Raw genomic sequence first — 1,153,433 nt, 5'->3', positions numbered from 1 at the left:
TACTCAGTGAGATCCAAAATGAGTCATATTAACAATTTAAGGAACTGAGAAAACACCTAGATGAGCAGAGAAAGGAGATTATAACCCTCAAAGAGAACAAAATAGACCTTCTGGAGATAAAGAACACACTGTAAGAGTTAGAAAATGAATTAGCAAGCTTAGGAAATAGAGTTGACCAAATGGAAGAAAAGATCAGTGCTATCAAAGAAAAAATCTAGAAATAAATCAGAAGGAAGAAGAGAGAAACCAAAGAATGAAAAATAATAAAAGAGAAATACAAGAACTAGCTGATACCATCAGGAGAGAAAACATAAGAATAGTGGGCATTTTCAAAGGGGAGAAAAAGGAGCAGAGATTAGGAAGCATTTTCAGACGAGTAGTTGACAAGAATTTCCCCAAATTAATGAATGAGCTGAAGCATGGAATTCAAGAAGTCAACAGAACACTCAGTTATCTCAACCCCAAAAGTCCTTCTCCAATACACATTGTATTAAAATTATAAAAATCAATGACAAAAAAAAAAGAATTCTCAGGGCAGATAGAGAAAAGAAAGTGGTAACCTATATATATATATATATAAAAACATTAGATTATCATCGGACTTCTTAGCACAATCCTAACAAGTCAGAAAAGAGTGGAATCAAATATTCAAGCTATTAAATGAAAGAAATTACCATCCAAGAATAATGTATCCAGCAAAGATCTTTTATAACTATAAAGGAGAAATAAAGACTTTCCTGTAATACAAAAATTGAAGGAATTCTTTACTATGAGGCCTGCATTACAGGAAATATTAAAAGGGGTCAGCTCACCTAAAACAAAATGACCAAAAAATTACGTAATTACGAGTAAGGCAATTAGCAGGCAACTAGAAGCAGAAGAGTGAAGTTCTTACTAAGAAAAAGGTATTATAAGCTTAAACATAAGAAGAGATTTTCTATAACAAGATAGTAATGAACATTCAGCATACGTAGGGACAAATTGAGACAGCAATGACTGAAAAGTGGAGGAAGTAAAGATCTGAATTCACAAAGGGGAATGGAGATAAGGCACACACAGAAGAAAATGGAATACTATGTATATATAATTATCATCTACATATTCATAATGATGAACAAAGACAAAGATTCAGAACTGAAGTATATAACATAAAATAAGAAGGACTAGAGGAAAAACCCACAAAACTCAACAAAAAAAAGAAAAGAGAGAGAAAGAAAGAAGGGAAAGAAAGAAGAGAAAGAAAGAAAGAAAGAAGAAATAACAGAAGAAGAAAGAACGAAGGAATGAAGGAAGGAAGAGGGAAGCCGGAAGAAGTCATGACGCGATTAGAGCTGAGAGCTCTCTATAACTCTATCTCTCTATCGGAAGAAAGAAAGAAAGAAAGAAAGAAAGAAAGAAAGAAAGAAAGAAAACCAGAAACACAAGGACAGGGAAGCAATGGAATTACCAAGCTACCAAAAAGCAAAACATAACATGTTATAGGAAAACCTCATATTTCAATAATCACTATAAATGTAAATGGACTGAACTCACCGATAAAAAGGCACAGAGTTGCAGATAGGATCAAATCAACCAACCAACAAACAAACAAAACCCAATCACACGGTACCTCCAGGAGATACATCTTAGTTCCAAAGACAAATATAGACTCAAAGTGAAAGGGTGGAAAATGATATTTCAAGCAAATGGCATTTAGAAAAAACAGGAGTAGAAGTACTAATATCAGATGAAATAAATTTCAAAATAAAAAATGTAAATAAAGATACTGAAGGACACTTCATAATGATAGACGGGATCATATACCAAGAGAAGATAACGTTTATTAATATCTAAGCTTCCAATCAGGGAGCCACAAAATATATAAAGCAATTACTAACAGAACTAAAGGGAAAAAGAGACCAAAACAGTATTGTAGAAGGGGACATAAATACCTCACTGTTGGATATGGACAGATTACCCAAATAGAAAATCATCCCAAAACAGCTGCCTATACATTCTTCTCTAGTGCACATGGAACATTCTCAAGAATTGGCCACATACTGAGACACAGAAATAGTCTCAACAAATAGAAGAGGATTGAAATCATACCAATCATATTCTCCGATCATAATGTATTGAAGCCGAGATCAAATGTGAAAAGGAAGTGGGAAGAACCACAAATACATGAAGATTAAAGAACATGTTATTGAAGAATAACTGGATCAGAGAAGAAATCAAAAGAGAGATCGAGAAATACACAGAAATGAATGATAATGATGGTACAACATATCAAACTTTTGGGACATGACAAAAGCGGTCATAAGAGGAAAGTTCACATCATCACACCCTGTCTTCAAAAACAAAAATGAGCCCAAATAAACAACCTAATGCTTCATCTTAGAAAATTAGAAAAGTAAGAACAAATGAAGCCTAAACTTAGTAGAAGGAAAGAAATAATCAAAATTAGAGCAGAAATAAATGAAGTTGAAAACAAACAAAAAAGATAAATAGAAAAAATAAATTCAAGAAAGAGCTTGTTCTTTGAGAAGTTTAATAAAATTGACAAACCCTGGGCTAGACTCACTAAAGAAAAAAGAGAAAGGGCACAAATAAACAAAATCTGGGATGAAAGAGGAGAAATTACAACAGACACCACAAAAATACTAAGGAGTATACAAAAATACTATGAAAAGGAACATAACACCAAATTTAATAACCTAGAAGAAATGGACCAGTACTTAGAAAAATAGTCTTCCTAGACTGAATCAAGAAGAACTGGAAAATCTAAATAGATCGATCATCAAAAACCTACCAAAAAGTAAAAGTCCAGGGCCAGATGGCTTCATAAGTGAATTCTACCAAACATTAAATTAAGATTTAATACCTATTCTCCTCAAACTCTTCCAAAAAATCAAAAAGGAGGCAATTCTTCCCAACTCATTTTATGAGGCCAATATTACTCTGATACCAAAACCTGGTAAAGATAAGACAAAAAAAAGAAAACTACGGACTGATATCTCACATGAACATTGATGCAGAAATCCTAAATAAGATATTAATGAGCCAAATATAGCAACATATTCAAATATTAAATACCACAATCAAGTGGGCTTCATCCCAGAGAAACAGAGATAGTTCAACATACACAAATCAATTAATGTGATATACTACATAGACAAATTAAAAAATAAGAATCATATGATCATATCAATAGATGCAGAAAAAGCCTTCAATAAGATACAGCATCCATTTATGATCAAAATATTTAACAAAATCAGTGTAGAAAGAAAGTACCTTAACATAATAAAAGCCATCTATGACAATCCCTCAGCTAACATTATACTTAATGGTGAAAAACTAAAATTCTTCCCTCTAAGGTCAGGAACAAGGCAAAACCATCCACTATCACCACTGCTATTCAATATAACATTGGAAGTCCTAGCTAGTGCAATCAGACAAGAGAAAGATATAAAAGGCATCCAAATAGGAAACAAAGAAGTCAACTGTCACTATTTGTGGATGACATGATTCTCTATGTAGAAATTCCTAAAGATTCCATAAGAACACTACTAGAAACAATAAGCAAATACAGTAAAGTCTCTGGATACAAAATCTATGTTCAAAAATCCATAGCATTCCTATACTCTAATAATGAAGTGTCAGATAAAAAAGTGGAAGAAGTAATTCCTTTTGAAATTGCAACTAAAAGAATAAAATAATTAGGAAAAATCTAACAAAACATGTGGAGGACCTATATGATGAAAACTGTAAGACCCTATTAAAAGAAATTAAAGAGAACATGGTTCCATAGTGTAGCAGTTAGCACATCTGTTTTACATGCAGAAGGTCCTGGGTTCATGCCCCAGTGGAGCCACCATCCATGATCTTCGGCCATGCCACACTGAACAAGCACGATGTCTGATCTCGGAAGCTAAGCACGGTCAGGCCTGGTTAGTACTTGGATGGGAGACCACCTAGGAGGGTCAGGTGCAATAGGCATTAAAAAAAGAGTAGTGACGAAATTGAAGAAAATAAAAGAATTTAAGGATATTCTAAGTTCTTAGATTGGAAAAATCAACATAGTTAAAATGACTATATTACCTAAAGCACTATACAGATTTAATGCAATCTCCATGAAAATCCCATCTCCATTTTTTAAAGAAATATAACAAAAAAATCATCAGATTTATATGGAAGAACAAAAGACCCTGAATTGCCAAAGTCATCCTGAGAAAAAAGAATGAGGTTTGAGGGAAGATTTTCATTCTTTCCTCTGCCTGTATCTAAAGTGGATGGGAGCGCATGATATTATTTATATGTGGAATATAAACTTAAAAGCAACAAATGAACAGGACAAACAGAGACTCATGGACATGGACTATAGGTTAATGGTTACCAGGGGGTAGAGAGTGAGGAGAGAGGGGAGGTAGACTGGGTAAACGGGGTCGAATATGTCATGACAGAAAGAAATCAACTATGGGAGGTGAACACACAGTGTAAATATATATATGCCTTGCTGTTAAAGTGTACAGCTGAAATTTATTGGATTTTGTTTAACAATGTCACCATTAAAAATAAATTAATTTAAAAAACAAATAAATAAAGTTCCAACAGTTATTATAAACTTAAGTTTAGGGGTTATTTAGTTAGGAGTTACTATAAAGTTATGTAGTAACTAGAGTATTAATACTGCAGCAGTAGTCTAGAAGCATAAGCAAATTATCACCAATGATAGAAAAAAGTAAAAGAAAACCAGAAGATCCACATATATTTGGGAAGGGTGATGTATGCAAAGGTAAATATTTTTAAAATGTAATTACACAAAAAATACACCCCTACATAATACCATCTCCAAATAAATTACATGTTACTTTAAATAGCTGCACATGAAAAATTAAAAGTTTAGTAGAAGATATAGCATAAACGGGGTGAAGGAATTCTTGAATAAGATGCAAAACATGCAAAATTCAAGCAAAAAATTTGATGCAATTGACTCACTAATACTAAAAGTTCTATATTACAAAAATAATCATAAAGTTAGAAAATGAATTGTATACATATTTTTGGCAATGTTTATATCCAGCAATAAGCTGGCATCCAAAACAAAGTACTAAGAATCGGTAAAAAAATTTTTAAAAAGCCATACAAAATATAAAAAGTTTATAGATAGAAACCAAAGATGCTTACCTGACAAATAAACAAGAAAATGTATTTCAAAATACAAATTACATGTCATGGTTTTTAGAGTAGAAATTTTAAAAAATATATAGAATAATATGAAGCATTGGTGAGGGTTGAGAATAATGGCTACTCTCACACATTATTACAGTATATACAATTGGTGACAACTTTTAGAAAGAATTTGTATATTATCTATCAAAGTGCAAAGGCAACTACAAAGGTATATAAAAATTCATATGCAAGAATGTTTATGACTTTATTGATTATAACAGCCAAAATTAGAAAGCAATTAGATATTGTTAGTAGGAAAGTAATCAATTTAATTAGTTTGTACATTTAAATTGGAGTATTATGATTATTAAAATATATATGGATCTATATCTACTAATTTGAAAAATCTTAAGATACATTGCCAATTATTTTTTAAAAGGCATTTTAAAGAACAACTCATATGGAATAATCTCATCAATATAAATAAATTGATCTCCTAAAAGTTTGTCATTATATATATATTCCTATGCAAATACATAGTTAAAAGGACACACCCAGTCTGATGATAGTACTTAATATGAAGAGTAACTGAATATGGAAAAATAACATTTTGAATGTTGTTCTAAAGTTATTTGTGCAAACCTGGATGACCAGTCTTCACAATTACATTAGATTAGGATTAGAGAGCATAATACATAGATTATTCCAGGTGAAATGACTTCCTTGATAATCACAGGAAAGACGTGTCTCTCTTATACACTTGTAGGGTGTTAGAGGCCTCATACTTTCTCTTCCAATCCTCTCCTTATTTACCCCTTCCCTCAGAATATCTAATCTACACAACAATATTGGTAAAAATTTATCATCTGTTTAACTATTTAACTTGTAACCAGAGAGTGAGAAGCTTGGAATTGAGTCACAGAGGAAGGTGGTCTTTTCCTGTAGGATACAATCTTTCCTTCCGTACACCCCCAATATCATGCAATCTAGTCATTATCTGACACCTCTAAATAAAGCCAATACACATCTTGTTTGGCTCCCTTTGTTATTTTATATTTTTTTAAGTAGAACTTGGAAGGAGACATTTTACTCAAAAAGTGAGATAAGAAATAAAATACTCAAATAAAATTTTAAAAGAACATAATGATTATAACAAATTATAACATCATAATTTAATAGTAAAAATAAATTTAATAAATAAGTGTTAAAATTTTTCCCCCTAAAAAGACCAGCAAACATATATAAAATTCTGGCAAGTCAGTCAAGTAAACACACACACACACACACACACACACACACAGGAATTATATTTTCAAAAAATCTTAAAAGCTATTATGTGTAAGTATATTTATAATCTGAATAAAATAAATAATTATCTTTAAAAGTTAAATAGCAACTTGACTTGAAAGGTCATATATAACTTAAACATACTTTTAGTTCTTATAAGACAGTCAAATGTGTACCCCAAAGAGGATCCAACTGTATGCCAAAGTTCTGATAATGAAACTAGTCTTTTTGTGTCATTTAAAGTACTTTGGAGCCTCAAAAAAATTCTGAAAATGATAGTAACATAAAAGGTACAAAAATGCATAGAAATAGGTGAATAAGTCAGTGAAACAGAACAAGATAGCCTATGTATGCATATATGTCAATTTAATATATGCAGAAGATGGCTTTCCAAATCAGTGAGAAAGAAATTATTTTACTAAATGATGAGACAACTCATTATACATTCGGGAACAAAATATAAACACTTCATACAATACACAGAAACAGATTTCACATAGATAAAATAACTTTCCTTCTTTAATGCTATAAAATACACTGTAAAACATCTCAGAAAATAATTTCATGTTCTTATGTAGGGCAAGATCTCTCCTAATTAATATTTTTAAAAGCCAGAAGCTACAAAGTAAATGAATGAAATTCGATTGTATACATTTTTAATAATTTTTTTTTAATTACAGAAGATTTAGTAAATAAAGCCAGCAGCCAAGGAAGTTTGGAAAAATGTAGTCTTCTGAAATAAAGAGCAGAGGAAATGAGAGGAATAGATTTGATAACAAACAGACAAATAGACTGGTATAAAACACACTTAAGACTGAAGAATAGAGTTCATAAAATGAATAGGTCAATTTGCACAAAAGGCAATTCTTATTGTCATTCCACAAAAGGAAAAGGCTAAGCAGACCACTCAATCTGTATCAATGCTATCAGTTTTTTGGGGAAAAAGATAACAAGATTGCAAAACAATGACCTCAGGTTTAGTGCCTAAGATCACCTATGTTTTAAATTTGGAATATTTCGCTTGTTTGAAAGACAATGGTTATGTCTATTTCAGAATGAGAAACACTCCTTGCCCTACTGAAAGGCTTGTAATCAAAATAGGCCACTTAAATTTGAATGGTGCTTTAATATCTTCATGGCATTTTCAGCTGAGTTATCTTATTTAATCTTCTCAAAGCTATATTCGTCAGATAATACTTTCTTTATCTAAGATAAATAAAAGCTGAGAGAAATATAGACAACTTTGAAAAGTTCAGACAGAGAGGGGAGGAGTCAATATTCAAATCCAGATCTTCCTCTAACATAAAAATAGTGTACCCCTTCATAGTGACCTCTCTCTGTTCATTCAACTAATTTCAAAATATTTTATAAACAAGGTTAAAAGTTACCATAGCTTGAGGAAAATGATTTACAACATATAAAGCATTCATGTCTACACTCTGTATGTTCTTCTTTGTATCAAGAAGATAAAAGGTAAACAAATGGAAAAATATAAATGATGAAATGGGCAAATTAAAAACAAAATATATAAATATTCAGAAATATATTAAACTATTTTCTCTCATACTGAAAATAAAGAAGATGCAAATCAAAAATGTAATGCTATATCATTTCTTGCCTGTCTATCAATAACCAAGACTTTTGGTCATATTCAGTGTTGGATATTTATATGTTCAAATTTTATATGATGTATCATTTTGGTAATCAGAATACAAGAGAGATAATATTGATTGATTAAAAATTGATCAATTGATTTTAAAAAAAACCCACATGGTATTTTTTTACTAATCAAGACCAAGAACTTTCCAGAGGCGAGGATGAGGCTTTGGCTTCAACTCCCATTTCTACAAGAGAAGATCTTATATGTTAAATATCTGGATAAGAGTTCATTTAAAAAAAATTGTTCTGTCAAGAAAGAAGAGAGGGAGGAGGTGGAGGAGGAAGGGAAGGGTAATAAGAGGAGAAAGAAGAAGAAAAAGCCAAAGAAGAAGAATGACGAAGAAAAATAAACAATAATAAAAAATAAAGGTGTTGGAAAATTCATATTACATTGGAAAGAGCCCAGAGAGTGTAGGAATCAGTTTCAGTTTTTACATCTCTCACACCTCTAATTATCTGTGTGACTGTGTGTAATCTTCATAACGTGTATGAGCCCTAACCTATACATTTATACCAATATTTTGGAATTTCTGTGAAAGCTGAAAAAATATCTGAGTGAGGCCTCTCTGCGGAGCACACTTGCTGTTTCTACTTGTATAGATTTTCTGCCAAGAGTAACTTGACTTATCTTCAAGTATCTCCTTCCCAGATTCTAAGGTAATATGGTTGCTGTGACACTAGTCTTTTCTCATTGACCATGCTGCTAGTCTTCTTTTGCTATATCTGAAACAGGAAATCAAGGGCCAGAGAGGGTTTGCAATGAGGAACAAGCTAGCAGTTATTTTCTCTGCCTCTCCTCTCTCTGAGTCTGCTCAATCCAGCACTGTCTTACTGAGGATCCATTTCTCTAGTGCACACAGTAAGAAACTTGCCATCAATCAGTTCCTGCAGTTTGTACCCGAGAATTCATATATCCAATGAGAGACTCTTTATCAAAACCACCTTGAAACTGCTTCCCTCAGTGCTTGTGCTCTCTCCAATACAAAAGACGATATGAGTCCCACCTGGGTCAGACTCCTACCACTGAATTGGCCCACATTGTCTAGAGCCACATTGCTCTCACTGCAATTGTGTTGATGGGCTTTGGAGTGGGAGGGACCACTATCAGGAAAAAAGGGTGTTAGAAATACAAACGTGCCCACCACAGAAAGAAGCCTGGAAATTGACATGAAAGGCAAAGGAAGGAAAATGCTAGGATCATTACAAAGAAAGATGAAAAGTGTTGACAGTGACAAAGGCTGCAGAGCACCCAATACCATAGGGTTGACAGGTGTCCCTGGATTTAGCAATAAGGCAGTCACAAGTAACCTTGGCAAGAGCAGTTTATGTGAAGTAAGGAGAAATCGGAAGCAATGGGTTGAATGAGGTGCAAAGAAGACTGAGATGATTATATCTAAGGGAGCAAGAATGCTATTAACTAAAGAAGAAATACATGAAGATTTAACAAGAATATTTTCGAGTTATTTCTTTTTTCTTGTTAAAGAATGACCATGATTAAGGCTAATAATCCCTTCTCTTTATCATCCCCAATTTTCTTTTTTTTAAATTTTATTTTATTATTAGTTTCAGGTATATAGTACATTGGTCAGACATTTACATAGTCTATGAAATGATCCCCCTGATAGCTCCTTCTCTCTTCTGGCTCCACCTAGTCATTGCATTAATGCTGACTGTATTTCCTATTTTCTATTCTCTGATACTAGTAAGAAAATAGTCCTTGAGCTGATACTGGGGAAAGGACTATACTCCTTGTTCTTTGGTAATTCAAAAACTCCTACACACTTTCATAAATTGCATCTGTTTGCAACCTGAAGAACATATGCAGTGGCCACAAAGAATGTTCATCACATAATTTCTCATAATATTCATACCATCAGATTAATTTATATTAATAATGCCATATTTGTTCAATTCCCCGAGTAAGTTACATTCTTCCATATCCATAAAACTTTCTCTTCTTCTGTGTCCTCCTTCTCCATCAGTCTGGCTGCAAAAAGCCCTCTCTCCCATAACACTTTCTTTTGTGAATTTTTCTGGTGTTACCCATAGACGGTTAATACTTTTCACTTTCATCCTAATTCCACATCTCCGAATGCCCCTAATATAAGAGAAGAAACACTACGTTAAAATGATTAGAACACTCACTTGACTTATGTCACAGGTGTTATATTGGCCAGGTCAGGAACCAGTGCAGCCATTACAGAATCTCAGGTGTGCGGTGTGGCACAAAGAACAGAGCAGGGTACAGGGACAGCGACACTTCTCCTCCTGCGCTGACCTGTCCTACTGGATTGTTTGTATATCTAGGGCAAAACACCTATGGTATGAATACACCTAAATAAGATGCTTGAGCTTCAAGGAACTATCAGGAACTATCTCATATCCTATCTGCAGTGCTGAGCTCTCTCTCAACACCTAAAATATACCCTACATCCTTTATATTGCCTCACCTACTGAATGAGACAAGAGCTACAAGAGCAGATGAGATTTACCCAGCATCTTGGCTCAGCACAGAGGAATGCTATATATGAAACCAGGACACTTAGAGGAAGAGTGCTTGAGCCCCCAGCTGGAAAGATCACAGGCCATATTTGGGCTGCAGTCCTGCAGAGGAGGAGGTGAGCCAGCTCTTTCTAGAAATGGTGGGTTGGAGGAAAGGAAAGGGAAAGATAGGTTAGTAATAGTCTTTCCTCACACATGCAGAACTCCAATTCTCTGGAGAATAAGTTGGTATTTATCTTGGGATCAGTAGCAATAGTAGCCAGTAGAAATAGGTGATTGGCAAACTGGACAAAAAAAAATCCTTTGCTGTCTCTGTTTAGGGGATTTTCACTAACATCTTAGATCCCTCAGTTGGGGAAGCCATGAGGTATGATGTTCCAGAGTCCAGTTATACCACTTATCAGCTTTGTGATTTTAGGTAAGTTACTCAAATTACTAACATTTATTTTTATCATTTAAAATTGAAAAATTAAAATTCCTAACTGATAGGATTTTTGGAAAGATTATAAAGCATATAAACGCTTAATATATGAAGTGCTTAACACAGTACCTACTAGATGTTCAATGGACAATTATTATCCAGAGTATTTCCAGATTTCAGATTTTCCAGAAATTAGTGTTTTTAATTTTATATACATTTTTTAATTTGTTTGATATGTTTTTATTTTCTCATATTATCAGTTATGTTTTTGGTGGGAAGTTGGGAGAAGCTGAACAAGAGAATATATATACTACCTAGTAAGATGCTATATTTAACTGGAAGCTATAGAGAAAAATAAACTGTGTGTAGTTTTAATTTTTAAAATATTTAATTGTATTCTAATTATTTGCAATTAGATCATCCAAAATGGTATTGCTCATATATCCAATATATTTAATAATCTGCAAATTCCATTTCTTAAGTCACTATTCTGGAAAATGTTTTAATTGGTTTTCTGACTGTTTATGACATTTTGAACACTTTATTCTCACAAAACTTCTGTAAGAAAGAATAAAACAGGTTATTCCTTTGTAAAATGCCTTGTCACAAAGAATTAACGCACTGTCAATGATTGTGTTTATAAAGATATTTAAATAAACCAGAACCCTCAGGAGCATTCAACCTCTCAGAATCTCTGACAATACACACAGTTGGAGAACTGGTCTGCACTTTTCTTCATCATCTGTGTGGATTCTGAGCTTTCATCAATCTCCTCTCTCACCTCTCTGCCTGGTTGTACATGGTCCAGTGACATTGTCCTTCCCCATTCCTGTATTTCTACCAGCCAGTCCCTTTCTGGGCTTGCACACTTCTTTCTCTGCCTGGAATGCTTTTTTCCCTTCTTTAGAGGCTCATCTTTTGGTAGGTTTAGACCCAAGCTGAAGGGCTTCCTCCTCTAGGACACTTCTGATACTTTATTTCCCTCCTAAATATCTCTACAGCACCCTGAACTTTTTATCACAGACCTTATCATAAATGCATTTAAATGATTAGTTATGAAATTTTCACTTAATTACCGTTGTTCCTATAACACGTATTTTTTATACTGAAAAAGACCATGTATTTTGGGTTTTCTGGTATCATCTTAACATTTAGCCCAGAACCTGTTTATTAAATATTTGTGAATTGGATCAATAAGTGAGGAAGCATGTATGAGAAGCCAAACCTGTAGCACCTTTAGCTTGATGCTCAGGCTTTGGAGCTGAACAGGCTTGGGATGGAAATACAAATTCGATATTTAATTGTTCTATGGTTGTGAACAAAAAACTAAACATCTCTAAGCCTTGGTGTTTTTATAATATGGAAATAATATATACCCTCACATAAGATTATTGTAAAGTGTAAATTAGATTTTGTTGTATTCACAAACACCTATTATATTGCCTGATACATAGTAAGTACTCAATAAAAATTTGCCACAGCTCAATTATTATGACTATTAACAGTGAAATAGAGTCAAAATCTGTATATATCCATATATGCCTTGCATCATCACTAAAACACAGATAACTGATATCACTTCAAAGTCTACATCAATGGCAGAATGAATTTTTTCTCAAAACTGATCAAGGATATGACTGATCCTGATACAGCATAGGAAGACCATCTGTTGCCTTTTCAAGCTTAGCCTGAGAGGCAAGATGTCATTCAAGTTCTAGCATCACACAGCTTTTCCTGGTACAGCTGCTGGCTTTTCAAATAGAGCCAAACCCTGATCCCCAATTACACTGTTGAAACAGTGAATGGTGTCTCTCCTGCTGGGAAAACTTTTGCAGGATCATGTAATTATCGCCTTAGCAACTTCCAGTCACTAAGCAGCCTTGAGAAAGAGACCATTCTGGTAATATCTGGTCTGGGCATATACATTGACTTGACTTCAAGGCCAAGTATAAAATATGTAGTACTATGCCATACCCTGGTAGGACATAAGAATACCAAGTTCCTTAGAACACAGACTCTCCAACATATCTATTTCAGATGTGGTTTGTCCTTTGATTTGCAAAAGAAAATATTTTTAAAAATCTATTTAGTAACATTTCATTTCTTATTATACATCATTGAAAATTATGTTGTCTCAGAAGGAATCTAGGTCCCTTTCGAATACGATTTCTGAAGAATTTTGTAGAAAAAAAGTAAGTTAAAAATTACATTAATGAAGTCAACTATTATTACTAAGTGAATTCATTTAATAACAAAATTTCAAGCAGTACATCCAAGGGAAGACCATTGTTAAATGACTACTGAGGCAAGGCAGGGTTCGCTCAGACAGAGATGTCATAGGAAAAAGACCTCCTTGGCCATCTTTATATCATTAATGAGTACAAATTCACAACACGCATATGAGAGAGAATTTCATCTTGACACTAGTTTCAAGATTTAGAACCACCTAACAAAGAATTAAAAACTCAGCTTTGCCATTGATTTGATGCTAGAAAGTGGATCACCAGCCAAAGATTATCGTTGCTGACTTCATGACCCCTTGAATTCAGGCCTCACCAAAGATAAATAAGTGGAAGTGCTACTTGTTACTTTGGGGCAGAAACATTTAAGAAGTGGGTATACTGTCTACATTTTTTATTTCTTCATCTGTCAGCTGTTTTCTGAGGAAACCGAGGCCCAAGGGGATGATGAAAGCAAAACTGGAAAGAAGTCTGGATTCCATTTTCATTGTCTGGAGACAAGCCAGTTATTCACATGAACATCTGCATTGTACTATTTCACAGGCAAGAAATATCTTTCTATTGTCTTAAGGCACTGAAATTTCACGAGTATTTATTGCAGTATTTAATATTGCTCCAACTAATATCTTCTTTTAAAAAGAAATAAACTCATACAATTTTTAGAAGGTTCTTGAGATGTTGAAGTCATCCAAAAAGTGGAAACATCTGCCTGAGTAAATGAGAGTCTAAACCCTGTGAAATGGCAACCTTGTGTCTAATATACAGAGGAATTCATCACAGGCACACTTGTTCTACTTCTCTGATGTTTTTTACTTTGACGCACTTTGGAATTGTGCTAACTATTTCTGACACATTACCAATTACTAGTTTGAGACACTTCCTAGCTTTTGATATTTGTGCTTTCTGGTTGTTTGTCTGAAGTATTGGGTTCTTTGCTCTATGCTCACGTAAGGGAAATTGGTGACTATAGAATCACCATGAGCAAGTTCATTATTTCCTTCTCAGTGCACTTAAACATGATATGTTTCACTGAGAAGCAAGTGCAAGCCATATTTCTAATAATCCAAAACATGTGAAGGAAACAAACTGACCAATCATGCTGCAGGCAGACAAAAGCCTTAACAACTCTCAGGAGTGGTAAGAACTTGGAGAACTAGATCCCAGTCCAGTCACAGGATGTGTTTGCTTCTAAACCTGAAGTTAGAGTAAATTTTAAAGAAAAGTTCAAGTTGATTAAGCTAATTTTTTATTAAGCCAGAATTGTTATTATTATTTACATTATCTAGAGAGTTTATTGAGTAAGTCCAGAGCTGGGCTTGGACAAGTGTACTATAAACCAATTTTCTATGTGCTTATAATTTACGGTAACAATTGAAACCTACTGTATTAAGCCGTAAATTGTAAGACATAAGCATTCATGAAAAGGTAGTATAAAGGCTGATGCAAAAATGTAAATGGAAATATTTTGTCCTAAATAGGAAATGGAAACAGAGTGTTTTGAAGGGGAAAAATACATATCACATTATCTGACAGAAGATACCTAAATTACACATCTTGTCCTTGTACATAGAGTCTTGCCCAGATACCTCAGCAATATAGATTGGAGACAGTGCACTCCACTGCAGGCTATTAATTGGGTGAACAAACATCTGTGAGAGAGATGCTACATTTCCGAAGTAATTTCAGGGTCTGTGATGGTACTAGCATAAGGAAAGGATATATCCGGAGAAGACAAAGATGGAGTGTCATGAGCTTGTCCATCCTTTGTGGATACATTTCAACCACCCAATACCAAGGTGATTTCATAGACTCTCCAGTTAAAAATCCCAGTGCTGGTAGAATAATAAAATTAAAAGTTTCGGATCTTAAGATCTAAAACAGAATTGCCCATAGCCACTGCTGGGAGTTGGTCTGAAGGAAAAGAAGGGTAATAATTATTTTGTTCTGTGTATTATGCTAAGTACTTTATTAACGATTTAAGACTACCTTTCAAATGGTAAGTACTCAACTATATTTAATTTTACATATATTACATATATGCACTATATATTTATATATTCTGATTTATAGCAGGTTCTTGAATAACGTCATTTTATTCAATATTGTTTTGTTATAACTTTGATGAGAGAAAAAAAAACTGATTCCCAATCAGGGCCACTTCTGTGTGGAGTTTGAAAGTTTTCCCCATGTCTCTGTGTGGGTTTTCTTGAGGGATTCTGGTTTCTTCACACATCCCAAAGATGTGCACATTAAGTAAACTGGCATGTCTAAATTTTTCCAATGTGAGTGGATGTAAGTGTGGGTGTGAGTGCATCATGTGATAGAAGGGCATCCTGTCCAGGGCTGGGTCCCACCTGGTGCCCTGAGCTGCCAGGAAGGGCTCTGGTCACCCGTGACCCTTACCAGAATCAGCAGGTTGGAAAATCATAATCTTGCTTGTTTTATTAACCTTTCTCAAATGTATGTATAGCTCACATTTATTTCAATGTTTAATATTAAAGTATTCTTGTCTTTATTTAGAAGTTGGGTGATGTTTTTGTGACCAGAAATAGTGCTGTAGAAACTTAACTCTTGTTTACATCAATTAGTTTATGGTAAAATTGGTTTCATTATACTTTGTTTTATGTAATGTCACAGATTCCAAAAACCTATTGAGTATGTTGAGTGAGGATTTACTGTATTTGGGATATTATTCCTACTTTTCTATGGAGGAATTAAATTATTTGATTAAAGTTCTTTCCTAGTCTTAGAAATTTTTTGGCATTCAATGTCCTGTCCATTCTCCTTGCCAACACCCTGAAGGCAACATATTTCAAATATGTGAAGTATATACCATGACTTGAAGACTCATTCTTTCTTTTTACTGCTCCTATTAGGCTCCTAAAACCATCACTGCCTTTGAATGTGAGGTTTCACTTCTAACACTCATAGGCGATGTCAAGATTCCTGAGGCACGTGGGCTAGTGGCTTTCTAAAATCCAGAAATCAAGGCCTTCTATTGCAGAGACACATTTCATATGCAGTGGTTCTTTTCAATATTTATTACTTGGGAGTCAATATGTTATGAGTAGTTTTTGTGGACCATTTGTAACTTTATCCTGATCTACTACAGGCCTCTGCTGCCCTGTCTTTCCAATCTTACCTCTCTCTGGAAATTGCCGGCCCATAGCAATGATGTAAATCCAAAGTTGTTATCCCTCATACTAATGAAGTGCACTGACACCTCTCAGTCCTCCTTTCATAGACTCTATCATGACTTGCATACATTTATAAGCATATCTACATATTTTAACAACTCTACCGAGGCTTGAAGAAGCTCCTCTATGTGATGAAATATTCAGAGGAACAGTGACTTTTCCAGTGGTCAAGCTCAGGGTGAGGGCCACTGGGTAAAATACTGCCTTCTTTTCAGGTTGACTGTTGTGTCAAGGAGACATGAATGTGGCTGAGGGTTGCTCACCAGGGCTAAAGACTTCATCAAAGGAAGGACCTGAAATGTGAAAAAGAATCAATAATCATTCTTCAAAATAAGGCCTTTTCAAACATGGCAAATGTCACTGGCTCTTGGCAGCACTACTTAGGGTTATTCTCTCAAAAAGGGCATCACCACAGGGCTAAAATAAAAAGCCCTGGTATGTTATTCTTTGAAATGGCAAAACGACAGAAAAGCAGGCAAGAGAATTCAAACTCAGATGTAAATTAAATGTACATAATTCTGTGGGGCACTTTGATCGATCTCCTCAGGGGCTGCGCTGCTAAGGTAAGCCTGGGTCAGGGCAGGTATAGTTGTGGTGGAGAGTGGGGAGGACAGAAGGGGTTGCAGAAGAAAATGAATGCTCTTATTCATTCTCATATCTCAGTTGCGGGGTGGGAGCTTACTTCTTTCTTCAACTGCTTCTGCTTTGCATGGTACAACTCAGTGTTTTAAGCCAGAAACCCAATCATTTTCTTGGATTCCTCCCTCTCCTTTCTGTCCACCTCGGAACATGTTAACCTCACTCTGATTATTCCACTTCTCTCCTTCCATTGACTAAAAATTTAGCTGACTGCACCCCCCGCCCCCCGTTGCTATGCTGACATATTCTCTAGTTCCCTGTTGCTAAATTCTCTGCTTCCTTGCACTTGCCATGTTTATATTAGAATAATGGGTCTAACACTTAGATCTGACCATACGACACCTCCTGTTTAAACACCCTCATATATGTTGGGGGATAATCTCTGAAAACAGAGTTCAAACATTTTTCTATGCAGTCCACTTCTTTCCCATTGTAGCCAATCCTTTTTTCAGCACTATCTTCTATATTAAACCCCAAATCTCTACAAAGTAATACTTCCCTCCAAAATATTATGCTTAAATGTATGCCGTGCTTCCTTCCAAGTGTCCACCTGGGACCAGCTTGTATCCATCTTTCAAATACCAATGTCTATAATGGCAGACTTCATAGCAATAAAAAGAGCTACAGGTATACACTGCACATGGATGGATCTCACAGAGAAATGTTGAGCTGAAGAAGACAGTTATGAAGAGAAAATATCATACGAATCCACTTATATGTCATTCAAAAACAGGAAAAATAAATCTATACTGATAAAATAGTAGTTACCTCCTGGAGTTGGAGAGAATTGACAAGGGTCACACAAATAAACATTTGTGGGAGATGGAAAATCCTATTCGATATTTTGATCAGGGTGGTAATTATTAGAGTGTACATAAGTGTAAAAATTTATTGAGATATACAATAAAGATGCATACATTATTGTATGTATGTTATGTCTCACTTAAAAAGAAAACAAATACCAGCAAATACTTAACATTTTGGGGGAAGCATTCCCTACATTTGGTTGGTCACCACATCCTAACCTCTGCCTATAAAATAATCACTGTCTCTTTTATGTCCCCACTGCCTGTTACACCCATAATTACAATATATGATCCTTATTCTTTGTTTGTTTGTTTTTGTTTTTGTTTTTGCTCTTAGCCTGTGGCATCTTTATAATGAGAGATTGAATGGCATTTTTTTTTTCATCTCAGCACTTAACGTAGCGTTTGGTCAAATATTGCTGAATGAAAGCAATAAGAAATCACAAATAGAACTGAATGGGCCTCTTTAAGTGTGGGCCATTCCTGCTATAAACATCTCCTAGCCTAGCTATGTATTTCTCAATAGTCAAATTCTAAACTGCAGACCTCTATCACCCAGGTGTTTGTTAGCAATCTTCAGGGTCTTCCCTATTGCAAAGGCAACATAATCTTCACTACAGTGACATTCGGACCACATAGCACTAGGCCAGGGGAGCACACACAGTGAGGGTTGTCAGCTGCATGAACATTAAGCTGGTTAGCTGTTTAAAGAAAAAAAAATTAATTTGTAGCTGTCAGTCAGTTGAGCAAGATTTGCTTCACTTATGAAATTTATTGACAGGCTCTAATAACCAGCACTTAAATTGTCTTTTCTGAAAGCAGTCAGTGAAATCCAACAACTAGAAATAGGATGTTCATCTAGATTCCCAAGTAAAACAGAAAGAGGTTATTGTGGTCATATAGTTTTTATGCCATTTTTAAATTTTAATAGACATTTTTGCTATTGGAAATTTCCCAAATTAGCTTGCTGCTTTTCTTTATTACTGCAAGGTTAGTATAGTCTGAGTGTTTTGGCAAGGTTTACAGCACAAAGAGTGAGGGCGGGGGTGGGGGGGAACGGTGATTGCCTGTAATAAAGAGGGTGTTGAGGATTCAGATTCAACAACTATTTTATTGAGGGAGTTGTAATGGGCACTTTGACATATTTTAATTCAAATACACTTCACAACTGTGAGGAGAGACTTATGAGACTTAATTTACAGATGATGAAATTGAAAGTAAAGAGAAACAGTAATTGTCTGCTATTACATAGTAAGGCCAAAGTCAAAATCGAAGTTTGTATATCTCATGCTAAATCTTATGATGTCTGATGAAGTAATAGCTTGTAATGATATAGATAAGGCTCTTGGGAAAAACAACAACAACAAGATTCTTCCTAGATTCCCTCAAAACTTATCACATACTTTTTTTTCTTTATTGTTTCTTTCTTTTTATTTGTTTGTTTGTTTTATTTTGGTGGCATTGTGTGTTCACCTCCCATAGTTAAATTTCTTTCTGTCACCACATATTTGACCCCTTTACCCCAACTACCTTCTCCCTCCCTGCTATCCTTTGATAACCACTAGTCTATTGTCCATGGCCATGAGTCTCTCTTTGTTTGTCCTGTTTATTTGTTGCTTTTAGATTTATATCCCACATATAAGTGATGTCATAAAAAGTGGTTATCAACTTTTACTGTCTGGCTCATTTCACTTAGCATCATTATCTCAAGGTCCATCCATGTTGTCACAAATGGCAGTATTTCATCTCTTCTTACGACTGAGTAATATTCCACTGTATATATTTACCACAGTTTCGTTATCCAATTGTTTATTGCAGGACACTTTGGTTGCTTCTATGTCCTGGCCAATGTGAATAATGCTACTATGAACATCGGTGTGCAAATATTTTGTTCAGATACAAGCTTTCAAGTCTTTGAGGTAAATACCCAGTAGAGGCAATGCTGATTCATATGGTAGATCAATTTTTAGTTTTTTGAGAAACCTCCATACTGTTTTCTGAGTGGCTGTACCAATTTGCAATCCCACCAGCAGTGTATGAGGGTTCCTTTTTCTCTGCGTCCCCTCTGACATTTGTTATTACTTGTCCTGTTGATTATAGCTGTTCTAACAGGTGTGAAATGGTATCTCATTGTGGTTTTGATTTGCATTTCCCTAATAGCTAGCGATGATGAGCATCTTTTCATATATTTATTGGCCATTTGTACATCCTCTAGGGAGAAGTGTCTGTTCAGGTCCTCTGCCCATTTTTTGATTGGATCATTTGATTTTTGTTGTTGTTATTGAGTCGTATGAGTTCTTCGAGTATTTTGGATATTAGGTCCTTATCAGAGGCATTGCTTGCAAATATATTTTCCCATTCGGATGGTTGTCTCTCTACCTTGTTGATAGTTTCTTTTGCTGTGTGGAAACTTTTTAGTTTGATGTCCCATTCATTTATTTTAGCTTTTACTTCCCTTGCATTTGAGGTCAAATTCATAAAAACCTCTTTAAGTCTAAGGTATGTGAGTTTAATTTCTATGTTTTCTTCTATGCAATTTATTGTTCCAGGTCTTATATTCAGGTCCTTAATTCATTTTGAATTAATTTTGGTGTGTAGAGATAGACAACAGTCTAGTTTCATCCTTTTGCAGATGGCTTTCCAGTTTTCCCCACACCATTTATTGAAGAGGCTTTCCTTTCTCCACTGTATGTTTTTGACTTCTCTGTAGAAAATCATTTGCCCATATAAACATGGGTTTAATTCTAGACTCTTGATTCTGTTACACTGGTTCATGTGTCTGTTTTTCTACCAATACCATGCCTTTTTCATTATTGTCACTTTTAGTATAATTCGAAGATGGGAAGAGTGATGCCTCCAGCCTTGTTCTTTTTTCTCAGGATGGCTTTGGCAATTAAGGTTTTTTGTGCTTCCATATGAATCTGCTGATTTTTTGTTCCATTTCTTTAAAAAATGCCGATGGGATTTTGATGGAGATTGCATTAAATCTGTTAAAGTCATTTTAACTACGTTGATTCTTCTGATCCAGGAACACGGAATATCTTTCCATTTTTTTGTATCTTCTTCAATTTCTTTTAACAGGGTCTTGTAGTTTTCATTATATAGGTCCTTCGCATGTTTCATTAGATTTGTTCCTAGGTAGTTTATTCTTTTTGTTGCAATTGCAAAAGTAATTATTTTTTCCATTTCTTTTTCTGACAATTCATTATTAGAGTATAGGAACACTATGAATTTTTGAACACTGATTTTGTATCCAGAAACTTTACTGTATTTGCTTATTGTTTCTAGTAGTGTTCTTGTGGAGTCTTTAGGGTTTTTATATAGAGAATCATGTCATCTTCAAATAGTGACAGTTTGACTTCTCCATTTTTTCTGAAGAAATGAAGCAGAATCCCCTCAGCTTCTATCAGCCTGCTGGTCGCCTTACTCAGAGCTATGGATTTTTTTTCTTTTTTGCCATTTTGTTTTAGATGAGCTGACCCCTTCCTGTATTTCCTGTAATACAGGCCTCATAGTGGAGAATTCCCTCAATTTCTGTATGTATGGAAATGTCTTTATTTCTCCTTCATATCTAAAGGAGAGCTTAACTGGATACATTATTCTTGGCTGGTAATTCCTTTCATTTAATAGCTTAAATATTTGATTCTACTCCTTTCTAACTTGTAAGGTTTGTGCTGAGGAGTCCAACGATAATCTGATGGGGTTTCTTTCATAAGTTACCATCTTCTCCCTATCTGCCCTGAGAATTCTTTTTTTTTTCATTGATTTTTTGATAATTTAATATATGTGTTTTGGAGAAGGCTTTTTTGGGTCGAGATAAGTGGTTGTTCTGTTGACTTCTTGAATTCCAAGCTTGAGCTCATTCCTTAGATTTGGGAAATTCTTGTCAACTACGTGTCTGAAAATGCTTTCTAATCCCCACTCCTTTTTCTTGACTTCAATAATGCCTATTATTCTTATGTTTTCTCTTCTTAAATTTCTCTTTCATAATTTTTCATTCTCCAGTTTCTCTCTTCTTCCTTCTGATTCATTTCTAGATTTCTATCTTCAGTATCACTGATCCTTTCCTCTATTTTGTCTATTCTACTTCCCAAACTTTTTTTTTTTTTTTTTTTGCTATTTCATTTTTCATCTCTTTCAGTGTGTCCTTCATCTCCAGAAATTCTATTCTATTACTTTTGGGGTTTCAATCTGCTTGCTCTGCTCATCTAGGTGTTTTCTCAGTTCCTTAAATTGTTAATATGACTCATTTTGGATCTTACTGAGTGTTTTCAGAAGTACCATCCTGAATTCTCTGTCATTTAAGTTGCATATTTCTATGTCTGTAAGCTTATTTTCTGAAGATTTTTCTCTTTATTTCTGAGATGCCTTGTCGTGTTGTTTGTTCATAGTGTTTAGTGGACTATTTATCCACCTGGGCATTAATGGAAATGTATTCTGCATTCTGTATTCCAGACAGAAGATTTACATATAAAGGTCTCTCTTTAGCCTGCTGCAAATAAAGCATTTTTCTTTTGGTTTCCAGTAGGTGGCATTTAAGCCTCTTGGATCCTTGCTTTATATGAAGCCTTAATGATGCTTTTTATTTTTTCCTAAATATGTTTAATCATGCTTGCTACTCTCAGTCTCAGTCCCTGTCAGTGTTAGCAACAGTTTCAGGAGCTTTTGCTCAAATTCCCCTGGAACTCCATGATGTTTGGTCTCGGAGCGTATGGGGGGAGGGGACTTCTGGATTGGGGGATGGAGACTGCAGCTCGGCCTTGGTATTGAAACCATGGCTAGTAAAAATGAACTGTTGTTTCTGTGCCATGCCCACTTCTCTGCTTTCTGCCCGGACACAAATGCCAGCCAGCCATATGTAACTCACAGCTCTCCCAGGTGAGGCTGTTCAGGGAATACTCCGTGCCTTTTCCCCTCCCCCTCCTCCTGCAGAGAGCTGTGGCTGGGACAGGCAGCTTCTCTGTTTCTCCAAGTCTATCTTCCAACTCCTGGTGTTCTGATCTGTGGTGGTTTTTACGCGCAGAGCCTATGCTCAGATGTGCTGGTGTGCAATTTGGGTGTTTTGTTGTTGTTGAGTTTTAGATGTTCAGCTTATTGTTGTTTCAAGGAGAAAGAGCCAGAGATGTCTCTCAATCTGCCATGTTTCTGACATCCTCTTTTTTGAGCCAATTTTTTATTTCATTATTTCTCTCTTTAGTTATGTCTATTCTGCTTTTCAATCTATTTATTGAGTTTTGAGTTTAAATGAGTATAATTTTTAATTTCCAAGGGTTTTTGAATTGATTTATTTTTCAGATATATTCTTCATAAATAGCATCATCTTTATATTTTAAATTCTCTTTTATTTCTTTAAACATTTTAAATAAAGTTTTTATATTTTATATCAAATAATTCCTTTAAGCTCCTTGAAATTTAATTCTCTTGATTATTATTTTAGCTTACTTTATCTCATAGTGGTTTCTTTCTGTATATGAACTCACTTTTACAAGATACTTATTTATGACAAAGCAGAGATGGCTAGGTTTTTTATCTTCCTAAAAAGGGTGTCAAGGACCTGGAACCACTTTACATTTATATTCAGCATTTATACTTTTTGGAACATTTAAATAAATTTAACTCTCTTACTTGTGTATAAGCAAGATTGTTTATAATTTCTAGAAAGAATTTTTTATTTACCCTGCACTGTCACCAAAGTTATCAATATTTCTTGTTATCTGTCTTTGAAAATAAGTAACTTTCTCTGAAGGCATAACCCTCTGAGAGATTTATTTGAGGCATTCAGTCTAACACCCTCCCATATTCACCTGAGACATTTTATCCTAAAGATCTTGAGGCTGTTAAGAGTTAAATTTGAGTTTATTATAACTGGAAAATGACCTTAGGATGGCTTAGTCTTCAGTTTTAGCTTATGATCCTGACTACTAGTTTCATTCTAAATGTTTAACATAAATATTTCTCTAACATTCTTGAGAATTCAGCTAGGCAAGCAAAATAATCTTTATTGTGTTTTATCTGATATTTACAGATGTTTTTATGTTAGAATATTTTTCTAAAATATAATCAATAATATTTCTAGATGCAGGATAGAACTTTTCCTTTTCTTTATTTCATTGAGTTACAGTAGATTCTTTTTCCTTGACCTGAGTTTGTTAAATTTGTCCTTTTGCTGTGTTCTCATGGATTAGACTTCCTATTCCATGTAGCTATTCTGCCAGTTGTTATATTAACTTTCAAGCAAACACATTTAAACATAGAGCTTCCTATCAATGTCAAATCTAGATTCCCAATTACAGCTCATCACTAAGCTCCCACAGAACAAGGCAAAAATTATAGTATGGTTTGAATACTTCTCTTCCTCCTGGATTTCTTTTAGGGTGAGAGAACACTTATTTAACAGCTAAATCAAGTTCCATAGCTTTATTATCTGTACCTATATAAATTTAACTACTTTTGTCATTACATATATTTTCCATACTGAGATAGGATATTTGTTGGCTATTAAAGAACTAACCTCAATGTCTTCAGCATTGTGTATTTTATTTCTTACTACTTGGACTTTTAAACTGTATGTTGGGATAATTTTTTAACTTTATCTTTTAAATCACCAGAATAATCTTTATCTATGGCAATTCTGCTATCTAACCTTTGTATTATTGTAATAATTAGTTTTAGTAATTATATTTTTAATTTAAAACAAAAAATTATTTCCTATTTTTCAGAAAATCCTTTCACATAAATACAAAATAGTTAAACTTGTTCTGTGTTCAATGCTAACTCTGATTCCACTAGTTAGTTTTTCTTTTGTTCATTTTGATTTCTACCTTTCATGGTGTTAGGGTTCTTAAATTATTTTTTCTTGCAATGTGAGGTGATTTTTTTTTTGCTTGCTCATTTCCATGTATTGATGAGCATATAGATTCAGCTATGATCTTGTTCATGAGCATTTCCTTGGAACATGTGACAGTTATTACTGTCAACTGTGTGCAGTGGAAGGTAAAAGCAAACAGGCTTTGCCTTAGAGGTGCAGAGGAGTCTATCTGGATAATGTAAGTGACCTTGCTCCCCATATCGAGAGCCCAAAGTCATCCCATTAAAAGCTTGTTGGCAGAATTCTACGGTTTAAAGAGAAGTCCTATGGGCTCTATTCAGTTAGAAAATGTAATAGACAACAAGCTTGAAAGTGGGACAGGGGGTGAAGCGACTATTTTATAATATTTTAATTAATTACACAGTTAAAAAAAAGTCCATATTCTCTTACAGCTTCTTGTTTTTCTATGATCTTGTTTTCAAAGAATTCTTTTGAAAACACTTAATTTTTTAAGGTTCCCTCTTCTGTTTTCATAGGTTTCAAGATTCCTCAGCTAAAATAGGTTTAGGAATCAATATTGTTTTATTAGCATAACATCTTCCAGAAATACTCTAAATTCCTTCCCTTTTGAAAGCATTATTCTAAATGTTTAGCATTACCATTTTCCCTATGTTAAAGTAATTACATTATTTTCATGAGGTTTTGAGAGAAAAATAGGAAATATTTATGTTCAGTGAGTTATATGAGAATTCAGATTCTCTTTTTTCCTTTCTTTCATTTAAATTCAGAGACTTCACCATCACCAGTCTGGGTAAACTTCTTTAATAAAGATTTTCAGTATGAAGCCTCAATCCTCAGCTCAATAAAATTTTTGTCTTTATTTATTGCTTATTCATCTGTTTATAGGCCTTTTCTTGAATGTGCATGTCTTAATACATAAGTACTTTTTCTTTGTAGATTCTGTCCTTGAACTTGTATTTGTGTTCTTTTTCATTTTCTGCAGAGCTCTATTTGTTATTTCACAACCCATATTTTTAATTCAGTTTGTTTTCTACAGTTTCCAACCTGAGACTCCCTACTTTCATTGACTTTACACTTTTTGATCATTTAATTTTCAATGAAAACTATTTTTTGATTGTTCATTTTTTCACACATTTATTTTAAATTCAAATCTTGATAAGTATGTGAATTAGAATATTTCTTGAAGGTTTATTTTCCTTCTTAGAATAATTTGTTTTAGAAGAAAACACTTCATCTCATTCCTAAGTTTATTTAAAACCATATATATATTTTTTATGTTTGCTCTGATTAAAGAGAGAGCTAGCTCCCTGTTTGTCTAATATTGTGAATCAAGGTGGGAATGATTAGAGACCAAGATGAGCATTTTTTAGATTTTGAGAGCTGGATTACTGAGAGGAACATGATTGATTTTCTGACTCTATCTTTTGTGCATAGATGTACCGTAAGCTTGGTACAAGAGAAAGATAAAGAGGTCAATGTACCTTTGTGCTCTGCTGAAGTCTTTCTCTGTTTTTCTCTCTCTTCTTCCTTCCTGAATGTGTATGTGTGTGTGCGTGAGAGAGAGAGAGAGAGAGAGAGAGAGAGAGAGAGAGAGAGAGAGAGAGCAAACTTAAAGACACCTAGACTAATATACCTGCTTTGTAAAGATACCTAGACTAATATACCTGTTTTGTAGGAGCCAGTGGGAGCGGGATCTCCTCCTTTGTTAGCCATGTGCATAAAACGCAGGTTACCACTGACCCTGGTAAGGCTGCATTTGAACTGTGTCAATTACGTAATGGCAAAAAGTTGCCTTCAGGCCCTGCTTCCTTAAACTTGTAATTGATTTTAAAAATTTGCTGGAGACTTCCACTCATTCCTAAGTATAGGAAATACTATAAGAGTCAGTTGGCTCTTTATATTACCCAGAGCATTTGCACTCTAGTTCACAGGGTCTTTGAATTTTTGTTTTGCCTTTGGATATTATGTTTATTTAGTTTTAAGTGGTGATACATGTTTCTCCCACCTTTGTATTTTGTTATTTATTTTATTGGAGCTATTACAGCATCTAGTTAAATGTGTGATTTAAAATTAACATTTAAATTGAAAGCCCTGCTGATTTTATGTTCAGTCATTTCAGTTCTGCTCTTTTTTATTCTCTAACATAGATTTTAATTCTGTTTTTTAGTTTTTCGAATGTCTTGTAAGTTCTTCTCTAATCATCCACCATCCTATACATCTCATTCTCTTCATTCCTTATCTCACTCTGTTGAATTTTCATCTCTGTCTCATCTGCTTAAGGTTTTCTGCTCTTGTTTCACTGAGGATATGTCTTTTTCTATTTTATTAAAGATACCAAACTATTTTTGATATTTTATTTGTAACACATTGTTGACCATTTTTAAAATCATTTCCAGAGCTTTGCTAGTCCTTGTTCCATTCTATGGTATTTTATTATGAACCCCTTGTATGTGTTTGATTCTCTTTTTTACTATTAAAGTCAAAATATAATTTACCATTTGCGATGATACAATTTGAAAGACATGATACCTAAACGATAAAAGTATATCATTTAAAAATATTTATGTATTAGTAGACAATTTGGTTTTATTACATTAGACCTATAAAATAGTTCTGATGTAAAAATCCTAAATATAGTATTACTAAATCAAATTCAGTGACATATTAAAAATATATATAATAAACTAGTGAGACTTATTCAGATCTGTAATACCGACTTAATATTTGAAAAATAAATCAATGTTATTTACACATTTACAATAAGAAAGGAGAAAAACTTATACCATCACTGCGACATAAGTACAAAAAGTATTTATAAAATCCTACACCATTTATGTTTAAAAATAAATAGCAAACTAGGATGAGTACCTTCAAAACGTCTAAAGTAAACATCATATTTATTTTTAAAATATTGAGTTTTCTACCTCAGATAAAAAGAGGCAAAGATGCCTGCTCTCATTGCTTGTATTTAACTCTGTACTGGAATTGAGAAAAAGTACTAACTTCAATAGTGGATTTTAATGTTTCTTTAGCAATTCTTATCTCCTTATTTCCATGCAGTGCAAAATAGCTCTGTGGTCCATAATGGAAAGCAAATTTTGGCAAAAAAAAATTAAGTTACAGGTTCACAACCAACTTTTGTAAGAATTTCAATATTTTTTTTAAAAAATAAAATGTACTCTTATATTTTTTCATTCCCTACTGCTAAAGGACTTACTGTGAATTTTTAGAAAGCATCACAAAACAATAAACAAATAGCTTCAGATTTACAACATATAATTGCTTAAATCACAGTAGCAACAGCACTCAGAGTATTTCCTTCACTCTATGACATGACTTCTTAGCTATTATTTCCACATGTATTTCATATATAATCAAATCTATAATTTATCACATATCCTTTTCACTCTTTGGACTGGCAGCCCAGCAATTTAATGTGTTGACAGACTATGAAAAGAGCCACAATGAACAGGAACACTAAGTAGCTAGCTAGAAAGCAACATTGAACAGCTGAGACTAGAAAGAATTAGCTGAACCTGGCCCCTCCTCTCTGAAAACATTTGTTTTATTGACAGACTTCCTGCATGCAGTCATTGGGAAGTGGGGTTTAGTTAAATTGAATCTGGATGGAGTTAGAGAGGGATGGGTTATTGGTGGTCATCTCGGATTTCTCATTTTAACAGGTGGTTGAAGTATATTGTGTATTACATTTTCAGTGGTTGCTATGGCAATTACAATATACGATTTTAATTTTTACAATTCTACCTGGAATTTACATAATATTACTTCATGTAAAATATAGATGCCCTCTAACCATGTAGGTTCTTTAACTTTCTCATTTCCTTTTTGTTATAGCTGTCACATGTAATACAACTACTTGTATTAAAATGTGAGACAATCTATAGTATTTGCTTTTAACAGCATATGTATTTTTAAAGAAGCTAAGAGAAAAAATTAATTTATATTTACTATTTCAATGCTCTTCATTTATTCCTGAAGAGTCTTGTTTTTCTCTGATATTGTCTTCATGCTAAGAAAATTTCCTTTGAATATTTCTTGTGCTACAACATCTGATGATAGTAAATTACTCATTTTCTTTCATCTAAAAATGTCTTTATTTTGCCTTTATTAAGATATCTTTTCCGCTTACAGAATTCTGAGTTGACAGATTTTTTTTTTCATCTTTTAAGGATGTTTTACTATCTTTTGCCCTCCATAGTTCTAATCATAAGTCTGAAGTCTTCCAAATGATTATTCCCCTGTATGTAACGTGTTGACATTCACTGGTTGCTTTCCAACTTTTTCTCTTTATATTGTGTTTCAGCGATGTGATTATAATGTGTCAAAGTGTGTTAGCCTCTACTGTACGGTGTTTGGTGTTTACTCAACTGCTTAAATCTATAGATTTGTTTTTGAACAAATTTGGGAAGTTTTAGACATTATTTTTTCAAATACATTTCTCCTCTCTTTTTTCTCTCTGTCCCCTCTGCACCTTTGGTAATTATCCCCAGGACCCTTAGACCCTGTTTAACTTATTTTTGATATTTTTCTTTCTAGTCTTTAGATTGTATAATTCATTTTTCATATTTTTATATTCACTGATTCCTTCCTTTACATTGCTACACTGTTATTAAACTCATCTATTGAATAATTTCTTTTGTATATTATATTTCACAGGTCTTAAATGCCCAATTTATTAAGTTTTTATGTTATATGTTTCTATGCTGACATTTACTATTTTTTTATTTTATCGTAAGTGTGCTATCAGTGTATTTTATTTAATTATACATACTTAGACACTGTAAAGTCCCTATCTGATATTTCTAGCTCGTGAATCATCTCAAGAATGACATATGTTGCATGTCTTTTTCCTTGTTTTTTTTATATGCTAAGTAACTTTGAATTGGATGTTGGACATTTTGAAAGTTATGTTGTGTGGACTCTGGATTCTCTTATATTTCCTCAGAAGCTGTTGAGCTTCTAAAAGTGAACAATGAACTAGTTAGACTTGAATCCAAGTGATCATAGGTGTAATGATTAGTGGTCCAAACGTCAAATCACACCATGAAGAGTTCCATAATTTTGCTTCTTTTTGGCTCCTTTATTTCTAGTGTTTCTTTCTTATTCTTTGCTAGCCCTAGTAATTCTATGATTTTCCTACTGAATAAGAAAACTAGAAAATTTTTTACCAAAGCTTTATCTGACTGATCCAATTGTGAACATCGTAACTATGAATGCCCTTGAAGTAAACTTGAAAAGAAAAGAAAGGAAGGAAGGAAGGAAGGAAGGAAGGAAGGAAGGAAGGAAGGAAGGAAGGAAGAAAGAAAGAAAGAAAGAAAGAAAGAAAAGAAAGAAAGAAAGAAAGAAAGAAGAAAGAAAGAAAGAAGAAAGAAAGAAAGAAAGAAAGAAAGGAAAATAAAGAAGAAAAGGAAAGCAAGCAAGCATAGGAAAAACAGTGATGAAAACTCATTTTCTCTAAATTTTAACTCCCCACTAAATACCATCTGCTTTTGTTTGGCCTCCAGAGCACTCAAAAAAAAAGGTATTTTGGGTTTTTCTCTCTTGTTTTGTTTTTAAACTGACTCAGTTCATAGCTATTATTTGGGGTAGATTAATTATTGGGAGCTCACTTCTCCTTACTGGATACCATCCCAGAATTTTTAAACTGTCATAGCACAGGGGCAAAAATTTAAAAAAAATCTTTATGCCATAAGTGATTGGTTGATGTTGGGTTTCTTACTAATCCCAGGGAGTTGGGCTGATCCAGATTTAAGATTACCTTAAAAAAGTGTTTTTATATTTTCAACTATTTCACATGCATGTGTATGAATTTGTAACAGGATACTATAATTAAATTTTTAATCATGAGACCAAAGTACTAAAGATGCTGTTTATGAATTAGACTGAAGGACAGAATACAAAAAAAAGTACCCTGTCCAATAACTAATTTCATGACTCATGGTCACCTTAAACTGTGAATACTGGCACAAATCTAAGGTATAAAGGTTGAGAGAATTGAGATAAAAATAAAATTTCATGATAAAATTTCTTTGGCAAGAATTGATGTGGTACTTGATTTACCTGGTTCCCACCAAGGAGAATAGGTGGATGAGGATGCTGCTTCCTTCATGTCAAGGCTAGAAACAGGATTTTCACAGGAAACTTACAGAGGACTTGTGATGTGAGAGTCTGGAAAGGGAATTGAATCCTGTGAAAGTATTTGGAGGGCAGGTGACATAAGCTGGCAAATGCCATGTTAGTAGTGAAGAAGGCAAATAGCTGCTGCTTTGGGGAAGCGACTTAATTCTCCTCTGTTGGCAGTTTAAAGGCAAGTGAGCATTTTCTGGGAATCAGATGCATAGTCTTCAGGAAAGAGCCAGCCTAGGGCCATTCTGTGGCCTTCTCGAGAACATTATGTAAAGAAGTGGTGCAAATCTAATAGTAAGAGTGAATATAGACCTCTAAAAACAGGAGGCTGGGGCAAGTGGATAGTTGAAGGAGTGTAGAAAACGCTATGTGAGCCACCCTAGAAAGGGAGTCTCCAAATGTCTGTCAAAGTACCCAAGAGAGTCACTATCAACATTTTCCAGTACTGAGACCTCAAAGACATCTTGTGGAACTGCCAGCTCTTGAAAGAAATTTCCTGTCATGTTTTCTCCTGTTGTCTCCTTAAAATGATTGATATAAAGAGACAAATTATTACTTATTCTTCCATTGCCAAGTAGACAATGTTACTTTTGGAGATTATTAAGTGTTTTTAACTTGACATTGTAATTTCTGAATTGAAGCAATGCTTGCAAAGTAAAAAAAAATAAGATAAATTATTATTATTTAAAAGTAAAGCAGTCAGTCATGGAATGTAACAAACATTGAATAAGAGTTAAAAACAAATTCTTTTTTATTGTATACTACAATTTGTTCTTGTGCAATGTGCTGACATTTATACACATTCACAAAGAGAATAAGTGAGTGATCGATTTTGTTAGAAGATCCTGGAGAGCAACAGAAGGAATATGACATTTGAAATGGGTTTTAACAAACTTGAATAATGAAGAAAGTAATATGAGCAAAGCCATGGAACTTCAAAATTACACAGTGCATTATAGACAATGAAGAGATTTATAGTATATATGGACAGTAGGATTTTCAGAAGATAAATTTGCAAAAGTGATCTGAAGCCACTGTATTAAAAATATTGTGTGCCATGTGGATTTACAACAAAATAATTAGGTGGTAGTAAGTTAGCAAATTCCTAGTAGCAAATTCCTAGTATCTATGTTTTAGAAAGATAATCTCGTCAGTATGTTGGGGGAAGCGTTGGAAAGATAAAGACTAGAGGCAGAGGCATGCTTGTAAACCATTGAGGCAGTACAACTGCAAGGTGATTCTTACCAGAAGTAGGGAAGAGAAGTAGGGAGGTAGATTTGCTAGCATTGGCAATGAGCAGAAATGAGGATAACCAAGGAGCAATAACTCAGAGCAACACTCAGACAGGTTTGAAGGCTTTAGCTAGCTCATGAGACTGGTAACACAAAACTAACTGAAGTAGGAAATTCATGTTTGAGCGAGTGGGAAATTAAGCTGAGGTTGAAAAATTTATTTTTAACTCACATGTAAGATATCCAAATACAAGATATTCAAAAGGTAATTAAAGATTTCATCAGTTCAGGAGCTAAGAGCTGGAAAAGGATTGGCATTTTTAAGGTTAATCATAGGTAGGTAGAAACAGACACTGCAAATCACTTTAGAGAAAATAAAAGGAAGAACTTGATAAACGAGATAAGATGCAGGGGAGAATGATATCATAGGAATTAATGAAGGAAAGAGAAGTTTTCAAAATCGATGGGGTTGATACATGCATCAACATCTGCAGATAAACCAGATAGAATGAGAAATTAAAAGAGTTCACTACATTTGATTGCTAGTTAAACATATTTGGCTTTTACTTGAATTGAATTGTTTTATGAAATGAGAGTTCAGAAGTCAGGATGCCATGGAGAGTGAATGGAAGGCAACAAATTAAAAGCAGTGAATACTGCCTTGACTACCTAAAATGCCATTGTGGAAGGGAAGAAGAGAGCTGGAGAGCTGGGTGATTATGGAAGTGCCAGTTTTAGAATGGAGGAACTGAAAGAATGTGAGGTGCCAGGGATAATATGAATATGAACTATAGAGAAGACAGAGAGCGTAGAAATTAGGTCATTGACGCCATCTGTGACTTCTGCAATTATTGAGAGCAGAACTGATGGGTCACAGCATCTAATATATTCTTACAAAATATATTTCCTTGTCTTTATCTCTTTCAGTCAACTTTGTTTAATTTAGATCTAGAGTAATACTTGACAATTATATAAGAAAAATCGAATAGAGAAAGCGAAATGCAAATAGTGTGCAAATGATCTGGAATAAAGTGGCAAATGTTTTCTCTTAGGCCTCTGTGCAATTGTATTTCTAAGTTATTTTCTTGTATTTGTCTTAAGTACAGAGGAGTTATTGGTTGACCAATCACAAAGCACTTACAGTCTGCTTTTTCTTTTTTCTTTCTTTCTTTCTTTTTTTTTTTTGTCATTTGTAGTAGTTCTATTCAATACTTGGTTGTTGTGGGTTGAAGACCAAATTGAAATGTAGCATTTTGACTGCAAAGGGCAGAACACACATACAAAAACAATGGGATCTTAAGTGAATTTATCTAACCAGTAATGAGTATGAGAACCAAGACCTAGAATCCTGACTTCTGTATCTGGCTGGATAGATTAAACAGTGTGTATTAATTATTAATGAACTTGTACTACTGAAGATCACCCTGTGTAATTCCCCTTGACTCAAGATAAAATAATGTTATAGTTGATTACCTCAATGCTCGACCGTTCTCCTGTAAAGAATAGTGTATTTATTATGACCTGAAAATTAATGTTTTTTGCACTCCGTTTTGCCCATATCATCAACCATATTTGTACAGAAATTCACCAAAACTCAGATTACTCCCTGAAGGAAATGAAAAACCAAATCTAGAAGAGCACTAGTTTGAGGTAAGGCAGGATGATATAGAAGTTCATGGTTCTAATTACAGCAGACTGAATTCTGGGTAAGCACATGTGCAGTAGGCGGGGAGTTACATAACAGTCAGCTGTCAGTCAAGGTGGCCCATGAGTTCTCTTCTCCTTAGTTTGTATTAAAAGGAGATCTCGGAATAAATGAAAATGCATAGCCCAAACAAATATAAATAGGCCTTCCCACTTTGGCACTGAGAACTTGCTCTTCACTGAGGACTTGCTCCTCCCTTGGAGTGTACTCTATCTTTTACCTTTTCACCTCCCAAATTCCACGGGGCTACAGCCATCCTTAGTGTGGCCTATCTCCTTCTAAAATACACTTTTAATAAATCTCACTTTTTCTAAATCTCCCTGACCTGCAATTTTTTGCTCCATTGGCGAGGAAGAACCAATGACCCCCTTCCACATGCCACTGGGGTGACGCATGATTTCACATCACTCCAATGGTAACAGTAGGAGCTCAGGAAACATTATATTCTTTTCCCCTTACAGCTTACTTTCCTTTCAAATTCTCTTCTTAGCTGAGATTTTTCTGGATGTCTCAAACTAGATAATCCATAAAGCCCTCCTTGCCTGAAGCCAATCTGTGAAATGCCCAGGTGCTTTTTAGCAGCAGGAAATGGGGAATAAGATCAGAGTAATTCTACATTATTCTCCTGCCCATAAACAGCACCATCCTTCCTGCTTTTTCACTCAGTTTTCAACTTCCCACCTGCTCATACCTGGTTTACTCCATTCTTATTAATTTAAACTCTTTACATGAGGGATCATCAGAGTGTAGCAATATCCAGGTTCAAGTGGCTTCCAGGACTTAGACTCCATCTGAGGAAGGGTTTGCTCAACAACTTTCACAAAGATTCAAGAGTTCCTGTCTTGGGCTTTTGTACATGAATACTCCCTGAAGGTTGGTCTAGCAAAACAGTAATTTCTCCCTCCATAGCTATCCAGACCTGTGGTTCTTTCATTCCTTTTAAGGCAGGCAGTAATTATCTAATCCTCTTTCAGACAAGCCTGGAAGTAGAAAACTTGCCAGATTTCTAAGTGGAATGTCCTAGCTTATTTTGACTATAATGGACACTATCTCATCCTAATTGGTTGACATAAGTCATTGGTGGTGCTCACTGGCATAAGAGAAATGCAGAGTGGGAAGGTGAACTTAAACAAAGAACATAACAAGAACACATTTTCATAAGTCATAGAAAATATAGGTGGCTTTTTATTGTTCAGCTCCAGTATCGATTGATCACTTAACTAAGTGCTAATATCTGGAAAGATAAAGACAAAGGAAATACCATTATGACATTGAGACTCCCTCTCTCTAGTGGAAGAGACTCTGTGTAAGCAAGTAGATGCACTTTAGTGCTCATAGCTGTGGTAATAAAAATCTTAGGAGCCCCATGGCAGCATGTGGGATGGTGGAGATGGGGGTGGAGTATGATGAGATCAGATGCTTTCTGGAGAGGGTGACCCTTGAAGTTATTCTGAGGGACTTTGTTGCATTTACTTGCATGCTCTGAGAGGTGTCTACAAGACTCTGTGTTAAACATCAGGGCTTTCTCACCAATGCTGAAACACCTGCTCAAACATCATTTGGCCTTTCAGAATCTTGATAAGTTTCTCAGATAATGTCTTATTCAACCAGAAATATAAGCTACAATTTCAATTGCATTTTCTGAGAAAACTTACAGGATCCAATTTAGGAGAAATGTTGAAAGTGGTTTAATAGAATCCCAAATATGTCATATTTCTTCTAACTCCCACACTGAGGTCCCTGATAGAATGCCCAGTGTGGGTGGAATCTATAAATCATTCAGGGAAAGACAATTGTGAGACATCAGCAGCCCAAGAGCATATCATTTTGTCACAGTGGGTCCATCTTATTAAATGGCCATAAAAATATAAAGTGGAAATCAAAGAAGAGTAAAAATTGGCTCATGTGGTCTATTTGCTCTCACTTTCATCCCACTATCCTCTGAGTTCCATTTTTTATTCCTTTCTAGGAAATTTTCCTATCTATGAATTTTCAACTGGGTGTTTGCATAAGGCCTTACTGTGTAGCATATCTCACCAATGGGTGAAATGTTTTATACTTAATTCCAATAAAGGAAGAGTTTTAGCACCTTTAGCATTGTCATGGTCAGTTACATTTGAATCAAAACTGTAGAATAAATCTGCAAAGAAGCAAATTTCAGTTAATACACATGATTTGGTATTTTGTGCTTTAGAACACTTGCATATAAACACACTACGGAGGGTAAAATGGCTCCCTTAGTAACTATTTGAAGACTTTGGAGCCACATTTGGATAGGACAAAGTCACTTGATTCCTAGTATTGAATGTTAGACAACCAATTTCCATATTGCCATGTGGAATAATTCAGACAAGAAAAAAGCCCACTCTTGTTTTGAGGAAGGCAGGCAGTCCTTGCTCCTCATTTCTGGCAGCTAAATTAAGGAAAATGGCTTCTTGAGTTTTGAAATAGGAGTGCCTCCAATTCTGGGCTATAAAGATCCTATGAGCATGATTACTTCTCAGTGAGATGGAAATTTAACAAAATTGAAGTTCAAGGAGGAAGAAGAGAATCACTACTATATACAGGTACGTGTGTTAAATGTGCTTAAGTGCACAAAAGGTAATTAGCATGCAAATTGAATCCTGAAGAAAGAACACAAATAATCATGTCACTAAGGACCTATCTACAGTAGATTTTTGGTGCCAGAGTTTGACCTGCAATTCTCTCTAATGAGGTGATAATGAGCTGTGAAAGCCCAAAGGAGCAGTTGAGTAGTAATCCTTATAAGGTAAGGTAAGCACATTTCCATATCCAGGATCAGTCGTGGAATGTAGCAAAAAGATCACTGATATCAGCCATAATTTCTCTAGGAAAGCAAAAGTTGTTTTGGAAATGACACTGGCTTTCCCATCACTTTAGTCAATATTTCTGAATTGAAAATTATAAAGTATATTTGGCAGTTTTGACAGTTCACAACATTCTATGACCTCCAGTTGCAACATAATGTTACTCTTTGTGATCTTTTAAAGTTGTCAGGGATTCCTAGGAATGACTTAAACATCAAGAAATGAGAGCAAACCTGGCAAGAAAGAAGGATAGAGGAATTAAAAGAATATACAACCTGCATCTACCAACTGATGAAAACATTGGACTATAAACACCAGACCCTGGCCCACTCCTCATCCTCAGGATTGATTCTAAACTCAGCAAAAGGGAAACACAAATTCCTGCCCCACTCTCTGAATTCATCATGAACACTTTCTTGCTCCAGGTGGTTTGAATCTCTGGTTATTAAATTCAAGAGTTAAGCATCAGCCTCACAGCAAAGAAATATAACTATTTATTCTGAAGTTCAGTCCTCTCAAAGATTGAGATCATTTCTTACTTTTCATGGGGGATTTTAATTCTCTTCCTAAACCCTAGAGCACAAACTAAAGCATGACCTCTTCTTTTAAAGGTCTAAGTGAGAATGGCTGGTGTCAGGCCAGACCTCAGCTAGAGGTAAGATAACTGTACTCAGGACTATCAAGGAGAGAGGCCAGGAGAGGAACTGAGTTAGCTTGTAAGAGGACATAGCTTCTCAGAACAGAAGTAAGGAAGAAGAATTAAGAACTTGAAATACATCTATGCCAGAAAATTATCTTAAAGACAGCAGAACATTTTTTTGTAGTCCAGCAGAAATTGGTCAAAATACAACTCAAGTATAAAAAAATTGAGTCTGGGGCAGTGATGGAATGCTTGGAGTTTGAGACTATCCACAGAAGGAGAAGACAGAAATAAGTTTGCCCAAAGGCTGATGATTCCAGCTATCTTTAGTTGAAAAGTGCTTTCTATAAGGCTTGCTTTGATCCTGTGGCTCTAGAGGAGACTAAACTATTATATGCATAGTAATTAGATGACAGGGGATTCCTTGGCCTTCTAAGACCCCTATGTTCTGGTTCTCTGGCTTCAAATGGCCACTGAGAATCTTTTGGTTACTCTTCATGATAAGTTGTAAAGAGAAGTCTAGGATACAAGGAGAACCAATCACAGGGTATATATCACCTTGTTTTTATGGGTCAGGTAAAGTCTATCAGGAGAAGTGGCATTTAACATGATATCTGAAAGACGAAGGGGAATTTGGCCAGGAGAAAGGATGTGGGTGGGGGCAATTTTCCAGTCAGAAGGCCTGTCTCATCCTGAGACACAAAACTGGCATGGCAACTGGTTCTCTGTGTCGTGAGTCAGTCTTTGTCCAATAGGTCCTGCCTTGCCATACCCCTACCCTGGAGATTGCCAGAGGGGAGAAAGAAAGGGAATAAGATGTTAACCTACTAGAAAAAGAAAGAGCTGAGGAATGAGAAAAATAAAACTAGTGCTCAGAGAAATTTTCCATCATTTTGGCCAATGTTTCTGAATTAGAAATTAATAAGTATATTTGATAGTTCTGATATTTTACAACATTCTATGACCTCCAGTCACAGCTAGAAAGAATGGCAAACCTCCATGTCAAAGAAAGTTGTTCTAAGGAAAAGTTTTATAGAGGGAGTTCCGTTTTTTAGTATTGCGTGATTTGGAGCTCACTGTGTATTTATTTGGCTATGCTCAGTAATTACCAATTCTTGAATGGTCAAGAATTTCCAAGAGTGAAACACAAGCACCTGATGTTTATGTTTCAAAGTCTCCATTTTCAAAGCACATATTTTAACTTTTGGCAAGAGACTTCCCTGCTGACACTGGGATTTGAGTGACAGAAAGAATCAGCCACTATATTTTGTTTCCATTGAGATCACATTATCAACCTGTAATTTCTCCATATTAGAAAATGGCACTTTATTTCCAAATAATGAGCAGTTGGATGGTGGTTTTTCCCCCTGCCATCTAATGCTAGTGCCATTTACATCCTACCACATGGAGGCAGAGACAGAGATCTGTTTCTTTTACAGACAGGAATCTGAGGTCTCCAAGACATAGCCAGGCCATCCCTCAGACACAATACTGCCTAGAAGCCCTGGCTCCCTCCTGCTCTCAATTCTGAGAGCTCCAGGCCTTGGGAGCCTTTGGACTCTCTCAGATGAAGAGCCTTTTCAAGCATCCTGCACATGACTGGTACCTTTTCTGAGTGACAGAGATATTGTCCTCTGGAGGCTTCAGGGCACCATGGATTGCTCATAGAAATACATTTACAGGAATATGGTTCAAGTACACTCTTTTCAGGAAAATCCTGTCTAAATATTACAATTCATTTGAGAGCCTTCAATAACATAAGTTCTGAGGTTCCATGTCCAGGGAAAGGTATTAACTATCCATGGCTTCAGAATCCCTAGAAGCAACTACATGCAGCAACACCACCTGCACAAACCATCATAAAAGAGGGGCATGGACTAACAAGGAAGGATGAGTCCAAGGAAACCAAAATCACAACAAAAGAAAACTAATGATTATGAAAAAGCCGAGCCATCATTTTCTGTATGAGTAGTATGAGGGGTATGATTTTGAGGGAGAAGGTTGTGAGCTTAACACACCAAACATGCAGAGCAAAGTTGTATTCAGGAATGCTCATTGGAGATGAAGCCTGGATGATGAAAATCAGGAGCTTGGCTGGAAAGGCAGGTAGATTCCCCAGGAAAGGAAAATGACATGACATAACTTTTCCAAGATTTCAAGGAACCAGAGGGACAGAGAAGCCTGGCCTTTGCTTCAAAATGGGAAGGGCTCTGTATCCTTTACGTGCAAGCCCCTGAGGCCTGAAGGGCTTGGTTGCTCTGGATTTGCAAAGAAGTAATTCTGCCTGTGGCGACCTGACTAATCATAGTGCCCAGCTAGGAAAGAGCTTGTACTGAGATGGGCCACTGGCAAAGCAAAGAATTTCCAATGATGCTTTTTAGCTGGATGACACCTCTGCGCTCAACAGAGAGTATTCATATCACTTGCTCTGATTCTGTCCTAAGCAAGAACAGAGAATGTGGCTTATACCAGTCCTTGCGATTTAGTTTTGCCCAGGCTTAAAGATATGGGAACACTATCAAATACACATGCACACACACACATGCAGGCCTTATTCTGATTTCCATGGCCTTTATTGGCAGCTTTATTTTTTGCTTCTTGAAATACTCTTCAAAAGACTCTTTGCTTTTTTCTTCTGTAAGGAATACATTATTATATAAAACTACCAGCATGGGCGTGAGGCAGATCTGAGGTAAAATTCAAGTTCAGACAAAACTAACTATATAACCTTGGACAAGTCATTCATCTCCAAGTTTAGAGAATGACAGATGGTATCAACTTGGAATTTGAAATGCTGGGATGAGGAACAGAAGATACACAGAAGATATATTATGTAACAAAAATATAGCATTTTTATTAATCCAGCATGTCTCAAATTTCAGTTTCACTATAGTGTTCTCTCTCTCTCTCTCTCTCTCTCTCTCTCTCTCTCTCTCTCTCTCTCCCCCCCCCATTCCACCCCATTCCTCCTTCTCTGTCTCTCACCTAACTCCTGTTAATATCTACAAAAATATTTATGTAAATCCCAGCATCCCAGCTGTCCTCATCTGCTGATCCCCATTTCCCAGCCTTCCCCCTTCCTGTATGAATGAGGTTTAGGTGTAGATCCTTAGGCTGGGACATAGCACTTCCTTTGCCTCAAGCTAGCCAGTCTCTGTTGAGTGTCAAGATATTGTGAACTCTCATTAGGGATAACTCAGTGGATCTTTTCCAGGGTGGCCTGAAAGGACTGTGATAATTTAAGAATTTTTGCCAAGTGATTGTGATTCACTGTGACCTTCCTGAATTTATCATTTAATAAGACATATGTTTGGTTTTTGACAACGGATACTTTTCTTCCTAGAGCAATGATCAGTTGAGGATGTTATTCATAGACTGTCTTCTAATATCTTATTGATCTACCATCAAATTTCATCATGGTCACATAAAGATTTGATGTGTCCTTTGTGTATGTCGCTGAATGACTGAGAAGGTGGGGAGGAGACTAATAATGGCTTGCCCCTCTGAACACTCCCAGAGGAGAATGTGGCAGGGCCACAAGACACTGGGCTAAAGCTCTACAGAGGCAGCTCACCCCTTGCAAGGTGAGATGACTACCCCATTTACAGATGACAAACAGAGGCCCAAAGTTCTAATTCAAATGGTCCTTGTTCATCCAGTTATTAAATGGTGCTAAATATATGCAATTTGTTTTTCCTATTGCAGAACAATGTCCCATAATTCTTCCTCTTTAGAAAGCTTGAAAGTTTAGTGCCGGCCTCTCATGAATTGCTCTGCTTATTCTGTCTGTGAATTGCACACAAAAACTTATTTGGCTTTGTCAAATTGACAACTGATGCTACAAAGGTTCTCAGGACCACAAATCCTGGAGAATGAACTTTTGCTGCTTGACCTATATCCCAGGAGATGCTCAAGTGATTGATTTCCCTGCTGGGCCTTGGGAAGGCCCCGTTCAGAGAACAAAACAAAAGGTGTTTGAGGAGGCACTGGACCAAAAGTGTGCCCTTCACAGAAGTCATGAAGACAATACCCTTTCATAAAAGAAGCAGTATAATTAAATATAACTAGAAGATTAAAATTAGCATGATTTCATTTAAATGCAAGGTATAAAACTGAAAGCAACAAATAAGACAAACAAAAATTCATAGACACAGACAACAGTTTAGTGATTACCAGAGGGAAACAAAGGCCAAATATATGGAGATGGAAGGAGATTTGATTTTGGGTGGTGAACACACAATGCAATATACATATGATGTGTTATTAAATTGTATACTTGAAACCTATATAATTTCATTAATCAATGTCACCTCAATAAATTCAGTTGAAAAGATAAAATGAAAATTGGCACAGAAACCAAATTTTTTGTTAAGGTTTTTTTCTAATCTCCAACGAGGCTTTCATAACTCTTTGGTTCAAGATATTCATCAGGAAAAAAATATAGCTATAGCCTATTCTTATTCTATAGCTTATAGTATTTTTTAAATTCTCACATTAGATAAAAAATCTGGTTATTTTAATTAGTTTTTATGTAAAAATACATTTGCAAGTATAATTTGGTTTAAAATCTAATGGAATTATAGTTTGTAAATGCTCAGTTAAAGATTTAGGTGAGTATGATTGTCCCATCAGTAAGTGTACTGAAAATTTGTTCATGGAAATTAGATTTTTGATGCTGCTTCATTTCCCAGGTGGTACATTATCATCTCTTTAGTTATATTTTCCATTGGGTTGTTGTTGCAGACCTAACTTCAATGTCAATGCAGTTGGGAAAACAGTATCATATTATAAATAGATTTAGTGATACTTTGCTGCCATTTGGGGAAGGTGATAGGATATTTAAGTTACTACCCCATGATGCCCATAATGACTTTACAGAAGGTCACAACCCAATGGGCTGGCTGTCCCCTACCTAGGACAGGAATGATTTAGAATCCACATAGGACTGAGGTTTAAAATCTGCGAGTTGCTCGGGTGGATGGGACTGGCAGAGGCAGCCCTAAAATTGTCAATGCATAATTGCATCTGTGTCAGGTTATCATTATTCACTAGGGGATGCACAGGGATTACATTAATACACTGATAGCTGACTCCATAAGAAAACAACTGGGTAGAAAATCATCCTCATTAGAAATGATTTAATACCCAATCAGGGTGGGGAACAGAAGCCAATCTCCCCTAAATCCCTCTTCATCCCTCTTTCTCTGATGCCCCCTCGGTCAGCTCACTGATAATGTATCAAGTATTGTAGGGTTATTTCCTCCTGGCAAATCCATCTGAGAAGTGACACTGACATTGCTGCACTGTACCAGGGCTGGTCTCTGAGTGTTCTATTTGTATAAGGACTCTATAGACATTTTGGAAGAGAGGACAGCCACTGGGCACTTTGGAATTAAATGCATGGTCAGCATAACTCTGATGTAAATGCATGTTCTCTTCTGGTAAGACTATACTAGACTCAACTATAGTAAAGTCATGGTAAGAGTGCTGGGGCTGGAATCATATCACTAACCACCATTTATTTGGTTGAAAATATCTATTGTCTGTGCAAGACAGAGAAATATGCCACTCAGCTTCCCCTTCAAGAATGGACTTGCTGCTCAAGTAGAGGAGTTTGGGTAGCTGACAGCCTTCAACTTGAAAGTCTACCTTGACTTTCAAGTTGAGGTCACACTACTGTTGATGCACCCCTGCCAGTAAGTAAGCATGGTGGTGGTACAAATGCCTAGGCATTTTCTTCAAAAGTGGGCCTTCTCTAATGGGCAGTCTTAGCTCTCTTCCCCATTGGACCAGCCTTTGTCAAGTCTACATAATGCCCTGAAGGCTTCTCTTGACCAATCCTGCTTGGTCCCTTGTTCTTTCACAGGTGTTACTTCACAATGAACATTTTCTGCTCCTAACTTCATCTTATCATCTGCTTTCCACAGAATCTAAATAGTGCCATAGCCCTATGCCTCAATTTTCTCATCTGTAAATCAAATATAATAAATTTAAAAACTAATTTATTGCTATTATGAAGACGAATGAATAATTGTGTAAAACATAGTACAGGAACATCCGCTGTCACATTGTCAACAGAGTAAAGGTCCAGATTATGTAATTTTCTATAAGTAAAGAGCTCCATTCTATTCATCTGCAATTTCTTTCAGCACTGGCTGTTTGGGCATGTCCTCAAATCCAAGCCTTTGTTCCCAGGAACAGAGCCTGTCTTACATGTACAAGGTTTCTCCTTACTAAAGCTTCTTTCACAGAAAGACTTCTGTCTAGCCATCAGTTACTTATAGTTTAGCCCCAGTAATCAGTTAGAGGAGGCTTCACTTGTCTTGACAGAGGCAATTCAGGACTTGCGAATAAAGATTTGAAAGCTCTGGGGGGGCTTACATCCTTGCCTTCTAGAACACAAGCCAGGAGTTCCAGAGTAGGCTGAAGAGTACCATAAGATATTCCTTATGCTGATATTCAAGAAGAGATTGCTATCAGTTTTTAAGTTAAACAGATCTTGGAGAGTACAGGATTCCCTAACTACAAAGAGTTAGTTTCATGACTGCTCTGAGTTTTGATGTAGAAAATAATAATTGCTACAAGCCATTCTTGTTGTCAACAAGAATTCCAGAGGCTGCAATACTCTTTGTCTGAGCAATCCTGTGAAAAAAATCTTCTCCTCAGATACTACCAGCCCCAGGGCAATAATCATAGTGATGGTCATAGAGAGAGCAACCCAAGACACTGATGATAACCTCTTGGGACTGTTTGGGCTCTAGCTCCATGTTCTAGATTATGGAACTGTGTGGGTAGGGCTGGAACTTAAGCTTACATTTCTTTCCTTCTTTTCTTTATCTTTCTCTCCATTTTCTACTTTCTCCCCCTCCCTTTGCTTTAATTTTTTGTTTCCTAACTGTCCTTCATCTGTGCATTAAAGAAATTTTACTGATCTCACGTTATGTCCTACGGTCACATAAATAAGATATAGTAGGTAATGTAAACAAGTTCATTGTTTGAGAAACATTAGATAAAAAAAATAAGGTAACACAATTTGAGGCAATTAGGAAAGGCTTCATAGAATATATAACTTATGGAATGATTAGGAGCTTTCCAGGCATACTGGAATAGGGTGATGATGGTTGTAGGCCTATGGAGATAACTTCACTCCAAAGCAAAGTGAACAGCACATATATCATCATAGAGTTGCAATACACTGTCATTAAAACAGTCAAACCCAAGGCAGGACTGCACTCAGTGACACAGCAGCCCTGTGAAGCAGTCCTCCAGTGGCAAAAAATTCATATTATGACTGGAAGTTTGTGAATAACACTGAACTACTTTTAACAGCGCAGTATTTGGAGCTTAGGGCCTGATTGGACCCTTCTTAGTTTCATGAAGCCTATGTTTGTGACTGCTGGTTTACATTGGCCTTGTGAGTGTAATCTTTAGAGAGAGAATGAAGTCCTCTAACTCAAGTGGCTTCTCTATCCTTGTTTTTCCCCTCTAAGTAGTTATATACACTTGAATCTATGAACAACCACTGATTTGTGTGTGACTCAAGAAATAATAGAAATGTGGCTAAATAAACCAAAAATTAGGGAAAGCAGAAAAATACAGAAAACACCAAGGACTCAAAATTGGGGTGGGCTATTTCCTTTAAAAATATACAATTACTGTCATTGGTGACATATTAGGGAACTCACGCTCTGAACCATATTTTTGTCAGGGGCTTAGGCCGCTCATGGTCACATCATTCTCTCACCCCCATTGCCATTTAGATAGGCCCTAATTAATCACACCCACTTGCCACTATGTTCTGACTTTTTTGCTCACTTTATAAGTCTGTCAGTTCTTTTAAATTTAACAAAGTTCTAAATTTGTATAGGATTTTGACTGAGCATATTTAGTAGATTGATGTTTATATAACTATTATATTCTTGATTTATAATAACTCAAGCCCATAGTCTTTCTCTCTTTCAATGGCATCATTGTATACCTACTCTCTGGTAGAATTTTTGTCACTAAGCACACTACACTATCAAACTCAGACTCATTAAGATTACTATAACCCTGGATCCTTCTTGCATTGGGGAGAGGTTTCCCATATTCTGTTGGAAGCTGTTCATTGAGATCAGTTTCTACTCTGCTCATCTCTCTAGATTAGTGTAGAAATGGTTCAAAGTTTCTTCCCCACTTATAATGACAGGCCCACTGATAAACACTCAATGAGGTCATCTTTTAAGGAAGCCAAATATTTGCTTGAATGCTGCTGCTATAATTCTCAACATTTGTTGCATCGAGTGATGTCTAGACTCTTCACAAAATCTTCCTGAGGAAGAAGAAAAGCATCCCTCATCCATATTGACTCATACATTAATACAACTTTCCTCTCATGCCCTCTGTGCCTCTCTCATCTTTTTCTTTACACGAAATACACACAAACACACATACATGCACAGCCTTCCTCTTTCCTCTGTATTCACCATAATGCCTCCCTGCCTGTGGAGTAAAACAATAAAAAGCATTGTTATCTCACAAATTTGTCTCTTGAACAGACTAATATATCTGTCCCAACATATTGGATGGGCAGCAGGTTTATAGAAGTTTACTAGGTTTTCTAGAGAGTGAATCGTATAGCTTATATTTGATGCTGAGCTCAGACACTCAACAAGAAGTAGTGTGGTCTTTGGGATTTTTAAAGGAATGTCTACCACAGGAGACGGCTGGGCAATCCCATGTACAAGGAAGAAAATAGGAACTATTAGAAAAGCACCCCAAATCATAACCCACATTAGTTTGTGATCTTGGGAAATTGATTTAACTTGTTCTTGCCTGGATTTATAAAGTAGGATGAAAAATACATTATCTTCATCATAGAACTATTATGAAAATAAAATAAATAAAAGAAAATGCACCAAGCCCTTGCACAGTTTTTAGAAATAGCAAGTGACCCCTAAATGTTAGACATTATCATTTTTGTTTTCTGCTTGTAAAAAAAACTACATAGTTTATAGTCATAGGAAAAAATAGAATTCTAACATATGCTTTACAATTTATACTGCAGATTTACTGTTCTTTTGACAATTCTGTAATTTCCAAGTGTAGTTGTTTTGGCCCTCTGGGCCATTGGGTTTTAGGTCAGGAAGGTAAGAGGGAATCATTCTCTTGGTTTTTTGTTTTCCTAATACAGCATGAATGGCCCTAAGATCATGTTTGGTCTAATGTCTCATGCAATCTGTTCAGGGTTTCACTTTCTCACAAAATGAAATGTTAATGTTAGAAAGATCATTTACATATGGCCTACTAGTTATTTAAGAAAACACTAATTAAACATGTTGAGATAATTAACAGTGTGCACAAGAGTAACAATGCTTTTTAGAAGCTAGACATTAATGAAGTAGATGCCAAATATAATCCTACACTTCGGTTAGGATTTCTTTGCTAATTATATTAATTTACAAATTTAAAACAACAATCACATTTATTCAAATAAAATTAATATTTTAAAAGTTGAATAATTAATGGGAGGGGGTCTGCTTTGAGGACAGATGTAATGGATTAATCTTATTTTCTGTCCCCACTAGAGGACAGTGTAATTAAGGACAAAAAATAACCTGCTACACTGCAGGTCTGTCCACAATGGACTCATCCAACTCTTTCGTATACACATTTGTTTTCAAGCTAACTCGCCTGCTGGTATCCAACAAAATGGAATCGTTCTGCAGCTGTGATTCATGTGCTCTTTCCTAGGTCTGAGTCCTGCTTGACCTCACAATATAGATTCTAAACAGAACAAGTGCAAATGTCAGGCGAACAAACTTTCAGGCCAGCTCCTTGGCAGCCTGGCCTGAGGTCACAGACCTAGCTGATCAAGGGGACTCTCATATCAACTCATATTCACAGCAACATTTCACAAGCCCAGGACTGTCCTCAAGATCATTACAGTCTATTTTTGAGGGGAATGAGCATCAACACTGCAACTAAATCATCTGAGAACACATGTCTCTCTAGTGTCTGCTGAGCTACAGGTACAAGAAACAGCCCTGTGAATGGTAACCTAATTTAGGGAAAAAAGCTTAGACTGACCATTTCTACCACTTACTAGTTGGTAATCTTAGAAAAGATTGAATGCTCTAGTATTTCTAAACTAGTAAAAAGGGGAAAATGTATTTTATCTACTTCATGGAGTTATTTTGAGGATTGAAATGAGATAATCCCTTGAATGTTAATTCTCTTCCACTTGTTTCAAGTGCTTCTTAAGCCCTAAGTATTCAGGCAGCTGCAGCAGAAAAATTTAACTTGAAAGGGAGGGAGGGAGAGAAGGAGGAAAGGGAAACTTAAACTTCAAATTCTTTGTTGACTGCTGCATGAATCTACAGTCACCAACATAAGAGGATCTGGCTATATGGCTAAAGGTCAGGTTATAAATATATTGGGCAATTATAAAGAAGGTGAATAGGACAAGTGACAGTTGGAATCTGGGTTTTATTTCCAGTATATTGTCATGGAAATCTTATGTCAGGGAGAGAAATTGGCATAGATTGATAATCTGTATCAAATTTGACCCTATGTCTGATGTTTTACTCATATCCTTTTCTCATAGGTGGTGAATTTCCATGCTCTAATTTGAAGCCATGTCATGAAGTCTGATTTCAGAATCCTGGTGATCAAGACCAATAGCTGCCTACCTAGTTTTTCTTCCTCTGTTGGAACTGCCTTTGTCCAGGTGAGCAGATTCTCCATGTATCCGGTTCTCAGCTCCTCTACCCATAACATGTTCTTGGAGTCCTCCAGGTCAGGAGGCTCCAGAAAGGAGAAGTCAGATTTCTCACCCTGGGTGAGGTGATGGGAAGTGACGCTACATAGACATCCATGTGCTAGAGCTCCCACACCTTAAGTGATGCAGTCATATTCTTTTTACAGCATTCTGCCTTGTTAGAAACATATTTGAGTTTGTAGTTTCTGTCTCTGTATTAAAAGTGCTTCTACCTTCAAGCTCAAAACTTTGCATAAATTCCTCTCCTGACCCTCCACACACACAAAAAAAATGTTAATTTGAGATTCTATATATTTTTATAAACACATAGTAAGATTTCAAGTGTTTTTCTGTTTCCAGGTTTTTGCTTTCTTCCCTGCTCATCATCCCAACCTGGTTGTAATTAATTATTCATCATAATCCCAATTCTTACCTCCTCCTGGAGTCCTTTCCTGACTAAGCATCCACCTCGATATATGGTTATAGGTGTTTCCTTCTAAGGCTTTAATTATCATCACCATACTGAACATTAGGTTTCTCATTGAGCCTCTGTGCCCCTTACTGTACAAATATCTCCAGGAAGATACTGTGTCTAATTTCTGTACTCTAATATCTACCAATCTATGCCCAGAATTAAATAGGTTCACAAAAAATTTGTCATTCAATCTGGTCAAGTGATTGAGGTCTTGTAGAATCTAAACATGGCTTCAGCAGTCCAGATAAAAAACATGTTGCAGGAATCCCAGCCCATCGAATTAGGATGGACACAGATGAAATGCATTAACAGATACCAACCACACTCCTTAGGAAGAGAATGAGATCCATTTAGAATATACTATTTAATCCAGCTGCCTTTACTAAGCTCATCTGTAGCTACAGGGACTGGGAAGGAAGACCAACAATTATCCCATAATTTAATCAATACAAGAGCTAATCTTGACAAGTCAAACTAAAGGAACCATCTATTCATCAATGGCCTTTTGTGTGGACCTCATTATAATTCAATCTGAACTTGAAATTTTTCTTTAATTCCTGTCTTCTGCTCCTTGGTATTTTGCCCTTCTCAAGCTCTCATACGTCTAACGTCCTAGAGATGTTGCCAAAACGCCGACTCTGATTCAGGAGCCCTAGGATAGGACTTGAAAGTTCAACAGATTCCAGTCAAGCACTGCTGCCGCTGGAACATACAACACACTCTGAGTAGCAAGGATTTAGAGATGTAATTTTTGGTTTCTGCTGTGCATTCAAATCACTTGGGAAATTCTATAAAAGCACCAGTTCCTGATCTCTACCTCAGACCATTTAAATCAGAATATGGATGAGGCCTGGGAATGGTATTTGGTAAAATGTCCTTCAGAGATTCCAGTGGGCAGAGAACCATTGATCTAAATAAGTGATTATCAAAGTGTAGCTACCATAGTGTAGCATCAGCATCACCTGGGACCTTTTACATGTGCAAATGTTCAGTGAAGAGATAAAAAATTATATAGCAAATCCAATGAATGAAATATTATTCATCAATAAAGGAATAAAGTACTGATACATGAAACGACATGGATAGATCTCAAAAATGTTACACTAAGTGAAAGAAAGTAGATGCAAAGGTCCACATACTGTATGATTCCAGAAAAGGCAAATTGTAGAGACAAAAAAGTAGATGACTCATTGCCAGGTACTCTGGGTAGGAACTGAGAGTGATAGCAAACAGATACAAAAAATTTTCCGGTAGTGATGAAACTGTTTTAAAACTATGTTGTTGTGATGGTTGTATAAGTAGGTCAAGTTATTAAAATCATTGAATAGTACACTTAAAATGATTAAATTTTATGGTATATAAAGTATATCTCAATGAAGCTCTTAAAATTTAATAAATAAATAAATAAATATATAGATAAACAGACAAACAAACAAATAAATAAAAGGAATACACATCCTCTGGCTGCACCCCAGACCTAGCAAACTGAAGATTCTTGAGTATGGTCCAGCAGTGTGTGTTCAAAAATCCCTGCAGGTGACTCTGCAGGGTAATCACATTTGAGAACCCTTGGCCTAGGGTTAGAGGGCCTTGTAAGTTGCTTGCTGCTGGGATAGGGGTCCTGGTAGTAGTTTTAGTGTAGAATCTTCAGGAAATTGCTCTGGTAAATTGCAAAATGGAAGCAAAACAATATTCCTGAAACCACAGAGTAAAAACTTGGTATTTGAAGGAAAAAGCTTATGTTCTCCACTTCGATATCCACCCTTGATGGTTATGTGAACTTGGGAAAATTATTTGCATTTTCTCATTCTCTGTAGCAAAATCTGTAAATGGGAATAAAATATATACTTATTAAAGTTCCTGTGAAGATGAAATTAGAGGACAAACCTAAAAGCTCTTCAAAGTAATACTCATATTAGGAACCAGTGCAATGCATATCGAGGAGAAAAACAGATATGGGTCCATTTTCCCTTCATATAAGATGCTGTAATCTAGCCTCTTCTGAGAAGCTCATCGTGGAATTTTCTGTGCATTGGGGGAGCTTTGTGCTGCTATATTTAGAAGGTTATTATTCCAGCAAGTGCATATTCTTCTAAATTCTTTCTTGCCTATGGGGTCTTATTTAAGGCTACTTATTTTCAAAGTTATATATATCTGCTGCTTGGAAAAAGCTTCAGGACGGTGCCCAGGATTCAATTTCATCTTTTTTGCTATGATAAGAGCAGAAACAATATTTTCACTGGGGAAAATGCCACCCTCGAGTTCCCATCCTTATCTTGGACCAAGGGATTACTCTTTGCACTCCCTGATGGAGTAAATGGACTAAACATCACAAGAGAAGAATGCACATTTGTTTCCCAAAGTTATCCATTAGGTGTGCTAAGAGAATTTCAGTTCAGCCTCATAAGACAACAAGAAACAGATAGAATGAACCTTCAGTAGAATATATTTTAGGGTGACATATAGCACTTTATAGCAATTGGAGCTCATGTCAAGACATAATCAACTAATCATAGGTAATCATTGGTAATGCAGATGTGAATCAAGCTAATTTCCAGACAAACAGCCTTTCAGATGGTCCCACTGAATTTCAGGCATAGGTGTTTATGATGAGTAACATTTAGATTCAGAGAAAAAGATAAAGAGCTGTTCTATAGTGCAGAAAGACTAAAAAGCCATGCTAAATCCTTAGTCATCCTCCGGTGCCCCTATCTGCCTTAGCCAAGCCATTAAAAGAGCCACTGTTTTCTTTCTTGAAGTCCTTGTAAGGTAGTCATTTTAATTGGCTTTCTCTTCTAGTTGCTCAGTTAATATGGTGCTTAGTTAATTATTCAAATGGAAAGGCTCCATTCCGGCCAATATATTTGTCAGCCATCTACATCTCATTGTAAACTTCTTTAAGGAAGTGTCTGTCTTGTCCACTGATGCATTCTACCTAGAGAACACTGCACATTACACCAGACCACTATGTATTTAGCATCTTATATTAATAGTTAATATCCACTCAGCTCCTGTGAGGGGAGGGGCATTATTATCTGGACTTTATCAGAAAATATATGGTAGAATTAGGACACAAACATGTACTTTAAACTCCAAAACCCATGCTCTGCATTTCGTCCCTCTTTGCCTCATCCAATATTTGCACCTAGAAACAGGTAGTACATTTGATGCCCTGAGACTTGACCTGCCAGTTCATCTTCTAGTTTTTGTATGATCTCAGAGAATAGAGGCTTGTAAGCCTTACATGTCCACACAGATAAGAGAACACATATACACTCCCTGCTTTTTGTTTTCTGAGTCAGCCCTCAGATTGTTTGAGCCAAATCCACTTCTGCTGAAACCACTGAGTCCAGTTTTACCCATAAGCTCTTTAAACAGCTTGTTTACCCCATCTATAACAGTTAAAATTCCTTGTACAACAAGCGAGGAATTGCTTGAAATTCCAATTAAGTCAAATCTTACTAAAGCCTTTTGCATTATCTCGGTAAGCTCCTTTCTACATTAAAATGTTCCCCTTAATTAATTCTTCTTGCTGGTCTGTGAACATGCAATGCTTTGCTATGATCTATGTATCTGAAAGCAAGAAAATAAAGCATAGATAAGCAGTGTTTCAAGTTCCCATCATCAAATCAGAGCAGTATTCTATTGCCCTGTCACTGGTCATGGTCAACTGTTTCTCACACCAAAGAAGAAAGCACTTCTCAAGAGAGAGCTGTGGAAGACTCCATAAAGGGCTCTCCGAGGTCTTTGGTGTGAATAATGTCATCTTCTAGGTGTTGCTTGTATAGCGGTGTCACACTCTCTTATAGACAGTAAGCTGAAGCAGGAGAGGGATGACATTCTTTCCACATTTCTTGCCCAATGGGGAATGCACATGAGTGGTTTGTTCTGTGAAATAAATGCATAATGGTGACAATTTTTGCATACTGAGTTATGATACCTTACTATCAGGTGCCCGCCTGCTATGGGTTCCATGATATAGAACCCATCTTACTGAGGTAGATCTCTTGTCTTATGTTTGTTTACTCTGCCAGTCTCCAAGCTATCTAAATACCTCGTTTCAGAGGCTTGACCTCCTTCCAGTGAAATCTATAATAGAGATATTGGGGCAGTGGATCTCCTGTACAGATTAACCTAGTCTTATTCAATGCTCAATGTGAGAAAATAAAGTTACCCCTACAAGGCATATAACACACTTTTCCCTAGTTTTTCGTGGATTTTGTTCCTCTGTTCTCTAATGTTCACTTGTTTCTCTCTTCACTATTGAGTTCATCTCAACACAGGCTTTTGTTGTTTGTGTGTTTGTTTGTTTGTTTGTTGTTGATGTTTTTAACCAAATTCCCCTGGATCTATTACCAATCCTTCATTTAAAAAAAGAAATTATACTCAAACTTTGCAATGTTTCCCCTTTCTGTATTTTTTGCTTCAGCACAAGATTTAGTCACACTGTAGTCCTCTATATGAGAACCATAGTCCCTTGGACTTACACATTTTCTCTGGGCAGAGAAGCCCAGGAAGGCAGTCTTGGATTTGGAGTTAAACATGATCCCTAGGGATCTGGGGTATGTTGGCATATATGTGCCTATAATGTCAAAAAATGATGATGATGCTGTAGGAGGTAGAGGCATTTTTATTCAGTCTAAAAGCAGGATTAAATTTTAGCAATGCCAGGATAAAAGCTTTAATAAAATTGACACCACGGCCACAAACATATCTATTTTCTCAAAAGTATGTATTTTTTGACTCTCACCAAGCAACCGAATATAGGGTTGAGTTGTGATAGTCACATCTATTTCTCAAGAGTGTGAAGAATAACAACCTCAGTTTTGATGAAGACATTCTGAAAGTATTTCTAATTGCTTTTATTGAAAGAGATAAACAGAAACAACTCTAGAAGATAAAGTGAGATGGCTTCTGGGAATAACATCTGTTTCTCAAGAATATGCTTGATTTATGGTTTTGCATTACTGAATGTTAGGGTTCTACCTCCACTTTTCTCTAAAAGCATTTCATTTTCTCCATACCCACTGATGCACTGTTATAGTTCAAGCAAGTTTCTTTTCTTGCAGGGACTATCACAGCAGACTCCTGTCTCATCCACTGCCCTCTCAGCCTCATCAAGCACTTAAAGCAATCTTTCTAAAATACAAAATTGGTCATGTCAGCCCCTGATGGAAACCCTGTCATTGTTACCTATCTCCCTTTTCAGGATGGAAACCATGTCATCACATCATGGAGCCGTGAGGGTTAATGAGATGTCAGTCAGCATAAGACAAGCATCCATTGAGCTGGCCACTAACACATGGCTACTCCCAAGCACTTCTCTCCCACTTGCTTAACTCCTTCTTTAGTCTATGACTTTTTCTTGATGTGTATTAGCTTCCTTGGCATCTCATGGTTTCTGATAACTAACATTTACTTGGTAAATATTTTGAATGGATTAATCTATTTCATCGCTACTTATAGAGAAGTATTTTAGGTCAGGTAATGTTCTAGGGACCAAAATACAGCCATAAAGCAAGAGAGCTCTCTGCCCTCATAGGGCTCATCTTGACAGTGAGGGAGGACAATGTCTTAAGTATCCAGGAAGGCTCCTTGTTAAGCAGAGACCTGTAAAAGGTGAGAAAATTAGTCTTATAGATATCTGTTGAAAGAGCAAACCCAGTAGAGGGAAGAGCCAGTGTCTTCCCTGAGGTTAAGCCATGCTTGCAGGGTTCAGGAAATAGTGAGGGACCAGTATGGCAGGAGAAGAGGAGCAGTGGAGAGAGAATGACATGATAGTCAAAAAGGATTCATGTGGACAAATGCAGAGTTTGGATTTTGTTCTTAATAAGATAAAAAACCATTAGAGGATTTTAAACAAAGAAGTAACATGATCTGATTTAGGCTGCTACCTGAAGATCAAGTAGACTGAAAGGGGGCAAGGATGGAAACCAGAGCAATTGGGAAAGTATGGGATGAAGGTAATTAGATTCTAGGTACTTTTGAAGGTAAGTTCAACTAGGTTTGCTTGTAGATTGGATGAGTGGTATGGAGAAGAAAAATAAGGAACAAAGAAGAATGGTTCCAAAATTTTTGGCCTGAATAATTACAATAATAGAATTTCCAATAACAGAAACAGTAAATATTCAAGGACTAGAAAGAGAGAGGAAATTAGATACTTTCTCACAATGATACTGAATGGTCAAATCACTTTTTTATCTACAAATTTTGCCTACCACTATCACCTCTTTGCGCTATTCTACCTATGAGGAAGTTATGCATTACCTACAGCTCAAATCTAGATTCTTGAAGCTTCAACTTACTAGTCCTATTTCAAGTCCTGGCAAATAAGTTGTTAAAGTCATGGTCCATTTTCAATGATTATGTCCCCTGAGTGGTTTCCCTTCAGACTAAGACTTAGCATCCTCAGTCCTGTTACCCTCTTCAGCCCTTTGTCCATCTCAGCTACTTCCCTTTGAAAAGCTCTGGTTTGTCAATATTGCCTTTAAAACTGGTTTTTAGAGAGAACAAAAGCTACCAGGTAAAGTCAAATAGAGAGCTCTAGAAAGACTCGTCTCTCATTCTAGAACCCTTATTCTTTTTTTCCTGTAATCAGGAAATAGGTTACCTGTGATTCCATTTTATTTTTATTGCTGCCTGACACTGTGCACAATGTTGTTGGAAGACCTCCTCTCACTACACCACTGCCGTAATCTCTCAGCCATCGTGACTGTTCTTGTCCCTTCACCACAGCCCCTTCTCCACACAGTCTCCAGATCCTATGTTACTCCCAAAGGCATGCTACCAAATTGGATCAAAAACTAAACTCTTTGTCCTGGCCTAAGTCTCCCAACACATTGTATACCACTCTGCCACAAATGTCTCCTTTCCTTCTTGGAACACATCAAACCACTGCCTTCCCAAGGCTTGGCAACTACAGTTCTCTTGGTTTCCAGACTTTTCCCTCAATATCTTCCATGGCTGGTTTAATCTCATTTTCCAGTATTTATTTTACTATTATCTCCTCATAGAACCACAACTACCCTGACTACTTTATCTGAAGGAATACAGGATTATTCCTTACCTGTACTTTCATTGCTCCCATATGCATTTGTAATTATTGCCCTACTTATTTATCAGTTCTTTTGTTTACTGGCTACCTCCCTACTGAAATGAAAACAACACCAGAACAAAGTATATTTCTATCTTGCTAAGTGCTGTATCATTAACTTCCGTAATGACTGGCACCTAGTAAATATGCCATGACTAGAGGGTGAGTAGAAGACTGTGGGACACAGTCATGTGTAATGTTAAATAACAAAAACATAAAAAAGTGGAAGTTTGCCTATGTCTCTAAATAAATTGCTGATATAATTTTGGTGTAATTTTTCTTACAAAGATGTTTTTCTCACAAAAATAAAATTATACTAAATATGATATTTTATAATTTTCAAAGATGTAGAATTAGATTATGAACATAACACCATAAGACAATATACTAGTAATCATATAATTTTATTAGTATGTACATCTTATTTTTATATTATAAATAATATATAATATGTGATAGTATTCTTAGATGGCCTTGTGTCATATAACAATAGCGTACCATAATTTAAAGTACAAATAATCTATTTTTAGATATTTAATCTCCTCCCCCCAATTTTGGAGGTTATCAACATTTCCTCTAAGCACACACATTTCTCATTTTTACCTAACATATGTATGTACCCAAAAATATATTAGCTCAATTATATTTTATTGGTCTTTTATTTATTAATTTGCAAGAATTTATTTTATTTTAAGATTAAAGACATAGATTCTTTGATTTTTTTTCAATTTTCTGCTTACTCCTATAAATGACTTATAGTTTCTTCCTTTATAACTTTACCATTTTTATTTAGTAAAATCTTTTAACAATTATTTTTCGTGGATTCTATCTTCGATATTATTCTTAGAGTTTCACCAGAATAATATATAACATATATTGACCATTATTTAATTGTATTTATGCTTTTATTTATCACTTAACTCATAACTGATGAGAAACTGTTTGGTGTATATTGTGGAAGGAGCATCTAAACTGTGACTTTCTCTAGTGGTATACCAATTGCTTAATTATAAAAATAAGTAATCTTGAGCTTCTGGTCAAGATGGTAGAATAGGTAAACACTGTGCTCACCTCCTCTCACAAACACGTCAAAATTACAACTAACTACAGAATAACTATCATTAAGAATTGACTGAAGTATAGCTGAACAGAATTCCTGTAACTAAGGATATTCAGAAGACACATCAAGACTCGTAGGAGTGGCACAGATGCAGACAGGCTAGTCCCACACCCACATGTGGCAGTTAAAAGTTGGGAGGAATCTCTTGGCTATGGAGGTCCCCCTTAAGGAGAGTATTGTCCCAGCCCCATACCAGACTCCCCAGCATGGACAAGCAGTGTTGAGAAGTACCCCAACTACTGGCTGTGAAAACCAGAGGAAATTGTGGCTGAGAGAGAGGAAGGGCAGCTGAAGTCCTAGGTGTTACAACTTAGCTAACACCATTCATCTCACCCTGATGATTCCCTGAAATCCTGCACCACCTAATTTGTGGGCCTACCCAAGCCACTTCCTGGGCTCTTCTATACAAATATTCTGTCGTGACTAATGCTATGGACTTCCCTAAATGAAGGTTTAAAAACCCCAAACAGGCAACATCTGGCTTCTGAATTCTATGTATATTTTGTTGGGTAGCCCCAAACCTGGCACTAGCAGCATTCGGCCCCAGTTCACAACTTAGTTTCTTCCAGTCACCTTTAATCCCAGCACAAGTGGCACCCATCTGGAGATAACTTTGTAGCTCATACCAAGAGGCTCTGGGTAGGGCACAGACAGCAACTGAACTTGGTTTGATCTCATATAGTTTTGTATAGTAACATGTTGTACAGGCTTGTAGCCTAGCAGCAATAGGCGATCTCTAATAGCCTCGGTGTGTAATAGGCTATACCATCTAGGTTTGTGTAAGTGCACGCTATAATGTACACACAAATAAATTTCCTAATCACTTATTTCTCAGACCATATCCCCATTGAGAAAGAAGTACATGACTGTAATAAAAATGTTGTGACCAACATGGAAAAAGACAATAATAAACAATAAATGGAAACCTAAAGACATTCAACAAAATATCTGGCTGGGTTCCTAACAGGATGCAGACAGTTACCAGCCTGTTGCCAGAGGTTGGAGACCGCTGATGTGTGTGTGTGTGTGTGTGTGTGTGTGTTTGAGATGGTATCTCACTGTGATTTTGATTTGCATTTTCCTAATAGCTAGTGATGTTGAGCATCTTTTCATATATTTGTTGGCCATTTCTGTGTCCTCTAGGGAGAAGTATCTGTTCAGGTCCTCTGCTTATTTTTTGATTGGATCATTTTGTTGTTGTTGCTGTTGTTGTTGAGTTGTATGAATTCTTTGATTATTTTGGATATTAGGCCTTTATCAGAGGTGTTGCTTGCAAATATATTTTCCCATTTGGACAGTTGTTGACAATTTCTTTTGCTGAACAGAAGCTTTTTAGTTAAATGTACTCTCATTTATTTATTTTACCTTTTACTTCTCTTGCCTTTGAGGTCAAATTCATAAAATCTTCTTTAAGTACAAGGTCCTTGAGTTTACTACTTATGTTTTCCTCTATGCATTTTATTGTTTCAGGTTTTATATTCAGGCCTTTAATTCATTTCGAATTAATTTTGGTGTGGTAATAGACAACAATCTAGTTTCATTCTTTTTCAGGTGGCTTTCCAGTTTTCCAAGCACTATTTATTGAAGAGGCTTGCCTTTCTCCACTATATGTTTTTGGCTTTTTTGTCAAAAATTATTTTCCCATATAGATATGAGTTTACTTCTAGACTCTCGATTCTGTTCCACTGGTCCGTGTGTCTGTTTTTCTGCCAATACCACGCCTTTTTGATTATTGTCACTTTGTAACATAATTTGATTCAGGTAGAGTGATGCCTCCAGCCTCGTTCTTTTTTTCTCAGGATGGCTTTGGCAATTCTAGGTCTTTTGTGCTTCCATACAAATCTGATGATTTTTTTGTTCAATTTCTTTAAAAAATGCAGATGGGTTTATAATGGGGGTTGCATTAAATCTCTATAATGCTTTAGGTAATAAGGTATTTTAACTATGTTGATTTTTCTGATCCAAGAACACAGAATATCTTTCCATTTTTTTGTATCTTCTTCAATTTCTTTCAACAGGGTCTTGTAGTTTTCATTATATAGGTCCTTCACATGTTTTGTTAGATTTATTCCTCAGTATTTTATTCTTTTGTTGCAAATGCAAAAGTAATTATTTTTTCCATTTCTTTTTCTGACAATTCATTATTAGAATATAGGAATGCTATGAACTTTCGAACCCTGATTTTGTGTCCTGAAACTTTACTATATTTGCTTATTGTTTCTAGTAGTGTTCTTATGGAATCTTCAGGGTTTTCTATATAGAAAATCATGTAATCTCCAAATAGTGACAGTTTGACTTCTTCATTTCTTATTTGGATGCCTTTTATATCTTTCTCTCTCCTGATTACACTCACTAGGACTTCTAATGTTATATTGAATAACAGTGGTGATAGGGCACAGCCTTACCTTGTCCCTGATCTTAGAGGGAAGATTTTTAGTTTTCACCATTAAGTGTAATGTTGGCTGAGAGATTGTTGTATATGGCCTTTATTATGTTAAGGTACTTTTCCTCTATACTGATTTTGTTGAGTGTTTTGATCACAAATGGGTGTTGTATCTTGTCAATGGCTTTTTCTGCATCTATTAATATGATCATGTGATTCTTATTTTTTAAAATGTTTAGGCGGTTTATCACATTAATCAATTTGTGTATGTCGAACCATCCCTGGGCCTCTGGGATGAAGCTCACTTGAGCTTGTATAATCTTTTTAATATGTAGCTGTATTTGATCCACTAGTATCTTATTTAGTCTTTTTGCATCTGTGTCCACAAGAGATACTGGTCTGTAGCTTTTTTGTGTGTATGTGTTACCTTTACCAGGTTTTGTATCAGGGTGATATTGTCCTCATAAAATGAGTTGGGAAGTATTGCCTCCTCTTCGATTTTTTTGGAAGAGTGTGAGGAGAATAGGTATTAAATCTTTGAATGTTTGGTAGAATTCACTGGTGAAGCCATCTGGTCCTCGACTTGTACTTTTTGGTAGGTTTTTGATGATTGTTTCAATTTCCATACTGCTGATCAGTCTATTTAGATTTTCCAGTTCTTCTTGATTCAGTCTAGGAATGTTTATCTTTCTAAATACATGTCCATTTCTTTTAGGTTATTAAATTTTGTGTTATATACTTTTTTATAATATTCATGTATAATCCTTCGTATTTCTGCAAGGTCAATTGTAATTTCCCCTATTCATCCCTGATTTTGTTTATTTGTGTCTTTTCTCTTTTTTCCTTAGTAAGTCTAGTGAGGGGTTTGTCAATTTTATTAACCTTTTCAAAGAACCAACTCTTTGTTGAATTTATTTTTTCTATTGTTTTTTGTTTGTTTATTTGTTTTCAATTTTATTTATTTATGCTCTAATTTTGATTATTTCTTTCCTTCTACTGAGTTTAGGCTTCATTTGTTCTTACTTTTCTAGTTTTTTAAAGATGAAGCATCAGGTTGTTTATTCGGGTTCATTCTTGTTTTTGGAGACAGAGTGTGATGATGTGAACTTTCCTCTTACGACCGCTTTTGCCGTGTCCCAAAAGTTCGATATGTTGTACTGTCATTATCATTCATTTCTATGTATCTCTTGATCTCTCTTTTTATTTCTTCTCTGACCTAGTTAATCTTAGTAGTGTTTTGTTTAATCTCCATGTATTTGTGGTTCTTCCCACTTTATTTTTACATTCGATTCCTGGCTTCAAAGCATTATGACCAGAGAATATGGTTGGTATGTTTTCAACTCTTTTATATTTGTTGAGGCTATCTCTGTGTCCCATTATGTGGTTAATCCTTGAGAATGTTCCATGTGCACTAGAGAAGAATGAATAAGCAGCTGTTTGGGGATGAAAAGCTCTGTAAATATCAATACTGTCCAATTGGTCTAATGTATCATTTAAGGATGTTATTTCCTTATTGATTTTCTGTTTGGGTGATCTGTCCATAACCAACAGGGGGTGTATGATAGTGTTTTAGTCTGTTTCTCTCTTTAGTTCTGTTCGTGATTGCTTTACATATTCTGTGGCTCCATGATTGGGAGCTTAGATACTAATAAATGTTATGTGTTCTTGGTGCATGATTCCCTTTATCATTATGAAGTGTCCCTCAGTATCTTTCTCTAACTTTTTTATTTTGAAGTCTATTTTGTCCAGTATTAGTACTGCTACTCCCAGTTTTCTCTGAATGCCATTTGCTTGAAATCATTTTCCACCCTTTCACTTTGAGTCTATATTTGTCTTTGGAACAGAGGTGTGTCTCCTGGAGGCAGCATATGGTTGGATTTTGTTTTTTAATCCAATCTGCAACCTTGTGCCTTTTTATTGGTGATTTAGTCCATTTACATTTAGGGTGATTATTGAAATATATGGTCTTCTTTTAGCCATTTTATCTTTTGCTTTCCAGTAGCCCAGTGTTTCCATTGCTTTCTTGTCCCTGTGTTTCTGCTTTCTTTATTTTGATTGGCTTTTGTGGGTTTCCCCTCTGGTCTTTCTTGTTTGATGTTATATACTTTGGTTCTGAATCTTTGGAGCATGGTTACTATTACGAAAATGAAAAAGATAGTTATATACATATGGTCATCCCTTTTCTTCTGTATGTGCCTTACCTCCATTCCCCTTTGCGAATTTGAATCTTTGAATCCTTTTTTCAGTCATTGTCTCAATTTGTTCCTATGTATGCTAAACATTCATTACTACCTTGCTGTAGCAAATCTCTTCGTATTATTTAAGCTTATAACGCCCTGTTCCTAGTAATGGTTGCGCTCCTCGGCTTCTATCAGCCTGCTAGTCACCTTATGTGTATTATGTATTTTTTTGTCATTTTGTTTTAGATGAGCAGACCCCTTTCAGTATTTTCTATAGTGCAGGCTTCATAGTGAAAAATTCCCTCAATTCTCATATGTCTGGAAAGGTCTTTATTTCTCCTTCATATCTAAAGGAGAACTTAGCTGGATACATTATTCTTGGCTGATAATGCTGTTCATTTAATAGTTTTGCTATTTCATTCCACTCCTTTCTAGCTTGAAAAGTTTGTGCTGAGATACCTAACAATAATCTAATGGGGTTTCCTTTGTAGGTTACTGTCTTCTTTTCCCTAGCTGCTCTGAGAATTCTGTCTTTGTCATTGATTTTTGATAATTTTAATACAATGTGTCTTGGAGAATGACTTTTTGAGTTGTGATAATTGGGTATTCTGTTGATTTCTTGAATTCCAAGCTCCAGCTCATTCCTTAGATTTGGGAAATTCTCATCAACCATTTGTATGAAAATGCTTCCTACCCCTCCTGCTTCTTTACTTCGCCTTAGAATTTCCATTATTCTTATGTTTCCTCTCATGATGGTATTAGGTGGTTCTTGTATTTCCCTTTCATTATTTTTCATTCTTTGATTTCTCTCTTCTTCTTTCTGATTTATTTCTAGATTTCTGTCTTCAATATGGCTGATCCTTTCCTCCATTTTGTTGACTCTTTCCCAAGCTTTTTATTTCAGTTTTCAACTCTTGCAATGTCTTCTTTCTCTCCAGAAGGTCTATTCTGTTCTTTTTGAGGGTTACAATCTCCTCGCTAAAGAACTCATTCTTCTCATCATCAGTTTATGAAATTGTTGATATGATTCATTTCAAATTTCATCGAGTTTTTTCAGAAGTAACATTATGAATTCTTTGTCATTTAAGTAGCATATTTCTATGTCTGTAAGCTTATTTTCTGGAGATTTTTCTCTTTCTTTCTGAGATGTCTTGTCTCCTTGGTTGTTCATAGTGTTTAATGGACTATTTCTCCGCCTGGGCATTAATAGAAGTGTGTTCTGTTTTTTGTTTGTTTGTTTTTGTTTGTTTGTTTGTTTGTTCTCCCAGAAAGAAGATTTATTATTTAAGAGTCCCTAGCCCATTGCAAATAAGGTGTTTTTCTTTTGGTTTCCAGCAGGTGGCATCTAAGCATCTTGAATTTCTGCTTTATATAAAGTCTTAATAATGTCTTTTTTCCCCTTATAGATGTATAATCATGCTCACTACCTTCAGTCTTGGTTCCTATCAGTGTTAGTGATGGTTTTAGTAGAGTTTGCTCAGATTCTCTTGGAGCTTCGTGGTGTTCCATTTGGAGAGTATGGCAGGAGGGGGTCTGGGTTGGGGTTTGAAAGCTGTGGCTCAGCCTCGATTTCACAACTGCAGCTGGGTGAAAATCAACTGTTGTTTCTCTGCTGTCCCTGCTTTTCTGCAGTCCTTGTTTCTCCGCCTTCTTCCCTGATGACTGGGTACTGCCGCTAGCGACATAGAGCACATAGCTCTCCCAGGAAGGGCTGTTCAGGGAACTTACTGAAACTTCTCTCCTCTCTGTCCTCCTAAAAGGAACTCCAGCAGCTGCGAAAGGCAGCTTATTTGTTTCTCCCAGTGCACTGCCTGACACCCGGGGTTCTGACCTATAGTAGCTCTTGTGGGCAGAGCCCACACTCAGGCATGCTGGTGTGCAGCGTGGGTGTTTTTTGTTGAGTTTTTGATGTTCAACTTATTGTTATTTCAAGGAGAGAGATCTGGAGACGTCTCTCACTCCACTGTGTTTCTGATGTCACTTACTTCAAGAGTGCTTATTTTTATTTATTTTTTAGATTTTTAAAATTTTTCAGCTACAGCTGACACACAATATCACATTAGTTTTAGATTTTTAAAATTTTTCAATTACAGCTGACACACAATATTACATAGTGGTAAAAAGTTATACAACTTACAAAGTGATCATTCCAATAAATCTAGTACACTATGACACCATACAGTTAGTACAATATTATTGATTATATTCCCTATGACATACTTTACATCCCCATAACCATTTTGTATTTATTAATCCCTTCCCTTTTTTATTTATTTATTTTTATTTTTCAAATACAATTACCATACACTATTATATTAGTTTAAGGTGTACAACATAGAGATTAGACATTTATATAACATAAATTAATCACCTCTAGTACCCACCTGACACCATATATAGTTATAATATTATTGACTATATTCTTTATGCTATACTTTACATCTCCTTGACTATTTTGTAACTGTCAATTAGTACTTCTTCATCCTTTCTCTTTTTTCACCCATCCCCCAACCTTCCTCCTAACTAGTGTCAAAATGTCCTATATCTATGTGTTTGTTTCTGTTTTGTTTTAGTGTTTTAGTGTTTTTTAGATTCCACATATAAGTGAAATCATATAATATTTGTCTTTCTCTGCCTGACTTATTTCCCTTAGCATAAAATCCTCTAGGTCCATTCATGTTTTTGCAGATGGCACAATTTCATCCTTTTTTATGGCTGAGTAATATTCCATTATACATATACTTCTTCTTTATCCATTCATCTATTGATGAACACTTAGATGCTTCCATATGTTGGCTATTGTAAGTAATGCTGCAATTAACATATGAATTTATATGTCTTTTTGAGTTAGTGTTTTGGGTTTCTTTAGCTAAATACCCAGAAGTGGAATTGCCGGGTTCTTCTTTGCCGCTTGTTACAATCTTTGTTTTAAAGTCTATTTTGTCTGGTATAAGTATTGCTACCCTAATTTTTTTATTTGTAATTTCTGTTTTCATGAAATATCTTTTCCCATCATTTTATCTTCAGTCTGAATATGTCTCTCCATCTGAAGTGAGTGTCTTATAGGCAGTGTATGTAAGGGTCTTGTTTTCTTTTCCATTCAGCCACTCTATATCTTTTAATTAGAGCATTTAATCAATTTACATTTAAACAATTATTGCTAAATATTTAGTTATTATTATTTTGTTATTTATATTTTGATGCTTTTTTTCTATCCTTATAAAATTTCCTTTAAAATTTTTTGTACTACTGGTTAAGCAGTGATGAACTTTTTCATTTTTTCTTTGTCTGGAAAGCTCTTTATCTGTCCTTTGATTCTAAATGATAGCCTTGTTGGGTAGAGTAATCTTGTTTGTAGGTCCTTGTTTTTCACCACTTTGAATATTTCCTGCCAATCCCAACTAGTCTGCAAAGTTTCTGTTGAGAAATCAGCTGATAGTCTTATGGGAGCTCCCTTGTAGGTAAATAATTGCTTTTCTCTTGGTGCTTTTAAGTTTCTGTCCTTGTCTTTAACCTTTTCTATTTTAGCGATGATGGGTCTTGGTGAGGACCTCTGTGAGTTAATTTTGTTTGGGACTGTGCTTCCTGGGGTTGTATGTCTATTTCTTTTGCCAGGTTAGGGGAATTTCCTGACATTATTTCTTCACATAGGTTTTCAATCCATTGCTCCCTCTCTTCTCCTTCTGATAGCCCTATGATACAAATGTTGGTATACTTATTGTTGTCCCTGAGGCTTCTTAAACTCTCCTCATTTTTGGATTCTTTTTTGTTGGTGTTGTTCTAATTGGGTGTTTTCTGCTACTTTATCTTCCAAACTGCTAATTTGATTTTCTGCTTCATCTGATCTACTGTGCTTTCCCTCTAATGTAGTCTTTATTTCAGTTATTGCATTCTTCATTTCTGACTGATTTTGTTTTATATCTCCATTTTTATGTTTTCTAGCTCTTCATCGAAGTTCTTACTGAGATCATTGAGCATCCTATAACCAGTGCTTTGAACTCTGCATCTGTTAGATTGTTTTTCTCTCTTTTTTTTTTTTTTCGAGTTCTTGTTCTGGAGTTTTGCTCTGTTCTTTTATTTGGGACATGTGTTTTGTCTCTCCATTTTGACTGCCTCCCTGTGTTTGTTTCTATTTATTAAATAGAGCTGCTACATCTCTGGTCTTATGTAGTAGGTGTCCTGTGGGGCCTAGTGGTGCAGTCTCCCTGGTCATCTGAAGTGGTGCTCCAGGTGTGTCCCTTGTGTGAGTTATGTGTGCCCTCCTATTGCAGCAGAGCCGTGATTACTGTTGGCATGTCAATAAGGAGGACTGACTCTTAGGCTGATTGAATGTGAGGACTGTCTGTGACTGCAGCGGAGGAGGTGTTGTGTAGGCGCTGATCTTATAGAGCAGGCAGGATTTGCTTTAGCAAGGCTCTGGTGCCTGCAGAGTCTGCACTTTAGTATGTCATTTGTGGAGGTGGTCATGTGGTGCTCCAGCTCAGTTTGAAGTAATCACTGGATGTGCCAGAATCAGGGTTTATTGGCAGGGGACAGAAAGCAATCTCTTGATGTCTTGCACCTATGCTGGGTTCAGAGATGCCTGGGAAAGACAGCTGCAAACTGAGGCCAGCTGTTGCTACTGCCAGGCTTGAGGCTGGTTAGCAAGAAGTACAGTATATGCCCAGGCCAGATACTAATTGTCTGGGATTTGTGAACTTTTGAGAGATTTTAGGAAAATTTGCCACATAAGCCAAGCACTGGAAGTGGCTTGAATGAGCCTACAAATTGGATGGGGTGGGGTCTCAGGGAATACCCAGGGGCAGGCCATACAGCATCAGTCAACTTGATAGTGACTCAGATATGGCACCCTCTTAAGTCTGCACAGTGGGACAGGGGAGGGCTCAACAAATGAAAAATGCCCTGTGTCAGCACACTGTCTGGTAAGAAAGCTGCCCCTTCGGCCCTTTTCCTAAATCCAGACAATTCAGGTCCTCCCCATGTGTCCTTAGAATATTTTGAACTGCTACCCTAGTGCTGGAGCTCAGAGCGATTGAGTCTGTCAGTGAGTAAGTTTATGTGTGGGCCCTTTAAGAGGAACGCATGGAACTTTCGCTGCCTTCTGTCTCATTCAGCCACAATCTGTGCTGCACTGGTGCTGCAGGCTGGAGATCCTGCTGAGACCTGTTGCTCCTCTGGAGGTACCATCACAGCCAAGATATCCCTCCCGGTGTTCCACTGTCACACTGTGAGACCAATACATTTCCCATCACCACAGCTCTAACCATTATAATGTAACTTCTTCTGTATATCCTTAGTTATAGGACTTCTTTTCAGCTACACCTTTAGGTCATTCTCACTGATGGTTGTTCTGTGGGTCAGTTGTAGTTCTTATGTTGTCATTAGAGGCAGCTAGCACAGTGTTTAACTATTCCACCATATTAACTAGAACCCCTATGTATTTTTCTTTTTATTTTTATTTTTCCTGGCTTTTTGCACTGGTCATAACTATATTAAATAATAGCAATGTACCCTAGACCATTTGGAGCTTCAGTGGAAGTGTCACTGATATAACACTTAACTGTAATAATGGGTATTGATTTCAAACTGAGGACTTATTCTTATCTTTCTAGTGATTTACCTTAAAATAATATATTTGATGCAAATCTTCATCAAATACCTTTCCTGCCTATCTTTCTGATAATCATATTGGGCTTTTTCTTCTATTAAAAAGTGAAATACTAAAGGATTTTCAAATTTTCAAAATTTCTATGCCTTCTTTATAGGAATAACAGCACATTTTTGCAGTTCTGAAATATTTTACTTATGTTTATATACACATATTAATAGTGAGATTGAGTTGCAAGTTTTTTCTGATGCTCTTTTCACATTACACATCACTTTTATGCTAGTTTTGTATGGCTAATTGAGAAGTTTCCATTAGTTTCTTATATTTTAACAATTAAAACGCCATTGAATAAAATTCTTTCAAAGAATGATTTGGTTTAAGCATTTATTTTGGAGGAAGCTCTTTGACAAGTTTTATCATTTTCTACCACAGTTAATGGCTTATTTTCCTCTTCTAACTTTTCTTTAATAAATGTAGGTAATTTACATTCTTCTAGAAAGTCATGCATTTATCAGTGAACTGCATATTATTAAGCTTATAATGACATATTGCATCCCATTGTAATTATTTCACTCATTCTCATGTCTACATATAAACCCAACTTTGTGTGCATAATGTTATACATTTTTTTTTGTTTTTATTTTGCCCTTTTTTCATACTGCTGGCAATATAACCATCTTATTGCTCTTTTGTAAGAATCAAATCAAAATTTTTAAATTTTATTGTGTCGTCTTCTAATTCATTAAATTTTGGTTTTATTTTTATTATATTGTCATTCCCTTTCTAGGAAGTTTTCATTGTTCATTGTTTTTAAATAGAATTAAAAAGTATTTCATCAGTTTTTTTCATTTTAATAATAAATTGTATAATTACATGAATTTTATTAAGAATAGTTTTGTGTGAGATAATTTTTGAACTGTGATGATAGTTTGATACTAATTAATTTTGAAAAAAATCTTTAAAGTTAATTTTGCTCTCTGCTTCAATTAAAATTACGAGATAAACGTTTAGAGTTTTTTTCTTAATCCTTTATTATTTAGTTTTAAATCTATTAATTGTCTTTATAATTATAATTATTAAGTGGGTGTTTTGTCAAAGGTTGTTATTTAGTATTAAGTATTTGGTTTATTTGCATTACAATTAGTCAATTGTGACTGTAGAATTTTTACTCTTGATATCAGTGAGATTCTCCTCCTTTTTTAGTACTGGGTATGAACTCCGTGTAAGTATTACATGGGCATTGAAAAAGTATATTTTCTATAAAAACTATATATATACCTATATATATACTTATCTACCTATAATATCTACTTATAATATATACCTATGATATATAGCTATAATAAACTATTAATTAATAAAGTTCTCAATATAAAAAATTTCATCTTCTCAGTGTTTCAAAAGCTGAAATTTGTGTTTTAAACTCATTATAATTATGTTATTGTCAATTTCTCTTCATGTTTCTGTTTTCTTTAATATTATTTAATGTTTTATCATTCATTTTGTGAATATTATATCTTTCATTGTGGATTACTTATTTGAAAATATACAATAACATTCTTGTTATCTTTTTATGGTTTTGCCTTTTCATTCTCTTTTGGCTGTTATTAATTTTGCTATACCAGCATTCTGAATTTTCATTAGACTAATTTATTGCTGCTCTCTCCTTCTATAATTTTTGCCAGGTTTATTGAGGTATAATTGCAAAATAAAATTATAAGATATTTAAAGTGTGCAACATGATAATTTGATATATGCATACATTGTAAAAGAATTCTCCCCATTAAGTTAGTTAACACATCCATCACCTGACAAATTTACTTTTTTTTTGGTAGAACATTTAATATTATTCTCTTAGGAAGTTTTAATTATATAGTACAGTATCATCATGTTATACATTAGATCCTCACACCTTATCATCTTGCAACTAAAGTTTGTACCTTTTTACCAACCTCTCTCTTTTTTCCCCACCCCTTGTCCCTGGCAATGACTTGTCAACTCCCTGTCCTTCTGCAGGTTTTGTTTCAGGCCTATCTGTTTTCTGATAGCTTATGTTCTAATTTGTTTTTGTGTTTTGACACTGAGATATTACTCTTTTATAATTTGCATTATTTTTATAGCCGATATGTTTCGATTTACTTCAATTCTCTTATAATTTCCTACTATCACTTATTTTTCCTTTTTGGTTTTTTTTCTCTAAGTTATTTGGGAGTTGTAGCTTTCATGGGTAAATCAAAACTGTGCTGAAACTTTCCACTCAATTAAATAAAAATCAATTTTATTCAGGCAGTGGACAAATTCTATGGCTGGAACTGGGACAATAGCCTGAATTCTTCCTCTAGGAGCTCCCTTATCATCCAGTAAAGTCACTACAGTACCAAGAGGAAAATGTCCTTCATGTTCAACCTCACTTCTTTCACCTTCCTTCTTTCCACTCTATTCTGCTTTTTGTGCCACATAATATAAATTCATTATTATTTTAAGTTCTTATTTAAAAAAATAAACACACACAAAAGTTGTAGTACAGTGAATATACTCTTTATCTAAATTGACTAAATGGTAACATTTCTCACATTCACATTGTGTGTATGTCTGTGTATGTATGCTGACTCATTTGATATTTAATAATTAGAATGACCCTAAATTATTTGTACTAAATAATTTAGCACAAATTTTCTAAGAACAAGGACATTATTTTTTATATAACCACAGAACAATTACTAAATAATGGAAATTTAATATTGGTGATTGATGTTACTTAATATTCTTCCCATATTTTGAATGTTACTAATCTTTCCAGTAATGTTCATTAGATCAACTATATTAGCTAAGGTGGACACCCCCTTAGTTAACTGACCAAAGCTAACATCATCAATATCAGGATAAAGTTATCTTAAGAGTTCTCATCACAAGGAGAAAAATTATTTTCCTTTTTCCTTTTTTCTCTCTTTTCTTTTCATTATATCTATATGAGAAGAAAGATGTTAGCTGAACTGATTATAGTAATCATTTAGAGTACATGTAAATCAAATCATCATGCTGCACAAGTTAAACTTGCACAGTGATATATGTCAATTATTTCTCAAAAAAACTCGAAAAAACTAAAAACAACAAAAACAATCACATGTCTCTTGATATGATGAACTGAAAAGGATGCGACATCACTTCAATGGTATTTCTGCCAAAAATGAATAACTCGAACCTAATTATGAGGAAACATCAGAAAAATTCAAGTTGACTGCAATTCTAAAAATAACTGACTTGTAATCTTAAAAAATGTCAAAGTGAAGACACACAAAGAAAGAATGAGGAACTAATCAAATTAAAGAAGATGTTAAGGACCTGACAATTGAGTGAATTGCATAATACTGGGTGGGACTAGAGTAGAATAGCTCTAAAGTGGAGGTTGGCAAACCATTCTGTAAAGAGTAGGATAATAGATATTTTAGGTTTTATGGACCACATGGTCCCTGCTGCAACTGCTCAACTCTGGTTGTAAAGTGAAAGTCGCCATAGACAACATATAAACAAATGGACAAGGTTTTGTTCTAATAAAACTTTACTTATGAAAACAGATGGTGCTTGGGCTATATTTGCAAACCTCTGCTTTAAAGGACATTATTGGGACAAATGGCAAAATTTGAATATAGATGGAGGGTTAGATAATATCTTTAATTAATGTAATATTTTCTAAAATTGATAACCATGTGATAATTATGTAATCATATGTCCTTCTTAGGAGCTATACACACACAAACAGAGATAGAGAGAAAATTATAGCTAGATAGATATCAATAGATAGATAGATAGATAGATAGATAGATAGATAGATACATAGATACATAGATACATAGATAGATGATAGATAGATGATGATGATAGAGAGATGATAGATAGATAGATCAATCAATCTTAATCTATATATTTTTTTTCTTTTTTTGACCTGACTCTAATCCAGGGCCATGCCTTTTATTCAGTCTTCTTTAATGAAAAATGGTTTCATCTCCTTTCTTTCTCTTTTATAACTCTGGCATTTTTGAGGAGGAATCAAACTATTTTCTGTTTGTTTGTTTGTTTTATAGATTGTCCTTCAATTTGTGTTTGTCTCAGGATTAGATTCTTGCTATGCATTTTTGATAGAACCACTATAAAAGTAATATTCTGTCTCATTCAGCACATCACATCAGGAGGCATATGACACCAATTTATTTTATTATTGGCAAGGTCAGCATTGATCACATGGTAAACACTAAGATTTCCCACTGTAAAGGTAGCTTGGCTCATCTTTCTTAATTTATTATTTTCAAATCTATTCAAATAACCTTCATAGTGAGATCTGACATCTTCTTCTGTTCATAGGAGTGCATTTTATATACTTACAATAAAGAATTATCTACATTATATTGGTGGCCTTTGAACTCAATAGAGGCTCATGAAATCTCGTAAGAATTTACGTTTGTTTTTGCTATATTAAAAAATTTTTCCATTATATTTGCACATAACAGTACAAAACAGAGGCTTTGACTCTTAATCATGTTGGTGGGTCCCTTGCAGAGGCCTAGTATGCTTCCGAACACACTCTTCTATTTAAAGATTATTGTGCAAATATCAAATAATTACCACAGCTGGATATGAGGTGGTGGCTTTGATTCATAGACCTTTTTAGGATGCTGTGATTTGCATTACTATAGTTGGAAGGTTTTATTAAAAGTTATACATTATAATAACCTAGATTTTTCTAAATAATGAATATAGGTCCTAATATATTGATGTAGCAGCAACACAGCTAATTAAGAGTTCCGAAAACCAAAAATATCAAGTTTAAGATTTTGAACGTTTCAAATGATTTTTAGAACTAAAAAGGTATAGGTTTGGTTATAAATGTGATCTACCAAATGATTTTCTTTGCTTTTGTTGCATACCTCATGGAGTACTGATAAGAAATCCGAGACCCAGGGGACTTTCATTTGGATAGATCTCAGGCACATGCACATTTGTCTTAGGTCTACTTTAATTAATAACTGTGGTTCCTGGCACAGTGATAGGCATATAATGGGTTCCATATGAAATGAATAAATTAATAAGTGAATTAAAAGAAGAGGAAGAGTGGAAGTCCTGAATCTAAATAGAGCACTGGGCCTTGTAGTGTGGATATATTCTGTGTGAAAAATGCAGTAACATGACATGCTCACCTGTGGTGGAAAATGCCAAGCACCTTACAAAACCAATGGATTAAGAGAATTTTCAAGCTTGATACATTGGAGCTTAAATAGGAAATAATTTTGGGTTCCCTTGCCTTGATAAATGGAGCCATGTAGTACATTTCAGCTTTGAAAACAAATATACCCAGAAGAATGAAAGGAAAGCAACTGCAGGAAGAGGGTAAACTTAGAAGCCACTGTCCTCCCAATTATCTCCAGAAGAGATAAAGATTTATAGAAGGGTGTTTGTTCAGGATGATCGGTGGTTTCCTGTCTGGCTCTGGGTACCCAGCAGAAAATTATCATTTTCTATGGTGAGTGGAGGGCACCAATTTATCTCTCTTTTCAAAGGCTACACTTGACTGGAGGTGCAGAGAGCGAGTACACCTAACTTAGGCTCTTCCATCACTATCTTTACAGAAAGGAATTTGATAAATTCACCTTAGGAAATTACCTGGCAGTGTATTTGCTTCTTACAGGAAGTTTTGATGGTCATTCCTCTTAGACTTGGGTTGGCAGAACACTTGGTCAGGAATTAGTGTGGGAGGAATGGGAAAAGGTGCTGAGTTACAGCTAGAGCACACAATGTGTGTCAAGCTCTGCAATCTCTGGGACAGAATCAGTGTTGAGCAGAATTTAACCTGAGAAGCCCAGAGCCACTCCAGCAAGAGCCAGGAAACAAAGCTTCAAGCTGGAGTTGATTGGTGAGATGGGGGAAGATTAAGTATGGCTGTTGCTTTTGTTTTTGTTGGCCTGGCATATATTGAGTAGCTATCATCCCAAGAGCACTGTCCATTCCTCAAATGCCCAGTCCATTTCCTATATTCCACAGAGGTCCAACCCAAGTTTGGGCAGCAATTCTCGCTGTGGGTCTGAGAGGAGACAAGGACTTTTGGCAACTGATAGTGGTAGGACATGGAAAAGATTTTCCAGTATGATATTCCTGATCGTAATGAGGTTCCCTGTTTCCCAAGGAGCCTGCGTAACTTCATTTCTGTCTGCCCATCCCCTTTAACTATTCTTCCTTCTTCAGAGACCACACTACCCTGTAAAAGCTGCCCTGGGTAGCTACAACCATTCTCCATTTGTATGATCTACTTCTCTCCCAGATTTCCATCTGAGTTAACAAAACCAAGTGAGGTAAAGCAATTCAACCATGGTCCCCAGTAACCCTGTAGCTGAGTCTATATTTAAAGGAGAACTCATCTCTCTCTTCCCAGGGCTGCTCACAACAGTCATTATGTCCTTGAGTCTTTCAGCTGCACTAAGATGGGTCCAGATTAATATTCACTTAAGCACCAGATTGATGTTTGCCAACCCAGATTAGCTGGTAGTCCACTCTGAAGCTCCATCAATTCTTCCATCAATCAATTGGTCAATCAACTTTTATAAATTAGTGAGACAAAATTTTTCAAAGGGCATGACTGTCTCCCAATCATTCCTTTTAGTGCACCTATCACTGTGGACAATTTTCAATTAAAAAAAAAAAGAAGAAGAAGAACAAAGAGCAGGCATGAGAACTTTCAGAGGAACTTTCTTACTTATTGCCTAGGATAAGTTATTTTCTGGCCTCTTATTGTATTCTTTTCAAAATTTCATTTCTTTTGAAAAGCAATAAAATTGTTTAATCTGATGTATTAAAATAGTTTCCCACATTACTAATGAAATCAATTTTTATAACTAGCTTTCAATTTGGCAGTTTTAATTATGGATATATTTCTAATCTGATCAGAGTACCCAAGACTTTAGGCTGTGGCTTTATGTTTTATTCCAGGAGGAAAAAAATGTCTTCTTTCAATTTGCTCAGAGTACTTGTTTGACATAATGACAGCCAAGAGCATTGGATTGGTGAAAGACATGGATAATTCAGATAGATAGGAACCCTTTCTTGAAGGGCTTAAAAGCACAGAGAGACACAGACATAGTTGCAGATAAGCAGGGCCAGAGGACAGCAAAGCAGAGTTCGGTGAGCTTTCTGTGGAGCGCAGAAAGCATGAGAAATGAGTCAAAGTCACATGGACATTGGAAACCACAAGTAGGGGTGGTTCTGTGAAGGATTTAGTTAAAACTTCTCTCCCAACCCAACTCTGGATCTGGTGACATTGGCAGGGATAAGGAGCATGTGGCATGTGTGGAGCATTTCAGCTTCCTTTGTCTATGCAGACCACACTATCTGACAAGGAGTTCATTGGCTCAAAATGCAGAATTTATCAGGGCAGGATATGTTGATCCAGCTTTCCATGTATGGAAATTCCAGCTCCTGGGAAATGCTCAACCCAAGAAATTGTGTATAGGAGACAATGCACACAAAGCACTAATATAAGTGCCTTGTATGGAGCAAATTCTTAATAAATATTTCTTGAGTGAATAGAACAATGAATGGATGGTTGGATACAAGTTTATTCCCTTTGCACATTTTTATTTGGAAATCAAGCAAGGATCCTAAATGATCTTGTTAATGTGGTCAACCACTCCAGGGCTGAGAGTATGTCTAAAATATCAGCTTAACTAACTAGGGCCCCACTCTCAGCACACTAGTGGAGAAAGACAGCAAGCATGGATGATAACTAAGCTTGGTTCAGAGTGCGCTGTCTCTTGGGAACTCTTTCAAATATACATGTCAACCTTTGAATCCTCACAATAACTCTATAATATAAACACTGTTATTAAACTCACTGAGAAATAAGAAAACTGAAGTTCAGAAAAATTAATAACCACCTCAAGACATGCCAGGACTGATCCCAGTGATAAGAACCATAAGAATCATAGTCCAAATACCATGACCAGATGGAAGCTGTTCTAAAGAACATAGACATGGGAAATGGATGACTCATAGTCAGGTTTAAAGTGGTTTGTGGCTCAAAGCTGTCCATTCCATTTGGCAGAAAACCCCTGCCAGAGACTGGATTTAAGAAGACAAGAACTTCCATTAAGAAAAGACATCTGGTAATAACTAGGCAGAAAGTTGGGCACCCAGAAAAGTGTGATGACCCAGAAAGCAAAGCAAGAAATTAGGCATAAGGACACATACATTTATATACATTAGTGAAAGCCTACAATCTACCACTGATAACAATAATCCAGTGTTACTGCAAAAGGCCTGGCCTGCTGAATCTCAACCGGCTTTACTCAGGGCATGGATACCCTGCATGTGAAAGTTCCAGGCCTCAAAGACTCAGAGAAGGTATAATTGCTGAGGTAAGAACCCAATACAGGTGTTCAAAGGTAAGCACAAAGCAAGCTGTCTGTTTCAGGGTAGGAAGAACAAATGGCAGGCAAATGGTCCTGGCAAGAGTCTAAGATGGCATCCAGTTTCCAGAATGGCCATTCAAGCAGATGATGAGCAGACAGAAGCTGATGGGTGTCATTAATTGTCCAGAGTATACACAAGTAGGCAGCCAGATGGTATCTACTGATTACCAGAAATACAGGTGGAAAGACAATTGGCAACAGGTGACTATGGTTTGCATGAGGTCCAGGAAACTCACTGATGAGGTCAGAGATTAGCAGAGGCACAGGTGACTAAAGAGATAGCAGCACCACAGAGTGACCTGGCATTAGATAGAATTGTAGGATCCCATCAACAAGTACGTGTATCTCTCACTATCCAAATTCTCCGCTATCCAAACTTGAGTATTGATTAAGTTTGAATGGATATCAGGGACAAGATCTTTGGAGACTGCCTTCTGTGTAGTAGAGTATCCTGAAACTAGAACTGGGAAGGAACAAGATGCCAGATTTGCAAATATAAGATTCCCAAACAAGTGTTATATGGCCTTTGCTTGTGAGGTTTCAACCCTAGGGAAAGGTCAGATAGATTATAATGTCGATCCCCTGGACAGTGTGGCCATTTAAGGTTCTAATTCCATATGCACCTATTCCCCGTGCAGTCTTAGTACTTGTTCTCCTATCTGCCTGAAATGATCCTCCCTCTCTTCTTCACTATGTCCTTTGCACACTTTAGATTTCAGCTCATTGGCTACTTCCTCTGACCCCTTAATTAGGCAAAAGCTTGCTCCAAGAGTACCATAGCCTGCATTTGTGACATGTACTCATTTATATGGCTATTTGATTAGTGTCCAATTCCTTCCTTGAGCTGTAACTTCACTTATTTCATTCAATCCAGCATCCAGCACAGGACACGATACTTCTTAGATGTCCAGTGAATAGTTTCTGAATGCATGAATAAGCGAATGTCCTTGGGGAACACACTAAACACACTAACAACCCTGAGTCTGTAGTCCCATATGTGCAGAATGAGGCTAATGAAAGTGACCTGCCAGAATGATTGTGGTGAGGATTAAAGCATAAAGAATCTATAAAGGGCCTCACATATCTTCTGATATTTGGCAGCACCCCCTTCCTCAAAATTCTCCTGTTCTCTTCTCCTCAATACCAAAGAGTGATGAGGCCTCCCTACCCTGCCTAGGGCTCTAAACTGTAATTAGCTTTGAGAAAGATACAAAGTGCTAAGGGTACTGAATTTGATGTCAAATCCACTTTAGTGTGGCCATGGCAACACTTTACCTCTCTTAAGCCTCATTTTTCTCACCTGTAAAGTGGGGATTTTAATAATACTTACCTTGTATGGTTGCCATTGATAATACACAGAATAGTACTTAGAACAGACCCAAATATGTGATAGTTAAAAATTGATGATTGTTGTTATATTTATCTTTATCAAAGGGACCCAATTAGCTGCTCATGGGAAAAGAATTATGAAAACTGGCCCAGAGTTTGCCATATCTCAAATATCCTATTAGAACCACATATAGTTGAGCCAGCTAGATGGCTGCCACTCTAGACAAGAAATAGGTCCTGCAAAGCCAGGAAAACAACCCCATGCTGTTTTAGTTAGAGGATTGCCTTTTGTTAGTTGGCTTCTCAGCCTTGTCAATTTGGCAAAATGCGTTTTACTGAGACTTGAAAATGTTCTCTTGATCACTTTTCTGTTTATACTTTCTGAATAGACTTCTCTTTGAACTCTGCTAAGATTGACAGTTACAATGATCAGTTCTCAAAGTATATCCCAGAGGATAAAGAAAAATACTATCACCATAGTTGGCTGTGTATTACTTAGAAAAGAGTTTATAAAAGACTAATTTGCATTGTAGGTGGACAAAGGGAAAAATTGCAAAGGATAAGACAAATATATGAACAAAGACAGTGAAAAGAAAAGAAGAAATGAAGAGAAAAAGAAACATATACTTTTTGCCATAAGGGACAAACAATATCTGAGTTCTGGAATTGGAGCAGGACCACCTTAACGGGGAGAATTAGAATTAACGTTAAGTTCTCCGAAGAGATTTCTCTAAACTGGACATCACAAAGAGGAGGCTAGAGCTCCATTTAGGAAGCCCAAGAGTAACTGCTTTTCCTCTGGCAGAAGATCTGCAGAGTCAGTCTACAAATAAACCTCTTGCCTATATATCCACCAGAACATGAGGAATTGCTTTAAAGATCTTTGACCAAAAATATAAGATAGAGCAAAGAGAAGCTAAGTAGGTCATTAAAAATTTTTTGAAAAAGACTCCTGTCAACAGCATTGTCCTTCATATGGATTTAACTTCAGATGATCTTTCAGGTCTGTGACTGGAACTGGAACAGTTAAAGACCCTCCTTTGAGCAGTCCAGGTTTACTCTCTGCCTCATCCTAGTGGACATGGTACTTGTTTAGACTCTGTCCTACATTAGGGGAATGGCAACCTGCTCTGCAAGCTGCATACTTCACATATTACAAAGACTTCAATGGTTCTTCAGTATTAAGTAGGGTCGAAGAAGACTATTTGAAAGCAACTGAGCCATACATTAAGGAACAAATAATAGGTAAATTATAAGCAGTTATTTTTGATGCACACAAGCATTGATCTGCAATTAATATACTTTGAGATTCTGTATATATCTAATCATTCTCTCAACACAAAATTAAAGAGCTGCTTGATACTCTTGGTCAGGTATCTCCAAAGAAAATCTGTCTTTTCTATTCATGTGTTCTTTCTCTTCTTCACTCCCCCCTTGTTCACTCACATTTCCATTTTCACTAAAGTAAATTGTAGCCTTTGAAGCCACAGAAACCAGAGCTCAGATGCCACCTGAGCCATTTATTAGGTGTATAGCCTCTGGCAAGGTGTTGAACTCTCTGTGTCCATTTCCTCCACTAAAGAACCAGAATAACAATAATTATCCCCATAAGACTGGTATAAGATTAAATGTCAACATAGAGATAAAACACCTTAAAACATGCCTAGCAAGGGGGAGGCTAAGTGAATGATAAGTCTCTTTTTTCCCTTTCATATTCTACTGCATATTGGACTCATCTTAAACTTACTTCACAGTTTTACACTAACTACAGAGAACATTTCAACTTGTTCTTTCTCAAAGTTTAGATTTTAATTTAGAACTTCTTCAACCATGTAAAAAGCCCAGGCTACTGCTATTCCTAATTTTATGTTCTTCAAACTCATATACTGCTTGAACTTTGGAGGGTCTTTTCCCTAATTTCTAAACTGATTACCAAAAATGAATTTGGCTTCTCTTTTTTGATCTGCATCATGTTGGGAGTAGGAGTTTTTAGATTGTCATGGCTTTTCAAGGCATGAGAACCACTTTTAAATTAAATACACATTAAAAATTTCCCCGTTATAATTTCAAACAGGGCCCTAGGTAATTTAACCATCTCTTACATTGTCATAGTAATATAGACAAAGCAAGATATAGCTTCCGTTTACACTGTTTTTGGATCCAAACCCTCTTGTTCTTGGAGCTGAGAAGGGAGTCCATATGTTTGGACTGGAGTAGCAGGGGCTTTGGAAATCAACCATTGTAGTTGGCAGGGGAGTGGATCTCTGGGTTGGTCAGGGCAGAGTGTTCATATAATTGAGAGTAATTATGTTGACAAAAAGGGAAAGTGTAAGGGCACCTCATAATTACAAACAGATGTACTTAAATAATGGCAACCAGTCTTTCAGGAACCCAAAAGATTGATGCTTCAGAAGGGACTCATATCCCCAATGGAAGAGAGATGCTTCAACACCTCTGATAATCTAAACATGGCAACCCAAAGCAATTAAGTTATTCTCAGGAAAAAAAAAATGAGGCACAAAGAAATTGAATGAGGAGGGTAGTAAAAGAATAAAAATGTAGGTTTGGGAGCCAGATAGTCTTGTTTTAATTACAAATATACCATTTAATAGTTATGTGGATTCATATAAGCTATTTAAGCAATATATGCCTCAGTTTCTTTATCTCTAAAATGGCTAAATAATACATACTTCATAGGGTTGTTAGTAGAACTTAGAATACATATGTGAACTGTCTAGCCCTTAATAGGCACACAATAGTTGCTAGTCCAAACCAAGGTCAGTTTTTACACTCTCCTATTGGGTATAGACTACACCCCTCATTATCTGTTTTCCAGTGGAATTCTTTTTAAAACATAAATCAGGACATACAATAGTTCAAAACTCTAGGATATCTTCTTATTACACTTGGATGAAAATCCAAGATCCTTACATTATAAGATCTTTTCTCAGCAGTTAGGACCCTCTGACCTCCTCTTATCCCTTCTCCAACTTTCCCCCTTTTGATGCCCTCCACCCAAGACTTTCTCTTGTTTTTTATAAGCATGTCAAGCATGTTACACCAAATGTTTGCATTCCTGGCTCCATCTCATCACTCGTTTCTCAGATTAAATCGAATAACTTAAAAGAGGCCTTCCTTGACTACTGTCTTGATTGGATTTCCTGGAAACAGAGCCCGAGGAAGGCTTTAAGAGTACATGATTTATTTAAAGTATATGCTTCAGAAAATCTGTAAAGGTTTGAGGGTAACAGGGAGGGAAAGAGTATAAGGATGTGATCTTAGATGTGGTTTTAGGAAATGTCTAACCTTGGACTGATCTATGGGTTGAAGTGGTGACAGATTTGGAACACAAATCAAGGTTTTCTGCCTTGTAGTAAGAAGCCAGGCTTCTGAGCCACTATATCAGTCAGTCATTGGCTGCCTCACAGTTATCTTCTATCAGCCAAGGTCAAGGTCAATTCACCTGAGAAGATTGCAGATGTAAGCCACTGGCCCCAGAATTATTCTCCAGCAGCTGGAAGGTATGTGTTCTGGCTTGTAAATAGGATCTAGCAGGGCATCAGTTCATTTGCTGTGACCACCTGACTCAACATTGCCATCTATGCCCTGTTGCATAAACCCGTTTAACCCTTTGGCCTACTTTTATCCCCTGATATTTTTCTTGCTTAATTTTTTGTTGATTTTCTGTTTTCCTAAGTAGAGTATAAGATCTTTAGTGCAGCAATGTCTGTTTTGCTCATTGGTACATCTCTAAAATCTAGACCAAATGTTGGTTTAGTGAGTGATTATTGGTTGTGACTTACCTTTTTCTTCAAAAATGGGGGGAAAAAAGTTTATATTCAGACAAAGGACATATTAAAAACAAGATAGGAAGACTGAATTGATCTTGTCACAGTCAGTTGCTCCCAGCATTCCTTTGTTTCCTATTGTTGTGGTGCAGTCAAACCGAAGACCCACGGAGCCAATCGAGATGAATAGTGAGCCTTTATTAGCCAGCCGGTGACTGACTCTACCATGCAGGGTTAGAAGAGATCAGCTCTGAGCTCCCAGAAGAGGCATTTTATATAGCCACCAGAACATCCCTGAGCAGATAACCATGCCCTGGTTAACAGTTGGCCCTTTGCATCTCCTTGATCAGATTACCACACCCTGGTTAGCAGAATCAGAAGTAAATATTTAATACTGGCTTACTGGAAAATTGTCCACCCATAACATTCCCCACTGGTTTTCTAGGGGAATTCAAATCATTGAACAGTAGGTCTAGGCCTCATCTAAAGCCATACAAAGACCCCCTCATTTTAGGACGGAGAGAATCAAGACTGTCCAGACTGGATCCTTGACAGTCTTATTTTTAGTGGGTCCTCTGTCCGACGCAGGGTCCATTGCTCTGATGTCTGTAGTGGATGCGCAGCCTTGATTCTGGTACGATGAATCCAATGACAGCGTCCAGCTACCTTGACTGCGGTAGGTGTTGTGAGGATGACAGGAAAAGGTCCATCCCAACAGGGCTGGAGAGAAGCAGGCTGTACCTTTCTCACCCAGAGCCAATCACCTGGAGCATGGTTGTGTGGCTAGACTGGATGCTGAGCAGCTATTCTGGTGGCAGAGACCAGTCGGTGGGTCTCCTGTTGTGCGAGAGAGAGAGCTTACAAAGATTTAAGCAGTGAAAATTATGAATTTCTGTTAGCTTTTCCTCCCCTAACTTGGGGAGGAGAGGTGAGGGTCTTCCAAACATTATTTCATAAGGCGTGAAGCCCTTACAATAGGGTGTGCACTGTGCCCTTAAAAGGGCAAAGGGGAGGAGACTCACCCAGTTTTCGCCAGTTTCCAGCTTGAACTTAGTTAAGGTTTCTTTCAAGGTCCTATTCATCCTTTCTATCTGTCCTGAACTCTGAGGCCTATCCAATTGATCCCTAACGCCTTTGCTAGAGATTGGCTGGTCTGGGTGATGAACACCAGGCCATTGTCGGACCCCAGTGTTATGGTCAGGCCAAATCGAGGCACTATTTCTGAGACTAATTTCTTTGCTACTACCTGAGTGGTCTCCTGGTTGGTGGGGAAGGCTTCAGTCCATCCTGAAAAAGTGTCGATGAACACAAGCAAGTATTTGAATCCGAAAGTTCCCAGGCTGACCTCAGTGAAATCTAACTCCCAATGTTCCCCTGGTGCTTGTCCAAGAAGTCTCATCCCTTGTTGTATTTCCTTGAAGGGCTCTGGATTCACTTGTGTGCAGATGTGGCACCGGGCTGATATCTGCTTGGCCATTTGTTGCAGCCCCGGAATGTAACAGTCTCTTTTTAACAGTTCAGTTAACTCGGTTCCTCCCAAGTGAGTGCTCTGGTAAACCTGGGTTATAAGGTCTCAGCTCAAGGCCTCAGGTACTACAATGTGGCCGTCCAGGAGCCTAACCCACCCAGCAGATTCTTCTTTGCCTCCCAGCTTGTTGCATAGTTCAACTTCCCCTGGAGTGTAGGTAGGGGTGTCCGTTAGCACTCTGGGCAGTAGGGTTGGCAGAATGTCAATTGGCCCCACTGGTTTTCAGGCAGCCTCCTTTGCTATCTCAGAGCTTGGGTTCTGGTGCCCTGGGCAATGGATGATTGCCGCTTTCTTTGGCAGCAAAATTGTCTCAAGAAGGGCCAGCATTTCCTCTTTATTAATGCCCCATGTACGTGTGCTGTGGCAAAGGCATGCCTGCTGTCCATGTAGATGTTAACAGTCTTGTTTTTACCCCACTGCAGAGCTTGAGTCACTGCTACTAGTTCAGCCCCCTGAGCTGAAGTGCCATGGCTTAGGGCTTGTGCCCAGATGACAGTCTCAGTGGTAACCACTGTAGCCCCAGCATACCTGACTCCTTCTGAGATGAAGCTACTCTCATCTGTAAATAGAGTAGCATCTGGATTTGGCTGAGGGCTATCTGTCAGGTCCGGTCTGGTACAGGTGACGTTCTCTAGGACCTCAAGGCAGTTATGCAAGGGTTGGCATCGTCGGGCAGTAGGGTAGCTGGGTTGAGTGCGATAGTTTTAAGGAATTGTATGTGAGATGGGTTGAGAAGCATGACCTGATACTGGGTGATCTGAGTGTTGGAAATCCACCGGCCCGGTGGGCTGCAAAGCATTAACTGAACTGCGTGTGGGGTGATAATCTGGAGAATCTGCCCTAGTGTCAAATTTAGGGCTTCCTTAGAGAGGATTGCAGTGGCAGCAATTGCCCTCAAACAGTTGGGCCATCCTGCTGCCACACAGTCCAGTCCTTTTGAGAGGTATGCAAGTGGTCGCTTCCAGGGCCCTAGGGTCTGTGTCAGGACCCATTTAAAGTTATCCTGGGCTCCTGGGGGCTCATAATGTAAGAGCCCTGACCTCCTCATTCTGCATCCTCGAAAAGGATGAGGGGGGCCTTCTTTTGGGGGACTTGTCCTTTATCTGGGCACTCATTCTTCCAATGTCCCTTTTTCTTGCAATATGCTCACTGGTCCTTTCCTAACCCGACTCTTCTAGGTCTATTGTTCACCCTGGGTGCCTGTTCTTGGCCTCTGCCTTTTCCTGGTGGTCCCTTTGGCTGGGCTGCTTTCATGGTTGCAAGAAGGACCTTGGTCATCCTCTTAGTCTGTGCTATATCTACCTCATCTCTATTGTTGAATACTTGTCCTGCTATCTCGACCAGCTCAGATAGGTTCTTTCCTTCAAACCCTTCCATCCTCTGCAAATTCTTTCTAATATCTGGGGCCGACTGACTGACAAAGGCTAAAGTCACAGCCCTCCTATTGTTAGAGTTCTCCGGGTCAATAAGGGTATATAACCGGTATGACTCTAAGAGTCATTCCAGGAACACTGCTGGTGACTCATCCTTAGTTTGGATGACCTTGCTTACCTTAGATAAGTTAATGGGTCGTCAGCTGGCAGACAGGCAGACCGGAGGCCCTGGAGCAGAAGCTGGAGATACCGTTGGAGAGCCTCCTTACCTTGGTCGGTGTTGGGGTCCTAAGGCAGAAGGGTGTTCGGGAGAACATGTTGGATGCGGGTCGGGTCGGTGGGAGGCTGCCCGTTGGGCTCTAATACCACCTTTGCAGTCTCCCTCTGGATCTGCTCCCGCTCCTCTGAGGTAAACAGTACCTGGAGGAGTTGCTGACAGTTGTCCCAGGTCAGCTGGCGGGTAAAGAAAATAGTCTCTAGGAGAGAGGTTAATCCCTGGGGTTTCTCTGAGAATGAGGGGTTCTGGTGTTTCCAATTGTACAGATCACTGGTGGAGAAAGGGACATAGACCATGAATGGCCTCTGAGTTTCTCCCCCAACTAGAGGAGCCAGTTGCCAGAGTGGGGCCAGGAATGCTGTCCAGTTCGATGAGTCAGGGACAGTATCAGAGTATTGTGGGGGTTGGTACACAACCCCAGTGCGGGTGTGGGGAGGACTCAGGAATGGTTCTGCCTCCCTGTTAGATGAGCTAGGACTGGGTCATAAGGGGCAAAAGGGGGAGGATTAGTGATCTCAAGGTCCTCAGGGGGTGCCTGTAAGACAGGGTAAAGAGGGCTAGATCTTTGTCCGGACGGTTCCTCTTTTTGCTCCTTTGGTATAGAGAAAAGGACAGACTTGGGAGTCATCTTTGATTCTTTTCCTCTGTGGCAGTCCTTCAAATACTTGGGGGCATCAGAAACAATATCGATCCACACATATGGAGCCTGATCAGGGTGGCCAGGATTTCCGTAGATAATATTCCGCACCTGAAAGGCTGTTTGCAGGTCGAGTGACCCCTCTTGTGGCCACCCTGTTCCAAATGTGGGCCAATCTAACCAGCAGAACCTCTGGAGGTCAAAGGGAGTGACACAGGCTCCGTAGGCGTGGGCTTATCTCCGGAAATCCTTAAAATGATTAAGGAGGCACTAAAGGGGAGTAGGATGATTCAAGGAAGAAGCTTGACTCATGTCAATAAAAACAGGCAAGACCCCCACAAAAGCCAAATAAGCCAGGGCTACGATCAGCTTCTGACCTAACATCCAATGGGACGGGGCCACGGAGGCCAGATCTAAGGAAAGAATTAAAATATCACACATCGATATATGGAGTACGCTTATGAAAGCCAAGGCAATAAGAGGGTAACAGTGCATTTTGACCAGTCCGGACAGACAAACACAATACAGACAAGAACAGTAACAGACTAAGGTAGACCGGTCCGGACAGACAGACACAATACAGACAGACAAAACAGATTACAAGTAACACAAAACGCTAGTGTATCAGGCAGGTACTGGGTCAGGATCTGACATCTCAGACTTGACCGTACTAGGGAAGTTGTGCTGCATCCAGCCTTCCACTAGTTCTTAGGGCCCACAGACAGGAACAAGCTGAGGCTTAGACGAACTCTAGGGCTTACTGGCAGACAGGTCCAAGCCGAAACTTAGACGCACCCTAGAGCTCACAGACAGACAGATACTCAGAAACCTGAATACCTGTAATACTAGAAGTCAAGTCTGACGTCTCAGACCTTGACCGAACTAGCGAAGTTTTGCTGCGTCCAGCCTTCCACTAGTTCCCCGACAGATACCCAGAAACCTGGATACCTGTAGTGCAGTCTGACTCACCGGTGAAGCTGCTCCAGATGGCTCATGCCCAATTGTTACAGAATTGTACCTTTTGTCTGCCTGCCCTCCTGGGTGAGTCCGCCTGGCGTCTGGGGCTGAGGAACGTCTCTCAGCGGCCGTCCCCTAGACAGGGCAGGTCCTCACCCAAGGTGGCTGGGGTCGTGGGTCTTAGAAGATCTCCCCCTTGGAGATATCTCGCTGAGGCCTCCAAATGTTGTGGTGCGATCAAATCCAAGACCCACGGAGCCCATTGAGATAAATAGTGAGTCTTTATTAGCCAGCCGGCGACTGACTCTCTACCACGCAGGGTTAGAAGAGATCAACTCCAAGCTCCCAGAAGAGGCAGTTTATATAGCCACCAGCACATCCCTGAGCATATCACCACGCCCTGGTTAACAGTTGGCCCTTAGCATATCCTTGATCAGATTACCCTGGTTAATAGCATCTCCTTGATCAAATTACCACACCCTGGTTAACAGAATCAGAAGTAAATGTTTAATACTGGCTTACTGGAAAATTGTCCACCCATAACGCTATGCTATTTTTAGTTTCCAGCAGTGGCAATTTGGCTGTTTTTAAAGGATACCAAAAAAACATTGCTTAAAAACTGTGTTTTCTAAAACAATGATACCTGCCACCAGAAAGGCAGTCAGCTTTTAGCACCTATCTGAAATATTTACAGAACAAACTTGAAGAAAGAGAAAAGAAGGGAAAAGTTGTCCCCAGAAGCTTAACGCCACAGCTTATTTAATATGACTTACTACAAAAGATATTTCCCAACCAGTTAATTGCTACTGAGGCCAAATTCTATGGAATAAGTATTTTCTACAGATGAAGTTATTTTCCTCCCCAAATCTTTCATGTGTATCAAAGCACAATCTGTTATGTGTGTTACTGTTGTTGTCTCCTTCTCCTTCTTTGTCTTTGGGGAAAAGGGATTATGACCAAATAGCAACGTGTTAGCGGATTAATAGGATAATGAGATGTGTACCTCTGCCTCACACTGTTTCTATACAAAACGAACACGCACAATCCCTGTTGAATTATTATGGCTGTCAAAAAAAGCTTTTGTAGTAGCTTTTCTGAAAGTTCCAGTTTCCCATAGACTCTCCAGACATCAAAAATGCAGATTGTCTGAGAAATTCTGTGCCATTTAGTTAGGAAGCCAGAAGCATTAAAAAAAAGAAAAAAGGAAAGAAAGGAAAGAAAAAAAAAAGAAAAGAAAAGAAGAAGGCAATCCAGTTGCATGAATAAAGGTATAAGATAATCATTAGCCCTAGGGCGATATAATATAAATTAATAATATATTACTTAGAGAACTTAGAAAGCATCAAGCGTTATGCTAAGCAATTTCAAACATTATATCATTGTATTCTTAACAAATGGTGTGAAATACACAATGTTTGTTTTACAGATGAGGAAACTGATGCACATAAAGGATATGCAAGTTGTCTTATGTCACACAGTTGGTTTGGTGGCTATTTATTAGTTTTACCTGTCTAGCTTCCATCTGCCATTATTCTGACCATAATACACTGATATGCCTATTGTATGAGGCTGACCCCATTCCATGACCTATGTCTGGATAAACAAATTGTTCCATTATCTTGGCCCTTTTGTGAACTCAGGATGGGTGCATGGCCCTAGCCATGTGAGACTCAGCTCCTGGATTTACATGGAAATGTTAGGAAAAAAATACCCTTTTCTTGTCACTGCTCAGGTAAGCTAAGTGTAGCTAATTGTGCCCAACTTACCACCTCAAGGGAAGAGGTTGGTGACAAAATGCTGAGATAAAAGAAAATAAAGACATGTAATAAAGAGAGACATACTCCTGATGCCGTAGCTTTAGCACCTGCATTCCGCCATTGCTGAAGTAGGTGCTACTCATGGGGCATTTTAAGCCAATACACTTCTTTATTTCTTAAGGTAGTTTAAGGTGGATTTCTCCTCTAGCAACTGGATGAGTCTCAGTGTAGAATTATACATGTAGCAATTGACCTTGGATGATAACTTAACAATGACTGACCCTTCGATGCTTATGTACATAGTCAGAGAGCAGTTACATTCCAAAGATCATGCAAGGAGAAAAGATTGGATATTTAATTTGTTTTTCCTTCTGAACAACTGGCTATTTTAAACACTGGTCTTATCCAAGTAGCCTACAAGAAAATGAATGTGACTAAGAATACTGATTGAAACACTAAAGAAAACTGGGCTTGGAGTCAGATAGTACTTGGTTCAAATCTCAGCTCTGATACCACATATCAAATGACTTTGGGGAATTACTGAACCTCTCTGCATCTCAGTTATCTAATCAGTAAAACGTGATGATAAAACCTATCTCATAGGGCTATTTTGAGAAATAAATAGCAGTATGCATGTGAAGTGCTCAGCCAGAGTGACCACTCTATAAATATTTGTTCCCTACATCACCTCAGGTGCAAGCAATCTGACTCACAGATACTAGTGTAGGGAAGAAGTAAGGGGTCCCTCACCCCATGTCCACCCACAAATAACAGTTTCTAGTTTTAGGAAAAATGAACAAGGAAAGTTTGGGTTTATTTTTTAAGGATTAAATAACTGGGAATCTGTACTCTATATAGAGTCTTAGAGGGAAGGCATATTTCTAAACAAAATCAACCTAATTGATATAATATTTTATTTCAGTCAAATAACTGATTATGTCTCTGCCACCTTGTCAAATAACTGATTTGATTGATTTGTCTCTTCCTTCTGAATAAAGATTGTTGGAATGATCAAGCCAATGAAGTTTCTTGAGACTTGTAATGATAACAGGAATATCTTTCATCTTCATTCTGGCCCTTGAATGGAGAACAAGTGTATACAAGGTCATCCACACTCTGAGGAGTCCCTTAAAGTCAGTGACATATGGTAACAAAAAACCTAGTTAGAGTGAGGACATAAGTAATGACTGGAGAAAAGTCTGAATAGATTTGTTTCCTGAAGAAAGGGGCTATGCCTTTATCATCTTCCTTCTATGGAAAACCTACAGGGTCAACCAAAGGCCATGTGCATTGTAGTGAGGAATATAATTACAACTGTGAGGGGATGGATGGAGAGATGACCAGGTCCCCATTTGAGCTACAGTTATTAGATTTAATTTATTCAACGTGTTTATTGAGGATGCACTATGCGCCAGGAAGTGTTCTAGGTTCTAGGATATGGATAAAAATTTTAACCCCATAGAGCTTAAAATTTATTGGAAGGAAATAACCCAAAAATAAGCAAAATATATAGTGTATGTAGTATGTTAGAAAATGACATGTACTGTGTGTAAGGTAAACGCATAACATGCCGAGAGAAGTTTGAAAAGCAAGCCTTTTTTGGAAGAGGACTCCTGGGCAAGGTTCACTGGTCCCGAGAGGAGAGGGGCCAGAGAAGTCATGCCCTGGGACAGGAGGGCATAGTTTTTATAGGGTTATGTGGGAGTAGGGTATAGAATGAGGAGTGTCGGTTGAGCATCTGGGTTGGGGTAGTGGCACCAGGGCTTTAGGGTGGGCCTTTATCAGTTGGTCATCAGGATTCCAATATCAGGCTGGGAAGTCTCCAGGCAGGCATCTGGCTGGTGTGCCGACCTAACACTGTGAAGAAAATAAAGCAACAAAGATGAATAAGAATGATAGATACTGAAGTGCAGGAGATGACAACTGCAATATAAAATAGGGTGTTTACTGAAACCTCAATGAAAATGTTGTGTTTGTGGAAAAAATAGAAAGGAAATAAAGAAAAGAAAAAAATAAAACTCACTAGATTACTGGGAAAGGAGTGTTCCTCTGAAGTAGATGTCCGCCCAGCATGTAGAAAGAGAGCAAGAAGAAATCAAGGGGCGGAGTAGAAGTGTAGGAGGTGAGGTCAGAGAGTGGAGGGAATGGGATAGGAAGGGGAGAGGCTAAAATGTCCAAAGCCTTTCCTTCAGGAGATGCTGCTCTGAGAATAGACTCTAGAGGCATGTGGTAAGAGGGAGCAAGATATAGGCAGAAATATCAGGTAAAAAGTTATTGCAGCAATGAAGATGACCCATGAGAGTGACTTAAAACAGATGTCAACAATAGAGAGGATGAAGAATGGCTGGCTTACAGAATAATGTTTTAGATTGTGCTCGGGCTTTACCTAAGAATTGGGGTAAAATAGGTGGTCGTCCTGCTCTAAAAGGCCCCCCAAAAAAGTCCTAAAGACTTGAAAAAAATTGACAGGGTCTCAACTCAAGGATCTTAAGGCAGTTTAGCAAAGTGCCATATTGGATTTATGGGCAAAAATACATATTTATAATTCCTCAAGCCCTAAAAGTGAGACAAAAAGGAAATGAGAGAGGAGGGAACATCTGCAAGAGTGTCATGGCTCAAGTGTAAGACCAACGGTGGTGACTGGAATTTAAGGAGGTTATAGAACCCTCCAGAGATGTCTAATGCATGGCGGCAGGCAGAAATGAAAAACCTCAAGGAACCTCAACTGGTGAGAGAGGGTGTCAGAAGTGAACGTCCCCTAAGAAACAAGGTGGAAATGGGTTGTCTCCCCAAGTTAATGGGCCATGTATCTTGTGCAGATGGGAGGTGGTGATGGGCAGGTGTCAATGGGGAAGATATGGGATGCCACGGGTTGTCCTCAGCAAGATTTTGTTTTTTGGGAAATCAGTAAACACAAAGTGGCTCCTTATCCTCCTAGAAATGACAATGATTGAAAATGATACTCTCAAATTTCATTATTTCATTGCAGAAAATGAAGACCAGATCCAGGTGAGTATGATTTCTTGCCTCCTTGACTGGGTGCGAAGAATTGAGAAGGCTCATCCTTTACACCTCTTCCTCTGCAAGGAGGGCTACACTCACCTCAGGGCAATGCACATCTTTTACTATACAAAGTCCCCGATCCAACTATAGTCAGAGCTCATTTTGTTAATCTTCCAAATCCTTCAAGCCAGAGCTTAACCCCTTGCAGAGGCCCAAATCTATACATAAAAGGAAATAAAAAAAGAGAAGAGAACCTAGGCACATTAACCATTGCCTCTCCATCAGCCATCACTCCAAATACGCCTTATTTATTATAGTATATCACTCTTAAAATACCCACAGAGGCAGGATCTTGAAGGTCACTATGTGAACAAACTAAAAAGGGTTAAGTGACTTAACTCAGGTTACCCCCCAGCCTAAGTTTCACACCCCAACTTCATAATCACCTGGTTCACCCTGCCTCCTACAGTGTAAATTCTAGGAAGGGAATATTCAACCTGTCTCTTTCTTTGGCCATGTCACTGGGAAACATTCCACACAAAGCAGTGTCATGGGGCTACTGCCATACATAACCCATCTGGCAGGAGCCTGCAGATTACTAAAGAAAGAAAATGAGGGCAGGGACATATTTTCCAAGCACATCCTTTGTGAAAGTATCTACAAGATTTAACTTAGCCTTCACCATAGATCCATGAGGAAGATATCATTTCTTTGAGGAAGCTCAAAATGCATTCCTCACCCATGAACAGATTTTCTGGGAGGCAGGTGCAGCCCCTAGTATTTTTCCAAATTCCTTATTTACTAGTACTTGAGTTCTGACAAACCTCACCAGCTCGCATAAGGTCTGGGAGCACCTCTCTGAGGCCTTTCATCAGGAGTCACAGAAATTAAATTCAGAAAATCAGACTTGTGAAAATTACTGAGGTAAGAGGACACCAAAGAGGCACCCTGGGTTTTATGCTCATGTGGATTAGTGATCAATGAGGAGGGTGGATTGTAACCTATTCACTGTCAGTATTCAAGAGTGACAATGTGTGTGGGACTCCAAAGTCTGGCTCTCACTAGCCGTGTGACCTCCCGCATGTTACATACCTTTTCTGTTTCCTCAGCCATGACTATGATGGACATCAGAACTTGCTTCCTCCCAAGTTTCTTGTGAGAATAAAAAAGACACTGCTTTTTCACATTTAGTACCATGTTTATTGTGTGCTGGATAAGTTCTAGCAGTAGTACTGATTGTTGAATAACTAGTACCCATAATCACAGTCATTTTATTTACAATAGAAATTTTCTTCCAGGATAACATTTATTTGTAATTCTTTAGAGTCAACCATGGAAGGAAGATATGGAAAGGAAGGGGAAGAAAAGGAACAGGAGATATAACAAGAAAGCTGGTAGATGATACTTAAGAATGCTGGTGGGACCCCATTACCATGTGTGCAAATGCATTAGCTCAAGAGGCTGCTGGCAACCAGGATAATCTTCCTAGGAGGTGAGAGGGCCCAAATGGTGAGATGATGAGCACCCAGAACTGAGACAGCGGTGATATAAAGGAGAGAGAGAGAAACCTCATGAGCAAGGTCATTTTCTTATGAAAAATGTTGTAAACCCGATGCCCATTAAGCTGAGCGACTCTATCCTCATTTCTGCTTTATCAAGATGCCAAATTATCTCCTATGTGACTAGCCATCCCTCTACTCCAGCATGTGTGGTGGGACAGACTGCCTGGATTTGTTTATCACGTAAATGGATCATAAATTTTCTGTTCTTCATCCCTTCCCCACTGACCACCCCCCACCCCCTGCCCCAGGACCCCTCCAACACACACACACTTCAATCCTTTCTGGAAAATTCTTTTCTGCTCTGATGGCTTTAAGAATCATTATTTCTATTGTGCTTTCTACTGAAAAAGACAAAAGAGAGAGGTCTAATCCTCAACTCAGGCTATGGCTTCTAATTATCTTATTAAAACCATTCGGATTCTTTAAGCCTTTTATATTGGTGGCCTCAGGACAATTTTCCTGCTGACCGATGTCAATTTTCAGTGAAGTTTTAATGCCTGCTGATACATGTGAAGGGAAGGAAACTTTGCTTTAGAAAATATATTTATCAAAACAGGATTCTCGCATACAAATAGTCTCAGCTTTAAGATCTCTGCAAGGAGAAGGGGGCAATTTGGAGTGTTTACTCTTCACAATAAAAGTCCACCTGAATTTCAAAGGTTTAGAAAACAGGAAGACTTGCAAAAGCCAAGCTCTTTTTAAAATATAAAATAATATTTTTAAAATTACTTTTGCTGTTAGACAGAAAGCAGCTCACCTGCTCATTTCCCAAACCCATGATTCTTATTGCCAACAAAATAAGAGAAACAAATAGAGGAGAAGAGAAGAGAGAAAATGTTTATTTCAAAGGGGAAAATAAAGATCTTTTTTTTTTAAACATAATAACTCATGTTCCATCTCAATGATGGCAGACAATACACCAGAAATCTGAGTCATTTTATGGCAGTCTCTTTAGATACATTATACTTTTAAGATTATCTCAGTAGATGTGGGTTAAAAATAAGAAAATAATATCATTAGATAACTCTATGGTCCATATTGTAGACCACCCTGAGAAGAAGCCCAGTTAACCACAAAATGTCAACAATCTCTTAGGCTGTCCTATAAGACCATCATGATCCCTCATCTATTTGTGTAGACTTGTCTTTTCTCACTTCAACCCTTGTCTCTCAAAATCTGTGCTTATATCATATTAGATTATGTCTTTACCTTTCTCAAACCATCTTGTCTCTAACACTTCCAGGTTGTCTCTACACATGCTTTCTACTCTCGCCTCCTGCTTCAACCTTCCAGCCCTTTCCCACCTGGAAAATTTAGCACAAATATGACCTTCTCTGTGAAATCTTTTCTGACCCTCAAAAGCACCCTTAGATTCTTGCTTCCTGATGTTTCTACCCAGTTTTGTTGAGCCTCAATCATTGTCAAACAATGGCAGAATGGTTAGTGTCACAAAGCATCCTATCTTTATATAACTCCAAGTATGTATTATTAAGATTTATGAACTCCTGGGGATATCTTTTGTACCTATGGAGAAACTGAGGCAAGAGGCTGATTAAACATCAAGAAGTCATGTAGCAAAGGTAATACAAATTAAGATTTTAGTGTGCTGGACAATCCTTACTTATGGATTAAACATACTGAGTAGGCCCAAAAATAATTATATGAAAACTTCCATACTGATCACAAAGCAATACTGAAGTAGTGAATCCATTTAATTTAATTTAAGAAGCACTTACTTGTCTCCCACTAGGAGCCAGTAACTGTACTATCTGCCAGTTTGGGATTCTACTGGGAGCTCCAGGATGAGGTCAGGTCATAGAGGTGCTATATATTGAATGAGGAAGTAGATAAGGTAACAATATATCCCATGTGGAGCAAATGCCGATATTGGAGAATTTTTTTTCTGATAATGGACCAACTGGGTTTTTTGTATTTTTCATTCACTCTTCCCAGTTCTGCCCTCTGGTGAGACCCATGGAAAGTTCCGAGATCTATAATACAACAGTATAACATTTTTCTTAATGAGTCTTCCTAGGCTATTCTCCCTTTTACCTCAAGGCATCTCTTCTTTTATGAAACAACAGTCTTTCAATAGCTTTTTATTTTAAAATGATGGCTTCCACATCCTGGACACTTTTATAGACTGTCAGCATTGAGTAGCCAGCACTAGACCTGATGTCTAGCTGTAGTCTGAACCATGTTGACTATACTTTAACCACAACCTTCCTCTATGTTGCCAGCTACTTCCATAATCTATCTCATGATGGCACTTACAATTTCATTCTGAAGGTTTTGGACAATGATCCAGTATATTAGATACCTACATGTTAGAACCCTTTATATTCCTGTCATGGAGAAACTTGATAAGAATATCATCATTATCTTTATAAGTCCTCAATAAACAAAATAAATAAATAAAACTAGGTGCAACCTCTTCACAAAACAATTTCTGCCCTGAGAGTCATAGATCAGGGAAGGAGGTGAGCTATTAACATAAGGTTGCCAATATTTTATTTTGACAATTAAGAATATTATTTTTTTAAAAAAAGGAAAGAAAGAAAAGAAAATACTACCATCTACCATCACTATCATTTCATAAGAAAAAGCACAGGCACACCCTCACCTCCACCACAATCAGTGTAGTACATATCATAATGCCATAGCACATATGTAGCCAATTTTTGTGAATAAGTGGATGTAAAAATAAATATGATTTATAAGTTAAAAATTATCTCTAACTATTCTTTAGCTCAGTGACTATTGATCTGGTCACAAGAGAAGTTTCATTTGTCAGAGTAGACATGGCCAAAAGAAGAGATTAATGCCCTTGTGTGATTAAGTGAATTTATCTTGAATGACATGGTCTTCTGAATCTTGCATATACCTTGCCTTTCAGTAGGCCTTAAATCCTGGTTCTACAATCTTGATACTCCACTCCCAAAGATAGGGTGACACAACTATTCACCATTACCTACCAGCAACCACAGCCGTGAAAGCTCAGAAATATCTGTAGTCACCCCAGGACTATGCACACCACCAAGGAATTATTTATTAAGTAAAAGAAGATGGATTAAAGTGTACCAAAATTTGTTTTAATTATGTATAGTAAGAGAGCAAACACAGAAATGACTGTAATGAAGGAAAAAAATTTATATTCACAGATTCTTAGAAGCAGGAGACATACCACAGCATGCAGGGCCATATCCAGAAGGCTCAGAAATGGTCAGGAGGCAGGGAGGCAGTGAGAAGGGAGAGAATGACCCAAAGACTTTCCTGGAGTTTCCATAGTAAGAAAATATAAGCAGGATAGCTATAATTAGTAAGTCTGGGTTTAGATAGTTTGAATAACTATTGGTGGGCTCTGGGCTGTATGAGTGGTCCCTAGTTATCCAATATCAGGTCCTGATTCAGGACAGGAGGAATATTGGCTTAGTGTGTGAGCATTTGATAAAGGAGATGGTTGGAGGTGTGGGCTCTGGAATGGTTGATATCAAAGGCATACTAGAAGATGATTCAGTCTCTTCAGGATGAAGGTCCCAAATGTTAGCGCATCAAGAATATAGAAAATAAAAAAATATATAATCAACATAGGAGAGATGACTCAGAGGGTGGAATCAAGGACTGAGACAACAAGCTAAGATCCAAAGAAAACCAGATCTAACAGAGGCACAATCTAAAAAAAAATAAATAAAAAAAACTAATATCTGAAGGAGCAAAACTGGGTCCTAATTAATATACATCCCTTGTCTCCAGTGCAGGGGAAGTTGTGACACATTCCCAGCTGAACTTCAAAATTGCTATGGAACAGTGTTATTTATATACCTCGTTTTTTCTCCCCTTGAAAACATGAGTTTCTATAATAGTTGGACTATGCTCGTTCCACATCATTGCATGTTGAGTTGTATGCATTTAATTCATAAATCATGAAATCAAGAATAACCATACTAAAGAACTTACTCTAAGAAATGACACATCAGGGTAAGTTTCTCATCATACTTGGACATGATTAAATGACAAGATCTTGGACTTCAAGCCTAAGTATGATGTTATAATTGAATAAGACTTTTGTGATTTCTGGGATGTGTATGTGGGAGTGTATATTTTGCATGTGGGAAGAATATACATAATCTGTGCCCACAGGATGAACTGTAAATAATTAAAGATGGTGGGTTTTGTTTTTTGGTTTTTTGGTTTTTTGTCACTCCCCTTACCTAGTGGTGAGACCTATTACCTTCCCCTCGAATCTGATTTGGCCTTTGGACCTCCAACAGAACATGGTGTATAAGACCTTGCATAATTTGCAAGTCTGGACCTTAAGAGCTTTTGTGAGGTAGGAGCGCTTTCTCTTGGAGCCCAGTTGCTGCACCGTGAAAAGCTTAAGCAATGTAAAGAGGTTAGGTAGAAGACCAGCAATCCCTTTAGTTGCCAGCCCCAGCTGAGCACCAAGCCAACAGTGCTACCAAACATCAACTATTTGAGTGAGTCTTCTTATATTTTTCAGTGTAATCAAGGTGACAGGTGATTGCAGTCCCAGCCAATGAAATGAGGAGAAAAGCCCCCCCCCCAGCTAAGCCCAAGTTGATCTATAGAATTATGAGAGATAATAAATAATGGTTATTGTTTTTAAGCTTTGGAGGTATTGTTACATAGCAATAGGTAGCTTAAACAGCAAGAGAGGAGCAAACTTGAAAATGTCTTTTAAAAAATCTATATTAAAATTCTAGCCTATGATTTCAGGTTTTTCCATTACACATTCTCTAAGAATCTACCTTGCCTCTGCTCTTCTCCAAAAAATCACTTTCCTCTAAAAGAAAGACAGCCACAAATCATGCTTTTGGAAGGACACATTGAATCTTCTTTCATTTGAACAAATCATTTGTCCTTTGGGAAGTTTGCCTCTTCAATTTTTTATGCTAGCAGAGATGAAGAAATCCTTTTAAAACAAACAAAAAATATTAAAATTTCCTTTGGAGATTGATGATTCTGGATAGAAAAGTAACAAGCATGCTATGGGCTTTAGCCACTCTGTTTTCATTTTGTTTTTATATTGCTGCCAGCAAATTTACATAATATTAAAGTACATCGCCACACCCTTATGACAAAAAACTTAAATTTCCTTTTATAGATTGACGCCTTTGGATGAAGAGGTAACATGATTTACTGGTTCTAGCTGCTCTGTTTTCATTTTGCTATTGTAATGCTTTTGGCAAATCTACATATCATTTAAAAAAAAAGATATTTGTATCTGCTTGCCCAAAGCTTGTTAATATATTTCCAAAGTTGCCTAACACATGATTAAGATTATGCAGGATAGTCATCATGACTTGGGATCCATATTAGGGCAACAAAATTTGACTAGTACCTTTGATCTCTTACATACCTCAACCAGGTAAAGCAACTTAAAATTTGGAGATACATGTACAATAGTTTGTCAGAATCAGTGAATAATAATACAAAATATTCAGTTAAAGTTGAAGTTCAGAAAAATAATAAATAATTTTTTAGTACGAGCATATCCTATGTAATGTTTGTATATACTTAAACTAAAAACATATTTAACTGGATGCTCTGTATTTTACCTGACAACCCTATCATAAATTTCAGTATGATACAGGGGAGCCGCATATATTTTCTGTGATATACATCCTTCTAAAAATTGTGTCTCTTGTTCTACTTTTGTGAGATCTGTAGTGATGTGATTATGCTTCAACATGTGACAAAAAGATGATGCAGACTTTTGGGAACCCAGAGAGAATATTCCTCACATCTACTGGGCACTTATAGTATGTCCAATATTTCACATTTGTTACTTCATGTAATCCTCTTCACAACCCCAAAAGATGTGTCACCACTTTGCTATGTGAAAATGAACACTCAGAAAAAGGACTTGCCAAAGATCACACAGAAGGTAGGATGAGGCTCAGCTTTCTGACTAGGACTTGCTGGTTCCCAAGCCCATATGCCCATACCTCCACAACATGCCGATCTCTAGTGAGGTGTGTCAGGAGCTTGAGGTGTGTGAGGAGGGAATACAGCTCTTGCAGTTTTTCTGTCACTCTTGTGACGCCAGAGTATTCCTCTGTTGCATGACATTTGAGAGGGCTGTTGATGATTATATACTTTACTGAGGGCAAGTAAAGGTAAGAGAAAGAGGAAAGATGAGGAAAAGACATAAAATGTGCCTGTTTTTTAATCGAGAAAGAGGAATTAATCCTTACCCAGTGACTCAAACAGTCCCCTAGCCATTTGGTCTTGTCACATAAAGATGGTAGCAGATCCTCTTCCATGGAAAGAAAGTCCAGTATGAGAATTGCTCTGCAATAAACTTGTGGTTAAATGATCCTTCTTTAGTCACTTGGAGTTCAAGTGAAAGAGAATCTATTTTTGCCTAGAAGAGCCTTTTGTACAAAGTAGAAATAATAGGGCACCTGTTCTGAAACTTCGGAACAGGTCTCTCTGTCTTGGAATATTGCAGGAGAGAATAAATAAAGAAGGGAATGAGGACGCAGCACAACGTCAAATAAGTTATGTAGTTCTGACCTATGCTGCTTGGTAAGGAAGAGGAGCTTTGGGAAGCAAAATTTAGGAATTGAATTATTAAAAGATAATGAACTATATCACCTCCATGTGGAGATTTCCTTTTCCAAAAGAAACAAGCCAAGACTTAGATCTTAGATGTTAGCAAATTGGTATCTTTTTTATGAAAGTTTGATGTCCCTTAGCCAGGTTAAATACTCCAAACTTGGCTTCTGTTTTCTATTACTCCATTTCTTATATTTGAAAACTTGGAATAAATTAGTCAACATTTATCCTTGAGTTCAACCTAAATCATTTTTTAGAAAGACACTGACATGAAGAGAAACCAATGGGCCAAAGCTGAACTAAGCAAATGAATCACAAAATGCTTTTGTCCCTGCTGAAGTATGTGGTCCTGATGCTTTTGAGAACCAGGATATAGAATAAGGGTCTTATGTGATCCTCAGCCACTCATAGGCACCATTCGAAATGCTTTTATTGTAAGAGTCCACACTGGCTTACATCACCACCAGGATTAGGACTTGAGAATGCTCATAGCATGCAAAATTTACTAAATTCACAAAATTCAGCCCTGAAAATTCACTAAATGGACTTATGCTTACATATTGTTTCCCCAGGTAACTGTGGAAGTACCTCTTCTGCTTTCTGCAAGCCTCACCTTTGCATCTTCTGTGTATATTTCTGGGATGGGAACTGGGAGATTTCAATAGTTTCAAAGGAATCCATGAAAAAAGTTACAAATTAAACTTTACTGCGTTAGGAAATCTATATGAAGAATGATTTAATATTTCATTTACAATAGAAACTGCCTCTTATTACTTGGTTTTAAGGCAGTTTTCAAGGTACAGGTGAGTTAATATCTTGAGCAGCAACTGTATTCCAAGTAAGTACGGTGTCACAGTCTGACAGGTCTTATACCCTGGAGTCTTCTAATTCACTCTGTAATGTGAACATCAGTCCCTCTGGTTCACAAGTGAGTTAATCTTGACTGAATAAAAAATGGCAAGCACATTAGACCAAATCAATCATTCCAGGAGGTGATGCAGCAAGCTTATTTAGCCAGGTCTATCTGGTTCCCAAGTCATGTTTTCTTTTGCTTCTCCTTCGTTTTTTGGGTTCATTGAAGACCAGTTTGTTCCATTGTTTTTGGACTGGTGTCCTGCTCCTATCCTACCGCCTATAACTACCCGAATTCTTTTGCTTAGGGTTTTCTCTTGCTCTAGAATGAGAACATTTTGCTATCCTCACTATATGGTGGAAGCATGGAAGAATTATCTTTCTCACCTCCAGGATTCCCCAACTATGACTAATGAGGCTGGTAGATGAATATCCTCTCTGTTGCTCTTTAATGAGGTAATGCTGATGTATGTTGTATGTATGGTTTTCTAGTTCCCTTTTGAGTCCAAGCTCAGTCTCTGAAATTGGTAATTGTTTTTGCTTAACTTATCTTTCTTTGGCTATTGTCCCTTTCTTGTGCCATTTCTCCATCCCCCTAGCGGTACTTCTTAAGTTATCTTTTATATTATTGTCTCATGGCCTAATTTTTAAGGAACTCCAAAAATGTGGCTTCAGAGATGGAGACACTGAAAAATGAAAAATTGGGGTATGTGGTGAGAAAACTAGGAGAAGGTGATGATCCAAGATAAGAACTACCACTCCTGTTAGATTTCTACTTTTTCATTTATAAATGTGATAAAAATACCTACCTCGCATAGCTGTTGGAAGAACTAAATCTCATTATGTATGGAAAGCTCATAGTAGGTGCCCATAGTAGATGCTCAATGACTGTTGAGCAGTTATGGAGTTGAAAGTTCATGAACTTTGAGCTCGACCTATATCAAACACCTGCATTAAACTCTGGGTCTTTCACTTACTAGCTATATGAATTTGGTAAGTTACTGAGTCTCAATGCCTTTATCTGTGCAATGGGCATAAAGATATGCTCTGCACAAAGCTGTGCTGAAGATTAAACCAAGCAATGTGTTCAAAGTAGCTATAGGCAACATACTGTCAATTTCCAGATTATGAGAGCACCTTTGCTTCTGTTTCTTCCATTTCTTCAAGGACACAGTTAAAGCCTTCAGGAAAGGATGAATTTCCAGCCTTCTTGGTACTACTCGAGCAGGAATTAAAATCACATTTTCAATTTCTGAGTGATTGATAGGCATTTCATAATGATCTTTATCACTTGGTAGATAGTGAAAGTCACTCAATGATTAGCCAAGTTCTTCCATTAAAACCCAATGCCCAAGATATACTCTAATTGTCCACAAATTCCTGTTAGGCTTTATAGTGTAATTGCTATTCATGGTCCAATTAAGGGGCAATTGCAAGCTGAGGGAAAAAATGTGCTTTATTGCTTCAATTTTGAAATTTGCACATCTTGGAGCCTTAATGTGTTATGTCCATGAGGTCTGTGGAACTGCCGTACCCTTGCCAGTCTCCTCCAGGAGAGCTCTCGAGGTGTTAGCAGAGCCTCCATGGGCTCCAAGGTTTTCCAATCTAGAAGGCAGAGGGACAGTTGGATAAGGGAACATGCTCTTTCTAGGGTGCTTAAGACCTCGAAGGAAAAACATCAAGACCTTTTAGAGTTTAAGCTACTTGGGTGGGCAGTAAAGGAAGGCAGCTTGTAAATGCTTAGGAAAAAAGCAAGTATGACCCAGGGGGCTGAGAATTCAAGCAGGTCTGGGTTCAAATCTCTGTCCTACTATCTCCTAGTGGTGTGGCTTTTGGCAAGATAGCTCTCAGTATTCCAGTGTTCTCATCTACTATGAATAGAGATAATAACAATGCTCCCTTTTTAGCAAAAGTCTAAGGATTAGGAAGCACCTAGCATATAATACTCTCTCAGTAAATTTTATCATTATCGTTATCACCACCACCACCAACAACAACAATACTACTTCTCCAGCTTCTACACAATTGCCCTTTTCCGAGGATATACCTGCCGACTGTGGCAATGGTTTCTGTAGTGCTTAACGAAGCCCCTCATGTTGATTAATGTTAAGTAACATTGAATGGTTCTTTACTGAATAAATCTCAAAGCATTCAGACCTAATGTGTTCTATAAATCTGAAAAAAAAGAATTATTAAGCAGCAGAGAGCATAGTGGCCAAGGATATTGACTTTGAAGTCACAGACAAAACACTTGGATACAAATACCTGGTTCTACACTATTGGCCTCTGGACTCTCAGCCTCTGTATCTATAAACAGTGCTTTCTTCATAGATGTATGTGCCGGTATTAAATGAGATAATATATTAAAAGTGCTTACTACTGTATAAACAAACATTCAATAAAGCTTACATTATCATCATTATTATTTTTTATTTTTAAGAAGAGATGGAACCATAGTATTTCATGGAAGCTGCTCAGAGCCTCTCTTCTTTAAATTTACTGAATCCTAAGAAAAGAACAAATTTTGTCCAGGAGATTTCTCCTGGAAAATCTTGGTGCTATATATAAAATGAGGATTGATTCTGGACAGGAAAAAAAAAAACAGATTCAATTATGTTTTGCATATGTTTCATATTTCCCAGTGGATGCATAAAGACCATGAGGAGGAGGGACTGTTGGTTTACCACTAATGAATCAATCAATTCTTCATAAGGAAGACAACTTTCTGAGGAGGAGTAGAATGAAACTCCAAAGTAGATAGGGATTTTTGGGAAAGTCAGAATAAGCCCAAGTAGAGACAGAATGGAAACTTTGGCCTGATGATCAAACATCCCCCCGATTAACTAGAAACTGTCCATTTGTCAGAAAGTCCTTGCTCTAAGAGGCGTTGTTTTTGATGCCATGCCCAACTTCCTGAGGTGGCCTTAATTTACTCTTCCCATCTTTAGAAAGAACCTGGGGAAGGTGGAACAAACTCTGATTCGCAAATACTGCCAAGTTTGCAGAAACATGGCCAAAGGGCTTCCTTCATCTACAGAAAAATCCACCAAACTTCTGCTTAAATGTTCAAAGAAATATGTTTAATCATTCCTTCATATTCCAGAAGTCAAAACCCAGATCTATAAATTTTATAGTCAAGGAGCAAATGCTTAAGCTGCCTTTCCTCTGTTTTACCAGAAAATTCATCTCATGCTAAACAGAATGGACCATTTTGCTATGAGCTTAGCCCCATTGTTCCCATGTTCCCATTGGTGAGGCATTATTCATTCACATTTTGACCCATTTGTTTCTGCTGCAGATTTCCCATAGACTTTTGGATGTGATGTTCATAGATTTTTCCATTTATGTTATTTCCTCATGCATAACAATGATCTGCCAGCTTTCATTTCCTTTAATGATCCTCTGAATGGGGAAATATTTCCTCGTTTCGTCACATGTCTGACGCTGTGGTCTGGTTCCAGAAGTTGAAACTGTCTTGCTTGCTAATGACCCAAAAAAGGGTTAATCCAACATTTTTCAGGCTGGTGGTAGGCTCTTATCCAAAAAAGAGGGTGTCAGAGGGATGCGGGCTAGGGCAGGGTAAAGAGTTAGACCTGAAGTCAAATGGGCAAAGGTTTAGTTTATAGCTCTACCACTTTCTCAATATCTGGTCTTGGGCAAATCATTTAACTGCATTTTGCCTCAGTTCCCTCAGCCATATAATAGAGCTAGTGCTTACATGTGCTATAAGATCGTGGTAAGGCTTGTAATAGTACTGCTAATCTCAGTAATACCATGAGATCCCCAGGAATTAAGAGTCAGTTGCTCTATTTTACCCTGGCTTCTCCAGAATAAACAAATATCAGTAAATGCAAACATCTTCAAATTATAAAGAACACTTAGAATAATCTACTGTACTTGTTTACATCTCCCTCCATTTTTCCTTCCCTTCATTCTCTTCTGGATTGTAGATTTCTTACAGGCAGAAGCTGTCTTATTTTCATTTGTATCCCCAGTAATCAACAATTACTAAACATTTATTGAACGAATTCAAATGCCAGCTGTATACTGAGGCTCAAACAAAGACAGTGGTATCTATTGCAGAAAACAGTGCAGCCTTAAATGGATGATGTCTTAGCCTAGAAAGAGGGTGAGATCTGGGGGAGGAGGTGATAACCTGTTACAACCAGTGCACTTGGAGAAGGGCAAAACAGCTCCAATAAAGAGGCAGCCAGCCCAGGTTCTGTTCCCACAGAGATCTATGACTTCCCGAAGGATTGAAGGTTTCAGTCTCAGAGCTCTAAGGAGCTGGGTTGGGACAGACAAGACTGCTCATCTTGGTGGAGAGAAGGAGAAAGTACTGAACAGGCCCGCAACTACTTGTGCAATATAGTGGTGAGCTATTTTGCTGTGGTCCATATAGGAGTTTGGTATAAAATCCTTCATAACAAATGAGTTTGTCAGTGTTTTCAGATGCCTTTGAAACCTTGTTGGACCTGTAACAGTGCAAGTGGTCACTGTATTCTTAGTAAGTACTCAAGAAACCTGGCTGGGGTGAAAGGATAGGAGGCCATGCTGGGCCATAGTACACACATGTGTACACCAATACACATACAAGGAGGAGCCACATGTTGACCTATGCAATCACATTCCAAGGAACAGAAATGAATTGAGTGTGACCACAGGCTTTCCACAGTTCTCACTCAATCACCCACATGGTGAATCCTTGAGGGTAGAGCTCAGCATCCCCGTAGACTTTCTCCTTGGTAAATGGCTGAGCTCCAAATACATCAGGGATTCATTTGTGATGTCACAGTAGAAGATGGAAAAAACTAAGCAATATTAGAAAGAAAGGAAATAGAAGTGGCAGGGAGGAACAAAGAGAGGAAAAGAAAAGAGTTACAGAATAAGTTCCAAGTACAATTACTCCTCAGGTGCGGCGTGAGTTGTAGGTTTCCATTTCCAAAACTCAGTGAGGAATTTATATAAATTCTTGTTAAGGCTTTGCACAGGGAACACTCCTGCTGGGAGAGCTTCCATCAGGATCCTGCTGCCCTGCACAGTTTAATAATGGAGGATGCATAGTAACTCGTCATTACTGTCTTAGCACCCATTACAGTCATTGAATAAGGCAGACACTGAATCATTCAAGGCTGCTGCCTTTTCTCTGATGATGTCCACAGCTTAGCCCAGCAAATTGTTTTAAATGAGAGACTAACTAAGGGCATTGTGGAAAGGGTGGACCTCTGGGAAGCTAGCTCAGGCCTTGTCCAGAGAACCTGGCAGGTGAGGCTTCAGGCTACCATCTCCTGCTTTGTTATTCCCTCTAGAGCAGTCAGAAGCCATCATCCAGTTATTGGGTCACATTCTATACAAGGAAGCTGAGGGTAATAAAAATAGCACTTTACATTTGAAAATGTTTTACAATTGCCCAAGTGCTTTTCATACCTGTCATCTGACTATGTCTGTACAACGCCTTTCTCCATGAAACAAACAAAAAAAAAAAACATATCTTTTTTGACAGAAAGGAGCACTATGTGGTAAAATTACCTACCCAAAATACTGCAATAGGTCTTCCAAAGTTCTGCTTCCATGGTAAGAACTTTGAGTTGTAGCTCTAAGGGAGGCAGATCGTGTCCTCACAGCAGGATGCCTCCATTGTCCAAGCTTTTCCGCCTTCCATCCTAATTGACAGCTACATTCTTCTGATCATGGCTCTTCCTAAACACCTCTGTCATCACCTTGCCTGCGTTCTCTCCTGGTGAAGGCTGAAAGCATCTCCCCATCCCCTTCAGTTTTACTTACCTCCACCCACTCCCTATACTGTAGGCAGGAGAGTGAGATGACAGGTGCTTTTTATAAAACACAGATATGAACATTGCAATCCAGATTTCTCCAGTGGCTCCTGAGGACAATATCCAGGGTCAGGCCTGGTCTACAGATCTGTTACTAATGTTGTCATTCACACACACCTGAATGCTCTGTGCTTCAGTGTTACTGACCTATGACCTTTTCAAATGTGCTCAGGAAGCCATGCTCTCTGGGCTTTACTTATGCTCTTGCCTTCCTGGTATTATAGTAATTGTAATAATTGTAGTAATAATGACAGTATGGATAATGAGAAAGATGGTGGTGATGACAGATATATTTTGTTGATAATTAACCAACATGGTTATTTAACTCAGATATTTACTCAAATGTTTACCCCATGACACAACCTACACAGAAAATGCTGCCTCCTTCTCCTTTTCCAGATCTCAATTTATATGCTACCTTCTTAGGGAGGCAGGCCTTTCCTGACAATCTTCACTAAAATCATCTGCCCTCTTCCATCTCTTGCTGTCTTTGTCATCTTATTTTTATTTTGTTTTAGTTCATTTTATGTATGCATCTTCACGGTAATGTCTTATCCCCAATCCTACTGCCACTACTAGAATGTGAGCTCCTTGAGAACAGGGACAGGATGTCAGGCTTGTTGACTCTGTTGCCTTGTGCCTAGAACATGGTCATGGTGTTAAGTGATTCAGAATCATTTAACTGATGAAGAATTTGAGACTCGGAGAACTTTATTAACTTGCCTAAGTTCAACCAGTTATCAAGCAGTAGAGCCGAAAGGGGATTCAAAGATCCCTGACCCTAAAATCAGCTTCTAGTTTCAAGGTCACATGGCTCAGAAACTTTCTCAGTACACAAATGCTTACAAGCTTACTATTCCCAGTAATTATTCCTGCCTTGATATTTACCCTGTCTTGTAACTGTCCATTCATGTATCTATAGACTATAGGCCCCTTGACATCAGGGATTCTCTCTTGTTTACTGGGATATGCCTAGTTCTTGGTATGGTAACTGAAATTAAAAATATGCTACATTTGTTGAAAAAGTTATAGAAGAAAGCAAGATTACTTTGACTTAGCATTACTTTAGATCAGCGCTATTCAAAGGGTGGTCCCTGGATCATCCTTGAGAACTTGTTAAAAATGCAGATTCTTAGGCCTCATACTGACCCACTGATTCAAAAACCCTAGGTAGTGGGGCCAGCCATTTTGGGTTAAAAAACCCTCCAGGTGATTCTGACACAAACTATACTTTGAGAATCACTGTTTTTAACCAAGGACTGATACCACCGATAAGCAAATTTAACACAATTCGGGCCAAATCCCAGATTCTCTTGGGTCATATGGTCTCACAGTTGAAGGTAGTATAAGATGCAATCGCTCAGACCCTACTGGAAGTCAGCTCATGCTCATGGACAGGCCCTTCCCCATGTCATATCATGTTGGTCTTCCTTCTGTGAGATCATTATGCCCACTGGTAGGAGAACTGAATAAAGGAGTCCTCCTTGCCCTCCGCCCCAAACACTTCCTCCCACTCTTCATACCATGTGTGTGCAAGGAACATCATATTGGTTTCCTAGTGTTCCAAATTCCTACCTGGACCTTAGCACCCCCTTAGTTGGGTCTATGACTTGACCCAGTATTCCTTTCAGAATGCCAAGCTAGTCCTACTCTTTTAGATTCTAGCAGATGTCCTGCTTTGCCTTATTCATTTATCTGCTGCTTGATAGAATTAATATCACTATCCAGATTTCTGATACTGAGAACTACCACCCTCCTTCCACACCCGTCCAGATTGAAATGGTCCCCTGGAGATAATGGGGTTGAGCTAATGGTTAGTTTTCTTCATAGTCAGACACCAGAGCAAGTTATTTCCCAGAGTCTTGTTGCCATTGGGTTTGGCTACTCCCTTGACACTGAAGCCTTGCATGAAAATCTTAGCCTGTCTGAGGGCCAGGTTTTGAGGGGTGATCCCTTCCCTAACAGCCTTAATGGCTACTCCTGCCCCACTTTCGGTGATGAGAAAATTCACTGTATTCCAAAGTGGTCCATTTTATCTTCCAACAGTTCTGTTAAAAAGCCCTCATAAAATCACAATCTACTTCTCTGTAACTTCTGCACACAGCTCCTGACTCTACTAGCCCATTTATCCTACAATCTTCACCCTCAATTATTTACTGGTGACTCTCAAGTTCCCACCATTGCTCCAGGTGTAATTAGAGTATTATCTGTTTTGATTCCCACTAAACCTATATTTTTATCTTTAACAAAATGGAAACTGAGAGAATCTACGCCAATCATACAGTGCTACAAAACCAGGCTGCAAAGTTTCCAGGTTAGGGAAGTAGATCTCAGTGCTAATAAGAGATGGGGCAAGTCTCTCTGCAAATGTGTCAGTGACTGCCTGGAGCTTTCCAGAAGCTTAGCTCTAAGCAAATGAATATTCCTACTTCAGAATAGCTTTATTTTATTTTTAGAATCTTCTCTGTGGAATTGTAAGCTTAGAGGGACATGGGAAAGCACATGAATTTTCTTAAATCACTGCAGACATGTTATGGAGCATGAGAGAGAAAGCTGTGAGAAGAGTGAAATGTCAAAGAGTAGGGGATGAAGAGGGTGAAGCTATATGCCAGGTGCAAGAAGTACTGAGTAGAACATATCGGCCCAGGTGAAGACCTCTGGTGCTACCATTTTATCCAGTTTGTGGGCTCCTCTGGTCATATGAGTCCTCAGTCACCTGAGTAATACTGTTACAAAAAGTCACTGAGCAGTACATCAGTAAGCTCTGGCTCCATCAGTTTATTAGGTTCGGAGGTCATCTTTCTTTCTAGGAATAATATTGAAATGCAGTTCCCTAAATAACTCTGTAATATCAGCATGAGTTCTGAATCAGACAAATCTGCATTTAAATCTTGGCCATTCATTAGCTCCAGAACATTGAATAAATTGTCTAACTTCCCTGAATCACAAATTTCCTATATTTAAAATGGGTAAAATAATATATACCCAAACGTGTTTGGAAGAGAAAAAGAAGTAGCATTTGTAAGCTGATAGCAAATATTTTCATTAGTATTTAATGGTAGATATTTTCTAATCTAACCTATTTTCCTACACCTGTAGGGTTTCTCCATCACTGCCTCCCAGAGTCATGGAGCTCTTACTTGATTCTCCAGTCACATGATCTGGATTCAAGTTTCTGATTCATTTCCTTCCATGCCCGTTTCCAGACAGCCGGCCCCAGGTAAACTTTTTCTGCCTCGTTCTGAATCTAGATCAAGTGAACAAATGCATGGTAGTTCTACTCTCTATACCCAGCACTTTGGGGTATACTCTTGTTCTGCAACCCTAGATCAAACTCTCTATTCACCTGCAACTGGGCCAAGCTTACGATGACTCAGTTAGATATTGAGAAGAGAAAGCTTGAAGGTACAAAGTAGCAAAAAGCCAGTGGAAGGGAAGATAATGTGTTTTCCTGCAGTATGAATATGTATGTTGTTAAATTTTAGATTTCAAGAATGAAGCCTAATGCTACTTTGCTGAAGAGAGGTGGGAAACCAGGATCCAACAACTTAGAGTTTGACTGGTACACCAGTCTGGTACACAAGGTGGGAGCTGAGAAGGGGACAGAGACATCAGAATATAGCTGGAGGACAGACTAGGAGGTATCCTTGTGGAGAATAAACTTGAGACCCAAAACAATGTATCTACGGAGAATCCAACCTAGGCCTAGGACCATAACATACAAAGGATTCTTGAAGAAGCAAAGAGAACAGAGAATGAGAACCATGCCTGAGCCTTGGGACAAGAAGTAATTGAGTGGGCTTTAAGGTTGGAGAGGAATTCTTGCAGGCTGGGTTTCTCCTCGGATTGCCTTTATGAGTATTCATGTCTCTACTCCCAAGTGGTATTTACCTGTATCATAAAGTATGAGTTCTTAAAAGTCTCTTCATTACTTAGCCTGTTTTTTTTTTCTTTTTTTTTTTTTTTTATGCCATGACCGCACCAGATGGAGAGATGCCAACTTCTAGGCACTGGACTACCTGGAAGATGGGTGATATGCAGCAGTGTAATAGGGTCAGAGGGGCTGAGCGTTCATAATGATCAGACCTATGCTTTAAGACAAGTCCCACCGCACACTAGCTGAATGACTTCACAGCAATTTCTTAGCATCTACAAATCTCAGTTTCCTCATTTGTAAAATGAGAAAGGAGCCACACCTATGTTCACAAAGTTAGATTAAATGATAAAATAAATTGAAATCATATAACAGTCTGACCCACAGAAGGAGTACTGGATACTTGTAAAATCCACATATTTTTACCTATAGTATTGGGATAAGTGTCAATCAAAGTTATTATGTTTTATACAGCTATGAATCATTTGTTGGGGTTCCTCTCCATAAAAAGACATTCTGTAAGCTCCATAAGCAATAAAAGGAAACAAAGTATGACTCACAATCCCAAGGTATTTATGAATTAATAAAAGAGATAAGAAAAAGAATGATTGTACAGAAGTAAAGTGAGACTTAGAGAAAGAAATATGAAAATACCATGTCATTAGAGGAGGAAAGGTAACTTGTATTTACTGAGTGACTACTCTATCTCAGGAATCTTACAAGCCTTACTTCCCATAATCCCCCAAACTACATTATGGGGTAGGTCCATTGCTAACCCAATTTTATAGCTGTAAGAACTGAAGCTCAGAAGGATCAAATGAGTTTCCAAGAATCCCCAAGTAGTAGATGACAAAAAAGATTTCACACTATCTGAATCTTAAGTTCTGCTCTTTCTAGAATACCTCATTGACTTTAAGGAGAGAGAAAGTAGAGAGGAAAGATGTTTACATTGGCCCTAAAAAAAGGGAATCATGCTATTGTTGCAACTTTACATTGGATAACAGGGAAACAAGTAATTTTGGAAAAGAAAGGTAGGAATCATGCATTTTTTTTCTCAAATAACTGAAAACATAACAGATTCTTTCATCAACCGTAAGTGTGAATAATGTGGGTTGTACTGGCAAAGTAACCTCATGCAGATTGTCTATGATTCAGTGGAGGAGTGTCCAATGATGATTACTTGGAATCAGCCAAAAATATCTTTATAAGTAAATGGGCCATGGATATTTTCCAAACTGTGGCCTCAGAAAATAGATTATAGATAAAAATAAAAATATAAAAAGTAAATAATTTTTTAAATGAAATGTAAAACAAGGAGAAAAACAATTTGATTGGCAAGCATAAGAAATGCAAGCTTGTAGTTAGAAGGTGGGAGGAGATAACATTTACGTAACAACTAATGTGCCAGACATTGTGTTTGGCGTATATTGGATTTTATGCAACAGAATATTGAAATGGGCTCACACTATACCTAAAGTAGAAACAGTGTTACCAAGAGTGCTTGGTCTTCATCCAATAAGGATAAAATCAGCAAACTGTCAAGAGTGCCTACATGAGAGAGCTTGCATGAAAGAGAAGGCCACATAGAGGAAAGCAGAGGTGAAGAGCTTGATGGAGAGATAAAAAGACTAGGTCCTAATGAAATTCTTTTAACCTCAAAATTCAGGTGCACATGAAGTCAGGTCCATTCATGCATTCTGTGGTTCTGTAAGCCATTGCATCTTCTCTTTGGTTTAGCTCATCTGAGTTGGAGTTATGATTACTTATAACAAAAGTATTATCACTAATGTGAAAGTTAACTAATTCTGTGTTTCCAGCAATGAGATTAATGCAGGGCATATAGTAGTAGATGCTCAAAGATATTATTGGAATTAGTGAATAATATGCTTTATCCTCACAAACAATGATGCAGAAATATTATGGTTATGATGACAGAAATAGAAGTAAAATTCTCATCTCTTGGTGTCTAATTCAGTTATCCTTCAATTACTTTACATGGAACTTTCCTAATTTGAGGAAAACCTTATGCCACTAGTGTATATGGGAAAATGTGGGGTTTTTTCACTTTTTTCACTTATCTGATTATATTTTATGATTTTAAAAAATCTACATAATTACTTTTTCATCATAAAAGGTCGACCAATTCCACCATACTCCTATTCCATTCCCAACATAGTTTGTTATGTATCCTAATAGACCTTTTTAATTCATATATATATATATATATATAAAGCTAATTAAGTATCAAGTTGATAATAATCTTTTAATTGAAAATAACATTTGAATTTTTTTTCAAAATAATACAAAGAGTGTATGGGAGGAGACAGTTAGTGAGGTTCAGAAGAAACAGAATAGGCTGCGCTGATAATTATTAAAGCAGCAGGTTGAGTATATGAATGTTTCTCACTCTATCTTCTATACTTTGCATATGTTCAACATATACAAAACATACAAAAGTAAAAACAAAATTTATTATAAAGTAAGAAGTTGTACAGACTGAATTCCAGTCAAAATAGACCATGCAAATGCTGTGCTCACCTCTTCCCATGACCACATCAAAATTACAACCAAATTATAAAAAATCATCCTGGAGAACAATTAGAAGATTTGCTGAGAAGTCTTATAACAAAGAATATAAAAGAAGCCACATGGAGATTGGTAGGAGGAATGGAGTTGTGAAACACGCTGGTCCCACACACAGTGTGGTGGTTAATTGCAAGAGATAGCTACAGAGGTCCCCCTTGAGTAGTAAGGGTCCCAGTTCCACACTGGGCTTCCAAGCTTAGAACACCAGTGCTGGAAAAAGGGCTCCACAACATTTTGCTATGAAGAATCAGCAGGAATTCCAGGTAGGACAAAGGGCTGCTGTCATCTTCTTAAAGTGCTCATGTATAGACTCACTGTCTCAAAGGCACTCATCCTAAGCTCTGGCAAAGGGATGGAGCTGAAAAGGCATCAGAGACATACAGAGAGAAATTGAATTATGTGGCTTCAGGGTGAGAGCTGGAGAGATAATTGCCATTGCCTTCTTATACAGAGCTGATGAGTGGGCACCATAGTTCTTGTGTTGAGTCTTCTCCCCATAGGGTTTGCAGGTAAGGGAGATGCTAAATCTGAATCCGCATTAACCAGGTGAATACCACCTATTCCATTCTGATGACTCCCTAAAATCTCACCCTACCGAACCACACCACTGCCAGAGGTGCTTGCAGTGGCAGGCAGCCCACCTCTGCCCACACTGCAGTCTCTCTTAAAAACTTTCAAAAGTCTTCAAGCCCCAGTCAGGTGGCCGCTAGCTTCAGTGTGCCCTGTGCCTCTTGCTGAGTGGCCCTACACTCAGCACTGGTGCCAAATTTTAATCTACATCAATCTGGTGAATAACACTCACCACACCCTACTGACTGCCTAAGACACCATCTCACCCAACTCAGGTACCTCCAGAAACTCTTCCAGCAGCTGTGCCTTACAGGCAACTGGCAGGTGGAGGCTGGCCTCAGGTGCTCTGTGACTTTTGCTGAATTGGCCCCAGCCCAGTATTGGTGACAGCCAGACTCAAGTCATAGTGTACCCTCTCCCACATGCCACCAGGCCCAGCACAGAAAGCTTCCAACCATAGATTGTTTTGTAACTCCTACCAGGTGGCCTTAGGCTGGTCACAGGTAGAGGCTGACCTTGTCCTGCACTAGAGCCCCTCCCAAGAGGCCCAGAACCAACACACCAAGGGAAATCTTTAGACCACAATAGAGCCCTAAGTGATCAGTTCCAGAAGCATCAACCCAAAGGATAATCTCAGCAGACACCAACGCCCCATTGGGCCAAATCCCATTCTGTGGGGTCGGCAGCCACACAACAGCTCATACACTATGGTCCTGGCCAATCCTCATAGCCAGTCACCCTGAGGGTCAATACCACCTACTGACATGCCAACAGCAATCAAGACTCAACTATAACAGAAGAGCATACACAACCCACACAAAGGAAACTCTTCAAGCACCCCACTCAAGTGATCAGAGAGACTGCACTTCTAGGCCCCACAGGACACCTACTATGTAAAGCTACTCTTCCAAGACTGGAAGACACGGCAGATCTACCTAATACATAGAAACAGATAGGCACCCAAAATAAGGACACAAAGAAACATATCTCAAATGAAATAGCAAGAGACAACCTCAGTAAAAGAACTAAACAAATTGGAAACAAGCAATCTCTTAGATGAAGAGTTCAAAACATTGGTTATAAGAAAGCTTAATGAACTTAAAGAAAGAATAGATGAACTCAGACTCTAACAAAGAGATAGCAAGCATAAAAATATGACATAGAAAACATAAAAAAGAGCCAGTCAGAAATGAAAAATACAATAACTGAAATAAAGTATATATCAGAAGAAATCAACAGCAAATTAGACAAAGCAGAGTATTGATATAGTGATTTGGAAGAAAAGGTAACAGAAAACACCCAATCAAACATGAAAAAGGAAAAAAATTAAGAAATGAGAATAGTTTAAAGGACCTCTGAGATAACAAGTGTAACAACATTCTTATCAGAGGATTACCAGAAGAAGAAAAGAGATAGCAATGGACTGAAAACCTATTTGAAGAAATAATGACTGAGAAGTTCTCTAATCTGGGGAAGGAAATAGATTTACAAGTCCAGGGAGAGAACTCCAAACAAGATGAACCCACACCGAGACACATCATAATTAAAATGCCAAAAGTTAAAGACAAAGAGAGAGTCTGAAAAGCAGCAATAGAAAGGCAATTAGTTACCTACAAAGAAAATCCATAAGACCGTCAGCTCATTTTTCAACAGAAACTTTGCAGACCAGAAAAGATTGGCATGAAGTATTCAAAGAAATGAGAAACAAGAAACTAAAACCAAGACTAGTCTACCCAACAAGTCTATCATTTAAAATTGAAGAAGAGATAAAGAGCTTCTCAGACAAGAAAAAAGCAAAGTTCATCACCGCCAACCTCTATTACAAAAAAATGTTAAAATAACTTCTTTAAGAACAAAAAGGAAAACAACATTAATATGAATAATAAAATGAAACAACGATGTATCTGTTGATAATTACTTTAAATGTAAATGAATTAAATGCCCCAATAAAATGGCATAAGGTAGCTAAAAGAATAAGGAAACAAGAACCAATCATATGCTGTCTACAAAAGATCCAATTCAGATCAAAAGACACACACAGACTGAAAGTAAAGAAATAGAAAGAGGTATTTTATGCAGATTGAAATGTAAAAAAGCTGGAGCAGCAATTTTTATATTAGACAAAATATACTTTAAAACAAAGCCTATAATAAAAGACAAAAAGAGACATTTCATAATGATAAAGGGATCAATTAAACAAGAGGATACAACCTTTGTAAACATTTGTACACCCCATATGGGAGAGACTACAAATACAAAGCAAATGTTGATGGACATAAAGGGAGAGAATGACAGTAATACAGTCATAGTGGGGGACTTTAACACCTTTATTGACATCAAGAGGTAAATCTTTCAGACAGAAAATCAACAAAAAATCAATAGCCTTAAATGGCACATTAGTCCAGATGGATTTCATTGATATGTAGAGCATTTTACCTCAACCAGCAGAATATACATTCTTTTCAAGTGCACATGGAACATTTTCCAAAATACACCACAATGTTAAGCCACAAGAAAAGTCATAATTAATTTAAGAAGATTTAGATTAATTTTAGGATTTTCTCCAACCACAATAGTATAAAAGTAGAAATCAATCACAAGAAGAAAACTGAAAAGCAGACAAACACATGGAGGTTAAATAACATGCTACTAAACAATGAATGAATTAACAATGAAACCAAGGAAGAAATCAAAAGACACTTCAAAACAAATGAAAATGTAAACACAATGACCCAAAATCTATGGAATACAAAAACAGTCCTAAATGAAAAATTCATAGCAATAAAGGCCTATCTCAAGAAAATTCATATTAGCAATTATTCTTATACCTAAAGGAATTAGAAAAAGCACAATGAACACAGCCTAAAGTGAGTAGGAGGATGGAAATAGTAAAGATCAGAGCAGAAAATTTAAAAATATAGTCTTAAAAAAATAGTACAAAAGAGCAATGAAACCAAGAGCTGATTTTTGATAAGATAAATAAAATTGATAAACTTTTAACCAAATTTATCAAGAATTAAAGAGTAGACTCAAATAAATAAAATAAGAAATAAACAGTTGAAGGGACAAATAACACCAAAAAATACAAAGGCAATAAGTTGAACAATCTGGAAGAAATAGTTAAACCTAGAAATATACACCCTTTCACAATTTAATCAAGAAGAAACAGAAAATCTGAACAGATAAATTATGACTAACAATTTCAAATTAGTAATCAAAAAACTTCCAACAAACAAAAGTCCTGGAGTGGATGGCTTCAAAGAATAATTAACATCTATTCTTTCAAACTATTCCAAATACTTCAAGAGAAGAGAAGGGCCCCAAGATAATTTTATGAGGCCATCATTACTCTAATTTCAAAACCAGAATAAGACATTATAACAATAAATAAATTTAAAAAATTATAAGCTAATATTCATGATGAACACAGATGCAAAAGACCTCAACACAATATTAGCAAACTGAATAGCTACACATTATAAAGATCATACACCATGATCAAGTGGAATGTATTCTTGGGGTGCAAGGCTGATTCAATATCCATGAATCAATGTGATGCTCCATATAAACAAAATGAAAGATAAAAATCACATCAATAAATGCAGAAAAAGTATTTGACAAAATTCAACATCCATTTTTGATTAAAAACTCTCAGCAAAGTGAGAATAGAGGAAACGTACCTCAACCTAATAAAGGCCACATTTGACAAACCATAGCTAACATCGTACTAAACAAGGAAAAGCTAAAAATGTTTGCCATAAAATCAGGAATAAGATAAGTACACCCACTTTTACTAATTTTATTCAATACGATATTGGAAATCCTAGCCATAGTAATCAGACAAAAAAAAAGCACTGAAATTGGAAAGGAAGAATCAAAACTGTTAGTATTTGCAGATGACATGATACTACATATCAACAACCCTAAAGTTTCAATCCAAAAAAAAAAAAAAAACTATTTGAGCTGATAAATAAATTCAGTAAAGTAGGGGGATACAAAATTGATATTCAGAAGTTAGTTGAATTTTTATACACCAATAATAACTATTATAATGATTTTATCAAAAGAAGATAAAACATCTAGAAAAAAATTTAACCAAGGAAGTAAAAGACATGTACTTGGAAAATCATAGGATGTTAAGGGAAGAAATTAATAAAAATGCAAATAAATAGAAACATATATTATGCTCATGGATGGGAAGATTTAACATTATTAAAATGCCCATACTACCCAAAGCAATCAATAGAGTCAATGCAATTCCTATAAAAATATCAATGGCATTTTCACAGAACTAGAACACATAATCCTAAAATTTATATGGGACCACAAAGGACCCCAGATAGCCACAGGAATCCTGAGAAAGAATAAAACTTGAGGTTTCATGTCAGATATCAAACTATACTATAAGGCTATAGTAATAAAAATATCATGGTTGGGGCATAAAAACAGACACACAGATCAATGTAATAGAACAGAGAGCCTAGAACTAAATTCACACCTATGTGGCCATTTTATCCATGACAATGTAGGCCATGATATACAATGAGGTAAAGACATTGTATTAAACAAATGGTGTTGAGAAAACCAGAGAAATACATACAAAAAAATGAAACTAAATCATCTTCTTATACCATATACGAGAAGTATACTCAAAGACTTAAATGTAAGACCCCGAACTATAAAACTCTTAAAAGAAACATAAGCAGCAAATGTCTGACATTCTGATATTGTTCTTAGTAATAATTTTTTCTCTCATATCTCCTTGGGCAAGGGAAACAAAAGAAAAATAAATAAATGGGACTACATCAAACTAAAAGTGGTTTTGCACAGCAAAAAATAATAATAATAAATTTGCCAATGAAACATCCAATAAAGGGTTAATATCCAAGATTTATAAATAACTTATACAACTTAACAACAAAAGAGAGAGAGAGAGAGAGAGAGAGAGAGAGAGAGGAGAGAGAGAGAGAGAGAGGAGAAGAGAGAGAGAGAGAAAGGAAGGAAGGAAGGAAGGAAGGAAGGAAGGAAGGAAGGAAGGAAGGAAGAAGGAAGGAGGAAGGAAGGAAGGAAGGAAGGAAGGAAGGAAGGAAGGAAGGAAGGAAGGAAGGAAGGAAGGAAGGAATTAAAAAGAAAATCACAAACAATCCAATTTAAAAAATGGGCAGAAAACTTGAATGGGTATTTTCCCAAGGAAGAAACACAAGTGGCCAATAGACATATGTAAAAATGCAAATTGGAACCAAAATGAAGTATCACATCAAACCTGTAAGAATGACTATCATCAGTAAGTCAACTAACAGAAAGCATTGGTATGGATGTGGGGGGGAAAACCCTCATACACTGTTGGTGAAATTGCAAATTGGTGCAGCCACTATAGAAATCAGCATGGAGGGTCTTCAAAAAATTAAAAATAGAATTACATTATAACTTGGAAATTCCACTTCTGGGTATTTTTTTTTTTAAATCCAAAACACTACTTCAAAAAGGTATACACTTCACTATGTTCATTGCAGAATTATTTACAATAGCCAAGATATGGAATCAACCTGAATGTTCATCAATGGACAACTAAGTGGAAAGGATGCGGTGGATACATACAATGGCATATTGTTTGGCCACAGAGAAGAATGAAATTTTGCCATTTGTGACAATATAGACAGATCTAGAAGGTATTGTGTTGGGTGAGATAGGTCAAAGACAAATACCAAATGATTTCATTTATGTGTAGAATCTAAAAAAACAAAATAAGCAAACAAGCAAGACAGAGACAGACTTATGGATACAGTGACCAAACTAATGGTTGCTGGATCAGAGGGGTTTGGGGGCCTGGGTGAAGAGAGTAAAGGGATTGAGAAGTATAAATTGGCAGTTATAGATTATTCAAGGTGATGGAGTATGCACTATATAAAATATGGTCAATAATATTGTGAGGGCCATATATGGGTGCTGGACTGGTCAAGGGGATCACTTTGTAAGTTGCATAAATGTCTAACAATGATGCTGTACAACTGAAACTAATATAATATTGATTTCCAATTGTAATTTTAAAAGATTAAAATTTAAAAATTTCAGGTGTACAGTGTAAGAATAGAAGAAAAAAAAAGAAAAATTAAAAGTATCATTTCCGGGGATTGGATTAAACGTGGTGAAGTTAGAGATGTCCCCCAGATCTCTTCCCTTGAAACAACAGTAAGCTGAATATCTAAAACTCAACAAAAAACACTCAAACCACACACCAAAATGTCTGAGAGTGGGATCTGTGCATAAGAGCTACCATAGGTAAGAACACTGGATGTCGGGCTGTGGACTGGCAGAAACAAAGAAGCTGCTGCTCACAGCTGCTGGAGCTCCCTGTAGGAGGAGGGGGAGAGGAGAAGGTGGGACAAGTTCCCTGAATAGCCGTGCCTAGGAGAGCTATGAGCTCCACATGACCGGCCGGGGGCAGGACCCAGTCATCAGGGCGGAAAGCAGAGAAGCGGCATGACAGAGAAACAACAGTTGATGTTTACTCACCCCAGTTGCAAAACAGAAGCTAAGCCGCAGCTCCAACCCTCCAACCGCCAACAGAGAGCGCTCCTCCCTCCATATCCTCTGAGATGGAACACTACGAAGCCCCAGAGTAATCTGAGCTAACTCTACCAAAACTGTCCCTAAAACAGACAGGAACTGAGACCGAAGGTAGCGAGCATCGTTATACATCTATAAGGGAAAAAAAGACATTATTAAGACTTTATATAAAGCAGAGATCCAAGAGGCTTAGATGCCGCCTACTGGAAACCAAAAGAAAAACACCTTATTTGCAATGGGCTAGGGACCATTATATAATAAAACTTCTTTCTGGAAAAAAAAAAAACTAGACAGAAAACACTTCCATTAATGCCTAGATGGAGAAATAGTCCATTAAACACCATGAACAACCAAGGTGACAAGACATCTCAGAAAGAAAGAGAAAAATCTCCAGAAAATAAGCTTACAGACATAAAAATATGCTACTTAAATGACAAAGAGTTCATAATGTTACTTTTGAAAAAGCTCAATGAGATCTGACATGAATCATCAACAATTTAAGAAACTGAAAAAAACAACTAGATGAGCAGAATGAGTTCTTTAGCAAGGAGATTGAAACTCCCAAAGAGCACTGAATAGACCTGGAGATAAAGAAGTCACTGCAAGAGTTGAAAACTGAAATAACAACCTTGAGAAATAGAGTCGACCAAATGGAGGAAAGAATCAGTGATATCGAAGACAGAAATCTAGGAAGAAAAAGAGAAACCTAAGAACGAAAAATAATGAAAGAGAAACACAAGAACTAGCTGATACCATCAGGAAACATAAGAATAATGGGAATTCTTGAGAGGAGGAAAAGAAACAGGGATTAGGAAGCATTTTCAGACAAACAGTTGATGAGAATTTCCCAAATCTAAGGAATGAGCTGGAGCTTGGAATTCAAGAAGTCAACAGAACACCCAATTACCTCAATCCAAAAAGGCCTTCACCAAGACACATTGTATTAAAATTATCAAAAATCAACATAAAAGACAGAATGCTCAGAGCAGCTAGGGAAAAGAAGACAGTAATCTATAAAGAAAAACTCATTACATTATCATCAGAGTTCTCAGCACAAACCTTACAAGCCAGAAAGGAGTGGAAACAAATATTCAAGCTATTAAGTGAAAGGAACTACCAGCCTAGAATAAGGAATCCAGCTAAGCTCTCCTTTAGATATGAAGGAGAAATTAACACTTTTCTAGACATAAAAAAAAAAATGGGGAAATTCTCCACTATGAAGCCTGCACTGCAGGAAATACTATAAAGGGTCAGCTCACCAAAAACAAAATGGCTATACACACACACACACACACACACACACACATATGTATAATTATGAATAAGGCGACTATAAGACAAATAGAAGAAGAGTGCAACCCTTACTAAGAACAGGACATTATAAGCTTAAACATTAAGAAGAGAATTGCGATAGCAAGATAGTAATGAACGACTAATGCACACACAGACAAATTTAGATAACAATGACTGAAAAGGGGAGGATTCAAAGATCCAAATTCACAAAGGGGAATGGAGACAAGGCTCACACAGAAAAAAATGGATGACTATATATATATATATATATATATATATATATATATATATCCTTTTCATTTTTGTAACGGTAACTGCACACTGAAGATTCAGAAACAAAGTATATAACATAAAACAAGAAGGAGCAGAGAGTAAATTCACAAAAGTCAACCAAAATAAAGAAAACAGAAACACAAGGACAAGGAAGCAATGGAAACACTGAGCTACTGGAAAGCAAAAGATAAAATATAAGAAGACCTTCTATTTCAATAATCACATTAAATGTAAATGAACTGAACTCACCAATAAAAAGGCATAGAGTTGCAAAACAAAACCTAACCATGTGCTGTCTCCAGGAGACACATTTCTGTTCCAAAGACAAATATAGACTCAAAGTGAAAGGGTGGAAAATGACATTTCGAGCAAATGGCATTAAGAGAAAAGTGGGAGTAGCAGTACTAATATCACACAAAATAGATTTCAAAAGAAAAACGGTAAAGAAAATATTGAGGAACACTTCATAGTGATAAAGGGAATCTTGCACTAAGAAGACATAACACTTATTAATACCTATGCTCCCAATTAGAAAGCCCCAAAATATATAAAGCAATTACTAATAGAACTAAAAGGAGAAACAAACCAAAACGCTATCATAGTAGGGGACCAAAATACAGAAAATCAAAAAGGAACTAACATCCTTAAATGATACATTAGACCATCTGGATATAATCGATATTTATAGAGCCTTCCTTCCCCAAACAGCTGCTTATACATTCTTCTCTAGTGCACATGGAGCATTCTCAAGAATCGACCACATACTGGGATACAGAGATAGCCTCGACAAATATAAGAGTACTGAAATCATACCAACCATATTCACTGATTATAACACTTTAAAACTAGATATCAACTGCAGAAAGAAATCAGGAAGAACCACAAATACATGGAGATTAAACAACATGCTACTGGGTCAGAGAAGAAATAAAAAGAGAGATCAAGAGATACTTAAAAACAAATGGTAATAATAGTACAACATATCAAAACTTTTGGGAGATGGCAAAAATGGTCATAAGAGGAAAGTTCATATCATTACAGGCCTACTTCCATAAAAAATGCAAGCCCAAATAAACAACCTGATGCTTCATCTTTAAAAAAAGCTAGAAAATGAAGAACAAATGAAACCTAAAGTCCCCAGAAGGGAAGAAATAATTAAAAGTAGAGCAGAAAGAAATAAAGTTGAAAAAAAGCAATACGAAACAAATTAATGCGATGAAGTGCTGGTTCTTTGAGAAGGTTAATAAAATTGACAATCCCCTGGCTAGACTCACTAAAGAAAATAGAGAAAGGACACAAATAAACAAAATCAGGAATGAAAGAGGGGAAATTACTACAGGCACTGCAGAAATACGAAGGATCATACAAGAATACTATGAAAAAGTATATAACACCAAATGGACCAGTACTTAGAAAAATACAACCTTCCTATACTAAATCAAGAACTGAACAATCTAAATAGACTGATCAGCAGTATGGAAATTTAAACTATCATCAAAAATCTACCAAAAAGTAAAAGTCCAGGACCAGATGGCTTTACCAGTAAATTCTCCCAAACATTCAAAGAAAATTTGATACCTATTCTCCTCAAACTGTTCCCAAAAAATCAAAGAAAAAGCAATACTTCCCAACTCATTTTATGAGGCCCATACTACTCTGATACCAAAACCTGGTGAAGATAACATAAAAAAAGAAAACTACGGACCAACATCGCTCATGAACACAGATGCAAAAATCCTAAATAAGATACTAGCGAATCAACTACAGCAACATATTAAAAAGATTATACGCCACGATCAGGTGAGCTTCATTCCAGAGGCACAGGATGGTTCAACATACACAAATCGATTAATGTGATATACCACATAAACAAATTAAAAATAAGAATCACATAATCACATCAATATATGCATAAAAAATCTTCAATAAGATAAAGTATCCATTTACGATCAAAACACTTAACAAAATCAGTATAGAAGGAAAGCACTTTAACATAATAATGGCCATCTATGACAAACCCTCAGCCAACATTATACTTAATTATGAAAAACTAAAAACCTTCCCTCTAAGATGAAGGCTGTCCAACTATCATCACTATTATTCAGCATAACATTGGAGGTTCTAGTGAGTGCAATCAGACAAGAGAAAGATATAAAAGGCATCCAAAAAAGAAATGAAGAAGTTAAACTGTCACTCTTTGCAGATGTCATGATTTTCTATTTAGAAAACCCTAGAAACTCCATAAGAACACTCCTAAAAACAATAAGCACATACAGTAAAGATTCTGGATACAAAATCAATTTTCAAAAATCCATAGCATTCCTATACTCTAATAATGAAGTGTCAGAAAAGAAGTGGAAAAAATAATCTCTTTGCAATTGCATCAAAAAGAATAAAATACCTAGGAATAAATCTAACGAAACATGTGAAGGACCTATATAATGAAAACTACAAGACTCTATTAAAAGAAATTGAGGAAGATATAAAGAAATGGAAAGATATTCTATGTTCTTGGATTGGAAGAATCAATATAGTTAAAATGACCGTATTACCTAAAGTATTATACAGATTTAATGCAACCTCCACCAAAATCCCATCAGCATTTTTTAAAAAAATCGAACAAAAACTCATCAGATTTGTATGGAAGCACAAAAGACCCCAAATTGCCAAAGCTATTCTAAGAATAAAGAATGAGGCATCACTCTGCTCGACTTCAAATTATACTACAAAGTGACAGTAATCAAAATGGCATGGTATTAGCAGAAAAACAGACACACAGACCAGTGGAACAGAATTGAGAGTTCAGAAGTAAACTCATATTTATATGGGCAAATAATTTTCAACAAAAAGCTAAAAACATACAGTGGAGAAAGTAAAGCCTCTTCAATAAATGGTGCTGGGAAAACTGGAAAGCCACCTGCAAAAGAATGAAACTAGACGTTGTATATTACCACACATCAAAATTAACTCAAAATGGATTTAGGACCTGACTATAAGACCTGAAACAATAAAATGCATAGAAGAAAACATAAGAACTAAACTCAAGGACCTTGCACTTAAAGAGGATTTTATGAATTTGACCTCAAAGTCAAGGGAAGTAAAAGGTAAAATAAATGAATGGGAGTACATCAAACTAAAAAGCTTCTGCTCAGCAAAAGGAACCATCAACAGGGTAAAGAGACAACTGTCTGAATGGGAAGATATATTTGCAAGCAACATTTCCTATAAAGGTTTAATATCCAAAATATACAAAGAATTCATACGACTCAATTGTTATTGCAACAATTATAACAACAAAAAAAACCAACAAATCAAAAAATGGGCAGAGGACCTGCAAATAGCCAACAAACATATGAAAAGATGCTCAACATCAATAGTTATTAGAGAAATGCAAATCAAAACCATAATGAGATACCATCTCATATCTGTTAGAATGGCTAATGAACAAGACAAGTAATAACAAATATTGAAGAGTATGTGGATAAATAGGATCTCTCATACAGTGCTAGTGGGACTGCAAATTGGTACAGCCATTATGGAAAACAGTATGGATGTTCTTTAAAATACTAATTATTGATCTATCATATGATTTAGCAATCCCTCTGCTGGGTATTTATCCCAAAGACTTGAAACTCTATATTCAAAAAGATATTTGCACACCAATGTTCATAACAGCATTATTCACTGTAACCAGGACATGGAAGTAACCAAAATATCCTATGATAGATGATTGGCTAAAGAAGCTGTGGTACATATATATAAGGAATATTATTCAACCATGACAAGAGATAAAATATTGCCATTTACAACAACATGAATGGACCTTGAAATAATCGTACTAAGTGAAATGAGTCAGACAGAAAAGGTTGAAAATCACATGACCTCATTTATATGTGGGATATAAACCTAAAAGCACCAAATGAACAGGACAGAGACTCATGGACATGAACAATGGACTAGTAGGGGGAAATAATAAAAATACATATAAAAAAGAAAAAGTCAATGAAAACTATTAATTTTAAATTATTATGTTATTACCACCATATTTAATTTTTTTACTGACCTGATTAACTTGTGATATAAAATAAAATTAGTATGTTTCTGTTCTTCATTAAAATATATATATATGTGATATATGTATATATCATTTCTTACTACCTTTATATTCTTGTATTATATGTCTTTCCAAGTCTTTATATATGTGTAATAAACACACAATTTGTGTTTTTTTGTTTTTTATTTAACCCTTATTAGATAAAAGTATATATTTTTTAAATCTGTGCTTTTCAATTGTTTTTACTGTGTTTATTTTATTATTTTTGAAGAGCAATCTGTACCTTTCTGTGTTACCATATCAATATTTGATATTCTTTGGCTTCATAATGTCCATTTCATACTCAAATTTCTCTAACCATATTTAATAATTCACTTATTTGTTTGTAAATATCCAATACAGAAAGAAGTAGGTATTGTATTCAGGTTTTATGCCTGTTAAAACTCATGAGAATAAGCCTAGTTTTATTGAGATTTAATTCACATAATTATAATTTATTCCTTTCAAGTGAACAGTTTATATAACTGTGCAAATTACACAATAATCTAATTTTATAACATTTCATAACCTCCCAAATTAGCAGTCACTCCCTATTCCCCACCTGCTCCTCCACAACCCTAGGCTAATTTCTACCCCTATATATTAGCTCATTTTAGACGTCATATAAATAAAATAGCATAATACATGGTCTTCTGTGATTGGCTTCTTTTACCTAGCATGTTTTTAGGGGGTTTCTGCATTGGAGCATGTGTCAGTACTTTATTTCTTTTTATTGTCATATAATATTTCATGTATGGCTGCAACACACTTTATTTATTCATTTGTCAGCTTATGTTTATTTGGATTGTTTTCACTTTTTAACTATTTATGAATAATTTGCTGTGAATATTTGTGTCCAAATTTTTGTGTGATTTGTGTTTTCTTTTAGGTATATACCTAGGAGTAGAATTATTGGGAATCTGGTAATCCTATATTTAGCACTTTGAGGAACAGCCAAATTGCACAATCAAAGTGAATGAAATATATGGTATGTGAATTATGCCTCTATAAAGTTGTTTAAAAAATGTTGAATATTCTTCTTCCATGTTTGTTCTTAAATAATTTAAATCTACAAGTGAGATTCTCTGCTAAATTATTCACTGAATGTACCCAATGTCCAATGAGTCCTCTCCACTCCAGCTGCTTGGAACTAGAAAATTTCTTATCCTTGTGTGAGTTATAACAATTGCTCATTTTATAGGCCCTTGGTTATTTTTTGCCTGGCCTTGTGGGGGATCACCCTATATATGCACAGACAGAGAAAGATTTAAAGGGAAACCTATGAAAGTTTCTGCGGCTTTATCCTCTCTTGTATCTGTCCTTGAAATTCTAGCTGCTTCAGCCTCTTCTATAAATTCTGATCTCTTTTCTCAATTCAGTGAAACCACAGTTCTATGTTTGTGCTCTTCTTTCCTCTCACTAGAAAACCATTCTCTTGAAAGTGGCTCAGAAATCTAGGATGATGATTGTAGGGCTCATCTCATTTGTTTCTCTTTACCAAAGGTTACAGTCCTGTCCTGACCATATGGAACAGCTTTTTCATATGTTTTGCCCAATTTTCTGCCTCTTTACAGGAGAGTAAATCTGATATTTACTCAATCTTGATTATACAAACTCTTTTGCATATTAAATGTCATGGACAATTTTACTGACAGAGCTAATTATTAATTATTTTCTTCCATTTCTAAATGACAAATAAGATTTTCTAACTACAAATAAGGTCACTTATTTGTAGAATTTGAATCATTATAGTTTATAATCATTTTCCAAGAGAAGGAACATACTGTGTTATGATTGGTTTTCATGTGAACATTGGATCAAGAGGTCTGATCAAACACAGTGACAGATCTACTCTGATTTTTTAGATATGCATTTGCATTTCAGAGTTGTCTGCTTTTATTCAGAAAATAAGGGCACAAATTAGAAAATTGTTTCATGAATTTATTGAGGGAAGATAGAAATACATGTTGCTGAAATTTCTAAAATTATCTTGTTAATGCAAGTCATAGCTATAGGTTTATAGTCCATCACTTCTTTGTAGTGTGAATTCTTTTCCTATAATTACATAATGATAGAATATTTTGATCTTGAACCCAGTGTCTGCTGTCATTGAGCTATGTAAGGATAGAACCACACATTATTCCTCCCCATTTTTCTAGTTTCTGGCTTTGTTCTGTCATAGCTTGTGTAGGAAGTTGTTCTAAACATTGAATGAATGATTGAATATGAAGCACGATGTGCATGCCTCTGCCCTACCTCCAAAGTAGTCTCTCAGAGATCTCTAGAAGTCAAAAGTCACCTTATTTCAATAAATCTGGTATGAAAGAGGGAGAAGCAAAGATGAGGCAATAGAGATATATGCAGCCAAGATTAATATAAGAGTAACTTTTATCTCAATCAACAGTTGAGTTCTTTCTCCTGAGATTAGAGCCACTGAGTCTTTATGAGGCCAGCACAGTGAGATGTAATCAAATTAGAGGAAGATCAGAAATTTATTTTGATCCAGAAGTAAAATGATTACTCTAGATGTAACATATTCATTAATTATTAACTCTACTTAACATTGCTTCTTTCTCCGCTCAAATTAGGAAGAAACATGAATTACAATATGGGCTGTAAAACAATATCGTGATGAATTCAATGACTATGGTAGAATAGGAAACTCTCGGACTTTGTCCATCTAGAATAATAAATAAGCTGACAAAGATTATTAGAATTAACATTTACAGCACTCTTTAATCCAATGAAAAAAAGACTTACAGTAACTAGGGGAAAGTTTAATAAAGAAGGAAGTGGCTGCATTATGGTAAGAGATTATCATGGATTTTAAATAACTTGCCTATCATCTCTCACTCCCCAGAAGCCATGAAAATGGCAGCCTGAATACCTGGCGCAGGTTTCAAGTACCACAAGGAGCAATAAAGACCTGGCTGGCAGCTCCCTCAAAGCCTGGCACAAGGGCTGGCATTAGTTTTGCCTGACTTGGAGCATTCCCAGATTTGGATGGCTTCCCAGGAAGCTTTTAGTGAAAGTATTTCAAGGCAATAGTATTAACTTCAGCAGCATAGGACAAAAGAAAACAGCCAGAACAAGCAATAGGCAGACAAAAATTCCTGGGAAAGAAGCGGTTAGGGAATAAAATATGTTGAAAGACTAACAGCTTTAAAAAGTTCCTGTGTACACTGGAAAATCAATGCAGCCAAACCCATTACTATGGATAAATGTATTCTCAGTTAAGGCCTGAAAAGACTTTAAGCTTTCACTTCTGGCTTGACCTTCAGACCCCACACAACAGTAAGTGAAGGCTAAGGCAGAGTTGCAAATAGACAGGCTGAGTATTGAAGAATTGTCCAAACACGGAATCAATCAACAAAAGCTAGCAGGGGTTTTTTTTCTTTTTCTTTTTCTTTTGGCTTGGTGTATTTAAGGAAACTCATTCAAGACACCTTTTGACTACTAAGCTAACAGAAGAATAGTTTAGAAGAGTCATTAACAAACAAATAACAACATTTGTCTAACAGGAACACAAGCTCAGGAGAGAGAGAATATAATTTAAACAATTGCTACAATAAAATATTTTAAAATTCTAACTTTCCATGAAAACAATAAAGCATTCAAAGAAATAAGAAACTATGTCCTCATTGCAGGGGGAAAATAAATTAATAGAACCTGTCCCTGAGAAACCACAGACATTGGACTTACTAGACAAAAATTATATTAACTCTTATTAAAGAACTAGGGAAAACCATGGATAAAGAATTAAAGGACATTGAGTCAGTGATGTCTCACCAATATATAATATTTAGTACTTAAATATTAACAAATGAGTAGAAATTGTAAAAAAGAATTAAATAATATTCTGGCACTAAAAATGATTTATATCAAATTTTACTGTAAAGAACATAGAATCGGCAAACTTAAAGACAGTTCAAATTAGATTATCCAGTCTGAAGAGCATACAAAAGAAAGAATGAGGAAAAATGAAAGTACTCTAATACAGGGATCCTCAACCTTCAAGTCACAATCCAGTACATGACCTGTTAGGAACTAGACCGCACAGCAGGAAGTCAGCAGCGGGGAAAATGAGTGAAGTTTCATCTGTATTTGCAGCCACTTCCCCTTATCACCACCTCAGTTCTACCTCAGATCATCATGCATTAAATTCTCATAGGAACACCAGTCCCTGGTGCCAAAAAGGTTTGGGACCACTGTTCTAACATGATCATAGGACAACATCAAGCATATAAACATATGCATAATGAGACTCCCACAGGAGAGTGCAGAGATAAAAAGAGCAAAGAAACTCATGAAATATTGGCCGAAAATGTGATGAAAGACATGAATGTACATATTCAAGAAGTTCAAGGAACTACAAACAAGATAAAGTCAAAGATCTCCACAATGATAGAAATTATAGTCAAGTTGTCAAAAGTCAAAGGTATAGTCTTGAAAGGAATAGTAAACAACTTGTGTATAAGGGATCTTCAATGAGATTAACAATTAATTTTTCTTCATAAACCATATGGTACAGGCAATAGTGGAATGATCTACTTAAAATACTTATAGAAAGCTGCCAATGAAGAATTCTATAGCCAAAATAACTATTTAAAAAATGAAGAAGAGATAAAACATTCCTTGATTAAAACAAACAAAAAAGGTGTTTATTACTAATAGAACTGTCTAATAAGAAATGTTTAAAAGAGTTAATTAGACTGAAATGAAAGGACAGTAATGCAAAGCCATGTGAACAAACAAAACCTTTGGCAAAGGTAGCTAGTAACAACAAAGGTAAATATAAAAGCCAGTATTTTTGCATTTTTGGTTTGATTTCTTTTTTTCTCTTCTATATGATTTAAAGACAAAGGCATAAAAATAATTATTCATTCATGTGTGGACATACAATATATAGAGATGTAATTGGGGTAATAACATAAAAGGAGGAGGGATAAAGCTGTAAAGGAAAAGGTTTTGTACACTTCCAATTTGGTCTATGTATTCAAACTTTACTTTTATAAAGTTAGATGTTAATTGAAATCTTATGGTAACTACTAAGAAAAAAATTCAAAAATTACACAGACAGAAAGGAATTTAAATAATATACTAGAAAAAATCAATAAAGTATTGAGAAAGGTGGTAATGGAGGAATTTAGGCATGAAAATGACATAATGTATGATAAAAATTATCAAAATGACAGAATAAGTCCTTATGTCATAGTAATTATGTCATGTATAAATGGCTGAAACTCTCCAATTAAGTCACAGATCAGTAAAATGGGCTTTAAAATAATATCTAACTCTATGCTGTCTAGAGGAGACTAACTTTTTAGAAAAAGCGAAAGGATGGAAAAGATAATATATGCCAATAGTAAATGAAAAAGAGCTGTAATGACTATATCGATATTAGATCAAATAGACTTAAAAAATGTTTCAGGAGACAAATAGGGACATTATATATTGATAAAAGGAAGTGTCAATCCATCAAGATGGTGTAACAGTATATATACACACACACACACACACACACACATATACATACATATCCATATATATATGAACAAAACCCAAAAATATATGAAACAAAAGTGACAGAATTGAAGAGAGAATTAGAAAGTTCTACAATAATAATTGTTTACTTCTGTACCCCACTCAAAAATGGATAGAACATCTAGACTGAAAATCAATTAGAATGTCAAGAACTTTAACAACAGTACGAATCAACTAAACACAATTGATATATCTAGAACAATCAACATGAGGACAACAGAATACATATTGTTTCCAGTTTACATGGAACATTCTTCAGGATAGGTCATATACTAGGCCACAAAACAAGCTTTAATAAATTTTAAAATATTGAAATCATACAGAGTATCTTTGTATAAACTCAGATCATACAATGTATCATCTTGTTAAGATAACAATAGTTTCCAAAGCAATCTACAGTTTTAATGCAATTCCTATTAAAAACCACAATGGAACTGAATCGGAAACATAGCAGAGGGAGAGATGTCCCCAAGTCTCTCCCCTTGAAACGACAATAAGCTGAACATCTAAAACTCAACGAATAACACCCAAATTGCACACCAGCATGTCTGAGTAGGGGATCTGCACATACGAGCTACCACAGGTCAGAATCCCGGGTGTCCGGTAATGGACTGGGAGAAATAAAGAAGCTACCATTTGCAGCTGCTGGAGCTCCCTGTAGGAGGAGGGAGAGAGAAGGAGGAGAGATGAGTTCCTGGAACAGCTCTGCATGGGAGAGCGATGAGCTCCACGTGGCCAGCGGCAGGGCCCAGTCATCAGGGCAGAAAGCAGAGAAGTGGGATGGCAGAAAAACAACAGTTGATGTTTACCCACCCCAGTTGCAAAACGGAGGCTGAGCCACAGCCCTCAACCCCCAACCCGAAGGGGCCCTCCCCCTATGCCTTCCGAGACCAAACACCATGGAGCCCCAGGGGAATCTGAGCAAATACAACTGAAACTGTCACAAAAAATTACAGGGACTGAGACTGAGGATAGCAAGAGTGATTAAATATCTACAAGAAAATAAAAAGACATTATTAAGGCTTTATATAAAGCAGGGATCCAAGAGGTTTATACACCACCTACTGGAAACCAAAAGAAAAATGCCTTCTCTGTAGTAGGCTAAAGAGAGACCTTTATATAATAAATCTTCATTCTAGAAAAAACAACAGAGTACATTTCCATTAATGTCCAAGCAGAGAAATAGTCCATTAAACACCATGGACAACCAAGGTGATAAGGCATCTCAGAAGAAAGAGAAAAATCTCCAACTTACAAAGGTGTTTGTAACCTATATTCTGCTGTGTTCCTCATACTTTTATTATGTGAATCACAATGAGAAATAGGTTTTACATCACAATATAGTATACATATATTGAATTGAAACAAGTTTCATGAAACATTGATTAACCTCATTAAGTACCTAAATTCCTATTATTTTCATTTTATTCTATTTTATGTTTTTTGGTTATAATTTTATCTCAGTGTTTGCTTTTAAGAAGACCCAATCTTGGACAGTGGGTATCCTTGTCTTGCTCTAGATCTCAAAGGGCTTTCAACATTTCACCACTAAATGTGATGTGTGTCATAGGAATTTCATAGATATCCTTATCAGATTAAAGAATTCTTATTCATATTTTAGTAAAGGTTTTTAACATGAACATTAAATTCCATATTATTGAGGTATTTATTATTTTTATCTATTAATTTATTAATGTCTACATTAAATTATTGATTTCTCTAATGTTTAAAAACCCTTGCATTCATAGTATAAACTTAAGTTGGACATAATTTATTTTCCTTCTTGTGTATTTCTAGATTTGGTTTGCTGAACATTTGTTCAGAACATTTTAAAATTTACATATAGGAAAATTCATTCTATTTGGTATGTAGTTCCATGAGTATTGACAAATGTATAGAGTCTAGTAAGTACTACTACAAGTCAAAAATAAGAAGTGTTCAAATTTCCAATTTTCTCATAAATGTCATTTTTAAGTTTCTTTCAAGTAGTATTCAAATAAGTTCTATATATTATAATTTGGCATTATATCTCTTAAGACTCTTTTTAGACTTAAGTTCCTTTCCGTCTATCTCCATCCACTTTGCAATATATTCATTAAAGAAACTGAATCATTTTATCCTGCAGAGCTGACCACAAGCTGAATTTTGCTGATCACAGCACTATGGTTGTTATTTAACATCTGTTGTTTATTATATACTATATTATTCAATATATTGTCCTGTCTTCCACATTTTTGCTAAGTTGAATCTGGAGGCTTGATCAGATATGTGATTGATTTGGGTGAAGGCAAGACTATTTTACATATAGATTTGTATATTCCATCAGGATATATGCAATGTTTGCTTGCCACTTTTTATAATATTAGCAATAGTTAATGACCAGTGCTTGGATATGTGAATTTAATATGTGTTACACAATGATGACGTTCTAATTCTTTCATTTCTTCTTTATTCATTAGCTAGAATACTTCTATAAAGAGAAACTTTACCTCATCTACTTCATAATGACCTAGTAATATGGGAAGACATGATAAAATGATGAATTCTTCCCCTATTTTTCAAGTTTTCAGTGGTAAGCCAGGTTTTTTTTAGTATCATTTTCAAATCTATAGTTATATATATATATATATATTTGATATGCTTAAATTCATAGCAGAAACTAATGTTAGTGATGCTCAAATTATATCACTTTGGTCAAAGAAACTTACTTGGGTTGACTTTATATTTGTTTAGACATAACCCTACCAGTCTTTGATAGAGTTATTATTCAGTGTAACAAGCTATTTCAAGATCAGCTTGAACATTTTCTGCCCCATACTTGGAAAAAGTCATTAGGTAAGGAACTTTCATCCCTTTGTGTGAGAAATAGCATTTCAAGACTATAGTCCATGAGCTATGGGTACTCCTTCCTACTGGTTTATTATTTTATGCTTTTAAGGCCTTTTTAGGAAAAAGAGCTAGAAAATACATACACAAAAATGTACATATCTATATATGTATATACATGTCTGTCTATATCTATCTATCTATCTATCTATCTATCTATCTATCTATCATCACCTATCTATTGAATTATAATTTGAATCACAGTACTCTAAAATACAAGAATGATAGAATTAACATATCCATATATTCATTCAATGAATCTCAAAATACACATACTCAATAGACTCAAAAACAAACAAATAAATAACATTTACTGTTGAAAGTTTAATATTTTTTTCTTGCAATTTTTCCCTCAGAGGGTGTATTTCATTAGGATCTGTACAGTCAAAGTATTATAGCATTAGAGTGAATTCCACTCTGAATAATTAGCACCAACAGACAAACATTTAGGTTCACTTTTTTCGTATCACTTTTCAAGCTTTCATAGATCTGTTTCTAAAATAAATTTTATAAAACAAAGTATTTTCAAAGATGTGTAGTTTCTAACTCTGTCCCTTGTATCATATTTCTGTTTCGTTCCCCAACTATAGTGAAGTTCACACTCACACACAATTTGATATTCTTATTTTCTTCTCTTTATTTTCAGACAATAAGATATTCTAGAGAATTCTTCAAATTAAGATAGATATTCCTCAGTATTTTTCATGACTGCTTAATATTGCACTGTCGAGCATTAGAGTTTATTCACTTAGTTTCTTATCTAGAGATTATCTATTTATACTTCGAATATTCCGGCAAAGAATGCCAAGCATATGTGACTTTTCATATTTTTGTCTGTGTATTTTTGGCATCAGTTCCTGAAATGGGATTGCTTAGTCAAATAAATATTTAATTTTCCTAGAAATTACTATCTATGTCTACACAGGGGTTTGTTAACCTGCTTTCCCCCCAGGGATATGTGAAAATGCCTAATTTTCCCCATAGCTTTGACAACAGAGAATGTTGTTAAATGTTTCTTAGGTTGTCAATCTACTAGGTAAGAAATGGTATCTTATTACAATTTTAACTTTTATCTCTCTTATTGTGAGCATATTTGAGCATATTTTCAAATGGCTATGTGCTTTATAAATATTCTTTCCTATGAACTTTATGTTCATGTTCTTAGTACATTTTTAGAAGTGTTCTCATTTTTTCTCAATTTCTGTAAGCCTTTTATATATTAGAAATATTTAGCCTTTGTGATTAAAATGGCAAAATATTTTTCCAGTTTGTCAAAGTTATTTTTATTTGACTTTCTTTTTTGCACCCATGCAAATTTCTTTTTTGGTACTGCATTCATCTATCATTTTACTTATGATCTCTAGATTTTGAGTAATAAGTAAAGTCCACAGTTCCAGATGACAAGGGAATTCCAAATATTGTTCTATTACACTTTCAACTTTTATTTTAAAACAATTATAGGTTCACAGAAAACTGCAAAATTAATACAAAGAAGTCCTATGTACCCTTCATCCAATTTCCCCCAATGGTAAAATCTTACATAATTTAATACATCTAAATAATAAAATTAACATTAGTACAATCCACACTCTATTTAGATCATCAGGTTTATATACACTCAATATGTGTGTTTATGATTCTATGAAATCTTATCACATGTATAAATTTAACCACCAAAACAATCAGAACACAGAAATGATTTATCACCTCAAATATCCTATACATTTTATCTCTTTTATAGTCATACTCATCCCCTTCTCCCACATCTTGTCCCTAACTGCCAACAACCACAAATCCATTTCTTATCTCTATACCATTCTCATTTCAAGACTGTTATATAAATACATTTCTACAGTGAGTGACCTTTTGAGATTGAAATTTTCATTCAACATATTATCCTTGATATCCACCCAAGTTGTTTTATGTATCAATAGTTTGTCTCTGTTATTATTGTTGAGTAGTATTCCATGGTTTGGACATAAAAGAGTTAGTGTTCATTCACTGAAGAACATTTGAGTTGTTACCAATATTTAGTTGTTACAAATAAATCTGCTATGAACTTTCATGTACAGATTTTGTTTAGAATAAGCTTTCTTTTCTCTAAGATATAAATGTACAGCATTTATATCTTAGTATTATTGCTGAGTCATATAGTAAGTTTATATTTACTTTTTGAAAAGAACATCTTTAATTTTCTGTTGCTGCCATAACACATTACTACACATTGAGTGGCTTAAACATCACAAATTTCTTGCCCTATAGTTCTGGAGGTCAGAGGTCCAAAATAGGTCTCAGTGAACCCACATAAAGGTGTGTCCAGGCTGTGTTACTTTCTGGATACTCTGGGAGAAAATCCATTTCCTTATGTTTTCCAGCTTCTAGAGGCTTCCTGTATTCCTTGGCTTGTGACTCTGTTCCACGTTCTGCAAAAAATAATGTCACATCTCTCCAACTCTTCTTCTATACTCAGTATCTCTCTCTGAACACAGCTGGGAAAGGTTCTCTTGTTTTACAGACTCTAGTGGTTAGATTGGGCATATCCAGATTATCCAGAGTAACCTTCTTGTTCTCAAAGTTCTTAACCTTAATCACAGCTGCAAACTACCTTTTACCAATGTAACATATTCACAAGCACCAAGAATCAGTGTGTTTCACATCTTTGGAGACCATTATTCTCCCTACACAGAAAGTGTATAACTTTTTTCCAGAGTGCCTATACCATTTTATATTCCTATCAATCGTCTATAATAGGTCTAGTTTCTATACATCTTCATCAGTGTTTGATATTGCCATTATTTTTCCCAATTGTTATAATAGGTGTGAATTAATATCTTACTATGATTTTAATTTGGATTTCCTTAATATAGTTGAACATCTTTTTAAGTGCTTAGTTATCATCCATATATCCTCCTCAGTGAAATGTCTCTTTATATCTCTTGCTATTTTCTAACTGGATTGCTTATTTATTTATTTCTGTTCGGTTTTATGAATTCTTTATATATTTTAAATTTGAATCCTTTGTAAGATATGCAAAGTGTAAATATTTGCTCACAGTCTATAGCTTTTCATTCTTTTAGCAGGATTTTCTGCAGAGAAAATACTTTAATTTTGATGAAGTGCATTTTATTAATATTTTCTCTTAGGATCATTCTTTTGGCATCATATTTAAGACATCTTTTAGTCATGTATCCTAAAGACTATCTTTCACATTTTCTACTAAAGGATTTTTTTCTACATTTTATATTTAAGCATGTGATTCATTTTGAGTTATATGTCATTCATTTTGAATTCATTTGTATAAGACATGAGTTTAGGTCGAGGTTTGTTTTTGTTTTTGTTTTGTTTTGTTTTGTTTTGTTTTCCCTAGGATATCCAATTGTTCCAATACCATTTGTTGAAAAGATGCTTTTCTTTCATTGAATTATTGTTGCTCCTTTGTTCAAAATCAGTTAGACGAACCTGTGCAGGGCTTGGATTGCTGTTGTTTCGTTCATTTATGTATCTATCCCTCTGTCAGTACCACACTGTTTTGGTTACTATAGCTACATAGTAAATACTAAAAAGAAGTAAACTGATTCCTCCCATTTTATTCTTTTTCAAAAGGAGTAATGAGTGAGTTCCAGCTTTATTAGACATTTGAACATCCTCTAAAACTTTTATGACTAAAATAATGAAATATTGACAAATATACCATTAGAACTTAATAGAAAATCTATAAGTATGCTTAATGGAATACAAAAATTTACTATAGATACTGGAAAAATCTTGGCTCAACAGAAAGGATGGACATTTAAATTAGTGGTTTCAGTATAGCAGGAAAATAGTTAAATTTGATCATCCCTGTAATGTGAACCCGGTTTTTAAATAAATCACAAAATTTAAATGAAATCAGACAATTAGCATAAGAAAATATGAAAAAATCCTTCTACAAGCTGCAAGCTGGGAAATCTTTTTAGTCTAGTACTAAAAATCCAGAAGGAACAAATGAGAAATAAAGATAGATAATTTTCCTTACATTAAAAAAAATTTTGTGTGACTAAAAAATATTGTATGCCAATTAAGATGGAAAATTAAACACCAAGGGGGAAAAAATGGTATTAATAAGACATTTTTCTTGACATAAAAAGAGCTTTAAAAAAAAAGAAAGAAAGAAAACAAGTTTATAGAGAAAGTGACTAAAGAAAAAAGTTCACGGAAAAAAATTAAAATGATTTGTAAACTAATGAAAAGATTTTCAAGCTTGTTTATACACTAGAGAAATGTAAATTAAAATTATAATAAGATATTATTTTTTTATACACCAGGATGACAAAAACCCTTAAGTCTTCCAGTGTACTACATGATGAAGCTTTGCAGAGACAGGCACTCTCACACATTACTGGTGGGAATGCAAAAGAGTACAATCTCTTTGGAGGGGAATTTTTCAATACCTAAGAAAATTATATATATGAATTTACCCTTGGACCCAGAAATTTTTTCCTCTAGGATATCTCCTGAAGATGGACATTACAGTGATGGCAAATTTCTCAAAATATCACTTATGCTCATCTCTACTTTAAAATGTTTATAGTTTTAAGACTCATCATTTGATTTTGTTATCGAATGTCTAAATTAAAAAAAAAATGAACTATCATAGTACAAATTAGCTTTTAACATTATTTGATACCCTTCTTTCTTTGAATTTGAAATTCAAAGTTAAATAAATATCACTCAGGAGTGCAGCGTTGCACCATTTAAGACTCCTTTCTCCCATGCATACACACACGCATTTTGAGAATTTTTAGACTATACAAGTGAATATATCACCATGGGTCAAGATGTCAAAAGAAAGTAATGGAGTCAGTGGGCTGAGGACTGTGGATATAATTAAGCCATAAGATGACTGAGCAATGTTTGTACAGCCTTTCTGAAGTGAAGAGCAAGCAAAATCCACCCTCCTGTTACAGAAAAAGATATTATTTTGGTCTGAATTATTGAGCTTGACTATTGCCCAAACTCAAATAAATAATTATATTTCTTACTTGGACTGGTTCTAGGTTGGCCTAAACTTTAGGTGAGACATGAAATGTTAGCACTAGGAATGGTTATAGAGCCTAATTCCTTATTGTATAGATGAGTACACAGGGCCTGGGCTGAGATTGAGTAAGTGAGGCAACTAGGGTACAAATGTTAAGGATACTTGCTCATGAGATCACAGAGGTGAAGGGCCTGCCCTGATAGCAATATGACAGTAACATATTTTCATGCTTTGAACACCTTATTTCACCTTAGCTGGAGCTTTAAACTTGATACCCATGGAGACAAAGCCCTGGGTTAGTTCAATAAGTAGTTGGTGACAAACTGAGTCTAATACAGGTTCTCTAATGCAGTTTTGGATTCTTCCCTTGATATTAGGCTGCCTTCACCCTGAACACTGTACAAGGAAATGCTCTCAAGACAGAATGGGCAGCCCAATTACTTGGGTAAGACTTTGAACCCCAATTTTTTCATGGCATAATGACCAGCAAGAACACGGTAAGACCTCACCTACATCAAGATAATTACACTGTTCAAATGGAAAAATGTTTACAAGGTGAATAAACAGGTAAACAAGGGAAACATTTATTCTTCATAATGAAGGCTGAGAAACTTTCTTTAAGTGCTAATGAAATTATTATGAATAAAGCCATTATAAACAAATGGTGACTTTGTTAATTTATAAACCACTTCTACCATTGATTAAAACATAGACAGTTCTCCAAGGAATAATGTTTCACCTTTTAAGACACCATTTGTTTCGCATTTAAAAGATATAGTTCTACATTTTTCTTCAAGATTCTTTTAAAACTTAGTTTTCCAATAAACATATAAATAGAAGCTGCAATCCTTATTTACTCAAGAGACATGAAAACTTATGTTTATATGATCAACCTGTTCTTGAATGTTTAGAACATCTTTTCTCCTAAACACAAAAAGTCTTGAAAAAACAAAATGCCCTTCAAGGGATGAATGGATAAACAAATTATAGTATGTCAATACAGTGGAATACCACACAGAAATAAAAAAGAGTGAACTATTGATATACACATGACTTAGATGGGTTTCAATTGCAATATATGAATGAAAGAAGACTGACTATGCATTATATGACTCCATTTATATGACATTGTAGAAAAGGCAAAATTATAGGGGAAAAAAAGAGATGAGTGGTTACCAAGGTTTTGAGTTAGAGAAGGGGTTGACAACAAAGAGACATGGAAATTTTTTGAAATTTTAGAACTATTTTATATCTTGTTTGTCATAGTGATTACTAGTCGAAAATCATAGAATTATACTAATAAGAATTTTATCATAAACACGATTGATAATTCATTTTTAGTATAATCTGTTTCTATTCTTAATCGTTTTATTACATTCATATAAAAATTATTCTGAGATGGAATCGATAAGCTTTATCAGAGTGGCAAAGGGATCCATGAGAAAAAAAAGATGAAGAACCTTTGAAATATGGGTTGTTACCCTTAGCTTCTGCCTTCGATGGTTCTGAATTCTCATCTAATTAACCCCAGTGTCAAGCAAAAGCTCTGCTCACCTCTCGGCTGTTTGTCAGGGATGCACAGATTTAGGGCGCGGGTGTTTCAGGACCCCAGAGTGTGCTCGCATGTGTGTGTATGTGTGTGTGCGTGCGCGTACGTGTGTGTGTGTGTGTGTGTGTGTGTGTGTGTGTGTGTGTGTGTGTGAAGAGTCTTTCTGGTCCTTGTCATGTAGTATCCCTGGCTGGACTACTCCTGTGTGCTTGCAGAGCTCCACCTCCCAGTCCTCTCCCTCCTGATTCTTAGGAGGCTATCCATGGGCAGAGCACTCCGTTCTACATTTTGTGCTCTTATTTTCAGCCAGGAATTTAGTCTGGTAATCTTCAGTATCTTGTTTGGTTTTTTATGCTATTAAGACAAATCTTTCTGTATTTTTCTAGCATTATTATTTGTTGTTAGTATAATAATTATTTTGAAATGCTCGGTCTACCGTTGCATAACTATGTTTTGGATGTTTGAGCTACCTGGTATTTTACTCTTCAGGTACTGCGTAATAGTTTATCTAAATTGACTCTTTTTAAGAGCAAAGCTATGTTATCCTTACTTTAAAATAAGTAGACGCCAATGACAGAGAATTCAATGACCTCCAAGGGCTATTAAATCTCAGATTTCCTGATCTAGTTCTGAATATTTCTTCATCCGACTTCATTTTTATCTGATGTTTCATTTCTGACTAGATACCATGACCTTTCATAATAAAAAATATGTTATAAATTGGTTACAAATTTAAGATTGGATTTTTATATTTTATCTAACAATTATTTCTAAGATGATACCCAATTCTATTCATCTATAAGGTTCTTAATTACAATTTCAGTCTAATTAGGAAGGAATTAAAGGCAATTCTATGCCTCGTAGGACTTTTGTGAGCTACAGAATATGTGTTCATCTTGTACAGTGAGGCTAGGGGATGGGGGAAGATCTTTCCTTTACCTAAGCATTCCCAAGATGGTTACTATCATAACTATAAAAATTTAAACACAAAGGATAATTTTTACATCTATGGTGTTGCATTAAATCTATAAATGAGATCAAGGAAATCAGGATAAAGAAAACTGAGCAGTTATGAGCCCAAGGCCTAGAGCCAGCCAGGAACCATGAGGAAACAGATTTTCAATCATGTCACTCCCCAGAGAGGTTTGAGAGGTAATTCAGTGTCATGAGGGACATAGTGGCCTTGAGGAACTCCTCCAACTCTAAGAATTTGTGAGTCTTTCATCCTGGGATGCTTGACTTTTTTAGATATTTTTTCAAAAGTAATATAATTAGATATTCAATTTTTTCAGATTTTCTTTATTCACATTAAAGTGCAGAGAGTTGAGTTCATCACACTATTTAGTTCTTAGTACATTATTTCCTCTGGCCCATACAAAGCTCTCCTCTGTTTAATTAATTATTTGTTTATTTCCTCTTATCTCCACACAATCTGTTTCCATTTCACTCTTTTACATTAGACAAAATTCTAATATATTTAATATATATCTCTCTGTCTGTATGAAAAACTATTTTTGCAAAATAGGTATTCATTTTGCAAAATGTATACTGTTGTTTTGCATGCATGCATTTTCAATTTACACTAATAATATTGTGTAATACATCTTATTTTGTTTCTAACTTTTTAAATTAAGCATTCTGTCTTCACTATCCACCCATTTTGCTATATTCAGTCCATTGTTTCCAACTATGGTATATCCCTCCATGGTGTGCATTGAATCATGTTTTACCTAGCCACTCTCTATCTCCACAAATAAAATGAACACCCTTATCAATATCCTCTTATAGACTCGTTAATAAAGACTTTGACTTGTGTGTTAGTCAAGTTTTTTCTGAAAAATCTTGTTTGTTTATGTATCAAAAAATTTATTATAAAGAATTGGCTCACATGATATATAGATGCAAACACTCATCTTTTTATTATCTCTATAGTTTTGTCTTTTTCAAAATGTCATATAGTTGGAATCACAGTCTGTGGCTTTCTTAGCTTTGTTTCTTTCACTTAACAATATGCATTTAATTTTTTTTATACTTTTCCTTGCTTATTATTTTCAGAACTGAATAATACTTCATTGTAAGGATATGCCACAGTTTATTCACCTACCAAAGGACTTCTTGGTTGCTTCTAAAGTTTTAATAATTATAAACTGCTATGAACATCTATGTGTATGTTATTGTATGTAAATGCATTTTCAGCTTCTTTGGATAAATACCATGGAACATGATTGTTGCACACTATAGTAACAGTATCTTTAGTTTCGTAAGAAATTGCCAAGCTATTTTCCACAGTGGTGGGTACCATTTTGCATTCCCACCACTTTGCAATGAATGAAAGTTCCTGTTGTTCCACATCCTCACCAACTGCTGATGTCAGTGTTTTGGGTTTTGGTCATTTTAACAGGTGTGTAGTGGTAACTCATTATTTGAATTTGAATTTGAATTTCCCTTGTGACATATGATATTGAACATCCAAATGCTTGTTTACCATCTGTATACCATCTTTGATGAGGTGTTTGTTAAGGTCTTTGCCTTATTTTTTAATTGAATTGTTTCCTTATTATTGAGTTTAAACAATTCTTAGTATATTTTGGATAACAGTCCTTTATTAAATGTGTCTTTTGAAAATATTTTCTCCCCATCTGTGGCTTATCTTTTCATTCTCTTCACATTGTCTTTTACAGAGCAATATATTTTTTTTATTTTAATGAAGTCTAGTTTTTCAAATATTTCTTACCAGCATTGTACCTTAAGTGTTGTATCTAAAAAGTTATTGTCACACCCAAGGTCATTTAAGTTTTCTTCTGTTATAATTTAAGAGCTTTGTAGTTTTATATTTTACACTTAAATTTGTGATACATTTTGAGTTGGTTTTTGTGAGGGATGTAAGGTCCGTATCTAGATTTAGTATTATTTTTTGCATGTAGATATCCAATTTTCTGACACTATTTGTTGTAAAAACTCTTTGCTCCACTGTAATGCCTTTGTTCCTTTGTCAAAGATCAGTTGGCTATATTTAAATGGGACTATTTCTGGACTCTTTACTCCTTCCATTGATCTATTTTATTCTTTAGCCAATACCACACTGTCTTGAACATTATAATATTATAGTAAGTCCTCAAGTTAGGTAGTGTCAGCTCTTCACCTTTGGCCTTCAATATTGTGTTGGGTATTCTGGGCTATTTGTCTCTTCATATAAACTTTAGCATAACTTTATTCATATACACAAAATGAACAGCTGATACTATGAGTAAGAGTGCATTGAATCTATAGATCAGTTTAAGAAGAGGTGACATCTTGACAATATTGAATTTTCCTATCAATGAATGTGGAATATCTCTCCATTCATTTAGTTCTTTGATTTCATTCATCAGGATTTTGTGGGTTTTTTTTTTTAATACAGAAATTGTATATATCTTGTTAGATTTATACCTAAGTATTCCATTTTAGGGAGTGTTAATGTAAATGTTACTATTTTTAAAATTGAATGTCACTTGTTCATTGCTAGTACATAAGAAAAAATTGACTTTTGTATATTAACCTTGTAAAAATACCATAATCATTTATTAATTCCAGAAGTTTGTTTGTTTGTTTGTTTTTGGTTGTTGTTAATTATTTTGGATTTTATACATACACAATCATGTCATCTGTTGACAGTTTTATTATTTCCTTCTCAATCTGGATGTTTTTTATTTCCTTTTCTTGTCTGATTGAATTTGCCAGAACTTGTACTACAATGTTGAAAAGGAATGATGAGAGGAGACTTCCTTGCCTTGTACCTGATCTTAGTGGGAAAGCTTCAAGTTTCTCACTATTAACTATGATGTTTATACAGAACTTTTTAAACACATTTGTGAAAACCGTGGATATTAGAAAAATAACCACTAGAAATACTGAGAAATATTCTATGGAGCTGATGTATAAAATGAGTATCATATATGTTTTTTCATAGTACAATTCAAGAGATTATAAATCCAGAATATTAAAATCATGGAGAAAAGTGTAGCATAAACTGTAAATATCAAGTAGTAAAATAAGCTTGCCTGTGCTTATTTTAATGCTTAAGGAAGTAGATAACGAACATTAGCCAATGGGTTTAATCATAGACTCTCCTATTTTGGGAATAATGGTGCAAGAGGGAAGATTTCTAGCAGTCATTTTTTCAATTAAAATAAATAAATAACTTTTCCACAAAAGAGAGTAAACACACCAAAGAATAGGAAAATTGATATCGTGCATGAAGAAAAAGTTCTGATTATCTTTGTGTCAAAAGGCTTTAACAAAAATATCTGAAGCACTTAATAAAGTTTTGTCAAAGAAACAAGAATACCTAGTGTCTTATTCCATTTGGATGACTTAAAGAACAAACATTTGTTCCTCACTGTTCTGGAGGCCGAGATGTCCAAGATAAAATTACTAAGGGATTTAGTGTCTGGTGAAGTTCTTTTTTTCCTGGTCATAGGTGAAAATATTTTCTTGCTGTATTCTCAAATGGAAGAAAGGGCAGAAGAGCTTCTGGGTTCCTTTTATAAGGGCACTAATCTCACTTATGAGAACTATATCTTAATGATGTAATCGACTCTCCTATGTTGTTTAACTTTGTGTCAACTTGACTGGACTAAGGGATGCCATGCTATTTGCTAAGACATTATTTCTGGGTGTGTTTTTTAGGATGCTTCTGGAAGATATTGGGATTTAAATAAGTATACTGAGCAAAGAAGATCTGCTTTCACCCATATGAACAGGCATCATCTAAATCCACTGGGGGCCCAAGTAGAACAGTATGGTGGAGGAAAGGCAATTCTTTCTCTTGAGCTAAGACATCTGTCTTCTTCTGTCTTAAGACATTGGAGCTCCTGGTTCACAGGCTTTTGGACTCCAGAGCTTATAGTAGTGATGTATCTCTCCCTTCTTTTGCCCCACTTTTCAGGCATTTGGCTTGAACTTAGGCTTATACCAATGACTCCCCTGGTTCACAGGCCTTCAGACTTAGTTTGAATTATATCATCTGCTTTCTCATTTCTCCAGATTACAGATGGCATATCTCAGCCTTCATAATTGAATGAGCTAATTTACATAATAAATTTCCTCTTATCTAACTATCTAGCCATCTAGCCATTATATGGTTCTGTTTCTGTGGAGAAACCTAATACACCTCCCGAATGCCCTACTTCTTAATATCATATTACATGCTAGAATTTCAACATATGTATTGGGAGCACAGGTATTCAGTCCATAACAAAGTTTCTTAGTGACAATATAAATTCCATGTTACATTTTACAGAAGACTGTATGACCTTTGTAATCTTAAAATTATATATTTGATATTCTATCAAATCAAATGAAAAATACTTGCTAAAAACTCACATAAACAATTTATCTCTTAAATATAATACTTAATCTATTGCTTTGTTCAATCAAGAGATAAGCCATGATACTAAAAACCATTTTTATTTGACCACTTTATATAGAATTTGAAACAAAATAGTAAATTTAACAAATTTGAAAGAGTATTTTGCTGCTTAAGAAAAAGATTACTCATCAGGAATTGCTATTTTCCCAAGTGCAATCTATATCTTATATAATCTTTAAAGCAACATTTTATCTTAAAGGTGATCAAAATGAATAATTAATTCTCTGTTTATAGCATCCAAGTTTGAATTACTTCAGCAAAACAAGGTGATTTATTTTCTGATTCACCAAATCCAAAGCACTCAGAGCATCAACTGTTAAATTGTTAACGCTTACCCTTTCTAGATACCTGAGCACTCTTAACTATACATTCAAATTTCAACAAGGTATGTAAAGATGTTAAGAACCAATAAATAGTCATTCTCATAATTGAGAAGCTACTTTTTTTAGTCACAATAATTGTTTTCTTTTAAAATTTTTGGAATCAAATCAAATTTTGTGAAATTTTGATAGTTTGAACCCAGTTGCTACAGTGATTTACCAACACTGTTTAAAAATCTCATCCCTACTTGACTGAAGAGTATCTAAAATTGGTATTTTTCATTCTAAATTAATGCGATGGTACAGCCTTTTTATGTTGGAAGCCAAAGAAAAAATAGAAAAATGATTCAATAAAAGATAAAGAACAACAGAAAACATTTTCCCAGTAGAGGGTAATACAATAAGGTATCAACTCCCAGGGAAGGCAATTTTTTTCATAGTTCCAAGCAGTGTGAATGCTCATCTCAGACCTACTAAGCTGACTGAAAAACTTTATCCTTGGCTCTTTACTGGACAGTCATTGAAAGAGGAAATGTATTGTCTCACACACACACACACATACACTGATCAATGAAAAAGTGATTGGGGCTGTAATGAGAGTCAGCTCTGCGTTTTGCAGACTTTAAATTATTAACCACAAGAAGTGAAGTGTTTGTGACTCTAAGATCATAAACTCTAACTTCTCATGCCCACATTTTCTGGGAAAAATAAAAAGCTTCTGATTGCATTAGACTGATGTGAGTGTAAGAGAACAGAGTGTTCTGGCAACTCAGACAGTATGCTTAACTGTGGTTGTGGTCTGATCCATAATTGATAACTAGAGGGTTAGTACTTTGGAAATAAATATCTGTTTTGTTATCAATAGTGATAAATCTTTTTCAGGTGGCATGTATTTAGAATTGTGACCTTTGATTTTGTCACATTCATAAAGAGAAAACACAAATTCACTATCATGGCCAGATGGGACTAGGTCAAGCAATTAGAGTAAGACCTAGTCAAATAACAATAGAATAGAAACTAAGTAAGATGGTCTATGATTTTGAATAGAGACTCTGAGGTCTCTCAAAGGAGTAAATTGCTAAACATTCCCTGTCTTAAAACAATAATGCAAAATCAAGAAAGATGAAAGCCACACAAAGGGCAATATTGTCTTGACCTTTCCATGTTAAAAAAATGCAAATATAGCACTTTCATCATATTTGCAGTTACTAGACAATAGAAAATGTGGTTACAACTGGATTCTGCCATATGGTCGTATGGTCTGTACTGCATGTAAAACTTCCTACTCTGATCCTCAAGAAAGTCTCAAGCTCTTCTAAGTGAACCACAAGTCAATTTACTAATATATAAGCAAGGTCAGAGAGTGAGTAGGAATACCCAGATCTGTGCTATGTCATAGAACACTAGCACCATACAAATAGCTTTAAAAGTGATGATAAAATGATAAATTCAAAATACTGCACTCTACAATTCAAATTGGCAACCTTACTGTTAGACCCTTAGTTTTTGGTGACCCATATTTGAAAAAAGACTCTTTAGGGGTGTATGTGTCCTGGGGACAGAAGGAAGCTCCATCATGAAGAGAAGCTAGTACCCAGGACATTTTACCTCTTCTATTACAGTGGTCAGACAAGAAGAATAGAAATTTAGTAAGAATTTTATCCTTAGCATGTATACATGAGCAACATGTTTGAGGTTATATTTTCTCTATTGATACTTTTTTCAATACTAGCTACTAGGAATGTTAATGAGACTTACCTTTGTTCCAGTTTGTAGATATTTCTAGGAGTTCTAAGAAAGAAATAGTCCCACAAAGGCGCTCTATCTAAGTTGGTGATTGGAAGATCACAAAAGTAACGTACATTTGACCTAATTGCTGCATTAAGATTCAGAGACCTCAGGAAAAAAATACTAAAATTTTTGAGTTTCAGAAATCCCAAATAAAAGAAATATTATTAAAAGTTTTGAATAGAGGAATTCCCCAAAAGGAAATAAGAATACCAGAAATAATAATTATAAAAATAGTAAGTATCAGAAGTCTCAATACCGTAAATACTGGAAGATGGAAATAACAGTGTTAAAAATGTTCTTGAAAAGTCCTTCCCATCTACAAGGACCTGTACAAAGGTTCAAATCTACAAAGTAGTTTTGAGTCTTCCTCAATGATGTAAAATATCATGGTAGTCATCATGAAAACAAAGAGACTTTTCCATAACCTTTCACTAAATCCTCCTCTTTCACATTTCTTTTGGTTATGTTGACCACCTGGTTTTCCAGACTAAAGCCTCTTTCAACAGATGGCTTGCAATGTTTTTCAACAACAGCTCAAAAGCTGAAACACTTTCATTTTCTCATTTATTGACATGCCAATCTTTCAGAGAGATTTTCTGGTTTTTGTGATGAATAAAAAGAGTAATCAAGATGAATATTCTTTAAAAATAATTATTATAATTAATTTTTCCATTTGAGAGAATTCATATCACAGGTTATGATGGAATACTGCTTCGAGGGTTCACATTAATTAAGAGTAACTTATTCAACCTCTCTTTATGTATAAATACATACATATATGCATGCGTATGTGTGTATATGTATATACACACATACGTGCATGTACAAGTATATACATGGATTTACACATATGCATACACACTCGTGACTAGTTTCCTGATGGAAAGGTTCAACAAAGATTTGAAGCCAATATTGGTTACCTGCAGGCATGACTCAATGCTATGCCGTAAGGTCCTGAAACCCAAAGAGAGGAGAAAACAGAAAGCAAATCTATAACTTCACCTTGAGAAATATTGTAAAAAAAGCAAATCTATAATTTAACCTAGAGAAATTTCAAATTAGCTTCCCAGGAAAGGTCAATAGGGTGAGTCATGACATTAGAATAATAAAGCATAGCATAAATCATTAACATACCACAAAGTAGTATTTAGTGTGTGATCACAGGAATAAGAAACTTATTGATTGTGACTCCTCAGTGTGCCTTGCATGTATCAGGAATGGTGCACATATCCTCTCATGTATAATAGCCACAGTGATACTTCACAGTGAAGATGAAAGGACTTCTAACTGTGAGAGAAACTGAGAAAGTTTACTTAGCTAGGTTACAGTCTCTGTTAACAAAAGACATAAGGCTGGAGCCACTCTGACACCAGAGGCCATTCTCTTTCCCCTCCTCCATCTGCCTTATATATGTTTCTATTTCTGCTAAACCTGGAAACAGAAAATGCTTCTGTACTTAAGGTCTTTTTTGACTTATCCTTAGGCCAAACACGTTTTGTAGTGCTTGTTTTTCTATGATCAAGGATTGAAACCTAGTCCTCATTCAGTTAGTCATTATACCCTCGATTCATACATACCTTTAATACTTAGCTTTTGAAACTGCAGAATTTTGGGACTAAAATATACACAGTGACTCTTGAATAATGCCAGTGTTAAGGGAGACTACCCTCCTAGCAGTTGAAAATCCATGTGTAACTTGTGATGCTCCCAAAACTTAAGATGTCCTTGAATATCTGTGGAGGACTGGTTCTTGGAACCCCATGGACGCTAAAACCCATGGATGCTCAAATTCTCTACATAAAATAGCATAGATCAGTGCCTACAGTTGGGCCTCTTCATCTGTGGATTCCCAACCACACATCAAAAACAATACAGGTATTTACTGACAAAAAGTTCACGTATAAGTAAACCCACACAGTTCAAATTTGTGTTGTTAAAGGGTCAACTATAATCACTAAGATAAAAGGCTGAAGGGACAAAACTCCTAAAATATGAGTTTCCTGAACCATGTACACCTTAGGGCAAATTCATAGGGAAGGTGAGAGAAGTAAAATAGAAGGAGGAAAGAAGGAAGAGACTTCTAAACTGTGTCTCCTTTTTCAGGCTTCCTCTTCCTGTCCCACCTCTTCCATGACTGGTCAAAATGAGTCTTTTTCCATTCACCTGAATTCTGTGGAATTATTTAAGCATCATTATGTAGATTCATCTATTTATCTACCTCTGAGTTCAAGGGAAGATTCATATTATTGATTTTTCTTACCATGAAACTTTTATTTTCAGCCCAAGTAAATTGATGTTCATCTCCAATTCCCCGCATAATCTCCCAGGCAACACTCATTCTGTGTTGATGTGCTCTATAAGACATACAGCTCCACTGTGGGTGAGATGGGGTATATTTACTAAAATTAAATATAAAAACCAAGAAAAAAATCACTGCAGCACTCCCTCACCCCATTTCCAAAGAGTCAGTCTGGAATTGATCCTTCAAAGAAATCTTTTAGGCTTTATTTTGCCTTGGGGGCACATCTTAATGGTGCTGGTTAGAGATGACCAAATCAATTTTCTACCAATAATAACATTATACTTTGTTATATTAATGTATTACTTCATTCTCTCATTTGGGCAAACATTTATTGAGTGACCTTTATGTACTGGGGGCACTTGGCAAGTCACTTAAGAGAAAAAGTAGAGAATTTGAAAGATAAAGATTTTGTCTGTTGAAGGAAGAGGGAAAGTAAACAATCACAAGGTAGTAAGATCGAGCATCAGGTGAAAACTCTGGGGCACAAAGAAGAGCACATTCACTCTGTCCAAGGGATATCAAAGGAGCTTTGGACAGAGAGGTCACTTCTGATTTAGCAGTTGCAGAATAAATTAAGAAGGCATGGGCAAAAGGAAGTGTATGTGCTAGAATCAGGAGAGAAGGGCAAAACATCATTATTTTAGTGGCAGAGCCTGGTGCAGAGGCTGGAAGAGGACATGAGAAGTACCACAATGATGATGGGAGACCAAGCATGCCCAATGAGGCAAGGTCATTCCCACATTACAGAGGATGTTCTATGCAGTGGTGGGGTCTTTTACTTTACCCCACTGGTATCTAACAGGTGTGGGGTAATGTGAATAGAAACTACTTCATTGGTGGCTATCAGGGTTGTATTTCCCTCAGTCTAGGGCCCATAATGGGTGGTAAATGTTAAATTCCAGATTCTGCACACTCCAGATGAAGTGTGGAGGGGGGGCGGGGGAGAGGGCTCTAAATTCCTGGTTTGAAGGAGGAAATAAATTAGGAAAAGAGTGAATCCTTATGTAGCTCTTTATTAACTGTGAGGCTAGAACAAATTAGCTTTCTCATACTGTTTACTTATTTGCATATTGAGGGTGAACTGGGCTGGTTTGATGAGTAAATATCTTAGTTTATAAAATTTCTTCCTCACTGTCTTTGTGGAGATAAAGTATGTTGTGATATTTAACAAGATTCCCTCATGGCTGCCCCCTTACCCAGCCATTCTACCTTCACCACCTGTGTCAACTCTGAGCTTTGGAATTACAAAAGCCAAATCTCTAACAATAGCTAATTATTTGAGAGTTAAAGTCTGAAAGGGAAGCAAGTTAGGCTCTAGGGTATGAGGCTGAGAGGTCTGCATCCTTCTATTCTATTCCTGCTTTGAAGGCATGATGATAATTATCCAGGTAGTTTGGGGGCAGTCAAAAACAGTTGCTGAGCTTCTGATTCATTTCTAATAGCTGCTGTCATACAATACCACAAAGCCAGCGGCTTAAAACACACACACACACACACACACACACACACACACACTCTCACACACACACACACACACACACACACATTTATTCTCTTATAATTCTTAGTGTGTCAGAATCAAAGTGGCAATAGTCCCGCTGAAGGCTCTAAGCAACGATCTGTTTTCTTGCTTTTGTGAGATTCTGGAGGCTGTCTACACTTGTGGCTGGTGTCCTGGTGTCTTCTTCTATCTCCAAAGCTCACAGCATAGCATCTTCAAATTTCATTCTCTCTGCTAAAGCATCGTATTGCTTTCTCTCTTCTGCGTCAGTAGTTCAAGGTCTCTCTGCTAAGGACACTGTGATGACATTTGAGATACAAGTGGTTATTCCAGGATGATCTCCCCCATCTCAAGATCTTTTAATTAATCAACATCTACAAAGCCCTTTTTTTTTTTTTTTTTTTTGCAGTTTAAAGAAGCATATTTAAAAGTTCCAGGGATTAAGACCTGCCCATCTTTGGGAGCCGTTAATCAGCCCACCAGGACTCCTGTCATGAGTAAAGCCTAGAGAGCCCTGGGATAGAGCCCGGACTTAGGGTGAGGTGAGTGAGAACTCAGGACATGTAACTCAAGTTGGCCTTGACTCAGGTCATCCTTCGTGAGGAATGAGCTTCTGAAAATGAACTTCCTTAAGTTGTATGCACTAGGCCCCTCACTCATCACACTCTAGCTCTGTCTTTGAATTCAGCATGGAAGGGCAGAGCTAGAGCAGAAATAGGTGGGAATATGTCTTGGCAGCAGGCCTGAGACAGCACACTAAAGTCTTTGCTACTTCCAAGAGCTGGGATGAGTTTACCTGAGTGTGTGTGGTGGGGTGGAGAGTGGAGGGAGGGAGGCAGAGGAGGGGCAGGAAACAAGTACCAGACAGGGAGAAAGCTATAGAACAGTAAATAATCTCCCATGATCACAAGAGTAACACACCAGTCTAGTAACACCCAGAGAGGAGCAGTTTTCACTCAGATTGAGCCAGTCTTGGAGAGGTGTTGGGAATGGGATCGCAGGCCAGATGGGGAATGAGGTAGTCTCAGAGCTTACCATCATTGACACCCCTGGAAGTTATATGCAACAGCAGGGAAAAGTGATGGGAAGATCACAGATTGGTAGCAATTAAACCTGCTGGGGAATGAGGCTCAAAGAGGAAATGAAATACTACAGTCATTATACATTTGTACATACATCCACATTGTCTTTTCCATGAATTTCATTGACTTGCCCTTTTAGGACAGGATACTGTTTTTGCACCATTTTTTTTCTGGAGCTTCTGTCTCCAGGAAACTCATTGAAAAACTGCACCTTCCCCTGCCCCAGGCCTGGCTGTCGTCCTCCACACCTCCTCCTTCTCTCCCTCACACACTCCCAGCCAAGAGGACAGTGACTCAAGCTAATTATACAGTAACAGAAGAAAAAACACACACATATTTTTTCCCCAACAGCAGCTGGGACTTTCTATTTATTTGTCTGCTATTTATAACTCACTTAGACTAGGAGGTCTTATCTCCTCCTCCCACCACCACTCCCCCAAATGAAATTTCTCTAGGGTGGATCCAGGTTTATCTAAATTGGTTAGACAGAGGAGCACAGCATATATAATCCATACTGAAAGAGATAAGGCTTCCTCCTTGTACTTGAAATAAAAATAACCAACAAGCAAAATGAGCATGGATAGGGGAAAATTAATTTACTTCCCTACCTAATTAGTAGATGCAGGATAAACGTATCTGCTTAGCTCTTTAATTATAATAATACTTAGCAGTTACATGAAACTCTTCATCATCAGAAATACCACCCCCTCCTGACACTAAATAATTAATCTTCAGCATCCTTGTGTGAGCATCTTATCTGAGCAAAAGAAGTACTATGCAGTTGGAGAGGAGCAGAAGATCAGGATGAGATGCAAAGGCCACCACTTATCATTAAATCAGAAGCTGCTACACGTGTTCCAGTTCCCTGGCCTTAGGACCAGAGAGCCTGGAGACAATCTATCTGCCTCTGCCAAAGCAGGGCTCTGCCAGCTGCAGACAGAAGTCTACCACCAAGTCCTAGAGCCTGTGGATATCAACCATACTAGCTGCGAAGCTAGAGCTCCTCCTTCTGTAATGAAGGAGTCCATGATGGACCTGAGGGGAGACCTCGCTGCCTCCCACCTGGTGCCATGCCAGAGCGAGGAGCAGTCAGCAGACCAGCCCTACAGGGTGCTTTCAGTCTGTTAATGGGCTCTCTTCCCACTACTTGGATTGATCGTTGCTCAACCTTGTTCTTTATTTTATTCCTGTGGTGGAATTCAGTTCTTGGCATCACTCCGATTAGCTCAGAATTTCTCATGTAAACCTGTGACTCTCACCTTCACCAGATACCAGACTTTTCTTTGCCTCCAAACCCTGTGGCCTCACAGTCCCAGTATTTCACATTGAACACCTTAGACAGAGAGAGTTTCAGCCCACAGTAGAGTCAGGTTTGCTGCTCTACCCTTATGAGGAACAGGAGTGTTACCTTCTTGCCATCCTGGAGGGATCCATTCTTCTGCCCACCCTTTCCTGCGTCTTCTTCAGCTGGCTCTTCCTCAAGCTTGGGCTCCCAGCATCCCTCTCCCCTGGACCATGCTAGCTATGGTAGGAGCTTTGGTCCATATCAAGACTTACATAGGTGAAAGGGAAGAAAGAAGGTCTTGTTTCTCTACCTTTTATACTTTATACTTGCCATCAGCTGCAGAGGCTCTTATAGTTCCCAGATATTGTAATCACATTAGTATTTTGAAAGAAAGGAAAAAAGAAAGGGAGGGAGGGAGGAAGGAAGGAAGGAAGGAAGGAAGGAAGGAAGAAAGAAAGAAAGAAAGAAAGAAAGAAAGAAAGAAAGAAAGAAAGAAAGAAAGAAAGAAAGAAAGAAAGAAAGAAAGGTGAAATACAACACTATCAGTGTGCTTGGTGCTATGACCCTCAATAAAGTATGCTTAAAAAATAAACTTTCAAATCATTTGCTGAAGGCTTATTTTTTTGTGAATTTCAGAAAAAAAAGGAAAAAGAAAAAAGAAAAGCAAAACAAAAATACATAGCCAGGTAATGGCAAGTATCCACAACTATAAGATTTGCCTTTATCTTATAACCAGGGGTGGGGAGAGGGGAGATCAATAAAAACAATCTATAGACCATAAAATATTGTTTAAATTTAAAATTCGCTAAAGCTAAAATCTCTTACAATGGGATAAGAATTACAAGTTCTAATTATATAGCTTTGAGGCAATCTAATTAGGCAACAGTTTTTGAAAAAGAAAAGCTGCAACACAACAGAGCTCTTTCTTTCTCATTTTTCTTAATTTGAGGCTTTACCCTTAACCATGGGAAAAGATCTGACTCTTGGATCCTTATAAATCAACCCTCCATAGTTTAGTTAACAGCACATTTCTGCTTAAATCACATGAGTTCAGAAAGGGAAGAAGGCAAAGAAATACACAAGTTTGCTACATCTTCTCACTGTATGCCTTTAAGATGATGACTCTTAACTCCATTTCAGAAATTGGAAACCTGAGCTCATAGGTTCTCTCTCATGCCAAACCTCCACAACCAACTCTTGTTTGCCTCATACTGGGCCAGTTCAGAGCATTGGCCAGGATGGGGAAGGTGGCAATGAAAGGCCCTGACAAAGGAAACTCTCAGCAGGACAGAGTGCTGCCAAGAAGTTATTGAGGCACTAGAATGTGGGAAGAGGATCACACTCCTACTTCAAGGAATCCAGGGCTGGAATGAGAATGAAAGTTTCAGGGGGTGGGGTTTTATTCAACACCAAAAGGAAACTGCTGGACCTTGTGAGTTCTCATAGATAGTGGGCTGGTGCCTGTAGTAGACAGTTTTCTTGAGATTAATAGATGCAGAAAGGGATTAGATTTGTCAGGGATGTTGTAGAAGAAATACAATCTGCAATCAGATAACTGCTTCTCTTGAAGTCATTTCCAACTTTGAGGAGCTCTGACTCTATATTTGAACTCTCAATATCTCATTTTTCTCATCCTCAAAATGAGAAAAGTTAAATTAAAACCTAAACAAGTACTTTAAATTTTACAGATATGTATATGTGTGGGTGTGTGTCTTTAAATGAAACCTACACTTGAGTCTAACTTATGAAGATTTCACATTACACAGTAGTATTCAGCAAACACATTTTTAGAAAGGAGAGTAAATAGATTATATATCCTGACCTGTGATAGGTTGATTAATAAAATCAATGAGAGAGAAGTGAATGGTTACTCTACTTATATTTATCAAAAATTCCTATCAGAAATGACTTTTGCAGTTGAGTGGCTGGAATTTTTCTCAAAAGGTGCTTGTATTATGTTTCTAATAAAAACAGCAAATATATATTCCACATATTCTGTATCTTCTGCTTTCCAAGTGTATGCTATATGTTTCCCATATTTAATCTACACAACAAATTATTATTAATTGTCATTTCCATTTAACAAAAGGAAAAATGAAACTCAGATAAGATAGTGTGCTCAAGATCTCTAGTCTGATTCTAAAGTCCTTGCACTTTCCACTGCACATTCAGCCCAAAGATAATAGGAAGAAACAGAATGCAAAAGGTTAAAATATAATTTATTCTCACAGTTTCTTGGGAAATTATTTTTTAAGTAATGTGGGCCTGTGAAGGATGTGGCACAATTATGGTGGAGGAAGCTCTCTGCCCATCTCTGAGTCTATAGCATTTCATCTGTCTTGGACATGGGACCCCATCAACGTTGTAAGCTGACTTCACTAGTAAGCATACTGTGGAGCATCCTCTAGAAATTGTTCAAATGCCCACTTCACAACTAGCTCCCCTTATGAAGAAATCTTAATCTGTAATGAACCCCCACCACTTAATTATTAAACCACAGAAGCAGCTTCCCTGACATTCATGGCACCACTATCCGTCCTCAGCTATAACACCTTAAAAGGTTAAAGCCAAACACATTCTCTTTTTCAGAAAATTAATTCTGCTTTACACTGACATATGCGGTACTGACAAAGGGCCGCAGGCCTTTCTCTCTCCCAAACTTTCAAAACAGAAGGTCTCTGTCCAAAATAGAAGTGTATGTTACACTGTTCCCATAAAAGAAGGAAACAAGAGAACTCTCAGAGCCACATTCTATTTCCAAGTTCAGAGCAAACACAAAATATGTCAGCCTAGAGGGGATGAATTTGGAGGGAAGAGGGAGCGAGACATGAAAACTTTATTCTATGTTTAAATCCCAACATATGGAACATTCCTTTTTTAGAATGACAAATACTGACTTCCATATTTTGATAATCAATGATATAAAAAGAGGAGCTAAGGTACATTTGCAGGTCCCAGTAGGCCATTCCATGATTGGTAATGGGGAAATCATGTGCTCATTTTTTAGATTATATTAGAATAAATCAGTTGGCATTGCCCAAGATCATACAGTTATTTAAAATACAATACAGATGGAAATCTGTATTTTTAAAAATGTTTAGTTACAGTAAACATACAATATTATACTAATTTCAGGTAATTATATATTTATATAATTCATGAAATGAATTGTGTAATATAACCACATTAAAAAGTGTGGGGAAAAAAAGATAATGACCTAATTGTATTTGGGAAACAATTATTTCAACCAGATACATCATGAAGCTAAAGATGAAAAGAACTGTATGTAAACACTATATTCTAACTAGTAAATTTGTCTCCAACAGGAATACAGTTTAGTAATTCTGAAACTACTTTACATACACACCAAGTTTAGAGAAAATAATATGAATTTAGATAGTAAAAGCCAGGTATTTCACTGTCAGAGAAAGATGCAGTAAATAAACAATGAGGTAATGTTAGAATGAACATATAACACTGGACTAAAATTTACTATATCATATAATGCTATATATTTTTTGTAATATACTACTATATACATATGTATTTGTACTATATAAACATATACATATGAAGAGAGAGAAAGAGAGACCTTGATTTCTACTATTCTGGGCTCCTTGGAGAAATGGACAATTTCAGAGCTGGAACAGGATAATAAAAGATAAGCCCGAGGTATCTTTTGGTGCCTGAATTAAGGAAATGCTTAAAAGAGGAAGAAACATAAAAACATGAGGGCATGTTGGAAGGAACCAATCCGAAAAAGCCCCTGGTGACTAAAGTTGGAATCATTCATGCAGCAAAATGAAAAGTGATAGTAATTGGTTATAACCCAAAGAATAAAATAAATACCCATAAGTCCATAGTGATATAAATATATAACTTAATAAACAAATGTGGCATAAGTGGTCACTTGTCCTTACAGAAGAATTCCAATAAATCAAAATTTAAAAAAAGGGAAATGGAAAATCATCACTAGAATGTCATGATAATAATTGCTGCAAACAAAATGCACTGATAGATGATATATTTAGTGCAAGAACTATTAAAAGGAAAGAGGAAATTTGCATATTATCAAAGTATGCCTCCTGAAATATTTATTAACTACTATGGTGATTTTAACATATGTCCACAAATTCTTTGATGTTTCTCTTAGGTGGTGGAGCTTAATTTTTCACCCCTTAAGCATGGGTTGGATTTAGTGAGTCACATGTAATAAATAGAGCAAGGAAAGGTAAAAATAATGTTATAGTAGAAAAATTATCAAAAAGGACTTTAACTAAGTAATCAAGGTTAACATTGCCTCTCATACTGATATCACAAGCTCCTGATAATGATGTAATATAAAACGGTCATCACCTCTCAGCTGTTCTTCTCTAAAATGTATAACCTCCATCTGTTAATAAAAAAACATCATACAAACATAAGTCATGGAACATTTTATAAAATACTTAACCAGTACATATCACTAGTGAGTGTCTAAGTCACCAAGACAAGGAATAATTGAGGAATTATCAATAAAATTAAAGACACATGACAACTAAATGCAATGTACAATGCAAAAATGAATCTTAGAATAAAAAATACATTAGTGGAAAAACTGAGGAAATCTGAATAAAGTTTATAGTTTAGTTATTCATCTTTTTCTCATTAATTTTTCAATTTTAACAATTGAACCATAGCTACGTAAGATGTTAACATTAGGGGAAACTATGTTCAAGATATGCAAGAACTGTCTGCAACACTTCTCAAAGTCTGAAATATTTTTTAAAAATTAAAAAAAAACAATATAGAGTCATATATTATATCCTACCTTAGAAGTAAAGATCTCCTGGGTCGATGGCCTGTTTTGTTGTACTGTTTTGAATTATCACCGACCTTCAGGCAATTCTAGTGGTTTCCTCAAGAGTTTAGAGATTCTCTCCTCACTATAAGTTACCTTTTGATGTCACACAAGTTGAGGTAGACTGAACTTGTTATATCTTTTACCCAGCCAGATATAGTTTGATTTTTGTAACTATGAATCATATTTCTCACCAATTTAAAAATAAAAAGCCAGTCTTGTGATCATTTTGTACATCTTTCATGCCATTGTGCTGACCATCTCACAAAACAGAGTACATATTTTTTCTCCTAAATTGTCTAATAGTCTTTCTCTATATAATACACCACGCATATACTTTGTCTCATTAAAACAAATTTTTGTAAATATATATTTATATTCTGTATTGTATGTTTTATTGTGTGTATGCCTTTTGTATTACTTGTGATTTATTCTGTAATTAACATTTCCCAATACATGTAGATAAATTCAGTGCCCTTTCTATTTCATTTCTGAGGCTGACAGACTCCAAAATCCAATATATCCATGATAGTACAAAAGAGATCTTCCCAAAATCTATTTAAAGGAATACTGTTCTCTTAAGAAGGTTCCAAACCAAGTAACCCATGATTCAATTAATGTAAAAAAAATCTTTATACTATATTCTTTTCCTGGACATTTCAAAGCACATTAAAGTCCCCCAAAATCTAATAAAAATATAATTATTTGGCTTAGAGATTTCCAACTTATTTTTTCATGTAATACCTATCAACTGTGGAAGCAACTTTGGAAAACAATGGGCTGTAATAAATAGAAAGTGCCATAAGGGTCAAATAGGATTGTTGCAATGCCAAACTGACTTTTACCTCATAGTGGCTAGTACATGCATGAAAGTCTATTTCTGAGCCTGTAGTTGTATAGATAGACAAATTAAATTAGCTTGATAAATAAATGGTAGGTAGATAGATAGGTTATAGATAGATTAGGTAGATAGATGATGATAATAAAGATGATGATGATGATGATGATAGGTAAATAGATGATTAGATAGATAGATAGATAGATAGATAGATAGATAGATAGATAGATAGAATAGAATAGATATATAGATTAGAGCCACTGTTTTTACATATCCCACCAGTACCCTATCAAAAGGGGAGAGAGAGAGAGAGAGATGATGGAAAGTAGACACAAAAAAGTATTTTAGGTAATGTCTTAAGATGACATGGGCAAAAAAGCAAATCAAATGCAAATTTAATATTTGCATAATATTTAATGGTACTTCTCATATGTGCTTTCTTTACTGTATTTCCATGTGGTTATTATTTTAATATTTGCAATAACGTTTTATAAATCCTTCTTTACCAATATCTCTTTTTTACCCATGTAAGCTCCAAGTGGTAAGAATAATAACATAGTCATAATTATATCATGATTGCCTAGTAATGGTCTAACAAAAGTTGATAATAAATATAGCTTAAATAAGTGAAATTTATAGAAACACTTTGTCTATTTTTCTATTTCTTTATTTCTTAAATTTAAAAATGTTAGACATTTATACACTCTATGAAGTGATTCCCTCCAATTACATTAACACCTTTTCTAGAGCTATATCTTATGGAGAAGGCACATAAAAAGATGTTTACAAATTAATTTTAATAATAATGGTAGTGAAATAATAATAATGTTGTGCACTGGAAATTTAAAAAAGAAAAAATGAGTTAAAAATAATGAATATGAAATGGTTAAATATTAATTGAAAGACATTATTCTGTTTTTTAAATAGTAAATATCCAATGAAACAAGTTAAAAAATAGGGAGAAATCTGCAAATAGAGATGAAAGAAAAAAGATACAACAATAATTTCAGAAGAAATATTTAGCATAATAAAATATAACATAGTGTCTATTGATTAATATGAAATTTTTATGTAACAGATAATTTTCATAACATATTAAGGTTCAAATTACCAAAGTTATTACAAAATGAAATAGAAAAACTGAATATGTACGTAACATGAAACGTAACTAATAAATTCATCAAAAAATGACACAATTGAAGCTTTAGGTCTCATTGACTATAAAAATTAGTTCTTATAAATATTCAGCAGCAGAAAATTTCCATACTACAAAACATGATCTAAAAAAAAAAAAAGCAAATCAATTTCACTCATAAGGAAAATATAACCAGTATATTTAATACCAGTATAATACAAACAGAAAACTATAGATCAATAAATATAGATTTGGAAACTTTCAATTCTTCTTTAATAGAAGTTAGTAGACTAGTGGTTTCCAGAGAGTAGGGAGTTGGGGAAGAGGGTAGAGGTAGACAGGATAAAGGGGGCCAAATATAGGGAAGTAGGGGAAGAGCGAAGTGAGTAAAGGGGATCAAATATATGGTAGCTGAATGAAACTGGACTTTGAGTGGTAAACACACAGTAGAACATACAGATGTTAAATTATACTGTACACTTGAAAATTATATAATTGTATTAACTAATGTTACCCCCAATAAACTTAATTTAAAAAAAAGTTAGTGTCTCACTAAAATAATTCCAAATAAGGTTTAATCTTTTATCACAAAAAATGGTTAAATTTTAAGAACCTTTATTTAATAAAACATCAAGTCAATTAGTCAATTCAGAAAAACAAAGCAAAATAAAATTTTATCTCAATAGAAACCAAAGTCCTCATTAAATAATAAAATTCTTTATAATATGGTATATATTAAGGAACAATATTCAAGATGATAATTAACTGTGAAACAACAAAGGTATTTTCATAAATATGAGGCATCAAATAATGATATGATTACTGTTATCATTGTTCTTTAATAGTCTTCTGGATAATGTAGCACTGGAGTAACTTGCAAAGCTAGGTTAGAAAAAATCAGGCAATCTTTGCCAGTTTCTCTTGAGTTTTGTCTTGCTCAGCTTAGGCATCAGCCATGTGAAAAGAAAAAATAAACTCTTCTGGATAATCAAGTTACTTGTAATAACAACAACAACAAAAATAATACTATCATGAATCATTTCTTGAATATTCACTACTTTCCAGTTTTAGTTTTTTATGTCTATTGTGTCATTAGAATGTCGTATCCCTCTGAGATTTATGGATGAGAAAAAAGACGAAGGCCTGACAATTCTGGCTTCAAATATGGACTTCACCTGAAACTAGTTGTATTACTTTTGATAAAGATAAATGAGCCAAAAAAAAAACCCAGACAATTCATAAGGGAAGTAAGAACTAATAAACATTATAAGCAAGGACATGGAAAAAAGTCCATTTTTGCCAATAATCAAATAAATGTTCATTAAGGCAACTGGTACTTTTATTCATTTATGAAATTGGTGAAATATAAATAAGGTAAACATTGAATCCTAGAAAGAATAAGAAAATGTTTCTCTTGTGTATTGAAGGTGACAATGAAAATAAAAACAAAATATCAAAGAATAAAAATAACAATGTATGTTATGAAGCATAAATCATTTTTTAGTTCTTGACAGTATTAAATAAATTATCCACTATTTGGGGGAAAAAACTATTTTAAATAGGTCCCCATGTATGTAGATTCTCATTAGTGAAAGATAGAAAACAATCTACAGTCTCGATAATAGTGGAATGGTTGAGTAAGTTACAGTTGACCCACTAAATTTAATGTTACATGTAATGGTTAAAAATATATTTTCATAAACCATATAGGAACATGAAATACATTAATTTCAACTAAAAAAACAGGTGAAAAATAGAATGAATACTTTGATTATAACAAAAATATCTTCACGTGAAACCTACCATGACATTGGTTATAAAACAATTAACCAGTGATGCCTTTGAGCTGTGGCTTCTGGAGGGTTGTTCAACAGTAGAATGCAAAAGGCACTAGTGCTCTGTACAACGTGTATCTGTTCTCATATCAACCTCTTTCTACTAATGTTACTATATATACAAATATATATATATATATATGATTACTGTTATCACTGTTCTTTAATACTTTCTGGATAATCGAGTTACTTGTGATAACAAAAATATTACAAAGAATTATTTCTTGAATATTCACTACTTTCCAGTTTTAGTTCTTATATCTATTGTGTCATTAAAATACCATATCTCTCTGAGGTTTATAGATGAGAATGTGTATGTAACACTACTTCTATTTCAAAGCTGCAGCAGAATGCTGATGATGTCAGTGACCCTACAGAGATGGTATTTTCACTTTAAGGAGACAGAGCTGCGATTTCATCCAGCCATTAATGAAAAAAGCAGAATGCCAGCAGCAGATTCTAGTTCACATGGTGGGGAAACCAAGCACTGGGGACATGGCTTGAAAAAAAAATTGCTAAAAGTTGAGCAAAGTTTAAGAACTGAAGAATAAATACTTGGAAAAGACCTGAAGGAATTCTAATACAAGGCCCAAAAAGATATCTCTATTATGTAAAAAAAGAGGAATCCAGACAAAACTATTTTTTAATTAGTGATCTAATTGTTAACACCAGTTCTTTAGTGACAATGAGACCAGTAAGTAGAGACACACTTCTGATCACTAAGTTTCCTGTATAAAAGGATTTGCTGTGTTTGGGATGGAAAAATTGTAGAGATAGGGAAGAACAGATGTGTGTGTGTGTGTGTGTGTGTGTGTGTGTGTGTGTGTGTGTGTGTCTTCTTTTTTAAGCAATAGAACATAGAAGACAGAGATTGAGTTTGATAAAGAATGAGTTTTTGCTTGAGTAGATGGGGGACTAGAGCCCTGTGTTTTGTCATAAAGGTACATATGCTCCTAGTTTTTAGACACAGTTGGTAAAATTTGGATATATTAATTTCAAAGGTTTGGAATGTTAACATTTCAACATGTGTATTTTTTCCAGTTAGTTAGTGATTCATAACAAATGAAGTGGCTTAAAGCAATAACATTTATTTTGCTCACAAATCTAAAATTTGAGTAGAACTTAGGAAAGCTCCCCCTATAAACATCAAGGTTGAGGACTGTAAACATCTGAAAGCCTATTATTCAGTCATATGTCTGGTAGTTATTAAGAGCTTCATCTCTTAATTTTCTCTTCACATGGTCTCTCCATGTGACCTCTCCACATGGGCCAGTTTGGACTTTCTCACAGCACAGTGTCTGGCCTGCTCAGAGAGTGAGTGAGTATCAGGGAGAGAGAGACAGAGATGGAGACAGAGAGAGAAGAAGGAGAGGAGAAGGATGAGGAGAAGGCAGAGGAGAGGGAGGAGAAAAAGAGGGAAAGGAAGGAGAATGAAAAGAGTGGAGAGAGGAGCAGAGAAGACAAGATAGAAGAGACAAAGTAGAAGCCAGATTGGTTTTTGTGACCTAGCTTGGGAATTCTCAGTGTCACTTCTACTGCATTTTATTAGTCAACACAATTGTGAAATTCATCTTTTGATGGAGGTATATCAATACCACACCATGAAAAGAATGTATGAAATCAAATAAACACTGATGCTTCTATTTATGAAAGTATCTGCCACAGTCCTCTCTCTGGCCACAATAATTCCTACCTTTCTCATATCCAAAATATGCTAATTCATCATCTCAACAAGGCATCATTTCAAAATCCAGGTTCTTAGCATCAAAATTATATATAGCTGCCAGTGCAACTCCTCAGGTGATATTTCTTAAGGACAGCTTTCAAGTAAAGTTTCTTCCTATCTAAATACTTGTGAACTAAAAAGGCAAATAATATGCCCTTTACACACCTAAAATACAATAGTGGAGCAGGCATTTGTTAACTGTTATGGACCTTCCTGTTCAAAGAAGAAAAAACAGGAGGAACACGGTAGTTACTACTCCAATTCTGAAATCCATGTGGGCGATGATGCTGGTGACCAGACTAGAACCCAGTCCAAATGCTTGCAAAACAATTCTCTATGGTCCTCTTTTCCCTCTCAGACCTCTTGGTTATGCCCTCTCAGTCGCCCACCTTATTCTCAAGGAATGGCTAGTGTTTATAGCTAGCTAGCTCTCCTAGGGTCCATTCTGATAGAAGTAATTTGTATATCCAAAGGGCTATTTTTCATTTTGTATAATTTTTATCTCCTTCAGTACAAAATTATGTATTTTTTTAAGTTTTGTGAATTTTTTATGAATCAATTTATAATTAACTCTAATAGACAAAGCATTGCATCCATGAGTCTATTCCAGAAAAGTTTTCCTCTGGAATTTTTAAGTCAGCTGTGAGGCATGGCCTTTACAGGGCTTTTTGTTTAGTGGAAAGGATCTTTCAGTCATGCTTTTTGTCTGCTTGACTGGCTCCCTGAGACACTACTTTGTATCTTTTGGAGGTTTTAATAAAGCATCTCTCAGCCTGCCCAGGACTTTATTATTGTTCTTAAACCCTTTCTTAGTTTTGAAATGAGGAAGCTGGAAATGAGAAGCAGTTGTATTTTTAAACCCAGTAATTCCTGCTTCTTTTAGGTTTAACAGTTATTTCTTCAGCTTGTCTCTCTCTCCTTACATTTTATTATATGCAGGTAAAAAAAGCCTTGTAATACCTCCAACACTTTGCCTGAAATTCTTTTTAGCTAGACTATCTAGTTCTAGATACATTTTATACTTTCCATGTTATAACACATAACAATGTGGCTAAACTTCCTGAAACTACTTAAAGGAGCTCTTTTTCTTCAATTTTCAACTATATTTCCTTTACTTTCCTTTAAGGTCTCACCAGCAGCCTCCACGAGGGCCATTATGCTTCTTCAAGTCCTTCCAACTACTATCTATCACTTAGTCACAACACTATTATTACAATTTTAGCTTTTGCTTATGGCTGAATACAACATCTAGGTACCGATATCTGTACCACCTAGCTAGTGCTGCATAACAAATCAACCCCAAACTTAGAGACTTTAAACAATAACTTTTAAATTCGGTCATGAATCTGAATTCTGTGCAGGACTCAGCAAAGGCTGCCTCCACTCAACTGGGAGGTGTAAGACCTAGAGGCTGGGATCTACTGCCAAATTGTTCACTCATATGTCTGGAGTTTGATGATAGCTGTCAGCTGGGGCTTCAGTTTCTCTCCAAGCAGTCTCTCCACATAGGCTAGTTTGAACTTTCACCGGACTGCCTTCCTACAGAACAAGCAGCCTGAGAAAGAAAGAGCGCCAGGCAGAAACTGTTTTTTCCTTTTATGACCTTTTTTATTGTCCTGCAATGTCACATCCGCCAGTTCTCTCAGTTGCAACAGTTACGAAGTTCTACCCACATTCAACAAAAAGGAACATAGACAAAATCTGCTAATGCAGAGGTGTTAACATTGCTTTATGAAAGGAGTATGTGGGATGGGATATATATTGATATAGCCATCTTTGAGAAATGCAATATGGGCAGTTGTTACTACAGATTATGTGCTTAGACATCCCGAATATATCATGTTCCTTTCTTCAACCACCATGTCATTTTTATAACAAAACCTAAACGAGGTGGGCCAACAAAATAGAGTCAAAATTGTAGTTTGGTCAAAATCTGTATTGAATCTTTAATCAAGTTTAACTTTGTCTAAACTTGTAAAATATTAAAAATATAAAAATAAAGTTCAGAGAACATTTTTATAAAAATTCTCATAAATAGATATATCACCAGGTTTAGAGTTCCTCTTTTGTATTAAGTATCTTTGAAACAATGCGGAATCCCCCCTCAACCACATCTATATTATATGAGTTTACACCATCAGGCAGGTTTTTGTTTTTGTTTTTGTTTTTGTTTACAAACTGTGTTTTAAATCCAGACCTCATGTCTTTAAGTCTCACTCACTCTCATTAATTAAATTAATTTTTATTTTTTAATTACAATTGACATTCAATATTAAGTTCCAGGTGTATATCATAATAGTTAGACATTTATGTAATTTACAAAGTGATCCCCTCAATAAGTCTAGTATCCACCTGGCTCCACACATAGTTATTAAAATATCATTGACTATATTTTCTAGGTTGTACTTTATATTCCTGTGACTATTTTGTAATGATAGGTCCAGAATTGAGCACCACATCCAAGATGAACTAAAAATTGTGAACTGAATCACATTTATGTTAACAATTAGAAAGAAGTTTGGTAAACTCCTAACATCAAAGATTTGGGGTTATATAAGCTCTAGTTCTTTCCTACATGATGTTTGATTCACAACTTCCTTTGACTCCATGAGAGAGCAGAGTATAATTTCCAAAATTCCCATTCATTCAAGCGTAAACTAGTTACAATTATTTAATGTTATTTGAAGTAAAATAATCTTTATGTATGTATATACATGTATATATATCAATAATTTTAGATATGTATATACATTTAATAACAGGTAAAAATAAATTTATAATTAAAATAGGTAGTCATAATCTTATAGGAAAAAAATCACATGTGAATAAAGCTTCATCATTACTTGAAGGCTATGGAGTTAGCAAATTAATTTATATCATGCCAAAGAAAGTGATCTTACTGTAACTTTGGATATCAAATCAGATCTAGAAATGCCTTAAATGGGTTCATACTCCAATTGCTATTGGGTGATGAACAGCTGAATTGTGCATTTTCCTTGACAACTCCATTCATTCCTAGAAGAGCTCTCTCTTACCTTTTTTCAGCCATGTTTCAAAATGGGGTCTGTTCTACTCCTACTTAAAAAAACACCACCATCAAAAAGTGTCATATGATCTGATCTTATTTTTTTCATGTACATTGGTAACTGAAATATTTACTGTACATTTAGGAGGCTCATATCTTGTAAGGAATGACAGACAACATTGCAGGCAAGTTATTTTCCTTGTAAATTTGACATAATTATAGTAAAACACAGAGCATGAACTATATAATTAGATGGAGGATATATTGTTAACCATCACTGTAACTTCTGCCAAAGTCTTTGAATTTTGTAAGCTTCATAGATGATCAGAAGATATCAGTGTCAATATTGCAAGGTTGGTGTGTAGATTAAGTGTAGTAAAATATGCGGTGATCTAAATAATACCTTTTACAGTATAACCACGCACTAAAATTGAGCTTCATGATCCCTTTCCCTTTTTTCTTTGCTCTCTTTCTCTCAGTTCCTAGAAACAAAAATAAAATTTGATTTTCACCTTTGAGAGTACACAGTAACTTTGGTTTGCTTCCTCAAGATGGGATAGGGGGTGGCTTGGTAAACAGACAATATAATTTAAGAAATGATATGATGGAGAAAGGAACACAAAGTCTATAAACTAAGAAGTGTAGACTATTTTAACTACTCAGAAAACTACAAGAAATGTCAATTTAAGTTAAAAATTATAATATGTATGCGTTTGTCTAGCAAAGAATGAGGCTGGATGAGGGCCGGACTCCTGCCTGAAGGATCCAGCTTCAATCCAACTCTTAAATCTTATGTAAATCAAATATTTGAGGAGGCTTCACTGCATTGTTCTCCACTTCATTGCAAATAAAAAGCTAAGCAAGATCTTTTTAGCTTAAAAAAAGAAAGAAAATGGGCCAGTAGTGGTTAAGTCTATTTCTACTTCAGCATATATTTCAGAAGTAAATAAAGCATATTTAATTTATAAATATCTATTTTTATTCCAAGAAGATAGATTGTCAGAGTATCTTTATAATCAAATGGCACCCAAAAGATTTCATTTATAAAAATCAATAAGCCCAAAGCTCTTTGGTGTTTTTTTAAGCCAATCTATTTCATCTTTCACTGTCTGTGGAAGGAAACTATGTATCTTCTAGTGAACAGTTACATTTTATCAATTCTTCGTGGTCCATTATCAGCCAGCCAAGATTCAAGGTCACTGTTTTAGAGTGTCTGCTTCCTGGAAGAGCTCCTTTGACCTGTTGAGGGCCTTGGTAAATGGGCACAGACTATTTTGGGCTGTATGAAGTGCAATTCATCACCCTGCCCACTGCTCCCCATCTAGTATTGTCTGTATCTGATTATTTGGCACTTTCAGCAGATGAATGGAGGCCTTCACTTTCTCTGATCTCCTCTGACGATAAGATTAGTCAAACAGTTAGGATTATTTGCTATAAAGCAGTCCACTTCTGCCAAAGATTACATAACCCAGTTACTTTCCTAAATGTCAGGACACTAAGAAATAACCCTACATTGATTTTCTAATTCAAACAGATTAATGTAAATTTTATAAATACTATTTAATAATATTATAAATATTAACATCAATAATTAAGACTTCTCTGGGTATTTTGATTAACTCCATGTTTTATCTTTTCATGTCATTGTTTTTGGCTATTATCACTGTGAATTTATTATTTCTGCTTTTTGTTAAATGGCCAAATTTTCCTTTTCTAGCTTTTTAAATTGAAAATTCAGCTCATTTATTTCCATAATTTCTTATTTTTTATACTTTATTTTATGGCCATTAATTATTCAGTGTTTGCTGGATTTTAAAATTTCCGAGTGTATCTTTGCTATAACTTTTGATTAGCATTCTCCTTTTTTATGTTTTCTCTAACTCAACGATTCTCTATAATTGTGTGTGTTATTCATGTATATGTCTTACTTTTCAATGGTTGTGATTATTTGCTCCTATTTTGTTGTTAATTCTTAACTGTATTTTGTTTTTTTAATGAACATAGATTACATAAAATCAATTTTTATAATTTATTAACATTTTCTGTGTCCTAATTCATAATCAATATTTGTAAATCTTTTATATGTGTTTTTAAAAAATACAGTTTTGTAAAATTCAAAGCAATACATATTTGTTTGCTCAAATAAATTATTTCCATTATTCAAATTCATGAAACAATGTGTAATTTCTACTGAATTCAAATTCTATTTGTTTCAACATTTTATTATTCAATTTCATACACTTATTTTTGTCTACATATCTGTTCTGTCATTTCTAAGAGATGTGTAGTAAACTCTCTCACTTGGTTTGTAGCTTTGTCAATTTGTCTTCCATAGCTAATCATTTTTCCTTTATATATTTCAAGCTATGTTACTGGATACATAAATATTAATGGCTATCATATTTTCATGGTGGATTGTTCTTTTCATCAAAATAAAATATTTTGGTTTTTGCTCTTAATATTTTTCATCTTGAATTCTACTTGATTCTGCTTGCTTTATTTTGTTTGAAATTTTAAAATTGTTTTTAATACATAAAATTTATTCACTTATATTGATAATACTTATTAATGTGTTTGGACATTCTTCATCCTACTTAGTGTTTTATAGTTATGTTGATTCTTATCTACCTCTTTCCCTCACTTTTTGATCTATACATATGTACTTATCATATTTCCTTCAAGGATTTATTTTTGTTTTTTTCCTCTAATAATATATGTTATTAATTATATTTCTGTTTTTTGAGTGTTTACCTTTAGGTGTAAACACATGCATTTAGAGTTATATTTGTCAAACAGAATCTTGCTAGCATTAATCTAAATCTATAATACCATCCTCCCACCAACACTTTAATTTTTTACGCCCAAAGACATAGACATAAAATAACTTCACATATCCTTTTCATTTTCTCTACTAAGTATAAGATTTTCTATAGGTTGAATGTGATTTCTGTCTATCATGGTACAGATTTTTCCTAAAGAGTTGATTATATTTGAGTGTTTTTGTTTGCTTGTTTCTTTTTGAGAGGTTTTGTTTATTTGTTTGTTTGGGGTTTTTTTGGCCTAATTGAAAGCACTTTGTGAGTCTATGCAGTGGGCCTGAGGGGAGAGCTAGACTATATCACCTTCTCCTGTGAATTTCTGAGATAGTCCTATTATGTTGACACTAGTGCCTAAATTCACTGCTCCAGCCTTGAGGTGGGTTGCTTTGTGGTTTGGCATACTCTGCATAGGAGAGATAAATTGTTGTACAGATGTCAAAAAGCTGGTCTACTTGGGTGTCTGAACGGATCACACTGCTTAAGGAAACTGGGTCCCCTTCTATTTCCAGAATCTTCCATTTTCAGGCTTGAAGAGACTCAGGAAATACTTCTATCATTTTAGCAATCTACTTCTGTGCCTGTTTTTTGCCTTTGGTTTCACTTACATATTTTTTTAAGTTTATTTTATTATTAGTTTCAAGAATACAGTACTTTGGTTAGGCATTTATATAGCTTACATATGATTCACCTAATTGTTCTTTCTCTCCTCTGGCTCTCCACCTAGCCATTACATTAATGCTAACTGCATTCCCTAGGCCATGCTCCCCATCTCCATGACCATGTTATCAACTACTAATTTGTACTTCTTTAATCTTTCACCCCATTCTCCTAGCCTACAATCCTCACCCACCCTTTCCGGTCATAATCAGATTGTCCTCTATATTTGTGAGTCTGTTTTTGATTAATTTGTTCTTTTTGTTTCTTAGATTTTGCATATAAGTGAAATCATATGGTATTTATCTTTCTCTGCCTGACTTATTTCACTCAGCATAATAACCTCTAGGTTCATCCATGTTGTTGCAAATTGTAGGATTTCATTCTTTAATGACTTAGTAATATTCCATTATCTATATGAACCATAACTTCTTTATCCAACCATCCTTCAATGGGCATTTAGTTTGCTTCCATATCTTGGCCATTGTAAATTGTGCTGCCATGAACATAAAGGTGCATAGATCTTTACAAATTATTGTTTTGGTTTTCTTTTGATAAATATCCAGAAGTGCAATTACTGGATCAAATGATATAGCCATTCTTAATTTTTTGAGAAAACTCCAGATGTTTTCCATAGTGGCTGTAACAATTTGTAATCCCACCAACAATGTATGAGAGTTCTCTTTTCTCCACATCCTCACCAACTCTTGTTCTTTGATGTATTTATGATAGCCATTCTGACAGTTGTCAAGTGATATCTCATTGTGATTTTAATTTGTATTTCTGTGATGATTAGTGACTCTGAGCATCCTTACATATGTTTATTAGTCATCTGTATTTCCTCTTTGGAGGAGTATCTCTTCAGATCTTCTGCCCATTTTTTAATTGAGGTGTTTGTTTTTTTTGTTTTTGAGGTGTACGAGTTCTTTATATATTTTTCATATTAACCTCTTATCAGATATATCATAAGCAAATATCTTCTCCCATTCAATCAGTTGTCTTTTTGTTTTGTTGGTGGTTTCTTATGCTATACAAATTTTTTTTAGTTTGATGTAGTCCCAATTTGTTTATTTTTTTTTCTTTTGTTTCCCTTTTCTGAGGAGATATATCTGAAAAGAAATCACTGTTAGCAATATCTGAGAATTTACTACCTATATTTACTTCTAGAAGTTTTATGGTTTCGGTCTTACATTTAAGTCTTTAATCCATTTTGAGTCTATTCTTGTATACAATCTAAAAACGTAGTACAGTTTCTTTTTTTCCTTTTTCTTTTTTTGCATGTATCTGTCCAATTTTCCTAGCATCATTTATTTAAGATACTGTCTTTAACCCATTGTATATTCTTGCCTCTTTTGTTATATATTGAGTATATAGGCGTGGACTTATTTTGGGGCTCTCTATTCTGTTCTATTGATTAACGTATCTATTTTTATGCCAGTACCATGCTGTTTTGATTACCGTAGACTTGTAGTATAGTTTGATACCAGGTAGTGTGATACCTCCAACTTTGTTCTTCTTTCTCAAGATTTCTTTGGCTATTCAGGGTCTTTTATGGTTCCATATAAATTTTAGGATTATATATTCTAACTCTCTGAAAAATGCCATTGGTGTTTTGATAGAGATTGCATTGAATCTATAAATCTATAAATTGCTTTGAATAGTATGGCCATTTTAACGATATTCATCTTACCCATGAGCATGGTATATGTTTCCATTTATTTGTATTTTCTTCAAATTTTTTTCAATGACTCAATTTTCTGATACTATTGTTTTGGTTTAGTTTTAGTTGGTTTTTCATTTTCTATTTCTTACTATGTGAAGCCATTTGAGGTGGGGGGTGAGAGAAGTGGTTAGCATAAAGCTCATCTGGCCTATTTGAAATATGAAAAAAATTTTTTGCTAGGAAATTATCCATTTCTACTGGATTACCATATTCAGTGTTAAACTCTAATGATTTTGTATAACTCCTCTAATTTATTTGTATCTGGGCTTACACATCCCTTGTCATTCCTAAGGTATTGTATTATTCTAGTCTCTCTTTTCTTTCTAAATTGAGCTTGTTGGGATTTTATTAACTTTACTGTTCTTGAAGGAAAACACATTTTATTAATTGTCCTCTAACCATTTAGTTGTTTCTATTCCTCCTATTTTAGTTCTTAATCTTGATTAATTCCTTATTTTTTTGTTCTTTTATTATTTAATTTTTCCATTCAGTCATGAGTTGCTTAACAACAAGGACACATTCTGAGAAATGCATCCTTAGGCAATTTCATTTTTGTTTGAATATCACAGAGTGTGTACTTACACAAGCCAAGTACACACCTAACTATATGGTATAGTCTATTGCACAGCATGTGGGTGTACAAAGTACTGAATACAAGAATAACATAATAAGTATTTTTGTATCTAAACATAAAAAAGTACAGTAAAAATATGATATAAAAATTTTTTAAAAGGTACACCTGTATAGGGTACTTACCATGAATGGCATTTATAGGATTGGAAGTTGCTCTGAGTGAGTCAATAAGTGAGTGGTGAGTGATTATGAAGGCTGACGACATTAGTGTATGCTACTGTAGACTTTATAAACACCGTACACTTAAGCTATATTAAATTTATAAAAATGTAGTATAGCATTGCACTATAATATTACACTGGCTGTGACATCACTAGATGATAGGAATTTTTCAGCTCCCTTATAATCTTATGAAACCACCATTATTTATGTGCTCTGTCATCAACCAAAACATTGTTATGTGGTGCATGACTGTATTTTGTAGACAAATACTCAATGCAATCTTATTGTTTTTTTAATAAATAAAATACTATTATAAATTTACTATAGGTATATATTTTGCTTTGTCATATATTTTAGCTGTAGTTTTCTCTTTTTCAGGTAGTTTTAATTTAATTAACAATATCTTTTTCACTTTTTGATTAATAATTGCTATACTAAGCAATGACATGAGTCAAGGTAATAAATCATTATTTCTAATAAAAGATTTTAATCCCACATTCCTCTTCTTTCTTCCCTCACTTTTAAAAAAATGAAATTTTCAATATTTTATGTAATTTTAAATCTCTAGCTGATGATCCTACAACTTCAGACTTTACCTGAAATTATTTAGAGTCTTTTAGTTCTTATATTATGATAGGTTTTATATAATAGGTTACTATATTATTAAAAGTTTTCCTTGATGGTTTATAGCTTCTGTATTATTTATCTTTACTTTAATTTAAGAGCACAAATTATCAGTCATATTGTCATTATCAATTCATACAATAACTATATATACATTTATAAATGTGTATATAAAAATATATAAACATTTTTATAGATAGTATATAATTTATATGATATATATTTTATATGATATAATTTATATATAACTTTTTATATATAACTTATATAATATATAGTTATATATAAATATACATAAATATAAATATATATTTATAAATGTGTGTATAAATGCATGTGTATGCATTTTTAAATTCTTCATATATCATTGTTTCCTCTTTTGTCATCCTTATTTAATAATTGTTTTAATGAAACTACCTTTTGATAAGAACATATTCACATCACTTTATATTTTTTGTCAGATAAGAAAACTTCAAAATACATCTTGTAAATCCTTGAAACACACACACACACACACACACACACAAATACACTAGTAGATGGATGATATCTTGTTTAGGTATAAGATTTTCATCTCAGATGTCTTTTCTCTCTATAGTCTGTATATGTTTTTGCACATCCTCTCAGTAACCTGAGATTATCCGATTCTCTTTTCTTTGTAAGAAATCTATTCACTCTACCTTAAAAGCTGAAGAAAATTTATTTTAGTTGATGCTTTCTGTTTATTCTAATATATATACATTCTATGTATCTTTTTAATAATTCTGAATATTTCTAAATCAGTTATTTAATCATCACTTCATATCTCTTTTTTTCTCATAAATTCCATTTCTTTGAGAATTGAAGTATATCTATTTAATCTATTGGGTTTTCCAAATTGGAAGACTAATATATTTCTCTGCAGTAATCATTCTGCTTCTCAGTCTGTATTAAGATTTTTAATTTAATCACTTTGGGCCACACCAGCATACTCTCTTATTGTTGGACTCTTCCAGACATGGAAGAGAAAACTAAAAGGTTTTAGGGATATTTCTTTACTGTCACCTTTCCAATGTCCCTTTTTCTTTCTTCTTTGTTGATCATCACATATCTTTAAAAATTAGATATTTTACTCTACATTTGTCTTCAGTGGTTCTACAGAATGAATTCATATCTTATCTACTTACATTACTTTGGACCTACTATGACAAAGATATCTATCTTATTTCTGGCTTTGAGTTACCCATAAATTCTTTGCTTATTAAATTACTTTTGCCAATTTCTAGTTCTTCATCTTCCCCTGAGTACATACTAGAAAAAATACTACTGCACAAATAAATATTATTTGGCACTGTGTTAAAAATATTTTGCAATATTTTGTTACTGAAAATATGGTTGTTATTACTTTACATTTGTACATCATTGGCTTACTTGGACAAATTAGTTCATAATTCTAGTATATTTAAACAACTATCATTCAAAAATTCTCTTTTCTTGTATAGGTAATATACTCAGAGACTTGTTTATTCTATCTAAGATCTAATATTAATCTATCTATATATCTAATCTAATACACAGATTTTGTCAATTCAGCCCAATTAAAAAAGACAAATTATCTATTTTGAGTAACTAAATAATCAGTTTAATAAATCACACACACACACACACACACACACACACACACAAACTGTCTATGAACAAGAGAGGATCCTTCTAGCGAGAAGGAAAATATAAAAACTGCAAAACAGTTGTATAACACTTTCTCTGATATATTTTCCTAGGATTTTTCTTAGAGCACCACCTCTAACCCCAGCCCAGGTCCCTCAACTTCTTGGACTAACTCTTTCTTCAGTTGGCATTGGCATTGCTCCCATAGGATACAGGGACTTTCTCTTTATAAAACATCATGGCCAGTCATCAGGAGAACAAAACACTCATATGTATTATCATACCCTTCACCTTATCCAGACCTCTGCAGGATTCCAATTTGTTAGTTAAAAACTCAAACTTGCCTGAAGAACTGAAAAACAATGGGTGGAGGCTTTGAGAAACGTAGAATTTGGAAAATTTGTGGCCTCTATAAGAAAGTCATGGAAGACTAGACCTTGGATCAAGCTTTATTCTCTAGATGAAAATGTTACAACAAATAGACTGATAGTGGTATTGTTAGCCTCATAATAAGCCCAGAGATCAGGTAAATCTCTGTCAGAATACAAGCATTATAGTGGGCAAATATGATTCCTCACCCAAAGATGTTCACATACTAACCCTCAGAATCTATGCATATGTTAGATTGCATAGCAAAAATGAATTAAGATGGAAGATGAAATTAAGGCTGTTAATTAGCTGACCTTGAGATAGGGAAATTACCTGGTATTATCTGAATGGGCCCAATGTAATTACAAGTGTCTTTACAAATGAGAGAGGAATACAAAAGAGAAAGAGAGAGAGAGTCAGAGATGGCTTTGATGATGTAGAAATGGGGCCATGAGTCAAGGATTGTGGTCAAGTCTAGAAGGTTGAAAGGCAAAGAAACAAATTCTCTTCTGTTCTCTTAGAGCCTCTAGAAAGGAACACAGACCTACCAACATCTTGATTTTAGTCCAGTGAGACCAATTTTGGAGCTCCAACCTCAAAACCTATAAAATATATTTTCGTTGTTTATACCAGTAAGTTTCTGATAATTTGTTACAGTAGCTGTAGAAAACTAATATAAGGGTGGACCCAGTTTCATAATGAAAAACTGCATCTCCTTCCCCCATTAATTCTTAAGTCTCCAGTTTTTCCCCTCAATTCTTACCTCCATCAACTCTTTCCTCTCAATTTCCTCCAACTCTTACCTATATTCTTCTTCCTGCAATTTCTCTCTCTCTCATTTATTCTCTTACCCTATCTTTTTCTACATTAGACTCTTCCCTTTTTCCTCTTTTCCTTTACCCCATTTTGTACCCACCATTCTGTATTTTCTATTTACTGCATACTTCCTCCTTGGAAGGAGGTGGAAATCAAAAGTGGAAAGAAGGCAATGTAAAAATATCTGAATCTTCCTGTTGTACACTTGATGTTTAAAGAAGAAATGTCACTGAGCTCCAGCACTTGCCTTGAGAAATCAATGAACATAAACAACTTTCCAGCTAAAAACAGCAGAACAATATGAACAATGCATGGCTCATAGTAACACAGCCACATGAAAGCTTGAGTTCAGCTGCAATTTACTTGCAACGACTGACTCTTGATCTTACTGAAAAGTACTACTGGGTGAAGGAGTTGCTCATAGTGGAGCCCTTAAAATGAAAAATAAATTCTATCAGAAACCACAACTCTGTGAAAAAACACAACATCTATATTCTTCAAATTTCCTTTAATTAAAAATATAGTAAATATGAAGAATGTACAAGAAACTAAACAAGGAAAACAAAAAGCCAAAATATACTAAAGTGGATGCTGACTATTGGGAAATTGCAGCCAAGTTTTATCTTTAATTGTGAAATATTATTCAAACTCTAAATAACATTTGAATTTTGGTCAAGGGGTCAATCTGGGTGGAAAAGACATGTAAAGATCTCAATTCACCTCTTCATGCTTGCCATTGTTGCTATTTCCCAGTAGTACAAAAACCTATAAAAGCTTCCTTCTTCTGCAAGTAATCTAAACAAGATGCTTGACATGGCACATACCCTAACAATCTTTAAAGATTAGAAAATAACTGAAAGGCTCATATTTTAATTCATATATTGTGACCTAAGCACATTCCATGATGGAAGAACCAGAAAAATAAAGATGACAGTTTTAACCCATAATCACAGAGACAGAATGAACAGAAAGTCAGGAGGGGATGACCAGACCCCAGTGAGCCAGTGTTAAAAGTAAATATTCAAAGAGTTAGCTGAGTTTTGCGAAACAGATAGTTGGAGATTAAGGGGCAATTGAAATTAATTCTGCTAAAAAGGATTCTCAAGTAGCTGGTCTTTCAATCATATTATATTAAAGGTGATAAAGATTCCCATGGGGAGAGTTCTTAGGGGAACCAGTAGGAGTGTGAAATAAGCAGTACCTGAAGTTTAACCAGGTATGATGAATTTCTGGTCTCTGGATTTGGCCTTGAAGATGAAACCATGATTATGAAGCATTACTTACAATAAATTCTATACTCTTTACCATAACTCTTTATTATCTGCCCGTGCCTATTCCTCCATTTTCATCCCATAGCATTAAGATACTATTCATGACACTTCAAGCAATTGGCGCTATTTCTGTTTCAGAAGCAAAATAATCTGAATTTGCACACGTTTCATTTGTTTGTATTTTCAATCAACAGAATATAAGTTATTTGAATGGCAGAAAACATGCCCATTCTGATCACCTCTGTATACCTTATTATATATGTTATAGTGGCCAGTACATTATAAGTTCTCAGAACATATTCATTGAATAAACAAATAAATGAAGACTATAATATCACATTGACCATGGCCAAGGACTAAAGCATAACCTACATTTAAAGTCTGAAATGTAGAAGTTTACTGTAATGTGCAAGGAAAATATAAATTATTTTTTTAATTCAGGTTTTTTTTCACTTGCCAAATTAATCTCTTTCCTGATTCCCATAGACTTTGTGTTCTCTTCTCTGCTCACTTCTTTGTATTTTGCTGAAATTCTGTAGAGTCAACTTTAGGTCTGTGCTGGCCTTATATCAGTCTATATTTATCTCGGCAACAGGAAAATCATACCACTAAATATCAAGCAGTCAGAGATAGTTTTCAGCTCAGAAAGCAGGCCCTATGGAAAGGATCAGGCAGGAGAAAATGTATGTCCCCAAAGATACAATGGCAATTAATCCTGAACCTCCAAGGAGAAGACATGTAAAGGACTCAATCTACCTTTTAATGCTTCCTGTTGTTGTTATTTCCCAGCAGTTTGAAAACCTATAAGAGCTTCCTTCCTCTGCAGGGAATCTAAGCAAAGACCTAACATTGCCTGATTCACAAGACTTCTTTCTAACACGCCTTGAGGGATGGTGCTTCTCTAAGAACCCCTTATTTAACTTATACCGATGCTGACACCATGGCCCTGAAGTAGTGAAGCAGAACAGTGTCCTTAGTGCCAGGAGTGTATCTCCCCACAAGCAGGAGTTATATCCAAGGACAAACCCACTTAATAAGTAAACAGTATCCATTTATTAAGGAAAAGAGAGGCAGAGAGAGAATGAGGAAAGAAGAAAAAAAAGGAAAGGAATAAGGGAGAAGGGAGAAGGAATAAAGGTGTGATGAAAAAGAGGCAGACAAAAAAAATAATAAAATGAGAGAGAGGAAAATTACAAAGTCAGAGAGTGTAAAATAAAAGATGAAGATAAAAAATATGTTTTAAAAATTTAAACAAATAAGGAAAGCTGCAAATGTCATAGAATTCCTGGTTTTCTCTCCCTGGCTGAGTGTTACCCATCGTTGCTTCTTGTCTTGATGTTTCTGTCTTTTTGTTATTTACAGGGAAGCTTAAGAATTCACCCAGAACTCCGAGTTGCCTTCAGATCCATGCATTTGGGATAAGAGATTAGACGAAAGTGTAAGTAATGACCTAGATGATGCCTTAAAATTACTTCTCAGTTGTTCTCTAGGAACCTCAAGATGTTCCTCCTGCCTGAGAGGAGGCTAGTAGGGGAGATCCTGATCAGGTATTTCACTCAGGAGAGACAAGTATGGAGTTCCTACACAGTAGAGACATCCTTGAAGTGAGGGAGAAATTTAGAAGCAGATCTCAGGTGACTAATCATTGTATAATTTACCATCCAAGTCTTCATAGTGGTGTCATGAGAAGAGTGAGAATTTCAAATGATAACATACCTATGGGCGAATAATAAATTATGCTAGGGCTTTGCTAACCCCAGACACCAAATTTGGAAGATGCCACTGGAGATGGCATGGATGGACAAAGAGACAGAGGCAGGCAATTGGCCTTCCTGAAGAGTTCATGCTCCTCTTCATTATCTTATGTTTTCAGCCACCTTCTACTTCTGCCCACCTCGAGCATGTTTTCCTACGGGTTGATCGCCAACCACATGGTGACCATGGAGGGGGGCATGGACTAGAGGAGCCATATCATTTATAATCTAAACTAGAGCATTTTTATGAGTGAGAAAGGGTGCTATTAATAATTAAACTAAGATGACAAGTGTAAATAGGACAGTTCTAGGCAAACCAGTATGCACAGTCACACTACTCTTGATACTTCTTTCATTTACCACAGTGGATTGGATCAAAGGTTGGCAATAGATATTAAGACAAGCCAATACAAGTCTTTTTCTAAGTATTTAAAAACTGGTGATGAGTTGGGCAGTCTTCCTCTTTCTGGTGGATAAACCTATTAAATGCCAACCTGTCGGCAGTCATGTTTCCCACAATGTATCCTAGAGAGACAGAGCAAAAGAACATGGAACAACACATGATCTGCACATGTGGCACCAAGGTCCCTGCATCCCACTTCTATGAGGCCTCATATGCTTATTTCTTAGTTTATCAACTCGCCCTTTGGAGAAAAAGCAAAGTTGGTAAAATATATTGGAAAGGTTGAGGATGTGTCTCAAAGAGACCAACTTAACAATTACCAACACTCACACTAACCTAAATTTAAACACCAATAACTTACATTTTAACTTGAGCCCTCTCTTATGTCCATCAATTCAACAGTGAACAACAATGTATTGAGAGCCTATTATTTTTCCATCTCTAAGATAAAGTGGTGAACAGAAATGGAACAGTCCACTTCTCTGTCCTCATGAAGTTCACATTCTAGTTGGGGAAAACAGAAAATGAACAAATAGGTAAATAATTCCATATAAGGAAAAGTGTTAAAAAATAAATCAGGGTAATGGAATAGAAAGTGACTAGGGAGAGAATTTTTTTTTGTCTGAGGTGATCAGAGAAGCCCTCTTGGAGGAGATGATATTTGGACTGACACTTTATTGATGATAAATGTTATTTTAACTAGCTCCACTGTGTATTCAATCATAATAAAGTGTTTCACACCCACGTCAAAGACAGAACTGGCATCTTCCTCTCTACCTCTGACTCTCCTTTTAGGTCTTTGTAATGTCACTATCCATCTCACCTCCCAACAAGAAATCTTCCATCTTCTCTTTCCTTTACTTGCTATATTTGATTTTTTTCTAAATACTCTTGAGTCTACCTCCACAATATCTCAGCAATCCTCAATATCTATTGTCAGGATATAGGACAACAGCATCTGGGTAAATGTTCAGTATCCTTCTAAATACCCAGGAGCAGGAAGCATTTTTATTTTCTTCACTACTGTATTAGCAGGATCTTGCTTAGTGCCTGACACAGGGTAAGTTTCAACATACCTTTTTGTTGACCAAAAGAATATCTGATTATGGAAATTACTTCAATAGGTTTCTATTTTCTATAGGATAAAAGCTAACCTATTTGTGAATAAACCCAAGCTTGCCTGTCCATCTTCACCTCCACCAACTAGCTTTAGTCACTCTGAACTCTTTCTATGCCTGTCTTATTCTTTCTCAATCCCATGTATTTTAATACCTGCTATGTTTAATGCCTAATACATGTGGAGAAAATTTTTTTTCCATCTCAAAGGTGTGACTGAAATGTAGTCCTCTTTACAGAGACCTTCTCGAATCCATGACTAAATTCCCATATCACTAGATATTATCGCATCTGTGTATTGTCATATTTTTTTGAGGGGGGGGAAGAGTTATTGACCCTTAACATTTATTTGTTTGTTTATTTGTTTGTTTTTTTGGGGGTGACATTGGTTAATGAAATTCAATAAGTTTCAGGTGTACAATTTAATAGTAAGACATATATACATTGCATTGTATATTTATCTCTCATAGTTAGATTTCTTTCTGTCACTACATATTTGACCCCTTTTACCCCATAAACCTCCCTCTTCCCCCCCTCCCCACCTTCTGGTAACCACTAGTCTATTGTCCATGTCCATGAGTCTCTGTTTGTTTTTCCTGTTCATTTGTTGCTTTTAGGTTTATATCCCGCATATAAGTGATATCATGTGGTTTTCAACTTTTTTTGCCTGGCTTATTTCGCTTAGCATGATTATCAGGATCTGTTCACATTGTCACAAATGGCAGTATTTCATCTCCTCTTATGGTTAAATAATATTCCATTGTATATGGCATTATCTTCTTGCAGTGCTATCTTGCTTATTGTAAATTGCTCCAGACAAGAATCTTAATTCTTCCCATTGCTAGGTGCCTAACACTTTTTATAGTGCTAGTCACAAAAGTTGGTACACAATACATGCTAATTGAAAAGAGAACATGAGATGATTGATGCTTTATTTCTAAAACTAAGGTCAGAAACATTGATTCAATGAATCTATGTTTTCAATAAAGCTAGAGTGGCATAAGTATTAACAATGAGTAGAAATCAAAATGATCGGTCCCACAATAAACCCAAAATATGCCTTGAAAATCTTTAGTTATATGGTGCTAATGGAGTAGTTATGTATTTTCATCATCATTTGAGATCAAATAAATTTCTCTCAGAGCACGTAATAATTTGTTGTGTATACACACACACACACACACACACATACACACACACCAGCTGGCCTTAATTAATTCTGGATTTTTCTAAATATCAAAAATCAAATAATTCCTATACTACGCAAACAGTTTCAATGTAGATTTGCAAGATTAGAGCTAATTTGCTCACTTGTTATGAAGCAAATATGACTTTGATTGTAAAATATGATGGTAAGAACAAAACAAGAACATTATATTTTAATCTAACAATTATGACAATTAATGCAAAACTATTTTGTTAAGCTTATCTTAACTGTCATTTATCTGCCATGACCAAAATGACTTATTCTCTAAAAAAGAAAGGCTGCTTCAACACAAGTACACTATAAAATAAAATTTAACTCTCCGTATGCCAGTTTGTTCATTTCTAAAGTGGAAATAATATCTCATATATATCCACATAGCTTTTTAAAATAAGGATTGAGTTAATATATGCAGTCCTTTAAAAAAGTGCTCAGCACTTATTAAATACAATATAAATATTAGCAATTATTAGTAGTAGTAATAATACTAGTCATAGTTTTAAGCACTACTGTGTCTCTTGCACTATTCTAATTAATTTTCATATATTAATTATAAATGTTATTTTACATATTATTTAATCCTTTTAACTACTCATTGAGGTAGATGTTAATACATGCTAAATAAGGCTAAGACATAAATTAAAAGCATTTTCTGAATTAAACTCATATGCTAAAATTGGATCTAAATTCATGCAAGTTTCTCTCTAATTCATACTTGACCATCTGGTTACAGTGCATCTCAGAGTAGAAGGAACCAAGCTTTAGAATTGATCCTCCCTTTTCATTAAAACCTCATTATGTTTGTTTTATTCTCCAAATGATTAATGTTATGTAAAACTAATTTCTACAATTACTAATATGTGATATTGTAAAGTATGTATTACATTTTTAAATGTACTTCATACTATGATACATATATATCATTGTAAACATAATTATTATAATAAATAAGAAAATAATTGTAGTTATAAAATAAATATTACATTATGTACATTACAGACCATATAAAAAAGCAGTAAATATAATGAGATGAAAATGAAATACCCAATGTTTATATTTAAAATGTATTTTGCATGTGAATCTTTTCACAGAGTAAATATTCTCCTTAATAATAAAATTTTAATAATGATGTTTTTAATATACATTATTATTTTTAATAATATTTTTTCAGTCTTAGAAATATAGAAATTCAAAAGTCTCATTCTAAGTTCCATTTATTTTGATCCTTGGTTTAATGCCTGTAGTATCTGAAAAAGATGGCTCACAAAGATTTATGAATCTAAATGAAGGAGGACATCATTGGCTGTGCATAATTAATCATAGTACTACTTTTCATTCCAGTTATTCAGTGGTATTTGAAAAAATCGTATTTGTATATTTCCATGATTCTTGAAGTCAATCAGCATTTCCTATACACTAATGAGAAGATATTTCATTTTGATATTTTAGAAATTTTCTCAATACCCTTTGAAAGTCCATATTTGGGAAATTTCTAAATGTGTAAAAGTTACAATTCCAAGTTTTGTGTGTATGAAACCCATGTTCACACTTAATAGATTTTATTTTTTATTTTTAACTGGCTTATTTGTTATGCTTACTTACCTTGCTTTTAATGGTCGCTTTTAGGTTTACAGTATGCATCTTTAACTTAGCACAACCTATGTTGATGTAATATTACAGCTCTTCACATATGGTATAAGAATTTTAAAACAGTACATTTCCATTTTTTCTCTCCTGGCCTTTCTCCTATTGTTACCATAGATTTCACTTCTACATATCTTATAAAGTATATAAAACATTTTATTTGCTTTAAATAGTCAATTACTTTATATAGAGATTTTTATTAAACAAAGGAAATTATTTTATATTTATTCACATATTTGATCATTCCCAATGTATTTACTATTTTATGTAGATTCAATTTTCATCTTATATAATTTTTTCCTTTGTCAGAACTTCCTTTGGCATTTTTTATAGTGCAGTTCTGCAGCTCATAAATAATTTCAACTTCTGTATACCACTCCCCCCCCCAAAAAAAAATCTTTATTTTATCTTTAATCATTGCAGAATATCTTCCTCGGTATAGAATTCTAGGTTGACAGTTTTGTTTCTTAGGGTACTTTAAATATGTTTCTCCACTGTTTTCTTTCCTGTATTATTTATATAAAGAGAAGTCTATTGTATTGTTTCTTATTTTTAAGGTTCATGTTTTTGTGTCTTACTTAACAAATCTTTGCCTAATCCAGGTCACTAAAATTTAAATGTAAAACCTAAGCCTATAAACCTTCTAGAATAAAATTCAGGAGAAAATCTTGTAACCTGGGGGTATTTTTTTGCATTTCAAGACACTGCTGGTCAGATAAAGAAAGACAAGTCACAAATTAAGAGGAAATATTAGTAGTACCAATACCTTTACCCAGAATATATAAAGAACTTTAAATCTAAATAAAACAAGCAAATATAAAATTATTTAAATTTCAAGCAAAATATTTGAATACAAATTTTACTAAAGAAGATATATGGATAGTAAATAAGCAAGAGAAAAGATTAATAATATCATTAAATGTTAGGGAAATCCAGATTGTGACCACAATAAGACACTGTTACTACACAGCCACTAGAAATGTTGAACTTAAAAAGACTCACAATATCAAGTGCTGGAAATAGTCTCGAGTCATTAGCACTCTTATATGTTGCTAGTGGAATGCAACTTGATAATTTCTTGTAAAGTTAAATATGTACTTCTACTAGGAGACCAAAGACTCCTACTCCAGATATTTATTCAAAAGAAGTAAAACATGTCCACACAAAGCCATGCATGCAAAAGTTTATAGAAACTTTATTGAAAATAACGCCAAATAGAAATAACTCAAATTTCCATTAAAGTGGTAGGTAAGTAAACAAACTGTGATGCATCAGTACAATAAAAAGGACTGGATCAATAATATATGTGTTATGCCCCGACTAGTATCTCCACGAACCACCAAGAAGCCCACACTGATGCAAGAGCAAGAGGGAGTTTATTTCAGACTCGAGTCCGGACGGCAGTCCGCACACTGATGCAGCAGTGAGTAGGAGGCGGTCCCGAACATGGGGCCTCAGGGGTATTTGAAGGGAAAAATCGTAAGCATGGGGAGTGATGTCTTGGCGTTACAGGATTGGTACAACGAGCTTGTCTCTTAGCAGGATTGGCTGGGTGATGGCGCCAAGGAACAAGGTGGGGAATTTGGAGAGTTACTTTCCATAGTTGCTCTGATTCGCTGAGTCTAGAGTGGGGTGATCGTCTCACTATCTGCGGCTTTTCCGGGAACTGGCCTGTGCTTAAGATGGAGTCTTATACCTAAGATGGAGTCACTTTGGTTGTTCACATGCAATTACAAGAATAACTCTCAAAAACATTATTTTAAATTAAAGAAGCCAGTAGGATTAGTTTAAAATGACAAACAAATTGATACAAATTAATTTGTTAATATTGAATTCAAATTAGAGGAAAGAGAGAGACAGAAAAAGACAGACTAAAGCAGAAAAAAATCGAAGATGTAATTTCTGAAATGTTTTTGATTTTGGTCACATGTAATAAAGACTGTTTGCTTTCTGATTGTTTTTAATCCCCACCCCCTCCTCTTGTTTTTGCCTCATATCTGAACAAGCAAGTAAGGTAGCTCAGGTGTATTCTCCTAAAACCAATGGGAAATTCAAACCATGCAACTGTGGCTCGCATGCAAGAACACTTATTCTGGCCCTAATCTCTAACCACCATGAAAACCCTAAGACAATTTCCTCTCTCTCTTCTCTCAATTCATTGTAGACATGCTCAGGCAGTCCACTCTGCTCTCCTAAGAAAGCGTCACTATATGAGTAATAAATCTTTACATACTCTCTTTGTTTGTGTGTGTATAGTTTTCTCAGGCTTGAATTTGTTCTGTTTTTTTCAGGAGGGAGTTCATCTCATTTCCGTGGGATAACCAAAACATGACATCAAAAATTTACAAATTTAAGCTTATTGATTCCAAACAAGTTTATAACACACACACACACACACACACACACACACACACACACATTATTTGGTTATGTGTTGTAACCACTCCCCTGCCCCCCAAAAAAGAGAGAGGTAGAGAAAATCTTAAAGCAACCAGAGAAAAACAACATGTGGCATACAGGGGAATAATGATTTGAATGATCACTATTTTTTTTTAATCAAAAACTATGAAGGCAGTGAAACAGATCTTCAAATTAATGTGAGAAAAATAATCTCAATCCAGAATTCTATATGTTTAAGAGTGAGTGGAAAATAAACACATTTTTAGATAAAGGAAAGGAGAAAATCCACTGATGCTGGCCCTAAACTATAAGGAAGTGCCAGACTGGGAGAAGGATGCTATCAACATTTAGTGTTTAGTGTTTAAAATAATAGAAATTATACTGAAATCAATGAAATAGGATACACAAAAACAAAGGCAAATGTCAATGAGTCCAAAAGCTCTTTCACTAAAAACACAAACAAAATGGGTAAACCTTTGCCTAAACTGCCAAACTAAAAAGAAAGAGACACAAATTATCAAAATCTGATCTGAAAGAGTGAATATAACTACAAATCCTATGGAAACTAAAAGTTTTTAAAGGGAATATTATAAATAACTACATCAACAAATTAGACAACTAGATGAAATACAAAGTATTAGACACAAATCATCAAAATTGACTCAAGAGGAAACAGAAAATCTGAATAGACATATAATAAGTAAATATGTTGAATTAGTAACTGAAGATATTCTCACAAAAATAAGTCCAGGCCTAGATGAATTTACTGGTGGAATTTATGAAATAATTTAAAGAATATTATTTTTAAAATAATACAAACATTTCACAATCTGTTACAGAAAAGTGGGACAGTTCTCAACTCATTTTATTAAGCTAATATTACTTAGATATCAATGTCAAAGACACAAGAATAAATAAATGAAAAACACAAAAACCATCAACTGCATATTAGCAAATTAAATCCAACAACACATAAAAATTATCACACACCATAATAAAGTGAGATTTATGCTAGAAATGCAAGGTTAGTTTAACAACCAGAAAAGAGTTAATATAATAAAACACATTAATAGAGTAAAAGACAAAGACCACATGACTGTCTTAACAGATACAGAAAAAGCATTTTACCAAATCCAACAACTCTTTATGATAAAATCTCTTAATAAATTAAAAATCAATGAGAATGTTCTCAGTATAATAAATGGCTTGGATGAAAATCTACAGCTAATATCATATTCAATGATAAAAGACTAAATATTGTCTCCTAAAATCAATGACAATGCAAGGATATCTGTTCTAGCCATTTCTACTCTGTACTGTACTAGAAGTTATATCCAGTGCAATCACACTGAAATTAACCCCATTTAGATTAGAAAGAAGTAAGACTGCCTTCATTTGTAAGCATGATCTTGTATGTAAAAATACTAAGAAATCCATACACGCATATATGCACATGCATACCTACAAAACTACTAGAACTAATAACAGAGATCAACAAGTTAATTGGATTCAAAACCAGTACATAAAAATCAAGTATATCTAATGTTAGCAATGAAAAAAATGAATATTAAATTAAGAACACAATTATAGTCACAACAACATTATGAAGAATAAAAAACATAGGAAGAATTAAAAACTTCCTGTGCATAGAAAATTATAAACATTGCTGAGAGAATTTAAAAGAGATCTAAATAAATTGAGAGTCAGTTCATGTTTATAGATCGAAAACTCAATATTATCAACATGGCAATTCTATGCCAAATGATTTGTGGACTCAACACAATCTCTCTCAAACTCTAGCAGCCTTTTGGGGAACAACTGACAAGTTCGTTGTAAAATTTAGATGAAAATGCAAAGGACCCAAAACAACTAAAGCAACTTTGGGGAAAAAATAAAGAAGTCTGATGCATACAATAAATTCTGCTAAAATTATATTAATTGATACTAAATTTGTCTAAACTGATACAAAACACACACATGCACACACATTTTTGAAACAAATAAATATAAAAACATTATGTCCAAATCGTTTGATTCAATAGATGTTTGCCGAAAATGTACTGTGGGCCAGTTATTCATCCATGTACTAGAGTTACATCACATCATAATAAGATCAATGGAGAAAACTGCAGTAAAGCAAGAGAGTGGGATTGTCTGGAAATGGCCACTTATAAAAAGATATATGAGCATAGAGTTGAAGGAAATGAGAAAAGGAGCTGTCCAAATATGTGTCTGTGGAAGGGAAGTATTCCAGGCACAGGGAACAGCAAATGAAAAATCCCAGAGATGAAAGTCTGCCCTGGGCTGAAGAACAGGAATAGATAGATCCCTGTGGCTCAAGCAGAGTAAACAAAGAAACTGATAGACAACATATGAAGAAGACATGATATCCCTCCTAAACTGCAGTTAAATTTACCTCTTAGAATGAGTTTCAGAGAAAAAAAAAGTAATCCAGAAACAATAGTTAATCCAGATGATCAAAATTCATTGGCTTTAAAAGCTGAAATTTCAGAATTGCCATTGTGTTTGGTTTTATGAAAATTGTGTTAATTGGTTGGGGGATCCTCAAGTTGGATCTTAATGCTGAGAAGTCAGTAGTTTCCAGGCACTGCCCATAAAATAGGAACTTCCTAGTCAGGGAATCAATCATTTCCTGTTCCTCTCGGCAGCTCAGACCAGTAGGGAAGATAATGAGATGAGCCCCTACAGCTTGAGGACACAGACCATTAAGAATATCTAAACTTGTTTTATTGCTCTGTTTTTTAAGTGTATTGAATCATTTTGCTTTACATGTAGTTACCATACAGGTAGAAAATATTTTGGTTATTGGGTATAGTGTTTCCCTTGACAGTGCTGTTTCTCATTGTAAGTCATTCTGTCTATTGGTATCTGTGTCTCTGTGAGCTTGGTTAATGTAAATGTCATTATATAAGGTGTTTAGTTGGATATTGTTTATTTACCCAGTATCTATTTCCCCTTCCTGACTGTTTTATTGTTATTCACATGTTCTCCTTTTCCAGATAGCTCATCCCAACCCCTTCTCCAGGGCAATGGGCTTAACTGGTAATTTCCCACATGTCTGCCCCCTTACAGGGATTGCCTGGAAGCACTACAGGAATGAAGGCCTAACATAATACCCACATTTCCAGCTGATAGAGTACTTAATTCAGAAATTAGCGAGAGTGGGGAAGAAGGAGGTAAATGGGTTAAAAAGCGGTCAAATATGTGGTGACATTTAAAAAACTTTTAAAAAGAACTAAAGTTCATGTACAATTAAAAATATATATATATATGTATAAAAGAAATTAGCAAGGACTCAGTTTGGTCCAATAAGACATAATTAAGTACACCTGGGAAAGGAGAGAATTTAGTTTTATAAAGTCTCCTTAATCTCGAAAAAGAGTTACTAGAAATTAAGATTTATTCTTTAGCTGAGTGTTGTCATTACAGAAGTAAGGCTTAGAAATGCTTCAACAGTTTCTTTCTAGCATAAAGTGGATACCATGAAGAAAGCAAAGCCAAGAGGATGGTAGAGAGATGGAGCTAGGGTCCTGATAAACAGAACAGTTACCTGATTCAATAAATCTACTTCATGATATTAGGCAGTTTGAACTGGTTTTCATGCTGTCTGTGGCTTAAACCATTCCAACAAATACAGGCTCTGACAAATTCAAGTTTCTAGAATTGTGGAAATGAGAGCCTGACTTTGAAACATAGGGACTACTATTTGACTTTCCCCTTATGAAATTCCTTATGTATGTCTCCCAGCAAACTATATATTTTAAAAAAAAGTTATAAGTGATAAAAAAAAAAGATTTAAAGTTAGTGTTGACAACTGGGGAAATATGCATAGTTAGTTGTGCATTGCTTTTGGCAGAGCAAATTGGTTCCGTCTTTCTATGGAGAAATCTACTGCTATTTAATAAGACCTTTAAAACTGCTCGCAGTTTTGATCCAGAAATTCAACTTCTATGACTGTAATCCAAAGAAATTCTCCTGAATAAAATAAATAAAAATTTAGGTAATTATAGAAATACAATTGAAAATAGAAAAAAGCAAAACCTGGTAAATAATCCAATTACCAAGCAAATGGAGAGGAGGATAAATCAGCATAAAGAAACACTATGTTGTCTTTCCAAATAAGAAGTATTAGGACTATGTCCATGTTGGAATGGAAATGAAATAAAGTAAAATAAAAATAGTAGAACACAAACTATTAAGAACATATTATTCTCTTTGTATGCCCATAAACTATCAAATCAAATCATCTTCCTCAGATGTGGGGAAGATTACTGTACACACACATAAAACACCTATACACCCCTGCCTCCCAACAAGACACAATGGCAACAATTGAGTAGCCCTGTGTGCCAAGCATTGAACTAAGCAATGGACACACAAAGGAGGAAAGCTAAATAAATGTCTTTACAAACTTACAACGAAGTGTGGAACACAGAAGATCAACAAGCAAATACATGAATGAACAAGGTATTCAGGATTATGATAAGTCTGGTAGAAATAACCATGGCAATGGGAATGTGTGACCAGGTGAATGTGGTGGGTTCCTTTGAACTGGGTAGCAAGGGAAAAATTCATCTAAATAAGAGATATTTAAGCTGAGATTTGAAGACTGGCAAAAGCCTTTTAAAGAGATAGGAGAAAATAATGTAGGGCCATCAACAAACATGAAAACCTGAGATGAGGAAGATCTTAGCGGGTCCCAGGAAGAGAAAAGGAGCCAGTGTGACCAAAGCATGTACTTTTCCAGGATAAGAGACATGTGCTGACCTTTGAAGAGAGGCCAGGAGTTGGTCATGTAAGGTTGTCTTTGCCACAGCAAAGAATTGGATTTATATTCAGTATAATGGAAACCACTGTATGGTTTTAAGCAGGGGAGAGAAATTAGCTGATCTAGTTTTAGAGGAATCACTCTTGCTAATATGTAATGAGTTAATTATAGGGGCCCACGTTTGGAGGCAGGGAGATGGTGAGGAGGCCACAATGGTGTCCCAGTGAAATATGATGGCTGCTTAGATTAGGACAGCAACAATAATACTCAGAGCAGCAGAGGCACCTATGGAAGTAGTATAAATAGGACATATGAATGGATTCAGGATGGGAGCAGACAACAGGAGACTCACCAATGCCAGATCCCAGGAATACAGCCTGAACTTCCTGCTGCTTAGTACCAATGCAGAGCATAGAGTCCAGGAGACATTCTTAATGAATGATCCCACATGATCTCCAAATGGAATGTATAGGCAGGCACTCTATATCTAGGGCAATATAACCAGAAAGCGTATGATTAGAAGCATGAATCAAGACATGAAGCTAACAGAATCTGGAACTGGAGAGCCAAAGCCTGAGATGAACAAGAGGATATAGATCCATTTAGCCATAAGCAAGGAGCTGCAGTCATATTGCCTGTGATTCCTGCTGCAATGAGCAGAGATAGAGGCTGAAGCAAGTTTTTCTTTTTAGACTGAGGTTCTTGCTCATGACTTCACTTCCCATCTTTGTACTGAAAGCTTCCAAATCTACACTTCTAACCCAGAACTCTTTCTGAAGACCTGGATTGAAATAGACAGCTTTCTACTGGACACCTTTATCTGGCTGCCCTACTGGCATCTGATAATCTTCATGTGTAAAAGAGAATTATTATCTCCTATCACTTTACTCCCACTGCTCCTCCCTACTTCATTTAACAGGATTATCTTAATCTGCTAGATTTATCTGTTTAAATGAATATTAATGCCTGATAAACTTGTCACTTAAGGCCCAGAACTATTTGACAGTCCTTCCTGACCTTCAGGTCTTTCTAATAAGTAGAAGTCATTCTTTTCCATTTCCCATCATGAAAACTTGCATCTCTTTGTTACCTCCAATAAGGTATTAACTGTAGACTATATCTGCCCACACCATTCATCTCTGTATTTCTAGAACCTGATAAGTGACTGAGATACTTTAGATATTAGGTGCTCAGTGCCTCTTTGCTTAATTCCAGAATTATGCAAATGTATTCACTAGCAGTCAAGTCCATGATTCAGAAATGAAATATCACATTAGGAACATCACATTTGTCAGAAAAAGAACATCCTGGGTGTGAAGCTGCCCCCAAGAAGGACTTTAATAAGGCTTTTATTGCAGTCACACCATGAAGATTTCTTATCCCGTGTTTTGTGGGTCCTGGTGTACCCATTAGGGCTCAACCAGAGAAGTAGAATTACAAGGGTATGGATGTCATGCAGAAGCCAGGGTTCTTCGCTATAAAATTAAATACATCATTAGCCCAGGAGTCAGGAAGCTGAAGCAGAAAGTGGAATGACTGCAGACCCAGCTGCAGCCTCAGGCCCACAGGGTGAGTCAACTGATAAACAACTATATGAGTGAGTTACAAGATGACTGCTGCTTTCTTTCTCCTTCCACACCTTCAGAGAATCTCTCTGTGTCCCATTGAAACTTGAAACACAGAAGAAAGATAATTTTGAGAAATGTAATTCAGCCTGGCAAAGTTGACACCTTATTATAAAGCCACCACAACAGAAATGTTGATGCTGGAATTAAAGAAGAGGATCCTGGAAGTTTTGAAGTTTGATTAGTCTTACTGGAGCTGGAAACCTGATGCATCAAAATGATGTTGGATTTCCTGAGATTATTTCATGGTCAACTATTACTCTTAATATGGGACATTAAAATCCTGGGCCTCAGCTGTAATAGCCTTTATTAATCTTTTCAAGATGCTAAGAAGCAGGCTGAAGGTCAAGTCTGACAGAGCACTGTCTCCTAAAATGGAGACATTGAAGGCCTGACAGCTCTGGTTCAGAGGACAACCCAGCGCTCCAAATGCTGTGCAACAGGAATATCTAAGTCTAATTCTACCACTAGGTTTTGCTTTACTACAGATACACTATATATTATCTTATTGATTAATAGATAGATCAATGGATGGATGGATTCACATTAATCATTTTCATAGCTCAGAGTATTCCTAATGTTAAAAAATAATAATTGCTTAAAATTATTATCATTCTTAGTTCAGAATTTTTCCTGGGTATCTTTACACAGAGGACCACATGAGATAAACAGTGTCTTCAGCAACATTCTGACAGTACTAGCAATAATAAATTTCTAAGGACTATTCCTTAAAGTGTCCTTCAATTTAATGAAATGGCAGAACACAAAATCTCAGTTTAATAAAGTGGTTTGTAGGGGCCCAGTAGGATGTACCTGAGATGAAGCAACATTTTAAAATATTAAACAGTGTGTTTATGTTTCTCTAGATACTATTTTTTATTCCCTGGTCTTCCTCAGTTAAGGCTCAGAGAAGGGTTATTAGAGCCTTTTAAAGTTTCAAAATCCATAGACTGGGTAAAGGGGGTCAAATATGTGACGACAGAAACAAATTTAACTATGGGAGGTGAATACACAGTGTAAATATATATATATATATATGCCTTACTATTAAAGTGTACAGCTGAAATTTATTGGATTTTGTTAACCAATGTCACCATACAAAAAATAAATTAATTTTTTAAAAAGCATTTAAAATAAATAAACAAATAAACAAACAAATAAGTTTCAAAATCCTAATCCTGAGAAGGTACAGAGCATCAAAAGAAAAAAAAAAAACATGTTGGGGCAGAGCATGGCTCCCACCTCCAGCCACATGTTAGACAAATTTTCCCAGGAAGTAGAAAGAGAAGAGGTTGAGAGTACATGGCATGGAGTAGTGGATAATAAAGTTGGGGTTGAGGTGATTATACCTTAAGGGAATAAAGAAGCAGAAGAAGAAACAGTGAATCAGTTAGAACAAGCTAGGACATGCTGCAGTAACAAACAAGCTCAGAGGTTTTAAATAACAAAGATTTATACCTTTTTTAAACATGCCTATCAAGGGTCATTTGAAGAACTCTGCTCATTCCAGTTATTCAGAGACCTACGTTGACCAATGAAATGGTCAGCTGCCATCTTGAATGTGGCTAGAGAAGAAAAGTCATTATTCTCAAACTGAGAATTCAATGCTCCAGTCAAGATGATATATATCACATCTGCTCAAAACTCACTTGACAGCGCTCATCTTATAGCCCTATCCAATCTTGAGGATCCAGAGGTGCCATTCTACATATTCCTAGAAAAAGAAGAGAAGTGGCTGTCTGTGCATCAAGCATCAAGAATTGCCCTGGCCTCCATCCGAATGTGTATCATAAAAACTTATCCTGATCCCACTTGCTAGTGATTTCTGTAATACTTAGTTTTATGTGCCAACTTGACTATACTAAAGGATGTCCAGATAGCTTATAGAATATTATTTCTGCATGTGTCTGTGAGGGTGTTTCTGAAAGAGATTAGCATTTGAACCAGTAGAGTGAGTAAAGAAGATCCGCCCTGACCAGATCTTTCTGTTTGGGAAACAGAAAGTGTCAAGAAGGACTTAGATTTAATCAATTCACTGAGGGCCTGAATAGAACAAAAAAGCAGAGTAAGAACACATTTTTTTCTCTCTCTCTCTCTTCTTGAGCTGGAATGTCCACTGTCTTCTGCCCTCAGATGTCTGAGTTCCTGCTTTTCAGGCCTTCAGATTCAAACTGAATTATGTCACCAGTTTTCTTTGTTTATCAATTTGCAGATGGTAGATTATGGGACTTCTCAGCCTCCATAATGCCAATACATATATTCTGTTTCTCTGGAGAACTCTAATGTTGTTCCCTTTGGAGAAATGTTGGATATTACATATATGGAGGTGCCGTTTTTTATTTCTTCTCCATTACAATCCGTAAGGGCCTCTTATGGACAATAGCCAGCAAGTTGCCTACTGACATTCATGCAGGAGTTATGTATCAGTCCTATAAAATACTGCTCATTCTTTTCAAAAGTACCCCAGGATTCTAAGTTCTGAAACTATAAAGTGGGGATGAATGTATTGGTAATGATGAGAAAGAGAATGGCTGTTTTAGGTGGAAATAGATAGGTGCCCCCTGAGGGGAGTTCCATTGTTGTGGCTGTAGTTATTAAAACATTAATTTGGGATAGTCTCTATATCTCAGTTTCTGTGGTAGAAAAAGTCATTTTGCTACACATATTAATGGGAAAATATTCCAATCTTTCAACAATATGAAATGAGGTTGTAGTAATCCAAGATTTCATGATTTCTTTCATTTCTAATAATTTTTTGGTAAGATTATAAGTGGTACTTTCTGTATGCATACAAGCCAAGTTGTGTGATAATAAAATGTGTGAACCTTAGAGTCAGGCAGATTTTAGTTAAATTCTGTTCCTAGAAAACCAGTGATAACTCAGATAATATATGTCATCTCTCTTAACTTTTCTCATCTAAAGTGGAGATAGTTTTTATATTGCAAGGTCGGATTCTCTTATCTTAAAATGGAGATATCTTTTATGTTACAGTATTGATTCAAAGATTAGTATTTATATATGTAACCTAATTGTCACAAAGCATGGCACTTTGGAGAAATGATTACTATTGTTATATAATAGCTTTATATTTATTAACCTGGAAAGCATATATCGATTAGTTTCAACAGACATTCATTCCTACTATTAATGAACATTTACAGAGATTAATCAGATGTGGCTCTTGGGATCTCCCTGTCTAATAATGTTGGTTTAAGAAGAATAAAATGGAAAAAAATGGCCTTATAATGGAGATGAACCTATATGGAAGAACTCGTGTGAATGATAGTCATTGATAAAAGTGGGTGAGAACAGAAGATTAATAGGAACAAAAAGAAGGAGCTGTCCAATGTCAAAAAGAATATAATGAGTATGTCCACTATGGAAGGAACAATGTAGATAGTTTGGAATAAATCAGGGAAAAACAATTGAAAAAATTATTAGAGACATTGAAATTGGCTAAATAAATAATGTGGGGATAGACAGAACTTGATTCAAATTTTACAACAAAATAGGTAATTTGGGGTTGGTGAGATCCCTGAATCTCACTGCTGCACCTAGAAGCTAGGAGTTCTAAAATCTAGCTCACAACACCTAGGACAAAAGTATTCTATTTATTTTTATTTTTTATGGTGACATTAGTTAATAAAATTCAGTAAGTTTCATCTGTACACTTTAACAGTACACATACACACTGTGTGACAAAAGATATTTAATAAGTACTGTTTTGTTATTTTTGGATTAGCTTCATTAGACAATGAGCAGGTTAACAATGGAAATTATGCCATTTAATTTCCTCAATGTCTTTATAAACAGCATTAAAAAGACATCGTACATTGGGTATTAAATTTTTTATCAACATTAATTTTTACTCTATAAACTTGCTTCTAAAAATCCGTCTTTAAAATTAATCATGTATGTTACCAGAGATTTACTGCCTAGATGATCATATCATCTTTATTCTGCAAAGCAAAAAAGTTCTGAAGAATCTAAATATCCACCAACTTAGGTGTGCACATACAGGCCAGCGCAGTGAGAGAGATTTCAATAATTGATGGTACATCCACTCAATAAAATATTGTGCAGACTTAAAATTTTAAGGTTTAGGATATTTAGTCACATGAAAGGTAAAGCACTCTCTTCTTTCTGCCTCTACGACAATATGTTCTCATATTCCCCCCAACCCTAACCGCATTGGTTTCTCCTTTTTCTGTCTTCTTCATTGCTTTCCCCGCCACTTGCCTGCTAACTGCAGAACTCTTCGCAGCATCTCCACTGATGTATAACCTATTCTCTCACTCCAATGCTAAGACCATTCCTGAAGTGCGTGTCTCACCTTCGTATCTCCAATCTACGCCTCTCCTCTAAACTTCATGTGAACAAATATGATAGCCTACTTAAGGACTCTACTTGGATGTTTCACAGCATCTCTAATAACAAATGCCCAAATATATCTCTCCCCAAAAGAAAGTGACTCAAAGTTAGTCTTCCCTCAACCTAATCCATATTTGTAAATATCATACCCTTTTAGAGACTTTGAAGATATAACTGACCACTCACATCCCAGTAATTAGCATAGACAGTTGGTCTACTTCCAAAGTATATCCAGAGGTATGTATTTTTTCCATCTCTGATGCTACTGACCCAAGCCCAGGCCCCTGTGCAGCTGCCTGGATCACTGCAGTAGCCTCCTATGTTAGTCTTCTGACATGCTTCCTACACTATGTTCTCTATACAAGTCAGAGTGGTTTTAAAACAATTTACAAGATTATGTAACAGACTTTTTAAAATCCATTTGTGGCTTTAAGTTTTATTTAAATTAAAATATTCCTGTGGCTCACAAGACCCTGGCCTCCACCTCCAATTTGTGTCTCTGACTTCCTAATTTCCCCTGATTTGGCTGCACTGCCCTCCCTCTAGTCCCTCACACCTACCGTGTTCCTTCCCACACACCATGGCCTTTGGAGTTGGGGCTGCTGTTCCCTCCATTCTTCTACTGGCTGTTCCATTCTCCAACAGGTCTCAGGTGTCACATCACCTCACTCTAGAGGCCTGCTCTAGCCCAAATAGGCTCTGTGCCTGTACTACTTGATTGTGAGCTCTAACTTGGGGTTCACTGGATGAAGTATCCCTCTCTGCACTGTCAGCTCCAGGAGAGCATAGAACTATTGATCTATACTACATCCTCAGGCCTAGGAGGATGTCTTCACAAAAGTGGCATCTGTATGTGCTTTATGAGTGAATTATTAATTAATACTAAAAATCAGGTTTCTAAACAGCATCCCTAACACTGGTAAAACAAGAAGTATAAAGTAAGCATGTGTCTGTGTATCTGTATGTGTGGAGTATGTGTGTGTGAACTGAGTATGTATGTGACTATGAAGTGAATATATGTGTGTGTGGATATGGATATGTATATAAAAAGATTGGAAAGATTAACACCAAAATCTTAACATTGGTATTGCTGAGTGAGGTATAAAAATTTTAATTTTTTTCTATTTTCCAAAGATTATATAAGGCATATATTTCTTGAATAATAAGAAAAATTCTATTTTATAAAGACATCAATTTTAAGTGAAAGCTTTCAATAGGCAGGGGTGACCTGGCCTATCTCTGGAAGTCATTTAGTAAACACACTGGTTCCCAAGAATTCCTGTCTTAAGCAGACAAAGAGCACATTCTTGGTTTTAGTCAATTTGTTGATTTTAATTTGCTAAGGAGTGAATCCACTTCTCCAAGATCAGACGTCTTCCCTCCACATCTCCTTCTTAGTAGGATGAAAAGGTGCTGGCCTCTTCCTGCCTCTCTCTCATTTGAGATTTTTCTTTTTTTTTTATCTCTTACAGTAATCAGAGAAAGTTAACACAGGATCAGAGGACAGAAAGGAGATAATGCCTTGAGTGAGCTTAATTCAACCTGCATTTTAACCAGCTGAATACTCCCCGCCGAAGTGTTTACAGAAGCCTACCAGTCCTGCTTTGCCTTTTCCAGCTGAGCCTCTCATCTCTCCCCCTGCAGGAGATGTCCTGCCCCAATTCCCAGGGTAGTCAGGTGGCAGGGTACTGAGTCATCCTCCCTGAGGACTGACCTAGAACACAGAGTTCCAATGCTGATGACCTGACTTCTCCTCCTCCAGCAGGAAATACGGAATGCCTCGGGAGGGCCAGGAGGGCCCCAGCTTCACATTTCATTTTCAGTATCACTTATGGATAATTACCTACCTCCCTTAATTACACCAGGAATGTTTGAAGTTATCTGCAAGCTAACTCAGGTTGCCTCATGTAGTTATGTGACTTTTTTAATGCTTCTTCATGTAATACACATAATGTCTCCTCACTCTTGACCAAATTAAAATTCTTTCCATACTTAGGGCTCGTCTCAAGAATTAGCACTATGGGAACTTCCTGGGTGGTGTCCTCCTCATCCTTTTTGTATGTCCAACTAAAGTAACTTACTTTGTTTTGAGCCAGTGAAGAGAGATAGCTGGCCTTCTCAGACACACTGGCACTGGCATATAAAAGTTAACCACCAACTAACGAATGGGACTACATCAAACTAAAAAACTTCTGCTCAGCAATTAAATCATCAACAAGGTAAAGAGACAACCATCCGAATGGGAAAATATATTTGCAACCAACACTTCCAATAATGGTCTAACATCCAAAATATACAAAGAACTCATACAACTCAATAACAACAAAAAAGTAAATGATCCAATCAAAAAATGGGCAGAGGAACTGAACAGACACTTCTCCATAGAGGACATACAAAAGATCAACAAATATTTGCAAAGATTCTCAACATCACTAGCTATTAGAGAAATGCAAATCAAAACCACAATGAGATACCATCTCACAAATGTTAGAATAGCTATAATCAACAAGACAAATAATAACAAATGCCGGAGAGGATGCAGAGAAAAAGGAACCCTCATACATTTTTAGTGGGATGGCAAATTGGTATAGCCACTATGGAAAACAGTACGGAGGTTCCTCAAAAAACTAAGAATTGATCTACCATATGATTCAGCAATCCCTCTACTGGGTATTTACCCCAAAGTCTTGAAAACTTATATCCAAAAAGATATTTGCACACAGATGTTCATAGCAGCATTATTCACAGTGGACAGGACATGGAAGCAACCGAAGTGTCCTACGATAGATGATTGGCTGAAGAAGATGTGGCACATATATAGAATGGAATATTAGCCATAAGAAGAAATGAAATACTGCCATTTGCAAGAACATGGATAGACATTGAGATAATCATGCTAAGCCAAATAAGCCAGACAGAAAAAGTTGAAAATCACATGATGTCACTTATATGTGGGATATAAACCTAAAAGCAACATATGAACAGAACAAACAGAGATTCATGGACATGGACTATAGACTAGTGGTTACTAGAGGGTAGAGGTGGGGGAAGAGGAAGGAGGTAGATGGAGTAAAGGGGGTCAAGTATAGGGGGATAGGGAGAAGGTGAAGTGGGTAAAGGGGAATAAGTACATGGAAGCTGAAGGAAGCTGGACTTGGGGTGGTACATATACAATAGAATATGCAGATGTCAAATTATAATGTACACCTGAAAATTACATAATTGTATTAACCAATGTTACCCCAATAAACTTAATTTAAAGAAAATTAGCCACCAACTATTAAAGAAACATCATGCCCTGCCAGCATTGCACAAGATCGCTCTGCAATGCGCAGCTCCTCTGGCATCTACCTGAAGCTCCACTCCATAACTCTCCACTCTCTTTCCACTTTCTGGAATATCTCATTCCCAAAGTCAGCCCTAGCTCATCAAATGTGAGGGCTTATTTAGACTTGATGTATATGACTCATGGTTAGACACTCAGCAACATTTGCTCTCGAGTTTGGAATGACACACCGGGTGGCAGAAGCTCTCTGCCAAAAACCATGCACATTCTTCACCACCACCACCACACCTTTCTCTTGGCAGAGGAAGGAAATTTGGCACCTGGTGAATCGTGTCTGTTTACACTTTTGACTCCTCTATCATACTGAGTTCCCTGAGAGTAAATACCCATCCCATTGTGTGACCATGCCTGGTAGAGCACTTTGCAGCTAGTGGCAGAAGGCTAAGGAGAAGTTGACTACGTTAAGGAGAACAAGAAAATTAACAGCCCCTAATTGTTCTTGTTAGAACCCACGGGATTCTCAGTGTGGGTCCTGGGTCTCCACCTTCCCAGAGTAAGAGATTATCTGCTTCATTGCTGTGACTCTGTGTGGGAAATGGACCTCCTTTACACAATCTTACATATCCCTGTGCCTGGTCTTACGTAAGTAGACCTCTGACTTGGCCCCAGTGCTAAGATCCCTTCCATTATCATGCATGCATGTGCTTGAGTGTATGTGCTTGTGTCTATGTGTGCATGTGTATGTGCATGTAAAGGGTGTTACCTAAGAACTGAATCTCAGGTTTCCTGCCTATACTTGTGTTATTGGCTGACTGCACCTATACCCACCTATGGGATCCCTCTTGCCTTTTCCTCTAATTTCCCAAAGTCAACTCATTCACTGGAGTTAAAAATCATAAACTGGAATTTTTAAAAATTTCTTTTTAACTTTCTAATTACAGTTGACATTTGGCGTTATACTAGTTTCAGATGTACATCATAGTAATTAGACATTTATGTAATTTATGAAGTGATCTCTCCAATAAGTCTTATACACACCTAACACAATATATAGTTATTACAATATTATTGACTCTTCTCTATGTTGTACTTTACATCCCCATGACTATTTTGTAACTGTCAATTGGTAGTTCTGAATCCCTTCACATTTTTTACCCATTCCCCAACAACCTTTCTCATCTGGATGCCCTTAGCCTGTTTCTGCATCTATGAATTTGTTTCTATTTTGTTTGTTCAAATTCAAATATGAGTGATATCATACGTTATTTTTCTTCGATTTATTTCTCTTCTCATAATACACTCTAGGTCCACCCATGTTGTTGCAAATGGTAAGATTTCATTCTTTTTTTATGGATGAGTATCATTCCATTGTATAAATGTGCCACTTAATCCATTCATCTTTAGACTGGACCATTTAATCCATTTACTCTTAAAGTAATTATTGATTGGTATATAGTTATTCTCATTTTATTAATTGTTTTCTGATTGTTTTTGTAGTTCTTCTCTGTTTCTTTTTTATTTCCTTGCTCTCTTCTCTTATATGTTGGTGACTTTCTGTATTGTTGTGTTTAGATTTATTCCACTCTATTTCTTGTATATCTTTTGTAGATTTTTGGTTTGTGGTTTCAATGTGCTTCATATATGAGTTTCTATTTAGCTATATAGCAGTCTATTTTAAGTTGATGGTCACTTAAAGTTCTAACACATCCTAAAATCGCTGCCATGTTTACTTGACCCCTCTTTGTTTATGTTTTTGTCATTATATTTTACTTCTTTTGTGTGTTTGTGTGCATCTCTTAATTTACTATTGTAATTACACATGTCCTTCCTGCTTTTGCCTTTTAACCTATGTACTAGCTTTAGTGTTGGTTAACCCACTGCTTTTATTATGTGTTTGCTTTTGTCAGTGAGTTTTTCTTTGTTATTTTGTTATTCATATTTTTTATTTTTTTCTTATTTTTAAAACATCCTTCTAACATTTCTTGTAATACTGGTTTGGTGATGATAAATTTCTTTAGCTTTTTCTTGTCCGGGAAGCTCTTTATCTCCCCTTGGATTCTAAAAGATAATCTTGCTGGATATAGTAATCTTAGTCATAGGTCTTTGCTTTTCATCACTTCAGTATTTTATGCCAATTTCTTCTGGCCTTCAGAGTTTCTTTTGAGAATTCAGCTGACAGTCTTATGGGACCTCCCTTATAGAGAATTAATTGCTTCTCTCTTGCTACTTTTAAGATTCTCTCTTTGTCTTTAACCTTTGGCATTTTAATGATAATGGGTCTTGGTGTGTGCCTCTTTGGGTTTACATTCTCTGGAAATCTGCACAAGACTTGTACATCTATTTCTTTTGTCACATGAGGGAAGTTTTCTATCATTATTGCTTCAAATAAGTTTTCAATTCCTTGCTTTCTCACTTCTCCTTTTGGTACCCCTATGATGAAAATGTTGTTATACTTGATGTTGTCCCAGTTGTTCTTTAAACTATCTTCATATTTTTTTTCTTCTTTTTGTTGTTCTGATTAGGTGTTTTCCACTACCTTGTCTTCCCAACAGCTAATTCAATCCTCTGCTTCATCTAATCTGTTGTCAATTTAATCTAATTTATTTTTCATTTTAAGTATTCTTTATTTATGACTGACTCTTTTTATGCTTTCTATCACCTTTTCTTATGTTTCCTAACTTTTTGTTGAAATTCTCACTGAGATTATTGAGCAGTGTTTTAAACTCTGCATCTGGGAGATTGCTTCCATTTTGTTGAGTTCTTTTTCTGTAGTTTCCTTCTGTTCATTCACTTGGGACATGTTGTTTTGTCTCCTCATTTTGGCTTGTTCCCTGTGTTTGTTTCTATGTTTTAGATAGATCTGCTATAACTCCCAGTCTTGGCAGAGAACCCTTATATAGTAGGTGTCCTGTGGGGACCAGAGGCACAGTTTTCCTGTTCACCTGAGCTAGGTGCTTCAGATATATTCCTTGTATGCATTGTATGTGCTCTTCTGTTTTAGTAGAGACTTTATTGCTATTGGCATATCATGGGGTCGGCCTGACTCTCAGGCTGACTGGCTGTGAAGAATGGCTGTGGTTATAGTGGACAAGGTATTTTATGAGAGCTGACCCCTTGGAGTGGGATTTACTTTAGTAGGGCTCTGGTGCCTTCCCAGTTCACTCTTTGGGTGTGTTATTTGTGACAATAAGTGGGTGGTGCTGTGGTGTGGTCTGAAGCTAGCTACCAGGTATGTTGGTTCTGGGTCTCTTAGGAGGGGCTTGGGTGCAGGCTAAGGTCAGCAGCTGCCTGTGTTGAGCCAAAGGCCACCTAGAAAGAGTTACAAAGTAATCTTCAATGAGTAGCTGCCTATGCTGGGCTTGAACGTGCCTGGGAGTGGGTATGTTGCAAACTAAGGCCAGCTGCCACCAAATGCCGGGCTTGAGGACACTTAGCAAGAGGTACAGGATGTTCCAAAGTCAGACACTAGGGGATTATGGACCTTTGAGAGATTTTAGGAAATTTTCAGCACTCACAAGCCCAGCCACTTGGGAAGAACAACTGCTAAAAGCGGTTCTGGTGATGCGTGAGTTGATAAGGCTGGGACTCAGAAAATCACCAGGGGGAGGCAAGATTGATGTTAGCCAGGTTAATGTAGACTCAAATTTGATGCCTGCCTGAGCCTGAAGGCTGTGAGGGGGCAGGGCTCAATAATGGAACAATGGTGCCTGCATCCCAAAGAGAGCTGCCCCTCCAGCCCTTGCCCTATAGCCAGACAATTCAATTCCTCCCTGTATATCCTTGGTGCTTTCCAAGCTACTGTCCCTTTGCTGGAGTTTAGAGCAAATGTTTGTGAGCAAATGAGTCTGCATGCAGGCCCTTTAATAGGGCTGCTGGGTCTACAGCAACCATCCATCTCACCTGAACTAAGTCGCTGCTGATTTTCAGAGCCAGTTGTTGTGGGGACTCCTTTTCCTGGCACTAGTTGCTTGGGTCAGGAGCCCAGTGTGGGGCTGGGACCCCTCACTCCTCAGGGTAAGGCTCCACAGATGAGATAGCCCTCTTAGTTCTTAAACCCTACATCATTGTTGTGGGATCTGCCTGTTCTGTGTCTCTGCCCCTCTTACCAGATATGGCTTCTTCGTATCCTTAGTTATAGGAGTCCTGTTCAGCTTGTCCTCAGGTGGTTCTCAGGGGGCAGTTCTATAATTTAGCTGTAATTTTAATGTGGTTTTGGTGTGAACACAGGGTTTACCTACACTGCCATCTTGCATGAACTGACTTTTTTAAAAAAACATTCCCATTCCTTGTATGACAAAGTTATTTTCAATATTAATCATGATAATAATAACCAGAAATTATAGACAATAAAAATTTTGTATTGAATTTTAATTAATTATGAATTTCTGGAGATAAGAATAAAATAACTGTTTTACCGTTTTAAAATTTAAACACAAACTTCAACTGAAGTGATTCTGTTTGTCTTTAAAATTACCTTTAATTTCTAATCAAACATTTAAACAGACATGTATGGAGTAAACACAGCACTTGAAGTCATAAACAGGAATTGTACCAAATACAAGCTTGAATTATTTCAAACTTTAAATGACCACGTGCAGCTGAGGCAATGTGTGCCAGGGCCAAATGGAAAATCGGTATTTCATTAACACTCTAAATTAATTTCGGTGTTAAATATAATATTTATGACATTCTAAGTAATAAAAATTCAAGAATAACTAGAGCAATTGTTTACTTAAATCATTAAAAAAGTGGTTTTGGAGGGGAAGAAAATGTTATTACTAAAATTATTTGAAATTTCTGGAGCATAAGAATAATATTGTTATGGCTGAGTTGTAGCTCTCAAAATTCGAATGTTGAAGTCCTAATCCCCAGCACCTCAGAATGTGACTAAGTTAGGATCTTTGGAGATGGGACCTTTAAGGAGGTAAAAATGAAACCTTTAGAGTGGAGCCCTGATCCAATCTGACCAGTATCCTTATAAGAAGAGGAAATTTGAATACACCAAGGAGACACCATGGATGTATGCACGCAGAGGCAAAACCATGTGAGGACATAGCAAGAAGGTGCCATCTACAACCCAAGGAGCGGGGCCTCAGAAGAAATCAACCTTTTGACTCCTTACTCTTGGACTTCCAGCCTCCAGAACTGTGAGAAAGTAAATTTCTGCTGTTTAATTCACCTAGTTTGGAGTACTTTGTTAAGGCACCCTAACAAACTCATGTAAATATAAAGCAGATTGATATTTAGAAAATTACAGTATTGTTCTTGACCTCTCTAGAGACAGTTCAGCCTTTGATTCTGCACCAGATGGACAAACTATGCCTCCTACTTCTGCCTATAGGGGCTACTGATTCCCTGTCTAGTTCAGTTGAGCTTCTGCTCTCTGCCAGCTTTGCTCAGGCACCCCTCCAGGCTTAACTGACAGTTGTAGTGCTAAGCAATACCCATACCCTGACTAGAAGATACCGTAAGTCCTAAAAGAGGACAGGCACATTCAGGTGTTCCATAGGAAATTCACCATAACCATAGAGGCAAGGAAAGACATTTCCCAGGAGACACTTGTCCAGGGATTACAGTGGTTTGGAAGATGCCATGGCAGGGACCTCAGAACCATAGGCAAACTCTTCACAGTCTCATTCCTATACAGGAGATCACAGAAGCAAAGGCAGAAATTTCTACAGAGATGTTCCATATGCACAGCCTTAAAGGCATGGACAGACCTTGCAGTGAAAATTCCCTTATCCGCAGTCACAGAAACACCTAGGGTTTTCTCTCAAATTTAGACAGAAGTGATCTTCTCAGGCAGATGTGATCTTTAGATACAGATGGGTATTTCAGAAAACATACCCTTGTCTGGAGCTCAAAGAGACCCAGCAAATATTTTATTAAGACACCCTGCAGAGATGACCCTCTGGACAATGATATCCCAATATCAGAGAAAGGAGCAGGGAGGCCGTAGATAGCATTCCTCACAGAACCTCAATATAGATGCTTTTCCCTTTATCTCCCCTCTTTGACCTAATGCCTAGCTTTTTATCTGCCAAGAAATAAGGCATGAGATCTTGCAGGATTCCCTGCCCTCTGCCAAAAAAGTTCAGGGTGTAGCCACAATCTCTGGGTCTATTTCAGGATGTTGTCCTCATGCCCCTGGGTATACATTAGAAGACGTGAAGCCATTGTCATAGGGTGTGATGCTGAGGCTATTTTATAAGGAATAAAGGTTTGCAGAATACAGATTAACCCCAAGAAAATAAGTAGCACTTCTCTAAAACTGAGTAGGATTAGGAATCTTGATACCCCAAGTGAAGACTGATTGCTGAGAAAGGCAAATGATAGAAAGGTGAAGTCACAGTTTGTCTAGGAGGTGATAGCTACCAACGGCAGAGCAGAGTCACACCCTCGGTGACCCTCTCTTTCTCTTCCTCTCTCTCTATTTTCTCTCTCCAGCCAGCCCCCAATGACAAAGCCATCTGCATCCGCACTCACCAGTTTACTCTTTCTCACTTATTCCATCCCTTCCTGCATTCCCACTGCACCCAACTCAAAGTCCCTCCCTTCCTCTCACTGTCATTCTTTCTTCCTCTCTTTCCAGCACTGCAGGGCAATAACTGCATTTACAGTCTAGGTTATTATGTTGCCCTGGGGCATCTCACTGCTTAGCTCTTTCTGGCTGGGAGTTGTTGTTTGGGAGAGGCAAATGCCCCCAAAGGGAGCTCAGACAGTTTTCAATTATAGATCTCTAGAAATCCCCCTGCTGAGTGTGCTCCTCCAGAACATCTGTGGGCAAGCCAGGGGAGGGTGCTGAAGGTGGGAGTTCTAGCTTAAGTAAATGTTAAGCATTGGAAATTTCTATTCCACTCCCCAGAGCCTCTACCTCTATTTTGACTAATCTCCAGTGGTATATAAAGGATGGTATGCAGTGGGAGCAGATACCTCTATGAAGAGAAGGGTTTTGTCTCTGACATTGGGTTTAGAATTTCAAGAGCAAAGCAGTAATATAAAGCAGACCAACTTTAAGTCAGTTTTAGTATTGTTTTTAACTTCCCAGCAGACAGTATATGCCCTTACTGTGTGCAGCAGGACAGACTCTTCCACTATTGTCCACCCAGGTATCAGGGACCTTGCCCACTGGTAAACATAGCCAATCCCTGTCTTAGGGTCAGACCACTCAGACTATCATGTTCTCCCCCTGAGGTGTGGATCAACTGGGGAGCCACAAAAAGCAAAGTGTCTCATGAGCAAGGGGGAAAGCTAAGAGTTGCTCTTCCTCAAAGTATTATAGAAACTCTTCAGAAAAGCAAAACAAAATTCAGGCCAACAGAGTTGTCTAGTGGGATCTGGAGTTCATACTATGGTAGTAAATGTGGTTTCTCAGATAATACAGTGGTTTCCAAGCTTTCACAGGTGTTCCTATACTTACAACTAGACCATTCCACTTGGCTTTTTCCATCAGGATCAATAAAGAATTCTGTTATATTGATACTTAGGGTTTCACCCTCCTCTTCAGGGGGTCTATGCTTTACAAAAAAAAAAATGGTTCATGAAACCAAAGGATTGAAGGAGATTGAAAGGACTCTGAAATAAAAGAAAAGAGGCCCAGTTTCCAATCCTGGCTCTCCCCTTCACTAATTGGGTGACCATAGAAATTGTCTCCATTTCATAGCTCCAGAGAAATAGGGACATAAACTCTTGATTAAATCACTGACAAGTGAGAAAATAATGGACAGAAACAGGTTTAAAATTTTATACTATAATAACAATTTAAAAATTCATCATCACACAAAATTCAGAATATTAAAGTTAGCACACTGAGAAACCAAAGCTCAAAGTTTTATCACAATTTAGCCATGAGAAAACTGAGGAGGGGAATTTAGTATCAGGTACATGGACTATGGTATCAAGAAGATAGAGGTTCGAATCATAATCTATTAGCTGTATACAGTCATATTTTGTTTTGCTGCACTTTATTTTATTGCGCTTCACAGGCATCTCATTTTTTAAAATTTGAAGGCAAGACCCTCCACCAGAAAAAAACTTACAACTCACTTTATTATGATGCTTCTATATTACAGAGGTCTGGAACCGAAACCACAATATCTGCAGCATATGTCTATAGTTTTGTAATATTATTAACACTTGGCACTTGTTGCCTCATTTGCATAAGGAAAATAACTTTTTTTCACAATGGTGAAATAAAGAAACAAAATTGTATCTCTCGTTGTAGCATCCTGATTTTTCTGTACCATGTAGTGGGATTGTAACCAGCCTACCTATCAGAGTAGGACCAAGTCTAAACTAATCACAAATAACCTGACTTGATTCAATGAATAACATGTCCAAAACTTTCAGTGAGAAAGAGACATTTTTTTCAGTGTTGTTTCTGGGAGGAAGGTAATCTATAAATTTAGAACTATGACTACTATCTTGCCACCTCAAATGAAGAGCCTAAGTGTGCAGGCAACACAAAGAAAAACAGAGGTGGGAGATAAGAAGACAGTTGTTCCAAACAACCACATGTGAGCATGTGAATTCATTCTAAGTCAGCTCTTCACTAATATTTTCAGCTACCTGAACCAATAAATGATCCTTATTTTTTTTCTTAGGTTGAATTTTTCTTAATTGCAACAGAAAGAGAATAATTAATGAAGCAATTAGAATTAGGAGTGAGCTATTGAAAGTGATAATCCTTAATGTAGTATTGACTGCATCATTGGAAGATGATTAGAACACCTCTGTTAATGGGTGGGAAGTTGTCCACTCATATCATGCAGATGTGAACCATAAAAGTTTGCTTATATCTAAAATTGTTATGCTATATGTGTTCTCAGTATCAAAGGGATCAAGGAAATTCACCTTCCCTTCACTTTTGCTTAGCTTTGTGAACATGAGCCAGCTTTGTCAGAGGCTGCGGAGCCAGGCCATGACTTTGAGTGCTCTTGATAACTAGTACAAAGGAGTTTGCCTTGTGCCATCATGACCTGCCACAACAATTATCTTCAATGATGCTTATGTAGGGTCAAGTTGCTTCCCTATCAGGAATTGGGCCTACTCATGCTCTCCAGGCAAGGAGGACCCTGAACTTAGGACCTGTGCTAAGGTCTCTGAGTCAGGAGAGGGGACTGGATATCAGATCTGCTCAGTTAATGTATCTGAAGCTGAGGGGAGAAACCTGAGTAGACTAACTGGGGAGAAAACAACTCCATACTCCAATCCTAAAGGGCTCATTGAAGAAACTTTTTGATATTGATAGTAGTTTCCAGAAAAATCCGACAGGGGTCAGTGAATCTTTTGATGCTTTCCATTCGCTTTTATCAGTGAAGTGAAGGAGATGGATCAACAATGAAGGGGATATGCTTCTAGGCCAGCTGAAAGCAGACATTCCAGCCCAGCCAGCCACCAAGAGACCCCTTTGGTTACCATGGAAACAACTATGGGAAGCAGAAGAGTAGATGGCATACTTTAACTTAGTTTAAATGCAAATTCTGCAGGTAATTAAGAGGCAAACCACAGTAAGAACATTACAAGAGATATATAGTCACTGGAAAGGTAATAAATGCCTGCCTTGAAAATGGATATAATGAAAAATTTGACAGTTTACCTCAGCAAGAAATGCCATCTTTAGAAAAACCTCAACCATTTCTATCTTCCCCTCCAGTTTTGGAAACTGTCATTCTAGGAGGGTTGAGTTTTTTTTTTCTTTCCATAGTAAAAATTTAGGCTTACAGTAGTTTTAAAAGTCTTCTTATTGGCAGGTGATTCCTATCTTCCCCAGAACCCTCACTAGAGCCTTTTATGAGCTGGAGTTCCATCGACATTTCAGCTTCAATTTTCCTATTGTTATTGAAGAATCAATTGATTTGAAGGGGAAATTTTCTCTTGTTTATTTTTCTCTTGGACTTGTTCCTTGGAGTGAACATGCATGTGGACTCCTCAATTAAGAGGCCCTGGGTGTTCAGCCCACTTGTCTTACCTACCCCAGTGTGCCTTCATAGGCCTCCAGTACACTCCCAAGTGATTAGAAGGTTTTATCTCAATAAACTCCAGTGAGAGAGGAGAAGAGGAGCCAATCAGGGCATATTTTGGCTGGGCACCAAAACTTCCACGACTTGCTCCCCTCCAGATGAATGGTCTGATTTAGGTCTGAAATGGCAGCAGGCTAGACCTGTATGGCTGTATTTGAAAAAGGCAGCAGCTTCTTAGAGTTTCATTGCTTTTTGATGCCTATGCACCTAATGAGGGGCACTTGGTTCTAAGTGGAAGGGACTGTGATTGCTGAGAGAACAGCTTTCAGGAGAGTGACTCCCACCCACACATGGTTTTGCACAGATGTGATTCTTGCTTCCCCTTAGAACTTTCTCAGTGGAGACCTTGACCAGTTCCTGCTTTACATTATTCAATCCATATTTTAAATTTTATATACAGAAGCTGGCCAGTTTTAATGTCAACTTGAAGCTGTCAGGTTTTTAGAGTTGAATTTGATAGTATGGAGGGAAGGGAGTGTTCTTTATAATGTCCTGCTTAGAAATCTCATTTTTATATATGCATAATTAAAATTAAAAAGGAATTGTAGCAACTAAGACTAGAAGCGGTAATGGAGTTTATCTAATCTACATTGTCTTAATTTGGGGCTCATATATTAGTGTCGAGATAATTATAAACCTTGAAAAGTAGAGTGTTGCCTATTGCTAATATCAGGAACTAAAATGAATCTGTAAGAAAAGAAAAAGATGAAGAACTAATGCTATGCTATGATATCCAGTACAAACAGGTAGTTCCTGTTTATGCACTTTTGGATAAATGATTTACTAAAACTGTGTGATTACGGTTTCATTAGTCCTCCAAAGACACTTCCCATCTAATGCCATGTTATCTCTCCTTGCGCCTATCAGGCAGACAAATAGAGATAAATATATAATCAAATAAAAAGAGAACGATTAAAAAAAGATAAATTAACAAATAAACTGGAGATAAAAGATTTTTGGGGGGGCATATTATTGATACCCTTCTGTGATCCTGACAGTTTGGGACAAAAATACTGTTTTCCACAGGATACACTGTGGCTGGGAGAATCCACATAGCAAACACATGGATGAAACACTATAAGTATGGGAAAGACTAGGACAGGATGGCCTAGAAAGTAGGTGCTGTGCACGCTTCCTCTCACAACCACACCATAATTATAACAAAACTACAGAGCAGCCATCGCCGGGACTCACCTGAGGTCTGGCTGAACAAAAGTCCTACAACGGGGGATATACATAACAGGTCACCTCGAGGATGATAGGTGGGGTGGAGATGTGAAATAGCCTGGTCCCACAACCACGTGTGGTGGTTGAAAATCAGGAGGGTTATCTTGGCTGCAGAGTCGCTTCCCGATCCTGAGGAGTGAGGGTTCCCAGCCCCATACTGGACCCGGCCCAGAGTTCCAGTGTCAGGAAGAAAAGACCCACAACCTCTGGCTGTGAAAACCAGTGGACATTGCGGCTGAGTGAGACAGAGGGTGGCAAGAGTTGCAGACTTTCCTCTTAAAGGGCCTACCTGTGGACTTACTGATGAACTCACTTGCTCTGAGCTCCAGTGCTGGGGCAGCTCCTCAAGAAATTCCGGAGACATATGGCAAGGGAGTGGGGGGTACTGAGTTGTCAGGCTTGAGGCTGAGAGCTGGAGGGGCGGCTTTCTTCTGGGCAGAAGTGTTGGCAGTATTCATTGCTTCTTGGTTGAGCCCTCACCATTTCCAGCATGTGGACAACTGATGACCTGCCATATCTGAGTCTCTATCATCCTGGATAACACAGGTCGCTCTGCCTAGGTAATTCCCTGAGACTCTATCTTTCACAACTTGTGGCCCCACCCAAGCTGTCTCCAGTGGTTTATTCCTTACAAATAGCCTGTGTTGACTTATGCTGAAGAATTTCCTAAAATCTCTCAAAGTCTCACAAAACCCAAAGATGTTGTATCTGGCCTCCGCATGCCCCATACCTCTTGCTGAGAAGCCCCGAACCCAGAACTAGCAGTAGCCAGCATTGGCTCAGCCTCTTGAGACACCTATAAGCTCAGCATGCATGACTGCCATCTGCGAATTTCTTGGTGACTCTAACCAGGGGTCCAGAAGTACACAGGCTGCAGCTGAACTTGGCTTACAGCTGGGCCACTCCCAGGAGTCCCTTGGGCTGGCGCACCTAGTGACCTGCTTTGACCTGCAGTGGAGACAGAGTACCATCCAGGGCTGCATTTGAGGAGGACATATCCAAAGGGTAGACTGAGCAGGCACTAGATCCCTGCTAGAGTGAATCCTGCTCCGTAGGGTAAGCCCCTCACTGGCCAGTCCTCAAACCATGCAGCCCAAGGGTCAATCCTTCCCACTGAATTGAAGACAGCAACCCAGCAAGGTTATCATTTACAATCAAAGGACAGATAAAGAGTTTCCCAGACAAGAAAAAGCTAAAGGAGTTCAGCACCACCAAACCAGTATTACAGGAAATGTTGGAGATAATTCTTTAAGAAGAAAAAAAAAATCAATGAAAATATTAATAAAGAATGGCAATAGCTATATATTTATCAATAAGTATTGCAAATTAAAAAGAATTAAATGGTCCAATCAGAAGACAGGGTTGCTGAATGGATAGGAAAACAAGATCCTTATATATGCTGCCTATAAGAGATTCACTTCAGATTAGAATACACACACACACTAAAAGTAAAGGGATGGAAAACATATTTCATAATGGACCTAGAGGGTATGATTGAAGTAAGTCAGATAGAGAGACAAATGCCATTTGGAATCTAAAGAACAAGATAAACAAACAAACAAATAAAAATAAACTCATAAATACACAGAACATTTTTAGGTTTGTCAATGGGAGGGGAATTGGGGGGTTGGTGATAAAAGGGAAAGGAATTAAGAAGTACAAATTAGTAGTTACAAAATGGTCGTGGAAATATAAAGTATAGCATAAGGAATCTAGTCAATGATATTGTAATAACTATGTATAGATACTAGATTTATTGGGATGATTGCTTTGTGAATTATAGATATCTAATCACTATGTTGTCTACCTGAAACTAATATAATGCTGTATGCCAATCATAATTGAAAAAAATAAAATATTATTTAAAAAGACTAAGTATAATATTCAGAACTGGCCTCAGTAAAGATGTTTTCTTCCCCAAAATTACTAAACAGTCTTGAATTAATGAATATCACAACCGTATATACAGTGAGGTTTTCCATGTTAGGCCACAGGCAGTGCTGTCATTAGAAAAAGGAGCTTCTGACATGGTTGCACATGCGCCCCGCACTATGGGAATCTGAGCTTCTCCTGATGGAGCCTCCTTCCCACTCTAACAACAGGATGGCATGTTCACCATTTTCAAGCATCCTAAGGCCTTGCTTTGGATTTCTTTACTCAATTTTTGTTTTACCTTTTTTCCTAATGTGACCAAAAATACTTTAGTCAATGATGAAACAAATAAATAGTTCCCCATTTACATGATATCCACCTAATCCAAGAGACATGAGCACATAGTGAATATCCTTTTTCATAGAGTTGGTCCCTCCTAGGGCCTCCATGATCTGTGCAAGCAATAGGATGCTCAGGTTAAAGATATTTTTTAGGGAAAAAAATGCACTGGTAATATATTCAAAAGTGATCTAGCAAAAAACAGGTCCAGATTAATAATTCAACTGGAAGCTAATAATAAATGGCAATCTATGGTGAGCCTTAATGACAAACAAATACACTGTAAATCCAGCCTGTCTATAGTCCAATTCCAAGAAGAGGATGGAAAAGCCAGTGAAGGAGTTTTGATTGTGGTGATGGAGGGTGGGGTGAAGGCTGTTACTCATCTGCTCCTAAATAACTCATCAAACCCTAATAAAGAAGGACTTTGACTCAAAACCAGGTGAAGAAAGTAGACAACAGCTTTGAGAAAAACACTCTGTCACCTGTGCAGGTGAGAGGTAAGTTAACCTTTGGGAAATGAGTATGATTTCAGGTAGAGTGGATTAGAAACCAGTGAAACTCCTAAATCTCAAACACAGATCTCCTTATCTCACCTGTACCTCAGTTTTGTCATCTGCCAGATGGGGATAATATTATTTCATTTAACACTTTGTTTTGTGGACTAAATAAAACCACACAGACAGGGGCTGATCCCAGCACCTAATGAGTGGTAAGAATTCAATGGAGTGGAGTCCATCTCTTTCTCTACCTAGATATCCTGAAATAACCCCCAAAATGCCCCTAGAAAGCAGTGATTAAGAAGGATTGCTTCTTTCAACTAAGCAGACACTCTCTGATGGCTCTCGTTACATTGAGAGGGTTTTTATTTTTATGAGAAAAATTAATTTCCAGTTACCTCCATTTGGAGATAAATTGCTGAGAATTCCGAAGATGGCAGAATAAGATGAATAACAAGGAATCTGTTCCCCCTAATGCTCATTGTTATCACTATTAAATCATCTAATTCAAGTTTTAAACTACGGCAGCAGTAGCAGCAACAATTGTAGGGAACAACAACAGCACACAGGAATAGAAAGCACATAACATTGTTCATTTCAGCCATGACACTCCCATAGCACTGGAGAGCTGTCTCTGTATTCAACTATGCCCTTACATTGGTAGTAGGGGTCCCATACCTGCTCTGCGCTACTGTTGAGGGTCTAGGAGATCATCTAAAAGTACCCGGGCCCTGGGGCAGGGATCAGGAGCAACTCCCATCTTCCATCCAGCTGTGATCTGGGTAGAGTTTTCCAGTGTAGCCAGTCAATAATAAACTCTCTGTGGCTTAATACTCTAGGCTTCCAGAACCATCTTCTGGTCCCCATCCTAGGCAGTACTTTATGCTTCTTGTCACATTAAACAGATAAGTGAAAGGATTCAAGCTTCTACCTATTCCACTCTCTGCTTCTGGGTTAGGGTGAGAGCATTGAAAGATGCAATATATATGCAGAAAAAGAGTTTTCTCTCCCATTTACTTCTCTTTTGGGACTAGACCCATGCAAGCTGGGAATGAGCTTTAAAGCAACTCTTTAAGACAACTAAGAAAGAATGAAGATCAGCAAATCACACAAAGTACAAAATTCTTACATTTATGAATGAAATATGAATGCATAGATACCCCAACCAACCAAACAAAAACAATATTGGAATACATAGAATATGGATCTGCAGAGAACCAAGTGTTGACATGAAAGATAAACTTAATAAAGATAGCCCACAGACAACCCCCTCATTACCCAGACCCAACCTTTGTGTTCCCCAACACACAGGGCAGTCATCTTTGTTCTGGAGATTTGTATATATATATATGTCTTTTCACTACTCAGATCCTAAATGCCAACAATACACTTTAGTTTTCATAATGAACTGAATATTTGTGTCTCACCAAAATTTCATATATGGAAACTCCTACTCAAATGTCATGGTTTTTGGAAGTGGAGTCTTTTGGAGGTAACTAAGCCATGAAGGTGGCGCCATCATTCATAAATTAGATTAGTATCAGTACAAGAAGAGACCAGAGAGATATCTCACTCTGCTCTCCACCATGTTGGATTGCAAGGAGAAGATGGCCATCTGCAAGCCAGGAAGCAGGCCCTCGCCGGATAGCAAATCTGCTGGTTCCTTAATCTTAGATATTTCATCCTCCAGAACTGTTAGAAATGTCTATTATTATCAGTATGTGGTAATTTGTTATAGCAGTTAAAGCTAACTAAAATAGTTATCTTTAAATCTCAAGCGAGGTATCTCTAGTGGGTATGGGCATTTGAGACTTTTTATTAAATGAACAAATTCCTGACTCAATAAATGAATGGGTTAGGAAATGAACAATAAGACAGAACATGGAGATTCAACCTCCAAAAGGTCACTATTTCTAAGGATGGATATTAATAATTATAAATCTAATAGAAGAAAATCTTGCAGAACTGAAAAGAAAATATTAGAAAGATTTGAGATGAGAAATTGAGAGAGATCATCAGATGCTGGAGAGAGTTAATAAGAAAATATACCAAGGCATCTCCTAGAGGAATAAATTTATCTTTATCAGTTTCAAAGATAAAGAAAGACTCCTGCATGCTCTCAAGCCAAAAAAGAAAAAAAAAAGTTTATAAGCCATTCTTCAAAAAAATCCTTTGACTTACAAAAATAAAACCCTGAGTGTTTAATTCAAAGAAGAAAATGGAGCTGCTAATCTTATAGACAGAGATGGTTTTGGGGAGAAATTATCTTCTTTTGATATACCCTGCTATCTCTGGGAATCTTTGTGCTCTCCCTTAGGATTTGCATCTTCAAAGGCTCTAGGAAGCATGGCTAAGCACCAACTGCTTTCATCTTTTTGGGAGGAATGTGGGCCTCAGCTTACCTTGTCAGAGCTCTGAAACTCTGGACTCCTACTGAAGCTGCCTACTGTCCCACGAAGAACAGTGAGAGGAACCAGCACAGGATCCATGACTGCAGAAAACAATAAACATCCCAAGTCTCAACTGTGATCCTTGAAAAAGCCTGCTTGTGAAGTAAGCCTTTGACTAGGGTCTGGGAACTTAGATTTCAAGAGGGTTCTCACCATGCATTTAAGGCTGAATATCTGCTTTCCTTCTAGAAATCTGAAATTTTGATATGTTCCAAAGAAAGATTGCCTATATGCTCAGCCCCCAATACAAAAGCTCTTCACTGAGTCTCTAATGATCCTCCCTGGTTGGCTACACTTCACATGTTTTGCTGGGGAAATAAGTGTGTCCTGCATGATTCCCATGGGAAAGGACTCTGGAAGTTTGAGGCTGGTCTCTGCCAGATTTCATCTCATGGGACTTTCCTCTTTGCCGATTGTGCTTACAATCCTTTCACTTATATAAATCATAGCCATAAGTACAACTATGTGCCAGATCTGTTAGTATTCCTAGCAAATTTAGTCCCAAATCCCTGATCTTTCTACTTTAACACTGTACCATATAAATTGATCTAATTATCTTTATCCGGACAAATATAAAAACCTTTAGAGTCACTCTCTACATAAAATTCTACAGGCACACAAACTAGAGAATAACATGGTAAAAGATGGAGGAACCAGAAAAAGGCAACCTCTGGGTTCCAGGGCTATCATGTAGACATCTTTGGAAAGAGAGAGGCTCGGATGATTCTCTAAATCTCAGCATCATGTCACACAGATGCTCAGCATTCTTCTTGAGCACCCTGGTGTACTGCTAGTTCCTTGCTCATTCCTGCTGGGATGATGAAGAGCTTTATAGACCCCTTAAAACACAGACATTTTTTTCCAGCTGTGCCATCTGGCTGTTTTTCTTTTTTACAGGCAGTCAGCAGAAAGACATATCTGTTGACACATAGATGGGGTAGTGTGTGTGTGTGGGGGGGGGGGTCTATATGTGTTTATGTTCATCTGTTTATGTAATGGGCAGAGGAGTTGTAGGGTGGGTATGGCAGAGGAAGAATGCATGAAAAGAGTTCCGAGATGCATGAAAAGTTTACATCTCAGATATTTCCTGAGGTCCACCTATACCAGTGCAGAGTGGTCGACCTCAGCCTCCTCCTGTGCAACCGCCGCTGCTGGAACCTCCCTACCAGGATAGCTTTATGCCTGTTCTAAGGGCAAACCGAATAAGGCCCATAAAATCACCAGTAGTTGGATTCTGCTACAACCACACCTTTGCAAGTCAAAGGTGGGTACCTCTTATATGCGCAAACTTTGCCATCGGCGTGATCGAAAACACAGTATCAAACTCTTTGAATCAAACTCTCTTAATCAACTAGCCATCTAATTTGTTATTGAAAGAACAGCTGCTATCAAAACTGCCTAACACTGGGGATTGAAGCATCATTTTTCTTAGAAATCAAACATTACAGATTCAAGGGACTCTCTAGAGATGATCTATGCCCCGGCTCAGGTTGTATAATCTGAAGTATCTCTGAACTACCCAAAATGTCTTTCTAGATATACAATAACGGCCACTCAAAAATATTTCTATATGTCTCCAAGGGAAATGATTCATTGACCTTATTTCAAATGTTTCCAAGTATCATTGAACATGTACTGCATGTCCAAGCACTCTGCTGATTCTAGTTAGGTGGTTCTCCAAAGACTTGAAACTCAGAGTATTGAAAAGGTCACAGCAGGTAAGTAGAATGGTCATGGGTTCATCACAGATTAACCAAGTTGCAAATTTGTGTTCTTTCCCATAGATCGGAATTTCTAAACTTCAGTACTGTTGACATTTGGGGTCAGATAAAGCTTTATGCAGGAAGTGTCCTGTGCTTTGTAGGATGTGTAGCAGCATTCTTCGTCTCTACCACTGTATGAGCTCCCCAGACATTATTAAATATCCTCAAAGAGAAAATGTAAACCCCACTCCTCCAGTCTCACCTTCTGCTGAGAGCCCCAGAGAAAGCTGCCTCTAAAGCCTTGCTACTCAGAGTGTAGTCCAAGGACCAGCAGCTTCTACAACAGCATCACCTAAGAAGTTATTAAAAATGCAAAATATCATGCCTCTTTTCAGTCCTACTGAATCAGATGTGCATTTCAATAAGATCCCCCAAAAGATCTGAGTGCACATTCAAGTTTGAGAAGTGTTTCAAGGTATCCTATAATCAGGTGTTCCCCACAGATTCTCCTGGAAAAATTCAATCCCTGGAAGTGATATTCTTAGCGGAATGCTCAGACTTTGAATTGTATTGTTTCAATCAAAGATTGAAAGATTTTTTATCAAAAGATCATAAATTTTTAACTCTTCCTGGTTACCACAATATTTCTCTAAAAGAGATCACTCTAGAACAGGATAAGGAGGGGACCAGGCTTTACTCAATTTATCCATCCATTTATTTATTAATTCTTGTCAAGGAGTTTTATTGTACAGAGCACTAGAGATATGGGGTGTATATCAGCCTGGGCTGCCCTCTGGAAACCCAGCCACTCTCCGCAATGCCCAGCATGAATCTCAGTTGCTAGATGCAGATATTTCTTTGCTTTTCTTTGGCCTCAACTCATTGTTCACAGTTCGTACATTTCTGAAAGTGTAAAATGGGTTCATTGTATATGTATGGAACCAGCAGTGCAGGGATCCATGGGGAAGGTATCAATCTGTCTATTTATCTACTTGAAATGCACAGCATGGGCCAGTCAATAACCTTAAGGTTAATGACTGTTTGATTCACATAGAGAAAAGCTGAGTCTACCATCAACTGCTCTAGAGAAAGAGTACTGAGGAGGGTTCTGGTTTGGAAGTCAGAGTTGTTCTTTCCCCTTGCCAACAATATGACATAAATATTCTAAGCATAGTACATACTGGCTACTAATGTTATATGGTTTAAAAACACAATTTAGAGTAAGGAGGAGGAAACTGTGCCCTTAATGTGCCCCTAACGTCATAAGGTCACTGTTATCATTTTTTAAGCATTAAGGACAAAGACTAGGCTGAATGGTCTTGAGAATGTAATTTGCTCTCACAAAAAAGAATATTTTTAGACACTACTCAGGTTGGAAGTCCCTGTGACTATCACCAATTTTTCTGTTCAGAGCTCATTTGGGGTCAACAAAACTGAGACAAGAGATTTTCTCTCCCTGCTACCAACAGAAACTCAGCAGAGGATAAACTCTGAGGCTCTGAAACTTTGAAGACATAGAGGACCTGAAGACTGGAAAGAATCATGCTCACAAAGCAGGAGGGAGAGTATGTTTCAGGGCATTGGGAGACAGAATCACCAGACCAGGGTGGGATAGGAGGGGCTGTAAAAAAAATACAGAAAGAAAAGAGAAACTAGGGAGGCCCAGAGGAGGAGGAGAGGCATTTCAGGAGAATGGCAGCAAATATTTTGTCCCTTGAGAAATGCAAGGCAGAACACAGACACAAGTCACTTTACATGGCCTTGAAAATTTCATTATGTGAACCTGTCAGTCAAAAATGGCTTCAACTCTCTTCTAGGTTCAGCAAGTTTTCATTTTGGGATAGGTGGATGAGGTATTTCTCAAAATTGGAGAAAAACAAACCCACCAGTGATCACTCAACAGTATTAACGCATACATTTTTTGGGGGGGCAATATAGTAATAGGACATCTCCACCCATAGATATCTACCAGCTGGAGAAACAGTAAAAAAAAAAGCCTATTCTCTATATTATTATACCTATACACAGCTACCAATAAGCATAATGATCCATGATTATAGATAGAGAGGCTAGATGGATAGATGATAGATAGATGATAGATATTATGTATCTGTATTATATAATAGAATCACATAAACCTAGAAGTCTTTTAAAATTAATTGCTAGAACTTCAAAGTGAAAGTCTATTAGGAGAATCTATGTCTCCATTTTCCATTGCTGATTTAAGTTGGCCCTCCATTGTCTTGTCTCAAAATTCATGGAAGAAGAAATTATTTTTTAAAATGTATCAGTCTATGAATGTACAATTCAGTGAGATCAGATGTCATAAAGATTATTACAATTAGTTAAGGGCATCCTTTCAGTCAAAAAAATTATTGGCCACCTACGTACTAGGTTCTACAATTATCATTAAGAATACAAAGATGATAAGGTCATACCTCCATCTTGAGAGAATATGAAATAATGAGGAAAAGAGAACTGGGAACCAGGAAACAGAAATGAGAATCTACTTTCTGATGTGTGATGCATGAGGGAATCAAGGTGCTGGAGATGTCACTTATACAAGAAGCCTTCTGTCTTTATCTCTCAGCTATTGGTAGTCAAAGCCTTAGACAGTTTTATGTCATACTTGTCTGTCTTGCACTCATTTGGAAGTTTTATTTGTTTTGTTTTTTTCTTGTTTGTTTGTTTTAATCTCATTATGTTCATTGCAATCATAGGAGCAGACTGGGTCATGTATCAAGTCTAGCTCAAAGTACTCCACTTTAGGTAAATGTGTGTATGTAGTACATATGCATATACATATATAGTTAATATATACATATACATGCAAATATATATGTACATACATTTAACTGTCATGAAATGTGGGCATTAAAATAATGGAAGAAACATGGTATATCTCCTTCAATATTGTATAATATCCTTCTAAATCAGGTTTAATTCTCTCTTGGTTTAGGTTTCTTCTATCATTTTAATACCCACATCCCCTTATAGGTTTCTTGGACATTATCCAGAGAGATGAGAGAGGTGGGCCTGAAGTATAATTTTTATTCCACACCTCGGCAAGTTGCCTGTACTCAGGAGCCCCATCTGGGATCTAATTTGATAATATGAGAGCATTAGTGATTTTTGAACTTTAGCATATGGATAAAATAATTTTTTTTTCAGTTAAGTAAGGGCTCTCTACTTTCTTGGTATTGAAAAGAGAAACTCCTACAAATTGAACATCAGTAGAAGAGAGGGGATGAAGAATCCACATTGCCTGAAACCTAGAGGCGAGGTACAGGCAGAGACTAAGATGAGACGCTCCGATGATCACAGGGTGGCATTCTTTAATGAATAGGCAAATGAATACTCATGTAGGGCTATGACACTGCCTTTACAAGGTAGATATATGCCAGATTCCTAGAGCTTTTGTATAGAGATTGGCAGAGCTTCCCTACAACATGTCTGGAGCCTTCTTGGCATGGACGAAGTGCAATGCGATCAGAGGAAAGAATGTAAGGACTGAGGAATCCTATAATTATCTCAAAAGAGGTGACAATTACAGGTCAAAGCCATGATCACTGTAACTGATTTTAAATTACTGAAGCCTATAAATTATAACAGTAGATGATTTAGCTGGATTTATTAACTTTTTCCTTCCAGTTCACCTCTGGTATTCTCAGGTATCCCATACACTTTATTAGAGCTGTCCTTTCTCCAACATTCCCCATTTCACCCTACCCTCATCTCCATACCACCCTTCCCTTCCTGGCCCCTGGATCAACCATTACAATATGAGTGGTACTAGATTTGTCCTTATCCCTTCTCTAGGTCCCTCTGTTCCTCTTCTATACATCATTTGATCATCTCCCTTTGGACTTTACCCCTTACTTTTTCCCTATGTCCCAAACTCCTGGTATTTCTGCATAATAAGTGAAATTTTCATGCAACTCGAGTATTGTCCACATCTGGTGAGCTTGGAATGAGAGAACTTTGTATTTGGTGGTCAAGTTTTCTGAGATCGGGTACCTTTATCATTTGAATTAGATTTTAATGGGTAAGTGGAAATGTGTTGAGTGGCAAAAAAAAGAAGGTGTCTGGGCAGTGGAAGCAGAATGTACAAAAGTACAGAGGTATGGGAAGAGTGCGAGTGCTGAGGAAACAATGAGTGACAATGAGGAGATATAGCACAGGGCTTAGGGGAAATAGTGGGTGATATATCTGTATAGTTATGACAGACTAAAGAAAAAGTCACTCTGGGGGCAATATGAAGGATGAACTAGAGGCAGGGAGACAAATAGGATGCTATTTAAATAATCCTGTGGAGCCTGAAAAAAGACAGTGGCAAAGCAAGCTTGGGGTTTCAGGGACACTTCTGAGATTAGAGAGGTCATATCCATGACACAAAAGTTATCAGTGGTTAAATCAAAAGAGGACTTGAGAATTCCCATGAGACTATTAAATTGATTTAACTGAAACGTAACAACAACAACAAAAAGGGACAGTTTTTTTTTTTTTTTTTTTTTTAAGAATTGTCATGGGATAGTTGATGTTGGCTCAGTACCCCTGTATGCTAAGGATGTCCACTGGGCCTGACATGGATTCATTAGCAGGTTAATATTTATAATGTCAGGCCGAGTCATCCACCTGCAATGGCAATGACAGGCTGTACAAGGCCAGGCTGGATCTCATTCCATTTGGGTCCTTTATGCCAGGGCTGTTGTCCTGTCTATAGGGATGCAGCTGGCAAGCAGCATCCCCAAACACTCAGTTGCAAGGTTGTAAATTTCAGCAAAGCTATTCAATATTCATGTAATTACCCCAGAAAACACTTTTGACATTTCATAAATACGGCAGAATATTTAGCATTTGTCTCTCCCTCTCTGCTATCAAAGCATACACGGAAAAATAATCCCCAGGGATCCCTGCTGTCTGAAATGGCAACAGTTATTGAATCCATAAATTTGATGGATCAAAGTCTTCCTTCTTTTCATAATTTAAAAATGGAAGCAAGATCATATAAATGAAGCAGACTGTAGTCCTGCTTGAAGCACAACTGTTTCTCCAAAAGGGCTGTTTTCTACCAGTTCTGACTGTAACTCCAGTCCCTTATGTTTTGGCATCTTCCCCAAAGTGAGTATACAAACCCCTGTGGGTTTTGTATACTCCCATACAGACTTGTGATCATGGCACAGGGACTTAGGCATGGATGTCCCCAGATGCTCAGGTGGCAGTAGGCTGTGTTGACTACAGCCTCAGCTGTGCTCCAGTCTCAGAACACCAAACACAAATTCCAAGGACCCTGAAACTCTGCAGATAGATTGAAAGGACTCTGGTGCCTTGAACACAGCACCCCCACCACTCATACAACTTAGGAATACAAACTGCAACTCTCCAACAATTCACCTTAGAGCATATCACTGAGAAAAGAAAAACACTTTGTACTAACCAAGCCCAGCTGAATACAGAGCTTCTGTACAAGAAAAGTTCATCTCATAGTTGGCTAGTGGTGCTCCAAATGCAGATAGCATCTTCATGCCAGGGCTGGAGAGGAGCCAACTATTTTGGGAAAAAAGTGTCTGCCCTCCACGCTTGACACGAAGTTATGACCTTATCCACCACCAACAGACTAATGAAGATCACAGAGTGCGCTTCCACAATCTAGCTGTTTTTCCCTAAAATAAGCAACAGAAGTAATTTTTCATACATGTGGTAAAAAGATCAACAGATCAGAGTTATTTTCAGAACTATGGATTATCTTGACCTGTTTTAAAGATAAATTTTCACTATGCAAAATGTGTTTTATACACACACACACACACATATACACATATATACACACAATATGCATACAAACAAGATTCCCCTCTTGCCCCTGTGGACTAAGCCACAACCACAATTATTTTTCCAAAAGCCCTTCTTCCATTAAGCACTCTCTTAATGGGATGATTGTCTGTTGTGGCCACGTGGTCTTTTTAAGTAACAGCAAAAGCAATAACCAGTAGCAGTTACAGTCACTTTGGCAAGGCTACACAACTCTTCTAGCACATTTGGAGTCCTGCAGAGCCAAGGGTTAGAAGAGCCTGGGATGCCAAGCAATGAGCTCTGGCAACAGAGTAGTCAGGTAGGTTTGCTCCTGTTCATGAAGAAAGGGGGCATCTTCAGGTTAAACTGTGATTCCACCACTAAAGTGGTTATGAGGCTCTGAATAAGTCACTACTAATGGTGAAATAGGGACCATCATGTCTCTTACCCAGAGTGGATGATAGGAGAAAGTAAGATAGAAAGAAGTGTCTGGCATGAGGCCAACAGACACAGTGTTCTACAGGCCAGTATCCTCTCTTCACTGAGGAGATACTAAACCACAGCAATTCTGCCCAACAGGCAGAAAGGTGTTTTCCTGTTGACCTTATTTCTTTGAAACTATTTCATTTTGTATGTGAGAACCCACTTCCATGCCACTTTCTTCCACTCCCACATACAGATGATTGAAAGGGAGGGCGACTCCAAACTAGTAGCTATTTCAGTGATAAACCAGTGAGATCTGGGCTCCCAGGAATCTGATGAAGGTGGAGAAGTGCCACCGTCTGAGGAGCATTTGATTGGAGAGCCATCTCAAACTTACCTAGAGCAGGGCTGGGGATCCTGTGCATCCCGAGGTGGAGGACGTTGTCTGCAAAGGAAGACAAAAATACAAAATCAAGGGACCATATGGCCCATACAGAGCTGACAGTAACCTTAATTCTTGACTTTTCACTTTTGTATTTATTCCCTTGTGTACCCTACCCTAGATTTTCCTTTGAGTTCCTTGAGGTAACTGCAATATCCTTCTCAAAAAGCCTCCCTTTCGTTCGTGATATTCAAAGTAGATATCTATTCCTTGCTACTCAGTGATTTCTGAATTAAAAAAAAAAAAAAAAACAGAAACAAAAAACAAAAAAAGCACTTGGCCATTCCTGAGGAACTGTGAGTTCTAGAACATTTCTAGCATTATCTTCTGCTATTGGTGGAGACACACCAAATTTGGCACCTCTATGTTCCAGTACCATCTAGTTTATGGGCTTAGTGAAGAAGAGGCTATAGAGAGCTTGAAAGGTCAAGGCTTCTTAATACCACTGAGCAAGAAAAAATGGCTTTGAAAATTTAATATATAGTTAAGGATCTCAAATTGAAAATATCCTCAGAATTAGCCATCCTCATTTCTCTTAAAGATGAAACAGCTGCAGGCTGTGTTCTAAAAAATAACATAATACCTGCAGATATCATATGTGGCATATGACATACACGTGTAGCCAAGAGTGACAGCTGGCATCTTTATGTTCATTAATATGTATATAAAATTTGTTCAAAAGTTTATGCTGTTTCTGTTCTGAAGTTTAATACTTCCTCTATATTTTTGTGACTGCTTAGGCATTTTTGTGTTTACATCACCTAATTTCTTCTCTATCCCTCTACACTTTCCCTCTCTCAGTGATTTTCTCATCTGTGTTCTGGGCTGACCCCAACTCGGAACCCAACCCTTGTCTCTTGGTTCCTTGCAAACGTCATTCATACAGGCCATACAACTGCTTTTACTGAAGAGATATGACAGCAGTGCACAGCCAACAGCCTAAAACCAAGTGACAGAGAGCTTCTCCTTTTTCTCAGCAGCCTTGAAGAGGCCCTCCCACCATCAGCTTTCACCCTGGCAGGATCCTCTCCACAGTTTCTGGCACTCGCCTTCTCATCACCTTCTCTCCAGGTTCTGCTCCATCCTGTGTCTCTTCTCCCCCTTCCTGTTCATCTTTTCCACTCACACTTCCTGTAGTTCCTTTACTGCACAGTTATCACTCCTAGATACATACCAACTCATCTGGACAATCCCCACAGGGCCTCCAATCATTTTCAGAAAGCTCCATTAAGTCTTGTTTTTAAACAAGCATAGTTTTCTCCCTGAGTAGAATTCTGGTCCCAACACCCAAAATAACGTTATTTCCTACCCTTTGCATGGGCAACTGAAGCAGACAGGCCTTCTCCAAGAGATCAGGGACCTCCTTCTGTCCCTATGCAGCTCCATTCTCTGGCACATGGGTCCTGACAACCTCTCTTCCTGGACGCAGAATATGTCTACATTTCCCAAACAAATCTCAGGACTTGCATGGCCTGACTCCTTCTCACAGGCCTTGCCCTCTGCCTGGAATACCTGGCCTTTTCAACTGTCAAATTCCTCCTTATCCTTCTAAAATCAACTGAAATATTGACTTCTCTGTGATTTCTCCCGCAATTCCGTGGACCTGGAACGAATCCGACAGTTACTCTCTCATCCACTCATTCAGACCTATGCTTTCATCTGCAAAATAATTTCTCTGTATTTCATACTGTACCTGTTTACCATCATTTTCCCCTTACAATCAGGAGAACTTTTCATAGAAGAGCCAGGTCTCTCTAATCTGTATCTCTGCATGTTTTGCAACTGGAAAATAATTGTTGCTCTGAAAGTATGATTTAAATGAATGTATAAATGGAGAGTAGGTGATATATTTTGTGCTTATTGTATGCCAGGCAGTATTTTAACTGTCCTACGTGTACTAATGCATTTAACTACCTATGTGTGCTTCCTCACCACCATGCTATAAATATTATTGAGTGTTTTACATGTGAGCTTCCTAAGATTCATCAATATTAAAGAACTTATACAAGATCGCTCAGATAGAAAGTACTGGAGCCAAAATCTGAATCCAACAATTATGCTCCAAAGAATTATGCTGAACTCTAAAAAAATTGAAATTTTGTTTGAGGGAGTTTGGAGTAGGGTGATGAAGGAGTTCTTCAGGGACCATGATTTCAGGTTCACTCAATCATGTGACAGACATTTACTTAGGGGGTATGTTGATACTGTGCTAGAATCAAAGGACACAAAGGCAAAGGTAACTGTCTCTACTAAAGCTGCAACTGTTAAGCTCTCTGGAGTCAAGCAGCTTTGGTGGAATTCCTAATCCATCTTGCAACTGGTCTAGAAAGTATCTGTCATAAATAAACAGAACTCCACAAAGGGCAGACATTTTTAGTTTTATTGTTGTATAATATAATGAGGAAGAAACACACACACACACACACACACACACACACACACACACACACATTACCTGGTAAATGCTACTAGTCATTTTAGAGACATGGAGTATACTTTGACCATCCAGACGTGGAGTATACCTAAACCCTAGTACTTTGGCTGTAGCCAAGGAACAGAGGGCCAAATAAGAATGCAGAACCATGGCTGAGGATCTAGTCCTCTTGGACTGTCCAGGTTGAGAGGAAGCCGACACTTTTCCTAAAACTTTAATGTCATTTGTGTTGTGTTCTCTTTGCCAAAATAAGCATCAGCCTCTTTGCTAAAATTAAATTCTAAAGGCCCTCATAGAAAAATTCCAGTTCCATAAGCCAATATTTACATAAGGACAATAAGAAGCATGTGAAAGACAGTTTATTTGAGCCCATGAAAACAAGTGTTTACTATTCTCACATGTTGTTGGAGTCATCATCTAGTAGCCTGTATGGATTTTCTCTTATGAGTGTGCAAACGAGAGGATACACAAGAGAGAGAACAATACTCTGGAAAGAGTTGAGTGTTTTTTTAGCTATTTCTAAATAGTACTGATAATATTTATTTCTAACCATATGACTTAGCTAATGCTGCATAACAAACAATACCAAAATTAATAATTTAAATAACAATTGTGTCTTATTTCTCAGGAGTCAACAAGGTGGCCGTGTGAATGGCTGATCTCAGTTGTTCTTGCTCATGCTGGTCAGCTTTCCAGTTGGCTAGGGCTTGCTGTTCTAGGATGACCTCAGTTGAGATGCCTCTGTTCTGCTCTGTCTTTTTATTTTCCAATAGGTTAGTTCAGGCTCATTCTCAAGATGGCAGTAAGAGTTCAAGATAAAAAGAGGAAGTCACCAAGGCCTTCTGAGACTTGGATCTGAAATGCCATCACTTCTGTCACTTCTTTGTGGCCAAAACAAGCTCCAAGACCAGCCCAGATTCCAGGGTGGGGAATAGAGCGTCATCTCTTGATGGGGAGGACTGCAGAGTCACATTGCAGACAATTTACCACACTGCTTAGTGGTGACAAGATGCATTTGCTGAACATTTAATACCCACTGTTATGGAGTTATTATTATTCCCATTTTTGTGATGAGGCAACTGAGACTCAGAGAAGTTAAGTATCTTGGCCAAGACCACAGAGCTAGAAATTGGGAGATTGGAGGTTTAAAGTAAGATTTACTTGACTCTAAAGCCTATGCTTTTTCCATTTCACCAAATGGGCCTGACAATACTTTATACCCTTAAATACCGATGTGAAGAATTAACTTTACTTAGCTCTGATTGTTCATGAGAAGTGTGTGACAGGAGAGAGGATTAGCCCAGGCTCTGGGAAATAGTGTCCCAGCAAACAAGCTTGGAACACAGTGGAAAGAAAAATGGTTTTAGAATTAGACAGCCCTGGATTTAAATAGCTATAAATCTCTTTCCTCATCTGCAAGATGATGATAGCAGATACGCCCTCACAAGTTTCTGTGAAGAATAAATATGTTCTGGACCACCTGTTTTCAGGTGCACGCTCTGCCATTAGGTGGGTATTTGACCTCAGGGAGGTTGTTCTTTCTTCCTGCATCTCAGTTTTTTGACTGTGGAATGGGCATAGAGAGGATCTTATCTCCTATGCTTAAATAAGACTAAATAAATTAACATCTGCACAGAGCTTTGAATACCTTTCCCTGAGTAAGTAGTAGATAGTAAACATACAAATATGCACATATACCTATGGTACCACAGAATTAGAAGGGTTATACAATGTCAGTGTATTAAGCGCTATAAAGGTCCTGGTGAAGGGCTAATAACATAGTCAGCACTTGCTAAATTTTGTCTACACCTTTAGGGTCTGAGTAGACGCAGGAGACTGAGATTAGAATCATATATAGAGACAGACTCTGACCTAAGGCCCACTTTAAGGAGTCTGTACTTCTGCTGACTAAGAGGGCAGTAATGGGACGTGGGCTTCAAAGTTGTTTTACATGAACATGCTTGGAAGTACCTTGTGCCTCCGAGAGATGTAACTGTCATGTTCCTTGGAGGTGCACAATTTTGGGGGATGTTCATGTGTAATTGTTGAAAACTAGGGAAAATAAAGTATTATTAGGAATAAAAGTAATTATTTCACATTCATACATGCATACATGTAAACACACGCATTTCTAAATGGATATTTTGTGTTATTTGGGTGGGGGTAGGGGTGGAGGTGGTCTGGCTCACAGAGCTGTAGGGAAAAGACTGAGTTGGAGGCACATTTCCATCCTCCTCACTCTGTGAGAGTCTTCTGGTGTAGCCACCCTGGTTTTGCCAGTTGAACCCTTGTTCCTGGGCTCTTTCTCTGGTCTTTACTCATGGTCAGCCTTTAGTTTCAGCCTATATCTTGGATTTTCCACTGTGGCACCTGTCCTGCTCCTCTCAAACCTGCTTTCTGTTCTCTCAATGGACACAAGCAGATGTGGCAGGGACAGACTTTTGTGTATTAACCTTAAATCTCTGCCCTTCTTCAGACTTCTGGCCTAAATAAGTATGAAGATGAAACATCATGTCCATGCCATCTATAGTACCTGCTGGTTCTGCAGGGTCTTTTAGCTTGTAATTCACTTCACATTAACATGAACAAGCTGATATTTTTGAGGTTAATGACCCAGTTGCTTATAAGACAGGTGGGGTTTGAAATCAAGCAGTTCACAGGAACTAGAAGCCTGTGAAACAGTCATTATTATACTGCTCAGTAGCATCTGAGAAAACTAATGTCCTTTGGCTCCAAAATAACCACCTAGGACCCATGTCCTTCATCTAATTTGCAATTTGAAAAAATTTCCCCGAGTCTTCTAACTTCAGCTAGTGTCTCATGATTTTTAAAATAATGTACATCATGATTCAACTTGTTACAGATGCTGAAGGTAAGCTAGGGACTTGCTGAAACTAAAGAATGTAACCAAATTGTTCAGCAAGGAATGATCTACAATGGAAAACAAAGAAATTATGATGACTTATAACAAAGGAAAAATCATACGTATATTTGGCCAATTACAATTAAAATTAAGAGCTTTTCTATCACATTGCAAGTGGCCTATCACCAATTTTCTCCTTGCTTTTTAATGTTAAGAGGTTGTGAAATGCAGGGGTTGTCTTCCACATCTCTGGATAGTCAGCCCTTCCTCCTGTCTGCAAGGTGAGTCCTGAGGCCACACTGAGTTCTGTAAAATGACGACTCTTATTTTGAGGCCTCAGCTGCCACCTACAACTTCTTAATGCAGAAGAGTATGATGAATGTTATCTCCCTATTTGATTTTCTATTTTTCCCTTTTAAGTTGCTTTTATAAATTAGAAAACAAGACATAGTAGTTCTAACACATTTGCAAATTCAGAATAACTTCTTCCCACCTCCCAGTCCCACAGAGCTGAGCTAATCAGTATTAGCAGTTAGGTCTGTATGTATCATTCCTCCCTTTCTTTTATCATACAGAGACATAAAAATATACATAATGTACAAATGCCATTTTCAATCATGGTGTTTTACAGAAGTGTAAGGATGCTATACTCACAGTTCTGCATCTTGATTTTTTTTTATATATATATAGTAACTCCTCATGGTCATCCCTCTGATCCACACATACCTTATCCTTCCTTTTTAAAGTAGCATAAAATTTTATAGTAAGAATTTGCTGTGGATTATTCAGTCACCCTCTTCTGGTGAATATTTAAATTGTTTTATCTTTATATTTTTTTTTGTTTTGGATACTGCAAATATTCCTGTGATAAACATCCTTGTACACATATGTTCATACTATAAACTTCCAAAAGGTATATATATATATTCAATTACACTGAATATCTTGATGTTATTTTTCTAAAAAATTTCAGAAATTTACAAATTCATCAGCAATGTGCGTATTTCCTCATACTTAAACTCACTCGGATATCCAGCTAGACGGTATATCAAGACATGGGAATTTCTTACATAATCAGGAAATTAATCATTAGTATCATATGCAATTTGGATTTCCAGCTACAAATACCTCCAAATTGTCTTTTAACTTAAGCTAGCTTTACTTGTATTCTTTCACTTGCAAGTGAAAGAGATGGAACTAATACATTATATATTTTGTACTTAACTTTTTAATTATAGAATCTGAGTTTTCTTCTTTAAAATATGCCTCCATCCATCAATTTTACAATTATTCTCCTAAATTTTCACTTAGAATGTTTGTTTGTTAGGTATATTGGGTTAGATATAAGTGCTCTAGTAGCTTAAGGTTTTCTCGAGTGCAAAGAGACACTAGGCGTATTTTTGGGTCTGTATTTTCAGAAATAGAAAACATTTGAGCTGGAGGAGGTTCCCGCATGTTTCATTACCCTGCCTCTTCTTCTTCCAGGTCCCATGTTTGTAGCCCACAATGTGGCCAGGTATCAGTTGCTCTCTCTGTGTTGTTAATTGTCATCTAGGATTTGATATTCCTTAATTTCTCTGGATCACAGAGCTCCTTGAGAAATAGATGAATGATTTGAATCCTTACTTAAGGAAAAAAAATAATGTAAAAGATTCTCATAAGTACACACATGCAATTTGGGTGTCAAAGATACCCAATATGAAGTTCATCCTTAGACCTCAGTCAAGATCCTGGATCTGGAAAGTGGTGGGCATCAAGCAAATCTAGCCCCTGCATCCTCCATGGTTGATATTTTACATCACAGTGCAAGCTTTCATGGCAGCAATGTGCTCATCAGCTAGTATCAGCCCCATTAGCATCCCACATTTGAACAATAGGGTCTCACCTCACACCATGAGTGATAATGCAGTGTTGGGCCCGGCAGAAATTCCTGTCCATTCTCTATCTGTGAGGCTCAGAGAGAGACTCCTGTCTGGTTAGGGAGAGAGATGAGGGTGCCCAGAGATTTTAACATGCTCACTCTTTGGCTTATTCAGAAGTTTTTCAATTAGGCAAAGAAAATGCAAAGTGACTATCTATCTTTTTTAAACCTCACAACACTGAGGAGGAGGTTGTTATTCTTTATTACAGACTATAGACATGAGAGTCTGAGAGAGAACATGATTTGATCAAGGTCATATCAATTCAGGAGCCAAATCCATGCCCAAATCTTGTATTTATTATCTCATTTCGGTTTAACCTAAACCAGATTGTGATAAATATCCTAGGATTTAACAACCTAATAATGAAAGTAAGATGCTAACCAAGGAGAAGAAAAAAGAAATCCATTCTCAGGAGTACTTTTCTAAATCTCCAGAGACATATCCCAGAGACTGGCGGTAAGGCAAAATGTGTGGGGCCTCACGAACCATGACAACTCCAGGAAAAATACCTAAATTAATAAAACTGAGAGCAACCTTGGGAAAGTATTTTCTTTCTCAATGAATCTTATCAGAGACATCACATGCCCTGTCCAAGCTCAATCATCCAAGAGTTATTGTGTGAATTCCTTCTGAGAGCCAGGCCTGTGCTGGTGCTAGGAATAGAAAGATGAATAACACAATAACACTTGGTCCTGGTCCCAAAAGAACTTACAGCCTAATGAGGAGCAGATAAGTGCAACAGAAAGTAATAATAAGGTGTCTGAAAGGTGCTATGGGTGAGGAAATAAAATAAGTAACTGTGCCTAAAAGTGATGAAAATCCCCTACAAGGTGGCGATATGACAATTGGGAATTGAAAAACATGCAGTTGTTTGTCAGACAGAAAAGAAAAAGGAAGACATTTCCAGCAAAAAGAACATGGAAGTGAATAGCATATGTATTAGTTACAATAATTTTTGAAATATTAGGGGCTTCACACCACAAAGATTTACATTAGTCTACTTTACATGTCTGGGGTGGGATCGGGAGCATGGATGCCACTAAGGCACCTAGAATAGGCGACCTCCAGGGTCATCAGGGAGGAGAAGGGACTGCATAGAGGAGAAACACTGAATGTTAAATAACAGCCTAGAAGTGGCATGTTATTTCCATTCCTATTTAATTAACTAGAACTAGTCATTGAACCTCACCCAACTGCAAGGGAACCGGGGGGTGTTTTCCTTCAAGTACTTAAGAGAGAAGAACCAGATCTGGGTGAACACTTGTTCTATCACAGTTTTTTTAGGAAAACGTGAATAGTTGGATTCATTGGTTCATAGACATACATTGTGAACATACCAGCGCAGAGTGCACTGAACAAATGCTTTGGGATCATTTTTGTCTATAGTTTCTGTAAAGCAATTTGTCCTAATAATTAGGAAAAATGATATATATTAGTATAAGAAACAAACAAAAACTAAATATTTTCTTTGATGTTCACAGACTCTCAGGAGATCAAGATAATATAGAGTCTACTCCAAGGAAATGCCACATGTGAGAAAGGATGTATAGGACAGATGAAAAGAATAACTATCCTGAAAATCTTTTTAAGGTAAATTTGGTAACAGCTTAGAAACCTGGTTTCCCAGCTTGTTACCAACTGTCTTGAAATTGTCTTACTTTCTCTGAAGTCTGCAACAGGCATCTCCACCTGGTATCTTTCACTGTACCGAGAGACAATAGTTCCTCTGTGTCACTTCTCAGCTGTCATTGGGCCTCCACAGTCTCCCAGCCCTACCTCTCTTACCTCCAGTGCACCACTATCACGCTGGTTTTATTTTTACTTGTCTGTGGAACTATTTAGTTTCTCTTATATCCAGGACTTTGTTCTCTCAATATCATCACTGTGGGGTACACATACTCTGTTCTGACATGAATCATCCTCATGATCTCTGCTTTTCAACTGAGGGTATTTTTTCATTATTTCTTTCTGCATAGTCATTTCATTTTTTTACTGTACCTTTTTTTCCTGTTTCTGCCACTTAGGTCAAGAGTGGTTGGTAACTTGGAGAAACCACACCATGCTCCTGCCCAGTTCCAGTTCTCAGCAACTCTCACCTAAATCACAGCAGGAACCTCCCAACCAGTCTCTCCTCACTTACGCATGCTGTCTATTCTCCCTTCCTTGATCATAATGCAAGCCACAGGACACAGTGGTTAAAGGTGTGGGCTTCAGAGTCAAACTCAACTCCTACTTATTTAACTACTTTGGGTCTCAGTTTACTCATCTGAAAAAAATATAGATGATAACTACACTTACCTAATTAAGCTGCTGATTTGCAAATGTAATCATGTATAGAGCACTGAGCAGAGTTCTGAAAAAGTGTAAGTGTTCCATATATTTTAACCACCACCACCACCATCATTATCATCATCATCATCATCATCATCATCATCATCATCATCATCGTCACCATCACCACCACCACCACTGTAGACCCCCTATGCTCAAAATACAAGTTAATCCAGCTTCTCCTGGTAACTGGCCACAGAGCATCATAAACCTTCATGGCTTTACGTACATGAATTTAGGAAGGATATGATCTTCCTCTGAAGTCCTGCCCACAGGACCCACACTGGCATGTCAGCCTCTGATATTAACCAGCATTCTTAGTGCCATCACAGTTGCAACAATGTTAGGGAACCGGATTTCACAATATAGTATGGAAGACAATTCCTGGGAATTCCATACATATGAGTTAAGTTGAGTTTGAGAAATAGGAGGTGCAAGCAGGCATTAGAAACAAGATCTATGTGTTCAGACATATAGCAGCCAACACAATCACACAAACCTCCATAGTGATTGAGATGTATACTCCATTGTTGTGGTACCACATGTTATCTTAGAGATACAACTAACCTCATCCCTTCAGTTGCAAAGCTTTCTGCATCCTTCTGTCTCAGATGGATAAAAATTCCTGGTAAAACAAGATCCAGGGGAAAGTTTTGAACTCATATACTGCATTTTCCCCAAAGCTTGATTCCACAGAATTTCTTTTGTGTTCCTTACTTTTTGCCTTGGAGATAGAACACAAATCAGAAAGAACAGAATCCTGCTCTCATGGACTTGCCCTTTGGTGGGAGAGGTAGATTATAAACAAGCTAAAATATAAATAAATAACAGAATTTAGGATAACTGTAAGATCTACAGGTAAAATATAACAATGATGAGATGAAGAGGACTAGAAGGAAAGGGGATTGTTCAAAAGGTAAAGGGGACAGCATATGACCATTAGGAAGATGAAAACTATTATCCAAATCTTGTGTGCATAGGACAAAAACACACAAAACCTGGGCAGTGAAGATACCAACCTGATGTGTGTTGGTATCTCAGAGGAGCTCCACAAAACATAAGTGTTATTATGTCAGAATTGATTGAGTGCCCAAGGAACAGAGCTTTTGGCCTAGAGAAGGAAGATGAAGAGGCAGATGATAAATGCAAATGCAGATGATAAACCCAAATACCTCAGGGAAGGGCACTATGAGCAAGCTAGTGGCAGCTGTCCTCTACATTCAAAATACTGCTGCTGCTGCCATCTCTGCTGCTGCATAGGCTGCCAGATTTTACATGCATATGGCTGGCTGGGAACCAAGGAGCCCTTTTCACATTAAAGCAGAGGATCTATTCTGTTTTGTTAGGTCATAAATAAAAGGTCATTGAGCTCAAAAGATAGGCATCCTTGGCTTTGGTGTGAGCCAAGTTCCTGAAAATAAATAATTAAAACAGCATAGGATACATGAGACTGGGGTGTGGTCACCTTTATAGACCAGGGAGTGTTTTAGAGAGGAGCAGCTGGTAGCCTTCTGTGTGCTCCAGGAAGTTACATGAAAACAACCAGGCTAAAACATCTGGTGAGATCAGAGCCCAATACAGACACCTTGGAGCTTTTGTTCCTCCTCACTAAATGTGCTCCTGCTAGTGTCACAGATCAGAGAGTAGGTATAGGGCCATGGGGCTCAGGAAGCACAGATTAACAAGTGCACGTTCATATGAAAGCACAAGAAAACTAATTAGGAAATGTCAGCAGGCAACCCAACTGGCTTTAAATTCCTTCTAAGGGAAGATTTCCTGTTTCCTATAAACTGATTCACAGGCAGCTCCATGAATTCTTGAGAGCTATGATAGAAGATACATGTAGTCTCCCAAATTCCTCCCTTCTTCGAGGACAAGGATGCCACTTGGAATGCATGGCTAGTATTCCAGGGAGGATGATTTCTACAAGTGTGAGCCAACATTTATGGCTCAGTGTGATTCTTTTCTGGGGAAAAGTTGCAAAAATTTCATCTTGTCTCAAAAGTGCTTACACCCCCAAATAACTTTACAGTACCAGGTATTATCTGGAGCTTGTAAATCACCTCTCAGGGGAGAAATCTTTATCCTGAAGAGACCTGAAGCACTGGGAGAAGCACTGTGTCAGTTGCTTCACACCAGCATCTCATTCAATTGCACCCATTAGCTGCAAGGTTGCATTATTTTCCCCAATTTAAAGACAAGGAAACTAAGGCTCCAAGCAGTTGAATGGATTGGTTAGGATGAACGCACACAATGACGTGACTTGAGCCCAGGTTGTCAGATTCCAAACTGTGTTTCTCCCACCTCATCATAGTGAATTTTTCATTTAACTGATTCAAAAAAGCTTAGACTTCAGGTATGACTACATCAGCGTATACCAGGTCCAAACAGGCTACCCTCAACTAGCCCACATGAATGTCTGCCCTCTCCCTAAAGAACTCTTCCAGCCCTGAGACTCTAGCATGGGATCTCACTCATTGAGGTTTTTTTCAGATGGATCAGTTAGTAATGTTCCTGCTGGCATAAGATTTTAATACAGGAAACCCAAAGAACAGAGCTTTCATCTCATTCAAAATCTGATTTTACAGATGAAGAACTTGGAGCAGAACTGGCAAATGACCTATCCAATGTTATATTTTTCTTGGTGCCTTCATTTGACCAGGCTGCAAGGAAGACCCAGTCTTGGCTTATCCAGTGGGAAGTGTTTCTTTCTTTTTGTGTGTTTTACCTTCATGCACCCTTTCTTGGATTTGGTTCAAGACTAGAGTGTCTTGTCTTATAGTTCAGGCATTATTGGCATTATCTCTGCCCCTGTAACAAGGTATATGGAAAGGACAAGGCTTTGGAGTCACATAAATCTGGATTAGATTCACCTCTGCCAAGGAAAACTTATATGACCTTGGATAAATGTTTTAACTTGTCTGATCCTCAGTCTTTTCCCATAGAAAACAGAGGAAATAGTGTTCATCTTCCAAAGTAGTTGTGCAATTCAATGAAACCTAGCATATAGAGCACCTAGTAGGTGCTCGATACATGGTAAATACCTCCTACAATATATAAACATTACTCAGCTGTGGCTAAGCCAGAAGGGCCGGCCTGGACTCAGAAAGACTGCACTGCTGGCCCCAGGTGGACTCCTTTGCCCTTGATCTGGTCACATGCTCTTCCCTTGCCAGTTTCTCTTTAAGAGGAACCAATTTCACACTTCCAGATAGATCCACACTCCAAATTATGTTTGTTTTAAAGTAATGAATAGTGGCAATATTATCTCCACTGCTCTCCAGGGTGCTCTGTGCTGAATGTATTCCTTTTGCATTAGCAGAGCTTCACTGCAGCAGATAAATGGGCCAGGGCCTGAGCTAAATTCAGGGAAGAAAGAACGGACCACCCTGCCTCTCTCCCATCTCTTTCAGTAAAATCTTCCCAAGAGACTGCCAGAAAGGTTTCCACTGCCCAGGGAAGCAGTCAGATGTTTCAGCAAGAGTGTCGGGCAAACATGAAAAGAGGGAATGGCCAGGTCTCTGCCATTTCCTGCTTCTCCCTGACTCTCAGGTGATGGTCCACAGTTGGTGGGACTGTTAAGGAAGCTCTAAAAGAGCTAAGGGAAAAGCAAAATAGTATCTTGAATTAAGCAAACCAACAAAAATATTGCCTGTGCATTGAACACCAGGTAAACTCAAGTTGCTCAAATATGTGACAATAACATTATGTGCCAGTTCCTGGAATTTCAGTGAGGCAATCCCCACTCAAAGAAATCATAAACCAGGAAGTCCTGGTTCAGCCATGTTGTTTTTCTTGTTGAGACATCAAACTAGATGCTACATCTCTTTGCTTACCTTGTAGTAGATGAAGATGTATTGATGATCATCACAGGCTTCTGTTGCTTTTAGAAGAAAAAGCTGAGGGTCTTTCTGCTTTCCATTCCTCTCCTTCAAGTGGGTGGAGGTGAAAAATTATGTGCAACTCTCCATTCGGACAGGTATCACTGATAGATAGAGTCTGTACTAGGTTAAGGGTTAACAAATGTGTGGGGATGGTATTTATTTTGGATACTGTTATGAGCTGAATAGCATCTCTGAAAAGTTCGTTTCTAACCCCTAGTACCTCAGAATGGAACTAAATTTAGAGATAGAGTCATAAAGAGGTAATTAAGTTAAAATGAGGTCATTAAGGTGGGCTATAATCCAACATGATTGGAGTACTTATAAGAAGAGGAAATTTGGACAAAGAAACACACAGAGGGAAAACCATGTGAAGAGAGAGAAGACCAACATGGACAATCCAATGAGAAAGGTTTAAGAAGAAACCAACCCTGCCAATGCTTTTGTCTTGGACTTTTAGGCTCCAACACTGTGAGAAGATATATTTCTATTGTTTAAGTCACCCAATCTGTGTTATTTTCTTATGGGAGCCTGAACAAACTAATTCAAATCCCATCTTCTCTGCCACACTCCAATGAGACACATGGTTAAGACAACTTTGAACCCATCATTATGCTAGCAATACAAGACCATTCAGCTAATGCTTCAAATGATACAAGGGCTTCCAATGTACACTTTGGATGTCATATTCAAAGACCATCACACATTCGATCACAGAACTAACCTGATTAATTGAAGGAGAGAGACACCATCATACAACTTTAAATGTGTGTTCTTTCCTGAACCACCATTGTGTGATATCGTCTACATGCATATGGTTTTTAAAAGTCTGGGATTATATTGCATAATTTTATCTTTATTTTTATTAATATGTTAATTAATTTCAAGGAAACATTAATATCTATTATTTTTATGAAACTTTTTTGATTTCTTCATGTTTTTAATATATCAGGAACCTCAAAAATAGAAATATCTTGGGCTTCTCTCAAATTCTCCATGGCCCCATGAGAGTTTGCCTCTTTTTTTTTCTTTTTTTCAGCTGCCTTCCCTGGCTTTTGTCTCATAGGATAAATATTTTCTATGGCTGGCATCGCTTCGCTTCTTCCTGTATGTGTGGCCTTCTCAGGACTGTGGAATAAAGTTCTGAGACTCATTTAAGTCTTCAAGTGGAGAAAGTTAGAGCAGATGACCTGCCCAAGGTCAAGGATTCTCCCTAGGTACAGGTGAGAACTCTTGCACTTATTCATAATGATTGGGACCAAACTGAGTTAGGAATAAAGTGTTGTTTTGCTTGGTTTCATATTCTGCACACATATTTGCCATGAAGCCCTTGCAAAAAGAGGTGACTTGTCAATGGCATCCAGTGCTAATCTGGTTGTTTCTGCATTCTCTTCCCAAATATCACAAAAATATCAACTGAATATCTTCAAATAGCCCTGACATCGAACATAGTAACAGCTATAGCATAATTAACATTTTGCATCTCATCAAAACCCTCAGTAAAAGGATCTTCAACCAAGCTGAAGGATTCTAAAGATGCAGAGCTTCTTTTACTGGTCTCCGCATTGATGGCTGTCTGTCCCATGTCATACATCAGCCAATAGAAATGGAGCTGCATCTCCCTAATAAGACCCACAAGCCAGAAGTATTCAGCTGATGAAATGTCCTTTGGTCTCTTTCTTTCAATTTACTTTCCTTTGTTGGTGGTCCCTAGAATATGAGTACCCCTTCTTGATGATGCAATGTCTCAATTCATCTACTGAGTTGTCTCTGTCTGAATATCTCCCTTGGGTCTATTTTGTTCAGCAATCACTGGAGACCAAAGTTGTACCATATCTGTCCAGTTCTTCAGTTGTAGAAATGTTGCATCATCCCAACTCCTGTGTGTAGCCCTGAGCCAAGGGTCTCGCAGGGCACTATGAGCCACTCCTAGTATGTGGGGCTTGGGTCCCTGCAGGACTATTATTATTTGTCTGCCTTTGCTGAGGAATCCCTGGCCCTCAGTCATCCTGAACAGTACAAAGAAATGTAAGAAGGCTGAACATTTTAATTCTTTAAGAAATGCCTTTTCCTCCCTACATTTAACCTCCAAGTGTCTGTTGTGTGATCTTGACTTTTAAGGAAAAGTATAAACAGGCTGAATGTTTTCATGCTAAGGAACCTATAATTAGTTCATAATTTCACAATTAAACTCTTTTTGGTAATATTCTTCTGTCACAGGGTTGTTCATGTATCATTCACCACACACAGCTGGAATAGATTCACTAGAAGGATTGACATTATGGCTATACTTATACCAAGAATGTTTATCCTCTCCTTACTCTATCTACAAACCTCTGGATAGCATTAAGTCCCCACTATGATCTTTGACTTACAATAGCAATGTGAATATAAATTGTACTCTGTATCATGGTCCAGAAAAGAAAAATTATCAGAAAAACTATAAACTGTCTTAAAATTTCTAAAGAAGTGTTTTCTAAGTTTTGGTGTGTGAGTGTGTGGGGAAGACATTGATACTCATGTGATCCTGTGGGCTCTTCACAAATGTGGGAAAGTAAAAGGTTTGAAGATGGATTACTCAGCTTTGGAGGTACTGGTAATATGCACTGTTAATTACACCACTTTCCTTGCTTTTTCTATTGGGCAATATGACTGGACTTATTGTGGACTGGGAAACAGAATCATGGGTAAATGATTTACCAAGAGTAAAATGTGACTTTAACATTTAATTTTATTAATGACTCATTCTAACCCACTTCAGTCTTCTAAGTGGGGGAGCATATATGAGTTTCCACTTCTAATCCAGAGTGACCTCATGAAAGGAAAGACGGGCTAATTCTGAAAAGTCGTAGATATCCAGCATCAAAAATGATAACTATAGTCTTAATTGACTGCAGGCTCTCAAATCCAATATGTTAAACTTATATTTTGGATAATAGGGAGCAGGTGCACATACAGATGTAGATTTGCTTGCTTGCCCACCCCTCACCTCCTGCTGTGTGGCCCAGGTCCTAACAGGCCACAGATGGGTACTGGTCTATGGCCCAGGGATTGGAGACCCTTGTCTTAGTTGTTCCATTCAACTTCAACAAAAACAATTCTATAATTTATGCTTTCAAAGATTCCAAATCAAAATTAGGTATGCAACAGTACTATTTTAATATAAAAGCACATCCCCATAGATCAGCTTTGTCTTCTATCAAGAATAAAACAGAGAGAATGAGGGAAGGCCTAAGAAACTGCTAGTAGATGGGAAGGGGTAGGGTGTCAGGAAACCTCATTGTTGAGAGCTGACAGTGCTGTCTAGTCCTGACTGGGCCAGCCCTGGAAGGAGGCATGTGGGCAGACTATAGAATTAATTGAATTTCATGAATTTCTCACATTCCTGCTGACACAAAGTGCCTTGCGAAGAGGGAAGCATCAGAGGAGGCCAACACAATGGCAAGAGCTAAACTGGACACTGCTGGGAGTCTTTGTCCAACTCCTGGCTCTAAATAGGTTGCCTGTTAGTGCCCCAGTGAGAGCCCCCACAAGCAAGGAGGGAAGAAGTGTGCAGTCTCTAAGATACAGGCTGCCCTCTGCTCCAAGATGAAGCCATCAACCTTCAATAAATAGCCTTTCCCTTCTCAGGACCACAGAGGCCTCATAAAGATGGTATTCTAACTACATGTATTTTAAGTTACTTCTAGCTGTGACACTATATTATTCTAAGGATTCAAGGATAAACAAAAGACCTCTTTTTAGCATCAGTTCACCATCTCCATAAATATGCAGAATCTGTACATACATAGGGCACAAGCTGCCTGTCTCATTTATCCACTTAGATATTAGTGGAGACAACTAAGCACCAGACACCTTATGAGCCTCCACCATATTCAATCTTCACAAAAATAATGTAAGGAAAAAATGAGGAGTCTCATTTTACTGATAAGGAGATAATAGTTCAAATAATTTAGAGAACTTACCCAATGCCAACAAATTTATAAGAAAAGAAGCTGAGATTAAAATTTAAACTATACACTCCAAAGTCAGGGGCTGTTTCTACAGAACTTTTCTACCTACACAAAAACTAAATTGCTTCTGTGACCATTCCCATAAATAACATCATTACTAAATACGTGTTTATTAATGAATGGCTGTCTAAATGAATATATGATTTATTGAATTATAGATCTTAGAACACTTGATCAGTAAGGAGAAATATTATTGCTAATAACATTTCTTGCCAACAAATTCTGATTTCTTCAAATAAGATTTCTAAGAATATTCTGCATGATCTTCATTTATTCACACATTTATGCACCGAAAAAAAAATCACACCTATAAGACACTAGGCACTGGCCAGGGTTTGGTCCCAAGAAGAAATACTCTCTGAATGTGTATCATATACTGTCTTGTGGGAGGACAGCCTAATTAAATGAATATGAAGACTTGGTCACAAGAGGAATATGTACTATGAGGAAAAGTTGCCCTGGGAGATGAGAGTGTATCCTGGAAAGTCAGGTCAAGTGTTCCTGCTTATGTGGTGATTTAGCTGAGATTTATAGGATGTACTAGTATTAACTTGTGGAGATGGCCAAGAGTACAGTCTATCCAGGAGATAGCATGTGGAGAGGGGCCTCAGTATTTAGGAGCATGATTCACTGTGGAGACAGAAAGAAAGATGAAAAGGTTTAGATGAGCCTGAAGAGGGGCTTAGGTCCACACATCACTAAGGAAAGAGATAGCCTTCTAGTACTCATACCTGCAAACCTTTCTACAGTCACACTCACCTGGACCTCCTTCAAGCACTCTCTCTGAGGAGCTCCTTTTTTTTCAGTCTTCTTATTCTTTATTTTATTTTATATTTTTATTTTTCAATTAGAGTTGACATTCAATATTATTTTATACTGGTTTCAGGTGTAGAGCATAGTGACCAGACATTTATATAATTTATGAAGTGATTCCCCATAATTAGTTTAGTACCCACCTGGCACTATACATAACTAATATTATTGTCTATATTCTCTATGCTCTACTTTACATCCAAGTGACTATTTTGTAACTGCCAATTTGTACTTTTAATTCCCTTTCCCTTTTTCACCCAATCCCCCAACCTTCCTCCCGTCTGGCAAACATCAGTTGTTCTCTGTATCTATTAGGAGCTCCTTCTTTTAAAGGCTAATCCTTCCATTCATGGTCTGCAACTCACTCTTGCCGTCTTCCAGAACTTCACATTTTATAATTTTCTTTGGATTCAGCCTCATTAATGTCCGTTTTCTTCTGCAAAATTATCATTAGTAAACAAACATACTCTAATATTTCCTATCTTAAAAAACAACTACATTGAGACCCACAATTCCCTAATATCTGCCATTGATTCTCTTTTTCTTTTTATAGATGAAAGCATGTAGAAAATTATCTTCACAAGCAATTTCTCATTTCTCCTCTCTCTCTCTCTCTCTCTCTCTCTCTCTCTCTCTCTCTCTCTCTCTCACACACACACACACACACACACACACACACAATTTTTTAAATTGGGAAATATAACACACATTTACAAAAAGACGACAACTAATTAATTGCCATTCAGGTCAAAAATAGAACAAATAGAATAGTGTCAGCACCTCAGGAATCCTTCTCTACTCTTCTCAATCTTTCTCTCTCTGCACTTCAAACCATTCTTAATTTTACTTAAGCACTTTCTTACTTGTTAGTTTTACCACCTATTAAATGGTATAGTTTAGTTTGCCTGATGATTTAAATATATATAAACATAACCTTATGGTATGAGATTGTGTGGATCTACTTTCTTTCAATCAGCATCATGTTTGTGAGATTCATCATGTTGTTGAACAAAGCTGTAATTTATACATTTTCAGTTTTCAAATATTTTATTATATGAACATTACTCTTTATTCATTCTATTCTGATAGACTTGTATTATTTACAGTTTGAGCCTCTTATAAATAGTGCTGCTATGAGCATCCTCGCTCATGTCTATTGGTACATAGCCTATAGACATTGGTTTTGAATATATAGTTAGATTTAAAGCTAAGGGGTCATAGATTTAATATATCTTCAACTTTAATGGATAATGCCAAATGTTTTCCAAAATAGGCTAACTTACACTCCTACTAGTAGTGTATGAGAGTTTCTCTTGTTTCACATCATATTTTTCAGCATTTTTTCTTTTTCTTTAAGCCGTTTTGTTGAGTGAAATATTGTATTATATTGTGATTTAAATTTATATTTCTCTGCTTACTACCATAAAATTGAACACTTTTAAAAATATATTTGCCAATTGGACAAACACTTTGGTAAAATGTTTGTTCAGGTTTTTGCCCATTATTCTATTAGTCTATTATTTTTTCTTAATGAAATAGTTACACATTCTATATATGAGGGCTTTGTTGGTTATATGGGCTGCAAATATCTTCTTCCTTCTATAGTTTATTTTTTCCCTTTATTAATAGTGTCTTTTGTTAAACAAAATGCTTAACTTTAATTAGTCTCATTTTTCAATGTTTTTCTTTGTACTTACAGATATTTGTGTATTTTTAAAAGCTTTTCCTATACCAAGATTGTGCACATATTTTAATATATTCTCTTCTAGAAGCTTTATTGTTTTATAATTCATAGACATATTTATAGCCCTTCTGAAATTAATTTTTGTGCTAGATACAAGATAGAGGTCCAATTTCATTTTTGCCCACTTGGATATCCAACTGACCTTGCACCATTTATTATTTATTATATTTCTCTTCCTACTGTTCTGTAATTCTTCATTTATATCTAGTGACTTTTTATGATTGGTATGAATCTGGCCTGCTTATTAGTTCTTTGTTCTACTTGAATAGTTATAAAATATCATACTGCATTATGTATCATATTCGGAACAGGATTCTTTACAAAAATCCAACTTTAGATCATGGCAATTCCATTTTATTCTTAGGTTGCCGAGACATCAAAGATAAATGGATGTTAAATTTTATCAACATCTTTTCAACTTTTTTTATTATATAATTGTTCTTCTTAATTCTGTTAGTATGGTAAATCATATTATTTAATTATCTAATGTTTAAATCAATTATGTCACTAGAATTAATACAACATGGTCATGAAGATTTATTATATGTGTGTGTATTTAATATATATATGTGTGTATATATATATATATATATATATATATATATATACACACACATAGGACTCTGTGTTAGGTTCCCTGAATCTCTCTTCAGTAGTGAAATTGTCTGCTATTTTTCATTTATGTAATGTACATGTCACATTGTGGTATTAAAATTATTCTAGAAGCATGAAACAAATAGAATAATAATCTTTATGTTCCTAATCTAAAGAAAAAAATATTTTATTCTAAATCTCAGAAAAAAAAGCTTTTAACTTGTACCATAGTTTTTCCCTAAATATTGATAGAATTTTCCAAGGACATTCCATCAATTTATAAACTTTTCTTTTAGTAAAGATGTTTAATTCCAGATTCACTTTCTTTAACATTTAGAGTGCTCTTCCAACTTTCTCCTTTCATCAGCTTTGGTATTTTTCTAAGTATTTTTAATTTAGTCTACATTTTCAAATTTATTATCATAATGCCTTTCGTCATATAATCTCATTATCTACCTTGAGCAGTTAACATCTATATTGATGCTTCTTTTTCATTACTAAAAATGAATATTTGAGTCTTTTTTCTTTTTTTCTTATCAGGGCATTAATTCCCTTCCTGCATGTTTTCAATTTCACTTATTTTCTATTCTTTTTTGTTGTTGTTGTTACTTCTTTCTCTAAGCTTAATGTGAGTTTAACTTGTTTTACTTTTTCAAACTTTCTGAGATACTATGTCACTAATTTTTCAGCTTTTATTCTTTGGTTACATTTCATTTAAGGTCATAAATTTTGCTCTAAGGTTATGTTTACCTACATTACAAAAATTTTGATAAAAATTTTTTTATTATTCAGTTCAAATATTTTCTAATTTTATTTTATATTTATTTTGATACATGAGCATTTAGAACTGTGCCTCTTAATTTTTAGGCATACAGGTATTTTCTAGTTACCTTCCAGTTATTACTGAGTTCTAGCTTAATATCACTGTAGTCAATGAGCCTGCCTACTCTGTAGAATTGGAATCCTTTGAAATTTATTGAGATTCCCTTTACCACCCTGCATGTGGTTAATGCTGGTAAATGTTCCAAGTATAATTGAAAATAATATTTATTTTGCATTTGTTGTGTACAATGTTCTATATACAGTCTATTCTGTCAAATTCCCTAACCATTTCATTTAAATCTTTCATATACTTTCTTTTACCAGTTACTGAGGAAGAAGCAACAACATTGATTTCCATACTTCAATTAAATCTAGATGCAGAAGACTACCAAATTTGCTCTAATCTTGACCAAGCTCTGATGCAGTATGCCTAAAGAACTAAACTTGAGAGTGAAAAAAGGTACTATGGATTATAACACTAGAATAATTGACACAATCCAGCTATCTAAAGCAAACCAGAACATGTGGTCCCTCAAGGTACAAGAATCTCCTACTTGATTTCTCCTCTTGAAAGTCTTTAAGATATCTCTGACTCAGTTTCTCCAAGTTTAAACTCGCAGTCTTCTTTGACAATAAACAATCCCTTTCAGTGTTACCTACCTTAGAGAATGCCATAAACAATCAGTTGAATAAAAAGGAAACCTCATTGTCATTCTTTACACCTGTTTCTTCCTAACATCAAAATTTCTGTCTGTCTTCACCACCATATAACTAGAAGAAATGAGTTTCAGTTCTTAGGTAGACTGGCCCTTATGAATCCTTTCTTGCTTTCCTCTGAACCATTCTCCACCATGAACCAATATCATATTTTCAAAATATAAAAAGATCATGTCAAATCCATCTTGATCTAACCTCCTTTAAAGTCTTCTTCACTATTAAAAAATAAAAAGCAAAGTCTTTAAAGGGATTCCAAGCCATTTGTTGATTCATTCATTGAACAAATATCTGTGGATTGCTCACCCTATACTAAGCATTATTTAAGGCATGAGAGGTATGACAAAAAGCAAAGCAAACACAGTTTCTTTTTTTAAGAGGCTATTTTCTACTGAAGGAGACTAATAAACAAACAAACAAAAAAGAAGAAGACATATAAAGTAAGTATAAGGTCTAATGACAGTAATGGGAGCAAACAAAAAAAATGAGATATTTGAGGAAACAAGTAGACAGAAAAGAATAGGTGGAAGAGAAGTCCAAGAATAGAGAAGAATGTGTGCAAATATCTCATGTTGGAAAAGGTCATGGGGAACTGAAAGAAGTAATGTAGTGTAATATAAAGGGGAGAAGTAGGCAAAATGAGATATGAGACATGAAGACAAGGTCATGTATAGCTTTGCAGGCAATGGTAAAAGAGACTTGGAAGTTTAGGGTAGGCAGAATTATAGACTATCAGAGATCCTCTCATAGAAATTTCCAAACCTGTGAATATGTTGCCTTACATTGAAAATGACCTACTTATTAATTCTGACCTCCAGAAATATAAGAGAATAAATTTGTACTCTTTTAAATTATTAAGTTTCTGGTAATTTATTATAATGACAAAAAAAACCTAATATACTCACATGCCCAGGAATGTAAACTGATATGTAATTTTTCATGTTCCGCAATCACAAGTAATGACTTTTTTCAGGGAACACTTTCTAAGTACCCAAGTACTTAGATGCTAACTAGAGCTTTGCATTAGAAAGTTAAGTAAATGTTTACACATAAATTTAGATTTTAAACTAAGAAAGAATGGGACATTTGATTCTGTAAAAGTTACTCATTTGTATCACATAGCCATGCATTAATAAACTAGAAATAGAATTCCCAGATCCCTTCTTGACCCAATCGATATTCTTTTTTTCTACTAGTTTTTATTTATTGAACCTGTGTATATTATTTTAAGTCAATTAGGCCTAATTCAGTTTGAAAAGAATGTTTTATTTCTTTCTAGAATTATTGATTTATAATTTATATTATAGGGTAAAACTTAATAGTTAAAAAGTGTAGTTCATGGAAAGGAAATTTCTACTCATTTATTTATTTAGTCATTTTTTTAACCTAGTCCATTTATTTATTCATTCATTCACCAAGCAATTATTGAGTGGCTAGGAAGTGCCAGACACTGTTATAGAGATTGGATATGGCATTGACTATGGAAGACAAGAGGTCTATTTTCAAAGAATTTTCATTCTAGAAGGAGAAGACAGATGATGAAGACCCAAAATAAATAATAAAATACCAAGTAATGATCATAGCCATAGTGTGATTGAGAGTACTGGAAGCTTAGTGTGGTCATAAGAGTCTCTATGAGGAAATAATGTCTAAGCTTATGCCTGAATGGAAAAAAGAATCCGGTCACAAGGAAAAAGCATTCCAAGTAGAGGGAACAGCAAAGTGCTACAGGGTGCTGTGTAATCACATGTATTTAATTCACATTATGGAATACAATGCACTGGATAAGATAGACATGGTTATAAATTGTGATTTTATTGTTAAATGGGTATGTCATCATAAGCAAGTCACTTATCTGAGACTCAATTTCTTTATCTCGAAATGGGATAAGAAAACATACTTCATTGAATTGTGGTAAAGATTAAATTAGATAAACTTGTGGAAATGCTTAGCATATAGGAGGGAGAAAATGAAATCTGCACTCTTTTCCTTTGAAAGAGAAGACACATATTGCTTAATCTGGTGCAATTCCTTCTTTCAAAGGCACCCTCCTAAAAGACTCAAAGGAACATAGGACAGTGGAGCCAGAGAAGACGACCCAGGGAAACCACAACCTGTTTGCAGCTGAGAAGAGAGATTAAATGGTGGGACTAAGTAGCAGCCAGTAATAAATAGCTGAGGAAACATCTCCAATCAGAAGAGATAGAGCATTGAAATGAAAAAGTGGTAGCAGATAATAATGGGTCATACTGATCAAGTGGGTGGTCAGTATCACAGAGGAAAAAAGTGTAATTTGGACAGCATCCAACTCTCATTTGTCATTTTAAGAACAAAGTCTTCCATTTAATTAATTTCCCAAACCAGCTAATTAAAAATGTCTTTGCCCAGCAAGAGACCATGATTGACAGCAACCTCTCTTAAAACTACAGCTGTTAAACAGTGTGTTTCCTTTATTCTAACATTTGCACTTATAATGGATGACTTGGCATTACTCTGTGAAACTATCTAAGCAAAACCTGTGTATGTTGCAATGCCCTCTTTATCCTCTCCAGGATAATAAGCATCAAGCCCTCAGTAGTGAGCAGGCTGAGGTCAGCCACAGCAGAGCTGCAGTAATGGCTTAATACAAGAGCTCACAATGGTGCATGTCAAGCACCATCAGGAGGCACGGTCATAAGTAGCTACAGGAAACCTAACAGTCATTTCTAGGAGGAGTACCCACAGCAGTTCCCAGAGGTGGCAAAGAAACCCAAACTTCGAGGGGGTAAATGAGGATATTATTAAACATCTGTCAGGTGCCAGCTTCCCCACAGGGGATTATTCACCAGGAAATGCTATCTTTCCTTGAAAATCAAACTATTCATCTTACGATTATTGCTTAACCAATACAATCTATCTTCCATCCTCACCACTCTCTGAAACTGACCTCCCCAATGCTAAATAAAGTATTTTCATGTCAGACTCCCACAAGGGCAAGTCCTTGACCTTCTTACCATCTTTCCCTCCCTTGAGTAATATCATAAACAAAACAACATATTCTCGCCACTCTTTTACTGTTCTGTGTTGGTCATCATTCTCAGGTCTTTACCTTTGTCTACCCCTTAGATATGTTGGTTTCCTGAGACTGTTTCTGAGTTTCTTCTATTCGCTCTTTGCATGTTCTGCTGCCAATTCCAATCGCACCCAAAGTACCAACTACCAGCCAAACACTGAGAAGTCTTTCTGGTAGAAATGTTTTTGTCAACTCAGAATTCACAGACATGTGTATGGGTTATGAATAGACAAATGAGCATAGATTTTATTCTCCTGACAATTTAGAGCATCAAAGGGACAATTTACATGAGCTGGTTTCCTTGCAACCCAAACGCGGACATTACAAACACAGGTGATTATAATAGATCTAAAACCACTGTATCTAAATTTCCAACTTATCTTCAAACATATTAGTAATTTTAAAATTTGAAACAGCACAAGTTCTGAGTACATGATAAAGAAAAGCATATAATTCACACATCAACTTATATCTCCTGACCTTTCAAAACCTTGTTAAGGTTCCCTAAAATCTCCATTCCATATTTTGTAAATCTTAGCTTTATCAAATATTGTTTTTAAATATAAGAGACTGGGGTTGTCATGATGACTTTTGGCTTTGATTTCAATTACTACTGGAGTTAAATAATTTCTGGATTAGTTTTATATAAATGCTGATTCTAGTTATATAGCACGTTCTGTGAAGAAGGTTCTCATATTTCTCTCCCTCTTCTCTCTCTCTCTCTCTCTCTCTTTCTCTCTCTCTCTCTCTCTCTCTCTCTCTCTCTCTCTCTCTCTCTCACACACACACACACACACACACACTTTTCATTCTTAGATGTGGATTTTACTGATAATTATTTGTGTGCTTGAACATGTGATAGACTTTGTAAAAATTGATTTAGATCAGAATAGCAAAATTAAGAAAGGTTTTAAGCTAGCAATATGCAAACCAATAGGCATCTCTGTCCTTAAATTTCTTCTCTTGGGGACTTCCTATCTAGACTAAATGTCATAGACTAGTTTCCTCCTGATTCTTCTCTCTAAAAGCTGTAACTCCTGAGGAACCCTCATACACTGCTGGTAGGACTGCAAATTGGTGCAGCCACTATGGAAAGCAGTATGGAGGTTCTTCAAAAAATTAAGAATTGACTTACCATATGATCCAGCAATTCCTCTACTGGATATTTACTGGATAAGGCTTGAAAACTCATATTTGGAAAGATATAGGCACACTGATCGATGCTCACAGAAGCATTATTCATAGTGGCCAGGGCAACTGAAGTGTCCTATGATAGATGATTGGATAAAGAGGTGTGGTGCAATGAAATATTACTCAGCAATAAGACAAAATGAAATACTGCAATTTTCAATAACATGGATAGACCTTGAAATAATCATACTAAATGAAATAAGCCAGAGAGAAAAGGTTGAAAATCACATGATATCACATATGTGGGCTATAAACCTAAAATCAACAAATTAACAAGACAAACAAACAGAGACTCATGAACATGGACAGTGGACTAGTGGTCACCAGGAAGGAGAGGGTTAAGGGGAGGGGGGAAATAAAAAAATAAATAAAATGTTAAAAACTGTAACTCCTAGAAATAATGCAAAAGCCAATTAAGGAAAATTCAGAAAGGTGGTAAGAGAAAATCAAACTCGTTGGGGAACCCAGAACTGAAGGAGAACATATGGGCAGGGCATTTTAGTTCCCCTCATCCTACCCAACAATCAAAAGCAGTTCAGCCCCAGCTTTATCTAACCCCTAGACTAGCAACAGAAAGCAGCACAGGTTAGATAATTCCTCAGCCAGACTGAGTGAGAGTCACTCTGACAGCACTACGTAATTTTGAAAGCAAAGGATATCATGCCACAAAAGTAACCTTGTCTAGGAAGCAGTCTTCATTCCCATAGGCTGTAGACTTCCTTTGCCCATCTAGAGGCACTAGGCAGACCCACCTTTAAAAAACCTTTCCAGCTCCTCAGGAAGATCAGCAGAGACCAGTGGGAATCCCACCAAACATGATAAACCAAGCAGATCAAAATAAAACTGCAAAGGTACTGAAAATTAAATTGTTTTTAAAACCAAAGACCACCAAAGTAATCCAAAACCTGCATGTCAAACCTAAACATGGTGACTGCCTGCTGAAATAAGATTTATGTAGGATTCAGATTATCCTAAGATAATAGTAAAAATGTCAGGCTGCAAGTAAGAATTCATCCATTTACACCAAGAATCCGGAAAATTACAAGTTGAAGAAAAAACACAATCAACTCATAACAACATTGAGAAAAATCATATATTGGAATTATATGATGAGGATTTTAAATGAGCCATCATAATAATGCTTCCACAAGTAAATACGAATTCTTTTGAAACAAATGGAAAGATAGAAAATAGCAGCAAAGAAGTAGAAGTTATAAAAAAGAAAACAGAATCATAGACATGAATAATGCAACAACAACAAAATTTTTTTTTAATTCGCAAGATGGGCTCAATAGTAGAGTGGAGATGACAAAAGATAGAAATTGAGAAGTTAGTCAAAATAATCTACCCAATCTGGACAAAAACAAAAACAACAACAAAATAGACTAAAATAAAAATGAAAAGCCTTAGCTACTTGTAGAAAATAATAAAAGCTGTTAGCATTCACATTTATATGATCAAAGTCTCAGGAGAAGAGAGGAAAGAGGGTATGCCTGAAAGGGTATTTGAAGAGATAATGGTTAAAAACTTCCCAAATTGAGAATAAGACATAAACCTCTGGATTCATGAAGTTGATCAAAGCCCAAATAAGATAAACTAGAGAAATCAATGCCAAGACATATAATTAAACTTCTGAAAACTGAAGACAATGCATTAAAAGAGAAACAACATGTTATCTAAAGGCAGAAACCAATTCAATCTGGATGCAACTGATTTCTTATCTGAAATCATCAAAGCCAGAAAAAAGTGACAATATTTTTCAAGTGCTCAAAGAAAAGAACTGTAAACTTGAAATTCGATAGTCAGTAAAATTCCCCTTCAAGAATAAAAAAAAAGATATTCTCAAATCAAGGAAAACTAAAATAATTTTTCACTACGACTTGTCCTTCAAGAATGACTAAAGGAAGTTCTTCAAACAGAAAAGAAATGATCGAAGGAATCTTGGAGCATTATGAAGAAAGAAAGAACTACAAATTGGACATAAATATGAGTACATACAATAGACAATCTTTCTCCACATGAGTTTTTAAAATTATATTTGATGATTGAGACAAAAATTACACACTTCAGTCGAAGTGGTAAAATTTCTTCACTTGACCCACCGCCATGAATTTTTCACTGGCACTTTTACCCCACAGAGTTCCTGGTCCCACACTATTTTTTTTCCTCCTCTTCTAACTTGTTCAAAGACATTCCATGTTTTCCTCCCTACATTAAGCAAAGGAGACATTGCTTCTGCTGTGTTTTGAAACAATCTACAATAAAATAAACTTTCCAGGTTTTGGACTATTATATAAAGTTTTTATTAACATCCTTGTATATGTTGTGTGTGTGTGTGTGTGTTTTAGTGGATATATGAATGCACTCTCTTTTTTTTATTAATTAAGTTTATTGAGGTAACATTGGTTAATACAATTATATAATTTTCAGGTGTACATTATCATTTGACATCTATATATTCTGTTTGATGTTTACCACCCAAGATCCAGTTTCCTTCAGCTACCATATATTTGATTCCCTTTATTCACTCTCTTGATTGTATACTTACACATGGAATTGTGGAGTAAGATGATTGACACATTTTTTAGCTTTGATAAATAATGCCAATCAGTTATCCAAAGTATGCAGAGGTTTGATTATTCCAAAATCTCATTGGAATTGCCCATGTTGTTAATTTTAGCCATATTTAGGAGATATAGACATATTCTATTGTGGTTTTAATTTTTATTTCTCTAATGACTAAAGATGATGATCACATTTTTATATATTCACTGGACATTTATATATCCTCCTCTGTAAAACACCAGTTGAAGTATTTTTCCATTTTTAGAAATAAATTATAGAATACATTTTCTTTCTTATTGATTCATATGCATTGTTATGTAAATTTTCTAAACAGATAGATGATAGGCTAGATGATGACAGATGGGTAGGTAGACATAGACTATCATGTCTCAGGTATGTCTATTTTCTGGTATTTTCTGGTTCCTGTCTTGAATAAAAAATTATTTTCCTAGTGACCAATTTATCACTTTTTCTTTAATTAATAGTGTTTATGTTTTGCTTACAAAAAATTTGTGCACCCCAAGGTAATGGATATTGCCCTACACTTTATTCTAGAAATGTTATTGTTTTGCCTTTCATATTTATGTCAATAATCTAACTCAATCATTTTATGTATGTTATATGGAGTAAGGGCTAAGTTTTATTTTTTCTATGTAGATATCACATTGTTCTATTACCCTTTATTCTAAAGACAATTTTTCCCTTATTGAATGGAAGAAGTGCCCTCCTCTTAAATCAAGTTATTATATATGCATTGTTCTACTTCTGTAACATAGAGGTATATTTATTTTTTAATTTTAATTTGTGTCAGTACCACATTACCTTTTTAAATAACTTGTTTTTCTCCATAGGAAAAAAAAAGTACTTTGGATTTCTACACTTAAACTAATGATTATGGACTGTCCTGCCATTTATTTACATAGATCTTTTTTCATTTCTCTCAACAGTATGCTTAATTTTCATCATACAAGAATTACATATGTGATGTTAGATATATACTAAATTCTTAGATATTTCATGATATTATAAATGCTAATTTTAAATGTCATTTTCCAATTTTTGTTGCTAGACTGTAGATGAACAATTGATGTTTGAGTACTTATTTCATATCAGTAACCATGCTAAATTCACTAGTTAATTCTATTAGTTTGGGAATTCTTTGAGTTTTTCTATACACATGATGTTGCCTGCCAATAAAGTAAATTTTGCTTCTTCATTTTCAAACTATGTTCTTGCTATATGCAACAGGTTAAAGCCTCCAATACAATGTTAAATACAACGATAATAGGAAATATCTTTGTCTTTCGTTTGTTAGTCACCAGAAAGAGTTCATTATTTTACCATTAGTTAAAGACATGGAGACAACCAAAGTGCCCTTCTATAGATGATTGGATAAAGACGATGTGGTACATATATATGATAAATTATTACTCAGCCATAAGAAATGATGAAATGCTGCTGTCTGCAAAAACATGGATGGATCTTAAGATTATCATACTAAGCTAAATAAGTCAGACAGAAAAAGTTGAGAACCATATGATTTCACATATTTGTGGGATATAAAAATGAAAGCAGCAAACAAACAAGACAAACGAACAAAAACTCATAGATGAGACAAAAATTTAGAGATGGCCAAAGGGAAAAGGGGCAGAGAAAGAGGTAGATAAGAGTTAAGGGTGTCAAATATGTGCTGATGGAAGGAAATTTAACTTTGGGTGGTGAACATACAATGCAATATACATATGATGTATTATTAATTGATACTTGAAACCTATATAATTTTATTAACCAATGTTACTTCAATAAATTTAATTTTAAAAATGTTTACTCTATTTTTATAAATATGCTTCTTTAGATTAAGAAATTTCTACTGAAAATTCTTATTATGAATTAATCTTAATTTTATCAAATGCCTCAGTCTTTTCCAATTAAAATGATTTGTATCTTTTATCTTTTCTTTTATGATTATATTAAAGCACATGGTTAATTTTTTGAATGATAAAGTAACCTTGCAATGTTAAATATGTATTAACCATTTATCATGATGTATTAGCCTTTTTATGCAATGATGATTTCTATTTGTTAATATTTTATATACAATTTATGCATATTTTTATGTTATTGGTGTGTAATTTCAATTTCTTATATTTTTATAATGCTTTAGTACCAAGATTATAATGGCCTTATAAAGTGAGTTGCAACATATTTCATCTTTATTTATTCTTCATTTTAATTTGTAAAAGATTTGTATGTTTCTATCTCAATTATTTGGAAAACTTCACCAATAAAATCATATGGGTTTGGAGGTCTCTTTGTATTATTTCTGTTTGATTTTAGGAATTTGGGGGAGGGTTGTTGTTGGAAATATTTTGAATTATAGATTTAATGAATTTCATAGATCAAAGAATTTATATATTTTTTGGTAAGTTAAATTTTTAAGTAATTCATACAAATTTGCCTTAATTTCCAAAATTAGTATCATAAAGGTTTGCTATCTTTTTTAATGTCTGTAGGCTCTATAGTGATATGACATTTTTATTCTTAATATTGGCAATTTGTTTTTTTTCTCCTTTGATTTGATCAGTCATGTTGGTGGCTTATTGTTTATTAATCTTTATAAATAGCCTACTTTGGACTTTTTAAAATAATATCTTGTGTAACTGTTTTAATTTCACTGATTTCTGCTACAATATTTATTATTTCATTCCTCTAATGTTATATGGGAGATATATATATATATATATATATATACATATATATATATACATACATACATACACACACACATATATTCTCCTCTGCTTTTCATTTCTTGAATGTCTGTGCTTCCATGTGGTATTATATCCTTCGAAATAAAAAAAAAAAGTCCTTATTTTACTTCATTCTTTTGCAGTGCATGTTCTGCTGGCACTAAATACACTCAGATTTTGTTTGATTGAAAATTACATTTACACCTTTATTTTTGAAGGGTATTTACAGGGTGTAAAATTCCATGTCAGCATTTTTTTTCCTTTCAGCACTTTCTTTTACTGCTTGCAGTTTCCACTGTTTCTGTTGAGAAGTCAATAGTCTTATTCTCATTATTTCCTTGAAAGTAATACATCTTTTTTCTTTGGGCTGCCATTAAGTTTACCTCATTATATTTATTTTTCAGTAGTTAAGTAAGAAAGGTATGGGTGTTGTATTCTTTGTATTTTCACAGCTTTGGGTTTGCAGAGCTTTTTGAATATGAGGGTTGATGTCTTTCTTCAGGTTTCATATCTTTTTTCATATTTTGTACCCCATTCTCTCTACCCACTCCTCTTGAGTCGTAATTTGAAGATAGTAGACTTTAAACTAGTTACCACATCTTATATTATGATCATCTTTTTTTCTATCATTTTTATATGCTTCATCATACATATTTTTATTGTTCTGTTCTCAAGTTTTCTAACTCTACTGTGTCCAGGGTGCTGTAAATTTATCCAATAAATTCTTAAATTTGGATATTGATTTTGCAATTATGGAATATTTTTAGATTCTTTCTACTCATTCTAAGCCATTGTTGAAGTACTACCTTTTCCTTCTAATTTTCCAATCTTTTCCCACTATCTTTAAGATATCAACATACTTAATTTGAAGCCTTAGAATGCTAACTCCAATATTTTTTCCTGGAACTGCTCCCATTGATTATTTTATTTCTTGATTATGTGTTACTTTTGTAATCTTTTGTGTGTTAAGTTTCTTTGGGGCAGTCAAATCACTGGCCCATCATTTTTCTCTTGTTGAAATGAGATTTAGGGTTTGTTAAAGTGGAGTTACTTCAGTTTTGACTTTACTGATGGAATGTAATCCTTACGTTTAGGGTGTGATCCTCACCTCACTCAAAGCATCTGGCTTTTGCATAATATGCATTTCTTATGAGAGCATGTGAAATAAAATTATAAAAATAGACCATCAGTTGGACAATAAGACAATTCTCAAGAAATTTTAATGTATTGATATCAAAATGTTTTCTGACCACAGTGAAATTAAATGATAAATGCTAAGAAAATAATTAGGAAGTCTCCAAATATTTGAAATTTAAACAAAACACTGCTAAATAACCCATATTTCAAAGAAGAAATCTCAATATATATTAAGGAATATTGGTAAATGAATTGAACTAAATAATGATTGTAATAATAAAAGTTAATTTTTTTTGAAGAAATAAAAAAACGAAATAAATTTGGTAAAATGCTAGCAAGACTAATGATGAAGAAAAAAGACAGAATGAAACTTAGGAATATCAGAAATTTGAAAAGAACTCCTTAGTGATCGTAGATATGTCCGATTATAATATACACAAACTTATGCCAAAAAAATTGTCAATTTATATGAAATAACAAAGTTATTGAAAAGTCACTATTTATAAAATCTAACAGAAGGAAACAGTAAGTAGATAAATGTTTAATTAAAAATCTTTCTACAAAAGTAAAACTCATAACCTTGAAGATTTTACCAATGTGTTCCTCAATCTTTGCCTTTAAAACAAAGTGTTTAGACCATTAACATTCCATGTAATTATTTATATGGTTGGGTTTAGGTCTACCATTGTATTATTTGTTTTCTATTTGTTCCTTCTGTATTTTGTTCCTTTCTTTGCCCTTTCCTTCTTTTGTTTGGATTCATATTTGGGGGGATTTTTTTTTTAGTATTTTAATTCATCAAAAGCTTTCTGGCATATTCTTATATTTTTAAAATTATTGCTATATATATATCTTTAATTAGCGATCTGGATTCTAATGGCGGCAGTGATGAAAGGTAAGCATGGGTTTAATTAACAACATGGATGTTCCCTCATCAAAACTGATCTGACTCCTGCACATGCTGAATACCCATCCACCCTGCTAATAGCATTGCCCAATGCTGATGCCCTCATACAGAATTGTTCACTACTGTTAGCAGTTCAAGTTCCTTGTAGTCCTTCCACTATGGATGAAGCAGCAATTTGTCTTCATAGGACTAGACTTTTATTTTAGATATTTATTTGTCTTCCCCATTTGAAATGCTTCTTTTATCACCACTTTTCATCATGTGTAAGGGTTCCTTCATAACATTATTTCTGGTCACAAACTTTATTTTATAGCTATATGAGTTTGCCAATGAGCTAAAGTCTCCGAAATTCTCTGACCATACTACATGCACTGTAGCTTTCTAAAAGAATGGTAGAATGCCTGAATTAGTTTAGGTGCCAAAACTTTGTGCACTACAACTTCAGCCTGCATGATGTGGTACTTTCTTCGAATAAGCAGCCAATATGTAATTTTATTTCTCCCATTACCACATTGCATGGGTACAGAAACCAAGGGGTAAATTTGAGAGCAATGCCTTATAACATTATACCCATTCACAAAACTATTTTGGTTTTCTATCCTTGTGACTTGGGATTCCCTGAGATTCTAGGTTTTACTTTCCAAAGAGAAGATATTTCCACAAGATACTCACTAACAATTTCATTGAATGGCTTCCTGGGCATTTTGAGCTTGTCAGACCACTGAACTACTAGGCAGAAAATGGAGTACTGTTCTGACTGGGGTTATTTACACCCTTTAACAAATGAGGATTATGTTGCCTCTACCAAATAGAGGTGGGAAGGACTGTGTCTGGAACCTAGGGAATTGTTTGGAGCACCTATATCCAAGAGCAGAAGTTAAGAGAAAGCAAAAGTAAGACAGCAAAGGCATGAACTACTAAGAACTCAAAACTTTCCTGAATAAAGCTTTGCATTATCCCACCAGCGCAAGAATACCAACCAATCCAAGGTGCTGGCTGAGAGCAAAGAGGACATGAAGGATGTTATGGAAGATGAAATGATAACCTATGACTAAGCATAGAAACAAGATTGCTGCAGCTATGCTCATTTTTATTAAGTATATCATTATATATCCATCATTTATTTAATTTTTTTCCTTCTATTATTTTGAGGAAAGTATATAAATGGTGCTTAATTTATATTTTACTTCAAGGTCAATAGACCATACAAAACCACATCTAGAAGTAATAGGAAAGATGATATATCGCCTGCGGATGCTAGACTTTGAGGTGGGTAGAGTGAATAACAGGATGTCTTGTTTTCTCTTCTGTCTCATAAAGTTGCTGATATATGCAAGTTAAATTGCTGAGAAGCAGAAAGATGGACTGTGCAAGTCTAAAATCTGTTTATCTTCAGACCTATTCTCTGTTCAGAGCCTAGAAAGGAAGCAATGTGAGGACATGGAAGCAGGATTAGGAAGACGCAGAGTCATGGACAGACAATAGGAAAGTTTTAACAGTAAGAGGTAGATTGAGCAGAAAAAGTCCAGATTATAATTTCAGTAACTTTTTCAGGGCAATAGCAGACTGCCAACAATTGAGCAATGAGTGAATTCTTCAGCAGAATATTTAGATCGCTCTTTCAAAAAACATAATGGACATTCTAATCAGAATAGACTGGCAACACCAGAAAAAGCATGGGCATGATGTGGTGAGAAAGAGAATGCTGGTCACAGAATGCCGTGGTCAGAGAAGAGATCATCATGGTGAGATGGAGAAAGCATGGACTTTGGAATCAGGTAGGTCTTTACTGAAGTGTAAAATTAATCACTCTTATTTGCATGGATTTTGACTTATTCATATTGAGATGAGAATGTTGTGAGTTCAAACAAGGATGGGAATACTGTATAACTGTTGGCTCATAAAATTTCAGTAGAAGTGAGCTGTTGGCATAATTAGTGGTGACAGTGAGAGGAATCTTAGTAAGATACAGGACTCTTCCTCTTGAAACCCAGGCACTTAAGAACAAAGCGAGATGGGGAGCTAGAGGTGGAAAAGAGAGAAGCTAAAGAAAGATATTGGATAACAGATGAGGATCAAAACAGCAATAACTGATGGAGAGAAGTTCAAAAGCAAAGTTAGTTTCATTTCAAGATAAACTGTAGCCCCAGGGTAGACACTAATACAGTGCTACTAAATGATATCAAATTCAAAGAAAATAATCAAGTCAAACACTTTGGAGTTAGGGGAAAAAAAGGAAACTATCCCATTTTGAAGGCAACTGTTTTCCTTATACTAAATATAGAGCAAGCAGCTCCCAACCCAAGTAAGTGAAGTAGATGAAGTTACAAAAGAATAATCCAAAAGGCAACAGGGAAAATAATGCTAAATAGTACTGGCTAGCTAGAAAGATGAAATACACTTGATGAGCCTTGAACACAGGAGGTAGTTGACCTGGAACTTTCCTGCCCTGTGGTGGAGGCTACATCCATAGCCAGAAGGATTCCTGTGCATTGAGGCTGTGTTATACAGAATGTTATTGGTGCTAAAATAAATGAATGAATGAATAAATGAATGAATGAATGAATGAATCGATAGATAGATAGATAGATGGATAAATAAATAAATAAATAAATAAATAAATAAATAAATAAATAAAAATAGGGAAAACTTCCTAGAGCAACTCCCCAGTCTTGAAATGGTCCAATGGAAAGAAAGTTCCTTTTCAAGCTCCCTTTCACACAAACATTGATCACACCCACTTTGCTCTTTGCAACATTTGCACTACAAATGGTTTTACAGCCAGCCCTTGGCATACACATATTTTTGCCAAAAGCAAATAGTCCCTGAGCTCCTACTGTTTGCCCAAGGCCTGTACCCATGCAAGGAAGAGGGAGACTTAGAAAAAGTCAAGGAGCACACTAGAAGGGAAATGTTAGTACTTAACATACATAAGAAAAAGTAGAAAGTGATAGGCCACTTAGAAAAAGAGAGATGGTACTACTGTTTTCTGTGCTCCTAGTATATCTCAGGGTGCCTAGAACTGCGCATTGCACATTTATTATGAGAAACTTTCTTTGGCATTTTATTTGTCTTCTCTCTACAACCCCTTGCAATCTAGTGGCTTCACAATTGTATCTGTATGCCCTCGGCATCATCAAGTCCGTAAGCAGATCTTATATTAGTGGTTTGGGGCTTCATCCTGGACTGATATTGCAAATATCACCCAATAGATCCAGCACCTTGTTAGCAAGGGGTTGAGTTGAATCCTAGGTGAACTTTTAAGATCTCTCTTCAGATCAGTCAGGCATGCATAGCGTTATATAAGCCATAGAACCAGGACAGGATCCACAGAATCTTTTTTCAGGTGCAATAACCAGGTGAAAGAACCTTGCCCTTGTTTTATACAATGTACTCACTCAGGGCCCATCACTTATGCCTTGGTTCTCAATACCCCATAGATGTCATATTTACACCAAGTTGCTTCTGCCGGCTTCCCGATGTAGAGCTTAACAAGCCTGTGACTTCAGCTCTGCTCATCAGAAGCTTCAGCTATGCTCTGGGCCCCGAGAGTTTTCTATTGTTGGTAAGCACAACTCATCTATCATAGCTGTGTTTAAAGCAAAGGGTGATTCAAGGCATGAACTCCCAGTGCCATTCTGACCAGCAGTCCATGTCATCTCATTTCATCTTCATGATCCTCTAGGGAGATCAGCAATGCCATCGATCATAGTCTTGATTTCATACAAAAATTATTAGAATAAAAAAATTCACAGGCAATTAATTATAGTATAGTAAAAGAAATAAGAGTTATATCTATATTTTACAGATGAACAGATTGGCTCAAATAATTATAACCTGATGAAGACCAAGACTATAGCAGGTTTATAAAAGAAATGTGACTCCATGTCTGTTAGGCTTCAGCGCCTACAAAAGATATTGCTTTAGTGGTTAAGGGGAGCTGGAGCTCTTTCCAGCCATGCACACAAGTTCTTATCAGTTCTTGAAAAATGACTAAGGGGGTGGGCTTTTTAGACAGTGGGAATATATGAGTAAATTTTTGGAAATCAGAAATACCAAAAACATTTTCAAAAAGGACAGTTCTCCATACTAAACCATTCTTCTCTTCAGTTATTAGTGAATTAATTCATCTGTCCCACCAATTCCAATAAATTTGCTATTTTTATTGAGTATTACTATGTATCAAGTACTAGGTACTGGGATCATGCAAAAGATAAATAAAATCTTGTTTTGGCTTTAGGATCCCAGACTTTTCATCTTATGTCACAGATAAAAGAAAAAGATATCTTAAAGAACATGTCCATTGCTGTCTATATGTTAAAATATATATATATAAGCTAAATGACCAGGTAATATTAGATGCAAACAGAGGACATTTTCAACACTTCAGATAAAGAGAAAAGGCTTCATAGAGCAATTGACATATGAGCTGGATCCTGAAGGATGTATAGAGTTGTAGGAGGTGCAAAGGGTACAGGCTGTGGGCATTCCATTTTGAGGAAATAGGAGGTGTAAAGGCCAAAGTGTAAAATGTACAATATTGCTTTCAGAATTTCAGATGGTCTTCTAGGTCAGATCCTTTTCCTCACCTCCTCCTCCCCAGGCAAAGATAGAGCAGGGATGGAGATGAAGAAATAGGTTAAGGCTGGAGAAACAGTTTGGGACTAGTTGCCTCCAGCTAAAGCTACAGCTCAGGAGGCTTTAGGAACCTGCAGGTCAGAAGCAGGTGAACCACTGGGACTGAAGGTGTGATGCTGCTGCTCTCCAGTCCCAGGTTTGTCCCTGGCCTCATCAACAGCACCCCTTGAGGTGTGTATGGGTGACATCTGACACTAAAATAAGAATACTCATATCTCCCACTGCTTATCCTTGTTCCTACAGAGCAGCCCAGCTACTGCTTTGTTATCCTCTTCCCATGTAAGGCAGAAACACAGAAAGAATGATTTCACACCACAGAGATGTCAGATGTTACCCTGGAGACTTGACACACAAACAGCATGACATCTGACCTGCTTCACTCCAGGGCAAAAGGTGAGGGAAGGACGTGCTGGGAGGAAACTCAGCAGCTGACATACACTGAAAGAAAGGGCAGGAAAGAGAAGAATTTGGAAAAAGTGCTGAGGTTGAAATGGGACAGAGGTGGTGAGGGCAGTTTCTAAGATGGGTGCGTCTTTCTTTTTGTTTTCCTGTTTGTTTTCCAATCACTTACATTGTTAGATTTCATACCTAGCACATCCTCTACCATCTATGTGACTATTCCTAAATATATATTGTTTCCTGTCATTTTTCTTTCAATCCAATTCAACCATTGTTTACCCAATTCCATCCCAAATTCAGGAACTCTGTGAAAAATGCAATTTAAAAGTAAATAAGGTATGCACTTCATTCGCATGAAACACATCTAATGAGGAAGAACATTGCACAATGCACCTCTTAATAAAAAACTACAAGGGCAACAAAATAATTAAGCATAGAGGGCTGAGGGGATGTAGAAAAGGGAGCCTGGAGATGAGGGCAAGTCTTCATAGAGGACATGGTTTCTTTACTGGGTATTTAAAAATAAATGGGAAGTATATTTAGTATTAATAACTTTATGGATAATGATAATTGCTCTCAATAGATGTGTCATGAAGTTTTTATGCTGAATAACACTACACCAATGTAAATATAACAGCTAATCTAATATGAGGAGAAATTAATGGGACTATAATCAATTTAGGAAAGTAAGCTAATTCTCCAAATCTTTAACAGATAAAATAGACAAAAATAAACAGGTTTTAAGGAAACCGAATAATACAGTAAATAAAGTTAATTTGCTAGATATATATATTTTGTATTCCACCTTTTTTCTAAATGACCTTAGGAAATTGGAAACAAAGTTAAGCACAGTATTACATTCTACACATACACAAACCCTTTGGTACAATCTAAAATCCAAAATTATATTAAAATAAAACAAATTGAAATTAATACCTTTTGAGTCTTTGTAAATATTAATACAACAAACAACATTCTATTTAATTGAGGATTAAAAGATGAAATGTCAACACTTAGAATGAGAAAGTAGGCCCGACTACAAACACAATTAATATTTCAAGGATATAGGCTTTTCTGTATATAGGTTTATGAGTGAATCTATTTGTCTATAGTTTTCTTTTTTAATAATATATGTGTCTGTTTTTGGAACCAGGGTAATGCTGGTCAGGTAGCATCTTCTTCCCCTCTGTTTTCTGTAAGAGTTTTCTAAGACTGGAATTCTTTCTTCCTTGAATATTTGATAGAATTCAGGGGTGAAGCCATGTGGTCTTGGAATTTGTTTATTTCACTTATAAAAAAAGTATGGTTGGACCTTGTGTTTTTGTTGTTGTTGTTGTTTTTGTTTTGTCTCTTTTTTTTTTGTCTGAGAAGCTCTTATTTTTAATTAGAGTGTTTAGTCCATTTGCATTCTATGTGACTATCCTGTGGTTGGTAGAAGTCCACAATTATGCTATTTGTTTTCCATTGTGTCTTCTGTTTTTGTTCTTCTGTTCTTTTTCTGCCTTTTTACTTTCTTGGGAGTGTGGGGGAATTAGCTGAATGCTGTACAATAATATCTGTATTTCCTCTCAGCTTCTTATAAGACCGCTTTTGTTATTTTGTTAGAAATTGCTTTAGAGCTAACAAGATGTATTTTTTAATTCTGTAACTAGTGAGATTGATATTGTCCTACTTCACACCTGATGCTTTCCACTTCACTCTTCACACTTCCCACATATCTCCTTTCAAATAACTAAAGAACAGCATAATTTATGTACACAAATACCTTCTTTAAGGCCACTGTCCTTTTATTTCCATGTACATTATAAATCCTTCCTTATGATTTTATTTTTTTAAATGGTCAGTTAACATTGATATGAATTATAAGTAAAAAAAATGCAGTCTTTTATATTTAACTGCTTATTTCCCATTTTTGTTGCCTTTCTTCCTAAGTATCTAAGTTTTTCTCTGATATCATCTCCTTTTGGGTTTAAAGATATTTTATTTATAATTTCTTCTTTTGCAAGTCTGCTGGCAACACATTTTCTCAGCTTTTGTTTATCAGAAGACTTCTTTATTAAGCCTTGTTTTTTTTAAAGATGTTTTTATTTTGCGTAGACTTCTGATGGACTAACTCCACTACCACCCCAGGATGATAAGGATGTTATTCTGTTGTGGGATTCTGGAATAGAGAGACGGGACACTGAAGCTATAAGAAGGAATCAGTATCTATTGATGCTGGAATGGGTCAGCACATTCTGAACTAAAGGCAAGCCCCACTCATAGTATGGCGGGCAGTTTTATACAATCTTGTATTTCTGCATTCCTACACAGCTATGGATATTACATATAAGGAAGGAGAACATAAGGAGAACATCCATTGGCTGTCAAACTGTAAAGAAACCAGCTTAATTGTTTAAACAGGTTTTCAGACTGCTGCATTAGCTGGAGAATCCTAGGAAGGGGGTCAGGGTAGGGGAAGGTGCAGTTAGGAACTAACTCGTTGGAGCAGGAGATGGTCAGGCAGGGTCAGGCTGCCGCATTCCCCCCATTGATGCTTGGACCCAGGACTGGGTCAGAGAGCATCATCCTTCTCTTCTAATTCTTGATCTAGGACTGGTACTTCCATAGCATGAGGATTTTGCTGCAGTTTTTCTTTCTACTATAGGCTCAATGAGGTTGACCCCATAACAAGAGGCAATAAGGCATGGTAGGAGGAGAAGGAGTGCTAACCCAACTATCCACCAGAAGTGGAGAACCAGCCTTCGAAGAGGTTACTAAGGTCCCATCCTGACAAGATATTGTCCTCAGGCTTCTGCTGCGCATAGATTGGTCAGCTTCCAGTGTGACCAAAGTGGGGCCAATGTCTTATCCTTTGGTCTGTTGTTGCAATTGGTGTTTTCTTCCAGTAGGTTGCCTAGGACACAATCCTACTCTGCAGCTGCAGATTTAAGTATGCTGTGATGTACCCAGGGCATTATTTCAGCAAACTTAACTGCAGTGGGGGTAGACAAAATGACAGTAAAGGGCACTTTCCACATGGGTTTTAGGGGCTAAATGTTCCATTCTTTCACCCAGACAGAGTCTCCTGGCTTAAAGGGATGAACTTCAGTGATTAAACTGACAAGGAGCCTTTCCCTAGCCCATTGTTTGAGAGTCTGGAAGGTGGTCCCTAGGACCTGAAGCTGTTATCTCAGTCAATTCACCTATTTCCTTGAGGTCTCCTTATAGTCCTTTGATGAGTGATGGTGGCTATCCATACAGGATCTTGTAGAGGGAGAACCCAGTCTTCCTGTTTGGGGCTGACCTGATTTTTAATAGTGCCATGTGGAAGACTTCGTCCCAATGTAGATATGTCTCTTGACAAAGTTTTCCTGAGTCTTAAGGATCCTTTTCATGCTTTGCACCTGTCCCGAACTCTGTGGTTGATAGGCAGTATGCAATTTCCATTTAAGATTTAAATTTTTGGCCAGGAGATGCCTTATTTCTGTTACAAAGGCTTGTCAGTTATCTGAGCCAATGATAATTGGTAGGCCAAATCGTGGAACAATTTCTTGAAGGAGCAGTCTGAGTACTCCTCGGGCCTTCTCAGTCTGGGCAAAGTAAGCCTCTACCCAACTGGAATAGGTGCATACAAAGACCAAGAGATACTTGAGGACCCATGATTGAGGCATTTCAGTGAGGTTTATTTCAAGTTCCTCAAAGAGAGTGCCACTGACACTTTGGGCCCTCAGTGGGGCACATGGACCTCTCCTGGGGTTGTTGTTGGCACAGACTTTGCACTGTTCACATACCTCTCAAGAGATGCTAGAATGCCAGGGGATATAGAAGTACTGGCCCAGAGTGGTTTCTAGGGCAGTGTGACCAAGGTGAGTCCTTTGGTGAAACCGCTTGATAAAGGCTGGGGCTAGGGTTCCAGAGACTGCAATTCACTCATCCTTGAACTTCTACTATCCATTGGACAGGAGAGTCCCCTCTTCAGTTTTAAATCAGGCTTCTTCTCGAAGTGAATTCTTGCGGTCTCATTAGGCTAAGGGACTGGGAAACAGGGAAGAAGTTAGAGCCATAGGGCTGGCCATCTCCTTGGCCACCGCCAGTTTGGCAACATGGTGTACCCCATGGTTGCCCCAGCCATTATGGCATTCCCTTTTTGATTCTTTTGCAGTGCATGACTGCTTCTTTCTTGGGGGCCCACACGGCATGTAAGAGTTCTAGAATTTCTTTTCCATATTTTATGTCTTTTTCCCCAGAATTAATTAGACCCGTCTCTTTGTACAAGGCTCCATGTACATGGAGGATGGTGAAGGTATACTTAGAGTCAGTTTATTTGTTAGCACACAGCAGGACTGAAGGGTGTGGGCCAAGACAATGAGATCTGCCTTCTGTGTTGAGGTTCCATTAGGCAGAGGTTTTGCCTCAATGATGGAATGTAGGGTCAACATGGCATATCTTGCAAGGCATTCTCCTCCCCTCACAAAGCTGCTACCATCAGTGTAATATTCTAAATCAGGGCCCATGAGGGGCTGGTCTGTCAAGTTGGATCGGCTAGAAAATACTTCATCCATGACTTCAATGCAATTGTGGTCAGGCTAGCCAGGTCCAACAGGTAGCAAGGTGGCTGGGTTCAAGGTTCATACTACCTCTAGGCAGATGAGTAGATTCTCACACAGCATTTCCTGGTATATGGCCATCTGGGTGTCGGTGAGCCAATATGGTCCCTTGTACTCCAGTAATGTTATTGCAGAATGTGGTACTCAAACTGTCAGTTGCTCCATAATCAGTTTGTTGGCCTCTGACATAAGGAGGGCCATGACTGAAAGTGCTCGCAAGCAGGGTGGCCAGCTCTGGGAGACAGAGTCAGGTTGTTTGAAGAGATAAGCCATGGGATGGTGCCAAGATCTTAGCAGTTTGGTTAAGACCCCTACTGTGACACCTGTGCGCTTGTGTCAGAAAGATTTGGTTAGGTCTGGGAGTCCTAGTCTGGGGGTGTTAGTGAGCTCCCGTTTGATTTTTTCAAAGGCCTTGTTGTGTAGGTTCCCAGAGCAGGAGCTCCCATTCTCCTGACTTTGTCACTTCATAGAGGGGTTTGGCCAGGATGGAGAAATTAGGTATCCAGATTCTGCAGAAGCCAGCTGCTCTGAGGAATTCATGGACTTGATAAGGACAGGAATCAAGCAGACTATTTGTTTCTTTTCAGAGCCAAGCTGGCATTGTCCCTGCAACAGGTGGAAGCTAAGGTATTTGACTCTTTCTTGGCAGATTTGAGCCTTCCTTTTAGAAACTTTATAACCTGCTTCCCAGAGGAGATTGAGTGGATGCCTTCCTTCCATGCATTCCTCATAGGTCTTTCCTGCTAAGAGGAGGTCATCTACATACTGGAGTAACATACAGCTGTGTGGGTCTGCTGGGAAAGCTTTTAAATCTAAAGCTAAAGCTTTCCCAAAGATGGTCAGAAAGCTCTTGAACCCCTGAGGCAGCTGTGTCCATGTCAACTGGCCCTTGTTTCTGCTTTCAGAGCTTTCCCATTGGAAGGCAAAGATTGGCTGACTCTGAGAAGCCAGGTGAATGCAGAAGAAAGCATCCCTGAGGTCCAGACAGATGAAACGGGTTGCCTCAGCATCAATGAAGCCTAGGAGGGTATATGGGTTGGGGATGACAGGGTGCAGGGTGATAGTCGCCGGGTTGACTGCTTATAAATCTTGGACCAGCTGATATTCATCAGTTCCTGGCTTCTGAACTGGTAGGAGAAGCATGTTCCAGGATGATTGGCAGGGACAGAGAATTCCATACTTCAGAATTCTCTCTAAATGTTTTGAGATCCCCCACTTGTGCCTTATAAGGCATGAAATACTGTTTCTGATGGGCTGGCTTAGCTCCTGGTTTTAACCTCACCACTACTAGAAGAATGTGTTGGGCCAGTCCTGGAGGGTTGTCTTCAGCCCACACTCCAGGCACCTTGAAGAGGAGCTTGGGTTTCTGTTGGGACCCTCCTATGAGACTATAGAGATGCCACTCTTCTCCTTGGGGAAACATGAGTGACATAATCCTTGCTTCTGATGCCCCCTAGGTTAAGGTTGCTTGGACACATGAGTCAGAAGTAATTCGCAACTTCAAGGAGTTGGTTGATGTTCATGCCAGAGAAGCCTTCCAGTTTTTGCATTTTACACTAAATGATCTCCTTGTACCTGTCCAACGAAAGCCTCATTGACCATCCTCTGGTTTTCTGCTGCTTCTGGGTCAAAGGAGGTATAGAGGAAGAATGTTTCACAAAGCCTCTCATAGAACTGGTTTGGATTCTCTTCTGGTCCTTGAAGGACTTCTGAAGTCTTGCTCATATTCATGGCCTCCTTTTCACCTTCCTTCGAATCACTTAAGAGAGCCTCCTAGTATCATGCTAACATCTGATGTCCCCTGTTGTCATTGGGGTCCCAATGGGAGTCTTCTTCAGGAAACCGATTCTGGGCATAGGTTTGCACATTCAAGGTGCCTTCCAGGGCATGCTCCTCTAGCCATTTCAAGGGAGCCTGGGTGATGTGTGGCGCTCTTTAGTGTTGAAGAGGGCCAGGAGGAGTTGTCGGCAATCAGCCCAAGCAAGTTTGTGAGTCTGAATGATTGAATGGATGAGGTCACTCATGTCCTGAGGCTTCTCAGTGAAGGAGAGGGTATGATTCTTCCAGTTCAGGAGATCAGTAGTGGTGAAGGGTTGATAGACGAAGGTACACTGGCCTCTGTAAATCTGACCATCCTGATCATTAACAGATAGGGCTTTGGGTTTCCTGTAAGGGCAACTGAAGCGCTTCCCCTCTAACTGGAAACATCTTGGTCTGGGCTCTAGCAAGGCCATAGTGGATCAAGACAGGAGGTGGTGGTGAGTTAATGGAGGTTAGCATGGATGGGGTCCCAAGAGAACCTGAAGGGGCCATGGTGGATGGCTCAGAAAGAGAAGCCGGCTGTTTGGAGATCTTTGGAAGGAGTGGATAAATGGATGTGTGAGGCTATGGGACTTCCTCTGGTTCTGCTGGCGCAGGCTTCTTTTCCTTCAGCTGACCTTGGGAGAGTGCCAAGGCTCAGGCTAGGAGCACCCTACAGTTCTCCTCTAGGCAGACTCTCAACCAATGGGGTCAGGTGTGAATTATTGCTTCCCATGAATCGATATAAGGGAATTTGTCTGGTGTCCAGGTTGAATGGTAATGACTTGAGAGACCTTTGCAATGACTTCCTTATCAAGAGACCCTTCTGCTGGCCACCCAACACCAAAAGACGGCCTGTCGATCTCACAAAAGGTGCAGAGTTTTTGTGGGGTGAGTTTAACTCCATAATCTCCTGAATAACCCTTTTTGAAATTCTTGAGCATACAACCTATAAGTGACTGTTTATTCTGTTTTTCACCCATCCTTCCACCCGTGGTCAGTGTTGCACATGCACTCAGAGATTCGCTTAGCCCTTTTCAGCCGCTCCCCTCACAAGAATCTTTCAGGCGCCCCTTAGCAATTGGTGGGTCAGTATAAACTCCTGACTCACATCACTAGAGTAGACTCCTCACGGACATCCAGGGACACTGCCCTAAGCTATATGACGTTTGCCATGGAACTGCAGATAGGGGTTCAACTCTCATCCTTAGTCAGTACACATCTCTGTCACATGCAATCACACAACAAACGCACTTCGTGCTATGTACCTGAGAGGTCATGGTTTCCTCTAACAAATGTAGAGTAATTGAGTGACCTTGGGAGTTTATCAGACTCCCTTCTGACCTCTAATGGACAAGGTGTTCCTGGGACCCGGGTCCTTGCCACTCAATCGGGCAGTGCTCCTGGGTTGATTCCTGTGTCTCTCCGGGTTCCATTGTGCTCTCAGAGCCCCTGCCGCATCCACTGGAAGAACCATCCTTCCCCACAGACAATAGGTCTGCTGGCGCCAGGCGAAGTACACTTCTCTTAGCATCCTGGGGGGCCAGACCTGGAAGACAAGGGAGGCAAAAAAACACCATCTCCGCATTTCAGACGAGCTCCCAGAAATGTTGCGGGATTCTGGAACAGGGAGCGGGACACTGAGGCTATAAGCAGGAAACAGTGTTTATAGATACCAGCACTGGCTCAGCAGATTCTTATCCAAAGGCTGAGCTCCAACTGTAACATGGTGGGCAGTTTTGTACAATCTTGTACTTCTGCATTCCTACACAGCTATAGATATTCCATCTAAGGAAGGAGAACATAAGTGGAACATTGATTGGCTGCCAAACTATAAGGAAACTGGTTTAATCATGTAAGCAGGTTTCAGACTTGCTGCATCAGCTGGAGAGTTCTAGGAAGAGGGTGGGAAGGTGGAGGAGTGCAGTTAGGAACTAACTCATTTGAGCAGGAAGTGGTCAGGCAGGGTCAGGCTGCCACAATTCCACTGTATTCTGGCCTTCTCTCTTCATGATGAGAAATTAACGGTCAATCTCATTTTCGCTCCCATTTACATAATAAGACTTTTTTCCACTGTATACTTTCAAGATTTTCTTCTTTATCTTTGGTATTCAGTAGTTTGACTATGATATACATAGAAGTGGTTTTCCCTGTGTTTATCCTGCTTGCAGTTCATCGAGTTTCTTATGTCAGTTTTTCATCACATTTTGTAACTTTTCAGTTATTATGTTTCAAATATTTTTTCTGTATTATTATTAGTTTATTCTCCTTCTGAAAATTCTATTTACAAATATGTTAGACTATATGCTATTGATCCACATATCCCTGAAACTGTTGAATTTTTTATCTTTATTGCATCTCTTCTTCAGATTAGATTATTTTTGTATCTATAGTCAAGTTCACTGTCTCTATTCTTTAAACTGTATTTCCAATCTGCTTATATGACCATTCAGTGAATTTTTCATTTCAGTCAATTTCAAAATTTGTATTTAGTTATTTTTGATAGTTTCTATTTCTCTGTGGAGATTCTTGATCTCTTTACTTAACAAGATAATTTTTAAAAACTGTTTCAATATATTTTCTTTACTTCTTTGAAAACCTTCATAGTAGCTGCTTTAAATTTTATTTGTTTTCTACTAAATTCATAGTAAGAGATATCTTATGGTCAATTTCTATTGACTTCCTTTCTTACACTGTGTTACATTTTCTTAGTTCTGTCCACATTCAGCAGTTTTTCATTTTATACTGAACACAGTTGTGTTAAGTTGTATGGACTTTGGATTCTGTTATCTTCCTCTGAGGAGTGGTGGCTTTTGTTCTAGTAGGTAGCTTGATTACTGGCTGCTCACTTTGCAATGGAATAGGTTCGGTTTACCTTTTACTAAGGAAAATCTATTGAAAGCCAAATCTGTTTTCCCAGCCTCTCTAACTTGGCAAGAATTCACCTCCAAATTGCCTCTTCTCAGAATCTTGTTAGAGTTTGCTTTCAGACTTTGTTAGAGTTGTCTAAAGTAGATCTTTCTTGAGAACGTAATCTTTATTTGTGAAGGAAGGCCTTTATGGCATCTCAGCTCGATGCCTCCAACAACCCTGAGTACTGCTTGCACTCTAATGTTTGTTCCTTTCTCCACCCTGTAGCATCCACATCTTCTAAGTCTCACTTTATATTTGCACAACCTTAACTCTTCATGGGGACTATGAGGAAGCTTCTGCTCAGCTTCCTACCCTCTAGTTCCTGCCCCTAATTCCAGTATCTGTAACTGCCTTAAACCCCAATATCTGCTTTCTCTGAAAAGTGATATTGCTGTTCTCTTCTTGGACTGCCACTCATTGCAGTGCTATTACGAAATTACATACTGGCAGAGAACTGAGCCATGATGAATTACTCTTCTTTTCCAAGTGCAGCATTGCTCTGGTGGAAAGACTACCTCATATGCTTTGTCCAGTTTTATGTTTTTGGCAAGAAAAATAATCTAATGCCAGTTCCTTTGTCATAGTCAGAAGCAGAAGTTCCATTTTTATTGATATAAATATATATAACACAAAATTTTCCATTTTAACCATTTTAAGTATACAATCCAGTGGCATTAAATATATTCCTATTGTGCAATCATCACTACCATCCATCTTCAGAATATTATCGTCTTTCCAAATTGAAACTCCATACCCATTAAACAATAACTCTCTATTTCCTTTCCTCCCAAGCCCTTTGGAATTACTATTCTACCTTATGTCTCTATATATTTTATTATTCTAGATATCTCATATAAGTAGAGTCTTTTGTGACTGACTTATTGCATTTAGCGTAATTTTTCCAAGACTCATTCAAGTTATAGCATGTGTCAGAATTTCTTTCCTTTTTAAGACTGAATAATATTCCATTTGTATGTGCATACCACATTTTATTTATTCTTTGATCCATCAATGGACACTTGGATTGTTTTTGCCTTTTGGCTATTGTACATAATGCTGCTGTGAATATGAGTATATAAATATATCTTTGAGCCTCTTGCAATTCTTTTGGACTTATACTCAGAAGTGGGATTGCTGGATCATATAGTAATTATATTTTAAAATTTTTGAGTAACGGCCATATTGTTTTCTATAGCATTTATACTATTTTATATCCCCACTAGCAGTGAGCAAGGGTTCCAATTTTCCACATCCTCGCCAACATTTATTTTCTGTTTTTATGATAATAACCACCCTAATTAACGCAAAGTGATATCTCATTGTGGTTTTGATTTTCGTTTCCTTACTTATTAGTGATGTCAAGCATATTTTTATGTGTTTGTTGGTCATTTGTATATCTTCTTTAGATAACTGTGATGCAAATTATTCGTCCATTTTAACCTTTTTTATTTTAAGGTCTATTTCGTCTGATATTAGTTCTGCTTCTCCCGCTTTTCTCTGAATGCCATTTGCTTGAAATATCATTTTCCACACTTTCATTTTGAGTCTGTATTTGTCTTTGGAGCTGAAATGTGTCTCTTGGAGGTAGCATATGGTTGGGTTTTGTTTTTTGATCCATTCTGCTACTCTGTGCCTTTTTATTGCTGAGTTCAGTCCATTTGCATTTAGGGTGATTATTGATATATGAGGTCTTCTTATAACCATTTTATCTTTTGCTTTCTGGTAGTTTGGTGTTTCCGTTGCTTCCTTGAATTTGTTTCTGTTTTCTTTATTTTGGTTGGCTTTTTTTCCATATTACATATTTTGGTATGCGATTACCATTACAAATGTGTAAAGGATAGTTATATATATATACAATCATCTGTTTTCTTCTGCGTGTGCCTTATCTCCATTCCCCTTTGCGAATTTGGATCTTTCAATCTTCCCCTTCTCAGTTATTGTCTCATTTTGTCCCTATGTATGCTGAACGTTCATTACTATCATTATAAAAATTCATTTCTTATTATTTAAGCTATAATGCCCTGCTCTTAATAAAGGTTGCACTCCTCCGTTTCTATTACCTGATAGTCACTTTACTCCAAATTATGTATTATTTTTGTTATTGTTGCTATTTTGTTTTAAGTGAGCTGACCCCTTTCAGTATTTCCTGTAGTGCAGACCTAATAGTGGAAAATTCCCTCAATTCGTGTATGTTTGGAAAGGTCTTGATTTCTCCTTCATATCTAAAGGAGAGCTTAGCTGATTATATTATTCTAGGCTGGTAGTTCCTTTCACTTAATAGTTTAAATATTTGGTTTCACTCCTTTCTGGTTTATAAAGTCTGTGCTGAGAAGTCCAATGATAATCTAATGGATTTTCCTTTGTATGTTACTGTTTTCTTCTCCCTGGCTGCCTTGAGAATTCTATCTTTGTCATTGATTTTTAATAACTTTAATACCATATGTCTTGGTGAAGGCCTTTTGGGGTTGAGATAACTGGATATTTTGTTGATTTCTTGAATTCCAAGCTCCAGCTCATTCCTTAGATTTGGGAAAGTCCCATCCACTATTTGTCTGAAAATGCTTTCTAGTCCCTGCTCCTTTTCCTTGCCTTCGGCAATGCCCATTATTATATTTCCTCTCCTAATGGTATCAGCTAGTTCTTGTATTTATCTTTCATTATTTTTCATTCTTCAGTTTCTCTCTTCTGATTTATTTCTAGATTTCTGTCTTTGGTATCACTGATCCTTTCCACTATTTGGTCGACCTTATTTCCCAGGCTTGCTATTTCATTTTTGAACTCTTGCAATGTGTTCTTCATCTCCAGAAGTTCTATTCTGTTCTTGAGAGTTTCAATATCCTTGCTCTGCTCATCTAATTCTTTTTTTTTTCAATTCCTGCAATTGTTGATATGACTCATTTCAGAATTCACTGAGTTTTTTCAGAAGTACCATCCTGAATTCTCTGTTATTTAAATTGAATATTTCTGTCTATAAGCTCATTTTCTGGAGATTTTTCTTTTTCTTTCTGAGATGCCTTGTCACCTTGGCTGTTCATAGTGTTTAATGGACTATTTCTCTGCCTGGGCATTAATGGAAGTATATTCTGTTGTTTTTCCAGAAAGAAGTTTTAATAAATAAAGATCTCTCTTTAGCCTGCTGCAAAGAAGGTGCCCTTCTTTTGGTTTCCAGTAGGTGGCAGCTAAGCCTCTTGGATCTCTAGCAATTTTGGTAGTGTTTGCTTGGATTCCTCTGGGGCTCTACGGTGATTGGTCTCAGAGGGTAGGGGTGGGGAGGCACCCTTTGTGTTGGGAGTGGTAGCCCAGCCTCAGTTTTGTGGTTTTACAACCGGGCCGGTAAAAATCATCTGTTGTTTCTCTGCAGTCCTGCTCCACTTCTCCACTTTCTTCCCTAATGACTAGGCCCTCTGGTCGGCTGTGTACAAGCTCCAGCACTTCCAGGCAGTGTTGTTCAGGAAAGTCGCTGTGCCTTCACCCCTCTCCCTCCTTCTACAGGGAGTTCCAGCAGCTGTGAGAGGAAACTTCTTTATTACTCCCAGTCCACTGCCCTACACCCATGGTTCTGACCTGTGGTAGCTCTTATATGCAGATCCCACACTCACATGTGCTGGTGTGCAGTTTTGGTGTTTTTTTTGTTGCATTGTAGATGTTCAGCTTATTATTGTTTCAAGGGGAAAGATCTAGGGATGTCTCTCACTCTGCCATGTTTCCGCAGAATCTTCTATTTGTCTATATTTTAATAGGGTTGTTTTGTTTTTTTCCTTTTAGTGGATGAGTTGTTAGAGCTCCTTATGTATTCTGGATATTAATCCCTTATCAAAAGTCCCAATTTTACTCAGTAACCAAATAAATATTTTTAAAATACCAATTATTTTTTTACCCCTCCATTGCTCGAAACTCTTCAGAGGCTTCCCACTGTGTGTAGCATGAAGAACTTGCCATTGCCTCTCAGGGCATGGTCAAGCCCTGTCTGCCTCTCTTATGGTAAGTATGATCTTATGATACTTCCTAGAACTTAGAAAGTTTTTTCCCTCAGAATATTTGTACCTGTCAGATACCCAAATTTCCATTGTTTCAACTTTTTACATGACCAACTCTTTTTCATTTTCTGGAACTCAGCTTAAATATTACCAGAAATTCTCTACTGATCACCTTACAAAAGTAACAACAACTCCTTCCTTACCCCATTATTCTTTATTACAAAATTCTATTTATCCTCTTTATGGTATTAATTTTAGTGTAGATAGTGTATTTATTTTCCTATGTATTTTCTATTTCTCTTGCTGAAATAGGAGATTGGTAACTTCCTCACTATAATGTATGATGCATGAGGGAAAGACTATATATGTCTCATCTACTCTCATATTGCCTTGACTGGAAATACACGAATGCTTTAATATTTACAAGTACATTGATATTACTAACCACATTTACAGGTCAAAATAATCTCAATAATTCATGAGAAAAACTCTGACAAAATTAACTCCTTATATTTGTTAAAACTTTAAAATCTGAAATAAGGTAAGGTGATGTGTTATTGCCAATGTTATTTTTTTCCATTTTATTGAGATATAATGACATACAGCACTGTAGAAGTTTAAGGTATACAGCATGACTCAACTTATATATATTGCGAAATGATGGACACAATATGTTTATTTAATACTCATCATCTTATATATGTACAAAAAAAATTTTTGCCTTTTAACAAGAACTCAGAATTTACTCTCTTAACAATTTCAAATATACCATTCAACTGTGTTAACTGCAGTCAACATGTTATACATTTTTATCTCTGGTACTTACTTATTTTATAACCAGAAGTTTGTACATTTTGACCAACTTCATCCAATTTCCACACTCTACCCCTGCTTCTTCATCTGGTAACCTGGAATCTGATCTCTTCTTCTATTAGTGTGTGTGTATTTGTTTTGAATTCAACATATAAATAAGTTTGTACAGTATTTGTCTTTCTCTCTCTGACATATTTCACTTAGCATAATGCCTTATATTCCATCCAAGTTGCTGCAAATACTAGGATTTCCTTTTTATGGCTGAATAATATTCATCATATATATTCTACAACTGCATTATCCATTCATTCATTGATGAGCACTTAGGCTATTTCCATGCCTTAGCTATTGTAAATAATGCTGCTATAAACTTGGGGGTGCAGATATCTCTTCAACATAATGATTTTATTTCCTTCGCATCCATTCCCAGCAGTGGAATTGCTGGATCATATGGCAGTTCTATTTCTAATTTGTGGAAGAAACGTCATAGTGTTTTACATACTGACTGTACCAATTTACATTCCCACCAACAGTGCACAAGGATTCTCTTTTTCCCACATCTTTGCCAGCAAGTATTATCTTTTGGTTTTTTGATGATAGCCATTATAACAGGCATAAGGTGATCTCTCGTTGTGGTTTTGATTTACACTGCTAATGTTATTGAATATTAATCTGGAAATGAATTCAAGGTAATTGGAGTCAAAATAAGAGTTAAGTATTAGAAAGAAGCATACTAACAAAAATGACTCTATAGTGAGATTAATTGGGCCCTTTTTTTCTTGACACAATAAGTGGGTAATTAAGATACTACACACTGAAATTAACACACTTTGGTTAGAATCCTGATTTGCCACTTACTTACTCTGCCATCTTGGTAACTCAATCCCTACAAGTCTCATTTGCATTCAGATGTGTATTCACATACAACATTTTCCTCAGAGCCTAGCAAACAAATAGGAATTTAGTAAATGTAAGCTATTATCTTTTTAAAGAATGTTTCTAAAATAACTTTCATTTGTGTATAAGAAGAAAGTCAATAAAAACAAATAGTATAAAAAAAAGGAATGACGATTGAAGAACCTTAAAATTCAGAATTGGTTATAATCCTGTCTGCTATACTCTCTTCTCTCTTGCCTGGACCTCCTCCTTCTGTCAAGTTTTCACCCTTTGATGCTACCAAATCTGAGGAATAGCAAGTAGAAGAACATACTTAACATTACTCTGTAGTTACTAGCAGAGTTCTGACCTGGGTCCCTTCTATATTGTCCCTTATGCCAACTAGCCTGTGAACTAGGGGAGGGTATAGTCCTTGGTTAACTTCTTGTTTTCAGTAACTAGCTTGTGGCCTGGGACAAGATAAATCTTGTTCAAGACAGGAAGAAAGGGAAGATGCCTGGGATGATGGGAAGAAGGCCAAGTAGAAGTTTTCAAAGACCCATTCAATCATGTTACTAGTGTTATTATATTAAAATAACCGAAACTTATGATCCATGAAACTGAAAAAGAAATCGAATCAGAGGTAATCTGATTTTGCTCTGACTCCCTTTTCTCTTGTCTCTGAGGCAATGGAGAACAACTGAGAGACTATTCCAAATGGGGGAAACTAAATGTTCTCTGCCATATTTTCTGTGTTAGCTTTGGGATAGGCCTATGTTTAAAGCAAGACTTTCAGAAGTTTCCAGAAAACACTTAGACTCAAATTTTCTCTCAATCCTCCAACATCTGGAAAATCACGTCTCAATGGATTAGTTTCTTTATTTCCTCTTCTTCATCATAACTGAGGAAAATCCTTTTCATAGGATGTCAGAATGCTCTGCAATTAGCAAGACTCTTAAGTATTCAAACAATGACAAAATTAGCCTTAGTTGTTTAGATAACTTAGGTCCTAGACAGTGAAAGAGATATAGCTCTGAACTTTGTTTTGCTAAGGTATAAATGTGTGTGTGTGTGTGTGTGTGTGCGCGCGCGCACGCGCACGCGCGCTAGGGAGTGAGTTGGTGTGTTTGTCAAGAGTTGGGGAGATCAACAAGATGAGAAATACAATAATAGAAGATGCTAAATCTCTTCCTCCCTTTCTCTTTCGTATTCTATGTACTGTTCTATATCATTCTGGTCTGGAAACTGCCAGAGGGGTAGGACATTCTTAATGATACTCTCCTGAAGTGAGGCCTGCACTCATCTGTGCTGGGAATAAAAACTCTTTCCTCTAGGTCCTTATAATCCCTCAGATAAAACAACTCCCTTAACTCCCTTAACAGACCAAGCACAGTTTACAGCTATTAGTAAGCCATCAACTATTTAAGAAAAAGTAGAGAAAGTAGAGATCCAAGGGCACTGAACTGACCAAATACGTGTTCTCTGAGACTAGAAACAGTTTAGACAACAGAGAGTAGTAAAAAGGAAAATAAACCTGGAGGTTGACATGAGCAATGTCTGCATGTGGATAAAAAAGGAACAGGTTGAAGGACGTAGAAAACAGATGGGCTGCAACAGAGCTCCTAGGAAGAAAGCAGGAAGAACACAGCCAATAAAGAAAAGAAGAAAAGAAGAGAGTATAAGAAGCACTTGGTCTGGACTCACGACTTTTTAGATTTTAGACTTACTTGGCAAGTTGGAATGCTTCCTTTAGACTTTTCTGGCACATTGACTGATGTTTCAGAAATGCAATTTCATTCAATTCCTTTCCATGGCTCTCTGCATGACAAGTATTATGATTCCCAGTTTACAAATAACATAATAGAGAAGTTTGAAAGATGTTAAGAAACTTATCTTATGGTCTGTTACAAAATCTGTGCTCTTTGACCCTTTTCATTACATCGCCTCTGTCCTGGAAATTCCCTCCTGCTGCTAATCTGTCACTTAAGCAACCTAACCCTGGTTTCCCATTCTATGAAGTATGATATTGACCTAGGATATCTGTGAGATCTTTTACTTTGAAGTTTTAGGCATCTGAGGAAAGAGCAAGTGGAGAGGATTCAGTTAAAATGTATCACAAAACCATATAAAAATTGAAGTTCATTCTTATATTTGCAAACCGATTTGTGGATTTCTTTTTATGCTAAAGTATGGTCATTTGAATGCAGCAATTATTATTTCAAATTCTATTTGGGTTAGTAACTGTGTGAGCTTGAAATTTTCTTAACATCTCTGAGCTTCAGTTTCTTTATCAGGCAAATGGAAGTATTTGTACTGACTTAAAAAGTTATATTGAAGATCAAATGAAATGACCTATTTCTTTGTACAAAGAAGGCAATAACCTACTCATCCCAATGGCTGACCTCCAGGAATCTGTGTCAGTCTGCTGTTCACGAAAAGTCTAGTGGATTCTGCTGTCCCAATTTTCTACAGAGTGCAAAAGAATTCATTGATGCTGCCATCTCTTGAGTCTCCCAGTGAGATGACTGAGAGCTATTCAGAATTCAGAATCACCTTTGAGATTTGGGGCAGTGCCCATATAATCTGAGAGTTGGTAACTAATGAGAGAGAGAGTGCCATAATGCCAGTTATGGGACAGAGCAGAAGCATTCAGAATCCCCAATAATTTACCTTTGAAGGAGAAAGCTAGGTTGGGAATGTCATAGGCTCTCATATACCTTGAGTAGCCTAGCACTACTGGCTGAATTATAAATGAATTAGAAATGATCATTTGGAGACACTAACAGGTAGCAACCTCCACTCATATTCTGTCTCAGTATCAAAGGGGAATGTTATGAATGTTTGTATCCCCGCCTCCCCGTCAAATTCAGTTGTTGAAATCTTAACCCCCAATTTGATGGTATTCGGAGGTGGAACCTTTGGAGACTGGGGGAGCGGTGATTAGGTCATAAGGATAGCACCCTCATAAGTGGGATTAGTGCTCTTATAGAAGAGATGCCAGAGTGCACTCTTGCTCATTCTCTCATTTGAGGACATAGCGAGAAGACAGCTGTCTATGCACCAAGAAATGGGTTCTCACCAGATATCAAATCTGCTGGTGGCTTGATCTTGGACTTCCCAGATCCAGAACTGTAAAAAATACATTTCTGTTTTTTATAAACCACCATGTCTGTGGTAAGTTGCTAAAGCAGCCTGAACTGACTAGGACAGTAAACATAATTGCCTTTGGAAAAGGCAAGAGAACATCCAGTTCTAGACCCCAAGAAGCCATCCTCTCTACCTTTAAAACATCTTAGCTAAGAGGAAATAGTTTGTGTGTAAAGAGAGTCAAATGAGGGAAAGACTTTATCCACAAGACTTTTCCTCCGGGAGAGCTTCCATTGAGACAGGAGTAAAGAAAGAAGGATACTGTAAAAATACAGGGAGGCGAGCTAGAGACCAGAGTGAGCAAGAAGATCCATGCAGGACATGTCAGCTCTAAGACCCAGAGAACTGTCAATGTAAGACCAGGAAAGGGAAGCCTTCAAGAAGGCTGCTCGAAAGACTTATGAGATTCCCTCTTCACACTGAGAAGACTACTGTCCCCAATAGTGAGAGAGGTTAAGAGGGCTTAAGCTATGGTGAGAGTATGCAATGATATTAGCTGTGTATACAAAAACTGCACCAGTCTGGCACACACATTATCTGATTGAATCCCACAGTACTACTAGAAAGAAGTGATGAGGCTTTGAGGTCAGAGAATGATCTAGAATTGTGCATTATGTAAGTTCTGAAAAATGTTATTTGAATGGATAAATAGGGTAGCTCAGACAGTTTCCAGGTTACAGCTAAAATTTGTGGCTGGAGGCAGAGTTAACACGGAAGTTTTGTCAGAGCTTAGTGAGCCTCAGGGCAAGTCCAGTTTGTGACTAAGGTTAACATTTGGTAAGTGACTAAGATCAATGCTCAGTCTAAGATCTGAGCTCCCTCTGAGACAAGGCTCAGATCAAACTGTGGACTTAACAGATTTGTGTTTCAAGATCTTTTTTTCCACCTCTTAGAGTTATTCTGTGTACTTGGGGTTTCATTTCTACCCCCATGCCTCTTTCCTGCTCACCTCTAAGTTGATAGTTAGCATCACTGTGCCCACCACCTCTTCCACATGTGTCCTTCCTCCATTGCAGACCATGGGTTGCCTGGGTCCCAGCACTGTGCTCTGTGTTATGTCCAATACAGACAAGACTCTGCTCCCAAATGGCAATACCAGGATGATACAGGATGTCGCCAGATGATTCAGGATGTTGTTGCCCATGCAGCTCATGCTATACTCACATTTTCTACGAGGAAATGTGTCACATTTGACTTTGAACAACAACAGAACACCATCTTGTGTGTGAAACAGTACCTACAATTAAAACATAACCAATTTAATCACAGTTAAACTTAACTACAGTTAAATTGCCAGCTAATCAAAATGAACCAAAAGTTAATATTCAGTGGGTCTTTGTACCCACTACTCTTCTGTACATCTCCTCATGGCCTCCTGGAATGGTGTGTGCAGCTGGAGGCACAGAGCATTGGGCTTCCAACATCACTCTGTTGGCTTGTTGTCAGTTCCTTCCCTGAAGACACACAAACAGAATCCCAAACTACTGTGACCCAAATGTGTAACATACGGTGCAATTAGTAAAAGTGCATTAAGAGCCAAATTGGTCCTCCACTGCCACTTTTCTGATAATAAAAGGGAGGGAAGCCTGGGAAAACAATTGCAGAGCAAAAAACTAGGACATGGTGTGAAATCCCCCTAGGAGGAAGGCTCTGAAAATGAGCTCGGTCTCATGATCCATGGTCATATCTTGAAGAAGACACCTGTTAAACTTCCTTTACAGAAAACAGCATTTCTGGAAAGCAATATAGCAATCTATAACCAAAGTCTTAAAAATGCCTAAAACCATTGCTCCACTAACTGCATTCTTAAAAAATTACTATAAGGAAACCACAAAATATGTAAACCAAGATTTATTTCAATATTGATCATAACAATGAAAACTTGAAAATAAGATGAAAGGCCATAAATATAAGAAGAGTTAAATAAATCGTGATGGGAACAAACAATAGAAAATTAGGCAACCATTAAAAATGATGTTTACAAAGAATTCTTATTAACATAGGAAGATACTTCTAATAGAATTTTAAACCAATTACAATACATAAATCTAAAAATGCAGTAAGATCTCAATTGTTTTATCTATCAATTGATGTCCTCATCTAGCTTAAAAGCTCATTGTAAATGCATGAAAATTGTAAATAGTGGTTATTGCTAGATTCTGAACTCTAAGTGAGTTTAATAGCTCCTTTGTTATTTTAAGTATCTTACAAATGATTTGTAAAAGATATAACGATTTGATAATCTGAGGGGAAAATGTACCCTTTGGGAAAAAATACATCTACTCCCCTGCCTCATCCTTCTCCCTTAACAAGTAAGACTACTTTTGAGATAAAGGGTTGTGGCCTTTTTCTCTAGGACCAATCCCTAAAAAGCTCACAGAAAGAGGAATTGTGATGCCTCATAATGCAGATTCTCTGAGGTTCTCCAGTAATTGCTGTTTCTCTTTTATACAGCCAGCTCAGCTGCCCATTCAACGTTGCTGTTTGCAAGGTGGTCTATCAAGCAAGATGAGAATCAGATGGCAAATATCCTTTTTTTGAAAGTGATTTTTAATCTCAAAAAGGGTATTGAAGACTTAGGTCACATCTCCAATCTTCTAATGCCTTATGATCTCTGGATCAACAGCCTCACACATTTGTGGTCCTCATCTCAGACCTACTGAATTGGAATCTGCATTTTAATAAAATCCCCAGGTGATTCTGTGCACATTAAGGTTTAAGAATGTAGATGAAAAAAAGGCCACCTAAATGTGACAAGCTCAGGAGAGGCCAGTATAGCGGGCCCTACAAACTCAGAGACTGAAAATAATCACATAAGATGGTCTTAACTTAAAAACTTCTTACTAAAAACAGGTCAAATGGGTAGCCACATCCTGGGCCTATAATTTTCTTGACAAAGGTCAGAATTTACTGTAAGTAAGTCTGTTTAGTGTCTTTTTGCATATAAGATAACATACCTTGGGAATGTCAGAGTAATCCTTTTTTTTTCAGACTCAAGGCACAACCCACTGCACCAGAGTTCAGACCATGAGACCATAGAACCCCTAGTGTTTATCTTGTATCCACATGCTCTCCCTATGAGTTGTAAATGTTAATTATTAACTCTCCTGTACCCAACAATGTAAAAGGAGTATGTGTCTCTTTGTTTTACTTTTTATCCAATCCCAGAAATTTCCCCACTTTGCTTTCTCCCGCTCTCTTAATTTACCACCAATGAACCTTCCTACATATCCTCCTTTGATTTTAATGTATAAAATAAACTTCAAAACTGCCATTCTCCAGAGCATTATCTTAATTCCTTGAGATTTTGCTTCCTAGCAATTGTCTTCAGTTTGGCTCAAATAAACTCATTAAAATTATTTATAGGTTTGAACATTTCTCACAAGAAACACTATTCTATAAGATATGTTGGCAGCAACTTGGTATAATGAAACAAGCACAGGATGATGAGATGGGGTACCTGGTCTTTGGCACTGGCTGTAGGGGAGAAAAATTTTTTTTCCTCTACTCATTCTTATTGGCTAAGGCCCTATAAATTAGATTGACAAAAGACAGATTAATAAGAGAAAAGCAAACAAAAGTTTATTAACATGGACATCTCAGCTACACATAAAAGTGCCCAGCTTGGAGTAACTCCAAGTAATGATTAGAACTTAGGCTTCAATAGCACTAAACAAAAACAATACATTTTTAGAGAAGTGACATAATAAAAGAAAAGGACTTTCAGCTTTAAAAGGTGGCAAATTGTGGGAAAGCTAATACATGGGAAAACTAAAAGTACATAAGGACTAGTTTAGCAAGATTTGTTATAGGTAGAGTTAGCTTGTGCTGTCTCTGGGCTAATAATGGTCTAGAGTTAGCTCCAGTGATTAACTTTTGTCCTTTCTGGTGAGGTGGGAATGACTTTTCAAACATACGCCCTGATTTTTGGCAAGTAGAGGGAAGGCGGAGAACTTTTATATGCAAAGTGGCACATTTGGGGATGACATTCTGCTACCATTTACAACCCTGAAACCAAAAATTGTTATGACCCTGAAAAGTTGTATAACCTTTCCTGAGGGATAGAATTTCTAGATATTAGTTTCCACATCTGAAAAATGGGGATAATAAAATCTCTCTTATAGGACTTGAGAGAATTGAATTAGGTACCATAAAACCTCTAGGATACTGCCTAGAACAGATTAAGTATTAAATATTTTCATTATCATTATAATTAGGATCAAATGAAATAACGAACATTCAAGATTGCTCCAGATGCAAGAGATTCTCATCCAGATGTTAGGAGAAAATATTTTACAGATGTTAGGACTCTATCTTATTCAGAAAGCCAGATGTGAAATGATAATTAGGAAAAAGACAGTGAAAATATAAGCTCTTTGGAGAGTTTGAATTCCTGGAGTCTGATCTGACAGACAGAATCATTAATGTCATGGGCCAATAGAGTGGAATGAAAGTTTTATAAACTCAAGGCTTCTCTCACTATTCTTAGTTCCTTCCCAGTCAGGGAGATGGAAAAAGGATTCCCTTATCAAGAGAGTTTTAAGGAAAGTTTCTATGAATCCACTCTCTCACATCCCCAGCATCATTACCACACAATCCACTCATCCCCCTCATTCCTAAGGCTGCTGGTGAGAAATCAATCTTTGCAAATTATTTCCATTTAAAAATGTTAGAAGGCTCTGCCTTGATGCCCTAAAACTGGAGGAAGAAAATGTGTCTGCGTTAGAAAGGCTTCATCAGCTGTCAAGCAAGTGGCCAACTGCCTTAGACAGGGAAATTGATAAGAGAAAGCTTTCCGAAATGATTCAAATCAACTCAGCCTTGAAGAAAAGCAGCAGGGAGATGCCCTAGGGAGGGGGATTGAGCTTGAAAGAGAAAGAACAAAATAGGCCCCAGTTGGGAAAAGTGGGCACAGATAACAAAGCTCTTGGGGGTAGATTTGAAACTGGAGATCAGTAGAGCTGGGATGAAAACCCATGGGAACATAAGTCAGTAGTGTTCTCTGCTTAGAAATGGTTCCTGGCAATTTAAATAAATAAAATTTCAGTCTTATTAATAATAGTCTTGGTGGAGAAGTCAATAATATAGAAAAGTGACATTAATAAACTTTGATCTTAAAATTCAGAATTCCTGACAATGCCAGACAGGGACCAGACAGGACCTGGTTTGATTTTGCTCCATGGCACACCCAATGAATGCTACAAATGTGTCTTGCCTGATCTTCCTCTGACTTTGAGGTACTGCTCACCCTTTCCTCTTTCTATGTTGTGGTGTGTTCAAATCTAAGACCCACACAGCCAATTGAGATTAATTATGAGCCTTTATTAGCCAGCTGCGACTGACTCTCCCCACTAGAGAATCAGCCCTGAGCTTTCAGAGGAGGTAGCTTATAAAGCCTAAAACCACATCAAACAAGCAAGCAGGTTTACAGAAGCAGAAGTTAGCCATTAGTATATCTTTATACAGGACATCTCTTAGAACTACATCCTAGTTATACATTAAGCAGATTATAGAAGCAGAAATTGGCTGTTATCATCTGGTGCAAAAATGTTGCTTTGAGGGGACTCTTAAATCTTATAGCAAACAGGGCCTGGTAGCCAGTTCTGTTATCTGCATCCTGACAATGACGTTGTTTATTTTTCTTCTTGAGAGCTAGAGCTTGAAGATATCACTACTCCCTGTCTTGTCCTAGTGACCAATTTACTGGAGAATTTTTCATTCTTACATTCCCCACTGGTATTCAAAGGGAATTTAAATCATTAAATTGTCAACCTGGAGTGGTGGGCAGTGAGCTTTGAGAACCATGAGTTTCACTGCCTGCACTCCTCTTTTTTTTTTTTTTTTTTTTGACATATGTAGTTAACCAATTAATTATACAAGGTCAAAATAATAACCCTAGAAATGCTAATATTAGAGGTCCTGCAATGGAGGAAAGCAGAGTAGTAAACCTCGGGGACCAGTTAAACACGTTCTCATACCAAGATCCTGTCCTCCAGCATTGTTCTTTTCTGTTGAGTCATTGTCTGACAAAAGCCTCTAATAATGCCTGAATGGTTAGTGTAAGAACAGGTTTTACCTAAAGCTATACAATTAAAGCAAGATCTATGCTTTGTGAACACATTAGTCTTACATGTATGAATTAATAAAGATTATTTTATTTTACAGATTCTGAAACAAAGTGTGCTAGCTGGAAAATTACTGCTTGGCTATGTCCATGGGAACATACACTGTCACCCATAGGAACATAACATTCTAAACAAGCTTTCTGCTTCTGTACCCACTGCTTATGCACCTGACCTGTGAGTAGACAGGTAATGAATAGAAGACAGACCTTTGTGTTTAGACAGAATAAAGAATGGTATTTTGCACTTAAAAGCCCTGTACCTCTACATTTTGGGGTTGCTTAATTTGAGGTCTGTGTACCCCTGGCAGACCTAGCTGGCTGAATAAAGAGTGTTTCCTATAACTCACTAGGTTCCGGTGGTCCATGTTTCTTTTGGGGGCTGGCAGCTACAACATTTGGAGGTCCCAGCGAGATCTCAGGGAGTGGCCCTGGGATCTAAGACTGAACAGGCCTCCAAAGCAGTTGCTCTTTCTGTTATGGATTCAAAGGGGTGGCCAACCTGAGATGTTCCAGGGCCCTTGAACGCCGTGACGGGGTTAATGCAATCATCAAGGATGCAACTTTCAGGACACACTCTTTGCTCCTGGTCCCCACGGGAATCTGGAATCTGCAAGGCCTCGGCATCTGGATAAAAGGTACCTTCCTGGTTCTGTTGACCAGTCATTGGGGGTCCATGGGAGACTGGATGCAGTCATATCTCCCGGACCATCGCCAGGCCGCAGGACGCCGCCTCCTGTGCCCTGTTGTCGGTTTCTGTTTATTGTCTCTGGTCCTGTCTAGGTTGTAGGTGGGGGACTTCTCTGGGTCCACCTACACCTCAGTGATTGTTATCGTCTGAGTGTGTGTTTTGTGTTTTCTTCACAAGCAATGGGGGGAAGCCCAAGTTCACGGAAGACACCTTTGGGGTGTCTCCTGCGACATTTCAAAGAAGGATTTGTACAAGGAGCTAACTATGGTATAAAGTTTTCTCCAGGCAGACTAAGAACGTTGTGTAAAGTTAAGTGGCTGTCTTTTGATGTAAACTGGCCTCCGGAGGGCTCTTTTGACAACGTTTGGTGAGGAATGTTTGGAAGATTGTCACCGGAGACCTAGGACATCCCGATCAGTTTCCCTACATTGACCAATGGTTAAACCTTGCTCAGAACCCCCCTCCTTGGCTCTGCCAGTGTGCCCTTTCTCTGGGGGAGCAGGTTTTAGTTGTGGGCACCCCAAAACATGCAGCAACTAAATCTCCAAGATAGCCCAGTCCCTCGGTCCTCCAATCTCCACCAGAGGACAGTGACCTTCCCCTACCCTACAATCCAGGACAACAGAGGCCAAATAGCACCGCCTTACCTCCTTGGATGGCCAGCAGGTAACCCCTAGGGGCCTCCTGCTCCTGCTCCGGGTGGAGCATCAGCCAATACCACCACCTTGGCCATCCTCCACTTGGAAGAAGCACCACCCCAGGGGCAGCACACTGACAGGCCCTTTTTGGTTTATGTGCCTTTCTTGACTAGTGACCTGTACAACTGGAAGGCACAGAATCCGCCTTTCTCTGTGAAACTCTAGGCATTATTAATGGGACTCTTAGAAAGTGTCTTTCAGACTCACTGCCCCACCTGGGACGATTGCCAACAGCTTTTAATTACCCCCTTGACCCCTCAGAGGAACGTGGATGCATTAGGACTGAAACATAAAGATACCTGTGGGAGGGAGGAAAGTTGAAGAAACAGGGGAACAGATTGAAGAGAAATTTTCCTCCACCTGCCCAGACTGGAGACAAAATTATCAGGCAGGGAGAATGGCATTAGATCGGTACCACCAGATTCTAATCGGAGGAATTAGGATAAAGTTATACAGGAAGGGACCTCAGGAATCCCCTCAAGCGTTTCTTGAACAAAGCGAACAAGGCGTACTGGGTATATGCCCCCATTGATCCTGAGGCCCCATGAGAACCAGCAAGCAATTAATATAGCCTTTGCTACTCAGGCAGCCCCTGATATCTGAAAAAGTAGAAGGTTTTGCAAAGATGAACCTGTCCCCACTTGTTGAGATAGCCCAGAAGGTGTTCAACAACAGGGAGGCACCAGATAAACCCAAACGTATGGCTCAAATCCAAAGCTACTGTCGTCAACCCAGCCAATCTGTTGCCAGACTCAGACCCCGAGACCCCTCTTCATGACTGCACAGATTTCACAGATGCTGTGTATTCCTCGCGGCCAGACCTCAAAGCCTCCCCTCTACCTGAGGCCGATGAAGTTCTGTTCACGGACAGGAGCAGCTTCATACAGGAAGAAAGGAGGTATGCTGGGGCAGGGGTCGTAACTCTAACTGGCACCATCTGGTCACAAGCTCTTCCCCATAGGACTTCTGCTCAGAAGGCAGAACTCATTGCCTTCACTGAGGCACTAAGATGGAGAAAGGATAAGGCAGTCACAATATACACTGACGGCCGATACGCCTTTGCCACTGCACATGTACATGGAGCCATCTACAAGGAAAGAGGGCTTCTGACTTCAGCTGGGAAGGACATTAAGAACAAGAAAGAGATCTTAGCCTTACTTGAAGCCATATGGATGCCTAAGGCTCTGACTATCACTCTTTGTAAAGGGCATTAAAAAGGAAATAGTCCTGAGGCTGAGGGAAACCAAGGAGCAGATGCAGAGGCAAGAGCAGTGGCCACAAGGCCAGTGGGGCCCCCACCACATCTACTGACTGTTGTCCCTTACCCAGAACTGCCTCTGTTTCAAGATAAGAGAGCCACTAGGAACCAACAGGGTTGGTGGACGACCCCAGATGGAACAATCGGGCTCTCACAGGCCCTTGGAAGGACTCTCCTCCACCAACTACACCAGACCACACACCTAGGGCAGACTAAGATGCTCCAGAAGGGAGAAATGCAGAGGAGATTTCCTCACGATGCCCAGCTTGTGCCCAAGTTAATCCAAAGAAGGGGAAGATAGAAGAACCTAAGCACAAAGAGGAACTTATCCAGGGGACCACTGGGAAGTTGATTTCACTGATGTAACCCCGACCGTGGGGGGCTACAAATATTTGTTTTTACAGACACCTTTTCAGAATGAGTAGAGGCCTTCCATACCAGGAAAGAGACTACCTTACTAGTTACTAAGAAACTACTACAAGAAATCCTCCCTTGATTTGGTCTCCCTAGAACTTTATGGTCAGATAATGGGCCAGCCTTCATAGCAAAGGTATCACAGCAATTGACTAGCTACCTAAATTTGCAATAGAAACTCCACTGCGTCTACTGGCCCCAAAGTTCGAGCCAAGTAGAGCAAATGAATCAGACCCTAAAGGAGACATTAGTCAATTTAGGATTAGAATCTGGTGGGATCTGGGTAAAACTTCTCCCCTTTGCTCTTCTCCAAGCCAGGTGTACTCTGTATATTAATGGATTCACCCCATTTGAAATTTTCTTTGGAAGACCCCCACCTTTAGTTCTTAGAATAAAAGATGAAAAAAAAAAAAAAGGCAGAACTGTGTAACCTTGTCGTACTTGAGTCTTTACAGGCCCTTCAAAGTGTACAGAAGAAAATTTCGTCCCGGGTTCGTGCTGTCCACTCAGCTCCGGGGGACAGACTTCTCCATCATTTTCAGCCTGGGGACTCTGTGCGGATCCAGAAGTTCACTTCCAAAGGACTAGAACCCAAATAGAAAGGACCCTTCACTGTCTACCTGACAATGCCCGCTGCAGTTAAAGTAGACAGCATCCCATCATGGATTCATCACTCCCATGTGAAGGCAGCACAAGAGTGGACAGCTCAAGAAGGCAAGCCCTTAAGACTAAGACTCAAGTGTACATAAGTATAACCCTGTTTCTTCCCCTTTTCCTCTTTAGCCCAGGCATTAGACCAGCCACAACCAGAACCAGAAGGAACATTAATAACTTTGCTAACAACAATACACAAGATCTTAAATAAGACCACCTCAGACATAGGAAAAGATTGCTGGTTGTGTCTAAACCCAAAACCCCCTTACTTTGTCAGGGTAGGAACTCCCCTAAACTTAACTGACCTCAGCAGGCTAGAATTTCGGGTCAATTCACTAGCAGAAGTAGTCCTTCAGAATAGAAGAGGTTTAAATTTATTATTTTTAGAACAAGATGGATTATGTATAGCTCTAGGTGAAACCTGTTGCTTCTATACCAATAACTCTGGAGTAATTAGAAAAAGCTTACAACTAGTACAGAAAAATTTAGATGCCAGGGGAAGACAGAGACTAAAATCAAATAACTGGTTTCATAGAATGTTCAATTGGTCACCATGGTGAACAACCCTTCTGTCTGCTATAGCTGGACCTTTAATCCTCCTCCTCCTCCTCCTCTTGTTAACTTTCGGCCCATGTTTCCTTAATTTCTTGTGTGCATATATAAGGAAAAGAGTTAATTCTAATAGACTTTTAGTATTACAGAATAGAGGCTATAAGCGAATTCTGTATGAAAAATTAAAGATTTGATTTTCTGCTAAGGCCAGTGGGGAATGTGCTGGCTGGAAAATTACTGCTTGGCTACGTCCATGGGAACATACGCTGTCACCCATAGGAACATAGGAACATAACATTCTAATAATAAGCTGTCTGCTTCTGTACCCCCGCTTACGAACCTGACCTGTGAGTTGACAGGTAATGAATAGAAAAAGGATAGACCTTTGTGTTTAGACAAAATGAAGAATGGGATTTTGGGCTTAAAAACCCTGTACCTCTACATTTCGGGGCTGCTTAATTTGGGGTCTGTGTACCCCTGGCAGACCCAGCTGGCTGAAGTGTTTCCTGTAACTCACTGAGTTCAGGTGGTCCCTGTGTGTTTCGGGGGCTGGCAGCTACAACAAAAGCTGTTTAAAGGTAAATTCTGAAACTATGGTTGATGCAGTAAATGACTATATCAAAACAAACAAAAACTTTATCTAAATATTTACATTTCAAAAAGACATTTAAAACCAGGAATGGTCCTTTTCTCAGTGGGGCTCAGGCAAGGCAGGTTGTGGCTGGGTGAGACTGAGTTGGGAATTTGGTTGCGGAGACTAATTGGTGAGTTTTTTCCCGTACTAGGTGGAGAGCCTGTAAGGACTTAAGAAGGGAGAAGTTACAGATTTCTGTGAGCTTATTTTCTCTAGTTTGGGGAGAAGTAGAGAAAGTCTACTTCATAAGGTGTGATCCCTTTACAGTACGGGATGTATTGTGCCCTTAACAGAGGGGAGGGAAGGAGACTTACTCAGTTTTCGCCAGTTTCTAATTTGAACTTGGTTAGTTTTTTTCAGGATCTTATTTATCCTCTCTACCTGTCCTGAGCTCTGAGGCCTGTAAATGCAATGTAACTTTCTAATTAATTTCTAGAACCCTGGCTAAAGATGGACTGGTCTGGGCAATGAACGCCGGGTCATTGTTGGACCCCAGTGTTTTGGGCAGGCCAAATCAAGGCACTATTTCTGAGACTAATTTCTTTGCTACTACCTGAGCGGTCTCCTTCTTGGTGGGGAACGCTTCAGTCCATCTTGAAGAGGTGTCAATGAACACAAGCAAGTACTTGAATCTAAAGGTACCCGGGCTGAGCTCAGTGAAATCTAACTCCTAATGTTACCCCGGTGCCTGTCCACCAAGTTTCAAGGGCCCTGGATTCACTTGTGCGCACATGTGGCACTGGGCCAATACCTGCTTGGCCATTCGTTGCAGCCCCGGAATGTAATAGTCTCTTTTCAACAGTTCAATCAAATCGGTCTCTCCTAAGTGAGTGCTCTGGTGAACCTGGGTTATGAGGTCTTGGCTCAAGGCCTCAGGTGCTACAATGCAGCCGTCCAGGAGCCCAACCCACCCAGCAGATTTTTTTCTTTTTCTCCCAGCTTGTTGCATAGTTTAACTTTTTCTGGAGTGTAGGTAGGGGTGTCCGCTGGCACCTTGGGTGGTAGGGCCAGCAGAATGTCAATTGGCACCACTGGTTTTCAGGCAGCTTCCTTTGTGGTCCGGTTGACAAAGGAGTTGCCCTGGGCTATCTCGGACTCAGTGAGGTTTTTTTGTGGGCAGTGTATGACTACTTTCTTAGGCAGCCATATGGCTTCAAGGAGAGTTAGGATCTCTTTTCTGTTTCTGATTTCCTTCCTTCCTGAGGTGAGTAATCTTTTCTCTTTATATAGTGTCCCAGGAATATGTGCAGTAGCAAAGGCATACCTGCTATCTGTATAAATGTTGACTGTCTTCTCCTTACCCTTGGAGAGCTTGGGTCACAGCGATGAGTTCGGCTCACTGAGCTGATGTCTTGTGGCTCAGGGCCTGAGCCCAGATGACAGTTCTTCTGGTAACTACTGCTGCCCCAGCATACCTGACTCACTCTGAGACGATGCTGCTCCCATTGGTGTACAGCGTGGCATTCGGTTGTGTCCATGGGATGTCAGTCAGGTCTGGTCTGAGGCTGGTGATGCTATCCAAGAATTCAAGACAAACATATAATGGCTGTTGAGGGTCATCATCAGGCAAAAGGGTAGCTGGGTTAAGAGCAGAAGTTTTCAAGAATTGTACTTGTGGGGGGTTAAGGACAGGAACCTGGTATTGGCTAATCAGTGCATTTGAAATCCAATGACAAGGGGGGCTGCGGAGCACGGTTTCCACCACACGGGCGGGCTATAATCTGGATGGTCTGTCCTAAAGTCAGTTTCGGTGCTTTTTTGGTGAGGATGGCCGTGGCTGCAATGGCCTGCAAGCCGTTAAGCCACCCTGCTGCAACATAGTTCAGTCTTTTGCAGTTATGCAACGGGTCTCTTCTATGGTCCTAAGAGTCTGGGTGATATTAACTTTATCCCGGTTGTTGAAGATGCACAGGGCTATCTCAACCAGCTCAGTCAAATTCTTGTCTTTAAGCCTTCTTATTCTTATTACTTTTTTTCCTAATATCTGGGGCTGACTGACTGACAAAAGCAAAGTTTTATTATTTGGGTCCTCCAGGTCAATAGGGGTATATAACCGGTAAGACTCTAAGAGTCATTCTAGAAATGCCGCCGGCAGTTCATCCTTGGCCTGGATGAATTCGCTTACCTTAGAAAGGTTAGTAGGCTTTCTGGCGGCAGACTGGAGGCCCTGGAGCAAGAAACTGGTGTAACTGATCGAGAGCCTCCTTACCTTGTTTGGTGTTGGGGTCCTAAGGCAGACAGGTGTATGGGAGGACATGTTAAATACGAGCTGGGTCTGCAGTGAGCTGTCTGTTTGACTAACACAGCCTTGGCACTCTCCCGCAGGATCTGCTCCCTTTTTTCTGAAGTGAATAAAATCTGCAAGAGCTGCTGGCAGTCATCCCAGGTGGGCTGATTAGCTTCTGTGGTGTTTTTGAGAAAGAAGGGTTTTGAAGTTTCCAGTTATACAGATCTTTCCTATTATCTGAAATTCCAATTTTAATATTAAGACCATGAATTCACTCAAATCATAGCTATCTAATTATTGTAATAGTTTTACTGTCATGGCCTAGATCAGAGCCATGCCCTTTGCTACTCTATAAGCCCTTTGTTTCTGAATAGTCAGGTCCATTCTTGATATTCATGACATACGATAATTTATAATAACTGAAATTATGACTGATACCATTATACAAGGACATATGAATAATAAAGATAGACAAATTTTTAGGAACTTTATACAATTTCTGAAACACTTGTATTAGTAACATGTATTTATAAAAATGCAACTTAAAGAAGGTTAAGTATCCTTTATTATTTGACAATGCTTCTTATATAATTTAATATATTAAATAGACTGAATTAGTTTAACATTTCTCTTTTACAAAGTGACAAACTAAACCTTCGAGATTTTTTTAGGTGCCCTCTGGGAAGTCTCAAAGTTATTTTGAGATAAAATAAAAGATCTCATTTAGGTTTTATGTTGGGAAATTTGTCATAATGTCACAAGATTTGATCACTTGATTAAATAGGATCACAGGTCACTATGAAGCAATACTTATTTATCTATTTAACCAAAGCGATAATAAAAAGATTTCAAAGGTAAATATGACTATATAAAAACCTTAGCACTCTTAATGTAAAGCTCAGTTTTGTTTTGTTTTTTAAATAATCAAAGACATAATAAAGACTATAAAGCACAATAAATTATTGAATGTATTAAACAAGATTTTCTCTTTCTCTTTTCTTTTACAACTTCATATGTTCACTTATGTTCTTGTCCTTTATTTTCCTCTCAGGATTACTCTTCACGAACCTTCTACTACTTTTCTCATTCCTTCAGTTTGCCTCTTCTTATTCACTCAGAAATAACCACTCTAAGACAAACACCTTTCCTTCAATTTCCTTCAAAATAAATCTCCATACTTTATACCTTCTTTTGTGACTCAAATGACCTTCAAAATAACCTGAAACTATTTTAGGATAAAATTACAATCCTTTTTCTTAAAAAGGCATCCTTTATATCTCAAAACACATCTTTTTTTCCTTACATACTTTGCATACAGAATTTTTTCCTTTACTTGTATTATTCCTAGTAATTCATTTACATGTACTAGTATTCATAACTCTTAGTAGCCTTAATTTCTAGAGAAAACAATGACGTAAGCAATCGTAAACTGTTTTATATATCAGCATTCAATAGATTAGCAAATTTATGAATATACCAATTTTATAAATTTTGAAGGCATATATTTTTTCATAGTACAATTTTAGGAAGACTTATTTTATCTATAAGTACTTATTTCTTTCTAAACCAACCAAAGCAGAGCTCTCCTACTAATCCACCTTTGCATAAAAATAAACTCCAACCCAAATAGAAGAACCAGTTAGAAAGGAGACTCTACACTCTGTGAACCTTCTAGTCAAATTCACGTTCAGTTATTCTCTAGACTCAAACCTCCAACACAAATGCACAACCATCTCTCCACTATCCCTCAATGACATCCTCACTTCCAATCTCTACTTACACAACCATTTTCCTACTGCTCTTCCCTGCTCTAATCTAAAATATAAAGATGGATTAGTTTAACAAACCCCTATTAGCTTTTTAACTCTTTTATTTTCAATATTAAAAACAAACTCACTGGGTAAATTATTTAAACTTTCTGTAGCCCAGTTTCTTCATCTGAAAGACTGTTTGCAGGTTGAGTGACCCCTCTGTTGACCATCCTGTTCCAAATGTGGGCTAATCTAACTGGCGGAATCTCTGGATAGAAGAGGGTGACGTGAGACCTATAACCTTGGGCCTACCGCCTGAAGTCTTTGAAATTACTGAGGAGACACTGCAGAGGAGTGGGTCTGGAAGAACCGTGACTCATGGTGGTTGGAACAGTGGTGAAAGAAAATATGACACTTTTGTGGTGCGATCAAATCCAAGACCCAAGGAGCCAATCGAGATGAATTGTGAGCCTTTATTAGCCGGCTGGCAACTGACTCTCTACCACGCAGGGTTAGAAGAGATCAGCCCCGAGCTCCTAGAAGAGGCAAGTTTATATAGTCACCATCACATCCCTGAGCAGATCACCACATCCTGGTTAACAGTTGGCCGTTAGCATATCCTTGATCAGATTACCCTGGTTAACAGCATCTCCTTGATCAGATTACCACACCCTGGGTAACAGTATCAGAAGTAAATATTTAATACTGGTTTACTGGAAAATTGTCCACCCATAAAGACACCTGTAAAAGTTAAAAAGTTAGAGCAAGGGCCACGCGCTGTCCCCGGGACCAGCCCGGCGGGGCAGCGGCAGCTAAACCGAGGGAGAAAAGAATTAATAGACCTATAAGGAAAAGAAGGATAAAAACATAACATTCAGAGAGACCAAAATTTCAAAAACAAACACCAAAGAGACAGAGATGACAGACCAACACGAGACAAACATTGACAAAACCGAACAACCAACCAAGGGTCAGGATCTGACGTCTCAGTCCTGACCAGACTAGGGAAGTTATGCTGCATCCAGCCTTCCACTAAGTTCTTTAGAGCCCAACCAACCAACCGACCAGATACTCATAAACCTGAATATCTGTAGTGCAGTCTTACTCACTGGTGAAGCTGCTCCAGATGGCTCATGCCCAATTGTTACAGAATTGACTGATTCTCCCCACTAGAGAATCAAAATTGTTCACCTGCCCTCCTGGGTAAGTCTGCCTGGTGTCCTGGGCTGAGGAACGTCACTCAGGGGCAGGTCCTCGCCCAAGGTGGCCGGGGTCGCAGGTCTTAGAAGATCTCTCCTGGAGTGGTCTCGCTGGGGCCTCCAAATGTGGCGTGATCAAATTTAAGACCCACAGAGCCAATTGAAATGAATTGTGAGCCTTTATTAGCTAGCTGGTGAGTCAGCCCCGACCTTTCAGGACCTTTCACAGGAGGTCGCTTATAAAGCCTACAATTACATTAAACAAGCAAGCAGGTTTACAGAAGCAGGAGTTAGCCTTTAGCATATCTTTGCACAGGATAACTACACCCTTAACATTAGCATATCTTTGCACAGAATATCTCTTAGAAGTATACCCTAGTTAAACATTAAACAAGTGAGCAGAAGTTGGCCATTTGAAAATCCCCCCCACCCCCCCTCCCCCTTAACAATGGCCAGATATTGGAATAAACAAATCTGGACTGGACATAGTTTTAGAAAAAGAACACCGAATCCTTTCTAAAACATATAATTTCCAATTTTCCATGCTCCACGCCACTCTATATTAACCCTGATTCATTAACACATTCATCCTCCACCCCTGCCACTCAAGATGTTTGAGTGTTAGTGTAATGGCTGAAAAATAACTGCTAAAAATGTATTACTTGCAGGAAAATAACTGCTTGGCTATGTCCATGGGAACATACGCTGTCACCCATAGGAACATAGGAACATAACATTCTAACGATAAGCTGTCTGCTTCTGTACCCCCGCTTACGCACCTGACCTGTGAGTTGACAGGTAATGAATAGAAGAAAGATAGATCTTTGGGTTTAGACAGAATGAAGAATGGGACTTGGGGCTTAAAACTCCTGTGCCTCTACATTTCGGGGCTGCTTAATTTGCAGTCTGCGTACCCCTGGCAGACCCAGCTGGCTGAATAAAGAGTGTTTCCTATAACTCACTGAGTTCCGGTGGTCTGTGTGTCTTTCGGGTGCTGGTGGCTACAACATTAGACTTCTGAAAGAAAACATATAATGGAACTCCAGGAGACACCAAGTCAGCTTGGGGATGACCAAATAAAAGGAGTCAGGAGAGGAAAGTAAAAGGGGTATTGTTACTGGAGAGTGGGGTCCTCTCCTGGCACGTTGTCCAGGTTCTTGATGTCTTGAACAAAGAATTAAGCAAGACACCGAAATACAGTAGAAAAGTTTTATTAGAAAGGAAAGCACACTTCCAGACGTGGAAGTGGGTCTGAACAAGAGAAGTGTGACTCAAAAGGCCTGGTAACAAAGTCTTTGGGGTTTTTATCCCTTTTTTTTGCCGTGGGTGGTCACTTTTCTTAGAGTGGGCTTCCTTGATTGACAACTAAGATTGACAGGACTCAGTGATACATCATTTTGCTTTCTGTGCATGTTTGTTCCCAGAATTCAGTCTGTTATAATGATATTAATGAACTTCTGGGCATATGCATCATTATTATAATGAGACTCAGGTGAGTTGAAGGCTGTTGGAGTCTTCATTGTGCAGATGCGAGTGATTGGCTTAAACTGGTACCTAAATCTCTGCCTCCTGGTTTCTTTGCATGAGTTAAAAAAAAGCCTTCTGGCTTGCTTAATTGCAGGTGGATTAGGGCAGACCCCTTCTAAGATAGAATAACCTCAGCGTCTTTGCAGGCAGACCCGAAACGTCCTAGCTAACTTTTCTGCCTACCTTTTTACTAAGAGCCATGAACAACTTATTATTAGTATGGATGTTGAGGGATGGGAGGGTCTCTTCCTCTGTATCTGCTTCCTGCTGAGAATGGCAGTAGTCCCTGCCTACAGGGGTTTCATGGAGCTCTTTCCTTTTCTGCCTCAGTTAGAGTGGGGTCTTGGGTTTCTCACTGAAGTGTCACTTCAGTCCCTAGATAAGAAAAAAAAGATACAAATTTGTTATTTAAATCATACATCTATTAATTTCTATTATTGATTTGCTTATGAAATGTGTAAAGGGAAACAGGTTTGGTTAATATATTTCTTAAAAAGTAAAAAGAAGAACCTTTGGGTTAAAGCCCCCTCTCCCCCACCCACTCTAAGGGCCCTGCCTGGCTAACACTATTTCTGCTTAACAATGGTGACCCTTATCAACAGCCAGATGGAATGCGTGGCCCTTGCTTTAAATTTCTAAACTTTTACACGTATCATATTTTCTTTCTCCACTGTTCTGACTGCCATGGTCCAGACCTACTCCTCCACAGTGTCTCCTCAATAATATCAAAGATTTCAGGTGTTGGGCCCAACGTTATGGGTCTCACGTTACTCCCTTCGATCTCCAGAGGTTCTGCCAGTTAGATTGGCCCACATTTGGAACAGGGTGGCCATCAGAGGGTTCTTTCAACCTGCAAACAGCCTTTAAGATGAAGAAACTGAGGTACAGAAAGTTTAAATAATTTACCCAGTGATGGAAGTGAGTTTATTTTTGATATTGAAAATACAAGAGTTAAAGAAGCTAATTAGGGGCCTGTTAGGCTAATCCCTCTTTATATTTTAGATTAGAGCAGGGAAGAGCAGTAGGAAAATGGTTGTGTAAGTAGAGATTGGAAGCGGGGATGTCATTGAGGGATGGTGGAGAAATGGATGTGCATTTGTGTTAGAGGTTTGAGTCTGGAGAGTGACTGAATGTGAATTTGATTAGAAGGTTCACAGAATGTCTGTGGGGCAGAATTCTAGATGGTAGAGTTGTTAAGGGTGGAAATTTTTCAAATGGCCAACTTCTGCTTCCATTATTTAATGTTAAACAGGGTGTAGTTCTAGGAGATATTCTGTGCAAAGGTATGCTAATGTTAAGGGTATAGCTATCCTGTGTAAAGATAATGTTAATGGCCAGCCTCTACTTCTGTAAACCTGGTTGCTTCCTGGAGCGGGTTTTGGGGCGTTTTAAGCTATCCCTTCTGGAGGCTCAGGATCTCTTCTAACCCTGCGTGGTAGAGAGTCAGTCGCTGGCCGGCTAATAAAGGCTCACAATTCATCTCTATTGGTTCCATGGGTCTTAGATTTGATTGCACCACAACATTTGGAGCCCTAGCGAGATTTCTCCAAAGGGGGAGATCTCCTATGACCCACGACCCCGGCCATCTTGGGCGAGGACCTGCCCTGTCTAGGGGACGGCCCCTAAGAGACGTTCCTCAGCCCCGGATGCCAGGCAGACTTGCCCAGGAGGGCAGGCGGACAAAAAGTACAATTCTGTAACAATTGGGCACGAGCGATCTGGAGTAGCTTCACTGATGAGTCAGACTGCACTATAGGTATCCAGGTTTCTGGGTATCTGTCGGGGAACTAGTGGAAGGCTGGATGCAGCAATACTTCCCTAGTTCAGTCAAAGTCTGAAACGTCAGACTTGACTTCTGGTTTTACAGGTATTCAGATTTCTGGATATCTGTCTGTTGGTGGGCCCTGAGAGGAACTAGTGAAAGGCTGGACGCAGCAATGCTTCTCTAGTTCGGTCAAGGTCTGAGACATCAGACTTGACTTAAGGTTTTTGGGTGCCCTAGCGCTTTGTGTTACCTGTAGTTTGTCTTGTGTCTATCTGTCCAAACTGGTTTACCTTAGTCTGTTCCTGTTCTTTTCTGTCTGTATTGTGTCTGTCTATCCGGACTGGTCAAAATGTACTGTTACTCTCCTATTCCCTTGGTTTTCATAAGCTTACTCCATATATTAATGTGTGATATTTTAATTCTTTACTTAGATCTGGCCTCCGTGGCCCCGTCCTACTGAACGCTATGTCAGAAGCTGATCCTAGCCCTGGCTTATTTGGCTCTTGAGGGGATTTGGCTTGTTTTTACTAACATGGGTCAGGCTTTTTCCTCGAATTGTCCTATCCCCCTTCAGTGCCTCCTTAATCATTTTAAGGATTTTAGGAGATGAGCCCATGCCTACGGAGCTAGTATCACTCCCTTTGACCTTCAGAGGCTCTGCCAGTTAGATTGGCCCACATTTAGAACAGGATGGCCATCAGAGGAGTCGCTCGACCTGCAAGCAGCCTTTCAGGAACACCCTGAGGACCCTGAGATCACTAGTCCTCCCCACACCCACATTGGGGTTGTGTACCAGCCCCCACCAGACCCTGATCCCGTCTCTGACTTGTTGAACCAGGCAGCAGTCCTGGCCCCACTCCGGCAATTGGCTCCCTCAGTTGGGGGAGAAATCCAGAGGTCATTCATGGTCTATGTCCCTTTTTCCACAAGTGATCTGTACAATTGGAAACACCAGAACCCCTCATTCTCAGAAAAACCCCAGGGGTTAACCTCACTCTTAGAGACTATTTTCTTTACCCACCAGCTGACCTGGGATGACTATCAGCAACTCCTCCAGGTCCTGTTTACCTCAGAGGAGCAGGAGCAGGTCCAGAGGGAGGCTGCAAAGGTGGTATTAGAGCTCAACGGGCAGCCTTCCACCGAGCTGACCCGCATCCAATATGTTCTCCCGAACACCCGTCCGCCTTGGGACCCCAACACCGACCCAAGTAAAGAGGCTCTCCAACGGTATCGCCAGCTTCTGCTCCAGGGCCTCTGGTCTGCCTGCCGACCACCCATTAACTTATCTAAGGTAAGCGAGGTCATCCAAACTAAGGAGGAGTCTCCGGCGGTGTTCCTGGAATGACTCTTAGAGTCGTACCGTTTATATACCCCTATTGACCTAGAGTACTCTAATAATAGGAGGGCTGTGAATTTAGCTTTTGTCAGTCAGTCGGCCCTGGATATTAGAAAGAAATTGCAGAGGATGGAAGGGTTTGAAGGGAAGAACCTGTCTGAGCTGGTCAAGATAGCCCAACGAGTATTCAACAATAGAGATGAGGTAGATATCACGCAGACTAAGAAGATGACCAAGGTCCTGCTTGCAATCATGCAAGGAGCCTAGTCAAAGGGACTGCCAGGAAAAGGCAGAGGCCGGAAACGGGCACCCAAGGCGAACGAACAATAGACCCAGAAGAGTCGGGTTAGAGAAGGACCAATGCACATATTGCAAGAAAAAGGGAAGAATAGGTGTCCTAAAAAAAGGACAAGCCCCCCAAAAGAAGGCCCCCCCCCCCGTCCTTTTCGAGGACACAGAACGAGGAGGTCAAGGCTCTTACATTATGAGTGCCCGGGAGCCCAGGGTAACTTTACAAGTCGGGAGCAAGCCTGTGAACTTTTTGGTGGACACAGGAGCTACCTACTCTGTCCTACAAAGTGCCCAGGGCCCACTCTCAAAGGAAAAGACACTTATACAAGGGGCCACTGGACAAGGGAAATCTTATCCTTGGACCTAAACCAGGATAACAGATCTGGGAAAAAGAATAATTCTACTTATGCCAGAATGCCCATACCTGCTCCTGGGTAGAGACTTGCTACAGAAGTTACAGGCCACAATTTCCTTCAAGGAAGGGCATACTGAACTGACTGTTGGGTCAGGCCCACCAGACCGGTGGATTTCCATCACTTGGATCACCCAGTATCAGGTCATGCTTCTCAACCCACCTCACATACAGTTCCTGAAAACTACCGCACTTAACCCAGCTACCCTACTGCCTGATGATGACCCTTGCCAACCCCTGCATGACTGCCTTGAGGTCCTAGAGAACATCACCTGCACCAGACCAGAACTGACAGACAGCCCTTGGCCAAATATGGTAGCTTCGTCTTAGAAGGAGTCAGGTATGCCCAGGTTACAATGGTTACCATCAGGACACAAGCCCTAAGCCATAAAACTCCAGCTCAGAGGGCTGAACTAGTAGCAGTGACTCAAGCTCTGCAGTGGGGTAAAAACAAGACTGTGACAGACAGCAAAGGAGGCTGCCAGAAAACCAGTGGGGCCAATTGACATTCTGCCAGCCCTACCGCCCAGGGTGCTAACAAACACCCCTACCTACACTTCAGGAGAAGTTGAACTATGCAACAAGCTGGGAGGCAAGGAGAAATCTACTGGGTAGGTTAGGATCCCGGACGGCTGCATTGTAGTACCTGAGGCCTTGAGTCCGAGACCTTATAACCCAGGTTCACCAGAGAGCTCACTTGAGAGAAACCAAGTTAATTAAACTGTTAAAAAGAGACTATTATATTCCGGGGCTGCAATGAATGGCCAAACAGGTATCAGCCCAGTGTCGCATCTGCATGGACAGTCACTGGGGGAACATTGAGAGTTAGATTTCACTGAGGTCAGCACGGGAACCCTCAGATTCAAGTACTTGCTTGTGTTCATAAACACCTACTCAAGATGGACTGAAGCCTTCCCGACAAAACAGGAGACAGCTCAGGTGGTAGCAAAGAAGTTAGGTTCAGAGATAGTACCTTGATTTGGCCAGCCCATAACACTGGGGTCTGACAATGACCCGGCATTCATCGCCCAGACCAGTCAATCTTTAGCCAGAGATCTAAAATTTAATAAGAAAGTTACATTGCATTTACAGGCTCAGAGCTAAGGACAGGTAGAAAAGATGAATAGGACCTTAAAGAAAACTTTGACTAAGTTCAAATTTGAAACTGGCAAGAGCTGGGTGAGCCTCCTTTCCTTCCCTCTGTTGAGGGCATAGTGCGCCCCCTACTGTAGGGGGATCATGCCTTGTAAAATTATGTTTGGAGGACTTCCACTTCTCCCCAAACTAGAGAGGATGAGCTCGCAGAGATCCATAACTTCTCCCTTCTTGGGTCCTTGCAGGCTCTCTACCTAGTGCGGCAAAGGGCTCACCAATTGGTCTCTGCGGCCAGAGTCCCACTAGGTCTCTTACCCAGCTGCAACCTGCCTCACCTGAGCCTCACTGAGGGGGACCCTTCCTAGTTTTACATGTCTTTTTTGAATGTAAATATTTAAATAGAGTTTTTGTTTGTTTCATTTACTGCATCAACCATGGTTTCAGAATTTGCCTTTTGTACAGCTTAGTTCCAAAATCTGTAAAATAGGCTAAATATCTTGTGTATTGATTCATACATGTCAGACTAATGTGTTCATAAAACATAGATTATTGTATAGCTTTAGGTAAAAACCTGCTGTTTTTATGTTAATCATTCAGGCATTATTAGAAATAGCTTAGCTTTGGTCCAACAACTGCTCAGCGATGGAAAGGAGCAATGCCGGAGGACAGGATCCTGGTGTAAGAGTGTGTTTAACTGGTCCCCATGGTTGACTACTCTGCTTTCCTCTATTACAGGACATTATTGAGACCTTGTATTGAACAACCAAAGTGACTCCATCTTAGGTATAAGACTCCATCTTAAGCACAGGCCAGTTCCCGGAAAAGCTGCAGATACCTAGACTCAGCCAATCAGAGCAACTATGGAAAGTAACTCTCCAAATTCCCCACCTTGTTCCTTGGTGCCATCACCCAGCCAATCCTGCTAAGAGACAAGCTCATTGTACCAATCCTGTAACGCTAAGACATCGCTCCCCATGCTTATGATTTTCCCCTTCAAATACCCCTGAAGCCCCATGTTCGGGACCGCCTCCTATTCACTGCTGCATCGGTGTGCGGACTGCGGTCCGGACTCGAGTCTGAAATAAACTCCCTCTTGCTCTTGCATCAGTGTCGGCTTCTTGGTGGTTCGTGGAGATACGAGTCGGGGCATATCAGTATAATTAATTGGTTAACTACATATGTCCAAAAAGGGCGCAGGTAGTGAAACTCATCGTTCTCAGATCTCACTACCCACCACTCCAGGTTGATGAATCAATGATTTGAATTCCCCAGGAAAACCAGTGGGGAATGTTAAGGGTGGAAAAGTTTCAAATGGACAACTTCTGCTTCCATTGTTTAATGTTAAACAGGGTGTAGTTCTAGGAGATATTCTGTGCAAAGATATGCTAATGTTAAGGGTGTAGTTATCCTCTGTAAAGATATGTTAATGGCCAGCCTCTACTTCTGTAAACCTGATTGCTTCCTGGAGCAGGTTTTGGGGCTTTTTAAGCTATCCCTTCTCAGGATCTCTTCTAACCCTGCATGGTAGAGAGTCAGTCGCTGGCGGGCTAATAAAGGCTCACGATTCATCTCAGTTGGCTCCGTGGGTCTTAGATTTGATTGCACCACAACAGAGTCTCCTTTCTAACTGGTTCTTCAGTTTGGGTTGGAGTTTATTTTTATGGAAAGGTGGATTTGTAGAAGAGCTCTGCTTTGGTTGGTTTGGAGAGAGATAAGCACTTATAGATAAATTAAGAATTCCTAAAATTATCAGAAGAAATAGAAACTAATCCAAATGTTTTGTTTTATCAAGTCTACATGATCTGAGATAATCTTTGGTAATAAAGATAGCTTAATATTGTAGGTTGAGTGGGGATGGGTGTGTCTTCGGGTTGTCAGACACACAATTTTATTCTACCTGTGTTTATTGGTCATATAAGTATGCTATTTCTACTAGTTGTTTAAGATTATAAAATTATAAATTCAACCTAAAAGCTTATAAATGTGTCTTGATGTTTAAAAATAGTTTCCAAAATCTTTTTGGCAAAATACTTAGTTAAGTTTAATAATAGACATTCATTGACTCTCTAGAGCATTTCCAAATAAGAAAAAAACATGCCTTTGATGCTCCGAGAATTAGCTAATATACCAGAAAACATTGACCAACAAATTAATCCAGTGGCTTGGTACCATGTCAAGCCCGGGCAAGCCAGGACTGCTGTGCTAGTAAAAGTTCAGCTTCTATGCTCCTTCACCAAGACCCAGACTTATCAGCTGGTCCACAGATAGGAGCACCTTCCCAGAGATCTCTGTAATCAGGAATTTTCTTCCGCTTTACCCTTGGACTCTGAGGGTGAAACGAGTTCTCTCGGGACCCAATCTATTTCATCGGTCCCTAAAATATGCACACCCAGTGAGGTTACAAATACCGATGATGGGGAAATATGAGTATGTGCATGGCCTCTGATCTATATTTGTCTGTGTTACCTGTAATATGGTAGTTCAGTTAAGAATTCTAATTATGATGGAAAGGAAAATATGTTTTTGGTAACAGAAAGTATAAAGTATAGAGATTTATTCTGAAGGGAATTGAAGGAAAGGTGTTTGTCTTAAAGTTGGTTACTTCTGAGTGAGTGAGAAGAGGCAAACTGAAGGAATGAGGAAAGTGGTAGAAGGTTTGTGAAGAGAAATCCTGAGAGGAAAATAAAGGGACAAGAACATAAGTGAACTTATGAAGTTGTAAAGGAAAAGAGAAAGAGAAAAATCTTGTTTTATATAGTCAAGTTGGCTAAAATTAAATGTATTTATCATAAGGTTTTTAAATGAACTTTAATATCAACAGTGTTCTGACACAAAACTAGAGTTTAGATTATTGGTCTGTTCCTAATAAGAGATTGTAAAAGATTTTTATTTACCTGTCAGCAATACACTTAGGAAACAAAGATTCTGTATCTTATCAAAATAATTTATTGTGCTTTATAATCTTTATTTGAAAAACTGAGTCTTCTTAACATTGAGTGCTAAGTATTTATATAGTCATATTTACCTTTGAAATCTTTATTATCACTTTAGTCAAATAGATAACAAAGTATTGTTTCATAGTGACCTGTGATTCTATTTAATCAGGTGATCAAACCTTGTGACATTATGACAAATTTCCCAACATAAAACCTAAATGAGATCTTTTGTTTTATCTCAAAATAACTTTAAGACTTCCCAGAGTGCATCTGGAAAATCTCGAAGGTTTGGTTTTGTCACTTTGTAAAAGAGAAATGTTAAACTAATTCAGTCTATTTAATATATTAAATTATATAAGAAGCATTGTCAAATAATAAAGGATACTTAATCTTCTTTAAGTTGCATTTTTATAAATACATGTTACTAATACAAGTGTTTCAGAAATTGTATAAAGTTCCTAAAAATTTGTCTATCTTTATTATTCATATGTCCTTGTATAATGGTATCAGTCATAACTTCAGTTATTATAAATTATTGTACATCATGAATATCAAGAATGGACCTGACTACAGAAACAAAAGGCTTATAAAGAAGCAAAGGGCATGGCTCTGATCTAGGCCATGACAGTAAAACTATTACAGTAATTAGATAGTTGTGATTTGAGTAAATATATGGTCTTGGTATTGAAATTGGAATTTCGGATAACAGGAAAGATCTGTATAACTAGAAACATCAAAACTCTTTTTTTCTCAGAGATACCACAGGAACTAATCTCTCTTTTAGAGACTATTTTCTTCACTCATCAGCCCTCCTGGGATGACTACCAGCAGCTCTTGCAGGTTTTTTCACTTCAGAAGAAAGGGAGCAAATCCTGCGGGAGAGCACCAAGGCTATATTAGAAACAAATGGACAGTCCACTACAGACCCAGCTTGTATTCAACATGTCCTCCTGTACACCAGTCTGCCTTGGGACCCCAGTATCGAACAAGTTAAGGAGACTCGTGATCGGTATCGCCAGCTTCTGATAAAACCTTGCTTTTGTCAGTCAGTTGGCCCCAGATATTAGGGAAAAAGTAACAAAGGATAGGAAGGTTTAAAAACAAGAATTTGACTGAGCTAGTTGAGGTAGCCCTGTGTATCTTCAACAACCGAGATGAAGTTAATATCACCCAGATTAAGAAAATGACTACAGTCCTACTTAACAACAATAAGCCCCACATTCAGTTTCTGAAAACTGCTGCTCTCAACCTGGCCACTCTGCTACCAGATGACGACCCCAAGCAGTCCATACATGACTGCCTGGAGGTCCTAGAGAATATCATCTGCCTCAGACCAGACCTGACTGATGTCCCATGGACACAACTGGATGACTGATGAGAGCAGCTTACCCAATTGTACTTGTACCCCCACAAGTACAATTCTTGAAAACTTCTGCTCTTAACCCAGCTACCCTTTTGCCTGATGATGACCCTCAACAGCCATTATATGTTTGTCTTGAATTCTTGGATAGCATCACCAGCCTCAGACCAGACCTGACTGACATCCCATGGACACAACCGAATGCCACGCTGTACACCAATGGGAGCAGCATCGTCTCAGAGTGAGTCAGGTATGCTGGGGCAGCAGTAGTTACCAGAAGAACTGTCATCTGGGCTCAGGCCCTGAGCCACAAGACATCAGCTCAGTGAGCCGAACTCATCGCTGTGACCCAAGCTCTCCAAGGGTAAGGAGAAGACAGTCAACATTTATACAGATAGCAGGTATGCCTTTGCTACTGCACATATTCCTGGGACACTATATAAAGAGAAAAGATTACTCACCTCAGGAAGGAAGGAAATCAGAAACAGAAAAGAGATCCTAACTCTCCTTGAAGCCATATGGCTGCCTAAGAAAGTAGTCATACACTGCCCACAAAAAAACCTCACTGAGTCCGAGATAGCCCAGGGCAACTCCTTTGTCAACCGGACCACAAAGGAAGCTGCCTGAAAACCAGTGGTGCCAATTGACATTCTGCTGGCCCTACCACCCAAGGTGCCAGCGGACACCCCTACCTACACTCCAGAAAAAGTTAAACTATGCAACAAGCTGGGAGAAAAAGAAAAAAATCTGCTGGGTGGGTTGGGCTCCTGGACGGCTGCATTGTAGCACCTGAGGCCTTGAGCCAAGACCTCATAACCCAGGTTCACCAGAGCACTCACTTAGGAGAGACCGATTTGATTGAACTGTTGAAAAGAGACTATTACATTCCGGGGCTGCAACGAATGGCCAAGCAGGTATTGGCCCAGTGCCACATGTGCGCACAAGTGAATCCAGGGCCCTTGAAACTTGGTGGACAGGCACCGGGGTAACATTAGGAGTTAGATTTCACTGAGCTCAGCCCGGGTACCTTTAGATTCAAGTACTTGCTTGTGTTCATTGACACCTCTTCAAGATGGACTGAAGCGTTCCCCACCAAGAAGGAGACCGCTCAGGTAGTAGCAAAGAAATTAGTCTCAGAAATAGTGCCTTGATTTGGCCTGCCCAAAACACTGGGGTCCAACAATGACCCGGCGTTCATTGCCCAGACCAGTCCATCTTTAGCCAGGGTTCTAGAAATTAATTAGAAAGTTACATTGCATTTACAGGCCTCAGAGCTCAGGACAGGTAGAGAGGATAAGACCCTGAAAGAACCTTTAACCAAGTTCAAATTAGAAACTGGCGAAAACTGGGTAAGCCTCCTTCCCTCCCCCCTGTTAAGGGCAGATGCACCCCCTACTGTAAAGAGATCACACCTTATGAAATCATGTTTGAAAGACCTCTTATTTGTTTTGATATATTCAGAATCTGTTAATGGACTAAGAATTTTGTATATTAATTCATACATGTAAGACTAATGGGTTCATAAAGCATAGATCTTGCTTTAATTGTATAGCTTTAGGTAACACTTGCTGTTTTTATGCTAACCACTCCAGGTTGGGAAATCAATAATTTGAATTCCCCTAGAAAACCAGTAGGGGATGTTAAGGGGCAGGGGAGGAGGATTTTCAAATGGCCAACTTCTGCTCACTTGTTTAATGTTTAACTAGGGTATAGTTCTAGGAGATATTCTGTGCAAAGACATGCTAATGATAAGGGTGTAGTTATCCTGTGCAAAGATATGCTAATGGCTAACTCCTGCTTCTGTAAACCTTCTTGCTTGTTTAATGTAATTGTAGGCTTTATAGGCAACCTCCACTGAAAACTCGGGCTGACTCCCTAGTGTGGAGTGTCAGTCACCAGCTAGCTAATAAAGGCTCATGATTCATCTCAATTGGCTCCAGAGGTCTTAAATTTGATCACCCCACAACCATTATCTCTCCCAAATATTCATCCCCAGTGTTTGAGTCAGGACTCACCCTGTCTTGAATGAACAAACAAAATAGAAACAAACTCATAGATATAGAGAACAAATTGATGGTTGCCAGATGGGAGGGGGGTAGAGGAAACAGTGAAAAAAGTGAAGGGATTAAGAAGTACAAATTGGTAGTTATAATCTTTAGGCCCCTTCCTAAGAGAGGAAGCATCTGAAAAATGCAAAGGATAGGGCTTGCAGAAATAACCCACTCAGCCAGTTATAGATTAACCACACCCTATAGATCTTTAAATGGCCTTCTGAAAAATCTTGTCATACCTACAAGAGAAATGATCTATAAATAGAGAGGACTGGTGGTCCATGAATTTCTTTCCCCTTCCAACCCTCCCCCTCCCCTCAGCCCCGAAACTCCCCTTCCACCCAATCCTGAGTCACAGAGGTGCACAGGTGCATGTAGAACCTGAGACAAAGGCAATCATTTGCCCCTTGCATGGACACTGCAGAGGTAAATAAGCTGTAAGAAATCTAACCAGGGAGAGCTCATACTTTTGTGCTATTAAACCCATGCGCTCTACTAGCAAATAAATTCTCCTTTCTCTGACAAAGTTGTCTGAGCATCCAATTTCCTCTGCTAGGTGTCACTTCCTGCAACATTCCTTCTTCAATCTTGATCTTAGCTGGACTTCTTGGCCATGGCTAGTGATCCAAGAGAGCCTAGTTCCAAAGTCACATACACGAAACGTGTAACAAATGCCCCCAGTGCTCCCTTTCATGTTCTTCTGGCCCATCTCTTGTTCTGTTGTGGTGTGATCAAATTTAAGACCCAGGGAGCCAATTGAGATGAATTATGAGCATTTATTAGCCAGCCAGTGACTGACTCTCTACCAAGCAGGGTTAGAAGAGATCAGTCTTGAGCCTCCAGAAGGGATAGCTTAAAAAGCCCCAAAACCCTCCCCAGGAAGCAACCAGGTTTACAGAAGTAGAGGCTGGCCATTAACATATCTTTACACAGGATAGCTACACCCTTAACATTAGCATATCTTTGCACAGTATATCTCCTAGAACTACACCCTATTTAACATTAAACAATGGAAGCAGAGTTGTCCATTTGAAAATTTTCCATCCTTAACAGCTTCAGCCTCAGCTGCAGTGGATGGTCTCATGTAAGCTCAGTCCCATCTTGCACTTCATGCAGGAGCCAGGCATCTGTCATCTTTGCTTCTTAGCCAGGACCTTGTCATACACCTGGGTAATTTGCCCAGCCCTTGCATAAGCACAGCCAGAAGTAAGTGGAAATTAGGCCAACCTTTCCATTTCCTTCTTATGCTTTGTTCCTACACATCGGTCAGCCATATCTAAGCTTTTTAATATGTCCCTTAGAACATCACACTCTCAAAACTATGTGCTTTGTCCTTCACATATTCTCTTATCTACCTGGATGATTCCTACTCATTTTTCACAATATCATTCATTTTTTATGATTTCTACTCATTTTTCACAATATCGCTCTAGAAAACCTTTGATTATTCTTCTACCCTCTTCTATATGTATTAGATTCTTTCTCTGTGTTAACATTCTTCTTTGAATCTTGCCAACATAGAAGTATTATCATTTTTTCTTATAATTAATAATTTCGTCTTTCTCTCCCAACTATAAAGGTCAGAAGACTTGTGAATCACCTCTGTATTTACATTCCTAGTGTGTGACAGATAGAACTAAGTAAATATTTCTTGAATAAATTAGTTTCTTACAGTATACTCAGAGTCCCACTGCCACTAAATATACTATTTTGCAAAAGGCCAGTATCGAAATTAGTAAATACTTTATGGGAATTTATTTGCCACATAGAAATTATTTAAGAAATGCTGAACCCTTATTTGAGCTACAAAAAAAAAAAAAAAAAAACACACACACACACACACAAGAGAATGAGGGAAATTAATATAAATGCAGCAAATCTGACCTCAGTTAGAGTCTTAATTATTTAATGAGTCAGAGAGTGGGAGATTGCATGATTGACTGCATCATAGAACCCATGGGGTTATGAGAAAGGGCCAGAGTTAGCTAGAGATCAATACTGTTAATTTAAGAAATATTTATGGGATGTGTAGTTTATGCCAGGTTAAGTGTTTAGTAAGACTGAGCTTATATGATGAACTACCCCAGTATTCACCAAGCTGTAATTACTTTGAAAGTAAAAGAAAGCTTACTTGGCTTGAATAAATATTAAACCTTTTAATATCCTAAAGATATAGTTTCAGTTCAGGTAATAAGATATTCTAGCAATGAATGGTCCCCAATTCCACTGTCTGTTTTGATTGACAACAAGCTACTTATACCTGATGTTTCTCTGCTTCAACTGAATTCTGAGTTTAACCATTAGGATAACTGTGAAAATTATTAGGACTAATTATAATCTTGTTAATCTGTGCAGGAGTAAGTGTCAAGGGATTAAGGAAACTTTCAGTCAAAATTTCAAATTTGTTGCTACCTACTGAGTCCCAAGGTCATTGTTACAAAGGTAAAATTGATAGTACAAAGTGTTGACTTTGTAACTTGTCATTACACCTGTCTACTTCTACAAATGTCTGAAGAGGCAGCTTGTTAGAAACAAGGGGGGCTTGGAAACCTAAGTGAGTCTGCCCTTTACCTAAATATTTGTAAACTTTAACAAATTGGTTTTCTTCTTAGAAATTTGCTTTATTTACCTAAAACACAGGTGTAAAATTGTATATCTTGTAGAATTAAATGAGATGATATAAATCATGTTGACCTGACCTGATGACAGATTCTTTGGTTGACCAAACTTCATTCAGTCTCCATCTAATGTATGAAGGAGGCAAGAGAATTAAAATTGTTAATCAAGTTACATTCAGGGACTACAATGTGCTGATCAGCCCTGCAGCCAGACCAGGAGGATACCTGCAGAACAAAGGAAGATTTCTACTAGGAATACTAACAACCCACTCCTCATCCCTGTGAAGGGGAAACAGGAACCAACAGAGTCATTCCCTATGGCTAAAACAGTGGGGAACCTCTGGATTAAAGGCTGGGAATTGCCAGCAGGTCTTTCATTCTACACATTTTTACATTTTTATGATACATACTCTTCCCCTTCCTCACTCTATGTTCATATCAAAGGAAATGGGTTAACAAAATGTTTTAAACTATAACTCACAGGGACTAAAGAACGATATATAAACTGAATTCTCAGAATACTCAGGGTCTCTCTCACTGTCCCTCTTACTCTCTGCCTCTGTAGAGTGTTACCACTTTTCTAATAAACTTTCCTTTTGTCTCTAACTTTAGCGTGTGTGTTGAATTCTTTCTATGCTCTCTGTCAGAGGATCCTCTTCTCTCAGTACAGGGCTTAGTCCCTTCTCCACTTGGGGAAATTTGCCCTGTCCTACATCTTACCTAGGCACTTACTTGTAACATCTGGTTTCAGTAAGAACCCTCCTAAGTCAGTTTAGCAAGACTCCCTCTCCTTCTCATTTGATTAGATTCTTCACCCCTCCTATCCTTCACATACCCCCAAGGGATGCAGGTCCTGCCTTCCATAAGAATCCTGTTAGATCAGTTTAGCCAGAATCTTTCTTACACCTGATGTCAGTTTTTCATCCACTGATCCCACTCGACTCCTTAGATATAAATTTCCACTTGCCTATCTGTATTCAGAGTTGAACCCAAGCTCTACCACTGTAAAATTCCTTTGTAGTGGTCCCATAGCAATGGTCCTAAACAAAGTTTGCCTTACCATCTTTAACAAGTGTCACTGAATTTTTTTTTCCTTACCAGCAGTCCTTGGAAATAAGATTTCCCCTTTACCTTTCCCCAGAATTGAGACCTCGGCTCTTGGAATTCTTCATCTGAACTTCTGAGATTCTTGGCATTTTCGCCCCCTTCCTGCTTCTCTAGTCCAAAGTTCCATGTTAGAAAGAATTAAGAGGCAAAATACTTTGGAACAAAGAAAGCAAGGGCAAGAATTCCTTGTCTTCTTTTGGTTCTTCTAAACTCTCCAGAGATGTAGTTTTCTGCCCACACTAGATGTAAGTTGAATAAGAAGAGCAGATATCCTGAAACAAAACTGAAAATTCTGAAATTTTTCCTTTCAATTATGTAAAATGAAAATATTTGAAATGAATGTGTAAGTGACCATTTATTATTATTATAATCTCTTTATCCTCATTTCTGATTGCTATTTAATCAGCAATAGCTTGGAAAGCTTCAGCTTTTACTTCCTTCTTCTGTTAAGCAAGTAATGATTTATAAACAAATACTTGAATAAGTGTTACTTAAAGGGTCCTTTTCATCCTTTTGTAACATAAATAATTCTTTTATGATGCAAATGAATTCACCCTTAGTTTTTGTAAGTAAGAATATTTAGAGACTCCATTTACCTCTTCTGTTTAGAATTTAATTACACATGAAGGGGTAAGTATTAGCTTCCCATTGCTGCTGTAATAAATTACCACAGATTCAGTAGCATAAGACAAAACTTTTATTAGCTCACACTTCTATAAATCAGAAGTCCAGGAGGGCTCTGCTAAGTTTTATACTCTGGACCTCACAACAAAAAGTGAGATGTGGCCTGGCTTAGGGTTTTTTTTTGTTGTTGTTGTTGTTGTTTTAAGGATCTGGGAAAGAATGCACTCTTCAACTCTCTAAGGTTGTTGGCTGAACTCCATCCTACGTGTCAGTAGCAGGTGTTCTCTGCTCCTAGAAGCCACCTGGCTTCCTTCCTACATGATTCTCTCCATCTTCATACTAGCAAAGGTACATCACATCCTCCTCACCCTTCACAGGTCTCTAACTTTTCCTTCTGCTTTCCCTTCTGCCACCAGACAGAGAAAGTTCTGTTCTAAAAAGGCTCGTATGATTAGATCAGGTTTACCAGAACAATTTCCCTTTTTCTAGGTTAAGTGTGCTGTATAACATAAGACAACCATGGGAATAGTATCTCTTCATATTCTCAAATTCCAGGGATTTGGGTATAGAATAGCGAGTGCTGTTTTTAAAACTTCTGCCTACCAGAGGTACATATCTACAGAAAGATGGTTTCCCGCTTTGTTTCTTCTTCCCTCTTCTCTTGAATGTATCTGGAGAGGATACCTCACATTACTAGATAGGAAAGACCAGGAGAGTATTTAAAAGTGAGCAGAGTTCCAGCTGCAGAGTGAGAAATCAAATAAATATAGAGACTGCTCAACAATTTTCTTTAGTTAACATTATTTAAAAATCAGAGCTTTTGAAATTGAGCAAATTCAATTTCTGAAGTACCTGGCTAAGACTGAGGAGGAATATACACAAACTCAAAAGTATTCTTCTGTTAGCAGGAATAATCTTATTGAGCCTGATGATTTAGCTAGGTTCTCTGAGGTGCTAGATTATATATAAAATGCCTGACACTGCCCTTTGATTGGTGACAACTTAACATTATCAACTATTACGTTAATGAAACAAAGACTAGAGTAAGCAATTATGGAGAAGACTTAAAGGTAAAAAAGTTCTTTATTAATACCATATTTTTAGTTCTTTATGTGTTTATTTACAAATTTATCATTAAATATCTATATTTATATTTAAATATATGCCACACCGTGATAGTGCTAAAGCTGAAATAGTTCATTAAAATCTTTGGTGCTCTCTGGGCAGACAAAGCGTCTTCCATCCAGACAAAATACAGAATGAAAAATATCTAGTCCATAATTCTTAAGTGCATTCATTCATTTTTCAGTAAATGTTTAATCTTTACCATGTATCTGATGCTTACTTATATGGTTGGTATGGGTGAGTCGCTGATGTGGGTAAGAGAGAGATACTGATATGGGTATGGTTGAACAAAACCAGTCTGGTCCCCTCCCACAAATAACTTCTATTCTAGGCCCTTGTGACATGAGTAGCCATGCAAGTGTAAATTGCAGTCTTCAGGACAGTGACAGCTAAAGGTTGATCTGTGTCAAGTGCTGGAGATCATGTGATAGGCCCAAAGTTTGGTCAGAGTAGTGGTCAAAGCCAATGCTCTGTCCTTGTAATGCATGAAAAGTGCTCTGTTGCCTCCTGGAAACTCCAGATTTCATCAGAGGCTGCTCTGGGAAGATGAAGAAATAAAATAGGAAGACTTAACCTAGAGACATCAAGCAGCCTTATCTAGGGGATATATGAGTTCCATATCATTCAAAATATATAGCAAAATTTAATGTCATATAGGACTTTGAGTAAGAGTGATTTCAACACAAGGATATAATTGCTTCTATTTACATTAATTTCATTAGAAGGATAGATAGATAATAAAAATAGAAATAAAATTTTTATCAGGCCTTGGTTGGAATCAAAAGTGAATAATAGTACAATTTGGTGATGGATGGAGGGGATGGGGATTGGGGGACTGAGAGAAAGGGGTGAAGGCTTAAAGAAGTACAAATTAATTGTTGATAGATGGTCATGGGGGTGGGGAGAACAGTGTAGGGAATACAGTTAGCATTAATACGATGGCTAGGTGGAGAGCTAGGGGAGGGAGAGAGCAATTCGGGAGATGATTTTATGAACTATATAGATGTTTAACCAATGTACTGTATACTTGAAACTAATTAAAATAAATAAATAAATATTTAAAAAAAAGAAATGAGGATTTCTAAAGTGAATTTATTTTCATCCAGAGAAAAATAAAAAGGCAATGCCTCAATCTCGAGGAAGGTATTGCTGATAGGCCAATAAAGAATAATCAATAAGAGAATCGGTTCATAAATGAACTTCACAAAGTAAATTTGACAAAAATCTTCTTGGTGGATTGGGATTTACAGATGCTGAGTAAAAGATGGGGGAACTGTTGAGAAATATTATCTTGGATCTAATACAAGAGGGAGAAGAGTAATGAAATGCCTTTATACCCAGAAAGAGAGTATAATTGCCTTCCTGAGACTGAAGTGTGCACTTGAGGGAAACAGGAAAACCCTGATGGAACCCCACTTCCTGGTCACCACAAGAGACAAGGGACAAGTCTGCAAGGAAGGACTGGCCTTGGGTGGCTCTTCTTTATTCCCTTTTATTTTCTTATTTCTTCTTTAAAATTTTTCAATCATAGTTGACATACGATATTATTTTAGTTTCAGGAAGATAAAATAGTGACTAGAAATTTATATATCTTACAAATTAATCACCCTAATAAGTCTAGTACCCATCTGGTACTATGCATAGTTATTACAATATTGACTATATTCTCTACGTTGTGCCTCCATTCCTCTTTGACCTGAGCAGGCAGTATTTGAAAACAACTGCACTGAGTGCCTCCAGGAACATGGAGAAAGTGACCACTGCAGCCAACCTGGGCTCTTCTCTAATATAGTGAACAGCAAAGCAACACAACAAAGGAGCTCTCGCTTAACCCAGCACATACTACATATTACACATTAGGAAGCTGAGGCACACACAAACCCTCCTAGTAGTATCAAGTTAGTGAGCAACAGAACTAGGATTCTAAATGAGAAAGTGAGATTCCAGATGTCCAGCTCTTTCCAACTACATCACATTGCCTCTTTCAGGAAGGACACTGGACGTTGCTACAAAGGGTAGCCAGGTTCAAGTGGAAGCCATGGCAGAAAGCTGGCCCTGGTGCTACTTCACCAAACAAAAATAAGAGAATCACAGGGATAACACAGATCTAATGCAACTGTACAAGGCCAGGGCTCTCTTCATACTCTGCTTTGGCTGCAAAATTGCTGGATTTTTTTCAACTACACCAAAAGGCCTGTTTTTTCCCTTTATGGAGACTGGGAGGATTTGGTCAGAGATAATCATAATTCTCTAAAACTCATATCAGTTACAATTTCACTAGAAGACAATAATGGCTAATTGCGATATTTGTGCTCTAAGGGTGAGCAAACTAGAGAAATCACACTTGAGAAGATAGCTCTGGAGAGTCAGGAATAGAGAAGCTCTGCCTTGTGGCTGGTGTCTTAAACTGGGAAGTAATTCCAGGAGTGGAGCAAAGTGTTCTCAGAGGACCAGCCTCACCTGACCAATACACATGTTCTCTGGAGCGCACCGTGGGCACCAGGGAGGGAGCTGACAAACGTAGGTGTGAAGGCACAAAGAAGCTGGGAGATTTAACCATGAGAAAGAGACAAACTCATCTTGTCTCCATTATCCAAGAAAGAAAACAGCATTGGTGGAGAGGAGACTACAAAGATGATGACTTTTCCTAGCTCTGGAAAACAAGGCATCCATAATCAGATTGTTTACAAGATTACAGGAGAGATCAGGACTGAGGCAACCCTGGGTTTAAATGCCAGTTCTACTGTACATTGCATGAGTCACCTGGATCAGCTTGCTAACTCATTTGAGTTGTAGTCTCTGCTGTCATGTGGAGACTATTACCTCTCTTCTGTGTTGATGTAGGAATAAAATGTTATGGGTATGTTAGCCTGGCAAGTGACTGTTACTCACACAGAGACCCATTCTTATTCTAGTCTACTTCAGTTTATTCTCCACATATCAGCATGGCACCCGAAGTGAACTTTTTGAATCATAGACAGAATCATGCAGTTTCCCCATTTCAACCCCTCCAAGGCTTGCCATTGCCCTGAGAACAAATCCACAGTCCTCTCCACAGTCTGCAAGTCTGCCCAGGGCTGCTGCTCCAATCTCATCTTTGTCCCCCTCCCTTTTGCCCCACTAATGGAATTGCTGCCCTCCCTCCACTCACTAAGTGTGCTCCCACTCAGGGCTTTTGTTCATGCCCTCTTACTCAACACTCTTCCCAAGATATTTACATGGCTCACTTCAGTTCATCAAGGTTTCTGCTCAGAGGCCACATCTTCAGAGCACTCTTCCCTGATAATCTATCAAAAATAACTGCATTTTTATGCTTCATTGCCTAACCTAACTTTAGTCCCCTTCTTAGACGCTACATTATCTACCTATTTATTTATCTATTTTCTGTATTCTGTATCACACTGTGGGATTTAGTCCTCTACATCTCGGTGCCTAGAACTGTACTGGCATACAGAGATAATCATAAATGTGAGTTACCTTTGTCCTTTTCCTTTTTATTCCTCATTTTCTTTCACAACCATAAAATCTTATTTCAGAAGATATTAGAATCAGAGTTGTGTTTTCATAACTGAAGGAGTCAACACTCATGTTATTACAGGCACCACAACCTTCTCCTATTAAATTCACATATTTTTTCACTCTATCCATTTCCTCCTTTATTTCCTTATTGTTCTTGAGCTCAACATCTATTTTTCACTGCCAGAAGGAGCAGGACATATTATACTGTTCCTGGAACTGATGTCCCATCAGTTGGACTTTCAGCTCCAGTTCCTTAGTAAGTGCCCAGGTGTGGTAGTAAGCTCTGCAGCCAGTGGCTGGTATCATTATAGGCACCTGGCAAGCTTTATGAGCCTTCATGGCATTCAATACATAATAAATAATAATATACTGCCAGATGATTACTGTATGACTGCTGCTATGATGAACTGTTCAGGAGGAAGTAATAGCCATGAGCAAATAGAAAAGCAAACAAAGAAACAATCTGTTGTGCAGCACCTAAAAATATATCTAAGGACAGAGAGAGATTCATCAGGTGTTGAAATATTTTGTTGACAAAGCCACAGGGAATAATAGGTATGTTTAAATGTACGTTTTATTCACAGTTTTACTGTGCTATGTTAGCACACCATCCTCCAGCCCTCACAGTCACATGAAGGCAGAGAGGACCACTTTGGGACTAGGGAGAAGGCACACACTGACTTCTTTGTCATAGTTTGTGATCTGAGGTGATGACTCAGGTGTACTATGTCCCAGGAAGCTGGTTGAATTGTGACTTCCAAAGACCACCAGCTGTGAGCTCCAAAATGGGCAATAATGGGGTGTTTGGTCTTTTAACCAGACTCTAGTCAATATATGTATCCTGAGCTATATTTCCATTTTAAAAAAACTCTTGTACTTGTTAGAGGAACTTGGGTTGAAATTAGCAGTATTTTATAGTTTTTGTCCCAGTAAAAAATATTGCTGAATATCTGAATGCCTAACAGCAACTAAACACATGATGCCAAAGACTGGATTCCATTACAAACTGATGGATATGCTGTATGTTTTCATTTATAGAATAACCTTGAAATGACAAAATTATAATGATGGGAAATAAATCAGAGATTGCCTGGCATTAGTTTTAGGGGAGTGTATGACTATTCAGAGGGGGAATAAAGGAGTTTTTTTTTGTAGTGATAGGAGAGTTCTATATCTTGATTGTAGTGAAATTAACATATATTTATATGTGTTGAAATTTCGTACTTTACACCACCAACAACAAGAAGAAGAAAATCTGGTGAAAACCAAATAAAGTCTGTGGTTTAATCAATACTATATTGTACCACTGCCAATTTCTTGGTTTTGAAAATGTGCTATTATATGTAAAATGTTATCATTAGGGAAAGCTAGGTATCCGTGAAAACTCTGTATTCTTTTTGTAACTTCTAGTTTAAAGTTAGTTTAAAATAAAAAAGTAAAAAAACTGCAAACTATATTACAAAACTCAATGGTGGAGGTTCCTGTTCTGTTATGTGGAGTAACTACACTTTCCTTGTCTCTCCCACTGTTGTGATGGCAATAATTGGAGATTATGATACTAGGAGGAGCTATTTTAGAACTCTGAAAAATAGTTGTAAGTAGATTGAGAAAGAAAACTAGAATTCAGAATACCATAAAAATAATGGTGAGTTTACATGTTTTTTTCCCCTCCAGTATTCCTTGACCTAAATGCAATTCAAACTGAAATCTAGAGTTGGTGATCATCTCAGAGAGACATCTGGGAAAGGCCCACCAGTTCTCACTCCGGGAGCTGGATAGGGAATTCTGAAATTGTACATTAAAAAATCCCAGAAAATAAAAAATAAAAATGAAACAAACACAAAAAGCTTTAGAAATAATAACGAATACATTTAACAAAATTGAAAGGCATAAGTCAATACAGGAAATCAATCTTTTTTCTGTATTCAGTAGTCTCCCCTTATCCATGGGGATATGTCCAAGACCCCCAGTGGATGCCTAAAACCTTGGATAGTACCAAACCCTATATATACTATATTTTTTTATACATACATACCTATGATAAAATTAAATTTATAAATTAGACACAGTAAGAGACTAATAACAATAGCTAATAATAAAATAGAACAATTATAATATACTGCAATAAAAGTTATGTAAAGAAGACATTATTAAGTAAAATAATGGTAACTTGAACGCAGGCACTGTGATACCCCAACAGTATATCTGATAAAAGAGAAGGCTACTAAGTAACAGGCGTGTAGTGTATACAGTGTGGATACACAAGACAAAGAGTTTACTCACATATAAAGCAGGATGGAGAGGACAGCATGAGATTTCATCACACTACTCAGAAATGCTGCATAATTCAAAACTTATAGATTTTTTTATTTCTGGAATTTTCCATATATGATGTTTTTGAAAAGCAAAATGGCAGATAGCGGGGTGGCTATTGAACAAACAATGTAAAATTAAAAATAAAATTAAAACGGTACCATTTATAATAGTTCCAACAAAAAATGAAATGCATTGGTATACATCTAAAAAATCTAACTATAGTATGTATTTATATACTGAAAACTACAAAGCGCTGATGAAAGAAATTAAAGACCTAAATAAATGGGAGGTCTATTATATTACTCTGGAGTGTTTGTGTTCCTCCCAAAATTCTATGAGCCTAATTCCCAATGTGATGATATTCAAAGGTAAGGCCTTTGATGAGAGATAATTAGTTCATGAAGGTAGCGTCCTCATAAATGGGATTAGTGCCCTTGTAAGAAGTATCATAAGAGAGATGATTTCTCTCTTTCTTGGCCATTTGAGGATATCTTGGAAAAAAGTGGGCTCTCACCAGTGTCTTGGGTTTCCCAGACTCCAAACTGTTATAAATAAGTTTTTCTTGTTTAAACTACTAAGTCTATGGTACTTTTGTTATAGCAGCCCTACTGAATAATACAAATGTTCCTGGGTTAGAAGCTTCGATATAGTAAAGACAAAAAAAACCCATAATCTACATCTCCCATCTTATACAAAAATTAATTCAGAATTGATTCTAAATCTAAATGTACAATGCAAAGCTACAAACATTTTAGGAGAAAATTTTCATGACCTATGACTATGCAAAAAATTAAAATTTTTAGACATGGCACCAAGAGCCTGAGACATAAAACAAAAATTTGATCAATAAATTGGACCATTAAATTTAACAAATTTTGGTCTGCACAAGGCACTATCAGAAGAATGAAAAGACAAGCTACAGACTGGGAAAATATATTTAAAAATCACATATCTGACAAAAGACTTCTACCCATAATAATAAAGAATACTCAAAACTCACAATGAAAAAATAAACAGCACAATTTTTTTAAGAAAAGAGTTTAAGGTTGACGGACACTTCATTAAGAAAGATCTATGGATGGCAAATTATCACATAAAAATTGTTCAACATGATGAGCCACTGAATGTAAATTCAATCATTCTGAAATACAACTGCCACCTATTGAATTCTAAACTAAAAACTACTGACGATACCAAGTGCTGACAATGGTGTGAAACAACTGGATGTCTCATACAATGCTGATAGAAATCTAAAAAGATGTAGTCACTCTGGATTTCATTAACCAATGGCACCATAAAATAAAGATAAATAAATAAATAAATAAATAAGCAGACAGATAAACTGATTAATTTAAAAATATTTCATACTTTAAGAAAGAAAAATGTTAAGAGTTACATATATACACTTAACTATAATATTTTGAAAAGATTTTTTATGGGATATCATTTTGAAAATATATCTAAAATAAAGAATAAATTCACAAAAATAAAATAAATAATAAAATAAAATAAAATAAAATAATGCAGCCGCTATAGAAGATTGTTTGCTGCTTTCTTTTAGAGTTAATGATACACTTACCATGTGGCCCAGAAATCTCACTTCTAGGTATTGACTCTAGAGATATGAAAATTATGTTCACACAAAAACCTGTACATGGATGTTTAAAGTATATTTACTCTTAATCACCAAATGTCTTTCAACTAGAGAATAGATAAACAAATGGTGCTACATCCATGTCATGGAATATCTCTCTGCCATAATAAGAAACATCTATTGATACACATAAAACCATGGGTGAATCTCAACAGCATTATGCTGAGTGATAGAAGCCAATCTCAAAAAGTTACATGTAATATGATTTAATTCATGAGACATTTCAAAAAAAAAGCAAAACGATTGTGATACAAAACAGATCAGTGATTGTCAGACATTATGGTTAGGTGGGTGGGTGGGAAATATGAATATAAAGTGATAGGATGAGTTATTTTGGAATTAAGAAATTGTCTGTATGCTGATTTATGGTGGTGGCTACAAAAACTAGACATGTATTTAAATTCATAGAATTGACAGTAATCATGACAGTGTGGTATTGGCAAAAGAATGAACAAATAAATTAGTAGAATAGAATAGAGAGCTCCAAAATTGGCTCACACAAATATAGTCTATTGAACTTTGACAAAAAAGCAAAAGCGATTCAATAGAGAAAAGATAGTCTTTTTAACAAATGTTGCTGGAATAACTGGACATCCACATATAAAAAAATAAATTTAGACACAGATCTTACACCCTTCATACTAATTAATTCAAAATGGATCATAGATTTAAAGGAAAATGCAAAATTATAAAACTTCAAGGAGAAAACATAGGAGAAAATCTTGGTGACTAGATTTGGTGATAATCTTTTAGATACAATACAAAAGCAAATCCATAGAAGAAAACTTGATTAATTGGACTTCATTAAAATTAAAAACTTCTGTTTTAAAAAATGTTATTAAAAAAAAAGTACACCACAGAGTGGGAGAAAATCGTTGCCAAAAACATATCGGACAAAAGACTGATTAAAAAAAAACTATATAAAGAACCCTTAAAACTCAAAAATAAGAAAGAAAACAACTCGATAAAAATGGGCCAAATATCAGAACAGACCACTCACCAAAGAAAATACACAGATGGTAAATAAGCATATGAAAAAATATCCCACATCCTATGTCACTAGGTAATGACAAATTAAAATAACAATGACAAACCAATGCACGCCTATTAAAATAACTAATATTCAGAACACTGACATGAAATAAATACTAGCGAGGACTTGATGCAAAGGAACTATCTATCAGTCGTTGCTGGTGAGAATGCTAAATGGAAGATAGTCTGGTAGCATCTTACAAAGCTAAACACAGTGTTACCATACAATCCAGCAATAACTCTCCTTGATATTTACCTAAATAAACTGAAAATTAATGTTCACATAAAAACTTGCATATGCATTTCATAACAGCCAAATCTTTGAAGCAATCAAGATGTCCTTCAATAGGTGAATGGATAAATAAACTGGTATATTCAGACAATGGAATATTATTCAGCACTAAAAAGAAATGAGCTATCGAGACACAAAAAGACACAGAGGAACCTTAAACGTATTTACTAAATGAAAGAAATCACTCTGAAAAGACCGCATACTATAGAATTCCAACTATATAACATTCTAAATTAAACAAAATTATAGAGACAGTAAAAATACTAATGTTGCTAGGGATTGAAGGGGAATAAAGGAGAGATGAATAAGGAAGTATGTGAGGATTTTTAGTACAGTTAAGTTATTCTGGATGATATGGCAATGGTAGATAATATGACATTTTCATTAGTCAAAACCCATAGAACTATACAACACAAAGAGTGTATCCTAATGTAAACTACATAATTTAATAATATTTCAATATTGGTTCAGCAATTATAACAAATGTACTACATTAATGCAAGATGTTAATAACTTTGGGGTATGAGGAACAGGAGTAGTATATGGGAACTCTGGACTTTCAGCTCAATTTTTCTATAAAACTAAAATTGCTCTAAAATATAAAATCTATTAATTTAAAAGACAAATGTATAATAAAAGAAGCAAACTATTTTACAGTATTAATCATATTTTAAAAATTGAAAATGAAAACAGGGTAGGTATAGAACAGGGGAAACTTTACATATGCCTACAAGGAAATCACTCAATTATCATTTAATAAATATTTATTTATAGCCCCATGGACCACTTGCAAAATGTAAAATAAAACATCTATTCTGAATAGATGTTTATTCTTCCCCCTTCTTTCATTCAATTAATTTGTGTAACTTAATCTCCATTTTGTGATACTCTCCAGTCCCATGGAGAGTTTTTCCTTCTTCCATAGTCAGCTGAAATTTTCTAGCTAATTATTTTTAAAATTTAATTTTATATTATCAGTTTTGAGTATATAATACATTGATTAGACACTTATATAGTTTATGAAACAATTCCCCTGATTGTTCTATCACCCTTTCGGCTCTACACATAGCCATTACATTACTGATAACTGTATTCCCTATGCCGTGCTCCCCATCACCGTGACCCTCTATCAACTACTAATTTGTACTTCTTTAACCTTTCACCTCTTTCTCTCAGCCCCCCACCTCCTCCCTAGTTGATCATTTTTTTTGCCATAATGCTTACCTCTCTTGTCTTTTTGCCAAATCCACCTGGCAAGTGTGCAGCCATTCAACTATCTTCCTTCTTCACCACCACACACAGGACACTGGACACTGTTGGAGAAATCTCCAAAACAGATCCTTAGGATGGAAGTCATTGGAATATTTCTAATTTCAAGGGGATGCCCAGCACTACTTAGTATTACTGTTATATTTTTCTTATGGAAGCTTCTTCCACAATGGTGGTTTTAAACTTTCTCCATCTTCTTAAATATCTGGCCCTACCATCCTGCTTTCCCTCAGCAGTTGGCATTTCATCACAAAGTAACAGGTTAATCACATGAATCTATCAGGAATTTTTACCCAGATATAGCCTCATGCAAAATTATTGTTCCTTGTTTCTGCTTATTAAAATGGAAGACTTATTCCTCCAGGTTTTGTTTTAACTCCTTGGGACCTCATCTTGTTAATTGGTTCTCTTTGTGTTATTATTCTATTATTTTCAAAGTATCCTTCTCTACAAGATTTTTCCCCAAAGCATTTAAACTTTATCAAATCTTTCCCAATTCTGAAAAAAAAAAAATTCCTCTGAATAAATATTAAAGGTCTATCCTATTCTCTCTTCTCTTTACGGATAACCATTTACTGTCATTATCTCTGATTACTCACTTTCTACTCACTTCTCAGTTCAAGTTATCTGATTCTTTTCTATAAAAATTACATTCAAAGAGGTACTAATGAACTGTTTGATGCCAAATCTAATGTATTTTTTTTTCTTTTTTCTTTTCCTTGATGTATCAGCACTTAAAATTCTCTTCCTTTTGTTTCTGTGACTTAATATTTACTCTATTGCTCATGTTTATTTGTTAGCTCTTGCACAGCTTCCACTGTAATTTTTTATTCTTTTATCCTTCCCTTAAATGTTGGCCTTCATATTCTACGCATGGGCTCTGGACAACCTCTTTTACTCCTATACATTCACCAGTGAATCTTAACTCCAGTATAGGTCTTTCTTCTGAATTTCAGTTTTATAACCAACCTCCTGTCAGTCTCCTCTATTTATATTTCCAAAAATATTACAAAATTAAAATGAAAGTATGAATGAAAAATCCTCTTTTTCTCTAATTCGTCTTAATTATTTATCCAATTATCTAAGTTGGAATCCTAGGAGTCATTCCTAACATACCCCTTCTCTCGTTCCTCATGGGCAATCAGTTCCAAAGTCCTGCTGGTTCTGCCACCTAAATTACTCTCGAATACTCTATATTTCTCTCCAACATCAATCACAACCTAAGTCAACTGACTATCATGTCTCATATGAATTATGAATCTAGTCTCTTAACTTACCTCTTGCCTTCAACTTTGTTACCTCTGGTGTATTTTTTCATGCAAGAACCAGGGTTATCTTTCTCAAGCAAGGTTCTGGTATCACTTTTCTGCTTCAGATACTTTATGGTTTCTCTTACTTTTAAACTAAAATTTATCTCCTTAACAGAGCTGACAATCTTTCACAATTTGACCCCATTAGAGCTCTCCTGACTCAGCCTTTTCCACTCTCATTTACACTCTATTTTCCAATCGATTTAACCATGTGCAGTTTCCAGAAGTCACTGTTCTATCTCATGCCTCCAGGCCTTTTGGAATGGTGCCCCACTCCATGGAATCTCTTAATTATTTTTACCACACTAGCTTCCATCTATCCTTTCTTGCTCAATTCAGGTGCCACCTTCTCTTTTTCTGATATAAATACTGCCACAATACTCAATACTCTGTATTTATTCCTATTACAGTCATGTTATATTGTAATAGTTGATGACTCTCCTGCTTTCACACTAGTGGAACTTCTTAATGGCAAATTTAAAATTCTGTGTCTTGTTTGATCTCTGTGTTCTTGGTGCCTGATCCAGCAGACAATTAAGACATGTTTGAAGAAGGGTTATGAAATCTAGAAGGAAGGAAGAAAGTAAAGGAAGAAGGAAGGGAAAAAGAAAGGATGGGAGCAATGGGTGGATGGACAGAATATTAATCAAGTATATGTTCTTTAAGATTACAACTATGTGAAGTTTCATAAATACTAACAGATATTTTGTTCTTGGTATGGGGTTATGGAAGATTCCACCCTAGTTTTGAACCAATGTTTTTTTAATGTTGTTACATTACTTCTAAAATTAAAACAAAATGAATTTGTGTACTACAGATGCCTGACATGTAGTACTCCTGGTATAGTAGAGACTGCTCTGTGTTCTCCAAAAGGTGTTACCTCTTTATGGCACACAAATGGACTGGATTTCTTGGCCTCTATCTCTGTTAGTGCGATCCCTCCAAGTCCCAACAAAGAGAATGTAAACAGTAGTGATGTATGCCACTTCAAGAATTAATCCAAAACACCAACAACAACCCTTCCATAATGAACTTTGTTCTCTGTTCCTGTTGGGAAAGTGACCAGAGAGAACTTCAAGAACCTCAAGAAGGGAGGAACCACAGCATGAAAGAATCCTAGGTCCTTGAATAATGGCTTGGAAAGCCATCCAACCAGGTACACTCGATCAGACTTCACATAGGAAAGACATCGATTTCTGTTGTGGTAAATCATTGAGGTTTGATAATTTATCTATACAACAGTTAAGCTAAAGTAATATATCCACTTGGTAAACAGTTTAATCTGGACTCATCTAAAATCCGAACTCACCTTGTTTTGTAAATGGCTTGTTTAGAGGACATGAGAGCTATCACTAAACTTGACTCCTACAGCTCTGGAGTAATGAAATTTATAAATTGGTAAAAAAAAAATCTATCATGGACTGTTTGAGCTGAAGGAATAATAGAGACATTATTGTTGATCATCTCCATATTGCACATGGTACTCTACGGTGCAGAAAGGGGAAGACTGAGTCCAGTATGGCTGAGTTAAGACTTGTTTCCAAATCTACAAACTCATATGCGAGAAAGCCCTACCTGAGACAACTTGCACTCCATTGATTGTCAGGACAACACATTTGCTTTGCTGTGTAGATGCAATCATTTCCCTCAAACTACCATGGGCATTCCTTCCAAAACTGCTCCTGGGGTTGAGGAAGAAAATTTCTCAGATAGAGGAGAATGCTCTTTGACCAAGAACAATTAAGGAACTGCTCTTCCCTAATGGAACCTTCAGAACAACAAATCTTCAGCACAGAATGTTTTTCAGCCTTGGGGTGAATATTAACTTCCTAAATCAGAGGTAAAAAAAAAAGCACATAATATGAGGTAAAAATGAATTAATTTTGCTACATCACATTTAGGAACTCCTGTTCAACAAAGAAGGCTGTCGATTTTGTTAACTTATTACAGATTAGGAGAACACCGTGGAAAATAGAATCTCTCATCTATTTCTGGTAGAGTGTAAAACAAGATGTCATTTGGAGTTATGTGGTTTAGAGCTATCTGGGAGTACCTAGTGAAATTACATATGTGTACATTCTAAAATCTAGAAATGCACAAAGAGAGCTCCTGCATAGGTTCACAACAGAACAGGCAAAAGGATGGAAGAAATTTATTTGTCCACTGCTAGAAGAATGAAAGTGAAATGCAAGGGATAAATGTTAAAATACATTACAGCACTCAGAAACAGTGAAGGTGATCTGCATGAAACAACACAGGCAACATTAAAAACAAAACAATAAATTCTGATGGAATGAAGTAAAAAAGAAAGCAATATATGTGTGTATATGTGCATAAGATACATATACGTATATACACATATATACACACATATATACATATGTATAGTGCAAATTTAAATAAGAAGCAGCATAAAATACATTTTTTCTTTTTATCAAGAATATTTTGAGTCATGCAAATGTATACATAATGTAACAACAAAAAAAACTTTATCTGCCACTCAGATTAAGAAATAAAATATTACAAATAAAATTCAACCCTACTTGTAATTAATTGATAATTAAATCTCTAAGAACATTTTCCCTCTCCCCTGACCAGCTAGTCTGACCTTGCTGATAATTTCCATTCACACTTTTATATATTTATTATGTGTATTTGTGCAGAAGCAATATCATCTTACATGTTTAAAGCTTTATAAAAAAGACATTGTATATATTTTTTTAGAAACTAGCTTGATTTATTTGACATTATTATTTATTTTTAAAAGAAGTTGTCATTACTTGTACATCATTTTGTCTATAGAATATTTCATTGTATGAATATACCATATCTTTTTTTTTCTTGTCTTGTTGATGAACAGATTGTTTCAATATTTTTGACATTAAAAATAATGTTGACATGAGCATTTTTATACATGTCTCCTCATTCACATGTGCATGTGTTTACTGTGCTATAAAAGTAGAGCTGAAATTCCTATGGCATTGGCTTCTGCATTTCCCTAGATACTGATAATGTTTCCTCAAAGTGGTAGTACCAATTTACATCCTCATAAGTATTCCATGAGGGTACCTGTTTTTCCACATCCTGACCAACATAGGGCTTATTCAAGGACTGTTGTTAGTAGTTGGTTTTTAATTTTATTTATTGGTGAATAGGAAAAGAATTCTGAGGTTAAAATATTATGTTTTTATTTACTCTTTTGGACTTGCTTATTCATGTCTCTTATCTATTTTCTCATTTTCATCTGTTTTCTTACTGATTTATAGTAACATATATACCTAATGCTAATCTTTTGTGTTATATATTGCAAATATTTCTCCCGATCTGTGGTTTATCTTTTCAATTTGTTTATGTTTTTGATACAAAAATCTTTTTTAATGGTCAAACATCCATATTTTCCTTTACTGTTTGTATTTTTCTTAGTGTATTAAAAAAAAAACTCCACTCTCCTGTACCAAGGTCATAAAGCTATTTTGCTGTATTTTCTGATAAAGAGTCTTGAGGTTACTCTTCATGTTTAGATCTTTAGTTGACTGGAATTGACTTGGTTTTATAGTGTGAATATGGGAACCAATATTTTTTTTCATATGAATAAGCTATTGCTCCAGAAACATTTACTGAATAATCTCTGTTTTCCCAACCGATTTTGATGCCCGTTCTGTCAACATATCAATTTTCCATTCAACCACATATTTTTGTTATCTACTGTATATTTGAATATGTTCTGAGTTACATACTAGTTACATAGTTACATATTACTCTTTCAATTATTCTGACTATTCTTGACCCTTTTATTACATAAATTAATATTACGATATAAAATATTAATATTATGATAAAATATAGTCAATATATATATATAAATTTTTGAATGTATAAAATATGTAAATGATATATGAATACATGAGTCAAATTGTTCATTTCTATGACAAACCTGTGTCATAAACCACATTTCCTAAAAGCAAAGCCTGAGAGAGCAATTCTTATGAAAAAGTTTTCCCTTGAGTTGAGGATGAGGGAAGCAATGTAGAGCAGGAGGTGTCTCCCATTTAGCTAAGGAAAATTCTCCAGACAAGGGGCAACTCAGAATGTTATCAGTCAACATTAACGACAGTTAAGAGATGCAGCAAGCTACCAACATTATCTACAACAATCTGTTTATTTTTAACACTTTTACTGTTTGCATTGGAAATACTCACCAGAGGCTTTTGAGGCTGTAGTATTTATCTCAAGATAACTCTAATTACAGTTCTAACTTTACTTCCAAAGTTTACAATAAATATCTTGCTTTTATTATTATTTTCAAATCCCTCTAGTATATTTATATCTATATCTATCTACAGCATCCTGTTTTTAGTAGTTCCGTGGCCGAAAATGCCAAATCCTAGAAAACATAGCATTCCTACACATGACGTTAAATGAACGCTTGCAGTGAGCTGCACTTTTTTTTCCTTTAAACAGGAAAGGTGTTAAGAATGAATATATAATCCCAAACACATAGATTTTATATTATGGTAACTGTTCTGGAAAAAATAAATAAAGTTAGGGACAGGTGATTTCAAAACTGAAAAGGCATATTACTAAGTGAACAAAGCCAATCTGGGAAGAATACATACTGTATGATTCCAACTATATGACATTTTAGAAAAGACAAAACTGTGGAGGTAGAAAACAGAGGATTTTTAAGGCAGTCAGAAATTTCTGTATTATACTATAATGGTGGGTACATGTCATTATATGCTTCTCCAAACCCATGGAAAGTACAACACCAAGAATGAAACTTAATGTCAGCTATGGACTTTGGGTGATTATGATGTGTTAATGTGTGTTTACCAATTGTAAGAAATGAACTACTTTGGTAGAAGATGTTGATAATGGGGGAGGCTGTGCTTGTGCGGGGGCAGAGGGTATATGGAATATCTCTGTGCCTTTTTCTTAATTTTACTGTGAAGTTAAAACTGATAAAAAAAAAATAAAAAGGTAAAAAAAGAATTTTGTACTAGATGATTGAATGGTGGAGTTCTAGTAATGCACATATCTGAGTCTGAGATACAGTAAATTCATATAAATTAATACATAGTAAGCAATGTATCCCTTCTCCAACAGGATCCCTTCTCCAACCACACACTTACCCTTTAAAAATATTAATTTTCTAAAACTAAGGAAGCCTTGTGAACAGCCAAGGTCTATAATTTAGGTGATTTTTGTTGAATTTTTGTAACTCTTTACCGATAAAAATAATTGAATTTTATAGTATTCATATAATAGAATATTATGCAGCCATAAAAATAAATTAACTAAGGCTTTACATAAAACATTGTTGACTCTTACAAACATATCATTGAATAAATAAACCAGACACAAAAGAATGTCTGTATGATTTCACCTGTAAACTTTCAAAACCTGGCAGGACTAATTGGTGATGATTAAAACCTAAATAGTCATTATATTTGAGGAGAAAAAAGAGTGTAATAATGAAAGGAGACATGAGGGAGTCTTATAGGTTTCTATTAACATTTTATTTCTTGTAAAATGTAGTAATCATACCAATAAGTTCATTTATAATAATTCACTAGGCTATATTTTTTTATCATTTTTATACTTTTCTGTATTATAGTCAACTATAATATTTTTTTAAAGTTTGCAGTTCAACAAAGTACAGAGCAATTTTTAGAATGCTACCTTTATGTAAGAAAGAATAAAAATTAATATTTACCTACCTATATTATCTATCTGTCTATACACACTTGTGTTTGAAAAAAGAAACACTGAAAAATTAACAAGAGGCAAAGTATAGCCTGTTATTTAAAAAAATTAAAATAAAAATTCTTATATTATACTTTGTATACACTTTTTGTTTTGAACCAAATGAATGTTTTACCTATTCAAAAATAAACTTAAAAAAATAAAACTCAAAATGAAAGATCAACGTAAACAGACTTGATCCTGCTGTATTTAGAATGTTTCAAGAAACCATTATTCCTATACTATCAATCAAAACAATATCTGGTTATGCAACAAAATTATATTAAAAAATTAGAAAATTTAAAATATACATGCACTAAATTTCAGAAAAGGGTAAGCATATTACAGGACAAAACCTGATGGTCCATGGAGAAGTGTGAAGAGGTAAAAATCCATCACAGAAGAGATTTAGGAGAATGTACAAACTTTAAAAAGAAATAAATTTATTTATTTAAATTAGTTTCAAGTATACAGTACATCAGTTAGACATCTATAATGTTCATACTTTTAATAAACTTGCCATGGCCGTGAGTGGGGTTGCCCAATGGTTTGAAATTCTGAGCCACCTCAGCCACAGAATAAGTCTTCTCCACCCACCCACAAACTCTTTCCCATGGATCTCCATGGAATACTCAGGGTTAGAATGTGAAAGGCTGGGTACAGACCAAAAGCTGAGAAACAGCTTAAGGAGGTGCATAGACCCTCCCCTAAGTGGAAGGCAAATGTCCCCCAAAAGAAGCAGGAAGGAAACTTAGAGAAATTGATCAATCAAGGCAAATCAGGCTTTCAAAAACTAAAAGACTGCAGGCAGAGTAGGAGAGTTGAAAGAATCTATAGTTGGGTAGTCTTACACTTCTCTCTGAGTAATTGATAAAGTATATAAAAATCAATAAAAGACAAGATTTGAAAAACGTTGTTATGCAACTAGACCTAATTGGCATTTATAGAACGCCTCACCTCAAAACTTCAGTAAACCCATTATTTTCAATTGCATATGGAACAGTCACCAAGATAGACCAATTATTCTAGGTCATAAAATAATTTTCAATCAATATAAAGGAGTGGAATCATGCAGAATATATCCTCTGGCAGAAAGGATTTTATATTATAAGTAAACATCATTATGATATCCAGAAAATCCCTAAATATTTAGTAATTTTGTAATACCACTTTAAATAACCCATGAGTCAAACAAGGAATCAGACAGAAAATTGAAAAGTATTTCAAAATGAGTGGTAATGAAAACACAACATATCTAAATGTGTGGGTTACAACTAAAGAGGTACTTAGAAGGAATTAAATAGGTTTAAATGATTATTAGAAAAAAGGCTGAAAGCAAGTACTTTAGCGTCCACCTTAAGAAGCTAGGAAAAAACCCCCACAAATTTCGCCCAAAAATAAGTAGAAGGAAAACAACAACTATTAGTAAATGAAGCAGAAAAGTGAAAAATTAAAAAAAGATAACTCAGTACTTTGAAAATAGTAATAAAATTAGTCAAAATCTAGCAAGATTGGTGAAGAAAAAGAGAGAAAACGCAATTGCTAATATCGGGAATAAAAGAGGGCACATTATGATAGGTCGAGAAACATTAAAAGGATAATAAAGTGAATTGCACAGAGACTTTTATGACAATAAATTATTTAACACAGCTTAAAGGGACAAACTTTTAAAAAGTAAAACTTACCACAGGGTAACACTAATAGAAATACAAAATCTAAAATTCCTAATATCTATTAAAAATTAAATTCATAATAAAAAACTTTTCCATAAAGAAATTCCCGGGCTCAGATGACTTCATAACAACTCAGTGAAAGAATAAGAGAGATAATGCAGATTCTAAATAAAATTTTTGAATATAAAGGAGAAAGGGGCAATTACTTACACAGTTTATGAAACTGACGTAATACCGATACCGATACCTGAAAGATACTTTTAAAAATTACAGATCAATATCTCTCATGAACATAGAGACAAAGTATTCAATAAGATATTAGTAAATCTTTGCCAACAGTTGATAAAAAGGATAAGAAATAATCAACTGCAATTTAACTCAGGAGTGCAAGGTTGTTTTAACATTTGAAAAGCAAGCAATGCAATTCACAATATTAACAGAATGAAGAGAAGAAGAAATGATCACCTTAATCAATGCAGAAAAACATTTGATTAAATTTACCACCTCTTTGTGATGTTAAGTCTCAGGAAACCAAGAACAAAAGAGAAATTCTTTATTCTGATAAATTATGTTTACAGAGCAAAAACAAAAACAAAAACTGTGATAGCTAACACCATGCTTAATGGTGAAATATTAAATCCTTCTCCACTAAGATCAGGAAGAGGGTAAAAATACCTTCTCTTTCAATTTGTATTCAACATAAAGGCAAGAAGGAAGGAAGGAAGGAAGGAAGGAAGGAAGGAAGGAAGGAAGGAAGGAAGGAAGGAAGGAAGGAAGGAAGGGAAGGGAAGGGAAGGAGGGAGGGAGGGAGGGAGAGAGGGAGGGAAAATGGAAGGAAAATAAAGATTGAAAAACATGAGATAAAATTGTTGCCTGTTACTATTTGAAGTTGATCATTGTGTATATAGAAACCCCTATGGAATCTACTAAAAAACTACTAGAAGTAAAAATTAAATTTACCATAGTCACAGAAGGCAACGTCAATATATAAAAACCAAATATAATTGTAATACCAGCAAATGAAATTTGACAAATAAAATTTATAAACTAACAATACCATCAACAATATCATAAACATTCTTAGAAAAAAATTAAATAATATGCAAATATTCTATATTAAAGACTACAGAATACTGTAATAAAAAATTAAGACAAAATTAAGAGATAGATGATAGATAGATAGATAGATAGATAAAAGTATCTACCATATTTCTGTATTATAAAACTCTCCAATGATCTAGTTTCGATGCAATCCCAATTAAAATCACATCGGGCTTTTATTTATTTATGTAATTACTTATTTTAGAAATTGGTAATATGATTCCAAAATTAATGTGGGAAACAAAGGGTCTAGAATAACTAAAACATTGAGAAAGAATAACAAAGCTGGAGGACTTGCAATCTCTAATTTGAAAATTTCAGAAATCATAGGAGGGAGTCAGGGTAAAAACAAAAATAGGTCAATGGATTAGAAAGTCCAAAAATAGAGCCAATATATCATTTGATTTTTGACAAAATCAGTAGGTATCTATTAGCAGTTCATTTATTATCTCACAACAAATAAACACTTATTATCTCACGATTTTTGAATATTAGGAATCGGCCCAGTTTAGCTGGACCCTCTAGCTCAGGGTCTCTCACTGGACAGCAACCAAGGTACAACTGGGAACTCAGTCATCTCAAAGTGCAACTAGTAGGAAAGGATATGATTCCAGCTCACTCATGGGTTTATGGGCAAGATTCGCTTCCTAGCAGTTTGTTAGATTGAGGACCTCGGTTTGTTAGAGTTTGAACTTTAGTTTCTTAACAAATGGATCTCTCCAAAGGGGAGCTCATAACACTTCACTTTGCTTCAAAAGAACAAGTGAGAAGAGTCTGAAAGGGAAGGGTGGAGAGCGAGGACTAATGATGTTCAATATTTTTGCAAGGATGTACTAATCATTCTGATATTTTTATGATGTTTCTGTTCAATTTTAATCTTTTTTTTCCATTAGATTGTTAGTGCTCTTTATACTGGATACAAGTCTTTTCTCAGCTATATGTGCTATAAAATATAAATAATATAAATACATAAATATAAATATTTTCTCTTTATCTTTGATTTGTCTACATATTTTATTAAGAATTCTTTTAATCAGGAGAATATTGATGAAGTATAACTTATACATGTTTTTTTCTTTTATGGATTTTGCTATCTGTGTCCTCTCTAAGAAACGTTTGTCTGCCTCTGGGTCACAAAGGTTTTCTCTTATGTTTTTTCTACTAAATGCTGTTTATTTTCAGCTTTTACATATTAATTCTTAATCCTTTTTAAACTAAGTTTTATGAAGTAGGAGTTGACATTCATTTTTTTCTTTATGAATATCTAATATTTCTAAAACTATTTATTAAACATTATTTTCCCCCACTGAATTGATTTCATGCCTATACTGCATGATATTACTTATATGTGAAATTTAAAAACACATAGAAACTTTGAGTAGAAAAGTGTTTGCCAGTCTTGGGGTGGGCGATATAGGAAGAGGGTGGTAAGAGTATACAAACTTTCAACTATAAGATGAATAAGGTCAGAGGAGCTAATGTATAACATGGTGACTATACTGATAACTGAAACTTGTTAAGAGAGTAGAACAAATGTGGCTGTAGCCTTAGCTTGTAAATTTCTATGAAACACCAACTAAGATTATGATAAGAATTACCTTAAACCTATAGATCATTTGGAAAAATTGACATAAAATATGGACACTTCTAACTCATAAACATGGTATATCTTGCCATTTACTTGGGTCTTCTTTTATTTCTTTCAGCTATGTATTGCATTTTTTAGTGCATGCCTTTCATGTTTTTATCCTGTTTTTAAAAGAATTATCTTTACTTTTATTCCATATTCCATTTTCTGGTTACTTGCTGCTGTTACATAGAAGTAAAATTGCTTTGTATATTGCCAAGATATCCTGCAATCTTACTAAATTTACTCACTATCCAGGTTGGATTTTTATAGATTTCTTAGGATTTTATATGTGAAAATCGTGTTTTATGTGAACACAGACAATTTTGCTCCTTTATTTTACCTATTATGTATGCTTTATATTTTTCACTTCTTGCCTTATTGAAATTATTGAGACATTCAGTACAATGCTAAATAAAAGTGGTAAGATCAGACATCTTTGCCTTGATTAGAATACAGGTGAAAATGTTTAATATTTTCTCATTGAGTATATCATTAGGTGCAATTTTTCACATGATTTATTTTTTAGATTGACACGTTTTCCTTCTATTTCAGTTTTCTGAGAGTTCTCAATATGAATAATTTTTGAATTTTATCAAATTATTTTTAGGCATCAAAGATAATGACATAATTTTCTGTGTTTGTTCTAAAACATCTATGAATTACATTAATTTTCAAATTTAAAATAACCTTAGATCCATAGAATAGATGCTATTTCATTATGATCTGTTATCATTTTTCATATACTCTGGATTCAATTTGCATTTATTATGTTAAGGATGTGTTTTTATATTCATGATGATATTAGTCAATAATTCCTTTTTTTGTAATAACTTTGTCAGATTTTAATATCAGTGTTATGTTGACATTGAAAAATAAGTTGGGAAATTTCCCTCCACTCTATTTTCTGAAAGTTTGTGTAAAATTGGTTTCACTTCCTCCACAAGTGTTTGATAGAATTCATAAGTAAATGTAAATCACATTTGAATGGACCTAACTTTTTTTTACTAAATAGACAACTATTCAGAACTTCTACTTCCTCTTGTGTCAGTTTTGTTAAAAAATGTGTTTTCAAGGAACTAGTTCATTTAACTTGTGAAATTTATTGATATAAAATCATTAATAATAGTTTCTTATTATCCTTTTAACAGCTGTAATATCTGTAGCAACATCCCCTTTTATAGTCCTGATGCTGATCATTTGTTTTTTCTCTCTTCTTGCTCAATCTTGCTAGGGGATTATATATTGCATTTATTTTTTTCAAAGAGACAATTTTTAAATTTATTTCCTATATGGTTGGTCTGTTTTCTCTCATTGGTTTTTGCTCTTTAACATGTTCTTTGTTCTACTTGCTTTATGTTCAGTTTGATTATTTTTTTTACATTTTTAAGATGAAACATTGAGTCATTCTAAACCTGTCTTTTTTCTAATATGACCATTAATGGCTGAAAATTCCCTCTAAACACCAGTTTATCCCACAAATTTTGATATGTTATACTTTATTAACATGTACTCTAAACTATTTTTTAATTTCTCTTGAGTTTTTCTTTGAACCATGTTTGTTGACTATTTTATATTTACCTTATTTTTCATAATTTAACTTTACTTTAGCTAAATATCTTATATTTTAGATTTCAATTTTTTAAAATGCATGGAGATTTATAGTTTCATTCAGCTTATATTTTATTTTGGTAAACCTTTCATATACACTTGAATGTTTAATTTGAGGCTATTTAACTAGATGCTATAGACTCTAAATGTCATTTAGGTCTTCTATATCCTTATTGCTTTTATGTCTAGTTCTATCAGTTACCGAGAAATGTGTCAAAATTTCTAATTGCCATTGGGGATGTGTATAGTTTGTTCATTATTCTGTTAGTTTTTGATTCACTTATTTTATAACTTTTGTTTGCATGCATTTTTATTATTCCTATATATTCCTAATGAATTGACACTTTTATTATTATGAAGTATTTCTCTTTATCGCTGGTAAGTCTCCATGACTTGAAGTTTATTTGGCTTACTATTAATCTTACCACGGCAGTTTTCTTTTTACTATTGGTTTCATGGTATTTTTCTTAATTTTTGCTCGGCAAATCTAAGTATAATTAAAGTTCATCTCTAATAGGCAGCATATAGCTAAGTTCTATTGTCATTTTTAAAAAATCTAACCTGATAGACTGTGTCTTTTAATTGGAATGTTTCATTCCTTTCATTTAATATGTTTATTGACATGCTGGATTTAGTTGCATTATTTCATTTGTTTCGATTCATCCTGTTTCTAATCTTCTGTTATCTTTTTTGTTATTGTTGTTAAATATTCTTTGTTAGTAATTGATTTTAATTTAGCTTTTCAGCTATATCTCTTTGTATTACACTTAATGGTTGTTCTAGGAATAATAGTAAGAATTCTTTATTTAAAAGTTAGTGTTATACCACTTTACCATTACAAAGCTCTGAGCACCAAATCCAACATGTATGGGTGTTTCCCCTACACCAATATCTTATAATTCAACTCAATTATGACACTATCTACCCAGAGAGGTTCAGTCCTACAAGACTGCCTCTCCCTTCAAGTGACAATAGCAAATACAAGTTGTCACCTGTGTTTCTGACCAAGTGACTATAGATCAGAGGTTCTAATAACCCAGTTTTTGGTTTTAATTAATTTGCTAGAGAAGCTCACAGAACTCAGAGTAACATTTTATTTTCCAGAAACATTTTATTTACTATACAAGCTCACAGAACTCAAGGAAACATTTTATTTACCAGAAACATTTTATTTACTATACAAAGATATAACTTGGGAACAGCCAGGTAAAAGAGATGCATAGATATGAAAAGATGCTCAATGTCACTCGCTATTAGGGAGATGTAAATCAAAACCATAATGAGATACCTTCTCACACCTGTTAGAATAGCTATAATAAACAGGACAAGCAATAACAAATGTTGGAAGAAGATACAGAGAAAAAGGACCCCTCATATACTGCTGGTGGGACTGCAAATTAGTACAGCTACTGTGGAAAGCAGTATGGAGTTTCCTCAAAAAACTAAGAAATTGATCTACCATATGATCCAGCAATCTTTCTATTGAGTATTTATCCCAAAGGCTTGAAAACCCATATGCAAAAAGATATTTGCACACTGATGTTCATTGCAGCATTATTCACAGTGGCCAGGACATGGAAGCAACTGAAGTGTCCTACAATAGATGTCGTGGTACATATATACAATGGAATATTACTAAACCATAAGAAGAGATGAAATAGTTCCATTTGCAACAACATGGATGGACTTCAATATAATCATGCTAAGTGAAATAAGCCAGACAGAAAAAGTAAAAAATCACATGATATCACTTATATGTGGGATATAAACCTAAAAGCAACAAATGAACAGGACAAACAAACAGAGACTCATGGACATGGACAATAGACTAGTGGTTACCAGAGGGTAGTGGGGATGGGGGTGGGGAGAGGTAGACAGGGTAAAGGGGATCAAATATGTGGTGACAGAAAGAAATCCAACTATGGGAGGTGAACACACAGTGTAAATATATATATGCCTTCCTGTTAAAGTGTACAGTTAAAACTCTGAATTTCATTAACCAAGGTCACCATAAAAAAAGTTAATTAATTAATTAAAAAAAAAAAAAACAAGGGAGATGTATAGAGCAAGGCATGTAGAAAGGACAAGGAGCTTCCATGCCCTGTAAGAGTGAGCCACTTTCCCAGAACCTCCTGGAAGCTCTCTGGATTCTGCCTTTGAGTTTTTATGGAAGCTTTCTTACTTAGGCCTTTGGTGATTAATTCGACCCCCAGCCTCTTTACACATGAGAGGCCATAAGAGTGGGACTAAAAGTTCCATCCCTCTAATCACATGTGATTGGTCCTCTTGGCCACCAGCCCACATCCTTAGGTGCATTCCAAACCATTCATTAACATAACAAGAGACACTTTTATGCTATTGTAAGCAATCCCAAGCATATTGAGTTCTGTGACAGAATGGGGATGAAAACTGAATATATATTTCTTATTATAAATAACAATATTACTACCGTGAATATAATAACCTTGTGATAGCATAGTTTCATTTATCTTTTGCTTTGCACATTTATTATAATATATGTGTGATATAATTTTGTATCATACACCTGCAATCTTTGTAATTGGTAAGTAACTGAACAGTGATATGTCATGGCATGAATATCTTTTTTTCCCCAAAAAATTTCACCCCCAAATTTTTTCATCCATTGCTAATATTTCCTTGAATAAATTTTTACATTAGGAATGGCAATGTGGTTTTCTAAATCTACATTGATTAGCTGCCATTTTTGTCCCCCTTAGAAAAATCTTCTCTACAGAAATTGAAAGCTCATGAATAAGATTTAAAAATTTTTCATTGCAAAGATCAGACTCTGTAGGTCATTTGTTTATTTTGAGATGTTTAATGTTGGGGTGCTGAGTGTGAAGGCCAGTCTAACTGGAATTTCCTACATCAAAGCAGAATGGCAGCTCCAGGCTTCCATGAAGTTCCAAGAACCATGACCCATGGATATCCCAAAGAGCTCTGCAATCCCCATGGAGCTGGTTCTAGAAAAGTTAATTCAGTTAGAAATGATTAATTCCTCAATAGAGACTGTGGACTTCTAGGTTTCAGAGGATTAAGGTATGTGTATCTCCACCTGATTAAATGCTTGCCAATCAGCTTCTGTAAAAACAGATTTCATACCCAAAGGCATCTTCTTTTTTCTGAGCTGCTTATTCCCTTTCAAGCCAACAAGAAATAATCCCTGACAATCACTCTTGGGCATTACTGCAGCAGATTCTAGTCCTTTTTATCTCTGCCTTATTTGCTTGGCTAACTCTCTATTTAACAGAAATTCAGAGGAATGATTATTTTTCTTCTTAAAAATATACAAAATTTCAGGTCAAAAGGGTCAGCTCTTTTGAGAACCATACAGCATCTTGTAGCTCAGACACTTCAAATCAGAGCAACATCATTCCCATCCCCAGACATTCTTCTCGGTAGGCGTGACTCACTGGGGCAGTGAGGCACCCAACCCTGGATTTTTCACAACCCCACTGGCAAGGAAATTTTTTAAGCTATATGTAACTTCTTATCCATACTACCTTTTTCTCAAAGGTAATTCCACTACTTCCCAGTCATATAACTTAGAACAAGTGTCTTAGTGCCTCATTAATTCACTTTTTTCTTGACTATGAAACAAGGAAAATAATAATACTATAAGTGAGTATTAAGAGACATTGTAGTGCCAGCATGGTTCAGAGAGAATGCCCCATGATTTTAGTTCTTTGTCCTTTTTCCTCCAATGCTCTTGGCCTCACAGTAATCCCTCTCTCTACTTCATAATTAAGGACACTGAGGCTGAGAGAGAGAATTGATTACAGTGACAAGCACTTAGCTGCCTCACCATCTCTCTTTACTGTTTTCCTCAGCCTCTCATTGAATCTACATTGATGACTCATTCCCCACTCATTCCAGACTGAGGGATTTTCCAGAAGTACGGCCGTCAGCGCAAAAAAAGATAGTTGTAGGCAAACTGGATGATTGAGCATTCTAAATCTCTACTCCTAGACTTAACTGCAATTTCTGTTTTATTTATTTATTTATTCCAGCTGAGGGGACATCTCATTGACTCTATCTGCTATCCCAATGAAATTTTTCTTCTGCTAGATTTTTTTTTTTTTGCCAGAATCTCTGGAACCCTCATATGCTACATTCTAAAACCATCCCTGTGTCTTCCTGGTTCTCATCTGTCTTCTCACTTCATTTCAGGTTGTTTAAGCCAAAGAGAAAGATGGTTATCACCCCTGCAGTATGGCAGACTTGGGTCTCTGATTTTCCTGAAACTTTGCCAGGAGGTCTCTTATGGCTTTTCTAAGCAATCATCATCCCCAATGATTTTATTCTTATCACTACCCTCCTAATAGACCTTGAGCTCCTGGACACCTAACGCACTGCTTTAACAGGCCAGAATCTCGCCTTGGTCCTGAATGTTCCCCATACAGACAACATCTCAAGCTATAAATACATAATCTGTTATGTAATTTGTTTAAATTTCCTAATAATCTCTGGGGGGAAAAAAGGAAAATACATATACACACAAAAGAGGAAACACTCTAGCAGTACACTACGCATATGAGTCTTAGATTTCATAACACCAGGGTTCATATCCCAGTTTCACTACTATATGTTATCTTAGATAAGGCATTTAATTCTTTAAGTCTAGTTCTCTTTGCTGTAAGAGAGAGTTAAATAATTTCCTATCAGTAATGCAATTAGAATATACCTAGTACATAGCAGGCACTCACTAACTGCTAACTTCTTTTATTTTCTTAAGCTAGGAACCATTACTTGTCTTCCCAGGTCTTTCATGCTGTACCAGGAACCCAGAACTATGGGCTTTAATGGGTTGCCAGTTGGACTGTAGGAACCCTGCCAGTGCTGATGTAGTAGGTGTCTGCTGAGGCAACATGAGTGTCATCAAGCAGGGGCCAGAGTCTCTCCATTTTGTATGCAGGACATATGGTGACCAAACACCCTGGGAAGTACCCAGAGTCACTCTCAAGCCCACCTGAATCCTCATTGACTACACAGTACTGAAATGCACACATTGGCACTAATTCAATAAGGCTTTCTCAAAATCAATATGGCTTGGCTTCAAGTAAGCCAACTATTTAAATAAGCAAATGGAAATGCTACTGACTGGCCTCTGCTGTTTGTCTCCTAATTAATAGCATATTTGGCTGACTCAGAACAAATTTATGTGCAGAAACCAAACAATCGAAAGGGTCTCATTACTAAAACCTGGGCATACTTTTGTGCAAATGAAACACTGTGATATACAGGGAATGATCACAAGCAAACAAATCTGAACTTGGCTGCACATGTACTTCCAGTTGTAAAATGGTCCCAGCGGGGTTGGGCCTTGGGCTGCCTAGGCTAAGTGCCTTTTGTGGGATCCAGGAAGTCAAAATCACTGTCTTCAACCTGTAGCCATGTCACCTATGTCAGTAAAGAGACAAAGCGAGGATATTGTTATCCACCCAAACAGGCATGTGAATTACCCTTCCTGTACCATGATGTTGAATCTCTACTCCAAAATCCTGCACCTCCTCATATCTTCAGCCACTCAGTCACAGCCACATCCTAAGGTCATATCATAATAATCATAAAAGTAAGAGTATAACTATCTACCTACTCCTAGAAAGTATACCAACTTCTGCATTGCGCTAAGTACTTCACAAGCATTATCACATTTAATTCTCACTGCAAACTCTTGACATAGAAACTATTATCTTTACTTTAAAGATTAAGCAGCTGAGTTCCAGGTTCATACACCTAATAACTAAAAGAAGTAAGACTCACATACAGGTGTGTCTAATATCAACTTATGTATTTTCCTCAGTTCCACATTACTGCCTCTTTTCTATGATCTCTAATTTAACCTTTCAATATCTGACTGAAGATTTTCTCCTCATCTGTCCTGATAAAACTGATCTAATTTAAGCCTCATGAAGAAGTCTAGTCTCATAGTCCTACTTTATTTCCCCAGCTCATCAACCTCAGCCCAGCTTCATTTTCTTCTCTGTCAATTTGGTTTCTGTTGTCAATCATTTCAACTACATGTTTACAAACTCTCTCTCCTCCCTGGATCCCATAATCTTTCTCCATGGAGACTCTGATGATATCCAGGCCTGGACTGACACAACTACCTATTTTTTCCTTTACTGCCTTGGGGATACAGAGTACTACTGGATAAAATCCACCACACAAGCTGTAGTGGATTTTATCCATTGTCAATCGCTTTGTCTCATTCAAAAATCCTTTATTCTGCTCTAGTTGGCTCTCTTACCTATTTCCCACAATAATAACTCTCTGTCTTGTCTTTATGTTCAGGTCCCCCATAAGGCTTCAGCTCTCATTCTCGGTTGATAAACTAGTGGTCTGTGTCACTGAGAAAATCGAGATAATTAAGCATAAACTCGTTCAATGTGTCTCTGAAATCCCTTTACCTTCCCTTTTTCTCTCCCAAACCGATGCCCCAATTTCAAACATCCTGGTCTTCAGTAGGACCTCACTTTGTCAAAAAGCTCCCTGGATTCTATCTTCCATTATGTGTTTTCAGTGTCCTTACACTTATCATCAGTCATTTCGTTTACTCCTGAGATCTCTGCCATTTCCACGTGGCCCCTATGAAAAGACTAAGTCCACAATCCTCAATTCCTCATATTAATGAAAATTTGTAGCTTCCGATAGTGCTTATCACACCTTCCTTTTCAAAATTCTTCTTCCAGTGACTTTTGTGATGACACATTTTTAATCTTAAGGTGGGCTACTCAGGGTTTTATCTTTGACCCTCCTTTCTTTTCAATCTATCTGTTCCCCCCTCTTCCACTGTATAGATCTGTATATAAGACTGCAAATACCACCTATAAGCTAAAGATTCCAAATCCAATTTACCAAGCTCAAACTTCAACTGAAGAGATGTGAAGCTATATGTCAAAAAATAAGCTCAATCTCCTCCTCCTAAAATTGTTTTTGCAATATTTGTTTTGGTTAATTGCACTATCAATAAAATTGCCCGAAGTCAAAACTTAAGAATGGCATTTTACTTTCTTATATCAATTACTCTCATACATAGGCTCAATTTATTATTCAATATCATTGATTTAATCTCATTCATTCACTCTAAAATATGTATTTGAAATCCTATGCATGTAAAATAAATAATTCCAGCTGCAACAATGTACAATTTCATAGACATGCATTTTCTGCAACACACTGACTCTATGAGGTATTGTGCTACACATGGGGAATAAGCAATAAACAACATTTTTTGCCTCATAACTCTTAAAATCTAATAGAAGGGCATGGGCATAAATAAAAGAAGCATAAAATCAATTAACTGCTGCAAAGATACATAAGGAAATGACGATTGAGTCAGGAACTGAAGAATGAGCAAAATGCAAAGAGTTGAATAGAGAGGGATAAATGGGCTCATGCAGGAAAGCAACTTTCACTGTCAGGCCAGTGTGACTGAAGTAGAAATTGAGGGGAAATTGTACAAAATGAGGTTGAAGATTAGGGAGGACAGGAGCTGACCATACAGACCTTTAGACTGCATAAACAAATTACATCTGTGTTCTAAGAGTATTAGCAAGACAATTGGAGACATCTACAGATTTTAAGCATGTGAGTATATGTATGTGAGAGACAGAAAAAGAGAGAGTGAGAAAGAGAGACAGAGAATCAAATTTGAATTTTTAAAAAATTATTCTGGCTATATTGCAGCAACAAGCTTGGTAAAGAGCAAGAATACATGTAGAGAAATGTTTAGACAATAGCTGTTGCAGAAGAGAGGTGATGGTTTTTGTTAACCAAAACAAACAAACAAAACCCAATTTAGGCTATAATAGAAAAATAAAAAGCATTTATTTGAGCAAGGAAAAGAAGGTAGGGGATTGCAATGCAGGAGGCACAGATTCAGGTAGCAGCTTAAATTATGTCCTGAAGGGTGAAGAAAGGCAGGATTTATAAAGGCAAAAACCACAAGTACATTTTCCATTCAGTTCATCTAGGCAAATGAAGGACATTGGCTATCTTAACAGAATTGGTTAGGTCCACTATATAAATGAAGGATGCTGGCTAATGAAACAAATTGGTTCCTTTCAAAGTGGGGAATGTAGATGGTCTAGTTGCCAGGGTAAGCAGAAAACAAAGTTCAGTGGTTTCACGGTTAGTGTAAAAGTTTAAAAGTTCATGGTTGAGACATGCATAAGGCAAAACTCTTCATGGCCTATTGTCTCCATTTTAGTTCCCTTGACTCTCTTGGGTGAGTATAAAGGCAGTGAGATTAGAGACAAGTAGATAGGTTAGGGAGTTACTTGGGAAGTAAAATTAACAGGACACAATGATGTATTGAATATAGTAGATAAAGAACAAGAAGGCGGCATATCTGATTATTACATAGGTTCCCAGCTTTTATAATTGAATGGGTAATGGTACCATACACTAAATTGGAGAATAGAGGAAGAATATTATGTGATGGGGAGGGTACTAAGGGATCGTTAAGGAGATCTTGATTTCATTTCAGGATATATTTGTTTGTAGGGACTTTCAGCCTTCCGAGAAGAATTATAAATTATAAGTATGAAACTTAGAGGAAAGCTGAGTCTGGATATAAATAATTGAATATCTGCATATAGATGATTGATGAAGTCATAGTATAGATAAAAGTGTGCAAGGAGAAAAACTTGAGTAATCTGAGATGAGAGCCTGTGACCAAACTCTGAGAACTTCAGCATTTACTGGTAGGGTAGGAAAGAATGGATTCAGAAAATAAATAGTAAGAGAAGTAAGAGAAAAATCAGGAGAGTGCTATCTCAAGGAAGCTAAGAGTAGAGAGTATTTCAAGAAGCAGGACATGATCATCAGAGCCAAAAGATGCTAAGAGTTCAAGAAAGATAGCATACAAAAACTACATCTATTTAGTAAAGCTACTTGAAGTGGAATTATGGGAATGAAAGCCACATTGAAATGGTTGAGAAGTAGATGGGAGATAAAGAAATAAGGACATTTTCTCTTGAAAATTTCAATGAAAGAAGAGAGAGGGAAGCCAGAGCAATAGCTGGAAGAAATGTGAGATCAAGATTTTACTTGTATTTAATGGAAAGGGCTTGAGCACAATTAAAAGCTAATAGAAAAATCTAGTTAACAGGAGGAAGTTATTTTAGGAAAAGGAAAGATAATTAATCTATTTTTCAATGCTCCTGGAGGAGCAGAAGTAAATGAGATCTAGTATTCAGTAGGAGGCTTAATCTTAGCTCCCAGGTGGGGAGTCTCGTTTGTTATAAAAAGAAAAATGGGGAAGTAATTGGGGGCATAAACAGGTTATTTCATAGCTTTGTAATTGAGAGGACAAAGGAATTCTTGTTTGGTAACTTCTATTTTTTTTCCTTTTTTTTTATAAAGTAGATGTAGAATAAAATAAGTTGAGCAAGGACTTCTGCTTCGAGGAAGATGGAGAAGACATATGTTTCCCTATTTCTCCTTCTACATTATGTATGCAATGTATCTCAATATTATGTGTAAAACAAATAGAAGAAGACTCTAAAAGGTGACAAGAAGGTGTCAGACTGGCTGGGCTTTGAGATGAGAGAGAACAACATAATAGTGAGCTCATTGGATTTCCTTTTTGTCTTATACATCTTAGATATTGAGCTGAAGAAGCAGGCAACCTGGGAACACTAATACACATAGACCAAAAAACAAAAACAAAAACAAAAACCTTCAAAAAAACCTGCTCTCTCTAGCCAAAAGATCAAGAAATGGATAGTCTAGCAAGACAGAAAACGCTAAACAATAATTGTTCCACTATAATGATAATAATTGTTCCACTATAATAAAATGTAGTTCTACTTAAGCCAACAAAAGTCAAGTGGAAATTCTAGACTTCTATCCTTGTTGGCTTGTAACAAACCATTTCTTTCTTAACTCAGGTGTTAACAGAGAAGGCCCAGAAGAAAAAAATTACCCATTCTCCATAATAACTGGGATAGTATTTGAGGAGATTGAGAAGAGATCATGACTTTCATGACTGCCCTACAGTAATAAGGCATCCCTCACTATGGTATCTGGAGAACTAGTGAGGAGCTGAAACTTTCACCTCCACCCAGAAGTAATAGAGTTCTCTAATTTTAGATGTCAATAGAAGCCAAGTGCTAAACTTGAACTTCTACTCCTACAGGAAAGTAATCAGGTAGTGCTTATAACTTCTCCTACCAGAGTAATATTAGTAAGAAGAACTCAGCTAAGGTAGAAGGTTTAAATAAACCCCAGAACTTTATAGCATAATTCCTTAAATATTCAGATTTTCACTGAAAATCATTCATTACACTAAGAACCATGAAAATCTCAAACTGTATAAAATAAGATGATCAATAGATGTCAATGCTGAGATGACAGAGATGTTAAAATTATTTGACAAAGATTTTAAAGTAGCTATTATCTAAAAAAATGCTTCAGTGAACAATTTGAAATATATTTGACATAAATTTTAAAAGGAAGGAAGTCTCAGCAAAGAAATAAGAATTTTCAACAAAGAGATAGAAGATATAAGTATGAATCAAATGGAAATAAACATCTGTTTACCTATGAAGTAAAAACCAATTTGAACATCAGTGAATTTCTCATCAGAAACTGTGGGAGCTAAAAGGAAGTGACATTTTTCAATGCTGAAAAGGAAAGAAGTAGCAACCCAGAATCCTATATCCAGCAACATTATCATTCAGGAAAAGGGAATTGAGACAGATTCAGATAAAGGAAAAATAAGAGAATTTGTCATCAACAGATACACCCTAAAAGAATCAATTAAAACAAGTTCTCTAAACAGAAAGAAAATAAAGAATGAATCTCAAAACATCAGGAAGGAAGAAAGAACATATAAGAAAAAATGTTGGTAAGTGCAATGGACTTGCATTCTTCTCTTGAGCTTACTAAATAATATTTGATGGTTGAAAAAAAAATGATAACACAGTCTTATGTGGTTCTAAATGTAAAAGAAATATTTAAGGTAATTATATTATAAATATGAGAAAGGATGGAAAGAGACATAAGGTTCCAACATTTCACTCCAGTTGGTAAAAGGACAATACCAGTAGGCAGTGACGTTATGTATATATAATATAGTACCTACAGCAACTATCAAGAAAATTATGCAAAGAGATGCACTCGAACATGTTATATAAATGAAAATTAAAATAGAAAAAAATGTTCACATAACCTACAGGAAAACAGTAAAAAGAAAACAAAAAAATGAAAGAAAAGAGAGAACAAAGACAAAAACAATGGAAGTCTTAAGCCCTAGCACATGAACAATTAGAATATAAGCATAAATATTTCCAGAATGGATTTTAAAATATGACCTAATCATATATTATTTATTTTTAAAAAAAATACAAAAATAATGATATAGTCAGGTTGAGGGTAAAAGGATGAAAAAGACATATTGTACATACATTAATCAAAGGAAAGCAAGAGTGCCTAAATTACTCTCAGATAAAGTAGGCTTCAGAGCAAAGAAAATTATTACCAGAGACAGAAAGGGACTTTATATAACTCAGAAAGGATCAATCCATCGAGACAACATAGAAATTCTAAATATACATGTATATTCACAATACAATATAGGTGTAACATATGTTAAGCAAAGACTGATAGAATTGAAAAGGAAAATAGTCAAATTCACAATTGTGGTTGTAGACTCCAATATGCCCCCTAAGCAATTAATACAACTAGACAAAAAATCAGCAAGAATATAGAAGAATCTGAATTATCTGCCAGATAGATCTAATCAATATTTATAGAACACCTCCCCCAACACCAAGAAAATATGCATTGTTCTCATGTTCTTGCAAAAGTATCTATATCTATATATATGTAGATATATATAGATATATATACCAATATGTATTATATCTTAGGCCATAAAATAATCCTCAACACATTTAAAAGAATTTAAATCATACAGTTTGTTCTTGCACCATAATGAAGTCAAACTAGAAATCATAAACATAAATATAATCTAAACACTTGGAAACTAAACAATATACTTCTAAATAAAACAAAAATTTAAGAAAAAGTCTCTAGGGAAATTTTTAAAAATTGTTAAATTGGATTATCAAAATTTGTAGGACACAGTTGAAAGCGGTGCTAAGCAGAAAATTTTCAGCACTAAATACATAAATTATAAAGAGGAAAATTATCAAAATAACTATATAAGCCTCCACTTCAAGACCCAAGGGGGAAATAAGGAAAATAAATCTAAAGTAATCAACAGGCAAAAAAAAATAATAATAATAAAGAACAGAAATCAATAAAATTGCATACAGAGAAACAATAATGAAACAAGGATCTGATTTTTTTGAAATAATCAATAATAATCGATAAAACTGACAAAACTCTGGAAACACTAGCAAAGGAAAAAGACATGAATCACTAATATCAAGAATTACTAATTACTAATATCAGGACACCGAAGATATCACTACAGACCCTGAAGACATCTAAAAGATAATAAAGGAATACTGTGAACAACTCTGCAAATACATATTTGACAACTGGGTGAAATGGGCCAATTCCTCAAAAAATTGTTATAATTTATCCAATATTAAACATAATTTTAATATACTACTTTTATTAATTTTGAATTTATTATTTAACCACTGCCTCTTAAAAAATGCAGACCCAGAAGATTTCACTGGTGAATTCTACCAAATATTTAGATGAATACCCACTGTACACAATCAATCCCAGAGAGCAGTACTAGATGGAACACTCCCCAATTCATTTTATCAAGCTAGCGTTACCTGATACCAAAATAAGACAAAGACAGTACAAACAAACGAACAAACAAACAAACAAAAAACTATTGCTATATTTATCCCTGATAAATATAGTGGCAAAATCCTTAAAAATATATTAATAAATAGAATTCAACGATGTATAAGAAGAATTATTCACCATGGTCAAATAAGATTTATTCCGGGGATGTAAGGATCGCTTAATATTTGAAAATCTACCAGTGCAATCAACCACATTAAAAAGTTAAAGGGAAAAAAAAATCACAAATCGTATCAGTCAATGCAGAAAAAATATTTCATTGTATTTAATAACCTATGACAATAACTCTCAGAAAGATAGGGATAGAGAGAAACTTCTTCAACTTAATAAAGAACATCTACAAAAATATTTGCATTTAACATTACACTTAATGATGTAAACATGAACGAGGAACAAAGAATGTCCTCCATCAGCAATCTTATTTAACATAGTCCTGGATGTTATAGCTACTACAATAAGCAAAGAAAATGAAACAAATGACATACATATTAGAAAGAAAGAAATAAAACTATTTCCATTAGAAGATAGCATGGTTGATTACATAGGAAATTCTAAGAAATCTATGGGAAAATATTCTTAGAACTGACACATTATTTCAGTAAGGTTGCAGGATATGAAATATACAAAAAGTAATTGTTTTTATATACTGGCAATGAACATAAAAATACCAAAAATTGAAATATAATACCATTTATTTTAAATATATTTTCAATATTAGTATAAATATAACAAGTATAGAACTTTATGCTAAAGACTACAAACTGTTTATGAAAGAAATCACATAAGATCTAAATAAATGGAGATACAGTCCATGTTCATATAGTAAAGATGGCAATTCTCCCCTAATTCATATATAAATTTAATGCAATTATTATCAAATTTACAGTGAGAATTTTATAGATATGAACAAGATTATTCTAAATGTAATGGAAAAGTAAAGAACTAGAATTGCTCAAAGAATTTTAAATATGGCTAAACAACAATAAATCAGTGTGTCTGATTTAAAGACTTATCTTATAGCTACAGTAAACGAGACTGTGTGGTATTGTTGGACAGCTGCACACATTGATCTATGGAACAGAAAAGATAATCCAGAAGCAGAAGTAGACTTACATAAATATGCCCAACTGATTTTTGATGAAAGAGTAAAGTAAGTCAAAAATACACAACCTAAGTATCACACCTTATACAAAAAGGTAACTCAAAATACATCACAAACTTAATGTGAAATGTAAAACTATAAAACAACTTATTAAAAAATAATAGAAAATCTTTGAGACAATACCAGGCAAAAGTTTTTAAACTTTCACTGTTTATAAAAGGAAAAATTGACTAGACTTTATTAACATTTAAATTGCTTGCTGTGTGAAAGACTTTGTGAAGAGGTTGAAAAGACAAGCTATAAGCTGAGAGGATACATTTGCAAAGCACAGATCTGACAAATGACTAGTATCTAAAATATATAAAGAACTCTCAAAACCAAATAGCAAAATAATCTAATTAGAAAACTGGTAAAGACACAAAGACATTTCACCAAAGAGGATACTCGATGGCAAGAAAAGGGGTTCAATATCATTAGTTATGAGAGAAATAAAAATGAAAAGCACAATGAGATATCACTATAAACCTATCAGAATGGCTAAAATAAAACAATGACAACACTAAATGGTAGAAAGGATACAGAGACTAGATTACCACTATACTGATGGTGGGAGTGTAAAATGGTGTAGTCATTCTGGAAATCAATTTGGCAGCTTCTTATAAAACCAACATGTAACTATCATAACAATTGCATCCCAGCAATTGAACTTCTGGATTTTTACCCCACATAAATATATGACCATGATTTTATACACAAACACACACACACACACACACACACACACACACACACACACATACATATATATACATACATATATACACACACATATATAAATAAGATATACATGTGTATACATATATATACATACATGATGTATATTACATATATAATATATATGTATGTAATGTCTATAGCAGGTTTATTTGTAATAGGCAAAAACAAGAAACATCTAGATGTTCTTCAATCGTGAATGGTTAAAATGATAATGCTATACCCATATCATAAAATATTACTCAGCAATAAAAAGGATCAAACTATTAATACACACAAATTAGAAAAAATCTCCAGAGAACCATGGTGAATGATAAAAGCCCATCTCTAAAAGTTTCATACTATGATTGCACATATGTAGCATTCTTAATATGACACAATTATGAAAATAGAGAACAGAATAGTGGTAGCCAGGAGTTAAGAAGGGACAGAGGAAAGGGATGTGGTTATAAAAAGATAATATGAAAAGTCCTGTAAGATTGAAAATATTCTCTATCTTGGCTATGTCAATATTAATGTCCTGGTTGTGATATTGTGCTATAGTTTTGCAAGATGTCACCATTGGAGGAAATGTACTAAAAGGATCTCTCTGTGTTATTTCTTACAACTACATGTGAATCTATAATTATCTCAAAAAATTTTTTAAGTTTAATTTTAAAATACTGAGGGAGGGAAGAGGAGGCATGTTTATGCATTGGAAAAATATGAACAGTTTCTGGGGAAAATGAAGTCTGACTTGGCCAGAAAGTCCCCTTAGAATTTTCAGATGTCTTTGAGACTGGTGATCTAGAATTTATGACAGCAATCTGCTCTATGATGTAGCTTTTATCACCTGTGTTCCACTATCTAGATGTAGAAATAAAAAAAATAAAAAAACAAAAAACAAAAAAAACCAGATGGTTGGATTTATTCAGGATTCAGGTGTCACCAAACAGGTGCAACAACAAGAAATGAAGGACAGTTTTTCTCAAATCCATCTGTCCCTGCAGCTGCCTTGGCTTAGAATCATGTTGTGACTCTCTGAGTTATAGACAGCATGTCCTCATTCTTATCGTTAGGTCACCCTTTTCTCCATCCTACCACTTCATCCACTGCTAGAGAGAGCCTTAGGGAAAAGTAAACGGACCCAGGATTGTCCCTACTTAAAACTCACTAGTGGCTCCCCATTATCTGGAGAGTATTATATCAGAAATGCAAACTGCTTTGGCCTTTCAGAATTTACCTGCCACTTCCTCCTCTAGACCTTGACCACCAGTTCCCAGACACATGGATCTCCTAGTATCCCCAAGCTCTTCCTTCAGGTACACAGTTACTCCCTCACCAGCCTCATTATTTAGACAGCTTGCTTTTCGAATTCCCAAGCCCAGAAGAAACAAAGTCTACTGCAACTATGCCTCTTAGTTCCTTATTCATAAGTCTATTGTATTAGTATGGTTCTCCAGAGAAACAGAACCAATAGGAGTGTGCGTGTGTGCGTGCATGTGTGTGTGTGTGTGTGTGTGTGTGTGCGCGTGCGTGCATGCGGATGTGTGCGTGCATGCACGCGTGCAAAGAGAAAACTTTATTTTAAGAAATTGGCTCGTGATTATGCAGAGGACTAGCAGGTCTGAAATCTGCAGGACAAACTAGTAGGCCGGGGAAGAGTTGATATTCCAGCTTAAGTCTGAAAGCAGAATGGAGGCAGAATTCCCTCTTCCCTCGAGATCTTGATCTTTTTTTTTTCTTAAGGCTTCAACTAGTCGATCATGATTTACTCACATCATGGAGGATCATCTAATTTATTCAAAGTCTATTGATTCAAATATTAATCTCTTCTAATCATGCCTTCATAGTTGTCTAGTCTGGTGTTTAACCAAATATCCACATGTTGTGGCCTTAGCCAAGCCATCACACAAAATTAACCATGACATCATGACAAGTAACATGACCATATAAACTATTCTTTTAATTGAAGCTATTAATAACTCTGATGGAACAACAGACATAAACTGGGACTGTCTCTTGCAGACCAGGATGTAAGGTCATTCTATTATATTCTCACTGTGGTGTGCTTCGATATCTCCATGGGATTTTCTGTGCATCCCTGCATCCCCAGAAGAAGCTGTACTTAGCATGCTGTTCTGTTTGATAAATGTCGACCACCTCATTTGGCCCATCCCAGTTTCCATTTATCTTTATAGTCTTTTCTCACTATGCAGTTCATTCTGATATTCCCCATCCATGTAAGATCTCCCAGACTCTTTCACAAAGGATGTCTTCTGTTAAGCTCTGCTAAGACACATATGAATTTCTCCCAAGGGAACAATACTCAATAACAAGTTATCATCCTGACCTAAGCATAGATAGGTCATAACCCCAGGCTCAAGGATAGCTGCCATTGGGTTGGTGGTTACTACACTCAGGCCCTTGCTCTGCCAGGTCAGAGTATCACACTGAGTCCCTCAGACCCTTAACCTGGAGTCCCTGTGTCCTGCCTTGGTCTTGCTGCTAGGCCTGCTCAGTCCTTAGAATGTTTCATGTCTGCTTCCTTCTGTTCCCAGGTCTTTGCAAGGGCTCTCTTTAAAGGCAAGAATATCTGACCCCTTACACTGCAGAATCCTTGTATAATACTAAATCACTAGGACACAACTAATATCTTGACTGCTAGTTGTATTCTGACCAAGTTGCCTCTCCTAAAAACAGGAGCCCTTGATCATGCCCATGTACCAGCCTTTGAGACAAGGGCTGACTCTTGGAAATCACTCACTGTTAAGTGTAGGGACCTGCCACCAAGTCCCATGGTCAAGTTCCTATTGACTACTTGCATGCACCCATTTCATGTTGCTAGTTCTAGTCTTCTTTGTCACTATACTATATCCTTCAGTCAAAGAGGTGTCTAAGACTAACTATTGCCTCCCAGCTCCCAGTTCTTATCTTGCTTTTCTGCTGACTAGGCACCTATAGAATCTGTCATAGGTTCTGCCCTCATTTTTTTATGTGGTTCCACTGTGTGCTCAATTTTAGCACCAGTCTTTCTACTTTACCACTTCTGTGTGCTCTGATTCATAGTGCTTGCTGATTTCCATGGTGTAAATACTTACACCATGACCAATTTCATGTTACTAATGTAATGTTACTGGACACAGAGTTGGAAAAAGATAGATTTTTGTAAGCTGTTAAGAGCAGGCTCCAACACACCACTGACACTGGAGCTACCCCGGCCCTTTTCTGAGGTATTTCTTTCTAACCTCTGCCCAAGAAACTGTCCCTCTATGATCTGTCAGATAACTGCCTTCTTTTATCTTACTGTTGCTATGAACACTTGGCTGCAACTTTTACATTTTCTAAGAGGTTTCAGGGTTTCCATTCTTGCATATTATGACCGATACTTCCAAGAATAACAATTAGAAAAGCTGAACAAAATAAGAGGCCCATCTTAGGTATTGGGGAACAACTGAAACAGCCCAGAGCCGACAGACCTTCATGAGGCGTTCCTTCTTTGGTGTGAAGCAGGGGACTGAGAAGCCAGTCTGTCTAAAAACTGAGTAGAACCCAAGGAATGAATATCAGTTAAGCAAAGCTTTCCATATCTCACAGAACTGGGAAAATGAAAGTTGGAGATTGAGCCAATCACGGCAGCTAGGTCTTGAGGAACCAAGATCCTGGAGAGAAGTGGACATAGGGAAATGAGAACCACATTATGTGCCAGTTTTCCTGTTGAAGCATTTGCTTGTTTTTAAGCTATGTAGGATAATAGATTCAGAAACTGAGCGAAAAAAGGAGCTAAAAAAGTGATAGAGAGATAAAAAATAGAGCTGAGAATAAGCCACGAGGAAGGAGTTGGTAAACATTCCAGATCTTCAGCTGTGAACCCTGGGGAACTATAGAGTAGGAGTGAAATGAACCAGGAGTATATGGAATCTTACAAAAAAAAAAAAATTGAAACGCAGGCTCAAGTCAGTTCGGTTCCTGATTAATTAAGGTTATTTTTCTCATTCCAGTTGTCTGTTATGTGACAGAGTGAATTATCTCTGGAAAAAGAGAATATCATTCTGAGTCACCATAATTTTTTACACACAATGTTCAACTTTCCATTAAAAATCACCAGACATAGGAAAATAATAATAATCATTTCTTGTTTTTCGTCTCACACATAAGAAATGTGGAAGTTATCACTCCATCTTAAAGAGTAAAATACTAAACGAACTGAAAAATCAACTCTCTTTAGATTCATCAAAGAAGTGAGGTCATAGGGAAACCCACTAAATCAAAAATTACAGAAACAAATGGACAGATACAGAGAATCACAACTTGGGAGAACAGAAATCTACAAGCAGGAAACTCTATGGGAACCAATACCAGGGTTGGACAACCTGAACTGTAATTGATAAATTGCTGGAGGCTCTGGTGTGGACAAGTCTGAGAGTTAGGAACTTCAGGATCCCTCATAGTTTCATGATTTTTGTCTCCAGGGATTCTACCAGGTTCTCACAATGAATATCAGAGAAAAATACGATGCTTCCATCAGGGAAAAAAAATATCCATTTTGAAACACACCAGAACATTCTGTTCTTTTTAATAAGACTCAAAGACTTAACCTATTGGGGTTTTATCAGAATTTAATCAATCTGAGAGAAGGGAAATACACAACTCCAACACCCTCTAGCCATCCAGCTATAGGTTATTTTCTGGTTTTTATGGTAAGAGCTACTCCTCTGGGAGCTTCCAGAATTCTGCACATCACCTGTGCTTATATAACCTAATGCTGAAGGCATGAAAAGCTTGTGAAATTCAGAGACCAGAGGCACAGGCCCACTGAAAACCTGAGACCTAATCACAGGACTATAGAATTCTCCCCATTCTCCTACACCTTACTATTACATTACTAAGAGCCTCTTTACCAGAATTCCTTTTATGAAGTACATAGCGTCCAGATTTTAGCAAAAAATTGCAAGTTGTGCTAAAAGGCAAAAAAAAAAAAAATGTTTGAAGAGATAGTGCAAGCATCAGAACCAGGGACAGTAAGGATTGCTTTGTTTAAAATATATGGCAGGGATAGTAGAGTGATCAGACTAGGAATTTAAGGCGACTATGATTAATATACTAAAGCTCTAATGGAAAAGAGGACAAACTGCAGGAACAGATGCATAATGTAAGCAGAGAGATGGAAATTTTTAGAAAGAATAAAAAAGAAAAGACAGAGATAAAAAAAACATTGTTAACAGAATATCGATAGTACAGGAGTCTGTGCATGTGTGGGGACAAAGGGTATATGAGAACTCTCTGTATTTTCCACTCGATATTGCTGTGAACCTAAAAGTACTCTAAAAAATAAAGCCTATTAAAGTAACAATACTTATTATTATACTAAAGATGAATATGCATGAAATGTGGGGAAAAAATTAAAAGAATAAAAGGGCAAATAAAAAATGTAATCGAATGAAAAAAAAACAAAGAAAACTAAACATATAGGCAATTTAGTATTTGGGCAGAGAAAGAAAAATATGTGATCAGTCTATAAAAAATAACTTGACTGTAAAAGGTAGTTAACAATGAAAAATGATGAGAAGTACAACAAAGCGCCTAAGGTACCTATGTATTATGCTTTAAGAAAATATTTAAATACACATAGAGGCACAGAAGGGAAAGGAAAAGAGAATGGTTAAAGTTTTACCAAAACTGACAAATGACTAACTCAGAGACTCAAGAATTTCTTAAAAAAAAAAAACAAAACCAAGCATGAGAAACTAAGCATGAAAAAAGTTGATGCATGAACCCATATTTAAATTGAGCTTATATTCATCAAAAAGATATCAAAGAGAGAGTGAGAAGGCAAGCAATGGTGTGGGAAAAGAGAGACATTTCACAAAAGTGGATAATTCAGACAAGTATAAGTAAAATGCTCAATCTCATTAGTCATCAGGAAATGCAAATTAAAACCACAATTAGCTATCCTACATTCCCACTAGACCGGCTGAAATTGAAATATCTGACAGTACTAGTTTCAGTGAGCATGTAGAACAATTGCAGCTCTCAAGTATCACAGGTGAAGTGCAACTATTTCTGAAAACATTTTAGGAGATGTATACCTATGATCCAGTACTCCAACACAAAGGCATATATAAATTTGCCCAAAATCATGTACAAAAGAAATTCATAGGGATACTCTTTGTAATAATGCAAAACGAAAACAAACCAAAAGTCTATCATCAGTAGAATGCATATACTGTGACATTCATAAAATTAAATCTTCAACAACAATGAAAATTAACTTCACTCAGAAGCATAGATAAATCTCTAAAAGCAATGTTGAATGAAAAAAGCCAGTCAAAAAAATGGTAATTTATCTATTCATATTTCAAAGTTATATGAAATTAGTCAGTGATTACAGTCATAGTTACCTTTGAGATTCCAGAGGTGTCAATTGGTAAGGTGGTAATTCTCTATTCTTGTTTTGGCTGGTGGCTACACAAGAGAACTCACTCGTTAAAATAAATCAAGCTGTACATTTATGATTTGTGCACCTTTCTGGGTGTATTTTACAATTTTTTTAAAGCATATATTTTAAAACTGTGGCCTTGTAGTTAGGCCCTTTGCAATGATATTTCTTATACTAATGATGGTCATCATTGATTGAACACTTGCTATGTGCAACCTACTGATTGTGGTACTAGGTGCTTTATTCCAATTATCTTATTTCATCCTTTGTGATGGGATTTCTGCCCTCATTGTATTGATTTCATAGATGTGGGAGCTGATGTTCAGAGTGGTTTAGTGACTTATGGTCATGTAGCTATAAAACAGCAGAAACTGACTTCAAAACACCACTTTCTGATCCAACACACTGCCTCCAGTGTAGTTCCCTACCTTTGTATTTTTTGGGGATCCATTCAAAAGACTTGCCTCCACCTGTGAAGAATACAGTTACTCTTTGTTTCAATAGCAAAACGTTGATGAGTATCTTCTCCACAAATACCTATCTTCACCCAGAAGCTTGCAAAGTCCTTTTAGGTGAGTCCCAGGTCTGGAGAAGTGACCCTCTGCCTGAAGGTATCTCATAATTACCTCTTCTAAACAAGCAAAACAATCCAGGGGGTAATGAGCACAGGCTTTATTTAGGCTGCCAGACTAGTTGGACTACCTTGACCAAACCACTTAATTGTTGTGAGTCTCATTTCCCTCATTTGTCAAAAAGAGATTTCTTAATTTTTCAAAGTAAGAAATGAGTTAATTATCCTAAGACATGATAAGTATATAATCTATGCTAATCCTCTTTCTTTCCCCTCTAGACTATATTAAATATTCCATATCTACACCCATTTACCATCTTTCTCCACCCTGCTTTGTGCCCCAGGAAGCTAGTCAGTGTGAGCATTCTCTGTGGGCTCTTTGACCTCTGCCTTTAAGATTGGCTGGGGATTAGAGGGAGGGGGACCAGAAATCATAGTAAGTGTTCCCCTAGCCCTCTCCTTGTGGAATCACCATCAGATAGATGGCTCATTCCTTGGAGGTGGATTGAGGCATCCCTTTTCAACTATCTCTCTCCCAGTTAGAAGGCATGTCCCACTACTGCAATAAGTGTGTGCTGCTGTTTCTATCCACAGGCTTCTCTGCCATCCTTTTGGCTTTCCATGTCATCTTTCTGAACAGTTCTCTCCTCAAATTCTTCAATGTATCCTCTCTTTTTTTTTCTGTGTAGGATCCTTACAGATCTAGCAGCCTTCTCTGTCATTTTCTCCTGAATGCGAGAAGCACCTTCTTTCCATCTGAGATAACTTAGCTTGTCCAGACCACAGGACTCTGAAGACAATTCAGCCACTGTGAGTTTCAAACCTCAGATTGTGGCAGAAGCTAAAAAACAGGCACAAAGTAAATATAAAATTACCTAAACATATGTATTCTTTATCACTCAAAATTTATGTGTACATTTTTCTCAAAATATGAGAAAGTTGGGTCCTACTTCAAGAAGGAAAGGACTGTCACCCCAGGAAGTCACTGAAGGTCTGGAGATTTATGGAATATAACTGTGAACCTCACCTACAAACTATATTCCTTTGGACTTATCAGTCTCTCCACTAGCTTTAGAGGTGCTACCTCTTCAGAGTCTGCTTCTTTTCATCTGCATTTCATTATAAGCATGCCTGGAAATCAGGCACTGAGAGGAAACAGATTGCACAGCTCACAGTCAAATCATGCCTCCCCAGGTAAGCCGGGCTGCTTTTCATGTGCTTTCTGGAAACAATCGGAATTATTACCCAAGTGTGTCTCAGGAATAGAAGTGAGGGCTGCTGGCACTGTTAGCTCTCAGTGAGACAAAGATGGGGCACATAGCGAGCATCCCATTGCTGAGGTGAAAATGAAAATGCTCCTTTTTTCTGCCTTGGAAAGCAACTCCACTTGGTGCCCAAGCTGGAAGGGAGTGTTGTGCATGTGAAAGCTACAGATGAAATGGTTAGTTAAGCTCAGAGGCTTAGTTCACACAGAGAAGTGGGATGCAGATCACCCCAAAGGCTGCCATTTATGAGAGTATGTGTGCAGGCACCTTACCTGCGTTATCACTGATCCTCACGACAGCTCAGACTCAGAACCCATTCCACTGGTATGGGTACAGAAAGGAGGCTCAGATGATAGTAATGGGACTAAGGATACACATCTGGTGAGTGAAAAAGACCAGATATTTAAGTCAGATCTGTCTGCTCCCTAGTTTGTACTTATTATATGAGTAATAGGTCATACATTTGATTCACCTTAAAGCAGAAAAAAAGCAATTTGACTTCCATGAAACAAAGACAGGCATGCTTTTGCTTATCAGGACCAACCCTGGCCTTTGGAATCTGTGTAGGTTTCACAAGAGACTCAGACGTCAAAAAGAGGGGAGCTAAGTGGGAAAACTTCATTCTAGCAGTCATAGATCACAGATAGCTCTATAGATGCGTTCTCTACACCTCAAATCCAAGATCACACAGCTGAAAAATGTAGAACCAAACTGAAAAAATAGTTCACTTATTTTATTGACATTCAGCATTTGTCTAGTGTGAGGTCTAAGGAACTCCAATCCCTTCTTCCTCAGACTGGCACCACAGGAGCCAGGCTTAGGAGAACAAGGCAAGTACAGATCGTCTCAGACCCTGCACTGACACTTGAGATGTAAAGTATTAATTCTGGGTCATAAGTAGAAGCCTGGGTTTTTCACACCAGCTGCCTGAATGTCATATCCCTTTTCCACAGTGTAAGCATGTCACTGAACTTCTCTGAACCTCATTTTTCTCATTAACTACCATGTACAGTAACACTAGAAACAAATAAGATAATGCAGGGAAAGCTTTGGCATATAGTAAACACTTAATAACTTACAGCTATTGTTATGATTACTAACTATGGAGTTCTCAGGAAATACAATGAGATAGGTATTATTATCATCAGTATATGAAAAAACTAGCGAGACTCAGGAAGTAAAAAACAATGTACTTAAGATATAATGGCCAGAAGAAGGATTGCACCCAGATTCAGTCAATTTCAATATCCCTTCCCTTGCCTTGTCTGGACCACCTTCCAGTGCAGCAGAATCAGGGCATCAGCATTCAGCATCATCCATTGGCCCTGCATCTAGCAGCTCCCCATGTGCCTTTCTGATGGGACTTCTCTGCCTCACGTTAAAGCCCCAGGGGGCCTACTCTCAGCACATTTCCTGTACTTCCTCCTCTGGACACTGGTTTGTAATTTTTTTACCCTCTCAGATGAGTACCGAAATGGGATTATGCCTAAACACTAGCACTGAGAGAGTAGGACACAGGGGCTTGCCTAACTCTCAACTCTAAGGTTTACAAGAGAATTTTAAGAATGTATTGGAAGATATGACCCCCATTCCTGGAAAAAAAAAATGCACACATGTACTCAGCAATATGGTAAGCAATTTTAGAAGGTTCTCAGGCACTTCTGAGATCTATTCAGGGACTTTGAGGTAGGAATTCCTGCTCTGGGGGAGAATCCTAAAGTGCTTTTGAGCACTAGTCAGCCCTGGAGTTTTCTTCGGTCTGGTGTACAGTTTGCTTTCTGCAGAAAAAAGGGCTTTTGGGGAAAGAGATCCCCTCTGAGAAGCAGCCTATTTTCTGACCCCGATGCCCTGCCTAGCTCAGGGCTGCTTCAAGAAAACAGGCACTTGACCCAGACTGTGGTTAGGAATGACCCTGTTAGCCCAGGGTAACCACAACCACTTCAAGGATACACAAGAAGATACCAGCATACCCTGAGGCTACCAGAGAGGAGGCAACAAATGTGGAGTCCAAAGGACCTGGTGGGGCTGGAGCCACTGCATCCCCAGACAAAGCAGTCCAGCATGGGTCCAGCACTGAGGGACAGCAGAAGTGTTCCTGAAGGAGAGCCAGCTGAGCAGACAGGAAGGTGTGCAATGAAGTCAGACAAACCAGCAAGTGTAAATCCCAGCACTACCATTTTCCAGCTTTAGGACCATGCCTTTTTGAGTCTCATTTTCCCTTCCTATTGGTTTTAGATAATAATTTCTACCTTGTAGGGCTGATCTGAGAATAAGAGAGCATTTCTATGTTAAGGGAATAGTATAGTCCCTGGAACACTATACCTGATCATTAAGTGGTCACTGATGTGAATATGAAATGTGTGTTTTTATTTGGGAAAAAAATAGGATGTCTTAGAGAATGCTTGACTTCTTTGCATATTTCAGGGATTCTGGTTGAAAATCAAGAGGATTTCAGAGCAAGGGTTTCATGACTGAGGACAATTTGCTGTGCACACCCAGCTGCTTGGCCAAAAAGAGGCCAATTTGTAGGAGATGTGTTCTGATTACAGAGCACCGCTTGGCTGATTGTTGTGTTGAGACTCTGCATGAGGGCAGGGAAGCCTTGAAATGGCCTCTTTCCTCCTGGACCTTGTTTTCCAGATCTGATGAGCAGGACTTCATCTGCTTGCATTGCCCAAGTGCATTGCAATGTTTTTAAAAATTCTACATGTTTGTATCTGAAATGGTGAGTGTGTGTGCAAGGACCTCACTGTTGTGCATGAGTATGTGTATGTGTGTACATGTGTCTGTATATATTTATATTTTGTGTAGACAAGTGCCAGTTTGTTTGCGCATATTTTATTTTCCTCTGTTCTTGGATACCTGATTACCCCTGGCAACTGTATGTTTGAATCTGCCAGTAACTGAGCCCTTCCTGAGACATAGTTGGTCACTCATCCTTCTTCCAGATCCTGGCCATTGGCCATTGTACATTTCTATAGCAGTGTTTTTTCTTGCTGTGGAAAGAATCTCTCCTCTCTTGGAGCTCAGCACCCCATATCAAGTTCAGAGGTGAGAAAACAAAAGCTGGAAGGAGGGTGACTATTAGTTCACCTTATTTATCTGAAATTACCTTTTTCATAAGTTGTCTCTCTAACTACATACTGGAGAGAAGGAAAAAGACAAAAATTAAAGTTACTGGTATAGGAAATTATTGCCTATTTGGAGTTTCTTGGTATTAAGGGTGAGAATAAAAAGAACCAAATACAATTTCATTTATTAAAAGCAACTGTTGGCATGAAATAAAACAATGGTTTAGATGTAACAAATGTTACAATATTAACAGAAATGGTGTCTCTTTTATTGTGTCCAAAGTAAGGAAAGGTCAGTTCAAAGATTTTTGCAGCTTTTATCAAATCTTGGGTTCCCAAAGCAAGAAGTACAAAAACAAAGCTTTTGTTAAGATATTGATGATAATTTGTGAGCATGTACCTTTGGGAGTGAAAGATGAGTTCCTCAAGAATATTTACTCAAAATGAAGGCAGAAGCTCATGAGTAAGGAACCTTTTAGTCTTGAAAGCATCAGATCACACAGAGACTCAAGCATTCTATGGGACCTTGCCCACCTCTGTGACTGTTAAATGAGAGGGTGTAAGCCAAAGGGACTAATGTTCCTTCCATGCTATCATAGTCTTTAGGCCCTGTGGTCTTTTCTTCCTTTGTGTCCTTGGTCTTCCTTCAGTACTTGAAAAGAAAAATTAGGTATGGAATTAGTTTCACCTTTGCAAGATGTGGGAGGATTTAAAATTTAGTAACTAGGCTGATTTTCCTTAAGAAAACATGGCCCTTTGGGAGTCCTGTCCAGATCCATCTCTGTTCAGATAATTTGGGAGTGTCTGTTGGATCTCCGCATCCCCAGGCTTTGGAGCTTACCCTCAGCATTGGAGAAGTCTCTCATGGGTGCAGGGACAGAGGAAAAAGGGTCAGACATTCTACTTTCAGTTTCTAGAAGTAGAGATCTTGATCATGAAAACCACACTCCTCAGGTCAGCCCTTTTTGGCCCAAGTCTAACAGTGGATTTGTTTCTCCTACAAAGGACTAGAAGTCAAGGAAAACCTTGTGATGCAAAAAGAGGGAGCTGGGAGTAAGGGAATCTGGGGATTCAGGGCCCAGACTATTGATTCTAGAGCTATAGAGATGACTGGGTATATGGATGTTCTCTGGAGAATAGTATCCACAGACCCTCTGAGGGCCAAATACTGATGACTCAAGCTGTAGTTCCTCTAACAATGACAACCCCTTAAGGCTGAAGTGCAAGCACAAGGGAACACTTTACCTGAGGTATGTGTGAGTATAGAGATGAGAGAAGAAACAAAGTCAGCTGACATTTAAAAGGACTTTCATTCCATAAGGCAATGGAAACACTTCTCTGTATGGCATGGCCAAATTCTTTCCTAAGAGATTTCCAAGAACTCACATTTTCAAGGAAACATGTAGGAAACCAAAAATTAGAATTGCTTCTCAGCCTGTACCTTACATTGCCCCGTGGTCAACGTAGGGTGACTGGATATACAAAGGCAAGAAGAGCATGTCTCCTTCCCCAGGCATATTTGAGACTTACTTGGTAAGCAAAGTTTCACTCATGACTGTTCGCACCAATGGGACAGAATCCAGCCTGGCCACAGCATGCCCAGGAATAAGCAGAGAGCATTTCTTCACCCCAGAGAAGAAGAGGGTAGGGAGCAAAGTCAAGTTTTATTATTAAACAATTTTAATCCAAATGCTGATTATTATTCGCAGTGTCTGAAGGCACAAAATATACCTAAAATGTATGGAGTAGTCTAAACAGAGTTATAAATCCAAAGAGCAAAGCATGAAAAAATGATACATTCTGAGCTGACACAAAATTCTGAGTTGGGGAGATTTTTTTCTAGAGAACTTATTTAAATATCAATCATTTCCCCTCATGTCAAAGGTAGAAAATTTGAAAAATAACATGAACACGGTGAAGAATAACACCATGAGGTGTTAAGGGATTTTGTGTGTTTTTTTTAAGCAAATATCTTTCTCTCAAAGATGTGCGCTCGCTCTCTCTCTCTCTCTCTCTTTCTCTCTCTCTCTCTCTCTCTCTCTCACACACACACACACACACACACACACACACACAGACACCACATTCCATCTCTCTCCTTTCTCTGACACCCATTCTAAGCAAAAGCTGTCCTAGAAAACATCCATGGTATACCCCAGAAGACAGATCATCTTGCGGAGAAACACAGACTTGGGTGTGAGATAAGGCAGTGAGACCACAATTTGATTAAAAAAATAGATATATATATATGAAAAACTGACCATCCAGGGCTGGGCCCCTAAAGTGCTGATGGAAAGAAAATGAAGCCTGGTCTTTCTCAGGATAACAGCTGAAGCCCACCTAGGTATCACTGTGAATATGTGCCCAGCTCCTGGCTCTACACACTCTGATTGGAGAAATGTTAATGGATCACCTGGTAGCACTAATATCAGGACATTCTCAGCATCCAGAGATAAATAACATAATTATAAACACTCTCCTCCCCAGGGTGTTTTTAGCTGACTATCTGATGCAGCTGTTCCTTACTGCTCAATCATGTCGCTCGGGACTTTAGGAAAGAAATCAATCCTGGGCTACTTATCACCCTCATAAATACATCTCTGGAGTAATTCTACAAGGCTATAGGAGAGACAATCAATAGGACTTTGTATTTCTCCATCACCAGACCTGGGCTCTTGTCGCCCTGATTATTGCCGGGGGGAGGGAACCCTACTCATCTTGGTGCCAGGTGTGGGCTGTGTTCACCATCTCAGCAGGTTAGGAGAGCAGAATCCCCTTAGTTTTCAGAATGAGAAGAGCTAATTGATACAACTTAGATTACTCAAATTACTCTGCTCCTAGTGGTTGCTCCTCTGGTTTTATCATTTTATTGCCCCAGAAAGGGCAATGGAGGGAGGTGTACTGTCAGGTTGTCATAACCTTAGAAGGCAGAGTTTCTCAGTAGGTTCACCAGCTCAGGGATAGGCCTGGGAATCTCAGAGACTATAAGATGCTTTCAGCCTGGAGGGCCCCTGCTAAGGGCTAGATCACTGCTTGAGGGCTTCTGGAAGTCAGGAGAGATGGTAAAGCAGGGTGTGAGAACCTGTCCTGGGTTCTGGCCCTATGGAAGACTGTCCTTAGGGTTTAAGACCCAGAGACATCCTTTTATTTGGGGGGCTGCTTCCCTGGCAGATGGGACATATTTGTCTTCACATCACACAGAATTTCTACCTAAGTGCACATGGTTACTTTTATCTATTTCCAGGGCTCCCCATCACCTAGAACACTAGTCTGCTCACCTGGGGCCCTCCCTCCACTCTTCTAACAGCATCCTTTTATCTGAAACCACAGTGCTCCTACTCCCTGCATCTGTGACCACACTTCCCTCTTTCACCTGAAAGCACAGGTCTCAAACCCAAAGAAATATTCTGCCTCTACCTGGCCTCTCCTCCCACCACTTTACCTAATCCACACAGCATACCTTGCATTTTCCTATATCACAGATCTTTCACCAGGCCAAGTCCACCTCTGCTCTGGCCTCCCTGAGGCAATGATGGGGCCTGCTTCCCTTCTCTCATATTCTATCACTTGTTGATTCTTCTAGTTAACAAAGTAAAAAACAAGGCCAACAGTAAAGCATGTTGGCATCAAAGCCCTCAGAAACCATCAGTATGGGCCCTTCTTTCAGGACTACAATGGGGCAACTAAAAGAACTGCTCTGTGTCCCGGGAGCCTCCTCAATCCCAGGCTGACAGGAACAGTTGATCATTCTACAGCACAGTGACCCAGTGGGCCAGGCCAATGATGGCTCAAGGCTCACTCTTTACCGGAGAGGGATAAAAGAAGAACAAGGGGCCAGGAGTGGAGGAACGTGGGAGGAAACCGTGGGACACGGCAGCAAGCAGCATTTGGGGCTCCTCTAAAAAGACCTGCTCATATCTCCCTCTCCCCCAGCAAGAGGGGGCACTTTATCTGATCACCCCTCCTGTCCTCAGAAAGGCTCAGGAACAGGGGGCTTCTTTGGCACTTCAGAATGATCACAAGTAATTTGCCATTTTATTCATATAGAACAAAATTTACAAAGTCATTCATACAGTTTTTGTGTTTTTTTACTGACTTCGAAAATTGGGAATATTCAAAATACACTTTTACCCCACTCCATTCTGTCATTATTTACATGTATGTACAAGAAAAATGAAAGTCTTTGTGTGTGCGTGTGTGTGTGTATATGTGTGTGTGTGTGTGTGTGTGTGTGTGTGTGTGGTTTGTGTTGTTTCCTTGTATTAAAAAGCTCTGCTGGTCGGGTGGGCGAATGGGTGGGCAGGAGGGCAGGCTGCACGGTCAGATGGAGGTGCCATGGGAGGTGTCCAAAGCCTCTGGAAGGACGCCTCCAGGCACGGGCTGGAAAGACATAGGGATGGGGGTCTTCACTGGGCTCTGGCGGAACAGCCCCCCATTGGGTGACCTGTGTTTGCACTGCATGGAGGGCATGGTGGCCGAGCTGCTCAGTGGCAGTGGTAGGTTGCTGCTGGGCCCTGATGAGAGTGTCCGGCTGGTACCATGGCTGCTTTGCTCCGGCAGAAAGGTGCTGACTGAGAGCTGGGTGTTCTGGTACTCCCGCGTGGGCTCCAAGGCCTGGCTGGGAGCCAGACCCCCCATCTCCAGAGCTGAGAGCTCAATGGACGCTGGGGAAATCTGCTTGTGAGCAATATCTTCATCCATTAGACTGTTCATGCGCCGATGGACTTGCTCCAAATTAACTTCTTTGTCCTGGAGGGAAAGCACAAGAAGGTTAGGCTCAGGCCTACCATGAGCCAAGCTTGGCTTTCTACAATTCTGGGAGGCCTGGGGACATTAGGCCTGTTCAGCTTGCCAGACAGTGAGTGAGCATGCTCCCGTTTTCTCCGCTTCCCCTCAGCTGTATGGCCAACCCTCAGCTATCTGAGAAAATAGTAGCCTAGGACATTGTCTTTAGGTAGCAAAGAATCCATAAGCCAGCCTTGGCAGCATGTGCTTCCCCTTTGCACCCTGGTTAGAATCATTGCCTTCATACCCAGTGGTGCTTTGAAGAAATGGCAGAGAGAAGGAAGAAGTTGTCCTATAGGAATAAAAGGGAATGGTCCTAGACACTCTAATGTCCCCCATGTATTTACCATTTAGAGTTTATAATACTCAAAAGACTTGGTATATTCACCCTACCCTACACAAAGGAAGCTTGAATTCAGAAAGGTCAATGAGCTCCCCAGAGTTAAAACTCCAGTACGAGGCAGAGGCAGCAATGGAAGCAGGGAGTGAAGTCCTGCCTCACCCTGAGGCCCATGTTCTCCCTAAGCAAAATCTCCAGGGATGTCTGAGAGAGGGCATGTGTCTGTCTGAAAGACTCATGAGGCCTGGTTCTTGGATGGAGATATGGAATAGAGACAGTGAAGAAAGGTAGTTCCCAGGGGTTTGCTGACTTTCCTGGTATCAAGAGGTCTTGAGGCTGCCAAAATGGGTGATCCTCACACCTGATCTCTCCATATGGTGAATGGAATTAAGGAAATTGTTTTATTTATATGCTTAAAAAATAAAATGGAATAGATGTCATTTCCTTCAAATAACTTGGTAATTTTTTACAATGTCATAATAAACCAAGGACATCAAACTGCTTTAAAGCTTCTTAATAACAAAGACAATGTAATCTACTTCCTCAGTTTCCCCTTCATGAGGAAGACCAGGTACCCAGTGGAGGAGCCATAACAGTTCCTCAATGATATATTAGATAATGCAATCCTATTTTCAGGCATGATAAGTGCTGCTGATGTGCCAGGCAAGGTCATGCCTACTGTCTACACTACTCTGATGTCAAACTTCGAGAGAAATACCATGTCACAGCTTCGCTCTGAGACAGAAGTCCACAGGCTGTCTAATATTGATGTCTACACGGTGGAAAGAAGAACCTCTCCCCTGTCCATCTTATAAAGTTATTAGAAAAAACAAGAAATGTCAAACTCCTGAATGTGCATCCAAAAGGAAAGAGGAGGAGGAGGAGGAGAAGGAGGAGGAGAAGGAGGAGGAGGAGGAGGAGGGGAGGAGGAGGATCTAGGATTTCTTCTTACTTCTTAGCCTTCTCTCGCCTTCTCCTCCGCCGCCTCCTCCTACTCCCCTACCTCCTCCACTCCTCCTCACTGACGACTAATCAAGCAAGCACTACTCAGGAAGAAAGAAACCACATAAATCTAAGGGCCATTTTGGTGGCTACTTTGAGCTCCTACGGAGCTGTCGTTATTGGTAAATATTTATATCTACAGGCTATTTTTATTTCAAAATATATTGAAGGCACAAGACTGGTACCAGAAAGCCTAGAAGTTGGATAAATTGAGAGATAATTTCAGGCACTCCCAGGGTTTAATAACATAACTTTCCTTTCTCTTTGTAGCCAGCAGAGCTTGGAGAAGACTGGATAAACCAATTGGCCCTTCTGGCAGAGTGTTTACTTTCCATCAAAGGAAAACTGATGACTAAAGGTCCTAGGGTCATTGGGAAAACTTGTTAGTTGCATATTCTTGCCTTTTCCAACTTTCTATTTTCCTTTCAGGGCTTTAAGGATCCCATTGGGTATGGAACGAAGTAAAGTTTAAGAGTAAACTAATTTAAAGTGGGAGGCAAGTGTCTTAGTCCTAGGTGTGTTCACTCTAGATTCTGGCATTTAGAAGAGAGGCCTGGCCCCTTTTCTAAGTCAAATGAGCACTGGACCAAGACAAGTGTTCAAGAGATGCTCCTTGTTTCTCTGGGGTCTAGAGATAAAGAAGAACTTCCTGTCAAAGAAGACCATAATGAGGCAGAGCACTGACAGTAGAAGCAAAGTGAAAGAATTCTTCTCTACTTAATGCTAGAGAAACAAACATAAGGAGAACTTCGGGGGAACACGCGCCACCCAGAATCCTCTGAAGAAAAATGTGAGCAAAAGAGGTCTCTGAGATGAAATTCTTCACCAGTGAAATACAAGGAAGAGGAGGTTTGGAGAAAGGGAGGAGAGGAGTATTAAAAAGTTGTAGGGCACAAGCATGAATCTAGCATAATAATCAGAGCTGTGAGGAGTTGATGAGGTGGCATAAAAGCTTCTAGAGTAAAGGCCACCCAGAGTGTGGTTGTGGAGATGGCCTGATTAACCTAGAGTTGGTATTTTTGAAAGAAAGAGCTTGAATAGTTTCTTTGATTCATATTTTTTCTTGCCTCAAATTAAGTACAAATGAAGCAGTTCCAAGAAGGACTGCAAAGCTGTGCAATAGGAATCGACCCCTACTTGAGGTTATTCTTGGCCTGTAACCTGTCCATGTCAGGACACAGAGAAAATGTCCACACCACTTGAACAAACTTCATGTAAATTAAGCTTCTCTCATGTAAAATAACAGTCAAGAAATTCATCCTCTCTCACCAGTGGCACCTCATTCTACCCAAACTCTGTTCCTGCTGGTAGCTTCAACAGAAAACAAACCCTGAAAGAAGAAGGTGCCATCATGAGATTATTGTATGGGTTGTTTAATTGGAAAAGAAAATGAGTAGAACGAAAGCAAACATCTCTGTATCCTATCTGGAAAACACATGCAGCCTGTTTCTGAGTCTCCCAACATGTCCTCCAAACTCTCTGCTCCTGCACGGCTCAGGGGCCAGAGCTAAAATGCAGAGAACTAGAGAAAACTACCTTGTTTGAAAGCTCTGGGAGTACCGTATTCTTAGATCACCTGGAGCTACAGATTTAGCATACACTAAGTCATTTTTGGTGGCCTCCTGGCCAGGAAAATAAGAGGCAGAAATAATTTGCTTGTTCAAGGCAAAAGGCAGTAGTGATCAGAATAATTATCTATATTTTAGACAAAATGAGGCATTCTATTATGTTATGCAAATTCAAGTAATGGACTTTTTAATGTTAACTACATAGTTTATACCCTCATTATCTCAAGGTTTTGGTGTTCAACCAGGTAATGACAGCTGTGAAAAGAGACTTGGACACTTGCTGCTGCCTTCATTAATTTACCGTGGGTAACTGACCTAGTCAAATACCCCTGAATATGACATAAAATTTACTGACTGCATTTATCCATGAATTCGGCTGAATTCCAGCTCTATGTCTCTCACCTCATATTAAACATGATGACAGATGCACCAACAGAGGTTACTGGGGACTCTCTCTCAGGCATTGTCTTTCAGAGAGAAAAAGTTGTGTAATTAAGCTTCTGTTCACCAATGTGGAAATAATACAGTGTATTGGAAAACGGCAATTAACTAAACTATCATCTATGTAACAGCCAGTCACACGTGGGACTTGTTAGAGCTGACTTTGGCGTCCAATGGCTCCTACTTTAAGTTGGGCAGAAACAAAATGTATTGAAAGACCTCTCGCTTGCCTAGGATGTTTGTAGGAGGCATCTTTGAGACCAATCAAGTGGTAAATGAGACCCAAGGGCTGGGAGGAACACCATCAATGTGATCTTAAATGTTGCTCCAATGGCTTGCCTGACCCCAAAGGGCTGTCTGGGAGTCAGATTATGGCTGAGTAAGAGCAAAACTCAAAAAGCTGGATGTTAAGTCAATAAAGCAGTCTCAGGAGCAATTTTTCAGAGTATAAGAAAGAATTCTGATGAACTCAATCGAAGGTTTTATAGGGGACAACAATGAGAGAGGGGAGCTAAGGAGAACCTTCTGTCATAGGTGATTGGAGCAGGTATACACGAAGTGAACCAAGGCTAGGTGTGAAGTCTTGCTCAAGGTTACACAACTCCACAGGAAGTGAAGCATCATGACCAAAACTCAAATCTGCCCAGCTCCAAAACGTGGGCTGCATGTCCTCAATTTCCACTTGGAAGGATAGTGTAGACTAGTGTTTTCACCCTTGCAAAAACATCAAAGCACATACGGAGCTTCTAGAAATTATAGTTGTCCAGATCTACCTAATACAACCCTTTGGAGAATGGATATCAAGCATCTGTATTCTGAAATAGCTCCAGGATTAATCACCTCTGATGTGCAGCAAGAATTGAAAGCCATTGATCCAGGTGCAATGATTTACACAACAATTTAACATTAATAACATTTTCTTTATAGGAGCCCAGACTGGTTCATTCATTCGATAAATACTTTTGAGCTCCTACTACCAGATGAGCTAATGTCCCTGGTAAAGCATCCATCTTGGTCCTTGGCACATAGAAGGTACTCAATACTTCAGTTATATTCATCATCTCTTAATGAGAATTTCTATGGTTCCAGAGAGTAGGCAAAGCGATAGAAATGCAAAGGTGGGAAGCGCCAGCAGACTTGAAGCAGAGACAGGCAGGTATACCATTAATGGCAATTAAGAATCACCCCCAGCATGAGGATATACACAGGGAGGTGGCCCATGGAGGTGGGTAGGGAAGTTTTACAGAGGGAAGTTACATCTGAGCTGGTTTGGAGATGGTGTATGATAACTGTTTATGCCATTTTACTGAAAGGCCTTGGGCTAAGGGCTGAAACACTTATGATCCTTAATCTCATGCTAAGTGGTCTAATATGAGCAGTATACCCATTGGGTCAGACTCAGTTTTCAGCAGAAGAGAGAAATAGGTTCAGAGGATGCAAATGCCTAGCTAGGTACCAGGATCCTGGCCCAGGGAAGATTTCTCAGTTACATTCTTCATTCTCTAAACTCTGAAAAACGCTAGGTAGGAACCCCTGCTCCTATACACACCAGATGGAAGGCACAGTGGCAGACACCTCATTCATATCCTAGTTCTGCCCATACTGTGTCTGAGTCCCATTTCCCCAGGGATAAGGATGTCTTCTTCAAATGTTGTTGAAGAGACTCAAGGAGAATTAAGAAGATAACATGTTATTTTCCTGCCACAGGGAGGTTGCCCTAAGATGTGACTGGTCATTCCTGTATCCCTTCCTGCCCATTACAAGGTCTTTAAAAGAGTAGCCCTTTGGCCACCATTCGCCAACTACATTTCATGGGGGAGGTGCTGCATGAGACACTGTGCACACCTTCTTCGAACCTCAGGGCAACACCACTAGGTTTGCATATGTAAAGAAAAAAAAAGGTACAGGAGAGAAAATATCTATATCAGAGGAGTGGAAGAAGGGAAGGTTGTAAAGCTAAAGAAAGTATCACTGGGATCAAATCTTCCACAGAGAGCAGGAATGTGTTGTGGAGGCATGCAGAGGCCAGCCCACTGGCCATAATAGAGAGCCCTGGATGCTCCTTTGCCACTGCTGCTTGGCCACCCTGGCCTCTGTCAGCTCCCGTCTGCTATGGAAGCAGGGGCTGGGGAGGGCAGGCAAGGCAGGAAGCAATGAGAATTCAAAGCTCCCAGCTCAGTGATGTATGATTCATCCCTCACTCCTCATGTCATCTCCCATTTGTGCAGTTCTCATCTTTATTTCATGAATATTTTATTCTCAGAGCAATGACTCCACTTCCCCCATAAATCCAGCGGGTAGCTCTTTACTGCATCTGTAGAGCTTGGTGCACTCACCTGCATTGAGAAACTACATAATCATCTGATTTCTTAGAAAAAATAAGAGCTCAAATCCCCATGAATATTAAGAAGCTGAATGTACATTACTGTCCTTCTTCATGCAGAGGTCTAAACCCTGAAAACATCTCAGCACAAGCTATTAAACATGATAGGACTGCACCCAAATACAGGTTTCTGGCTCTTAACAAATATAGCCAGTGCCCAAAAACAAAGCATTCTAAGATGAACCAGACATTCTCACCTAATTGAAAATGCTGCTCCATAAAACTCAGGCAAAAAGTAACACAGACTTGGTCTGGATTAAATACTCTCCTTACTTGTTAAAGTTTTTAAAGACATGCTTCTAAAATCACATTGTTTCAGACTCTTTTCTCGTTCCTATTTTCTGCATGATCAGGTCCAAACCCCCTGGCATATAAATCCTTCAGAGTAAGTCCCTGCTTCCTACTCCAGCACCCTCCACTCTCATCTCCTTGCTGATGTCAACATTCCAGCCCTCAGAGCTCTGGTAGGTGTGATGACTTTGTTTACCTCCATACTGTTCACCGTGCCTAAAAGGCAACTTCCAAACATCCCAGCTCTAAGATTTGTAGAATTCTTTTGATAGCTCTAACAACTCCAGGCTCTAAACTGGTAGCTAACTAGTACCCCGATGACCCTGCCACACCCTGGCATCTGGATGCCCCTTAGCATTCCATATAACTTGCTGCTCACTTTAGGGCAGCCCTGATCAACAGAATGGAGACTGCTTGGCTGACTTCTCAGCCCCATCTGCCTATGTGGAGATATGCCCCCTGAGGATAGGGGCTGTGTCTGTATAGGCATACTTATTAAAGAAAAAAGGAGAGGGAGGAGAAACTTCACTTGAAAATCAGAAACCCATAAAAACAGAAACAAGATGGAATATTTCTTTCTTTTACCATGTACCACCCAAAGGGGCTGAAGGAAAGGCAGCTGCTGTGCTTTTCCAAAATGCCTCTTCTTCTGTTCTCACTCCTATCCAGAAGCAAGTCAGTGGCTGGGGCAGAAAGTTCCATATTTTTATAAGCAGGACCAATGTATTTCATCCTCACCTCTTGTGCCCAAGATCCAGGGCATATGCTGATGTCAGAATGGAAAATAAGATCCTTTCCTGATAAGAAGGGAGTTGTTCCTCACAGCTAGGTCATCCCTTGGCTTCCAAGTCTTTGTCTCCTTTTCACCTCTGCCTTCTATGTCTCCAATCTCTCTCAATCTCTCTCTCTCTCTCTCTCTCTCTCTCTCTCTCTCTCTCTCTCTCTCTCTCTCATCTCTCTCCCTACCCCCTCCTTTGTCTGTGTGTGCACACACACACAGTTATACACAGCCTGATTATTCATTCTGGGCTGTTCAGGCTGGACCTGTCTCTAAACACTAAACTAGGGGATATGAAGGGATGTGACTGAGAGTAAATGAAGACATCTAATCCAGAGGAAGGATGGTCTCGCTCTGTATCTGGCTCAAAAAGACATTCTGGAGGACGAACCTGAGCCTGTGTGCCCTAGGTTCCCATTCTGTCCACACCATCCCAGGATAGCACCTCCACTACAGTGCAAAGCTTGCCTGCCTGGAGAATCTCTCCTGCTCCCTTGAGACAAAAGGAATTTGCACAGAGGCAATCAAGCTGTGGACTTAATTTGAAACACACACACACACACACACACACACACACACACACACACACACACAGAAACTAGGTATAATGTCAGCCAGTCCTCCATGGGCCCACTGGGAGTGGCTCTACAACCACCCCACCCTAGCTGCCCACTGATGCTTTTGTACATGTAGATCTGGGTTGTGAGAAGTAGATGAAGGTGTCTTGGCTATGACATGGAAGGGGAGAAGGGTGGAAATGGAGACATTTGTGGCTTTTCCTTAAAACTATTTGTCAGAATGATTTACTGTCTCTCCCAGTGATTTCACAGAAAATTTTCCAGTAGCAAAAGAAGCTTGGGATAAGACCATTCCTCTCAGTGGGTTTTCTTTAAATATCTTCCTTCTATCCTTGGTCCAGGGGTGATATGAAAGCCAATGAGACTGTGGAAGATGCAGGTCTTGCGTTTCCTTACATGGAGGTATATAGAAAGCATGTGAGGAAGAAGGATGTCGCCAAAACATTTCAGACATGCTGAGTCAAACCGCAAGTCCCTTCCAGCAAAACTAAGTGTGATGACAGAGAGTTCAATGCCTGATATGAGTGGAGACTCTGCCCTCACCCCTACCTGTACCTGGGGCTCCATTTTAGACTGATATATGGGGTGTGGCCAGCTAGTCTCTCCAGGTGGCAGAGATGATGACCATGACCCAAAGTTACCTCTTTGGATTTAGTGCTGGTAAATTTACTTCTTCTTGTTTGAAGTTTTTACCTGTTTGACTCCACATAAACTGTAAGTGGAGCTGTGATTTTAGAAGTAGTTGAGGTATATATAACTTGCAGTGACAGACCTACGAAAGAGTGGCTGGGCTTGTGCAATGATGCCTTTGTGTAGGTTTCTGCTGGTGAAGCAGCATCACCAAATGACACTCCTTGCCACCCTCCCTTAGAGAAGTTGCCTCCAGGGAGACTTTATGAAGGCTTAAAAAAAAAAAGAAAAAAAAAGAAAGAACAAGCCTGAAGAAAAGAAGAGCAAAATCCCAAAAAGAAGGAGGTGTCAAGGGCAAAATCAGCTTGTGGTTGGCACATACAAGAAGGAAGTATGTCTGGAACCTGGAATCTGGACAGTCACAATATTCCTTGTGGTGGGTGTGCCTGGAAAAAAGTGGGCAAGGCTAGGCCCTGCAAGGAGGAGTGAGTAAGGGACAATGGGAGGGGCAGAGGCAGGTCCCCCGTCACATGCTGGTAGAGCAGGCCATGTGGTAAGAAGCCAAAGAGAACCAGGAAGGAATGTGGTCTCCTTTTATCTTACAGTTGTTCTTTCCAGGTCAGGGTGGAGGCACATGGGTGGGACAGGGTGAGTAAGGACTCTCTGGTGCTGCTCATGCTGTACCCGCACTATAAGACTTTAGTGGCCGTGGCTGGTGCCTTGTCACTTTGTTCAAGAATGAAAACATCCCATATATTTATTCTATGGCTTTAAAATTGAAGTAAAGTGAGGACACCATCACCCAATATAAAATACTGCTGTCTCCAGACAAATGACTTGGGTAAATACTAACTGGAAGAACCCCCACCCCTCCAAGTGGTCCAATGGGTCTATCCTGCCTCTAGGCTGCAGAAAGGAGAAGCAGGACCCAGAGCACAGACCTCTTTGGGGGCCTCCTGGTGGCACCGGTTGCTATTCCACCACAATTCCAGAGCGGCCACCAGACAGGCAAGGAGGAGGCCAATAGCCAAGATGCAGAAGACACCAGCAAAGCTGTGCAGTTTGAGGGACTTGCCATCTGCCTGGGCGCTGGCATGGCTGATGAGGTCACAGCGGCCCATGTGTGGCCACCACTTCTGCTTGAGTACATCCAGGTCCCCGGTGTCTTGCAGCTCCAGGATCCTACAAAATACAATCCACATGAGCCACAAATGCTGGCCTCATCAATACACCATGAAGGTCCTGGCCCCTTCCCCATCATGCTGGCCCCACTGCAGACAACATGGAACCATTGAAGCAGCTCTCTGCCTTAGCTTTTCCCCTCCCAACCCATTCTCCTCTCTGCAAGCAGAGAGCTTGTCCCAAATACACATCCAGTTTTGTCACTCTCCTTCTCAAAAGCCTTGATGCCCTCGTCCACCCTGTCTTGCTGCCCATAGATAAAGTCTAATAGCAAAGCATATAAGGACCCTTTCCATGTGATCCTGGGGCAAGCTCTGAGGATGAAATCAGGAAATAAAAAAATGAATGAGACATATGCTCAGACTGTGGACTTAGGATGTTCATGCTTACAACAATGTTTTCCTTCAAAATTCATTAACTGTATCCTATGTCTCTCCCATTAGGGTTCACCAAATCATTCCTTTTTTCTTTCAATTTAAGGAGCACCTGCATTGTGCCAAGTATGATATTCAACATTGCTGAGCTTATAGTCTAGGGATACATACAGGAACATTAAAAGAATTAAAGGTGGAGACAGAAGCTGTGACCAATACAATAAAATGAACATAAAGGTGCTAGGAAATGGTACATTGGGAAGGTAGCCTAGATTGGAGAGTTACAGAAGACCTCATCAAGGAGGTGAGGTGACAAGTTAGTGGAAACTGGAAGCATGATTAGTCATAACATAGCTCACACTCATCCAGTACATTCTGTGTTATCAAGAAGCATCCTTAAGTGCTTGAAAAATAGTATTTAATTCTCATGTCAACACTTTGAGATGGTTAATTCCATTTTCCCATTTTTACAAAGAAGAAAATTGAGGCACAGAGAGGTAAAATATATTGCCAAAGTTACCTTATGGTTGGCACAATTAGTGTTCAAGGAGGAGAAGGAAGAACCTTCCTGAGAATACAACCAGGTTTGAAAGCCCTGTCTGGGGTAAATGATCAGCATGTTTGAGAAGCTAAAATGTGTACAGTGAGAGAGGAGAACGGTGTGTGAGGAGGAGGGTAGTGTAAGATAGCAAAGCAGGTAGAGCTAAGAACATGGGTTCTGAGAGGATGGAAGGGAATTTGGATTTTATCCTGCATGCAAAGGTAGGACAACCTTCTCTGCTCTTGTATTCTCCCATGTAGGTGGCTGGATGGCAGTTTTCCTTTGTTGTCATATTTTATGGACTCTGTCTATAATCCAGGGATCTGAACAGTAAACTAATAGTAGCTGGTAGACCCCAGGCTTCTCATACTCAAGCTTTTCCATTTGGGGATGGAAGCTCTTTAAGCCCAGTCCATGGTGATATATTCAGCTGACAACACCCTCTGGACCTCTCTGAGTCCCCTGGGTATACATGATTTGAAAGCAATCATTCTTTATACCCAAGAGAAACTCACTGCCAACTGGCCAATTGAGTAGTCTCTGCCCTGGACTTGCATTTCAGGCCAGCTGTGACCATAGGCTGAGGCTGAGGTCAGTGACCATGCATAGGCTGTGACAGGTGGACAGGTGGACAGCCCAGAGGGGGTTCTGTGACTTGTCATCATCATGAGCCCAGCATAGCATGGCCTCTCACTGGCTAGGAATAGCCTGATTCAATGCAAAGAATAGGCTTTTTAAGCACCAAATCTCAGCTGGCTGTCCCAGGATACGTGACGTGCCCCTGTTAATCTCAGCTTCCTCATTTTTACAACATATACCAATGATGCTTGTTAGATGAGTATAATCCTTCAGGACAGGGGCAGTGCTTTACTCTCCATATTTCCTCTGAGCAAGCACAGTGGCCAACAGTTTGGGCTCTTGATGGATGTTTGTTGCATCCATAAATGTATGAATGTCTTAACTGAATATTGAAAACTAATCTAAACTAAAATGGCCATGATGAGATAATTAGGTAATATCCATTAAGTGCCCAGGGTGCAGATCAGTACCAAAGACTTAGAATGTGGCAGTGCATATAGAAGCTTGGTCCTTGAGATAAACACATGATTTACATGTTGCATTTGTGTGGCATGGGGTCATGCTCAGCATGCTGCTGAGGCAATAAATCTCTTAACATGGCACATCCCATGATTAACTGGGCAGCTATAGTGTTCCATTACCTCTATGTAGCTCAGGACATGTTAGGGAAGTTGCATGTATGTATGTCCACTGGCTTGTGCTGACCAGCCATTAATTAAGTCTCTGCTGGCAGGTCTGAGTAGGCTGGGCCTACGGGCAGTTACAGGAACCTAAGGCTGGATATACAGGACCTCAGGGCCTTTGAGAAGACTCATGGTTGAAGTACTGGCTCACCGTGGAGAGACAGCCAAGCTTCACTTGTTTACTGACATGGATTCTGTTCTGATGGACATCATGTCCAACCCAGGCTCTGCCATCATATTAGCTGTATTATGAAACCTCTCTTATCACTAAAATCTGAGATCATAATAAACACACTTGCCTCACAGAATGATTGTGGCAAAATGAAAAGAGGAAACACATGTGCACCACTGTCTCAAGATCTGGCGAGTAATAAGAGCTACATAACAGATGGTTTAATAGTTGCCATCTGATGGCTATATTGGCCCTATCAGTCCAGTGTGGACATGAGCTGCCTTTTACTCAGAACACAGTGGAGTCTGATGAATTTACATTGTTTCATCCTCAAAATAGCCTACAAAGTAGTTCTTACTATATCTGTTTTACCTACTGACCTGAGGCTCAGAATCTAGATGACTTGTACATGGTTGCAATGAGAAAGTGGCAAAGCTCCTTTTTAGAGCTGGATCATGCTGACCCAGGAGGTCATGCTCTTTCCAGAACACCAGGCTGCTAAGTGCAGTCAGCCTACTCTCTGAGAGTCAGATTCTGGCCTAGGGAGATGGTGAGACTCGTCTTGAGACCAAATCTCCACTCTTCTGCTCATCGACTGCAATGTCAGGCAGGCTGCTAATTTTGCTAATGTTTCTCTTCTTCCTGCTCCTTATAATTGTATGTATTTTTTATGCCCAATATTATTCCAGGAAGAATGCAAGGCAATTTATAGGAAGACATTGAATAAAATAAAAAGTCAAACAAATCAAAAAGAAAATGTAAATATGTAAGCAACATAGAAAAGATAAAATAAGTCACAGGCACAAAATGAGTCCTAGAACGAGGCTAAACTAATACACACCATAATAATCTATACTACATATGAGGAAGCCAGAGCAATAATAACCACTTCCTGAAGCCCGTTGTTCTATTTTCCAGACAGATGTAATTGCAGGTGCTTTCCTTCAGTCAATAGTTGTGGAGCTCACTACACAGTAGGTGCTCTGTAAATGGCTATTAAGTTACTAAACATGTATTGAATGCCTGCTCTGCATGCCATGGTCTACAAATGGGCCATAGCTCTCAACCCCCACCCTGCACACATAAGTTGTAGTCAATAGACCCTGTCCTCTGCTAAAGCAAGGGGGCATATCTGTATTCAAGGAAATAGCTTAGGTCTCAGGACTAAAGGAAAGAAGTTACAGCAGTTCCAGATAAGACTGAGATTTGTTATTTACACAGGGCCCTTTTTCTGTAAATGTCTTGGAGCATTGCTTCCTGGACCTGCCACCTTGCTCCTCTCAGGCATGCTCTATGTGAGGACAGCTCACAGTTATGTATGTAACAGAGCCTGAGGTTTGAGCATCCCCCCAGAGAGATGCCCATCTGTCTAGCCCAGGAAGGGCTACAGGTGATAATACGTCAGGAAGCCAGCACAGTGCATTGGGTATATTTAACTACAGTCATAGAGCACATAGCCTTCTGATGAAAGTAAAGTGTAAAAAATCACATTTTTCCAGAACAACAAAGAAACTGGACTAGCCACTTTTGCTTATGGTGACCCCTGGGGCTTGGAGACCAGCCCACAGTGTCTCTATTGGGAGAAATTTTGAATAGAGCCTCACGGTCCTCAAGTAGAGAGGTAAGACACAGGCCTGTTGCAAGGCAAGCCTGATTCTCTGGGACTGCACTGCACACCCCCACACTGGTCCTATTCCACTGCCCTCTGGAGACACACTAAGGGCATCAAATTCCTTCTGTACTCAGCAAGTTTTATGATATTGGGGGTGAGCAACCACCCTCTCCCCACTGATCTCCTCCAGGTCAAGTATTCTCTGGTCCACCTCTGACCTTTTTGAGACCCTCCACTGTCATGATGCCATTGAACAATCCAGCTGAGAATCAAGCTCTCTCCTCACTCCAGTGCACCATCATTCACTTGGCAGACTTTCAGGAGGTCTCTAAGCAGAAAGAGTGCATAGGGACCCCAAGTTTCCCTCACTGGGACCCTATACTTTCATGAGCTCTGTCTTGGGGGCATATTAGCTGTCTGGTGGTGCTACTGCTGCTGCTTTAGCCCCACAAGCTCCCTGACCATCTGCTCCAGAGAACTGCTCACAGGTTGATGGCCTGTGGAATGCCTTGAGCCTTCTGTCCCAGAAAACTGACTGGGGTAAACCTCAAGAACACCAGTGTATTATGCATCTGGAGAGAAACATTCTTTCTTCATTCCTTTAATTTGAGCAATTGATAAATCACTCCTCCTCCTTCTCTCTTGTCATCTCTCTCTGCTCCAGGGAGCAAAGGGAGGCACAGAATGTATATTTGATTAAAGTCTAGAGAAAACCCAAAAGCCTCATTTAACTTAATTAGTTATACCCCTTTTCCCAGTTTTGCAAATGAGCCTCTGAATGGATGAGTTGCAGGCCCTCCTCCTCAGCCTTTTCCAGATGGGGCTTCGGCTCAGGTGCTCATGATGAAAAGATCTCAATCAAAATTTAGAAGGTAGAAGGGAGGTGATAGGGCTCTGAAATCTAACGGCAACATTGGAACAGCACTGGGGCACAGGGGACCTGCATTTTCCTTTCAATCCTGCCAGTAGCTGGCTGAGTAACTCCAGGTGTCAGTTAACCTCTGTGAGCTTCAGATGTTAAAATGATGATCTATATTGGCTCTTTCACCTCCGAATGGAAGATCCTCAGTGCCAAAATGAATGTGTTAATCAGGCAACCTGGGTTTGACCCTAAGCCTGGGCATTATGTCAGCCTTTTCATCTAGACACTTCTGCCACATTTTGGATTTTGGTGGAGCAAGACAGAATCTGTCTTTAGGGATTCTTCTCTGGGTTCTATAGTTCTGCCCTCTTCACCTACCAGGACGTCACCTCACAGACATGTGTGAGTTGTGGGCCCAAGGCTTACGTGTTCTTGGGGACAGAAACCCCTATTAGCAGGCTGGTTACTGGGAAGAGGCCACTGAGTTAACCTGTGCTCTTCACTTTCATCCTCTTTGGTGAGGCCGAGTCACTTGGTCAAAGACTAAAGTAAGCTCTTATGGCAGAAAACAATGGTGAGATGAGGAGGGGCTATTTTTATCAAGGAGGCTAACCAGGTGTCCAGAGAGAGCACTTGGAAACTTGATCATGCCCCAGGGAACAGAGAAGATCAGGCTCAAGGGGTGGACTCTCACCAGCAAATCACATGGAAAGCTAAGTAGGCCAATGCAAACTGGACACATTATATTCATTTCCAGTGGAGGATATCTGTGTGCCTTGGCGTGGGCTGCATAGTCCTATCTATACAGCCCTCCTCTCCACTTTCCCCAATATGCCTATCATTTACTAGTATTAATTACCAGGAAGCTGATCTGGGGCAGATGGGGAGGAGGCAGGTAATGAGGACCAGGCCCCTCCTTACTCCAGCAGATAATGTCTGTCCTCTATCCCATGTCCAGATGGCTATGGAATCCATTTGCTTCTTAACCCCCACTTTTTCAAGTCTCCGCATTGACCCTTCCCACTTTACATTTACTTTAAGAAGTAATTATTGGGCCCTTGCCAGATCCAATTAATTATTCATTTAATTTTAAATTACTGGACATATCTGGCTAATTTCTATTCATCCCTCAGGCCTTAAGTGTCACCTCCTCTGGAAAGTCTTCCCTGGCCTCCTGGGCTGGTCAGATGCCCTCCTCTACCCCCAGAATATCCTCTCTATTGCACTTACTGCCCTGTGCTGACATTGCCTACTCATATCAAACTTCCCACTGAGACTGTGCACCTTCATAGGAGGGGACCATATATTCCATCTTCTAATCCCAGGACCTGGCACAAGACTAGCTGGGGTATGGAAAGGAGTGAGTAGTGGTACATAGTCAGTGCTGAGGAAACTGTGATGAATGAGTTTGTGTTGGCTCTCATCTCCTAAAAGGTTATCCTCTAACCCCAGCAAAGACGGCTGCTGGAGTTGCCTTGCTGACTATACCTACCTCTGGGAGAACAGGTCCCTGTAGGGGCTGCCATGCTGCAGGGCGATCCCATAGCCCTTGCTGCTGACGCTGTTGCTGATGACAGTCACAGAGCAGTCGTCATCCGTCAGGGCTGCATACTCCACCACAGCCACATCCCACAGAAAAGCATAGTTCCCCTTCTTTGCCTGAAAGACCAAAATTACCATGAAGTCAGGCATGCCTGGACTGCTGTATTTGTTTCAAGCAGTGAGGCACCTCAGTGGTAGGATTTGAGAGACCCTCCTAAATAAATGGTCCTTTAGCCTACCAGCCGGCACAGCAAACTCTTCTCCAATTTTCTGGTCTACAAATTCCACCACTGGTTGATGCCATTCACTGTGGTTAAGACAGAAAAGGATGTGATACTGCCTCTGGTAGGCTCCAGTGCAGTATATCTCACAGTGGACCCATTTCTCAGATTAGCAGGCTCACCTTGGAGACTGCAGAAAGTCTGGCTTCAGAGAATTGAGATTTTTCCAACCAGGGAGTATAATAGAATTCACTTAATATTTCTACTCAGAACCTGACCGAGCCCTGTTTAGGGTGAACACAGATGACCCCTAAGTTCAGTGCCCCCAAGTGGCCATACCATAACACCTAAATCATGAACTCACTGTGCATGGGGAACTCATTAAGGACAGGATACTGATTATTATGGTGCCGGGCTGGGTTACTGCCACTTGCTTTTCACTGCCCGCACAAGAGTATGCACATACATACACATATGCAGAGACGAATATGCATTCACACTTGCATGCACACACTTTGATGCACACATGCACACATATATGCACATATGTGCACATACACACAGGGTCAGGCTTCTGGTGTCACTGTTTCTATATCAATGCAGATTATTCTAGTGTCACTTTCTATATCTGTTCAATGACTACAGATTATTCCATCAGGAATTTGCCTGTAGCCATAGCATAAGCCCTACTCCATCACACCAATCCATAGTAGATGGTCAATTCTATGTAAGCTTCTTTGCTTTTTGGAAAGAGATGCAAAATAGACATTGTCACTTGGCCAGCTTAAAATAGAGCATAATGTTCTTAATGCAGCAAAGTTTCTGGTTTCATTTCCATAGTGAGCATAAGCTTCGTCGCCTTTTCTTTCCCTCCAGCTATAGCTCCCATGAGATGTCAGAAAACCTCAGTCTTGTCCTGGTGGCAGGGCTGAAACATTACAGATGACAAAAGGCCAAGCTGGCAAGCTACAAGCTTCATGACATTGTCAAGGGCAGGTCTCCTTCCTTTATTCAGTTGAGTTTTCATGTCCACTGAGACTTTCCAAAGAGTGCCACAGCTACTTAGATGAAGCTAGTCAAGATTTGGGTTCTTCTGGAACTCTAAGTATCCCATAGGCCAAAATGGCTCATTTTTCTCATCAGAAGTTTTCTATCATAAGGATTTCTGGGTGGAATATGGCATTCCCCAGCAGAATAGGCCGTTTCTAGCCATTCACACAATTTTGTCCAATGACCTTGTAAGAAATGACACATACTTGTACCACCCATTGACTTTCACCTCAGGAAGCAATTCAAGTATTACATCAAATCCTCATTTTTGGGCCAAGCCAATTTCCAAAGTCCTTAAGGACTTTGACCCAGGTTGCAAAATTACACTCATCTCTCTCACTCCACATGGGAAGATAACAGTCTTTGAAACTTTTTCCTGCTGGCAAACAAATTTTTCTCATGAAAAGATATAAATTATCAACCTCTCAGTTACCGAGTTTCTTAGCAAAACGTTGACTTATGACCTAATATTTGGCTTTAGTCTGACTCTGGAGCATTTTACATCCATGATTGCAATTCAACATGACAATCAGACATTGTTATTTGTACGATTTCAAAAGGGTATGTCATGTTGAAGGAAGAATTAAGATCAGGTTAGTTTCTACCTTTTGATGATGCTACAAAAAGAAAATTAGTTGAATCAGATCCAGTGAGAACTGACTCTAACAAAAGCCTGGAATGGCCATTCTAATGGGGTGCTTGGATTTCTTAAGCCACAAGCATTTGTGGCTCTAGTTTTGGCTAAGTGACAGGTGAGCACAGTTGCATGAAGGAAGCTACACGTACAGTCCTGCCGGCAGAAAACATATGGAAGGGATGCTGGTAATGTGTCAGCTGCAAATCCCTGCTAGCAAGAAAGGCATCTGAGAAGAGAGAGGAAAGTAGAAGTTCTCCTTGAGCTGCTGAAAGACTTCAGACCCTCAATCTCCCCATTTGTAAATAGAGACTAAATTTGCTATTGTATTTCTTATGTTTGCTTCAAGAAGCATGTGGCTGATCCCCAGTTTACCTGACAATTACAGAACGGTGAGAACCTAGAAAGGCTGATGTGTCACTTCTTGTATATGGGCCAAATCAGAAGCTCTAACTGCAGTGAGACTCTACGCTTATGAAATACTCTCTATCCACAATGTCGATTCTTCACAACCTCAGCTTAGGTTCTCCTCTCTTAGCTCCACACTGAATGCAATGCAGCACCAAGACCTTCTCTGGGCCTCCCAAGTTAATCAGTTTTCAGTAAAATCTTCCTGGTGTGTCACAGACTGTGTGAGACAAAAGTCTTCTTAGGTCTGACCATGATCTTGGGGACGTTTCAGATGCCAGCTATAAGAAGCCAAATACCCCAACCATCATGACTATGTCCCTTTTACATAGACCTTCTTTTTGCTCCCATGCAAAATGAGCTCCACTCCCTTCAGATTCTAAAATGTGCCTCTTCCTTGTAGGATCACAACCAATTTTACATGTGGCTCTTGCTAATTCTATGCTGCTTATCCACAAGCTCTGGCTTCTTCATAAGTGGAGAATGCCAAATAGACCAAACATCTGCCTCCAGGAGAGCCAAGAATTTCCTCTATTTCTCTCTCCTTTTATTACAAGCTCATTATCTTCTTTTCTTGAGTCTGAGCATTGCCCCATTTTGCTCTGAGGTCCAGTTCCCTCTTCTGTGGGTTCAGCCTCTTATCTATTCTCTACTTACATTAAGAAGGCATTTCTACCTCTCTCCCTTCACTCTCTATCCCATTAACTTCATGTCGGAGACCTCTTCCACTTTCAGACATGTTCATTTCCTATTTATATTAATTACTTCTTTCTGTTGAGGATTTTCTTTTCCCAGTCATTTGTGAAGACAAAGTATTGGCAGGAATCTAGTCTCTTATCAATTGTGTGCCATTGGCTATTCCTCACAGAGGAAGAAGGGTGAACCCAGATACCTTCCTATAGGAGCAGCGAGTCACTTGGCCAAGTGATACAACAGATCTCTAGAGGTGGCTATTCTGCTACTTCCTATTTATACCAACTCATTCTTCCCTGTGTCTCCCAGTCCCATTCTTTCCCTGCTTCCCAGGTGGCTGTGGGGAGAGAAGGCGGATGATATCTGAGAAGAGACATAATAGGTAGTGAGCTGTTTACAAATAGATCGTGGACATTTATTTGTTCCATAATTCCTAAACGATAAAAGTGACATTGTAGATATGTGTTCTGCATTAAAACAAGAAAAATTACTATATTTCACCTCTTTAATAGGTTAAATTACCTTTATCTGGCTGACTCATTTACAATATTAAAGGTATTCTGAATTTCTAATCACTGACTTACCATGCATCAATGCCTTGGAATGCGGCTGTTGGAAGTTAGGTTGAAAACAAGGCCAGCCTCTCCTGAGCTTCGCACTCTATATGGAGCCCAAGAGGACAAAAAAAAAACAAAAAACAAAAAACAAAAAACAAAAAACAAAAACAAACAAACAAAAAAAAACCAGAGAGCCCTTTAGAATTAGTTCTGGGATCCTAGGACTACAGACCAAGATTCCTTCAGGAGCTATGGAAAGCATTTGCAGATCATTTAAGAAAGTGGAGGTTTGAAAGGTAATATAGCTAGAAAGAGAATTTGCTACTTACATGTTGTTGTTTTTTTAACCAACAATATCTAGTGTTAGTGATGTTATGATAAGTGAGCATGATTCTTCATGCCAATAGGCATCACAGAATGGCAGAGTCTTTCAGAAAGTAATGCAGCAGTACATAATATGAACATTTAAAGCCACTCATATGCTTTACCCTAGCAAATTGGGAATCTAAGCTAAAAAGTAAGCCAAACATATCTGTGTATCTTAAAGAAATGACTGATGTTTTAAATCTAAAGTTGACTGTAAGTAAGCATGAGAAGAGTTTAAATACTCAGTTTAGGGAAATTGAATTATGATTCGCAAATTTGATGGAATTTTTTGACAGTAATGATAAAGACTAAACAGAAACAGAGAGAGAAAGAGAGAGAGATATAGAGAGAGAGAGAGAGAGAGAGAGAGAGAGAGAGAGAGAGAGAGAAAGAGAGAGAGAGAATAGTAGAAAAAATATATTTGTAGTAGAAAACAATGGGATGAGTTACATTACCATTACTGTTCTGCATACATGTGAAATGTAATATGTCAAAAGATGGACAGGATTGTTACATAACTGAGTGGGATTTGTGATGATTTTTAGGACAAGTGGATGAAATGTTTTCTTTAATCTTGTTACACAGTCTAAGCTATCACAGACTATATAGGCACCAAACCTGATCTCCATGCCCCCGTGTGCCCTTGGTGTCTGGAGATGCTCCTACCCACCTACAGAACACAAAGGCCTGGCAGAGCTCTCCATTTCCCAGGGCACTGACACCATCCAAATACTTGGGAAAGTCTCATTTACAACTTACAACCCTGGCCTATATCTAAACATTTTGCTTCATTCACTCTCCCCTTTCCCAAGGAAGGGGAAGGGAGGGGAGAGGAGAAGAGGGAAGGGCACTTGGTTCAATGTAAAAAGAATAGATGTGAGGACTTTAGAGAAAGAAGGAAAGAACAGCTTTGACATTAGAGAAAGTCAAGGTCATCTGAGCATTCATCTCCAGGATGCCAGGACAGCAGCAGGTAGATAGGCTATCCCTGGCTTGCCTCTCAGCAAGCATCTTAACAAATAGGATCCAAACCCTTCCCTGAAGTCCACTCCATCCCAGTCCACCCACACACTAGAGAGCCACAAATGGAAAAGGATTGAGACCATGAAGGTGTCTGGCTCCAGTGCTTAGAGCATCCTCTTTAACATTTAAGGGAACATAATCAGCCTATATTGCTAGAGGAAGGTTAGACACCATAAGCAAACCAACGAGTGAGCTGGGTTATTGGAGGACTCACTCTCTATTGCTCCACAATGGTAATAAAATGAGATCGTGTGGCTTTTCATTGATTGCACCACTGATTCTACCTGCCCAGAACTCACTTGGAGTACAAACTTTCAGAGACAGCAGACTTGGAGGCAAGAACTTCATTATGCTCTTCTACGCCACACTGTTCCCAAAACAAAAAATGTTGATGTTTTCATCAAACATAAATATTATCAGAAAGGAAGTGCTGAAGGAAATCAGGCATCTGCAGTACCAGGCACAGGCTGGTACATGCTGGGTGCCAGGGCCTTCAGAAACCTGATTCCTTTTCGATCTGTGGTACAATTCCAGAGGGCAGAACGTTAATCCCATTTTACAGATGAAGTAACTGAGGCTCAGAAAAATAAAATAACTTATCTCAAACAAACCTAAACAGCAAGTAGCAGAGCCAGGTCGACCTGAGGTCCATCTGCTTCCAAAGAAGCCTGTGCTCCTCCCTCTGCCCTGCTAAGACTTGTGAGTGGAGGGCTGAGGAAATTGCTCCTGGTATCCCTGACCTCTGATCACTTCTCAGAGGAGTGCTGCTGGTGACGGAACACACTGGAATGGCAATGACTGTCTTTCTCCAGCTTTATAAACATAGGTGGTTCACATAACTGCTGAAACACTGGGAGAGGAAGGACATGGGGCCTGCACAATCTCTAGATTGTGTCGTTAGGATAGTGAGGACTCCTTGGAAACATGGTGCACCATTGTGGGCATGCACATGGCCTCTCTTTATCCACCCTTCACCCAACAAATCAGAACTCAGCCCTCTTGAGCATCTGGTAACTTAGCTCCTCTGGCCATGTTCATAAAATGGCAACACGTTGCCACACACAACCTGAACCCTGGTCACAGTTACCCTGTATTATGTATTCTGCTAAGTCACAAGATGCAACAGTACAAACATGGCCCATCTGTAGAGAAAAGGACACTTTTACAGTTTGCTGGTAGGAGTGTGGGCTGGCATGATATTTCTGGAATGGCAATTTGGTGGGGAGAATCAAATGCTTTTAAAATATGCATATGTAGCAATTCCAACCCTAGGAATTTATCGTAAGGAATTATCCAGTTTCTGAAAAGTTGTTAGTACAAAGATTTTTCAGGGCAATATTGCTGAAGCAAGCAAGAATTGGAAACAACGTGAATACCCTACGATGGGGAATTAGCCAGGTAAATGACAGTATTAGATGATGGAATATTATGTTACTGTTACTGCCGTGTTTTAAGAGAGCTTTCTTTACTAAGGAAACAAGTATTCATGGTAAACATGAGTTAGCCTGGGTTCTGGACTCCAGCTGTTTAGATTCAAATCCCATCTCCACTGTTGCTGGTTGTATGAGTGCTGGCAAGTTGCTTAAAATCTCCTGGCCTCAGTTCCACTGGGTGTAAAATGGTCCATCATTCACAGAGTTCCAATGAAGATTACATTTCTCAATAAATGTGAAATGCTGAGGGCCTTTTGTGGCATGTGCTACATGGTAAGTGCTAAATAAATGATAACAAGTATTGTGCTGTTTAGTGAAAAAGAACCTGTTACAGTAGAATATTTACATTATGATGTCCTTTTAAAATTATTATGCAAAAACTTTATATTTATGAAGAATCAAATCCAAGCACCAAAAACCAACAAAGGCCATCTTTAGGTGTTGCTATCATGGGTGACTTCTTTAGCTCCTTTTAATCTCATGTGTTGCCCATGTTTTCTGTAGTTCAGCAAGCATCTCTTCTGTGATTGCAGCTATCTAAAAAGTAATGTTAGTGATTCAGCCTCCTTCCTTAAGCACAGTGTAATGAAAAGAGCAGAATTCAAAATGAAGACCAACCCACTGCCACATCTAAGCTCTTTGGTGAACCGAAGTCTTGGGGGCTAATAATTGCTTCCTAGAGGATTATTCTGAATGTGAAATCACAGACATGATGCACTGTGCCTGGCACACAGTGAGGGCTCAACACAAGCTCCATCTCCTTCTCCTTCCCATAGCCTCGCTTGATTCAAATCAATCTGTCAGCTGTAATTGAAATATCTTTTCTCCTACCCACTCCTCTCCTGACAGTCATTCCTCCACCCTGACCAAGTTAACAACATGCTCTGCATTAGTGTGTGCATGTGTACACATGAGAATGTGTATGTATATGTGTGTATTAATTTGTGTGTGTGGAAATGTGTGAGTGTATATGTAAGTGAGGGAGAGAGAGAAAATGTAAGCATGTGTACATGTGAGTATAAGCACCGCAGCTCCCAAGAAAGCAGCAGAGAACTGAACTCAGCTACAAAGCACATAGAGAACCTCAAAGGATTCAGGAAAAGCAGACCTTAAGCTGGAGATAAGAAGCCTGCCACTCCCTGGTCTTACAGAAAAGTGGAAAGAGATTGTCCAAAATTATGTAAAAATGTAGAGCAGACCATCAGCAGTACCCTCAGAGGTGTTCACAGCCCTCCTTAGGAGGCTATAAGGAAACCTGCCACCCAAGGTGTGAAAGATAATAACACTTTATCTGGATCAGCCTCAGGACCAGGAAAAGCAGGCAAACAAGGGTAAGCTCAGTGGGAGGGGCAGATGGCAGCGGAACTCTCCCACAGTTAGTATAATGGCTGCTTTCCTGAAGTGTCCACAGGGTACAAAGTCAATTAGACTCCTGGCTTCAAACCAAAATGAACAGAATGGAGCTGGACAATGAGATAACACAACCAAAGGGGCAGCAAGACCATCTGATAAGGGGCATACCCTGTGTGTGTATCTGTGTGAGTGCAACCATGAGTATAGGCATGAGAGCAATCCTGCAGGTTTGTCATTGTGGTCCCAGTAAGGCTGCTCATTACCTGGGCAAGAAGACCTAGATGATGGAGATGTCTCAAGGCTATAGCAGCAGATGATGGCTCCTAATGAACAGGCACAAGGCCTGCAAGACAATTTCTGCAAATGACTAGCAATCTCATCATAGTATTCCTGTATCCTAGGGTAACCTAGTCTACAGAGAGAAACATAGCAAGGGCTAGAAAAAGTGGCAAGTAATTTCTCAGTCTACCAATGCCCTTATTCTTATAGTGTCTTCTCCCTAATTCCTTAACTTTCTTTATAGAATCTTCAACGCAATTTGAAAAAGAGCATGACATGGCATGTAGGTGAGAGGAAGGGTCTGCAGACAGGCAGACTGGGCCCTTTCCTAGCATCTTTGGCCAGCCACATGAACTCTCTGAGCCTGAGTGACCTCATCTGGAACACAGGGGTAGCAAGCCCACCCACCTCACAGGCTCACACAGAAAGAGATAGCATGGCAAGTGCGACGCATAGAAGAAACTCAATAAGACACTATTCTCATAATCATGATAAGCATAATCCTTATTAGCATCATTCTTATAGCTTAAAGGTTGGATCCTCATTAAAATGTAATTACCTTGGGGAAAATAGCACTTGAAATTGTCCTCAGATATCAGCCTGGAAAATTAGAAAGACTGTTAGACTGGGTCACAGTCTTGGCCCAGTTACTGACTCACTACTGATATATATAAGTAGAAGATAGTCCAAATAGTCTTTAAGATTTTAACATCCTTGAAGTCTTTAATATAGACAAGTAGACAAGTGTCTCTTAAAGTGTTTCTCTTGAATCATCACTGGAGAATTTATAAGAAATGTAAATTCTCAGGCTCCATACCAGACCCACTAAATAAGAGACTCTGGGAGAGTGGCTCAACAATCTATGTTTTAATGATCTCTCCAGGTGATTCTGATGTGTGCTGAAGTTGAAATCCAATGATATGGACTTCTCTATGTCAATTATTTCTGATCTTCCCTTGAAAGCATGTTTAGAAAAGGAGAGAGTATTATGGCTATAGAGTCTTGGGTTAGGGCACTAAATAGAGGAGGAAAAGTCATAGAATTGAGAGAGAAAGACTACTGAAAACAAATATTAAAGGGAAATCACTCTTTACATCTCCTTCCTGCAAAGGGTGCTTCCCCATTCATTCTCAGAAAGTTCACGACAAACTTCCATGGTTCAAACTAAGTCAATTTTCCAAGGGAATCAAGGCTCAAAAAGGACTATGCCCAAGACCACAGAATCAGCTACTGGCAGAACTTGAATGTCTCCTCAGGTCTCCTTAACTGAAAATGGCCTTCTTTCCCATAACAAAAATTCAACATCAGTATCCCCGAAGAGCCACACAGAGTTCCCTGAGCAGCTGCCTCCATTATGTAACAGCTTTTTTCTGTTCTGCTGATGGATTCTGATCAAGCTTTTGATAATGATGTGTGCCTCCAGCACCTGATGCTATAGAGGCTTTATGGCTGCATTTTCTTTTAGGGCCTCCTGCACTCTGACAAGAAACGGTCTTATTAGTAAAGCGAGTATTATTTTAGTGGGAGAAGTTTTCTCATATTTCCAAGGGACAAGGAGCCAGTCTGGTACAAAGAAAAAAGAAAAGTCCTAACTTGCAAGAATCAGTGGCCCCTTCCTCAGAGTCTGAAATTGCACACCATCAGCAAAACTAGGGGCCATAAACAAACTTCTCAGAAGGGCAAAGGGACACATTGATTTTCAATGATTTGTCAAAATTTTAAATTGTCCAAAGACCATGATAAAAAAACAATCAAATCTGACTTATTCCATGGGAAAAATTAAGGATGATATAAAATAAAGGGTAAATTAGCTTACCTAGATACAAAATAGATTACAAAGAGAAAAAAATAATACATAATGAAAAATTTCATCCCAGGGAAGAGACACAAACTAAGGAATCGTAAACTTAGGCAGCACAGAAGACAAGCAAGCATCCACGTGGTCAAACATCCCACGAACAAGCACAGGGTCATGCAGATACTCCCTGTGTATATATACACACACACACAAACACACAAACACACTCATAGGACATAAGCCCCTTGGACATGAATGTCCTTTCGCTGCCTAAGCATGATGAAGAACTGAAGGAATGAATACTAGAATCTGGAAAGCCTGGGTCTTGAATTAAAGTGAGTTGGCAGAATATGTCCTGTCTTTCCAGGTCTACCCTCTACCCTTCTCCACCCTATTTCCTCCTCTAGAGGCTGACCTTCATGGACAGCATCAATAGACACCCTTGGCCTCTGCCTAGAAGTCAATTTCTAAGATTCTAGAACAAATCAAATACTAATACAAATACATCGACAATCATAACAATAAGCACCATTCATTCAAGCATATGTTCTCAAACTTGAGCGGGCATGGGAACCACCTGAAGGGCATATTCAAATACAGATTACTAACCTTCCCCTTCCCCCTATTTCCAGCTTCTCATTCATTAGCTCTAAAGTGGGGACAAAGAATTTAATTTCTAATGCATTCCCAGATAAAACTGATGCTGTTGGTCCAAGCACTGTACTTGCGAGAACTATTGTGTTAAAATATACTCCACAAGGCATTACACTAAACCTTTCACATCACTTCTAATCTTTACAATAACTCTGGAAATATTATTATTCTTATTTTCCAAAGGAGATACCTTTTATTCAGTAGTTAGTTAACTTTCCCAACATTTCATCTCTGGTACAGGGTAAATGTAAGAATCAAATCCAGTTCTTATTAACTCATATCTGACACACTATTCATTACACTGAGTTATCTTAACTGAGTATGTAACTTCACTGAGACAAAGTTCAAATGAAACCCATAAAACTACACCTTCAGGCCAAGGTGGCTTTGCCATCTGTGACCAGTCCATCTTAGTGTGTCATTAGACATAAGAGATGTCGGGAACTGGCAACTTGGACTACTCTGGAAAGAGAGAGAAGCAGTAAAATTGCATGTGATCACAATTAATGTTAAAGACTATTCCTTAATGTATTATGAGACCATCCCTGTGGCGTTTATGTTGAAGAATCCGTTCTGTAACCCCATTTGTGACTAAGTATTCTTTTATGGCCTTTGCTCAAATGTCAGCCATGAGAGAAAGAGGGAGAGAGAGTGAGAGAGAGCTCACACAATAGCCTTAAAACACTTTGAAGAGCTACAAAAGAGGTCATAATCTGACCAAAAAGATCCTAATGGACTCCTATCTCTCAGAGAACAAGGTCTGAGCTCTACTTGTTAGGATGTAGAGCTTCGTAAAGTCAAAGAATCAGAAAGATTTGCCAAGAGAGGGACCTGGCAGGGGTACTGCCCTAATAGTAGCCTGCCACATTGCCCGGGGATGACGAACACTTACTGCAAAGTGTAATGATCACCCCTCAGCACTTCCCATGTAACTGAGGTCTGAGATCTAGGTCATACAGAATTAGGTCCAAGGCCTCTTCCATGTGGAGATTCCTAAAATAGTAGAGATACCAAATGTCCCTGCAGAGGACTTTCGTTATCAGGTTCCTCACCATTTGTTTCCTTTATCTGATCCTTGGGAGGCATGCTTTTCAGACCTCTTACTGTTCTTATTACTCTTCCTTATTTGAGTTAATCCGCCTCTCATCTTTTGCTCTCTGCCTTTCTTTCTTTCCATCTGTGTGTGCATATGAGACACACACACAATTAAGTGCTAACATTTTTAAATGTAGGGTTCGATGTCAATCTTAATACCTGTATGTTGGAAAGTAAGGAGACTATTAAAGCTCTCAGTGGAAACCACTAATTCTACTCAAATAGGTTTTAGATTATTAATGATGACAATGATGATAACAGTAATAATGGTAGTAATAATGAACACATAGAGAGTAGAAAGAGTCCGATAACCTTTGGGCAAAGTATTTAATCTTTTTGAGTTTTGCGTTCTTTATTTTCAAAAGGAAAATATCACAAAATACCCTCAAGGTAGAAGATAAAGTACATAAGCACAATGCCACACATGATAATTTTTTAATAAGTGTTATTTTCCTCTTCCTTTTCTCTCTTTTTGTTACTGAACAAACAACATTATACTAATAAAATGGAAATAAGAATAAGCTAAACAAAAATTGCCAAGAATCTGGCTGATGCAATAAATCAAAATTGTCTTCAGAAGCAATCGCTTCTTGATTTTAATGTAATCAAATAACAAACAATTCAGTTCAAAATGCAAAAAAAAAATTAAGTCATAAAACCTAAAGGCAATAATACTCAGTGGAACAAATAGAGTGGAATCAGCCCATATTTATAGCCAGCACTAAGGTGAAGCATATCAGACCTGGGTACAAAGCAAATTACAAGGCAGAGGAAATCTGAAAAATGAAATTAGATTTAAGGGGAGTGAACATCCTCCCACTCCTCTAATGAGGTGTTTGAAAATAATCAAAGTTAGCATGATGGCACAGATATTGGTTTGATTCCAGAGCTTACCATACCAAATTACAAAAATTGTAAAAGAAAGTAATTGAAGAATTCATAATGAGATTTGCTTGGCAATGTTCAGAACTTGAAGCAAAGTAATTTAATAAGGGAGGCGAAAAGGGGACTTTCCTTGATCTTTAGACTATATTATCACAAACCAATCATTATTGAACAGAATTAAGCAGTAGGGCGTTATGAAGGGGCCAACTTGGTCAACTCTCCAGGAGACTGGCAAAGACCCTCTGTCCTCCCTGTCCCTCCTCACCACTTTTTGCCCTCCCTGCAAATCGGTGCTAGCAATCCAGCTCGTTCTTGTTGAAGAAATATGCACATGGCTGCACTTCTGCACACTCTCATTTCTTAAATGTTTGTTGAACATTTATTTTGTTTGATTTTTAAAAGGATTGAAGGCTTTGGATGTCCATGTGCTTTGCCTCTGTGCTGATCTCTGCTCTAGACTCTGGGGACAGACAGACAAATGAATAGGAGACAGGCCCAGATCTATGGAGGCTCTGAGTCTAGAAATGAATGTGACAGAGTGGGACACCCAGGATGGGTGACATCTGATTAAGCTGTGTTCTAGGATGCACAATGTGTTAAGAGACCCTGACCCTGCCTGGAGGATGGAGAAGCTCTAGGTGGCGTTCAGGAAGAGAGACTGCTTTGGCTAAGGCTGGAAAGATACCTAGAAACCAGTCTGGCTGACAAAGGAAAACAATGGCCTTTCTTTGCAGCATGTATTGCGGTGTACAGAGGTGTGAGAAGAAAGAAACCTCTCAGGTTTCTCTCCTGTGACTAGAGCACATGGTTGGGTGGTAGGAGGGAGCTCAGCCTCCACTTTGATCATGCATCTCCTCCATTTCTGTAGAGTGTCACAAGGTAATGCCACAGGCACTAAAGTGAGAAAAATACTGAGTTCAAACCATAGATCTGATGATGCTTCTAGCTTGATTTTCAGCAAGTCTCTTGCCTTCTCGAACTTTAGTTTCCTCATTAATAAATGGGTTGTGTTGAAGCACAGTTGAGCTAATTCGTAGAAGAAACTTAACACACCTTATCCATCCCAGGCCTTCCTAATGGTAGCCAAAATGATTAAATTAATCTCCTGATTGTCCAAATATTGACCCAAGAAAGAAAAACCCTGCGAAAAGTAAAAAAGAAAACAAACTTAAAAATAATTTTTCTTTTAAACAACGTACTGTCCAAGATCAGTCTCTTTCTTCACTTTGACCTTAAACCACTTTTAACTCAATATTAGGAGGAAAGGATCAAACACATTTTTATATATTGACTGAGCTCGGCACTAGTAAATGATTTGATGAAATAAATAAATGGATAAAAAAAGTGATATTACAAATAGTAAATTGTTGCAGAATACATTTAAGGAAGGGATTTGTATGTGCATCTATTCTTGGTTAGTAAACAAAAGTAGATATCTAATCATGATCTTACTCAATTTCCTCAAACCACCAAAATTCATGGATCACTGGTAGTAATACTTAATGCGGGTCAAGAAAAAAATTGAGTTGAAAAGAAAATGATTTCTTCTCCACTCTAGTCCCCAGAATAATAAAGCAAAATACAGCAAAAATATATTGTGTAAGAAAAAGAAAAAATCACAATAAGGGACATGAGAAAAGTAGAAAAAAAATATTAGTTTATAAAAAAAATTTTCCTACAAAAGACAAATCCACAAAGATTTGCACAGTGTGTTAAAAAAAACACTAAAGTCTGAGTATTCTTTTGATCCCAAAGATAGGAATAAAATTCATTCAAAGAACTATTTTGGCAATACTCTAATATTCTGTTGAGAATTTTAAATATCTGTGTCCTTTTTTGATACCATAACTCTATTCTTAAAAATTTGACCTAAAGAAATAAGTGTAGTAACTGAAAATCCATTAAGTTATGATAATGTTTATGAGGTAGGCAGAACTTTCTTATATAAGACACAAAAAGCATTAACCATAAAAGTAAAGAAAATTTGATATATGGGGTTTTACCAAAATTAAAAATTTCTACTCCTCAAAAGACATTATTAAAAAAATTAATGGGCAAGTTACAGACTAGGAATTATATTTGCAATACTGATATTTGATCAAGGACCTATATCCAGAAAATATTAAAAATTAATCTAAATCATATAGTGTAAAGATGAAGTGCCCAGTAAAAATTAACAAAAGACTTGAGCACACAATTCTTGAAAGAAGCTATGTAGATGATCAATAAACACATGAAAGAGTGCTGGATATCACATCATTAGTCATCAAAGGAACACAAATTAAAGCAATGAAATATCCTTCATGTCCACTTTTTTGCCTGGTCAAAAAGACTGACAACACTACATGTTGGTTAGGATATCCAGCAACTGGAACTTACAAGCATATAAGGAGGATATTATTAGTGGGAGTGTAAAATAGAATACCCACACTGGAGGTGGTGAGGCAGTTTCTATAGAGGTAAACACACCAGTACCTAATGACTCAAGAATTCTACTTATTTGTATTTAGGAAAAATAAATGGAAACATATCTCCTAAAATACTTGTATAAAAATGATCATGCCATGTTCTTCATAATAGCCATGAACTGGCATGTCAACTAGAGAATAAATAAATTGAGGTTTGTTTATTCAAAGAAAAAAAAAGAATTAAATACCGATATTCACAACTTCATGGTTAAATCTCATAGATATTTTGTAAAGTGAAAGAAACTAAGCACAAATATGCATATTTTATATTATTCCATTTATATGAATTACGAGAACAAGTGAATTTAATCTGTGGCACCAGAAATTTGTAAATGGTTTCTCCTGGGAGTAGGAAGAAGTATCTAGAAAGTGACTTAAGAAATTTTTCAAGGTAATGGTGGTGGTGATTAAACCACTATATACTATTATTTAAACCCATGAAATAAATACTTAATATATGCACATTTTATTGTATGTCAAATATATATCATAAAAAGACTAAGTGCTGTTTGTCTTTATATTTTAATTATCTTTTTTTCCTAACATATAGTAGGTACTAAGGCAGTTTGCTGACATCCACTGAATGTCAACCTTGTGCTCCAATCTACAATGTATGCTTTCCACTTTATGCTTTGGTAAATTCAGTGAATCTGGGCAGGCTTTTCTCAGTCTCACAGATAGCTCAGATAGGTGAATTCACTTGACTACAGCCACGGATTAAATTAGGTTGAAAATGAAATTTAAATTTCAAATTCTTAGGCAGAAGCTATTCAAATTTCTGACTTCTGTACATTTCTTGAATGGGTAAATAAATGAATAAATGAATGAATGAAGAGAAGAGACTAACTCACAAAATAGAGCACTTTTTGAGCAAGTACAAAAGACATAGAGATAAATGATTATTCGATGTGAGTGTCTGAGAAAAGGGGCATATAGAATCAATCTTCAATCTGCATTGATTTAGAAGCAGAGAAAGGACAGACTACATGTCATGCAGCATGACTTTAAGAGCCATAGCTACTATGGAGAACAGTCTTGTTGCTTTCCACTGTACAGGACTACCCAGTTTGTATCAGTCCCTTTTCCAGGGAGTCAGACCTGCATCAAAGATCCCTTTCATCAACTTGGCCAAGCCTTCCTGGTCGTCAAAACTAGCATCCCCAAAATACAAAGGCATATCATCCATCCCACATAAGCCTCTTCCCCTCCTCAGTATAACATTAAGCATGCCTTGAAACGTGGATGCTTCTTCACCTTGCTCCTTCCAAATGGAGATCACTGTGAGGTGATAAAGTTCCTGATCCTCCCATGGAAGACTGCAGTCCTTCTGGGGATCACCCTTTCTCCTTACAAGGTAAGGTCCTTGACACTTAGCAGGGAGTGTGTGCAGTGAGAGCAGCCCCGGTCACAGAGCAGAGAGCAAGGGAAGGAACAAATGCAGGTGCTAACGGGTGATACCCACACATAATCTGGTGTCAGGGCAAGCATTAGATCAGTGTGGAAATAAATAAGATTTGTGATCCCATTTTCTTCCTGCATTTGCATTCACACTTTATGACCTCAGCGATATTTACTGAGTGGAAAAAAACACAACTGCTGGACTCAAAAGCTACTTCTCTCTGAAAAATACTGTCTCCACTTACAGGGCCTGAAATAAACTACTTATCTATTCGAAGAGCTCAATGAGCTGTGAAGATTGACATTTAAACTATTAACACTGTATTCTATTCGACAATGTTATTAAATATAAGGTCTGATTTATGAAAAGTCTTAATAAACTGGTAGTCTAGGTCATCCCTGGCACAGCACAGAAATTGGGTTATGTTGAATGTTACTTGATAGAGTTGATTAAACTAAAGAAAAAAATATCCCACCAAAAACATTAAAGTCTGATTTCACATGTCAGTTAACATAGAAATTTAATCACTTGCCAGCTCAATTTTGCATCTCAAAGTTTCTCTAATTGATAATTTTAATTGTTTGGAAATCAAAAGATAAAATCCAGACTTAAATAATCTTTGCTATGACACATGGAAGGAGAGGTAAGGCTTTTAAAAATGAGAGCCAGGCATATATCTTGCTGCTTTGGTGTAAAAGGCAAAGAAAATAAAAGCATAAGTAAGTAAAGAGTACACAAGTTGGTGAAGACACTGAGGTGTAACAATTGGGATGTGACCTCATGGAAAGAGGCAAAGTTGGAGTGAGACTCCGATGACTGTGCCATGGTTTACTCACATCTGTGTCACCTTGAACAAGCCACTTAATCTCTCTGAGGCTCAGGTCCCATTTCTACATGATGGAGATAATAACAAGCAAGTAGTTTTGTTCAAGATGAAAGGAATAATGTATGTAGATCATCTGGCACAGTGCCTGGTACATAGAGGCTGTTTAATAGGCTTCAAGGGGAAACTAGACCAGGTCAGGAAAAAAGCTGTGTCCTAGTATAGTGAGGGAGAACTCTATGGGTCACCAGAGGTCGACTGGAAAAGGACGAGGACAGTTTATATCCAAAGCTTATATGCTACTAGATGCCACAGAGCTAGGTGATATACTACTACATATGTCTATGTGCTATTAGATGATCTAGACCTAGGGCCAGAAGTCCTGAATCACCATTGCTCTAGACCAAGAGGTCTTTGAATTTCTCTATAAAGGGCTAGGAACTAAATCTTTTAGGTTTTGGGAACCATATGGTCTCTGTCACAACTGCTCAATTCTGCTGAAGTAGCAGGAAAGCAACCATAGGCACTATGTAAATGAACAGGTGTGGCTGTGTTCCTACAAAACTTTATTTACAAAAACAAGTGGTGGGTCAGACTTAGCCCATGGACTATAATTTTTCAGACCTTGGTCTAGCCTTTCCTCAGGTCTGACAGGTAGAGATGGCTGAGGGGAATGAAGACAGCCTCTCTCTCTCTGAGGACCAGAAGGGTCTCTTTCCTAAGAGAAGGCTATCCAGAGACAAGTTTGAAAGGGACTTCTGAGCTATTTCCCTTCTCCCTTCTAGCACAGAAGCCATGGAAGGTAAACAGCTAACTGATGGCACCAACTACCTCTCTAATTTTTGTGTCCCTGTTTAGTCAGACAACAAACAGATGATTCATTTAGGAACAAACCCGTATTTATTGAGACTTACTGGGTACCAGGGAGGTTTGCTATAAAAACTGTATGTTGTAGACTCTTAATAAATAAATAAAACTTCTCTCACCTTCCAAATTCTTATCTGCTCTCTTCACCAGAGCCCAGAAAGGGCTGCCCCTTCCTCGTCTGAGTGGCCACTGGCAGGAAGGAATGGGTCACAGTGGTGGGGCAACCATGACATAACCCTTTTCTCCAGTTCTGATACTATGGAACAGTGATCATCTCTTGCTAAGCAATTTCCCACCTAAATTGGTTTCAAGTCATAAAAAGCTATAGCACTCCCAAGGAAAAAGTAATAGTGGCTTTCTGAGGTTACCCTTGGTATCAAGTTCCTTGACTTCAGTAGCAATTAGACATCACTCTGCTACCATGCACTCTCAGGAAATGAAACAGTCACCTAAGAGGAACTGAAAATTAGAAGTGGAGTAGTCCTTCCCTTACTTAAGAAGTTTCCTGTGATATACCTTGGGGGCCTCACCTTTGTGAGGTCATCTGTGCTGCAAAGATGCAGGCTTTGTTTGGAATTTAGAGAAAACTTTCATCTGTAAATATCAGAATCAGGCCCATATTTCCCAACATGCTGGATTTTTCCTTACAGCTTTGGGATTTAGAACATGGCCTACATTCAGGGCACGACCATCCCAGCCTGGTCTGCTGCAACCTGGAGATGTACATGGTTTCTGAAGTCTTAGCCTGGGGGGTGAGGGGCAGGCAGCTCCAAAGGGGAAGGGCACAGAAAGAGTTTTCTACAAGTTTTCACATCTAGGTGCAGTAGCCACAGGAACAGCCACATGAAGGAGGATCCCAGAGTGAATCTGAGCTCTCCTTCCAGTAAAAAATGAAGTGCACTCCATTTTCTGACAGTACTATAAACTCATTTTTATGACACTAGTTATAAAAACCCTTAACATTTGTCTAGTGGTGGCAGTCAGTTTTTTTCTTAAAGATCCAAATGTGAGAGAAAGATTTGTGACCCAAAGCCAGCTTGGGGTTTATAAAATGAAGGTTTTATAAAAGTAACATATCCCATGTACTAAAAAAAGATTAGATTCAGCTATAGGCATTTATAAGGAATCCTTTATTTGCATCTTCCACTACTTATTTTTTAAATGTTGTTTTATTCATGAGTAAGACCATAAATATCACCAGAGGGTAAAAGATTTCTAATGTGCCAGCAATGGACTAGAGGTAAGTAGGGTGACAAGAAGATGTTTCCCTGATGACCCATCTCCAGATTTATCACCTTCCAGAGGGCTTTATAAGTGGTGTTTGACTTCCAGAGTTATACCAGGAGCAAGAGTAGTCAGGTACAAGAGAGTCTGCGAGGAGAGAAGGAGCTAGAATGTTGTAGCCAAACTCTGCTTGGCTTGGTCGGACTGACTTATTTGAAAGAGCAGGGAGGTGCACAGAATGGGATTAATTCCAACTCTTGGTTCAGGACACCCATCCTTTTGTCCAGAAATGGCCCTTTTTAAATTAACTTATTTATTATTTATTATGATAAGTTTAAAAACAAAACAAAACAAAACAAAACCCTGAATCTGAAGCTAACACTGAAACTGCCATATCCATCTATAGGCTTCTCTTCTTCCTGTGGCTCTGCCTCTTCCCTCTGCAGTAACCACTACTGTGAATCTTGTATTTGTTTTATCATTACTTTAGATGTGTATATTCATGAGTTTTTTATAAAAGTATTATGTAGTAAGTTATTTTCTATTAGTTGATCCATATAAAATTGCCTTTAATGCCTTTTTTTACTAAATATTATTTCGCTAAGATTCAGCCATAGTATTACATGAAGCTGTGGTGGAATCATTTCATTGCAGGTTTTAATTTTTTACCTTGTTAAAGCTCACTTGGACTATTTCCAGGATTTCGGCTCTACAAGCAAAGCTACCATGGCCTTTATCATTTCTGGTGTGCATGTAGAAGTTTATTTTGGGTGGATACATAAGAGTGGAATTGCCAGATCACAGAGTATGCAAATATTCTATTTTATAAGAGAATGACAAACTTGTTTCTAAAGTGGTTGTACTGGGTACACTCCCACCAGCAATTAACCACCTGTTACTTCCATCCTCTCCACTACCTCTCATTTTGTGCCAGTCTAATCGGTGTAAAATAATATATCTTTATGGTCTCAATTTGCATTTACTGGATCACTAATGATTTTGAATATATCTTCACATAATTATTAGTCATATGTGTTGCCTCTACTGTGAAAAGACTGTACAAGGCTTTTGCCCACTTTTCTAGTAAACTATTTGAATTTTTCCTATTGATTTGTAAAAGTTCCTCATATAACCTTGATATTAATCCTATATTGGTTATGGGCATTGTAAATATCCCCTGGCAGTGTGTGACTTGCTTTTCCTTTTTTTTTTTCTTTAGAGCGTCTTATAATTAATAGAAGTTTAATAAAGTAAAAAGTAGCTATCTTTTCTTTCATAAAAAATGCTTTTTATAGCACTACTGTGATGAATCTTCCTAAGTATCCTGTGGACGGAAATACTGACTCTCTATGAGAGAAAGAAAACAGAGAAGGGAAGCTTGAAGGCCATTTGGCCCAGGCCTTACATTAATAAAAGGCTTTAAATCAACTTTGTTTTCATTATCTCCAAATGAGGTCACTGACAGCCACAAAGATGCCGTGTTAAGGATGAAAGAAGACCAGCAGCTTGAGGTTAGAACATCATCTTTTGGTTTTAATAAATCTTGTAAGCATGAGAATAGCAACATTTATGTTACATTTTATTATTTTTGTTAAGGTATCACTTGGTTAAATGTAAAGAGACCCCAAAATTACCCAGGCCCGTCTCAACTCTGAGGTGTTCCAGACAAGAAGAGTGGTATGCTCAAATTCATATAGCTGGTAAGCTGTGGAACTGGGACTCATATTTAAATGTGTCAGGCTCCAGAACCCAGACACTTTCTGCTGTTCAAAGTGGCTAAATCACAAGAAGCCATTCTGAGCTAACTGCAATGTGAGAACGTATGCCCATAGGGCTCTCACTCCACACAGAGCACTACAGGTGTTGCACTCCATATGGACACTCTACTGCTTCTGAAATGGGACTCAGGCCTCTGCCTCTCTTCCTGGGCCCCCTTGAGGCTTTCATGGGAGGGCTGGCAGATTGCTGAGGACCTTCTCATCATTAAGTGCAGGGTGATACGTCCTGGTGGCCCTGAAACTTTCTCTAGACTGTCCCCTTATATCTAATGCCCTCTGCGGTAAAGCCAAGCAATCACCAAGTGACTGGGGATGTGAAACATAAGTGTGTGTGTACATATGTGTGTGCACGAGTGTGTGTGAGTATGTAGGAGTCTATATGGGTGTATGTGTGACAGCCTATGAGATGGTTCCACAGAAGTGGAATTGTATCAGACAGAAGAGATGAGACACTGAGGCAGGCTGGACAGGATTGTGTGTGATTATGTGTGTGAGTGATGAGTCTGAGTGTATGTATGTGTGAGAGAGAATATGTGTGACTTTGTGTAAGTGTGGGAAGGTTCCACAGATAGAGTAGGGAACAGAACGGAGGAGATACTGAGGCAGCCTGGACAGCTGGTCTGCTCAGAGAGGCAGTAGTACTGGCACAGATGCAAGTCTTTCTCGAATCATTCACTAATGACCACAGGCACAGTAGCCACTGGATGTGAGGGTCACTGGACAGAGGATGCCATGAGCAGCAGCATCCTTATGAAACCTGCCTTCATCCCACCATCTTTCTCCTCACTGACCTCCAAGAGCTCCACAGTGCATGCTGAATAAATGCCAAACTCCTCAGCCTGGAACCTCAGGCATCAGACCCTTATAGAGTATGATCCTGTGTCTCTGATTTTCATCTGTACGATGCGATAATAATGATTAATGCAGGCCACACTGGAAATTAACTGAAATAAATGAGCAAAGTCTAATCCACTGCTGAAAAATGTGATAACTTTTCTCCACCATTCCTCTCTCTTGGTCTCTACCTACACTATCCTCCATCAGTTTCACCAGGCACAATTTCCATACCAGGCTTGCTGCCCTTACTGCCATCTCCCAACGACACCTTGTCTTCACAGAACAGACCTATAATGTGCCACTCTCTTCAGAACTTCATCTCCTCACTCCTTCCATCTCTCACCTGGTTCTCTGCTGAGTATTCTCATGTGAGGTAGGCAGGCATCTCTGGGCCACCATCCTATGAGCCCACAAGGAGGGAGGTCATGTCTCAGGCTTAATCTGCCTTCTCTTCACTGACTCTTTGAAAACTGACAGTTTGGTAAGAAATAAGAAGCCCCTCTGCTTCTGCTGTCAAAAATGTGCATCTGCCTAAAGAATGTGTGTGTCCCCACTTGACACTCACATGCCTGTAAGAAATGCCTATCTAGCCTGCTCAAGAAAGATCACTCTGCAGGTGAGAAGGCTGTGCAAAGAAGATGCCACCTAAAAGGTGTCTCTTACTTTCAGGATCACCATACCCATAGCACTGTCACAGCCTATGAATGCCCAGGTGGCCAGCTCCCGCCTACCTTCCTGATGCCTTCTGAAGGACTGGACACGCAGTTATCAGCCCCTCCGTTCTTGCTGATGGTCCGCCAGAGCTCGGCAAATGTGCTGTCCTGCTCCAGGGGGTTAGTGCCCTTGGCTCGGAAGTACTCGTATACAGCAGAGTCCCGGACAGTGCCATAAGATATCTCTACTTGTTTGGACAGGTCTTGGAATGTCCTGAAATACAAAAATGTAGTGAAGCATGGGTACAAGTTGCCTACTGCAGGGATACAAATGGGCTATAAGACCCTTCTGAGGTCCAAGCCCAGCTGTGGTCCATGATCTACATTCTTCACTCTCCAGCAGCACAAATCCCTTAGCCCACAGAGTAACTTGCCACAAGGCTTCATTCTACCACAGTTATGTTTCCTTTCTGTAGATTAATTCAATAAAGTTATTGAACACCTAAAACTAGGACCCATGCAGAACTCAAGGAGCAAAAGAATGAATGAGACATGACCCCTGCTCTCAATGAGCCTACAGTCTAGCTGTAGAAACATATAGACAATCACAAAGTAAGAGTCAGAGCAACATGAGAGGTTAGATACTAAAGATCTCAACTCAAAAGCCAATAGCATAGGAAAGGAAAACGTGTTAAGACTGATGACAGTGACTGGTCTCTGACCCTTAGAGCTGGTGCGGGGCAGACAAACATTCAGGGGTTATGCTAATTAAGATGTACATCCCTCCAAAGCTTGCAGGTATTTTGGAGTTCCACTCAATTGCCACCTTTTGAGCATCTCCCTTCAACTTGTTTTTCAATAAATATCTGGACTTTTATATGAAATCACTTGATTTTTAAAAATTTTTGACTTTTCAAATAGAATTGACATTTAATATTACATTATATTAGTTTCAAGAGTATTGCATAGAGGTTAGATATTTATATAAGTTATGAAATGATCCCCCAATTAGTCTAGTACCCACTATGGCACTCTACAGAGATATCACAATATTATTCACTACATTCCCTATACTGTATTTCACATCTCCATGACTATTTTGTAACTGCCAATTTGTACTTCACCTTTTTCTCCCAGCCCTCCAACATTCAGCAATCATCAGTTTGTTCGTTATATCTATGAGTCTGTTTCTGTTTTGTTTGTTTATTTTGTTCTTTAGATTCCACATATAAGTGAGATCATGTGGTATTTGTCTTTCTCTGTCTGACTTATTTCATTTAGCATTATACCCTCAAGGTCCATCCATGTTGATGCAAAGGGTAAGATTTTATTTTATTTTATTATGGCTGAGTAATATCCATTGTATATGTATCACCTCTTTTTTATCTAATTGTGTACTGATGGACACTTAGGTTGCTTCCATATCTTGGGTATTATAAATAATGTTGTAATGAACACAGGAATGCATATACCTTTTTTAAGTAGTGTTTTGCATTTCCTTGAATAAATACTCAGAAGTGAAATTGTTGGGTCACAAAGCAGTTCAATTTTTTGAGGAACCTCAAAACTGTTTTCTTTAGTGGCTGCACCAGCCACCAGTTTGCAATCCCAGCAAAGCACGAGGCTTTTCTTTTCTCCAAATCATCACCAACATTTTTTTGTTGATTTATTGATGATAGCCATTCTGACAGGTGTGAGTTGATATCTCATTGTGCTTTTAGTTTGTATTCCTCTGATGACTAATGACATTGAACATTTTTTCATATGTCTATTTGCCATCTTTATGTCTCCTTTGAAGAAATGTTTATTCAGGTCTTCTACCTATTTTTTAATTCGTTTTTTTTTTTTTTTTGGTTTTGAGTTGTACGAGTTCTTCATAAATTTTGGATATTAACCCCTTATCAGATGTATCGCTGACAAATATTTTCTTAATGAGTAGGTCATCTTTTCATTTTGCTGATGGTTTCCTTTGCTGTGCAAAACCTTTTTAGTTTGTTATAGTCCCATTTATTTTTTCTTTTGTTTCAGAAAATATATTACTAAGAGCAATATCAGGAAGTTTACTGCCTATGTTTTCTTCTAGGAGTATACGGTTTCAGGTTTTACATTTAAGACTTTAATTTACTTTGAGTCTGTTCTTGTATAAAGTGTAAGAAGGTGGTTCATTTTCATTTTTTTTTTTGCATTTATCTGTCCAGTTTTCCCAGCACCACTTATTGAAGAATCTGTCTTCACCCCATTGCATATTCTTGCCTCCTTTGTCATAGATTAAATGACCATATTGGCATGGGTTTATTTCTAGGCTCTCTATTCTGTTCTATTGATCTATATGTCTGTTTTTATGCCAGTACGATGATGTTTTGATCATTATAGCCTTGTAGTATAGTTTGATACCAGGTCGCATGATACCTTCAACATCATTCTTGGTTCTCAAAATTATCATGGCTAATCAGCATTTTTTATGATCTCACATAAATTTTAGGATTATTTTTTCTAATTCTCTGAAAAATGCTATTGATATTTTGATAGGGGCATTGAATCTATAGATTGCTTTGAATAGTATGGACCTTTTAATGATATTGATCCTTCCTGTCCATTAATATGATATATGCTTCCATTTATTTGTATCTTATTTGATGATTTATAAGTTTCTTTTACCTCCTTTGTTAAATTTATTCCTAGGTATCTTTTTGATGCAACTGCAAATGGGATTGTTTTCTTAATTTTTCTTTCTGAAAGTTTATTATTGGTGTATAAAATACAACTGGTATTTGAATATTAATAATATACCCTGTTACTTTTACTGAATTAATTCATCAATTCCAACAGTTTTTTTGGTGGAATCTTTAAGGTTCTTATCATATAATATGTCATCTGCAAATAATGACAGCTTTACTTCTTCCTTTCCAACTTGGATGACTTTTATTTCTTTTTCTTGTCTTATTGTTCTGGCTAGAATTTCCAATATTATGTTGAATAAAAGTGATGAAAGTGGATAGCTTTGTCTTGTTCCTGATCTTAAGGAAAACACTTTTAGCTATTCCGCATTGAGTATGATGTCGGTTGTGGGTTATCCTATATGGCCTTTATTATGTTGAGTTATATTCTCTATTCTGACTTTGCTGAGAGTTTTTATCACTAATAGAAGTTGGATTGTGTCAAATGCTTTTTCTGTATCTTTTGATATGATCGTATGATTTTTATCTTTCATTTTGTTTATGCGGTGTATCATGTAATTGACTATGGATATTGAACCAACTTTGCATCCCAGGAATAAATCCAACTTGATCATGGCGTATGATCTTTTTAATGTCTTGCTGAATTCACTTTGCTAATATATTGTTGAGGATTTTTTAATCTATGTTTACCAGGGACATCAGCTTATAATTTTTTTCTTTTATAATGTCTGTGTTTGTGTGTTTGATTTTGAAATCAGAGTAATAATGGTGGCCTTGTAAAAGGAGCTTGGGAGCCTTCTCTACTCTTGAATTTTTTTGAATAGTTTAAGAATAGGTGTTAATTCTTCTTTAAATGTTTGGTAAAATTCACCTCTGAAGCCATCTGGTCCAAGAATTTCGTTTGTTGAGAGTTTTCTTGATCACGCATTCAATTTAGTTAGTAATGTGTTGGTTCTGATTATCTGTTTCTTCTTGACTTGGTCTTGGAAGATCGTCTATGAATTCTTCATTTTTTCCAGATTGTCCAATTTGTTGGCATATAATTTCTAATTGTATTTTCTTCTGATCCTTTGTATTTCTGTGGAATCAGTTGTCACTTCTCTTTCATTTATGATTTTATTTATTTGGGTCCTCTGCCTTTTTTTCATGAGTCTAGTTAAATATTTATCAATTTCATCTATCCTTTCATAGAACTATTACTTGTTTCACCGATCTTTTATTAGGCTCTATTTCATTAATTTTTCTATTTTCCATTGATTTTTACTATTTCCTTCCTTCTACTCACTTTGGGCTTTGTTTGCTGTTCCTTTTCTAGTTTTTTTAAGTATAAGATCAGATTGTCTTTTTAAGATTTTTCTCGTTTCTGTAGGACTGCTTTCACTGTGCCCTACAGATTTGGGGTCATTGTGTTTTCATTTTCATTTGTCTCAAGGTATCATTTTATTTTCTTGATCTCATTGTTAACCCATTTATTGTTTAGTAGCATATCATTTAGCCTCCATGTGTTTGTGTATTTTTAGTTGTTTTTTTCTTGTAATTGATTTCTAGTTTCATACCATGTGGTCAGAAAAGACTCTTGATGTGATTTCAATCTTCTTAAATTTACAGAAACCTGTTTTGTGGCCTAACATGTGATCATTTGCTCAGACACAAAAAATTCCTCCAGCATTTTCAGTAGCAAAACTGAGTAGGACAGGGTCTCAGGGAGTGACCAGGGTGGAGCAAGTGGAGCTACCAGGCCAATGCAGATTCAGATTTGTCTGTACTTGGGGAGAGCTCAACACAGAGAAGGCCCAGAAGCTTCCTAAGAGCAGATGAGTGAGCCAGGGACAGAGAAGAAGAGCCCTCGTTGGGAAAGGGTGGATATTTAGACCAGGAAAGACCAGTTAGCACAAGGTTCTTACTTGCCCTGGGATAAGCAGTACCTGGCTCAGTCTGTTGAGAGAATGACACACACAGAGATGAGAACTACAAAAACTGAAAATTTCAGTGCTAAGCCAGACTCTTTCTCCAGCCTTCAATGTAATTGATCTTTATTTCTTTTCTGGAAATCTGTCTCTCCTTTTTATCAACTAGAATAGCATCCCCACCTCTTACTGAGTCATTGTTCTGAGGAGATTCAATCTTTTCTACCTGACATACACAGTATTCCATCTTCTGGTCTCATTTCCAGGTGTGGCTCCCACCTCCACACAGCCCATAGTCAATGTTGAAATAGGAAATTCCACAGTTCCCACCATGCCATTGTGACTCTTTTGTCTAGAATCCCTTTTATCTCATTCATCCACCTGATACACTTCTACACACCCCTTGAAGATCCAGCTGCCACCTCTCCCAGTGGGTAGGCATGATTATCCTTTGCCTCCTTGTGCCATCTGTAAACTATTCATGGCTTCTACAGCAGCTGGATCTCACTGATTACAGAGACCAGCACACAAGAGTGAGGGCAAGCAGGGACTCTGGCATCCAAGGACCTATCTTGTCTCCAAGCTCCACCATCACTAACACTGAGGGCATGGGAAAGTTAGCTAAACTCTCTGTGCCTCAGTTTTCAAATCTTTTAAAAATAAGGTCAGAGGTAGAGCCTGTTGGCAAAGATTACAATGGGGATTAAATGAGGTTATGTGTATTTAGTTCTTAGAGCAGTGCCTGATGTAAACTTAGTGCCCAATAACTAGTAGCAATTATTCTTTACTAATATTATATTTCTGTGTCCTTCCATACAGTCTAAGAATTTGAAGGATTGGAATTGAAGCAGGCCTGACTTTGCATCCATGACACTGGACTGTGTGTTGACACCAATATTCACAGTATATACACAGTAGAGCCAGCAATGAATACATCCTTCCACTTTGCAGATGCACTCCATGGCAATCCTTCAGGCTGTGGTACATGGCCCAAAAGCAGCTCAGTATTTGTTTCAATACATTACAGATGAAAGGAAACATAAAATAACAAATTCAATGAAGAACTCTTTCTAATTATTGTTCATTATTTATATCTAATTTAAGCAAGATGTTCCTTTGCTTGAAGGGCCCTCAAGGGCTGTAACTCCGTCACGATTTGCTTATAATGAAAGGAGAAAGATCTTTTTCTCCCATGTTGTTAAAAAATTTTCTCATGATAATACAAACAAACACAAGGCTTTGATGAATGAGAAACATCAGAATGAATTACACAGTTGAGTCTAAATACTGAACTGCTCTATTACTGCAGTTTCCATGAGTATGGAATGAATGTGTAACTTCCAAGAAACTTGGCACTACTGTTTCATCCCCACATTTGAAAAGGAGATTTCCTTTCTCTTCTTGGTGTTTATTCACAACCTGTACCCCTGGCCAGAGGCTCAGGGAACATCTCTAGATGATAAATGGCAGGCCAAATGTTTATGTCTTCACATCCATTTCTTTTCTAGTAAAGCTTAGTGTACTTACTCCAAAACACCACCTCTATCATTGCAGTACCAGACTCATGGCTCAGCCCCATCATCTCCACCTATCACCTCTCATAACCTTGAGTCTGTGTGGAGGGATATCTCCTAGCTCAAATGCACTCTTCCTCTTTTAAGGAAAGTTTCCAAGCTCACTAACATGCCAAGCACACAGTAGCTACTGCCATAATATTTCAAAGTGAATATACCTATAAAAAGCTATTGGGAGTTTTGAGCAGGAGGGTCCAACTATTCATATACTAAAGCTGTCATTTCCCTGGGGGCACTCATTCTCTTGTGGCAGTTCACAGTTTTGGAAGGGATATATGGGGAGGAATAAAGAAGAATAGGGGTGGCCAGCCATCCAGGCTTTAAGCCAACACTGGTAGTAAGCAGAAGACAGATGTTCACTTCTGATAGGATACTCTTCTGAACAAGTGAGCAATGCCTAGCCTAGAGGAGACTACACTAGCAGCACACTTAATTTAACACATTTCTCAAATTTGCCTCTTCAGCAACAACTACTAGAAAGTGTCCCACCTCCTCCCCCTATATACATATTCCAGAGAGATGAAGAGCTACCCATCACAAGAGGGGTCTTGATAAACCTAAGGTGAATGATGTAACTGGATGAAGTCATTCAGTCAGTTATTCCACCAACAGCTATTGAATACCTGCTAGGTAAGATGCAGTGGCACATAGAGCAATGACTGAATTGTAGGCATCCTCGAGTCCATAGCGAAGGGTGCACAAATGGTTAGAGAAATAACTAAACAATGTGAGAGGGACTAAAATAGAGTTCTGCATGAGGACTCCTGGGAACACAGAAGAGGAGGAGCCATCTTCTTCTGGAAAAAAAGAGAAAGAAATACTTCCCAGTAGAGGAAATATTAAGCTGAGTTATAAAGGATGGGTAGAAGTAGCCAGAGGAAGAACCAAGGGGCAAGAAGAGAAGATATTAATTACCTGAGAAGCCACTGATATGTGAAAAAAATATGGTTCATTTGTACACGCACTGGGGGCAATTCACATCAGCTAAAACACAAAAGTTTTGGAATCAAATAGACATGGGTGTGAATCTTGTCTCTGGATGCCTTAGGTATTTGAAGTAGACCAATATTTCTCAAAGTGTGGTCTTTAGAGACATAGCTTCAGTACCACCTGGGCCTTTTTGAGACATGCAAATTCTTGGGCCCCACCTCAGATCTACTGAATTTGAAACTTTGGGGTAGTACTCAGCAATCTGTGTTTTCACAGCCCTTCAGTTGATGTGGATGTAAGCAGAAGTTCCAGAACCATTGACTGAGGCAAGTCATTTAATGTTTGAGGTCTTAGTTTTCTTAATTCATTCCTTTTTTACAGAATTAGTGAAGATTAAAAATCCCAGACATATACCCAGCATGTAGTCAATGTTTAATAAATGCTCGCTCTGCTGTTAGGCTTTCAATAAGTCATCAAATGGCTGAAGCAGAGAGACCCTGTGATGGGTGATGGCACCAGGGCAATCACACCTCAATGGAAGCAATTGTGTGCAGGTTACATGTTTCCAGTGCTTCCAGGTTCACATGGTCAGAACCTTTTTCAGCATCTGTCCATCTGTCTTGCCAGTAAGATGCCTATAGTAGATCTCTATCTCATTTCCATGATACATGCAAATGCTTTGCTATAAGTGCTCACCCTGCCACTTTGTGATCAGTACACATTTTAGGCACTCATGATGCCTAAAGAGACCATTTGAGGTAGTCTTAACCCAGGATGTGTATAGAAACACCAAAACATCTGTGGTAGGCAATCTGGACTCTTGTTTTTATGGACCATGATGGTAACTGCCTAGCAGAGGCCTCCCTGAAGAATTAGTAAGCATCTGTGCCAGGAAAGCTGCTAGGAAAAAATGTCTTAAAAGCATGTCTTCACCTGAGTCTGTATTTACTAATTAGAAGGTGCAATCATGTTCACTTTGTAGCCTACATCTTATCTCTGTGGTCTGCTGCCTTCTCCCTACTTTACCTTTTAGTAATGTTTAGTGTTGTCATCACCCCAAAGCAAAGCTTAGCCTCTCCTCCAAGCTTACTTTTAAGCCCATATCTTTCACTCAAAGGTACACTAAATGAAACTGGGTTTGTGATTAATGGGAGCTGCTTTTCTGTGTCCCCTGGCCAAGATGGCTGATTTTTGGGGTCTCTCTTAACTGAAAAAAGAGCTGAGTCCTTATGAGCACAGCAGACTTCCTTTTAAAAGGATTTTCTAAGTATCTCTTGCCTCTGAGAGAGGTTTCCCCCAATTAAATATGTACCTTCTGGAAGTCCCACAAGGTCGCCTTCACCAGTAGCCAAGGACAGTCTACCCAGCTCGGTAGCACCTTTCTCCCTCCTCATACTTTTCTCCATAAATTAATTTCACTATTTCCTAGATATATTTTCACTAACAAAGAGATAAATATGTTTGCAACATGAGAAATATCAATAATTCAGAATTTATAAATGCATCCTTGCATATTACAGAAATATTTACATTGGCAATGGAGATTAATACACTTGCAAGAAGAGTAGAATCAATATACAGTATATATAAAACAGATTTCAACATCTGTGAGGTTCCCATAATCATGGGCCTGGTACATTTAAATCCCAAGGCCCTAGTGTTCTTCCCTGAGTAGAAAAGTAGTGAAATGGCCCAAAAGGCATAGGAGGGTGTGGGTGCTCATTCTCTTTATTTGCAGGTATCTTAACTACAGCCCTCAGATGCCTTCACTATCATTCCAACATCTCACTTTTCTATCTCTTCTGTTTGAATCTGCAAAAGATGATGTTGCACAAATGAGTGGGGATTGCCTGGCTACATTTCTACAACTTGCTTATAGGACCTTCATACACCAGTGCTGCCATCTCTGTGCACATTTCCCAACCCTTCTTGGGTCTTCTTCCCCAAGGTTCTCCACTGTGCCTTGTGTTCTCTCTGATATTTCTCCCATGCACTGTCTTCCTACTCTCAGCTTTGTCACATTTCCCATTCTTTTCTTTCCGAGTCCCAGGTTCTTCAAGATAGACAGGACTTCAGGTGAAGGTCGAGAAACTTCAAGAAGCTTGGGCTCTCAAAGGTTTCCCAGGGGCCTTCATTTGTTGTTCGTTCATTCATAAAAACATATTTCCTGAGCATCTGCTTGTGTTAAACACTGCTCTAGATCTAAGAATATGGCATGAACATCAAAATTCCTGATCTTGCGGCGTTTACCTGGTGGAGATGGGGAGAGAGAAATAAACATAGAAACAGCAACAGCAATGAAAACACAAATAATTATGTAATGCCAGGGTCAGTGAACTTTTTGGCAAGGGGCAGATGATACATATGTAGGCAACGAGGGCCATACACTACTCTGTGGCATATTCTTTAAAAAAAAAAAAAATTTAAACACTTATAAAATCTTTCAAAAAAGAAAAACAACGTTAACCTTCAGGCTGCAGGAAAACAGGCTGTAGGCCTGATGTGGCCTGTGGGGGCATAGCTAGCTGACCCCAGATGTCATGTATCCAGTGATGAAAAGTGAAATGAAGATTAATAAATCAGAATAAGGTTTATAGAAAATGATGGAGGAAGTGATTCTATAAAGTATGCAGGGGGTGTTTTAGCTATTGGAGTTGGCATCAAGAACATGTGTTTCTTTAATATCTTTCTCTCCTTGGGCTGGACTGAGAGGAGATGAGAGAAGAGACTCTTGAGAGTGGGTTGAGATGAGGAAAAGCTTGGACATCTGAGGAGCAGAGACCAGTAGGCTCAGAGCTTATCAGTTTCTCCTCCTCTGAAATGGCTCCCTCGACATTTACAGGGAACTTTCAAGGAACCCTGGGGAAGGTGATGCTGGGGTCTTACACTGGGCTCCTCTTTATCCAGAGTTTATCATCAGAGTGATTGCAGAGCAGAATCCCAGCTCAGCTTGGGAAACTGTAAGGTTAACACAGTATGAGGACACTTAGAATGAGAGCCTGGTAGCTCATGGCAGGAAAACAACCTTGCAGAACACTGGAGGCTACAAAACCCTTCTTCAAATATATGCCCCATACACTGGCCACAGAAGGCCCAGCATGTACCAAGCACCCAGTCGAATTGTGCTCACCCTCTTCTCTAACCTTCCTTTGACATTCTGTTGAAATTAAAAGATGCCCAAAATAAACTGGTGTGGGCAAAAAAAATAATCTCAGTGCATTTGTATACAGTATATTTCCATTCTTAGAAAAGGGAGCCATTAATAAATGTAAATAAAATAAGGACAAAAGTAGGAGGGATAAGCACAAAACAGTTGTGAGACTTCTATTTTCTACAAATGTAATTCTGCAAAATTTATATTTTTTATTATATTGTAAACCCAAGTACCATCTGAATAATTTAAAAAATCCTGCTGACCAAATGTCAGTACTGGGCCTTAGGAACTTAGCTCTGTGCTATCTTGTCTCCTCCATGTCCACTCCCTAGTCCCAGTGCAGCCAAGATCCACTTGGATGAGGGAGACCTCTTTCACTCACCCCCACCCCCAACTTCTGCATCAAACTCCTGCCCTGCTGGCTATAGGGAGTGGGCTCCAAGGGGACTATAATAGTTATATCTTTAGTCCCCAGGGCAAGGCAAACATGCCCAGACTAACCCAGAGGGGTCCAAGCCATTCCAGGTGTCCAGGGCACATTAAGACAGAGTTACCTTCACCAAGGCAGGCTGGAGTTCCCCTCACTTGTGCATCTTCTGGCAAAATTCAGTCTAGGTCTAATATCCTTGCTGCCAAAGCAGAGCAGGGTGGCTGGTCATGAGTTTCTGAACAGAAGTGTCATGTGTTTCTGATTTGCCAAACTCAGCCTAGACACTTGAAGTGAACAGGGTACATTAATAATGCTGAAGGATGGGACTGTGAGCATCACTTCGATTAGGTTGGATAACCTAGAGCCAGGTACTAAGCCAAGACCCTGGCGTGTGGCAGAGGCTGAATATCCACATCTTTCACTAAGTCAAATCTGGGGACCTCCAATGCCATTGGCAAAGGGTGCTCAGCCTGTGGAGCCTTCAGCACTCCAGTTCTGCCACCTACCAGCCTCTTCTCAGGCTACTCTGCTCTTGGGTGCCAGCCTGGTAGATGTGCTGCTATCTCAGGCCTCTAAGCCTTCACTCAGGCTAATTATCTGCCATGCAATACCCTACCTTCTTTAAATGATTAGAACCCACCCACCCTCCAAGAATCAGCTCAGCTGTCATCTCTAGTAGGAAGAGTGGTTAGCCCCTAGACACAAACCCACCTCTCTGTGTTCTAAACTTAGCCTATCCTAATGTTTATCCCCTTGACTTCATGTGGCTGTTGATGTATCTGTCTCCCTACTTCAACAGTGCACTCCCTTACAGTCCATCTCTGGATCTCTGACAGCCCACATACAGTCTGACAGACAATAGGTACTGAGTTCATGTTTCTGGAAGAGGCAATTCTGGTATAAAATGACTCTGTTTTCATAGCTGATTTTAACTGGGGAAAATCCAGGTTGGTGACCAATATAATTATGGGTCTAATTTTAAAATCACGACCACTAACCTCAAGTGGATCCTAATGCTACCTAGCAATCTTCTAAATTCCCTTGTCCAATTCATCCTCCCACTTAGATTACTCTCAGAAAATGACCCTGTTTCCTATTTCCTAAGAGAGTAGAAGCAATCAGTAGAGAACTTTGCTTCTCTATAAAGAACTCTCTTTTCTAAAATGACCAAATACCTATCTGCCTTCTTTTTAAAATGGTGGCTCTGTCCTTGTTCCTATTTATGTCTATTCTGCTTGTCTCCTGGATTATAGACTTTCTTTCCTTCTCAAGTGCATTGCTCTTCCAGTTCTCACCTCTGTCTTCTAAATCATGGAATTGCTTCTCTGTGGATCATTTCTATTTTCCTGTTCACACATATATCTTTTATCTTAAAACAAAAAAGTCCCACTTTGTGATCACAGGCTCCTCCAACTGCTCTCCAGCTCTTCCACAAGTTATCTATGGTTACCGTCTCTATTACTCAACTCTCATTTCTCATCAACCTACATTGATTAAGTTTTCTCCTACCACTAAAAGAAAGCTGCTTATATCAAAGTCATAATGACCTCCCAAATATAATGTCCAATACACTCTCCTCATTTCACCCCTCACCAGCAGAATTTGGCAAACTCAATCACTATCCTTCTTGAAGATCTTCCCTCATTTGACTTCTGGGATATCACTCTTTCTTAGTTCTCTCACCTTGCAAGTGCCTCCTTATCTATATCCTTTTTAGTTCTTTTTTTCTAGACTCTAAATCTTGGAGTATTCCAGACTCTGTTCAGAGATCCCCTCTCTTCCCTTGTGGCATCCCTTTCACCATGATCTGGTCATGTCAGTCAGCTGTAGATACATCTGTACCTTGATAATTCTAATGAACTACTCCAGCCCTGACCACCTATCAAATGCAGGAAGCTGCTCACCTGATATTTTTGTTTGATGGTTAATAAGTCCCTAGACTGAATATGTTCAGCTATAGAATTACAAACCCCCAAACCTATCATTAAATTTTCTCTGTCTCTAGTTATCCATCTCAGTCAAATTTGCTCTGTTCTTTTCGATGATGTGGCCAGAAGCCCTGGAATCACCACTGAACTCTCCCTTTCTTGCATAGCTCACATATAATCTCAGCATATCGGATGTCTGTTCCATTGAGATAGATCCAGAATCTCCTCACCTTCACCATGAAGCCCTCTATGTCTTATCTTGCCATTGAAATCATCTCTCTAATGGTCTCCTGCTTCTACCTTTAACTCCATAACCTGTTGCTCGGGGGGCAAACAGAGTGATTCTTTGTCAGATCATGTCACCTCTTTGCTCAAAGCCCTTCAGTTGCTCTCATCTCACAGTGAAACATCGAAAATCCTCGCATGGCCTATAAGATCCCACCTAATCTGGACCCCAATACCTCTGTCCTCACCACACTGGCCTCCCTGCCATATTGTCTTGGGGTTTGTGTAGTAGTTTTCCCCTCAGCTTGGCATACTCCTCCCTCGCATCTCTAATTGGCTCACTTCTTCAGTATTTTGGGTCTCTGATCAAATGTCACCTTTTCTGTGAGGGCTTTGCTGACAACTTTACATAAAATACTACCTTCCTGAAATTATGTGATAAAAACAAAGAAATACATCATTGGCTGTTTAATGTCAAGTCTCCCCCTGAAATGGGGCTGGGTGGTTTGGTTTATTGCTATATCACCAGTGCTTACAGTTGCATGACCAATCATCCTGCTTTGCACAAGACAGAGAGATTTCCTGGGGCTCAGGACTTTTGGTGTTAAAACCAGGGACAGCAAAAGTAACCATCAATGAAACAAAGAGGCAACCAACTGAACAGGAGAAGATATTTGCAAACAACGCCTCTTATAAGGGGCTAGTATCTAAAATATATTAAGATCTCATACAACTCATTAAGAAAAACAATCCAATCAAAAATTGGCAGAGGATCTAAACAGACACTTCTCCCAAGAAGATATATAAATGTCCAACAGACATATGAAAAGATGTTCAACTTCACTGGCTATTAGGGAAATGCAAATGAAAACCACAATGAAATGCCACCTCACACCTGTTAGAATGGCTATTATCAGCAAGACAAGTAATATCAAGTGTTAGAGAGGAAGTGAGGAAAAAGGATCCCTCATACACTACTGATAGGAATTTCAACTGGTATAGCTACTATGAAAAACATTATGGAGGGTCCTCAAAAAATTAAGAATAGAATTACTATATAACCAAGCAATCACTCTTCTGGGGATCCACCTCCAAAATTTGAAAACATTCATCCATAAAGATATATGCACCCTGATGTTCATTACAGCACTATTCCAGGTAGCCAAGACATGGAAACAACCAAAGCACCAATTTGATAGATGGCAAGACAAAGAGGATATGGTACATACATACAATGGAATATTGCTCAGCCATAAGAGAAAATGAAATATTGCCATTTGCAACAACATAGAGGATCTTGATATTATCAGGTTCAGTGAAATAAGTCAGGCAGAAAAAGTTGTGAGCCACATGTTTTCACTTATATGTGGGACATAAAATTGAAAGCAACAAACAACCAAGATAAACAAAAACTCATAGACACAGACAACAGTTTAGTGGTTACCAGAAGGAAAGGGGGAAGGGCAGAGGTAAATAACGGTAAAGGGGATCAAATATATGGTGATGGAAGACAAATTTGGCTTTGGGTGGTGAACACACAATGCAATAACATATGATGTATTATTGTATTGTACACGCGAACTTATATAATTTTACTAACCAATGTCACCCTACTAAATTTAATACAAAAATTTTAAATAAATAGATAGATAGATAGATAGATAGATAGATAGATAGATACCAGGAAAGTTCCAGCCAAATTGAGATAATTTGTCCTATAACCATGCCTAGAACACAGCAGATGCTCTAACAAACATGGGTTATATGCATAAATAATATATTAGCAAATTAATTTTTTCTTTCCAAACAACTAGGTTGTATATTCTGTTGGTAAAGTCTTCATTTGGCATTGACCAGCCTTTTTTCAGGACAAGTATAAGTCAGTCATCTGAAAGCCCAGTGATGACCTGGGGAGCTTTCATGGAAGAACTGAAGCCCTGGGCCAGAAGGCAGAGCACAGGGTCATGTAGCCAGAGCCAGTCTATAGACAGACATCTGAAGGTCTTGAAGTTTCAGAATCATCTTCCTTGTGTAGCTAATGGATGTTGGCATTGGCTGAGAGAATCCTCCTGGGACCAAATTCCTAGCAATCGCAGTCTGCTTCTCCAGTTCCCTATCCCTCCTACTTGGTGAGACCCCTGCACAAACAGCCCTGCCAGCCAGTATTACCTCCATGTCAAGAACATAGCTGACTCCCAGCTCTCAATACTCGCAAATATTTGCTGCCACAAATCAATACAAAAGCAGGATTCACGATTAACCTTTAAATATCTGTGCTGAGGCTCTTAATCCATTATGAGGCTGTCATAAGTGTGACTGAAATGCAAATCAGGGCAGCAGCCTTTGGGAGGCTGTGAAGGTGCCTCTGCTGCCTCTTGGCATGGTCTACAAACCTCTCTGCTCCAGAGAAACAGCCCAAGTCTCTTTTCTCCCTTCTGGTTTTTGCTTTCACTATCCTTCCCTCCCTCTTCTCCTTCTTTCCAGATGTCTGACTGAGCCCCTACATTATGTCAACATCCCTGGCAGGCAGTCACTTGATATACTAGAAGAAAGCTGTAATAATGCAACTTCCAGACACTATGCTAACACTTATTTGTATTGTTTCATTTAACCTTAGCCATATTCTTTCATAAAGTTATTATTATCCTCCCATTTTATAGATGAAGAAATCAAGGCTCAAGGAGATTAAGTAACTTCTAGAAGGTTACAGAAGCAGCAAGTAAATGAGCTGTCTTCTTACTTAGGACTCTTGATCCAAAAATCCAAATACTTAATTGCCATCTGACAGTAATGGTAAGTAGCCCATAGGTAAGCGAAGAGGATTAACAAATAATCCGACAATCAAAACTATTGTGCAAAATACATTGCTAGAAGTAAGCTCAGAGTCATTGGAAAATGATGTTCAATCTATTCCAGTGTGGCAGGTGAGAGATTGTGGGGGGTCGGGGATAAGGAGAGGGTTAGCAGGAAAGGTGAGGATTAAGTTGAGACTTTAGAAGAAAGGAAACTGACACATAAAGGAGAGAAATAAAAGATGTTCTGGGCAAAGATGATAGTATTTTCAAACTGGATGTCTTTAGAGAGCAAAACCTGGAAACTTCTAACAGCTTACTATGAGGGAGCAGAAATGATGAATAATTAAGAAGCACTAAACATAGGATCAAGGGGATAATTACTTATAAAATACTTAGAGGATAGCAAAATAGAATAAAAGTGCAAAAATGATGGGAAAATGAACTACAGATGTTTTCTAGATCTGTGTATATGTGGGATGTCCCTCATACCTGACAGTGGGGAAGTTATTGCAGAAAGCTGGCATACGCGTTTTAGAAGGCAGAGCTAAGGAGGAGCATGAGCTCATGGGCTTGCATGTGTGTGTGTGCATGCACATGTGTTCAGGGTCTGGGTGTGTGCATTTATAAGTATGCATGGACGGACTTCAAGGCGGGAAGAAGAAAGGAAAGAGGGAGAGGAGTATTGTCAGAGGGCTGGGGCACTAAGACTAAGGGATGCCATTTTATATGATGAACTTTAAAATAAAGGAGTGGCTATGGATTTCCCAGTGGTAAAATGGTGACTCCACGGGAAACAGATTTGTGTGACAGAAAAAAACAACCAAACAGCTAGTGCAGAGACCACAGCACACCAGATATCTACCACCTTGAACTTGTTTATGGGACTGGGTAGACAGTACCCACAATGCAAGAAAATAGAGATTCTAGTTCCTCTCACGTGGGAAAGCTGGAGAGAAAATACTAGTACACATAAGCCTGTTATTGAGCTATACAAAATCAGCTGTAATTAAATATGAACTACAAGATGCTAGCCATTTTAAATCAGTTTGCAGAAAAATTACCTTAACACAGGTATAGACTGTGATGGAAAGGTTAGGAAAGGAATCTGGGAATGGAAAAACATATTCTATTATAGGATCTTGATAAGTCTTGTTTGGATTCAGGGGATGGAGGGATCCTAATTTGTGCCATATGGTGAATGAGGGTTGGCTTATTTCATCTTCAGAAGTCCCCTCTGTGATAAGCTATTCATTCCACTTTACAGATGAAGAAATTATGATGTTTTTAGAGCTGCTCTGTGTTAGGCCCTGGTTGAGATTGCTGGTCTGTCTGATGCCAAGCTTTTCCAGGCCTGCATTCTGAGATACCTCAGAGATATTCCCAAACAAACTCCAACTTAGGATGCTGTCCATGCTGTGGACCATTCAGTTACAGCTGGTTTTCTCTTGGACAAAGGGCTGTTCTAGCATCATTAGCAATAACAGGTGTGAGCCATACCACCCCAGGAGCCCCACAATCCAAATCATCTCCACCTGGCACTCTCTCCAACTGGTAACAGAGACTATCTGCTGCACTCTCCAGGCAGACACCATTGGGAGCTGCTTGTGCCCTAATCAGAGGAATACTACCTACAGCTGCAGTACCAGGATGCTGGCAGAACTGAACATGGTCCTACTTTTTTGTTCTTTAAGGTAATTATTTATTCACTATCTTCTTAGAATTTAGGCAAGACACTCAGGACAACTTTGCCCATGTTCAACAGTAGACTGCCTGATGGAAGCAGAACACCAAACTGCAGAACACTAGATAAACCAGCACAAAGAAATTTTTGGAAAAGTACGTCACAGTTTAGTTTCCACAGCTTAGCAAAGAGAAGGACACTGGCATTTAAGGATCATCCAAATAGACTCAGGCTTTGTGCTATATTCCTTCTTTTATTGGATCCTTCTAATGGCCCTGGGAGGAAGTTATCACAGTCCTCACCCTGAGAGGTGAACTAACTTCTCCAAGAACTAGAGACTCATACCAACTTAGACTCAGGATCCTACTGAGTATGTAAACTAGTCTGTTCTGGCTCTACACCTTGACCTGTTATCTCTTGAAAAGCAGGAGCAAATTAGAGAAGTAATAGAGTCTAGTTTAATGACATTGTACTTGGAGTCAAGGACCTAGGTTCTGGGTCTTGTCCATGGGACAGGGTACCTCTCTGTTCCGAGGAGCACCCATATGCACTAAGGTGGCAGTGCACAGCAGAGGTCCAGAACTATGATAATGGAATAGGATTGTGTTTGTGAATATCACCCTACCATTTTCTAGATCTGTAGCCTTGGACAGCTACTCAACTTCTCTGTGCATCAGCTTCCTCTTCTACACAACAGGGATATTCACACTGAGTGAATATCTAGGCAAAGACCAAGACTGGTGCTGGCCCACAGGAGACACAATAAATAATTGCCTCGGTTATCTCAATTATTCAATGAGAGAATTACATTGTGTTATAGTTATAAATTACAAGTCTGCATGACAAGTCCATAAGTGGCTTGTTGGGCTAGTGTAGTGTTCGTTTTGAATTTGAATGCTTTTAATCTGGGCATATGATTTCTGGGTTACTATAAGCCCCAGCACTCTTCTTGGTCTTAGACACACACAAACATTCTCTATCTGGTCTGTAAACATTTGTGATTGAAACCCCTGGACAAGATGATCTTTCAGGTCTTCCCCTGCTGTGATATTTCATGATTCAAGGGCCTGGGCTGGAACTAAAAACCTTATCTTATTTAGGATTCTCTCTTCTGACAAAGCAGCATTTTGAACTGTTCCCTCTCACACATGGCTGTTTTCTCTGAAAGCTGAATCTCATTTTGCAGTGTCTATCAGGACTTATAGCTACTATGGAGAGGATATCACAAAGAATAGGCATCTAGCAATTAAAATCCAGTTTGTCTGGATGCCAAGAGCTTTGACCTTATAGGGCCCTTGCAACCACTTCCCCCAAAATAGGGGCCGACATGAGCCTTCTCCAAATCACATCAAGGCTTCAGCTACACAACATCCAATGGGGCCAAACAAATTAAACATCTTCAAAGCCATCCACTCAGGTCTCTGTGGGCTTCCTTGACTCCTAGCAATATAATATTGTCCCCATGGTGCCTTTGGATAAAAGACAATGCACAAAAACCAGCCACACATCCAAAGTAAAGCCAACTTTTTCCTTGGTGGGGCAAGAGAGTCTTTTGGCAGGGAAAGTTGCTAGCAAAAATTTTAGGAGGAAATTGCCTGCTATTTCCTAGATAAATGAGCATTCCATGAGATCCCTAAAAGGACTATGTTATTCAAAGATGGTGTGCCTTGTGTCTGCCACTCTACCAGATTGCTGTATCTAGCAGAAATAAAGTTTGCCCTTAAATATACCCCTCCACATTCACTGGGTATCCAGCCAAGTAGGATGGAGGCCACCTCTCTTGTGTCCAAGGATTCCAAATCTCGAGTACTATACCAGGCTGACCTGGATCTTTATGCCAAGATCATAAGAATCATTCAGTAAATAGTGCATTTCTATTTATTTGAGTGATGAATGATGTATAAGCCACACATCTCTGCAGCTTCATACTTTTCTTTTATTCTGGAGGTTTTAGTAAACAGAGGATGATTACAACCCTGTAAAGGCAATTCTGAAAATATCCTTCATGACTTTGACCAGCTATACTAGAAAAAGCGGAGGCCAAGAGACAAGAGGGAGGTGGTATGAAGAAAGTTCCAGATAAAGGAGGGCTCTATAAGAGGATTGGAAGCATCATGGTCCGCGGAAAGACCGAGCTAGCGAGCAAGCAGTCAGAAGAGGAGCGTTGTCTCTAGGAAGCCTCACTTCTCTCCAGCCTTGCACATTTTTTTCCCATCACTCTCCCAATGCTCCTCCCATGTTCAATGGCAACCAGAAACAGGTGTCTCTTCTCCCAAAGCATAGGCCTTTTCTCCAGGGAAAGAAGCTGTGTTCCACCCATGCCTGAACTAAGCCATGTGCATTGTTCTGCTGTCAGGCCTAATAGGAAACTTAGCTGATTAGAACAGAGCTGCACTCTGCATTATAGGAGACATGGCTCCCTGCTGCATGGTGTGACAAGGTTCTCAGTTGAGGTCGTGGTGAATTCTGACCATGATGTTTATTTGGACAACTTTTCATGGCTCCCTATTCCACTCAGAACAAAGTGACACCTCCTATATACAACTCTCTGAGCTTTACAGGACAATTTGTGCCCACCTAGTCCTCTAGCCTCCACCCATAAACTATATGTTCTGGCAGACTCTTTCCCAAGTCCGCCATGCTTTCTCACGTATTTGGTCCTTCCCATCTTCTTTCTACATGGACACTTCTCCTTTTAAACCTTGCAGCCACTTTCTCATATTCTAATATTCAAGGATTCAGTCTAAGATGTTCCCACTGTTATAGGTTGAATTGTGTCCCACAAAATAGATATGCTGGAGTCCTAATCCTTAGTACCTCAGAATGTGATCTTATTGGAAGATAAGGTCCTTACAGAGGTAATCAAGTTAAGTGAAGTCAGGTAGACCCTAATCCAATATGACTGATGTCCTCATAAAAAAGAGATTAGAACACAGATGGTCATGCACATGGGGAAAACACCATGGGAAAATTAAAGCAGAGATTGGAGTAATGTATCTACAGGTCAAGAAATGCCAAAGATTGCCAGCAAACCACCAGAAGCTGAGAAAGATACATGGAATATATTTTCCCTCACAGCCCTCAGAAGGAACCAATTCTACTTACATCTTGATCTCAAACTTCTAGCCTCCATATTTGTGAGACAATACATTTCTCTTATTTAAGCCACCCAGTTTGTTGCACTTTGTTTTGGCACCTCAGGAAACTAATATGCTCCTATGTGCTCTGATGATCATCAAAAATGCCCTAATCACAGCACTTGTCTCACTGTACTGTATTGAGGCACTGGTCTGTCTGTTCCTCTGATTTGCCAAATGCCACTCCATAAAAGTGAAGACTATATTTTTCTCATTCACTTTTTATTTCTAGAGCCTAACATAATGACAGGCATATAATAGGAACAAATAATCTCTTTGTAGGAATGTATATATGAATGAATGAATGAATGAATGAATGAGACAAGTCTTGGTTATGGGCAGCTCCAGCAGTATGGTCATTATGTCAATTGCATGGTGATGTTACTGTAGTACTGTTACCCAAACAATGCCCAACCTATCTGAGTATGGTAACAGCTCAACGACTGCCTGATGAATAATAAATTAGTCAATTAACTTGTGAAGAGACTTGGGCTGTCCAAGAAACTTGGGCAAAGTTTCCCTTCTGGTGTGAGTTCATTTTGGGGGTCATGCTCCCTGAGATGAGCTCAGCCACCTGGAATAGTTACTTGATCTTGATGTGCAGCAGAACCAGAACACAGAGATGTTGAAATGTCCAGTAGGGAGCTCCTTACTGGGAGTCAATATCACAGCCTCCTCATGTAGTTAGTCTAAGGGTCCACATGCAAAGGCCTCCAGCAAGAGAACTCCTGCTGTTTACAGAATGTCCACTCTGGGTCAGACACCCTGTCAAATCCTCATGAAACCCAGTATGAACATCTCCATTTTCCTGTGAGGAGGCTGAGGCATGCCAGACAGCTGACTTGTCTGTGGCTGGCAATGGTGTGAGCAAAGGTTTCCTACCAGCATCGGACTCCAAAGGGCTCTTCCCCTGGAATTAGAGGATTACTTTGAGGCTAGACTTATACCTCAGGCTTCACAATTTACATTTTCAGTTTTTTTTATCTCTTGTAATATCTGAATATACTCATGTTTTCTCATCCCTCATGAGCTGATGAAGCATTTTCACAGTCTCAGTCAGACTGAGCTGTGCTTCGGGAACCCAAGCCATGAGCTCAGTGCCTTAGCTGAGAGCCGAGCTCAAAGCCACAGCCATGGGTATAGCGGAGGTGGTAGCAACAGTGATATTAGAAACTGAGGTTTCATTTCTCTGAAGGAAATGAAATCCAGGAGGGCACAATAGGTCTCCTCTCAACATGGAGACTTTCCCTTCAACACTGAACATGAATATTTTATTAAGTGATGTATGTCAGTGAAAAGCATTAGTTTTGTTTCAAACAAGCTTAAATTTGTGTGTATATCAGTTGTGTGGACTGGTTCTCTGCCCCAGTTTCTTCATCAGCTTGGTGTGGTAAAAATTAAATGATAAAATTTATGTAAAGCACTTAGGCAACTTCTAGTACATAATTGTACAACACAGTATGTATGTGTGTGTGTGTGTGTGTGTGTATGTAATACACAGTGTATTAAAGTACACTGTATAATATAGTAAAATAATAGTCAGTCAATAAATGACACTCATGATGGCATCATTATAATAATTATTAGTGCTGTTGTTGAAGTAAATTCCTTTAAAGAAGGAAATGGGTGTGACCGATATTCTTTGAACCCTTTCTCTATGAGGCTCATACATTTCAGTTACCTTTCCACATAAGCAAACCCAGAAGCCCCAAAGTCTTATCTGGGCAGTGACCAGCCCACATGACAAAAGCTGTGGCACTTAGGATGAAAGGAATCAACATATAGATCCAAGGGGCTCTAAAGAACCCCCTAATCCACACTCCCACTTTCCATTCTTCTTTTCATAATTGTAAAGGGTTAACATAATAATTAAAGTATAAGATCCTACATCTTATGATATTAATTAAAGTGAAAACTGCAGATGGTATTTAATAACAACTTAGTCCCAGCAGGTTCCAGGCACTTTACCTAAATCGAACATATCATAGAGTTGGCATAAGAATCACAGAGCCTGGCACTGCCACATCTGGCCAGGGATACATGTTCTCACCTAGAGTGAAAGTACCATCTCTATTACTTATGCAGATGTAGCCTTAAATTGCCTGCCAGTCTGATTCCACCCCACCACCTCTTGGAGCCAAAAATAAAGGAGTATTGATTGCAAAGATTAATAACAGAGCTCAAGAAGGAAAATGGTGCAAAACACCTTTTTCTCTCCCTTCATGATATAAATGCCTGCCACCTCTGCAACCTAATTTTGTCACCCAGCATACAGGAGTATATTAATTAAAGTGACACCAAGGACAGAAAAATCTGAGCTCTTGGGGTGATGATTGGCAATACATAAATATGCATCTCCAGGCTGTCTCAGGAAGGGAGGTACATTGCCAGGCAAGATCAGCATAATTCTGTTTTGGGGAGGGTAGAGAGGAGTGTGCCCAGCTCTTCTAGAGGTCATGACTCTGGTTCTGCCAAACTACCACCCAAAACCAGACAAAGCAACTAAACCTAGAATAACTCCATATCTCTCCTCTTTTGAAAAGAACTAGACCTTCACTGTTCCCTGATAAGATCTGGGGATCAGCTGATATTTCATGGATAGTTATTATATACTCAATTTTCATAATATGCTGACAGATAGGGCAGTACCATTTTATAAATGAGGAAACTGAGGCTCAGTATGGCTAGTCAATGGCTCAGCCAGAATTCAAAACCATATTTGACTAAAACCACTTTCCCACACTGCTCTGATGAAGGAAGAGGCATGAGCAGGCTTTGTCCAGGGTACCAGTCCTGCAACAGTTCTCCTGGTGAGACATTCCTCCAGGGTTAGAGCTTCCCTCTGTAACACCATCATCTCCAGCTGCCCCTTCCACTAGCAGAGGCTACAATGGGACTCTGACTTCCCAGCCAGGGAGACTGTTCTCCCCAAGGAAGACAGGTACTGGCAACCTTGGGTGGAGAAGTACAAGATTTAGTTGGGGTTAACTTGTAAGGCATGAGGAGATGGTGGATGATTTAAAAGACCCTCACATTTGTATTGTTTTATTTAGCTCAAGTTTACTGTATTCAGTAAATCAGTCTCAATAGCCAACTTTGCTGTGTGCCCTGATTTCAGATACTGTAGGGGATGTGACCTCAGCTCATCCTGAGCTCCCTTATAGTAATGACTGGTTGGGCATTTTCACCTGGGCATCTCTACCTGGACATCCATGAGCATTTAAAACTTATCTGATTCCAACTGGACCTCCTTGTGTCCATCAAAGTCTACTCCTCCCCTGTGCACCTCATGTCAAGTCAGGTATAACCAGCCACCCAGGCCTTCGAACCAGGACTTGGACTGCCCTGCCTACTCATTTCAGCCCTTCTCTCACCTGCCATATCCTAACAGGTGTGAGCCAGCTACCTCCTCCATTCTTAGATCTCCTACCTTCTCCAAGAGTGCCACTGCCTTAGTTCAAGAAAATACAGAATACGTTCATTGGTCTGTAAGAAGACAGCTAAGCAGAAGCAGAGAACAGCAGAGATAGAGAAGAGCTAAATCTCATTAATAGCAGAAAAGTAGAGTTGAGACCACCATAATAGATAGATGATAGATAGATAATATCTCATATTTGCTTAATTTATATATATGTATATGTATGTGTGTGTGTATATATATATATATATATATATATATATATATATATATATATATATATATAAAATCATATTTGCTTGCTTGGCCCCTTAATAAGCTGTTCTTTAAAAAAAGAAGAAGAAAGACAAGAAAAGATTATTTGTGAGTGATTACTGAGTACAGAGCACTATTCTGAATATTTGTAGAACAACCTTTTTAGGTAGGGCCTATTATCATTCCCAATCCACAGAAGAGGAATCTGGGGCTCAGAAGGTTGAGTAAGTTGCTCAAAGTCATGACTCCATTAAATATTGGGTACAGGATGTAAGATCAGGCAGTCTGGGCCCCTAGCCTGTACTCTCAATAGTACCTCCATGCTTTAAGCTCCATGAAAATATTTGACAAATCTGACTTCTTCCCCAGCGTGTCCCCAGAACTGAGCACAGAGCCTGACACATAATAGGTAATAGAGTTGGTGAGTGGAGGAGTGGATGAGCCCAGTCTATCCTGTTTCAGTGCATATCATTACTGTAAACCCTGATAATTGTTCAGTAACACTCTGCTCCTGACCCTGCTGTCTGACTCAGCTTCCCTCCCCTACAAAAAATGGCACCTCCTCCTTCTCTACTTCTCCATCAATCCACACTGAGCTAGTGTTCTCACTAGGAGGGCACCAACCATTCCCACCATTCCCTTAGCCCCAAGCAAAAGCAAGCCCTACAGAGATCACACAAATCTTGCCAGCTGAGTGCTCTCCACATTCAGAGGGAAAGCCTGTGCTAACCTGCTGTGTGTTTTGACCACCATTATTAGGATTGAAGGCACATTAGCCATGTGAGGGCATCAGACATGCACACACCTCCCACAACCTGTCAGACACAGAAGTAAAAAATGCGCCAATGCAGCAGCTCCAAGAGGAATCAGCTGAAAGCAGAGAGGAGAGTATTAGAAGACAATGTACAAAGACATCAGATTCTCTTTTGTGTGTGGCTATGACATTGTGTGTGTGTGTGTGTTTGTGTGTGTGGCCACTTTTGAGTGGGCATGTATGCACTGATATGTATCCTCTCAATGTGGAGCTCTGCGGTGGAAGGAAAAAATTGCATCTGTTCTTGACCTTAGATTGAAGCGTGTTTTCTTAGTGTGCTAAGCCAGGTGATATTCAGAGATGTTCTGTGAAAACTACTTTGGAAGACCAGAGTTAGTTAAGTTGTTGATAAACTCACAAACTGTTGGAATGGGAAGGAACTTCAGTAATCTTGCAAAATTCCCTTAATTCACAGACCAAGAAAATGAGGCCCAGAAAAGACAGTCACTTTTCTAAGGGCACACGGTGGTGAGTACACAAGGACTTTCATCCCTTATTCAGAAGACTTTGCACAATGACTTGGGGCTACGACAGCACTCGTCACTGCTTAAAGGCAGCCTTTGTTGCAAGTTCCAATAGGGGGTAAGACAAAGTTTTAAAGGAAGGCTACCAATATACACACTTGATGTGGAAATCAAGGGTCACATTGATCGGTGTGTTCTCGATGACTCATTACTGTTCCCTGAGTCCAGAAGCTAAGTAATGACAATGGAGTTTGGTCTAAGGGGTCTAGATCACAGCAGGTAAAAAGGGAGGGAGAGGGAGTAACCCAGAAGACACATTGGCAACCACTGTGGATTTGCACTGGCAGCATCAGGTGTTTGAAAAGCATTATCAAAGTTGGGAAACCCCTTGATTCTACCACAGGATAATGTAAGGCTAATCACAGAGGCCTGCACAGGCATGAGGACCTAACCAAGTTAGACTCAGCTTCCACGGCCAGTGGAAGCTATTTCCATAGCTATTTCATGGCTATAACCCAGATCCAGGACATCGTCTTTTCCTCTGGCTCCACTAAGTCCACCCCAAGTGGGGTAGTGGGTGAGTAGAGGTGGAGAATGGTGGCCATTCTTTCAATCTTTGAACTCATCTTTACTGAATATCCCTGTGTGCCAGGCACTGTACAGAGTGTTTTACAGACAGCATCTCTTTTCACAATCGTGGCGCCATTGGGAAGTCAGTGTTATCTCATAAATGAGGGAATCAGGGATCTGGGAGGACTCCAAGGGCTTCTTGAGGGGACATGAGGAGAGACATAAAAGTGAAATAACTTCCAACGTGGACAAGTCAGGTGGAGAAAATGAAAAGCAAAACACATCCACATACAGCATAGCTCACACTTTCTGAAGCCCCTACCTTCCCCCTCCACACCTCCACACCTCTCATGTGGCTCCTACTCCATTTCCCATACAAGGCTTCCTCCTGCAACTCCAGTTTGACTCCCAGCCCTACTCCTCATAGCTTCTTATCTCTGCCCTGCTTCATGAGTCCTGATTTTATCTATCCTGAGATCAATTGTCTGAGGAAGGACCTTAGGCTCCCATCTTGCAGAACATATTCTGCTGTATTTTGGCTTACAGTGAGGGATATTGGCAAAATTGTGTCATAAGAAAAGGATTTTGTCTCCTTTCAGAATGTGATGAAAATATTTTTATCAAGTTAGTTTATTGAATTGTCTTCCTCATATTTTTTAAGAAATAAATATTTATTTTTTAAAACAGAGTTCATTAATAAAATACATTTGGGAAATGTTGAACACCACAGCTCCTTCTTGGAGACTTATAATGCATAGTAATATAATAAAGACTTGGTGACATCCTTTATAAGAAAACTTTTAACTTTATTTAACCCAGATTTTTCTATCTTGGGAAAATAGAGTTATTGGGAATTCACTTTTGGAAATGTTGGTGTATAGATTCTCCAAAGATGAGAAGACTCTAAAATGGGCATCAAATGCTGAGCCAAAGACAAGATTTGTATTAGAAGCAGAGCCTTCAGGACTGTTTTCCCCTTGACATACCCATTGCATTTCTATATTGAAAAATTAACTGAAGGAACACTGGCCCTTAAGAAGAAAAGACTACCAAAGAAAAGGGGGGATGGGGGATACCTCAGAAAAAGGGCCAAAAGCAACATCACAATTTTAAAATGGGACCCAGGCACAAAGGAATATAACAGAGAATATATGTCTATAAAGATAAAATCAAGGACAACTGAGAGCATGGATAGCACATGTGAATCTCCCAAGATCCCCTGAGGTCCTGCACCTTCACCTTCTGCTCCCATCCTTCAGTCAATGGGGTTCTTAATCTCACTGCATCAGTGGGCTTTGGAAACCACTACCTCCTGGAAACTGCTTTGTCTCTGGATGTTCGTCTTGAAAATACACTTGTAAACTTTTTCTCTTTCATCTTTAACTGCAAATTCTCTGTCACCTCCCTTCTCTCCTCTTCCTCATTCCATCTACAAAGATGGTTTGCTGCTTTTCCCTTACCCCTTAGGTCCTCACACTTGCACAGGGGTGCAACAGGCACCTCCAGAATGCCAAAATATCGATCTTCCACTCTGAAAACTCATTACTCAACCCTTTTATTCCAAAACCAGCTCCTCCTTCTGACTTCTCTATTTCCATTGCCCATGGAAGCTGAGTCAAATTTGGTTAGGTCCTCATGCTTATGTAGGCCTCTAGAGGGGAATCCTGTGAATAGCCTTGTATTATCCTATGGTAGAATAAAGGGGTTTCCTAACTTTGAGAATGCTTTTCAAACACCTGAGAAAGGATACTTGCCATCCTTTCAATCTAAACATAAAATTATAGGACTATTTAATGAATCTTTCTTTTTCTACGTCTACTATATTTAACCACTAGAATTCCACTTCCAATCCTCTCTTTTTTTTCATTCCTATTTTCTTTCCCCATCACTCAGCTCTTCCTTGGCTTCCACCACTCCAATCTCTCTGCTTTAGTCCAGTTACAGAATCCTTTCATCCTTCTTAATTTATAGGCCTATTTTTAAAACCTGGCTTAAATTAAAAATTTTTTACTCTTCTTTCTCATCTCTCTACCTGTCTTACTTGCCCTACTGTCCCACTTCAGATGTAAATTCCTTTCTGTTCCCTTTATCCATCTTTCCAGACTAGATGTGTGAGTTTGCCCTTCTCTCTGGGCCTTTTCTCTGGCTCCTATGCTATAACTGCTCATTAGTTACAAAGCTGTGGGCTATTGTGTTCTCCCCCTGTACTCAATTAAATGAAAAAAAAAAAAAGCCTGCCTGTTTCTTCATTTGGTTCTAGATATTCCTCAGAAAGCCTCCCATAAACCAGCTACCCAGGAAGTGTGTGTTTAGGAGAAATCAAATGAAAGAGAAACAGCTTTAGCATATCTTGCTACATAGCTCAAAGCTCAGGGGGAAAAAATCACATTATAAAAGTCCTATTTCATAGATTTATGGGTTATAAAAGCTTATATGTTATATCTCATATGATATTTTATAATATTCCAGGAATCAGAACATAGATTCCGTTGATTAAGATGACTATCTCATGAAATCAACTGCAGTCATTTATCCCAATTTGAAAGATAAGGAATTGGAGCTTCTAAGGGGTTAAGGGTTATTCAGAATCATAGAGCAAATATTTTGTGGGACCCTGTCACCAATCCTTTCTGCCATACCAGTTAGCACAAGTGAAGAGTTGACATTGCAGATTTTTTTTAAAGTGCTACATATATGTATCCATAGCAGAGCCAAATAAATTATCTGGCACTGACACACCCAGTGTATGTTAATGAGTGGTTCATTCATTCTTAATGTAAATCACAGCCAAAGACACACTAGGTCCTCCATCCTAGAAGACATATATAGGTAAACCCTAGGCATGAAACCATAAAGGTAGAGAATTATTCTGTCTAAACTGCTGATATATTCTAAGGAAGTTTAGTAAAAATTGCTTTTAAGAGCCCATTTCTGGGTTCATGTTCAATGCTCTATCAATGGCTTTACAGCTATTTTGGAGAAGATAAGAAACCATCTATCAGGCTCAATGCTGCTGGTTTGTGTCTTTTCCTCTGAGAAAATTGTCCAGAAAATAGAGAAACTTATCTCAGGAAAAGTTTCAAAAATTATTCACATTATTAGAGGGTCCAGAAACATCCTAATGTTAGTGTCTACCCTGGGGCAGCACACTTATGAGAGACATGGCTAGGAGGGAGCGACAAGCTATACTAGGTCTAGCAATTAACCCTGAATGGACAGTGTAGAATACAGGTGTCCTCTTTCATCACCACACTGCCCCAGTTTCTCCCAGGTTAAGGGGACAATGGAGAACTCAACCTGGTGCAAAATACTGCAGGAGGAGCTTGACCTTTGAGCATCGATGTACAATGACTGTTGGTTGGGGAAGGCTGCTTTGAGAAATGACATTTTATGTGTCACTTGGGGGTTTCCTGGTCCAATCCTGTAGCCTATGGCTCAAGATGCTTACAGGAGATGTCTGAGAGAATGACAAAACAAGTTAATTAAAATGTGGTGATGTGGTGGAAAATAAACCCCTACTTCTTTCCATCTTTATCTCTCCCAAACAGAGGGAGATCATAAACACAATGAAGTCAACATTCAAACTTCAGGGATAAGAGAAATGATGTCCTTTCCATGTCCTGCAGGGGCCCTAGTATAAAAATGCTGTGGAGCTTAGTATGACATTAACCTGCATAAATAAAATTGGGGATAGCAATAGATGTGTAAGAGAGGAACAAGCTTGGTTCTTGACTTGTGAGGCAAATTCAGAGGCCTGGGTGGATGGAATCTGTGCCAGGGGACCACAGGGACATGCTGTGAGCATTCCAGGCATCCTGTGAGGGCTGGGATCTGTAGAGGAAGCCATGAGTGATAAATGAAAGTCCACAGTGAAGCTCCAGGTCTAGAATCCTAGGCTTTGTCAAAGGGCAGTTGGCAAATCTTGCCTCCTGCCCTGCCTGTTACCAGGTAGTTTTTACTAAAAAGGATGTGCAATGTCACAGGGGTAAACTACAGAAGGAGCATTTTTATGGCAGCAAAGAACATGAGCATATTCTGACTCCCTGCTCATGGAAGGGAGGTCAGCCAGACCTGTGGGGGACACTATTGTGCTCTGCCTGTGCCTGCCTAGATCGGTGCCCTGCTTAGATCTTCTTCTTCTTCTTTTTTTTTTTTTTTTTTTTTGCAAGGATGTACCCATCCCTCTTGTGAATGTTGGCTGCTAATAGCACAGGAGCATTACCCTCTATGCAGGGAAGCTGCATCCTGTAGAAATTATCCCCTCTCCCATATCCTCTGGAGGAGGCAGCCCACAGCCAACAACTGAATGACATGGGACTGTGAAAAGCCAGCCCCTTTACCTGAGGGCAGCGGCAACTCTATGGGGCAACTCACACACAAGAGCTCTTGTGGATCAGTCTGGAAATAGTTTCTAGCTGATATCACGTCCTTGCTTAGCAATTTTTATCTGTCTTACCCTATTTCCCTCATTCTGCTTTTCTTAAGATTCTCCCTTCCACCTCGCCTCTATAAACCATTTGTTCAATAATCTTCAGTTTAGGCTTTGTTTACAGGGGTCCCAACTAAAGCCAAGAGGCCTGGAGCTTTGGGGTCAAACATACCATAATGGAGATGTAGATTCCCAGCCCCAGGCTGGCAGAGGAAAGCTAGAAAGGCACACACTTCCCAGTTACAGAAAGCTATGAGGCACAGAAGTGAGCACGTCGTAAGCACCCATTAAGCTGTGGAGGTCTAACTTGATTGATAAAACTCCACATTTTCATATGGCTGGCTCTCTGCAAACCTGCTCTCCCTCAAGTCCTCAGGAGCCAGTTTCTGCAAGGACAATTAATTTCACTTGCTCATTAGGTTCAAGCACAATTAGTCACTGAGTTTGCCATTAATTAATGGCAGGCAGTATTATGAGAACCATCATTTTTCTGTTTGGGGAAGAAATAAAATAAATAAGGCTTAGATTCTACAGTGATTGCTGTTTAAAGACAAGCTGAGTAACCCTTCTTCAGCCCCTATGTTTGGACCTCACATTTTAAGCTGTCATGATTTTGGACGGTGTGATAGGTCTGTCTCTTCTGATAGTCTCAGAGCAGAACTTCCTAACCCCTAAAATGGCCAGAGTCACCTCAGTCTTAAGCCTGGAATCTATATCTAAAACGGGATCTCAAGATTCAAAATGTTCAATAGAACGAGAGATAAAATAGGACTAGGGCAAGTAAGTTTTAATTAATACCAGAGTCCAGGTGTGATGTCTGCAAGCAAACAGAGTCCCCACTCAGGCATTGGGTAGGGAAAGTGGGTTTCAGAAGTCAGTGAGTTGCTGGATGCATCAAGAATTAAGAACTTAAGAAGGAAAGAAAAGACATCAAGTAATTCTAATGGAGGACCTACCATGTGTTAGATGCATTCATATAGTGTTCTTTATTAACTTTTTCAACAGCCTTATGGAGAAGGGATTCATATTTCTATGAGCCCAAGGAAACAGAGCTGAGATGTTACTCAGTGAGAATCAAAGTCTAGATCATTTTCATCCACTGCATTCCTATGCTTAATACTCCTCTGGAATCCTAGCTGGATAGGACCTTCCCTGGAGAAAATGAAGTCTTGGGTCTAAAATGGAGTCTCCTTTAGGAAGTGATGTTTATGAGCTAAGCCATGAATGAAAAGTAGAATGCTGGAGTTAAATAAACTGCAGAGAACATGCCAGGGATTAGGAACAGCATGAACAATGATGGACAAATTAAGACGTGATGCATTTGGAAGATTGATGAGATTAGAAAGAAACAAATTGATAGAGTTGTGTCATGAGACAAAAAACCAGCAAGCCTGAGAGAGTGATGATACCAGAGCCTCCTCAGACACCAAGAAAGCACCAGAATCTATAGAAGGGATTGAAATATGACATCAGCAGGCAGGATGAAGCTTTTCATTCTTTAGTTACATGGCACTCAAAGGCCAAGAACCCCTTTTCTCCAGCACTACATGCCCTGACCCCTTATTCAAATTTTAAGTTGATCAGAGCTGAGGCAAACCCTGGAATAGGCTTCCTCACAAGAATGGAATCATCACTAATAAGTCTTTCAACTGAGGCCTCAGAGGGGTAGGGAGCTCAGGGCAGTTATGGGTGCCAAGAGGAATTATCCCTTTCTTTTGGCCAATGTGTCCCAAAAGAAAACCTCGCTAGGATGATTCAGCAGAGAACTGGTTTTTGTTTTGTTTCGTTTTGTTTTTCTTATTGATGTCCTAAAAGAAAAGATCAAAAGCTACACATAATGCACTCATTTCTACTTCTCCATCAGTCTCCTTCAAACATATTTAAAGACAACGATGGCCCCAGGTTTTCCTTTTGCCTTTTCTCAGCCCTAGAAACAGAAATTGTAAACTGGGAACAGTGTACATCTAAAAGGATCCATACCCAAAGATGACCTTGAAGCTGGGCTTTTTCTGTAAGTGGTGGCCTGTGGAGAGCTCTCATCACCTTCAGTAGTCTCTGCACCTCTATTCTCTGGTTCCCTTCTCCACTAGAATCTCAATTTTAACTTAATTTTCTCCAATCTTAGAGATTTTGCCCCCTTGATCAGCCCCACTTTCTCTTACCTCTGGTTACCCTTAATCTAAAAGCATGATCAGATGTGCTCCATTCAGAAATAATAACTACGACACCCAAATATCTCTGTACAGCTATTCCTCCCACCCCCAACCCTACCACCACCACCTCTGAAAGCTACTGCCTTCTCTCCTCTGCCTTTCACTATTAAAGTTCTCAATAAGGATATATTCTTACTTCTTCAACTTTGATTTATGCTCCTTGAAATTTAAATTACACCCTTAGCATGCAACTAAATTTCTCTATCAGTGGATAAAGGAGAGGGAGCTACACTCAGCTAAGTCCCACTCTGCTGCTTAACATGCATCATTATAGGTAATCTACACCTGCCATAAGAGAAAACACATTCTCGAAGAATGCTGATGACTTAATTTGCCATTTAATCTGGTGCTCTTTCCAGTCTCAAATGCCCCATCACATCGATACAGAATATCCTTCTATTGGCAACAAGGCCTAATTACCATGGCAGTGATTTTCAGTGGTGGTTATGGGCATAGTTTCAAACCCTCTAGGGGATTCTGATATCCACCTCACATCAACTGGCTCCCCAAACCCTCCTGCATCCCCACAAAGCCTGCTCCCCGGAACCCCATGGCAATCCAGCTCCCCAGGTCTTTTCCCCACTTCTCTAACCACAGACCTCCCTCCTGTTTTTCAGCCATACTCTAGAATGTGACTCCTGTCCAAAGTTCTGTCCAAGCCCTCCTGGATTTATAGTCTACAGCACCTCCATTGGGAATTCATTAACTCCCACAGTGATGAGTGCAATGCTTGGCAGAAGACTGAAGGCTCTGAGTTTAGCAGCCCTTACTTCTCTCAGATCAGCAAGTATACATTTCCCTCTGATCCTCAACCTATCCTAGAGGCATCTGGGATAGGCATCTAAGAGGAAGTAACAACTGAACTTAGGGACAGATATAGACAACAGTGTCCTGGAGAAACAGGAGAGCTGGGTCTTCTAGGCAGGAAAAGAATGATGCAGAACATAGGCTATAGAACCAGGGAGCCCCTGGTCTGATAGGCAAAAGTACATGAGATGATACTGTTTCCAGAGAAAATGACACCCACCTAGCTTGAAAAAAAAGAAAAGAAAAAAACATGATCTAGTGATATGACCAAGGCAGAAGGTGTTCTTAAGTTAATTTCAGGACAAAATAGCAATCCACCTGTAAGAGTCATTCTAGTGGTGTTAACACAGTCCAGTTCCTGTCACTGAGGCAGCCCCAAGTACTATAAGGATTAGCATAAGAGCATTAAGCAAGCAATAATCTTGATAGTATATGGAGAGGGTAGTATAAGAGTGTGGGTGGTTTTAAAGAAGGTGTCATGTGGCTCTGGGAGGGCAGCTTGGGCTCCACTGCATCTGCCATAAACTTAACCACGTCAGGCCATGTAGTGGCCTATGCCACTGACCTGTTTCTCCTTTTTATGCCAAAGTCTGCTCCTCTAGTCATTCCATGAAGGTCCAAGAGGGCTCAATAACACTGAAGAGTAAAATATGGAAATAAGTGTGTGGAGTGGGAGGGGGATGCAGAATGGAGCAATGGAACTAGGTAGCAGGTCGATCTGGAAAGGCCAAGCTTAACACCCTTCACCCTCCTCTTCATTCCACACCATGTCCCACCAGCACCCAAATTTTGCCAATCACCCTCTGCTGCATGTTCTTCCACTAGTGTTTATTCCCTTAGGGCTGCCCCCTGGAAACCATACCCTCACCATTGCCCTAGCCCAGGAGTTCACAGCTTCTTTTTTCAGTATATTCATACAAACATGTCTCTCAAATGCATCGTAATAACCATAGCATACTCCTTAACCCTCATTTACCTAGCCATTAACTATAGAAATCCTTGATCTCATCTGTAAGGTCCTCCATTCAAATACCTGGCCTGACCTTATGTCCAAGATCATTCTCCTGGTTCCTCTATGAGCCCTGTTCTCCACCTAATCCGAACCCAGAAAGTGAGAAAAGAAGTATTGAATGAGTTCTCTAAGAACCTCCTTGGAATCCAGCACTGCATCCAACACTTTAAAATACATTAGCGTATATTAGTAATTTCATTTGTTTATGCGGAAAGAAAAACAGGATCAGAAAAGTTACGTTGCAAAAGGTTTATTCATTTCCAGGGCATGGACTTAGACCTTTGTCTGAAATTCTCCACATTCTTGCTCCTTTCACTCCAACCTGGGTACTTCCTCAGAATGCACTGTGAATTGCCACCCCTGAATTCACCCAACATGCATTGCCCCTTTACCTGGAATGCCCTGCTGCTCACCATCAATTTCTAAATCTTACACCTCCTTCACAACCCAGTTCCTTTTCTGCCACCTTAGCTGAGAATAATTATTTCCTTCACTTTGCCTTTGGCCCACACATCTGACACATCACTCTAGTTTTTCTGCTGGAATTTTTGCTTCTCTTTTATTTTTCATGTCAAACAGCAATCTCTCTGATGGAAGGTCTTTTCTAAGCATGACAGTATATGCCCACTCTATCCACACATGCTTAGCACAGTGTTTATACAGAGCTGATGCTCAACCAAAGTTGAATGGGTGCCGGGGTTTCCCAGGCAATTCATTCAAAAGCATGCTCTCAGTGCACTTCTTGGCAGAGCTCACACACTAGAAAACATGGAGAAAGAATTCCATCCCCTCCCTCTTCATGATCTGGAGTATTCTGTGGGAGAGGCAGTAGAGAGAAACAGGTCCTGAATGATGACAGGAAAATATGCGCTCCTCTCAGAACCATCAGTCTTCTCTGCAGCAAGAAACAAGGGTCCCAAACACGGACTTAAGGATGTAGGGAAAAGATAATAAAGCAATATAAGAAGGATGTGAGATTAATTCCAGCACCACAGTTTTTATCAATAAGTCTCTTAATTTCCAAGATCCGCTCTTTCCAGTGAAATGGGAATAACATGGTACGCACCTCACACAGAGTTGGGATAATAAGATTATGAGACATAGTGACATGTTTTAAAACATTTACTAGAGAGTCTAGCACATAGTAGTTGTACAGCAACTATGTTCTATGGTTGGTGGAATAAATTTTTAACAACAGGCTCTCAAAAAATAACTAAGTAAGTAAAGAAATAAAAAGCCCTGAACTGTAGAGTTTGCCCATTTCTATGGCATGATACTCCCAACATGGCCAATTTTAAGCTAGCAACATGACATCACTGAACTATAGTTAGCTAACTCCAGTATACTACTGCTTATGGCTCACAAAAAAGAAAATGTGAATTCCATTTGTCATTCTCTCATCTCCCTGTAAACACAGACTTCTTTGCTAAGTGGAAAAAGAAACAGCAACTGTGACTTCCAATTGGGGTCTGGAGAGGAGAATGAGACCTCTTGCACCCTTCCTAACAGAGGCTGAGGCCTCGTTGGTGCCTGCCTGCATGGGCTCAGCAACATAGACTTGATGGGGTTGAGTCACTGTGTCTGGGATACAGCCAAGCTCATAAAACATAAGCACTCAGAGAGAATCACAACCTTGTCTTTCCAAGAATTCTCTTCAAACCACAAGAACCTCCTGCTAGCATCCTTTTCCAGGAAAGATGGCTCATGGCTAAACAGGCTTTCAGTTGTGATTATTTCTCACTTTCCAAGGATATGAAATACATCATACACCTTTTCCCTCATTATTCACTTCTACTTTGTTCCTCAGTTTGCCTCAGCCAGTCTGGTAAAGCAACCTCTTTTTACACCCAGTACTTAAGTGATACTTAGTCCCTATGGCAACCTGTTGGGCTAGCACTCATACCTGACTCACCACGACTCCCAAATGCATAGCAATTCTAACAGATATTCCTTCTATATCTTCCTGAAACCAACTCAACATGAGAGACCTCACTTTACAGAAAGTTCTAGAGGCCTGCTATAGACATGCAGAAGAAATATAATAGAGAAGACTAAAATTTCACTAAAGGAGAAGGTGATCTTCCACAGACATATTTTGAGAGATGTATGAGTGCCATAGAAGGCTCCAAGTCTCTCTCAATGACAACATACAAATTCTATTGAAGAGGCAATCTCTAGATCTAAAGAGAAGAATAAATAGGAATAAAGGGAGAAATTGGAAAGAAAGAAGGCATGGTGAGTCTAAAGCAAGTTTAAAACCTAGCTAAGGTAAGGTAAGCTCCATTAGATCTTAAGGCTGGAGAATCAATACTTTGACCTTCACTGGGGTTACCAGTGTCCACTCTTGAGTTTCTGCGGGGTCACCCCTTCTCTTTAATTCAGCTCTCTTCAGTCCTGCCCTTAGGCTCCCTAGGAGGATGGCTCCACCCCTGAGACACTTGGCAGAGTGATCCCAGCTCACTGAAACCAGAGAGGTGTGCCCTATCCTTTTAAACCAGGGAAGAAACATCCTTGCCTCCTAGGCCTGATAATCTCTGAATCACCTTCAGTGTCATTATTCCCTTTTCTTGAAGAACAGTGTATATATACAGCCAAATAAATCTATGGTTCAGAATCTAAGTAAAGTCCAACTGATTTCCTTCATTCCATTCCACTTTTTCTGTTTCCTTTAGTTCGAACTGGCAATGTCTTTGATGGCATGATCCCATTCTATTCCCAGCTTCTCATGAGATGGCTAATTAAGCCCATGAGATCCACCTGTAACCTCCTTATTAAATGGTTGTTCAGCCACATGCCTTAGCATTCTCATTAGAACAAGATTTCTCATTTTTTGCAATACAGATAACTGAAAATTTTCCAAACCCTCAAGTTCTGGTTCCCTTTTACTTACCTGTTTCTTCTTAAATTCTTTTCTCCTTTCACATTTTAGTATTGGTCAGGAGGAACCAAACTTCTTCAACACATGGCTTAGAAATCTCCCAAGCTAACTACCTGGTTTCATTGCTTATAAGTTCTACCTTCCACAAAACACTAGAACAAATTCAGTCAAGTTCTTTGTCACTTTATAGAAAGAACTGGCTTTCCTCAGTTTCCAATAACATACTTCTATTTTAATCTGAGACCCCACCAGAACTTCCCTTAATATCCATATTTCTAGCATATACCTTAAAACTCTTCCAGCCTTTACCCATTACTCAGTTTCAAAACTGTTTCCATATGTTTAAATATTTGTTACAATAGTACCCCATTCAGTACCAACATCTGTATTAGCTCAAACTACCATAACAAAATACCATAGACTGGATGGCTTACAAAGTAAAAATTTATTTTCATACAGTTTTAGAGGCTGGAAGTCTGCCAGAGATCTCTCTTCCTCTTCTTATAAGGCCACAATCTTATTAGATTAGAGCCTCAACCTTTTACCTTGTTTAACTTTGTTACCTTTCAGAGACCCTAGACACCCTATTTCCAGATATAGTCCCACTGAAGGTTAGGGCTTCAGCCTATGAATTTCAGGGAGACACAAATCAGTCCATAGCACCCACTAACATTGCTTTTATTCAACATTATACTGGAGGTTCTATTTAGTGCATTAAAGGGAAAGGGAAAATGAAACTCTAAGAAAAATAAACAAAATCCTGACATTTCACAAATGATATAATTATGTACATAGAAATTCTAAGAGAATCTACCATTAAATTATTGGAACTAGGGCACTTCTGTTCAAGATGGCATAGTCGGTATACATCGTGCTCACCTCCTCTCATGACTACATCAAAATTACAAAGAAATATGGAACAACCACCATTGGAAGTTGCCTGAAGTCTGGCTAAACAGAAGTCCTACAACTATGAACATACATAAGAGGCCAGTTCAAGACTGGTAGGTGGAGTAGAGATGTGAAACGGAATAGTTCTACAACCGCGTATAGTGGTTGAGAATCAAGAGGGATATCTCAACTGCAGAGATCTTCCTGGAGGAGTGAGGGATTCTAGCCCCACACGGGGCTCCTGAGCCCAGGGTTCCAGTACCAGGAAAAGGAGTCCCACACCTCGAATTGTGAAAACCAGCAGAGATTGTGGTCGAGTGAGATGAAGAGCTGCAGGAGTCGCAGACCTTCTTCTTAAAGGGCCCACACACAGACTTACTCAGTGACAGAGTCACTCACTCTGAGCTCCAGCACTGGGGCAGCTGCTCAAGGAGCACTAGCGACATATGGAATAGAACTGAGTTGTCTGGCTTCAGGGCAAGGGCTGGAGGGGCAGCTTTATCCCAGACAGAAATCCTGGTGGAATCCATTGCTTCTTCGTTGAGCTTTCCCTCTTTCCAGCATGCACGCATAGGCAACTGCCATATCTGAGTCTCCATCAATTTGCTAACACTGGTAACCCTGCCCAGGCAATTTCCTGAGACCCTGCCCCTCCCAACTTGAGGGCCCATACAAACTTCCTCCAGTGCTTTTTTTTTTTCTATACAAAAAGCCTGTCTTGACTCATGCTGCGGACTATCCTAAAATCTCTCAAAGGCTCACAAAACCCAAAGAAGGAGCGTCTGGCTTTGGTGTGCCCCATACCTCTTGCCAAGCAGCCCCCAAGTCTAGCACTAGCAGCCTTAGTTCCCAGCTTGACCTCTGGAGGTGCCTCTGAGCCCAGTACAGGTAGTGGCCATTGTAGACTTCTTGGTGACACCTGCCAGGTAGCCCTGGGTAGTTCACAGGCTGTGCCTGAACTTGGCCTACAGGCCAGCCTTTCTCAGGAGGCCCTAGGACCAACATGACTGGTAGCCAGTTCCAACCAGAGCCAGGGCAACACCCAACCTGCATCTGAGAAGGACACACCCAAAGAGCAGACTGGGCAGACACCAGAGCTCTGCTAAAGTGAATCCTCTTTCACAGCCCCTTACATACAGCACCTCCACAGCAGTCACCGACCAGACCTCACAACCAATCAGCCCAAGGGTAAATCTTTCCCATTAACATGCAAACAGCAACAAAGGCTCAACTATAACAGGAAGACACACACAAACCATACAAAGGACATATCTTAAAATGCCTAGCCAGGTGACTGGGGGAAACTGCGCCACTGGGCCTCACAGGACATCTACTACATGAAGCCACTCTACTAAGATTGGGAGACTTAGGAGCCCTACCTAATACATAGAAAAAGATACAGGGAGGCAGCCAAAATGGGGAGACAAAGAAACATGTACCATATGAAACAATAGAACAAAGCTTCATAAAAAGAACTAACCGAAATAGAGACAAGAAATCTACCAGATACACGGTTCAAAACACTGGTTATAAGGATGCTCAAGAAACTTGGGGCAAGAGTAGATGAACTCAGTGAGAACTTAAACAAAGAGATAGAAAATATAAAAATGGAGATGGAAAACATAAAAAAGAATCAGTCAGAAATGAAGACTACAATATAAAGAGTACATGAGAAGGAATCAACAGATCGGATGAAGCCAAAGATCGAATAAGCAATTCAGAAGACAAGGTAGTAGAAGACATCTGATCAGAACAGCAACAAGAAAAAAAGAATCCAAAAAAAACTGAGGATAGTTTAAGGGGCCTCCAGGACAACATCAAGCATGCCAACATTTGCATCATAGGGGTACTAAAAGGAGATAAGAGAGAGCAAGAAATTGCTAACTTATTTGAAGAAAGAATGATGGAAAACTTCCCCAGTCTTGTAAAGGAAATAGACATACAGGCCCAGCAAGCACAGAGAGTCCCAAATAAGATGAACCCAAAGAGGCCCACACTAAAATACATCATCATTAAAATGCCAAAGATTAAAGCAAAGAGAGAATCTTAAAAGAGGTAAGAGAAAAGCATTAGTTACCTACAAAGGAGCTCCTAAAGGACTGTCAGCCGATTTCTTTCAACAGAAACTTTACAGGCCAGAAAGGCTTGTCACAAAATATTCAAAGTAATGAAAAGCAAGGACCTGCAACCAAGATTACTTTACCCAGCAAAGCTATCACTTAGAATTTAAGGATAGATAAAGAACTTCCAAGACAAGAAAAAGCTAGAGGAGTACATCATCACCAAGCCAATATTATGGAAAATGTTGGAGAGACTACATTAAGAAGAAGAAAAAAAATATGTATCAAAAATATGAATAAATAACATAAAATAACTATATATCTATCAACAAATACTTCAAATGAAAAAGAATTAAATGCTCCAATCAAAAGATAGGGTGGCTGAATGGATAAAAAAACAAGAAAGACCCTTACATATGCTGCCTACAAGAGACTTACTTCAGATTGAAAGACACACAGACTGAATGTAAAGGGATGGAAAAAGATATTTCATGAAAATGGAAATTTAAAAAAATCTGAGGTAGCAATGTTTATATCAGACAAAATAGATTTCAAAACAAATGCTATGACAACAGACAAAGAAGGACCCAATGATCTCACTTCTGGGTATTTATCTGAAGAAACTTAAAATACTTCTCTAAAGAAACATGTGCATCCATGTGTTCATTGCAGTATCCTTTACAATAGCCAAGATATGAAGGCAACCTGTGTGTCCATCAATGGATGAATGAATAAAGAAGAGATGGTAAATATATACAACAGAATATTACTGAGCTTTAAAAAATATAAAAATAAGTAAATAAATGGATAAATAAATAAATAAAAATTGGCCATCTTCAACACCATGGATAGACCTAGAGTGTATTGTGCTGAGTGCAATAAGTCAGACAGATAAAGATAAATGACATTTGATTTCACTTACAGGTAGAACATAAAGAGCAAAACAAACAAGACGGAAATAAAATCATAGATACAGAGAACATATTGAGGGTTACCAGACGGGAGAAAGATTACAGGGATTGGTAAAAAAAAAAAAAAAAAAAAAAAAAAGAAAGGGATTAAGAAGTACAGATTGGTACTTACAAGATAGTCATCAAGATAGAGTATAGCATAAGGAATATAGTCAATAATATTGTAATAACTATGTGTGATTCTAGATGAGTACTAGGTTTATGGGAGTAATCACTTTGTAAGTTATATAAATGTCTAATCACTATGTTGAACACTTGAAATAAAAAATATTGTATGCCAACTATAACTGAAAAATATAAATAGTATTTTAAAAATTATTAGAATTAATAAAACTTGTAAAAATTAGCTAGATTTAAAGTCAATATACAAAATATTTTTTCTGTGTACTAGCAACATAAACATTCAAAATAAAGCTTAAAATTACACATACCATTTAAAATGCCATGAAAATTTCAAGTACCAAGTAATAAGTCTAACAAAAGGTGTTTAAGCCTTTATGGCCAAAACATTAATGAGAGAAATTAAATTGAGAGAAAGAATTCTTAAATAAATAAGAGAGACTGCTTTTAACATAAATTGGAATATTCGATATTGAAAAAAGGAAAAGAAAAGATAGACATACTATGTTCATGAATAGAAAGACTCATGTCATAAAGAAGCCAATTATCCCAAAGTTCATCTTCAAATATATCATGATTTTGTTTTTGTGAAATCTAAGATGCTTGTTTAAAAATATATTTAAAATAATAATGCTTCGAAGGCAGTACTGGGGGGAAAAAGCTAAAGATAAGTGTGGCAATTGAACAGTATTACAGTGTATTGGGACAGACAAATACATCACTGGAAGAGAAGAGAAAGGTCAGACAGAGTCTCAGGGACATGCAAAGTTTGCTTATGTGATAGAAGAGGCATTGGAAACCAGTGGGGCTTGTTAAAACCCATGGAACTTTATAGCAAAAAGAGGGAACTTTAATAATCACAATTTAAAAAATAATGATCAGAATTTCAGGGGAACCCAGGATAGAATATAAATTCTGACAGGACTCTAATTGTAACACACATATATAGCATACCTCTGAAAGGTATAGGGAAGGATAAGCTAACCTAAGTAACTGGAAAATGGTGTTTGGCTGGAAAGTGTAAGCCTAAAGACAAAAGAAAGTGCCCATAAACCCTGTGTTCTAGTTGGTAAATTTGTCTCTGATAGAATAATAGGTTAATAATTTTAAAACTGGTATCTATATACACTAAGTTGAAGAAATAAATTGTTGGAGGATAGTGAAATGCAAGTTTCTGACTGTTGAAAAGGAAAATTACAGATAAGCAAAGGGGAAAAAAAAACTAGAATAAAATGAGCTTCTAGATTAGAATCAGAGGCAACAGTATGGATTTATGTTTAGCTTAATAAAGATACTGAAGTATAGATAAAGAAAGAATTATAGTTATATATGTTAGTATATATACAGACATATCTTGGGTCTAACCTCTGAGAGGTTCTAGAAGCAGCGATGCCTAGTAGCAATGCGCACAACCAGAGCTCACATTTTAGTTTCTAATAACAGATTTGTAAACAAAAGGATCTAGACTCTTTGGAGAAATAGCTGAATCTAGGGCTGTGGCAGAGAATACACAAGATGGTCACATAGCATCTTGTACTGTCAGAAAGCAAGGAAGTGCTAAAGAAGCAAAAGAATAATGAGACTATGTCAAAGGGACATAGGAGCCAACCTAAAAGAGATTCCAATGGCCAAAGCTGAAATACCTTGAGCAACACAATTTATATTGTAGCACTAAATTATAATTTGAAGAATAAAATATTCACAAGTCCATTGTAATATGAATTAATGACTGAATTAATGACTGAAATGGGGGAAAGAAGAGATAAATCTCCCTTAAAAAAGAATTACAAATAACATACATCTACTCCTTTCTCCAGGATGAAAACTTAATATCCCCTCAATCAAGTGTGGATTGTACTAAATGACTTGCTTCTAAAAGATAGAGCATGGAAAAGAAAAATGTAACTTTACATTGGAGAAACCTGGCAAATGCTACCTTAACCAGGTAGACAAGGATCACTACACCAATAATAAGGAATGTCCACAGAACATGAACTTGATGTGATGTCATGAGAAGGGCATTTCTTCCTTATGGTCATACTCCCCAAAACCATGAAAAAAAAAATCAGCTAAACCCAAATTGAGGGACATTTTGCAAAATACCTGAGCAGTACTCCTCAAAACCTACAAAGTCATGAAAAACAAGGAAATTCTGAAAAAACTGTCATAGGCCAGAAGAGATGAAAAAGACATAATAAAATTGGCAAAATCCAAATCAACTTTGGAGTTTAGCCATGACAAACATACCATTGTGATGGAAGATGTTAATGATATCGGAAACTGGGTAAGGAGTATATAGGAATTCTCTGTATGATTTGTGCAACTCTTCTGTAAATATAAACTATTCTAAAATGTAATGTTTATTTAAATGAATCAGAGGGCAAAGCATGGACTCTTCAATAAATGGTGCTGTAAAACTGTTTATATATGTAAGTTAAATGATATTCCCCCAAATAAATTCAAGATAGATAAAAGCTCTATATGTGAAAAATCAATGTAATGTAATTTTTAAAACAAATTATAACACCTGGAGTTAGGGCTGGTATTTTTAAATAACACATAAATATAACAACTCTAAAGGGAATAACTAATAAAGTTGACTATATTAATATTAAAATCTTCACAATAAAGGACATTGAAAAGAAAACATAAGCCACAGACAGAAAGTATTTTTACACAGATAACAGATAAATGTGAAGATTGGTAAAATTAAAATAATCTAATAGAACAAAAGCAAAAAATGTGAAAAGGAAATGTGCAAAAGAATGAGCCTAAGTGGAAATAAGCTTATGAAAAATTTTTTTAGCCTCACTGGTAATTAAGAAAGTGCAAATTAATATAGTTATAAAATATCATGTATTAACCATCAGATTTTCACAAATGAAAAATGTGAAATTACCAAACATTCACAACATTGATAAACAATGAGTATTCTCTTCTACAACTACTGAGAGTGTAAATTTGCAAAACCACATTAGAGAGCAATTTGGCAATAGCTAATAAAATTAAACAGGCCTATACCAATGAGTCAGCAGTTCTATTTCAAGGTATGTATCCCAAGAAACACAACCATGGGCTCATAAAACATACAAAAATGCATACTGCAGTGCTGTCAATACTGGCAAAATATTGGAAACAACTCCAGTATCTGTAGGGAGAGAAGGAAATATATATGATTCTAGAATTAAAATAACCCCACTATGTGCCAACTAGATAAATGGACTAGATCTATATGTATAAAGTATTGATTATAAAAGGCATTACATAAATTTTCTACTCTATGCAGATGATATACATACATAGATTTTCTACTTGATGTAGATTACTTATAGTATAATACTATTTATTTGAAGATATTAAAAATTACATTGAATATATTCAAATATATATTAAATATATTATTTTAAAATAGATATTAAATATATTTAAAATAAGTATATATTATGTTATTATATTATATATTATTATATTATAACATGCATGTATAATATGTTATATTTATAATATGTATCTGAAACACTCTAAATTCACATCAGTAAATGCCTGTGGGTAGAATAAAAAAAAGAAGAAACCTAGGGATAGGTTCAAATGTCTGTTCAATTGTATCTATAAGATTTTATTTCAAAAACAATTTGAAGCAAATCGATTAAAGTAACATTTGTTACAGATGAGTGGTAAGGCTTAAGCGTTTGTTATATTAAGCTATTTTTTACGTGTTTAAATGTTTTGTACAAAAAGCAAGATAACTAATGAGACATGACCTATGATAAAAAATACAAGTACTAAGCAAACCCTGAATTTGTTTACTCATGGAACTAATATTTGGCAATTCTGGGTTACTGTGGTTACAGAAAAGAAATGCAAATGTCATATATTTTTTACAATGCAAATACAATAACTAGCAAAAAATGGAAAGTAATGCATAGGGAAATGAGAGGATATCTATTTATAGTAATTTCCTTTCCTTCCATAGTAGAAATTCAAATAATTAAGGCTGGTAGTTAAAAAGTACTAGAATTTCTTCTGTTTTTCAGATCCAATTTTATAACTACAGGATAATTTAGTAAGTAATAATTCCTATGATAAAGAAATATCTATTGAATTCCAGTAATAACTTTAGTTTTATTTATATTCATCTTTTCTCTAATCAAGTAAAAATAAATAATGATTTTACTAAAAATAGATTTGATCATATGATCTCATTGTTTCCTAGATTACTTCTCTGTATCCACCCATAAATATGCAGAACTAGGCACCTAAAATGATTTTCTCCAAATTGAAATATTGATTATTTGGGGAGGAAGAGAAAAACTTTGGGAATTGTTACTTTTTGTATTTGATTTTTTATGGTAAGAGTAGGAAATATTAATTTATAAAATATAATTATTATTTTAAGACTCATATGGCAGAGAGAGAAAAGTACAATATGCTAGAAACACACAGTATATAATGAGGAATTTTAAAGAATGGAACACAAACTAAATTGAAAAAGTTTAAGAACAACTCAAAGAGAGCAGACTTTAACCAGACCTGAAACAAAGAACAGAAGGATTGAATGTGTATTGGGAGATCAGGGCAACTAACCTGAAAATGACTGATTCACAGTGAAATGACTATATTTAAAATTGTAGGAAATATAATATGTATTAATGACACATTTTCAATAAAGAGAGTTGGTCATTTATACTGATAAGTACAAAATTCTGGGAAAGAAAAATGGGATTGTTCACAGCATCTAGTAGATCACAGAGGATAAAGCACTTGAGTAGACTCTCAAATGGAAAATTATGAGTTTTCCAGGATGAAGGAGTAAAGTATTCCAGGAAGGAAAAAAAAAAAGCAAAAGCACAAAAAGGAGACAATTTGTGATTAAAATATCAGGGCTATAAGAAGGAATGGAGGAAGGTGAGGCTGTAAGGGCAGGCAAAGGCTGTAACATTATTACCTTCAGTGATTTCTGAAATAGCTTATACTTCTAGCGGAGAATCACTAACAAACTTCCTTTTCTTGGAGAGGGGTGGTCCTGGGAACTAATGATCAAATTTGTCTTTTTAAAAAGATACTCAGAAGGCACTGGGTGGAAGAAAAACAGAAAAGATGGATTTAAACACTTCCAAAGGCAGGGAGGAAGTCATCTAGGTATGTAAGCACCTACTCCCAAAGTACAGCAAAGAGAGAAAGACTTTGAGAAATAATTACAATTCAGGCTGATTCTATAGGTGGCAAATGACTTCCTGTGGAAGATGGGAGCAGGTTGGGTGACTAGGTGGATAGTGATACTTTTCAACTAATGAATAATATCGGTGAATGGTTTGGGGTCGAGTTGATTATCTCAGTTTTGAACAAGCTGAGTTTAGGTGTCCGGCCTGAACCAGGGCCACAAATGTCACATCTTTAGCATTTGGTGGTAATTAAAGACTTCAGGGTGGATGAGATTGCCTGGGAAGGGCAGGAGAGTGAGCTGAGCTGTGAGCTGAATGTGTAGGCTTGAAAATATACCAATTCAGGCATCTCCTACCTTGACCTGTTCTTAAGTGGCTGATTATTTTTAGGCAGCCTGTCAGATTATATTTATCTATGTTGTTGGTTTCAGCACTTGGCTTCATCTTGTTGATATCATTTAGAGTCTTGATTCTATCAGTCAACAGATTAGCCACTCCAGACTTTCTAGTTTAAAGCGGTTTGTGTCTAGCACACGCTACTCTCCCAATTTCTTAATAAAATAACCACGAAAAGGATAAAATGTCACACAATAACTCAAAAATTACAACTTTATAAAATAGCAAATGTGACATTTCTTTATAAAAATTTTTGGAACTGATACAGAAAGCCTAAGAAGAAAACAGCCAGAAGTGAAAAGTCAACAGGATGAAATGTAAAGGAAAACAATTTATAAAATAAAAAATTGCAGATGGAGAATTATAATCACTCAAATGAGATTCACACTGACAGTAAAGAACACAGAATAAATTATACGAAGGATACACTTCAAAAATTGCCTCTGAATCCAAAGTAAAAGAACAAAGAAATGGAAGAAAAGTGAAAATTTAAAAATGACAGTTACAGAGACAAGAGCACCACCCCCACACAGGAGTTGCTAAGATACATGTAAACTGTAGTAGAAGTAATAACCAAAGTTATAATTGAAGAAAAACATCCTCAAATACAACAAAACAATGAAGTAGAGGAACATAAGAGTTGAAAGTTTTGACCACATTGGAAGGAAATCCAATGAAAAGAAACATATATTCCTTGTACACATACTAACAAAAATCTGTCAAAAATATCCCACAGGAATTTTAGCTTTAACAAGGGGAAGGGAGGCAGATCCAAAGGAAGAAAAATAAAACTTTTACTTAATCTTCTGAGGAATCTACATGCTAGAGAGCATAAACTTAGATCCCACCAGCTTTCTTTCACATATAAAAAACAGAAACAAAACACATCTGCAGAAATGAAAATCTTTAGAAAGGTTGTTGAAATATCTACTGAAAACATATTTCGACTACTTGAGTTAAACTGACAGAAAGAACCTAAATATAGGAAAAACTATATAAAATAAACTTCAGATTTTCCAAAAAAAATTATAAGCACAACTTATCAAAATTATCTTTAGAAAAAGATTTTAATGAACCATACATATTTGAACAGCCCAGGAATTAAATCTACAATAAAATATCTATATATTAAAATATGCAGTCATATTTTTCACTTTGATTTGTATATTTAATTGTCTTTAATCACCATGTACTTTCATAATAATTTTACATAAAACATATCATATGTCCCTTAAATTTTATGTCATCTGTGAAACTGATTAATGTGCCTTTGATGATTGTTGAACACAATAGTTCCAAGGTCAGAACTTTATGCCACTCAATTAGGCAACCATCTGTCAAATTAAACCAAATATTATTTTATTATTGCTGTGGGAAAGTTTTTAACCAATTGCAATTGTATTTAAGTATAAACCACATTTCTCATCTTATCCACAAGATTACCATATAAGGCCACCTTATTGCTGAAATCAAAATATACTATGACTATAGAGTTATTCTGATTTGCCAAGTCTAATAAACCTATTAAAAAAATACGAAGAAGTTAGCCTAACCCAACATGACTTGTTCTTAGGGAATTGGTACTATCTCCTAGAAATCACTTTTTCCTTTTTAAGTATCCATAAATCTCCTTTCAAATAAATCATTTCTAAATCTTGCCATGCTTACAGATCAACTTCATTAGTATATCAAATCAAAAATTCAATGATTCAACAGTTTTTCAAAAAATTAGACATTTAACCATCTCCAATATTCTGATACCATTCTTATTTTTAAATATTATTAGCAGTGTACTTGCACATAGTTCTGCCAATATCCAGTGACTTGAGACAGTTATCCAATTGAGTTTGGAAGCAAGATGTTAAAAGGCATTAAGGGAAAGATGGATTTATTTATTCACTGAGGAACAACTGAGTGCCAACTTAATATTATGAATTTTAATTTAATAAATGAACATAATACATCATTAAACTGGTGTTGAATTGAACTCTATATATCTATTTTGGAGGTGAGAAAGCTAAGGCTCAAATACATGAAGTGATCATCTAAAATCATACACACAGCAAGTCACTATGCTACCACAAGGTTCTAATCCAGTGATGTTTATAATACAGAAGTGCTTCAGCTTTATTTTATCATGTAAGCACCTTAAATGCTGACCTTCTTTTTCTATGTGACATTTTAAAAATCAAAACTAGAGTTTAAACATTCAATTCTGTCAAAATTTTATATTTGTTTTCTTCAGCATTTTCCTCAATTGAAGCTACTTCTATAACTTTGCCTACCTGCATGTGATGCCTTTGCTTTGTTTTATACCCTGTGCACTACCTCCCAACTTCTTTACTTGTCATTTAGCCATCTGATCCCATGGGATAGCCCCTGGGCATCTGCCTGCTATCTCTTCCTCACTGGGATCATTTATGATTAGACCACTACCATTTCATTATTTAAAGACCTTTCTCTCTAAAATTTTAGAACTTTGCTTTCCTGTAGTCTGAGCAAACTTCCGAGTCATGCACATCTCTTCCTTTTATTTCACGTCTATTATAATACATGTCAATAAAACAGTTTCTCTCTCTCTCTCAAACTTTGTATTATAGTAGCCCCCACTTATCCATGGCTTTTCTCTCCAGGGTTTCAGTTACCCATGGTTAGCTGTGGTCCAAAAATATTAACTTTCTCCAACCACCAACATTGTCTGCTCTTGAGATCCAACCATTGACATTGTCATGGTTTGATGTGCCAGAGCACTCAAAACAGGTCATCCTCCTTCTGACATGTCTTTAGAAGGTTGATAGTAGCCCAATGCTATGACACAATACCTACATCATTCTCCTCACTTCCTCTCATAAGTATTTTACCATCTCACATCATCGCAGGGAAAAGGAGTACAGAATAAGATATATTGATAAAGGCCATATACGTATAACTTTTATTATAGTATATTGTTATAATTGTTCTATTTTATTATTAGTTATTATTGTTAATCTCTTACCATTCCTAATTTATAAATAAAACTTATGGGTATGCATGTATAGGAGAAAACATTGTATATATAGGGGTTGGTACTATCTGCAGTTTCAGGTATCTACTGAGGTATCTTAGAACATATCCCCCACAAATAAGGGGGCTACTTTATGTGCATTATCAAAAAAATTATTTTATTTTGTAATAATTAAAATGATAACATTTCCACATGACCCTAGATTTCCCATAAATATCTTGGTTGTTTTCCAAGACACTTGACCTGGGCTTCTTAGAAGACAGTCACTGGACATCAACAGCTGAGTTGGTTAGTCACTGAATATCAAGAGCAATGGCAGATTCATCTAAATTACTCTGTTTCCACTTCAGAGGATTCTGGAATGGGGAACCCATAGATGGTCTCACTTTAAGTTGTTTACTGTATCCCTTTCAGTATTTTTTGAGATAGCTTCTCTGGCACCCAAATGTTCTACATCAGACTTGACAAGGCAAGTAAGGCAACTTGTTCTCCCTGGTTTCACTACCACATAATTTATGCTACTTCCTCTCTTTTCCTAACCATTTCTTCCTCCAGCTTTCAATGCTCATTTTTATTATTATTTATTTTCCTACCTACTCTAGGTTACCTGAGTTGGTCAAGTTCTCTGGTCCATTCATTCATGTGTTTGCTCAACCCTTACTAAATTCTGAGTGTCATGCCCTTTGTTTACCATGGAGAATTCTAATATAAATCTGACAGTTTCTGCCTTCAAAGAGTTCAAAGTTTAATCAAGGAGGGACCTTATAAATGAAAATCATTAATTTAATTCAATAAATCGAATGATAGAAACACAAAGGGAACAAGCAAATGAACAGTTAAAATTCAATTTAAGAAATTTTATATAGAGACTGCCATAATAACAAGAAAATAATAAGGGAAAGAAAATGCTACAGGATTTTAAGAAAAGAAAAAAAAAGGGGAAAAAAGAAAAGAAACCCTGTATCTCAAAAAATTCAACTCTTTAACTAAGTAAAGGAAGTACATTGAGATAACCAGTGGAGAACCACTGAAGATTTACAAGCATGGCACCATTTGATCAGTATTTATTTTACAAAGATGTTTCTGCTGGAAAGAAGTTTGAAAGAGTGAAAAAAAGAAAGAAAAGGGAAAGTCAGAAGGCTGTTTAATAAACCAATTGATCATCAGGACCTGGAAATGGCAGAAAAGTGACACATTTTGTGAGATTTAGGAGGTAGAAGAGATATACTCAATTGTATTTGATAGCTATTTGGGGAATTTTGTTGGTAGAGTGGATGTAGTCTATTGATAGAATAGTTCTGAAGAGTATGGAGCAGGTGAGTATTTAGAATGACCCCAGTTTCTGCTTCATTAAAAAAATGAGGAGAGAGAGAGTAAGATACACATGTGCAACATGGGGGATATTTAGTGCAGTGAGACTACTGTGTATGCAGCTCTAATGGTGTATACACGTCATTAAACATTATCAAAGTCTAGAATATACAACACAGCGAGTGAGTCCTACATAAACTATGACCTTTTGTTGATAATAATGTATCAATTTTGGCTCACCAAATGTACCACACTTACACACATGTCAATAATAGGGTAAATCGAGGAGAGAAAGTATATGGGAACTCTGTACTTCCCATTCAATTTTCCTGTAAACCTAAAATGGTCCAAGAAAAAAAAATAGGAGGTGAGAGAAACACCAATTTGAGGTCTCCTGGAGCGCTGGGTATGCCACTATAGGTTAGCCATAGAGGAAGGTCATCTTCTTGAACACAATCTGCAGAGTAAGCCAATGGAAGTTCTGTCTACACTTCCCTCAGAACCCAGAACCTGCTTCAGAAGGCTGGATGCCATGCCTTTGATGTTCCTTTCACAACAAGGTGCTGTAGTTCAGGATGTGACAGGACAGAAAAGACATGCACCCCATCACAGGAGTTACACAACATTTAACCCTTATGAACCCAGATTTCCTGCATTATATAATTCATGCTAATGTACTGTGCATTCATAAGCCTGAAAACGAATACAATTTCTATAGTTAGTTTGTGCATACAGATGACTTATCACGGTTATAAAATCAGAATTTTTTTGATTCGTGAATCTCATGGTTCAAATGTGAAACAGTATATAGATGGTAAACTGCATTTCATACAACTCTAATGGATCCGTGAAGACAGAAGCAATAGAAGAAAAAAAAGGATGCAAAAAATCTAAAGATGTAGAAAATCTCCAATTTGACCTTTAGAAAAAAAGTATCCTGTCAGAACTTTGCCCAGCAAGAAACTGATATGTATATCCAACATAAACATTTGCCCTAAGATAAAAATAAATAGAGAAAAACAAAAAGCCAAAGCTAGCTCCTTCCTTGCATACAGAGATATACATAGAGTGTGACCCAAAGAACAGGGAGCATACATGAATTCAGAGTTCAGAAGAGACATTTATGATTCCTACTTATTGCAGACATGCCTCTAGGGATATGCAATTTATCACTTGCCAAGTGTGTTTACTCAATTTCGTACAGTTCTGACACCACAAAAACACTTTTTTTTATGAGCTAAACTAATATCTTGAACTGTCCTATCCCAAATTCCTAATTCTCCATTATGTACCAAAAAGAACAAATCGACTTTCAATAGTCAATTCACCTATTTAAAGTATGTATGGGGTATAAGCTTGGTGGCTATGGACTTAATGTTTGTGTTCCCCACCCCAAATTCATATGTTAAAGCCCTTGTCCCCAATGTGATGGTTTTTAGAGGTGGGGCTTAGGGGAGCTAATTAGATTTAGATGAGGTCATGAGGTTGAGGACCCCATGATAGGATTAGTGACTGTATAAGAAGAGAGACCAGCTCGCTCCCTCTCTCCCCCATGTGAGAACACAGCAAGGAGGAGGTATGCCATCTGCAAACCCGGAAGAGGAATCTCATCAGGAACCAGATCTGTAAGCACATAGACCTTAAACTTCCTAGCCTCCAGAACTATTAGAAATAAATTCCTGTTGTTTAAATCACCAGTCTATGGTATTTTGTTATGGTAGCTGAGCTGTGTTAGGCGTCGTGTTGAGCATTGGTTACATAACAGGGAGCAATTGGTTATACTCTATGGGTCAGTTCCTGGATTCATGGAGTTTTTTAGAAGGGTAGATGCATATTAAAAAAACAGTAAATACATAAACACATAGTTGCAAAATCTGATATTTGCTAAGAAAGAATAGTATTAGAGTATATGAAAGTGAAAGAGAAAAATAGAAAAGGGTGATTTAAATTGAGAAGCATCCAGGAAGGCTACTGTGAGGAGGTGACATCTGAACAAAGACTTGAAGAATGAGTCCATGTGGGCTAGATAAAAAACAGAAATGTTCCAAAAATATGGAAAAGTTTAAGAGGTAGGAAACTATCTCTGAAATCTGAGAAGCACACAGAAGCCAGGGAAGCACCAAAGGATTAAGAAATGAGATTAGATAAACTTAAAAAGAGAAGACATGCAGATTGCCAACACAGCTTTGTAGAGGGTCTTTAATACACAGCTTTTAAAAATGTATTCCTAAGAATTGTATCCTTTTGGTGCTATTATAAATTTTCCTATTTTGTTTTTCAGTTTCTTGTAAATATATAACAATAACAATTAATTTTATAGTCATTTTGTTTATGCAATATGTGAAGATTTATTAATGGGATTTAATTTTATTAAACATTGTTAGGATTTCCACAAAGATCATTATATCATTAGAAAATAAAGACAGTTTTATATCTCCTTTTCAAACTGTATGCCTTTTATTTCTTTTATTGTCTGTTGCTCAAGCAAGAAACTGCTGTACAATGATGTTCCCTATCTGAAGGGGAGAGCTGTCAAGATGTCATCATTAAGTATAGTATGAGTAGTCAGTTCTCTGTGCCCATTATCAGGTTATAGAGGTTCTTATTCATTCATTCATTCATTCATTTATTTATTTAATCACGAATGAGTGTTCAGGATTTTGTCAAATGCTTTTCTGTATCATTTGAGATGATTATATGATTTTTATTCTTTATTTTGTTAATGTTGTAAATCACATTGATTGGTTCTCAAGTATTGAAACAGGCTTCTACCTCAGGGATAAAAATCCATTTGAATGTGATATATTATTACTTTTCCATATTGCTAGATTCAATCTGCTACTATTTTGTTGAGAAGTTTTGCATCTAGGTTCATTTCGTGAGGGACATTGGTCAATAACTTAATTTTTTTATAATATCTTAAGATTCTGTTATTAGGGTTATGTCAGTTTCCTTAAATAAATTTAAAAACATTTTTATTTTCTACTTTCTGAAAGAATTGACAATCGGTGTTATTTCTTTACATGTTGGATAGCAGTGAAGGCATCTAGGCCTGGAATTTCATTTGTGGCAAGGCTTACAAATTCAATATCTTTAAAATATATATACATTTAGATTTTCTTTCTAAATCAGATTTTATTCGTTGCAATTTAAAGAAATTTATCCATTTCATCTAAGTTATTATTGAATATATTGGCACGAATTTGTTAGTAATATTTTCTTATTATCCTTTTAATGCCTACAGAGCAATAACATAATGCCCATTTTCATTCCTGATATTGGTCATTTCAGTTTTTTTAAATTATTTTCCTTGATTAATCTTACTTAAGTTTTATTAACTTTATTAAACTTATCAAGCAATCAACTTTTAACTTTGCTAATTTTCTATTACACATATTCTATTTTTAAAAGTTACCTTGAGTTTAACTTGCTCTTATTTTTCTCTTTTTAAGGGGGAAATTAAGAATCATTAATTTAAGCTTTTTAAATTTTATATATAAGCATTGAAAGCTATAAACTTTCTTCTAAACATGATTTTAGCTGCATTCTACAAATTTTGAAATGTTGTATTTTCATTATCATTTAGTTAAAAATATTTTTTAGATTTGTTATTTTTCATTTGACCTATAGCTTTAGAATTATATTATTTAAATTTCATTGGGAATTTTCTATATTGTTTTAAACATGCTCTTTAACATTTTACTCTTTTGAAATTTAGTAAGATTCAACTCTATGGTCCATTGAATGATCTATCTTGGTGGATGGTCCATGAATACTTGAAAAAAATGTATACTCTTCAATTGCTAAGTGTAGTGTTCTAGAAATATCAATTATGTCAAGGACTAATTATGTTGTTTAGATCTTCTATAGTTTTACTGGTCTTTTATTTGTTATGTCAGTTTTTAAAAGAATAAAGTTAAAATTTTGACTATTTTAGATTTTTCTATTTCTTCCATTATATTGGTCAGATTTAACCTCATAAACTTCGACACTTCATTATTAGATGCATACAATTTAAAATTATTGTTGTTCTAATGAAACTGTGCCTTTTATTTTTATGTAATGTCTCTCTTTATCCCTTGTAATACCCCATGGCATAAAGTCTACTTCGTCTGATATCAAGATAGCATTATAAGCTTTCTTACACTTATTGTTTTCATGGTATATATTTTCCTTTCCTCCAATTCACATGCACTTTTATGTTAAAATGCTTGTAGACAACATATTTTTTTTCCAGTTTTATGCTTGTTAATGATGGAAGGTCTAATCTGATGCCTATTACTCCATCAGGGCATGTATCAGAAGTTTTATGTTCTTTTTTTATGAGTACCATTAACATACACTACCTTCTTTTTCCAGTTTGTGGTGCCCCAAAGGTAGAAAATATGTAGCTCTGTTAAAGCATTTGTCATATATGGCCAATCATTTCAGGATATTGGAATTTTATAGATCATTTTTTTTTCTAAACTGAGGCAGTGCTTTCCAAACTTTAATGTGAATAAATATTATTTGGAGAACTAATTAGATATAGATTCTAATTCAATAGATCTGAGGTAAGACACCAATTTATGCCAGCAATGCTGCTCTGTGTGCCTCACTTTGAAGGATCAATAGGACTTGCTAATTCACAGTTGTTCACATTTTCTACATCAAAGGTTACAAACTTGAATATCTTGAGGGTGGAAGGTCAGCATGTGAGAGTGTGAAGTTAGTAGGTGTAATAAAACATAAGATGGTAAGACAAGGGGCAACTGGAAGGGTGCTAGCACAACCAAAAACATTAAAATGAAATATTTAAAACAATATGTTGCTAAAAAAGCTTTTGAAGTAAATTCAGTTCATAGTTAACCATTTATGATTTCTGCTCAATGTCTTTATCTATGTATATCAGTATTTAAAATAGAATCCTTACACCCAAATGGGCAATGATCCATGTGTAAACAGCCTTTACATTCAGTCTGGAAAGAGCAATTGATTCATCTTGGGTAGGCCATGACCTTTTAGATACAACACTAATAGCATGAGCAATAAAAAAATTGATAAATTGGCTTTCTTTGTCCTAATTGATAACCAGCCCTGCCTGGTTCATATTTTCCCCCATTTTAATCTACAAATATATCTTAAAACTGACATATATCTCATTAAAATCCATATATATTTCTCTCTTTATAAAACTATTATTCATATACTAAATTTTTCTATAACAATACTTTCTCTTATTGATATATAAACATCCATTTTTTATGGCTTGATAGGTCATTTCTTTTTTGCATTGAAAAATAGTCCATTGTCTGGACACACCACAGTTTATTCATCCATTGACCTATTGAAGGACATCCTAGTTGCATTCACATTTTGATATTTATAAATAAAGCTGCTATAAAGATTAATGTCAAGGCTTTTGTGTTCATATGTATTTTCAAATTATTTTGGTGAATACCAAGAATAATAACTGCTGGGTCACATGGTAAAACTACATTAGTTTTGCAAAAATACGATCAAACTTTATTCTAAAGTATCTGTGCCATTTTGAATTACCACCAGCAATAAAAGAACATTCTTGTTGCTCCACATTCTCATTAGCATTTGGTGGTGTTAGTGTTTTGCTGGTCTATATTTTGCTATTCAATATTGTGGCTATTTTAATAGGTGTATAGTAGTATCTTATTTCTATTTTATTTTTTAATTGCTAAATGTCATATAATGTTGTGCATCTTTTCATATGATTGTTTGTCATGTGTATATCTTCTATGGTGAGTTTCTGTTCACATATTTTGCTCATTTATAATGGGTGGTTCATTTTTAAGAGTTCTTTCTATAATTTGAATATTAATCCTTTATCTGATATGTATTTTACAAATACAATATTTTTCCCAGTTTGTGACTGTCTTCTCAATTTATTATCAGTGTCTTTGTCACAAAAGTTTTTTATTTTAATGAAGTCCAACTTATCAATTCATTACTGATTTTTCTTTTGGTATCATATCTAGAGAGTTATCAACAAACCCAAAATCATCTAGACTTTCCCCCGAAAATGTATGTGTGAGCGCTCACACAAAAAGCCACTTTCAAAAAAACTGAAAAGAAGGTATGATTCCAAACTCACTCTACAAAACCAGAATTTCCCTGATAGCAAAAGTAGACATTCCAAAAAAAGAAAGAAAATAAAAAAGAAAATTACAGACCAATACTCTTAATGAACATTTATGCAAAAATTCTCAACAGAATGTTAGCAAACTGGATTCAACAATATTAAAAGGTCTATACACCATGACCAGGTGGGATTTCTCCCAGGGATGTAAGGATGGTTCAACACTCATAAATCAATCAATAAGATACATTGCATTAAGAAAATTAAGGATAAAAATTCTATGATTATTTCAAGAGATGCAGAAAAAGCATGTGACAAAATTCAACACTGTTTTATGATACTCGCAAAAACGTTGTGTGAGAAGGAACATGCCTCAACATAAAAAAAGGCTATGATAAACCTATAGCTAATATCATACTCAATAATGAAATCCAAGAGCATTTCCTCTAAGATCAGGGACAAGACAGGATGGCCACTATCACCACTTATATTCAACATAGTACTGGAAGTTCTACCACAACAACCAGACATGAAAAAGAAAAAGAAAAGGCATTTAAATCAGAAGGGGAGAAGTAAAATTCTCATTATTTGCAGATGACATAGTACCAGATATAGAAAACCCTAAAGAAGACAAAAAAATTATGAGGATTAATAAATGAATTCAGTGAAGATGCAGGATACAAAATCAACATACAGAAATCTATTGCATTCTTATACACCAATAATGAACAATCAGAAGGAAAAATTAAAACAAGGCTCTCACTTACAATTGCATCAAAAACAATAAAATACCTAGGAATAAATTTAACCAAAGCAGTGAAAGACCTGTACTCTGAAAAGTAAATGACATAGAAGAAAGAAACTGAAGAAGATATAAATAAATGGAAGAATATACCATGCTCAGAGATTGGAAAAAATTAGTATTGTTAAAATGTCCTTATTACCTAAAGCAATTTATAGATTCAAAGCAATCCATATTTAAAAACTAATGGCATTCTTCTCAGAGCTAGAACAAGTAATCCTAAAATTTATATGGAACCAAAAGGACCCTGAAGAGCCAAAGAAACCTTGAAAAAGAACAAACTAGGTAGTATCATGTGCCCTAATTTCAAACTATTTAATATGGTACTGACACAAAAACAGATACGTAGATCAATGGAATACAAGAGAGAGCCCAAAAAATAAATCTTAACTAATATGGTCAATTAATCTATGATAAAGGAGGCAAGGTGACTCAACAAGGTAAAGACAGTATCTTCAATAGTGGTGCTGGGAAAACTAAACAAACATATGCAAAAAATAAAAATGAAATTGGACCACTTTCTTACATTATATACAAAAAAAAAAAACCACCTCAAAATGGATTAAAGACTTAAATGTAAGACCTAAAACTATTAAATTCCTAACAGAAATCATATGCAGTAAACTCTTTGACATTTTAGCAATATGTTTTTGGATATGTCTTTTCAGTCAAGGGCAACAAAAGAAAAAACAAATAAATTACATTCAGATCAAGATAGTGGAATAGTTATTCCTCCTTTCATGCCCACATCAAAATTACAACTAAATTATAGAACAATCAACTTGGATACCATCCAAAGATGAGCTGAACAGAACTGCTATACCTAAGGATATGAAACGAAGCCACATAGAGACTGATAGGAGGGGCGTAAATGGCAAATGGGCTGGTCCTGCACCTACGTGTAGCAGTTGAGAATCAGAGGGATATCCTAGCTACAAAGATCATCCCCTAAGAAGAAAGGGGTCCTAGCCCCACACCAGGATCTCCAGCCCAGGATTCCAGGGCCAGGAAGAGGAGTTCTGACAACATCTGGGTGTAAAAATCAACAGGAATTCTGACTAGGTGCAATGGAGGGCTGATGAAAAACAGGCATCCACACACAGATCGATTCACTTACAATCACCTTAAGCTCCAGCGAAGGAATAGCAGCTTGAAAGGCACCAGAGACATATGGAGAGAAACTGAATTATGTAGCTTCAGGGCAAGTGCTGAATGGGAAAGCTGCCATTTTTCCTGTGTTGAGCCCTTCCTTAACACAGACTGTTAAGGAAGCACCAACTCTGAATCTTCACTACCTGGTTGCTCCACCTTGGTGAATCCCTGAAACCCTGCCCCACTTAACTTGTTTACCACCAGAGGCTCTTTCACTGGCTTTGCCTCATTGACAGTCACCCTCAGCCTATGCTGTAGACTTTTCTAAAACCTGTCATAGGGGGTGGCTCACTTAAACATGTCTTGTATCTCTTGCTGAGCAGCCTTAGGCCTAGCACTGGTGGCAGTTGGCCTCAGGACCCAGTGGGGCCTCTCCCATGTACTTCTAGACCCAGCACAAGCAGCTACCAACCATAGTTCAAACTTTAGCTCCTACCAGGTGGCCCAAGGCTGAGTGCAGGCTGTCATGACCAGATCCCTCCTAAGAGGCCCCAGTACTAACACACCCTATAGCTGGCTTTAGACCACAACAAAACACAACCCAATGACTCCAGAAATGTTGCATTGAAAGTGTGGTCCCAGTAGGTACCAGAGTCTTTCTGGAGCAATGCTCACTCTGTAGGGTCAGCTCCCACATAGCTATTCATTTGTTGTGGTTGTGGGCAACCCTCACAACTAGTCAACCTGGGGGTCCATCCCACCCACTGCCAACAGTAATCAAGGCTCAACTACAACAGGAGAGCACATAATCAATACAAAGGACACCCTTGGAGCACCCGGCTCAGGTGATCAAAGAGACTGCTGCCATTGGTCCTCATAAGATACTTACAACATAAGGCCATTCTGCCAAGACAGGGAGATGTAGCAGAACTACCTAATACATAGAAACAAACACAGAGAGGGAGCCAAATGGGGAGATTAAAAAAAACATGTCCCAAATAAAAGAAAAGGAGAAAACTCCAGAAAAAGTACAAAATGAAATGGAAGAAAGCAATCTACCAAATACAGAAATCATAATATCGATTATAAGAATGCTCAATGATCTCAGTGAGAACTTTAGAAAAGAGATAGGAAACATAAAAAATAAAGATAGAAAACATGAAAAAGAAACAGTCAGAAATGAAGGAAACAGTTATTGAAATAAAGAATACAGCAAATGGAATCCAAAGCAAATTAGATGAAGCACAGGATCAAATCAGTGATTTGGAAGACATGTAGCAGAAAACACCCAGTTGGAACAGCAAAAAAAAGAATAACATTTTTTTTTTTAATGAGGAGAATTTAAGGGACCTCTGGGACAACCCCAAGTATGTTAAAATTCATATCATAAGGGTTCCAAAAGGAGAAGAGAGAATGTAAGGGACTGAAAATCTACTGACGAAGTAATGATTGAAAACTTCTCTAACTTGGTAAAGGAAATAGATATATAAGTGCAGGAAGCACAGAGAATCTCAAACAAGATGAACCCAAAGAGGTCCATACCAAGACGCATCATCATTAAAATGTCAAAGTTTAAAGACAAAGAAAGAATCGTAAAAGCATCTAAAGAAAAGTAGTTAGTTACCTACAAGGGAGTTCTCATAAGATTGTCAGCTGATTTCTCAACAGAAACTCTGGAGGCCAGAAGAAATTGTCGTGAAATATTCAAAGCAATGAAAAGCAAGAACCTATATCAATATTACTCTACCCAGCAAGACTATCACTTAGAATAAAAAAAAAAGATAAAGAGCTTCTCAGACAAGAAAAATCTAAAGAAGCTCATCATCAACAAACCAATATTACGAGAAATGTTAAAGTCTTTAAGAAGAAGAAAAAATAAAAAATATGAATAAGAAAATATCACAGAAAATATTCTCATTGACAAAGGCAAACACATAATAAAAGCTAGCTGTGAATCAACAAATACTAAAGCTAATAAAAGGATAAAAGACAAAATTAGGAAGGTCATGTATAATAACGATAGTAAATTAAGGGATACACACAAAAACACATACAGAAAAAAAGTAAAAAATAATGACAAAAACATAAATATGAAGGGGGAAGTAAAAATGGTATGATTTTATAATGTGTTCAAACTTAAGCAACAAACAACTTATAATAAACTGCTATAAACATAGCTTGGTATATATGAAGGATATGGTAACCACGAACCAAGAATCTACAAGAGATATACAAGAAATAATGAGAAAAGAATCCAACACAACACTACAGAAAATTATCAAAATACAAGAGAAGAGAGCAAGAGAATAAAAAAGAGACAGAACTATAAAAACAATCAAAAAACAATAAAATGGCAATAACCACATATCTATCAATAATCACTTTAAATATAAATTGATTAAATGCTCCAATCAAAAGATGAATGAATAAAAAATATGTGATACATAATAGAATATTACTCAGTCGTAAAAAAAAAGAATGAAATCTTACCATTTGTGACATGGATGGACTTAGAGAGTATTAGGTTAAGTGAAGTAAGTTATCCAAAAAAAAAAAAAAAACCAAAAAATAAATACCATATGATTTCATTTTTAAGATTCACTATAGAATCTTAAAAACAAAATAAATGAATAAACAAAATAGAAACAAATTCATAGATACAGAGGACAAACTAATGATTGCCAGATGGGAAGGGAGAAGGAAGCTGGATGATAAGGTAAAGGGATTAAGAAGTAAAAATTGACAGTTACAAAATAGCCACAGGGATGTAAAGTATAGCTTAGGGAGTGTAGTTGAAAACATTGTAATAAAATATGGTGCCAGGTAGGCGCAAGATTTATCAGGGGGATCAGTTTGTAGGTTATATAAATGTCTAATCACTAGGCTGTATTCCTGAAATATATATAATATTGAATTTCAACTGTAATTGAAAAATATTTTAAATTTTAAAAAATGTATTATGAAGTCGTAGTAATCAAAACTGGCATGAAGACAGACATACAAACCAATGAAAAAGAATAGAATAGCCAAAAATACTATCCTATTTATGGCCAAATATTGTCAACAAGAGTGTCAAGACAATTCAATGAGGAAATGATAGTTTTTTAATGGATGCTTTTGTAGAAATTGGATAAACTTATTATTAAAATAAGTAGAACCCTCACTTAATACCATGTACAAAAATTAACTCAAAATAGATGAAAGACCTAAACCTAAAACTTAAAACTATAAAATACTCAGAAAAATATGCAGGAAATATTTCATGACATTGGATTTGGCAATTTCTAAGATTTACAACAAAAGCAATGACAACCAAAAAAATAGATAATTTAAACTTTATCAAAATTAAAAAACTTTTCTGTGTCCAAGGACACTATCAACAGAATGAAAAGCAATCCATGAAATGAAAGAAAATATTTGGAGATCATATATCTGATAAGAATTTAATATTCAGAATAATTTTTTAAAATTCATGCAATTCAATAACAACAACAAAAAGTAAAAATAAAAATGGGCAAAGTACTTTAATATATATTTCTCTAAAGAAGGTAAGCAAATGACCAATAAATACATGAAAAGATGCTCAACATCATTAATCATAAGGGAAATGAAAATCAAACCAAAATGAAATATCACTTCATACTCATTAGGACAGATATTATAAAAACAAAACAAAACAAAACAGAAAACAAGTGTTGGCAGGGATATGGAGAAAATGGAATCCTTGTGTTTTGCTGGTGGGAATGTGAGACAGTGCAGCTGCTGTAGAATACGGTAAGGTAGTTCCTCAAAAATATTAAACAGAGGACTACCATATAATTCAGCAATTCAGCTTCTGAGTATATACCCAAAAGCAGTCAAAGCAGAAACTTGAACAGATATCTGTATACATGTGTGTAGCAGCATTATCAAATAATAGCCAAAAGATGGAAGCAATCCAAGTGTTTCTTGACTGCTGAATGGATTAAAAAATGTGGTCTATATATAGAAAGGAATGTTATTCATCCTTAAAAAGGAAGGAAATCCTGACACACACTCCAACACATATGAACATTGAGGATATGCTACATAAAATAAGGAAGTCAGAAAAGGACAAAAACTGTACTATTTCACTTATATGTGGTACCTACATAGTGAAATTCATAGCGACATAAAGTAGAATAGTGGTTTACAGGGTCTGAGGTAGCAGGAAATGGTGAGTATTATATAGACTTTCAGTTTGGCAAAATGAAGTATTCTCGAACAACGTGAATATACTTAATAACACTGAAATTTATACTTAAAAACAATTTAAACAATATATGGTATTTATATTATACCACAATTTAAAAGATACAAGTTAAAAACAATAGATATTTTAATAATATATTTTATTATCTAAAGTTGTTCTTAAACAAATTGTAAAGTTTATTGAATGAGTAAAAAAAAGCAATAGAAATAACAATTTAAAAACTAAATATAGAAGACTCTCCACTGAATAAATTGGAGGAAAAAAGTAATTACCTCTTAAAAAGAAAGGGATCAGACACCTTCAGAAAGGAGTTGTTAGAGGCAGGGGTAAAGTGCAACAGAGTGATATAGGAAGAAATTTTTTGTGTGTGTTATTAAAATGAAGTTGGTATTAATCCAAACTAGATTCTTATAAATCAAGATGTTAATTGTAATGTCTAAGGGCAATAACTAGGATTATCACTCAAAAAGTATATAGCAAAAGAAATAACAAAGGAATTAAAATGGCATGCAAAATATATAACAGAAAAGGAGGAAATAAGATACAAAAAAGATGTATGACATGTAGAAAACAAATAGCAAAACGGCATAAATGAGTTTTCTTTATCCCTAATTACATTAAATGCAAATTTATTAAAGTCTCCAATTAAAATGTAGAGATTGGTAAAACAGATTTTAAAAAAAGATGTAATCCAACTATATTTTGTGGGGAAGTGACTCTCTTTAGATTCAAAGACAAATAGATTAAGGGTAAAGGATGGAAAAAAATATTCCGTGTAAACAATAATCAAAATAGAACTGAACTGGCTATACAAATATCAGACAAATTAGGCTTTAAGGCTAACTTTTTGTGAGACAAAGAAAGATATTACATAATGATAAAAGGGTCATTCAATAAGACTATTGAATAATTACAAATGTAAACATATATAAAGACCCAAAATATATGAAGCAAAAATTGATAAAATCGAAGGGAGAAAGAGTCAGTTCTACAAAATAGTTGGAGATTTCAATATCTCACTTTCAATAAAAGATAAAAAAAACTAGACAGAAGATCAGCAAGTAAATGGAAAAAACAAACACTACAAACCAACTAGACTTGAAGATACAATAGAAAATATGAATTGTCCTATAGCTATGAACAATTAATTCATATTTAAAAGTTCCAAAAATATGAAATTTCTAAACTTAGATGGTTTCCCTGGAGAATTATTCTAAATGTTTAAAATTATTTTAAAGATGAATTAATACCAATTTTACATAATATTTTTCAGAAAATAGAAGATGAGGAAAGACTTTTTAAATTATTTTGAGTCCAGTTGTTAACTCTGATATCAAAACCAACCAAAAACAATCCAAGAAATAAAAGTATGAATCAATATTACTAATGAATTTAGAATATCAGCCAAATCTAACAATATATGAAAAGAATCATAAACCATGAACAATGAGACTCATTCAAGATACAAAACATTTGAAAAATTATCAGTGCAATTGACCATATTAATAGTTAAAGAAGAAAAATCATATGATTATATCAATAATGCAAAAAAATGCATTTGATAAAATTCAATAACTATTCACGATAAAATTCAATACCCATTCATGATAAAAATAAATATCCATTTATTTTTATTTTTATTAAATTTATTTGGGTGACATTGGTTAATAAAATTATATAGGTTTCCAGTGTACAATTCAATAATATATCATCTGTATGTTGCACTGAGTTCACCAACCAAAGTCAAATCTTCCATCACCATATATTTGGCTCCCTCTACCCTTATTTACCTCCTTCCCACCCCCTTTCCCTCTGGTAACCTAAACTGTTGTCTGTGTGTATCAGTTTTTGTTAATTTATCTCATTTGTTTGTTGCTTTCAGTTTTGGATTTCACATATAAGTGAAATCATATGGTTCTTGACTTTTTCTGTCTAACTTATCTCACTTACCACAATAATCTCAAGATCCATTTATGTTGTCCCAAATGGCAGTATTTCATCTTTTCTCAGCCACTATGGAAAGCACTACAAAGGTTCTTCAAAAAATTAAGAATAGAATTACCATATGACCCAGTAATCCTTCTTCTGGGTATTTACCAAAAAAAACTTGAAAACATTTCTTTGTAAAGATATATGCATCCCAATGTTCATTGTAGCATTGTTCACAGCGGCCAAGATATGGAAACAACCAACAACCAAATTCAATAGATGAGTGAATAAGGAAAATGTGGTACATATATACAATGGAATATTACTCTGCCATTCATGATATTCCTACCAAGTTATTATCTATTGATTTAATGAAATTACAGCTATGATTAATGCAATTCCTATCAAAACCTATCTAGAAAAGGTTTTTTTTTATAGACATAGACAAATTTAGTTCAAAATTTATATGAAAAGGTGCAGGCCCTAGAATAATTCAAATAACCTTAACAAAGAAAAATAAAATGGAAGGACTTTTTCTGCCCAATACTAATACTTACTTTGTAGCTACAGTAATCAAGACAGTATGGTATTCTCAAAGACATAGGCACATAGATCAATGAAACTGAATAGAGAACTCAGAAATAGACCCACATAAATATGTCCAACTGATTTCTTACAAATCGCAAAAGCCACTAAATAAAGAAAAAGTCTTTTAAAAAAAATGGCACTATATCAATTGAGCATCCATAGACAAGTAAATAAAAAAAAATAGAATTCAACCTAAATCTCATATCTTATACAAAAATTAACTCAAAATTAATGGTGGACTAAAATGTAAAATGTAAAACTACTAAATTTTTAGGGCTAAAAAACATAAAAAATGGAGATTACCTTCAATGTATAGGGCTACACAAAGAGTTAGGCTTGACACCAAAATCATGATCCACAAAAGAATAAATTTATAAATTACACCTCATAAGAATTCAAATTGTTCTCTGTTAAACACCCTTTTAAGATGTTGAAAAATACAAACTACAGAATGTGTTGGGAGGAATATTTGCAAAGCACATATTTGGCAAAGAACTAGTAGTTAAAGTATATAGAAAAATTTTCAAAACTCAACAGTAATAAACCATTCATTTAGAAAATGGGCAAAATACATAAATATATATTTCACCAAAAAAGGATATACAGATAGCAATAAGCACATGAAAAAGTGTTCAACATAATTAGTTATTAGGAAAATACAAATTAAAACCACATGAGATATCACTCCAAACCATTAGAATGGTAAAATAAAAAGTAATGATAACACTGAAGTCTTGCAAAGATGCAAAAGAAACTGAATCATTCCTACATCATTGGCAATAATGTAAAATAGTACAGTTACCCTAGAAAGCAGTTTGATAATTTCTTATAAAACTCAACATCCAATTTCCACACAACACAGCGATTTCATTCTTCGATACAAATAAAAACATATGTTCACACAAAAACATATACACAAAGGTTCACAGTGGCTTTATTAATAATTGCCAAAAACTGTAAATAATCCAGATGTCCTTCAATGGCTGAAAGAAACTGCAGTACGTCACATAATCCTGAGCAAAAATAAGCAATGAACTATTAATATACATAACATTCTGATGAATCTCCAGATAATTATGCTGAATTTTCATTCAGCCAATTCTAAGAGGTACGATTTTATTTATATAACATGTTTGAAAGGACAAAAAAAATTTTTAAATAGAGAACATACTAGTGGTTTTCAGGGTTAAGAACAGAATTGGAGGGGAAAAACTGTGAAGGAGGTGGGTGTGGTTATAAAAGGACCACACAGGGGATCCTCATAGGGATATAATTGTTTCTATCTTTACCGTGATGACAGCTACACAAATCTATACGTGTAATCAGACTGTATAAAACCAAATGTATGTTTGGATATACACCCATACACAGAGAGAAATAAGTACAAGGTACAAGAGGAGAAATCGGAACAGAATCAATAGTATTAATGTCAATAACCTGGTTCCGATGTGATACTATAGTCTTCCAAAATGTTACCATTGATGGAAACTGGTTAAGGATATTATGAGATCTTTCTACATTTTTTCTTTCTTATTTATTATTTATTTTTATTTAAAAAATTTTTAAATTAGTTTCAAGTATACAGAACATTGGTTAGACATCTATATAGTTAGTAAAATGATCCCCCCAATTACTCCCTCCCTCCCCTGACCTTCCACCTAGTCAATGTATTAATGCTAACTTCATTCCTTATGTCGTGCTTCCTATCCCCGTGACCATCCATCAGCTACTAATTTGTACTTCTTTAATCCTTCACCCCATTCTCCCAGTCCCCAAACCCCCCCTCCCCTCTGTCCATCATCAAATTGTCCACTATATTTGTGAGTCTGTTTTTGATTAGTTTGTTCCTTTTATTCCTTAAATTCCACATATAAGTGAAATCATGTAGTGTTTATCTCCTCTGTCTGACTTAAATACCTTCCAGGTTCATCACAGCAATAACTTTTTCCATTCCCTTCCTTTTCATATGTAGGGGTCTTGTTTTCTTATCCTTTTACCCACTCCATCCCTTGGTTGGAACATCTAATTCTTTTCTATTTAAGGTACTTATTGATAGGAATGTAGTTGTTACCATTCTTTATTCCTGTTTTTGATACACGGTTTTTCTTTTCTTAAAGAAGTCCCTCCAACATTTCCTGTAATTCTGGCTTAGTGATGATAAATTCCTTAATTTATTTTTGTCTGGGAAGCTCTTTATCTGTCCTTCAACTCTAAATGATAGTTTTGCTGAATAAATTATTCTTGGTTGTATATCTTGGGTCTTCAATCTTTTGAATATTTTTTGACAAGCCCTTCTGTCCTGCATAGTCTCTCTTGCTTGAGAAATCAGTTGCCAGTCATATGGGTGTTTCCTTATATGTAATTATTTTCTCTTGCTGCTTTTAAATTTTTTTCTTTGTATTTAACCTTTGGCATTTTAATTATGATGTGTCTGAGTGTGGGCCGCTTTGGATTCCTGATTTTTGGAATCCTCTGAGCTTCCTGAGGTTTTATGTTGATTTCCTTTACCATGGTAGGGAAGCTTTCCATCATTATTTCTTCACACAGCTATTCAAAATCTTGATTTTCTTCACATACACCAATCAGACAAATATTTGGAGCCTTAATAGTGTTTCATATCCTCCTTAAATCATGTTTATAGTCTTGACATCCTTTTTCTTGCCATTCTATTTGAGTGTCCTGATTGTCTTTCCTATCCTCTAGATAGGGCATGTGATCCTCTTCTTTATTCACTTTGTTTATTCCTTTGTTTATTTCATTTACTACACTTCTCATCTCAGATAATGTATTCTCCATTTCATACTGGTTCCCTCTTATAATTTCCATCTCCGTTTTCATCTCTTTGTTGGAGTTCTCTACATTTCCCAAAAGTTCATTATAACTAATGAACCAAGCATTATAACCAAGCATCTTTAGAATCAATGTTTTGAACTCTGCATCTGTTAGATTACTTGACTCCATTATATCTGGATCTCTGTTCTGTTCTCTCATATGGTTTCTGCTTCTTTGTCTTCCCGTTTTGGCTGCCTTTCCATGTCTATTTCTATGTACTAAGCAAAGCTCCTAAGTCTCCCAGTCTTATTAGTGTGGATTTGTGAAGTAGGTGTCCAGTGGCACAGTCCTGAGAGGGGTTCAGCTGCAGGCCAAATTTAGCCCCAGCCTGTGCCCCTCTGGGGCCACCTGTAAAGATTCAGTAATCCCCAGATGCTGTGCTTACAGTTGCCTCAAAAGGCCACACCAGAAACCAAGGCCAGCTGCCTCCAGTGTGAGTGTAGGTGCTGCTCAGCAAGGCGCATTTAACTCGCTGAGAATATACCTGGATGTGGCTTGGGTGGGGCCCAGGTTGGGGGAGGCAGGGTTTCAGGGAATCTTCTCGGTGAAGCGACTTCTGTTATCCAGTTTGATGATGACAGCGCTATGTTGGCACTGTGTCTGCGCACTGGGAGTGGGGAGGGCTCTACAGGGAACAATGGATACTGCCAGCACTTCTGTACCAAGCCTCAACATTCACTCTGACAATATCTCTCTATAAGTCCCTCATGCCCGCTACGTGCAGCCAATTGGGCGTTGGTGCTCAGAACCAGCAGGTCCATCACTGCAAAAATCCACTCACGGATGTGGCCCATTTAAGAGGCTTCTGCTGCTGCTATTGCTGCTGCTGCTGCTGCAGCCTCTGTCTCACTTAGCTGCTGGAGACCAGGCAGCCCCGCGACCTCGCCCCATCCTACCTTCTGCCATTGCGAGTGCTTTCTTGGATTTCTCCCTAGTTGTATGGCTTGTTCATCTAGATCCCAGGTAATTTTTCTTTGCTGCTGCTCCTTGTTTCCATCACAACTTTGATTTGGTCACCAGAAGGATGAATAGAGCCTCTATCATCTACACCATTTTTTTCTACTCCCTCTACATTATTTCTTACAACCACACATGAATTTGTAATTTCCTCAATAAAAATGTCAAATAAAAAAATTCTAGAGAATATCATACTAAATTTTGAATCTTAGTTAATGAGTGTGAACTCTTTTAAGTGGCAGTTGGGAGCCATATCACCTGGTTGAGAATGGATGACTTGATTAGTGCTGTGGATCAAAAGAATCAATATGATGAAAGTGAGTATGATGAATTAAAGGAGAAATTACTAAAGGCAGAAACACAGAAAGCCAAAACCAGGAATCAAGAAAGAAGTGATACTGAAACTTCTATGTACTCAAGAAAGTGTTTAATACATGTATGCCTTTAGTCACTTCAGCAATCATGTGTATACCATACATTCACTTTGTCCAAGTGCTGTGGTAATTTACACAGTGTGTGGAAATCTGATCATAAAACAAAGCATTTCCAAGTTATTTCACTGTGTTTAACTAATTCTTTTATGCCATTTCTTAAACAATTTGGTAAAATAAACATTTTAGTCCTTGGTTTCAATATTTTTATAATTTTATAAATATAAGTGATATAATTATTATGATAATTGGCATGTTCTTAAAAATAATTTTATCGTGTTTAAAGTTTTGAAGATTATATTAGACTTGTGGTTTTAATTAATTTTAATTGAATGTTTAGAAAATTTTGATTAAATAAGTTTGTAATCAATGTTTAAATGTCTGAAGATATTTAATTTGTTGATTTTTAATGTTTTGATTTGTCTAAGCATTTAAATGTTCAGAGAAATATTCTTTAATAAATTATACATTTATTTAATTGTGCATGAAATAAAATACAACAGTAGTAAAGCTCTTCATGCATTAAAGATCATGATCATCAAACTGTAGATCTAGGATCCAAGTCTATCTCTGCCTCTACAACACCAAGCTGCCCCAGGAAAGTTTGTATCCTCTCTGTAAAGCCTCTCGGAGCCGAATGGTTCCAGTTCTGGAAGAAGGAGCTGTCTTACCTTATGGGGTTGTCCATCCTGGATACTGTGAGGAAGGCAGCAAGATTGGCGGTGTAGGAGGAGCACACGATGAGGGTGAAAAGCCACCAGCTGCCCATCACAATGCGCATGGCCATGGAGTTCACTGAGGATTCACCACCTACGAGGAGGCAGGCAAAGTAGATTGGGCTGGGCTTTCGCTCTCACATCCATCCCCATAGAAATGTTCCAGGCATAGGTAACCTCCACTAGTGATGGGTCGGGGAGCAGAGATATGACTATCAGCTTATTATAGGGGACTGTGACAAGATCACCAATCCTGGCAAGGACTGGAGGGCCACAAAATACAGAAAGCCAGGAGTGATCTTTTACTGATGTCATGTTTGTCAAAATGCCAAAATAAAGTTCTGAATATCAAAATCTTCCAGTTAGAAGATTACCTCACTGTGTTGAGAACTTCCAGGGCTGCAATTTGGTTGATGTAAGAACCCTTTACAATTTCAGATTCACATAGAGTAGTAGTCTCAGGAATTTTATAAATATAGAATTACCTCTTAGCCAGAGGGTTCCCTAGCTTTCTTTTAAACCTCAGAAATGAGATGTACCGTATCATTTTTAGTAATATTCAGCCCTCACTAGATGACTTTTTTTTCTAGGATTTTCCGAAATCATTGCATGTGCCTTTTAATCAGAAGCTGCCTCTTTGAGGTCAACTTTTTCTCCTTGGTCCCTTATATGGTAGCAGAAAAAAGCTTCTCACCGACTATCCTCATGTAACCTCGCAAACAGGTGATACATGTTTTGCCATGGTGTAAACTGGGCCAAGACTCATATTAGGAACCTTCAATTTGTTATTTCTAGTCAAAATTGCACAATCCTGCAACTCTCCGTCACTATCCAGACTTCTCAGAGATAGGAGATTTTGTATCTCGAGAATGGTTGGAGTAGTGCTTAGAAGATTGCAAAACAATTGCGAATTTTTTCCCCAATTAAGACTTCAAATTTAAGCAAGATTCAGTTTCACTTGACAACTCCATCTGCATAGCAATCAATCTAATGTGAGAAGGGAGGAAAGTGCAAAGCAGAACTCCAAAGTTAATTTTATCTAAAGTGGAGAATCAGGATTTGAAGTTCTTTGTTATCATTTCATTTAATTTTTATCTTATGCTACTCAGAGAAATTGGATGCAGCATAATATTAGTACTATCCTGGAGATTAAATAAAATTGCATTTAAAATGACTTTTGCAACATGTATCTAAGAACGTGGGCAATGACTAAGGCCTTCCAGGTCCCTGGGGCTATTCCAACATCAAGAAACCAGGAAGGTACCTTGCTGTACAAAGGCTCCATAGACAATCCAGATGGCACTGTGCAAGGTGGCAGACGTGGATGGTCGGGGCTGGGCAGCGTTCTGAGCCCTCACAGCCTGTATCCGGTTCAACACAAATATCAGCACACCTACCACAGGGATGGCTGCTGCAATGCAGGCCCAGACCGCAAAATCAAATGGAGCAAAAAGGGAGAAGATACTGATTTTCTCCTCGGGCTTCTTGATTAAGATCCCCACTGAATAGTCCATGTACCGCTTGCTGAAGTCCACAACACTCTCCCTTTCCGGGGTGATGGTAATGGCTGAGATGGCCAAGTCTGCTCTCTAAAAAACAAAACGATCTCATCAGATGACAGGTTTCAACAAACTGCTGGGGGTTCTGCCGTGGGTCAAGGTCTGCTCTCTGCCTTTGAGTTCTTCTGTTCATAGGAAATGGATTTGAGAGTTGAAACCCTGCAACTCTGAATATTGTAAGGAAAATCCAACACTAAGTTATCTGTTATTACCTCAACACCTTGTAAATTTCTCTCCTAAACCCTAAGAACTCCTGGAACTCTTTTCTAGAGAAAAGAAGTCTATAAAGAATCTTCATTCCATATAAATTGTAGCATTTCTTCACTTTCTTATTGTTTCTCCTATCAAACTTTAGCTATCTCCTTTCTTATGGTGTTATTTCTTTCTCGCCACCCCCACCTTCACCACAATACACACCAAGAAGTCTTGACTATCTTTTTCTAGGCTTATCTGTATCCTTCCTATACTTTATGGCCAAAGAGACTCCATTTTTCTATCATGCCATTTAAACTCATTAGCATACACAAACATTATTTCTCTTTAGAAATTGTATGGTGACTTATATAACTACCTTGGATCTCATTAACGTTTCAGTACTTGATTGTTTTATATGCAGACTCTATGTCAGAGAATAACATCCACCAAGAGAAAAGAGGTTCTCTACTTCTTTTGATCTTCCACCTCCCTTAACTCAGGGTTGATTCTTCGTGTAGTAATGCCATGTTGTGAGGGACTCTATGGGCATACTGTACTGCAACTTTAAAAGTACCACCCAGGATTTTTGCTTTCTAAGATGGGCTTAATTTAAAAAATAATCAGAGATCCTCATTAAGATGGAACTAGACTGGGATAAAGCTGCCAAGACTAGTAGAGGTTAGGATCCTTATGCCTAGCTAAATGATGACAGGCAATCATGGGCCTAGAGTATCCACTTCAATCACAAGAGCAATAAAATGTACAGTGGTCATCTGGTTCTTGGCTCTTGGGCATTGAAATAGGAGATATCTTCAGAATTAGGTTTAGTTTAGAATGGCCAATTGCGACAACGGATCCAACTTATATATTCAAATTAGGGAAACATACATAGAAAGATTTTATCAGGCTTAATATGTGCGCTAGAGAGAGAGAGATATTCTGATGTCGTAAACTGAAATCTAACAAAGTTTCTAGAGTAAAGAGAAAAAATATTGTAGATAATGATGTTGGTGCTCTGTTACAATTGTCACATTTGCATCTCTGGCTTGTGCCTTTGCCTCTCAGAATAAACCTGGGATCCAGGTGTTTTTTTGTTTTGTTTTGTTTTGTTTTGTTTTTGCGGGGGAAGGAGGTTGTGGAGGGTGGTGGTGGTTTTGTTTTGTTTTGTTTTTTCAGTTTTTAGGATTTAGAGAATTTGGAGCATACTTAAAGACTGAGAAAGAGGTCTAGTGGAGCAGGGTAGGTTTATGATATAGGATGGAGAAAACTATATGACGCCAGGTCCAGAGGAAGCACAAGGGAATCGACACAGGTGGAAGGGTGACGTGTAACAAGAATAAAAACACTCCCTCCTCTGAACTGGAGGTCAGGGCCCATATCTGCAGATGTCAATTTTACAGGAAATTGAAGTAAAATTTCATGCCCAGAAGTTTCCATATCTTTCCATAATATAGGACCATAATCTTTTTTTTTTTTAATTGAGGATAGAAGAGTATTAGGTTGCTTGAGAAGAAAGGTAAACGAAGACAAGTCAAGGACCTCAGTCTGCCTTGAAAGTCCAGCCGAGGTTAAAGTCAGACATTGATCATACATCCATCTGAACATATTGGTGATTTTCTTCTCTAATTGTATGCATCCACCTGAATGTCAGAGTCAGAGGATAGATAATAGAATCAAGTCAGTGTTTGGATGTAACAAGAAATCAAAAACATGGAAAATCACAAGGGATGAAGGGAATCGCAGGGGTTTGTCTGGTCAACCATGGAGCGCACACCAGTCAAGAAAAAGTGTAGCATCTGAAGAGCATTGAAACCTTAGAGAAAGATGAACCACAAATCCATATGCTAAATGGAAAGGGCCAGACACAAATTCCACATATTATATGACTCCTTTTATATTGAATGTTCATAAAAGCAAATCTGTAGAGATAAAGTTGATTGACAGTTGTCTAGGGCTTCAGTTGAGAACAGGATTAACTGTAAATGCATATGAGAGATCTCACTGGGGTGATGGAAGTATTCTAAAACTAGATTATGCAGATGGTTACACAACTCACTAGATTTTCTAAAAATCATTGAACCAAATATCTAAAATGGGTGAATTTTATAGTACATAAATTATACTATGATAGTTTCTTTTAAAGCCTGGTAGAAATTGGAGAGCTATGGGCCTCTTATCTAACTTTATGGATTTATAAAGCAAAGGACATGTGTTTTAGAAGCAAAGACCCAAAAGACCCAGAAGGACAATAGGTTGTAGTCATGGAATTGGAGAGTGACAGCAACAAATAAGATGCTAACAGATGCATGGATGCACGTACTGGGGTGCAGAACAAGCAAAGGTCACTGGAGGTGAGTGGGTTAAAGACAAGGATCCCAGAGTTTTCCGAAGGCATCAGAGACATCAAGTTTGCTGACAATAGCAACCCTGGAGAAGGAGGGCTTGAGTCAGATGCTACCATTGTAAATGGTTGTGAGGTCATGGGACAACAGGGGCAAGAATTGGGACACGGGAAATTGGCCTCGTATCATGAATCTCAGTGAGGATTCAGGTTCTAAAGGAGGGAGGAAGGGTAATGATTTGAAATTAGTATGAAGAGCTGAGGAATGCCATATCAACTACACATGGTGATGCAGACACATGCGAGTGCACGCATGCACGCGCGTTCGCGCACACACACACACACATAAACACACCACAGTGGGAGGTAAGCACTCACCAGTATCCCCTGCTCCAGCAAGGAGTAGGTTCCTATTTCAGCCCAAATGTGGTGGTGGGTTTCATGAAGGGTATATAACAGAGGATGCACAGTGGATAGACTTCAAAGGAATAAGAGCATAAGGCACAGAAGAAAAACACAGAGTGCCAGGGAATGAGAAAATAGAAGAGCAGAAATGGGTATGGAGAGGTATTGAGAAAGAAAGGCTTTAGTGTGTGGAGAGTGGTAACTACAGTCTATTTATCTGGTCCCAAGGTTCCAAGTACATAATGGGCCAAATTTAGATATCACCCCAGAGCCAGACTAGGGTGCCCCTCCCTGTGGACTGGTTTTTGGGACCTACCTTGCTGATGAGCTCCCCGATCATCCCGTTCCAGGAGGTGTTATGGAGCTGGTAACCATACCTGCCGTCAGGGGCCTGGTAAATCTCATATTTGAAGCCCAGAGCCTTGGCCAATGCATCCAGGACATCGATAGAGAACCCTTTGTAGCGCTTGGGTTGTCCAAGGATGTTCTCAGCCACCATCACAAAAGGCTCTTCCTGAGGAGAACAGAAAGAATGTTCTTCAATTAATTAACAAATCCATTAGCATGTATCTTTCCAGGGTATTGTTGGAGAGACTAATCTGATGGATTTAACTTTAGAATGTTTGTGAACATGTGCATATATTTACTCAATTTAGGCCTGAAGTCTAAACATCTTCACCCTTTCTTAAAGCAGTTTGTGGACACTCAGGCAACAGTGAACAGAAAGATCCTTCTAACCAGCATGTCAGTGTAGGAATGAAGAGTGACTTGTCCTCTGTTATGTTATCCAGGCTCTGCCCAGAACCCTGTCTCCCAGAATAACATCGTTTATTTTCGTTCCTCTATTTGTGACATTCAGGACTCTGTTCTTAGGAAATGCCATAATTCTTCAGGACCCACATAAGAAATGTGAATATTTCTCATCCAAGATAATAAATGATGATAAAGTTCTGTGATGTCCGATTGAGAGAAGTATTACATCTATCAGGCTGTACTAAAAAATGGATGCTGATTAATGGGCCAATACCATATCATAGGTCAAAGGATAAGATTAAATCCAAAGTTCCAATTCCAAAGTTATGTCATGTTCACAGTCTCGTATTTTATGCTATGTCACATGTGGTCCTGTAGGGCATGTGGCCATCTGGAAAACACCTCAGACTTTCCCACCACAATCCTGTGAAACAAGACAAGAAGTGACCTTTTAAATAGTCCCAGAGAATGTATCTCATTAATTTTCAGGGGGAGGGGAATAGAATATAATCTTTATTCATGGTGTGCATGTGAGGAATAACAGAACACTGCTGCCAAAGGCTTCTAGAAGTGAGATGCTAGTGCCTGCTGGGGCAGAGAAGAACATGTCTAACCAACTAATAAGAGCTAAATCTAAAATGTCTCCTATAATTCTAAAAGGATGAAGAAAGAAATTGAAAGAAAGCTGTTTTCAAGGTTTCTTGAAGATGTAAGAGTCTATTATTCCAGGACAACTGTGCAGAAAAACTGCAGCTAAAAATGGCCTTCATTATGAACTTTGTGTCATATGGGCCTATCAGTAGTTTGGGGTACTGGAAGAATGTCCACCTCCCAGTATCTTTTTGGTTACTAGCAAAGATCTCCTAAAGATCACCAGTAGGTCAAGATTCTGTTTACATGCAAGAACTCGAAGAGCAGTTATGTCCACTCTGGAGCTCAACAGTAGATCCGGATTAGAGGTTCTTCTCTAACCCAGTGACCTCCCACAGAAGGCCTCAGAGGCCCTGAGACAGAATCTCAATTTTACTCTTCCTTCATTATTTGCAAAATTATTTGAGTGAAAGAACTTATAAAAACTCAAGCCACTACTCAAGATACCTTTCTCTCCAAAAGCAGCATTAAATCAAACAGAAAAGCCTCTGACCCAAAAGCCTGAAGAATGAATTTCCCCAAAATGCCCATGATCCTACCAAGACAGTCACCACTTTGAGAGTCAGTCCTTGGAGGCGGCTGCCCATGGGCCTCTCTTGCAGGCTGCCATTCAGGCCTTTCTCAGAGTCCCATGTCGCCAGCTGCGAAGGAAAAATAAAAAAAGAGTATAAGTGACAGACCAAGTATCTGTGCATACCTAGGAATTTTCTTCCTAAACTGAGATCTTGTATCAGGCATGTAGGCAGACAGCACACCTCTAAGTTTCCCAGAGACCCAGAGCTATCTTAAAACCTTAGAAAGAATATAAGTGTGACAAAAAGAGAGTTGTACTTCTTCACTTCCTCCATCATCTCATATAGATCTTGAGGACTTGCCATTCTTAAAATGAAACAAATTTGTAAGAACTTATTTCTGGAATGAACATTTATGTCCAATTTTATTCTGTCCATTCACTGAAGCCACATCACTGTGTCTCCTGCAAAGTGTCCTCTTTCTTTAATTACTCCTTTGACTTTCCCAGGCCAGAGGGCTCTTGAGTTCAGCCATTGCCACCATCAGCACAGGATGATGTTCAGCTGTGAAGCAATAAATAAAGACCCAAGTGTACAGCTTCTCCTACACCCTGGTGCCCAAGAGCTCACTGCTAGTCTTCAATATAGTGCAAACATTATAATCTTCCCTGATATGCATGTAGAGGTCAAGAATATATGTTCTCTGGGTCTGACATATCCTCCTGAGCCTGCAAATTCTGTCCAACGGCCTGATGCATTTCAAACTAAGGTGGTCGAAGGGACCCCATCCTGGCTCAGAAACAACAGGAGACATAGGTTTTCTTGGGACTGCTTCCCCTCCCTGCATTCCTGCATTGCCTTAGTAGCAATGATGAAACCTTTGTCTCATCAATGTTTTTCAATTGTTAATTGGCGAGGTGTAAAAAAAAATACAGATACTGGCACCCATGTCAAGCCAACTTAATCAGGATATGAGCAATTGGGCATATAGAAAGTTAACGCTTCACCATGATCCTGGTTGATGACACCTGCTCTTCTAGGCTACTGGGCCTTGAACTTGCTTGCATATTAGAACCTCTTAAGAGGACTTTTAAAACATTCTAAAGGTCAGGTGTCACCTCCAGGGATTCAGCTTTAATTGGTCTGTAGTAGACAGAATATGGATATTTTTAGCTCCCCAGATAATTCTTATGTACCGCTAAGATTGTGAATCATACTATATATTAATGTAGTGATCCTCAAACTGACAGGCACAAAAATCACCCAAGAACTTTGTGTGTACTTTCTGATTCCATGGCCTGAGATTATTCCTGTCTAACAAGTCCTCAGGTGATACTGCCATTAATCCATAGACCACCATTTAAGTAGCGAGGGGTTAAAGAATCAGACTGCCACAGACTGCATCTACTCTTAGTCATGAAAAAACCCACAAGAGGAGTAGAAGAACCATTCTTCTGTGGAAAAGTGCTAATTAAAAATACTTCTATTCTCCCAGCATTTCTCATAGTCTTGATACCCGTGGCAGGGTCTGTATACCAAGTCTTGACTCTGAGGCCATAGTTTCAGAATCTGTAAGACCATTCCATCTAGAAGATACTACAACCCTGAGGCCTAGCACAGGATAAATCCTAACACTTTTAAACTTGGCCTAAAGTAAGGACTTTCCTAATCCAAGTACAACCCTGACTCTCAGCTTCACTTCAGTTTATGTAACTAAAATACACTCCATCCTTCTGCAAATCCCTAACCTTTCTCATGCACATAATGTTCCCTCCTGACTTTGTATTTGTTTTCTTTGCCTAGAATGCTATTCCTTTTCAGCTGAGTCTCACAAACTCTTACTCATTCTTTAAAAAATGTTCACTTTAGAATAGTTTTCAATTTACAGGGAATTTGTTGAAGTTGTGCAGATACCCCATACTCAGTTTCCCCTGTTGTATCAGTATGATACACCCCTCACAGCTAATGAAATGCTTGACCCAATTGCCACTTTTTATGCAAAACTGTAGTGGAAATGATCTCTAGTATATTCCATCGTGTCCCTAAGTCTGATCCAGCTGTGCAATCTGGGTTTCTCACCCTTGCACATTGCAAGTTCATCTAAGCACAGCACCTCGCATTCTAAGACCTCTCCAAGATGATGTAGGGCCCATGAGCCTGTTGGGTTTGGAGACAGGGAAGTGGCCACTGCCCAGTTCCATGAAGACAGGCACTCTTTTTTTTTTTTTATAAAGGAAGAGGGATAGCACCAAATCATATTAGTTGCTATTCAGATAATCCTAATGTAAGGCCATTTAAAACAAAGTGGAACTTCATGAGAGGAAAAAAAAAATTTCTCCAAGGCTGTTATTATTCCTATACTTTTGTCTGAAAATACTTCGGGCTTAAAGTTTTTTATGTTTTTTGTTGTTGTTGTTTTGTTTTTTGTTTTTTAATACAGATTTATCTCTCCCTGGCCTTCAGGCATTCTGTATTCTGACAAAGAAAGAAAAAATACTTCAAGGCAAAACCAAAATTCTGCCTTGGAATACATCAAACACAACCATGTTCCAGAATCCAGGATCTTTCCAATTGGGCAGGAGTTTATTGTTCCCTCACATCAGCCTGAAGCCAACTGCCCCAGGCTGAGTGAATCCCCCTATTTCCATAAAGTTTTGTGCTCTTGCCCAAATCTTAAGACCAGAGCAGTAAATCTTTGTTATTTTTGAGCAACACCATCCCCCTGAGTATTTGATATATATAAAAACAGAAAAAAGACATAGTCCAAACAAAGACTCCAGAGGATTTTTTAAAAATAAAATAAAGCCTTTAAATGGATTTCCAAGCTTGTAGCCAACTAAGAGTGGGAGAGGCTGAAACCTCCCTCCCTCCTGAGGGTGCCTGCTTCTCTGGGTTCAAAACTCCAAAGAAAACGTTTCAGTCAATAAAAGCCAAATGAGGCTGATAGCCTTGATAAACAGAGAGCCAGAAAAACCTTTACCCAAAGACGTTCTGACACTTAGTCATATAGCTGCAGACCATTTCATTTGTATATAAGTGTGTCTGCTCTTGTATTTTGCAGACAGAATTTTGTTTATGAGATCGATGAATTTAGGGCCTCAGATACCCACTTTTGATAGCTGACCTGTCGAGATCGTGCCTGAAAAACTTATTTCCAGCATCATTAAACAAAACGAGAACTGCCACTATTTGATGAGACAGCTATGGTTTTCATTGATTGCCAAGATCTGCATTACCCAGACCAGAAGTGTGCATGGAGCCAGAGGTTACAGCACAATCATCACTTGAAAGGAGATATATGGTTTCAAAATCTGATTATGACAAACACTGTTAAGAGATCATCCAATTGGAGAATAAATTTCATAAACCACTGGTCTCAGGCAAATATAATTCCTGCGTCAATTGGGGTGTTCTCCATGTTAGTGTTTGAGTTGTGAGATGTAGAAATTTGAGACTTTGTTGCCCTGTCCTTAATAAATACAGGACTATTAACCCTAAATGGGACAGGCCTTCTGTGGGAGATTGCACTTTCTGGTTTGTAATCTAATTGTAGAGGTGTCTTGAAGTGCTGTTCTCCTTTCCTGGGAGCAAAGGAGAGGGGATGCCATCCAACTGCTTTACAGCCCCAAGAAAGAATACGACCAATTTCATATATAGAGAGCCTTGCCAATTTCTGAGGAGAGAGGAAAGAAAAAAAGGTTCGTTTGCTTAATCCCAAATCTCATGTTTAACTATACCTACCAAGACAAAAAAGATCAGTAACCTTTGTCACCACATTTCACAACCAAGTGAACAATAGTTTAATGGTAATCTTGTCTAGAGAGAGCACTGGAAACAGGAAATGAAGTTTTATAACCAGTCTGTCACACCTCACTACCATAGCTGGAGTCCTTTGTGAACTGTGTCCTCATCAACCAGCAATTGCTCTCAGCTGAGCATAGACAGCCTCAGCTGGGATACAGGTTTCAGTAATGACGGCCATGGTAGGTTTATCATCATGGTAGTGCATGGACTCTTCTAAAGTAACAAGCCTTCTATTAGCTTCTGTTTCTTGTCCATTTTTGTTGTAAAATAAATAGGTTCAGTGTATGTTTCAAAGGATTACACTTTGGTAATCCTTTGGATTATAGACTGGGTGCAGTTGGGATAAAGGAAGAACCCACATCTCAGATCATCTTGAATTGGGGCATGCAGCAAGCACTGATTTCAAATAGTCAATTGTACTTTTTAAACTTTGGCTAAATGGAGGGGCAACATGTTTAGACACAAAGACAGTATCTTGGAAGCAGGGTATCTGAGCTGGGTTTCCTGAATAAAAATCCAATTTAAGAGTTCATCTTGGAAATTCCAGTATATCAGGGCCACTAAGGGGTGAGCCTTGGAAAGTATGCACCACAGGAGATAACCGTCAGGTCATATGTACCCATTGAGAAAGGGGCCAGGACCACATTTGAAGCTCCAGACGCGTTGTGTTAGGAACAGGGAGGACACTACTCTGAGGCAAGAGAGAACTGAAAGTCTTACTCCATGACCATTTGCACAGGGTATTGAACATTTGGTGAAAGTTGTGCTCTCTTAAAATAGGCCCCAGCAGAAGTTGTGCTAAGTAACCGGAAGGCAGAGCCATGAGACACTGAAAGAAGAGTGAAATCAGCCAGAGAGTTATCACTTATGGGAGCTTCATGATAAACCTTTAACAAGGATGAGAGGAAGATACTCCCCCAGTAGTGCTGGAACAGAGGACAAGGAAAACTAGCAGAAGTGCCAATGACCCTGATAACCAGGTCATTCATGATGGCAAACACGGACATGCCCAAATTCTAGCCTTTATTATCTGAAAGTCCAGGGCACATAGGGCTCACTGGGCCCACACAGGGTTAGAAGAACTGACAGACTGCAATGGTGCAAGCAATGGAGTCTTTCTGTCACATTAACAGTGAAGGTGAAGGTGGTTCCACTTCTGCTGAAGCTATAGAAAGCAGAAAGACAATGTTGCTCTCATTATAACAAACAAACAAAAGTCAGATAATCAATAAAAGTGTATTTTTAAATATACTATAAGACCATCTGGTGAACTGGATTTCAAAGAAAATGAGAAACTCTTCCAAGAAGAGACAGGACATAAGAAATGTTTTATTTTAGGTAGAGCATGGAACAAAAGAGTGGTAGTTATAAGACTGGCTGAAAAGAAAAAAATAAAATTTTACAAAATTTCTAAAGGTCCAGTATAGGTCACCATGATAGTGAAGCTCTCTGGGAGCATAGACACAAATACTCATCAGCTCTTTCCTTTAAGTCTCCACTGGGTAGAGTGAGATTAAGGAGGAGGAGGGGAACAGAACAGAGCATCCAAAAATTATGGGACAGTATCAGATACATGTGTATTCAAAAGAAGACTTCTAGTCAGTATATGTGAAGAAATATTATAAGACAAAAACCTCAATTTAAAAAAAAATTAGAGGAGTTATTTTTTCAAAGAAGATATGTGAAAGGACAAAATATATATGAAAATATATATGCTTAAAATCATAAGTCATCAGGGAAGTGCAAAATAAGACCACAGGACATACCACAAAACCTCACTAGAGGGGCTGAAATCAAAGACTGACATTAACAAGTGTTGGTGAGGATCTAGAAAGAAAAAGTTGCAGTCGCACTGGAGGATGGTTTGGCAATTTTCTACTAAGTTAAACATACACTGAACATACCACCCAGCAATTCTACATCTAGCCATTTACCAAAGGGAAATCTAAAAAATGTCCACACAAGGATATATGGATGTTCACAGAAGCTTTATTCATAATAGCCTACCGTGGTGAGGGACTGTTCAAACATTCCAAACGTCAATCACGGTGATCGGTGAATAGATACACAAAGTGTGTCCTATTTATTCAATGGAATAATACTATGCAGTAAAAAGCAACAAGCTATTGACATGTGCAACATCTGGATGAAGCTCAAGAGCGCTGCACTAAGTAAATTAAGAGAAACCAAAAATACCACATATTTTATGATTCCATTTATATGACTTTCCTGAAAAGGCAATATTATAGCTCCTGAAAGTAGATCAGTGGTTGGTTGCCTGGGGCCAGGAATGGGAGGAGGGGATTCAATGCAAAGAGGAAAGAGGGCTCTTTGAGGGTAATGGAAGTGTTCTAAATTTGGAGTGTTTTGGTGATTATACATTTGTCAGGGCTGATCGAACACTGTACACCTAAAATAGGTAAATTCACTGCAAATAATTGCATCCAAATAAACCTGACTTGTTTTACACACACACACATATACACACACACACACACACACACACAGTTAGTGATTTAGGAAAGGATGAAGCCATGTGCTGGAGAAGTGAGGTCATGGCACTAACCTACCTGCACCTGTTATGTGCGCCAACTATGACCCTCTGGAAAAGAGATGATGACCTTTTGGAGAAGGATGATGATGATGATACTATGACCAATGTTAGTACACTTGTGTCATCCTGATTGAACTAGCTGGAGCTAAATGGGTATCAAATGACCAAGAAATTATCTGTCAGTTGAAAAGAACTGAATGCATCTATATAAAGGTTTAGGAAGAATATAAGCACAGTTTTACCTTTAAATAGTTCCTTAGTGTGCATGGAAAAAAATAGTTTTATAACATTATATATAGTATAAGCTAGCATTTTTTAATGTTTATTTCTTTTTGTGAGATGGTACACGTGCATGTCTGAGACAAAAAGGTAGTTGTAAGTGGCTATTTCTGTCATTAGGTAGATCGATGGGATTAGAGAAATGTTCATCTCTTGCACTATACAATCCTGTAATGTTTAAATTGTTTTACTAAGAGGTAGTATTGCTTCTATAATCAGAAGAAAAACAAAGCTATTTGCATTTTGAAACTGCATTGCAATCTAGCGTATAACTATAATGTTGATTTTGTATCTCTCTCTAATTGTTTTAGGTACATTGGTTTTGTCTCCCTAAATAAAATGCAGTTCTAGCAAATGCAGCATCTGCAGTGAGACAAGTCAAGCTGGAATTCTCGTTCTTCTACTCTTGTATTAAGAGATCTATATAGGAGGTAATTTGAATTGGTCATATTCGTTCTCTGGGCTCAAGTGTCCTCATCTATTATTAGTTATTAACAGACATTAGTTATTGTTTATGGACAATACTGTCTTTTCTCTCAGGTCTCTACTATGCTCAGGCCCAGGCTAGCAGCATTGAAAATTCTTGCTAGTTCGAATTGACTAGAATGAATGTCTCTATACAAACTATATACACAATACATAAGTCTGAAATTTGACAAGACACCTTCTGACAGTCAATTATGAGATTGTGCATTGAAAAAACCAACAATATCTCTAAACTCTGAGCCATCTCTTTTCTCTTAGAACACTTTCCTCTTCCTTCGTTCTCTGATTCCTAGTTATCCTTTGGTGATAATTCTAGAGATTTTAGCTTGCACCTTAAAATGAGACTTTCTCCCTTTGTTGATCCCATTGCATACTAGCCTCAAATCTGTGGAAATGCCTTTCACAATGTAGTGAAATTCATGTCTATTTATTCTCAAACATACTCTATTTCTTTTTAAGGCAGGGACTATTTCTTCTTCAGTTTGATTCACATAATAAAATTTTATAAGAAAAATTAATAAAATTAACCATCCTCTGGGCACCTCCTCATTAACTAGCTGGAATTTCGTGCTTTTCTCAAACTCCAACTCCCAGGTTGTGCCCCATATCTGAAGCTCTATAAAAGGCATTCTCATCCAGCACTAATTTATTTATAATCATTAAAAGTGCCTGGTCTGGCTTTTCTCTTTTGCATCATTTTGTTTTGCAAATCTGCTTTAAGAATTTGAGTCATGAAAAAGTGTTAATAAAATGAATGATTCGAAAGACATTTTTTTAAATCCATTTTTTATGTCTTTACCTTTAGATAGTTGTTACATCAAAGTGTGGTCTATGGACCAGGTCACCTGGGAACTCGTTTAAATCAAAGAATCAAAGAATCTCGGCTCTAGCTCATGTCTATTGAGTCAGTGTCTGCATTTTAACAAGATTTTAAGGTCATGCACAGGCACAACAAAGTCTGAGAAGCAGTTTCTAGATCATGCCGCTATTATTTCTTGCCTAGAATCTTTATGAGCTGCTTTACTTATGTTTCAGTTCCTCTCTTATCTGCCTTCTAACTAATCCCTACCTGACACACAGAGTTTTCATCTTCTCTTTTTATTTTTTAATGACAATTGTATTATTTCACTTTTCTTCTTAAAATTCTTAATTGCTTTCTTGTTAAACTCAGATTGAAAAGTATATATCTTTTTGATGGCTTATAAGACTCTACAAAACCTAGTCCACACTTGCCCTTCTACCTCAACTCATACCACACTTTCCTTCTTGCTCACTACACCCCACTTACACAGGCCACCTTTCAACTACTCTTTCAAGCTAAGGTCTTTCTTTTCTTAGGAACGTTGTGAATGCCCTTTGCTTTCCTGATAATTCTTATCCCTATACTTCAGATTCCATGATTGGCTCTTTCTCATCTGGCAGGTCTTACCCAAAGAGTTATCCTCTTGATAAAGCCTTTATAGATCACTCTTCCTAAATATACTTAGTATTCTCAAGCACAACTTCATTATTTTATCAATAGTTCTCAAATATTTTAATTTCTAGAACCTCTCTCCATTATAGAAATCATGTCTGTTTCATCTTGTTTTTGCTTAGCATCATATCCTCAACATCTGATACAATTTCTGACATGTAGTGTTCATTTAACAAGTATTTGTTGAATGAACAAATAAATTAACAAATTAGTTTAGGAGTCAGCAAACTTTTCCATAAAAAGCTAGACGGTAAATATTTTACGTATTTTTTGTGGAGGGAGGGGGCAATATGGTCTCTGTGATCAATTACTCAATGATTATGGTTGGGTTCCAAAAAACTTCACTTATAAAATAAGTGGCGTGCTGGACTTAGCCCAGAGGCCATAGTTTACTGATACTTAATAGTTGACACCTTTATCTGTTTTGTTCGTTCAGTCTAGAATTTTCTACCCTCAATTGAACTTTTCAAAAATTATCCTTCTTTCACTTTTATCATTTTTAAAATTGTTTAATTCATATTTTCAGAAAATCCCATTTTATCCCTTAACAAAATTGACAGATTCCCTGTTAATATTTTTTTCTGGCTTTATTGAAATATAATAAAAAATTAATACCTCATATAATTCAATAGTTTTTTTTTAATACAGTGGGCATACAATAATATACCAGTTTCACTTGTACAGCAAAGTGATCAGAGATCCACATAACTCACAAAGCAATCACCCCACTAAATCTGGCACCTCTCTTCCCCCTTACATATTTATTACAACATTATTAACCATCTTCCACATGCTACACCCTACATCTCCACGTCTATTCTGCAACTACCCATTTGTATCTCTAAATCTCTTTGCCTTTTTTTTTTTGCTGTCCCCTACAACCTCCCTCCCATCTAATAGCCCTCACATATTAGCTGTATCTATGAGTTTATTTCCATTTTTGTTGTTGTTGTTGTTTATTTGGTTCTTTAGTTTCCACATGTACATGTAATCATGCGATATTTATCTATGTCCGGCCCATTTCATTCAGCGCAATACCCTCTAGGTCTATCAAGACAATATCTTTTTTCTACCCCGTTCCTTTTAGTCTGTGTGTGCCTTTTAATCTGAAGTCTCTTATAGGCAGCTTATGTAAGGGTCTCGTTTTCTTATCCATTCGGCCACTATATCTTTTGATTGGAGCACTTAACTCTTTTCTGTTTGAGGTATGTGTTGATAGGAATGTAGTTACTACCCTTCTTTAGTCATGTTTTTGATACTTTTTTTTTTTTTTTTTGCTTCTTAAAGAAGTCCCTCCAACATATCCCATAATACTGACTTGCTGTTGATAAATTCCCTTAGCTTATTTTGTCTGAGAAGCTCTTTATCTGTCCTTTGACTCTAAAGGATAGCTTTGCTGGATAAAGTATTCTTGGTTGTAGATTCTAGGTTTTCATCACGTCGAATATTTTGTGCCAAGCCCTCCTTCCCTGCATGGTTTCTTTTGAGAAATCAGCTGCCTGTCTTATGGGTGCTCCCTTATAGGTAACGAGCTGCTTTTCTCTTGTTGCTTTTAAGATTCTCTCTTTGTATTTAACCCTTGGCATTTTAACTGTGATGTGTCTTAGTGTGGGCCTCTTTGGGTTCCTAGTTTTGGGGACTCTCTGAGCTTCCCGGGGTTGTATGTCTATTTCCTTCACCAGGTTAGGGAAGTTTTCCATTATTATTTCTTCAAATAGCACTTCAACTTCTTGTTTTCCTTCAGGTAACCCCTATGACATGGATATTTCTACATTTAATTGCGTCCCATAGTCTCCTTACATTATTATTATAGCCTTGGCTTCTTTTTTCTTGCCATTCCGATTGAGTGTTCTTGGCTTCCCCATCCTCTATATTGGTGGTTCGATCTTCTTCCTTACCCATTGTTTATTCCCTCTAATATATTCTTCATCCTAGACGATGTGTTCTTCATTTCTGACTAGTTCCTTTTTATTACTTCCATTTCCATTTTTATGTTTTTTTATCTTTGTTCAAGTTCTCACCGAGTTCATCTACACTTCCCCTAAGTTCATTGAACATCTTTATAACCAGTGTTTTGAACTCTGCATCTGTTAGCTTGTTTGACTCCATTATTCCTGGATCTCTATTCCGTTCTCTCCTGTGGTTTCTGCTTCTTTGTCTTCCCATATTGGCTGCCTTTCTATGTCTGTTTCTATGTACTAAGCAAAGCTCCTAAGTCTCCTGGTCACATTAGTGTGGCTTTGTAAAGTATGTGCCCAGTGGAACAGTACCAAGAGGTGTTCAGCTGCATGCCAAATTTAGCACCAGCCTGTGCCCCTCTGGGGCCACCTGTTAAGATTCAGCAAGCAATCCACAGATGGTCTGCTTTTGGTTGCCTGAAGCAAACACACCAGATACCGAGGCCAGCTGCCACCAGTGTGAGTCTTGGCACTGCTCGACGAGGAGCACCTGACTTGCTGAGGACATACCTGGATGTGGTTTGGGTGGGGCCACGAGTTGGAGGAGGCAGAGTTTCAGGGAATTTCTGGGCAGAGCGACATCTGTTATCCAGTTTGATGATGCCTCAGCTATGGCAGAATGTGAGGAAAGGCTCAACAGAGAAGGAATCGATACTGACAGCACTTCTGCCTAGGAGAGAGCCTTTCCTCTGGCCCTCACTGTGACAACTCAGTGTCCCCCTGTAAGTCCCTGGTGCCCCCTGTACAGCCGACCCACCACTGGTGCCTGGTGCTCAGAGTGAGCAGGACTTTCATGGAGAAAGTCAGCTGGTGGACACAGCTCCTTTAAGAGGTGTTGGCAGCTGCTGGCTGCCACTGCTATAGCCTCTGTCTCGCTTAGCCTCTCTGGACAAGGCAGCCTCATGTCTTCTGCCATTGCAGGTTGATTATTTCTCTGCCTATCTGTAGTGCTTCTGTTCATTTATGTCCAAGGTAACATTTCTTGCTGTTTGCTCCAGGTTTCTGTCACAATTTTGATTTGATCACAAGAGGGATGAACAAAGACTATATCATCTATGCCATTTTTCCCCCCATCTGTTAATTCTTTTTTAAATTATTTTTATTTTTCAAGTACAGCTGACATCCAATATTATTTTATATTTGTTTCAGGTGTACAGCATAGTAGTCAGGCATTTATATCATTTATGGAGTGATCCCCCAAGTAGTCTAGTATCCTTCTGGCACCATATATAGTTATTACAATATTATCGACTATATTCCCTATGCTCTACTTTACATCCCTGTGACTATTTTGTAATTTTTTAATTCCTTCACCTTTTTCACCTAGTCTCTCAACCTCTCTCCTATCTGGCAACCATCAGTTTGTTTTACGTATCTATGAGTCTGTTTCTGTTCATTTGTTCACTTATTTAGTTCTTTAAATTCCACATATAAGTGATATTATACCTGAAGAAATCCAAAACACTAATTTGAAAAGATATATGCATCCCCCTGCATCCTTAAAGCACTATGTTTGCCCCTTTTTTATGGTACTGATCACAGTCAGATCTCCCTGATAGTTCCTGCAGCAGACTATATTTTATAAAGATGGTTGTGACAATATTTCCCATCCCACATGCTCTTCTATAATGTGACCTTATCACCCTCTATCAAGAAGTGAAGTTTCAATCCTACTCTTAAAATCTGGTGTGAATGTGATGCTACATATCTTTGAGGGTAGGTTGTAAAAGGCCATGGAGCTTCTGTTTGACACTTAGGATGCTTACCATAGGACAGGGCTTTTCAACCTTGGCATCACTGACATCTTGGGCCAGATAATTCTTTGTTGTGGAGTCTGTCCTATTCATTGTAGGATGTTTAGCAGCCCTGACTTCTACCAGTTAGATGCTAGCAGCACTCCCTCCTATACTGAGACCGTCAAAGATATCTTTAGACATTGCCAAATATCCCCTGGGAGAAAGAATCACCTCTCATTTAAAATCACTTATCAATGAGAAGCCAGCTGCCATGGAAAAACTTCGACAGCCCTGAGACCACCGTTCTAAAACAAACAAACAAAATAAAACAAAACAAAACAAACAAACAAAACCAGGTAGTTTTTTGGCAACTGTCCCAGATGAATCCATCCTTCCAGCCAGCTCTGCCAAAGCATTAGACAGGTGAGTGAAGCCATTATAAACCCTTAAGATCCTCCCATCAGGCAGCTGCGAACCATCAAGTGATCTCAGTTAACAGGAAAAAAACAATCACCAAGCCAAGTCCTGATCAAATTTCTGACATGCAGAATACTTAAGATACAACAAAATTGCTATACATAAAAGGAAATTTTCAGACATCTGTCATGCACTAATAACAACTTGAACTTAATTTGTTACCTAGAAGTATGGTGGCACTATAAGGAAAATACAATATATGTGGAATTGGCTTTGGGACTGTGTAATAGAGGAAACTAGAAAGATCTTAAAGAAACTTTTAGTGGAAGCAAAATTGGCTTCAAGAAGATTGACTGTGACAGTTTAAAGGAAAGGGAGGAAAATATTATTGGAAGCTGAAGGAAAGGGTACTTTCATTATGTAGTAGCAGAAAATTTAGCAAAACTGTCACTTGCAGTAATATGGAAAATAGAAAAATCTCATCAAACTCATAGATCTGGCTAAGAAAGTATCAAGCAGAATATTGAAGTATCCTGTTTTCTCTTAGCTGTGTATTGGAATGCAAATATAGACACATAGATAATTCATAGATAGACTAAAGAAGGAATTTTGTTTTCAAGCAAAATTTAAAGAAAACATATAGAAGCCACAGTCTCTTGGATTAAAAATAAAACTATTTCTTAATCCCAGTCTCTTCTAGAAAAAAATTCTATTATAATAGGCGTTCTTGTTAGAAAGACCAAATCCCTCAGGCTACTCAGAAAATGTGGACCCATGAAATCAAAGGTAGAACTGTAAAACTCTTTCTTAAGAGCTCAGAAATGCTTAACATAGTATCCTGTAAACCTGTCAGAGAGATAAATGGCTTTCTTCAATCTGACCTTCTTTGATAAACAATAGAGCTTCCAAAACTCCATAGCAGCCTGTTAAGGAGCTCAAGGTAGAGTAGAGTCTGTCTCAAAGACATTTGTAGGTGTGATCTTCATCTAATGTAGTGAATCACTAATAAACTTAATTTAAAAAACTCACAGAAATTTTAAAAGGGTTGTAATGACAGAAGTGCAGCCAACTTAAACTAAATGGGGCAGAGAAAATGTAACCTGAAAAAGATAATTTTATATCCCTGAATTTCTTGTGTGCAAGAAACAGCTGAGAAAACTATTCAGTGGCAAACTGAGTATACATTTTTATGGAAAAGTAAAGATGACCTAGAAGGCAGAAAAGCGCAGAGGATGGATCAGATGGAGAATCATTCCCAGGAAGCAGTAACAGGTGTCAATCAAGATGCTAATAACATGAGCCCAGAGGGATATCAGAATTCCTATGGACCAGCAATCATTATGTGCCTCTTATTACCTCTCTCTCTTATGGATGGCAATGTTTATTGCAGTTATTCTATCATTGCCTTACTTTTACATATAGGGTATGGGAAGGTCAGAAAACTTGTCTTTTTAGCCTGATTGAGAGGAACTACACTTGGAGAGCCATATCCAAGAATCTGTACCCAGAGAGCTTCGTTCTCATCTTGACCTGCTTTAGATGATAAGATCCTGGCCTTTGATCTGATGCCATAATGGAGTGAAACACTGGGGTTCTTTAGGGAAAAAAGAGAGTAGTTTTCATTTGAGAGGGGGTACGGATCATAGTGCCTAGAGGCAGGACTATAGCAGATTGTATCTTCCAAGGGTAGAAACATCATCTATATTATATGTTCTTCTATGATGTGGCCTTGCCAATTCCCCACCAACATGTAGAGCCTAATCTTTTTTTTATCCCCTTCAATTTTGACTGCTTTCACTTGGAATTTACAAATTGTAGTGGAAATGACACTGTGATTTCTCAGGCTACATTCTAAGTTGCCATGCAACATTCACTTGGTTCTCTTGTGAAATTTTCTCACATAAGAAATCCAACAGCCCTGAGACCACCATGCCAAAGAGAGCAGATGTAGGTAATCTGGTAGATAGTTCCAGATAGGCTCAAACTTCCATTACTCTGCCAAAGTGCCAGGCATACAAGTGAAGCATTCTTGAACTCATCAAGCTGGTCCACCTGCCATCTGAGTACCACTAAGTGATCTCAGTTGTCATAAGTAGCAAAAAAAAAAAAAAAAAAAAAAAAAAAAAAAAAATCATCCAACCAAGCTCTGACCAAAGTCCTGACCTGCAGAATCTGTAAGATATAATAAAATGGTTTATGTTTGAAGCCACCAACTTTTGGGGTAGTTTGTCATGCATCAGTAACAGTTTCCCATGCATTTGTTCTCATGCTCATCTTAAAGGCACGGGCAGATTCATTCCTCTCTGTATTCCCCTAGCATCTAATATAATGCCTCTCATATAATAGGTGGATTTATTTTTTACTCTAACAAGCATCATCACACAGTATATCTCATTTGAATACCACCAACACTTTGTGAGTTAAGCAGAATAAGAATTATTATCCTAAATTTTGCCAGTGGAAAAACTCAGGCCCAGAGAGGTTACATGACTTGCTGTCTATTAAATAGTTTAGGGAGTTAACATGATACTGAATGTCAACTGTAACTGGAAATTAAAAAAAAATTTTAATAGTTTAGGGATGCTCAAACTCAAGACTTCTGAATCCAAGACCACTGGACTTTGCTTATAAAATATCACTTTTGCACAGAGTAGGGTCTGCATAAGGATTTCCTTATTTCATAAAGGAAGAAAGGACAAATGTGTCTAAGACTGTTAATTTCCATAGCAATGGAATCTCATCTGGACTCTGGGGCTACTGATGAGGCACAGAACCCAGACACATTCCTGGGGTCAGCATTTTCCCATTCTCCCAACATTTTATTGATATTCTGAGAGTAAGGTCATTACATTAGTGCAACCTGGAAATCACATTGGCCTCATACCTCCTTCCATCTGTCTCTTCCTCTTAGTCCCACACTTTAGAGACCTCTCTAACTACACAGAAGGCAAATGGAGTTTCATTCCCCTCAGCACCAGAGCCAAACAATATTATTACCCAGAAAATGTTTAATGAAGGTGACGATAAGAGTTAAAACCCACCCTTGAAGGTGACTAGTACACATAACCTGGCAGTGATATTAGGAAATAGGAACAAAGAGATAGATATTTTGAAAACATTTCATGTTATATTGGATAGTGGAAGTCTTGAGCTGGCTATGGAGACAGTGTAGGAGGAAAAAAATGATTTTTTCAGTTTTTAATTTTCCCTTTTATAGTCCACAATCAGAAGGTATATGATATTTGTTTCCAGTACCAGAGATTCTTCTTTAGATTATATATGTTACTCAGATCTGAAGGTAACCAAATAAGCGTCTTAATTTCTACAATAGTAAAAAAAAAAAAAAGAAAAAAAAAAGAAAAAAAGCAGAAAATATTTGGAGAGGGCTCTTCCTCTGATGAGCTTTAAGGCTATGTGCAGGAAAATAAGTCTTAAGAGTGAGGGGCATCTGGCCATCTTGACTGTATGCATCTCAATGTTGGCAGCTAAGAATATCTGCCTCTTTCTGGCCTCCATAGTCCTGGGCTCAGAGCAAACAGAGCAAAAACTCAGTGCGGACATTTGTAACTGAACCGAAGTTAATGGAATAGAGTAAAATGCTCACATGACTCTTTCTTGATTAAGAGCAGTATAGTGTAGTATAATGTGGTGTGGCTGAAAACTTGCAAATCAAGAATGAGGTTGCCTGAGAAATATCTCATGACTTTAGTCAATTAATTTGAATAGCCTACGTCTCATAGTCATACCTAAAAACAAAAGGTAGAAATTTTGTGTATATACTCTCTCTTTTAGTGAAATCGTGTATGAAAAAAGAAGGTTAGGAGCTATAAAATAGAACAAAAAGTTGATGTTGTATTAATAATATTAAAGCAATCATTATTTTTGGCAGAAAGAGATTGGACAGCTGAATTTGAACCCTACCTCAATCATATGCTAATTATGACCTTGAACCAGCTACTAATCCTTTCTAGCCTCAATCTTTGCTTCTTTAAAATAGAAAATTAATAGTATTGATGACAAGTTCTTATGAGTTTTAAATTTCACCAATGTTCTGACCACTTCCAAATTCATATTCTTGATCAGATTTCTTCCCTGATCCAGATTCCAATGTTCGGATTCCAACTTGACATCTCTATTTGAATACCAAGTAGATAACTCAGAGTCAAAAATCTCCAAAATATAACTTGTGATCTCCAAACTCTCCAAATACACATCATGCAATAATCTTTTGTTTTCTTTCTCCTCTCAGTTACAAGTATTGTCATCTACCTAGTTGCTTATGCCAAAGATATCAGTCATCCTTGATGTTACCTCCCACATAAAAGCCACCTGCTTTTGATTCTACATACTTCTAAAATATGCTGTGAAACTGAACCATTGCTATTGCTGCCTCCAAAATCCCAGCCACCATTACCATATAGATCATTGAAATTGCTTTGTAATTGGTATTCCTATTATTATTATTTCTCTACTAGCTTCCTATGGTTACAGGCAGTTACCGTTCATTGAATATTAATATGTTCCCCTAAATTTCTCAGCTTCATTTCAGTAAGTTTGGGGTCACTTCTAGGGAACATCTTCTCTATGCAGTGACTCAGGGATACAGGTAAAATCTATCTTATGATTATACCCTGTCAACATGCGACCTACATGACACTAAAAAAGAAATGAAAGAATTAACACAAACATTTATGCATCCTGGACCAAATAAGAACCCTTTTTGCAAATATTACCATTTGTTAGAACTCAGGCACATAGCCTCAATATTAACATATGGCTTTTATGTAGGAGATGAAATCAAGGATGACTCTGAACTCCTTGATTAAGTAACTAACCTTGCATGAGCAAGAAATAAACTTATATTGTATTAAGTTTCTGACAACAGCACAGTCTAGCTTATCTTGACCGTAGTCTATTGTTCGCAGCAGGCAGAGTAACATTTTAGAAATATAAATTTCATCACTCCTTACTTAAAATGCTCCCTTTGCTCCCAATTAAAATAAGATCCAAACTCCTAAGCATGATCTACAACATTCTCTATGATTTGACTCTTGTTCGTTCTCTAATAACATCCTATCACTTTCTCTCAATATAGGGAAGAGGCATGAGGATGACATAAAATGACTAAATGTTAAACCGGATTGTATTCAGAATCTACAAGGTGTGGCTGCCAGACCATGGGAAACTTATGGAAAAAAAAGGAAGATTCCTGCTGGGGTTACTAACAAACTATTTACGCACACACGAAGGTAAATCAGGAAAACAGAGTCTTTAAGTCATACTCCACACAAAATAAACCCAACTATTCATTCCCTATGGCCAGACTATGGGGAACCTGAGATTGCTAGCATGGCTTTAACACAGCACAGCAATATTTCTCATGCTGTATACCCATACTATCAAAGGAAAACAGGAAAACAAAGTCTTTAAACTGTAATCCATGGAAACTAAGGACATATGAGCTGAATTCCTCAAACACTCAGGGTCTCTCATAATCTGTGTTTGAGATGAGTTCTGCTCTGTCTATGGAACATTATTCCTTTTCTAATAATCTTTCCTTTTGTCTCTAACACTGGCTTGTGCTTGAATTCTTTCCTGTGCACAAAGACCCTCCCTCTCTCGGTGTAGGATTTGAGTCCCTACTCAGGGGGAATTTGCCCCATCCTGCATCACTCCTAGTTATCTAAAACAGCCACCCTGGCCTTCTTTCTGTCTCTCGAACATTCCAAAACTCTTTCTAATTTAGAGTCTTTGTACACATTCTTCTTCTAGAAACATTTTTACCCTAGAACTCTTCTGCACTGGCTTCTTTGCAACGATCTGTCTTCATTTTATCCAAAAGGAATCTGTCAATCCTAGCTAAGTAGACTCTCCTACTTAGTTTCCTTCCATCTTGTTTTCCTGTATTTTTTCTGAATAGTATGCATAACTATTATGAAATTATCTAACTTATTTTACATAATTGCTAAAATTTTTTATAAATGTATAGTTTATCTCCCCTCACTAGAATATATGCAACTTAAGAACAGAATTTTCTGACCCATTGTCAGCAGTACCCTCAGTGCTTATTAAAATGCCTGGCACAGAATTAGCTTCTATTGAATAAAATTATTCAATAATTTTATTCAATAGAAGCTAATTATTATTACTATCATTATAACAAATAATTCAGATATGCATGCCTATTTTTTTTATAGCTAGCTGAATTCCAACAGGAACATCTATTCCAGTCCAGACAGATGACTGGAGTGTGGATCTAAAAGAACCATAAATAAACCCATATGGAGCCTTCTCTCACCCAAAAGTCAGAGAAGATTCAGTTATGCTCAGAAGCACAAGACTCTTCTGACCCATTTTTACTTAAGAATTTGGGCATCTGATCATCCATCATGATTGGTTTAAAGGTATGAGATGCTCTTGTGTCAAAAGCAGGGCTTTTTCCAGGGCCTTACAAGACAGAATGCTTTGCAACATAAATATTTATAAAAACTAAGAAGAAAGGAAACCAGTAATTATATGTAAAAAACACAAATAATTTCATAGAAAAGAATGTGCAATTACCTAACAAGCATGAAAATATTTTCAACTTAATAACATAAAAAGACAAGTTGTAGTGATACATTATTTCTTGCTTTTAAAAATATTTTTTGAAAGTAAAAAGATACATAGTGATGATACAGTGACATGAGCACAATCACAATCCAGGATAAACTGATACTCTGTGGAGGGTATTTAGCAGTATGTATCAAAGCCTAACGATTATATCTTTTGACCAAGTCATTTCAGTTTAGGAGACCGTCGTGGTGAAATAATTCTACATATTAATGACAAAAAATTATCCACAAATATGATCATCAGAGAACTAAATGTAAATGTAAAAACAAACAAACAAAAGGATACTTTAAAATCCAAGTAGATGAGAATTGTTAAATAGTTATGATCTACCCACAGATATAATACTATGCAGCATTAAAAATTATTATTAGAGATTGTAATGACATTAGAAAATATCATGACCCTAAATGTTGGATAGAAATAATTAGGAGGGAAATTTTATAACTGTTGAAGAAATGTTTAGTCAGGAGAAATAGGATGCATAGTGTCAATGAGTTGAGGGGATGCGCTGGGAATAACCCTGGGTGAAATAGACATTCTGGGTGTTTACATTCTTACAATCTCAAGAGAGAAGGGAGCCAAGAGTAGATCAGAATCTAACTAAATGGAGCAGAAAAGTCTAAGTCTGAATTGCAAAAGCATCCTGTCTGGTTGGTCCAGGTACATGCCTCTGTCTCTTGGTAATGGTGTTATAAATTGGCCAAGTCACATGCAAATGAAGTTAGCAGATATTAGAAATAAACAGGATTGGCTTTAACAAGTTCTGCCCTGGGGCAGGTCTGGGGAAGAATTTGGGAAGGGCTTATACAGGAGACAAAGGTGACGTTTAGAAGAGACAATGTCACATTCAAAATAAGAATGTAATGCTACTGAAAGCTTGAGAACACCAGATCTGCGGTCTATCCCACCAATGTTGAGCCATCACTTCAGTATGCCTTCACCTGTCCAGTTTGGTTCCTTATTACACAGCAGAAGAGACTTCAGTTCCAAAAAATGGTACTGCTCAATCTTCTCTGTGGCTTTTGGGGTCAGTATATGTAAAAGGTGGGGAATTGAGATTACATGATTTTAGAAAGAAACAAAAAAGACATATGATAAATATATATTCTTATTAAAACCATGTATATGTAGTACAGGGATATCTAATAGATACAAAAGTTAATGATTCCTTTAAGTGATGAAATTATTGCTAAATTTTTTCCTTACAAGTCAATGTACTTAAAAAAATTTTTATTGAAGCATAGTTAGCTTTCATGTTCACTACAGATTTACTTATAATAGCCAACATACAGAAGCAACTTAGGTATTGATTGATAGATAATAGATAAATGGACAAAAAAGGTGTAATACAAACACAGTGAAATATTACATAGCAATAAAATAGAATGAAATCTTGCCATTTACAAGAACATAGATGGATCTGAAGGGTATGATGCTAAGTGAAATAGGTCAGAGGAGAAGGACAAATACTATATGATTTCACTTATATGTATAAACTTAAAAAAATGAATAAAAAAACCAAAAATAGACTCATAGAAACGGAGAATAAACTGACAGTTGCCAGAGGGAAGGGGATTAAGGGAATGCATAAAGTGAGTAAAGGGCAATAAGAAATACAAACTTATGGTTATGAAATAGAATTCAGTGTATTTAAAAACTTTGTATAATTAATATACGGAGGAGGCAAGAGAACTAAAATATTAAATCAAGCTATATTCATAGACTGCAATATGCTACTCAGGTCTACAGCCAGACCACGAGGAAACCTGCAGGACAAAGGAAGATTTCTGTTAGGATTGCTAAGAAATCATTTACCTACACCTTAAAAGGAAAACAGGAAAATAGAGTGTTCAAGTCGTGCCTTACGCAAAATAAAAGTGCTTATTCACTAAGCTAAAACCACGAAGAAGCTATAGATCAAAGGCTGGAAACTGCCAGCAGGACTTTCATGCTACATATTCTTACCGTTTCTTGCTACATACTCCTATCCTTTCATACTGTACATCCATACAATTAAAGGAAAATGGGTAGATAAAGTCTTTAAGCTATAATTCACAGAAACTAAGAATGATATATAAACTGAACTCTCCAAACACTCAAGAGTCCTTCTCAGCATCTTTCACTCCCTCTAAGTGTCTTTACTTTGCCCCTCTCACTGTCTCAGTCCCTCTTCTTGTCTATTCGTCTGAGTTTCTCTGAGGCTCCTCACTCTCTACCTCTGAGGGGAGACCACACTCTGTTTATGAAGCATTACCTTTTCTCTAATAAAATTTCCTTTTGACTCAAACTTTGGCATGCATTTTAATTCTTTCTTGTGCTCAGCCATGAACTCTCTCTTGGTGCAGGGTCTGAGTGCCCACCCCTCCTCACTCCCCCACTCCCGCTCAGGGGAATTTTCCCTTTCCTGCATCATAATGAGTTTGACTTGCTTTTATAATGAGAAAAATAAGCTGTAATTTAAAATTAATTCATGCTTTTATTCAAGAATGCTCAGTGTTTGTGGCCGAGAAGCCTAGAGATATTGCCATGTCAATGATTAGATGAAAGTAATTGTGCCCACATTCATCTTAGCCAGCCCACATCAACTGGCCAGGACAGAGCCACATTGGCCTTCCTGAAGTAGCCCTTCTTTAAACTACATTCTCTAATGAATCTTGGAACAGACACTCTATAGAAAGAGTTGATGTACCCCTAGAGTGTATCTTTATGATCCCTTGTAATTGGTACAAGACCGAAGCACACACAATCCCAGGCCTCAGGCCCTTTATGATTTATAATTGTTGGGATACATTGCTGGGCTGGCACTGAGCTCAAACTCTTGGAGACACACTCCAGCTGGGCAAAGTCCAGAAATCCTGACCTGCACTTGCAGGGTAAGGGTTGAGATGTGTGTGACCACCTTCTGCAACATTGGCAAGGGTTTGTAGGTGACCTGGTCTCCACATTTCTTGGACACTAATCCTTCAGTGAAAAAATGTTAACCTCAAAACAATATATGAGTGTTTATTAAGGAATAATATACATATACAGTAACATATTGTATATATTATAAAATATATATATAAAGTAGAATTTTACAAGTAGTTATACAGATACAATAAATTATACTTAAACATCTTGCCAGACTCTATAGATAATACTATCTTTAAGGAATATTTCAAGACCCAATATACACCTAAGGTGAGTTTCATTAGTAACCACCATAAATTGAATTTGATATCTTAAAGAGTTCTATTAATAACTTGGAATTTTTTAACCAACTTCCTGTAAGATCAGAATATATGGCAGAAAAAAAATGCTGTAGACGATAGAGGCTCTGTTCATTACTCTGGTGACAAAATCAAAGTGTGACAGAAACAAGGAACAAATAGTAAGAAAAATCATCTGAGATCTAGATGAACAAGCCATACAAGTAGAGAGAAACCTAAGAAGTCACTCTGCAATGGCAGAAGGTAGGATGGGGTGAGGAAGTGAGGCTACCCAGTCCCTAGTGGCTAAGTGGGACGGAGGCCATGGCAGCTGCAGCAGCAACAGCAGATACCTCTTAAAGGGGCTGTGTCTGTGAGCAGACTTTTGCAGTGACAGACCTGCTCGCTCTTAGCGACAGGGGACACTAGGGACTTCCAGGGGGACAATGAGGGCCAAAGGCAAGGCTCTATCCTGTGCAGAAGTGCCGGCAGTATCCATTTTTCTTCCTTTGAATCCTCTCCATTTCCAGTGCATAGAGTCAGCACCACCATAGTGGAAACATCATCAAACTGGATAATAGATGTCGCTCTGCCCAGAAATTCCCTGAAACTCTGCCTCCTCCAACTCGTGGCCCCACCCAAACCACATCCAGGTATGTCCTCAGCAAGTCAGGTGCTCCTCGTCGAGCAGTGCCAAGACTCACACTGGTGGCAGCTGGCCTCGGTATCTGGTGTGTTTGCTTCAGGCAACCAAAAGCAGACCATCTGTGGATTGCTTGCTGAATCTTAACAGGTGGCCCCAGAGGGGCACAGGCTGGTGCTAAATTTGGCATGCAGCTGAACACCTCTTGGTACTGTTCCACTGGGCACATACTTTACAAAGCCACACTAATGTGACCAGGAGACTTAGGAGCTTTGCTTAGTACATAGAAACAGACATAGAAAGGCAGCCAATATGGGAAGACAAAGAAGCAGAAACCACAGGAGAGAACGGAATAGAGATCCAGGAATAATGGAGTCAAACAAGCTAACAGATGCAGAGTTCAAAACACTGGTTATAAAGATGTTCAATGAACTTAGGGGAAGTGTAGATGAACTCGGTGAGAACTTGAACAAAGATAAAAAAACATAAAAATGGAAATGGAAGTAATAAAAAGGAACTAGTCAGAAATGAAGAACACATCGTCTAGGATGAAGAATATATTAGAGGGAATAAACAATGGGTAAGGAAGAAGATCGAACCACCAATATAGAGGATGGGGAAGCCAAGAACACTCAATCGGAATGGCAAGAAAAAAGAAGCCAAGGCTATAATAATAATGTAAGGAGACTATGGGACGCAATTAAATGTAGAAATATCCATGTCATAGGGGTTACCTGAAGGAAAACAAGAAGTTGAAGTGCTATTTGAAGAAATAATAATGGAAAACTTCCCTAACCTGGTGAAGGAAATAGACATACAACCCCGGGAAGCTCAGAGAGTCCCCAAAACTAGGAACCCAAAGAGGCCCACACTAAGACACATCACAGTTAAAATGCCAAGGGTTAAATACAAAGAGAGAATCTTAAAAGCAACAAGAGAAAAGCAGCTCGTTACCTATAAGGGAGCACCCATAAGACAGGCAGCTGATTTCTCAAAAGAAACCATGCAGGGAAGGAGGGCTTGGCACAAAATATTCGACGTGATGAAAACCTAGAATCTACAACCAAGAATACTTTATCCAGCAAAGCTATCCTTTAGAGTCAAAGGACAGATAAAGAGCTTCTCAGACAAAATAAGCTAAGGGAATTTATCAACAGCAAGTCAGTATTATGGGATATGTTGGAGGGACTTCTTTAAGAAGCAAAAAAAAAAAAAGTATCAAAAACATGACTAAAGAAGGGTAGTAACTACATTCCTATCAACACATACCTCAAACAGAAAAGAGTTAAGTGCTCCAATCAAAAGATATAGTGGCCGAATGGATAAGAAAACGAGACCCTTACATAAGCTGCCTATAAGAGACTCACTTCAGATTAAAAGGCACACACAGACTAAAAGGAACGGGGTAGAAAAAAGATATTGTCTTGATAGACCTAGAGGGTATTGCGCTGAATGAAATGGGCCGGACATAGATAAATATCGCATGATTACATGTACATGTGGAAACTAAAGAACCAAATAAACAACAACAACAACAAAAATGGAAATAAACTCATAGATACAGCTAATATGTGAGGGCTATTAGATGGGAGGGAGGTTGTAGGGGACAGCAAAAAAAAAAGGCAAAGAGATTTAGAGATACAAATGGGTAGTTGCAGAATAGACGTGGAGATGTAGGGTGTAGCATGTGGAAGATGGTTAATAATGTTGTAATAAATATGTAAGGGGGAAGAGAGGTGCCAGATTTAGTGGGGTGATTGCTTTGTGAGTTATGTGGATCTCTGATCACTTTGCTGTACAAGTGAAACTGGTATATTATTGTATGCCAACTATAATTGAAAAAACTCATTGAATTATACAATGGAAATACAAGCAACTAATTGTCTACTATATTTCAATTAAGACATACATACGTACATACATACATACATACAAACATACATACATACATACATACGTAATTGTTAATAGTCAACAATTGTCAGGTCCAGCTTTCAGGTTCGAAAGATAAATGCTCACTTCCATCAGGAAGATGGCGGACTAGGTAAAAGCAGGGTTCGTCTCCTCCCAGCACTGCATTGAAATTACAACCAAACTATAAAATAAACAACATGGAGAATCACCTGAAGTCCAGTTGATCATAACACCTACATCTGATAATATAAATGACCCAAGTTGAAGCTGGCAGGAGGGGCGAAGTTGCGAATTGGACTGGACCCACACCCACGGGGATAGAGGCTCACCGGGAGGGAGAGTGAGACTGCAGAGGCTCTCCTGAGGGAGAGGGGTGTCCTGGTCTCATCTAGGAGCTCTCCAGCACAGGATCTCAGCTCAGGGAAGAGGAGATTCTAATAATTCGGACTCTAAGAACTCAAGAGGTTTCTTGCTGTCTGGGTGAGAGAGAGGGCAACTGAACCCCTAGATGTCCCTTTGAAGGACCCTTGCAAAGACTTTCTGACCTGGAGATGCTCACCTGGGACACCAGCGGTGGGTCGGAGGCTTGCGCAGGATTCATTCTGAAAAGGTCCCAATTGCCTGGTGTCTGAATGAGGGCTGGAAAAACAGCCGCCATTGTTCCTTTGTCCGCGCCCCCTACTGGGCAATCTACAGACTGCACCAGCTTGACAGTACAGACTCCTCCCATAGGGCCATTAGGAAGCCCTGGTCTGAGAGCTGCGTTTTAATCCCAGCAACAGTGGCCAGCACTGTGTGCCACATTTTAGAGATAGGGTCAGGCAGAACACTGCTGCCAACATGAACTTGGGTAGATATCGGTGACCTGTGGGCAAGTCCCGGAGAGCAGCTGGCCTTGCTGTGAGCTGGGTTTTCTGCAGGAACTCACAACAGTTACCACATTTGCAGCAAGACTAAGGATGAATTGATCTGACTGCCATTGTCTCTATGAGACCTCACCCCACCCAACCTGCAGATGCCCAAAGTAGTTGTTGCTGGATGGTTGCCAAGCCCTGCTTCAAATGATTCAGAACTAAAAGTATTCACAGCCATTGCTGTGAGGCGTTTCCAAACCCAGCAACAGCACCAGCTCTGTAAGCTACATTTCGACTCCCAGCAGGCAACCAGCTCTGTGAGTCACATTTCAGAGGTAGGATTAGGCAGGTCACTACAACCAACTTGAACTTGGGCAGATATCAGTGACCTATGGGCCAGTCCCAGACAGCAGCTGGTTTTGCTGTGATCTGGGTCTTCTGCAGGAACTCATAACAGGTACCAAATTTGCAACAAGACTGAGGCTGAACTGATCTGACTGCCATTGTCTCTCTGAGACCCCATCACACCCTACCCACAAATTGCCCCAGGGAACCCATTGACGGTGAACTGACACAGCCCTGCCCTTCCCTTCCCCTGGTCTCCTAATCCACACAGGCAACAAACTTTGGCTGGCACAGGGTGGGTACTGCACGGAAATCAACAGCAGGCAGAACTTTGTTGCCTGCAAGAGTTGCAACATTGTGTCTGGGTAGCACAGAGGTCTGTGGAAACACTCCTGACAGCAGCTGGTCTCACTGTGCTCTGTGTCTACAGGGAGAAGGCCCAGGCACAGAAGCTGCAGCAAAACTGAGGCTGTGTTGGCCAAACAGACCCTGTATCTCTGAGATCCCACTTCATCTAAGCCACAAAGTGCCTGAAGCCCATTGACAAGCAGCCTCTTGTGCCCTGCTTGGCTCTGGGATTGAGCAGTTAGCACAAGCAACAGACCTTGGCCAGTGCAGTAAGCACATTTCAAAGAAAACAGGTGTGGGCAGACCATTGATGCCTCTACGAGCTGCAATATCTCTTAAGGGGATTGTAAGGATCTGTATTGGCCCGACGGCCCTTGACTCCCTGAGCTCCTGCCCCATCCAGTACACAGAGTGCCCGTTGCACATTGGTAGGCTCTGGGATAGTATATTTAGGCCCAGGGTGGGTAGCAGTTGACCTTGCTGTGAATGGAAACTTGTACAGGAAGCCACAGAGGCAGTGTGGGCACGTAAACTGACACTGCAGTGGCAGAGGGAAATTTACTCACTAGATCCAGGAGACTCCCAGGGTCCCTGCACCACCCAACACGTATATCACCCTGAGGCTCGTCCAGTTTCAGAGACTTACAGGCATCTGATAGGCAGTATTAGGCCTTGAGGAGCACTGGTCCTTCTGCTAAACTGCCCTAGGTCAGGGATGGGGGATAACTGAGAGCTGCCTATAGTATTGTCTCTTCCACTACCTATAGATCCAGCATAGGCAACAACCATTGGTGGATCCCTTTGCAGTTCTCACTGGGTAGCCCTGAGCAATCAAAAGTAGCAGCTGACCTTGGCCTACGAGGGAGCCCCTCCCAAAGGACCACAAAACCAATGTATCTGGAGGTGGCACCAGACTACAATGGAGTAACTCCTGACTAGCTCCAGTAATGATACACAAAAAGGGTGGTTGCAACAAGTACACAAGCCTGTTCCAGCAAATCGCACTCAGTGGGGTCACCCCCCACATAAAAACTCTTATTCTGAGGGTGCAGGCAAGTCACACTATTAGCCTGAATGTTAACCCCACCCACTGATCTACTAACAACAATAAAGGCTTGGTGACAACAGAAGATCACACACAACCCACACAAAGGTCACGTCCAGAGCTCTCAGCACAAGGGGATTAGGGAGAGCGTGCCCCTGGGCCACACAGGACACCTTCCATATTAGGCCATCTGGCCAAGGCTGAGAGATGGAACAAATATTCCTGACACATGGAAATGAACACAGAGAGGCTAATAAAATGAGAAACAAAGAAACATGCCACAAATGAAACAAGAGAAAACTCCAGAAAATAAGCTAAACGAAATGGAAGCAAGCAACCTACCAGAGACAGAGTTCAGAATAACAGTTATAAGATGCTCAATGAACTTATGGGAAAATGGATGAGCACAATGAGAACCCCAACATATAGTAAGCATTAAAAAGGACATAGAAATCATAAAAAAGAACCAGACAGAAATGAAGAATACAATAACTGAAATGAAGAATACACTAGAAGGATTCAACAGTAGATTGGATGAAGCAGAAGGCCGAATCAGCAAACTGGAAGTCAAGGTAGCAGAATACACCCAATCAGAACAACAAAAAGAAAAAATAGTTCAAAAAATGAGGATAGTTTAAGGGACAATATGAAGCGTAAAAATATCCAAATCATAAGAGTACCTGAAGAGAAAGAGAGAGAGCAAGGGATTGAGACTCTATTTGAAGAAATAATGACAGAAAACTTCCCTAACCTGGCAAAGGAATTAGACATACAAGTTCGGAAATCACAAAGAGTGCTAAACAAGAGGAATTCAAACAGACCTACACCAAGACACATTATAATTAAAATGCCAAACAGCAAAAACACAGAGAGAACCTTAAAAGCAACAAGAAAAAGGAAGCTGGTTACTTACAAGTGTACCCCAATAAGAATGTATGCTGACTTTTCAGTGGAAACTTTGCAGGCCAGAAGGGAATGGCAAGAAATATTCAAAGTTATGAAAAACAAGAATCTACAACCATGGATCCTCTACCCAACAAGGCTTTCTATTAAAATGGAAGGCGAGATAAAGAGCTTCCCAGACAGGGAAAAGCTTAAGGAATTCATCACCAATGAGCCAGCATTACAAGAAAGTAAAGGGATAGAAAAAGGTATTTCACACAAACAAAAATGAAAAAGAAAGCCAGGGTAGCAATACTTATATCAGATAAAATAGACTTTAAAATAAAAGCTATAATAAGAGATTAAAAAAGGACATTACATAATAATAAAGGGATAGATAAATCAAAAATACATAACCCTAGTAAACATATAAACACCAACATAAGAGCATCTATATACATAAAGCAATTATTGACTGACATAAAAGGAGAGATAAACAGTAATATACTCATAATAGGAGACTTTAACGCCCCATTGACACCAATGGATAGATCTTTCAGGCAAAGAATCAACAAGGAAACAATGGGCCTAAAAGATACATTAGAACAGATGGATTTAATAGTTATTTTCAGAGCATTTTACCTCAAAGCAGCAAAATATACATTCTTCTCAAGTGCACATGAACATTTTCAAAGATAGACCACATGTTAGGACACAAATCAAGTTTCAATAAATTTAAGAAGATGTTATGAAACTAACTGTCAACTATAAGAAAAAAAAAACAGGAAAATACAGAAACACATGGAGGCTAAAGAACACGCTACTAAACAATGAATGGGTTATTAATGAGATCAAGGAAGAAATCAAAAGATACCTAGAGACAAATGAAAATGAAAACACAACAACTCAAAACTTATGGGACACAGTGAAAGCAGTCTTAAGTGGGAAATTCATAGCAACACAGGTCTACCTCAAGAAACAAGAAAAAGCTCAAATAAACAATCTAACCTTACAATTAAAAGAATTAGAAAAAGAATAGCAAACAGCGTCCAAAATGAATAGAAGGAAGGAAATAATAAAGCTCAGAGCAGAAATAAATTAAATCGAGTGAAGAAAAACAACACAAAAGGTTAATGAAACCAAGAGCTGGTTCTTTGAAAGGATAAACGAAATTGACAGACCTTTAGACAGACCCATCAAGGAAAAAAGAAAGAGGACTCAAATAAATAAAATCAGAAATGAAAGAGGAGAAATAACCACTGACTCTACAGAAATACAATGGATCATAAGAAAACACTATGAGTGATTACACGCCAACAGATTGGACAATCTGGAAGAAACGGACACATTCCTAGAAACATGCAATCTTCCAAGACTGAGTTAAGAAGAAACAGAAAATCTGAACTGACCGATTGCCACCAATGAAATAGAAACAGTAATCAAAAACCTCCCAAAAAACAAAAGTCTTGGACCAGATGGTTTCATAGGTGAATTTTACTAAGTATTCAAAGAAGAGTTATCACCTATTCTCTCAAACTACTCCAAAAAAATTCAAGAAGAAGGAAGGCTCTCTCGCTCCTTTTATGAAGCTACCATTACCTTGCTTCCAAAACCAGAAAAAGACATTATAAAAAACAAAAAACAAACAAAAAAACTATAGGCCAATATCTCTTATGAACGTTATAAGAAACAAAAAACAAACAAACAAAAAAACTATAGGCCAATATCTCTTATGAACGTTGATGCAAAAATCCTCAAAAAATATTAGCAAACCGAATTCAGCAATACATTAAAAATATCATACACCACAATCAAGTTGGATTTATTCCTGGGATGCAAAGTTGGTTCAATATCTACAATCAATAAATGTAATACACCACATTAACAAATCAAAAGATAAAAACCATATGATCATATGAATACATGCAGAAAAAGTGTTTGACGAAATCCAGCATCCATTTATGATAAAAACTCTCAGCAAAGTTAGAATAGAGAGAACATACCTCAACATAATAAAGGCCATATACGACAAACCTACAGTTAACATCTTACTGAATGGGCAATGGCTAAAAGCATTGTCCTTAAGATCAAGAACAAGAAAAGGATGTCCACATTCACCATTCCTCTTCAACATTGTAATGAAAGTCTTAGCCAAAGCAACAAGACAAGAAAGAGAAATAAAAGGCATCCGAATTGGAAAGCAAGAAGTAAAATTCTCGTTATTTGCCAATGATATGATATTATATATAGAGGACCCTAAAGATTCCACCAAAAAACTGTTAGAACTGATCAATGAATTCAGTAAAGTAACAGGCTACAAAATAAATATGCAGAAGTCAGTGGCATTTTTATACACCAATGATGAACTTTCAGAAAGAGGAATTAAGAAAACAATGCCATTTGCAATTCTATTGAAAACTATAAAATAACTGGGAATCAAATTAAGTAGAAGGTAGAAGACCTGTTTTCAGAAAATTATAAGTCATTGAAAAAAGAAATTGAAGAAGATACAAATAAATGGAAGCATATAACATGTTCATGAGTAGGAAGAATCAACACTGTTAAAATGGCTATACTACCCAAAGCAATCTATAGATTCAATGCAATCCCTATCAAAATACCAATGGCATTTTCCAGAGAGCTAGAACAAATAATCCTAAAATTTACATGGAGCCTCAAAAAACCTCGAATAGTCATGGCAATCTCAAGAAAGAAAAACAAAGTTGGAGGTATCACACTACCTGATATCAAACTATACTACAAGGCTACAGTAATCAGAACAGCATGGTACTGGCATAAAAATAGATACATTGATAAATGGAACAAAATAGAGAGCCCAGAAATAAATCCATGCCTATATACTCAATTAATATATGACAAAGGAAGTAAGAATATACAATGGAGTAAAGAAAGTCTCTTCAAAAAATGGTGTTGGGAAAATTGGACAGATACATACAAAAAAAAAAGGAGCAAGACCATCTTCTTACACTGTATAGAAGAATAGACTCAAAATGGATTAAAGGCTTAAATGTAAGACCCAAAACCATGAAACTTTTAGAAGAAAACATAGGCAGTAAACTCTCTGATATTACTAACAGGAATTTCTTTTCAAATATATCTCCGCAGGCAAGGGAAACAAAAGAAAAAATAAACAAATGGGACTCCATTAAACTAAAAAGTTTTGTACAGAAAAAGAAACCATCAGCAAAACAAAAAGACAACCGACTGTTTGGGAGAAGATATTTGTTAATGATACATCTGATAAGAGGTTAATATCTGAAATTTATAAAGAACTTATATAACTCAACAACAATAAAACAAAAAATCCCATTAAAAAATGGGCAGAAGACCTGAACAGATACTCTCCAAAGAGGAAATACAGATGGCCAATAGACATATGAAAAGATGCTCAAGGTCACTAATCATCAGAGAAATGCAAATTAAAACCACAATGAGATATCACCTCACATCTGTCAGAATGGCTATCATCAATAAATCAAAAAACAAGTTGGTGAGGATGCAGAGAAAAAGGAACTCTTATACATCGTTGGTGGGATTGTAAATTGATACAGCCACTATGGAAAATAGTATGGAGGTTCTTCAAAAAATTAAAAATGAATATATATTTTGACTCAGCAATTTCACTCCTGGGTATTTATCCAAAGAAAGCCAAAACAATAATTTGTAAAGACCTATGCACTCCAATATTGCATAATTTACAATAGCTAAGATATGGAAGCAAACTAAATGCCCATCAACAGATGATTGGAAAAAGATATTATGGTTCACATATACAATGGAATATTACTCAGCCATTAAAAAATGAAATCCTACCATTTGCAATGACATGGATGGACCTAGATGTTACTACGCTGAATGAAATAAGTCAAACAGAGAAAGATAAATACCATATGATTTCACTTACATGCGGAATCTAAGGAACAAAAAGAACGAACCAATCAAAAACAGACTTACAAATATAGTAGACAATTTGGTGACAGACAGAGGGGAGGGGATTTAGAGGGCTGGGAGAATGGGGTGAAGGATTAAAGAAGTACAAATTAGTATTTGATAGTTGGGCACAAAGATGGGAGCATGGGTCAGGGAATGCAGCTAGCATTAATATGATGGCTAAGTGGAGGGCCAGAAGAGGGAGGGAGCAATTGGGGGTATCATTTTATGAACAATATAGATGGCTAACCAATGTACTGTATGCTTGAAACTAATTTAAATAAATACATTTATTTAAAAAAATAAAAAGATAAGTGCTCGAATACAGGGAAGGTGAGGTTTAGTAGCTACAGTCAATGAAAAAATTCCCAATAGGGATTTTACTGACATGGAGCTAAGAATGAATCAGCATTGTAGATGTGAGTTCCCAGATGCTCTTGGGTTATATTAATGCAAGTTTCCCAGTGTCCTAAATAAGGGATACGTGAGTCCTTTTTTTTTTTATCAGATACCTGAGTCTATGTTTACTTTTGAACTCTTGAAATGGGGCTCAACCAGCTGGAGCTCTTGAGGAGGACAGCAAGCTTGATGGGAAGAAAATTTGAAGCCGTTATCATAGGGAGAATAGGGAAGAATCTGCATTGGGTTCTTAAGAATGGGAAAGTACGTAGTTCTGGGGACAGGTTCATGTTTGCAAAACTCTGAAGGGCTGTCATGGGAAAGAGTGAGAAGACTTGGCCTGCAAACCTAGAGTTAAGAGGTAGGAGGGAGAGGGAGTGAAGGAGGGAGAGGAGGAAGAAAGTGAGGGAGAGAGGGGGAAGTCAATAAGGTATTTAAATACTCAAGCCTTGGAGTTAGAAAACCTGGATTTGAATCCCCACTGAACTGTTACTTAACCCCTGTATGCATCAGCTTCCTTGTCTTAAATAGGAGTAATAAGAGTATCTACCTCTTCTATATCCTATTGTATATTGATAGGCACTTAGGTCACTTCCATATCTTGATTATTGAAAATAAAGCTGCTATGAACATAGGGGTGCAGGGGTTACAGGGCTGGTAAAAAAGGTGAAAAGATTAAGAAGCACAAATTGGTAGTTACAAAATAGTCACAGGGTTGTAAAGTACAGCATAGGGAATATAGTCAATAATGTTGTAATAACTATGTATAGTGACAGATGGGTACCAAACCAATCAGGGAGATCACTTTGTAAATTATATAAACGTCTAACCACTGTGCTGTACACCTGAAACTAATATGAAATAATATCGAATGTCAACTATAAATTGAAAAATTAAAAATTAAAAAAAATTTTTTAAAAACAGCCAAAAAATCAGAATATATTGTAATTGCTTTTACTTTATAATATGGCTGATAGTAAACTCAGACTAACATCTAGAGAAATGTTCGCTCCTCCATTTTCATATAGTTAGCTGTGTTGACCTTTTTAGTGCTATCTCCAATCTGTAAATTATTAACAAGCAACTTTTAAGCTGTTTTTATCCCCATTGTCTAAGGATTATTTTAGTTAAAATTCAAAATTATCTATGAATCCCTTAACAGAAAAAAATGAATTTCAATACATTATAATTTACTGAAATCAAATAAAAACTTGGACACTCAGGCAAACCATCTGTGTTCTGAAATCTCTACATTTCCCTGGGGTACCTCACATTCCACACATCAGTGCTGCATAGAGCGTGGTCTATGGACCAATGCCAGCCCTCAAACTGTTTCTAGTCCTCCATGAGAGAAGTAGAGAAATCAAAAGTAAGTGTTTATATACATCTAGCAATCTGACAGATTACACTGTGTGACCTAATTTAACTAAAAAAGGGAGAAACTTGTCTTTTGTATGTCTTTTATTTTGTTTTATCTTTTGAGGAATTTATTTTATTGTACTTCCTGTAAATATTGGTTGGTGGCAGATTGAAAATAAAAATAAGTCATCCTTTATTACAGATAGTTGAGAAGCACTGCCATACGTGAACACGGACAGACTGATTATGTAAACAGAGTGAGGGCACTATCAAGCACACAGCATAGCCAGAGCCAAGGCCTGAATGATTAGGCCAGTAAAGATATAACAAGGCACTTTTATATTCAGACAGTTTTATACTTACATAGGCAGAGAAAGGAAGAGTAGCCAAATGTGCTAACTCCCTAGGTAGTTTTTACCCCACACTAAAGATGATGGCACTGAAACAAAAGGGTCTGGAGGGGCTGTAACAAATGGCGGGATACCCCATTGCCAAGGAGCCAGTTCTAGACTTCAGCCAAGTGGCTTTATATCCCACAGCTGTACCTTGTATACAGAGATCCTCATAACTTATTAGAACCCGAGAAGAAGAAACTGTCTCAGGACCAGCACCCCAAGAGAAATAGGGAGGAGAATGGGAATGACCTCTAGCAATTCCTTACAGGCCTCCCTTCTGCTCATGTTCCAGAAGGATCACAAGGAATTCTACCAAGACTTACATTAGCTGTTATTTAAGACTTTGCCTGTGTGACCTGTCTTGATACATGCAAGATTGTCAGGACATCATGGCAGAACCATTCCCCTACAAACACCAATATCAACCTATATAATAAGTATTGTAAAGTTTCATTTCCTTCTCAAGTTTTAGGAAATGAAAGACCTACAATGAAACATTCTAATGATATCCTCTGTTATCTGATGGCCCATTTCATTCATGAGATCACCGATCTAGAGAAATCTCTATATAATGTCAGAATCCACATGACAGAAGCCTAAATGCCTACTTAGATATTCAACGGATGTTGGGAGGGAGGACTGACTTGCTTTCATCACAGGTGTCATATTCCAAATCTGGGCAATAATTCACAGAGTTACTTCTTCTACTAAATCATCAATATATTCATTAATTAAACAAACATTTATTGAAGTCTGCCACATGCCAGAACATGACAAGCATAGGACACAGATGAATGAAGCATAGTCCCTGTCCTAGAGAAATTTATGAGCTAGAGGGATAAAAGTACAATGATCAAACTAATTAAAATCATGGGTCACATATAAGAAGAGGGTTTGTAGAATGCACAGTAGAAAGACAGAGGGAAGAATAATCAATTATCTTTTACTGCATTATCAAACAATTGTGAAATGTAGTGGCTAAAGACAGAAATCATTTTCAATCATTTTATTTTCTCATACTTTTGCAGTTTGGACAGAGTTCAGCAGTAGCTCATCTTTGCTTCATGTAATATCAATCTCAGAAGATCAATGGGGCCACAGGATCTACTTCCAAGATGGCTTTGCTGATATGGCTGGCAAGGTGGTGGGGTTATCATCTGGGGGTCCAGCAGAAGCTATTTGGCTGAGCCCTCAGTTTCTCTTAACATAGTGTGGTGGCCTCAAGGTGGTCAGACTTCTTACATGGCAGCTGGCTTCCCCCAGAGTACAAAGTGAATGCTGTCAGGTTTCGGAAGGAAGAAATCCAGAACTATCACAGTGTCAGTTGTGCCACATTTTATTGATTAAAGCAGGTCACAGGGCAACCCATGTTCAAGGGGAGGGGACTAAAAAGGGGGATAAATTGAGGACCACCAGAAGAACAGCTCACCACTATCTTATCTCCCTCATGAGACTGTTGAGAGGATTAAACGTATTCATGAGTCTATAGTACTCGTTGTGTCCTGACTGACCTGCTCATACTGAGAGGTAGGACAGTGGAGAGGTAAAAGTCAGAGAATCCAGCCAAATTGCTGGAGTCCCACCACTCATTAAAAATGTGATCTGGGATAAGCTTCTTAACCCCAATGAGCCTCAAAGTCCTCATTTATATAATATAGATAATTATAGATAGCACTTGTCTCTAGAATTGTAAGGACTAGATAAATGGGTGTTTGTAAAGTGCTTAAAACACTTTAATAACACTAAAGTTAAACACTAGTATTTAACAGTTAATCATTTTGGGCGCTAAAATGCCTGGTACATGGTAAACATGAAAGAAGTGTTTGTTGTTATTTTAATCCTAATCAGAGCCAACTCCAATCTCTTAGAATGTCTCCCTGACTTTTCCTTGAGTAATCACTACATAGAAATGACAATAACGAGAGAGAACTGTTCTCCTGGGTGGTAAAAGGCGATTTGCACAGTGATAGAAAAATAACTCTTTTTTTTACCCAACCCATAATTAGGTCTTAGAGAAATAAATTAAGTGAAGGCAAAATTATGTGCCTTTGAAGCATGAATACTGATCTGTATAATGATGTACATTTAATGGTTTTAATTTCCAAGGGAAACTATTTTTAAAATGAGTTTGGAAAATGTATTTTCCCTTCAATTCTATATAAAGTGAAGTCCCCAGGTCTGGGGCTACATTGCCCCAGCCTGCAAGCCTAGCTAATTAGTGATGACACTTTTAACTTAATAATTAATAGCAAAAGTGTCTTCCACCTGTGAGGGCACACTGCCATGGCAGGTAAAGAATTCATGCAAGAAAGAAATGGTCTCCAAAGCATGGTGCTTTGGGACCAGCTCTTCTGCCCCATACCACTACCACCTCCTCCAATCCCCAGACCCAAGCCTTCTCAGTGGGACCCTTGATAGCAACCATTATTGTTGTTAGGAATAGAGAAAACAGCATTCTGACACCCATTTTGGTCAGCAGTATTGTAGCTTACCTCTTTGGAAGGTGACATCACGACAGGAAACTTGAAACCAGACAGCCCTGTCTGACTTGTTAGTTCAGCCACAAATAAATAACATGGAAAGTGTTGAACTTCGACTGTTTTTGACTTATATAGATGGCAATTTTATATGATTCAGCTTAACTAAATGTCTACATAATAGATTCCAGATGGTATTTTATTATTAGTATTAGTATTAGTATTATTGAAATTCAATTATAAATGGAGATGGTACCACTTATTTTTCAGGTTGTTGGGAGAATTCACCAGTTGCTTTGCCAAATTTGGGTTTGCTCAATTTTATGTTTGCTGCCCCCCAAAACAGATTAATTCAGTAGAAGACACAGGGCCTTGTACTTCTTTATCTTTAAACCTGCCCATGTCTTGATTAAAAACCTCAGTCAAAGAAAGACGTGGCATGTTTCATGGATACGAATAATAGCAGAGCCATCGAAGTCCACTTGTGGCAGCGAGGTTCTAAGCCGAAAGCCAGGTAGAAGGTCTTTCTTCAACATAGACATATTTATCCACTGCCTACTCACGCCCATAAGATGAGGCTTCCTCCCCATAGTGTTGACAATCCAATAATTGCACCTCTAATCTAAAGTTAAAGTTCCCGGCTTTTGGATTCTTAATAAATTTTTGGCCAACTCTTCAAAAGATAAAGAGACTCTGAGCTCAGCTAAGCAAACAAAAAGTATCTTCTCATGGGTATCCCAGGAAGGACACAGAGCATCCAACGCCCTCCAGGCACCTACCATATGCTATTCAGTTTGTTCTCTCAAGGACGCCTGTGGCTAGTTTTATAATCATCATTGAGTCCCAGAGAAGCTAACTCCCTAGCTCCTGATCACAAATCAAGTAGAAGATCCACATTTCAAACGCTAATGGTTTTATCTTCAGAGTGTCATAGATCACACCCTCAAACCAAAGACAGCAACTTTGAACACCGCTTGTTTAGGCTTAGCACAGTTAGGGATATGTAGAAATATTTACTGAGTCCTTTCTTTGTAGGTGCTGTGCTGGGGACTGGGGAACCAATGCTGGTCTCTGCTCTCACGGAGGGTGCCCACATTAATGAGCAATGATCATTGTGCTGTGCAAGTTAGTGCATGGCACCAACCCAACCCAGAGTCATCAGGGAAAGCCCTTTAAAGAAGAGGTTATGGCAATAAGTTCTAAAGGCACAGTGTTAGCCAGCCAAAGGGAGGAAGCTGGGATGGGGGCCATGAGACAGATAAACCTGTGACACGAGTCCCAGTAAGTCAGCCTTCAATATCATAAACTCTGAAAACCTTCAGATCCGCATTGCCATAGTCCATCTGTCTACCAAACACTCCTTGTGCCACCCCACATTCCCTGAAACACACACACACACACACACACACACACACACACTTTCAAAGTCTCATTCAGCAGCTCATTTGAGTATTGCAGACTGAATTCTGCATTTCAGAAGAGATGAGGATACCAGAAGAACAGAGAGCAAAAGAAATACATAAGACAGGAAAACATTTTTTTGTCAGCCTACTTGAAATGTAGTTTGCTCCTCTCCAATATGTTGAAAACATTGAAAAGCCTTTCCAAATATCTCATGCATCTGTTGAGTGGGCCAAACACCCCCTCGCATTCACTCCACCCATAATCTCTGTATCCATCAAGCCACATATTAAGCAACACTCAATTACAACACGTATAATTTTGCACCACATTCCTCAATCAAGGGCCCATGCTGGGGCAGTGTTTCCCCCACTGTCCTCTGTATGTGTGTGGTGATGCCAATGAAATGCACATGCATGATAATTAAATTTGACATAATTACTTTTCCAAATGATCATGGACACGCCATTGTTCTGAAAGGATTAATCTTCAGAGCTTTCAAACACAGTTTCCTGGGTCTAAATGAGATTTCAAAGAATGTAATTCATAATAACCACAATCCCTAAAGCACACTTTAATATATCTTTTCTTTGTTACAGTCATTTGCTGGTAAAATCCCACTGAATTAGAATTCTCTTAGAGTGATGAGCTACCTGTCCGTGGATGCCAGCTGTGATGTTACAGACATTCCAGTGCAGAGCTAGACCCAGCAAGTCACTGTCTAATCTGCCCAGAAGCAGGGGGTCTGCCTCAATCAGCTTCCTCCTTTCTAGCTAAGCTGGGGACTATGCCCCATGCCAGGAAGAGAGGGAACAGACTGCTTTTTCTCTTCCTGCTGACCAAAAAAAAAAAAAAAAAGGTAACTGGGCTTTGCTAGGACAGAGGGAGGGTAGTAGTGAGGAGAAAGAAAGCACCTGTCCTGATGTTGTAAAAACACAGGTCAAATTGGCACATGTGGAAGGAGTGAGTGGCTGCTGTAAATGAGGTGAATTCCCATGTGCCTGATATACATTAGCTCACTGATTAAAGTATAGCAAACCCAGGAGAAAGCTATGTCCACCTCCCTTTAATGCAGGAGACCTCTGAGCAGCCTCAGCATCAAAACCTAACCTAAAGCCACACATCTATTATAGGGGAGGGCTAGAATTTGCAACTACATCTATGAGGCTGGAAATCTCATATTCTTTCTGAAAACTGGGAAACCATAGCATAAAACAGAGCACTTGGGGAGAGGGTGGATGGACTGCAAACCAGCAAAGACTTCCTCTGACCAAAGAAAGAGGTGCTGCCCTTCTTCAAAAATTGATACTTGACTTTCAAGGGGACAGGTAAGGGTCACTGGAGTCTTGATCCCCATTGTCAGTGACCCTGAGCCAGCTCCCCATATTGCAGCCCTAATCCCCATTCCTCTGTGTTCCAGCCCCCTTGTGTTCTGTGTTCTACTCTTTGAAAGAAAGGATGCTATGACCATCTGCCCAAGGGTGCCCATGGAGATAACAGTTCTCAGCTACATTTTCTTTTACGAGGAAGAGAAGATGCAGTGATAAAACTTCTTTGTGAGGCCATGAGAGGAAGGACACAAGGAGGCCCATTTGCTCACCCGCCTTACTGAAGGCTCCTGGCATACTAATGTCTGACACTCCATTTTCCCATCACACCCTGAGCACACACCCCTACCCCACCACCTTCTGATGTACATAATGCAGCTTACCTCACAAAGCATTTCCCAAACGCTAGGTCGACTTGTCTGGTTATAAAAACTCCAAGTGACAAAACATTACTCGCAGACATCACTAACATAGCTCTCATTTATAATACACATTTTACTTTTGTCACTAGAAATGGAGAGTGCAAATGGCATTCGCAAGATTTGGACATTCCTGCAATCTTAAACAGCATCCTCTGTGTTAGTTAGAATCTTGAGTATTTAGACAGATTTGAATATGTATAACATTTATTAACTGTAACATTAGCTCTGACATTTCAATTTAATCAGTGTTATTACAGACAAGTAAAGTAATTCTCTCATGCTCATACATAAGCAGTATTATCTTTTCATTTCCAAAAGGTAACATTTCATGATCTAAGACATTCAGGGAATAATTTCATCTCTGTGTGGGGAGGCAGATGAGGAAAATCTGGTGAAGTCTCAATGAGATTGCATTTGAAGATGAAAAAATACATAAATTACAGAATTACAGAAGAGGACACAGAGAAGACCTTTGGAGACTGCTGGATGCTACCATATTAGTTCTTAATAAAAATTAAATAAATATGCTTTCTGTCTGTAGAAATACAGTTTTTCAGGAATGGGGTGATGAGCCTCTGATATGGAAAGCCTTTCCTATGTAGGGCAACAAGAGGTGATCCAAAAAGCTCAAAAAAATCCTTCCTGGATCAAGGGGCAGCCATGTTTCATAATCAGAGAGAAACAGTGTCTTTCCATATACATGCAAAGTGATTGTTCTAAACGGCAGCACAGAGGTCCCCTGATGATTAGTAAGGATACATTTGGAAAATTAAACCACTGTGAGGCCTCTCCCAGACCCCACCTAGCACTTTTTGGCAGCATTCTCAACCCCTCAGTGAGACCCTGAAGGGACAGAGAGAGAGAGAGCCCAAGTGAAAAAGGCTTCCCTAGTTCCCTTAAGAGCCAGCCTTCTTGGTGTGGAGAAGCTCGCAGGTAATCCACAGACACCATGTGGTCTAGGACATGATGTGTGGCGGCTGAATGTCCAATCTGTGATAAGGGGTTGTCCCAAACCCTTGAAAACATACTTGCATTTTATTCCCAAATCTATTCTAAGTCATTAAACCCATGTCCTCCCATTAGTCCTCCTCTACCTACTCTAGGTTAGCACCTTCACTCCACTCATAAAAAGGTGGCTAGTTTGCTTTAATCTGAGCTTACACTTCTGGTTAATGTTGAATGTTAGCCAGAGTGTGGATGCAAGCATAGTTCAAGCAAAAGAGAAGAGGAAAACCGAAAACAAAAACCAGGATCACTAAATTCAAATTTCTACTTGTCTGAAGGTGAGACCTTTATGGTTCTAAAACACAAAGGGTCATTAGATAATATAGCACAAATGCAGTAGGAATTTTTCTTGGTACCAGTGACAACAAAGCAAGTGAGTTGGATGGTCACTGTCAGGATGACCACTCTATCTTTACACCTGATATTTATTTAGAGTTTATGATGCTCCAGGTGCTGCATAAAGTAATTGATGTATATCTCATTTAACACTCAGAATAATCTTTTTCATTCATATTATTATGTTGATCTCAATTTTTAAGCCAAGGAAACTGAGGCTCAGAGATGTTAAGTAACTAGCCCAGGGTCCACAATAAAATGGGACCTGGCATCTACCTTACAATTCCACATGTTAAGCCCTGCACACATACCTCCAGGAAGCATGGTGCTCTGCATGTAGAGGAAGATTTAACTAAAGGGACCGACTTGGGCTTCAGGGCCCTTCTGTTACTCTGGCCTGACAAATTGCTAGGGAGGAGCCCTAGCTATGTCCATCATGCCCCTTTGATTTTGTAAAATTTTCAAAAGTAAGACATTGAGCTATAATCAATTAAGACTGCTGTTCCACTCCAACTCGCTTTAGGTACACCTTGTTTTACACCTACTGCTGTTGGAACAGCTAGTAGAAATTTTGAGAAGCTAAGTTTGGTATGTTTGGTTTGAGTTTAGAGGGATACATTTCCATGGTCTAATGTTATTTCTGTGCATAGTTAACTTATTTCAAGCTGTCTTGGTATGGCAATCCAGGATTTCTTTTAACTATCCTGTATGCCGACTCACTTGGCCTCTTACAACAAAGGCACACATGTTGTGTTATGGCAATATATGTCCTGTGGCCCCTGGTCCAAGTCAGAAGCCAGCCGTGGTAAAATCTTTCAAATCTTACAACTCACATATGAAAACCCAATAATCTTAAATGTATAAGACCTTAAAAGTTATGAGAAGCTGAATAAAACTATTCTAACCAACTACTAATAAAAAAACTTTTAACCAGGTATACTGAAGGAAAAATTTAATTATCTTTCTATTTTTACTATAGAACATGAAATTCAAAAATATCATCATGTGGAGAGAAGATCAGATAGTAGCCCAAAAAAGGTAGGAGAAAAAGTATTACAGAACTGTGTGCCAGGCATTTTGTGTGTGTGATTTCATTGTATTTGTCAGCTTTTTTCATAGATTTTTAATAATTTGTTTTATGACTTATATTCCTGGTAAATGAATATTCACTTTCATGCCTGATTTTATATTCACAATTTCATGTTCTTTCCTTTAAAAAATCCCCTGAAATTGTATTGCAATGTGTCTCACAAAACCTGGATCCACACTACCTGCAAAGCTAACCTGAAGTGAAGGCCTTTCTCCACTGGGAAAGCACACATCTATACTCCCCGTTTCCTGAAATCAAATCCACATATGTGACTGACAATCTTAATGAGGTCTGGAATTTCCTTATAATGAGCATTTGGACCTTTGCTCATTATAATTAGGTCATAGGAGTTGGTACCAGGAGAAGCTGGGCTTGTCACATGCAGCATTTTATCTTATTGTAAAGCTTGTAAATAATTACCCATTTTGCTTTGCCTGCTAGGAAGTATGGAGCCAAATCTATGTGCAATGTAGCAATTGTACTAATTCATAGAATTCACACTTCCTATCTTCTTCCCATACCATCATTTCCTACCCTCAGCTTTATTTTTTTGTCTTTCATTATCTAGACTCCAATTCTACCAGTTATTATCTATCTTCTTTTGGTGTCTTTAGATGCTTCAAATTCTTTATTGAATCAAATTCATTAATAAATGCGAATGCATTAAGAAGCATATCTATATACAACAAGCATGCTTATTTTTAAATGAGGGAAATAAACTTTATATGGAAATGCATAGATATACAAATAGAACCCAGAAGTCCTGAGTCATTTACATTTTTCTAGAATTTTCAGCTCATCGTTAATCATTCCATCAGTAAGAATTGTGGATAGGGGAGATGGAAAGGGGCCAAGCAGAGTTCATGGAAAGGAAGTGAACATCTCTTTGGTTCTTTTACATATGCTTGACAACTGAGTTTTTCCTCTGCCTTTATTCTCTTCCTTCCCAAATATAGCCCCTATTTCCAACTGTTGATATTTCTTTTGGCTGGAAGCACCCATCCTGTCCTGAGGCAGAATCATTCTGTAGAAATTAGCAAGCCATGAGCGATTTGATGAGCTCTCTACTTGTAGATGGCTGTGGTTGGTGCTATAACTGTAGCCACTATGAAGGCATATCAGACACAGCTGATCTGTATGTTATTTTTTATAGGAAAAGAATCTTGTTGTTAAGGGAGGCAACCACAAAACCTTGGAAAGCAGGTGATAGAATTAAGAAATATACAGTAATCCCAAACAGAACAGAAAAGGCAAACACCAGAGGCCTTGACAGAGAGATTTATCACCTTCTTAGGAAATTCCAGGCTAAAATCCATTAAGGGAAAATGAAAGTTGGGAATGTTTTGCCTTTAACCAAACCTTAAAAAAGTACAGAAAATATAAATTATTCAATAAATGGTTTGGGACAACTAGATGACCATCTGGAAAAATATTAAGTGGAATCCAGTCTTCACACAAGGCATACAATATGCCAGATGTATTCCTAAAAGATCAGAGCTTTAAATGTATCAAATCAAAACTATAAAAATACTAGAAAAAATATGGAAATTATTTAAAATCTAGAGTCCATTAAAAAAAAAGAATGGTAATCGAACTACATAAAAATCTTCCATGTGGTAAAAAATAATAATAATGACAATAATAATGATGACAAATAGAGCAAAAAAATCAAACAATATTCTGGGTAAAATATTGGCAATGCTGAGATTACAACACAAAGGACTCCCTATGTTTAAAAACATCTACAAATCAACAAGACACATCAACAACCCAATTTTTGACATGAAAAAATTATGTGAATAGTAATTAAAGAAAAGGTAAAACAAATATCTGTGAAATGTTTGAAAAGATACATGGCCTCATTAAGAATAATAAATACAAGAATTTCAATTATTCTGTGTAACCATTTTTCACCTATAAGGTTGGTGAATATCTTGAACTTTGGTTAGGCGCTACATTAACAAGGCTGTTGGTGAATGTAGAAATTGACTTGACCCCTATGGAGTGCAACTCGGCAATATTTATCAAAATCACACACACACACACACACACAAATCCTTTTAACAAGGAATTCTATTTCTAGGTATTTGTCTTAAAGTTATTCTCACAACTTGTGATTTAATATGTACTCAATGTTACTCATTCAACACTGTTTTGAAGAGCAAAAGGTTGGAAGCAGCCTAAATGCCCCTCATTTGGGTGCTAGTAAAATAAATCACGCTCCATTCACTTGCAGGAAAGTTTTGCAGCTGAAAACAGGTCAAATAAAAATAAAAATTAAAAGATCTTCGGTAATGCATCTGTAAAAAAAAGAATCAAGAAGTTCCGAAAGAACTTATGAAAGTTCTGAAAGAAGCTATGAAAATAACTGCAAGAACATCAGTAAATATGGAAATGGGGTTAAGGTCTATATGTTCTTACTTGTTTGTATGTGGTTTAAAAAATGTCTGTAAGAAACTAACAACATGAGGTATCTATTCAGGCAGGGAGGAAGTAAGAATTAAACACACAGGAGTTACCCTATGCGTTGGAAGGATGGAGAGGAGAATTTTTACTATATGCTTTTTCTCATATTTAAAAATTTTTGAACTGTGTACCAACCCAATAAACTTTAAAAATAATATTTGCCCAAGTTCTATCCCATCAGAAAAATAGTCAAGTGCCTCCTGTTGGTGGTGTATCTAGTGAAGTGTTTAGTTAGAAGCTGTGGACTGAAAGATTTGAGTGTTGCATCCTGACCTTGACACTAACCTCTTCCACATTTCTGGCTAAATCATTCAACATCCCTGGGCCTTGCATGTTGGAGGAAATAGTGGTAGGGCCTTTATAGCTCTGAGGGAAGGCTATAAAGATTTAGCAAGCAGCTCTTGATGCTATAGGTCCAAGAAAGAGCATTTAACATATGTGTATGTGATCAAAATCAATCCTCAAAGCAATCTTGTTTATACATAAGAAAAGTGAGGCCTAGATTAATTTCATGATTTCTTCAACAAAAGACATGGAACAGATACCGATAGAATATAAAAAATAAATGCTTAATAAAGAAATAAGAAATGCTCTCCCCATCCCTACGCTTATGAGAAAAATTGAAACACACATTTACAAGACAGTGCCAGGGTCCTGGCTATAGCAGAGCTGAAGGTCACCTATGCAGAAAATGAGTATGAGCAGATATGGCCTATACTGAGACTTACACACAACACCAAGTGGCTGAAGGGAAGTGGCAGGAGGTACAACTATTGCCTGGAAGCCGGACCCTCACAGGGCTTCTATCAAGCCCAGTGGTCATAGGCCCAACTCAGGCTGTCATACTTGGCTCGTTTTATATAAACAAGCAAGTATTGCAGATTATCAGAGTGCCTGACACCTCTTCCCAAAGTAGAGGAGGATGGTCTGCAAAGTCCATGGCTCTGTGAACTGGAAGCCAAATTGAGAAGAGACAGGACAGGAAAAATGCTGACAGCCACATTTTGGCAGAGCCCTCAAATGGCCACTATATCTAGTCCACTATATCCACTTGTCCCTGCAAGACCTGTTTATCTGTCGAGAGTTTCAGTGATGGAGGGATGAAGAAGGCCAACTATGGTGAGATCCTAGCAAAAAAGCACATTTGTTACCTTTAGCTATATCTGGTGGTGGTACAGGGAGCTGAAATCATTACCTGGAAAAAAAAAAACTAACTTGATGCCCTATATCAATAAAATGAATCATTGTCCACTGTAAACAAGAAAGGACCTGTGTCAGCACTAACGCCCATCTCCTTCTCCAGTTTTCCAGCCCAACATATAATCATAGCTTGGTATTTTCTCTTCTGGCTTGTCAAATATGCCCTCTATCCTAACAAGTGTGCCTCAAAATCAGGGAGATACAGATTTTTCCAGCATAGGCAGTAGAAGAGGGACTCTCTGCTAGAAACCTGCAATCCATTCTGTCCAAGGCCTCTCTTCGCTCCCAGCCAGCCTACAATCTTGCCACCATGTTTTACCTACCTCTGACCTACTGTCCACCCAAAAAATCCATTCATACCTGGTGTATGCCCACAATTTCTTGTCACAGGGAGTCCCAGTTCTGCTAAACATTAGAAGTCCCTGGGAATCTTTAAAATAGACTGATGCTTGGATCCCATCCCCAGACCTATGATTTAAGAGGTATAGGGTAGGACCTGGGTACTGGGAGTTTTAAGAGTTCTCAGGAACCTATATCTTATTGCTGTCTTCTCATTATCTGTCTTCATGAAGATTATAATTAAATGAAGGAGGCAACAAGGATTCTTACAGCAGCCAATACCAAACTTTACTTGCTTTCATCTACTAAAGAGGCTTACCAATTGGTTACAGCTCAGGATAGGAGGGTGAACCAACCCATGTGTGGCACTGAAAGTCTTACCTCCCAAGGACATAGTCATGAGCAAATCAGGAATGTTGGTCACCTCAGCTGAGGATATCGCATCACTCAGCATGGTAGACAGATATTTAGCAATCAGTAAACACTCTGGTGTGCAGAAGTTTATACTTAACTGATATCATGGAGAAGATATTGAGGAAAGAATGAGTCCACACCCCAAAAACATTTTGTCCGTGGTCTATCATTTCAGGACTCATTCAATAACTAGTTCTTGGGCATCTGAGGGCCAGGTTCCATGTTGCCTACAGGATCTACAGGAAGAGGTCACAAACCCTAAGGTATTTGAGAAATGGGTAAACAGAAGATGGAAGCAGGAATGGGATAAGGGAGGTGGAAAGAAGCTCTGAAAAGTATGGGCAACACCAGCTCTGGCAGAAGGGATCCTGGAGGTGTGAGAGCAGCTGTGAGCTCAGGCTCGTGGGATGAGCCCATATTTGACAAACCTGGGAGGCAGAAGAGAAACCCATAGGGCTCATGGGAGGGGAGCAGGGGCACAGAGTGACCAAGAGATGAGCAGGTAACTCCATGAGGTAAGACACAAGCACCAAGGGGAGCAAGGTGAGACGGCAGCAAATGACACCTGGCAATGTGATTCTTTGCCCAGATTGTCAAGAACTGTTTAGTTATTCACCTCTCCCTTCCCCCAAAATGTACTGTGATTCTTCTCTCTGCTGGTCACTGTAGGTCCTTGGGATGCTGTGATGAGCAAAAATAATGTGGTTCCTGACCTCAGGAAGCTCACTGTCTAGTGAATGGGAGGGACCTATATGAAATAATTTCAGGGAACAGGGACGAGTATGCCACATGTGCTTTGCTGAGGTTTTGGATTTTAACTTACGATCAATAGGAAATCAAGGATTCCTAGCAAAAAAAAAGACCTTGGCAATAAACTTTAGAAAAACGCCTGATGTGAAGATGAAGAAAATGTAAGACTCTCCAAGCTGGGGCATGAAAACTAAGAAGAGAGTGGGGCAATACAACATCCCTTGGAAATAGCAATATTTAGAGGAATGTGAAGGAGAAGAAAGCAACTAAGTAGTCTCAGAGGGAGCCAACTATTAAAACGGAATTCTAGAAATGTTTTAAGTCATAAGTTTTCAAAATATTTTCAGTGAAATAAAATACCCTTTTTTCTTCCTGTTTATGTAGCCAAGTTGCTGTTGGTGAAAACTGGGTGGAAAAGCTCTACACCTTTCATGTAAGAGAACTATGTAGCTCAGCTGCCCCTGGCCCAGAAATACCTCATCTCATTTGCTGGAGCTTCTCACTCTATGAAGGCCTTCAGGCAAGCACATAAAACACATCAAATGAAAACAAGGCTCAATATTTGTTCTCTTGCCTCACTCTGTTAGAAAAATCTACAACCTGCCTTGGGGGAGTGAAATCTCTAACCTGGTAGGAGTCTTCTCAATTCTTCTGCCTGGGTTTCATCACTGCCACTTGGCTCAGTCAGATGCTTACTAACCAGCTGCTCTATGCCAGTCCCTGTGCCCCCAGCAGACACCTCTTCCAGAGGTTTCAGAAGGACAGAGACCACTAGGACAAAAACTTTTCTGCAAATCCAAAAGGACAGGCTCAACTGCTCCTCTTTCTGCCCAGCACATGCTTTTCCATTTTAATTAAAACATGTTGAACACCGGAAAGATTGGACAGCATTTGACAGCGTTATCTGCTCTACAAGCACAAATGTGAGGGGGTTAATTACAACGTCTAAAGAGGTCCTAACTGCCCCTTCTAGGCATGTTCTTCTATTAGTTTGCCTCTGAGCCAGCAGTCATTAATACCAGCTAATCTCACACAGCAGATGCTGGCAAAGCAGCTGCAGAGAGGAGGATGGAGAGCGTATAGGAAAGTCAAATGTGGAAAGGATGGTGGCTTCACTGATGTCGCTGTGTTCAGGAAGGTGGCCCCTTGTGTTGGCAACTGTTGGATTTGCACACTAGTCTGTAGGATGATGGAAAGATGCCTGCTGGGGAATAGGAAGGGGATGCCGAGTAGGGCAGGTGCAATTTTGTGCAGAGTCTCATTTTACATCCTTTTCCAGGAGCTAGCCCAGATTGTGTGCTCCATCACAAGTTAGGTGATACCAGGTCATAATGGGATGAAACAAAAGAAGCAGGAGCTCCCCAGCTCCATATTTCTGGCATGTTGTAAATGCTTAATAAAGATTTGTTGCCATTATAATTTCCAGAGTGCATGGTCTTGTCAAGAGAGTCTGGATGCCCTGCTTAGCCCAGCAGGTGGTTCCATGCTTAGAAACCCAGGGGGCAAGGGAAGTAAAAAATTCACTGTATCACAGAGGAGGCATTTACTCTCATCCTTGCAGAACACCATCAGGAGCCTCTTCCTGGCTCCCCAACCAGAGGGGAGATAAAAAGGTAGGTGCTCATAGGGTTAAGAGTAGGCATTTAAATCTCTGCTCTCAGAATGAGTGTGAAAGCAGCAGAACCCAATTTTAAAAAGTCAATATTGAATTAAGGATAATTTTTCCTCCACTAGAAAGAAACAAAAGCTAATTCCCCTGGACTCCCTAGTCATAATATCATTTAGGGAAGAACATTTCCCTTCAAATATTAAGACACTGCTAGATGCTCCCACTATGCCACATAAGCACTGTGGTATCACCAGAAATTAATTACTTGTCTTCTGAAATCCATACTGCTATTTTTTGTAGTGGGTCTCTGACAAATGAATATTCTTTACTTTTGTACAACACAGGATTATTGATGACATAAGCTGTAATATAGTGGTGGTTGACCAATGTAAACATGTAGTTCAAATGAGAAAATTCTTGAATGATGTAGTTAGCAGGCAGGTTACTAAGGTACAAACTTTCCAACCAGATGTCTTGGCTCAGGAACAAATGTATTCCTTTAAGCCTCTTGAGTAAAACCTGAATTTAATGAACACCTACTATGTGCTTGGCCTTGAGGTAGGCATTTTACACAAAGGATCATACTTAATAAGCCTGTGAAGTAAATAACACTGTCTCCATTTTCCAGCAAAGAAATAAAGATTTTTGTGCATAACGAAAACCAGTCCACACCAGTTTTCACCTAGTCAGTAACCGGTTGGGCCAGAATTTGAACCCTAAAATGTCTGGCCACAGAAGCCATGAGCCCCTGACAGGATCTTATAAACCTTGCTGATTATTCGAAAGACCAGGAATTCTCATTGGTTTGACCTATTTTTATTAGTCTTTTGTCTTAAAATTAATCTTTCTCAAGGCATAAATTGAAAGTAATAAGTCCAAATTAATATTCTTTTAAAAATTTCATGACATTCCTAAGTGGAAAAGCCAGCCATGTCTGGGAGCCACAACAGTTCAAAAAAAATGAGAATCAATGCAATGATACTAATTATAACACTTAACAATGAACTCCACCCCACAAATGTGTGTGAGCACACATGCACACACACACAGAGTAGTCTATCTCATAGAATCTATGTCATAACATCTTGCCAAGGAAATGCTTTAATTATTGACAATCACTGCCTTTCTCAGGATATCTGTGGGATGGACAGTATTATTATCTATTGACAGCTTGAAACACAGTTTCTTCATTCATTCAATAAATGTTGATTGAACATTCCAGGCCCCATCCTAAACTTTGAAGACCCAACAATAAACAAACAAGCAAAAATTACAGCTCCTCTATGTGCTGTTGTCTGATGGAGGGAGATAGACAAAAAGCAAAACAAGGCAAAGTAAAGAATAAATTAGGTAGTGGGATGATTAATTTTTTGTGTCAACTTGACTGGGCCTCAGGGTAGCCAGATATTTGGTCAAACATTTTTCTTGGTGTTTCTGTAAGGGTGTTTTTGAATGAAGTTCACATTTTAATCTGCAGACTGAGTAAAGCAGGTTGCCCTCTCCAGTGTGGTTGGGCTTCATCCAATCCATTGAGGGCCAGAATAAAACAAAGAAGCTGACCTTCCCTGACTGAGAGAGAATTCCTCCTGCCTGACTGTCTTCAGAGTGAAACATCAGCTTTCTCATGCCTCTGAGCCTGAACTAAAACATTGGCTCTTCCATTAGCTCTCCTGAGTTTCATCAGCTTGCCAACTAACCCTAAATCTTAGAACTTGTCAGCCTCCATAATCATGTTTGCCAATGTGTGTGTGTGTGTGTGTGTGTGTGTGTGTGCGCGCGCGTGTGCACATGCATATGTCTCATATTGGTTCTGTTTTGCTGCTGTTTCTCAGACTGATACAAACGATTATATAGGAAGAAGAACAGGAAATGCTTGGATATTGAAATTTTAAGTAAAGTGGACGAAAAAGCCTCACTTTGGCTCTCAGCCTCCTAGGAGTGGGCACAAATAGGGAAATGCTGTTAGTCACCTAATTCTTCATAATCAGAAGATATAAGCAAACAGATTTCTCTGGGGGAATTACAACTGTTTTTGGTATTATCATGAGAAAAGACTGTCTCTTGGGGGCTCATAAACCCAGACTCTGTGAAACAAAGTGGCCAACAGCATCATTAGCAGTATCCTTGCAATGAATGCAGTGAGAAGCTTCCCAGATATTGGTTCTTATGTGGCAAAGTACGAGGTGCTCAAGCCAGTTCTGATGAGGGTATGGGGAAGGCTGGGCATTTAAGGGTGTCACCCCCAAACAAATAGACTGACTTTAGAAGGTATTTTATAATATCAAGCAACCTCTTGTTTTAGTGCAATCCTCACTGAATGGACTTTCTTAAAGCTTTTTTTATTAACAGAAAGAACGATGGTACATTCAAGACTCTCTTTGTTCTGCCCAACAAACTCATGGAATGTGGTTCTCTGGCCACCATTGTAGTTCTCTGGCCATTAAGTCTGACCTCTGAGATGTAGGAGGAAATAGAGCCAGGTAGAAATGACATCCTTTTGTAGAAGCCATGGTTCCTATAAGAGCACATTCCAGCTGTGTCATAGGTGAGCTGAGGATCACCTCTGGCAGGACCAGGAATCACCTCAGAAAACTGTTTCAGTACATAGACAAATGGGCGATCAGAACTGACCCATTGCTCCTTTTATTCTAGCAAGGCCAGAACTATTTTACTTTGAAAAAATACAAAGGCACTGCCACAAGCACTTGCTTGAGCCAAAATAAAGTCCCAAGAACACCTCAATAATTGAAGCCTTTGAAAAAGGACAGCCACACCAGCATGTACCAGGAAACCATAGGGTATGGGGGAGGGGGAGTTGGCTAGTTGAGGTCAGTGGGTGCCCTGCTATCACGGGAACTGAGAGCCTTTAAACAAGAGCATGTAGTATTCAGTGCTGTGTGGTTTCCTGCATGGGGCTGTGATATAACTTCCCCCCAAAACATCAAAGCTTTGGTAAAATCTGCCACAGATGGAAAAGAGCTGGGAAACACCTAGCAAAGATAATAACATAAATTTTAGGAAAGTTGAAGAAATATGGTTGTTCTCTTGGAAGAATTATTTTGGAGAGTTTATTATCTGACCAGGAGTCTCCCAGTTTAAGATGGTAAAAACATGTCAGCTCAATATTAAAGAATTGTTGACTCTCATTTCAAATGTATGTATGTATGTATGTATGTATGTACGTACGTATGTAAGTATATATATATATTTTTTTAACATAAGCTCCGACTGTATTAACCAGTCCTCAGCCCATAAACATATATGCATAGTCCACAGCACCCACCTCAAATGTGGTCATACCGCAGATGGGTAAATTTCAAATCTCTAGAGAGAAAATCAGGAGCTGTAGAGAACATGGGTCAAGGAAGTTTCCCCAGAGAGCAGAATGGGGCTCTGCCAGGGAACTCGCCCACCACCAGGGTGGAGGAGCTCCCAAGAGCTCAGTGTTGCTCCGAATGACTGGCAGATGTCTTCTTTTCTTCTTTCTCCTGAATGGGGCGTTTAATGCATTTATCTTGTCTCAGTGTGAGGGCTATGTATGAAGTAGCTTTAGGTTGAGGTCGGCAGACAACCAGAGGTATCAGTTCACTTGTTTTGGCTCCCAAGTCCCAGGACTACAAGGGGCCTCATTGTAAGCTGATCAAGTGCAGAAATTCGGGCCTTTGGACTGAACCTAGAGGCTGGATGGGATTTTGCGGTTGTCTCCTTTGAGAATGGGGTGCATATATTCTATGTGAGGAAAGAAATATGAAACATAATGGTGACCAGAAGGGTTAACTGTGTCAAGGTGTGGTAGTTGATTACCAGATTCTCTTTTTTTAATTTCTGAACACACAATGGGACTGCATTTCCAGCACCACTTCCATTTTAACATGGCCCTGCCTGTGACTCATTTCTATTCAATGAGCTGTAAAAAGTGACACTTCTAAGTCAATTTCTCTCTCTCTCTGTCTCTCTGTCTCTCTCTCTCATACACACACACACACACACACACACACACACACACACATGCATGCTAGCAACCAGGAACACTCACTTTGGACTATATATGAATAAGAAATAAATGACTGGGATAGAGAAGTTCTTAAATTTAGAGGCTAAACATTCAGGCAAGGAATGCCCTATGCTGGTATCTGATCACACCCCTCCCCCCAAATCCTGAAACATTACTACTGCCAACAGCCTTGTGTTAGGGTCACTGTAAATAAAAAGAGTTTGGTTTCACAGTGCTTCAGAGCAGCACTGAGGAAAGAGACCCACAGCAGGAGATGAAATGATTATGAGACAAATTTCAGGGAGACAGGAAAGAAATGAAAAAGATGGCTGACTAGGGCAACGCAAGCTTCCTTGAGATGCCCAGTGCTCCAGGTGTGGAACACTGGGTGTTTTGGGGTTGCCACCATAATTTGGATGAGGACTCAGCCATTTTTACATATTGACAGCATGACCTCCCAAGTCTGCAGCTTGCAGGCTGGAATGAAATAATATGTCTCCATCAGTCCCCAAGGACAGGCATGGTGACTTCCTTTTTTTCTGTTCCTGGTGCAGGCAGTAAAGAAGCCCTGTTAGACTTTATGGCAAAGCCTCCAGTAATAAACAGGTTGTATCCAACTCTCTACCACCATGACTGATAGCATCCCCCAGACTTCAAAAGCTTTGAATCAAATTGGGAAATTTGGCTTAGGATAAGACTGAAGACAGAAGATTAGCCCTCATCCAATAGAAGGAAAAGGAAAAATGGCCACAAAAGTACATCAAACAAGTGTACACATACAACACACTATACTCATATATTCATACACACAATCTCTGGCTATACTAGATAATGCTATATAAAATAAATGTTTTTTTTTCATAAATTGTTCCCCCAAGTAACCTTTCCCAAGTTACAGATGCAGTGAGTCCTGACTCATGGATAGAAATCTGCCTAGATCAATGGCCAGTCTAAATGACACAATATATTTTTTAATGCTGCTTCTTTGTCATTCACCAAACACTCATTAGACACCTACCATGTGCTAGACACTGCATTAGGCAGTTCAGAAACTGCATGTAGAACATGTCAGCCCCATCTTTGAAGAACTTTGCAACCAAACTGCAGTGGCCACCTCCAGGTGCCATAGCCAGTAGTTGCTCTGGTTCTCAGGTCCAAGACAACCACCTCCCCAGGAAGTCAGTCTACCCAGAGTTGGCTTGACAATCTTACCTCTTTGCCTATGGCTCAATGACTCAGCCCCTACAGGCATGCTGGACTTCAGGGAAAAGTGGTGGTGTCCTAAGAGGGCAGCAATGGGCTTGTAAAGACAAAGGCAGTCACCACAGCTGTGAAGCAGCAGTTTCTCCCCACACTCCTCCCCACTCTGCCATTTCACCCAGGGGCTTTTTCTATTGGCAATCTCAGTAGTGCACATCCACATTTAGATAAGTGGCACTAAAATAAAATGGACTGTAATTATTGTTATAGATTACAGTAATTATAGAGGGGGAAAGGGCCAATTAGATTAGCATGCTAACCCCCCACCAGGACCTGGCTGATATGAAGGAGATTTGTGCAGAGGCCAATGAACCTGCTGTGAGCGTGGAAGTCACTAAGGCCTCCCAGGGCCCAGGTTGCAAAGGGCAGGGCAGCAGAGGAGGGGCAGTGAGAGGGAGAAAATTTTAACCTGGATATAAACCAGCCATTAAAAAATGATGCCTCCTGCCAGCCGCCTAGGGGTCATACGCAGCTGACCCAGCCGTCCCTGTGAAGGGCAGAGCCATGGCCCAGTGCAGTCAGGAACCAAGTCTTCCTCCTATGGAAAGACTTTCCTCTCTGCTTCTCAGCTCTAGTCTGCCATTTCCCATTAGGTCACACAGGCCTGCCTGGAGCATAGCACTTACAAAAGATAACTGAGACACTAGCAAGTGACTTAGACTCTCTCTGAGTCTCAGTGTCCTCTTTGGTGGATGAATTAATCATTCCCATTCATGAAACATTGTAGTGAGATCACAGACATAGGGCGTCCAGGACAGACTGTGGCTGGCAAAGAGGAAGGCCTGAAAAATGTGACTGCTCCTTGCTTGCCCTAGCCACTCCTGGCCCCAAATTAGGCCTGCTAGTTTTTGTATCCTCACACTCAGCTTGGACTGAATAATGCTGACCTTGGGTAGAGAACTTAGCCTATGGCTGCCTGGGCCATGAAATCTGCATTATCCTCTGAGTCACAGCTCTGGTGTTTACCTGGACCCATTCATAAAAGGTCTCATGTGTAACCCTGAGCAGCTCCTGGCTTGTCCAAGAGCTGGGTACCAACCTCAGTGCTAGCTTCCAATGTCTAGGCCTTGTTCCCTCTCGCTTATCTCTTTTGTGGGAACTAAAGTCCTGTTTTGAATCCCAGGGTGGAATATCTGGGTACTGATGCCATGAATATTTTCTGCTCAACTAGCCCTATTTCCTTTCCCAGGGCCTATCCAAATTCAGTGATACCCACCAGTACTTAGACACTTAGAATTCCCATTTGTCTGAACCATGGATAGAGCTAGGCATATGCCTAGCCAAGTGCACTGCCCACCAGTTGAACCTTCACCATCACCTAGGCCAGACCATCTCTGAATAAGTGGGTCTATTGCCAAAGCCTAGCCCTTTTCTGATGCTCTGTCCAGCTGACACCCAGCAATCAGGGGTACATGCTGCCAAGCATTCTCCAATACAGTTTCTACCTCACATGACTCTTCTGCTCCTGGGTTTGAGAAGGTTCCATAGAGCTCACAGAATCCACTCCAAAGTTACTCCCCAACATTTGTTCCCAGTTATGCTCTCTTCTCATATCTCCTATTAGCCCTGGAAAATACTTATAACATCATAAGTATCTGTTTACTCATCGGTCACCCTCAGGAGGCTATAAAACTTCATAAAAAAGTAATTTTGCTTTTAATTACCCCTTAGCAGTATCTGACACACAGTAAATACCAATTAAGAGTTGATGAATGAATGAAAAAATAAGAAATTATTGATGCCTAGATGCTTGTCAGCTTCTTACTTTCTTGATTTACTTCTTCTCTGTAGGGAGAAACATTCTTTATAGAATACGGTCAGGGGCAGAGAGGTGCAGTGAGCCTAGCCAGAAGGGCAGGTGCTCTTTGCACTGCTAAGCAGTGACCTGGGCTCAGCAAGTCAGGAAGGAAGAAGGGAGTGGCAGATTGCAAAAACAGTCCCCATTCTGAATGAAGCACCGAAGCACTGGAAAACCTTGGCTATTGCAGGTTTGCTGTAACCTATGGAGATTAGTCAGTGTAAGTAAACCAGCAGGGTTTGGATTCCATAGGGTCTCCTCTTACATGGTAGCCATTCTGCAAAAGTAGAAACCCCTGGTCTTGACATAGGGCTTGTACAGCTCAGCCAGTATTGCTAGATTATCATCTTGCTCCTTACATTTACCAAGAAAAATCGAATCCAGCTTAAATGCTTTTCTGAAAATCTGCAAGTTGTTACCAGGCCGGTTTTTGTTTTTAGGGTCAAAGTTTGCCTATTGGCCCCTGCCTTCTACACAGAGAACTAAAGTACAAATGTATCCATAAACCAAGACCAATGCTGCCACATTACTGTAACATTCAAGCTCCCATTCCTATTTCCTACAGTCACACATCTGATGGCTTGCATTGCCAATACACCCAATCAACCTTGTCTGAGGAGCATCTGCGGTGATATAGCGCCTCAGAAGGAGAGCCACTCAGCGGGAAAATCTTGGGACCCTGTCTCCTATGGGACAGATCTCACCCAAGACAGCCTCCCTATTGGCCCTCTGCACCCTCCCAACATCCTGTTGCTCTCTCTCAAAGGCAATATCTGATAAGATAGAAATTGGGTAAGTCTGATCTAGGCCCTTATATACAATGTAATGCCCATGATCAGATCTCACTGGTGGGAGAAGCCAGGCAAGGTCATTTTGCCCCATGTCCTAAATGTAATGCTGAGTTTGGCCCCCCATTTTCTGTCTTTGGGACCAGGAGTTTCCCAGTAATAGGTAAGCAGAGGCAATAACTAGAGGGTCCTTACATGGAGTTCCTCACCATGGAAACCTCAAGGCTATTGCAATTAAAAACAACAGTCATGGACACTTCTTGGAGGAAGCATCTGATCCTTGGAGTATAAGGACACCTCTTAGAGGATTCCTGCACTTGGTTCTCTTACCCAATACTTATCCCAAACCCTTAGACATGCAGCTTCCTCTTCCCGCTTGTCATCCTTCTCATCAGGCAAGACTGATCCTGACAGGAAATGAAGTCTCTCGCTGAAACATAGCTGCGCTAACCCAGCATCCACCCAAGCCCTCTGCTTTAAGAGGCAGAACTGTTGGACCCTCCTGAGCTACTCCTGCTTCCCCCACGGCCCATCCTCTCACATAGACTAGTCTGAGTCAGGTTCTTAGGCAGAAGCTCTTGGAGCCCTAGGGAAGAGATGGAAACTGTGACATCAAAGACATATTCAAAGCCACATGGACTTCCTTAATCCCCAGAACTCTCCAAGGTTTGGCACACCTTGGTGCTTTTGTCCTGTCTTTTCCTCTGCCCATAACATGGTTCCTCTGGTTCTTTATGCAGCTTTCTCCCTCTTAACATTTAGGTTTCGATTTGTATATTACTTCCTCAGAAAGAACTCTGCAGAACACAGTCCTGCCACCAGCACTGCCCCATCTCCATCAGAGCTCCTCCTGTTTCCTTCTTAGTCTTTACCATTAACCTTTCATTATTATGTTTATGGGTGTTCTTGATATGGGCAGTCTCCCTGTTGTCCGCTCTGCAGCACCTAGCATGATGGCTTATTCAGAGGCAGGTCAATGAGGATTTGCTGGCTGGTTACATGAATTTATTCTCTGGTGAAATGCAAACACTAATGTTTCTAAATATCAATCATCAACTAAAGATTTCTTCAATCTTGAGTATCTGGCAAGGCTCATCTTCCTTCTCCTGGGGTACCTGATTTATTTTTGCCTTAGGGGTGACCTGGCACTCCAACTAGAAATTCTTGCATTCCTTTCTGTGGCTAGTAGGAGGCTCCCAGGCATTTAAGGGCATCAGGAGTTGACCTCCAGCAACTGATCAAGTTCTTAGGAGATGAGTCACTGAGCACCAACTGCACCAACTGGGTGGGCTTGGGCTGCTTTAGAGGTTTCAACCCAAGTCAGGACTCATTGCGCAAATACTACTACTGGGCTAGAGAACCCCAGAGGGGAGAGGCTGATTGAGGTGCATGCATTTTATATATTAATCTTTCCATGGCTTCATCTTGGATCTCTGCCCTCATTTTCTCTTTGCCCTGATTTCCTCCATTTCTTAATTGGGGGGAGGGGAACCTCCAGTTGTACATTAAGTATTTCTGTAAGCTGCCACTAATCCTTTTCTGAGATGAGGCAGAATATAAATAAATATACTCTATTTTCCCCCAGGGTGCCCCACTCCACTTGGATTTAGGTCATCTACATGTCTATTTATTATCTATTTTCAAATTTCAGGATTTTGACTATGTAAGCAGGAACCACAGAGCTGGCTCTGAGACTGAGACACCTGCCAATACCAACATTACACAGAACTCTGCTGCTAGTGTGCAGGCTGAGGCCAGCTCAGGGGCCTGGGGAAGATGCATTAACATCCACAGATGGATTGTCAGCACACAGGGCATAGGCAGCATTGCGAATCCAGAGGAATAGTCAGCAATCATCTCTCCCTGGGCCTCAGCTGGAACTCATATAAAATGGGGGTTCTGGACAAAGACTGTCTCTAAGAATGGATTTTGCAAAGCTCCTGGTGCTGTGTCTGGGACAATGTACGGTTCCAAATAGCAAACAGCCCTTCCAGTTGAATAGGCAGGCTTCAGCTGGTGGGCTCTTAGCATGGCCCAATGGATTCCTCTGCTACAGCTAAAGCAGCAAACACTCTCAAGTTTCAGAAGAGAGGTGGAAGGACTAGGTTGACTTCAGCTTGGCCCACATGGTGGACAGTTTCATAAGGCACCCATGCAATTTTAGGGTCTGGTCAAAGTGGCAGAAGTATAGAGCAGAGGTGCAATGGCACCCCAGGCTCCAGCCTCAGCCGATCCTAAATACCGCCACACTGTGGCAGAGTAATCTTGTAAAATGAAAATCTTCCACTACTCTTGTAATATAGTCCAAATACAGAGTGATAAGCCCTACCATTCTCCTTCTTCCCCCACCCTGAAGAGCTCCCAGTTCTGTGATGGCAGCACCCACCTTTCTCATGCCTCTAGGCATTCACACCTCTCCCATCTTCAGAGAGTCCTCTGCCTTTTCCACTCCTTTACCTGACTCTGCTTTAGGCTTCACCATAGATGTTACCTTGTCCAGAAGGTTTTCCTGAGGCTATCCCACAGCCAGGCTGGGACCACTGTTGTATGTTCTATAGCAACCCTGTCCTCCCCTAGTCACAGCCCTCAGAACATCACTAAAACTAGCTGTTGAATGGACACCAGACTCTAAATGTGGGAGGGCAAGGCTGTGTCTCCTTTTGTCCCCTGTCATTTCCCTGGCACCTAACCCCATGACTGGCACATACCAGGAACTCAATGAATATAGATTGAGCAGAGCATCACTGAAAATGATTAAATGAGATGACACTCAGTCTGCCAAGCACCTGCAGTTTGACACTAGGCAATTGTCCTCAGGGGACCTGGCTCTATACCCAGAGGCCATTTTAGGCCTTGAAAAGGAGAAACTGGAAAAAAACAAACAAGGTTTGCTTCCGTGAGGAGATTTCAGGAAAGAAATTATGGGAGAGATTCAAAGCTGTGTCGAAAGCAAGCTCTGTCATAGGAAACAGACTAAGAGGGCAGTGGTGACAGATGATATAAAATGGGGGGGGGGGGGCATGTTCAAGCACCATCAAGATGGGGGACCAGTACACTCTGGAGTCACTGGCTTTGGGCATGACCCCATCCTAGCTGGTCAGATGCACATGGAGATGGACACTACCCTGCTCGTTGAGTGGGCATCCAGAGACAGAAAATGGGGGTGACTGTTGATAGTCGCCAAGCTCTAACAGAGTCAGGCACTTTGTCATTATAAGGCCATCCCAGTTTTGTCACTTATCCACCTCAACCCTTATCCTCTTTCCTTCCGCATGCTGTCTCAACAGAGCCCTCTTTACAGGTTGCACAGAGCCTTCTGCCACCTAATTCTTGTTCTCCTGTTAGAGAAGCTTTGCAAGATGCCAGCCACTTCCTTGGACTCTCAGAAGCAGAGGTGAGAAACTGGCTTTGATCCTATCCCTCCTGAGGGTCTGGGGGTGACGAACTCTGCCTACCCCACCCCCATAATCTGTTCCCATTCTAAACTTGCCTTTCTCAAAAACAATGAGCAACCTTTATTCTCAGAGACTCTAAACCACAGTGCCCAGAGCACACCTGCCTGGTAGGAACACCTGAGTGAAGGTACAGACACTTATGAGCAGAACACAGGTGTTGCCAGATAAGAGAGTTATAGGGAGCCCACAGAAAGGTGAGTAATATTGCTGAAGAGGCCAGGTCAACCCCAAATACAGCAGAGACAGAGCAGGGGAAAGTCCATGCTGAAGTCTCCTGCCATGCCCCAGCCAGGAGAGATGCCCCAGGGTGAGACAAAGTAAAGGATCTGAGGGTAGACAGTTCAAGTCATAACAAGGAGAATGTGGATCTTAAGGGGATTTTCTGAAAGTCCCTTGATATTTTGAATCCTGAAAATTATGGGGAGATGCATGCCCAGGACAAAGTGAATCACAAACAGTGAGAACTGATGTCCAAGGAGGTCCAGGAATACTCCAGTCTGTTTCACCCCCCAGTTTCCAACCCTCCCTACACTTCCTTTAACAAGAAGCTGGAGTTCCTCAACAATGAGTGGCAATTGGAAAGGAAGCAACAATGAATACATGAATAAAATTTCCCCAAAAAATTGATGGGGGAGGAAAGAGCAGGCATGGGAAAGAAAGGAACATCAGAAAGAACAGATAAAGAAATCGTAAAATCATCACAAGGAATAATTTCTTAGGGAAAAAAAAAAAGATGAAGAGTTCAGACCAATATCCTCCCCAAATGTTTAATAAAATGACCAATATTTTCAAAGAAGTTAAAGATAACATGGTCTCTTGAAGGAAAAAAAAGAAATCTGAGAGACAAAAAGTTCAAAGAAGAGATTATAAAACAACAGTCAGAGATGAAAAGCAAATCATGAAGCTCAGGAAAGAGCTGGGCAAGGAGTAGCCCAGAGAAAGTACATTTACAGGCTAGGACATATCGAAAGTTCTCTGTCCGCCCCAGTCAAACCACAGAGCATGCCTTTCCCCAAATCCTCCTTCCACAGGCATGAGACCTCAGCCCCCTGGAACAGCTGTGTGCCCCTCTAGATGATCATGTCCCCACTGCCAGTGCCACCAGAAAGCCATCTCGACAGGTGAAGCTTCCGATGGCGGCAGCAACAGCATCATCAGTGAGAGAAATAAGCTGTGGCTGTCAGTTCGAAAATGCAGACAGAGTTGTCCCTGTCTCTGGATGATGCCACAGGACTCGAGGCTTTAAATAAATCTTGTGTTGATATTTCCACCAGCGGAGGGAGCGCTGGTGAGGTGCCTTTCAATACATTTTAAATGATTTTCCTTCTTCACTCTACTTCATAATAAGTCATCAGACATTGGAAGCCAGAATCTTCTTTCTTACTGCAATGATTTGTTCTCTGGCAGGACACAGGGTTTATTACTCTGGAATCCAGCTCACTACCTGAGTTACTGAAAGCCTTGGTATCCTGGTCCCCTTTGTTCACAGTGCAAGCTTAAACAAAGCAGCAGTAGCAGCTCTGAACACCCAGATCCGCAGGGCAGGTTCAAAGGCAGGGCCACTGCAGGCCTTCTCAAAGGAAGTTGTTTCCTTCCCTTTGAAGCTGAAGCCTCTCCCTCCTGATACCCAAATGGAATAACATAAATAACACTCCAGAGTTCTTCCGGGGGAACTACAGTGTTTCTGTGTCTGATTGCCCTTCTGACCAAATTATCCCCGAGTCCAGAGCTCCTGAGAAAGTGGGCCAGCAAAGCGGCAGGCACTCAGGCCCTCATCCATCAGAAAGAGAGAAGGAAGATGATGCAAAACATCTCAGCTTTAGTCAGATGTCTGCTTTAAGGGCTGCCCCACCCTGTCCCGCCCACTCCTACCCAAGGCAGGCATCCAGCAGGAAAACGATCTAGTTGTGGGCAATGGTGGGTCAAAATGTTCGGGTATCTGGGACAGAGAAATCCTGCAACCTCCAGGATCATCAACATGGTCCTTTCTTGTTACCATCTTCAAACAAAATAATTCATAGGTAATATGCCTGATGCTTAGACTCTGTAATAGAGGAAATATATGTCAGGATCTTCAGAGAGATGCAGATATGAAGCCCAACATGCCCAGCTTTGGCCTTTAATATACATTAAGACTGGGGTCCTACAAATGGTGTACATGCACCCTGTCCAGGGATGCAGTTGCCAAGCACTTGCATGGCCTGATGCAGGTGTTAATATGCTTCCAATATCAAGGATGCAGCCTGAATCCAAATATGCAGATTCCTCCATTCTGACAGAAAAAAAAAAAAAAGACTGTGCTTCATGTCCTTTGTGTGATGTGGTTTTAGAAACCATTAACTACCTAAAAATCTGGAAGAGGCTCTTAATTTTAGAAACCTACACCTGGAAAGACTTTTGGAGATCAGGTAGTCGAAAATACCACTGACAACAGAAACTCCTTCCATAGCATCAGGACTCTGCATGAATACTCTGAGTGTTGGGACACTCACTGCTTTACAAGACAATCTATACTGCCTTCTGACAGCTCTATTAGAAACTTATATTGAAAGCTGTTTTCCTATAATCTCTCCCTTCTGGAACAACACAGAGCACACCCCCATTCCTCTATGAAGCATACTGTTCCTAGACCATCTCTAGGGCAATGTGTACTGTTAGAAGGCAAGGCCTCAGTTATCAATAGTAACCATGTAGCCTCAAGTCCCACCACCCTTCTACGATTCCTTCTAATCCTTCAATCCTTTCCAGTCTCCCTGACAGAGCCTTGACCCATACTCTCAACATCTCTCTCCTAGGTTATTTCAGATGACCTCTTCACCATCCTTCATGCTTCTAATCTCGTTTCCCTCTAACCTTCACCACACAGAATAATCTTTCTAATATTAAACCTAACCATGCCATCATCCCTTTTAATATCCTTTGGTGGCTCCCTATTGTCTTTAAATACACCTCACTTCCTCAGGAGGGATTTCCATAATGGACAGTTAGCTATTATATAATACAGGTGACTTACATGGAACTTGGATGATGTGCCAGGCATTGGGCTACAGCCATGCTATCTTACTTAAGACATATGAGGTGAATTCCACTTTTATCTCCATTTACTAAGTGAAGAAAAGAGTACATACCAAGTCTCTCAGTAGATTTCTCATGATTAAACATTTGGCATATGCCAGATGTTAGATTCCAGTCAACTGTTTCCTGCATAGAGTAGATGCACACCCACTTGCTGTAGTTTAGCACCAAAGACGGGCTTTGGCAGCCTCTCTCTGTCCATTTTCCATTTTCCTCCTTCCTCCTCCAAGGGTTTTCTGGTCCATCTACACTAATCCTAATGCCTCAAGCAGGAGCAACTATTGGCAGTTCCTTATGCACACCTTCATGTTGCAAGCTGTAGGGACAAGGCTCATGCATCCCCTGCTGAAAATCCTTAGCCTGCCACCCACCTGGCAGCTCCTGTCCATTCAGCAGTTCAGGTGGGCTCACCTTAATCAAGTTTTACCAGAACCTCCACTAATCACTTCCTCTTCTGGAGTCTTACCCCAGCTCCTGTCATATGCTGAGCTCTTGTGTGTTCACTTCTGTTATCACTCCAGGTGTTAAGCCCTTGGAAACAATGTCTATATCTTATTCGTAACTTCATTCACAGAATCTAAGACAAGCCTAAAAGAAGGTCAGGAAAGATGTGAATGAAGGAATAGAGTCCTGCTATTGGACCTCCAGCTATTCCATATAGTTTCTAACCGCTACAGTAGTGAATGGTTTCTCCAGGGCCCTACTGTCCATCATTCTTGTTATCATTATTGGTATTAATTTTATACAAGGTATAATGTCTCCCAGACACTGCATAAATAGTAACTATTACTACTATTGTGAAGAAAAAGTTCTAGGCAGATAATGAAGAGTATATGAAAAAATAAGAGCACTATTACAGTGAGAGAGACAGTCAATGGTGTGAGAAAAAACACACTGGTCTGAGTTGAAAAACTAACCCATCATTTTCTAAAGTGAATTCTACAGAGCACTCTAAACAGTATTAGGTTCTACAGGGGATAAAAGCAGCAACAACAAGGAAAGTCCTGTGGTAGAAAAAAAATGGATATAACCAAAATTCAACAGATTTCTTTACTACTAACTTTTAATATGCTAATATGTGTTGTTGAGAATCATCAGAAGATTTTAACATATAGCATTTCCCACACTTGTTTTCCCCAGGGTCCCATTCCTTCAGGAAACATTTTCTTGAGCCTAGTGTTGCTCAGAACACACTTTTGGAAGTGCCAAATTAATCTCTCTGTCAGGACAGGTGTTTCAATTGATTGTTTTTATTCAAATGAAGGCTGTAGATTTTCCCCTGCTGAGGTTACTTGGTTAGCCTCTACCGGCCTGCCATAATGATTTAAATATCAACTCTGTCACCCATCATTTTAGCTACTTAATATGATCAGTAACCTAATCATTAACATGATTTATAATATCATAGGACAAAGCAAGCAGAGCTATTTCCATCCCTGAGACTGAATCTCAGTGCTTCAGTGCTTACACAGAAAACATGTGTCAGGTATCAGCTGTTTTCAAGATCATGTTCACAATATAGCTGATAATGAGTTTTTCTAACCATGTCCCTCAGTGATAGCCAATGACATCACACCAAAATTATTTGATGAAATGGGTCTCCATAAAGAAAGCAATTCCTATCAGAGGAGGCTTGCTTGATGCCCAGCTTCACCAGATTATAAACATCAGAGTGTCCAAATGATTGACGGATTGACTAGCTCTCAGATAATCTAGTAAAAGTATTGTTTCTTTCAATTTGCCTTTGATGGGGATTAAGTAGTGACAAGTTCAACGTTTTGCTTCTAAACAAGTGCCTGAGGTGCAGCCAGTATTGCCGCTGGGTGCCAATAGAACCATGTACTGTGAAAGGCAACTGAGCCAAAGATATGACCTTGCATTTTCCTGCTACAATCAAGAGACAATATAGTTGTGCCTTTGAGGTTAAATACTCATGGAGAAGTGTAAAGCTGGGTTATATCCAAGTGATTGCTTTCCTTGTCCCAAAAGAGATTGCAAACTCAATGTAGATTATTTACCAAACTCTTGCACTATGTATATAAGTCTCTAGTTTAAAATGGAAGATAGTACATTCTCCCCCAACTTCTAACTAAAATATTTATAAAGGCAAAGAAATGATAACAGAAAAGATCAAAGAAAAAAAAGATGAAGACAATACTGGCAGTCATCTTATTATAAATACTGGGAGGAATTTCCACTGAATAAAAGGTTGATGAACGTGGACTGAGAAATGTAATCAGTGGACTCCCTATGTACATCGCCTTTCTAAAACACCACAGGTGAATATTCTAAAATCACCCTTCCCTTCTTTGCTCTGGAGCTCAGGGTCTATGCCACCTTAGATAGTGTACATAAACTCCCCTAGAATGTGCTTCCTGCTCCTGAATAGCCAGATGAATTTCTGCATCTTCCAAAACATATGATAGCAAAGGTTCCCAGAAGGTGTTCTTAGAACATCAGTCTTAAATGATGCATTTCAAAGAGCTTCCATTTCATGGAGTTAGAGTCATCAAAGGTTCTGAGAAATCATTCTGTAAAGAAGGCTTTATGGTTTTGTTTCACTCGAGATTTCTTAAATGCATTTGAATATATGGCACTTTTATTTTTCACTTAACATTTATACACATTTAGAAGAACTACTGTTCCCTGAAATACATTTTCAGAAAATGCTCTACAGGGAAAACTACTTCCAGAGAACTATTGGGCAAAAAGTAGAGAAAAAAAGGAATAGGCAAGGCCACATTGAATCCTAAGAAATGAGTGCTGTTGGCTCAGACAGATTTAGAAAAAAACAGCCTCTTCTAGCAGGGATTGCTGTTACAGAGTAATTGATTAGAGTGCCAGAGGAAGTTACCATAGATACAATAGACAGTGTAATACACCACATCTGCTAAATAATTCATCGGACATTTATTTTTTCATGAAATTGTTACAAAGAACTAAAGAAAAAGAGAAGGCTAAGGTGGAAAGTCACAGGAAGAGAAAGAAAAATAACAAACTGAGCTTAAAAGGGGTGCTGGTAACTTAAAGAAGGAAGGATTGAAAATAAAACCAAACTTCTAATTCTCATATTGAAGTCTGACCTCATGTGACAATGAAGTAATATTTTTAAGGCATTTGAGACAAAGGAATTTTAAAACTGTAATTTCATATCCAGCCAAACTGTCTTTCAAGTATCATAAAAATATCCTCAGACATACAAGGCTTCACTTGGTTTGTCACACAATGGTATATTTAAAAAAGATTTTGTGAGAAAGCACTAAAATAAAAAAAAAGAAACAAACCTAGCAGATGTTGCAGGAGATTCATGAATTAGGAATGAAAATAATAAGGCAAGAACATCCCCCAAAAGGAAAAGACAAAGATCTGTAAATAAAATAAAATAAAATAAAATTCTAGAAAATAACAAATGCTTTGAGTGATAGCAAAATTAATGGTATGAAGCTGCTACATTTCTTACCATTTGGGAAAAGTCAAAAAAGATTTTAAAGGCAAAAAAAAGTTAGATAATTTAAATCAAATTTTCAAATGAGAAGAATTCAAATGTCTTAATAATCACAATAATTTTTAATTCCAATTTAAAGATAATGATTGGGGGAAAAACATCTTGTGTGCTGTTTGTAAACTGCTTTAAAGACACAGACAAGTTAAAAGTAATAGGACAAGAAAAGATATGTCAAGATATACCAATAAAAAGAAAAACTAAATCAATATTAGACAAGATAAATATTAAGGCAAAAAGTATAAGAATATCTAGAGAGTTACAACAGAATGTTGAAGGCTTTAATTAATTTAAAAGATATAATATGTATAAATAAGCATGCACCTAATAAATTAGCCTCAAAATATGTAAAGCAAACATGTAGAATTACGAAGAGACGTAAAAATCTAGCAACATAGTGGTTAATTTCTAAGGAGCTTTCTCAATTATTGGCAGACCAATAATCGCCAAAGATATACAAGATGTGAACAACACAATTTAATGAGCATATAATTATGCATTGGACAATGTAAAAATATACAGTCTTCTCAGACACATACCGCACATTTACAAAAACTGATTATGTAGTAAAATTGAACAAACTATGTTCTTGACAAAAATTACAAGTAACTAACAAAAACATAAGATATTCCTATATTTATGAACAATTTTTAAGTACTTCTAAATAACTCAAAGATCATAGAAATATTCTAAGTGGATAGTTCAAAACCACCTAAATTAAATAATAATTACAACAACACAACAACCACATAGCAAATATAGTAATTTGAGAAAATAGTTTCCAATCCTTATATTCAAAGAGAAGCAAGACCTAAAAATTTTAAAAGAATATAACAGTAATTCCAAAGATATTTAAGAAAAAAGATGATAAAGATAAGAGAAAAATAAGCTCCTTATTTACTAAAAAATTATGTATATGTCACTGTTTGCTAGGCACTATTCTAAGTGTTTTACAATTAGTAACTGATCTAATCCTCATAACAATCATGTTACATAGGTATAATTATTATTTCCATCATAGAGGTGGAAAGTGAAACACAAGGAACTTAAGTAATTTACACAAGACCATGCAGTAATTGCCTCAGCAGAATCTGGCTTAAAAGTTTGGGCTATTTTCTCTGTTAAAATAGAAAGAATCAAACAAGGATAGTTAATTTATTAGAAAGGAATAACAAAATAGACAGCTTCTGAGAGTATTGATTTTTCAAGAAAAAGAGAATGTGTAAATAATATCATCAATGAAAAAGTGACATAATTACCAATACAGCAAAATTTTAAAATATGAAATTATTAATTAATTTATGCTAATAACTTTTTAAAATTAATAATATATGTGCTAAAACTTATAAATGATTTGAGAAGAAAGAAAATATAAAAATTTCTATTGCTTTTGAAGAAATTTAAAAGTATTAACTAATAATTTTCCCACAGAGATGTTCCTGTCTTCCGCGCAATTTCTAATAAATTTATAAAGACTATGTCCTTTTAGAAATTATACAAAAGAGCAGACCCTAACTCATCTAATGAATCCACTACAATTTTGACCCCAAAAGGAACAAAATTAGTACATGAAGGATATTTCATAGAACGATTTCATTCATAATTATAGATACAAAATATACAAACAAAAAATCTGAAATGAAATTCTAAACAACTACATACAACAGCAGATAAATTGGATTAAGCAAATTAATGAAGAAAATCCACATTATCACTTCACAGAGGCAGAAAAAGCTTTCCACAGTACTCAATATTAATTCATGATGAAAATCATATTAAAAATAGAAGGAAAGTTCTTTAACCTGATAAAAGTTATCTACAAAATACATTTAATAAACATAATCCAAAATGGGGAAATAGCAAAGCAACTTAAAATCGTAAAGATGAAAGATATGTACTATTACTAAATCTATTTGGCATTATACTAGAAGTTCTAAAACATACAATAAGAGAAAAAGAAGACCTAAGAAATAGAAAGGAAAAAATGAGTTATTATTTTTAGATTACATGTTTATGTATATATAAAACAAAAATAATCGAGAAAAATTATTAGCTATAAAAGATGAATTTAGCAATAAAAGATGAATGAATAAAAAAATCTATTTCATCTAAAGTCAAGTGTATGTTTAAGTTCCAAGCAATTAGAGAAAAATATCTTTAAAGAACATCATTTACCATGTCAGATAAATCTAACAAAATATGTGCAAGATCCATATAGAGAAAACTATAAAAATTACTGAAAGTTATTAAAGAACTTTTAAAAAAGGATGATCTATGTTTAAGGAAAGAAAGATGTAAGACATGATAATCAGTTCTCTCTAAATTTATATGTACAGGCAAAAAAAAAAAAGCTAACCAAAAAAGCAATATTTTCCCAGGAACTTGGAAGAATAAAGAGCTAAGAATAACTATGACATTTCTGAAGAATTGAGAGAGGAAAACCAACTTAACAAATATTAAAATTTATATGATTTATTATTAAGCCATAGAAATTATAACAATTGATATTGGTGCAAGGATAGACCTGCTCACCAACACAAAAGACTAAAGAGCCTAGAAGTGTATGTGTGTGTATATATACACACAGAGAAATTTGCTATGGGAAAGAGGAGGTATGATAAATCATTAGGGAAAGGCCTATTCAGTAAGTGGAATTTAGGCAAATGGTTGTCCATATTTTTTAAAAATGAAATTAGATTCAACTCATATTATTCAAAATATCACTTGCAGATAGATTCAGACCTTAAATTTAAAAGGAAAAAAATTAACTTTAATAGAGAGAACTCTTAATTTTGGTCATAACAAATAACTGGATCACACAAGCCCTTCCAAAATAAATAAATAAAAGATTGAACTAAATACATGAAACAACTATTTTTACTTATTAGACAAGAGGCGGTACAGGACTGTGACCCTTGAGGGAAAAGAGACAGATGAGGAGAGGCTTACAGTCTTACCAGAATCTCAAGGAGGGTACACACACACACCACTAAGCACATTATAATCAAATTGCTAAAAAAAAATAGAAAATCTTAAATCAGCTAGAGACAAAAGAATCATTAGTTAGAGCAGAAAAAAACTATAAAAATTATTGCAGACTTCTAGTGAGTACAATATAATCCAGAAGATAATGAAATAAAATTGTTAGTGAAAAAAAAATTATTGAATTACAATTTTATAGCAACAAAAATAAATCCCTCAAAAAATAAGAAAAAGTAGAACACATTTATAGAAAAACAAATGCCCACCAAAAAATTTTAAAGAAAGTTTTTCAGGCTGACAGAAAATAATATCACATGGAAATGTTAATCCACCATTAATAAAACTCAAAGAAAATTGTATATATATAATCCCTCTTTAATTTTTTTCATTTTTAAAAGATATTTGAGTGTGTAGAGGAAAACTACTAACAATAAACTGTTAGTTTAACACATAAGTAGAAATAAAATAATGACAAGTAATAAAGTATGGAATAATAGAAATTGGAAGTATACTGTTCTAAGGTTCTACAATATTTGTGAATTGATATAGTATCATCTGAAGGTGTAAGGTGATAAATTAAAGATGCACATGATAAATACTAAAACAAGCACTAAAAATAATTTTAAAAATTAAAGATATATATCTAATAAACCAAGAGGGGAAATAAAATGGCATACTAAAACATAATACAAAAGAAGAGAGTAAATGAGAAAGAAAGAAACAACAAAAACCCCAGATGTCACAAATGGATAAACAGCAAATTTACAACTTAAACCTAACCATATAAATAATTACATTAAATGCAAATAAAATAAACACATTAATAAAAAGTGAAGATTGTCAGAATGATTTTTTTATAGTCAAATATGTTGGCTGCAAGAAATGCTCTTTACTTTTAAAGAAATCATTAAAATAAAAGATTAAAAAAGAAAAACACATACAAACCCTAGCACAAAAAAAAGGTGCAGGGCTATATTGATATCTGATGAAGTACCCTGCAAAACAAGGAACAGGACTTGTTATAATTATCAAAGTAATAATACACCAGGAATCATAAAATCTATATATATATCTGATAACAATATTGAAATACATGAACCAAAAAATGACAGAAAATTCCAATACTCTTCTCTCAATTTATTAAAAAAAAAGAAAAATTCAGTAAATATGTAGAAGACTTGAACAATACTATGTACAAACTTAACAACTGGCACCTATGGAACACTGCAGCTTACAACTGCTGTACAAATGTACTACTCACCTAGACCAACAATTATTTTTTCCAACAAACAAGTCTCAATAAATTTGAAAGGACTAGAATCATACATAAAAAATATTATGCGATCAAGACAAAATTCATAAATTAATAGAAACAATATTTTCAAAAAAGATCTAAATAATAAAATTTTAAAAATATGTGTAAGTAAACAATTGGTTAAAATCCCAATGATAATCAGAAAATATTTTGAACTAAAAGATAATGCACATGCAATACATCAAAATTTGTAAGATATAGCTAAAGTAGTACTTAGCAAAAAATATAGTTCTAAGACTTACATATGTTAAAAAAGAAAATATTATAAAATCACTAATCCAAGCTTTTGATTAAAAGGCTAAGAAGAGCAACTGACACAAAATAGGTAGAATTAAGAAAATTCTGAAAAGGGGAAATAAACAAAACTAAAAAAAATAGAAAAAATAGTTATGCCAAAAATTTATTATTAAAATGTCAATAAAAATTGATAAAACCCTATTTACACTAATCAAAAGGGGAAAAAACATAAAAACAATTACTGATATGAGTGACACATATGGGGACATCACTACAGATTCTACAGACATGAAAACAGCAATTGATTTTCAACAGAGATCCCAAAGTAATTCATTAGGGCCACCTTTCAACAATTTCACATGTAAATAATAACTTCGATGCCCATCTCGTGCCATATGTAAAACAATAATTAAAAATGGATCACAGACAGAAAATTAAGACCTAAAACTGTAAATCTTCTAGGAGAAAATGTATGGGACAATAAACTGTAGTAGACAAAGAGTTTTTATACATATGTAGGAAACCAAGAACACTAACCATTAAAAAAAAAAACTGATCGATAAATTGGACTCCATAACTATTAAACTCTTATACCCACTAAAAGACACTATTAAAGAAATAAAAAGGCAAGTAATGGACTGAGAGGAAATATTAACTATTGACTGGTATCCAGAATATTAAAGAACTCATACAACTCAATAAAAAAAGACAAGCAAGCAATTTTAGTGGGCAAAAGACTTGGATAGACACTTAAAAAAAAAATTTTAGGAACTGCAAATAAGCACATAAAATAGTTCTCAACATCATTAGTCATTATAAAAGAAATTTGAAAACACAAAGAGATACCACCAAACACCAATTAGAATAACAAAAATTTAATAGATATACCAAATGTTGACAGGAATGTGGAGCAACTAGAACTTTCATCCATTGCTGGTGGGAGTTCAAAATGGTACAGCCAGTTTTTAAAACAGTTTGGCTATTTCTTATAAAGCTAGACACACATTTGCCATACCCCTAAATATTTACCTAAGAGAAATGAAAGCTTAAGTCTACATTCAGACAAAGGATTGCATGTGAATGTTCTTGGTAGCTTTATTCATGGTCCAAAATTGGAAAGAAACAAAATGTCCATAAAATTGTGGTTATAGTCACATAATGGACACAATCCATCAATAAAGAGGAACAAACTACTCATACAAAAATAACATAAGAAAATTAAAAAACATTAGGCTAAGTAAAAGAATATTCATACAAAAGATAACTATGTACTTTACTTACATATTCTAGAATAGAGAAAACTAAACTATAGTAATAGATGTCAGACCATAATTTGTATATAACAGAGGAGGGTATTGAATACAAAGAGGCATAGGAGAACTTATTTTGGGTCATGGAAGTTTTCTATTTTTTTAAATAAAGTTGTGATTACCAGAAAGAACACATTTATAATCATTCATTCATTTGTTCAGTTAAAAATAGATGCACTTATTATTTGTTAGTTATATGTCAGTAGTTTTATTAAAAAAAACTTTCATTAGAAAACATAAGAAAATATGTTTTCACCTTGGATTTATACCAAAAGTACTCATTTAAAAGTAACGGAGAAGAAATCTTAATTTATTAAGATTAAAATTTTAATATTTTAAAGGTACTTTATAGAGATGGAGGAAATAAACATGAACAAATTATAGAAGATAACAGCATGACTTTAAGCCAACAAGTTATAAGCTCCAGAACATATAAAGAACTTTTATTAATCAATGAGAAAGAGGAAAATAAGCAAAAGAGATAACCATTAACAGAAAAAATATATGCTAAAGTAATATATAAAAATCTTCATAGTGATCAGGGATATGCAAACCAAGATCAAAATGTGTTATTATTTTGTACTCTCTTGACTGGCAAAAATATGTCCTTAAAATAGTAAGGAGTGAAAAGGATGCAGATCAATGGGAGAACATATATATTGCTGGAGGTATAAATTTATATCGCCTCTTTCAAAACAAACTAATATTATAAGTTGATTTTTAAATTGATTGTTCAGAACCCAGCAATTCCATCTCTGCACATAGTGAAGAGAAACTCCTGTACATAAGCACATATACCAGTGGTCCCAATCCCCAGGCCACGGACCAGTACCGGTCTGTGGCCTATTAGGAAGCAGGTTGCACAGCAGAAAGTGACTGGCTGGAGAATGAGTGAAGCTTCTTCTGTATTTGCAGCCACTCCTCAGTGCTAGCATCATTGCCTCAGCCCAACCTCAGTCATGAGGCATTAGATTCTCATAGGGGCACCAGTCTCTGGTGCCAAAAGGTAGAGGACCACTGACATGCACAGTAGTTCCCCCTCATCCATGATTTTGCTTTCTGTGGTTTCAGTTACTCATCGTCAACCACAGTTCAAAAATATTAAATGGAAATTTCCTGAAATAAACAATTCATTAGTTATAAATTGCACACCATCCTGAGAAGTGTGGTGAAATCTCATGCCATCCCACTCTATCCTTGCCCCTCAAACATGAATTATCCCTTTGTCCAGAATATCCACATAACAAACTTTATTTGTGTAATGTCGAATTTAAAAGTAAGTCTCAGGTGAATATTTACAACATGATACCCTTATTTAAAAGTTCAAAACTATTTAAACTGAACAACACTTCAAGCAAGGGGGGAACAAGAGGAATACATGTTAGAATAAAAATAAGGTAACTTCCTACAGTAAACAACTATAAAACCTATTCAAATTTATAAAATAACTGTTTTGGTGCCTTTTTGTATGAACCAATACAAGACTAAAAAACATGAGAGGAGCCTGATAGTCACATTACGTTTTCTTACCTAAAGGTATTTTTTGATGCATTTTACATAGAATTTAAACAAGGGCATAGAATGGCCGTCTCACTAGGTGCAAGGAACAGTTTGTGGTGCCAAGGTGAGACAAGTGTATGATACATGTTAAGAGAGAGGAAGAAGCTGAAGTGAAAAACTACAAAATATCTCTGTAAAAATTCCATGCAAGTTCTTAGGTGACTCTTAGGATATGTACCTAGCAAGCAAAGAATCTAAGAGGATGTAATTGACCTGATAGAAAGATGAAGAAATGATCACATATTTGAGAGGTCACAAAATCCTAGAGATTTGTTCAACTTTAGGCTCAGTGAAGTATAAATATCTTAATAAATTCCAATCACTTTCAATTGAGATCCCAGAAGGCCATGTCCAAAGTGTACGAATTCTGTTCTAAGAAAGGGAGAAAGACTACAGTAAAACAACCACAATAAATTCTAAAACCAAACCTCAATAGTATGAAGATGGTTCATTGGTAACTTAAATGTCTTTCAGCGCAGCATTTCACAATCATCAGAAAAAGATAATATAAGCCGGACCCCACAATCTCCCACAATAAAATTAAAGATTACTACTGTACATGTGAAAAAAAGGAAAGAGTAACTGATAATCAAGAGATAAAATATAGTCAAAAGAATTAAGCCCTTAGTAGATGAATGGATTCAAGCTAATAGACCAAGATTTGAAAATAAATGATATGTCTATGTCATTTCTATATGTTAAGGAAAACAAAAGAAATGAGGGAGAATATGAATGAAAAGTTGAAAAATTTGCACATATAATTTGAATCCATACAAAAGAATTACAAATGTAGTCAAGAATGGTAAAAAAAAAAAAAAAAGTACAATTAGTCACTGAATCAATATCAATATCAGAGCTGACTGACCAGAACAGAATATGGAACTAGGAACAGCAAAATATGGGGCCAGTGAACTCAAAGACACATTTAAACCCAGTATTCAACTGAAGCACAGAGAGTGAATAAAAATATATGGGAAAAATGTAGCATGAAAGACATGCATTCCTTTATAATTGTCTAATAAATTAATGTCTAATAAATATTTAATAAATATTAAACATGTCTAATAAATATGTAATTGTCTAAGAAAGAGAAATAAAGTGTCACAATGAATATTAAAGGACCTAATGACTGAGAATTTTCCAAATCTGATTGAATAAATCAAACCATTGACTCAATAAATTCGGCAGAATAAAAAGGTAAAGAAAGCCATTCCCCTAGACATATATACTCAAACTTCTGAAAATCAAAGGCAAAGAAAATCTTAAAAGCAGCTTGAGAAAAACTTATACCCTCTTGAAAGGAGTAACAATAAGATTGATAACTGACATAAAAAAAATCTATGTAAACAAGAGAATAATGAAATTACATTTGTAAAATATTAAAGGAAAAATAACTGGAAACCTAAAACTTTTTTGCCAGGAGACCTGCACCACAAAAATGCTAAAGGAATTTCTTCAGGCTAAAGGAAGATAATATCAAAAAGAAACTTGGATCTTCAGGAATGAAAGAATAATAAAATAAATGATAAATATCTAAAGATTTTTTCCCATCTGAAGTACTTTTAAATGTGTATGACTATTGAAATAAAAAATTCATTACATTGCAGGGTTTCCAATGTATGCAGATATATATGACACCTATAACATGAAATAACTTAAAGACAAAGGAGGAGGGTTATAGAAATCTATATGTTGTTCTATATTTTATGTAAAGTAATATAATATTAAATATAAATAGATTATGAAATTATATATAAACATACAGATAGATATAGAGCAATTATTCCTAACTGAGCCCCTTAAACATTGATACAAAAAGATAATGATCAAACAAATAAACTAAAATCGAACATTAAAAATATTCAAATAGTCCAAAAGAAGGCAAGAAAGGGGACACAAAGTACCAAGATAAAAAGAAAACAAATAAATAATAAAACTGTAGACATATATCCAACTCTATCCATGATTAGCTAAGATGTTAATGGTCTGAACACTTTGATTTAATGGCAGATAATAACAGAGTAGACAAAAAGCAATATTAGTTGTCTAGAGAAGTCACAATTCAAATATTAATGTCAGATAGATTGAAAATAAATGGATGGATAATGGTACAACTTATCAAGTTTTATTTAATGTGGCAAAAGTTGTGCATACAGTAAATATAAATTAAATGTTTATATTAGAGAAAGAATAAAGATATAAAACAAGTAACCCAAGTTTCCATCTTATGTAATTGGAAAAGAAAGAACATATTAAACCCAAAACAATCAAAAGGAGGGAAAAATAAAGATAAAGGGTGCAATCACTGAATTCAAAAACAGAAAAGCAAAAGAGAAAGTGAAACATAAAGCTAACTTTTGAAGAAATCAGTAAGATTGATAAAACTCTTATCAGACTGACCAAGAAATACTGGGACAAATTACCAAAATCTGAAATAAAAATAAAACATCACTCCAGAATTTAAAATAAGAATATAAGGAAATACTATAAATAATTATATGCTCAGAAATTAAATAATTTAGATGAAAACAACCAACTTTAAAGACATAAACTATCATAATCCACTCATGAAGAAATAGATAACCAGGATATCTTCAGTATTTATTAAAGACATTTAATTCATAGTTAAAAATCTTTCAAAAAAGAAAACTTCAGGCACAAATGGTTTCATTGATGAAATCTACCAAACATTTCAAAAAGAAATAATATACACTTTATACAACCTCTTCCATGAAACAGAAGAGGAAGGAACACTTATATGTGTGCAATAGAAAAAATATTGATTGTGCAAACCAAATAGTAATAACTTATAGGCTTAAAATATATGTAGATTCAACAGTGGTGAAAGAGAAATTATTTTAAAAGTACTTTACATAAAGGCAAGAAAAAAGGAAAAGTAATATGAAATATATGTATCAAATAGAAAATAAATATGAAAAATATGACCGTAGGTCCAAATATATTAGCCATTAATTTGAGAGTAAATAGACAAAATACCCCAAATCAAAATTCTAGAATTGTCAAAGAGAATTTTAAAAATCAACAACTATATGCTACTTAAGTGAAACATACTTTCAAACATGAGAAAATGTTTAAAAATAAAATAATGGAAAAGAAAGGCCAACAAACATTATCCATAATATCTCAAAATATGCCAGCTGTATTAACGGACAAATAGATTTTAAGGCAAGAAGCATTAACAGACATAACAAGACATTTTGTAATAATAAAAGATCAGTCCAAAAGAAAAACTCCAAAATTCTAAATCTGGATGTCCCCAATAACACAGCTTCAAAACCTATCATTTGAAAATACACTAAGGAGAAATCTACAATTCCACAGTCACGACAGTGGATAATAAGATAGAATACACAGTCTTTTAAGGGCTCATGGAATAGTTACCCAAGCAGACCACAGGCTGGTCATAAAGTAAGATACAAAGTTTCAAAGAGCAAAAATCAATCAATGGGGTTCAATGATCATGGTGGAAATAGATTAGAAACTATTAATTAAAAGATGACTAGAAGGTCTATTCTACTTGAAAACAATAAGCAATATGCTTCTAAATAAAATCATAAGTCAAAAGGAATATGAAAAGAAAATTCAAGTTTGATCTGAATAACATTAAAAGTAAAGTATGTCAAAGTATGTCAATATAGATTCCAGATGGCATAGATAATAAAGGCTGTACCTGCCTCCTCTAGCGACCACACCAAAATTATAGCAAAACTACCGAGTAACCAGCATGTAAAGCTGCCAGAAGTCTGGCTAAACGCAGGCCCTACAACTAGGTCACCTCAAATAACAGGCCACCTAAAAACAGTAGGAGGGGGCGGAGATGTGAAACAGCTTGGTCTGACAGCCTCCAGTGATGATTGAGACTTGGGAGGGCTATCTTGGCTGCAGAGCTGCCTCCCCAACATGAGAAGTGACGGGTCCCAGCTGTACACTGAGCTCCCCAGACCAGGGTTCCAGTGCTAGGAAGGAAATCCCCACAATCTCTGGCTGTGAAAACCAGTGTAGGTTGCAGCTGAGTGAGAGAGAGGGTGGCGAGAAGCAGAGACCTTCCTCTTAAAGGCCCATGCCTGTCCTCCTTACTCATTGATGGAATTGCTTGCTCTGAGCTCCAGCACTGGGGCAGATGCTTGACAGATGCCAGGGACACAGTGAGGCACTGAGCTGTTGGGCTTCAGCACAATGGATGGAGGGGCAGCTGGCTTCCAAACAGAGGTGCAGGCAGAAGCCATTGTTCCTTTGTTGAGCCCTTCTCTAAGAATGTTTATAGCATTATTATTAATAGACAAAATATAGAAAAAACTTAAGTGTCAACAATAAAATGTGACATATTCATAAAATAAATATTGCATGTCTTTGTATTTTCTGTGTTGTTGACGCTTTGATATCTGACATCTAGATTCTTGCTAAACCTTGGAGAGACTGTCCCTCCCAGGGTTAGTCAATTCCTAAAGATAATAACTGACTCAATTCCTAGAGATAGTAACTGCACGTGTGCCTTTTATATTCAAACTAAGCAGTTCAGAACCCATACCCCCCAAGCACTTCATTTATGGGGTTCTTACACTCTGGGCTACTATTCCATGCCCTGATCATCCCACGGCCAAGGCAAGGTATTAGACAACCAGGTGCAGTCTCAACCCACCCCCCTCCCAGAAAGCCCCTAAAATTATCTAAACTAGATAATCCTAAATCTGCTTATCCTGCCTCATTCATTATTTCCTGCAGAAACCACAACAAAGACTCTTGCCCACATTGTCACTCATTCCCTCTGCCTCCTCTCTGACCCTGATGCTTTCCTGCATAGCCTTGTGTGGTGGGGTACACCCCTCCTTCTAGGAGCTGTAACAAACTATCTTTCCAATGACAGGCACTCCCCATTTGCTGGCCTCGCCATACCTGAATAATAATAAAATCTACATTTTAAAACTCAGTAGGAATGAATAAACTAAAACTACATACAAAAATCATAATGAATCTCATAAATATGATATTGAGCAAAGGAAGGCAGTTAACAGAAGAGTGTGGAGTTTGTGTGTTAGATGTCAATATTATTTTCGCTGGTGAGTGTAATGACCAGAAGGGGGCACCAGAGAGACTTCTGGGGGCACAGGATGTTGTGCTTCCTGATGTGGCTGTTAATTACGTGAAAATGTTCACTTTCTGAAAATCACTGTGATTTACTCATGATTTAGGCACGTTTCTGTATGAGTATTACACTTTTATTTATATTAGTAAAATTACTAGGATTCAGCCACAATTATACTCAGAATAAAACAGCATTCTAAAACTGGAAAGAATAAAAATAAATTATCTGACACCTCATATAGTAAGTTTTAAAATTAACAATAAAATGAACACTAGGCAGCATGGATGCAGAAAGAAAAACAATCCATTAATTAGAGTAACATACAACAAAATTGATTAAACAAATTAGACTTAGTTCTTTGAAAAAAAATCAATAATAAAAAAAAAACTTCTGTCAAGTCTAATTAGGAAGTAAAGGGAGACAACACAAACATCACAATAGTAGGAATGAAAAGAGAGATATTTCAAGAGATAGATTGTTTTTACATTATTTGCAGATACTATATGGAGCTTAGTAATGAATTTGAAAATACCAGTGATATACAAGATTTTCTGTAGATTAGTAAAAATGACTCAAGGAAATGTAGAAACCAGGAAGTTTTCAGGATATCAAAGTAATAGCCCAGATAATTTTACAAGTTAAATTATTTCCAGCTTTCAGGAGCTCTGTCCACACAAGTGCGGAAGTAGAAGTGATTCCCTATCCACATTGTGAAGAAAGTACAAGCTAAATAAAAGCTGAACACAAGCAACTGAGAGAGAAGCTATAGGTCAGTGTCACGTATGCATCTGGGTAGAATACCTCAATTTCAACTGCAATAACAAAAAAGCAAAATGAAAAATATATATAAAAATGAGAAGCCAGGTTCAACTCCTGGGAAAGGTCTCCCTATTTATAAAAAGAAGAAACACAAAAAAGAATGATCCTCTTCTAAGTGCTGCTTTCTTCCTGGGTATGACAGTTGGAACTGCCACAGCCATTGTGAAGCTATGAGGAAAGCTTGGACTGTGCCCTGAGGACAGCCAAGTAAAAAGATGAAAAAGAGCAGAGCATTTGATCTGGGGAGTGAATGTCTGAATTGGCCAACTCAAGAGTCATCCTGGCTGTAGGCTTCTTTTTATGCGAGATATTAAGTTTTCTTATTGTTTAATCCACTTGAGATGAGCATTCTGTTCCTTGCTGACAAGTACATTCTAATTATGAACAAAGGTAAATTAAATTTAATTTGAGAAGGAAAAAAGGAAAATTTTTGAGATAAGAATCTAAGAACTTTTTTTTAATCAATAAAATTTAGTAGAACATATGATAAATGTGACACTCAAGGCAATGGGGAAAGGAAGAATTCTAGATAAATGGTAGTGGGAAATATTATTGAAAAACATAAAAGCTAAGTCATCACATCATAATTTATCCCAAATCAAACCCAAGTGGATGGCATATTTCATTGAAATAAAATCAAACCATAAAAATACTAAAAAAAAAAAAAAAAAAAGTATGGATGAATACTATCAACTTTGCAAATTGGGTAAATAACTCTCAAATAATTCCTTTCTGAGAGTTTCTATGGTTGACAAGAACATTTTTATCCCCTGAGGTATAATTTTAAAAGTATGAAATTCAAATGACCAATGACTATATTTTAAAATATATAATTCTATAAGTAATGCAATTTTAGCAACGTCATTTTTTTCATACTGCTACCAAATTTGCAAAGATGTTTTTGAGCCTAAGATATAAGAGACTTCTATACATACTGGTGGATGTTAAAATTATTCATTCTTTCTATAATCAATTTGAAAGTATGTACCAAGTACATAAAGAAATTTTTTAAAAGGTATTATCCTTGGTTTGGCAATTCCACTTCTTAAAAAATACAAGGAAATACATATAGATATACTTAAATTGTATATATTCTGGATATTCATTACAAAATTATTCTATAATAATATGGTGAAAATGCCTGAACATTCATCACATAAGAAGATAAAATAAATGATGGCTCCTTGTAAGTTGAGTAATGTGTTTCCATTAAAAATCATAGTGGAAAAAAACAAAGAAATGAGACAATACATCCAATATACCCTTAAGTGGGAAAGTCAGGATATAAAATGTATGTAGCAATTTGATAAATATACCTATCACCATCTCTATCTCTATGTATAGAGCAAGGGGCAGAGGAGAAGAAAGAGCAAATAAAGAAAATGCACCAGAAATGTTAACAGTATTTACTCATTGGTTCAGAGATTATAGCTGACTTCCTCATTCTTCTTTTCATTTATCTGTATTTTCTAAACATTCCACCTTAAATGATCATGTATTGATGCTATCTTCAAAAATGTAATGATAAATGTTAGTTAAAATGAAATAGTATTTAATTGTATCTTTGTCTTATCCCTTTACTCAGATGAAGCAGACGTTGGTTTTGGTTCTCAGCTCTGTGGAAAGTGGTTTTGCATGAGATTTCAGAACTGGCAACATTTTTGTTGAGGGAAATCCGCTGCAAGAATGCTAATCCATAAAGAGGCTGAAGTTTATTTCTCTTCTGTTATTCATTGTGCACAGTCGGGAGTCTCTATCAAAGAAGCTTAATAGAGACCCTGAATAATTCTCATACTGGATCCTCCTAGTCCTACCACTGCCTACCTCCTTTCCCTCATTACTGAACCCCACTGTACAGGTCCTGGCACCAGCTGCTGGATCCCTAGGTAAGGGATTCCACTATGGTCCAAGAAGCAGCTCCTACTTTATTAGTGAGAGCCATCCTGTCTGCTGGCTAGTGCCTTTTCCACCTGACCTCACTGCTTAGAACTTTTGAACCTTGAGAATGTAGGACAATTTGTAACACAATGTAGCTGACCTGGGCAAGAATGTTAATAGTGTATACACTTCTAAGCCCAGGGAGGGCTGGGGCCCTATGGTGTGGCAATCACTGCATGATGAGCAATTATTACTCTACAAATTATCAGCAGCCATAAGGACATGACATCAAGGGGGGGCATTTGATTCTTGTGCAAAGCCAGCTTTTATGAAGAATCAAAATTGACAGAGAAGACAGAAGAAGCATCTTAAGTCTTAAACTAGTAAAGGAGAATGAAGCCCTCCCATTTCCCTGGGTAATTGCTGGAACAGGGAGGCTGACCCAAGGGCACTGGTGCAACATCAAGTCAGCAGGCTCCAGACCAGTGGGAAGGGACTGTGAAGCCCTCATGCTGGCTGGGGGAGGAGAGGAGATGACAGGAAGATGGAGTGGAAAGTGGATGGGGTGAAGTCACAGAACTGTACCATTTTGAGTTCAGGAAGAATGTTCTAGGTCCTGTGCCACACATCCCCGCCCCTCCCCGCTGCATAAAGCTTCCTTCCAGCCCAGCACGGCCACACACTCATTGGTGCTACATAATCGAGTCTTTACAGTCTCAGGGCCTCAATTTCCCAGGTGGAGTTGCTCAGAAAACCATGGAGATTTGGGGGATGGGGAGACTATGCAGGGGAGTTGCAATTCCCCAGCTATTGCAACCACTGCATGTCTGCTTCTACAACTGTTCAATCTATTTGGGTTCCAGTAAGATTCTGCTGAAAGAAATTTTCTAGGACTAGAGAAAATCTTTTAAGAACACTAGACAAAATTCTTTCTCAGTTTCTTGGTCCTAACTCAATTCTATTCTATCGAAAGTAACAACAACAACAACAACAACAACAACAAAAACAGTCCTGTTTGTCTCTTGTCATACCAGAGTGTGCTTTGTCCTGGATTGCCAACTCATAGAGCAAGCAGAACCACAGGCTTTCCCGATGCTTCTGCCCACTTCTCCACCTTCCTGCTCAAAGAGGTAGGCTGTGTTCCACCAAGTCAGTGAATCAGGTAGATGGCACTAGTGGGAAATAAGGTTCAAAGAGCCTACAAGCAGCTGGCAATTTTCCCAGGTTTTCACTGCACCAGGGCCACCGTGTAAGTGGAAGGAAGGGAATGAATCTCCCACACAGATATCAAGATAAAGAAGGGTAGACATCCTCAGCAATCATGTCATGGAAAAATGTTTCTGCAGGGCTGAGGCTGGTCATGCTTATGGAATAAAAGACAATTGTGTTTTATTTCTTCTATTAATCACACCAAAACAGTCCTAGAAATAAAATCTCATCAGAGGTGAAGCTCCCAGGTCTCTCTCAGCCCTTGGTCTGTATAAGAAGTAAACATCTGCTCCCAGGCATGGAAGTGGAGCTAGGCACTACCCAGGCACACAGAGCCCTCTTCCTGCCTCTAGCCTCAGGCCTGGGCACCTGGCATGGTGAGGAGCTGCAATCCAGGACACTTTGAGATAGGTCATGTTCTAAGTCTACTTGTGCCTCTCTGCTCTTGCGGGGACAGGGATAGAATGCTCAAGTTAGTATACAGGCCCACCTTCTCAAAGCTGACAGCCCAGGCCGCACAGGAGAGTTCTCACTGCTAAGTGCTACAGCGAGGTCATTACCCTGATTGACCCCTCTATTCAACCAGGAGGCTCCTATTATCTGCACTTCCATCTGAGAAAATGAAGGTTCAGAGAAGGGAAGGTAGAATCAGGAGTGATGCAAATGTTCCCACAACAGAGAGACAACATATGTATGATGCACCTTTGTCCACCGTAGGCGCTTCATTGTCCCTGCTTGTCTCCCTCTTGTCCTGTCCTCAACAGATTTCCATGCCCTCCACCTTTGGAAACTTTCCTACATGTGGCTTCCAACAATCTCGTCCCAGCTCAAGTCATGAGGTAAGGACATTTGCACGGACCATGGGAATCCCCTTTGGAAACTTCCGTCTGAACAAAGAGAAAGCTGAGAAGAAATCTGTAGGGCTCCAACAAGAACAAGCATGCACCTCCAGGGCAGATGTCAGTCCATGTCCTGTGGGAACTGGACAAGATTCTCCAGCAAAGCCTGCCCCATGCAGCATTGCTTGCTGATAACCTGCACCCAGCAGCTCCAAGAAGAACACAGAGATAACTGATGTTTTGCCCAGAGTTATACAGCGAGCTGGTGACTCTTGATTTTGCCATCCAGCACTCTCTCAACAAGAATGCACTTCCTGGTTGAGATAATTTAATTAGTATTTATCCAGCACCCTGCAGTAAGAGGTGATCACCCACTCCTTCCATACTCTGATGAGGCTGAGTAATAACAGTCTCTTGGTGCCACTTAATCTAAAACATCTGAGTGACTCACCCTCCCCAAGACTTCCCTCCAGGGTATTTACTTTAAGCAAACATCCATTTATTCCCTAATTTAAATGAGTCCTTTTGGTTTAAATCTTAAAGGAACTACTGGTTTTGGTTTTTGTGTCCCTGTTTGTTTGCTGTAGTTGTTTTTAAATTAACATTAACACATGTAGATAGATAAATAATATATTAGAATATATATGTGTGTGTGTGTGTGTGTGTGTGTGTATATATATCATCTTTTCAGTGATCCCCTGACCTTGCTCCAACATGACAGCATTTAGCAATCAGCCCAGTTGGCTCTTGTAACAGCTCTGCACTGGACATGGCCACAGAGAGATTATTTGAATGAAGGTGGGGGGCGGGGGCCGGTCCTCAGAGTTGCCCTGTCCTTCTTAGATTGACCGATCTTCGCACCTTTGTGAGCCTCAGAATCCTAACACTGCCTTCAACTCTGCTTCCCACCCTCAACTTTATTTTTAGGTAACCCCAATTTCCTAGCCTTACCCCTTACAGTCACATGTTCACCCAGGAACAGCAGCTCAGCCCTGCCTTTAATGCTGCCCTAGAACCATGACACTTTGTCCAAATCATCTCCTTGCTTCATCCAGAAACCTTCCAGACCTTGCTTTAATACACACTGGGCCTAAATAACAAACATTTGCTATGTTAAATCCCATTCCTGCTTTCCAGATAACTTCTCTTTAACAATGATAAGCTGCCAGGCAGACAGATAACAACTAGGATATGCAAGTTATTAAGGGCAGATTTTAAAATGACAAAGGATACATTTTAAAATAAAGCCCACTCGAAAATCAGCTTCTCTTCCAACTCAATTACATTCAGGCTTCCTGATCAGAAGCTCCTTATACTGAGAGATGCCAACTTGCACTGGCTTCAGGGTATTGGAAGAGGTTGCCGTGGCAACATGGGAGGTCCAGACACCTGAAACAGGAAGCGGAGGGCACAAAGCTTCCTGCTCCCTCAGGCACCTGGAGTGGCCAGCATGGTCCCCCATCAGCCGCCTAAGATGAGGCAGAGACCCTCATGGCCAATATTCTCACCCACTATGGGGACTTTGGTGTTAGAGGGCTGAGCTGAAAGAAGGGGGATGGGGTAGCAAAAAGAGCCAGCAGACAGGGCCATATTGTCAGTGACCTGACAAGAACATTGGGGAATAAAGGTAAATACCACGGTAGACATGAATGGTTGTTTCAACAGGCAGCTACATTTAACAACCTTCTTATCAAGTAGCAGTACCAACACAAGTCAATTTCTATTGTGGTCATGAATGTCCTAACCTCATGACTCTACCTTCTGTCACAGGATGAGCTAGTAGTCTCCCACCTTCACCACACATGGACCCTCAGCCTTCCCTGCCTTTCCTTGGGGAACCAATCATCCTTCAATGTAACTGATGATCACTCTCTTAGTGTTCATCAGCTCTCATACCTTTCATGATTCCACACATGCATCCTTCTACCTGGTCCTCAAGCAGCACATCCCACAAATCCTCTCACCTAGATTCTCAGTATCCCAACATTATGTAATCCTTTCCTGCCTTCTACTGCCCCTAGCCAGTGGTGGAGGCCAGACTAGGGAGATCTCTGCCAAGGGTTTACCCTGCCTCACTGAGAGCTCACTATGTTCTTTGTCTCCCAGGCACTGTCATTATTAGAGATGTCTTTCTCTCAAGTGTATAGAAATGTGTATGTGACCATGTGTGTGTACGTGACTACTGCGTGAGCCTATGCCTGAGTGCATGCCAACTAGCTAATGCTTTAATGCTGTCCTGATTAGATTGAGCCTATGGGCCCTTCACATCATAAGTACTTCCATCTGTGGCTTAATTTTGGGGATTCCAACTATGGAATCCCCTAGTCCTCAATCCTGAAAATCCCCTATAAGAGGAGGGGAAAAGAGGCAAAGTATAACTGGAAAGAGCCCTCGGGCATGCCACTTGCATGAGTACCAAATAAAACAGCTTCGTGCCACCATGAGTTACACAGCCCATGTGTCTCTTACTGCCTGGTTCTTATCCTCCTTGTGGCTCACTTTTCTGTTCATGGCCTTGTCTCACTTTTGGATCTGGGGGTCACTGGCAATAAACTCTATCTCCTGCCTCAGCCACAGTCACAGCTGTCCCTGCAGTTGGGCTGATTTCAGCAACTCTAGGGAAACACAATGCCCCTTCCGGCCTAGTCTAGGATTTCAAGGCTGGCTCTCCAGGCCCCAGCAATAAAACTGGGCTGCCAGGGGCCCCTGCTGTACTGCATTAGCAGCACTACGACTCTTTCTGTTCGAAATTCTCTGAGCCTCCACACTGTACCCCATAAACACCAGTGTGGAGGGCAACATCAGCAGAAAATGGGAGGGAGGACTTCTGTGCTAGTTAACACATGCTCAGAACACAGGACCCGCGCCTGGAGGCTTACCTTACGCATGTCTTTGCCAAAGGTCTCACTGTAGGTTGTACCGAGGATTTCAAACTGGACATAGGGATTTGAGCTGTCCTCCCGAAACTCCATCACCCCTGTGAGGCCAGTGATGTGGCCCTGCAGAGAGAAGAAAAAACCATTGGAGGGTGGGGCAAAATGGATGGTGTAGGGAATGGGATCCCAAGGCAAGGAAGAAAAAGGAAGTGGTGATTAAGAAGGGAACAGTCAAGGTCTGAGGAAGCAATGAGTACACTATAATGAGAACAGAATGGCTGGCAGTGGTCAGCAGTCCTAGGGCCTCAGAGCAGGATCAACACTTCCCAAGACATTGCTCACAGTGGAAACTCCTAAGGCGCAATTGCACCAGTCATTCATGCAGTCACCATGATTAGCACTCCTGCTCTGTGCCACAAACTGTACTAGCCAGGAGATTAAAGAGTGACAGCTTTTGTCCCCAGCCACCTAAAGCTTACAGTCTACCCTTGCAACCTGCTTCAAGAGCTCATCTTAGCATGAGCCAAGAGAGAAGTCAAAGGTCAACAAGAGTCATATCAGACACATGAAAATAAGCTGCAGGGCAGTAAGCATGAGAATCAGAGGCCAAAACCTAGCTCCAGTCCTGGCTTTGTCACCTGTGCCACCTTTGGCTAGTCATCTCCCATCTCCCAGATTTAGCATGGAGTTAATTAGATCCATGTCACAGATCCTCAAAGGACAGAAGGAGCAAATGTACACAAAGCATGGTGTCTAGTACAAACTGGGTGTGGTGGGTGTGCATGCCCAACACCTCTCTCTGGTGGCTCACGGGACTCTGTAGGAGCAGGTGGCAGAGGGGCTGAGCTAATTTGTGGTAAGCCCCCGCTTTCTTCAAGCCTGGGGTGGAGGGTCTCATCCAGCATTAATCTCCCAGAGACTATGAACTGGGGGAGTCCTAGAGACTCAGCTGGCCCAAGGGGGCTCTGGCCCTGGCTTGGGCTGCAGTAGATTCAAACCGATACTGCTACTGAAACCACACACAATTTATTATGACTAAAACTCCTAACACTAGAGATTTCCTTAAATGCTCTTTTGAAGACTCTAAAAGCCAAGTCACTCTAGCAAATCTGTGGATTACCCAATTCACTTCAAATCCAGCGTTCTAACTTGATGTCATGCCTCAGCACGTCGTGGAACACACCACGAGTGCATAGTGCCTGGACAGGGACACTCATACACACAGATGCACATGGTCATACATGCAGGTATGAACACACACATAAACACACACAAACTGAGGTATTGGCTGATTAACATATCCTCTGCCAACTGAGACAATCTCTCTTCTAGACAGTGGCAGACATGAACTAAGCAGTTGCCTCTATTTTTTACTTACAATAATCCTCCCTTATCCATGAGAGACATGTTCTAAGACCCCTAGTGAATGCTTAAAACCACGGACAATAGCAAATCCTATATATACTATTTTTTCCCTATACATACATACCTACAATAAAATTTAATTTATAAGTTGGGCACGACAGGAGATTAACAACTATAACAATAAAATAGAACAACTATAATAATAAACTGAAGAAAAGTTATGTGAATGTTGCCTCTATCTCGTTCTCTCTCTGTCTCTCTGTCTCTCTCTCTCAAAATATCTTATTGTACTGCATGCACGCTTCTTCTTCTTGTGATAATGTGAGATGATACAATGCTTACATGATGAGATGAATTGAAGTACTCACAATGGTGTGCAATCTAAAACTTATGAATTGTTTATTTCTGGAATTTACCATTCAACATTTTTAGACTGAGGTTGACCACAGGTAACTGAAACTGCTGAAAGTAAAACTGTGGATAAGGAGGGACTACTGAACTTGTGACCTTGGGCAAGTCACTTAACTTCTCTGAAGTCCAATCTCCCTATATGAAAACAGGGACAAGAATAATAACACATAGCTAAGATCCCCAACTCCCTCATCCCTCAAAATTGGAACAGGAAAGATGGCAAGGAGACCTGGGAGGGGCCCACTGGACAATCACACAAAGAGCTCAGCTTCAGGTCTCCTGCTGGAGGAGGAAGGGGTGGGGAAGGGGTGCGATGGGGGCCTATCTCTGTCCTTGGCCCAGGAAGGTACACCCTCACACACACCTTTTTGATTGTGTCCAGCATGGACCTCCCTCCATTCCATGGCTTAGTGGACTTGCGTATGCAGTTGAGGCTTGCCATGCTGTGCCACTTCCGGTCCTCCAGCTTCCTGTGGAAGGCGTTGGCCAGCATCAGAACACTGTCATACAAGTAGAGGTTGGAGATCTGCAAAGACAAAGGTGGTGAAACCCTTTCCACTGGTATATTTCCACAAAGAGGGGGAGAAACCAGGAGAGGACTGAGGTGACTTAAGATGCCAATACTAAGAAATGGTGCTCAATATTTATGCCACAATCCTCTGGCTTCTAGATGTTTATTCAAAAACCTAGCCAGGTACCAGAGTCCTGACTAGAATAAGACCTAACCCTACTTCAAGAACTGGAGTTAGAAGGTAGATCCAAACAACAACAGGAGAACCAGGCTGATCAGCACAACTTGGTCTTGTATGCAAGCTCTGTGTGAGACTGGAGTGAGGCATCCTGCTTACATAATAAAGGATGAAGGCAAGGATGAGGAGAAACCAAAATATGGAGAGTATAGTAGGGAGGGTACAGCATTAGGCAAAGGCATGACTATACAAATGAGTAGGGCCAAGTAGGGCAGAGTCTACCAGAATTTCCTATAAAAGACCAAGGTAAAGATTTTAGGTTTTGTGGGGCTTATAGTCTCTTTTTCAACTGCTCAACCCTGCAGTTATAGCGTAAAGCAGCCATAGAAGATACCTAAACAAAGAATATGCCAATGAGACTTTACTCACAAAAATAGGCAGTGGGCTAGATTCAGCCTGTGGGCCATAGGTGGCAAACCCCTGGGTTAAAATGAAAAACAGTTCAAGATACCTGCCAATAGGGAATGAGGAGGATCAAGAGGGAGGCAGGGACTGAGCCATGCTGAGCCTTGTGGACCATGCTAAGGAGTAACAGCACATGTGACTTTGGGGAAAAGGAAAACTGGAGGATCTGTGCTTAGAAATGTTATCTGTGCCTTAGAAAGAACACTCTGGCCCTGGATGAGCCTGGGGTGGAAGGTGGGAGAGGTCACGGAGCCTGCTCTGCAGTGGCATACCTGCTGGCTAGGGGACACTTTGGGGATTTGCAACAATGTGCATCTAAGAACTTCCTCTCTGCTTAGCTGTCCACAGCACAGCTGTACAGCTGTAGAGGAGACAAAATCCATCTCAGAGCTTTGGAAAGCATGGTTCTAAGTTCTCAGAGAAGAGGGAATAATAGAAAAGCTGCACCACAGCAGTGAGATCCAGGGGTGAGACAGGTCTGGCTCACCCTCCTGATCATGATTGAAGACCCTGACCTGGATGGGCCCAAACACCAACACTTGCCTTCTTAGGGGCCCAACAAGTGCTCCCTGTGGGGAGGATGGTAGCCCTATTCTCAGATGTTAACCTCATGCCACCCCAGTCCTCTCAGGAGACATCATGGAGCACAGAGGGAGAAGAGGAAGAGGAGGGTGTGGGGAGGAGGTAACGACCCTCAGTCAGGTGTGTGACCCCTAACAATAGCTGTTGCACAAACAACCAGCAGCAAAGTGGGTCAAAGGGACGATTCTCTGCACATTTAAGCAGTAAGATGTCGGCTAAAAATATTTCAGAAAAACAAAATCACTGTATATAAATAGGAGCATATGTCAGCCTCACAGAACTCCTGGGAAGATCAAATGAGATCCTTGGGCTGCAGGAAGAAGCCCTGATGCCACCTAGCCTACCTCCCCCCAGTCCCCAGAATGCCCCTTGCACCCCTGATACTGTCATGCCTTGTTCTCAGCCTGCAATTTCTATCCTCACACGTCTTAGACTGGGTGCCCCCAAAACGGAGCCCCAGACAAGAGCTTGGGTGATAGGAACTGTCTTCAGAACTGCAACTGAAATTAGAGGTGGGCCAAAGGAGCTGGTATAGGACATCGAAAATATCTGCTACATCATGACTGCCCAGCAATTCATGCTAAGTTTCAAGGGTCATCTCTGCCATGACGTGTCCAAGTAGAGCTGACCACTTCTGTGGGTATCCCTGTGCTCCGATGATCCCTGAATATCCCTCTTTTATCTGCCTTCAACCTGTGCTTTCACAGTTGGCACAGGAATGTATGCCACTAAGGCACCTGTGTGCCTAGTATCTCTCTGTGCTGTAGGTGCAAGGTGGGTGGAAGATGGACAAGAGATGTCTCAGTGGCAGCAGGAGGGTGTCTGGGATGCCTGACCACTGCTGACTGAAACAAGGGCCTCAGGCCAAAGGAAAGCAGGCATGTCAGCATCTGGTGACCTTTTTCAGGGCCCTGCAGTATATAAGTGCTTACCTGACAGCGGAGAGAAGTTATTCCTACCACCAGGAATTTATCCTCTGCCCTACAGAGAACAAACACCAGGACAGAATCATGTCTCCCACCACTCCAGCCCTGGGGAGCATTTCTTTGGGAATGCTCTAGTCCCCCCAACTCTCAGGAGCCTCTACTGCAGCAAAATTATTTTTTACATGTCTACCTTCTGTCTGGAATACAAAGCCATAATGGAGATGTTGTTATAAGAGAATATAAGCCACTTAGATTTGGTTTGGTGCTATTTTTTTCTCTCTCTCTCTGAAAGGATAACTCAAGGCTGAGAGTCCTTATGACATGAAAATTTCCATTCTCAAGACATTGATGAATCTTCCAGCCACACACTCATAGCCAATGCTATTCAACCTGTGGGATATTTTGATTCACATCTACACCTGCAGACACAGTCACACACACATGGGCTGAACCAACTCATCTGTGGCCTAGACTGGCACCCAGTAGAATTTCCGTTTTTCCTTCTAGCATTTCAATTCACAATGAATTAAGGTACTTAACGAATGTATGAATGCAGAAAGGTCTGCGACGAAGAGGCAAAAATAGGATGTGACTCAGAAAGACCAAAAGAAGCCCTCAGCCCACCCACCAGTGTGTCTGCTGTGAAGGGTGAACATATCTCAGTTCAAAGGGACAGACTTGAGCAACAGGCTCTTTTCCAGGCATGGATAGGCCTTCCCACTGCCCGATATCTATCACCTCGGGCACCTTCTTCCATGATATACTAAATGTTGTCAATTTATAAGTACACTTACCTCACCAAACTTTGAGCTTCTTAAGTGCAGGGAACATTTTTTTTTCTCTTTCACTATTTTGGATATACCTCTATATATCTCTCAATATATTCACTATCTCTAGAACCTAGTACCCAGCACCAATCAAGGTACATGGTTGGCGATTAATGTATGTTTGATGACAGATGAATGGTGGATGGAATGAAGGATGGAAGGAAGGAAGGAAGGAAGGAAGGAAGGAAGGAAGGAAGGAAGGAAGGAAGGAACAGATGAACTGATCTCCTGCTAAGAATGTACACACTGAACTTGGTTCACAAAAAGAGAAAATGTGGAAAACAGACAGCAGGAAAAATAATTTGCTGCCTCCAACTTTGACTTGAGAGGGAATCTCCTTTATTCGAATAATTTGTTTCTCATTTATAGTCTATTCAAAATGTCTTCTTAATCCTCCCTTGGAGCTGTTTCCATCTTCTCCACTGACTGCTGCCCCTTCTCCTGATAAGGTGCTGTCTCAATACTTCCCTGCCTTAAGCAGAAGCTGACACTCAGTATTGATCTGTGGGTCCACCTCTGCTCCCCATCCTCAGCTTCCTCACTTAGGTGACCTTCTGGTTTCACTGGTGGGAATGCAAAGATAGGAGTGCTACCCTCACAGTCTGGTTACCCAGAGAAGGGACGTTTGGGGAAAGGATCAAGAGCGGATAACAGAAAGGCAGCCTCTCCTTAGGGCTCCCTCCAATTCCTGACAAAAGTAGGAAAAGCTTTTCCTCAGCGTGGGTAGGTAGAGATCAGTGTCAGGCCTTGGTCATGCTGTGTCCTTGAACCAAGAAGAGTGGTCTGGAAGGAGAGAAGCTCCCAGCTGCAATCAGTACTCCTCACCATTGGTTTCAAAGGGCTAACAGCCCATGCTGGAGCTATAGGCCACAGGGCTGGGGTGGGGGTTAGTGGGGAGCTGGCCTGAAGGAGTCCTTGCCTTTCTTCCTCACAGCTTAGGTGAGGCACAGCATAGAACTCATTTGCAAAGGACAGACAAGCAGAGTAGATGCTGTCACTTTTTAAACCTTCATCCCCCTGTAAGTAGGAGCCTGGGGGCTCTGGGTACCCTAGGAACACTGCAACACAAAAGTTACAAGGAATCAAAAAAAAAAAAAAGCATTTCAGGTAGCAGTAGACTTGAGAAGCAAAAGAGGAGCCAAAGTATCAAGGCCAAGGGGATGGCAGAACAAAGATCCAGACACAAAGCAAAACACCTGGCACCATGTCAGACATGTCAAAAGGCATCAAGTGAGAAGTACACAAGAGCCAGAGCCAGAAGAGGGGCCCAAGGCTTTTCTGGGAGGCTGTGGCCTCACTCTAGATGGGAATAGAGCTGGTTCAGCTGGCCGCCCTAAAGATGTATACGAAGTTTCTCTTTCACTCTCATGCGGTAGGACTCTTACTCCATTGTGCCCGCAGCTGGGTCACCAGGTAAGATGAGCAAGAGCTTTGGGCCAGCTTTGTTCAGTGCTGTACTCCAGTGTTGACAGCAATGTATGGATATAGCAAGCACTCAGTAAATGCTTACTGAATGAGTGAGTTGAATCTCCACTTGCATTCATTTGCTGAGTAATGTTGAACAAGTCATTTAAAGCTCTTGACTATGTGGATAATGAAATGTGCTGTGATTGGTGGCCCTAGGGAGGTACATTGGGCAGCCCTGATTTACCCCCTGTGAAAAAGGTGCATCGATACTGTCCTAAGCTCTTTGCATGCATTTTCATTTTTGGACAGAATACAGAGGACAAAAATGGAAGGGAATATAAAGGACCCAAGCCACAGCTGATTTCAATGTGGATGAGCTAAGAGCTCCTCCAAGGGTGTCCACAGTCACTGGGACCCAGTACCTGTCTGGCCTATTGGAAAAATGAGCTTGGATCTGCCAACACCCTCTCGCCCAATTTCTCTTGGTTTGAAAGCTTTTCAAAAGTGAGCAGGGGTCATATCTGGCTTTCACAGTTTCTGGCTCAGAAGACTGAACAAGAATCAGCCCTGAGCATTATACCCCCAGTCCTGCCTATAATCTGCTCACCTGAGCACATGTCCCTGGTTTCCCGCTGGCCCTAGCAGCAAAGTCACAGCTGCCACAGCCCCCTGGGTCTGAGCCTGGCCTTTCAGAACTGCATGCCCTGAAGTGCTGCAGAGTGCTTCTGAGGGAAAGGCAACTTTTCTGTCCCTTTGGTTGTTCCACAAAAGGTGTCAACACAGGAAGACCCAGAGTGGGGCCTCTATAATACCCTGACCCAGGTTCCTGACAGGAAGGTGGCTTGGACTATTGCAATCAAAAACCTAGTATGTGCACTGCAGAGCTGGCTCAGCCATAGGAGCCTTCAGCACAGCCAGTCCTGCAATGAGACCACCCAGGTGTGCATGAGCAAAGGGGAGACAGACAGGATATGACTAGAACAGTGGGCAGCTGCAGCCCAGTCCTGTGGGAGATGCTGTGTTCTGTATTCTGTCATCACCTATTGCCCGTCCTCTACTCAGGTTTAGGAGTTTCTGTACTGGGGAAGCTTCCTTACATCCTCTCTACATGATCACCTGTCCACCACCACCACAGCATGATTCAAGTGCCCTCATTTCTCACTAGGAAGACAGTAACCACTGGTTACTTTGTCTTCCAGTCTGAGGATCTTTCATTCTACCCTACACAGAGTTGCCTTTCTTGAGTGTACGACCTGTCCTATCATGTCTTCAAGAGCCACACCTTGCCTCAGCACCCTGGCAGTTGCCCTTATCTCCAACTGACCTTCTCACATCTCACCTCTTACCTCAGACACACAGAATTATGCCCATGCTACCCTATGCACATGCCATTCTCCCTAACTGGAACATGCTATAGAGATTAATAGCCCCAATTTATTTGGAGTTCGTGAGAACTAAGAGAGTACATATATGAACTATCTAACAAGGGAACTGGCATAGAATAGGTGCTTAATGGATGTTTGTGGAATTAATGAATGCTGGATTAATAGTTTTAAACCTGTTCTTAGAAAAAAAAAAAGTGCCAAAGTAAAGAGATGTAAAGGCATTTGCAAAGAGGACGCCTCTTAGATTTTGAGTAACAGAGGATGGAAACCATGGTGGGAAAAAGGTATAGGAGCTCTGGACCAGTGTGTTCCATGTGGAATTGTCCATTTCCAGTCAGAGTCTGGGATATGAACTTCCATGAGAGGTGGGTTCCTAGGAAGGCTGGAATTTCCAAAGTCAATGATCTATCCAAGAAGTGGGTCCTCAGAAGGGAAACAGGAAGGGTGAGGACACGTCTCTGGGAGGCAGAAGAGAGAATTCAGTCATGAGCTCTTCACTAGAGCTTGTAGCTCTTGAGAAATCCAGGTAGACCCTCCTGGCTGCTGGATATTAAAGATCAATTGCACGAGGCCAACTGAGGACCAGAGATGGAAAAACAGGTTTGATTTTTTAAGAGTTAGTACCAGAATCTCCATTTCATCAGTAACTACATTTTATTTAGGAATATGCCTTGTGTCAGCAGGAACAAAGGTTACCAATAAGATTGTTAAATTGATCCTCATGAGAAAATAAGGAGAGGGTGGGACATGGGAAAGGGAGGGAGGGTGTTCAGCACATCAGAAGTTGTGTGCGCAGCTACAGTGTAAATGTCACCATTGACCCCCACAACACATGAATGACATCATCTCTGAGACATGGATTTGTTGTCTCGTTGGAACCAGGAAAGACACTGATTTCCCATTTGTAAAATGTCCATGCCAGGTGGGGTGAAAAAAGTGCTATTCGAGCTCAGATAATCTGTTTACTTACTGAGTCCTCCGAAGCAGTATTAGAACCAGAAGTAATGGAACTATAAGTGCCCCCCAACCTTGTGAAAATCACTGAGCAGTTCAGAAGAGTGGTATGCTTCCAATCCTGTCTGAATCTCAGCAATCTGATATCTGTGCCCACCCCCTTCAGACTGGAAGGGATTGGTTCTAGAGGATGACGGCTATGTGTGTAACTGGCTATCTGCCCTCCTGGTGCTCTCTGCATGTTTCTCCATAATAAATCTGAAAATTTAGGCCAGTCATATGAAGGTGCTCCAAGCTTGTCTCCATTATACTACACTCCAGGGGGGTTATGCATCCTCATTATCAAGATAAGAATCCTTTGTTGAAGGCAAAGGAAGATGAATGGCAAGCCAGGATTAGAGCCACACGCACCAGCTGCATCTTGCCATCAGACCATTATCTGCCCCACACCAAAGCTAGAATCATGGAAAATGTTTTTATTAAGAAAGGCTGAGTTTCTTCTAGGTTTCTAAAGAGCCCAGTTTTTCTCTTCCCTCTGCTATTAATCAAGCCAAGTGGGCTGTTCAGGGAGATCTCATGGAGACAAACAGCAGGAACCGACCTTAGACAAGACCCTCAGACAGGCTCCGGTCACCCAGCAAAATCAGACAAGCAGCTAGCAGAGGGTCCAGCTGGGAGGACAAGCTGATGCCCAGATGTCACAGCTTGAGAAATCTATCCCCAGGCGAGGCCTTTCTGCCAAACTACTGCTGGGCCACCTGTCCAGAGAGCAGGCACCACTGCCAGGTCTGAGGAGGGAGCAGATGGCAGTAGAGGCCAAAGGGTACTAGAGCTCTGCTTATGGCTGAATCCACGGGGAGGATGTGCAGAGTGGGTTGGGGCATTTGTCCATACCAGAGGACCTCTAGTTCTGAATGCATATGTGGCTGCCTGCAGCCAGAAAGGCAACCAGTTGTACCCAAGGAGACCACTTGTGTGATTGTCTCTGATAAAGGCATTGATGATCAAGCTTCCCCAGTCTGGTTGCTAAACGGTCCATCCAGGTTTTTAAGATGAAATAAACCAGTGAAAGTGACAAGGTATCTCTGGTAGGTGAGGCTTAGTGTTACTTCAGAGTAAAGAGTTCTACTGACAGTTTGACAAAAAGACTTGTAGCCAAGAAAGAACACAAAAATCCTTAAAGAAATAGGGACACATGTGAAAAGAGGAGGTTTAAAATGCTTTAATAGATTGAGCCAGGGAGATGTGATTGCATCTATCAAGGCTCTCAACAATTTTAAAATGCACAAAGAAGAGAAATCTCAACTCGAAGAAACATTTTATCATAATACCACATCAGCCTCCACAGCTTAATTCAAAGATCAGGCTCCACAGTGACCACACAGCTTATCTCATTTGCCTGTCCCCCTTTAGAAACACATTTAAATAGAAATGGGGTGGCAATGTGACAGTATGTCTGCTACTTCAATTGTCAGGAAGTTGTCAGGAAATGCAGTTCTGAAGACCAAGTACGTTACAGATTCTCCTCTAAGCACAGCTGCTGATGAAATCTTAGCAAAGTCTCAGGGTTCTTTGAGATTGGTTATCTCTTTTATTACTGGATGAGTCAGACAATCCTTAAACTAGCTTATCAATAAAACAAGAAGGGAAACACCCCAATAAGACAGTGCTTGGTAGGGAACACTAAACAACAGCACTGTACACTGGCAAATGCAATATTTTTGAAGCCACTAGAAGACACTTATTTGGGTACTTTTCTTCCAAGGGATTTTATCTCTACTAAATAGGAACCAAATTGATTTGCTATACTAGTGCTTGTTTGGCTTTACAGCACAGAAAGCCTTGACCATAGGCCTAATAGAAGAAGATGGAGTTTCTGAGGTCAGCTCCATGGAGAAACCGAGAGATGGATGGTCTTGTAAAAATTCCGTGTTCTCGATGGTCCTCATGAAAACTTCCAACCCAGAATTATCATCCCAAGAGCAGCCGTCGGGGGCAGAAACTAAAGATGGACTTGAGAGTTCCATTTCCAAAAGGATTTTCATTAATTTCAAGACAAAGTTAATAATCCATGACATAAATTTTTGTGAGCTGGTTGTTCTAAACATGTTAGAGTCTCCTCAATAAATCTCACAGCTAGAGGCTAGTAGAAATGAGTTTGTTTTCTACACTGTCATTAAGAAAGAAAGAAGTGGTAATAGCTACTGAGGAAACTTGAAGGGAATGTCTTGTAAATGAGATGAATCTACGAGATGCCCAAATGGTTGTTGGGCAGGATGAATAAATAAATTCACATTTCCTTCTCTTCATAGCCCTGCACAAGGAAGCAGATGCAATAAATGGAGATAGAGAGTCCTTTAATAAAGTATTTTATTTATAGATCTATAAAGAGGCTTCTAGAGACAGTTTAACTTGTGTTAAGACCTACATTCTTAACAGATCCACCCCATCATTCCTTACTGAGGGTCTCCAGTGAGCAGGATCCTGTACAAAGAGCTCAGTGGGTCTCAAAGACAAGGCCTCTTCTTTACCACGTAAGGCAGCTCTGATTTAAGTGCCTGCATGAATGATGTGGATGGTAAGTGGTATGCGACGCCTGTGATTTGGGGCTGGACAGATGGGAAATGCTCTCCCACCAGCTGTGATGCTTTTAAAGAGCATGCTCAGGAAGATAGGTGCACTATATCATACAAAAAAAAAATGAGGCCATGTCTAGCCTTGCCGTAGAAACCCTGCAGCACACCTAGCCACCTCTTCCATGGTGATACCTTTAATAGCTCAGTCTTGTTCTAAATGTTTTCCACATGTTCTCTTGTTTAACTTTCATTATGAAAATTCTAATGGATAGGTGATACTGTAATCTCCAGTTTATAGAGGAGGAAACTGAAGCACAGAATGACAAATAAATAATAATGATTAATAATTAGTACTAGAGTTACTGAGACCTGAACCCAAGCAATCTGGTTCCTGTTCCGCTGCTGCAACTACAATTACTACTCCTACTGCTGGTACTGCTACTACTACAGCTGCTGCTACTGTTACAACTACTACTACTACTACCACTACCGCTATGCTACTACCACTACAAATACTACTGCTATTGCTCCTTCTTACTTATCCTACTGCTATTCCTACTACTATTGCTACTTCTACTAAAACCACTGCTATTATTACTGTTACTACTAATACTACTGCTACTATGACTGCTGCTTCTGCTACTACCTGGTACAGTTACTGCTGCTACTACTACTGGTGCCGCTACTGTTACTACTACTGCTACTACTGCTGTTGCTGCTGCTTCTACTATTACTACTACTATTACAACTACTACTACCACCACCACCACTACAAGATCTCTGTCATGTCACTCTTAAATCTTGCTCTTTATGTAGCACCTGGGTCTCAGCAGGAATAGAGAGGGGAAGTGAGGCCAGGGTTCTAGATATGATATTGGATTTACCACATTTGATGATGACTAGCCACATACCTCCAAGGTGTGCCTTTGTTTATACTCTTATTGGGCATGGGTTATTTTAGTATGGCCTCAACCTGATTCCTTGTCAATTCCTGCAGTCTCCCTTTCTCCCTTGTTCTCCAGGTCAGATTCTTTGCATCCATTGTTTCTGTTATGCAACCAACAAGTGCACCTGCACCTTTAATCCATGCAAAATGAGTAATCATAGATCTCAATAAGAAGTGCTTTCCCCCATGTTTGTGTGATGGGAATTGGACTTCCATTGCAGTATGACTAAAAAGGAACTAGGCAAATGCTTGGGGAAATATGGGGCAGGGTGGGGGCAAGGCTGGAGTGTGTTTGGAGAAGGATCAAGCCCTTCAAGGAGAGAGCCTGGAGAGCACTTCCTAGGGTCTGGCTCCACAGAGAGTGAGGGAGTCCCCTCTTTCTCCTAACCTAGATGGGGATATGGGGGTGGGCTTACACCCTCTGAGCCACATCATCTCACTCCACTTCTTTCCACATGGAGAGTGGAAGTGATAAATATAGAGGCACACTGAGAGGGACATACATGGCCCTTGCCTCTTCTTCCAAACTCCATAATAGAGAAAAATAGAGCAGGCAAGCAGCAAACAAAAATACAAAATCTTGTATCAAGCACCTGCCTCTCCTCCTGGCCCATATGCCCAGGGTTCTAGAGTCCATAGGTCCTTCAGATGCCTTTGGTCCACTCTTTTCACCAACCCCTCATCAATTTAGAAAGACCCAGATATTTTGATGGATCCCTGGAGCATTTAGCATGGAGAGTGGAAATTACCCCAGCAAAAAGTCAGTGTCTGTTGTGTTTCCTTAAGAACCTATTCTCAGGGTTTACCATCTGTTGGGGCATGTTTCCTCCCACCCCCACCTCCACCTCCACCCCATCCCGCTGCCGCCAAATATAAAATTATAGAATGGATTCGATGCTTTGGCAAATGACACATGTACCTAGCCCACTCAGAAGATTCCAAAAATCCTCCTCCCCAAAATGTGCACCTCCTGATTGATAGGTGATACCAAAATGTTCCTGGGGTAGGACTGATACTCAGGTGGCAGATACAGCCTATCTCTGTCCTGAAACCCTGATTTTCATTTCTTGTGCTTGGGTAAGTAAAAAAGTGTAACTAGTTTCAAATGGCAAGCATGTCACATGCACAAACTTCTGGGCTTTTTTCACAAACTCGGTTGGGAGAAATTTCCTTATGTTAAGAGGCTTCCACCAAGAATCAAATGTAAGTTTTCTTGTATATGATATTCTTAATAGAGAAGCAGATTCTAGGCTGCCAATGAAGTTTCCGCAATGCTTCATTTTTACTCCAAAACATACTAGAGAAAACCATCTCTCACAACAGGTGCACAGCACCAAATCCTACTCTTAGTCTGCACCTCTGCTGAGGGAGTGGTGGGAAGATTGACCATAAGCACTCTACCTTTCATCTTAGAAGGGATGGAAAAGTGCCAGGAGATGGTACTGCCCTCTCGTCCTTCCCTGCTCAGCTCAGATGCCAGCAGTGTCCTGACTGACCTAAGTCTCAGTATCCAGCAATGACTTGGGACTGTCTCTAGTCATTTCACAAGAGCCATGTCCATATTACTACAGACTTCCTACAAGGAAAACCTAAAACACGTTCAAAATGATGACTCCTCACAGGAAGTCTTCATCCCCGGTCTTGCCAGATGAACCCATCACCAACAAAACAGTCATCAGAGAAGTCTAAGAGACAGGAATCTCCTTACTACCTAAGCATGTAACTTTTAAATATAAGAAGCATCCAGTGAGCTAATATGACCTGTCTGCCATAACTGCCTGATAATGCTGCTCAGAGGCACTGTCCCGTTGACTGGTTTCAATGTGTCAGCAAGTGACAGAGTTCTAGCAGTTAACAGCGGTAGGCAGGCCAAGGGTATGGGTGAGAGTCCCTCCTAGAGGGAGCCGGGGAGGTGGGCACTGACCTGTAGCATCTGGAGGTAGCCTTCCTGAGGGTCACATAGCAGGGAAGAGATGCGGTGGTTGTTCCTCATGCATTTCTGGTTGTCCTTTGCAGATGGGAAGATCTGTCGGACCACGGTCATCCTGCCAAGGGCGCTGTGGACCAGATCCAGAATCTCTGGGTCACTAATTTCCTGGGAAGATAATGATACCCATGCTTACCATTGACTCATGAACTTTCTCTGCACAAGGGCGACATCCTGAATAGCTGATGCCAAAGGGATTAAGGGATTGAGCCTAGGTCATACAGTTCATTAGATGCTTGTTTACAAATATTACTTGCTAACCCTAAAACACAAACAGGGTTACTCAACATCTCCCTTGAAACCAGAAAAAGATGTCTGTGGCTAAATCATCAATGCACTGGCTTTTGCGGAATCAAGCTCTTAAGAACCAGTGCTATCAAAAGTCATGGTATGCATTAGCTGGATGTAAGGCTGTTTTCTGTTGAGAGTCATTGGTCAGATTAAGTGCAAGACAACTAGTTTTTAATTTATTAATCAAAATGTAATAAGTTTCCTCTAATTCTTTAATAATTAGATTCACTTTTTAAAAATGGTTTGCATACAAATTTTGAAAATATATCCATTCATTCATTCATGGTACAAAAATCTACCCAATATTTCATCTGTGGTTTGTTCTGTACAAAGCACTGGGGATACAGCTATAAATGAGTCAGGCCTAATCTCATCCAGCGAAGCTCAAGGTATTCACAGAATGAAATATGCTGAAGATGTAATAGGAAAATTTAGAGACAAAGGAAATCTGTTGTGCTTTCCATGTTAGAGTATGGGCTAAGCCCTTTACATACATTAGCTCATTTGGTGCTCACAACGGCCCTAGGAATTCTATAAGGTAGATCCCATTATCATCCCATTTAGAAGGAGCATTCTCAAGCATAGAAATAGCAAAGGAGCCAGCCACAGTGAGCTCTTTCTAGGACAGGCTTCTTTGAGGAATTAGCACTGAAGCTGAACCTGAAGGATTAACTTGTTAAGCAAAGTATTTGCATGTATAGAAGAGGGGGTGCCAGTGCCAAGCTGAGTTAGTGGTGGTGCTGCTGAAGATGAGGGAATAGACTGTACCCTATGCTACCCTGTTCCTGGTAGAGGCAGCAGGACTTGTGAAACACCACAGGCTTCCCCCACCTGGGGAGAGATAGGGCCACAGGCAGAAAGGAGGTCAAAGGCAGCCCTGGAGCTGTGCCCTGGGCCAGATATGTGTGGGTGGAGGGGAGGGGGAGGTCATAAAGCCAGCTAAAATGTTCACTCTAAGGGCAATAAAGAGCCTTTGAAAGGTTTTAGGCATAAATAAGCCACAGTCAGATTTACATTTTTAAAAACCTATGGCAGCTATATGGAGAGAAGATTCCAGGGGCACAAAACTGCTTCATGACTGGGAAAAAAAAAGGAGAACTACAGAAAATGGAAACTCGCATGAACCAAGGGTTTTAGCAGTAGGAGAGAGTCAGGTAAGGAAAAGCTCTGGTTACTACTGACTGTCTCGAAAAAGTGACCAAATCGGTGGTTGGTTGTAAGTCAAGATTTTAACTGTGAACAACCACATTTTCAAATAGGTCTTCAATCTTCTGTCTTGCAGATGATACATTCTAGCTTTAAGACAATGAGATGATATAAATGGAGGTAGTGAGGTTAGAAATTAGTAATTAAGTGTTTTAAAGTCAGTTAAATAAAAACATAACATGTTTAAGGGTAAAATGGTAAGTGTGTTTCAGGAATTGTCATAGAGGAATCTGATTTGAACTCAAAGATGGTCCAATAAAACCACATGCTAGATCTGGGAGAAAGTAAGAAATTAAGTGCTGCATTCTTTTAGAATGACTAATAATTCTCGAATATGATGAATTGTAGTAATCAAAAAAGAATTAGCATCCATTTATGATAAAAACTCTCAGCAAAGTAGGAATAGAGGGAATATGCCTCAACATAATAAAGGCCATATATGACAACCCTACAGCTAACATCATACTCAATGGGGAAAGGCTAAAAGCATTTCCCTTAAGATCAGGATCAAGACAAGGATGCCCACTTTCGCTACTCTTTTTCAACATTGTATTGGAAGTCTTAGCCACAGCAATAAGACAAGAAAGAGAAGTAATAGACATCCAAATTGAAAAGGAAGAAGTAAAACTCTCATTATTTGCTGATGACATGATACTATATATGGAGAACCCTAAAGATTCCACCAAAAACCTGTTAGAACTGATCAATGAATTCAGTAAAGTAGCAGGTTACAAAATAAATATTCAGAAGTCAGTGGCATTTTTATACACCAACGATGAACTTTCAGAAATAGAAATTAAGAAAACAATGCCATTTACAATTGCATCAAAAACATAAAATACCCAGGAATCAAATTAAGCAGAAGGTAGAAGAACTGTTTTCAGAAAATTATATGTCATTGAAAAAAGAAATTGAAGAAGATACAAATAAATGGAAGCATATACCATGTTCACATTCATGAGTAGGAAGAATCAACATTGTTAACATGGCCATACTACCCAAAGCAATCTATAGATTCAATGCAATCCCTATCAAAATACCAATGGTATTTTTTTCAGAGAGCTAGAACAAATAATCCTAAAGTTTATATGGAGCCATAAAATACCCCAAATAGCCATGGTAATCTTGAGAAAGAAGAACAAAGTTGGAGGTATCACACTACCTGATATCAAACTATACTACAAGACTACAGTAATCAAAACAGCATGGCAGTGGCATTAAAACAGATACATTGATCAATGGAACAGAATAGAGAGGCCAGAAATAAATCCATGCCTCAATACTTACTTAATATATGACAAAGGAGGCAAGAATATACAATGGAGTAAAGACGGTCTCTTCAATAAATGGTGTTCGGAAAATTGGACAGATACAAAAAAAAAAAGGAGCTGGACCATCTTCTTACACTGTATAGAGGAATAGACTCAAAATGGATTAAAGGCTTAAATGTAAGACCCAAAACCATAAAACTTTTAGAAGAAAACATAGGCAGTAAACTCTCTGATATTACTAACAGGAATTTCTTTTCAAATATATCTCCGCAGGTAAGGGAAACAAAAGAAAAAATAAATAAATGGGGCTACATTAAACTAAAAAGTTTTTGCACAGCAAAGGAAACCATTAACAAAATAAAAAGACAACTGACCGTTTGGGAAAAGATATTCGCTAATGATACATCTGATAAAGAGTTAATATCCAAATATATATAAAGAACTCATACAACTCAACAACAACAACAACAACAACAACAACAACAACAACAAATCTAATTAAAAAATAGGCAGAGGACCTGAACAGATACTCTCCGAAGAGGAACTACAGATGGCCAATAGACATATGAAAAGATGCTCAAGGTTGCTAACCATCAGAGAAATGCAAGTTAAAACCACAATGAGATATCACCGCACACCTGTCAGAATGGCTATCATCAATAAATCAAAAAACAGCAAATGTTGGCAAGAATATGGAGAAAAGAGAACCCTCATACATTGTTGGTGGAATTGCAAATTAGTATAGTCACTCACTAAGGAAAACAGCATGGAGGTTCTTCAAAAAATTAAAAATGGATATATCTTTTGACCCAGTAACTGAACTTCTGGATATTTATCCAAAGAAAACCAAATCAATAATTCATAAAGATCTATGCACTCCAATATTCATGGCAGCACAATTTACAATAGCCAAGATATGGAAGTAACCTAAATGCCCATCAACAGAAGATTGGATAAAGAAATTATGGTTCATATATAAAATGGAATATTACTCGGCCATTAAAAAAAATGAAATCCTACCATTTTCAATGACATGGATGGACCTAGAGAAAGATAAATACCATATGATTTCACTTATATGCAGAATCTCAAGAACAAAAAGAACAAACTAATCAAAAACAGACTCACAAATATAGTGGACAATTTAGTGATGAACAGAGGGTAGGGGCATTGCGGGGCTGGGTGAATGGGGTGAAGGGTTAAAGAAGTTCAGATTAGTAGTTGATACTTGGTCACGGGGATGGGGAGCACAGCACAGGGAATGCAGTTAGCATTAATGTGATTGCTAGGTAGAGGGCCAGGGGAGAGAGGGAGCAATTGGAGGGGTCGTTTTATGAACTATATAGATGTCTAACCAATGTACTGCATACTCGAACCTAATTTAAATAAATACATTTGAAAATTTTTGAAAATAAATAAATAAAATGTGTTAGACAATGATAAAAAGAATTAAAGTACTATTACATATTGAATCTGGATTTAAATGAATGACCTTTGTATTTCAGACAAAAGTGTATTTAAAGGAAAATGATCTTATTGGATGGGGACCAACTGACAATCAAAGGTGGGAAAATAGGTAAGACGGGCCCTGAACCCAACTGGGTTTCAGAAACCAGAGCAGGGAATGGAGCTGAGCCTGGCCTTCGTTCTCTGGTCTGCTCTTAGCTGCCCTGCTAACAGAGGCCCTGCTTTGAGCACAGAATAGCGGGGATGATAAATATCACATTCTGGTCTAACAGTAAGTTGTACTGTAAGAAAGAGCAGTGAGCAGAGTAGTTAGCTTTACTTGGAGAAGGGATATAAGAAGCTTTGGGGAGGGAATTTTATTTTATCTAGAAAAAAATGAGGTCATAAAGAACAAAATTTGAATTATGCATAAGGGGTTCATCAAGCCTACACACCTTGAAGAGGAAATGGTTATGTAAAATACCACTGCTTTTCTTACTTGATGGTAGAGGCCACCATAGAAGCTCTTTTATCAAACCTCTCCTGAGTCCTCAACTCCCTAGAGAGAGGGTCAGTGTCTGAGCACTCCCCACTGTACCCCAAGCAGGGCCCTAGAAATCTGTAGGGAGCCTGACTTACAGGGCACACAATACCTTTCTGTAAGTATAACGACAATCACTTTCCCTGGCAACCTACAACAGTACCTGAAGTGAGTGAGCCAGGGGCAGCCATGACATAACCAAGGGGGCTCAACTCCTAACCCCAGCTATCCTGGTCTCCAGACTGTTCCTTTTTCATTCCGCTTGCTCAGGACTCCTTGAGAGCTTGACAAAACTCTCTCCTGCTCATCAGCTGCCACATGCCTTCCTTGCCGTGAGGATCTGATAGATCTCTGAAGACTTTCCTGTCTCCCATGGCCCAGTCCTCATCCACCTGCTCTGAGTCAAAGTACAGACTCTGTCTGCCAGTGCACTGCTACCTGCCTCCCCACAACTCTGGGCCTATATATGGTGTCCAGTGCAGAGATAGCCGCAATCAGAATCTGAGAATCCACAGGAGCAACTCCCCCAGATCCCTTGGTGGGCAATGAAAAAGGTCACCACTTCTTCCAAGGATGTGTCCTCCCCTCTGGAGAATTCTGAACCTATGCCAGCAGCTCCATGACAGACCCTCCCCTGTCCTGTTGGTCCCACTGGGCCCCTTCAGTACCATAGGGGTGCAGGCATGGATCTGCTCACTTCTTGCTCACTCCTGCAAGGCACTGCCATCAGGCTGCAACATCAGGTCAGCCTTTGTATCACTGTGAGGGGGCCAAACCACTGGGTTCCTAAGGATGCAGAGAACAATCCAACAGCTAATTTATAGAAACCTTTTAGAGAACAAACTTGCCCTTCATGCCAGTTGAACATTCCTTCCAAATAGTGCTGTGGATGAGCAGAAGACAATGAATACAGACTGTGTGACCCTCACTGACCTCACCAAAGTCAGCAAGGACATAGTGCAGACAACAATAATGTGTCATACCCAGATGCTCACTGGAGTGCATAGGCTCAAAATAAATTTTGCTTATTTTATTCTTTTCAATTTTGCTTATTTTGTTATTTTTATCTTTATATTATGTTATGTTTAACAACTATTACATACATTGAGTAATAAAATGATTTCAGTGTGCCTTCCATCAAGCTAAGAAATAAAATATAACCTGCATCTTGGTCAGATGCCTCTTTCTCAAATGCTTACCCTGCCTCCTCACCAAGAGCATGCCTTTGTCATGCTATAACTACACACGTAACCCAAATAATGTGTAACTCATATCTTTTGTTTAGCTTTGTGCAAGCTAAACAGTCTGCATGCTCCTTGTAGTTGTTTTGACTCAGTGGCCCTGTTGTGTGTCAGGATCACCCGAGAAATGATAAAATTGCAGAAGTCCAGCCCTGTTCCACTTCAGCGAGCAAAGCCTCTGTGTCCTCCATTAGCTCTCCAGATAATTCCAATTCTCACCAAAGTTTAAAACCTACTGGTTAAACATTAAGTTTATGTGGTCTATTCATGGCAATGGGTGCTACTCTAGTGTAGCTACTCATTTTCACAGCTGTATAAAATTGCATTGTATGACTATGCCACCATTTATTTACTCTATTGTTGATTACCATTTGAATGATTTTGTTTGATTGCTATTTTGACCAATGCTTCTATGTACATTTTCCTTGTATAAGCATCTTAGTGAACTTTATAAGAACTTTTAGGGTACATACTTAGAATAGAATTCCTTGATAGTATATGAACATGTTCAAACTTCCCATGTAATACCAAATTTTCAAAGTGATTGTACCAGTTCGTAATCATGTGTGGTAAAGAGAGTTCCTATTGCTGCTCATTCTTGCCTGCACATGATATTGTACAACTTCCTAATATCTGTCAATCTATGAATCATTTGTGGATCCTTTCTTGTGTTTGTGTTTCTGTCCAATTTCTATCAGTTTGGGTCTCTTGTGTATTGATGTCATGAATTTTTTAAAAATTCTGAATACTAAGTGTTGGTCACAAATATCTTCTCCAGTTTTTAGAATGTTTTGTAGAACTAGCTTAAAAACTCATCTAACCTGTGTTTTCTTTGTAGAATTATTGTTATTATTAATGAAATTTTTTATATTATAGGGATTTTGTTTGCTTTTCCTTCCTTGTCCCGTCATTATTTTTCTAAAAATTCATCAATGTTGTCCAAATTTTCCAGTTTACTGGCATAGCTTGTTCGGTGTCTCTTTACTTCTATTATCTCTAACGCGTCTAGAGTTACATGCCCTCATCCATTCATAACAGTATTTATTTGTGCCCTCTTACTTTGATGCTTGAAGTTTGTCTATTTGATAAATCTTTAAAATATAAGTTTTGGCTTAATTACTACTCTTTTATGTGTTGGTTTTCAATTTTATTAATTTCTACTCTTATCTTTATTATTTTTATTTTTATACTTGAATTTACCGAGTGCTTGTTTTCGCAAAATTTTGGATATAAAGCTTAGCTGACGAATCTTACATCTTTTGTCTTTTCTAATGAAGTCTTTAAGATAATAAATCTATACCCAACAATGTTTAGTTGTGTCTCACAAGTTATCATTCATACTCATATATATTAATTATATCATTTAAAAAATAATTCCATCTTGGTGTGTTTTTTTTGACCAATGAATAATTAACTACAAATATTTGAAAATTTTCAAACATGAGGGGTGTTTTTTTTTAGTAATCTTATGATTACTAACATAAATGCACTGCGACTTGAGAATGTGAACTGTGTGATGCTAATCCTTTAACATTTATTGAGCATTTCTTTGTGGCCTATCATGTGGTCAATTTGCGTGAATGTTTCATGTACAGTCACTGTCCCATTGTTGTGCATTCAGTGTCTATTTTTAGGTCCATTAAATTAAGAAATTACCTATTTCTCTTTGTATTCAGTGTATATTTTCAAAAATTCAAAAAACATTTTGAGGTTTTTGTTAGTTACACACAGGTTTAGAATTATAACTTCTTTTTGATCTAAATGTTTTATCATTATTTATATATTCTCTTTATTTCTAGTAATGCATCTTTCCTATAGTCTACTGCGTCTAGTATTAATACAACTACACCAGTGTTATTTTGGTAACTATCTGGCTGCTCTAACTTTTTCCATCTCTTTGCTGTCAATCTTTCTCTGTCTCAAATTTTAGTTGAAACTCCCATAAACAAAATATACTATATTTTTTTATCCATCTTTAACTTTTCAGTAGAAATCTCAATCTGTTTATATTGAATTACGATTACTTAAACATTCAGATTTATTTCTTCCTTTCATGCAACTTCAAAGTCAAGACAGAAAATTTTCAATGGAAAAAAATGTCCTTGGTATTCTTTCTGCACAGTGAGTTCATTTCTAGTTAACCCTTACACTGAGATCTAAGTTCCTAGCGTTATGAGAAAATCTCACATTACCCCCCACATTTGATTTGTTCTTACACTTGATCTCATATGTTCTATGCTACACACAGCCAGAAAAATAAAAGCTCAACATCTCCACAGTTTCGTCAATAGATTCAAGGCAGAAACTAAATTCGAAGTTCACATATTTCCAAGAGTTTCTATTTTCACTTTATATCTGGTGTCTGTGAATATCACTCTTGACTGCTCAGTGATCTATCTAAAAATATTTAAAATATATCATAACTAGCTCTTTTAGTTTTTTTTCGGAAGTGTCATTCGGGCTAATTATTCTTCTATAAAGACATTACTATACTCATATATAGAATTTTCATTCTTTAGCATATGACCCTGCCCTTTTTCTGGGATACATACCCACCTCCCAGTTCCTCATATGCCTTGGCTATGTGACTGACTAAATCTGTTATTATGCTAAAATCTATATTTGCATTATTTGACTGCCAAGTTCATTATCATTAGTACTAGAAGGGCTATTTCTGAAGGACCCAAGGGATGTATCTGCAACTTTCTCTATTTGGTCAAACCCCAATTGCATTCTTGAATCACCTCATTATTGTGGGTACAAGGAGGTAAATATTCTACAGGTTCCACATTATTTGATTATCCACCCTGAATCTCCTAGTTAGATTACCTTTCTACAATCTAATAGGTTCCACCCATAAATCTTCTCTCATCAATATTGCTCATTTAAGAGATCATCTCTGTGAGAGATGGTGAAACTTAGATTAGGGTAGCTGCAGATAGATCATCTTTAGAGATAGTTAAACTGTAAGATCTAGAGTACATAGTGATTGATAGAACTGGAATAGAATGGTGGAAAAATACTGCTAGAACTAGCTCCTTTTTGAATGGAATGCATATTTATAGTTTGATAACAAAACTATTATAACAACTAAAGCAAGTGGAGATGAGAACAGGATAGAGTTCCCAGTCAACATCACATTCTTCTTGCCAGTCATCAGTAAGGAAAAAAAAGACTCTTTTGTACCTTATAATATATTTAAAGGAAGATTTCTATAAAAACAATAAAATGTGAGACTTGCTTTATGCACTGAATAATAAAAATACACACCGCCCCTAATTTGTACTAAGAATGGACATTGAAGCTTAGACAATCTTCAAATTTAGTCAAATAAATTATTAGAAAACCTCTACCGAGATAGGCTTGAGAAAAAAAATGGCATAGATGATAGCAGCTCTGTTCATCCCTTTGGCAACCAAATCAAAGTTGTGACGAAAACAAGGAGCAGCAGCAAGGAAAAAATCACCTGGGATGAACGAACCACACAACTAGGGAGAAACTCAAGAAATCATCCTGCAATAGCAGGAGGTAGGACGGGGCGAGGACATGGGGCTGCTCGGTCTCGAGCAGCTGAGTAAGACAAACGCTGAGGCAGCAGCAGTGCAGAAGCCTCTTAAAGGGGCCAGGTCCTGCTAGTGGACTTTCACGGTGAGAGATCTGCTCGCTCTGAGCACCAGTGCTGATTCTGAGCACACAGGGGGCACCAGGGACTTACAGGGAGATACTGTCAGAGTGAGAGTTGAGGCTCAATGAACTTTTGGGAAATGTAGAGAACTTCAACAAAGAGATAAAAAACATAAAAATAGAAATGAAAATTATAAAAGGGAACCAGTCTGAAATGAAAAACACATTATATGAGATGAGAAGTATATTAAATGGAATAAACAAAGTGAATAAAGGAGAGGACAAATGCCTTATCTAGAGGACAGGAACGCCAAGTACACACAATCAGAATAGTAAGAGATGAGATGCCAAGACTTTAAAAATAATTTAAGGAGAATGTGGGACACTATTAAGGGTCCAAATATGAATCTGATTGGTGTAACTAAAGAAAATCAAGATGTTGAACAGTTGTTTAAATAAATAATGATGGAAAACTTCCCTAAGGAAATGGAAATAAATCCCAGGAAGCTCAGACAATTACAAAAACCAGGGATCCAAAGAGGTCCAAACCAAGACACATCATAATTAAAATGACAAAGTTTAAATACAAAGAAAAAATATAAAAAGCAGCAAGAGAAAAACAGAGAATTACTTATAAGAGAACATCCATAAGATAGGCAGCTGATTTCTCAAAAGAAGCTATGCAGGACAAAAGGGCTTGGTACAAAATATTCAACATGATGAGAACCCAGGAACTACAACCAATAATAATTATCCAGCAAAGCTATCATTTAGAGTTGAAGGACAGATAAAGAGCTTTCCCAGACGAAAGTAAGCTAAAGGAATTTATCACCACCAAGCCAGTATCATAGGAAATGTTGGACTTCTTTAAGAAGAAAGAATATGTATCAAAAACAGGAATAAAGAATGGTAATAACTATATTCCTGGCTCAGCCTTTGGATAACAATCCACTGAGCTGGTGCCAGGATCAGTAAATGCTGCTTCCTGCTTATAGCCTTGGGGTCCCATCTCTCTGTTCGAGAATCCTGCAACACAACTGCAGAAGGTAGGACAGGGCAAGGACGCGATACTGCCCAGTCCTGAGCAGCTGAGTGGGACAGAGGTTGTGGCAGCCCTCTTAAAGGGGCCGCATCCACAAGCAGATTTTTGTGGTGACAGAGCACTTGTTCTGAGCACCAGTGCCGATTTGGCTGCACAGGGACAGGGACTTATGGGAGGACACTGAATCGTCGGAGTGAGGGCCGAGGCAAGATTCGCTCTGTATAGAGGTGCCAGTGGTATCCATTGTTCCTCTGTTGAGCCCTCCCCGCTCCCAGTGCTCAGACGCAGCACCACCATAGCTGGGATGACGTCAAGCTGGGTAACAGAGGTCGCTCCACCCAGAGGAATCCCTGAAACTCCACCTCCCCCTACTTGTGGCTTCACTCAAGCCCCATCCAGCTACATCCTCAGCAAATTAGGTGCTCCTTGCTGAGCAGCACCAAGACCCACACTGGTGGCAGCTGGCCTTGGTTTCTGGTGTGGCCTCTTGAGGCAACTATAAGCACAGTATCTGTGGATTGCTTGCTGAATCTTAACAAGTGGCCCCAGAGGGGCAGAGGCTGGGGCTAAATTTGGCCTGTAGCTGAACCCCTCTCAGAACTGTGCCACTGGACACCCACTACACAAAGTCACGCTAAGACCGGGAGACTTAGGAGCTTTGCTTAGTACATAGAAAGAGACACAGAAAGGCAGCCAAAATGGGAAGACAAAGAAACAGAAACCATATGAGAGAACAAAACAGAGATCCAGAAATAATGGAGTCAAGCAATCTAACAGATAGAGTTCAAAACACTGGTAATAAAGAAGCTCAATAAACTAGCTGGAAGTGTAGATGAATTCAGTGAGAACTTCAACAAAGAGGTAAAAAACATAAGAATGAAGACAGAAATAATAAAAGGGAACCAGTCAGAAATGAAGAACACATTATATGAGATGGGAAGTACATTAAATGGAATAAACAACGTGGATAAAGAAGAAAATCAAACCACCGATATACAGGATGGGAAAGCCAAAAATACTCAATCAGAATGGCAAGAAAAAAGAAGCCAAGACCATAATAATAATTTAAGTAGACTATGGGACACTGTAAAAGGTAAAAATATCCATGTCATAGGGATACCTGAAGAGGGAGAACAAGAAGTTGAATATATATTTGAAGAAATAATTATGGAAAACTTCCATAACCTGGTAAGAAAATAGACACAAAACCCCAGGAATCTCAGGCAATCTCAAAAACCAGGAACCCAAAGAGGCCCACACCAAGACATATAATTAAAATGCCATTGGTTAAATACAAAGAGAGAATATTAAAAGCAGCAAGAGGAAAGCAGTTAGTTACTTACAAGGAATCACTCATAAGACTGGCAGCTGATTTCTCAAGAGAAACTATGCAGGACACAAGGGCTTGGCACAAAATATTCGACATGATAAAAACCCAGGCTCTACAACCAATAATACTTTATCCAACAAAGCTATCCTTTAGAACCAAAAGACAGATAAAGAATTCTCAGACAAAAATAAGCTAAAGGAATTTATCATCACCAAAACAATATCACAAGAAATGTTGGAGGGACTTCCTTAAGAAGAAAAAAACATGTATCATAAACAAGAATAAAGAATGGTAACAACTACATTCCTATCAACGAGTACCTCAAATGGAAAAGAATTAAGTGCTCCAACCAAAAGATAGAATGGTTGACTGGATAAGAAAACAAGACCCCTACCTATGCTGCCTACAAGAGATCACTTCAAATTAAAAGACACACAGACTAAAAGGAAGGGGATGGAAAAAGATATTTCCTTGATGGACCTAGATGGTATTGTGCTAAATAAAATGAAATGAAAGACAAATATCACATGATTTCACGTATATGTGGAATCTAACGAGTGAAACAACAACAACAGAAGTGAAAATACACTCATAGATACAAAGAATATTTAGAGGGCTACTAGAGGGAAGGGGCATGGGGGGACAGTGAAAAAGGGCAAAAAGATTAAGAGGTACAAATGGATAGACATGAAGATGTAGAGTGTAGTATGGCGAAGATGGTTAATAATGTAATAAATATGTAAGGTGAAAGAGGAGTACTAGATTTAGTGGGTGATCACTGCAAGTTACGTGGATCTCAGATTACTATGCTATACAACTGAAACTGGTATATTATTGTATGCCAACTATAAGTGAAAAAAAACTCATTGAATTGTACAATGTAAATATAAGCAACTAATTATCTATTATATTTCAATAAAGACAAAAACGATTTCAATGTAAAAAAAAAGCAAAAAAAAAATAAAAAGAATGGTAACGACTAAATTCCTATCAATAAGTACCTTGAATGGAAAATAATCAAGTGCTCCAACCAAGGGATGGAGTAGCTAAAAAGATAAGAAAACAGGACCACTACATATGAAAAGGAAGGGGATGGAAAAAGATATTGCTTTGATGGACCTAGAAGGTATTTAAGTCAGACAGAGAAAGATAAACACTATATGATTTCACTTATATGAGGAGTATAAGGAGTAAAAAGAACAAACTAATCAAAAACAGTCTCACAAATATAGTGGACTATTTGGTGATGGACAGAGGAGTGGGGAGTTTGGGGGCCTTGAGAATGGAGCGAAGGTCTAAAGAAGTACAAATTCATAGCTGATGGATGGTCATGGGGATGGGTAGCATGGCATAGGGAATGCAGTTAGCATTAATACATTGGCTAGGTGGAGGGTCAGGGGAGGGAGGAGCAATTGGGGGGATTGTTTTATGAACTATATAGATGTCTAACCGATGTACTGTATACTTGAAACTAATTAAAATAAATAAATTTTTAAAAAGAAAACCTCTACAAATATCTACTTTATTTGAGATTTAAGACTAGAGAAGTTAGACGAATTCTAAAGAAAAGCCAATCCTCACATCCTCACATCCTCACAGAAGGCACATACTTAGTTCACTGATTAAAAGCAAAATTGTCCTTCTTAGAGAGCACTGTAAGGAACAGAATGAGATCTGATTGCTTCCATTCAGAGTCAATGTGTGTCTTCAGCCAAGGTCCCTGGCTGGCTTCAGGGGCACCCGCCATTCCAAAAAATGTAAAGTATATAAGTATACCTTTTGACTGTATTAGACCTTTAAGAAGTGTTCGACTCAAAAAAGGTGATGATGAACTGATATGGAAGCCAGTAATGATTTTTGAAGTTGTCCTTGCTGTTAACTATGAGAAAAATAAAAACAATGATAACAGCAATAGGATAATTTGGAGACTCAGGAGTTTCAGTATCTGTCAGACTCAGCTGCTTCTTCTTCACTGTCACTCAGGTCTCTGATGTAACAAAGACAAAAATAGAATCAAAGAAGCAGTGGAATTTATATCATGAACCATGATACAGCTACAAAAATAACAGAATAATTCTACACTGTTACATTATTGCCTGTACAAATGTAGATAATAGAGTTAAGGAAAACAAAAAAAGAAAGAAAAGCAAGAGCAAGTTACAGAATGAAATATCAAATAAGACAGACACATATGTATTAGCAAAATATAAAGTTAAATGTAAGCAAAACACGCAAACTTCAGGAGAGTGAGTGCCACTGGGGAGATAAAGAGGAATAGCAAATAGATTTGCTGTCTACCTGACAATCTTGCCCTTCTTTTTCTATGCTGTCATATCCCTAGTATAAACAGGTGACATTCTCTCTACCATGAGATTCAGGGTGGTGGGAGGTGATTCCTAAACCCAAACCAGAGGTACATTGCTTGGTCTGAGCCAACCTGGCTGATCCTACTACTTTCGGTAGTTTTAGGGGAGGGTAGATGACTTCATTTCTGGTCATTGAGGTCTTAGGGGGTTCTTCTCAGGGAGTCCTGAGAGGTTTGTCAATACCAATAAGAATACCAAGAAGATCTAGGCCTTTCTGCCTCTGGAGGTTTGAATCATGGGGAGATTCTTCTTAGGGGCACACTTAGCACACTGAGGACAAAAAGCAGAAAGGGGTCCTGAGAATACTATTTAACTTCTGAATCACCCTGCCTTGTATCCTCATGACCTGTGTCTCTGAGACTTCTCTAAGGTGAGATTATAATGTCTCAGGCCATTTAAGAAAACTGGATGCAGAATTTTCTGGAATTTTCTGTAACTTATAGTCAAAAAGGAGCTGACCGATAGAGAATTTAATGGGACTAGTAAGTGGGTACAGAGCAGACTTCAATTATGTCTGAAATGGTCAATTTTTAAAAAAATTGAGATCTTAGATATGTTAACATGTTAATGATGAACATGTAGGTGTTTGTTATAACATGGCCTGTATCTTTTAAGTTTTTAAGAATTTTTTAAAAGTTTAGAACAGGGACAAATCACTGCAGAAGTATCACTCCAGTATGTTTGAGTAGCAAAGATGATAAATTTTTATAATGAGGAAAAATTTCAAAATTGCAATTAAAATGGAAAGGATTTCTTTTTTCTAAATATATATATTGGCAAACCAGATGCAAAACTCATGCACAAATAAGTATTTGTCTGATCTTTAAGACTTCAGTGAAATTTCTGAAGCTTCTAATAACATGGAAAAGTATTTTTAAACATTTATATAGAGTTCTAAACTTATATGGGGTTGTGCAATCACATTATTAGTCATTTCCTTTTATTCCTTAGAAAGACCTAGATCTATCAGACGTCTGTGTGATAGCAGCATTATTCCAACTCCAGAGAAATAATGAAGTTTATTTCTCTCCTAAAAGCCATGGTGTCAGTAACTAAAGTTGATGATAGCAAAGAAACTTCACGGACAAAGTTGGCCTCAGAGAAGTTGAAAAAATAGAAAGAGAATTCAATAAAGTTGTGATGAAAGAATGTCTCTCAATGAAACCAACAGGCTTTTCAGAATGTCTGCTGTGTTCGAATGCCTATGGAGCACTTAAGGCAAGGCAAGCTAAGGCTCCATGGAGACAAGGACATTCTGATGAGGAATAAACAATTGGAGGAAGCTGCCAAAGCTTAGTGCTGGTTACATTTCCAGGACAGAGGACAGCAAGAGGAGAGCATCTTCTGAGTGGTTGTTCTGACCAGGGACATACTCTGCCTCATTAGCCATTCCCTAAAAACTGATGGAGTATGCACGGGTCTCCCTATTTTACAAAGAATACAGAAAAGAGTCAGAGGGGATTCCCTCATTCCCCAAAGTGTGGTCCATGAGCCAAAGGCATCAGTATCATCTGCAAACTTGTTAGAAATGCAGAATCTCAGGCCCTACCCCCGATCTATCTAGTCAGAATCTGCCTTTTGACAAGCTCTCCAGGTGAATCATAGGCATGTTAACATTTTCTAAATTTATTTTTAATTTAGTTGACAAACAATGTTATACTAGTTTCAGTATCACTAGTATAACATAGTGATTTAACATTTATATACCTTACAAAGTGACTACCACAGTAAGTCTACTAACCATCTGTTAACATTTTAGAAACACTGGTCTAAGATATTATACAATGAAATAAAGAATGTAGGATCTAGAAAAAGATAGGTTTGGGTTTCAATCCTAGCTTCTCCTCTTCCTGGCCATGTAACCTGGACAAGGCACTTAATTCCTCTGAGCGTCATCTGCAAATAGGATAGATAACAGTATTCCCAGGGTTTTGAATTAAGTCAGTGACATTAATTCGATGAGATTCAACACGTCTAGCACAGAGCCTTACTTCTTACCCTTCCACGTCAAAGCTTAAGCTCTTTTTACAACCTTTGAAAGCCAAAAAAAAGACCTTACTTAGCTTGGCCTCCAGGCAAGCCCAAACAGCTCTTTTTCTAACCCCTTCCCTCACCCCATTGCTCCTACAGCCTCCTCCAAGATCCTAAGGGACCCCATAGCAGACGCACTAATCTGCATTCAGCTCTTTCCTGCTCCTCATCTCCCATAAACACCAACATATACTGAACTCCCTGCAAAGATATCAGACCAGGTCTCTACCATCCCATCATTACATAAAATGGCTCACTGGTTGAAAATTTATATGGCTTCTTTTATTTTTATAAATGACACAAATGGTTTCTGCTCACAACAGAACCAGCACTCTGCCTGCTCCTTTTATCCTGAGATGCCCAGAGTACAGGTGACAGAATTCTCCCACCATCACATCTCCTCCATCACAGCCCATTCCCATGAGTGGGCCCAGTCAGATCAGCGAGCAATAAGCAGCTTGCCTTGTTTTCTAAAGAGCTGTAGCTGGCTATGGCCACAGGGAAGGATGGATGTCCCCTCAGGCTGTCTGCACAGTTCTGGAAAACCATCCCCAGACTTGCTAGTTTACCAGGAGACTGTTATCTCACCCAGAGAAGCCCAAAGAAAGTTCCAAAGCTTCGCATTTTTAGCAGCTCTTTTATTCTATTTCATTTAATTGTGTTTGTATTGCATCACATTTTATTCAATTTTATTCAATTATATTTGACCATGAGCACAAGGTAGATATATGCCCTCCAATGAGCCAGGGTACTCACATATGTCCCCAGCATTTACTGGGGACAGTCACAAAAGCTCCTCTTGCTGGCTGATTATTTTGGATGGATGAACTTGAATGGGCCTTCTGTGAGACTTATCTACCCTTCTCCTTGGCTTTCTCCTCTACTTTCATTATTTTTTAACTTGGGAATTCTCTGTTTTCTAATTTTTATTCTATTTATGTAAACTTTTAAAAATATATATTTTGCCCATTTCTCCACCCCATCCCATTCTGCCTCTTGTACTTTTGCAACCACCAATCTAAATCTATTCTCTGTATTTACGAGCTTCAGGATTTTTGTTTGTTTTTGTGTTTGTTTTAAATTGCACATATAATAGAGATCATACAGTATTTGTCTTTCTCTCTCTGACTTATTTCACTTAGCATAATACCCATGAGGTCCATCCATGTTGTTGCAAATGGCAAGATTTCATTCTTTTCAATGGCTGAATAATATTTCATTATATTAATAAATATATAAATATATTCTTCATTCCTTCACTGATGGGCACTTAGGTTGTCTCCATATCTTGGCTATTATAAATAATGCTTTAATGAACAAGGAGGGTGCATATCTTTTTAAATTAGTGTTCTCATTTTATTTGGATAAACACCCAGAAGCTGGATTACTGTATCATACAGTAGTTCTATTTTTCATTTTTTGAGAAACCTCCATACTGTTTTCCATATTGACTGTACCATCTACATTCCAACTAATAGTGCACAAGGGTTTCCTTTTCTCCACATCCTCACCAACTCTTGTTATTTCTTATCTTTTGCTATTAGCGATTCTAACAGGTGTGAGGTGATATCTGCATTTCCCTGAGGATTAGTGATGTGGAGTTGAGCATCTTTTTATGTTCCTGTAATGTATGTCTTCTTTGGGAAAAAAATGTCTATTCAGGTCTTCTGCCCCTTTTTTAAATCAGATTGTTTGATTTTTTGCTTTAAGTCGTATGAGTTCTTCATATATTTTGGATTTTAATCCCTTATCAAATATATAATTTGCAAATATTTTCTCCCATTCATAGGTTGACTTTTCATTTTGTTGATGGTTTCTTTGGCTATACACAAGCTTTTTAGTGTGATGTAGTCTCACTTGTTTATTTTTGCTTTTATTGCTTTTAATTTTGGTATCAGATTGAAGAAATCATTACCAAGGAAGATCATCAAGCTTGATACTGTCTGTTTTCTCCTAGTAGTTTAATAGTTCCAGATCTTACATCCAAGTCTTTAAACCATTTTGAGTTAATTTTTGTGTGTGCTGTAAGATAGTGGTCCAGTTTCATTCTCTTGCATGTAGCTGTCCCATTTTCCCAGCACCATTTATTGAACAGACTGTTCTTTCTCTATTGTATATTCATGGCTCCTCTGTTATAAATTAACTGAACATATATGGGTGAGTTTATTTGGGGATCCTATATTCTGTTCCACTGATCTAGGTGTCTGTTTTTAGGCTAATAGCATTCTGTTTTAATTACTATACCTTTGTATTATAGTTTGAAATCAGGGAGCATGATGCCTACAGCTTTGTTCTTCTTTCTCAAGGTTGTTTGGGCTATTTTTTTTCTTTCTTTCCTGTCTCTTACTTTCACTTTCTCCCTGTTTGTTTCCACTATCTCCTTTATCTCTCGCTCTTCTTCCCTCTCCCTCTTTTCCCTCCATCTTCTTCAGGCTTCCTGTTTCCACCAACCTTGCAAGTTCTGCATTCTCATAACCGATATCACCCACCTCTGTTCATGCAGTTTCCCTTAATTTAATGGACTCGTAACATCTAAGGTAGGTCAAAGCAATTCCCAGAAGTGCTTCAGTGATTACTAACCTTATCTTCCCTTTTTCAGATGTGATACTCCTGAAATATTCTCTAAATGAACCTAAAATATATACTTCTGCAGGCGTGGACATTTAAAGCACTAAAATAACTGGAGGGACAGGTAAAAATAGTTTTGTCTGCTATTTGGAGGACAGGGCAAATCTAGAGTCTGCAAAGTTCAACAATTAAGGGCAGAATTTGAATAGGAGTTCTACTGGTAACAGTACTCTGACTCACAGGAAGAAGAATGACCCCTTCATGTAGTCTTCTGCCCTCAGCAGAACAGCGTGGCGTTTACCTGGAAAAGAGCTTCATAAGGAAACTCCATTTACTCAGATCCAAAATCTATAAGTATCCTCTGGTCCTTATTGTATACCTACAACTCTGACTCAGATCTGAGGGCACTGTAAATTCTCAGTGTTTCCTGCACATAACCAGAAGGAAACTACCGGTGCTAATCCATCATCACTCCATCATACTGACTAGAGAAGCAGAACAAGCTCCCCATGGGCAGAATGTATATTTCTCTTACTCTGTCTTCCCAGTGCTCAGCACAAGGTCTGGTATATGCCTTTGAGGGAAGGATGAAAGAGGAAAAAAAATGAAGAAAGGGCAGAAAGGGGAGAGGGAGGGAGGGAGGGACAGAGAAAGAAGTTTTTCAGTGTTGCACACATCAAAAATGTGAATCTCAAAAATTTTAACATTTAAAACTCTGACCAAAGTAACTATCTCTATAACACAAAGCCATTGCTTTTCATTCTGTTGTTAAAATTTTAGAAGTCAGTTGCTGCTTCAATTTGCAGTTTACTCCCCAGGCACATACTCAAACAAAAAAATAAATATAATAGCGGCTGTATTTGTTTGCTTGCTACAAACCACTTTAATTATTTTATTTGCAATACCTATTTGTTTGTCTCAGGAGAATATTTAAATCTGATTTTATTTTTGTGCAACTATCCCTACCACTAGGAAAATGGGGCCTTATGTTTCACATTAACATCTCATGTCTTTTTATCCCTAAGGAGCTGATAGAAAATGATAATTTTTAATTGCATTTATAATTCTAAATCCTAAAATATTATAAAGAATTTTCCAAAGATTATTTGAAAATAAAATTGCATGGCCCAAAGCCCAGGAGTGGATGGTTCTGAAGTTTAGGGCTCTGTGTTTAACATATGAAAGCACTTACATCTAAACTGGATACAACTGTGTAGACCCAAGTTTAAAGGTCTGAGAATATAAATTCAGAAGAATAGAGGATATATAGGCATGGTAATTAAGTGTGTAGATGTTGACTTCGATGGATTAATAGGGGCTCAATTCACCTCTCGCTTTAAATAACTAACAAATAAACATATGAAACAACAGTTTTCAGAAATGGGACAAATAGCATAGCTGAATGGTGATATTTGAAAGCAAAGAAATAAATAAGGTGAACCTGAGCTTAGTGTTTAGAGAGACTTTCCAAAATTAAAAGGAAGAAAAAGGGAAAACCTAAGCAGAGTGTGATGATCATGAGTTTGGGGTTTGAGGAGGCCAAGGCAATTAGAATTCATAAGGCAGGATTCCAGAGAATACAGAGTTACACAGAAAAAGCCCTGCAGAAAACTACAGAAAGTTCACTTCGAGTGTATAGCTAAGTATTAACTATCACATGTGTGTGAGAAAAGAACCTGGATGCATAGGAAGGATCACTTGAATAGATCATGTTTAACAGTCCTCAATAATGTGTCAAATTAGACAAATTAGCAACATATTAAAGACTGTTTTTGACCTGCCTCACAAAGCTTCAAAGCAAGTCTTGAAAAATCAAAATGTTCCAAAGTAACTTAACTGTGTCCTTGGATGTGGGGAGGAGGGGGAGCAGGGGAGAAGGGGGTGTCTAAAGGAATCAAGCACTCAGCACTCAACCATCTAAAATTCACAATATGTGGAATCTAGTTAAAAATTACCAGGCATGCAAAGAAACAGGAAAATATAGCCTATGATGAGGAGGAAAATTAATCAATAGTAACAGCCCCAGAAATAATACAGATGGTAAAATTAGTAGAATGGTACATTAAAACAGATATTATAAATATTATAAATACACACCATATGCTCAAGAAGTTAGAGGAAAGTATGTGCATTATAGGGAGAGAGATAAAAGACACAAATTGAATTTCTATGAATAAAAGATGCAATGTATAAGATGAAAAGTATTCTGAATGAATTCAACATCAGATTAGACCCTATAGAAGAAAAATGAATGAACTTTAAAGTATGAAACAAAAATCTCCAAAATAAATCATAGTAAGCAAAAAACGATTAGAAAAAATTCAACAGAATATTAGACAGCAGTGGAACAACTTTGAGTGACCTAATATAAACGTCATTTAAGTCCATGAAGGAGAATAGAGAAAAAAGAGAAATATATATAGAGAAAAAATAATGGCTAAGCGTTTTCTAAATTTGATGAAATCCACACCAAAGCACTAATCAGAGAAAGAAAAGTTCTTAAAAGCAACTAGAGAAAACAAAGATTTATACAGAAAAAACTAAAGTAAGAATGATAGCTGCTTCTTATCAGAAACAAGACAAACCAGAAGTCACTGAAATGATATCTTTAAAGAATGAAAATAAAAAGTGGATAATTATCACAAGGAGACTTCAACTACAAGAAACTTAGATGAAATGGACAACTTCCTTGAAAGGCACAAACTATTAAAAAAAAAAAGCTCACTCAGAAAGAAATAGATAACCTAAATATACTTATATCTACTAAAAATAATTAAAGTTGTTCTTTAAAATCTTCCCATGGGGAGGGGGATCCTTCCAGGTCCAAATATCTTCACTTGTAAATTTTACATATGTTTAAGAAATATATAATAACAATTTTACATAGATTCTTTCAGAAAATTGAAGAGAAAGAAACACATTCCTACTTATTACAGGAGGCCAGCACAATTCTGATAACAAAACCAAAAAAGATAAAAAAAAACTACAGACTAATTATCCACCATGAACACAGATACAAAACTTCCTTAAAATATCTTAGCTAACATTTTAGCTAAAATACTTAAGCTGTTTAAATCCAACGATTCAAAAAGAACAAAAATATCATGATCAAGTGAGGTTTATCCCAGGACTGTAAGATGGGTTTCACTTTTGAAAATGAATAAATTTAGTTCTCTATATTAGTAGAATGAAAAAAGAAAAATCATGTGATTATCTCAACAGATGCGTAAAAAGCATTTGACAAATCCAAGTTTCATTTATGTTAAAAACCCTCAGCAAACTAGGAATAAAAGCAAACTTCTTCAACCCGATTAAGGGGACCTATGATCAACCTGCATCTAATATCACAACGGTGAAAAGCAGAATAGTGTCTCCTAAGATCAGGAATAAGGCAAAGATGTCCACTTTTACTAATTTTACTCAACATTGTATTAGAGGTTCAAGTCAGTGCAATAGGGCAAGAAAAGAAATAAAGGAGATCCAGATTATAAAGAAAGTATAACTGTCTTTATTCACAGATGACATGATTGTCAGGAAATCTGCAAAAGAAAGCCACTAGAACTAATAAGTAAGTTTAGCAAGGTTGTGGGATACAAGGTCAATATCTAGAAATTAATTTTATTTTCTACACTCTAACAACAATCAACAGCAAATTTAAATTTAAAAAGCAATACCATTTACAAGGCAAGTACACTTAACACTGCAAAACATTGCTAAAAATAATTAAGGAAGATATAAATAAATGAAAATATATACCTTGTTCATAGATAAGAAGACTCAATATTGTGAAGAACTCAATTCTGCCTCAAATTATCTCTAGATTGAACACAATTGAAATTAAAATCCTACCAGTCTTGTTCTAGAAACTGATAAGTTAATTCTAAAATTTATATGAAAATGCAGGCAGGGCCAGAACTAGGATGAGACACTTTTTTTGTGACTTTGTTGCCTCGCTTGCTGCACCCTAGTCTTGGCCCTGTGACAATGTGAAAGACCTAGAAGAGTGAAAGTAAATTTTTAAATGAGGAAAAGGTGGAGAACTTACTTCACTTGATTTCAAAACCAACTTAAAAGCTACAATTATACAGTGTGGTACTGGTGTGAAGATAGACATATAGGTCAATAGAACAGAATAGAGAGTTTTTGATTAGATCCAAACATTGAAGGCCAATTGATTTTCAGCAAAGGAACTGAAGGAGAAAGGATACTATTTTCAGCAGGCAGTGCTGGAATAATTAAATATCCATGTTCTAAAATAAAATAAAATAAAATAAAAATTAACCTAAACCCTTATCTCATACCATATACAAAAATTAACCATCAATGAACACAATGAAATGAATGAATCTCAAAATCATTATCCTCACTGAAATAAGCTAGGCAAAAACGTTATGTATACTGGGTGATTCCATTGATATAAAATTCTAGAAATGCAAAGTTATCTACAGTGACAGAAAACAGATCATAGGTTGCCTGGGATTGGGTAAAAGAAGAAATTAGTTACATGGGGACATGAGAAAACTTTGGTGGGCAATACAAATGTGCATTATCATGACTGTGGTGATAACTTCAGAAGTGTATATGTAAAAACTCCAAATTTTAACGCATTAAAGTGTGCAGATTTTTGAATATTAGTTATACTTCAAAAAGTTGGTAAAATAACGAAATTAATAGCTCTAGACTGTGCAGACACTAGAGCTAGATTGTCTAATTTCAAATTCAGAGCATCTTACATAAAATACCATACTTCATGCACACCATAAAACCTCTGTCTCCCTTCCCCTGCTTTACAAACTCGCTAGGTTCTTGCCCTTGCGCTAGCCATTTGCCCTCACCGTACAGCAGTTTAGGGAGTAATATCTGTCAACACTACCTTCAAAATTTCAAAATTTAAGCATATCCCACAATCCCCAGTCCAAATCAGTACTATCTCTAATTAAAGGCCCTAATTTTTTAACTTTCCTCCTTTTTTCTGCCCTTTCTCACTGCAACCACCACAGTGTGTTTTCAACACAGAAGTCTTTTCTAAAATATAATTCAAATCACATCACTCCTCAGCTCAAAATGCCGAGGAGTGGCTCCTCAGCTCACTCAGAATAAAAGTCAAAGTCCTTGTAGCAGACGCAGCAGTCTTCTTGCGCCCTTTCTCACCTTTCTCGCCTATTACCACCTTATAGTCCAAGCCTTTGCCCGGTTATTAGATGTCTATTCATAATTTCACCCCCAAATTGTCACGGCACTTCCCAGTCCTAGCGGCTCACTGCTATGACTACTTTTCATCCTTTACAGGGATGTGTGGTGTGAGCTGAAGTATAAAAACCTAATGGATAATAGAGCCCCTTTTCCTGAAACCAATCTTTGGGGGAGGAAACATTTTAAAATGAACTGAACCATTATGCTAAATTGGAATTTCCCTTGGAGGACCAAACTTTAATGACATGAAATTCCATAATGAAGTTCCTGGCACACTTGCAACTAGCCAAGGGAAATGACCGAGAATCAATTTCTCGACTCTGAAAATTCTCACCAAAAAGGATCATATAATAAGAGTCAAAGAGTCAAAATTGAAGGAAAGAGTATTTGGTGGGGAATATTTCTTTCAGGGGAATGAGAGGAACATTTCATGAATGTGCTTCTACTCCTTGTAAGAGTAAGGAGGGTGCCTGCTGCCTCATTGCAAGTCTCCTTCTGGAGGCTTTCTTTAGGACCATTGAAGTCTCCCACAAAACAGAGACAGCGCCTGAACAAGCAGGATTCCTTGGGTTTAATGATAAAAGTTACTTTATGTTGTTTTCCATTGGCCTTTTGACCCTTCTCATTCCCTTCTATTGAATGAAAATTATAACAATTTAGTGATTTTTCTGTTAATTAAGGTTAATAGGAAATTTATGTTGCTTTAAGTTGCAAAACCAAGCTTTGATTATGAATTTAAAATGACCTAATCCAATATAATAATTGGAAGATTTACTTGGCTTGGTGTAGAAATGATGACCCTTAAAAGACATAAATCAACATATGTCTCCCACCAAAGCAGGACTGGGCTAATTCAAAGGCAGTACTACTTGGAGATAACACAGGCTTCAGAATGAGACCAACTTGAAGTTAAAATTCTAACTTGTCTTAATATAGTTGTGATACCACAGACCTTATCTGAACCTCAATTTCATTGTCTATACTCTAGTGTTAATAATACTTGTCTCAGAAGGTTGTAAAAATAGAGCCATATAACAAAAGACTAATATATCTGTATGAAGAGCCTGAGCAACTAAATCACAAAATTAAAAATAGCCATAATTAATAAATAAATGTCCAAAATATTGATTTGGCTAATAAGCAAAGAAATATAAAGTAAAACAATGTAGTGAGCTTTTTTTCACCTAGATTTGTAAAAATGAAAAATGCTGATTCTATTCATGTTCACAAGACAAGACTGGGATAAGAATAGACACAGGCTCAGGCTATTTATGAATTCCCATACTTAGAGACAATTTTTCTACCATCATAAGGAATTGGATAGATGTCAGAGACCTAGGTAGGATTGCGGTATTATTAAAAGTAGCTTTAACCAATCTAAGTTTCTAAAAATTGAGATTTGCATAAATTGTGATTCTTCCAAGCAACAGACTACTATAAGGCCATTAAATTATCTCAAATACTATTTGCTGACATGATAAAATGTTCGTGATATATTATTAATTGAAAACAATTGGACACAAAACTGAACATAACAGGAAAACCTCAATTTGGCAAAATAAATGACATACCTAAAGCTGTTTGAAAGGATAATTCATTGGCGTATTAATTTTTATTTTGTTTTACTATTATAGAAGAATCGGAAAGAATTAGAGCCATTTTACTCTGCTCGCCTTCTATCCCTGTCCCTCTCACTCTGTCTTGAGCTCCCACACACACCTGCACAGAGGTAAACAATACTTTATGCTCTAGAAAGTTTGTATTCTTCTTTCTACCAAGATGCTTTCTTTCATCTTAGAGAAAGAAATAGGTGGACTGACAATAATGGTTGGCTGGGAAGCTTCTGAGGTTGAGAATGAAGGCAGTCACAGTGGCCTGAGCCAGGAAGCTTCCCATAGAGATGGAGAGGAGACAGAAGAGCAGCTTACAGGTTTGTCCCTTCCCTGATACACATTAGTCCCAGGGTTCAATATCAGAAAGGACTGGCTGGTGGTCATTTGGAAAGCCTGGGCCCCGAGTATGTGGTCTCTTAAAAAAAATCACCATGCCCAAGCTTGAGGCCAAAAGTGAGTTGAAACTTCCAGAGTATCTAGAGATCTCTCTGATTGACCTTGAGCACAGTGTAAAACTCGGGGACTTTTGCAAAGCCTCCCTGAGGGCAAGGAGACAGTGATCCTGTTATAACTGGGACTGAATTTCTTGCCATCCTTTTACATGAAATTCCACAGGCAGATTTCATTTGCTTTGAATAATGTCTATAAAGCATGTAATGCCGGACCTGGCATACAGTAAACACTTAACAATGTGAGTTTCCTTGCTTCAGAGAGCAATCACATGGGGTCGCTGTTCTTGTAATGCCCATATCAAAGAAGCAGAAATCTAAGGGTAGTTCAGGAGGCCATTCAGACCCTACTGGCCTCACAAGGTAGACTCTTTAGCAGTTCTTTACCAGAAGCCTCTCTCTTTACCTGGTGAGGAAGAATGCCAGGCATGATGGTGACAGCATCTGGCTCAGCAGCTCCTTATCAGCTCAGCAGCCAACAAGCCAGTCTCCAGGGCTGCAGGAAACCACACCCTAGTTCTGATCACTGACAGGTAAAGAGTTTCCTCACCCCACTTTCTGAAATTGCACGGTATTCATTTGGGATTTTTCAACCAGCTCTAAGAGACAGACTGCCCCAGAGCACATAACATCCTCTGGTTTGAGAGGATGAAAAAGAGAACCAAGTTGAAGCCACTGTTTCTATGAGCCCTTAAAAATTATTTAAGACATTTCACAAGAAGTTCTGGTGGCTTGAACTGTCTCCTGCCTCCATTTCTGCTTCCCCGTTCCAACTTTAAAAAGAACACTCCTTGGGCGCATCACAAGGAGTCTGTTATCCCTCATGCTGCATGTGTGTGCGTGTGTGCGTGCATGTGTGCTTACTTGCTCTCACTTTTCCATGCAGTGCATGATGATTATCCAGCCTGGCAAAGCAGGTGTAATAACAGGGTAGAAGGCACAGATAATGGGGTCTTTCTGATACAAGCAGCGAGTTATCTGAATCCATCACAATCCATTTGTGGGAAGAGCAGTGGATAGGAATGCAGAAAGGTAGAGACATTAACCTTTAGTATTCAGATACATTTGTTGCACATGGTAATTAAAGCTATTTTTAAAACTCCCTAAGTGTCAGCACTCTCTTTTCTAACCATTCTCTGTCAAAACTCTGCAAAATGACAATACACTTGTTGGGAACAATTGACTCATGTCTAAAACAGAGAGTCTAATTCCACAGCAGTGGTAGGGTCTGTCTGAGCTCTTCATTCTTCAGGGAGTTTGAATTTGATTGCAAACTGCAGAGGACCTGGAGTAGCTCCTACAACCCTTGATAGCTGTAGTTTAGTGATTCAGGTACACATGTTTCTCAGCCATGATCTCACCATCAGCTCTCTGAGGATGAGAAACACATCTCTCAGATTCTCCTGAGAATCTCCAATGTCTCACAGGTGTTTGGTACATGTGTGATGAATAAATGATCAATTGTTAAGAGGTATAAATTCTAGTAGGAGACAAAACATGGAGGAAGAAGTTAAGGACCCCTGAAGAATTACAGCCTCAGTTTTCTGGTGTGTTGGAAGAAGGAAAGGTCATGGAAGAAATCAACAGGTGTTGCAAAGTGGGGGAACAGTAATTTGAGCTGAGTCTTAAAGGATGCATGAGTTTGAAAGGTAGAGATAGGGTGAACTAGGGTCCAAGCAAGTCTGAAACAGTTATAAATGCTGCAATTCAGGTTCATTCTGGCGATGAATCAAGCCATGTTCCCACCCTCCTACACACTTCGTAAAGATATGCCCTGACCTGTTGTTATTAATTCCTTAAATCTGGGTGTCCCTGATTAAGTTCCAGAAGTGAACTTTCCCACAGGACATTAATTATTTGTTAATAAGAGGAGCTACCTTTTAGGTGTGCTTGCTATAAACCAGACCTCATACTGTGTAACTTCTGATAAGTTTTCTCATTTATCTACTCTTCACAACTTTCCTATGAGGTGAATATCATGAACCCTATTAGGCAGATAAGGAAAATAAGGTTCAAGGAAAGAAGTAAAATAACTTCCCTAAAGTCACAGAAGTGGCAAGCACCGGAGTTAAATCATATCCATGGTGTGTTCCCAAAGACTGGTTTAAAACAGTGGTACATCACTACTTTTGCAGTTACTGTTCCCCAAGCCTACTATCTGCGCAGCAACTAGTACCCTCCCCAGGGAGCTCTGAAAAGGAATGAAGATTAATATTATAGAAAAATAATTTCCTATAACTATAAATGTGAAATCTCCAATAATTTCCAATGACTATAAATGTGAAATCTCATAGATTCCTTTTGGGTTGAAAAAGGAATATAGATATATCCTGATTAAAAAATTGAAAGTACATTTCTAGTAAATATGATTTGTTCCTTTCAGATACTACTCATGTGACAGATATTAGCTTATTTGTGTGGGCTTTTGCAGTTTCCTTAGCAATTTCAATAGGAGATTTTTTAAATGGGCTAAAATAACATAAAGGAAAGAGATAAAATTTTAAAAATGCAAGTTTTATATTGATTTTCTGCAATGAGAACTTTATTACTACTTTCAAATTATGAAAAATTCCATATATTGCTGGGATTCACTCATGTATTTAGCATTTAGTTAGTGCTGAGTGTGATGGGAGCAGGTAATACAGGGGCAGTGTGGCATAAGGTATATATTTCTTAAATTTGGAGTCACACCTGAGTTCAAATCCTGATACTACCACCTGCTGATTAAGTAACATTGAAAAGTCAATTCATCTCTCTGAGTCTCTGTTTCTTTGTAAAATGGAATAATATAAGTCGAAGTACCTAGAGACTTGGTCCTCCAACCCTTTCCCAACATTCACCCTCTAGGTGATACATCCTCATGGCAGCAGCACATGACATCAACGATCTCTCCCTTCTGTTTGAAATGGTTCCTTCACTTGGCTTCTATGACTCCAACCTCTACTAACAATCTCAATACTCAAAATAAATGTATTAGAATTGATAAAATAGCTAGCTCCAAGTACAAAAGGCTTTCAAGAAATATACTTTAAATATAAAGAAATAAGTCAGTTAAAAGTTAAAGAATGGAAAAAATATTATGTAAACACTAGTCAAAACAAATCGGTAATAGCTACAGTAATATCAGATAAAGTGTATTTCAGAGCAGAGAACATTTCAGAGCAGAGAGATAAATAAGGTTGTTTCATAATGATAACAGATCGATTAATCAATAGGACATAAAAATCCTAAATATTTATGTCTCTTATAACAAAGCTTCAAAATACATTCAGCAACAAATGATAAAACTTCAAGGAAAAACAGGCAAACTCACAATTAAAGTTGAATACTTTGATACATCTCTCTCAATAAATGATAGAACAGACAAAAAATCATCAAGGATAGAGAAGACATAAACAACAGTGTCAATTAAATTGACCTAATTGACATTTATAGAACATTCCACACCACAACGGATTACACATTCTTTTCAAATGTACATAAAACATTTAACAAGAAAGACAACATACTGGACTATCAAACAAGTCACAGTAAATTTAAAACAATTCAAGTCACAGAAATTATGTTCTCTATCTACAATGAAACTAAATTAAAAATCAATAAGAGAAAGACACCTGAAAAATATCCAAATATGTGGGAACTAAATAACACACTTCTAAACAATCTATGGGTCAAAGAAAAAATCAAAAGGTAATATAGAAAGGTAATATTGAACTAAATAACAATGAAAACACAATATATCAAAAGTTGAGGGATGCCATTAAATCCTTTACGGGAACGTTTATAGTGCTAAAGAAAAATAAATGTCTCAAACAATTATCTCAGCTTCCACTGTAAGGAAGATAGAGATACAGATATAGATGACAAATAAATACATGAAAGTATGCTTAGTATCATTCCTTATTAGGGAAATGAAAATTAAAATCATAATGAGGTACCATCACACACCACTACAATGGCTAATACTAAAAACTCCTTGGATCAACTAGAATTCTCTTAGAACTTGGAAGTTTCTTAAACAGTTAAACATACATCTGCCGTATGACCCAGCAATTCCACCTGTAAATATGTACCCAAGAAAAATATGTCCATACAAAAATTTGCATGTGAATGTTCATAGCAGCTTTATTTGTAATCACCAAAAATCTAGAACAGCTCAAATACCCATCAATGATAAATGGCCATTCAAAATATGGTGTACTCATACATTTTAATAATCCTTATCAATAAAAAGAAAAGGACTATTGCTATACATTGCAAGATGCATGAATCTCAAAATAATTATTGGAAGGGAAGTAGCCATAGCAAAATAGAAAAAAAAATACATACCATATGATTCCATTTATACAAAACTCTAGAAAATACAATAATCTTTAGTAACAGAAACAGACTGACAGGGGAGTAGGGAAGGATCAGGCAGGGAGGGTGGGATTGTTGAGGGACATGAGGACACTTTTGGGATGATGGATATGTTCACTAACCTCACAACGGTTATGGTTTCTTGGATATGCACGTGTCAAACATAAATTGTACATTTTATTATGTGCATTTATTGTATGTGAATTAAACTTCAATAAAGCTGTTAATTTTTTAAGTAAAAAATAGATAAAGTGATGCTCAAAAAAGTGCTTAGCTTCACCTAATGTCTGATAAATGGCAACTCCTATTCTTTGTTTTGGGTTCTCAGCTAGAGCTACAGAGGTGGGTAAGATATGATGCCTGTCTTCAAGGACTCCTCAGTAAGGCTGGGGAGAGAGAAATGTGAATAGATTAGAAGAAACATAATTGGTTTTGAGTGTTACTAAATTAAATTTGTAGATGGTAAATGGTAGAGAGACTTAATATCCAAACAGAATTGAAATCTTCAAAATGAAAAAAAGAAAAAAGTTAAATCTTTCCTTTTCTCTTTTTCTCTTGTGTCCCAAGTAGAGATTTCTCAAAGCTATTCGATTCAGTATTCATATCATAGTCTTTTTTCTTGTTTTCTTTAATTAATGCATTACTATATCTTTCTCCATATTATACATGTGTAGAATAATCTCATTGTCATTTGCTTTAATTCATTGTACGTTGCAGGTAGGCATGATGGAAAAGACTGGAGCAATCTCTGGACTATTGACAGAAGTCCCCTCTGGGGCAAGTCAGGGTCTGCACCTGGAGAATTATAAGAATAACTCGTTGGTGGCAAACTAGCGAAAATGATAAAATGAAGGCTGGGCCTAAGGGGCCCCAGAAGAGCATTCTGGGTAGAGGGAGCCGAAGAGGTCCAGACATTGGATGTGCTTGGGTAGCAGAGATCTCTTAGGATAGTCAGAGAAGCTCATATGACAAGAGGTGACGGAAACTGAGATCAGAGAGGGCTCTGAAGTCAGCTCAGGAACAGCCTCATATATTACGTGGAAGAATTTCAACTCTATCTTATAGGCCCTGACAGTCCAACATCTGCCAGCAACCTGTTCCAGCGCGGAGGTGAGCAAAGGTACAGGAGTATGTTGAAAACACAACTGCATGTGGCAGACAGTGTGCACTGCATCACCCTCAGAAGGCACAGCATGCATGAGACACCTGTTTCTTGACGTTTAAGTTATCCACCCTCTTTGATCACAGAATCCATTTTTCACAAAGCATCTATGAATTAACAGAACATGTGTTCTCCTAGCACAATTTGGAGACTGCTGTAAGAAATCTGGCTGGTGCTTCTCCTATCCTCCCTCCCTGGCTGCTCTGCCACTGTCAATGGCCTGGTACAGAGCCAAAGGGAGCATGCATGCACCTCAGAGGAAGAGCCTGTACCTCCTGGGACTTGTAATGGAGGTGCAGGAAAAGGCAGTGCCATGGAACAAGGGATGCTGACACCTGTGGTTCATGCAGCAGGATTTCAGCTTTCTGAGTCCATGAAAGGTTGGGATGGTTATAAATGCCTCTTCTCCCACATGCAGGCAATTAGATAAGCAGTGTCAAGGTGAGGAAGCAACAGGTAGACTCTGTTGCTGGACACTTAACCCAGCGCCTCTTTTGTGTCTGAGCCTGTCGTGCTAGGGACTCTCGGGACCTGATAGAAAGGAGGTTCAGCCCTTGCTTACAGGCTTTTCAGGAAATCAGGCACATACATTAAGTCCCTGGTACAGCAGAGTTGGGGCAAGAAGAGTGAATAACTCTAAAAAAGGAAATCCAGGAAGACCTTTGGACAGAGGAGATATTTACCAGACCGTTGCAGGAAAGGTAACTCCTTGACAATCAGAGATGAAGGAAGGGCATGCCAGACATAAAGAGAAATCCTAGCAAATGCCAAGAGCCAGGAGAGGAAAATAAATACAGGAAACAGCATGTCACCCATCCACTTGCAGAGATGAGCCATGGGGTAGTGGGCAGAAGGGTGAGAATAAATGTGGTTGGGGTCATGTTGGAGGGAGCTTAAGGCAGGTGCATGATGTGGTCTTTACTCCACTGGCTAGGGAGGTGACCAGAAAGAAAGGACTCTGCACTTGACATTGGAACACTGATTAAGGACCAGGTCAGGCATAGGATAATGGGTTCAGATAGAGATGAACTGAGCTGGAGATGGTCATAAGACTTCCAAGCAGCTGAGTTAAGAAGGCATCTGGATCTCTGGGTCTGGAGCTCAAAGGCAAGATCTGGAATGAATATGGGATGTGGGGTCATCAATGTATGCAGGAAACAAGGCATGGGTGCTGAAGGACTGCCACCTGTGTTTCCTATCTCATTAGAACCAACCTCTTCCAGGGCCCCCATTGAGCTGAAGATCACAGCTCAGAGCTTCACTTGCTGAGAAAACCTAAGCACATGGGTTATGTATGTGCTTCTGCATTACTTGTTAAGCATCTTAAACCATGTCCATCAAAGTGTGTTTTGGTTCCATGTCTGGAATAACTAGACTAGCAATGAACATTGCCCAGCAACAGAGAACTTCAAGTCTGCATCATGGTTGGTTCCAGAAGAAGCTGAAAGTTTTATATATATTCCATAAAAGAATTTCCTCCAAAAAGTTCTCAAGGGGCCAGACTATGAGACGCATGTCTTCTGCCTAGACAAAGAGCCTTGTGGGAGGGCATTTTTCTCTGTGTCCAGATTTCACCTGGCCCCTAACATACCTGTGAGTTACTGGGCCAGGGGAATGACTGGCTCACCTGGGCTCTGCTGAAGGCCACACACATGGAGGGGCAGCATTCCAGCCTAGCTGATAAAGAGGTTCCAGAAGGCACTTAGCTCATCCAGATTTAGATCTGACTGTTCCTGAACTGGCAGAGTCTGATGAATGACCCAGAGTGCTCCCTTCTGTCCCTTAGACTCAGATCTTAATTGTTGTCTTTGTTTTTTCTTGGAGACAAACTAGGAAGTGCTCATCGAAGCAACTTGCTCTACTTTGTGTACATCGACTTGCCTTCAACCAAACCTTTTTAGGAATCTACTCTTTTCACAGACCATTGGAGATTCAGTGATGATCTGGATTCTAGCCAAGTATTCAAATGATTCTTGGTCTAGTGGCCACCTTGACTGATGGTTCATTTTGCTTCCCAGAAGTTCTTTTGAATCTCCTACCCTCCTCCAAGCTAACATGTAACATAATCGATTAATGAAAATACAGTTTAACCCAAAAGCACAACTGCTTGCCAGTGTCCTCAGAGTGGAATCCAGAGACCTATAGAAACTATCAGTGAGGCTCACAGAATCACCAGCCTTTCTCTGTATCCAATTACCCCTTCTCCAAACAAAACAGGCCTGTCCCACCCATGTTCATTGGTGTGGGGGAGAAATATTACATAAACCACTGCATAAAGAAAGCAAACAAAAACATGCACCCTTGAGTGCTTATCTTGAATACAGGAAAATACATTAAGCAAGACAAATACAGGCTCTGGAGGAGAGTCTGTGAGAAACCAGGGATGCAGGGGCAGAGCTGGGTACCACACTGCAGGTCTCCTTCAGGAAATATGTGAGGAGAAGAGGCACAGACCTGAGCTCCTGTGACAGACTGAACTTTGTTCAGTTTGGGAAGTAGGAAGATGGGAAGTAGTGTAGCCTCTGAATCCCGGAGACCATATTGGAGCCACCAAATGTCTGCCTTTGATTTTTTCCTCACTTTATTTTATCCTAGCCATCACATGTGATAAACAGAAAAAAAAACTATCATAAGAGTAATGTGACTTTTGTCTTCAATGGGATCATGCTGTGACAAGAAACAGTTATTCTAAATATAGCTGGCTCCTAAGGATAAGTCTACATAAAAAACTCCTCCATCATTAACCAGAGCCCACACTGGGGTTGCTGGGGTCTATGGGTCAAAGCTGTACAACAGGTCCCACTTTCAGAGTGTCCATGACTGGCCCTGTCGGTGTGCCTACCTGAGCCCTACTGACTGGCCTTACTGAATCACACCCTGATCACAAGTTAAGGTTCTTAGCTAGGGCCATGTGCATGATGGTGTCATCTGGTGCAAAGGACTCTGGAGTCAGGCAATCTTTGTAAATAATACCAAATGTACCATTTAATAGCTCTATGACCTTGGACATGTGATTAACCTCTCAAGGCTCCCTTTTCCCATCTATAAAATGGGGATGAAAATAATTGCCATCAGGGCTGTTGATAAGGACTAAGGATTATAACAAATGTGAAATGCCCTGACAAGTGCCTGGCATACAATAATGATCAAGCATTGGTGACTGTTACCCTTCATTCCCCATAGAAAATGACACTTGGAAAGAGGGAGGTCTGTTCTGGAGGAGGACACACTCAGCCCAGGAATGTTTACACTGGCCCAGGGTATGCTGCTGACTAGAATGGGGCACAACCATCCTCTTAGGTGAGGCTGCTCCAGTGTGGCTCTGACAAGTGTGCCCACACCTGACTCCTCCTGATGATGTGAAGTAAACCCAGAGTTACAGTGCTCTGGCAATGCTCTGTGGGCACCTCACACTGGCCAGTCTGGAGGGATCCCCAGGCCTGAACAGGGTTAAGAGAGACAGAGAGAAGGCCCTGGAGGTGAGTGGAGATGTAGAAAAGAGAAAAAGAAACAGGTTAGAAAGAAAAACAGAGCACTTTTGAAGACTGGAAACAGAAAAACACTGGCTCTCCAACTTAGAGGAGTCACCAAAAAATAAAGCCAGCAGAAGACATTTGCCTTAAGGGGTAAATGGAATGTACCCTTTCTCTGGAACAAAGGAAACAGGACTTCGAAGAGAAGCTGGCAAAACCCATAGGATCAAAACTTTCCAAGGTCCAAGGAGGACTCATTGCAGGCTCTAAAGAATGGGGGAGGTGACTGTCATGTGCCTTCTCCCAACTACCAGCACAACTGTCTACAACCCGAGGTGAATGGACAGTTACCGCACATGTCTCCAGGTGGCCCGTGTAGATGTGGAGATAATAAGATGTGAATTCATGGAGGAAAACCATGAAAGCGGGCCTTGCAAGCAGTTACTATCTGATGCTACCGGCAAAATTATTAAAATAAGCCACCCAAAACTATTTCAGCCACATTAGCACTGAGCTAATGAAGAAGTACATATCATAAAGGGATAAATTGCCAACATAATAAACCTTGATCTTCTAGAATGAGGCCATTAGAAATTGATCAGTTAATTTAGGAGCAGCTGAGGCCACAGCCCTTGTGAAAGCATGCACTAGGAGATACCTTCTAGAGTCAGCTCTGCTAACAGCCTGCTAGGGTCACACTGGCTGCCCTGGTCAGTGCTTCCTGAATGGATGTGCTGACAGAGGGGAATCTTCAGGAGAGCTATGGCAAGTGGTTACAGCCCGCTCCCGTGTAAGGCCTGTAGCCTGGAAAAGGTCAGGCTGTAATTAGTGAAGAGCTGATCAGGAAACCTTATAGTGTTCCCATTCCTCCTGAGGCCAAACTGGTGGGATGGCCAGTCAATGGGATATTCTTTCCATTCAACCCCTTTAAATGATTATAATGATCCCACCCTCTCCAACTGCACAGGGAGCTGTACACACACATACACACTCACACACCTGTACACTCACATGTGCACACACACACTCTCACACACATACTTATGCACACACATATCCATACACACTCATGCACATGGCTTCTTATACATACATGCTCCCACATATGCATACACACATACATATACTCTTATCAACACACACCCACACAGTCCCATAATATACAAACTTTCGACCTCCCACATGAAATGCAGCCTCTGTCCCCTACTCATTCTTTTGCCCCACCCCTTCTGCACCCCATTTTCTAACCTACCCTAATCTCTGTAGCCCCTGACCCGACTAGCTGCCTCCCCTGACCCCACGCTCCGCCCCCCCCCCCACACACACAGTGTATGTCTGATATGATTTCTCTTTTGACTTGATTTCCTTGTGGACTCAGGTCTAGATTCTTTCCCTAATCCCCACCTGCTTCAGGTGAGCATCATCATAGGTCAAGTCCAATTCTCTGATCTCCTGTCTTGACACAGTGGAGCCCTGGAATTCACCCCAGCACTCTAAGTCAGAATTGGACCTGAAAGGATTACTCTAAGCTCTCCCAAGGGGTAGAGGGCTCAGTGAAGGCCACCCTCCTCATCATTTTGAGCTCTTACCTCATTCACAAATACCCAATGGCTGTCCTTGGAAGCCAGATTGGTCTCCACAGCCTGCAGAGAGAAAAAGAAAATGAACATGAACAGAAGCAAGCCAGAAGCTGGCAGACACACAGGATGGTTGTTGAGATGGGGTTTGATAAACATTGTTTTTGGAGAATTTTTTTCTCACAAAACATGCTGTGCCCTTGGGGCCAGCTCTGGCTGCCTTAGCTACAAGACAAGTCATTTGAACACAGACATCTGATTTCCTGCTGTTCTTCATAGCTCTCAGGCACTGGCCCCAAGCAAGGATAGAAGTTCCAGTTCCTGTGGGCATCACAGGGCCACAGGCCCAGGTACCCCTCCCTTCCCAGAGAATACTTGCAAACTCCTTTCTGGAGGGGCACTTAAGTGTGAGTCTCATCATTCCCAGTGGCAAGAGGATCAGAAATCTGGAATGAAAAGTTTATGACAGTGTGTCCAGATATGCTGAATGACATCCAGCGAGACAATAGCTAACAGCCGTAGCTCTGAGCTGCTTTCCATTCTATAGGACACGCAGAACTGGCTCTCTCCTGGGCAGTGACCCCATTCCTGTTATTCTCTCTTATAGCACTTTGTTCTATTTCTTTATAGCACTTGCCATTTTTTGCCTGAATTGTTGTCGGTATATTTCTTATTGTCTATCTCCTCCACTCAGTTGGGGTCTCCATAAGGTCAGGGGTCAAATCTGTTTTGGTCACGGCTGTGTCCCAGAACCTATAACCAGCACATAATAGGCGTTCAATGAATGTTGTTGAATATATGAATGAAGTGTTGGAGGGCAAGGCAGATAAGATCATTACTTACACTGTTTCTCATATGTTTTATGAGTGTTTTTTCCCCTCCTTTATTTGGAAAGCCAACAGGTTGAAAGAAGTAGAAGGAAATGATAGTTTTCAAGCATATTCTGTAAAAATACTTACAGTTTGCTTGTGCCAAGTACTGGCTGAGCACAAAGAACTTTGCCAGGCCATTTACAAACCTGACAGGGAGCTATCACGTTATAGTCCTTTTGGGGGGTGGGGTTTGTAATGTGATTTTTATTACTCCTTTTACTTGGAAGAAATAAAGGAAAATAAAAATGTTCAATAGCATTCCATAATCCTGCCCCATAAAAATATGTGCAAAAGTAGCAAAAATACCCCCATTATCCCTCCTAACTCATCCCCCAGAGATCATTTGAGATGTCCCCACCCAGAAGTGTTTATTCGCCTCTGCAGGTACATATATACATACACGTATTGGACAGATTATTTTATTAAAATTGGATCATGAAATACACATGAGGACACAACTGTCATTTTTGACTTATGTATATATCAAGAACAGCTCTTCTCATTAGTATATAAAGATCTGATTCATTCTTTTTAACAGATAAGGAATAGAGGTATAAGGAACCTACCTCTCCCAGTGACCCAGTCATATATGGGACCTAGGTCATGGAACTGTTAATGTCACACAAGCAATGGACAAGTTTGCTTGCCAATGCAACAAGCATGTGGAAATAGAGCCTAGGCGAGTGCCCAGGCCAGCTCTAGAATTCCACTTCTTTACAGACTGTATCCCACAGAACATCAAAAATTGGGCCACATCAGGGTTAAAGACACAGGAGACTCCTTCTCCAGCCTATGAATAAGATGGTGCCATGTCCTGAAGACACCTACTTTCCTCCCCATTCTACAAATTCAGTAAACCAGGCCCCCTCCACAAAAGCAGAGAGGACTTCAGATGCTCAGAAGAGGCAGAGAAGGGAGAGTCCCACAGGGCGAAATCATGGCCACCCTGCCCAGAGCCTCTCCCCTCTCAACATGCAGACTTTCATGAATGACTTCAGAAGCCAGGAAGCCCAGTAAAGAAGGTGGGAGAAGGAGATGCCCCAAGAACCTCCAGCACACTGATGGGCTCTGGCTTGCCTCCATTCATAACACCTGAATGCTCATGTAGAGGTGTTGGTGACACACTCAACAAATTCGCACATGATACAGAGTTGAGAGGAGGTCATAAAGCCTGAATACTAAACTGCATCTAAAGAGATGCTGTTTAACAAGGCTGAACTAAAAGTCAAACACTTGGTTTCCAGGAAGATAAGACTTGAAAGCAACCCTTTTGAGTAAAGACTCATGGACAGGAAAGAGGTTATGGGTCTCTTCTGCCCCTTGAGGGGTGACTATTGGGCAACCCTGCTTGATGAAGGACAATGGAGACGAATCAGTCATGGAGTGAAACTGTAAACTGATGGCCAGTCCAGTTAAAGTGACCAGGGATACTTAGAGGGCAGGACAGTATAAGTGTCTTTAAACACATGAAGAACTATCTTGTGCAAAACATTGGAATTACTCTTTCCAGCTTCTGAGAGTTAATTTAGAATGAAGGTCTCCAGTAATCAGGGAGGCAAATATCAATTCTATGTAATAAAACACTTTCCAAGTCATTCAAGATGGAATGGACTGCCTCAGGAATAGCTAGGTCTCATGGAAAGTATCTGAGTGGAAGGCAGACAGCAGTGCCCTGAAAGGTGCTAAAGTATCCATGTGGAAGCTGACCATGGGTGAGGGGTAAGACTCTATTGTGTACTAATGTTCTGCGGCAGTGATTCTCAAGTCTACTGAACATATGTTGCTTTGCAAACCTAGCTGGGAGTTTCCTGGGTGTAATCTGAAACGGGCCCCTATTTGCAGAGGGCAGGAAGACACCAAAGGAAAATGCAGACCACCCCAGATTGGTATGTAGCAGGTTTAATACGGAAGGGGACTTACAAGGCTTGTCATGGGTGCCAGCAAGACAGTAGTTTTCTATACCTGCTTGCCAGAATCTTCAAAGTTCATACAGAGGCCTTAACTGGGTCATGTGCCCAGTTCAAATAGTCTCAACACTACATTTCTAGCTCAAGGCTATGTCCTTAGGCAGCTCCTAGCACTGAGGAGGCAAACAGAACACACATTCCAAGCATAGGGAAGGGAGTGGGAAGCCTCCAATTGCCCAGGTTCAGTTCGCAGGTCAAACCAGCGGTCACATCTTCTTGACGACCTTCCCCAACAATCTAAGAACCTCCTAGGGAGCTTTTAAAAATATAGACCCCTGAACCCAAACGCTAGGAATCCTAAAATCACTGGGAATGGTGATGTGCCTGATATCCTGTGTTGTTTCAGCTCCAACCCTGATTCTGGGCCTCCAGGACTGAGAACCCTGCTCCAGAATGTGTAGTTCCCTAAATCTGAATGTGTGGGTACACCTGCGCATGTGGTCAGCCGTCTGCGTGTCCCCATAGGAACCAGCAGCACAGGGGACCTAACTCAAATGCAGGCACATCCCAAGGAGCGAGTGGGAGCCCTGGCTACCCTAAGGAGTCTTCCCACCTGATCTCAGACTTATGTACAGAGAATACTGATGGAAAGAATTGATCAGAAAACCCCACAGGACAACTGGCCAACTTTTCTGTCCTACTTTCCCTTACCAATTAAGCATTAGCTAATTTGTTAAGCCTCTTTTCCCCACATGGAGATAAATAGCACTTGGCTACAGCCTTTTCCAGAGGATGCAACTCACACAGAAGCTGAGATGGATGGTGAGAAGGGGAAGCAATTGCAGATTTAGTAAGAACACCCCTCTCCCCTCCTAATCACTGGAGAGCTGCCAGCTCTGTGGGAAGAGCCCTAAATGCTCACAGCCCAGTGGGCAGTGTTCCTCTCAGCACCACACATTCCCCTTCTAAGAGCTATCTTTACCCTCTTTCTCCCCAACCATGATGCAGGTGGAGGCCAGTTTTCCCTTTCATCTCAGAGTGAGCAAGGTAAGGAGGAGGCAGGCAGGCAAAGCATATTTGAATCCCAGTCTGGTCATTGCTTAGCTGAGTGCTCCTGGGTGAGCTATTCCACTCTCTGAGCAGCAGTTTCATGCCTAAAAGGTGTTCAAATGCCAACAGCACTATTGATGCTCTGCCTATGTCCCCTTCACATCCCATCAGGATCTTTGAACACACTCCCGTGCGCACTCATTCCCAATGGCAGACTCCCATGGCTCAGGCGTCCAGAACCCTACTTGGCACTCATAACCCCTGGGAATTTATACTTCACCAAGCACTGAGGGTGTCACATATACCAGTCCCAGTTGTCCTATTTCCTGATGGGGACTGCTCCATGTGCGAATTTAGCTGTCTTCAGAATCTCTCTGTAGGATGAGCCCAAACTGCTTCACTTGACCTCACACCCTCCCTGGTTTCCTTCATTTCTCTGGTCAACGGTCCCACTCTCCTGCTATCTTTCTTTAATTTCCCTGGGAACACTTCTTAATAAATTATTGTCACACAAATTTCCACTCAAAATCTGCTTCTGGGAAGCTAACCTGAGACCGACACCTCCCACTCTTGAGACAGAAGAATTAAATACAAGAATTAAATGAAATTACACATGAAGCTTCTATCACAGAAAGTAGCTCACTATTGATGATCAGTTAATGCAAAAGTCCTCCCCATCCTTTCCACTGATGTCTCCTACCTGGTTGGCATTCTGTGGTCTCTTTTGAATGTGCAGAAGTACATAATTTGTCATGCTTTCATTCATTCATTCAACAGACTAGGCATGCTATACACCAGCAGCTCTCCTAACTTTCCTGGATATGGGTGTGAGCCAGGAGCCTTGTCCCTGGCTTCATGGAGCCAACAATATCAAGAAGACCAGAAATGTACACCCACTCAAATGCGGTTAACACTGCCTCCTCCGAGAGTCTATAGACCTTTTAAGGTAACACAATGCAGGCCATCTCTCACCGCTGCCACATGTGGATCTATGACTACTTATCCGTCAGCATCTGCAGAGAAGTGTTGAGCCAACCAAAAATAAAGAGCAACCCCTTTGTTCCATGGATGGGGTGGGTAGGGAGTGAGGCCAGCTTCCTGCTCAGGGTAGACTCTCAGTCACTTGCCTTCAGTAAGTAAGAAGGCCAGTTTCTTGCAACTGGGCTTCTCTCCTGCAGCTGGGCACCATGGCTCTGGGACAACCCTCAGAATAATGCAGTAATAGGCAGTGAAGGCCTGAGCACTGCAGATGCTGTGGAGCTAGGAACAAGGTCTCAATGACTCCGAGGGATCATTGCAGTGGAACAACACCTGGGCACAGCAAGGCAGCCCTCAATAAGTTGTTGCTGTAAGTCTTGCAAGCCCTTGCCAACCCATCAAGCCCATCTGCCTGGCTCCTGTGATCCATAAATAGAATGGCAAACATAGAACTTTAGAAGATGAGCTGAGGAGGTAGGAAATTCCAAAGGATCATGCTAACGTCTTACCCCTTTTGAATTTAAAAGGACACCCAAGATGCCTTAGATGGCATGTAGCCCATGGAAAGGGCTGGGATGGTGGTCATAGGCTGCCAGTGGGGTGACATCACTTGCAGAGGCAGAGCTGGATGGTTACACATATCCTTATACCCACATGGCACACTCTTAAGAGAAAATTGTACTGCCACAGGTAGACCCTTGTTAAAGGAAGCAGAGGGCAGTTGCCCTTCTCACACCTGGGGAAGGGAATGTGTCCCCTTGTCTGTGAACAGCAACCCCATCTGAAATTTTTTCCAAGGCCAATGGCATCAACAGAGCTGGAGTATAAGTGATGCAGACCTCCAACATGCCATCCTGCAGATCCACTGGAGGCCAGAGGATATTTGTATCCTGTCCTGGCCACCCAGTCACCCTGATCCCATGGTTTCTATAGGGAAGTAAATGCAGACCAAGCCCCAATTTCTGGTTCCCAAATGCTCTGGACAGAAAGCCCCTCTCACTGACAGAAATAATATATAGGCCAGCTTGCCTGGATGGAACCACAAGGGGCTAACAATGGCTACATGAAGGTGAGGATCAGTTCTAATATCAGGACACCTAGACAGAAGCAGAGAAGATGGGAGTTCTGAGGGATTGGAGGCTCTCTACCTGGTCCCCTTCCTCTGCATTCTCAGCCTTTCACCAGCACCAAGTCTGAGCTATTTCCAAAGGCAATAGGGGTGTGCCTCTATTAAGCACCCCGCCAGATACTTCAATACACAATCTCCTCCACTTTACAACCCACATACCTCGCTTTATCTCAATGCCCTAACAAGCCAGGCAGCATTCTCATGCCCATTTCACAGACAGGAAACTGAGACCTAGATCTAGACTTGTATTTTGCACAAGTCCATCAGCTAGTACTTGTCAGAGACTGGATTTGAACTCAGGTCCATCTATCTTCCTCCATTATGCTGATCTCCAAAAATTATGAACTGTCAGTACCAACAAATGAACCTTTTGTCCCTGACAATGGGAACAAAATGATCTTTTTTTCTCATAACTGAGAAAACGCCATTACGAACAGCAGTGCCTTCCTTCTCCAGGTTAACTTATTCTCATAAACCTGAGATCATTATTCCAGTTGCATTTCTTTAGTATGGGCCTGTTTCACTCTATCTTGGCCTAAAGGAATAGTAAATGGAGTGGAAAAAACCTCCACATGGAAGCCTTCCAGCCACATTGCTAAGGATTTATTTTACAAAGTGCAAATGCCACCAATTATTTATGTATGTGTTAATTGTCGGCCACTTATCTAGGCACCCCAACACTGGAAGCCTGAGATAATAAAACCTTGTCGACACTTAGCATCTTTTTAAAACCCCAACTCTAACACTTCAGAACATTCCCCCTGTGGAGCCCAGGGCCTGGCATTTTCCCAAGGACAGATATGGAGCTAAGTTTAAAGACCCACTACTGCCTGTGCAACAACACACTATTTAGAAACAATTCTCTCTGTGCAATGTCACCCCTCTGAAGCATGAGGGAATAGAATGCCACCCCTCCCCCCCCCCCCACACACGCACATTTTCAAGGAAGAGGAGTATCTGGCTACAGACTAGTGTTGATTCAAAGAGCCCATTTACAAGGAAATCAGCAAAGTAAATACCATGAGGCCAGGGTTTCAGAAGCTATGCAGTTTTCCAGAAAGCAAGGTCCTAAGAGGGTCTGTAGACAAGGCTGGGGTAACATAAGTAGCTGAGCTAAAATTTCCACTCCTTTTACTAACAGAAACCCATGCATATGGGACCTATCTCCTCACTTTGCACACTTTCAAGATGTACTTCCTTTTTAGTTAACACCACAACATGCAAAGTACTGCCTGGATTTGAAAACGGCACTTTTTTTCTACACATCTGAGAGAAACTGAGAATGAAACAAAGTGAACTTTAAAGGTAGATAAATACAAGATATTGTGAACTTTGGAAACTGATGGAAACATGATCAAATTTGAGAACTCTTCTATGGGGCTATAATTGTTTCTTCATTTGTGCTGAATGCTGAACCTCATGATACAAGTTCCCATGTAACCTGCTTAATGACATAGTAAGTTCTGGACTAGTTTGGTTGATCAATGGCATTTCAAAATATATTACTGTAACACTGGAGAGAGTGTTCATCATTAGATTTTTTTTGACACTGGCTTTGATCTCAAAAAACTATTGTGTCGCTATTGAAAAAAAGAGAGCATAATTGATTAAATATATATATAAACCTGATAGAGCTAAACAATTTCTAATCAATCACTCAACTCCCTGGCCTCAGTCCAAACCTTTTACCAAATTTGAGGTAAACAACTCTTCCAAACTACCTTCCCACTTTGTGCAGAGGGCAGAAATGCCTGCTCACAGCCTCTGGGGATGAAGATTCATTACAGATCATTTGTGGACCCTTCAGATGAAATAGAGACAGGTTCCAGAGCTGTGCAGGAAGTGTAATTTACTGTAATAAAAAGTGAGAATATGCTGCATGTGGACAATTTATGGAGAAACATTAATATCAGCAGAAAAATGAAATGGAGTCTGCTCACAGTCACGATCTGTTTAATGAGATCAACTCTGAGAAGTGAAGCCAGGCAGTGCCAATGATATCAATTGATGAATACTTGGATTTTAACCAATGGTCCAAATTTCCCTGCCACCTGGAGGGCACAAAAGCCAAATAAGGCCCTCCATGTTCTCACTCTCACAGACACCCAGGCTGTGTCCTGACAGGAGGTGATGGGAGCCAGCTTCTCTATCCCATATTGTCTCATGAAACAGAAAGGCATTCCCAGCTCTTTGGCCACAGGGACGCTACCACACAATCCCTTTTGAGGACTGAGATGTGCAAAAGAACAAGTTACTTCTTAGCTTATTTACACCCTGCTCTGGTTTGGCAAGAGCAGCCGCCAGCTTCTGCAGTGGGCTGTGAATAATCTTAGAGCGCAGTCCTCCAGAGAGCAAGGGACACAGCTCTTGGGAGGCAGGTGGCTACACTGAACCATTTCTCATACATTCTGCTGTTCGGCTCCAGCTTCAAGTGATTTTTCGATACAAGCAAAGTCCAAAACTGATTAGAAATGTTTTCTTCTCCTTCCCACAGGTATTTGCACATTTATACTGGAGCTTGAGAAGGCACTGCCTGCATCCAAAGACTGGCACTGAGGATCCACGGCATCAGGTGCTGCTGAAGGTAGGCGCTGTTTGGGGCATAAAAGTCCCTCCCAGCACTGCTGGGTCACGTAAGGCTCCATAGGCCTGCCCTCATGAGTTGCTATCAGCCCCAGAGATCCAGACCTACAGGGAGACATATATTGGAAGAACAACTACACTACCTGGCTGCTCAATTAAAGCATCAACATTTAAGGTTAGGATTGCAACACCTTCAAATCATCAAAACCAGGCAAGCTGCTTCTGCACGCAGGTCTAATTCCTTTCTTCAATCTAAACTGTTTTTAAATGATGGAAGCATTTGAATTCTTTTTAAGGCAATAAAGTTGAAGGTAGCAATTCTTTACTAAGCTGATAAGAGCTTCTGGGTATAATTTATATTCCTTTTTTACGAGCCTGACTTTTTGGAGAATAGAATCAAAAGAAAAATATCTTCTTTTCAGTTCTGGAGACAAGAGCTGGAAGAGTTTCTTGGCTCAGAAATTGTCAGGAAAGGAGTCCCTGATCTGTGACTTGGGAAAGCAGGGAGATGCCCTGTGCTCAGAGAGATGGGGGCACACACAGCTACTCACCTTGGTGTTCCACTTGAGACTCTGGCCCCACTGAAAATGACCCAGAGAGGCCATAGCTGGGGCTCTGAGGTCTTGGGGAGCAAGGAGAACAGGATGACAAACTCAGTAAAAAGGGAAGAGGGAGGAAGAATCTATTCTCCTTAGAATCCACAATATAAATTGCCTTATAGCCTTCGAGATGGCTTCTCTCCAAGTACAAAGCTCTGCAGTTGGGGCCCAGACCTAAACATGGCCAGCAGCCTAGATTTTGCTCAAAGCCCTCTGGGTCCAGCAGTAAAGCAAGGTCACTCTTCACTCAATTACTGGGAGGGCTAGACGTCAAAGCCAAATACACATATGCTTTGTCCTCAGGGATGTGGCCCGCTTGCACACCTTCTAACCCCACTGCCTGCACAAAGGACCTGGAAAGGCCCTGCCCATGGGATAGCATTGTTTAGAGAGAAAACAGTGAACACAGGACTTCCAGGCTCAGTATCTAGAGTAAAAAAGGCAGTGCAATGACTCATCACCAACCATGTCCTATAACCTGCCTTGGAGCTGTAGGTCTGAAGCCCTTCATTACTTTCATCTGATCATTTTAGCAACAGGCATGAGGGAAGGAAGCAGTCCTACCTGACCCCCAGGTCAACTTTACACATTAAACTCTCCAAATACTCCCATATATGTGGGCATGTGCTCACATGCACGCGTGCGCGCGCGCATACACACACACACACACACACGCACACACACACACCCCAAATAACTCCACTTCATACACTGTAGTGGACGAGTGGGGCACAAATAGAAAAGAAACAACATCAATAAATTGGCAAACACAAAATGGCCAGCATAGGCATCATTGCATCTCATAATTTCCTGCCTCAGATCCACACTGGTCTTTCTTGTTTCTATTACCAGACTTTCCGTATGGCCTTTAAGGTGCTTATTCCAAAATGTGAATCTCAACCTGTGTTGTGACTAACTGTTGAAACAATTCTGCATGGTGACCATGATCCCTTTTGATAATAAAAACTGAAGCTTACAAAGTAGTAAATGACTAAATAGCCAACTCTTGAGGTCACGGACAGGAACATTATCATCTCCACCCAGGTTAAAGAGCCCACAAGTACAGACCAAATAACAATAGTATGAGATAGACTGTCAACATGTCTGGAGTAGCTGTCTGTCTCACCAAACCCCAAGGATGGGGAGGTTCATGAGAGTGTGAGCCCCTTCCCTGGCAACTATTCAAAGTAGACTTGACACTTCTCGAGTCTGTTCTCCCTAGTACTGGGTTAGCCATGGACCAGGCCAAGTTCTAATTAGTGCTGGGCTGGTAGTACAGGGCCCAGGGGGAATGGCCACTGGAATAAGGCAAAAGTCTTCAGGCTAGCAAGGGATCCAGCTCCATAGGGGTCCTGAGGAATTTGCAACATCTAGAGGAAGAGTGAGGTATGAGGGAGGCCCAAGGGGGAATGACAGACTTCTCTGACTCATCCACTTTGGGGATTAATGGGATTAAAAAATCAAAGAAGTAGGTGTCACCCTCAGGAAAATCCAAGAGCAGGTGGGATGGAGACAATAGCAGGACCCGCCCACCCAACTAACAAGCATGTCCTGGGCTCCTACTAGGTGCTGGGTTCTACGCACAAAGCTGGTCATGGAGATAAGGCAATCTTGGGCCTTGTCTTTGAGTAAATCCATACACAGTGATAGAGATGTGTTCAGCAAATCAGAAACCAGATACCAACTCCTTCCTGGAGAGAAGTCCCCATGCTGGGGATGGACAGTAGTGGGACAGTAGGGTTTTCTAGCCTAATAGGATAGCAAGTGCAAGCCTGGAGCTGAGAAAGGGCATTCAGTTGGGGAATGGTGATTGAGTCACATCTTCACATCTTGTGAATAAGGATTTGGTTCTAAAGTTATTAGATGAGGCAAAAATCAATTATAATCAAAATTAGCTATGAAGAGTTCCTATCTCATAGATAAAGTATAGCACAGAAAATATAATTTCTGTAAAGAACCCTGTATAAATTCTTCTAATCTTTATTAATCAATGTTTCTCTATGGCCCTCAATTAGACTTTCATTTTCTTCCCTGAGTATATTGACTAAATCATCACCCAATTGCCTAGCCCTCAAATGCCTTGCTCCCTCTTCTATCCTGTCAGAACCCTGTTCTATCCAAACAGTCAGACCAGACAGCTTTGGAAACTCTTCCTTCCTTGCCACATTAGGATGGGATGTGTATGGTCAGCTCTGCATTCCAGAGAGGTCAGAGTAGCCCTGGAGAAGCCCTTGATCCCCCACCGCCACCCCCTGCCACACGCACACACTCTTCCCGGCAGGTTCTCTCACTGAGTCACACTTTACTGTGCCCACTGATGAGGCAGATGTGGTATTGCCCAGTCTGTTAAACATCCCCACTAGTCATGTTGCGGGTCAGAATCAGGGGTGGAAGGGTCAGTGGCCAGAGGCATGAGTTATGGCCCACAACACCCCCAAGTCCAAAGAACAGGGCCATATGCTGAGCAGTAAGCCTAGCTTTTACCCTGTAAATTGGGAGCTCCCAGATTGTGTTCTATGGAATACACGAGGCTTTAAGAGTTGCTAAAAGTTCTCCTGTTAAAAACAAAGCAAAACAAAACAAAAAAACCTACACTTAGAAAGTTGGAGATATACCACATTTATTCCCACCCTGAAGAATCACAAAGGACACTAACAGAAATTTCCTTGGAATGTCATAGGATGAACTGTGGCCCTCCAAATTTATATGTCAAAGTTCCAATCCCCAGTCCAGTACCTCAAAATCTAACTTCATTTGGATATAAGGTCTTTAAAGAGGTGGTTAAGTTAAAATGAGCCCCTTGATGTGGACTTAATCCAAAGTGACTGGTGAGTGAGAGACACCAGCGATATATGTTCACAGAGGAAAGGCCATGTGAAGACAACATCTGCCAGCCAAGGAGAGAGGCCTCAAGAGAAACTGACCCCGCCTACGCCTTGATCTTGAACTTATAGTCTCCAGAACTATGAGACAACAAATTCCTGCTGTTTAAGTTACTCAGGCTGTGGTACTTTGTTACAGCAGCCCTAGCAAACTCATACAGGAGACGTTAAAAGTTGTCCTGTAAAAAAAAACTCTGTGGTCAGAAAGTTTGAGATATACTGCATTTATACCCCCACCTTAAAGAATCACAAAGCACACTAATAGAAAAGTCCTCATATCACAGAAAATCATCCAACTTGGCTGAACCCAGTGTTTATGAAACTTATGTCCCCAGGATATTAATTCTTTGTTCAAGGGACACATTGATATTTCATAGGACACGAAGTTTACAATAGAACAGGATGAGGTAAAAGGTGCTCTAAGCCTTAAGGGCCCAGGAGAGGAAATGTGGGTGGAAACTATATGATCAGGTCTGGATTTTACATAGGTCAGACTGGTTATGTGCAGGAGAATTTCACATGCATGAGAACTTTAGGGAATCATCTAGAAAGCAGTTACAATGGTCCGGAAAAGTAATCATAAGGGCTAGAAGAATGAGGTCACTAGCCTAGAGAGGAAGGGATAGAGTTTGAAATGTTTTGAAAGAAAATGTTAATTGATATGATAATCAGTGAAAACTGAGTGAGGTGTGGAGGAGATAGAGGAATCTGGCATGACTGCTAGATGTGACTGCACAAAGACAGAAGGTGGATCAGACTAAAGAAGGAAGATAATAAATTCGACAATAACCTCTTGTGCAGCAGAAAATTGAAGAGAAAAAGTCTTAACCAAGGGAATAGAGATAATGCGAGGACTTAACTCAGAAACAAGTTGAAGGTGTGCAGGATAAGGCAGGTTACACAGTATCAAGTTAGCTTAGAATCCCCATCTCCCAATGTAAGAACCAGTAATGGCTGGCTTAATCTACAGGGACATGGAAGTGACTCCAGCTGCAGGACCAGTGATCTGAGAAGGCTTGGAGCCAGGCAGGAATGGTAGGAAGACAAGAACTTCTTCACCCTTGCCTTTGGACCACTATTGTTTCCACTGGTCCACACCAAGCCACCACATTTCCAGGGACAGCTTAGCACACACCCAGCTGCCTCACTTTCAATACCTAAAGACATATTTTTTAAATTAGTACACACACATACACACACACACCTAACTTCCCTCTATACCTTGTACTGATTCAGAGGGTTCTAAGCCTAACTGGAAAGCTTCACATTATCCTTGTAAATTCCATGTGTTGGAATCTTCCCACTGCTCTATCCAAACTGTTGAGATGACTGGAACCTCTTTCTTGCCTGACATTATCCTCTACACTTTAGATTTATTAAAGGGGGAAATATTTTACCAGCCCAGCCCCATGCTTATCAGTCAAGAGAGATGATATATGCGAATGAGACTGAGGTCCTAGTCCTTGCTTTTCCTCTATGTCATTTAACTTCTCTAGATTTCATTATTTTCATCTGAAAAGTCTGAGAAACAGACAAGACTGATGCCTGGATCTCAAAATTCTAAGATTCTATGGGCAGGTTACCTACAGTTTGGGAAACTCACTGATTTGGAAGAGAGGTAACGGGTGTTCCACATGGAAGTAAGAGACAGTTTGAAGACTTTGGCTACCCAATATCAGCAAATCCTTTATTTGTGCAGATAACCATTACATGTGTCTTGGCCAGATGTAAGGGAGAAGGTCCCTCTGTTGAGCCAGCTCAGGCCAGCATAGGACCGAGGCTTAGCATCGTAGATTCCCCTGAATCTTGAGAGAGTGAGCCAACGATTTAATTGAAAGTTAATCCAGTGACAAGGGCACTGTTGTGAGTCCAGTGATGGTGTCTTACCTAGACTGTGCCTGAAGTAACCTTGACCACGTCCCCACCATCCGGCCTTCCGTAGGTTCCCAGCCCTGGTTCTCCAGCCTTCTGCCCTTCTCTATGAGTTGCCCAATATTATTCAATTAAGTTCCTTTTGTTTCTCATTAAGTTTACATAACTTTGTACAAACAATAGGAAAAATAACACTTATTTTTCAAAATCTGAATATCAAACACTGGCAAGACCAATGTGATGAATAAGAGCCATCGATTTTTTTAAAGGAGGAATAAACAGTAATTTCAAAGCACAATTGACAAGCATAAACCATAGTTTACAAACCTATTATTCTGTACTGAATCACGGTTTGAAATCAAGCCATATTAAAAGCCCTCTATTGACAAATGGTGGTCCCTGATCCCAATGCTGCCCTCCAGAGGCAAACACTTGTAACTCTTTTAGCTATTCCTTTAAGATTTATTTTCATTTCTTAATCATATGTTCATACTGCTATACTTGGTTGATCGATTTTAGACATTCACATTATCAGTTATCTTCTTGGTATGGTAATGAGGATTTAAATCTCTCACCATTTCATTTCCCTTCACAATATTCCCAACCTAGTTGTATCACAATTTTTAAATTATATCAAAAGTGTTGACTTTATTATATTATGAAAATATTATTCCCTAAACCAAGTTGTGGATAATAATTACATTACTTTCTTGCTTACGTAACTTTTGATTTTCTTGTATTAGCAAGTTTTGCCTCGATTTGAAATTTTTTTATACCACTTCTATAATATATTTGTCCAAATGCTCAATCACATAAAATAGTCTTTCAGTTTCCTTACACCTTGGAATCAGCTTCTCGGAACCCTCTCTCCCATGCTCTCCAGGCGGATGACCCAGGACTGTCCTGAAACTTTCTTTCTGCTCTGGTGGTTGGATTCCCTATATCCGTTGTTGCTTACTTTTATCTTTTTTGATTTTTATTTGATTTTTCTGAAGAGCATTCTACAGTTTCTTTCTAAGAAAAAAATTCATGATATGTAAATTTTTTTGAGTCTTTGCATGTATGGAATTTTTTAAAATTTTGCTGTAATATTGACTGATTGGTTTTACTTAGTACATAATAGAGTAATATTAATTCTTCCACGGAAATCATGTTTCTCTAGTATTTTGTTGCATCCAGTGTTACTCTTAAGCATCCTAAAGCCATTCTGATTCTTACTCTTTTTATGACACCTACCTTTCTTCTTCCTCCCTTCTCCTCCTTCGACTTTTCCTCTTCCCTGCCCTCACGCCTGCTTTTACCCCACTGCTTTAAAACTTGGCATCAAAGGGTCTTGGTGTGAGTGTTCTTTTCATTTATTTTTGCTAAAAGCTAAATAGTTGGTAGGACTTTTTAGTCTGGAGGCACACATCCTTCAGTTCTGAGACATTTTCTTGTTTATTCCTTTGATATTTACCTTTTCTCCTTTTTTTTTCTGTTCTCTCTAGAATTGCTGTTAGAAGAACATTGAACTTTTTAGATTGAGCCATTCGTTTTTGTCAACTTTTCTCTCCTATTTTATACATAACTTTTTGTTTTGCTTTTCTCAACCTTATTTTCTAAAACTTCAATTGGATTTTTAAATTTTCAGTTATTACTTTTTTATATTCAGTTGCTATTTTGTGCTCTCTGTTCTTTTTCATATTATCTTGTTCACGTCTTAAGGATGCAATTTTTTTTTTATCTCTTTTAAGATTAGCAGTGATAGGGTTTTTGATGTTTCCTTCTGTTCCCTAAACTAAGTTTACCCTGGATTCTTTTTTTATGTTTGTTTTGTACTTTCTCTTTCATATAAGAGACTTTCCTCAAATGCATAAAGATCTTTAGTTGCCCTTTCATATTTAAAGTGAGGCATTAAAAAGTTCTTGTTGGGCTTTGTGTGACTTGTGGATGAATGGATTGGTGGGCTTCCTTGCTTTCCTAAGGAAGACACTGCTCTCCTCCACAATATCAGCACCTGGGGGGCTTTTTTCCAGAGTTGTTTAGATTCTCCAGAAAAGATTCCTTCAGTGTCCTGCCTGCTGGCATTCTAGGACAGGAAAAGGAAATAAAAGTTTCACAACCCACCATGTAAATTTCTGCTTAATTTCCCCTGGTTTCTAACACCTGCCCCATCCCACTTTCTAGGGTCTCTGAGGACTAAGGCTCTCAGAGCAGGTTGAACCAGCTCACTTCCTGATAGCATCTTTTTAAAAAATTAAATTTACTGGGGTGACACTGGTTAATAAAATTGTATGTTTCACATGTACAGTTCAATAATACAGCATCTGTATATTGCATTGTGTCTTCACCACCCAAAATCAAATCTCCTTCCGTACCATATATTTGACTTCCTTTATCCTTATCTACCTCCCCCTCCTCCCTCTTTTCCCTCTGGTAACCACCAAACTACTTTCCGTGTCCATGCGTTTTTGGTTTTTTTGTCCTGTTCATTTGTTGCTTTCAGTTTTATATCCCAATAGCATCTTTATTACCAAGCACTGAAGTTATAACATTCTTACTCTGTTGAACCAATCACTCTTCTTCCATCAACTTTCTGTTTTTCAAATACTAGCCCCAAGCTTTCATCTGCTGTTGTCTCTTCCTATGTACTCTTTAAACTTGTGGGTTAATATCATTTAACTTTACCGTCATTTTAGAATAATTTAGAGTAAAGAAGGAATAAACATGAGCAACCAGTTGGAATCATCTAATCAATGAGAAGTCAATAAATCAGAAATCAATAAATTTCCTTTTTGCTCAAGCAAACTAAAGTCGGTTTTTGTTGTTGCAACTAAGCATGCTTACTGATACAAGGGCATTGGAGGAAAGTACGGTGGGGACAACGGTGGTCCGTGCTGGAGCTGATGAAAAAGGACAAGTCGAAGGTAAAACTGAAAATAAAAGAAACATTATTTTTCTGCACCAAGCCTGGAAAGCTAGCTGGCAACTCAGACTCCAAACACTTTATACAGAACGTATTTTCATAAGCCGTGGGGTGGTAAGACTGCCTGCTCAGACTTTGGGATGAGAGAGAAACAGCTCCCTTCTCTGCTCTAATCTGCAGTCCCTGCAGGCTGTTTGGGGCAGCGTGTTCTTTGGGAGATCAAGCAACTGAACAGGTACAATTTCACAGAGAATTCTTGATCAAATCCACAAACATATTTCGGGCTCAGGCTCTGTTTATCACTTCTAGAGGTGAGGGATGTCAGAATCTTATCCTACAACTTCATCCCACAGCACATTTAAATAAACATATATCAGGCAACCAAGGTAAGGAGAAGGGAGGATCCATCAGTAACCTTAGGACTGTCATTACATCAATCGATGGTTGTGAGGTCTGGGAATTTATAATAGCCTGTTCAAAGAAATAGTTCAAACATACTGGCTCACTTTGATCAGCACATCCCTCTAGAAGAATGAATGATTTAAAAATCTACAGAATACAGGGATCTGGGCCCCTTAGACATAAACCCAGGCCGAGGCTTCCTAGGCATCCTGTTCTCACTGAAGTTGAGCTTGAAGGCAAGGGAAGCCAGGGAAGACCAGATTGGGTTCTATTAGTAATAGCAGGATAAGGGACCTGCAGTTCATGAATGGGTGGGTGAGCTGTCTGGAGGGACCTTCAACAGAAAGAAATGAGAGCAGACTGGAAGAATAGGAAAGGCTTCTTGGAGGGGCTGGGCTGGAAGGGTGAGGAGGTTTGGAAAAACTTAAAAGAAGAAGGATGTCATGAAAACCCTAGGTAGGAAGAGTGAGGATGAGCAAAACTGTGAAGGCAAGAGAAAGCAAAACATTCTCCTGCCCTCAAAAATAACAGTATGTATGTAGACAAGTTGCTCTGAGTCCAAATTTCCTACAATATTGCCCTGAAATCATGGCTGGAAATACTCTTAGTGGGCTACTTTCTGAATGAGTACAATGAAAAATATTTAATGTTTTCCTAATCATTTTCTTATAAAATACTGTGTGTCTTATACAGCAGGAAATACAGTTAGTACAAACAAGGCAATGAGGAGTTTGTGTTGGCTTGGATGTTCTTAGGCACATGAAAGGCCAGCAAGGCTGGCTGGGGTTGTTGGCCAGGCCTGGGCCACATGCCAGTGCCAGGCCTGGCAAGTGGGGGTTGTACAGAAGGCTCCAGTTGGTGAGCACCAATTCCTACTCACAAATAAGTCCTGGGGACCTTGGTTGGGATAAAGCCACCTTGGAACTTTAAGGCCTCCATTGTTTTCCTGGCCATTTTCCCAAAGATGAATTCTAATGTGAGTTCATATCATGGAGAAACAGCCAGAGAAGTGAGTTTCACAAAGTCTAGAGCAACAGCATCTAACTTTGAGTGTATGGTGACCACATGCCAGGTCCCCACCAACCACTCTGTATAGATGACCTCACTGAATCCTTACAACAGCCACCCCGTCAGGTGATACCATCATCCCAGCAGATGAGGCTGGAGATGTTATGCTATCCATCCAAGGCCACACAGGAAATAAGACTAAGCCAGGCAATGACCTCAAGTCTGCTGATGACCAAAAACCTTTCAATTACCTCCCAAGGGAAGCTGAGGCAGAGTGAGATGCTACCCAAAGAAGGCTGGAAAGCCTCAGAGAGGAGTTTCAACCTGGCAATCACAAACGTCCTTTCACAAACCTGCCCCAGTGTGGCTGGACAGGGGGCTCTGAGAAAGATGCATGGCGTTGCTTCTAGACAGGAGTGGCCTGAACAGCCAGTGAGCACAGAGTGTCAGCCCAGATCCCCACATGCCCAAGAGCCTAGGCACGGGAGCTTCTTTTGAGTGAGTAGTAAGTGGCTGTGTGCCAAGCTTAGCATGGAGCATAGCTCAGCCCATCTGGCCACTAACCCTGGCAAAAGAGCTGCTAAGACATCAAAGATACCAGTCATTATAGCCAATCACACACACACACAGCAATATCTATGCACCAAATGCTATGCTAAATATGTTCCACATATGGATTCCCTTAATCCTTTCAGCAATCCCCTGAGGAAGGTACTATTATTAGCCTCCTAGTATAGATGAATGAGGCATAGAGTGGTTCTTTAACTTGTCCAAGGTAGCAGAACTAGAAAGTGGTAGATGCTCAAATTTGAACCCAGCAATCTGGTGCCAAAGTTCAGTCTAACCATTCTGTATACTACTTATCCTGTAACTACCTGTCCTGTCCTGTATACTACATGTAACAAGAACTACCCTAAGTTTTGGCATGCCTAATAAGTATCCACAAAGGCCTACTATGTTCAAAGCCATTGTGTGAGCTGGGAATATGAATATAGCAGAGCTCGTGCCCACATTTCAGGATCTCATCATCTACAATGCAGACACAAAGCCAGGTATAATGAGGTGGGGCTCTGTGGGTGAAGGAGTACACAGGGTATCAGTGAGCACATAGTAGTACACCTAATTGACCTCAAGAAGTCATGAAAGGCTTCTTGGAATGGATGATACTACAGCTACATCTTAAAAATTAAGTAGAAGTTAGCTAGTAAGACAGCCTGAGAAATATCTAAGAATTTTAATTCTCTAGTTTCTAAGCTCTGCCTTGTACAAGGATATCATTTCAGCTTTCCACAAAAATAATATAAAAAAAATACTTGCACTGAACTATCTGAATATCACATTGCTTATGCTTTTGGCTTTAAGCCAGAGCTGATACAAGAAGCTGCTATATGAATCACATTTGCATTGTTTGTAAAACTGCCAGCAAAGACACTATCCATCATGTTGTTCTATGTCCCTTATCTAGAGACTCGTGTGATAAATGTCACTCAAAGCACTAAACTAAAAAAATAAAATAGCAAACAAAAGCCTCTCTCTCAATGGACTGGTACTCTTCTTTGTAGTAAGCATTGAGGGCTATACATTCTGTTTGGTTCTGTTGTTGCCTTGCCAACCAGGAAGCTCAGAACTAAAGTCAATATTAAGAGCTTAGCCTATGTTTTGGCATAAAGATCCCTTTGCCTTGGTCATTTGACTCTTAACATTCTAACTTTATTTTAATGGTTTTATCATTGTATATCTTTTTGTAACTAGACTTCCTTCTCAATACTACTGTGATACAATACCACACATGGAAAACTGTTAGGCAGGCAGGCTTAACACTCAAAACCCAGCCCATCCCCAACTCATTGATATCTGAAGTTTCTCACTATTTATTTTCTTCAAACCTTGCATGTCTTTTTATACCCAGAATGGAGAAGTCCAGATCTGCAGTCAAATATACAAGGTCCATGGTCCAAAACTGCCTCTATATGCCACCTGTGGAGATTGTACTATGGTGTCTCATCTCGGAATACAGAATTGCCCCTCACACTTCTCCAGGCATGACCTTCTGCAAGAGTTCAAAACAGTTCTGAGGATGTTCCCTGGGAACTCCAAGGGCCATTGGCTGAGAAGCATTTGATATTATCTGTGATGAAAGGGAGTGTGTAGGCACCTTTCAGTATGTGTGTGCATGTGTGCACCAAAATCCACCTTAACTCTCGTTCTTCATCTTTGCATGACCAATGCTGTTTTATGCCCATCCACAAAATGAAGCATTACAAATATAATGCATATGAAGCACCTGGCATACAAAAGGCACTTAATAAAGATTATCTCTTCATATGCTCTCTCGATGTTAGAGTGCACTCTCCATGAGGGTGAGGACTGTGAACATCTTACTGACTATTTTAATCACCAGTGCCTAATGTAAATCTTGGCCGTTAGGAGCTACCCAAAAGATATTCATGCTTAGAACACAACACTCACTTGATAAGTATTGAAAACAAACAATAGATCCGAATGGTTGACATAATATATATCTGAGCCACAAATTTACTCCCCCCTTTACTCAAAAGTGCAAAGATAACATAGTCTCTTTGTTTTCCAAAACCGTTTTCACAGGTCTCCATCCCTGGCATTGGGCACCAAGGAAACAGACACGTCCATACATTGTGTCTCAGTCACTCTGGGGTTTATGGGCACACCTCATTTTATTGTACTTCACTTTATTGTGCTCCATGGATGTTGCATTTTTTTTTTTTTTTTTTTTTTTTTACAAATGAAGGCAAAACCCTCCACCAGCAAAAATATTACAACTTGCTTTATTAGGATACTCACTTTATTGCAGTGGTCTGGAACTGAATCTGCAATATCTCTGAGGTATGCCTGTAGTTATCTCTTTGATGGATGCTGAGTCTTCCAAATACCTTCCCCTTGCCCCTGCTCCTCATTCTGATGGCAGATTTTCATGACCTAGTGGTACGAAGAGACCTCAAAGCTGAGCATTCTCTTCTGATCCAGTTGGTGTGGTCTGGTCTCACCAGTCATATTGGTGGTTAGTTTCCTGGCTGGGTGAGGGCCTGGTGGTCTTGTCTGGCTGACACCCAGACCTCTGTCAAGTTTTTGCCATGTCATCCCTTTGAGCACAGCTTGCACGGTCCTCACACAGCTGCTAAAAGAAGACATTTCATCCTTCTCCAAGATGGTTCTGAACTCAGATGCTTTCTGCCTTTTCCAGGGGATGTTTAGAAATGTTCAGATCCCTTACCCATTCTACATACTTCCTGGCCTGGTACTGGATAGATGGATGAATGAATACACCAAAGGCACAGTGCTTGTTCCTTGTGTCTTATGTATACATTCCAGAAGAGACTGTTATTCAGGTATCTGCCTCCCAATTTCTAGGACTGCGCTGGGCACATATTAGACACCACAGAGGTCTGTTAAAATGAAGTGAGCCGCACAAAATTAAATAAAACTGCCATAGTTGAATTGGATACAGATTGCCCCTTAGTTCTCAGTTTATGTTAATGAAAACTAGATCTTTTGAAAACGAGCTTGTATAATCTATATGAGAGAAGAACTTGACTCTAGTTTGAGGGAAAAAGCTGATGTTCAATATTTGTATTGAGCCATGCCGATGCTAATAAATATTTAGTTAAGAGGGTGCTTTAAAATGACATTAATAAAATCTCTTCTGGTACTAAGTTTAAAGATTGGTTTAATAAGTTAATTTTAATTCACATTTGTTTTTCAAATTGATAGAGTTTAATTTTACACATTAAAATAATGCTTTAGTTTTTTTTTTTTCCAAAGTGGTCATTCCCCAGCTTTGCTGATGTGAACCAGCCTAACCCTGGAGAGCTGATTTCATGAGATATAACAAGCTCACATCCTGGTCCACTTGCTCAAATCCTTGCTCAGTCACCTCTCTTACTCAAAACCAGTGGTTCTCAACCCAGATAGCTTAAAAAAAAATCTGTGCCCAGACTCCATCCCCGGCAATTCAGACTCAATCAGTCTGGGTGGGGCCAGAGAAGAGCAAGAATGCCAGACAGACTGGGAGCAATAAGAAGTGAAAGCTGCCAGATCTAATATCAAAAACAGACACAGGAAGTTACAATACAGAGTCACCTGGGGTCATTTGCTGTACGGACAAAAATTAGTGCCCTCTGGTTCCTATGGGCATCAGGAAACCAAAACTGATGATGAAATACTGACCTGTATTCACAGGAAAAGTATCGTTTGTCTTTGTACTAAGCAAAGCCACAGTGGTAAAGATGCTGCCACCCCCTTGCTCATCTACGTCTTTTTTTTTTTTATCTACCACTGCTTGGATGCACCCCAGTGGTTAACCTGACTGAATTGCCATGGCCCATTGCTAATGGGATTCCCCTCTAAACTGAGATTTTTGATAGCAAAGGCTGAGTCTGATAATTTTTGTAAACCCCATTGCCCAACCCAGTGGTTCTCCACTAGCAGCAATTTTGTCTCCCCACTCCTTCCCTGGAAACATTCAAGAATATCAGGAAACTTTTGGTGTGTTGTGGAGAGCAAGGGCGAGCTACTGGCATTTAGTGGGTAGAAGTAAGGTATGCTGCTAGATATCCTACAGTGCACAGGACAATCCTCCACCACAAAAAATTATCTGACCCAAAATATCAACAGTGCCTGGGTTGAGAAATCCTAGTAAATCTAATGCTCAACACAAGAGTTGACACAAAATATAAGAATGACATTCCTATCAGGAACCTCTTCTTCTCATATGCATCCATCAAACAGATAAGGCCAGCGTGATCTATAAACATCTAGATTCCTCATGCCAGATTTGTTAGCTATCTGGTCTCGCTTTGACAGGCTTGTAAACTTAATATATTTAACCAGCAGAGTTCTTTCAGATGGACTAAATGCCTCCATTCCAATGATGATGCCAAAGCTCTTGCCAGAGGAAACACTGGCTCCCTAGGGCTAGTTCTCCAGGAAAATTCTCCAGTTTAAGGGGAAAAAAAATGCCTGGACAGATTTCTATAAGTAGGGCCCAATAGTGAGAGAGCTTTCAGCCACACCCATGACCCCCTATTGGGCACCAGCATCTAAATGCTCAGATGGGATTAAATTTCATCCTCTACCTTTGTCTTGACCCTCAACACAGCATTCTCCAATTTTTTGTATTATATATTCCAAATTTAGAATAACAATGAGAGAAATCATTATTTTTATTTGAGTACTTGCTTTATGCTAAGCAATGTGCTCAGAGATTTATATCAGCAGTCCCCAACCTTTTTGGTACCAGGGACTGGTTCTCCTATGAGAATTCAATGCCTGACAATCTAAGGTGGAGCTGAGGTGGTGATGCTGGGGAGCAGCTGAAAATACAGATGAAGCTTCACTCTCTGGCCCACCACTCATCTCCTGCTGTGTGGCCCAGTTCCTAACAGTTAGGTCATGGACCAGTACCGGACCGTGGCCCGGGGATCTCTATTTATGGGGCTTAGCTCTTTCGATGCTCATGGCAAATCTCTGGAGTAGTTTCTATCATCACGCCTACTATACAGATGAGAAAAATGAAGCTCAGACACATGAGAATATGCCACAATACAATACAGCTGACGGCTGTTGTATCATAACACAGGCTGTGCCCTGAGGCCATCTCTTTACAGATGAGTCATTGCTCAGTCCCAGTTTTACCTGGCACCTGGTCTGTAGAATCACCTCTCTGCCAGGTCACCTGAACTGCCCAGGGGGGCCCTGATCCCTCTCACTTGAGTCAATAAGTAAGTCAAGTCTATGCCTTCCTACCTCACTCTACCTAAGGAGGTCTTGTTAGGCCCCATGACTCAGAGACTTTATTCTTATTGGTTCATAGAAAAGAAGCCACCTGTGTTAGTTCTGTATGCTGCAACAAGTTAACACCAAATTTCTCAGCTCAAACGACACAAATTTATTATCTTGAAGTTCTAAATATTAGAAATCTGATACGGGTCTCACTGGGTTAAAATCAAGATGTCATATCTGTATTCATTTCTGGAGGCTCTATGATAGAACCTGTGTCTTTGTTCTTCCCAACTTCTAGAAGCCACTGTCATTCCTTGGCATGTGGCACCTTACTCCATCTTCAAAATCAGCAACATTGCATTTCTCTGTGCCTTTCTTCAGTAGTTTCATCTTCCTCTGACTCTTTTGTCTCCTTCTATTTTTAAGAACCTCTGTGATTACACTGGGCCCACCTGGTTAATCCAGGATAATCTTCCTATTTTAAGGTTAGTTAATTAGTAATCTTAATTCTATTTGCAACCTTAATTCTTCTTTGCCACGTAACCTGACATAAACATATTCGTAGGTTCTAGGAGTTAGGATATAGACTGGGGAAAGGGGGCATTATTCTGCTTACCATACCACCTCTCGGATGGGGTAGGAAACTGTCAGAGAATTTTGGGCCCCATAATAACGTCTTAATTGTATTTGAAAGCCTGTCTATGGAACACACCCTTTTCAGTTTGCCTAGTATCCACCACTCTCTATTGTCTTTCCCCGGGCCTATGCCTTCATTTCTTCATATATATTATCTGCCTAGACTGAGAAGGCATTTGGGTTTTTCCCACTCAGGTCTACTGAGTCTTCAGGATAGGGTCAGTCTTGCTTAGCTTGGGCTCTTCTCTTAGGAAACCAAGCTCAAGGCAGTGACCTTGTGAATAGACCCCAAGAGTTCCTGGCACCATGCCATCTGCAGTTCTCTCCAAAGCTACTGAAGTGAATAATGAATGCAGATTCTGGGATACACACACACTGATCTGACTTCCAAAAAAAGAAATTAAAGAAGCATTTGTTTCTATTGATGTCTGGGTGACTTACAGTTCTAGATATATATCTCCAGAATGACTTATCTGAATTTTATAGACCCTAGACTTTTCCCAGCTGAAACCCTGTTACTGCTTCCACAATAATTCATTAAATTGATTGCTTTAAATTTAAAGGAGCACTGGAGAACTTTGGCTGCCTGAATGTTTAAATCTTGTCCTCTGTGGGAATTCTGTTATACTTCTGGATGACCTGGATACAAAGCACTGTGGGTCCACAGTAACACATGGCACCAGTGAAGGTGGGGGATGCAAAGGAGACAGACAGAGGCAGAGCCAGCGTGCAGAAGGGCAACAGCCAGAAGCTTGGAGAGCAGACCAAAGCAGAGGCTCAAGGGTGCCAAAGGGAAGAGCTTCAGAAGTAGCCTCTCAAGCAACAAGAACTTCTGTGGAAGGGTGGTTATAAACCAAAACTGGCAGAGGTGGGAACCCTGGTAGGGCATAAGACTTGTCCTGCCTGGGGAAGGCAAGGCAGGGAAGGCAGAGAAGAATTTTATTTATTAAGAACCCATACCTGTCAGGTATTTTACATCAACTTATGACATTTATTCATTTATTCTCTCAACTTGGCAGGATTGGTCTTAATAATCAGGAGGATATAGGTTCAAATCTCAGCTGTGCCATGTGTTAGCTGGGTGCCCTTGGGTAAGTTATTTAACTTTTCTTATCCTTATCTTCTAATCTGTATTTATGATTTATTATATATATATGTATATATTCTGTATTTAGAATTTATATAAATTATAGCATATACCTCACAGAGCATGTACCTTTTATAGTGTTTTCAAATAATATTCAATGGCATGGGGAAAAGCAATTGACAACATTAAAAGGAAAAAAGTAGGTAGCAAATACCAATATAATTCTGATTTTCTAAAAATACTATACTTTTAATATGTGTCCATCTATATACTTTGAATATATATGCAAATATATATATGAAAGAAAATAAATAAAATATTAATGATAGTTATTTTCATGGTGGAAATTCAGATGATTTAATTTTTAAATGTACTTTTCATATTTTCCAAATTGCCTACAATGAACATGACATACTTTGAAATATTTTTCTAGATTTGCATTTTTATTGCAAAAGTGATCCATGTTCAATGTAGGAAATTAAACTTTGTTACCACTGGGAACAGCTTGTTATGAATCCTTCCAGATGTTTTTCTATGCATATCTAAATACGTATGTAGAGGGCATGAGTTTCAAAGACCACAAATTCAGGTGTGCAAAGAGGGCAGCTTTAAGTTTTCAGTAACTGAGTTTTGTGTCTGTCTCAATCCTCCATCCCACCTAGGAGCAAAAAAAAAAAATCATTTTAAGCAATAAGTAAGTACAGACAAATAAGAATTCTCTGAGAATTCTCTTAGAAAAATAGGGGTTTTCTCTGTGGATTTAACTTACTTGCCCCCTTCTTCTTCCTGGATATGTATCTTCATCCTAAGGGCTGACATGGTATCTAGGTGCGTGGAGGTATGTGGAGATGTCTGGCATTCGCTTATCTATGTGAGTTAGGGTACACTTTTTACCCGGCCTTGGTCCACAGGGTCTCCACCAACTGACAGACTCTGAGACATCACATTTTCCGAATCTACTTATCTATCACACCAAACACTCTGTGGAACCCCCTTCTCAAGTATGAGTCCTCTTCTGGTCCAACAGCTTTGGGTCTTCCATTTCTCAAAGCCTCTCTAAAGGGGCCACATGGAAAACTTCTCAGTACTCTCTCATTCATCCTTGGGAGGTGCTTTCTCAGGCTCTCTCTGGCTCTGAGAGAAATTTCTGTTCTTCTGATGCTGCAGCCATGTGGCTCATGGGACTTTTGTGAGGGCGAACACCCCTGCTGAGATCAAGCAGAATCTCTGACTCTCACATCCCCAACACTCTGACACCTGCCACCCAGACCTCCCTTCTTCACCCTGGACACCAGTCCTTTTCAGATGCACCCCCCGCTACACTCCGAGATCACTTTCTGCTCGGATTCTCTCTTCTCTAGGTCCGATGTGATCTGCGATCTTTACCTCCTCTGTGTGGGTCAGACAGTGTATTTGGGTCTCTGAGGTTTATGACATAAACCTAATGTTAGAAGCCCTTTGCCACAGCATGGAGACTGCCTAAGTCTTCCCTTCTAACTAGTGTCTCTACCATAGAGTATAAAAGTCAGTTTTGAAATTCTAAAGCTGAAAATTAACTTCGGTTCTTCCATCTGGTGTTCTGCACTAGCACTATCATCCCTTTCTTACAGTAGGAGCAGGAAACGATCTGATTGCTGCCTGAAATTGGAGGGGGTCGGAGGCTTGGCATAGAAAGAATAGAAAAACATATCTGTTAATGCTTTAAAATATTAACTGTATTTATGTCTATAGGTGTGTGAAATATAAGCACATAGATAATGTAATAACAATATAACAGTGGAATCATTCCAAACATACTTTCCACAATGTTCTTTTCTTCATTTAATGATATGTCTTGGAGTTATTGGGCTAATACATTCTTTGTACCAGCTTTGCAATACTCTATTGTTTTACAGTAATACTTCCTTACCTGTAGTTTTGCTTTCCACAATTTCAATTATTCATGATCAACTATGGTCTGAAAATAATAAATGGAAAATTCCAAAAATAAACAATTCGTACATTTTAAATTGAGTGACTTTTCGAGTAGTGGGATCAAAATTGCACCATCCACTTTGTCCCACAAGGGGCATGAATTGCCCCTTTGTCTAGCATATTCATAATGTATACACTGCCCTCCCAACAGTCACTTAGTAGCTACCTTGGTAATCACATCAACTATCATGGTATTGCTGCCACGCTTATGTTCAAGTAAGTCTTCTTTCACCTTACAATGGCCCCAAAGTGCAAGAGTAGTGATACTGGCAATTTGGATACTCCAAAGAAAAGCCATCAAGGTCTTCTACTAAGTTCTTGGGACATATCCCCCAAAATGCGTATTTGGCTATCTAATCCTCTGATTCAAAAAATAGAGTAGTTCCCAAGTTTTCATTATCGCTATGCTGCGATGAACATTTTTGTTTATATCTCTTGTTTACTTGATCAGCTATTTCTGGAGGATAAACTCCTAGAGGTGAAATTCTTATGTCAAAGGACATTGCTATATAGTTTCTAGAAACAACATGTATATGGGAATATTATAGATTTTAAAAATAACATTTTGATTTCATGGGAAAAATAAAGCTCTATTTAATAAATACATTTAATAAAGAATGCTGGAATAAATCAAAGATATATAAGACATATACCATATTTAAAAACTATATGCCAGATTAAAGCTCTAAATAGAAATAATAAAATGGCAAAACTATTAGGAAAAACAATATCAAAAACATGAGTATTACTTCGCCTTAGAATGAGAAAGAACTTCTTAAGCCAGATCATTTTTAATACAGTAAAAGATATCAGAAAAGATAAATGAAAGATTGGAGAATATATTTGCAATGTATAAAACAGACAACTGGTTAATATCACTACAAAGAGCTCTTTTAGAATTGACTTAAAAAATGGGCAAAAGATTGCAAAAAGCAATGCAGAAAAAAAATTGAAAAGGCTAATATGGTTGATTGCAAATAATGGTCACACAATTTCCCCTTACCATCAGGAGACGGAGTCTGTCTATTCCTCCACACCTATTCCAGTTGAATTAGCCATGTAACTCGTTTTGGCAAAATGGGAAATTAACAAATATAATGCAAGCAGAGAAAAATACTTGCTATTGGGGCTTGCCCTCTCTTGCTTCTCTGAAGAACCCTGTACAGCACCCTGTGACAGGCCAAGGCTAGCTTAGTGGATGAGGATAGATGCATGGCCCACTCACCTCCCTAAACTTCTCCAACAGCCAGCCAACTTCCAACAACCAGAGCCACTTAACTGACTAGTAGCTAACCAAAGACCCATGAGAGAGCTGAGGCAAGACCAACGGTAGAACTCTCAGTTCAGCCCAGCCCAAATTGTTGACCCACAGAATTGTAACCTAAATAAATGGCTGTTGCTTCAGGCCACTAGTTTTTGTGGTGGTTTGTTATGTAGCAAAAGCTCACAAAAACAGATAATAAATAAAAATATCTTCAAATCCACAAGCAGTGAATTTTAATAGAATATCATATTTTACCCATAAAATTGACAAAAATGAAGACAAATGATAACTTTAGTTCAGGTAAGGATGTGAAAGAATAAATATTTTCATTCATTGCTGACAAGAGTATAAATTGCTGCAAACTTATTTGAGTAGTAACGTGACAATACCTAATAAAACTGAGCGTGTGCATACCTTTCGAACACTTTAGGGGACTTATTTTACAGAAATAAAAAAATGTGTAAGGATATTTATTGGAGCATTGTCCATCCAGGGGGAGAATCATCAAAGAAAGAAGGAAAGAAAAAAAGAGAGATAAAAGATATGAAGAGAGGGACAGAAAGAAAGAAAGAAGGAAAGAAACAAAACCCTGGGAAAACATGGATATCTGTCAATATGAAAATGTGTAATAACATGTAGTACATATATATTATGGATTATCACATAAACACTAAAGAAACGAATTAAAGCTATAGCTACTAATTTATAGAAACTGATTTGCTGCTGATGTTTTTAAAGCAGTTTGCAATGTCCTTTTTGTAAAATAAAGTGTCCTTTTTGTAAAATAAAAAAAAAAGATGATGTGTGCGCACCTGTTTTAGCAGAAGAATATTAATATGTTTTTATTACACAATTTCCTTTTATCCAGTGGCCCTCCTAAAGATGTGAAAAAATGGATGCTACAGAAGATTATAGAAACAGAGGTTAATTCATGGCTTTTGAGTTTCAAATTCTGAAGTCCTCGTCTAAACCATGACTGTGCACACCTATCAGTAAAACCTTTGAAGTAAGTGTTCCATGTGTATTTGGATATTTAAAAAGTATGTACACGAATTACTATAGATTATAAAACATATACAAAAATATGACTATTAAAAGGAGAGCCAAAGAGGATTTAAGCTATTTTAAATAAGTTACATCATTATTACATACTATTAACTACTAAAATCTTTTTGCTATTACTAAAAAATATATCTTCAATCATAAACCATTTTTAGTTATAGCAATGTAACTGAAATGTTTTAATTTTTTAATCTTGGTTTAACCCTTTCTGATACAATCATTCAAAAGCCTGGTTCTAACTTAAATTTATTTCAATACTTCATTTTAATGGTTTCTGGAGCCAAGAGAGGTAGCTCTCAGAGTTTCAATGGCCAAACTGAAGACATTCGTCATTGTAGGCATTGCCTTCTCAACAACCTCAGCCACCAAAAAAATGTGTCAAAAGTTGGCTAAAACATTTCCATCTTCCTAGATGTTAAACAGTTTTTCTTGCAAAGGCTTCCGAACATACTGAAATTTCAAGTTTTTAGAAAGTTGTTTCAAAGCACATTGAAACTCCTCACTCTAGAAGATTTTTATACATGAATTAGAAAATTCTGTTTCCTAGATTTGAGGAATTGAATTTTTCATGTTTTTAATAAGGAGTTTAAAAATGTACTGAAACTTTTCACTCTAAAAGATTTTTATATATGGGTTAGAAAATACCATTTTGTGTGTGTGTGTGTGTGTGTGTGTGTGTGTGTGTGTGTGTGTGTGTTTTAATTTACAGGTATGAGGGATTTTTAAATTATTATTTATGGGTGATATCTGTTTGAAAATGTTCATTTTCAAAATGCTTTCTCAAGAACAAGATTTTATTTCAAAAAGCAATTACTTTCTCATGCATTGTTAAAACATCACCTTACATTGAAGGAACAGATTAAATATATTTAATTTGTCCAAAATGTCTGCCAGGTAGCATTTGATTAATATTGTCATCTCAAACAAAGGTCAGTAAACTTAAATGTCTGTCTTTTTGTGAGAGAAAAAAATATCTTAACACCACTTTCAAGAAGTCTTTTAAATACTTTGCCATGGGTCATCAGTGAAGCTTAGGTAGATTTCAAAACTTCTCCCCATTTCATTACAAAGTACTATAAATAATTCTACCATTTAAAGGTCTTTTTTCATCAAAGCAATCAGCTAATGGCATCCCATTGCAGATTCAGTGGGATCTGCACTGCATTATCCTGATGATAGGTACGCTCACTGCTCCAAACTCACTGTCCGCTCCGTTCAGCCCCAGTCCCAACTCATATTAAATATTAGAGAAGCTCAGTTCCTTTCCTTTTTGATTAAAAAAAATAGCAGTTTTAATATTTCCCTCTCATATGTCATGGAATCTATTGTGCCACCCATTTTGGAAATCACCGTAAAAAGTAATTTTCCACTTATTTGGAAAATTACTTTCTATGTCACAGGAGACAAAAACACCTTGCTAAGGCAAAAAGAGAAATCAAGAGAGACCTGAGCAATAGAGTCCAACAGGGTCTCTAAAAGGTTTGTTGTCCCTGCTCCTTGGGTCCTGTGCCCACCTGGGGAGGGGGTGTTGAGGTTATCCACCAGTCAGTCTTGGGTGCCTCTAAGTAAAGGGGAGTTGGTCTTTGACTTTGTTGGGAGGTCAGCGTTCCTAGATATCCAGGAGGACAGACATGAGGCACCTCAGAGAAGCCTGCCCACATTCCCCAGTGGGGTCTGGAGCTGTGTCATGGGTGAGGACAATCATATGTGCAAATGAGAAGGACACAGTACAAGTACCAATGACTAAAGATACAGAAATGAGAATACAGCAAGAGAGATGACAGCCACAAAATTCTGGAAAGAACGGAAGAAGGGAAACAGATGAAGGGAAACAGATGATGACCCTGAACTGAAGCAGGCCCCATCATCAATAATGCCCTGCCACCACCATCACTATTTCCACTGCCAGTCGGAGAGATTCCTCCTGGAGAAGGGAAGATGGGGAAATTTAGCATGGTTTTGACTACTTCCTCAGCCCATGTGCAGAATGAGAGGCTCAAGGTAAAAATTAAGTTCAGCTATAGATACAGAAAGTTACATTGTTTTCACTTCTGAATTTGTGGTTTGAGGTAAGTATCCACTACGTATGCTATATCTTTGTATCTACACAGAGAAGTGTGAAGATATACTCTAGGCTGTGAACGGGGCTTAGTTCATCATGCTGTGATGGAAGGTGTCACGAGTGGGTGAAGAATCTCTGATTTGTGCTTCTTTACATTATTTTACTTTTTCTGATGGCTATTTATAACTTTTGTAATTCAGATAAAAGATAATTAAAAGTATATATGTAGAGCATTTACCAGCAGGCTAGCCAGATTTTGAATAAAGCTATGGTCACACATTACTCTAAAAGACCCAGCCTATATCCTGGGAAAGTTGTGGTTCACCCCCAAGCTGCCACTAACCAGTCTTTTATGGAAATTGTTGTGACATTTCTACAGGACGTTGTGTCACAGAAAGGCACAGAAGAAGCAGCACCCAGATGCTCCAATCGACTTCACAGAACATTCTCAAAAATGCTCAATCATGAAAAGAACCATCATGTCTGCTGGAGAGAAAGGAAAACTTGAAGATGTGACAAAAGTGTACAAGCTGCACTATGGAAGCCTCCAAAGGAAAAGGAAAGAGGTCCAAGAATTTCAATATGTGGTATGGCTTCCTTCAACCTTGCCCTTGTCTGTTCTGCATACCACACAGAAATCAAGAGAGAGCATCTTGGAGATATTGCAGAAGAACTGGGAGAATAAGGAATAACACTGAAGATGATGCACAATCTTATAAGTCTGCTAAGCTAAAGAAAATTTTGAAAATGATATTGCTTTACTGGGTTAAAGGAGAACCTGGCATAGGAAAAAAGGAAGTTGCCTCAAATGCAGTGTTGTATCCTAGATGGGATCCTGGAGCAGAGACATGACATTAGTGTGAAACCTGGTGAAATCCCAATAAAGTCTGGGGTTTAATAAATAGTAATGTGCCAAGCTGAGTTTCTTGATTTTGACAAATGTCCCATGGTTTATTAGATTTGACAATTAACATTATGGAAAACTGGGTGAGGGGATATATGAGAACTCTCAGTACCATGTTTAACCATCCAAAATTATCCCAAAATAGAGTGTATTTTTTAAAAAAGAGAAGTTGTTTAGGATAAGAAAGAAAGAAAGAAAGAAAGAAAGAAAGAAAGAAAGAAAGAAAGAAAGAAAGACAGACAGACAGACAGACCTGGAAGAAGAAAATTATGAGAATGAGATGGCCTAAGATAAGTCGATGAATTAGTTGGTTCTAGTGCAGGTTTTTCTTTTCTGCAAAGGAATTAAATGCCCTATACACATCCCACTTGTCTTTAAAAAAGACAGTTGAATTGTAAGGATATGTAAGATCATTTTTAACAGTAAACCTAGTAGTAAGATAACCCTCTTTCAGTGAGATTTGCAATAGCCATTAACCTTGTGTACAATATGAGGGCTGTAAATTTGCATGAAAATTTAAAGCAGGTCTCATATTACACAAATTATACATGGGATGGTAGTTTTGCTTTTGATACAGCTTAAATTAAATCATTATTCTGTGAACTGAATATTAGTTTATAATTGAAAATAAAAGTTGCAATTGCCTTGTTGACTCTAAATACTTCTAAGTATATATATTATTTTTTAAATTTAAATAAAAACATACCTAATTGGAAAAAAATGTATATGTAATAACTTCCCTCACAAATATCATGACCATTCTAAAAAGTAAATATTTTATTATCTAAATTTAAATTTTTATTATTAAGTATTATTTTCATAATCATGAAAAGCTTTACAGAAAGAAGCTTTAAACTGACACAATAATACACAAACTAGAGAAGAATGCAACCGTGTAGACATGATGGCCAAATCTGAGCAGACAGGACAAAGGACAAGCTTTCACTCTGAGAACAGAAGAGACGCTTAGGAAGGAGAGAGACAGATATCAGTCCTTCCTTGGTATCAGGGTGTGGTAGTCAACAAAAACAAGCTTTTAATCTTTGTAACAATAATAATAATAATAATATTATTAAAATAATATTTATAAAAATTTCAAACAGTTTTAATTAAAAACTCATTTCTATTTCCCAGTCTCATTTCCCAATAGTAACCACTGCTAATTGCACACTTTCAGGCATCCTTTCAGACTCTTTCTAAGCTAATATAAAGATAATCTTAACAGAAATGGTATCATATTATACATAATATTATATAATTTGCTTTTTTCATGAAACAATGGATTATGAACATTTTTTGACCTTCTGTGTATATAGGTCTAATTCATCCTTTTGAGGAGCTTCATTGTATTCCATTTTATGGATAAGCCTTAAATTATTCATCCAGTCTCCTATTAATTTTCATTTATAGTGCTTTCAGTTTCTCACTATTATAGATGGTGCTGCCCCATTGTTTGTGCTCTGATGAGTATAATCTTTACATTAAGCCCCTAAACTACCATCCTGAAACCTCCAAAGAATGACTCTGTGTTTTTTGGACAGATTATTTAACCTCCCTGAAACTCACTGCCCTCATTTTAATTGTAGATAATATTTACTTTTTAGGGAAGTAGGATAGATTTGATGAGTTTATGTTAATGAGTGAAATTAAATGAACGAAAATGTCTGGTAGTTTCCCCGGTATGCGGGTGTGTGTGTGTGTGTGTGTGTGTGTGTGTGTGTGTGTGTGTGTGTATACGGAGGAGAGAGAGAAAGACAGAGAGAGATGGAGGGATATAGAGATAAAGATGGATGGATGGACTAATGGCCAGATAAGCATGGACAGATGGATGAATACACAGACAGATAGATACTTGTTATGTAGGAAGCCTAGTAGAAATAATTCCTCACTAAAAGGGCATTGGAAAATTTTATAAAGTTATGATCAATAAACTTAAGTTCCTTCCTTTTCACTCACAGAAATAGGAAGCAGACAAAAACACAGAAGCAATGGGAGATTTAGATTCTCTAAGATTTCTGCTTGAGGAGTCATTAAATCAAAAGCAGTGCACCTGAAGTAACAGTTACCCACCTCAGAAGGTGGGGGAAGTGAAAATGTCACTATTCCGAATCTGGGAAGAAGTGATTCAGGAAATAGGAGCAGCGAGAACATTGAGAAAAAGTGACCCCATCATTTTAATACCATGTGTTAGTCAAGGAGGATAAAGCTCTGTATAATCACAAGTGTATCCCGGACTTTGGCTGGAGAGACTATAAATCACCCAGAGAAAAGCAAGACTAAGATTCTTAATAATGATACAGCTACACATGTGAGAAGTTCCCAGAATCCAATCTGACCAGACTATAATAAATAGTCCTGGCAAGGAGCAGGAAAGAGTGTCTCAAAAGGCCTATGAGATAACAAAATATTTAAAAGCAGGAGCACAGCCTTGCAGCCACCTTTGATTCGTCCTCTAATTCAATCAGTTCTCAAATCTGGTAAACCTTATTCCGGGTATAAACCTCCTGCTGGAGTGATCTTCCTAAACCCATTGTTGATTATGCAAGGCCCTAGAGTCCTGTGGTTTACAGAATAAAGTGTAAGTCCTGGCCTGGCATTCAGAATCCTCCCAAATCTGGTCTCAGCCTGACTTGCCCCACTCCCTTCTACATACCCCACACTCTGATCTCACAACCATTCAAGAGTCATCTTCTGTGGTAATGATTGCCTGACTTATATCCTGGCCTAGAATATACATGGTGGATATCCAGAATTTAGGGCCTGTCTGTCACCCGCATTCCATTTGGAAATAGTCCCCACATGACTTCATCTGGTTTTGGTTGGATACCACTCACAAGATCTCACTTCACACCTGGCCACTGGACGTTTCCATCCTACTATTCACAGTGTTAGCCCACAGGTTAGAAACATAACCCAAGCCAGACCAAACCCAGCTTCTCTAAGAGAGGTGGTAGATGAACATGGAGACAGATTCAGCCTCTATTTTCCTTGGGATCAGAAACCATAAAAATGTGGGCTTGTATGGCCAGCCACCACCCTACCCACCATGGGGAACACTGGCCTCTGAGCTCCACAATGCCATGGGTTCAGTCTGACACATAGTGCATGCATGTTTGTTGAATGAATAAATAAGTGTGACAGGATAAAATTAGATCAGCAGGAAAATTATAGGACAGACAAAGCTGGTGTGCAGAGAGAGAAAGAGATTTCTGAATGTGTGCCCTTCAGACCTCCCAATTAAATCTGCTCACATGCTCCATTTCTGCATTTCTGCTTAAAATAACTTGAGTTGGGTTTCTGTCATATACAACCAAAAGAACCTTCCCTGCATATGCTTAAAAGCTCAAGTCTCTCCAGATTTGTTTCACATGCTAGTTCTCCCAAGCAGTCTTCCCAGATATTCCCAGCTTAAGGTAGCCTCCATGTTTTCAAACCTCCAATAGCATGTTATCTAAACCTTATAGTAACATTTGTTATTTTTCTACCTTGATTTAAGGTTCTTTATTTACACAATTACGACACCATTGATGCTCCTCTCTTTTTTCTGGTCCAGCAGCTATAACCCCACCCCTGAGGCTACAGGTGCTGGGCTAAAGACTCTCACCTATAACTTTCTCTGGAGTGAGTGCAGCCCCAAGGTGCCTAAGAGTTAGTTGCCGAAAGGGCCACATCCCCATCCCATGGCCATTGTCTTAAAAACAAAAGCTGGCCCTCGCACCTCAAGGCCACACTCTGCAGCACCATTCATGCTCCTTGGGGATCAGGTGAAACTAGGTTTCTCCTGAAACCACATTTGTGAGTAGCTCCATCTTGTCCTCTGTCCCATCTCTGTCACACCTCAGTTTCTCCCTTCTTCAATACATCAAGTGCTTGCAAATCTCCATGCCAGTCTCTGCTTCTAAGGAATGTGATCTAAGGTAACATCCTATCTTCCCAACAAATCTCTTAAAACCAAGATGTTTGCCAATTCTTCTTCTATCTTTAATAGCACAGTGCCTTTGAGGCACTCAGAAAAACAGACAAGAGAGGATTGAATGAGGGAACATTTGAATGAAGTTAATTTTTAGTAAACAAGGAGGACTAAACATTATGACACAAACCTGTAAGAACAGCATAAGGAAGCAAACTCTAGAACAGGATAAAACTTAAAAACAATTCAAGGAACAACAAAATGGCCTATTTTCTTAGTTTTAACCAAAGGAAAAACTAGACATGGAAATTTACAGTTTAAAATTTTATTATTTTCTTTTACTGGTTATCTTGTTTTCTGAATCCCCCAACTCAAGTAAATTCCCCAATTATTCATCTATGATGAAATTGTTACTTTGATTTTATTCGTGATATTATTGCAATGCCTTCAGTATATGCACAAAACCTATTTTTAAAGAAGGTTTGTTTTCCTCCAAAGCTTACCTTCTTTTCCAAGTAAAGCCTTCTACAAATAAATAAATAAAAAGGCACACAGCCTTGCAAATTGAACTACATCTCTTCATCTCTACATCTCAGTTCTGTGGGTTGTCTGGAATGCATTTGCGTCTTCCACTGTTTTGGGCTATCTCCCTGAGAGAACTGTGTAGTTTCTAGGATATTTTGTAAGAAGAAACTTTGAGACGACAAAAAAACTAAAGAAGTCTTCCCCACTGTGCAAAATCCATGGGCTCTGGGATACTTCTGGCTTCACAACATTAAAAATCTATCTCCCTTGTTTCAGTCCCTGAGGGTTTGTTTAACCATTTCACAATCTCTCTATGTAAGTACATCAATAGTATGCATGAATATGAAGACACAGGCATAACTTCTCCCCAGCATGACACATGCACACTCTGACAGAAACTCTCACATAGAAACATCACACTTTCTGGTTTTAATATTCATCAGTTCCTTCTCCACTCAGAGTACCAAATTCTCAGTATGGGACAACGTTTTCCTATTAAACATTTTCCCCTAAGCCTCATTACCTCTCTGTGGTAGAAAATTATTATGGTGCTTTGGCTGTCTTTGCAGGGCAAAAAATTAATTTACAAAAGAGGCAAAATATAATCTCCAAATAAATTCTTCTAAACTTAGAATGTGGCACTTCACAACAAAGTCAGATAGAAAGGGAGGCTGTGACTGCTCTACATTTTACAGGGAGTAGCTGAAACTGACCTGAAATTAACAAGCATACAAAATGGAAGAAGGGGAGGCAGTGGGAAGCCCTGGCCCCAGAAAACCATGCCATGAAATGCCATTAATGAAGATAATAATTAGATGGAACTCTCAGGATAAGAGGGCAACAACAAGAGGTCAAATATTCCATAAAATATAAACTAACAGAAAGAATTGTAGCATTACTTTCACTGCAAATCAATGGCTGTCAATTATTGCATCACACAAGTGATTATAAACATCATCTCCCCCTATCTTGTGCCCTAACTATTTAAAAACTGAGAGTAATTTACAATAATGGGAAATCTTCAGAAATTAAATCTCCATGAAAGTTTAAGTCACAAATACAGGAAATACAAACGACCCTTTAAAAGTCACAAAAAAACTTTTATTTTTTATTTTAAAAGGCATTAGCTCCTAAAATATGGATAGTTAACCCTTGATATATTTGAGAAAGTTGTCCCTAAACTGACATTATTACATGATGTGTTTCCTCTGATAAACTGTGTGCTCTAGTATAAGCAGAAAATAACAAAATCCGGTGGTATTTGTCCCTACGCCAACCTCCCAGGTCCTTTCAAGCTTGCTGAACTGTGTTAAACCTCCAAAATGCAAAGCAAGGTGGTAAGTTCATTAATCAGTGCTGAAATAGTGTGAACTCAAACACTTACTAATTGTGTGATCTAGAATAAGTCACTTAATCCCTCTGAGCCACAATTCTCCTTTGTGCTATTGTGAAACTTAAATGAGGTCATGGATATCAAGGGTCAAACCCACTGCAGATGTTTGTTGAACATTAGTTTTTTCTCCTTATCTAGTACATTCTCTGACATAGATATAAAGAACTGGAGTGTACAGGTACAGGTATTCATTGCCCCAATGAATGATTGTCAGCCCTCAGCCCCTTCGCCTGGGTGGATCATGTGCTTGATAGAGCGGGTAAGACCACTGACCCCTCACGTTGACTCAGGACCTCAGAATATGAGTTACTGGGGCTTAAAAGAGAGACTCCATCTCCCTGTTCCTTGGATGGTGCAGAAGAACTTGCTTACTCAGTGGGAACTAGGACAACAGAGCTTTACTGACCTTGCTCCAGAGTCAGCCCCCAGGGACTAGCAATTGGCATCACAGTGGCAAACTTCTAGCCATGAGCAAGCAATAAATGGAGGCCACAAGAGGCCCCTCAAAACCTGCATTCAGGTTGCCAATCTCTAGCTATAAAAGGCTTGGAAGTATAAAGAACCTGAATGGAAGGGCTTCCTTTGGAAGCAACACTAATGAAATTAGTGGAGGAGGATCTCCACCCAGTCCCTGGCCTAGGAGGGTCTTTGCAGTCAAAGCAGAAATAGCAGGGCCTGCGAACATGAACTTTAAAGATATTGTTCTACTGAAAGACACAGGACAGAGTGAAACGACTTTATTTTTGCCTGGGATAAGAAAAAAGAAAGTTCCAAAAGGAAAGATGGCGAGAGGGGGAGACAGATAAGAGTAAAGGGGGTCAAATAAATGGTGACAGGAGACCCCAATAAATTAATTAAGCAAGCAAACATTGACAGTTTAAAAACGAACAAACAAACAAACAAATAAATAAATGGGTCCAGTTGGGCAGAAAGGTCTCTGTAGATAGAGAGGTGGAGGCTTCAGGCCTTCATGATTCACTCAGTCTATCAGTCAGCAGCTTTACTGAGCATGCTACATGCCAGAAACTTTGCTCCTATCTGCTAAAGGTGTGGTAGACAATGCAGCAGTCTTGTCCCTGAGTGCTAGAGTGAGCACTCTTCTACTTCTCAACTGCAACCACTTATACACTGCTGGACCCCCATGAAGTTAGTCCAACTCAGCTTCCACAACAGAGTTTGCAGGCTGCTACTGGCCTTTGTGGGTCCCTAGGCCTTTTCCAATTTTCAGTAATAAGGAAATTGGAATCTGACATGGACAATAGTTTCTCGTGAGCTTGACTAGCTTGAGTCACCTCCAGATACCCCAGAAGTATCAGGTCTCAACACTGACCCTAGAAGTGGAGAGTTGTAGTCCAGATATGGTTATTTAGGACCCAGGATGCTCAATTTACTGGGCAGCCTCACTACCAGCCAGACATCTCATACTCTCTCCCTTCAATATGTTAGTGTTCCATTACCCACATATTTTTTCTTATTTTAATTTTAACCAAGATAATTTCCTGAATCTGACTATAAGGTACTGCCTCAAATGGTCTGCGCCTGCTAGACGAATCCTTATAAGTGGGCACCACTGACTACCTGGGCCTTTAGTTGGTTGTGACAATTCCTTTCCCAAACAATTTCTATTCCAGCCAGCTCCCTCTTACCCAAACTGCCCCAACACTCTTCTCTGGACATTTGTGAGTTGCCAATACTCATTCCTTTCAAAGTTCAGGAGGATATTTCCAACTTCGATATATTACATAAATGTCATGTATTAAGAAAGTATAAAATAGATGCTCAGGATTTCTCTTTCCAAACAGAGGCAGGTGAGGATTAAGTGCAGTTTTGACCCCAAGGAAACACTGTAGCCTGGTTCGTGCTCATGTGTGTGGTCTGACCACCATATGCTGCCCACTCAGTAGCAGCACAAGAACAGCCCCTTCACATTTCAGCACTCTATAAACTCAAATTAATAGAGGTGTACTGAGCTGATTGAAAACGCCCTTCTTCACATTGATGAGGTCAGTGCAGGACAGGGTAGAAATAAGAAGCATCAATTTGAAATGGGTCCAGGAGGCTACCATCACCACTGTTTTATTTTTATTTTTTAATGCAAGCAACAGAAATTAATTCTAATTAAAGTTAGGGAATTATTGTAAGGGATCTGGGAGCTCACAGAATCACTGCCAAAGGCTGGAGAATGAAGCCGGGCTATGAGGCAGTTCTAGGGGTTGGAGAACTAACTACAGAAATGACCTTGGAGCAGAAATGGTGAGACGAGGCTCTTTCCCGAGCCCCACACTCCAAGATAAATGAACTCTAGCTGGGTCTTTGGTCCTCCAATTTTCAAAGCCCCACAATAAAGCATAGGATGAGCCAAGTTAGATTATACTAGGCAGTGAGAAGAAATATAGGGTCTCTTTGGCATCTTTAAGTGGAAAATCCCCCAAACTGCATTCAGGGGAAAGAGGCAGCTCTCCAAAAGGAATTCAGAGAGCTGTGGGAGAGAGGAAAGGATGAATTTATTCCAGGAGTGAAGGGCTCCAGGGCTGGGTCTTATGAATCTCAGGAGTAGTCTTTGCCTTAGTTGAGTGGCAGGACCATTCTATGCCTAGATATTCTCCTCTGAAAAGAACAGAGTGGTAATATCACATGCATGGTGTTGCTGAGGACAGAATGAGCTAATGTACATGAAAATGCTTTGAAAACACTAAACTGCTCCCCAAATATAAGGCCCTATTATCATGCACCATTTGGTTCTCTTCACCCAGTTTGCTCCCCACCCACCAGCCAGTACCACCAGGCTCATTAGCTGTGCTGAACAAGTCCCTGTGTATCTATCAGCCTAGAAACTATAAACAGACTACAGTCAGCATCCACCAATGACCTCATATGAGGAGCACAGTGAGGCTCAGACCAATTAAGGGGGCATCTCGCCACTGGACACTGAGGAAAAAAGGAAGGATATGTTCCAAGGCCTCAGAACACAGGACCCAAGAGTTACTCTTCCCTTAATTCCTTCCATCTTTCCATCTGTCCTTCCTTCCTTCTTTCTATTCTTTCTTCTTTCGTTCCCCAATATTCTTTCTCAGCACCCACAGATTCACTTTTCTGGCTACAAAGCTGCTTGGCATCTGGAGGCTGGACCTGAGAAGAAGGAGGGGCTTCTGCAGAGAAGTAGCCTCTTCAGCCTTCTCTCACAATTTCCACTTTTCTTCCCCACTTAAGGAGACAACCTGAAGCTCTAAAATAAGAAAAAGCCCCGCTTAGCTAAGTAGCACTGCCAAGTGCCTGACAAATTCCACGACTGCTCAAAAGTGGTGCTCAGGGAAGTTATAGTGCCTGGAGCCACATCAGTTCTCCATATGAGGAGGGAGGAAAGAAAACATCGTCACAGTATTGTTTCCCGTACAGCTTGGGCCTCCAGGTGTGCTGGGAGTCTCAGTGGGGATCTTATAAGGCAAGAGGGTGGCTCTCAAGAAGTCACTGTGCATCAGGGGCCACCCTTGTTCCAGAATATGTCTCACACACTAAGGAGAGCTATGGTAACCTCATGCTTAAGTACTATAGAAAGGCCCAGTCCCAGAGGGTGGCCAATCCTGACAAGCATGTGATAACAAGTATGGAAGCCCAGCTCAGTGAGCCCTTCCCCCACCCAAGTCAGCACAGGAACCTCACAAGCACCTAGGGGAAAAGAGCCAATATAGCTGGGACTTCAGTGACTTTAGTAGCTAAACAGAATGAGGATTGGCAGATGCAAGCTAGAGAGCGGCCAAGTGACAACTGGCCATCTTGAGTTGGAAGACTGAGGCTCCTTGCTCAACATGTATTCATGTTGCTGTCTACTCTTGGCACAGTAATCACTAGGCACCAGGGCCACAGTCTCTCAACTCTGAGGTGGAGACACTGAATATACTGCTCAGGCTTGGAAGGTCCTGAACTTAGAGGAGTATTTAGAAATTGATGGAATCACTCAGTACCCAAGCCTGCCAGATTCCCTTTTCCTCCTAACCCACCCATAGTTCAACCCATGTCTCTAAACTCCTATTCTGGGACAAGCTAGAAACATGTAAATGAATAAGATTTTATTTCTGTGCTCAAAGCACTCAGTTTCCATGGAAAGATAGACACATAAGCAAATAATTTTTAAATACTATGATAAGTGCTCCTCTGGGGATAAAAAGAAGTTTCTGTGTAAGCCTAAGAAAAAATACCCAAGGCAGCCAGGGGAGGCTTGAAAAATGATCTGTGTTGCTGATGCCTGAGCTGGAGATTGCTTCTCCTTTATTCACTTCTGCTGCAACTATCATGGATTCTGGGACATGTTGCTAAAGGCAGCTGAAGCCTATAGTCCATGGCATTCTTCATGTGGAATAAGCTACCTCTTTCAGACACAAATTAATTCTTTTGACTTTTTCTTCCACATGCAACCGGGTCCCAAACCCCATGGATCCCATTACTTAATTGTTTCACCATTCCCTTTTTTCCCCTCCTTCTTTCATCTACTGCCACTGTCTTAGTCCCATATGCTGCCATCATTTCTCTACATAATTTATATGACAATAATAGTACAAAGGAAAAGGAAGAAATAGCTATATTGGAGAAAAGTTTTTGTATAATATTAAAATTAAGCTACTGTTAATCTGAACTAGATTATTTTAAGATGTTAATTGTAATCTTCTGGGGAACCACTAAGAAAATAACTCAAAAAACATATAATAAAAGAAACAACAAGAGAATTAAAAAGTTACTAGAAAACATCTATTTAATGCGAAATAAGGCAGTAATGAAGGAATAGAAGAACAAAGACATAAAGCATCTAGAAGACAAATAGCAAAATGGAAGATGTAAATTATACCTCATCAGTAATTACATTAAACATAAGTAAATTAAACATTTCAATCAAAAGACAGAGATTGGCACTTGTAAATGTTTTTAAAAAGGTCAAACCAGTTGCAGTTTATAAGAAACACACTTTAGATTCAAAGATGTAATAGGGTGAAGGTAAAAGATGGAAAAGGATGTACATGGGAACAATAACCAAAAGAGACTAAACTAAGTTCAGACAAAATAAACTTTAAGATATAAAGTGTTATTAAAGACAAAGAGGGACATTTTATAATCTTCCATCAGGAAGATATAATAATTATATCTAATTGCGTATATATGTACTTGTATATATATATATATATGTATATACAAGTATATATATGTGTTTATATATACATATATGTACCTACATATAAGTAGATATACACATATATGTACCTATATGTATGTATATATCCATATATACACATATACGTGTGTATACATATATGCATATACATATATATGTATATATATATACATATACATATATATACATGTATATATATACACACACATACATATATAACAACAGAGTTCCAAAAACACATGAAGCAAAAATTGACAGAATTGAAGGCAAAAATAGATCATTCAACAATAGCTGAAAACCACAATGCCTCACTTTCAGTAATTGATAGGAGAACTAGACAGAAGGTCAGCAATGAAGGATGCTCAAATGAACGACACTGTAAACCAACTAGACCTAACAGACTTCTGTAAAACACTCCATTCAACAAGAGGAGAATACACATTCTTCTCATGGACACATGAAACATTGTCCCAGGATAAATTCTATGCTGGCCATTAAATAAGCCTCAATAAAATTAAAAGGGTTAAAATCACACAAAGTGTGTTATCTGACATCAATGGAAGTAAACTGGAAATCTGTAACAAAAATAAATTTTGGAAATCCACAAATATGTCGCAATTAGACAAAACACTCCTTAATAACCACGTGTTAAAAGGGAAATCACAAAGGCAATTTTAAAATACTTGAGATGAATGAGAGGAAAACACAGCATACTGAAACATAGCAGTGGTTAAAGAAAAATTTGTAGCTGTAAACGCCCATATTAAAAAAGAAAAAAAATCTCAAATATGTAATCTAGTCTTCTCCCTTAAATAACTAAAAAAAAAAAAAAGAATATGCTAACCCAAAACATGCAAAAGGAAGGAAATAATAAAGATTGAAGCAAAAATAAGTAAAATAAACAATAGAGAAAAATCGATAAACAAAAAGTTAGTTCTCTTACAAAATTGACAAAATTAACAAACCTTCGGCTAGATTAACCACAAAAAAGGAGAGAAGATTCAATTGCTAGGATCATGAATGAAAGAAGGGACATCACTGCTGAACTTATTTTTTTTTGAATTATAAGACAATACTATGAATAACCGTATGAAAAAATTATATAATTTATATGAAATGGACAAATTCCCAAGAAGACACAAAATACTGAAATTCTCCAGAAGAAATAGACTACCTGAATGGACCTATAACCAATAAAGAAACTGAATTAATAATTTTAAAACTTCTCATAAAGAAAAGCCAAGACCCAGATGTCTTCCCTGGTAAATTCTTATTTTAAGAAAAATTAATACTAAGCCTTCACAAACCTTTCCCCCAAAAAAGAAGAGGAGAAACACTTTCCAACTCATTCTATGAGGAAAGTATTACTCTGACACTAAAATCACGCAGGCATCAAGAGAAAAGGAAACTATAGACCAGTACCACTTATGAGTACAGACGCAATAATTCTCAACAAAATAATAGCTGACTAAATCCAGCAGCATATAAAAATAATTATGCGTGATGGTCAAGTGACATTTATTCCAGAATGCAAGATTTGTTTAACGTCCAAAAAATCAATAGAGGTAACATACCATATTAACAGAATAAAGGACAAAAGCCACATGATTATCTCTACAGATGCAGAAAAAGCATTTGAAAAATTCAACACCCTTTCTTGATAAAAATAGTAAACAAATTACGAATAGAAGCAAAATTTCTCAATCTGATAAAGGGCATCTATAAAAAACACTACAGCTAACACACTTTATGATGAAAGAGTTAACATTTTCCCTCTAAGATCAGAACATGACAAGGATATTCACCCTTGCTCGTTCTACTCAACATTGTATTGGAAAGTCTAATCATACCAATTAGGCAAGAAAAAAAAATTAAAAGTATCTAGAAGTAGGAAGAAAGAAGTAAAACTATTTCTATTTATAGATGACATGGACTTGTATATAGATAATACTAAGGCAACCACGAAAAAACTATTAGAGCTAATAAACAAATCCTGCAAGGTTGTAGGATACAAGATCAATATATAAAAATCAATTATATTTCTATATACTACTAGCAATGAACAGTCTGAAATAAATAAAACAACTCCATTGACAATAGCATGAATAGATAAAATATTTAGGAATAAAATTAACAAATCTAAGTGAAAGAAGATACAGTGATTCCCCAGTAACAACCTTCCCCCATAGTCATTGTTTCAGATCTAAATGTAAAGGATAAAACAATAAAGCTTCTAAAATAAAATACAGTAAGGTAGCTTTATGATCTTGAAGGGGATAAAATCTTAAAGATAAAAAATATAGTAACCATAAAAATAATGATTAATTGTACTTTATTAAAATAACTGCCACTAATCAAAAGATACCAGAGTAAAAAATAGAAGTAAAAAAATGACAGAAGATAGTCATAATATGTGTGCCCCCAAAAAAGACTCATATTCAGAAAATATATTTTAAATAATTCTTCCACAAATCAAAAAGAAAAAGACCAACGGGCCACTTGAAAAAGTAAAGTTGGCAAAAAATCTGAACAGGTTCTTTACAAAGGAGAGTATCCAAATGGTCAGTCAGCACGTGAAAAGGTGCTCAACATATTTAGTCATCAGGGAAACAGAAATTAAAACCACAATGACACATCACTAAGCCCTCTCAGAAGAACTTAAATTTAAAAGACTGACAGTACTAAGGGTTGGCGAGAATGAGGAGTATCCAAAACTTTCATATACTGACAGTGGGAGTAAAAACTGCTGCAAGTACTTTGGGGCAATGTTTGGCGGCATCTTCTAAAGCTATACATTTGCCTACTTTATAATTCTACAACCCATTCCTATGTATATATCTGAGAGAAATGAACACATGTGTCTGCCAAAAGACATGGACAAGAATATTAAGAGCTGATATATACGGAATGGATAAATAAATTGTGGTATGTTTGTACAATGGAATTCTACACAGCAATAAAACCCGGAAAGACTTAACAACATGGGAAAATATCAAAGACATATGTTGCATGACAGAAGCCAGACATAAAGAGTATGCCCTATATGATTCCATTTATATGAAATTATGTAAAGCTAATTGACGGTGATAAAAGTCAGAGGTTACCTCCAGGTGAAGAACAGATGACAATTGACTGGGGTTGGAGCACAATGGGATCTTCTGGAATACCACTGTGTTCTCTATCTTGATCTAGGTAGTAGTTACATTGGAGTATACATATGTAAAATTAAACCAAGCTATAAACTTAAAATTAATGTTTTTATGCACTTTACCAAACCAAGATTTAAAAGTTTTTTTTAAATCACATAATCAAAGATAAATTTAAAATACATTAACTAATAGCAAAATAAAATAAATTATTTTTAAAAACTACACCCAGGACTCCAGCCTGGGTCTTTCCAAGGCTCCAGCACACATCATGCCTATTGTCCCACATCCCATGGGGCTCACGCTGACCCAAAATATTGATGGCTCATAGTGAACTTGCAGTCAACTAAAATTCCCAAATCTCTTTTTCCCCATGCACAGCTAGGACCCATCACCCTCATTCTGTCTTTTTTCATCTCTGAAAAAATTTTAATATGATTATTATTACTTGTTACCACAAAATGTTAACAATCCTGATGAAAACTAAGTGCAATTGAAAGTAAAATTTCTCAGATGCCTGACATACCACAATGTGACAAGTTCCAGAGCCCTCCAGTTTTTGTCCACTTACATATTTAATTTTTAGGTACTTATAATCACCTCATAGATACAATTTTGCTATTCTTTTTTATATACATACTGTTATATCATAAATATTTCCCATATCTTTACAGCTATCATTTCTATTGGCTGCAGAATAGATTATTGTATGGCTATGGCCATAATTCTCTGCATTGAACATTTAGGTTGTTTCTAATTTCTCAGTATGATAACTAGAACTGCAATGAAATCTGTATACAGCTGACTCTTGAACAACATGAACTTTGTAGGTCCACTCACATTGGATTTTTTTCAATAATACTGTAAATGTATTCTCCTTATGATTTTCTTAATAACATTTTCTTCTCTCTAGCTTACTTTATTGTAAGAATATAGTATATAATACATGTAACATACAAAATATGTGTTAATTGACTGTTTATATTATTAGAAAGGTCAATACTGGCTGTTAGTAAAGTTTTGGGTAAGTCAAAAGTTATAAGTGGGTATTCAACTGTGCAGGGGATTGGCAGCCATAAGAGTCAACTGTATATCCATGTATTTCTTATTTAAATTGTACTAGTAGGCTAAATTCTTAAAAGTGAGATTATTGGGTCAAAAAGTTTGATTCTAGGTATGTTTTGCAAAATGGTTTCCTAATAGATAAGGCCACCAACAATGTATAAAGATATCAGTTTTATCAACCTTAACAGCAGTATTATAAACTTTTAATAATATACAATATATATACAATTGTTTCATGGATTTAATTTTATTTTGCAATTCTTTAATTATTCCAGTACTTGTCTATTTTGCCATGTTCATTTTTGAAATGCTGGAATTTAACACAGAGCCAGACACAGAGGTGTTCAATAAACATCTTTTGAAGTGAACTGAACTTTATTTTCTTTTGATGTCAGTTGTTCATTCAAGCTTTTTGCCCATTTTTAAAGCAGAGTTCTAAAGTTTGCATCACTAATTTGAATGAGGCAGGGTAAATATTTCAATCTTGTTATATTTGTAACAAATACCCTTTCCTCCATCATTTCTGTTCTTTTTTGTCTTTATAAAGATGTTTTTAATTTTTATAAAAGTGTATCTATTTACCTTTGTAATATTTTTTATTACTTTAAAATATAGGAAATTATCTGAAAAGTCTTGTGGTCTACCTTTTGCTAGTTTTCCTTGATATTTTTTCTACTTAATTCCCTAATAACACTGTCATTTATTTTTGGCTCATGATGACATATATAGCTATTTTATTTTTGCAAAAAAAAAAAAAAACGAATAAATCTGCCAACATCATTTATCAAACTATCCTTCTTTTCTCCATGGTGTTTGATTTCTTCTTTATATTCAATTAAATCATGTTGCATAACAGAATCTCTTTCAGACTTTATTGTTGCTGTCAATTTCTTTCTGAGGCTATATGTCCCTGATTTAATTATTGATTTATATGTTCTACAATCTATTAATACCAGTCTCCTTTATTATTTCCTATTTTCTGGATATTTATGTTTACTAGCTTTCCCTTTCCAGTGTAATTTTTTAATGATTTGTTAAAGTCCAATAAAAATTTTGATTGAGATTTTGATAGATACAAAACTACAATTATAATCGAAGAATAGATTTTTTTTTATATTTGGACAAAAGACTATATGTGGGAATATAATAAGTCTCCTTCATTATTTTTCCCTACTTCTTTCAATGGAACATGGTGAAGTGCCAAAGTGCATGAGCTCTAGAGTAGATTATCTAGGCTTGAATCCCAGCTCAGCTACAAACTAGAGTTATGTATCAGTCAACCCTGCTAAGTGACAACCACAAAATCTTAGAGACATACAATATTGAGGACATATTTCTCCCACTGTCAGGTCTCTGGGTCAAGTAGATGACCCTGCTCCACATGCTTCATTCTTGGGCTCAGGTGGGAGGCAGCAGGTACCTGGGATATTTTCTTTTTATCACGGTCCGAAGTGGGAAGGCAGGTGGAAACATGCCTTGCCACTGAAAGCCTAAGCTCAGAGCTGACATACTTACTTCTTCCCACATGTCATTGGCCGAAAGCAAGTTCACAGCCAGGTCCAGTATAAATGCTGAATGGACTTAAACTCACTGATGGATGTTTAGGGAAGAAAATGAATATTTGCTGTACACTAATTTATCATACCATGTGACCTGGGAAATTTACTTAAAGTCCAAGCTTCAGTTTCCTTTTTCATAAAACAAAAATTATCACTCTGCTTATCCCATGGGGCTGCCATGAGGACTAAATGGAATAATGTCTGAAAGCCACTCAGCATCATGCCCGATGAGTAGCAAGAATTCAATAAATGTCAAGTATTATTATTGTTGGGTTTTTTTTTTGATCAAACACTGTAATTGACCTTTTGAACTCAGGTAGAAGACTTTCACTTTTTCCATGTCAGATATGACCTGCTCTCTGATACATTGTTCCAGTCCTTGGAAATATTCGGGATCACCATCAAGTAAACAAAATATTACTTGGCAGGCTTGTACAGCACTAATGAAATAGCTGTCCCTGATGACTTGCTGTAATTTGCATGTCCAGTCATTGTGCCACTGCTCTTCATAGATGGTGGATGTGTTGAAGTGAACAGGGCCAACTTTTGACTGACATCAATCAGTGAATCTGTAACCTTAGGGTATATGTGTTTAAGGTTATATATCAACTTAATTTTCCTGCTTAAAATTCTGTGTTTCTTCATTTTCTCTAACAGGCCTCATATAAATCTGAATATGCTACCTTAGGCATCCCCACATACATCCTTGTCCTAAGTATGAATTTGTCCAAAATCTCCACATATGACTCTGGTCAGTTCTGAACTTCCCTATCTCCACTGAGCGAATTCACGATAATTTGCCCATATACAGTTCAGAGTCTCTAAAGTAGGAAGAGACATTTTTCTCTTATTTTGACAAAAACAATGAGATTTCTTTAGCTTTTTGAAATCCCCTTTACTGAGGCCTAGTGTCGAGGGCTGTTTTGACTAAGATGGCTGCCAGGCCGACAATGGCTGCTCAGCAGGGTTTCCCGCCAAGGCCACGTAAGCCTCCCGGATGTATCTGCCTCGCTTCCCGCCAAAGGGGACTTTCCGTGGGTCTTTCTGCCCGGCCCCTTTGTGTTACACAGTATCTCCTGACTGCCTCTGGCCAATAATCAGCCCTGCTAACGCAACATCACCCAATCACGCCCTATATAAGCCTGCAGCGAGCCTTAATAAACGAGACTTGATCAGAAAGCCTGTCTTGTCTCCATTCTTTGCGTCGTCTTGTCTCCCTCCCCTCCCCGTTCTGTCTTAGGGTCCCTGTTGACTGTCCCGCGGGCCGGGACAGCCTAGGGTGAGCATGTGCTTGCCCAGGCTTCCATTCCTAGCTTCAGAAACTGAAAGGTCATCTGGGCAGCCTGTCACAAGATTCCTCTCACTTCCACTTTGCCAAACAGTTCCTCCATATCATCTACATCTGAGGGAAAGGTAGCAATTGTCCTCATAGGATCCTCTGTCATATGGGAAATAAAATTTTCAAATCTATAAGATACTCAGTTATACTTAGCAGATGACTGACTAGTTTGTGATTGGAATCAGCTTGGGGGTCAGTCTAGAATTTGCAAACAGAGAAGGCCAACTTGCCTCCCTCTAAACAATGCGTTGGGGCCAACATGCAGCTACTTAGGCTAGAACCCAGAATTCTAGGAACTGACTTTTCTTGGTCCAAACTTGTGGTCAGTGAGTCTCCAAGTAGCCTCTTTCAACCAAACTCTCACAATGACAGGATACAGCCCAATAACTGATCAAGAAAGTCAGTGCTCAAGTTCAAACTCTCTCATAGGCCATCTTTCTCAAAACCTGGGTTAATTTGTACTCCAGAAACAAAAGACAATAATGATTTATTTTCTTATAAAATATACTTCGCCTAGAAAAATATTAACACATTTATGTTTTTTCTTTATTATTCCTCCAAAATCTGTCACTTAGAAATGGCGTATCATATGTGAGAGTGCCAGGAAGCCCTGAGAGAGCTCACACAAGGCTCAGTGCCCTCTCTGTCTCTGTTCACTGCACCAACTAACCACTGGGGTGCAATTGTTGTCTAACAGATGTTAATGCTTCTGTGCCGTACGTCCTGTCTTTCTTAGAATCTGAACATGCTAGTGCTATTCTCTTTCTTTTTTCTCATTAATATAAATGCATTTATTTTCTCTAATTCAATTATCATGCTTTTGTTCTGTCTTCAAATAAAAAAAAAAAAAACAATGACCAGAGATCAAATTACGATCATTTTCTGAAGCAATCAATCTATTTGTAAGACTAGAGTTCTGCTGAGCCCTTTGAGCTACATTAATCATGAGGGACTGTGCTCTATCAACACAGCACAATTACAAGAGTGGCCCACAGTCAAATGATTTGGAATCACTTCCTGGAGCAGTGGGGATACCTCCAGTCTGGGTAAAGGAAATCTGAACTATCGCTCACTGGATTTTTGCCTGGTTCTCTGCTGAGAAGCCCTTTTCTAGTTCTCACTGACCTTGAAGGAAGGTTCCAGATTCTGGTTCCTCACATAACTCACCAAGGAGGCAAGCTTCTGCTTCCTCCTCTTAGAAAATCTGACCTACCCAGCTAGCTAGCTTCCCTGTCCCTTATCACCCCAGGGCCTCATTCATTACACACCAATAGGAGGGATATTTGATTCCAGGCTGAAATCCAGAAGACACAGCCCTCCTATCTTTCAGTGTCCCTCTAGCAGCCTGAAGAGAAACACCAGCTGCTCTCTCAATCATAACCCACACCTCCTTATCTCTGTCTTGCTCTTTGAAGACTCTTGCCTTGAGATCTGATACTCTTCACAAGCCCTTGATATCAGGTAGAAACAGAAATGCACATAACCTAGGAAAATACAGAACACTGGCACTGGTTTACTCCAAACATTGGGAACTGATCTGTGAGCTATGGACCCATAAGTGATCTGAAATCATCAAAGGAACCATTGTTCTTCTCCTGCCCCATAAGGAAGGCACTTAGGGAGGAGGTATTTCTAAGCAGCATGGGCTTGACCCATGGATCCCAGTGTAGTCTTCCCTGAAAAGGCCCAACTCTCATGGCAGAGGTAGAACCTGCAGAGCCTATGTAGAAGCCAGAGATGCTTAAGTCTTGAAATGCTCTGCTTACACAAGAGATTTAAGGTACAGTCCCCTCCATTGTAAATATGATTAATGTCTACATTGTAAGGTTGATATAGTTGGAGAAACCTAGACTTGCAAAAATGCTTAGACAAAGTGACTGGAGTGTAGTAGATGCTCAGTAAGTGTTTCTCTTCCATTCTACGGCCTATTATGGTCAAAATGCAGGAGCTGCAGGCACACAGACTCTGTTCCAAGCAGGTAACACAGTGAGGAGGGAAACAGGCACAGATGAGCTCAATGGGATGATTAGGCCTGTGCCTGACCCAACAGTGCACACCCAATGTAAAGGCACTCCAATGCTTATTGTAAACACACTGTGCCAATCACACTAACATCTCTCTGAGCTGGGTTCCATTTTGGACAGTGAGTTTTCAACTCTGGAGGAGAAAAAAATTTGGAAAACAAGAAAATAGTAACAGCTGTGGAACATTTCTAGCAACATAAAGTGAGCAGATTGGAGCAAGGCCCCCACATGCACCTGCAGAGCCTAGATCCTCTCACTATTGTACATACACACTCAAGGCTTTTCCCTCAGGACACAATGCCAGAAGATGATCTCCTTTTCTTCCTTAGATTATACCACAGGCCCCCAATTCCCATGCAGAAATATCAGCACAATCTGCACATGGCAAATACCCACTGCCCACATGCAGTATCTTCCCCACCTACACTGTGATCAGTGGAATATTGGGGTTCAGGCTCAGCACCATGCAGCTGCCAGAATTGCTCCACTTGCCTCTGTCTGTCTGCCAGGCTAAAAAATACAGAATAGCCACAAGACGTGCTGGCCGATGTCTAAAAATATATTGCATTTACTTACAAACATTTTCTCCAGAGGAACTGAGGTGGCTTAGCATAAAGAACATATTTAATCAACTGGTACAACATAAATAAAGCATAATAAATTAGAACAAGGGAAAAGGGGAATACAATTGTGCAAACATAAGAATTAATAGCCTTGACCTTCCTTGCAGTGAGATCAACAAAGGAAAATATATTCAGTTACATGGATCACATTGTCACGGAGGAGGAAACAGACGTTAACTAAATTCTGAAAGATATTCCTCCAAACTACATAATGGACAATTCCTTCAAGGGACAAAGCAAACATTTATTGACTATTGGCTATATACTGGGAATTCCATAAGACGTTGATATACAGGGCCACCCCAGCCCATAGGAACTTGAGCAGTGTGCTAACCAAGTCTACCTGGGACTCAACCTGCCCAGTTACATGTGGCAGCCTTGTTTATACACACCCTCCCTGTATCTTTATGGTGACCTTGCAAGAACATGGTTCCACCTCACAGATAAAGAAATCGGGGCTCAGAAAGTATAAGCATCTTGGCTGAAATTGCAAAGCCAACAAGTGATAGAGCTTCATTCTCTGACTTCCATGTTTAACTTCTTTCTACTTCACCTACATCAATAACAGTATCAACCACAGAGACTGAAGTAAATTCCATATGGCTTGTTTCCTCTAGGCCCCTGCTTTGTGTAGGAGACTCTGAAGGGGCCTGAGAGCATAAAGGTTAAATGCAGAGCTTTCTAGTGGTCTAGCTTCACCCGAGGATAGAGCTGAGGACCAAGGCCACAAATGTAGAGCAGGCCTTCATGAGTCCTGTGCTCAACCACCCTCCCCACACCTGCAACGCTCATCGGCATCACCTGAAGAGCCCACCACCACCAGGTGTCTGCATCTCCTAGAGCAGGTGTGCCAATGTTTTGGAGGCCCCCACATTTTTTGTAGGAAGAGACAAATAGGTATTCATTACAACACACTGGGTGGCTTAGACAACAGAAATTTATTCTTTCCCACTTCTAGAAGCCAGAATTGTCCAATATCAAGATGTCAGCTGGGCTGGTTTCCTCTGAAAGCTGTGAGGAAAGAATCTGTTCCAGGCCTCTCTCCTTGGCTTACAGATGGCATCTTCTCCCCATGTCTTCACATCGTCTTCCCTCTGCGTATGTGACTCTGTGTCCAAATTTCTCCTTTTTTATATAAGTACATTAGTCATATAGGATTTGGGCCCATCCTAATGACACTATCTTAACTTGATCATCTACAAAGACCTTATTTCCAAATACGGTCACATGCTGAGGTACAGGGTTAGGACCCCAACATATCTTTTTTGGAGATTGACACAACTGAACCCATAACTGAGGGCTATAGCATCAGTTTCCTCTGTGACAGACACTTGCCCACCTGGCTCAGGAAGGGGCCAGGAGGCCAGGCAGAGAATGCGTTGCTGCAAGGTCCCGACTCTATCCATTGCCTATACCAAGCCACCTTCGTTTGTTGCCAAAATAATTTCATCAGCCTCCTAGCTGGTCTTCATTCATCTGAAATCATCACTGCCATCCAGGCTCCACACAGCCTCCAAAATGAACTTTTCAAACACAAATCTGACAATAGTAGTAGTCCTTGTTTGAAAGCTCTCAATGGCTTCTACTAGTCTTAAGGGAAAGACCAAATCTACTCTATCCTATTTCTTTCCAAACACTGTTCAGGACTGTGGAGCACTCTCTCCTTCCTCCTTCCACCACCTGGAACTAACCTAGATCTGGTAACAATTAAGTGCCTCTCACCTGTTAGATCCCAGCTTAGAGGACTTCTTCCAGGGTCTCCTATACCACACCACAGCCCCAGGAGGAAAGTGTCAGTCTTCTTGCTCACCACTGGACCCCTACCACCCAGAACAGAGCCTGGCACATGATAGGTACTCAATATTTGTGACAAATGTTGGCAAAGTGTGACAGTAATACACTTGTGTTATCCTGGATTACTTTCTTTTCTTTCTTTTTTTTTTTTTTGTGACTGTTAAACCTTACAATGCATAAGATACCGGAAACTTCAACTTCAAAGACAAGTTTTATTCCCATATAATAAACGAGAAAACTGAATTTCTGAAACCAGAAATGACTGTCCAAGGTCACATAGCTAATGCAATCCAACTCCTGATCCTGACTTCTCTACCATAAAGCTCTACTGGCTCCCTGGGCTGATAGTTTGCCCAGAACGTCTCTGATTCCTCCGTATGCAGCTTATCTCCCTCAGTTTGCTGGCCAGCACATGAATCTCACTGCTCCTTGTTCCATGAAAAATGCCCTCATGTTCCCACCTAGAGGTCATGGTGTGAAAAGCTGATAGAATAATAAAGAAAACCGCCAAGAGTGTTGGCTGTGCCCTGTATGGAGTCAGAAGGAAGCTCTGTCTCCTGAATGTATTGTAATGAATCAGCCATTGGACCGGAAAGACCCAGATGAGGCATCAGATCCTGCTTCTGCTACTTACAGGGACGGAAGCTTGGGCAAGTCACATGGCTTCTCTGAAACTTGCTTTCCACCTCTGTAAAATGTAAAGAATACTGAAGCCCATTTCACAACAAGGACTCAGGAAATAACAAATGCCTAGCCACTGCAGACACCAGGAAATGACAGTTGTCTCTTCCTTCCTATGGGATGAACTGTAGCTTGGGTAGTCCCAGAGGAGCTGCTGGCTCCCACTAAAGCTATGGGACAAAATGCTGCATCAGGGTAAATCTCAGTAACCCACCATTCAACAGCAGCCATGAGCAAAGAAAATAGAGAACTGGCCAACAAGCCATATGTTCTGGTCCAATCCCTGAAAGAAATGACCACCTGTTGTCAACCATGATTAACACACCTCTCCACACCTTGACAGACCTCTGCAAGCAAAACCTTCAGTACAGCATGCCACTGCAAAGGCAAGATCTGCTTGGTTTTGCCCTATTTTATGCCTTAAAATGTATCTGAATTACTGATCTGAATTACAGTCGCTCCAAGGGAGAGCCCTCATGGATTACCAGCCTTTCTAGAGAGGAATCTGGAAGCGCCCGGCTGCCAAAGCCACTAACTTTGCAAGGTCCACATTGTCTGTCCAGCTTTGGTGGAAGCTCAGCGGTCATGAGGAACCCAAGCAAAGGGCTTCATGACAGTATCCTTCAAATGGTGCCCCAGCTCCTCCAAGCTGGGCCTTCTTCCCTGGCAAGCTGGTGTCCTTATACCCAAATGTCCACCCTTAAAAGCTTTTCCTAAAAGACTTGCTCCTCTCTTTCCTTTACTGTCACTCTATTTTCACTTCCCCATTGTCCCCTTTTATCCTGCTTGTCATTCAATGAGTCCTCCACTCACCAAATTCATTTTGTGTCAACTATGTGCCAGGTGCTAATGCTCACATAGAGTGTGTGATTGAGGCAAGGGAGATGTAGCCCCTTTAATCGTAGCCTAGTAGGAAAGAATAATCAATGAACCATCAAACTATATCATCAGGTTGTGACAACACTACAGAGTAAAACAGGGCAAGGACCAAAGAAGAGTGTGGAAGGTATTTCTTCTCTGATGAGGCAGCATCACACAGAGTTCCAACAAGGTAAGAAAGAGTCTGAGGCTATCTGGATAAAGGGTGATCCAATTAGAGAGAACAGCCTGTGAAAAGGTCCTGAGGCACCAGGTAAGCATGGGGGATGGAAGTCAGAGATGAAGCCAGACAGAGCGGCAGCTGTTTTGTGAGGGCCTTGGAGGGGATGAAAAAGACTTTGGGTCTTACTCTAACTGAGAACAGAAACCACTGGAAGCATTTTGAACAAAAATTATCTGAGTTATATTTAAGAGGATCAGTACGGATATGCTGTAGAAAATTGTCTCTACAGATCAAAAGGTGAAGTGTAGCTACCCCTGAGGACTCCTGTGACCAGGGTCAGTCAGGGGAGAGCAGCTGAGGGTGGCACAGGCAGTGTTGTTGGCAGAGGAGTTGGGGGAAGACTTGTGGTGACCCCAGCCCTTGGCGGCAGTGTGACTTGAGACAAGTCAAGGACTTCTCAGAGCCTCAGTGCCTGCCTCTGGACAGCCTCAGTATCATAGGGGTTTCTAGCAGGACCGCAATAACACATAAGCTGCTTTGCACAGCAGCTGGCCCACGTCAGGATTTTCTTTCTTCAGTCCTGCCTCCACCTTATGGGGAGGATTTCTCCCCATAGTGGCTGTAGCAGCTAAAAAAGAGAGTCCCCCAGCAGAACCTGAGTTTCTCAGCAACAGTAACCCACAGGCAAACACAGGAAAACTCAAGAATCTCTTAAATCAAGACTTTAAAAACCATTATAAAGAAGACAGCCTAGCATTTTTATGGCTCCCTAAAAACACTTTACAAACACACGTGGCATTTTCTCTGGAGGCCGTCTGTTGTCAATCTAATTAGCCAACTCAAGGCCTGGAAACAACACAGATTTCCAGAGGCTATCAATTCCCAGAGAGCAGGGATCTACCCAAGTGGGAGCAGACAGTGGCCATGACCTAGACACAACCCCCGGGGTAGTAGATGGGCAGCCCCTCTCCTGTGCCCACCACCTTGTCAGAAGTGAGTGTGACTGGACAACCTCTGCTGAGTTGGTAAGTTAGTAAATGTGGTCTCTCCCCCACATGCTGATGGGCCCTGGCCTGGGGTAGGACCCAGTTCAACGAGGAAGGCTGGAAGAGCCACATGCAGAAGGAGAGGAGGGGAAGATAAGAGCAGGGCACAAGTGCAAATTCGCTGAGAGAAATTGAGCTGTGTGCCCCCAAGGCAGTAGCCCCTGAGTAGCCCCTCAGCTCTGTGGTTAATATTGAGTTCATGGTGCTGCATTGGCTCAGAAATGAGCCCAGTTAATTTTCACAGCTGCCCTGTGAGACAGATAGGCAGAAAAGAATATTCCATTTTAAAAAGGAGAAAACTGAGGCTCACAGAGTAGTTATGAAGACTTGAACAAAATTAAGCCTCTTTCTGAGACAACCTAAGAGTCCTAGTTGCTCAACCTCTCCTGAGCCAGGGTGTCACATCCAGGATTGTCAGACTAAATGAGCCTCTGGACCCTGTGGATGGTCAGTAGGAAAGGGCCAGACCAAGGGCAGTGGCACAGAGTCTCTTAGGAACCTAGCTGCACTATCACCCAAGGAACTTTCCTTGCCAAGTCTCCATCAAGCCAGAGAGTAACAAGACTCATCACTAGGCCCTGGACTTGGGGACAGCCTAGAGAAGAGGGCTCCTCTCCATCCTTCACCATACAATATTGCTCTCTCCAGTGCCCCCTAAGCCCCTCGCCCTCACCATGTCCAAACTGAGCTCTTCCTCAGGCCTACTCTGTCTCCTTCCCTCCCCCATCTCCTCTAGACATCTGGGTATCAGCCTCTCTCATCCACACCCTGCTGAGCCATATGCCCTGGCCACTGGATTTCTGCAGTTTCCCGAATCTGGCCCTCCTCTCCACACCTCTCCATGACCTTCAGCAGTCACACTACTACTCACTGACCACAGAGGTAGGTCATAGCATGTCTCCCTGGCTTCTTTTTTGCTCCGCTAATCTCCTTTGTACTTACTGCTAATGATTCTCTCACAAGACTAACAGATGCCCTTTGCCCTGGCTCCCCAGCCTGGTGGCTTCAGAAAGACATGAGACCAGCCAACATAGAACAAGGAAGAAACAAGAATTCTCTATGGACTCACCACCCCTAGCCTCAGCTTGAGGATTTCCTTCAAGCCCAAATCTGGTAGGGTCTGGCGTCCATCTACCACTTGGCCTCCTGGGGCTAAAGCACAAGCTGCTTATGCCAAGAATGAAGCCCCATACTGAGGGGTCTTGGGGATGAAAGCCCTTCCTCAATAGCTGTGCCTTCTCTCCAGCAGCTGCAGGCAGGTGAAATGGGTCTAGTCCAAGTCTAGGAGTTGGGAGTGGGTAGGCAGGACCCCTGTAAAAAACCTTTATCCTAGCCAGCACATGCCAGCCCCTGGAAAGAAGCATCACAGCCAGATAGCCCTTGGAAGCTGCTGCACATGTCATGTTACAGGTAGTGAGAGTGAGATCCCACAGGGGAAGGGAAGTGTCATCCATCAGCAAGATTCAGGAGCCCTCAAGATCCCTGGCAGTGAATAACTCCCTTTCACAGTCCCCCACCTCCCCCTTGGGTACCTGAGGCCAGCCATAGAGCCTCAGGGTGCCTGAAAAGATTTCCAGCAAGGAGGCCTCCCACTCTTAACACTTTGAATCTAATTCAATTCACCTTGATTAACACCATTCTGGGTGCTAAGCACTAGGTGAAACTCATCATTGACACCAGGTTTTCTCAATCTTAGCACTACAGACATTTTTGGCTAGATAACCTGCTCTCATGGGGAGCTGACTTTTGCATTAAAGTGTTTAGCAGCACCTGGGTTCTACCCACCAGATTCCACAGGGTTCTATCCCCTAACTGTCACAATGAAAAATGTCTCCAGATGTTGGCCAATGCCCCCTGGGGAACAAAATCATCTCGATTTGGGAACCACTGGTATATACCATTTAATCCTCACAATAGCAATAGATATTTCTATCCCAAGCTGCAGTTATAAAACTGAGACCTAGAGAGGTTTCATGACTTGCCCAAGGTCACCAAACAGGGATTAAAACTCATGTTTGAACCCATGGCTTTCTGATTCAAGCACAGGGAATTTTCCTACTGCAAAGAACAACACTAAGTTGCTACCTACGTCAGTCTTCTCTGACTATAACCAAGAGGAACATGTCTGAATTTGATCAATAAAATAGAAATAGCTTCCATGTATCTAACTAGACAATGGTAGACTATGAGGTCAAAGGTTGGGCTTACCTCAAGGTACATGGAGCTCATGGGGCAGGCCCTCCTGTAGCCATCACTCTCAGCACAAAGCAGTATTCTCAGAGTCCTAGAATAACTACTGGTCTGCAAAGCTCCTCGAATGCCACCCCCCCCCATTGTCACTGCCTAGCTGAGTAGTTGTTTGTGTCTGTCTCTCCCATACACCCCCACCGAGAGCTCCTCCTTTCCATCCATCTTTCTGTCTGCAGGACCTAAACCAGTGCCTGGGGGAGGTCCCATTTCTAAGTACAGCCCCACAGATCTCCCAGATCTGCCTGACTGACCTGAACAAGTCAATCATCTTTGGCCTGTCTCCCCACTGTCAGGTTCACAAGGGGAAAAGAGCAAGGCCCAGTCTCTTGGTACAAATCCTGATAAATTCCAAACAGGTGGTTTTATCTCTCTAAGCAATGATTTACTTCCCAAGAAAAAAAACAATAATACTCACCTCACAGGGACGTGGTGGAAATAAAATGAGATGTTGGAGGCTAAATGCCTGGCACAATGTCAGTATTGCTCAAGGTGCTCAATAAATCATTCATTTAACAAAATTATAAAAAACTAGCATGAGTAGGAGAAAAGTTTTTCATGCTTTCCAGGTGTTTTTGAACTTACAGATAAATTGGGTAAATACATAAATGTATGTTAAGAAGTCCATGGTAAGTCACACTCTCTCCCATATTTGAGGCAGCCCAAATTTAATGAAATACTTGGAAGGTAATGAAGTTGTCTCAGACTGCCTTTGTCTTAAAGGCAATCACCTGCAGATAGCAAGCCCAAAATATTTCCAAATGAGATGTCCGTGGAGAGCCCTTGGTTGGCACTGAAGCAGTCAGTTCAAGAGTAAAATTAATAATGATGCAGATTGTTGTCTGAGTCATTTGTCTGTGAATTCTTCTGGGGAAATAGCATTAGCTGCAGAGACAGGCCTGACAAAGGAGCCAGCTAGGAGAACATCAGGTAGATACAGCAGTGTGGAGAAGTTTAGCAGTCCAGCCAATCCTCTCTGAAACCTGCCCTGCACACCAACCACAGAGGGAGAAGAGAAAGGTCTGAGCAAACGAAAGCACATCAGCACTCAGCCCATGAAAAAAATGAGCAGGGAAGTCAGGGCCTTCTGGAACTATCCCTGGCTCCTTGGTAATCTCAGCCTGCATCTGCACCTGAGTCTAACATATGTGGAATATTCATTTATTAAACAAGTGTTCGCTAAGCACTAAGCCCAAAGAATTGTACTAGCTGCTGAAGATGCAGCAAAAGACAACATAGACAAAGCTTCCTTCTCTCTCCATGTGAGTGGGAAAAAGAACAGCCCTCTTTGCTCAGTTCATTCCACAGAGCTAGGATTCAGCCCACTCCCCTGTTCAGTACCCTGGAGAGAGCAGCCCCATCCAACATGGCTGCATCTCCCAACCATGGGTACTGACGCCTAAGTGAGGACTCAGCCTGGGCTCCAGAATGGATCTGAACTTCCCTCCTCGCCACATCCTAATCACTCTTCTCATGTAGGGCCAGTCTGGGGGACATGGAGAGGAGCACACCTCAGCTGACACCAGGACAGCCACTTGATGCTGATGCCCAGGCCTCAGAGGTGTTCCCAGCTTACTACCTCCTCAGCCCAGCAGCCTGAGTGGTATTTCTAAAACCTACCTTGCATGAGGTCACTGTCCCCACCTTCTAAAAGCTCACTCTATGAGAATCAGAACATCTTCCTCAGCCTTACCTCACTCACAAGGTTCAATTCCTTCCCTCTCAGCCTTACTTCCCTTCTCTCAGCCTTACCTACCTCCGTCGCAGCTTCGCCTCAGCTCTTCCCTCTTCTGAGCCTCCATTCCTTCCACCTGGAATCAATGATGCACTCCCCCCATCACTACCTGTTTAAAGCACTCTCACCCTTCAAATTCAAGTGGAACACTTCCTCAGGGGCCTTTCCAGATCCTGAATATGAATCAGACTCCTAACAATATCATCCCATAATCTTAACATTCTTGACTTTTCCTTCCAAGCATCATAATTTGTACTAGTTTATGTGGCTGAGCAATTATTTGCCTGATATTTACCTTTCCTACTAACTAAAAACTCCATGAAGGAAGGTAAAATATTGTTTGTTCACCCACTGAATCCTCTGCACCTAACACACAGACTGTGTGCATAGAGGTTCCTGCAAGGAGTCAGGTTTAATTTTAAGTTTAATAAAAAACCTTTAAAAAGTCTTAAAAAGGAGGTAATAGCCATATTTATTGTCATTGGCTTATTAAATAACCAAAAACCAGTAAAATAAATAATCTTATCCTTCATTTATTCTCCTTAGTTCCAGAATGACACCCAAAACTTTAAGTCACTTTTAGTTATTCAAAAAGTCAAGATTCAGGGTGGCTCCATAGTATAGTGGTTCACACATCTGCTTTACACGCAGAAGGTCCTGGGTTCGCGCCCCAGGCAGAGACACAGACCATACCCTGGGTGCGCCATACCCTGGGTGCGCCAGACCCCAGGTGTGCCTGGCCCCAGGTGTGCCTGGCCCCAGGTGCACCTGGCCCCAGGTGTTGTGGGAGGAGATCCCACAGAGATCCAGTTCTTAAGGGAAAACAGCAACATCCATAGGTCAAGGGTGGAAGTGGAGGTGGGTGGAATTAAAGAGGGGAAAAAAAAGTCGAGATTCATTTTACCTCACTTAATGCTTTCCCTCACTGTCCCCCAAGGGAAGAAAGCATGGTTGCCCACAATTTTCTTTGATATACTCCTACTATTTGAGCCTCCACTCCTCCAGACCATGAAGGCAGGGAGCAAATGTAGAGACACAGCCAGCATTGCCTGAGGTATCTGATCACCTTTCAATGAGGTGAGGGGTCCCTGGTTTCCTTCTGACTGGACCTAGTTCCTTATGATGTTAGTGGGTCCATCAAATAGGATGTGAAGTGTGAAGAAAAGGGCTTGAGTATCTGGATGGCTATAGAACCATTTCGTGAGTTAGAACAACTAAGGGAGGAGGTGCTTGGAGAATTCTCCTTGGGTTCTATTAAAGCCAAGCTGCCTGGGAAACATCCAGGCAGATGTCAGGGCTCAGAGGAAAAGTGTGAGCTAGAGACTAACTTCGGAGTAGTTTAATGTATAAATATTTAAAAGCACTGGTATAGATGAGATCACCAATGAGAAACAGTAGAGAGAAATGAGAAGTGGCAGAGCCCTGCCCCTAGGGGACTGCCAACAGTTCAAGTGTGGACAAGAGAAGGGAAGCCTGTGAGTGGCTGAGAAAAGAGGCTAGCAAAGCAGATGACAGGCTAATGATAACATCACAGAAGATCAGAGAAGGGAAAGTCAAGGAGGTGATGCTCAACCTTGTCAAAGTTTACAGAGAGAGTAAAGAAGAGGGAACCATGCTGGATTGTAAAAATAAAAGTGGTTAGCCTTGATAAAGGTAGTTTCAGGAGAAGGATGGTGATATCAGTAGCCACATGTTATGGGTTGAAAAGTAAACAAAAGGAGAGTAAATGAAGATGAGAGAAACAGGGCAGTAGCTGGAGGGGAGTGTGGGGAAATGTAGGGTTTTCTGTAGTTTGTCTGTTTGTTTAGATAGAAGATTCTAAAACAAGTTTTTAGGCAAAGCAGCAATGAATAAGCAGAGATAGAGAAATTGATAATGCAGGAAAAATATGTGAGGGAGGGGAAGAAAGGGGATGATTCAGAGCCCAAGGCAGGAAGTGGCTTTGCAAGAAAGAGGGACATTTATACCCTCTTGAGCAACAAGATGGGATCAAAAGCCAAAAGATGCAATACAGTGAGGTTATAACTTTGGAGTAGGAGATGAAGTGGTTCCCATCTAATGGCTGAAAAAAAAATGGAAAGGGAAGAGGATGATGGTTTGAGAACAGAATACAAAGAATGAAATGAGTTTAGGAAGGAAGAGTGCGAACAGTAGATATCTATAATAAAAACTCCAATATTCATGGCAGCACAATTTACAATAGCCAAGATATGGAAGCAACCTAAATGCCCATCAACAGATGATTGGATAAAAAAAAATATGGTTCATATATACAATGGAATATTACTCAGCCATTAAAAAATGTAATCCTACCATTTGAAATGATATGGAAGGACCTAGAGGTTACTATGCTGAGCGAAATAAGTCAGACTGAGAAAGATAAATACCATATGATTTTACTTATATGTGGAATCTACGGGATAAAAAGAACAAACTAATCAAAAACAGACTCACGAATATAGTTGACAATCTGGTGACAGACAGAAGGGTGGGGGTTAGGGGTTGGGAGAATGGGGTAAAGGATTAAAGCAATACAAATTAGTAGCTGATAGTTGGGCACAAGGACGGGGAACATGGCATAGGGAATGCAGTTAGCATTAATATGATGGCTAATTGGAGGGCCAGAGGACAGAGGGAGCAACTAGGGAAATTGTTTTATGAACAATATAGATGTCTAACTAATGTACAGCATACTTGAAACTAATTTAAATAAATAAATTAAAAAAAAAAACTAAAAATTAAAACCAGCCACCTGGCTTCCTTATTTCCCTACAGCAACACTGAGTGCTCTAGACTAGGATATAAAGGTGGTGGCCATGTTCAGCTCCTGTCAGAGTTTTGCCTGGTAAATATCTCAAAGGAAAGGGAGCCAGGAAATGGCTTAGTAATGAGATTTGTTCAAAGTAAAAAGCAGGCACCCCTTTCCATTTTGGATGTGATGTCTCCTTGCAGGTCAGCCCTCCAACAAAGGTCATGCTCTAAACTCTGTCAGGCAGCTGTCCCATCAAGAGTCTGATTGAAATATAGAGCAGGTGTCCCTGCCATGGAGATGGACACCACATCTTTTAACCTCATTGGACTCTGGCCCTATTGAGCCGTCTTCCATGATGTATCAGCTAATCGGACATGTCCTGGACCAAGGACTACAAGCTGTTTTAATTTTTCAAACATGACAAACAACAAGAGAGAAAAATGAGCAAACTGTACCCAAAAGGGACTCAACCAATGCCCCCCAAATAGCTGTTCCAGCCAGAAAACAGATGTTCCCACTGGGCTTATAGGTGCTGTGTGGTGACCCAGAGTCAGGCAGCCTGGCCCATGGGAGCAGCCACAAGGACCACACAGTAATGGCGTCTATGAGCAGACACAGGGAAGGTAGGGTAGCTTTATGGGGGGAAATCTAACTCAGATCAAAGTTTCCTGAAACCAAGTCAATAACCACTAATAACTTGTCTCTGCACTCAGCAGCTCTGCCCTTGAATCGCACACCTAGAATCAGAGTCTGAGGACCTCACATGTCCCCAGCTGCCATTTCTGTGTAACCATAAAACCCAAGAGATACTGGGAGGCCCTGGGATGGAGAAATAGAGGTCTGTCCTAGCCAGAGCACCAAGCATTCACTTCATTTATTGGTAGAATATTGGATGCTCAGCATACAATTGAGCAATTGTCACAAAAGACAAAATGCTGGGATAACTCAATGGTTAGTTGATGGTTTGAGAACCATGACTGGAACCTTGTCTTCAGCTACCTAGGCAGGATTAGGAGAGGCAGCCTGTGATTTTAAACAGAGAGATATCTATGGACAAGAATACCATACTTTTTAATGCAGTTTAAAGGTTCTTAGAGCAATAAAAAGCACCCAATCTGTGAGACTTATTAAGAAAAGAAAAATGGTATATTCAGCCCAAATGCTATTGGGCTTATAGTTTTAAACATTTTTATTGGCCCAGACCTTGCTGAAACACACACAGATGTAAAATTAACCTTTAAAGACCCTCTTTGGTTTCATGAACTTACCATAAATAATATCTCAAAGGCACATATTTGTGTTTTATAGTCTTTTCATATATTTCCATGTTAGACTTAAGGTCTTTATGTTATAAAGTGATTTTTCAGAAGTGGAATCCTGCACACATAGGAAATATGCTGCACCCATAGGAAACTGAATTTCACATGTAACAAGTCAACATAAAGACATCATCCTGGAACAAAGTAGCTCTCAATATGGTATTATAAGCTAATTCTCTGATTTTCCATCCTGAATTTTATCTCTGGGTACACCAAGTGTCCTAAGAGATCTGTCTAACTGAGCAGTCCCCAACTAGTGAACATCTGGATCTTCTGATCCCCATCTGTTGGTTCTGTCTGAGTTTCCAGGGATTTGCCCACCCATATCTATACTGTTCAAAGGTCTCCAGCCTCAAGAGCAAGGAAAGTTTGTGAATTCCACTTAGAGGGCTCCATAAAAACTATACAATGAATAAAGCATTCTACAGGTGATTTAGAAGTGCATGTCTGGTTAGCATTGATAGGACATGATGGAGTAATCACACCCTACCATGATTCTCCCCCTGAATGTAGCCATAAAACCTGAACAGAATGCAAAGAACGGCTCTTGGAGGAATTGAAAGAGTAAATAGTGGCAGGCAGATAAGAGAAGAGGACAAGAATTTTAAGTACCATCGACCTAGCTTTAAGTTTATCAGGGTTTTATTCTCTGTTCCTCTCACCACTTGGCCTTGGGCAGGTATAGTCATGAAAGTATACAACGTTAAAATCACAGAAGTTACAGCTATCTGGCTGAAGGATCATCAAAGAGGAGCCCTCAGACACAGGAAAGTATTAGGAATATCACAGAGAGGGAGGCATTCGGGAGAGTAGTCCCATCGAGTTGTTTATGAATGTCTGGGCACATCCCTGAGCTGCTCATAGATGGAGAGAATCCTAATCAGGATTGAAAAAAAAAAACTGTGAGAACAAAATTTAAAGATAGATTGCATCCAGGTTCCAGACTGGTCACTGAGTGGCACACACATGAGACAGATCAAAGGAACACTACTTAAGCTTTGAAACCTAAACTAACATTAGAAATAGCATACCAGCAACATTTATAATTTGTGGCCTTGACCTAACCACTAAAAAATAAAAATCGACGTCCTGTATAAGATGTAAATGAGACCAAGAGTCTCATAACATACTATGAAATGTTCAAGATAAATCCAAATATGTTCAGCATTAAAGGAATCAGCAAAATCTCAACACACATGGGAAAAGATAATCAACAGACATCAATCCTGAGATAACAGATGTTGAAAATATTTTGCAAAGGCTTTAAGACAACTGTTTTAAAAATGTTCCAACAAGCAACTATGAATACCCTTAAAATAAATTGGATAGTAAAAAGTCTCAACAAAGAAATAGAAAAATAAAGACAAACCAAATAGAAGTATTAGGCTGAAATATACAATAACTTCTTAAAAACTCATTGGGTCAGCTCAATAGCAGAATGGAAATGACTGAGGAGCTATCATCCTGAATAAACTTGAAAACATATCAATAAAATTATCCACTCAGAATAAGAGAAATAAATAAGATTTTTAAAAAATGAACAGAGCCTCAAGGATTCGCAGAACAAAAACGAAAGCTCTAATATTTATGTTATTGGAGCCTCAGAATGAGAGAAGAAAAAATATTTGAAGAAATAATGGCTAAAAACGTCCCAAATTTGGTTAAAGAAAAAACCTATAGGTCAAAAATAAAAAAAAATCATCAAACCCCAAACAAGATAAACCTAAAGAAACTCTTATTCAGATATATCACAATCAAACTGCTACACACTAAGGACAAAGAAAAACTCTTGAAAGCTATCAAGTTTATAAATAATAGACTATTTTCCTATTTTCCTTTTAAGTTCTCTAAAATATGTTTGATGGCTAACAGAAAAAATATATATATATATATAATACGGTCTGCGGGGATGATATGTATGGATATAATACGTAAGACAACTATACCATAAACTGAAGGAGACTAAAGGGTACTAAATGGTGGTAAGACTTGTACATTCACTTAAGGTGGTAAAAGATTGAATCGCAGCACACTGTGAAAATAAGTGTACATATTGTTATCTCCAAGTCAATCATCATTTAAAAAAATTCAGGTAATATTCTCAAAATCATAGTACATAAATCCAAAAGGAATACTAAAAAAAGTTTAAATCACCCAAAAGAAGGAAGGAAAGATAAAATAGAGAAAGAGAAAAAGAGAAGAAAGAAACAAAAAACAAATAAGAAAAAATATATCAACAAATGCATTAAATAAATGTAAAGCCATAAACATACTAATCAAAAGACAGATGGTAAGAATAAATTTTTTTTAAAAACACACAAACTAATTATATGCTCCCTACAAAGCACTCATTTCAAATATAATATAAGTAAATTAAAGATTAAAAAAATGGAAAAACATATCATGCAAACACATAATCAGATGAGAGCTGCAGCAGCTATATTAATATCAGACAAAAGAGACATCAGAGAAAATTACCATGGATAGAGAGACATTACATAATCATAAAAGGCTCAATTTCCCAAGAAAATATAAAAATCTAAAATGAGTATGCATCTAAAAACAGAAATTTATATGTATAATACAAAACCTGGAAAAAAGGCAATGGGAATAAACAAATTCATAATTATAGTGAGTTCAACACAACTTTTCCAGAAATAAATAAAATTAGTAGACAGAAAGCCAGCAAGGACAAAAAAGAACTAGATAACCTACAACCTACCAGATCTTATTGACATTTATAAAACATTTGATACAACAACAGCAGAATATACTTTTATTATTAAGTGTACATGAAATATTCCCCAAGAAAGACTGTATCCTGATCATAAAACAAATCTTAATTTTTTAAAATTAATTGCATCATAAAAGTATGTTCCCTAGCATAATGGAATTAAGTTAAAATTCGGTAACAGAAAAATAAGAAGAAAATCTCCAAACACATAAAAACGCACTTGTAAACAATCCATGGGTCAAAGATAAAGTCTAAGGAAAATCAGGAAATACTTTGAATGAAATAAAAATGAAAATACAATATTTTACAATTTATGAGATGCAGGCAAAGCAGTGCTTAGACAGAAATGTTTATATTAGAAAAGAAAAAAAGAATTCAAATTAATAAACTAAGTTTCCATTTTAAGAGACTAGGAAAAGATGAGCATATTAAACCCAAAGCAAATAGAAAGGAGGAAATAATAAAGATAAGGATCAGAAAACAAATAAATTGAAAATATAATACAGCACATAAAATAAAACCAAAATGGTTTCTTTGAAGAGATCAGCAAAATTGATAAACTTCTAGAAAGACTAACAAAAAAGAGAGTGAAAACACAAATTACTGATGCCAAGAATCTAAGAGGAAACATCACTACAGGTTCCACAGATATTAAAAGGAAAATAAAGAAATATAATAAATGATCTACACATAAACTCAGCAGCTTAGATGACCCAGACTAATTCACTGAAAAACACAAATACCAAAATTCACCCAAGATGAAATCAATAACTGAATAGTACCATAAATGCTAAATAAACTTAATGCATAGTTTAAAACTTTCCAATAAAGAAATCTTCAGTCCTAGAAGATCTTACTGGAAAATTCTACAAACATTTAGAGGAGAAGTAAAACCAATTCTACATAATTTCTTCCAGTAAATAGAAGAACATAGTATACCCCTCCTCATTTTATGAGGCCAGCATTATCCTACTACCAAAACCAAAGGCAGTACGAAAACAGAAAACTTGATCAATATTCCTCACAAACATGAGCCATAAACATCTTCAAAAAATTTAAGGATTAGAAAATTGAATCTCTGTATATAAAAAGAATAAACCATGACCATATGAAATCTGTCTCAAAAATGCAAGACTAATACAATATTTTTAATTAAAGCAATATAGTACTCTATATTAGCAGTCTAAAAAATAAATACTACATCAATAGATGTAGAAAAATCATTTGATGAAATTAGTATGTATTTGTAATAAGTACTCTCAGCAAACTAAGGATGAAAGAGAACTTCCTCAACTTGATAAAGGGTATTGAGCAAAAGAAAGTATGGCTAACAGTATATTTAATATTGAAAGACTAAAAGGTCTTAAGATTAGGAAAAGGCAAAGATGTCTACTCTCGCCATCCTAGTCCACCCACATCTTATTAGAAGTCATAAGCAGTACAATAGGAGAATAAAAAGAATTAAAACACATAGATGATCAAAAAGGAAGAAATAAAATAAATATATTCATAATCATCAATATTGTCTATGAATTAAGCCCCAATTAACCTATAAAAAACTCCTACAAACAAAAATTAAGTTTATTAAGGTTGCATAATACAAAGCTAACAAACAAAAATCAACTGTATTTCTATATGTTGAAAACAAAATTTAAAAACAGTGCTATTTATATTAGCTCAAAAAAATAAAGAAATAATTTAATAAGCTAAAATAACTTGTCAAGAATCTCTGTACAAAACACTGATACAGAAAATCAGAAACCTAAATAAGTGGAGGGAAAAATTGTGTTCACAGATTAGAAGGCTCAATATAGCAATGATGTCAATTCTTCCCAAATAATTCTATAGATTTAAGACAATTCTGATCAAAATCCCAGGAGTATTTTTTAAATATAGACAAGTTATTTCTAAAATGCATTTGGAAAGTCAATGGAAAGGCAAAAGAATTAGAATAGCTAAAGCAATTTTGAAAAAGAAGTTGAAAGAATAAGTATCCAATTTTAAGGCTCACTGTAGAGCTATTATAATCAAGACATGACACTATTGAAGGGATAGACAAATATACCAGTGCAACCAAGAAAAGAGTCCAGAAATAGACTTACACAAATATGGGGCCAAGTGATTTTAATGGTGCAAACGCAATTCAATGGAGAAAAAAACAGTCTTTTCAGCAATGGTATAGGAACAACTAGACATCCATTTACGGGTGGGGTGTGGAAACCTTGAACTTAGCCTTACAACTTATACAAAAGTTAACTCAAAATAAATCAGCCATTCTTGAAAAGTTTGACAGTTTAAATTAAGTTAAATATACACTTACCATATAACCCAGTAAACCCACTCCTGGATGTTTACCAAAGAGGAATAAAATCTTCACACAAAAACATGTATAAAATTTTTAGCAGCAGCATTAATAATCACCAAAAACTAAAAACAACCCAAATGTCTTTCAGCAGGTGAATGAATAAATCCACTATAGTGCATCCAATAAAATTCTACTTTGCAATAAAATGAGTAAACTATTTGCACACACCTGAATGAACATCAAAGGCATTATTCTGAGTGAAAGAAGCCAGTCTCAAAAGTCTACATATTATTTGATTTCATTTAAATGATAGTATTGAAATTATAAAACTATCATGATGAAGAACAGATCAAGGGTTAGGAGTGGAGAAATGGTGAGAAATAAAGGAACAGCATGAGGGAGTTTTTTGATGGAACTGTTGTGTATCTACCAGAGTTATGGAACTGGTGATGACCCCATGATTCTCTATATGTGTTAAGATTCAGAGAATTATAAACAAAAACAAAACAAACAACAACAAAATGATACAAACCATGTAACCATGTGGGTCACAATGGAAACTCTCAATCGGTCTCCAAGGCCTTGCACAAGAGCTTTTTAGGTTAAAAACTTACTAACTAAACGACAAACAGCAACAACAACAACATGAAAACCAGAGGACACGGAAGGACAATAAGGCATTGAAGGAGTAGGTGTGGTCCCCTCCTCATCGTGGAGCACTGTTCAGCCACTTTTCCCTAAAAGTGGTTTTCAAACTTGCTTGTTTACAGAGTCTGAAAAGGTTTCCTAAAGGACTTTGGCCTTGCAACAGAAGGGCATCTGTTACAAATTCAGAGATTCAGCTTCAGTGGTGCATGTGATTCTGCCACATAGTAGCATTCAATGATCTAGAAAGTTCCCTTATCACCTGACAATTAGCTTGACTGCTGAAACCACTGCTAGATCAAATGTATTAGTTTTATAGGGCTGGTGTAACAAAGTAAGCACAAACTAGGGTGGTTTAAAACAAAGAAATATATTGCCTCACAGTTCTGGGGGCTAGAAGTCTGATATCAAGGCATTGGCAGGACCATACTCCCTCCAGAGCCTCTGGGGAAGGATACAGCCTATCTCTTCCAGATTCTGGAGGCCTTAGATATTCCTTGGCTTGGTGGCCACATCACTCAGGTCTCTACCTACATCTTCACATGGACTTTTTCCCTCTGTGTCATCATATAATATTCTACTCTGTGTGAGTGTCTGTGTCCATATTTCCCTCTTCTTATAAGGAACCAGTCATATTAAACTCATTTTATTTTTAGACCCTAATCAGACCTCATTTTAATTTTACCACATCTGGAAAGATCCTATTTCCAAATAAGGTCATGTTGACAGTTAAGTGGAATTAGAACTTCAGCATACCTTATGGAGGGACTACAATTCAACCTATAACATCAAAATTTCATAGAAAATAGAAAATGAAAGGTAAAATAGCCCTGCATTAATTTGTTCATCGTATTAACAGCAATTGATTCTAAAAAGGCATTAAGTTTTTGCTCCCCTTATCCTGACACCATTTTGAATTGCTGAGAAAAACAGAGCCTCCCCTGAGTTCTGTGTTTTTTATATAATGCAAACTGCACCTCTTTTAAAGTTTTCAAACCAGCCTTCACCGATGTAACATTTAATGATATTTTTGCGCTTGTATTCTCCTATGTTTCAATTTCCCCAGTCTCAGAAAAATTTTTGTTTAACAGTCTGGCCTTTTCACAAAATAATCATGGTAGTTACTGGATCTGGGAGGGGTTTAAATAAATCTCTCACCCCTTTCAATCCTCTAGATTCTCAAGTGTTCTAAGAGGAAGGAGCCATATTTTCTGCTGTACTTTGTTTAAAGGGACTGCGTTGAATTATGCATACATTAAAAGATTGTGGAATTTAACTTTTTTAGTATACAGAAACAAAAATGGAATTTCAAAACCATGGTTGGTGAAGATCATTGTATCTTCCTCCATTGATTTACTGATTCATTGGCAAATATTCACTGAACACATACTATGGTCCACACCCTGTGTATTCTGCTGTGGGTACAAAGATGAATAGAACGAGTCATAAAAATGACTTTAAAAATTCAGTGCTTTAAGTGTTCTCATGGGGTTAACAAAAGGTACCTAGGGATCTTGGGGCTGCCCCTAACTCTTCCTTGAAAGTGAGGGGTGACTTCCCGCCAACTAGTTTGTTTGATCTGTTTTTGCCAAGTCAGTGTCAAACCCATAATGACAAAGACATCTTCCCCTGCTTCTATCTCCCTTTCCCAATGTAGCCCAGAACCAGACCAGCCCAGAACCTTCAGGTCAACCAGAGAAATTTGACATATTCATTTAAAAATGAAAGTGCACAACCATAATATACCAAGTGTTGTGTCAGGCAGCAAAGCTATAGTGATGGTGGAAAGCTACAGGCAGCTGCCCTTCCTGAGCCTTCATCTACTGAAGACCTGCACCTTGTAAGCAAGGGAGCTGGGAGAATTGGGAGCCCTTGGCACGTCAGCTGGCTGGGAGAGCCCGCAAGGCAGCTGACAGCTGCTCATCCAGATATAGCCCTGCTGTCCTGAGAACATGTCAGCTTCTTATTCAAAAACAAGAAGTATTTTTAATTCTCTGGCACTTGTGCCCCACTTAGAACATTACTTCAGTCACTAATCAGGGGAACCCAACTGCTCTGGAGTCCTAAGAGTTCAGACAGCCTCTCAAAGCTACTAAGGCCACCAGTAGCTAGCAGGACAAAGATATCTGGCTTGTGGGGCCCCAGCTGGGCCTGACCCTTTTCCAATCTTCACCTGGCTCAAGTATTTGAAGGAGATCACCATTAGCAGACACCAACTGTTAGGGTGGCTCTTGTTCTATAAGGCTGTGAACCCAATGGCCTATGAGTATCTGAAAAAAAGTCCAAACATCTACAAACAGAGAGATGTATGTGATAACAAGGCACCACTTATTCCATCTTTAAGGTCTTTAAAGTCTAACAGTGTCAATCAAGTGTTAGCCAGGATATGAAAAACAAAGTACAACTAACTTGGAGAGTTCTTTGACAATAGCCAGGGAACCTCAAACATGCCAACCTAACTGCAATTGGTCAGACAGGACACAAGGAAAGCCATAGAATTTTCATCACAGCACTGCTTGTTACCGAAAAACATCAGAAACTCCCCAACATCTAGCAGTAGAGGGCCAGACAGGTAAACTATTCATACAAAGAAATCCCATCAGCAGTTAAAATGAGATAAATCTCTCTAGATTAGAATTGTTTAAGCCTCAATACGTATTGCTGAGTGAAAAATAAAGCAAGTTACAGAATATTATGTACAATATGATAGACATTCCATTATTTGAATCACAAAAAATATGTCTATATCTTGTTAATGGATATATAGTTAAAATGAAGGGAAAACAAGTGCCAAATTAGATGCCAAGTTTAGGACAATGCTGCCTTTGAGGAAGGAGAAAAGGAAATGAGTTTAAGGAAAGAAAAAAGAAAAGGCTACAATCGAATGTTATTTTTCATTAAAAAAATTGAAGCAAACATATCATAATGTTAAAAAGTATTAACTCTAGGAGGTGACTGATAGAAAACAGCCATGTGTCAGGCACTAATCTATGTTTAATACATTATTTAATCCTCACTAAAACTCTGTGAAAGAAATGTACTATTTTACCCCCATTTCCCAATGGAGAAACTAAGGCACTAAGAAGATAAGTAACTTGACCAAGATTACACATCTAGGATTCAAACCCAGGCCATTCATCCCATAATTTGTGTTCTTAACCACTATGGAATCCTGCCTCTGTGGAATGGATAAAGTGGTACATTGCAATTCTCCTTGATGTTTACATACACTTGAAAATTATCCTAATTACTGAAGAAGTAAAAATGTTATAAGAAAGAGCTTCCCAAAGTCCTTCCGTAATGATTAATTTTATGTATTAACTTGGCTGGGCCACGGTAGCCAGATATTTGGTCAAACATTACTCTGGATGTTTCTGTGAGGGCATCTTTGGATCAGATTTACATTTAAATTAGTGAACTTTAAGTAAAGCAGATTGCCCTCCATACTATGGGTCGGCCTCATCTAATCAGTTGAAGGCTTAGATAGAATAAACAGCTGACTACCCTCAGCAAGAGGAAATTCTCCAGCAGACAGTCTTCAAATTTCATCTACAACATTGACTTTACTGGCTCACCTTGCAGATTTTAGATCTGCCAACCTCTCTAATTGTATAAGCTGATTCCTTAAATCACTCTCTCTCATCAATAGGATATATTGGTGCTATTTCTCTGGAAGAAACTGATTAATACACCCTCCTTTCAACCCTTGCTTGGCAGAGGTAGCCCAAGTACAACTGTCAATGAATAGACGAAAAAAGGTCTGGATGAGTTGCTCTTATTATTTTCTGTCTAGAGTCTTGAGAGAAAGAAGCACAAAGAAGCCATTAATTATCATAACATCACATTCTAGGTAACTATTGTTAATACAATCTTATAAGGAGGAAAACAGAGGTTTAGAGAAGCTAAATAACTTGCTAAGATCTCCCATCAGGAAACAAAGGGACAAAGCACTCTCAGACTCAAATCCCACACCTCTCCCTAAACCATGCAGCAAAGGCCAAGATGGTAGGCATTCGCTGGCTTTGCCAGCAATCAAATACAAGTAGGGTAAATACCAGGCTGAGACCTTGTTAGTTTCAGTACTAGGACCACTGATTTGAATATGCTTCTTTCTGCAGAAGACTCTATGCTTGTCCCACAGCTCTAACCAGCTGACCATGATGGCTCTGTTGCGAGCTCCTTGGGCACCCTCTTTTCTCAGTGCATACATCTTTGTATGCCTCCCAATGACCAGTCCCACTCAGTAAGTACTTGTGAAATGAATTAAATAAAGGCAAAACTTAGAGCCCTTCCTCCACAAAAGGAGCTTCCCTTAAAATGGTAAGGAGAGAAACCAAAAGTAAGAATAAATGTTGTTGGAAAATGTACTATTTAATCATGTAGATTGATCAATTGATTAGTTAGTTAGGTAGCAGGTGAAAGAGGGTGTGGTGTGACTGAAATATCTAATAACAAATCACAAGATAACTGGACTACCAGGAAAAGAGCATAAAGAGAAGTGAAAGCAAGCACCTCTAGAAATCTTTGGTAAACAAACTACCAATCTTAGATAAGAGATCTCACAGTGTGTCAGAATCCTGAGAGGCACAGTGATAGCTGCAATACACATGCCCAGACTCCTCAATATCAGACAACTATTACCACCTCGTAATCTTGAGTAATTGAGCACACATTGAATTAAGACAATATACAGAAATGTATGATTATGGGCATAGCTCATGTTATGACTGTGGAAGAATAGATGAGAGCTTCTCATGGTAGCAGGCAAGAGAACTTTTGGAATACAAGATCCTGTCTGATCTACAAACACCTTAAATAAATGAAGATATACATTCCTACTTGTTAAGTAGGAACATGTATTATGTAGATGTAAATTCTTCCCAAATTTATCTGTATATTTAATGCAATTCTACTTGACTCCAACACGATTTTCATGAATAAGCTGATTCTAAAATCTACATGGAAGAACAAAGAACAAAGAACAGCCAATATACTACTAAGAAAAAAGACTGAGGAGGAGAGGTCCGTTTACCAGATATCAAGAATAATTCTGAAGCTATAGCAACTATGACATTGGGGTACTATTGCAGTAATAGATAAATTTACTAATAAAATAGAATACAAAACCTTGAACACATATGTAGGTAAATGAGAATGTTCTAGATGAAAAAAAAAACAGTGGCAGTTCAGGTCATGGGACACATAAGGGACTATTCAATAAATGAAACCAGAAACTATGGTTATCCATTTGGGAAAAACAGCAAATTTCAATCTCTAACACACTCAAAACATAAAAATTAACTATAATTGAATTAAAATTTTAAATGCCAAAGCCAGCTTTAACATTTTTATATAGGTAAATATCTTTCTAATCCAGGGATAGAAAATAATTTCTTAAGCCAAAAACAAACAAAAATACAAAAAGCTATATAAAATAAATGGTTGATAAATTTCAACTATATCCAAATTAGGAACTCCTGTTTATCAATAGAAACTTCAAGAAAGTAAAAAAGACAAATAGAAATGTAACATTTTTAACAGTTATAACTGACAATGGATTAATATCAATAATATATAAAGAACTATGAAGGAAAGGATTTCAAACAAATAGAAAAATGAGCAAAAAACATAAACAGGCAGTTCACAAAAAGGAAAAATCTGTGAACAAAACAGCTATAAGACTTTACTTTTCTTGGTGACTAAATAAATGCAAATGAAGACCGTAATAAAATACCACTTTACACACATTCTGTCAGCACAGATAAAGAAACTTCCATGTGTTGTGGAGTATGTGCACCAAGAGAATCTCCTACACATTGCTGGTAGGAAGATAAATTGATACAGCCAATTTAGAAATAATTTATAATTTTCCTGTAAGATTGAACATTCAGTCTCCAATAATCCAACAATGCTAATCCAAGAGACACTCACATGTATAGCAGGAAATGTGCACAAGAATGTTCATAGCAGCACAGTTCATAATAGAAAAATCTTGGCATCATGCCTAATGCCCACCAACAGGAGAATGGATAAGAAAGGAGACATGATTTACAGTAGCATCACACTGTAATATTATATAGTACTCAAAATGCTATACAAAAAAATCTGGCTACACATAGTAATAATGAGAGTGTGTCATAAACCAGGGATTATGACTAATCCAATTCTGAGATCCAAAATGTAAATGAGAAAAAGGAGTAAAATTTTTTGAAAGGACACCTATCTTCCTCTGGTCAGACAAATGATGTGATCTCATCCTTGCAAGAGGCATAAATGTTTATTGAAGGAGAATTTTTTAACAGCAAGTCCCTCCTGACATTTCTCAGACCTATACCATAAATGAGATTTCTATGCTAGCATCCCAGAGTGAGATAAGTCAGGGTTTAAATGGAAGAGGATGATGGCTTAGCTGCAGCCATTTTTTAATGCATGCATTCAGGCAGTGCAAGAGAGAATTCTACAGCCCCAATAGTACAAGTTCACAGGAACATCAAGCTACAGAATTTGGGGAGAAAATGGTTTGTAATCAGTCTATCTGCTGGAACCGATTTGCCTGAGATAAAGCCAGGCCCTGATGTTGAAGATGGATAATCGGCAGTTTATTGGACAAATGCAACAGCACTGATAAAAGAGGTAACCTCATTGCCTAGAGGGAAGGTAAATATAGCTGTAATAATAGAAAAAACTGTTGTTAGATTCCAGTTTTCCAAATACTATTTATGCTCTTCCCCAGCAAAGGCTCTCTCATGCTTCTAAAAATCTTCAGAGAACCAGGTACATGGACATATTCTCCGGAAGTTTCCTAACCCAACCTGAGCTGAAGTTCGTAAACTGCCTAAATTCTCTGTAGCAGACAACCAGAATGGACAAAAAGGAGAGAAATTAAAAAAGCTGGATCACAATCATTAGCAGATAAATGAGCAGTAAATTTACAGGCTATGAACCCATGTTCATTGGTCCAAAGGTTGACACAAAAAAAACCTCTCTTTCTACTTTCTTGACTTCAAGCAGTGATTTCAAACCAACAAAGACCTCATCCACATTTACATATCAGGCACAGAATAGGGTTCAAACAAAAAGACCCAGGCTACTGACAAATACCCATTTAGGACAAACTCAGTTCACTTGTTGGCTCAGACTCTTTCTCTTCCAAGAAGCCACCCCTGATTGCTCCTGGAAGCTTTGGGAGGGCCTCTGACCCAACCGACAACAGAATCAGTACCATTCCTATGTTGGCAGAGACTGAGTCATTAGAATAGGTATCATGATGTTATTAATGCATTAGACAATTGTCATTGAATACTACTACATGCCAGACAGTGTGCTAAGTACAGGCAATACAGTGGTAAACAAACACCAACAAGGAAACTGTTGTCTGGGGCCTCATTTGTTATCACCCCTCATCAGATAATCATAATACTGTATGCTTGATTATATATCAAACTAAGGTCTATAAAGGGCAAGTAGGATGCTGAGGTACCAGATTACTGGCAGGGGTACAAGTGGGGTCAGGAAGTGAAGTTTATAAAAAATGAAAAGGAAGTAACCTGTTAAAGCTGTGTGTGTGTGCATGCACGTGTGTGTGTGTGTGTGTGTGTGTGTGTCTGTGTCTGTGTCTGTGTGTCTGTGTGTTTGAGCAAAGGAATAAATAAGGCAAAAGAAATATGTGCAAAGTTAGGTGGTATGTGGACCATAAAGGCCTCATTCAAGATTCTAATCTTTACTCAAATTCAATGAAAATCTTAAAAGGAATTTGGGATAAGAGAGAGTAGGTAAAGAAGATGACTTTTGTATTTTTCCTTTGAAAAAAATCACTCCAAAGGAAGATCAGAGGTGGTCACAGTGAATAACGAAAAAAGTTAATAATCTGTTGTAATAAGAAATACTGAGAGATATCTGGGACTGATATTCTGGCCCCATTGGGGTAAAGTAATGAAAATCTCAATGGGATTCAGGAATGAGAAGCTGAAAGCCAATAGTACTTTGCAGTAATGAAGAACCTCATAGAATTATCATCTGTGATCATCTGAAATATAATGTCTGCTATATTGAGTTCTCCATAAAGTGAGCGATTTTTATGTTTTAGTTTCATTGTTTTTGCTTTCATTGCTATATTCTAACACCTAGAATAATACCTCATAAATAATAAATACTCATTAAGTATTTGTTGATGGATGGATGAATTCATTAATTAAAGAAGAAGCTTTGTAGGGCTTAAGGCTTCACTCCCAAAAAGCGATATGAAAAGCATGAAGAGATTAATGACAATAGAGTAAGTTAGAGTGGCAGTTCCTAACTGCACTGTAAAAATAAAAGAAAAAATCTCAGATATCTAAATTTGGAGCCCTATTAGTTGCACTCACAACCTCACCAAGTCTCTTATGGTGGAGTTGGGGCATTGACTAGGAACAAGTAAGGAATTAATAATTGAAATAGATATTAATGAGAGAGTTAAGAGGACTCAAAATGGCCTCATTACCCTCAACCCCCCTGCTCAGCCTTCCATATCAGCTGATACAACCTCTCTTCCCTTTCTTGTTGGTACAGTCCTCCTTTGTTCGAAAGTCTAAAACTCCCTTAACTGTGCCTTCTACTTTGAAACAAGAAACTCATTTTCATCATGCCTTAATACCACTCCAAACTATAACACACACATGCACACGCATGCATGCATGTGCATACACACACCTACACACACAGACACACACTTCACTGTCTCTACATCTGTAGCTTTGTACTTTGAAGGACCAAGTACAAAGTTAAGCCTGGGAGAAGAAGGTTTACTCACACAAAAAAATGTAGAAGGACTTGGCTAATTTATATGAGGAATATTTTCTATAGGAACATACCCCAGGAGGACTAGACCAAGGACAGAGGAATACAATCTCAGATCAGACTGAATATACTGATACAGAAGCACTTGCCAGACTTCTAAATTTAATGTCCTAGCTCAAGCAGCTGGAAGAGGTTCTAATTGTTTGCTCAGCTATTTAACAAAAATCTAAAGTCAATAGTGATCCACTCTAAACGAAGGTGAGATGCCAGAATTTCTTTGACATAATGTAGATAAAGTAGTCCAAAGACCAGAGATTGCTGAAATCAGTTTATCATGCACTGTCTCCCACTACTCACCTTTAACCACAATCCTGAAAACCATTCCCTTCATCAAGTGTTGATAAATACAAAGGTGAAGGGAACACCAGTATTTGGAGGAAATTTTCAGTACTTGGTCTCTATAGGCTATAGAGTACTGGTTCAACTGCAGCTGAAATTGGACCCTTGATTTCAACAGAGAGGGGCTGAGCCAAGCTCCCTAATACCAGAGGTGAAGTGTGTCTGGTAACTGGAAAAAGCAGCAGGACCAGAAGGGTCATCAGAATGTTCTCACCTCCAGGGATAGCTGACTGATTAATTGACGCTGAGGTCCCCAAAACAAAAGCAGACAGGTGATCCACCAAGATCTTATTTAATTCATATAACTTATGGTGGGGGGTGGGAGGGAGAGGTAAGAGGCCTCATTTAAGCCATAGAATGAAAGCATTAACTGTTTTCATCCAATGTCCAAACCCTGAGCCCCTTTAATGACCCTGAACTGTTTAAATGAAAGGAAGACCTGGACTCTGCCTGGAACATCATAAATAAGTCGTGAATACTATTCTTAGCCTTTCTCAAAGGGACGTGAAACTATTTATTAGGATAAGTTTGCACGAGAAGAAAGGAAATACCATGACCTACTGGGTATTGTTGGATGTTGAATCTTGGCTAATCTGAATTCCTAGAAACCTGGAACATCGCTGGAGCCTATCTGTTGGAGAGGAGGCTAATGGAGGTCAAAGGAAAAATTGAGTTTTGACCCAAGTCTGCCTCATAGTACATCCAAGAGACTCCAGATTTACTCAATAGTTGTTTCTCCATTTTCTGACTGGAGTTTGGAATAGATATCTTCAGTAATATGATGAACTTCTTAATTGTATCCCTGAAATCAACTAAGGGCTAACAAGGCAGAAAGGATAAAGTGAAAACTATTTTTTTCTCCCTACCAAAAAGAAAAAAGAAAAGAAAAGCACTACTACATCCCTAGGAAAATCAGAGAAATTAGCATCATCATTAAATATTTGAAAGGTGCAATGCAGAGGATTCCAATCACATCCTATGTAACTTTCTAGGTTGGCAGAAGCAAATGCAAAAGACAATGAGTCATATGGAGTGACAGTGGATTATCATCAACTTAATCAAGTAGTGATTCCAATTGTATCTGCTATTCCTGATATGGTCTCTTTATTGAATCAAATCAATACAGACCCTAGCAACTGGTACACAGTTACTGATCTGTCAGTAGTATTTTTCTATCCCAAAAAACAAAAACCACTAGAAGTAGTTAGCTGCCTACAGGTAGGCATAGCAATAAACTTTCACTGTCCTCCCTGAGGGCAATATCAACTTTCTGGCGCTGAGTCACACAGTCCACAAGAATTTGACTGTCTGACCATCTAGCAAAACATCATGCTAGTCTAACATATTGATGACATCATGCTGCTAGGATGTGGAAAGCATAAATTAGCAGGTACCAAATGTCTTGATAAGACACATGTATGTATTGTAGAAAACAACTTTTATGAAAGTATAGGAACCTGCCAACCTGGTCAAGGGTTTTGGAAACCCAGTGTTCTGAGCTCTTTAAAAAGATGTTCTGCAAAATAAATGATAAGATATCGCTTCTTGTATTCCATGTCTTTAATGAAGAGGCACAACATTAGTGGGCCTCTTCAGATTTGGGAGGCAATAATATCCTATTTAAGTGTGCTACTCATATCCACTCACTGGATGAGTTGAAATTCTGGCAACTTTGAGTGAGGCCTAAGAAAGAATAGGCCCTCCACCTGGTCTAGGCCGCTGTGCAAATAGCTCTGATGCTCAGCTCCCATAACTCAGCCTCAAAATGGCTACACTAAGTCAGGATGCTGTATGGGGCCTATGCAAGTAAAGGCTTTTCAGAGGTTCCTAGGGTTGGAGAAGAAAGTTACGACCTGTTGGAAAGTAACTATTCCCAGTTATCAAAGCAGGCCCTGAATTTCCAAGAGGCTTAGAAAAGAAGAAATCCCTAACAATGAAAAACATATCACTACACAGGTTGAGCTGCCCAAAATAGACTCGATGTTTTCAGATTCCCTGAGTCAAAAAGTTAGGTATCTGCACCAGCATTCTCTCATCAGGTGGAAGCAGTATATACCTGGTCATCCTTGGCCAGGTCTTGAATCCACAGGAAAACCAATAGAAGGTCTCTCACCACCTGCATACTCTGTTTCTTCAGCAACCCTTCTCTCAATCCAAATCAACCTATATGAGACTGCCTTTAGTTGCGAAGGGAAGAACAAATTCAGGCAGAGCATAAAGATCACTTGGCAAAATATACAGATGTCATCCAGAAGTGAACTGCAACAGCACTACTGTTACACTCAGTCAGTGAGCTAACTTCCTGGCCAGATTATCATAGACTTAAAAGGAGCAAGTTTTCAGACTTGGTACTCTTACCTCTCTAACTTCATGTTCTATTACTCTCCACCTGTCTCATGTCACTCCATGCTGGCCTCCCACCTGATTAGACAGCATTCCATTCAAGCCTCCACATTCATTCAAGCTCCCAAATTTAGGTCTTCTCATTTGCTATCCTCTCTGCTCAGAAGACCTTCCTCCAGTGATTCAGATAGCTCATTTCTTCATCTTTTAGGTCTTTGCTGTAATGACAGTTTCCTAGTAAGACCTTGCCTTACCACTGTATTTGAAATTGAATCTCTCTATGTACTTCATATCCCTTTATATTTCATAAAATTTATCACCTCGAAATATACCATATCCTTATTTATTGCATTTATTGTCCTCCCCAAAGTTTCATGTGAGCAGAAATTCTTGTGTCTTTTTCACTGCCTGTCCCCTAGAACAGAGCCAGCAGGTGCTCAAAAATATTTGAATATAAATGCATGTGCATGTTGGTCAGTCAAAAGAGTGGAACATGGTGACAATTTGACTTTCTAAACTCCCTTCTAGTTTAAGAAAACTGCAACCATGGTTTTAGTCTTTGTAGAGGGAAAGACCATTTCTTTTACTAAGGGTGCTGACTGAGGCTAGATATTTCCTCTCCCAATACCCTGGTGACTATAGTAAAAAGTAGAAACTAAATAACCTTTCAGAACTCTCCAAATCTAATGAAAGTGATATAAAGATGCAAGAAATCTCAGAATATTGCCACCATGGTGGTACAATCAAGAGTACAGCCATGATAGCAGAGGTAGGGCAGAAAACAGGCGGTGGGCTGAGTTCAGTAATGACCCTGGTGCCTAACAAAGCTGTTGCCGGGTGTGTTATTTGTGTCCTCTGAAGCCCAAGCTCCATTGGTTGATGCTCATTTCCTTAATCTGATTCGCCAGACTTCCCATTGATTTTGTGAGCTGCTCAATATCCTAATCGTTCATTATTTTCACAGTTAGGTTAGTTGTACCTGACTTCTATTGTTTACAATGAAAACCCTGAAGGTACAGGAGGTGTAGGAGAGGGAAGTATTAAGGATGTGGTCAGAAAGCAGGAGCTAGGAGGTGGGGTAGTTTCAGAGGATGCTAAGGATCAAGGTGCAGCCATGCAGGTAGGAAACATAGATAGTGGAGGAGAGTGTCACTAGAAATAAGGTCAAGGAAATGGGAGGTAATAGATTTGAAGGGTCACCACATGGTCAAAGATGTCACCCAGCATTGTCTGAAGTTGGGCTGGTGAGCAAAACAGTTATCCAGGGGCCAAAGTCTTAAATGAATGATTGGAAATAAACAAGAGGCTGAGCTGAATAGTCAGATTGGCCCCAAAGAACAGCATATTTTACAAGAGTGTCAGCAATCTGAATTCTGGGATCCCTAAGGCATAAAAGAGTACATGTTTGCTGAGAAATAAAAGGAAGCAAGCTTTCTTCATGTTCAACCATGTAGGTAAAAATTACATATAAGTGTTTATTTCTATGATGCCTCTCTAAAATGTGAGTACTTGATTTTTTCTATCTTGTTCCCTCTTATTTCCGGGAGGCTTAGAAGAGTGCCTGGCACAGAGTAGATCTTTGGGAAATATTTATGGAGTATAAAATTAATGAATGAACTTAAGTCTCTCCTCTATTTCCCATCTTTTTGCTTCTGTGATATTTTATTTTTGATGCTCTGAAGAATGTTTGGCCGTATACCTTGATGTGTCTCTCTCTCTCTCTCTCTCTCTCTCTCTCTCTCTCTCTCTCTCTCTCTCTCTGCCTTGGCTTCCATTTCTAAACTCATTCCCTCTTGCGGGTGCACTATTCTGTATCCCCACAATGAGCACCCTGGTTTCCAGAACAGGGTGGCTAAGAGACCACAGACTTTAGAGACATCACTTCTCACACTCAGCATGCACACGACAAGGGTACTTTGGGGAAGGACAATAGCAGTCTTGAGTCTAGCACTGGCTTATTCATTCATTCAATAAACCTTTACTGAGTGCTACCATATGGCAGTATTCTATTAAGCCCTGAGCTGGAAAGAGACTGAAACCCCAGGAAGAGGTTATAGAAAAAAGACTGGACTTGCTGGTAGGTATCCCTGGGTTCAAATTCTACCCCAACATTTATTTGCTATAACAAGACATTGAACAAATGACCCAAACTTCTCTGAGCTCAGTTCCCTCATTTACCTATGGGAATAACAACAAAACATAAAAGTCCTGCTATGTGGATAAGTATCAGTAGAATGTCTATTACTTTTCCTTATTCTCTGGCTCCTTTCTCTGCATCTCCCATGAAGCCTAATGTGTAGCTGATCACATAGCAAGTACTCAAAATTTGAATTGTCAGAGAAGGCTAGACTGTAAGGTCCCATGTCAGTTCTAGGTATGTGCTGACCCAGTCCCACATGACTGACTCACCTTTTGCTGCATACCTATAGCTATCAGCCTTCAAAGGCAGGACTGGGCACCAGGCTGTCCATTGTCCCAGCTTTGTTTGCAGAAGTGGAAGTTTACCTGCCACCTTCTCTGGAACCCTTGAACAGGCACCCCTACATCACTGCCCGCTGTCACAACCCATTTGACTGTGTTGGCCCTAATGTCCCCAGGACAAGAAGCAGGCATGGATGGCAGACATCCAATCAAAGTCCAGCTGACAACTCAAATGTCCTTCCACCCTTGAGTAATTTGAATCGACATAGCCAGTCTTGAGAACTGAGCATGCTCAGGCAAGAAAAGCAGCTGTGGAAACGCCAAGTAGGGAAGAAGAGGAAGAGGTAGAGAGAACACATGTCCTTTGCAGAGTTTGGAATGCTACCACGAGAAACAGAAGGAGAGAGAGGAGATTGGCACCCATCCCCAGAACTTAGCCCATCTCTGAGCCCAACACTCCAGCCTTAGACTCGGCGCCACCCCACCACACACCTGCTACATGCTCCTCAAGCACAGACTGTCCCAGGCACCTCACCCCCAGCTGTGAGGTAGTGTGTTTGCCTCATATGTCTTGGAAAAGAGGAATGGTCACATCCAAGCAGGATGATCGACACTGTCAATCCAGGGGTGATGGGTCCTGGGCCATCCCCCTCAGCCATAGAGATACAGATTACTCACGATCTTCTTCACAGCATGAGCCATAACCAAACCTTGGCATTGAAAACCTCTCCCTGAAACACACCAAAACTGCCCTGTCTTAGTCAAAATTCTGTGAGCACCTGCGGTGAATGCACGTGAAGCACAACTCACTCTCTAGCCTCCCACAACAGTGTGAGGAGAGAGAATATAGGCTTGTGTGAAGCAGTGAGCAAATGCTACAAGACATACGGCATCCTGTATCCAACCGTCTGGGGAAGCTCTACTCAGTTACACATGCAGTGTTGTCAGCACAGCATGACAACCTGTCTCTCACTCCAACAAGTTTTAGGTTCTTTATTACAGCTCAGAGGCCAAGAGCAAACAGGTGGCTTTGGTACATGCCACGTGACTGCTGGACCCACGCCTACTGCTGGGTGGAGCCTCAGCCATCCAGAGCTGCCAGACAGCAGAAGCTATGCCTTCCATGCTCATGAAGCTCACCAGCTATGGACAGACAGCCGAATGCTGGGGCCACAGACACATCCCCAAGACTTCCCACTGACCTGCCACTGAGAGAAGGAGCCCCATCTCCCAGCCCTGTCAGAGGCTGAAGGGCTAGAGGCCACTCTGTACTGAATGGTTTCTACCAGCCACAGTCCCAGAGTTCTGACACTATTCACAAAATGCTGTCCTCTCCTCCCTCATAATGCAACCAGATATTTTTCCACACTTGGAAAACCCCAAGAGAGTACACAGATCCAGTCCAAATGTACCTCCTCCAAAAGCTACTTGAGATGCAAAGTGAGGAGTTTGTAAACCCCAAATCAAGATGCAATGTCAGGAGACCTAATACTGGATGTCAGACTGCAAAGATGATCTAAGATAGGAAGGTGTCTCTGATGAGGACAGAACTAAGAGAAAGACATGGGCAGTTGGAGCCAAAGGCCTGGCAGTTCCTAGAAACCCAGTCGGGGACACATCTGGACCAAGTTTGGCTTCTGCACCACAGAGGTGCCCAGGGACCCCTGCATACCCCCACCCAGTGCTGACAATTACAAGCCCGGCCTCATAATTGCCCCCTCCACCTCGGCTTCCCTCTGCACAGACACCATGGCCCCTTGATGTAACAGTGCTCCCACAGATACTGCAATAGCAAGCCCCCCAGCACTCAGCCACAGGCTCTCAATGGAATGGTCTCGGTATCCCTATCAGGGGGAAGGCAGCCACCTTAGGCTCCCACAGCACTAGAGCTTCAGGACACAGGATGCTCCACCTTTTCCTGCCAATGACCCCAATCCCACTCCCACCCGATTACTCCAGCCAGTCAGGGTAAACAGATGGACTCAGTGCTCTCGTTGTACAGATGAGGAAATGCAGTTCCTTACTAGGAGCAACTTAATAGGCCCTCCCAGAAGCCCCTGAGTGGAAGTCAGCACTCAGGTGCAGAGCAGGCACGTGACTTGCTTCAAGCCACATCTCAGTGCGGTAGCTGGTAAGTAGCAGATTAGTGTTCAAAGAGAGGTCTGTGTCTCTAAGCCAGGTCTTCAGGGGTCAAATGAAGGCAGAGGCTTCTCTGATCAGGGTCACAGAGCATCCAGGGCACGTTTCCCAGCCAAGTATCCTGGTGGCAATGGCTGACTCGCTGGCAGCCCAGAGCACCACAGCACTATACTAGTGATTACAGAGGGGAGACAGCCGTCTCAAACACACTGAAGGCTTGGAAATGCCCAACCTGAAACAAATTAGCTCTCCTCTAACTGTCCTACCACGGGGAAAAACGTGACAGATATCATACATCACCTAAAGCCAAATTCAATTTGTACCCATTTATAACACAAACACGTCTCAGGTGTAACATCAAGGGATCTCATTAAGCATTCTGCACACACACCTCTGAGGGCTGACAACATATTGGCAGAGGTGAAATGGCACAGATCCATGAGCAAACTGTTCTAACGTGGAAGAAAAATTGGTTTACTTTGTATGGCATGGGGAGACCCCTCACACATTTATAAAGTGCCATGCAGGGGCAAGGATGGAACCTGGCACAGGAGAACAAAAACTGGCAGCTCCTATTCCCCATAACTGGCAGTGTGGCTCCTGGCCACTGATACACTGACAGACTAGCCCCACATGGGACACCTACTTAGCTCCAGCCTGTGGGCACTCCTATGGTCATTGGCATAGTCCCAGGCTCAGCCTTTGGGCCCAGAAGACTCAGAGTGAACTGAGTTCAAATCTTTGCCCGGTGACCTGTTAAAGCCTGTTGGCTTTTCTAGGCCTCGGTTTCTAGCCCATTAAAATGAAGTAAGTCTGTGAAGGTGATTATGGGTCAGAGAAAGTAACAGATGGGGGAAAGAGGAGAAAGTGCTTTTTAATCCATCATTTTGCAAAGTGCTTTGCAAAATCCTAAAGCATCATGTCATTTCAGCCCTCACTATGGTCCCTCATCGTGCAAAGCCAGCAAGGACAGCCACGCCTCCCTGGGGAGGTGGAAAAGCCCCTCTCGGAACAGCATCCTCGTTGCTCCTCATGGGTTTGGTGAAAATGACAGCTACCTCTGGGACCTTTCAGTAAGAAAATTATGTTTACTTAAGTATCACAGGCAAACAGGAAATTGCAAAAGTTCTAAAACTGGTGAATTTTTATAAATGAACACATAGAGATGAGATTATTTGTACTCCCTCTAGGACTCTTGGGGCCACCTTGCCAGGCGTTCTTGTCCTTTCTGACTGTCAAACATGCTTAACTTAACCCTGGCCTGGGAAGAGGATAGAAGTATCTGAGAGCAGAGACCATGTCCATGATCAAAGCTGGTAAGGAATCTGCTTATAATCACTGAGTTTGGTTTTGAGGCCTTGTTCTCCAAAATGGAGGCTAAATTAAGAAAGAGTGTTCTCTTCCTTTCTGGACCTGAGTCTCCTGGAGAGAATCTCAGAATAGACTCCTCGCTTGCATCTCCTACCTGCATCTCAGCTTTGTGTGGTGCGACAGCCTTAAGGATGCTCTGATGATAACAGGTTATGATGAGCAGGTGTCTTCCCTGATTAGCAAGGATTAATTGAGTAAATTTCTTTCCCAAAAAACATTGATGGCACTCTGAGATGTCTGGTTATGATTTTTTGTTTGTTTGCTTGTTTGTTTGTTTGTTCTGTTTGAAGTTTGGCGGTTTTTTTTTTAATACGCTTTATTTTTCAGAGCAGTTTTAGGTTCACAGCAAAATTGAGTAGGAAGTGCAGAGTTGCTATATACACTGATCCCACACATGCACAGCCTCCTCCATTACCAACATCTCCCACCTGAGTGGCCCATTTGTTACAACTGATTAGCCTACACCAACACAGGATTATCACCCAGAGTCCATAGTTTACATTGTAGCCAATGTCTGTTTCAAACCCACAAAACTTTCCCATTCACCCCACAGCATATTCTCTGAGTGATGCCCAGAGCCATGGGATTCTTAGACCAGAGGCGGAGCCAAGTCTCCCCAGCTTTCTAGCAGCCACCTTAAAAAGGTAAAAAGAAACAGGTAAAATTAATTTTAATAGCATATTTTATTTAGCCCAATATATACAAACTACAGTAGACACCCCTTATCTAAGTAGCTTACATTTCAAGACCCCCAGTGGATACTTGAAATTATGGATAATACCAAACCCTATATATACTGTTATTTCCTATAATGCATACCTATGATAAAGTTTAATTTATAAATTAGGCACAGTAAGAGATTAACAGCAATAACTCATAATAAAATATGACTATTGTAACAATATATTATAAGAATTATGTAAATGTGTTCTCTCTCTCTCTCTCAAAATATCTTATTGTACTGCATCCCTCTTTTCACTTAAAGGAAGCACTTTACAGTTTCTCTTTGGTATATTCAAATTGCCAGCATCACTAGTCTTGCACTTTGAGGCCATTATTAAGTAAAATAAAGCTGACTTGAATACAAGCAGTACAATATCATGACAGTTAACCTCATGACTAAAACAGCTACTAAGGAATTAATGGACAGAGAGCACATACAGAGTGGATACGCTGGACAAAAGGATGATTCACTTCCTGGGTGGGACAGAGCAGGACTGCTTGAGATTCTATCACACTACTCAGAAAGGTACACAATTTAAAACTTACGAATTGTTTATTTCTGGTATTTTCCATTTAATATTTTCAGACCATGTTTGACCACAGGTAATTGAAACTATGAAAAGCAAAACCACAGATAAGGGGGGACTACTGTATTATCATTTTAATGTAATCAATATAAAAATTACTAAAAATATGTTTTACATTTATACTGTCTTCTGGTGTGGATCTTTACATTTACAAATGCAATTTAGCATGTCTCAATCTTAATGTTGAATTTACATCAGAAATACTCAATCTGATTTTAGATGTAATAAAATTTACCTTCGGAAAAGGAGATCCACATAATCAAGTTGTTCCAAACACACTTAACTTTTTCTAATGCTTGAATTGTGTAAGTTTTTAAAATTTAAATTAATCAAAATTAAATATTAAAAATTCAGGTCCTCAGTTACACTAGTCACAAGCACTCAGTAGCCACATGTGGCTGGCTGGTGACTCCTATGTTGGACAGAGCAAGTATAAGGCAAGGCCAGGAAAGACCCACAGGTGGGCCAATGCTGGCTTCTGCCCATAATAGTCATTATCCCCGTGACCCCAAAGTCCATTAAAGAAAGAAAAACAAGAGTTTTCCTTTCTTCCCAAGTCTTCTTGAGAGGCTAGTTTGAGGCCATGCGTGGCAGGTCCACAGGAGATTTTAACCACTGGTCCTGGGAAGACTGATTCCAGCTTTCCTGGCCTCCCATCCAGCCTTGGGAACTCAGAGGTTCCGCCCTCTTGTACAGCCACCTCCCACTCTGTCCTCCGGGTCTCCCTACCCAGTTGAAGAATGGAGTCCAAAGCCCCAGCTCCTCTCCCTACTAATGGAAATCAAATGTGAAAGGTGTACCCCAAGAAAAGCTAGAGAAAGTAATCACTACAATCCACAACATTAACAAACATGGCTTGTAGACTCATTGCGTTCTGTGCTTTGATGTAAGCATTTCCGTGTGCATCAACTCACTGAATCCTCATAACTCCATAGCTAGGTACTATTATTATAATCCTGTTTTGGCCTACTGCGTTTGCCCGTCCTATCAACCCTGTCCCAGGGTCCATTTTCCTTCTAGACTATCTCTCTGAGCAACCTGCTCCACATGCACTGCTCCTACCACCACCTGCAGGCCCAGGCCTCTAGGCCAAACATCTCTCTTAGACACCATTTCTTTATTACCATCTGCTTACTGAAAATACCTGCATGTATATAGCACACAAACACTGTACACTCAAGATGTCCAAAGCTGGACTCACCACCTCCCCCTGGCCAGACACATTCTTCTTCCTGACTCCTTATTCTCCATGAATCACATATGATTTACACAGCCAAGCAGCTAGGCCTCATCTCAGCCTCTGTCTTTTGTGTCGTCTGTCCCCTACCTCTCTAAGTTCAAGCATATCTGCCTTCTATACATGACTTACATTACCTCCCCTTCCATCCCTGTGCTGCATATGACAAGAGCCTCACCAGCTCTCACTTAGGCCACAGGAAGAAAACGAACCAGTGCACACACACACACAAATAATAATAATCACAACCACATCTGAATGCCTAACACATAGCAAGTGAGTGCTCATTAATTGTGTTGAACTAATACCTTCCTCTTCTTCCTCTTGTTCCATCCTCTACATCCCCTCTGAACCAGGGCCAGCTACCTTGGTCTCCAAAGGATACAAAGGGTATAAGAGTTATCAGATTTCCCTATCAAGGCCCCTACCTCCCAACAGAGGATGGTGAGGAGGAGGTAGATGTTCACTTTCTGACAGCCCACAGCCACAGACTAGCAAAGCGACGGCTGTAATAGGTCAGTCTAGGAACCATCCAGTTCTTAGATCAGTGGATAGAAATAGCTAAACCTGGTCAGCATCTTACGGAATAACTTTCCTGCTTCCTCTTTGCCACCCTCGTCTACTATTGCCCAGCTGTCTGGTGAGAACAACCCACTTTGACATTTCCAAAATGATGATGAGAAGCAAGATAATGTGGTAGCCAGCCCTGACTCTGGGCAGCAATCCCTGCATGCAGGAGAGAGCGCACGGGCCTCTCGACGCTCTCATCTGTCAAACATCAAGTGAGAAAGATCTATTTTTTTCCCTAGGCAGCATGCCTACAACTTCAATTGGCCCAAAATACACTTGGCTAAATTTGCTTGTGCGATGTTCTAAATGGTACACACTGTTCTATAAGAAGGCGTTGTGAGAAACCTCAGCACAGCAGGGTGGGGGCTGGGGCTCCACAAAGGGAGCGGATCTGAGCCAGGTGCAGGGCTCCTCCCAGCAAATGGTGTCCCCAATACTGAGCCCCACTTCTCCACCTGGCTCTAGTTCAGACTTCCTTCTTGCCACCACACTGCTTCACAGCAGCTTTGCAGTGACCCCTCTGGGCCAGAGCACCTCTCCTCCCTGCCCCAGCGGTTTCTCTCTGAGTATCCAGCCCTGCATCATCACTCATTGCTGGTCCAGGCATGTGGGGGTTGCTTTCCAGCACAGGAAGACTGTGGGGCAGAGAGATCCTCGTCTTCCAAGATATAAACAAAGAAAATATCCAAATTGTATGTGAGGTGAGGCCAGGTATCCTAAGACCTCATCTGAGGCCCAGGGGTCTTTATACCAGGAACACAGGCCTGGAAAGTTTGCAATGTCAGTCCCAATGAGCAGAAACTTAAAATAGCACCAATGGTTTGGACTTGATTTAAGTGCAGAGAATGTAATAAGAGAAGTTCAAAATGCAGAAACATGTCCCTGTGTGGCCAGCACTGTTTGAGGGAGAGGTTGCCCTGGTGGAAGGAGACAGACACAGAGCAGCGTGGTCTAGACTCGGGACCAGACTCAAATCCTCTGACCTGCTCCGTGACCTGAGCATTTGGCTTCCATGCACTAATCTTCAATTTCCTGGAATATTGTACCAAAAATAGTAATGATACCACCTCTCCATTTGGGGCAGAATAAGCAATAAAATGCAGACAAAGCACTGGTGATGGCATATAGTAAGTCCTCAAAAATAATGATTATGGCAGCTTCCCCATGTCTGGGCTGTGGTGGCAGGCCCAGCCCTGAATGAGAGATGGTTGCATCCTGCTACATTGCTCACTAAAGCAGCTACTGAAATCACCTGGCTCTGATAAGGAGAGACCAAGCAGTTTCTCACTGGATTTGGCTTCCCCCTTATAGTTCTACAATCATATCATAGTCAAGGGGCCCACAAAATGGGGTTTATTATACATGTCAAGTTCTTTCCGAATGGTTTCACTTTGGTTCCCACCACAACCCTGAAAGGGGACCCATTCTCTCCTCATATTACAGAGAAACAGGCCCTTAAAGAGAGTGTCTCCCTCTCCATGAGGTATCACACACATAGACAGTAAGTGGCAGGGCTGCATTTTGAACCTAGAGCAGAACATGACGTCTGAGCTCTGCACTGTGTCAGCAAGGGGAGCCCATGCCTCTCAACCAGGGTGGATGCTCCAGCCCAGCAGACAGTGGACTTCTCCCTATGAAGAATCCAGTCTCAGCACTTAAGTTAATCTAGATTGATGCCTCTGGCCCATTCACTCTCCAGGGCCCCCATAAAATTAAATTTCATGTCTGCAAAACTGAAAGCCAGGCCTGGGCCTGGAAAATTTGTCTCTTAGCCCTCTGCCTCAGGGTCCAGGCCTTCTGCACCCCTTCTGCACTATCCAGCTTTCCACTGCAGCAAGACCATCCCCAGCACCGCATCCAGGCCTGTAAATGTGTTGTTAACACACACATCGCAACTCATCTAAGCCCAAAAGTTTGATGATAATTAGCTCAAACTAACATATGTGCAACATCTATATTATTGCATAACTTATATACATTTACCACTGTTTGTGGGGAATATATGCACCACACCACAAACTATTTGCATATAGATGGCGAGTTATAGACATATGCTTGTATTCAGTGGGTAATATCTGAAATTCACACGTACACACATTGCTCTTGCAAAAGCTGAAATGCTTGCTTTCTGCCATGACTTGAAGCGCACTGTACATTTTCAGAGTTTGTTCATTTTTAAAATTTACAGCGCCGAATTGTCCATTTCTGAACATACAAACGATTTTCAACTGCTTGATAAGCTGTGACTGCTGAGTATCAGGGAAAATGAGGTTGATGGTTTCAAGAAGCTTTATTTCAGAAAAATTAGGAGTCAGGCTCACTTTTGTTGAAATCACTCATGTTAACGGTGGTCAAAGAGAAAACCATTCTCCTGATCCAGTTAGCAATCGACCATCAAGTCAATAACCTTAATGACAAAAACCTGTCACTTATTTATCAAACAGTTTCTACCCTCTTCCAGAGGCCACACACTTTGCTACGCATAGGGGACCCAGAAGTGAATCTAGATTGCAAAAAGGCAGTCCAGACCTAGCACAGAGCCTGGCATATAGTAGGTGCTCAACAAATGACAATGACTATGATGACTGACAAGAGATTAGCATTTATGGTGTCAAGTCTAGTCATAATGTGACGATGGACACTGCTACAGTTTGAATGCCAACTTAGCACATGCTGGGTCTGTGACTTGAGAAAATGAATGACACTCTCAGCTTCAGGTTTCTGGTCTAATGCAGGACAAATGCCTCCACCTTCAAGAGCTGCTGTGAAGATTACAAAATAACATGCCTAAAGTGTTCATGCCCTATGTCTGGCCCATGGAGCAAAAACTGAAGGCAAGAAAAGGAGCTCTACACAGAGGTAGCGCCTGCCGTTAGAGTCTCCCAAGGAAGGATCTCAGTCTCCCTTATCTGATTTTTTTAACCGCACTAAAATACACATAGCATAAAATTCACCATTTCAGTCATTTTATTATTTTTTTTTAGTATTTATTATGATTATTTATGCCTACAGTATCTGGTCTTCCTAGGTGGTCTCCCATCCAAGTACTAACTGGGCTCGACCCTGCTTAGCTTCTGAGATCAGACATCAGATTTATTCAGGGTAGCATGGTCGTAGACCATGGACCATGGCTCCACTGGGATGCAAACCCAGGACCTTCTGTGTGTAAAGCAGATGTGATAACTGCTATGCTATGGAACCATGTCCCATTTTAGCCATTTTAAAGTGTATAATATAATGGTATCTAGTACACTTACAATGTTGTACAACCATCACTTCTAACTAGTTCCAAAATATTCTTATCACCCCAAAAGGGAGCCTTGTATCCATTAGCACTCATTCTCTATTCCTCCCCCCTCCCCATAGCCCTAACAACCACTGAAATGCTTTCTGTCTCTGTGAATTTGCCTATTCTCGACACTCCATATAAATAGAATCACAGCACAAATCATATTTGTCCTTTTATGTCTGGTTTCTTTTACTTAGCATGTTTTCAAGTTTCATCCAACTCATTGTATGTATCAGTACTTTATTCCTTTTCATAGCTGAATAATATCCCATTGTATGGATATATAACACATTCTATCTATCCATTCAACAGTTGGTGAGTATTTAGGTTGTTTCCTCTCTTTGGCCATTGAGAATAGTGTTGTTGTGAAATGCTTATCTCATTCTAATAAGCAGGACTAATATTACTTCAATTTCAGGGTCATATTCATTAATTAAGATTGTCACGTCTTCCTTAGGGCATCTGGAGATGCTCCTCCCAATGTCCCTTGAAATCAAGATTTCTTCAGGTGAAGCCAGCAGCTGACGGCTTTTCCATTCATGCACGCAGTCTTTGTTTTGTCTAAACATCAGGAATCACCTTGTGTTTCCTCAGCTCTAGTTTCCTAATCAATTTATTGACATAAAATCCATCCTCCTACTATTACAACAGCCATTACGGAAACTGTTAATCATTACCTGTAACTGTTATCATCATGACTTTCTTGTTGGCTGCATATAGATGAGGAAAAGAGAACAAATGAGTGAGCACCGGGCTGGTGCCAGGCTCTGTGGTGCCTCCTTATCTGACTTGATCCTCACAATCACCCTTTGAGGTAGGAGTTAACATCCCCTATCACACATGGATGACAAAATTCAGGCTCAAAAAACTGAAGTGACTTGTCTCAAATTGCACAGCTAATGAGAGGCTGAGTGAGCATTCAACCCCCACGTGTGTTTTGCTCCAGAGCTGCCCTCTGTGTCACAACTCAATGCTTCCTTGATGGAATAATTATTAACAAAGGACCATCTTAGCCTGTTCCTGCTTGTCTCCAATTGAATCCCTTTTCTTCCTGCCCCATCAAACTAAGTACCCCAGCATCTTTGTGAATAAACAAATTTCCCATCTTTGTATGCTGTTTGGGTGCAATTCTACCCACTTCATTTTGGAAAGATAATGGAATTTTATATACTCAGAAGGGTTACAGAATTGGAGTCCTGGGCTAAGGTACTAAAAGCCCATGTCTCTGGTATTCCCTGATTTACTGTCTGACTTCAGGTGAGCCATCCTCTGAACAGGCCCTGATTGTCCTGCCAAAAAAAAAAAGGGGGCATTTATTGTCTGCTCTGGAATGTTCTAAGAATTGTGAGAATTGTCTCAAAATATTGGTATCATTAGATATCCACGTGCATATTCATATGGAAAAAGCTGGGCTCGAATCCAGAGAAGGGGAGCATATAATATTTAGTACTAACCAAAGACAAAGTGATCAGAATGTCCAGGGTTCCCTGTGGCAACATTCCTCCGTCAGTGCCCAGGGCCCTGGGGTGTCCCTTGTCTCTGAAAGGCCGTCTCTTAGAAGGAATTCAGGAGTCGTGGGAAAATGGGCATTACCCATCTCAAATGATGGCTTTGTAACTAAATGTTTACACCATCATGAGCAAAATATTCACACTTTTTAGAAAATGTCCCAGATTTTCTAGCAGACTTCTCAATCAGTAGATTCAAAGGTCAAAAACTTCCCATAAATTCTCAGGGGTGAGAGGCAGAAAAGCCAAATGTATTCATTTCTACCTTCAGTCCTTATGACAGCCCTTCTGAGACCAGTCCCCAGGCCTTTTCTAGGCATTCACTGCCTCCTTCAACTGTTGGTCTCATCTAGTATCCTGGCTTTTTGCATCAGCATGAAGGCAATTGTCCAAGTTGAATCTGCAGCCTGACCTCCCTCTAACCCCAGCATGGCAAACCCAGCTGCCTCCTCTAAAGTGCCAAATGGGTGTCCAAGGAGAATCTCAAATTTAGCATGTCCAAAACTAAACTCCTGGTTTTCATGTCCCCCCAATACCCACTCTTCCACCATCCACCTAAACCCTGTAAAATAGCCACACCATTCTTCTTATTTTTCAGGCCAAAAGTGATGGCCCAATCCTTGATTGCTTTCTCTTGAGACCCACATCTGTGCTATCAGCAAATCTGTCACTCTGCCTTTAAAATATATCAAGAGTCAGACTACTTTCTAAGTTTCCCACCTTTATTAAAGTCCCTAACACCTTTTGCCTGGATTTTTTCAGTAGTTCTAAGAAGTCTTCCCACCTTCCCTCTCCTACTATGATCTGTTCTTCATAGTAGATCTGCTCAAAAACCTCTAACAACTCTATCTTGGAGTAAAATCCAGTTTCCTTATCAAGCCCTGCAAGGCCCTGCCTGAGCTGTTGCCAGGCTGCTTCTCAGACCACAGCTGTACACTCAGCTGCCAAAGACACCTTTGCTCAGAGTCTTTATGCCATTCCCTCTGCTCGAATGTTCTTCCTAGTATTTCACTCTCACACCTCCTTTGGACCTCTGCTAAAATATCTCCACATCAGAGGGGTCTCCTTTAGCCTCCTCTCTTCAATAGAACTCTCATCCCTTTCTTTTCCCCTTACTCATCTTTATTTTTCTTCATTGTATATAACCATATAGATATTTATATGGTTATCTGGTTATTACCTGTCTCATTTCACTAGATTGTAAGCTCCATGATAATAGGAGCTTGGTCTGGCTCGTTGCTGTATCTCACTAGCTGGCATGTAGTGTGTGCTTATTAAATGTTTGTAGGAGGGATAAAAGGAGGAAGGGAGCAAGAAAGGAACAAGAGAGGGAGAGAGACAGGGAAAAAATTTTGTACACTCAGCAAGGTTATGGAATTGGGGTCCTGGACCAAGGGACTAGAAGCTCAGGTCTATGCTCTGATTTACTGTCTGACATCAGGTGAGTCAGTGCACTGAACTGGCCCTGATCTGCCTGCCAACAAAATGAATTATCTGTTGTCTGCCCTGGAATGTTATAGGAATGATGAGAATTATCTTTAGATATAGATATCTTTATCAATTATGGAAATTCAAGCCCAGAAATTCAAGCTCATCTAAATTCATCCAGCTAGAAAGTAAAAAAGCCAGATGTGAGCCTGAGCCATGAGGCTCTAAAACCTCTTTTGTCAACAATGCATGGCCTCTCTGGGCCATGCTCTTTGAAGAAATGAAACCACAGTCCTGAATCGAGCAGAGCTAGAGACAGATACCATTTCTAAGAAAAATGTGAAAAATAAATGTTATGGTAACAAATTGTCCATGATCTAATTATCATCATCGAACATTTATTAAGGACCCATGAGCACATGTGGCCTGCTTGGCAGGCTCCTCGGAGGGAGAGAAAAAACTAGAACAGCAGACAATGGGAGGCCCATTAATATGAATAATGCTTCAACCTCTATACTGTCCATGGGGTAGGGAAGAAAGCAGAGGCAAAGAAAGCTAGGAAATGGGTACTGACAAGATGGGAATTGGACTTGTTTTTTTAAAAAACTCTATATAGGCCTGTGTGGAAATCTGGAGCCCTGTAGGCAGACAGCAGCCTTACCCTACAGAAGGGTGGTCTTTAAGACAGCCCCAAGAAGCACCAGGCAGGAGGATACTGCCTTTTCTTTCCTGCCCTAGCCCCAGACTAAGGAGTCACTCCAGAACCTTCTCAATTACAGGCTGGACCAGCCACCAGGCAAGCAAGAATGTTAGCTCTCTCCCATCATATCCACAGAACCAATGGCCCCCTGAGGGTCTTGCAGATGGAAATGGTAATCACCCATATCATAGCCACATGTGCCAAACTTGGCTCCAGTGTTAAAACATGCTAAATGCATTCTCTCTGAGTTCGGTGTCACCCTGTATCATCCATTACCTTGGTGTCTCCCTCACATAATTACGAATTCCATGTCTACACTTAGATCCATAAAAAAAAGTGTTATTCAAATTTACAAATTCAGTATTATAAATTAGTTTATATTAAGTAAACTTACCCTTCAGAGTAATCAAATAGAAAGCCCAAGGCTCCTGTTATGTGTGTTAATATTTGATTTTTTTAACGAGGTACTTAATATATATGCTATGGAAGCTAATGGCGTCAAGGCAACAGATGTCCTTCTGAGTCAAGTTTTAAATTCTGTGGATGTATGTGAGTGTGTATGTGCAGAATATGGAATATATAAGTATCTTTAAACAGAGTCTTCATTTTACAAATAAATTAACCAAAGGGAGGCCTAGCACAGGACAAACAGAAAGAAGGACACCAAAATTTACCCCCTAGCTCCTCATGGCTGGTATTCTTCTGATCCCTTCACAGACATCTTCTCACTGACTCTTCACAGAACCCTGCTAAATAGCTTTGCCTCCATTTTAAAAGTGAAGAAAATTAAGGCTCTAAGAGTTTCACAATTTGTCCATAGTCACTCAAATTGTAAATGGCAGAGCTACTATTCAAATCTATTTCTTATTAGTTTCAAAGAAACATTCTTTCTTTAGTACCACACTGCTTCCTAGGAAGCAGCTGAAGCTTCTCTTCCTGGAAAGGGGCCCTTCCCAGGGTTCCCATAGCAACTAGAAGGTCCTGAATAATCACACTCATCATGCACTATCTCAATTGTCTGTTTTCAATTTGGCCTCCTCTACTAGACTACAGGTTTCTGAGAACAAGAGCCTCATCTATCTACTCACCACTGTGTATCCCCACATTATGCCTGGATGGAAGGAAGGACAGACAGGCAAGTGGGGTGATAGATGGATGGATGGATGGATGGATGGATGGATGGATGGATGGATGGATGGATGCACAGATCAATGGATGGACAGACAAAAGGAGAGACAGGCAGGTAGGCAAATGGGTGGATGGTTGGATGCATGCATGCAGGCATGCAGGCATGGAATCAGGAGGCTTACTGAGTCTAGATGCTAGCCTTCATGGATTATGGTTATTTGTTCAAAAGTCTTTTTGGGGGGGGCGGGGTTGGGCTGCCTTGTGGCAGGGCCTATCTTCAGCCAGTCAAAGAGCGGTAGCTATAGCTACCCTCTCACTAGCTCCCTTTATTTCATCTACTCTGTTCTAATAGACCTATTATCCTTCCATCACAGCTGGTGGTGAGATTCTAACAGCCTTGGGATGGATTCCCTGGAAAGTGAAGCTCCCTGCTATCAGATACTATTCTTGTACATAAAGGTTTCTAATCCCCTCCTTAGTCATGCTGAATTATTTGCCTCAATGATATCCTGCAGTCCACTTCCAAAGGTTGATTAATTGTATGTTGCCCGCCCCCCCCCCAAAAAAAGGTTCCTGCATCTATCTTAAATTTGAAGCCTTTTAGTTTCATCAAGTACCCTCTTGACTATGTAAGCACTGAGGGTGGGAGTGTGCTGTGCAGGATTCAGCACCAGCCAAATGCCTGAGTCCCAGGCAAGTGTTATAAATAGGTGTCCAGGGTCAAGGGCTGGCAGCAATGAGTGGGTCTATGAGGTGTTTCTGGGGTCCCCTCTCAGGGTAGAAATTGTGCATTCAACAATGCCAGGCCTTGGGATAGACACAAGCTCTGCCCTGGTGAACAAAAAGGGTCTTATCCAGAAGGGAGACAGACAAAGTACATAAACACGAAGTAAATAAATAAACACGAACGCACAGTAAATAAATATTTACAATATAACATACTGTATAACATAAATATATAAGTGTTAATAAATATCTATAAGCTGATATACACTTCCAATAAAAATAGCAATTGTTTCGATAGAATAACATCGGTGGAGGGGAAAATATAGGGAAATATTATCAAACCGATGTCATCAGACACTTGGGGTGGGGGGACCTCAGGCCTAAAGAGGCTTCTGCGGTCCACCCCAGTAGCCCTGGGTATGACCTCAAAGTCAGGGCTGTGAGGGCACCTCACCCAATGTATTATAATGAGTTTGAGAAAAAGAAAGGGGATGTGATCAGCCAGGAAGTTCAAAAAGGGAGCTCATAGGGGCAGAAGTTGGCAGTACCCATACAACTGCTATCAGGAAAAGGGACCAGAACCCCAGAGTTGAGCCCTCCAGGCCCTGGGATGATGGCTCAGACAAGTGGTATTTCCACTGAGATACAGTGGACCCTGTGTTTTGCAGTCCCAGGTATTCTGGCCTGGTGTCACACATAAGATTAATTCCTTGGCTGAAAATTTCCTTGCTGTGAGTTTGTACTGGGAAGGAAGTCCCTCTAAATGTGCTGACAAAATCAAACTTCTAAGGATTCAGTCCAAAGACTGAGACCTGCACCGTGGTGATGAATCTCCCAGGGAAAGCTGCCCTCCAAAAGTCTTGGAAGCCAAACAAGCACTCTGACCACAACCCTGTTCACCTTGAGCCTGTCACTTCCAGCCCTAAGAAGGCTGAGATCCAGAGCCAGTTCCTCTAACACTCCCCTGTGGCCAGCACAGACTCACAGGAGGTGACCCTGTCAGGCCTTCCATGCCTAAAAGGGCTTGGAAACCAAGGACTTTGGTTTTACCCCAAGAACCCCACTTCCTCAGAATATGCAACCCAGGTGGCAGCACTCAGCAGCTGACAAGCAGGGGAGCTCTCCGCTGCCCACTATGTGGGAGAAGAACCACTCCAGGGAGCCCGTCAAGTCCAGGAGGACTTCTGGCCTTACAGGGAGCAGTTTGGGATTGGCAAGAACACAAACTCATGACATAGGTAACCCAGACATTAGGCCCAGGGCTTCTGTAGCCTGGAGGGAAGGTTCTGCTCTCCCACACTCTGCCACTTCCCGTTTAGTGGTTCAAACAATGTAGGCTACAATGCAAATCAAAATAAGCAACACTGAATTTTATAATTAGCCACAACTTGACAAATTAATTAGTATAGCAGCACGATGTGTTCCCTGAAGCATGGCTTACTATATTTTGCTTAGAGAATATATGTCACAAATTACAGATGTATTATTTAAAGTACTTATGCAATCAGAGTGAATTTTAAAGGTGCCCTTTTGACACCTCTTTTTGAGACAGATCTAGGGGCTCGAGGCAGCTAGAAATATCATCAAACCCACCATTCAAGCTTCGAATTACAAAGGTGTTTGCAAAGATTTACTTCTTTTCCTAAAGAGAAACAAAGGCTGGCAAGGACCAAGATCTGGCCCCTGGAAAGAAATTAGTAACAACCAGTTACTTGAGGTGTTGTGGCATGACAGAAGCTGGGCCTCTGCATCCTTATGATCAAGGGTATGGGCGTCAGACTTTGGGGCTGGAATACTGGCTCAGCTGTGTATTACTACGTGGTGTTAGGAGTTTCTCATCCAGAAATTGATATGGTAATAATAATAATACCTACCTTTCAGGAAGCCTTGGAACACTGTTGTGCTACTTCAACCCAAGTGCTTAGACCAGGGCCTGGTCCATAGAAAGAAGCCAGTAAAAGTAGCCATTATTATTCCAAGGTGCACTTCCATTGGAAGACTCAAGAGAGTGTTGTCTTAGGAACCATGCATATCAGTGGCCTAGATGCCTCAAACTTTACTTTGCAAATGGTCTGGGGCCTGGGATCTTCGGAAACATGGCAGAGTAAGAGACATCCCCAGATCTCTCCCCTTGAAACAATAATAAGCTGAACATATAAAACTCAACAAAAAACACCCAAACTGCACACCAGCACGTCTGAGCATGGGATCTACACATAAGAACTACCACAGATCAGAATCCCAGGTGTCAAGTGGTGGACCAGGAATAATAAAAAAGCTGCCTCTAAGCAGCCTCCAGAGCTCTCTGCAGGAGGAGAGGGAAGGAAAAACGAGCTGCGAGTTCCTGCAGGGAATTCTCTGAACATTCCTGCCTAGGATAGCTGTGAGCTCCCAAGAGCCAGCTGGCTGCAGGGCCCAGTCATCAGAAAAGAAAGCAAAGAAGCTGGATGGGACCTCAGAGGAACAACAGCTGACTTTTGCCGACTGCAGTTGCAAAACAGAGGCTGAGCTGAAGCTCACAACCCCCAGCCCAGAGGGCCCCTGACCCCATACCCTCAGAGACTGAACACCACAGAGCCCCAGGGGAATCTAAGCAAATGCTTCCGAGACTGTCACTGACATTGACAGGGACTAAAATTGAGGGTAGCAAGCATAATTAAATATCTACAAGAAAATTTTAAAAGTGTTGACTACATAAAGCAGGAATCCAAGAGGCTTAGACGCCACCTACTGGATATCAAAAGAAAAGCTCCTTTTTTTTGCAACAGGCTAAAGAGAGACCTTTATAAAATAAACCTTTCTGAAAAAACAGAATTCACTTCCACTAATGCCCAAGTGGAGAAATAGTCAATTAAACACCATGAACAATCAAGGCAACAAGGCATCTCAGAAAGAACGAGAAAAATCTCCAGAAATTAAGCTTACCGACATGGAAACATGCGACTTAAACGACAGAGAATTCAGGATGGTACTCCTGAAAAAACTCAGTGAGATCCAAAACAACTCAAATCAATAATTTCATGAAATTAAAAAATAACTTGATGAGCAGAGTAAAGAGACTGAAACCTTCAGAAAATAAATAAATAAACAAATAAAACTTCTGGAAATGAATACAATGCAAGGTTGAAAAATGAAATAGCGAGCTAGGGAAATATAGTTGACCAAATGGAGGAAAGGATCAGTGTATCAAAGACAGAAATCTAGAAATAAATCAGAAGGAAGAAGAGAGAAACTGAAAATGAGAAATAATGAAAGAGAAATTCAACAACTAGTTAATACCATCAGGAGAGGAAATATAAAAATAATGGGCATTACTGTAGGTAAGAAACAGGAACAAGGATTAGAAAGCATTTTCAGAAAAACAGTTGATGAGAATTTCCCAAATCTAAGGAATGAACTGGAGTTTAGAATTCAAAAAGTCAATAGAACACCCAATTATCTCAACCCAAAAGGCTTTCACCAAGACACATTGTATCAAAATTGTATCAAAAATCAGGGCAGCTAGGGAGAAGAAAACGGTAATTTACAAAGGTAAACCCATTAGATTATCCTCAGATTTCTCAGTGCAAACCTTACAAGCCAGAAAGGAATGGAATCAGATATTTAAACTATGAAATGAAAAGAACTACCAGCCTAGAATGATGTACCCAGCTAAGCTCTCCTTTAGATATGAAGGAGGAATTAAGACTTTTCCAGATATACAAAAATTGAGAGAATTCTGCATAACGAGGCCTGCACTATAGGAAATAGTGAAAGAGGTCAGTTTACCTAAAACAAAATGACAAAAAAAAAAAAATACATAATAGGAGTAAAGTGACTATCGGGCAAATAGAAGCAAAGGAGTGCAACCCTTAGTAAGAACAGGGCAGTAAAAGCTTAAATAATAGGAAGTAAATTGTTATAACAAGACGGTAATGAACATTCAGCATACATAGGAACAAACTGAGATAACAACGACTGAAAAGGGGGGGATTCAAAGATCCAAATTCACAAAGGGGAATGGATATAAGTCATACACAGAAGAATATGAATGACTGCATATATATATATATATATGCTATCCTTTACATAATCATAATGGTAAGCACACACCAAAGATTCAGACCCATTGCATATAATATAAAACGGAGGGAAAATCCACAAAAGCCAACCAAAATAAAGAAAACAGAAGCACAAGGATAAAGAAGCAATGGAAATATCAAGCTACCAGAAAGCAAAAGATAAAATGGCTATAAGAAGACCTCATATTTCAATAATCACCCTATATGTAAATGGACTGAACTCACCAATAAAAAGACACAGAACTGCACAATGGATCAACAAACAAAACCCAACCATATGCTGTGTCCAGGGGACACATCTCAGCTCCAAAGACAAATATAGAATCAAAGTGAAAGGGTGGAAAATGATATTTCAAGAAAATGGCATCAGAGAAAAAGCAGGAGTAGTAGTACTAATATCAGATGAAATAGAACTCAAAATAAAAAAGGTAAAGAAACATACTGAGGGATACTTCATAATGATAAAGAGAATCATGTGCCAAGAAGACACAACACTTATTAAGATCTATGCTCCTAATCAGGGAGCTCCAAAATATGTAAAGGAATTACTAACAGAACTAAAGGGAGAAACAGACCAAAACACTATCATAGTAGGGGAACTAAATACCCGACTGTTGAATATGGACAGATCACCTAAATAGAAAATCAATAAGGAAATAACATCCTTAAAAAGACACATTAGACCAACTGGACATAATACACATTTACAGAGCCTTCCATTCCAGAACAGCTGCTTATACATTTTTCTCTAGTGCACATAGAACATTCTCAAGAATTGACCACATACTGGGACACAGAGATAGCCTCAACAAATATAAGAGGATTGAAACCATACCAGCCATATTCTCTGATCGCAATGCTTTGAAACTAGAGATCAACTGTAGAAAGAAATCAGGAAGAACCACAAATACATGGAGATTAAACAACATGCTATTGAAGAATAACTGGGTCAGAGAAGAAATAAAAAGAGAGATCAAGAGAGACATAGAAACAAATTATAATGGTAGTACAATGTATCAAAACTTTTGGGACATGGCTTTTGGGATGCAGCAAAAGCAGTCATAAGAGGAAAGTTCATATCATTACAGGCCTATCTCCAAAAACAAGAACAAGCCGAAATAAATAACCTAATGCTTCATCTTAAAAAACTAGTAAAGGAAGAACGAATGAAGCCTAAAGTCAGCAGAAGGAAAGAAATCATCAAAATTAAAGCAGAAATAAATGAAAACAAAAACAAAAAAAATAGAAAAAATAAATGCCACGAAGAGCTGGTTCTTTGAGAAGGTTAATAAAATTGACAAACCCCTGGCTAGACTCAACTAAAGAAAAAGGAGAAAGGACACAAATAAGCAAAATCAGGGATGAAAGAAGGGAAATTATGACTGACATCAAAGAAATACAAAGGATCATGCAAGAATACTATGAAAAAGTATAGAACACCAAATTTAATAACCTAGAAGAAATGGACCAGTACTTAGAACAATACAACCTTCCTAGACTGAATCAAGAAGAACTGGAAAATCTAAATAGGCTGATAAGTAGTATGGAAATTGAAACAATCATCAAAAACCTACCAAAAAGTAAAAATCCGGGACCAAATGGCTTCACCAGTCAATTCTACCAAACATTTAAAAAAGACTTAATACCTATTCTTCTCAAACTCTTCCAAAACATCAAAGATGAGGCAATACTTCCCAACTTATTTTATGAGGCCAATATTACTCTGATACCAAAACCTGGTAAAGATAATACAAAATAAGAAAACTACAGACCAATTTCTCACATGAACACAGATGCAAAAAATCCTAAATAAGATACTAGCAAAATGAATACAGCAACATATTAAAAAGATTATACACCGTGATCAAGTGGGCTTCATCCCAGGGGCACAAGGATGTTTCAACATACTCAAATCAATTAATGTGATACACCACATAAACAAATTTAAAAATAATCATACGATCATATCAATAGATGCAGAAAAAGCCTTCGATACAATACAGCATCCATTTATGATCAAAACATTTAATAAAATCGGTATAGAAAGAAAGTACCTTAACATAATAAAGGCCATCTATGACAAACCTTCAGCCAACATTATACTTAATGATGAAAACCTAAAAACCTTCCCTCTAAGATCAGGAAAAAGACAAGGCTGTCCAATATCACCACTGTCATTCAATATAACATTGGAGGTCCTAGCAAGTACAATCAGACAAGGGAATGGTATAAAAGGCATCCAAATAGGAAACAAAGAAGTCAAACTCTATTTGCAGATTACATGATTCTCTATATAAAAAACGCTAAAGACTCCACAAGAACACTACTAGAAATAATAAGCAAATACAATAAAGTATCTGAATACAAAATCAACATTCAAAAATCCATAGCATTCCTATACTTTAATAATGAAGCATCAGAAAAAAGTTGAAAAAATAATTTCTTTTGCAATTGCAACAAAAAGAATAAAATTCCTAGAAATAAATTTAATGAAACATGTGAAGGACCTATATAATTAAAACTATAAGACCCTATTAAAAGAAGTTGAAGAAGATACAAAAAAAATAGAAAGATATACTGTGTTCTTGGAAATGAAGAATCAACATAGTTCAAATTACCTTATTCCTAAAGCATTATACAGATTTAATGCAATCCCCATCAAAATCTCATCGGTAATTTTTAAAGAAATGGAACAAAAAAAAATCATCATATTTGTATGGAAGCACAAAAGACCCTGAATTGCCAAAGCCATCCTGAGAATAAAGAACAAGACATCACTCTGCTTGACTTCAAATTATACTACAAAGCGACAGTAATCAAAATGGCATGGTATTAGCAGAAAAACAAACACACAGACCAGTGGAACAGAATTGAGAGTCCAGAGGTAAACCCATATTTATATGGGTAAATAATTTTGACAAAAATACCAAAAGTATACAGTGGAAAAAGGAAAGCCTCTTCAATAAGTGGTGCTGGGAAAACTGGAAAGCCCCCTGCAAAAGAATGAAACTAGACTGTTGTCTATCACCACATACTAAAATTAACTCAAAATGGATTAAAGACCTGAATATAAGACCTGAAACAATAAAACACATAGAAGAAAACATAGGAACTAAATTCATGGACCTTGGACTTAAAGAAGATTTTATGAATTTGACTTCAAAGGCAAGGGAAATAAAAGCTAAAATAAATGAATAGGACTACATCAAACTAAAAAGCTTCTGCATAGCAAAAGTAACCATCTACGAGGTAGGGAGAAACCATCGGAATGGGAAAATACATTTGCAAGCAACACCTCTGATAAGGGCCTAATTATCCAAAATACACAAAGAACTCATACGACTCAGTAACAACAAAAAAACAAATGATCCAATCAAAAAATAGGCGGAGGACCTGAACAGACACTTCACCCTAGAGGACATACAAATGGCCAACAAATATATGAAAAGATGCTCAATATCACTAGCTATTAGGGAAATGCAAATCAAAATCACAATGAGATACCATCTCACACCTGTTAGAATAGCTATAATCAACAAGACAAGTAATAACAAATGTTGTAGAGGATGTGGAGAAAAAGGAACCCTCTTACATTGCTGGTGGGACTGCAAATTGGTACAGCTACTATGGAAAACAGTATGAAGGTGCCTCAAAAAACTAAAAACTAATCTACCATTTGATCCAACAATCACTCTACTGGGTATTTACCCTAAAGACTTGAAAACCCATACCTGAAAAGATATTTGCACATTGATGTTCATAGCAGCATTATTCGCAGTGGCCAGGACATGGAAGCAACAGAAGTATCCTACGATAGATGATTGGCTAAAGAAGCTGTGGTGCATATATACAATGGAATATTATTCAGCCATTAGAAGAGATGAAATAGTGCCATTTGCAACAACATGGGTGGACCTCGAGATAATCATGCTAAGCAAAATAAGCCAGACAGAAAAGTTGAAAATCACATGATATCACTTATATGTGGGATATAAACCTAAAAGCAACAAATGAGCAGGACAAACAAAACATACTCATGAACATGGACTATAAGACTACTGGTTATCAGAGGACTATAGACTAGTGGTTACTAGTGGGGTGGAGGAGACGGAGTAAAGGGGGTCAAATATAGGGTTTAGGGGGAAGGTAAAGTGGGTAAAGGGGATCAAATATATGGTAGCTGAATGAAACTGGACTTTGGATGGTAAACACACAATAGAATATACAGATGTCAAATGATAATGTACACCTGGAAATTATATAATTGTTTTAACCAATGTTATCCCGATAAACTTAATTAAAATTTTAAAAAGAAAATAAAAGAAAGAAAAAAAACAAATGGCCTGTTTTTAGTCTTATTCATTAAAAATCTCAGGAGCTATTTTCCTTTGAAGAACCACCAAGCTCACTGAGATAGACGTACACACCAAAAGGCCAATGGATGAATTAGCAGTGAGAGTTATAACCAGTGGTATGCTGGTTAATGTTCAACAACCAGCTCCCAGGTGGAAGAGGGAAGGGGTGAGAGGAGAAGCCCCAAGTTGCAGGATTTGCCATGCAAAAAATACTCCCACCACTGCCAATTTGTAGCTATCTATGTGATTTCACTGAATGCCATGGAGCTGGAAACAGATGCACACAATCAGCTCTCATGAGCAGGCACAAGCTGCTAAAACCAGCTATCTACCAGCTAAAACTGCAATTGAAATCTTTCATCTACAAGACAAGCTGCATTCTTTTGGGAGGGGGGCAGATTTCTAAGTTGCTGAATCAGAAGCAGTGGGTGATTAATGGGACAATTAGAGTTAGCCAAACACACAGTTATTTGCAGAGCAGGCAGTCTTGCCAATGAGCCTGGAAGTCCATGAGTTCTCAGGTGCTGTGCCCACAATGGTGATGACACTGCCAGGGAAAGCATCTCCTGCAAGTCCAGGCGTCTCCCCCAGCCCTGTCCGTACCTGTGTTTTAATGGACATGGCCAACATTGCCCTCTGCGATATTCCTTTGCCATTGGGAGGAACAACCTCCACTTCTCAGTCCTTCAGAATATCTAATTTGTCCTAACACAGAAGCCATTCCTCTCTAAAAGAAACACCCATGCTCTATGTGCATGTCTACGCAGATCAATTGTGTTGGCCAAACCAGTAACTCTCAGAGGATGGTCTTATTGCTCTCCTTAGTCCTTAGTATAGGAGAGTCACTTTACTCTTATCTTCAACAGGCTAAATGTACAACCCCAAATCTTATTCAAAGCCAATGTTCTCCTTATGGTGGCAAATCAAGCATAAGCAAGTCCCATCAATTCTTCTCTCTCAATAGTTCTAAAATCTATACCTACTCTCTGATTCTACACCATGTCATTCTCTTATATGCTCATCATCTTCTGCCAAGTGTTTTCAATTGTCTCACTCCCTCCTTGCCTTCCTTCCTCCACTCAACTAGAAAGAGAATTCAAAATGCAAATCTAATCTGTCACTTTCCACTCCCAACCTCTCAAAGGTCATCTTCCCCTGTTTCCCTAGCCCTTACCCTCAACATTAATAACTCTGGATTATACAACAGACCCCATACTAGTTTAAAACTCTGTGTTTTGCATATGTAGTTCCTTCCACTTGAAATTTCCTTCACCACCCCAACTAGACTACCTGGATACTCCTCTTCACCCTTCGAAATCTCTGAGTTTTCAGCCAGTGTTAATCATTGAGAAATAGCTTACGTTCTTTCCCATGTTTTGTTTCAGATTCTGAAAAAGAAATTTCGTCCCTTAAATATATTAAAGAAAAAGCTACTGTTCTTCCTTTCATCTTTCATAGGCTCCTCCCCTTAGGAAGGGGAAGATTGTACCTGCTCCATGAGAGGGCAAGAGTTTGACACCATCAGCTCGCGTATCTCTAGTGGCCAGCCAGAGGCCAGAATGAGAAGAAGGGTGAAGATCAGGGTCCAGGGAAGATGCCCCATTAGTTGCCTGAGGGGAGGTCAAATCTACAAACTGTCTCCATTTGTAAGGCCCAACAAATGGGGGAAAATGACACAAAGCCCATTTTGGCTACAGTTCCAAAATGGGTCTTTAATCCAATAATAAAACAGATATTTTTATTTCTATATAACTTTTATATATGTTTATCAGTGGTCCAGAACTCACAGAAGAGTTGAGTATGAATAATTAACCCCAGAACTTGTAAGTCAGGAAGAGACTTGTACTCAGAGCAGTAATCGTCAGTCTCCCCAAGTAGACTGTGAGCCCCTGGAGGGCAGGGGCTGAGTCTTTTCTCCTGGAAATGGGATGCATTCTAAAAGCACTGAGTGCCTGCCCCATTTCAGACAGGGCATCAAAATTGAGATACCTAACTCTTAGAAAGAGTAGAGCCAAGATGGCCTCAGGGCTGCAGGACCCAAGCCTTCTGTAGTACAGCACGAGATACACCCACCATGGAGGGTTCCAGATGCAGCTCACAGAGCCACTCTTTGTGGTTCTACCTCCCTCTGCCACATCCTCTTTTGCTTGGTTCCTTCTCACTCTGCCTCCCTCTCACTTGCTACATGCAGGATTTGTGATGTGGCTGCCCATTGGTGCTGGGGTGCCAACAACTCCTGGATCACAGAGGATGGGTGTCACATTCCACCCACTGAGATTTTAAATTTCAGTAAGAATTAATGCATGACAATAGAAAATGAAAATAAAATATTTTAATATGATTGTGGAGAGACAATAAACATTATCTATAACATGATTCAATATTCAATATTAAGAAAGCAAGTAATATATTATTATGTAATACCAGTTTTACATTTCTTTTCAATCATCCACTAAAGAAAGTTAAGAAAGAGAAAGAAAGAAAGAAAGAAAGAAAGAAAGAAAGAAAGAAAGAAAGAAAGAAAGAAAGAAAGAGTCCCAGAATACCTTAGACTAGCAACTTTTAGGGCAGATTAGTTGAAATCTGCTCCTGCAAACCAACCTTAAGTCTCTGTGAGATCTCCTGCAAGACCTGAAGTCTTGCAAATGCCACAGCAACAAAGCAGAAGGCTTATCTGCTTGCACTATTACCACCACCAGAGAGTCAGGGAGAAACACTAGGATCTTTGAGGTGCAATCCCATGAGCCACAGCCTGTCCTATGGGAAGAGACTGACCTTGCTTAGAAACCTCCCTAGCCAGTGCTGTTTGTGGAGTAGTGACCTGAAATGGAGTGAAGAGGCCTGAGGGTTGCTTTCCCTGGTGGAGCCAGCCGGGGTATCCACCTGAGGCATCCCAGCTTTCCCAAAGAACATGGGCTCTCTCAGATTCCCTTACCTCTACACACCCTTAGGCTTCCATCTCTGTGGCTCTCTCAGGAGACTATAAAGAATCTGAATATGAAAAACAAGAAAAGTGCTCCCTCTCATTCCAATAGAATAAAAAGACTTTCCAGACAGCCAAGAGGTTCAGGCCACACACTGAGGATATCAGGGAGCCCAAGGCAGCATCCCTTGGGAGTGTGTCCTGTAGGCTCTCCTGTAGGCTCTCCTGTAGTCCCCCAGCTTATCCCAGCCCTCATTACCAGCTTATGGGGCTGGAGGTACAGGAATGGGCACAGGTGGGCAGGCTGCAGGCTATAGGTGACCTATGTCAGCTCTGCATCCAGCTGGAGCTTCAATTTGATCTCTGGTAAATTCACAGCTCGATTAAATTCAATAAAACCCCTTCTGGAACTATACACTGTATCATAAATAACCTGACTACCAGATTTTGACCACTCTTACAAAAACAATTTCTTTCCACATCCTCCATTTCTGTTCCCCAAACATCAGCCCTTACACTGAATTTCACCAATGTGCAAAACTTGTACTTTTTGGAACTTTAAATAACTAGATCTTTACTGACAAAGTGAATTATTCCATGTGATATGAGCCTATGAGATTTTAAATTTCAGTAAGAATTAATGCATGACAATAGAAAATGAAAATAAATATTTTAATATGATTGTGGAGAGACAATAAACATCATCTATAACATGATTCAATATTCAATATTAAGAAAGCAAGTAATATATTATGTAATACCAGTTTTACATTTCTTTTCAATCATCCACTAAAGAAAGTTAAGAAAGAAAGAAAGAAAGAAAGAAAGAGAGAGAGAGAGAGAGAGAGAGAGAGAGAGAGAGAGAGAAGGAAGGAAAAGGGAAAGGAAGGGAAAGGAAGGGAAAGGAAAAAGGAAAAGGAAGAGGAAGAGGAAGAGGAAAAGGAAAAGGGAAATGGAAAGGGAAAAGAAAAAGAATCAGATGTTTACCAAGTTCCAGCACATAAACACTATTCAAGATAATAGAGTTATCAAGGACAGGAACTAAACGATGTTGTATTCAATTCACTATCTCAGTGCCTACCAAGTGCCAAGCACATAATAAGTGCCATATAAATGATTGCTAATGAAGGAGTGAAGAAATTAATGGCATTTAGTGCATAAAGTGTTTAATTTTCAAATCTCAGGCAAACGCCCACACAATCCTCCTCCTTTTCCTACTTAGTAATCACAGTACATAAACTTATAAACTAGCATTGGTCTAACCATTTCTGGCATACCAAAGGGTGATTTTAACTTCAGTTATATTTTAATTGCCAATCCTTCTGCTGAGCTGGGAAGGCTTGAAACATTGCTGATCTACAGAAGATATATGATTTGCTTAGAGAAGAAGGCATTCATAAACTCATCAACTCTATATCTACATCTCTCTTCTCTCTATTACAGATCCACTGAGAGTGCATTACAGCCCAACCAGTTCTCCTCATCTCCATCAAAAACCTTACTCAAAGGAGGCAACCCTACGGATTGATCACAAAGGTGCTAGTACAGCGCCCCCTCCCACCCCCCAGGAATTCTCAACTCCTTGGGATGTGCAAAAGTAGCATAAGGCACGGGAGAAGAGCCATGTAAGTGATTTCTAGGCTTTTTGGGAACCTCATGGAAATCACACATTCCTTTGCTAAAGGAGAAGTCCAAACCCTTTGTTCTTAGGTACAACTTAGAAGCTCACTTGGACGAGTTGTCTCATACAGGTCAAAATTACATTCCATTTAGGCTGCTGAACTGGATACTGCAGCAAAGAGGCCTGGCCCAGTGAGAAAGCATCCTTGGGCCCTGTGTTGGTGTCAGACAGAATCAGGCAAACTTGTCACACATTTATTCCTCAGATGTTTATTGGACAACTGCTATGTGCCAGGCCCTCCCCTCAACACGGGGATATGAGGACTTACAAATCCTTGTTCTCATGGATCCTACAGTCTAATGAAAATTATTTCAACATATATAACATTTACTGAGTGTTTATCATGTGTGCCAGATGCTGTTCTTGGTGCTTTATTTGTATTAACTCATTTAATCCACAAACAATCCAAGGTGGTAGATTCTGTAATTGTCTTCATTTTTCATATAAGGAAACTGAGGCATAGAGAGGTTAAGAAACTTGCTCAAGGACACAGAACTATTAATAGAAGAGTTGGTATTCAAACCCTGACTCTCTACCTCTAGGGTCCTCACTTACAACTACCACAGCAGCATGATGGGACAGAAGTCTGGGTTACCACATCCACATGTCTCCTAGCAGTTACTATAGAGCAAAAGGAGTGTATAATGAGGGGACCAATAAATGGTTAATAGGTAATGAAGTAGGAAAAATTATTTTGACAGGTAAGATTGGGATTACTCCTAGGGACAGCATTGTCTACTAAGGACAGCATTTGACAATTGCTTAGGGCAAAAGATGAGCTACATAAGGTCTGAGTGTTGACTGGTCCAAAGATTCAGAGGAGGGGGAACGCAGCCTATATTATAGAGGAAAAGAGTATAGGGCTCCTGGGACAACCTGGGAGGAAAAGGATAAGGAGCATAGAAGGAAGGAGGGAGAGAAGAGAGAGCAAGATGACAGAAGGAAGGCTAGGCACTGGGTGATAACTGTCTCAGGATGCCCCACCTAGCAAATCCTAAGGAAAGTCTACCAATCTCATGATTATTGTTGACCATTGTGAAGCTTGTTCTGGTTGTTGCTAGAACCAGAGGAGGGTTAAGGTTCTTACTGGGGAGATGTGGTGCAGGGCAGAGGCTGCACATGCTGAAACCATGGCTTAGAGAGAAAGGTGGCCTGCTCATTATAAACCCTTGGAGGTCTGTGGCTATCTCTGGGTGAGCTTTGGACCTCCACTGGCATAGACTTGGACAGAGGGGTTTAGGATAATCTCACCTTGGTCTCAAGATACCAAGTAACCTGTGGCTAAGTTCTTGGCTATAGCCAAAATGACTACATCAGATAGAAAGTGAAGAACTTCTCTCTTTATTCTCTTCTTACAGTTTATCTCCCCCTCCAAAGAGTTGGTTTGACTGAGATCATACATATTAGTTAAACCCTAAACTTACCTTGATCCATGTGGATTGGTTTCCCCATGTCAATAGAGGAGAAAAGAGGGATTATTATCTCAACAAGTAACACTGTCAAAGAAGGAAATGTCATCCACTCATCTCTGAATAATTACCCCCATAAAATTCCCAATTATTGATCACTATTATGCAGCCTATTAACATCTTTAAATGCATTGATTCCCTTCAAGATGCTGCAATTTGTCAAGCTCATTTCAGACAGAACACATGGAGGCTCAGAGAGGTCAAATCATTGCTGAAGCCACATAGTTAGTGAAGGGTTAAGTGGGGACACCACCAAGGTCTGTCTGTTTGACAGTGAAGGCTATATCCTGCCCCCATTCACACTTCTCTCAAGGTAGGCCACTGAAACAGTGAGCACAGAACTTCATGGCTCAGTACTATGTTCTCTGAGCATCAGAACAAAGGATTGACTTATAGCTAATTAGTTGCTCATATTCAAAACCAATTAATCTTAGTTAAGCTCACTGAAGCCTCATCCTCAATGACTGAAAATACCAAACTTGAATTCATCATCAAAGACAGTTCCACAGCAGGAAATCTACTCATCTAAATAACTCAGTCTCCTGAGCTACCTGGACCCTGATAGGAGAAGGGAGTATGACAACAGGCTGAACAGTAATCCACAAGCATGGAGTAAAGCCAAGCCCTTAGTCCACATATCTGAGCCAGGCACACATTGTTAAAACATAAGCTAAAAATTACTTATTCTGCATTAGGTGATTAATAGCACTGGCCCTTTCCTGGGACATGGCGGCAGCCTGAGAAATGATGCAATTACTCCCAGTGAATGGAGATGTTAAGGGACTCATTACTACCAGGGCGGTGTGTACAATTTCATGGTTAATTAGGACTTTTGGAGGGGGAGCACTGCTACATTACCCAGCCTAAACACAGTCCCTAACCCTGCCCCTCTCCTTGTCTTTAAACTGTGATGAAATAAACTTAAAGGACTGAGGAAATCAAAGAAGCTCTAGGCTAATTAGAACCCAGCAATGATTACTGAAGATAATTTCTGTGGCAATCTTGCACTAGTCAAGTCCCGGTAGCCTTTCATCCACACACAAGCCACCTCAATGCCCTCCATGGTAGAGGAGAAGCACTGAAGATGTGGTTTCTAGGGAGAAAAATTACTTTTAATCAAGACTGGGAAATGGAATTACATGTGTAATTAGATAGAAACAGCTACAAAACCACAAGCTAGGGAGCTCACTGTAATATTGAGCTTCTGTTCTAAGAAGCTATCTAGGATTTAGGCATAAACTATGCTGATGAAGGCATTTGGATTTTCATTCTCTGGCTGACCAGAACTTCCCAGGAGGAAATGAGTGGCTGCTTTGTCCTCTTTGGAAACACACACACACACACACACACACACACACACACACACACACACCCGTGGCAATGCGGTGGCTGCATTCTCTTTTCAGTTCTTGCTTTTTGCTTTCCTGGTCCTGACCTCAAGCTTATCATCCTGGCAGAGAATAAACACATGTGTAGGTTTTTGTCCCTTTTGGAAGCAAACTCCAAATGCCTAGTGAAGGAGATAAACTAGTTCAAAGCTCTAGGATCAAAAGTCAATTGTTAAGGGCTCTAATTGGCATTCATTTTATTTAAAGTTCACACAGAGTACCATATATTTTTTAAATAGAGACACTTCTTTGACCTTTGAAGGATCACTTGAGTGCCCATCTTAGACAAAAGTAGGACAGAGTGAGGCAGCCACTGCCTGGAGATCTACTAATGCAATCAGTTCCCTCCAAGCTTTGCAAAGCCTTACAGGAGCCTCCAAGGGAAAAGACGCTAAAACCCTAACTGTTGCAACCTAATAGCCTAAGCTGGAGAAACTGTCAGAGTAGGACAGAGTGGCTCCTCCAGGCCCAGAGGCAGGGTATACAATAAGACTTGGAAATAAAGCCATTTCAAGGAAAACTGTGGTTAAGCCAGTGGCCTGGGCTCAAGACCCAATGCACAGGGCCCACAGCAGAGCTTCCAGTTGATGCTAAAGGCTGCTCCCCTCCTAAGCCAGGAGTTTGGGTAGGTGCTTATGTGTAGAAATGCTGGAGACAGGAAGGAGAACGGAGAATCATGTATACTTGTGGCCTAAAGCCATGTTGGCTTTTTATTCATGACACATCACACTGACACTTGCCTTGTTTGTAATGTCAAATAATATAACAACAATACTATGGGACACTATGGAACATGCGGAAAGTTCACAGACCTGGATACACATCTATGATTCCCTCTCTTTTCTAAGGCTCAGGTTTTCTTCTCTCTGTTAAACAGAAATAGTAATTCACCTCTCTCATAGAATTAGTGTAAGAATTGAAAACAGAAACAAAAGAGCCCTTATGTATGTTGATCCTGGTGCCAAACTTCTTATATATGTGGCCTCAATCTCAATCATTTCATCAACTTGGCATTACTAATATTCCTATTTCACAGATGGGAAGCTAAGTTTCAGGAAAGTTAAGAAACTTGATCCAAAGCCGTTAGCTAGGCAATGGCAGAGCTGAGTTGTGAATCTGATGTGTTGACAACCAGTCAGCTAGTGAACAAAAATCCAAATGCCTCATCAGGTCCTGGGGGTACCAGGACCCTATGACACTAAGTGTGTGAGTGAACACCAGGCCTGCAGCAGCTTCTCATGTGGCAGCCACACCCTCACTCCCCTCCCTAACCTCCCCACCCTCGTGAATGGACTTTGAATAGATAATTGAGATGGGGTGATATCTCTTATACATTTATTGATCCATATTAAATTTTACCCTGTTAGACCTGATTCTATCTACGATGTAGATATTTTTGACCCATACAATTTCCTTCTTAAAGGCATTATTCCTAAACAAGGAGGCCTCATGGAGAGGGGCCCAGCCTGGTAGTAGAGGTGGGGGATTAAGCCAGAAGACAGAAAGCAAGCCTGGCATTATAAACCAAAGACAGACAAATTTGGTCCCTGGATAAGGCAGAGGGTGCTTCTTACTGACATTGAAAAAATCCAGACATTAGTAGCAAAGGGGACCCCAAAAGATTCAAGGTGACCCCAGATATCAAGCATTTCCTAGGACACCAGCCTTTTGTGTGTGTGTATGGATGGTATGGCTGCATTCCTTAGCTTTGACTACTACTGGGACCAGATTCCATCCCATGAGTCTTACTTGTTCAGCCCTTGAAAAATACAAAACTTTCTTGAAACATATTTGGGCCTATCTGCAGACCAAGCCTTTCCCCTTCACCTTGTTGCCATTCAAAAGCCACAAAAAGAAAGATAGAAAATAAAACACCTAAGAATATAGTGAACTAGAAATATATAAATCTATATGAAGAAAACTTTCAAACAGTACCAAAAGATTCAAAGGAAGGATTTAAAAATATGGAAAGACACACCATTTTCTTGAGTAGGACTTGACATCACAAAAAATTTGGATTCCCCATACATTAATTTATGAATTTAAAGCAATCCCAATTAAATGTCAATAGGCTATTTTTCTGGCACTAGACAAGTTGATTTTATAGTTTGAAAGGAAAAATAAATGAGAAGATATAGAAAAAAAACCAGAATAATAATAGAGCATTCAGGGAGACCTACTCCTACCAAGTGTTAAAATATACATATCAGTAAACATCAATAATTAAAACAATGTGATACAAACGTGAAAGAGCACAGGAAAGATCAATGAAACAGAAAAGAAATTCTAGAAAAAGGTTCAAATATATGCAGGATTTTCACATATTATAAAGGTGGCATTGCAAATCAATGAGGAAAAGATAAAATTTTCAATAAATGGTAGAGACTACACACCAAACAAAATTCTAAATGGATCTTAGATTTAAATGTTTAAAATGGACCAAAAAGTACTTGTAAGTAAAATGGAGAAAATTTTTATAACTGTATTGAGGAATGTTTTCCCATGAACTAAAATTCAGGAGCCATAAAGAAAAAGAAAAAAGAAAAAAAAAAGATTGATAATTTTACTACATAAAACAAAAACTTCTTCATGAAAAAAAGCAAAATAACAAACAACAACAAGCTGGGTTCAATATTTACAATTCATGCCAAAGATGAAGAGATAAAATCCCTAATATACAGAGCTCTCTCAAACCAATAGAAAAATAGGCAAAGGACATGACTCACAGAAAATGAAATACAAATAACTCCTGAGCATGTGAGAAGAAACTTACTCTCACTCAAAAGAGAAATGCAAATTAAAACTATGCTCTCATACTATTTTTATCAATTCATATTGGCAAAAGTCCAAAAGTTCGGTAACGTATTCTGTTGACCAAACTATGGGCAAACAGGCATGCTTATACATCACGGGTGGGAGCATATATTGGCACAACCCTTTTGGAAGAAAATTTTTGCAATATCTATCAAAATTACTAATGCAAAAATTCTTTTACTCTCCAGTTTCATTTTTAGGATTTTATATGGTACGGCAAAAATACAAACTGACCTATTTGGAAGATTATACTTTGCAGTCCTGTTTTTCACAGCAAAAGGTTAAACAGAACCTAAATGTTATCATTTAGGAAACCATTTAAATAGGTTATGGCACATGCATATAATAAAACACTGGGCAGATGGGAAAATAAATGAAAAAGTCCTTTATATACCAATATGGAAATATTTCTTAGATATGTTACCAAGTGAGAAAAGCAAAGTGCAGAACAGTTACATAGCATGCTCCCATTTGTAAAAAAAAAAAAAAAAAAAAAAAAGGTGGGAGAATGTAAATTTCTATTCGTATCTACTTATAATTTATCATGAAAATCTGAACACCCTCCCAAAAAATTTAATGTGTTTATCTAAGAGACTGGGAAGGGAAGGCACAGAATGGAACTCAGTAGAATTTCCAGTCTAGACCTTTAACACTTAATTTTTGAACCATGGGAATGTATTATCTATTTGAAAATTAAATAAATATGTTAAAATTATTTTTTCAAAAGACAAATAAATACTAATGAAATAGATTATAGAAACTGCATAAACAAAGTGAAACTAGAACTACAGAGATGGAGAACATAAAAGAAAGAGAAGAATGACGGGGAAGAAAAAGAGCAAAGCTCTGTAAGCTAAACAAACAGAAATGCCAAATACAAATAATCAGGACTGTGAAGGAATAAAACAAGATATCTGCACCCTAACGTTTTTAATTCTTCATATACATAATATAAAACTCATATATGCGCATGTACCTATACTTATTGCATAATTTAAAACGTTTTAATGAACAATGAATGCCCTTTGTTCCCAGTAATTGTATATTAAAAATCCATTTTAAGAAAATCATTAAGAATGTGGTAAAAGACTGATGTACAAAGCTATACCTCATAAGCAAATGCTCAATAATAGATGATTCATTAAATAAATCATGGCCTCCCTTAAAACAAAATTCCAAGCAGTCACCAAATATATTCTGCCAAATATTTAATGATACCAAAAGATGTTTACTCTGTGCTGGCAAAAGTATACAGTAACATATTCACTGCAGTTATCTCTGAGAGTGGGATTAGAGATGACTTTCATTCTTTGTGTATATTAATATTTTCTAATTTTTCAACAATGAATATATATTACCTGTATTACAAAAAAATAAAAAAGTTATTAAAAAGGAAAAAAAGAAAAAGAAAATTTCCAGTTTAGTCAATTGATACCTAAGAGAACTACCTTAATGGACATCAACTTGTCTAGATTTTCTATTCTAATATTTTTTAAATTTCACTGATGGTGAAATCCAAAAACTTTCCTAAGGGACTGCAGAGGACAAGAGGAAGGGATGCAGGGTTTGAGGGGCTGTCACATACTTAAGTCCTCCCTTCCCTACACACACACACACACACACACACACACACACACACACACCACATACACGCACGTGCACACCCACACACTTAGAGTGACTCCACTTTTTCAAGTTTTACAAATAGCCCTTCTGCCTAAGATTTAACCTTAGTAAGGGTGTCTAAAGATGAAAAAACATGAGAAGAATACTACCCATACAAGGCTCTGTCCTTACGCTTAGTCTGAGCATCAAGAAATCACATCACTCTCATTACGCCTGAAAACACCTTCTCAGAACTCAGAGCCCGAAGGGCCTTCATCCTTGTAGATGAAAACATGGGTGAAGATCCAGAGGTGTGATCCAACAGGACTCATTAGGAGGTAGAGAGTAGGCTTGTCTATCTACTAGAAAGCAGAAGGAGGATTTGAGGGCTGGTGAACTGGACTTTAACAATATACTGAGCCACATCTCCCATCAAAGATGACTTGATGTTGGAGATTCAAACTTGGGCTGGTCTTTCCCCAACTTGAAAAGAAGACCAGCATCCTGCTGACTCCCCTTCTAGGTGAGGCTTCCCATTTTCCCACAGCTTTTCTCCTTATGAGTATGAAGGAGGTAGCAGTGCACCCTGCAAAGGCTGAGGCCAGATGTACTTCTCACCTTTGGCCCCTGGCTCCCTGGCTGCATAAAGTGGCTTACCCTGTATGAAAAGTCATCAGTTTAATAATAATAATATAATAGCAGCTATCATTTAATGTGTTTTCACTATCAGGTGCTACAATAACAAACAATTTTTATTTATGCCTAACAGCAAGGCTTTAAGGTTAGAGTAGAAGACTCATTGTAAAAATAGCCCTATTTATCCGCAACTTCCTATCTCTGGGCCATGAGACTTGGCATTAAGAGGTAGAGTCTATATTTCGTCCTTTGACTTTAGGCAGATATTGTGACTTCTTTAGCCAATTAAGTGAAACAGAAGTGATAATGTGCCAATTCTAAGCCTAAGCCACAAGAATTCTTACACACTTCCGCTCATTCTCTTGGAATACTGCTGCTTTCCTGAGATCAAACTTGGGCTAGTCTGCTGAAGGATGAGGAGAGATGATATGGAGAAGAGTCATCCTGGCTAAGGCCACCTAAACCAGCCAATCCTCTAGCTGACCACAGACACGAGTGAGTCAACCCAAGATCAGTCAAGCTGGATCCAGGTCAGCAGAACTACCCATTTTACCTGTAGAATCATGATAAATAATACATGGTTGTTTTAAACTGCTAAGTTTGGGAATGGTTTGTTTCACTGCATTATTATGACAATAGACAATATGATACAAGTGAGGCCATTATTGTTGTCAAACTCAAGTTGAGAAAGGAGAAATTTTCCTGTTAATGGACCTAAAGTCTGTGTCCCTCCAAAATCCGTATGTTGAAATCCCTAACTCCCAATGTATTAGTAGAAATGGGGCCTTTGAAAAGTAATTAGCACTTATAAGAAGAAACACCAGAGCTCCCTACATACCTCTCCCCTCCTCATCTCCCTCTCACTCCCTCTCCTTCTCCTCCATTAGAGCCTGCAGTGGGAAGGCAGTTATCTATAAGCCAGGACAAGAACTTTTACTGGAAGCCAACCATGTTTGCACCCTGATACAGGGTTTCCAGCCTCCATAACTGTAAGAAAATAATTTCTATTATTTAAGCCCCTCAGCTCATGATATATTGTTAGGACAATCCAAGCAGAGTGAGAATCCAAAGCCTGTGCTCTTAAGGAACAGTCTACAGCCTTGAGGCTATAAGCAGAGCAGATGGACTTCACTTCTAGGAAATTTCTCAGCCACACCCAGGGTGGGGGAGGTGGGGGTGCTGCCCTATGCCTTGAGCTATCCTAGAATTCTACATGTCCTAGGTACATGAAATTCCAAAGCTGCAAACAAACCTAAAAGGCATTAACTTAAACTCTCTGATTACATAAATGATGACACTGAAGACCAAATGATCCAAATGAATTACCCAAGGTCAGACTATACATAAGGCAAAGAAAAGACTGAAACAAATGTCTCCTAGCTCCCAGATAAGTGCTCATTTGTCCACATTGGCTGATTCACCTCTCGGGCATAATAAGAACAAGGAAGGGTTGTCCTTCGCGAATTCTTATCTTCCTCTCAAACCAAGTGCCCCAAGGGTCCCAGTCTTGAGGTCCAGGAGCCAGAACCCTTAGGAGCTGCTTATTCCTACCCCATCTCCTTCACTCCCCAAACCCATTTCCACAAATCAGCCTGCTGAGCCACACAGTCAGCATAGCATAAACAGATGGTGGGGCATGGGTCCCTAGTGGACATCTAAGAAAATGAGGCTGCATCAGTCCCCCAGCATCTTAAAGGTAGCAGTACCTTGTGCCCATGTAAAAGATAGGGCCCCTGGGTCACCTTACAGCTTCTCCAAGGCCACACAATGGATCTTGTAGCAGAGGCTATAGTTTATGAAAGCAAGTTTTGCTGTTGCCATGCATATGGTGGCTTGGAAGCTACTTCCAAGATATTGCAAATCACACAGCAATCAGGAGCCCCTGGGACTTGGGGCCCATCTGCTGTGCAAAGACAGCCTCATTTCAGATGCCATGAAGCATCAGAGGACACTGTGTACTTCCCTCAGAACTGGAGCACTGCCCTAGCCTTTGGGCTTCAGTGGAACTCAGAGAAGATGAAATTCACTCAGCACACAGGCAAAGGGCTACTGTCACTGGGGCTCTGGGGACACTCTGATAAACAAAGCATGGCCATGGACCTTGAAGAACCCATAGTCAAGAAATGAGAGTCCTGCATAGGTTTATACAGTTATGAGCATGCACGAAGCACACCTAATTCTGGTCTGAAGAAAAAGTGGGCCAGAATGGGCCTTAAAGAAAGCTTTTCAAAGGACTTGGCCTTTGGGCTGGGACTTCAAGATCTTTACTGTGACTACTTCTCTGGTGGTTGCCCAAGGGTTGTCTATAATTCAACTCAGGAATGAGGTAGATCAGAACTTTGTTCTTGTGTTACTAAAATATTGACCTCCTAGATGTGCCAGGTTCTGCAGCATCTCGGCTCACTTTCTCCTTCAATGGCCAACAAAGTGGCTTGGATCCCCACCCTGCTTACTGCCACTATGTTGCTTAAAACCAAGACATGACTTTCCTTTTCTTTAAATGAAGATTAGAGTCCTTAATATGGTCTACAAGATCATGCAGGTTTGGCCTTTGCCATTCCATCAACCTTCTGATGTTTGCTCTCCCTCTCCCTCACTGGGTTCCAGGCATCCTGGCTTTCCTTCAGTTCCTCAAGCCACATCCCTCACACATAGGCTGTGGCACACACTGTTTCCCCCTGCCATTACTTTTCAGCTCAAAAGTTACTTAATCAGGGCAATCTCTTCTGACCTTCCAGGTTGGGTCAGCTTCCTCAGATTTACTCACTCATAGAACCACACCCCTTTCTTTCTCTGTATTTTAATGTATCTTGAAGTTCTATTCCTGTCTATATAATTTTTTAGTTAATGTCTGTCTTTCTCACTAGTCTGTAAACTCCACAAGAGGAGGAATTGTGTCTGCTTTTGTTTATACTTGTATGCTCAACATCTAACACAGTGCCAGGCACATGGTATATGCTCAACAAATACTTGTTGAATGAATAGATGGATAAATGATCACTGTACAAATTATAACTGGGAGATTTTCTCTTGGGAATGGAGAATCCATTGTGTCTTAGGTTGGGTGTCCCCAGTAGCAGATCCTAGGACAAAAATTTAAGTGTAAGTCAAATTTCTAGGGTAGTGGGGAAGAGAGACAGAAAAGGAATGGAGGGAGGAAGAGAGGGAGGGAGGAAGCGGGGAAGAAAGGGAAGAAAAGAAATGGAGGAGGGAGGGAAAAGAAGAAAACACCATGGTGCATAAATGAGAATCTTGAACATGAGGGTTGGGAGAGAAGGAAGGAAGAGACAAGAGGCTGGATGGAACACCTGTGTGCACGACAAGTCAGATAGAAAGGGAGAGATCAATCCATTTCTGGTTGGCTTTCTACTTTATTTGTGGTGACTCCAGCCTCAGATTCTAGGCATGATGATATTGAAACTATGAGGTTCAAACTCCATTTTCACTACTGTTGCTTCCCCATTAGCATACAATTTTAGCTCCTCCAGTACAAAAATCTTTTCAGATAACTCTTAACCCTTACCCATGGTTCTATGTAACATCAAAACTGGCTATTATACTGAAAGGTCCAACTCATTCCCTCCAAAGGAAGAAGTGACACCTTGTATGGAGACCATGACTCACAGCACAATTGAAGGCTCCAGACATCTACATGCCTTTATTTAATGAATCCATCATATTTATGCAAAATGACAGAAATCAACATCTGCCAAAGCCCTGTGGGAAGATGTTCAAGATCCGGGAAGCAGGTCAAGAATGTAAAAATAGTACTCCTCCTCTTCCATCAAACTTCTTAATCTGCAAGTACCATGCACTCAGCCAAACATCCTACAAGTGTTGCATTGAGAACTGCTGTGTATCTGGCACCTGACTGAGCAAAGGGAGCACAGCTATGAAAGCAGATAAGGTCTCTGCCCTTGAGGAGCTTATAATCCAGGAGAAGAGAAATGTGCCAATCAAACAACCACCCAAATGTATGTTCAGTTACAACCTGGGAAGGAAAGGTACCCTGACCTGTGGGAGGAGGAGAGGAAGACTGACCCAATCTAAAGGCCAGAGACATCTCCCTGAAGAAGAGACACCAGAGATGGATGTCGGAGTTAATGAGGAGAAGGCAGGAGCTGGGGAAATCATGTGGAGCAGAAGAAACAGCATGTACAAAGCCCTTTGATAAAGGATCATGACAAAGTAGATAGATGGATGATGAAGGCAGGTATAGTCTGAGAGAAGATAGGCAGAGGAAGCAGGAGTGACTAGTCCAGGTCCTGAGTCCCACAGTCCTACTGGATAATGTCAAGGGGCCCCCATTCTAAGGAACCTGATAACAGCACGAGTAAGAGAGGGTGGGCAAAGGTGACCTGCTGATCACCTCTGAGACAAAGAGGCAGGAAAAATGAAGAGGGCAGTGAGACTCAGGCAAGTGGGAAAATAATTGGCCTCTTCTGACACCTCCTATGTGTCAGACATTGTGCCATACACAAATATTTATAAAATCCTTAGATTCATTCATTCATTCAATTCAACAAATAGCTTTAGGGCCACTGCTGCTCTTAATGACCAAGTGAAAGGCAGGGTAATTTTCTCCAAAGTCATCCTTCAAAAAAAGATAGAGTGAACTTATATTCAAATTCCTGACAAATTCTCCCCCTTTAAAGGGCAGATCTCTCATTTACTTTATTTTAACCAACAAAGTACCATTTGGAGAAAAGACATTAGCCTGAAATAACCTCAATCAATGCTAGTTTTGGAGGCTTATAAGAGGTTGCCTGATGGAATCATTAAAAAAGGAGGCAACGATATTTAACCTCTATTTAATAATTATTCCTGAGTATGACCTTAGAATAGCAAGCCAGAGATGTTCTAAACAAGCCTTTTACAAATCGCTATAAAAATCTAGACCACGAGTAGTTACACTGTGGAGAATATGAATAAACCTACAGAACAAATGACAAAAAAAAAAAAAAAAAAAAAAACCTCTCCTAATGTTATGCAAATGAATGCGAGTGGCTTGAAATAAAATCTCCAGTGACAGCATTTTACACAGATCCACAAAGTGCTGGATCTCAAACAACTATGATAGAAACAGAGATTTTTGTGCCCTGGTAAACTAGGTTAGTGCTGCATACAGAGGTTCTGGCAATGATAGAAGCAGTGCTGCCTAAGAGGCCTGGGAGTCAAACTGCTGCGTGAAGTGCAAGGAGGGGGGAAGAAAGCAGTATTTCTAAATTAACATACTATTTTCCATAACATGTGAGTTTAAATATTGATGTGTAACTAAATTAATAAATCCAATGCTACAAATAGACATCTCTTTTAGCTATCTCCCTAAGAGTTTATATGTTCAACTTCAAGTTGACCCTCTCCTCCAGACCTTCCCACCAGGAAAATGAAAAAAGTGATTTCTACTGGGAGCTGTCCTGAATTCCAGCATTTATGGGAAACTAGCTACCAGAGGCAGAGTGGAAGCTCTCCCGATTCTACCCACCAGATAGAGGAGGACTCACCAACCAGAGCACCTGATATGCATACCCAAAATTTGGAGGTCACATATCCCCAGGATCAGGTTCAGAGAGGCCTGGGAGGTGGCCTGGGCATATGCGCCAAAGGGCAAACCAGGATTTTAGTCCAATCTTCCCTACTCTGAAGTCTTGTCTCCTAACAGTGTCCAACGACCCTGGGCATCGGACACTCCACCACAGTAGGCACCTGGCCTCAGTGACCCACCTTCCTGTTTCAGCACATGAGGAGTTCGAAGTGAACAAGACTCACTCCTAAGAACACAGAACCCAGTCCAGGCTCAAGACTCTAAGCCTCCAGGCCATAAGAAACTGCCTCATGTCTGGCAAGCCCCTTGGATTCTGGGAGTCCTCCATGGGCTGATATTTAAACCTGTGCCATGTCCACTGGCAGCTTCTTCCCTCACAGATGTCAAAGTCCTCTGTACAGCCACATCTTAACAGTTGGAAGATGAGTGAGCTGAGTTCTTACATTCCAGCTACCATGAGATCAACGGACTCCAATGTGTACCCTTTCCAAAGCCCCTGAAGGAAGAGGCAAAGCAGCCACCCACTCTGCAGGCCCCCCACATCTCCCCTGCTGCCCGCATCATCCTTCTAGTGGCCTCACATCCCTAGGCTTACATGGTAGTGGGCCATCCAAATTCAGGAAGTGGAGGAGGGAGAAGGGAGTAGCAGGCACCAGGATGGCCAAGCACCAGCGAACTACAACCTGTGTGCCTCTTTTTATAATACAGTTTCATTAGAACACATCTAACTCATCTATGAATTTTCTATGGCTACTTTCAAGCCATAGGGTAACAGCTGGGTAGCTCCAACAAAGACCCTGTGTGCTTCAAATTAACGATATTTACCACCTGGCCCTTTAAGAAAGAATTTGTTAGCCCTTGTCTAGAAGAATAGATATTGAAGGTTAAAATCAATACGTTAATGTTTATTTTAAAGTAGTAAGACATTTAGTAATTTTAATTTTCTTAGGTGTTTTTCTTTATGGCTAGTTATATAGTTATATTTTTCTGCCTTTGACAACATATAATCTTCTAAAAAGCAATATAGCTTAGAAAATAATTGGCTGACATTTTTATATTAAAAATAATTTCATTAGTGTTCCCAATAGTTCCCCCCATTTTATAGCTGAGGAACCAGGTTCAAGAAAGTTCTAGGAATTTGCCCAAAGTCACACAGCAAGTGGTGCATGTGAGACTCCTACTTGGACCTGTCTGACCCAAACACTTTCTCAGGACCACAGTGGAAGAAATGCCCCCAGGCTTCTATCCTGAGAAGACAGGGACAAAGGGCCCCACTCCAAGAAGCATGGGCATAACGCACAGCTGCTCCAAGAAGCTGGCCTTGATGAGAAGCATCTTGCCAAAGCAGGTATGATGCACCAGAACTGTGAGTCCATAGTGCCTACCTCAGTTGGCCATACCAGCTGCAATAGGTATCAAACTGCTTCCTCTGTCACACAAAGTGATTACCCCAATAAATCTAGTACACATCTGACACTGTACATAGTTATTACAATATCGACTATATTCTTTATGCTATATTTTACATCCCCATGACTATTCTGTAAGTACTGCTTTGTACTTCTTAATCCCTCACCCAATTTTACCTCCCACCCAGCAATCATCAAAATGTTCTCTGTATCTATGAGTTTGTTTCTGTTTTGTTTGTTTGGTTATTTAGTTCTTTAGATTCTACCTATAAGGGAATCATATGGCATTTGTCTGTCTCTATCTGACCTACTCTAATCAACACAATACCCTCTAGGTTTATCCATCTTGTTGCACAGGGCAAGATTTCATTCTTTTCATAGCTGAGTAATATTCCACTGTATATATGTACCACCTCTTCTTCATCCATTTATCCACTGATGGACATCCAGGTTACCTCCATACCCTGGCTATTGTAAATGATGCTGAAATAAACATATGGAAAGTATATGTCCCTTCCGAGTAGTGTTTTGGGTTTCTTTAGATAAATACCCAGAAGTAGGATTACTAGGTATTTCTTTGTCTCTTGTTATAAACTTTGTTTTAAGTCTATTGTGTCTGGTATTGCTACACAAACTATATTTGTTTGTTTCCATTTATATCAAACATTTTTTCCACCCCTTTACTTTCAGTTCCTGTGTGTCTTTTGATCTAAAGTGAGTCTCCTGCAGGTGGCATATGTAAGGGTCTTGTTTTCTTACCCATTTATGCACCCTATCTTTGGACTGGAGCATTTAATCCAAAAACATTTGAAGTATTTGTTGATAGATATGTAGTTATTGGCATTTTATTATTCATACTTTTTATCTTTTTTTTTTTCTTCTTAAAGTCCCTTTGACATTTCTTGTAATACTTGTTTGGTGGTGATGAGCCCCTTCATATTTTTCTTGCTTGGAAGCTCTTTATCTGTCCTTCAATTCTAAATAATACTTTGCTAGGTAGAGTCATCTTGGTTTTAGCTCCTTGCTTTTCATCGCTTTGAATATTTCATGTCAATCCCTTCTGGCTTGCAAAGTTTCTGTTGAGAAATCAACTGACAGTCTTATGGGAGCTCCCTTGTAGGTAACTAGATGTTTTCTTGCTGCTTTTAACTTTTAGCATTTTAATGATGATGTGTCTTGGTGTGGGCCTCTTTCAGTTCATCTTTTTGGGGACACTCCACGCTTCCTGGGCTTGTATGTATACTTCCTTCACCAAGATAAGAAAGTAATTTATTTCTTCAAATACATTTTCAATTTCCTGCTCTCTCTCTCTCCTTCTGGTACCCCAAACTGGAGTATCACAGGGAATCACAGGGCAGGACAAATGGTGTTAGCCAGGTTGATGGAGACTGAGATAAGATATGGTACCTACCATATCTATGGAGACTGAGATAAGATATGGTCTGCATACTGGGACAGGGGAGGGCTCAACAAAGGAACAATGCCTTCTGCCAGCACTTTTGGCTGGGAGAAAGCTAACCCTCCAGCCCTCGTCCTGAAGTCAGACAATTCAGTTCCTCCCCATATGTCCCTGGTGCCTTTCAAGCAGCTGCCTCAGCACTAGAGCTCAAAGCAAGTGAGTCTATCAGTAAGTCCAAATGAAAGGCCCCTTAAAGAGGAAATTCTAGGACTCCAGTGACCCTCTATTTTACACAGCCACAATCTCTGCTGCCTTCAACAGCCAGAAGCTATGGAGACCTCTCTCCCCAGCTCCAGAATCTCAGGCTGAGGAGCCCAGCACAGGGCCAGGACCCCTCGTTCCTCCAGGAAGACCCCCAAAGCCAAGATGTCCCTCCTGATTCTCAACCACTACAGGTATGTATGGGGACCAGCCCATTTTGCAAGTATGTAAGGGGACCAGCCCCTCCTACCAGTCTGAAGGTGGCTTCCTCTGTATGCCCCCAGTTGTAGGACTTCTGTTCAGCCAGACCCCAGGCAACCCCCAGTGATGGCTCCTCTGCAGTTCAGCTACCATTTTGATATGGTCATGAGAGGAGGCAAGTACAGCATTTACTTATTCTACCAGAACCCCCTATTCAATCCTTAAAAGAAAAGTCACAAGCTAGAAACTCATTGGCTATATAAAGGCTGTAGATACATTTTCTCAGACCCATGTGGCATTGTAAAAACAAGACCATTTTATGCAAAAACAAAAACAAAACAAAACAAAATTTGAGATTCCCAGTCTTTCTGGACCAAATGAAAGATCTAGTAACACTTATCCCACATTTTCACATGGTAACAAGAGGCTGTGGCTTGGTAGCAGCTGTTCTCGTCTCATGAGATGCATGTTTCCCAGTCAGCCACGAACTCCATCAGAACCCTCACCTAGCTCCCTTGCTGGCCTCTGTGAGTGGGTTAGATTGCAATCCCTGCATTAAATACTCTAGCACAGTGCTTATAAAGATGTGCTACTTGGCCCAGCAGCAGCAGCAGCACCTGGAAACTTGTTAGAAATGCACATTCTCATCCCCATCCTAGACCTACTGAATCAGAAACTCCAGGGGCAGGGCTCACAACCCATGTTGTACCAAGCCTTCCACAGGATTCTGATGACTGCTCAAATTTGAGTTTCTCTGCTCAAGCACTATGGGATCTCACTCAAACAGCAGCCCAGTTTGTGCCTTTCACCGGCTTCTCTATCCCTGACTTCATCGTTCTAGCCTCAGTCACAGCACAGCTGAGTCCTGTATAAGCTAATGACCACCTGCATTACTCTGGTGCATGCACTCCCCTGTTCTGTGGCCATAGGCTCTTAACCTGTCCAACTATCTTCCTAGTAGTAAGATTCCTTTGGGTAGTGACTATCCTGATCCCTCCCTCCCCAGCAGTTGGCACAGAGCCAGACCGCATGTGGGGGCTCAGGGACTGCTACAAAACTGAATTGACTCACATGGTGATTATTTATGTTGTCCTAATCTGTTGAGGCAAGAGTGACCATGAGGCAGCCCTCAGCCCTCCTCTGACATGACAAGAATGTAAAAAATCAACTGCTTGCACCTCCGGGAGAAGCGATATTTCAGCAAAAGATGAAGTAATTCCTATTCACAGCATCTGTTAATCACTCAAGATCCCTCTAGATGTGAGGGGCTATAGAATGCAAGGTGTTATTAATGAAACCATAAAGACAAGGAGGTAGTTCTGAATAGCAGCCCTCCTTCCTAACAATGCCTTCTCCTGCAAGTTAATCCCCTTCCATTATTTTAAATTCTTCAAGAGCTAGAGAAGTCATGTAGGTTGTTTTCTCGAATAGTCACTTAGCTGACAAGCATTTTCTAATTGACAGAACATTCTGAAAAGACAGATTAAAGGTAGGGGGGAGCGAAATATTAAGATGGTGCAATTTCCCACACACAGCAGGAGGCTAAGTTGACTGAAGGTAAGATTCAAAAGAAAAGTTATTCATCATTCCCCTCAGCTTCACAGTCCTTTCCGGAGAGAGGAATTCAGAGATGCTCCTCCATTGGGTGAATCTGATCCAAAGACGTGCCCAGAGGGACCACACACCCCATGAGCTCAAACCCAAGCTGAGAATTAAAATCCAAAAGTAATAATAAAATTGGTTACTAATAACTGAGCAGCTAATATGTGTCTGAAACTTTCCAATAGGCCATGTGTCGGGGTGGGTTACAATTACTACCCCTGAAAGAGGGGAATTAATCCCCATTTTCCAAATGAGGAGACAGTCAAGTTCACACAACTTCTAAGTGGCAGAGCTGAGGTCACACCCAAATTTGCTTAATTCATGAGGCTCCGGGTTCTCCTTCCTGCCACTGGGCCACCTCTTTCCCTTTAAGGAAGTGTGCCTTGGCATTACTACAGAGTGGCAACTAGACTCAAATAGCAAACACCCTGAGCCACAGCCCAGGCCCCATCAGGGGCCATCCCTGGGCACAAGCACCCCATAGGTGGGCAGAGCCTGGGGCTTTCCATGGGCCACTGTCACTCCTGCCCAGATGCCTCTGGTACTGCAGAGCTTCTGAATAGGACTAACCTATCAATCACCCCTCCTTTAATATCACGTGGAGCTTATGGATTCCCCCCTGATGGTCTTCAAACCATGCACACTTTGAACAGCTAATGAGGCATGCAGGACGGCTCCTAGTCTAATGTTTCCAGATTTCCCGGAGTGAGATAATGCTGCTGATGAGGGAGTGTACCCTGAGTCATCCCAAGCCTCCATAAGGTGTTAATAAACCTTAGCAAATGCTGATTAAAGGCCATTCCAGCAGCACAGAGACGCTGCTCTCAGCACACATGCTGGAGGGTTGGCCAATTAAAGCTGGAGAGCTTTTAAAATTGGAACTGATCCCAAACCAGCAGCGGAAACTATCTCCAGTGCCTTAGAGCTGCCTGGCAGGTTGGCTTGCCCCATGGCTAGTCCAGCGCATTGAGATGGAGCTTAGCACCTAGAGATAGGGTGAGCACGTTGTACCCAAAAACACAGGAAAAATAGATTCATGTCCTTCATGTCCCAGATAACTGTTAAGTATCAGGTATTTCGGAATGTAGTTAAAATTTTCTCAGACATGCTACATTTATAGCCAATACAAAAACTCTTGGGATAAGATGTTTCAAAATAGGCAAGGGGGATTTGTAGATGCTGCTGGTTCCCTCCCCAAATCCCTCTACCAGCTGCTGTGCTTTGGGCTCTGCCTTACCCAGAAATGCCTAGAAGGTTACCTCATCCCTCTGGGGTTGGCCTGCTGCAATGAATAACTGCAAAGGGACACAAAAGTCCAGCCCTCTGCCTCAAATTGGGATAACTGTGTGGTACAACTACTTCTCCAGGAACCTCCAGCTTTGCTAAATTTCTTCCCCTGCTCTGTTCCACTTCCTTCACACCCTGAAGGGCCTCACCTGAGAGCTGCCTCGGGACACATCACTTGTCCAATGCCAGGCTCTGCATCCAGGGAAGCAGGCTTCAACAGCAGAAAAGAAGAGGGGTAAGAAGCACTAACTTTTGAGTGCTGCTATGTACCAGGCACTGTGTTAGACACTTTCCATTCACAATTTCACTAACTTTCCTCAGTAAACTTGTAAGGTGTAAGATAAGGTCACCATTCACAGATAAGGAAACTGATGCTCTGAATGGGAAAGTGACTTGGCCAAGGTCACACGATGTCTTAGTGGAAAAGGTAAGATTTGACCCAGGTCTGGTGGATGCTGAAGTCAAAGCAAGTCCATTTCCATGGTACCATGTTGCTTCCCATGTTGACTGTGAGTTGTATGAAGTCAGAAGAAGAAAGAATGAAACTTAAGAAAGATACAGATCTGAAATGACACACAGGTTGAGGGTTCACAGATCAGCAGGAAGAAAGAAAACCTTGAGCTTAGGCACTCAAATCACCATTCTGTACATCCCCCTCACCCCCAGTGGAGAATACACATATTGTTGGCAAGAAATTAATTGCTTGCCACCTCTCTGATTCCCAGTCGTAAAGCACATACCACATTTTAATTTAGGAAGCATATTTCACTGGTTAATAGATTGAGGCAAATGTTCCCAGTTTGGGCTCCTGCCTAAAGAAGCTAACAGTTCCCATAAAGTAAAGGAGGTTCCTAATTGCAACAGTGCCTTCTAATACTGTCACACACTCCACTTTAACTAAAACATGCTCTGTGATGAACATCTAGGGAGAGGCTACGTCCTAGGATGGCGTCACCCAAGGATACCACCATTTCTAAGAAGGCAGTTAGCCTAACCCCAGTCCAAATCAACCAAGAGTGAAATGTGGCACCCCTCTATAGTTATTAATTTCTGATCCAGTGATCTCATTGCCAAAAGGCAGCATGCTGCAAGCATGGTTTTAGGAACTGGGGGAAAACCTCTCCTCACAGTCTCACCTTTCTGTAACCACACACACCCTCCCCAGGTGTGGTGAGTCCTGGTTCCTGTGGCCACAGTCAGAAATTTCGATCTGGTCTACACACCTCTGCCTCTGGCTTGATTTGACCTGAGGATTTCCCAGGGAATCCATAGTAGGCGGGGGTGGGGGCAGTATGTAAGGACAGCAGGGTAAGGTTGAGTGGTGGAAGAAAAGCTGGGGAGGAGGGAGCACAAGGTGAGAGCACGGGCATGTTTATGTACTTGGGCTCCTTAGTGAGACCTATAGACGGGAAGGGGGCTCCACTCACCCAGGCCAGATTTGCAGCCATGCCTGCCACTGCAGACATGGTGATGGCTGCCGGCTGCTGAGTGGATTCTCCCCAGATGTGAGCGGAATTCTAAGTAGGCCTCTGCTTTTAGGGGTTGGGAGTTGCTCCAGACAACATAGCCAGGCCCCTGAGAACACTTCCCTCCCTGACAAACATCCCAAACAGCCAAGAAGCTTCTGAATCTCATTTTCAGTGAGGAAAATGCCCAGAAAGTTACAAGGCAAGCTAGTCCAGCAAAATCTTCATTTCCCGTTGGCCAGGACACTCCTCTATCCCTCAACTGAGGTCTGATGGAGGGATAAAGTTGTTGGTCATGCAGAAGACAAAATCGGAAAGCCCCAAGTGGGTGTTGGTATGTAAAGGAAGATGGGTCACTTGCTCACAACCATGGAGAGATAGGAATGCCCAGAATAAAACTCCTGGGTCACTGTGGATCCTAATACAGTACCTGCCAAGGGTGATAACTTGTAGAGGAAAGTAAGGAACCTGGGTGAGGAGCTGTCGTGGTCATGTCAGCTCTCAGCTTTGGAGCACAAGAGACTATCTCACAGAGGTATATGGAATAAGCCCCAGGAGTGCCAGCATTTCTATTTATGCTTCATGAACTCCATGCTTGCCTCCCTATTATTTCCCTTCAGAGTTCAGAAAAGTTTATGAAAGTTCAATTCCTCTTGGCTGGGGTAACCAGAGCAGTACCAGACACTGAGGCTTGGAAGAGAGCACTGGGGGAGTTGAGGGGTGGGGCAGGGGTCATTGCCAGGATCCTGGGGACCAGTGGAAACCAAAGCATGAGCCCCCAGCAGGAGTAGAACTGGTCTGTGTGATCCACACCCTTCACCCAGCCCCGCCTCTACCAGAGAGTCTCCTTTTAGAACCAAACCTTTCATAGGGAAGTGATTTCCTCCCGGTGTAGCACTTAGGGTCTTATGCTCAAATCAATGTAATTGCTTCAAACTCTGTACTAGCTAGACTGGGATTGGCACAGGTTCCAGAGCCCTTTCTCTGATACTCATCCTACCTCTTTCTACAGGCCCCCAGAAGCCCCACCTCAGGAACCCTCACCCCCATTGGTGTCTGGACCAGAACAGGGTGAAGGAAATCCCAGAAGTTGCTCAAGCTCCCTTCTCTCCACAGTGGGCATGGAGAAGTATTCATCAGCCTTCTCAGAACCTAGAATAGCCATGAAAGAAAGCAACTCCAGTGACATGACCCCCACTTGTTAACTCATTAAGTTGCCTCTTATCAAACATTTATTGACTATATCAGGCTCTGAACTAGGTCCTGCTAATATAGACACTAACAGTATTGATTAGATTGCATTTTTTCCCTGGAGACGTTCTGGGACTAATATAGGGAACCCAATGAAGAGGGACAAGTTTGGAAAGGACTGAAAGCCACTGCATGACCCTCCCTGTTCTCCTATAGCATCCAGAAGGCATTAGCCTGGGGCTCTCCATCCCCAGGAGCCAATTTCTGTACCTCATCCCCCTCGTTTCTAAGCTGGCACATTGTAGGTGCTGCATTTGAAAATTCAAGGTGACCTCTAAGTGTGGGGCCCTCAGCTTATCCACTTCATGTATCGAGTTAACTTGTGCAAATGTTTTTAATCTCTTGGCCTAATTTTGACATTCCTACAAGAATTACTTAGGAATAAACAGAGTATCTCCCCAACAGGCATACACCAGCACTGTCAGCCCATGCACAGCCTTCTCTGAGTAAGCTCAGAGAAAACTGGCCAATTGTCCTGAAAACAGTGAGCAGAGTCCTGGTTCTGCTCAGAACACCTGCCTGGCATAAATGCAGGTTCAAGTGCAGCAGCTGGTGGCACATGGACTTGGGTCCTGGCTCTGCCATCCATGCTGTGCCATGCTGTGCAAACTCAGTGACTTAATCTCTCTGAGTCTCAGGTCCCTCATGCATAAAGTGGAGTCCATAATACACTCTTAAGTGTATTGTGACAGTGTGCGAGATCCTCAGCATATGGTAACTCTGACGACAGCCGCTGAAAGCAAAAATTTCTTCAAATTCAAGCCATTTCCTTATTCTAGTTTTACCCTCATTCTATTAAACTCATACACCTTCTTTTTGACTAAACAAAGATTGAGATTTTTCTTTTTACAGGTTACAACAAACATTTTCCAAGCACTTAATATGTGCTTTGTTCTATGCTACACATGTGCTGAGGGAGATGGTGGGGAGATGAGACAAGGACCCTGCCCTTGAGGAATTCATGGTCTGCTTAGAGAGAAGAGACATAATGTTAATGTAGGATGGTAGCCAGTGGTAAAGAGGGGAACCCAGATTGCCATGGAAGGAGCCTCCCCAGTCATTGGGACTGGTGCACGAGATGGCTTCCTAGAGGAGACAGCACCGGAGTGAATGCTGAAGAATGGGAAAGAATAGTGAGGCACAGAGGGAGTAGAAAGCAGAGGGACCTGCAGAGGCCAAGAGAGGAGAGAGAGCGGTGAGGAGAACTGGATCAGGGGTCATTTGGCGTCACTGGCAGAGAATGGAAGGTGAGAGGAATGGAGGGTGATGGAGGAAGGGTTGGCAGCTCTATGGAGACCCCCTGGGGACTAAAGGAACAGGACATTATTCTAGTCAGTGGAGAACCATGAAAGGGTTTTATTCAGGAGATTAACAAGATTTTATATTTTAGACTTTCAAGTTTAAGACGGTATCTGGCAACAATCCATAGCTCAGCCAACTTTACTCCAGAAAATCTATGAAGACTCAGACCAAGATGAAAATAGCAAACTAAGATTTATCACTAAGAAGCAAATGCCAGGAGAAACTTCTGCAATTTGTAACATCTACGTTGCTAAAAGAAGACTCATGGGGGAGACATTGGCTGGCCATTTTTCAGGGCAATAGTTTTTTGGCAATAGCTTTTTGGGTTTTTTTCCTCACACAGTAACAGGTATTTCCTCACCCCATCCAGGAATCAATAGCTACACTCTCCCTCTTTATTTAATTCTATTGAGTAAAGGCATGTTTTAGGAAGTAGAGATAGGTTTTAAAACAGTATAGATAATTAAAGACAACTCTATAGAAGTAAAATGTACTTATTCCAAATTACTAAGAAAAATAATCACCTATGAAAATCTAAATCACATATCAAAAAATAATACCAGAAGCAATTGGAAATAACAGTAATTGGAAATAAGATAAAACACATCAAGTAGGATGACAAACATAAATAAGTTCTTAAGCTGAGTCTAAAAATAAAATCCAACCACATGCTGACATTAGGAGCCTTACCCAAAACAAAGCAGCTCAGATCTGATCAGCATAGTAACTTTCTTACCTTTTTATTTTTTTAATTTTTACTTTTTTTCAATTACAGTTGATATACAATATTATATTAGTTTCAGGTGTACAACACAGTGGTTAGACATTTATATAACTTTCAAAGTAATCACCCCAATAAATTCAGTACCCATCTGACTCCATACAGTTATTACAGTATTATGGACTATATTCCTTAAGCTATACTCTACTTCCCCATAATTATGTTGTAATTACCAATTTGTACCTCTTAATTCCCTCTCTCTTCATTCCTCTCTGTCACTCCCCCAATCTGGCAACCATCAAAATGTTCTCTGTATCTATGAGCATTTTTATGTTGTTTTGTTTATTTGTTCTTTAGATTCCACCTGTGAGGAAAATCATATGGCATTTGTTTTTTCTGTCTGACCTACTGCACTCAGCACAATACCCTCTAGGTCCATCCATGTTGTTGCGCATGGCAAGATTTCATTCTTTTTTATGGCTGAGTAATATTCCACTGCATATATGTACCACTTCTCCTTTATCCATTCATCCACTGATGGACACCCAGGTAGCCTCCATATCTTAGCTATTGTAAATAATGCTGAAATGAATGTATGAATGCACATGTCTCTTCCAAGTAGTGTTTTGGGTTTCTTTGGATAAATACCCAGAGATGGGACTCTTGGCTCCTTCTTTGTCTCTTGTTATAGCCTTTGTTTTAAAGTCTACTTCATCTGGTATAAGTACTGCTATCTCGGCTTTTTTTTTCTATTTTCACAAAATATCTTTTCCATCCCTTTTCTTTTAGTCTGTGTCTGTCTTTTGATCTGAGAGTCCGTTGTAGACAGCATATGGAAGGGTTTTGTTATCTTATCTATTCAGCATTTAATACATTTACATTTGAAGTATTTGTTGATAGATATGTAGTTACTGCCAATTTTTATTCATATTTTTTTAGTTTTTCTTTGTCTTAAAAAAGTCTCTTTAACATTTCTTGTAATACTGGTTTGGTGGTGATAAACTCCTTTAGCTTTTTCTTGCCTTGGAAGCTCTTTATCCTTTGATTCTAAATGATAGCTCTTCTGGGTAGAATCATCTTAGTTTTAGGTCCTTGCTTCTCATCGCTATGAATATTTTGTGCCAATCCTTTCTGGCCTGCAAAGTTTGTGTTGAGAAATCAGCTGACAGTCTTATGGGAGTTCCCTTGTAAATAACAACTGCTTTTTTCTTGCTGCTTTTAATATTCTCTCTGTATTTAACCTTTGGCATTTTAATTATGATATTCTCTCTCTTCTCCTTCTGATATCCCTATAATACTAATATTGGTGTGTTTGATGTTTTCCCAGAGGCCCTTTAAACTATCCTCATGTTTTTTTTTTGGATTCTTTTTCTTTTTGCTGTTCTGATTGGGTGTTTTCTGCTACTTTATCTTCAAAATTGCTGATTCGATTCTCCGCTTCATTTAACCTAGTGTTGATTCCTCCTAATGTATTCTTTATTTCAGTTATCACATTATTCATTTCTGACTGGTTGTTTTTATGTTTTCTATCTCCATTCTTCTGTTTCCTATCCCTTTGCTGAAGTTTTCACTGAGATCATTGAGCATCCTTACAACCAGTGTTTTGAACTCTGCATCTGGTAAATTGCTTGTCTCTATTTTGTCTAGTTCTTTTTCTGGAGCTTTGTTCTGTTTTTCATTGGACACATGTTTCTTTGTCTCCCCATTTCAGCTACCTCTCTGTTTGTTTCTATGTATTAGGTACAGCTGCCATGTCTCTTGATCTTAGCAGAGTGGCCTTATGTAGTAGGTGTCCTATGGAACCCAGCGACAGTCTCCCTGGTCACCTGAGCTGGGTGCTCCAGGTGTGTGTCCCTTGTGAGGGTTGTGTGTGCCCTCCTGTTGTAGTTGAGCCTTGGTTCTTGTGTTTTCGTTTGTATGTCAAGGGGAAGGATTGATCCTTAGGCTGATTGATTGTGAAAAATGGCCATGACTACAATTGAGGGGCTGATCCTACAGAGCAGGATACACTTTAGCAGGGCTCTAGTGGCTTCCAGTCTTCCTTTTTGGTGTGTCATTTGTGAAAGTAGCTGGGTGATGCTCCGACTTGGTACGAACTGGCCATTGGGTGGGCCAACCTGGGGCCACCTAGGAGGGGCTCTGCCACAGGCCAAGTTTAACCACTGCCTGTGTCCTGCCTGGGGCCACCTGGCATAAGCCACAAAGTGATCTTTAGATGTCTTCTGCCTGTGCTCGCTTTGAGGTGCCTGTGAGAAGCTAAGCTGTAAACTGAGGCTGGCTGCTGCTAGTGCCAGGCCTGGGGATGCTCAGCAAAAAGTACAAAGCACACCGAGGTCAGATGCTACTTGTTTAGGATTTGTGAGCCTTCAAGAGATTTTAGGAAAGTCTGCAGAGTGAGCCAAGATAGGCCAATTGTATGGAAAAGCCACTATAAGTAGCTTGGGTGGGCCCATAGTTGGGTGGGACAGGGTGTTAGGGAATCACAGGGCAGGACAAATGATGTTAGCCAGGTTGATGAAAACTCAGATATGATGCCCACCTGAGTCTATATACTGGGACAAAGAGAAGACTCAACAAAGAAAAAATACCTTCTGCCAGTACTTCTGTCTGGGAGAAAGCAACCCCTCCAGCCCTCACCCTGGAGCCAGACAATATCTCCCTGTATATCCCTGGCACCTTTCCAGTGGATGCCTCAATTCTGAAGCTCAGAATGATGAACTTGTCAGCAAATAAGACAATGTGCGAGCCCTGTAAGAGGAATGCCTGGAACTCCATCTCACTCAATCACAATCTCTGCTGGTTTCCACAGCCAGAAGTTTTAGAGACTTCTTTTTTCCCAGCACTGGTGCCCTGGGCTGGTAGACCAGTGTGGGGCTGAGACCCCTCACTCCTCTGGGGTGACCTCCACAGCCAAGATATTCCTCCTAATTCTCAACTGCCACACATGGGTGTGGAACCAGTCAAATTCACATCTTTGTCCCTCTTACCAGTCTCAGAGTGGCTTCTTCTGTATGTCCTTCACTGTAGGACTTACTTCTGTTCAGCTAGACTTCAGGCAGCTCTCAATAATGGTTGCTCTGTACTTTGGTTATAATTTTGATGTGGTCATTAAAGAAGGTAAGCACAGCATTTGCCTACTCTGCCATCTTGGCCAGAACTTCTCTTCCCTTTCTAATGTGTATTTTTGTTCATGTGTTTTCATCAATCTACTCCACACTTCTTCATGGTCTCAGACCTTAGTCTGCACCACAAAAATACATTAACCCCTTAGCTAGCATAGGAAAACAAGTGACCTACTTGCCCTCAGTTCACCCACATTACTGCAGCCTACCAAAGATACAGATTCATACAGTGCTCACTGTGTCTCCTCTACAGCATGCCATTGAGGTAAAAATTCTTTTTAATTCTATTTTAACATCTACCCAATGCTAATATTTGGAAACAGCGTGCTAACTGATAGACTTTCTCCTTCTTATCCAGATGTGGCTTTGTGAGTCCTGAGAAAAAGAAGTAGAGAACAATAGCTCCATTCATATTTCCTGTTGGTAATTTATTAGTAATGGAAAAATCTTCGCTTGTTAAAGGAATTTAAAAGGAGACATTAACACCTCCAGATATTTCAGTAAGTTAAATAAATTCTGAATAAAATGATTAGCAAATAGACTCTGTAAATATCTAAGCAGGCTAATACATGTATTTGTAACACAGCCCTTCTCTCAATCAGAGTGATCTTTAGGATGGGACCAATTCATTCAAATTCGTGCAGCAAAAAATCCAGTATTTACTCCCCTTACACATCGAATCAGGGTGACGACATCCTCTATGTCATGGGAGAGTGGCTACCTATCAGACAGAAGCCACTGCCTTTTTCATGGGGTATCTTTGGTTTCCATTGTCCACCCCAACAAGAGAACTTCGGTAGACTTAATGGGGATTTGGTTGGGTAGCCTGAAAACAAAGTTTGCTAATGATGCTCTTTTCTTGCCTCCTGCTAAAATGATCCAGGAAGAAAAGGAGGCTAGGTGACCTGCCTTGCAGGTGGGAAGCTAGAGTTCACTCTTTCCTCCAGGGATAACTGAGGACACTCCCAGACCTCCAATGAACTCCAGGTCAAAATGGGCACCATTCAAATGCCTGCTTGAGTCTTGGCCAAGCATTGGGAAACAACATCACTGGGCCTGAATCCTCAGAGCAAGACTCAGGACCTGCACAAAAGTAGAGGGTAGGCAGAAGGGACACACACTTCATGCACAGCTGATCAGTGTGAGCGCCAAGACTCTCCTCTTGCTCAGAGAGGTACGGATGGTTAGGACGATGGCAGACAAAGGTCTGGTTTCAAAAGAGAGCAACCCAGGGATCTGCGGTAGAAAGTAGGACACATCTCTCTATCCTTGCCAGTTGTGACATCCCCATACTTCTGAACACAAGTGGCCAAGAAACCAAGTACACATCTGTAGATCCATTTATCACTAAACCATTATTTTCATTCAGTCTTGAAAAACCACACCACTTTGAAGACACAGAGATATCTCAACAGTTCAGTTGCCAAAAGACAGTAGAAAAAAACCACACACACCCCCACCTTCAGAGTCATGGGGAGTGCCTTGAGGGAAGGACATGAGTGTTTTTAAAATCTGACCTCAGCTCTTGGCACAGTGATGGGGTGGGATGGGTTCCACTACCTTTGATGGGGGACTGACTGAATAAATGAATGATGGAATGAGTGTTGATATTTGAATGATGGAGGAAAATAGTGAATGACTGAATATTATTGCAGTGTTTGAATGAATGAATGAAGTCCATAAATGTGTGAATAAGTGAACTGGAGTGGAAGTGATTAATTGAATGAGTAAACAATTGAGTATTATTGTGGATGTTGAATGAATGTATAAAATTAATAAGATTCGACCTGAGCATAACTTCCCACAATGAGAAGCATAGAGAAACAAGGGACCTGGCTCATCTCACCCACCACAGTCCTCACAGAAGGCTCCTAACACACACTCCCCCACCCTCCCTCTTTGACTCAGTGATAGTGGTTACAGCCTGTAATGGGTTAAATTGTATCTCCCAACCAATTTAAATGTGGATCTCATCTAAAATCACCCCTACAGAAATATGCAGAATAATGCTTGCCCATATACTTAAGTACTAAGGCCCAGCCAAATTGACATACAACTTATCATTACCCATAGGAAATGAAAGTTTGTCTTCCTCCTGGAGAGGACTGAAAACCAACATGGAATTGTTCCCCAAATCTCAGGTTCATCAGAATAGTGGACAACACAGTATTGAAAAACGGCCTTGGACCACATACCAACCTCCTCACTGACCTACTGACCTTTAGCCTGGCCCCCTCCAATTTCTCCTCAAAAACCAACCCATGGGTCAGATTTTAGCATTCTCTACACAATGTCCCTTTCATTGATGCCTTTCTCCTCCCTCCAAATCACCTGCAGAATAAGCCTCAACTCCTCACAGCGGTTTCAAACTCCTTCCTAACCTGGTCACCACCACCTTTTCCGTGTGAAGCCTTCTGATCCAATAATTCCAAACCACACCCCATTGTCTGAATGCCTCCGGCAATCTCCAGACACCACAACTTTGCACATCTATTTCTCCCACCTGAAGTGCCCTTCCTTCTTCTCTCTGTCCCATCTGGACTTCGTGATCTGGGACTACGCAGGACTCCGCCACCAGCAAGCATTCCCTGCTTTCTACAGACAAAACCATATCCTCTATTTTCTATGTCTCCATCTGCACAAACCTCCATTTAACCGCATATTGTGTGACTATGATTGGTGATTCACATATGTTAAAGGGGAAAAGAGTAGCCTGTACTCACTTCAATGTGAATACTGACTGAGCTATCTCCACCTGTAGTTTGAGGGCTCCTTGTGACCCTCTGGGGGAAATATATTGGGAGATAGGTAGATGTCAGAACAGGAGGCTGGTGGACAAATGAATAGAAAGCAAACAAATCATGGGTGGGAAAAAGCTTTGGCTTCATACCCCACACACCTCTACATGAACCAAAACATGAACATTAAGTAATAAAGACAAAAATTCACTTGGCCTGGCCTGCAAGGCCAGGGACCTTTGGTTCCAAAGTTCATCTGAGGCTGTCCATGGAGCTTGTAGGAGTCAACATTTGGACTCACAGCCAGCCTAGGAGCTTTAATACTCAAGACCAAGATCCAGATTAAAATAGGATCTGGCAGTGCCAGGGCTGGTACTCATCTCCCTCAGCAAGTCTAACCCTGAGCACACAATGGGCTGTCTCCATAGCTAGAAAAGAGCTGCAATCATACAGCTTATCTTTCCCAAAGGCCAGGAGACAGCTACAACTCCAAGGATATGCTTAGCAAAGCCCTAGAACGAATTTAACAGGCGACACAATCAATATTTTACTGCCTGGGCTTTTTGCCTCTTTCTCGTTTCCTGCTAAAATGCATGGCTGCTTCTTCACTGCAAAACCCTGAAGTGTAAAATCTGTAAATCTAAAATGTCCCTTTGTGGACAGTCAATAGCTGGCCACCCTGGGCACAGGCAGGAAGTGAAGCAGGTGCTCCCTGCACCTGTGGCAGCTTCTCCACCTGCTATCATCTTGCTCTTTTTCTCTCTCACTCCCCACTCTCACTGTCATGTAAATCAGGGGCTCTACCTTCTTCCTCAAAAGGCTTTATGTTGTTGAAAGCCTTGCTTTCTGTCCTCTGTCTCCCATGAACAAAGAATAAGACATGGGATCGATATGGGAGCACATGGCTCTGTCTTCACCACCATCCCATTCCACTGCTCACAGAGTGATAGGCACCACTCAGGGTCTAGGGCCAGCTGTGCCATAAGGAGCCACACATGGGGTTCAGGAGAGGTGAGCACAATACAACCCTGCCTTCTCTATGAAACCTAGGTCCCCAGTGCCCCGAGCATTGCAGCTAACACCTTGGCACTGTGTTTGCCTTCTTTCAGCACATCCAACATTAGGAGTAATAAGAGGAACCAGCAAGACATTCCTTGCTTATGCAAACATGACTAATAGCCTGCCTGGACCAGGTCCTGCATCAGGAGCTGTATGGACTCAGGTCTACCTCCAGAGGGGCTCAAAAGGCATGGTCTGATATCCTTTCCAGGATAAAGCTGCCCCTCTGGTACCACAGCCCCAGGAAACTGAGTGACAGACCAGAAGTTTCAGTTCTCTTCACATGGCACAAAGGGACTTCTTCTTTGTACTCAGTGTCTTGTGCTCCCTCATGAGGCCAAAGTATATGTTTCAGAGAGGTGAAAGTGGGGACATAGGATTGTCACTTCCAGGAAGCCCCATTATCAGTCTCAATGGCTGAACTTGAACCAAATCACAGGAGCAGTCTGCTCGATTACTCAGCCCTGTATGGCCTGGATGGAGGCTGATTATCCTTTGAACACAGTTCTGAAAAGGAGTTTCTGAAGTCAGCCTTGTTCTTACCAATGGAGGCTGAACACTCCAGGCAGGTAGGGGCAAGGGCCACTGAGAGTAGCTGGGGTTTCATACTATTGATGATTTAATCATCCTTTTTTTCTCTGGGGTTTATTTATTCCACAGCTCAGCCAAATCAAGGGCTCAGGGCACTAGGTTGGAGGGAACAAGGCATCCATCAGACAAGGAAGAGGGAAATGGGAAGATAGAAAGAAATCAGGGTCTTCTTTATGCATAGCTGTCTGGGACTGTAGCTCTCTCTGTGAAGGGGAAGGAGTGGGACATCCCGGGGTTCAAATCCCAGCATAATTCTTGGGTGCCCTTGACCAAGTCGTTCCACATATCTGCACTTCTTTTTCCTTTTCTGCATATGGTAATAAATAGCACCTTTATTTATAAGCTGTTCCTCAGGATCAAACAAGTTAACGATGCAAAGTGCCTGGCACATATCGGGCCCTTGATAAACAGTCGCCTCCTCTCCTCAACCTATAAATCAGAGAAAATTAACAACTACTCTGTTTGAAATATGTATTGTTTCCTTTCTGTACATTTTGGCTGACCTCCCTGGCAGTGGGTGCTGAGGGCAGGAAGATGAGAAGAAGCTAGCAAAAGTGTGTGAAAGAATTAGCCAGTTAAGTAAACCCACAAGGAAGCAGGGTCCCATAGCCCAAGTGAAGAAAGTGTTCTGAGTACAAGGAAGTGATCAACCGGGCCAGAAACTGTCCAGAAAGAGTCAGATGATACTCAGGGAATAACCTAGGCCTGGGCCCATGGAGGTCACTGATAATTACACAGGGGCAGTGCCTAGGACTGTGGGAACTGCCTGATTGGAAAATGTCTGAGTTTGGGTCCCCTGAGAAGGAAACTCTGAGAAAAGAATTTAAGTACAAGGGGTTCGTTTGGGAGGCACAGAGAAAATCAGTATGGAATAGGAAGTGATACAGGGAAGGGAAGGCAGCCAATAACAGGGTTATTAATAAGCTTCCACATAGAGATTAGAGCTTCCTTCTGAAGGAAACTCCTGAGAAACAGTGTGGGCCTCAGGATTATGCCACCCACAGACAGGGGACAGAGTATCTATACATTGGCTCCCATCCATCTTCAGCTGAGGGCTCTCCCAGCTGTGTTAATTTCCTGGCACTTCCTGCCTGCTATGGGTGCAAGCAGAGCATGGCCTTTGAGCTTCCAAAAAAACAAAACAAAACAAAACAAAAAAACCCTTAGGCACAGAAAAGCAAGTGCATGCAGAACCCAATGAAATGGGAGGATTTGAGGGGTATGGACCAAGTCACTACCAGCACCTGCTACAGAAGGGCTCCATGAGAGAGTGGAAAGAGGTGAAGTGCAAGTAGCAGTACAGATACCTCTTTTGAAGAGTATTGCTTAAAGGGGAGCAGAGAAATAGGACTGGAGGTGAATGTGTTGTAGAAAGAGGATTATGCAAAGATGGGAAGAATTACACTGTGTTTGAGAGCTGGTGGATGTGATCCATTTGAAAAGGAGACATTAATGATTTAAGAGTTCCACCCTTGAGTAGGGTGGGATGCATACTCCAGTATGCAAGGAGAATGGCTCCTTTATAAGGAGCCCACAGCGTTCATGCACAGCATCAGGACAGAGGCCAAGGCCTATGGGTGCCAATAATGGAAGCTGGTGGGAGTGGCATTAGGTGCACAGATTAGTTCTGTCCTCAAAGTTCCTGTTTTCTCAATGATTTTTAAAGCAAGGTCCTTGCGTTTATCACAGCTTTATTCACAATTGCCAAAACTTGGAAGCAACCAAGATGTCCTTTACTAGGTAAGTGAATAAATAAGCTGTGGTTACATCCAGACAAAGGAATGTTATTCAGTGCTAAAAAAGAAGTGACCTATCAGGCCACAAAATCTAATGAAGGAACTTCAAATGTGTAATACTAAGTGAAAGAAGCCAGTATGAAAAGGCTACATACTTTAAGATTCCAACTATATGACATCCTAGAAAAGGCAAAACTATGAAGACAGTATAAGATCTGTGGTTGTTAAGGGTTAGGGGAGAGGGAGGGATAAATAAGTGGAGCATAGTAGGGCAGCAAAACTACTCTGTATGACACTATAATAGTAAATACATGTCAATATACATTTGTCCAAACCCACAGAATGTACACCAGGAGTGAATCTTAATTTCAGCTATAGACTTTAGTTAATAATAATGTAACAATATTGGTTGATCAGTTGTAACAAATGTACCCCACTAATTCAAGATATTAAGATGCGAAAGATAAGGAGAGTAAGGAGGTATATGGAACTCTACTTTCTGCTTAATTTTTCCATAAACCTAAAACTGCTCAAAAAAGTAGTCTATTAATTAAAAAAAAAATCAGTGAAGAATAAGCACAGAAGAAGTTTTGAAGAACTGAGGAAAAGGAACATGTGAAATATTCATCTAGGAGAGTGGGAGAATGAATGGCCTGAGGGAGGTGGTGGGATCACCAGGCAGCAGGAAGAGCCTATTTGAGGTGAGCAGCCAGATCACAGGGCGACCACCTGCAGCCTGGTTGTGGGTTTTTCACCAAGCACATCTGACTGCCCAAGTGCAGCTACAGGTGCAGAGTGGGGAGTTAGCTGGATTTAAACAAGATCAAGTTGTTCTAGGCAAGCAAGCTTCATCAGATGTTCCCCTTGCTCCCATCCTCATTGTCTTTACCTGGATCACCATAATAGCCTCTCACTGGCCCCCAGACTCCAGTGCATCCTCAATATTACTGCTAGAGGGAGATTCAAAGAAAACTCATTATTGGCCACCTTCCCTTCCCTGTATCACTTCCCTACTCCATATTGATTTTCTCTTTACCTCCGAAATGGACCCCTTACACTTGAATCCTTGTCTCAGAGTTTCCTTCTCTGGGGACTCAACTCAGACATTTTCCAATCAGGTGATGCCCACAATCCTAGGCAATGCTCTTGTGACCTCCGTGGGCCCAGGCCTACATCATTCCCTGGGTGTCATCTGACTCCATTTCTGGACATACAGTAAGCACTCGATTACTACCAGTTAATTCCCTTCCTTGATGCAATGGAACAATTCCTGTTAAGAAGTCTGCTCCTCAATTCCTTCAGACATTCCCCATAGGGAAGGACAGCTGCAATTCATTGTTTTTTCAAGTGATAGTAAAAGGCCTTCCTACCTTCAGATTCAAATCTCTTGGCCATTCTGAAAAATGAAGGGGCTGCCACTAAATCACAAAGAATATAAGTTGTATCGTTATCTCTATCACTGGAAGAATGATAAATCTGCCACCATTAGCTCCAGGAATCGGGGCACCTTGGCTAACACTGCCAATGACCTCCACTCAGTGTGCACCTCTCATGCAGCAGTCTACCTAAATACCCCAACTCCTGTGCAGGCCAAACTCCAACTCACTAAATTGTGCTTTTTTTTTTTTTTTCAGATACGAGATCCTGCAGCAACATTCGGCTGCTTTCTAGAGTTGGGTCAACACCCACAAAAAGCTCTCTCAGTGTCTTAGGGCCAGCAGCCCCAGAGGAAGAGACCAGGTGCTTCTCCCTGAATCTGGAGTTCCTCTAGTCAGACTCTGTAGACCCCCCTGGATCTGGGTGCTACACATTCATTCCACAAAGATGTCCTGAGTGCCCTCTATGGGTCAGATCTTGGCATGGACAGGGAGGCAAGTACTGAATAATCACAGCATGTTCCCTCTACACACTCACAGACCAGGGGTGGAAGACATGCACACAACCAAACATAATCAAGGGAAGCACAGGGGCTTGAGAGAGCAAGAGGACAGACAGGTGGCTGGCCAGGCTGGAAGCATCAGGGACAACTTCTTAGAAGAGATCATGGCTGACCTTTGTCTTAAAATATGAAGAAGCCTCATACCCACTAGATTGGGTAATACTAATTTAAAAAGAAGAAAAAAACCCAGACATTAAGTGTCTGCGAGGATGTGGAGAAACTGGAATCCTTGTGTACTGCTGGTGGGAATGTGAAAGTGTATAGTCACTATGGAAAACAGTACAGTGGTCCCTTAAAATTTTTTAAATGGAATTACCACATGATCCAGCAATTATACATCTGAGTATTGTTTAAAGGATTGAAAGTAAGGTTTAAAAAGCTATGCATACACCCATGTTCATAGCAGCATTACTCACAACAACCAAAAGGTGGAAGCAACCCAAATTTCCATTGATAGATAAATGGATATACAAGGTGGTATATACAATGGAATATAAGAAAAATTCTGATACATGCTACAACATGGATGACTCTTGAGGACATAATGAAAGTAAAATAAAGCAGTGACAAAAAGACAAATACTATATGATTCCACTGTTATGCAATACCTAGAGTAGTCTATTGCATAGAGAAAGTAGAGTGGTGGTTTATGGAGGCTAGGGAAATAGGATGGAGAGTTGTTTAATAGAAACATAGCTACAGTTTGAAATGATGAAAGAGTTCTGGAGATGGATGCTGATGATGGTTGCACAGAGATGTGAATGTATTAATGCCACTGACCTACACATTTTAAAATGGTAAAAATGGTAAATTTTATGTTAAGTATATTTTACTATAATTTTTAAATAAATAAATAAATAAAAATGAACAGGAATCTCCATCCAAGGGAGAGGGTTTCCAAAAGAAAAATGATGATAAGCCCCACTCACTGCTTCTAAGAAACTCAGAGTTGGGAGGGCAGAAACACCTGCCCTTGGAGTGAGCAGGAACACCCTGCAGGGACAGCCAGGTAGGAGCCGAGGCTGTCAGTGAGCCTTCAGAGTTCTCAGGTTGACCTCCTGAACTTTCGGGGCTCACCTTGCTTTGCTCTACCCACATCTGCTTGCCCACAGATGTTCTGCCCCACCACAGCAGCCCCCGGAAAAAAAAACAGTGCAGCATCCATTAGGACCCGCAAATGCAGGCAAGTGTGAGAAAATGCAGAAATCAAAAGTAAAAGTAGAAATACCACTGGGTCAAGGTCAGGAGAGGATGGAGGTTGGGCCAGAGTGAGAAGTGTAAGTCCCGCCCCACTATAGCCCACAAGAGCTACACTCCCCAGTAGTTAAAGGTAACCCCCTGCCCACCCTCGGGAGACAAAGCCAATAGAGCCAAGTCCTCCCATAGGACAAATGGAGAATCACGGGGAACGTCTCACAGTGCCCTCATTGCCTGGCTATCCAGGAAGGCTGATGGCAGCTGGGAGCTGTCATCACTACCCAGCACTCTCCATGTCCCTGTGGGTCCCAGGGCTACACAGATCTTGCAGGCAGAGAGAGGATGTCAGCCCCATGCATTCTGCTGATCACGCATTCTGCGACAGTAGGCCAGGCACAGGCCAGGGAACTGGAAGGGTACCAATGCTCACAACACTGAGTCACATCCTGCCAGCAGAACCAAGGCTCTCCCCCACCACCATCAGGGCACCCTTTTTGGGCACTGCCCAGCATCTTCAGCTCACCTCAGCCCTTGCCCCAGCTCTATTAGGGATTCTTTCTGTTCCTCAAAGTTGCCAAGCCCTTTGCAGCCTCACGGCCTTCACATTTGCTGTATCCTCCACCAGGAATGCTGCTTCCCTATCTCAGGACTGGCTCATGCTCACCCTTAGGCTTCCCAGACCACCCAGCTATTCTCTCCTGCTCTTTCGCTCCACAGAGTTCACCATTCTCCACAATTATCCACCCCACCTACACTGTCTCTATTTATTCACCTGCTTGTTTTCTGCCTATCTCATCCTATAGCATATAGTTCCATAAGGGCCAGGGCTTATCTGTCATTTTTGGCCTAGCACCCAAATTCAGCACTGGGCACATAGGAGTCAAAGTATTTGTAGAATAAATTAACAAATGAATATTGGCTGCCAGGCACTTTGGTCTCATTTGATCTATCAGGAAATTTCTTTGAAATTGGAATTACTGTCCCCACTTTATAGATGGGAAAGTAAGCCCCAGGAGACTAACTGCTGGTCACACAGCAAGGCAATGACAAAGCTGGAATTCAATGCCACATCTGTCTGAGGGTCCTGCAGAGCCCATAGGGGGTCATAAGAACAAATGAAACAGAGTATGTATGTGCATGTATGTGAGGGCATGTGTGTCCCTAGGCCGGAACACGGCTTCATCCCACAGGGCTGTCAATAGAACTTCAGTAAAAGTTTGCTGAACTAATTGCAAACTCAAGAGCTATGTATACGTGAGGTATCATTTTTCAAGTCCTTCTGTTTTTCTGCATGTGCATGTCAAGGGATACGAATGTACCTGAATTTCTAAAGATTAGACTAACAATAAAAGTTAAGGGTTAAAAAATAAATGTACATACATGGAGGGCATGAGGCCTGGAACCAACACAAGCTTCCGATGTCTCTTCAATGGCTATACACACTTCCTGCCTACTCTGTTACCTCTCTACAGGAAGATGGTATCTGTGAATCTGAGGTAGTCTTTTCATGTGTTTATGTGTGGACCTATGTATGATGTATTGCTGGGACTATTTATGGCTGTGAATCTACATGTAGCTGTGTGTGTGTGTGTGTGTGTGTGTGTGTGTGTGTCTCCTGCCTTTTCCTCCAGACTATAAACTCCTAATGAGAGTGGGTTCATCACCGGCCACTTCCTGGGTGTCTTATACAACCGACTAATTTGTTATTTCACAGCAAGTGAGTTCAGGATTCATCCTTCCCCTAGCTCCCTGTTCACATGGCCTCCCAGCATCACAGTGATGAGTGCCTGGCCCAGACAGCACAAAGGAGACAGCTCCACTCCTCCACTGCATACCTGTCTAAGCTCCCTCCATCCTCCTGGGACCACTGACACCCTGCCCTGAAAAGGCAGCCCATATTCTCATGGGTCTACTCAGGATGGCTTGCCGTCACCAGCTTCCATTCAGGCCCCTACAGAGGCTGGTTCTCCCCACCCCCTTGGCCCTCTATCCACTCATGCAGGGCACGTCCTGTGGTCAGTGCAGAAGGAGGAACTGCCTGCAGAGCCCCCAACACTGGCTGCCTCTGTCTTCACCAACAACCGTGGACTGTTCCAGCCCCCAAAACGCTTCCGTGGCTTTGTGTCCATTAAAAGCACAAGCTTGCTCAACCAGTTAATGAAGCACCTTCCTTCCCGCAATTCTTAAATTTCCCCAGAGCCAAATGTAAAGTGTATACAATTACACAGCCAGCTTGATAAAGGAAAGCTTAGATCTTTAATAATTCATAATTATTAAAAAACATCCTGTGAAAGAATTAAATTAAAATACAACAACTGGATTAAGACAAATAAAAAAAAAAGCAGGAGCGATCACAATTGTTAATTCAGACCTAAATAAATATCCTCCACTTGAGATTCCTTAAATACTTTCTTAGAGTCCAGATATACTTGTTTCAAATGCAAATGAATTCTAGCTTCAAACATGTCTGAAAAATGAGCAACCATGCTTTGACTAACTTTTTGTCTCCTTGCAGACTTGTCCCAGAGAGCACTGGAACTCAAGCTCTAAAGCAGTGACTCTGTTCCTCCAAGACAAAGGTGGGATCGCTGGGAAAAACTTTGTCTCAACAATGGGGCTTTAATATTTGAGGGCAGGCCAGAGCGCAGCCTTCTGCTTCTGAGGAAATGGAATAGATATTTTTTCCCCTATTCTCCCTACTGGGTACAATTAAAAACATTATATAGAAAACAAACATATGGAAAATATGAACAGTGGAGAGAAGTCAGACCAGTTTGGGACCTGAGGACCTAAGGAACATGGTAATGAGCTCCCTGAGTTTTCTTTTTCTTCATATACTCCAGACTTGGAGCTGAAGAGTCGATAAACCAAAAACACCACAGGCACAAGCAAAAGAAAAAAAAAAAAGCTTTAATAAAAATTTAAAAGCCTGCTCTCTCCAGCCAAAGGTCTAGGAAAGGGGCAACCTAATAAGACAGAAAACTTTTAGATAAAACCACTCTCCTCCAGACAAAAAACAAAACAAAAAAAAAAAAAACACAGAACAAAGTATGGCCCACACCAGCGAAAATGCAGTGGGAAGCCTTGAGATCCACCTTCACTAGGCTGTAACAAGTTCTCTTTCCCCTACTAGGTTGATGTCAGAGGCTTAGTGGAGAATCAGGACTTTGACTACTACCCAGAGAAAAGAGGTCAACCTACCTAGGGTGTCAGTACCTGTGGGGAGTAGGAACAGGCCAAAACTTCCACATCTGTCTGACCTTTAGTGACATCCTGATACCACCTCAGGTGTCAACAAAGGCCAAGAGGAGAACCTAGACTTTACTCTACCTCGGTAGTAATGAGATAGCAACCCCCTTCCCAGAGTAAAGTCAGATGAAACCAGCAAAAACAGAAAGTTTAAGACCCAGAACCTTATCATGTAATACCCTAAAATGTCTAGGATTCAGGTAAAACCACTCTTCATACCAAAAACTAGGAAGAACTCAAATTGAATGAAAAAAAGACAAGTAATAGATTCCAACACTGAGATGATGAAAGTGTTAAGAACAATTTGGCAAAGATTTTAAAGCAGCCATCATAAAAATGTTTCAGTGGGCAACTGTGAATACACTTAACCAAATGAAAAAATGGCAAGTCTTGGCAATGAAATATAAGCTATAAAGAAAAGACAAATGGAAATTTTAGAACTGAAAAATATAATAACTGGGGGAAAAGGAAAAGAAAAGAAAAGAAAAGAAAAGAAAAGAAAAGAAAAGAAAAGAAAAGAAAAGAAAAGAGCTCAGTGAAGTTTTCAGTAGAATGGAGGGCGGGGGGGGGGGGGGGGGGGCGGAATCAGTGAACCGAAAGGTCGAACAATAGAAATCACTCAATCTAACAATGAAGGTAAAATAGACTGAAAGAAAGAAAGAAAGAAAGAAAGAAAGAAAGAAAGAAAGAAAGAAAGAAAGAAAGAAAGAAAGAAAGAAAGAAAGAAAGAAAGAAAGAAAGAAGGAAAAGAACATTGTGGGACTCTTTAAAAAATAAAGAAAAAAAAAGATTTAACATTCAGTCCTGGAAAGAGAAGAGAAAGAGGGTGGGGCTGAAAAAGTACTTGAAATAATGGCTGAAAACTTCTCAAATTGGTCAAAAGATGTAAATCTATAGATTCAAAAAGCTAAGTGCACCTCAAACAGGAAAAGCCCCCAAAAATTCATATCAAGACACACATCATAGTCGAACTTCTGAAAACCAAAGACAAAGAAAAATATTATGTAAGGCAGCAGGAGATAAATAGTACCTTACCTACAGGGGAAAAACAATTTGAATGACAATAGATTTCTCATCGGAAACATGGAGGCCATAGGGGAGTGACACACATTTTTTAAGTGCTGAAAGAAAAGACCTGTCACTAAGAGTCTTATATCCAGTAAAAATATCCTTCAGAAACAATGGGAAAATAAAGATATTCTCACATGAAGAACCTCTAAAAGAATTCAATGCTAGCAGATCTAAACAAAAGAATCACTAAACGAAGGTCTCTGAACAGAAAGGAAATTATAAAAGAGGGTACCGTAGAATATCACAAAAGAAGAAAGAATACAGTAAGCCAAAATATGAGTAAATACAATATATTTTCATTCTTGTCTTAAGCTTTCTATATTATGTTTGAAGCTTGAAGAAAAATTATAACAGTGATGTGTTTCTAAAGATATATAGAATAAATATGTAAGAAAAGACAATTATGTATTATAAATGGAAAAGGTAAAAAATTAAGGGTGGTAAAGTTGCTATACTTCACTTAAATTGGTAAAATGTCAACACCAGTAGGTTGTGACATGTGTACGTGTGTGTGTGTGTGTGTGTGTGTGTGTGTGTAAAGAAAGACATATAACAACCCTTTCAAAAGATAGGTAAAAAGATATACTTAAAACCACTATAGATTAATCAAAATTGAATGCTAAAAAATGTTCAAGTCATGCAGAGGGAGGCAGGAAAAAGGAAACAGAAAAACAAAAAAGAGAAAACGATAAATAAAATGGTAGATTTAAGATTTATCATATAAATAATGACATTAAATATAAATAGTCTAAATGTAACAACTAAAAGACAGAATTAACAATAGATTAAAAACCATTAGCAACTAATGCTGCGTTATAACAGATTTGTTGTAGGAACATCATCACTATATAACAATATAGAGGTTAAAAGTGAAAAAATGAAAAAGCTGTATCATGCAAACATTAATCAAAAAAAAAGTAAGAGTGAAGACTTCAGAGAAAAGAAAATTACTAGGGACAGAAGAGATGTTACATAATGATAAAAGGGTCAATCCACAAAGAAGACCTGGTAATCCTTAATGTGCACACATCAAACAACAGAGCTATAAAATATGTAAAGAAAATTGATAGAACTGAAGGATAAATATTCAAAGCCATGATTATAACTGGAGACTTAGACACATCTCTCTCAACAACTGATAAAACAATTAGCAAGAATTTGAAAGTGTCTAACAGTACCATCGACCAACAGGAGCTGATACATATTTATAGAACACTTCACTCAACAACAGCAGAATACACATTACTTTCAAGTGCCCGGAGAACATATACCAAAAACAGACCTTATCTTGGGCCATAAAACAAATGTCAACAAATTTAAAAGAACTGAAATATAACAGAGTACATTCTCTGATCATAATAGATCAAATTAGAAATTAATAACAGAAAAATCTCTAAACACTTGGAAACCAAACAAAAGACTACAAAGTAGTCCATGGGTTAAAGAAGAGTCTCAAGGAAAACCAAAAAATACACTTAACTGAATGAAAATTAAAATATGGCATACTAAATTTGTAGGACACGGCTGAAACAGTAATGAAAGGAAAATTTATAATACTAAAAGCATTTATTAGAAAAGACATAAAGTCTCAAGTCAATAAACTAAGCTCCCACCTAAGGAATCTAGAAAAAGAAGAGCAAAATAAACCCAAAACAAGCAGAAGGAAGAAAATCATAAAGATAAAACTCAAAATCAATGAGGTTGAAAACAAAAAAAAGTAGAAAAGATAAACAAAAAAAGAGTTAATTCTTTGAAAAAAATCAATAAAATTGACAAAACTCTAGCAAGACTGATAAAGAGAAAAGAGAAGACACAATTAGCAATAACAGTAACGAAACATGGGATATCACTAAAGACCTGCAGACGTCAAAAAGATAATAAGGAATACTGAGAACAATTCTATCCACCTAAATTTGACAACTTAGATGAAATTTGACAATTCCTCAAAAAGCACAAACCACAAAATTAACCCAATATGAATTTTTCTGATTATCTAATCAGAAAAGCCCCATAACTAAAAAGAAAATTGAATTCATAATTTTAAAACTCCTCAAAAAGAATTCTTCAGACTCAGGTGGTTTTACTGACAAATTCTATCAGATGTTTAAAAGTGAATTATCACTAATTTTATACATTCTCTTTCTAAAAATAGAAGAGGAGGAAATACTTCCCAATTCATTTTATGGGGCTAGTATTACCCTGACACCAATCAGACAGACAGTGAAAAAGAAGAAAACATTAGACGAATAAAAGAATGTATATATATGTATAAATCCTCAATAAACTATTAGGAAATGGAATCCAGTCATATATAAAAAGGACTGTACAACACAACAAAATGGAGCTTATTCCAGGGATGTAAGCATGTTTCAATATCTGAAAATCAATCAGTGTAATAATCTACCATAGTAACAGGTTAATATGATCATGTCCATCAATGCAGAAAAATAATTTCACAAGTTTTAATATCCATTCATGATAAACGCTTTCAGAAAAAGGAATAGAGGGACTTCCTCAACTTGACAAAGAGCTTCTACCAAAAAACCTACTGCCAACATTACATTTAATGGTGGAAAAAAAATGAATGCTTTCCTCTTTCATTTGTTACTTATTTGATAGGGAATAAAGCATGAATATCTGTTCTCACCACCCTTATGCAACATAGTACTGGAAGTTTCAGCTAATGCAAAAAAGCAGGAAAATGGAAATACAAGGCCTATCGATGGAAAGGGAAGAAATAAAACTGGCCCTATTCACAGATGACATGATGTAAAGATCCAGGGATTTTTCAAACTACCAAGGGAAGGAAAGACAAACTACAGACCTGGAGAAAATATTTGCAAAACACCTATCTGACAAAGGCCTACCACCTAAGAATATAAAGAACTAGCAAAACCTAATGATTTAAAAAAAAATCAATTAGAAAATGGGCAAAGAGAAATAAAGAAAAGTTCCACTGAACAGAAAATAAATGGATGACAAATAAGTGCATGAGAAGATGTTCAACATCATTAGTCACTGGGGAGATACAAATTGAAACCCTAACAATTTATCACCACACACCAATTAGAATGGCTAAAATAAAACATAGTGGCAATATCAAATGCTCATGAGGGTGAGGAGAAATCAGATCATTCATACATTGCTGGTGGGAAAATAAAATGGTACAGCCACTCTAGAATACAGTTTGGTAGTCTCTTTTTTAAAAAAAAAAAAATGCAACTACCGTACAACCCAGCAATTGCACTCTTGAGCCTTTATCTCAGAGAAGTGAAAACATGTTCATACAGTAACCTACACACAAATTTTTACATCAGTGTTTTTCTTAATAGACAAAACCGAAGGGGGGGCGTGTCACATGTCTTTTAATGAGTGACTAGTTAAATTGTGGAACATCATACCATGAAATACTACTCAGGAATAAAAACAGGTGAATTATAGATATGTGCAATGACCTGGAAGAATCTCCACAGAACTACACTCAGTGAAAATATGTCAATTCCACAGGCTACATGCTGTATAATTCCATTAATATAACATTCTTAAAAATACAAAATTACAGAAATGGAGAACATAGCAGTGGCTGCCAGGGGTTAAGGAGGATGGAGGCAGGAGGGACATGGGTATGGCTATAAAGGGCAATATAAGGGGTCTTTGTGGGGAGGGAATGGTCTGTATCTTGACCATATCAATGTCAACAGCCTGGTTGTGACATTGTGTTATAGTTTTGCAAGATGTTATCATGTGGCAGGGGGTGGAGGGGTACTGGATAAGGGTATATTGGATCTCTCTGTATTCTTCCTTACAACTTTGTGTGAATCTATAATTATATCAAAATAAAAAGGTTAATTTAAAATAAAAAGTTGAGAGAAAAGTCCAGCATCTAGGATGCCAATTAGCATACCTGAAGGCCACTTGCATGAGCCCCAGAAACAACAGAAACAAGCAGCCCAGTTGCTGAGCTTAAGTGGCTCGTGGCACTGGAGGAAGGAAGAATAAAAGGCAGCTGGATTGTCCTCCCAGAAGACCACTTCTTCCAAGTTCCCTGATGGCGAAGGAAATGCTCCATAGCGTTTCATTATGACTGCTGTCCTTTGCTGCCCATCTCAAGAGGCGGGAGACATGAGGCTGGAGCCATGAGAGGAAGATGATGGCAGAATTTTCCAGTTCTGAGGGCAAACACTGGCTCACAAATACACTGGCTGGATAGTGACTTGTGAGGCTGGGTCACTCTGGTAGGTACTTTCCAACCCAGCCATAGACTCTGAATGTGCCAAACTGAAAGGATGCCAAGCCAGCCTCTTATCCAGGGTACATTTTGGGGAACCTCAGGTTTATAAGATTTTCTGGGGAAAGGTATTCAATGGTTAAATATGTTTGGAAAGCATTGTGATTTGCCTACCCTTCTTGAGAATTCATAGTGCACATTAGCATATTAGAAACACTGAAAAATCTTACATAAAGACTCCGATTAACTTTGTTTAAGCCAACATTTCACAATTTGATTAGCCAGAGAACTCTATTGCCATGCAACTTCCTGTTTGATTAGAAGAAATACCTTGAAAAATGATGATCTATACCTAACTTCCACTGGATTCAAGAGACCCAAAAGAATGGTCATCAGCCTCTGCTTAGACACATGCCACAGTGAGGTGCTCACAACCTCACTAAGCAGCCCCTTCTATCAGTGTGCAGCACAATGGGCATGGTTCAAAGGAAGAGCAAAGGCTCTGGAGAGAAACAGTCGTGTTCCTGAATACAGCTATGCTACAAGCAGCAGCTATGGGGCCTTGGGCAACATGAATAAATTCTCTATTTCCTCATGTGTATATGAGCTAATAATGCTTGCTTTACATGGTAGTTATGAGGGTTCCATAATAATAATAATAATAATAATAATAATAATAATAATATCAACCCTTATTGACCACTTACTATGGGACAGGTACTATGCCTAGTGGTCTCCCATTCTAAGGGCAGACATTCCTAGGGTCAGAAGAGGAAGCAGAGGCTCCAAAATGGTAAATAACTCCCCAACGTTACCATCAGTGCTGGTAACTGGCTGAGCTGAAATCTAAACCCAGATTCATCCAACACCCATGTTTATACACGTAAACAGGGCAAATGTAAAGTGCCCATCATGCAGTGGATGCTCAGCAAATATTCTTTTCCTTCTCAATTCTAACTTGCCAAAGCCCTGTTAAGAATACAGTGCCTGGGTTTAAGCAATACACCTGGATGTGTTTTGGTCAATCCAAGGACACTAGGGCTTTCATCTGCTAATGGTGCCTCAGCTCTGCTGAGCTCCTGTGGAGCCTTCCATGGCTGCCTGACCCACCCCAGCCTTTGTCCCATGAAAGTAGTCATCTTGATCCTCCAGAAATCAAGGTGTTAATTTGGGCTATAACGAGTAGTGCCAAATAAACACTCCAGTAGATATGTTTTCGTGGAAATGTGTCTTAATCAGTTTGAGATCCTCTAGCCAAATAGCACAGACTGGGTGGCTTAAACAACACTTAAGCACTTATTTCTCACAGTTCCAGAGGCTAGGAAGTCCACAATCAAGGAGTCAGCTATTTCAGTTCCTGGTGAGAGCCCTCTTCCAGGCTTGCAGAGGGCTGCATTCTGTCTGTACCCTTACATGATGGAGAGAGGGAGCACTAGTCTCTTCCACTTCTTGTAAGAATACTAATCTCATCATGGGGGATCCACCCCGGAGACCTCATCTCAGCCTAATTACCTCCCAAAGGCCCTGCCTCCAAATACCAACACATTCAGGTTAAGACTTCGACATATAAATGAGGGGAGCATGCAAACATTCAGTCCATAAGATTGTTTCCGAAGGACGTTTTCTCAGGAGTGGAGTGAACAGATAAGAGAATTTTTAATTAAAATAAATATTGCTAAACTGCTATCCAAAATATTTACACCAATTTACACTCTCACCAATAGTGTATAAGAGGGAACATTTATCTATAACTTCTATGTAAGTGAAATAGAAAAATATCTAAGAAACCTTGCTAAATTTAAAAACAAAAAAAAAAAAGCAAATGCATATTTTGACCCAACCATTATAAAAAAAAAAAAGAATAAACTGTAATTACATGACACTGAATGTGTTGGAAAAGGTAGACAGCTATGAACTAAACTCTTGATGGTGATTATCTTCAAAGGGTGAGAGACAAGACCTTGTTCATTTCCAGTTGCATGGGGATTGATCATAATTGAAGTGTATATCACTGTCTCTTTAGTTTTTAAGCAGAAGAAAAAGATTCAAGTTACATTTAAAGAAAAAGAGAAAGTGAAAAGAAATTAAATGCAACACAAAACCAAACATATCCAGATATGAAAAAAACGCAATGGAGTGGTTATTTTCCAGGAGGGTTTATCATCAGAAACCATCCCCTTGTTTTCTACAATATGAATTTTAGATGATAATACTCCAGCTTTGCTGACCATGGTACTTTTATTCCAGGAGCATCCAGGTCTCCACAGACCACCCAAAGTCAATGCGGTTACTATGCTATTGTTCCAATAGGAAAGGAATGTATGTTTACTATTAAATGATGATTTTAAATCACCCATATTCATTCCATCCTAACACAACCATTATTAACATTTTTATTTAAATTCCTTCTAGATTTGGTTTTATGCAAATATCTCCAGGGTATCTTACACAGTTGTAATAAAATGTTATGTACAATCTTGTGATTTCCTTTTCCCCTCGTGCAATTTGGTAAACATTTGTGGAATGATAGCAGGTATGAAACTCGATCACTTGTCTATGCTAGTTTCCTTAACCATTCCCATAACATGGCACTTTAGATAATCACCAGCTGTTTTGAATTACGTCGTGCATAAAATTTTCTGGGTAATTAGGGTAACCCCTTAAGAGAGATTCCTAGAAATGAAATTACCAGGTCAAAGGGTATAAACATTTTTATGGTTCTAGGTACTCATTACTAAATAATCTTCCAGAAATTCCTCACCAGTGTAGAGTGAAGGCAAGTGTTCATTTTACCAAAGTCTCACCAGCATTGGGTGTTCTCTAACTGAGTGGTGAAAAATGGCATCCTGTCTTAATTTGCTTTGCTTTGATTACAGCTGAGGTTTTAGTGGTTTCCCATATGTTTGTTAACAAGCTACATTTTCTCTTGTGATTTGTTTGATTGTGTTCTCTGCACATTTACCTACTTAAAATGATCAGCAACATATCTAAGTTTCTCTAAGCACTCTCTGTCACTCCTCTGCTATAACTCCTTTATTTACTGACTGCCATTGATGCCCATTTCAAATACTAAGAGTAATGAAATTTTAGATATATAAAGCACTCATCACAAGAACACTCTGGTTTGATTTTTGTAACAGTTCTATTTGTAAAACTAAAGAGATTTGTAATCCCCATTTTACAGAGCAGAAAGCAGAGATCCAAAGTAATTAGATTGGCTTTTCATACAACTAGTAGGGCTGGGATCAGGACGTGTCCTTCAATTTCAGGAGGCAATGTAGCAGAGTGGCTAATAAGTCCAGGTCTGGAAACAAGCTCTGCTCTGACCACCTGTACCACCTTGAACAAGTGATAATAGCAAGGATAATAGCAGCAATTTCCCCCAGAGCAGGTGAAAGTGTCCAATGAGACTGGAACATGCAAAGCTGAACACGGGGCCAGGCTCACCATAACTGCTCTCTATATAAATTGTTCATTTCATAAACACTTGCTGATGCCCTTGGAGGTCACTCTGCTGGGCCCTAAGAATATAGTGATGAGCAGAAGTTCATAGTCTGTCAGAGAAAACAGACGGACACACCGCTATATCCTCATGGCAGAGCCCTCACAGAAGTTCATACAAGGGGCTCAGCAGCCACCACCCAAGCACCCTGTCCCCTCACCAAGGCAGAATCTATTGCTTGAGGTCAAATTCATCTTCTTGAAGTTTCAACTTTGAGCAATCTGACTCCACCAGCCCAGTGTCACCCATTAGGGATCATCAGACCAAACAGAATGACTCTCATAAATTTTCCCACATCCTATCCATCAAGCTCTCCCTCCAAGCTTCTGCCCTCAGCAGAAGGAGCCTACGTTTTTCCTGACAAGTGCATCTGTGATCTTCTCTGCTCAGAGGCTCTGCCACCCATCCTTAGTGTCTGACCACTTCAGAATCTGCAAAGAGCTGCCCCTCATGGGTCTCAGTGCACAGAAGCCACTTGCAGCCTAAGGTGGCACAGGGCAGCCACAAGTGTCCCCAAGGCTCCTAGGGAGCAGAGAGGTGTGTATGGGGCTGACTTTTTGTACTCCTCATGGACTAGGCTCTAATATGATCACTTATTCTGAGACTACATGGACTCTGATGCAGGGAAATGCCAGAGCCTAGTAATTGGCATGGTATAGAGACATTATGGGAACATATGACCTTTAGGTCAAAGAGATTCTGGCTCACCAGATTGCTCCAGACAACAGAGGGCCTCTCCATTCCTCAATGCATTTTCTTTGAAAACAAAATTAAAACAGATCTTGCTTCAAAGGTGTATTGTACAAATTATTGCAATCATGTGCGTAACTGAGGCTCTGACTCTCCCAACAGCATTTAGGCTATAGACTAATAAGACTCATCAATTACTGAGTACTTCCTGTGTGCAGGACTGCACTTTGCATGTCTCATACATCATCTCGATAATTTCTTAGCATAACCCCATTTAATTACTTAGCCAAATATTTACTGAGCATTTTTCTAGGTGCTGGAGATATAGCAGTAAACAATACATACAAATGTCCCTGCTTTGGTGAAACTTACATTTCAATGAGGAAGACAGAAAATAAACAAGATAAATAAATAAAATGTATAATAAGTTATACCAGTATGAGTGTTGAGGAAAACAATAAAGCAGAGAGAAAGGATAGCAAAGGTCAAGCTAAGGGTTAAAGTTTCAGTAAGCTGGCCAAGGAAGGCCTCTCTAGGAAGGTGATCATTTTGTTTACTGGTAATATTCACTCCTCAACCCTACGGGTGGCATATACTGCACAGATTCATTCACTTTAGCAAATGGATGTTAACAGATGTCCACAAACAAAAACCTGAAATGTGCTAGTGCGGGCATTTGCCTTCTTATGCTTCTGCTATGGCCAAAAGCGTGTCCCTTAGGTAACTGCTGTTCCTCCAACCTCAGTCCCACCTGACATGCCAGGAAACAGATCCACAAGTGCAAATAAAACCTATCGAGTCTAGCCTAAATGAGCCACCCCAATCAGCCTGCAGGGGTGCATGAGATGCTGGATGCCAGTGAAATTTTGTTACACAGCATTATGTGCTTGTCAGTGACTGACAGGGGAACTTTTGGGTAAAAACCTTAAGGAAGTGAGAGAAGGAGCTATGCGACTATATGGTGGGAGACCGTTCCAAGTAGAGAAGAGAACAACTGTAGAGATCATATGCAGGGGTCCACCTGGCATATTCAAGGGATAGCACAGAAACTTGTGTGGCTGGAATAGAGAGAATAAGGAGGAGATCAATAGGAGATAAGGTCAAAGAGATGATGAATCGCTGGATCAAGTAGCATTTAGAGGTTGAGTGATCATATAATTCATCATCTAAAATAGAACCTGTTTTAAAATTTAAAGTATAATTTACATATAGAAAGATATATTCTTTTTAGTATACGATTCTGTAAATTTGATGAACTTAGTCATGTAACCAATACCATAATGAAGTTAGAACAATTCCATCACCCAAAACAGTTCTCTGTGCCCTTTATAGTTAATGTTCCTGCCCCAGTCCCTATAGTTGCCTCTCTTTTCAACATCATTAAATGGACTCATGGAGTACAAAGTCTTTTGAGTCTGGCTCTTTCACTTGGCACACACTTTTGAGAATCATCCCACGATGCTGTGCTAATCGGTAGGTTGTTCCTTTTCAATGATGAATTATATTCCATTGTGTGGATGTACCACAGTTTGTTCTTCATTCAGTAACTGAAGGACATCTGGGTCATTTCCAGTTTTGGGCTATTATGAATAAGGCCACTATATGCATTCACATACAGCAAACCAGGACAATTTTGAGAGTAAATTATTCCCCTTGGTGTAAAGAGGTATAAATGGAAACCATCTCATGCAGACTGGAAAGCACGTTTACCTGATTCAGGTTACCCCAGCGAGACAGGAAGCTATGGGAAGATTCTGAGCAGAAGAATGACATAATCAGCTGACATTTTAGCAGGATGGCTCTGGCTAAGGGACCAAGGACAGAAACAGGAAGGCCAATTAGCAGGCTGTTGTCTTAACAATGCTGGTTTAGACCAGAGAGGAGGCCACTGCAGTGTGAGGAATAATCAGATTCCAGATATGCTGAAGGTAAAACTGACAGAATTATTGAAGGATTAATTACGAAATATGAGAGAAGAAACATCAAAGACAACACTAAAATTTTTGACTTGAGCAACTGAAGATAGGGTGTTCAGCCCATTTTACAGAGAAAGCCATCCCAGGCTTATAGAGGATGAGACATTTGCTTGTGGCAACCCAGAAAGAGGGCAGAGTTAGGACTGCAGTTCCAACAGCTTGGTATCACCAAACCATTTGCCTTATGTCGGTGGGAGAAGCAAATGTTCTCCTCCTAAGGAGAAAATGCATGTCAGAATTCCTCTGTATGTGCTCCTAAAAGCACAAAAGTACTCCAGTCCAAGAGAAGCCCTGCTCAGGAGAGCTGCCAGAAAGCCTCGAGGGAGGGAGCTAAGCCTTCCCCTGGACTATCCACGACTAGGATACGAGGCCCCTGGGGATGGGCAGGAGAGTAGAGTATGAAGTGAAAAAGGGAAACAGGAGAACTAGCATCCCTGCCACACTCCACATTCACCAGCCCCCTAAGCTCAAGTGCATCATTGAGTAGGACAGCCAGGAAAGAGGCAATGCTAGAGTCAGCCACCACTCTGCCACTTGAGGCCATACACAACAGCCTGGCTCTTTCTGAGGCCAGAGGCTGAATTTTCCACAGGGCCCAGGTGGAAAATCTTAGCTACCTTGGCAGCTCTGGGTTAGCCTGTGATGAAGGCCATAGCCCCTTGCCTAATCACAGGCCTCAGCTCAGTGCATGGGGCTAGATTCACAATTTACTACTCTACCACATTCCCAATCCATGGGCCACCATCCTGGCTCATGTGCCCAGGCTCCCAAGGCAAGCATCAGCCATGAGAGCTGGGAGCCCACCTGGATAAGCAGTGACACTGTGACAGTAGCAGAAGGGAGGGGATTTCCACTGCTGGTCACATGACACTTCCCTGAGGGCAGAGGTACAGGCACCCCCTCTTTCCACAGTATTTCACTTTCTTTCCCAGCCACAGTTCCTAAGAAAGGATATGCCCCACACCCCAAAGGTAACAAAGCAGAAGGCAGAGTCTCTCTGGTACACTGCCCACCTCCCTTGACCTCAACCATGTCACTGGAAGAGAGAAAATCATTACTAAGCACTGTTGGGCCAAGCCCTGCACAGTGGGAAATAAATTAGTCATCCAATGACGGATACTGGGCACATCCCTCAGTGTTCCTTTCCCCCGCCCCCATCTCTAGACATTTATCACAAATTGTTCATCCTAAACTTCAGAGGGACAGCTCCCTCTGCCGTACTTCTTTCATAAGCACCACTCTCTGGGGTGACCCTCAGAGTCTATTCTGGCCACACACACACACACACACATATGCACATGCACAGATGCATGCACACACATAAGCACACATACACCGTAGTCTGTCCAAAGGTAAGCAGGAGCCAATTTCACTGGGTAAGGCAGCAGTCTCCAACCTTTTTGGCACCAGGGACCAGTACGCCTATGAGAATCTAATGCCTGATGATCTGAGGTGGAGCTGAGACAGTGATGCTAGTGCTGAGGAGCAGCTACAAATACAGATAAAGCTTTGCTAGCTTGTCTGCAACTCACCTTTTGCTGTGCTGCCCAGTTCCTAACAGGCCACAGATTGATACCGATCTGCAGCCCAGGCGTTGGGGACCCTTGGTGTAAGGCACTGCCTGCCCAATTCTTTTCAATACCATAGAGCTCACAAAAGCAGGCTTGGAGACACATGGACCAAACCCAAAAACTGCCACTCAGTGGCTGTGTATCTTCGTGCAGGTTACTTAACTCCCAGGCCTCAGCTTCCTCACCTGTAAGAAGACTCTCTCAGGTTATAAAGAATAAATATGCTCATGTATAAATGTGCCCGGCAGGTAGAAGGAGTTTATTCCTCTCGCAAAGTTTCCAGGCAGCCCAGCTCAGAGCCTAGGGTGTACCTGAGAGCCTATGCCATTTCAGACTTGCAAACCTCCTAGGCTCTGTGGACAAAACCTTGGCAAGTGCAGGGGTGCCCAGACTCCCCTGAAAAGGCCCAATACAGGCCTTCCATTCCTGTATCCTTTAACCTAAGGGGGCATGGCTCACATTCATTTGCTTAATGAGTACCTATAGTCCCCTTCCAGGAAACAGTTCTCTACTAAAAAGATGGCCCAGAGGGGGGTATGCCAACCAAACTCAGTGCATCCCAAGGCCTCAAGGCCCAGGCCTAGCTGGCAGCAAACAAGCAGATATGGAGGGACAGCTTCTTTGTGACAAGAAAACAGCTTATGCCATACAACAGAAGCAATCCTCAGCAAACTGAATGCCAGAGCCATCCATGTCTTCTTTAGGGAGATCAAGTTTATCCTCCACCCCAGGCTCTCAGGACAACAAAGCTCTGCTTCTGTCCCTTCAGTTTCCAACACATGTCTTCCCTCAGGCTTATATCACATGCAGGTTCAGCTGAAATTCAGTCCAGACAACTTACTCCCATGACCCTCTGGAGCCCAAGACAGTTTACTGAGCCTTTCCATGTGGTCAATGGTCAAGCAGCATATTGGAAGGCAGGTGCAGGGCTGTGAGGTGGGAGGACAGGAGTGCAAAAAAAGCACAAGAACAAACAAGACCTGTAGCAGGTGATAGGGCTGCAACAATTCCCGTGCCCCTGTGCGGCTCCACTTGCTGCTGAGATTAATTTACCTGACAAATCAAATATCTTACCCACTTATGACTTTATGATTTACTTATTCATGTAATCGCACCTGAGTTTTTTGAGTTTTTTTTTAATAAACAGATTTACAGTTACTCTGAACTTCTGGATGAGGATTTTACACATTCCCTTCAGAAGCTGAAGGAGCACTTTCAATGTAAAGGACTGTGTTTTCATGAGATGCATTACTCTCAATCCTGAGGAGAAAGCCGAATGACATGGGCAATGGGGCAGTTTTAATATGCTCAAGGAGACAGTGAGGGAAGAGAAGGTCATTCTCAAGTCCAAAGGAGCACAGTGCGTGCCCACTGCCCCAGTGAGAAAGCTGAGACCCAGAAGTATTGAATGCTCTGCCCAAGGTCCCATGAGGGTGGTGTTGGTCAGAAGCATGTCTTCTCAACAACAGAGGCCCTGTTTGCCTTTGTGCACCATGCTGTCTCCAAAGAACATTGCAAATTTGCTCACTGTTCTTGCCTCCTGTGGCTCTCACTAGATTCTCAAGCTTGAGACATAACCTTACTAGGCACATATCTAGATTGTCTGGGTAACATTTTCCTCAGGGAAAGCAGAGCACAAGGGGCCTGCTGCCCCTTACCAGTGGTGTCTGGGGCACATAGGGCCTTTATTCTTGATTCAGAAAGCACTTAGTAAGACCCTTCTGTGTGCCAGAAAGTGAGATGGCACTGCGAAAAGAAAGATGGCCATACTCCTTTCTGTAGTATGGATTAGAATCTAGTGGGCAGAGCACATTTGTCAAATAATCATATGACTGATGTGTCATTCATAGAGTAAAACATGCTCTCTGAAGGAAAAGCATAGGTGCCATGCACATGTCTAACAGACCTCAGTTTGGTGGGACGGCCAGAATAGGCTGCCCCGAAGAGCAGTAATTGGGCTAAGATGCAAACGATGATGGGCATCAGTGAGGTTTGCAAAGAGGGCACTGGAGCATGAGGAGATATGGGGGCTAAGATCAAGATGATGCCACTCAGCAGCCCACACCTTAACCCTTTTGACCCACTTCTGGAAATTTCCCATCAGCAATAATCCAAGAAGAGAAATAAAACATAACACATGAAGATTTTCACTGAAACACTGTCCAAAAAAAATAAAATTGACCGAAAAAGTAGAAACAGCCACAATGTCCAATAACAGGAAACATTAGGTAGGTTATGGAACATCAATTTTTCATCTCAATGCAATCATTAAAAATGATCATTAGGAAGGCTTTGCAACAACACAGGAAATGTTTATACCAGGATGTTAGGTCAAAAAAGCAGAACACAAAATTGCATCTAGATTATGAGTAACTCTATGTAAAATAGATGTGCATGTGGCCATAGAGGAATACAGACAATGAAAAAAAGTGATTGGGCTAGGCAGTAAGGTTATGAAATTCTTCCCGATGTCATAATGCCTTAAAAATAAGCATAATCGGTGTAGGGTGTGAGGAGGGACCTGCCTTCTGTAGATTATCCCTCCTTCCATCTGCTGGGCCTCTCCCTCCTCTAGGCAGGCAAGATACAAAACTTTAGGGGCATCTGCATGAGCATCCGGGGGGCTCCTGAGGAACTCATCCACTCACCTCATCCTATCCAGGGCCCCACATTCCTACCGCTTGCTTACTACTCTGTGAGGAAAAACAGAAGTGGGCTGGAGCCCTGCAACCGTACCCCAGCCTAAGAGCTATTCTGCTCAAGACTGTCAACAGCTGGAAAGTATATCATGATAACTATGACAGCTACAATGACCATGACTGGAAGAGTGTCCCTGGAAGTTGTGCAACACACTTGTAGCACAAATGTTCACAGCAACCCTGTAGAACAGCCTGGCCAGACTGCCAGCCCAAACCCTGACCCAGTTACCTAAGCTCTTTGCATTTCAATTTCCTCAAATAAAATGGGGATAAGTTTTTTTTTTTTTAACCTACTAGAATTGAGGGGATTCAATGAGACAGGACATAAAAAGTTCTCTGGAAGTACCTGGCCTGTGGTAAGCCTGAACAAGTATTATCTGTTATTACTGCCTGCTTGGAATGGAGCTTTGCCCACCAAATTGCCTTGTTCTCCTCTGGGACTGGAAATTTCCATTAGAAAAGGTATAGACACAAGCATGCACACACACATGCATATGTACATGTGCATACATACACAAGTGCGTGCACATACACATGCACAGGCGATATCTCAGGACCCAGCTCTATCTCTGCTAAGGAAGCCTCTGTGGTGGAGCAGTGCCAGCCCTCACACCCCACCACCCACACCAGACTCCCCTGGCCTTTTCTCCATGGGGTTGTTTACATTTTCTTATTTGCCTTACTGCTAGTCTTTCTGATGTCCCACATTCTTTGATTTGCCCATCCAGTGTCTAACAGGGGAGGGCTTTGATCACTTTCAAAATTCTGACAGCACCTTTAGGAAAAGGCCCTGCATTAGAGGGCCCACAGGTGTCTGAGAGTCTAGCAGCTGTTGCCTTTGATCACTTGATTTTCCCAGGATGTTTTAAGGCAGCCCACACCACAGTTGGTTTTCATCAGTCTCCAGCCTGGCCCACTTCCCTCTCAGAGCCCTGTCCCTCCTTCCATGCCATTATCTGAGTTCTCACCTCTGCTCAGGCCTGAATGCTTCCCACATCAAAGAAATCCAAACATTCATTCCAAGTTCCTTACATTGTCCTTTTCTTCTGCTTTTCTCCTGACCCTTTTCTAAGCAAACATTCCTCCAGCCATGGTTATAGATTGAATGTCTTTCACAACACATATTTCCCTGTTTACCTTGTTTCAAGATGGCTTCCCTCCTCTGTGTGTCAAAACAACCATTCTCTTAACTCTAGCAAGGGCCTCTGCCTTACAGCTAATAGGACATGATGAATGAAAGGAGAAAGGAACAAATCTGATGTGCAAAGAGCAAGAGAAACTGCCAAAATAATTCTGTGTAACAAACCACCCAAAGCTCCATACAACCATTACTTTTCTCACAGATGTGTGCATTGATTGGGGCAGATCTGTTTCTCACTGCAAGTTTATGGGTCAGCTTAGAGGCTCTGGCCTACCCCTTACATTTTTCATCCTCCTGGGAACAGTGGGTTATCCAGCACTTATTTTTTCTCTTCTTGAAGGTGAAGGTGGTAGAAACTCAAGAGTAGTGGAAACATCAATATCTCTTATGGCCCAGGCTAAGAACTGGCACATTGTCATCTCTGCCTACACGTTGTTGGCCAAAGAAAGCCAAATGGCCAAACTCAAAGCCAAAGCACAAGAAGTATATTCCACCCCCCATGAGGCCACAGCAGGGTATGACGAAGAATTGAGGGCAAATATTCAATTGACTACACCCACTTCTGCCCTTCAAGAGCTCCTCCTAGAATGCAGAGGGAGAACAATGCATCAAGCATAATTGCAGCCAACATGGTTTTGCCCCAATCACTGGAGTCATTTGGGACCCAGAGTCATTTCAAGCCTGAAGATATCCGTCCCTTGTCTCATTCTTCCTATATCTATGTCCTATAAATTAGACTAGGCAGTTCTCACTCCATTTGACAAGGGGAGAAGAGGGGCTTGGAGGGATAAAGGAGATTGCCCAAGATACACTCAGCTGCTTCAGCTCTCCACTATATTTGCATTTGGTGAAAGTGTTCGTATGAAAAAGGAAGTGGAGCTGGTGCGCATAGCTTCCTAGGCTAGCAGAAACCAAAGTTGAACTGGTCCAATCAGTCTTGACATTTAAGCAGCTCAAAAAATTCAAGCTGGTGGGAAGCACTCATGATAGGCACAGCCTTAATCTACAGAAACGTATCTTTTGGAAAGAAAATGGAAACTTCTGGAGAATCTTCCATGCTCTGGGTATGTTATACACATTGTCTCATCAAATTCTTCCAAGAACCCTGTGAGGCACTGTGAGGTTCTAGCTTCGTTCGACAAATGAGGAAATAAACAATCACAGAGACCTTGTCCAAAGTTCCACAGCTGCTGGGTGGAAGGGACAAGCCTGCAGGAAACTGTTTTCTGTTATAAAACCTGAGCTGCACTAAATGACTTAGATCAGTGGTCCCCAATTTTTTTGGCACCAGGGGCAAGTGCTCCTATGAGAATCTAATGCTTGATGATCTGAGATGGAGCTGAGGCAATGATGCTAGTGCTGCAGAGTGGCTGCAAATACAGATGAAGCTTTGCTCACTCACCCACCACTCACCTCCTGCTGTCTGGCCCAGTTCCTAACAGGCCACAGACCGGTACCAATCTATAGCCTGGGAGTTGGGGACCCTTGCCTTAGATGACAACACAAGTCATCCACGTTGGTCCACATCAGGACAGAGCACAGGCCAGGCCAGGCCAACAAGGAATAGATGAGCTCACAGAGAATCTTCAGGCCATGTCTGCAGGATGAGGGTTGGCCAGCTCTTACACATAGATTCCTAGAACTGATCTCATTGGCCAGCCACGGGGATATGGAGTCTCTTCCCAGCTCCTCAAATGAACATCTGTTTTTCTCAAAGCTGTGAATGTCACATCAAGAATTTCCAATTACCTTCCCCTTGGTTTTATTTAGCATCAGTATATTGGAGGCATAATTAGTACAAGATGAAAACCTGTATTGTTCCCTTCTCCTCTGCAATGAAATAGGTTTCCAAATGTGCTAAGAGAGAGGATCCTTCTCCAAAAATGACAAACAGCAAGTAAAGGATGAAAGCAGAAGTGAAATACAGATTGATGACAACCGTGGCTGAGTCAGGGGGGGATAGGGGATGCAATGGCAGAATCTTCCTTGGAGCTCCTGCTTCAAATCTCACCTCTCCCCCCCTCCTAATGAAGATGAGCCTTTTCTGCAACATAAAAGTGATGCTGATGAAAATGAAAGGCCAATTTCCACTGATATATTTTCTAACGATACATCATGAGAATGAGGTGTCTCTGAGGATTGCTGAAGTGAAGGTGTCGTGAACATTCTTCTCCCAGGCCTGGCTCTGCTCAGAGCCCAGGGTACTATGGCTGAGGCGGGCAGGCTTCACATTGACCAAGGCCTGGAACTGGGCAGGGGGTGGGGGACAAAGATACATACAAATTTTACAGGAAAAACTATCCCCAGAAGTTGGATACTCAAGGAACCAAGACTCAGAGGTGCTCATTGACCCTAGGTCAATAAGAAACTAGATCATTGACCCTAGGTCAATAAGAAAATAGCCTTTAGCCTCTGATTTGTCTGATGCCTGCCAAAAGGAGTCTTTTGGGGGTCCTATTCATGCAACATTTGTGATGATATCCATTCTACTCCTGCTCTTACCTTCTTACAAGCTGGTCCCTACAGAGCAGCCAGAAGGATCACTAAATAGGAAACAGGTCAGGTCACTGCCCTATAAAAACCCTCTAATGATTTACCATCACACTTAAAATAAAACCCAATGCCTCACATGAGCTGCAGAGCCTTGCCCACCTCTCTCATCTCACTGCATTACTCCCTCCCTTCCTCTCACTAAGCTCCAGGCACACAGGCATTCTCTTTCTATTCTTTTGACCAGCCAGTCTTTATTCTCACTTTGGGACACTGGCAATGGCAAATGTCTCCCTTGAAAAACATAGGTGTTTATGGGCCTGACTCCATCAATCAGGGCTCAGCTTAAAAGTCGAAGAACCAGGCCAGAGTCAAAAGTGGCCCCTAGCCACCCTCTACCACATCACCCTGTTCTAGGTTCCTTATAGAACTCTTCACCATTTGATATTACCTTGCTTTTTGTCTCTCCCACTTGCACCTACAAGGTAAGTCCCATAAGTCTGGAGACCTCACCTGTCTTATTCCCTACCATACCCCAGCATCTTGCAGGGTTGTATTGTATCTGATATACAGGAAGTGCTCAATAAATATTACTGGGGAGTTAGTGGGGGCTGGCTTATCAAGAGGACCACAAGGTGAATGAATGCTATCTTCAGATAACTGAGGGGCTAACATGGGGGAAAGAGTCAAATTGTTGTATAATCCCAGAACATTAATCCAGGAGTAATGGGGAGAAACCATATGACAGATTTTGCATAACATTAAGTAGGAGCTTTCTCACTTTTGTGCTACCCAATGATAGAATGGGTTTCCTTAATAGGCGGGGAGTTCCCCATCCCTGAAGTTATATAAGCAGAGGCCACTGCTGGAGTCCACATTGTGGAGAAAAGAGCATTATTCTAAGTTCCTGAATCCACAAGCCATGGTCAACATCCACTTTGGTTTCTTCTGTCTCAGTCTATTCTCCTGGCTAGATCATTATCTCCTATTGAAGAACAGGGACTCATTCTCTGGCACGGCTCCAAAGTGCCTTACACAGGGCAGGGCCATGGTAATAGACACACACACAAGTCCACCAGACATGGAGTTGAGTAAATGTGCCTGATTTCCTTTAAGGTGAAAGCAAGAAGCTCCAAGCAGGCAAGGCTATCTCAGCAGGGCCCCGTGAAGAGGTGAGCATCCCCCTGCCAGGCCTGAGCACATGGTCTACACCTTTCTCCAAAGACATAAGCCCAGAGAGTGAACAGGGAATGAAGGAAAAGAGATGGCAATCATTAAACACTATAACCTGCACTCTGATTGCTTATCTCAGTCAGTCCTCCCTGCAGACCTATGAGTGGGTAACATGACTTCCATTCCCCAGATGAGGAAACCACATTTCAAGGAGGCAAAGTTGCTAATCTACATCCTACAGTGGATCTTGGTGATGCTGGAAGTTAAGCTCAGATCTGAAGAATACCGCAACCTGCATTCCTGCCACCTCAACCCGCAATGGGCCAGGCAATTCCCTTCCAATTTTAGACCTGTCCACTTCAAAACATTCTCAACTCATTCTGCCTTTTCTTCTCCCCTGTCTTCTTAGAAAATGAGGCCCCATAGGTCAAGCCCAAGTCTGAACTGCACTCAGTTCTCTATTCAATCATCCAGCCCTGGGCCCACTCAGAGGGAAGCTGGTAGAACAGGGGCATTTGCATGCTCTCTCCTCCCAACTATGGGCAGGCATAGAGCTCCTTGTGCATGCCACAGCAGCCTTCCTATCACTTGGCACAGCTGTTTACATGGGAAGCACTCAGCATGGAAGTGCCAAATCACCATGGGGCACAACGACATCATGTCTGAATTTTCCTCCCTCTCAGACCACTAATGAGGATCCAATATCATCCCCAGTATCTTCTTCACTTCCTCGGGCTTCCTGTGCTGGTTCCTGGGCTTTTGAGGGAAAAGAACAAAATAAGGACAGAAAGGAGAAGAGAGGAAGAGAAGCAAGAGTACACAGAGACCGTGAAAGGTGACATACCTGAAGAGTTTGGGGAGGCAGTGAGAGACAACAGGGAAGACAGAGAGACAGAGAATGAGGATTTAAGAAGTGTTGCTGTGGGTTATGAACTGGATCCTCCAACAGTCTTTGAAGGACACCAGTAAAGAATTGTTACTCAGTCATCACTTTTCCTGTTTTTTCTTCCTAATTTGATTCTACAAAGAAACAGGGACATGAGGTACCATCAGTTATATATGATCACAAATGAATGAAACACTTGTCTCTTCTGATAGTACCTGTGACTTACTATGCTGGACATACTTAGACTTAGTCATACAAAGAAACTTTATCTCTTTTTCATCTCTCAGTAGGGGCTGTTGCCTCCACCACCACCACAAATATTTTCTAAAAGCCTTTGAATGAAAATTCCGAAATAGTAAATGTCACTTTAGTACTCAACTATGAAAGAATATATGACTATATATAAGTATGCTTAATAAATTTTATTAAGTATGTTTTAAAATTTTTTTAAACAGAACAAATAAATGAATAAGAACCCAAAATCCATTGTTCAGCTCACAAAGTCTTAAGTCTCTACTGCCTATATTAGAAATGGTGACAACTAACACCTTCTAGGTAATGGTTTATCAGGCACCTTTTTAAGTGCTTTACATATATTAACTTATATAATCTTGGCAACCATTAGTGAGGTAGGGAATAATGTTACCTTCATTTTGCAGGTGAGAAAGACAAAACACTCTCCTGAGGTCCCATGGTCAGTAAGAGGCACAGCCAGAATTGCAACTCAGAAAGACGGTTCCAGACCTATTTGTTTAGCCATTCTACTAACCCAAGCAGAGATCCAACTTGCTGGCAGAAAAGGACAGACAGAGCCAGCTACCCCACAACAGGGGGTCACCCAGTCCTAGCTGCTCCTGTGGGAAGGAGCCTGTGGGCTGTTATCCTGAGGGGCCAAAACTTGCACAAATCTCCTAATAGCTTAGGGATAAACAGCAGAAAAATCAACCAAATGTACTTGTCACCTTCCTGGCCATATTCAATAAGTGCTGACAAATTTTATTTCACAGACATACAAAACAACATGAAAAATAAGTATTTGAAAAGGACAGAGCATAGAATGTGGAAGCTGAGGTGTGTCTGCAATACCCTTACCCCCAGAATGTCATGTAAATGCCCCAAAGCAACAAAGCTGCTCTTTCCTGCTTCCCAAAAGAATGCTCAGAGAGGATCCCCAGGGATGTAAAGATGACCTTCCTAAGCAGATGGAAGGAGCAGGACTAGAAAATCTAGCAAATTTGGCTTGCTTTAGAGAGCAGCCATGGAGCTGGAGGCTGCGTATGGGAGGAAGATGATCACTCACAGGCGGTAAACTTCTCAAAGACAGATAATGTGTCTCACTAGTCTTTCTGTTCCTAGAGGTCAGCCCCAGGTTTGACACACACATAAAAGTCAACATGCAACAATGCTTTTAGATTTGACTCGAATTAAATTCAATTAAATAGCCTCTACTTCATAGAGAGAGAAGTACTGGAAGCTGCAGGACAGACCCAAGGAGGTGAGGTGGAGGTACTGAGCCCTACTCATCTGGGAGGCCCAGAATGTGTCCAAGTCCTCCAGCCATCACCAATTGAACTGTCTCTTATAGCTAGGACCAGAGGGGCATAGGTGGTCCAAAGAATGATTCTCAAGGAAACTTTGAGTTCTCTCCTGCCAAGCTGCCCACTGTCAACCTCACAGGCTACAATCAGCTCATTTTCCCTTCAAAACGAGAACTGGAATCTCCCATGCCAAAGAACTCCAAATAATGCATGTAGATATTCCACCTTCGAGGAGGCAGAGCGTAATCCCCGCTACTTAAGTTTGGGCTGCACATAGTAACACTTTTCCAAATAGGATAGTATGGAAAGGGGGAAAAGAACAACTTTATGGTGAAGAAATTTGACAAATGCTACCCCAGCCAGTTTGTCAAAATCAACATCAACAGTGTTGCTAGCAGGCACCCTATGATGTGATGAGCCTGGCACTTTACCTCTGTGTTCTTCCCCCACCCCAAAAGGTGTACCCTCAAATCTAATCATGAGAAAAAACATCAGACAAATCCCAGCCGAGGGATATTCTACAATACCTAACCAGCACTCCTCAAAAGGATCAGGGTCACCAAAAGCAAGGAATGTCTGAGAAACTATCACCAAGAGATGCCTAAGGGGGCATGATGACTAACATAATGTGGTGTCCTGGATGGGACCCTAGGGCAGAAAAGGGATGGTAAGTAAAAACTAAGAAAATATGAATAAAGCATGAGCTTTAGTTAATAAGTATGTTTCAATAATGGTTCATTTGGTGTGACAAATTATCATACTAATGCAAAATGATCATAATAGGGAAACCGAGTATAGAGTATATGAGAACTCTATACCATCTTCACAATTTTTCTATAAATAAAAACTATTTTAAACTTTAAAGTTTATTTTTAAGATTTGGAGTCTCATCCTAAATTCTGTAGAATATACTTCCAAAATAGTCTTCCAAAGTGTTTCTTTACCCCCAGTCACCCCTGCCTTCCTTAGTGTTATGTCTATGCTCACCCAAATATTGGCACCACCCTTCCTCCTTGGCCTCAGGTCCCCTATCCAAGTCATCCTATTGTCTAAGGTCTCCCAGAGCTTTGGTAGCGCACATGTGATGAGGCACACCCATGTTGCAATGGCTTCCTCTGTCCTCAGGATGGGGTCCAGCATCTAGCATGGCACCCAGGGTTCTTTCACAGCTTTGCCTCCTACTCTTCCTTTACATGCCTCTCTTGATATTGCTGTATTAAAATATCTATTACTTTTTCAAAAGAAAAAAAAAACTATTCCTCTAGCTCCCGAGTGCTTCCCTCCACGTTCCTGCATTTGCTGATCCCTCACCTGGGATGCCCTCTCTCTCCGCTGTGTTCCCTGGCTGTCACCTACCTGTTCATCAAGACTTAGCTCAGACCTTGCTTCCTACAGAAAGCTTCCTTTGCCCCAGAATAGATGTGCTGGCTTTGGTGGATGCCCTAATTGTCGCTACCCTCGTATCTATCCTACACTGTCTATGCTTTCCTACTTTCCCTAAGGTAAGGTTCTCTCACCCACATACTTCTAGTGTCAATCTTCACCAAATGTTTATTTAATGACGAGTAAACCACTAGGGGGAAAAAAGTGTGGTGAAAAGTCATAGCTAGCAAATCAAGGCTTGTGTTCAGTTTTAAATTACAAATTCTACTCTTCAGAACTTCATTATCCTCACTAGAGTCCTATATAACCACATTCCATTATACAGCAATGTAATGGATTACTAGATTTAATTACAACTAGAATAATTAATGTCAAGGTATTGCCAGTTAAGACGTAAATGTTAAATATCACCCTCAATGTAACTATTCTCTAAGTCTGTGATTACCAGGCTTAGAAATACCAGTTTTTGATGAAAAGTGTCTTTGTCATAAGGGAAGCCATGCCAAGAAGAACATCTGGTTTACCAGCTGCCACTGTCCTCAAGGCAGCATGCCTCCTCTCTGGCTTGAGGCTGGGCTCTGAGAACCCCCAACCCTGAGATGGACCCCATCACTAACACTCCCTAGGGCAGACTCTCTGCCTGGCTAAGCCAAGAACCTTAGGCCGAGAAATGTCTGAAGGTGCCTGTCCAGGCCTCTCAAGAGGTCCCTGAGTCTCAAATTCCTTCAATTTCTCTCCACAGCACGAAGCAAAAACACCTGCAAGGAATGAGGAACCCTCAGAAGCTATGACAAGGTGCAGACAGCTTAGCCAAGTTAGGGAGGGAATGCTGAGCTCACTGTGGACCAGGAAGGCCCCACCTTGGGTCCCCCACCCCTCTGCCATGCCCTCTCTTCCAGCCACCCCACAAGCTTGGCTCTAGCTCCATCCTAAGAGTAATTGTGATTTCATTTTGTGAGGTGACAAAAGCATTGCCTCCTGTCAGTCACTTTTAGGCCACTCTCAAACAACAGAACCACGAATGGTCACACCACAAAAGCCAAATACAGGATGCATTGTCGCACTCCGGCCCTTCCTCTCACCTGGAATCCAGCCGGGACTCTGAAACAGACAAGTCCAAACTACCTCCTGGCTTGCTGGAGCCATCACAGCAGAGCCCTGAGCAGCCACATGAGAAATCCTGACACCCCAAGGCCTCCATGCTGTGAGGAAACTTAAACTAACATGTGCAGAAAAGTTACATGAAGGAGAGATGCCCAGCTAGTCCTGCCCCTCACTCTTCCAGGTCCAGCCACTGTGTGGCTGGGACTGCATGACAGACTCTAAGCCAAAACTATCCAGCTGAGCCCTTACCAAATTTTTGACCCAAGGAAAACACGAGAGATAATAAAATAATTTTTATTTCAAACTACTAAATTTGGGGGTCATTTGTCACACTGCAGTAGGTAACCAGAACCAAGGCCCAACAGAGCCACTGCAATGAATAAATAGCTCTCAATTTTTCTTTCTCCCAGGAGTCAAACTTGACTTCAGCTTCCTACACAGCCCAGGTCGTGCTGCTGTGGGAAAGAGAAAGATGCTCGGTACCCTTCTCCAATGTGCCCCTAAAACATTCATTCAGATCCCACAACCACAGGGCCTGAGATCCAGGCCCCATTAAGCCCACATGGCAAGGACTCCTTTCCCTTACCTTACTTTCACCCACCAATCCAGAAATGATATAAAAATTGCCTTTGAGCACTCAGCAGTTGAGCTGAGACCTCTAGATTATTCATGTATCCAAGTAAGACAAAGGTATGCGAAGGCAGTGGTTCTGCTGGGAAGCAAAGTTACATCATCATTATTATCATCACCACTACCACCGTCATCATCACTATCATCATCATAACCATGGATATCATCATAATCACCATCATCATCATCGCCATCACCATCATCACCACTAATATTCTCACCATTATCATCATCATCACTATCATCATCATCACCACCACCTTAGAGATAAGAAAAAAAATGTTCTGGAGCACCTTTATAACTTTCTCACAGCCATTAGTCACAAGGGCAATGCCAGGATTCTAACCTCAAAAGCATGAACTCCAAGGCCATGCACACTCTTACCTGCTCTGGCTCCTCTGCCCTCAAGCCCACCTCATAGCTCCTCATGCTGAGTTGCTTTAGAACAATTCCACTGGAGACCCTAGGCCCGCAAATATAAGTCTGCAGTGTCTCAGCCTCTGCATCTGGAAAATGGGAGAGGCAACAACAGCCTGGCTCTGAACAGAGTGTCAGACCTGAGGAATCCTGTGCCATGAGAGGGAGCAGGGCACAGTGATTTACAAATCACCTACTATGGGCCAGGCAATGCTGGGACCTTCCCACACACTCATTTAAATGTCACATCAGCCTTGGGGGTAGGCAGGGATAGCTTCCCTATTTTACCAGTGAACCCAGAATCAGAGAGTGAGCCCAGCTGTGTAACTCCTAAGTACTTGATCTTTCTGTTGCCCCCTCTGTCCCTCCACCTGAGGATAGATTTCACATGTCATATGCCAAAGGCCTCTCTGACTAACCTTGTTGGAGAAGCAAGATAATTCCCTGCACATTCACTTAGAGCTATTAATGAGCCAGGGATGTGTTTGCTTTGTGTTTCCAGGGGCAGGTGGCCATTCTGGGCATGACTCCTTCCTCACAGGCAGAAACACCAAACAACTGGAACCCCTGGGGCCTGAATTCCCTCTGTTCACCCTCTCCCTGCCTCTGGAGCTCAGCTGGGTATCCAGCTAGCTTATTATGCAACTTCCCTTCTTTGGGATTCTAAAACTAGTCAGATTCGAAAGGACACTACCCCTAACAAAAAGAAAGAGTCATGTTTTCTTTAATTGAGCACTGAATTAAATGTGTAAACAGTGTTCTCCATCACACAGAAAAAGGTTTTTGCCCCCCACCTTTCATTTGCTTCTGAGGTTTCCCATTATGCCTGGGCTATAACTGTGACTCCTGATAGGACGAACTCTGTGGGCCACTCCAAAGCAGATGGAGACCCTGGTTGGGTGTGAAAGGGGGCCATGTGTGTGGGGGAGGGGCTGGCGTAGCCTAGTCTGGAGCAGTTGGGCCCTGCCTGCTGTATCTCTCCCCTGGGCAGTGGTCAAGTCAGAGTCCAAATATGGCTATGGCAACAGAGCCAAGGGACCCAGGCTTTATAGGAAAGGCTCGAAAAGCCTCCCAACTCTCAGGAAGCACCAGGCAACTGTTTGGGTTTTCAATCAAGTAATGTAATGATTTGGGCCATGCACAATGCCAGGTCTGCCTTATTCCCTCCCACCCCCTGCCCCATAGATAACACAAGACTTTGGGTTTCTGGATTGAGTGGCAGGAAAGAGAATTGCAATCCACTGGATCACAGCAGAAGGAGGCACTACCCAACTCCACTCTGTGCTAAAGGGAAAGCTGCAACCCAAACTCCAGAAGCAGAGGTAATAGATATGGCCACAAAGCCACAGCCTGGAACCTATAGGTGACACTGAGAGTAGAAGGGGAATGGTTGGGAGCAACAAAGGTAGGATGGGTTGGAGGTGGGATCCTGCACCACATGCAGTTGGGTACTTTATGGGGGGAGGGCAGGACCACACAGGTTCTAAGTGCCAGTGTGGAAGCAGACAAAGGCAGGACACACAAGCTAACTCTGCCCAGCCCCCAATCACATCCCTACATGTACAAAAACATACAATGCAGTCCAAATTTGTTCATCTATTAGCACAAGTGCAAACAAACTGAAGATGGGGAGGCCGCACTGGGCTCCACAGCAGGCCTGCCTAACTCTCATTTGGTGATTTATGTGAGCTGTTTGTGATTGGGTTTGTTGCTGCTGCTTCTCTAAGTTCCCTGCTGAAGAAAAGAGGAAAGATGGCTCTGCGAAGGGCGTGTCCTCTCGGCCCTTCCAGAAGGAGAGTCCTTGGAATAGCACGGCAGCCCATTTGCACACACATTAATAAAATGCAAAGCCCTTTAGGCAAATTACTTGCTGCTCTCAGGAAGCCACTGTGAGTGGCAGCAAGGAGGCTCCCCCCACGAACTCACTTGGTGAAATACAGAACAGGGGCCGACTGTATTTTCCATACCAAGGGCCCATGAAAAGACCCCAGAATGAGGTTGCATCCCAGGGGGAGGCCCTGTACTCTCCCTGTGGCCCTGTCAAGAAGAGGGTACAGAGGGAGCGGCTCTCCCAGGGTAGCCGTACACAGTTCCACAGCATAGGCTAGTTCTCTGTGGACTGAAAACTATGAATTACCATCCCCTTAGAATGTCCACTACGCTGAGCTATTTCCCATAGAGTCAAAGAATGGCAGATAACACCTTCAGCCTGGTCCCTTTCCAGATCATGCCACTGACCTGCTCACAAACCTCTACTGACTTCCCATTATATTGAAGCCAAGTCCAAAATCCTTCAGTAGACTATGAAATCTCCTTTGCTCCCACTCAGGATCCCTCCCCACATTCACCTCCCACCACTCTTCCCCTGGCTCACCCTGTGCCAGGCACATCCTCCTCCTCACTGATCCTCCAGCGTGCTGAGTCCATTCCAACCTCAGGACATTTGCACATGCTAGTCCAGCTGCTGAGATGACTCTGCAGCCACATCTTGCTAGATAGGCTCCATAACATCCTCTGGTCTCTCCACAAATGCCCCTTGGCAGTACCATTCCTGACCACTGCATCTGAGATGGCACCCCCACCAAACCACTCTCTCCTTGTCTTGCTTTATTTTTTTGATGGAGGTTATCACTACCTGAATTACTTTGGGTTTATTCACTTATTTGCTTAGTGTCTGCCCCCTACCTCCACTAGAACATCAGCTCTTTGAACTCAGGGACCTTGTCTGTCTTAGTCCCTCTATATCCCCATTGCCTAGAACAGGGCCTAGTCCATATTACTTGCTCAGATTAACATTTGATCCATTTGAAGACAAGCAAACTGAGACCCGGAGAGGCTAAGTAGTTGGCCTACAGTCAGTCAAGTAGGGTGCAGTCATGTAGGGTGCAGCACCAGGGGAGCCTAGCCAGGGCTGGATTCAGGCATTTAGTGCCTTAGACTATGAGCTCACTTATCATGTGTCTCTAAATCATATCTCATTTGCAGAAAAGGACCAATCTCACCTCTCAGTTGGTACTCTGCTCAGAAAGGGCTGTATAGAGTAGGTACACAGTAAGTCATCAAGTGCATCAGACAAGTATTTTTTTTCCCCTGGCTTTACTGAAATATAATAGACAATTAGTTGCTCATATTTATACTGTATAATTCAAGGAGGTTTTTTTTCAGTTATAGTTGGCGTACAATAATATGTTTCAATTGTACAGTATAGTGATTAGAGATCCACATAACTCACAAAGTAATCACCCCGTTAAATCTAGTACCTCTATTCCCCCTTACATGTTTATTAGAACATCATTAACCATTTTCCTTATGCTACACTTTGTATCTCCATATATATTTTATAACTATTCATTTGCACTTCTTAATCCCTTTGCCCTTTTCACCACCCCCAACCCCCTCCAATATAAATATTCTCTGTGTCTATGAGATTATTTCCATTTTTGTTACTGTTTATTTTGTTCCTTAGATTCCATATGTATGTGAAATCACGTGATATTTGTCTTTATCTGACTTATTTCATTCAGCGCAATACCCTCTAGGTTCATCAAGGCAATATCTTTTTCATCCCCTTCCTTTTAGTCTGTGTGTGTCTTTTAATCTGAAGTGAGTCTCTTGTAGGCAGCATATGTAGGAGTCTTGTTTTCTTATCCATTTGACCACTCTATCTTTTGTTTGGAGCACTTAATTCTTTTCCATTTGAAGTACTAATTGAAAGGAACGTAGTTATTACCATTTTTTATTCATGTTTTTGATACATGTTCTTTCTTCTTAAAGAAGTCCCTCCAACATTTCCTGTAATACTACTGGCTTGGTGTTGACAAATTTCTTTAGCTTTTTATTTTTTTTATTTTTTTATTTTTTGTCTGGGAAGCTCTTTATCCATCATTCGACTCTAAAGGATAGCTTTACTGGATAAAGTATTCTTGGTTGTACCGCCTAGGTTTTCATCACATTAAATATTTTGTTCCAAGCCCCTCTGTCCTGCATGGTTTATTTTGAGAAATCAGCTGCCAGTCTTATGGGTGCTCCCTTGTAGTTAACTGTTTTTCTCTTGCTGCTTTTAAGATTCTCTCTTTTGTTTAACCTTTGGCATTTTAATTGTGATGTGTCTTAGTGTGGGCCTCTTTGGGTTTATCTTGTTTGGGACTCTCTGAGATTCCTGGGGTTGTATGTCTATTTCCTTCACCAGGTTAGGGAAGTTTTCCCAGCATTATTTCTTCAAAAAGCTCTTCAACGTCCTGTTTTCCTTCAGGCACCCCTATGACACAGATATTTTTACATTTAATAGTGTCCCATAGGCTCCTTAAATTATTATTACAATCTTCTTGTTTCCTGCCATTTTGATAGAGTGTCCTTGGCTTCCCCATCTCCTATATTGGTCATTTGATTCTCTTCTTTATTCCCTCTGTTTATTCCCTTTAATATTCTCTTCATCTCAGATAATGTGTTCTTCATTTCTGACTCGTTTCCTTTTATAATTTCCATTTCCATTTTTATGATTTTTTCTCTTTGTTAAAGTTCTCCCTGAATTCATCTACACTTCCCCTAAGTTCATTGAACATCTTTATATCCAGTGTTTTGAACTCTGCATCTGTTAGATTGCTTAAATCCATTATTCCTGGATCTCCATTCTGTTCTCTCATATGGTTTCTGCTTCTTTGTCTTCCCATTTTGGCTGCCTTTCTGTGTCTGTTTCTATGTACTAAGCAAAGCTCTTAAGTCTCCTGGTCTTATTAGCATGTAGTAGTGTAGTAGATGTCCAGTGGCACAGTCCCGAGAGGGGTTCAGCTGCAGGCCAAGTTTAGCCCCAGCCTGTGCCCCTCCAGGGCCACCTGTTAAGATTCAACAAGCAATCCACAGATGCTGTGCTTATAATTGCCTCAAGAGGCCACGCCAGAAGCTGAGGCCAGCTGCCACCAATGTGAGTCTTGGCACTGCTCAGCAAGAAGCACTGAGGACATAATAGGATGTGGCTTGGGTGGGGGCATGGGTTGGGAGAGGCAGAGTTTCAGGGAATCTCTGGGCAGAGTGACCTCTGTGATCTAGTTTGATGATATCTCAGCTATGGTGTCAGCTGCATCCCCACACTGGGAGGGGGAAGGCTTAACAGAGGAACAATGGAAACTGCTAGCACTTCTGTACAGAGCAAGCCTTGCCTCTGGCCCCCTGTAAGTCCCTGGTGCCCCTGGAGCAGCTGACCAGTGCTGGTGCTCAAAGTGAGCAGGTCCATCACCAAAAGTCCACTTATGGACACGGCCCCTTTAAGAGGCATCTGCAGTTGCCACTACTGCAGCCTCTGTCCCACTCAGCCACTTGGCACTGGGCAGCTTTGAGCCTTCACCCCCTCCTACCTGAATGCACAAAAAATGAGGGTGTACCTGGAGGATCCAGGAAAGAAATAAGAACTCTTAGGAGCACTACTAAATGTGATTGCCGGTTCTTAGCAGGAAAAGCTGGGAAAGGAGGATAGGGCTCACTTCATGCCATTCCCATACTTAATATGCTTAAGTTGATGGTATATAAGCAATAAATTGGATGTTGTCAATCAGCAGTCTGAAGCCTTATCAGCCTTGCCACAGGCAGAGGTGGCCAAGGGAGAACTTGAAAATTTTGTAATCAGTTACCAACATTTAAAAATTAAGATATTTCACAGTAAAGTCCAGATTTCTGGCTCCTCTTGAGACATGGGAAGGAATGGCAACACCAGGCCACACAAGGCCATCCCCCTCAGATACCACAGTTGCTATACATTCACTTCTTCTTACAACCCACCTGCTCTGCACTTTAATAGTCCTGCCTGGAGGTCATAGGTGTTCAGATTTGTGGCTCGTGTTATACCTGTCTGGAATTCCAAAGGTATTTAACCATTCTTAACTAATACTGTTTGTCCTCAAAAGCCCCAATTTACAGAATTATCCAAGAGTGATTCATGCAGTTGCCTGGGTTGGATGGGCCCATTTGACTACTGCAGAGCAGTGAGAGAACAGCAGATATGCAGCCCTCTGCTGAGCTAATGATGGAGCTGTCTCCAACTGAGTGCTCACAGCTGGGCACCCAATTTTCTTGCTCATAGTTCTTCGTGAGTGTGAATTTTCTCTCCATTTAATCCAGCAGTTCTTTAGAGGCAGGGTCCATTTCTTTCTCCCCTAAAGAACCCAGTACCTGGGGTCTAAGGACAGAGACCCATTTTGTCTTGGTGGTGGCTGGCCACCTGACAGCTGACCACCTGAAGGAATCCTTATTTGAAGGTAATCCTGCAGCCAGAAAGCATCAACAGCTCCCCTTCTTCTATGAGCCCAACCACCAGCAGTCATAAAAAGTCACTAGCCTGCTCCTACCAGGCAGTGAAAGTGCACATGGGAGGTTCCCTGAGCACTCCTGCTCTGCTCTTGGGCAAGATCTGCACATGCCCAGCCAGTGTCAGCAGCCCAGAAAGGCACTGAAATGCCCTCTTCTCCCCTCTCCCCCCTGGACTCTAATGTTCACTCCAGCCAGGTGCTGGGTTGAGAGTCGAGTCCTCAGTGGAGGGCCATGAGCACTTTGTCACTTTTGCTAACCCTGTCACCCACCACCTAGTACACCCTGTATCTGGTTTACCTCCCTTCGTTCCAGGAGCTATGCTTCCTGACATGGAATGAGTAAGGAAATGTCCTTCTGCCAGGCTGGCCACAGCAGTGCTCCTCTGAAGGACTGACACTTCTACCTTTGACCCCAAAAGCCCAGGTTGGTCCTACAGTTCCAGCCAAACACACCTACAGACATAGGAAAGGTATTATCATCCAGTTTACAGACCAGTAAACGGGCTCGAAAAGATGGCACTGATAATAAGATGGAATCTGACTGTGTGTTGATTTGCTCCAAAGGCAATGCCCCTTCCTCTGTGCTGCCAACAGGCCTAGCTCTTGAAGAAGTACCAGTGTGTCCCCAACTGAGTATCTGAAAGTTTTAGATTTCCTATGAGAAGAAGGAAGTAGATGGGGTATGGGAAGGTGGACAGAAAGAAGAGAGACATGCTCCAGTTTTCTGCCCTGTCTCTTGTGACTGCAATTTAAGTGCTTCTAGTCTTGCCTCTCCTGTATTAGGGCTTAGTGGATGGGGCTGGAAGATGCATGCATGTTTCTCCTGGTAAAATTTCCTTTAATGTTTTACTTCTACCTGTTCTTTTCTCTCTTACCTTCATATTCCTTTCTCTCCAGTCTCCATGGCTCCAGTTGTGAACCACAACCCCTCTGCTTGCTTTCTCCCTGACATGATTCATGGACAGATACTGAGGACGCTCAGGTAAAACAGTTGGGAGAGTGAGACGCCATGCCACTCTTGCACAGCAAACAGCTGATAAATGAGTATTAGATGTGCCTGTTAGATGTGCCCACTTCTCTACTTTAGTCAATCAACCCAGCAGCAGGTCACCATAAGAATCCCTGATGTCAACCACTTGCCCATTTAAAATTTAGAATGTTGATCTTGCTCAGAGTCACATAAGATTTTTCATTTTTCTCAATGCCTTTGGTGCCCCATATTTTTCATTTTCTAATACTCATCCATCTCCCCATTCACACAAAAGTTACTAGGCACCTTCTGGGTACCAGTCCTGTGTTAGACACCATGAGAGAAGAAAGGGGAGACATGCACCCCAGAATGCTCCCCATGCTTAATTCTTAGAGTAACCTTGTGTCTGAGAAAGCCACATGGTAAGGAAGTGGAAAAGGAGCTGGAACTCTGTCCTTTCCTGCTCCACTGACAAAACCATGGCATAGTTAGGTAAATTGCCCTTGGACTCACTGATGACCAGACGGTCTCATGGAAGCTACTCTTCCAGGTGCCAAGGAGAGAGGCCCTGGCAGTCTGCCTATCCCCTCACACTCTCTACCTGTTGGCAGACACAGGACTGCAGTTAGGGATGGTGTCCCTCATTCCCCATGTAAGCTCTCAGAGATGTCCAGTCCATATTTCCCCATCCCGCCTGCTCCTCAGTGGTGATGTTCACAAAGTTTGTCTCTCATTATGCTGTAGGAGGAAATGGGCTTCCCATTGATCTGCAAGGGCAATAAGCTTCATCCTCCAGTGGCATGTAGCTAAAAAGAGCTAGACTCTGAGTCAAAGAGTACTGAATTCACCTCCAAGCTCTGTCATTTTATCTGAGGGAAAGGGAGCAAATCCCTAAATCCCCCAGGCTCCAATGCTCTGAACTGCCCTTCTCTTCCAGCATTGCTGGGAAGAATAGGTGCGTTAACAGGTCTAAATAATGGAGTCTGAAAAATAAAGACCTGTTCTGTCTTTTCCTATGTTCCACATCCTGCTCCTCACCACCCTCACCCCAAATTGAGCAAGATTGAAACTAAGTAAGAGACCTGTGAAACGTCTGCTCCATCTGCACACTGGGACATCGTAGACAGATTACAACATGGCCCCAACTCGCCACCCTTTACTGTATCTACTCTCTTTGCAATGTGACTTTGTAGTTCCCCCAAGAGGAGCTTCCCAAGAATCCCCCTCCCCTATTGCCTCAACATGGGCTGACCTCTTGGTTTCCTTTGACCAAGAGATTGTGGCAGAAGCAGCGATGTATCAGGTCTGAGCCCAGGCCTTGAGTGGCCCTGAGCACATGCATTTGCTCTCTTGAAACTCTGCTGCTGCCATATGAATAAGTAAGGCTAGTGTGCCTGATGATAAGAGACCCGTAGCCTGGTCATCCCACCACTCCAACTTACAGCCAGCCAATCATCATCTTAACTAGCCAGCCCCCACTGAGTAACCAGGTAACCACAACCACAAATGCATTAACAAGCCCAGACAAGATCAGTGAGTCTGATCCAGGTCTGCCAACAAGAAACTCATGAGTAACAACAAATGCTTTGTTACACAACACCAGCTGACTGATGCAGAAGCCTTGCATTTTCCAAGCTGAATGGCAGCTTAGGTATGGGTGACAAGTAACCAAGGCCAAATTCCTACTGACAAAAGGCAAGGATTCCATTTGGCAACATGCAGGGGATGGTGCCAGACATGGGCTGCATGGCACAGACAACTTCTCTGATGTGAATCAGCCAGTTTGGATTACCTCGCCTCACCTCTGCCTCTCTTCACACCCCCAGCTATTCTCCGGCTTCCTGTGATGCTGTGGAAGTTCTGCCACTTCCCCGCTGGTTCCCTGCCCTGCCCTTCAATCAACAAATAGGTGACTCACCATCTCTGGGAGGTCCCCCAAGCTCAACGCCCTTTGGGATCCAGGAGCAGAAAGGGTAATTGAGTGATTTGGCTGCTGCAGGCTATTTCCCTTTGTAAACGTCTATTTCTCATGCCTGCTGAATCCCAGGCCAAAGGGGCTACCTGCTAATAGGCCGTGGAGACTCTCACAGAGAAGAACTGACACTTTGCTGGTTATTTAATACCTATAAAGGAAGGAAAGAACACCAGGTGTCTCCTGGCCCATGCTTCAGGTTCACGACCCCTCTCTTTGACCCTGGGAAGGAGCCGATGGTCCTTCCAGACAGCCGTGCAAGGCCTTCCTCATCCCTGAGCTCAAGAATGGGGTGGCATGATTCAAGATGTAACTCAAAATTGAAACAACAACCAACCAAAACAAACACCAGAAGGGTCCAGCAACATTAGGCATTTTCCCTTGATGAAGGTTTGGATGCTCCTTTGAAATATCAAAAAAAATCAAACATTAAATTTGCTCAAAACAATCCAGTATCCCTGCTTGACAAGTGTTAAGAATGTGTTTAGTCTGTCAGCTGGGCAATAGGGCTTCTAAAGAATGTGTGGGGCAGAGGTCAGAGCTCCGGGATTCCATCCACTCGCCAATCATTGTCCACAGGACCCAAAAAGGCAATTAACACAGATGAACGTATCCCAGCTCCTGTCCTCACACTCTCCTATGTCTCATGGGGAGGGAGGCACGAACAGATGATCAGAGCATAAGAGATGGATGTCGTGTGGGCCCTGGAACAGGGATGGCAATGGGAGTGTGTTCAGGGTCCAGCAGACTCCTAGATGTGAGGTTGCTGTCAGGGAGAGGGGAAGGTGAGGCAGGACGCGGAGAGGCCAAGACAAGAGCTGGTTGGTGCCAAGGGAGGGAGCCCACAATGGCTTCCCCAGGATACACAGAGTTCAGAAGGATGAGAGGAGTGTGGGGACAGAGAAGAAAGAAGACTGTGGCCGATTGGAGTCTCAGATACAGGCCCTGGCAGGACAGCCAGGCCCCAAGCTCTGGCCGCCTTGAGCATCACAGTGATTGAGTTCCAAACCTGCCAGAACAAATCCTATTAGAAAACATCTCTTCCTCATGATCTCATTTCTAAGAATTTCTAAAGGAAAAAAATAAATAAATTTCTCAGACTCGTAGCACTTTTGCTAAAGTACTTAGTCTTTAAAATCCGTAAACAGTAGGATATAATTAAATGCAAATGCAAGGCCACATTTAAAAATTAATCTTCTGTAATTAATTAGTAATTTAAAATATTCTAGTAAATGATACTTAAATAGCACAGAATTATCCTAGCTCTGAGTTAAGTCGTCTACTCAAGGTTTATCGTGGTAGAGTGAGAAATATTTGCATATATCATGTGGGACAACAGAATATTGTGATTATTTAATTTACTTTTGCTGTAAGATGTATTAAAAAGCACAGTCTTTATATTCAAAGTGTAGAAGCAAACTCACTCACTGCAGCAAATTCTGAGAAGCAATGATTGGAAGCCAGGAGTTAACCCAAGCTATGTTTATATAAGTGTTAAATTAGCTCCAGCCATACTCCTTGTCTGGGAAGCCAGTCTGGGTAGAGGTGGCAGTGATGCTGGGAGTGGCCTTGTCCATTTCTGTGCCTTCACATTCACCTACTTTTCCCAGTCTGGGTTAAAGGTGATCCCTACTCTCAAAGCAATGGAGAGCTGTCCAGCCAATAGGCCATTCCTCTCATGTTCTCTTTCCCATCCTTCTCACTATGGAGAAAGATCACTGACATCTAACTGCAACAGTAGATGCCACCTGCTGCAACTACCACTTAAAATGGCTTAAAATAGTTGACTTTTTCTACTTTTTCCAGTGAAACAAAAGAGACAGAAAGGGGAAGAGAGGAGGAAATAAAGAGAAAGCCAAATGAAAGAGGGAGGCCTAAGTACAGCTAGGGAAAGGGACACAGAAATGACAAATGAGAGTTTAAAGGACAAAGTCCGAGAGTCCCCCACACATGCCCAGAGGAGGCCTCAGTGAGTGAGAGCCCTGGGGTGTACCCTCTCCGTTGGCTGCTGGGAAGAATGCCCAGAAGGACGATAACTGTGGTATGTGGGGAACCTGTGTTCCCAGTCAGCACCTGATATGGTCCCTGGTCCGCCACAGGCACCTAATTCATACTGGATGGATGGATGATTGGGTCGCTGGGGGCCGGATGGATAGACGGACAGGTAGATGGATGGACCGATGAATGAACGGGCAGATGAACAAATGGATGGATAGACGGACAGATGACAGACAAACAGATGGAACCTCTTCCAGGAAGATGAGATGAAGCCCAGGGCCAAGATTGACTATGCACTGCAGAATTCCCTATCAAACCTAACCTGGAAAAGTAAGACATACATTCCCCACAACAGCTGTAGGGCTGAAGTTATGGAGTGCACCATAGGCCATTAACCTCGAAGACCCTGAAAAAGACCCCAAGAACAAACCAGTCCTGAAGTTCAGATTCCCTGCCCTGGACTAGGGAGTCCCTTCCTGCTTACATCCCATACTCAGATCTAGCCACTCCCCAGCCCACTGGCCCACTGCTACAACAACACAACACATGAGTCCTTGAACACACTGGGGCTCTCTGACTCCTCTTCCCCTAGGCCCACTTTGGCTGTGGGATTAATGAACTTTTGTCCCTATAAACACAGCCACAGTGTCAGCTACTTCAGGAAGTATCACTGACCCTCTGGCCACCCCCATCTCTCCTTAGCCATAGGGCATTGCTCCATCCTCAGTGCTCTCACAGGACTTATGCCCTCATCCCTTTGACAACCTGTCACCTTGGTCACTTCAGGACTTCCAAGGCCCTAGAGTGAGGAGAGAACACCTACATCCCCACCTCCCTTGGCTGGCTGCATGTGGATATCATCAGAGGTGGTTGCCACTGATCACTAAAGCCCCACTTAGCAGCCAGCAGTCCAGAGAAAAACTGAGGCCCAGCTGAGGATAGAAAGAGTTCAACTTACTTCCCAGCTGGAGGGTGATTGTAAAGTGCTCCGTGCCCTCACTTGGAGAGCTCTAACACTAAGCCCAGAGCAGAGCAGCCTTCCTGCTAGAGAAAAAGCTTCCTCCACGGCCTGTGCCCTCAGCAACCCTCAAGAGCAGCCCCACAGTGGGCACCAGGTCTGGGTCCAAGAGACCAGAGTGTGTGTCACCCCTGATAGCCCCCTATAAAATAGGATCACAGAGAAGCTGGTGGTGCATGGGCCCCCCAGGCGAAGTCCCCCCCCCCCCACACACACACACACAATGAATGGATGTGCCCCAGATGTTAGAAGAAGCAGCAGTTCCCAACACAGCACTTGGACAGCCTGGTGGATCTTGGGTAGTCAAATCTGTGTCATGCAGAATTTGTCCTAATGACAGTGTAAGTGCCAGCCTTCCCAATAATTCACATGTAGCAAAATATAGAAGATTCTAGCAAAGTCGTCTTCCTCCTTCACTCCCATCAGCCAAGCTTTGTGTGTGGGGAAGGGGAACAGTTACAGCTGGGAAGACCTCATTACCCATCTTTCCTACAGTTACCCTTGCCAGCCCTGATCAGGCACAATAGTGACATCAGCAGCAGAGGGGTGGTGAGGCGTCAATTGCTCCATAACAGTGTTTTAAGTTTCACATAATTCAGGACATGTCCTAGCAGTTGATCACCCTTGGGAATATCATCTTTCCTTATCACAACAAAGAAAAGGTTGGATCAGTCTACTCAAGAAACCCAAACACTGCCTCCAGGTAGTGAACAAAGGTTTCTTGCTGGGATGGCATCCCTAGGTCTCTCCTCTAGGGGACCTGCTGAGCCAGCCAGCCATACAGGTCATACAGATTGTGTTCACCTCCAGGGTCTAGATTCCTTCCCCTACCATGCACAGCAGATGCACTGAAATTCTTTCAGCATAAGCATCGTAAAAACCTCTGCCAGACCCTGGAATCATACCTTCCTCATGAAGCCAAAATGGCCATGTTTTACCCACTACAGTAACAGCAATCTCTTGTATTTTCTGTGGTTATCCCAGCCACATGGCAGAGAGGGCTCTGGACTTGAATCCTTTCCATTCCCCTAGTAGCTACTTTCGTAACCTTAATCAAGTTCTTTAGCTCCTTCAGCTTCAGTTGCCTCATTTGTGAAGGAGGAGGATTAGAAGACACACGCAAAGGGCCAGGCCTGTGGGGGGGACCCCGGAAATGATGACATCCCCCCTCCAGATGGCTGGTGCATGGGACCAGAAACCAAGACTCTGACTTGCTGGAGCTGAAAGCAATGAAGTCCAGGTGCTGTCCTTCCCCACAGTCTGACCACCACACCCAGGGGCCTGGTAGCTCTTGCCTGAGGGCCCACTCCAGGAGCCTCCCCAATTCTGCAGCATCCAGCAAAGCAAAGGCTTTTCAAACAGGATCTAGAAGGAGAAGGAAATAGGCCAAAGCCGAGTGAGCATATCCAACACTGCAGGAGTTTGTATAATTAACCTCTTGGAAATAATATCTTTAGGCCATTCTTGGTTATGTGTTAAATCCTTGCAGAGCCTAGGAACGGAGGAAGACCTGAATTCTCTGGAAGGGATATGACGAATGTGTACAGTGAAAAGAGAATGGATGCTTCTTGTGAAGCTACGTGCCAAATGCCTTATCATATCTGTCATCTCCTTCGTCCCTATTTGATAGATGAAGAGACTGAGGTTATGAAGGTGAAGCAAATTACCCAAAGCCGCACAATAATAAGTGGGGGACTTGACCCCAAATCTGTGTAACTCTAAGCTTAACAGCATAGCAGGGGAAAGGAGGAAAGGAAACAAGGAAAGGAGGCAAAGGATGGGTGAGAAAAGAAAGGGAGGAGGCTGGTGGCAGAATTAGCAGACACCATCATCGGAGCTGACTCCAGCTGGGGAATTTAACAAGGAGAAAAGCTTTCCTATGAGCAGACACTGCTGGGAACATTCTGAGAAAGCCTGGACATATTAGTGCTGCTAATCCTGGGCTGCCCATGACGGGCCTGAATCCCTTCATACAGAAAAACGTGTTCCGGTGAAAATGCCGAGTGCCAACAGGACATCACCACCTGGCTGACCACCAGTGTGATCTGGGGCCTGATTAGCCAAGAGCGTCAGGGCTGCCGGCCAATTGCACCAAATTAAGTGTTCCAAATTTGAAGTTCTCCAGCAGTGGGCTTCGTGCTGGTTCCTGATGCATGAGGTAGCATTTTGAGTAATAATTAATTAGAGGGGAAAGCAGAATAAGCAAGCAAAGTACATCAAATGGAATTAGTATAATTCTGCCTTTCACTTCATTTTACTTTCAATCAGAGAGGGCCAACAAGGTGACGGATTAGAGAAGAAACTGCAGGAACATTCAGCAGTCCCAAGCCCCCTTCAGTCTGCTCCTGCTCCCATGCACACCACACCCCCAGCATGTCTCCGACCCCCTGAAACCAACCCAGCCCAGAGAGAAAACTGCCAACCTCATTACCACTCTGCCATTAGACCACCAGGCCTGGCGCCAACTAGCCAGCTCATAGAGTATTTCCAGTTGTCTGTTCTGAAACTAATGGATTCCTTGTTAAGCGGGTAGGCTCTGTCTTCATTAGAAGGTCCTAACCCCTAATACGTGTTTTTTAAAAAATCACCGATAAGCCCATGCACCAAAAACTAAGCACATGCACCATGTATCATTTGGTGATATGCAACTGACACCCCTTCCAGGTGCTAACAAATCCCAAGGCAAAGCTGCCCACCTCTGCAGAGAGCTGGAAATTTATTTTAGCCCTACAGGCTTATGCTTGTCAACAAAGGGAAGAAAATTAAAAGGAAAAAAAATAAAGCCCGAGTTTTGCCTCAGAAATTCCTGACAGGGACTTGTACATAAACTTCCCACTAACAACGCCCAGTCTCTCAGCCTCTGATCAAGTCTCGGGTCATCTGCTGGAGACCAGTCAGAAGCCAAGTTGTACTCGATGTCCCCCTTCCCATTTACTGGGACTCCAGCACCCAGGGGCCCCCATTCCATGTCAGCCTGCTACCCACCTGAGCTACCCGTGTGGAGTTCTGGGTAGCCACGCCTGTGGCCCCAGGCCTGCCACCTACCTCATTGATGAAGGAGTGGGCCCCCTGAGGGCTAAGCAGCAGAATGGCACGGCGTAGCGTGTCCCGGTAGCGGTTTAGCTCCTCTGTCTTCATTGTGGTAAAGAGGCTGGTGAACACGTGGCTGATGTTCTTGTCCACCTTTTGTAAAGAGACATCAAGGCCCAGCCGCGAGGCCTGGTCCAGAAAGCTTTGGAGCCCACGGATATCTGAGCAGTGGGAGAAGAGGGAGAGGAGAGAACTGTCTTAAGTGGACAGGGACCATGGAGGGTCTAATTCCAATGCTCTCCACCCAGTGCGGGCCACCACCAGAGGTGAGGGCTCAAGTCTACCTCAGCAGCCTACTGAATGGAGGTTGGAAAACACCCAGTTAGTCCCAACACCCCTCACCAGCACCCAGCCCCAGGGTGTCTCCCACTGTGGGGAATGCTTTCTGTCATCCAACAAGTCCTGTGGACAGAAAGTGTTCTTCACAATGAGCTCCCTTTCTCTCTCTATTGCTTTCACTCATTAGGAGTAAAAGTTCTGGCAGTTCTGTCCTCATAGCCATATGTGCTGGTGGCCCCTGTTCCCCCCACCTCCCTCTGTTCCCCACGGCTGAGGCTCCTTGACCTTCAGTGGTGGTCTAAAGCCACTGACTGCCCTGACTGGTGCAGGCCCAGCTTCAGTCCCTGCCCCAGTCCTGTGACTGGATAGCCTGTATCCTCACACCTCAGCCCTGAGGCTTGGGACCCTGTCTTGTTCCCGGGACCTGATTTTCCTAGATAAAACACTCCTCCCCTACTCTCTTTCCAGCTAGGTGACTTTCACCTCAAGTCCAACCAGAACTTCACATCCCGACTAGTTCAGGGACGAGCAGATGGTCCAAGACGGTCTGCTGAGTGCCCTCCCGGCACTTTGGTGCAGCACCTGGGAGAGAGACCTGTTCTTTCACCCTGTTGCCAAGAGGACAGAATGTGAGCCCAGGGCAGGACAGGAATAGGGAAAGCTGGAATAAATTACCAGGAAACAGGTGTTCAGAAAAAGCCTGGAGTCCCACCATATCACATATTAGTGCAAACCTACTCTTATGAGGGCCAAGGGTGCTAAATATATATTTTTTAACCAGAGCCCAAATCTTCTCTCAACAGCAGCCTTCCATAAGCCACTTGGCTTCTCCAAAGGGAGACCTGCCCAAGAGTGGAGCCAACACAGAGGCAAGCAAGACCTGGTCCTGATGATGTCATTTAAGCCTCTGGGTCCATCTATGTCTGAATCCTGTTTCTCCTGGATCTTTTAGTTCCATGAGCCAAGCAATATCCTTCCTTACTAAGCCATGTTGAGCTGGATTTGTGCCTTGCAACTCAAAGTCACAACCCATAAGCTATTTTTTTCAAAACCTGAGATGTTTTCTTCATCTAGCCCATACCTGCATTCTAGCTCCCAAACACAAGACCCACACTGGAGCCATTTACTCTAAGGCAGGGGTCCCCAAGGCCATGCACTAGTACCGGTCCATGGCCAGTGAGGAACCAGGCCACATAGCAGGAGGTGAGTGGCGGACAAGCAAGCAAAGCTTCATCTGTATTTGCAGCCACTCCCCAGCTCTAACTCCCCTTCAGATCATCAGACATTAGATTCTCATAGAAACACCGGTCCATGGTGCCAAAAGATTGGGAACCACTGCTCTGAAGGACACTCTGGCCCTGCCCAGATCTCACAAACTGCACTCTCCCGATACCTGGGATGCCCATCGGCTGCCACAGGCACACCGTGACCCAAGAATCAAATTCAAAGTAAATGGTGTTAATCAACCATATTTTTTCCCAACTAGTTCCTCTCCCAAACTTTCATTTCATGCTCATTCCACAAACTTGTAGTGTTCCACATTTGCCAAGCAGCATACAATCTGTTTCAGTGGTCTTCAGGCTGCCTGTCTTACCAAAGGACAGGCTCACCAGTCTAGTCCCAGATGGATGTGATGAGAGTAGTCACGGAAAATAAAATATAGTGTCAGAGAGGAGAGTGGAGTGCAATGGCAGTTATAATTGGGGTGCTGGGGGCTATGCATAGAATCCCTATTCTCCACCAGAGGGCAATGCCCTGGAATAGGGCCTGAGCACCTGCCATGGACCCCCACACTTAGAATTTAGTATTGTTCCTTAAACACATGGGCAAATCATCTATCCACTTTGTACCTCATTTTGGTCATCAGTAAACTGGAGATAAAAGTCATCAACTACCATTTACCTAGGACTGTGAGGAACCACAGTTCTTGAAGTTACTACCTGCTTGTGTCTTAGGGGCTTGCACCTGGGAAGAACAGAGAGCCAATCTCCTTATGGCCCATGAGTAAGGCACGGCAGTGCCCAAATGCAAGCTCACGTAGAGATAAAAAATGCATAATTGATATTTAAGCCAGTGGCATCTGTATTCCAGTCTAGCTGTGATCTCAGCCAGCTGTGTCCATTGGCAGCCTGGCCTCTGAACCACAGACATGCGCCCAGAGCTGCTTGCCTGGCCCCTTCCTTGCGAGATCTCAGTGTTGCTCTGTACATGAGTCAGACAGAAAAGAAGGTGCCAGGTAGCAGGATGGGCCCTCTACACTCAAAACTGCTAAGTGAGGAAAGGTGACCGACAGAGGACCACACAGTGCCTTACTCCTGTCCCAGTACCAGGGGCTCCTGACACACAGGCTCTACGCTGTCGACACCCCAAGGTCCCCAGAGAGGTCATGCAGTTTCAACCAGCCTGCTCCAGCCCCTGTAGATCTGCAGTCCCAAAGCCTCTCAAAAGAAAAGTTTGAAGAGGTTCTTCAGAGCTTCCTCACTAATCAGAGATGCCAGGCAGGGCAAACATGCAGAGATGACTCAAGGAGAAGTACAACAGGGAGAGGGGACCCCAACTAAAAGAACTCAGGTTGGTTTCAATCCCAACCCCTCCCTCTCTTGAGAACATCACAACCCACACCTGCCAATTATACACTTGAATATCACAGCACTGAGTAGACACCAATGCACAAACCAGCTCCTATGCTGGGCATGCAACTGCTTTCCACCTGTGTCCATGATGGTTTCACCCTCGATCTAGACTGTCCAATACAGCAGCCACTAGCCACATAGGGCTATTTAAATTTAAACTTAAATTCACTAAAATTAAATAAAATCACATACTCAGTTCCTCAGTCACACTAGCCACATTTCAAGTACTCAATAGCCACATCTGGCTGGTGGCTACCATATTAGACAACACAGATATAGATCATATGTAATGGATCATCACGGAAAGTTCTATTGCCTGAGAAACCATTTTTAAACCAGCATGGCGTACACGAGGTTCCCAAATATGGGAAATTTGCTGCATTCAGGCCTCTGGTAATGGCCTCCCTATTCCCAGGCCTCTTAATCTGTCACTCTGAAGACCTTTCTAGCTCCCACTGTGGATTTGGTCATATAGCTGCTTTGTCCCGTGACACAGTTATAACTTGGCATAAGCAAAGGTTTAAATAAATGTTTAAGCATTTTTGTTTCTGCCTTTGGACCCTGTCACCACCATGTGAACACTCCTGGACTAGCCTGCTGGAGGGATGTAGACACACATTAAAAAGAATCAGGTCGGCCCCAAGGCAGCCACTCCTAGCCACATGCCAGCCTAATTCAGATGCACAAGTGAGTTTAGAATAAAACTGCCCGGTTGATCTAGATTTTTAAAAAATAATGAATGACTGTTGTTCTAAGCTACTAAGCTTGGGAACAGTTTGTTTCTCAGCAATAACTAACTGATAGACCAAGTTCATCAGCTGCATTATACATTTCCACGCCACTGTCCACACAGGATTGCTTGGGATCCAGTCCCAAGGCAAGGCCATTGGTGGCTTCTGCAGCCCTGTTCTTCATCTGGACACCAATGATCCTCACTCCCAAGGCCTAGCTCTGATCCAGATGTGAGCACAGCACTGTCTGTGTGCTCAGATGATGAGAACAACCTAAGACATCCCATCTACCAGCTCCTACTCTTCTTCCAGTGCCTTCCAAGGCCATTTTAAGTCTTTAAAGTGACAGAGACTGGCCATGCCTGCATAGCTGTGCTTTTTGCATGTTCACATGAGCACATGCTCAGGCAGGGCTCCAGCATGGCTCTGAGTACATGCCTGTGGGTCCACGAGTCTGGTAGGGTTCCAAAGACCTCACGCATCACAAAAGCATGGCCAGTCCTCTCAGGCTGGGGGAGAATTCCCTTTAGTCCTTTCCCTGACGTCCCTGCCTAAAATCATCTCAACTCAAAGGACCATTTCACTTCCTCATGGCATTAGGAGGTGTTGGAAAGGGGGGAGGGGTGACAACTGTCTCAGAACCAACTAGTACACACAAGGGCATGCACACACGTAGAACACAAGCAAGCTCTCAGAGCTCCTGCATGTCCTCACTGCTGCATTTCTACCTTCTTTTCAGGCAGCCCCTGACAGAGCCATCAGGGAGAATTTAAGCTCCCTGTCAGCGGCTGAATCCTCATACCTAGAAAAAGTGATGCAGGCTGAAGGCAGCACTCCTGAGGGACCACAACCCCTGGCTGCAATCACCTGCTCCCACTTGGCTGAAAAGGTCAGCTATCAGCCTCTGAAGTTCTTATTCTGCTGCACTTTGGGAAGGATGGGGTCAGAATAACAGTTGAGAGCACAAGCTAACTTTGTGGCCCTCCTGGCCATTCCCCAGTAATGGGGCCAAGGAAACCAGCTTCTCCACAAAAAGTCCTTTTCTCCTGATAAGAGACCAGGTTTTCGCTTCTACCCTACCCCATCCCCTGTAGAAAGCCAGCTGTTTGATGCAGCCCCCCAGGAAGAGAAAACTCTCCAAGAAGTTAGTTTAGGGACAGAACTGGGGCTGCTCCCACATGCAGCAGAGTGACCTAGTAACCCCTTTGGCTACCACAAAGTACTGGACTTTGGCCTAGGCCCTCTGCTGTATAGCCTGGCTGGCCCAGTCCACCATAATGGTATAGCTCTCCAAATAGAGAGGGAGCAAATGGGGTCGCATCGGGCCTCACATCATCCCCATCCCAGGAAAGGCAAGAGAATGGAAAGGGTGCATGGTTTTCCAAGGCAGTGACAAGAGGAGAGACAAGAACCATGAAAAAGGGCATCAGCCACCCACAAGAACAGGGAGAAGCATCCTGCTCCCCAGGAAGGAAGGCAGCTCAGAGAACATAGGCAAGTACATCCCTAAGAGGACTCTGATGTGACAACACTCTAAGACGGGCCTCAGCTTCCTTGGCCCACCCTTTGGGCACTCAAGGGACCTTGTCACTAGAATCTGCAATACCCGAACCTGACCAAGTTGTCCTGTCGAAGCTCATTCTCTCCTTCTTTCCTCCAATATTCACTGAAAGCTTTCTCTGTGTTGGCCCTCTCCTCAGTACTGGGAAACGAGAGAATAAGCCCACGATGTTCCTGCTATCACGGAACTTATATTCCAGGGGCTGGAGAATAGACTGGAACAAATAAACAACATGCTAAATAGATAATTTCCAACAGCGATAAGAGCTCTGAAGAAAATAGATGTTGGGCTGGAGGAAACTGCGGAGGTGGGGTGGGAAAGGCTCCCGCAAGGATCATCAGTGAGAAAGAACCAGCTGTGGAAACCTCTCAGGGAAGAACACTCCAGACAGGAGAAATAGCACATACAGGGTTCCAGAATGAGGCATCTGCGATGCCAAATGAAAAAGGGCCTTGCTTACCGCATGGCGGGGACCAGGAATAGGAAGACTGAGGAGGGTTGAACTGTGGAGCTGCTGTGAAAGGAAGCTGGGGTAGAGGGACATCAGGGGGCACCCACCAGCAGTGGAGAAGGGAAAGACATAGGTCCCAAGTGCCCAAACCCTGGGTCTCCTTTGCCCTGTCCCTCTTTCCCTCCACAGACCAGCTTCCTAATGCTGGGGCCATGCACCCTCTGGCACTTCCTGGCTCTCACCTCTCTGCCCACTGCCACCCACAGCACACTGCTCTAAAGCTCTTACGAAAGTCGCCACCTAATGGGGCATTCTCCTCTCTCTTTGTCTTTCAGGTCTCCAGAGAACCTGGCCTGCGACCACCATCCCTGAAGCCCTCTCCTCCCTGGGCTGCCAGACACTATGTGCTCCCTCTGCTCCCACCTACTTCCCAATCCCACCACCACCCCACCTCATGCACTCCCGGTCATACTCCCAGCTAATCCCAGGCTTCTCTCTGGCATCACCCAATCTGTCAGGCTCAGAGAACAGCAACACCAGACATCTAGGCTGGCCAAGGGCTCTCAACTTCTCCTCCTAAACATCCCTCAATTCAATCTTCATGACTCCTTGCCAGGTTCAGTTACCATCAACTTCTCCTTAGGACTTCTGCACCAGCCTCCTACACCAGCCTCCTCAGCCTGGGGTCCACCCCTCCCATGCATTCCTCCAGGGCGTTTTCTAAGTTCCTATCTGCTCATATGTACAGTCCTCCTTTAAAACCTTTCATGAAGAACACAAGTTTATTTTAAAGTTGCCAAGAAATTCATATCCTCAAAAGTACCAATCAATCAATCAATCAATCAATCAATCACAAACAAGCCTTCTAGAGACTCTATTATTGTATATAAATAAACTCTATACATCTTATTCTGGTACATAAGAGAATCTCTGATTCCAATAGCTTTTTCTGTTTCTGTTTTTCTGTCATCACCACCTACTTCCACCACTACCACAAACCATGTACCCAAGCTCCAGAAAAAGAAACTCTGCCTTTCTCTAGACATTCTCCCCCTCCCCTCCCCCTCCCTCTCTCACTGCACACACTCATACTCTCACCTGGATGCTCCTAATTGAAATTTACAGAGTCCCACCTGTCCATCAAGACCCAATTGAAATTATACCTCTCCTCAGAGGCTATCTCTGACCCAGAGTCAGAATTCATGCCTCCACCAAGGCTCAGTGCCTAGCACAGAAGCAGAGGCAGTAAAAGTTTGTGGGATCAAGTTGAACCAAAGAAAGAACCAGGCTGAAGTATAGTGTGACTTCAGCAACATATAATGGTCACGTATCTGACAGAGTCAAAGCCATACTTCAAGGAATTAACATTGGGCAAGATTTTTCAAAATCCACGGTTATACCTGTGACTTTCCCACTGCTCCTTCTGAGAAAAACCAGATAGTCACTTAGTATTTTAAATAATTTCTCTCAAAAAAGTAATTGAAATGAAAGGACACATTTCAAATTGTTTCCTCTACTATTTTCAATTTCTGAGAAAGTTCCAAGAACCAAGAGTACTTATAAAGAATTTAGCCTCTGTCATACATATATGTATGTATGAAGGCTACTGCCTCACACCCAGATGGAGCTCATGGTTACAAGTATTTGGGGATTATTGGCAAATTTATTGAAATCCGAGATACAACTTTGATTCTATGGACTTTTTTGAAACCTCTTTCTTATCTGGCCCCCAAGTAGATGCTTTGAACTTCCTCCCAGATGGCGTTTACCCAAATTCAAGTTCATTCCCAAGACCCCTGCCCAGGCTCCTCTTCTCCTTTATTGCCCACTTCTTTCCCCTCCCCACCACCAACTCAAAATGCCACTATCTTTGTCACAGGCATTAAACAGCTGCAGAAATAGGGTGTGATGAAGACTGGGTTAGCAGGTGAAGGAGCAGCCAGTATTTCCAAGAAAAAAGATCACAAAGACCTACCTGCTATGGTTTTAATCAAAAGTAATACCCCTTCCCTCTGCTCAGAATCAGTCTGGTGCCTCACCTGCCACACCTGGGCTGCCCAGCTATGCATTCCCTCCCTCCCTTCCTTCCATCCTTCCGTTCCTTCTTTCTTCCTCAAATATTTCCAGAGCATGTTCCATTTGCAGACTGCATTTCATAGATGAATTAATTCATTGCAGTCAATCCATGTAGGTGTGATAAGGGGACATCTCAATGGGAGTCAGGCAGGCACAAGGCAGACTCACAGGAGTTCACAAAAGGAAGGAGCAGAGATGCACATTCAGCCAGCTCACAGTAAAACAGGAAGCAGGCCTGTCCCCATCATGGGGTGACAAGGTCCCTCAAAGCAAACATCCCCAGGGCCCAGGAAGGGGCTGGCTTCAGGTGATAAGGAAGACCCTCAGGTGGTATCTCACTGCCCTTGGGGGAACAGTGCCACTGCTCTACATCTTTTTTTCTGAGGGTCTCATCTAGGAGGGAGACCTCCCCTGTCACAATCTCAGCTGCCCGGACAACAGTCGTGGCCAACCTGGCCCTGGGAGTCTTCCAGAGAGACATCCCATCCCCAAACCCCTAAAAAGCCCTGCTCTCTGTATTAACCATGGCTTTCATTTTCTGTGTCCTGATGCTTTGACATCTGGGGCCTTGATGCCCTAGAGGGACTGCCCCTCCAAGGTTAGCCAATTCCTAGAGCTAGTAAACAATTCACCCAGAGGCACCTCTTTCATTTGTAAACCAACCACTCTACAGCCCACACCCCAACAATCCCCTCCATCAGCTCTCACACACTGGGCCACTATCCACCTATTCTAATCACCCCAGGGCCAGGCACCAAACAATTTAGGAGCCCACTGAAATTATTCCAACTGGCCAATCCAAAGCCTGCTTACCCTGTCTTGCCCTTTCTTTCCCCCCAGAAACCACAATAAAGACTCTTGCCCAAAATTTCCCTTCTCCCTCCACCTCCTGACCACCCCTGGTGCTTCCATCAGTGGTCTTCGTGGTGTAGTGCACCTGCCCCCCACCCACCAGCCCCAGGAACTATAACTACCTTTTCCATGGCAGTCCTCTCCTGATCTGCTGACCTTGCCATGCCTGAGAAATAATAAATCACCCTCACCCGTGGTGACCTGGGATGCAGACCAGGAAGGGGCACATAAGCAGCAGCCCCGTTGGCCACACTACCCCAGGGGGCACAGAATAAGCACAAGCCTGCATTTGAATCCCACCTATCACAAGCCAGTGACCTTGGGTAGCCACCTCTCTGAGCCCATTTCTTCATCTGCAAAACAGAGCTAACCCTACCTTCCTGTGGGAGCGCTGCAATCCTTCAGAGAGGGGCACACATCACTGCTGGCACAGTACAAAATAGATGTTCAGTGGCTGTCGGCTACCTCCAACCTGCTCATCAGCACTGGGAACACCCCCCAAAAGAGTTCCCAGGTGAACAAATCACCTCTTGTTCTAGAGGTTCATCAAAAAGGGAGGTGCCATCCTGACAATCTGATGACACAATAGAAGACTAAAAAGGTTGGCTCTCCTTTCTGTGATAATGGAAGTTTCAAAATTGTAAAGAGGCCAAAGGGGAAGGTCTCTCACTGAAAACTCTCTGGGAAAGAAAACAAATTTCCACTCATAATGGGGGCCCATAATATCTAGGAGCCTTCTGCTCCAACAGGTTTTAGAATGAGCCAAGAAACTATATGAGAGCAGATGGCAGAAAGGGGAATGCATCGTCTGGATAGTTCCTCATGAGCGCATTTGCACGTGCGTGTCGTTTCAGACATAGGGGTCCAGGTATGAGGCCTACCCACACACCCTGCATGAAGCCCTGATGACGGAGGACATTGCCTGATCATAACATGTTCATTTCTCCCCAAGCTCGGTTCCTTTCCATTTAAAAAACAAACAGAAGGAAAAAACACTTTAAATAATCAGGCTGGAAGATCGAGATTAAAAACAATTTAAAATAAACGTCTGCTCTGGCACTTTGGAAAAAACATACCACGCTGCATTAAGTGCTTTGAATTAAGTAAATTACACCAAGTAACTAATTTACATAATGATCAAAATTTGCATTTTACACATGTTATGATGAAAATGGGTTTATAAAATAATTCTTCACCAACTTCTGTTCCAAGTTGGGTTCCATTATTTGGATAAAATTCTGTGATGTTGATCTGCTACTGTCTTTCATGTTTCAAATCTCTGGCTCTTTCAACTTTTTTTTTTTAATCTGGCAGGTCCCTTATTCCCACTCCAATAAACAGTCCCTTTGATTTGCAATTCCCCTCCGTCAACTGAGTGAGATCATTTTCTTAAAGAATTGTAATATGTTAATGATGCTTAGAATTTTCACAAATAAAGTTTGATGTTCCTGTCACCTTTTACTTATGAGTTATTTGGTATTGATTTTAGCAGTACTTCCTCCAAGATTGAAAGTCCTGCAGCTCTGGGTACCATCTTTTCAGGATGAGGACTCGAATGGCATTTCTCAACAGGTTTCTTTCCTACACAAACAAGCCCCTTGGGAAGAGAGCAAGACCCTGCTGGACTTGCCCACAGAAAACTGGCCTCCAGCCCCAAGAGGGAGGCCACTCGATGTCTTCAGGTCCTTGGTGCCCAGCAGGCAGGCCTGGAGCCAGAACATCCCCTCCCTGAGCTGCTTCAATTCTTTACTGCTTCTCCATCACCTGTAAGGAAGGGATAACCATCGTGTTTCACAGATGGAAAAACTGAAGCTTGAGAGGTTGAATCCTTCCATCAACCCCGCAGCCGGCAAAAGAAGTGACCCATAGTCATGCTATAAGAATACTGTGGATATTTTACTGGACTGCTCTCTAATTTAAGTAAGATCCTGAAGCAAATCCAGAAGAGTGATTTCCTAGCATTTAACCAAAACAGCTACATTTGATTTTCCAAGGGGGCTCCAAAGCCAATGACTTTGCCTCGTTAAAGCCACAGACAAATGACCTTCCTCTGTGTTAGGGAAGGACTGAAGTCACACATGGTAAGGTTGATGCAATAGTCATAACAGCACTTCTTTAGTAAGGTCTGACTTTGTGTGGGCATTGTGCTAGCATTTTGCATATATTGCCTCATTTAATCCCCATGACACCATGACATATGGCCTGAAGCCATCCAGCCAGTTAGAGGCAGGACCAGGGTTCAAATTTAGGCCTCTGATGCCAGAGCCAGAGCCCTTTACTCACATTCGCCAATCAGCCAAAGGCACCCGGGAAGGGATGGGAAGGAAGCAGGCCAGCTCCCCAAACTACATGCAGATGCTGAGGCTCATCTGAGCCTCCAGCACCCATAGGGAATTTCCGGATTATGCCCATTTCACAAATAACAGATCCGGGATTCAATCCCAGATCCATCTACTGTCAGAGCCTCTGCTCTCAGTGCCGCATCAGGCATGGGACATGATGGGGGCTGCCAGGGCCTCTTCCCAACTCCAGCCCAGAGTGGCCATGCTAGACACATAGAACTCTAGAGAGACTACACAGCAAGCATGAAGTCTAGCTTTTAAGAATAGCAAGAAGATGAAAATGTGATGCATGCCATTACCAACTGTTAATTTGCAATCGGTATTAATAACTGACATTACAAGTGAAATGAAGCATCTTCATTAATTCTGTAAATGATCACTGTGAGGAAAAGCTCCTAGAACAAGCCACCTCAATTGCAATGGATTCCCTGTCTGAAGACCTGCCTAGGGAATACCTGGGGACACCACCTATCAACCCCACTCCTTGCTCACCCTGGGACCAGCAGCAGCCTCCCACATCCTCAGTGACAAGGATATGAGATTGGCCCCACAAACACCTCACTCACTCAAGCTTTCTCCAAGCACATGTCTGCTGCCCACACTGGACCATACTCATTGTGGAGACTAGAGAAATGGATCAGAATATGATGGATCAGACAAAGAACTCGATTGAAACAGACAAGCAAGCAATGCTTGAAGATGTGCTAGGACCCAAGGAAAGTGCATGGGAAGGAGTGTGTTTGCCCAGGTGGTGCCTGGGAGAAGAAAGGTCTCCAAGAAGCCTTCAGAGAGCTCAGCACAGGAGCTGGACAAAGTAGCCTTTTCTGAGTAGACAAGTAGGATGAGTACTCCAAGCCACAAGGACATCAGGATCAAAGGCCTCCTGAAACCCAGCAGCCCACCTGGGGGACCCAATGATGGTTCTGCTTGGCCATGAGGGTCAAGGAGCCTGGTGTCAAGTCAAGTCTGAGGCAGAGGTAGGACCAAGGTGCAAAAATTCAGTGCTCTGGAAGCAGCCCGAAGCCCCAGCATGTGCCTGAGTGCACCTCCCCACTCCAGCCAAAGCCAGATGGCCTGATATCAGAAGATGGGCTCATCCATGTTGGATGGCCAGAACATGCCTTCTCGGCTCTCTGAGCCTCAGTTGCTGCCTCTGTGAAATGGGCAAGGTGGTACCTCCTATGTGGTAGGACCATGATAAGAGGCAAATGGGATGATGAACACAGCACTTGGGACAGAGTCCAGGTAGTCCATGGCTACCTCTCTGGTGACACCACTACCTTCACTGCCACCCAACCCCTCCTGTTCCTCACCAGCCCTGGCATAGCAAGCCTCTATCTTCACAGCTCTGCTGACCTCATGACAAATGTTCTTTTACTTATGTATTTAATTTACATAATTACTCTTTGACATTTACTTGGGTTTAATTTGTTCCCTCTGGAACCTGCCTTTGAAGAGCCAGGAGTGAAGCACTGCAAGGGGCCCATGGATGCCACTGCCCATCCCTGGGGGCCTCCGAATGCCACCTCTGCAGAAGAACCTGGCCCTGCCTGAACCTGGGCACCATGCAAAAAGCCTGATACCTCCCTGTGCCAGAAGGGTGCCAGATGGCTCCCCAAGAAGACCTCACAGTAAAGAAGGAGATATGTAAACACCTTCCCAGGAATAACCATCTATGCCAGCCCAAGAGGGAAGTGTGGGCAGTGCCAGGCAGGAGGGCAGGAGTCCCCTGCTCAGGGAGTGCTGGGGGAGGAGCCAAGCTGGGCATCAAACTGGTGCAAGTCAGGGCCAGTGGGTGTGCCAATGGTATTGCCAGGGCCCACTTTGATGCAGCAGCAAGCCCCATGGGTATGGTGCAAATGAGGCTGAAGTCCAAGTCAAAACAGACCACAGAAGGCAGTGCAGACACAACCTGGGGTGCAAGAAAGGGCTAGATTTTTTAAAGTTCACTCGACAATTCTGTCAGAAAGAATGTGACCTGGAGGGCAAAGGTCCAGAGGCCATCAGGAGCCAAGGTCATGGTTCAGGCAGGATCCAGTGGAGCCTGAATGCAGGTAGGAGACTGGGATATAAGAGGAGGGCCTTCGGCTGCAGAAAAGGAAAGCAAAGAAGGAGTATGGGATGACAGGCACCAGGTGATGCCTGCCAAGGCTGGTGGATGGCGAACCAATGACAAAGGACAGAAACATATAAGGGGACAAGGGGTGGGGGGCTCAGCCCTGGGTAGATAGCCGCTTAGCCAAGGGCCTATGCTGGGCATGCAGAAATGTCTCCCTGCTTTTGCCTTGTACACACTCACACATGTGCTCACACTCACACATGGCACGCTCATGTTTATACACTCACACCTATGCCCATATTTACATACTCATGTTCATTCACAGCTTCACACACACACACACATATACACTCATTTGCATACTCGTACTCACACTCATTCACACACATGCTCACATAGGGGTGTGCTGGAATGGACTTGAACTACCTCATGAAAGCCTACTGTTACATTTTCAGGAATTCTGTGGGCCAGTTATTAAACACTGCCACTATAAATTAAATTACATAAACTTAGAATTAAACAAATTATATTACAAACAAAATTGATAAATACACAAAGCTCATTACTTCCTAATTATTTTGCTTCATTTTACCATTATCTATGCTCATGAGGCTATTAATGCCTTTTGTATCTAAAATACCACACAATGGTGCATCATCCCTTCCCAACTCCATGTTCAGGGACATCACGACACTCAAATCAGCCATATTGGGAGTATTTACAACCCAGAAATAAGAAAAACTTAAAATCAAGATTTTGTTTTCTTGGAGAGCCAGTTGTTAAACATTTACTAGCATGCCACTGCTCGCGACGCTCATACACATTCACTCCCCGCACTTACATGCATGCACACACACCTGCACACCCACTTACTCGTTCACACATATACTCACACCCATAGTAAACACTCACAAGTGACACTCAACTCACATGCATACCCTTACACTTATACGCACTCACATTCACACACATAATGCACTCTGTTACAGGGGCACCAGCATTTCAACTGCCCTAACTTCACACAGTTGGTCAGGAAGCACATGCACACTGGGAAGGAGAAGACGGGCTGTTCGGAGGCTGAATGAACTAAACTTCCTGCTCACCATGGCCTCCCGCACCCTCCCCTAGGCCTGGGAGCTGACCCCCCAGAAGGTGTCTATGCTGTAGCCTCCCCAGGCTACCTTGAAAGCAGCAGCTCAGCGTCTCACTCTGGTACTTGAAAGCAAGGCCATGGCAGAGATCAGTCACAATCAGGAGGTGGTCAGAGGAGGCCAGGAGCTCTGCAAAAATGGGGTGACATGGCTGGATGCTCCAACCTAAGCAGCCAGGCCATTCTGGAAGCAAACACAGTGGGCAAAGGCCTCTGTGGCTCCACACAGCCCTGCTTTAAAAACATGCCTGCTGATACCAGAATTAAACCCACATCTATATTAATTAAGTGCCAGGATCTGCGGGCCTAATAGGACTGCCAGCCCATCCATCACAAGCTAGTTAACTCCCACCAGGAACTCATAGGCCATATTACAAATGGATTCAGGGTGGGGGCCAGGAGAGATAGAGTATGACCCTGGAATATAATTTTAACTTTCCTTCCAAAATACATATCCTTGAGCTGATCCATCACACGCCCATCCAGGTCTGCCCCAAGAGAGAGCTGGACCATGGGGTCATCCATCACCAGCCACCAAAAAGCCCTGGAAATGCCAGGGCTGCTCTAGGATTGCAAGGAGGATGGAGACAACTGGACCACAGCCATAGGACCATGGCCGCAGGGACCAGCACCTGCCCTGCTCCTCCTCCCGAGGGCAGACATGTTCCCTGCCAGAAGTGTGGGGCCGGAAGAGGAGGAGAGCACAGCCCCAGTCCCGCAGCACCTTCTGTGTGCTATCCCTGCATGCTGTCATTCATGTCTTCCTCACAGCAAACCTGTGAAGCAGTGTTAGCATTCCTGGTTTACAGATGAAAAAACTGGAGCCCCAAGAGTATTGTCACTCGAGTAATAGAGGCTGGCCCAGGAATATCTGGCTACATCACACTCTGCTATCTCCAGAAAAGTGAACAAACAGAACATCAAGCCCCAGTGACGACAGTCCAGGCTTGATTTGTGGGAGGGCCCCAGACTCTTGTCTGACTCTGGGCTGGCCTCAATATCTGAGGGGGTCCATTCCAGCAGCAACTAGTATCTCTGGACAGTGACCAAGGATCTTGAATATCTTATTCACCACTGCATATCTTGAGCTCTAAACACAAAGCCTGGGACCTAATAGCAGCTCAATAAAGCCATGTGGGGAAGGTGTATAAATGAACTAATGAAAGGCAATTCTTTGTCCAGGTCCAAGAAGCTCAGGTCCAAGAAGACCCACCTGGATTGATGCAGTAGCCTATGCTGGGACTGGGTCCTCTCCAAAAGCAACGACAATGGAGGATGTCCTGGCAGTGTGCCAGGTACTATGTGCTCTCCCCATCGCGTCTACTCATTCCAGCAACCCCAGGAGAGCAGTTCTATAATTATCCCCATTTTACGGATGGCAAAACCGAGACTCAAGAAAGGTAAATACTAGAGCCATATTCCAAAGCCCCTGCCCTTAGCCGCTCTGCTTTATGAGGATCTGTCTGCCATACAGAGCCCCTCATTATTATTAGTGCCCTTTGCCTTCTCAGAAAATCAGTAATCAAAAATAAACTCACACTCTGCTCAGTGTCCTCCTCCTAGGCCAGCACCATGGACTGTACAATGTGCTGAGAACTGGCGACTGCCTACAGTGACCCAGGGACTGAGCCACCCCAGCCTGCAGCCAACGTCATCATTCTCAACCAGTGGTGTTGGTGGCCTGCCTGCCACTCTCCTCAGAGGCAGCCAAGCAGCCTCTGCGTGAGGCACCAAGTGGGCTCCTTCATAGCCCACAGCTGCCTTTTTCACCAACTTTGCAAGAGCAATTGGAGATGCAGATTTGGATTGAGTCAGAGTTTTCATCACAGTGATTTCCAGTTTAGAAGGAAACGAGCACCCCAGAAAGCATTTAGAATTAATCCTACTGTTCTAGAGTAGCAATACGACTCTGTTAGGAATGAAATATTTGCAGTTAATCACAAGCCCTGTCACTGGGAGGAAAGAGAGATCCAATTGTCTGTTGGTTGGCACCGGTTCTCGGGGCAGTTGGAGGCGTCAAAGTTCTGGCAGAAGCTCCCCCTTCTCATATCCACTTCCCTGCCCTTTTCCTCTGACTACATACATCAGCATAGGTGAGGGACAGGTTAATAGTCCTCAGGGCTCTCTTGCAGGAGAGGAGAGATAATGTAGGGGCGGATGGTCATGAATCTCCGGGGAGGTGAGGCTGTGTGCCCCTCGAGGAGGGTCTGAGGGTTCACTGTACAATTGCAGGGCTAGGGAGGATGAGAAAGCAGAGGAACATCAAGGAAACATCAAAAGATGGTGCAAAGTGTTCAAGGGCAACCAAGTCTGCTGATGGGTAAGACTAAGCCCCTGAAACACCTGAGTCCAGCCAGAACTCTAAACTCATCTTCCTCCTGGAAGCCAAGAAGTCAGGTCCCAGAGAATGTCATGCATGTGCTGGCCTACTAACTCCTTTACAGAAGCAGAATCAGGATTTCTGAGGCCAGGACCAGCCTGGGATCTCAAAAGGAAAGGGAGGGAGGGAGGGCCTATCAGGTGATGATGGTACTACTGTCACACTCGCAGCCATGGGAAGGAGCTGCTGGGGGAGGGGGTTGCATGGGCCGAAGGAGGGTTTTATTTTGCCAGGATTTAGGCATCAGCATCCCATTCTCTCCAGTGTCCTGACCAGCTTCTTCTCTCCCCTAGATGATATCATCCAGTCTCATGGTTTCAAGTACCTTCCACACCTGACTTAAATCATGATCCTGGATTCTGTCAGGATTTCCAGACTCATCTGTCCACTTGGAAACAGGCATTTCAAACTTAACCCAGTCAAAATAGAACTCAATTCTCAATCCCCATCCCAATAAAAGGCATTACAAACCATTCAGTTGCTCAAGCCAAAAACCTGGGTGTCTCCCTGGAAACCTCCCTTTCCCTCACTCCTCACCTCTAATCCTCAAAATACTTCAAGCCCAACTTCTCCTCCCCATCACCACTGCTGCCACCCTGGTCCACATCACCACCATCTCTCCAAGATGACAGCCTCCAACCTAGCCTCTCTGCCTCCACCCTTACCCTCCCACAGTCTGTCTACCATGCAACAGAGACACTGATTTTACTATGCATCAAGCAGATAGGTTTCTGCCTGTTTAAAAACCCACCAGTGGCCTCATAACATGCCTTGAATAAAATCCCAAATCCTCACCCAGAACCTAAGAGGCTCCACAAGACATAGCCCCTGACTCATTCTCCAGCCCGACTTCTACATCTCCCCTCCTTCTCCAGCCTCAAGCCACACAGCCCTCCTTTCTCCTTTGTGAGCACTCCCAGTTCACTGATATCTCAGGCAAGCCATATCTACTATTCCCTCTGTTGGAAAGCTCTTCCCTGGTTTTTATCTCACTGCTTCCTTCAGTACACGGAGTTATTGACCCAAATATCACTTCCTCAAAGGAACCTTCCTTGAGCAGCCAGGAGACCCCTCTCCACCCCTACCTGCGACTCTATGTCACACCCCACTCCTATTCTTCATAAGACTTTTCATTCCTGAAATGATCATCTTCATTAATCAGTCCTCGTATCTGAAAGGAGCTGGAGGGCTTGGGGAAAAGCCAGATGTGGAAATGCTGAGTCAAGTGGCAAAATTAAAAACCACATTCAAGGCACATGTAAATGCCATGAGAACACTTGGGAATGTTGCTTTCATGAAAGACGTGGAAGAAGGGAAGACAAGATAGGCACTGGATGCACAGCTTGTTGTCTGCCAAGCATTTCCATCTTCTTCCAGGAATAACTCCCTGCCCCTGCCTGTTCTGGGGAACGTCTCCTTGTCCTACTTGAATCTTGTAGTCCTAGGCAGGCTGCCATGCAGAGCCCCCTGTTCCCACACACTTGTTCAGGACAGGGCACATGATCAAGGTCAGGCCAACAGAACTAGTCCCTGACTTTTTTCAAACTGGAACTAAGAGGGGTAAGCCCTCTAGTGACAAAACATGCCACTTGAGGCTCAGGAGGTGAGAGCAGCCACGGTTCTTGTCATACGGAGGAAGCAAGGCTGAATGGATTAGCCAATGCACAGATGGAGAAACAAAGGGGGGAAAAGGGAGAAAGCCTTGGCACATATATACAAGCTTACAGGACTGCGGGAGCTGGCAAGTCTGAAACCTGCAGGGCAAACTTCAGGCAGGAAACCCTCAGGCAGGAGCTAATGGTGCAGTACTGAAGCAGAATTTCTTCTTCCTCAGAGAAAGTTTTGGCCTTAAGGCTTTTTAACTGATTGAATAAAGCCCATCCAGATTATGGAAGATAATCCCCTTTATTTAAGGTCAACTGATTGTAGATGTTAACTCTATCTACAAAATACCTTTGAAGCCACACCTAGATTAGTGTTTGGTTGAATAACTGAGTGATATTGCAGAGCCAAGTTGACACATAAAACTAACCATGGCAGGAGTTAAAAAGAAAATCTTTGAGGAGGCAGTAATGGCAGTAAATGCTGATGACACTTTCAAGACATCTGGCTCCAAGGGGATGTGGGAGCTGGGAGGAGAGGAGGGATAGCAGGGGAAGGAGATGGGTTCTGCATAGATGGGGAAAGTGGTTAAGAAAGAACTAAAGCAAGGGAAAGACTGAAATAACAAAAAAGAGAGAACCTAATCTGAGGGCAAGGCACCTGAACAGAGCAAGATGACAAGAACTAGGGGTTCCCTCATTTCCACTGCATCAGAGGCAGCTGTCTCAGTGTGACTCCCAGCTGTGTTCACAGGCCGGCTGAATACCTTCCCCAGGAGGATGCCATAGTCCCTGAAACAGAAGAGCCTAACTCGTAACAGTTATCCCAAAAAGCCCATCCAAAACAGAGAGCGTTCTCAAAATTCTCAAGTGTGTCATCTCATGCTACTCCCAATTTATCCATTGAGCTAAATAAAATGCTGCCTCACAGTCTACCCTCTGCCAAACTTGTCCTCCCAACACATCCTTGCTCACAAGCCTCAAGGTCGCCTGGTCCCTTCAGAGGATAATTCCCATTCCTCAGCCTAACCCGAACTTGAGTGCCCCAACTAAGGAAAGGCTTGGAAATCAGACGGCCCTTGGCCTCAGTGTTGGCTTAACCACCCAGCAGCTAAGGCACCTCTAACCTCTCTGTGCCTCAATTTCCCAACTCTACTGGTAAATTCATTGATTAAAATAAAAGGGGAAGTATATCTGCATTATGGAGTTATTGAGAGAATTTAGTGAATAGTTGTCAAGCATATAGTATAGGTGCCCAGTAAACGGCAGCTACAGTGACTATTATCATAAATTCTCCAGCCCAGACTCACTCATCTCTGACCCCTGAGAAAGCAGTAAATGTCACACACACACACACACACAGACACACACACAGACACACACACACACACACACAGACACACACACACACACACACACACACACACACACACTGTCTGCTTTGGCTTTTACCAGCACCACCACTCCTGACCTTTCCAAATTCTTTCTGTCCTATAGAACTCAGTTCCAGCCCCATCTGAAAGGGCTCTGGGTGGAAAGAAGCACCTGTGTGCAATCAGAGTTGTGAAAAACAGAGGAGGCTATCTGGAGGGATGCACTGGAGAGCCATGGGCAAAGGGGCAGCAGAAGTCAGAAGATGATGGAGACATAGCTGAGGAGTTTGTATGGCAAAGCAAAGAAAAAAATGAGGTCATCGGGCTCTCAGTCAGGCTGTGAGCCAAGAGAAGACAGGAGGAGCAATCCTGTACCAGACACAAGCCACATGTGACCACTGAGCATTTAGAGCATGGCTAGTCCAACTAGGAAAGGCCATATGTATAAAATAGACATCAAATTTCAAAGACTGAGTACAAAACAAAGAATATAAAATATTTCACTAATCATTTTTGTGATTACATATCAAAATAACAATAATGGACTTAATCCATTGAGCTAAATAAAATACATTAAATTAATTTTACTTGGATCCTTGTACTTTTTAAATTTTAAATTATACATGTGGTTCCCATTATATTTCTGTTAGACATCACTGGGCCAGAGCCTTGTCTGCCCCACAAAACACCACCTCACTCTGCATGGCTGCTCAGCATGCTTGGGAGAGAGGCAGGATAGAATAGTGCTTAAGTCAGCCAGGGTTCAACATCAGGCTCTACCTCTCGACGCTGGACACTGCTGAACTTCTCTCTTTGCCTCTGTTCTCCATCTATTAACTGGAGATTATAACAGTAGCAAGCTCACAGGATTTCTGTGAGAATTAAATGACTTAAACCATGCAATGCATGTAGATCAGTATCTAGCATGTGGTAAGTACTGAATTGACTCTACCACCATCATCCTCATCACCACCATCATAATTGCCATCACCATCATCATCACTATCACTATTATTACCATCATAATCACCACCACCACTATCATCATATCATTACCACCTCCACCATCATCATCATCACCATCACCATCATCATGTGAACCAAAGCACACTTCACCTCATATTTTCATGACACCAATCCCTAAGTTGAGTGTTGGGCTAGGTTGACTCGGATTTCCATAAGGAAGGATCATCATATGTACACACTATGGCCAGTCTTGCTGAAGCCCCTGGCTAAGAATAAGGCATCTTACTCTGTAAGTACCCACTAGGTGCCTTCCTTGCTCCCCACTGAGCATACTTCTCCGAAGCACATATTCCATTTAAGCATGTGGAACTCTCAGCCGCATCCAGACCACCTACTCAGCCCCTCCTCTTCCAGCCACCATACTTTCCGCAGGCCAATCCTGGCACTCTTTAGGAACAATGACATCGACAGTTTATACAACCATGCCAACAGGAAGGAAGTTAGATGTGTACCTTCTGGCATTGATAGGGAAAGAGGCATGGTCAGCAAGGGAAAGAGACTGAGTGGCCAGAATCTGTTAGTGATCACCACTGTCCAGCCTGAGTGCCTTCTCACAGCTCTGCCTCAGACACACTGAGCAGAGAGAAGCTCAGCAGTAGCAACCCCAACATTACAGGGAGAAGAAAGTTATCTGCATTTATTGAGGGCCTACTATGTGCCAAAAGCTAGGCTCTATCCCATTTAGCCCTCAGAATAATCATTCTAGGTGGAAATAAGCACCCTAACCTGTCAGAGCAGTAGCCTGAGGCTCAGAGAGGTGAAGTGACTTGCCAAGAGTCACATAGGGCATAAGTAGGAAAGCAGAAAATGGAATCTAGGAGAGCCCAGTTCTAAAGCTGTTCTCTTAGAACTGGTAGAGTACATACTCAGCACTCTGGAAATCAAAGCCTCTTAGAGGTTGAAAGCCTTCATCGATCTCTCTACATCTGTGTGGAAGTTCCTCTCAACACTTAAGAACCAAAGAGTTCTTGTTAACAGGTGTTTGCCCAGCTGGGAAAGCTGTGTGTCTGTCGCAGGCCTCCCACCTTTCAGCTGTCACTGTCAGCAAAGGCAGGCAGGTGAACTATGTGAAAACTGAAAAAAAAATGTAACAGTCACACAATAGCCCCCTTACCCTGGCCACCCAACCCAGTGACCCAGAGAACCTTTGGAGTGAGAGATGACACAAGAAAATAAGCTAATATTAAGGAGTGTCAGAAGGAACAACAAAACAAATTCTGGGCTTTGGTCTGACCCCTTAACACACCAAGTGGCTCAGGAAACATGAGGATGCTTATGCTGGGATTGTCAAAGCATCATGGGGTGGGTGGCCTAACAGGGGGAGTTGGGATACTTCGAAAAGTGAACTCAGTCTGAGAAGCTAAGCCAGGACAGGAAGCTACAGGAAAGACAGCATTTGTGAAGCTCTCAGTCTGTGCCAAGTATGGGGACATGTGGCTGACATGTGTTACCCAGGTGAGTACTCTCAGTTCCCATGAGAAATGCCCTAAGCCCATTATACAGATGAGAACACTGAGCCTCAGATTGTGCATTGAGCCAGAATATAATATCCAAAGCTGAGGCTGGGGTTTTGAGAGAGGGTCTCCCTAGGGCATAAGTGCTTGAGAAGCTCTCCAGAAGGGCTTGCCTTTGCATCAGTCAGTATTTGCCTTCCCGAAAATGCTGCAGAAATCTCAACAACATCACCCTGGTTCTTGGCAAGGCATCCAGCAAAGGAGGTGTGATGACCTGCTGGCTGACTTGCCCACACAGCAAGGCTCGCAAGTACATGATGGTGGTCACAAAGGATCACAGAGGGAACTGGAGTTGCAGGAACTGATAACAACATCTCTATCCATTTGGAAATCAAGAAGAAAATCAAATGAAAATTATATCTAGCGTCTTCCTGCTAAAACCAAATCAATAGAGAAAGCAGAAAAAAACAACTGTGTTATTGTCTACAAACTTCCAATTGTCACACTCTGTTCACAGGAAGAAAATGATGGCAGCCACATAGGAAGAGCTCATGGGCCTGTTCTGAGGGACAGAAAAGCACATACCAGCAGTGGGGCTAGGGCCAGACATATTTTGAGGGTGTAATTAATACTTCTAATTAAAATTAAATGTTAAACAAATAAATGTGTTCTGGTGTTAGCAATTTATCCAGATGCATCTTCGTGTCCTGAGTAGCAAAGGGGAAGAGGGTGTGGTCATCACAGAGAGGAACCAATCCAGGAGCGGAGCTAGGAAAAGAGCAGAATCACAGAGCCATCTTCACTTCACCCTTCCCAGGCCTAGGAGGAGGCACTGGTACACTTGCAATCCAATGACCAAAAGACCACTCGGTCAGCTTCTAGCCATGGCCTCTCCAAAAAGGCCATGAGAACAGCAGCATCTACAAGGCTGGGTGGTGTGGAGGCTTTCCAGCTCACCCCTCCTCAACGTTCTTTCTCAACTGTCCTTCAAGGTCAGTGTCCTTCCCTGGGGGGGAAGGCTTTTCCAAGGCCCCTGGATACAGGCTGGTGAATTATGCCTGGCAAGAAGGAAAAGCAGCAGATCCATGAGCTGGGATCCTCCTCAGCTACCTCCTCTGCCCTTGGCCTGGGGACCATCCAGCCTGCAGGACAACCACTCTCTGACTGAGGGGCAGCCAGGGTCCAGCAGCAGGGACTCAGGTATGGGGCAGGGATTGAAGTCTTGGCCTTTGATCTTTCCTCCATGTTTCAGTCAGCAGACTGACCTTTCAGTCCTGGATGCCACACTCCTGCCTACCAAGTCTTCACCACTGGCTTAAAGTTGGCATATCAACAGATTGTCTTTAAGACACATGCTGAGAGGTGCTGCCATGGGGGCTGTGCTCAGGGAACCACTGTGCCCTGCAGCCCCCCAGCTCTGCCTCTGCTGTGGGCCTCAAAGACAAGATGGTCCATTATCTCAGAGGCAAGATGAGGCTCAGAGGAAGTGCCTGGCTCCACTGCTCCTGGCCCCATTGCTCAGGGTGGCTCCAATCTGCTGTGTACAGACCCAAGATGGGTAAAGGGTCAGGAGCACTGGCCCACAGAGATCCACAGAGCAGCTCCCTATTCCTCCCTCCTTGCTTTCCCAGCCCCCTGCCCCTGGTCCTGCAATTTTACTACATCCAAGACTAGCTATGGTTTCTCACCCAACTCCCACCAGCCATGTCCCTCCCTCTCCCCCTTCTCCAGGGAGCTAATGCCCCCAGAAGAAGCTCCCACTGCCCTGCAAAGGGTAGGGGCAGCCATAAAGTCCCAGGCTATCCAGGGCTGACTGAACCTCAGAGCTCCCACATAAGGCCCAGGCTGCAACTTGAGGGACGGTGGGCAGGGGAGCAGAAGGACTCACTTTCCACTGCCATAGGTCTAAGGCCTGCCCTCTCTGTGCTCCCCAGGGTGACCTCACAATATAGCTGGGATTAGAAGTGATGTGGATTCTGCATTAGGAGAGTGTTTGCTGCCTTCCTAAGACATGCATGGCATGGGCCCTGGACCGCCCATGGGCCCGAAGGCTTCCTCTGGGTGCCCAGCTCCCTTTTCTATTCTTTTCTATTCTTCTGGCCATAGCCTCAGGCCTACCCTGACTTGCCCGGTCTCCACACATCTCCCTACACACCTGTTCAGTCTGCCTTTGGGGCTACACCTTACCTAAAAAAAGCACCTGAAAACAAAAATGATCGGTACGTTCTCATGACATAGCTCTGTTCTCTGGATGCCCAACTACCCTTTGTTTTCAAGTGATACACAATATGCAGTACACTGGTTACTTGGCGCCTCCCACACCTGGAGGACTCTCTCAGGAGAGGAGGAGGAGAGAGCTACATACGCTGAGTCTGCTCCGAGGCAGGGACAGTGGGAGTCACCCATCTGTAGTCTCTTATTTAATCTTCTTTCTAGGGAAGTATGATTATCCTGACTGAATGGCTGAGAAGTGAAGTGTCCCCAGGACCCTAGCTGGTGAACTGGTGCCTACACAATCTCGCCCATCCCCTTGCATCATGCACAGTGTCCATCTTGGAAGACACTGTGTGGCAGGAGAGGGTCTCCAGCCGGAAGTCCCTGCACCACCTGGTCCTGGTCACCCCAGCTGGCCCCAGTCCCTACAGCCCAGTAGGGGCCTGTTGTAGAAACAAACCGCAGCAGCACTCCTGTGGACACACCAGGCGGGGCAGAGCGGGAGGGGCCCTATGAGCTCAGCGAATAGATTATCCGCTTCAATTACTTTATCTAACGATGACATTTGTACTGTAAAAGTCAGCACAAAAATCAATGAGTTTTAAAGGACAAAATCTGGGGGAGGCTCCAGCCCAGTGACCTGGAACAGCAGCCCAGGAACCAGGAGGAAAGAGGCTTAGAACTGGAAGGGTAGGTGAGACTCCCAAGATTCCAGAACTGCCAGAACCTTGGTGGGCCCACCCCCATCAGCACCTTGGAGCACAGAAAAAGAAGCTCAAATGTGAAGGCCCAGCCCTGGGCGCCCAAGCTCGGGACAAACATGTATTGAATGGCACCTGTTTTCCAGGCAGCCTGCTCAACACAGGCCTAGAAGGCAGTCCATGCCCTCACCCAGCACAGTGGAGAGACAGATGTGTAATTAAACTGATTATCACACAGCCAAATAGTTACATTACATTAAACAATGGTACGGTATGCTGGTCAGAAGGGTCGAGGACAGCTGCCTGAGAAATGACTTTAAGCTGAGCCTTGGAAAAGGAGAGGACACCCCCTCCCTGTGGCACTGCTGTCTTCCCCACAAACCCTGGCGCCATCTTATCAGGCAGCCTGAAGGTCATTCCACAGTCTGAGTGCTGGTTGGGTGGGGAGCCAAGCTGGAGCTTCCAATGAGGAAGAACGGTGGGCCCGGATGTAGAAGGTGTCCAGCCACTGGACAGGATCTGGCCAGACCCTCCCTGCTCCTGTCGTCCTGGGAATAGACAGGAGTTTAAGGGGCCTCAGAGGCAACCTGAAGGCCTTCATACAGCCCCTGCCCAGAAACAGTGTCTCTCTTCCAGAAGGAACCACTCAGCCAGCCCCAGAGAGAGTGCTTGCCACCCCTCCCCTGCCCCCTCACCGCCAGCCCCACCCCCCCGCCCCGGAAAGAGAACTACTTATGTTCCTAATATGCAGAGAACAGACCCTGGAGGTCACACACCTTACTACCCTCGCTCTTTCCAAGGACACCAAACAAAGGCAATGGGCCAAGTTCCTGTCTGGAGAGAAGAGTTGCTGCAAGGGTGACAGGTGGGAGGACTTCCTAGCAGCATTCTCCAACTCTGGCCAACATGCTGAGCCTGGACCTTCCCATTGAGACCCCACTAAGGCCAGGGGGTTCTGTAGCACTGTCCCTGTTTTAGTGATGAGAAAACTAAGGCTCTGCTGGCTTCTTTGCCTCAAAGCCACTGTAGAGTCATCTTCCCCAGCCTATTCCTTTGCCTATCACTTTTAGACACAAAGTGGACTGAACACTGGGCTTGGTTTGGGCCAGCTACAGCCCAGGCATCCTGCCTGAGCATCTCAAGAGACAACTGTGAGACAGAAGATACTTCAAGAGGAAGGGAGCCCAGGGCTGAACAGCTGGCATTAGAGGCAGTGCCAGGCCAGGCCCACAGTGGGTTCTTAGCAAGGAAGGAACAACAAGAAGCTACATGGACTTTACAGCTTCTGAGAACTCAGTTCAGGTTCAAGAACTGACTGCATTCAGTGAGGGCAGGAGAAGGAAGGGAGCAGTCAGGGCTGGCTGTCTGGAAGAGGTAGACACAGGCATCAGTGTTTTGAAATTCCTCACAGGCATGAGTGCAGCCCAAAGAGGTCCAGACTCTGTAAGAGGCAAGGTCATCTTGTACATGGGTGGACCTTCATTCCCCTGCTTCAGACAGTATGGTGACTGGAGAGAAAGACATGGGCCTTCAAGTCCAAGACAAATCTTTCCCCTGACATATATAGGTTGTGTGACTTTTAACAGGGACTGAATCAATCTAAGCCTCAGTTTTCAACCCTGAAAAATGAGCACAATGACATGTACCACACCAGACGTACAGAGTCAGTGAAACAATGCAGGCCAGGTAAAGCAAGCTGCCTCTGCCCTCATCCATCGCACCAAGATGGCTGGGCCCTGCCTCAGCTGGGGCCTATGATTTCCTAAGGTGCCTCCAAGGCCTGGAGCTTCCTCAGGGACTGGGACACCTTACTTTGATCTCAGGATAATCACCAGCACCCAACTAGCCTGCTGTTCACACAACACCTGCTAGGGCAGCATCTCCCTGCCTGCAAGGTGTGAAAGGATTCTGAACCAAGTGCCTGCAGTCCCCTGTGAAGCCGCCCTTCTTCTCAGGCTCTCACCTTGAGGCTGCACCAGTAAACCTGTGGGAAGCAGCAGGTGAGGCCCTGCTGGTGGGAAGAGAGCACACCTTGACACACAGAGACACACATTCACATATCCAAACACACTCTAATGCTCTATTAAATAATCTGCCTCCACAAGACCTTCTGATCCTGTCACTTACTCCTTTGGGACAGAGCAGGAAACCTAGAGAATGTGTTCATGAGAAAGAGGGCACATGAGAGACAGTACCATTCAAAGTCCACAGCCCCAGAGAGTATCAATTGGACTTTGTGAGTTCAGCTTGGCCTGTTGGGAAGAGAGGCCAAGAGAGAAAAAGGGAGCACAAGCCACAGCTCCAGCCAGACACTCACTCCCACTCTAACATGCTTCTTGTGGGGGGTATCCAGGCTGAGGTATCCAGGCATTTCAGAAAGTTTGCAGGATGTGGAGTCTGACATGAGAGGTGGCTTTCATGCAATGATCCAGGCCAGGACCAGGCCAAGAGTTAGACCTCACTACAATAAGGACTCGCTTCAGACCTATGTGTTCCATCACAGCAGACCAAAAGGCTGAAAGTGGCCTCTGGAAACATTGTTCTGAGAAAGCTAAGTACCCAGTCCTGCAGTGACACTGGACTGCAGAACTGGGTACTTAGCACATGGAGAATGACATAAGCACTGTTGGGCTTTGTTGAGTCATCCTGCAGCCCCAGGGGCAGTGATGCGGTGGCAAAGATTTAACAACAGGCTACAGACAGACAGATGACAGATGATGGATGGATGGATGGATGGATGGATGGATGGATGGATGGATGGATATAGATAGATTCCATATTTGCCATATTTGTAGATTTGGTATAAATACTTCCACCATGATCAATTTTAAGCTACCAAAGCAATATCACTGAGCATGGAGTCAAGAAATCAGCTGGTGTGAGCCACTTCGAGAAAACTACTGCTCTGGGGGTACCCACATGAGCCTTATTTTATTTCAGAGGTGTGGAAGGCATGCCACAAAGGAGAAAATGAGGGCGGGAACCAAAGAGAGACTTCAGGGAATGGTAAGAGAGCAGGTGGCAAGGCCTGTTGAGTCAAGCAAGTCAAAAGATTTCAAAATTGCTCTAAACATATCCCATCAGCAATCCAGGCAGGGGTTTCTGAGTCATGGTCTCTCCCAAGCCAAGGAAAGTCCCCGGTTCTAGAGGCAAAGCACCACCACTCTCCTCAGGAGGGATCACCTGCAGATGCCCCAACCCAAGAGATTTGCTGTTGATACAGTGTAGTGGCCATTCCTGTGGCTCAGCCTAGGACTTTAAGAACCCATCTTCTTCAAGGTACAGACACTTCCTTTGCTCTGTTGCTCAGGACATGGTTACAGCAGGCAGTGGGAAGGGGAGGCAGCAGAAGAGCCCAGGCAAGCTCCTATCCAGCACTCTCAGGGTTCTCAGCAAGTAGGCCATTTCTACCATGCTGAATGAAAAAGCAAATTTCCCATGCCGCCCCCCAGGAAGTTTGCTGGCAAGCCTGGGGCACGTAGAGATCGAGGGTCCAAAAGGGGCAATGATGTCCTAGCTGGCCCCCTGAGTTTCTGTGGCTCTGGTCAGGCCCCAGGATTGGGTTCCTGCACCAACTCGCCCAGAGCAGTAAGATGTCACCTCTGTAGCACTCACCCCTGTATCACTGCTGTCTGAGCCTGGAGACACAACTGCGTAATTATAATCTGGGCTCCACCACCCACCGTTTGTGTGTCCTTAGATGGCTCATGCCTCCTCACCTCCCACCCAATCTCAGTTTACTCCTCTGTAAGTGGAGCCCCCTCATAGGAGTGAGGTTCGAAGCCTGCAGGAGACAATGTACCTTGTCGGTGCCTGCCTCCAGAGGCCCCACCCCCAGGAGAGGTTGGCACTCTGTTCTTTAATGAAGGGACTCATTGTTCTCCCCATGTGTCTGCTCCTCTCCAGAAAGACATACAGCTATGCTGCCCCAGGGACAGGCGAACCTTCGAGAAGCAATCCGCAATGGGCCTGCAGCTGAGAAAAACCTCTTTGCTGTCACTGCTGCACGAGTGCTGGAGTGCCAGAGGACAACTGCTGATGTGTTTGGTTGACAGAGGAAGAGTACTGCCTGAGGGTGTGTCAGAACAGAAGGGAGGCTATTTTGATTCTAAAAGCTGAATGGGTTGTTAGACCCGTATTTCTGTCTATTTTCAGTAGAATGGCAAATAGTCTAAAATAGCATGTTTACTCACAGCTTTTCCTCTACACTTGAGTCAAATGTTTACCTTCCATACTTCCTCCCCCAACTAATTAAGTACTGTGATTTTCCTGCCTTCAGACTCCCACTTTGTGTGTCTTCCCACTGAGGCAGTAGTTCTTAAACTTTGCTGCATATGAGAATCACCCAGAAGTTTTAATAATCTCTGTCCCCTGTACCAATTACATCAGAACACCCAGAGGTGGGACTCAGGCATCATTATTATTTTAAATTCTCCAGGTGATTCCAAAGTGCAGCCACGATGGGAAGCATGCTTTGGCCCTGCCAGGGCAGCAGAAGTGCTCATTCACCTCATACTCCTAGGGTGACCAGAGAAGGAACCGGGGGAGTGGAAGAACTCAGGCCTTCTGCCACAAGCCCAGGGATATGGTCTGCAAGCCTGGAACTCAACAGGAAATCCCCAACATCAAGGCCCATTCTCAGTCACTGCTGTGGGTCACATCTTTATCTCTCTCTCAACGGTTTAGTCAATTAAAAGATTAATGAAGAAAGAGAGATAAATTAGGAGATGAAAAATCAATTAAATTAGCTTCGAATTAGCTTCATATCTGTCAATGGAAGTGAAAATCTAAAAGGTGACATTGTACCAAGATTCAGATATCCACATAAGTTCTACAACCCCAAAAACTTGGGTATTTGAAAAAGATAGTCTAAGGAGAGAGGTATGGGAGCAGGGGTGGGGGAAACAATGCATACCACTTTGTAGGCTGTCCAAAGTATTTCAAGCTTCTTTAAGAGAGATATTTTTAAGACCGAAAATGTGGAGAAATATGAATCATCTATTTTAGGCCTGTTTAGAAGGCTTTAATTCCAAACCAGTGAATGGTCATTAAAACTTTGAGATGATAATTCAACTTAAACAACTGACTCCCAGAATTTTTCATAGCATGAATCATATTAAACATTTCAGAAAGTAAAAGCTATGGGAAAATGCTCCCCCCATGATTTCAATAAAGCACCTAGAATTATAAACCCTGTGTGACGTGCCAGACCCTCTTCTAAACGTTTTACACACGGTATTTTATTTCATCCTTAACTAAACTCTATAATATGGGTGGGGTGTTTTTCTAAACAACTTTAATGAGATAAAATTTACATACTATAAAATTCACTCATTTTAAGTGTATAATTCAATGGTTTTTATTATAGTCAGAGTTATGCAGTCATTACTACAATCTAATTGAGAACATTTGCACCATTTCAAAAAGAACCTTCTAGTCTATTAGCAGTCCACCCCCTGCTATGGTCTGAAGGTTTGTGTCCCTCCACCCCAGAATTCATATGTTGACATTCTAATGTAATGCAATGATAGTATAGAGAGATACTCAGTTTGTGAGGGTGGAGCCCTCATAATGAGATCAGTGCTTTTATAAAAGAGACCCCACAGAGCTCCATACCTGATTCTACCATGTGAGGACACAGCCAGAAGTTGGCCATCTGCAACCCAGAAAAGGGTCTTCATCATACACTGAATCTGCTGGTGCAATGATCCTGGACTTTCCAGCCTCCAGAACTGTGAGAAATATATGTTCATTGTTTATAAAGCCACCCAGTCTGCAGTATATTATTACAGCAGCCCGAACAAACTAGATACTCCCTATTCCTCACCACACCTGACACCAGTCCCTGGCAACTACTTGCTATCTCCATGGATTTGGCTATTCTGGATAGTTTACATCAATGGAATCACACAACATGTAGTCTTTCATGACTGTTTTCTTTCATTTAAGGAAATGTTTTCAAGGCTCATCTACATTGTAGCATTTTTCAGTACTTCAATTTCTTTCTGTTACTGAGTAATATTCCTCTATACAGGTATACAGTAGTTCCTACCTTTGTCTTCATTTGCAGATGGGGAGTTAATACACAAGGTCAAAGGATGACTAAATACAGAGCCAGGCAGTCTGTCTCCAGAGCCCACACTCAAGCCTTCAAAAACTTCCCACTGTAAAGTGCTTGCCAATTTAATCCCATGGTATAAATCGTTTTCTGTATAAAATAATATGACTATATTATATTCATGTCATTTTGCCAAGTATCCAGGGATAAAAGCAAGTTGTCCAGGAAACTCGATTGATAGTTTCATGTTCTTATTAATATTTGCTCTTACTTATCCATTCATCCTGCCATCTGCTCCTCTCTCTAGCAGGCAAGTGATAACAGCACCTAAGATTCCAGAAATGTTAAGACATAAAACACAAAATAAAAAACAAACAATATTCCTTGTATAACTAGAGAAAAACTGCTATTATATAATTCTCCTTTACTTTTTAGTATGAAAAATCTCAAACATTTGAAAAAGTGTAATAAACCTCCAAGTATTTATCTTTAAATTCTTTCACCTATACCTCGCCCACCCAGATTATTTTGAAATTATTTTGAAAAAATCTCCAACATTGTATCTTTCACATGTAAACATTTCACTCATTTCTCTAAAAGGCAAGGTTTTTTTTAAAGAACATAAACATAATACCTTGAGTACAACTAAAAAAGTGAACAATCTCTTAGTATCTCCAATAACCAGTCAGTATTAGAATTTTGCAAGGGTCTCACAAATGTTTTTTTCACAATATTTTTCAAATTCAGGATCCTGATAAAGTCCCTTACATATAACCAGTTGTTTACGTTTCCTTTTAGTCACTTTAGTCTACATTGTGCCCCTCTGACTCCTTTTCTCCCCCAAAGCAGCACACTGGTGTTTCATGAAACTTTTGAGAATCCTGAAAAGTTATATAAAAATAGGTGTGTGAGTGGTGTATGTGGGTGTGTGATATATGTATATAGATGTGAAAACTGTCTGACTTAATGATGTTTCAGTTCAAGATTTTTCAATTTCATGATGGTACAGAAGCAATACACACAAACTACATGAGATATTCAACACTTTATTATAAAATAGGCTTTGTGTAAGATGATTTTGCCCAACTGTCGGCTAATGTGAGTGTTCTGAGCACATTTAAGGTAGGCTAGGTTAAGCTATGATGATTGGTAGATTGAGTATATTAAATGCATTTTCAATTTTACAATATTTTCAAGGGTTTATCAGGATGTAACACCATCATAAGTCAAAGATAGGTAAAGATATAATGTAGATATAATGTCTCTAAGTGTTGACCCAATTATTCTCTATGTTTCTCTCCCCTTTTGTCACTCACTCCCCAAGGGACATTTCTTCTCCTTCTTTACCTTCACTGAAGCAGGGAATAAAAAACTCAAAGTGTTATCCTAAGTTTGAGCAGATTCAGGACCGGTTTTTCATTTTTCAGTTCTGAAATTCCAGACAGGTCCATTCTGGGGATAGGTAGGAGCCAAGTGAAATTAACGAGGTAAATTGAGGAGAGAGGGATAGGGAATCAGGCAAAACTTCCTGTAAGATGGAACCAGGAGAACAAAGAAAAGATTCAGAACTGCCCACAAAGATGGAATCTCCCTTCTCACTGACTCACCATGCATGGGCCACCTGTCCTTTAACCATCCGAAAGATCCCTGATCAGAGGGTAAGGGTCTGGGACACCCTGTATGGGAATGAGGGAGACAAGGGAGGCCCTGAGCCCTACCCAAGGTAGACACGAACTGTTAGCAGGGGCAGTGGTGCCCACGCCACCACTGTTACATATAACACATGAGCATGTACTGATATGGAGATGGAACTAAACATCATGTTAAAAATCATTAATTCAGCACCTTCTCTGCCAAGCACTGGAGATACAGAGATAATTAAATGATGGACATAGATGAAAAAATCAATACACCAATAGATACAGATAGATGGAGGGATGCACAGATACTTTCCTGGCCACTATCCACACACGCACATGCATACACACATATGGGTCGGCACAAGCACATGTATGTGCACACACGAGCTAGATACTAGGTATAGATTAAACTAGAGGCAGAGGCTGAGTACTCTGGGCCAGGTGAGGCTGCGCCTAGAGCCATTTTCTGTCAAGGCACCAACCTCCACCTCCGTGACTCTGAGCCTTGATTCATGCTATTCAATCTGCCACAAACACCCTCTCTCTGCCTCTCATTTCCAGACCCTGTCCTCCTGCTTCAACCAGGTGTCGTCCCACTGCTCTGCCTGGAAATGTCAGAGATACTCTTCACTCTGTCCACAAATGAACACATGAATGACTTTAGATATGTCAATCCAGGGCTAATGGCTTAACAGTCAGCAATGACGGTTCGGAAAATTCTCCAGGCTTTGTAGTCAAGCAGATCTGGTTCCTACACCAGTGCTGCCTCTCAGGAACTGTGTAATCTTAAACAAGTCTCTCAGCCCTCCTGTGCCTCACTTTCCTCACCTGTAAAATAAGGTGATATGTTGCCATGAGGATGAAAAACAAAGAATGTAGGTTTCTGGCCTGGTGTTTTCCATAGAGTAGGTGCACAATAAATTTGTCCTAGAGATCAGTACAGCATCCAATCCACCAGGAACTCTCCAGAGAGAAGCAACTTCAGAGAGACCAAAGAGCTGTCAGCCCTGAGGAGCACAAACCTCACCATCCTGAATGCCCTGTGAGCCTGACACCTGCAGCAAAGCCTGCAAGGCTGCTAGCTAGGTGGGGCCACAGCACACAGTGACTCTCAGTGTCAGAAAAAGGTGTCTAGGTGTGAGACCATAGCTGCTAGTTTATCCCAGGAGTTGCCTCCTTGCTTTTGCCTGGTGTGGGCTCAAAACGGGGGTAATCTCCCTGAGAGGCCTTCACAACAGGCAGGATGGGGCAAAGCTGACGTGACCTCCATGAGATGTGCATTCATCCATTCCAGCCCCAGCTAGGACCTATATGACCCAAAGAGCAGATGCAAGATAGGGATGCAATATAGGCCCTCTGTGGCTAATGGCTTTTGTATACCTCCTATGCCCTGGCTGAAGCCACTTCACACCCAGCAACACACACACACACACACACACACGCCCCTCTGCGGGACCCAGTAAGAGCTTGAATGTTTTTGCTACTAACTAGCTGTGGGACCGTAGGAATAATCTCCTCAATCTTTGTTTTTCATCCTCATGGTAACTCCTTTGAGCCTCAATCTCTCACCTGTAAGATGGGAACAATTTCTGTCTCAATGAAGAACAGACTAGATGTGAGAAGTACTTGTTGCATGAATGGGTAAATGAACAATCAACCTAAGAGCTTGACATATAAAAGTAATTCCTGTGAGTTCCCTTCCCTAGCTGATTTGGCATAGAGGTTATATGGCAATGCTGCAGTATAAGCTCTGGCCTGGTCCCCATGCTGTCCCCACTTTCCATGACAGGACTACCACGCCAACCTTCTCTTACTAGCTCCCAACCTGGCCCTTGCACTGCTGCTCAGCTCCTGAACACTGCTCTGGCTTGTTCCTGATTGTTTCAACCTTCTTTGGCAGGACCCAGTGGCCTGAATGTGACCTTGGCCTTAACCCATGGACTGCTCTCTGCTAGTGTCCCTACCAGCCTGGACATCTATGAACCCCACCCCAACCGCTCCCACCACTTGGTTACCCCACACACCATATCTCTCAAGGAAATACAGTCACACCTGCCCCCAGCCCCACCCACTCACCCCAGTCAATTCTGACTGTCCTATTCCCAGAGCCACGCTGCCCCATTCATGAGGCTGCTCCACCCTACACCTGCTCATGCCAGGTGTCCTGGTGGTCATGACCATGCCACTTAGAAACAACAGGGAAAGGACAGCCCTGCAGATCTCTCCAGTGCCGAGTTTATCAACAGCCAGCTGGTTAATGGAGCAGGATGAAACCTCTCACTTAACACAGATGCATCTTGAGCACCAGATCTCATTCCCTTTCACCGACTCAAGGACACCACTCCACCTGCTGTCACTTCTCTCTTGCATGCGATATGCTCTAAAAAGGCATTCCATCAAAACACATGCATACTGTCATATTTCTATCTTTATAAAAACATCCTTCCCTTGGCACCACCACCCTCCATGACTTTGCTCCCCTTTACAGTGACACTTCTATAAAACTTGTCTATACCTCCTGGCTCCACTTCTCTTCTCTTCCCATTCTCTCTTGAACATACACCCTTGACCTTTGGCCTGACCACTCCACCACGATAGCTCCTGTCAAGAACTTCAAGGACCTCTCTGCTGTAAACCCAATGGTCAACACTCACCCCTCATCTTCTACAATCCACCAGCATCACTGGATGAGGCCTATCCCATGTGCCCCCTAAAACAGCTCCTTCTCTCCTCCTCTCCTCCTGGTTCTCCTTCTGCTCTGTTGGCTGCTCCTTCTCAGTCTCCTTTGCTGGTACTTAGTGGCATCGTCTGACATATTTGCTTATATATTTGTTTATCATCCACCTTTCCCCACCAGAAGGAAGGCTCCATGATGTCTGGACCATTGCCATATCCTCAGTGCCTAGAGATGTGCCTGGCACATAGCAGGTATTTGATAACACTGGTGAAATGAGCTCATTTGGAGGAATGGACTGCCATTCTTTTTATTTACCCTTTTTAAATTTAAGTATAGTTAGTATCCAATCTTATATTAGTTATGTTACTTTTAGGTGTACAATATAGTGATTCGACATTTTTATACCTTACAATGTGATCACCCTGCTAACTCTAATAATCATCTGTCACCATGTAAACTTATCATAATATTATTAATTATATGCCCAGTCTTCTTTTCACCCCTACCTTCTAGTAATCATACCTTTGGTCTCTGCTTTTTCAGTCTATTTTTGTTTTGTTTGTTTCTTTTTAGATTCCAAATATGTGACACCATATGGTATTTGTCTTTCTTTGCCTGACTTATTTCATTCATTTAGCATAATACCCTCCAGATCCATCCATGTTGTTGCAAATGGCAAGATTTCATTCTTTTTATTGCTGCATAATATTCCATTGCATGTGTAGGTCATATCTCCTTTATTCATTCATCTACCAGAGGCCACCTAGGTTGCTTCCATATCTTGGCTATTGTAAATAATGCTGAAATGACCATAAGAGTGCATATATCTTTTCAAATTAGTGTTCTTGCTTTCTTTGGATAAATACCCAGAAGTAGAAGTGCTGGGTCATATGGTATATCTATTTTTAGTTTTTCGAGGAACCTCCATACTGTCTTTCGTAGGGGCTGTACCAGTCTGCTGTCCCATCAACAGTGCACAAGGGTTCCCTTTTCTCCACATCCTCACCAACGCATGTTATTCGTTGACTTTTTGATAACAGCCACTCTGACTGGCATGAAGTGGTATCTCGTTGTGGTTTTAATTTGCATTTCCCAGATGATCAGTGATATTAAGCATCTTTTCATATGTCTGTTAGCCATCTGTATGTCTTCTTTGGAGAAATGTCTTTTCATGTTCTCTGCCCATTTTTTGATCAGAGTGTTTATTTTTTTGTTATTGAGTTGTATTTTGGATGTCAACCTCTTATCAGCCATAATATCTGTGAATATTTTCTCCCATTCAGTAGGTTCCCTTTCTGTTTTGTTGAGGGTTGCCTTCACTGCACAGACATTTTTTAGTCTGAGGTAGTCCCAATTATATACTTTTCTTTTGTTTCCCTTGCTCAAGGGAATGTCTGAAAAGATACTACCCAGACTGATGTCAATAGTTTGCTTCCTATGTTTTCTTTGAGGAGTTTTATGATTTCAGGCCTTATATTTAAGTTTTTAACCTATTTTGAGTTTATTTTTGTATATGCAGTAATAGAGTAATCCAGTTTCATTTTCTGCATGTATCTCTCCAGTTTTCCCAGCACTACTTATTGAAGAGACTGCCATTACACCACTGTATATTTTTACCTCCTTTGTCATAGATTAGTTAGACATATAAGCAACAATTTATTTCTGAGCTCTCTATTCTGTTGCATTGATCTATGTGTCTGTTTTTGTGTCACTACCATACTGTTTTGATTATTATAGCTTTGTAGTAAAGTTTGAGGTCAGGGAGTGTGATACTTCCACCTTTGCTCTTCTTTCTCAAGTTGCTTTGGCTAATCATGTCTTTTGTGGTTCCACATAAATTTTAGAATTATTTGTTCTGGTTCTAAGAATGACATTGGTATTTTAATAGGTATTGCACTGACTATAAATTGCTTTGGGTAATATGGTCATTTTAACAATATTAATCCTTCCTATCCATGAGCACAGTATATTCTTCCATTTATTTGTGTCCTATTCAACTTCTTTCTTCAATGTCTTAAGAGTTTTCAGGTCTCTCACCTCCTTGATTAAGGTTATTCCCAGGTATTTTATTCTCTTAATGCAATTATAAATAGGACTCTTTTCTTCATTTCTCCTTCTGAATGTTTGTTATTAGTCTATAGAAATGCAACATTTCTGTATATGAATTTTGTATCCTGCCATTTTCCTGAATTCTTTCATTAATTCTATCAATTTTGGGTGGAGTTTTTAGGGTTTTCTACATGCAGTATCATGTCATCTTTAAACAGTGACAGTTTTAATTCTTTCTTTCCTATTTGTATGTCTTTTATTTCTTTTTCTTGTCTAAGTGCTGTGGTTAAGACTCCCAGTATTATGTTGCATAATAGTGGTGTAAGTGAGTATCTTTGTCTTGTTCTTGGTCTTAGAAGAAAAACTTCCAGCTTTTCACCATTTAGTGAAAATTATGTTAGCTATGAGCTTGTCATGTACAGCCTTTCTCATACTAAGGTAGAATCCTTCTATATCCACTTTGTCGAGAGTTTTTATCATAAATAAATGTTGATTTTTGTCAAATACTTTTTCTGCATCTATTAAGATAATCATATGATTTTTACCCTTTGTTTTGTTGATATGATGAATCACATTAATTGTTTTGCAGATGTTGAATCACCTTTGCATCCCTGATATGAATCCCACTTGATCATTGTATATAATTATTTAATGTACTGTTCGTTGAATTCGAATTTTTTTTTTTTTTTTTTTTTTGAGAATTTTGGCATATGTGTTCATCAGGAATATTGACCTGTAATTCTCTTTCGAGTATCTTTGTCTGATTTTGGTATTAGTGTAATGCTGGCCTTCAATTTTTTGGAATAGGTTAAGAAGAATAGGTACAAATTCTTTAAATATTTTGTAGAATTTACCTGTAAAGCCATTTGGTTCTGGGCTTTCTTGGGAGTTTTTTGATTACTGCTTCAAATTCGTTGCTAGTAATTGGTCTGTTTGGATTCTCTGTTTCTTCCTGATTTAGTCTTGGAAGGTTGGATGTTTTCTAAGAATTTGTCCTTTTCTTCTAGATTGGTGAATTTGTTGGCATATAATTATTCACAGTATTCTTTAATAGTCTTTTATATTTCTGTGGTATGCTCTCTCTTATATTTGTTATAAATCTCCTTTCATTTCTGATTTTATTTGTGTGTTTGTGTGTTCTCTATTATGCTTGATGAGTCTTGCTGGAGGCTTGTCAATTGTATTTATCCTCTCAAAGAACAAGCCCTTAGATTCATTATTTTTTTCTATTGTTTTTCTATTTTCTATCTTATTTATTTCTGCTCTGATTTTTATTATTTCCTTCCTTCTGCTTACTTTGGGTTTCCTTTGTTTTTCTTTTTCTAGTTTGATAGGTATAAACTGAGTTTTTTCCTGCATCTTGAGGTAGGCCTGTGTAGCTATAAACTTTCTTCTTGAAACTGACTTTGCTACATCATATAGATTTTGTAAGGTTGTGTTTTCATTTTCATTTGTCTCAAGGTAGTTTTTTATTTCCTGTTTGATTTCCTCTTTGATCCATTGGTTATTTAGAAGCATAATCTTTAATATCCATATATTTGTGGTTTCTTCCTGGTTTTTTTTTTCCTATAGTTGATTTCTAGTTTCATGTCATTATAGTCAGAAAATATACTTGATGTAATTTTAACCTTCTTGAACTTATTGAGGCTGGCTTTGTGGCCTAGTATGTGATCTACCATAAAAATTTCCAGAGTAGATCATTTGAGAAAAATGTATAATCTGCAGTTTTTAAGTGAAAAGCTCTAAATGTCTATCAAGTCATACTGATCTAATGCGGCACTGAAGGCCATTATTTCTTTATTGGCCTTCTGTCTGGATCACCTACCCATTGAAGTAGAGTATTAAAGTCCCCAATTATTAAAATATTGCTGTTAATATCTGCTTTTATGTCCATTAACATTTGTTTTATGTACTTCGGTGCTCCTGTGTTGGGTGCATAGATATTTACAATGTTATATCTTCTTGGATAAACCCCTTTTAAAGTATGTAATATTCTTGTCTCTTTTTACATTCTTTGTTTTGAGGTCTATTTAGTCTGATATGAGTATAGCTATCCCAGCTTTTTTTTTAAAATTTCTATTTGTATAGAATATTTTTCTCTATCCCTTCACTTTCAGTCTGTGTGCGTGTGTTTCAATCTGAAGTCAGTCTCTTATAAGCTGCATATTGATGGGTCATGTTTTTTAATCCATTCTTCCAACCTATGTCTTTCGATTGGAGCATTTAGGATAATTGTTTACATTTAGGATAATTATTGATAGTACTTATTACCATTTTAATTGTGTGTGTTTTTGTTTTGTTTTGTGTATCTCCTGATTATTTATTATAGTTAGCTAATTTTGCTACTATTGTCTTTTAACCTTCCTATTAACTTTTTAAGTGGTTGATTCACTGTGATTATTGTAAATTTCCCTTTACCAGTGAGTTTTTTTTTTTTTCCTTTCCTGTATTTTCCTATTCCTGGTTATGGCCTTTTCTGCATAAAGAAGACCCATTAACATTTCTTATAAGAATAAGTTTAGTGATGGTGAACTCATTTAGTTTTTGCTTGTCTGGGAAACTAACTTTCCTTCAATTCTAAATGATAATCTTGCTGAATAAAGTATTCTATGTTGTAGATTCCTTTCTTTGAGCACTTTAAATACTTCTTGCCACTCCCTTCTAGCCTGTAAAGTTGTTTCTAAGAAATCAGCTGACAGCCTTGCAAGGTTTCCCTTGTATAAGACTTGTTTTTTCATTCTTCCTGCCTTTAAGACTCTATCCTTAACTTTTGCCATTATAATTAGAATATGTTTTAGTGTGGTCTCTTTGGGTTTATCTTGTTTCATTCAAACTCTCTGTGCTTTCTGGACCTGGATGTTTGTTTCTTTCCCTCAATTAGAAAAGTTTTCAGATATTATTTCTTCAAATACACTTTCTGCCCCTTTCTCTTCCTCTTCTCCTTCTGGAATCCCTAAAATGTTAATGTTAGGGTGACTGATGTTATCCCAGAGATCTCCTATACTATCTTCATTTTGTAAAATTCTCTTTTGGTTTTGCTGTTCTGACTGGGTGATTTCCACTATTCTGTCCACAGGTCACTAATCCATTCTTCTGTATTAACTAACCCACTCAGATTCCTTCTAATGTATTTTTTACTTCAGCTATTGTATTCTTTATCTCTGATTGACACATTTTTTACATTTTCTATCTCTTGTTGAAGTGTTCTCTGAGTTCCTCTGTTGTATTCTTGAGTTTGTTGCGAATTCTTATCACTGTTTCTTTGAATTATTTATCAAGCACGTTACTTATCTCCATTTCATTAGGGTTTTTCTCTGGAGTTTTTCCTTGTTCCTTCATATGGGACATATTCTCTGTCTTTCCATTTTATTTGGCTTTCTGTGTTTCTTCCTGTAAGTTGAATAGAATAGCTCTCTCCCCCAATCTTGAAAGAATGGTTTCTGAGTAGACCGTGTATTGAATAGTTTTGGCAAACCAGTTGTATTCCGGGATGGTGCATGCGGTGGCTGGTGTGAAGGGATGGGTTCTAGGTGAAATAGCCTGGTGTGTGCTTGCTTCACGGTCCTTCTAATCTAGGTGGAGATGCCTGTGGAAAATGAAGCTGCTCCATGCACTTTTGGTGTGCCCTGTTTCTTTATTTGTCTGAGAACTCAGCTGGGTCTGCTCCGTGTGTCAAGCTTGTGTGTCAAGGGCCCACTAGCTCAGCCCCCTCTCCCGTTAGGGCAGGCCTTCACATGTACACCTCAGCATTTTGTAATTTCTGCTCCCTTTCCGGGCAGTACAGGTCCTTGTGCGCTCAGCCACAGTCCTCTCACACCACAGATAGCCCTGTGCGCATGCCCCGTTGCTTAAATTATCTGCAGTCAGAGCGCGGTCTGGGCGGGGTCACTCTGTCTGTCAGCGTCTCGAAGCTTCGCCTTGCCTCCTGTTGAGGCCGCCTTGCTTGGGCACGTCTAGCTGTACTTCGGTAGTTCTGAACTTTCTCTTGGCAAGGGCAGACACTCCACGGGTGTGCAAATGTGAAAGCATCCCTTTCACTACGAAAGGGTCAGCCTTGCCTGCGTGTCCTGTTGCTTTAATTGCAGTCAGAGTAGGTTCTTGGAAGGGCTGCTCTGCGTACCTGCCCAGTTCCGGCCCTTCTTCCAGTGAGTGCACAGCTGTACTTCGGTAATTCGGAACTTTCTGGAACGCGGGCAGGAGCTCCTGCAGGCGTGCACTCAGAGCAGCACCCCACTCTCTCCACGCGGAGCAGCCTGGCCGGGGCCACTGCAAAGTCCCTCTGACTCCACACTTTCCTCGGGCTGGGCTGCCGCGTTTGTGTGTACAGCAGTGCCCCCACTATCTGCGCATTTTCTCTGGACCAGGCAGCCCTCCCTGCAGGCACCGCAGCCTTTTGTCTGCTCCTCACTCTTCCTAGGAGTGAAAGCCCCATGCGAGCACACAGTGACATCCCACAACATTCCATGGGTTCTGTGCTCTCTTCAGGTGCGGGAGCACAGTGGGAGCGCAAAGCTGCACCTTTCTGCATCTGCTGGATCAATCTCCCAGTGAAGGGGCCCCTTGTATGCAAAGCTGTGGTGATCTCCTGTCTCTGTTGGATCTGTCTCCAGTAGTGGTGACTGCAGATGTGCTACAGTGCCCTGCAGGTCTGCTAGAGAACCTAGATGGAGCTCCCCATTGTCCAGGTTCAGGGCTCACCCTTCCTCGGGTCCTGGGTTGCTCCCCCTTCTTTGGGTCCTGGGTTGCTCCTGGAGAGCTGTGGTGGTTCCTGACCTTCTCTATGCAGTCACTCTCTCATGTTGGTTGTGTGGCTGTTCAATTGGCTCACAGTTGTCTCAGGAAAATCTGCCATAAATACAGGTGTACATTTAGGCAAGCACAGCTTCTACCCAAGCCTCCATCTGGCCAGAAACCATCTGGCTATGCTACCATTCTTGAGGTCCAGCATGTGCCAGGTCCTGGGCCAAATGCTGGGGATCCATAGGTCAATGAAATATGGTTACTACTGATAAACATTACACCCTGGGCAGGAGTAAGAGGACAAAATGTTAGGGAAACAAATGAATAATATAGCACAGTGTTAGAAGCATAATAGTAGTCATCAAAAAAAAAAAAAGAGGAAAAACATAAATAGCACAGGGGAAAGTGTATCTAATATCACCTAAGATACTAGAGAAGATGTTCTCTGAGCTGGGTCTTGAAGGCCTACTAAATTCACCAGAGTATGAAGTGAAAGGGAGGCATTCCCAGAAGGAAGATCAGCATGTGCAAAGGCACTAAGGCTTGGAAAGATGGGGGCACTAGCAGGGGGCAGTCCACACATGTTCTGAGAACTAAAGCAATCCAGTGTCACTGGAGACTAGTGGCAAAGGTAGGAAAGTATAAAAAGATGATATTTGAGAGAAAGGAGGGAGAGCTCGGGTTAGGAAGGGTCTTAGAGGTCCTACTGCAAAGCTTGAAATTCATTGGGCAACCATACAGAGTCACTGAAGGTTTTCAGTCCGGGATTTGTGTTCCCAAGTCCTCTCTGGTGGTCATGGATTAGAGAAAGAAAATATTGATTGAGGAGTCTTTGATAAGTTGTTATGGTACTAATCTAGGTAAGAAATGATGAAGGTCTGCATGGTGGGGGTTGAAAAGGGGTAGATTCAAAGATAGGAAGATCTGATGGCTTTGAGAGAAAGTAAGGAATATCGCTCGAGTGACAGCGGTACCACCAGCCAAGACAGGAGGGAATTAGATCTGAGGGAGAAATGGTTCGTTTAGGCACTACATCCATGAGACAGCCCCGGCACACACAGCATGGCTGCCGTCAGGTCACTGGTGTTTTATCTCCACAATTGCAAACGTCAGCAGCAAACAGCAGCAGCACCCACCCTGAGAGGAGACAGATGAGCATTTCCTCCAGAAACAAGTGTTTCCAAAACAGAAAAACCGAGGAAGGAAAAAGCTGTGTCTGCTCCTGGAGAACTTATTTACCATTAACAACACTCAGCAAGAAGGATTATTTGAACCAATTACAGTGTATTGCCTTTTCCCTATTCCCTCCAATTATGGCTGTGTTCTAAGCCTCCCCCTGGAAAAACCTTGCAACATCCAACTGACTTCTCCTCTGGAGGTTTCAGGCAGAAGTATGGGGGGGGGAGGCGAGGGGTGGGGAGATGGTAGGGAGAGAGGGAGAGAGAGAAGACATGAGTCCACTGTGGTGAAGAATGGGTTCTGCTGCCCTCCATGAGGAGATTGAGTCACAGCCTTGAGAAATACAATGGATGAGGAACGGTACCAGTTTTAAAGGGAGGGAGCCTCAGCCGTCCTGCAAACCTCTGGGCTGACATTTCACTTCAGATATCAGGTCAACTCAACAAAAACCGAATCTCCAAAATCAGATCCCCAATGACAAGATCATCAAATGACCAGTTCTGTTATCGGCCAGTTCACCAGAAACCAAATCACAAGGTCATTCATCTCCTAATGCCAACTGGCATTACTGAAGGTTTTTTCCTCAGTTTTAAATTCATCGTGCCCCTCTCATTGCCTACATCTGCATATAAAACAGCAGTGGAGGGAGGGGCAGAGTAGGCCTGAGGAACTCACAGGGACCAAGGCAAGGGCTGGAGTGAGAGAGCAAAACCTGAAAAATATCTTCAAGCTTTCAGAAAACTGGCTATTCAGCAACTTCTTCTAAAGGCAAATTGGCCCAATTTTTGGCAAATTGGCATAGAGCCTTTGGTTATGATACCCAGCCTGCTCCCATCCATGCCCCAGAATCATGCCCATGGGCTATTTGGCTGCTGCTCATGGGCCCCAGGGTAGATTTTATCCAATTGCCAGAGGGGACAGACCCAAGAGAGTCCACTCTCCCACCTACCTCCTCCAGGGAATCGACACATGGCTCATTCCTCAAAACATGGTGAATTAGGGCTCTTTGAATTAAGCGGCCTCTCGGACCACACTTTGGAACCTGAGACCCATGGCCAGGCCTTCCTGGGCCTTCTTGACTTTGAGAGGCTCTCTTTTCTCTCTCCAACCCCAACCCACCCTACTCCCAGCAGATAATTCTTCCCCAGCATGCCTGTTAATTCTGAGTGGGACCATCTATCTCAGAGACCCTCAAAATCAGTGCTAGGGAGGCTCAGTAAATTTTCAAGGGTCAAGGGAAAGGACTATTTGAGGGACCAGAGTTGCCAGCCCAATGTGCTCCCCGTTCCAAGCTGGGCTGAGGCAAAGGCATGAGCACCAGGGAGCCTCATCGGAGAAAGTCCAAGTGCACCCACTTACTCTCAAGCTTCCCTCCATATTTTTCTGGGGTTAATCCACAAAAGGCCCCATCTCTGTGTTTACTGCAGGCAGAAGCAAGGCAGGTGTCAGAATCTGAGGACAAGCCCTAGAATCAGGCTATGAAAGTCCTCTGAAACTGGCACAGAAATAATAACAGGTGCTCCCCAGGGCCCCTGCAGCACCCTTCTGAGATGAGGCTGAGAAAACCTGGGCCAGACCAGAGAGGCCACAGGTCCCACCAAGGACCTCATGAGCTCAAGGCAGACTAACCTGGAGGGTCCAAAGTGGTACCAAGGACCAGAGTGGGCAGGGTGGGGGTCCTTGTTTGGATGCTGGACAATTTTTGCCACTCAGACTTGATGACCAGCCTTTGTTGAACTGGGCCAGAATGGGAAAGCAATGGTTTCTGAACATGGCCCTCTCCTGTCCCCAGGCACCCATGGGTACCTTCAACTCCAACCAGCATCAGCAGAACTGTAGTTTGCCAAAACAAAGAAAGAAAAAAATGTTTTTCATTATCTCTCAGGTCTGGAGAATATTTTGTTCTAAAAAAATGTCCTGAGACCCTAAGCACTAGAAAGCAGCAGGCATTCCATGCTCCCTGGGATTCTCAAGCCAAAAGAAATCCTGGCTGTAACTCTTGCAGGTGAGAAGTGCCCTGGACTTGAGAGCCTATGGACTTCAGGAGGCTTCCAGAAGAGGCAGACAAAAACCATCCTGTTGGGAAGCATAGAAACTCTAGTGCATCGAGGTCATCCATATCAACACCACCAAAAAGCCATGAACTCATGCCCACAGACACCTGCCCTGCAGCTCTTGGAAATAAGTGCCAGGGGTTGGCAAGAGGCTCATCATTGAGAATCTAGCCCTCTGCTTAAGGCACAATTCTCAGCCCAAGCTGCTTGGGTGGCTGGAGATGGCACTGGTGGTGTAACTACAGAAAGCCCCAGAGGCTGGTATGCAACACACAGAATGGGCTCAAATGACCTATTGGATTCCCAGACTGATCCCTGCAGTTCCCATGTCATCTCCCAGGAGAAGTACCAGGAGCAGGACACATTTCCTAACATGCCCCAAGCCTTGGCCCTAGGTGGGCTTGCTTCTGAACCCATCATTCAGTCCCCCACAGACTACTTATACCCAAACAAGTTGGCCTGCACCCAAGGTCTCCACTGCAGCCATCACCTTACAAACCCAGGCAACCAGGTATGGGTGGTAGAGCTGAATGGTCCCTTATCCAGTTGCCCTGAAGCCCTGGCCCCCAGGACCTGGGCATCCCATGGTAAATGGAGACCCCATTCTCATGATTGGAGGGAGACCTAGTACTGAGCAGAGCAGTCCCTGACACTCAGAAAGCCAAATGTGAACACAGAGAGGGTGGCAACAGCTCCAAGCACAGCCAGGAGAAGGGAACACAGACCTCTCTGGGAATGAGTTGACTCAGAGAGACAAAGAGGAGACAGCCATGGTGGGTCCGGGAGAGAGTGCGGAATGGACGCCTGTGCCATGGATATGAGGGCGATTGGTGAACTAAAGCCACAGGTCTACCCTTCTTTGGAACATGGACATTCTAAGCATTTGCTGAAAGCATGGACTTTTTCCAGAGAAAAAGTAGAAACATGCATGCATGCCTTCCACGCCCCCCAACACGCACACACACACTCACACACTTTTTCATACAATTTCAAGGAGCTTATGGAATCTATGAACCCAGGAAGAGAAACTCTGAATGAAAGGAAGTCACATTATTTTGTGCATTAAGTAATAACAAGTGTTATTAATTAATTATTGGTACTTATCTTCTTGCTTTCTTATTTATTAATCCCAGTCTCCTATTCTAGACTATAGGCTCCATGAGAGAAGGCACTTTGACTGTCATTTTCTGAGAATGCCCAGTACCTAGAACAGAGTCTGGCATGAAGCAGGCACACAATAAACACTTCTTGGATGAATAAATGAATTTACAACTTTGTCCTTCAGTACTTAGAAGGTGTTATGACCTTGCTCCCATGTGTCTGCAAACTGGCATGGGACAAATCACAAAAAAGAGGTAGGTGGACTTCTTTGAGTTTTACTTGGCAACTTCAGACACCCACTACCACCACTACCACCACCACCACCACCACCACCACCACCACCACCACCTCCACCACCACAACTAGCCCCTGGCGTCAATTCCACATTGACCTACACAGAAGCAGAGAGATCCTGTTGCTCAGTGCTCAGCTCTTCCCTTGGGTGTTTGGGGTGAGATGCTGGGGGTTTGCAGAATTCCAGGGTCTGCATTGCCCTGAGGAGGCAGCCCACCAGCACTGGAGAGCAGCCAGCGAATTCACATGTGTACCTCTGCCTTCCAGCCACCGAGACTCGAGGCAGCAGTGGCGGGGGCCTCCACACTGCTCACCATTGATCTCCACTAATGAATTTCTTTGTGGAAAGGAACAAACTGCTCTACAGTGAGACTGGCCAAGGCCGCCCCAGCGCAGCAGCCTGGTGTCTCAGGCATGCTAATTACCCTGCTGTCTGGCTACATCTGATCAGCTTCTCCCCACCGACATGCTAATCTGTTCCCACCTGATGGCTTCCGAGCAGACCAGAGACTTACTAATCAACCCTAATGCAGACAGTTGATAAAGGAAGAAAATTATAACATTGAGATAAAGAACCATGATGTCAGCTTGTAGAAGATCGAGATTCACTTAGTTTCTTTTGTAGTGCATTTCAAGGACTATTAGTTGAAATCACTCTTTGTATTCACAGCCCCTGATATAATCCTGACTGCTCCACCCTTTTTCTCTCTAGTGTGAGACAGATTCCAGCAAGCCAGCATGACTCACTTTCGTGATGGATGTTACACAGATAGATTATCAAACTAACTGGACTCTGGAGATCATAAGGGATATGTAATTGTTTGAATGAATTCAGGCATGATGGTTTCTTTGGCATGGAAACAGAATCCCTGTGACAGTCAGCATGGTATCTGGAAAAGGCAATGGAATTTGTTTAACAGCTTTATTGAAGTATAATTGATATGCGATAAATTGCAAACATTACAGTGTACAATTTAATACGTTTTCAACATATGTATCACCACGATCACCACACAATGAGGATGATGAATGCATTCATGATCCCACAAAGTTTCCTTGTGCCCTTTTGTGGTCCCTCCTACCCACTCCCATTCCCAGGCAACCAGTGATCTGCTTGTCACTACAGATTAGTGTGCATGTTCTAGAGTTTTATACAAATGTAATCATACAGGATGTACTCTTCTTTTGTTTGTTTTCTTTCATTCAGACTAATATTGAAATTCATCCATGCCCTTGCTTATACCAATAGCTGATTCCATTTTATTGCTGAGTAATATTCCATTATACAGATGCACCACAATTTGTTTGCCCATTCACTATTGAAGAACATTTCAGTTGCTTTCAGCTTGGGGCTATTAGGAATTAAGGAGCTATATAAGTCTTTCTGTGAACATATACTTTCATTTCTCTTGGGTAAATACCTAGGAGTAGAATGGCTAATGTGGTAGGTGTATATGTCACTGTTTAAGAAACTATGAAACTGTTCCCCAAAGTGGTTATACCATTTCACTTTCCCACTAGCAGTGTATAAGGATTCCAGTTACTCCATAATCTCACTAATGCTTGGTATTATGGATCTCTTTTAATTTTAGCCATTCTAATAGGTTTATAGAAGCTTTTCCTTGCCATTTTAATTTGCATTTCCCTAACTAACAAGCATGTGCCTATTTGCCATTCATATATCTTCTTTGGTGAAGTGTCTATTCAAATATTTTGTCCATTTTTCATTGTACTGTTTATTACTGAGCTTTAGGATTTCTGTATATTCTGTATATGATTCCTTTATCAGACATGTGATTTATAAATATTTCCTCAAAGTCTGTGACTTGTCTTTTTATTTTCTTAACAGTGTCCTTCAACGAGCTTAATTTTAAAGAGATCTTAAAGAATTCTTAATTCTTAAAGAGTTTATAATTTTAATTAAATCCAGTTTATCAATTTTTTTATGGACTGTGCTTTTGGTGTTGTATCTAAGAAATCTTTGCCTAACCTAATGCCAAAATAATTTTCTATTGTGTTTTCTCATAGTTTTAGTTTTAGATTTTTCATATATCTGTGATGCATCTTTTACTTACTTTTTTATATATAGTGCAAGGTACAGATTGAAGTTTATTTCTTAGCACATATTTACTTGCTCCAGCATCATTTGTTGACAGACTACTTTTTCTCCAGTGAATTGCTTCTACCTCTGTTGAAAATCAATCGTCTATACAAGTCGGGGTTTATTTTGGGGTTCTCTATTCTATTGCAGCAGTCCATTTGTCTGTTTATAGCAAAAACAGTGTCTCCTTTTTTTTAACAGAATTTATTTAATTTATTTTTTTATTTTTAGAAGAGGCAACCCTTGGTTGACCTCATTATCCCTTATTTTTATTTTGTATGCCTACAGCACCTGGTCTTCCTAGGTGGTCTCCCATCCAAGTACTAACCAGGCCCGACCCTGCTTAGCTTCTGAGATCAGAAGGGATCAGGCTTGTTCAGGATAGCATGGCCATAGATCAGTGTCTCCTTCATTGTAGTTTTTTTAATGTCTTGAAGGCATGTAGTTTGTCCTCTAAGTTTCTTCTTCCTTTTCAAAGTTGTTTTGACTGTTCCAGGTACTTTGCATTTCCATATGAATTTTAAAATCAGCAGGTCAATTTCTACCAAAAAAAAAAAAAACGCTAGGATTTTTGTTAGGATTGAATTGACTCTACAGATTACTTTGAGAACTGATATTTTAATAGTAATGAGTCTTCCAATCTATGAACACAATATATCTTTCCATTTATTTGGATCTTGTTTAATTTCTCTCAGCAATGTTTTATAGTTTTCAGAGTACAGACCTTGCTGATTTTTGTTGGATTGATCCCTAAGTATTTCACATTTTTTATACTTTTGTAAATAGTATTTTTATTTTTATTTTAATTGTCTATTGCTGTTACATCAATACAATGAATTTTTGTATATTGATTTTTTTAGTCTACAATGTTGCTAAGCTCACATGTTAATTTCATATTCTCATAGATTTTTGTAGACCCGTTGAATTTTGCACATAGATGATCACGTCATCAGTAAATAAAAAGTTTTAGTTTTTCCTTTTCAATCTGGGTGCCTTTTATTTCTTTTTCTTGTCTAATTGTACCAGCTAAAACCTCAGGTGAAATGTTGAATAGATGTAGTAAGAGGGAACATCCCTGAACCATTTCTGATCTTAACGGGAAAGCATTCAGTCTTTCACCATTAAGTATGATGTTAGTCATAGGCTGTTCATGAATGCCCTTTATAAATTTGAAAGAAAAATCCTTTAAAAATCCCTAGTTTGCTAAAAATTTTTATAGAGATGGATGTTGGATTTTGTTAAATGCTTTTTTCTGCAACATAATCATATGGTTTTTCCTTGTAACTTTGTAGTCATGGTGAATTACATCAACTGAATTTTGAATGCTAAACCAACCTTACATCACTGGTCCAAGCTCCAATTGATCATAATGAAGTACCCTTTTTATATGCTGTTGCTAATATTTTGTGAGATTTTTCATATGTCTGTGTTTATGAAGGATAGTGGTTTAGTTTTCTTATAATATTTTGTCAGTTTTAGTATCCAGATAGTATTGGTCTCATAGAATGAGATGGGAAATATTCTTTCCTCTTCAATTTTCTGGAAGACTATAAAATTGATAATATTTCTTCCCTAAATATGGCAGAATTCAACAGTCAAGCCATCTTGGCCAGGAGTTTCCTTCCCAGAGGTTTTTTAAACTACAAATTTAATTTCTTTATAATAGATATAGAGCTATTCAGGTTTTCTACTTCTGGTCTTTAGTTGTTTGTGTCTTTCTAGGAATTTGTCCATTTCAGCCTGATTGTCAAATTTTTGGCATAAAGTTTTTCACAATAGTCTCTGTTATTCTTTAAATGTCTGTAGAATCTGTAGTGATGTCCCTTTTCTCATCATCCTTTATGGCAATAATTTGTGTCTTCACTCTCTCTTTTTTTTCCTAATCACTCTGTCTAGAGGTTTATCAATTTTATTTTCACAAAGAACTTGCTTTTGGTTTCATTAATTTTCTCTGTTTTTTTTTCTATTTCTTTGTTTTCTACTCTTATCTATATTATTTATTTTCTCCTACTTATTTTGGATTTCTTTTGCTCTTCTATTTCTAGTTTTTTAGATGGAAGCTGAGGTATTTGATTTGAGACCCTTCTACCTTTCTAAGAAACAATGGAATTTGAAGTCACATAACCATCAGTTTTTATAACCTTCTAGCTGCATGACCTTAGTCTAATTATATAACTTGTCCTATCTTCAGTTTTCTCATCTGGAAAATGATATCAAAAGTACCTATCTTTCAAGACTGTTAGACAATTAAATGAGATCACATTTTATACACCAAGCTCAATGCTAGTTGACAGTAATTGCTCATGAAGTGTTTCTTCTCTTTCTATGATAAGCAATCACCCCTTCACCTCCTTGGGTGACACTCCGGGAGGAAAAGTACCTAACAGTTACAAAATATAGAAGTTGATGCAGCACGAACTTCAGCAGGTCCGATCTATTCATTTATGGAGAAGCAAAATGAGGTACAGAGACTTAAGCAGAACCACCTATTCCTGTAGGTTAGCTTTAGAGGTCCACACTGGAAAAAACAGAAACCCAGAGGCAGCTTTTCCACATTGTCATTGATCTCAGTGGACATCTGGGGGTATAATCAAGAAAAAGACTTCCCCAGGTCCATTTTAACTTTTACCTGAGCATCAGGTAAATTAACAAACTACGGTTACACTGGTAACTGTACAGTTACATTGGCTCCTTCAATTAACAAAACTTCAGAAGATGCAGATCCAAGTCAGTTGTAGTAGGAAAAGTATGGTCTTTGGGGTAAACATACCTGCCCTGCCACTTGCTGGATCTTTCACCTCAGACAAATTACTTAATCTCCCTGAGGTTCAATTTCATCATTGGCAAAATGAAGTTGATAGTAATATCAGACATCTGATAAGCACTTCGACATGCCAGGCACAAAATGTAATCCCAGTGCCAGCTTTCCTAAACCTCACTAGAATGCTACACCTTAGAAGCCTATGGGCAACCAGAGATATACACAGATTGAATATCTTACCCAAGTTCACATTAGCTAGAAAGGATGGAGATGGGATTTGAACTCGGACAGTATATACCAGAGACTGAGTGCTAAACCACCATCCACTGCTGCTAATTAGACCACTCTACCAGGGTTTTGTGAAAATTAACAAATACATCCAAGGGGCCTAGCACTGAACTAGGCCAAGAAATGTGAAATCCCCAGGAGCAGTCAGCAGGCTGTGCACCCCAGGCAGAACAGGTGATGCTCCTGACAGCTGTGCAGGTGCTGAGAAGCACTGGGGCTACTCTTGGGGCTGCCCTTGTTCCAGGGAAGGTATTTATAGTGCAGAAGCCATCGTGCCTGCTCAGGCTGAGCTGCACCTGGAGCTGATATGCACCTGGAATCAGCCATTATCAGTTCGTTTCCATGCAGGAAAATTAATTCAAGGAGAAGCACCCAACACACATCCTCTAATGGGCTTCTGTTGCACAGCTACTACATGAGACACTTAAGTAGAGTTTTCAAAGCCACAGAGACCACCCCTAGCCCTGATTAGTGGCAGGAAAATGAGTCTTAGAGAAAGAGACCCACCCAAGGCCCACTGGTTAGCCAGGGCAAGGCTGATGGGGATCTGGTATCCAGGCCTGTACCCTGCCCTGCCCCACCCATCCTTTGCAGGTCCTAGCAGAACAGACCTTCAATTAGCACTGCTGAGTGACACATATTCGAAGAGATATACATGACAAAGTGAATGGAGGTGTGCACATAAGCATCCCCTCTCCCCCAACACACACACAGGGCACAGGAAGCTGTAACTGTCCCGCTGGGAGACCTCCTAAAGAAAATGGTGGTGGCCTTGGGGACAAGAAGGAACTGAGTGCAATGCGGAGATGTGCAAAGGAAAAATTTGATTTTTATTTTGTATACTCGAGTGTCGTTTATGCCTATGCAATCAGAAAATACACGTTTTCGATACTTAAGAGAGTTACTTATTTTTAGGAGTCACTGAGAACCCTTGCTTTTGTGCTCTGGGTGAGGGGAGAGCTTATAGTTGATATCACTGGGGCCCCAGGTGGTGGAGCCAGATCCAGATGCTGGCCTCAGCTATAGGGAGGGGAAGAAAAGGGAATTCACAAGGGCAGAACACCCACTGTGCTAGGCACCTCGTTGGGCTGCAGCAAATTGGGCATTCTTCATGGCACAGATGCGAGGTTAATTTATTTAAGATAGTGAGCAAAAGAGCTGCATGGGTTTGAATCCCACTCTTCTCCTTGCTCCAGGCTGAAGGACTCCCTACAGGACAAGGACAGGTGGCCCCATGTGGCTGAACAACCTGCTCGGTTGTGCCAATCCCCAGGCCAGTGTGGGCTCAAGCCCCTGCTCCCTTCAGAGAAACTCAGTTCACTTCCCACAAATCAACCCAGAGGGAAAACAGGAGCTGCAGCGCAGAGAGCAGCCAGCCCCCACTAGGCCTGGCCTGGCCACACCAGCCTCCCCTCAGCCTGCTGCCTAAGGCAACAGATCCCATTGCCAAGACCCACTCCCAAAGGGAGGCAGAAGCTTTTAACCACATGTGCCAGAGAACTAGAGGGGTGGGGACACTTATGGCACCCCCTACCCCCCAGGTTCCAGGGGGCTTGCAGAGCTGCTCTGGAGCTGTAGGATACATGTCCGCTCCACCCACCATCCCCCACCCACCACTGCCAACCTCCTGTGCTAAAAATTGATAATCACAACATCCATGCATTGCTCCCCATGCCTGGCACACTAGTGATCTCATTTAATATTCTGACAATGCTAATGCTAGGGGATAGGTACTAATGTATCTCCATTTGACAGAAGAGGAAACTGAGGGTCAGAGTGGTACAGCAAAAGAAGCAGTGGACAGAAGTTCCACCTGTCTGACATTCTAATCACAAGGGGAAATAGCTGTCTGGGGCCATAAGCAAAGCCAGTCTGCCAGACCCAGGACTCTTCTGACACCTGCCCAGTGAAGCAGCAGGTGGCCCTCTTTCTGAAGCACCTATTTTCAACTGTCCAAAGTCACTTCCCTTTGATTTCCTGCTGTCTCAAACTTATAGGCACCTGTTGACATTTTTTGAAGTTCCATTTCCCTCCTCTGAAAAGAAAGAGGTGCACAGGGTCATTTCTGTAACATTCCGTTACCCTGGAAATTCATGGCTTAAATTGGACTTGCTGCCTTTCCTCCCAAATCTCTCTCACACTGTTCTTTGGGATCAATGGACCACTGCCCTTTCAGGGTGGCAGTGGAAACTTGAGGGAGCATCTGATGCCCACCTCCCACTCCACCCACCTTAACCAGTCTGCTTCCAGTTCTTGTCATATATGTGTGCACACACACATACACCCACCTACTTCATTCCACACAGTGCACTAAAAATATGACTTTATACATCCCTGACCAAGAACTTGCATTAGCTCTAATAGCAGGGTTTCCTAACTTTAGCACTACTTGCCATTTGGGTTCAGAAAGTTCTTTGTTGTCAGGGGCTGTCCTGGGAAGAGGGGTATTGGATGTTAGCAGCATTCCTGGTCTCTACGCACTAGATGCCACTAGCACTCCTCCCCTGTCCTACAATGACAACCAAAAATGTCTCCAGACATACGCCACCGTCCTGCTAAGAACAATTGCCCTATGGGGTAAAGTCTAATCTAATCTAGTTTACCAGGCCCTTCATTTTTGCCTGTAAACTCTATTAATTTTACTTCCCACGACTCCCTGTCTCCAAACTTTAATGCTTTTCTACACTAAGGCTGCTCCTGTCCTGGAGCACCCTTGTCTCCATTCACTGATATCTCCCTGCCCTTTGGGGTCCAGTGTGGCTCCCATAGAAAGCTTTCCCATGATTTAGCCCCATGTTACCTGCTTTCCTTTCAACATAAACTATGCCCTTATTTATCTTCTGTGTCACTATCTTGTCCCCCACCCCTATGCAGATAATATATACCCTGAGAGATGGACATGTGGTACAATGCTAAACTGACTCCCAGAATAAAAAGTGATGGTACACAGATTTTTATTTCCATGGCGTAAATACTCCCACTATGACCAATTTCTAGTTACCAAAATGCTGTCACTCAAGATGGAGTTGGAAGAGATGGTCCAGTGGCTCTGGTGAGCCCACGCACACCAAAGCCTCCAAGGCACCACACATGCCTCTTCCCCTCACTGCCCCTGGCCCAGCAGATGTGGGGAGCCAAGAAATGTCACCGTGCCCTCTGCAATGTTGAGGTGAAGTTGGGGCAGCAATCCATGACCATGGCCTGGCTTTGAAGCCAGGGCCTCTGACTGCAGCGGCAGTCACTGAGGCTAGAGGGAGGTCCAAGACGGACCCCTTGAGAAGAAGGAATGTTTCTCCCCCAGTCCTTCTCCCAAGGTTCCCTGACCCACCATCCCCATCCTGTAGGTCAAAAGTACACCTGACTCTTACCCTGATATTCCCTCTCTACACAGGCCATAACCAGAAGTCTGCAGGAAGAATTTCACCTTGAGCTGCCCTAGGCCCTCCAGTGAAACCTGTGCTGACTTAGAAGGAAGCAGATTTATTGATCTTTCTTGGTGACTGTTGGCAAGATTCATGGCTGGCCACAGACTACATTTATCTGCACCTCTGACTTTAATTACCACAAGCAACTAAGATGTGGGCATGTGTGTGTGTGTGTGTGTGTGTGTGCGTGCGTGCGTGTAAGCTCTAGATCTCTAGTCCTTGCATTTCTGTTACATCTAACCCATTTCACACAATAAGCATTGGCTCAGTGCCACTGCCATGCTCCTAGCTCCCTTAGCTTAGCCCCTCTGGGAGGTCCCAGCTCCCACTGGTGGTCCTGACTCCAGAATCATCTCTTCTACTTGTCCCTTCAGCTCCAGGTATCCTGGTGCCTTCTTACAGTTGTTGGTCTGGGTTGCTTCCACTTCACATGTTCCATCTCTGCTGATACATGTCAGTTGTTTCCCATGTTAAATCCTCTCCAAACAACCTGGGTGGGGCTGTGTCTCCCTAATCAAACCACACCAGTATATCCTATGTAGCTGGCACATAAGGAATTGGGAGATGAGAAAAGAGGCGGGGCTTGGGGCTGACCATAAAGACCTCATGAGCTACCTGAAGGAGACAGAGCACCATTGCAGGGCTCTAAGCAGGACACTGAGTTTTAAAAAGGTGACTTTGGTGGTAGAGTGCAAAACAAATGAATGTCTTCCAAAAGCTATAACTTGCAAATGCACACCACATACACACATAAATCCATACCACCTACACACACACACATAGAATCCCAAATGACTACACTTTTTTCTAATATACTCAGAAAGCAAAGTGCACAAAAGGTGAAAACAACCCAAACAATCCATCAACAAATGAGTAGATTAACAAAATGTGGCACATACATATGATGGAATATTATTCGGCCTTAAAAAGGAAGGAAATTCTGATGCATGCTACAAAGCAGATGAACCTTAAAGACACTGTGCTATACAATAAACCAATCACAAAGGACAAATCTTGTATGATCCCACTTATTTGAAGTACCTAGAATAGCTAAATTCATAGAGACAGAAAATAGAATGGTGTCTTCCACCTCCAGGGGCTAGAGGAGGGGGAATGGGAAGTGAGTGTTTAATGAGTGCTGAGTTTCAGTTTTGTAAGATGAAAAGACTATCCAAGATGGATGGTAGTGATGGTTATACAACAATGGGAGTGTACTTAATGCCACTGAACTGTACGCTTAAAAATGATTAAAATGGTAACTTTTCTGTGTATATTTTTTTGTGTATATTTTACCACAGTAAAAAAAAAGTAGAAAGTGAAAAAGCAAAATGGGAAGTTCCCAGTACACAGGCGGACTCCAGTACATGCCACAAGGACCAAGTAACATCCCTTCATACCTACATTTGTGCCAATGCCACAGAGCCGTGAGGGTCTCCAGCAACAAAATCCTTACAACCACATGATGAGGGTGTAGCCTCCCTGAGCAGGTCTCTGAGTTCTGGTCTTAAGCTTGGCCTGTATCTGTGTCCTTTGTGAATGGTGCCTGTGAGGGGCCAGAGTATGTGTTTCAGGAGGGCCTGGAGTGTGAGAGGCAGGGAGAACAGAAAGAGAAGGCAGAGCAGCCAGAAAATGCCTCTGGTCCCCAGGGCCTCATCATAATACATCTCCTGACTCGGGGGCCCTCCTCTCTCACTCATGTCAGCTTGGCTCCATCCCACCAAACAGGACACATCACAGCCTCACCACCCACCTCGCACTGCCCTCCCCCACCAAGCTACGGCTGGCTCAATTCTCAAATAGCTTCTCATAAGAGCTGCTGCTCACCTAAGGGGGCCCTATTCCACTTCATCTGGTTCTCTCACTTTGGATTTTGTCCCTGACTTTCTGCCTAATCACACTTCTCTCAGCAACATGACATCCAAAAATTTATCTTCCTCCAAGCCATAGAAAAAACAGGAACCAGACAGGGTCTGTTCTCCTCCAAAACACCTTTCTTCCTGCCTGCCTTATTTTGGTACCTGGCACCTCACCACTATCTTTTTAGCTTCCTAACCAGGAAACAAAGTCCCCTGCAACTCAGCAACTCCACTTTCTAGCAATCCATCCCATAGAAATACTGAGACATATACACAAAGCTGTACATTCAAGGGTGTGCATTATAGTGCCGCTTATAAGAGCAAAATAGCTAGAAACTACCTGAAGGAGGAAATAAATGAATAAAGTCCACCATTCACCCTGAAGAATGTTGTGGAACAGGTAAGGAAAACAAGTTTGAACCAAGTGGGCCAACATGGGGTGAAAGGTCCAAAGCAAGTGAAAAGCACCGCACAAAACTACACATAAGGCATGATCCTACCTCTGCTTTTGAAAAGCACCGTGTAGGTGAATGTGGATGGCTGATGTACATGCCCAGAGAAGGCCCTTAATTACCACTAAAGGAGGGGGCGGGAAGAAGTGGAGGCCATGAGGGCACTTATAATTTTTACCTTAGCTATTTTGTTTATAATTTTTAACAAGAACATAGTCATTTTATGTCTTACACAATAAAAAAGTATTCTCAAAGAAAAACTCACAAAGAAAAGAAAGCAGAATGTTCTACCCTTCCATGTTTCCCCACTGCCCTCAAAACATACAGCCCCTCTACCCACTGAGCCAGGCACCCCATGTCCTGGTCCCTGGTCCCAGACTCTAGACAGCAGCCAGGCATCATTTTTTTTTAGCTACTGGAATAACCCTGCTTTCTCTTCCCCACTGCCCTCCTCTCTGTTCAGCCCTCCTTACTCCCACTGGGGCTCGACTCGACTGGACTCTGAAAGGCCTTCCCAGGCTCTGCCAGACAGTCTAAGCTTCCTGTTGAAGCTCCTGTGGTCCTCATAGCACAGCCTTCATCATGACCCTCATGCCCACTTATGGCAGTTACCATTAGGGCCAAGGGCACAAAGACTATGCCTGCCTTGCTGACCTCCAGTTCCCAGGGCCCTTGCATAGCTCCTGAAACTCAATGGGTGTCTGTCCAATGGAAATGAACTGATTGGATTCTGGAGGCCCAACTCAGTAGGCAACAAAGAACAGCAGAACAGGAATGCACAATTTCCATGACTTCCCTCAAGGCTAGCCCAAAGAAAGATCACATGGGACCATCCCACTCGTGCCATTCTTCTGGAAAGGCGAGCTCCCATCTGGGATCTGCTAGGCCGTCACAGGGCCACACTTCAGTCAGTGAACAGCGCTTGACAGAAACCACTAAACAAAACCCACCTCTGCATTTGCTTTAAAGGTGAGCAGGAGTTACCACCCATTTTGTCCTCAGTCTCCCCTGCACAGATCAGGTCCCTCCAGGGGAATTTTCTGCAGGGCTGGAGAAGCCTGGTCTCTCAGAGGAGCAAGCTGCCCCTCCTTCTTCCTTCCCTAGGACCTGGAGGCCTTGTAAGGTGCAGCTTTCTCCCTCTTCACTATGGCTGCCAGGAAAGCATGATTACAGTGGACTTTGTGACCCTCCGGCCAGTATAGCCACTGGAGCTGTCTTGATTTTCTAACTGCCACATTCTTAACCTCACTCTAAGCCTCCTTAGAAGTCTCCATGAACCATCTCTGGATGTGTGCAGGAAATAAACAAATAAGCAAACAGGCAGACCAAGCAGTACAAAACAATTAAACCCAAAGTCAAATGAGAGTGTACCTGGCCCACATGGAAGCTTCTGTGGGGTAGGAGATGAGGCTTGGGGTACAGCAGCAAGCTCAGCCAAGCACATATCCCATGGCTCAGAGGGTAACTTCCATCAAGAAATTGAATAAACAGAGGTCTGCAGAAGAGAAATAATGCTGCCCACAGGAAAACTGGCCATGTCAGGTGTGATCCCCATCTCTGGTTCTAAGTGGTCTTGCCATCACTCCCAGAGCCTCCACTGGGAAACATGGGGTAGGCAGCTGCCTCCATAATCAAAACCACTGGGCTTTTTACAATGGAGAACTGGCCACACAATATACAAGCAATTTCATCCTTTTCATATTCTAGGGTCATGCAACCAAGGAGGCCAGGCTTCCATTCCTGAGCATCCCACTAGACAAGAGAGAACCTTCAGGAAGACAGTCTTCAATGTCACAGCACACACCTCACATTAGAAGAGGGTGAACCCTACTATAGACATGACACATGAGCCACTCAGGTGCCCCCAAGTCTAGGTGACACAGCTCCACCTACCCTTCCCAATGTCAGCTTCCATCACTTCCCAGTTCTTGGAGGAAGCTGCAGGCCCTCCCAGCCCTCCTCCTTTGTGAATATGCTGCACTATTTCACACCCTGAGATAAGCCTTCCTTCCTCCCAACTGTAATTCAAAATCCACTGCCTCCTAAGGCTGAGTGTGACTTTAGGCTTGAGGACTCACAGGGCAGTTTGTCCAACAAGCTCAACTCAATCTGAGGCCAGCACAGCTAGCGCTGTCCTGGGTGCTGAGGAGGAGTAAGAAAAATGAGAAATGGTCTGAGGCCACAGGGAACTCAGTCGCTCTGAGACCCATCATTTCATTTTATTTCAACCTCCAAGAATCCCTTGAGGTAGGTGTTTTTATATCCCCACTATCAAAATAAGAAAACTAAGGATGAGAAAGAGCTGTCAGTGTACCCAGCGATAAGTTAGAAAAAGGCTGAGGCAGAAATGAAACCCAAATTCTCCAATAAGCTCACCCACAAAACCCTGGAGGCAACTACTGCTAACACACTGTGATATAAACATTTAGTCTGTGTTCATGCTTCCCGTGAAACTACAGGGAAAACTTTCTCAAAAGCTAGGCCTGTCTGAACTTTCATCAGGCCCTGACCCTTGGGAATGCAGCCACTTCCTATAAACTTGCCAAGGAGGAAGGTTTAAAGGGAAACACAGTGAGCTAAATACACTGGTTTGCTGGTAGGAGTAGGGGCAGGGAGTTGCCTTCAAATATCTTTGGACTCCACAGTAAGTGCATATTACTATTATAATTAGAAATCTCAAATAAAGAAGAAAATGCCTCCTGTAAGAATAAATGGGCAATGAAATGCCCCCAAATGTAGATTCATCCACTCACTCATCAAATATTTCTTGAGCACCTACAATGTTCCAAGAGCTATTCTAAATGCTAGATATGCAGCATCCTCCAACAAAACAGACAACACCTCTCCCTGCATAAAACTCACATTCTAGTTGGGGGAATAAGTGGTAATAAATTCAATGGAAAAAATAAGGCAGGGAAGGGGAAAGAGAGTGTCAAAAGGAAAAGGAGTTCCATTTTTTAATGAGTTGGTGAGGGGAATCCTCTTAGAGCAAACGGAATTGAAGCAAAGCCCTGAAAGTGAGAAAGCAGCCTGCAGTCACCTGAGAGAAGAGTGTCCCAGGAAGAGGAAACAGCCAGCACAAAGGTTCTAAGGCCCAACTACACCTGGCACATTCATGAAGCAGCAAGGAGCTAGAGGGGAGCACAGGGGTGAAGGGAAGAGAGGAGGTATCCGTGGGCAGGGTGTGGAGGGCCACTGCAAGGACAGTGGCTGCTACTACAGTACGGGGTGCAAAGCTCCAGGGGCCACATTGTTCCTTCAGATCAATGTCTGAGGTTCCTGCCGGATACTTCACATAAAAACATCTTAGGGCCCCTCAGAGCCTTCCTGACTCCCAAAACTCCCAAAGGGAAGGATGCTCCTAAAGTTATTTCAGGGATGTTGTCTGGACACGATCCAAGCAAATCCATGGGCTCCCCTCCCTCAGGCCCACCCAGCAAAGTCAGTGCTGAGCAACCCACAAGAAAAACCCACCATCTGGGCCTCCAAAAAGGCTTCTTCAGAGCTGAGTGGCATTACGTGAGATCCCTCTGCAACAGGCAAAGGAAAACTTTGAAAGCATAAGGCTCTCACTCTGCTACTACATTTCAAGCACATGCTTGGCCAGGCTCCACCAGTAGCCTAGGAAAGAGAAGCCATGATACCCATCTTACAGATCAGGAAAACCAAGGCTCTGAAAGGTATTTGGTTCACCCAGGATGCACTAAGCAGTGAAGCAGGTAACGTAGTTCCTTCTGACTCTGAAACCTGTGCTCCTAAGTACCCAAATGCCACTGCCCAAGGAGGAGCAAGGTCTGAGGAGTCATCTCTGGTTGGCAACCAGATGGTCAGAGCTCTCCTCGCTGCTGGAGGTGACTTTTGCCAGAGTGCCAGCTACAGCTGCCAAAGGGCTTCCCTCACTCTGCTCACGCCGCCACCCTCCGCCTTCCATACCTCCCCATCCTCCTCCCTCTTTCCTGGCCAGCCACACTGACACCTCAGGTCCCTGAGATTCCTCATAGGAGCAGAGAGGTAGCTACAGAGATGCTGTACACACACTCTAGGCACACCTGTGGCCACTGGACCAGTGCCAAAGTAACTGGGGCCAGCGGCAAGTAACTTACAATTTTCTTTCTTCAAAACAAAGCTATCTCTATACCTGGCAATGTTCTGTACCTCAACTAGGGCTGTAGTTATGCTGGTACATACATTTGTCAAAACTCATCAAACAGTACAGGTCTAATGAGTGTATTTTATTGCACGTCAATTATGCCTCAATATTGTTCATTCCCCAAAAAACAAAGGTATTCTCCTGACATTGCTGGATCCTATTAGGAAAGAGCCAGGCTCCCCTCAACAGGAGGGTAGGAGATGGTTCAATTGAGACCATAAAAATAATGTAATATTTCATTTCACTAGGAGGGGGGATGCCACTTGGACCAATGGTCCTCCCAGATGTTGGGAACACATCTCATTGGTGTCCTCGCAGGAATTCTGGTATTTAACAACAAAACCTGTTCCCTCTTGTGTTCCAGGGCTGAGGAAACCTAGGGAAGCAGAATCAGCAGGATCAGGATGTCCCCGGCCACAACTGTCCTCCAAGGGGGCAGTGCTGCATGGCATGGAAAGAGAAAAGCACAGAAGGTCTGGCCAAGTTTTTGTTCCAACTCCCTCAGGCCCATGTCTGGGGGCCAGCACACACTTGCCTTCCTGTCCTTTTCCACACCTACTTCAGGCATGAACTCACATTCCTAGATGGGCTCTGGAATCTGACAGTGGGTGAGGGAACTTCAGAGTTAATGAACTTTAATCTCTCAGCAAATGTTACAATTAACAGGCCCTAAAGTACAGTTACTTTGTAATTAGATCAAAGAACACAACCCAAAACACTTGTCCCTGTAAAGTTATTGTCAAACTTCTTGGTAGGTTCCTTAGCAATTAAACTCACTCATTTCTTCTTAAAAAAGTATTTATTACTTCAATTTAAACTAAAGCCATAATGATATGATGTGTGTTATTAATGAGATCACTCACCACTGCAGTTCAGTTGTCTGGCCTGCTTTGCCAGGGGCCAGAAACAAGTCATTGTCAGCATGGAGCATTGATCAAAATAGCATTTGTCCTAATAATTCTCTTTTTTTCAGAGGAGTGTCACTTCAGAAAGACTCTGGGGTGAGGTCTAACAGCTGACAGATATTTGCCGTGAGAACCAGTCAGGCTGTCCAGCTGAGAAGGTACAGTGGCTTGCCAGAGCCACCTGTGACCATGCAGTGAGACTGCAGGAAAGCCTGGAGTGTCCTCTGAAGGCAAGAGAGCTGACCCCCAAGCTCGCTGTTTCCCCAGGAATGAAGAACACAACCTAGATGTGGTGTAGGCCACAGAACAAGCCACAGCAGAGATCCACCAGAGGACAAGAAAGATTCAGCAGCAATGGGGCTACCACTGGGCACAGTTCCTGAGTAGTCTTACTAAGCACTTAGCCTGTGCCAGGATTGGCGAAGCCCCTGCACATATTAATTTATTTAACCCACACATTGACCACATCCAGCAGGAATGATTATTTTATCCCCCTTTTACAAATGAAGAGATTGTTGCACGGAGAGTGCTTGCCCAATGCCACTCAGGGATTCAACTCAAGTGAACTGCTCCCGAGACCATGCTCCTTACCACTTTTATCAAGGGTTATCCTGAGCCAGGGTAGAAGGGCAAACAACCAAACTTCATGTACCAAGACTCTACTGAGGCCCTGTGTGCCCACACCCAACCCTGTGAGGGAAGAATGCTGCCACTCCTGGTTCCCACACATGGTTTGTTATTATCATACAGACTATGTGCCATGTGCTGCCAGGCACTCTGCTGGGTGCTCTGCTCCTATTATTAAGAAATTCCCATCCCTGTTCCTTAGATGAGGAAGCTAGAGCTCAGAGAAATCACCATAAACAGTAAGTAGAAGGGAGGGGAGGCAGCCCACGCTTTCTTTTCTATTTACTTACTTATCTTTTGAACTTGATACAAAACTCAAGAGGTACAAAACAAATGCAGTGAAAACTATATTTCCCATCCCTGCCCCAAGTCATTGTGTCTCCCTCCCTCACATAGCATTTCCTTATTGTGACTATGTGTGTTCAATATGCACACATATAAGCTTGTTTTTGCACAGAGCAACGCTCCACACCACCTTTCTTGCATTGCTCTCATCAGCCGACAGTACCATGTGTTGGAATTATTACCTCTTAGTGCATAAAGTACTACAGTTCTCCATTAAATGTATATAACGACATATTTAACTAATTTGCTAAAGATGAACATTTAGGCTGTTGGCCATTTCTGTTACCCACAATGCTACAATAAGTCCTTGTGCATTAAGAAAAATCTACCTGTAGTGTTTGCCACACACTCCCAGATTTACCATGAGGACCAGGAGGCTCTGAGCAGAGCTGTGATACCTGGCTTTGGGAATCAGACCTGGCCAGTCCCCCACTCTCCAAGCCACATGACCTAGAGCAAGTCCCTCTCCTTCTCTGAGCCTCGGTTTCTTTATCTGTAAAACAGAGATTACACAAACACACCTGGAAGGGTTGCTAAAGTGCCTGCACAGTGCCCAGCATTGAATGAGGGCTAGAGAGACATAAGCCATCACTCACTGACACCTGGGTCCCCTGGGAAGTTCAGGCCCTGACTCTGGGAAGTTCAGGACCTGACTCTAGCTTGAACTCTGGGGCTAGGGTTTGTCCTCAGTCAGATCACAGATCCATGCCTTAGCCTCTTCCCTTTCATATGCAGCCAATGAATCTGAACAAGGCAGTATAAGGACAAGAGTTTTCTGGAGAAGAAGACCTCCAAGCCCTAGGACTGCCCTCAAATCTCAAGACTAAAGAGATCCAGCATGAAGAACAGAGCCCAGAGGTGTCACGTGAAGTATAGCAAGGGATGGCTCCCACAGATACCCAGGGATTCTGAGCTAATTAGTGAGGACTCTATGGCCTACCCAGCCTATAGTTCCAGCCTCACCCCTGGCCACTGCCCACGATGTAGCCCTATGATCTTTCCCTCTCCCCATTATCCCTGCCGCCATCCCAGCCTTACAATATACTTTTCCCACTGCCTGGAAAACTCTTCTTCCTCCCCTCCTCCCAGAGCCCTTTGCTTGACTAACTCCTACTAGTCCTTTAGGCCCTGCTTATATGTCACCTCCTCCAGGAAGCTCTCACTAAGAACCTAATCATCAGCTATGCAATGACCACCAAGAAAAAGATTGGCCCCGAGACCAAAGCAGTGTCAAAGGAGGAATATCAGGCCACAGCTGCAGGGAGTGGTGGCCTAGCATCAGGGGCCAGGTACACACTGCACCAGGACATGGCTGTGGGCCTCAGCTAGGAGGGTAACATTTGCCCTCAGTGCAGAGAGTGAGGATTCAGCAGGAGAATATATTTATGACATTTGGGTGGGAAAGGACTTCTTAAATAAGATGAGAGAAAGAGCTAACTACATAAAAGATGAATAAATTTGACAACAAAACAATAAAGAACTTTTGTGCATTAAGACACCTAACTAAAAAAAGATATTTGTCACACTAAACTTACAAAACAAAATTTTGTAAGTTTAAATGGATAAAATTTTTTAAATGGATAAAAAATTAAAAACAATAAATAAGCATTTCATTAAAGGGAAAACAAAAATAGCCAATGAAGACATGAACAGATGCTCGACCTCATATGTTATCAGGAAAATGTATGTTAAAATTATAGTAATGTACCATTTCACACAAAAATCTTAAAAGTAAAAACACTTCCACGTGTTGGTGAGGTTGGGGAGCTTTGAGAACTCTTCATGCTGAAGATGACAGTGTAAATAAGTTGGAATGGAAAACAATTTGGAATGGCCTAATAAAGTGAAATATACATAGGCTCAAAATCTAGCAATTCTGCTCCTTAAGAGAGAACATTAAAAAAACTCTTGCAAGAGAACACCAAAAGACAAATACAAGAATGTTCTTACTAGCCTTATCCATACCAAAAATCTGGAAACAACACAAATGCCCATAACAATAAAATGAATAGTAAACCAGGTAGTACTAATAAAAATGTATTGAATATACATACCCACCTTATCAAATGGACGAATCTCAAAATTCTAATGATGAGTGAAAAAAGCAATCACAAAGCATAATAATAGAAGAGTTATTCCATGTATTTAAGGCTCACAAACAGGCCAAACTAAGCAATATATATTTTTGAATCCATAGCTGTATGATAAACTAAAAAGAAAATAAACAAACTGGCTAGCACGCAATCAGGATAGCGGTTGTCTCCTCAGTTGGGGAAGAACACACAAGGGCTTCTTTGCATTTTTTAAACTGGCATGGGTTCACAGGAGTTAATTTAAGATCATTCTTTTAACATAACATATACGTTGTAATCATATATAACTTTTAATTTTTTTAAAAAAATTTAAAACTAGCACAAATAGACAATGGCCACTCATGCAGAGCTCCAAGCTTTTGTTTCTGTAGAATTTCAGCAGCCAGCCCTTCTCAGGCCTGCCAGCTGGTCCAGAGGCAGGGGTGGAAATGCTATGGAGGAAAGGGCTGTGAGGTTCTGACTTCAGAGCCCAGCCCTGTGCAACTTTAGCCAAATTACTCCACTCATCTGTTTCTTCATCTCAAGTAAGTGCATAGCAAAATAATTGTACATGGTAGGAACTCTATGAATATTAGTTGAATGAATGAGTCAATGATTTCTAAGATCCCATGATAACTCTACTCTTCATCCAAATGTATTCACTAGAGAGAAGCTGTGTCTGCAGATACTAGCACAGCCCCCACCAACACACAAATGAATATCCCAGAATTTGAAGTGGCAAGTCAGAAAGTTCTCTGTTCTGTTCGATCCAAACTTTTGGTATTTTAATGTTACAGATTTTCTCTCCCAAATGTCAGCTTCTTTTTTATTTTCCCTTTTGCTGTCACAACAAGCATACAAGTATTTTCAATGGAATTTAACCAATTGGCACATCTTGCACTTTGTAAACCATATACATACAAATTCCTCCCTCGCTGTTCTGCCAAGCTGTTTCAGGGCCCAGTGCTTTTGCTTCTCTGGCTCTTGACTCCTGACTCAAATGCCCAGTCCTTGGGCTCTACTCAGGCCAGATCACTCCTGGATTTAAAGGAAGGCTGAGGGAGAAGTGAGGAAGAATCAGTCCTCACTCAGCAAGGTTGGGACCTTACACATGACATCCACTGAAGTGACCAACCTTACCAGTCTAGGGCATGCCAAGTCCACAAACCACCAGCCCGCTTCTTGTCATCAACTCTGCCTGGCTGAGGACAAGAGAGGGAATCTGGAGCCTAGCAAGCCCCAAATTACAGAAATAGGATGGTGCCTTGACTAAGTACATGAGTGTTACAGTCAAAAAGAACCTATCTGAGCTTCATGTTTCTCATCTGTAAAATGCAGCAATAATCCCACCTGAAAGTTATCAAGTGGCTTAAATGAAACAATATATGTAAAGATACTTGCAGATTAGCATCCAAAAAAAAAAAAGTCACCATATCCCCAAACCACTTCTGTTTGACTTTGAAAGAAATAAAACAGTCTTTACACTCAATTGGCTTTTTAATTGGGCTCATCTGTAGCTAGTGCTGCAGTGGTGGGGTGGAGGAGGGGCCCTCAGGAGTTCTGGAGGGCCTATTTGTCTTGGGCATATCACCAATGTAAATCCACCCGCAACCTTTGGACAAGCCAATGTCAACCATGCCAAAGGAATGCCCACACAAAGAACTCTTGGGACTGAATGTGCCTCATAAAATAGCATGTGGGATCTCACCTCTTGGGCTAACCTAACATAAGGCACATGGGAAAACGGGTCAGAGGCTAGGCTGTGAATGAGGGGCATGGCCAGGATAAGCAGACAGAGTCAGAGTGGTTAACATTTTACAGAGAATGTCATGAGGCAAAACCTTGGCCTCCAAGGTTGTCAAATCAGAGGGCCAATGACCAGGGCAAGCAAAGGCAGGAGGTCCAACACAGAATTCAATAAAAGAGCGCTGGCCTCCAAAAAGTCTAAAGCCAAAGGGGTCAGCACCCTGGACAGCGACAATCAAATTTATGATACCCTTGAGGCACTCTATGCACCTCCACCTTCCAGATCAGATCAGCAAACATGGCAGGTTGCTGCAGGTCCTTCCCCTGCACCATGGAAGCCTCACAAAGCAATCACAGCACTTTCTATTACTGCTCACACACAACCTCAGAATTCTTCCCAAGACAGCATTCAAGTCTCAACCAACTGCCTGCAGTGGTCCACCACAGGAAAGCCACTGGTCACTCTGCATTTTTATGGAATTATTGATAAGGGTCAGTCTGGTTGAAAACTAACTTCAATCCCACCAAAAGTAGCAAAGGTGTCAGTGTCAGAATACAGAAGCATACACACCTTTCGGTTTGACTGGAGGTTCCGGGTGGGAGAGGAGAAGAGAGGGGGAGGAGAAAGTGTCTGCAGAATGAAATATCTGTTTCCTAACCCACTTCCCTAACTCAGAGGTCACACTATCCAGTGCCCTTGTGTTTCTCCCCATTTCTACTTTGTCTTGTACTAAAATTGTTTGAAAACCCCATGTCCTCATAAATGCATTGGTTCATTCACATGGTGATAATTTCTTAGGGCCTACTCTGTACCAGGCCTTATACTAAGCAGCAGGAACAGAGCAGTAAAAAGCACATAGTCTGCTCTTCTGGAACTTACAGGGTTGCGTGGGAGTGCAGCGTTCATCAAGAATTAGCTCTCATGGGTATGTTAGGACAAGCTGAGGGCAGGCCATAGGAAGGAAATGTGTGTCTATGAGAGTATATAACCATGGAGCCAGCTCCATGGGAAAGGAAGAAAGCTCAGACAGGTGTGACTTAGGATACCCTTCCTTGAAGATTGATTCTTAAGCTGAGTTGGGGTAAGGGGTATAATGAGAGGAAAATTCAAGCATTTGAGCAAGTGCCAGCAGGTGTCATTCAGTCTGCAAGAATTACAGGAGCCCAGATGGGGTGGGCAAGCTGGAGAGTTGATCCCTACCTCCTATGGCTGAATTTCCCACAGAAGCCACCTCAAAGTCTTAGGGAGAACCAAGACTTGAAGGGTTTCTATAGGTAAGAGCAGAGGGGAATAAAGGTACCAAGAGAAGTGAGATGAGAAGGGCCTGCAGACATTGGACCACAGCATCCTCCATCCCTGGCCATGTCCACACCAACCTACAGGTCAGCCTCAAAGCAGACCCAATACTGGGGTTGAGCCACTAACACAAAGGGTTCTCAGGGGAAGGCTGCACTCCTCAGGGCTGTGACATGATCTCCAAGTCCTCCCCAGGGCCAGGAATTAAGAGAGGGTGGAAAGGAGAAGCTAAGTCCTAGATAGAGTCCAGCTCAAGCATCCAGAGCCTCAGGCCATCCTGTCCCCACCACCACCTCATCTTTATTTCCGCACAGTGACTGTTTGGTCTTTTAGTTCCTCCTGGAAGACTCTAAACAGCATATTTGCTCAAGAGCTGAGGACAACGTTCCAGTCTTAGAGAAGCGGAGTATTTAGGCAAATGCAAACACATGCTGATTTCTCTTCTTAGTTACATTCTTGGAAAAAGGAATTATTTCACCAAGAGACACAGCAGGACATTCAAAGGTCTACTCATTCTATCCTGGCCCCAGGTGTGGGACTGCCAACCCTCACCAGTCTCCCAGACCCTTTAAAGACATGCAGTGTGGGTAACCATGGCCATAAAAGAGTAGCATAGGGGTTCTTGTGAGGAAACTGCTATGAATCCCAGCTGTGGGGGTCACATGAGTCTTCACATGATAAAATTGCACAGAAGTAAATACACACACCCAAGTGCATGCAAACTAGAGAATATGAGCAAGATCTATGAATAGCGTCAATGTCAAACCCTGCTTCTGATATTGTAAGACTGTTTGTTACACACCACACTGCCATTGGGGAACCTGGGTGAAGGCCACATTGGATCTCTCTGTATTATTTCTCATAATTGTATACGAATCTCAATTATCTCAAAATAAAAAGCTTAAAAAAGAAAACCATATAGTGAGAAAACCATCTTATCTTAGAACTAGGACTAGTCTGTTTACAGAGCAGCCATAACAAAACCTGAGGCTATTTCTCCAAAGCCCACTTTTCTGGTTTCCTAACAAACAATGATTTTTTTTCTTTCTTTTTTTTTTTCATATGCGGTGTTTTCAAAGAAGCCATGTCCAGCAATGATTAGTGTCCCCGGACCCACACTACCCCAGCCTGGCCCCATGACACTCGGGGTGTCCCTCCCCCCGTCCTTTGCCTGAGACCATGAACCTGAGGGCAGTTCAGAACAGAGGGAGGCAAAGAGCTAGAAAGGCTGGCCGACCATCCAGCCTCTCCATCTTTGGAGAGGAGGCTCGGGGAGGACCCATGCTGGCCAGCGTCCACCACTGCCTATGTGCAGCCCTTCAGATCCATGCCAGCAGTTTGTTAATATTTTATTGAAAACCCTAAGATGATTCAAACTTCAGCTGTCATGATAAGGTGGTGTTGCTAGGCAACTTTAAAGCCTGTCTGTGGATCTGTTTTCTCAGCTTTTCCCCGACTCACGAAGCTCAAGGTTGGGCCCTACCACCCGAGATCCACTCAGCTCAGACCATGTACACAAGGCCTGCTCTTAAGCACTCAGCTGCCACGCGTGATGGCCCAGCTCGCAGGTCTCCCAGCACCTTGCTGTGCCTCCACCAGAGCCCCAGAGCAGCCCCTGCTCCCCTCAACTCACCATACTCACTGTCGTAGAACATGACGAACTTCTGCCAGCGCAGCTCCGTCACCAGCCTGAGCATGACATCATTGAGGCGCACGGGCGGTCTCGAGGCCAGCGTGTAGGCCTCACCATCAGGGCTGGGGTTCAAGTGGCAGGCAGTGCGTGGTGACCCCCCTGGGTTGCGCTGGACAAAGAGGTGTGGGATGTGCATCGCGTCTGTGAGGGACTGCAGAGCGTTGGCAGACGCACAACCAGTGGATGTAACCAAAGCCAAAATCCCCTGGGTCATGAGGTCACAGGCTAAAAGAGAGGTGAGAGAAAGGAAGGGGTCAGTGTGGGGGTGATGCTGCACTGGCTTTGATCCACATGGCCCACACCCGGCAACTCATGCCTGGGTACCGAACGGACCAAAAACCCACCCCCGGCCAGGCCAGCGGCTCTCGCATGCAGAATATCACTGATGCCATCAGTGATCCTGCTGGTTAGATGTTCTTGTGCCCATTGAACAGATGAGGAAACAAAGGTCAGGAGAGGCAAAATCATTTGCTTTAGGCTACTCGAGAAGGGATGGCAAGACAGGGATCCAGCCCACACCCACTTGAGACACCCATCAGTGCTGCTAAATTAGCCATCCTGTGTCCCATTTGGGCCATGAGCCTCTTAAGAGCAGAGAACTCCTTTTATTGATCTGTGTCTCCCCAAGGCCAAGCCACAGGCCAAGAATATACAATGTGTTCTACAATTGTTGGCAGAACTGAACTGACTGGGACTGAAGAGAATGAATTACATGGGAAAGTCAGTGAGATACTTATCCCAGAGGACCCAGGTTGTTGGTAAAGGAAGAGAGAGACAGAACCCTAGGTCTTCTAGCCAAGTCCACTTAATTCATATCATAAAAATACTGGGTCAAACCCAGAATGAAGCAGTTGGTTCCAGAGCCCGGGATTATTCAAAAGCTACTTGACAATAACAAAGGAAAATGCTAACAGGGAGAGTGATCGCCATGGGTGCAGAGGAGGATCCAGAGAGGAGCCAGCAGTCGTTTCTGAGGTGGCTGCACTCTGGGCTTGCCTTTTGAAGTCAACCAGTAATCACCAGGGGTGCCCCGTACAGCCACGCACCTACACCATTTTGGGGACATCGGATCAACTAATGGAAGGATAGACTTTGCAATACTAGAACCCACAGCACCAGTTTTGAAGCAAACATTTATTAATACTGTATGTAATAATGGCAGGAATGTGGGAAAGCAGCTGCAGTTTCAAAACACAGCCTGTGAATGTCAGCAGGCCATCTGCTGCAGACAGCCGATTTTTGAACAAGTTTGACAATGCAGATCTTTTCGCTGAGAGCCGTTGGGTTTATGTAATGCCTCAGACAAGGCTTGGAGAAGGAGCCAAAGAGCAGGGGAAGCACCCCCAAAGAACAAAGCAGTAGGAGGCTGGGAAGTTCAGAAAGAGGAAGACCCCGCCACACTTTCTAATACCTGATCCACATTCGAGGATGCTCACCTTGCATACTCAGGACAATAACCCAAAGGCCCACAGTTCTCTCTGCTGCTCCCTGGGACTCCAAATAGGGTGGGGGGGGGGCGAAGTGGTTAAACTCGAGACTCTAAAGTTTCTCTTGGGATTCACACAGCCACCCAAATGCTCTGGCCCCTCCAGTCCAGGCTTTACACCACGGAGTTCTGTTTAAAACAGAAATCCAATCAGCTCATTCTCCTGCTTAGGCCCTCCGGTGGCTCCCAAAAATCCTTTGGTATATTATTAAGCTTCACAGAGAAGTCTTGCAGGTTCCTCAAAGCCTGTGGCATCATGCTCTTCATGTACTCCTCCCACTATACCCCAACCAACTGTCCATCTTTCAGCCCCTAGAAGCTACCATCTTATACGTCACCTCTCAAACCTTCACACTCACTATTGTTTCAAGACTCAGACTCTACATCCAAAGACTGGGTAAGGATCCCTTGTCACATGCTCCCCTTGTGCCCTACACTTCCTTACTCTGTCTCACCTACCTGACCCCAAGCTCCAGGGGGACAAGGGCCATGCTCATTCTGTTCATCATCCTTCCCCAGACACACACTACACCCAGCACACAGCAGTTAGTAAAGACTAGTACAAAATACCATAAGCCTTGATTGTCTCATGCCCTTTGGTCAATAATTCCACTTTGGGCACCTATCCAAACCAATGGAAATGGCTTTATACCCCCAAACTTCCATAGGACACTTATTCATACTCTTGAAATATTGCTAACAATCCAAAAAATGCAATTAAGTGGGTAATATGAAAGTGCTCCACTTGCTGAAAGCATATGCAACCTTTAAAATTATTTGTGAAGATACTACCATAACATGAGAAGTACTTGTCATAAAAATTATGTGAAAATAATACACCACTGTATGTATTTTGTAATATCAATTAAATAAAACAATAGTCATGAAAGAAAGACCAGAAAAAATATTGCAAAATGGTGAAAGTGATTGCAATTTAGAAGCGGCCCAGAGTGGTTCGGTATCTTTTCTATATCTTGCCAAAATTTCATGTAGCAAACAAATAATTCAGAATCAAGTTCTGAAGTCACTGAACCTCTCTGAGCCTCGGTTTCCTCATTTGAGCATGCATCCCACTGCTCCCCATGGACTGTTCCTTCCCTCCTGTGTGTTGTACACATACTCAGCATGCCCCTATTTGTAAAAACCTGCACCGAGCACCGGGGAGGGGGGACAAAAAGCAGGATAACTAGGGTCTCCATCTTTTATCTAACAAGGAGACAGACCCTACAATTCAGCCTGTGAGAAAGGAGAGAGGAAGCTCCCTGGGACCCAGAGGTGGGTGAACTCATGTGGGGTTGGCATCAGGGCCCCAAAGGAAAAAAAGTATCTAGACCAGCAGAGATGGGGAGAGCAGTGTGATGAGAGTACAGTGTGATGAAGCCAAGGGGACCAGGCAGCAGGAACGTGCTCAGAGAACAGACAAGTGCCTGGCTGGTCACCTTGCCCCAGCCCTGCAGGCAGCCAGATATACCAATTTCCTGGCTGGACTTGGACTCACTGGGGCAGCAGAAGGAGTGCTGGAATCTCACAGTTCCGGTCTGGGTCAGCATCCATGTGACTGTGGGTATGTCTCCTTTCTGAGCCTCCATCTTCTATTAAACAAGGACAAGAATTTCTACCCGGCAGGGCCATGGAAGCAGTGATTTAACGTGGACCACAAGTGCCAACCCTGTGCTAGACACAAGAAAGATGCTAAATAAATGTCAATTTCCTACTCCTCTACTTGGGCATCCCCATCAAAGTTCCAACTTAAATCATGGCCAGGATCCCAAGAAATAGTAGTTATAACAGTAGTTATCACCACCACTGCTGAGAGCCCTCCCCATGGAGGTAGGCACTGCCAATCCATCCTTCCTATGGCCACCCACAGCACCACATAAGCTCCTCAAGCCGCAGGCCTCATAGAACAGGACTGGTAATTAGGGCTGGAAGCCTCTCCCAGGTGCTAATGGAGCATCTCAATGCAAGTCAATTTCCAATCCGCTGAGAATGATCTGCTAATTGGGGCACTGTTGAAATGATGGTTATTTAGTGGCTACTAACATAAAAATAATAAGATCAAAATACATCATATCAAAGCCAAGCCAGCTATTAGCTTAATCAAGGTTGTGTGCTCATTCCCAGGACAGGACATTACACAACTCATACCCTGGTTGTGGAGAAAGATGCTGAACCCCAGTGTGGGGTCCGATGGCCTGGGTCTGAATCTAAGCACCGCCAAGGACATGCTGTGGGACCTTGGGCAAGGAACTCAGCTTCTGTGTTTTTTCCATCAGGTAAAGATGATGGCACCCACTTCATAGGGCTGTTGAGCACATTCTGTAAAGGTCTTTGTATGTGAAGAGCCATTCACATAACCTGGCACGTAGTAGGAATGTAGAAGTCGCCACTCTCCATCTTAGAAGTACTTCTGCAGCTCACAGGAAGATAACAGCCTTTGTTATAATTCTTTTCCTCCATATCCTATGGTCATAGAGCTGATCTCCCTCTTGATTATAACAATACACACTGATGGATTGATAAGGGCTCCCTGAGAACTGCTGAGCAGCTGGGAAAGTAAGAAGCAGATATGGAAGTGATGAGCAGCTTCAGCCCCCTTACCCAGGTTCAGTGGCCTAGGAGAACAGAGGGCTGCTGTGAAGGTCCCTGGGCAGCTCAGTGGCTTCTCAGGAACTGGAAAGGAAGAGGCTGCTCAGAGCTTGGTGTTGGGCCTAGATGAGAGGATGCATCAGCCAGCATTCCCAATAACCCCACAACCACATTCCCGTCAGCCTCCCCCGAGACATCAGTATCCTACTGATCCAGGGTTCCTTAAACACAGGACTCTCAGGGTGGGGCATGCCAGGCATGGCACTGGCCACATCACAAGACAGACCAGCTCACCATAACTCTCACCCCAGGCGAGCTTTCTGATACCCTAGTGATAAAACTGAAGCATGAGAGGGCTGGCCAGGGCCACACAGCTAGAGAGCAAATGGCAGAGAGCCTCAGAACCAGATCACCAGGTACTTACTTCTATGGCCAGTCCCAGGAACACATGGTGGCTAGCAGGCGACAGAGTCCAGGATTCCATGGGGACTCTACCCAACCCTTCCCTGGATAGAAACTCCCAGGAAAGCTCCACACTTAGCCCTAGCCCCAAGGAAGAAGCCTGTAAGCAGAAACAAGGCCTCTCTCTGCTGAGGGCAAATCCTCAACTCAAGTCACTTTGTGCTTGAGATAACAGAAATACCCCCCAGACACCGAAGTCACTCTGGCACCACTACTGATCCATGCCTAATCTTCTTGATCCCCATGGGGATTCCTGGAAAACTCAGGCTAAGGCTGGGGGAAGCAATAACCTAGAAAGCTTGTGCTGGAAGAGACACACAATTCCTGGTGCCACATCCTGGTAGTGATACTGCCAACCCAATACCCCCTTCTCCACCAAGTGCCTTAAATGCATCATGCCCTGAGCACATCCATACCTGCTCCCCAAGTGGACCAGATGTGATCCCTGAATAGGGAAGATCCACCCATGCAACCCCTGCTACTCTAAGGCCACAAGCCCCCTTCACTTCATGTGCTAAACAGCCTTTGGTTAATCCCCTAAAGAATGACACGACTTTTCCAGATGGACAAGAGAGGACACTCCACTTGGGTTGAAGCAGTCTGGTAGATGTGCCCTCACTGCAAAGAAGCCTATCAAGGCTTCACTGGTCTTAGTAGGCAGTAGAAGGGAGAGCCAGGCTTTGGGCAGCCCCAGGCTCAGTCCTGCCCTCCAGAAGGAATGGTCTCTCTCTGAGGGAGTATGGCAGGCTGGCCTGGGGCATTCCAGCACTTCTGCCTGCCCCACAAGCAGGGCTCCTGGTGCCACCTCATTACTTCAAATAATCTTAACTGCTGTCACGCTCACCTTTCTCCTGAGCCACCCTCGTTATCTGTGCCCTTCCTCTCTTCCTTTAAGCCGACACAGGCTTTATTCATATTTGAATTCTAACGGCTAATGCTTTAAATTAAGGTAGCATTTATAAATACTTTATAGTCGATGAATAATTGACCAAATTTAGTATTGTCATAACTCACAGTAAATTATTGAACTATAGAGAATAAATGTTTTTTTCATGTTTTATTAAGATGTTTAAAAGATAAACAGAACCATAAAATGAGGGGAAATGGGTGGCAAAGTAATACAAAAGCAAGTGCTAGAACTTGGGCCCTGTGGGACACCGATGCCTCCCTCTCCACTTGCCATTAAAAGGCACCCCCAAGGGGAGGGTCACAGGGCCACCACTTCCTCCTGAGCACAGGACAGTCTTAACAAGCATCCTGTCCTGCAGCCCTTTGCTTAAGTAACCTCTTAAGCAACCCTCTAGTTTCCTCTAGCCCTAACTCCCTGTCCCTTGCTCAGTTTAGCTTTTGTAGGTCATTACAGTCACTATTAGATTCCCTCCTCTTCTCTCTCACTTTATGTAAGCACAGCTGCTGAAATCCCAACACAGCGTCGGCTCATAGCGGGTCAACTTGCCCACCTACTTCTCCATGTCTGTGGGCAACCAGCGGAGAGTCAGTCACATAGCTGGCAATATGATGACTCTTGCAAAGTGGTGTCATCAACCTCAGCAGGGCTCCCCAACCTGCCATTCCTCTTATACCTCTCCACCACCTCCCTTGCTGTTCTCAAACCTCTGGACTTCTCCCCCAAGTTCAACTAATGACCTTGCTTCATTCTTCATAGATAAAAATAAAAACCATCATCATAAGAAACTCATTCCACTTCTACTCACCAGATCCTCACACCTATCCAGGTTTGTACTGAAAGTTGAGGAAGAAAGTTTCTCCTGTCTTAGGCCTACCCTTGCTCCCACCTCTTGCTTTCTTCCACACCCAGACCTAGACCCCTCACTTATGTCCTCTCTCTGTGGAATCTTCAATTTTCTTTGTATATCTGACCCATCCCTTTAAAAGTTGAGCCCCAGCTCTGTTGATAGTTTCACAGTCATTGCTCCAGCCTATGACCTTCCCCTGGGCTCCTGACCCTCAGCCAGGGGCCTGCAATGCTCCTCCTGCATCTGTCTGGCTAACTATCCTCATTCTGTATTTTTGTGGGTAATGGTCACTCCCTCAAGAGAACTTTCCATGCCCCCGATCTTCCCTCACCATATTCTGCCTTCATACTACCCATGGATGTTTGCGGTTGTGGAGCATTTTGTGTGCTGCCGGTCACTTCATTCTTTGAACCACAAGCCCATGAGCAGAAGCGCCTGTGTACTGCTTACCTTCCCAACCCCTGGCCCAGTACTCAGCATGACATAGCAGAGAAACAAACTATTTAATATTCCTAACAACTTTGTAAGATAAGCACTATTGGTGTCCAAATTTCATGGGTGAGACAGAGTTTTAAAACTTGCCAAGGTTCCCAAATTCTCATGTCCTCCCAAAAGGGAAGCCACATCCCACAATTCAGGGAAGAAGAATTTCTTAAAGCTGACCCTCAAATTAAAAAAGGGTTTCACCAAGAGTTTATAGGGTGCCAAGGAGACAGTGGGCCCAAGGGCTGGCCTGGGCAGCAGCACCTGGGTGGGTGTCTCTCCCAAAGCATCTCCAGTTTGGGAGCTCCCATACCCCTCTGGCCTCACAGTCAGCCCAGTGCAGGGGTGCCAACAGGAACAGAGCCAAAGGGTCCCACTGGATGATGGATAGTAGCCTGGGGTAGGTGGACAGCTGGTACAGACAGTATGCTCAGCGCCAATCAGGAGGGTAAGGAAGAGCTGGTGGCATCATGCCAATCTCTGGGGTCTTATCCTTATGCCAATTAATGAATTAAAACTGATTTCTTTCTCCCACTACTAGAAACTCAAGAAACACTGGGTGGGATCCTGCTGGCTTATTTATAGCTCTCCAGCTCCTTGTTAATGACTTACTGCTCCACCAATAGAACACCAGGCTCCCAGGCCAGGATTCACACAGAAGCCTACACTGTGAAAGTGAAATCAGGACAGTGATGAGTCCTAGGAGACTTGAAGAACCTCGAAAGCAGTCGAGCACCCAGAGGCCTCCTGGAGTACTCTCAGTATCCCAAGTCCAAATGTCTTTTCCTGGGCTCCCCTCACCCTGCATCTGAACGCCACCCCCCATGTCTGCCCACATCCCTTATCAGCCTCCTGGTCTCTGTGCCTACCAGCTCTTCTTTCTCCAACGCACTCTACAGACCGAAATTCAACACCATGCATGCCCCCAAAATGCCTGTCATGCTCCCACTGCCTGGGAGTCAGTTTGTGATGTTCCCCTACTACCCCCAACTCCACACACCAGCATGGCACCGGTCTATTTTCCAACCTTCATGTGCCCCATGCTCTCTGTTCACATCACCATGAACACACTAATCTCTAAATCTGCATGGACTAATTCCCTTTTCTTGAAATGCACTTCTACTATATCTTTCAAACTCCTATTCATCTCTCAAGACCCATCCCAAATGCTTCTTTCTTGACTTCCCCTTACTAGGAAAAATTACTTTCCTTTTTCTGCAGGTCCTGAGTACTTATCCTAGAACACATCTATCAAATACATATTATTTTACTTCATGCATAATTCCTAAGGTCCTAAGAAAAGGGTAGAGTATCATGGCTTTCTATATCCCCAGTCACAGGGCCTGATACAGAGCTGATCACAGGGTGCTGGGTGAGGGAATAAGTAAGTGTAAGCAAAGATTTGTACCTAGTAAAGAAATAATTTGAAATATCAGTGCTACAAGATGAACGAGTTACCCAGAGAATCCATGAGATTGCACTCATGTCAGGAATAAGCCATTGGAAAATTCTGCCTTGCACAAAAGCAGAGCCGGCCTTGGGCAGCAGTGACAAGAAACATCTCAGGCTTTAGGGCCTCCTAGACTTGACCCAGATCTAATCCCTGCACGGATAAGCCAAGGGCTCTGGGAAACTCACTTCATCTAATTCTGTCCAAAGAAGGAGGGATTGTTTAGAGGTGAGACAAGGACAGTGAGAACTTTGGGAGAAAGCAATAGTGCTGTCCTAGAGCTGGCAAGGCAAGGGAGAGACAAGCAGCCAGATCTGAGAACTGCTGGTTCCATGTGGCCTGGAAGCAAGACAACAGGGGGTCTGAGCCCATGAGACAGACCAGCTCAGAGAGGACAACAATGGAGAGCCGGGTGCATGGAGAGCTCTCCCAGAACATGGACTAAAAGACTTGGGGCACCCCTCTGTGGCCAGAGGCTGGGGCTGAAGAAGAAATCCCAGTGTCCAAAAAGGTGCTTTCAGGTCTGTTTAGAGCAAGAGTAAAAAGGCAAGGATTGGGGGCAGTGCTTGGGGTAGGCACAGGAACACAGCCACTCTGCTTCTCCAGACTGAGGGGAGATATGAGGGGAGCCCCTTCCACAGATCACCATCAGGAGCCATGCAGGGCCCATCAAGCCAGCCTTTCTGGGAAGCAGGTACTGCTACTGCATTCATCACAGGAGGTACAGGAGCAGAGACCTGAGATTAGGGTGTTGCCCAAAGTCACAGGAGAGCCTGGGTTCAAACCCCAAGCTGCCTCTGACCTCAAAGTACATGGGCCCAGGAGCCAGACAGGCCCACTCAGGCAAATCACTTAACTCACTGAGCCGCAGTACTGTACTTCACCTGTAAATGGGCTAATAGCAGTCCCCACCTCATCCTATGATGAGGATTAAATGAGCTAACTGAACCAGAGGTGAAAGTTGGATACATGGATAGGCCAGATGGCAGGGCCTGACCTCAACCCTCACTGAATCCCTGGGCCACCCCAGGCCAACTCCTGTGTCTGCCTCTCCCTTCTCTTCACCTGCATGTGGCTCTCAAAAGCCAAGGGTTTCTAGATAGCAGGCCTTGGCCTGACCTGAGTGCTCCTTCCAGGGCCCAGTGGCCCTCTCACATGGGAAAATGAGACTCTGTGAGGTTTCTGATTCTCCCTTTCTCCCTCACCAGTCTATGCACTCTCTCCCTAATACGACTGATTGTCTTGCCCCGAAGGGACCCAGCCCTATGTCTATGCCTTGGCTCTCAGTCTCCATCCTGGACTAGAAGCTGACCCATGGATGCCTGCCTGCTAGGCCCTCAGCACCCCAGTCCCTCCCACCCCAGGGGATTAATATAGCAGAAGCAAGTGTCACCTCTTAGTCAGTGCCCCTTCTGGGAAACCTTGGAGGTCATGAAAACAGCCCCATCTTGCCAAGCTCCAGCTCTGAGCCCAACTCCAAGCCTCTCACTAATCCTGCAGTTTAGCTTGGCAGCAGGCTTCCAGAAGGCAACCTCCAGGTTCCAAGGTGCAAAGCAGGGGTTCTGGAGGTTCTGCTGCGTCAGATTCAACTCTGTGTCTGAATTCCCTTGCTAGGTACACAATGCTGTCTCTTTACCATCATCCAGACCTCTTCCTCTCCAGAGGCCTTCTTCACCCAGTCAGGACAACACGGGCCATGAATCTTCTGTCCCCCTGCTTTATACATGATCACATCTCAAACAGCATCACTGTTTGCCTATAGGTCTCCATCACACCCTGGACTGAGCTCCCTGAGGGCCTCTCTATCCCTATCACCCAACCTGGGACTGGACACCCAGATATGTCAGGGGATTAGGCAATAATAAGACAAAATTGGATGAGCATAATGCTGACCCCTGGCCCACCCTCATCACTGGAGCAGCCTGAGATGGCTGCTCTCACCAGAAAAACCTTAGGCAATAGGTCATCATCACCACCCTGTAGGTCTGCCTCTAAGATGAGTATCCACAGGGACACCCACACACACCTTGGCTCCCCTCAACAGCAGATCAGGCATGAGTGGATCCAGCCCTCTGCGTCTCTTCCTGACCTGTCATCTGGTTGGGACCAGGACTGAAGAACTGACCTAGAGCCCCCAAAGGGGAAAGATAGCCCACTCTGAAGGGGGGGAATACTATCAATGAACCCCAGCTTCTGAGCTCTACTAACCCAGAGGAGCCCCTACTCCATCCTGCCACCTTCCCTGAGTCCATGACTGGGTTAGCCACACCTGCCTTGCAGATGTGAGCCTTGAGCTCAACACTACCAGCTGCATGGTGCCCTTCAAATGAGGTCTTTGGGATGTGGGCGCCTCCTCAGAGGCTACCCCTCCAAAGCTCAACCCCTTCCCTCACTCTGCTCAGCCTACTTGCCCATCTCTTTGCTGCCATCAAGCCCAATGCCTTGCAGCCAAGTCCAGGGAGATGACCAAAGAGGGGCAGCTAACTCACACCACCCTCAAGCCTCTGTGCACTGCCCTCCTGAAGCCCTCATCACATTGCACAGGGATGAAGGCAGGAGGGGAGATCTGGGGCAACACTGGGGATTGGTGGTGGCCAATGGACCTGGTTACACCACCTGGGTCTTGGTCCAAACCCACAGCTGACTGACCAGAACAATGGGGGGAAAGGGGCCCCACAAAATCCTGATGTGTCTCTTATAAACAAACTTCTGTCAATCTAGCCACTGATGGTCCTCCAGGGAGGCAGCAAACATGAAGCCTAAGTCCCATCCTGTCACTTAGAGTCCAAGAGCCAGGGCTGGTTAGTTGTCAGAATATTAGTATTTTATATCCTCATGGGAAGAGGACAGAGAAAAACAGCAACCACATTATACACAAGACATGAAAATAAAGCCTCTGGCACAAACTATGTATTGAATTAATTCTAAGATGAAAATTCCTTCCTCTTGGGAAGTGTCCATTCATTCACTCATCATTCACTCATGTATCAAGTGCTTAGCACCCTCCTTCCCTGCCTCTCTTAAACTGAAATCCACGGTAGTGCAAAGGATATCCAATTACACACAGGAAAAGGTGGCAGGCTACAACAGAAAGAAATGAAGTGTTCCTACCCTCGTACAGAGATGGAACAGCCCAGTGGTAAGAGGACAGTTTCTGGCTTTCAACTGCCTGAACTCAAATCTCTGCTCTGTGTCTTACAGCCACATGTGGCTTTGTGCAAATCACACCCTCTCCAAACCCCACCTTAAAAATATCATAAACACAGTTGACCCTTGAAAGATACAGGTTTAAAAAGCACAGGTCCACTTATGCATGAATTTTTTTCAATAAGTACCTGTACTGTTTTTGATCTGTAGTTGAGAGTCCATGAATGTGGAGGGCTGACTATATGCACTGATCTACACCATTTTTTATAGAAGGGACTTGAGCATCTTCAGATTTGAGATCCATGGGGTCCTGAAACTAATCCCCCACAGATAGATGCTAGGGAACAACTAAATTTTGGGGGAGCCAAAAGTTATACATAGATTTTCAACTGAGCAGGGGATTGGCACTCCTAAACTTCATTTCGTTCAAGGGTCAACTGTAGATTTTTAACCAAGAAAAAGAAAAAAACCATTGCACCTGCCTCATAGGATACTAACAAGAATTAAATGAGTTAGAACCCAGGAAGTACTTTGGCCACCACAAGTGCAGCTAACCCATCATCTACTAGTGAGTAGCTAAGACCAGAGGAAAATGCAGCCCAGTCAGGTTCAAAAACACAAGAAAACTCGGAACCAGGCCAAGAGGGCAAGGCCTGGGCTGATGGTTAGTGCCAAGCATGCCCAAGGCCATCCTCTGCCCTTTGTGTATGTCCCCAGCAGAGTGCCAGGAGCAGTTCAGCTGGTAAGAGATGAGTAGAGCTAACACTCAGCCTGGGTTCTACCTGCCAAAGCCTGCAGCTGCTTTTCTCATTCACCCCAAAGTCCTACATTGCCTGGACCTTCAACATTTCATCATCATCCACCAGCCATCACGACACCACCTCCCAATTTATACAGATGGAGCTACTTTTAGAGAACTTTTAGAGAATAAGTCTAGAGCAGTGGTGGTCCCCAACCTTTCTGGCACCAGAGACTGGTGCTCCTATGAGAATCTAATGTCTGATGATCTGAGGCAGAGCTGAGGCAGTGATGCTAGCGCTGGAGAGCGGCCGCAAATACAGATGAAGCTTCGCTCACTCGCCCACAGCTCACATCCTGCTGTGCAGCCAGGTTCCTAACAGGCCACAGATGGGGGTGGGTCCATGGCCCGGGGGTCGAAGGACCCCTGGTCTATAGGAAGCAGCTGCCCATGCACCCAGCAGGCACCACCTGAAGAAGGTCTGTCAAGAATAGAAAAGGGGATGGTGCAAGTGCTGGCCCAGCCCCCAAAGGCAGCTTTCTTAGCTGGACCAGCCCTGCATCCCAAAGATGTGGCAACAAGAACCTCGAGACACAGGTGTGGCCTTAGCAGGGCCCCAACCATTCAGGCCAGCCTGGCTGAGCCCAGTTCAGAAATGGCTCATTCCTGAGATCTTCTAGAAAGAGCCCGGCCAACACAGGGACATTACCCGTCCCAGATCCCAGGTGCTTTGGAGCAGATGGGGAGAGAAATCAGAAATTTCCTGCAGCCTGCAGGAATGAGAAGGGATCTCTGCCAGTGATAATGAAAATTTTCACAGTAGCAGATGCTTGGAGAAAAGTGAAAAACAATATACAACAAAAATCCACAAACCAGAGAGGGATTTAAGATAAACCTAATTGGTGGGGCTCAATTTTGCCATTGGCACCTTTATCGCCCCGAGAAGACCAGGTCTCCCCCCCAGGTAATCAAATTGTCCCCCGGAGCCCACCACAACTCTCTCCAAGCCCCTACTATGTGTCTACCCAGGCCCATGCAGGAAACACAGAGATGATGCACATCCAGCCCCAGGTCCCAGAAATGTCATCTGGAGAGAACGCACTGGTGTGGGCCAGCACATAGGTCACTGTCCATGGAGGGATATCAAACAGGAGCAGTGTGGGTAGGTGATCATGGGACCTGAAGTGGCAAAGGAGCTTCACAGAGCAGCTGATGCTGGGGCAGAACATAAATAAAAAGGGGCCCATGGAAAACAAAGGGTGACCAGGTTAGCAGCCTGGCATAAGCCAAGGCACACACATGGAGCTTGTGGATCTAACAGAAGCAGGCCACACATGCTGGGGTTAAGGGGACACAGAAGGGTGAGTTCATGGAGGAGGTCTTGCTATCTCAGGTGAGGGGCTTGGTTTTGATCCCATGAGCTCCATGGAGGATTGGAGGGTTCCTGAGCACAAGTCTGCTCAGAGCTTGCCTTTAGAAAGGTAGCTCCAGCGAGGACGCAGCAAAACGACAAGAGGCCTAAGCTGACTCCTCTTGCTCCTCATCCTGGTGGGACCTAGAGCAGGGAGTGCAGGAGCAGAAAGCAGTGAGGATAGTCAGAGCCCTTGTAGGTCAGGGGACAGAGTCAGCTAAAAGCACAGAGTGAGGAGCAAGCAGGTGGGTAGAACTAGGAGACCAGACCCAATCCCAGAGCCAGCAGGACTAGATAAGAACATCTATCGATTAGCGGCAGGTGCTACCCTTACACACCATCACCTGGCATCCTCTACAGGCTTAGAAGAGAGGGACAGCCAAGGCCTGGAGACATGAGGTCTCTTGCCAGGTATGACCTATCTCCCAGCTAGTGAGCACAAGTTATGCCAAGAACTTAAGCCTTCCAAGAGGCACAAGCCATCCACCCCAAGCTTTGGCCAATGGCCCATGGATCAGGGCAGGGCAGGAGCTGGTGTCTCCAGCCCTATAGGGAGTAAGGCCAGCTCTTTAGCCCTTAGTCAGCATCTCTGGTGCCCCAAGAGGCTTGAGAGAGCTTAGTGATACCTGAGTGCCAGGGAAGGAACTAATGAAGGAGAATGGATGAGTAGAAAGGAAAAGCAGAGCCCTCACCCAGCTTTGCCCCTAATGGGAACCCCATATAAGCTATGTATGTCACAGGCCAGGCTGAGTCTGGAGAACACAGACACACTAGTACACCTGGAAGCCAGCAGGCAGGCCTGCCTCAGGCCTGCTTACTGAAGGGGTTGGGGAGGCCTCTGGAAGATGTACCTTAGGAGGGGTGGCCTGGCAAAGCAGGACATCAATGCTGAAAGGAGACCCAACTGGCAGGGGGCCTGTCACTGGGACTAACTGCATCCAAACCTCTGATGGGGACAGAGGATGTAAACACAGGAAGAACTGTGTCATAGAACTCTTCAAGTCACAATGGGTACAAACAGCAAGCACATGTGCCCTTCTCCAGAGCCAAGCTTAAGGAGAGCAGGCACCACCTTCCTCACCATCAGGAACCAGGAGATGGCTGAGCCGGGTGCACACACAGAACAGCACTGTCACCAGGTGGGAACATGCATGAGGCTGCCCTCCTCCCCTGGGCAAGCTCAGCTGGCACAGGCTTCCTGTGAGCTCCTGCAGGCCAGAGGAAGAGCCTGGGGACAACACGTTCCCATGCAGCAGGCCTGTTTCTCAAGAGCACTGTGGTGCATCAAACCAGGGCAGGGAGGCTCTGAGAATAGAGAAGAATAACCCCTCTCCCTCTCCCCAAATATACAACATGCTGCTCATTGTGATTTGCCCTCCTTCAAGGCATTTTCTTGCTATGAAAAGCTCCACGTGAATGGCTAGGCATAGAAGGCACAGTAGGCTGAAGTGGTGCTGAGCTACAGCCCTGCCCTGGGTATGGAAGGCAGTGCCTCCTCTCTCTCCTCTGCCCAGATGCCTTCCCTGGAGATAGGCAAAGGGACAAGGGGGTGGCAGGAAACAGCCACCCGTATCCACATCAGAAGAGGAATGGGGAAGCTGCTGGGCTGATGGTTTAGTCCTTCAGAATGCCCCACCCAGCAAGCATGCATGTCCACCACCTGCACCCACATAGCTCTATGCATGCACACACAGGCTGCTCCACACTAAGGAGTTCCCATGAGATGCATGTGGCTGCCCTAGCCACACCCCAGGCCATTGAGCCTCGGCAGAATTTGGCAGGGATGACTCTGGGCACTTCTGGAGGTATTTGAACCCTGCAACCTGCCTTAACACTGTCTCTCCTCTCTGTAAGGACATATACCACAGTGAAGGGCAGCCCAGCTAAGCCCTTTAGGCACATGTGCTCCCTCCCATAGGCCCATGTGAATGAACAGCCCTCAAATAGGCCTGAGTCTGTACACCAAGATATGGCTGAGGTGGCATGGGCAGCAGGTGACAACCACATGCTGTGTCTAATCACAAAGACACGGCAGTTCTATATGCAAAAGAGGCAAGAGAGCAACCTGGTTTATTGAGCAAACTTCTCCAAGCATGGCAGCTTCCCTTCCTCATTTGATCCGCCTGATAATTCTGAGGTAAGGATTACTGCCCCCATTTGTCAGTTAAGAAATCAAGGCTCAGAGAGGCAAGTCTAAGGTCACACAGCTAGAGGACAATGGAGCCTGAATTCACACTCAAGTAATTCTGACTTGGCAGATCCTATCTGCCCACTCTCAAGTGGTACAGGTGAAGAACAAGGACCACCAGGTGAACATCATGGACTAACAGGTGAATAACAAGGAACAGCAGGTAAGGGCCATCAGGTCAAGACCAAGGAAGAGCAGGTGAACAGCAAGAGCTGAACCAACAAGTAAGGAACAAGGACCAACAGGCAATAGACTGATATTCAAAGTCATGTGAAAATAAGGAAAAAAGGAAAACCTCCTACTCATCCCAGGCACATGTTCCCTCTAACTGGGCTCTATTTCCCCCTTCCTACCTCCTAATGAACCTCTGGAATTCCTAGTCTCTCAACACCCACCCCCAATGTACCCAACATACATAGACTAACTTACAAATCTATTTCTTGCATCTATAGAACCCATAATAGCATTGGTAAAAGGAAGGTGCTGCTGGCTGCCTGAGGGAAGCTAGGCATCAGCACCTACCAGGGCAAAGCCTTACCAGAGAGGGATCACTCCCAACCTCGGCTCACTCCTCCCTCAATGTTTTCTCAGAGAGCTGCCCACAGTCCCACACAGTTAATGGGAAGACGGTCCCTAAGCCTCAGAGCATAGGAATGTGCACAGGGAGATACAAGGCACTGGGATATTGCAGCCCACCCCAGCTATGGTCAAACCCATGACCACCCTGCCCTACCACCCTGCCTGGGCCCTCCCAGCATGGCTGCTTCTGTTCTAATAGGGCCACATGGAGAATGATGTGATGTGGGGAAACACAGGAATAGGACAGACAAAGCCCATTCCTCCCATAGACCCCCCAAACCTGTCACCTCCATTGTGTCCCAGAAGTCCTGGCCCCACCTATGGAGATAACCAGCTGACATCCTTAGTGCACCCAGGTGCACTCCCGCAATGCAGCCATCCAGAGCACTGGCCATTGTTGCACCAACACCCAAGCTCCCTGTTCCTCTCTCCTCTTCCTGCAAAACTCAGCTCCAGCTTTCCTGTCCCCAGCAAGCCTCCTGGGACCTTCCAACCCACACACCCAGAGCTCAGCTCTGCCTGGTAATTGTCACTCTGAATGATCACCCTGTGTCTCTGCCACCAACCTATGAGCTATTGGAGGTCAGGGATCCTGTCATGGTCACTCCAGGATCCCCAAGGTATAGGTGCCCAGGGAGATGTTTAGTGAAGAAGAGAATTAAACTGTTGAGTTAAATCAAGCCAAGGTGCTGAGTAGTAGTTTCATATGGGAAGTATTGATTTTGCCCTACAGAACCATGGCTCCAGTTTTCCAGCTGAAGACACTGTCTGAAGACAGAGGGAAGAAAAGAGGGGATATGGCATTTTCCAGTCCTTCCCATAGGCCAGCGGACGAGTGACCATGCCCGGTGACTTGCCCAGGGCCCCAGGTAAATCACAGACCTGAGATCTATGTGGCTGCTCTCTGTCTCCATTCACTCCCTGAATTTCTGCAGTCCTGGCACCAGCGAAGGCAGCTGCCCAGAGTGAGCACAACACATTTTTGCCTTAACTGGTGACTTTTAAAAAGATATAATGCCAAAGGAAGCGCTACTCAAGGCTGAGAATTACAAATATTTACAGTGTTTAGGCATAATCGCATTCAGATGAGAACTATATATATTGCTCACTGCACATTGCGTTCTCCTCGAAGCACATTTTTTTTTTTTTGCCTAGAAGTTGGCCTGGACACAGCAGGGTCCAGAAAGTGCCTCAAAGAGGTGCTGGCATCCCTGCCTCCAGGCTCATCCTGGGCATGCAAGGTAGCACCTGCCCTGGAGTGGAGACAAGAAGGCTGAGGGGTCCCATGTTGTCAGGAGAGGAACAAAAGATCTGCTAAGAATCTATCCTCATGGCTTAGAGGTCCCCACACCTCTGAGAAACAGGACCCTTCTTTAAAGTTCAAAAATGGCTCCAACCTGAGGTAGTTGTACTTTTAGTCCCCATTGAGAACATTCATAATGAGCAGCTGAGCCTTCAGTAAATGAATTGCATGTTAGATCAACCAGCATCAGGCTGGGAGCACACATGGATTCACAACTCCTTGCCATAGAGCTGGGTCCCCATGGGACCCACTCAAAGGAGCCTGGTTCAATTAATAGTTGCCTTAGGAAAACGTCAAGACCTGCAGGTGGGCAGATGGGCACAAGGCAGAGACATGAAGAGGAAGAAGAGGATAAAGATGAAAGAATCACTTCACAGGCATCCCAGAGGCCTCACAGGGCCATACACCTAGAAAGAGGAGACCATCTGCTCCTGACAGTCCGTCCTTGGCCACCACATACAACACACAACACATACACACACTGCACATAACACATACACTTATATCACACACTATATATAGCACACATACTGCAAACACATGCAAACACAATATACACACAAATACACTACACAACACATACACAACATATTGACCACACACAACTCACACATATGCAAAGCAACTGGAAGAGACAATCCCTGGAGCCCCACCCTCTGTACTCCCCAAAAGAGTGGGGGTGTTTGCAGCAGCAGGAGCCACCCTGAACAGGAGCCCTGAGTCCTGGCCCAGCCTTCTCTCTCGAACCCACCAGAAACAGCTCAGAGAGCAGTCTGAGCAGAGAAGCTGCCTCCCACAGCCCCCTTAACCAGAGGTAGTCCCCGCGACCTGCCTCAGACACAGAGCTCAACCAGCCTAATCAGGAAACTGAGCCACCAAAGGATACTTGGAGACAAGCAGGGAGAATTACTGTGCCCTGGCCTTGCCATTTTCTCTGATTTGACACTGTGCACCCCGCCTGCACAGGTGTCATGGTCCACAGTCCTCCTTCATTATCAAACACCTGGAGCAGGAACAACCCTAAGCTGTGTTTATGCAGCTCAAGCAAACAGCCCCCAAAGCATATGGAACTGCCAGGAGAAAGGATATCTCCAGGATGTGCCTCCCCTGGCTGCTCCTGGGACTAAGTGTGGCCACAGTGGATCCTCCTCCTAGTTGAGGAAAGGAATGAGAGGAGAGATTGAGACAGGGGAAGGAGAAGCCAGGAAGAGGTATGGTCAGGAAAAAGAGGTCACAGAACAGTGGCAGCTGAAGCCACCCATCCACTGGAAAGGGCCCTCCTTCTAGGGTGGAGGGTGGGCCTTAGTACCTTGAGGAGTCCATAGACCAGGCATTAAGACCCAGGAGACCATCCTAAGAACTCTTACAGAGCAAGTTGGACAGTAGCAGGGCCTGTAGCCCTGGAGGAATGGAGAGAGAAGGACCCATCACAAGGCAGGGAACAGGGCTCTGATGCAGAGCTCATGATCCTTCATCCATCTTCCTGCCTCCAGCCTTGACCTTTTGGCACATCCCTTACTCAAGCAATTTTCCTAAATCCTTCCCCTGCTTAAGACCCTCAAGGATTCCCATCTTTATAGAACCAGCTGCTCTTAGGCCAAGCCTAACAACCTCATAAGCTACGCCTCATCCAGCTGTCTACCCACCTCCCAATCAGCAGCCCCTCCTCTCATCCTCATGCTGCATCACACAAGTGACTTCCTGCCCTCTGCTATCTTTCTTTTGACCTCTGAGCCCTCACCCACACTGGCCCTCCCTCTGGGGGACTGTTGGCCCAAGCTTCACCCATTAAGTCCCTGTTTAGTCCCCAAGACACAGCTCAAGCATGAATCACGTCCCAAGGCAAGCCAGTGCAGTGTGGTGGCCATGCTTGCCTTTGTCAGAGGCCCTTAGATCAGTCTCCACTACTAGACTATGAGCCACAGGATGGCCTTGGATCTTGGGGTCCCAGAATGGTGTCTGGCAAGTGGTAGATAAATAGTGAACACTGAGGGAAAGAGTAAATGAATTATGACAACAGAATGGTGGATGGATGGATAAATGGATAGGTGGACAGAAGGGTGGATGAGTGGATGGGTGGATGGGTGGATGGATAACTGGATGGGTGGTGAATAGATGGATGTGTAGGCAGATGAGTATGTAGGTAAACAGATGGAAAGGGAAATGCAGACAACCAGGGGTAGTCTGACCTTGCTCCAGCCTTGGCCCCCTGCCCTCACACAATGTTGCCAGTACACAAAGGCACTTAGAAGGATTAAGCCTCCTTGATACAATTGAAGCTGCCGGAAATAGCTCTGTGCAGTCTGCAGCTGTTGCCTCCCAGAAATCAGCCTCAATCAACACCCACCTGTTCCTGCTGCCAGTTAATACCACCTGACACCCTGGCCAGGAAACTCAGAGCTGCCAGGTGTTAGACCCATATGAGGAATCACTGGGGCTGGGACTGCTCAGCCAAGGCCAGAGCAAAGTCATCCTCTGGGTACCCAATGCCCATTAGGGACAACAGTGCCCATGGGTGGCAGTCCAAAGCAGAGTGTGGAGACCATATGCCTGCAAGGGAGCTGGATGCACCTCAGGAAATGGATGTGTAGGTCCCTTTCTGCCCCAGTCATGCTCCTCTCACACTCACCTGACATAGTTCATGGCTCTAAAGAGTTACCTGGAGGAGGGACTTTTAAGGGCTTCATGCACTGGAATAGAGTCTCTTCAACATCAAAAAATAAAAATGGCATCTTGATCACTATGCAAGAGAGTGAAAGAGAGGGGCACATCACCTCCAGATCCTCTACTTGCCCAGGGGTAACCCAAACAAGAGTGGGCAGTATAGAGGCAATTGGCATACCCAGTGGAGAGGGTCTGCCTGGGTCCAAAAGGAGATTCTGTGCCCTCTCAGAAAGGGTCCCCTTGTGATCTCCCTGGGCCTTCTACTTTGGGAACACCTCCCAAGTCCTGCAATCTCTCCAGCCATATACCTTCCATGCCTCCCATGGTAACCCCAGTCACTCAGCCCCAACAAGTGCATGGGGCTGACATGGCCAGTGTTCCTCTTTCCCAGGCTGAAGGGAAGCCCCCCAAAACACCAGGCACCAGGCACCAGGCAAGGAGAATACAGTGCTCAGAGTAAGGATATGGCAGCCCAAAGCGAAGTTCTGCCACTTAATGAGGTATATGACCTTGAGCAGGACACAAATCCTCTGCGCCCAATTTCAGAAGCAGCAAAAATGGCTAATAATAGTCCTACCTCACAGGGCTAAGAGAGTAAATAGTGTGACATGCTTACAACAGAGCCTGTCTCACAGGGTGTCCCCCGCATACTTCAGCTATGATCTAGAGGTGGCAGTGGGAACTCTCCTAGGAGTGGGCAGACTCCCATTGTTCCAGGGGCCATGGGAACTTAATTCCAAGCAGGCCCATTACACAGTGCTGCCTGGAACACAAGGTTGTCCAAAATGTCTCCTCAACACCTGGTCTGTCACTGCGTAGGTTCATGGAATTTTCCTGGGTATTGCTTTACTATGGAGGCTCCAGGGAGTCTCCAAGGAGAACTGCCAGGACAGGGAGCACAAGTAGGCACTATGTCCTTAGCATCCCCCTCAAAGCATGGCCAGGGCAGGGGCTGCAGAGCCAGGTCAGCCCTCCTACTCAGGCACTAGCACCTGCCATAGCCCCCTCTAAAGCCTCCCCGCTCATTGAGTTCAACCTGGACACCCTTCTCCAGGGGACTTCCCTGACCCACCCCAGCCCCTAGCCTAGGCTGCAGGATGCCACCACCTCACACTGCCCTGGTCCCCGGGGCACTCTCTCAGCATATGGCCATTCTGGTCTGGCTCTCCTCAGAATCCCCGGCCATAGAGCAGACATCAAGGGTATTTGTCAACGAAATTAATGATCATCAGTAAGTGACAGAGCAATACTCTCCAGGCATCCAGAGCCTTTGGTGCCCAGTTCGTGGAAGATGCTCCTACTCCCTGCCTTAGCCTCCTGCCTGTCATGCCCATTCACCCCTGCACTCGCCCAACCTGTTCCTGCCTCCTAAACCTAGCCCCAGATCCCACATGGTATTGCCCTGCAGTTCCTGGCCCATTCCAGGGCTTCTGCTTACCTCGTAATCCCCCAGGGCTTGGAGATAGTAACAAGAATGACAGGAGAAAGGCCACCACTGGCCTCTACTTGTCTCTGATGATGCTCACAATCACCTATGGAAGTTTGTATCATGATCTCCATTTCCCAAATGAAAAAATGAATCTCTGAGCAGGGACAAGAGCACCAGGAATTCCTGTGCTACCCCTCCCAGAAGCCATGTGATGCACAATGAAATGGCAGCAGACAGCTCATTGGTTTCTCCTGGTAAACTCTGGGTAAGCTGCCATCAGCACCAACCCCAGAGCAAGGTTAACAGGACTTCCCTCTGTCTCCACACTTGAACTTCTCATTATTCCCTGAACCACCTTACCTCTCAAGATTTTGTATTTTTACATGCCCCATTACCTCCATCTGCAAAACTCTCCCCTGGCCACTAAAGACTCCTACTCACACTTCAAGAGTTTGCTCATCTGTCACCTCCTCCAAGAAGTCTTCCCTGATTTCTCCCAGGTTCCTCCCCTGTGTCTCCAGAGCTGCCTCTGGTCTGTGAGCTCCTCCAGGCAGGACCATGTCCAAGCTATCTATTTGTCTTTTGCCCAGTGCTATCGGGAAAGAGCCCCAGCAGAAGGGCTCCTTCCATGAATGTGTAACAAAAAGATGTACATTCACCTCTGCCCTGTAGTGTGGACAGTGATGGGCTCCTGGTGGCCCTGCATCTGTACAAGCTGCCACCCCAGGTTCCCTGAGGACAGAGCCCTCCAGCCCCTGGGCTCTATCCAAGGTCTCTAAACACAATGCTGGCTCCAATAAACTGGAACCCTGTGGTGATGACTGGGGACAGAGAAAATGCTGCCTACCTAGCCAGGCCTCCACAAGGAAGTTGTGATGCACGTTTTACAAAGGGCAGGAGACATGCATGTCAGAAAATTATCTACAATCAATTTCAAGTTCCAAATAGAAAATGTTAGTTTGCTTAAGTCCCTGCTAATTTGCCTGAAAATCTGAAGAGAGTGTCTCCTGGGAGGGCAAGAGAAGGGCCCAAGGGTGGTTCCTAGGGGGTCAGAAATGCCCTCTTGACCTACCTCCACCATTTCTGAGTGCTCAGGGCACAGCCCTTCTGCCTGTGAACCAGTCATTCTGCACCCCAGTCATTCTGCACTCCAGCTCTGATGGCCCCTGTAACTTTATTCCAGCCCCACTCTGCAAACATTGTTCTCTGAGCCAGGAATAGATTAAGCCCAGGTAAGCATAGGAGTCTATTGCTCAACCATTTCTCACACCTCAAGGGGTCCCAAAGAGACTATCTCCCAAGTAATGTCATACCTGAAGCTTTGTATGAAAAGCACAATTGAGTTGTGGTATCTTGGGAAGAATAATCTTTCCAACTCTAGCTCAAAAGAACACATGCTACCACAGGAGGTAGAAGAGGGTGAGTAGCCACAGGGATCGTTAGATACTGGATGTTGGCCCAGTCCCCGTTCTGCACCTACCCACTGTGTTTGAATTTGCTCATCAGTATTGTGTCTTTGTTTACTCATCGCAAAGTCCTCCACAGTTATCTGCATTTGTCAGTCTGCCATCCCAAGAAGGCAGGCAGTCCAGGCCCTGCTACCATAATTGCCCACAGCTGGCACACAGAACATACTCAATAATTGTGTCAACGGCCATGCTACTCTGAACAAGCCCGATCCCAACTGATCTCAGAAGCTAAGCAGGATCAGGCTTGGTTAGTACTTAGATGGGAGACCACCTACGAAGACCAGGTGCTGTAGGTATAAAAAATAATAAGGGATTGTAAGCTGACAAAGTCCTTGCAATCTGTGAGATCAACCAAGGGCTGCCTTGCCTAAAAAGATAAAATACAAAATGTTTGTGGTGTGGGGGATGAAGTGAGAACTAGTTCCATACTGCAAACCCTCCCGTGTATCTGCATTGACATTTTTTTCCCCTCCTAAGGACTGGGGTGCACTGTTCTCACTGTACTTGTAGGTAGGGGAGGGGGAGAAGAGAGGAGAAGAAAGGATAGAGAAAGGGTCATGGGAGCCCTGAATTTTAGCTCCCCATCCCTGTAAAAATGCAAAAACTGGGAAGCCAGGAGGGGCCCCGGAGTAACACAGCAGCCATCATATTGGGACCAACAGATAGGCAAAGCTGAGCAGTTTCAGACCTGCTGGAGAATGCTGTTCCTTTAGGAACTGACACAGTGCACAGTCACAGGACATCCCTCAGAGCCTCAGTTTTCCAGTCTCTATAATGGGGGCAGAGTTGATATAAAGGCTCAATACTATTTCACAAAACCAGAGCCTGCATAGTACCCAGCATGATTGAGGCAAGACTGGCTTCCTCCCCTGCTCCATGTCCCAAACACCCTTATAACTCCCACTACTCTAGGACAAATCAGGCCAGACTCCAAAGAAAACACTGAGAAGCATTTGGAATAAGAGGAGCGAGATAGTTTAGTAACGGCAAGTAAAGAAGTCTATAGCATAAATGTGCATTTTTATGCCTATTTTTCTCAAAGAATAGGGAATGCTTAGCGGGGCTCAGTACGAGGCTTCCTTTTCAGGGTATTAATAATTTGCATTTTTCACTATCCATCTTCGTCATGGTCTTTTCCAGGGAGGGGAGTCTATAAATATATATATATATTTTTAAGAACTGACTAAATTTTGATGAACTCATCTAAGCAAGTGCTTTGCATATGAATGGGAACTGATTAGCCAAGCACTTTCCCACAACCCCATTCCCTCCAACTTCAAGCTTTCCCAGGAGTTAAAAAGTTGAAGCGGCCACATTTATGTGGCTCCTCTAATAAAAAAATCATGCAGCATGTATTATTAATGCCAGTCTCTGATAAATATCCTCATCAAAAATTCTTCACTTGCAGGAATCCTTCAGTATAATTTCTCAGGATAACCAGAGGTGCATTTCAGCCAGACCTTTGCAGAGGTTTCTCTGTTAGTGACAGGACAGGAAGCAAGACCAACTAAGTGGCAGGCAGGAGTGTTTGGGTTAAAACTAAGTAGCCCCAACCAGCTTGAGAGGGAAATCCATCAGCCTCAGAGTGGGCTCTGGCTCTGCTGTCACAAGCTTATCCAGGCTCAATGTAGCTTCTGAGAAGACTGGCATTCAGATTATATACCCAGGTGAGCCAGTTAAGCAGTAAGGGGCTGGGTTTCTACAGTCCGGAGGCATTTGCTAATTGACATCTGTCCTCCCCCAAAGTCATGCTGTGGTGTGATGGCCCTTCTCTGAGTGGGCTGTGTTCCCACTCCCACCTGCTTTAAGTGTTGGGGCACTGAGGGTCATAGCTGCCCCCTTCTCCAGCAAATTGTCCTCACCTGAGGGAGCCACCTTGCTTGGAGGTGATGGCCCACTCCCCATCTAAGAGCAGCTCACAGAGAGACCAACTGTCAAGGTGGTAGAAAAAGCTACCGCCTCTTTACCCCCAATGGGAACAACCCTGTGTCCCAGAGTCTCTAGATTGTGACAGGCTACACTGACATGACACTGCATCCTTGCCTGGCTCTTTCTCCTTCTCTAACCTGCTTCCCTCAATAGACCACACACCCCAACCCCTGTTCCAGGCTCTGCTCCTTGGGAGCCTGAGCAAAAACAATATGACCCTCCCTCCAAAGCCACACCTATGCCCTGGACGGCTGACCACTGGCATCACCAGGACTTCCTATCCTTCCATTTCCTTTGGGATTTAGCCAAAGGGAACCCAGGCAGGAATGAGAGGGTAAGAGCAGAGAGCTGGAGGATGCTCCCTTGCTCCCTTCTTGCTGTGTTGGTGAGGCTGCATCCATGATTTTCTAGACATCCAAACTCTTCTTTGCTCACTGGTGAGCAGGGAAGGTAAGAGCTCCCCAGCAGCACTGGCCCAGGCACTTCAACAAATGTCAGTTGGTCTCCTTAACCTTGCCCACACTTTTATAAAGAAAGTTCATTAATCTCACTCTGATTACCCTTTGAGTGGATCCTCTCTTTCCTGCCAGCCTTTGAGTGGTCCAGAAGCAATGCTCCAGCCTTCCTTACCCTTATCAATGTAAAATGAGTGGTCTCACCAGAGGCATGCCCAGAAACAGAAGTATGCTGCTGTCGGGATTATTGAGATGACTCCAATCCAGCATTTTTGTTCCCTGCTAATTTACCTTACAGGGACCGCAGCTCCCCACACTACATAATGGGCCCTCCTGCCTAGCAGGGCTATCAGAATAAAAGCCAAGCAAAGGAATTGGTTTTTCCAAAATCCCCAACTGTGCATCTAGACACACTTAAGTGCCGGTATCTTCAGTTTACCTGCTCCTTAGTAACTAACAACTTTTGAAGATGCAATGTAAAGCAATAGATTAAAATTTCATGCATTTTGCCTTAAAAATCTATAAAAACTAAGTTTCTTGGAAGGGGGAAAAAAAGCCCCTTTCTCCAACACAGAAGAGCCGTGGCCCAAGCCCTCCCTTGGCTGGTATTTTTGTGTAAATCTTTAATTTCATTTGCTGCTTCCATCCTCTGACCTCAGCAGTATTCCACAAATATTTAGGCAGCAAACACCAGGCTTCATTTGCACTTTGGACTGCCAATGATAGGAATGGGAGGGTGAGAAAGTGGGCCTCCATCGTCCAGCCAGCTCTCTGCCCAACAGCAAAATACCACAGGCAGGCATTCTGGAGGCTCAGGGAACCGTAGCTTCCTTAATGAGCCAAGATGCATTCTGCAGGAGATCGCTGCACTCGATACCTGCCTGCCTGCTCACTGATGGTGGAACCACCAGTCCAATCAATAGCAGTAGAGGAACATTAAAGGGAGGGAGGTAGTGCGGTAGAGGGGAGAAACAGCACAAGGGATATGCATACAAGTAGACTTTGCAGAAAGGACCTGAAGCTGCTGGGCCAGCCCACTCAACCTTCCTACCCCAAGTCCAGACCTTCACGCACCCCTACACATGTGCGCACATACCCTTTCCAAAACCCTGGGCCCTCCAGGAGGCACTTTCCAACTTCCTAGTCTTCCACCCACCACCAAATGTGATTGTAACCTCACCTGCACCCTGCAAGGGCAGAAGTCTCTCAAATCCAGCCCAGGCTGACCTCTCTATCCCTACCTGGCAGTGGGGGCCAGAGGTAGGGGCTGAAGAAGGCTAGCCTTGGTTTGGGTTCTGTCTTGGCCATTTGCAGGCTCTATGGTCTTCAGCAAGATTTTTAAAACAGCTTTATTGAAGTATAATTTACATACCATAAAATTTACCCATTTTAAATGTGCATTTCTTCGAATTTCAGTAAATTTATACAGTTGTGCAATCATCACTACTATCGTTTCAGAATGCTTCCATCACCTCCAAAAAGTTCCCTTGTGCCTGTTTGCAGTTAATCCTTGCTTCTACCTCCAGCCCAAGGCAACCACTAGCTGCTTTCTGTTTCTATAGTTTTGCCCTTTGAAGAAATTTCACTTAAATGGAACCATACAACATTTAGTCTTTCGTGTCTGGCTTCTTTCACATAGAATAATGTGTTTGAGGTTTATCCATGTTGTAGCATGTCTCAGTGTTTTGTTCTATTTTATTGCTGAGTAGTATTCCGCTGAATAGATAATGCCCAGTTTTGTTTATCTGTTTCCTGGTTGATGGACACTTGGGTTGTTTACAGTTTGGGGATATCATAAATAAGGCTGCTATTAACACTTTTTGTGTGACTTCCTAGGAGCAGAATTGTTGAATAATATGGTTAAGTATATGTTTATCTTTTTAAGAAACTGTCAAACTGTTTTCCATAGCAGCTGCACTATTTTACATTCCCACCAGCAGTGTATGAGAGTTCCAGTTGCTCCACAGCCTCGCAAGACTTGTTCCTATCTGTCTTCATCATAGCCATCTCAGTAGGTGTGAAGTATTATCTTGTATTTTGGTTTGCATTTCCCTAATGACTAATTGTGTTGAGCATCTTTTCATGTGTTTATTTGTGCATCTTCTTTGGTGAAGTATTTATTCAAATCTTTTGCACATTTTGTATTAGATCGTTCTTATTACAGAGTTGTAAAAGTTCTTTATATATTCTAGATACAAATCCATTATCAGATATATGTTTTGCAAATATTTCCTCTTAGGCAATGTTTCAATATCTCAATTTATTCATCTATAAAATGGAGTTTGTCATAATACCTTGCCATGCTATATTGAAGAGCAGGGAAGATGTGTATAAAATGTCTGGCATGAGGCCTGCCACATAGTAGGCCTTCAATAACTGGTAGTACCACCATCACCATAGGTCCTGGAAGTCAAGGTCCAGTCTTTGTTTTTGACTTGAAGCACCAGTGTGTGTGGGGGGGGGGGGGGGTGCTGCTGCAAAAGAAGACCTTGGCCAGGTTGGGCCCCCAGCCATGCTGACATCCCACTGCATGTTCTCTCCAGGAACCCCAGCAGCACCAGCCCTGGTCTTTGCAGAGCAAAGTGCAGGGCAGTGGGGGAGGACCCTGTGTGAGCACTGAGAAGGGAGCAAAATCTTAAAGGGGATGGGATATTATCAGGGGGAACAAAACAAGATTCTCTGACAGAGGGAATAGCTTAAACACAACACAGAGAATGGCAAGGTACACCACACATTCTGGAAGCTCAGGGCACAGCTGTATCCCTGACCCAGAGTATGGCCAGCCCAGCTACCAAGATCACCAGGAGGGTGGGAGCCAGGCCATTCTAGAGCCCCTGGGGCACCTCTGCTGAAATGGTGGCATGGCAAGATGCATTCATGAAAAATTTTTAATTTCACATGCTGCCCTTCCTTCCACCAAGCACCCCAAACACTACCTGCTGAGCCAAGTTAGAGCCCCTGAGAAGCCCTTCGGGGCCCTGAGGAACTGTAGCCTGAGTAAACACTGTCTCTTGACAGATCCACAAGAAGAGACAGTCTGACGTCCATTTCCTGAAGTCCAGGAAATGAGTCTCTAAGGAGGGACCACCTCTTGCTGAAGGGTAGCTGTTGCCCATGTTCCCATGAGGAGTCCAAGACCTGTGCTTTAAGCCACCCCCATTGCCCTCTACGTGAAGATTAGTCACTTACCATTCTCCTCCTGATCTCTCAGCCCATCAGCTCTGGGCTCGCCCAGCCCAGCTGAGGGCTCTGTTTCCTACTATCTTCATTGGCCCTGGGTTCTGAGCTCCGTGCTCCCTGCAGTGACTCTGGCTCCTCTGGGTAAGCCTAGCCCCCAAACCAACCCTTCTTGGCCCTAGCCGCTGGGGCCCCTTCATCTCTGGCAGTTAGGAATGAGGCACCTTTACAGGGCTCCCAACAGCTCAGGCACAGGTCCAACCCCTCTGGGCAGCATTTGGCCACAGAGAGCACTACCATCAGCCTATACTCCCTCCTCGATGGACAACCAGGGCCCCTAGGCCTCAGCAGGACTCTTCACCACTATCTGACCTTTGGGGAGTTAACAGCACGGACTTAATCTCAGAAAGAGTTTGCATAGTTATTTACATTTTCTTGTTCAATTAATTATTGCAATATCAATAGATCTTTAATTTTCTCATCAGTGAGTAATGGAAATGAGTCTCAATTTTACAATATAATTAATTAGTGATGAGTGTTAAATGCAAGTCCCTATTCAAAGTCCTACTGGGACAAACTCTGGCCGCTGCCCCTGGGAGGCCAGTACTAGCAGGCAATGTCCTGACAGGAGCTTGAGGACACCTTGCCCAGCTTGGCCTGAGAAGATGCAGGAAACACTCTAACCTGACACGACATGGCCACAGAGTGGGGGATGGCATTTTGCCAAGTTGAACAAATCTTCAGGAAGCACTTTCCATGTCCTGATGCTTTTGCCCGGACACAGGGATCAAGCAGCCCTCACAGAGGGCTCTACCTCAGCAAATCACATGGAGGAGACATGGATATAACACAGACAGATGGAAATAATGTGTCCTAATTCAGGACACAAATCCTTGTTAAGCATCTACTATATGCCAAGCCCTGAGCCAGCTTCTGAGGACACAGTAGAATCTGATGGAGGCATGACCTCTCTTGGCAGGGTTAGGGGTTTCTATAAGTGTAAACTGAGCTTTGAAGGCTGAGCTGGACTCACCAAGTAAAGAATAGGGTCCGGAATCCCAAATAGAAAAAAACAGCATGTACAAGGACACAGAGACAGGAGGACACGATGGTTAGTTTTTAGATCATAGAGGCAAGAGTCCCATATGATGCCGAAAAGAACATGGAGGAACAAAGAGACTTCCTCCCCACCCCAACCCTAGCTGCTGAGAGCCTTGGGGAGCCAGGCTGCAGGTCAGCCAGGCAGGGAGCCTGACACAATTCCACCTCCAGGAGGGAATAGGGGTGGGGTACGGCAACCTCCAGGGTTGCCTGCAGAGGAGGGACACCTCACATGAGGCCTCACCCTGACAGGCCCCGGCTCAGCCCCACTCGGACTACAGAACAAGAACCAAGGGCACCCACTTCCCAGGGTGAAGATGAGGATGTCAGTCATTTCCAGGGAACGTACCCCTGGTACATGTCACAGACACAGGCACAGTACTCGTCACCTTTCACTTTCAGTGCCACTGCTAACCGTGTTGGAGAATGTGGTTCATGGCAGGGAATGTGGCACAGTTGTGGTGCCATTGGGAACAGGCACCAAACCCAAGGTAGAGGGAAAGATATGGTTTGACAGACCAGACCTCCATGGGGCTGGGCTTCAGTAGGGCGAGGTTCCACTGGGGGAGGCTGCAGTAGGGGTTGGGTGTCCTCAACTGGACATTTGCAGTCTCAGTTACTCCAGAGCCCTACCACAGGCCAAACACTGCCAAGCCCTGCTCGCCCTTCCTCATGCACCTACATGACCCCTAAGCCACCTGGTCAGCTCGGTCCTGTGTGCCAGGTGCCAATGGGCACTCAGCCTCTCACATCCCGCTATGAGCCAGGCAATGTTCATGCCATTTAACTGGTGAGGAACCTGAGGCTCAAAGATAAAGTTAACAAAAAATACTAATGAAAAGAGCTAACACTTTTTGAACAATTGCTCTATGGTAGGCCCTGAAGAAAGAGTTTCCATTGCATTGCCTCCCTGAATTTTCAAAAACAGCCTGGGAATTGGGATTATTGCTGCCAATTTTCAGATGAGGAAACCGAGGCTAGCAGATGAAAGTTACTTGGTAGAAGTGTCACAGCTACTCATTAGCCAGGTGTGATTCTCACCTGAAAGCCTCACAGCAGGCACTCACAGCCCCCAGCACCATCTAGGCAGAACTACACCCATCCTTTAAGATATTTAATCCAGCCACCCCAGCCCTCACTGCCATCCCTCTGCAAACACTCGCTCGAGCACATACACACGGCTCCTCCCTTCCTATCCATATCTCTATTTCCAAATTGGAGGCATAATCAAGGTGAGCACAAGATGGTGGGGCCAGGACAGGGAATTTTTCTAAATCAACCCCACTTTCCAAGAAACAGTAAGAACGCACAGGAACCTTGGCAAATCAATAATCCCATCATAGCCCCAAATTAGAGGGAGGGGTCTTGTAAAGGAGCAGGCTCTTTTTTCAGGTGTCAGCTGCAACCCAAGGCTATGTTCAGGGCTCAGCAAAGCCAGGCCAGCCCTAGCCTCCTCAGAGGCCCAGGCAGGCATCAGAACAAAAACCACTGTCTGATAAAGAGACATGGGGATTTGATGCGCAAACCCTGATTTCTCTGATAGTTACAGATTAAATTGGGGATAATATCCTCGATCTAGGAGTTAGATTCAATGCAGCTTCAAATCTGCTCAGATATGGCACCATTATGCTAAGCAGCACAGCTGGAGGGGGCTGCGCAGCCTCATTTATCATTCCTGCAGCAGGAGAGCAGCCAGCAGGCCACCACTCACTCCAGTGAGAAACAGGAGTGACAGCAAGGCCCACAGCAACTTCCCCTCTCCTGGACGGACAGATGGATGGAGGACAACCAACCGCCCACCCCACCCACCGCCCCAGACCCACAGTCCCAGAGAGGCAGCCACAGAGAGAGGCTGTGTTTCAAGACATTGTTTCTGGGATCCTGAGCTGAGCTAGTCCTCGAATTCTTCAGAGATTTAAATTATGTGGGTTGAACTAATGAGCTATATATGTACCTTTCATCCCCTAATTAACTATGGTTTAATGAATTTCTCAGTGCATTGCTGACAGAATAGCCTTGCAGCCCAAAAGATTTTACCCCTCCATTTCAGGTAAATATTTAAACACCCCAAATTAAAGGGAGCACCAGGTCTAAACTTGGAGGCTTGATGCCACCCAGGGCCATTAGCCTCCTGTCTCATTGATTCAGTGTCTTAATTTTTTCCTGTCTCTTGAAAGCAATGACAAGTACCTTAGGCACAAGGAACCTGGCCTGGCAGGTCTGAGGCTCCTCAAAGACTGGCAGGCCTGTGTCCAGCTCCTAACACCTGGAAACTCTTCTCCCAGGCTCTCAAGGATTGGTTCCACACAAGGGGAGGGAGCAGGAGATGTTCCCCACCCACCCATACTTTGGCTAGCACAGAAACGCCTCAGGGCAAGGGCCCATGATGTGGGCTAGTGCCCCGGAAGATCAGAATGCTGTCACCCAGGGACCTAGATCCTAGCACCTGCCCCACCCCTAAAATAGTCAACTATTCCCAAGGCTCATTATTATTATTATCATAACTCTCCAATTATCGTGACCTTTATTAGTTATACCAAACGTGTGTAAGATGCTTACGCACCATAATTTGAGCACCAGACCTGGCCAGAACCATCCCACCCCCAGGCATCTCTGGCTTCAGCTCAGGGCCCATCTGGGAGTGAAGGAGTGCTCCCCTCATCTCTCCTCACTAGCCTTGCCACTTCTGCCACCCTCTGACCAAGGGCCCCTGTGAACCCACATAACCCACCTGGGCTCACTAAAGGCCTGGTACAAATAACTCTCCTCACTCTCTGTGGCTCCTCTGGTGATGGGGATGGTGAGTCTGGCATCTGAGAGAAGCCCAGGCCGGGACTGGGCCTCAGCTACCACCAGAAGAAACAAGCAGGGGAGCTTCTGATGACTCCAGCCGGCTCTCTCCAAACCTGGCCATCCCTGAACCAGCTCACAGGGTGGGTGGTGGGGTATGACCGTGGGAGGAGCCTGAGGGTCCTCTCAACCACATAGGGCCATGGAGCCCAGAATCTCCCCTTGCTGACATCCCCACTGTCCATCTCTTATTTCAGCTCTCTACCCCAGCCTCCCCCAGGCTCATCCCTCCTCCTAGGGCTACTGGGTCACAACCACCCAGGGCTTCTGCCTCATGCACCCTGTGCCTCTCGAAAGCCACATCCTAGCTCCTCCCTGCCTAGCTCACATAGCCTGCAGTAGTAACCACTGTGGAGTCTACCTGTTCAGAAGCCTTGTGTAGCCCAAGCCCCAGACAGCCTTGGGTCACTAATTAAGGTCTCACAATAGCCCCATGAGGGTGATTGATGGCCCCTCTCCACAGATGAGAAAAGGACTCATCTCTTAACATGCAGAAAGGCCTCATCTTCCTTAGCGGCCCTAGTGCCTGGCACTGTGCCTGAAACACTGTAGGTGACAAAAAATACTTGTTGGCTGGATGACTGGATGCATGGATGAACAGACAGATAGACAGATGAACGGATGAGTGGATGGTGGATGGGAGGAAAGACAAAAGAGTAGAGGGATAGATGTACAGACAGATGAACGAACAGATGAACTCTCAAACTAATCACCAAAAATAGACCCCAACTAGTCCCCCAAATCCAAAGAGTTGGCTGGATACTCTCTCCAAGGGCAGCAGGCCAGAAAGAGAAGTCCTGAGTCTTCAATAAGGGGTCATGACTGAGAAATCTGGTCTCTCCAAAGTAGGAGGACCAAGATGAGAGAGACAGGAGCTGGAATCTAAGGTCAAGAAGGGGAAGTGATGGAGGAGTGTGGGAACCAGTGGCACTAAGCAAAGCAGAGACTAGTGAGGGCAGGCCCACAAGGCCGTAGGGAGCACAAAGCCATGAGCTAGAGAGACATGATGGATGGCCCTCAAGGGGGCCTGGCAGAGTCAGAAAGAACCAACACAGGCCTAAAGCCAGGCCCTTTGAATACCAAACAGGAATTAGTAACTGTCTCTCCATCTCCAGGCCCTCCAGGCAGGCCCAAAATGTGGCCCTAACCACTCTGACAGCCAAATGCCACAACCACCTCCACAGAGTTGGCTCATCGACAGATCCTGCCCCAGAGGCCCCGGCATGACTGGGCAGTGGAGGAGCACTGTCCCAGGGCCCAGGCAAAGTCAGCACTGTCCTGGTGGGGCAGGGGATGGTGTGCTCTGCACAGAGCTAGAACTCCTCCTTTGGTCAGAACAGGAGGCCAAAGGGACTTGAGCCTCAGTCTGGACCTCATTTCTGGAGCCTGAGAAATAAATCCTTGGACCCAAGGACCACCTATAGAGGGGGCTGCCCACCCCTCATGGTGTCTCCCACTTCAGAACGTATGGAATTCCCATCCTCGCTGATTAAACTCCTTCTCAAAAACCTACAAGCGAAGCAAGGAGACAGCGCAGAAAGAGTGGCTTCAGATGCGAGGCGGTATCTAATGAGGTGGCTTCTGCCACTGACCAATCACCATCACCTATCTTCACCCCTCAGAAGGCTGATGGCTGCCTGAGCATTCTGGCCTCAGCCCAGGCAGGCAGCCACATTCAGGCAGATGTGCAAAAACAAACTGGGAGGAGGGGGTGCGGTAACTAGGGTACTGCCTAGAGTGGCTGAAACAACAATATTATATGAATCAACAACAACAAAAAATAGCCCTGAGCTTTGGAATTAGCAGACTTGGAAGAAATCCCTACTTTTTCTGCTGGTCAGAGAACCACAAATAAATCAGTCTCTCTCTCTCTAGGCCCCAGCTCCTATCAATAAAAGAGGTGTGACAATCCCCACCTGCCAGTTGTTGTCAGGACTGAAGGAGCTGGAGAGAGCACATCAGTCCACAGCACCCTAGCACCTACGGGCACTGGGAAATGGAGCCACAGTCTCCCTGGCTTTCCCAGGAGAAGGCAGTGGTCTCCCCATACCTGCCCCTCTCTACAGGAGGGGCCAAGGCCACAAGGGGCTGAGGCTTACACTTACCTTGGTGCAGGGCAGCCCACAAGAGCCCCCAGAAAACCCTCCTATCCCCCAATACCTTCCCCTTCTGACTGCCATGATGCCATGAGATGGGGAAAAGGTCCCATATTAAAGCCTCCTCTATATGAATCTTAGGAGGTGGGAGGGTTCCCAGGGTGTCCCTTCCTGACAGCAGGACCTGTGCCCTGGGTTAGGACTGGGAGGCAGGAGAGGGCCCAGCATTCAGCCACCACAGGCCCGCTGGGGTCACCATCAGTCCTACTTTCAAGGGCCCCTCTGGAATTAAGTTTTTCCCCACATCGACACTCCCACCTCACGCTCTCTAGCTCTGACATCAAACACATCTACCAGAACACAGACCTGACTGTGCCCCTAACTCAGCCCTAGAGCAAAAGGTCAACAGTTCACACCTTCATGGAGGGTCTCACCAACCACCAGAGCTCTTCTCCCACCACTGTCCACCTCCATTTGTCCTCCACTGATCTCGACTGGCCTCTGTTTCCCCACCCCTCCCCCACCACAAGTAGAGGGCTGTTCCAGAACTCTGTGCCTTTGCCCAGGCAGTCCCCTCTGCCTGGAACTCATTTCCCTCAACCATTGCTTTGCCTTCTTTGATTTCAGACTCAGCCCAGACATCTCCTTGAGAAAGCCTCCAATTACCACCCAATTACTGGGCCTCCAAGTCCCATTCTACACATTTGCTCACATGTCTGCCTCCACACAATAGACCCTTCCAATATCCAGTTACTAGCACAGGGTCAGCTCATAGAGAACTTCATCAATGTTTAATGAATGGACACATGAATGGATGAAGAAATGAATGAATGATTGCATAAGTGGATGAATTACATGAATGATTATATGAATAGATGGATGGATAGGTCCAAAAAGAATGCTACACCAAGAAGATACAAAGGCAGGAGCCAGTGTGGCATTGTCTCCAGAGGCCAAGATTCCCTCCATGCAGACAAGTCTCCACCAGACTGCGAACACGGCTCACGTCCCTCTGCTCAGTGCATTTAGGGAAACCTGACGCAGAGGCAGAGGAATGCACGAGGTGCCCTCTCCAGGATCCCCTCAGCATTAAGCTTTCCCCTCCTGCTGCCTTTGAGCAGCCCCTCCATTTCCACTGTTACTTTCTCAGAGCACAGACTTCCAGAAGAAGAGCGGCAGAGAGGACTCTGCATGGGGGGAGGGGGCAGGGATGGTCTCAATGGGCAGCAGAGAACCTCTGACTTTCTCCATAGAAACAGCTCAGGTGAGTGTGCTGTGTCTCAGTTCCCCAATACGGACATTCAACAACCCTGTCCAAAAAACATTTAAAAATTGAGTGCATTTTTATATGCAATGACGAAATTACCCCAATTTATGCACTTCAAGGCTACAGCCAAACCCCATATCCAGAGCTCACAGGCCCCTCATCTCTGCCAGAAGCTAGTACCCCCAAGCCTTGAAGGGCCACCACCCAGCTTTTCTTGGAAAATCCTAGATTAGCACTCTTCTGCCTGTGTCCCCAGAATGTCGGGCCCCCGACAGAGTAGCCTAAGGATCTGGACTCAGGGTGGGCACTGCCACCTGAATCCACTTAATCCACTACCAAGAAGGGCAATACAGGAACACCACCTGCAAAGGTCTCACTTTCAAATCTGTCTGTCAACCACTGCTGACAAGAGTCAGAGTCAAAACATGATGGCGGCCACAATGAAACTGGCCCTCAATCACCCAGCTGCCTCTATGGTCACTCAATGGTATCACCAGGGATCAGGAAACACAGACACCTGGCACAGACACAGATAGCTCCCACATACCTGTGCAGCCAAGAGGTCGCTCAGGGTTGGGCACCTGCTGAGGCTTCTCTAGGTCCACCTGGGCCAAGGGCTATCCTAGAAAGCTCTGTGAGCACATACCTCGCTGGAGGTTTGTGTTTCTCCCGATGGGTGCGCTCATTCCCTAAAGTAAATATCTTGAGCAAAACCTGCAACAGCACCTGCATCTTGGTGCATTGCTTTATGTCATCATCATTACAACCTCTAGGAAGCAGATATGAGTGTCCTATCTTATACATGGGGAAATTGATGCTCTACGCCTTACTTGAAATGGCCTTGCTACTGGCAGAGCCAGGTAAAAAGCCTCTGAGCCCACTGGGGCTCTTCCCTCCATCCCACGGACCTCTGAAGCAATGATGGGCCCAAGGAGAGACAGAGCAATGCCAGTGCCTTCTCCAGCCAGTGACACTGAACTTGGCCTGAGAAGAGCTTCACTGTCATGCCCAGCCTAGAACACCTTCCTTCAGCCTCAGGCTGCCCAACTCTATCACACCCACCCAGGCCCTTGTTGAACAGCACTTCCCCGGGGGCCTGCCGGGACTCCCCCAGGGAGTTCATGTGCCTCTCCCGCTGTGCTTCCACCTGCTCCAGTGGTCCTGGTACCCCTCCATCAGAACCCCCATCACACTGCACTGTAATGATTATTGATGAGATCTGCAAGCCACATGAATAAATGGATGAGTAAATGAATATGTGATTTGATGCCAACTCTACTTTGGTGTGCAAAGTCTTTATGTCTCCAGGAACAGAATGGAGATATGTCTTCCTACTAACAAGCAGCAGTCAGTGGCTTACAATTTTTCTATACCAAAGATGCTCAGCATCCATCATTTGTGCTGGTAGATAAGTGACACTGTCTGACGCCTACCGTGGCCGGTGGCGGAAGGACGTATTTACATAGTTTGGGTTCCCTGAGATAACATTACTGTCTCTAGGGGCCTCTGGCTGCATGTGCGATATTGGTGCATAGCCTGAATTATCTCCACGATGATTTCATGCTGAATCTGCTGAGTCTCCGAGCGGAGTTATAATATAAGGGAGGAGTGTTTCTCGGGGCCTTTACCACATCTTTCATCCAGAAAATAAATGGTGATAATATTTGTAATATGTTTACTGACAGGACCGGGGGCTCTGTGTAGATAACTCTTTTATGACACAAAGTACTTAACTAAGATGGAAAATGGCATTACTCATGTTAAATTCAAAATGAGCATTTTGTCCCAGATTGCTATAAACCCAGTAAATGTCATTAGCTATCTGAGGTTACAATGAAATCCACAAAGGGTTACTCTTTGGTAATTACATTTACTGTAGCTATAGAAACAAGGGACATCAGACTCAGCCCAGCTGACAGCTCTGTCTTTTTCCCCAAGAATGTCTCATCTGCATGTTGCCAGCTCCAAACACTGGGCGCCAAATCCCACATCTGCACTTGGGAGAACTATTTTCCCCACAGGCAGCATGCTGGAGCCCCAGGACCTGAACTGCTATGATTCTCAATTGGAAACTAATGATAAAAGACGGAGATGAGGACAGTTCCTGTGGCTTCTGCATCGAAATGTGCCTCCTGAATGTGTGCTGGGATGTTACGCTTCCTGGAGCCATCCTTCAGTGGCATATGCATTATTTATGTCCAGCATGCTATTGTGCAAAGCCCTTCCCACCACAGAGCTCCACTGCCACTTACCCACCAGGAAGGGGGCCATGGAGCTCCACTGGTCTTTTCAGACCCCGGCTATACTGCAATATAGGGTGACAGACAGGCCAGGCCCAGAGGGCATTGGGAAAGGGGAAAGGGGAGGACATGCAACTGAACCTGGCAGCCGGAGGCCACTTCAGCCTCAGTGGCTGATACCAACCAGTAGGTCCAGTACCTCCCCTCTCCACCTGAAACTGATGACACCTTCCCCGACTCATGTGTGTGATTGTCAACGGCTTTCCTTCTCACCTGGTAGCCCCAAATCTTCTCTATCTACTTACAACAAACAGCACCTTTCCTCATCACCTATGCCTACATGAAGCCAACAGCTTTCCTCAACAGCCACTAACACTAACACCTTTCTTTGCCACCTGTCACATCCAGCACCTTCCAGTGCCTCCTGTACCTATAACAAACAGCTTTCCTCATTACCTGATATTAGCCACACCTTCTTCCACTATTTGTGTTAGCCAATCCCTTCCCTCACCATCTTTAACAAACATCTTCTCTCACCAGCTCTACATGGCAGCCAACACAAGCTCTCACCACCTAAGAAAGCTGATACATGGCCTCATCACCTGGGAGAACTGATCCCTTCTCTCACCACCTGTAAGTACTAGGATTTTCCCTGAATTTCTTCCTCTAGGCCAGTGGCTCTCAAAGTGTTGTCCCCAGACCAAGAGCATCAGTATCTCCTAGGAACTTGCTAAAATTCAGTATCTTTAAAATTCTCAGGCCCCACCCAAAGCTAATGAATCAGAAATTTTTCAAGAGAGGACCTAAAATTTGTGTTTTTTTTTTTTAAAGACTTCTGGTAATTCTGAAACACATGAAGTTTGAGAACCACTGTAGCTGCTCCTGAGCTGGCAGAGCTGCCTAACACTCGAGACTGTCATCTCCTGTCTGATGTCCAACAGCTCCCCTCTAGGCCACAAAAATACCCAGGGGACCAGAGGTCCTGAGAGCAGGCCTGAAAGGAAACAGCCAAAAGGTAGCCCTGGCTGGACACACACCTGCTGCACCACCCTAGCCATGACACAAAGGGACCCACACTGGCTGTGCCTGCCTAGGTACTGCTGGTTACCTCACTGATAGCAACCTGCATTAACAAGAGAAAGCCTCAAGGATACAGAAAGCCCAGATAGGAACTAGTCTCCAGGGCAAGCTGTATGAGGGAACCCACTATAGATGAGTCCTGCCTGAGCTTGGCCCCCAATCCCTAAGGCCAGGCCTGCCTTCAGTAGCCTATCTCTCTCCCTAACGTTCCCACTATATCTCTGGCCCATGGACCCTCTATTCACCAAATGTCACCTCACTATAAATCCTGCCCTCCATTCCCTGAGGAATCACAGATATTTGAGAAAGGCCTGAAAGGTAGCCCTGGTTGGATTAAGGAATGGGAGTATTTTTTTTTCTTTTTCAAAGATTTTGCCATATAATTATATTGTATTTCTACTTTAAAATTAATAATTAAAACAAATTATCTCCGTACCTCATGGCTGAGGTCAGTGTCACACACATACCGGCCCCTTCAGGGATGCCTTCCCTGTACTCTGCACCACCGCGATGCCTTGGTGGAGCTCCCTTGCAGCCCCATGTGCACGCCTGGTCGGGCTCTAAGGCTAGAGAGGCCTTCCTCCTCCTGCCCTCACCAGCTTGCCCAGTGCCCACCTTGGGCCTCAGAGGGGTCCTGCACTGCCCCCGAAGGATCCTGGGGTATCCTCAGCACTGTTCCATATGAATCCAATTTAGTCTTCTCAGGCAGAGGCTCTGGATGTCGCAGCTAGAGAGAACTCTTTACATCCTACATACCCTCAGCCACCACACTGCCTCCCCCAGGATGCACACAACAGCCTGTAACCAGAGCTCCTGGAGAGGAAACTAGGATCATTCAGTTCACAACCCTTCCTTTCCTTCAAAAGTAGGCATGGAAAATAAACTGTCCACTTCTTCAGAAGCTGACATAACTCTCCTGGCCTCACAGGTGTGTCTGCGTGAATTTTGTCTGTTCCTTGCTCAGGACAGCCCAGGGCAGAAGAACAACTACATGGGCACCCACCTAAACCCTCTCACTCTGGGGTCTCTGCCTATTCTTCTCCCTCTCTTGTTGGTCTGAGGCCATGTATCTGGCCAGGGCAGGGGCTCTGATCCCACAGGAATAGCCCAGCTGGCTCTCACATGGATCCAATTTGCAAAAATGATGTAAATGTCACCACATCTTCACGAATGCAATTAAACTCGCCCTGTTAGCAAGAGAATCCTCAAGTTACAACAGCTAGAGAAGCCCTCTCTCTATTATAAGAAATCAGCCTGCAATCAAATATTGAATTAACAGGATTGTTTGGGATATTAATAAGTAACTGAGTGTAGTACCACATGGAAGTTAGGGAGCACTTTTGAAGAAGTGTACATGATCACAGCCTAACCTGGTTAGCTGCTTATTCTGCTTGCATCTCACAATCCATCCTGCTGTGTGCCCTGGGAAGCTGGCCTCCAAAGACTCCGTTCCTGGCTTCTTTGCCTCTGGCTTCTATTTGGCTTCAACCATTGGGAGACATCAGCAGGCAATAGGAGGCCTGGATTAGCAGTGGTTGTGTTCCCTCATCAAAGGATACAGCTCCCATCTGGCAGCCCCTCTCTGCCTGCTGCAGCCTTCTCTCAGCTCAGAAACACAGTCCCTACCCCTGCTCCTTCACGCTCAGGGATGGTGCAGCTCCCTTGCGACCATTAGTCCTTGAGCACTTCCCTATCCCCGGTTTGTTCCTCTTCATTCAACTCTGCTCAGTGACCCTTTGGAATATGTGATCACTTTCTTGCCCAACATGAATTCACCTAGAGAATGTGCACCTTCGGGCTTTGATGTAGAGTTGGATTTCAAAAAAGTTTTCTATGGTCCTCTCTGAGGTACAATTAGGTGGATTCAGAGATTGAATTAGCCAGATTTAAAGTAGGATGATTCATAACAACCAGCAAAGTGTCTCTAGTGATATGCCTAAGGCTCTGTCCTCAGACTTTTCCATTCAACATTTTTATGAATGACTTGGCAGAAGACATTGTTTGTACTTATTCCACTGCATAGAGAGTTAATACACTGAATAACAGTGTTTGAGTCCAAAATGATCTCAGCTATCTGAGATAATGGGCCATATTCAACAAAATATAATTCAATGGAGATAGATGGAGGCTTGGAGATTTAGAAGGCCAAAGGCATAAGAAGAGGTGAAACTCCGTGAGAGCTTGTGGGAGATAGACTTGGGTTTAGCCACCTATAAGATGAATATCACCCAACAGACAGATGTGGCCACTGTGAGGTGACTAACAGTGTGACACCCAGGATAAGCAGGGAGAGACTCCTGATGAACAGGCCAGATGTCAGTTCTATTATAGGCACCACATTCAGTAGGAACAGTGATATTATGGGGAAGGTTTGAAAGAGGACATCCAGGCCAGATGCATAGGACACAAGAAATCATTACAGAGCATGGCGAGGCAACCAGAGAGAGCCTGGCAAGAGGCAGGCCAAGTACGAAGGTGACACCAGAGCCAGCTCCAGACACCTAAAGGGATTATCTCCAAGAAGATAAAAGAACAGAGGGGCAGTGCCAAGGACTTTCTTCCTCTGATCCAATTAAAACTGTCTGCAATTTCTGAAACAGAGTATCATCAAGACCAAGAGTGATGAGCAAAAACGTGCCAGCCTCAAACGACACGTTTCTTACCATCAACAAGGGGCCTGGAGGTGGAGGTCCCACTCCAAACTTATAGCCTAGCTTTCTACCCTTTGAGGCTGCTAAATCTCTCAGCAAAATAAAAAAAAGACTACAGAGAAAGCTCAAAAGATGACAAAATAGGTAAAGAAATGAAATCCCTACAGTCTAATAAAGAAAAAGAGTACAATTTCAGAATAGCCAACCCTAAAATAGACTCACACATAGAGCATAAGAAGATTTTAGAAAAATGCTACCAGTTGTTTCCAAAGAGAGAGAGAAAAAAAGACATTATATCAATTGAATACCAGAGGTCAAAACAAAATTAATAATTTTGGTTCTAATAAAACAATTACTGGAAGCAGTGAAAAACAGAATTGGTACTTCCAAAAAAAAAAGTACCAGTAAAACATTTGAGAAACGTTTGTATTAATATTGTATTAGTCAGTTTCAGCTAAGATATGCTGTCATAACAAACACCCCCAAAATCTCAGTGGCTTAAATCAATGAAAGATTATTTTCCCTTCACACTGCATGTTTATTCCATGGCATCTTTATCCAGGCTAAGAAAGCAGCTCCCATCTCTCATGGCAAGGAGAAAATCAAACATGCCAGCTCTGAAATCTTCTGTTCAGAAGAGGCTTATGTCACTCTCACCCGTTTCATTGGCCCAAGTAAGTCACATGGCAAGGGATGACATAATCGAAACAGCCTATAAATCCTCCCAGAAAGAGATGTTGATATTTTGAACAATAAGACCACCAACCACACATATCTGGAATATAGAATAAATGAGTGGAGGCTTTTTTTTTAATGGGAAGAATGACAAATATAAGAAAAAATGCAGGACACTTCAGGGGCTATGATTCCCAAAGAAGACACAGAAACAGACTGTAGCTATCTTCATAAGCCCAACAGAAGAGCTCCTAGAACTGAATGAAAAACTGAGATTAGAAATCAAAGAGACATAACCTATCTAAAGAAAGTTCATATGCAAAAGAAATGCTAAGTGTCATGATTGAATCATGTTTATAGTTCAAAGAAAAAGAGAGTGAGGTATTCTAATGAGGAAATGGGGCAGTTGTAGCCTCACACAAGTGGGAGTTGACAGGTGGACACCAGCTGACATGACAAGGGGAAGTCTGTCACTTGTGCTCCATAGCCTTGCCCTCAAAAACTCAAGAGAACCCATAAGAGCATGGATTTGCTTCTTTTGATGACATCAGGCCCCTGCCATTGGACAGACATTGTTGGCTGACTCCTTTGCAAGCTATCAATTCAATAGGTTACCCCAAATGTGTAAAAATGGAACTAGTTGCTCCCAGACTTCACAGTCTTTTACTCTCCCCTCTCTCATAACTCTGCATCTGCCTATGTTCACTGAGGACATTCTATTGCACTTCCTTCCTATTATGCGTCTGTAAACTACTTGCACGCAGAAACCAAAATGTCTCTGAATCATTAGAGTCATTACATATAAATAAATAATTATATAAATGTTAATATATAAATTATAAAGATAAACAGAAAATGAGCACCACCCCAAGAGAGAGAAAAAAAAATCTGAAAGTTCCAGTTCAGAAAAAAGTTAATTATTTCAAAGTCAATCAAGCCTACAGCATAGCTGGAATTGCATCCCTAATAGTGCCCGTGTGTGTGTATGTGTGTGTGCGTCTGAGAGAGAGAGAGAGAGAGAGAGAGAGAGAGAGAGAGAGAGAGATCTCACATATTGGGGAGGAGGACAGAGAAAAGAGAAAAGGAAGAGAAAAGGTATGAGGAAAGAGAATAGAAAGAGGCAAGTAAGAAAGTGGAGTGAGTAGAGGAGGCCAGTTAGAGGCCACATCCTGACATCTTTCCTGAGAAGACTCCCAAAAGTGATCCAGGAGGCTCCTTAGAAGCATCCAGGAGGGGCCTTCCAATGCAGATAAACATGTGCCGGATCAACTGGCTCACAGAGAAGCTGGCCAAGATCAAATTTCCTACTGGAATTTCTCATCAGAGAAGTATGTGAGAGCCCAGACAGTGTTTTCTCCCTGTAAATTAATATGCTGGCATGTATTCAACCAAAATTAGTCTGTCATGAACTCAGATAGAATCAGCTTCATCTGGTCTTGAGACATCCATGAGTCCACCTCCGCATCCCAGCCCGTGTAGACTACCCCACCCATGGGACACCCATGTGGAGTGGCCTGGGCAACTCTCCTATTACTTGTTCTCTGCTCTACTTTTAACAAAAAAGTTTGGGCACTGTCCACATGGCTTCTTGCCACTTATGAGCCAGCATTCCTAAGCACTGACTACGTTCCAGGCGCTAGCTTCACATTGTGGATATGAATTCATGATAAACGTTATACCAACCATTACAGCCAGGGGGTACCAGTATCACTCCCATTTTATAAATGAGGAAAGCAAAGCTCAGAGAAGTTAAGTAATTTTCCCAAGGTCACACAGCAAGTAATAGAGCTAGATTTAGACTCCAGGTCTGCCTCTGAAGTTTGCACTCCCCCCAAGTGCCCCACTGCCTTCCTTATTAGAGTTTTTTTAATGGTCCCTGCGGCACACTTCTGCCAGGAATTCATGGTCCTAGTGTGGACACAGACACACTGAAATGAACTACACCAATACCAGGTGACATTGCAGAAGGCTCAAGATACAGGCCAGGAAGGGCTGTAAGAAGCTGGGTCAGCAGAACAAGTAGGCAAGTAGAGATAGGAGCTACACCTCCAAAAAATGGAAAATCACGGGTCAGCCCCACTTCCCCAGAGTCTGCTTGGGAATGTGATAACCACGATAACAGGCATGGACAGTGATGGAAAGCAAGCCTCCCAGGGGAAGCTCTCACAGTCGGACTCCACAATTATCAGCCTCACGCTCACCGGCAGCTCTGAAGCTGACAAGACAGACAGTTCCTTCATTTGCCATGAAGGAAATGTTTTGTGTTTTCTGATTGGGCTTTAATCTGGAGCTAAACAAAGACCCGGCGGGTGGGATATGGAATGGTGCCTAGGGAGCCTGCTTTATGTCTCCCAATTTCTCCCAAATCATTTCTAAAACCTGAGGAGTGGCAGGGGCTAGGGCTGCAGAGAATGTTGCTGCCACCCTAGAACAAAGCCTGGAACCTCCGCGCCCACTCCCCAGGGAACAGAACACCCAGCCACACGGACAAGCCCCACGACATTCCAGGTTCTCTGTTTAGTGCTTTCTCCTCACACCCTGGGAGATATTATAAGTATTATCCCAATTCTGCGGATGAGGAAATGGGCTCAGACAGGTTATGTGACTTGCAACATAACAGGATAGAGTCAAGTTCCAATGCACCCTGTCTGAGCCCAAAGTTCTATCTTGGCAGGACTGACAGGATCCTGGGAGAGAGGGAGGGCACACAAGACCTGCCAGCATGGGAATGGGGTTGGGTTCAAAGCTGGCCACAGACTGTCCATTTTGTGGTGAGGGCTAGACATGAATAACACTACTAGCACAGAGCCTGATACTGGGAAAGTGTTCAGTAACCATCATTTCTCAGAAGACTGAAAGCTCCATGAGGACAGAGAACTCATCTGCTCTGCCCACGTGGGATTCTACTACCTAAAGAGCATCTGATAACACCTGCTAGGAGAAGCTCAGTTCATGGACCTGCAGCAGGCTTTATCTGACTGAGCTGAGACCCCAGGGCATTTCTGAACTTTCCTTTTCCAACCTCTAGACTAAATGAGTCAGAAACGCTGGTGGAACAGGTGAGGAGGAGGGGAAAGGCAGAGCAAGACAGAGGCAGCCCACTGCCCCAAAGGCCAGATCCTGACAGAATCAGTTCCCTGTCCCCAGGCCTGCAAAAGAACCCTGGGTCACCTACCCTTGAAGGCCCAGTGCAGGTGCACATATGTGGCACACAGAGACATGTATGCATTCAGCAACCACCAGCATACAAGTCAGCCCTGCTCCCCAGTCCAACCCCCAGAGGCCACAACACAGCTGCTTTGTTCATCACTGCATCTCTGGGGACCAGCCCAGGGACTACTATAGAGTAAGCTATTCACAAATGTTTGTCACAGAACATAAGTGCCCAAAGAGCCTACTCCAGGAGCTTTATTCTTCATATCCAGACTTCCAAAACACGGGGAGTATTATTCCAGTGTCTGTATTGTGCAAAATTGAGGCTCAGACAGGAAGCAATTTCCTCAAAACAACACAGCTAGGAGGTCAGTAGTGAGTCTGGCCTCAAAGTCTCTGCTCTTTCCACTGCCCCACATAGCTTCTAGAAGGAGGAAGGAAAAAAGAAAAGGGCTGTTCTGAAGCAAAAAGCAGGTAATCTCCATTGGGCAGCCTCTCTGAGCCCTGCTCTTACTGCGCCCAGGGCGCTCAGGGCACACAGGGCAGCAACTCAAAATTGCTGTCTTTAAATTTACCCCAAGGCAAAGCCAAGTATCCCCCGAGATTCTGGTCCACACAGCCAGGGCCCTGCCAGGCACTGGACTAACCTTGGGGATCCTGAAGGGGGCCTTGTTCCCCCAGCCTCCTTGAGGATATTGGGTCCTTCTGCCCAGCACCCTGGTTCACACCAGAAGGTCAAGACCCAGCAGCACAGCAGCCTCCTAGGTTCCCACATCCCGCCCACTTTGGGGGGCAGGTTTGCAGCGAGAGGAGGAGGAACCTTGGCAGGAGTGCGCCCATGGCTCTGCCCCCAAAAGTTGGCTGTGGCTGGCGCTGCCAGAAGTCCTTGACTCATCGTCTGCGTTATCTCATTACCCCTACTGCCCACCCCAGATGAGAAGGGTCATCATCCCGATTTCACTGATAACAGCTGAACTCTAGGAGGTTAAATAACTTGCCTGAAGGTCGCATAGCTACAGAGCAACACGCAAACCGGGAAACGTTCAACGCAAAGCCCAAACCACAACACACTGCCTCTCAACGCGCGCTAATTTCATCCCCATTCCTCCAGAAACTCCTGCATTGTCCACAGAACTGCAGGTTGGCTCCTTTTGCCCAATGCCGCAGAGGCCTGGCGACCGAGAGCCAGCAGCCAGAACCCCCTCGGGTCAGTGTCCTCGCTGGGGCAGGAGGCGCCGCGCGCGCAGCGTTCCCAGGCCCGCATGGCCGCCCCCCCCCCCCCCCCCGCCACCTCGCCACCTCGCCTCGCCGGCTGAGCCACAGCATAGGCTGCATTTGTGGGAAACCGGGGCTCAGTGCTCTGAGAGGGAGTCAATTTATTCTGGAGAAAACATCTTTGTTCTGCAAGTGAAGGGGAGTCATTTCCAACAATTTAATGCTCTGTTCGCGGGCCCGGGTGCTGGGGTTGCTGCGCGAGGCTCGTTCTTCGAGGCAGAGCAGCACATAATGAGGCTTCTCACTGACGCTCCCTGCCATCCTGCCAAAAACCAGAACGGTTATTTATCCATTAATCTGACATTACACCCTCTGCATTTTATCTGCTTAAATAAATTTGGTGGGTAGAGAGTGTGCCTGGCCGAGAAACTCCCGCATTCAATTTCCTACTCACCAACGCTTGCAACTTTGCCATTATAAACTCGCCTTTGATGGACGTCACTGGGCCTTGGTGGTCCCAGCTAGGACATGGGGAGTGAGCCTGCAGCAGGGAGGATCCCGCCCCTCCAGCTCATCCAGATCCAAGCCCCAAAGGACAGTCTCCAGAGACTCTGTCTGGGGTGGGCGCATGCAGCAGCAGTCCCTGAGTCCCGTCCAAGGTGGCCTTTCAGTAGAACAAACCACCTCTTTCTGCTATCATCTAGAGACCACAGGGAACAGTGGGAACACCGAACCTAGACCCCCACTGCCTGGGCTGGAATCCTGGCTGTGCCACTCATGAGCTGTGTGACCTTGAGATGTCACTTCACCTCTTTGTGCCTCAGTTTCCTTACCTCCTTCCTAGAGTTGTAAGAAGCAAACGAGTTAATATTTGTAAAGTGCTTAGAACAGTGCCTGGCACATCTCAAGGGTTCAATAAAAGTAGGTTAAAAATGTGTACAATTTTTTAAATCTAGGACAAGTATTTGTAAACAAGGTTTGAAGACAGGCTTGACCACTGAGTCCTATATGAGTCCTGCAATAAGGTGGAAGGTGAGTATTGCACTGATCTACGCCCCTACCCCACCCACTTCACTCAGTTAAGAATAGGAGGGGTTGTAGAACATTTCATTTAAACAAAGGATCCATTGCTTGAAACTATTCGAACGGTTTTTCCACGCCATGGCTTGTATTTTATAGAGGAGCAAATTGAAAGCCAGAGAGGGGAAGAAACTTGTCCAGGACCCCCAGCAAGTTCATGGCAGAGCTAGAAGCAGAATCCAGGCTTTCCACCCCCTCCTCCACTCAAGTTTTTTTTTGGTTTTCCTCATTGGACCTCAGGTTGCCCATTCACCTTATTTTCAGTGCCAACGTCTCTACATAACTGCAGCACCACCACATCCTGGAACTGAGAGTTCAGCCCCACCGGCAGGTAAAACCCCAGGACCCTCAGACTTCAGCGTCCCCCACTCTGAAGGCTGGGATCCCTTTACCCATTTGTCATTTCCTTTCATCCTCTGGTTCTCTGAAGCAATTCCTTGGCTTGGAAACTTTCTGGAACAGCCTGCCTGTCCACTCTAGATTTTGTCTGTCTCTTGGCTGTTCCCCCTCCACCAGGGCTGGAGTCTACCCCCTTCTCTACAGGCTAAAGACCAGCCCAGGGCTGGATGACACCTGGGCCATGCTGTTCCCACCACTACCACGCAACTCTGGGTGCAGGTCCCTTGGACTAAGCTCATACCCAGCCCGAGCTCACCACACCCCTCTAGGGGCTGTATGCCAGCCAGGCCCATTCCCTGAACACCTCCCAGACAAATTGCTACTCCACCTGGAGAATGAGACATCCACAATCTTCCCACACAGGAGAGGCCGGCCCGATGCCCCACATGGACTGTTGAGATGAGTGGGAATGAAGAAGCGGTGACCAGAGACAGGAACCGTGTCCCACGCAGGAACAGCTCTGCCCAGGCAGCTGCAGGCCCAGCCCCTGCCTCCTTCAGAGCAACAAAGAGGCAGGCATGCGGGCAGACAGATGCCCAACACAGAGACCTCCCACACGCTCACTGTGTTACTAGTGCCCCTTCCTCCTCAGCCCCACAGACGAAGAAGCCCCTCCACCCTGCAGCCACTGCACCCTTTGCCATCCAGAAGCTTTCAGGGAAAGCTGCTTCCTAATCCCCAGTAAGTTCTCTGAACATCCCCTGAACATTGCTGTCTGCCATAGAGGGCTGGGATCAGTCAAATGAGACCTGCATTTGCCCAGCCTTTTTCTTCCTAGCCACATTTAAGGAAGTAAAGTATTAATGGTAAGGAGAAGCTCCCTGGCCATACCCCGGGAACCAACTGGGTCTGTTGATGCCTTCCAAGGTAGCCAGCCTGGCTCAGCCCCCACTAGTAGGCATGAGCTCCTGAAACCCCTGCCTTGGGCATAGTCTCATCTTAAAGAACTGTCCTCACTAGGCTGCTATTTCTCTGACCACTCTCTCTCTCTCTTTTGACCTATGTCCTGCCTTCAATTTCATGCTCACTCCTGATTAATCCTGCTACCGGGAAAGTGATCTGAGCCCTGGATTATATCAGCTACTAATAATTTCAGGTAGACCCACCCCAAGCCCTGATAGCCTGTGCCAGGCACTATACTGAGTGTTTTAAAGTCAAAGACTTAGTAGCTACATCCCTCCCATTTCACAGATGAAGATGCTGAGGCTTGCCCAGGGTACAAAGCTTCTAAGTGGCCCAGCCTGGATTTGAAAGCAGCTGTGTCTGAATCCAGAGCCTTGAGTCTTACCACCAGCCCTGTTGCATGGTTGGCATGCCCACAGATCTGTTCTTGCCCTATGAGGGAAATCAGGCACTAAGTCTGCTCCCGCAGCCATGGAGGATGGAAGGAAGAGACCTGGGATCCACAGGCATGTTTTCTGTAGGTTCTAAACCAGGGTCTGTCTCCCTTCAGTGCCACCAAGACTCACCTGTCATTGGCAGCAAGAGGAAATCAACATTTTACAGCAATAAAAGGCTGCTCTTGGTTAGACATCAAACGAATCAATCTTCTCTGACAATCAATTTTCATTTTGCACTTTACCTGGTGACAACGGCAACTAATGACCCTGAGGATCTGCAAAGTCGCTCAGAAGAAGCCTCCTGCATCCCTGGCTCCTGGTTGCTCTGACTCAGCATCCCCCTTCCATGTCTACCCTGGCCTCCTCTTGCCCCCCAGGCCCAGCCCACGGAGATGCCCCTTTGCCCAGGAACCCCTCAAAGAAGCTCAGGCCCAAGCTGCCCCCCTGGGTTGCTAAGACAACAGACACTTCAGAGCTCAAGCACGAAGCACCAGTGACCCCCAGACAACAGTATCTATCCCATCCTCTCTTGTCCTCACCCCTGAGCACACAAACAATGATCCTCTCCAAATATCCTATCATCATCAACTCCCCAGCATACCTATGACTTTAGCTATGACCCCAGGACCTGCCATCAACCTACAATGCACAGCATCAAGAACTCTACAGAAAGTTCCCCAAGCACATCCCTCTTCTTCCCCCAAACTCCATCATGAACCATGAACACACATCATTCCTGACTACTCCCAAATGCCATCAACAACCCCAAAACTACGATGTCTGGTCCCCAAGCACATTCACAGATTTCCAGTATGTCCATGCAGCTGGGGAGCCCCCAGGCTCTGTACCCGTCCCCAGTCCTGCCTGAATCTGGCCCAAGCCTTCCCCACTACTTGTGTGAATGGGCGATAGGGTCAAGGCGGCAGGAGCAGGTGAGAAAAGTCCCTTCCCAGGGAAGGGCTTTTGGCCCAATCTCCCATCCCAGGTCTCTGAAGAGGTATCAGCTCAGCTGAGACTGGTTTCCCACCTCCAGCTCTGTGGCCTGCTAGAAGAGATGGGGTAAGGCACAGTGGCCTTAGACTGTGGCTCCATGGTAAGCCCGAGAGCCAACTACAGCAGCCTTCACTGGTTTGGGAAACACCTGGGACTCACAGCTAGGACAGAGCTTAAGTCCCACAGGATCATCCCATGAACCACCTCCCCTCCTTTTCCAGCAGGGCTACAGCACCGGGGAGTGGGTTTCCTGTGTTTCGCCACTTCCCAGAAATGCTCAAAACCTGAGGAGACTCTTGTCCTAGCCCCTGGAGAGCTCCTGACCTTAACGATAATAGCAACTATCATTTAGTGAATGGCCCTATATGCCTAGTAGGGTGCCAGCCAGGCTGTTGACTCAGCACAGGAGCCCTGTCAGCCTCATGTCACTGCATGGATGCCAACCCTGGGAACTGCTTGGCACACAGTAGACAGCAATAACCTTTACTGAATAAATAAATGAGTGGAGGGCTTTCCACCTATTTTCTCATAAAATATCTCAGCCACCTTGCAAGCTGGGTATTATTGCCCCAAATAATTTGAGGAACCAGAGGGCAGTTTGGAAACCTAAATTTGCATAGCCATCAACTGGCAGAGCCACGTTCAAACCCGCATGTGTGTGTACAGAGCCTCTGCTGAGCTCCGACCCACAGAGAGCCCCATTCAACCAGAATGACATGGGAAGATGCGGCTCCACGCAGGCCAGCCCTCCTCAGGACAGGACTGGAGCTGCGTGCCCGTCTCTTCCTGACACCAACCACAGCTCCATAAAGTGCTCCAGGAAGTGCAGGCGGCAGCCCCTGCATCTCCCTGGCAACCCAGGAGCTTTTGTTCTCGAAGAATGGAGTTGATTCATGCCCCCAGGGTGAACAGCAGAGGCTGCCTGCAGGGGAGCAGGATTCAGACCCACAGTGCAGCCTGGAGCAACCCAGGCCAGGCTGATGCAGATGGGAAGGGAGCTAGCTGGCGTCCCAGTGCCCACCACGTCCACTGGCGAGAACTCCACAACCACAGCTCAGCAGGGAGACGGCAAAGGCCCTGAAAGCCTCATTCCTGGTCCTCCCACCTTTCCAGCCTCTTCCCTTTCTAGCACACTCCCATGGGCCCCCAGGGCTCTAAACACACAGGGCGCTGGCGTTCACCCAGCACCATGCTCTCTGGTCGCCATGTCTTTGCACACCCTGTCCCTCACAGTTCAGAGTCCCTTCCTTTCTTGTCTCTTGCTGGGGATTTCTTATCTTTAAACCGAGGTTCAGATGTTGCCCCTCTGCAATTCTCCATAGACAGAATGCATCGCTGCTCCTGGATACCCACCAGCCCTGTGCTCACCTGTGTCGCACACAGCTACTCTCACTCAGAGGGGTCCCTTTCTTGGGGTTATGGCCATCTCTCCACTAGACTGTGAGCGTCCAGAGGCAGGGAGCAGGACCCCTCTGCCCTGAGCAGCCTGAGCTCTGGCGAAAGGGAGCACTCTCAGGGACTCTGAAAGTCACCACTGATGGGACAGCACAGAGCACCCACTGTAGATTGCTACTGTCATCAATGCTCAATAAACTCCCCCATGCCACTGAGCCAGGCCTGGCAGGTGACCTGCTCTGGCAAATAAAATGTAAGCTGTTGTGATATGTATTCATGCCAAACAGAAGTTTTAAAGCTGGTTCTTGCTTTTCTACCAATATTACCAAGAGCATTTTGGACAGTGGTGGCTCCTCATCCTGTTTCCTGGGGTGTGGACAATAAGAACAGGCTAATACCGCCCCCAGCTAGCCCATGAGGGACATGTAGCCTGAGGGAAAAATAAGTCACCAAGATTTGGAGGCTGTTACTGCCACGTGGGCTTGCCTGTTTGAGGAATGCAAGGACTGAGAGAACAAATGCTCTCTGGACATGTGCAGGTGTATGGACTCTGCAAGATGCCCCTGGCTGAATTTCTAAGTAGGCCTACTTCTGGATGTGTTTTTAGAGGCCTACGATGACTACACGACTAAATCTGAAAAAAAGAAGAGAAACTGTGGGATGTTTTAAAAAGATTGAGGTTGGGAGGCAGACAGACTTAGGTCCGAATCCAAGCTAAGACATATCCATGACCTTAGACAAGTTCCTTCACCTTTGTGAACCTCACTGTCTTATCATAAAACAATACCTATCCCCCTAGGGAATTCCTAAAATATCAGGACTGCCTAGCACTTTGGGAATCTTCCATTGCTCACAGTTGTCACTCCAAGATGCCTGGAGTGTGGGAAGCAGGATGAGCCGGCCTGAGCCCTAAGCCCTACCATCCAGCCAATTTAAGACAGCCTATATCTGAGATGTTGCCACCTGTTACCCACACAGAGCAGAGAGAGACCCCAGACTCCCAGTGTGCTGGACTCACTGAAGTCACCAAGCCAATGTTCCAGGTTATGCTCCCACTCCTACACAGATGCACAAGGACAAATCGCAGCATTCTGAGAGGTCCCGTTTCTGGCTCCTCTGAGGAACCTGAACCCTGTCCTGCATCAACACCTTGTTCATAAGGAGTCCTCCTGTCCTGGTACTCATGCTTTTCCTGGTATACAGTCCTTTCTCTCTTCCTCATGACATCATATGGCCCTTTCCTCAGGCCCATCTATGGCTGCTTTTACTGTCCATTAGTCTCAATTCCTAAGCAGAAGCCACGTTTGAGGCAGGTTGGCAACAATTACTGAAGACAGGGGCACATCTGTTTGCTTCTTGCTGTCACTCTAAACCTCCAGACTTGTCTGATTAAGGGCTTGTCCGATTCCTATTGAAGAAGGGGACCCATAAGAACCAAAAATTTCAGAACTCCGCGCAAAAACCAAAGCCCCCACAGTTCCTTTCTGGGGAAAGTCCAAATCTGGAAGGTGTGAGGAGTTGGAACTCATGAGAATATGCCCAACAGAGAGTCATGCTGTGCAAAGACAAAAACTATAGACTCATTCTGTGTAATCACCTCCTAGGTGCTAGGCGCCCTGCTGGGTGCTTTACATGTGTACCCCAGAAAAATGTTACAGATGCCTGCCATTATTCATTTTACTGCGCATGCAGGCTCCCTGAGAACCTGCCAAGGGAGCTCACACATGGGTCTTCTGACCCCAGATCTCAAGCTCCTTCCTATGCCCTCCTCACAAAATTAACTATCTTCTTCCCTTGAAGGCTAAACAAATCTATCCTGATTTGTAGGCCTTCCTGAAATAGCATTTATAATTGGATTAAATGTAAAATGTTTTAAATGAATATAATTCTTCATAGTTTGGAAACATGAAACATCTGTTTTGTCTCAGTAACTGTATCTCCTGATGAAAACAACTATAAACCAACCTCCTCACCACCAGCTCCTTCATATCATGGGCTCCTTGAAGGCAAGGGCCATGAATTATTCACCCAATACCCACAAGATCCTGGCAGAGTGTTAATCAAAAGCAAAGTAAAGAATTAAATTGTCCCTTCCCACCTCATTCCAACAATTGTCTCCTCTCCACCACCCCTCACATCTTCATCCTCTCTATTCCCTCCATCATTAAATAAACTCGATTTATCAATATTAAAAATAACAATAATTTGGACTTCTGCTTCTGAGCAAGACAGAGTAGCATACCAGATTTAACCTCCTTCCACATTTAACATCCAGACCAGATTTAACAGAAAAAGGTTGAATATATGAAATAATAGTTTTCAAGACACTGGATGTGAGCCAGCAAAGGCAGTGATTCCTGAGAGACTAAAATAAAGCAAAGTGAAAATTGCAATTGCCTCAGCTTACTGTCTTAAGAGAGTTTCTAGGGTGACACAGGGAGGCAAGCACACAGGCAAAGTCCAGAAGATGCCCTGAGTTAAGAATTCAAAGCTGAGAGTCCAGAGAGACCAAGGTAGCCAGAGTTTACAGGGAAGATACCAGAGAAGAGACAGATGTACACTAGGAGTGAAATCTGGAGATTTTTCAGAAGATCTCACTTAAGTACTCAGCAGAGTAAATCTTTTCCAAGGCCAGGAAAAGAACCACCCAAAAATATTTAAGAGAATAGCACCTGGCATTCACATGAGGCCAAAAACAGTGCCTATTTCTAAACAGACTGAAGAACCTCATGATTCACAAGACAGTGGGTAGATTACATAGAATGTCTTGCCTCAGCAATAATAGGTCCTGCATAACGAATGATAAAAGCAAGACTAAAAAAAATCAAATTGTTTCCGAGTAACTTAACTATATCCCAGAATAAAGCTCAAGAATATTTATAGAAACACAGAAATATTTACCATGATATCTATCATCCTCATCCAATCAAAACTCATAAGGTATATAAAAAGGGCAGGAAAATACTACCTATGTGAAAAGAAAATCATTCAATCAAAACCGAACCAGAACTGGCACAGATGTCAGAGTTAGCAGACAAAAATATTAAAACGGCCATTATTACTACATACCATACATTCAAAAGTTAAGTAGATACATGAAAGATATAAAAAAATGAAAATTAGACATCTAGATATAAAAAGTACAGCATATGAGATAAAACATAAACTGAATTGGATTAATGCCAGATTAGATACAGCAGAAAAAAAGATTAGCAAACTTGAAGAAACGGCAAAAGAAAGGATCCAAAATACAATACAGAAAAAAAAAGAGGCAGGCAGGCAGGCAGGCAGGCAGGCAGGCAGGAAGGAAGGAAGGAAGGAAGGAAGGAAGGATATTTAGTGAGCTGTGGGACTTCAAATGGTCTAATGTATGCATAATTAGAGTCCCAGAGGAAGAGGTGGGGAGTGGAGGGGAGGAGAAAGGAAAATAAAAAATATTTATAAAAATAATTCATAAAAAATTTCCAAATTTTATAAAAACTATAAACTCACATATACAAAAATCTTGAGAAATCCTGAGCACAAGAAAAATGAAAAAGTTTACGTCAAGGTCCATCAGAATCAAAATATTCAAAAACTGGATAAAGAAAAAAATCATAAAAGTAGCCAGAGAAATAAGATGTGTCATGTACAGTGGGAAAAGGATAGGGATGACAACAAATTTCAAAAGAGAAGACAATGGAGCAACATCTTTAAGTTACTGAAAGAGAAAAAACTATCAACCTAGATTTTTTGTACCCAGGACAAACATCTTTCAAAAATAAAAGTGGAGCAAAATGGCATAATAGACAGCTCTTAGCTCTTATATCCCTACAAGAGCATCAAAAACAAAAAATCACAAGCAGAAACTGCCAGAACCAACTTTGTCAGAAATATGCAACAAAAAGTCAAAGGTTTACAGAAACCAAGGGAACACTTAATCAAAAATAAGTAAATAAATAAAGGCAACTTGAAAACAGTAGGAAAGCACCACTACACTTTTACTTGCTCTTGCCCCACTGCCCCTCCAACATGGCAGCAGTCTTAAAATGGTGGCAGCCTGTGTTTCCAGTGGAGAATCCTAACCCCTCAGTTCAGAGGGAGCAGAGTAGACCTTATTCACAAATTATTGTGTATGTCTGTTATAGACTGCCTTGGGCTACCTGAAGAACTAAGCACTGGTCTATGTTTTGCCTAACTCAAAACTAAGACCAAAAGCAGCAGACATTGGCTAAAACACTGCAAGGTGAAAAACAACCTGGGGTAAAAATACAGCTGAAACATAGCATAGTCTGCCTGAGCCCCAGGTAGAAAATCTGGGGAAAATTCTTTGGGAAATTAGGATTTTCAAAAGCACCTGTTTGTATGGATGAACTCAGAAAGCCACACTATCACAGGGGAAGATGCATGCTCAGAAAAGACCTGAAAAGACCCTAAGCTTTCACCCCAGGCTGATTCCTAGACTCAATGCAAACCTGGCTAAGTGTTAAAGGAAATCCGTAGCACACAGTCAATCCGCAAACATCTCTGGGAGAGATGTTCAGGGAGTTTTTCGTTTTTTATTTGGGTTTGCTCTTTTTGTTGTTACTTTCCTTTGTTTTATTTTGTTTTTAACTCCTGGCATTCAAGCAAATCTCTATCAAAATATTAGCTGAACACAATTTAGAGGTTTATTTCACTTAGCAAGGGAAAAGCAATTAATCACATATAAGTGATCCCCAATGTACTGGTTTACTGGAGGTGTATTAACAGACCACCAAAAACTAGGTGGTCTAAACAACAGAAATTTATTGTCTCACAGGTCTGGAGGATAGAAGTCTGAAATTGAGGCATTAGCAGGGTTGGTCCCTTCTGAGGACTGTGAGGGAAGGATCTGTTTCATGCCTTTTGCCTTGGCTTGCAGATGCCTCTTTTCTTATGTCTCTTCAGACTGTCTTCCTTTGATATGTATCTAGCTGTGTCTAAATTTCACCTTCTTATAAGGACACCAGTCATACTGGATTAAAGCCCACCCTTAATGATTTTATCTTAACTAATTATATCTACACCAATGATCCTATATCCAAATAAGGTTATACCGTGAGATACTGTGGGTTAGAAGTTTAACATATGAACTTTGAAGGAGTAACAACTCAACCCATAACACTCAGTAATAGTACTAGTCAATTTCTCATCAGAAATTAAGGAGGCCAGAAGGCACCGAGGTTGGCATATTTAAAGTGCAAGGGAGGGGGAAAACTGTCAACTAAGAATTCTACATCCAGTAAAACTGTACTTCGAAAATGAAAGAGAGATTATGCTAAGTAAAATAAACTAGTAACCAAAGGACAAACAATGTATGATTCTACTTATATGAGGTACATATACTAGTTGAATTCACAAAAACAGAAAGTAGAATGGTGGTTGGCAGGGGTAGGGGGAAAGGGAGATTGAGGCATTATTGTTTATTAAGTACAGTTTCAGTTTAGAAAAATGAAAAAGTTCTGAAGATAGAGGTGATGACTGCACTTTAATGTATTTAATGTACTTAATTCTACTGAACTGTATACATTTAAATATGGTTAAAATGGTAAATTTTATGTTATATACATTTTACCACAATAAAAAAAAAAGCAAAATTAAGACATTACCAGATAAACAAAAACTGAGGGAGTTTGTTACCACTAGATCTTTCCCTGCAAGAAATGCTAAAGGGAGTCCTTTGGGTTAAAATAAAAGGACACTAGACAGTAACTCAAAGGTATATGAAGGAATAATGATCTCCGGTAAAGGTAACTACATGAGCAAATATAAATGCCATTGTTATTGTATTTATAACTCCATTTTTATTTCCTACATGATTTAAAAGACAAATGAATTTTTAAAATTCTAAATCTACATTAATGGACACACAACGTATAAAGATGTGATTTATGGTAACAATAACATAAAAGGGGGATGAAGCTGTACAGGAGCATAGTTATATGCTATTGAAGTTAAGTTAGAATCAATTCAAATTACATTGCTATAAATTTAGAAGGTTAAATGTAATTCTCATGGTAACCACAAAGGAAATATCTAAAAAATATACACAAAAGGAAATGAAAGGGGAATCAAGTGGTTTACTACCAAGAAAAAAAAATATATCAAATATACACGAAAAATGCAGTAATAGAAGAAATAAGGGACAGAAAAGCTATTAGACATATAGAAAACAAATAGCAAAATAGCAGAAGTCAATTCTTATCAATAATTACTTTAAATATATTTGAGTTGAAATTTCCAGTCAAAAGCAGAGACAGGAAGAATCGATTTTGAAAAACACAATCTGACTATAAAAGACTCCCTTTAGATCAAAAGGTATAAATTGAATGAAAATAAAGAAATGGAAAAAGCTATTACCTACACATTGTAATCAAAAGAAAAATGGGATGACTGTACTAATATTAGGAAAAAGTATACTTTATGTCAAAACTATCACAACACACAAAGAAAAACATTATATATTTATAAAAGGGTAAATTCAATGACCTCAGTTTCTATCTTAAGAATTTGTTTTAAAAGAATCAGACTAACAGCTTCCTGTTCTGCGTGTAAGGAGTTTGGAAGTCATCATTCTGTCCTAAAGACAAGTAAAAAGCTGAACAGACTGAAATATCAACAAATCTTGTATCCATGAAAGAGGGCAGAATACAAGGCAAACCCCTGTCCCCAAGACTGGAGAGAAAGGCAAATACAGGTAGTCACAGCTTCCTAGAGCAAAGACTCATGAGTAAAAACCAGTAGGGGAACCAGTGCCCAGGTAGGAAAATCTGAACTGTGATTGACAAAGTGCTGGAGGCTCAATGTGGACAATTCTAAGAGTGAAAGACTCTAGGGAAACCCAATTATAGTGGGGCCCCCACAATCCTGTGAGGTTTACCTTTAGGAAATCAAACAGATGCCCACAGTAAATATCAGAAAAAATCTCTTGGGGCTTCTGGTAGCCAGAAGGGAAAGGAATCATTTTTAAAGACACCAGTGTACTCTGTTCCTCTTAACAAGGCCTACCCCCAGAAGAAACTAGGTTCCAGAGCCTAACCAGCTAAGATCTTATTAGAGCCTAATTCACCTGGGGAAGGGAAATACCCAACTCCAGCCCACTCTACCAATCTTGTCCCAACTAAGCCGGGAGAAAAAAACTGAGAAACACTTTTGAAGTTCACAGTCCAGAGATATAGGCTCATTGAAAGACTGAGACCTAACCATGGGACTATAGAACACTTTCCCTCCCCCAGCACCACATAACTAAAAGCCTTTTTCCTCTCACCACCACATTACTAAAAGCCTATTTACAGCAGTTCCTTTTGCAGGTACATCACGCCCAGCTATCGAGAAAAAATTACAAGGAATACCAAAAGCAAAAAATACAAATTTGAAGAGACAGAACAAGTATCAGAATCAGATATGCCAGGGATACTGCAATTATCAGACCAAGAATTTTTTAAAACTATGATTTAAATGTTAAGGGTACTACTGGATAAAGTAGACAGCATGCAAGAACAGATGGAAAATGTAAACAGAGATATGGAAATCCTAAGAAAAAAACAAAAATAAAATGCTACAAATTAAAAAACACTGTAACAGAAATGAAGAATGCCTTTGACGGGCTTATTATTGGACATGGCTGAGGAAGGAATCTCTGAGCTAGAGCATATACCAACGGTATCCTTGAAAACCAAAAAGCAAAGAGAACAAAGACTGAAAAAAAAGAAAGCAGAACAGAGTATCCAAAAAGTAACAGAGAAATATGTGAAACAAAAATAACTGAGAATTTCCACCAAATTTATGTCAAACGCCAAACCACAGATCCAGGAAGCTCAAAGAACATCAAGCAGGACAAGTGCCAAAAAAAACAAAAACAAAAACAAAAAACACTAAATCTACACATATCATTTTCAAACTACACAAAATCAGAGATAAAGAAAAAATCCTGAAAGAAGTCAGAAAGGGAGAGAAAGGCCTTACTTATATAGGAACAAAGATAGGAATTAATCTGACTTCTCCACAGAAACCATGCAAACAAGAGAGAGTGGAGTGAAATATTTAAAATGTTGAGAGAGAAAACCACCAACCTAGAATTCTGTATCCTGTGAAATTATCTTTCAAAAATGAAGAAGAAATAAAAACTTTCTCAAACAAAAACTGAAGGAATTTGTTGCCAATAGGCCTGCTTTGCAAGAAATGTTAAAAAGAAGTTCTTTGGAAAGAAGACAGATAAAGGTCAGAAACTTCAGATGTACATAAAGTAAGGAAGAGCGTCAAAAAAGGAATAAGTGAAGGTAAAATTAAAACATTATTTTTCTTATTGTTAATTCATGTAACAGAGAACAATTTGTTCAAAATAATAATATCAACAATATGTTTAATTATGTAGGCTATACATCTTTTGTGTGTGTGTGTCACTTATGTCTGCTTATACATAAGTGGAAAAAGTGACAGTAACATAAGGATAAAGGGAAGAATTAAAATTATTTTGTTACTATAAGGTAGTCACACTATCCATTAAATGGTACAGTGTTATATGAAAGTGGACTTAGATTAGCTGTAAATGTTTATTGAAAACACTGGAGCAACTACTAAAAAAAGTTTTTAAAAAGTATAGCCAATATGCACTGAATCTCATAAAATGTTCCATTAAAACCACAAAAGGCAGAAAAAGAATAAAAGACAAAAATAGGAAAAAAGAACAAGGATAACAAATAGATGCAGTAACAAACATGGTAGATGTTAATTTAATCATATCAATAATCACTTTGAATGTCACTGGTCTAAAAGCATGAAGTAAGACCGAGACTGTCACAGTGGATCAAAATCCATGACCCAACTATATGTTGTCTACCAGAAATCCACTTTAAATATGAAGACACATAAAGTCAATGGATATAACAAACCATTCTAATACAAATCAAAAGAAAACAGGAATAACTATATTAATTTCATATAGAGTAGACATGAAATTAAGGACCATTATCAGGGATTTGTTAAAAACCATTACATAATGATAAAGAGATCAATTATCCAAGAAGACATTTTTAATGTGTATGCAGCTAACAACAGAGCACCAAACTATGTGAGGCAAAAAACTGATAGAAGTTCAAAGAGAAATAAATGAGTCTTCTACCATAGGTGGAGATGTAGAAGTATGCATTTTAGAAAGACCAAACCAAAACTATGGCTTACGGGTTGGATGAATCCCAGAGCAAAGCTGTGCAGATGATGAAGCCACAAGGGCACTAGAAACTGGAAACAAGAGCTTCTTAAAGGAGACTTGAGCTCAGATCCTTGAGATGGCCAATGTCAAGGATCCTCTGAGTATAGTTGTCCTCCTACCCAGTGAGGACATCAGCCTGGGACAGGTTACCAGGGAAATTACTTATGAGAAGCTAAAAATAACTGGATAGGCTCAGCCAACGTGAAAGACACAGCTGTGGTTCTTCACCTGCTTCAGCTCAGATTTAATGAGTGCCACGATTTGATTCCATATTGGCAGCTTTGGGAATGGCTACTGTCGTTGACCATTCAAGGGCTAACTTGTCTAGTATAATCGCAGGAGGAGGCCTCATGATCTCCAAGATAATCCACTGCCATGATCCCAGATTAGCCATCATCTCTGACCTAGATATTCAGACCAACCCTGCCTCTAGCCCATTCTCTACCCTCAGCTGAGGGATCCTTCTAAAAATCAAATCTGTTCATGTCACTCTTGTGCCTAAAACAATTGAGTAGCAACCCATTTGGTTGCAGTGGCATGAAGGCCCCTTCATGGCCAGGGTCAACCTGCCGACCAGCCTACCCTCACCTCCTTCTAACCTCCATACCATATTGAACTACTTACTCTTCCTCTAAGATACCAGCACCCCTACCACAAGCATCTCTGCACCCATCTGCCTGGAATCCCATCCCCCACCACTCTTATGCTCCTGGCCAAATCCTTCAGCTCATTCTCCAAGGCTTTTCTTTGGCACCACCTCCTCCAGGAAGCCCTCCCTGAAGACTCTTCCCCAGGCTGAGACCTCTGGGCCAGCCAGCCCCCTTGTTGCGACTTCAGTTGTGTTGCTTGCAAAGGTGGAATAGAGGGGCATGGGAGGACTCAGGTCCCCTCAAGGCCAGGCCCAGGGCTTACACTCCATTCAGCTCGCCATAGGTAGCAGGTGCACCCAGGGTCAAGCCCACTTCCCAGCCAGCGGAAAGGCTTCAGCATAGCTGAGTTAATTTTAGCAGAGACTTTCTGGCTACAGAAAGACACCTGGGCTTGGGCACTTGAAAGCTGTTGTTATGTAACTGGTCTGTGTGACACACATATGTATATGTATATATATATATATATATATATATATATATATATATATATATACACACACACACACCTGCCCTTGCAACACACATGCACATATGCACACACACACACAGCCCTCCTTACAAATGCTCTCCTTTGAACAAACCCAGGATATCAGCTCACATAACAGTACCCACCTCCATCACTGCTGAGTTGGGCCACCCTACCCACTGCTGGGATGAACTAGCCCTCCTTCCAGCTCTCAGCGGACAGGGGGAGGAGTGAAGAAGGCCACCAAGCACCATCACACACCCAGGACACTTGAAGCAGGCCTGAAATAACAAATGTGGGCCCTCCAGGCCATGCAACAGCATGGTCCAATGGACTACAAGTATGGCAGGCAGGTGGGGTGAGTAGAGATGCCAAGTGAGCCAGTCCCCAGAAGAAGAAGATGCTATGGAAAGAGTCCAGACACCCTCTGCCAACAGGCGCCAACATCTGGGTCAGAGTCTGAGGAACAGGCAGAGTCATAGCAGAGAGGGTGAGGTTAGGTGGCCAAGTGGGGTCAGGTGTGCACTGTGACACAGGATAAGAAAAGTAGACCTCTGGATACTCAGGTCTGGCTCTGCCCTGACCCACAAGGTGGCTTGGAACAGCCTTTCACTCTTGGGCTGCAGTGTCACAACCTATACAACAGGGACAACAGCAGTGGGGTAGCTGCAGGGTGCAATGAAGCCGTGTTATTCCTGAACCCAGCCCCACAGGTCATTACGTCAGCTTCACACTCCACATGTTGACAGTTCTCCCTCTGTGGTGAGGCAATTTCAGAACGAGGAGAGGAGCAGGTGTTCCTAGTGGTCAAGGACCTTTGCCTCTGCCCCTCCCAGACCGGGGTGAGGGTGGAGGGTGCTCTTGCAAACACCGCTCCCCAGCGCCAGCAATGTGGGGCACAGCAGCTTGGAGAGCCCCTGTGTGCCCCAAGCCACGGCACTGGGGCCATTAGGATGACATGTGGGCCAGACACCATCTTCCACTAGATATCAAGGTGCCAGTGGGAGAGCTCCTGGATGGCACCCTTAGGACCGCCCTATACATAATGCTCACAGAGAAGCCCTATGGTGACACGCTCGCCTAAACCAACTGTGACATTCTTAATGACCCACAAAGAAAATACAGCCAGGGAGACTTTAGACACAGAAACAAAGGGAGCAGCTTCTAATAAAGATGCTGTTTAAATGACAAGGGTCCCTGTGGAATGGGTCAATAAAATGGAAAACCTGGGCTACACGATCTGCAGGTCAGGCCTGGGGCAGTGCAAGGCAAGGAGAAGACAGAAGGCAGCGTGGGGTAGGCATACTTCCATGCCCTCAGAAAGACCTCGGTCCTCAGCAATAATACTGTCAGTTAACACATGCAGTGCTCACTGTATGCCAGGGACCATTCTGAGATAGGTAGATACAGATGTGCATGTAGGTATGGATATAGATATAGATGATCTGTAAGTATAGCTATAAATTAGATATGTACATATACAAAGTATAAATGTAGATATGGGTATAGGTTAGATACAGATGCAGATGTAGATCAGACAGAAGTAGAGGTATACAGAGATATAAATTCATGTATTAAGGCTTAATCTTAATCTCCACCACAACCCTATAAGGGGACATATAGTCAATCTCCCCATTTTACAGATGAGGAAACGAGGACAGTAACGAGCCTGGACTGCCACCCAGCAGTGACCTTAGGAGCGTGGCCCTCATCAAAGACCTATGAAAGATGTCTTAGGGAACTATCTGCGTACCCCCATCTCTGGACAATCAGAGGATGGAGATGAAGGCAGTCTCCATAGCTCTGTCTTCAGGAAAAAAGATTCCCAACCCAGGGAGCATCTCCTCCCACCATGGGGTCCATAAGCCCCAGCTTCCTCCCACAAGTGAGGCCACAAGAAGCCAGGCAGGAATCTGCAGCATGGAATGCCCTCCACAACAGGTAGGGAGGGGATGCTTCTCTGCAGTTCAGCGTAAGGTTGCAATCCTGGAATCAGACCAGGTAGATGGAGGCTGAAATCCAAGCCCTGCCAAGCACAAGCTATGTAACTGTGACATAGCTTGTGCTTGGCAGGGCTTGGATTTCAGCCTCCATCTACCTGGCCTCCTCATCTGTAAGGTGGGGATGATGGCAATACCTACGCCACATGATGGAGTCAAAAAACTCTCTGCTCAGGGCCTGGCACCGACAAGTGTTCCATCAGTGTTGCCTACTCTTATTATTTGGAAGCCAGCAGAGCCCATGTGGAAAACCAGAGAAAGAAAAATTAGGGCTCAGGGTACCCGACCCCAGCAGAAAGCCCCCTGGGATAGGGCTACCACTGTCTGGGTACCTACAAGATCACAGACAGTGCCACATATGTTTGCTATCACCCAGGCTCCTGTAAGCCATGCTCCCAGCTTTCAGGAAGCCACAGGCTGGTGGGGGAGGTAGACATATGACACATGATTCCTACTGGTGCAACAGGGGTTTAAGGAGCAGGACAGAGTGACCACTCTGCCACAGGACAAGAAGGCTCCACAGAGCAGGAGCCTCAAGGATGAGACAGTGAAATTCAGAAAGATGCATGAGCCAGGCCTGAAGGCATGGAAGTAGCTGGTATGCCTGGGACCCGGGAGGCCAAGTGAGGAAAGAGCCCCAATCAGGGTGGGGAGGAAACAAGGCCAGACAGAAGTGGACATGCCAAATGAGAAGCTCTCATTGTAAAGGCTCCACAAATTCTACAAGGTATTCCTGAGGGATTAAGGCTGATTATTCACTAATTCACCCCGACAGTTGGATGCCCATCTCAAAGTGAGACACAATAAGCAGTAAGTCCAGAGCACTGGACCTAGCCCCAAGAAATTTATCGTTCAGTTAAAGGTAGCTGCTGCATTGTTTTATCAAGAGAGGAAAAAATGCAAATGAATGACCACACAGTGCTTGGCCCAGGCTTCTAGTTCAAATGGGCTGTGCGGACTATGCCAGAACCAAAGACAACGGTGTGGGGCTGGTCCTCAGTACACCACATTCAGGCAGACCTGCAGCACATTAGGTCTTTGCTCCCCAGCCCTTGCCCATAATAAGCTGGGCTATCAGAGAGACCATGGGACAGAGCTGGCCATCCCCCTCCACACAGCCTGCCCTGGCAGGGTGACCGCACATCCTGGTTCGCCTGGTACAGCCCACTTGCACTTGATATTTGGCATAATTATTGATGGCACCACCTTTCACCCTCAGAAGCTTCCCAGTTTGGACGCTGTCTCATGTGATCCTCCTCAGTTCTGAGCCATGTGCTTTTAACGCAGAACTCCTATTATCCTGGGATTTTCCAAGGTTACCTAACCACCAAAGTCAGAAGGTGGCTGTGATCTGGATCAATGGAAGGTATATATGTGAACTCCAGGAAGTTCCTCTTTAGTCAGCCCTGAGTGGGGGCATGGCCTAGAACTTCCAGAGCCACATCCTCCTTGTGCCGTGCTCTGTGGCTGCCCAGCTCCTACCATGTTCTGCCTCCGCCAAAGGTGTTGGTTGCTGAGTTGTACCCCTGCCTCCTAGGGGAAAGGCCCCCATGGCTGTGCTCATGGCAGCCAGAAGATACTCTGCTGGACTTGAGGCCATGCACAGCAGAACCCATGCGTGCACACAGAGGGAGGATAAGACTCTCACTTCTGACAACGCGGCTGCATTTACCAAAGGTCAGAATCTCACCGCCGATGCACCTCCCTGCCACACTAGAGCTGTATTCAGCAGAAAACACCAAGAGACCCCAATGTCTCCTGAATAATCACCTCCTCAGCTGGAAGGACCAAGCACGGCCTGCCAAGAACATGCTCAAGGAGGTGAGAGCCCATCATCTCCAGTTAGGACTTGATAAGGATAATAATGGTGCCTTTCATTGGGAGAGCATGTGGCTCATTTACATGTTGAGGAGGGAGGTTCTCTGTAGCACATTCAGCTCAAGAGGTGGGTAATATGCTCATTAGGGAGGTTTTATGGTGCAACATTATTCTAGAATGTGATCACTATTCACTTTAGAAACTTGCTCTTGAACTGACCCAAAAACTGGAAATGAGGTTGAGCTTTATAAAGACCCAGAAGTCTTGTTGAACACCCATCTTGGTCCATCGGGTGTATTCTAAGAAAAAAGCATCTTGGATGCATCCTAGCCTCCTCAAAATGGTGCCTCGGTTCGCAGGCTCCCTCTCAAACTCCACTGCAACTATTACCACCTTGAGCCTCAAAGTGGCAGCATACAAATTGCCAAATAGTTTTGCCAGGGTCTATCTCTAAGCATCACTGATAGCCACACTGACCTCAGGAGAAGCAGGCAATGCAGGCACTAGAACACCCCAGACAAGCTCCAGGGAGAAGGTCGTAGGAGAGTTTCAGGCCTCCTGTTTCCCTGGCGCTTAGCCCACCTCCCTGGTGAGCAGCAGGAGCTGGCTCTATGCACACCACATTCAATTATGCCTGCCCCAGCTTAGATGTGAATGAAAATATGCTCTGTCTCACATCTCTCCCTGAGCCCTAAGAGCCCACCTTCACTAGAACTACAAGCATGACAGGTGGACTCATAAGTCCGTGTTACTCAGGATCAGCTGACAGAAAGACTAGTGGATCTCACCATGCTGACCAGGAGAAGCACAACCTGTGAGGCCTAAAGCAGCAGTCCCCAATCTTTTTGGCATCAGGGACCAGTTCTCCTATGAGAATCTAATGCCTAATGATCTGAAGTGGAGCTAAGGAGCTAATGCTAGTGCTGGGGAGCAGCCGCAAATATAGAGGAAGCTTTGCTCCCTCGCTCTTCATTCAGCTCCTGCTGTGCAGCCCAGTTCCTAACAGGCTACGGACTGGTGCCAGGCCTCGGCCCAGGGGTTAGGGACCCCTGGACTAAAGCACCCTCAACCCTCACACCCTCTACAAAGATCAATCAGCACCCAGGAACATCAGCCCTAGGCAATGAAAAACAGAACCCTCAAAGCATGTACCTGCATGAGAAAGACAGCAAGGTGTCATGAGACCATTGCTGGCATTATTTTCACTTGTATACAAATCCTTGATAAACAAAACATCAATAATCTGAACCATCTATAATTTACAATCCCCTTCGGACCTTTTTGTTGCCCTTAGTGATTCCACACAGGCAAAAAAATCAAGCTCTCTTACCTAAGCTTCTCCCACCCTTGCTTCCATGGACCCACGATGCTGTCCCCTGAGGGCCCAGGCCCACCCAAACCAATCTATTTTTCTAATTGTTGCTGGCTTAAACTTTCTAAAGCACAGCTCTGATCCCCTTAGTTCTCTGCTAACAAGCTCTGATAGCTTTTGCAGGGTCATCCCCTATCCAGCCTACTATCCCCAATTTTTGTTTGTGGAGACACCTGCTTCTACCCCTAGTGCATGACTTCAGGTCTGGCCCCACTCCCCTACTCCAGTGGTGGCTCACCCCAACCAGATTGCCTACCTCACCCATGACTGGTTCAGGGATAGGCTGGTGACCCAGACTTGGCCAACACAATATCCCTAGGGCCTTTGCTCAAGCTTTTAGAACAGAGACCCTAGTTGTGCTGAAACTGTGGACACCAGAGACCAGATAAGCTGAAGCATCTGGTGGTCACCTTTGTCACAGGTAGGGAGGGCATTCCCAAGAGTGAAGCCAAATGAGAGGAGGAGAGAGATAAGACACACAGAGGAAGCAAGAAAGAGAAAGCAAGAGACTTCACTGCCTAATCCAGCCATGCTTAAAGCCAGACATATCCTTGGACTACCCTGTCTTTAAGCTTCAAAAAAATTTTTCCTTTTTTTACTTAAACCAGTTTAACTTGGATTTCTGTCACTTACAACTAAAATCGTTCTTCTTGATCAGTACAGTTTCTCATGACTTCAAAAAGAGGTGGACTCAGTCAACAATAAATTAGTAATTATCCTAGAAATTTATGTCTGATAAAACAAAGGGGAACTGCAAAGTGTTCTTGGGAACACTGAAGAGGGAGTGCATACCCTGTCCGAGAGAACTGGGGTGCTCCCCAGGAGAGGAGATAGCCAAGCAGACCTTAAAGGATGTTCCAGGGAACAGCAAAGACAAACCATAAAAGGCCACAATGTGTCAGGAAACAGGAAGTATCGCAATGGGGCAAGGCAAGGGGCAGGTGTGGGGAGTATTTATACTTCATTGCACAGACAATTGAGAGAGAACAGAGAGAATTTGCCATTAGGCCATATACTCTATACCTGAGGCTCAGGCCAGAGAGAATGGCCCTGGAAAGAAAGCACTCCAAAGAGGGCAGTGAGATCCTCACAGTCCTGTTCCCAGTCCCAGCAAGCTCGGAGAAGAACAGCAAAGGCGAAGGCCCCGAGAGACTTACAAGACCAGAACAGCCCGTAAAGATCATGGAAGTCCCAGCCACTGTGCTCTCAGTGGTTCAGAGCCCACCAGGAGTACGGCCACTCTGGGCCACGTGCACAGGGCCCAGCAATAAGCCAGAGATGGGGACATGTGGTGGGAGGGTGGGAAGTAGAGCCCAGAACTCTCAAGATCAACAGCCCACATGGCAAGTCAGAGTAGAAGGATATCAGAAGCCAGACCTCTACTCCTAGGCCTCAGACTGTATTCCCCAGACAGCTCAAGGCTTGACCCAGGGACAGCAACTAAAGCTGGAGGAAGGGGAGCTAAGGCCAAGGAAAGAGGTAAGGATTTACTACCAGAAAAGAGGCAAGCCGAGTGGGGGACCATGCCCCGCAGGCAGCACCAGCTCACCCTGCAGCAGCCTTCTCAGTGCTGGCTCTGCCTCTCCCCAAGGACATAGGACAAGGCACCCATTCATCCTTCAGGCCTCGGTGCAGGCCATCCTCCTCCAGGAAGCCCTCTTGACACTCCTTCCTGGTTGAGGGGCTGCCTTACCCCTGCCTTCATGCTCATATTTCAGCCATCACAAGATCAACAAAGTGTTGAAATTCTGTTTCCATGTTCATCGCCCCATCAGACAGATAGCTCTATGGGAACAAAGACCACAACCAGCTCATCCCCAAATCTGCAGCAAAGTATTTTTCAACAAATGCTAGCAGCACATCCCAAGCCCACAACACGTAAACACGAGACACACCAAAGTCCTGTGGGCAAGGGCAGGTGGCAGCAATCCAATACACAGCCCTTGATAGTGGGTTAGTGTCCCCATTTGACAGAGAAAACCAAAGGTAGTGACCTAGCCAGGGCCATACACTAGAAGGACTCGAACCCAGGCCAGGGCCTCCTCCTCTCCTTCACTGTCATTGTCACCTGGAATCTGGGACTGCCATCCCTGGAGAATGGGGCAGAGAGGGAGACTGCGGGCTGCACACTGTGGGGGAAGCCCCTCCACAGATGTCCTCCTCCCCAGCAGGATCAGCGGAAGCAGAGGCTGCAACCCTATCCAAGGAAGGAGGCTAGCCCCCAGCACAGATTTGGGAGTCTTACACACTCACATTCACTCACACTCTGCTGTCTCCCCGCCCCAGCATTGCTGTAAGGAAGGTGGCCCATGCGTGGCTCCAAGTTGCAGGAAGCTCTTCATTTACTCATCCGCAAGCTCCATTTCAAGACTGATGGCAGGATTGATGGCAGTCAAGAAGCACAGGGTAACAGAGTGACGAGGAAAATGGATTCCTGTGTCTCCCTGAAGCCACACACTCCAGGGAAGCATCACCATACTGAGAAAAAAAAAAAGGTTCTGTTCTCAAGAAGGCAGAACCTACTGCATTTGTTGGTAAGTTCATGTTGACAGCTCCTGGATAAGTGTCAGCCACAGGCACCTCCCCTGGGCCTCGGAGCAGAGATCTGCTGTTTCTGTAGCTGAGAAGGAGCCTACTTATGCCCAGGGCTGTCCCTTCACCCTCTTCCCTCTCCTCAGGGCACAAGGTGTTTCTGTGTGAGCACGAATGTGTATATATGAGTGTGAGAGAGAGAGTGTGTGTATATGGGCATGCTAGTATAGAGTGACAGTATGCGAAAGTATATATGTGTGACTGGGTTAATGTGAGTGTAAGGGTGTAGGTGTGTGTATGTGAGTGTGAGTGTATATGTTAAGAGATAGATGGAGGCAGATGAGTGGATTTAGTGAAAGAGAGTGGAGAAGCCTAAGAAACCACAGGCCTAAGCACCCCAGAGTCTTGCTACAAAGCACCCAGGCCTCCAATCTTCTCCAATCACTTGCATCATGCTCAGCCCAGAACTGTGTCCAGCAGTCATTGTGGGAAGGCCCATGAAGCCCAGGGTCTTCCAGAGCCCCAGACTTTTCCATAGATATGCAGTCACTCCCCCACTTCTTCTCTTCAGGGTTATCCCGTGGCCTCCGGGGTTCATACATGCCAATGCAGGCAGGGAGGAGTTGTAGTCACTGTCCCCATGTCCTGCTCCAGCCTCGAAGGGGCACCCCTGAGGCCCCACTGCCCTGACTCCAACACCCATCCCCACTAGCTTGCTCACAAAGCCCAGAGGAATTTTTCAGTGCCGGCGAATGCCTTGGGAGTTGGTGTGACTACAAAAGAAGCCATTTGATTCGATTACTTGGTTCTGCCAAACAGACCTAGTTACACATTAAAGACGTTTTTCTTTTACAATTATTATTCTATATGCTACATTTCAAATAAAAACCCCAAACCAGTGCTCAGAGCAAACCCGTCTGTGTTCTCCACAAAGCAAGCTGCTGTCTGTAGGCCCAGATCCCAGGTTCACAGGTGCAGCCCCACTGTAGTGAGGGCAGGTGTTAACCTGCAACCACACCAAGCTGATAGCATGAAGGCACTGCCCTCAGGAGAAGCGTTGTCACCGACCACATGGAGGGGAAGAGACACCTGGGCAACACGAGGATGGAGGTGGAGTGGAATGCCTTCATTCATTCACCATTCGTTCATTCACAAACTTCACTGGCACTCAACTCTGGTCTAGGCATTTGGTGCAGTCGGTTTGCCCTGGACAAACATCTCTGACTTCTTGGAGCTCACGCTCTAGTGGAGACAATAGAGAATGACTAAGTAGATTATAGAGTACGTTAGTTGGTGATCATCATTTTAGATAAAACTGAATCTGAGAGGGGATCTTGAGAGCTGAGAGTGAGGGAATGGAGGTGCATTGAAAGTTGGCTAGGGGACAGTCATTGAGGGGACACTTGAGCAAAGGCCCCAGAGGTGAGGGAGGGAGCCTTGCAGAGCTCCAGGCAGAGTCCCTAAGGGAGGCACACCGGTGCTGAGGGCAGCATGAGCATGGAGCAGTGGTGTGGCTGAAGGAGGTTAGCAAGGAATTGGCAGGAGCTGGGTCTGGGCGGAGAGACTGTGCAGAGCCTGGTACCATCATCACATGAACTTTCATCATGTGAGATGGGGACTCGCTGGGTTTTTGTTTTGTTTTGTTTTTTTGTGTTTTGTTTTTTGTATGTATGTACGTACGTATGTATGTATTGTGACATTGGTTAACGAAATCCGGTAAGTTTCAGCTGTACATTTTAATAGTAAGGCATATATATGTGTGTGTATATATATATATATATATATATATATTTATATGCTGTGTTCACCTCCCATAGTTAGATTTCTTTCTGTCACCACATATTTGACCTCTTTTACAGAGAAATGGTGTGACATGAGTTGTTTGTATCAGCATCACTCTGGCTGCCAGATTGAGAACAGATTGAAGGGGTAATGGCCTCTGCAGGAAGGCCATTCCAATAATCCAGGTGAGAGACAATGGTGGCTTGAACCAGAGCAGCAGCTGTTGGGGTGATAAGTGGGATGGGCTGCTGGGACAAGGAAAAAGGAAGAGAGTGCGGGGGACCCCCTGGTGCTATGTCTGAGCACCTGAAACAATGGGCTGATGGAAAACACTCAGGGAGGCTGCTTAGGCTAAGAACCAAGCTTTACAGGGGGCGTGCTCATCTGAGAAGCCTGTTAGTCATCCAAGTGGACAACCTAGCCATCCAAGTGGACAAGCAAATATGGAGTTGAGGACAGAGGTGAGCTGTAGCATGACTCTTGTGAATCATCAATGTGTACATGGTATTTAAAGGCATGAGAAGCACCCAAATCATCAGAGAAGGGAGTGTAACTGGAAAAGAAAAGATGTTCAAAGTCTGAGGCATGGGACAAAGGTCAGGGAGATGAGAGGACCTAGTAATAGAGCTGTGAAGGTCGGGTGGAAAGCTGGGAGAAAGAAGCTTGCTGCCCACCCCAGCCTGGTGAAAAGTGGAGAGGGGCTGTGTCAGAGGTTCCAAACATTGTCAACAGGTTAGGTAAGAGGACGGAATGTCACAAAAGTCTTGAGGACATTGAGAGGGGCAGTTCTGATAGCATCATCATGCCTGCAGTGGATTCAGGACAGAATGGAAGGAAAGGATTTGTGGACAGTACAGATCATGCTATAAAGATGAGGAGGAAATGGGGCTGTTATAAAGAGGGCCGTTTTAGGCAAGAGTTAGCACAGCCTGCTTGGAAGATGATGGGAATGATCAGCAGAGAAAGAAACTCAAAGACGAAGGAAAGAAGGGAGAACTGCTGGAGCAGCGTGGCCCCTCGTGTGAGCAAGAGGGGAAGGAACCCAGTGCCCAAAGGGAAGGACTGCCTCTAGGGGCTTGGGCAGGTCAGGAGAAGTCCAGAGCAGTGCCTGGCATGCAGACTTGGTGGGCAGGCTACGGTGGTGGTGAGCATGGGAAAGTCCATTCTGTCAGCTTCTCTTTTCTCAGTGATATATATGTGAAGCAAGTCTGCTCATGGGGATGGATAGCACAGATGAGAGAAGGTGTTAGAGATCTGAAAAGCGAGTAGAAGGTCTAAGGAAATGGGAAAGTGAATGGACTAGAGAAATGCAACATGATGAAACTGACATGAGTAAATGTTGCCTGAAATGGACACCATAGATTTAAAGTAAGACTGGTCAACATGGATGTTTTCCCCCATCAACAGTGCAGGCTGGGGGTTTGCCGGGTGATACCGTAGCTCACATCTCAACTTGTCTTGTTCAGCTGTATCTCCCATACCTATCAGTGGTCTACAAGCACTCCATAAACATTTATGAGAAGGAATGATGAGGGAGAGAGACATTCAAAGGAGATGTGCACTGTGCCCACCTGGCACCAAAGCCAAAGAGATCTGGGAAATATCCCATTCATCTGGATCTTAGAGGGCAATTTCCATCAGCTGATTCAAAAGTTGCCTCTCACCATTCCTCCTGCAGGTGGTTCTTCTGATACCTCACTGTTTCCAGGGACGTTCATGAAGCTGAGATCAGTCTTGCCCTGGCGAGCCCTGCTGGGAACTAGGGAGCCTCCCCACAATGCTCGCTCCACCAGTCCCATGTTAATCACTTGCCCCCCACCCCCACCATGGCGAGTGCCCTGGCCCGTCTCCCATGAGGACCAACATGCAGTCCCCATAGCTTGCCATTAAATGGGATCAAAAACAAAATTGCATCAAGAAGGGAAAATGTTTATGATATGATGTAAGAAGCCACAGGATGCCAAACGGATCACCACTGTGGTTATAGCTGTGCACAATGTCTCTTTGAGGGTAAGTTCTAGAAAGGTCCACAGAAAAACCAACCATTCACTTGTTAAAATGGTAAGATTGTGGGTTACTTCTTTGCTTTCTTTTGAATTCAGCAATTGTTATTGCCATCTTGGTTATACAATAAATAAAAGCATAATTTTTAAAAATTAATTATTTTTCTACTATACTACAGCCAGGCATAATTACAAAATAAAGTGAAAAAGGAGCTCTCATTCACAAGAGCAACAGAGTATAACTACTTAGGAGTAAACTTTAGTGAAGCTGTGCATGACCTACTAAAGAAAACCAACAAACTTTATTGAGAGTTATAAAAGATGACTTGAATAAACAGAAAATAACTGTTCCCAGATGGGAAGGCTATGTTATAAAAATGACAGTTTTCCTAAGAGTTAATTTATAAATTTAATTCAACCCTAATTAAAATCTCAAAAGGATTTCTTCAAGGAATTAAAAAAATATACTCTAAAATCATTTCGAAAATAAACAGATGAGAATATTAAGTAAAATTGTGTAAAGAAAAATAATGAGAGGAAACTAGATATAAAAATATAAAGCAATAATAATTAAAGAGTAGGAGAACTGGCAAAAAAATAGAAATACAGATCTGAATTTAAAAATCCATAAGTAGACCTAATTGCACATAAGAATTTAATGTATTACAAGGTAGGCCTCGCCAAACAGTGTAGAAAGGCATTCTTGATAAATAAATTGTGCTGTGATAACTGGTAGTTTTGAGGAAAATTAATTAATTCGGAAACACACTTTACTTCACACAACAAAAATAAACTCTGTAGAGATTAAAGAATCAAATAGAAACGTCAAATGAAAGAAAAACAGCAGGAAAACTTTATCTGTTCTTTGGAGGGAGTGATAATTTTTCAAGTTTCATACTGATAAGAGAAAGTACAAATAAAAAGATAATAGATTCAACAATATAAAAGTACAAAATGTTGTAGAAAAGAACAAGATAACTTAAATAAAAATAGTCTGGGGAAAAATACTTATACCAATGTGTCTGGCAAAGTGTCGATAACTCTATAATATAAAGAGTTCTCACAAATTGTTATGAAAACTTCCAGACCCCAACAGGTGAATGAACTAAACAGGAAATCCCCATGTGAAGATCTATCCCTAGTAACCACAGATAAGGAGAAAAGCTCCATCTCTCTGGTAATCAAATGGAAAGCTATTCCACACCTATTAAAACAGCAACAAAGAAAAACAAAGATTTGTAATTGTAATGACAAATACTTGTTGAGTTACAGTAAAACTGACCTTCTCACACAGTTGATGGAGAAATGCTCCTTTTTAAAAACAATCTGGTGTTATCATTACAAGCTCCATTGAAATGCTCGTAGTCTTTGGCCCAATAATCATACTTTTCCTGAGAAAACAGTTCATCAGAAGGAAAAGGCTACTTCAAGGAGATGTTCAACATTACATGATTTAAAATATCAAGGACAGAAAACAATAAACTTCTAATAAAAGGGGGTGTTGGGACGTTTAAATAAATTAAAGAACATCAACTTAGTATGCCTTGAATTTATACCATGATGTATATTAATTATTCTACAATAAAACTGAAGGAGAAAAAAGAAAATTACATAAAGTAAAAAAAAAAGAACATCACCTTAATGGCCAATTTATGCAGCCATTGAAAAGATAATTATGAAAACCTATAGCTACAATGAAAAATGTTTACAGTATAATAAAGAAAGCTGTAACCAAAACTGAGTTGCGCTGTGACTAAAAATATGCCTAAGGACAAGGACTATACGAGAATATAGAAAATTAAAATAGAACCATGGCAGTTGGCTCTGTTATTTCCACTCCAATGTAATAACATTTTTGTGTATTACATAAAAAGTTGGACAAAGGGATCTCTTTGGCTATTCAGCCAGCCTCACCTGATGCTTGCCTCTGAGCTCCAAAAACCATGTCCTAGGGCTGAGGGGTCATGACAGCCCCTGGCCATTCTTTGTCAGGCCCTGGGGCCCCTCAGGCCTGGCCTTCCCAGGCTCTGTGGGAACCCCAGACTTATGCCCTGCTTCTCCTTGGATGCCTGGACAACCTGTCCCACCTCCTGGAAAACTCCCCCATCTTTCAGGACTCATCCATGGGTTTAACATGCTCTAGGAAGCTTCCTCAGCTCCCTCCCTGTACCACATACAAAGTCCCCCCATCAAAGTACCTACAACTCCCCTAGGCACAGAATTGCCCTGCATCTGTATCCTGCTCCTGTCTTGCCTAGGGGCTCCTTGAAGGCAGTGAGTCTGTGCAACCTGCGTTTGGAAACCCAGCACTGCATTCTGACCAGGTACAGACATAAGTCAAAGGTTACTCATTTTTCACACATCATTGGCCTCCAACTTCATGCGAAACCCTGGGGGGGGGGCATGTGGAAAAGTACACAGGAGGAGGGGATAGCATCTCCACCTCTAGAGGCTCAAGAATTAGCTGGAAAGGAAAGGCGGCTCACATTTATGAGACACAGTGGGGTCATTTTCTGCTTTATCCCATTCCATCCTAATCCAATCCTGTAAGAAGGAGTTTTTATCACCTCCACTTTACAGATGCCCTGATGAAGTCATGGAGGTATCACTACACAGCCAGGAGGTAAACACAAGTCTGTGGATCTAAAGCTCATGCCTTTGACCTAAAATCTCACTCGGCCTGTCTGTCCCAAGGGGGATCTTCTTTCCAATAAGAACTCAATAACACTTTGCCAATGCAAATTGTGAAGGCTCAGCAGAAAGCCCACAAAATACCCATGGCTTGTCCCGGTCCCCCACACCCTCTAGCCCTGCCAGGGCCCGTGCACAGTGAGAGGCCACCAACTGCATTCCCTGCCCCAAAGAGACTGCTTCTCACTGACAATCTCAAAATATCAATGGTCACCCCAATTGGACAATGGAACAGACCTGTGGGCTAGAGATGGTCTTGAGGACACAGACATGCCCGTTCCAATAATCCATCTCTGGCTGGGCTCTCCAAAAAGTCACATCCACTGAAACCTCAGAATGTGACCTATTTTTGGAAATAGGGTGTTTGCAGAAGTAATTAGTTATGATGAGGTCATACGGGACTAGGGTAGGCCTTAAATCCTTATAAGGCCTGTTGTCCTTATAAAATGAGAGGACACACAAACACCCAAAGACATGAAGGCCTTGTGAAGGTGAAGCTGGGATGGAAAGGATACATCTACATACTCAGGATGCCAAGGACTACTAGGAGCCACCAGAAGCTAGGAAGAGGCAAGGAAGGATCCTCCTCAAGAGCCTTCAGAGGGAGCATGGCCCTGCTGATACCTTGATTTCAGACTTGTAGCCTCCAAAACTGGGGGAAGAATACATTTCTATTGTTTAAAGCCACACTGTTTTTGGTAATATGATACCTAGGTGACTCAAACAGGATACTGGACCCAATCTGCCTGGAAACAACCTTTTCTTATATGAAGTTCCCTGGAGACTTCACCCTCTGACCTGGTCCTGCTCAGGGGGCCACACAGTCCAGCTTCTTCAAGGTCCTATGCGGGCCACCAAACACTTATGAAAGAAGCTGTAGTAACTCTGGAGTAGGAAGGCAGAGCCTCTGAGGCCCTGTGAAGGCAGTGATTCCACACCCCCAGCTGGAAAAGCAGCTCAGAGTCCAGATGGGGCACAGGGAGCCTGGGCCAGGAGAAAAAGATGGGAAACTACAGAACCATAGTGTCATGGGGCAGCAGGAAGAGCAGGAGCTTTAGAAACAGGAAGACTGAGTTCAAATTCCAACTCTACCATTTACCAGCTGGGTGGTCTTAGAGAATTTGGTGACACTGAGCAATCATGTGAGAGTAGAGGGCATGGCACTCCTGCTCCCCTCTATCATTAGTCTATTCTGCAGAGCTAAAATGTGGGCAGGCCCTGGAGACTCCTCCTGCCCTGCAAGGCAAGCAAAGGGAATAAATTCTTATTTGAAAAGTAAAATAAACCCCCCACAGGAACTAAAAAGAGACAGCTGGACTGACCACCATGGGGACCAAGCTGCAGGTCACAGATGAGCCTGGAGATACACAGACCTATGTATCAGGGGTCATAATGCCCCAACTTGGCCTTGCTGCCAGGGCCCTGGCTGACTCTAGCTCAAGGCATCTCATCGACTTTCCACGTCAGAATGCACTGAAGAAAAACCCAGAATCAATCAGCCCCATCTATCTGTCTCTGCCACGGACACCCTCCATTTCCATTCATTTTCCTTCCTGTTGTGCTAATGACGTGTGGCTAAGCCAGAGCATAAAAGAAGATATAAAATTATACAGCATTATCTCTCCCCTGAGCCTGCGCACATGTGCTTTTCCCTCCAGCGTTGTCGACTCATCAAAGAGGGAAGGATTTAGACCCAGATTTAGACTCATTTCTCAAGGGGCCCACCAGTCCAGCAGATTGACCCTCAGACCTGTAGTACTATTCCAAACCGTAGTCCAACTTTTCCAAGAAAAGGGGCAGCAGTGACCCCAGAGACTTTGTAAGGAGAGAGCCAATACATCAGCCCTTTGTCTCATCTTGCCTCTGCACAGTGTTTGCCCAAACCATTGGCATGACTGGTCCCAGGGTTTCACAATCATCACCGATAACCAATCCCAGGATCCCCTTCTATGACCAGGCTCTTCACCCTTTTTAAGGTCTCAGTGCTATTAAAGAGAGCAGCTGTTCACAACCTTGGGATAATAGCTATTCTGATTCAATAGAGTAAACACATTCTGGAGTCTTAGGCCATTCTGTACCTGAAGGAGCCTCTTAATCCATCAAGGCTGTCCTCACACCTCCAAAAATGAGCTTCAGACATAGGGCACGATTCACCATCTCTCTCCTGAGGCACTTCCCCTGACTGGCCCTAACTCTACTTCCCATCCCCCCCTGGCTCCTGGCCTAGCCTTGCTTCTCTGCTGAAAGCCTCACCTCACTCTGCACAGCTCCATATCTTGGACCTAAAACTTCTTCCTCATCCTGACATCTGGTACAAATCATTCCCAACCAGGGCCCCTACAGGCAGATCCTGGATACAAACAGCAGTGCCTGTGACCAAATTCCTTGGACTTGGTCCACAGATGCAAACATGCCTCCTTGAGAGACACATCAGCAGCAAAAGGCAATGGTCCTCACCTTGCAACAGCACTTCTGTGGGTGAGGAGATGAGGACAGATGGGTGAACCAAGGACAGCTCTGATGTCCCTCAAGAGTTTGAGAAGCACTCCTGGGTACCTTTTGTGAGTAAAAAGAGTAAAAACTTCTAACACCTCTTTGAGAATCTGATGCAGCTAATGAATCCTTTCTCTACCTCCCCAAATCTCTACCCTCACATCTAATAGCACCTGCTAGAACCCCAAGCTGTCAAGGACCTTTGATGTTTTTTATGTGCCTCTTGATATGTTGCAATAGGAAGCACATAGTGCTTCAATGATGTATTCTTGCCACAAATGGATCATACTGATCTCCAGACCTATGATGGTATATGAACAGCTAAATGACACCATAAAGAAACAACCAGCTAGATCCAACATAAGAAACATTCTAAGGGCAATTAGCCCATGCTCTACAAGTCAATGTCTTTTCAAAGATATGGGAGGATTGTTCTTGACCCTTGCTACTCAAAGTGTATTCCATGGACCACCAGTAGCAGCAGCCCCTTAAGAGTTTGCTAAAAATGCAGAATCTCAAGCCACTCTCCAGCGCTCAAACCAGAATCTGCATTTTAGCAAGAACTCCAGGTAAATTGCATCCACACACGAAAGTCTGACAAGCCTTAGCCTAAATAAATGAGACTTATGAGAAATAATAATTGATGGCAATATATAGTCCTTGATTGAATCCTGACTTGAACCAATCATCTCTAAGAGATACTTTGTGGACCACTAGGGAGAATTTCAATACAGACGATTAGATTATAATAGGAAATTATGATTATTCTGCTAGGCATTAAAATAGGAAAATATCTTCACATTTTTAGGGATATATGTTTATTTAGAAATGAAATGTCTTGATGTCTGTAATTTACTTTAAAATATTTTCAAAAAATAGATGAAACATATACGTAGCAAAATGTTAACAACTATTAAATCCAGGTAATGGCTATGTGGGTTAGTGTCCATTACACTATTCTACTACTTCTCTGTATGTATGAAAAATTTATATAATACAAATTAGAAATAAAAGAAAAGAATCTTTTACTTCATTAAAGAGATTTTCTAAACAAAAAGTAGAATCAGCTCAAGTGATTTCTCTACTTGGCAGGGATTAGGCTCAGCAGGTAGGTAGTGAGTAGGAAATGGGTAGGTGAGAGAAGAACACGCATTTCTCATACCTATTAGGTATAAGAGTAGTTGATATTTGTTTCCCTCATATATCTTCACATCATTCTAGAAGTTGGCCTTATTATCTCCATCCTACAGAAAATGTACTGAAACTGAGCTGCCTAATGGATATCATATTGCCCCACATCACACAGTTCATAAGGGCAGGGGTCAAGATTTCAACCCACCAACAGCCCACATCATTCCACAAGGAGGTATTTGAGAGGCCTCCCCTGAATTCTCTTCTGGGCACTCCAACACTGACTGGAGAGGGAATGAGGCTAGTCCTAAGCTGTTCCTGTCCATGCTGGTACCTTTCAGGACACTCCCTCTAAGACCCGCCTCTGCAAGTTATCTCCTGGCTAACTGGCCTCACAGCTTTCAACCTTTTAAAGACCCAAAAACTCTTCCCTTTTTAGTCTCAGATCATTACTTCTCATTACAGAGCCCTTTCCCATCTCCAATATTTCCTCTCCTTCCAGTGGGATGCTTGTACACGGCACCCATTGGTGGTACCATGGGAAGATACAGTGTTAAATATTATCAACCACTCTTCCCCAGCAGGCTGTTGGAGCCTCTGACCCTGGTAGTGACTCTCTCTGCTCTTATCTCACTCAGAAGAGGCCTCGAATAGGTCTTATGGACCCAGTCCCCAGCTTATTCCCCTGTACTTCTCTGTCTTTCCTACATGTTTGGCCTCCTCAATAACCTGCTTCAAAATGCACTCTGCCTGTTGGCATACCACATGATCTTTCCTGGAGAACCTAGAAGCTGCAATGTCTAAGATATACCAAGACAAAGGGAGGGCATGCGTAGGGACCTCATGAAGATGAGGAAGGTAATGGCAGAAAGGATTCCTCACCCCTTCTTACACCTGAACTCACACTCCACATGTCCCATCCTCGACTGCCACATATGGCTCTTCATGAACTCTGGCCCTTCCCTACCCACAGCTCTGCTATCAAAGTGGTCCCAAATGCTCCCAGATCCCTGACATGGACCCAAGAGGCACCTCTGTCCACTTTCCCCAGCCCAGAGTATGTGGCAAGTAATCAGAGCTTCAGGATGAGGCCCTTAAAGGCAGTAAAAAAAATTGAGAGGAAATGAACACTGTGCCTGGACATACCATACCCATAATCTCAGTCAATCTCCAGCACTCCTAAAAGATACAAGCTATTAATCTTCATTTTAAAGATGAGAAAAGTAAGGCTCAAAGAAGGAGAAAGTAATATGTCATTCCCAAGAACATGGAGATGAGAACTCAGATGGCACACTCAAAACCCACGCGTTCCATTATCAAGATGTGGGGTGCCTCAGATCTGAGCCTCTTGGATTTAAATATGGATTACATTTATAAACTACTGGATGATATTGTCCCATCTGTGATGGTTAATTGCATATGTCAGATTGACTAGGCTAGGGTGGCCAGTTGTTTTGTCAAATACGAGTTTAGATGTTGCTACAAAGTGGTTTTTTTCAGATGTAATTAACATTTAAATCATTAGACTTGAGTAAAGCAGATTACCTCCCATAATGTGGATGGACCTTATCTAATCAGTGGAAGGCCTTAACAGAAAGATGGGGTCCCCAGAAAAGAAAAGAAAAAATTCTGCCTCCACACTGCCTTCAGACTCAAGACCGCAACGTCAACTTCCCCTAGGTCTCTGGCCTGCTGGCTCTGCAGATTTTGGACTTGCCAGTATTCACCACTGTATAAACCAATTCCTTAAAAATCTCTCTCTCACTCCTCTTCATCCTCTCCCTTTCCTGCTCTCTCTCCCTCTCTGTGGATAAATAGAAAAAGACAGAGAGAAATGCATAGCAATTGGTTCTGTTTCTTTGAAGAAACCTGACAAATAAGCCATCTCCTAGGACAAGCCCTCCCTCAAGATCCTATCACTGGTCAAGATTATGGGGCTGCTGAGAGGCAGAGAAGCAGGGGCTGTGCCTGCCCTGAGATGTATCCCATAAACCTTTCTTTATTCCTCTTACAGTAACTAGAAGTGACATGGTTAAGGATTAATCCTGGCCTTATGATTGTATAAAACCCAAAAGAAGGAGCTGTTAGTTTATAACCATGTGACTGTCAGACCTCTCTCCCCATACTTCATTTCCTCCTGTCCTAGGAAGCAATAGAATATCTAACATCTAGATCAGAAGCCATAAGGCTGTGAGAGTAGGGCAGGAGTGAAGCGGGTAGTTGCAAAGCTGGGAGAACCTCTGCATGCAGGAAGGCTCTTCAGTTCAGCCTTCCCAGGCAGAGAGAAAGGGATAATAGGAACTGGGAATTTAAGTGAGGTCCTCCCCCAGGGCATGAGAGCAGTGGCTCCCTCTAAGAATTTCAGAAGGAGGGGGACACAAGGTCTTTTGATCCTCTGAGAGGGGAGCTGGGACCCCCACTGAGCACTTCCTATACTTTGTCTCTAATTTTCACAATTCTATAAGGTAGGCAACACTGTCCCCATTTACAGTTGAGGAACCTGATTCCTTCCAAAAACCTTGCAACAAGATAGTAAGAAGTCAGGTTTACTAACAAGTGTTTCTGACTTCAAAATGCATGCTCCTGTATTCCAGCTCAATGCCTCCCACCAACATTTATTTGGTCAGTACCCCAACACTTATCCTGACTACATTTAGAAATCCTCCTTCCTCAGGCATCTCCCAGCCAAGGGAAATGCTGACTCCATCTCACACATGAATGCAGAATAGGAAATCTCTTCAAGGATCATCCCACCTAGACCTTAGAGAAAGTCTCTAGGCAAACAACTGGAAGCTGAGCCTCTTCCCCAAAACTTCAAAGGGAGAGTCCTCCACTCCAGCTGGCCCAGCTTGGGGGCCCCTCCTTCTAGAGCCCCGAGCCCCAGTTGGCTTCCTTCTCTGGCCCTAGCTGTGCATGTTAAAGGGCCTGGTGGCTTGTCTATGGGTCTCTTGAGCTAAGGCCAATGAAGAAGCCTGTATGCTTGAGTAACCCTCCCCAGTCATCTTCCTCTCACTGATTTAACATAGCTCTTAATCACATTTGGCATTCCCTCATCTGCTGAAAGACTTCCAAATCGCAGAGTGACTGAAGAGCAACCTAGAAACTCCCAAGTATAAACCTGTGGTAATCTGGAATCAGAAACCAAAGGGTCTCCAAGATGGTAAGACTCCAGTGGCTGGGCTCAAGCCTCCATTCTTTCCCTTCTGTCCTCTCTGGCTTCCAGAAGCCAACAGCGAAAGCAATGAAGAAGAAAAAGACGAACAGAGAGAGACCAGGAGAAAGGAGATCCATTTCCTACCTAGAAAAAAAGGGCCTCCCCTGAATCAGAGATCCAAAGTCATAGGGACATGTTGACATAAAAAGATCCCTAACAACTAAAAGTTCCAGAGAGAGGGCAGGGCACCCAAAGGCTGCCTGGATGCAGAAGCGCTTAGGATAATGGGATTGTCCTGGTGCTGTCCGAGGTCCTGACCTGCATTTCTAAAGTGTGCTTGGGCCAAAGCAGGTGGGGAAGAATCACCATTCTTTATGCCCACACCTCGCTGCCATCTCAGAGTGAATTTAACCATCCAAAGTTCAAGTACCAGGTCTTCTCTCACCTCCTGTCACCTGCCCTTCTTGTCTGCTCTCCCCAGATACTTAAATTTCTCGCTGGAACCCCTGCCTGAGAAGCAGCTTACCTTTATCTTCATAGATCTGTGAACTGAGCCCACCTGGCTCACTCCACTCCCAGACCTGAACTAGGGCCCACTACACCTTTGGGTGAGACCCTGACTCTGGGAGGCAGCTCCAGAGCCACTTCAGAATCTGTGGATATTTGGTTCAAACAGGCTATTGCTCCTACACATTCTGACAAGTTAGGGAGTCTATACCCAAATGCATTGGTGGAATACGAATACAAAATGCCCATCTGTGGAGTGACCTTGAGTTATAGTTCACAAGTCATAAACCCTCTTGATCGAAAGAGAAATCTGCTGTGCTAGAAAAGGAGAATGTATCGGGTTCAAGAGTAAGTATATAAAATATACTTGTTAGAGGGTTTCTAAAGATACAATTATTTGGTTATTTATGTTTGAAAACAGTCTATACTTTACATTAGTAGAAAAATGATATAGTAAATTAGTGGATTTAGGAGAACCTGTCTTAGAACTTAGGATTTATAAAGCTACAGGGGAGATAAGAGGTGGGGAGCTACAGAGCATTAATTTTCTTAAGATCACAAGAGCGCCGAGAATCCTAAACACAGCTGGATTTGACGAAATGAAAAAGAGGGCCCAGCTGACACGAAAACCTGCAGGTTCTATTCTCAGTCATCCATAAAGGGATCCCTTCCTTATGCTAATGAATGATAATTAACAAAGCCGTATTTAAGGAAGTAAACACCAACATTTGGTGCTGTAAGAACTACTCTGGGGATGGCAGTAGGGTGGAGTGGAGTTTAGCAGTGGACAAAGAAAGAGGGTGTAAAGGTGAGGGTCGGGTGATCCATGAAAAGAACCAACTGAGCCTGCATTCTGGAGAGCTCTGGGCATGATACCTACCTGTCATGGCTCCTCCGCACATGGTTTCAACTGGGTAAAGAACTGGAGAAGTCTGCATTGCCTCATCTGTTGTACCTGACAGCACCCCTACCTCAAAGGAACCCTGGACTGGCAAGGGCAGTACTTGTTCTCCTGGTGACTCTAATGAGGGGCTTGAATTACTAGCAGCATGGCCTCTGGCCTCCATGGTAACAGGTATCAAAGAACCTACCCAAAGGGAGTCCAATAAGTAGAGTGGGTCAATATCCTTCAATAGCCTTCCTTGTGAAATGTATCTGTGCTCTTTGCACACAAAGGTTGCACTGAAGGTACTCCTCCTACAAAGCCCCCTTGCTGAGAGAGACCATCCTCTCCAGTGCATCCTTGAAGCCAGTATCTCAATGAGCTCAGCCTCTGGAGTTCTAAACCCTGCCCTCCACCCCATGCCCTGTGATATGCACGCATCTAGGACAGAGGAGACACCACGCTACCTCCCCACATCTAAGACAAAGCCAACTTCAAACTATGTCCTCCCTCCCATCTTCTCAGAACTCACAGCCAGATCTGTTCAAGTCTACCACCACCCACTCAGGTCCAAACAGGCTGGCCTGAGGTCACCTGCCAGAGAGAGTAGCCTCAGCTCCACCATCTGCACAGCTTGAAATCCCTTCTATTATCACCTGAGCCAGAACCCAGGTGCACAAGGCAATCCCCCCACCTCATCCCACTCCCCTGTTGGCTCTGCCTTGACCCAGAACAATTTAGGGACAGCTCTCACACCCTCCTTCCCTAATCCCTAAGCCCAGATTTTACTAACCAGGGCCACAACCTCTAGTAGGTTCCGCCTGCAAACACATACAACCCAAAGCCCCAAATCTTTACCCACCATTCCCTTCTTAATGGACTATATCTCAGGGTCCTGCACAAGTCTTTATATGCTTGGATTTGGTGCCACCACATCCTCCAGAACTCTCACCAGGGCCTGAAGTGTTTCCCAGCTCTGGTTTGGGCAGAGTGGTAAGAACAGAGTTCCATCAGCTCTCAGCCTGTACCTGACCCACTAATGAGCCTTGAGTCTCCAGGACTCCAATAACAATTTGGTTCATCAGCCTGCTAGTGCCCTCAAATCAGACCCAGGTGTCTGGTATTGGGGGAGGAACACATACGGGTCCAAACTCCAGACTTCCTACTGCCTAGCTTATGGCTTCTGCGGAAAGGCTGGAAATTCCAGAAGAAGAGACAGTCGATCCCACTCAGACCCAGCCAAACACACCTGCTGCCCTTCTGTCGTTTTGTACCAGAGACTCCAGGTGCACTCCAGTCTGCTGGAGACTGAAATGTTCCCACATTTATTTCTAGAGCTCCAAAAAAGCCAAAGTCAGAGGAATTTACAACTTGGCCAGCTTTGCTAATACCATGAAGCAGTCTGCACAGTAATAGCCTGTTATCTCTGAGCTAAGATCTCTCCATCCCAGACAGCAGAGGGTACAGGAAGGTGAGCATGACAGATTTCTAGGCAAACCACCCTGGAAAAAGCCTAGTGGGTCAAGATGGAAGAGGAAGAGTGTGAGGAGAAGTGGGGAAGAAGAAGAGGAAGGGGCAGCGTAGGACCAGGGGGAGGAAGAAGGTTAGGAGTGACAAACATGTTCTGAGTGCCTCCTCTGTGCCAGCCAGCGAGCTAAGACATCATGTATTGTGCTATCTCCCAAGATCTGGTTGAACACGTATTCCCTCTTTTCTAGTGAGGAAACCAAAGCTCAGAGAGGTTATGAAATGTCCTTGATATCACACAGCCAGTAAGTACAAACTCAGACTGTCAGATGTGAAAAAACCGTGCCCTCTGCATTGCATCATGCAGTTTCCATCAGGGAGTGGGGGAAAACTGGGGCAGCTGGGAGACCCAGTCACAGCACATGAGTGTCACCCATATGCTGGCTCCCCTAACGTTCCCTCATATGCACGAAGTGTAACCCCACGCACACACAATAAAACTTCCCTCTGTCAAAATCCAAAGGTGTTATTGCTCCCTACATGCACCCCCCAATCCAGCCAAGCAAGGCAAATACCTAGACAACACTTTTTGACCCAACACAGAGAGGTGTCAGGGGCCTTCCAGTTCCTGACAATACCAGGCCACCAGAGTAAAGAAGTGCACCATGATTCTTTGCTCTCTCTTCCTACCCCTCCATCCCTCCAACCTGAGCTTGGGAAGCTAAGTCAAAAACCCACTGGCAGAACCACAGTCTGTTTGAATTATCTCGTTTTGCAACCCTTGGGTCTACATTTCCAAGGGTCCCCAGTGATTGAGCTCAAGGTACCTGCCCCGCACTAACAGAAGTGGAGAGCCCAGCTTCTCCTTTGGGCTGGCCTCCATTTCCCAGCACTTGTAATTTGTGCAAAGTGCCTCCTGGCCGAGTGCCACTGTGCAGGCTCTTTCTGCTGACAGGGGCATTTTCGTAAAGTTCAGACTGCCTTGGCTACTGTTAAGTTAAATGTGGGTGAAAACAAAGCAAAGCTATCTCCTAATGTTTCCAGGTGGTTTAGCTCCGTCAAGCCCAGATGACATCAGAGTCATTTCACTTTCAAAAAAGAAATTCCCCCAACCTGGAAAAATGGCTTTCCACAGCAATGCTGAGACATGAACGAAGGAAACGCACTTTTTGTTTCCCTCACCCGGCTCCAAATACTCTGTCCCTTTCTCTGCTGGAGCTAATGACAAGAGCGCCCACTTGTCACCTCCCAAGGAGGCGGCTCACCCCTCATTAGTCAACAAAGGGAAAGTGATTGCTTTCCTTCCCTTCCAGACTGCTCCTCCAGAGTGGGATTTCTCAATGTCTTCTTCTAGCAGTGGATTCAGAGCTCTTGGTTCTGCCTCCCCACAAATCATGGAGGAAGGCCCACCTTAGACTCCAGACTCCAGGGCCACGCTCAGCCTGGAGGCAGTGGGATGGGAAGAACTGGTCGCATGGGCAAGGCTGAGGAGAAAAGGTTCAATTCTTGGCTCCCTCACTTTCTAGCCCTGCAACTTGGACAAGATGCTCCACTTTTTTGGCCTCCATTTCCTTACCTGGAAGTCACCACTGGCCACATCTCACAAGGTGACCTGGGAGACTGAGCTCTTTGTAAACAAGTAAGTGCTCTCAGGGCTGTCACCTGCTCCCCAAAGGGCACCACTAAGACTGCAGTGAATGGTGTGCAGGTTGTAACCCCTGCAGGAAGGACTGAGGGCAACCGAACCCCTGTGACATCAGCAGTGGCCCACTCTGGTGTTCCATTCAGAGGAGAAACTGGACCTCGAGCAGCTCCACAGGATAGGAAACCAGAACAGAAGATGCTAAAGTCAGGAGCTCTTTCCACTGTACCACGAGGAGCTGCGGCAAAAGTACAACAGGCTCAGCTGTAGCAGGAATACAGGGCAGAGGGAGAGGCAGAGAGATGGGAGGCAGGGCCTGGGGTGAGAAAGAGCCCAATCAAGAGGCATCTCCATGCTGTGGCAGACAGAGACCAAGGCTGAGGCTGGGCAGTGATGGGAGGGCACCAATACCTGCAGCTTGGCAGGCTCTCTTTAACTTCCCTGCCATTAATAATAGAGTAATTATACTGGCAACCGCCATTACCCAGCAGTAACCATTGTTCCAGGCGCCATGCCAGGCTCCTCATACACATCTTCTTAGGTAACCCATACAACAACCCTGAGATGCTGACAGATGAGGATACAGAGGTTCTCAGAGGCTCCACAACTTGCCCTAGTCACCTGGCCACTAGGTGGTAGGGCTAGAATTGGAGCCCGGTCCCTGTGGCCTTACCCATCTCTTCAGCACATGAGCTGAACATAGGAATGTTTATGTAATGAACAAAGGACTCTCCAGGCCTCTGGGACACCCTGCTCAGGTCTCCTGTCCCTCAATCTTGCAGTATAGCACAGGGGCAGAAAGAGCCACCTAGGAGCCTCCTTCCCTGGGTTTCCATGGCCAGGAGGTCTCTCCTCTAGAGGTGCAGTGTAGCATGACCTGGCACAGGAAGCAATGATCTCCCAAGACAAGTGGGTGACTGGCCCAAGATCACAAATGGATGTTGGGTCTTGCTCCCCAACCCCAGCCATCTAGCACCACACCCCGCCTCTAATCCTGACCCCTAGTACAGGTTCCAGGTTCTGGAACCTCAGTGCCCAAGCCCAGAAAATTCACAGGACAGGAAGAGCCTTCTCCAGGCTAGGGAGCAGGTGAGAGCAGGGCTGTCCCCCAGCTGGGGAGTCCCACTACCCCCACATTCCCAGCCCACAGACTTACACTCCCAGTGGCTGGCTCCCTGATGGATAGCCAGCTCCGCCAGCGCTTGTTTTTTCTGCTAAACTGGATGCTATTACAACAAAACCCCTGTATTTCTTGCAAACAATTTCCCTTTGCAATCTCATAAATTAATTCCCTCCTTTTGAGTTGACTGGCCTCCTGCTAATCTAACCACTAACCTATCACCATTCGAAAACTAAATGATCCGTAAACACTCTCTCCCATCTCTTGCCTAATGCACTAAAATTACTTTTCTGTTTTTCTTGCTTTATCTTTCCTAGCTAAGGCAAGCTCAGGTCCAGCTTCCTCTCTCCTTCCTCCCTAACAAGAGGGCTTCCTACTCTTCACTCCTGAGGCTGCATGCCCAGCTCCTTGGGCTCTTCTCCAAGATATGGGACTGGCTGCCTCAGGGTCTGAACTGACTCCCCTAGCCTAAAACCCACCATAAAATAAGCCATACATGAGCATGGATGTGAAAGGTCCCAAGTTTGTCCCACCCCTGATGTCAGCAGCTCTAGACCAAGGTGGGTGGCATAGAGGTGGCTCAAATCCCTGAGACCAGAGCTCCTCCCACCTCTTGGGCTCCTCCCTGTGTCCAATGGCCATCTGCTCCCCGAACCCCTCAGGATGGGATCAGCTATACCTACAGGACCCAGCCTGGGAAGACATCAGAGAAATCCCTGACCTGGCCCAAAGACGGGGCAAGGAAGTTTCGGGAGTTCTGGGGATGTTTTCTGCCAGGCCTAGGAAATCGGGATGGGATATCCTTGTAACGAAAGGGTCAGTGGGCTACAGGAAGATCCGGCTTTTCACCAGGAGAGCCCTGAAGAGGTAGTTCTGAAGCCGCCATGCTTCTTGGGCCAACAGTTCCTTCTCCCAGCACCTCTCAATGGTATGCCAGCTGCCCAACCCTCCATGCTGAGCTATAATATTGAACTACCATTCAGGAACCTGGCCCAGTCCCCTAAGATCTCATGCACGAGCATCAGAAAGGCCACATGGGGGTAGAATCTATATGGAGGACCAAGGACCCCATTACTGAGTTACCAAACCCCTTGTGTTCATTCATCCCATAGGAAGCCCTCCTCGGACCCCACCTCTACATGGGCTTGGAGTCAGGATCCTCTACCTAATCTGTCCTACAGACCCATAGCTGATCTGATCATGTGGTGACATCTCTACTTCAGAGGCTCTAGCCTCTGCAGGACCTCCAGGCTTTGCTCCTGTCATGACCTTGGGCCAGTCACCCACCCTCCTTCAACCTTAGTCTCCTCCTCAGTTGTAAGGATAATGAAATGGGCAATGTGCACAAAGTGCTTAGAATAGTACCCAGCTGAGATTTTATAAAGCAAAGGTCGTGCTCTCTCCTCAACCTTGTCCTCCAGGCCCCATGTCAGGGCTCTTACCTTGTTACCCAGACCAGGCACAGCCACAGTCCAGACAGGACTCTCAAACTGCAGACAGCCACACTCATCAGGCAAGGATGGCTAAAGCCACAGGGAAAAGAGCAACACTCAGGGTAGGAACATGATCTGTGTGGCTCTGGAAAGAATGCAGAGCTGCTTCCCCTAGTGGGTATGAGGCTGGGCAACTTCTCTTAAAACCCTTATAGCATGAGTCCCACAAGAGACCTGGATTTATACACTTAGCCTCATCACCTACCTGATTTACCTTTTACCCAGAAACCCATCCTTCCACCCCCATTAACCATCCACCTATAGATCCATCCATCCATTCATCCTACCCTTCACTCATTCACCCATTCTTCCACCTACCCATACATATATCCCCACCTATCCATATTTCCCTTCAGTCACCTTTATATATCTCCTTCCAATCACCTGCTCATCCATCTCTCTACTCCCCTCTATACTCCATCAATCTACTCGGCCACCCAGGCATCTTCATCCTCCAATCCATTCATCTATCCATCTATCTATCCAACTCCAATCCCATCAACCCACCATCTATACATCCTCTCACTGACTACCCACCCACTCAGCCAGCCAGCCAGCCATAAATTCAGTCAACCACTTAACCCTGCATACATACATTCCCACTGTTCTAAATCCTATCTATCAACTCTATCCATTCATCTAGCCAACCCCCATCCATCTACAAATCCGCCCATCCACCGTTATCTACCTAGCTACACATTCGGCCTACCTCCCGTCCTTTGCTGTTCTCCTAAGACTGAGCAAATGTGTCATAGAATGCAACATGCAGGGCTACCCAGCATGCAACCCAGCCTACAGCAACCCTGCCCACTCTGGTCCACACTGGGAACCTCGACTCAGCTAGCACCCCCTAGCAATCTTTGGGCACTGCACTCTCTGAAGTCTTCCCTGATCCCCCAGGCAGATTCCGTGCCTCCAGCATGTTCTGGCAGGATCACACTGCGTTCACTCTCCACCCTCCTCACACACTCCCATAAGCCAGGACTGCCAGCTGCATCATATCAGGGACTTCACAGCCCTGACTTGCAAGTGGATCCAATCATAAGGCACTGCCCTCCAGAGTCTCCTGAGCTGCAGTAGCCCCATATGGCAGGCCCAGCCTCAGGGCTCAGCCCAAGTGAGCAAAACTGTACCTTTGTCCTTACTTCCTCACTCCCTGATTCTTAACAATGGGCTTGCAGCTCACTGCTAGGCCAGGCTGTGCCTTGTCCCACAATGTTCAGACCCTTGACTCTGAAGCCTCCCCCACCCAGGACTACATGCCCCTGCCTACTGGGCTGCCTACCAGCAAGCCATTCCACTCACTCTGAACAAAACAGACTCCAAAGAGTAGAGGAATGCAGGGAGGGGGTGCTCTGTGGGCTGTGGGTTCCTGTGAGTGTTATGAATGACCCAAGGAGTAAACATTTGTAAAAACTATGACAAATAGCTTAACAGTGTTTTCAGTTACCCACAATTACATCTCACCTTCTGAAAATGGATTCTCCACACTGCCGTTTTCCTTAGGAGCACTAATCTGGCATTCTCACCCTCTGCTTCTGTTGGGAAGGCAAGGAGAGGTGCGCAGGCTACATGCATCAGGCACCCTGCACCCAGAGATCTCAGCCAGTGCTCCTGGCTGGGCCACAATGGCAAGTAGGCCCCCTTCCCTGGCTCTGACTTAGGGAGCAGGAGGCCTCTTACAGTGTGTTCATTTGCTCATATAGTCTGAATAACCAGGCAGGGCTTCCCAAGTTGAAAGAAAGGCCCTTTGTGCTTGGGACACCTCACTCCACTGTTGGCCTGCTCTTCGGAGGCCTGAGAAAGGCCATGGCCCACCTCAACACAGCATGTACTAGCAATGACTCAGCACCTAGTGCTGTGCCAAGTGTTGCCACCCTGCTCCCACTGCTGTGGGCACCAGAGGTTCTCCCAATACTGCCATGCCCCCTTTTAAGAGTCAACACAGCCGGGCACTGATAGGACCCTCAGGGTGAGAGAGGCAGGGAGCAGGAGCTTTGGGCCCAAAGGACACACAGGAGCTAAGCAGCCAGCCCCTATGCTGTCTACCAAAGTCCCTCTTCATAATGATTCAAGACTGACCCCAGAAATCATGTCTCACTCTGGCTTTAATTCTGCACGTTGCATTGAACTCGGACATGGTCACGGCCATAGCTATCACAGAGAAGCCGCACCAGGGCTGGAAAATGCCCCTCTGTCGCTAGTTCACCACTATGCTCTGCTCCACTGCTACTCCAAGGACCTGCTCTCCACCTGCCAGGACCGGCCCACGCTAGGGCCACGCAGGCTGATGGTTGTGAGTAAAGCTCAGATTGCTGCCCCTCCTGCTGTGAAAACCTCATTTATGATGTCCCACGGGTGTACTGGAGGCGGAGTAAAAGAGAACTCAGCAAGGTCTATCCTGCCCGTCCACCCCCGGAACATGCCTGAGCCAAGAGCACTAGGCCTGAGGCCACGGGCAGAGAGAAGGAGTATAGGAGAGGAAAGAACTCTCTCTTCTTGAGGACTCATCATAGGCAGGATGACCTGCTAGACACTGTCATTCACTAACTCACTAACTGTGTACCAAGCATTCTAGCAGGACAGAAGGCATAAAAAAAAATACATACATATAGAACATTTCATATAGGTGATAAGTGTTCTATAGAAAAAGCAGAGAAAGGGAAATCAGGATTGGGGTGTGGGCTTTCATTTAAAATAGAAGATTAGGGTAGGCCTCACAGAGAAGGTGACATGGGAGCAAACACTCAGAAGAGGTAGGAGAGGAAGCTATGTAGATGTCTTAGAAAGGACACTCCATGCAGAGGGAACAGGGTGTGCAAAGGCCCTGAGGCTGGGCCATGCCTGGAGTGCTCAGGGAGTATGGAGGAAGCCAGTGTGGCTGGAGCAGAGGGAGCACAGGGAGAGAGGGAGGAGATGAGGCTCAACAGGTAAGAGCTGACCAGATCATGAGGGGGCCTCGCGGGCTTCAACTCTAAGAGAAATGGGGAGCCACAGCAAGTTAGAAGCAGAAGAGTGATATGATCTGCTTTGTTTTATAAGTCTCACTCTAACAGCTGTGCTGGGAATAGAAGCACAGAGACTAGACTAATGTATTAACCCTAGCAAAACTTACCACAACCTGAGAACAAGGCTCAGAGAAGTTAAGTAGATGATTCTAGGTCATTCAGCCAGGATTGCAGAGCAGAGAATCCAGTCTGGGTCTCCAGCTTGTTGCTTCCAGGACCCTACCAAGACTCTGTCTATCACCACCCAGCAGGCTCACCCCACGTTTCCCAGGGCAGCCCTTTCATGGGGCAGGAAGGAGAGTGATGCCTGAACTAGCATAGCTCTACTGTCCCTTCCAGGCCTGCTCAGGATGACCCTCAGGGAAGTGAGGAGTAAGAGTTCAAAGGAAGAGTAATCAGCATTCCCCCTTCCTCCTCCTCTTTGCACTCACTCCAGACCTCCAGCCGCTCACACCTCTCCACTCACTCCTATGGACGAAGCACTCAACCTGCCTCAAGGAATGAACTCAAGCTGTATCACTGGGCAAGGAGCCTCCTTTTACCCAGCTATAAAATGGTCATGGTCACGGCTCCCTTAGGAGCTCCCTGAGATAACATGGAAGGTGGGAAGTCTTGGTGTCTGCGGAGGTGACTAAGGAGGAAAGTGAAAGCGGGGCAAAGGCACTGCTGATGGCTTTAAGGAGGACTGCTGTGTCTGGTGCCCCGGGTGATACAGGTGCCACCCCCTCACCCCCTCATACTCTATCAAATTCCCTTCTAGCGTCAGATATTCAAGCATGAACTTTGGTGAGAAGCAGCTATACTGGGAGCTCCTCACTTTCTCAGTGACAGCAGCAGCAATAATCAAGTAATAAAAATGCAATTACATGCTTAAACCATACCTCCTTGCTGTCACCACCCCCCAAACACCCCACTGGTAGAGCTTCCTGGGGCCTCCCCTCCACCCTGGGTCCCATGGCCCATTGTGGCAATGCATCTGGCAGAGGCAAGAGAAAGAGCAAGCAGAGCATGAAAATTCAAGGTATGGATTACTGTAAAGCAAGTTTATGAGCACAAACTTTCGGACCAGCCCTGCTGGGAATGAAATTCCATTTCATTTGGCTCTGGCTCTGAGATAAATCACTAAGTGAATGAGGATGGCAGAGTCTCCGGGAAAAGGGAAAAGCCCTTCTGCACACAAAAGAAGAGATGCCCAGGCCACCTCCTGAGAGCACTGTTGATTCCCAAACATGGAGGATGGCAGTCTTTCAGGAAGGAAGGAGGACAGAACGGGTTATTTTAAACACATTGACAACATGGATGAACCTGGAAGACACAACGCTAAGTAAAATAAGGCAGTCACAAAAAAGACAAATACTATATATGATTCCACTGTTGTGCGATACCTAGAGTAGTCAGATTCATAGAGAAAGTAGAATAGTGGTTGCCAAGGTTTGGAGGCAGGGGAATAGGGAGTCGTTTACTGGGTAAGGAGTTTAAGATGGTGGAAAAGTTCTGGAGACGTGTGGTGGTGATGGTTGCAGAGCAATGTAAACGACTTAGTGCCACTGAACTGTGCATTTAAAAATAGTTAAAATGATAAATTTTATTATGTATACTTTACTACAATAAACACACACTTATCTGGCAAAAATGTGGAGAAAAGGGAACCCTTGTGCACTGTTGGTAGGATTACAAATTGGTACAACCACTGTGAAAAACAGTGTAGAGGTTCCCCAAAAAATTAAAAATAGAACTACCTTATGACCCAGCAATTCCACTTCTGGGTATTTGTCCAAAGAAATCCAAAACACTAATTTGAAAAGATATATGCACCCATATGTTCTCTGCAACATTATCCACAATAGCCAAGATTTGGAAGCAATGTAAGCACCCATCGATATACAATTGAATAAAGAAGTTGTGAGATTACACACACACACACACACACACACACACACACACACACACAATGGAATATTACTCAGCCATAAAAAATAATGAAATCTTACCATCTGCAACAACATGGATGAATCTAGAGGTTATTACACTAAGTGAAATAAGTCAGACAGAAAAAGACAAATACCAAATGATTTCACTTATATGTGGAATGGAATCCAAAGATCAAAATAAAAAATCAAACAAAATGGGAAGAGACTCATAGATACAGAGAACAAACTGATGGTTGCCAGATGGGAGGGGATTTGGGGGGATGAACAAAAAAAGATGAGGAAATTAAAAAGTACAAAAGGGCAGTTACAAAATAGTCACGAGGATGTAGAGTACAGCATATAGAATACAGTCAATAATATGGTAATAACTATGTATGGTGCCAGGTGGGTACTACACTTACTGGTAGGATCACTTCATAAATTATATAAATGACTGACCACCATGCTATACATCTGAAACTCATATAAAATATATAAAATGCCAACTGTAATTGAAAATATTTTTAAAATATAATAAAACACACACATTTAGGATTCTACCTTAGGAAAATAGTCCCAAAGGTATACAATGTTTCAGGCACAAGATGTTCACTCTAGCATTTTTTACGAGAGAAAAATGTTGGCAAGAAAAAGGAAATGACTGATTCAATTAAGATATAGTCACTAGAAGAAATATTATGCAGTCATTAAAATAGCACTTACAAAGACCTTTTTGTGACCCAGGAAATGATCACCATATCATGGTAATTATACGGAATGGTGTGCAACACTGTAAGGTCTTTCTGGAACAAGGTCAATCATAAAAAACAAATAAATAGGCTCAAAATGCCAGCCTAAGGACATGCTCAGCCTCTCCTTCCCAACATAAAACACCTAAAATGACATAAAAGATAAATATTTTTTTTTAAATCTCTAACAGTGCTAGAAAACAAGAATAAGGATCTTAAATGGTGAAATCATGAGGAATTCCTGAAAGGCAGAGACTGATGGGTTCAGATTGGAAATGGCACCACAGCCCAAAACACACCCAGAAGAGGGCTGCCATGAAGGTGGCAGCTCCAAGCTAGAAGCCAAGGAAATGGAGATACGAAGGAAGCCCAGATCAAATGTGAGGGTGGCCAATGATGGTGTCTTGGGAGAGGCATCCAGGTGTCCCTTCCCCACAAAGCCAAGGAGCAAACTGTAAAAGTAACAGCCTACAGGAGCAGGGAGTAAGAGTACCTGATTCCCAGGAGACAGGCAGCCCTGGAGGGGTACCAACATGCAGGAAGAAAGTGGAACCCCCATATCCAAAACACTAGAATCTGGTGCCACCGACACAATACCCCAGATATCCACCCCAAGCATTGCTGGGAATGGGTTCAGCCTCACAGGCCAACAGGAAATTTTAAACACAAAGATGAGTACACACCCAGAATCACCCAGCTATATTTAATAAGGGCTACAAAAGAGGCACGCCAAACTCCTTTAGTACAAGATCCAACACCTGAGGATACAGAGAGACTAGGAAAAACAGAACAACATTTTAGAAAAGAAAACACAGAGCAATGAGAGAGGCCATCGCATCCACTGAATGAATGAATGAATGAATGAATGAATGAATGAATGAATAAGCAAGCAAGCTAGATCTGGGAACCAGACACTTCATTGTTAAAGTATAAAAAGGGGCTGAATAGCAGCATGGAGCAGATGAAGGTCAAAAACCCAGAGATGGAAAGAGTGAAAGTCAAGTAAAGGGAAATGAGGAATATAAACTATCTAAAAGGAGTTCCAAAGAGAGATCCAAGAGAATATAGGAAATTAGTAAAATAAATCTATCCAGAAAGACACAAGTCCTCAGATTGAAAGAACTCATCACATGCAAAGCAGGATTATGTAAAAAGACAATATTTAGGAACAGAGCAATGATATTTAAAAACCCAAGGGAAAAAGGAAAAATGCCAAAATCTTGCAGGGATAAAATGATGCAGATCACATACGGCAGAACACAAGTCACAGTGATTGATGTCAACCTGAGAGCCAGGCAGCCTGGGTATGAGCCACAGCCACTCTTTCCTAACTGCAAGACCCTCCTCACTCTGCCTCACTGCCTTATCTGTTGTGTGAGGAACAGCACCTACCTCCCAGGGCAACGCCAGAGTTATGCTGACACGTGTAAAAACCTGGCACAGACAGCTCACTACAGGAGACGCAGCTCGTACAGCTATGAGAACATCAGATGCACACAAGACAGTGAAACAGCATCTCGGTGCTGAGGGGGAAATGGTATAAACCTTGAATTCTCTACTTAGCCTTTAAGCAGGCAACAGACACGTGAGGACACAAAAAGTTCATCACCCACAGAAAGTTTATGACCCACTCGGAAATAATTACCAAATGGTGTGCTCCAGCCACCACAAAAATGAATCCAGACAACAGATGAGTGGTTGCCAGGGGCTGGGAAGTAGGAGGCTTGGGGAACGACTGCTAACGGGTACAGGGTTTCTTTCTGGGGTGATGAAAATGTTATGGAATTAGATAGTGATGATGTTTGCACAACATTTGAATGCACTGGAAGTCACTGGATTGTATACTTTGTACACTTTAAAGAAGTTAAAATCATGAATTTTATGTTATATGAATTTTACCTCAACAGCAATAACAAAAATGAACCTAAGAACAGGATGTGAAATATAAAAGCAACAGTGAGAAAAATTTTTTAATTCACTGTTAAAACCATCTATTTACTACAAGTATTAAAAATTGGAACTAAAATCCCAGTTGGTCTCATCTTAAATGATAAGGCTGGGTATAGAAGCAGTTAAGGAATATTAAAGTTCTTCATTTGTTCAGGGAGACAACAGAAATACCATTATGTGGTAAAAGTCAACTGTGAGCTTAAATATATCTTTAAAATGTAAGTAATCACTAGAAAACAAAAATATATTACTTGAACACTTAGTAGATGGTTCTCTACTGGGAACAAAATGAAGGGGACATTTCTGGGTTGGCTCAGCAACGGGGAGGGTCTACTGTAATTTGTCATCCAGGGCGAAGAATGTTAAATGTCCTATAATTCAGGGAATAGTGCCACATCCCAAAGGACAGCCCTGCCCAAAATGACAGCCATGCTCCTGCTTAGAACATTGCTTTAAGGAACAAAAACTGCAACAACAACAACAAAAATCAATAAACAAAAAGGGGAAACTGTACAAGAAAGAGTAAATGTGAAACACAAAATTTAAAAAGCAAGAAAAACATCCAAGCCTATCAATCATCCCATTAAACATAAATAGTTAACTTGTCCGAATAAATACCACAAAATAGATTTTTTTAATAAAAGATACAAAGATTAACACCCAGGAAGGTTAAAAATAATAGGATGAGAAGGGCAATATCAAGTAAAAGATAAGCCAGAAAAAGAAGATGTTTATCAGACAAAATAGAATTCAAGATGGAAAGCATCCCCTAGACACCTATAGCAAGCATCATGCTTAACTGTGAAACTTCAGAATATTCTTCTACTATCAATACTTAGCATTGTCCAAAACAAAGTGATAACACCTGAAAAAGAAATGAGTTAAAACTGGCATAATTTGTAGAAAATATGAGCATCTACCAATAAGCTCCAAGAGAATCAACTAATAAACTATTAGAACTCATAAGGAAGTTCAGCAAAACTCCTGGATATGAAATCAATATACAAAAATCAATAGCTTTCATGTGCGCCAGCATTCCAATTAGAAATTGTAATCCAAAAGAAAGCTCATTCATATTGGGGGGAGGGGATCTATAAAATCCCTGGGGACAAATCTAATAAAAAATGTATATAAGACCTATATAAAGAAAAGTGTAAAACTTTACTAAAAGCATTAAAAGACTCCAAATAAATGGAGAGACACACCATGTTCCTGGATGATAACTGTCAGGACATGCAGATGAAAGCTTTGCTTTATTAACCTATATATTCAAAGCATCCAGTGACAGACATACCTTTTCATTTACAATTTACAACTGCCTACACCAGTGGATGACAAAAGGCCAACGATTATTTATAAGAACTTCATTCATTTTCTAAGCATTCATTTACTTAACCAAATGTTTAAAAGTTTTAAGATGAGAAAAATGGTCTAAATCAGGGATCCCCAACCCCTGGGCCACAGACCAGTAGCGGTCCATGGCCTGCTAGGAACCAGGCCTCACAGCAGGAGGTGAGTGACAGGCAAACTAGAGAAGCTTCATCTGTATTTGCAGCCACTCCCCAGCGCTAGCTCCACCGCCTCAGTTCCACTGCAGATCATCAGGCATTAGATTCTCATAGGAGCACCAGTCCCTGGTGCCAAAGGGGTTGGAGACTGTTGGCCTAAATCATATGGACAAACTGAGAAATTAGGGGGAAAAAATTACATAGTAAAAGGCTGTTCAAATAGACGAGGAGATTGAAATTAAAATCTAAGGCCACAAAGACACTAAAGACCATAAAAGAAAGAGAAGAATGCCCGGGTATCAGAAGGGCAGTAAGGAACACTCCTGGACCAAGCAAATGATAGTGCCAGGCTCCAGTACTCAGTGGACTCAGTGGAACTAAAGTCTATGAATGCATGGGAGATTTGGGCCAAGACTGCAAGCACATCACAGGTGAAAATGGAGGCAAGAGTGAAACATGTGCCAGATTACCTACCAGATAATCAGCAAAGCAGAGTCTCCAAAACAAGAACATATTTTTAAAAGAATCTGATTTCGAACTAAGTCATTTTGAGAAAAATAACACCTTTGTTGGGCATCCTTACACTTATGTTACAGTTTGGCACTGTTTTTATTTTGAATTAGATATAGAAGTAGAGTAACTTAAAATTCTAGTGCTTAGAGATTTCAAGATTCACTGTAACCTGGTTAGGTAATAGTTAGGCACCAGAGTGCTACCAGTTACTGTGCTCACTGCCAGGCCTCAACTTTCAAGAATAGCATCTTACGAACAAATGAAGCCTAAGGCCAGCAGAAGGAAAGAATCAAAATTAAAACAGAATTAAATAAAATTGAAAACAAAAAAAATAGAAAAAATAAATACCACAAAAAGCTGGTTCTATGAGAAGGTTAATAAAATTGACAAACCCTTGGCTAGACTCACTAAAGTAAAAAGGGAAAGGACACAAACAAACAAAATCAGAGATAAAAAAGGGGAAATTACGACTGACATTGCAGAAATACAAAAGGATCATGCAAGAATACTATGAAAGAGTACATAACACCAAATTTAATGATCTAGAAGAAATGGAAAGTACCTAGAAAAATACAACCTTCCTAGACTGAATCAAGAAGAACTGGAAAATCTAACTAGACTGATCAGCAGTATGGAAGTTGAAACAATCATCAAAAACCTACCAAAAAGTAAAAGTCCAGGACCAGACGACTTCACCAGTCAATTCTACCAAACATTCAAAGAAGATTTAATACCTATTCTCATCAAACTCTTCCAAAAAATCAAAGAGAAGGCAATACTTCCCAACTCCTTTTATGAGGCCAATATTACTCTGATACCAAAACCTGGTAACAGTAACACAAAAATGGAAAACTAAAGGCCAATATCTCTCATGAACACAGATGCAAAAATCCTAAATAAGATACTAGCAAACCAAACACAGCAACATATTAAAAAGATTATAAACCGCAATCAAGTGGCCTTCATCCCAGGGGCACAAGATGGTTCGACATATGCAAATCGATTAATGTGATACACCACATAAACAAATTAAAAAATAAGAATCATATGATCATATCAATAGATGCAGAAAAAGCTTTCGACAAGATGCAGCTTCCATTTATGATCAAAACACTTCACAAAATCAGTATAGAAGGAAAATACCTTAACATAATAAAGGCCATATATGACAAACCCTCAGCCAACATTAGACTTAATGGTGAAAAACTAAAAACCTTCTCTCTAAGATCAGGATCAAGGCAAGCCTGTCTACTATCGCCACTGTCATTCAATATAACATTGGAGGTCCTAGCGAGTGTGATCAGACAAGAGAAAGCTATAAAAGGCATCCAAATAGGAAATAAAGAAGTCAAACTGTCACTATTTGAGGATGACATGACTCTCTGTATAGAAAACCCTCAAGACTCCACAAGAACACTGCTAGTAACAATAAGCAAATACAGTGACGTCTCCGGATACAAAATCAACATTCAAAAATCCATAGCGTTCCTATACTCTAACAATGAAGCATCGGGGGGAAAAATGGAAAAAAATAATTCCTTTTGCAACTGCAACAAAAAGAATAAAATACCTAAGAATAAATTTAACAAAACATGTGAAGGACCTATATAATGAAAACTACAAGGCCCTATTAAAAGAAATCGAAGAAGATACAAAGAAATGGAAAGATATTCTGTGTTCTTGAATTGGAAGAATCAACATAGTTAAAATGACCATAGTATCTAAAGCATTATACAAATTTAATACAATCCCCATCAAAATCCCATCGGCATTTTTTTAAAAAATAGAACAAAAAAAATCATCAGATTTGTATGGAAGCACAGAAGACCCTGAATTGCCGAAGTCGTCCTGAGAAAAAAGAATGAGGCTGGAGGCATCACTCTGCCCGACTTCAAATTATACTTCAAAGCAACAGTAATTGAAACGGCATGATATTGGCAGGAAAACAGACAAATGGACCAGTGAAAGAGAATCGAGAGTCCAAAGGTAAACCCATGTCTATATGGGAAAATAATTTTTGACAAAAAAAAATTTAAAAAGCCAAAAACATACAGTGGAGGAAGGAAAGCCTCTTCAAAAAATAATACTGGGAAAACTGGAAAGCCACCTGCAAAAGAATGAAACTAGAATGTTGTCTCAAATTTATAAAAAGATGCTCAACATCGATAGCTATTAGGGAAATGCAAATCAAAATCGCAATGAGATACCATCTCACACCTGTTAGAATAGCTATTATCAACAGGACAAGCAATAACAAATGTTGGAGAGGATGTGGAGAAAGAAGAACCCTCATACACTGCTGGTGGGACTGCAAATTGGTACAGCCACTATGGAAAACAGTACAGAGGTGCCTCAAAAAACTAAGAACTGATCTACCATATGATCCAACACTCCCTCTCCTGGGTATTTACCCCCAAAGACTTGAAAACCCATATACAAAAAGATATTTGCACACCGATGTTCACAGCAGCACTATTCACAGAGGCCAGGACATGGAAGCAACCAAAGTGCCCTACAATAGATGATTGGCTAAAGAAGCTGTGGTCCATATATACAATGGAATGTTACTCAGCCATAAGAAGAGATAAAATGCTGCCATTGTGACAACCTGGAGGGACCTCGAGATAATCATGCTAAGTGAAATAAACCAGACTGAAAAATTCGAAAATCATATGATATCACTTATATATGGGATATAAACCTAAAAGCAACAAATGAACATAACAAACAGAAACTCAGGGACATGTACAATGGACTAGCGGTTACCAGAGGTAAAGGGTAGCGTAGGTAGACGGTTAAAGGGGGTCAAATTTGGGGGGACTGGGGGAGGCTGAAGTGGGTAAAGAGGATCAAATATATAGTAGCAGAAGGAAACTGGGCTTTGGGTGGTAAACACACAATAGAACATACAGATGTCAAATTACAATGTACACCTGAAAATCATATAATTGTATTAACCAATGTTACCCCAATAAACTTAAAAAAAAAAAGAACAGCATCTTAAAGAATTTACACAAGCACCAAAAAAGTGCAGCAAATCCACATGAGAATAACAGTACCCACATCAGCGGGCACCAATCAATCCATCGCCGGCAGTATTGAGCCCCATTTTCCTCATAGAGCTCATTCAGTGTTCTATGAGAGGAGAGTACCTATGTTAATTTTGTTTGCAATGCACTATTTGGATAAATACACTTAAAAGATAAATTCTTATTAACAATTAAGATCTGCTAGAATGGCATATGTCATATAGCTAGTATGAAAAGACTCATAGTAATTAGGAAAATGCAAATTAAAATAACAATGAAGTCCACCCATTAACCATCAGATTGGCAATAACCCAAAGGTTGATAATACAATACTGACAAGAACATGAGGAAGTAGGTGCTCTTCTTACTTTGTCAGGTGGGAGTGCAAATTGATTCAGCTTTCTAGAAGGTGACTGGGCAGAGTCTATTTAAAAATTTAACTGTGCATGCTGTTCAGCCAAGCAATTCCACATCTTGGAATCTACCTAAATAAATATTCATAGGCATATATAAGAATGTTAATCATAATATGGTTTATAATTGTGAAAAATCAGAAATAAACTAAATAACTATTAATGGAAATATATTATGAGAATCTGTTCAAAACCTATGTTATGAAGCTTTCCCCCTATGTATTCTTCTGGGAGTTTTACAGTATTAGGTCTTACATTTAAGTCCATTTTGAGTTGATTTGGTGATTTTTGTATGTGGTGTAAATAGTGGTCCAATTTCATTCTTTTGCATGTGGATATCCAGTTTTCCCAGTACCATTGGGTGAAGAGACTATCTTTTTCCCATTGTGTCTTCTTGGCACCCTTATCAAAGACCAGTTGACCATATGTGTGTAGATTGTTTCTGGGGTCTCATCTCTGTTCCATTGGCCTATGTGTCTCAACAGCAAAAACAAAAACAAACAGACAAAACTAATAACCCAATTAAAAGTGGGCTAAGGACTTCAACAGACATTTCTCCAAAGACAAACACATGCCCAAAAGATACCTAAAAAGATGTTCAACATTACCAATCATCAGGGAAATGCAAATCAAAACCACAGTGAGATATCACCTCACACCTGTTTGGGTGGCTATTATATAAACACACACACACACACACACACACACACAAATACAAGTGTTGACAAGGATGTGGAGAAATTGGAACACTGGTACAGTGTTACTGGGAATGAAAATGGTGTAGCCACTATGAAAAACAACATGGAGGTTCCTCAAAAAATTAAAAATAGAACTACCATGTGATCCAACAATCCTACTTCTGAGTATATATCCAAAAGAACTGAAATCAGGATCCTGAAGCACTCCTATGCTCACTTCAGCATATCCACGATAGCCAAGATGTGTAAGCAACACAGTTGTCCATGGACAGATGAATGGATTGAGAAAATGTGGCATATCCTTAGAATGTTATTCAACCTTAAAAAAGAAGGAAATCCTGCAATATGTGACAACATGGATGAATCTTAAGGACATTATGCTAAGTGAAATAAGCCAGTCATGAAAGGACAAATACTGTATGATTTGTTTACATAAAGTATCAAAAATAGTCAGACTCATGGAAACAGAGAATAGAATGGTAGTTTCCAGGGGCTTGGATGAAAGGGGAAATGGAGAGTTACTGTTCCAGGGGCATAAAGTTTCAGTTATGCTAGATGAATAAGTTTTAGAGATTTGTTACACAACACTGTGCCTATAGTTAATAGTACTGTATTAAGAACTTAAATATCTGTTAAAAGGGTAGATCGCGCGTTAAGCATTCTCACCACAATAAAATAAAAATAAATAATTTAAAAGTTTTTAAGCTGTTTCCCAGGTCCCTGCCTCATCTCTGCTGGGGCTTTCTTGCCCCACCTTCCAGTAATGAAGGACTCCCCAAGTGCTGCCTCCAGCATAGCCCTCCCATCCTGATGCCTCTCCCAGAAGGTCCCACAGGCGCCCAAACTCCATGGTCAAGACTGACCTTGCTGCCTTCCCCTGCTCCTCCCAAACTCCCCACCTCAAGGACGGCCTCCCCTAAAGGGCTGAACCCAGACTTGGCCTTTACCCTGACCCTCCCCTTCTCTCATTCCAATATTTAGAATCCAACCTCCATGCTCCTGCTCTGGGCTTCACGAAGTCTCTCCTCACTTCTCTCCTGGCTGCATCATCAGCCTCTCCATCCACCTTCCACCACGATGATCTCCAAGAAACACAAAAATCCTCATATCACTCCAATTTCAAATCTCTCCCAGCTCCTCTCTGCCATCAGGCTGACATCCAACTTCGGTCCTTGGGAGATCCAGTCATCACTCAAATCTCCAGCCTCATCTCCTATCGGATTATCCCTTGCACCAGTGATCCAACAAACCACTAGGCACACCTTGAACATCCCATACAGCTTCCCTCAGCTTAGAATGCCATCCCCCACCACCATCTCCTATCTACTATTTACCTTAGACAACTCCTATTTACACTTAAAAATCCCAACTCAGGTATCCTCCAGAAAGCCTTCCCTGAGTTCACTAGAGAGCAAAGCTTTCCCCATAATCTATGCTGCTTCTATAATAACTTCCTATTTATTCCGTGAACAGCAATTGTTGGTTTCCACGTATATTCTCCCTCTCCCACCACAAGGAGCATGTTGAGGTTAGGAATTGTACTGGAGTCATTCTGAAATCTCCTGCATTTAGTACAGAGCCTGCCTTGCAAAAGCTCTCAAATGTTTGTTGAGAGTATAACTGAATAAAATGAATAAATCTACTCTAGCATTGGACACCAGCCACCTCCTTCTCTCCTCCCCTCCCCTTCCTCCCTTCCACTCCTCTTTCCTCATGTTATGCTCAGCCCCTCCAGGGCAGGACCCTCACCTCCTGCAGGACTCAGGGAAAAGGCTGCCTCCCCTTCCCTTGGCCCCCTGGCTCATTGGCCTCAGCTTAGACCTCCAGCCCATCCATCTGCTTGACTAATAAACAGAACAACCTGTGCTCCTTTTCCAGGGAATGCACTGCCTGAAACTGCTTTGAAGAGCACAACACCTGCTCACATATCAATTAAAATTATAATTAGGTGGTGAGAGTATATAATTAAAATAACACGTTCCATCTCCCTCATTTATCGCTGCTAGTGGCTGTCAGGATAAAGTGAACCAGTTCTCCAGAGTGGAGTGGGAGCAAGGATTACTCTTGTCTCTGAACACACCATGCTTCCCTTCCTGGTCTCTTCTGGCACAGGAAGCAGATGCCCAAGACTGGCCTAAACAACCCGAGTGACAAGTGTTTTCTGTCAGTTGTTCAGTCCTTACATACTCCCTGTACCTCATTGCATATGATTCATGTCACGTCAGACTTTTCAGGCCTCGATGCCTTTACATATGAAGTGCTATAGTCTAGAATGCCCCTCTCCTACTGTATATGTCTAAGAAACTCCTATTCATCCTTCAAAACCCAATTCTCATTTTCACCTGTGCTGGCTTATGGGCAAGATGCAGTCCCTACTTCAAGGCATACACAGTGGTGGGCATGACAGTTACCCTGTTCCAGAGAAGTAAACTGAGGCTCCCTGATCCTGCACCATGGATGCAAAGCTGAGGATGTGGCTGGGCCTGCAGAGCCTACCATGCCCTGAGTCTCTCCCCACTGCAGTGGCTGCAAGGACACTGCTTCCAGAACACAAGCCTGTTAACTCTGCTGCAACCCCCCAGCCAGCCAGTGGCACCAGCAGGGAGATCTGTCAAGTGGTGTGTCCTGCTAACAAGAATAAGAGAGAAGCTTGGGTGGAGCCATTTGCTATTGAATGATGCTTACAGAGATTTTCCCCACCAGATGTGCCCAGCACCCAGCACACCCTGCTGCTGTATTTATGAAGTCCTGTTTTGGCAGAGCATGGGGGAAATCACTCCTTGCCTTTTGAAAATTAAATTTACTTTGACTTTTGTTGCTGTAATCATTAAAACCTGAGTGTGTTAGCTAATGTCAGCTCCATCATGCTTATCTGTGGGCAGCTAGGGCCTGCCTTGTCACTAAGCCTCCTTGCAGGCACCGAGGCAGGGAGACACCCACAGTTATTGAGCGCCCCCAGATGCAGGGCACTCCATGCAGTATTTTGTAGCTGCTGCCTAGGCGGTTCCAAAATGGGTTCGGAGAAGCAGTAATTACATAGAACATTTTTAAGGTACTATGCCAAGGAAAGTTTCATATTCAACTGAGCCTGCAAAAAAATTGAGTTCACAAAAGTTAACAAACTTCTGGACTGCAGGACTTCTCAGAGCCTTAAATATGCCAATATGTGTGATGATATCTCCAAGAGAAGCATCCAGCTGGGTCATATGTATGCAGCCAGAGTCAGTTTCTCCCACATTTAGTAGAACTAGTTGTTCATAACGCAAGATAGCACATGTTATTACTTCATTACATTTCTCACCAGCCCTGGAAAGTAGCTATGGCTGTACCCATCTTAGAAACGTTGAGGCGATTCTGGGAAACATGGTGGGGTGAGAGGCATCCTCAGATCTCTTCCCTTCAAACAACAATAAGCTGAACATATAAAACTCAACAAAAAACACCCAAACTGCATACCAGAATGTCTGATCGTGAGATCAGTGCATAAGAGCTACCACAGGTCAGAACCCCAGGTGTCAGGCGGTGGACTGGGAGAAATAAAGAAGCTGCCTCTCGCAGCCACAGGAGCTCGCTGCATGAGGAGGGGGAGGGGTGAAGGTGCGGCAATTTCCCTAATCAGCGTGCCTGGAAGTGCTGAATTTCTAGCAGCCAGCAGCAGGGCCCAGTCATCAAGGCAGAAAGCAGAGAACCGTGATGGGGTAGCAGAGAAATAACAGTTGATTTTTAACAGCCCTGGTTCCAAAACCGAGGCTAAGCTGCAGCTCCCAACCCCCAACCCAAAGGGCCCCTACCCCGATACCCTCCAAGACCAAACACCATAGAACCCCAGAAGAATCTGAGCAAAAGCTGCCGAGACTGAAGCTATCTCTTGCAGACTCTGGAGCTCCCTGCAGGAGGAGGGGGAGGAGAGAAGGTGTGGCAGATTCCCTGATTGGCCTGTCTGGAAGTGCTGGAACTTCTAGCAGCCAGAAGCAGGGCCTAGTCATCAAGGCAGAAAGTAGAGAAGTGGGACGGGATAGCAAAGAAACAACAGTTGATTTTTACCAGCCCCGTTTCCAAAACCGAGGCTGAGCTGCAGCTCCCAACCCCTAATCCAGAGAGCTCCTCCCCCTATACCCTCCAAGAACAAACACCGCAGAGCCCCAGGGGAATCTGAGCAAACGTTACCGAAACTGTTGCTAACACTGGCAGGGACTGAAACTGAGAGTACCAAGTGTGATTAAATATCTACAAGAAAATAAAAAAGACATTTAGGCTTTATATAAAGCAAGGATCCAAGAGGCTTAGACACCACCTACTGGAAACCAAAAGAAGAGCACATTCTTTGCAGCAGGGTAAAGAGAGACTTTTACATAATAAATCTTCCTTCTGGAAAAACAACAGAATACACTTCCATTAATGCCCAGGCACAGAAATAGTCCATTAAACACCATGAACAATCAAACTGACAAGGCATCTCAAAAAGAAAGAGAAAAATCTCCATAATTTAAGCTTACAGACATAGAAATATCCAACTAAAAAGACAGAGAATGCAGGATGGTACTTATGAAAAAACTCACTGAGATCCAAAACAATTCAAATCAACAATTTCAGGAACTGGAAAAAAAAAAAACTAGATGAGCAGAGCAAGGACACCGAAATGCTCAAAAAGAACCAAATAAAACTTCTGGAGATAAAGAACACACTGTGAGAGTTGAAAAATAAAACAGCGAGCCTGGGAAATAGAGTCAACCAAATGGAAGAAAGGATCAGTGATATCAAAGACAGAAATATAGAAATAAATCAGAAGGAAGAAGAGAGAAATCAAAGAATGAAAAATAATGAAAGATAAATACACGAAGTAGCTGATATCATCAGGAGAGGAAACATAAGAATAATGGGAATTCTCAAAGGGGAGGAAAAGGAACAGGGATTAGAAAGCATTTTCAGACAAATAGTGGACAAGAATTTCCCAAATCTAAGGAATGAGCTGGAGCTTGGAATTCAAGAAGTCAATAGAACACCCAATTATCTCAACCCAAAAAGGCCTTCACCAAACCATGTTGTATTAAAATTATCAAAAATCAATGACAAAGACAGAATTCTCAGGATAGCCAGGGAAAAGAAGACGATAACCTATAAAGGAAAACCCATTAGAGTATCGTCAGACTTCTCAGCACAAATCTTGCAAGCCAGAAAGGAGTAGAATCAAATATTCAAACTATTAAATGAAAGAAACTACCAGGCAAGAATAATGTATCCAGCTAAGCTCTCCTTTAGATATGAAAGAGAAATAAAGACCTTTCCAGATATACAAAAATTCAGGGAATTCTCCACTACGAGGCCTGCACTGCAGGAAATATTGAAAGGGGTCAGCTCACCTAAAACAAAATAACAAAACAACAAAAAATACATATAGAAGTAAAGTGACTCTCAGGCAAATAGAAGCAGAGGAGTGCAACTCTTACTAAGAACAAGGCATTATAAGCATAAATAGTAAGAAGAGAATTGCTATAGCAAGATAGTAATGAACGTTCAGCATACATAGGGACAAATTGAGGTAACAATGACTGAAAAGGGGAGGATTCAAAGATCCAGATTCACAAAAGGGAAAGAAGGTAAGGCACACGCAGAAGAAAATGGATGACTGTATATAGATAACTATCTTTTCATATTTGTAATAGTAACCACACATAAAAGATGCAGAACTGAATTATATAACATAAAACAACCACAGGCAAAACTCACAAAAGCCAACCAAAATAAAGAAAACAGAAATACAAAAACAAGGAAGCAAAGGAAACACCAAGCTACCAGAAAGCAAAAATAAAATGGCTATAAGAAGACCCCCTATTTCAATAATCACCCTGAATGTAAATGGACTGAATTCAACAATAAAAAGGCACAGAGTTGCAGAATGGATCAAAAAAACAAAACCCAACCATATCCTGCCTCCAAGAGAAACATCTCAGCTCCAAAAACAAATATAGATTCAAAGTAAAAGGGTGGAAAACGATATTTCAAGAAAATGGCATTCAGAGAAAAGTGGAAGTAGCGGTACTAATATTGGCCGAAACAGACTTCAAAATAAAAAAGGTAAAGAAAGATATTGAGGGACATTTCATAATGATAAAAGGAATCTTGCACCAAGAACACATAACACTTATTAATATCTATGCTCCCAATCAGGGAGCCCCAAAATATGTAAAGTAATTACTAACGGAATTAAAGAGAGTAACATATCAAAGAACTATCATAGTAGGGGACCTGAATACCCCACTGTCAGATATAGATAGATCATCCATACAGAAAATCATAAGGAAATAACATCCTTAAGTGACACATTAGACCAACTGGACGTAATTGAAATATACAGAGCCTTCCATCCCAGAAGAGCTGCTTATACCTTCTCTAGTGCACATGGAACATTCTCAAGAATTGACCACATACTGGGACACAGAGATGGTCTCAACAAATATAAGAGGACTGAAACCATATCAGCTATATTCTCTGATCATAATGCTTTGAAACTAGAGATCAACTGTAGAAAGAAATCAGGAAGAACCACAAATACATGGAGATTAAACAACATGCTACTGAAGAATAACTGGGTCAGAGGAGAAATAAAAAGAGAGATCAAGAGAAACATAGAAACAAATGATAATGGTAGTATAATGTATCAAAACTTTTAGGACATGGCAAAAGCAGTGATAAGAGGAAAGTTCCTATCATTAAAGGCCTATCTCTAAAAACAAGAACGAGCCCAAATAAACAATTTAATGCTTCATCTTAGAAAACTAGAAAAGGGAGAACAAAGAAATAAGAAATAAGAAATAATCAAAATTAGAGTAGAAATAAATGAAATTGAAAATAAACAAACAAAAAAAAACAGAAAAAATAAATGCAACGAAGAGATTGTTCTTTGAGAAGGTTATTAAAATTGACAAACCCCTGGCTAGACTCACTAAAGAAAAACTAGAAAGGACACAAACAAACAAAATCAGGGATGAAAGAGAGGAAATTACAACTGACATCGCAGAAATACAAAGGATCATGCAAAAATACTATAAAAGGTGTGGCTCCATAGTATAGCGGTTAGCACATCTGCTTTACACGCAGAAGGTCCTGGGTTCACTCCCCAGGTGGAACCATGGACCATACCCTGGGTGCATGCCACGAACACATGGGAGGAGACGCCCAGCCTTCAGAGATCCAGTTCTCAAAGGGAGACGGCAACATCTGTAGGTCAGAGGTGGAAGTGGTGGGGAGGAGGGAATTAAAGAGGGGAATATATATATATATATATATATATATATATATATATATATGAATACTATGAAAAAGTACATAATAGCAAATTTAATAACCTAGAAAAAAGGGAAGTACTTAGAAAAACACAACTTAAACTGAATCAAGAAGAACTGGAAAATCTAACTAGACTGATCAGCAGTATGGAAGTTGAAACAATCATCAAAAACCTACCAAAAAGTAAAAGTCCAGGACCAGACGACTTCACCAGTCAATTCTACCAAACATTCAAAGAAGATTTAATACCTATTCTCATCAAACTCTTCCAAAAAATCAAAGAGAAGGCAATACTTCCCAACTCCTTTTATGAGGCCAATATTACTCTGATACCAAAACCTGGTAACAGTAACACAAAAATGGAAAACTAAAGGCCAATATCTCTCATGAACACAGATGCAAAAATCCTAAATAAGATACTAGCAAACCAAACACAGCAACATATTAAAAAGATTATAAACCGCAATCAAGTGGCCTTCATCCCAGGGGCACAAGATGGTTCGACATATGCAAATCGATTAATGTGATACACCACATAAACAAATTAAAAAATAAGAATCATATGATCATATCAATAGATGCAGAAAAAGCTTTCGACAAGATGCAGCTTCCATTTATGATCAAAACACTTCACAAAATCAGTATAGAAGGAAAATACCTTAACATAATAAAGGCCATATATGACAAACCCTCAGCCAACATTAGACTTAATGGTGAAAAACTAAAAACCTTCTCTCTAAGATCAGGATCAAGGCAAGCCTGTCTACTATCGCCACTGTCATTCAATATAACATTGGAGGTCCTAGCGAGTGTGATCAGACAAGAGAAAGCTATAAAAGGCATCCAAATAGAAAATAAAGAAGTCAAACTGTCACTATTTGAGGATGACATGACTCTCTGTATAGAAAACCCTCAAGACTCCATAAGAACACTACTAGTAACAATAAGCAAATACAGTGACGTCTCCGGATACAAAATCAACGTTCAAAAATCCATAGCGTTCCTATACTCTAACAATGAAGCATCGGGGGAAAAAATGGAAAAAAATAATTCCTTTTGCAACTGCAACAAATTTATACAAATTTAATACAATCCCCATCAAAATCCCATCGGCATTTTTTTAAAAAATAGAACAAAAAAAACATCAGATTTGTATGGAAGCACAGAAGACCCTGAATTGCCGAAGTCGTCCTGAGAAAAAAGAATGAGGCTGGAGGCATCACTCTGCCCGACTTCAAATTATACTACAAAGCAACAGTAATTGAAACGGCATGATATTGGCAGGAAAACAGACAAATGGACCAGTGGAAGAGAATCGAGAGTCCAAAGGTAAACCCATGTCTATATGGGAAAATAATTTTCAACAAAAAAAAGCCAAAAACATGCAGTGGAGGAAGGAAAGCCTCTTCAGTAAATAATTATGGGAAAACTGGAAAGCCACCTGCAAAAGAATGAAACTAGTCTGTTTTCTATCACCACACACCAAAATTAACTCAAAATGGATTAAGGACCTGAATATAAGACCAGAATCGATAAAATGTATATAAGAAAACATAGGAACTAAAGTCAAGGACCTTAGATTTAAAAAGGATTTTATAATTGGACCTCAAAGGCAAGGGAAGTAAAAGCAACAATAAATGAATAGGACTACATCAAACTAAAAGGCTTTTGCTTAGCAAAAGAAACTAACTATAAACAAGGTAAAGAGACAACCATTCGAATGGGAAAATATATTTGCAAGCTACACCTCCGATAAGGGCCTAATATCCAAAATATACAAAGAATTCATACAACTCAATAACAACAAAAGAATAAACGATCCAATCAAAAAATGGGCAGAGGCCTGAACAGAGACTTCTCCATAGAGGATATACAAATGGCCAACGAATATATGAAAAGACGCTCAACATCACTAGCTATTAGGGAAATGCAAATCAAAACCACAATAAGATGCCATCTCACAGCTTTTAGAATAGCCATTATCAACAGAACAAGTAATAACACATGTTGGAGAGGATGCAGAGAAAAAGGAACCCTCATACACTGCTGGTAGGATTGCAAATTGGTACAGCCACTTTGAAAAACAGTACAGAGGTACCTCAAAAAACTAAGAACTGATCTACCATATGATCCAACAATCCCTCTACTGGGTATTTACCCCAAAGACTTAAAAACCCATATACAAAAAGATATTTGCACACCGATGTTCATAGCAGCACAATTCACAGAGGCCAGGACATGGAAGCAACTGAAGTGTCCTAAGATAGATGATTGGCTAAAGAAGCTGTGGTCCATATATACAATGGAATATTGCTCAGCCATAAGAAAAGATGAAATGCTGTTATTGCGACAAGCTGAATGGACCTCGACATAATCATGCTAAGCGAAATAAACCAGACTGAAAAAGTTGAAAATCATATAATAGCACTTATATGTGAGATACAAACCTAAAAGCAACAAATGAACAGGACAAACAGAGACTCAGGGACATGGACAATGGACTAATAGTTACCAGAAGGTAAGGGGTCAGGGAGGAGGAAAGAGGTAGACAGGATAAAGGTAGTCAAATTTGAGGGAATTGGGGGAAGGTGAAGTGGGTAAAGGGGATCAAATATGTGGTAGCTGAAGGAAATTGGACTTTGGGTGGTAATCACACAATAGAATATACAAATGTCAAATTATAACATACACCTGAAAATTATAAATTGTATTAACCAATGTCACCCCAATAATCTTTAAAAAATTAAAAAATTTAATAAAAAAGATAAGAAATGATGATACAGTCTAATGAGGTGTTTCTCATTAATTGATGTACCTCCAGTTCCTAACACAGAGACCAACGTGCAGCAGGCCCAATGTTGGGGGCTGCATTACGAGATGTCTAGTGAATAGCATGCAGGGGAGAACTGGGAGAGCCCTCTGGAATATCTGACTCCCAATTCCTTACACCTCCCATGACCACTTCTCCCTAAATGACAAGAGAGCACCTCCCCCAGAGGACTGTGAAGATAAGATGGGACAAGATGCACAGGCACCTGGCTCTGGTCTTGTCCTGGCCCAGAGCAAACCCTTAGCAAGGCCTTCCCTAGGTTCAGCTAATCACGGTTTCTGTGGGGACTTTCCAGCTGGCGAAGGGGCAGGAATCCAGGGGTCACATGAACATCACGCCAATTGATCATAAATGTCAGCCCTAATTGGAAACAAGTAGCTGGTCTACCTTTCTGAAGACTGTATTGGACACAGACAGCTCTAGGTTGTGCTCCTGGGTGTTTGATCATTGGAGTTACTAGGCTGATATTGTGTCTAAGGAGATTTTTCATTGTGTTTACAATAAAATGTGCACATGCACATCAAGAAAACATTAGTGGGGCTCAGGATGGCAGATGCAGGTACTAAAGTTTAATGTCCACTGTGAGCTCTAGCCCCTACACCCAAGCCAAGTACAAATTCAGGTATCAGAAAGGGTTTAGTGATTGAATGAAAGAACTGTAACACCTCAAAGACAGGAGGGCAGGGGCTGAGGGCCTCAAGGAACACCGGTGTTCCTGAGGCAGTGTCACAGCATGTGGAGCTCGCTGGCTAAGGAGGTCTTCTTCTAGAGCCCAAGCAGGCAGCTAAAGAGGAAATCTGAGCATGCATTCACAGCCTGGCCTCTCCACTATGACAACTAGAGCTGCTTCCCATCCACACTGACTCCATGCCTTCCTGGACAGGGACTGGCTCCCCCCACCATCCTCTGAGTGCCTGGATCCTTGGGGTGCCCCTGTCTAGCACAGCTGCAAAGCTGGCTTTCATAACAGATACCGAAGTGCAATGATTGGGTGACAAACCTCATTTGTGAGGAGGCAACACACAAAGTCATAACCAGGCCTGGCTCCATGGAAACATGGCTATAGATTGTTTCTGACAGTTGTTTTATTTCATGTGAGTGTCACCCATTCACCCATTCTAGAAAGACCCTGTCACACAGCACAGCTGACTGCCTAACCACTCTGACGACTCTTCAATTAACAATGGATGAACACAAGCCTGACCACCAGGAATGCAGCATGGCCCCCACAAGAGAGTTCTCCAATGAGCCAGCCTACCCCTCCAAACTGAGCATGGGCAGAAAAAGACAGAGGCTGCATGGCAGGAATAGGAGCCTCTGATCCTTGATCCATGTACCAAGGAGGGCGTGGCAAGGGCATCTCCCCAGGGACACTGTCCTTTAAGGAGCAGGTGGTTGCCAAACACAGCTGAGCCCCAGCTACAATACCACAGAAGCCCCTGCCCAGGGGATACATTGACCCAACTTTGAGACTCTCCCTGGAGCTATAAAAAAGGCAGGTGCTGTCCTGAACTAAGGGAACTCCTCACTGGTAGGGGAAGCCTGGCCTTGCCCTGAAAACAGCATGATGAGGACAACAGAGGCCCACGAGGAGAACTGTGGAGGCGAAAATGCTGCCAGGGTGGGCATGGCAGTTACAGTTCTGAATGATCAGAGCATAAGGTGAATTTACTCATTCACCTTATTCTGTTGACTTTCTCTTTCCCTTTGCGAATTCTTTTTTCCAATTTCATGCAGTCTTAGAGGAGTGAGGCACAAGGCTGGTCAATGAGGATACCCCCATCTCTGGTAACATTGATGGGGCTCATGGATGGGTATATGACTCAGGCTGAGCCAATCAGAATGTTCCCATCCCTTGCAGTATTGACTGACTCATTAATGGGCACATGACCCCAGTTGGGCCCATCAGAGTCCTCTGAGGACCTCTCCCTTGGAGCAGAAAGGTAACTGGTCTCTTTCCCCTGCCATTTTTGCTAGCAGGAAGAATGAATGACATATGGTGGAAGACCAGCAAAAAAAATGAAGTCAAGCAGAGCCATAAAGAATTCCCACCAAAACCCAAGATCTTGCCTTTCCAGAGACCCCTTTTGTCAAAGGCCAGGGTAAACTGTATCTTTGTCCCACACAACTGAAGAAGCTCTGACCGCCATTCATCTAGGAAGCTTGTTGCTTCCTCCTACGTCAGGGATCCACCCATCACGAGAACCCCATGATGATGCCCATCCCAACATCCACAGGCTACCTCCTCTGCCGTTCTTTCCCAAGCTCAGACCAACCCTTGAAGTCAAGTTCAAAAGGCCTCCCCGTTAGGGACCCTCAAGGCCCAACAGGCCCCAGAACCATTCCTACCTAAATTTTCAACTCTGTCCTACTCCTCTGCTGCTTTATCCAACACGGCTCTCATCTTGTCCTCCTCCCTTCTCCTCTCCCCTCCATGATAAGTTCCTGGAATTCTGAGGCCAGGTCAGAGTCATCCCTGCATTCCTCACAGCACCCAGCACACAGCAGGTGCTTGGCATATGCTTGCCACACTGACATGTGATGGGGATGGGGCCATCCCAGTGAGCACCTCTGAGCATCCTGTTTCCACTCTAATTCACACAAATACCTGAGTAGCACATACTATGTTTATCCTCATGTTATGGATGCGGAAAGTGAAGCTCAGAAAGCTTAAGTAAGTTACTCAAGGTCAAAAGCTAGTAAGTGGCAGAGCTGGGGTTCAGACCCAGCTGGTCTGCCTCCAAAGTCTCTCACCTTCTCTCTCCATTGAACAGCAAGTTCTACATACCTGCTACATCCACCACCTCTCCCAGCACCCAACACAGCGCCTGGCCCAGATGAGACACCAGAGAACATCTGTGAGCCTTCCGGGAGTCCTGCCTTCCAGAAAAGCCTCTAAAAGGAGCTGTAGGGGAAGGCAGAGGAAGAGGAGAAAGCAAAAGCATAGAGCGGAAGAAGCCACCAGGCTGGAAGAGGCCGGACCGGGGCACCACAGAGCCCCATGCAGGAGGGCTGGAGCAGGCACATGCTTGCCCTCAGGGATGGATTTGGTAATTACCCAGAGCTGGCTCCAGCTGCACTAATTAACCTGCTGCTCCCAGGGGTGCAGTAGTTCCCATTGCACCCCAAGGCTGGGCCAGGCAGGTAGAACTGTGCTGCAGGACACACATCAGGGAAGTTCTCTCTTTGGGGATGAGAACCCAAAGCTGTCCCTAGGGGATGTCCACACTGAGCACCCTGATGGGCAGTGATGAGGCCAGCCACACCTAGCTGAGGAACCCATGAGAATAAAAGAGGGCAAGAGTAGAGGAGGAAGACTGGGAGTCAGCAGATGAGAGGTGACCTCATGAGGGAGGTGACCTCAGGAGGAGGGAGTGGGGAACTCTCAGATCACAGGACACTGTTCTGCACCAGGGTCTGGCAACCATCTCAGAAGTACTCAGCTGTTCATGCAGGCTGCATTGACTGGGCTCTGGCTGCATGCCGTATACTGTGCCAGACATGGGAGACCCAAAGACAGCACTCTCTGCCCTCCTACAGCTTCCATTCAGGATGGGAGTGGAAGAACAATAACAAAATCAATCATCTAGATGAATAATAGCCCCTTAGAAGCAAATTAGTTCCATGAAGAAAAACGGGGCAAGGTCACAAGTGCCAGAGAGTGGCCCAGGGAACAGGGTGAAATTCTAAACAGAGGTCAGAGAAGAGCCTGGAGAAGTAGTGACATCCTGAGCAGAAACTTGGAGAGGTAAGAGTGAGTCTCACAGTCAGTTTTAGGGAGAGCGCCCCTGCAGCAGCCAGACATATTGATCACGTGGTGGAATGGAAATCACAGCTGATGTGAACAGCCAAGCAAGAGGGAATTCAGACAACTGGCTAACGGCATGGAGATGAATCAGTGAGAAATGCACGGAAAACGAAGCACCAAACCAGCAAAATTTAGTCACTAACTTCAGGGGAAATAAAATATGGAACAAGAAAGGCAAAGATTTTAAACAACAGTGTGCCACTGATCTGACCACATCAAGAGGAGAGATGGGAATGTTCAGGGTGCAGGAGACTTTAGCTTAGAGGATCTGGGCTGGGAGGCTTCCAAAGTAGGTGTTCAGGCTAGAGAGTTCTGAGTCTAAAGTTCTTATTCTGAGAGGTTTGGACCCTGGGATGGGAATTCTTAGCATGGAATGTTATGCTGGGGTTTCTGAGCTTAGCAAGGGGGTCTAGATTTAAGGGTACTAATTCTCTAAGTTCTCATAGGCTGGGAGGAGGGTTCTGATCTTGAGCTTCTATGTTGGGATGGCTTGTAAAGAAGAGTCGCTCTGGGCCCTTCCAGTGGAGGGAGTGGTGTGGACAGGGGGTGGTGTGGACAAGGGGCAGCTAGACCTTCAGCCTTGCCCACTCTGCTCACTCCTGAATCCTTGAGAAAATTCTGCCTCTTCCCCACATCACTATCAAGAGACCCTTAGCTAATTGGGCACCAAATTCCAGAAGCAGCAACAAGAAGAGAGCAGTGGAAAAGGATGGGGTCACACTACCCTCATACTGGAGGGCATGTCTCCTGAGACCTATGTTAGAAGCACAATTCCCCATGCTGCTGTAGCCAGCATCAGAAACAGAGAGGGCGGTGAATCACAAAAGTCACACAGCACTTTAGAGTCAGTCAGGTTCTAATCCCAGTGGTGTCTTAGGCCCAGGCCAGGAGAACCAAGGAAGCTGAATCCCACCTGCTCCCAACACATACACACACACCACTCAGATCCTCAGCCAACGGCCATGAGGACCCAGGATTCTTTTCTAGAAACTCCAGCAGCTTGACTAAGGCAGCCCCATCCAGTTAAGAGGTTAGCTGACCAAGGCCAGGCCCTAGTAGACACCAAAGGGGGTCCTGAGACAGGGCCAGGCCCCTAGCACAGAGTAGGGAGGGCAGGGATGAGGGGTGCCCTGGGTCAGCCCAGCCCAACCTCCAAGAAGCCCCAGGGGGCCCACACTGCTTCACTGCTGTGTACCCTCTTCAGCATTTAGTGAGCATCAGCAGAGGGCGAGCCCGCATGCTGTAGACCTGTCCTGCAGTCCAATGTGTGGAAGCACCGACCACTGAAAAGGTCTTATTTGAGAACAGTATGTATAAATGTTTGTTTCTCTGGAAAGCATCGGCTCTTCAGGAATAAAGATCATGGCTTCCCTTGCTATGTCTCCCCAAGCTCAGGCCCAAGCCCACAGTGGGTACTCAGGAAATGAATAAATGAATGAATGAACATTCCCTTTCTAATGTCCTCACTAAAGGATCAACAGAGAAATTTATACAGTATATGAATGAATGTTTTCTCTGCTCTGTTCAAAACCAAAACTGGTAGCTCTGTACATCACTTGTGCTCTTAAAACCCTGTTCTGGAGATGAGATGCTCAGAATTCCTTTCAGGAATCTGGCCTGAGTTTTCTGCCTTTATTTGCCTTCTAACGTAAGAGAACCTCCCAATATTCATCTGAAGCCACCTCATAGCTAAATTTCTGAATTTCTATATATAAAATAAATCATTTAACAAAAAAATCTGTATCCACAGTATATGCAACAAAGGGAGATTTCAAAGCCCATTAACTCACAGAGATGGTATGTTACTGGGAGAATATGGGCTGTATAATTAAAACAATTTAAATCTGATTATAAAAAGACAGTGGGCTTTACTGTGTGCCACCATCTCACTAATGGAAAGAAAACCAATATCTTGAGGGGTTTTTTTAATTACTGTAAAATTACTGCACATACCACTACTCCATTGCTCCCTGTTACTGATAAGGTAAAATGAAATACTCCTTTCAGAGAAATATTCCCTACAGAGAACGTAGCCATCTTCAGCTCAGAGCTCTGCTCAGTGTACACAGCATCCAGGCTGAGGTCCCCAAATTGGGAAAAAAGGTTGGCCCCCATGTCAGCTGATGTGAGCAGCGGCCCTTTCTGGAGACCCCAGTATCAGAGCTACTGATGCCTGGCTTACCTGTCCCTCTCCTAAGAACTCCAGAGCCCAGTGTCTGGGGTAGGAAAACTAAGGAGTCTGGGACAGGGGATGGGCCAAATGACAGTTCATGGCCCAGCCATGGACCCCTCTTTGTGCAGCAAAAGTATGCATTTCGGTCTGAACTGGAGGAGCATGTCCACAGCCATGATGAAGGAAATCAATGGTGATACGCACCCCCTTTAGCCCACCTACTATGAGCCTGCAGAGGAAGGTGGGTGGAGTGGGTGGAGCTGCCTGTCCCCCTGAGTTTTCTCATCCCCATACATCTCTCCCCTGACAGCTTACGTCCTAGACCTAGGTACATGGCTCTGGGCCCTAATATCCCCTCTATGGTCTACAGCCTGTCCCTACCTGCTCTATGGGCTCAGTCCCCAGAGACTGAGCCACTTCTGCCAGGACCACAGAGAGGGAACTCTAAGATCCCTGCAGACCTCACCAGGCTGTCAGCACCCTCCTCTTCCACCTATGCCCAACAACCCTGGACAGCTCATAGATCCTGCCATTTCACACCTCTGAGTCTTTGCTCAAGCTGCTCCACCACCTGAAGATCCTGCCTTTGCTTTCTTCATCTGACCAGCTCCCATTCCTCACTTAAGATTTGGCGCAGGAGTCACTTCCAGAAAGCCTCCTCTCGTTGCTCCCAATCCCAGGCTAAGTTAGGCACCACATTTGTTCCCACAGCCCTGGGTTGGCTTTTTTCTCTTGTTCTTAGCTTACTTGTCTGTCCCTGACACACCCAGCTCTGTCACTATAGCATTCAAGATGGGCAGTCAGGAAGGCCAGGTCCTCACTGCTGGACACAGCCTGCCAAGGTTCTCCCAGAAAAGGGTCTTGACCAGGCTAGAAACCATCCTCTTAGCTCTGGCCCACCTCATGCCCCATAAGAAGGCTCATATTTCTTCCTCAACCCCCCACCTACTTTCTCCAGCTTAAGTTAATAATTTAAAGCAATTAAATTCAACAAACCGTAACCAATTAAATAAGGACTGGTAGCCAGCAGAGCTGCCGCAGCCTCACGTCTCTGCCTAAGCCTGTGTTTGAAGGACAGCTAGGTGGGGGCCTGATCCTAGGACCAGCCTCCAGGGGCCTAACCACCGCCCCCCAACCCCGGCAGAGATAAACTTCTCCAAGCAGCCAGCCGCCTAATGAGACTATCAGGGGACTTCTTAACAAGATTAGGCAAGGCCCAAGTTCTGCCTCACTGTGTGGAGGATTTCTATTCAATTAGTCCTTCAGAGCGGGGCAGTCACTGCCCAGGCCCCTGGAGATAAGTTAGCCCGTTTCCAGAACACCTAGTACTGCCCTGGCAGCCCAGCCTCCCAGGGTCAGCCTAGGGCCGTATCCCCACAAGACAGAAAGATAAGCAGAGCTAGCCTGGAGCATGAGACTGCCAGCCTAGGACTCCTCTCTATCCTTGGAACCTGGACAGAGCTCTGGAGTGGTCATAAATGGGTCATTTGGAAAAATGGAGCAGAGACCACTGCCCACAATAGGCGTGTAGGGATAGGAAAGACCCACCCACATGGGGGAGGCTGAATCTGAGGGTAAAGGCGTGGGTTGTGGCTACATTTAAAGTGGTGGCACGTACCCCAGGGTGCCATAGCTCAGCCACCTTACCACAGTCCCAGCAGGGTCCTCATAACACAACCCCAGTAGCCCACCTGACAGGCTTCCCCAGAGAGGGGTTCTCTAAGCAGATGATCCCTGGACCCACTGGGGTCTCAGCTCATCTGCAGGTCTGTGTCTGTGAGCTCACTGGCACATATAGGCATGCACTCTCAAGTGTGAGCAGGCCGACACACGTATGTGCCATAGGTATAGTCAGATGGCCACTTAAAAAACACTTGCTCCTGCTTGTACCTGGTGCCTGAGCTCACAGACCTCGCAGGCATTCACTAAGACACGATGGGAGACATGCAGGACAGAGCAAAGAGGAAGACCCAGTCCCAGCTAAGGGAGCACAGCAGCCATAGAAGGTCTCCTGAAAGGCATAGCAAACTGAGACTGTAAGGTGATGAGAAAACTGAGGCACGGGGACAAGGGGGTAGACACAGTCAGGGGACAGCAAGGCCCTCTCTTCTGGCACAGGGAGGGCACCACGGCATACAGCAGAAAGGAGGCTGGACATCTGGCCAGGGCTAGACATGAGGACTCAAATGATGAGCACAGACATCACCCTACAGGCCAGGAGCCCAGGGGTCTGGCCGGGCATGGGTATCAGGGAGATGCCCTAGTATGCACTCTGAGGGGTGAGCTGGTGGGAGCCTACCCACTGTGTGCAAGTGTACATTGTGTGTTCATGTACTCATATAGTGTCCCAGAGGCATGGCCCGGACAGAGCCAGCTCACAGTCCCCGTCTGGCTACACCCCACCATCTAGAAGCTCACCTGGAGCTCTCACCAGTGCTGATCAGTGGGTGCTGATATTCATCCTAGATCTGCTGTCCTCCTTTTAGTGAAGTTAACTTTCTTGGCAGGAGCTAAGTAGCCTGACACAGTTGGACCCCTAAGCCTACTCGGCAAGGGAGGGAGAAGGGGGGTTCTCCTGATGAGGTTTTGATCATTAATAACAAAACCCCTGCTCAACAGGAGGGTCTTAACTCCTGCTTCCTCAGAGGCCAATGTGGCAGGGGTGCCAGCTACATCCTTGCACCTGGGCACTGCTAACCAGCCCCTGGAGTAGCCACCAAGGGAGTGCTGGCAGAGTATATTGTATAGCATTCTTCCCCACCAAGCTCAGAGCTGCCAGGCTCTCTGGCCCTAGACCTACAGCTGCTCCTCCCTCCCTCAGCCCCTTCTCCCACCATGGCCTAGAGGACGCAATGCCCAGGACGATGTTATCCCCATTTCATATATGTGGAGACTGAGGCTCCCAAGCCCACCAGAGGACTCCAGGTGGAAGAAAAGACTGGAAGCCTAGGTTATGGATCATACCCAACACCCGGGCAGCCATCAGCCTTCACGGCCATCGGTGGCCAGCACCTGGGTCCAAGGGAGCTTCTACTTCCCATGCATAACTCCCCTCCCCACAACACCCACTCCCACCTCCATGGGTACACCTCAGTCCTACAGAGGGGGTAGACATGCTATTGGCCCTGAGCCCATGACAGAATAGCTCAAGTGAGGAAATGCATTCCTTAAATGGGGACTTCAAAACGGTGTCCCACCCCAGCCAATGAGCATGGGGAACCCCCCTACTGTGGCTGACTGTTCACAGTGGGCTTTTGACCGCCCCTACAGAAATGCCAAGGAGAGGTAGTGCCATCAGCTCCTATCTTTTCTTGCCAAGAAAAGATCTTCAAACCCAGAAGCTAACCAAGAGGGAAGGGCCAGCACAAGTGAGCTTTAGGTGGCAGGATGGGGCTGCTGTAAATGCAACAAGCCTCAAGGCCCCACATGTCATGAGACCCTGAGTAGTCCTGAGCATAAAGGCAGGACTACCACAAGCTTGCAAGGGTCTCAGAGAGTGGAGGTCCCGTGTGTCCACCTACCCTATAATTTATCCAGGGACTTTTTCTGAGCACCCACAACCAGCCACACACCACCAGGCTCTGGGAATTCAGCACTAAACAAGACAGACGCTTTCCAGTCCTCATAGACCTGACATTCTTCAGAAATAAATTAATAATAATTGCAGATAGGGAAGCACACAAAAGAGGAAAGAAGGGTTTAATAGAGAATAAGAGTGGCCCTAATGAGAACCAAGGAGAATCTCTTCAAGGAGGTGAGATCTGGGGCATAGGTGAAGGCTGAGAAGTAGCCTGTCATGCAAAAAGCTTTCCAAATGGAAGGAAGAGCATGTGCAAAGGACCTGGAACAGGAACATGCTTCACCTGTTGGAGAGACAGGAAGAAAGCCAATGTGGCTGAAGCAGAGAAGTCAAGAGACAAGGTGAGGTCAGCCCTTTTGGGGGCACTTGAAGGCTTGCAGGCTCTGGCAAGGCTTCTGGATTTTATTCCTAGCACAGAAGGGAGCCACTGAAAGGTTCCAGCAGGAGAGGAAGGTGATTTTGGAAATAATTGTGGCTGTTGTGTGACCTGGAGGAGAAGATAGTGGCAGGGAACAGTGAGCAAGTGACCACAGGGGTCCAGACTGAGGCTGGGGAGATGGCAATTGAGATGGAAAGAACCAAACAAAGGCCAAGGACAAAGGTGGGGGTCACATGAATTCTAGGAGGCTGGTAAGTAACAAGGAGAATGCTGGCTCGGCTACCAATCCTTCAAGTTTCTAAGCAATCCCTACTTAGTTTTGCTTCCTGAATAATATCCCAGTGCTGCCCAGGGTTGCCCTGAGAAGCTGCACATTCAACCCTGGGCACAAGGTATTGAAAGGCATCTCTGCTTTTTAACAGGCCATCATCAGGAGCTTATAAAAGAACAAACATTGCCAAGCCCACCGCATTCCTGGCCTGTATGAGCTTCCCGGGCTGGTTCCCAGCGCCACCCAAGTGACCAACTGTCCATGAAGCTTCTACAATGAAGAGAGGATGAACTAAAAACACTCAGGCCCCCAGCCAACTCTGCCTCGCTGTGATTCTGTGAAACCTGTACCTAAGAGAGTGTGCATGGGTAGAAACAGTACACATGACTGAGTCAAGTGCAGTAATGCAGTCAGCTAGTGGAATGTCAGTGATTCTGTCTGATGTGACCCTGACTCCTATGGGTGCTGCTCAGTAATCCAGTGTCAAGGTACAGAGCAGACTGGGGAGTGAGATCAGAAGCTGGGCAGTGGGATTGGGCTGGGCCCAGACTATGGAGCATTTCTGAAGCCAATGAAGGCAGCACATGTCCCTGTGAGCAGGCTCGGGCTGGGTAAGCACAAGTAAGATTCACAAAGCTCTGAGCAAACTGGACTTTAATGCAGTCCATGTGAAGTTGAACACCAGAGTCAGCACAAGCTCCAGATGCAGCTTCCGACGCATTCTTGGGTTGAGGACCAGAGGCTCACCCAGAGCCACGGCAGGAGGCAGTGCTGACAGCCAGCACTCACTCGGGCTTCATTAATGTCAGCAGACCATCCAGAGAAGCAGGGACCATCCCTCTCCCTCTGTACTGGCCAGATGACATCATAAAGACAACAACTATGATTCCTGTTTACTGAGCACCTCCTGGGTGCCCGGCACCAGCTAAGTTCTCTCCATGGTCATCATTATCTCATTTGGTCCATAAGACAACCTGTAAGGGAGGTGCCACTGTCCCTATTTTACAGCAGGAAAGCTGAGGTCAGCAAGTTAAGGCCCTCACTGAGGCACATCAGTGTTGCTGTGTGTTAAGAAGGGAAGGACAAATGGAAGTATCCAAAAAAGAATCGAGTGAGAAACCATTAGACTCTAGGATGTGCGGCCTGAAAAATTCTTTGAGAGGCACAGTAGCTGTCTTTAAATATTTAAAGGGCTGTAGGTAGAGAAAGCCTAGCTCAGTGTAAAGTTAGGTTGGAGATGAAAATCTTCGATCCTCAGAGGTGCAGTGATCTCATTTGACTAGTTGGGACTCTGAGGTCCTGGGAGGGATAGGGCTGGCCCAACTTCCTCAGATGAGTCCACCCACGCCAAGTCTAGCCCCAGGCCAGGGTTTGCCCACAGCTGTTCCCTGTCTTAGCTAATGTCGTCATAACGAAATATCATAGACTAGGTAGTTTCAACAACACACATTTATTTCTCACAGTCTGGACACTGGAAAGTCTAAGATCGAGGTACTGGCTGATTAAGTTCCTGGTAAGATCTCTCTTCCTGGCTCGTAGACATCCACCTTCTCACTGTACACTCACTTGGTAGAGAGAAAGCAGCTCTCTGGTCTCTTATAACTAATCCTATCATGAGCACCCCACCCTCAAGCCTTCATCAAAACCTAATCACTTCCCAAAGGCCCCACTTCCAAACACCATCACATTGGGGATTGGGGCTTTAACATAAGAATTTAGGAGGGGGCACAACCATTCAGTCCATATTACCTCTACGCCTTCGGTGGGCCTGGCCTTGGCTTTCAGGGCCCTCCTACTGCTCTAGACACCAGGACCCTGCGGTATCTGCTGACTCACATAATTGGGACCCCAAGAGGCCCACTCCCTGGGGTAAGCAACCAGGCTGGCCCCAACCCTCACTCCACTGACAAGATGCCAAGGTCAAAGAGGATGCCAGCAATGAGGAAGGGGACGAGCTACAGCCCACAGCCTCCTCCCGATGTTGGCCAAGTTGAGCAGCTAGCATCACAATGACTATCTCATTGTGATTTCTGAGGGGTCCAGGGTCAAAACCACAATCTAAGTCCAGGGATGTCCCCCAGGAGTGAAAAGGAAATGATAATTTTTGAGTGCGCCATGAACTTCCCTCTCTTAGAGCTGAGGATACAGCAGGGCACAAACGAGACTGGGTCCTTCCCTTCCTGTAGCCCAATCTCCAGGAGATATCACCAAACACGGGGCAATGGGAAACATATGACAGGGCAGCCTCCTCCGGGTACTAGGGACTCCCTGGAAAGGCCACATCTGAACTAAGACCTGAAGAAAGTTCATGAGAGGGGCAAAGATGGAGGGGACTAGGTGGGCTCCAAGCAGCAGTTAGAACTGCTGAATCAAAAGGGAAAAAAAAAAAAAGAACTGCTGAATCTTTCAGCTAAATGTGCCTAGGTGGCATAGGTATCTGCAACACATGCATGTGTGCACACACACACACATACTTAAGTACACATACACACACATACTTGCACACACACACACATGCATGCATACACAAAGTGTGGGATCTCTGCCTGGATTCCACGGAACACCAAGGACCTGACCCAGCCTCCCAGACAGTTCTTCCTCCTCAGCACTGCCCACCATACCACTCTTCCCCAGAGGCATAGCCACCCTGTCTACTGTCCCTGGAGGAACACTAAGAACACCCTGTGTAGCTCTGGCTCAGTACTGTGGACTTTACAGTGTCATATCTCAGCCTTTATCAGGTACAAGGGAGACGCCAGCCTTGAGCTGAGGTACCAGCTTAGGACTTAATGACAAGGAGACACCCTCAGAGCTGTATCCCAGGCTGGCAGCCTGCAGGAATTGGCTGGCCCACCAGGTTGTTTGGACTATTTAGAGCTCTGGGTAGGGACAAATAAAGGCAGGTGCCCTGGGAGCCACCTAGGGCTGAGGAGAAGTATTTGATGTCTGCAGCCATGATCGGGAAGGCAACAAGAATGGAACCAGGTCAGAGCCATCTCAGCACCTGGTGCCAGCCCCTATGATGAACACAGCACCACTGAGACAAAGCATGGGGAGCACAGACCAGGGCCCAGAGTGTGGCCCCTCCTTCCCTCTGCCTCTGGGTGCTCAGACAAAAAGACAGAAGAAAAACCCCTCCCCAGTCTAGGAGCAAAACCAAGGCAAGATCTCTAGGCTCCACCCTTGCACAGAGCAGAAGAGCTGCATGAGAAGGGAAGAGCAGAACCAGCCGGCCAGGCCAGGCTGAAACAGAGTTGGCAGGGGTTCAGGCCACTCCAAGGCTGGCACATAGACGAGATGAGCCAAAAGCTACAGCCAAGGGTTGGGTATAATGGTGTTCAGCCAGTGAGGCCCACGTCTCTGCCCTGACCTGAAAGTTGGTATCACCAAAGGGTGTCATGTACCCTCGGCAGAGGCCCAGCAGGACAAAACAAATGGTAGCCAGGACACGTGGAGGACAAATACCTACCACCCACACCCTTAACCCCAGCGCAAGGCTGAGCACACCTCTTCCGAGTATCCCAACGGACTGCTGCTGGCTGACAGCCTTCTTCCTGTCAGGTATACATCACCTCTCTAGATCCATCACCATAACCTTGAGGTAGACCCACTTCACAGATGCTGAAACTGAGGTTTGAAGGAGAAGGCAAGTGACCTTTAAGACTATACAGCTTAACAGCCACAGAGCTGGGATTTGAACTCAGACCTGGCTGACCCGTTTCCAACAAACAGAGCAAGTTATGCTTGCCCTGTGGCAAGTTCCCTGGGGGCAGGGCCAGGCTGCCCAGATTCTGGGCACTCTGTCCATCCACAACAGTGAATTTGCAGAAAGACTGCAATATTGCATGGTGACAGTCCACAGGCTCTCAGAGCTCTAGCCCATACAGAGGGCTCCGGGCAGCCTCCATAGGAGCCATGTTGTCAGTGCTAACTTCCTTTTCTGCTCCCCTAGGACACCCAGAAAGGCTGGGACTCAACTCCCAGCTGTCCTAAATAGTACAGGGGCTCAGAAAGCCTGCCCAGCCCTAGGTCAGGAAGTATAGGAAACCAAGAGCCCTGTGGGACCACCCAGGCTAGTAATGTGACAACCATCCCATTGGCCCTTAGCTAGGCATTTTAGTGCATTTCCTCAACTGATCCTCACAGCTATCCTCTGTGTTGTCATTCTCATCTTCCGAGGAAGCCAAGGTAACCTGTCCAGAGTCAGAGAACAGAGCAGGGATGGGAATGCCCACCTGTGAGTGAGAGCAACATGTCTCCTTCTGCTCCAACTCCTGAGCACCACATCTGTCCTTGTGCTTAGGTGTGGGAGGCCCAGGCTGAGCACCGGCAGGGGCCAGGCCCAAGGCAGGCAGAGATGGAGCTGCAGCACCTGGCTGCCTCTGCCTGGGTCTGGTGAAGGACTGATGTGAGGAAAGCAAACCAGGGAGACTGGGCCAGCCAGAGCCAAATGTCCTGGATCTGGCCAGAAGAGAAAGTGCAGCCTGGGCCCCCCTGCTGGCAGCTACTGATTATTTATAGGCTGAGAGGAAAGTCTTCAAGAACCCAACTGACAGCATACTGGACACAAACCCAGTGCCTTCCTAGGCCTCATGCCTGTCAGAAAGGCCAGACCCCAAGAGAAAGGGGCTGTTGTAAACTAGCCCATGGCAGAGCGGTGAGTCTCTGCCTAGCCCAATGCTGTAACAAGAGAGCCCCTGCTGACTAGGAAGGCAGAAGTGAGAAGGGAACTGGGGAAGTGGGGACAAGGAAAGTCTGTAGGGGGAACAGGGCTACAGGGAGCCCTGATGATGCCACAGAAAGTGCAGACTGGCCGAAGTCCAGCTGCAGAGGCTCACTGGTGCTGGCCCCAAAAACGGCCGAGCCTGAATGCCAGTCTTCACCTCATTATTTAGGAAGCATTTAGCTCAAGTCTTCTGAGAGCTGGGCCTATCCAGGCCCTAGTTTACAGAGGGCAAAATTGGCAGACATAGAGAAAACTACAGGTGAGAGCCTGGCTGCACTAGGGACCTGGGCATTCTGACTTCCCACCACTCCAAAGAGCTACGCAGAGCTTTCTGCAGCAGAAACACAAGCAAATAAGTGGGCAAAGGGGAGTAGATGGGAATCATGGGTCTGACTCAACCAGGATCCAATACCTAAAACTTTGACTGTTTCTTTTGTTGTTGCTGTTGTTTTAGTGAGCCACCAAGGAAGTGGGGAGAGGGCTGTTTTGACATGAATAGGGCAATATTTGTGTTATTCATCAAAAATTTCCATTTTCCCCCATTCCTGGAACATCATACGACTGTGCTTCCTGGATCCCTTATGCTTGGCTAGGACCACATAACTAGTTTCAGCCAACGAGTTTTAAGCAGAAGTGGCATAGACATGTGTCCCCCAGAGCTCTCTTCCTCTGACACAGCAGTTGGCACACACATATGCATGCACACACATGTGCATACACACGTATCCCCCCCAGAGTTCTTTTCCCTCTGACACAGCAACTGGCAATATTCAAGCTGACTGACCATAATAAGCCAAGCTCTAAGCTGACTAGTCATAGAAATTTAGCATGGGCAAGAGATAAATTTTTGTTATGTTAAGCCGCTAAGATTTGGGGATTGTCTGTTACTACAACATAACTTAGTCTATCCTGACTGAATTAAAGGGAACCACAGAACAAAACCGAAGTATAGAGGCAACTTCCCTGAGTAGCCAAGTCTAAAAACATTCACATCCAAGGATCGCACTGGGTTATAAATGGTTTAGGAACAAGCAGTACAAAGCAAATGTTCCAGGTTTTTAGGTGATAGCATTTTCAGGGTAGTGAAAAGGCCAAGTAAAGAGGGAAGTAGCTGCTGAAGGGAACAAAAATAGGGACTTCGACGTGGCATCTACAAGAATTTGGAAAGTCTGTCTGACTTTATAAGATGTAGCTCTGAGTGCCAAGGGACAGCCTTAGCTGTCCTCCAAGAAGAACCTAGAGAAATGGCCCCAACAAGAAGGTTGTTAAAGTTCCCATGTCACCAGGAACAGGAACTGCAGCAGTTCAGGGACAGCCTGAGAACACATTTCTCACTAGACCCATGGCCTCCTACCCACACACCTGGCATGAGATGTCCATCTGTTCACTCCCACTTAAGTCCAACCTCCTAATCTAGCAGCAAGACTATGGCAATAGGGATACTAAAAGGGAGCCTCTAGAACCCAAAATATGAGGACATTGGTGGGGCAGGAGTACAGTCTATAAAGTGAGAGAGTATGTCCACATGTGTGCATGCATGTGTATGCACACACGGGAGGAACCCTAGAATAAAGGGGAACTCTGAAGCCCTTCAAAAGCAGATTATTCTAAGAACTTCTTTAGGCACAAGCATCATCCAGGCCCAGGGAAAGACATCAGTGTGTTGCTGGAGAGCACAAGTAAGTCTGCATAGGTCCACAGGCTTACAGTGTGCCATCTCCAGAGCAAGCCTGGTAGACATGGCTATAGGTCCCAAGTGACTAGCAGGCCTGGCTAAGGTAAGAGGACGCCACCTAGGAAGTAAGAGTGTAGTCAACCATGCAAAAGAGAGGGAAGGATGGACAGCATGCACTGGCTATGATGGGCACTGACAGATGTGCCAACATGAAAGCAGAACAATGGCCCACAATAATCATCCACATCCTAACCCCTGGAACTGTCAATATAAATAGGCTACATGGCAAAGGAGAATTAAGGTTGTAGCTTTAATTAAGGTTGCTAACCAGTTAACTTTAAATAGGGACATTATCCTGGATTATTCAGGTGGGCCCAATGAAATCACAAGGGTCCTAGGAAGAGGTAGACAAAGAGTCAGAGGTCAAGAGGGAACTGTGATGACAGAAGTGAGGTAAGAGTAATAGGCTGTGAGAAAGGCCCCACCTACCATTGCTCATTTGAAGACAGAGGAAGGAGCTGAGGAAGCCAGGCAGCCTCTGGAACCTGAAAAGACAAGGAAATGGATCCTCTCCTAGAGCCTCCAAAAAGAATCAGCTCTGCTGACTTGATTTTAGTCGTGAGACCCATGCCCTTGTCCTTCTGACCTGCAGAACTATAAAATAATAAATTTCCATTTTTAATCAAGTAAATTTGTAGCAAAATTTGTTTCAATGCCAAGAGAAAACTCGTAGAGCCAAGTGAATAGGAATGATGGCAGTGGCCTAAAGGTATCTTTAATGACACTAACATCACACTCAGGGAGATGCTGACGCTATCTCCTGGGCAGGGACCACTGATATGTTAGATAAAAAAGTGGGATACACAACTAGATAGAATGAGAGCTCTCAGCATTTACAAAATACAGTGGAGGGGGAGGAGGGAAGACTAAAAGGAAATAATGGAGGTAGACCTCAGAATGATTTGGTCCTGTCTCGATGCTTTCCTGTACCTTCCACATTTTATATAATGAGTATGCACTGCTCTTTCTCTTTTTACATTTTTTAATTAATTCATGCTCATTGTAGCAATGCATTTCTTTTATAATCAGGGGGAGAAAGCTAAGTAAAAAGCTGAAAATGGAAAGGTCAGTGAGGGCCTGCTCTCAAGGAATTCACTAGCTTAAGAAATGAAACAGAGAAGGAATTAGTTTACTCAACACCTACCACAGGCCTTCTACAGACAATTTATACATGTCTCCTTCATTTAATCCTCACAATAATCCCATGAGGCAGGTACTATGGTCCCTTTTAACAGATATGGCAACAAAAGCTCAGAGCAGGGCTGGGAATCTCCTAGGGTCACACTGCAAGTGAGGCAAGCAGAATATGAAAATGGTTCCTAAGGCTCCAGCAACCAAGCTCTTGGTGCTGTCTCTTGGTCCAAAATGGGGGCAGAACCAGTTCTAACCCAAATTCACGGAAGGTCACTGAGAACTTCTCTAGTCCATGATGGACACTGAACCCCAATCCACCTATTCCCTTCATCCTTGGCCTCTTCCCTACAAAAAGTCTTTTCCTTTCCCTCCCAAACTGTATCTACCAACCATGTCCTGCTGCAATGAATATCCAGGCCCAAGAGAGAGATAAGCTATCCATCAAGGAAGCCAAGCCACAGATGGACAGCACCCCACAGAGCACAAAAGGAAGGACACCCAGCAAGCTGAAGCCTGCATAGCAGAGCCCCAGGCTAGGGAGCAGAAACCTCTGAGCACTGCTCTGCACTCCCCGAGGCCCTGGAGGGGCTGACTCCTCCCCTCTCTCGTAGACATGCAAGGGCTGCGCAAGGCCATGGTACAACACTGTGGATTTCCGCTCATATAGCTCTTAAGTTGAAAGCACATGCCAGCTTTAACCAGTACACACAATCTCTGGGCAGCAAGTAGCTCAACAACACCTGGTCAATACCTGGACAACTGTCAGCCATTAGAATCCAACTGCCTAGTCTGGAAGTACACACACACTCACCCTCACATCCTGATGAGACTATGTCAGATCTGCCATCCTTGGAGCCTGAGACATTTTTCCAGTTATACAAATAGAGAAACTAAGGCCCAGAAAAGCAAGTTCTCTTACAGAAAAAGTCCCTGAGTGGAACCCTGCATCTCCAGGACAAAGCTGCTTTGGGGCTTGAAAGTGGAATGGCCCACAGCTATTTTTGTTTGACTTATACTATGTTTATAAATTGATTAGTCAGAAATAGTTAAAAATCAAATCTTACATTGAAGTCCAGATTTGGGACTCCTCCTTTAAAAAAAAAAATAGCACATGTACAACAATAAGACAAATGGCAAACTCTACTAAAGCTGTGGAACACAGGCAGGGTCCCAACACACTATGAGCTCCTGGGTGCTGGAAATATGTGCTTCTCTACTGTGTCTTCAACTCCCAGCACAAAGAATGTATGCCCACAGAAACAAATTTGGTGGGGCAGTATCCAGAGAGCAGGAAGTGAATCAAAATTGTGGCGCATAACTGGAAAAGCTTGGGTTAGCCCAGATCTGCACCCTAATTAGGGTCTTGCCTAATAAGCCCACCCTCCCCTGTCTGGAGCCAGCCTTCATGAGGGCACACAAAAGAAGTCCAGAGTGGGGAATATGGGGGCAGGGACTGCTGGTGAGACATGACCAGACACCAAGAAGGGCAAGAATTTCCCCTCCTGGACCTAAGTGGACATCTGTCAGGGCTAGAAGTAGCAGTCCCCACAATAGGCAACACCAGCCTCACCCCACTCACTACCACCCCAAAACACTCAGAACTCTAGGTTTATATAACCACTTCAGGACATACTTGGACCTGCAGGCCCCATAGCAGGGCCTTCTCCCTCCCTTGCTGCACCCAAGAATAGAATACTCCCAAAAAACCGCATTCCAAGACAAAGTTCTCCGTAGCACCAGCACCGACCTTGTGGACCCAGACCAGAGCCTTCACTGAGTCACCCTTTCCTTGCACATACCCAAGAAACCTACAGCCAGCCTATAACAGGTGGCAGCAGGAAGATTCTAGTCCCAGCGGGTTGGGAGAGGGGGACCTGGCCTGGAGCCCTCACCCAGCCCACCTCCTCCCTACACCCATTGTCCTGCCGGTTCCTCCTGGGAGGAATCCCCACATTCCATATTGCCAGCTGTGCCTTCTACTCTCAGCACTGGGAGAGAGAGCTCAGAGTCTAGCCCATAGCCATGAGGAGGAAGGCAGAGGAAAGGAAAAGTGACCCGGGCTGGGCAGATATCAAGAACTGAGAGATCCTTAGGTCCTGACCAGGAAGTAGGCAGAATAAGGGAAGAATCAGCCAGGTGGGAAAGGAGGGAATGAGAGAGCAGGGAGAAAGCAGAGGAGGCCGCTGACGCGAATGTCCCTACCCTAACACACACACACACACACACACACACACACACACACACACACACACACCTAGCTTCTCCCTTCCCGGCCCCCACTCCAGCGCACCTGTTGCCCCCACGGGTGGCGGCCGGACCTGAGGCAGAGGCTGTGGACCAGAGTGGCCCAGGCGCAGGCTAGGATTTCTCTGGAACCAGGCCTGGCCCAACTCCACTCTTTTCCTGGTCAAACAGCGCCCACCTCCGGCCCAGGTGCCTGCACCCGCCGCGGGTACAGCTAGAGAAACCGGCTCCTCCAAACCCGGAGGAGTAGCGCGGCGGAGAAACGCGGGGCCAAGGTACTGCGGGGGATCAGGGTGCGAAATGCAGCGCGTACCAACCAGGTTGTGCCCCGGTGAGCGGAGGACAGCAGGAAAGGCTTCAGCGCCAGGCGCGCCTCGGTTAGCAGCATCCGAAGACACCGGCCCACAGAGATCAGGGGAGGCGCACCTACACAGCTACCATGCCCGCAGACACGCCCATCCACAAACACTCGAGAAACAAAGATGGCCCAGAGCCACACACGCCTATACGGTCAGCGCCGGACTCATACACGCGCCACCAAGCTGGAAAGGAGCCGCATGACCCCGCGACACGCCCCGTCAGGAGCTCGGCTTGCAAGCTCTCTGTCCTGGCCCCGCAAGCGCAGAGCACTCCACCGCGCCGCAGCTTTGGTAAGTGGCGGAGAGCGCACGCCTGATGCGCAGCAACTCGGCTCCCAGGCGCACAAAGGGCTCTGCTCTGCCAAGCTGGTCGTAACACCGCTGCGTAACCCCAAGCCTGTAACCCACTGCTGCGCTGCCTGGATGCCGTGACCACTCACCTTCCTGCACGGCCTGAAACGGGTTGTTGGCCTCGATGACCTTGATGGAGTAGGTGATCTTCTCGCTCTGCAAGATATCATCATTGAGGCTCAGGTCAGAAACAGCCAGTTGGAAGACCCTGTCGTCCTTGGCCGCGTTCTCCTCAAAGATGGCACCTGGAGGAGAGGAAGGGTCAAGACCCGGCCTAAAGAGAAGCTCTTCTTTCCCACCCTGCCCCTACCCCCACTTTGGTCATGGTGTTGTCAAGACCTCTGGTTGCCAGGTGGTAGAAGTTCTAGACTGGCCTTTCAGGATAGTTTAAGTCTCTCCTCAGTCAACCAGTACAGGAATATGGCCCACACATCCAGTGCACATGTGCACGCAGTTGACATGAGTTACATATGCACATCGCATATGCTGCCACCAGGTCACACATGTGTCTCCCAACCAACACAACCAATGCACCTCATGACCCCACCATGCCCCAAACTATGGACTGAGCTAAGCTGGAGTAGCCTCAGGCAACACCCAAATGCCCCGACATGGTTCCATAAGTCCCATCCCAAGAGCCAGAAAGTTCTCCCACAGGGCAGTGTCCCCTGCCCAAATCCCAAAAGGTAAGGACTTTCTTCTGCCTTGCACATCCCCCTTTGAGTAGAGCTAAGCAAGCAGGTCAAGGGTGGCTTCCCTACCACAGAGAGCTTCTTTACTCAGGGGTCTTGGATAACCACCATCTCAGTCCCAGCCTGGCACCCACAGGCAAAACCGCCTAGCCTGATGCCCTAGACTCCACCTTCTGCTCTCCACTCCCTGACTTATTCTTCCTTCGTTTATTTTAGGGGGTGGGGATGGCCGAGGGAGACCGTCCCCTAGATCTCTTGCTTTCTGACCCAGCAGGGCTTAGGAGCCAGATACAGCTGCTCTTGAAAGGGCCTTCTAGAGCCTTCAACAGCTCCTCCAGGGAGGCCTTCGGCTGGTCTGTTTCCACGCTTAGCACTGCGTTGGTCCACTCTGAGCTTCCGACTCACCATATCCCTGCCCAGCAACCTGGACAACTCCGAAGTTGAACCCACCTCGCCAGGCCCCGAGGATCCCCAAGGCTGGGCCGGATGATACCCGGAGCTGGTGACTGGGAGGGAGGAGGGAGGCCCCAGTTCCACGTTATACCCAGAGCTGCAATGCTGACCGTGTGACTGGAGTCCCCACCACCCACCCCCACCCCCAAGCAGGTTTTGACCCCCCACCCTCTGCAGGGGCGGAGGGTGGTGCAGCTCACCAACCTGAAGCCTACCTCCTCCCCACCCCACCCACCACTTCCTACCTCTCAGATCCCATCATCCCTGCCTCCTTACACCCAACCTCCAGTTTGTGTGTTCACTGGTCTTCCCCAACTTCCGGAAAGGAGACTGCAGAGCGGCTCCCCAAATCGACCGTTGTCAGCCCCCAACCCAACCCAACTTCCTGGGATTCCTCTCATGCTGCTATCAACTCCAACATACTACCCCTTCGCGGGCGCCCTTCATCTCTCTATCTCGACTCCTCTCCTGGTTCTCTCCCTCCATCCATCTCTTCCCGCTCAGCGCACACTCGCTCAGCGCGCGCGCGCGCGCACGCACGCGCGCGCACACACACACACACACACACACACACACACACAGAACCACCCCCCACCCCGCCCACGCTTTTCTTTCCTCGGCTCCCACCACCCGGACAGTCTGTCGGCCCCCAAGACAGGCACCACAGGAAACTCTGGGACTGTCCAGGACCGGACTGCAGTTGCTATCACCAGATACGCATCCACACATACAGCAAAAGATACACAGACACACACCGGGGAGACAAGGAGACACTGTGTCCACTCTAACAGGCTGACTGTCGTGCACTCACCAGCACAGGCTCCAATGGCCCCCACACACCTCAATGCCCTCTTGCAGTGACACCAACACGGTGCCAGGCGCACGCACAGAGACAAACGCTGACAACACTCACCCACCCACGTTCACACACGGTTCTGGTTGGGCCTCTTTTGATTCTGCCCTGCCAACTTGGCGAGACCCCGGGCCGTGTCCGCCCCTTGCTCCCCGCTGCTATGAGCTGCGCCGAAGGGTTGGCCCGACCCCGCCGACGGCCCTCCTGGGGCGCGGATCTGAACGCGCGTCCGACCCTGGGTGCCCCGCAGCCGCGGCCCTAAGTGTGGGCAGAGGCCGCGGGGCCCCGCGCCCGGATTGGAACACCGGGGAGTGGCGAGGAGCTCGCAGGAGCGCGGCGCGGCCGGTGCACAGCTCCTCCGCCCGCCGGCACGGCGCGGCCCTCGGGGGTAGCACCGCCCGCCGAGCCCCTCGGACCCGGGAACCGCCAAGTTTGGATACCGCGTACCCACTGCGCTGCTGAGGCCCCCGCCCAGCCTCGGTCCGGCCGCCCGCCGCGCTCACCAATGTGGATGATGGAGTCGGCCCGCACCGACACGCACTGGCATATCCAGGGGAGAAGCCACAGCGTCAGCGCTTCCATGTCCCCCGGGCGCGCGGCTCATCCGCCCGGGCCCGGGGCGAGGCCGAGGGCAGCACGGAGCCGGGAGGCGCCCGTCCGGGTGCAGTCCCGGGCTGCTCCCCGGGAGAGCTGAGCCCGCCCGTGCGTCTTCCCCCGCGCGCCCGCCCCTGCGCCCGGCGCCCGCCCCAGCCCAGCCCAGCCCAGCGCGGTCGGGCTCCCGCTCCGACTCCGGTGGCGGCTGCGGCGGCGCTGGCAGCCCGAGCCCGGGCCGGCGCGGCGGGGGCGGCGCGCGGCAGCGGCGTTTCCCGCTGCTGGAACGGCTTCGGAGGGACTGGAGGCGGTGGCGGCGGCGGCCGGGCCGGCGCGGCGGCTCCGGGCTCACTGTGTGTCTGAGCCCAGGCTAGGAGCGAACTGCGGAGGACGCCCCCTCCCCTCCCCCTCCCCCTCGGCTCTGCTCCCCCGCCCCTCCCTACCCGCCTCCCGCCCCTCCGCCCTCTTCTCAACCACGTGACTGCGGAGCCTCAGCCTTGCCGCGCGGCGCTCGCCTGCTCGCAGCTCGGAAAGGGCGCCGGGTGCTCGGCGCTCCCGGCCCAGGGGACGCTCGGAGGCCGGCACCACAGCGAGGACCCGCCGGGGCTGCGGCGCACAGAGACTTAGCGGCCTGGGCCTCGCGTCCCCCATTCGCCAGGGGCGGGAGGATGGAGAAGGGTTGGCTACCGACTGCCCTCGAGGGTTCCGGAGCTCCCTGGCGCCCGCCGACCTCAGCCACCGAGCGTCTACACGGTATCCCCCGCCTTGGGCAGAGAGCCCTCGCGGAGCCGGACCAGGGTTAGCCTAGAGAGAGACGCGGCAGGGCGCTGAGCCGAGGACCGGAATGCAAAGGGAGTCAACGGGGACCGGCGCGGCGGAGCGTCACGGAGCCGAGCGGGGACTGTGGGCTCGAACCCTATCTAGCTGCGCGGACTTGGGCAGGCACCCATCCCCCACATCGCAGGCCCCGCGCTCAGCCAGGAGTTCGGCAGAAGGCCTGGACTCTGAAGCCCAATTCATGGCCGGAAACCGGCGCAGCCGTGACCGCGGCGCCTGGACGTGAGGAGCCTTCCAAGCGGCCGGCGTGTTCAGACTCCGGCTCTGCACCGGGCCTTCTGCACTAGCGAGCCGGGACGGAGAGCAGGTTCCTCGCGGCCAGCGCAGAGCAGGGCTCTCTCTCTCTGACGCCCAGTGAATGCCTCCAGCCGGCCACCACCAATTTAGTGTTAAGCTTTTTGGTTTCGAGCCTGGGAGGAGGTGGCAAGCTGGACGCGCAGCTCTTCCCCGGCCCCCCGCCGCTCCCCCGCCCCCCCTCCCCGCCCCACCACCACCACTGCCCAAGTCCCATACGCCCAAGTCTCCACGTGGCACACCCAAGATTTCGGGGGGAACAGCCGAGCCTTCCTAGACCGGAATTCCGCAGAAACTCGGTCTGGGCGCGCCTCGCTCAAGGGGCCGCTCCCGCGAACCCAGGAGTTCCCCATGGCCCAATTGTCTGCCTGGCCCCAAGGCCCCTGCTGTGCTCCAGACTACGTGTTGGGTGCGCAGGATTCCGAGAAGCTCGGCAATATCCCTTATCTGGAACTCCCTGCGCAGTGGGAGAGGAGACACCTTAACAGAGCATTAAAAGATGTGGCGAGGACCCTGAATGAGCTAGGTATGCACTGGCGCATCTGGGCTCTGAACCAGCCTGGGAGAAGAGCCAAGGATGGCTTCCTGGAGGAGGTGACAGTTCTAAACGATGAGTGGGAGTTACCAAGGGAGAAGGAAGGGGGCTTCCAGGCTGAACGCTGATTAGCGAGCCAAGACAGAAAGAAAAACAAGTGTGTGTCCCAAGATGCGAGCTACGGAGGAAAGGTAGGAAAAGAGGCTATGCAGAGGTGACCAGGCTTGGAGAAGAGTGAGGCAATCCTTGCAGTGGCTGATAGGGCTGACTCAGCTGGGCAGGGGCACCCTGGAGGAGAGAAGCTAGGTTGGAGAACTGAAAGGAACCACATGGGTAGGCAAAGTGACATCCGGGATGAGGAGGCCAGTGGGTGAGAATAGAGGAATGACTATGCCTGCAGGAGGCTGGGCTTCCTAGCTGAGTGTGGTACCCACACAAAAGCACATCCTTAAGAAACCTGTCTTTGGGGCCTTGAATTGTAGAACATGCTCCACCCAATTTTTCCAAACCCCCTATGCCTCCATTCTCATTCCCTCGAAATTCCACCATTCACTGGCTGAAAAGTTGTAGGGAGAAGGAAAATGAAGGGTGGATTTTATTATATAACAATTTGGTTTCTGTGGGATTGTGTCTACCTTGGAAGGATTGCAGATGTGGTCAGGGACTCAAACCTGAGGTCAAGAGCTATAGGGTTAAGGACCCCCCAGACTCACTTATTCGGGCCCCTGCAGAGTGTCAGTAGAGTAGGCATGCAATACTTCTAACCCAGTTAGTTTTTCTTAATGTATATTATCTTAGAGGTAGCAGGATTGCAGTGGGACAAGCCTCAAGACCCACATACAAATATTAAGAAGGCAACTCACCAACACGGAGAGAGAGAGAGAGAGAGAGATGGAGAGAAAGATGGGGGGGAGCACCAAGGGAGGGAGATAGTTTGGGGAAGACTTCTATGACTTTCTAGTAGTTTGGATGATGAAGTAGATGATGAGGTCCCTCTGGTTTGGAACCAGAGGTTTACAACTCAGGTTGGAACCCCCCAGGCTTGAGGCAACCTCACCTCTGTCCTGGATACCCCCTTCGGTTCTATCTCCCACAGTATGAGGTCCTTCACCATCCTCAAATGCTCATCCATTAATGCTCATCCTCCTATGCTCCCCAGACAGACCAGTTTTCTCTGTCAGACTGGAATGCCCTTGCAACTCCTTGCCTGGCCACTAGGGGCACCTCTGCACAGGTCCCACTTCCCCTAGAGCTGGGAGGCCCACCCAGATATCACTGGGGCCCTCTGGGCACTCACCTCTAGGAAAGACAATTTGAATCCTGTATGCCGAATGGAGTTGGGATTGCTAGTTCAAAAACATTATTGGGGCTTTATTAGACTCATCAAGCCCCAAATTATTTATGGATCCTGACCAGCCCAGTCCCTTTAAGGTCTGATAACTTCTGGGACTGCAAAAGCTGCCTGCCCAAAACCAGGCTTATGGGGAAGCAACTCTATCCAGTGAACAGATTCACCCTTACTGTAATGACCTGGCTGGAGAAGATAGGTTAGCAATCTATGGGTCATATGATGCATTCCTATTTTACAGAACAGAAAACTGAGACTCAGAGAAAGGAGGGACTTTGTCCAAGGCTCCAGGTGAGTTGCCGGCAGATCCAGGACTCAGTCCTATTGATTTGCTCCTCAAGGTGTATTCACAGAAATTAAAACTGAGTCAATACATCCTTTTGCACAGAGTTCAGCTAACACAGATGATTGCTTTTTCTAAAGAGACCTTCCGTTATACTGATTCTCACTAGACTTACCACATGCGGGCACTGTGCTCTGTACCCTATATCTTGCCAATGAGATGATATTCACATTTTACACACGAGGAAATTGAAGGAGGGCACAAAAAAATAAACCAGACCCATCAGGAATTGCAACTGGAATACTACTAGAAGCCAGGAGCTTGCCACCAAAGGTACAGATGAAATATCAAGGAAAAGAGAGAGGTCACGATGGTCCACTTGGGAGCCACAATCATTGTAACTTAAAGCTTTGTCATTCCAGAATTACATACCTCTCCTTGTTGCCTTCTTTCTTACTCTACCAATAACTGAATTAAGGAAGGGCCAGCCAGAGTCCTGACCCTCCAAGGAGCCTATTGGCCTGACACAATCCCTGAGAAACTGCCCACTCCATGTAGAAATGCCAATGTCTAACCCCTACAGAGGTGCCCCCTCACCGATCATGTTCCTCCTAGAGAGCACCCGTCTAGACAAGATACTACATCCTAAAAGACTACTTACCCCCTCTCTCCCCAGTAAAGAGCCCACCAGGGATTTCTAAGACAATTCAGCCCAGGCCTTACATGAGGGTTACTGCCAACAAGAGAAACGAAAGCCCAACTAGGGGAATTCTCTGCAGGCTTTAGCACAGAAGACCAGCTCTCTCCAATATACAAGAGGAGGCCATCCCAAACCCTAGTCTCAATTCCCCAGGGAGGAGCCAGCCAGCATCTTAGAGGGAGCCAGGCTTGGAGGCCTACAGCCTGAGTTCCAGGCTGAGGCCAATCCCTGGGCTCCAAGTAACTCACCCTTTGCCAGAATCTGAGCTCAGGAACTCCCTCGTAACTCACCAAGGTTTTTTTAATTTTTTTATTTAAGAAATAAAACCACCTTATTTATTGTTTATTTCATACCTTTCCTTGGTAGCTGCCTTTGTCTTTTTTGTTATATGTTAATTGCCTACCTCTACTTTGTCTTCCTTACTCCTTCTTGTCAAACTCTTCCATCTCATTTTTACTGTCTTTCAGCTTGTATGTGTTTTATTTGATCTTCTTTTATATTACCGTATTTTTTATTTTATTTTTACTCTTGGTTAGCCTCATGGGTACTATTTCCGATTTCCCAGGCTGGCAATCTTTTGCTTCACTCATTCTATTATTTCAACCTTTTACTCAGTCTTTGGTTTTCCAGGGGTTGCAGACTGGAGAGGTAGTCTGAGGGTGCCCTTCCTGCATCCACCTTGCTGGAGCCTCCAGGGCAGAACTCAAGAATGTGTCCCCACTTCCTGCCCACACCTAGCCTTTGAACCTTTTCCAGGTACCCTTTCTGCAGCATTGCCCATGCCACAGGGCAGGAACTCATGGCCAGCAGCCCAGCTCTGGAGGGCTTCTACTTGCTGGAGCCACATTCCCATGGGCCAATGAGGAGGAAGGAAATGGCACACAGTGTTTTCACCTTAGATAGGAGCACCTCATTTCTGCAGGGCAAGGGCTCCTCTTTATTCCCATTATACAGTCTGGAAACGAACCCAGGATGGGGTGCTCAGTCTGCTTAGAACTGGGTCATCCCAAAACTCACCTAAGTGACAAGTTGCTGCCTTCTAAAAACAAGCTGGAACCACATCTGGTCCCTGGACTCTTTAGGCAGGGTAGCCAGCAGGACCAAACATCAGCTCAGGCCCATCTGGGGCTTGCATGCTGACACCCAGGGCTCCTCTGGCCTCTCAGAGTCCAGCAAGGTCTTATTCCTTCCTTAGGCCCCTCCGAAAGCCAGAAGAGGCAGGCCAGAGTTTACACTAATGTGTTACCAAATACCAAGGGAAAGCAAAAAGGAAGGAAGTTTGGGCTCCCAGGAAGGACTCCCCCTTCCTCCCATTAGCTATCATCTCAGTCCCAGGCCCGCTGGAGCAGTCTGTATCCCAACCTCCACCTAAAGCAGTGATCCTCCAGGTGTGCACCCCCCAGCCTAGACCTAGGAGTTTCTTCAGAGGAGGCTAGGGCTCATGGAGCTCTAGACCTACTCCACTTCCAACGGTCTTGCACATGGATGCTCTGAGTCCACTGTATGTGGGAAAAAAAGGTTCTGCTGCTGAGAGTCTTATGTTTGAAAACCACAGCCATGAAAAATCTCTCCCTGAGCCCAAATATGGCCCAGGCCCCTCTCAGGATGCTTGTTGGTGTCCCTGCTTCCCAGCTATAAGGCTTAGGGAGGTTTCACCCCTCTCTCCTCAGACCCTGGGCACTTCAATTCTTTTGTTTTTTGTGTTTGTGGAGCTCCTGATTCCCCAGGTAGGACCAAGTGGCAGGGAACCAAATTCTGGCCTGTATGTCTATCCCCAGAGCCAAAGTCAGGCCCCTACACCCTCATCAGCCACAACCTTGCTGATCCAGGACATGGAGCACCACAGAGGTCCCCTGCTCCTCCTGCCACTTCCCAAGCCTCCTCCTGTCCCCTGCCATCTGCTGCAGTGGGTCCCTGCAGGGTGAGCTGAGACCTTGAACTGAGTTAAGAAAGGTGCACATTCTGAGCAGAGAGAACAGCAAGAGGAAAGGCATGGAAAAGCACAGGAAGAAACAGAGTGGAGAACAGCAAGATGTGAACAGGAGCTGGCGGAGGGGCTGAGATAGAAGTTGATAGAATGTTCCTAGTGGAAAATGCTGGGGCCCAATTCACTCCTTCCCAGACAGTTCTTTATGGAGCAGGCGCTGGGGTGATCCCACAGCAGCCAGTCATATAAACCATTGTGTCTTCAGTGGGCACCCTGGGAAGGCTATAGGGCCACTAATCCACAATAGAGTCAAGACAGAGTGGTCAGGCACTTGTCCCTCTGGCCACCGGGATGCTTACAGGAGACTATCCTATCCTGGCTCTACATAGGACACACAATGCCAGTTACATATCCTCTGCATTACCTAGGGATGAGGCTATGGGTGTCCTCAGATGAGATGGGGACTTGGCCTGTTCCACATTTGTAATAGGATACCCAAGTGTCAGCCTGAACACCTGGCTAGGATTTGCACAGTGAAGACCCCCAACAGTTGGTTAAATGAAAGTGAGAGGCCCACCCATCCCACCTCTTTCCATTCTAAATTGGGTATAGCCCAGCAGCTCCCACTAGCCTAGGCATGCATCCTCTCAGAGCTGAGCCCCCTTCTTCCTCAGGAGAGCAGGGTTTGGGGGAGCTACAACTGCCTGGAGCCCTGGCTCATCTGGCAAATAGCCCCTTCCCCAGACTCAGCCCTCCTGCTTTGCAGTCCCTCATAGATCTGGTCACCATGCTCATGGACACACCCATTTACAAGAGCAGGTTTTCTGGCCTGTAAATCTCTTCTTTTATCTGGCGATGAAATGAAATTGTGATTGATTTTCTCTGTCTGTGTGTCATGGTGCATTTAGCACTCTGTAAACCCAAAGGATAAAGGTGTTACCTTCCTGGGGATTCAGCTTGGAGCAGAGGCTGCCCAGTGCTCCTTCAGGAGAGACAGGGAGATGGCACAGGCCCTAGATCCACCACTGACATGCTGGGGAGCCTTGGGCAAGGTTCCTAACTTCCAGGAGATTCATCTGGAAAACAGAGAGCCCCAGGATTTTGGTGTGGGAGAACACAAGTGGGAGGAGGAGGGAGCAGAAGACCCAAGGGGAGGCCCACAGGGGAGGAAGGAGAGGGGCATGTGTCTAACCCTTGCCAAGTGCCAGGCCTGGGCACAGGCCTTGCTGCAGAGGGCTGGCAATGCAAGAAGGAGACGTGGGTAGAGATGGGAACAAGGGTCTGCAGAAGGAAGGTCCTGAGGATGCAGGCCTCCTAGGTCGTCTTTATCTCCAGGATCAGGAGAGGCAAATGACAAAAGGGGAGAGAGGGAAAAGCTGCCCTAGGAGATGGGAACAGCCCTCAGAGATCAGAGGGGAAGGGCAGGGCCAAACCACAGAGAGGCCCAGTCCTCCTGTCGCCTACTCATGTGGTTGGTGATCCATACAAGACCCCATGAGAATGGGTTCTCATCCCCAACGTACAGACAAGATCAGTGAGGCTCAGAGCAGTAAGGTCACTGCAGTTAATGGGTATGATAGGCTGAAAAGTACATTTCAAAAGACATCCACGTCCTAATCCCAGAAACTAGAAATGTGACCTCATTTGGAATAAGTGTCTTCGCAGATGTGACTGAGATGAGGAGATTGTCCTGGATTGTCTGGGTGGACCCTAAATGCCATCACAAATGTCCATATAAGAGAAGCAAAAGGTAGACCCAAACAAAAGACAATGTGACCATGTAGGCGGGGATTGGGTGATACAGACACAACACGAGGAATGCCAGCTGCCACCAGAAGCCAGAAGAGGAAAAGGATGGATTCTCCTCTAGGGACTGTGGAAGGAGCACAGCCCTGCCAGATTTTAGACTTCTACCCTTCACAACTGTAACAGAATGCATTTCCGGTGTTTTAAGACACCCTGTTTGTGATAAGTTATACAACAGTCACAAGAAATGAACACAATAAGGAACCCAGGCGAGTCTGACATGGGCCACCAAGGCCTGTACATGGGGACAAACTCCAGCTTGTTTTAAGAGAAAAGCCTAAGGGCCACTGGGCCCGACCCTGCATCAGCCCAGGCTGCACATATCCATCCCTCATGCAGACCAGCAAATGGAGAGAGCTAGGGCAGGCCAACAAGGTCATCAGTGGAAGGGAGCAGCCCTCACTGGGGCTGCACTTCACTTCACTTCACCTTCTCAAAGCCATGCTAGCCTGAGGGGACCCACAAGACCAAAGGGGACAGAAATCAGTGGGAAAGGCCTCAGGCGCCTCTCAGGTGTATCTGGGACCAGCTGCAGCTGCATTCATTCTACTCTGGTTTCTCATATAGCAATCCACCCTTACCCTGTGTCCTAAGACATAAAAAGCCCTTTGTTTCCTCTATGCAAAAGCTTGTTTTAATTTCTAGTTCCGTTCAGAAAATGCCAGAAAACACAAAAAAGGAAATTACAGTCACTCCGTGTTCTTCCTGACCTTCCATCTGCTGGGGCTGGCCTGGTCCTTGCTGACCAATGAGAGTTTGGCTGAAGCATTGTTCCTCAATAATAAAAAGGCAGCACCTCAGGAGGAGAAAGACTTTGTTCTTCACCTCTCCCCTGCTACCACCTACCTGGAATGTGGAGAAGAGAGTCAGAAGAGAGGCTGCCATCTTGTGACTTTGAGAAGCCTAGCATGAGACTGCCAGCTTCATCCTAGGATGGCAGAGCCACCAGATGACAGGGGTGGGCCTTCTGAGCCCTGGACACATGAGAGAATAAAGCCCTTGACTGTTTGAAAGTTTTCAGTTATTTATCACAGTCCTAAATGATACCACTAACTAAAATAACCACTTTGGTATTGTTTTCTTCTTGTCCTTTTTTCTACTCAGGTATAATTTTTAAATAGAGGCAGATAAAAATCACTACCTGATATTAATTTTTCACTTGTTTATTTTCTGTTTTCCCTCTATAGCTATAGAAGATAAGCCTCATGAGAAGGATACTATCTATCTTGTTTATAATTTTATTCCCTGTATCTAGAATAATGTCTAGCATGTCTAGATGTTCAATAAATGTTAGTTAAATCAATGAATTAATTAATGAGTCAATGAACATTTTAATGTGAGTACTTTACCCTGCCATGAAATTGTTTCCTGCAAACATTATTTTTAATAGCCAATTACAGTTCTCTTCCTTGAATCTATCAAAATTTATTTAACCAGTCACTTGCTGTGGGACATTTTTTCTCAGTTTTAACCATTATAAATAATGCTCTTATGCAATTATTTTCTTAGAATAAATGCCTAGAACAGTTATGCATAATTTAAATCTCTGAATACATATTTCCAAAATTGCTCTCGAAAGCTGTTTTTTAAAACTATTTACATTTTCACGTGCAATTCATAAAAGTGTGTGTTTATTTGCACCTCTACCAACACTAGGTATTATTAATTTATAATGTTTTTTTTTATTTCGATAAATGAGAAGTTGTACCTCAAAGTTGTTCTTCATCACTGGAGTCACTGAGTGTTCTTTTGCTAATTTGTGGCTCTTTGGCAGATCTCTTCCTTCCCCAGCCTCCTGGGGAGGAAAGTGACCTGCATCTGCTGAAGGTGTGTTCACAAATGGCGAAGGTGGAGGGAGTTCCCTTAGCCAGTGTTCGAGCTCCTCCAGGAATTGTCGGGGAAAGCAAACAAGAGTTAGACCCTTGGAGTCTACGAGATTCCAGGACTGGAATCTTTGAGCTGGGACCTTCCTTTACACAAAGTTGGGCCACTTTCCTGGTCCCTACTAAGGGCCATGGTGGGACAGACAGGTCCTGGTATGAAGCCCAGAGTCTGATGCAGGATCTTGGGTAGGCCCAGATGGAAAAAGAACTGATGCTGGGGAGCTGGCAGGAGCCAAGGAAGCTGATGTCAGTCCCTGAGAGACCTAGAAGGCAAATTAAAGACTTCTGAGAAGGCAAAGCTTGGTTAGAAGAAAGGGGGAGGCATTCCAGGAAGCAGACCTACCACAAGTAAAGCCACTGAGCAAGTTCAAGGATGGGGTGTGCTCATGCCCAGATCAGCCCTCTCTCTGGGATTACACAGCCAGCCACAGCCATGAGGAGAAACCTGCATGCACACTCGCAAGTCCACACTTCCCCTCAAGTCAGTCACATATGCCCAGATAATTCCCAGGCCTGAGGCCTGCCAGGCCCAGCTTACTCCCAAAGGAAGGTCCTGGTGCAGGTTATTGAAACAATTCTTGCTCCTCACTCTGCATCCTCCCTGACGCATGCCCAGCGACACTGCGCAGTTACCAGCATTTCACAGTTGGGGAGGTTGTGCACTGAGGGAGAGCGCGGCCAAGCACTTCCAGACTGTGCAAGGCGCCAAAGAAAAGCCACGTGAGCCGTAGGGTTCCAGAGAAGGCAGTGAGGCGCCCAGGCCCGGAGGAGCCCTGGGAGGGGCAGAGATGGCTCTCTCCCGGCTCTCTCGTGCCCACCCAGGAGAGCCTTAGGTTCCCGCTCAAGGGACACAGCGACTGGCTTTCCAGGCTAAACCGACTGCACCGCCCAGGGGCAGCCGTGGTGCAATGCTTCCCCCTGGCGGCGGCCTGGGAAACAGGCCAGGCTGTGGCCACCAGGAGAGAGGATGGGGCTCAAGGATACCTACAGGTTGCCTTGACCTGGACCAGAAGAGCTGTGGACAGCTGAGCGGTCAGTCGGAAGGCCGACAGGGTCTGATATCAATGAAAATAACAGCAATAATTGCCAACATTTATTTTGAGCCAAGCACTGGTCTAATGCTTTATGTACATTACTAATTCATTTCATCCTCACTCAATCTTTAATAAGGCACACTAATTTTTCCCATATAACAGGTGGGGGAGACTGAGGCACAAGAAGGTTATGTAACTCTCCTAGCTAGTAAGTGGCAGAGTTGAATTTGAATTGAGCAGTCTGGGTCCACAGTCCAATAACCTTTGAACCATCTGATGTCAGAAAGGGGATAGGGCTCCCTATGGAGCTTCTAACTTTACATATCCCAACACAATGTCACTTCTACAATTTCTAGAGCTGGATCCTTATAGTCAGGACAATCCTGCAGAAAAGAAGACAGGTATTCTATAGCCCCGATTACAAACCATACTCTCTTTTGGCCACTGCAAGGACTGAGGCTTTGGATTTCCTGTGGGCCTAATGGGTCTGCCCTGAGCCTTCTCTGTGTCTGTAAAAGGCTAGGATCCAAGCAGACCCCAGAATCCAAGTAAATGATGTGGGTAGCTTTTATCATAGGCCACCCAAGATCCAGAGTAGGAAAAGGGCCCCAGTGCCTGGTGGGCCTTTGTAAAGGCATCTGTGTGCAGCAACTGTCTTCTCGGTAGCCAGCAGCTCTGGCCCTCCTCTCTTCTCACCTTTTTTACTACAGAAGTTTCAGGCTCAGTTTTCTCCAAACCATAGGTTAAATTATGATACCCTGTTTAAAACCCTTTACTACAATTCAATAACAACAGAAAATGTTTAAATGGACAAAAGATTTTAATAGACATTTTTCTAAGAAGATATGCAAATGGCCAATAAGCATATGAAAAAATGTTCAACATCACTGATCATTAGGAAATGCAAATCAAAACCATAATAAGATACCACCTCATACTCATTAGGATAAAAAAATAGCCAAAACAATAAAAAATAATAAGTGTTGGAGAGAATGTGGAGAAATTGGAACCCTGTGTACTGATGGTGGGAACGTAAACTGGTACAGCCTCTATTGAAAATAGTATGGCAGTTCCTCAAAAAAATAAAAATAGAACTACCATATGATCCAGCAATTCCACTTCTGGGTTTATACCCAAATGAATTGAAAGCAGAATCTCAAAGAGATATTTATATACCCATGTTCATAGCATTTACAATAGCCAAAAGGTGGAAGCAACCCAAGTGTCCATTGACAAATGAATAGTTTTTTTAAATGTGGCATATACATGCAATGGAATATTATTCAGCCTTAAAATGGAAGGAAATTCTAACACATGCTACAACATAAATGAACCCTGAGCACATAATGCTAAGTGAATAAGCTAGTCACAAAAAAGACAAATACTGCCCAAATCCACTCACATAAGGTTTCTAGAGAAGTTAAATTCATAGAGATAGAAAGTAGAAAGGTGGTTGCCAGTGACTGGAGGGAGGTAGGGTATGGAGTTGATATTTAGTGGATATGGAGTTTCAGTTTGGAAAGATCAAAAAGTTCTGGAGATGGATGGTGGGGATAGTTGCACAACAATGCAAATGTACTTAATGCCACTAAACTACACACTTAAAAATGGTTAAGATGGTAAGTTTTATGTTATGTGTATTTTGTCACAATTAAAAATTAAGTTAGATTAAATTACATTAAATTAAATTAAATTAACGTGTTACTAGACCCCTCATGCTCTAGTGAACATCTATGCGGGACTGGCGTCCAATAAGTTCCCCTCCTCTGGGAACTGCACCAACACTGAGGCTAAGGCTGGAGCAACCACTACTTGTAAGACCCCATCCCAGGCTACACCTGATTAGTCTAGAGATGACTACCTCATCCCAACCAAGCCAATCAGTACCCTCTCCTAGGAAGTTTTTAACTAGAAGAAAAGGAATCAGTCTCTCACAGGTGATAGTAAATGTAAGATATGAACTCAGGTGACATAATCCCTGCTGGGCGGAGGAAACTAGAAAGCAGAGAGAAGAGGTGGTGGGTATTCTCCTGCCTACCCTGCAGTTGCAATGTGAGTTTCCGTCATGTGTTATAGTTGCTAGCACCCGAAGACTAAGGAAGACTAACACCTAAAACAGAAGCCCTTCGAAGGGCCCCCAACGCAAAACAAGTCAGTAACACTAATGCACAATGCCCTTTCTCACCTCCCAGCTCTTGATCATCCAGTTCCTTCTCCTAGAAATTCCTTCTCTCCTGAGCAGTCTAGTGAGAATTTTCTCAGCCTTTAAGATAAATTCAAGCTCCTCCAACCAGGGAGCCTTTGTTACCCACACTCCCAACCCCACGTAGAACCACCCCATTCTGGTACTGCCTTTGGCTGTAGCACCTTCATTACACATGTCTATTTACACATCTGACTCCTAGCTAGGTGAAAGAGTCTCAAAAGCAGAGGTTCATCTTTGTGTCCCCACTACCCAAGTTAGGGTCCAATACCTACTGGGTGCTCAATAAATGTTTACTGAATGAATACATAAATTCAAAGTAAGTATCACCAACCCTCTTTTACAAAACCAACAACTGAGGCTCCAAGATGTTGAATCCTAGTCTAGCCCCCTATAAACCCTATACATCTCCCCTGATGCTATCTCCCAGCCCTCTCCAACTCCTAAAAACCATCCAGCATGCTCTTGGAACTCCTGGTCAATTATATAATCAATAAGAAGTCTAAATCTGAATACATCATAGTGAGACAACAGAAAACCAAACACATAGAAAAAAATCTTAAAATCAGCTGGAGGAAAAAAAAAAGATTCCTTTGACTGACCGTTGACTTAACAGCATGTATACACAAGGCAGAAAATAGTGAAATGATGGCTTCAATAGCTGAAAGAACATTTCCAATCTAGAATTCCAAACTGAGGAAAACATATTTTTCAAGAATGATGATGAAAGAAGGATTTTCAGGCAAATGAAAACTCAGAAAGTTCATGTAGAAGCAGAGATTCACTAAAGGAAATGCTAAAGAAGATACATGAGGCAGACAGAATGTGATTCCAGATGGAAGGACTGATACACAAGGAGGACTGAAAAGCAAAGAGCATTAAATATGTAGGTAAATATAAATTAACAGTGTCTACAACAGTAATGTCTGTGGAGTTTTTAAGAAATCAGAATTAAATACAAGACAATATATGTATTGTCAAGGAATATAGTAAAAATACTGAGTAACTGTAGATTTTGGTAAATTGAGAATACAGATTTTAATTTTGAGGGAAAATACACACACACACAACAAAGAGACAGAAAACCTCAGGGAGAAAATGGAATGATAAAATATAATCAAATTCAAAGCAATAAAGAAAAAAAAAACATAGAACAAGGTGACAAATAGAAAGCACAAAATAAAATGTATTTTGAAAAATAACTACATTAATAATTATATTAAATTTTAAAAAATTAAATGTTTTAGTTAAATGACAAAAGGTAGTAAGCTAGATTTATTAAAAATCCCACAACATGTTGTTTACAAAAGTCACATCTCAAACATAAAAATACAGAAAGATTGAAAGTAAGTCATACAAATAATATGCTATGTGAATACTAGCCAAAAAAGAGGTAGTGTGGCTATATGAATATCAGACAAAATAGATTTTAAGGCAAACAAAGTATTATTAGAGATAGAGGGTTATTACATGATGAGAAAAGGTTCAATCTACCAAGGAGACATAACAATTTTAAATTTGTACATAATAACAGAGTCTCAAAATATATAAAACCCAAAATTATAGCTCTACAAGAGGAAATAGACAAATCCAAAATTATAATGGAATAATTTAACACAAATCTCTCAGTAATAGAGAGAAAACATTAAAATTTAGTGAATAAATAAACAATTTAAACATTATTATAACACATTCGACCTAAAGGACATATATATAGAACTCTGTACCCAATAAGAAAAGACTACACATTTTTTTCAAGTATACATGAAGTAGTGTTAAACGTGATTTCTAACAACAATGTAATTAACTTGGTATAACTGATGATAAAAAGATCATTAGAAAAATCTTCACAAATTTTCCAGAAAATAGAAAAGAAGAAACACATCCCAGCTTGTTTTTGAAGCCAGTACAACATTGAAACTTCAAAAAGACAGAGAAATGAAAATTATAAGCCAACTACTTTCATTTAAGTAAATGTGAAAATTCTAAATAAAACATTAGCCAACCAAATCCAAAAATACATAAAGAGGATAATTCATTATGACCAAATCTGGTCTATTCTGGGAATGAAAGTTGGTCTAACTTTAGAAATCACCCAATGATATTCACCATATTATACTGGATTGAAAGCGAGAAAGAGATAGCATTTATAATAGTGTCGAAAACTAGGACAAATCTATGGATTATATATTTGTTAAAAAGTGTACAGGGAAAAAACTATAAAACTGTATTAATAAATATCAAAGAACACCTAAATAGATGGAAAGAGATATGATGAATAAATACTGGAAGAGTAAATATGGTATAGATGTCAATCCCAATCAAAATCTCAAGAAATATTTTTGTAGCACTTGTGATTTCAAAATTTGTAGGGAGTGTAAAGGACCAAAATAGCCAAGACACTGTTAAAGAACAAGATGGAAAAACTTACTCTACCAGACAGTAAAACTTAGTATAATGCAATAGAAATTCAGACCATATAGTATTAACCTAAGGATAGATAAAACAAAATGAGACAGAACAGGAAGCCCAGAAAGGATACTTATACACACAGTTGACATCTGGAAGAAGTGGCACTGCAGAGCAGTGAGGAAACTATTCTTAACAAATGGTACTTAAATATCCACATGGGAAAAAGACTACTACCCACACCAAGCACTAAAGCAATTCTAGGTAGATTAAGACTTAATGGGGAAATACAAAGTTAGAAAGCTTTTAGAAGTTCAGAAAGTTAGAAAGAAAGTATTTTCATGGAAAATATTTGTGAACTTCTTAACCAAGTTCAAAAAGCATTAGCCACAAAAGGGAGAAATACATGAAGAGAGTGAAACAGAAAGCCATAATGGGAGATATCATTCCAAAACAGGAACTGACATTAGATTAGTACAGAATATACAAAGAACTCCTATAAATCAATGAGAAAAAGCTAACCAACTGCAGGAGGTAAAAGATGACTACAAATTCCTTGCTATTCCTCTCATTAAGAGGTTGAATCTAATTGTTCTTCCCTTGAATCTGGCTGGCCTTAGTGACTTGCTTGACAAATAGAACACATCCGGGACCTACAAGACTAGGTCAGAAAAAGTCTTGCAGTTTCCAGCCAGATCTCTTGCAAGAATTGCTCTGGGTGAAACCTGCTGCTGTGTAAAAAGTCTGACTACCCTGAGATCACCATGCTGGGAGGAAGCCACTCTCCAGCAGGTTCATATAACAGCCACTGAATTATCTCAGCTGAGGCCAAGCACTGCTCAAATTGATGATTCATGAACTAAGTAAATTAATGTTGCTGCTTTAAACCACTGAGTTCTGGGGTGGTTTTTTAATGCAACAATAAAGAATTGGCATCACAGCCCAATGGAAAAAAGTACAAAAGATTTTAATGGGCACTTTCAAGAGAAAATCTATTAGTGATGGGAGAAATGAAAATTAAAATTAGAATGAGAGACCTTTACACACTCATCAAACTGTATGAGTATAAATGTATATATCCACTTTAGAAACAGTTTGGCATCATCTACTCAAGCTGAAGATACACATGCCCTCTAGCCCAGTAATTCCACTATCCCCTAGAGAGACTTCCACACAAGTGCACAAGTGACAGAAAGACAGTCACTGCAGCACTGTTTGTGAAAGCCAAAACCTGCAGACAACCCAGACGTCCATTTCAGAGAATAGATAATATGTGATCTATTTGTACAATGGAATACTACACAGTTCTGAAAAATTAACAAGCTACAACTATAGAAAACATTATGTTCACAAATAATGTCGAACAAAAGAAGACAAAATCAAAACAAAACAAAAATACTATATTCACTAGGGTTCCATTCAATGGGCCAGACAGAGAAAGAAAAATACCATAGTATCACTTATATGTGGAATCCAAATAAAAAGTTGAAATCATAGAAACAGGAGTAGAAAGATGGTTGCCATGGACTGGGGAGTAAAAAAAATAGAAATAGGTTGATAAAAGGGTACAAATTTTCAGCTATAAGTTGATTAAGATCTAATGTATAACGTGATGACTGTAGTTGATAACACTATACTGAATAATTGAAACTTGCTGATAATTAAACTTAAATGTTCTCGCCCCCCCTCCAAAAAAATAGAGGCTAACTATATGAGGTGATGTGTCTGTTAATTAACTCGGGGACCCTTCCACGATGCATACATTTGTTAAATTATCACGTGTACACTTTAAATATCTTATAATTTTATTTAATTATTCCTCAATAAAGTCAGAAAAAATAAAAATTAAATTAAATTTAAAAACAAAGTTAAATAACAGTCAAGAATGGTTTAGGAATGTATTTAAATGATAAAACTATTTTTTTTTAAATTTTATCAGTGAAGCCAGAATGATGGTTACATCTAGGGCAGAAGGAAAAAATCTGATTGGAGAAGAGCACTGGAAAGACTTTTTAGGGTATTAATAATGTCTTTTTTTTTTTTTTGCCCTAGGTTGTGGTTACATGGGTACCTGCTTTATTCATAACATGACATATATGAGTTACATGTGGTTTTCTGTAAATATATTTTACAAGAAAAAAGAATTCCTGCCTAGCTGCATCTGTGTACACATCATCTGTTCTCTGTCTTATTACTAAGAATGAAGTGCCTGTGCTCCTGGAAAGTCAAGCTATTCACCAAAGGATATTGCTCCAGCAACTCTCCTCTCTCCTACATCAACATGTTCACCTCTCTATTTGGATGTGGACCCCTCTCATCTCTCTCTAGCAACTACCCCATCTCTCTCCTTCCCTCTAAAGCAAACTGTCAGAGACTTGTCTAGGCTCACCTTCCCTGACTTGCTCTCTTCGGATTCTCTCTGGAGCCCACTCCAATCAGGCTTCACCCCCACCATTCACCCAAACTGCTCTGTCAAGGTCACTAATGGCCTCCATGTTGCTAAATTCAATGGTCACTTCTCAGTCCTCAAATCTCCCATCAGCATTTGGTACAGCTGACTATCTCCTTCTCCATGAAATACTCTCCTCTCTTGGCTTTAGGGCACCCACCCTTCCTGCTTTTTCTCTTACTTCCCTGGCTACTCCTGCTCCCCCCACCCCCACAGACACATGCCTTTATTCTTTTCTTTCCACATTCACTTTCTGGATGATCTCATCCAGTTCCAAGGCTGTAAATGCCACCTCTACATGCATGATTCCCAAATCTTGATTTCTAGCCTAGCCCTGCCATGAATTCTTCTCTTTTATCTAATCAGCATCTAACCAGCATCATCACTTAGAGGTCAAATATTCAGCTCACACTCAACATGGCCAAAGGTGAGCTCCTCATCTCCCCACCTCCAAATCTGCCTCTCCTGCAACCTTCCACATCCCAGATAATTCCATCCTCTCTGATATTCAGAAACGTGTGAGTGTCCCTCAAACCCAATCCAACAGCAAATCCTACCTCTTCTAGCTTCAACTTAGATCCAGAATCTAGCCCATTCTCATTCCCCACCATCACCACTACCGCTCAGGTCTCCTAACATTGCAATAGCCCCTAACTCGTCCAGGACTCCAATCTTGACCCCTGCAGTCTATTTTCAACAGCAGCAGCCAATGAGATTCAGTTACTGTGTGTGGATACTGTCGCTGGCCCCTGGGCCGCCTCCCCCCTCCCTCAGAGGTAAAGAGCACCTTCTCAAGGGTTTCCCCTCACCCTTGCCTCCAGCAACCTGGCCTATTTGAATGTACTGAATTCACCTGTGCTCTTGCTCTTGCTCTACAGGGAATGCTCGTTCCCCTGACATATCTGCATCTTAAAGTTTTAATCACATACACTTTCAAGGGAGCCTTGCCAGACTACCCTACTTAGATTTGTAACCCTCTTTCTCAAAGTCCCTCCCCTCCTTTCCTGCTTCATTTTCCCCTAAGGACTTATTATTAAACATGCTATACTTTTTAAACCTATTTATTTTATTATAAGTCTCCCACAGTAAACTGTAAGCACCAAGCCGGCAAGCATTTTGGCAGTTTTTATTCACAGAGGTACCCCTAGTGCCTGGTATGTAGAAGGGTCGGTCACCGTATATTAAAAGAATAAAAATGGCTTGCGCCAGTAAGCGGCAGAACTGAGGATTTGCAACCAGGTGTCTCTGACCATCAATACTGAGAAAAATACCCACCTGCTTACTATCAGGAAATCTGAAGGGGGCGGGGCCTGCCGCGGGGCGGGGTCCGCATCGGGAAGTCACGCCCCCAGCTCGCGGCTTGCGTTCTCTAGGTTCAGCACAGTGGGATTCCCTGAATTCCAAGTGTTAAGCCAGCCGAGTGGAGGGGCCGCGCGAGCTCGGCTGGACCTCCTCCTGGTGTTCGAGACGGCGCCAGGCATTGCAGGCCCTTTAGAGGAACCAGAGAGCCTGTTCCGCCGCTGCCACCAGGGGGCGACAGAGCCCGCTGGGCGCATCTGGACGCTGGCGGCGGACAGAACCCCCTGCTGGTCGCCTGAGGTTGCGTTGCCTTGGGTTCCAGCCTCCCTTCCCTTCCCGGTACGACCACTGAGGCCGAGCCGGTGGGACCGACAGCGCTCACGGCCCCGGGCCGAGGCATAGCGAAGGAACCGCGGGCCCAGGGCAGAGGGACCTCTGGCATTGAGCTAAAACCTGAAGATGAGTCATTGTCCAGGTAAAGAGTGAAACGGTGTCTGAGCCTGGGGCATTTGAGGGCTGAGGCGGGGCCATCCTTTGGAAGAACAAACTGAAGGCCAGTGTAGCTGGACTGAGAAGAGCAAGGCTAGGAGGGCTGCTGGGAGGAGAAGGGGCTTGAGGTCTGGCTAAGGATTTGGGCTTTTCCGCAAAGTGCCACTCATAGTCTTCTTGTTAGCAGTGACACGATAAGATTTGTCTTTTAAATCTCTCTTTTGGATAGGAAGGATTGAGAAATGGAAGCAAAGAATGTTCATCAGAGATAGCGCCAGAGGAGTGGAAGGAAATGTAGAGAGATAATCTATTTTGGAGCTCACTTTTGGCCATGTCCAGTGTGATTGCTTGTGGGACGAAGAAGAAATACAGACCAGAAAGACCCCCCAGGGTTCTGGTTTGAGCAGCTAGAGAGATGGAGCTGTTGCATGATCATAAGGCTGAGGGGGTGGGAGGAGAGTTCCAGAGGCAATTTGTGGCTAATTAAACTTTAGATATTTAAATCAAATCTGTTCCACTTCCCCGATGAGGTCTCGGAGAAACTACATACCAGGGGAATTCCAGCGAAGCTGAGGATCTTTTTACTCCAGCTGACTAAAAATGCTCTGGTGCCTGGTGAAGTTGGACTCTGTTTATACTGGGGTTGGGCCTGGATAAAATGTTACAGCCAGCCTCAGTCTTAGGGAGAAGCATTTAAAGACAGGAATATAAAGACAGCAGCAAATGAGATTGTCAAGTGTATCTGGTTATGGCAGCGGGTCATCTGTGCCAAGATATGCCCTGCAAAAGAAATCAACCCCTCCAGCCCCTGTGACCCAGTGTAGGTGGACTAAGGTCTGGCTAAGGATTTGACAGCCTCTCTACAGCCAGCACTGTGGTTATGAGTGTGGACCATCAAGCCAGACGGTCTTGGTTTGTAATAGCAGCTCCAGCTCCACTACCTGCATGTCCTTGGCAAAGATTTTGTGCCTCAGTTTCTGCTTCTGTAAAATGGGAATAATAATATCTATGTTATATGATTGTGGTGAAGCACTTAAAACAGTGCCAGGCACATTGTAAAGAATTTGCTATTTGATTAGGAAGACCGTGGCTGTGTGGGGGCAGTGAATCCCTTGGACCAGCTCAAACTGCAGCCACAGAACTCTTTAATAAACTCACAACATTTTTTAAGTTAACTGTTCTTTCTCTTTCCACTCCACTTTATATCCTGAGAAAGCCGCAAGGTGGCGCTGTCACACCGCAGCGGCGCTCAGCAGGTGGGGGAGCAGGGGAACAGGGTCAGCCTGGAAGGCAAAATGAGCAGAATCACCGGGTAGCTTTCAAAAACTACCAGGAACCCTTCCCCTCCTCTGGGGGCTCAGACTCAGTTAACCTAAGCTTCAACATTTTACAGAGCTTCCCAGGTGATTCTAGTGCACAACCAGAGCCGAGACCTCTGGTCTAGGGCCAGCAGGCAGAGAGATTCTGCCAGAGCTGGGCAGTGGCAGAGGGGAGCAGTTTGAGACACCAGCTGAGAAGGAGTGATCCAGGAGACCCAGATCCTTGGCCCTTAGGTGGGAGCAAATCAAGAAGCATGCAGCATCACTGAGACAAGGGAAGAGGCAGGGGTCCAGATTGCAGTGGTCAAGGGCAGCAGGTTTTGGCGGTGACCCCTGGCAGTACCAGTGACCTTAGCAGTCAAGAACCTGGGTGAAGATAAAAACTAAAACTGGACAATAGAGGCACCAAGGGAGATAGGAAGAGAAGGTGAGTAGCAGGGCCTGTGTAGACAATTCCTCTTAGAAGCTTATAGGTGGAAAGAGGGAGACAGCAGACCATAGCTGGAGGGATCTCTGGAATCAGGGAAGTTTGGTTTGTTTTCTTTTAGGGTGAGAACTGCTGGGCATGTTGGGGTGCTGGGGAAGGCCTTCAGGAAAAAGAAAAGAGAAGGAGGGGCATGGGAGCAGGTGCCTGAGGGATGGAAAAAACAAGGCAGCCAAGCTCTGTGGGCTCACCTCAGAATGAGGAGAGGAGGGAGGTGCTGGGCAAGAGGATGCGGGGAGTTGAGGGGATGAGCTAGAGAGATGAGATGTCACCATAGCTTTGCTGTCCACTAAAAAATGTCCAAATCTGTAGAGCAGGGGTCCCCAACCCCCGGGTCATGGACCCGTTCATGGCCTGTTAGGAACAGGGCTGCACAGCAAAAAGTGAGCAGTGGGTGAGCGAAGCTTCATCTATATTTGCAGCTTCTCCCCAGCACTAACATCACTGCCTCAGCTCTGCCTCAGGTCACCAGACATTAGATTCTCATAGTAGCACGGGTCCCTAGTGCTAAAAAGGTTGGATACCTCCGCCGTAGAGAATTTTAACAAGTTTATTTGCGCTAAACTGACGACAATTGCCAAGATGCAAAATCTCAACAGATTGAGAAAATGCCCTGGAAAAATGGCAGTTTTGCAGCTTATTTTATACATTGGAATCAAAGGAGGAGATAGAGGCAGAGCTATGTGACATTCGGATGGTGGGTTAAGGGAGTAGAAGACAGCAAAATGGGGAAATCTCTGGGACTGGATAAAAAGTAAAATGGAGAGGCACATACTCTTTTACATCAGTGGGTACAGGAAAGTTAATAATTAACATGTACAGCACATAGAGATGCTATTCAGGGAACAAGATAACAATGAGGGGTTCTGTGGTCTTGTGCTTTGGTTCATGGATGTGACCTGAAGGGTCCAGAGAAAGGGGATTACTCTGACCTTCTAAGGGTATGTTATCTTAGATGCAAAAAGACAATAGACAGGCCTGCTTAAGATAAACGTTGACCTTTGTCAAGGAAGCCACAGGCCTAGAACATGACAACCTGCAATGACCCACTTTTAAGAATTTTTATGTTCAGACTATCATATGTGGTTAATTTTAGTCTCTGAGTTTGTAGAGCCTGCCATTCTGGGCTCTCCTGAGCTCATCAGGTTTACTACATGGCCACTTTTTTCATCTGCATTGTCCTCCAAATGTTAGAATGGAGTGCAAGGATCAGAGCTTAGAGAAGGAAAGCCTGGAAGGAAAGGAGAAATGCTCCAAAAGCAGCAAGGAGGACATAGATTCCATCTTCTTGGGCCCAGGTTGCTAGTAGGGGGAGTAGAAATAGCTCCTCATCCCACTTACTCTCCAGAAGTAGCAGGGAGAGAATGCTCAGTCATGGAGTAGGAGGGGGACCCTGGTGGGGAAGGAGGGAGGGAGAGTGGAGGTGGAGCAAGTGGAGGGGCTGCAAGGGGCAGGATATGGACCTGAGAAGCCTCATCACAGAGGCTGGACCCTCATACCTCCCCACTTCCCCAAATACCTGGCTTCCTCCAGCCCCCTCAACCCCACCCTGCCAGGCCCTTCCTCCTCCTGGAAACCCTTCCACACACTTCCGGAGGAGCTCAGGTTTTCCTTCCTATCTGTCCCCATATGGAGCCCTCTGGAACAAAGCTAGGGTCCTGCAGAGCCTGAAAGAATCACCCATAGTGCCTGTACCTGCCTGCAGCCCAGGTCAGACATTGCTCAGGTGGGCTTGGGGTAGATGGATAAACAAAATGAATAAGTAAATGATGCTTAAAGGTAATATTTCAGTGTCCCAGGGAATTCACTGAGCAGAATGGGTGAAAGTTGCAAGAACTTCCAAGTCAAATGAAATGAGAAGGCCAAGTCCTGATTCCTGCCAGGCTTTTGCCCTGCCTCCTCCCTGAGTGGGAGCCCACACTGTCCCCCACAGTTCCCCCACCCTAGATGGGCTGAAGCAGCGGAAAAATGTGCAAGCAATATATTGGTCAGTGAGTACATCCCACACAAGTGCGGAGATGGGTCCAGGAATGTGGACACACCTGGAGAAACACAGCTATTGGAGTGGGGCAGGGAGGGGGTGGTGCCAGTTTTTCTGCCACTCATTTTGCTTTTGTACTCTGACAATAAGACCCCTGATGACATCACATGTATATTTCTAGCACTGCTAGCTTAAGGGGAAACCGGAGTGGCCAGGGTGTGGAGAACATTGCCTCTGAACAGGCCATCAGGCTGGATTTGTGGTAGGGCCAGCAGTGCAGAGTGAGGCCAGCAGCAAGGGTAACATCAGGAAAAACATCTACTGGGTACATACCTGCTGGGCATGGGCCAGCCCTCCCATGCCTCATTTCAGGCTTCCCTACAAAGGTGGTAGGCTGGGAGATAATTTTGAGATCACCAGGGATACAACACCAAACCACAGAAAAATAAAGTTATTTCTTTCTGAATTATTTTCCAGCTCTTCCGATAATTTCACCTGGGGGAAAAAAGGACCAATGCAGAGCTAATATATTTTAATTATAAAAATTTTAAACATGCAAAGAAGTAAAGATATAACAGGTAACTCAGTACCTATCATGCAGAAATAACCCACTATGTTCTTTTGCTTTGGAGCACTTATTCTCTCCAGATAATAGAAATAAGTCATTCTAGGTATAGCTGAGTCCCTTGCCCACCCCTCCTTCCCTTCCTCCCTCCCTCCAAAGGCACCAAAGCTTTGGTGCGTAATATCAGTTATTGGGTTAAGTATTCTGCTATAAGGGCTAATTGCCTTTTCCACACTTTGATATACATGTATGTCTCCATTAATGATGTATATTACAGTTTCCATGTGTTTTTCACTTTACATATATTATTATAATGTTGTGCATGTTGTATTACAACTTACTTTATCCTTGCCGTGAGTTTTTTGATATTTAGATGTGTTGCAGGTAGAGTTCTTCCTTCCTGGCTATGCTGCTTTAGATCAATTCCAGAGTTCACTCACCCATTCAACCAAGGTAGAGTTGGATCGTCTCCACCTTTCTAGAATTATCAATAGTGCCCCAGTGAATATCTTGGCGCACGTGTCTTAATGTGTCTTAATGCATATGGGCTCCTCTAGAACAGACACTTAAAAATGCCTTCATCATGGGGTATGAACAGATCTAAGTAGGACTGCCAATTTGCTCTCCAGTTGGTCGGCCGATTCCAACAAGCAGAGTATATGATTTCCTGTTTCTGTCAGTCTCACCAACCAGCTCAGTGTACTATCAAACTCTAATTGTTGCAAATCTTATGGATGTATAAAAGTATATATCTCATTTTCTTCATTAGTTCTTCCCTATTATTAGTGAGGTTTCTTCATGGTCAATTACGTTTTCTCCTTTGCAAATTGGCCATTTTTTTCCTTCACACATTTTTTGTTGGGTTACTTACCTTTTTCTTCTTATTTTGTAGGAGTTTGTCATAAATTTGTGTACTAATTGTCAATTATAGGCATTGGAAGTACCTTCTCTGACTCTGTATTTTGCCTCTTTCCTTTGTTTATTTTTGGTTTAGAAATTTAATATAGTCAAGATTAGCATTCTTTTATGTGTTTTGCATTTTGTATCCTGCTCTTTCTTATTTCTGATATTATTAGGTAGTTTCCTATGTTTTCTTACAAAACATTTTACAATTTTGATTTTTATGGTTAGGCCTTTAATCCATCTGGACGTTTCCCTGACACCAGTGCTTGAGCTGTATGTCTCAAATTTTGATAGCAGTGTTTGTCACCGTCATTTAGTTTTGAGTGTTTTTTAATATCCGTTATGATTTTTTATTCCTAGATTATCTAGAAGTATGTTTTTGATTTCCAAAAGTATGGGAATTTTTATGACTTTTTGTTTTAAATTTTAGTGTTACATGATCTTCATGATATAAGTTCTTTATGATTTATTGAGTTGCTTGGTCAGGTAGTATGTGATGAACTTTTGTGTTTCATATGGGCTTTATATTATTTCTATTTTATAGTGATTGTCCTTAAATTTTCAATATGTGCACTTATCAGAGCCGAAAATTAATATTTCTGTCTTCCACACAATACAAGGACTTGAGGAAATTTTCAGATAACCTCTTACTCATCTTACATGTTAACTTTGTCTAGCATTTTCAGTTCCACTTCATGACTGTGTGAGACAACAAAAATAAGAGTGGTGGGAAAATAACAATGACCGATTTAGAAAGCATATAAATGAAGTAGAACTAAAAATGCCAGACAAAGATAATATGTGAGATGAGTATGGGATGATTTTTATGCTTTCTAAATTGGTCATTATTATTTTTATTACTACTCCTAATGTTGTTTTAAGCAGTCCATGATTGTTTGGACTGCGACATACATTTACCCATTTCTTGCCCTCCACTCCTTCCTTCTGAGATTCATTAACTTCTGTAAATATATCTTTTACACCCTCAGTGAGAACTTGAATGTGGCAAACTCTCTTCGTCTTTCCTTATCTAAAAATTCTTATTTTGCCCTTACTCTTGAATGATAGTTTAGAATGAAAGAAACCTAGACTTCCTATGGTTTCGCCTGGCACTTGGAAGCTCTCATCCCATTGTGTTCTGCCCTTAATTGTTACTGCTAAGTAGTCTGCTCTTTGGTCTCATGAATGCTCCTTTTTAGCACTCTGCCATTCCTCCTCTGTTATGATAAAGTGTTTTGTCTTTAATACTCTCCAAGTTCATTACTATATGGCAGGGTTTGCATTTATTTCTATTTTTCCTGCTCAGGACTTGAATCTGGAGACCATGTCTTTCAATAATTCTAAAAATCTTCAAATGTTGTCTCCTCACCACTCCTTCCATTTCTCATCCTAAAATTCCAGTGTATATTAGACTCTCACTTTCTATACTTATGTTTCTTACCCTACTTACTCTCTTCTTATGTTCCATCATGTTATCTCTCTGCAGCATTCTAGTTCACTAATTTTTTCTTCATTGATAGTTAATATGCTATCTAACTCATCCAGTGTTGTTCTAATTTCCATGGCACTGTTTTTAAGTTCTAATTCTTTTCTAATTTTTCAGGGTTGGGGGGGATTTCATAGTATTTTTTTCTCGTATGGTTTTAATGTAGTCTTTTAGGTCTTTAAGTAATTTAGATGAATTTACTTTTTAGTTTTATCAGACTATTCTATTTCCTGAAGTTCTTGGGGTTCTAATCCTCCCATTCATAGTGTCTGCTGACTTGTTCATGGTGATATGAGGGCATGTTTTGATGATAGTGGATCTTTGATGGCTTTGGGTTGAAATGTATTTTTTGTTTGTTTGTTTGTTTAATCATGCAAAGGACATTTCTACCTATTACCATTTTGTTAACTGTTACTTTGGTTTTTAATCAGAAAAAGGATATTTTATTTTTGCAAGTAAATGTTTAGGTCCTATAGAGATAATCATATAGTTTTCTTCTTAAATTGTATTCTTTCATGTTCCTCCTGACACTAAGACTTCATTTGTCACTCCAATTAAAATAAAATGGACTCCACACCTTACCCCCATCCTCTTCCTCTGTTTTACTTATATCCATAATAATTATCACCAAGTGACACTAAAAAAAATGATACTTTTCCCCCCACTGTTGTATCCTTGGTGGCTAAACCATTCCCTGGCATTTTAGGTAGAATTTTTGTATCATTTTCACAGGAAGATTGATCTGTCGTTTTCTTTGGGGGCAGGGGCTGTTTTTGTTGAATCAGCTTTTTTACAGGAGCTTCATATTTGGGAGGGGTTGGGGCTATGTTCAGGACTGGCAGAAATTATCTTTAAGATTCAGAATTTTGTCTGTATGTTCTTTTAGCCTTTACTCCCCACCCCACCCCCACCCCCAGCCAGTGGAGAAGAAGTAGAAGATGCTGAGAGATCCTCACAATGCAGAAGTCTTTCTTCTCTCTCCTCCACTGAGGGACTGCTTCCAGCAAATATGATGTCTCTGTGTGGTTCCTCATTTGATTTCACCTCCTCCTCTTCCTAGAACCACAGTGGATCCAGGGAAGCTCTTGCTCATAGTCTGGGTTCCTTACTTTTACAAGTGTTTTTGAATCTGAACCTCAGAGTGTGCCCTTTGTTTTAAAGCCCTTTGCTTTGTCAGCTCTGTAGCTACTGCAAGCTTGTCTTCCCTTTCTCTAACCGAATTCCCACTTCCTTCAGCAGCCTTCCCACCTAATATTGCAGTTCAGAGTTTCAACTGCTCCTTAGTCTAAGTGAAGACAAAGCCTACATTTCTGTTTCTTATTCCCTTGTTGCCCTTAGGAGATTTCGGAAGTGGGAGCAGGGATAGTGATATTATTCCTCCATTTTAAGCCTGGAAGACTTCATGCATTTTACCTGCTTCTCTTCCATGGAGCATTTTCTGAGGGATTCTAATGCACTCTGTTCGTGGTCCTGGATCTCTATAGTGGTTTGATGTTTGCTTCTTCAAGATGCTGCAGAAATGTCACCAAAATGGAGGAATTTATGACAACTTTTTGGATGTTTTGGAAACTAAATTTTGATCCTAAACCTTCTCAGTCATAGGCTGTCTTAGTCCATTTGGGCTGCTCTATTAAAAAAAAAAAAAAAATACCATAGACTAGGTGGCATGTAAACAACAGAAATTTATTTCTCACAGTTCTAGAGGCTGGAAAGTCCAAAATCAAGGCTCCTACAGATCCAGTGTTTATTGAGGGCCTACTTTCTGGTTCATAGACAGCATCTCTTCACTGTCATCATAAGTTGGAGGGGCAGGGGGCTCACTCAGGTGGCTTTTAAACAGGCACTAATCCCATTAGTGAGGGCTCTGCCTAATCACCTAATCACCTGAGAGGTGACCTAATCACCTCTCAAAGGCCCCCACCTCCTAATACTATCATGTTGAGAGGAAGGATTTGAACAAATGAATTGGGAGAAGGAGACACAAATATCTAGTACATAGCACAGGCCCAGGAATGTTTTTTACCTCAGGGGAGTCTTCTTCCTCCTCATGCAGAGTCCAGACAGTAAAGCTTCCTCAGTGAATAGAACGTTTTCTAGTAAACCTCTTAGGGGTATAGTCTACCCTGGGACCTGGCTTTATGTATGAATGTCTGTCCCTAATCCCTGCCTCATTTCCTGTCAAAACGTGGTAAAACTCACAGTCACCTGGCTCTATGCATCAATAGCAGGACCCCTACCCTGGCAGCTGAAGCATTGGATTATGAACTTACACCATGGTTTTTTCCTTTCCTCTTCTCTCGTGGAGCCTTTGCCTTTCTCTTTTCTGAGCTTTGCCAGGCCATCACATGTCTGGGTGTTTATAGCATAAGAGTGTTGGGACTGTCTAGTTTGCCATTTTTCCTGGACCAGGAGCCGTTACGTCTCTAACAGTTGCAATGTTGCAATCTTTCTTGTTAACAATGAGAACAAGCCCAGGCCTTGGTCAGACAACAGTCTCTTTTTTTGCTTTTAATGTTCAGTTATTTTTTAATGCTTTCTGTTCATGAAAAAATAATTCTGGCTCTCTATTGTTTTCTTTTAAAGTATCATTTAAAAAAATAAATTTAAGAATTCTAGGAAGATGGTAGTGGTGGTAAAAGCATAATTTTGTGTCATCTAGTATCCCCACATAAACACAGAGCAATAAGATATTAAAGTCAAACCTACGATACATCAAACAAAGCTGTCACCACAAAGTAAAGTGGGTGCACAAGTCATGAGACCTACACAACATCAGTATGAGTGTTGGGGAAAGCAGAAGGAAGCAGCAAGGTATCTGGATCTGGGCACCTGAGGGCGAGGGCCCTCTGCAGGCAATGCAGTGCTAGAGCTGAGTGAGCACATACCTCAACCCCCACCAGAGCCCAGTGTGGGCTCCCTAAAGAAACCAAGTGAGGACCTGTAGCTGAGACCAGTATGTATTCTCACACTGAGCCTCCATCCCTCAACCTTGGAAACCATCAGCCTGTTCTCTATATCTATGGGTCTGTTTCTGTTTTGTTTTGTTTATTCATCTTTTTTTTTTTTAGGTTCCACACATAAGTGAAATCCTATGGTATTTCTCTGTCTGACTTATTTCGCTTAGCATAATACCCTCTAGGTCCATCCATGTTGTCGCAAATGGCAAGATTTCATTCTTTTTATTGCTGGATAATATTCTATTGATATATATATTACATCTTCTTTATCCATTCATCTATTGACAGACATCTAGGTTGCTTCCATGTATTAGCTCTCACTAGTAATGCTGCAGTGATCACAGGGGTGCATATATCTTTCCAAGTTTGTGGGGTTTTTTCCCCCACTTTGGATGAATACCCAGATGAGGAATCACTGAATTGTATGGCAACTCTGTTTTTAATTTTTTGAGGACTCTTCATACTATTTTCCATTGTGGCTACACCAATTTACAATCCCACCAACAGTGTATGAGGGTTCCCTTTTCTCCACATCATCAATCTTTATTTGTTTATTTATTGATGATAGCCATTCTGACAAGTGTGAAGTGACATCTCATTGTGGTTTTAATTTGTATTTCTCTGATGATTAGTGACATTGATTATTTTTTCATATGTCTATTAGCCATCTGTAGTCCTCTTTGGAGAAATGTCTATTCAGGTCCTCTGGCCATTTTTAAATTGGATTATTCGGTTATTTAGTGTTACATTGTATGCATTCCTTATATATTTTAGATAGTAACCTCAATCGGATGTATCATTTACAAATATCTTCTCCCATTTAGTAGGCTGTCTTTTGTATTGTTGACAGTTTCTTTTACTATACAGAAACTTTTTAGTTTGATATAGTCCCATTTGTTTATTTTTTCTCGTTTCCCTAGCCCAAAGAGACATATCCAAAAAGATATTGCTAAGAGTTTATTGCCTATATTTTCTTATAAGAGTTTTATGGTTTCAGGTCTTACATTTAAGTCTTTAATCCATTTTGAGTTTATTTTTCTATATAGTGTAAGAAGTGGCCCAGTTCCTCCCTCCCTCTCTTCTCTCTCTCTCTCTCTCTCTCTCTCTCTCTCTCTCTCTCTCTCTCTCTCTCTCTTTCTTTCTTTCTTCTTTCATGTTTCTGTCCAATCTTCCCAGCACCACGTATTGAGGAGACTGTCTTTATCCCATTGTATATCCTTGCCTCCTTTGTCATAGATTAATTGACCACATAAGTGAGGATTTATTTCTGGGCCTCTATTCTATGGAGATTATATTTATATATGTCAATGCCATACTGTTTAGATTATTGTTTTGATTATTGTAGCTTTGTAGTATAGTTTGATGTCAGGGAGTGTGATACCTCCCACTTTCTTCATTTGACTATTTGGGGTCTTTCTTGGATCCATATAAATATTTGGATTAGTTGTTCTATTTCTGAGAAGAAAGCCATTGGTATTTTAATAGGAATCACATTGAATCTGTATATTGCTTTAGGTAGTAAAGACAATTTAACAATATTAGTTCTTCCAATCCATGAGCAAGGTATAGCCTCCAATTTATTTGTATCTTCTTCAGTTTTTATTTCAGTGTCTTATAGTTTTCAGAATACAGGTCTTTTGCCTCTTTGATTAAATTCATTCCTAGGTATTTTGTACTTTTCGATGCAATTGTAAATTGGATTGTTTCTTTATTTTCTCCTTCTAATTTTTTGTTATTAGTGTATAAAAAAATGCAACAGATTTCTGTATATTGATTCTGTGTCCAGCAACTTTATTTAATTCATTTATTCTAATAGTTTTTTGATGGATCCTTTAGGGTTTCCAATATACAGTATCATGTCATCCACAAATAAAGATAGTTTTACTCCTTCTTTTCTGATTCGGATGTCTTTTACTTCTTTTTCTTATCTAATTACTGTGGTTAGGACTTCCGATACTGCATTGAATAGAAGTGGTGGTAATGAGCATCCTTGTGTGGTTCCTGATCTTAAAGGAAAGGCTTTCAGCTTTTCACCATTTAGTATGATATTAGCTGAGGGTTTGTCATATATAGCTCTTATTATGTTGATATATGTTCCTTCAATACCTATTGTGTGGAGAGTTTTTATCATAAATGGATGCTGGATTTTGTCAAATGCTTTTTCTGCATCTACTGATATGATCATATGATTTTTATCCTTCATTTTGTTTATGTGGTGTATGACATTGATTGATTTGAGGATATTGAACCAACTTTGCATCCCTGGGATGAATCCCGCTTGGTCATGGTGTATATAATCTTTTTAGTATTCTTAAATTTTGGTTGCTAATATTTTGTTGAAAATTTTTACATCTATGTTCATCGAGCATATTGGCCTGTAATTAAAAAAAAAAATTTTGTAATGTCTTTGAATTTGGTATCAGGGTAATAATACTGGCTTCAAAAAAATGAGTTTGGAAGTTTTCCTTCCTCTTCAATTTTTTGAAATGATTTAAGAAAGATGAGTATTAATTCTTTTTTGAATGTTTGGTAGAATTCACCTATAAAGTCATCCTGGACTTTTATTTGTCAGGAGGGTTTTTGTTTCTGTTTTTTTTTTAAATTACTACTTCAATTTCATTGCTAATAATTGGCCTATTAGGGTTTTGTATTTCTTGTTGGTTCAATCTTGGAGGGGTATATACTTGTAGAAATGTATCCATTTCTTCTAGATTGTTAAATTTATTGGCATATAATTATTCGTAGCATTCTTTAATGATACTTTGCATCACTGTGGTGTTGGTTGCAACTTTTCACTTATGATTTTATTTGAGTTCTGTCTTTTTTTCTTGATGAATTTGGCTTAAGGTTTGTCAATTTTATTAATTTCTATTTCATTTATTTCCACTTTGATCTTAATTACTTCCTTACTTCTGTTTATTTGGGGTTTTGTTGGTTCTTCTTTTTTTAATTCCTTTTCGTTTACAGAATTAGATCATTAATTTGGGATTTTTCTTATTTCTTGAGGTAGGACTGTATACCTATGAACTTTTCTCTTAGAACTGCTTTTGCTGCATCCCATAAATTTTGAAAAGTTGTGTTTTCATTTTCATTTGTCTAGAGGTTCTCTTTGATTTCCTCTTTGGTTTATTGGTTGTTTAATGGCATATTTTTTAGTCTGCATATATTTGTGTGTTTTCCGGTTTTCTTCCTGTAGATGATTTCTAGTTTCGTGCCATTGTGGTCAAAAAAGATGTTTCATATGATATCAGTCTTATTGAATTTATTGAGGCTTGTTTTGTAGCCTAATATATGATCTATCCTGGAGAATGTACCATGTGCATTAGAAAAAAGTGTGTATTCTGCAGTTTTGGGATAAAATGTTCTCTGTCTATTAAGTTGATCTGGTCTAATGCAACATTTAAGGCCATTATTTCCTTATTGACTTCCTTTGTAGATGACTATCCATTAACAAGAGTGGGATATTAAAATTCCCTACTATTATTGTGTTACTGTGGATTTCTTCTTTTATATCCATTAATCCATTGTTCTATGTATTTAGGTACTCCTATGTTGGGCACATAGATATTTATGATTGTTACATACTCTTCTGGAATTGATGCCTTTATAATTATGTAACGTCCTTCTTTGTCCTTTTTTATATTTTTTTAAAGTCTGTTTTGTCTGATATGAGTATTGCTGTCCAAGCTTTCCTATTGTTTTTATTTTCATGGAATATATTTTTCGATCCTTTTGCTTTTACTCTATATGTGTCTTTCAGTTTGAAGTGAATCTCTTATAAGCAGCATATAGATGGGTTATGTTGTTAATCTATTCAGACACCCTATGTCTTTTTATTGGAGTATTTAATCCACTTACATTTAAAGTAATTATTGATAAGTGTGTACTTATTACCAATTTGTTCATTGTTTTTGGTTGTTTTTATAGTTTTTCTGTTTATTTCTTCTTCTCCTGATCTGCTCCCTTGTGGTTTGCTGGTTTTCTTTAGGGTTTTAATTGGGTTTCTTTCTCTTTGTTTTTGTATATCTTTTGTAAATGTTTGGTTTGTGGTTACCATAAGGTTTATGTATATAATTCTATATCTATGGCACTCTATTTTATACTGACAGGTATTTAAGTTGAATATATTCTATAAGGACTGCACTTTTATTCCTCCCTCCATGCTTTATGTTACTGATGTCATATTTTAGGCCTTTTTGTGTTGCATATCTCCTAACTGCTTATTATTGTTTGAGTTTGATACTTTTTTCTTTTGACCTTCATGGTAGCTTTTTAAATGTCTGATTTACTGTGTTTATAAAATATTTGGCTTTACTTGTGATAATTTTCCCTTTCTCATATTTTCTTATTTCTATTTATGGAATTTCCTTGTCTACTTAAAGAAGACCTTTAAATATTTTCTGTGCAGTTGATATAATAGTGATGAACTCTTAGTTTTTGCTTGTCCAGGAAACTCTGTCTCCTTCAATTCTGAATGATAATCTGACTGGGTAAATTATTATAGGCTTTGGGTTCCTTTCTTTTGGCATTTTAAAGATGTCCTGCCACATCTTTCTGGCCTGGAAAATTGCTACTGAGAAATCAGATAATAGCATTATGGAGTTTCCTTTGTATGTAACTCATTGTTTTCCTCTGCTTCCTTCAAGACTGTCTCTTTATGATTAACTTTTGCCATTTTAATTCAGTGTGTCTTAGTGTAAGCCTCTTTGGTTTCAGCTTGTTTGGAACTCTCTGTGCTTTCTGGACCTGGATGTCTGTCGCCTTTCTTGAGTAAGAACGTTTTCAACCATTATTTCTTAAATGAACTTTCTGTTCCTTTCACTCTCTTCTCGTTCTGGAATCCCTAAAATACAAATGTTTGAGAGCTTGATGTTATCCCAGTGGTCTCTTAAACTATTATTGTTTTTTTTCATTCCTTTTTCTCTCTGCTGTTCTGATTAGTTGATTTTCAGTAATCTGTGTTCTAAATTGCTGATCTGTTCTTCTGTATTAGCTAATCTGATGTCGATTCCTTCTAAAGTGTTTTTCAATTCAGTTATTGCATTCTTCGTGTCTGCTTGGTTCTTTGTTCTCTTTGTTGAAGTTCTCCCTGAGTTCTCAAGTTTGGCAAGCACCCTTAGGACTATTTCTTTTAATTCTTTATAAGGCAAGGTACATATCTCTGTTTCCTTAGGGTTTCCCACCCCCCCCGCCCCCCCCCCCGGAGATATTTCTTATTTCTTCATTCGAGAGATATTCTCCTGTCTTTTCATTTTATTTGATTTTCTTTTTTAAATATATATAAATTAGACACAATAGCTATCTCTCCCAGTCTTGAAATAGTGGTCTTATATAAAAGCAGGCCTTGTGTAGGCTGTGCATGCTAGGTAATTTTGGCAGGCTGGCAGTGTTAGATAGGACAAGGACCTCAAAGTCTGGGTAGTTCTTACTAAATGTTATTTCTGCTAAACATTAGAATGTAGCACAGTGTTTTGCAGACACAGCTATAAACAGGTTGCGCTTGACAGGAACCCAACTAGATAAGTATGACCAACTGCAAAGAAGAAATTAACATGTAGTTAATCAAACAGTATATATAAGCAATGACTGACTCTCCCTTCAGAGAGTCAGAGCTTTGGATGTCAATTCCCTATATCCTTTACTTGCTGCAAGAAGATCAAACTACCTAACAACAACATGTCTCATTCCTAAATAGAATATCCCAAAAAGTGAACTCCTTGAGTTCAGTAACAGTAGTAGTTGAGTGGGTGCCTAAGGTATCCAGGATACTGGTCTACCAAACTGGAGCAACTCCAGGCAGGGAGGCCAGGTGCATATAATAATGCCCTGTTGATCCTGCTGGCTCCCTTTGGGGCCAAAATGGGCTCAGGCAACATGTCCAGGAGTATACTGCAGCAACCTTGTAGGTGTGCCAAAGCACATGGATAGAACCCCCACCCACTCTATGGAGGTGGAGGATGACATTAACAATGGCATTCACCAACCCTTTTGACCCTGGAGAATTCTAGTCCCTGGAGAGCTCCTGCAACAACCCAGCTTTCTCTATACATTCTCCCTCTTGTTTGTTGAACTGAAAGTAGTCCCATGTAGAAGCAACTCTGTGTAGGCTTATGTGCCAGGTAGCTTTGGGAGGCCAGTTGGAGCCAAGCAGGCACTTATGGCATGTGGGGCACTGGCCTGCGGGGCTGGAGCATCTCCAGCTCCTGGCAGAGATGTGGTAACAGGGTGTGGTAACACCCTGTTACCAGCTTGCTCCCTTTATTCTGAGGCAAAAGGCTCCAGGCAACGTAGCTGGGAGCATACCAAGGCAGTCTAGCAGGTAGGCCAAAGCACCAAGTAGAGTTGTTCCTGCCTGCCCTATCAAAGTATGTGTGGAGTGTGGGGCAGGGCAGGAGGGGGGGGGGCGGGTAGTGGCACCTGAGAATAATGTAAACAAAGGCACTCACTAGTTCCTCTGCCTGGAGAGTCCCTGAGGCTCCTAAGGGCTACTGCGGTTTCTCAGCCTTGTCTATTCAGTCTCCTCTTGATTATTTTTCAGAAGTTGTTCATTCAGCCCTCAGTTGTCTAGCAGGAGAAATTGTTTTCTGTATACATATATATTTGAGTTTGTTCATGGAAGGGGGCATGTTTAGTGTCCTATGCCCTCACTGTCTTGGACCTGAAATACAATAATATCTTTAAAAGCAAATTTAATGCCAAAACATCCTTGATAAGCAAAATATCAAACTTTTAAATAAAGATAGAATGAGTAATAGTCCCATATTAAGCCACACTGCAACCCACAGCAAAAGGAAAAATTAGTAATACTGCGCCTGTCTTTACTATAGTGCGATAGTAGAGTACTCCACAACCCGTCCTTCAGGAATCTACTAAAGACCCTGCTTCAGAAACCAAAATAACTAAAGAGACATTGTAATAAGAATTAGTGGTAAGTAGTAAATATATAATTCTAGAATTAAGATTAAATGAAGGTTAAAAAGGAGAAATTTCATTACTAATGTCTTTATAGTCTGAGAATGTAGATATGGTACAAAAAAATGGAGAGGGAAAGGAGAGAATTGAAATATGCAAAAAAAGTTTTCACTGTTTTCAGAAATCATAACTAGGTTTGGTATTTTTGTCCTAAAATGTTGTAGCTACTTTATTTTATTGAGGTATAGTTGGTATATAACATTATTAGTTTTAGGTATACAACATAATGATTCAATATTTGCGTATATTGCAGATGATCACCACAGTAAGTCTAGTTAACATCTATCCCATGCATAGTTACAAAAAAATTGTTTTTCTCGTGATGAGAACTTTTAAGACCTCTTTTAGCAACTTTCAAATATGCAACCCAGTATTGTTAGTTATAGCCACCATGCTGTACATTACATCTCCTTGACTTATTTATTTTATAACTGGAAGTTTGGACTTCTGATCTCCTTCACTCATTTCACCTGCCCACCACCCGCTGCCTCAGATCTGTTCTCTGTATCTTTGAGTTTGGGATGTTTTTGTTGTTGTTTTGTTTTTTTAGATTCCACTTATGAGATCATACGGTATTTGTCTGACTTATTTTATTTAGCATAAATCCCTCAAGGGTCATCATGTAGTAGCAAATGGTAAATTTTTTTTTCATGGCTGAATAATATTTTGTTGTTATCTATATACACACCATAATTTCTTTAGCCATTCATTCATCTACTGATGAGCACTAGGTTGTTTACATATCTTGGCTATTGTAAATAATGCTGCACTGAACATGAGGGTGAGTAAATCTTTCTGAGTTAGTGTTTTAGTTTTCTTTAGATAAACTCCCAGAAATGAACTTGCTAAATCATGTGGTAGTTCTATTTTTAATTTTTTGAGGAACCTCCATATGTTTTTCATAGTGGCTGCACCAATTATTATTCCCACTGACAGCACACAAAGATTCCTATCTCTCCACATCCTCACCAACATTTATTATTTCCTGTCTTTTTTATGATAGTCATTCTAACAGGGATGAGGTGATATCTCATTGTGGTATTGATCTGTATTTCCCTAATGATTAGCGTTGTTGACCATCTTTTTATGCACCTATTGGCCATCTGTATGTCTTCTTTGGGGAAATGTCTTTTTGGATCTGTCCATTTTTTAATCAGGATGTTTTTGGGATTTTGTTTGTTTTGTGCTACTTATACTTCAGTTATTAACCCCTCATTAGATACATGATTTGCAAATATTTTCTCCCATTCGGCAGGCTGCCTTTTTATTTTGTCGATGGCTTATTTTGCCATGTAGGAAATTTTTAGTTTAATGCAGTTTCACTGGTTTATTTTTATTTTTGTTGCCTTTAATTTTGATATTAGATACAAATAATTATTGCTAAGACTGATGCAAAGGAGCTTACGGTCTATGTTTTCTTTTAGGAGTTTTATGATTGCAGGTCTGACATTCAAGTCCTTAATCCATTTTCAGTTAACTTTTGTATATGGTGTAAGATAGTAATTCAGTTTCATTCTTTTGCATGTGACTGTCCAGTTTTTCCAGCACCCTTATTAAAAAGATTGTTCTTTTTCCATCGTATATTCTTGCCTACTTCATCATAGATTAATTGACCATGTATACATGTGTTTATTTCTGGGATCTCTAATCTGTTTCATTGGTCTATGTGTCTGTTTTTATGCCAATACTATGCTGTTTTGATTTTTATAGCTTGGTTATATAGATTGAAATTAGGAAGCATGATATCTTCAGCTTTGTTCTTCTTTCTCAAGATTGCTTTGGCCATTTGGGTTTTTGTATATGTGTGTGTGTGTGATTCCATATAAATTTTAGAATTATTTGTTATTGTAAACTACCAGATTTCCCAGTGTAGAGGAAAGGAGATAACAATAAGAATGGAACAGAAGAGTTTAAGTAAAAACCCAATAGTCCTCAATTTGAATGGGATATGTCAGTATAAATTCCCAGAGTATTTTATCATATTTGCAATTTCTAGCTTTTCCCACTGAAAAGACCTAGAAACATTGACCAACCCAGAAGCAAGGAGGACTCCTAATATTCTAATTATAGTCTTCAATATTATTCCCTACTAAAAGAAACCAACTTGGAGAAATAGCCAACTCTACTCTTGGGCAGGAAATATACAAGATGAGCTTGAAACATCTTGCCAAATCAGATAGCAAGGAAGGATTCAGACTACTAGGGTCACATCAGAAGGACTTCAGAGTTAACCTAAAGAGGCTCCAACTGTCCAAAGATGGGACAATTTGAAGATCAATAATGATAATAACTGCAATTTATTGATCCATCAAACATGTTTAAATGCTTGACTTCATCATGGTATTTTTTAAAGTAATTCATCTTTGCAGGATAACAAGGTAGGAATTCATTATCTTAAAAATGGATAAATAAATGAAAAGGAACAAGCATCTATCCTGTCTTTCCTCTATGACCAGTTCAGCTGGTAACCAAATAGTAGATGAAGAAAAGTATCTGTTTATAAAATTAATCTAGACAATAAATGAAATAGAAACAATGTAATTAGGATAGCACCATTGTCTACCCACCCAATGAATTAATGAATGTAAGCATTGAACATTATCTCTGCTAACATCTCAAAAAAAAAAAGAGAGACAACCAGACATTTTGTGTCCCTTACTGAAAAAGCACATCAACACCCAGAGTCCCATCAAAAATCTTGGACCTGAGTCTGATCAAGTCTCAAAGATCCAATTGTCAATCTGCAGGAAATGTAGAGAACATAGGAATGTGTTGCACTGCACCTTGAGAATGCAATCCCCCAAATCCAGACTGGAAAACTCTATAGGTAGAATGACTCAAGTTCTTCCATGGATACATTGTAAGGAAAGAAAGGATGGAGAAGGAATCTACAGATTAAAAGAAATTTAAAAGACATAAACAATATGAACAAGACTAATCTATATTGTCTAGAGAGGCACAGTTAGGTGCTCAAAACTTGGGGAAAGTAATTACTATAAGAGTCAGGATATTTTTTGAAGGAGGGAAGTGGTTGGGATTGGATAGGGCACAGTTGTCGGAATTCTGGGGTGGCTGGAAAAGCACAGTTTCTTGGCCTGAATGGTGATTACAAGGACGTTCATTTTATAATAATTCACTAAGATTCACATTTGTTTTGTGTCTTTTCTGCATATTGGAGATTTGAGTCAACCTAAGAACTTCCAGCTTTCACGCAGAAAACCACAGCCTGCAGAGGCTAGTTCAGCTAAGTAGAAGAGAGGGATTAGTCTAACTGGGTTTGGAGGTGTGTCCCGGGCTACAGTGCAGGAGATTCACTGCAGGGGGCGCTGCAGGTACGCTGGGACTAATGAAAGGACTGCAATTTCTGGACCTGGTCCCAGGGAGGCCCAGAGTCCTCTCTCTCTCCCTTGTAGAGCAAGGAAGAAAGAGTTCAGGCCCCACACAATGAGCACTCGGCCACTGTGCACCAGAGCTGGCGGTCAGCGGGAGCCATATGGTGCAGGACCTGGCAGAGCCCTCTGGACTCGCGTGCTCACGGGGAGCTGAACTGGGAGAGCTGCGGGTATCCGGGACCCACAGCGGGTTGGTGCAGGCCTGGGCATGCGACCAAGGACTGGAAGAACCCGCCAGACAGGCAGCTGGGCACAAGAGGACGGAGGCCTGGCATCTGCCAGCAATAGGCGCTAGAAGGCGGCTCCCGCTGTGCGGCTGGCCGGCAGGCAGGCTCCCTGTAGGCCCCTCTCGGGCGTCAGCTCGCGGTGGCTCCTGGAACTCTCCATACAGATCCGCATTCGCGCCCGCTCCTGGGACATGCTCCCAGGCTGGCTCTGGACTCCGAGCAGTTCAAGGTGGGTTTGAGTCAGCCTTGCCTCGCCCGATACCTGACTCGTACCTTCCAGGTCTGTAGGGAGGGCAGCCGGCTCGGGATTGTTGAAGTCAAGGAGCCCTGCCGCCCCCAGGTATCATGGTCCCCACAGAGCGGCAGGGCTGGTGGCATGGAGACAGAGGAGATAGGGAATAGGGCTGATGGGCTTCCCTAGAGACCTTGAGGGGCAGCTCCGCCGGCTTTCCTTCTCTGACAACCCACTTTGGCTGATTGAGAGGCTGAGGCCACAGACATGCCTGGGGATGCTGCACCTCGGAAGGCCAGTCCTGCCGGCCCGGCCCATGGGACAGAGAGCTTACGCCGCATCACTCCACCCATCTGCTTACTTAAGGGGGTGACACCTGCAAACCCCATCCCTGCACCACCCACCCACCCCAGGGGCCCAGTGAGACTCCAGGAAAGTACAAGAAAGGACAGGACAGGACAGGCCCACCAGCCCCAGCCTTCTCCCTAGGTAGCCCTCCAGAGGCCTCCGAACCTCTGGGGAACAGGAGCTACACAAGGGGCTGGCTGGGATCAGCGAGGCGGTTTTCTCGGCATTCCACCAGGACAGAAACTCACCTAGGCACTGGTGTAGGGCTGGTAGTACACCAAGGGCAACCTCCCTCCCTCCCCCTGCTCCTTGACAGGTTTGGGCGAGTCAGCCCCACAGGACTGGCCTCAGAAGAGGTTACGGCACAGGGAAGGCCCATGGGAAGGAGGACACCCCGGTGACCCTGAGCAGCCAAGTGCCTTAGAAAATAAGCGGTCTGACCCCTGCTCCAACTTCTGCCCACCACACCCATGACATCCTTCTGCTCCACGTCTCTTCCGTCCTTCTGCTTGGACCTCTGTCCTCAAGACTTTAAAAGATCTCTCTCCACTCTCAGGAGGGCCACTCCCTTCTGGCAGCTTTCCAGAGTTCACCCTCCACCACCTTCCGCTGCAGACCCAATTAGATCCTCTGGTTGGGCGTTGGGTGTGGTTCTAAGAGCTGAGGAGAGGCAGACTCTGAACCTTCTCTCCTGTGGCCTCTAGTCAACCAAAGAGATAGCAGAAAACTGGCACATCTAGGGGTCAGTGGAACTCCGGCTTTATCACTGTGGTTTTTATTTTTACCAAAGAGTAAAAGAGGGGAGAGATGTATTTTATACAGTTTGTGAAACTATGAATCCAGTAGGGAAACCTGAAGAGAAAAAAAAAAAAAGAGGTATTTTTCCTAAAGAGGAATCACTGAGAACTGTGGGTGCCTGTCATACCCACAGACATGTTTAAGGAAAGGGGTGGGGCAGAAGAACCTTCCTTGTAAGTGCTCACAGGGGCCTTTTGAAGTGAGAACAGAAGGGATCATAGATGGAAGAGAAGAGAAGAGAGGTTATGGGAACAGCAGGCCCACTGGCAGGGGATGGATACCCATGTATTTCTGAGGGCTGGTCATCACTGCTGAGAGGTGTCCTCAGTTCCCCATGTCTCCATCCCTAACTGAGAGGGCTGTTGTTCTGTGCAGCCTGAGATGACCTAAGGAACATGGCCCAGTAGATGGAGGGAAGAGCAGGAGCAAGGGCTTCTGGGGACCAGAGTGTGAGCACACTAAAGCCCAAAGCCAGTACAGTTCTGTTGCAGTTTGGGTCACTTGTAGCTGAGAGGAGGGATAAGTTTGAGAGGCAATAAGAACAAATCATGTGGGTCCTTGAATGTCAGGGTGAGATATTCAGACTTCTAGAGCATGTGAGCAGCCATGGCCAATTGTTAGGTAGAACAGGGATAATTTCAGAGCTAGACTGCAGACTGATGCATCTAGAAGCTAGGGAAGGTAGTTTGCCTAATGTTAAGCTAGAGACTGGTTTGACACCAGCATAGGAGCCGTAGCAGGACATGAGAAGGACCTGGATGACGTGGGTGGTAAGGATGGAAAAGAAGGGGTCTGTGCGACAGATGCTATGGAAGCCATCTTCATAGGGACTGATATGGGAGGAGAGATGAGTCAGGCTTGTTCAATCATGTGGAGAAGCCCACACAAGGCAAGGGGTGTTTTCTATAAGGGCAGAAATGAAGCAGAGCCAGGTCTCCTGGGAACAAAGCTGGGATCTGAAAATCATTATGATCAGAGGAAGCTCCTTGATGTATATGTGTAGGGTCCATGTCTCTCTTTTCTGTGACTACTCTGTGCTCCATGGTTATAGGTTTCTGCTCCCTTAACTTCATCCTGTAGTGATCCAGGGTTGCCACATCACCAATTCTGACCTCTAATCTCTGTGACCTGAAAGTTCCCACTCTCCACACTTCTGAACACAGGTTGGGGTCTTGACATTGAAATACTGGCCAGTAATGAGCCGTGAGGGCACTGGGTCATGCGTCCACTCCTGGATGAGGTCACCCAGGCCTACCGCTTCTTGACCTTTGGCAAACCAGATTAGGTGAGCAGATGAACAACATGGCTGGTAGAAATGCCAAAGAAAAACAATTGAAGACAACAGCAGTGACAATCCATTCCTACTGGAAAATGTTGCTGCATTTTGCTGAGAGGAAAACATGAATGGGAAGCATTTGATGAAGTTCAACACCAGGTCAATTTTAAAAGAATCTATATCAGACATTAGTGTTAATGGAGAAATATTAAAATTCTTTTAAAGCTAGAAAAAAAAGATGACCACAATCACCACCTCTATTCTGTATTATGCTAGTGATCCTAGCCAATTCAGTAAGAGAAGAAAATGAAAATGTCTAAAAAAGGAAAGGCAGAAACAAAACTGTCCTTATAGAGATGATATTATCTAACAGAAAACCAAAGAAATCTGTAGACATTAATAAGAGCTTATATAAAAATCAATTGCATTTCTATGTAGCAATAGCGGTTGGAAAACATAATCTTAAGAATAATATCATTTCCTTTAGGAACAAGAAAATGCAAGATATGTATGGAAAAATCTTACAAAAGATGTGCAACACCAGTATGGAAAAATTTAACACCTCTATTGTAATACATAAAAAACCTAAACAAATATAGGAGTATACCATGGTCTTAAGAAAACTGTGTTGAAAGAGGTCAATTTTTCCCAAAAAGACTATTCATGGAGTCAATATATTTCTAAATAAAGTCCCAATAAGGTCTGTCTTTTTGAGGAACTTGATAAGCAGATTCTGTAATTTATCTGGAAAAGCAAAGGCCTAAGATGAGTCATATAGTTAAGACACAGGGAGGAGGAAAATGAAGGACCTGCTTTACCAGGTATCAATATTTATATAAAGCTACTATAATTAAAATAATGTAGTATTGGCAGAAGGATAAATGATAGACTAATGGAACAGAATAGAGAGGCCAGAAACAGCCTCAGAAGAGTATGAAACCTTGATATATGACAAAGGTAATATTGAAGACTGTATTAGTTTCACTACTATAACAAATTACAACAAACATAACTTAAAGCAACACAAATTTATTATTGTTCAATTCTGGAGATCAGAATTCTGCAGTGTCCCCAAGACTGTGTTCCTTTTGGAGGCTCTACGGAAGAATGTGTTGTTATACCTTTCCCATGTCTAAAAGCTGCCTACGTTCCTTGGCTCATTTTCCATTCCTCTATCTTCCAGTCCTCTATGTTCAGCCTCTGACTTCTGCTTCTGTTCTATATTTCTCTGACTCTGCATCTACTCCCTCTTATGACAACCTTTCTGATTACTTTGGGCTAACCCACATAATCCAAGATAATCTCCCGTTCTCAATATTCTTAATTTCATCATAACTGCAAATTTTTATTGCCATATAAGGTAATGTATTCACAGGTTCCCAAGGATTAGGAAGTAGACATCTTTGAGGAACCATTATTCAGCCTACCACAAAGACCAACAGACAAGGGACAGAAATGGTGCCGCGACAATTGGTTGTACATATGGAAAAAATGAAATTGATATTTGTAATACAAAAATCAATTCCAAATAGATCAAACACTTAAATGAGAAAAACAGAAAAGTGATATGGGAGAATGCCTTTATGAACTTGGATAGAGAAGGATTTATTAAACAATATTAAAAAGTTCTAATAAAAGGTTAATAAATTCAACTACATTAAAACTAAGAACTTTTGTTTATTAAAAGATGCTGTAAAGAAAGTGAAAACTCAAGTCACAAATTAAGAAGATATCTACAACATACATAACCAACAAAAGAGCAGTATTTAAAACAATAATAAGAAAAAGATAAACAACCAATAGAAAAATGAGTAAAAGACCAGCAGTTCATAAATATGTTCTAGCTCATTTGTAGTGAGGAAAATAAAAGTCAAGATGACAATGAGATGCTATTTCATACCTACCAAATTAGAAAAAGAAATTAAATCTGATAGTTCAAAGTGTTGGTGGGAACATGGGGTGATGGGATCACCTTTACTGCAGGAAGGAGTACAAACTGGTACAACCACTTCGGAAAGCAATTTGACAGTATTTTGTAAAGTTAAATATGCATATATCCCATGAGTTGGATGTTCCACTCCATGGTATATACACTAGAGAAACTCTTGCACAGGGGCATGAGGAGATATTTGTACAACGGATCATAACAGCATTCTTTAAAATTTAAAAAGCAATGCTAAGAACAACCTATATTTCCATGGATGGGCTAGTGAATAAATAAACTGAAAAATTCATATGCTATCCAGCTGTGAAAATGGATCACCTATAACTATATGCAGCAAAAAAAGGAATCTCAGAAATATAAAGTGAGTGAAAAAAAAAGAAAGCCTCAGAAGACAGCACACTATAAGATACTATTTTTATAAATCTCAAAAAGAAGCAAAACTAAGCAACATATTGTTAAAAGATATATTCATATCAGGTGATACTTTTTAAAAGCATAAGAAATAAACACAAAATGAAAGGCAATAATCTCTGAGGGAGTGAGGGGTGCAGGGGAGTTGTTGGCTTAAGAAAGAGCATGCTGCTCCAAAGTTGGGGTCATGTCTTAGATCTGAAGTTTTGAGTAAATTTGCAGGTATTCGTTTTATTATCATTATAACTTGCATCTACATTACATTTTTTAAAAGGTAAGTCCTGTTTCATTAAAATTAAGTACTTAGATTAAGCAAAGGTATCATTAATAGGCAAATGTGACTAGGAGAATAGATTCATAATACATAAATCTGACAAAAGAACACCTACAAAGCAATAAGAAAAGGACAAACAACTAAATTAAAAAAATAGGCAAAAGACCTGATTAGTCATTTCATAAAGATGATACCAAATGGCCAATTAGCACACAAAAAAGTGCTCAACTTTATCACTCATGGGGGAAATGCAATTAAAACCTCAATGAGATATCACTACATGCCAGACGGGGTAGCTAAAATGTAAAAGACTGACAGTATTAAGTACTGACCAAGATATGGAACACCTGGAAATTGTCATTAACTCCTAAAGTTAAATGTCTGCTCAACACTATAATCCACCAATTTCACTCCCAGTCATTTACCCAACTGAAATGAATGCATATGTCCACAAAAGACATGTATGAGAATATTGACAGCTTTAGTCACAATTGCCCCAAACTAGAAACAACCTACATGTTCAACCTACAAGGTAAATTGTAGTATATTCATACAATAAAAAAAAAAATTACCGATATGACAAAATGGATGAATGTCCATTATGTTGAGCAGATAATTCCATATGTGTGAAGTTCTAAGGCTGGTTAATTAATATGATGATAGAAGTCAGAATAGTGGTTATCTCTTGGTGTTGGAAGGCCTTGCCTTACGGGTGCAAGAAGGAAACTTCTGGGATGTTGGAAATATTCTAGATCTTAATCCGAGTGTGGTTACATGGTGTATACAGATGCAGGTACTTACAGCATTGTTCAGTTAAGATTTGTGTTTCTACTATATATACGTTATACCTTAAAAAAAAGTCCTCTAATATTCCTTTTCAACCAGTTTTCTTCTCTCCAGCTTGCCCTATATAAGAATTCTGGAACCCTTGACATTTTGTCCAAGAAAAGGCACTTGAATCACAGTGAACAAACACAGTAAAGAAATTGAATATTATTAGGAGCACAAAATGGCTCACAATATAAACAAGGAACCAGCTGACACAGTTGAAAGGAATGTATTTTTGCTGATGGATTTGAGATAAGTAGAGCAGGAAAGCTGCTGCCTCATGAATTTATTTATTTAACAAATATGTTTTTGAACTTCTGCCATGTGCAGACATTGTACAAAGTTCTCCTCAAAGGATCTGGCCTTCTTATTTACCTCTCTACAACAGAGCTGGCTCAATCATCCCCTTCATAGTGACTGTTTTCCTCTGTACCTGCCTCACTCACATTTCACCCTTTTCTCTGTAGATCTTTTGTGTCACATGAGTTTAACTTTCTTGGATTCAGCCTTGCCTATGAAGCTAGGCTGTTCCTAATAGATGTCTGTCTCAGTCAGCTATTACTGTGTAACAATGTACACCAAAACTTAGTAGCTTAAAACAACAGTCATTTTGTCACTCGTGATTCTTTGGGTCAGGAATTTGAGCAGGGTTCAGTGGCCATGGCTGCTTCTTCACACAGCGCATCTAGGGCAACTCAACCAGGCTTCCCTCTTCTTAACACTGCCAACTCATTAGGAATTACTTCGACACACCTTCACACACACCACCACCACCACCCCGCCCCCCGCCCCACTGAGCTCTTGTAAAACTGTCAGATGATGGCTGCCACAATTCTTAAAACAAACAAACAAATGCTAAACCAGGGTCTTGGGCTTTGTACCCACATTAGATGTCCTCTGTGTTTAGAGGAAACCATGCTTACAAAAATGCAGAGATATTGCCCATCCTATGAGTAAGAGACTAAAAAGGTTGGTCTAAAAATATTTTCTTTATTTTAAGAAAGGAAAGAAAGTTTTATCTTGGGTAAACTCCAGATTGGACAATTAAGTCAGTCCCTTCTCTTGACACTACTCCCCACTATATCTAGCTGCTTCCTGGATTTCTCATTCAAGCTAGATCTTTGTAAAACCAAAGTATCAGTACAAATGTAGGTGGAACAAAACAAATAAACACTGCACAGATCAAATACATTGATCAGCCTTCTGACCCAGCAACTATTTCAGGAGCTCAGACAGGAAATTCCTCTGCCCTTCAGAGCTTGCAGATGCTGGCAGCAATGCTGACACGGGACAGCCTTGAAGGTTTGGGTTATAGCTCTGAGTTAGCCCTTATCTGCTAACTATGATCCTGGCCTTCTCTACACCACAGTTCTACATCTGTTGGTGTGACAACTGAGAGTACACCTAAAGACCCTAGCACCATACATAGCGCCTGATAAGTGTTCAGTGGATGTTGGTTTCTACTGGGACAACTGGAACAGCTCCACCCTGCAGACAACTGGCCACCAACTTTATCAGTCATCATGTAATCAGACCCTGCTAGGCTATCCCCACTCAGCACTGCCTCTGCAAAGGAGTTGTCCATTTTTCTACCACCTGAGGCTGTACACATCTGTGGTTTGTCCCTAGTAGGTACATCACTGTCAAGTCATTTTAGCAGGTAGAAGATTTGACTAAAATGTCACTATCAATTTGATGCGTAGAAGAGATCTACATGCCGCATCATAGCATGTACTCATTAACTTCCAGGCAAGGCCCAAGCTAAACCTCTTCTTATTTTTTAACTTCACACTGCCTTGAAAATTAGTTAAAATTTAGCTTGTTTGCACTTCACAAACTCTTTAAGCATAGACCTGGAACCCAAGAACTGAAACATCAGCTCTTCTAGACATATCTAAAAATTGAAGGCTATGCCAGGCATATCCTTAGGTGCTCAATAAATGTTATTAATTTATATTAAAACACACCTCGAAATGTCAAGATGAGGTAGTAGTTGGAAAAATAACAGGTGCATAAGGAAGATGATTTACTTAACTCCATTTTGGTTCGTGATTTTGCTATGTCACTTACTCCTAAAACCCTAAAAATAAATGTATTTAAAATTATTCCACTAAACTATTTCTGGCTGGATGTGGTAGGCTGCAGCCATTCATGCTTACCATTTCAGAAACTGTTCGGTGATCCAAGGTTAAAGGCAGGATGTGATTTATACAGGTCTAGCACACATGTAGTGAGTATTCAGTACACGTGAGCAATTTTTATGAAAACTGTGCTTAAGCAATATGTACTTAAGTAATATTTGGTTTGATTGTTTTTTTTTCCATGATATGCTATATAGAATATTGACAACTATAGTACCAAAACCCTGAAAGCTTATTTTTTTATTATTTCAGTTTAGTCACCAAAAATTATTTGATGCTTCACATGGCCAGCCATGCAAGAGTTCATGCTCATGTACTTCAGAAACTGTTCCATGGTCTAAAGGTTCAACTCAGGATGTGGTTTTCACCCTGAAGCCAATCCAGCTGCCACTCACTTAAACTTTTATAATTTATCTCTTTCAGAGTAACATGTGTATGTACCTTAAAAATTTCAAAAGTTTTACAATGAAAAATAATGGTTCCCTTGGTTCTCCTCCAATGCACCTCACTCTTGTTCCCCAGAAGCTCCCATTTGTAGCTCTTTCGGCTGTTTTTTTCTGCCTGTTACATCTATATTTCTAAACAACATGTTTACACTTCTATTTCTTGATAGTTCCTTTAACTGGCTACCCTAAAATCTAAGGTTTCCCTCTTGTATGGTCCCCTCTATACATACAGTTGTCCTCCCAGCATAACTATGTCACAAGTGTGGGTGAGATCAATATTAGGTATTCAGTATCACAATTATGTAATAGTTGTAATATTACTCCCAGATAAGCCATATATGCTGTACCATGATTACATTTCTTTTTTGTGCAAGTTTTTGCTACGTCGAAGTTAACGGTTTGCTCAGTTTTCTAAGTACCTACCTCTAATTCATCTGAAATTGCCAGCTGACATGTAAATTGCTTCTCAAAACATTCAAACCAATGAGGTTTGAATCAGCTTGATTTTTTTCTTAATTATGTCAATCCTGGAGTCCTACTTCTAATTACTCCCTTCCTTAGAACTTTAAATGGTTTCTTCCTTGCTTTAAGAAATCAGAATTTATTTTAGAAATTGGTTGAGATAAAAATAAAAGGTTATTTTAAGCTAGTTTCATCAGGACCCTGAGAATTCAAACATGAATAAGTCCTGCTTTCTGCCCCTAACAAACTCAGTCTGGACTGGGAAACTCATGAAACAGAAAGATGAGAACAGTGAACACTTTCAGATGCAGTGGAGACAACGAGAGATCACCCCAAAGAGGCAGCATGGGTGTGGGGACCCCTGCCTTTCTTTGGAATCAGGCAGACCTGGGTTTGAATCCTGATTCTGCCCCTTATGGGACCTAACCTCCTGGAGATCTGATATCTCTCCCTGTAAAAGACAGACTCCACTCCCTTCCAGGATGTAATAGAGGTTATATCAGAGAAGAGACATGTGAGAACACCTAGCACCATGCGGGACCCTTCGAATGGCAGTGCCCTTTCAGCCTCAGCAGGTGCAGTCACAGAAAAACTCTCCAAATAAAATCTGAGGATCACATATCTTAGGATTTATGCCAACATGAATTTCATATCACAATCATCCTCCCAAAAATCATGATAAGTTTTTTTGCACTTTTATAGTTTTGTATTTAGGGGAGTAAAAGGCTCAATTTTCCTGGAAGGTAATAACTTCAGTTCATTTCATGCCCATTTCAGAGCTCAACTCCAGTTTTATGTGTCAGAAATTCCTTACAGTGGTTGTGAGAAAAATCCCACTAAAAATTCTGTTGTTCTATGTTCTGTAAGTAAAGTATACACTTTCAATCAGTCATCACTTAGTGTTACTTGAAAGCTATAGGAACAGTTTTACAAGTGCAACAACTCTCTCACACCTCCCTCTGCTTGGTTCTCCGTCAGAGGGTGGGCTCCCAGTGCTCAAGCTCCTGCTTCTCCCAAAGTCTTGTTTATCAGCAAATAGTGGTCATGTTCTCATCCCAGAGTTATTTTGAGTTACATCCTGCTCTGATGTTTTAAAAGACTTTAAATACCTTAAACTATTTGGTAATCGACTCTGTTTTAATAGTAATAACTCTTTTTCAGGATAGTTTTAGAGAATCAAAACATTCAGTAAAAAAGATCTAAGAACCATTCCCAAGTTTGCATTCGTCTCTTCACATGATACTTGTTGAAATGTAACCCCTCAAGAGCTCTTAGTTACAGGTACCTGTTAATTATATTCACTGCCTGCCACTGTCAATAAAAAACGGTAATCTGCTCATGGAGGTCAAATTTCCATTGAGCTATTAGGACTATTTTAACTAAGTTAAGCGTGGTTTGCTGGGACACTCTCGAATGTAACCAGATCATTATTTAGACACTGCTCAATATTTAGCACCCTCTGCAGGCAGCTACTAAGTAGAAATGCCAATAATAACTTTCTGTCTGTTCATTTGATTTTCTGTCCTTTTACATTTATTTTATACATATGAAAGGAATAAATATATTCTCATTTAAAAAGAAATCCAAATCAATTCAAATTAAACAAAGTTCACCTTGGCATCTCCCCTTATCTCATCTTTCCCGAGAAATAATTACTGTTATAGTTTGATAGGTAGTCTTCCAGAATTTTTCTATCTATGGACTCATAAGTACATGTACATATTATATAAATATATACTTTAACTGATTATGATATACTATACATATTACTACACAACTTAAATTTCCCCTAATGATATGACTTTGCAGAGAATATATTCATATTCACTCATTGTGCACAGTGCAAGTGTTTTTGCCAATGGATTTCTAGAAATAAAATTTCTGGGTCGAAAGATATACATCTTTAAAATTTCAATAGACACCATTAAAATGATGTCTAATAAGGCTATAACAATTTACACTCATACCCACAGTGTACCCGTGGCCTTATATCTTTACAAAATTCATGATATCAATCTTTTAAGCTTTCGTGATGTATGAAAATTACTATAGGTCATTATTATAAAAATATTGATTGGATGCCTAGTATGTGTCAGGCACTATTCTGGGTACTGGAATTTAGTAGTAATGAAAGATAAGACCCTGCCTTCATGAACATTGTATGCTAGTGGGGGAGAGAGATGATAAACACATAAGTAGTAAAAATATAAGATCTGGAAATGAGGAGGTGAGCAGTCATTGGATTCTGGGCATATTTGAAGATGGAAATGAGAGGATAATGGATGAATTCAATATGAGGGGTGTGGGAAGGGTCGGAATCATTCCAAGTTTGAAGCCGAGATGCTCAATGAAAGGAAATGAGATATGAAAGCCTGATGGGTTAAGTACAGCAAAAGGCCTATTAGATATCCAAGGGGAAAAGGTGACTAGGCACTGGACTGAAAGTATCAGTTTGGGAGCCATCAATACATAGATGATGTTCAAAGCCATGAACTTGGATAAGGCTACCACAGAGTGAGGGAAGATAAATAAGAGGTCCACAGATTGAGACAAGAGGCACTGAAGAAGCTCTCGTAGATACACCTAGAGCAGTTTTTGTCCTAATGTAAGTTTATCTTGGTTGCAAGGTATTAACATGTTTGTATATTGTTAGAATCGACTCACTAATATTTTATTTGCCATTTCATATCTAAATCATGAAAGATTGGATTACAATTATCTTTCATACAATATCCAAGGTCCCATAAAATGAGTTGGTTGGGAAGTGTTTCCTTCTTTTCTCTTGCTTAAAGAGTTTGTGTAAGACCTGTTTCTTTATTTTTTTCTTTTTTTCTTTTATTTTTTAGAATGTTGGAAAAGCCACCAGTAAAAGTAAATGTGCCTAGTGTTTTATCATAGGAAAGATTATTATTTCTAACAGATTTACTGAGGTATAATTGGCAAATGATATTTAAAATGTACAATTTAGAAGTTTTGACTCGGGTATAACCCATGAAACCATCACCACTACCCAGATAATGAGTGTATATTTTACCTCCAAAAGCTTCCTCATGACCCTTTAGAATCCCTCCCTCCTACAAAAAAAAAAAGTTCCCATCCCCTACAAATCTACATAACTTATATGTGTATTGTGTTTACTTTGATGAAGTGTTTGTTGAAACCTTTTGCCCATTTGTAATTGAGTTCTTGAGAGTTCTTTATATATTCTAGATACAAGTTCTTTATCTGATAGATTTGCAAATATCTTCCTCCTAGTCTCTGGCTTGTGTGTTCATTCTTGGAGCAGTGCTCTTCTAAGAACAGAAGTTCTTAATTTTGATAAAGTTCAGCTTATCAATTTATCATTAGAATTCTGGTAATTAGTGCTTTAAATATTTTGAGGTCATATTAGACAAAACAATTTTTTAATTTTTTATCTTTCTAGTGAATTGCCATTTTATCATTAGGAAATGACAATATAATATTTATGACTCAATATTTCTTTGCCTTAAAGTTTCACCATTATTTCTTCTGGAGTAGCAAATCCCTCAGGGCAAAAGTGATTGTGAGTGGTGAGGTCTTTATTCTCATCTTCTTTCGGCTAGGCCAAGTAATATCTAATTATCCTGATAGCTCTTCAATGCTTTTTATAATAAAAAAAAAATTTTCCCCCCAGTATTCTAATTCTCTTCAGTAGGATGATTGGTCTGAACTCTTTTGTTGGCTGTCTTTTGAATGTGTATCTACCATATTGCTAATCTATCTTTTTACTTCTAACAAATTCTCTATGTATTTATTTGGACTTCCTATGTAGACAATAATAGCATCTGCAAATAGGTTCAGGCTTTATCCTTTCAAACTTTTATGTCTGTAATTATTTGTCTTGTCTTATCACACTAGCTAGGATCCCTGATATAATGTTAAATAGAAGTACTAACAGTGAAAATTCTTGTTTTGTTCCTAACTTTGAAACAAATACATCTAGGATTATACTATTAAGATACATTTCTGTAAGTTTTTATTGGATTCCTTCAGTTGTTTCAAAGAAGTTTCTTTCCTTTTCTACTTTGCTAAAAGATTTTTATTTTTTTCATATCTTTGAATTTGTTAATAGCAAATCTTCAAATAAATTTTTACTTCAGCTAGTATTTTGATTTATTTTATTTTGAATATTTATCTTTCAATATTATTTGAATTAAATGTTTTTCATGCACTCACTGAGAATATCCCATGGTTTTCTTCCTTTGTTAATGGGTAGTGAGTTAGTTACTGACTTTTCTAATATTAATTTAACATTGCATTTCTGAGATAAATTCAACTCGCACATGTTATATTATCTTTCTATGAATTGTTAAACTTAATTTGCTAACATATTTGAAAGGGATTTAGTGTCTGTGTTTATGAGTGAGATAACCCTTTCCTTATTGTCCCGTCCATGTTATCTAAACTTTATTGAGTATTTAGGAGGAATTGCCTCTTTTTCAATGCTCCATAAGAATTTGTATAAGATTGGAATTGTTTATTTCTTGAAATAGTGGAAATAACTTTCAAAACCATAAACTTTGTTATGAAATATTTTTCACTGTTGAATCAGTTTCTTTAGAAGTTATAAAACTCTTTGGTTTTCCATTTCTTTTTGTGTGAGTTTCTTTTCACTTTATTTTTCCAGTAATGTACTTCATTTAGGTTATCAAATTCATTAGCATACATTTATTCATAATATTCCGTTAATATCTTTTTAATCTGTCTCTGTACTTATGTATTTTTATATTTAATTTTAAAATTTGTACTTTATGTCTTCCTTCTTGGTCAGTGTGTCCCTAAAGCTAGGTTACCCTTTTCAAAGAATCAAGTTTTGGCCAAATTATTTTAAAATTTTTGTTACATTCCTTCAACTTACCAAGGTTTATTCTATAGCTCTTGTTCTATCTTTAAAATGGAGAGTTTGTATTATAGAATTTCCAGCCATTCTGTTTTTTAAATATAAATATTTAAGGTTAAACATTTCTCCTTAGGTGCTGTTACTTTGCATCCCATGACTTTTGATACATTTTAGTTTTGTTATTCATTTAGTTCTAATTCTTAAAAAGTTTCCATTATAATTTCTTTAACCGGTGTTATCAAGAGGTATGTTTTAAAATTTCTAAAAATATAGAATTTTTCATCATTTTGTTATTGTCTTTTAAATGAACCGCTGTGAATGTTTTCCACCTTTAGTTTTGCCTGTTCTACAGTTTTGTATCAATTGATTCACGTTATATGCATGCTTTTTATTTGGCTTCTTCCACTCAGCATTATATGAGATTTATCTACATCGTTTGTTGATTGAAAGAGTTCATTCCTATTTACTGCTAAGTAGTATGCTATTGCATAAATATATCATAATTTGTTTATCCATTGCCGTTGGTGGACATTTGGGTTGTTTCCAGTATTTGGCTGTTAATATAATTGCTAGGAACATTTCTTCACAAGTTCTTCTGTTGAATGTTTTAATTTCTCCTAGATAAAATAGGAATGCTGAGTTGAAGGACAGGTTATCTTTAATTTTACAAGGAATTACTAAAAATTTTCCCAAGTGGTGTTATGATTTTACATTCCCAACAAACTTGACAAAGTTCCAGTCGCTCATTTGCGCCGATATTTAGTATTATCCTCTTTTGAATTCTAGCTGATCTACTGACTATATAGATTTGCATTTCTATAATGACTAATGATGTTGAACATTTTTTCATGTGTTCACTATTCATATATTATCCTTTTAGTACTTATTCAAGATTTTTGCCCATTTTAAAATTGGATTGTTTGCTTTTTATTATTGAGTTGCATTTCTTTATGTAATCTGGATACAAGTCCTTTGTCAAGCATATAATTTGTGAATATTTTCTCCCAGTCTGAGGCTTTCCCTTTCATTCTCTTAATGGTGTCTTTTGATGAACAGAAGTTGACTTCGTCTAATCGGTTTTTTCCTTAATGGTTGTTTTCTGTATCTTATCTAAAAACTTGCCAATCCCTAATTCATGAAGATGTTCTTTCTTTTAAAAGCTTTATAGTTTTAGCTTTCACATTTCAATCTGTGATCCATCTGGAACTAAATTTTGTGTTGGCATGAAGTAGAGGTCAAATTTTTTGTTTTTAATAGATAACCAGTTGTTTCAGAACCATTCATTAAAAACACAATCCTTTTTACATTAAATTGCTTTGGTGCTTCTGCCAAGTCAATTGACCATGTATGTGTAGTTCTTCTTCTAGGCTCTTTTTTGTGCACATCCGGTTTGTCCTTATGCTAACATTGTTTTGACTATTGTAGCTTTATAGTGAAACTTAAAAGTTCAATAGTGTCTATTCTCCAGCTTTGTTATTCTTCAGGATTATTTTGACTACTTTAATGTCCTTAGCATTTCCATGTGAATTTTAGGTCAGCCTGTCAATTCTGCTTTAAAGTGTTGATATTGGACAGCTACCTTTTCGTGCTTAGAATTATTATACATTGGTGATTGCACTTTTCATATATGCTCCTTATCTGATTAAGGTAGTTCTTACTTGTAGTTTGCTGACAGTTGGCATTTTTTAAAGCATGAATGTGTTTTGCATTTTGTCGAACACATTTTCTGTAACGAGATGGTCATGTAATTTGTCCTTTGTTTATCTTGATTTTTGAATGTTAACCAAGCTTGTACTTTGATAAGCCCCATTTACTATCCATTTTATATATAATGAATTTTAATATTTTGTTAGTGCATCTATATTAACGATATGCTGGTCTATAGTTGTTTTTTTGTTTGTCTGCCTTTAGTATTGGGAATGTGTGGGTAAGCCTCACAGTTATTTGAGCAGTCCCTTTTCTGCTTTATCAGTAAGTCAATTTGATTGATATTTGATATTCTTTCTTAAATATTTTATAACACACCAGTGATTCTCTAGGACAGGACTTTTATTTGTAGGGAGGTTTTAAATTATAAACTGCTTTTTATAGACATAGGGCAAATCATGTTTTCTATTTCTTGTTAGTCTTCTAAGTTTTCTTTTTCAAGGAATTTGTTCATTTCACCTAAGTTGTAAAACTTACTGGCTTAAGTTGTTCATTATTCTTTTAAAAGTCTGTAGAATCTGTAGATATTTCATCTCATTCCTGACATCGGTAATTTCTAACTTCTCTTTTTTGATTGTTCTTGCTAAGTGTTTATTAATATTATTAACTTTTCAAAGAACCAAATTTTGGATTGGTAAAATATTTTTGTTTAACTTTTTCTAGCTTCTTCAAGTAGAAATTCAGATAGTTGATTTTACGCTTTCTTCCAAAGCATTTAAAGCTTATTTTTCTCCAAGCACTGCTTCAGCTGCATCTCACAAATTTTGTCATTTAGCTTAAATACTAACTTCCCTTGATTTTTTGATTCATAGATTATATAGATGTTTTTAATTTTCAAATGATTTTCTAGATAATATACTGTATTGACTCCTAATTCCTGTGGCCAAGGCTTAACTCATCTTAAATTTACTGAGACTTGTTTGATGCTCCATTATGTGATTTATCTTGGTGAAACTTTCATGTGCATCCGAAAAACTGTTAAGTGTAGTGTCCCATAAATGTTAGGTTAAGGTAGTTGATGTCATTCAGATCTTATTTTTAAAAATACATCTTAATTCCTGAGGGGCATTAAAATATCAAATTATGATTGTGATTTGTCTCTCCCTTTTTCTTATTAATCTTAAAAGTCCTACGAGGTGCATAGACATAATTGTTTTCTTACTGATATATAGTCACTTCAACTTTAGTTTGCATGGTATATCTTTTGACCATCCCTTTCTTTCAAACTGTTTGCATATTTGCATTAGTGTGTTTCTCTGTTTTTTAGTTTGATGATCTGCCTTTTATCTAAAAGGGAATAATAATCTACCACTCAAATATACTCACTATCAATCTTAAACTTATTGATAAGGCAGAAAAGTTAATACTGCTCAAATAATTTTCTATGAGGCTTACCCATCTCTCCAATACTAAAGGCAAAGGAAAAAATAAGGTCAAACTGCAAACACAAAAGCTAAGGAAAAAGGTTTGACCAAAACCTTGAATGGTATTTTTTTCAAATTCTTTGTTCAGTTTAAAGACTTTCTATATAAAGTTATCAATCTATACATCCACTATCAGAAGACCATTAACTGACAGTGAATTATGCAAACCTTTTTTGGTCCTATCTTCTAATGTAAGAAAAAAATCTAAGGGCTGTGTTTAAATGATCACTGAAGTTTGTTCCATCTCCCCGCGGCTTTATTAGTCACTACCAAGATACTAACAATACCAATTTTGGAAACACTTTTAGAGATTTGCTGTTAAAGTAAATCAAATTCAATGACCTCAGCAATATGAAAGGCATTAATTATTCCAAGTGTCTGAAATAGTCACAGTATTCCGTTTAAAGTTTAGAACATTTATATTTCCCAACAGAGTAAAAACAGAAGTGTTTGGTAAAAGCTACCATTTAGTAAGACCTAAGTTTGGAACACTATGCGTCACATTGCATTGTCTTAATTTTCACAACCCTGAGGTAAGGACATTTTATTTGAGTAAACAGGGTATAAATTCAGAAATTTGCTCAGTCAATAAAATAAACATCAGCACTAATATTCAAAATTCATGTGTGCGATTTAAGTCTTTCTATATTCATAGCCTTCACTTTTAAATGTTTATGCTGTGTTTATGTAAAAGGAGAGAGTAGATTGGAACTCCAAGGAGAGGTGAAAAGAAGGTTGAGGAATCCACTTGTAGTAAATGCAGGAAACCTAAAGGTTGACAGCTAATAACAAACTGAAAAATCTAGAAAGCAGCTGTAAAAACAAAGAGATTTTGGGGTATATTCAGAGAGGCAAGACTAAAGCAACTTAGTAAACACACTGAGGGCCTAATTACATAATCAGAAAACCACTATCCTTAATGAACCTGAGCTACTGAGAGTTGACATTCTTAAGTATGATTAAAAACATGGAAAAGTACACACATTTAACAAAAATTGGTTAAATTTTTATGTTTATGTTGAAAATGTGAAAATCACTTAAGTGACATTTCGTGTTTCCCAGTAGTCGGCTGTATCATGAGACTTCCTCCACAACAGTTCAAATAGACTTATGTTAAAGACAACATGTGTATTGAAAGTAGCAATTTTATTTGAGTTAAAATTATTTACAAAACCCAAAGACATACTTCATGAAACTGGTACAAACTATTTTTTTCCTGCCGTTGGCTTTTGCTCCAAAGATCACAGCTGAGAAATACTGTATAAAATAAAAATAAGATTGGATTCAGAAAAGTACTCTACTGTTCTAATTTCCAATTGGTAGTATTTACAGAAATATTTACAATGGAAAAAAAGGTTACTTTAAAACTTTAATTTGTAAGTCAGCCTCAAGTACCCTATAATGCAGAGTTCTCTGAGGGTTAAAAACACACAAATGCACTGCAGTTGGTGAGGTGTTTTCTCCCCCACAACCACCCCCAAAATCTGCATCTCTATCAGTGCTTGACAATTAGTATTATATTTAAATAACAAAACAAAAACTGTTAAACACTGAGGTAAATCAATTCTCAAATGATTACCAGTGTAACAGAAAAATGTAGTTCGCCCTGATTGTTCTCATTCAAATGTTTTAATAATATTTCTTACCACCTGCCACAAGTCAGTTTTACCAAAAATCTGTTCCTTTTCCTAAATCCAATTATTAATAAATATCAATGTATTTTAAAATAATTAAAATATATCTAATTCAATTTTATGGATTTCATTTATCGATATGGTTTTAAAAAGAGTTCACTAAGCTCAGGGCAAATACAACCTAAGTCTTTCCCAAATTACACTGGCATACTATGCTCTCAAAAGGTGATGGGTAGGGTCGGGGTGGGTAAGAGGAAGAAGAAAACAGTTTGCCTGGAACCAGTTACTTCCTTATAGATTTCCCAACAATCTGCATTATCAAAAATAGGAAGACATTAGAAGGCAGCCACTGCATTAAAAAACATTACAGCTGGCACTGATACAAGAGCCCCGATTTGTCACTTTATACAAGGAAATAACAAAGTCTAAATGAGTAAAAATTAGACTTTTAGCTATTTTCCCCAGTACACACCAAACTAATATTTTTATGGCTTCAAGTTTTACAAATCCAATGAAGAAACATGATATAACTACCTGAAAGGTATTTAAAAGTATTAATGAAACAGATCTCTGGAAAGCCTGTATTCAGACCCAATCAATTAAAAGAAAAAAAATGTATAACGAGTGGTCTGAACAATAACACAAAAATTTTGCAATGTTGTGAAATTAAATATATAAAATGTGTTTTGTGTGTTCCATGACTGTTTTCCAAACAACACACTGCTCTATGAACTAAGGATCTGAATGGGAAAAAAAAAAGACCTTTTTCTACACCAGCAATTTAAGGCTTTGCGTTTATGCATTTGATCCTGTCACTCTATAGAATATACACGTTATCTGGAAACATGAATTCCACATTGGTGTTTTAGCTTCCTTATATTTATTGTACTGAGCATTAGAAAATATATCTAGAGAGTTCTCCCTTAAAACAATGTTTCAAGAGCCTCCCCTAGCATTAAACATAAACTACCCTGGGTTTGTCTATTTTGCTTCATCCTTTAACAGGGCACATCATCTTATATAATAGTCCCTCAAACTGTCATTTGTTTTCTTAAGTCTAAAGCTATGACTCATGATGGTATCATAATGAACATGGTCTGAAAAGTGAAAAACAGTTTGACAACCCAAACAAATCAAATTAAGAATAAAAAAATATGCTATTAATCCCTTGTGTCTTTGGATTCCATCTAATTTTAAATATAGACAGTAGTTCAGGGAACAACAACAAAAAATTTCACAAAATTATTAAAAGCTTTATTTACGATTGGAATCATTCAACAAAAAAGCAAAAGCAAATGAGCCTGAAAAAGGAACTAAGCTGTTGTCTAGAATGTCCTCAGAACATTCGATACCTCAGTAGCTAAGCTGCCTTTGCACCTGGCTGGCATGACAACAGTGGCTCAACATACACAGCAGTTGCACTAACAGCAGCACAAATTTTCCCCTTAAAACTTGCCCAGAATAAAGCAAGAGAACAAGGGGAGAGTATAAACTCTGCCAAAATAAGTGTATTTAAATACTGCATGGAATTAACAGCCTGAACCTTTTCCCTCATTTTTGATAGTTGCAGATTGATGTAGTAACTGTCATTTAGCAAATGCAGAATGCATGACGAAGAAATCAGGAGGCCTTAAAAATCCAAACGTGAATGATACTGATGAATGTTCTTGGTGTATCTTCAAGGACTTCTTTCATGACTTTTCTTTGTCTAAGAATAGCTCCAGCATTACCGAGCACCTGAAGCAAAGGTAAAGCAGCTAGCAATGTTCCAAGTATTCAATCACTCTAGAGATAGATTTCTGGCCTGTGGTTCCAACAGCACACTGAAAAGAGGAGGGTGGGGCAGGTAGAAAGGAAGTAACAGTTACTATTTTACAAATTTTAAAAAGTATTATATTAAAGCTTAAATTTTTTTGGCTTTCCTAAACTGAACACTGACTCAAAACACACTTGAGATTAAATTATGGTTTTGATAATACAGTTATCAACATATCTGGCAATAATTAACAATTATCTTAAAAAAAAATAGAGTACAATTATTAAAAGAGAATCCCTTTTTGCTTCCACTCACTATTGCCACATTGTTTTAATTTATACTGTCATTAATGTATCATATATACATTTAAAACCACAGAAGCTGCAATTGAAACTACTTACAGTAAGATTCATAAAGCTCAGGAATTTTTTGAGCATCTCTGTCATTATTGAAAAGTCCCCTTCTGGGAGATATTCCCGTACAGTGGTGACATTGATCTGAGGTAACAAAGAAATACTGGTTAGGGGGCAGGAAACATGAATTTGCACCTTGCACTGAATTGTTGGTTTTGACACACATCCTGTTCCAAACCTCTATACAGTCCTTGAACTCCTTTGGTTAATACACAATTTCCTTTTCCACGCTCCTCAACTCTGCTTGCGAATGTGTGTTTCCATTCCCTACCTCATCCTATCCATAGAAAGAAAAAAGGTCAACCTGGCAAAGGCTACAAAGAAATGTGTACAGATTTACTTTTGTAAATGCCCAGAAAAATGCCTGAAATAACAATATGTGCTGGGGGAGGGTGGTGGTGGCGGCATGGAGATGAATGGATGGAGAGAGACTGTGTGTGTGTGTGTGTGTGTGTGTGTGTGTGTGTGTTAGGAGAGTGAGGGGAAAGAGTGCAGACTTAAAATGTTATATTTTAGAATGCGTAATTATATAAAAAGAAAAGGATTAAAGAAAATTCCTCACGTTCCAGAGCTGAATTCAACTAACTGTGCAGACTAAAAATTAACTAGATCTTTCCAAAGGTAATCTAGCAGTGGTCCTCAACCTTTTTAGCACCAGGGACCAGTGCACCTATGAGAATCTAATGCCTGATAATCTGAGATGGAGCTGAGGCAGTCGATGCTAGCACTGGGTAGTGGCTGTAAATACAGATGAAACTTTGCTTGCTAGACTACTGCTCACCTCCTGCTGGTGCAGACCAGTTCCTAACAGGCCAAGGACTGATACTTATCCACGGCCCAAGGGTGGGGAACCCGTGTTCTAGATCATCAACGAAAAGGATAATGTCAGCAAGCCAGGAGAGGTTAAGGTATTTCCCTTCATTGTTAGCAAGAAGCAGCCAAACTATATATAAACCAATCTGTTATAAGGAAAATATATGACTTGCTTTAAAAATTGTTCTATTTCAGTTGTGTTTTTAAAATGCTTGTAAGGTTTATAAAGAATGAAAGGAAAAGTTCTTCTAAAAAGGGTCACCTATAAGAAAATGAAAATATGTTGGGGGACATTGCCAAGGCAGGCACACTTCTTAATTTTTTGTTGATGTGAGCAAGGAAGAAGAGACTACAATTACTCCCTTTTAAGAAATTTGCCACCAGTCCGCTCTCCCTTTTTTTATATTCTTCTATCAGGTACCTTTGAAATTACAAAGAAGCAAAATAATGGTACAAATACAGTCTCAGAAAATATCTACTAAAAATGTTGCTAAAACAACCATGTGCTAAAAAGTATGCAGTATCAATCACCCATATTCCAAGTGAACCTCCCCACCAAAAGCCACCATAGGTCCCTAGCTGTGGGCTGGAGTACAAATTTACTCCTACTGAGTAACAAATCTTGTAGCTAAAAAATACTTGAGATTGTACAAAATATTTAAAAGATCCACTAAAGTGGAAAATATAAGGGTAATGGCTATGGTAACTACAGTTAAAGGAAAGCTGGATTTAAGAATGTCTTTAACCAATTTCTAGGGAAGAGGCATGATAGACAGCCCATTAGTGGGAATAGCACAGGAGGTATAAAAAGAAAAGGTGTGAAACTGTATGGCCTATTTGGGAAATTTAGAGAGTACCCAAGGAATATGACTGACTTAGAAATTGGAATATCAGTTTTAAATTTGGAATCTTGCAGCAGTGAACAAAATCATCTCCTAAATAATGGTGGGCCGCGAAAAATTGGTAAGAGAGGAGTTATGTGATCAGATGTACTCTTAAAGTAGTTAGTTATTGTACAGGTGTGCAAGATTTCAGAAATGGAGAGTCAAGAAAGCAGGAAGGGCAGGAAGGCCAGCGAGGAGACTGACTACTTCATGCACCACATGCTTGGTGGGCAATGAAAAATGACACCAAGTCTTCTGGGCTTCCTAAGCATGATGCCTGTCACTATAAAGCAGCATTTACTATATACGACCACCTGCTTTCTTGTCTCTTCCACACAGACATAGGGCAAACCAATTTCCTCCACATTTTGCAGTATCACCTTGTGTTTTAGGGTTAATCATAATGATCCTAAAGCAACAAAGACGTCTGGGCTCAATTAATTCACAACATCCCCTGCGACACAGAGACCTTATCATCTCTTTAACGATGAAAGATATAAATGAATAGAAATTTATTAACATGGGAAAGATGCCCCAAGATAACCACACGAGGTAATAAAACAAGTTGATTCCAAGAACCTTATTTAAGAAAGAACATGACTAAAAATAGGGTGCACAAAATAGAATACCCGAAAATCTTTAAATTTAAATTGTATGCCCATTGTTTTTAGTTGTTTTTGAGACTTGCCTCTTCCTCCTTCCCTTTGCTATATTTGTTTCTCATTTACCCTTAATCTCTGGATTTTAAGGAAATGAGGAAAAGGGCTGAGTTGAAGAGATTCCCAGAAAGGGAATAAAAATTCCCCAAAAGGGCCTCCAGAGCCATGATGAGAACCTTTCCTCTTGATCTTGAAAGCAGTAGTGCCAGCAAGGACCACAGTGAAGCAAGATAGTATCAGATAAAAGCCTGACTACAATATAAACATGAAAGAGAGACAAGAAAAGATTCAGAAAAATACACAGTACAATTGAATACAGGAAAAAAAAAAAGGCAATACAGAAAACTCAACAGCAAAAATGAAGACATGTAGGTGGGTAGACAGACCCACAGCATGAGTGCCTCTCCTAATAAAGCTTTTCACATAATTGTGCTCTTTTCTTCCTATTCTTTGGCTTCAGAAAAGCTAACTTTCCCACTCTACAACAGACCTCCACTCTTCCTTGCTTCCTGAATGCCCTTGCTCCTAAGGAAGAATATCTCCCTTTAATTTTAAAATTTGGCTCTTCTAATGGACCTTTCCCCTTAAAAAAATTAAAAAAAAAAAAAAAAAAACAAAAAAACCCCATGACAAATTATAACAGATTATAACACTCAAATTATAACAGACTGTCTCAAAGGCCCGAACCACCCACTTCTGTGCTAACTCAGCCCTAGACACTCATACTTATTTTAGTTAAACCATGATGATCTAAATCTCACATAACCACCCCATTTTCCTGGCCAGTGAATACTTCAAACAGAAGCATGTGAGCCGGTGTTGGCCAAGATGAGTAGTGGGTGTGAGGGATCCGAGGGGGGAAAAAAACATTGCTCTTAAAAAGAAATTTATAGGAAGAGTCCACCTTCTTCTTCTGCACATTATTTAACTAGATGAGACAAGTAACTAGAGCCAGAATGGGGCCATAAGGTGAGCTAGCAAAGAACAAGACAACATCCACAGGATGGTTGAGTTTAAAGACAGAAATTATCTGAGTCCTTGATATCACTGAGGCTAGACTTCCCTATCTTAAGTCAGCTGAGCACAGGTTTTATATATGCTCTTTTTCTTCAACCAAAGGTGTGTCAATTGATTCATCGCTCATTTGTCATTAGTCAAGAACTTTTATCATTAAATCTAATATGCTCTTACTATGGAATGCACCTTTAGAAGTTCACCAAATAATCAAGTTTTTAACATGAGGGGGAAAAACAGTAATAAATTAGTTAGATAACGGTATGAAGCTGCCATAATGGAATCTTTTTAAAACACATAACACACCGAAATATTACTTACTGGACTCTCCTGGCAGAGACACCCGAGAAGCAGTGCTGTGTATGAAGCCACAATGCAATCCTCCATGTGTTTGCCAGCATGCTGAAGAGCTAAGAATATTTAAACAAAAAGCTGTTAATAGTACATCAAAAAATAAAAACCCAAGAAACAACTTATTTTTAAAAATTTATTTATTTAAATTAGTTTCAAGTATGCAGTGCATTGATTAGACATCTATATAGTTCATAAAATGAGCCCCCTCAATTGCTTCATTCCTTCCTTAGTTATCTTCTTTACAAAACTGTTAAATGTTGATAAATGGTGCCAGGAAAATGGGTATCCACAGAAATTAACAAAAAATAATTCAAATGGAAGATGGACCTTAACATAAGAGCTAAAATAATAAAACTCTTGGGTTAAGAAATGGTTTCTTAAATACAACACAAAAACCATAAATGACAAAAAGAAAGTGAAAAGACAAACCTCAGAATATATCTGCAAATCATGTACCTGATCAGGGTCAAGTATCTAGAATATATATATAAAAAAAATTGTATGGCAATAAAAAGACAACCCAATCTAAAATATGGGAATTAGAATAGCTATGTCTCCAAAGAGAATACGTAAATGACCACTAAACATGTGAAAAGATGCTCAACACCATTTACTCTTTAGGGAACCTAAAATCAAGTGACATATACCTTCACACCCACTAGGATGGCTAAAATAAGAGACAACTGTTTGTAAGGATGCGGAGAAACTGGAAAACAAATTTGGCAGTTCCTTAAAGTATTAAACATAGAGTTTACAAATAATCCAATAATTCTACATTTGGGTACATACCCAGGAGAACGGAAAATATGTTTACACAAAAAATTTATATATGAATGTTCACAGCAAGATTATTTATAACAACCCAAGACAGACACAAACCCAAATGACCATCAACTGATTAGATAAATGAAATGTGATAGGTATATACAATGGAATATTATTTGGCTATAAAAATGAATTAAGTACTGACACATGCTATAACATAAATGAACACTGGAAACATTAGGCTAAGTCAAAGAAGCCAGTCACAAAGGAACATATATTCTATTATTTAATTTATATGAACTGTCCAGAATAGACAAATCCAGAGACAGACAGAAGTACGTTAGTAGCCTCCACTAGCTAGGGGAGGGGAAAAAAGGTGGTGATGATGGCTGCTCATGGGTATGGGTTTCTTTTGGGGGTGATGATAGAAAAGTGGTGGTTTTTATATAACCTTGTGTATATACTGAAAACTACTCAACTGTTTAAAAGGGTGAATTTATCTTGTTATGGAGCAGCCATGGGGCTGCTCAAGGTCTCTAAGGATAAGTCCCTGATGTTCACTAAGAAAAGGGTAAGGACACGCATCCACACCAAGAGAAGGAGAGGAGCAGAGCAATGTCCTTGCAGCGCTGAGAAAGGCAGCAGCCAAGGACTGAGCCCCATCTCCCTTTAATATAGCCTTTTCAAGGAAAAAAAGAAAAAAAGACTGCTAAGCAACCAAAACTATTATGTCAAAGAAACCATCAAAACTTATAAAATTAGAAAATGAAACAGATTTCTCACTTTAGAACTAATGACATTAGATTTTGGGAGCAGTGCGCATAAGAGAAAGAGACTAGACTCAGAATCAAATATTGCTGGTGCTTGCTTCCTAGCTAAGTGAAGCTAAACATATTTCTTAAATTTCATGACTTGAGTGGCATGAAGTTACAAATGGCTATTTTGCAGTAAATTAAGTATCACAGTTCCTGACATGAGTAATGTTTGATTACTGAGAACATTACCTTCAGTGTATTCCTTACTGTGTTTGCTACTGCCTACATACCATTTGAAAACCATTACTGTAATTTATGACAAGAGATCTCTGTTTATAAGTGAGGCCAATAAAAGAATCTTGAACTTTCAAAACTGTAAAAACCTTTAGGAGTCGTATTATTCAGTCACTTCTCTTTACAGGTAAATAAAGGAAAGCTGGCCAGAAAGACAGACCCTTCCTGCACTACACATGCGCATTCCTCATTGCCAGGAAGCCAGCAAAGAACTCCTAGGAACACTGAAGTAGCAAAGCTTGTTGGCACTGCACTAGAGGCCATTAAATAATAGATGAAATAAAAGATTATAAGAAAACATGAATTAAAAACTATATTCTAGAGAAAATATAAGCCATTATTTTTCATTTGAATATACCACTCAAGATCAAGTACCTTTATTGAGGTCAAGTTCTTCATCATCTTCTTCCTTCTTATGTTTCTCTTCTGTACCATCAGTCTTTTCAGTTGATACCCACTGTATTTCTCCACTTGTTTCTTGCCACTCTCCACTCTTATCATGCTGAGTAGCGGGAGCATCTTTGATCAACTCATCTGTTTTACTTTCTGCCAACTGGGCAGCTCGCTCTCGCTCAAGGAATAGCTGATAAAAATTATTTTTGAAGATTATTAAAAAGAGATCATCAACCAACAAGTATGCACCCAAATATAGGTTAATTCTGTTTTTAAACACCACTAACTTCTAGGAAGCGTATTGTTTGATAAAAAGTTTAAGTACCAGTAAAAGCCCCTGCTCTAATAATTTTTGCTTGATATCCTATTGAAGGCCAAAACAAAGTTAAAATGTTGTTGGGATTTAATCAAGTAAATTAAGTGTGACTGTTAATGATACACTTAACGATACAGGCATTCTGTTTGTAAAAATGAAAATTTTAACACTTTAATTTAGTTAATACTGACAGGAAATTCAAACAAAAAAACACAAACTTAATTTGAAAAAAAAAAAAATTTTTTTTAACCCAAGTAGACTGAATATATTAACTGAAAGGAAGAAAGGACACCGAATAAAACTACATAATATTGGTAAAAAGCAACACAGCTTCCTTAAAAGAAATTTAAGGAGATAAGAACCAGTAAAAGTAAAAAGCGAAAGAAAGGTCTCAGAGAAAGACCTGGAAATGGATCTCGACTAATATTATACACGATGTATTATACACAATGTTAAGTACAATTGTTAATAGAAGTACACAATAAAAACTCTAAGTCAAAAATTCCTTGTCTTTGCTTATTTTATCTTCCCTGTGTTGGTACAGTGCTCAACATAAAGTATTTAATAAACTGATATGATTAGGAAAAAACCACAAGTTACCAGAGACAATAACTGAAAATCAAATGCTAAGTAGGTATCAAAGAATTGCTTAGTATATAGAACAGGGTTATATAAACATAATTCTCTTAAGAAAATAAAATTTAAGTTTTATATAAAGCAGTATTTCTTAAAATTGGTTCTAAGGTCTCCAGGAGTCTCCCAAGTTCATTTCAGGACACCTGTGAGGTCAAAATTGCATTCATAATGATATGAAGAGGTCAACTGACTTCTTTCATTCTTTCACGATTGTGCAGTAGAATTTTCCAGAATCTATATGCCATTTGATATTATTGCTCTCATGGCTAACGGAATAAGTGCCTGGGTTTCACAATTTTCTCAGTTTTGATTTCTAATTCAGTAAATATGGAAAGATAGAGCATACTAAAACCAAAATTCTTTGGAGTCCCCAATAATTTTTAAGAGTATACAGAGTCTTGAGATAATGTCTGAAACAAGACTGATGGGCTCGCAGTTATGATTCAGGAAAAGGTCAAGTTGTTGTGGATTACGTTTTGAAGACACAAGTTCAAGCATTCATTATTAGTTTCAAAAAGTCCAAAAGGATTAACAGGTTAGCAAAGGCTTTGGAAACAATGAAAAGGATGGTTCAATATCACTTCTGAATGTATGCAAACTACCATTTAAGGAAATGATAAAGGTAGCTAGGAACCTATGAGATTGGCAAAAAGTAAATCTGTAATGCCCAACATTGTCAAATAACAAGAACTGACATAGTTTTTTCAAGGAAGTATAAATGGAAGCGGGGAGGGGGTGTGTGTTTAGTGATTGGGTAGGGGTGAGTTGGAGACATCAATTTTAAATATACATATTCTTACACAATTCCTAAGCCAGGAAATTACTCCACAGACATTGAAAGTATGGCCTGATATTTTGGTACACATTGTCCTGGGCAAAGAACAGACCACTAAGAAAATGCTGGAGGACTTAAACTAGATGGGCTAGAGCTTGAGGCCTAATTTGTTAAATAATATATTTTTTAATTCATTAACAAATGTCTTTTTTCCACTTTTCACTAACAATGCCTAAGAAGTGACTGCAATAGTTGAAGATAGCAGAGTAAAGGTATTCATTCTAACCCACTGTACCTCTCACTGAACTGGTGGTGACAGTGGAAACAGAATGAGACCAAGAGAGAGGTGGGAAAAGGGAGGGAAAGGTATGAGGACAGGGGAAGGGAGGAAGTGAGAAGGTACAACTGATAAGGAAACTGAACAGATGCAACGAACTGAAGGTATTAAGTTGTTGCTTACCTGCACTAATGCCTGAACGGCATGAACTTGTCCGGCTATCCTTAAACTATCATCTCCTTCTCCACTACAGAAGGAAGAATCAAAAGAACACGATGTTTCCATGTTGACAAGACAGTGCCGATTCCGAGCACTATACTCTACAAGATTTATCAGTAGACCTAAGCCCTACAAAAATTAAAACATGTATGTTACCACAGGTGAGAATTAAAAGCAAATGAACACACTATATATAACTCTTATTGGCAGCTAGAAATCTAATCAGTGTTCTGCCATTACAAAATGGTTAAAAACAAATATGTAAGACAATGGTCTCCCCAAAGAATGGCTTCACTACTTTTTTTAAATCACCACTATTCTTATATTTTTTATTTTTACATAGGGCCCTCATGGCTTTCTGTTGTACAATAAGAGGTATATTCGTAAGGAATCCATTGAAACCCGTATCATGAACAAATGGTTCTAACCCCAAAACTAAGATGAAGTTTTTATCATCTTAATAAGTCAAATATTCATTTTTGAACATCACTTTGACTCACCAGCACTCGAATGTCAAATCTTTGCTCCTGAGGTAGGTACTTTGGAACCTGAAGCACACAGTTCATAGCTGTGCCAATCAAGCCATCTTGCTCTCCTGTTTTGGTGCTGCCCCACTCTAAAATAGAAAATAGAAAGAAAACGAAAATCGTTATGATTCTTCATCATGACACTAACCCCCGATATTGACTAACACGGATATTAAAATTTAGAAATATTGACTGTAATATTTCCAACCCAAGCTACAAGGCTGGCTCTAAAAATATCAACTTCTAAAAAAGCAGTTAAATCTATGTATGAATAAGTGAATTGCATGATGGCAATTAAAAAAATCACAACATCGAGAAAGGAAGAAACAAAGGGACTAACTTGTTTTTACATGTAATAGAAAATCTTCCAATGAAACTATGTAGAAAATACTACTTACCATTATCATTAGTTAAATTGAGCAACACCCCAATGATGGCCCTCATGCAGTCTTCCACTGCTTTGCCCACATGGTTAGCTACATTCTGCTGAGGCAGAGGCTTACTGACAGGTAAACATATACTGTTCTCAGCACGGTTATACTGCTGAATCAATTCTTCACAATGTTGTAATGCTCTTAAGAGAAAACAAAATGTAGACTATTATGCTAAACAAAAATAGTTAGAATTTCTACTTGCTTGGCCCTTACTGTTTTAAATCTGTCATAATGCTGTCAAATTAGTTTACTTTCCTATTCCCAAAGTTATAATGTATAAACTATTCAATCATGCACCAAGACCATGCATTATCATAATAGCTGCTAAATTTTGTCTTATTTTGGGAAAACTTTAAAAATTTAAACTTTTCTAGGCAAAGTTAAAATTATTAACTCAATACAGATATTTATCCTACAGTTGTCCCCCATTTTACCAATCTCTCCAACCAAGAGACTTAGCACAACCCTTCTCTAAACAAAGTAAAATGTTCAGAGCTAACACTGAACATTCCTGAATTTCATTTAAATGTTTTTCATTCTGAATGCATACTTTTAAGCAGATAGTGAATATTTATATTAATATTGCACAATAAAAATCCTTGTATAGATGAGTAATTAATACTTCATTAACATTAGAGCAAGTTAAAGAGCAAATGAAGAGGTCATTTAACTGACATGTTTCCTGAAAGACAGATAAAGTATCAGCTGTACCCAAGGGTTCTCAAGATGCTATCCAAAATACCAAGGAAATGTATGCTTAAGCAGGTCTAGTATTTCTAAAGACTCTCCTTAAATCACTAAGTCCATTAAAAAAAGTCTATGAGATATGAAAACTGACTCTGTCAGTTGATTCTTCATGTACTATATGCCACACAAAACGCTTAAAGAAAACTAATGTATCTTCCCCCCCACTCCTGCCCCCAGGCTGCTCCTGAAAACAAACACTCCGGTTAGGAAGGTGTTCCTCATGTTTAATCTAAAATAATTTGTTTAGGTTTTTGAGGATGTTTAGCCAGAACTACTATGCTGTTAACCGTTAACTGTCTTAAGTAGTCTTGAGCTATATCTGTAGTTTGGGGTGGGAAGTGGGTGAACAACAGAGGTATATTATTTAATTTTTCTAAATGCTATTCCTACATTTATCAGGGTTCCACAGAAAAGGTTAAAAAAAAAATACAGATGAGTGATCTTTCACAAATATTTAATTCTGACCTCTATAGCTACACTTGTAAGACTACAATGGAAGAGCTAAAACCAGTCATATTAAATACCTCCTTTTAGAAGGCATTTGTAGGGAGTCATGAAGTATACAGGAAACATTTAAAAAACAACAGATTGAACTTATAAGAATACTCTCTTATGAGGGAGGGTAAAACATAGCTTTAAAAAACCTATAACAAGTCTATGGCCATGCCACCCTGAACAAGGCTGATCCTGTGGGATCTCAGAAGCTAAGCAGGGTTGGGCCTGGTTGTACTTGGATGGGAGACCACCTAGGAAGATTAGGTGCTGTAGACATAAAAGATAAAAATAAGGGATTGTAGTTGACAAGGTCCTTGCAATCTGTGAGATCAACCAAGGGTTGTCTTGCCTAAATAAATAAATTTTAAAAAATAATAAAATAAATAAATAAACTAGAACACATTCCTTAAGGGTGTTAAGTGTAATACAAAATTTATAAAATACAAGACAAAAAAAAGAGACAGGGGAAATTTACAGATTAAAAAAGTCTATGAACGAGACTACTAGGAATTTGAGACTGGAAATTGAACACTGACTGGACATACAATATTAAGCAATTAAAAATTTATAGGGCATGAAGGTGGTGTTGTGGTTATTGTTTTGAAGAGTCCTCTTTCAGATATGATACACTTAAGTATTTATGAAAGAAATAAGAAAACTGTAATTTGCTTCAAAATAATATAATTATAATGTACACCAGAAAATTACATAATTGTATTAATCCATGTTACCCCAATTAACAGTAAAGAACCATAGAGATTTAGAGTTTGGGATTATTTTTACAGAGCAGAGATTTGAGGAAGGTTAATCCTCTGTGACACTTGTACTGGACAGGCTAGAGGACTAGGGCAGAGATATCAAGAATGAGGATAGAGATATTAGAAAGAGGCTACTGCACTGAGGTGACAGCATTAGCCTAATGTCGTAAAAGTTAGGCTGAGAAAGTGTGGAATGAGGAAAACAAGTATAAACAAAGGACTGAAGAGGCCAGTAAAGTTCATCTACAATAAAAATAAGGACTAATATTTACTGTTTACTATATGCCAAACACTGTTCTAGGCTTTACACACATATATAAACTCCTTTAATATATATTGTTCATAATACATATTATATACAACATACAAGAGACATTTAAAAATCATTTTTTAAAAAAATTTCAAAACAAAAAGTTTATATACACATATACTACTTAACATACACATTTTTAAGTTATGTATAACTTAAAATATAATAACATGTATATTAATTCTTTTTATTATAACAACAACTTTGGGTAAGGAGATACAGTTATTAACCCCCCTCTGAAGAACCTGTAGCAAGTAACTTGCCCAAAGTTATAGGGCTAAAGTTAGAAAACTAGGATCCACACTCATTTGGGCTCTAGAATTTTTCCTAACTTTTGTACTATAGTGAACTGCCTCTGGTTCACAGAACTTAACAGAAGCATTTTATGGAGGAAGGTAATACGATTTTATTTCCTTTATAGTAAATCCAAATGCTTTAAATAAAAACTGGGTATTTCAGGAAAACTTACTTAGCTGATGAAACAATGAGTTGTGAATCTTTGTATGCTATCAAGTAGCTCTGATTCTCTGGATTATGCACTGTTACCTAAAAGGACAAAATGTGAAATGATTGTGGCAATCTGTAACTTTCATTCATTCACAAACATCACACTATGTCTGGTGTTCTAAAAGATGTAGATTCGACCTTTGTTATCTAAGTGGATAAGAACCCACATGCTCCAAATTTAAAATAATACAGCTATTACTTTATTATAAAATTAAAATATCACTGTTATAATTGCTTACTCATAATTTCATGTATTCTGTGCCATTCATACAGTATAATGAATCACCAAACATTTTGAATGTCAGAAAAGAGCAATTTCTAACTTATAAATTAATACTTTAAAGTTCTTAAGTGGATTAATTTAGAATTAAAAAAAAAAATGTTTATTGAATGTGCCTGAAGCATTCTAGGTCAGAGAAGCAACATTTTCAATTTCAGCTATGCCAGGAACTTTTAATTCACACTAGATTATTTTCTCATAGATCTTTCGAAGAGCACCTAGCTAATCCAATCTGGTCAACACGCAACCTATGCATCCTGAAATTCACTGACAACATAAATTCTACACTAAACTAGGTTAAGTTTTCATAAAAGCCGGAGAAGAAATATACCTAGTATCATTCTTCAAAGCCAGATATAATAAACTGTGATTACAAACAATCTGACTCAAATAGCTAAATCAAGAAGATCCTTAATTGAAAAATGAAATATATCTGACCACATTTAACTATCATTTTCCACAAACAAGTTAATATAATTAAGCAGAATTCCATTATAAAGAACAATAACATCTGGCAATATAAACAAACGACATGCAAGTTTTCATATAGAGCAATATACATATTAAAAGACTACACTGCTCAATGAATTTGTTCATTAACATTGGTTGCTCAAAGAATGCATTACAATTTCAATTTGGATTTTAAAAAGTGAAACTCCTGGGATATATATATGGCAGTCACAATTAAGATTTAATAATTTTCCCCAACAGTTATCTATACTTACACTTTCTAAAACTCGTAAACATCTCTCTGCTCCCCATAATGAGGCTACTAGTTTCTCTTCATCCTCATCTCTACTTAGATGATCCACACATTCTTTCACTAGAAGAAATGGGTATAAATAAATTAGTATGTCTCTTCACCTCAACACCTACCCCCCCCTTTAACTAACATTAAAAGCCATCTGTACACATGCTATAAATATGAACATTATTTATTCTAAGTTTTAAACCATGAGGTTTGTTGAATGTATGAGATTCTAATTTATTATAATTATTTTATTTCCATAATCCCCCTGTGTTAATGCAGTTCCTTTAAGTTATAGAGATTTACAAGGTGCTACTAAAATAGATCTTTTCAAGCTGATACAATTATTTTCTAAAGAATGTAAATATTTTCTTTCAGTTTTTAAATAATATATAAAAATGGTATACGTGTATATATCATACCTTTATCTACAATATGATCCAGACCACCCAAAAGCCGGAGTTCTTCTTTAAACCAATCTCCTGCTCGTTTAGAAGTAAGGGACAGTAATGTCTCCATAGCCAAATGTCCAGTCTAAAAATCAGAAGTACCATTAATGAATACTGATTCTTAGCAATAATTCTGAGACAACACTCTGATATTATTTTTCTTTAGAAAAGTTAGCTGCATGCTACCAGCCCACAGAATTCTTCATAATATGGGTAAGTGCTTTTATAAGTAAAACTGGACTAATTTTAATTTTTATCAGAATAGTCTAAGTTGAAAAAATGTTTTTAACTATTGGCTTGTTTTCATGGAGAAGACTTATTACTAAAAGTAGCCTATCATTTATCAGTTTAATAAAATCTATAATGGCATTGTTATTTCTATAGTATGGAGGTTCAAGTGTGAGACTGCTGACTGTAAGTGTACATGTACTTTAACTGTAAATCAATATGCTGGATTAATTTACCACAAAGGATGTAACAAGGAATGTTCTAGGAGCAAAGTGAGGGTGTGTCAGTTACCCTGAATCCTCAAAAGCACAAGTTATTACTTTAAATTTTTGTCTAAGGGTAAAAAATGGCATTCTATTGCTGTGGTTTCTATTTTTTTTTTTAGCTACAGTAAACTTCAACATTTTTTCCCATATTTATTAGTTAACTGTGTTTCCTCTGTCAATTCTTCTTTCCTTATTTTCCTGCAAGGTTGCTTGTCTTATTTTTCCATATATTTTCTTATTTATTCCAAATAAAAATCTTTTGTTACTTTTAGTGTTCCAGATTCACCAGGCTTAAATTTTATACTGCAAGGTTAGCAGTTTGGATACACACCACGTGGCCACCAGAACAAAATTATATATAAATAATGATTCAGGACCAGCAGAGGAAGCACAGAACAGTAAATAAGAGTCTCAGTTACAACCAGACTAAAGTTTTCTCTCTTTATTTGACTTTAATTATTATTTTTCTTTTCTATTCTTTCTTTTTAAAAGCATGTCGCTACTACCCCCTCCACACAAAAAGTAATCTGGTTCCTGTAGAAATAAGAAACTACAGCATAATAAAAGAAATGCTTAATTAGCAAAGCTGAAAAAACCTGATTTTCTTCTCAAAGCTTCTTTCCTTTTGAAAGATGCAAGTTTATATTAGGTCCTCCTGGCCTATTTGGAACTGAATATAAATTAGGTATTTAGAAATGCAAAAAAACCCCCCAGATTTTACAAGCAAATTTTAGTATTACAGATTTAGAAGAGATCTAGAATATTTTAGTCTAATCTGTAATAGGGTTAATGCTAATGTCCAAAGTAACAACTATAGACCTAGAATAATATAAGACAGATTCGATCACGCTCAATTCTCATTCTAAGTCCCTGGAGAAGTAATTTAAAGAGATTGGTTCAGGTATATTGGCTAGTGAGTCACAGTAGTGAAGCTGAAGCCTACCTAATGAGCCTTTATTTAGGAAGAAAGACGATAGTAATTTGATGTTAATATAGCAAAAGCTATCAAGTTTTTAATGCTAAAAAGGAACTTTATTATTTGTTTTTACTAGCACAAAAAGGACTGTTTGATATTTTAGGCTATTTTCAGTATATTATAAGCTAGCATTTTAAACAGCCTATAATTCAAGCATTTTGTTTGAAAACTGGAATAGTCCTCAGAGAGTTAAGCACAGCCAAACCCATTAATCAGAATACTGTACTCAACAACTGTTAGCTCTCAGTTCTTTGAATTATAGCTGAAAGCATTATAGTATTTTAAATTATCTTTCCATGGCACATACAAGTAGCAATTTATTTCAAGGGAGAAATTAAGAAATTAATAAAACAAAACTTATGTATAGGAGATAGTCACTATATAAAACAAAGTCTACGTAAGATTAAAAACAATATTCAAGAATAGCTGAAGTTAGAAGGGAAAAAAAAGGCATCCTAAAATTAGCAACTGTGTTCTGGCTTTAATTATGTGAATAAACTACTTAACACAATATAAGAAAGTTATTATACTGGTATTTACCATCCTAATAAATTCAATAAACCATGGAGAAAAAAAAATCAATGAACAAGTTTATCATCATATATTCCTTATACCAAAATGCCTAGAAAGAATCTAAATGTGAAACAATATGGAAGACCAAAAAATAAAAGTACACTTATTCAATTATGCAACAAATAAAAATTAGAGATTCAAATTTATTCTTCTGTATCATTCAAAAATTGGTATGTGTTGTAAAAATGGTTGGTGAAGTAGAGGGATCGTTTATCTACCATCTGAGCATACATGTCAATTCTGTACCTTACCTTCTAATGTTAACTTGCTTTCCTCCTAAACCCCTACTTTCCCCAAATTTACTCCCTACAACAATATCCATAAGTTGTATCTGGCTGGCATACAGCATTCTGTTAATTTCTGAGGAAAATGCTGCATCTTCAGTTTAGCCGACAGTAGGAAAAAAAATGTTTCTATAGTTTCAACTGGAAATATCTGAAAGGTTATGTAAATAAACATTTTTTCAAAATGACAAGGCCAGTTAACTTCTACCAACCTAGTAACCCTAGAGGATAGTATTAATTCTAAAAGTAAAAATGAGGAAAGAAACCTGGAATCAACCAAAAGCAACAATCATCTTAAACTTGGAGAGATGTGTTGAGCATAAGGGTAGCTACTAGCCATGACTCCAATTATAAGGGACATTGCTCTAGGGAGGGCAAGTGCCTTGGAATCTTCCTTCTAAGTCTTGGTCCCCTGAAGTAGTTAAGACACCCTCAGAAACTCTGAAATAAGTGAATGCTCACTAAAAATGGCCCTTGTAAATCCTCTGAATCTTTATTCCTGAAACCCACAGAGAATAAGAATTCAAAATTCCTAATAGCCAAACCTAGTAGTTTCTAGTTTCTATATTTAAAAAAAAAAAATCAAGAGAAAAGGATCAGGCAAAAATGCAATAAAAATTTACTGGCAAAAAAGTAAATAGAAATGGACTAGTTTAGGAACTTCAGGCAGGGAAGAGAATTATGCTCGGAACTCAACCTTAGAAGAATTTGCCAAATTGTAAACCAAGAGGTTAAATAATTTGTCCAAAGTCACACACTTGCTGTGACTAATTTAAAACTTTCTGAAAGTAACTTTCATTTTACAATGGAAGGAAGGAACCCACCGTTATATTTTCTAGATCAAGATGCTTGTTGTGTACGGTTTCACAGAGCCTTCGAATTTTTTCCTTGATTTTGTTCATGTCTTTTTCATTCAGTAGCTTAGCTGAAGAAGCATCTTGTTCCAGTTCTAGAAGTCGAATCATTAGATCTAGGCTAGCTCTATCAAGATCCATGTTCAAACGATCTCTACTCAATATGTACATGAGGGCGGCTGTACAAAGGGACAGATTCTTCAACAGACCCAAAAAGAAAAGTTAATGTAATCAGTTTTGAGAAATAAGACCATTTACATCTATTCCCATGGTAAAAACCTTGAAAATGTTCTATTCAGTGACCCCCGCCCCCTTAAAATTTTCTAGGAAAATGTTAAATGATTAAATATATAATTAATTATTAAATAATTTAACAAATAAATTTCCTTTCTATTTATCTTCCCTACACGAACGCTTCAAAGCTAGAAGAATGTAAGTGGAAGTACATATTTCTTTGACCATTCCATGCTAAATGAAGAGTTTACAAAACATTTTTTCAGTCATCTATCTACCTATCTACATACCTACTTACTTATCTAATCCTATGTTGCAATACACTTCACACTCTTTATTCTTTATGATTAAAGTTGAATTTCAGTGTAAAATCAATGTGTTTTAAAATCTGTACCAGAAACTTAGCTACTTATTTCTATAAAATAAACACACCTGAGTATGTGTTAATATATAAAACTAAGATGCCCAAATAAACACATTTAAATTCATTTCTTTAAAATAAACCAATCAACCAATCAGATCTGGATGAACCAAGTAATTAAAAATAAAAATAAAAATATGTGTTCTCAAAATCATTCAAATCAGGTAGTCAGTACTGTTTAAAATAGGTACTGAAATCTATAAGTAATGAAGGTGATACAATTTAGGTATGCATTAATACAACAAAAAGGTCTATGTTGGGATACTCCAGCATGAGATATACTATACTTATTTCAATGCACAGAAACACAAATAACTAGTATCTAAAGATTTAAACTCTGAATCCCCATAAGTAGAGAAATTTCAGACTAAGTGACTAATTAAATGCTTACACAGCAAATTACTTATAGATTAGGATTGTCACAGTATAGACCTTGGGAGATCTACTGCCCCACAAACATATACTAATGCTCTGGTTGTCTCATAACTGCATAACAAAACAAATTAATAATTCTCTTCTCTTCCTCCTCATTGTTTTGTATATACTACAACTTGGTAATAGAGTTATCGTCACTCAGGGTTAATTACCTTTCTTTTCATTTCAGAAGACTTGGTATTAGATGTGTTACCTAATCTGCATTTAGAACAATTTCCTTGAACAAAAATATAATCAAGCCATGTTGAAATATCATTATTGATAATGATTAGTAATGATTATTCTTTCTAACTCTGAAATGTAAAACCTGACTTTTATTACATATTTTTAACAGAAAGCATCAAAGCCAAAATGAAAATGAGGAATTATTCCCTTTTCACAATGGGCTATGTCCTAGATTCAACATTCACACAAAATGCTTAAAAAAATAATTCAAGACCTTTTTTCATGCAACTGATATCAAAGAGCAGTAAAAGATTTTTTTCAGTACTTTCTGATCAGAGGAAATTACTGATTACAGAATTAAATATCCAGTATGGTATGGTGTGTTAGCTATGATAAGTGATGATGATGTTTTAATAAGAGAAAAAATGTCTTGAAAAAATAATCTTAAATGATTCATTAAGCAAAAACTTCTGTTGTAAAGCCCTATATATTTAGCAAATAAAACTCAACCCATAATTAGGAAATACTTATATATATGAATATCCAATAAAGATATTTTTCAATAGCCAAATAGACTGGAATTTTTAAATAATGTTTCTTGATCCCAGAAACTTAAAAATACCTGATGGTGCTGGGAATCATCCAAGGTTTTAAAGACCATTGCTACCATTCCATGTGCTCTCAGATGCATTCGAAAACTGGGCATGGCACATTTAGTAGCCAAGCTAATAACACTAGAAGAAAACAGACTGGGTTAGGAAAACTGAAGATAGCAAGTGCATTAGTTTTTTCTTTGCACAATACCAAACAAGCAAATGGGGGTAGGGTGTATCAAAGCATGATACGGATCACAGTATTAAAAATGTGAGCAAACCAAATTATTAAGAATTTATTCATGCCAAATATGTGATTAGGTATACTGTATTAAAATATATAAGTAACAAATGATCATCTTTAGTTTATTTCTTACATTACTACTACCATCAAAAGCAAAGTCTTGGCTACTTTACATAATGCTTATGACATATGAAGATTAAACTATAAGAAGATTATAAATAATGTTTGATTGGATATAGTCTAATTGACTAGATAATTCAATATAATCAAAACATTCACTCCATTATAGTATGCAAAAGATGCTCCAAAACAAAGCATGCTCAAATTAATCAAATTTATCACTTGCATGTCTAAAATTCTGGTCTAAAAAAGAACTTAAAAGATTCTCTAGAATATCGCTTTTTTAGAGCATGTGGAAACTGTACCCTATACTTTGCTAAAAGGCTATGATCATCCAACTTTCCTTTGTCTATGTAAAATCAAGGCCTTATAAGAAATAAGTCACAATTTATTTCATAAACTACATCTATGATAACAAAATCACAAATGCTTGGCTCTATCCACTTGGTAAATTTTAATGATACAGCATGCATACAATTATCAGATGTAAAAATGAGATCTTACCTAAGGCAACGTGTGTTTAGAGGCTGAGTGCTCTTTAAACCACTTAACAAGTACTCAATGTCATCAGTGAACTCTTGATTTTCACCAAATTCCACCACATCATTGAAGTGCTTCACGTGCTGAACAACGGTATATAACTGCCAAGAAAAAGTCAGTTCACCTCTTTTGCGACTATGAACTAGTATATTTAGTTAAACCTATGGGCTTGCTACACTTTTATATTTAAAAGGGTATAAAACAGTTTATTAGATGACAACTGAAAGAAAAATTTTAAAACACTGGTAATACTAGGACAAGAAAAGTTTGTGACTCAAAACTGAATATCAGTGTACTGTACTTAAGTTTAAGACATTAAAAGGCTAAATGTTACATGCAAAAATATCCATGTGCAATAAAACTATATGGCTTACTTCTTTGTCTTCTTTTCTGCATTTTAATGCAGTAACTATATCTTGGTAGGGCTGAGTAGGTATCGTCACAGTTTTTATCACTTTGGGGGGTGGTGCAGGAGCTTTAAAAACTCCGTCATCTTTTTGATTTGGTTCCTTTGAAGACAGCCTCACCTATTAAAATAAAGGTAATAAATTAGTAGTTATATATCTATATATATATATATATATATATATATAACATCTCTTCTACCTGGCAAATTTAGCTTAAGAAAAAAGATGGGGAGAATCCTCTGAAAGGTCATAAGGGATACTTTAAAATTCCACGCACTACCAAGTAAGATTATTACGTTTTACTCACAAAAAAAACCCTCAGGAATTCCTTCTGTTCTTTTTTAAGCCTTACATTTCACACAGTTTGTTATTTTTATCCAGGACCATTAGAAAGAATAAAGAACCACAATTACATACATAAATGGCACTGATAAGAAGCTAGGGATGGGACAGAAAAACTAACAAATAAAAAAATAAATAAAGTACAGGTAGAAATAAATAGTCACAATAAGGGCACAATATATAATTACTAATTAGAACAATGAATATTTTATACTAGTAAAAGGAGTTTAGTAAATTCAACTCAAGACAGGAAACTATATATTTTAGAAAGATCTCTAATCCCTAACCTTTTTTGTTGTTATAAAGAACTCACTTCTTGATAGCTCCAGATGACTGAAGAGTTACCATTTATCTAGAAGTATTAATGTATAGGCCTACCAGTTATTCTGAAAAAAAAAACAAGCTAATTAACAACTCAAAGCCACTTTGCAATCTATGTGGGATATAACTTATAACTCTTATCTTAATAGCTAATACAAACTTCAAATATGGAATAATTTTCCCTTAAACACTAAATACTACAATTCTGTAAAATGTGGGTCAGAAGTAAAAACTGGTCCAATATTTTTTAAGGCTTTGATTTATAACCTACTAGCAGAATTCCTGTAATCCTATCTACAATATTCACTTGTCCAATGAATTAAACTAAAGCCACTAAATTTTGATGAGGAAGTCCAAAATAAACCATTAAACGGGAAAGTCACATTCAAATTATGAAGACAGCAAATTAAACATAAAAAATTAAAAAGTACAGTTCACTTACTGTGACACTCTGAGGTTTTACTACTGGTGGCCCAGGTAGCTCTTCTGAGTCTGGATGGTTCCAATGTCTGGCATTATATACAGCTTTTGTAGGAGACTAGAGAAATGAGAAAAGGATCAACTGTTTTCATCTTTGCATCCTTATAAAATTGTCTGATTTAATAAAATAAAAATCGCAATGGATAATTTAAATGCATAAATATAGATCCTAGACAGAGCAGGATAGACATTATCTGGCTTATATTCTCACCATGCTCCCATGCCTGTGCAGACAGGGAATCACTATGGTATTCTACCACAAAATCAGTGCTCTGGGAAACTAAAAAAGAAATCAAACCTCTTGCCAAGCTTGTACTAACTTATTAATCAATATAGTTAATTCAACATATTCTTTATTCCTCATGCTGATTCATGCCCCATATTCTCCTAAAAATGGAAATCAGACAGCTTATGACAAGTGATAAAGGTCCATATTCATTTAAGTGAAACTGTTGAGTGCCGTTATTCAAAAGTTTTCAAATTTTATAAAGATAAATATGGTACATATGCTATGTGTTACAAAACAGTGGAGTCTAAAGCAGTACTAAGTAACAACATCCATGATTTCTACAACAAAATGTATATATATTCACAGTAAGGATATTGCCCTACCTCAGGTTCAGGGTAGTTTACTAGCAAATCAATTTACTATAAACTTAATGAAGAACACTTTCAGTTTAACACTTTGAATTTCATAATTGGAAATAAAGAACTGTGAGCCTATATAATCAAAACCATAGGATTCAATCTGTATAAAAGAAATCTTCACTTTAAAAAAGAGATTGATTAAACAAAGACTGACAACATTTTCTCATCCTAAAAGATTTTTGTCTTTTAACCTTCAAATAAATGGTTTGAATCTCATTAGATTTTGTTTATGAGTGTAATAATCTTATCTTCAGTACTACATACACAGAATAAAAGTACAAATGGAGAAACGTACTTCAAGACTTGCCAAAAATCTGTATCAAAAAATTAATCACCTTCCCTTACTAGTTGCAGTGAACTAACATAGTTGGAATTAAGCATCACACAAAATGACCTTTTTATATAAATATTATCTTTATAATTACCATACTGTGACATCAAGACAACAGTGTCAACTCCACAAAAAAACTGGTTTTTAAAAGATAAAAGTTTAAATTGATTCACTTATTAAATGTGTTAAGAAAATCGTAATGCTAAAAGAAATCCTACTGTATAACTTAAAGTAGAAAGTCATTTGTATTCTGTATACAGACCAATTTTTCTTAGAAAACATGTTTGCATAAAGTGATAATGCATTAGTAATCTAAAATAATTTATGTATCATGCAATGAACTGATTAGGCCTTTTGAGGCACAACCACATAGACACTCAAACATCAGCCTACTAGCTGTTACAGACCCCCTACCCTCATTTAACTGACTTCTAATATCCAAAGCACAATCATAAATCCAGGAAGATAACCAATGCCAAAAGAATAGGTGCCTCAAAGTTCAAGCACTTTACATTTCCTTTTTAAAAGAACTGATTTCAGGTAACATACAATCTTTGGGTTAATAAAAAGATTATCTGGTTCCAGAGGTAACAAAATACCAGGGCAGGTCAATGTTCTAAATTGACAACATTCTAGTTAACTGTGAGTAGCAACATGAACAGCTAACAAAGTTAACTCAAGAACTAAATCATCTGGATTAAAATCCAGATAAATGGTAAGCTCTACTACTACTTGCTACTCAACATTTTTCTCATCTGTAAAATGAGGTTAATAACAGTACCTACTGCAATGGGTTGTTGTGAGGATTGAATAAATATATGTAAAATACTTACAAGAGCGCCTGAAACAATATGAGCCATATAAGTATTATTATTGATAATACTAATGATAATAGGATATGATAATGTGCAATTGAGTCCAGCATCTTCATAAGAAAATTGGACTATATGTCTACCCACTTAACAGAGGAACTGTGATAAACCAATGGAATAAATGACATGCAAACACTCCGTTAACAAGCATTATTATAAAAGGTAGACCAAGATACACTGTTTTAACTCATCTCAAAAGTCATTGAACAATATCCCTGATGGATAAAGATGCAAAAAAATCCTCAACAAAATACTAGAAAACTAAATTCAACAGCACAGTAAAAGGATCAAGTGGGCTTCATCTCTGGGATATAAAGATGGAGCAACACAAAAATCAAACAATGTAAGACATCATATAAACAGGAGGACAAAAATTACATGATCATCTCAATTGGCGTAGAAAAAGCATCTGACAAAATTCAACACCCTTTCATGATAAAAACACTCGACAAACTAGGAATACAAAGAAATTATCTCAACACATTAAAAGGTCATATATGAAAAGCCCATAACACAACTAACAACTTCAACAATGAAAAACTGAAAACTTTTCCTCTAAGATCAAGAACAAGACAAGGATGGCCCCTCTCACCGCTTCAATTCAACACAGGACTGAACACACCAGCAAAAGCAATTAGGCAAGAAAATGAAATCAGAAAAGAAGTAAAATTTTCTCAGTTCAGATGACAAGCTCTTATGTGTAGAAATCCCAGAAGCTCACAAACACACTTTTAGAATGTAAAGAGTATAATTGTACAATACAAAAACAACATATAAAAATTGGTTGCATTTCTATACAACAAAAAGCAACCCAAGAAGGAAATGAAGAAAATCCCATTTATCATAGCATCAAAAAGAATAAAATACTTAGGAATAAACTTAACGAAAGTGACTTAAAGATTCAATGCTTTCCTATCAAAATCCCAAAGTTATTTTTAATAGAAATAGAAATAAACAAACCTAAAATTCATATGAAACCAAAAACAACCTTGAAATAGCCCAAACAATCTTGAGAAGTAACAAAAGAACTGGAGGACTCACACTTCCTAATTTCAAAACATACCACAAAGGTACCATAATCAAAACAGTAGGGAACTGGCAAAGTAGATATACAGACCAAAGGAAGAGAATGGAGAAAAATTAATCCATACATATATGGTCAAATGATCTTCACAGAGGATGCCAAGACTACACAATGGGAACAGTCTCTTCAACAAATGGTGCTGGGAAACTGGATTACACAAAAAGCAACTCAAAATGGACTAAAAACTTAAACATAACACCAGAAACAATAAAACTCCTGGAGAAAATGTGAAAAAACATACCTAACTACTGGTCTTGCCAATGACTTCTTTGATACAACACCAAAAGCAACGGAAGCAAACAAAGACAAGCAGGATAACATCAAATTAAAAGATTTCTGCATAGCAAAGGACATGATCGAGTGGAAAGGCAACCTATGAAATGGAAGAAAATATTTGCAGACAATAAAACTGGTAAGTGGTTACTATGCAAAATATAGTTGACCCTTGAACAACACAGGTTTGAACTGTACAGGCCCACTTATGTCCATGTTTTTTCAATAAATACAGTTGGCCCTTCATATCTGCGGGTTCGCACCTGTATCAACTAACAGCGGATTCAACCTACGGTGGATTGAAAACAAAATTTTCAGATTCCCACCTGCAAATTCCCAACTGTGGACTGAAATACTGTTTTCGATCTGGGGTTGGTTGAATATGCACAGGCAAAGGGTCAACTGTGGTTAAGTTTTTAAGGGAGTCAGAGTTAAACATGGATTTTTGACTGTGGGTGGTGTTAGCGCCCCTAATCCCCATGTTGTTCAAGGGTCAACTATAAAAGGAACTCCTACAATTCAAAAGAAAAAAAACAACATTAAGAAATGGGCAAAGGACTTGAATAGAAATTTCTCCAAAGAAGACATACAAAAATCCAAAAGATATATGAAAAGATGATGAAGATCACTAATCATTAAGAGAAATGCAAATCAAAATCACAGCAAGGTTATCACCTCACAGCCATTAGGATGGCCATTACCAAAAGGACAGAAAAAAACAAGTGTTGGAAAAGATGCAGAGAAATTGGAACTGGTTCCTTGAGCACTGTTTATGGGAGTTTAAATGGTGCAGCCACTATAAAATACAGCATAAAGGTTCCCCAAAAAAATTGAAAACAGAACTACCATATGATCTTACATTCCCATTTTGGGATATTTATCAAAAAGAACTGAAATCAGGATTTCCAAGAAGTATTTGCACTCCAGTATTCACTATAGCATTTATCACAAGAGCCAAGAAGTGTAAACAACCTATCAAACAAATGAATGAATGGTATTAGATACATCCACATAAAATTCATCCATAAAATAAATTCTATCATATGCTACAACATGAACACTTAGGATGTTATGCTAAATAAGCCAGTCACAGAAGGACTAATACTGCATGATTCCACTTACGTGAAATATCTAAAGTAATCAAACTCATAAAAACAGAAAGAATGGTGGTTGCTAAGGGCTGGAGGGAGGGGGAAATAGGGAGTTGCCGTTCAATGGGTACAGAGTTTCAGTTATGCAAGATGAAAAAGTTCTAGAGATCTGCTGTACAACACTGTGATTAAGCTAACAATTCTGTACTGTACACTTAAAAATTTCCTGAGTAAACTCATGTGTTTACCATAATGAAAATTTTCAAAATGCCCTTGAAAACAGTACACAGAAAAACTAAGTTATATTAAAAGGATATTCAATGAACTCCCAATTTACTGTTGAACAGGCGATTTAGCAACACTAAAGTTTTTGATGTTTTACCATTTTAATGCTAATGAGCAATCTATAAGAAAGTAGGTCTAATTAGAACTTCTCTCCTTGACTAATAATTGAAAGTTTTACATGGTTAATACAGGGTTTATTATAGGGAGGGGAAGGAAATAAAGATACATGCTACTATCTAAAAATAACTAAAATTTAAAAAAATCTGGATATGGCTAATACACATGGGGGGGGCACACAGGCATATGACAGTGATTGACTAAGCTCTTCACATCATTCCAAAATGGTATGACAATCTATATATGCACCTAAGTGAATTTTATATGGAAACCACACAACACTACTCTCATATGTTAATGTCACTCAGTGAAAGTGACTGTATAGTATTTGTAAAAATACCATATTGCAATCAACTTTTTGTGGAAAATGAAAATAAGCCTTACCATTTAACAACCTAGCTAATTTTTAACTGTGTCATTCTTTAATCTTGTTCATTTTATTCTGGTTTAAAAGGCAGACACATCATATTAACCAGATATCTCTTGTTAAAATATTTGTGAACTGTATGTTCTGCAGTCTAATGAGAATATTTAGAATAATTAGAAAGCTCTTTAATACTCTAACATTCTAAAAGTTTGGAATCATGTTAGCATATTTCAGTCCTAGTTATCTTAAACATAATTATTCTTTACTATTCAATTATCCAGGGCACAACAAACAAGGAGAACCTCACTTTGTTACAGTTAAGCAAAAAATATGCCAATGACAGACCTATGAAGCATTTATCCTTGGGACAGAATCTAGTTTCTGAAAATAATAGATAAAAATCAGTTTTTACAATTGTAACATCAAGGCTGTGGTTAACAGATTGGCTTGTTAAATCATAATTATAAAGCAAGAGGAAAGATTTCTTCATGAAAAGCTAAGTAGAAGCGACGGCATTACGCTATTCTCTTCACTGAGCTGGTTTCCAAAAGGGAAAAAAACTGGAATAATTGCTTTTAAGTAATGTGAATTTTTAAAACGATATTACCCAATTTATTTAAGTGTCAAAGAAGACCATGTACTAAATGAGGACAAATACTGTAGGCTGATTAGAATACATCCAGCCTTACCCACACAAAAATATGAACACAGAATCACACTCTCGCCAGTAATTTAATCAGCATGCTCTACAACTAAATTAGTTCTGGGGAAACAAAGGGCTGCAGTGCGTGCGTGTGTGTGTGCGTGTGTGTGTGTGGTGGGGGGGGTGCTTTGGTCACAATTCAAAAGGGAAAAATTAATCTAGATTTGCCTTTTTAAAAAATTGTCAAGGATGGTTTTTAAAGATGGGTATTAGAAATTCAGGGAGCTTAAGGAAGAAAGTTTTTTAAAAAAATTAGGATAACTTAGCTCTTTAGAACTTTTAAGCATAATCATATAATCTCAAATTCTTCTAAACTAGGACCAAAAAACTTAAATTTTCATAATGTGTTAAATATTCAGAGGATTAAATTATTTGAGGGAGAACAGCAAATATCCCTAAACTAAAACCAAGTATGTCTGAACTGCTAAGAACCAGACATTTACAATGTTAACACAGAGCACTATGAAGAAACTATAATCCACAGGTGCAAGAGCATAGAGCTGAAAATCATTTTTCTGCCTGATTCAATTAAGCTCTACAGATAAAACTTTTAAAGATACAGCTGCTATTTTTATGAGGAAACTATCAACTCCTATCTACATAAAGAACAATATATCCCATTACTCAGTTGCTTGTATCACTTCAAAGTATAACTGGTAGTGAAAGCTTTATAAAAGCAAGACATTGTCACATCAGAAGATATCAAGGTAATAACCTTGAAGTAGCATGAGAATGAACTCTAGGAAGGTTCATTGCCTTTCCTTCCCATTCCTTCCATGTTTTTCAATATTCTAGAAATGGAAGACCACTATCACAGAGCAAGCTAGTTCCTGATAATACAGAAACCTAGGGATTGGTAAGCCAGAGAAAAATAAGCTACCTATTTAAAAACCAATTTGGGATTTCTTTTAGAGCAGCTGAACCAAATCTTAAGCCAAGTTCTGAACAATCTTAACTAAAATTAGAACCAAATAATAGGGATTTACTAAATATACAAAATTTTGCCAACAATGGATATTTATACAGCAGATCCTTGAATAATGTCATTTCATTATAACACTGATGAAATGCCAAAGAAATTTAATTCTGGTTTATATCAATTAACCTATGGTAAAACTGGTTTTGTTATGCATTATTTCACTTGAAGAATCTATCAATGACATTAGTGAGGACTTAAGTAGATATATAACCTATACACATATAACCTTTAAAAAACAATTTAAAGGACAAACAATATGGAGAAACAAAAAAACTAAAGAAAAAATATAATCTAAAGCCAACTTAAAAAAAAAAACTGTCTATATTTTAAGGAAGATCTCTATAATCCCGAGGAGTGATTTCCAAGAGTTATTACTAAAAAAAAAAAAAAGGTAAAGTGCAAAAGAGCACCTATAGATATTACCTTTTATATAAGAATGAGAGAAAAAAATTTAAATTGTATTAATTTTTATAAAAAGCAGAAAGAATAAAGTAGAAAATTATGAAGTTGATTCCCTGCAAGGGATGAGAGATGGGCTAGACTATATCTCAATGAAGTGACCCTTCATTAAACTTACCTTTTTGTATAGTTTTGACTTTTGGAAATAGGTTAATATTGTATATACCCAAAAATTAAATCAGTAAGATTAGAAGGGAAAAAAACTTAAAACTGAAAGCAAACCAGAACAAATTAAAGCTACTTCTAATTCAAATGATTAATACATTAAAGAGAAGACAGAAAGACAGACAAAGAGGTAGGTAGACAGACTAATCTAAGTAACTTTATGAACACACTATTTGAGTATATCCTCAGTCGGGGGCAGGGTAAAGTTGGGGTAGGACTGCAAATAAATCTTGAACACCTTAAATATATGTACTGAAGTAGAACATGCATGTATATGCACATACATTAACAATGCAATGTTAATGTATGTGCATATACATGCATGTTTCCCATCACTATCTGCTAAATTGGCCAAGAAACAATGAGCTCATCTAGAGCCTAGATCTTGGTCTCCTTAACACTATATCCTACCAAATGGAACAACGACTCCTCAGAGAATGGGCCTGATTCCAGGGCTGGAGTAGAGAAACTACAAGATGAACCTGGAGCATTATTATACCAGAAAGTAAAGTACTCAGAGAATGATGGCATGTCACAGGGGGAAAAAAGGACAGCTTGAAGAGGCTCCATTAACCAAATCAAGACAATTTTAAGCTCAAAATAAGTAATTAATTATGAATCTTAAGAAAAAAAATAAAACCCAAGAATTTATGCGTCCATACTGATAAAAGAAAAATAAGTATATGGGGAGAAGGATGGGCTTATGATTATAGCAGTGCTGAGAACTGACCAGTGAACAAGGAGGGAACATGAGATAGAAAGTGATTATTTTGCACCAGCATAGTAAATACTAGATCAGGAAATGTACGGTAAATTTAAGTATATTCTAATGAATAGAGTATTTAGATTCCTATAGAATCTCTTTAAAGATTGCTTTTTAGTTGCGAGGGGAAAAAAAGAATTATACAATAGAGGAATAGACAAGCCCTTGATTGGGTGATCATAATTAACATCCTCCAGATGTGGAACACTGAAAAGAATACATCATCGCTTACATAGAATCCAGGCCTAGGATGATAACCTGAACCCAATCATGAGGAAACTTCAGACTAAAACAAAATGAGAAGATTTTTTAAAAAAGGGATCAGGGGATGTCACTGTCATAAAAGACAAAGAAAGACTATGGAAATATTCCGGGTTTAAGGAGACTAGAGGGATATAACAGCTAAATGAAATACCTCTCACTAGACTGGATCCTGTACCAGAGAAAAGAAAATGCTACAAAGTACATTATTGTGTCAACTGACAAAACTGACACAACAATATAGGAACCATGTTAAATTTACTGCAATCTGAACATATAACTGACTGGGAAATATACACTGTATTTCAGGGTAAAGGGCTATAATATATATAACTTACTCTTAAATAAGTTTAAAACTTTTGTTTGTATATGAGTATATACAACACACATAAATATAGAACGAAAGAACAACTGAAAAAGCAAATGTTAAAGTAATCACGGTAGGAGATAACAAATAACAAGTGTTGGCAAGGCTGTGGAGAAAATGAAATCCTTATCCACTACTGGTAGGATTATAAAATAGTGCAACCATCTGGAAAACAGAAAGGCGCTTCCTAAAAAATTAGAAACAGAAATACCATTATGACCTAATAATTCCACTTCTGGATACTTACTGGAAGAAAACAAAAACAATAATTCAAAAGATATATGCACCCCTATGTTCATTGTGGCATGGTTTTTAACAGCCAAGATATGAAAGCAACACAGGTGTCCACTGACAGATGAATGGATAAAGATGTGGGCTGTGAGAGTGAGAGAGAGAGAGAGAGAGAGCGCGTGCGCGAGCAAGCACACAAGAGCAAGCGCGCGCATGTGTGTAATACTACTCAACAATAAAAAAGAATGAAATCTTGCAATTGCAATATCATGGATGGATCTAGAGAGCATTACGTTAAGTGAAATAAGTCAGACAGAGAAAGACAAATACCATAAGATTTCACTTGTACGTAAAATCTAAAATACAAAAAAAATGAATAAACAAAATGAAAGAAAACAGAAACAAATTCACAGATACAGAAAACAAATTGATGGCTGGTGGGACATGATGGGCAGAAAAGGGAAAGGAGATTAAGAAGTATGAATTTCCAGTTATAAAATATGTCACAAGGGTGTACAGCATAAGGAATATAGTCAATAATATCATCATAACTATTTATGTTGACAGATGGTTACTAGATTTATGGTGGTAATCACTTTGTAAGGTATGTAAATGTTGAATTACTATGTTGTACACCTAAAACTAACATAATATCATATGTCAACTACAATTAAAAAGAAATTTAAAAAAAAGATAATCAAGATGAGTGTTCTTTGTACTATTTTACTTTCATAAGTCTTCTGTAATTCTGATATTTCCAAAATAACTATTTTTTAAAATTTTAAGTTATTTCCAAATAAAAATATTTTTAAACATTTAAGTTCTCTCAGAAAAATTGTAAAATAGAACAAGTATAAACCTTTCATTATTCTGTCAGTTAATATAATTTTAATTTTCATGAAGCAACTATTTCAAATGTAGATAAGCGTGAAAGGAATTAAGAAATCACAATATAAGATGACTATAACCTTAATAAAGGCCATTTTCCAAAGTGGAAAGAGATAAGCTATCCTTCATTTATTTACTGAAAATAACCCATCAAGAACAAACCAAGGTTTAATAGCAATACTTCCTTGGTTGAGGCATCGAAGATTAAAACATAACCCAAACTTGGCCCAAGGGCAATCAAGAGTTTCCTATTTTTAATGATCCTTCCTAATAAGCAAAGAGGTACCCTGACAGCTTCTGTGCTCTGGCTTTTAAAAAGCTCAAAGTTATATTTCTGGTAGGTCACCAGGAAATCCATCAAGACAAAAAAGCTTGAATTTAAACTTCATCTCATTCTTTTTCTTATTTTTTTTATCAACACAATTTCCTCATTTATTTTCAACCTGGTTCTACCAAATTTATAAATGTACATTTTCTCAAATGTTTTTTGTATGGGTGGCATATAAATCATAACTAAGTAAGTGGATACAACTGTATTTCAATTTAATATTGAATTCCAGATCAAGTCAAAAGGCCAGAAGAGAAAAACCAAAAGGAGAAGGAAATAAGAATGGATTATTAGTTTTGGAAGTAATCATATTTTTAAGTCCACATTAAAAAAAATTTTATTTTCTCGACTATAAAGTTGTAAAACAGCGATTATTATAATACATACGAATCTAGAGTTTCCATTTCTGGACAAGATGTAATGACAGAGACCAAATTTACCTTTCCACCTGAAACTAACAAACTAGAGAAAAATCTATGAAATGATTTTCAGATACTGAACATTAGGTACCATAGCATAATGATCCTTAAAAAGGGGAACATATGAGGTAAGCCCTAACTGCCTGAGGAAGAATTCAGAGTCCAACCAGCAGCAGTCACTCTGAAATGAGGAGATGGAACTGGGAGTCCAGGGAGATGAAGTGGCTAGAGCATACCTCTCCTCTGAGTGCTGCACAAAGAACTCTGACTAATTACAAAGGGTCTCCCCCCTCAAATATGTAGCTGAGTACAGACAATGGCTGAAATCTTTTCAAATTTGATAGGCTTATCAATTTTCAAATAGTAAAAAACCAAATATTTAGTACTAAATGAAGACTCTGCTGCGAGATACTTCCAAGAATACCAGAAATAAATCTTTATGAACTCCCTGTATATTTCAGGCACTAGAAATTTAAAAATGAAAAAAATATGGTCACCATCCCCCCAAAAACATCCAGCATTACACATCTTATATTAATTTGTGGTTGTCATTAGCATGAAGTCATCAAAGTATCTCAACAAGAAAGTTGAGCAGAGTTCTCTGGATATCTGAATCCTAATTAACCCTAAGTAAAATATATTACTAGTTGGAAAAACAAATTCCAAACTATAAACACCCTAATACACATAAGGACCCACTCTTCGGCTAAGTGTCAAATGTATGCCAAAGTTCTCAGGCTCTTGATTAACATATAGCTATATTTTCTCATTTCGAACTTCATTTTCTGGAAAAAAAATTATAGTGAAATATTTTAAACTTTAAAACTTTAAAGGTATTGAACTAAAGGAAATAAAAACATTAATATTTTTATGCCTTACTAAAATCCTTCCAGAAAATATTACAGAAAAAAAAAAAGGAATTAATCACACTGAGAAAATAATTTATATTTTCCTAAGTCTTTATGTAATACAGATTTAAGTACTTGGCTTAATATTTAAGTTAAATACTATCTATATAAAAAAAGATAGAAACTTCTTCTTTTGAACACACTAAGGAAATACTAAGACTACTCAAAAGTTTCCATGCGGGAAAAACATTCTACCTTACCAGACAGCCTTTTTAAGACAGTTATCTTATTGTTTTTTTTGTATCTCCTCCAGCACCTAGCAAAGTGAAAGGCCTGTAGTACATGTGGGGAAAAAAATGACAAAGAAAAGCCAACTAAAACTGACCCTATTCCATACTTAGGCTCCACCAAAACATGCTCAGTGTCAACAGCTCTTTGGATCACCAACCTAAGAGCTATAAATGGGGAGCTGTGGCTTTTTACTTTTACACTTTGGCCAGCATCTCTCATCAGCAAACCAATGGCTAGAGTCTCTTTTCAGGTTTCATCTCCATCTATGTCTTAAGCTTCTAGTCTGTGAGAATATAGCGAATCTCACACTGCCATCTTGATGACTGGATCCAAGGATGGCCAGTGAATCCCCAAATACAGAGCAAAAGTAATCAGAAGTAAAAACAATTTGACAGAAAAATAAGATGCTTCACGAGTGAATGCTAATGGCTAGAAGATACTATGAAGGAACATATGTTCTTGGGTGGGAGGTGGGACTACTTGTCCTTTAAAATCTCTTCAACTGTAAGATTATGTTTTTAAGTTCATAACCTATATTAACTCATTTTATTAAACAAAAAATGAGTTTATAAAACTATACTTAACTTTAAAACTGCAGCTTTATGCAATTTTAACCTTCAAATAAAATTACATTTATAACTATGGATTATACTGATATTCGAATTTTAATTGCCCAGAAGCCCACCATCCAACGTCATATTGAATGACAGAAGAGAAGAAAAAAAAAATAGAATCCAGAATGTTCCTTTAAGAGTCAGACAAAATATAGTCCCAGACAAGACCAGCATTAAATCACAGGGAAATAACAAACGTGAAGATACAAATATTTGAGAACTGAAACTAAGATTAATATTATGGTTCATTTCATCAATAACCCAGCAGCAGCCTTAATTGGCAAAATAAGATGGCCAAAGTCCCAGGTAAAATTTAACCTTCTCTAAACAATGAAAGTTAGAATGATTATACTGATAACGCCTTATGAAGGCAGGTAAACAGCAGCTGAATGAAAAGCCAGAAATCAAACAAAAAACAGGCCAGGCAGAAGAAATGATCTAAGTATGTACCACCACATATATGACAATTGCAAATAATAAAATGGAGGGAAACAATAATCCAGTGATCAGAAATAAGATGGCATTTTTTAAGAAAAACCGTTAAAATTGTCAAATTATCAATAAAACTGTACATAGGAACAGGTACATAAAATCCTGATGTTCCAACCTAATCTTTCAAACCTTTTACTTTTCTCCACATAGCAAGTGATAACTTTTCTGAGTAATCATTTCAACTATGTTCTTTCTTTACCCTCTTTGTCTTCTTTCTGCCTCACATGTTCCCCTAGCCAGCCTCAATCCTGTTATGAACAACCCTCGTGAGATGTTAAGAAAAATTCTCACATCTGGCAAGCTTTAAAAGTTAATATTTTCTATCATAGGGAGGTAGGGAGAGAGAAGAGGAACCTCTTGACTAGTGGCACTAAAGCTGAGGTGACCTGTGTGGTCAGGAAATTGGTTACATACATGAAGATTGAGCAAATACGTAAACATGTTGAGGATAATGGAAACCAGATTCTTACTGTCTGTGAAATGAAATAAAATGTGGAAAGTGGGAAGGTTAATATAAAAATATGTGGTGTTGAACTAGTATTGGGGGTATCAGTTTGAATTCATGTGTTCTAAATATACACAGAAACAAAATCAGTGTGCGCAGTGTGTGTGGGGAGCGAGAAAGAGGGAAAGAGAAAAAAAAATGCATATAATGCATATATTTAATTTTCCTACTTCTATGTCGACTCAAAGAAGGCCCAGAAGCAATGACAATCCCATAAGAAATGACCATACTTAGTGACTAGATCTCTATTTCTAAATACCATTCTCCACTAAAAAAAAAAAAAAAAAAAACAGCGGCCCTTGGTGAAATGGCTGATTACAATAGGGCTGGGAATGTATATATTGAACTTTGAACACTACAGTGTGTCAGTTAAGAAAATGCAAAAAGGTAGGACACATCAAAAGTAAGTTTGAAGAAACATCCACAGGCCAAATCTAAGAAAATATTAGTATCAAAATAAATAAAGCCTCGTCAAGTCTGCAACTTATTCTCGTCATACACATACACCCTTAATGAGCTGGGGATCCATTCTGCCTCAAAGGACATTTAGCAATGTCTGAAGATATTTTTGGTTCAAACTGAGGAGCTGGAAAGAATTGCTACTAGCATCTAGTGGGTAGAGGCCAAGGATGTTTGTAAGTATCCTCCAATGTACAGGGTCACCCTCCACAACTAAGATTTATACAGTGTAAAACATCTACAGTGTTGAGGTTAACAAAGTCTGATAGGAAGGGAGGGAAACTTTTGCCACTACAACCCATGGGCTACCTCTTAACCACCTGGAAATGAAGTCATTAGTGTCTTTAAATCTAATCAGATTAGAGAAGGTCCAGATACTCCCACTGGCCTAGCTACATGAGGGTGTTTTTATCATAACAGGAATTTACAACTGTTGAGAACATTTCCTACACCCCACCTACCTAGAGCCTCTCTCCATTCTTTCTTCTCTGGTGATTTGGGAGAAAACCTACATAATTCCTGAGGGAAGTGAGCTTATCTTATTTTTGCACAAAAAACATAAATCCTAATTTCTTATATATAAAACAAATCTATCATTTATTTCCACTATATTTACACATGCCATTTAACTTAATGCTTAAAATGTTGATCCCATTTATTTCCTCTATTCCTTTATACACATTAAAACTAAACAGGTAAAATTTCCCCTTATTTCTGTTTCTCAACAGTTCTCTTTAATATCTCTTAAGTAATCTTTTAGTGTCTTGAAGGTGAATGGATGATCTATTTCTTATAAGAACTAGGGATTTTATGCTGCTTCTCTTCCGGGAGTAGGCTTCTAAATTTTTTAACTAGATATTTTCATAAAGATATATAACTTCTATGGGATCCAAAGCATTATTACTTTTTAATACAGGATCAAAGTTTTGTTTTTGAAGCTTACTAATCCATCTAAATAGTAGTGATATCTAAGTGAAAAAAATCTGACATAATTCCACTCAAAATAAAAAAGGTCTTGAAAAACATTTCAATGGGAGGTTAAAAAGGAAATTAAAACATTTACTGAAGTAACCGTTTTCAAGAAATAAAATGTTTAGGACTACTGTTCTAAGGCAGGGCTTTACCCATATTATACCTTTCAAATGAGTTCAATCTTATAGCTCTTTTGGTTTTATAAATAAGCAATATTTCCTCTGACATTATCTATCAACAGTAAATAGGTCTCTTGCCTACGAGGTTGCATGACCTGATTTACTTTAGGCCAGAGAGATTCCTTCATAATTGGGTCAAGTACATGTACACTGCTGCTTTCTAAGCCATTTAGTAGCAAAGAAATTATTTCAATATTAAATTTAAAACTAAGTTAAAAAACTGAATAAGTACAAATGAACCCAAATGAATACTGAATTAACATAAACTGGCATAATTATTTCAAAACTTTGAACACTATGACTTCATCCTTAGTGAAATAATCTAAAGACAAAAAGTGGAATTATTGTTCACAGTAATATTGGTATTATAAGTAATGTGTGTTGTAGGATAAAGTAAGCTAAGTACAAAATTCTATAATGAAATGAACTATCAATATGAACTCATAGTTTATTTTTAAATATATTTCATAGTTCTGTCCAATCAAAGAGCCTTAGAAGCAATGAATAACACAGAGCACTCAGATCTGGATTTCTAAGCAGCAATCCCCACCAAAAATAAATAAATAAATAAATCAAGGATCCTTGGATAAATGGATAATTTCATGATTGAATCGGGTAAAGTACAAGATGAGTCTGGGTCATCTTTTGTGCGGAAAGCAACTAAAGTGCTCAAAGATCAAAAGGACATAAAAGATAGCTTGGAATGGCTTGAGACTGGCCAAATTTATTGTAAATACATTTAACAAGCAAAAATTATTAAGTCTATTGTGACAGAGTTGGGGAACGCTCATTACAGAATTCTAGTTATTAAATAAGGAAGAAACAGCAATTAGAAAACTCCATTCTGCAACTGTCAGTGTTATGATACAGGCAAAGATCAACAATGGGTGCTAAAATTATGAGGTAAAAATAATGGAAAACAGGAGATTTACACGGCACCAGAGCAGCACCTGGAAGTTTACTAATTAAATTGTAAAAGGGAAAAATGTGCCTTTATTTTGGAGAGAGCTGGTGATCATAACCTTCACTAGGTGGTCAAGCAATATTAACAGTAAAATAACCATGTGTTATGTAGCTTCTGATGTGAAGCAACATATACAACATCACTTTGAAGTATGCTTGCCAAAATGTTTAGCCTGAACCTAATCAAGCTTACAGACTTAACTTCCAGTGTTCTTTGACACTATACTACTTTAATATAGTGGAATAATGGCTTAGATGACATAATCAGGAAACAATCACATAAATTCTGAATACAGAACATTCTACAAAGCAAATAACTTGGGCTCTTAAAACAAAATCAGTTCCATGGGACATTTTTAAAAGAAGACTATTCAAGACTAAAGATATAACAACGAAATTATGGTTTGGCAGGGAAGAAGTACCACTAAGACAATGTGAAGACAGTTAAGGAAAAGTGAATATGGACTAGACATCAAGAATTACTAATTTTCTTAGGTCCAATTATCATATAACCACAGTTATGAGACTGTCCTTTTTATTAAGGAATGTATGCTATCTACAACTCACTCCAAATAAAACAGGAAAAAAATGTATTTATATAGAGAGAGAGGGAAGAAGGGAGAAAGAGGGAGGGGAAAGGGAGAAAGGAGGAGGAGGAAGAGAGAAAGAGGGAGTGGAAGGAGAAGAGAGACAGACAAGAGGGGGATAGGGAAGAGACAATGTGTGCAACCATGTCAAAATCAATCTAGGTGGAGGGATATAAGTATTCATCATACTGCTCTTTCATATTTTATGTATATTTTAACTTTTCATAATTAAAAATTGAGAGAGAGGAAAAGTGGAAAGCTATAAATCAGTTCTGAAAGTGTGGTCCATGGGCTCCTGTGAACTTGATAGCTTCCCGATACTTAACAAATTTTCTGACAAGTTTGGCAGGGACATTAATGTGATTTTTTGATACTGTATAACGATATGTGCAACCACTGGAAACATCTGCATAAATTAGTATGACAAGAATTTTCTAAATGATCAAGTATGACAGCATGTGTAAAAGATCCATTCAAAGTGCACAAGACAAACTATTAGATTTCAATGTTAACAGTGTGGACAGTCTGCTGGCATGATGTTAGACTCCAAGTTGCAATTACATTTAAGATACTCTCGTTTGTTGAGTTTTAGTGTAGTGCTAAAGAAGAATGTTTATAATGACGAAAAGGCTATTTAAAATATAATTAAATATCTGTGTAAGGCTGGATTTTCTTCATATATTTCAACCAAAACAACATAATGAAATATACTGAATGCAGGGGATATGAGAATCCAGCTGTCTTTTATTAAGCACAACTTTAATAAAGAGTTGCAAAAAATGTAAAATAATATTATTCTTCTCACTTAAAATTTTTTTCTTCATAAAAATGTTATAGTAACATGAGTTATTTTAAGTGAAATACAAGTATTTTTGAAATGTAAATTCACTTCTAATGTCACTGAATAAACATTGATATAACATATAATCAAAAGCTCTTTGAGATTCTCAATAATTTTTTTTTTAAACTGAAAAGTGGTCCTGAGACCAAAAAAAAATTGATAACTGTTGTTCTGGAAATTAATACAAATACACACCACACACAAATTTATATAAACCAAAAACCTCGCCTAAGCATTAACAACTAGTCTCTACATCACATGCCCCAGCCCCTGGCCCCAAAACAAGCTAGCTCTGTTGAAATTAGCATTAAGCACTCTTTTTCTCCTCAGGGTGGGCACCTAGGCGAGCAAAAGCAGAGCACAATTACTTTGAAATGATTCCCAATCGGATCTTTATAGAAGTAAAAGAATAGGCCATAAAAAACAGACACACTCATTCCTTTGGAACTCCTTTGTAAAAGCAGTTCAATTTACAAAATATATAGACAACTTCTAAATGTAAGTTTCAGTAACAAAAGCTATTAAAGGAATTTTCTAAATAAAAAGGTAAAGACAAGCAAGTTATTCTCAATACCTATGTTGAACCATATAAAAATGACCTACATAATGCATTAAGAATGAAGTTGGACCCTTACACCATATACATAGAATTATATACTCGAAATGGATCAAAGACTTAAATGTAAGATTTAAAACTATAAAACTCTTAGAAGAAAATATAGGGGAAAAGCTTTATGACATTTGATTTGGCAGTGATTTCTTGGATATGACACCAAAAGCATAGGCAACAAAAGATAAACTGGACTTGGCTGAAATTAAAACTTTTGTATATTAAAGCATACTATCAAGAGAGAAAAAGACAACTCAGGGAATGGGGGAAATCTATGTGCAAATGATTAATATCTGGAATATATAAAGAACTCCTGTAATTCGACAGCAAAAACAAACTCAATTCAAAAATGGCAAAGGACATGAATAAACATTTCTCCAAAAAAGATATACAAATGGCCAATACATGAAAAGATGCTCAACATCACTAATTAGGGAAATGCAAATCAAACCACAAGATACCATTTCATAGTCATCAGAATAGCTATTATCAAAAAAACTCAGAAAATCTGTGTTCGTGAAGATGTAAAACCCTTGTGCACTGCTGGCAGAAATGTAAAATGGTACAACCAAGGTGGGAAAGTTTGGCAATTAAAGACCTACCATATGTATCCAAAATTTCTCTCCTAGGTATATACCCATTAAGAATTGAAAGCAGGGGCTCAAATAGACAGAAGGTGAAAACAACCCAAGTATTCACCAACAGACAAATGGATAAACAATGGAATATTATCCCGCCATTTAAAAAAATTGTAATTTTGATAAATGCTACCACATGGATGAGCCCTGACAATATTAGTGAAATAAGGCGTTTATATGAGGTACCAAGAATAAGCAATTCAGAGAAAGAATAGTGTTTACCAGAAGGCAGGGACATAAAGAGGGAGCTATGAGTTACTATTGAATGGGTATAGAGCTTTTGTTGGAGATGATGAAAATGTTTTGTGTATAATGGTGATGGTTACACACACTGTGAATGTATTTAATGTCACTGAATTGTACACTTGCATATAATAAATCATATATATTTACCGTATTTCAAAAAAAAGGTTTTTTAAAAATGACACGTGTGTGTATGTTTGTGTATACATACATATATATATAAATATACCCTCTGCAAGAAAATTTAATTGCCGTGGTGTTTGTTAGTAATTTTCAAATTAAAAAATTAAGAGTTGAGCCCTCCAATAATAACTAATACAAATCAATAGTAATGCTTTACTTACCCGTTTGGGGCCACTAAAAATCTTTCTGGTATTTTCCTTTGATTTATCTCCTTGTTTATTTGGGGGCTTCTTCACACTTTCAGGCACACCAGGCAAGTCCTCTGTAAAATCCAAGTTTTCTGAAATGGTAACCAAAACTAGCTAGCTTTCTAATACTTCAAATTATCTACCCAACAAACTACGAGCATTTGGTAGGGAGGGAGGGGGCATACTGCAGGGAGAGAAGAATAAAGAAATAAAAAGCAGCACAGTTGACAAAATATTCCCAACCATATTAAGTCTTGTTCTCCCATTCTCACCCTGCTTGTCCCACTAAGTGAAGATCAGGAACCTAGTTTCTGTTTATGTATTCCCAGTTTTACTTTGTGCAAGTGGCAAAATCAATTCTTCTGCAAAATAACTGCTGGATATCTATGGACACTGACAGTGTTATGGTCTAGTTTAAACAAATATATCCAATATCAGGTGGTATCTATGTTAACCATTTTTCTAGAATTTAACGACACTAAATCACATCGGCCTTCAAAGAATGCCCACTTACATCTATAAAGACCACATTATTTTAAAAAAGACAATTATCCTTGGCAAAAGATATACAATGACCCAGTACAATGTAGTTCAATGATTTATGGAGATTCACACAAAACCGAAAGATTAGATTAATTCCCAAATGGTCATTTTTTTTCTAGTCTAAAAAAATAAAGAAAGAAAAAAGGAAGACTTTTCTCTAGCCCAAACTTTAAAAATGTTTGCTATTTTATACCTTATATAGAGACTCAAATAACGACTTTTGATATATCAAATGGTCTCTAGTTTTAAAATTTCATTTGGTATCAAATTGAAGTTTGTGAAAGAGATGCTAATGAATTCACATTTTATTTAAAGTTTAAAAACTTACATTACCCCGAGATGTAAATTTTAGCCATGGATTTTTAATTACAGATTAGGATAATTTGCCATCAAGGTTAGCATAAGAGCTAAGTAAACTGCAGCGGGACAGGAGCTCAGGTTTCATACATTGTTTACTTATCATCCCTCTGAGAAAGCAACTGTAAAGCTGATTGCCAGTCAGATCTCAAGTAACTAACAAGGCTACTGCAAACTTCAGTATTCCCTAAGAGATTCAAGACAACACTGGCAATTCTAACAATACCCTTATTTTATTTATTTTTTGCAATGGGGAGTCAGAGATGAGCCCTTAGGGCTATGCCAATATAATTCTAGTTTGAAAGATAAGAGTGATTAATTCTATCCAGCAGAACTATTTTTAAACCAAATTAGGCAAAATGGTAGGTAGTTTCAAGAATGATTTAAGAGTAAAAGTCCATATGTTAATAATACTGTTAGAATTCTAATTTATCATAATGACACTTCCTCTATGACCCTAATAGTCAAAAGCTTTATTTAACAAGTAAACCGATACAGAAAAACTGGGGCTCAAATAGACAGAATAAATAACCCAGAGGCTTTCACATATTCTTCCTCACTCAACAGTCAATCCACTTCACAATGTCCTTGTCAGGTAATAACTTAATTATAGCAAAGCTAATCTATTTCTTTTGTTTGTCTCTCATGGTCCTTGAAGACTTCTAGTCCTTACTTAAGGGGGTCAAATATGTGGTGACAGAAAGAAATCTAACTTTGGAAGGTGAACACACAGTATAAACATACATATGCCTTATTGTTAAAGTGTACAATTAAAACTCATTGGATTTCATTAACCAATGTCACCATAAAAATAAATTTTAAAAAATTATATTTTCACCATTAATAGTAAAAAAATATTTAACTAGCACTTTTCAATTTTATTAAATCAATTTAAGAGGGTAATTCTTAAGGTTTAATCTTAACTTTAATCTTAAAGAATTCTTGAGAATGTTTTTAACATTTATTAATTTTGAACCAACTGCAAAGCTTTCTTTAATTTTAACTTTCTAATATTTCTCTCATTACAAACACCTACTATCAGTATAGTTCAAAATGTCCAAAATCTATCCTTATGTTTCCAATGCATCTGAATTTTCAAAACTGAAACATCAAGATGTATGGGAACCCAGAACACACACACACTTTAAAACTCTCAAGTGCTAATGTAATAGAAGAATTAAATAAAAACAAATATGAAAAGACTCCTCAATCTACAACCTGGCTCCTTACAAGTGGAACTTGATTATTAACACTTAAAATGCTGTACCCTTGGATAAGGTAATCTGTGGTTCTAAATAGTACTACTATTAAAATTAAACATAAATTAAAAGTGAGTATCTAGGAGGAAACTAGCTGTTGTTAAATTCTTACCTGCATTATTAGTACTAGACTGACCATCTTGGGAATTATTGCTTTCAGGAGGAGGCTGCAAGGAAGGTGACGGAGCTGTTTTAGTTCTTTTTTTGCTCGTCTTTCTTTCCACTTGACAGTCATCATCTTCATCATCTTCACTTTCACTGAGATCATCAAAGCCAAAATACTTAATTTTGTAATTAGAACTCCCAGAACCTCCTTCATCACCTCCTGTCTCATCATGATCTTCAAAACCAAAAAATTCAAGTTTAACATCCTTTTTGGATTTAGTATTACTAGGTCGAAATCTAGTAGTGGTCTTCGAAGTTGCAATATCTGCCTTTTTTCTTAGACGGCCAGCTTCTCCCAAATCAGCAGGGGTTGATGCAGTGAACTCATCTATGCTGCGTTCCATAGTATCCTGGATGGTAACATTACACACTGACAAGCAAGATGGATGTAAAACAGTGTAATCTCTAGTCCGTCCAACTGTCCCTCTAAAACTGGTCCCACAACTTACACTGCCTTTCTTTGCCTGATTCAGGCTATCTTTGTTTGATTCACTGTTTGCTTTGGCTAAGGCCTGACTGGTGCCATCCAATAGCTTATCAAAACTTGATGTTCCTTGTGAAGATTTTGCTTTATTGGCCCTACGGTACGTCCTACAGTTGCTTGGCCTAAGAACGGTTTGCACGATATCTTCCTCAATGGCTTCATTTAGATTTTCCAGCCGATTTTTTAAATCCTCATCCTTCATCTCCAAAAGAGGATCACTATCCAAATTCAAGACACAATCTTCTGATCTGACATCTTCAAAATCATTATCCCATTCATACAAACCAGTTCTTACAGATCCCTTAATTAGAGATATTTCTGATGGAGATTCTGACCTTTTTCCAAGTTGGGAGTTCCAAGTATCATTTGTTTCCTTGATTTCATCAGCTTTGTACCCAGAAGCCACTACAGTTTCTGCACTGGGTTTCTTACTACTGTCTTCAGCATTTTTGTAAATATGGTGACTATTCTTTTCATATTCTTCACTAACATTTTCCACTTTATCTGTAAAAATTAAAAATAAGTCAAAGGATAAAAGCATGAATAACATCAATGTAAAAGTTAACAAGTAACTTGACTAGTTAATAGTATAGAACCAATTAATTTTGAAATAATTGCAATAAATTTTAATTGTGAAGAAATTAACGTTTACATATTTGACATTTCCACATGCACCTTTTCAGTACATACATAGCTCTCATGTCTTACAGTGACCTCTCCCTAAGTATCCAGGTTCCTTAAAATTGTTACCTTAAATTTAACAGATTTTAGTAGTGTTAATTGGTAACTTTGAATATGTCAATTCAAAATGACAAATAAATGAGTCAGCCAAACACTCTTGGAGGTATAATGGGTTTTTCAAATAAAAATGCTTAAATTAAAAGAGTAGAATGTAAAGATTATAACACAAATGAAAATATTCTAGAGTGTCTATATTTCTCTGTGGTAGGGCTGTCCAAGGGACATTCTAGCCCTATCTAGAAACCTGTCCCAGCATCAAGTTTCCTTAGCTATTTCTGCTTTCTAGTCTTTCTTCTAATCCTAAAATCCATATGACTTCAAGAATTTTTTTTAAAAAACAGTGGCTCTGGTGCCTAAGCTAAGTGGCTACAGTGGTTATTTATGCATATTAGCCAGGAGTAAACCTTAAATTGTCTATTCAATCTTGTACCTGAGGAAATCATTTTCGTTGTCTTTAATTTTTATCATCAGAGACATTTATGTTTACCTTCCTAAGTGAGATGAAAATATAATTCAAACTGGTATTATAACTAATTCTCCCAGAATTCACTGGTAGAAAAATACTGGCAAAATGTTTGCCAAAGATAAAATTACTTTTTAAAAGTGCACTTATGGGTTTAAATATAACTTGCTAAGATTTAGGTTTACTTACCTTTAGAAGACATCTAATTTATAGGTATATCTGTTTTATTAGTCTTTGATATTTCCCAGCTGAAAACAAGGAACTATAGTTTTAATAATTTCAGTATTACCAATCGCTAACCATAAAATACTGAAAATTAAAAATTAAAAGCTGACTCTGACATCTGATACTTTAAAAGTAGTAGAAGCAAAGCAAAATCTGAAGAAATAATAACAGTGCTTCTATAACAAGTGAAAGGAGCACTAGTAGCTGAGTCTGGCGATTACTATTGCCCTGGTTAAACTAGCTCTTTAGAGCACAGGCGAAACCCCTAACTTTGGGAGTTTTCCTGAAGGCTTCAATTTCCTCATCTGTTCAAAATGGAAGCCACTGACCCAGACTTTACAGTGTTACTGAAGGAATTACTTATTAATAAATGCCTATGGGTGACATCTCAAAGGTCTATGAGATGTCACTGTCATACAACATCATTTTTATAATTGTATAGCATCTCATTGTCTTAATGTCACAAAATGTATTTATGTTGTTTCTAATTATGTATTAACCATTCTTCTGACTTAAAAAAATTTACACAAACAATAATGTTTATTATCTATATTTTAAAAAATTACTACTTCCAATTTTTACTTATAACTCCCATTTCTTCTAAAATAAAAAAGAATCTGCATTGTTTTATAGGATAAGCGGCCTTTCATGTTAAGTGTTATGAGCTTATCTTGTAAATTTGTTTATGTGCAGAGTAATAAAGAGCCCTACATAGAAAGAAGTATTCTCACTAAAAATTATATCTGTTATAAAATTTATATTAGTAAGTATAATCCATTCATGTATTCAATTATATAGCATAAACAATCCTACAGATGAATTATTAAAGTATTTTTAAACTTCTGAAATACATTAAATAGATAAAAACCAATTTAATCAACAAAGAGTTATGCATGAGGAAAGTTGTCCAAGTTCACCACAACAGTATTCGTTTAGCTCTCCATCAAATGTTTGTAATTATATCTTCATAAGAGAAAGTAAGGCTATCTTATCCTAAAATGCAGAATAGCATTTACTTTCAACTGCTTTCTTCCCTCAAATATCCCAGCTTCTGTCAGATAAACCCACTTAACAGCTCAAAATATCAAGTATATAAAAAGAAGAAAAAAAGAGGAAAATAAAGACGAGTTCTTAAGAGAATCTAAGCATTACTCTTTTTAATCTAAACTATATATAAACAGACATATAACACATATATTTATCATTTATAAACAGAAATGTATTTCTAGCAATGATAAGTTTAGGAACTGGATGACTGTCAGCTCTGCCATTTATTGGTTAAAATGAAGTCTTAAGTTCAGTTTCTTTATCTGAAAAAATGAATAAAATTATGTCTCAAGGGCAGGTTGATGAGATAAAAGGTGACATACTTAAGGATATTTCCAGGTTATAGTGCATTACATACATGCTAATTATCATAGCTATTAGGACTTTGCCATAATACAGAATATATTTTTAATAATCTATTAATAAGACGTTTCTTAGTGGAATATAACCTAAAAATTCATCAATACAATTCCTTTATGCCCTGTGTCTATCAGCTTCATGCAAGCAATCCAAAATTACCTTATAAGACCTACTATTTCTCCTCTATCTAGAGGGTGAAGACTGGAAGTGTAGAAAGTTCTTAGTACAAGACTTAGCCCAGCACCATCTGCAATTAGATACTTAATAAATGCCTTTTAACACCACTAGATTTTAGCATCACTAGACATTAGTCAATCTTTAGTATATTAGGTTAACATATAAGGGAGGGGTTTTACCTTAATGAAGAAGACTACATGGAATTTGGGAGCTTTGAGTAGCATGGGGTTGAATCACACAGCTAAGTCAATAACTAGATATGTAATACTGACAAGTCACATTACTTTTCTAGGCCTCGATCTGCTGATCCAAAAAAAAGGAGCAACAAAACATAAAAGATTAAATGCCCACTCTTGCCTTACGGATTCTCAAGTTTGAAAGGAAACAGACAACTCCCCTCAAAATAAAAACACAAACATGCCAGTACTTGCAATAATAAGAGTATACATAGTTTTATAAAGGAAATTAAACAGGTGAGATGATTTAAGGTTTCCAAGAGTGAAGCGAACTCCGAAATATTTAAAAAGTGTGAAGGGAAATTTGATCAAAGATGTATGAATACGTTTCACAGGTTCCACAAATCTTGTGAAACTGTGAAAATAAATGCGCACAAATTTTTCAGGGAGAGTGTCTACAGTTTTACCAAGTTTTCAAACACTCTAAAACGTATTTTTATATTGGTTTAAAGCACAAAAGAAGGAGCAAAATACAAATGGAAAATCAGTATATGTTGACTGCAGAATTTCAAAACTCTACAGAAAAGATGGATTATTCCATAAAGGGTACTGGAATATGTAGGACAAAATTAATTTTTTTTTACCTCAAATATGAAAATATATTCTAGATGAATCAAAGACTTAAACATGGAAAAGAAAAGTTGATACATATTATAAAATAAAAGGAAAATTTTTGAAAATGCATTACCATGAATGGGGAACTTCTTTCTCAGATACAAAACCCATAATCCATATTAATTTACATAAAATCTAAAATTTCAGTATGGCAAAAAATGTTTAAGTCAAAAAAAAGAAGAAAATGTGAAAAATATAATTGCAACTCCTATTATTTTAAAAGGTTAATTTCTTTAACTTAAAAAGAGCTCTTGCAAATCCAGATGAATTAGACCTAAATATGAAAGAGAAAATTACCTCGGGCAGGGAAGATTTCTTAAAAAAGATACAAAAAGAATTAGCCATGAAAAAAAAAAGACGTTTGATTTCATCAAAATTAAATCTTTCCATTAAAAAACACTACTTAAGAGAACTACCAGACAAACTATGTGTGGGCGGGGGGGGGGGGGGTAGATAGGTAAAGAATGCCTATAACTCAATAAAAAGATATCCAATATAAAAATGATCATGAGATTTGACCAGTCACTTGATAAAAAAGGATATTCAATAAATATATAATAGAAATATATTAAAAGGTATTAAATACATTAGTTATTAGAAAAGTACAAATTAAAACCATAATAAGATCACTACACAACCACCAAGAGCCAAACAAAACACATGCTATGACCCAGCAACTCCATTTCAAAGTATTTAAGAGAAATGCATGCGTATGTGAACAAAAAGAGATATTAAAATTGAGCCATATGGGGTGTCCATCGATGGATGAATGGATACAGAGGTGGTACATATATACAATGGAATACTACTGAGACACACACAAAAAAAGGAAATCTTGCCATCTGTAACAACATGGATGGACCTAGAGGGTATTGTGCCAAGTAAAGTAACTCAGACAGAGAAAGACAAATGCCAAATGATTTCACTTACATATGGAATCTAAAGAACAAAATAAACAAAACAGAAACAAACTTACAGATAGGGAGAACATTTTGTTGGATTAAGAAGAAAAAATTGGTAGCTAAAAAATGGCCATTGGGTTGTAAAGTGTAGCATAACAACAGATATACTTCCTTAACCTATCTTACAAGAAAGTGAAGGGATTTTCTTTCACTTTACAACAAACCCATCATTACACAAATGAGGGAAAAAAAGGCCCAAGGAGGCTAACAGCAAAGGTTTAACAATTAAACCAATGGCCAAAAGATCTCATAAAAAGACCCATACCGAGTTCTATTATATTATACTGTCTATAGTGGTGGCTGCTAAGAATTGAAATACTAAGGCAGATAAATCATCTTAATCCATCTTAATAAAAGAGGTCAAGATGAGAGGTTAAAAATCTAACGTGATAGACAAATGGCAAATACGTATTACACGCTAAGGACTAAATTTAAACAAAACCTTCAGTTTCTGCTAAGGAGTCTGTATTGATGATAAAGAAGTGGGGTTTTGGAGACCATAACCATGAAATAAATTGGGAGATAAAAGAGTGCTGCCATTACATGCAAGCTGCTTGCAAATATGAGTAGCTGTATTGAGAAGAGGGAAAAACTTATTCAATGTATAATAATCATTCAATTCACAGAAACTATAAAGGTCGATGAGCAAGAAATTAAGGATCAATTAGAGCTAGCCAACAAAGAAGCGGTTGCCTAGGAAAGAGATTGTACTCCCTTGTCGTAAAAGGAATATTTGATAAAATGGGACCTGATTAAAATAACTTCTACTCTTAAAAATACAGTTATGAGAATGCAAAGCCAAGCCATAGACTCAGAGAAAATATCTGCCACATAACTGATAAAAGCCCTGCATCCAGAATATATAAAGAACTCAAAGTTCAATGAGCAAAAAATTTGAACAGGAATATTTCATCAGTAAAGAAACTATACTGATATCAAATATGCACTCATTAGTCATTAGGGAAATGCTAAAGGCTGATTTCTTTAATTTATTAAGAATTCTTACACATCAATAAATCCAACATCCCAGTAGAAAAAGCCAGAGACATAAAAAGGCAATTAATAGAAAAAAAATAGAAATAAATAACATACTATATTCGCATTTTAAAAAATCAAAATACGCAATGTTATATGTCAATCATATCTCAATAAAGCTGGGAAAAAATCAAAGTAAAACAAAGTTGAACTATATTTATACTTGCTAAGCCTTCAAGTATGTGCCTGGTATTATTCTAAATACTTTCTAACTATTAATTCATTTGCTCTCATAGCAACCATCTGAAAAAGGTACTATTATACAAGTTCATAAGCTTTTAACCACAATTACAATATCCAAAAAGTCTTGAAAACTAAGTTTTCTCATAATGCAATCTGAAGCAAAACATGACCTAAGTGAAGCTATTTATAGGATTTATCCTACTTAAGATGGCATTTTATTTTTACAAAGAAACACTGTCTGATTAGCATGCTGCATCAGACCCTGTAGGGTGTTAATGTAAAATACATACACTTTCTATATTCCAAAATAATCCTAAATTCCAAGACAGATCTGGCCTTGAAGGTTTCAAAGGAAATGTGAACCTGTATCCCATTCTGCAGATGAGGCACAGTAAACATACATTAGTGGTTGGCAGTCACAAAGTTATTACGTGGAATTTGTCTGATAAATAAAGCAGCTTAAAAAGAAAGTAAAAACATCAGAACAACTCAAAAGTCTGACATCAACAAGGAACCAGTTAAGAAATTTATAGCACAGATAGAAACTGACACACCATGCAGTATTTTAAATAAAAAGGGAAGATCAGAAAGAAAACTTCAATATACTAATATAGAACTATCCCCAAGATACAGTAAGTGAAAGAGCAAGGTACAAAACAACGTGCCATCATTTTGTAGATTTACACACATACACACACACACACACACACACACACACTCTACATATATACATACACGTATGTGCATAGCATATGTCAGAAAGGCTGAAACAAATAACAAAAAATGTTCTGGGGTGAAGAACTGGAGTGACTGGGGATAAGGGCTGGGAAGCTTCTAAATAAAAATTTTAATTTTGATTTAAAAATACAGGTATACATATTCTAAAATGAAAAAAATTAAACTCCAAATTAAACAGTTTTCTACCTTTCAGTTAGCAAAGCCCGAAGTTTGATAGGAGGACGATGAAAAAAAAAAAAAGTCAGACTGGTAGTGGAAAATCTGGCAATAAATATCAAGTGAAAATTTAAATGTATATGCCCCTTCAATTCCACTTCTGGAAACATCTCCTACCATGATGCTTAAAAACATAAGTAGAGAAAAGGTCAATATAGCATTTATTTATAATAGCAAAGGACTACAAACAGCCAAAATATCCGAGACTAGTTTAAAGTGCATCCATACAATGGAAAACCAAGACGCTGCTAAAAAAAAAAACAAGGTAGATATAAAAATATAGAAAAGTGTACGTCTTAAAGATCTCTCCTGAAGTGTTTTCAAAGGCACAATATTATATATATATAGTAAGCGCGTTTTTAAAGATACAAAGATTTGATGTTATGCATATTTAAGATTGTGAAAAGCTATATTAAGAAATTACTTTGGATGTGATTCCATAGTGTGGCGGTTAGCACGTCTGCTTTACACGCAGAAGGTCCTCGGTTCATGTCCCAGTGGATCCACAGTCCTTGGTCTACAGCCATGTCACCCTGAACAAGCCCAATGTCTGTCTGATCTCAGAAGCTAAGCAAGGTTGGGCCTGGTTAGTACTTGGATGGGAGACCACCTAGGAAGACCAGATGCTGTAGGCCTAATAATAATAAATAATTTTTAAAAATTTATTTGCTTCTGTGGAAGAGAACTTATTTTTTTCACTATCTACAGGGTATGTAGCTATTTATCAGTGGCACCTAAAAAGCCACAGGAAAAACTGAGGCACATCTTTCTCAGTGGATCAACTTTATTCAGATATGAAAGATAAAAACTATTTTTTAAAATGTTAAGCATTTCAACTGGTAATTTAAAACATTTTTTATATTTTATAAATCATGCCTATCAAACACAAATTTCACATGTAATTTTAAAAAGTAAAACAACTTCAAAAGTGCTACTCAGCTGCACCCACTACACAGAGCAGTCCAAGTCAATTCAACCTCCCCTCTTCCTACATGACCACAGCCTTACTGCCAAATGCCATAACCCACCAGCAAGCCAAGGAACTTGTCTGCTCCTGTGGCTTCCTGCTCAAGCTGCCCATCTCTACCCACCAGGAGAATAGAAAACATACCACATACCCCAGCAACTCTCCTCAACCTGTGGGCCACCCTTCTAGGTTGGCAATAAACTCTTTAAATTAGAAACACAGACCTCTCAGACTCCTAGAGTTATGCCAACACCTTCCAAAACACATACACAGGCACAATTAAGTTTTAAGGAGATTCACTTCTAAATCCTCAATTTCCACACATATACTGGTCCAAAAACAACTCACCAGAGATTAATCACTCTCCCACATTATGAATAATGGCATATCACTCATCTATCCCTAATATTACTATGGTACATTGCTCTGTGAGGCATGACCTATAGAAATATAATGTGATTATGTATTGGCTTCTGTGCTTAATAACTGAGTAACTCCAAGAATTCTGTAACAAATCCTTTGCACGTCAGGTGGTTTCCAACTGTTGTTTTCCAATTAGAAACTACTATAAAACAAAAACTCTTTCCATCAATTTTGTCAATATGGTTTCTCTATATTTACATGCACCAAAAAATAAGAATAGATTGATGCCAAATCCTTTTCTTATTTTAGCAAATGATAGTTATCCACATACATATGAATTAATTTTTAAAAGCCCCACCCATGTCATAAAGAGGTACATTTCCAATAAACTTGCCTTTAAAATGTATAGCATTCATATTTGATCAACTATACACTATTAATTGTGGTCATAATGATCTAGAACAATTTTTAAATATTTAGAGCATTATAATCACAGAAAATTCTCATAAGTTTAAATTTAAATTTATATATTTTTATACAAAGAATTAATTATGAAAAGGATAACCATTAAAGGACTAAACACAAATATATTCATTAGGAAAAAATTCTGAAGGGGAAGTGGTTTAGAAATACAATTTCAAAAAGGAAAAAGGAGCACTACAACTCTTCGGGCTGTTGAAGAACATTTTTTTTTTTTTTTAATGTATGAAAATGAACAGCAAATAATTATGGCATTTGCAACCAAGAAGGAGAGTATGATAAAAAACAGTTACTGATAATAGCTGTTGCTTAATAACACTAGTTATTTCGAGGGTGAAAGAAGAGCTCTGGAGTGGCTGGCAAAATTCCATTTCTTGAGGTGGGTGGTGGTTATATAGCTGTTGCTCTTGTAAATAATTCATTAAGCTCAACTTATATATATCTATGTATTGTGTGATCTTCTGTATCGGTTTTATTTTACTATAAAAAAGTTAAAAGAAATCACTATAACTAAATTGCATGTTTTATTTTTAAATGTCCATTTTAATAGAAAAGTATATCATTTATTATTTTACAGGAAACTGTATCCTTCGCAAACATTTAAATGAAATCAATATTTTCTTAACCGCAATCCCAAACCTTAGTACTTACCCAAGAGAAATAAGGACATGTCTACACAAAAACCTAAACATGAATGTTTATAGTAGCTTCATTCATAATTACCAAAAAAATGAAAACAATCCAATGTTCTTCAATCAGAAAATGGATTATGGACCATATACCCAATGGAATGCTCAGCAATATAAAGGAATGAACTACTGATGCATACAACATGGAATACTTTTAAAAGCATTATGCTAAATGAAAAAGGCCAGACTGATAAGGCTATATACTGTATGATCCCATGTATATGACATTTTAGAAAAGACAGAACTACTAGGATATAAAACAGGTGGATGCCAGGGATTGGAGACTGGAAAAGGGACTGACCACAGAGTTGTATGAAGGAACTTTTGAGGTGATGAAAATATATCTTGTCTATGGCCATGCTACCCTGCACAAGCCTGATCTGGTCTGATTTCAGAAGTTAAGCAGGGTCAGGCCTGGTTAGTACTTGGATGAGAGACTACCTAGGAAGACCAGGAGCTGTAGGTGTGTAAAAAAAAAAAAAAAAAAAAAAAGGATTGTAAGCTGACAAGATCCTTGCAATCAAGGGTTGCTTCACTTAAAAAAAAAATAATAATAATTAATTTAAAAAATACTCTATATCTTGATAGTGATTATATAATTATATACATTACCACAGAATTTCAGTTTGGTGTTTTTGGTTTGTTTGGGGTTTTTTTTTTTTTAGATATTAACCAGATATCTTTGACTTGTCCTTCCAGATCCACTCTCCACCCTGATCTCAGCCTTAGAAGGTTGACTTGTATCAAAAAGTTTCCTTACCCTCAGACTTCTACTGGGTTCCACCCATGAGGAGCCCCAGCACGACAAAGGAGAGTTAGGTTCAGGTATTTTACTCCTCTAGTACTTTCCTTATGAGGCCCTTCAACAGAAGGACAGTGCTCCTCTTACAGTGGTTTCCTCTATATGGCTCAGATAATCCCTTGGTGTTTATCTAAAATTAAACGCCCTGTCCCTATGCAAATGGGTGATAATAACTTTAATGCTGCTAACCAAAGCCGGGGCACCATGCCTCTCACATCTTTGTAAACAGCCCCTTTATAAATAAACTTTCCTGGTATTCACCTAACTGGGGCAAGCCATCTGTTTCCCATTGGGACCTTGAAGATGCAAACTTTGAAAATTCATGGGGAAGGAGATGAAGTGGGGACAGTTTACAAAAACTTTCTAGATGATTTGCGAAGAGGTTTAAAAACTGCTCTAGGAAAATCTGGTTATAAAGTCATCATCCCTCTCATCTGTTTCTCTGTTTATATCTATCCAAAATGTAAACACATCTTGTTAATCTACCTTCTCCTGTACTCTAATTCTCAAAATATATCTGTACTTCTTTCCAATCTCATAATCCAACGACCCACCACCAGCACCATCACCCACACCCTTAAATTCAGAGTATCCAGCCCTCAGTGGACACTCACATATATGTGGGGGCTCATTCCCTCTCCCCACTTCCTTATCCTAGCTGAAACCTAAGAATGCCTCTTTCTTCCTGCAGCCCTCAGAGTTCTCAGAGTAGGACGGTTTTGGGGTCACTGGCATGCTGGCGCTTCAATGCCTCTTTCTAAAACTATTATTTCTCCAACTCTCTTATAAAAGCCCATTCTTTTGAGGCTTGTGCCACCTAGCTAGTTACGCTCTAATCTTCCCCATACCCAACATCTAACAACCTCTTATTCTTCATTTATTTAAAGATTTTACACAAGGTTTATAAAGTACCCCTCCATGCCAGTTTTGCTATCATTCCACTAAATCCCAACCTCCTGATCTCCTAGTTCTTTAACCTTTTCCCATCAACATTCTTCTACATTCCATCTCAGCTCCCAGTTCTCACAATTTCATCAGGAATTTGTCATGTCCTAAAAAGCTTCGCCTCTTAAATATTAAAATCAAATAACTCACTTTTAAATCACAACCTACCAACTATCCAACTTGCTTGTTCCAGTAATCCCATTCCTGACTCTTATTTAATAAGATCCTCAGTATACTGACTCCTCCTTTCCTCTCTCCTATCCACCAGCTTTGTCCATTCCTGAACATTTTAAATTCCACAGTCCATCATTTCAATCATTCTCCGGACAATATCCTAACTTCTTTATCTGTTCATTACACATCTTTTCAGGCAAAATGCTGATCCAGGATAATTCTAATAATCCTATCCAATATTCCATATTCTGTGTAGGTTCTGGCTGATGGGACCTACCAATGGAGGGGGAGAAATGCACTCACTCATATAATGCGTAGATTAGTGACCTTGAGTTTTTAGTGATACAAACTTCAACTAGGGCCCCAATAATATCAAGAAATCCTCTCACTAGACAGCTCTGTCTTCTACTTTCTGCAACATTTGTTTGAACCCTTTGTCGTTCCCCTGCAGCCTCCATATTACCCTGCCCTACTTTCTCCCTTTCAGAGATAACCCTTTTTTTTTTTTTTTTGGAGGGGGAAAAAAAGGCCTCCATCCATAAATCACCTTATCCTTCCATTCTCCCACTAAGCTCACATTTCAACCATTCTTCCTCCTGTCCAGGAAAGGTAGCATCCCTTCTCCCAAGACCACTTTCCCCCTGTGCTACGGATCCTATGCTTCAAGACTCTCTCATGTAATCAAACCTTTCAGAATCCCTCACGAAACTCTAACTGCCCTTTTTCTTCCCCCCTCAAAACATCTTTAACAACTTGCTACCCTCATTTCCTCACTGGGTACACTCACTACTCAGAGAATACGCCAATCTAAAATGCAAACTCCAATGCCTGCTTTGCAGGCCTCACATTTACTAACACTGCAGCAGCATTACAATTCAGTTGACCCTTCATGAAACAACTTTCTGCTGGCCTCTATATAATATCACTTGCCTGATTGTCTTTTGGGTGCTCTAGTTGCATCTATTTGACATCCTTCTAATTTTTCTTCCTCTTCTCTCCACCATTAAATCTTACAAGCTCTTCACAGTACTTTTTCCTCTTACATTCTCCTTAATGACTTCATCTAATCCTACATTTTCAAATGCTCTGAAAAGCATCAAGTACTCTACAAATGTGTTTCACCTACATTGTTGTTATTACTCAAGCTTTGAGAATAATCCTTTTACTTAATCATTTATAAGAAATTAAAGTTCTACTTTAAAACAAAATTAACTTAATTAAAATTAGTGCCTCAGAATTCATTTGAATTTCCATTTTTATACAAAAAATATAAAGCACAAAAAATTATAAAGTAAAAGACACTTATTAACTGTAAAAAGTAAGATCAGTTTTATGCACTAAGTATTATAAGTGGTTTGGCCGTCATTCTTACTTTTTAAAACTTATTTAAATAAAAGCAAGAGAAAATCCCTCCTTTGTTCTTTGTGAAAAGTTATTTCCAACATCAAGATAAAACATTGTATAGTGACAGTCTGTTATTATAAATATAAAGCTTTAAAATATGATAAAATTAAGTTTATTCCTATTAGAATACAGCACCACTGTATGAGAAAAACACTGAATGTTTCTCAGATCTTCCACTTAACAGTTCAAGTTATTCAGCCTCTCTAAACTGTGCTTTACCCTCTATAAAATGGAACAAAGCCTGCCTTACATAGTTGTGATTAAGGATCAACTGATATATAAGGGGCTCAGCACAAAGTAGGAACTTAATGAATAGGTCTCTTATAAATAATAGGTCTCTTACCCACTTCTCTTAAAAGAAGTTGAATTTAGGTATGACTTAAGTATATTCTATACAACAAATACATTCAATAGCTAAATGAAGGAAAGTAACTCTTGCTGATACTAATAGAATCCTTTAATAATCCTCATTAATCACCTGTATTCTATCTAATGTGCAAGTGACAATCTCATCTCGGGCCACAAGTTCCCGGCCTACTTTAAGCTTTCAGGAATAGAACAATTCATTTCCCTTTCTAAAAATCATCCTCAGTTCTAAATCAAAGTTAACTTCCTGACAGTAACAACCCTTTAAGTTACACAAATAGTATGGTTTTAAGGAAATGAAAAAAATTTACTGGCTACAAAACCAGTCATGCAAATTAAAAGCCTATGCAGAAGTTATCTCAATATTTGGCAGGATGTGTAGACTGAATCCCAGCTGGCTGGCAAGGAAAGTGTGCCAAGTAGAAAGACAAGTCTTTGCACACTTTATTCTAGAGTCCAGAATAAAAACCTGCAGCAGAAAGCACAAAGATAAAAATGGAAGTAGTCTCATATAAAAGGCAAGAAAAGCCTTCTTTTATTCTTAAGGTATACAGCCTTAGATTTCACACTAAAGAATATTGTATCTCTTAAAAAGGCAAATTTCAAGTCCCGTTAACAGTCATTTTTAAGTGGCACACTTATTTGAGAATTCACTGCTTTAACAACTGCAACTAAAGTATGTGCAGATAAAATAGAAAATCCTAAATCTGCTTTAAAATAATCCAGGGTAGAGAATGGGAGGTAGAAATAGTATGTAAAACAAATGAAACAAGATTTGCTATATACTGACAACCATTTAAGCTGGTAAAGTTTTTTGGTTTTTGTTTTTTAAATCAAGAGTTAAGACATTTTACCAACTCAATTATTTCTTGCAGTTCTCATTTACAGTTTGTAATTTTGCTTCCATTCCCTGATCCATCAAACATCTATTTGGAAAATGGCAACCATTAGATGCTTTACCATGACCTCATTCTGAATTTTCCCTTTAAGCCACGATCTTTTAAAGTACAATCTAGTATATAATATTTGAAACAAAGAATTTTAATAGTACCTAAAAACTGACCTTACACACTCCTACACTTTAAAACTTAAGGCCAAGAGAAATGATCTAAGTTTGAAGTTGGATAAGCCTTTTTCACTGATGTGATGTACATACAGCAGCAGTTCCCTCTTATTCAGTTTTCGTTTCAGGTTTCCTCAGTCAACCACAATCCAAAATTATTAAATGGAAAATTCCAAAAATACGTAAATTTTTAATTGCACGTTGTTCTGTGTAGGGTGATGAACTCACTCGTCATCCCACTCCAACCTGCTAGGACGTGAAATCATCCTTTTGTCCAGCAGATCCACACTGTATATGCTACCCATCCGTTCATTAGTCACTTAACCTTCTCAGTGATCAGATGATCATCACTGCCTGTGTTCAAGTAAACCTTATTTTATTTAATAATAACCCTGAAGCCATTCCCATAACTTTTATTACGGTATATAATTTTTTTTTATTTTACTATTGTTGTCAATTTCTTACTGTGCCTAATTTACAAACTAAACTTTGATAGGTATGCATGTATAGGAAAAAACAGTATATATAGGGCTCGGTACTAACCCATGATTTCAGGCATCCACTGATGTCTTAGAATGTGTTCCCTGCAGATAAGGGGAGACTACTCTAATTACACAGTGAAAAATGGTCTGAATAAGTAGGAACATTCCACTGGAAGGATACTATGGCACTTAACTTGTACACTCTGAATAAGCTTGATCTTAAAAATTCTCAAAGGTTCTTGAATAAAATGCCTGAACATGACCTACAACGGATTTGAGAGATTTCTGAGACCTAAGTAGGTACATGAGCACTTTCATCTTAAGTTCAAAATTTTATCATTCTCAACAGAACTGTTAATTCAGAAAAGGTTAGGAACCACTTTAGATTTATAGAGACCCCTTTCATCAAAAACTTAGTTTTGGGTTTCCAAACTTCAACAACAATCAGAAGGCTTTCTGAATGAAAGTAAAGTCAATGACAATCTGACAGACATAACTAAAGTTCAGACATGGAGAAATCCCAAATTTTAGAGGGGAGAGACAAAGGGAAAAAGGTCGTAACATAGGGAAAAAGGTCATAACATAGAGAAGTATTACTACAACTACAACATATGATTTGTTTTATAAGAACAACTTAGGATAAGACTGCCATGAGAATCAAAACGCTCCCTCAAAGTTCTCTTATCTTCCAGGGGGCTGCTCTGGGTGGCCAAAGGAGAAAAGGAAAAATGAAACATTCATAGTGCTACATCATTCCTTTCCCACTAAAGGTGCCCTGTGAAGGAAGAGAGGGAGACAAGATGTTCTTGAACATCCATCTGACTGCATTTTAGTATACATTTTCTCTTCACGAACCCATCATAATGGAGTTTGAATTTCACCAGGCCACAGCATCAGCACCAAAACTATAATTCAGCTACATTAGACTGGGAAGCTACTATTCCTTCTACATAAACATACATCCTCTTGATATCCTCTGCCTGCAAATCACAACCTATTCTCCAAAAAATAACATTTGGGAAAGCCTATGTCTGCCTTCCTTGACCAGTTTCACCATTTCCATGGCCTCATCTTCCTTCCTCCAGCCTATCTACTCTGGATTGTGAATCGACTATCAAAGATGGCAAAGATATGGCATTAAAAACACTAGACAAGTGAAAAAACACTCCGAGTCTAGCAAAGTAGAGGACACAGAGTAGGTACTTAACATGCTGAAAATCAATAAATTAATCTCATCCAATTCTGCCACTAGCTGACCTTGAACAGTCAGTCACTTGACCTCTTTGAGCCTCATCTATAAACGAAGAGATCTGAGTTAAAAATTTGTTTTGGCTCAACAGTTCTACAATTCTACTACATTTTTGGGAGCTGATCCAAGAAACAGTTTTCACGCTCTGCTTTTTAATAAAATGTTAACCTAACCTTAAGATATGAACAATGCTTCAGAAGAAATGTGGGTAAAGTGTAAGGACTGCCAAATTAGAACTAACTGGATTAATCAAGGGAATGACAATAACAGCTGGGTCATCCTCTCATCCAAGAGTAAGAAAAAGAGTGAAAATGTTCAGCATTTTTACTGTAACCATGCAAGGCAAAATCTTTTATCACGCTGTTTGAGGCACTTTTTATTTTGCTTCCAAGGGACAAAATTCCTCTTACGAATTGAGTACTAAAAAGTTTGGTTTTTACTTCTTTTCTAAATATGAGATCTACATAACCTTTCATATCACTGAACTTTACCAAAAAGTCAAGAACTAAGGTTTGTTTTCAACTACAGTGCTATCCAGGCCCTACTGCTGATAAGGCAAACACTGTCTACCTGTCACCTTCAATTTTTATCTCTTCAGTCTTTTAGTTAATTGCACTTTGTATCATTTATTATAAGTCTCAAATCCTTTATAAAAGGAGTAGGGGTACAATTGATAAAATATATTGTTAAGAGTTGAACATTAGATGCCAGATTTACAAATTAACATTTTAAAAATACAACTGATTTAATGTGTTAAAAGCTATTAAAACAAGTTGCTTACTGGTGCCAGACTATGAACTAATCTTAATTTGCAATGAAGTTAAATTCTTCAATGTTTGGTGTCAATACCCCCGTAATCTTTCTAAACTAGTTTTGAAGGAAAGCCTAACACTCCTAAATCTAATCCTCATTGTAAATGCTGATCTCATTTTCATTGTCAGTAACCACCCAAATCCTACACAGTAATACAAATTAGATATTGTGGAATCCTAATACAACAAAAAAGAAATGTTTCTTATTGAAATTGGAGTTAGGGATTTATGAGACTTCTCAAAAAGTACCATGAGTAATAATAGCCTGGAAACATTATTATCCAAGTTGTTTTAAGTAAAATTTCAACCACCAATTGGTTTCTTTGAAGTTTTTAACTCTTTTACAAAATTATCTATAGTCCTCATTAATCATAAATGCAGAAGGAAAACCCAAACATATTTTAGAATTTATAAATCATTTAACTAAATGGCTTACATAAAGCTCTTTGGGCTCAGAATAAAGAAAATCAAAACTTACCCAAAGTCGTTAATTTAGCACAGCTACTTTTACTTGCATCATCTTCTAAGATTCGAATTGTGCTCTTTTCTTTCTCAAGCAAAGTATCCTCCAAATGTAAGCATTTATCAGAGACAATACTGTCTTCACCCACCGCATGACTAATTTTGCTATTAGCTTCAAGTACTGAAGTGGCGTCTTCCAGCTGAGCAGCTTCACTAGTTTCTGAATAAGAGGAACCCTTACCCTGGGCTAAATTCTTTGAAGAAACTGGTAGAGACTCATCATCGCTATCAAATCCAAAAGGATCACCAGTATTTTCTTCTTCCACCTTAGGTTTCTTCGGAATTTCTTGGATATCTGGTTTGAAATTGGGCCTCTTCTGCCCTAATTTAGCCATAAATGTGGTCTCTCCCCATTTTGTGCTAAGGGTGGTCCGTTTGTTGGAAAAGACTTCATCAAATTTTGAACTGCCATTTCCTCCTTTCCTACTGTATGTTTTCCCAAATCTGGATGTCATTTTGACACCTGTTTCATATTCTCTGTGGGGGAAAAAAATGTAAGAAAATATAAAATCACCAAATACATAAGTGTTAATACTGAATTTAAAATTAAGAACCCAAGGATTCTCCCCGAGTGTCTTTTCAATATTCAAGATAAAATCTTTAAAAAACTGTCAAATAAATGTGTGGATAGAGTGTAAAGAGAGGGGCTCATTTTTTCACTCTATATACTTCCACATGTCAATTTTTTTTACAATGAGCACATATTCATATGCTGCTTACAAAATAAGACTAACCAACTTATAACTCAGCATACATAAAACCAACTTATAGTGGGGAATGTTTACTTTTTAATGCTTCAAACCAATCTACTTGCTATCCTCACAAACATCACTTTTGCCTTAAAAAAAATCTTAATAGGGTAATTACCCCTAATATAAAATCTTAAGTATAAAATGTTCATTTTTTGCAGGACCTCAGAAATATCAAATAGTTGACTAAATTTAGTTCTTTGAAATTTCAGAGCACTTATTCATATGGGGGGGGGAGGATCAGGAAAATTGTGCTATTTTTTTCATGTATTAGAACCTGCAGCTTTTAACCCAACCTTAAAGATACTGATTCTTGGTCTAATGTAATTTAAAATGTGACTTGAAAAATAGTCCTTAGTTGGTCATTTCCCTAAGCACAAGAAACTATACTTATTCTATCTTCCTTGTCCCTATAGTGCTGTACTCATTTCCTGAGTTACATTTTCTGGATCTGTTGGACTCTAGCGTATTACAGTGGCCCATGGATTATTAAACGAAGCAATAACTTATTTTCCTCTTCATGTTATAAAAGATAAACTTACTCACCTAATTTATCTACATTATTAATAACAAATACTGACAAAAAAATTTTCAGGACAGTAAATCGAGAGTCAAACATTTTTAAAAACAAGTTACAGCACTTTTTAAAAGACTATCAGTTCTTATCCACTTCTTACACTTAGACCTAATGTTTAAATATCAATATGTAAAATATAACTAGAAAAAAATGAATTGCCTAGAGGTTGGAAAAAATCTGCCTACTTTGAAATGTACAATATAACTGGAATATTTGACATACATTTCTGAATGTTTTGATCTATACTTTAAATGTTTTCCCTTTATTATTAAATTCTTGCAATTTATAGCGAATCACAATAAATTAGTTTTACATATATTTAGTGGACAATTTTCCCTTCTCATGTTTGGTTAGAAGACAATTCTAATCTGACAAAATAATATAGTCATCACACATACCTGCATTAAGACTACATATTTGTTTGAAGACCTTTTAACATGCCTAAGGGAGATCTATTTCCCCTTCTAATGTAGACCTACACTAAGGATCTTGTCTTTCTTAAGTACAGCCTAAACAAAACTAAGTATATTTGGCAGGTACGAGTATAACAAAATAATTTATTTTTATTCCTTCAAGAATGTAAAGCCCTGGTGCATAGACCCACATTTATAAACACTAACAAAGCTGGAACTTCATGGATACACTTACACGGTAATGACCCAAAAATGCTGACTAAAGGCCAAACCAAAAATCTAGACTTGGGCTCCTTTACGCATACACCAGAAAAACTCAGCGCAAAAATGGTCCCAGAACCACAAAGCACTCACTGTAGCAAGTTGAAAGTCTGCAGGTGAATGTTTGATACTACGGAATTAGTTATTTTAAAAGATTTTTTAAAATCATAATTTTTTTAAAAAGTTCATGTCTTTTACAAATGTATGCTGAAATATTCATTAAATAATGTTAGTGACTCGCTTTGAGTGTGGAAGTTAAAGCGTGTAAACAAGAAAAATTTAATGAAGAGTTAACGTGAATCTGAGATGAGTACATGGTAGTTCATTATATAATATTCCCTATTTTGATTTCCTTTAGTTTCCGCAATGCACTTTTTTTAAAAAGTCACTCGACAGATTATTGTGATGGCATTTTCTAAGCCTAAAGTGTAAAGTACGTAAAAATTCAAAAAAATTAGTGTGCAGCCATACTTGACATTATATTTTAAGTATATTTCAAGTAAACAGGCTATCTTGCTCAGGCTTCCACTTCCAAAGACTATCATCCTAACTATGAAGGAAAGAATGATTCAAAACCAAATCTTTTCGGTCGCTGGGCCTTTTCTTTAGCCCAAAGCCAGGTCGAATTTTCAGGGAAGTGCGCTGGGATAAAAAGTCCTCACACTTAACCTCCGTTCAAATCTAGCTCTCGCAATGGCTTAGGGGCTTCTCTTAAGGCATGAAGCCGGAAAGGGCAAAACCAACCACCCAGAAATCCTCACCTGCCGGCGGTCGGTGCGCCAAGGAGTAGCGGGAGAGGCGGCCCCCCTCCTGCTGGAGGATCACGCAACTTTTCTCTTCCCCGCCCCCACCGCCCAGGAAAGGGATGTTGCTTCCGACGCCCCGGAAGCCTCGGCCACCGAATCCCCAGGGCAGTGTAAAGGCCTCTGTAGTGACCAGGGACAGAAAAAAGGATGACCAAGGATTTGGGGCTTAAAACCAGCACACTCGACCGCGCTTGGAGAAAGAAGTATATCAGCAGCCGCCCAGAAAGAACTCAGATAAAGGACAAATAAAAGAGGAAAAAGAGTTCATGCCGTTCCCCTGCCCAACTTCCTTAGAGGCCGGTAGGTAAGAGAGCGAGACTTCCATCACCCCCTGCCAGACCCTTGCCTCCACTACCCTCACTGGCTCGCTCCGGGCCTAGGCAGCCGCTCGAGACCTCACTTACCCTCGGCGCCTGGCCGGTGCTTTGGCCTCGGGCCGCCTCCGCCTCTCCCGCCCCCAGCTGCCCACGGGCGGGCGCCGGAGTCCCGCGCAGGAGAACAGGGCCGGCTGGTGAGCGAAGAGGCGCAAGGGGCTCCGCCACCGTCAGAACCCGCGACTCTACTCGCGGTAAATAGGAACCCGGTGGAGGGGGGGAGGAGCGGCAGCACCGCAACTTCCCTCCCCGCCTTGAGCGCCGCCAGCGGGCCTTGGCCTAGGCCTCCCTGGCCACCGGAGCTGGCACCGGAGCCCACTACGTGCCTCCGCTGGGCCGCCGCCGTCTCCTGCGCCGCCTCTTCCGCCGGTGAATGGTCAGCGCTGGAGTTTGAACAGGGCCCTGAACCATCTCAACGCCATTTGCGCTCCCGGCCCCCACCTCCTTCCTCCAACAGCCGCTCGCTCCGTCACTCCGCTTCCCACAGGCCCCGCGCGGCCGCCCGACCCCGCAGCCAATCGCGCGGCCGCTTACTCAAACCGCCGCGCAGGCGCCGCGCCCCGCATGCTCGGGCGCCCGCCATTGGTCTGACCGCGGGGCACGACGGGAGTTGTAGTCCCGGTCCGCGAGGTCGTGGGTGTTGAGAACTCCGCGCGCGATCGGGAACCCGGCGGACTTGCTCCCGCGGCCGTGGTTTTCCCCCGCCCGGGAGCCAGTTCCAGCTCCTGGTCCCGCCCAGAGTTGCAGGTGTCGCGGGGGAGGGCCGGGGGCGCAGTGCAGGCAGCTGTGTCAATCGTTTCCCCTCCAGGGACACGCCAGTGTCTTGGGACGGTGGGTTGTGCAGCTGCGCTGGGCCTGCTTGGGCCAGCGCCCGGGAACGGGGAGGCCGGGAGCTCGCGCCTCGTAGCCGCCCACGACCGGGCCTGGCCGGTGCTGGCCCGGCAAGGGTAACGACAGCGGAAACGGGGAGACCCGGAACGCTGGGCACCCGACGGCCGCAGCCACGAGCGAGGGAGGACGCGTCTCTTTAATGCGCCCCCTCTGGCCCCTCGACCCTTACCTTCGTCATTCTCCCTCCGTCTGTCCCGGACCTGTTAAAAGTGACCCCGAGAATTTT

At 40.0% G+C, this 1,153,433-nt stretch overlaps 2 protein-coding genes and 4 pseudogenes across 5 annotated transcripts; 3 read left to right on the top strand and 3 right to left on the bottom strand.

Annotated features, from left to right (window-relative positions):
• Positions 1-366,772: 366,772 nt before the first annotated feature.
• On the bottom strand, positions 366,773-1,028,521 carry GRID1 (glutamate ionotropic receptor delta type subunit 1). 2 transcript variants are annotated; one of them, XM_036223755.1, is made up of 16 exons: positions 1,028,051-1,028,521; positions 1,025,639-1,025,794; positions 890,171-890,455; positions 819,793-819,998; positions 623,675-623,728; positions 586,817-586,987; positions 574,500-574,661; positions 572,363-572,482; positions 484,903-485,004; positions 483,276-483,473; positions 479,724-480,048; positions 478,415-478,553; positions 407,655-407,850; positions 385,029-385,195; positions 378,473-378,713; positions 366,773-369,484 (listed from the first exon to the last, which is right to left on the bottom strand). In XM_036223755.1, exons 1-16 carry the CDS (start codon positions 1,028,127-1,028,129, stop codon positions 369,056-369,058), a joined length of 3,030 nt encoding a protein of 1,009 aa, XP_036079648.1. In that variant the 5' UTR covers positions 1,028,130-1,028,521; the 3' UTR covers positions 366,773-369,055. The 2 variants fall into 2 exon arrangements, with proteins under 2 accessions (XP_036079648.1, XP_036079649.1); XM_036223756.1 differs by lacking the exons at positions 1,025,639-1,025,794; positions 1,028,051-1,028,521 and adding an exon at positions 969,465-970,520.
• On the bottom strand, positions 868,893-869,011 carry LOC118604871 (annotated as a pseudogene).
• Positions 913,564-913,682, top strand: LOC118604774 (annotated as a pseudogene).
• Positions 1,028,522-1,086,200: 57,679 nt separating the features above from the next.
• Positions 1,086,201-1,152,750, bottom strand: WAPL (WAPL cohesin release factor). 3 transcript variants are annotated; one of them, XM_016142787.2, is made up of 19 exons: positions 1,152,643-1,152,750; positions 1,149,093-1,149,613; positions 1,131,284-1,132,324; positions 1,128,986-1,129,104; positions 1,109,731-1,109,826; positions 1,108,593-1,108,745; positions 1,108,183-1,108,319; positions 1,107,344-1,107,455; positions 1,105,437-1,105,664; positions 1,102,259-1,102,370; positions 1,101,814-1,101,911; positions 1,100,771-1,100,847; positions 1,097,956-1,098,131; positions 1,097,531-1,097,646; positions 1,096,995-1,097,159; positions 1,094,790-1,094,997; positions 1,092,568-1,092,656; positions 1,088,865-1,088,960; positions 1,086,201-1,088,530 (listed from the first exon to the last, which is right to left on the bottom strand). In XM_016142787.2, the coding sequence occupies exons 2-19, from the start codon at positions 1,149,589-1,149,591 to the stop codon at positions 1,088,465-1,088,467; spliced, it is 3,588 nt and encodes a 1,195-aa protein (XP_015998273.2). In that variant the 5' UTR covers positions 1,149,592-1,149,613; positions 1,152,643-1,152,750; the 3' UTR covers positions 1,086,201-1,088,464. The 3 variants fall into 3 exon arrangements, with proteins under 3 accessions (XP_015998273.2, XP_015998272.2, XP_015998275.2); XM_016142786.2 differs by lacking the exon at positions 1,152,643-1,152,750 and adding an exon at positions 1,152,347-1,152,541; XM_016142789.2 differs by lacking the exon at positions 1,152,643-1,152,750 and adding an exon at positions 1,152,347-1,152,541 and having other exon boundaries at positions 1,128,986-1,129,086.
• On the top strand, positions 1,099,392-1,099,509 carry LOC118604645 (annotated as a pseudogene).
• LOC118604897 lies at positions 1,141,665-1,141,783 on the top strand (annotated as a pseudogene).
• Positions 1,152,751-1,153,433: the final 683 nt, after the last annotated feature.

Source organism: Rousettus aegyptiacus, unplaced genomic scaffold, assembly GCF_014176215.1.
Source record: "Rousettus aegyptiacus isolate mRouAeg1 unplaced genomic scaffold, mRouAeg1.p scaffold_m13_p_6, whole genome shotgun sequence".
NCBI lineage: Eukaryota > Metazoa > Chordata > Mammalia > Chiroptera > Pteropodidae > Rousettus > Rousettus aegyptiacus.
This window is presented reverse-complemented; position numbering and strand designations above follow the sequence as displayed.

Bases quoted from the DNA above. Each gene is read 5' to 3' on its own strand.
- GRID1 (XM_036223755.1), bottom strand. From the start codon at position 1,028,129: ATGGAAGCGCTGACGCTGTGGCTTCTCCCCTGGATATGCCAGTGCGTG. The intron at 586,988-623,674 runs GTAAGAGCTCAA...TTATCTTCCCAG, and splicing joins ATTGGGTATTTGTGAATGAG to GAAATTAGTGACCCAGAGAT. The intron at 369,485-378,472 runs GTCTGTGCTCTG...CTTTCCCTCCAG, and splicing joins ACCAGGAGGCCCCCAAAGAG to GACAAAGAAGTTAATTTGGA.
- WAPL (XM_016142787.2), bottom strand. From the start codon at position 1,149,591: ATGACATCCAGATTTGGGAAAACATACAGTAGGAAAGGAGGAAATGGC. The intron at 1,105,665-1,107,343 runs GTATTTTTAAGT...GGTCTGTTGAAG, and splicing joins ATGATTCCCAGCACCATCAG to AATCTGTCCCTTTGTACAGC. The intron at 1,098,132-1,100,770 runs GTAAGTTTTCCT...TTTTCTCTTAAG, and splicing joins CTCATTGTTTCATCAGCTAA to AGCATTACAACATTGTGAAG.